At 37.3% G+C, this 963,058-nt stretch overlaps 26 protein-coding genes, 1 long non-coding RNA gene and 3 other non-coding genes across 39 annotated transcripts; 11 read left to right on the top strand and 19 right to left on the bottom strand.

Annotated features, from left to right (window-relative positions):
- Positions 1 to 134,192: 134,192 nt before the first annotated feature.
- Positions 134,193 to 375,790, bottom strand: LOC134749436 (uncharacterized). 2 transcript variants are annotated; one of them, XM_063684370.1, is made up of 3 exons: positions 375,779 to 375,790; positions 143,673 to 143,857; positions 134,193 to 136,169 (listed from the first exon to the last, which is right to left on the bottom strand). In XM_063684370.1, exons 2-3 carry the CDS (start codon positions 143,818 to 143,820, stop codon positions 135,643 to 135,645), a joined length of 675 nt encoding a protein of 224 aa, XP_063540440.1. In that variant the 5' UTR covers positions 143,821 to 143,857; positions 375,779 to 375,790; the 3' UTR covers positions 134,193 to 135,642. The 2 variants fall into 2 exon arrangements, with proteins under 2 accessions (XP_063540440.1, XP_063540439.1); XM_063684369.1 differs by lacking the exon at positions 375,779 to 375,790 and having other exon boundaries at positions 143,673 to 143,894.
- On the bottom strand, positions 145,971 to 150,538 carry LOC134749408 (toll-like receptor 7). Its single transcript, XM_063684326.1, has 2 exons — positions 150,412 to 150,538; positions 145,971 to 149,329 (listed from the first exon to the last, which is right to left on the bottom strand). Exons 1-2 carry the CDS (start codon positions 150,413 to 150,415, stop codon positions 146,070 to 146,072), a joined length of 3,264 nt encoding a protein of 1,087 aa, XP_063540396.1. The 5' UTR covers positions 150,416 to 150,538; the 3' UTR covers positions 145,971 to 146,069.
- LOC134749654 (toll-like receptor 6) lies at positions 152,340 to 156,845 on the bottom strand. Its single transcript, XM_063684670.1, has 2 exons — positions 156,670 to 156,845; positions 152,340 to 155,584 (listed from the first exon to the last, which is right to left on the bottom strand). Exons 1-2 carry the CDS (start codon positions 156,671 to 156,673, stop codon positions 152,340 to 152,342), a joined length of 3,249 nt encoding a protein of 1,082 aa, XP_063540740.1. The 5' UTR covers positions 156,674 to 156,845.
- LOC134749410 (transitional endoplasmic reticulum ATPase TER94) lies at positions 159,112 to 179,365 on the bottom strand. 3 transcript variants are annotated; one of them, XM_063684330.1, is made up of 15 exons: positions 179,226 to 179,365; positions 178,838 to 178,943; positions 176,021 to 176,274; positions 175,341 to 175,533; positions 171,464 to 171,674; positions 170,487 to 170,699; positions 169,249 to 169,442; positions 168,277 to 168,441; positions 167,518 to 167,725; positions 166,852 to 166,979; positions 165,782 to 165,947; positions 165,479 to 165,648; positions 164,811 to 164,942; positions 163,758 to 163,912; positions 162,698 to 162,857 (listed from the first exon to the last, which is right to left on the bottom strand). In XM_063684330.1, the coding sequence occupies exons 1-15, from the start codon at positions 179,240 to 179,242 to the stop codon at positions 162,752 to 162,754; spliced, it is 2,418 nt and encodes an 805-aa protein (XP_063540400.1). In that variant the 5' UTR covers positions 179,243 to 179,365; the 3' UTR covers positions 162,698 to 162,751. The 3 variants fall into 3 exon arrangements, with proteins under 3 accessions (XP_063540399.1, XP_063540400.1, XP_063540402.1); XM_063684332.1 differs by lacking the exons at positions 175,341 to 175,533; positions 176,021 to 176,274; positions 178,838 to 178,943; positions 179,226 to 179,365 and adding an exon at positions 174,869 to 174,965; XM_063684329.1 differs by lacking the exons at positions 165,782 to 165,947; positions 166,852 to 166,979; positions 167,518 to 167,725; ... (6 more) ...; positions 178,838 to 178,943; positions 179,226 to 179,365 and adding an exon at positions 159,112 to 159,569 and having other exon boundaries at positions 160,811 to 162,857; positions 165,479 to 165,618.
- On the bottom strand, positions 186,550 to 188,851 carry LOC134749376 (uncharacterized). The gene has a single exon (XM_063684296.1). The coding sequence runs from the start codon at positions 188,789 to 188,791 to the stop codon at positions 186,602 to 186,604; it is 2,190 nt and encodes a 729-aa protein (XP_063540366.1). The 5' UTR covers positions 188,792 to 188,851; the 3' UTR covers positions 186,550 to 186,601.
- LOC134749730 (uncharacterized) lies at positions 189,982 to 200,425 on the bottom strand. The gene is made up of 6 exons (XM_063684751.1): positions 200,061 to 200,425; positions 199,663 to 199,792; positions 198,963 to 199,249; positions 191,756 to 191,931; positions 191,366 to 191,498; positions 189,982 to 190,576 (listed from the first exon to the last, which is right to left on the bottom strand). Exons 1-6 carry the CDS (start codon positions 200,181 to 200,183, stop codon positions 190,052 to 190,054), a joined length of 1,374 nt encoding a protein of 457 aa, XP_063540821.1. The 5' UTR covers positions 200,184 to 200,425; the 3' UTR covers positions 189,982 to 190,051.
- On the top strand, positions 202,017 to 207,779 carry LOC134749754 (ninjurin-2). 3 transcript variants are annotated; one of them, XM_063684780.1, is made up of 3 exons: positions 202,017 to 202,249; positions 204,983 to 205,159; positions 206,971 to 207,538. In XM_063684780.1, exons 1-3 carry the CDS (start codon positions 202,214 to 202,216, stop codon positions 207,205 to 207,207), a joined length of 450 nt encoding a protein of 149 aa, XP_063540850.1. In that variant the 5' UTR covers positions 202,017 to 202,213; the 3' UTR covers positions 207,208 to 207,538. The 3 variants fall into 3 exon arrangements, with proteins under 3 accessions (XP_063540850.1, XP_063540848.1, XP_063540851.1); XM_063684778.1 differs by lacking the exon at positions 206,971 to 207,538 and adding an exon at positions 206,171 to 206,400 and having other exon boundaries at positions 202,018 to 202,249; XM_063684781.1 differs by having other exon boundaries at positions 202,024 to 202,249; positions 207,394 to 207,779.
- On the top strand, positions 209,678 to 210,927 carry LOC134749785 (dihydropteridine reductase). The gene has a single exon (XM_063684821.1). It carries the CDS (start codon positions 209,964 to 209,966, stop codon positions 210,666 to 210,668), a length of 705 nt encoding a protein of 234 aa, XP_063540891.1. The 5' UTR covers positions 209,678 to 209,963; the 3' UTR covers positions 210,669 to 210,927.
- On the bottom strand, positions 214,958 to 250,579 carry LOC134749430 (arp2/3 complex-activating protein rickA-like). 2 transcript variants are annotated; one of them, XM_063684357.1, is made up of 6 exons: positions 250,204 to 250,579; positions 230,217 to 230,420; positions 229,905 to 230,079; positions 228,619 to 228,720; positions 221,582 to 221,677; positions 214,958 to 217,225 (listed from the first exon to the last, which is right to left on the bottom strand). In XM_063684357.1, exons 1-6 carry the CDS (start codon positions 250,406 to 250,408, stop codon positions 217,027 to 217,029), a joined length of 981 nt encoding a protein of 326 aa, XP_063540427.1. In that variant the 5' UTR covers positions 250,409 to 250,579; the 3' UTR covers positions 214,958 to 217,026. The 2 variants fall into 2 exon arrangements, with proteins under 2 accessions (XP_063540427.1, XP_063540428.1); XM_063684358.1 differs by lacking the exon at positions 228,619 to 228,720 and having other exon boundaries at positions 250,204 to 250,572.
- Positions 257,276 to 861,787, top strand: LOC134749449 (uncharacterized). Of its 2 annotated transcripts, none has more exons than XR_010128488.1 (3): positions 257,276 to 257,456; positions 564,895 to 565,019; positions 861,644 to 861,787. It is a non-coding gene; the product is annotated as an uncharacterized LOC134749449 (long non-coding RNA). The 2 variants fall into 2 exon arrangements; XR_010128489.1 differs by lacking the exon at positions 861,644 to 861,787 and adding an exon at positions 605,056 to 605,107 and having other exon boundaries at positions 257,283 to 257,456; positions 564,895 to 565,014.
- LOC134749283 (uncharacterized oxidoreductase YjmC-like) lies at positions 274,656 to 279,795 on the bottom strand. Its single transcript, XM_063684178.1, has 8 exons — positions 279,636 to 279,795; positions 278,318 to 278,506; positions 277,773 to 277,888; positions 277,207 to 277,305; positions 276,445 to 276,531; positions 276,062 to 276,170; positions 275,394 to 275,560; positions 274,656 to 274,842 (listed from the first exon to the last, which is right to left on the bottom strand). Exons 1-8 carry the CDS (start codon positions 279,784 to 279,786, stop codon positions 274,684 to 274,686), a joined length of 1,077 nt encoding a protein of 358 aa, XP_063540248.1. The 5' UTR covers positions 279,787 to 279,795; the 3' UTR covers positions 274,656 to 274,683.
- Positions 281,994 to 292,943, top strand: LOC134749427 (uncharacterized oxidoreductase YjmC-like). Its single transcript, XM_063684352.1, has 9 exons — positions 281,994 to 282,014; positions 284,581 to 284,744; positions 286,940 to 287,128; positions 288,870 to 288,985; positions 289,428 to 289,526; positions 289,827 to 289,913; positions 290,267 to 290,375; positions 290,970 to 291,130; positions 292,627 to 292,943. The coding sequence occupies exons 2-9, from the start codon at positions 284,594 to 284,596 to the stop codon at positions 292,783 to 292,785; spliced, it is 1,071 nt and encodes a 356-aa protein (XP_063540422.1). The 5' UTR covers positions 281,994 to 282,014; positions 284,581 to 284,593; the 3' UTR covers positions 292,786 to 292,943.
- Positions 297,227 to 464,487, top strand: LOC134749415 (probable beta-hexosaminidase fdl). The gene is made up of 5 exons (XM_063684339.1): positions 297,227 to 297,749; positions 339,096 to 339,132; positions 366,912 to 366,946; positions 457,139 to 457,322; positions 458,095 to 464,487. Exons 4-5 carry the CDS (start codon positions 457,150 to 457,152, stop codon positions 459,836 to 459,838), a joined length of 1,917 nt encoding a protein of 638 aa, XP_063540409.1. The 5' UTR covers positions 297,227 to 297,749; positions 339,096 to 339,132; positions 366,912 to 366,946; positions 457,139 to 457,149; the 3' UTR covers positions 459,839 to 464,487.
- On the bottom strand, positions 364,007 to 402,150 carry LOC134749448 (uncharacterized). Its single transcript, XM_063684384.1, has 4 exons — positions 401,806 to 402,150; positions 390,503 to 390,635; positions 364,786 to 364,875; positions 364,007 to 364,383 (listed from the first exon to the last, which is right to left on the bottom strand). The coding sequence occupies exons 1-4, from the start codon at positions 401,925 to 401,927 to the stop codon at positions 364,285 to 364,287; spliced, it is 444 nt and encodes a 147-aa protein (XP_063540454.1). The 5' UTR covers positions 401,928 to 402,150; the 3' UTR covers positions 364,007 to 364,284.
- On the top strand, positions 455,166 to 455,237 carry Trnav-aac (transfer RNA valine (anticodon AAC)). Its single transcript has one exon. It is a non-coding gene; the product is annotated as a tRNA-Val (tRNA).
- On the bottom strand, positions 467,039 to 485,518 carry LOC134749406 (golgin subfamily B member 1-like). Its single transcript, XM_063684324.1, has 16 exons — positions 485,311 to 485,518; positions 484,602 to 484,995; positions 482,400 to 482,567; positions 481,512 to 481,726; positions 480,591 to 480,816; positions 480,332 to 480,429; positions 477,245 to 480,236; positions 475,278 to 476,978; positions 474,387 to 474,551; positions 471,854 to 473,025; positions 471,342 to 471,593; positions 471,074 to 471,170; positions 469,736 to 469,959; positions 468,262 to 468,378; positions 467,989 to 468,099; positions 467,039 to 467,179 (listed from the first exon to the last, which is right to left on the bottom strand). The coding sequence occupies exons 1-16, from the start codon at positions 485,344 to 485,346 to the stop codon at positions 467,132 to 467,134; spliced, it is 8,016 nt and encodes a 2,671-aa protein (XP_063540394.1). The 5' UTR covers positions 485,347 to 485,518; the 3' UTR covers positions 467,039 to 467,131.
- Positions 486,389 to 487,225, bottom strand: LOC134749261 (bis(5'-nucleosyl)-tetraphosphatase [asymmetrical]). Its single transcript, XM_063684151.1, has 3 exons — positions 487,063 to 487,225; positions 486,749 to 486,834; positions 486,389 to 486,649 (listed from the first exon to the last, which is right to left on the bottom strand). Exons 1-3 carry the CDS (start codon positions 487,172 to 487,174, stop codon positions 486,422 to 486,424), a joined length of 426 nt encoding a protein of 141 aa, XP_063540221.1. The 5' UTR covers positions 487,175 to 487,225; the 3' UTR covers positions 486,389 to 486,421.
- Positions 487,432 to 526,405, top strand: LOC134749401 (uncharacterized). Its single transcript, XM_063684320.1, has 21 exons — positions 487,432 to 487,679; positions 487,991 to 488,120; positions 489,023 to 489,135; positions 491,174 to 491,345; positions 491,809 to 491,931; positions 493,339 to 493,594; positions 494,426 to 494,586; positions 501,326 to 501,510; positions 503,426 to 503,582; positions 512,182 to 512,313; positions 513,357 to 513,493; positions 514,436 to 514,462; positions 515,599 to 515,763; positions 516,994 to 517,213; positions 517,742 to 517,885; positions 518,918 to 519,674; positions 521,039 to 521,319; positions 522,047 to 522,219; positions 523,263 to 523,736; positions 524,224 to 524,308; positions 525,364 to 526,405. Exons 1-21 carry the CDS (start codon positions 487,582 to 487,584, stop codon positions 525,718 to 525,720), a joined length of 4,347 nt encoding a protein of 1,448 aa, XP_063540390.1. The 5' UTR covers positions 487,432 to 487,581; the 3' UTR covers positions 525,721 to 526,405.
- Positions 527,358 to 532,865, top strand: LOC134749262 (centromere protein X-like). The gene is made up of 3 exons (XM_063684154.1): positions 527,358 to 527,527; positions 529,977 to 530,171; positions 530,778 to 532,865. Exons 1-3 carry the CDS (start codon positions 527,444 to 527,446, stop codon positions 530,793 to 530,795), a joined length of 297 nt encoding a protein of 98 aa, XP_063540224.1. The 5' UTR covers positions 527,358 to 527,443; the 3' UTR covers positions 530,796 to 532,865.
- On the bottom strand, positions 534,479 to 542,512 carry LOC134749288 (phosphorylated adapter RNA export protein). 2 transcript variants are annotated; one of them, XM_063684186.1, is made up of 7 exons: positions 542,338 to 542,512; positions 541,852 to 542,106; positions 541,147 to 541,495; positions 539,528 to 539,619; positions 538,558 to 538,744; positions 537,780 to 537,924; positions 534,479 to 537,746 (listed from the first exon to the last, which is right to left on the bottom strand). In XM_063684186.1, the coding sequence occupies exons 1-7, from the start codon at positions 542,398 to 542,400 to the stop codon at positions 537,668 to 537,670; spliced, it is 1,170 nt and encodes a 389-aa protein (XP_063540256.1). In that variant the 5' UTR covers positions 542,401 to 542,512; the 3' UTR covers positions 534,479 to 537,667. The 2 variants fall into 2 exon arrangements, with proteins under 2 accessions (XP_063540256.1, XP_063540255.1); XM_063684185.1 differs by having other exon boundaries at positions 534,479 to 537,924.
- LOC134749365 (pentatricopeptide repeat-containing protein 2, mitochondrial-like) lies at positions 542,760 to 562,225 on the top strand. The gene is made up of 9 exons (XM_063684285.1): positions 542,760 to 542,921; positions 543,047 to 543,266; positions 543,444 to 543,546; positions 544,131 to 544,325; positions 544,777 to 544,873; positions 545,445 to 545,533; positions 547,403 to 547,516; positions 547,883 to 547,993; positions 560,396 to 562,225. The coding sequence occupies exons 1-9, from the start codon at positions 542,831 to 542,833 to the stop codon at positions 560,516 to 560,518; spliced, it is 1,143 nt and encodes a 380-aa protein (XP_063540355.1). The 5' UTR covers positions 542,760 to 542,830; the 3' UTR covers positions 560,519 to 562,225.
- Positions 567,925 to 572,079, bottom strand: LOC134749447 (odorant receptor 82a-like). The gene is made up of 4 exons (XM_063684383.1): positions 571,900 to 572,079; positions 569,510 to 569,696; positions 568,722 to 568,951; positions 567,925 to 568,580 (listed from the first exon to the last, which is right to left on the bottom strand). Exons 1-4 carry the CDS (start codon positions 572,036 to 572,038, stop codon positions 567,925 to 567,927), a joined length of 1,212 nt encoding a protein of 403 aa, XP_063540453.1. The 5' UTR covers positions 572,039 to 572,079.
- LOC134749269 (uncharacterized) lies at positions 576,827 to 577,961 on the bottom strand. The gene is made up of 3 exons (XM_063684162.1): positions 577,849 to 577,961; positions 577,336 to 577,565; positions 576,827 to 577,194 (listed from the first exon to the last, which is right to left on the bottom strand). The coding sequence occupies exons 1-3, from the start codon at positions 577,959 to 577,961 to the stop codon at positions 576,827 to 576,829; spliced, it is 711 nt and encodes a 236-aa protein (XP_063540232.1).
- On the bottom strand, positions 584,488 to 591,371 carry LOC134749626 (uncharacterized). Its single transcript, XM_063684643.1, has 5 exons — positions 591,284 to 591,371; positions 587,411 to 587,533; positions 586,672 to 586,867; positions 586,170 to 586,396; positions 584,488 to 585,143 (listed from the first exon to the last, which is right to left on the bottom strand). Exons 1-5 carry the CDS (start codon positions 591,369 to 591,371, stop codon positions 584,488 to 584,490), a joined length of 1,290 nt encoding a protein of 429 aa, XP_063540713.1.
- On the bottom strand, positions 626,908 to 652,737 carry LOC134749429 (diuretic hormone receptor). 2 transcript variants are annotated; one of them, XM_063684355.1, is made up of 11 exons: positions 652,566 to 652,737; positions 650,631 to 650,724; positions 646,112 to 646,214; positions 643,299 to 643,379; positions 641,381 to 641,466; positions 638,528 to 638,653; positions 637,719 to 637,907; positions 634,629 to 634,687; positions 633,832 to 633,939; positions 627,840 to 627,942; positions 626,908 to 627,179 (listed from the first exon to the last, which is right to left on the bottom strand). In XM_063684355.1, the coding sequence occupies exons 1-11, from the start codon at positions 652,601 to 652,603 to the stop codon at positions 627,132 to 627,134; spliced, it is 1,035 nt and encodes a 344-aa protein (XP_063540425.1). In that variant the 5' UTR covers positions 652,604 to 652,737; the 3' UTR covers positions 626,908 to 627,131. The 2 variants fall into 2 exon arrangements, with proteins under 2 accessions (XP_063540425.1, XP_063540426.1); XM_063684356.1 differs by lacking the exons at positions 626,908 to 627,179; positions 627,840 to 627,942 and adding an exon at positions 631,630 to 631,788.
- On the top strand, positions 697,987 to 698,059 carry Trnat-agu (transfer RNA threonine (anticodon AGU)). Its single transcript has one exon. It is a non-coding gene; the product is annotated as a tRNA-Thr (tRNA).
- A 13,686-nt stretch (positions 861,788 to 875,473) lies between the features above and the next one.
- On the bottom strand, positions 875,474 to 894,863 carry LOC134749419 (proton-coupled folate transporter-like). The gene is made up of 5 exons (XM_063684342.1): positions 893,553 to 894,863; positions 888,331 to 888,432; positions 879,732 to 879,953; positions 876,525 to 876,681; positions 875,474 to 875,599 (listed from the first exon to the last, which is right to left on the bottom strand). Exons 1-5 carry the CDS (start codon positions 894,517 to 894,519, stop codon positions 875,491 to 875,493), a joined length of 1,557 nt encoding a protein of 518 aa, XP_063540412.1. The 5' UTR covers positions 894,520 to 894,863; the 3' UTR covers positions 875,474 to 875,490.
- A 2,839-nt stretch (positions 894,864 to 897,702) lies between these two features.
- Trnat-agu (transfer RNA threonine (anticodon AGU)) lies at positions 897,703 to 897,775 on the bottom strand. The gene has a single exon. It is a non-coding gene; the product is annotated as a tRNA-Thr (tRNA).
- Positions 897,776 to 900,303: 2,528 nt separating this feature from the next.
- On the bottom strand, positions 900,304 to 913,926 carry LOC134749350 (proton-coupled folate transporter-like). Its single transcript, XM_063684269.1, has 5 exons — positions 912,808 to 913,926; positions 912,057 to 912,158; positions 906,995 to 907,216; positions 905,126 to 905,282; positions 900,304 to 902,537 (listed from the first exon to the last, which is right to left on the bottom strand). Exons 1-5 carry the CDS (start codon positions 913,724 to 913,726, stop codon positions 902,438 to 902,440), a joined length of 1,500 nt encoding a protein of 499 aa, XP_063540339.1. The 5' UTR covers positions 913,727 to 913,926; the 3' UTR covers positions 900,304 to 902,437.
- Positions 913,927 to 919,578: 5,652 nt separating this feature from the next.
- On the top strand, positions 919,579 to 956,063 carry LOC134749420 (uncharacterized). The gene is made up of 5 exons (XM_063684344.1): positions 919,579 to 920,745; positions 936,038 to 936,139; positions 944,971 to 945,192; positions 951,821 to 951,977; positions 955,906 to 956,063. Exons 1-5 carry the CDS (start codon positions 919,776 to 919,778, stop codon positions 955,982 to 955,984), a joined length of 1,530 nt encoding a protein of 509 aa, XP_063540414.1. The 5' UTR covers positions 919,579 to 919,775; the 3' UTR covers positions 955,985 to 956,063.
- Positions 956,064 to 963,058: the final 6,995 nt, after the last annotated feature.

A 963,058-nucleotide genomic window follows, 5' to 3' on the forward strand; every position in this document is an offset into this window, starting at 1 on the left:
ACAGCGTACGGTGACTTTATTAGCTCTTGTAAAGCGATAGCTGGACTTTACAAGAAGCACGTGGGCAACCGGCCGTTGACTCCAAAATGGTGGTTAAACGCGCTTCAAGATTAATTTTCCATTCACTGCACACTAACACATTAGTTTACTGTATAATAAGCTATCGATATTACACTTTAAACAATATTAATGAACAATAAACAAAGGAATTAATCAGGAGGGGTTACCTATCAAGATGGCGCTCGAAACCGGAAGCCCCTTGATAAAATAAGTGATAGAATGAACGTCATAATCACGGCAATAATGCGTCCCTTCTTTTTTGAACTACCCAAACATCATGGTCTTGTTTATCCACTTGAACGTTTTGCACACTAGGGATGTTACTCGGTCGACTAATAACTAACGATGACGACCATAATGACGTTTAAGAAACTAATAATGTATAAAAATTGTTAAAGTGGAAATCAGTGATGTGTTCCGCCTTATTCGCTAGAGTACTAGTTATACTACAGAACCACAGTAAACTCGGGCTGCACGCACACACAGAATACGTAAACTAGGCACATTTTATGCTGTTGAACTTTTGGGACTACTAACGCACAGTCAAAGCAAAACAGTATACATGTCATCTAGGTTGTTACATTATCTACTGCTCTTCGTCGGCCCTTACCTATAGCAGCATACGGCATTTTTGCCACAGCTCGTGAGAGCCTGGGGTCCGCTTGACAACTAATCCCAAGAATTGACGTAGGCACTAGTTTTTACGAATATAAGTGTTTTTAGCATGAGAGGGCTGTGCCCAGCAGTGGGACGTATATAGGCTGAAATATTATTATTATTAAGTGTTTTAGCGTATTTTTTTCAATAACACGTACGAGTCAATATTCTCAACTACATAATAATAACAAACCCTACATAATAAAGGTCTCTGAAGCACCATTATTCCATCATGGGAAAGACATATACCCTATATTTTATAATATATATTGTTTTGTATGTCTATGTGTGTTTTTTCGTTTGATTTTTGAATCCATAATATCCATAATAATATTATAAAATAACCTAGCATAAAAAGAAATATAAATAACATAAAGTATATTAAAAAAAACATTAATTATCCCTGACTTATCCCTTCATTGGTTCACCCTACTGTTTTTCAACCACTGTGGACAGCACCAACTGATTTTTTTAATATTTTTATCCGCCAAAATGGCGCTACAAGCTTTTGTGCGGCGTGAATATTTCCCAGCAGCAATTCTATTCATCGCGCGAAGTGAACGGCCCAAACTACTCCCGCGGTTTTCAAAATGGCGGGTTGAAATTGTTCTGTTTTTGTTGTCAGTTTTAGTTTTTAACGGGTTTTTGAAAGTCGTTATGGGTACAGTGTGTGCGTAGAAACCGTATGGAAGTTTTTTTTTGACAAGCATTATAACCACCATTGAATATCCATTACAAAAATAAGCATTTTCAAGAAAAATCTGTTGCTGTTAATACTGTGTTCTGTCAATGAACCAATTGACTACCTAATCATTCGAAGCATTAACATTTTCAAATTTATCAAATTAATATATAAATATATACACGGTGTTTCATGACCCACTGAAAACCTAAAAACAGTTTGTTCAGAGTCGATAGGAGAATCGATTACGCTATATTTTAATTGGAGTATTTTTATGATTTTTACATGAACAGTACAAATTTGTCTTACATATATGTATGCCCCATAAGATTTGGATGAGGCATCACAAAACCCTATGATTTCTACTTGATCCTTGGTAGGCTTACATGCCTTTGTATTTGTATAGCTGGCATTTCCAATATCTTTTTGTGAAATTTAATCCATTTGCTTAAGAATTCCTCTGGTATTGGAGAGGTCCAGTCTAAGTTTTGCCTCCAAAGATCATGTAGAAATTGCTTTGCCCTAACTACTATAGGCCCTGCCAGTCCCAAGTTTCGGCACCATTTATGTTGGTGGATGATTAAAAGCACTTTTTAGTCAAGGAAAACTATATTTTTTCATTAAAAACAATAAATGCACTCAGAGATGTTAAGCTGAGAGTTGTCGAGGAAGAAGAGAAACGTTAAACCAAAACCATTCGGTCAAGTGTATGGTTATGGTTACGTTCAGAAACAGTTTCAACTCTCCTAATACCGAGATTACTTAAAACAGGTACTGAAGTAAGTTGATACACATCTATAATTTATGAATCAAAACAATTAATAGATAACCAGTGTCAGTGAAACATTTTCACTCAGAGTAAATGCAGCAATTACCCTTATTAATGGAATCACTTCGGAAGCTCTTCTCGAACCGTAGGTAGGTATTAGTTCTGCACCGTGAATTTATAACTAAAGCATAGCAAATTTTAATATAAATTGACCGTTCACTAAAAAGCGTTAGGTCTAAAAGCCACACATTATCGCAATCTCGTTCAGTTTTCGATAAATTTCATTAACCCGCCGTTGCTTGATTTAGTATTATTAAACTGTCAGTCGCCGGCCCCGCGGGCCTTGCCGACAATAGCACTCGATTATCGCAGGTTCTATAGCGACTGCCATTACACTGGATCAGTTTGGTTGAAACCTGTAAAACTAGCTTTTGTGTGGCTTTTTCTGTTTATAGAAAAAATCTATACAACATACAGCAACTGTTTCAACGACAAACAATGATCGTGATACTTAAGCAGTAAAAGTTTTAAGTAAATGAATAAAACAGAGTAATGCGGCTGCTCGCTTTCACCACTGTGCTATCCGGATTGTCATTTAAGGCCAACATCGTTGTTGGACCGATATTATTTTCACTGATTTTACTTAGTATAACTACGTGATAATATCTATAAGTCAGCCGCACATGCCAGAGCTTCACTGTAAATTAATCAACTAAATTAACTTATCTAATTATCTTATTATAAGCCGTCTCATTTTATATTCAGGCCTTTATTTAAATTTTATGTTTAGTGTGTTTGTTAAGACACTCAATTTATTTCGTCGATAACGGAATAAATCGAATCAGGTCCAATCTTAACAGGTATACCAGGCAAATAATTATTTATCAAGCTCTACAAATACTGTAAATAATTATAATCGAACAGACAATTTACACATTTCGTGTTTACTGCCGGGACTGGAACTTTCATAATATTTTGATACATTTGTGTGATTCTTATTAATTCGTTTGAGTTTTACGTGAAACTATATTTTATTGAAATGGCTAAACTATTTCCTATTGGGACCAATGCTGTAGCAGAGAGGTAGGGAAGAAAGTACCGGCTTCCCAATTTATCATAGCATCTTATAACCGATACGGGTGCATTTTCAATGAATATACATTTACATAAACAAAAACTAGCCGATTTTGTGCAAAATTATGTCAGATAATTGTGAATTTAGGGGCATGTTTGAAAAAAACTGTTTACGTCGCATACGATGTAGTTTTGAAAAACTACTTGATACTCTTTGATAACAATCACAAGTACCTTTTAAACTGAAACTTAAAATATTTTACTACCATATTAACAATTTAAGGCCTGATTTGTAACGAATATATCTAATTCAGAGTGCTTTCCCCTTAATTATTGTCTAGCGTACTTAATATATGTTACGGGTAAAATGTTAGACTCATGATCAAAACTTTTTAAGTGAATGCCGGAAATCATTCGGCGCCAAATTGCTATCAAAAACTTGATACGTGTTGACGAAACTTACATATAACTAACTTCCAACACAACCTGTTAACCAACACCACAACTGAAAGGCAATTTCTTTGCAATTCCCATGAAATAATGAGAATGTAGACGTGTCTCCCAATATCTCGTGTACCAGGAATTTAGTCGATGTGGTATCAGTTACCTGGTATTCAATCACAACCTGACAACAGTCGCTTCGCAGATTTTGTTTAATAATACGATCTTCCAATATTATTTTGACATTAGTTGGAGATGATCCACGATGGTTATGAGGCCATCAGCTTAGATAAGCCAATGCCCTATAAATCGGGCCCAAAGACATAATTCAACAAACTCCCACAGTAGTGTCCTATTGAACGATACGGGGTTGAATGTCCGAGGAATTATTTCGTTAAAACGACAAAAATGATATGCAACAAAAATATTAAAAAAAAGATAGTTCCTGACAGAACTCAAACCAAGAATGTGTCAAAAAACACTGTGAATGTATGATGGAGGGCATACAACAAAATTTACGACAGGAGTGAGGAGAAATGGAGAATGATGAATTTACTAATAAATAACAGTTTGTTAACAAATTTGTAATAAATTATAGAAAAACAAATCTAGATTCAGCCGGTTTTGGTGCCATTAATAGGGTTTTGAATTTTAGCAAATTCGTTATGGAGCAGCCTTTTAAAAATTTCTAGTGACACAGATCAAAACTTTATTTTACGAAACCAACTGAACGAATTCTCGATTTGATATTAGAAAAATAGCAAATTCAATTTCGTTCACTTTAGGAGATATTTTTGCTGAAAATCTCTATTGCAGTCCAACTTATCTATTGTATTGTATGGGGCACTGCTTTACTAAAATATTAAAGGCGTCGGTAGGATATTTCAGAATACGTATTGAATCTTATTGACTACAATTATGTCAAGTGCATGGTACCACGACGGTGGCAAACAAGCAAGCAGTCGTAGCCTATGGGCGCTAGCAACTCTCGTGGAGTGGACACGCGCGTTGCCGACCCTACAAGCTTACAAGGATTTCTCCTTGGGATCACTGGAAACCTTATTCACGCTTTTTTTTTCAAAAGATATAAATCATAATCATGCCTCATAGTTAGGCCCATTAACATGACAGTATAATATATGATTATGAAATCCTGGAGAAATGGAAGGAAATTTTCCAAATAAAAAATGCAACCCTATAGTGACTCGGGTTTTTTATAGTACATATTTCTTTTTAGCATTTACTCTGAGGAAAGCATCATTTGATGCATATAATATATTTTTAACTAATAAAAAGTAATAATTTGCTATAAGACTAAACCTAATTAAAAACTAAAAATCTAAAGATGGCCTCTGAGCCAGTGCCGAAGATGTTGACAGCAGCATTTCCTCGCTGAATCGCAATGCTTATTCGTTGAACGAGAAAGCTGCCAGCTCTTTTGTCCCCAGTGACATAAACCAGCCGCTTGGCCAAATCTGCAAATAAACTGAGCGCCCGGGCCCCACGGACCGAGGGTCTAGACACCAAAGGCAAAAAAAAATTAATTATCATTTGATTAGAATGCATTTTATGTATCGTGAAGTTGGTTCTGTTTTATAAAAGATTTGTAAAAGGGTATTCCTTTCCTTCCAGGTCCTTTACCTCCTCATTGTGTACGGATGCATTATTTTATTTGCGCGTCCCGCCGGCCGTCACCACTAAATAAATTACTACGCGATGAATTAAATATTTGAATTTGCGGTCTCCATGCGTGTGGTCTGTTTGATACGAGTATGTGTTCCACTGTTTCTCTCATTACTGTGTTCATAAATTTCAAATATCATATTCATTTAAACCGAATCAATCACGTATAATATACTTTTTATGAAACTTCTTTAGGTTGGTACCTATTTTGTGATCGCAGTCGTATGGTAAAAAAAAAGCATGAATCCGAGGCACCTTTGATAGAAATACGAATAAGACAATGGTACAGTTTTTCACTATTTTACCGATCGTTCCGTTCCGTTCCGTTTGTAATTCTTTTAGTTTCCATTGTTGCACCATCTTTTGACAAACAAACCCATTGTACGCTTAATTGTAAGCGGGCACAGTAGCATGCGGACTGATTGTGAGTAAATAACGGAATTCACGGTATTAACAGCTTATGGAACCAATTCTGATCGCTGTCTGCAACTTTGCTAACGAATGCAAAAGTATTTACCATTACAATCATTACCATTTATACTTTAACCTATTGTTTTGTACAACAAATATTTAAAAAATACAAAATATTTTTTTTTATACAAAATGAATAAATCTTTGTTTTCTTGAATCAGAAGATATTTTTATACAAAATATTGACTTGCAAGGTTACTTTTAACCGTCCCTATAAGTGTGTAGGTTGTATATAAAATTATTATTTAATTAGTCCATGAGGGCCTCGCTTTGTTTTACAGCGCCTGAAACAAGGTTCAATATAACTGAAGAGGTTTAATATATAAGAAATGTATAAAAAAACATGATTCTGCCAACTTGAATCAAATGTTATGACAATACTCAAGATGCAATTTGGGTACTCAAGCGATTGTTTTACAATATGGGAAAGCAAAACAAACATTTATCAAGAATTTGTAATAAACACTCCAACAACACAAAATTAATATTAATTTTATTTCAACATTGAATTCATTATAAAGGAAGCATCCATAATTTAAATTCACGTAATCACAAAACAGATATCATTAAATGAATGTTGTCGATATTTAATCGAGAATTTGGTTCGTGCGGGTAATTAGACAGCTGTCAAAATATGAATTGATTGCGTGTTGATTATACTTATTGCAAACGATATATATTTCTTATCGTTGGAAGATTATACCCAACATTTTTAAAACACTAGCAACAAAAAATATTTTTATAATTAATATAAAATGAAATGCACCGCCATCGCCATTTTGTTTAATGTATGAGTGAGGCATGATAATAGGCAACCATACACCCACGATAAAAATATTTCATACAGCTATTAAATTTAGCTCATTTAATAGCTGTATAAACATAAATACTTCAATATGACTTCAGTGACTCTAATCATATGTATCTATTCGTATTTGTACAGTGGGATCATCTCTCTACTGAGTGGAAATAATTACAAATAATTAAAACTTTCCTTCATTCCCAAAATTACCTCATGACCTCTTATACCTAGTCCCTATTTACTAGCCCGATACATATTTTGATCTCTGAGTACCCACTACAAAAATATACTAGGTATCGTGTAGAGAAATAATCTCTATGGACTTTGGACTGTTTTGTTAAGAATTTTCCTATTTCTAATATTTAGGTATATCACTAAAAACAACTCTCCAGAGTCAAGTATCAAACAGTCCCCTTATAGTATTTTTTTCCTCTCACATTCGGCAATCCGGACTTTACATCCGTCCCCGGAAGCATGCCCATACGTCTAAGATTGAGACCACTCTTAGTCCAAAAAAGTCATTACTCACAAGTAGTCACAACCTTTATTCTATCGCCGTCATAAATATATCAACACTTTTTCACCTTATGTCATTGGAATAAGGTGAGACCTTGTTTACATTATTTACGATGCTTGTATGCGAATAGGACCTTTTTCTTGACACAATGTTGCGATATGTTTTTTCCCGTCCGCTATTAGAACGTTTTCCTGTTGCTTGTCGTTGATTAATTTAGGATATCGTGTTGGAGAAACCCCTGTTTGTCACCTTTTATTGGAAAAGGAATATATGTACATATTTTTTGGCAAATTCCCCAGTAAACCTAATCCAGAACCTTAATCTAATTTTGTTTAAACATTTATATGGTCTTCTAACAAAGAATATAAAAAGATTGTAATAGAAAAAAATAAAACACTTTTAATGTGTCTGGGTAAGCTTTTATGTAGTTTCATAACTTTCAAATTAGCGATGTGACAGACGGACAGAAAGACAAATAATAGACAGTCGCTTCATTCGGGTTTCTTTTCATCTTTTTTTTGCTAGGAACCCTAAGTAAATACAGTGAACCTAATCCGAAAACGTAACTCGAACCAGAATAAAGTTTTAGTTCCGTAGATTATATAAATAAGATATTTACCCAGAATGAGAAATTTAAACATATTTGCGTACAGCAGCGGGAATCCCACTTACCAGATAAATAGCTTTTCAGTTAACACGTAGCTCATAGAATACGTTAGCCTCATAGTATTAGTTGCTAAACTTTTTATAAAAAATGTATTGCCCTGTAAACACTGCTGGGGAAGAGAAGTGTTTACAGGACAATTAAAGAAATATCGACATCACATCAACCAAAACTATCTTTTCCTACATATTTTTTCATCAACATCAACCATTTTTTTTTCTGACCCCTGAAGCAAAAAAAGAAGGGTGTTATAAGTTTGACCGCTGTTTGTACCTACGATATTGATATTTTAAATGTTTTAATAAATTTACTGATAATCATTAAATGCAGTTTTTCTTATCTCTATAATTGGCTTCGTGGTTTATCTCTAACAGTTTCTATCACTTCCCTTTTGTATTTTCCATTTTCCCTTTATACACTTTCCGTCGCATCTCAAAGTCGCTCATGTGACTTCATTTACCTATATTTAAATGAGCCCACCACAACTATTGTGATATTGCCAGCTTAATGAGTTTCTGACTAAGTGACGATGAACTACGTTCGAGGTGATACTGAGGGTATATTACACACATTTTATTTATATTTACTACGTGTATATGTGCTGCGTATATACGTACACATATATGTCCTTCAAATCTTGTAACGTAAATTTGAACCAACATCTAGTATATGATTCAGATTCCGTAATTCAGCCAACAATGCAATAATAATTATGCTAATATAGAGCTGAAACCGGTATAAGCATATAAAAGAAAGAACGAACAATAAATTGAAATTCTAGAATATAATATTTGCAATTATAACTCATTTTGCTGTTTGCTAAACAAGAGCTCGATCGCATTAAACATAATGACCCTCCATCAATCAACCTAATTTAATTATTCTGAAACCGCATCACATGCAGAGATACATTTAATTTAATAATACTATTTGAAGGGTCATGATACTCGTGATAGTTAATCATATAACTATATATTATTTATCAGGCATTAATAAAATTACTGAATTAAACTATTTAATAATATTATAACTCGTAAGAACTCATTGGCACTGAGTTTTTATTTATGCGAATTATGAGGCATGCGGTTTACAAACAGGAGGTCAGGTTTTTGGAATTCATGTACAAATATCCTGTGTTATTTAAAACTTCAATTTTTTTTTATTGTAGGTACACAAAAATATTTACAGGGTTGTTAAGATTAACTTAATTAAACACAGTTGACAAAATGTACCTGGCATAGAAAAGTACAGTCAGGTTACTCTGGTTCCTACACTAGGCTTAGCCTGTCTCGTAGGTAACCCAGACTCGAATGAGTTTATACAATTAATTAACATAACTTAAAGCCTATAAGAAGAGGAGATAGAAAACAGAATTAATTTCACATCATCAGATCAGTTAACGGAAGGATTAAAGGTTTTTAGGAAATCTTAAGACTTTTTGTGTAAAAACATTCAAATATTTTTTAATATTAGTGTAGAGATGATCCTCCAAGAGGGTGAGTTTCAAAATGAGTTGGTGAAGTTATGGACTTTTAAATGTATGGAGGAAATTGATTACGTACTTAAAATAATGACGAAGGGGACAAAACCATTGTCGCTAAAAAAGAAGAATGACCCTACTATAAAAGTAATAAAAGCGTTAAACCTGCTAAAATGTTGTTTGTGAAAAAGCAATATGATTTTAAACTAACCCGAAACGTTGTTTGTATTAAATAGGTACTCCGAATTTTTTATCGGGTGAATATGTCATCTCATCAACACTCTCAAAATATAATGCATCACAGACAAAGACGAGTCATTGATCCCTAGTTTCGCGCCGGGATCACATCAATCTTTGAACAACTCTGGGAACAAATCAAATTACTTCGTCACTTTTTCTTTAATATATGACATCTATTACAGTTTATAATTCACATCAATCTTCTCAATTTAGAAAATAAAAAGATATTTAGGTACGACCAAAATTATCTCCAGTTTCGTGCAGTTCAATAACGTCAATCTGCTGAATTTATAAAATAAAACGCTATTTGCAACCCAATTGTATTTTTAAACATGCAAAGTCTTTTTTATAAAATACGAATTCGAGTCATTTCGATCTCTAATTACGTGCAGAGAGTAAATACCCCTTTCAATCAACTGAATTTCCTAAATTTTAAAAATATCCACAATTTTTGAACATAGCTCCATCGTCAAGTTTCTTGAGTCTGTTCCGAGGCTTAAAATTTACTTGACAGGGCATATGAATTTTAAATTGAAGCAACTTGGACGTTCAGTGCAAGCTGTATTATTATTGGTATCGCGAGCATTGGTGTCGGAATGTAAACCGGTCTTTAATTGTATGAATAAAAGCCGGTTAATAACCGGTTATTAATCGAAATTTCATACAAATAAAAACCGGTTTACATTCCCTAGAGTTGAGTTCTTGTGAAAAAAAAATTAAGATGGTCTTGATAGGCTGCAAGCGATCAAAATAGTCCTAGTTCTGCCTCGCCAATGGGATGATATTTTTTGCTGAATCGTGTTTCGTGCCAACGCTTTGAAGCTACTTTTACTTATAAAAGTCCTTTAATGATGAGATTTTAAAGCCGGACGTCAAAGTTTAAAAGGTAAAAACGTATTTATATTTTTTTTATTTTGCATTTTAGGATTTTTTCATCGTTGACAAAAAGATGAAAAGGAACATGTAATGTTTAATGAGATTATGCTTGCAACGCTATGAAAACTGATTTCTTTATATGAGAATTTCTTTAGAAATTGACCCGTTTTTTTCCTTAAGTGTATTTTGTCAGGTACCATACGATTTATTGAACTTTAATGGAATTAACCTATAATAGGGTTTTTCATGTCTCGAATCTAATGTTTCAGATCCATATTCTTGTTTCTGCGAAATGAAGTAGGCGAACTAGATGCACACATTACCGCGACACTGCAGTGCGTCGGGTATGTTTGCAGAAACGCGTACAGATGGGTTTCACGCGATTATACGTAAGCGAGTCGCATCCCTGGCGCAGCGTGTTCGTGGCACCAATGGCATCCTGACCGTAGTGAGCAATAGGCTAGACTGTCCTTTTCAGAAGCACTGGATGGAGCTTCATGTTAGAGCGCCTATCCAGTCTAGGATGTAATTCTATGTTGTGTAACTTTAATATTTTTTTGTAATTGTTTTGTTTTGTTTTGTTTTGTGTCCTATGTAATAACTAACCATAATTTAATTACCTATGTTACATGTAAATATTAATTGTACCTATACTAACACACTATGGACCACGGTCTGGAATAAATATTTCAATTTCAATTCAATTTCAATTTCAATTAAGTTGACGGTCTTATATTAACTGCAGCTGCATTACTGTTGCCGCCGCTGTACCTATATTTCTCAATACGGCAGCGAACTAATTTTCCTTGATAAAATAAGTTCGCTGCCGTATTACTGCCGCGATTGTGACGTTCAGTCCGTCACTAATTCTACTCGAATATCTATTCGAGTTAAGTTTTGGACGATTGATGGGAGCTTTTGGACTATTGTTAGGTAGTTTTATGATTCCTAAAACTTAATGAAAGGCGACCAATATTAGAAATTAGACATTTAATGGATTAATAATCACTGCTTTTTCAAGACTGTTAATCAATTTTGATTTACATTGCGCTTGTTTGAGCTTCAGGGCAAAATTACTAACATTTTATTAAAAACAACTCTCCAAAAACCCGGAGTACTTAAAAGGGGAAACATCGTTGCGAACATGGTACCGCGATAATTCCGGGACAGCCAGTGTGTTCAAAGTTTCAACAGCCCTTGGGCACGTGTCACTTATTCTTTACGACGCTCTGCACGGTCTGGATTGCCAATCAAAAACATGTTTTTATTGCGAAAATGTACGATCTAAAATTATTAAAAATGAATCACAAAGGTTTAAAATACCTGAAAAGAAAGAATGAAAAAATATTGTAAAAGTTTATTATAACATATTATTGTTACCTATCTTTAATTTGTCGCGGTTTTTCCTTAGCCAAAACTAAGTAAGTCACTTGCTGTCTTAGGCGAGGGCTACATATATTATTTGTGCCGTTTGGTGTCGTAATTCTGGGATCGTGGGGTCCGAGCATGATTTTTTTTCTAAATAGATTTTTCCAACGGCTTGTAGATACCCCAGGTGACCAGAAGGTTAGAAGCTACTACTGCCAGAGAATGAGTCTAGCCATCTAAAGAGGTAACGCTGCCAGCCTCCTGGGTACTACACCTCACGAAGGCGACCTGGGGAGGGAGATTTCTTAAAAAATACCCACACAAATTGTATCAGTTGATTGCAAATAATAGACGTAGACTTATTGTGATACAATTTGTGTGGGTATTTGTTTAAGAAATTGTCAGGAAAATCACATTTAAAGTGTTGTCCCTATTCACCCCAGCCCTATACACCCCTGTTGACGGTAGTCACTGATCCATGGTAGGTATGAAGTAAGTCAACACTTATTTTAAAACTCACATCATGGTTGTCTCACTACAGTTTTTTGGAATAACATTTTTTGTTGTCAATTACACTACTTTGCAAGTCAAGAGGGATTTCATTTTCGTTTTATTCTGAAAGGCTAGTAATCCTCATACATATTTACAGAACTTTATGAATGAGGGACTGTTTCGGAACGTTAATAAGGATAACTTGAAACTTTTAACCTTTTGCGTCGCAGAGAGTTATAAGTTCTACATCAAGTGTCGCCATGATACGTACCCGTAATGAACAAAACTTGTTTAAACATGTCCTTCTTTAGAATTTTGTTATTTATTTTATAATCGAATTCGGAATTTAGTACAATTTTTCATGAATTAAATAGGAGCTTCTGTTATGTTGGTAAAGATCTGAAACTTATGTCTGGTAGATTTTTGTTCTGTTAGTATCTATTTTAAAAAATCGATTTTTATACCCTATTAGAAATGAAATTTAGCACACATCAATAGTTTCTGATCTCTAGAAAGACATATTAAGATACTTTTAGTTCCAGGTCGATTCTAATGTAACAATTTGTTAAGATCGTGACGATCCTGTTGGTGATTGGCTCGCATCTCACGCACGACACTTCTTTTCGCATGCACCAATCAGTATAAGCAATTTTCGAGGTCATATCAAAATATGATCAAAACCATAACAAGTTGTTAGATCTGAATCGGGCTCCAGAATATTAGGAAATATTACGCGAAACTACGTAGGGGGCACCAGGGCGCCACTACCACAATCTGAGGGTCTATCGTGAACCAAGAAAATGTCTTTATCTAACATGTTTATATGTCTTTATCTATTATAATTTACATCTATACTGTACCATGGTTGCAATAAAGAATTATGAATTATGTATTATGAATTATCTCTGTCACTCTTGCATATTCGAGCGATGAAGAGGCAGATAGCGAGTTTTCGGATTCGCGTTTCCCGGTAGGTCCTCTGTAAGCAAACTGCCTTGATGCATCAATGTCATATTTTATTATCTCTAAAAACTTATCAAAAACCTGTTAAAGGTACAGTATGTATAAGTTACTCTATGGTTTACTAAAAAGGCTAATCCTGCACTCTGGTGGCAGAACATTGCAGTAATATTCCCTATACTAAGAGGGATGGGGCAGGAGGCAGTTTAACGAATTATACGGACGTCGCGGGCAGAGGAATCACTACCACTAAAGTAGAACCGGTTCAGAAGGGTGATAAATCTGTGAACCATAGCAGTAAAGCTTGTTAACAGCTAGTCCATAAAGCTAAAAACATCTTTCTGTTGCCGTTAACGTTCCAGATAAGAGCTTGTTGAGAATTGAGATACTTCCGCAGTTAAATGCATATTAACGATTAGTCAGTATTTTATTGAAATGCATTCGTCGACTATCAATAGAATATGAAGGGTACGTGAGCCACCTAAGGACGCACCAGAGAGTGGATCAGCTACACTCTAATAACGCGAATTAAAAATTGCCTACTCCAGAGCACACAGTCGCTGTGGCCGAAATCGGTCGGAAGAGCATAATCATGAATATTCTCGCATACAAAAATTGTAAAAAATTGTAAATATTGAAAAATACGTACTCTTTATTCTAAATAAATATTATATGTTATATCAAATACGGTTCCTTTGAACATGTCATACCTACACAGACGGTTTATATTTACGTACTACCCAACGTAAAGCAAGCTAATGTAGATAATTTAAATCCCCGTTATGATGCATAAGTTTTATAGATGTTGCTACGTATTAATCACAGCTTACTAAAGTCAGCTTAAGTCAGCTTCTGAATAGTTGAATTTTCATTAGGTTCTTTTATTTACGAAGGAATGAGTCATTTGATCTCTGATTATAATTGTTATTATATTTTTACGGATTTTGAGACCACCTATAAAAATCTTGCGCGAACAGTTCGATACAGAATAAAAGACTAACATAACCTAACCTAACAACAAATTCAACCAATTTTAAGATAAAAATAACGATGTTATAAAATATTTGGCAAAAGGAAACTATATTTTTTTGCTTTATGTAATATTTTTAAGCGTAGTCAACCCTAATGCTGTTTTGCCAGCAGGTGCGATCAAGGACACGCACATTGAAGGTTACTCTATTGTGTCAGGATACTCAGGATTCAAAATTATGTCAGGTACTTATTTGCTTTTTCCGTCAGAGAAAAGTCTGTGTTCGCCACGTTCGCGCTCATACAGTGCTGGTACGCCTGAGATCTCGACTCACGACTCGGCGAGATTTCAGAATCACTCGGACAATCCTCTTGCCGATAACGCTCAATGTAATGGTCAATAAAATTTCACAGTCGCATCTGGGAGGTTTCAATTAAAACTTGAGCTGTTCCGATAAGTGGCGCTGCCGGGTTATCGCTGCCCAGTGATTTTTAATTTGGAGTTCGTTTTATTCCGTTTGAAATTTAGCTCTTAGGGAGATTTTATACCAGATCCATTGTCGACCAAATGTTATTGAGCAGTATTTCTATGGCATTAGTTTTGACCCCAACTCGCTTTGGGCCAGCGTGGAGAGTTGGGTACATTTTTTTTTTGACCAAAGCAACCTCTATTTTCTAAGAAAAAAATTCGCTTTGCTGGAATAGTCTCGTTACTTCTGTGTTTTAACTAAAACCTTGTTACCTACTCTAACAACGAATCAAAGTACATCGTCTGTCACCGAAAATGCTCCTTATATCCTTTACAAAAAGTATATTATTCTTTGATCACGTGTTTTCTCGGTACTAGTATAACAGTGAGGTAAAACAGTATTTCTTGAACATGTTGTTAATTCGTTAACAGTGTAAACACGCGTAAAGCAACAGCGTACGCTGGTGTGACACATGTGTACCTAGGTACACCGATATATGCTTGTGTGAATAAACAAGTGAGCTTGTGTGGGTACGCGTATTACTGTAAATGAGTGTTAACCATACGGAGTAACTGAGTATGATCACAACACACAGATTAAAACAGCGGTATTTGACAAATGCGTAATTTTTCTATGGACAAATGATGAATTAGGGTGGTGATGACTACCATTTCCCATATACTCTAAACAGTATTTAGGAGGAAATTGGCATAAGCCAGGTTTTGAAAGAGCCTAAATTGAATTGAATTTCGTATTATTTAGTTAAATTTATTTAGTTTAGCTGACTATTATTTTCGAACTCGCATATAAACCGGAACACGGCTATTTTTAAATGCAATTTTTAGGTGTTTTTGGATATATACATTTAAAAAAAAGTTACCTGTCAAGCAAAGAGTTGAGAGCAATGTTTTTTTTTGTTTTATCAGATCTGTAAAAATTGGTACCTATGTAAATTTAAAATGAAGAGGAAAACTGTTTGACGAAATGATTTACTGTACTCATACCATGACTTGACACTTGACGTTTACGTAAGCGACTGCGTAAACTGGATCGCAGTCCATCTCGCTCGCACTGATAGACAGGGAATGCTATGCTATCGAGTTCGCGCAGTCTCTAACGTAAATGTCAAGATGTCAACTCGTGGTAAGCGCTACTGTTCTCCCCTCCCTGCTGCAACACGTTACCGCAGAACGCAACATAATAATAGAGAGAATCGTGTGTAATTTGCGTTGCGACTCGTATTGCATTCGAGTATGCACAAAGCGTTGCGATTGCATCTAAGATTCACTTTTGATCCGCTTGAAACTGGATTTGGGGTGTCAGAACAGGCATATTCGTTGTAGCAACGTTAGTCCGTATTTAGCTTATCAGGGTGCCGTAGGTTCAGAGAACGGAGTTTTTGAAAAATCGTACCCCTTTTTTGATCACAATACGGTTGCCAAAAATTTTATTAGCAATCTTGAGGGTTATCTTTAGTGACTTCATCAATTCGAATGCGGATTTTTTTGACTTTCGCTCGATAGAAAAAAAAAACACGAACATAGGTATAAAATGCACTTTCAAAATGTATAACAATTTATGCACAAACTAAAATTTGGTGGGCGATAAAGGGCTGATATGATGATGATGATGATGAATTATAATTATCTATGTCTGGTACTAGATTTTTTTTTACTACAAATGTTAATACAAAAGGAAATTAGAGCCAGTAAAAGTTTCAAATACAGATAACATTATATAAATAAAAATAATAAAATAGTTTTCGTTGCAAACACAGGATAAATTTTTACTCTAAAGTTTTAACATATCAATTTTAAAACCCAATATAAACGGTAGTTAGCTCCACACTAAGTAAGGCTTGTATCATGGTTACCGAATAATTAATAGAATCTGGCATTACTTTGCTAATCCGTAAAATAATAACATGCTAGTCAGTCAGTGCTAACCCGATATACTTAGGTACTTGTCTATTTTTGCATGCAATTAATGTTCCTGCAATAAATATAAAAAACCACCACCAATAGTAGGACGAAATTCGACACGTGTTCCGCCTCTCTACGAGGCATCTTCAGGAGATGCTGGGGATTTTGACGGTCTGGTGTCCGGCAACTGAATCAACCGCAATATTTTTGTTTTAATTCCGTGGTTGGTAATAATAATAATAAATAATAAATCATTTATTTCAGACCGAGCTGATCAATAGTTTGTTAGTTACAGAGTATCTTAATAACTATGTTAATGGCACAATACAAAAACAACAATAATACAAATATAAAAACTAAAAACTAAATATATTAATATAGGAAAAACTATTTGGCAGGGGCAAGCAAGGTAGACAACCTGCTCTACTTGGCCCTGCCAACCGCCACTTCAACCCAGTGAGAGGAGAGTCGAGACGCTCAGCCAACGCCCTCAGAAGGCCGTTGCTGCTGCCCCGCATACGATTTAGCAGAAGAAGGAAGAAGAAGAGGTAAGTTTAAAAAGAAAAGTTTAAGAAAGAAGAGAAGAAGTTTAATCGAATTTAAACTATCGTGAGGCATATTAACTTAACTAACTTAGCGGTTACGCGGTTACGTTGTCGCGCGAGTGACTAAAAACACGTGAGTGAAACCGCTAAGTTAGTTAAGAAGAAGTTTAATTTATCGCCACTCGTTTCGGATTTCCTACTTTTTCCACTTGTATTGTAATGTACTATAATAGTGTTAAGACATGTAAGATGAAAACATGCACATCAAACTCGCTTTTAGAAGGATTCTTATTGTAATGAATTCAAGGAAATGTCGAATTCACACAGCCTAAATATTAAGTACCTGCCCCGAAGCTAAGGAAATTCCACGAAAATTTCTGTAAATTGATTCAAGTTCTAGAATCGTAAAACCCTTCTAAGTGATTCTGTTTTAGAAAGTTAAGGTACTTAAATAAGATTGTGTGCTTCGGTAGAGATTAGCATGTAGGTATTTCGTTCTGTTGCTAAGTACCTACAGTATTTATCAGTTCGAATTTGAGGTGTATTTAATTTGTAAAAAATAAACTTATTCGGGGGGGGCTTCATTTCTTGCTGTTGTTTCTGAAATAATATTACCTTTTTACTTCGAGTTTGTTTTGGTTCTTAGTTTTCGTTTAGTTTTATTATTAAATTTACTAATGTTAAATGTATCAGTTTGTATTGTACTAGTAGGTACCTATTAGTGTTATTAGATAAATAAACCATGTGTTTACTGCAACCTCGAATAGAGGATCGGAGTGGCTAGTCAAATTGTCTACATATTATAATGATATTCGTGATACAACCTGCTAATAGGGGGACAGACAACATCCGGTAAATAACAAAAAAGGTATTTTCTACATGTATTCTATCCCCGGTTGTATAAGCAAAAGCGAAGTGATATAAGCAGCTAATAAAACGTAATTTATAGGAGTCGTTGTGTAGGCGGACAGGCCTACAGCAGTTATCGATAAAATCTATCGCACAATCCCCGTTCAGATTTATCTTTATTAGTGTTTAACGATTTCTACATACTCGTTTCTGTACGAAAAATCGCAGCAACATCGATTTTGACATTTGCGGCAGCAATACAGCCGCAAAAGTATCTCGCTGCAATACTAGTGCAGTAATGCAGTCGACTGCATTGTTACAGAAAACGTCGAGATGACTAATAATAATAATAATAACTGTTAACAGTCACTGGGTAGAAAGCGGCGCACACCTCTCGACACCCCTGAGCCGCTCACACCGGTGTTGCTCCTGGTCGTCTTCACGACGGCAGTTTCAGGGGCCCATCTAGTCAGCGGCAAGTCACCACCTGCCTCGATAACGTGTTTTAACATTGTTATGGCAGGTGTCCGAACTTCTTTACAATAGCCCAGTCTCATTGTCCACCCAAACTTCAATCCATAGACCGGTATACTGTTCACTTTTTCTACAATAGTCCCAACGCCTGCTGCGACCGGTTCATGGGTGTCTACTGTTGCGCCTGTGAACGGGTTCCAGCAGGCGTTCTACATGACATTAAAGCTCTCCAAGGGGCCTCTACGTGTTGGATTTGTATCCCCACGCAAGCCTATCAAAAGACCGGGATGCATAGGCCCGTGATATCCAAGGAGATACAATAATAATAATAGTGCTGCGGGCCGCAAGGCGGTATGGGAGAGTAAGGTGCTACACGGGCGGTTCTACAAGGCCCTCATGGGACCCGATGTAGACCTGCTCGCGTCGGTGAACTGGTTACGATTCGGGGACCTCTTCGGAGAAACCGAGGGTTTTGCCTGTGCAATTGCGGACGAAGTTATGATGACGAACAACTATCGGAAATATATCCTGAAGGACGGTACGGTCGACATTTGTCGGGCATGCCGCCGTCCCGGAGAGTCACTCAGGCATATCATTTCCGGTTGTTCTCATCTTGCTAACGGCGAGTACTTGCACAGACATAATCTCGTAGCCAGGATTATTCACCAGCAGCTTGCTCTTCTATACGGCCTTGTGGACTGCGAAGTACCATACTACAAGTATTTACCTGTGCCAGTTCTCGAGAATGGTCGTGCCACGCTCTATTGGGATCGATCTATTATCACTGACAGGACTATTGTAGCCAATAAGCCTGACATTGTGATAATAGATCGATCGCAGCGCCGGGCCGTGCTCGTCGACATCACCATCCCCCATGATGAGAATCTCGTGAAAGCCGAGAAGGACAAGTCCAGTAAGTACCTAGACTTGGCTCACGAGATAACCGCCATGTGGGATGTTGATTCGACGATCATTGTCCCGATAGTCGTTTCAGCGAACGGTCTCATAGCGAAGAGTCTCGACCAACACCTTGAGAGACTCTCGCTAGGTGGTTGGATCAAGGGTCAGATGCAGAAGGCGGTGATCTTGGACACGGCGCGGATAGTCCGCCGGTTCCTCTCTCTGCGGCCCTGACCACCGGCAGCTTGGGCCCTGCCCCGCTGCTGGCGGCACCCTAGGTTATATTATAAAAAAGGTGCATATTATAAAAAACCTAACATAAGAAAAATAATAAATAAAGATAATAATAATAACAATAATAATTTAAACTGTTGTGAGACATTATACTAACATTAAATAATTTTACGGTTTAGACTTACTTGTTTTTAGGCACTCGCGCGACATGTTGACTAATTCTTAGTAAGGTAATTTTGAATAGAACGTGGGAAAATTCCAAGCCATTTCAGTCCATTTTCAGAAAGAAGTACCTGACAATTTAAAGTATTTGGAATACCCGATATACCTTACACATTCTAAACCTAAACACTTAGGGCCACTAGCACCATCCCAATAACCCGGGGTTAATTGGTTAAACCGTTAACCCAGTGTCAAATTTTACTGGTAACCATGGTAAGTCCAGGTTTAACCGGGTAACCCCGGGTTAGTGAATGGTGCAAGTGGCACTTAGCCAAAGGTTTTGGGAGTGCTGCCAGGGAGGCGAAATAAACACCTGTTATGTCGACTAAAGGAATGCAGTTACTTACTCTGAAATTCCTCAACTGACAGACTGATTCAGCATAGCCACAGTAAAGGGCTAAAAACAGTAACATATCTGAAAATATTTAGTTCACCACTTTCGATGTTACCGCGGGCGTCATTATCAAACAAAAATGGCAGAGTGAACAGGTGGAGAGGCGTGAGAGAGAACAGGTGGATCAAAATATTACAGATGTAGTGCATAATTGTTTTCCATTTTTCCATCGTATTTTCTTGGAAACGTTCGTATTTGTCATGCTACTTCAGTCAGCCTCAATACTTTCTGTACCGTGACTGACTGAAATAGCAAAACACTTTCATACGTTTCCGTGAAAATACGATGGAAAATAATTATGCACTACATCTGTAACGGAATGGTGGCCGCTTTTGGATGAAAGAAGTGCGGTTCGTTGATTCGTTGGGTGGACAACATTCAGAAGATTACCGGTGACTTCTGGATGAGATTACCTCAAGACCGAAACAAGTGGCGTACTGAGAGGCCTATCCTATCCTCAGCAGTGGGCGATCAAGGGCTGAATGACTTTCAATCTACAAGTCTCCCATGCTGCGAATGCCCCTACTAATTTAAAGCTCAAAAAGACAGATTAATTTACGCTAGTTGAGCTATTATAACTTTAGCTGTTATTTGTATTTCCGCGCTGGCTGTGCATCTACCTGTGAGTTTGAAGATGAACTACTCTCTATAAGTGCACTAAGCGCAATCTAGAACAAAGATTTAGGTTCTAATTTGTCTTTGGTTTTCCAGATAGTTAACAACTTTGGAAGCATCGAAATAAATGAGTAACATTATGAATGTAGTGAATGACAGATTTTTCATACAAAATTAACATAAATATTGACATTGCCACACTTTGTCATTGCAAATGCTATACAGTTATCTTGATTCGACTCTAGTAGTAGTACTAATAGGTAGTAATAACAATATTACTAACCCCCCCGGCCTTCCACCTGCAAACAAATTGCTATGTAGGGCGGGTCAACTATCTCTGCAGCCGTACATAACGGATTCACATAATATTTATAGAAATTAAATGACACAGGTGAACTTATCCCTATAAGGGGCGTCCTCTAGCTAACTTGTAGTAGTAAATTGGTAGAAATCTGAAAATAAAAAAATACGAAGGTACTCAATAGTTTTTAACTACATCCACATGTCATGCAATCTTTCCATATCAACATGATGTACTTAATCTGTATGTAATGGATGAAGTCCTAGTCGAATTAGCGATAACTCTTTTATTATAAGTAATATTTTAAAATGCACTGATTAGAATTCAACATATTTACAAATTTACGAAACATATTCACTTATGCAGTTTCATTTAACTTAGTTCCCTCACGACTCAATTACATTAACGCCCAAGAAAATAAGGCAATGGGTTTCACGCTGACACATTTCCGTCCGTTTTTCATCGTTTTTGGGTCAAGCTCACTATGCAAGCGACATGTGCAAAATGGCTAAGCCATTTTTATAATAGAACTATAGCCCTCAAACATTGGCCACGCTTGTGACAGCTGACACAGGCAATTTATCAAGTCGTATGAAAACGTCAAGCAAGGCACATTCGTCCCAATCCGTGGCAGCACAAATTTATCTTTTCGCTCCAGATTGAGAGCGCGTGCTGGTGCGGTTTTTAGCCCAAAGGGCATAAGCGCGACTTGTTGGAATTATTGCGTTGCAAACGCCGCTTTCAGAAGCGTCTTGACTATGGTTCGACTGACATCTTTATCGGTGTATAGCAAAAGGATTTGGGAGCTTATTTAGGACCAAATTTACCGCTAGAAACCCTTCTATTCTTCTGAATGTTTGTTATTTATTTCGTTACTGAAACAAGTTTTACTTTAAATATATTATTATGCATAAATATCGTTATTTCCTTTTACTGATATCGAGCAGTTTAATGACATATCACTAATCATTTGATATATTATTAAAATGAGATAGTTAATGTTACCAATTATATTATTGTATTATTTTTCCACTTAAAACACGCCTCAAGGTCAATACAATGCAAATACGAATATGATTCATCAACCAAACAGTTTACATAGATACTCGTAGATTACCTTACAACCGACATCAATAGCTCTTAGTAGACACTTTGTAATCTAAATAGCAAAACATAGCTAATATTTCTTTCACATTATAATGTAATGCCCTAGTTACCTTCGTTTAACACTTCAGTGACGCTTGCTATTGGATACATATTTACCTATTGGATACATATTCATTAATTTGCTGACAGAGATGGAGTAATTTTAATGAGCCATTTATTATTCAAATTGTTATTTCCTTAGCGCGGGATCAGGGAGACGTTGCTTTTCTAATTCCTTGAAAATAAGTCAGTCTTACATTTTTAACGATATTTAATTTAGAAATTATGCTTTTGAATGTACGTATGGCAATTTAGCGGAGCATCTTTAGAACTCGTTGCCCGCCGGCTTACATTATTTAAGGGAATAATTTGTCCCACAGGTTTCTCAATTTGTAGAAGGAAAAGTATGCCAAATCACTTAAGCAGTATCTTACGTAAGCGAACAACTCGCGAACGCGAAGCGGCGCGGCGCGGCGCGGCGGGCCCACGGCGTTCGCGTTCGCAACGAGATCGCCCACGTAGGAGACTTCTATAGGTATCGAAGGATTGATTTACCCCGCGACGTATCGCTTCGCGTTCGCGTGTTGTTCGCCTACGTAGTACGCTGCGTTAGCACCGGCTTTTGAAGTATTTGACGCATCAACAGCGGTAAGTAAGTCTGGTTTTGGAGTTATTCAAATTATGCAAATTCGCATTCAAAAACTTTAGAAAATAAAATCACCTGATGGTAAGCGGTCACCGTAGTCTATGAACGCATACAACCAGATTTATTATACATGAAGGGTACACGGAAAGAACATGTCTAGTCACTTTGACAACATTTTGAGTTATCGCGGTTTGAAAAGAACGATGTGGGTAATTAACCATATTATTTTCGTGTATAGGTGTTTTCAAAGTGAGACAAAAACGAGTTATATTTATAATTGCAGCGGTAACAGGAGTTGTAACTAATTTTGAGATTAAAATCTCATTTTCCAAAAAAAGTGACTAGACATGTTCTTTCCGTGTACCCTTCACATGTTGCCAACCCTAAACACACATGAAAAATTCCTGACTTTGTGTTCGAATACTATTTCTTATAAAGTTGTATAATATTAATCAATACTGCATAAAAAATTGCACAGATCATGTAGCATTGCGGATTTTCTTTGTATCACGAAAATAAAAGATTCCGTTCAAGGTCTATAAGCCAAAGAGACAGAACTACAAACATGTAATCCTAGCGTTCGATCAATCCCGTACAAAGCGGGTATTGTCATATACTGGAGTCACAAAGAGCCTCTACCTGCAAGGTGCACCTTATTACATGTCACACTTTTCCGCGCAAAGATATTTAGTTTCGGACGCTAGAAGGGATTAGTAAAAAATTAACTGAGTATATTTTGAAGATTCCTTTGATTCATAGATTGTTCGTTACAAAACACTTATAAACTACATTAGTAGACAACGTGCTCACTAGCGCCACTGTTAAATAATTGTGATTATTTCAATTTAACGATAGATATTTAAAAAAGGGAGCCGCTACAGTATTTTGTATTTAAGTACCTTTTGAAGACATTATAATAGTTTTTACGTCGCTGGATTCGTCAATCTATGCGTCCAAAGTTAAAACGGCCGTTTTTGTTTTGAGTTCATAGATCAACGAATCCAGCAACATAAAAACTAGTTTGATGGGTATTCAAAAGGTACTTAGAAAATACAAAATACAGTACGTAGCGGCCTCCTTTTTAGGGTTCCGTACCCAAAGGGTAAAAACGAGACCCTATTACTAAGACTTCGCTGTCCGTCTGTCCGTCCGTCTGTCCGTCTGTCTGTCTGTCACCAGGCTGTATCTCATGAACCGTGATAGCTAGACAGTTGTAATTTTCACAGATGATGTATTTCTGTTGCCGCTATAACAACAAACACTAAAAACAGAATAATATAAATATTTAAATGGGGCTCCCATACAACAACGTATCAAACGTGATATTTTTTTTGCTGTGTTTTTCCGTAATGGTACGCAACCCTTCGTGCGCGAGTCCGACTCGGTTTTTTAAATATCTATCGTCATAAAAATCACAATTATTAATCAGTGGCGCTAGTGAGCACGTCGATGGGCTCTTAAAAGGTTACTGAACAAAATAGGTACATATTTTTAAGTCCCACCTCTCTGCTATCGATTTCAGGGTGCTATTTTTTATTTATTTAACATAACACAATTATATACAATGTACCTATAATTAAAGTTTCGCCAAACTGTAAAACAGTTTGTTGGCTATGCGCTCCAACTAAACTAAAATAATAACAGTAGCTACTTAGATACCATATATCGACAACACAGCTGCTTGTAATAACTATTTGAGCTCCCCCTCATCTGAACCACCACAGACGCCATGTTTTTCCGTATTAAGTAGTGCTAGATAATCAGATCGCGTTAAATGGAGGGATATAGTTCTTGGTCACGATCCTCAATCATGAGGGAACGACGAAGACGAAGAAGAAGATAATCAGAAACTATATATATTATATGTAAAGTTTTGGTTTAGTATTGTAGTAAATAACTTCCACGATACAAAAAATCGGATTTAACCCCATAAAAAATATTTACCAGTCTAACATTTGGTCAACAGTACGGCTACATCAGTTTGACACAGACATAAACGCCATCGAGAACGTAATTTACTTTATAATATATGCATCTCGGTCGCACTAATATGCGAGTACGAGCGAGATGCATAGAAAGTAAATTACGTTCCCGATGGCGTTTATGTCAGTGCCAAACTGATGGTAACCGTATAGAAACAGCAAGTTTGGCTACAGATGTAGTGCATAATTGTTTTCCATCGTACTTTTTTGGAAGCGTTCGTATTTGTCATGCTACTTCAGTCTACCTCAGTACTTTTTGTACCGAGAATGACTGAAATAGTAAAACACGTTCATACGTTTCCGTGAAAATACGATGGAAAATAAATATGCACTACAACTGTAAAGCCTTTTCACGAAGACTATTTGGAAAAGGACGTATCAAAACCAAAATAACGTTGCATTAGAACTTAGGTTACATTAGTTTATTATATAGTGACCTAGATTTTTGGCGCATTCAGCGAACCTATATCCGTTTCCACCCTTTCTTCAATCTGGCGTGAAAATCTACTCTGTATTCGAGCGTTGCGGCGCTAGTCTAGTGGTGTAGAACCTACTTAGATATAGTATCTTTGCTACTTACATACATACATGACATCTCTAACGAGTCATACACATTTAGTAGGTTAACATATACTAATCTATGGTATGGTAGTATGTTTAACACGTTCGCGTCTTTCCTGTGGACGTCGCAAAGATAAGGGAATCTAAAGCACGCGGTTGTTTTTTGCGCTTTCCGCTGCGTTTACCGTGTAAAACAATGTAGTGTTATTAGATTATAGTACGTCAGATGGCAGTCGCTTTCGTAAAAACTAGTGCCTATGCCTATTCTCGGGATTAGTTGCCAAGTGGACGCCTAGGCTCCCATGAGCCGTGGCAAAATGCCGGGATAACGCGAGGAAGATGATGATAGTATTTTATTCGCGTTGCACTTTAGAGTCAATGTCAATGCAATAGTCTACGCGAGAAGAGAAGAGTCATGGAATGTAGCCCCAATACATTCCACGACTCTTCTCATTCCGCACAGACTCTACATACACTATTAATGTAAAGTCAGGAAATTAGAAAGGAACAAAAGATTAGATGCGCGAAACTTGCGACAGAATATTTCAGAGTTTTGAATGATTCACGGTTAGTTTCCCGATATCGGGAGCTCACAAATAATACAAAAGGTAATCACGGTCTATATCCCGGTCAATATAAGTCTAGAGAATATTTCAGATTCGCGCGGAGTTTGACGTTTTTCGTCAATATATTTATCATCTCTGTAGGCCTAGCACACGATTGTCGCGACAGTATGTCGCCGCGAGATAGGCTACCCGTCATTTTCTAACTGTATTAATTAAAGAGGCACGGGTAGTCTATCTCGTGGCGACATATTGTCGCGACAATCATGTGCTAGACCGGCTGAAAGTGTACTTCTGTTTGAAATTGTACCTTTTTTAACTTTACTCTTTTAGCCTTTGAATTTTATTCACTACAATTTTACCACGTTGTGTGATAATGATTTTAATTTTCCCTCGTTGCTCGTCGGCTTGATTTATTTACTATGGGATTTTAAGTGAAATCAAAAACCAAACTAATTGGATAATATATTATATCCTAGAGCCAGTTTGCGTTACCTTGGTCAGGTTAAATTATAATATGTAAATATTTTTTTACTAGATCCTACGTCTACATATAAATATATTGTTATACATTGTAATTAAAATTTGATATCCCATGTTTGTTTTGTAAATAGCGATTTGAATAAAATTTCTCGTTTTACGCTAAATCAAATACGAGCAGTTGAAATCACAGACGTATTCAGAGATTGACCTTTATGACTAACAATTGTAGTGATTAAAATAAAATGATAATTATAAAATTTACTACCTATATCGACTTAATGTTAAAAACACTTTAAAATCTCGCGTTTTGTACACATAATTAATGTCATTAACGGGTCTAACGGTCAATCTCATTATTTTACCTTATTTCCGACGTTTTAGCTAAGTTGCACTAGTTGTGGTCACGAAAGACTGATCGGAAGACATTAATTGTGCCATTCTCAACCAAAAGGGTACTTATTGTCGGTTGTCAATAAGGCGCTATTTTCATATAGCTTCAATTTGAAATCAACTTTATCGACAAGCGACAATGTGGTACCTTTTAATTGAAAACGTCACAATTAATATAAAAAAGTTGGAATTATATATTTTATAATTAGACTACAATGGTCAATGTTTGTGTACATCAAAATAACCTACATAATAAAAATTATGTTATAAAGGTCACTTACATATAACTTGTTACATGGAACGTGACGTACATGGTATGATAAAAAATAACTTCATGAACGAAAAAATAGATAAGTCGGTAAGTAATATTTTATAATCAAATAGCTGCATAAAATTTTATTTTTCGCTACGCTGCATTTTTCAAATCTTTAGCTCCAAATAGTTCCACTTATTCAAAACATCATAAAGAATACTCAACGAACTCAACCTCTCAAAGTATCGATAAAGTTAAACGAACGGTCACTTCACCTCGATGAAAAAGAACGTAAATGCAATACCTTTTCTATGAAAACATACCATTTTGTGTTAGTAGAGTAGTATTTCAGAATTCTAAAAGTTGTAAGTCGGGAGTTAAAGTTGTTTTCAGCTGACTCGGGACGACGGGAAACTTCTGTTTGCCCGCATTTAACTCCATGTTATACGGGACAGTATTTTTTGTTACAATGTTTTAATCTTAAAGGTGCAGGAAAACATCGGGACTGCGTAAAGAAAAGAGTGTTGAAATAGAGTAGGTCTCTTCGACTCTATTAATTAAATAATTCATAATGTTTCAGCTGCTTCACTTTGATGGATAATAATACACATATTTAGGGCTCGTCTTCAATTCAAGTTGACTTAGACAAAGATTTTGTACTGGTAAACTGGCTTTCGTTACCTCCCTTTTTTTCAATTTTGAATTTTTCTTCGCTAACTAGCAGGCGACAAAATTGGATTTTGTCAATTGTTGTTACTTTTGTTTTTAAACAATGTTGGAATGCCCCTTTCGTTTAATTATTGTATTTTGCTACCTTACAATACCTACTCAATTTCGATGCACAAATTATATTGACATTATGTAATGACGTTTTGGTGGTCAAAGGGTTAATTTTGCCTCTGGTCATGCTGTTACTGACACAAAAGCAATGTAGGCTTTTGCAATCTGAAGTGGGAAACCAGATCAGAGACGCGCTTACTTACATCAACATCTGGCTTCATAAACGGAATTTTTGAAAACCCCCGTTTTGTCAGCTTTAACAGACTTAGTGCAACTTTGTTATTCTTACTCATTCTGTACTCAAACTTTAGTCTGACGGAACTGGGTCTAATTTTTTTTTGGCAAAGTTGGTTATTGACTACTTTACTAAATTTGTTCGAAGGGCAGTCCAAAAAGGAGGTAGCCTGTTGTATGGTAGGGTGGTCCAAAAAGGAGGTAGACTCAGTAGACTGTATGGTAGGGTGGTCCAAAAAGGAGGTAGACTCAGTAGACTGTATGGTAGGGTGATCCAAAAAGGAGGTAGACTGTATGTATGGTCCCCATGACATATTTGGGGGAGCAATAAATCCAGATGGGGTTGCCAGACTTAAGTGATAATGGACGGAGCATTTTGATCTTAGTACCGTTGGCTGCTGGGGCAACTTAAGTGGCAACCAAGCTAAAGAGGCTCCCCAGCAAGGTGGACCGATGATTTGGTTAAGAGAATAACGCCACACCATGGAATAGGCAAACATCAAATTGCAAGTAACCATTTTTATAAACTGAAATATATTTATTTAATATTATTAGAGCTAGAGAGATGGTGCTGCTACCTACATTTTTTTTTTCATTTAAAATTACAACTATCACCGGTGTGTCACGTAACATCTACTGAAAACCGCAAGCAAATAGAACAAACCGTTTTTGAGATAAATAAAAACAGTAATTTGTGTGTACGAACACACAGACAAGAGAACATCCTGCATTTACCGTGTCCGTGCCTTCGGGGGTACAATAAATACATTCACAAACTCCACTTACAATTAAATGGTATGATGGTATGAGTAATTGGCGGTTAGACTCGACTAAAACCTTTTAATTAGGAAACAATAGTAGATTGTGTCACAAGGGAGCAAAATGACATATTTACGGCGAGCGATTCTATAATGGAATCCTGAGCGTAGCGAGGGCGATAAAGCCCAAGATGAAAATAATTTTGCTACCATGTGACACATACTGTTTTTCACATCACCTATGAGGAAATTATTATGTTCTAAAATATTAATTACCTAAAAAAAACAGTATGCAAAAAAGAAAAAAAATCGTGTCCTAGAACAGAAAAGTGCCACTTTGATCCCTCCTAGCGGGGTAAAATAAGCCCTTTTTGGAATAGGTGATGTGAAAAATTATTTCAACTAAAAGCGTATTGGCGTACTAACCAGCTGGAAACACCAATCCAATTATTTTCACAAATCATTCGCCTTTCACTTTGAAACAGAGCCGAAAGCACTAATATGATTCAATTAACCTATACAAGTCCTTTATTAGATTTGCTGAACGCTAAAACCGATAAAAAAGCAGAACCGAAAAACAAACAGCCAACCAATTGCAATTATCCGCGCCAAGCTGTGAACCGAGCAATAATTTCGATTGGTAGCTTTATTAAATTTTCCTTTTTGTGGGGAAAAAACTGCATTTTAAATTCTTGGGCGTAAAATCTAACAGCATTTATTGGATTTATCTACAACATTTGCGTTTTATAATATTAGAAATATAAATTTCGTTTTCAACCTCAGAACCAACATTTTATTTAGGTACTTACATAAGTTATTGAAATATGTATTTCCATTGGACCTATTTCAACATATAATATTACTAGTGGCTTTGTGAGCTGTAGACTTCACGAATTGCTATTATGAAAGAAATCCAAGAATTGTTTCGAAAAAAAAAACCTATAATTACCGATACTGCTTATACAAATTTATATTTTTACGACAACAGGTCGATAAATGTGACCAGCAGGCTTATTCTGATTGGGAGAAATGCCACCGTTGACAGCTGACAGATCACATCCATAACAAATACAAATCAGATTTCTAACTAGTCATTTTAGTCAGAATAAGCCACATGTATCGAAAAAAAGCTGGACAGCCGCACATACGAAAATAAATATGTACATACTTAATATACATAGAAAACACCCATGAATCAGGAACAATAAAATATATCCATGCTCATCAAACAAATAAAATATGCTCTTACCGGGATTCGAACCCGGGACCATCGGCTTCATAGGCAGGGTCAGGGTCACCCACTAGGCCAGACAGGTCGTCGTCGTATTACAACATACCTGTGCAAACTGTGTTCCTATTAGCCACGTTGGCTGTCACCATATTATTATTTGATTTGATGCAAGTAGGTTGGCTATTTGGGACCATGTGAACAAAATAATATTTAATTTGACAAGAAATCTGTGGTAGGCATAATTATTCTTCCCCTTTATTTATATCTGTTCCATGTTACAGTAAGTAAATATAGTTTATTGAGCATCATAAAGTTATATTAAAAATACACAGACGTAATACAAGTAAAAGTAAAATAAGTAAAAGTAAAGTAAGTAAATACAAGTAAAGTGAAATACAAGTATGTTGAAAAATAGTACCTATATTTTAATGGAAAAAAGATATCCCTATGAAATATCAATAACGCGTCGTAGCTTTTAAAGTAATTACAACCTCGAAGCACTCTACCTCTTACAAACAATGTGTCTAAACTAAATGCAACCTTAATAACGATTAAAGCGAAAATAATTTCACATTTTTAAAGAAAACCGCGTCTGAATCCTACTCATTTGACCCCTGACACGCAGCCAATCTATACAGGTTACTAGGAGTGTTATAGCTCTAGATATACTGGTGGTATCAGCGATGTGGCCGGATAGAAGGCTTGGAATTTAATTAATGTAACAGTCTTTTACACTGTAGCTTCTAGAAACATTCATTTTATGTAATTTCGGTATAAAGTACGTAAGAATTTTAAGCGTCTATTGTGAGCTGAAGTTTGGGGTTGGAACAAGCCTTTCTGGCGACTTAGTAAAATGTTAAAAATTCAGTTTTTACACGTTTTTTCGCTTGACTCTATACGTAACTTTGTAATGTAAATGTACCTATACTTCCTAATGTCTGATTGAGTTGAAACCTACTTTCTTGTCAATGCAACTACAGTGCAATAACATATTATGCTAACATAGAGCTTAATCTCATTATCTAGTCGAACGGTGTCTATATAATGTTCTCGACGGAAAAACATAGAACCACATGCATCATTATCATCATCATCATGTCAGCCGATAGACGTCCACTGCTGGACATAGGCCTCCCCCAAGGCTCGCCACTCCGACCGATCCTGTGCCGCTCGCATCCACCGAATTCCCGCGACCTTCACCAGGTCGTCACTCCATCTCGTTGGAGGCCTACCGGCAGTTCGTCTTCCGGACCGGTACGCGGACGCCACTCCAGAACCTTCCGGCCCCACCGGCCATCAGTTCTGCGAGCAATGATCCCCGCCCACTGCCACTTAAGGAACCTCATGCAATGTACGGTAATACAGTCGGCAATAAAATACAATTGTGAAAGTGGCTTACTCATTTTAATTGGCTTTCCATCACGGAAGGATCCTTATGCAAGTGCAATAAAAGGTCCTTTTTGTCTGAAATTCTATCAGAAATTTTGATTGAAAGGTCCTTATTCCACATGAAGCATAAGGGCCCTTTTCTGATGGAAGGGTGCTCCAAAAACTCCGTGGAATATTTTAATCGCAGATATTTGTATTTTAGCGCAAGTTTTTTTTAACACAAACAAGGAAATTGATATACGTTGATATTTAAACGACTATGGCTAAATTATTTTGGTAAAGAACTCTCGAGGCAATTTTAAAAAGAAAAACAAAGGTTCGTTCTCAAAATAAAATTAAGAACAAATCAAGAAACATGTCAAGGACATTAATTCTTTGTGACCGATCCGACTTATTCAAATCCCTGATTTGCTCTGTCTGTCATGAGACTCATGAAGTTTTATTAAATTAAACAAACAAAATCTACTTAATCAGGCTAAAATATGGATGGAAGAACGATTCAGGTCAAGTTGTGCCATGTCAGATATAAGATAGAAACATTCCTCCCTGATGGTGTTAACCCTTACTTTACCAAACCAAATACTCTTAAAGTCTACGCCCGTCATTAAGCCGTGTAAAGGTTAAATATAAAAAAATAACACTTTTTCGTTAGCCCTGTTCTGCATGAAAGGTAGGCAATGCGCGTGTAAGTCCCCTAGAGTTTCAAGCGCCCATAGGCTGTGGTGGCGGTGGTCGCAAGCTGGGTTGCCACCGCCATAGTATTAAAAATGCTTAAAAGAAAACAAAATCATTATAGCGGTCGATTACTAAACGCGGCGATAAAATAGAAGTAACAAGTAAGTTGTGGGTTAGTGTAAACCAGCCGAACCGAGCGCCTTTTGTTTTCGAATCGAACCGAACGTTCTATTCATTTATTTTCTGCACTAGTGCTAACTCGTGTTTTGTCTGCAATTTATCAATTGATGCTATTTTCACGCCTTAAAAAAAATTGCAGACTTAATGCCTTAAGGCGTTCTCTAGACATAAGACGAGAAAGACAGTCTTCGACACAATTCTACTATTATGGCTACAGTAAAGCCACCATGCTGCAATACCACCTACAAACCAACCTACATCTATGGTATACAAATTCAATACGTAAGTTTTTCGCAAAAATCGTAATGCATGATGATGCTGCATCTTACGCTGTTTTTGTGTTCGAATCCATGCATTTAACTTTCGGATATTTTATAGGGTTCCGTACCCAAAGGTTAAAAACGGGACTCCGCTGTCCGTCTGTCTGTCCGTCTGCCTGTCCGTCTGACTATCCCTCTGTCTGTCAGGCTGTATCTCATGAACCGTGATAGCTAGACAGTTGAAATTTTCACAGATGATATATTTCTGTTGCCGCTATAACAACAAATACTAAAAAGTACGGGACCCTCGGTGGGTGAGTCCGACTCGCACTTGTCTGGTTATTTTTTAAAGGTGTAGAAAATGTTATTTCCAGTTATTTCATCAGTTAAGTCCTTACATTTTATTCGTACTACTTGTTAAAGATATTAAAGCAAGCAGCAAGGTTATTAAAGTTTTCTTTAACCGTATGCAACACCGCTTAACTAAACTCATAAAAGAGCCACTAATGTAAGCAGGCAGCCGGCTACGGGACTAAGAGACAGTAAAACCATTTACATTCATACATACATACAAAACTTTTTCTGTATACGGAATGAACCAACGACGTTTATCATATAGACTGAAATAATACTCGTATTGATTGAAACTCACGATTTTTACCGATTAAGTCATTACCTATTATTTAGCCAGTCTTCTCCGAGACCACGTGGACAACGCCGTCCTCGAAACGTCCTCGGAGGTAAATTAAACAACTTATTTATACGCGATTAAGTCCCGTTCTGTTAAATAATAATGAAATAATATTATTTTCAGACACCATACCTATGGCTAAAAAGTCGTCGCGCCACAAGAAATATTGTATTTAGGAGGCCTATTAAGATAGCTATTTCTTGTTATAAAACGGTTACGGATATGATCTGTGTCACTGTTAACAGATCATATCCGTAACCGTTTTATAACAAGAAATAGCTATCTTTACAGCTGACTACAAGATTATAAAGTTCGTATCGCCCTTCAGAAAAAACTATGTCTTAAATACTTATTTTATGACAAGCTGGCGCTTTGAGGCCGGTCCACGAAAGCTTGTAACCTGTAAAACAATAGGTATAATAAATGTTGTTAAAGCTAGTGCGTCAGTAAATAATTAAAATCTAGCCTATATACGTCTCACTGCCGGGCACACGGCACACGTCTTCTTTCATGCACGAGAGAGATCGGGCTATAAACTAGTCCAAAGCGAGTTAGGGACTTCACATACACTTTGAAATTCTTCACGGACGTACGCCGGTTCCTCAATGTGTTTTCCTTCACCAAAAAGCGACATGTATGTCACAGGTGAACGCCGTGCATGTTCATACATTTTGTATGTCTACGAAAAGCTCGGTTATTTCAGCGTGCGCTTTGTTTTTCAGCGGTTCTCAAACAGTGGCTCGGAGCGAATTCAGCAATAAGTAGTGAAAAAAGAACGTAATAAAAACCAACGTATTTGCTTTTAAAGATTTGAATGCTTTTAGATAGTATTTTAAATGGGAATTTATTTTAAATTGCTTTTCAGGTAGTTGGTCTAGTGTTTGTCGTTTTTCGTCTTTTTCTTTTTCGTTCTAGTTTATGCTATTTATAGGTCATAATTAAGTGTAACTTGAAAAAAAAACTTTATTAATGATTAGATGGATAAATACATCATCTGTGAAAATTTCAACTGTCTAGCTATTACAGTTCATGAGATACAGCCTGGTGACCGACGGACGCATGGACAGCGAAGTCTTAGTAATAGGGTCCCGTTTTTACCCTTTGGGTACGGCACCCGAAAAAAGTCTCATCCTACAAATGAACATGCTTATATGTATGTATTTACCTATATATTACATTGAACTCAAACCCATTTTTACCTCAAAAAAACTCTTTTATCAAATGCGTAGCTTTGCGTGCGTCATAACCCCCTCACCCGGACCTGATTTAATTTACGGGCAATGGGAGGTTATGTGTTTTAAATTGTTGGCGTGGAGATCAAAACATTGGTGTGTGGGGAAAAATGTGTGGAGCGACAGACGTGCGTACATAGATCAGGAATTATCACTAGATGGAGCATATGAAGGCTTTGGAGTTGCTGGTCACACGTTGGGGTCACCTATTCGAGGCAGACCCTGGGATCCCAAGCTGAGTTAGGAGAAAAAGGGAAACATATGAGAGATATACTTAAGCCTTTGCTTATACGGGCAATCGTGCGGGGTGCGAGAGGCGAGGGGTACATAGTCACAGCCTGGTGACAGACAGAAGGACAGACTGACGGACAGACGGACAGTGGAGTCTTAGTAATAGGGTCCCGTTTTTACCCTTTGGGTACGGAATCCTAAAAAACTGTTGAACACTAGCAGATTATGTCCATAACCTTTTAGTATCAAGAAGTTACTAAATAATTTCACGGTTTAGACTCACTTGTTTTAGTCACTCGCGCGACATGTTTTTGCTGCTGCTCGCAATATTAGTGCTTGAGAAAGGAGACAGTAGGTAAGGAGACAGTTAGTATGTCTCACAACAGTTTAAATTCGACAAGAAATTACTCTCAGACCTCCCGTTCTCATAATATTACTACACATACTTTAATGTATACTTATTTCGTCACGGTACCTCCATCAAGATTTTATATGAATAATGTATACACCCCGTTTTTATCGCGAGGGCGCGTTTGCCTAATATACAGGCTGTTTACTCGCGGAAATACGTAACTTACAGGGTGATGCCGGGGCGCTATCTGAGCGAGTCGCGAGGTGTTTTCGTGTTAGGGTTGAAATAAATGAAGTTTTTGAAAATAAAATACATTAAGTCTGATTTTTGATTAGAGAATAATCACTTGATCAGTACATAAGCAGGTATTCGACGATATCGTATTCAAGTTTTCGAAAATTGCAGCGACGTTACTCGTAATTCAATACAGAAGTTTCATAATTATTAATACAGCATTTAGTAGTTAGTAGACTAAACTCGCTAAGTTTATTTGCTGTTACGACACTTGTAGACATGTGTGACGTGTAAAATTATTCATAATTTTATCAATAAATCTCTCATTCTCATTCTCTCATTCTCATTCTCTTAATTGTATTAAAACCAGTAACAATTTTTGGCTACTTATATAACGACTAGCCTCTGCCCGCGATATTCTCTGCGTGGAATGATGATGATGATATATTATCGGACAGCCAATATGCCTATCGCCATGGCAGATCCACCACGGACCTAGTGCGAGAGGTAGTGCGTTGCGTATTGTGCGCTCGCGAGACGGGACGCCATGTAGCCGTTATCTGCTGCGACCTGTCCCGCGCCTTTGACACGGCAGATCACGCACTCGTCACCAATAAGCTGACCCACTACGGCATCCGAGGCCCAGCCACCAAGCTTATATTATCCTTTATGTCTAACAGAGCGCAAGTGGTGGTAGGCGACGGGGGGAAGGTTGTATCTGCAGAGTTACAAAATTTGATGGGGGTCCCGCAAGGATCATGCCTCTCCAACACCCTGTTCAGCGTTTTGCTGTACGATCTGCCCAAGGCGATAAAAGGCGCCGATATATTCATGTACGCGGATGACGTCACGGCAGTCGTCAGCACTGCCGCTGAGCGGGATTTGGAAGCGGCACTAAACCTCGTCATGGAGCAATTGCACCAATGGTTTCAGAGAAACGGCTTAGCTCTAAACAAGGTAAAAACCAGCTACATGGCATTCAAGCTAAACGGCCATACAAGCCCAACCATGAGGGTGTGCGCCGGCGGTGCCCCTATACAGCACGTGAACGGCGTACGCCTGCTCGGTTTCCATCTCGACAGCGCGCTAACATGAGAGACGCACATTGACGAACTGTGCAAGAGAGTGGGAAGCGCGTGCTTCGCGCTGCGGCGGTTGACGATCACAGCCGGTAGGGGTGCAGTGCGTGAGTGCTATTTCGCGACAGTGCACTCACTCCTGACTTACGGCGTGGAGCTGTGGGGCCGCGCCTCTGAGTGGAGGCGTGTGTTCTAGCAGCAGAAGCGCGCCATCCGCGCGATGGCTGGTAAAACGCAGGATGCCCCGGCGCGTGACTTATTCCGCGACTTAAAGATTTTGCCCCTACCTTGCTTACTCATATACCAGGTTTCAGTTTTCACACACGAGAACCAGGATATGTTCAAGCGCAGGGGCGTTAACACGAACTATAACCTGCGCAGTAATAGACTCCACAATAGGCTGGTCACCGATTTAGGCCCCTCGATTTACAATCGCCTACCTAGCTCAGTAAGAGATGCACCTTCCACCTCTGCATTCAAGGTTAGGCTTAAAAGTGGTTGACGCAAGAGACGTTCTATTCATATGACGAGTTTTTTAGTCTACCGATTATTGATTAATTATTAAAAATTATATATTGTGACATATTAAGATATTTCGAATAAACAATGCGAATAATAGTAATTAGATTAATGTTATTTGTTAGCTATTTATTAGCCGACAAAATAATTGTAATCATTAATAGATATACACAATTGTACACTCAATATTGTACTTACCTCGACATGTAACAATTGTTATTAATAAATATATTTCATTTCATTTCATTTCATTATAAACCTTCCTCTTGACACTATCTATTAAAAAAACCGCATCATAATACTTTGCGTAGTTTTAAAGATCTAAACATACATAGGGACAGACATCCATGCAGACAGCAGCAAGGGGCTTTGTTTTATGCTATGTAGTGATTATAGTAGTATTAGTATTGATTGTATTGACACCTGAAACACTTTTTGCTATTTTATATTTACATATACACTCATCATTAAATATAAATAGCAAAAAGTGTTTCAAGGTGCGGCGACCTCGGCGGACTTTTTCTGATCAAATCGGGGAGAGCACCCTAAACCGGCGAGCGTGTATGAAGAATGTTATGAAAGTGAAGGAAGCTAAAGAGGTATGTCAGGATTATAGCAAGTGGAAATCCGTGGTCTCTGCCTACCCCTCCGGGAAATAGGCGTGATTATATGTATGTATGTATTTTTAATGATAACGGTACACAGTATTAAGTAACCTATTAGCGTACAACCTTAAGCGTCATAACAAAATGTCATGATTCTTCACTTACCTGTCTAACTCGTTGTGACATTTCGCACCCCTCGTATTGTAATTTAATAACATCAGTCACAAGAATGCTGTAATATAGATGTTTAACTCTAACTAAATAAAAAAGTAGGTGTTTACATATACAAAAATTTACAAATAGTTTGAATACGTTCACAGAAGGATATTTCTTAGTCGTTGAAGACAAGACCCAATAAAATTGTGTTTACACATTTAAATATGTAAAAAAAATATTTTTAAATCAAAAATACACAAAAAGGGCTAAAATACAAAAACCAGCTAACTAGATCATATTTTTCAAGTGGATGGTCACTGAAAAGTTTACCCTACATTTTATTAAACATGGCACCAAACAAAATTAGTTGCCAAGTAACTGGCTCACATTTTTTACCGTGGTTTAACACCGAAAATTTAGCCTACATCCTCCACATTTACCGGCTAAGCACTCGCGACAAAACTGTGGTCTCTTTGCACCTGATTCGGCCGATTCTGGTTTACTGATCTGATAAGGTTTTCATCTTGTTTTGACGCGACTCCAATCATCATCATCATCATCATCATGTCAGCCGATAGACGTCCACTGCTGGACATATGCCTCCCCCAAGGCTCGCCACTCCGACCGATCCTGTGCCGCTCGCATCCACCGAATTCCCGCGACCTTCACCAGGTCGTCGCTCCACCTCGTTGGAGGTCTACCGGCAGTTTGTCTTCCGGTACGCGGACGCCACTCCAGAACCTTCCGGCACCACCGGCCATCAGTTCCGCGAGCAATGTGCCCCGCCCACTGCCACTTAAGGTTTGCAATTCTGCGAGATATGTCGGTGACCCTAGTTCTACTGCGGATATCATCATTTCTGATTCTATCACGCAGAGAAACCCCGAGCATAGCTCTCTCCATTGCCCTTTGCGTGACCTTGAGCCTTCTTATGAGGCCCATCGTTAGCGCCCACGTCTCAGATCCGTATGTCATCACTGGCAACACACACTGGTCAAAGACTTTTGACTTAAGACACTGCGGCAATTTGGACGAAAAGATACTGTGGAGCTTCCCGAACGCTGCCCAACCGAGTCGGATTCGACGAGTGACCTCTTTCTCGAAGTTGGACCTATCTAACTGGACTGTTTGTCCTAGGTATACATAATCGTCAACAACTTCGAGCGCAGAGCCTCCGATTAATACGGGAGTTGGCACAACATGGACGTTAGACATGATCTTCGTCTTGTCCATGTTCATTTTCAGACCAACTCGTTCAGATACTCTACTGAGATCAGCGAGCATCGCACTGAGGTCCTCCATGGTCTCAGCCATGACTACGATATCATCGGCAAACCGAAGGTGAGTGATGTACTCGCCATTTACATTGATGCCTCGTCCTTTCCAGTCCAGAACCTTGAAGGCATCCTCCAATGCAGCGGCGACTCAAATAGCTGGCACTTATTAGTACGCGACACGCCTAATTTTAATGTTATTTGTTTAATGTTAGTGTTTAATTATTGTACTATTTCAATTATTTATGAATCCTTATGATACTTGAAATAAATGGATTTTAATTTAATTTGATGACACGGCTTAAGGTGCCAAAACACGATGAAAACAACACACAAGCAACCTTAACAAATTAATTAAATTAAATCTGAATTGGCTTCCTGTAGAAACGTGTTGAAATAATGAAAAGTGCTGCCGTGCGCTTCGCCTTTCTCGGAACTGTCTACTTTTTGTTGCCTTTTGGTTGGCTTGAATTCGATGTGGAAGTAAACTTTTACAGTCTAATAAATTTGTTAAGACATAAAAAGAAAACTTTTCTATTTGTTTCAACCAATACACTATACCGAAACAAATTAACATTAATTCGTTAGCAAGAAGATCGTTAAAAGCCTTGTTTTATTCATTTAAGTTCATTGATATCGTAAGTTAACTTACCATATTTTATTTGAAACCCAATGATTTAAAACTAATTATAAGTTATAACCCTTGTTTATTTATATCTCCTACTATGTCTATGAGCTAACACAAAAAGCAGCAAAGCGTAACTGTGATCAAAATAGTGAATCAGTGGTAAAGGCTTTCACGCGATAGGGGAAAGTCGGGCAATGACGAACGGTAGGTAATGGTGAACATGCAAATTTAACTTTGCCGTAACAAGTCTTTAGTAGAAAAAAATCTCTGAATCAAAAAAGGTCCGAAAATGTTACGGTTTTTAAATATTTGTTAATTACCTGGAAGACTTTCTAGGTCACAAACTTGAATTTAACAAGAGCATTTCGTCGCTATTAACATAAAAAAAAACAATCGATCCTTATTTAATGCAAGGCACCACCACCCTATGAACCATTTCAATGGGCTAAAATTTGTGATACCGAATTAGATTTAAATAGTCGACATCTACTGCACAATTGTCGGATCACGAAAGAAAAGGTGCATTTTTATAATCAAACAATATTCCTAAATCTCTATCGTTATTTTTGTCTGGTTTAGTTGATAAAAGCAAAATTAAATACCCACGTTTTAACTGAAAACGTTAGTGTTTTTGTATTCCCCTCAAGCGAACGCAGTTGGCCTACTCTCCTCTACTTAATTGTTTTAGCGCTCGATGTGTTAAAACACGATTCGTAGAAATTGTTATAGAATTTATTCACACTGTTTTTCTAGTTTCACGTAAAATCTAGATTTTTTGTATTCTTTTTCTAATTCTACTTGACATGCGTATTTCCGAATGGTCTGGTGCAGCTTTATTTAATTTAAAATATTTTTTGAATTATAATGGAAATGTTAAAAGTGTTTTATTACTTAGTTACAAGGATTCATTCCACAATGCAATGCAATACTTTTAAATTTTAATGCATTGATGTGATGTGGATCATGTGGATGGCAATATCTAACAGAAAATAGGTATTTATTTCTATTGCATTTAAGCAAAACATCCGTTTTATTAGATAATTGTGTTTCTATACGAAGTTCTATTTATTTATTGGCAGTTATTGGTTACATCGTAGAGAAATAAATAAATAGATAAGCTTAAGTGCTCACTTCATATTGATTTCCTTACTTAATAATAACAAGTTGTTTGGGAGGTATGTTTAACTAAACGTATGCCTAACTAATACGTTTAAATTTGCTTAAAACTTAATACTAATTTAGCTTAAATCTTATTACAAATGAGCTCGCTTAAAAGAGAGAGCGAGATAACACTCTTAGCTGACTTATTTCTCTATCGTTAAATCCAGTTTTCTCAACCTCGAAATAAACATTGGTAAGTAAGTAATGTCAATTCAACTCGAAAAACTGAAAGCTCGAAATCGTGAACAATATCAGCGGTTATAAAGTATAAGTTGTAAATACATTAGATTGGCCGATAATCTTGAGCTGCCTAACGAGTTTAACCATTAACGGGCCAGAGGTCCAAGTACAATGATGGGGTTATTTTTTACTTTATTATTTTAAACTGATTGATGGTGCTTCACTACTTTTTCAACAATACGTTACGTACGTTTCGTTCCTACGTCAATAAAAAAGTGACTGTAGGTTACTGTACGTAGTACGTACACAAAATTTGATGTATTTTAATCATAGCTATGCCCGACCGTTTTTTTTTTAATTTTTAATTTATTTTAAGGGTTAGGAGAAATTTGTATGAAACCTATTTTTCGCTCCTAACTTATAATAATTAAAAAAATTAAAAAAATCAAACGGCCCGACCATAGCTATGATTAAAATAGGTACATCAAATTGTGTAAAAATATTTTCAATAATGTTAAGATCCAGGTAGGGAAATGGGAAATACGTTTATATGGAAAACCGGTTTCGAGGCGGTCGTCCCCTTTCGTCATAATAACCGCTTGTGCTTTGTTCCACCGGCTCCACCGCCTTTGCTATCACAAGACAACCTAACGAGTTTTATAAGCGGCCAGCGATTACGGCGCAGCAAATTATCGCTCGTTCACAAGCGGTTCTTAAGCGATTGTTTTAGCGTAACAAACGCTGTTCACTGCGACCTGAACAAAGTAACTGTTGCTGACATTTAAAATTATCACAATTATCAAATAATAGTGCTTGAGAATGGAGACTTAGGCTCTCTGAAACATGTCGCGCGAGTAACTAAAAATACGTGAGTTAACCGTATAAGTAATTAACTTTGTGTCACCTACCCGTTGGGTCGATAAGTACCTATTTACCTACCTAGTGGTTCTGTGAGAAAGCAAAACCCCGATTTACTGCCATATTTATAAATATCAAAAAATGAAATAGTTAAAAAAATATCTAACCTGCTTGTGAGCAGGTTCGATAATTTCGTCTCGTCCGTAATTAAATTTCGTTCGTCCAGCCAGTTCAATGTCCAGTTGTTTCTACAGGCCGCATTTCTCAATCGAATTTCTCTCGAATCTTCGAAATTCGATTGAAAAATGTGGCCTGTAGATGAGAACAACTGGACACTGGACTGGACAGACGAAGGATGGAAAGCATTTTGATCCAATCCGAAATGGTGACCTTCGTATTCGCTCGAAATCAAAAATTTGTAAAGTTAGCCAACTAATATTTTTTTGATTAAATAATATAATCATTAAATCAGACCATAAAAACACAAGTAACTAAAAGCGGTATCTAATAAAAAAAAAACAGTGCTGACAGATAAATATATAGTACCTAAGCGTAAGGCTTACAAATCTCTGTACTCCGGCTTATTTTACGAAAGATTGCAGTTACTTTTCGTTGAAGGAAAACTTTCCCCATTTTCTTTTGTCTATATGAGGTTTATCCTTTTATTAATCGCGATGCAATAAAAAAATAAGGATTTTAATTCAACCGCTCACGGTGCGAAAACACCAACTTAACATAATAGTTTAAAAAACAACATTATTTATTTCATTTGATTTATGTATTTCATTACTACTTCGAATTATCCAAAGAGAAATATAATTAAAATTTGCATCTCAATGGTTCACATTCTTTTATTTATCGTGCAATGAATTACGATAGTAAATTACTCTAAGGCGCGATACAGTGGCTGAGATAAGTGAAAAGAAAATACTGTTAATCTCTACACCACTTATGTATTATTACGGATATATACTTTTGATTGCACAGTAATCAGTAACTGCAATGATTATGTGGGTTGACCCTTGACCCTGAATAAAAATACCAACTAAGTATACCTACTTAACCCGGCAACCTGACGTAACATGGCCTAGGTGCTTAGATTTTTATTAATTTGGGGCACGATATGGTACCTTTGCGCTCCTAAGTATACTATAAGTAGGAGCGAAGATGCTCCTAACAATGGGTATCTTTTGCCTCTTATTCATCGCTTCGGATATAAAATAAAATATTTTTTACCCATAAAAATATGTTAGATAAGATCTTAAATCTTCTTAATATCAGTTATTTTGAAAAAGTAGGATTATTTTACAGTACCTAGGTATGTATATACTTAGGTACACGCCTTTAGGCCTAGGCTACATGTTTGGTTGCCACCGACGGGGTATAAAAAGCACGGTTAAACGAAGGGGTTCAAAAACATTAGGTGATTATTTCAGAACTATTTTTAACGATGGAGAATCTTACTTTTCCAAATTTGCTTTGGAAACGTAAACTTCCAGTCTTTATTATTTACTTGGTTGTGTGAAACTTTGTAGCCTAGGGTTGCAATTCAAGCAGATAAAATTGACCCTCTTTAACCTTGGAGAAAACAAATACACTTAATTAAAGATTAAATTGTGATCCTCGGTTAAATAATGAAAATTTCTTCGTCGGTCTGCCAACGCGTGCTCCCGTTGAAGAAACTACTCGTTATGGAGGGAAACATATCGAGCTATCATCAACTTAAAATACGTGAGTGACCCGTTTTACCTAATATATGTAATATGTCTGTGTCTCACGGAAGTTTCCTTATCTAGAACTTTAAAAAACTACATGCAGCACAAAAATTCTGACATCCAACTGGTTTTTGTGTAATCTCTAAACAATGCCTCCAATTATTCCAACATTACAATTCAAATAACACAAATATTTTATACCAACTTAACCAGCAAATAAAGAATAAGTAGAAAGTTACGACATATCAAAAAGACTACCGTCAAAAAGACCGTAAAATAAAAGTGTACTGAATATTCATGCTCTCTTTCCCGCAAAAGACGTTGTAAAGCGTTAGATTTTATCGTAGCTAAAAAAGTACGTCTGCCATAACATCTTCATATTTAAGTCGGGACGGTATTGTGGGTGATTCTGCAGACTCACTTGGCTAATACATTTTTAGTTTCAGCGCCGTAAAATGTGACTACTTGGGCTTCCCACTATATTTATTGTATTTATTTATTTAAAATTTAAATCAGGCACCAAGGCCCAAGGAAGTTCTAAGATATTTATATGATAAATTTCATGGAGAGTAACATCGCGAAGTATATAGCTTTAACCTATATATACCCATTGAGTCGTTTTCGACCCACACTCCTTAAAGTTACAGGCTCACTCCCCTACTAATTTTAACGTGTAGGAGCTTGTTTTATTCATTGGGTCGAAAACGACCTAATGGGCTTATATGGGTTAATACTGTATGTAATATTTTAATACTTCGAAATTGTATTAAAAAGTAATAAGTAACCTGAAGGTAACACTATGTTTTGAATTTTGTATTCTAAATACAATCATTACAGTCTGTTAAAGTATGGACATTGGATTATTGTGTAAAAGTATGTAGAACCGTTCATACATGATCATGCAAATAAAAAGCGTCGCAAGGCCTTTTGTGGAAAAAGTCTAGATCTAAAGTCTGCGAGGCTATATTTCAGAATGTGACGGCTATAGTTGGCGGCGTTAGGCCCAACAGAACTCTTCTTCTTCCTACCCTTATCCCACGTCATGTGGGGTCGGCACAACATGTTTTTCTCTTCTATTCTCCTCTATCTTTCGTCACCTCAGCACTCACTCCTTTCTTTCTCATATCCTCTTTTACACAATCCATCCATCGCTTTTTGGGTCTACCATACGCTCTCCGTCCATCAACATTCATCCCTAACATTATTTAGGCCCAACAGAACTATACCTTTCTTATCGCGATTTCCATCGTTGACGCAAAACCCGAAAACATATAATAAGTTTGATGTGTAAATATACCTGTAGGGGGGGTTGTCTAGCCGTACCAAGGGGATGATTTCAATAAAAAACTTAAGATATATGTGATTGACCTGTAGTAGGTATGTATGTTTTTGTGGCATTATAGTTTTTAGGGTTCCGTACCCAAAGGGTTAAAACGGAATAAGTCTTCAAAGGTGGGCATAGGTTTTAAGTAATTGACATGTATTTTTAGTACAAATGTATTTATTGTTATAAACTGAAATATAGAAATAATTGACGAAGCCCTCCAGTGTGGTGAAGGCCGGGTGGATGGGTGGGTGGACTGGAGGACTTCGTCACTTTTTCTTTAATATATGACATCTATTTCAGTTTATAATTTATATATAGTAGTGTGACTACTTAAACATTAAACATATTTAATAAAATAATTTGATTTGTCATCATGAATAACACCACCAACAACAAGCGCCGCGGCATAGAATGGGGACTGTCCAACGTCTTGGAAGATTTGGACTATGCCTATTGAGCCACACGCGCGCCGACATGCAAGCCAAACTGGACGGCCTACGGCGAGACGCTTTGGAGGTGGGACTAAAGATTAACATCCGGAAGACCCAGGAAATGAGGTGCGGAGCGACGAGCTCGTTGCCGTTGCTCATCGGCACAGAGGGGGTGGAGAAGGTCCACAAGTTTACGTACCTCGGTAGTGTAGTGTCGGAAACAGGAGGGACCGAAGAGGACATCGCTTCGAGAATCGCCAAGGGGAAAGCAACCTTCGCACAGCTCCGTGGCAATCGCGGAAACTGACTAGGAGAGTTAAGCTCAAGATATTCAGGTCCAACGTGAGAACCGTATTGCTGTACGGATGTGAGACGTGGAAGGTCACTAACAACATCTCGCATCGGCTCCAAGTCTTCATCAACCGCTGTCTTCGCCGTATCCTCGGTGTATACTGGCCCGAGAGAATATCCAACGTAGATCTGTGGGAACGTTGCGGTAAGACTCCGGTCGACCAGCAGATCAAACGCCGCAAGTGGAACTGGATCGGCCACACGCTCCGAAGGGATCCGAATCACATCCCGAGGCAAGCCCTAGACTGGAATCCCCAAGGAAAGCGGAAACGTGGTCGCCCAAAGCAATCCTGGCGGCGGACGATCATCGCAGAGGCGGCGACCATTGGCAAGACGTGGAGCGAAATGAAGCGCGAAGCTCAAGACCGAACGGGATGGCGGAGCACTGTGGATGCCCTCTGCCCCATCTAGGGGATATATAGGTAGGACCATAAGTCAAAGTAAGTCAAATTTATTCATGAGCATTATATTTATGTAATAAAATGTTATAAAATTATCCACTTATTACAAAATATTAAATTATTACTCCATTTTGACATATAAGCTCATCATATCTCTCATCTCGTTTCATAACACTCATTAAATCTGATTAATAATTAAATTTATCCAGGTCAGGTCATTCACACGTCGAAGGGAACTTAATTAGTAGTTAATTATTTAATTAAATACGTCGGGTTTATGAATACCATAAAAGGGGTAATCTTGTCAACTTAGGGCAGATTAACAATACTCTTTCGAGCTTTTTCTGTAGGAGTATGGAAATTAGTAGCACTGTAGGTATATTAGATTAACCTTTCATGTGTGTGGTAGTCAAATGCGTCGGTTCAAACCTCGGATGTGCTGTATAGAGCAAAAACTCGGAAAAAATGCAAAAATATGACTAAAAATTCGGTCAGGATCAGAGGTTAAATCTGAAATGTAATCACTGATCAAAAACAATAAGAACTTAGGTATATTACTGGCCAATGTGTGTTATTTATCTGTAATAAAACGAAGCCGAAAGCGGCACCTTCGTTTAGCGCAGCGGGCCGAAAGTATACGCTGTCTGACCGGAGAGCAGAAACTGTTAGTATTTGTACTTGCTTGTTGATTTCTATAAAGTTGACATTCATATGGCAACTGTAGCTGCATTACTGTTGCGACATCTCTGTTGCGGCCTGCGGCCTAGGCGCTGTCACTCTTAATTTCCGCCATAGTGACGCTGCTGTATTAGTAGTTCGGTGTTGGATTACTGCCGCTATTATAACGTCCAATCAGTCACATATGTATAAGTAGACTAGCGACCCGCCCCGGCTTCGCACGGGTTACACAAAACCTTAACAAATTATACATCTAAAACCTTCCTCAAGAATCACTCTATTGATAGGTGAAAACCGCATAGAAATCCGTTTATTTGTTTTTGAGTTTATCGCGAACATACATACACACAGACAGACGCGGCGGGTGACGTTGTTTTATAAGATTTAGTGATAATATGTAAGTCTAGTAAGTACCATAAATATTTTACGTCATCTAGTAAGTGCCTACTACGAATTTCGTTCCCAAATACATTGATTTCCGTGAGCTTGTCTCATGAAAATTATAGAACAGTTACTAATTTTTAATTTAAGTAGTCAAAATTAAAACCGTTTTTATGAGTCGGTTAAAAACCTTTCAAAACCCCTAACCCATTAGCCTCAGTGATTAGCCTGATGAAATAACGCTCCCAACTCGAGACAGTCTCATCCACACACGCACGATCATTAATTCACCCGGAAAGATTCGCGCAATCTCAGCTCTCGAACCGTTCAGAAAGAGCCGCCTTATCACTATCTATGCGTGTCATATTGCGTGTTCAATCATATACCTATATGGTATATATTGTAAAAAGAAACTGAAAATATTGCAACATTATCAGGGGTGCGAAACTACTCGCTTCGGGCAAACTCGGCTCAGCATTTATTAGGGTTGGTACAACTTGACGTCCCTTTGCGTGCACGACCACAGATAAGATAATGACCTGAATTTTGACAACCCTAAATAGCCGAAAGGGATAGTGCCATATATTAGAATGGGACATCATGGTTTGACCCTAAACCGCCGCTGTCAAACTTCAGTTTTGTAGAAAGTTTCCTTTCTGTACGGTAGTACTATTATTTATTCTGTGACATTATCTCCTGCCGTCCCTGCAATTATAATCTATGCTCTACTCAAATAAAGTAAATTTCAAAATTTAGTATTAGTAGCAGTAAAACTTTTTATTGTACAGAAAGAAACATAAAGCAGGAAAAACACACATCATTTGTACAAAGGCGAACTTATCCCTTTCAGGGATCTCTTCCAGTTAACCTTTCATGCATCAGTTCACATTTTCAACACATTCTAACATGTCGCGCGAGTGACTAAAAATACGTGAGTGAAACCGCAAAATTAGCCTAAAGTAAGTAGATATTTTTGCAATGTTCAGTTCAAGGGCACAGCGAAATGTCATTTTGTCCGAATCGCAAGCAGTAAGTATTTACAAATTACAGAAGACTGCAGTAACACTATACTTGCTCTGTACGTGGTATTGTGTTCCTTATGGTGAGTTGATATATCTCTCGAGGATAGAATGTATTGATATTATTGATAATAAGAGCATTTGGCCCGTAACCCTTCAAAACGGGGTTCGGCAAGTACGGCTCCTTTACATGATGGCCCAGCGCAGCACGCACTATGAAATGGGCCACGTGTAGATGCGTACCTACGCACCATCGCTGGCCCACAAGTCCCACTACCTTTGATGTGCGGACGAAAAACCGACACTGTGGCAATCCCATCGCCATCCCGCCGCGCCATAAGCCATCCGACACCACTACCCCCTCTATACGCTGGGCCATAAAATTACCATTACCATCAGCCAAATCGTACGTACGTAACGTACGATATATAAAAAAAATACGCAATTTTTATTTGAATAGGCTGTCCTCCTCGATGCGCAATAACATACTGTCAAAAACCCAAGTAATTATCATTAAGCCTCCTATTCCTTCCTTCATAAGGTGGATAATCGCACTTCTTGCGGTTTTTTAAGTGATTCAGTAAATTAGCCTATCCTGGGTGAAATATTACGTATATTTTACAGGTAAAATAAGTACAGCTTTGTCTTAGTAATGGTGCTGTTTCTCAGGCCATTAGCTGAATATTTAAAGGCTATTTATAACATTAACTCGCTGTTTATGTTTACGTTAAATAATGGGAAGTACTTGCGCACATGTGACTTTGATTGTACCTAGTAAGAGATTGTAGCTACCTACCAAAAGATCGTCGCAAAGTAAAAAGTACCTGTAGGGGAGACCGAGGTGAGTTGTGAGATAGGAGAGTTGTGACATCGTCGATTTTTTTAAATCTATTAACTAATAACGAGCTCGCAATAGCGCGCGTTTGTTAGTTCAAGTTACTAGCTAACAAACGCGCACCGTTGCGAGCTCGCTAACAGTTAAGAGATTCCAAAAAATCGACAATGTCACAACAGAACTCTCCTCTGTCAAAATTACGGGGTCATTATTAAGTGTAATTTAAAAAAGCTTCTTAATTAATGATTACAAGGTTAAATTATATATCTGGTTTAATTTATCGCCCGTATTGGATTTACACACTGTATAATGTCTATTAGCAATCAAGTCCCTAAATCATTAGCTGAGCACGCCACAACGTAACGGTCACTATGTAAATCAGTTAGATAATAATTATGTAGTTACCTATACCTACTATGTGACTACGTGGACATAATATATAGACATTGCTGATTATAGCTTTACCACAATTAATGCAGTATAACAGCAGTAATTACCTGTAATATGGCAATTAGCCACTTTCAGTGTTTTGCAGCAACGCTATAGTTTGCTGCGACATAAACGCATATTGCTTGTGTCGGCGCAACCTAACGTATACTTAAGGTGTTTCACTTACTCCCTCCCTCCCCCTCCCGTCCACTGCTCGAGACGATATATAAGTATGTATTTATCTATCGTCGCCTACGCATATCGTCGCCTAGCACCCACCTTTGCTTAGTTTTGGGCCAGGTTGATATGTGGAAGATGTCCCCCTAATATTTATTATTCTTGAATGTTCAAGTGACTGCCATTATGTGTTAATAAAAATCTTAACAAAATACTAGTCCTTAGTACAAACAGTTTAGTAAAAACAAGAAAACAACAAGTTATCCCTACTGGGGTCCGCCGGACGACATCAGCCTGTCAGCTGTTCGGAACTGTGAAATTTTTGTTCTAACTGACAGGCCGATATCGTCCGGCGGACTGATAGTCAATGGGCCCCTTTTAAACTTGTTTAACAAATCGTAAATAAAAATTGTTTTTCCTATCAAATATCATAACGAGGAGTGCGATGCGAGTACCCTTCGAAAATTGAGAAATTCAAGGAACAACGACAACCCATAACACATAAAACTACAGGTTTAGAAATCAAACTGGCAATATACCCACTATGTCCAACACCTGATTGCCGAGCAGTTTACTGCATATTCAGGGAATTTCAAACGGGAATATTAATCAAACGCGATCGAACCGGCGAAATTAACTGCAATTTTGGCTATTATTTTTGGATCAATTTCGACGCAAATGTTCTGTGACGTATGTATACATACATACTAACTATTTAAAATTCAAATTTTTAAATGTATTCTGCGACCTCAAAGGTTTTAAACATTTATACACGGCCTGATTCGAACTTTAAGGTCTGTTAAATTTTGATAAAGATACGACATACGTTTCCTCAAACAAAAACGTCACTTTTGACACTGTCATATCTGATCCATATCGTATCTTTAGCAAAATTTTGACGTATTTCAAAGTTCAAATCAGGCCGACAGACATTATCCATGAAAATCCCATCTTAAAGGCCGGCAACCCACTCACAACCCCTCTGGTGTTGTGGGTGTCCATGGGCGGCGTTATCGCTTACCATCAGGTGATCCGTCTGCTCGTTTGCCTCCTATTTCATAAAAAAAATACATCCTTAGCAATTGCAAAAGATTCTGAACAGAAATTTGCAAGCGCTGCCGTCAATATTTCCAGTAATATGAGCCGTTACCGTAAAACCCCGTCTCTTCGCCTGGGATAGCTATCATCGCCTATTTTCGTAGAGAAGTTGAATCTCCCGCCTAGTTTTTAGGGCAGGTTCGACAAAAGAATACTTAATAGAAAATATATTTTATGCATGGCAATATTCTCGCATCAATTGTGGCAAACTTAAAGCCGTATCGTTATTTTACTCCCGTTATCAATGTTGCAGTTCATTGAAATTAAAGGTAGGCAAAAAATACCTTCGCCTTTTAACATTAAATCATAATTCCATTTTAAATCATGGGCATATATATAATAGTAAATTCAACACTTAGGATCTGGTATAAGTTTTAGTATAATTTTCATACAAAAAAATGGTAAGTAAGGCGAAGTTAAGTAGTTTTCGATTTTTTCTTTACTAGTTATTCGCAGCTCTATTTAAAGTGAATTCAATGGATATAAGTTCGTTTGTAAAATTATTAAATTAATATTTTACTTGGGCGAAGTTGGGCACTAATGGTGAATTTAGGGCGATACTATGGCGACCCTGATTTTCAATGAATTGCGACATATTCGGTTCCCAATAATATGACAACCTCTTATACCTGATGCACACATCGTGTTCAATATACCTGATTACCGCTCTGCACATCGGAACGTCCGCGTCCGAGTATTAAATCCCGTCATTAGTCATGGATGCTTTTACAGTATAATCCTGCTCCGACGCTCAGCGGTTCCCACTACCAATCTCCTAAACCTCCTATCTTGTAGATAAAATTTTTGAATTTCAACTCTATTTCGTTCTAACACGATTGATTTTACAGTGAAACAATTGAATGATAGGAACTTACGAAAGTAACATTAAATCTGCATATAATCATGGCTTCTAAATTAGGTTTTATGGGCTTTGGTTTAGAACTGAAAGTTTAATGACAAGGGAAGGTTAGTGAACCAGCGAAATAGTGTGACCACGATAATAATGATAGTTAAGAAATGCAGCTATTGAAGCATTTTAGTACCTACTTTAGAAGTTTAGTCACTAAATTATTGTTCGAGTGCCGATTATTACCTAAAATAGAGGAAACTAGTGTAAAAAGCAGGTATTTTTAACTTACAGGATTCAATATAAATGTTTATCGATGAGGTAAGAAAAACAGTTTATTTTACTCGGGGCAAGAAAAATACTATGAGTGTTCCCTAAGTGTTTCTGTTGCCCCAATGTTTCTCTTACCCCATCTAACCTTATCTTGCTATAGAAAATAACGCGAAAAAGGAACGTTATTTTATAACTCACCTATCTCAATTTACTACAAAGGGATCGATTTATGTCATACAATCGTAAGGCAGAGAGTTTTAAAGCTTCTTCATTTTTAAGATTATTATGGTCTCCCTACTGATCCGATTTGCAATAGTTTTGCTGTAAATGGTTTCACAGTCGGGTTAATTTAATATTTAAAGAGCGCAATTGTTTACTTTAACTATAGATTTAAACGCAGTTAGTCTTAAATGAAGCAAAAACTTACCGTCAATAGACTTGTTACATTAGATATTATTTTAAATAAATATATTATTTACAAAAGACTTCATTTCCTAATTGGCCAGCAATTTAGTACCGTACAACCACCCAATTATACGTACTCCAAAATCTCCCAAATATGGGGCATTTTCTGTGAAAAGGGACCTTATTGTCGATGGCGCTTACGCCGCCCAGCGTCGCGCGGCATTGTATATATATCGGAGCATCGTTTATAATGGCGTAAGCACCATCGACAATAAGGTCCCTTTTTATAGAAAATACGCACATACGAAATACATATGGTCCAAAACACTAACGAAATAGATGTATTGATGTAGGTGTGTGTAGCCGCCGTGCAGGTCAGGATCACGACGGCTCAAATAAAACGTCGATTTGTAGTGAACTGATATAATCTTCCAAAGATACTGGTTTACAAAAGTACAGTTGCCCACGGTTAAATGTAGAAATGGTGGTTATTGTGTGTAGGCTGATGAAAGAGTGATTTGCTCTATTTGATCAGTACAAAAAAGTGGTTAAATTTAAGTGCCTCTAATTGGCCGCGATACAAAGTATGTGGAACGCTCCTATTGGTACTTTAGAAAAAGCTCCCAAATACTAGCCGAGCCCGACGGCTGCGTTTAGCTACTGCATTATGAATAGTTTTAGATTTTATACAAATTAAAGGGTGCTTTCGCAACATGTGACTATTATTTAAATTACTTCATTCTGAGGCAACCCACGATCCACACGGTGAATAAATGGCGGAAAACGACCAGAAAATACTAAAAATAACATTGGTATTGATACTTCATTAAGTGACGAACTTCTGTTTTTTACAGTGGTAAAGTGTTATGGTAAGCATCTATAGGTAATTTGATCCCCTATAATTATCATTATTTCAATCTAAAACACGGTGAAAGCAAGCGACTTTCGGCATACCTATTTCAGTAGGTATAATTTTAAATTTGTTAGTAGAAATATAAGGTGGCAGTTCCGTAACACGATATCTTGCGTGCATCTCTTTCCATTAGGCAAAGAACAAGTTTTCTGTTCCCGTGCCTTGATCCGCAGACGAGCTTTCGACGCCAGACCGACCTGTTACGCAGCGTACTACGTAGTACGAACACGCGAATGCGAAGCGAAGCGATGCGGCGCGGGGTGAATAAATCCTTTGATACCTATAGAAATGTCCTACGTGGGCGATCTCGTGACGAACGCGAACGCCGTGGGCCCGCCGCACCGCACCGCGCCGCGCCGCTTCACTTTGCGTTCGCGAGTTGTTCGCTTACGTTAGACGCAGCGTTAGTCAACTGCAGCTGCATTACTTCTGCAACATTACTGCGGCTGATACCGCTGCTGTATCTGTCAATTTCCTTGATCAAATGAGCGACGGAATAAAACGGACGACGAATGTAATTTTTAGGGTTCCGTACCCAAAGGGTAAAAACGGGACTCTATTACTAAGACTCCGCTGTCCGTCTGCCCGTCTGTCTGTCTGTCTGTCACCAGGCTGTATCTCATGAACCGTGATAGCTAGACAGTTGAAATTTTCACAGATGATGTATTTCTGTTGCCGCTATAACAACAAATACTATAAAGTACTGAAGCCTCGGTGGGCGAGTCCGACTCGCACTTGGCCGGTTTTTTTTCCATTGCTCTTGCATAATATTCGAAAGATAGATAGGCCCTCAGGCCCTGTAGTGAGCGATCGTCACCTTTCACCCCGTTGGCAAATTTATTAAACCCAGTGCTGACAAGAGGTCATTACCCTCACAGAGGATAACGACATAAACAGGAAGATAATAAAATGTGTTATGATAATCACTGTAATTTATAATCGCCAGTCCCTTTTGGATTAGGATTATCTGCGAAATAGGCGCTTTAGATGTTGAAATCCGGTTATTTCTTTGATGTAAAGTATATCAATTGATATTCTTTTGTGTTTCACATTATGGTTGAATTTGTCACGCACTTTTTTGAGTTATGCTCTTTTAGCGATGTACCGACAAAATGGAACTATTATTTTGGAACTTCAATTAGCCAATTTAATAATTACCTCTCCAAAAGAATTTAATTAACAGTGTTTGACTTAGACAACGTGGGTTCATTACATATAAAAACTGTCAATTTTCAAGAAAGGGTTGAGAAACATTTTGGCGGATATTAATAGATACCTATATTTTAATTTATTTCAATAGTTATTTTACAACGGTCAAAAAACTAATTATATTGATTTGAAAAACTCAATATTATATTTCAATCCATATTACGGCTAGTGCGTGGAGGGCTGCGGGCTTAGCACGGTAGCATTTTTATCGCCTGTCACCATGCCTGTCACGTTCTAACAAGTAGGTAAGTAGGAAGCTGACAGGCATAGTGACAGGTGATAAAAATGCAACCATGCTGAAACCGCTGGAGGTCACAATAGGCTAGAATATTTAAATGACAATAAGTAACACCAAGCGGGGTTGTTTGCCACCGACGTAGTATAAAAATAAGTGAGGAATATGTCCCACACCCACCAGGGCAGCGCCACAGTCATGCACGGAGCGAACAGTTGCATGAATGGCAATATGTTTCAATAAAATGTAAGGAATCGAATGGTACCATTTATTTATTTATTTATTTTGGGAGTTTAAAAAATACTTAAATTTGAAAACTTTGAGTTCTTCTATTTTTTTATAACACCTATCCAGTTAATTTTTCTTTATTTAACTAGAATTTGCAATATAATTCCACATGTGTCATCATTCCCATTGCAAATCATATTATATTCAATAGTATAGTCAGGCCGTAGTGACGAAGGTCACTGCTGGGTATTCATGTGAGCGGCCCTTAACCTAGGGATAGGGCCATGTGAAGGTGAATCTTGGGTTAATTAATAATTAATTTGTGGTCAAAAAGCATCCATTACACCGGGGACCACTAAAACGGGAGCATAGTGGTTACTCCTTTGAGGTCTTAGTTGGATATCTATTTGAAAATTCGGCGTATTTAGAAACATTTTTTGATAAAGACTAAAAATACAGCTGTTTTCGAATTTTTTTTTAAGTGCAGAAAAGAGGCGCCAATATAAAATAAACTGGCATGATAACATGAACTTTATAGTTAAGATTATTTTTAGGGTTCCGTACCCAAAGGGTAAAAACGGGACCCTATTACTAAGACTACGCTGTCTGTCTGTCCGTCTGTCACCAGGCTGTATCTCATGAACCGTGATAGCTAGACAGTTGAAATTTTCACAGATGATGTGTTTCTGTTGCCGCTATAACAACAAATACTAAAAACTGAATAAAAATAATATTTAAGTGGAGCTCCCATACAACAAACGTGATTTTTTTGCCGTTTTTTGCGTACTCCCATTTTGCGCGAGTCCGACTCGCACTTGGTGGTTTTTTTTTACATTTTTTCTATGCAAATTTCTCTTTCGGTACCGGTCGGGTTTTATAGAATAGAATAGAATTGTTTTAGTCGTAATCGGATTTTGCTATGTAAATAGCTAATATGTTTTTTTAAGTGAAGATGTTTTAACAATAACTTTTTTTTTGGTTGATCGTAAATTTTAAAACTAAATAACAAGCCCAAGATATGAGCCGATCTTTAGAATAGTGGTACGATACCACGGTACCTGAACTCAAGATAATATATTGTACTTATTTAGTGTAATAACAAACGAAAATATGAACATAGGTATAACCTACATTCCTTAATCTAAATATACAGTATTTTATTTTTAGAAATATAATAATAAAAAACCTACTTCCTGACAAAAATCTCTCAAGTACCTATTATGTTCCTTACAAATTTCCACTCGCATTTCCTCCAAAAATATTTGATAAAACCTCAAAGTTATCACGAGAAAAATCACGTTTCCATTTATTATTCAACGGGGTGTTTACCTTCAAACGCTGAAAATAAAATAAGGGGCTGTAATTCGACGTGGCATCCTTTTGACGTTCTCAGTAAACAAGTCTTTGTTAAGCAGATTATAATTATCTCCTGCATAATAATGAATACAGCGGAAATAGTCCTTAAGTATAAGCCGTTAAGGACCATGTTTATTTATGCTATTTTACTTTGGCTCAAAAGTAATCTAATGGAGTCTGTGGGGTTCGCTGTCATCGTAAAGCGCTTTAGCGCTACGAAGTTTGCTACAAAGATAAAAGTACTACCGGCTACGAGCAGATCAGGGCATTTCTATCAACTTTTGTGTTGGAATTGGAAACTTCCGTACTAGGTATCACAAAAGCAGTGTTTCTGTAGTTAGGAGAAACTTTCAAAATGCAAATTGCCACAATTTTACAATTTCTAGTCTCCATTCAAATGATAAGTTTCATCACATGTCGTTGGAATCTCGAGTAAAGTCAACAAGTCTAGACATTATAATGATTATATTCACTTCTTAAGTAGCTCTCAGTACGTTCAAGTTAAAGCTTAATATAACGTTTCTTATACGTTAACGTTAAAGCTTAATATAACTTAGATGTAAATAGTTGTAAATATGAAATACTGTATTTGACATGTAAAACTATGTTTTATAAAGGAATAAATGAATGAATGAATGAATATGCCGCAGGGCAATTAAAGAGATCATAGGTTCTTAGACGCTTAACTTCGTAATTATACTCATACTTTAATATTAGTAATAGGTTCTTAGACGATTATTTATCTTAATTGGTCGTACATTAATAATAGTGAATTTATTAAGTTTCTTTTTGTGGTAATATGCGAATGGTTATATAATTCTTTGCTTTATTAAAGTAATTTTTTTTTTTTTCATTATATTGGCAGCATTAAAAACTAACTTATGAAACGAAAAAGCATACTAAAAATGGGATCGAGAAAATTTCAGTCACATTAGCACCCGGTCTTTTGAAAATGTATTTCAATAAATACATTTATGAACTGTTCTATTTATTAATGAAGTTTCAATAACATTTTATTAACAAATCGAAACTTTTCCGCCTACTACGTTACCCCAAATTGGATAATAAAATTATATTTATCTCTTTAATTTCTTTGTTATTACATTTTAATTATTGATGCAATAAAGTACCGTTAACTTACCATAACAACGAGATTTGCTTGAATCTTTATATCAAAGAGGATATAATATGATAGAGCGGTACTGTCATAGTAAATTTTGTAACCACAGTAAATTCACTGCCATCTATCGACACACTTTAAAACTAAAAATGAAGATTTTAAAAAATACGATAAAATGTATTTAAATATAGATAAATGTTTTTTTAGTTGCATTAATTATTTTTATGATTTTGACCCATGTTCTTTCACTGATATGCGTTAAAATTGTTAAATAACAAACGAAACCGTCAATGCCCTCTATACGAGAGTAGGCCAAAGGTAGTGGCGCCATCTGATCGAGAATCAAATTTTCGTGATTTTCGAGGCACGTTTTTTCCTTAGACTGTATCCATCTATTACGGAGTTATATCTATCTTTGTTTATATGCATAACCTGTCAAAGCGTCCTCATGACAAACGACAAAGTGGGACTTTTTGCTTGAAAACGACACATATATACTACAAATAAGAACTAACACTAATATTATTTTTAGTATTCTATGAGTGTTTTCTTCCTTTTATGAAACTACGGATCCTCAGAACTCATTAATTCAAATAATAGTCACATCTAAATCAAGATATTCGAGTTAGTTTTTTGCTTTTGGACTATAGTTTTGCATTATATTAGATTTACTTACCTAACTTACTTTTACTCCGTAGTAGAAATCATATAGGTAAGCACGTTTTATAATTTCCGATTTTACTCGTTTCTAAAAAGCCTATTCTAAAAAAATCACACATCCCATGGACACAATCATCCCAATCAACCTTACTTCCGTGTGACCTTATTTTACTAGCTAACAATGTGCTGACAGTAATACAGCTAACAAGCAGCCGCAATCCGTTTGGTTAACTTTGCTCCATACCCTCGCTCAACACTTTCCGACCTTGGGCGCTATTCCTATAGGTCAATAAACTCAAACGAGGCAAACGCTCGAGATAGCTGGTTTAAAAAGGATGATTCACGCTACAATCAACTGTTCCGGGTCCGCGCCGAGGCGTCCGACACTTCGTTTTCCATAAACTGCATAGCATAGTATAACTGGTTGGGTCATGAGGGGTAGGGGGAAATGGCCGAACGGGATAGTCTTATGTATCTTTCAGTAGGAGTAGCAGAGAAAGCGCTGTTATTGTTTGTCCTTGTCACAGTCTCACTTTTTTTTATTCCTCACTGTATATTTAGTATGGTTTATGGTGGGCCACAAATCTACTCGACCAATCATATTGTCGCATTGCGAAGTTTCTATCCCTCACGGGCGCACGCGTATAACTGATCTATGTAATTGTAATGCTAGGTCTATGGCATCATGATCACTGGCGATAACCCGTCAACGAAAACGTAGTGTTGGACGCCTTGGCCCGGACCCGGACCTTCCAAGCATGAGTCACCCTTAAGGCTCTGTCTGTAGACATGTCACAGGCATTTTTTTACTCAGAAATTATTAATTATTTTCTTCATCTTCCTCGCGTTGTCCCGGCATTTTGCCAGGGCATGGGAGCCTGGGGTCAGCTTGACAACTAATCCCGAAAGAATTGACGTAGGCACTAGTTTTTACGAAAGCGACTGCCGTCTGACCTTCCAACCAAGAGGGGGACCTAAAGCCTTATTGGGATTAGTCCGGTTTCCTTCAGCGAAAAGCAACTGTTAAATATCAAATGATATTTCGTATATAAGTTCCGAAAAACTCATTCGTACGAGTACATCATACGCCTTTTAATTTAGATAAATTGATTTTTTATAGGTGTTTTTTAGCCTTATTTAGTGTCCCACTGCTGGGCAAAGGCCTCTCCTCGTAATAATTATAGGGTCTAGGTGTACTAATTTGGCTGAGATCTCTCTGCACTCGTTAGTATTGGGAATCAAGACACAACCGTCTGACGAAATGAGAGACCCATGTCACCAGAACTTTAATTCTGCGTTGCAAACCAGCATAACTTGATTTCTCGCCCCTTTCTTTTAACATTACAGTCAAGCAAAATAGGTGTCAATATCGCGTACCACAGGGTTCAAAGTTATTTAGGTAATGGGGTAGCATTTCCTGGTGGCGCCTTATGAAGTCTGAATGCATGTGGTTAGTAATTCGTAATATGATATCGCCTTTGATAGGGTTAGTTAGCAAGTTGTTTAATTAAGGCAATGGGTTTGATGCATGTAAATGAAGATATTATTCTTGTAAACTACATTAGACTTCGAAGGCTATTTTACAGGGCGGAAACGAGATCGGTAAGTTATTATCAAGAATATCTAGGTTTATAAGTCCGATCGTAATAATTACTAATTTACTACCTAGTTCAATTGTAAACAAATGAAACATTTAATTTGATCACATTATTCAGTGCGGATAGTGTATGTTTTATTTTTATTTTTTGGTATTGTTTCTTTCTGCTATGTATGAAACGCAACTATTTATGACGACCATATATACATTTAAAAAAACATTCATAATTCCATAATTATAACTAGGTCTATGCCATTGATTTGGATTTAATAATTTTACCGCTCATCTACATCCCCTGTATAAACAATACTCAGACAGTACAACAATTTCACCTTACAAAACATTGAATTCTGTAACACAGGGCAATGACCCCTTTATTCAGAGGTAACTTTTTCCGCATAATGAGTGAATTGTTCTCCAAGCAGGCTGCTTAGCGTATTCATGAGGCTGGGGTGCCATCGTTTGCTCTCGTCGCGGCAGTTGACATGTTATGGCGGATTTAATGGAATTCACATTTTATTTTCTTGGTGTCTGTGCATTGATTTGCGCTTCTAAAACAAGTTTATTGCAAGTAGGATCATGGTTTTATAAGTTTACGGCGAAATGATAAAATCGAGATAGTCAAATGTTTTTATAGGTATCATTCAAATAGTTTTTTGACGCAGGTGACTTGGACACATATTTACCGAGAAGGAAGAGATTTTTTACGCCAACTCGTAATGTTTCTGAATATTAGGTACCTAACAACCCCAGACGCAAAAAGAGAGGTGTTATAAGTATGACCACTATGTATGTGTCTCTCTGTGTGTTTTTCTGTGGCGTCGAAGCTCTTAAACTGCTAAACCGATTTGGGCGCGTTTTTTTATTATTTGAACTGTTTCTTTTTGCGGCAGGTAGTGCATAGATATTTATCAAAATCGTTAATCGTCGTTGTTGCGTTAGTGTTTTTTTTAAATATTTAATTGAATAAATGATTAACACTTAATATCCGAATTTTTTTTTATACCACGCTGGTAGCAAACAAGCATACGGCCCGCCTGATGGTCTTAGCAGTCACCGTAGCCTATGGACGCCTGCAACACCAGAGATATTACATGCGCATTGGCGACACTAAAAACCTGTACACTCCCTAAAACAAACAGGAAATCACTAATATTAATAACACAGTGGCAAAAGCGGTAGAGCGTGCGGGTTGGGTGTCGGGACGTTAAAACTAATTTTATGTCCGAAAAAGTTTTTATCGGATCCCTATAAAATACAATCGTTAGTACCGTGAAAGAGATATTTTTAGGGTCTGCTGAAACAATGTATTGGAATAAGTATGTCAAATCTACTCTCAGGGCTCTGTTACCGATCTATCACAGACTATCTGCGCCATGAACACTGACTTGGAGAGTATTTTAAATTGGAGTAAACGTTACGGTCTCAAGGTTAACCCTACTAAAACTCAGGTTATAGTCATAGGTAGCTCAAAGCTCACTGCCCGGATTGATTTAGGTTCTCTACCTGCCATTGTGTTTGACGGTATTCAGATTCCCTACTCTCTCCAGGTAAAGAATCTCGGTGTCATGATGGACCAGAGTCTCTCTTGGGTACCTCAGGTGAATGAGGTTAGCAGGAAAATGTTTGCTGCAACTGCATCACTCCGCAGACTCCGTAATTTCTTGCCTTACGCCACTAAGATTGCGCTAGCTCAATCCCTCTTATTGCCCATATTAGATTATGCCGACATTTGCTATCTGGACCTTACGGAGGACCAGCTGAATAAGCTCGAGCGCCTCCAGAATCTCGGTATAAGGTTTATATTTGGTCTGCGCAAATTTGACCATGTGTCACAGTTCCGTTCTCAGCTCAAGTGGCTTCCTATTCGTATTCGCCGTGACTCTCATGTTCTCGCCCTTCTCTATGGCATTCTCTTTAACCCCGCTACACCACCTTATCTCAAAGAGCGTTTCAAGTATCTCTCTTCTATCAGATGTTCTCAGACTCATATTCTTGCTTCTCCCTCATCTACTTCTAAATTTTAAAATAGCTCTTTTACCTTCCGGGCTGTTCGGCTGTGGAATGCGTTACCAGTAGAATTAAGATTAGCTAAATCTCTCCCCATATTCAAAAATCAGCTAAAACTATACTTTCTATCTCTGCCTTAAGTTGCCATTTTATATATTGTATATATGCTTGTATAAATATATATTATATATATATATATATATATATATATATATATATATATATATATATATATTGTATTGTATATTTATTTGTGTGTTAGGTTTCGTTTTAATACTTATATGTATAAGTAGTAATTGTAGTATGTGTGTTTGTGTTTAATAGTCTCCATATTTAGCTCTTTGCACTACCTGTTGACTTTTGTATGAGTTCTACATTTCCTGCTACCCAAAGGTTGTCTGGAAGAGATCGCTTTTTAGCGATAAGACCGCCTGTTGTTACCTGGTTCTATTTTTTCTTTAAATATTTCTTTGTAGTTTTACATGTATGTAAAATGTATAATTTTGGTGCAATAAAGAATATTTACTTACTTACTTACTTACTTAAGTATGCAGTCGTTATAAAAGATAACTCACGCACTGGTGTGCCGTCGAAAAGTTAGCAAAATTTCCACATTTAAAAATTTTGAAAACTTCTGTGAGAACTGCCGGACTAGCACATGATTTACGCGACAGTATCTCGCGGCGAGAGAAAAAGACGAGTAGTCTATCTCACCACCAGATACTGTCGCGCCAATCATGTGCTAGGCCTCCTGTACGTAGTATTTAATCTCTATGGTGTCGCTGCGAGTGAAAAAATGTGTGTATTATATAAACAATTATAATTGCTCTAAGAATTAGTTGAGTTTTTCCTTCAGTTAGCCACAAACCTATACCGATCTACCAAGCACGTTCATTGTCAATTGGTGCTTGAGTCGGATCACGTGCGTTCCCCTGGGCAAGCACATCCCTGACTCCGTTGGATATCAGATACCATGGTTACCAAGTGATTTAGGTTACTGTGGTTACCAGTATTATAGTGCTTGCGAGTTCGATGCGAGAGTACGAGTATAAAGCAGTAGTGCATTTAGGTATTATATTTGTTTGTCAAGGTGGAACTATGGTACTTTTCTAGGGTTCCGTACCCAAAGGGTAAAAACGGGACCCTATTACTAAGACTCCGCTGTCCGTCTGTCCGTCCGTCTGTCCGTCTGTCTGTCACCAGGCTGTATCTCGTGATCTGTGATAGCTAGACAGCTGAAATTTTCACAGATGATGTATTTCGGTTGCCGCTATAACAACAAATATTAATAACAGAATAAAATAGAGATTTAAGTGGGGCTCCCATACAACAAACGTGATTTTTGACCGAAGTTAAGCAACGTCGGGCGGGGTCAGTACTTGGATGGGTGACCGTTTTTATAGTTAATGGTACGGAACCCTTCGTGTGTGAGTCCAACTCGCACTTGGCCGGTTTTTAATACTACCTGTATGAAGTATGAATATTTTGTATCTAGATACAAGGTCACCTAATTTAACACAAGGCAAATCATGAGCATTTTATTTATAAATGTAAGCTCTTTAGCGATAAGACCGCCTGTTGTCTACCATAGGTTTAAGTGCTTAATTTGTGTATGTTATTTTTCATATTGGTGAGCAATAAAGAATATTTGTATTGTACATACATACATACATACATATAATCACGCCTATTTCCCGGAGGGGTAGGCAGAGACCACGGATTTCCACTTGCTACGATCCTGATATACCTCTTTCGCTTCCTTCACTTTCATAACATTCCATTCATTCATTTCATTCTTTCATTTGTATTGTATTGTATTGACGTTCAATAATTGATTGCCTTAGGCCATACATATATTTTAAAACCAATAACAATGTGTAACAGACCGTCTATAAGCTCTTTAGTCGCTTTTAACTTTTTCGTTTGTATGTACATATATACAATGTGTGGCCTATAATAGGAGCAAAAAATTAAACTGTAGGCTATACTCCTCAAACTGACCAACATCTGTTCAGCGACTTTTAAAAAGAATGAAGACTTTAGACTTCGTATTTTTCATACAAAATAAATATTATCTTCAATGTACGCCATTATCATTGTGATTGACGTTGCCTGTCACACCTTAAACATAACAAAATTCGCAATACATTGCGTCTTGGAAAAAACTTTAAAGTGTATTAAAAATCAAAACACAAGTTATTTTTAAAAGTCGTTGAACATAATGTTGGTCGGTATGAGGAGTACAGCCTACAGTTTAATATTTTGCTCCTATTACAGGCCACACATTGTATAGGTGCGTATACGATTTACACTTACAGATGATCGGTAGAGCAGAAGGAGTGAAGCTCTTCCTTTCTGACCAAGTCTGAGCGACATACGTATACGAATGCCCTATGACGGTTGACAAATGAAAATCTTTTTTCAGGCAACTGTTGTATATTATTGTGAAATATATCGGAATGCTCACCACAAAAGAATTAAAATGCACACTGTGTCGAGATTCCAACTTCACGACCCTCAGGATGAATCCGGACTTGACTCGTACATACTTTACGTTGTCCTCGACCTTCGTAAGGTATAGTGTAATCGCGACACAAACAGCAGCGTCGTCAGTTGCGGACGCGTTGGTTGGGTCCAGTCGGTGCGGTACCGCACTAATTCTGACGAGCTGGCTTCTTTCTCCTCTCCACCTTTTTGAAACCATCTCTGTCGCATCCCGACTCTTTTAGAGTTTTATATGGCGGTCTTCTCCATATATTATTAACCTCATATCATTTCATAATTTAGGTAGCAGTTACAATGACTTATTACTAAGTCTGTGGTATAAAAGTTAATTTAGTTAGAAATAAGATTAAAAACATTGGCTTATAAAAAATCACTACAAAAATCTTATATATACGTCACAAGTCACAAGTATCAAAGCTCAGTCCTCAGAGACAAGCCTCACAGAAGTTAGTACTGCTTTACTGTATTTAATTACGTACTTCGAGAGATTCTTGTATCTTGCTGTGTCTCTTGAGAATGACTGTTATGAAGGTGAAACTTATTTTATTGGATATACGTTTGGCCTCATGAGAGGCCTGAATTTTGACGTGCAATTTAGATCATTGCTCTGAGACCACTTAACCTACTAACCTTACCGTACAGACCCATTACGTGCTTTCCTATTACACTCTACACATAAATTTTGAGAACAAAAATCTATTCGTACATTGCCGCTAACAATATTTTGGCCTCCGCTCATAGATATGACCATGCGGGGGCGGGGGGGGGGCTATAAAAAGGCCTATGATTCAGTGCCTCATTCATGGATGAGAAGCATGTATGAGACAGACCACAGTTAAGCATTCAAGGTGACAGTCTGAATTCCCTGTTTTTTTTTTGCCTAGTTCTGTATCCCCTCAGCACCCTGCTGAAGGATTAAGAGGTTCTGCGAAATTGCATGGAGAAATTATGAATCATCATCTTCCCCACGTTGTCCCTGCATTTTTGCCCCGGTTCATGGGAGCCTGGGGTCCGCTTGGCAACTAATCCCAAGAATTGGCGTAGGTACTAGTTTTTACGGCTTTTACGTAGTTTTTCGAATCCAGAGGGGAAAGTAGGCCTTGTTGCGATTAGTCCGGTTTCCTCACGATGTTTTCCTTTACCGAAAAGCGACTGATAAATATCAAATGAAATTTCGTACATAAGATCCGAAAAACTCATAGGTACGAGCCGGGGATTGAACCCGCGACCTCCGGATTAAATTATGAATGCATTCATTGATAAAGTCGCCCATGCACTTTTGCGACAACGATATCAAACTATTTGTACCAAATAACCAAGACTTGTTGGTGATATTGTAAACTACAGAAGTTTTCAGTAACGCCATCAAAATGGATTTTAGTATCGATAAGTAAGTATGCGGTTTATGCATGTAAATCGGGCGAAAACCGCAAACTCAAAATACTGAATTTAAAGTTAAACTTCGTATCTAGTTTGACTCTGAGTTCTACATTAGTTTAATTTAGTTTCAGTAGGTAATACTTAAATGCTTCAACTTGATTTTATTTCTAAACCTATATAGAAGGTAATTTGTGGCCCTTTCCTCAGCCAACGTCTGAACTGAGCTAAGTGGTAGGGCTGTTAGAGACACTGTTCACGATCTTTACCTATATAAAAGAATATTGCTAAAAGCTACATTTTACGTAAGTATAATTGACAACATTAACCTATAAAATAAACAATTTATCTAGTAAACGATGTAGTTAACAGGATGTTCAACAAAAATCGATTAAAACGTATTATAAAACCGCTTTCTGAGTAATTACGCAGACTTTTTATTTTAACGATACTGCAGCGCGCCTTAATTGCGAAGAATGCGAAAGCATACCAGCCGGCCTAGCCAAGGTGACAATCGCTATCGCTACGACAACGAAACGCTTTGTGTCTCTCTGTCACTCTTCCATACTCCTATTAGTGCGACAGTGACAGTTACGATTCGATCGCTACGGAGCGTAAGCGATTGGCATGTTGGCTACGCGGCCCGCTCTCGGTATTTTTACACGATTTACACTTTATTAAGTAAAGTGACTACCATTGACCATTCATCAAATTTACTTTGAATTAAACATGTTCTTAAAATAAATTACAATGCAACAAAAAATATTTAGTTTAAGAATGTCAAATGCCTTAACTAAACGCAAAATGTTTTAGAAAATGAAAATGTCCTCTAGCTAAAATATAATTATTATAGCTAAAAATCGATACCAAAGTCAGAAGTTGACTTGTTAGTGTTACAGTTAATATTTACTCGCCCATTTCTAATTATTTAGTACTTACCAAATTCGTAAAAACAACAAGAGATGCTCACGAAACTTGTCATGCTAGTCACGCAATTTTTTAAGTGATATTTTTATAATTTACTTTTCCTACCTAAGTTTTCGTTATAATTAAATTCGGCTCGTGTCTCCTAAAATCTGTAAATTTAATTCACAACTATATCACAGGCAGTTAATGGAGTATAGGCGTTAATGGAGCCAGACTTTCATAAAAGTAGCCATTACTTCCAATTTAGTCTTACGTCAAGCAATATTAACATCTAACGAGAAAAATAGGATGTTATTTCGTGGAGGTCTAAAGAGACAATGACTATTTTTCTTGCGAAGAGTCAACTCTCATCCAATAATAATCAAGTCATACTTAATATTACTAACGGGTCTAACGCGATAAATTTTCATTATTTTACCTTTTTTCCGACGTTTCAGCCAGGTTACACTAGCTGTGGTTACGGAAGATTGAAACGTCGGAAAAAAAGGTAAAATAATGAAATTTAATCGCGTTAGACCCGTTATTAACATTAATTATGTGTACAAAACGCTAGAGTTTAGTTTTCTAATAATCAAGTCATTCCTAAGACACCATATTGCCGAGATAAAGTATTTTATTGGTCAGTGATGGTTGTTGCTGTTAATATAGTACTGTTGGCATCGAACGTGTCTGTACATGTTGGGTTTCAGGGAAGTAATGCGGGTCTAATATCCTACAGACAGACAATTTTTTTAAAATTACAAACTGTACAATAGCCTATTTACTATTTAATTATTGCTTTAAAAATATAGTTTGGTATTATACTTAATACGCAAGCATAATACCAATCGCTTATATACGAATAATTTTACAAAATACTACTAAGTATTATATGAAATATTATTATAAATAAATGAGTATGAGTATGAGTATTGTTTGGTGAAGGACTACAATATTGTAAGGGTAACATTATAGCTGAGACATTACACAAAAAAGTCTACTTTGTCGGGGGCGTGTTGCATATGGCAGCTAGGTACCTTAATACTCTGCAAAAACTGTATTATATAGCGTTGATTTTAAAGCTAAATCATGCCAATTATCAGCTTCTTTGCTTTGTCAGAAGTGTTTAAAGTCACGTATCCGACACGTTGAACAAGGAATCAATCGCTTTTCAGTTGCTTAGTAATTAAAAATAAAGCTACCAGTAGCTCATTGTAAGGAATCTATATATATTCGAAGTTCCAACCGTTTGAAACATTTGTTTACCACAGCTTTCGACACCAACCGTACTATTCAAAACACAACCAAAATTCGTTCTCCATCAAGATCTCCGAAACCTCTAACCACTTCCTTAAAATAACAGAACACGAAAACGTCTTAGCAATTTACATTTCCAGGCCTTTTACCTCCCTTTCTTGAAATATGAATTTGCGTGGCGTTCGGCTGAATGGGCAAATTTTCTTCTCACTTTAGCCTTTGTTGCTGGAAATATATTTTTTAAGTGGCAACATTGCGCCCGGTGGCATTTACGACGGTTTAACGTAGCCCCAATATTTTGACGATTCATATAAATGCGGGTTTTATGAGCGGTTATTGTAAGAGAAGTGTTTTTGAAATGATTTTAAGCGTTATTAAGCTGTATTTATAATTAGAATAAACAGGGTAAGTAAGTGCAGTGCTTACAGCTTATAATATATTAGAATGTGGTAACCGTACAATAAGACGTGCGTGTTCAAACTAAACGACCTCTTAACTGTGATACTCGGAACTCGGAACTTGTGTACGAAACATTACATACGACATTTACAAGGGGCGTAGCCAAGATTAGGGAGTGTAATTTCGATCAAGCGAGATCACGAAACTGTGAGATCTCGAACGAAAATGAAAGAGTGACGCGTGTCAAATACTTTGTTATTTTTGATCGCTTACCCTACATATTTTTTAACAGCAAGTACCCTAAACAAGTAGCATATACTCAAATATACTGACGTCTTATGGAGCTGTAGTAGCTAATAGTGCAAATTTTATTCGAAATATAAATGTTGCTTTTTTTCTTATTTTTACTTTTATACACATTAATCCAATCAATTTTATACAACAATACATAGCCGAAAGCCCCGTATCGGCGCGAAACACCATAAATTTCTGGTACAAAGGCCACGATAAATTGGCACTGTGACCCTTTTGAAAATGACACGCTGCCTTCATTTACGCAAGTGCTGCTCCGAAATTTCGGATACGAATCGGAACATCCACGGATATATAACTAAGTACATTATGTAGACCACGCAAACGTGCCTTCGCGAATCATCTATGCAAATTGTTGGCTCGTGAATAGAGAGAGAGAAACCACTGCTTGCTTTGTATCTAATATATTGGAAAGTGATCATACTTGAAACTAACCCATGTAACTTCATCTTTAGAATAGAATAGAATAGAATATATTTTATTTGTAGTAATTGTACATCGTCATATTCAAAAATTATTTACAATTAGAAGAACAATACAATTATTATTACAATTATAAAACCAATAATACATTTAAAAGGCATATGCAAGTCAATACGTTTCTATTAAGTGAACATAATTTTAAGCATGTTTTCATTGAATTGAACTATAAATATATATAAAAAAAAAATTGAAATGTCATGAAATGATTACATTAAATAAATTATAAGGTTTCGACATATTTAGTCATTCGTCTAGGAATTCTTTTACCGAGTAGTATGCTTTTTTTGTGCAAAACGTTTTGAGTTTATCGCAGTGCCCTCACATAGGATAGGATGCACCGGTAACTGTCACTTATTCAACATCTTATTGTAAAGAGTCGAAGAAAGGGTCAATTGTTGGCGTGTAAAGTGTATGTACATTTTTGAAAACTCACTAGTTTCTGGAATCTTGCCCTACTTACGAACTTACGCCAACTAAACTTCTCAGACTTTGGCACGCATGATCAAAAAATGCGAAATTTTCATGCGTCATCTGTTTAAATATATGTCTGTGAGTGCACAGCATGTTTGCGGGCTTTGAAGATATGCTCACGTGCACACAGTACACAGAGGGTAGTATGTACCTACTATTTACACCGGTAGTACCGATACAAGCAAAAGCAAAACTAGGGAATATTTAAAGTTTAAACGAATTGAACTAACTTAACTAGGTACGCTAATATTCGTATATTATTTCCTATTGGAGTGGCATTTAAACTCAAATAATTTAATCTTGATTTAATACTAGGTACTCACAATGTATTATAGTGTAAGTAAGTAAGTAAGTAATCATTTATTGTCAGATTGTGCATGTCAGTATACAGATGTTACAATAGTATCTTATAATAGTAAGTGACACAATCAACCGGTTTAGGGTATACAATAGACTTATTCCTAAAATACAATAGTAATCGCGATCGCACCAATAAGTATTATTAAAACGACTTGTTACTACCTACTAAAAACAAAGATACCGCAAGTAATGGAAGATAGTAATATCATATACAGATTTTTCCAGTAGATCTCTCGTTGTTTAAAACTTTAAATTCTTCCTAAAAATAGCCTATTAAGATTTGTGTTACATACAAGTAGTTGTTTTGTTTAATGTAAATTTTAAGTAGTAGTAGTAGTAGTAGTAAATCACTTTATTGTAAAAAAAAAATGTTTACATGAAATTCATATAAATTTAGGTACAAAGGCGAGCTTATCCCTATAAGGGATCTCTTCCAGCTAACCTTAGAGTAAATGAGTGGAAAATTGGAATTAGATAGATAGACAAACTTACAGAACGTACAATAATATTTAAAAAGGTAAACTACAATATTAACATCTACGAATAACTAAAATTCATCAATAGCATTATACAATAAAATAAATATGTACTAGCATACATAAATATATAGAACTAAATAAATATTAAATATATATATAATATATATAAATAAAATATATATATTAGTACTCAACCAAATCACACTTCGTGGGAAAGCCAAAGCTTTTTCAGATTAACTTTGTGATGCTACAGACCGGGACTGTTTGAGCGACAGGGGCAACTCGTTCCACAACTTCACCGCGCGAACTGTGAATGAATTTGCATACGTTCGAGACTTATTCGAAGGAATAGCAAGCGTAAGATTAGCACTAGAACGTAAGCGGTGATCACTGCCTTCAGCCAGATAGTTAAATCTCTCGGTTAGGTAAGATGGGGAACAGGGGTTGAAGAGTATGTTGAAAAGCAACGACAGAACATGCACATCCCTGCGCTGGCGGATCGGTAACCCCCCGAGCTGCTTACGAAAATTAGAAATGTGGTCGTATTTACGGAGGCCATACACATACCTGATACAGACAGTTTAAGTAAATAGATTAATTAAAAAAAAACTCTGTTGTAACATTTTTAACGCCCTTTAGTGAGCTGGTCATAAACCCAAAAACTTAAACGTTAGCGTATTTCTAACATGACATCGAAAAAAAACTCACGATGTCATAATTATTAACTACATCTATACAAACTTCGCTGTTACATGGTTTAATAGGTTTTTTGTAAGAATAGCGGGGCGGGCCGAAAACGCGCCTTCAGCCTGAAAGGGCGTAAGTAACATGTTAGCTAATGGCGCTTAAGCTCTTTGTTTTTAAGGGTATTGTATTGTTACAACGTGTCACGGAGTTCCGTGGGAAACACAGGCTGTGTGATTGATCGAGCTCTGCTATAAGTAAACTATACTAATGTAAAACTGGGAACTAACCCGAATAGAATTTTTATCGAAAAAGTGTTGTAAAGTTTTAAAGTAAAGACCATAGGGGTTAGAAACAAGAACGATTAACAAGATCTAATCTTCTTAATCGTTCTCTTAATAAGGATAACAAAACATAATATATCTACTTACTTTTTGGTTCCCTTCTACAAACAAGTTACTTTTAATGTTTTTTTTTTTTATAACCTGTAGTATCCCACTGCTGGGCAAAGGCCTCTCCCTTAGATTTCCATGACTCCCGTTGTTGAGCTGTTTCCGGCCAGTTATTAGTGAAGGTGTCTAAGTCGTCCCGCCATCTCCGCCTGGGCCTGCCACGTCCGCGCTTCTTGTGCGGCATCCACTTGGTGGCTATACTAGCCCACCTATCCGGATGCATGCGGCAGACGTGACCTGCCCAGTCCCACTTCAGCCTAGCGGTCTTCTCCCCTACGTCAGCTATGCCTGTTCTGGAGCGCAGTGTAGTGTTTCGGATGCGATCCATCCTTGTGACACCTAGAATGCTGCGCTCCATTGCTCTCTGGCAAACCTTCAATTTGGACTTCTGACTCTCGGTGAGCGTCCATGTTTGGGCACCGTAGTTTAGGACAGGCAGAATACACATGTCAACGAGTTTACGCTTTAGTGACATTGGAAGGTCCCCCTTCATTAACTCCTTCATGGACCAGTAGCTCTTCCTGGCGTTTTGAACACGGCGCTCAACTTCCTTGTCTTGCCTGTCGCTGAAAGAGACTAACTGGCCCAAATATATATACTCGTTGACATATTGTATAATCTGCCCGTCAACTTCGACCGCACGTTTCGTGCTATTAGTCATCACCTGAGTCTGCACGATTCATTTGAAGTCCAACTTGAAGGCTTGCGTTGCTCAGATCTTGGAGCATTTGCTGAAGTTCTGTGGCAGAGGAGGCAAAAAGAACTATGTCGTCGGCAAAACGAAGGTTTGACTTTTAATGTTAATATATTTTTTCCTTTTTTATTGTGGGACGTACTACATTATTACAATCTATAAATTGTATATACAGATATCAATCACAATGAAAAAATCAACGATGATCTACTCTGGTCAACGTGGGACTCGAACCCACATCCTTGGATTGCCGGGCCAATGCGTTACCAATTGCGCCAGCGTGGGTTCGAGTCCCACGTTGACCAGAGTTGATCATCGTTGATTTTTTCATTGTGATTGACATCTGTATATACAATTAATAGAAGTTACTTTTACATACAAAAACCTAGCTTGTTATTACTTACTCGTTATTCTATTACTTAGTGCATTAAAGAATAATTACTTACTTATTCACTCGCAACTATATCTACTCAAGGTTGTTTGACAAATACAACCGAGTCATATTTTATTGTTTTTTTCTTTAGCTGTAATTAAAAACAAAGACGAAACCCACGAAAGTTCACGATCGAATGCGAGCATTGTTTAGTTCCCCAGCAACACTTTAAACACAGCCAATGTTGTGTAAAATGATATTGTAAAAGATATAAAATTTGCAACATGCACCGTATCAGTATTCTCGTCACGGCACATTATGATTGCACATCACGTGCTGGCTCTAGGGATTTGCAGCTAATCTTTTCTAGGAAAGTACTAACTGCAGCATATCCTATTACGTTCCTATAGTCAACCACTACGTAAACTCAGCAGTTAGGTAGAAATTTTAGAACAAAAAGTTATTATAAAACTTCAATCTTAGATTGAGAGATCGCTAGCCGAAAAATACGTTGACACATTGTTATTCATACATAATTAACAGTTTTTGACTTGTAACCTAATGTTATTAATTTTATATTTATTATAATAAGTAGGTACTAAAACAATAGGTAAATAAGTGGAGAAAGGCAAGTAGGAAAGCGGACCCTGGCAAAGGCCAGGCTAACGCCAGGTAGAAGAAGAAGAAGAAATAAAAACAACTTAAAATTACAATTAATCTAAATAAAAATTAAACTAAACTAAAAAATACAAAAATACATTTTATTTTAACCTCGTGAGTCTAAATGTACATGTTTATTGCAATCTAATTTGAACCTTTTGATGAAACAAATAGAGTAGCATTTCTTTTGTTTCACTGCGTTGTAAAACAAACTAAATTCGTTCCAATTTACTTATAGAATAAGGTTCAAATTAAAAATTGAAAAACTTTATATGGTGGGTCTTACGAGGTTAATACATTTTCATTTTTAATTTTCATTTAATATTTAATTTGTATGAAATATAGGAAGTCTTCATAATTTTTAAAAGTTATTGAACAAAACGTGTCATCGTTTAAGGAGTATTCGTGTTACAGGCCACCTGCGTTCATCATCATCATCATCATCATGTTCGCGTTAGTGTATCAAAGGCAAAGGAAAATATTTTGTACCTTTTGTTTCAGACGATTGTCGTTTAAATTTTTAATGAAATGTTATATAAGACGTTTTTAATTTTTTTATGCAACGTATTTTTGAGCCAACCTGTACTATTGATGAACAAAAAAGATTATATGTGTATCCCAGGCAGCCAAAGGCATTATATATTTTTTTATTGATGCGACTAGCACGAATGTTATACATAATCCAGATTAACCCACCAGAATATCGCATTCGAATGCTTCTCTTTTAATATGTACTGGAATTCAAGAAAACGATGCCATGAATGTATAAATACTCAAACTCGGTAAATGCCTTTGAGGCGATGTCGACATATCAAGCGTTCCTAATTGTCATTATATTAACGTTACATGAACATGGAACCGTGAAGGAACAGAAATGAAAGGAATTTAATAAACCGCTTTATTGGTTACATTTTTAAACCCGAGTTATTCCGCTGTTAAGGGGTTCCATTTTGTTTACCGAGTTGTATATAAAATTATTTATTCCAGTATTTTTCTATTTATTGATAAATCAAGCTAAATTCTCGCACCATAACAGTCAGCCACACGTTTAAACAACCGTAAAATGGGATGAGTAGGAACAAAACTGACATTCAAACCTCGATAACATTTTATTTTTACATATGCAAACTGAATAGTGTATATTATAAGTGTTCCGGACGTTTATTTTAGTTTTTATTTTATTTTGGGTAGTTCCATTTCATAACTTTGACGATAAACAGGAAATCCCACACCTCACCCCGTAGTCCCTCTTCATTGGGGTGGATGGGTTTTTATACAAAGGTGATTTTGGAAGATTGTTGGATCGTTTTTTTATTATTATGAGTATTACTATAGCTCTATTTTAAATTCGAATACATTATTTTTGTAGCAGTAGCCTTAAAATCCCATCTGACCTTCCTTTCATACCTTCTCTCCCCATTCGTAAGCCAACTCTCCTCGCGAACCCTACTCACTCCATTTTACGGTACAGCATTAAATATGAACAAAGCAACACTGGGCCTTCATAATACAATGTTGTGTATTCTTGATTGGCGCAAGTTTTGGCGCATGAAATACATGTACCAGTATAATATGGCCTAAATATTCCAAACGAAATACGTACCTAGTCTATAAGTATTACTATAATGGTGGGAAATAGGAAATTGCTAGCCACGCGATATTATTATTTACGCCTCGGCCACAAAACGTGCTCTCCGACCGTGCACAGTGCACACTTGACGCTGACGCCAACCGCCATACATAGATTAAGATCCCGGTAACGATTTTGGAGAAAAAATGTAAAATTGATAGATTTAGTCGTTGAAATTTATACACATTTTGTTACGTAATATCTAAATAATAAGTATTGGTTTCTATAAGCACGTCTTCTCATCTTGTCTTTTAATAATGAGGTCGCGAGCGTGCGTCACCGGTAATATATGAAGCGAAGGGGCAGTTTTTAAAAATTCATCAAAAATTATGGTGGTAAGTTATACAAATTGATGTATAAGAACAGTTTCAGCAAATGTTGTAGATTGTTTAAGTATCAAAATTACGTTGAAATTAAGTCGATTTTCAGAGAAATAGTCACTTGTTTTAAAGTAATTTCTGGAGAAAATTGATTTCGTCTAACTTGGCCTCTGGCTCTATAGGCCTGGTTAAGGTTCCAATGGGCATCATGCGCTCGTTGGGCGATTGGAACAACATTGCTGTTTAGAACGGCCTCGTTACGCAAAATGGCGACGACAATGTCTTTAACTTTTATTTTTTCGCTGTAATAACAGAGGCTTTAATAATTAGGGCGCCTAGATGCTGGGACTTGGAGAGACTTTTAATTTTATAATACATAATATAATGAGAAAATAATTGTAGAAAACAATTTTAGTTCCGAGTGTTAATTTTATAATTTCTTAGGGCTGCTCCTGCTGGTTATGGACGTAATGTAGCTTAAATATAAATGCGCCTGTTATGTGTATGTGTACCTAATAATTTAAGATTTTAATTATGTTCATTTGTTGTAGTTAATCAAACAGTTTACTATTTATTATATTATATTGTTGTACTTAATGAGTTCATTACTTTAACAAATAGGTATTTTTAATCATTCGTTTGGGTATGTGAAAATAATTCTACTAATATTAGTTCAAATAATAAACCCACTGTAACTCAACTAGATTTCTAAGTTATAGAATACGTATTTGCTATTTATTTGATTTTACAACAGCGTATTCAGAAACATAGAAAAATATTATAAACTGATTTCATCGATGTTACCGCGTGGTTTAAAATTCTGTGTCAAGGTCGTATCAAAACTAGTAAAATGTAAAAACGAATTGTAAATTGTTAATGTCACTCATAAGATTGACTCAAGTTTGTCGTTTCTGAATAAACGCCTGGATACGTCTCCACTTTCTCTGTAGCGGCTAGAGACCTGGAATAAATTATGAAGAGACCGATCTTTGGGAGTAATGAGCCTTTGATACATTGAAATGACACAAAACAGGTACCTAATCTGATAGGTACTTTTTTCTAAGTAAAGTCGAAGAGGATTTCGTAGTAATTTCAATTTACAAAATTAAGTTAATAATTGTAATATAGGTAATTATTTGATATGAAACGACACTTAATAAATACAATACAATACAATACAGACGGCCGCTAGAGCTCGGAAATCGTCGTAAACAACCAATTGTCTCTTTTCAAAGATCGATGATATTTGTTGCCGAGTACTGTATCTATTTACCGTAAAATGTGCCTAATATTGCTACCAAATGTATTGTTATTTATTTTTATTATATTTATTTATTTATACAAGGAATTCCAACAGCTATAAAATATTAGTTTAACTTTTTAAATAACAATACAGAGCCAATTATAGGAACTCGCAAATAGAAACTGAATATAATAATATGTTATGTTATGTCATAGAGTAACTTATACTAGAGCGGTACTGTCATAGTAAATTTTGTAACCCCAGTAAATTCACTGCCATCTGTCGACACACTTTAAAACTAAAAATAAATATTTATAAAAATACGATAAAATGTATTTAAATATGGATAAATGATTTATTTATTTGCATTAATTATTTTTATGATTTTGACCCATGTTCTTTCACTGATATGCGTTAAAATTGTTAAATAACAAATGAAACCGTCAACGCCATCTATACGACAGTAAGCCAAATCTAGTAGCGCCCTCTGAACGAGAATCAAATTTTCTTGATTTTCGAGGCACGTTTTTTCCTTAGACTGTATCCATCTATTACGGAGTTATATCTATCTTTGGTTATGTGTATGGTGTAATAGTATGTGTGTGTGTGTGTGTGTGTGTGTGTGTGTGTGTGTGTGTGTGTGTGTGTGTTGTGTTATATTGTAGTAGGTATGTTGATATACATGCCGATTTAAAGTAGAATATCATTACTATCATGTTGTAACACTTAAACGAGGTTGTGACATAGTTTTTACATATAAATAAACACCGTTGAAGCCCAATTACCCAGTGGGAAGCAAAGCAGCACATTTTACGAAACATTCGTAATTACACCCTCCATCAAGAAAATGTCAGGACAAATTGTATTATAAATGCATCAATGACCATCTATTTTTACTCAATCACGTCTCCATTGATGTAAAACAACCGGTAAACCTATTACAAACGTCCTTCCGTAATGGCTCTTAGCAGTCGAAGCTCGACAGCGTCTTATTTAATTAAAGAAAAATATACATTAGAATAAATTTTAACAGCCTATGGGCCAAGTTGGGTAGATTAAGAATTCAGAAAGGATGTTCCACTGTCAGAAAAGAAAATTTTAAGTTTTGGGATTATGTGACTCTCGGCACACACAAAAAGGATCACATATTTTTAGGGTTCCGTACCAAAAAGGTACAAAAGGAACCCTTATGGTGCGACTGTCCGTCCGTCCGTCTGTCTGTCACATCGTTAAATATCTCGAGAATACTTAAGCTATCGATTTGAAATCTGCAATTGTCATGATCAACGCTAACCCAGATACATTGAGTGTTATTTTATTTTATTTTATTTTATTTAATATGAAAAATGCTGCATATGAAGAGGGGGCAAAATTTCAAAGTCTAGTTACTAGGTCAAGTGGGGTATCGTTTGAAAGAGCTCAAATTGTACATTTCAAAACAATTTTAGGTTTTTTTTTCATAGTGGAAAAAAATGACTTATGAAAGAAAAATGTAAAAAAAAATACCATTCCCCCCTTATCTCCGAAGTTCACCAATGAAAAAATTATGAAATTTTTACATAACATTAACATTATTATAAATATTACAGGAAAAATATAATCACGCCTCTGTCTTAAAAACTTTTTTTTTATTATCAATAAACTTTTCCGAATTGAATTTCTACAGCTGAATTGTAAACGAGCTTTATAAAAAACACATTTTTGTTTTTACCCTAATATTAATTCAAAGAAAAATTAAGTTACACTTCTTAAATACCTGATGCAGAGGTTGTATATCGCGATTGAGAGTGGCAACGCGGCGACCGTGACGGGCACCTTTGCATCTGGAACAGCGCTGACACTAGGTTTTCTTGTGACTGTTTGGTTTAGTTTTAATTTATTTTAGTTTAAAGTTAATTTTAATGTAATATTGTTATATTTGTTGAATATGTATGTAAAATTGTTACACATATTTATAACAAATATAACAGTTATAGGTAAATTCTTCATGTAGCTAAAAATGTACTCCAAAGTGGTTTCCGACCAATTAATAACTCGAAATATAGTTAACTTCTACGTTTTTACTCTTCGTTGGAAATTATTTTGCTAGCGTAATTTGCGCTCTCGCCCGCCGTTTTTGCGGGACGTGACGTAATGAATTTTGTTGTTATTAGATTTTTTCTAATGGATAGCTCCATTCTGGACTTTGGGGGTGTACCTACTTTAAATAGCTCATAAAACAATTATTCACCTTTTACTAAAGTTGTGGTCAATATAGAGTATTTCTAAGTATTTCTTTAAATGCCACTGTTTTATTGTGCTATTGCTGAATTGCTTATTTGGCTTTTTCAAAGGATAATTACTTAACTGCGTCTACCGGTTGCTGAAATGCATTATTTCACCTTTTATAGAATTAACCAGATCACACGCATCCGGTGTGCTCTGGTCTTAAACCACTAGGTAGGTTCTCCAAATTTAAAAATTACGCGGACGAAGTCGCAGGGTGGGAGACTAGTTATAAACAAAATTATAATGATGTTTATAAACTAGAGTTTTGTGTTAGAACTATTCTAGAATTCAGCGTTAGTTATAACTTATTTAAGTTCTTAGTTCCACAAACTTGCTGTGACGGGGAAAAGTTGTGGCTTGCTCGGAGGCGTTGCTTTGAAACTTAATAATATAGGCAAGTGACTATTTCAAGGAAAGTATGGGGTTTTAAAATAATTATTGTCATTATTTATACTATTTTGGAAGTCAATACAGACTCATGTAAAGGGCAAACTTGTTTCATTCTAATGACAGGTGACTTGGCGACTATTGACCACTGGCCCCAAAAAGTTGCAAGTGAAGTTACCTAACATAACTAGTGGCTCTGTGAGCTGTAGACCTCACAAATTTCATTATTGAACCTGTTCACAAATTTCCCCCAAAATTGGTTGAGAATTAGCCTCATGCATGAAGTTTATATTTGAACGAAATATGTTTTATTCGGATGTTTGTTACCGTTATATCATGTTACAAATGCATTTCCGTTTTTAAATTACCATTTCATTACTTAAAATTATAAATAAAAAGTACAAAAATTTGCCCGCGAAAAGCTAAAAGTTCAAAGTTCAGTGTTTTTATTTGTGAGTATATGGCTAGTGAGCGAAACGCTCGAAACGCCACGTGACGTCACGCGTTCGACAGATTAGTGTCATTAGTAGCAAACGTCAGTTGGGCCGCCCAATGTGTGACGTCATCACGCTCTGTCGAATTCGCGCCAAAAATTATGAGCGTTTCAACCGCTCAAAAATTTTCAACATTTTAAATATTTTTTAATAAAATAATGTTAAGGTTTACAAAAGTATTTTTATCATTTCCGGTGTTCCAACGATATAAATTATGAATCCAAAAATAAAAATAAATTAATGCATGGAGCTAATTGCGACCTGTAGAGGAGAACATCCGGACATACTTACGAAAGCATTTTTACTCAAGCTGAAACGGAGACCTAGCTGACGTTCAGTCAACTATTTCTTATCAAGCAGATACGCCTACAAACGCTACTTATTTTTTTTACTGGTGAATTCTATTGAGAATTCACCAGTAACAATGTGGTAACCCTTGTGGGGTGAATATTTCCATTTTACCTTTAAAAAAAATAAGTAGCGTTATCGTTATATGTTATATTGATAACAGAAGAGATTTCGGTACCATTAAGATAGAACATCTTACGGTAAATGTCGCTAGGCGTGTAAACAAAAAGAAGATAAGGAAGGGTTCGCACCCTTCTGATCAGCTTCGGTAGCCAGTTGGTTAAGAGCGATTGGACCGGTGTTCCAAAATGTCATAGGTTCAAATCTTGCCCAAAGCGGTGATTTTTTTTCCATTTTTCCTTAATTTTAAAAATGTATACTCAACAACTGCAATAAGACACAGCAGGCTTTTTAACTACATCGTTTTCCGCCAAAATAAACATCTTTTTTCCCAGTTAGTCAAAGAGCGACACGTTCCTACCAAATTAATTCTAATGAATAAATGGGGATTTTAATGAGGCTGGCTCCTAACAGAAAGCTGCCGTATTATTCGCAAAACATAGTATCACCTGAGATTTTGTTTCTAGTATAATTTGAACTCGATATACGTAAATAACGAACCTCTCTTTCACATTCTCTTTAATTCTCCATCATTACGTAACCATAGCGATAGGCTTTTCAAACACATTTTATTTAAAAACTAAATAAATAACCTTTAATATTACAGGCACATACCCTTCTAACTGTAAAAATAAAATAGTTACAGGCGGTTAAACATAAAGTGTTGCAAACGTCCCCGTCCTACCCTACCGCATCAAATGGAAACCGAGGCCTAACTATTTGTCCTTATCCAATTATGGTGGTACAAAAAATTTTTTTTGAATGTTTGGTTCCACATGGTTCTTTTTAGTCAGAAATGTATAAAAATTATATAACATTTAAAACTTTCGCGGTTTAAACACATATTAAATCACATTTAGAAACGGGTCTATCGCGAATTTATTTTGTTACCTTTTTTTTATAAAAATTATGTTAATCAATTTTTAGAATAACCAAACATTATTTAGAGGTAAAATAAAGCAATTCTGCCATACTAAAATGTATGAAATGAACTTGACTAAAGAAAAAAAATACCTGGAGGCGTTTTAATGGTTTTATTCCATTTTTGCCTATTTGGCCGGTCATTTTGTTATTTTTGGGTTAATGTGTTTTTTTATTTTATTGTAGTATTTTATTCAGTATAAAAAATGAAAAGTTTGTTAGGTATGTGGTATAAATAAATATATATTGTTTTTTATTGATTGTATGAGATATCAAATTTTAAAGCAAAGTTGAGCGACCAGTAAATAATGAGCAAATAAGTCTAAATTTGGCACATAGATTACTACTTCATAATAGACACATTTTATTTAAAAACTAAATAAATAACCTTTAATATTACAGGCACATACCCTTCTAACTGTAAAAATAAAATAGTTACAGGCGGTTAAACATAAAGTGTTGCAAACGTCCCCGTCCTACCCTACCGCATCAAATGGAAACCGAGGCCTAACTATTTGTCCTTATCCAATTATGGTGGTACAAAAAATTTTTTTTGAATGTTTGGTTCCACATGGTTCTTTTTAGTCAGAAATGTATAAAAATTATATAACATTTAAAACTTTCGCGGTTTAAACACATATTAAATCACATTTAGAAACGGGTCTATCGCGAATTTATTTTGTTACCTTTTTTTTATAAAAATTATGTTAATCAATTTTTAGAATAACCAAACATTATTTAGAGGTAAAATAAAGCAATTCTGCCATACTAAAATGTATGAAATGAACTTGACTAAAGAAAAAAAATACCTGGAGGCGTTTTAATGGTTTTATTCCATTTTTGCCTATTTGGCCGGTCATTTTGTTATTTTTGGGTTAATGTGTTTTTTTATTTTATTGTAGTATTTTATTCAGTATAAAAAATGAAAAGTTTGTTAGGTATGTGGTATAAATAAATATATATTGTTTTTTATTGATTGTATGAGATATCAAATTTTAAAGCAAAGTTGAGCGACCAGTAAATAATGAGCAAATAAGTCTAAATTTGGCACATAGATTACTACTTCATAATAGAACAAAGAAAATATATATATAAAGGGGTCCTTGAAGAGAATAGATTACAAATATTATCTTTTTCATACAAACGTGGACCACCTATTTATCCATGATTAAGACACTTCAGATTTTACAGGATCACGATAATCAATTTTCGACCATCATTTTTCTCCCTCTTCTCTCCCTTTATCTCCTCGTTTGGAGTGGATACACTCAAAATTAGATTTTCGAAGTTCACAGTAAGGCTGCCTTTCCACTAAAGCGGAGTGGAGACATTGATTTGCATTGATTTTCTTCTACGCTCCGCTGGATTATAATCAATGCTATTGGTTGACTCCCGCGTGTCTCCTCTCATCTCCCCTCATCTTCGACTCAGCGGAAAGGCAGCGTAAGCCCTATGTGCGGCTAGCGACTAGCTTTTACCTCGTAAGTCATACTCATCCATCTCTCATGCACATAGTGATAAGAAAGGTCCGGTAGTATTTCTCGTGCAAATCCTAGAGTTCTAAAGAGCCTGGACCATCGCAAACCATTCGCGTTGTGAATAAGCACCTGCACTCCCCATGGTGCGATTTCAGAGCACAACAGCATTAATGAGAATAATGTTAATGTCCTTATTACCTTGACGGATGACCCGTATTGCGTGACGCGAGTGTAATGTGGTTTTTAAGGTTTTGTGTACATAATTACAGGTGAGAGTTTTATTTTATTTTTTAGGGTTTTTCTCATAACGGCGACATTATGACTTTTTGCATGAGTCTACTTGGGTAAATCGTCGTCATACAATGTGGCAGTTTGACATATTTTCAGTTTTATTTACATATTTGTTTTGTGTAATTTGGTCATCCCTATAATAATAATCCCTATATAATAATAAAAATTACACAAAACTAATTGTGATTTTTGTATAACATTATTACGATTTTGTATAAAGTTATACAAAAATCTTGTTAAATAGATAGAAAATGAGCAATTTATTACAATAAATAGACACTAAAATATATGAATAATAAAAAAATACAATTAATTTCCAAAAGAGAGAAAATGGGACCATTCGATTCCGATTTTATTGAAAAATAAATTGTACAACAACTATATTATAAACGCAATATTTCACCGTAAAAATAGCAATTTTCTTGTTTTCCATACTTCGTCGTGTCGTCGATGTGATCGTGATCACAATCAAGTATCGTATAGCAAAGGACGTTTCTTACGTAATGCGTAAAGTATTACGAACATCAAACTGGCTATCGTTTCTGAATTTTGTATTGCTTTAATATAATGCAATGGGTCCCATATAGACATTTGATCCTCAAAAAAACCGGCCAAGTGCGAGTCGGACTCGCGTTCCAAGGGTTCCGTACATTACACAATTTAAACAATGTGTTTTTATGTGAAACGTGAGTAAAATGTCATTATAAACCCCGTAGGGGTCGAATCAAAAACTAAGTAATTAAGTCCGACTCACGCTTGACTGCAATTTCTAATAGGTTCTCCTGTAATCTATAGGTAAAGATTTATTTTGTGTATTTTTTTCAAAATTTTAGACAGTAGTTTCGGAGATAAAGGGGGGGTCATTTTTTCCCTATTTTCTTGAATAACTTCTAAATTGTTTATTCTAAAATTAGTAAAAAAATATATTTGAAGTTCTCACAATGAGCTCTTTCATTTGATATATAACAGGATATAGTTTGAAAAACTTTATTTTTTAATTTTCTCATTTACCCCCCAAAAGTGACCCCCATGTTTAAAATTTATTTGTTTACGTTACATGTCCGTCTTTGGGTCACAAACTTACATATGTATACCAAATTTCAACTTAATTGGTCCAATAGTTTCGGAGAAAATAGGCTGTGACAGACGGACAGATAGACAGACAGACGCACGAGTGATCCTATAAATAAGGGTTCCGTTTTTTCCTTTTGAGGTACGGAACCCTAACAAACCGGGTAGACTGAAACCATTAAAAGAAACTTGTCATCTAGCCATCGCATCTAGCCTATTCTGTGGATGTTATTTGTGAAAAATGGAAATGTTTAATTTGTGTAGTTTATTACTGGCCTGAGCCTGACGAGCGGGTCTTACGTTCCGTACTTATTTAGGATCGCGGAGTAGGAACAACGATACCTTAAGGTGCACTGTCGATCGTTCTTTTTGTTTCACGCTTTTATTTAGCTTTACTGCGTATATTTGTTTTCTTCAAATCTTGTAACTCAAATTTTGTTCTACATGCCGCGGTCTCAATGATATAAAGAAAAGTCCAAAGGAACTCCTCGATGGAAAAACACAAACATAATTATCGAGAGTAGGCTCATTAGAAAGGTCTCTGGAAGTACTCGATAGACATGCAAATTAGAAGTACAGAAGCGCGTTTTCTTTAAAACGGCGTTTGTACCCCGTCGGTACAAATAAGTGCGAAACCCGCCTGAAAGTAAGCGGTTCTGTGGTCTATGGACGCTTACACTTTCAGGGGTGGCATATACCATAGTGTCCATAATAAAAAACCTCGACAGGGCGTTTTGAGAAGTCGCTTTTAATGAGCATTTCACAGGCTGTCCTATATAAAACGCATTTTATTTCGAGGCATCATTTTTCTGGGCATATTTTTGATATTTTTTCCCAGAAAAAGAAACTTCTATGCCTAAAACTAAACCTGCAAATTTTCGGAAAATATACAGGAATTGAATTTTTTTTATATTTGTAAACAAACGACTAAACCTAGCTGGCTTTGCCCAGCAGTGGGACACCATATAGGCTAGTAATATAATATAAACACAATCGAGACAGATTACTTATTATAATAACTTATCAGTTTTCATTTTACTTTACTTTTTAGGGTACCCTATTACTTAGACTCCGCTGTCTGTCTGTCCGTCTGTCACCAGGCTGTATCTCATGAACCATGATAGAACCCAAATTTTCACAGATAATATATTTCTGTTTCCGCTATAACAACAAATACTAGAAACAGAATAAAATAAATATTGAAGTGGGGCTCCTATACAACCACGAATTAATAAACTAGTGGATGTGAAATGACTCCTATTTAGTATGAAAACCAGTGTCGCTAAACTCACACATTCATAGCCACGTTAAAATACGTCACACACTTACAAAATTGCTCTGATTCGTAGCAACTTTCCATACCAAAAAGTTATTACCGGTGGACATTTCTCGAACGAATATCAACTGTAGGCTACATGAGTGACGGTTTAAATTATAATGTCAAAGCTATATGACATACGACTCTTTCATTATCTCATTCATCTCACAAAAGCTCGCTCAACGTTCACCTAATACAACTACTCAACACCAGATGGCGTTATTTTATAGTTTTAAAATCACTTACTTATTACAGGCGAGAAAAGGGCTAAAAAACCAGTATAAGTAAGGTCTAATTACGCATGGTTTGTTACGGATCTCACGGTCACGTTACACTGGTGTTTTCGAGATCTCTACACGCCTGCGAGTAGCTAACCGTTGGAACATCGTTCCATTCGATATAGGGAGGGGACAGTGTAATCGGAGTGTTTTATCGATATTTGTGTGTTCAGTTAGGTATTGATATTTCATTACCGTATGTACACATACACATATACACATTTAGATGATACTTTATTTATGATTATAATATAGGTAGTGATAATCGTGATTGTATGAAAAATAATATGTAGTACAGTACAACAAATATCTAACTAGAAATTTGTTTCTTATTAATTGACCAACTAGGTTGTTAATGTGAACATTAAATATATCTTAAAGTCAAACAGATAAAATCATAGTTCTTTAAAGGTCTATTAACTCGGTATTGCTGTTATTTTGTGATCACAAATCTGCAATTACTTACATAGGAAGTATTCGTCTTTAACAATATATTTACTTGTAGCAGCATTTAAGGCCAATCTAGACGGGACAACCTGATTAAATTGTCAAATTAATTGTATGGTGTGAAAGCATACATGAAACTGGCTCATCGATCCCACTTGATTTGATTGTAAGATTGTGACCTATCAAATCAGGAAGGGGGGCGGCAAAATTCCAATATTTCACGCTAGTTTGCGTGGTACGGAACACTTTTTATTAATTAAGTGAGCCCGAATGTCACTAATAATTACTAAATTAGTAACTAAGTTTTAGGCGTGTGGACGCTAGATGAGATGTATGGCAATTTTATCCCCAGAAATCTTTCTCTAAGAAATGCTCCTAGCAAATGGTGCTATATTTTTGCGGAAACTAATTTTCTTGCCCAGTAGCATTGACCCATTTATTTTTAATATCGGCATCTTGTGGTAACCTACAATAATTAATAATAAAGAAATAGAAAATATAAAACGTTTATTCATGGCACATTGCATGCATTGTACGCATAAGTGCATTAAGTACCTAGTCTAATTATATTAACGATGAAAATATGATAGGTGTAAAAAACAAAAACTTATATAAAGGAATACGAAGGTTTGAAAGGTTGCCATGAAATGACCCCGACTTAACTTAGTGCTTGATGACCAGAGCTGCCATATTTACTAAGACATTGATTATCCCAAATAATAATTAGAAACGTGTCTAAAATAATAATTTATTACCGAACTACCAAACATCAAACTTGAAATATCGTAACTTTAACTTTATCGATATAAATATCGACATTGCGCAGCATCTGAGTAGCGAAGTTATTTGACATTTAGGATAGCGAATATTCCAGATAAACGTAAAGAATAGTGACAAAGGATTGTGAACTCTAAGTTCTAACTGATTTAATATAGATTTACTTAACGAACATTCGTAAATAATGCAATAGAAACAGATTTTTCGTATTTTCGGATTATATTTAAATAAATAACCACCGGTGATAGGAAATACCTCCACGTGAAAGATTTTTTAAACCGCTGTGATTTCTGCAGCTTAATACTGCACAATACGGCATTTTAAATTTAATTATCAATTTTTGTTAGACGAGCGTACGTACGACGTGAATGTCATTCGAGCATGAAGTTTACACAACAACTGAGCATAGTCTGTGCATAAAGTGAGTCGGTCGCTACTAACTGTCGGATAGACGGGAACGCCCACTTGCCATCTCCATCCTACTCCGTGTATACAACAAACGTGATTGTTTGCCGTTTCTTGCGTAATGGTACGGAACCCTTCGAGCGCGAGTCCGACTCGTACTTGGCCAGTTTTTTAACTTCCATGTAATCGGCACCGCACCTTAACCGAGTAATTAAAGTTGGCTACGTTGTGTATTCCGTGTCCGTGGCGCACGGACTGTTCACTTAATAGCCAATTTTTGAACACCAGAAATATTTCCAAGAAAAATCCAATTTCCAAAGAGCCCTTTCAATTCGAGGCCTATTAAGTGTAAAAAGGTTAGTTGGTATTGTTTTTTTTTTACAAAATGTAGGTAGATTTGTAACTAGGGGCTTTTGGGATTCAGGTGTACTTAGTGGTGTTTTTAGCGTTTTTAGAAGCCAATTTGCTATATTTAGAATTCTAATAAAATTAAAAGTAGTCATTTGGTTAAATAATTACTTGAATATCAATAAATCTTATTCGGGTTTTGTTTCTACAAGGACTTTTTTCTCGTATGCCACAAAAAAAAATAGTGAAGAACCTATTAGTGACGAAACCTTTTTTTTCTGCTTTTTTGACACTTGATACGGCCAATACTATTATATAATCTGTGCCAGTAGTGTCACGCTTTATAAAAAATTGTTCTCCGAACACCCTCTTAAAATAATCACTAAGTTTTCAGACAAAGCAAATACAGTGCGTTATATATTGGTCGTTGGCGTAAGAAACACAAACTCTCTTAAAGTAAATTATAAGTACCCAAAGTTACTGTATTGACATTTCATTCCAAACTTTCAAGTTTCAAACTTCTTGTACAAGCTGGTCTATTCAAACCGAAATTACCCAGAAATTATACCAAAACGCGACCTTTTTGATATGAATTTTAAAAACTTTTGGTACAGTTTGTTTACGCTTCAGAAGGATTTTATATCTTAAGATTAGTCAAACAAGGGCGAGTGTTATTTGCGAAACCTTAAAGCTATAAGGTTGTAAACGCCGTAGAGAAACGAAAATAGTCCTTTTTTGAGAGAAATAAAGAAATAACCGGTGATATGCCGTCAGCCATGCTTCGGGCGATTTTTTTCTTTTAAATGATGATGTAAAGTTATGAATTTATGCTAGTCCCTCGACGTCGTAGCAATTTTCCCGTTCAAGTGTTTGCGCGGCGCAGGGAGGCTTTCAGGGTTTTAGGGATCCTTAGGAACGGTAAACAACGGAATTATTAAAAGGTTGCTTTTACGATAGTCAAGAAGTTTCCTTATCATGAATTTCAAAGAATATGTAGATACACCCCATAAGTAAAATAGTCTTTTAAGTAGATTCTAGTCTAGTCTAGATTTAAAAAAAAAAAAGATTCAAACCTCCTTGCCTTCTCATAATCATAAAAAATCTGCATAAAAAAAAGAAAAAACATACTGGTCAAACTGAGAACCTTTTTTTAAAGGCGGTTAAAAATAAGGTAATTTTAAATTAACTGTGACAGCGATAACTTCAATATCACCACGGTGTGGCGACTGTCGGAGTTTCGAATTTTAATGAGTGGGACAGTGAGACACGTTTTTTTTCATCTTCAATATTGCGTTTCAGTGATATCGTTCCGCCTCCTTCTTCCGAATAAATGCTTGAAAATAATAAACAAAAAATGTCTACGGAACTATCGGGTAACAAAACTCCCGCTTGTCTGGTTTCCATTCGGCTTTTCGACGTGACATTAAATTCAAAAATATTGTTAACGTCGCCATATTTCTCGACCGTTGTCTCCTCAGATAGTGTTTGCCTTATATTGGACTTATTTTGCCTTATATTGAGCTTATTTTGCCTTATGTTGGACTTACACTCAAAGCATTATCACCAGACTACGGGATTTTTACGATTTATACGTTTGTAGTACAGAGTAGCCCAAAAATGCGTTGACATTTTTTTTACTGCAGCATATTGTTGATAATGTTAATAAACTTTTGGTGTTTTGTGTGTTTGTGTTTCAAGGCTAAAGGAGAATATATATAAAATATTATTATTTATTTTAATGTTATAAATTTTTTGTTATTAAGGCCTAGAAATATCAATAAAATTGCTATAATTAAATGTATATTTTGGATTTAAAATTAACCTTGCCAATTCCCTCCATACAAAATGAGTGAAACAACCCAGCTGTGACTTTTATTCTGTTAATCTCTGGGCATATTCGACGTAATTTTTCTTTTGTTGCTTAATGTGAGAAGTGTTTTAACACTGGCAACATAGATTAAATGAATATTTGTGACGTTTTCAATCAAAAGGTACAACATTGTCGCTTACCATAAGGACGTATCTTTATACGAAAAGCCTGTCAGAGCGTCCTTAGGGCAAGCGACAATGTGGTACCTTTTGCTTGAAAATGACACATTTTGTCAAAAATCTTCGTGCGCCGAATTTTGCCATCATAAAAGCCAATGTCTTTATGCAACTATTTTTACGTTAAATCTAACGATTACTTATATTAATCTCTCTTCAATTGGCAATACTGTTTTCTTCTGATTCTACAAATAGCGCAGTTGTTATTGGCCATATTTATCCTAAGGTAAGTCTACGTAGTTGTTTGTATCATACTGTATGCAACGCATTGTAAAAATATCACAGAAAAGACGCCGCCCGACATTTTTAACCGATTTAGACGTGTCAACGCACACGAAACCCATTATTTCGAATTTATTGACAAATTGTTCAATAACTATCTTGAATGAAAATAAAACCACCAATTAATTATTGTAAATATTTTCTCCTGAGACTCATACCGGTAACTAACTTGACTTAACATTTTAATGGAATTTAAACCGCAGTTTTCTTAAAACACCCAACATTTACATGTCCAATAATAACTTTAAGTTGGCCAAGCGAAATTAAACCTTACGCCAATGTCATAAAAACCTTTACATGTGCAAGACTAGCTCACTTTTTCTGCACATAGTTTCGTGATCTCAGCAACGGCTAGTATTCCGATACCTTTCCAAATCCAGTATCATAATGCCGCATTTTTAAAATGTGGACTTAATGACCCTTAAATTAAGGTTCCTTTTAAAATTTTATATTTGAGCTAGATACGAGGTTGTGTAAATAAGCGCACTAGTTGCGCAAGAAATATAAAACTGTTAAATTATGAATTTAATTAGTGAATTCCCAGGGCATTTTGTTAGCCCTGGCTACAGCTTGGAATTTTTCGTGAGTAGTTCTTTTACATTTTGCTCAGATTTGTATACCTACATTAACAATTTGCCAAAACGGTAACTTATTATTTTGAGTCAGAATAGGTAGGTAGGTAGGTACTCTGACAATAAGGTAGCTGACACATGTTGAAATTATAACTAAATCTAGTTAAATAGATAGAAAATGAGCAATTTATCACAATAAATTGGAAACTTAAAAAATACATGGGAATAATGAAAAAAAATACAAGACCTCAGTTTCGAAATAAAACTTTTTTAACTTTCAAATAGGAAAATAATAGCGGTACCATTCGATTCCTTACATTTAATTTAAAAAAATATTGTATAGCAACATGCAACAATATACATAAACGCAACATTTCACCGACAAAATCACAATTTTCTTGTTTTCCATACAACGAAACGGCTTCTAAGCAAAGTGACACAGTGACGTCACGATGTGTTGCCATTTCGTAAAAGCGTTTGCTCAGTTAAGTGCGGGTGCGGGCACTTTGACCATCATTGGTGACTTTTGTATTGCTTTAAGACAATAGGTCCCATACAGATATTTGATAACTCAAAACAAACAACGTGCTCACTAGCGCCACTGGTAAATAATTGTGATTATTTAAATTTAACGATAGATATTTAAAAAAGGGGCCGCTATGTACTGTATTTTGTATCTAAGTACCTTTTGAATACATTATAATATTTTTCACCTCAGCAGCTCGAACAAGCCTACTTTCGTCACTCCCTGGAGTGAGGAAAGTGCGACTTTCCTCACTCCAGGGAGTGAAACAATGTAGCTTTTTAATTTAGTGAAGGCCATGAACTTCATACTTTTATTACATTTTTTTATGGTATGGTACGGTACGGTACGGTACGGTACGGTACGGTACGGTACGGTACGGTACGGTCCGGTACGGTACGGTACGGTCCGGTCCGGTCCGGTCCGGTCTCGTCTCGTATCGTATCGTATCGATATACTTTTTTTCTGTTTATTCTGTGTAATTCGAAAAACATTTTAACCTTTAATATGTTCTCACTACTGAGGTGAAAAATTATGTGTGCAACACGAGAGCAAAGTTATTTTACATCTCGTGTTTTTGCTCAAGATTCTACCTTAGAATCACTCGCTTCGCTCGTGATTCAATTATAGAATCTTTCGCTTTCTCGGGACTCAAAATAAACACTCGCAAGAAAAACCAACTTTCCTCTCTTGTTGCACAAATAACTATTTTACGTTGCTGGATTCGTCAATCTATGCGTCCAAAATTAAATATGTCATTTTTATTTTGAGTTTAGACCGACGAATCCAGCAATAAAAAAACTAGTTTGATGTATTGAAAAGATACTTAAATACAAAATGCAGAATATAATAGCTACCCCCTTTTATAAATATATATCGTTAAATTTAAATAATCACTATTATTTAGCAGCCGGGCCAGTGAGCGCTCTTAATAAAACAAAAGGGTAGGTGACGAAGAAAATTAAGAACATTACTCATACAATTAAACCCGACCCTAATAATCTTTACGTCTGCTCGCCAAGACCTCGATTAGCGGTCGCAGTTAATATAAAGTTTTAATAAATATCGTTTCGACAATTATTTTCGTACGGCGAACAATAATCATAACACAAATTTTTATTAAAAGCCATATATTTCGGGCCAGACGTCGCGTTTCGAGTGTGCAAGTCATAAGCGAATACCCTAAAATATTTTTAGGCCCTTAATCCATCCACTCAAAGTCCACGGCTATGGATACGAGCAAGAAAAAATTAACCCTGAAAGCATTTTCGTAAAGGTTCATGCGCTATAAGTTTCACAGGCATTTTAATAAGCAATTTATCAAGGAGATTGAAAGTGACATCGTCTGTTTCCCGTTTAATTAAATAATAAACACAGTAGTTTCAAGAAAGATGTATTAGATACTACAGTAGTTTATGTTACGTAACCTAACGCTAACCTTAAGGGTCCCTGGCAAGCTCGGCTCTCCATACAAACGTAGATACGCTCTCATTTTAAAACGAGTGGTAGTTTGCTAAGAAATCTTGTAATTACAATAGGGTAAGGTATATCTATGTCTATAATTAGTTTATGTAGCTTCAGATACCATAGTTAAAAAAATACAGCGAATTTAAGTTTTTCATACCAAACTTGTTTTTGCTCTATTTCGTTAGTTTTTTTTTACACAAAGGGTACATGCTTACAAACAAAATAATAAGCTTACATAAAAAAACTGGAGCTATGTGAACTAATTACAGACCTAGATATATCTCATGTCATTGTATGTGCAAAGTTTCATTACAATCCAACACGTAGTTTTAAAATGAGAACGAAACTCCGTTTGTATGGGAAGGTGAAATTCGACCGAGCTTATTAGGGACTCTTAACGTTAGCGAACTTTTAATGTTAATGAACCGAGTCAACGGTGGCTATATTAAGCCTAAAATCAAGGACAATTCGCTAAAACTTATTACTTGGTCCACACCCTGCGTAATACCTGCAAACTCAACGGTGGTCATATTTAGTCTTGTCGAATGAAAAACGCTAAAACTTATCATTCGACCCACACCTTGCCTAAGGCCAGTATATACCTGCGAAGTTTTAATGTTATGACCGAGTCAATGGTGGCCATATTTGGTTTGTATTGCTTACCTTTTCCCCAACAGTGTAATTAGATTATACCCGTTCTGCTTTCGCCAAAAAACCTAATTTCACGGATATCCCGTGCAGCCCGAGTTTCGTTTCAACCCGGTTCAATTATTAAGTTTTTGTTTTTGAAGGCTCCGCTGCAGCATAGATTGGTTGTAGCAGTACATTTTTAGGGTTCCGTGCCCAAAGGATAAAAACTGGACCCTATTGCTAAGACTCCACTGTCCGTCCATCTGTCCGTCTGTCACCACCGTGATAGCTAGACAGTTAAAATCTTCACAGATGATGTATTTCTGTTGCCGCTATAACAGCAAATACTAAAAACAGAATGAAATAAATATTTAAGTGGGGCTCCCCTGCAACAAATGTGATTTTTTTGCCGTTTTTTGCGTAATGGTACGGAACTCATGGTGCGCGAGTCCGACTCGCACTTGGCCGGTTTTTTAGTATATTTTGAGCCTCTTTTGGCGGTTTACACGTGTTAAATTTCAGCACAATTCAATACTGGGAAATAACTTAAATGAAACTCGTAAGTCTTCAAACTGAATGACAGAATATAAGTATACTCCTGCAGTTGATCATGATGGAACAAGGAAAAATGGCGGTCGAAGGAAATCGTGGTTTCGTAACATCCGATAATGGACTGGGATTCAAAGGGTAACCAACCGAATTCTTTCGCCTCGCCAAGGCCAAACAAAAATATTCAGAGCTGACTCTGCTAACGTTCACTAGTTGAAGAGGCACCTGAAGAAGAAGAAACGGGGAGAACATTTTCATTCAGTTTCCCGTAAAAAAGAAAACTCTTCTCAACTCTTGTTTACAGTGATATGAAGGAGAAAGTGCCACGAAGGCATTACCTATGGCTCATATTGTTTAAATAAAAATGCTGAAAATCTTGCATATTGTGAGCGTAACAGCTGGTAACAACGGTGAGGAATGTACGTTCCGCGTGGAAACAGCACCCGAAGGGGGTTAGAAATCTTTGGCTAAGTGAAAATGATCGCCCTCCGCAGAACGCGACATGCGTTCAGGCGTTCTTGCGTGGTTGCAACGGCGCGGGTGAACGCTTATTGAAAAATAGTATGAGCAACACTAACTGGCGCGAATGCGTACGACGGATTATACCCGCGTGCATGCAAGGCGAGACGGCTTTTAGCACCACCGCTCTCTACTGTAACTAACGCTAGAATTTTAACACGCCATAGGTTTGGGGCCTGAAGAATCGGGAAGGTATAGGTACGCCGTGGTTGGTATCTGGCACGGGCACGTAGGAGGGGGCAAGCGCCGTGAAATCTCGCTCCCTTCGACTTCTTGTTATGAGTGAGAAAACCAGACTAGTCCCAATGCCTAGTTTCTCCTTTGGGTTGGAAGGTCAGACGACAGTCGCTTTCATGGAATCTAGTGGCTGTGTCAATTAGGTTGCCGAGCGGATCCCAAGGGAGCCGTGGCAGTATATGTACAACGCTAGGAGGATGTCATCATCAAAAGACCTCTTGTACTGAACACGAAAGTGGACGACCGCTTAATACGCTTCTAATCCAAAAATGATTTCCTCTCTGGATATAAACATTAGAAAACCAATTTTACACAATTACATGTCGATATAATAACTATTATAAGAATTATAAGCTTTTAAAAATATGTATGGAGTTTGTTTTTCGCTCCTAATTCTTATAATACCTAATGAAAAAATCTAAAAATAACAAACGTTAAAACTAAAAGTAAACTCTTTTAAACGTGAACAGGTAACAGATGGACAGACATAAGTACAATTACTTCCGAATGTGGGTATGAAGCCATCGTTGTTTTCACTTAAAAACGGCCGCGGCCTAAAATTTTTAAAGCTGAAATAATATAAAATTTTACCCTGTTAACCACAACTGCAGGGTTTAAAGGCTACTTGACCAAGCACAAGCACTCGACTCGCCCACTCGAAGACACTTACTTACCGTGTAGTAAAGAGTGCATTAAAATGTAAAAGGTTTCTCAGATACGATATTTAAAATCTCACTGGGGCGGCCAGTTTTTACATGAAACATTAATTTATCCAGCAGAGTGGTCAGTGGTTTCAGTTTAAATGGCTAGGCTAGAATAGAGAAAATGTATGTGAAGTTATATTATGTGTGCTGAATTTGAAACTAAAATAGAAGGCTAATTTCACTGCTAGCCGCTGCAAAGCTTAGATATGCAAATTCACAATGATGGCCGCGTTTTGTCGGCGTTGACGTAAAGCCAGAAAATTAGAAAGAAACAAACAATATGGCGCACCGCGTGAAACTGGCGACGGAAGACCTGGCAAACGCGGGTTTTTACCTTTTTTCTCAGTTACTCTGGAAATATATTTCTGTTTAATACATTTCTGCCCTCCGGCCCGCTACGCTAAACAAAGTTGCCGTTTTCTGGCTCCATCAAGCAGAAAAATAGTATACACACCTCGGCCAGTATCTAAATAAGAACATTATACTATTGCTAATCAGATTCCTTGGCTATATAACTCGCTACTTTGTACTATAATTATAGATAGGTACTGATATGCTATACAGAGTAACGATATACAACTGAAATAAAATGAAAATTATACATGCTTTTGTGTTTTTTTTTTCGTTCGAGCCATTCGAGCCAACTTTAACCTTTTAATCTTTTGGTTTGAGTGTAAAAATCGTTACAAAAATAGTTTAGTTTCCGTGTGAATTTGTAAATTCTAATATTGAAATCGATTTAGTCGCCCGAATAAATATGCCGTTTAGCAGCATCATCATATCTGCTGAAATTCGTTCACTATTGATCACAGGACTAAGTATGTCCACAACCAGTTATGCGCTGTCCTCACTCCTCACTCTACAATTTCGAAGGATCTTAATCGGGTCATCGGTCCATCTTGTTAAGTTTAAAAGGATTAGTGGCCACTTTCGGATGAAAGAAGCGCCTGGCGTCCGTTAGCTCGACGGTGAACGTCGTTTATTTTGTTTCGCGGGGCACTTCTGGATGTGACTAGCCTAAACTGGGATAAGTAGCGTACACGAAGAGAGGCCTGTGCTGAGTAGTGGGACGTTAAAATGATGATGAGAAAAGTGGAAGGTGACATTTACTTAGGCTATAAAAACACCGTTCAATGCAGCATTCATATTAAAATGCCTTTACAAGCAAACTGGTTAATAGTCCCAATTCCACCATCCTACATTATTCTTTCGTACAAACACCGGAGAACGGAATTGAGGAAAACTGTGAGTTGCCGACTTTATCTCAGGAAACGACTGGAAGAAAGGAAAATAATTGTTCAAAAGTACACAAAGTTACAGCTTACTTACCTATATTAGGAGCTTTGTTTAGGAACTTATAAGGAAACGTGGGAAGTTGGTTAAACGATTTGTTTGAAGTTGAATACTTGGCTGTTTGACCCCAAAGGGATGTCAAGTTTTTCTGGTGAGATACGGTCCCACTAACCCGGGGTTAAGCGTTTAAACCGTTAATCTAGAGTTCAATTGTATTGGTAACCTGGCGTTGCCATTAACTCCAGGTTTAACCGGTTAACCCCGGGTTAGTGGAATGGTGAAAGCGGCGCCTATAAAAAAACAGAACCCAAATAACTCAGTCAACAAGGGTTGTTTGCTAGCGCAAATTTAATTTTACCTGCTTTTACTGCTTTTAGATTTATGCAGCACTCAAATCATGTTAACTGAATATTACATGAGATTTATTACAATGAATTGACGAAATCTTGTTTATTTTTTGAAAAATATGAATTGAATGTATATTTACGAGCGAAATTTGTGGACCTAACTATTAAAATCTTTTGATGTTTAAGCTAGAAGCCGATTATAATTTAGCAATTTGATACGGGTTTGATCTTGTTTGACCTTGACCTTGAATATAGTCCTGGTGATTGGTGCGCTTCTCACGCACGACTTTTAATTGCACCAATCAGCGTGAGCAATGTTCAAGGTCGTTTCAAAACAAGATCGAAACCGTAACAAATTGAATAATCAAAATTGGCCGTTACTACTGTTCAGTTAAAACGTACCTTAATTTGATCTCATATTGCACGAAGCCCCTACATTTTTATTAATTTGACATTACTTGCACTTTATTCGCAACAATTATAAGCACAGGAGAGCATATCTAATATTAGATAAGACAAGTATCAAGTCAAGATAAGATTTGAAAAGTTCGAATGCTCATAGCTGTTTCTTTGTCCTTTAGAGCGTTTTCACAATGTCCTACCTGACATCGGACACAAAGAAGCAAAAAGCAAAACGTGTCTTCTTATATTTTTTATACGTTTATTATTGTTTTTTGTTCAAAAAAGGCGTTAATGCAAAAACTAAAGGAATGGATGCCATAAGGGCATTATTTTCCTCCAAAGGTCATCCGACATCCGATATCGGATCGGACAATGTGAACGCGCTTGCGCGTGATGTCTGCAAAATTGTTTAGAATTCAGCTATGCTCCTAGAAACCTAGATTTATGTGAAGTCTGGAGATAAAAGCAAAGATAACAACGACATTTTGAGCAACGAAACTAAACATTGGGATAAGATATATAAAACAATACGAATCTGCAAGGCAAGCCCAAAAAATCGTGTAGGAATTTTTAGCTGTTTTTTTGTTTGTTTCTTTTTTTGACCGCCAGTTTCTCCTGAAACAAGACCTACAGTAATAACCGAAAGACGACGAAACGAGATATAGTGATTTAGTGTGTTGAAAATCGCAGAATAGAAGATTCTAAACCTTATTTGTGAAGATGTAGCGGCAGATCACAGCAAACAACTTTGCGAATCGATACAATGTAAAAAATACATAAGCTAATAGTAGACAGTGACAGCTTAGTAATGAATAAATGAATGAACTTCGAGTTTTTTTGACTTCTGCCTCTTAAAGTGTTGCATACGTAACTTTCTTTATTCATTGTAAGCTACAATTAAAATATTGTACTTATTACATATTTACAAATTATACAAGTCGCTAAAATGATTCGAGGATAAATAGTGGAAATATTTTCTTCTTAGATACCTATTCAATTTAGAACTGGGTTTGGACCGTGTAATTCAGACATGTCCCTTGAATGACATCCTAAAAATGGCACTATAGTGCGTTGGAATTCAGACATGTCCCTTGAATGACATCCTAAAAATGGCACTATAGTGCGTTGGAATTCAGACATGTCCCTTGAATGACATCCTAAAAATGGCACTATAGTGCGTTGGAATTCAGACATGTCCCTTGAATGACATCCTAAAAATGGCACTATAGTGCGTTGGGGTAAGATTGAACGGGTTTTTCGTGCGGGGTAAGATGAAAAGTCGCCCGTAATGCTTCGGCATACAGACGATTTTTTTATACAGAACCATTTTTAACCCCCGGCGTAAATAGAAGGGTGTTTGATGCCAATGTCTGTCTGTGGCATCGTAGTTCTCCTAAGGATGGACCGATAACGATGCGTGTTTTTCTACGTGAAAGCGAGTTTCCTTGGGGTGGTTGTTAGCTACGTTGGATAGAAATAGATCCAGCAGTTTGAAGCGTGTTAGCTATTTTCCAAAATGATGTACTACTATATATGATTAACTGAAATAGATGTCATATATTAAAGAAAAAGTGACGAAGCCGTGGTGAAGGCCGGATTCAAACCGGCGTCTTTAGCAATCCGGGCTAACGCCTTAAACCCCTTGGCAACCCCGCCACGGCGGAACCCGTCCCAATTTCTCGACTATATGCCATCTTACTAAGACTAGGCGTCTTTGACCAACTCTAAGGGCAAGCAATACGCGCTTGCACGCACCTCCTATACGAATTTCTTACGGAATTATGATATAGCGGGAGAAACTGGTGCTACCATCTATACACAACTTTGGGAACAAATCAAATTATTTTCTTAAATAATTTGATTTGGTCCCCTTAATAATTTGATTTGATAGTTATCCTTCCGACTAATCCTATCTGGAATGGAGACTAAATTACTTACGCATTCACTTTAGATAATAGGATTGCTGGCGTAACTGTAGACGAATTTGGACAGTGAGTCGAGCAAGTCGTGGAAAATTTTGTCTGCTCAAATCTCAAATTCCAATAAACATGGTTTTCCAAGTATTTAACAATGACCCGGAAGGACAAAGGTCAGAAACTTGCATTTGTCAAGACCATTTTGTCACAATTGAAATATGAAAATATTAGCCATATATACATAGACAAAAGGCACACATACCTCAAAAACCGGTATCGCTCCTCGAAAAACGACAGCCGGATAAAATAAAAAGGCAAATTGTGATACATCACTTTCAGGCCAAAGCCTGTTTTCCATCAAATTTATAACGCAATATAACCGATATGAAAACCTTTTGTCCGAAAACTGTGTCAATGTGCGGGCACCATTTTAACATAAGTCATCAAGTGACCCTTCTCCCCAAACCTATTGTGTGCCGACATAATTAACTATGTCCCCCTTTGTCTCACGGACAGACGGACAAATGATAAATTGGTAAAAAAATGTAGGTAACAAAAATACATGCCTTTTTGCAGATGGTTTGGGAAATAATTATCTTTTTCCGGCGTTTCGTTGAAAGCGGGGGTTGTTGATAAATAGTTCTGTAGATCTAATAACATTATTTGGTTAAAGGAAAGACTGACTAAAGAATGATTTTGTTTTTATTCACTTTTTAACACGTTTTTTTGCGTTTTTCGTGAGATTGATGATTTGCCTTTCCATTTTATTTGATTTACAATCGTTACTGGTGCATTTGATTGAATCACATATGTAAGTACTTGAAGGCATGTTTACAAAAACAACATAACTACACTAGACTGAATTTACAGGAAACGAAAAAAACTAAATGTCTTCTTATATATTAGTTATTGGACATAAACATTGTATACCTAGGTGAATTTAGTAAGTGGCCAATATTTCCGAAATATACGATTACACATTTCAAGGACAAGTATTTTTGGAAAAAAAATGAAAAATAAGTTCGTCACATGCTGTTTTTGTAAAATTTTGTTAGTTTATGTTCTTTTTATAAGAAAATAAAACAAGTTTCTATAGAAATTATGTTTTGTATTCTATCGGAGAGGTACAGATTTATCTTACTTAACTAGTATAGGTATATTTTTAGGGACTGATTTTGGACAATTGGGGTCATTTTTGGACACTATCTTTTGCTCTACGTGTAGATCCTGCTTAGACGAATGCTATGATACCAAAAACTCAAATCCGCAAAAAATGTTAGTTATGTTGTTATTGTAAACATACCTTTACTTGCAATACGGTCGAAACAAAACTATAAATAAGTATAATAGGTAAGTAAGAAAATATAAATAGTAGAATTATAACAGTACAATACAAAATAGTTTTGTGATTACGAATTTGGGCTGACTAACTTCAAAAACGTATACGTATTTACGTAGTCCTATGGCTCCGTGACTTAGATTTTTTTTCTTATCATAGGCACCTGAAAATGCCAAGGACGAAACTGTTCACCATAAATAAATACACGTAAAAACTAAATCAAAAACTATGATAGTTGGATCAAGCCGCAGTCATAAACACATCCCATAAAGCTGAAGTTATCGCAACGGGCATCTCGAGGGCCCGAACGGATCTCAAACGATCTTTAGGGCACAGAAAGCATTAGACTTTCCGTTCGCCGCGACATCTATTGTCGAGTAGCAGTACTGATAATTCCGCTACTTGACGCTAGATGTTGACTACGAAAATAATAGTCGTTTTGGTAACAAAACTGATGTATGGAATGAGCCCTAGTAGCGTTAAGATTATATGCGGATGTCAACTACATTACCCATTGTTGCGATTTTCACTGCTGCGGCATCAACAAAGCCACTGTATCTGTCAATTTTCTTGCCAAATGAGCGACCTTGGCCGCCGCATAGTAATTAGTTATGACGTACAATCCGGCACTCGATTTCAAGGAAATTGACAAATACAGCGCCGCTGCACTAATAAATTAATAGAGTTAAACCAAGAAAAGTCTGCAGAGATTTTGACAGCACACGCAGTGCCAGTGTTATTTATGTAACTACGTCATAATTTCATAGAAGTTGCCGTTTAAAATAACACCACCACTGCGTGTGCTGTCAATATCTCTGCAGACTTTTCTTGGTTTGACTCTAATACTTGTTGACATTGGATCGAAGAAAACGGAAAAAAATATATTTCAAAAATCACCTTTAGAAACGGGTCTATCGCGAATTTATTTTGTTACCTGTGTCGAAACGTCGGTAAATAAAGGTAACAAAATAAATTCGCGATAGACCCGTTTCTAAATGTGATTTAATATGTGTTTAAACCGCGAAAGTTTTAAATGTTATATTTCAAAAATGTTATGTCAAAAGTCGTATTTTATCTTTTCGGTCCCATGTGATCGAGAGCCCGTAGGTCCTTGAGAAGAGGGTCCAGAGGACACACTACTCACCCACCGGCCTTCACTAAACCATGCTTTTTACGAGCCTAACTGACCTTATTCAGAAACAGAACTTAACTATAATCACCTATCAATACAATATCAATTCATCATTATCATCTTCCTAGCGTTGGTCCCGGCTTTTAGCCGTGGCTCATAGCCGCTTCGGTAACTAATCCCAAGAATTGGCATATGCACTATTTATTATAGAATATTAGTAGTATAATCAGTAGGTATATAGTGTATAGTAGGTGATATGAATGCGCCTTTAGGTATAAGAAATATTAGATGTGTTTGGGCAAATCGATTAAGAGTAGGAATTTTTGTCGTAAAAAATCTTATAAATGAGCTAAAATGATCGTTTTGCGTTACGAGAAATTATATTGGTATAATTTCCCGTAAAGCTAAACGTTCAATTACAACTTTAATCCCACCGTTTCGAATTCAATTTAAGACAATCCTTTGGTTGATCCCTCCTTCAATCAAAATATCTAACCGAAAGTTCCGTGAAACGACAACATAAAATACCTACTCCCATGCCATTGTGTAATACCATAGAGTAACTTATACTAGAGCGGTACTGTCATAGGAAATTTTGTAACCCCAGTAAATTCACTGCCATCTGTCGACACACTTTAAAACTAAAAATGAAGATTTATAAAAATACGATAGAATGTATTTAAATATAGATAAATGATTTTTTTTATTTGCATTAATTATTTTTATGATTTTGACCCATGTTCTTTCACTGATATGCGTTAAAATTGTTAAATAACAAACGAAACCGTCAACGCCATCTATACGACTGTAGGCCAAAACTAGTAGCGCCCTCTGAACGAGAATCAAATTTTCTTGATTTTCGAGGCACGTTTTTTCCTTAGACTGTATCCATCTATTACGGAGTTATATCTATCTTTGGTAATACATAGAGTGATAAAGGTGACATCCGTTAGTTCCTTTACAAACTAAAATATATATGGCAAGGCAACGTTCCTATAGGGATATGTATACGTTTTTACTGCCAAGATTAAGCAAAGTTAGTGTCGCCAGAGTCTAATGGAATTTTTCAAGCATGATTGAATTTTTTGAGCAGAAGTTAAGATGGATTTTTTTTAAATCTTATAATCAACAGGTTTAATTTTATACATTTCCATCTTCATCACTTTTGGCACTTGGCAGTCCTCAACTGTGCCTTTCTCTAGAAACTTCCTGCCTCGCACAACTAAACTATGGAATTTCCGGACCGATACGACCTTCAAACTTCAAAACTCTGAGAAAAGAGCGTACTCTCATCTTAAAGGCCGGCAACTCACTTGCAACCCCTCTAGAGTTGCAGATGTCCATGGGCTCCAAAAAATACAAAAAGGCTCTATTGTACTTAGGCAGACATCGCCATACATCATATTTGCTCTATGGTTTAATAGGTTCAGATGTTGTGCATAATTGTTTTCCATCGTATTTTCTCGGAAATCAATTATGCTTGTTCATTTGTCTTAAAGTTTAAAGTTGGTTTCAAAATGTAGAACATGAGATAAAATATAACACAACGAAATAACACCTATATTTGCAAATAAAACATTTTGAATTTGAATTTAAACTCTCGCGTTTTGTATACATAATTAATGCCATTAACGGGTCTAGTCAATTGACATTTTGCTGGGACGTCAGTCTTCCGTGACCACAGCTAGTGCAACCTAACTGAAACTTCGGGAAAAAGGTACAATAATGAAATTTTATCGCGATTAATTACGAGATAAAATGATCATTCCGAAATCCGATATATGAATAACTTTGTTTAATAAACGAACTTACTCGTATACAGGGTGATTCAGGAGACGTGAGCAGGACCAACCCTAATCATTCAGTATATCAGCTACTGTTTTGTACCTGTAGGGAAAGGTGATTACGAACACCTAAGGGAGTTTTGAAATCAATCAGAAGATAGTATTTGTAGGTTAACTGTAATAACTTTTGCTGAAAAATAAATTATCATACTTTAAACTACTACAATCAGCGGTATAAATCTGTTTATTTAATCAACTTTTATAACAAAAACAAATCCTCTCAGTGTTCGTGTTTACCCGACATTGGTCGGGCAATCACGAACACCTAATGGACCTGTTAAAATCGTTCACAATTGACCCAGACAGAAATGAGATCATGTACGACAGATTAGTCAGGAATAAACTTAAATTTTAACAACGTATATACTGCCCGGCAAAAATCACAACGTTAGCTAAGTGAAGACGATTGCCCGTGCCTACACTTTTTATGGGTTCATTTTAAACAAACGTAAAATGGAGAATTACTTTTTTAAATTGAGAATTGAAGTCAAATAGAGAATTACTTTTAATTTTAATTAACAAGTTAAAGAGCCGATTTTTGTTGTATATGAGGCAATGCCGAACGTTCGTAATTGACCCACTCAATTCGTTCGCCAATAACCACCAATATAATAATACAAAAAAATATATGTAATTTTAGATTATGTTAGGCCCAGCTGTTTGTAATTTTATTCTCGTAATTGAATCCACAGCTACTAACTATTTATGCAAATAAATGTCATGTTAGAACTATTATTACTTTATTAGTTACAATGTGTTAAATTTAAGGAAAAATTGTAACGAATGTAAGCAAATACTTGAATTAGTTTGAGATTGAATCCTGTGTGCACCCGTAACGCTCCGCTAATCGCTTGGCTTGGTAGTGATGGCGTAATTTCTAAGATGGCGATGAGTGAAACCAAGTTATGTCTCTCTAACATAATGAAACACCTGCGTTCGCGAATACCCAGCGTTCGTGTTTACCCGGCCTTCCCCTATTATTGAGATTATCATTATTTTTTGTGTTGAAAGCAAACAGTGATGCATGATTTGACCCTACAATTAGAATACTTCCGTCAAATACCGATACTCATTCCTTTATCCGTGAACAGTGTTCGATTGAATGTTTGGTGGAATGGTTACAAAAACTCGTATCTCACATAAGTGTGGCAAATTAATAAAGTCCTGTTATAAGGGTTAAAGAGGTTTTATCTTTATTAATTAGGCGTCGTAGGGTGCCCATGATAAAAGAGAATTAAACTTCGAGGTAACAAAATATTAAGAAGAGGAAAAGGGTTTGGTTGTTTCAAACACGATGGTAAACACGATCCTAACATTTACAGTGCGTAGGGTTGGTCCTGCTCACATCTCGTGAACCACCCTGTGTAGTTTTTTTATATTGGTATGGGGATATTTGTATGGGCACTGGCCCATGAACCAATAAGAATAAGCGACATACCATTAAAAAGGTTTTTCTATATACTCCATTTTTTGTATGGCGAGACTTGTCAAATCTTTGTTTAAAAAAAATTATGACAAAAAAAACATAAGAAAACGAATAAAAAACTAAAATATCGTGACACAAAATCATCGACAATAACAAAACCTTCATGATCTGCGACAAAGGGACTTAGTATCGAAAAAAAAAACTATATACATATTTAGTCACGTTTCAACTCACACTACTTTTTGCGGCGATAACTGTTTTCGCGCAAAGATTTGGGACTACCTGCCATAGTAAAAGTTTTACAACTTAGAATAACCTATCCGGTGATATGTCATCCGCTTACCCTTATTAGTTTAATGGGTCAATTAGCCCACCCTCCTTTACAGTGATATTCGGAATTACATAAGTAGAGTAAATTAATAACAATTTAAAGAATAAACGCAAAAATATACCAACGGGATTTCCTAACGAAATAAAACATTGTTATTTAACAAAAAATCATTGTTTCGTTTGGAATACAATCGGTTTAAGCCAGCTTAACATTCAATCGAGATCCCAGTTAACGGATTTATTTTAAGCCAATTAAAGGTTTTTTACGTCCCCTAATGCCCAGACAAACTGAATGATTAAACGTTTGATGCATTTGCTGTCTGTACTAACTTGTTAATTAATTCACTAAGTAATCTTGAGCTCAATTCAGTTTTAAAAACTTGTTACGGTTTTTATAAGACCATAGCCCGTACCATGACCGCTCAATTCGAACAACGTGATAAATTGATAATTACTAGATACGAAAACGATACGAGATCTAATAGATACGTTATAGTTATCTTTTGCAGTTCGATTCGAGAAACCAATTGTCATTTCACGCTATAATTATTGTGACGTTTTGGGATATCCATTGGATGTTGAGTAATATCTTTTAAAAGCAAATCTTAAAGAGATCGTTCAAGAGGACATTCGGAATCGCAGAAATGTCAAATTTGACGTGACTTTCTTAAATATCTCGTTATCGTTTCTGTTTTATATCTAGTGGATATCTAGTTGATATCTAAATCATTGTTCGAATTGGCCCATGAGTCACTGACAGTGTCAAAACTAACATATACGCTAACGTTTACGTAATTTACTTTCTATACATCTCGCTTGCGCTAATATGCGAGTACGAGCGAGATGCATAGAAAGTAAGTTACGTCATTACGTTCTCGATAGCGTTTATGTCAGTGCCAAACTGGTGGTAGCGACACTTGACGAACGGCTTGGTGATTGGCGTGCATCTCACGCACTACTTTTACTTAATTTTGCATGATTCGGTCAAGTTATGCTCTAATGTATGAAGACAAACAAATTATAGTCAGCATTAAATGAACGTAGTATAATACCTTTGGGTATGGTGCTTTACGCACACTAGCGTCCCCTCCCTTTCAGCATATACATATATACATACAATACATATATCCCAATTGACGGTTTTTTTTTAATTTTTCAGAAAAGTATTAGAGTTAGGACGAAAATGTCAAGGTAAGAAATAATCCTACCCAATAATAATAACTGTAATTATTGCATGTTATTATAAGCTACAAGTAATTTATAAGATCTTCTTTTTTTAACTTATGTGGGTGCTGTATGTAAATGGTTTTTGCAATAAACGTTTTTCTATTCTCCATTATATATTCATAATAAATTTTAAACAAAAAAGTTTATATGCAACTTTTTGAAGAGAGTGCGACTTTCAATCCGGAAGTCGCGGGTTCAATCCCGGGCTCGTACCAATGAGTTTTTTGGAACTTATGTAAGAAATATCATTTGATATTTACCAGTCGCTTTTCGGTGAAGTAAAATATCATGAGGAGACCAGACTAATCCAAACAAGAAATAGTTTCCCCTCTGGTTTGGAAGGTCAGGTGGCAGTCGTTTTCGTAAAAACTAGCGCCTAGGCCAATTCTCGGGATTAGTTGCCAAGCCTACCCCAGGCTTCTATGAGCAGTGGCAAAAAGCCGGGATAACGCGAGGAAGATGATGATGTAATAGTAAATAATCAGTAGTGTAGAGGATCGAAAGGATTGTTATAATATCTCTACTCTAATAACAGATTAAATTATTTTCTATGAAAATATTTTAATTTGTGTTTTTTCAAGTAGACACACTACTATTTAAACTATAAACTGAAATTGACTGAAATAAATGTCATATACTAAGGAAAAAATGACCAAAGCCTCCAGTGTCCAGAGCTGGAATCGAACCAGCGTCCCCCGTTTACCGGACAGGTGCCTGAACCGCTCGGCTATCGGCTATCGGCTCTGGTAAACGGGGGACGCTGGTTCGATTCTAGCTCTGGACACTGGAGGCTTTGGTAATTTTTTGTATATGACAATTAGTATATGACATTTATTTCAGTTTATAATATCTCTACTACAATATATATGACGTACACAGTTGTTAATTTTGTTTATCAAGTCCTAAAACAGAATTCGAATTTAAGAATGTTGTTATTAGTGATGGTACAGTAAGCAGCAATAGGTGCTAAGCGGGCGAGGTGTTCAAAATGATCTTGACGCGACTTTATTGGTAAGAGAATAAGAGCGTGTCAAGCTAATTTTGAACACTTCGACCGCTTAGCAACTTCTGCTGCTGACTACGCCGCGACTTAGATAAAGCACAAAGAACCGAGCGAAAGTCAAATTATAAACATAGACAAAACTATACCTTCAGCATGAGTGGCTGACAGCAGTTAGCCTTAGAACAGTTAGAACAGAAAAGAGTTCAAACTATTTTTGTATATCATAATCTCACTGAGAAACATGATTACAGTTAAAAATGACGTTGTGCGCTTTACGTAACAATTTTTTTTCAATTCTGTACCTTAGTGTTCTCGCAATAGAGTTCAATGAACTGAAGTAACATGGACGCATCTTTTGACGCATCCGGTGGCCGATAACGAAGGCAATCAGCCGGCCGATCCGATCCGGCGGTAACGAGCACGGCTTATTGCTTAGCGATACTAACGATCTTAGCTGAACTGACTGGGAAACGATGCCATACTGGCTGGGCATGAGAACTTTCTGTGTTTCGACAATAATAATCTCTTGAGTGTCTGCTATAATATTCTATTTGTTTTTCAATTTTAGTTTTGTGCCCAGACACAGCTTTTGAGCGCCGAGGAGGGTTGAACTCACGAAATTCCGTTTTGTGTCGTATGAAGGGAGACACACCTCGCCTTTCTAACCTCCCTCGCTTGATGCTAACGAGTCACATTGTAATTCCAACAATAGCGTTCAATAATTAATTCACTGTGTACCCAGTTAAACACGATCGTTATAGGTTTCGCCGTTAATGAATTTAATTCCGATTGTGGGTGGGATCGCATAAATAGTCAAATGTGTGGTTAAATGATAAACGATACTCTTTAGGTTTATTTTTTTATTTTATTTTATTTTAAGGTTCACCGACAGTTATTACATTGAGGCTTACATCTATTCAAACATTAATTACATGCTAAATGTATAACTAATTACTGGTAAACACCACATGCGAATAATTTAAAAGCAAAGTCAACGACAAAGCCGACACATTTGAACACCTTATTATTGTAGAATAAGGAGCAAAGCGCAACTATGATGTCGACTGTTTAAGTTGTATTATTAAATATGGAATTAAAACTAAATATACTAACTACTAGTGAATAAATTTCTAATTTTGGACAAGGAGTCAAAGTGAATGTCGAACTTGTCACTATATTTATTTATTAAAATGCTCAAGCGTGGTACCGGGGAGTTTGACCCTAAAACAGTTCGGCGCTGGGGGCGAGACAGTGGCTTGATAGCAAAACGCGGTGTTCTTCTAGGCACTGAGAATCGAAAGCTACTCAGGAGTTGTGGACAATCTATACTATTTCTTATAAGCTTAGTGAGAAATTTGAAATCGAGTAGATCTCTACGATTCTCAAGATTGCTAGGTAATAAACGAAATTAAACCATACCTAGTGAATACTCGTACTCATAATGTTTATTGCATATTACATGGTATTTTAACATTTTAACTGTTGTCATGTTGTGTACAAGTGAATACTTGTATTGTACACAACATGACAACCTGTAGGGTTCGGCAAACAGTTTACTCAAGAGGAGATCTAAGAGATCCCTTAAGGGGATAAGTTTGCCTTTGTGCATATTTACTGTATTCTCTCTGTGTTATTTACTTGTGTACTACTACTACTACTACTACTACTACTGCTACTGCTACTGCTACTGCTACTGCTACTGCTACTGCTACTGCTACTGCTACTGTTACGAAAAATTCCATACGTTTTCCGTAATTCAGTAAGATTTTCTAGGACATACAGTGAAATTGCGCTTATATTGTACAGAATAAGGAACTCAATTTATCCACCAACTTTTTTCAAAATCTGAGAAAAATGAAAAAAATTACAACAAATTAAAAAATGTCCCAATTGGTAATCGAAAAAAATGATTTAACAATAGAAATTTAATAATAACATCATTTTATGATTATCTACAGCAATTCTAATTAAATGTTGCTTTACAAGAGCATGCCCGAGCATGTTACTATCAATAAGAGAAAAAACTATGTGCCTTAATATAATAATTGAAGAATACTCTTAATGTCTACATCAGTGGAAGTATATCCTTACAGTCGCAAATTTTATCAACATCTACAATTTAGCGTCATGTTATGTCAAAACATGTCAGTCTAATTAAGGGTAAATTTCCCTTTGATCGCTAAGAACTCACATGAATCACATCCCACCTTTGCCAGCTAATTAGACATTACTCGTGAAATCTTCCTTATAGGTAAGGACATTCCACGTCGCTCCATACAGATTCGTCATCTTTGCCACGACAAAAATAACCTTATTTCTTAGATATAAAGTTCAGAATTGCAGCGTCGCGTGTAAAGTCGCCATCCGATATATCGGAGCGAGCGATGTGCTCGAAAATAACTGAACAGGCCTCTATTGTCATGGCGCTAAAGTGCGTGTTTAGATATTTTTGACCAATTCGGACGCTCCGATATATCTGATGGTGACTGTACCATCCACGTCAAATGTATGTATTCAATTTTGCACCTTAGCCCATTGTAATAAGACTTGATATTTAACTTTACAGTGTACTATCAGCTTCAGGTAACCGCGCGGCACTCATTAGCTAAAACAGTGACGAGTTATAACTTGATAATAGGAGAAGCGATTAGCGGGATACTTTTCGTTAGGTACTAAAAAAATCCAAGGAAAACCACAGGCTAATCTACTGGGGCAGTTACCTACTTAGGCAGCATATGCCACAGCGATTTTAACTTTAACGGCTGTACTCCCTTTTTGACGAAAATTGTATCATTGCCGAATTTCACTTGGCAACCAACTTTTCGCCAAAGTTTAATTTGACAAACCAATCGTTACCAAATAATTATTTCGCAACCATTACATTTCCCAACCCCATAGTTGGGAAATGAACCGCGGGTTGCTCACCTTGTCGTGGTGGAGGGGCTTAGTAACCGTGGCTTGGTCACCCACGGTGAAGCGAAGAGGCAACCAGGGCCGGCCTGTTTGGGTCGCGGGCTGGCCCGAGGAGGACGCTCCAAGCAGGCTTGTTTAGCCCGCTTGTGATGCGCCGAAGGTGGACCGTCGAGGAAGAGGAGTGTCGGTATTGCGGTAAGCCGTTCTCCCTATCCTCGGCGGCCGAGGTGAGATCGCAGGGGAAGAGGAGTGATGGTATTTCGATGCGCCACTCTCCCTATCCCCTGCGAACTTGGCGGGGCCGTTCCGCAGTAGCGGCGTTGGTGGGGCTGCAGAGGAAGAGGAGTGTCGGTGTTACGATCTGCCGTTCTCCCTGTCCTCTGGAGCCGAGTTGCGGTTTTGCGGCAGAACCATAGACCTGATCTGTCGCTGGGCGCCGGGGAAATTCCTGGCGCCCGTGGCTTCCTTGTGGCGGGCTCGGGGAGGTCAGCTACAATACAGAATGGAAGCCGAGGAGGAAGGCGCGTCTTACCATCTGGCGCGCCTAGCGTGAAGGGCATTCGCGAAGGAGCCGCGCTCGTGGGCGGCTGCCGCCGGTGGGGTCGCGGATGACAAGCGCAAGCGTTCCTGTAACCCCACCAATAGGGCGGCGAGGCGGCATATGGGGTTTTTTTTTTTAGTGGGTACACCGTGGGCCTCATTAGCCTAGACGGGAGTCCCACATAACCACTCGGGTCACCCCCCGCACCCGGGTGGTATGCGTAATGCATTTTTCCCTCCTAACAAAAAAAAAGGTTGGATTATGTAAAGTTGGGAAATGAAATTCGGCCAAATGAAACTTTAGCGAAAAGTTGGTTGCTAAGTGAAATTCTGCAATACAATTTTCGGCGAAAAGGCAGAGAACCATTTTAACGTCATATTTTTTTAAGGCGGTTCCCTGAGCCAGAAGGCGAAAAATCTCCTTATATTATGATCATATATTTTCCTAAGAGCCGTTGATATTCGTAGACGTGGAAAAAATATATGTACTTCTTGATTATATATATATATATATTTTATTATCTTTAATTTATAAGCTAGTTATATTTCAAAGTGTTTCCGAACCGAACGAATGAATCTCAATTTCCTTCAGTAGCTTTTACTTTCAATAAACAGTGTTCGCGCCACTATGCAATGAACTGTAGGATATTTGAATAATTACGAGGAGTGTAGAATAAATCTTACTTTCTATTATTTTCAATTTTGTATAATGAATAACGCCATATGTATAAACTAAACGTTTTCCATTTAGGGTCACTACGGATAAGTGCGGCTGCGGGTTGTGTGGCTTGCCTTCACATTGGGGTCTGTTTACTTATGCATTAGTGTTTATTGCGAATTCATTTATTTGCCACACAAGTAGGTTATAGGTTTTCGCGGGCTTGGTTTCCGCAACTCGACGTCATATTATTGCGCATATTTTGCGTGATTGCCACACAAGTAACAAGTAGCAAATGTATGAATAGTCAGCGTAAATAGTTCCTTAATGTGAAGGCCGCCTACACTTATCCGTTTGCCATACATATTGACCTTATAGCATAGAGTAACTTATACTAGAGCGGTACTGTCATAGTAAATTTTGTAACCCCAGTAAATTCACTGCCATCTGTCGACACACTTTAAAACTAAAAATGAAGATTTATAAAAATACGATAAAATGTATTTAGATATAGATAAATGTTTTTTTTTATTTGCATTAATTATTTTTATGATTTTCGACCCATGTTCTTTCACTGATATGCGTTAAAATTGTTAAATAATAAACGAAACCGTCAACGCCATCTATACGTCTGTAGGCCAAAACTAGTAGCGCCCTCTGAACGAGAATCAAATTTTCTTGATTTTCGAGGCACGTTTTTTCCTTAGACTGTATCCATCTATTACGGAGTTATATCTATCTTTGCCTTATAGGAATGCTTATAGTTTCGAGTAATTAAAGCCCACCCCGCATACAATGTGATTCATGTATAACAGTAATCGCTTTTCGAGCCACTAACACCTGACTCTTAAGTCTAAACCAGTGCGTCTCATCAGCTTGAATAGTCTGCTGCAACTGTCGACTGTCGGATCAGCACTCACGTGGAACTTAACTACTAACCCGTTAGCGCGCTTTTCCAACGACGTGATGAATAAAAATGCGCCTTTGAATTCAGCATAATCAAAGTGCGATAGTTAAGACGAAAGGGGACGACCGCTTCTTCATAACGTAGTCCCCATTTTCCTCCCTGATATTAACATTATAGAAAATATTTTTATGCAATTTGATGTATATTATAACCATAGCTATACGGCTATACCCCCTTCGTTTCACTTTTTCGATTTTAATAAGGGTTAGGAGCGAAAAACAAATTCCATACATATTAAATCACATTTACAATAGGGTCAATCGCGAATTTATTTTGTTACCTTTATTTACCGACGTTTCGACACAGGTTTGACTGGTCGTAGTGGTGGTGAAAATAAATTCGCTTTAGACCCGATTGTAAATGTGATTTAATATGTGTTCAAAACGCGAAAGTTTAAAATGTTAAATTCCATTCAATTTTTAAATGCTCCTAACTCTCATAATAATTAAAACTGTAAGAAAAAAACAAACGATAGCTGTTGTGGCTAATATACGCCAAATTGGGTCATAATATTTTCAAGAATGTTAATATCCAGAGAGGGAAATGGGGACAACGTTTGTATGGAAAGGTGGTTTCGGGGCGGTCGTCCACTTTGGTAGCGAAAAGTAGAAGAGAATTGAAATGTTAAGACATAAATTTACATTTTCGCTTCTACGTCATTTAAATTTTAGACGTTTTAAAATGTACAGTTTGAATCTGATTTAACAAAACTGTGGAACTAAACTGTGGAATGAACTGTCGCCCGCGAAAACGTACTACGTAGGCGAACAACACGCGAGTCGCGAACGCGAAGCGAAGCGATGCGGCGTGAGGTGAATCAATCCTTTGATACCACACCTATAGAAGTGTCCTACGTGGGCGATCTCGTTGCTAACGCGAACGCCGTGGGGCCCGTGGGCGCCGCTTCGCTTCGCTTTCGCGAGTTATTCGCTTACGTAAGACCCTACGTAATTCTGTACCGATACGACCTTCAAGAAAAGAACGTCCCATCTTTCAGGCCGGCACCGCACTTGCAACTCTGGCGTTGACGGTTTAAAATAGGTAGTAATGCGACAACAATATGACGATTTCAATAAAAGTACTTTGCTGGACCTACTTGCACCCATATCCATACTAATATTATAAATGCGAAAGTGTGTCTGTCTGTCTGTCTGTTACCTCTTCACGCTTAAACCGCTGAACCGATTTAGTTGAAATTTGGTATAGAGATAGTTTGAGTCCCGGGGAAGGACAATAGCGGGAGGATTCCACGGCCTGTCCCGTACAAATGCATTTTATTTCCTATTTGTATTTAGACTTAGAATCACGAGTACTATTGAATGAGACTAAGAAAAAATGTGTCCCCAGATTTTCATACAAATTTTGGGTGTCAGTTTTGTCACGGTCCATACAAAATGTATGTAAAAATGCGTTACAAAACTGACATTTTTTTAAAACATTTTTTTTCTTTTTAAATCGATAGTCCTCGTGATTCTGAGTAGAAATAACTCAAAAGTTGATGGATGAAAGTAAATGGTACACTTTTAAGTGAAAATGCCCAGCTACAGCATAATATAATGGTTGCGAGACTTGCGTTTTTTTTTAATATACTACGTCGGTGGCAAACAAGCATACGGCCCGCCTGATGTTAAGCAGTCTCCGTAGCCTATGTACGCCTGCAACTCCAGAGGAGTTACATGCGCGTCGCCGACCCTAACACTCCTCTCCCTCGTTGAGCTCTGGCAACCTTACTCACCGGCAGGAACACAACACTATGAGTAGGGTCTAGTGTTATTTGGCTGCGGTTTTCTGTAAGGTGGAGGTACTTCCCCAGTTGGGCTCTGCTCTAGATCTGGAATGACATTCGCTGTCCTGTGCCCTACCACACAAAGCGAGATGTCATTCGCAGTGCCCATACCTCTCTTTTGGACATAGTTTAAGGACATACCCGGGTCCGGAAGTAGTTTATGGACATACCCGGGTCCAAGTTTATGGACATACCCGGGTCCAACGAGTTACGGGGCTAGTGGCCCACTGGGTTATTTTTGGAGAAATTATCGTCCAGAAAAACGTCAGAATATTTAGGGTGATGTCCGGACTCCGGACTTATTCAGGAGTATCCTGATTTTTTCATATGATAACACTATTTCCACTAAATACCGCTACACCTTTATATATTTCTCCGGAAATGGCGTTTTCAGTGCTGAGCCCTCGGGGCTAGTGGGTCCACTGGGTTTTTTTTTGGAGAAATGACCTTCCAGGAAAATGTCAAGATTTTTAGTGTGATGTCCGTACTCTTTTCAGGAATATCCAGATTTTTTCATATGACAACCCTATTTCTACTAAATGCCGCTGCACCTTTTTATACTTCTCCATAAATTGCTTTTCAGTGCTGAGCCCTTAATCTCAACACAAAAGGCTTAAAAGCAACTGGGTCAAAACGATGCTTAACAATTTATTATTTCGTTTCCTTTGTCTTTTTACTAGATATGCACTGTATATTCGGTTACTATCCGGTATCCGGCCTATCCAGCCCTTATTTTAATATCCGGCCGGATACCGTATAGTAACTTTGCTTGATTTTGGGGTAAACTAATTGATTTACCGGTCATAGTCGAAGTCGTCGGTTATGATTTAAAAATGCACATGTAATATTGGCGTAACACATCCAACGTATTATTTGTTTATAGCAAAATACGCGAGCCCACGTGTACTATAAACAAAGTTACTTTGTAGGCCGTAATAACATGATAAAACTCGTTTCGAACCTAGAAATGAGTCCGCGCGAACGTTTACTACAACAATACAACGCGCACCTACAATACTTAAAATGTTCCGCCGGCTGAAATTTCGGCGGCCGGATACCGGATATTCGGCCGACAGTCAGGCCGAATATCCGGTATCCGGCCAATTTAAAAGATGGAAAGATGACATCAATAAAATTGGAGGAACAGAATGGCCTAAAAAAGCCAACGACAGAGAGGAATGGAAGAAGCTGGAAGAGGCCTTTGTGTCACAGGACACGCTGGACAACAAATCAAGAAAATGATGCGAAGAAAACTGATATACAATGATGTGCAGTTTAGTCACCAGCAATGAAGGCTATAATAATAATAATCCGGCCAAACAACTATTCGTTGCATCTCTACTTAATACAGTACAATGACCGCAGCTACTAAGCAATTTATGGGATACTCTTTAAGATAAAGAGTTGTGTTTGAGAGAGATCGGAGAGATGAGGAAACTGCAGAATTCGACTTGTTTTATGACGGCTTTGGACATGGCCATCGTATGGCTAATGTACATCGGTTTGGCGGGTGCAATTTAGTTTGACGTTTAAAAATTGCGAGGACAAGTGAAACTTACTTTGATTTACATTCGATGTCGGTATACTTATGTAGTGCGAACTACCGTGTAGATATTTTTTTAAATATTATAATCGCTTTTAGAATAAAAATAAAAGTACCGTAAAATACGGTAACTATAGTCCTTAAGTACAACTATGGTCCAGTTTTTAACGTTGATTCTTAACGAGCCTTTATAATTTGTACTCGTTACATTTATTTTGGAGCTTAGATACACTAATGCTCTTTCTATATTATATACTCAACATAATTTGAAAAATACTTGTTCATATTTTACCGGAACTTGGACAATATTATTAGTTGTAAGTTGTGGACTAAAGTTACCTGATTTTACGGTACTTACTTATTATTCGATGTTATTGTAATTATTTTCAAAATGACTAGCAGTCAATGTCAGATGTGAGATATTTACAGTTGCAGCACAGAATAAGGAATAGTACTACCGCACAAAAAAGAAAACTTCTTACAAAACCGAAGCTTGACAGCGATTCAGGGACGAATCATGCTGTCCCTTTCTCATGTATGGTACTATCCCTTTCAGCTATTTAGGGTTGTCAACATTCAGGGTATTATCTTATCTGTGGTCGTACACGCAAAGGGACGTCAAGTTTTGCCAACTCTAATAATCGCTCGGAGCAATGTTGAGCCGAACGGAGTCGAAAAAGCCCGAACGCTTTAGTTTCCTACCCCTGCGAGCGCAGCACGGTCGCATTTTTATCGCTTGTCACCATGCCTGTCACGTTCTAACAACAGACAGAGAGGAATGGAAGAAGCTGGAAGAGGCCTTTGTGTCACAGGACACGCTGGACAACAAATCAAGAAAATGATGCGAAGAAAACTGATATACAATGATGTGCAGTTTAGTCACCAGCAATGAAGGCTATAATAATAATAATCTGGCCAAACAACTATTCGTTGCATCTCTACTTAATACAGTACAATGACCGCAGCTACTAAGCAATTTATGGGATACTCTTTAATATAAAGAGTTGTGTTTGAGAGAGATCGGAGAGATGAGGAAACTGCAGAATTCGACTTGTTTTATGACGGCTTTGGACATGGCCATCGTATGGCTAATGTACATCGGTTTGGCGGGTGCAATTTAGTTTGACGTTTCAAAATTGCGAGGACAAGTGAAACTTACTTTGATTTACATTCGATGTCGGTATACTTATCTAGTGCGAACTACCGTGTAGATATTTTTTTAAATATTATAATCGCTTTTAGAATAAAAATAAAAGTACCGTAAAATACGGTACGCTATCTTCAGTCACCCGTGAACATGATGCATGTAACTGCGTCAAAATATCGGGAGCTCACAAATAATACAAAAGGTAATCACGGTCTATATCCCGGTCAATATAAGTCTACGGTAACTATAGTCCTTAAGTACAACTATGGTCCAGTTTTTAACGTTGATTCTTAACGAGCCTTTATGATTTGTACTCGTTACATTTATTTTGGAGCTTAGATACACTAATGCTCTTTCTATATTATATACTCAACATAATTTGAAAAATACTTGTTCATATTTTACCGGAACTTGGACCATATTATTAGTTGTAAGTTGTGGACTAAAGTTACCTGATTTTACGGTACTTACTTATTATTCGATGTTATTGTAATTATTTTCAAAATGACTAGCAGTCAATGTCAGATGTGAGATATTTACAGTTGCAGCACAGAATAAGGAATAGTACTACCGCACAAAAAAGAAAACTTCTTACAAAACCGAAGCTTGACAGCGATTCAGGGACGAATCATGCTGTCCCTTTCTTATGTATGGTACTATCACTACTATCCCTTTCAGCTATTTAGGGTTGTCAACATTCAGGGTATTATCTTATCTGTGGTCGGTCACGCAAAGGGACGTCAAGTTTTGCCAACCCTAATAATCGCTCGGAGCAATGTGGAGCCGAACGGAGTCGAAAAAGCCCGAACGCTTTAGTTTCCTACCCCTGCGAGCGCAGCACGGTCGCATTTTTATCGCTTGTCACCATGCCTGTCACGTTCTAACAAGTATGTAGTGCGAAAGTGACGGGCATAGTGACAGGCGATAAAAATGAAACCATGCTGCGCCTGCTGGTTGCAGTAAGGAATGTAAGTGTAAGGCCTGAGTGGACGCTCGAAGCGGAGCGTTCGGCGGCGCGTGGAGCGTGGCGTCGGGCTCACAAGTGATTTGATTGAGCAGCGTGCACTAATGCCGCTCCTATACGTTTGCATTTGTTTAACATGCACGCCGCACGCCCCGCCCCGCTGCACGCCCAACTCGAGCGTCCACTCAGGCCTTACACTAAGGATAAGTTAATCAAAGAGGTTTGCATATAGCACTGGTACGTTTTGCCTCCAAAATACCGGTCTATGGTTATGCCATTCTCAGTCGAATACCGCTCATGGAAAACTGTATTTCCGAATAGAGCTTATTTTAAATAAATGATAAACCCGTGCTCTATCGTCTATTATAAGAGGCATGCTCCAATAGTGGGTCGTGTAAGCCGGATTATTTTGATAACATATTATTATACTTTTAACGCAGTCGATCCACAAGAGAACCAAGATCGTTGACATGAACCATATCGCTCATGCTGTGACAAATGAAGAAATACAAATACTATGATAATTAACACCAGAATATAAACGAATTACACTCATGGTTAATCAATAATCAGACATCATTTAATCTAAACCGTAATTGACATATATAATGCCTATTTTTATATAATTTTTAACTAATAAAGACATACGTCTTTTATAATGGCTTTTGTTATATTACTTATATTTTAAATTTTAATAAAATTTAACAATATTAAACAATCAAAAACATTTTTTACGGGGTCTCAGTTCTAACCTAACCTTACCCACTTTTTGCAAGATCTTCGTTTGTGTGGGATCACAGTTTTAACCTAACCTAACCCACTTTTCTGGGAGCCTTTTATTTCTATTGATACCTACATATAATTACGAACCGTATATAACCGCGAACTACGAGTACTTAGATGCCGTCAACCGAAAAGCAATTTTGGCGGCGACACGACACAGTGCAAGTCACGATGCTGACGATTAGCCATTTTGTATAAAGGCATCGCTGAAAACCAGCGTAGGTATATAAGTATAGTTACTTTTAGCTAGTGCTTTTGCCCGCAACTTCGTCTGCGTGGAATCAGTAACAGCAGCTAGAGTAAGTTTAGTGACATGTTTTTATGATTTAATTAACTACATACAACTCGTGATAGGCGTGATGCTAGTAAAATTTAGAATTTTAATGTTAATAGTAAATGTACTTCAGTAATATGTTATCAAGTGCACGGCTCACCCGGTATTGTATTGTCCTAGCTCTAGGTATACTGTTTTGCATGGTAGGTTTTAAATAATTGTACTGTATAACATTAGTAGGTATTTAAGTTTTTGTTACTAACACTTCTATGGGTCATGCCTGAAATAAATGATTATTTAATTTAATTCAATTTAATTTAATTTAGCGATTGGGTAAAGTGTAATAGCAATCATTCAATTTGAGCATTTGCTTGACATCAATTATCAGGCATTTCATTAAATCTCTCAATTTCACCCTTCTTTTCACTCCCTTTAGGGATGATTTCCGACATAAGAACTATCCAGTGTCTTTCCCTGGGACTCAAATTATCTCTATGCTAAATTTAAACTAAATCCGTTCAGCGGTTTAAGCGTAAAGAGGTAACAGACAGACAGAAAGACAGAAAGGCAGACAGACAGACAGACACACTTTTGCATTTATAATATTAGTATACCTATATATATGGATTTATATATAGAACACAGTCGCCTTATAGCCCTGTAGCACGAACAAATACTTGAAACATGGATTGTACATTTAAATGAAGAATAAAAGTCAAGTGACAAGAAGATTTGGTATGATGAATGTAGAGGCCAGTAGGAGATCACGTAGCCTAAATGATATGTGATGTGAGTTATGGAAAAGGAAAATATGCTGCGCCGACCCCAAATTAAGAAAAAACAAATAAATTCCAAATTCTTATTAAAAATACCATAACACTCGTTTGAACACCGTTGTTAAAAGTAACGCACGGAGCGTATCAAATTGTTATTTAATTATTTCGGAAAATATTATGCTTGAGAACCAATTTCAGGTGATCCTCCGCGCCCCTTTATTGGTAAAACAATTGTAGAAAGTGCGGGAACTGAGAGCAATTTCATAGATCTGTTTAAATTGGTGTATGGTTGTTAACCGACCAGCTAACCACTGACCTACCTCGCCTTTCTCCTTACGTAATATAAAGCTGGTAAAGAGGAGTTACAAGGGTTTTTGAGAGGCCTTCTTATTCTGGTGGAGTGTTATGTTTCCTTTTTACATTTCCGCGGCTCGGTGTTTAGATGGCGTACCTAATGGGTAATAGAACTTCACGATGGCCGCATTTACACCGAATAGAAATACCAACGGGTTATGTATTTAACGTACCTGTACTTTTTCCGATCCAGTCACAATGTACCCAAGTTCAGTGCCTTCGCTTTTCTTTTTTTCTTCCACTGATTTCTTTTATAATCCTCCTTTCATTTGTTCCTAAAGCGCACAACCCCTTTAACGTTTTCTTGATTTACATTTACTATTAGGTACCTTTTACAGTTTACGTTTCACTCCAAGGATTAGTCAACAGTCTCAACACAGTAAATCCTCTTAAAATGATAGCAGACGACCCGCGACCGTATCTCTGTGAATACATCAATTAAATTGTGTTAACCCTTGAATGCATAGTGATGTATGTATGTACACAACAAAAAACATATAATTTTATGCATAATTAGGTAAACTCTATTTGGTCCTGTATAATTATTTTGATCGTAAATTAATACGCTTTCCGTTGTTTTATTCAAATTTGCGCAGTATTTAAGTTTAAAAAAATTACATTTCTTTTAACACGATATGGCGGAAAATTGGGAAAATTTAATGATTTTTAATATGTAATTTAGGCGGTTTTTTCGGGGTTTGTAATTATTTATATTTAAAATCTTTATTATAGGTATATTACAAATAGTATAAATTTCTAATGGTAGTAAGATTTTTGATATATCTTTTACCAATAATTGTATAAATTTACATAAATTATTATTTACCCTATGTAACTTCTAATACTGGTTAAGCAGTGAAAATCGATGTTTTAATTTTTATTTTTATTTTTCCTAGAATCAGTAAACAATTATGTAAGACATATATTAATTCCAGACAAAAAGAAAAAATCATGCATTTAAGGGTTAAAATATGTTCTATAATGTCCATGTCCAGAGAGGAAAATGGGGACTACGTTCATATGGAAAAGCATTTGGAAGCGGTCATCCATTACGAAGTGCCTGGTGAAGGAATTGCAAGCAACGACAACGCATGGCGTGGGAAAAATATGAACTACATGTTGATATTATTTTACAGCTGCCAACTGTCATGCCATTACTGAATCTGCAAGTGCACATTTTTTTTTACTGACCGCTTATCATTATCCTCTGAATTTTATACTTAACGTCAATAATAATTATGTAAGTGTGATATGAGCAAAAGCTTGGAATAAATATATATATTATTTTTTTTGTAATGCACACTTGCACTATCTCTACCTAAAAAACCCTAACGCAACTAATAAACACACACACACACATAGCGATTAACTTTTAAACCCCTCTTTCGGTCGTCGGTGCCCGGTGGTTAAAACATTAAAACTCACATCGGTGTGACCGGCGCCCACTTCATAAGGTGTCAACATTAGATATTTGAAGTGGCACTCATTAGACGTATTTGTATTCGTCACTGTGTCATTTAATCCACGACCCTGTATTGTTTGTGGCGTCTGAAAACAATATTTTAGTTGGAGATATTGTTGGCTGGTAAAAGGCATCAAAACAGTTGCTTAATAACCTATGTTTGACATGAAAAGTATTCTGATAGAGTTGTTTTCGGATTTTTTTCAGTGATAAAACATTTTTAGAATGTGCACCCCTCCCAAGAGCACCTATTTCATTATTTGCATCCCTTGCAGGTATACGAATTCCATGAGATGACTATATAGGATTTCCGGTCAAGTAGATACAAATATTGCATATAGTGATTTTAGTGCTTTTCTCAGAGAAATGCGCGGAAATGTTAAAACAATATTTCCGGGCATTTTTGAGTTTGTTTTTTTTTTAATCCAAATGTATCCGGTGTCCCTAAAACCAACGCCAAGACTTATTTGAAATTCTCATAGTTTTTGATATATCGGCACTTTTATGTACTTTTTATAACCAGGACTCTTATAAATTGGTAGGTAGGTATCTGTTCTATAAGCCCTTTGTCTTATCGTTGGATTTAGGGACACCCTGGCCTGTTCCAATTAAATAAAGTTCTGATTCTGATTCTGAAATGTCCGGTCGCCGCGTCGCCACCGATACAAATAATTCAGGCTCTTACCTCGCTGCGCAAGGAAACTACATATCTTCCTCTGTCCCAATCAGCAGAAAATGTCCTACTTAATAGGAGATAGATGTAATAACCCCTTCGACAAAATTTATATGAAAAACTGGGGACACTTTTTTTCTTTGTCTCATTCAATAGTACTTTTGATTCTGTCTAAATAACCCAAAAGTTGATGGTTTTTCGAAAACAAAGTACGAAGCATAGAAGGGGGAAATTCAAGTATATTTTCCCAATTTTTGCTCCATAGTAGGTAGGTACAGTAAACATCAATAGTGGCAAATGAGACAATGTACCAAAAGTATCTGCCACCTTAGAATACTTTTCCAAATAGAAATACCTACTTTATATCTCTATAGTTCGCGATCAAAAGTATCCCTCACAATCTAAAAGTTTCACATACATATCCCTTATTTTAAAGCTAAAGGCGCCCACTGACTGTCAGTCCACCGGACGATATCGGCCTGTCAATTGTTCGGAACTGTCAAATTTTTGTTCTAACTGACAGGCCAAAATCGTCCGGCGGACTGATAGTCAGCCAGTCATACTTAAGTATTTACATAGAGAATGTTTAATATTAGATACTTTTCATTACTTTACTTAGACGTGTAGGCTGATTCGCTTTAATTGAAGCTTAGGTACTTAGACTTACCTATACCACGAGTGTGTAATAACCACATTTCGTTTTAAACCTAACCCTTCACCTTCCGATATGCAGTCGGGATTCCGCGCTGCAATGACACGACTGCCTCCAGGGGCCCATTCCCTTTAACAATACCCCACGTAACTGACGAGACGTAACTAAGTGGACAGTGTTCGTCGCTTGAGCCCTTTTGTCGCGGAGCGGTGGTTTTAACAATACCACGCGTAACAAAAAAGAAGTAACTAGGTGGACAGTTGGCGTCGCTTACACCCTTTTGTGGCCAAACGGTGAACAATGCCCATTTTTTCCTCTCAACGTTCCACAACCTGGGGTCAACCGCTTGGTATTTGTCATTGCGTTTAACTAGCAAGGCTAAATGCGTTTTAAAAAATGGTTGGATTGCTTTTCACCAAACGTGAAGAATGAGATATGCATTTGTTTATAGGTCGCTATGTATATTATTTTTTTGTTTATTCAAGTTTACCATTTAATCTTTGGTAAGTATGCTGGAGAGAGGTATGCTCGGGGTTTCTCTGCGTGATAAAATCAGAAATGATGATATCCGCAGTAGAACTAGGGTCACCGACATATCTCGCAGAATTGCAAACCTTAAGTGGCAGTGGGCGGGGGGCACATTGCTCGCAGAACTGATGGCCGGTGGGGCCGGAAGGTTCTGGAGTGGCGTCCGCGTACCGGAAGACGAACTGCCGGTAGGCCTCCAACGAGGTGGAGCGACGACCTGGTGAAGGTCGCGGGAATTCGGTGGATGCGAACGGCACAGGATCGGTCGGAGTGGCGAGCCTTGGGGGAGGCCTATGTCCAGCAGTGGACGTCTATCGGCTGACATAATGATGATGATGATGAAGTATGCTTAGAAGCAGATCTGCTCCATATATTCAACAATGAAGTTGTCTAGATTGCTATTTAAATAGCACTTTTTGACAGGAGCATACGAAAGGTTAAAGACCGACCAGAAGGGAACTAGACGCAACGACGCAGTGACATGTCACTGTGTTATTTTCTGTCATACATTTTACTGGATAGACACCGATGTGGTCTATATTACACTTTTCCTATTTAAAATCCTAAAATATCTTTTACAATTTGTTCAGTATAGTTCACAATCTGTAACGCAGGCTTCGTCAGTTAAATATAATATAGCGGACACAAACTATGCATTTTTAAATTATGTTGGGTTGAAATTAGGTCACATATTTTGTATATTGACCCAAGAAAATAGGTAGTATTGCAGGTACCTAAATTTAACAATTCACAACAAACTCCAAATGCGCAAACAGCCAAAGGCCCCGCTGAGCAAACGCACAAGTATTTACCTCCGGCCTTGTTTCAACTGCTGAGCTTCGGGAAATGAGTTTTACCGAGTAACCGAGCGGAACCGAGGGTAAGCGAGCCAGCGCCATACTTTTAATACTGATGGTTGTCACACGCGTGTTTTTTTATACTACGTCGGTGGCAAACAAGTATATGGTCCGCCTGATGGTAAGCAGTCTCCGTAGCCTATTGACACCTGCAAACCCAGAGGTGTTAGATGCGCGTTGCCGACCCTAACACTCCGCACCCTCGTTGAGCTCTGGCAACCTTACTCACCGGCCCGGGCCATTAGAAGAATATGTTCTTAAACGGATCCCCGCTTTTTGTTACACCTTGTACAGTCGCCATCAGATATATCGGAGCGGCCAAGGTGCTCACAAATATCTGAACACGCCTCTATTGTCAACGGGTTAGACACCTCGACAGCTCCGATATATCTGTCTGTTCGGTATAGAATCGCCTTTTTTAAGTCAGACATGGAGGCAATTTTTACGATAGATAGTATAATTACTTCAAATAAGCACTCATACTCATATACGAAGACTATGACAGGTACTCAATATAAGAGCCATAACCCGTCAGTTCTCAGTCGCGTAATTAGGATCGACGAGCGACAAATGTAATTTCGCCTCTAAAAGCGAAGATGAAATATACGAAATTCGAGCAAAACTGATTTACGGAGTCTTGTTAGTGGGGACGGATTGTGTAGGGTGACCACGCGATTAGTGACTGACCAGAACTATTCCATAGTATTCCAGGCCCAACCAATAAAACAGTTACTTATTTTTACATTTAGCGTTTGCAGTACGAAGTCAAGTTCAAAAGAATTATTTATTTATTTATTTATACTTTATTGCACATAAAATAAGTACAAATGGTGGACTTAATGCCTTAAGGCATTCTCTACCAGTCAACCACTGGGCCAAAAAGAGACGTTTGTTGGTGCAGGCTTTGTACTGTATTTGAAAATAATTAAACGATATCACTACCTACTATTTACAAATTAAATACTAATTATAGTATACCTATTATATTTAAATCATAAACTTAAACATATACTTTGTATGATACACTTACATACATATCTACATACATACTTATACATGTACCTACTGTGAAACATTACTTACATCTTTCAGACAAATGCTTGCGCAGCATACGCTTGAACGTGAATTTACTTTGAGCTTTATACATTTTGAAAGGCTTTATCTCGGAAACTATTAGATCTACAGAGACAATTTTTAGTCTGGTATTGTAGTAGCAAATTGTGTCTACTTTAAAAACGTTTTGAGAAGGTACTATCAAAAACTAGTCCTTTAGGGTTATAATCGCCAAAATCTAAAAAAACAATCGAAATTTTGGCGGTTTTTTCACTTTTGACAAGGTTACGTTCGGCGCTCGAGGTCTCAGAACTACCGGACATGACGCAAACGAACCCCATTACAAAAGGCGACAAAGTTACTGGATTACAAGTGACATAATATAGAAAAACCTCAATCAAACTTATATTAACTTTTGAAAATGATCACATGACTTTACCGGCGGCTTCCGTTCCGATACCTTTTTTTGCCAAGAAACGATTGTCATCCAGGCCCTCTATATAATGTATACAATGCAATGCAATGCTCTACTCGAAGTGTGTTCAGCAAGCAAAATATCAAATACGAGATGGTCAAAACGACACTTGGGTCGTATCTTCCATGTAACTTGTCTCATTTTACACTAAATTCATCATAAATGGGAACCGCGTCACGAGTTGCCCATTGTATTTTCAGTTTTACTTCCAAATTGAAACCCATTATTTTAATGACTAAGCAAACGAGCAGACGAATCGCCTGATGGTAAGCGATTACCGTCGCCCATGGACACTTGCACATGTCACAATATTGCCGATATCACAAAACGACTTGCCGAATAGTAAACTTGTCCCTACATCAAGCCGTCAGATTGGTCATCCTACAAGAGTCCACTTTTTATCATTTCTCGGCGAGAAAAATGACTCTCATCATTTATTTCGCAGAAATCAGTGATATCCGATTAAGTCGGCGTGCTCTTTCGTCTGTATTTTCCGGTGCTGTTTCACTTTTCTTGGGTTATTGGAGAGAAATGGCAAATAAGACATTTGGAACACGAACTATTTTATTGACCTTTTCCTTGTGTTTCATTGTGATTCTGTAGTAATGACGACGCATTGTTACCTTATTGTTACTAAGTAGAAAAGAGAGAGATAAGAATATTTATGGTAGTTCTATGTTATTAGAGTTAGACCAAGCATATCTATCTTTGGACCAAGAAAAGTCTGCAACGATTTTGATAGCACACGCAGTGCAATTGTCATTTTAAACGTCAAACTTCTATGAAGTTATGACGTGTAAATAACACTTCCACTGCGTGTGCTATCAAAATCGCTGCATACTTGTCTTGGTCTAACTCTATTTATTTATCGTTTGGCTTACTCGTGTTATAGGCATTAGAATATTTATTTTAAATTAGATTTATGGCATGCAACTGCATCAGTCGAAAATGTCGAAATGTCTTGAAATCTGCCATTTCCCCCTGCCATTTCTTAAATTCGAATTCTGTTTTAGGACTTGATAAACAAAATTAACAACTGTGTACGTCATATATATTGTAGTAGAGATATTATAAACTGAAATAAATGTCATATACTAATTGTCATATACTAAAAATTACCAAAGCCTCCAGTGTCCAGAGCTAGAATCGAACCAGCGTCCCCCGTTTACCCGAGCCGATAGCCGATAGCCGAGCGGTTCAGGCACCTGTCCGGTAAACGGGGGACGCTGGTTCGATTCCAGCTCTGGACACTGGAGGCTTTGGTAATTTTTTTTTCCTTAGTATATGACATTTATTTCAGTTTATAGTTTAAATAGTAGTGTGTCTACTTGAAAAAACACAAATCAAAATATTTTCATAGAAAATAATTTAATCTGTTATCAGAGTACAGATATTATAACAATCCTTTCGAACCTCTACACTACTGATTATTTACTATTACATCATCATCTTCCTCGCGTTATCCCGGCTTTTTGCCACTGCTCATAGAAGCCTGGGGTACGCTTGGCAACTAATCCCGAGAATTGGCCTAGGCACTAGTTTTTACGAAAACGACTGCCACCTGACCTTCCAAACCAGAGGGGAAACTATTTTTTGTTTGGATTAGTCTGGTCTCCTCATCTGTCCCCTCTAATCTTAGTGATAGCCCATTTAAAAAAATGTGAGGTAGGAATACGCTTAAATAGGCCCTTAGATATCCCATTTTGATGTCCATAAATGCATCGGGTTCATTTGTGGTCTTAAGTTGTGATATTTTAATGAGGGATTTTTTGTCACATCAATCTGAAAGCCCTAAGGTAACTTAACCTAACCTAACCAGGGTGAACGGCTAAACCTATGTTCACACGGATCTTCGCAATTTCACGATCGAGACACTTTTCTCGGCAAGGGTTTGGCGGTGAGATGTGACGAGTATCTGTAACTAATGTGTGGGGGTTGGCTTAGGTGTATCGTATGACTCAGTCGGCCATCGAGGAGTTATGGGTGGTAATAGAACACTGTTGAGCAGTATTCAGCAAAGGAGCGTAACTGTATTATTGGTGCCCCTGTTACTGTGTTATTGGGGGTTACTGTAACCCAATAAGATTCTGAATCATTTGTTCTGGGTCTTTAGTTTTGCAGACCGGCAACAGATAGGTCGAGACTCCTATCCATGATAAATTCGAAATATTTAGGTAAGTAGAAAAGAACTTGTAAAAGATTAGACCCAAAAATTAGACCTAGCTTTCACGTTTTAATTACAAAATTTCCGTGAGACACATGTCATGTCATGTTATAAAGCGAAATATGTCGAGCAATCATCGATTTAATAACGTGAGTTATTTATTTTAATATGCTAGCTTTTACGTATTCATTCTCATTCCTTTCTTAACTTTGTCATAATATGCACATACATATAGTGACGAATGTAGGTACCAGCCCCAAGCGAAAATACCCTATTTTCATACAAACAACTAACATACAAGTAACTAAGTAGTAGGCATGAGTGTTTCCACGGCTGTATTCAAATGAGAAGTTTTCGTTTGGCTCGCATTACTTGCAAAATTTCCTGAAGTCGGTTTATTGCTTGGCCCAAGGAAGTGGAACAGCTAGTATTTCGTGAACTTCGACAGTTCTTAGAGTAGTAGCAATAAGCAAGTATTATATATATATAGCTTCGTCTAATGCCCACAACACAAGCCTTATTGAGCTTACTGTGGGACTAGGTAAGTATATCTGTGTAAAATTCACCTATAATATTTATTTATGCATAACTAACTTCATCGTCGTCGTATCAGCCAAAGCACTCAACTGCTGGACATAGGTCTCCGCAAAGGATTTTCAAAACGACTAATGGTATGCTGCCTCAGTTGATCTTAATCAGATCATAGATTCAGCTTATCCGGGGCCTTTCTGCTGCGTCCTTCGGTTTGCCGGTTCCTTTTTAATCTAGAACCCCTATCTTAAAACCAGGTAATAACACTGCCCACTTTACTACTCATCAAGGAAATTCTAACGAGTCGCCAGCAACATGCTGAGATGAGGCCATTTCTTGCATCTCTTCATTGCACGTTTTTATAAGAATTTTGTTTCGTTCGTGTGTGTGTATACGAATAAAATATTACTGTTCTATCTACGGGTACACACTAAGTACCTAGACATCGTGCGAATATGTTGCCACTTTATAACATCCTATCCCTTGCACCAAGCTCCAAGCTAAAGTCGAAAATTGTTCGGTAAAAGCTCGCTCCAAAGGAGCTTTTCCTTTGCCTTTAGCTCACTGAACTTAATCCTTGCCTGAAATTTATTCCCCGCTCAATTAGCGAACTTCCTAAAAACGAAAGAAAACTAATGTTTTGTTCTTAATTTTGAACTGAACTTTATGCATAAAATTTAATTGCTCCAATTAAGAACTTAGCTGTGCATTTTCTAATGAAAAGCATTCCTTGTTTTTTTCGAATTGTGGTTGCCGCAGCAAGATGATAGTTATGAATTGTTAAATGAAATCTCATCAAGCGCTAGAGAGATCCAGAATTACCGCATAATTCACATAACGTGTCACCTAATTCAACTACATATACAATTTGAAATAAATAAAATTTCAAGGTAATAAATACCAAACGCAAATGGCAAAAATAGATAGGTACCCGAAGTTCGCCTTTAGTACATAACTTCACCTTAATTAGCATTAAATCATAATTCCACTAAATTGTATAGTAGGATTCACGATAGAGCGGTACTGTCATAGTAAATTTTGTAACCACTGTAAATTCACTGCCATCTATCGACATACTTTAAAACTAAAAATGAAGATTTATAAAAATACGTTAAAATGTATTTAAATATGGATAAATGATTTTTTTATTTGCATTAATTATTTTTATATGTTTTTGACCTATGTTCTTTAATGGATTTGCGTTAAAATTGTAAATAACAAACGAAACCGTCAACGCCCTCTATACGAGAGTAGGCCAAAACTAGTGGTGACATCTGATCGAGAATCAAATTTTCGTGATTTTCGAGGCACGTTTTTTCCTTAGACTCTATACATCTATTACGGAGTTATATCTATCTTTGCTATAATTTTCATAATAAGTAGTAAAAAAATGTCGAAGTTGCGGGCGGGTAGCGGTTGCAATTCAATTCATCAATTTTAGAATTTGAATTCGTTACTGTTAAACTATCTTTACGCAACTCTTTTCTTTCTTATCGTGAATTCAGCAATCAATATCTATTTCTTGGTAAAAAATATTATTTTAATATTTTATTTCGGCGAAGACACCCACGGTGAATTCATGGTAAATAATTTAGCCAATCCTGATTTTCAATTTATTAAAACATTGATAACGGGGTTTGATACATACCGAAGCTTTGCTAATAACCAGCAAAAAAGTATCAGTGTTTTTACAGACGCTATCAGATATATCGCTGTCCCTTGACAGCTCCGATATATCCGATTAAATATTGTTATTAAATATGTGAACATATCTATTTTAAAGACGTTAATGAGCATGTTTAGATCTTTTGAGCACCTTGGCTGCCCCGATATATTGTAGGGGAGAGTGGGTAGGATTCGTACACCGGGAGCATTCGTACAGTGGTGATATCCCCGCTATTGAATACAGTGGCGTGTTCACGTGTGTGTGGGTAACTCCCACTCATACGCATACGCTACCCGCGGGGCGGCGCAACAGTGCGGCCGCCAGCTTCGACACGACAGGTTCATTCATGTTTTCGCTCCAGGTAAGTTTATTTTGTATTCACCTTGAAAAACGTTTAAATCTTATAAGTTTTGCTCTAATTAGATAAAGTGATTAATATAGTTTATGATTTGATATCGAGGTTTTATATGTAAACAACCATTTTGGGATAACTACAACGGTTATTTTTATTTCAAATTTATTTGTTAATTTGTTGGGTTGGGTTACCTTCGTACAGTTGTCAGTGGGGTAGATTCGTACTGTACGAATGCTCCCCACTCTGAACTGCGTAAGTAAAAAGATCTTATTCCATGAATATTGTTATTATTATTTCAGAACCATTATGCCGCGAGTATATGTAAAAAAAGGGACAAGATCGGGAGATGTAAATGAAGACGCAATGAAGTTGCCTACATCTACAACTCCGCCTGCGACTTTGCCAACTATAGGATTAATAACTCCAGAAGTAATCCGGCCCTACCCCAAAGTGGACAGAAACGCGTCGAAAAAGTCGAATAAAGGAAGACAGCCAGGAAAATCGAGAATATATACAGAAACTCCGGAAAAAACAAGGCTAGAAGAAATAGAGAAAGCAAAACAGTTGAAAAAGCAAGAACTAGAAAAGAAACAAAAGGCCAAGGAGATGAAACAAGCATTATTTTCTCTATCAACCAAACAAAAAAAACTGTAAATACAACTAAATCAAAGAGGCAAAAGAAAACTGTAAAGCCTGACAGTGAAAATGAGACTGATTCTGAGGATGACGCTAATGTAAGTTTAAGAGAAAGTTCTTGCTCTCCCACAGAAGAGATGTCTGAGGAATCGGATTTTCAAGATGAAACTCCAGTTATATCAGTTAACATCAAAGAAGGATGTTTTGTCCTTGTAAAATTCGCGAAAAAAAGGTCTGTTCTATATTATGTTGGGCAGGTGCTTAAAAAATACAGTCCCACTGAATACAAGGTTTCATTTTTGAGGAAGAAGCCTGGTACTTCGAAATTTGTTTTTCCCACCACCAACGATGAGGGCACAGTTTACATATCAGATGTAGTACACACACTGTCGCCATCAAAATCTGCTTCAACAGCGAGAACAGCCCACATCTTTAGTTTCGGAAAAGACATCTAAATATAATGTAGGATAATACATCTATTATTACCTAAAACTAAGACTCGTTACTGTAACGGTATAATTTATAATGTTGATTAATTATTTATCCTATTAATAAGAGAAAAAATTATCACAAGTTTTTTGTTACTACAAATAAGAAGTTATTATTAGTATTCAAGTACTTAAAAAAGAATAATCGTTAATTGTTACTACATAAAGGCTGATTTAGTGTTAACTTTATCTCAATAAATGATAATATTACATTGAATAAATGGTTTTTACTTTGATTGTACGAAGGTTCCCCACTATGTACGAATGTACCCTACGGTATGTACGTTTCCCATTTTTGAGAAAAATCACTGTAGCATCGCCATGCTGCTTAGTATCCAAAAGATACTTAATTATTATTAAAGCCAGATAAGTGAGGTATATAGCAGCATTGAATTTATTATAAAATTGTTAACAGTTATTTTTTTATGTGGCTTACAAAAAAATGTGTACGAATCCTACCCACTCTCCCCTAGCCGGCTAACTAGAGCGCTAGAAAATGAAAACTATAATTTCTAACAGTACGCGAGTCAAAACCAATAAAATATCGTCACTGGCCTTAAGGTTTTCGAATTCCAATTTTCGTCGAGACGAACGATGAATTCCGGCAGCGGGTGCTACTGCGGGCTACGCGAGCTCACCAGGCGCAAGCAGATAAAAACTTCAGTAGCGAATATTCAGAAAATAAGTAGCTTCAATCATGCGTCTTCAGTTTTAAACCAAAAGAAAGGGCTGCAACTATAGTGCGTTCTTAGATTTCGGGTCGAAACCTAACCCAAGCCTCATTCAGTTACAAGAACTAGTGACGTACAAATAAGACTTGGATTAGGTTTAATTTAAACATAAACAGAAACTTAACACTATTTATACAATTATACAAATTTTACCTGCATTAGAAGCAGCCCTCGTTGATACTGTTAACACAAATCATAAGTATTGAGATAAATACAATCAAAGTTGTGCTATTTGCAACAAAATGTCAGCAGAAAATTGATGGGAAAAACAAAAGACGGGCGAATGGCTTAGTTTTTTTTACAACCGGCCAGTGCGCGCGGTGGCTGCACTATGCAGATTTGCCATGTTACAATATCTGATGACGACTGCACACTTGGACTCCGAGGCTACCTTTCTACCTTATTTAAGGTATTTAAGGTCTTACTGTTTGGTCTTCCTCCTCACACTAAACCATGTTAGTCTTACCCCACCTTAGTTACATTACAAACAAAACCCGAGTGCAGACACAATTCAATAGTACGAAATGTGTTTTTGTGTTAACTTCTGCTTTAGTCAAAGTTCTGGACAAAGTCAAGGGAAAAAGTTAGTCGTATACGCGTCCGTGCGAGTTAGTTACAATGATGTTAGGAGTTTGAGATCCGGACTTTAAATAGGTTATGCCCAACGGCGCAAATATTTTACATGGTAGAGGAAATATGTACGGTCGAGTTCACAAACATCGTTACAAGCTAACGTTCCAAAAATATAAATACTTACAGGCTTTTATAGCCAGTGTCTTAGGGCCACTTGCACCATACCACTTATCCGGGTTAACCGGTTAAACCTGAAGTTACTATGGTTACCAGTACAATTTGACACTGGGTTAAGGGTTTAACGAGTTAACCCTGGGTTAGTGGGATGGTGCAAGTGGCGCTTAAAGGCGTAGTTTTTTTTTTATTTGAACGTTGGCTTGTAGAGGTGTTACTAGGTACTTTAAAAACACACACATAGAACATAGTTATTAAAAATAACCCTAAGAATACAAAAAAGTTGCGAAATGTGTAGGTATTAATAAAATTACTTACGTTTATTACGTCGTTACTACCTATTATACTTACTTTACTCTTTGGTCGTTACTCTGCCACTGATTCGGACTAAGCGCTATTATGCATCCAGCTTTATCATGCCAACGGCTAAGGAGTGTAATTCACTTCCTGCAAATCTATTCCCAGTCCACTATAACTTGGATCTTTTTAAATCGAGAGTGAATAGACATCTTTTAGCTAAGCATGATCCATCCTAAACTGCATCGGCACTTTCCATCAGGTGATGGATTGCGATCAAAGCTTGCCTTTTTGTAATACAAAAAAAAATTATACCATGGAACCCAAATAAGCCCGATTTTCAGAAACACTTGATAAGTACCGTTTATACCTATTACTTTAAAAAAAGTTTGTTGTAGCTTATTTCATACAGCCTGTAAATATTCATATATTTACGCCATCTGTACGCCGAAGTCATAACTACAATGACGTTAACCTTAACGAACTTCGGAACGTCGCTGTCTTATTAACATCACTATATATTACTCTAATGTAGAGATGGCGCTAAGGATGGATAAATCACCTGTCCAATTTATTGGTCCAATGAGCATTGTGAACAGATTGTGAATAAGTAATTTTTTTGTTAGAATCGGCCAAGTGCGAGTCGGACTCGCGCACAAAGGGTTCCGTACCATTACGCAAAAAACGGCAAAAAATCACATTTCTTGTATGGTTACGTAAGCCCTACTTAAATATTTATTTTATTCTGTTTTTAGTATTTGTTGTTATAGCGGCAACAGAAATACATCATCTGTGAAAATTTCAACTGTCTAGCTATGTGTCTAGCACGGTTCATGAGATACAGCCTGGTGACAGACGGACAGACAGACAGCCCGTCAGACAGATAGACAGCAAAGTCTTAGTAATTTTTACCCTTTGGATACGAAACCCTAAAAATTAAACGACAGAATAAGAATCGGGCCGTTTATTAAAATGTTTGTCTTTCCCATCACGGAACAATGGTGTTCCGGACCGGACCTTTGGGAGGCGTGCGCAAAGCCGAAGCCAACACGTAGAGCCCCTTTTTACACTTTAATAAAATGTAAGGGGTACACCGAGCGGATGCTGACCCTGCCCGTGTCAAAATGTTTTATAGTTTTTGTCGAGGATTTGTTATATATTTTAGGGCGTTAGTTGTTCGATAGGTATAATAGGCTTGAAAACCCCCTACGACGGGCTTACAAAGTTTAAAATCAAACTTTAGAAATAAAAATCAATTTTGTATGAATCGTCTTTTTATTTCAACACGTTTGTACATTACCAGGCGGAGATTTATGCTAGGATAGGTACCTATATACCAATTGTTAGCTTTTAAATATGTTCAATAAACGCTTACAGCGTCGTTAAATAATAAATAATAAAGCACATTTCCCTGCCCTACAGAGCCAGGCCCAAACAGGAGTAGCAATCCAAGGCAGCGGTGGCGTAATGTCATCGCCAAAGATTTAAACGCCTGTGGGTTAGTTGAAACCGATGTCCAGGATGTACAGGCGGGTGCCAAGCCGATTTATTGCGAGTTCATCATCATTATATCACCCAAAAGACGTTCACTACCGTAAAACCTCCCTACTCTTAGGCCTCCAGTAGGATTTCGACAACGATTGGTCGTACGCTACCTTCATCCAACGGTTGTCTTTTCTGCACTCTTGACCAGATCATTGAGTAATTTTTTGACTGCGTCCTGCCATTCTTGGCCACCACTCATTAGTGTCATTACACTATGTGCTACAGCAAGCATCGGTTCTTCAATCAATGTCGAATATCGACAACCTAGGTTCATGTAACATTCATAAAACACTTATATTCTATATATTCTAATATTGGACAAGGAAAAAAATATGAAAAACCGGCCAAGTGCGAGTCGAACTCGCGTTCCAAGGGTTCCGTACATTACACAGTTTACACAATGTATTTTTTATGTGAAACGTGAGTAAAATTTCTTTAAAAAACCCGTAGGGGTCGGATCAAAAACTAAGTAATTAAGTCCGACTCACGCTTGACTGCACATTTCTAATAGGTTTTCCTGTGATCTATAGGTAAAGATCTATTTTGTGTATTTTTTTCAAAATTTTTGACCCAGTACCGGAGATAAAGGGGGGGGGGGATGGTCATTTTTTGTATATTTTCTTGAATAACTTCTAAACTATTTATCTTAAAATTATAAAAAAAAAATTTGAGATTCTCACAATGAACTCTTTCATTTGATATGTAACACGATATAGTTAGACAAACTTTATTTTTAAATTTTCTCATTTACCCCCAAAAGTGGCCCCCGTGTTTACAATTAATTTGTTTACGTTACATGTCCATCTTTGGGTCACAAACTTACATATGTGTACCAAATTTGAACTTAATTGGTCCAGTATTTTCGGAGAAAATAGGCTGTAACAGACGGACAGACAGACAGACGCACGAGTGATCCTATAAGGGTTCCGTTTTTACCTTTTGAGGTACGGAACCCTAAAAATGACATTAACACGACACGGCATCTTGTCGCTCAGTGGCGTAGCGTGAGCTAGCTGAAATAGGTGAAAGGAGCCCTTTTTCTTCCGAAGTTTATTCCCAGTTATAAAAAGGGTTGGCTCCCGCGGGGCCCTTTTAAGTGCAAACCCGTGGCCAAAAGGCCGCTTCACCCACGTCTAGCTACATCACTGTTGCATCTCCATCGTTGCAACTGCACATTCACTTGTATTCCATTTGCTTCAACTCTGCGTTCCCAACCATCGTAGCTATTTGCATTCGCAACATAACTTGATCACGTCTGGGTAGTTTCTTCGCAATTTTCGCCATTGACGCAAAAAAATGGTCCGTCTCATCAAAACTGTCCAAATTAGTATCTTTATTCGGGCTTTCTGTACTCGCTTTCGGCTCAGCGTTTTCCCTTTCTTCTGTTTCTTTATAAAAATTGTCATCTTCTACGTCGACAATGTCATGGTTTTCGGATTTGACTTCAACAATATCGTCTTCGTCATCATCAAGGTCATCATAATTTTCATAGCTGACTTCGCTTGACGGAGGCTCGGTGACGCTCTGATCAGTACTACTGTCATTGGTATAATATTTCCCACGATATTCATCTAAGAATGTAAGTAGCTTAGCTCGTTTTAAGCCATTTTTGATGACATCACTTAATCTTTTCGGGGCAGGTTTTCCTCTCCATCTAACGTAGTGACCTCTCACGTAGCCCCACCTTCTGCAGCAGTCGTCATCTGTAAAAAAAGAAGATTTAAAATATTTTTTATTTATTCTATACTATCGTTGGCTAAGGCCGGCTTCTTTATTCAGCTATATAAATTCAACCGTACTACATTTTTTTTTTTTATTAATTAATTTATTACATTGACCCGCCTGTTCCTATCTTTATCGCACGTGCATAATTATTATTGCTGTCTCGCTCGCTTAGTGGCATTGATCGCCGGCATCATGGGCGGGACAGCATTTTTTTTTATACTACGTCGGTGGCAAACAAGCATACGGCCCTGATGGTAAGTAGTCTCCGTAGCCTATGGTATTTACGCCTGTAACTCAAAAGGAGTTACATGCGCGTTGCCGACCCTAAAACTTCGCTCCCTCCTAATATACCTAATTAAATTATAACGCGCGTGCGATAGAGATTAGGAACAGGCGGGTAAATGTACGAAATTCATCGTAATATTCGTAATACTTTACATTCTTATATAAAATGTATATGTACATTTTTGACTGTATTATATTTGCAACCAATCAATTTACGTTTTTAGGGTTCCGAAGGGTAAAAACGGAACCCTATTACTAATGTACCTATTACTAAACACCAGGATGTACCTCATGAACCGGGATAACTAGACAGTTGAAATTTTCACAGATGATGTATTTCTGTTGCCGCTATAACAACAAATACTAAAAACAGAATAAAATAAATATTTAAGTGGGGCTCCCATACATCAAACGTAATTTTTTTGCCGTTTTTTGCGTAATGGCATGGAACTCGCACTTGGCTGGTTTTTTTTAATATTTTGTTGTACATATACGATTAAAATTGATTACAGCGCCATCTTTAAAAAAACGGCGATACTACTACTATAGCTTCCTAGTTCGACTGCCACTCGTATTACTCGTAGTGTACTCGTATCGGTCACTGAACTTACTGATCTAAACGCCTAATCCTATTAACATAACAAAAGTGTTGAACCAAATAATTTTCAATTGAAACCATGTTATTTAAGCTATATCCAAATAGGTGAAGAAATGGAAATTCTTACTAAAACGTGAAATCATCCATAGATTTAATGCTCAGTAAAAGGGGTTTAGCACACAAACCACTGCTTGCTTTGACATTTCTTTTATTACATTGATATTTGATATACAGGATTAATTATAAGATTACATAAAGATCAAATCGAACATAAGTAACATAACCTCGCGCACAGGCCTGCCGCCAAATCTGACCGCTCTCTCTCTCAAACTAAAATGACCATAGATACAACAATCAAAAGTATAGAGCCAGGTACATACTACATGTAATTATCAGTAGTATTAGGCCACATATAGGATATTAACTATTGTGATGCTTACAGCTCGGCCATCCTTTTTATTTTAGTGAGTCCTCTCACTAAAGTAATTAAACATTTATATCAACAACCATATATCATAACATGTCATCCACCTTAACTCTAACGAAAGATAAACATACATAACAACATTATTTTAACCTTCTGGTTATTCAGTTCCTCATTAATCAATCGCAGCCAGTGACAATATGTATATTAACCTGATGCTTTAACCTGAGATCATGTAAACAGTCATTTCATACAACCAGCACCTATAGTAGCATTTACAGCCTTCTTCTAGTCATTCACTATATGAACTAACTTACAGTCATGGTCTGCTCTAGACAGTCTGTTAAAGTATAAACCAACATCAACATTTACAGTCTGCCCTCAAGGCCTGCTCTAAACAGTTTGGTAAAGTATAACACGTTATAAACAATCATAGTCTGCCCTTAAGGCCTGCTCTATGGCAAAGCATAATACATCATATACAATCACAATCTGCCCGTAAGGCCTGCTCTAAGCTGTTTGACATAGTATGACACATCATAAACAATCAGTCTGCCCTTAAGGCCTGCTCTAAATAGCTTGGCAAAGTATAACACATCATAAACAATCACAGTCTGCCCTTAAGGCCTGCTCTAAATAGTTTGGCAAAGTATAATTCATGATAAACAATCACAGTCTGCCCTTAAGGCCTGCTCTAAACAATTTGGCAAAGTATAACACATCATAAACAATCACAGTCTGCCCTTAAGGCTTGCTCTAAACAATTTGGCAAAGTATAAAGTATAACACATCATAAACAATCACAGTCTGCCCTTAAGGCCTGCTCTAAATAGTTTGGCAAAGTATAATTCATGATAAACAACCACAGTCTGCCCTTAAGGCCTGCTCTAAACAATTTGGCAAAGTATAACACATCATAAACAATCACAGTCTGCCTTTAAGGCCTGCTCTAAATAGTTTGGCAAAGTATAATTCATCATAAACAATCACAGTCTGCCCTGTCTTAAGGCCTGCTCTAGACATCATTCCAAAGTATAAAAATTGTTATGGCCTGCTCTAGACTAGACTAGTCTAGACAGTCTGCCATCACGGCCTGCTCTAGAAGACAGGCTGCTATCAAAGCCTGTTCTAGACAGTCTGCCAACATTCAACCTAGTCAATCTAATTATTTAATTAGACTGTTGTTATGGCCTGCTCTAGACTGGACCAGTCTAGACAGTCTGCCATCACGGCCTGCTCTAGAAGACAGGCTGCTATCAAAGCCTGTTCTAGACAGTCTGCCAACATTCAACCTAGTCAATCTAATTATTTATTTAGACTGTTGTTATGGCCTGCTCTAGACTAGACCAGTCTAGACAGTCTGCCATCACGGCCTGCTCTAGAAGACAGGCTGCTATCAAAGCCTGTTCTAGACAGTCTGCCAACATGCATACCTATAGCCAACCTAATCATTTAATTTGTTATGGCCTGTCTGCCATCACGGCCTGCCCCAGACAGTCTGCCCTCAAGGCCTGCGCTGGACAGTTTGCCAAAGTATAACTAATTATTTATTTATTTTTGAATCTAACTACAAGGTCCATATTACAAGTACCTATCTTTGCCAAAATATAAACTAACATAATAAACAGTCTGCCATTACGGCCTGCACTAGACAGTCTGCCAAAACTCAACGGTTATATTCTAGATTCATAATATTAATATAATAACTAGCAGTCGTGTCAGCGAAGAGTCTCGACCAACACCGAGAGAGACTCTCGCCGAGTCGCTTGATCAGATGCATAAGACGGTAATCGTGGACACGGCGCATAGTACGTCGGTTGCTCACTCTGCGGCCCTGACCATCGGCAGCTTGGGCCCTGCCCACTGCTGGCAGCTCTGTCTTAACAATTTCACCTCTTTTGCTTCAGTCAGCTCTTGCTGCGATGCCCTCGCTTATCATCAACTTCATCCGTTCAGCCAGGTTACCAGCGTTGAAACATACAAAAATAAAAATAGTTATAATCATTAGCAGTAGCAAAGATAATTTTAGTCACAGTCATCCTCAACAATTTAATAATTGAAATATAAACATTGACTCAGTCAATCATTATCATCATCAATTAATCTTACTATATATCTAATCATCATCTATCATCATCTATATCGTCATCTAAATCGATCTGTTCGGTAATCATCATCGATATCATCATCAATATGGTCAGTCAAGCATTATCGCCGACATTGTTATCGAAGTCGTTCAGCTCCGTTTTCATCATCGATATGGTCAGTTATTGACCCTGTCGTGGACATCGAGGCAAACATTCGTTGACATCGACACTGTAATCGATATGTTCGGTCATATACATAATCATCGTTCTCGGACCTCTGTTACCTAAGATCTTCCTTAGATACCTACTCATCGTTACTGAAATCGTAATCAGACGTCAATGACGTCATGGATATCAGTCATTATCTTCATCGAAAAATCCTCAACATTAATTAAATAAAATGACAAATATTCCATCGATTCATCAACTTTAAGATGATTACATTTAAAACAGGTTTTTATTAATTTATTTATATAAACAGATAATTATTTATTCAATGACCTTATGATCCTGATGTTTCGTCCTAAACTTCGTTCAGTATTTCACAATGGTAATATTCAGCCCCAGGAATCGGCAAGAACGCAGCAACTATATCTCGGGATGACATGCACCCAAAAAAAGTAGCTCTAAATAATAGCGTATAGGTACTACACCGAGTACACCGTAACATATACTAGCGTCATTAGTGTCATTACCCCACCTACTATATTATTGGAAGTATTGGAAGTGATTAAAAGTTATTCCAATATACATTTATTCACTTTTTGTTAATTGATACAGCCAATATTTCCTGGCTATGCTAATCGTGGCGACAACGCACTTAATGACAAAAATGCAACCATACATTTTGTCTTTATGAATCATGGTTCTTTTGCCTTACTATACTTTAATTAATATTACCAACTTATTTCTTGTCATCACTGTGTCTCTGTCATAAAATCATACATGTTACCTTCCATGGTACCTTCTGTTAAACCTACTGATCAAGCAAATTTTAAGACTACAAAGTTTCATGAATTGAAATGAAAAATAAAAAATTAGTTCCAAGCTCCTTATAAGGCTTCTTGAGCCTACTTTATAAGGCTTCTTTAAGTTTGAATGTTATCTACTTTTAGCTTCGTTTATTTAACTTACCTACTCTGGTGTTGATTCTTTTGTTAAGGTCAGTCACAGACTTCTGCTCAGGACCATACTAAAATTTTGTACTAACACTTGTGACAGTGGTTGTACTTATTCATCGATTTTGCATTTCAAGTCAATTTTCAATGAGAATTCTTTAAGTCTTGTTTTTTTTCAAACAGGGACTGTTTTTGTAAACTTTTTAATTTTACAAATAGACTTTCTTAACTTGATAATGTATACACAAGTATGCTGCTTTTGCCTTTTCTTGACACTTTATGGTCCTTACCTATTAGTAACCTGAATTTTATAATTTGTGACCTAAGAGTTTGATTAACTTAGTTAGGCATCACTAACTGTAAAATTTCTTAACCTGAATCTGTCATGCAATAATTATTTCAGATTCACCCTTTATGCAAATGAAACCATAAAGTCACAAATTAATTGTATTTCATAGCAACAATTCATAGTTTCATTTGTGGTTTGTTATTGTATTGTACAACTGCAAAATACAACTGAATACTATGCAATATGCTTAATACAAATATTGAATATTGTGTCAACAGCATGGAAAAAGTAATCTGTTCTTGTTTAGCCAATCTGCTTTTACTAGACAGAACTTGCACTAAACTTATAAATTTAGAGAAACAAATGTGTACATTGGTGTATATTTTGTGCAATAAGGTTTAAATATAAATACCGCTTGTCACCAATTCAAAGGTATGAAGTAGGTATTCAAGATTTCTAAATAGAGTGAAATATAACTTCTTTTAAATACCTACTAGGAGATCTTAACCACTGAAAGTGAACTGTACTTATTGTTATCATAAAATAAACATTTATATTTCATTTTTTTCATTTTCTTATGCTATGTCAATATCCACAACGCAACCAGTCATCATGTAAATCATGCTCCCTGAATGATAATAATGATGTTTTAAAATTGTTACTTTGATTTTCAATTGCATGACATTTAAAACAGTAGTATGAAATAGATGTAAAACTATCAATGTCATTCATTTCAAATTTAGAATTCATACTGTGTGTAATTCCATTAATTCATTATTGTTTCTATATGCATCTCTCGGAGTATCCAGACTAATAATTTTCAGTACAACAATGATTGGCAACTAAATGCATGTACCTACAGTACTACTATGTAGAATATACCATCTTTAATTAACATTTTTTTTTTTTTACATTTGCCTATATACAAATGTTTATAAATAATTTGTTTGCATCAAAACAAAAACTAGTTTCTTTGTCTTTTCACCTAAATAACCGATATGCACATTTATCTATTAAGATTCTTTTATTCTGAATTAGAGACCAGGATATTTATCTCAATAAGTGTGATGCTTGGTAAAGGCCTTTTCTAAATCTTCCCATTGACAACCGTCATGGGCCAATCTCCTACAATTCTAGCCCGCTGTCAGTCGCTACCTCTCATCTTTGCTATCTCATCATTTCATCATGGCAATAACTTCTGCAATACTAATCAATCACCTTTTTTTGTTATCTCTTACCATATATAGGCATTATATACTCATGCATCATTAGAACAAAAAATAACCTTTTAGTGTCATTAGACTATCCAAAAAATAATAGTAATAATACCTAGTAAATATTCAATTATTGTCATTTTACAACTCATTGTTAATAATTAACTTCACTGAGCACCTGAATTGTACCTGAACAGTGCACAATACCATCCTTACCATTTTGACTTCTTATAACCATGTTGGCTCTTAATGATAGTTCTCTGCGTCTCACCAATCTCACCGTGATGGTCGTTTGCTTGCATTTTCGTCGAGATCTATTCTCATTGTATTCCAACGTGTCTCAACGTGTCAGTCCAAAAACAAACAATGACAAAAAACACAGGTTAATAACTAGATCAATACATAGCAAATGTCCAGTGCATTGCAAATTTAAAACAACTTTTATTTTAAACAAATGAAACCAATTGTCAATCATTTTGTTTACCGTACAAAACAAACTAATGAAATCGTGTATCATATATATTTATATATATATACACTATTGTCTTGATTATGAAATTAACATTCAAAAGACCAAGCAACTTACATTACTATGTACCTCTTTCATCATCATCATCAATTTTAAGAGCTATGCTCTTGTTGATGGAGTAATTACCATTCTTTGCTGGGCCAGCCTTTTGACTCCCTCGTACAACATGACAGAAACTCTATCTTTCATTTGGCTGAGATATGTGTTCCTCTGCGTCTTTCTCGCTCAATCTTGCCCTTCAGGATGTTTAAAAAGAATCTGTCGTGCGGGTCGTGCCGTATTAGATGACTAATCATCTTGCACCTTCTGTTAGCTGTTGTGCCTAACAGGCATCTCTTCTCTCCTGCCATGCTCAGTTCCTCAACGTTCGTCTTCCTTTCTGTCCAGCTAATCCTTAGCATCCTCCGCCAACACCGGATTTCAAAGGCCTCCAATCGCTCTCTGTCCCGTTGTGTCACTGTCCACGTCTCACAAATATTTAAAGCAATGCTCCAGATATACGCCTTAACTAAGCGTTTTTTTTTTTTCACATTCTTCGAGATGTGTGCTTCATCTCTATATAGGTGAAAATAATCATCCAATTTCTATGTGGGCATTTGAATTCACAATCCCGCTTTCTGAGTTGAAATCATCCATAGATTTAATGCTCAGTAAAAGGGGTTTAGCACACAAACCACTGCTTGCTTTGACATTTCTTTTATTACATTGATATTTGATATACAGGATTAATTATAAGATTACATAAAGATCAAATCGAACATAAGTAACATAACCTCGCGCACAGGCCTGCCGCCAAATCTGACCGCTCTCTCTCTCAAACTAAAATGACCATAGATACAACAATCAAAAGTATAGAGCCAGGTACATACTACATGTAATTATCAGTAGTATTAGGCCACATATAGGATATTAACTATTGTGATGCTTACAAACGTACCTGTTTTGTCCAGAATACTCCCAATTCTTTTCCACACGTCACTTTTCAACGTTACATTTCTGTAGTCGCTGCTTTTAGGATTGTAAAACATATCATATTTCTTAACTAAATTAATCAGTTTTATGTCACTTTCGATTGTCCACGACATGTCACTTTATTCCGTGATAACATTACCTTTAGTTTAACTTTAGTTTAACATTCCCCTCCCGTTTGTTTGTTGTCGAAACGAGAATCCAAAATGGCGGGCAGCGGCCGAACAAATGCGCGCGCTCCCCGCCATTGCACTGCGTGACGTCACTAGCCTACTGCCAGTTGATTTAATAGCTGAGTTGCAAAGCGAAAAAGAGACAGCTGTTTCATTGTTAACATGCCTCTTTTCACAACAAGTTTTTAACCGACGAAAAACGGATTGGTTTTCAAGGAGGGCTACCGTTTTTGTGCTCACCAGTTGGTGCCACTGTAGATGTAGGTCCAGAAAAACGGATCTCAAGATTCTTCTATGCTTATTTTTATAAGAACAAATATTATTTTACAAAGGTAATTTTAACGTCTAAGTGTGCCATATTTTCAACCTGTTTAATTTTGCATATATCTTATACCTAATTGGCACTTTTTAGGGTTCAGTACCCAAAGGGTAAACAAGGGACCCTATTACTAAGACTCCGCTGTCTGTCTGTCTGCCTGTCCGTCTGTCACCAGGCTGTATCTCATGAACCGTGATAGCTAGACAGTTGAAATTTTCACATATGATGTATTTCTGTTGCCGCTATAACAAGAAATACTATAAACAGAATAAAATAAAAATTTAAGTGAACGTTATTTTTTTGCCGTTTTTGGCGTAATAGTTTTTTTAAACCACTAACATTTATTGAGCTATATGTATATATCTATTGTTTATCAAAGATGGACAAAGATTTACCACAATTATGAATAAGGAGTGAAAATTCCCGATAAAAAAGCTTTAAACCCTTCGATGCATTTGTCATTTTTGAAAGACCTCCATCTACACTAGCGCCCCTAGCGGCGAAATTAAACGCGGTAGCCCTCAGACTATAGTTTTTATTATTTAAATTGCCCATGATCTTGGGTCACCCCTCGGTCTTGATGTGCAGGTGTGCTATAGTTTCCGCCCAGCTCTAGTTTTCGTATATATCTTATCTTATCTTAATATCTAGCTAAACAATAGATCTATATACATCTACATAAAAATTATATTTCGCAAGTAGCGAATTAAAAAAAAAGTTGCTATTCTGCCGGTTTGAGTGGTTTGACGGACTCCTGGATAGTCGGTATATTGACCCTGCCTACGAAGCAGGACTGGAGGTCCCGGGTTCGAATTCTGGTAAGGACATTTATTTGTGTGCTTATTACGAATATTTTATACTAAACATATCGTCGTCGTCTATATAGTACCCACAACACAAGCGTTAGGTATTGTCTGGCAAAAAAGAGTAGAAATTAAAAAGTGGCAACACTGTAGTGTCGTCCCTTTAAAATTTTTCTAAGAAAAACGGTACGACACGATCGACACTTAACAGTGTTGCCACTTTTTAATTTCTACTCTTTTTTGCCAGACTATACTGACCTTACTGTGGGACTAGCTCGATCTGTGTTAAATTGTCGTATAATATTTTTTTTATTTAGGTATTATTTCGTCAAGTGGACGGAAACTATAGCTGGACGGAAACTAGCGCAATGACCCTTTTTAGAGGGAAAAATCGTTTTCAAGTAATATACAAAAATATGACTAAAATTACGGTTAGGATACCTACTCAACTTATCATACACATACAAAAAGTTAACCACCAACCATGGCCCTTAGTCCTACCCAAAGTACTAATTAAATACCCAATACCCAATTAAGTAGGTACTTCAACGTAATTAAATTATTCTCATTGAAACAGTTGCGCTTTCGATTTCAAACAAAAGAAAATGGTCTATATTTGCTACACTTACACTAGACTTAGACTACGTGAATTTAAAAAACTGTAAGTTAAATAAAATATTATAGACTGACCACGCCACGCTAACTTTGCATAAATTTGGCAGTAAGAGCGCATAAATGTCTCCATAATTAATTACATACATAATTAACCTAACTGAATATGATACCTAATTTAATAATTAATAACAATTAGTAAGCTCCACACTTGACATAACACTTAGCATGAAATCTTAGCGTGGACTCTAAAATGGCGTAAGGTTTGTCACACACACTACATAAATTAATTACTTAGGTTTTTGTATAGGTAATTTTTCCATCGGAATACAAACAAACACCTACTTACATAACAAAAAATAAAACATATTTTATAGCTATGTAAACATTTTAATTTTATCTTAATGTAAAAACTTAAAAATATCTACAACTCATAACAATATCATAACTTTGTAAAATTATTCCATTTCCATCACGTTGGATATGGGCTGTCTGCTGTGCGACAAATGATTACTATACGCATGTTTATTTCGTAACTTAAAGAAAACGAATATCACACTTAAAACTAGTAGACTAAGGAGTGCCGCGAGGCACGTTGCAATGAAATATAATGCAGACCTCAGATCAGATGAGCCTCCATCACTAGCGGACTGGGCTTCAAATTTATTATTTACAACGTTATTCGACTTCCAATCATCAAACATATTCTTAATTTCATTTTTCATTGATTGTTTTTCTTTCGATAACATTGCAAAGATTCTTTTTTCTATTTCATCATTGCTCACAGGCTTATCAGTTTGAGAATTGACTGCTATAACATGACTAAGCTTTATATATTCTTGTATGTTTTCTAAAGCCCTGTTAGTGCTATTGTTGATGTTCATTAGTTTTTCAAGGAAAACAATATTTCTTGTTTCACTTTTGTTGAATACTTCTAGAAATTTTTCAATTGAAGTAGACACCTTTTGGAAACCAATTGAATCAAGATCAATTTTAGAATCGTTACGGTTCAAAAACCTTTCCACTGTAACCCGAAATTCTTCCAAAGAGCTCGACAACATTGCTCCAAAAGCAGTTTCGTTACTATTGTTCTGACCAAAGTCGTTAAATTTTGTCTTACTTTTACAAGTTATGCCATCAACATTCTCTTTATCATATATTTCATTTTTCGCTTTAACGGACAGTATTTGAGGAGTATCGGTATTCTTCTTCCATTCGGTCAACCTACTGCAAGGTACGGGGTTGCCCCCTATGTAAAGGTCTCGAATATTTGCTTTAGTAAACTCTTCAAAATCTAAATCGTCTATTAGATTATTGTCAACATAAACTACTCGCACAAGAGGTGTGTTGTGAAATATGCTTGCACTAAAACTATGCAACGTATTACTTGACAAGTCAAGAGTGTTTAAATTCGCTAGACCATCAAATACACCAAACTCTAGGGAAAATAAGAAGTTATTGCTTAAATTTATAACGCTCAGGTCTTCATTATCACTGAATGAACCTGGTTGGATACTGGAAAGCTTATTATTACTGAGATCGATCCATGCAAGTCGACGTAACTTTTGGAGCGATGTCTTGTCAACTTCCCTAATCTTATTTGAAGCCAGATTCAACCGTTCGAGAGTTGTAATTTGGTACAATTGGACTGCGTTGATATCTGATATTTCGCAAAAAGACAAATCCAAGTTTGTAATTGTAGTGTTTACTACACTTTCGAAACTAAATCTTGTTGTCACGTGATCAAGTAGGACTACAGAGAGTGACTTGAGGTTCGAAAATATTGATGAATTAAACACTACGTCTTTATTGGCAGAAATATCTAGCTTTAGTAGATTATTTAAATCGTGAAAAGCTCCATTCTCAATGTTAATGAGATTATTCCCCTTTAAAGTTAATGAACTTAAATTAGTTAGCCCTGAAAACGTTTGACCGGTCACATTTTGAAGTTTATTGTATTGTAAATATAAATCTTTCACATATTTTATATTTGTATTATTTATAGAAAAACATTCTATTCGATTGTAAGATAGATCCAAAATTTCAATTGACCCAGTGCCATTAAATATATTAACTTCTAGTACTGATATCTTACTATGTGTAGAATTAAACGTTTTCAAGGACTCCATTCCGTTGAATGCGTTGTTTTGAATCGTGTTTATTTTGGAATTAGTAAAATGGAGCTCTGTAGTTAAAGCTAGTCCGCTGAACATTTGTGACGAAATAACATCAACAAGGGGATTATTATTTAAATTCAACGATTCGAGCTCTTTTAAATTTTGGAAAGAAAGTATATCAATATTTTCAATTGCGTTATTAGATAAATCGACAACTTTTAACGAAGTTAGAGATTTAAACGTGTCATTTGTGATTTTCTTAATTTTATTATTATTGATATAGAAGTAGGAAAGATTGTTTAGATTAGAAGTGTCAAATTCTATGTCTTGTAATTGGTTGTATGAGAGGTCTAGTTCTGTCAACAATTCGAGTTTATAAAAGGTTGTTTTATGAATTTTGGATATGGAATTTCTACTGAAATTTAAAGATTGAAATTGCCCCTCAAATAATTTCGGACCTAGCTCAGTAACATTAGCACAACTCAAGTCTAGTTTGTCGACACAAATACCTTGAAAGGTGTTTTTGATTAAAGAACCCGCAATAGGATTATTATGGACTTTAAAATCCTCAATACGCTTTCCTTCAAATGCTCCTGGTTCTATTTTAGAAATTCTATTTGATGATATGTCTAATGATTGTAAGTTAGTGTTATGCTGAAATATAGTCTTTGTAATTATATTAATTGTGTTATTGCTCAAGTCCATCTCCTTTAATTCAACCAAATGGTCAAACGATGTATCTCCAATACTAAATAAACTATTGGAACTTATATTAAGTTTTTCCAACTTGGACATTTTGTCAAAATTGCTTTCCTCAATTGATGTCAAATAATTATGATCTAAAACCAATTCTTTCATAAATTCGAATCTTGCAAAAACGACACCCAATTTAGTTATTTCGTTATCTGAAACGTATAACTTTTGGAGCTGTGTGATGCCTTCAAAAGTAAGTATATCGAAACTTTTGATATAATTATGAGATAGATCTAAATGAAGTAAATCTGGAAACTGTCTGAAGTAATTGTTGGGGATGGACGAAATGGCGTTGTAGCTCAAATCTATTGTCTGTACCGCGCTAAATCGGGCGCCGGGCGATCTTTCGCCGATTTCTAAATCTGCTATATGATTACAGCACAAGTTGAGCAATTTTAAACTGCTAATTTTTGTGAAAGCTTCCAGCTTTAAAGATTCTATTGTATTGCTGGAAAGATCAATTGTTGTTGCTTTATGTGCGTTATAAATGGCTGATGGGACAGAATTCATTTTCCCGTTGGTAATCGATAGAGTCAATATGTGGTCTCTGAGTTCATTAACGACGCCGTAGGCGTCGAATGAATCTGTTCCGTCGATATTTTCTGCTTTGACGTATAGACTGTAGTCGTCATCAGTTCTAAATCTTCGGTAACCGTTGTAGTAGTCGTAGGTTTCATGGCGTCTGCAGGACCAATCCCTTACGTAGGCGATAGCGGAGCCAAAATCATCAGTGCAAGTTAGTTCGCCTTCACAAGGTTTCCGTCCCAAGTCACCCAGCTCGCAACCACCATCCACTTGACTAATTGCAGCAAATAATGCCAGCAAAATTATCCTTCGCGTACTATAACCTAAAAATTGAAATGATTAGGTACAGTTATAGTTCAATGATTGAATTTTTTGTTCAAAATATATTTAACAGTTTCGACGACACTAAGAGTATGGGTTTTCATATCCTGGATCGACGCGTAGAACTCTTATCATTTATCATGTCGAAGAATTAACCGTTCTTTGTTTACAGTGTGTGGGCCGTAACAACAGTACCTTCTAAATTATTGCAATTGAAACGAAACGAATTTGTATATTTTTCCTGAACAGAAGGGAACATCTGTTATAAGATATCTTGGAAACGAGGTGTACACAAGTAGTCTGAAATTTGACTACCTAAAAAGTAGGTAGGTACCTACTTATCAAGGAGGGGCCACAATTAAGGTTTGCCTATTTGGTTTTTGCAATGTCTTTGAAAAAAAAAACGATTTTTTATAATAATAAAAAAAACAAGAGAAGTCAATCATAAGAAGAGTCCAGTGAAAAAGTCTGTCATAGATTCTCCATTTTAAGTCAGTGCTGTGGCGGAACGTGTAACCAGGTTCCTTAATTTGAGAAAAGTAATTTAACAATTATCTTCTGGTGGTTGTTATATTTAAATTCTTATATAGATACTGACCACGCTAACTTTGCACAAATTTGTTAGTAAAAAGGTCAGACTACGAACCAATAGAAAATAGAATAAATTAAACTCTTTAGACAAAATATATTTATAAATGTTGTCTATTTTCTTAGAAGGCTGTCTCGAATTGAAAATGTTTGCATCTGTCATAATTTTATCGACCATAAATTTATTTATTATTTATTTTAAACTTTATTGCACAATATAACAAATAAAGTACAAATGGCGGACTTAATGCCTAAAGGCATTCTCTACCAGTCAACCACCAGGCTAAACAGAAACAGTGATAGGTGCAGGCATTGAACAAAAAAAGCAGAATAGGTAACTTAAAACAAAAAATATAGCGATAAATAATACACACTACCGAAAATAAACTTACATAAATCTCATACATACTACACATACATAAATCTAATTCGGAAAAAAATATTTTTTCCCTAGACTCTTCATATAATATCTTACATAAAAGAAAAGATAGCTTACCCATATTTGCAGCTCCCCATAGGGCAGTTTAACGTCCACCAAAGTTTTATCACTGATTTGTATTTGCATATCCTTTGTATTAAACGTGTCGCGGCCGACGGGTCAGCAAACACTGATGGGTGCTGTCTTTATTCGAACATTTACAATATCCCTCTGTTATCACTTATCATGTACTTAGTCACAGGAACTCGTTATGGACAAGTAAGGACTCATTTAAATAAAACAAATAAACATACCTACAGTGTTTTTTTTTTCTTTGTTCATAAACTACCATATTGTCGATACCAGTGGCGCGCCAAGAATACTTATTCGTATGAAGCTGGAGGAGTTTGGAAAGCCGGCAGGAATCGAGTTCTATGGACGCTCTGCCGCTGGTCGTCGGTATCAGCATGTCGGGCCATGCTCAGTGTAGGGTTCCGTAGTTACCATTCTATCAGAATAGGCTAAACGGGGGCTATTATAGTAAGTATCATGTACACACAAGCAAAAGGGAGTATACTTTCGCAGCGCTTTGTACGTCTTTTTACTAAGAAGAGAAGACGTTTTGCAATAACTCAAAAACAGGTGGACCGATAATATTCGCTATAGTTTTCATTGAAAGTATTTATTAAGCTTTTGTTTTACGATTTTTTTTATATTTTTTGGACCCATGGTTCAAAAGTTAGAGGGGGGGGACACATATTTTTTTTCTTTCGGAGCGATTATTTCCGAAAACAATCAATCAAAAAATGGTTGTTGGAGATCCTTATTAATTTTGAAAGACCTATGCAACGATACCCACACTATTGAGTTAAAGCAAAAAAATTTTTCAAAAAAATCTATTTTGTATTAATGAATTAAGATAATTTAATGAAGGTAATTAATTTTATTAAGGTACCCTAAAAAAAAATTTTTCCCCTCACTAGCTCGGAAAGTTGTCGTTTATCCTTCAATACAAGCGGGGAAAAACGCGTTTTATCCACTAGTGGGGAAAGTAATTTGACCTTGGATGGAGCGTGTTTAAGTAGCTTGACAGATAACAAAACGTAAAACGCTCATGATAATGGTTCGTTAGATATTAATTATCATTAAATAAATGGTTTGAGAATCTAATAAAAAATACCAAATTTAGCTTTATTTAATGATTTTAAGTCATAAACCTTAAAATTCCATAAGAAACGTTTGTTTTTTTTATAATGATGTTAAATATAATTCTGAACGCACAAGTTGAGTCGATGCAATTTCAAAACGCATCGTTGACATTTCATACATCAGAAATGTCAACATTGTCAACAATTTTTTTACTTAAAACCTTTTCTTACCGACTCGCGTAAAAATACACAACTTCCAGAGTTTTCTGTTATAATATCGTAAAGAAATAAGTGATTACAGTGATGAAGATGATCTAACGCCTGTGGATGTTGCACTTTCCTCGCTATAGTGAGGTGAAAAGTTTTGTGTTACACACGGGCGCAAATGTATTTTACTTCTCGTGTTTCAATTCTACACTCGCGGGTAAAATACAACTTTGCGCCCTTGTATAACAAATAACTATTTTTTGGGACTTTTTCGATAGCGAATGTATGAGAATTGTAAGGGGGAAATCCAAAGGGATAGTGGGGGTAACAGCACCACTTTTCAGCCCGGCAAAATCGGGTTTCTAGGAGCGTAGAAACCCCACTACAAGGATCGGAAGGCAAACTTCGGTCCGCAATTTTTGCAAACGGAACTTCACTTAGAGCCCGGTCTATAAACTTAAACAGTTATTAACATCAGAGGTAGCCGAAGCTGAATTACCATCCCCCGATCATCATCCGTCGATATTATTAAAAATAAAACATATTTTATAGGTATGTAAACATTTTAATTTAAGCTTTCTTTTAAAGTTACTTACATTACACATTAAAACTATTATACAAATGTCTAAAACTCATAACTTTACTGTAATATTATTCCATTTCCATCGCATTGGATATGGGCTGTCTGCTGAGCGACAAATCGTTATATGCATGTTTGGTTCGTAACTTAAAGAAAACGAATATCAGACTTAAAACTAGTAAACCAAGTAGTGCCGCAAGGCACGTCGCTATGAAATATAATGCAGACCTCGGATCAGCCGAGCCTGCTTCATTAGCAGACTGAGCTTTAAATGTATTTTTTACGTTATTTAATTTCCAATCATCCAGCATATTCTTAATTTCATTTTTCATGGATTGTTTTTCTTTCGATAACATTGCAATAATTGTTTTCTCTATTTCATCATTGCTTTCTGGCTTATCAGTTTGAGAATTGACTGCTATAACATGACTAAGCTTTATATATTCTTGTATATTTTCTAAAGCCCTGTTAGTGCTATTGTTGATGTTCATTAGTTTTTCAAGGAAAACATTATTTCTTGTTTCACTTTTGTTAAATACTTCTAGAAAATGCTCCATTGAAGAGGCCACCTTTTGGAGACCGATTGACTCAAGGTCAATTTTAGAATCGTTACGGTTTAAAAACCTTTCCACTGTGACCCGAAATTCTTCTAAAGAGCTCGACAACATTGCTGCAAGGTCCGTTTCGTTACTATTGTTTTGACCAAAGGCGTTAAAATTAGTCTTACTTTTACAAGTTATGCCATCGACATTCTCTTTATCATATATTTCATTTTTCGCTTTAACGGACAGTATTTGCGGAGTATCGGTATTCTTTTTCCATTCGGTCAACCTACTGCAAGGTACAGGGTTGCCCCCTATGTAAAGGTCTCTAATATTTGCTTTACTAAACTCTTCAAAATCTAAATCGTCTATTAGATTATTTTCAACATAAACTACTCGCACAAGAGGTGTGTTGTGAAATATGCTTGCACTAAAACTATGCAACGTATTACTTGACAAGTCAAGAGTGTTTAAATTCGTTAGACCATCAAATACACCAAACTCTAGGGAAGATAGGAAGTTATTGCTTAAATTAAGAATGCTCAGGTCTTCATTATCGCTGAAAGACCCTGGTTGGATACTGGAAAGCTTATTATTACTGAGATCGATCCATGCAAGTTGACGTAACTTTTGGAACGATGTCTTGTCAACTTCCCTAATCTTATTTGAAGCCAGATTCAACCGTTCGAGAGTTGTAATCTGGTACACTCGGACTCCGTTGATATCTGATATTTCACAAAATGACAAATCCAAGTTTGTAATTGTAGTGTTTACTACACTCTCGAAACTAAATCTTGTTGTCACGTGATCAAGTAGGACTACAGAGAGTGACTTCAGATTCGAAAATATTGATGAATTAAACACTACGTCTTTATTAGCAGAAATGTCTAGCTTTAGTAGATTATTTAAATCGCGAAAAGCTCCACTCTCAATGTTAATGAGATTATTCCCCTTTAAAGTTAATGAACTTAAATTTGTTAGCCCTGAAAACGTTTGGTCGGTCACATGTTGAAGCTTATTGTATTGTAAATATAAATCTTTCACAAACTTTATATTCCTATGATTTAAAGAAAAAAATTCTATTTGATTGTAGGATAGATCCAAAATTTCAATTGACCCAGTCCCATTAAATGCATTCACTTCTAGTACTGATATCTTACTGTGTGTAGAATTAAACGTTTTCAAGGACTCCATTCCATTGAATGCGTTGTTTTGAATCGTGTTTATTTTGGAATTAGTAAAATCGAGCGTTGTAGTTAAAGCTAGTCCGCTGAACATTTGTGGCGAGATAACATCAACAAGAGGATTATTATTTAAATTCAACGACACGAGCTTCCTTAAATTCTGGAAAGAAAGTATTTCAATATTTTCAATTACGTTATTAGATAAATCGACAACTTTTAACGAAGTTAGAGATTTAAACGTGTCAAATGTGATTTTCTTAATTTTATTATTATTGATATAGAAGTAGGAAAGGTTGTTTAGATTAGAAGTGCCAAATTCTATGTCTTGTAATTGGTTGTATGAGAGGTCTAGTTCTGTCAATAATTCGAGTTTATAAAAGGTTGTTTTATGAATTTTTGATATGGAATTTCTACTGAAATTTAAAGATTGAAATTGCCCCTCAAATAACTCCGGACCTAGCTCAGTAACATTAGCACAACTCAAGTCTAATTTGTCGACACAAATACCTTGAAAGGTGTTTTTGATCAAAGAACCCGCAATAAGATTATTATGGACTTTAAAATTTTCAATACCCTTTCCTTCAAATGTTCCTGGTTCTATTTTAGAAATTCTATTTGATGATATGTCTAATGATTTTAAGTTAGTGTTATGATGAAATATAGTCTTTGTGATTTTATTAATTTTGTTATTGCTCAAGTCCAACTCCTTTAATTCAACTAAATTATCAAAAGATTTATCTCCAATACTAACTAAACTATTGGAACTTATATTAAGTTTTTCCAATTTGGACATTTTGTCAAAATTGCTTTCCTCTATTGATGTCAAATAGTTGTGATCTAAAACCAATTCTTTCATAAATTCAAATCTTGCAAAATCGACACCCAATTTAGTTATTTCGTTATCTGAAACGTATAAATTTTGGAGCTGTGTTACGCCTTCAAAAGTGAGTATATCGAAACTTTTGATATAATTGTGAGATAGATCTAAATGAAGTAGACCCGCAAACTGTCTGAAGTAATGATTGGGGATGGACGAAATAGCATTGTAGCTCAAATCGATTATCTGTACCGCGCTGAATCCAGCGTCGGGCGATCTCTCGCCGACTTCTAAATCTGTTATGTGATTACGGGACATGTTCAGCAATTTCAAACTGTTAATTGTCGTAAAAGCTTCCAATCTTAAGGATTCTAGTGTATTGCTGGAAAGATCAATTGTTGTTGCTTTACGTGCATTATAAATGGCTGATGGGACAGAGTTCATTTTTCCGTTGGTAATCGACAGAGTCAGTATATGATCTCTGAGTTCGTTGATGACGCCGTAAGCGTCGAATGAATCTGTTCCGTCGATATTTTCTGCTTTGACGTATAGACTGTAGTCTTCATCGGGCCTAAATCTTCGGTAACCATGGTTGACTTTATAGCGTCTGCAGGGCCAATCTCTTACGTAGGTGACAGCGGAGCCAAAGTCATCAGTGCAAGTTATTTCGCCTTCACAGGGTTGCCGTCCCAAGTCGCGCAGCTCGCAACCACCATTCCCTTGTTTTATTGCAGCAAATAATGCCAACAAAATTATTATTTGGGTATTATAACCTGAAATTAAAAAAATATTGCGTACAGTTAGTTCATGATCGAAATTTTTGTTCAAAATATATTTAACGGTTTCGACGAAAGCACTGAGTAACATGTCGAAGAATTCATACCCCCCTGTTCATACTGTTATAAATATAAGTACCGCTGTATGCGTGCAACCTCGACCTCATGTACCTATACTCCTGTAAATTCCCATTTTTGTGTGTGCAAAATAAATATATTTTCATTTTTTTTCATTTTCAATTAACTATCTCTCTTTGTTTACAGTGCGTGGCCATAACAATATCACAAAATCGTATTTTTCCGGTTTAAAGAAAGGAACATTTGTTTATAAGATTCCTATACGCAATACGCATGTACGGCATGTATTCTGGAATTTGACTAAGTATATAAGTACCGACCGAACTATCAAGAAGGGGCCATAAGGTTTGCCGATCTTGCCGTGTTGGAGAAAGGAGAAAGTTTGAATTTTTATACTTTTTTTTATGCTTTAGAAGACATTAAATTAAATTAAAATTAAAATTAATATTCATTAATTTCGAGTATCTGTGAGTATAAGTACATAATACATATTACAAACATTAAACAAAACACAAACATTAACACGATAACATTAAACCAAAACTACAAAAATTAAGTAATATGTTTATTAATGTTGTTTATTTTCTTAGTAGGGAGACTCGAACGAGTCGAATTTGAAAAATTTTGCTTAATCAACCATAAAACTAATTTGGGAAAACGGATATCTTCCCGTTATTCCCCAAAACGCCACTTGCACCATCCCACTCACCCGGGGTTAACCCAGTGTCAAATTGTACTGGTAACCATGGTAACTCCAGGTTTAACCAGCCAACCCGGGTTAGTGGAATGGTAAAGCGGGCAAGTGGCCCTTACTCATCGCTTATGAAATTATGATATCTCAGGTAGGTAGGTATATAGTCGTCATCAAATATATCGGAGCGGCTAAGGCGCTCACAAATATCTGAACACGCCTCTATTGTCAAGGCGTTAGTGTTCAGATATTTTTGAGCACTTCGGCCGCTCCGATATATCTGATGGCGACTGTACATAAAAATATAGCTTACCCATTTTTACAGCTCCTCATAGGGCAGTTTAACGTCCACACAGCTTTTTATTACGGATGAGTATTTGTATAGTAGTAGCAAAACACTTTATTGTACAAAAATCAAAACAAAACAGGAATAATAACATTCGTCATTAGTACAAAAACGAACTTATCCCTTTATATTTGTATATGATTAAATGTGTCGCGGCAGCAAACACTGATGGGTGTTGACTTTATTCGAACATTTAGGTACAATATCCCTCTGTTATCACTTATCGTGTACTTAGTCACAGTATAATCATGTACCCGCGATCAATGATATATGTAACTCCGTATAAGATAAGTAAAATCTAAGAATAAAACGTGCCTCGGAAAATCAAGAAAAAATTATGCTCGAATACCACATACCTTTGGCCTATGATATCATAGGCCAAGTACGACAAGTGACATCCAAAACTCACTAATTACTAAAAAAGCGGACAAGTGCGAGTCGGACTCGCCCACCGAGGGTTCCGTATTTTTTAGTATTTGATGTTATAGCGGCAACAGAAATACATCATCTGTGAAAATATCAACTGTCTAGCTATCATGGTTGATGAGATACAGCCTTGTGACAGACAGACGGACAGAGGGTGGACAGAGGAGTCTTAGTAATAGGGTTCCGTTATTACCTTTTGGGTACAGAACCCTAAAAAATTATTAAATTATCGACCTTATCTTGGTACAATGAGGGCTACCGTTTTTGTGCTCACCAGTTGGCGCCACTGTAGATGTAGGTACAGAACCAGAAAAACAGATCTCAAAATTCTTCTATGCTTATTTTTATAAAATCAATACGTTCTAATATACACAAAGGTATTTTAACGTCTAAATGTGCCATTTTTTCAACCTGTTTAATTTGCATATATTTTCGTTAGCACTATTTTTAAAACACTAACATTTATTGAGCTATACGAGTATCTATTGTTTACCAATACCATGATTAATTAAAGATGAATAAAGATTTACCACAATTATGAATAAGGAGTGAAAATTCCCAATAAAAAAGCTTGAAACCCCAAAAACTTCCTATGCATTTGACATATTGAAAGACCGTCATTTAAACGAGCGCCCCCAGCGGCGAAATTAAACGCGGTAGCCCTCATTATGGTTCACTATGGCTATGAACTTGTGGTGGCAATTAGTGTTTTGGTTACCTGACGATATTATCTTATCAAATGTGAATTTTAACTGTATACAAACAATAGAGCATTAAATGTTTACAATTATCATTGTTTTTTTTGTTGCAAAGATGGCTTAAAAGTGTTTCTACGCCAAATTTCATCTAATTAGGGGATATTACTGCAACGTTCTGCCACCAGAGTGCAGCACTAGCCTTTTTAGTAAAACATAGAGTAAATTATACATACCTTTAACAGGTTTTTGACAAGTTTTCAGAGATAATAAAATATGACATTGATGCATCAAACCTACCGGGAAACGCGAATCCGAAATTTCGCTATCTGCCTCTTTATCGCTCGAATATGCAAGAATGACAGAGATGTTAGATAACGAAATTTCGATTTTCGTGTTTCGCGATAGACCCTTAGATTGTGTTAGAGGTTCGCGTAATATGCCGATATTATTTTTTTTTGCAAAGATGGTCTGAAAGTGTTTCCACACCAAATTTCATCTAAATTGATTTCACGCCACTTAAGACGAATCTGGAGGACCCGTGCGAAATCGCCTTTTACATACAAACGTAGTCCTCATTTTCCTCTCTGAATATTAACATTATTGATTTTCCTCTGAATATTTACATTATTGAAAATAATTTGACACAGTTTGATGTATATCAACCACAGCTATGCATCAAGCCCTGTGTTTTATTTTATTTCCAATTTCTAATTTTATAAGAGTTAGGAGCATTAAAAAAATTGTATGTAATCTCTTTTTCGCTTCTAATCTCTATAATAATCAAAAAATCTAAAAAAAAGTCAAACGTAGGGGCATAGCTATGGTTAATATACATCAAACTATGTAAAAATATTTTTCATAATGTCTATATTCAGAGAGGAAAATGGGGGACTACGTTTATATGGAGAAGCGGCCATCCTCTTTCCTCTTAAAGCGTGAAGAGGTAACAGACAGACAGTTATTTTCGCTTTAATATTAGCAGGGGTGCGAAACTCCTCGCTTCGGGCATACTCGGCTCCTTTCGGCTCCGCATTGCTCCGAGCTTATTAGGGTTGGCACAACTTGACGTATTGCGTGCACGACCACAGATAAGATAATGACCTGAATTTCGACAACCCTAAATAGCCGAAAAGGATGCCATACATTAGAAAGGGACATAATGGTTCAACCCTGAACCGCTGTCAAACTTCGGTTTTGAAGGATATTTCCTTTCTGAACGGTAGTACTATTATTTATTCTGTGATATTAGTAGGGATAGGCGTGGCAAAACAATAAAAGCACAATATTGGTCTATAAAAATCTTTTATTAAAAAATCACTGCGATATTGTGTAATAGTCGCCTACGCACAGGATCTGCCATACAGTTAACAATTATACTATATCATTATGATCTTAACGGCTCCGCGAGCCAACATTATTCAAATTACAACTAACACAAGCGAATCCGAACACAAAGAAATGCTATCAATCGATCGACAAAATAAATACACTTATACCCGGTTGGGAATACATATTGGAATTTAATATAGACATTATAGACATTTCCTCAACCTGGGATCCGCTACACCCGTCCGGACGTGGTTCACCGATAATCTTAAGTATAAGTCTTAAACTGGGGCGCGGAGCGGAGCCGGCCTCTGGTATATGTGTTTGTGTGTGTCTGTGTGTGGTGCCGGCCTGGTGGGGCGCGTGTGTGTTGAGACGCCCCGGGTTCCGTAGTCGTAGTCCGAAAAAGGTCGGAACCTGTCAAAATGTAAATATTTTGTGAGTAAGATCATCAACCAGGCCCCTATTTCACCACGGTGGTGTGCGACAATTGTCGACATCACTGTTGCTGACGTCACAGGCCTCCATACGCTACGGTAACCGCTTACCATCAGACGGGCGGTGTGCTTGTTTGCCACCAACATTTTAATTGAAAAAATCTCCATTATATCGCCATTAAATAAGTACTTATTTTGCGAAGCTAATGACAATTGTCACAAGAAACATGACAATTGTCACAATATTCCGACACAGAACTCATTTCCTGTCAAGACAATTGTCATTAGCTTCGCAAAATACGTACTTATTTATTGGCGATATGTTTTTTTTAAATGTTAGTGGCAAACAAGACCACCGCCCGTCCGATGGTAAGCGGTTACCGTAGCCTATGGAGGTCTGTGACGTCACTAACAGTGATGTCGATGTCGACAATTGTCGCACCTGTCACCGTGGTGAAATAGGGACCAGAGGGCCATGGAACGCACGCAGCGTCGAACTTGCACGCTCGGACTGTTCGTTTCGTGGTTGAGGCGTAAGAGCTATATTACAGATGTTATACAGGGTTTTTTCGTTAACGTGTGGTAAATAATTACCATACTGAACAACTTACTATTAGGCACAAACCTGTAAATGCGAAATAAATATGTCAATGTTTTGTATTTAAATTTTTAGAGTATCAGACATATGGTCCGTCTTTTTTTTAATCACAACCTTAACTATAAAAAGTACTGTTTTTGAAGTATATTCGAACATAAAAATGTAGACTATGTAATGCTAGGATATACATCATTTGTACCGTTTTCAACCAAAAGGGTACTTGTTGTCGGTTGTCAATAAGGCGATATTTCCATAAGCCTTCAATTTAAAATCTACCTTATCGACAACCGACAATGTGATACCTTTTTATTGAAAACGTCACATTTGTTGTGTCAACAGGAAACTTATGTAATCTCTAATCTTAAATGGTGTATATAGTAAAAACATTAAAACTATCATACAATTTCGTAAAGTTACTCGAGAATTGATGTCTTAGGGCCACTTGCACCATTCCACTAACCCGGGGTTAACCGGTTAAACCTGGAGTTACCATGGTTACCAGTATAATTTGACACGAAGGTTTAATGATTTAACCGCTTAAGTGGGATGGTGAAAGTGGCGCTTATAGTGTCATGTTTACTACAGCCGTCCAAGCAGCTTAAGAGTAGTGTCATGAAACTTACAGAGTGCAGACACCCGGGGCAGACGCTGGGAGCTTAGCTGTAGAGGTCGTCGTCCTGCCCCTCCTCCTGGAAGGTGGGCTGGTCGCCGCCCGACGTGCCCGCGCCGGCGCTGGTCGGGAACCTGCACCGGGACACTGTCTACATTATGGAACTTACAGAGTGCAGACACCCGGGGCAGACGCTGGGAGCTTAGCTGTAGAGGTCGTCGTCCTGCCCCTCCTCCTGGAAGGTGGGCTGGTCGCCGCCCGACGTGCCCGCGCCGGCGCTGGTCGGGAACCTGCACCGGGACACTGTCTACATTATGGAACTTACAGAGTGCAGACACCCGGGGCAGACGCTGGGAGCTTAGCTGTAGAGGTCGTCGTCCTGCCCCTCCTCCTGGAAGGTGGGCTGGTCGCCGCCCGACGTGCCCGCGCCGGCGCTGGTCGGGAACCTGCACCGGGGCACTGTCTACATTATGGAACTTACAGAGTGCAGACACCCGGGGCAGACGCTGGGAGCTTAGCTGTAGAGGTCGTCGTCCTGCCCCTCCTCCTGGAAGGTGGGCTGGTCGCCGCCCGACGTGCCCGCGCCGGCGCTGGTCGGGAACCTGCACCGGGGCACTGTCTACATTATGGAACTTACAGAGTGCAGACACCCGGGGCAGACGCTGGGAGCTTAGCTGTAGAGGTCGTCGTCCTGCCCCTCCTCCTGGAAGGTGGGCTGGTCGCCGCCCGACGTGCCCGCGCCGGCGCTGGTCGGGAACCTGCACCGGGGCACTGTCTACATTATGGAACTTACAGAGTGCAGACACCCAGGGCAGACGCTGGGAGCTTAGCTGTAGAGGTCGTCGTCCTGCCCCTCCTCCTGGAAGGTGGGCTGGTCGCCGCCCGACGTGCCCGCGCCGGCGCTGGTCGGGAACCTGCACCGGGGCACTGTCTACATTATGGAACTTACAGAGTGCAGACACCCGGGGCAGACGCTGGGAGCTTAGCTGTAGAGGTCGTCGTCCTGCCCCTCCTCCTGGAAGGTGGGCTGGTCGCCGCCCGACGTGCCCGCGCCGGCGCTGGTCGGGAACCTGCACCGGGGCACTGTCTACATTATGGAACTTACAGAGTGCAGACACCCGGGGCAGACGCTGGGAGCTTAGCTGTAGAGGTCGTCGTCCTGCCCCTCCTCCTGGAAGGTGGGCTGGTCGCCGCCCGACGTGCCCGCGCCGGCGCTGGTCGGGAACCTGCACCGGGGCACTGTCTACATTATGGAACTTACAGAGTGCAGACACCCGGGGCAGACGCTGGGAGCTTAGCTGTAGAGGTCGTCGTCCTGCCCCTCCTCCTGGAAGGTGGGCTGGTCGCCGCCCGACGTGCCCGCGCCGGCGCTGGTCGGGAACCTGCACCGGGGCACTGTCTACATTATGGAACTTACAGAGTGCAGACACCCGGGGCAGACGCTGGGAGCTTAGCTGTAGAGGTCGTCGTCCTGCCCCTCCTCCTGGAAGGTGGGCTGGTCGCCGCCCGACGTGCCCGCGCCGGCGCTGGTCGGGAACCTGCACCGGGGCACTGTCTACATTATGGAACTTACAGAGTGCAGACACCCGGGGCAGACGCTGGGAGCTTAGCTGTAGAGGTCGTCGTCCTGCCCCTCCTCCTGGAAGGTGGGCTGGTCGCCGCCCGACGTGCCCGTGCCGCCGCCCGCGCCCGCGCCGGCGCTGGTCGGGAACCTGCACCGGGACACTGTCTACATTATGGAACTTACAGAGTGCAGACACCCGGGGCAGACGCTGGGAGCTTAGCTGTAGAGGTCGTCGTCCTGCCCCTCCTCCTGGAAGGTGGGCTGGTCGCCGCCCGACGTGCCCGTGCCGCCGCCCGCGCCCGCGCCGGCGCTGGTCGGGAACCTGCACCGGGGTACTGTCTACATTATGGAACTTACAGAGTGCAGACACCCGGGGCAGACGCTGGGAGCTTAGCTGTAGAGGTCGTCGTCCTGCCCCTCCTCCTGGAAGGTGGGCTGGTCGCCGCCCGACGTGCCCGTGCCGCCGCCCGCGCCCGCGCCGGCGCTGGTCGGGAACCTGCACCGGGACACTGTCTACATTAACCACCGCTCAACAACTGAGCTGAGGCGAATCACAGCACCTGCGCGCTATATTTATTTATTTATTTATATTTTTTATTCATTAAATATATACAACAAACTTTTCACTATTTCTAATTATACATTTTAATTTAAGCCAGCATTTAAAGACATAGTGTGCAGTAACAGCCCAAAAATACCGGGGCCTGTGCTAGGGCTAGTTACAATATATGTGACACAATTTTTAGAGAGCGATCGGATTTTGGATAAACAATTTTCTTATAATATAAAGTTTACTTAATTCAATTAAAAAAGCTTAATTAAATAACCATGCATTACTGGTATTTTTTATTTTTATGTGTATATGCCTCCTACGTGCTAGAAAACTGATAAAACAGAAGCCGTCGCCGATATGACAATTGTTTGTAGACAAACGCCAATCAAAAACCGGCCAAGTGCCAGTCGGACTCGCCCGGTTCCGTAGTTTTTAGTATTTGTTGTTATAGCGGGAACAAAAATACATCTATGAAAATTTCAACTGTCTAGCTATCACGGTTCATGAGACACAGCCTGGTGGCAGACAGACGGACAGTGAAGTCTTAGTAATAAGGTCCCGTTTTTACCCTTTGGGTAACCCTAATAAAAATGTAGGTAGGGTGTAAAAATGTATGTGCAAAAAATTAATATTTCATCTACAAATGTGTCAAATTTCAATATATTAATAAAATCCATCTAAGCTAACTCTGCACAGATTTCAACGGGACGAAGTGTGAGGAGCCAAAACGTCATATTTTCGTAAAAATTACACATTCACGGTGGCACTTACAACCTCTGTCATTCTTCTGTACAGGGTCAACCTGGCCTTATTGTAGGAGTAAGATAAGTGCGCGGTACTGACCGGAAGTTGGTCCCGAAGCCTCGGGACTGCTGCAGCGTCTGCGCGAACAGCTCGTACTTGCGGATGTCGTTGTCGGACACGGAGCGGCGCGCGAACTTCATCGCCTCCTCGAAGTGCGCCCGAGAGATCTCCGGCACCGGGTCCTCCTCGTCCGTCTGCAACATTCATGGTGCCTCGTTAATGTACGGTTTACCTACTCATAAATGTAGCACGCACTATTGTTAATATTCTCCAGATAAGGAAGGGCGGTACCTCCTGGCACAGGCTTTTAAAGCTTAAAAGGAGGTTCCAACCACTAATTTTTAAGATGATGAGATTGTTAAAGAAAATAAACATTTTTGATTTTTTTTTGATTTTTTTGAATGTGGATACAAGAGCGGAGCTCGACGCTGACCAAGCTGCAATCGTTTAGGTTACAACTTTAACCCCAGGTCTAGGTTCCAAGTTTAACGTCCACCAACGGGGAAACGGTTAATAGAAACCGTGTGCGTTAGAGCGTCTGTCATCTTGTGGCCTAAATCGGAAACCCTATAAATTTGCTATAAGGACCCTGCTTACCGAGGTTCTGAGGTTGGATCCGAATGTGAGGATATTGAATTGAGTTATACAGGGTGGCTAAAAAACAAGTGCATTCCCGTTGCAAGGGAGGTTTTGGGATTATACTGAGCAACTTTTACTATGGGACCAACCACGAAATCGCGAAAATAAACTACCCTCCCATAGAAAATGGGCCAGCCAAAATGTATGAAACAGCCAAATTTTTTTCGCGATTTCGGGGTAGGTCCCATAGTAAAAGTTACTCAGTATAATCTCAAAACCTCCCTGGCAACGGGAATGATCTTATTTTTTAGCCACCGTGTATAAGCGCGAGTATTTTTTCCTATATCCTTATTGTTTTCTATGTATGAAACATGATTAATGTTTTAGCAACCAAAAAGCCAACTTGTCTTTGACGTCTTTAGGAGCCGTCTCGTGAAAACTGCCGCGCGGCATAATGCCACGGAAGAAGGGCATACACATAACGAAATAATTATTTGGTAATGAAACACTCACATCCATGCCGGCTTGCTGCTGTTGCCGGGCGCGTTCGCGTGTGATCTCGGTCTCGATGGCTTGCCGGATGGCCAGTTTGCATGCACGCTGGCAGATCTCCGTCAAGTCAGCACCACTGAAGCCTTGCGTCACCTGTAACACACACAGAGACATCAACGACTAGTTTAAGATTTATAAACGGCCAAGCCGTAGTAGTTCGCCGAGGCAGCAAAAGCAAAAGATTCCAAAATAGAATCCTAACCCAAGAGAAGAATTTTTGCGTGAAATCTTGAGCGTAGTTATTCGAGTAGTTCTCGAGCGTAGCAATGGACTTTACGCGTTGGCTTCCTGGCGACCATAGGTTGGAGCGAGACACAGCGATCGGCCCTTTGCAATGGCGTGGCCAGGACTGACTTATACTTTAGATTATCGGTAAACTACATCCGGACGGGTATAGCGGATCCCAGGTTAGCGTGGAATCTTGAGCGTAATTAAAGATTCAAGTGCCTACAGCTACTGGATGTGAGTCTACTGACAAATGAACTTAGTTTTTTCAACTATAACAGGCTGAGTGTTAAAAAGGCAGAAATGAAAATATGAAAAAAGTTGGAAGTTTCGCTCCCACTAGCAAAAAAGATAGTTTTTAAAAAACATAAAAGGTGTAGAAGACTGGGCCAAGTTGTACACACCTTGGCGATGTAGAGCAGGTCCACGTCCCTGGCGATGGGCGACTTGCGCAGGTTGGCACGCAGGATGGCCTCGCGCGACTTCTCGTCGGGCAGCGGGATGTAGATGAGCTGGTCGAGGCGGCCGGGTCGCAGGATGGCCGGGTCGATGATGTCGGGACGATTCGTCGCGCCTGAAACATACCACAAGAATAGGCTAGATGACAAATTTTAATTAATGGTACTAATCGATCAGGTGTGTTTTTAGGATCAAATGTCTATACGGGACTTATTGTATTAACAAGTACATGAGTACAAACAACTGACCGATGATGAAGACGTTCTTCTTGGCGCCCATGCCGTCCATCTCGGTGAGGATCTGGTTGATGACGCGGTCGGCGGCGCCGCCGGCGTCCGACACGGAGCCGCCGCGCGACTTGGCGATGGAGTCCAGCTCGTCGAAGAACAGCACGCACGGCGACGCCGAGCGGGCCTGGAATACACTCATATTTACTCCACTTGTATGGAATACACTCATATTTACTTCACTTGTATAGAATGCAATCATATTTACTTCACTGAAAGGGTTAGAACGCACTGCGGTTTTTTTCATGCGGTTTCAGTCTTTTAAGTGCGTGCGCTTATAAAGCATGCCGTACGTTACATTTTTTGCGGTTGCGGAACCGCTTTTGAAAAAACCGCAGTGCGTTCTAAGCCCAACCGCGTACCGTCTACCGCGACCGCCGAGTTGTGCCGTTCTCGAGAATGTTGTTTTGAATGAAAAAAAACCGGACAAGTGCGAGTCGGACTCGCCCACCGAGTGTTCCGTACTATTTAGTATTTGTTGTTATTTCAACTGTTCTATAAGATCACGGTTCATGAGATACAGCCTGGTGACAGACAGGCGGACAGTGGAGTCTTAGTAATAGGATCCCGTTTTTACCCTTTGGATACGGAACCCTAAAAACGACTCAAGAATATTTCCCATAACCGGAGAACGTTCTCGAGAACGGCAAAAAACTACACAAACTAACAACAATCACACTCTTAACAAGATGAAAGGGATGTTTTTAACTAAACATTATCCTCTTTTAACCCGACTGCCAAAGGAGGAGGGTAATGTTCTTTATCTCTATTGGCCCTTGAAATTAAGCCCTCAGTCGTAGCCTACAGTCGTAAAAGCAACTATCCTACACACCTCAAGGCTTATTGAGATGTTCATCATTATAACACGATGAAAACAAGATCAACTTCTCAACTTGTGACATCAGTTGATTGTTCAATCTTTTTTTATATACTTGCTTTGACCGCCAAAGACGTCAACTGACACACGTCAAAGCAAGAACTACAAATCTCCCACAAATTTAAATACTTAGATTTATATTTCATGATCATACCTTGTCAAAGATGTCTCGCACATTGGCCTCAGATTCACCAAACCACATAGTGAGCAGCTCGGGGCCTTTCACTGAGATGAAGTTAGCCTGGCATTCGTTAGCGATCGCCTTGGCCAGCAAGGTTTTACCTGTAAATATATGATTTATCAGAACATAATCTAATGTATGATTTTTTTATAACACCTTAGCTAACCAAACTTAATTTTATGGAATGTTAGGTGTTGCTTTTCCTAATGCTGGGGCCACACTAACGTCGAATTAACGCGTTCATTCGACGTTTTTCATACGGCCACACTGAGATTACCGCGATAGTCAACGGCGTTTCCCGTTAGTGTGGCCCCGGCATAACAACAGGACTTCCAAATTTAGAAGAAGTCAAAGAGGAGAAGTTTAATGGACCGTTGTCAAACACAGGTGGACTAATGTGGAAGATTATTTTCGTTTGAACGGCTATTTATGGTTTTACAGATGGTGTACTTTGTCATCAAGATACGAGTTAATAAATACATTGTTGCCGAGGGATTAAAAGAAAGACATTTTCTGACGAGGTACCAAGTGGCGAGGCTTGTCGAGCCCGGCAAAAGTTTATACATAGTTTCTCAAACTGACTCAAACATGTGAGGAAATATAATGAACATAATAATTTGCTGATTTAAAGGAACTTACCGCACCCGGGCGGGCCGTAGAACAGCACTCCGCGGCTGGGCTGCATGCCGAACTTGAGGAACTTGTCGGGGTGCTCCACGGGGTACTGCACCAGCTCCTGCAGCTCGCGCTTGACGGACTGCAGGCCGCCGATGTCGGTCCACGACACGTTCGGGACCTCCACCACGGTCTCGCGCAGCGCCGACGGGGATGACTTGGTCATCGCGTACTGGGGATAACAAACAAAACATATCAAAATGACGTTTATGAATTGAGTGGCAGACGGGCTCCCTAGCCCCTAGGATCGAACATTATGAAAGATAATAGAAATGCCTCGACGTCTACACTGGTCGTTTTGCGGTCGAGGAAATTGCCTCGCGCTTATGCTTGCCCTGTGTGGACCCGGCTATTAGAAGAGGTTTTCGCGGTAGTCGCCCAGGTCGGAAACGGAAAGGGACCTTGATGAGTCACTTATACAATGTCGACCTTTGAAAGACCTGAATATTCCTTTCTAAAAGAAACCCATAAGTATAATTTTGAGTTATTTTATTCAATGTTCTGCAGGTTCTGGAAGAAATCGAAAACGATCTGCATGTACTGTAAAAAATTGTACAACTTGCTTGTGAAAGTAGACTGATGGCTTAATTAGTAGCAAAAAAAGGTGTATCTTTTACTATGAGTATTTTCTATTACCAAAAAAAAATTTAATTATTGGATGATAAGATGATAACCATTATCCTATTTTGTTTACTTTTTAATTATCCGGCAGTGTGAACTCACCCGGAAGTTGTCCATGGTGACGGCGAGCGAGTTGAGCACCTCCGCGTCGATCTGGTCGTCCTCGAGGTCGATGAGGTCCATCTTCTCGCGGATCTGCTGCAGCGCGGCCTCCGAGCACAGCGACGCCAGGTCGGCGCCGACGTGGCCGTGGGACTCCGCTGCGATCTGTCACAAAACATTGCCATTCATTCATAACACGCTACATGACAATTTTTTATTAATGGTATCAATCGATCAGGTTTGTTTTTGGGATCAAATGTCTATGGGACCATGGGCATTAAAGCAATACAAAAGTCAGAAATGATAGTCAAAGTCCGACAGTCGTACTTCACTCGCGAAACGCTCCTTATAAAATATGTGAACGTGACGTCAAGGTCACTGAGAGCCCACCTTGAATGTATGGAAAATAAGTAAAATTGCTATTTTGTAGGTGAAATATTGCGTTTATGCATATAGTTGCTATACAATCTGTTTTTGGATAAAATGCAAGGAATCGAATGGTATCTTTACTTTATTCCTTTTTGGAAGTTAAAAAACTTTTAGATCCTGTATTTTTTTATCATTTCCATATATTATTTTAATGTTGTGATAAACACATTAACATTATTGTGATATAAATTGCTCATTTGCTATACTAAATTTTGTTATAATATTCAACATGTGTCATCATCCCTATTATTCGGCATTTATAGGACGGAGACGTCAACTGATTAGGTAATCCAGGGAGAGAATCTGCAATTCCACATACGGGAAGGAATAGAAAGATTTGCGAAGTTCTGGTAAGCTTCCGTAGCTCTATTGGTTAAGAGCAACGCACGGTTTGCGGAGGTGGCGGGTTCGCTTTCAGCTTCATCGGAAACCGGGAAGTGGGTCAAATTTAAGTTGCAAGATTTGACCCGTACAAACATAGTTACATATTACATACATAGGTACATTGAAAGTTATTAAAAAGCTTTTATAAATGTGTCTTACCTGTTCTAGATCGACATCATCTCCCAGCTTCATGTTCTTGGTGTGAATACGCAGGATCTCGAGCCGGCCGGTGGCGTCGGGGATGCCGATGTCGATCTCGCGGTCGAAGCGCCCGAAGCGACGCAGCGCCGCGTCGATAGAGTTCGGACGATTGGTGGCTGCCATTACGATCACGTGGGAAGACTTCTTCATACCTGATTATAGCACAGAATAAATAATAGTACTACCGTACAGAAAGGAAACTTCCTATTCCTACAAAACCAGTTTGACAGCGGTTCAGGGTCGAAACATGCTGTCCCTGCTGCACTATTTGGCTATTTAGGGTTGTTAAAATTCAAGTCATTATCTTATCTGGTCGTGTACGCAAAGGGACGTCAAGTTGTGCAAACCCTAATAATTGCTCGGAGCAATGCCGAGTCGATCGGAGCCGAGTTTGGCCGAAGCGAGGAGTTTCGCACCGCTGATTATAGTGCTAGTGTTGTTTGGTCATAGAGGTACAATAATACAGAGAGGAAATGGCCCCTCCCCCATTTGACCGAACGAGATGCTCTTATGGAACTTTCAGTAGGAGTAGCAGCGAAAGCGCTATTATTGTTTGTCCTTGTCATAGTCTCACTTTTCCTTTCTGCCTACTTCTAAAAAGTCCTCAGTGACGTAGACGTTTTTTGTTGCCCTCCGCGTTTTTATGGTGGGCAACAATGAACCCGACCAAGTTACGTAGGTTGTTTTTGGTATGTTGTCAGGAATGTTAAAACGTGTTTTTAATTTTGTTGCATTGCGTATGTCCTGTCGCTCAGGGGCGCACGTCTATGTAATGCTAGGTCTATGTGTTTGATATAATCTTCATCATCAATCTGTCCTGAATCAATCCATGTTTAGAGTTGATATTAACTAAAAAATCTACAAAAATTTTCCGCTCAAAAGCCACAATCAAGCCAACAACATATTTGCTTTGCAATTTTGGCATCTAAAACATAGATTTAAGGCAGTGGCAGTCATTTAATGAAGTTATAGACCGCCTTTTTGCTGTCACATTAAAACAAATAGCCTCAGATAAATTTTCTCTTTGGCACAATGGCGCCCAACTCGTGAGCACAAGTTGTCTTTCCCTAAAGTTATTAATATTAAATTATAGCCGAAAAGTTCATGTCCGCTTCTTTAAAAGTAACATTAAGAGCCTCGAAAAGACCCACTCACACCACAAGATCTTTCCCTAAGGCCGGTAAAAGTCTACTTACCATCCATAAGTGTGAGTAGCTGACTCACGATCCTACGCTCCACCTCTCCGTGGGTTTTCTCTCTCTTGGGCGCGATGGCGTCCAACTCGTCAATGAAGATGATGGCTGGCGAGTTCTTGTCAGCCTCTTCGAAAGCCTTGCGCAGGTTGGATTCAGACTCGCCGGCAAGTTTCGACATGATCTCGGGTCCGTTGATCAGGAAGAAGAATGCACCTGTAGAAAGAATTCATTAGATATCAAATATTCCCATATAAATATCCCAATCTGTAGCATCAACGAGAGACCTTAAAAATTGTGGCTTTCTGCTAGTTAAGTAAATTAGTTTTTCTCGATTAGTACTTCTTTAATTTCCTTTACTTTTCTAGTTCGAATTCATATCTATTTATTTATATTATATATTGAGTATTTACTTATTTTTATTTTCATGTCAAAATTATATTTCCAACAAATCTGTTTCCTTTTCCAGAGTTGTCAGGCGTAAATTCCGTACATTTTTAACTTAAGTGCTTGTAATATTGTCTTCGGTTACCGCGATAGTTACCCATGAAATAAAACTATGAAAACGGATTATATCGCGTATATTAAATTTATAATACATCCCGATAAAAATCCACATACAAAAATATATACACATACAAAAAAAAGAACCATAAACTTTAAGGCTGGTTGTACATGAACCGATGAACCGATTTTGCATGTACAACCAGCCTTAAAGTTTATAGTTTATGGTTCATTATTTTTTGTACGTGGGTATTTTTGCACTTTGCAGTATTTCCTCAGTATTTCAGTCACCCGTTGACCACGAACGCTGTAAAGGTTTCGAAACGTCGGCATGTATTATAAATTCAATATACGCGATATAGTCCGTTTTCATAGTTTTATTTCTTAAGTGCTCTTAATTTAAGTGCTTGACGCCGATGGCCTTGAACAGCGAGTGACGCAGGGGCAGCCCCTACATCTCATGTTACAGTACTCACCAGTCTCGTTGGCCACAGCGCGGGCGATGAGCGTCTTGCCGGTGCCGGGCGGGCCGTACATGAGGATGCCGCGCGGTGGCTTCACACCGATGGCCTTGAACAACGAGGGGTGGCGCAGGGGCAGCTCCACCATCTCCTTGATCTGGGCCAGCTGCTTGCGGCAGCCGCCGATATCATCGTAACCTACAGCGTTGAGGGCTTCCTCTTCCTCCTGTGAAATGAAAAATGTATAAATATATGTCGAGGTACCTCTACTTATATTTTCTTTTTTATTATATCTTCGCAAGAAAACCCGTTACGAGCTAAATGTTCCAGCTGCGATCGCGTCATTACGTGCATTTCAGCTCGTTTGTGGTGTGGTGCCCGAAACCATCGCGAGCACGGTCTTCTGGCCGAAGGGTGTCATATTTCGGCGGTTCCGTGAATCCTACACCAGAGTCTTAAAGTGCGTCACGAGAATGACTTTTTAGTATTTAAGATTTTTATTATTGTATATATGTTAGGTTGTGAAGTGACGTGAAGTGGCGCTCTCTTGTGTCAGAGGCCAAAATTCTTTTTGGGTCACTGAGCCAGTGAAGTAAGTATATGTTAGTTTGTAAGGTATGTGTCTATTAGCCTTAGTTGCCTGAAAATAAATGATTTTATTGATTGATTGATAAATTATAACCCGTCAAATATTTACGAGTCTACCTGTACAATACATTGTCTACATTGAAATTGTATAGTCCGGCAAGCCAATTTGTCAGTAGAGAAAGGCGTGAAATTAAAAATTTAAATGGGTTCTATCTTCCGCACCTGCAATATTCAAATTAAGCTCAATTTGTACGCATAATTGGTTTTCCAGACTAGGTTGTTAGTTTTACCTTCAGCGCTCTAATCGTTTTAAACGTAACGTCATTGAATTTTAAACTTTTAAATGTATTTTTTCTAATGCTATTCAGTTTTAACTTAGTTTTTTGCACGTCCTAATTGGTTAATTTATGTGTGTCATTTCTCCACTACCCACAGGTTGTCTGAAAGAGATCGCTCTTTAGCGATAAGGCCGCCTGTTAGTACTTCTGTCTTCATGTAATATTTGTGTTTCCATGTACATTTATTCTGAGGTTGTGCAATAAAGAGGATTTGTATTGTATTGTAATTGAACGAAAAAAAAAGCGTTGCTGTATCTACCATGCCAGAGACGCATACTACATTATATTAATTCTCAGAAATAACATTGTAGCCTCAATAAACATTTATTCAATTCTCTGAAGCATAAACCTGCCTACATTTTCAATTCCGAGTGATTGGCACTTGGTGTACCAAGATTTTATTTTATTTAAAGCAATTCATGAAATAAATCAGCTTAAAAATATACCTATGAAACTTCCACATGATTATATTTATCATTGGATTAAACCTATGTATAAAATACGGATGTAGTGCATAATTGTTTTCCATCGTATTTTCTCGGAAACGTTCGTATTTGTCATGCTACTTCAGTCAACGTCAGTAGTTTTTGTACTGAGACTGACTGAAATAGCAAGACACGTTCGTACGTTTCCGTGAAAATACGATGGAAAATAATTATGCATTACATCTGTAGTACACTCGTAGTACTGTTTTCGCTTTGTCCTTTCAGTTATGTTACTTCATAAATGTCGTAAAATCATGCCGTTGGTTCTTGTCCCTTTTCATCATTTAGTCATGCGTTTGTACGGAAGAAAATAAAAAGCGGATTGCTATTTGTTTTAATAAGTAACAGTCTAGTAATTTTTTTAACTGCATATCTTTAAAATTCATAGAACGGTAGAATACCATTTTTAGGGTTCCGTACCCAAAGGGTAAAAAATTACAAAAACTCCGCTGTCCGTCCGTCCGTCTGTCTATCTGTCTGTCCGTCTGTCACGTAATAGTACGAAACCCTTTGTGCGCGAGTCCGACTCTCACTTGGCCGGTTTTTCATTAAACAGTAGAATACCATTTTTCATTAAAAAGGCAACCTTTTATGATGGTGCATCAGATGAAAATACAATTTTAGTCACTAACCTCAAGTCCTCAATGGCTATTATCGATCGCAGAAATATAGGTCGGGATATTTAAGGGACTATTCCCTGTATTACAAATAGAATACCTGCAGTTCTAAATGTATTTGCAGCTAAGTTTAGTTGCCAACCGTAGTGTTCTTGCGAATAATCAAATCGCCGTGACCGCAATAATAAAGTGCGATAGATTGTCGTGTAAAAGGCAACGCTAGTTGATTGTTACCGAGTAACAGTTAGTTATTTTTACATGCAGCGGCAATCACTTTGAACGCGTTTCTAACTAGTTCTTCTGTTCGACTGTTAAATTATTACTTATCCGTTTTTATCGTATTTTATGCACTCGAAATAAGAAAATAAATTCGTAAATATTTTAGGGTTAGGGTTAATGACATGAACAGATAATCATCAAATTAATGGCAAAATTCATCTGTGACTTGACCAAATTAAAATTTGCGCTACAATGTTGTATCACTGAAACGTAATTTTGGCTAAATCTATTATTTATCTCATACTACCTACGCGAAAAACGCGGTGTTTATAAAACGCGTTCTTTACCTGACCTTTGGATAGCTGCCGCAGTCGAATTGTTAAAATAACAGACGTAAAAAAAAAACCGCCAAGTGCGAGTCGGACTCGCGCACGAAGGGTTCCGTACAGTCTGTACGGAACCCCACTTAAATATTTATTTTGTTCTGTTTTTGCCCGCGAAAAGCTATATAGTGACCGAAACGCGCGAAACGTCACGTGACGTCACGCGTTCGACAGATAAGTGTCATTAGAAGCAAATGTCACTTGGACCGTCCAACGTGTCACGTCGACACGCTCTGACGAATTCGTGCCAAAAATTATGAGCGTTTCAACCGCTCAAACTTTTTCTACATTTTAAATATTTTTTAATAAAATAATGTGAAGGTTTACAAAAGCATTTTTATTTTTTCCGGTGTTCAAACGATATAAATTATGATTACAAAAATTTAAAAATTATAAGAGTTAGGAGCATTAAAAAAATTGTATGAAATCTGTTTTTCGCTCCTAATTTTTACTATAATCAAAAAATCAAAAAAAGTCAAACGTATAGCTATGGTTAATATACATCCAATTATGTAAAAATACTTTCCATAATGTCAATATCCAGAGGAAACTGGGGACTACATTTGTATGTAGAAACGGGCGTCCCCTTTCCTCTTAAATGTAACATTTCTAAATAAAATGCTAAACTGCCAAGAAATGTCCACAAACATTTTACGTGACATGTATGACGGTGTCTGAAGCCACGATGCAGTAGGGCGAGGGGTCCGTCTCCACGACCTTGAACTCGACGCCGCGCTCCATGAACGTGTCCACACAGTTGTCTGTGGGTATGTGGACTAGATGCTCTTACCTCTCTCTTGATAGGCTCGCCCTCGCAATGTATGACGGTGTCTGAAGCCACGATGCAGTAGGGCGAGGGGTCCGTCTCCACGACCTTGAACTCGACGCCGCGCTCCATGAACGTGTCCACGCAGTTGTCTGTGGGTATGTGGACTAGATGCTCTTACCTCTCTCTTGATAGGCTCGCCCTCGCAATGTATGACGGTGTCTGAAGCCACGATGCAGTAGGGCGAGGGGTCCGTCTCCAAGACCGTGAACTCGACGGGCGCGCTCCATGAATGTATCATCGCAGTTATCTGTGGGTATATGGACTAGATGCTCTTACCTCTCGCTTGATAGGCTCGCCCTCGCAATGTATGACGGTGTCTGAAGCCACGATGCAGTAGGGCGAAGGGTCCGTCTCCACGACCTTGAACTCGATGCCGCGCTCCATGAACGTGTCCACGCAGTTGTCTGTGGGTATGTGGACTAGATGCTCTTACCTCTCTCTTGATAGGCTCGCCCTCGCAATGTATGACGGTGTCGGAAGCCACGATGCAGTAGGGCGAGGGGTCCGTCTCCACGACCTTGAACTCGACGGCGCGCATGCCGCCGCGCACCATGAACGTGTCGTCGCGGTGGATGGGGCGGTACGCCTCCATGAAATAGGGCTTCAGGTAGACTTCGAAGAGATTTCTGGGAGAGAAAGGTTTAGATAAGTATATAGAAGTTGGAATGAATCCCATTATTTAAAATATATCAACATACTGTTCAGTACCAATGCGAAATCAGTGATTCACTCCTTGTCTTTCTATTATTTTGAAAATTTTAAAGAATCTCAAACAGCATACTACAAACTTGATAGAGTTAGACCAAGACAAGTTTGCAACGATTTAGATAGCACACGCAGTGCAAGTGTTATTTTAAACATCAAAAGTCTATGAAATTATGACGTTTAAATAACACTTACACTGCGTGTGCTATCAAAATCTTTGCAGACTTATCTTGGTCTAACTTTATTTATTCCGTACAAAAATTAAGTTTATATCAGACACCAAAACTTGATAAAGCTTCAAGTTGGCCTACTTGACAGAAGGGCAAAGCGGTTCCGAATCCGAACTGTTATTGTTTACAAATAAAATGCATATAGTTTCAAAGAAACCAGTTCATGAGTAATACTCACCCAGTCAATCCCTCAACGGAGTCATCAATAGGGAGTATGTGCACCCGCTTGCCATACTTGACAGACGGGCATGGCGCAATAGACACCACATCGGACAGCCTCACACGCAGGTTGTTCCGGACCACGCGGTTCATGCGGATCTTCTCATCGGGACAGTTCTCGTCCGACAGCACAATGCAGACAGTCTCCTTGCGCCGCTTGCCTTTGAGGAGCACGGTGTCTCCTCGGAACAGTTGGAGCTGCTCCATTTTAGCCTGCCAAGCGATTATATTATTTAATATAATAAACCCTTTAAGCGGTCGGAAACGAGGCTTGCGACCATGTGACCTTGCTAGTTTCCGACCATGTATTTACGAGTAGTACTGGCCCCAACCAAGGTCAGGGTGAGCATGGACCGTCGGGATCTTAGTTGGTCACCGTGAACGGCCTTTACGCAGTTCCCATTTTAGCATGTTTTCCCTTCCCAATAGCAAAGCAATATTTTATCATTTAACGTATTGTTACACGTCAAATGTTGACGTACAAGCAAAGCTTATCTATCTGGGTTGTTCAATAGTAGAAAGTTGGTATCAGGGTCAATCAACTTTTCGTAGTTGTCGTCTAGTAGACCTAGTAGTAGGAGACAAAAATGAGATTTTTCTAGAAAAGTTTTGTTATGAAACTTATGAATACTACTTCATTACCGTAAGTGGTGCAGAAGTGGTGCGTTAAAGTGTTTTTATGGTTTTACTCTACACAATTATACTTTTTAAGAGTAACTCAGGAGACCATAACAACTGACTGTTTGTTTTCTTTTAAATCCCATTTTAATTTTAAAATAGAGGGGCAATATTAAACTGAAATAGATGTCATATAGGAAAGAAACAGTGACCAAGGCCTCCAGTGCCCCGGGCTGGGATCGAACAGCGTCTTCTGCATTCGCAGCAGATGCCATACGACAAGTGGCCCAGTGACCGAAGACACGGTGGGTATCGGGTTGAATATTCTTGAGTATATGAAATCTCTTGTTACGGTGAATAGAATAGAATAATATTATTGCCATTCACATGACCCTACACATACAAGGAGACGAAACAGAAAAAAATAAACAGGGTTTCCTAAAACTAAACAAGAAAATAACAGGTAGTGTGACAAAAGCCCTTCACCGGCCTTGGAGGTGCCCTTTGGCCAACTGTAAGTTTAGAGTTGGTTCTAATTTTTTTTTTTTTTAATCGTATGGCTGATAATAACTGGGTCGCACACATAATAACTAATTGCTTATTACTAAGTAGGTACTATAATTTAACATCTAGCTTAGCTAGAAGCTAGATGTTGGTTCTAATAGAAAATACAAACCATACTATTCTATTGTTTGTACCTTCTATCAGAACCAACTCTGGTGATTCTGGGATAATAATATTCGTATGAATTTGTAATGGCTAACAATGAAAGACTTTTTAAATGTCAAATACCTATATGCTGTGCAATGTTGAGTCTTGATAACAATAATATAACGTGTATAAACATTTACTTCTTTATAATAGCTTTGTTCTAAAACTACATTGTAACATATGAATGCTATGTTGCAATAGTTAGTAACATAGATATAGATAATAATCAACTCTAAAGGACTTTATGAATGCATTTATATCAGTAAAACATGTGGGGCAAACATAAATATGATTTACAACATTCCATAAATGTAGTGTAACCGTCAACCAAATCCCACAATGTTAAGTGATAATTTTACTAGGGTTAAAGTGGATTGTAAGGAACCATTATTGCTTTATCTTACTATCCGACATATTTTGCATCAGTTCCGTGCATCAATTTTCACACACGGTGGCCTAAACAAGAGCAGTCATAAAATTTCTGAAAACATTGCCACATTTTTATTTTCTTGTTGCTATTATAATTCCACATATTTAATTCAATCTATCAAATGGCATCAATTTCACCAAAATCGGTTAACGGACTGATGGAGTATTCCATGAAATTGTCTACTGTTGTCCCGTACAGATGCAAATTTTCTGAAGATTTGCAGATATAGTTTCCTTTTCTATGACAAGTGGTCAAAAATATTCAGCGAAAAATAATCGCCCGTTTAAAATGCCGAAAAAAAAGTAGCAACACAGGAAATAAAATGTGTCTGTAGGGGGACAACCCGTGGAATGCTCCTGATGAGTAATTACTAAATGAACACTGAAAATAGGGGTCATTTTAGCTCCAAATGAGTCGTTTCTAAAGTAGTATCAGCACCATCTATGCCAGCGGCACATACAGTTCCGAGTAATGGCTACTTTCCTGTATACACTGACATCAAAACTATATATATAGGTATTATAGTTACAGAGATATAAGCAACCGCGCCATAACACTTTTCATTACACCTGGTTTTTGGTCCGACACCCCCTCTACGGGTTATTAAAGACGTTCACCTAACGTTTCTCTTCAAAAGTTCATGACATTTTTAATTTGTAGCAACACTTACAAGGTATGACATGACAGGTAGAAATTTGATGATGTTAAATTAGAGATGTGAATGCATTTCATCAAACGGTTAGTTCTCAAATATTGGACAAGACAGAGAAAAGAGATCAGGATGATCATTTTATTTGCTCATGGTAACAATTATTAAATGCTACTTTGAATTAACAAGTTGATCATAATGAACGTTTGTATACTGGCCTAACTTCTTAAACCAATAATATTATTCAGGCATCTTATTGGAGACAAGTTAATATAGGGTAAGAATTCTTGATTTGTCACTATAATTTAGGACAAGTTGAATGAATACAATGATGCCCCAAAAACAAAATGGAGACAAAGGAAACTTACCTGTGAGAGGGAGACGACAGAGTTATCATCGCTGGTAGATTCTTCGACGATCAAGCGGTTTGGCCTGTCCTTGCGGCGCAGGATCGCGGTCGACAGATCATCCGGGCTGCACATAACAACGCCAAGTCAACCCACCGAAAATATAACCCCCACTCGGCACAAACATCACCCGAAAATTCGATATTTTTCTCATCAAAACACAAATTTACTACCAGAAATACTATAACACAATGATGAAATTGCAAAATTTTGTGCTATGATTTGATTTTTCATTCAAGTAGGCATGATGACAAGCCAATTTTCCGAACATTGGTTTCTAGTAGAATCCCGTTGAATTACACAAAAACTACAACGCTATCATGAAATTTAATCATTATTATACACTTACCTCCTATTGTCTGCCATTATTATCACAAATTAATATTACAATTAGAAAATTTACGAATTATTGTAGACGCCGAAAGATTGAGCTGTGTAATCTCCCCTACTCACTTTACGTACGTGACGTTGCCGTATTTCATTTGTTCGTCGATCCTCAGAATAATGACTAAAGCATAGAAGTCGGGCAAAAATGCTTCGCAAATATGTATACCCGTACTTTACTTCCTTACGAATTAGATAATGTGCCGAAAAGAGATGCATATATGCTTGTTATTTCTCATTTACGTACGGTGTCATAAGTTTGATAATTTGCTAGGGATGTAACTGTGTCGACTTTTTATATCGATAAATTATGCATGTTTATGTGCCGTGTAAAAGAATAATCACGAAATTGGCAAATTGATCTGGCTAATGAAAGTTGAACCTGAAAAAACGCGGCAATTTCAAGAAATCTGTAGCAGGCGGCTCGTTGAAATGAAATGGAATACAAGGATTGCATAACTTTTACACTTTTTGTAATTTTCATATTCTAAAAATCATTAAAAAGTATAAAAATTATGCAATCCTTGGAATCAAAGAGCCGCCTGATATAAGGATTAATGCATGTACCTAATTTAGCTTTTATCTCATTTGCAGTCTACCACTCAGAACCGTCTAACTATACCTCTCGTTTTTTTATCATTAGAAAGAAGGCGAGCGATCTCAACGTGTCGTTTTATCAAAAACCACTTTGAAAATAAGTCACAACAAATATAATATACGATCATTTACATACTTTTGCTTTCATAAGTAATATACAGGGTGTGCACAGGGATTCCGACACACTTTAACCATGAATTCTAGTGCCTATTTGGATAAAAAAAAGTAATATAACAATGCCATAGAAAGCCTAATTTACGAGATATATAACTCAAGGCTAACACGCCCTTATGTGACGTAATCATACATACCAAGACACAAACAATCACACATGCAAAGCAGAAGTGTTAAAAATAGTAAACTTACCTGTCACCTGCTATAAACTAAGACTATAAAGTGTCATATTGGTGTCGCATGTTGTCTTTTTCACTCTTTCAAACTAAAGATACGTTCACAAGTTAGTACTATCGTTAATTGATTTATTTTGTTCCAGAAATTAAGTAAATTAATTAGGCAATTTTGGACCCATGTTGATATAACATTTTTCTTTCGTAACACTGCCAGGAATCCACGGTTAAAGTCTGTCGGAATCCCTGTGCCCACCCTGTATTGTTATATTTATAAAAAAACTTGTCAATAAAAAGACACGTGGAAATGGTTTACCGTTTTTTCTTATGCTAAAAGACTAAGTATAGTTTCTAGTCATGTACAGTCAGCTGCAGAGAAAAGGCATAGAAAAGACATACAAAGTTCTGTAAATTAGTATGGACGTGGGGTACCTTTTCTCTGCAGCTGACTGTACCAAATAGGAAATAATAAAAAAAAACGTTCGTGTAATATTTTTTTTTATTTAATAATAGGGAATATTACGCGTAGGTGGCGCCACTATCACAATCTGAGGGTCTATCGCGAAACAAGAAAATCGAACTTTCGTTATCTAGCATCTCTGTCACTCTTGCGTATTCGAGCGATAAAGAGGCAGCTAGATAACGAAATTTCGGATTCGAGTTTTCCGGTAGGTCCCCTGAAAACTTGTCAAAAACCTGTTAAAGGTACAGTATGAATAAGTTACTCTACGGTGCACTAAAAAAGCTAGTGCTGCACTCTGGTGGCAGAACATTGCAGTAATATCCCCTATTCCTCGTCCTTTGGAAATCTGAAATAAAAAGTTGAGTTTTGTGACCAACAATATTAATAAAAGGAACATTCATCAATGATCATTAATGTCTTTTTTATTAGGGTTCCGTACCCAAAGGGTAAAAACGGGACCCTATTACTAATACTTCGCTGTCCGTCTGTCTGTCACCAGGCTGTATCTCATGAACAGACAGCTGAAATTTTCACAGATGATGTATTTCTGTTGCCGCTATAACAACAAATACTAAAAAGTACGGTCCCCTTGGTGCGCGCGTCCGACCCGCACTTGACCGGTTTTTAGTATTAAACTATAGTCTGGCAAACGCAATCTGTCAGTAAGTAAGAACAAAGAAAACTATAGGTACAGTCGAAGGCAAAAATATCGATCCAGACAAATGGCTTAAAAATATGTGAACATGATTTTATTGTCTGAGCGTACACATATTTTTGAGACTTTGGAAATGTATATATATGTATGCCCTTGACTGTACTCATCAATTAAAATGAGACAGTCCTGGGCCAAACTATAAGAAAGCTGTAAATGTCGATAGGTTATTGATCTGAGGTCGATACATCACTATGCCAAAAATATAACCTTTCATACTTAGCAGAAAAGTTCAAAAATATATGCAAAAATCTATATAGACTTGAATGCAAGTAATAATTACATAAACAACATATCGATTTCTATGTTTAGGGTCAGGTCCTATAAATAAATTTCTTCAAAATTGAACAAAACTCACCGATTAAAGGTTATCGGTTCGTGCGTATTTTATTTTCTTCCTGTATGCGATTTACAGCCCTCGATCACACAAGACATTATCACAAAGGGAACTTCAAACCATTACAAATAAAAACTCAGCACGTTTTCCAACAATCTATCAGGAATAGCAAAAATATAATTAAAATAAACCAAGATGACCGCTGAAACATCCCGAAATATTTCAACTAAAATAATACGACTATGTCAAGTTGTTACAGTTGACACCTACCTGTGAAATAACGAACATATATTTTTTTTGGCTGGATTATATTATAGAACCACATAGGACCATTTGACATTTCCCTCAGTTTATCTTATGACAATACTGAAAAAAACGAAAGAACTTGCGGATTGTTGTCTCACTCACTCATAGACAAAAAGTAATAACGTGTTGTGAATACGATATCTTTTACCAAGCTTTTATTTTTGCCCGGCTTCTTTGCTTTAGTCATTATTCTGAGCGTCGATCAGAACTCAGAACGGAATTGCCAGTTAAAAAATATGTTGTCTATGAAATGGTGCGGCTTCTATACGCTGTTTCGACTACTAATAAATATATTCATCATCTTCCTCGCGTTATCCCGGCATTTTGCCACGGCAAAATATATTATTATTGCAAAATAAAGGACTGTCTCATTTCAAACATAGACAGAGAGAATCATACTATCTTTGTCTTACACTAGTACTAGCACACAAAAGAAAAGGATGAATATTTGGTTTGACCAACTATAGCTATTTTTATTTGCGAATCATGAATTTAATGTCTTTTATTGTTAAACATGAATCAAAAAGATACGGCAGCTTTGCTCTCAGAATAATGACTAAAGCAAAGAAGCCGGGCAAAAATAAAAGCTTGGTAAAAGATATCGTATTCACAACACGTTATTACTTTTTGTCTATGAGTGAGTGAGACAACAATCCGCAAGTTCTTTCGTTTTTTTCAGTATTGTCATAAGATAAACTGAGGGAAATGTCAAATGGTCCTATGTGGTTCTATAATATAATCCAGCCAAAAAAAATATATGTTCGTTATTTCACAGGTAGGTGTCAACTGTAACAACTTGACATAGTCGTATTATTTTAGTTGAAATATTTCGGGATGTTTCAGCGGTCATCTTGGTTTATTTTAATTATATTTTTGCTATTCCTGATAGATTGTTGGAAAACGTGCTGAGTTTTTATTTGTAATGGTTTGAAGTTCCCTTTGTGATAATGTCTTGTGTGATCGAGGGCTGTAAATCGCATACAGGAAGAAAATAAAATACGCACGAACCGATAACCTTTAATCGGTGAGTTTTGTTCAATTTTGAAGAAATTTATTTATAGGACCTGACCCTAAACATAGAAATCGATATGTTGTTTATGTAATTATTACTTGCATTCAAGTCTATATAGATTTTTGCATATATTTTTGAACTTTTCTGCTAAGTATGAAAGGTTATATTTTTGGCATAGTGATGTATCGACCTCAGATCAATAACCTATCGACATTTACAGCTTTCTTATAGTTTGGCCCAGGACTGTCTCATTTTAATTGATGAGTACAGTCAAGGGCATACATATATATACATTTCCAAAGTCTCAAAAATATGTGTACGCTCAGACAATAAAATCATGTTCACATATTTTTAAGCCATTTGTCTGGATCGATATTTTTGCCTTCGACTGTACCTATAGTTTTCTTTGTTCTTACTTACTGACAGATTGCGTTTGCCAGACTATAGTTTAATACTAAAAACCGGTCAAGTGCGGGTCGGACGCGCGCACCAAGGGGACCGTACTTTTTAGTATTTGTTGTTATAGCGGCAACAGAAATACATCATCTGTGAAAATTTCAGCTGTCTGTTCATGAGATACAGCCTGGTGACAGACAGACGGACAGCGAAGTATTAGTAATAGGGTCCCGTTTTTACCCTTTGGGTACGGAACCCTAATAAAAAAGACATTAATGATCATTGATGAATGTTCCTTTTATTAATATTGTTGGTCACAAAACTCAACTTTTTATTTCAGATTTCCAAAGGACGAGGAATAGGGGATATTACTGCAATGTTCTGCCACCAGAGTGCAGCACTAGCTTTTTTAGTGCACCGTAGAGTAACTTATTCATACTGTACCTTTAACAGGTTTTTGACAAGTTTTCAGGGGACCTACCGGAAAACTCGAATCCGAAATTTCGTTATCTAGCTGCCTCTTTATCGCTCGAATACGCAAGAGTGACAGAGATGCTAGATAACGAAAGTTCGATTTTCTTGTTTCGCGATAGACCCTCAGATTGTGATAGTGGCGCCACCTACGCGTAATATTCCCTATTATTAAATAAAAAAAAATATTACACGAACGTTTTTTTTTATTATTTCCTATTTGGTACAGTCAGCTGCAGAGAAAAGGTACCCCACGTCCATACTAATTTACAGAACTTTGTATGTCTTTTCTATGCCTTTTCTCTGCAGCTGACTGTACATGACTAGAAACTATACTTAGTCTTTTAGCATAAGAAAAAACGGTAAACCATTTCCACGTGTCTTTTTATTGACAAGTTTTTTTATAAATATAACAATACAGGGTGGGCACAGGGATTCCGACAGACTTTAACCGTGGATTCCTGGCAGTGTTACGAAAGAAAAATGTTATATCAACATGGGTCCAAAATTGCCTAATTAATTTACTTAATTTCTGGAACAAAATAAATCAATTAACGATAGTACTAACTTGTGAACGTATCTTTAGTTTGAAAGAGTGAAAAAGACAACATGCGACACCAATATGACACTTTATAGTCTTAGTTTATAGCAGGTGACAGGTAAGTTTACTATTTTTAACACTTCTGCTTTGCATGTGTGATTGTTTGTGTCTTGGTATGTATGATTACGTCACATAAGGGCGTGTTAGCCTTGAGTTTTTTTAACTTCGAAATTACTTAAATAATTGAATATCTCGTAAATTAGGCTTTCTATGGCATTGTTATATTACTTTTTTTTATCCAAATAGGCACTAGAATTCATGGTTAAAGTGTGTCGGAATCCCTGTGCACACCCTGTATATTACTTATGAAAGCAAAAGTATGTAAATGATCGTATATTATATTTGTTGTGACTTATTTTCAAAGTGGTTTTTGATAAAACGACACGTTGAGATCGCTCGCCTTCTTTCTAATGATAAAAAAACGAGAGGTATAGTTAGACGGTTCTGAGTGGTAGACTGCAAATGAGATAAAAGCTAAATTAGGTACATGCATTAATCCTTATATCAGGCGGCTCTTTGATTCCAAGGATTGCATAATTTTTATACTTTTTAATGATTTTTAGAATATGAAAATTACAAAAAGTGTAAAAGTTATGCAATCCTTGTATTCCATTTCATTTCAACGAGCCGCCTGCTACAGATTTCTTGAAATTGCCGCGTTTTTTCAGGTTCAACTTTCATTAGCCAGACTATTATCAATTTGCCAATTTCGTGATTATTCTTTTACACGGCACATAAACATGCATAATTTATCGATATAAAAAGTCGACACAGTTACATCCCTAGCAAATTATCAAACTTATGACACCGTACGTAAATGAGAAATAACAAGCATATATGCATCTCTTTTCGGCACATTATCTAATTCGTAAGGAAGTAAAGTACGGGTATACATATTTGCGAAGCATTTTTGCCCGACTTCTATGCTTTAGTCATTATTCTGAGGCTTTGCTTGTGGCTCAAGCCAACCTCTATATTTTTATTTTATTACGTGACACACTACCGCACCCCACCAAGGTCGGTGCGCTGCGGTAGTGTGTTAAGGCTTTTACGACCAACGTCGAAAACTGTAACAGACTACCACACCGCACTTAACACTCATGCGCGAATCCGCGAACGTTGTGGCGTCGATTTCGCAGATTGTTCACGCCTTCGCGCCTTGTTCCCCGTTCTTTGTCGGTTTTTTGGCCCGCGTCAAAGGAGACGCGAAGCGCGAACTTACAAGACTCCACATTACCTACAACGTGCCTCCTCCTTTGAAATCTTGAAGTCGGTTAAAAACGAAAGAACTTGCGGATTATTGTCTCACTCACTCATAGACAAAAAGTAATATCGTGTTGTGAATATGATACCTTTTACCAAGCTTTTATTTTTGCCCGGCTTCTATGCTTTAGTTATTATTCTGAGCATTGTGCGACGCACGCATAAGTAAGAGATATCGCTTTCTCGCTCTTACTTATGGATGCGTCGCACAATGACTTTGTGCGGTGCGACGGTGTTTTACGACCGTAACTCTTTTTAAGCCTGGCCGCATGCTGGCCGCACACGCACGGGATTTTCCGTACCGAATGACATGTGCAAGCGGGACAGCGCTATACATTACCTATTTTATGGATGGTATAGAAAGGATGCCAATCTCTTATGGCAGAATTGTTGCAAGTGACCGCTTTCAGCTTTAAATAATAGTTCCTAATCTCTCCGGTGGCGCTAGTTAGGCTCTGGGACATGAGTATAACATGAACCATATAAGGCAACAAATAACCCGACCAAATTACGTAGGTTGTTTTTGGTAGTATTTCGGTGTATTGTGGCGCCGCCTAATTACTGTTTTTTGATGGACACTTTTCATACATAGAGATTTGGCTCCTTTATATAGTCTCCATGCTATTTAAAATTTGCGTAACCGTGGCATAACTAGAGTATCCGGACCAATCCGGACAAAACCGTGAATAATTCAAAATGCTATAAATAGAGTATTTAGGTACGTAAACGCGTTGAGGAATTATTTGGAATTTAATAATTTTCGAAACACGTAAAAAACTTTATTTTTTATTAGTTAAATTTAAAACATTAACCATCAGAAATATAACGTTTTGCACCTAATCTTGCGACCAAGAACACGATGGTTTTTTAAAGATTTCTTCGAGTTGCGGCGCGCCTTCTAGCAAATTCCTGAGTGAAAAGGCGCGCGCTGCAGCGAAAATTTCAGGGTCCTTGTTTGTGCCCGAAACAGAACCATCTACCACGGCAAACCGATCTTTCACTTTACCCTGTGGACTATTCAATATCTCATGGAAAAGCTTATCCAATTCTTCGTCCGAGAAACAAGTGCACAACTTATCAAATTCTTGGTCAGAGTACTGTGTACCCACGTCTTTAGTTTTGGACGGGACTTTGGCGAGAGGAGGCGGCGGTTTGCGTTTGCCTTGAGCCTTCCGAACCAGCTTTTTCAGAGTATCGAGATCGCAAGGCTCGTAATTGGGCAGATCAGGTGCATCATAAGGGGACGTGATCCTCATATATGCAGGTAAGTGCTCCTGCAAGTGATGTTTAGCTAGTTTAGCGCATTCACATCTCTTTGGCTTTACGAAGTCCAGGTAGCTTTCCCATTTAGGCTCCCGTTCATGTTTTAGTTCTACTTCCCTCGATTCTATCTTGTTGCCAGATGGTATAGAATGTATGGAAGGAGTTTTCTTGATAACTTTCTCTGGTTTTGGACTTCTTATTTTAATGGGACTACAGAAACAGTAGGGTAGTCTGCATACGCAGCATGCAGTCGAGACTCCTTTCACATTAGGTCGTTCTTGTTGTAAGATTTGCATGAGCGAGCTTTCTAATTGCAATGCTCGCAAATGAGTCGAAGAAGTGTATCTAACAGGCACGTCGTAGGTGTAATCGTGATCATCAACAAAATCCGCGTCATCGCCACGTTCACCTTCCACGAAGTCCTTTATTTTAGATGTGAACAGGTTGAAATTGTCGCAAGCGGCGTATATGCATCGTTTATTGATGATTACTACTGGGAACTGCTCAGCGCTCGCAGTGCAATGAACAGGGCAAAGGTCCTTATCAATTTGCGGCTTATATCTTTTCTCACAGCAGAGATAAAAAGGGTGCGGTCGAGCCACGGGAGTCGATACCTTTTCCCTTTCGTCTTCAAACAAACTCTCAGCGCTGGGATTTTGCATTACCTCTTCTAGCTGAATCATCATTAGCTTTTCAATATTAATGAAGAACTCTGCATACTCCGGGAGCGTGTTAAGGCAGTAAGACACAAAAATTTGGAACTTCTTTACGGTGTGACAAACTTTTTTCTGCCAAATCCTGTCGAATTCTCGTACTCTTTTTTCTTTTGCCGCAGCCAGTGCAATTTTTACATCTTTCATCACTATGTTATCGTCGAGACGTTTGACCTTTTTCTCGTATTTATGTTTGGCACTTTCCATTTCTTTCGCGCACTCCTCCCTCTCCTTGAGTGCTACGTATACTTGACACGCCAAATTCTGACATTCAAGTAGATGTCTCAACTTTTCTATAGCAACGTGTTTCTCAACATTAATATCGTGGATGCGTTTCCAAGTGTCATCATTAGCTTTATTAATCTTCTTTAAAAACTGATCTTTCAGTTCTAACTTTTTCGTTTCAAGTTTTTTAGCGTATCTATCGTACAGCATAGTCGCTTGTTGTTTCAGAAGACCTTCATAATGCGCTTGCATTTTTTCAAACGCAGCTTCTCTAGTTCTTTTAATTTCCGCTTCAGCCGCTTGGAAAAGCAGCGATTCAATTTTGTTTATGGAAGTGGAATATAGCATAGTGAACTCATGGAAAGCCTGTTGAATCATGGCCGTGTTCTTTTTCTCCGCATCTTTAGCTTCATCGTACCATTGAGCTTCACAGGCTAATTTAATTCTCACTTTCCACTGTTCGTCGCTTTGCTCTAAAGCTCGCTTTTTCTCTTTTTCCATGTTTTGGAAATGCTCATCGTGCATACGTTCAGCGTACCCGTCTATGCCTATGTAACTAAGTTTGGAGAGATGTTCTTTCCGTATAGGTTTAAGGACATGTCGACTTTTTAAAACCTCATGTGGTGGCATGTACCAGTTTGCTCCACCGCCCTTCATGACTGGTTCTAAGCCGGCAAGAACCTTCAGCTTTGGGGTCATGGACTTGAAGTAAACGTTTGCCAAAGGCTCTCCCATCTTTTTCTTTATCTGTGACTGCGTGGGCACCTGAGGCTCTCTTTCGAAGAAGCATTTTCGATAATAGTAGTTCTCGTCTAATTTAAACATTTAAAAAATATTGGATAGAAAAATAAAATAAGTTATTAAAATGATTAATTGATTTGACACTTGTCAAACAAAGACGAAGTTAGAGTTTCCAAGTTGTAGAAACCTTGTTACAAAGTGATTGAACTGATGAATAAATACCTACTTAACAATTCGGCCAATTTGGGTCGCTGAGCCAACCTCAAAGAGTAGTATAATATCAAAATATCAACCTTGAGCCATCTAAGAAAGTACAACTTACACTAAATTAAAAAAAAAAACATGAAAAATTGTAATATACTACAAATGAATTGACTCCCTATAAAATTATTTTATCAGAAGAATAGAAGAATGCCTGGCTTGGCCTGCTTTTGACTTTTTAACAAATAGCTGACAAAAAGCCGCCTCTTTTATTTCACGACTCAGGCTGTTATAAATTTTAATGCCAACTACCCCCAACGAGTTGGACGATTTTACGAGCCTGTGACTGAGTGAAAAAATGTGACAACGTAGTCAACTTTTCGTTTAACGTAGTTTTCAACCGATGTCAATATTTTTGGTAAAAGGTTTAGAAATTAAATTTATTTGCAAATCTTATTCTAGAAATTAAGGGATTATTTTAGAATTTAAAAATGAACAATTATTTTTCTTAATCACAAACATAGTTACCGGTTGAAAACGTCGTGAAAAGAAACGTTCAAGTCCACGTTGGGGGCGGAGTTTGGAGGCGTGGCCAACGAGATATCCCAAGCCAAATTGTATAAAATGTACAAAGCTCGTACAAAGGCCGTTTCGCTCGATCTTACTTATATCAAAGATAGATATAACTCCGTAATAGATGGATACAGTCTAAGCAAAAACGTGCCTTGAAAATCACGAAAATTTGATTCTCGATCAGATGTCGCCACTAACTTGGCCTACTCTCGTATAGAGGGCGTTGATGGTTTCGTGTGTTTTTATTTAACAATTTTACCGCATATCAGTCAAAGGACATGGGTCAAATCATATTAATGCAAATAAAAAAAAACATTTATCCATATTTAAATACATTTTATCGTATTTTTATAAATCTTCATTTTTAGTTTTAAAGTTGTGGATAAATGGCAGTGAATTTACTGTGGTTACAAAATTTACTATGACAGTACCACTCTATCCTATTATATCCTCTTTGCTTATATGTAAACGGTTGATAATCCTGATAACTGAAACAACAGTCTAAAAGTCAAAAATAAATTTATTCATTAACAAATTATAAATACTCTTAACAATAATCAGTTCGGGTTGCTACGTGACCTCACCAACGGCCATCTCCTGTAGCAAGCTCATGACATGGCAGAACCTCTCCTTGATTTCCGTATGCGATCTATGGGGAAGTGACTCCTGTATCCTTCCAAATACTTGTTCTGAGCCCGCTTCGCCTTTTAATACTTGCAACATAGTCTTATCTTCCTCCCTAGTCCAGTTACTTTTAATTTCTTTTTTAATTTCAGTCGCTGTGACTTCGATCTTCGCGATTTTCGGTTTGGGAGCCTCTGTGATCACAGTCTTGTCTTTTTTCTCTCTTTTTAACACTTCCTTCTCCTTTTTCTTTACATTCTTTTTCGGGCTTTTAAGTACTTCTTTTTTCGTGTTGTCGTTGACGTCTTTGATGTTCTTGGTGGGTGATTTGGGGGTTTTCTTTTTCTTCTGGGGTTTGGGTTCAGGGGGTTCGTCGGGTCGCACCCGATAGGGCTCCTTGCTGTAGGGGTAGGTGACGCAGGCTGCTCGGAGCATCCTGCCGTGTTGGAGGAACACCCGACCGTGCAGGTACTGGAAATAATAACTTCGTCTTATTGTTTTTTTTTTTTCAATATGAATGCTATGCATTCAGAATAATAAAACGTCTGTAGGATATAGACAATGTAGAAATATCATTGGTATGCCTAAGTGAAAGTCCAACGATTAAAAATGACGTTGTGTGCGATTGATTACTACCGAAAACACTTGTATTTAAAAACAACTTTAACCTACATCCCAATGGGTCAAAAATTCAATATCATAATGGCTATTTCGGAGTTAAACTTGATTCATGCAGTCAAGAAGTAAAGCACTCTTCGAATGAGCTGTGATATGAATATGAACTGTATTAATAAGACGATAAAATTGATTCATAAACGGGATTGTTATTTTTACTCAGAACGGAACGTCGTCTTGGTGTCGTCGGACTGCCTCCGGTTGTATTTCTCCTCTTCGTCCGTGTCGTAACATTTATCGTCAGTAAGGAAAATTTCATGATACGTGTCCACGCTGGTTTCGTATGAACTGAAAGATCTCCCGCATCCCGCACGCGGGGCCTATCGACTAATGAAAGAGTCTTAATACTCGCTACAGTGTCAAGCCCGCCCCTTGTTGTCGTCGGGTTCCACCCCGCATGCGTGGCCTATCGACCAATGTAAGAACCTTAATACTCAAGGTCAAGGCCAGTCGTCGAGTTGCGGAAAATCGCCCGAAATACAATACAATACAGTGTCAAGCCCCTTGTCACCGGGTTGCCTACGGCACAATCCCGCGCCCCGCACGCGGGCTATCGCCCAATGAAAGAGCCTTAAAGATACTCACCACAGTGTCAAGCCCCTTGTTGTCTGTGGGCTGCCTCCTATTGTACTTCTCCTCGGGAAACGTCCACACGTCGTAACCCTTGTCGTCAGTGAGGAAGCTCTCATGCAACGTGTCCACGCCGGCTTCATATAAACTGCAACAAAAAATGCTCACATTACAGCGTTTTCACATTGTCCGATCAGATTGAAGCGTGTTGCGCTAGGGTTTTTCCTTACTACGCTCTCACAGGGTTTACTACGTTGGTGGTAGACAAGCATGCCCGTTTGGTAAGCCTTTACTGAAGCCAATGGACGCTTAAAACGCAAGGGGTGCCACATAGTTTACCCTGTCTCCGTGTACTCAGGCTGAGGGAGGAAAAAGAAGTCACGTAATTACTATAAGACTATATACCTATCCGGTGGTCGTTCGTCAGGAAACAGCGACTTAAACATGGCGGAGAGCTTCGGGTGCGCGCGCAGGTGCGGCGACACGCGGGTCTTCAGCTCGGCTCCGGCGCCGCTGACGAGCGCACTCGAAATTGCGCGGAGAACCTTGCGGAGCACCGTCGGTTTGCGTGACAGAGACGACTGGAAAGAGAGACGAAAGCTGTTTAATACATTTTGGCAGATGAAATGTCTATATTGTCTATGGAAGACAATGACTTTTTATTAATAATAGATGCGTGACGTTCATAGTTGACAAAACTAAAATGCAGGCAATATTTAGTAGCTGATTGTGACAATCTGGACACATTGGCGTCAGCCGTACGATTTACTCATATAGGTGCTAGATACTGTCTAGTGGGACCCCCCCCCTCCCCCCTTCCCCGCACATGCAAATATATATTTATGTATATTATATGATAAATTTGTATATGTATTTATATTGTTTATTTATGTAGTTTATAAAGGTATTATAGTTATAAATATTACTAGTTTGTATATTGGCGTTAGTATTAGAATTTATATTTAGAAATTTTTTTTTCGCATCGCACTGCACCCACCTTAACAATTTCTGTTTGGCCCAGTGGTTGACTGGTAGAGAATGCATCAAGGCATTAAGTCCGCCTTTTGTACTTGTTCTTGTGCAATAAAGTTTAAAATAAATAAATAATAAATAAATAGGTTCCGGAACCTATATTTGATGGCTCACGATCGAGCGCCTACTGCCATATCTACCTCCCTTTACTTACATCCATGATGGAAGAGCTGTTTTTCTCGATTTCGATGACCTACATATTTCATTAATGGTATCAATCGATCAGGTTTATTTTAAGGATCAAATGTCTATATGGGACCCATTGCATTAAAGCAAAACAAAAGTCAGAAATGATAGTCCATGTCCGACAGTCGTACTTCACTCGCGAAACGCTCCTAACAAAACCATAAGTGAACGTGACGTCAAGTTCACTGAGGGCCCATTTTGAATGTATGGACAAAACGAGTAAATTGCGTTTATGTCGGTGAAATATTGCGTTTATGTTTATATTTGCAATACAATCTTTTTATAGATAAAATGTAAGGAATCGAATGGTACCCTTACTTTTTTCCTTTTTGGAAGTTAAAAAAATACTTCAATTTTGAAACTTTCAAGTCGTGTATTTTTGTATTATTTCCATATATTATTTTAATATCCACATTATTGTGATAAATTGCTCATTTGCCATCTATGGTACTAGATTTTGTTATAAAATTCAACATGTGTCATCATCCCTATTAAGAGGTATCAGAAATAAAGCCTTGGAAAGAGTTCGTTAGGCCTACTGTCCACGAAAGCGTACTAAGCGTAGCTGCATAGACGCGTACTCGTCATTGTACGCTTGCTGTACGCTAGCTTGCAGCCTTCATACAAAACCGCACAACTCTGTCGACGGAGCGGCAACGTCGCGTCAGCGACGCTGCATGCAAGCTTCACGCCGCTGGGCGTACTGCATGTCATACGCCGGGCTACATCGCAAGGAATAGCACGTTGAGTTTTTGTGAAAAAAATGGCGGCAAGGGCTGCAAAGTTTGTTCAAATAGTGGAAAAATATCCGTGTCTTTACAATAATAATAATAAGCCAAAATAACGTCTTCATCGATGGACGACATTCTCACGAATGAAAGGAAATGTAGGCTACGATACGCTTACGCTACGCTTCGTGGAAAACGTCTGTACGCCGGGCTGCATGGCAGCTGCACTGCGTATTCATACAGCGTCTATGCAGCTACGCGTCGTGGACAGTAGGCCTTAGTGTTCAATGAGGCAGACAAGGAAGGCGCTCGATCTCGACGATGCTAAAGTCAAGTGTTAAATTTTTTTTTCACCTCAGCAGCTCGAACAAGCCTACTTTCGTCACTCCAGGGAGTGAGGAAAGTGCGACTTTCCTCACTCCAGGGAGTGAAACAATTTAGCTTTTTAATTTAGTGAAGGCCATGAACTTCATACTTTTATTACATTTATTTTATGGTATGATACGGTACGGTCCGGTCCGGTCTAGTCTCGTCTCGTCTCGTATCCTATCGTATCGTATCTTATCGTATCGTACATATTATAATACTTTTTTTTTCTGTTTATTCTGTGTAATTCGAAATACATTTTAACCTTTAATATGTTCTCACTACTGAGGTGAAAAATTATGTGTGCAACACAAGAGCAAAGTTATTTTACATCTCGTGTTTTTGAGTCCCTCGCTACGCTCAAGATTTTAAGGAGCAAGAACAACAAAAACGAAGATACGTAATGACCCGTATTGATTGCTCCGAATGTACCTATTACAGAACAAAACAGAATGCCCACTGAGTTATCTAATGTACACAAATAAGACGAAAGGGGACGACCGCCCCGCAACCGCCTTTTCATACAAACGTAGTCCCCATTTTCCTCTCTGGATATTAACATTATTGAATACTAGCAAAAAAATTGGTCTCTTACGATATACGTGGCAATGTTCTTGATCTGCTCAAATCATACCTTAGTGACCTAGACAGGTAACTGAAATTGTCCAAATATGTCCAAAAACTAAAAAGGAAAGATCTTTCGTGTCCAATAGACGCAAAATAGTCTACGGAGTCCCTCAAGGGAGTGTTCTAGGGCCCCTTTTATTTCTAATCTACCTAGTCGGCTCATAAGTTCTGTCACTGGCCTTTAAAATTTAAATTTGGAACTCCTAAAACAAAAACCGTTCTGCATTTGAATTTCGAATTTTTATTAAATATTTGAGTAGTATAATTTTGCAATTTTCTGTTTTCTTCAACATGGAGTGGACGCTTAAAGATAGCCGTACCGCAATAATTGCATTATATCGTTGTGGTCACTCGCCGACTAAAATTTTTAAGCTACTTGAAAATTTAAAATTTTCTAAGATTTGTGTATCGTACCATAGAAAGATACAGTGAGGTCTCTAGTTTAAATGACAAGAAAAGAAGCGGTCGTCCGCGTACAGCTAGGACTCCAGCGGTTGTACAAGCAATTAGGGCACGCATTGCCAGAAATCCCGCTAGGAAACAAAAAGTTATGGCCCTCCAGATGGGTTTGAGCAAAAACACGGTGAAAAGAGTGCTTAATCAAGACCTGAGACTTCGTGCTTATAAACGAAAAACTGGCCATCTTCTCAATGGTCGGCTTAAAGCTTTAAGGCTTAAAAGATCTAAAGCTTTATTGAAGAAGTACGCTAAAAATAAGCACCGTTGTATACTGTTTTCGGACGAGAAAATTTTTGACATAGAAGAAAACTGTAATAAACAAAATTATAGAGTGTACGCTCGCAATAGTAAAGAAGCGTCTAATAGCATTCCCCGTATTCAAAGAGGTCATCACCCTTCATCTGTGATGGTTTGGCTGGGAGTTTCTTATGCGGGCGTCACTAGTATGCATTTTTGTGAGAAAGGAGTAAAAAGTTGTGCCAAAGTGTACCAAGACACAGTGTTGACTAATATTGTGAAACCACTATCCCATACGATGTTTCTAAACCAGCATTGGGTTTTCCAGCAGGACTCTGCTCCAGCCTATAAGGCAAAGTCTACACAAGCCTGGCTCGCCTCCAATAAAATCGACTTTATACGGCATGAAGATTGGCCCTCCTCTAGCCCAGATCTTAATCCTTTAGACTATAAAATATGGCAGTATTTAGAGGAAAAGGTGTGCTCAAAACCTCATGCAAATCTAGACTCGCTGAAAAAATCTCTTGCTACGGCAGTGGCCAATATCGACATGAAAGTGGTGCGTGAATCCATTGACGACTGGCCACGAAGACTTCAAGCCTGTGTAGATAATTATGGCGGTCATTTTGAATAAATGTTATACATTTAGATTCTCTAGTTTATAAGCTTTCAAACGCTGTACAAATTATACGGAATAAACTTAAACTTTTGATTTTATTTGATACTATGTATATGACAGAACTTATGAGCCGACTAGGTATATTAATGATCTCCCTAAACATGTAAAATATCCAATAGTCTTATTCGCTGATGATAACACTGTAATTATTGAATGTGATAATGATAATGATTATGAATCTGAAATTAATATGACATTATGCAATATTATTGAATGGCTTGCTTATAATAATTTATTAATCAATATCAACAAAACAAAAATTATGCACTTTTATCGATGGAAAATTCCTCTTCCAATTAAATGTGAATACCTAGGAACTGAGATTGAAACTGTGAACTCAACTAAATTCTTAGGTATTAAAATAGACAGTCAATTAACCTGGAAGCCGCATACCGAAGAAGTTTGTAGAAAACTAAATATATTCTCATATGCACTATCTAGACTTGCAAAGATAGTCAGTACTCAGTAGGGATGCGGTTATGGCTGCGTATCATGGTTATGTTATGTCTACTTTGAGGTATGGAATTATCTTTTGGGGCAACTCTACTAACAGAGAATTAGTCTTTAAAGCCCAAAAAAGATGCATAAGTAGCTGCGCCCCACATTTCAAAAGACTAAAAGTGCTTACTCTACCTTCGCTCTTTATTTATTAAATTGCTGTCTTTGTTTCCACAGTTTTTAACAAAGCAACGCATTTACGAAATAAAAGCGTAAAAATCGATTTACATACAGAACCAGTTAATACTGCCCTTAATCTAAAGAGTGTGATTTGTTTGGGAAGCAAAATTTATAATAAACTACCTGACACAATTAGAAATAAGGATACAATTGAATTCAAACGAGCATTGATGACATTCTTAACAGATAAATGCTACTATTGTCTCTTGGATTATTTGAATATTTAATTTTTATTCTATTCTTTTCATTATTTGACTTTGACATTGCGACATTTGTATTCTTAGGGCCTGTTTCACAATGTCCAAGTAAAGTATTGGATAGCTAATTAACAAATAAATAAACTGCCAGATAAAATTTCCTACAAAAAAAGCACTTTATCCAGCAGATAAAGCTTATTTGGAGATTGTGAAACGCCAACGATGACTTTATTCGTCAGATTAGGGGCAAGTAGCTTATTCAGGACTTTACTTGGACATTGTGAAACAGGCCCTTATTTAACTATATAAATTTTAATTGTTTGACATCCGGGTATTTAAATATTATAAAACTAGTCTTCTTAATAGTAACTGTTGTCATTAATTCTTTGATAGATTTCTGTTCAGATTATTTTTACATAATTTTTTAATTTAGACTTAAGTCTAAGTTAAGTTTAGTCTTAAGACTAACTGTTTTTGCATGCTTGTTGGTCAAATATAGAGACACCACTTATTGTAAGATTACCATCACTGTATCATACTGTATGTACTACCTATATTTGCAAATAAAACATTTTGAATTTGAATTGAAAAAACAAAATTACACAAATTGATGTATTTTAATCAGTGTTTGATTTTTTTGGATTATTTTATTATTATCAGAGTTCGGATATTTAAAAAATTGTATAAAACCTGTTGTTCGCGCCTATTTAACTTTCATACTATTTAAAAAAAAAACGAAAAAAATCAAACGGACATAGCTATGACTAAAACACATAAAATTCTGTAAAGTTATTTTCCATATAATGTCAATATCCAGGGAGGAAAATGATGACTATGTTTGTATGGAGAATAGATCGTCCCCTTTCTTCTTAAACGGTAACAAACGATACACAATATAATGTAAAGCTAGAATTAGATGAAATTATTGCTATTGCACCTATTCTATTACCAGCATACCAGCTACTACTTCAGCGGTCGCGTTGCGGTGTGAGAATCGCGTAACCTACACTATTCTTTCCTCCCATATACTTTTTTAGTGATTTGAATTAGGAAATTGAGATGCCTATGGGCTATGGGCGTCCTCTATCTAGCGCGGTTGCACGGAGCGGGTGAGCGGGTTAACGAATAATAGTATGAGTAACGCTAACTGGCGCGGGCGCGTGCGATGGATTTTACCTACAAGGTACAATGGCACCCGCGTGCGTGTTTGGTTTATATGGTTAACTTATGGATGACTCCTAATGATATTAAGATTAATCCAGAATCAAACAGTATGATGTATATAGCTAGAACTATACGAGTAGCTCCAGGAAGATTCGAAATCGATGCGATCGAAAAAATCTGAAAATACACCCTTAATTTTAAGGGAATAAGGTTCTGTCCACATGATTTACATGTTACGCCATAACGTTGTTGCCACTCTTTAACTGATCATTGGTGGATCTCATGTCCTTGTAATACGGTTGAAAAAGACAGTTAGCAGAGTGCACATAATTAAACAATAGAACAAAAGCACAGGTTATCAGCAGAATGTGATTCGCTCAGCATACAAATAAATATTCTATACCAACATACACAAACAAACCAATGCAATGAAACATTTGGTGCAAAATGATAAAAAGTGAGCAATGAAAAAAAATTGAAGACTACTAAAACTTACGCGATTAAGTCCCGTTTTACAATTGGATAATGTTTAAAAATCGTGAAAGTTTTAATAGGCCTGGCATTCAAAGGGTTAAACAGAAAATTGGGTCATTTCCATCAAAGAAATAACACATTGTCATAGATATGACAATAGTACAGTATAGACAGGGTCAGGGATGCAAAATTCTAGCTTCGGGTTCGGGCAAACTCGGCTCCGTTCGGCTCAGCATTGCTCCGAGCAATTATTTACTGCAGTTTAATAAAGTACATATTTAAATAAGCAAGGAAAAAGCAAAGGTTCAAGGCAATGTAGAGTTGATTCCTATTTGCTGATTACCTAACCAGTTACATATTAATAAAATCAGAAAGGACCATGTTATACTAAAGATGCTGGTATACTAATGGTCGCTGTTAGGCACAAAACAAATATCAACGAAGTACAGTTAATGTCATGCCAAACATACACTTTGTGGTTTGTTATTACTAAGAATGGCTGTGTCACTTTCATTTGCCTTATTAACCTTTCGTATGCAGACCGTTTCGTGTAACAGATCTGCTCCATATATATTCAACTTAAACATGAAGTTGTCACGATTTCTATTTATATGGCAATTTTTTGACATACGCATACGAAAGGTTAAGGTAGTGTTGCAGGAGTCAAAAGTAGGTTTACAATTTTGCACCGATCCACTGTATTACGGCAAAAAAAGACTCGGACAAAATTCAAAGGACTAATCATGTGTGGCTCTAATATGATTGAATTAAGTGATAATACTTACTTGTAACAACTGTATAAAATTTGTAATTTTCATCAACATTAAATGGTCGGAGAACCTTCCCACTTCCACTGCTTGTCCCTTCTTCAAAAACAATAAGAAGTCCTCTACAAAATCCTTATGCTCTACACCAAATAACTGCTCTATCTTTCTATATAACTCTACCGGAGTCTCCTTGGTAGGGTCGAAAGATTTCAATAGACTTTGGAACTGTACAAACTTATTGGTAGGCACCGACTGGTTTGAAGAAAACCTTGATTGTACTTTTGTGTAATAGGATCTAACTAACGCTGAAACAAATACAAAACATGTAAGAACTTCATTATACAATTCCAGATCTTTTCATTTATGTACACATATTTCGGTTTTCAATTTGTTATTATACATATTAAATATATTAAACTGGGTCACTCACATTTATAAAGTTGATGATTGTTAAACGTGAGTAACCCGGTTTAAATATATTTTAATTATTTTTTATAATACAAGGAATTTTATTATACAAGTAAACATTTGTTAAAGGAAAAAATTTAAAATGTCCATAGACAATAGGTGTGAATATTATGTTACCAAGTTTTGTTTACCTATAAAAATAATATCTGTTGCCAAGTCTTGTGACCTACTTTAATGACACATTTCTTCATCCCTACATTCTTACAGTGTTAAAGCAAAAATATGAGGATAGAAATGCTTAGATATTTACCTGCATCCAATGCATTGGTCTCTGTTGACTCAAGAGCCTTAGCTGGCTTTTTCTCTTTAACCTGATTATCATTTTTTAACTCATTCTGCACAGGCAATGAAGGATTTTGATCCGCTTTTTGAGGAGGTGGCTGAAATAGACGAAAAACCCTGAGTTAAACATTGAATTTCATACTTTTGTGATGTCATCTTCAGGCTTTAGTGTTTACTAACATAGTGTATTATAAATAATAAGGCTGAATATAATACATTCCAGTTATAATATCTGTAAGTGACTTATTTACACGAGTGCTAAACTGTTACTAAACGTTCTTTAATAAGAATGCAAGTAATGAAACATATACGAATAATACCATGAATACGCAATAGCTCACATCAACGCCATAATACCTGACTCACCTCAGGGTTTATACCAATTTTAGGAGCAAAATCCTGTTTGGAAGAACTAGTACCCGGCACAATTTTATTACCAAAAGCATCCTGGCTATCTCTTGTAAACAAAATTGGCATAGAGGGCAGCATCTAGAAAAATAATATGGGCTCGTCCCGCTAAAACAATGTTAATGGTGGCAAATTCCACTTGCGAATTAGCTTGCTTCCTTCATTATTTCAGACACAAAACACTAACACTTAAAAGCAAAACACAGAACTACACAACGAAGATAAAATTATGCATGATTAGCGCGGAAAACATAGTAGTTTTGATTTATATTTTTCCAAACAACACGAGACACCAGAACGAATGGAAACATTTTTTGACAGATCGCAATCGCACTGACGAGACGCGCTGTTGTCTACGTTTCATTTTAGCAAGGTTTTGAAATAATTTTAATTGTTGCTTACCTTATTTAATAGCTGATAAATTCTATACAAAAATAAAGATTATTAAGTAGGTTTTTTGTGCACATATGTAAGAAAACGCAACTCTTTTATAATCAAGTTAAATAAAATGGGCAAATTTATGAGAAACTTCGCGCGACTTTTAAAAAGTTAAAGAAGTTTTACTATCAAATTGATCCTGTTAATAACAAGATTAAATGAAATGTAATTGTAGTGAAATATCCACTTTTAGTAGCTTTCGTTGCGAGTCGAATACAAGAAATCGTAACCTACTCTTAATTAAAATTAAAAATACTTTTAAAAGTTATCCGTTGTTTTCGTCAGCTGAGGCTTTTATGCAGACAGAGAGACAAAGAACCTTTCCTGTCAAAAATAGTGATTGACAAAATGAAACATCGATATATCTGTTATCGATGATACCTTAATGTTATTGATATTTAATATTTTTAATATTGTGAAAGAAAATAGCTACCACGAAAACCGGAACACGTCCGATATCTTCTGTTATATATTGGTAGTTTATTATAATTGTTTATACGTAGCGAAACGGCCAAGCCACATATTTTGACTAAGGTGTAGTTTATGAAGCTAGGGCTTGTATTATAGAGTTAGGGCGTTTAGAGTTAGTAGCTTGGCTCTACATGAGATCTGATAACTTTTTGACAGTGCGAGCCATAAGGTCGTCTTGGCAACATTTTACATAATATTGTTTTTGGTGGGATTGCCAAGTCATTATATGTATTAAAAAAATAATGGTATCTAACAACCATCCCTTTGTACCTTACCACCCCCTGGCACTGACTAAAATAGCCGACTTGGTATCACATTACATCTCAAAACTTTTTTGTAGTAGAACGCGTTGCGAGACTTACATCTTTTTACTTGTAATGTTTTTGATGGGATCTAGTATTATCCAAACCCAAGTTATAAGGGTTCAAAAAAACGACGATGTGTTTTGAGAATAAGTAGGTAGTGCCCTTGTGCATCGCTTGGCTCGTCTTGGCGGGGGCACTACCGTGCCCCCAGATATTACATTGCCTTTAAGTTATCGGTATTATCTACTTATCAATTTATTACTGCACGGTCAAGTTAGTGCAAAGTTAGCGTGGTCGGACTCCACGTTTTTTTCATCGATTCTGATCTCAATTTGGGATAAATTACTAAATAAATTTCAATTCATAATTTCTATCTTTGACTTTTTAAATGTTAATAGCATTATAAAATGTGCTTAATTCGTGCTAGCCATGTTTACACGTGTTCTAGAAAAGTTAGTTTACTTTGCTCAAAGGCTAGTCAAAAGTTTTTTTATTACATTTTCCATTATTAAATTTGCTAAAGCCTCAGGCTTAAATAAATCCCGATCTCTTTGTGAATCAAATGGTCCTGCTTATATTATAAATCCCAGTGATATACGTTAAATTCAAAGTAAGTTCTTATACTTGTAAGCACTTGAACTCGTAGAGTCGCGTGACACCACCCTGACACTGTCATTTACCTATAGCTATCGCCCTCGTAAATCAGACCAACAATATCGCAGAAGAATTATTGTTTGTCCCCGTTGTCTGGATACCGAATCGATTTTACACCACCGCAAGCTTCGGCTTTATACTCCAGCTCTGAATGGCTCTAAAAATAAAAATAAAAGCGAATAACGTTCGAACATTCTGTTTTCAAATGTTTAAAAGTTAACAAGAGTCTAGGGGAATCTCAAAATGGCTTCGATTTTGCCCGCTGGATTGCGAAATGGGGTAAGTTTGTCTTTCAAGTAACTAATATACAGATACTTTCTCTTTTTTAATTCAAGATTTCAATGTTGTGCCTAGTTCTTGTTCAGTTCAGTGAATTTATAATTTCGTGTCTGATAGTTCGTTTCATACGTCAGTACAATCTTCATCAAAATAGTCTGTATTTTACCTATTGTAGCCACTTTCTATGCTTCGAACTCCGAAATCGGCTACACTATTTGCAACCTATTTCTACTGACTAATTTGTTTGCCAGGCTGTAGTAGTTTCACCTAGGTACTTTAAATTATTGGCATACCATAATTTTAATTACCTTGGATGCGGGATGCGCCCGCTGAAATTCTTTGCAGATTCCATTCAAAATCCTGCTAATAGGATACAACGTTCCTTAAAAAATGGTAATAGCAATATGTAGTAGTTGAACAGGCTGTCCTAATATCCTATTTTTGATGAATAATAGCGACATGTATACATATTTGAGATAAATTAGCATATTCTACCGGGATCCTTATAGTACGTACGTCTTAAATTACCTCAGGTCGGAAGATTACACAATCTACTGCTCTGGTTGATTCATCATACCTACGCTCAATAATAATACGCTGGTAATTATTTAAAACTAGCGACCCGCCCCGGCTTCGCACGGGTAGTTCAACTATTTTACACAAAATATATATATATAAACCCTCCCGACTGACTGACTGACTCACTTAAATCAACGTCCAGCCCAAACCGTTGGACCTAGAGAGCTGAATTTTTCACAGTGGGTAGATTTTATAACGTTAGTATCCACTAAGAAGGGGTTTTTCAATATTCATCCCCCAAGGGGGTGAAATGGGGGTCCAAAGTTTGTATGGGGTTCAAGTTTTATTTTAAGCAATAGATGGATACAGTCTAAGGAAAAAACGTGCCTCGAAAATCAAGAAAATTTTACTCTCGATCAGAGGGCGCTACTAGCTTTGGCCTACTGTCGTATAGATGGCGTTGACGGTTTCGTTTGTTATTTAGCAATTTTTACTCAAATCAGTGAAAGAACATAGGTCAAAATCATAAAAATAATTATTGCAAATAAAAAAAAATCATTTATCCATATTGAAATACATTTTATCGTATTTTTATAAATCATCATTTTTATAACATTTAAAACTTTCGCGGTTTGAACACATATTATATCACATCCAATCAAATAACCAGTCAATCGACCAGTGAAACATGTGTCGAAACGTCGGTAAATAAAGGTAACAAAATAAATTCTTCATTTTTAGTTTTAAAGTGTGTCGATAGATGGCAGTGTATTTACTGTGGTTACAAAATTTACTATGACAGTACCGCACTATGAATTCGAACCTTGGGTAAAAAATATTATTAAAAAACAAGAAAACTACTTTCAGCGTTTTTGAAAATTCATCCCCTAAAAGGGTTAAAAAGGGGTTGAAAGTTTGAATCCATTACAAATGCTTTGAAACTTCTTAGAAAGGCATTGTATAATATTCCAAAAAAAAGTTATTTCAACGTTCTTAATAATTCAACCCCTAAGGGGGTTAAAAAGAGGATGTAGTTTATATGTAGTACAAGTTTTCGTTTAAGCTAGGAACACGAAACTTGATAAAAGGGCATTATATTATAATAGAAGAAAACTGATTGCACCGTGTTTGTCAAGTTTGTATTAATAAAGTTCGCATCGGGAGCGAACATTTTATTTTAATAGTGGACTTGAAAATCTAAGTGTTGAGAAGGATTATATCGAGAACAATTTTTTTCAGTTAGGGACTTGAAACTTCGTACTTTGTGAAAGACAAATTTCATGCGTTGTATAATTATTAACAAATGATTAACCGTCCCTACTGATATCTCAATGTTACAAATCCACGCGTACGAAGACTACGAAGTCGCGGGCAACAGCTAGTTATACATATAAACCTTCCTCTTAAATCACTATCTTTTAAAAAAACCACATCAAAAATTGCGTAGTTTTAAAGATCTAAGCATACATAGGGACAGACGGACAAACAGCGGAAAGCGACTTTGTTTTATACTTTGTAGTGATTCGGTTTCACTACCGCGCTCGAAGGCTCATGTTAAAGGAGCACTAAAGGAAATAACGAATTTCCTTCGCTCGGCGAAAAACAATGCCTCAATCAGAACTTAGTGGCTGTCGGAACGTATCCGTGAATAGTTTGAACACTTCAAAATCGAATTCGTGTTTTTTAAATTTTGAAAATGGAATGCATTAAGGATAGTACCGATGCTCCGTCCGAACGTGGCGTGGACGTGGACATAGACGAAATGGTAACGAAGGAACAGGATGCGTCTACTGGAGTTCTCAGTGTACAAGTAATTTGAGTTTTTGTTATCCGATTACAGTAAGTAGCTATTAGTAAGCCAAACGATAAATAAGTAATAACGTGCGTTAGACAAACTTTTAGAATCGTGTGCATTAAAGCCGACATTTTTTTTAAATCAACACTTCCCTAGCCAAAAACCTTTATCAGTTTAATATTTCAAACCGATGTAGCCTTAAAATCTCACTAACTTCGCGCTTGTGCAAGTATCTTCGTTACTTAAGTAAAAATAAAGTAATAAATCATAAGTTGAGAGCAATGAAACGTGTAGTTAGGTTCACATTATTAACAAATTTCATAAAAACATCTGTTATACTCTCGACTACCCAGTTCCTACGCCCAAAAAAAGCTAAATACCATTGTACCCCTTGTTCATAAAGGAAATACTTTACCCAGGTAAAAGGCCTCGACGCCAACCGCTATGCCACCAAGAAGACCGTGGCCCAAGGCATGCTGGACATCGCGCTGCTCACTTCCAATGCGTCACAGCTGAAGTACGTGCTCCAAGTTGGCCCCAAGCACGAGTTCTACACGTTGCTGGTCGTTCTCATCTCTGTTTCTTTAGTGCTGCAGGTAAGCTTATTTCGAATAAAGTTTGGTTTTCGTATGACTTATTTATTAGACACCTATATTTTTCTAACATCAGATATAAACAGATAAACAGGTGTAGGTGAGTATATCTTCCTCTCCAAATCATGGCCCGTGTTACATGCCTTACATGTTACGTGTCGTGCCTACGTCAATACGACTAGACTAAACTATAATACCCTGGACATCATACAGTGCATCGGCGCTTAAGTCAATAAATTTAAAGTGTGACTTGAGTTTTTTTTCTGTTTTTCGATAAGTAAAAACGTTTTATTTTATTAACAAAGATCCTAAAACTTTGGGAGGTATTATAATATAATCCTTCTCTAAATCCCATTATTTTGGGAAACTAAGTATAGTCGTTCGATTTGGCCCCGAACGGCTAATTCTTTGACTATGGTTAAGTAAAACCGCACGTGTTACTATCTGCAAAAAAGGGTCGTATAATTCTAATTGGCATCTAAGCGCGGGGTAGTCCAACGCTCAAAAAACCAGTGTAGGTGCGCTCTCCGATAACGTGCCTTTGTAACGCATCTCGATGACACATTTTAGACTGGTTCTGTAGCGTTCGACTTTTTCCATTTGTTCATTTTGAATCTAAGTACAATTGCCATAGGATTTGTAATTCAATAACCAGTTAAAGTGACCGAACCGAACCATTTTTTATTCAGGTAGTAGCACTTGCGATTTTACTTAACAATAGACAAAGGATTAGCCGTTCGGGGCCAGCTACAAATCGAACGACTATACCTATGGCATCGATCCACTGTGCTGAACTGAGGTGACTGGATGTAGAGTGCTCATGTAGAGTGCTGCTCTAAAAAGTCTGCAGGTAAGAATTGACACTCAGTCACAGCCACTTTACTGGTATGTATAATCCTTATAATGACTTTAATATATATAAGTAGGTACTAAGTAAACTCTCAGACTTTATCTAAGGTCCTGCGTATACCTGATGAACATTGTTCCATCGGCATTGTTGATTTTGAACTATAGGTAGTAATGGGGATGGTGCTGCTCTCTCTAAACCTGCTCCGTGACTGTCGTTTCCACGAGGCTCGGCACCGCGTCTCAGCCCAGCGTGTCAACTACGCCACAACCGCCTCCGCCTTTGTGATCACCGTCCTCAATGTGCTTGTGTCTGCCTTTGACTCTTCGCTCGCAAGATACTTGGAGATAGATTATGTGGTATAGGCTGTCACGCGTTGCCACATTTCTCTATTGCATATACAAAAAACGTTAAGTCGTGCAGCACAAGTATAAATATCTAGGCCCACCATACACTGGTGACTTTCGGTTTGTTTTAGAAACTAATGAAACAAAAGAAATGCTATTTAGTTTTTGAACTTCGAATTAGATTGAAACAGTAACAGTGTACATTGTAATGCACATTGGGCCCTACGAGGCTATATGAGTTTTACAAACATAATAGTATCTATTGGGAAAAAATAATGTGTAGAAAACTGTTTCATTCCACTAAATTTTATGGAAAAACTGTTCCCCAGACCTTAATGCCGACCGAACGTCTCACCGGTCTCACGCTATAGATAAAGTATCAGGGCACTAGAAATATACCTATCCAGTCCTATACAGCAGCATTTTTTTTAAATTGTGTAACTTTATCAACATTGTATAAACTATCAAAATTATTATAACACCAAGGTCAGGTTTGATTCTTAATTAGGTATAAAATCAACGGCGCAAATCGACTTCTTTGTAGATGTAGAGCGGAAACTTGGCTTATTTCTCAGGCAGTTACGATTATAAAAGTTAAACTAGCTGAATGTTTGTTTTAGCTGCTGGTTGGTTTGCTTTTCGTCGTCATCGGCGGCTTGGACCTGAATGACGACGACGACCAACCCTCGGCGGTGATCCTCAATGACGTCATAGTCATTTTCATATTCGTCATTTCAGTGGTCAATGTCGTCATATCAGCGTTCGGTTTAGAATACTCAAACAGCCCTTTGATTTTAGAACGCCTTAATTATATTAATAATGAATATCTAAGGAAAGGAAATGGCACTGTTTCTTGAAAGTTATCGGTGGCAAACGATTTTATGGTAATTACCAGTAAGGCCGCAATTATAGTATTAATAAATGGGGGCTCAAATGTATTTCAAAAGATAGGTAATAAGTACTTAGGTAACCTGGAAAAAATACTTATATTTCGTTTAATAGTATATTCCTAGATTTTTCACGTGAAGTTTTACTCTATGCAGGCGAGCGCGGGAGTTTTGGCAATAATCATATCATTCATGGACAATGAGGGAAGCCATAGAGAGAAGAAGATCGCCGATTGGCTGTATCATGGTTCGGTGGGGCTCATGACATGCGCAGTTTTTTGTGACGTCATCAAAATGACGTTCGGCCTCGACCCCGCGCTCTCCACGCAAGATTTCTATGGAAATAGGACAACGAGCATTGTTGATAAGTTCTTGAACATGAAAGCGTAGTGATGCAAAGTGCCACTTAATCAATGTAGACGTTGTAGACAATTTAGTCGTAACGTAAGGGTAGAATTGAGTCATATGAAATCGTCAAAGTATCGATATATTTATTTTAGCTGTGTGACAACCCTTTCTTTCTTTTATTTTTTCATTTATCACTTCTTTGGTTTATTTATTTTTTACCAATTTTACCATGTGTTTGCTATTTTTTTGTGTTATTTTTACGCACATTTTATTTTGTTTTTTTTTGTTTATTTTTTAGGTTGTGTCAGCTATCGTGGCGGTAGTTCTTAGCCTCATTTTCAATATAAACCGCGAACATCACCTGCGCAAGGCCTATGCTCTGAACGACACCAGTTTATTATTTAAGATTATGGGAATCACTGTAAATGTAATTATAAGCGTTTTCTTTTCAATGGAAATGGATAGCGTATTAAAATATAACGCAAGTAACATGACATGTGCAGAATCTTAAGCGCGCTCTAGAAGTCTAGACTACGCGGCGCGAAGCCACGAACGCGATTGTGGAGTCGATTTCGCTGATTAGCGAACTAGACTCCACACTCACGTTCGCGGCTTCGCGCCGCAATTCGCGCACGAGTGTGGAGGGCCCTTTAGAAAATTAAGATTTTTTTATTTTTGTCTAGTGTTAATATTTTGTTACTTCTCTTTTTCTCTATAACATCACAAAATCAACAAAATTAAGTTTAATTATAGGATAATGTAAAATCAGATTACCCATGATAATGTAAAATATAGTTGGTCAAACCAGGAAAATTAGACTCATCCCTTTCTTTTGGGCGCTAGTACTAGTGTAAGACAAAGATAGTATGATTCTCTCTGTCTATGTTTGAAATGGGACAGTCCTTTGACAAACTATGTATACTCTCGCAATCCCACTATGTCAGTAGAAAAAGGCACGAAATTAAAATTTATATAATATAGATAATATTCTATGGGAGAACAACCTTTTTCGCACCTACATTTTATTATTTGCCCGCCTTTTTGTACTGACGGAAATGACTTGCCAAACTATAGGATCCAAGGATTCAGGTTCATTCATTTACATTAATGTTTAAGTTTAAACTATAAATTATAGTCGGTCAAACAAGTTTGTCAGTCGAAAAAGGCGCGAAATTCAAATTTTCTATGGGGACGATAACCCTTCGCGCTTACATTTTTTAAATTTGCCTCTCTTCTACTGACGGAAGTGGCTTGACAGTTATCAATCAATCAAATGTTTTATTCGTGATAAACTTAAAACTAAAATTACATACAAAAGTATACCTAAAGCTATAGGAATAGGTTATATGCATAAAAGCATTATAATATAAGTACATGTAAAACCTGCACTGTGATATTTTAAGAATTAAAACAACATTTTTATTAATACTCATACTACATTAAATAATAAAAACTTTGTTTGATATTGTTGCTTTAATTTCAAGCCGTCCCAAACAAATAATTCAAATATTCAACAGCCAATACTACTAGCCCAACAAGTAACTTTTGTACCAATCACAATTAAAGATTAAACGGATACATACTGCCAACTTTGTTGCCAAGTATTGTTAAAATTTCTCAGTAAATTGTATTTACCCGGTTCCCGAGATACAGGCTGCGCCTAGTTTGGGGCCGATGGATATTAACTTAATTGTAAAATCTAATTTATTATTTTTTGTTCAACCTGTGATGTCAACTTGTAAAATATTTGGTAAATAAACGATTTGAATTTGAATTTGAATTTGAATTTGAACTGCAAGATAAATGCCCCATCCGTTCGCTCCGATTTACGCAGTTTCACCACTAGATGGATGATGATTTTAGGCATTGACCAAGAAAAATCAAGAACGAATTGTTCTGAAATAAGTGCAAACTAGATTTTTATTTATTATTTCCATAGTCATATCGCAACACAGTAATAAATCATAAATCAGACAAAAGAGGGAGGCAAGACGAGCGAGACGTCACACGTCACATGTCATGAACTCATGAGTGTCATGAATACTCATGACGTTAGACGTCAGGACGTCACTCATCAAGTTGTTTTTCTGTCAAATCAAGTAAACGAGAAGAGCTCGCAACAAGTGAAAATCAATATCTAACATCTAACTTAAAATTCATATCAGTAGAAAGACAAGTTGTATGATAACTGAGTATCTTCCCACACTACATCGATAATAATTTTCGTACTGCCCTTCGTGGCGTTCCGCTCATTCGTGCCGCTGCGTTCGGTAAAAAAGTGAGAGGCGAGGTTACCGCAGCACAGATAACGAGGTTGCATTTCGCTCGCTAATAACTAATCAGTTGTCCCCGGGCTCCAGTCGCGGTAGTACGTCACAATGGCCAGCGGAAGGATCGTTGTTTACGGCGGCAGAGGTGCGCTCGGCGCGGCGTGCGTGAATCACTTTAAATCTGCAAACTGGTGGGTCGCTAACGTCGATTTGAACCCGAACGAGACCGCTGACGTGAACATTACTGTTCCTAAGGACGCTTCGTGGGTCCAGCAGGAGGAACACGTGGTAAACGAGCTCGCGGCCGCGCTGCAAGGTCAGAAAGTGAATGCGGTTATTTGTGTAGCCGGCGGCTGGGCTGGCGGCAACGCCGCTAAAGAACTGAGCAAGCAAGCGGATCTGATGTGGCGTCAGTCAGTATGGAGCTCAAGCATTGCTGCTACTCTTGCTGCCAAGTACCTGGCTCCCGGAGGTTTACTTGCTCTTACCGGAGCTAAGGCTGCATTGGAAGCCACACCTGGCATGATCGGCTATGGCATGGCTAAGGCCGCTGTCCATCAGCTCACAAAGTCCCTTGGAGCCAAGGATTCAGGTTTACCTGAAAATTCTTTAGCGGTTGCAATCATGCCTATAACACTGGACACTGAGATGAACAGGAAATGGATGCCAAAAGCGGACCACAGCACATGGACGCCGTTGTCATATGTGGCTCAACTGTTTGATAAATGGATCAAGGGAGAGGACAGGCCGCAAAGCGGCAGCTTGGTGGCTCTCGTCACCAAGGCTAATGTTACTGAATTAATTGTAGAATAAAATAATTTTGGCTCAGATATTATGATCAAAACTTATGAAGGAGTCCAAAAAAAGTTAAATTGTCTTGCCGTACATAGTATGTGAAATAATAATATGTTGCATTTTATTTTTGATGTTATTAAATATATTTAAATGTGATTTGTGATGTATACAAAGTAATATTATTATGAGACAATAAGGGGAACAATCTCAATAAGTAATAATGTAATGAATGTGTAGTTGAAATATTTATGCATGTATTAAATATTGTTACACAATACATTAAATGTATTTTTTTTTATTTTCTTTAATAACATTGAAGAGAAAAAATTATTGAATAAAACTAAATGACTATACCTAACCTTGGTATGATAATAATTAGAAAAACTATGTTGAAGCCTACATTGGTTAATTTATACAAATTATTTAAACCTCATTTTCAATTGTCTCATTGTGAGGTTCTTATAGCATACTTTATATTGTCTAAGATTGTAAGCTGTCTAGCTTACAATATTCCAATATTTCCTGTTTATTTGTTTGTTCATCAAAAAGTAACAAATAGGTATTATATGATTACATATTATGAGCAGAATTTCTTTAAAATTGTATTAACAAAATCTTTGTAGAGTTACGTTTGACGATACGTGTAACGATAAAGAGGTCATTGTGGTCTTCACAACGAGTAACAATGATTATGTTTATTAAACAATTGTTTTGATAAAACGTGGGACTTTTATGTGTCCATATGTCTTCCGTCTCATTTACAAGCAGATATATTTTGCCATATCTAGCCTACCTAGAACTACCATACCTACACTATTAAAGTTGCAATGCAAAAAACAAGTGTTTAATTGTTTGTGTCATTTGTTTGCATTCCAAACTATTTCACCATTCATAAGTCAAGTTAATAATTAACGAGTTTAATGACCATTCGATAAAAAATGTAATACCTAATACTTAATAGTATATCTATTGGTTGAGGTAAACAACATTATACTAAAATAATATTTAATTGTTTACTTTTTATTTAACAGGCGCATTTGCCCATATTTGCCCCAATGAGAGCACCTGACTTATATACAATCGGACCTATAGACTGCGTCACCGGTATATGAATTTCGATTTTTATCACTAACTTTCTGAGGATCACAATAAATGGGGCAGTTCTGTGAACTCTGCTTACGCACAGTTTCCGTTCCGGAAAAAACCCTTCGATCGGTAATTCCCCGGTAATTATGAAGGTATGTTTCCTAATTAGAAAATGTCTAAAAATAGTAAAAATACCTATGTACTCTGTAAATACCTCTACATTTGACCGACCTACGTATCTATAATATGTTTCCATTCTCCTTGCTTGACATGGTACGGCAAACGGTGAGAAGCTACAATACATGAAACAAAAATCGTAGAGGTAATATGTAAGTATAAGCACTTACGTCTCGCGACTATTGTCCGAACGTAATCGGATTTTTTGCCGAAACCGAACAGAACCGAAGGATTGGTTTCGCTTTAGTTTCGACCCAAACATAATTTTTATGGCAAAATTTCCCGCAACTGAAACTTCGGTCGGACACTTCTCACGATAGGTAACCGTCGGACTCTACACACAACCAAATTTCTTGTGATTGTCATCTTCCGGACTAAGTGTAAGGCCTGAGTGGACGCTCGAGTTGGGCGTGCAGCGGGGCGGGGCGTGCGGCGTGCATGTTAAACAAATGCAAACGTATGGGAGCGGCCTTAGTGCACGCTGCTCAAATCACTTGTGAGCTCGACGCCACGCTGCACGCCCCGCCGAACGCTCCGCTTCGAGCGTCCACTCAGGCCTTACACTTAGGTATATTGTATTACCTACTAGCTACTCGTAAAGTAATCGTTAAAATAAACTCTAAAAAAGAGGAATAAAGGATGAACGATTGCAGTAACGTACAATACAAAAACTATGACATTCCCCCCTAACTCAAATTTTCTTATAATTTATTTACATCATTTTTTTTAAGGAAAACAAAAATACGAGATATTTAGGGAGATCCTCCTTTCCCCACGTCAGTGTGTGAGATTTGCCTCGACGCCACCCCCTCCCTTAAGTAAATGCCTTAAGTAAATAATGGACGCCCCCTACTTAATTGCACTTTAGTCCTAATATTTCCAATAAACAACACGCAATAGACCTGCATTCTAATAAGACATCGATTAATTATAAGTAGATCTATTAGATTTAACTTGTCATTATTTTCTCAGTACACCATGTCTAATGATCTAATGATTGCAAAATTCCTAATAAGTCCACCTATTTATGGATTCGCATCTATCCGATTTATTAAATAAAACTTGTGTTTAAAAATAACTGCTATCTGTTTTTCTAATAAAGATCTGGTGCTTTATTTCATGCATGGAGTGAAATAATTTATTTTAAATACAGTATCGAATACCCTCTTCTGTATGATGTCTAGCTTGTTCGCTTGCTCCAAGAACCCGAAATCAGCCTGTATACTATACTACCAAATATCTATTGTCAAAGTCTGTAGGAAAGTAAGAAAAACAGTTGACAGCTGAAGATGTCGCTGTACGGTGCCATGTTTTGTGGTAACATAATTCTCAAACAGGGAGCCATACAGCGCTATCGCCGCCATCTAGATACACTAGCTGCTGTGAAATTCGAAGCACGATCACACACCTACAGTACCCACTACCCAGCTACCCACCTACTGCTGTATAATCCAGTGATCCAGTGTAGCGTCTACGCGTAAAATTTTGGCTGATACTGTCATAAAACTCTTATTACATATATGTAATCATGCTACATTTTAATTTTTTTTATACTACGTCGGTGGCAAACAAGCATACGGCCCGCCTGATGTTAAGCAGTCTCCGTAGCCTATGTACGCCTGCAACTCCAGAGATTTTAATTTGATGTCGTAATCGTAACTTTAAGTAACGGAGGCACTTTCTCTTTAGTCCGGTTTTTGAAAGTGTCACGACTCAAAAACTGTCACAACCAGCAAGAGCTATCTAAATAGCTCTTGCTTACTATTAACCAAAAATAAATAAACTGAACCATTGATCTACATCTACAATAGTTGCCGGTAGATGTGATGGTTCGATAGGAACTGAAAATATCAACCTTACCTACTTTAAATTAGTTATTTTGGACTTTGTGCAGAGGCTTGATGATGATATGAATTATAATTTATAAGTACCTAAGTAGAGTCAAACCAAGCTAACTGGGTAGTGATTTTGACAGCACAGACTGTGCGAGTGTTATTTTAAACCACTTTTAAACGTCATAACTTCAAAAAAGTTTGACCGTTTGACGTTTAAAATAACACTTGCATAGCACAGATGGTCTGAGGGGCTACCGCGAAAAAAGAAATTCGCAAATTGCGGGGATCTTTCTCTTTTACTCTAATGAAGGCGTAATTAGAGTGACAGAGAAAAATGCCCGCAATTTACGAACTTAGATTTTAGCCCTGACTCTATCAATATCGATTTTATACTCGTATCCTCTTGAGTCCCTTTATTTACCACTAGCTTTTGCCCGCGACTTCGTCTGCGTGGACTTAGTAACAACAGCTAAAGTAAGTATAGCGCCTGGAAAAATTCTCATAGCAAATTCAATTTGAGCATATTATGCACACAAATTAGCAGGCACTTCATTAATTATCTCAATTCCACCCCGCTTTTTACTTTCTTAAGGGATGATTTTCGAGATCAAAACTATCCTATGGCCTTCTCAGGGACTCAACCTATCTCTATGCCAAATTTTTTCTAAATCGATTCAGCGGTTTAAGCGCGAAGAGGGAACACACAGACAGAAAGACAGACAGACAGACAGACAGACTGTCGCATTTATAATATTAGTATGGATTATTGCAGTTTTCAATTTGGAACCTTGTATTCCATTTTCCACTTTCTCGTTGATGACAACATCCCGTTACCGCGTCCACGGAAAAAAATATTAAAAGCGTCTATATTTTATAGGTACTTATACCCTTACCTAAGTAATATGCAATCAAGACAGGTAGGGATTTTTTTTATCGAGACGAGATGGTACAACGTCGACACTACGATAATCGATAAAGTTTAAGGCGGTTATCACACCGTCGCCGCAACCGGAAACCGCACCAATCTGATAACCGCCTAAACTCAACAACTAGTCTACCTATAGGTACCTATCATAAAGGTATGTACTTAGACAAAAAAATTTTTTCAAATATCCAAAAAATGTATGATGATGCAGCAGTCTTCTCTTAACAATATTTTGTAGTAATAGTTGTACTACATATATTAGGCTATTAAAAAAACAACATCAATTTTATAAAAGTATTTAATTGAGTCACTGTCCGACTATAATTATCATATAAAAACTTAAATTTAAGTACATATTACAACACCTTAATCTAATCACATCAAAAGACGGCAGCCAAATAAGACATACTCATTAAAAAATGCTCTAATCATAGTATAGTTAAACATGAATGCTCCTGTGCAAAATAAACAGGCAAATGTTAGCAAGGCGAAAAAAATAAATAAGATAGACCCAAGAGGCTAACTGCCATCCATATATGGCCGCTAATGCCTTTATGAATTAAGGTATGAGGGATTTATGAGGGAATTTAACCCTTTTTTGTCTTAGAGCGAAAGAAGTTTAAACAACATGTACTTATAGTCGAACTAAACATAAATAATTTAACAATTAAAATGAGAATGTGAACATGGTAAAACCATGTTTATTATTTCATACTTACAATTTAATTGACTATGTCATAAAGGTTTTGTTCCAATATTTCCAATAACAGTTGGCAGAATGTAAATGTCATGGAATTTGGAGAAGACAGCCGTGAAGGCGCAGTTATACGAACGATACGGAAAATTCTGGATCGCCATGAAGTTATTTCTTACTCATAGGTGTCATAGGTGCTTTGATCACACGTACCGAGTACAGTGGCGAGAGAGTGCCCTCGGCTGAGTAAAGGCTCACAAAGTACACGGGCACTCTCGCTCGCCACTGTACCCATCAGTAAGTGTGATCAAGGTATAAATCCAAGAGAGCTTTTTTTGAACAGTATTAATCTGTAGGTCAACTTATGAACGCCCGTGTAACTTCCCCTTTGTGGCAGAGATGCAAGGAATAATGATCATTATTATCAATGTAAGAAAATCATTTAAGAGATTTCAACAATAAATACATTAGAAATTACTCTTACTTTTAATTAAGGGCCTTTTATATAGAAAATCGGTGGTTATTACGTTATTTTCTGCTAAACTATTTTGCGAAAAAGTACGTGCAGATGAAATCGCGCGCAATTGTCTTTATTTGATACAAACTTTAGAAATAAAGTTACAAAACGTTTAGGGTCGGTTGCACCAAACTGTTTGTCATCGTTAAATAGTTCGCTAAATTTTATTATATGGAAAGTTTCATAGTAAACCGCCACTGCGCCCCGGGTGACGTTGGTCAGTCTGTCAAGTGCGGATGGTGCAACTGGCACTAAGATTGACAAAGACAAAGGTTTAACCTTCTGGACGCCAATGACGGATATATCGGCACCGCCGGTCCAACGCCAAAGACGGATTAATGCGTCACAGACCACAGAGCAAAATAGACCTACGTGAATGTGCATAAAGTTCAATTTCAGTTTTGACACTTCGGTGACGTGGTATCCGAGTGACAGCTTTTGTGTTTGACGCGGCGTCGAAAGGTTAAATGAAAAACAAAATTCATACTAACTATTCTCTTGCAGCCTAGGTAGGTATTTAATCTAATCAGATTTTCAATGAGTGGAAAAATTAATACGTTCAGTGGCAAGAGTTTAAACGCCTAAAAGTTAGTAGGTATCTAGACATCTAGACCTTTTCACGCAGGTTTTCGAACTATTGAGCAATTGTGAACCACTGGCACCATCTTAACCAAGATTGACCGGCCACGCAATACCTTTCAATATCAAAGTCAGTGCGGTGCTGAAAATACATCGATACCTATGCAAAAGGTCCACTATCTTTCCAGCAGTCTTTATGAATTCCACAAAAAAAAGTTCTAAAATGCTAATAAGCGATTTTGAAGCTGATCACGGAGGGATCTAAATCTTAAGGATATTCAAGTCACCATCTTGAAATCCGGAAAATCTTAATATGCCCTCTTTTTTCTCGTAAGACCATATTTTTAGAACATTTGAATGAAATAACGACCCAATATCCTCAAAATGTCCACAGACACATATCTACCTACATCTATTCGAAAATATCAGGCTCCGATAAGTTCTGATCATGTTCCAAAACCGAACTTGCGGAGCTACATATTGTATACTTACATTATATCGCAATATCTCAGTCTCAACACTGCACTGACTTTCCTCAGTGCATCACCGGTCGAACGATCCGTTTACCGTCCTACGACCGCCCTGACCGTATTCCTCAAGATATCCGTGACCAGCTCCGTCGTCCTGATGATCTTGTAGCCGATCTGGTCGATGAGAGTGATAGCTGTGGTGTAGGTTGGCATGATGTCCTTGGTTGGCCGTAGGTTGAACCGTGTCGGGATAACGTCGGACGCTGCGCCAGCCCAGTACGTTTGCGTGGGTCTGAAATTGGAATGGTAATGAGCATTGTATATGCTTATGTAGGTATAAGATTCAATTGCTGTGCCCTTACAGGGTCTATATTCCATGTAAATGTAACATATTGTCAATAAAGATATTTGAAAAAAATATATTTGAATTTGAACTGAGTATACTCTGATTTGTAATTCATCTATTGGGGTAATTCAGTCAACAGAGAAGCCGTCTTTATCGCACAGAAAAGATGCGTGAAAGCGATTCTAGGGCTTCACCTAACAGATAGCTGTGTACCACATTTTAAAGACCTGAAAATTCTTACATTCCCCTGCCTCTACATTTTTGAAATTGCGATGTACATCAAAACAAACCCAACTATTCAGGACGGTCTCTGAGGTATTTGCTAAAAATTCCAGGTATCCTCAGAATCTCTTTCCTGTTTCCGCAAATACTGCCCTAATGCGCAAAAGTGTGTTCTGCTTAGCTAGTAAGATTTATAACAAATTGCCTGTCCATTTCAGAATGTTACCCTTAAATCAGTTTAAGCACAAACTACTGACATTTTTAATTGATAATTGTTTTTACACCATTTCTGAATTTTTGCTGTATAATTTTAACGCTTCTGCTTTGACATGACTTTAATATTAATAATAACTAGGTATTTATATAGATATGTAAATTTATTTCGCATGTTAGTATGTAAGGAAATTATTCAAGTTTTTGTACGCCATCAGGCAGGGTATAGTGCTACAAATATTTATTTACCGCCACTGTAATCAGTTTGACATATACTCACAAATAAAAACACTTTGAACTTTGAACTTTGATTCCAAAAAACTAACCTCACTTTTTCTCTTTTCCGTATGTTTTAAGAAACTAAACAAAGCTAAAAGGATACATCTATATTTATTTTAAAATTTTTAAATGCCAGAGCATAGATTTATAAGGCCGTATTAAGTAATATTTGTAATTAGTCTAAGTGCTAGAGTATGCAAAAGGGAAATTTGAGTTTACTTCTTTACAATATTTTCCATTATTACGAAAGAAAAAGGATCTGAGTGAGGTTAGTTTTTTGGAATCTAATTACAAATCAGAGTTTAGACCATATAATAAACCAGCCACCAGCTAAACCAGTCTTATTAAGATTTGTATTGTCCAAGAATTTTGCCAAGAGCTTTTATATTTTTTAAAGCATGAAGGTTCTAAATTGTGAGTAGGTAATAATTTAATCAGGCTACTTGAGATCATTTCATTATTAACAACACCTCTAATACAGTAGGTTATAAAATCGTCACGCTTAAGCTAGGTTCACACGGCGTCCGCGGGAAAGCTCGAGCCGTGTAAACGATTTTAAAAGTTGTCATACAAATTTGGCTGTCACTGAGGTATTCGATAAAATCCCATATACAGTATACGAGCAAAAGTAACGCCGTGTGAACCAAGCCTTACCTTTGTGGTTCTTCAAAATGGTATAAAAAAAAAAAGAAACAAGTACTAGTGTAGGTAAGCCGATTCAAAATTTACGTGATTTTTGAAGATGGTTTTACCACAAATTAATAAGATTAAAGAGGTATTTTTATTCCATTGACGTCATTTTATGTTAGATAATCTGTTTTAAATTATCCCGTCCTATTTACTTCTAAACCTGTATAGCAGATAACATAAATGCCATAACCAATTATACGGCGTTACTTAAGCGTGGAATATATGCTGGTTACAATTTATAAATAAATTAAATTATGGTTAAACCCAGAAGAGAAGACGATGATTCGACAAAAAAAAATAACAAAAGGTATATAACAAGCGTGTCTTTTCTTCATCGTACTTTCATCTTTGGTGGATAGCGGCAATAATCATTTGCCATAAAAAAGCTTGTGCAACAGTACAAATTACAATTATAAAATGTACTGAATAAGTGACTGTTATAAAAAATTCAGGAGACCTGTTTGATGTACACGCTACCTTAATATATGGACAATAACGTCGTGATCGTGTATATATATTTTGGTACTTTGTCCGTGTCGATATTTAATACATTGACTGTATTACCTAGTTGTGATATCACTGCCAAACTCTTTTTTGCCGCATCGACACTCTACGTTTCGCGACTCAAATAGCTCTCATAGATTGTCTACCATCACAAAATTATGTCATATTTTCGTTAATCGTAAATCAATCTGTTTCTATTTGCACTACCTTTAGTAGGTACTTATATTTACCTAATCGATAAGTGGGCTAATAACTTCAAATCAAATAAATCATAAGCACTGAAACGTACAATTATCACATTTTCCGTAACCGCAAAGTAGATGAGGCAACAATGATTTATCTGCCTTTGAAATAAGGAATACTATTCATAGGCAATAGCGTCTTCTTTAGAATTTTTTAACGCGGAAATGAAGTAAAATATGCGTAATCATAACAAGATTAACAAGACATAAGTATCAGTAACGTTGCAAGATGGAGTAATCACATTTGTAACTATTAGAACAATTAATTTGATAGCTCGATGACTAACTAGCCTTATTATGAGTATACCTATAATACTAACTCACTTATTTTTATAGTTTCCGTGATCTGTTGGTAGCTAGGTTTAAACGTTTTATTTAAATAAAAATAATGGTTAATGAGTGATAGTGAATTGTAAATACATTTGTACATAGTTATGGACCTGTAATTAGACAAAACTTAATTGATTCCATTGTGTTACGACAATTGAGACATTTCTGTTTAAGTTATATGCAACATGAAAGTGTGTTAGCATACTATAGACTTAAATGTGTATGAATTAAATACAATAAATACAATACAATACAATTTAATTTTCGTAACACAATTGAATCAAGTAAATTAAGACTAATCACTGCTTCTTAACTATTCTTAATTATGTACTTTTTTATTTTTTATAAATCACTCTAACCTGAAAATCAGCGGCTTGACATTAGCTGAGTGGCATTAATTTAAATGGTGCGATACAACAAACATTTTATGTAGTTGTATACCTATGTAGAGCCATGTTTTGTTTCGTTTCTGGCTATGATAGGACTTGCTAGAACTATTAATTTTATTTCTGATATAAATTAATTGTCCGTTATGTCATTAACAATCAGTACGAACGCGCGTAAAAATGATTGCATTTGTCAACGACCACCAGCTAGGAGGATATAACCAAAACGGAGTAGACATTAACAGGCGTTCCCCTCTGTCGAAAATAGTCGGCCAATTTGACGTTCCCCTCCTCCGCAAAAATCGGCAGATTTTTTTGTACAGAAAATTACAGACGTGGCATCTCCGTTTGGTTATACCTCCTAGACCACCACTATACTACTAATAGCGAGATAAAAAACTTATAAGTACTTAAATTAAACTAGTGCCTATTCAGGTAGCTGACTTATAAATTATAAATCTCAAACGATTAAGTACTTCACAGCTTATAATTGCATGACTATTATCCTTGGATACTACACCATACCGCCACTACAGTCAACCTTTAAACGATGTTCATACAAGAACCTTAATGCAATGTGATAAGACAAAAAATGGGTAAGCACATATTTTCAAACCACACCAGGGTGCGTAGCCACCGTGCCAATCGTTTACGCTTCGTAGCGAACGAAACGCAATTGTCACTCTCGCAACAATATGGAAGTGATAGAGAAACACAAAGCGTTTCGTTACCGTAGCGCAAACGATTGTCACATTGGCTAGGCACCCAGGACTACTGACACACCTGAACATTATACCTAATTATTGCGATGGAGTTGCCATGTATCATGAATACATTAAGTACGGAAACAAGTTCTCACGCCTCCTTGTATTTACTGCAATGTTGCTTTGTTGGCGAAAACTGTGTTGCGTTGCATCAGGTTACGCACATGTGCAATAATGTTATCAATTAGACGTAAGAAATTGTTTACTAGTTTACTTGGGTGCGATTTGTGCTTTACTGGAAATAATATGTTGTGTAATTACCGCGATTCAATATAAGAAGAAAATGGGGACAATAAGCCGCAGCAAAAAGTACAGTAGCGGCAAAAAATCTATCATATTATTCATATTGCTATTTTTATGCAGGCATTCATTTGAAAATTCGTGAAATTAGACTTTATATCATATAAACAACGATTGTAAGTATCATCATTTGCCGCTATTGTATTAAAAAAAATAACCGTTTATGATTTTAATATGCTTGTGTCCTAACATTAGATAAAATTAAGAGACGTACGCGTGCGCTAAAATGTTGCAGCCGGGCACGCACACCGCACACGTTACGCAAGCGGTGTGCGATCTCTCATAAGGATCTGTATATTACAACGCATGCGTGCACGTCTACGCACACGCATCCGGTGTGCACATGCCTTAATAATTGACAGTGACATTTACCTGGTGGTGTAGACCGGGCGCACTGTCGTCGGACGGAAGGTCGGCGCCGGCGCCGGTGCTGGCTGACCATTCACCAGCTCGCCGTCATCGCCGAACCTGGAATGATGGGTATCACATTTAAGGTAGGTTAAAACATGATTTCAAATAGTGTTAGCTTAAAATTTTATCTGGGTCTGGCTGGACATTACTTTAGGGTAAGATCTTTGACACTGGATCACTGCATTTTCCAATGCAGTGGTGACCTTTGTTTATAACTAGGTAGATATTAAATAGCGTGAACACTCATTCGAAACGTACTCACGTTTCGAATTTAAATTTATGCATAAATGTCTTTATCTCTTTACCTTTGCCTGTAACGACTTCCGGATATAACGACGACATGACGGTGGTCTCTTCATCGTCGTTATATCCGAAATCCACTGTAATTTATTCGAAATCTAAATTTTCAACCGTTAAATAAAACTATGAAAACGGATTATATCGCGTATATTGAATTTATAATACATTCCGACGTTTCGAACTCTTCTCTCGAACGGGTGACCCGTTGACCACGAACGCTGTAAAGAGTTCGAAACGTCGGGATGTATTATAAATTCAATATACGCGATATAATCCGTTTTCATAGTTTTATTTCATGAGTAACTATCGCGGTAACCGAAGACAATATTTTCAACCGTTAAGTTTAGTAACGCTTTGAAAGAAAAAATGAGAATTGATTCACTGTGCAAATCAACCTGTAGTCTATCAGTCTATAGTAAATCAAAGATGAAAAGAGTCTGCTAAATAGATTCATTGGTTTCTTTTTTTATAGGTCGGTGGCAAACGTTCACCGTAGCCTATGGATGCCTGCAGGGCCGTAGCCAGGTGGGCGCTATACCTATATTATCAAAGTCGATAGTATTTCTTAAGGTAGGGTATAGGAGTCATAGGTGATGTGAAAAGCAGTATTATGCGTCAAATGGTACCAAAATTATTTCCATCTTAGGCGTAACACACTACGCTCAGGATTATATTTTAGATCCCTCTCTACTCTCGGGATTCTATTATAGAATCCTTTGCTTCGCTTAGGATTCAATGTACGCCCTCGCCGTAAATTTGTCATTATGCTCCCTTGTGACACAATCTACTATTATTTAAGGAATTCGGTTTGCAGGTACTGACATGGTAAAATAATTCAAATGTATAGCTTCAATTAATAGTTATAGTTTGTCAAGGGACTGTCTCATTTCAGGCGTAGACGCAGAGAGTCATACTGTCTTTGACTTGCACAGCACTGGTGCTGGCGCCCAGAAGAAGGGGATGAGTGTAGTTTTTTTGTTCTTATTTACTGACAAGATTTGCTTGACCAACTACATATGTACTATTGCGCCATAAAAATTTTGATACTGGCCACTGCTTGTTACCAACCTCTTTATGAGTTTATTCTCAGGTTATTAGCGTCATTGTGCTCATAAATAAGTAGCTTCACTGTGGGAAAGCTGCTAAGTGAGCTCAATTACTTGACTATGCCCACATCCTCATTCTAATGACTAATCTGTGTAAAATTAGCTCGACCATTGTTTGTTTTTTGAATTTCTGAAATGCTTTTCGAATAATGACTGAATATTATTATTGTTATTCTGCAAAAGTGTCGCTAATGAATGAGTTTTTACAGGCATGATGTTAAACTCTTCTTGTGAGTAAGACACTTTGTAAATCTATGTACACGATCATTTAATTTCTATTAAAAAAGTTAAGGTTATTCGTACAGTACCGTTTGGATTTAGGCTACACCAGGATTATTATTGCAGCGCGACATTATTTCCAACTGCATTGCTACAGCAAATGTCTAAAATCTGGGCAGCCACATCGATTTTGACATTTACTGTAAGTTCAATCTGACGTTTTATACTCCGATTAAGATTGGTTTAAAGATGGTCAGTAGCAGGATGGAGAATGCTGTCGATTCTAAGTAGAATGAGCCCAAGAATGTCCAGATTTGAAAGAATCAGGTTTTGAATATTTATTTTAGAAAACGCCAATGTATGCTGTCATGAGAAATGTACCTAGAAGTCAATAAAAAAGAGTAGAAGCACAGTATTACAATAGGGAAGAATAATTGTAATACTGTGGTAGAAGTGTGAGTCAGGCAAATCATCTCAACGGTTAACTTTACACCACCCCGTCTTTTTTCGACAATTCAAAATTCCCCACATCCGCATGAGGAAGTCACATTCTATATAAAAAAAGCAATTTTGTAACAATTATAACGTCCCTATGAATAACGCGTAACTATTGGGTTTTAAAATTGACCAAAGCAATTTAACGCAACTCAATAATTTTGATAATGAAATATTCTACAAAAACAAAATTAAATACAGTCATTAAAATTTTCCCGTAGTTAATATCGTTTATAATTTGAAATTTACACAGGTGTTTACCTAAAGCATAACACGTTTGAATCCAAACGGGTTTGGCCTAGGCATATTTTTTATTTTAATAGCATAAGTATTTTATAAATTATGTATTTTTAGGGTTCCGTACCCAAAGGGTTAAAACGGGACCCTATTACTAATAAGACTCCGCTGTCCTACTGTCCGTCTGTCTGTCACCACTCACCAGGCTGTATCTCATGAACCTTGATAGCGACAGTTGAAATTTTCACAGATGATATATTTCTGTTGCCGCTATTACAACAAATACTAAAAAGTACGGAACCCTCGGTGCGCGAGTCCGACTCTTACTTGGCCGGTTTTTGTATCTACACTGATATACACTATACAGGATGGCTTTTTTAAACTGGGCACTGACTGCAGCTGACTGGGCTTGATCCCCCGCAGTTCCACGAAAACGGTCTTAGGAGACCTTCCCTAACTAATTAATTAACATCGATTGGCATAGGTATACATATTTTGGTAAAAAAATATGAGAATGCTAGAAAGCTAAGTAATGTTTTGAGTTGATATTTTTAAAGCAGAGTCATGTTATATCATATATCAACCTGTCCGAATTACCTTTCAGCAATGATAAAAGTTATCTAATAAGGCCCTGCATTTCATAGTGTTTGAGATATGCCTAAAATTTAATGCGTCATAACGATGCCTACAGTCAACTGCAATAATATGTTACTTTTCAAAGGCCGCAAAAATATAAGACACGCTCAGGCTCTACAAAAAACACCAAGAAGCTTACTACGTAAAATAGTAGGATTAATAACAGGACATAACACACTAAACAAACACCTACATATTATGGGTAAAACGGACAGCCCCATGTGCAGAGCGTGCATGGCAGAAGAAGAAACAACAAAACATATTCTCCTAGACTGTAAACAGGTAGAAGTATATAGGAGCAAATACCTAGGGAATCCATACACACTAAAGGAGGCAACTAGCAACCTGAAGACCTTGCTAGGCTTCGTGGAGGAGCTGGGGTGGTTAGAGTAGCGCTACCTCGTTTCACGCAAAATAGGCACATTGGATGTCGAGTTGCGGAAAATGCCCAGCAAAACTAACTAACTAACTATAAGACCGTGTAAGATATTTTTGCGGCCTTCGAAGAGTAACATATTATTGTAGATGACTGTACGATAGTAGATAGATTACCTACTCACGGAACACTTTGCTGCCGCAGTTGTTTCGGTTATAAAGTCATTAAATTATGAAATGAAACGAGCGCGTAACAACAAAGTATTCGCGTGTCTAAATTCCGGTCAAGTCGTAAACACGTGTTTTCACGAATAGTAATTAAAAATACTCGTATAGGTATTTGATTCGTGTAATTGTGTCTAATGATCTAACTATGCTACAAGCAGCTGCAAGACACCTAAAACTGGCTTCTAATGATTAGTAATGGGTGGTAATGGTAAAAACGACTTTGACACACTATTGCTTCTTGTCAGGTGTCACTTTATAGTATAAGTACATTACGATACAGTGCAAAAAATAGGAAATTCGTAACGTGTTCGCAACGAGGGGCGATAAATTAAAACACGACCGAAGAAGGGAGTGTTTTAAGTCGACACGAGCTATTCGCACATGTATCGTACAACGTTTTACAGTACATATGGCCCTTTAAGTTTTCGACAATCGACATAGTTGCGTAATGAGCTTATTAACGCACTAGTGCGGTAAAAAAGCACCATATGTACTGTAAAAATACTTATAGTATTTTTCAAACTCGAAGGGTAGGCCGACACATGTCAAGAACAAATTATAGAGTTCTGAGAATGCAAATTAGAAACGAGTTTTTTTCTATTCTCGATTAAATCTGCAAAGGACGTATAATATTGTATAAGTAATTCTATTGGTGATGATTTTTATTTTTAAGTAAACCACATACCTTCACAATTGGATGCGACTGAAACGATTTGACACTAGCGGAATCGATTTGGTCAATAAGTAGAGTCAAACTCTATTGCAATTGAGTTCCGTTTTATAGTATGAATCTTCTCAAATGATTTTTACGCCTAAGACTTAATCTGTTAAACAAAGCCCATTGTTTCTTTTGTGCCACGCGCTCAGACACAATGGCCGACCACTCCCATAAAAGAAACAATGGCTTTTGTTTAACAGATTAGGGTCTTAGGCGTAAAAATCATTTGATAAGATTCATACTATACATAGTTAATGAAACTCAACGATATTAAAACGTATCATCTTATTTTTATAACAATATATACATTTGTGTCTATTATAAGCTACGAAGCTACGAAGGTGTATTTTTTGTCCTATTGGGATTTAAGTTATTTGTGTTAAAAAAGGATTGATCTGAAACGTCAATGGCATGGAATGAAAAAAAAAAAACAAATGTCACGTTACCCTTCCTGCAGCGCTATCATGGTCGCGTTTTTATCACCTGTCATGTCATGCGTCACTTTCGCAGTTGCATACTTATTAGAACGTGACAGGCATGGTGATAAATGATAAAGAGCCGGCCATCTTAGCCCTTCTGTTTTAAGAAGACTATAATACGAGTCATTGATGTAAAACCATTGCGTAAACAATGATATCCATTTAATCTTGCACATTCTTCAACATAATCTCGTATTACATTAAGACTGCATTCTTTCCTATGTCAGTACTAGTGTTATAATGTAATCCAGATAATATTAAATCTTTCGTAATTTTCGCGTCTGCCATACGGCGCATGGGACAAAAACTTTTTTAGTATGAGTTAAAGTTATGTGGCTTTACTGTGGGCATCACAAAACAATTATCGCGTTATTCATAAACGCATTACAAGCCTGAATTAGCTATGAATCGTTTGTCTTTATCTGTCAGTTTGACTTATGTATTTGTAAGAAAGTGATAAAACATCAGGCTCGTAAAGTTTTATGAATAAGGGGGTTAGACTTTAAAGCCTAATTTTCTTGCCGGACCCTTACCATGTTCAAACCTTCTACTTCTTTAAAGCTGTATCATTTTAGTAAAAGTAAGCCTTATTAGTAAAATGTATCCAAATCGTTAACTTTCATATTATCACTAGAAAAGACACCGGTTTTCCCGAGTTTATTTTTGATAGCTGATTATATGATTATTATTTTAATTTAAATCACTCGTTGTTTTCATTTTTCAGACTAAATCAAAATAACTGCATGAATTGTGGTCTTATAAAAATTAATGCGGAACGCCGCGCTCTCGTGTTTTTGCCTTTTTGCGCCAGTGAAGGAGAAAAACTGCGCACTGAACCGATTACGAACTATCATTAATAATTCAATTTAATATAGGCAAAGAGATACAGAGATAGAGGGTTATTGTCATAGTGAATTTAGTAGTCAAAGTAAAACATGACTGACCCATGTTCTTTCTGTGTTATGTTTTAAAATTGTTAATTATCAAACGGTGTCGCCAAGGCCATCTAAACGAGTATAGGCCAAAAATATGGCGCCATATATTAGAGCATAAGTTTGTCTTGATTTTCCGAGGCACGTTTTTTCCTTAGACTTTACTTATCTTATACGGACTATACGGAGTTACATATATCAATTGTTATAGGGGCCAAGGATAAGGAGAGGACAAGGAAGTAAAAAAAAGGTACAAGCTTTATATGGAATTTATACCCTACTTGTATCCCTTTTGACAAGAGCCAAAGAATTTTACAAACCTCGAGAATAACACCTTATTTGGGAATTTGCGCAGTAAACTACCCTTTTTCACACCTGCGCTGCGTGACTTATATCCCTTTTCACGAGAGTCATAGAATTTTACTAGCCTCGACAATAACAGTGTGAAGGTACGTACTCGTATTTAGGAATTTGCGCAGTAAACAATCACTTAGTTATCATATCAATAGTTTCAGCCGAGTCGCCGCGATAAACCAGTTCAAGGGTTCTGCATAACAAATTACTAACAGCTTGACGCAAGCGAATTTGATTACTAATCGGTCGCGTTTGTTTTTTTCCTAATTTTATGGTAATTTATATTGTCGGGTGTTTTTGGACACGTAAAAAAATCCACTGTTAGACTCGTTGACATTTTTTTTGATATTTACACTAAGGCCCTCTAGCACCATCCCACTAACCCGGGGTTAATAGGTTAAACCTGGAGTTACCATGGTTATCAGTACAATTTGACACAACGTTAATGGTTTAACCAGTTAACAAAGGGTTAGTGGGATGGTGCAAGTGGCGCTAAAACTACCGTTCGGATTCAGGGTGTCGCAAATATCAAAATGACGGACGGTGACATCGATTTTGACATTTGGGTCAGCAATGCAGACGGCAGTAATGTCATGCAATACAATGCAATACTACTATTGTCATTCTGCCGACTGCATTACAGCAGAAAATGTCAAAAGGTCTTTTTTATTAAGAAGTTTATACTTGACATTACCTGCCCGGAATTTTGATATTTGCCACAGCAATGTAGTCGACAGTAATGTCGCGCCGCAATACTGCAGCAGTAATGCTGGTGCAGTCTGAATCCGAACGGTACCTTAATGTGATAGGACAGTGGGAAGAAAAGCCACCTTACTTATATCGTACCGTACCTAATTGCATTGATGCAGTTGTTGTGTTGGCTGCTGCTGCGGCTGAAATTGCTGAAAGATAGACTAACCTATTTAGTATGACGGGCCGTGGCGAAGTGGAGATGGGCGGCTGCGAGCTAGAAGGCACTGGTGCAGGCGGCAGCGTCGGTGGAGGCGGTGGGTTTGAAGGCCTGGCGAGGGATATACTCATTAGTTCTATAGAATTACACATTTTGTACTACTTGAAGACTTCCTGATCTGTTTGCAAGATGCTTTCTAACTACTGTCAAGGTTTCAAAATTCTAGATTATTAAGCAAACGCATTCGCCAGAATTCAACGCAACTTTAGACTTCTACAACTCTATAGAACTAATGGAAATCTCTAATACATAAATGGAGATATGGGAATTTATAAGACTAAGAGTTTTTCGCATTACAAATGCTTAGGATTCAGTTCAGATTTTTATTAGTGTCGTGTTTAGCAAATCACTACATTCTTAATTTCCGGCTAATGACGTACTAACTCACTTTTAACAGTTACCACTGAATACAACAATGAGAACAGGGACCGGTCCGGTATCCCCTTCGAGGGGTTTTGGGAAGACTATTTGCAGTATTTGCTAACTTAAATTCTTTCATTTGGCTTTTTAAGCGCTTCATTATTCGGGTAAGCCCGTTCCTAAGCGCTAACCTCTTGAAGGGGTATCGATTATAAATTATAACGCTTATGCCATTTTCAACTGTCTCTAAAAATAGAATCAAATATTGCTAGCAGCTGCTTGTTTATGTTTAAAGTGAAGGAATAGGTGTCTAGCTCATTGACAGCACTTAGAATTAGGAAGGGGATACCCTTTCATTTTAGCGGTATCTCTGAAAGGAAACCCCTTCCTAGCTAGAGCTACATCAAATGAACGGGTAACCAATTCAAAGGAAAAGCCAATCGTTGGGGCTATTCGATAAACGCCTAAGGTCCATGAATGAGAAAACCTGCTTATCTCTATCTAGCATGTATTCTCATATATTCTGGTCTACATAGGTAGAGTAGCTGGGATGGTGGTTATACAAACTTCCCGGTTCAATAAGACCGGACGTGGAGGCATGGAAGTCGCCTACGTGTATCACGGAGACCGGCGGCAGTGCCAGTGAAGGTGGTGGTGAGAATGGTCGTTTGGGTATCTGTTTTGGTGGTTTAGCTGGAATGGTAGTTATACAAAGTTACCGGTTCAATATGACAAGGCGTGGAGACGTAGAAGTCGTCTGTGTGTTAGATGGTATCACGAAGAGCGGCAGCAGTGATGGTGGAGGTGGTGGTGAGAATGGTCGTCTGGCTACCTGTTTTGGTGGTGTAGCTGGAATGGTAGTTATACAAACTTACCGGTTCAATATGACCGGCCGTGGAGGCGTGGAAGTCGTCTGCGTGTTAGTTGGTATCACGGAGAGCGGCGGCAGTGTTGGTGGAGGTGGTGGAGAGAATGGTCGTCTGGTGGTCTGCGTTGGTGGCGGCGGCGGTGGCGGCGTCGGCAGCGGTGATGATCCAAGGATCTCGTTACCTGAGGATTTCAATAATCATTATTTTGATATGATATATATATTTGATTCATATGAGTTTACTTACATTATGCTACTTATTTGGACTCTAAACTCAGCTAGTAGTGATGAATCACAGTCATATCTAACATATACTTACTGTTAGGGATAGTATTGAAATGATCCCTAGTGAGCACCTCCTCGAAGTATCTAGTGAAGTCTCCCGTGGGATCCCATCGTGAAGCTAACTTCTGCCAGTCCTCAGGATATTCAGCCTTCACTCGCTTGATCACTTTCACTGCTGTTTGCTTCTGGTTTTCTGTGCATCGGACACATTTCGTTCGAAGCGCCTCTGGGAGTATTTCTGGAGACAAAATGGAAGGTTAATAAAATGAAGAGACAAGAGAGTTATTTTTAAATCTTTCGAAATATTGTACGACGGAGGGCTGCCGGCTGTGCCTGTTTGTAACCATAGGTGCCGGCTCCCTGGCACAGCGCGGTTGCGAAATGCATCGCAGCCATAGGTGTGATTTTAGTTTTTAAGATATATTGTATAATATGTATGCTAGTTTTAAGGTATTTATCTATGGGCCAATAGATGCCTGGAAATAAAGATTTTCTTTTTCATAATTACTATGTTTAAAATAACAGTACCTACATATATATTCGGTTTCATAATTCGGTTCGGAAATTGTGGTTAGAGTTCGTACCTACGCCCAGTGTTAGGTTTTTGTAAAGGTTGATAGATGAAAAATTATAGTTACATCAATGCTGCTGATATGAAACATATGTATATTGGGGTGTTTGAAGTTTTGAAAGATTTTTCATTCTGTATTGGAGTTTATTACCCGTCGGTAAATAGGTACTAATATAAAAGATTAGCAAACATCCTTTATAAATCAAAACAATCGTTATCATTGAACAGCTATGACCTAGACAAGCCGAGCTGAATCCTTGCTTATCATGCAAACCGTGTCAGAAATTATTACCTACTTAATAAACTTAATTCCTGAGCAAACCGCCTCCAAGCATGTCCAAGCAACGGAATAACTTAACACAAAATAATTATTTATGTTGTATAATGTTTTCGACAAGGTTTTAAATTTAGTTTAAGTACTTAGAAGGATACGGTTAAGTATAACCCGTTTAGTGTACAGAATGTGAATACTGTTAAGATTGTTAGTGCAATGTAAGCGTTTATCTCGTTTTCTACTGGTCATTAATATAAAAAATAAGTTTCTTAACATCGTGGTAAGTATGTTTTTGTATTAAGGATGAGCCACGCTAGACCGGGCCGGGCCCGGGCCGATGCTTCCGACATGTCATTTTCTATGACGGCTGATCGGTGATCACGTGGTGCTTTCCATAGAAAACGAAGCGCCGGAAGCTCCGGCCCGGCCCCGGCCCGGTCTAGCGTGAGTCATCCTTTATCGTATCCACCACAGTGTTTTAATCCTTATTTTAAATATTTTCAAAATTACCATTATTACTTCCTTTATTTAGGGCGTTACATTACAGCACATCTACCTCTCCTAGGTATCTACCTACTAGTGTCAAATAACATCCAAAGTTTAAATTATCCAATCATTTAACTTAGTATCAGAAACAGGCAAGTTGAAAAACTGACAGTGACAGTACACTGTTGTATTCAAAACCCAAGTTATTTTTTAAGTTCTACGATTATCTTGAGCATTTAGACACACGCAGATGAACAATTAAATCTCATAACTTGTATAACAAACTGCACGTAAATTAAAACAAATGAGACGTGGAAATCTGCTCAAAGCTGTTTATCATAACATTCATAACTTAGCAACCATAGAGGTTAATTTGCGGGCATTCTCATTTAATATATGGTTATCTAGTAATTTATAATTGCCATATTACTCTGAATACTTTTATTCACTTAAATGCCGATTCTATTTTCATAATTTGTTCATGGTTTTCAATTTTCATCTTAAATATGACTTGAAGGGCGATTCGAAAATGTTACAGTGAAAGTGCAAGTCGTTTTTCATCAATTTAGGCATATTACAATGCACTTATGAATGACAAAAACAACCGCCGGTTCTAACCCTACACCACAGCCCCGAGAAGATACCGGCGCAAGAAACACGGCGGTATCAGTGACATTTCTTCAATTTTGTCACTATTGTCAGCTAAGACCATCCATCTAGTTGGTCCTCACGAAATGTAATCAGCGGTGGCAGCATACTAAATTTTTATCGCCTGTCACTATGCCTAATGCCTGTCAATTTCGCACTTACATACTTGTTAGAACGTGACAGGCATGGTGACAGGTGATAAAAAAGCGACCTTGCTATGGCCGCAGGAGCCTCCTAAGGCATCTCGCTCGCACTTATTGGTGATAACTCAAGCGTATCAAAATAAGATTAAAACCTTATCAACAATTTTAAATAGAATCGGCCCCCGTTATGTAAGGTCTTTGTGCTGGTCACGGTTACCATATGCGTGTCACGATGTTTTGTTAATGATTAATTTGTTATAATAGTCAAAGGTCAGGATGGGGCAAGACCACGTGGGTTCAATTCATAACAGTAGCAATGACTAATCGCTACATTCGCTAGGTACATGACAGATGATATTTTGACCGCAAGCTTTGCATCATAGTCGGAATCACTTTTTTAGCTTTTAATATTTTTTGTGGATGAGTTTAACGTCAACAAATTAATGAGGGTCTGTCCACTATACGTATTTTACTGGTTTATTTTTTATAATCCGAGCATTTTTTAATTTGTTATTTGGCTTCGTTGTTTTAAGCAAACCACATTCCTAGGTCATCGAATAAAGAGTACATTATGTATGTATGTAGTCTTTATGACGACCGGTCTGGCACAGTGGGTAGTGTAGTGACCCTGCCTATGAAGCCGATGGTCCCGGGATCGAATCCCGGTAAGGGCATTTATTTGTGTGATGAACTCTGATATTTGTTCCTGAGTCATGGGTGTTTTCTATGTATATAAGTATGTATTTATCTATATACGTATGTAAGGCAAATAGTACAAGCTTTGCGTAGTTTGCGCAATTGGGGCTAGGTTGATCTGTGTAAGATTGTCCCGAAATATTTATTTATTGTACAAAACACAATTATCGACTGGTTTCTAAAAAGTAGGGTCTCAAATTGACTGTTTTTGCACATAACCAATAGGTATACCAAAACCGGTGTGTTGTTGATCGTTTTTGTTGAATTTATTAGAGTTATTTCTTTATCTAAATCACGGTTTTTATACACATTATTTAGTGGTTTTATTTCAATCAGAATAATAATAATAATCACGAGACATCCTTAACCGCTACAATACATACAATGCAATTGAACCCAACTAACAATAGTTACAATAGTTTTAATTGGATAATTGCAAGTATTGTACGTAATAAAAAATGTTTAAAGAATACCACTGCATCTTATAATAAAGATGATGCGTCGTAAATAAGTAGGTAATCGCGGTGTTTTATATTCCATGCTCGTATGTGTACGTGTACGACAACACGGCAACGCATGTGGAACATTTCCGAGTGCGCGCGTGCTGTGCGCGCGCACTGATTCATTTGTTTACATCCATGCCAACACTAATCGGTATTGTTACCGCCTTACCGCTTACAAGACTTTTCATTTCAGTAGGTTTATTTTGGGTCAGAAAAACATGTTTTTGACATAAAATGATACGTTTTTACGATAATTGAAATAAGGGTTCTCAATATTTATTTTCAGTTACAATAGTCTACTATAATGACGCGGATTTTCAAGTTGAGTAGATAAGTTAATATTTGGAAGCATATATATGATTTCATAAAATTTTGAATAAAACCTTAAACTAAATTAATCTTTAAGTTGCTAACTCACGTATGTACTCATCTTTCTTCACTATGATACGCACACAAGGAACCTTGTAAATACAGGGCCAGATTTACGCCTAAGCACACAAGGCCCGGACCGGGCCCCTAGGCAAGCTTGGAATAGTTTTGAGATGGAAAGGAGGCCCCCCTAAATTCTAAGTGCCATACCTAGCCCCTAGGGGCCCTAAAATCCAGGCTTGTGTATAGTATGTTATAAGAGATTGCCAGATTTCATACACATTTTTTAATGCTCCTTAACTTTTATAATAACAAAAAAATTCGAAAAAATCAAACGTAGGCATAGGCAAACAGGGGCATAGCTGTGGTAAATATACAACTAACTGTGTAAAAATAAAATTTACATTAATTGTATAAAACAAAATTAAGACTACTTATAAAATAAAACGATTAAAACTAAACCTACCTACCGTCCAATGTGACGTTTTAAGTCGCATTTAGTAGGATAGGATACGTTGAAGAAAAATACCCGGATTAAAATTACAAAATGTATTTAAACTAAAAACTAACTAAACGGAAGATAGGGCCGTGAGTCTAATTCTGAGCTGGCAGATTAGTAAATTAGCGCGAAACAAGTCTTTGATAGGAGTCACTTCCCTGCACTACGTTGCAGAAAGTTGCACTCGGAGATAGACGTCTTCAGCCGTGGTTCCGGATCCTCAGCACGGGAACCTTCCGGAACGTAGAGGAGCATGTGCATTGCGCATCCAGGTTGGTAGGTGAGTATCTCAAGAGATTGCCTATAATAAAATCGCACTATCCTTAACATTACGTGTATTTTAGGTATTGTTATAATAAATAATTGACAAGTAATAACCTCTTCAATCTCCGCATAATCAAGTAAGCGTGGAAACAAGTGACTGTGTGAATATTTACAATAGTTATTGTCTGTGTCTATGTCCGTAAGTAACCTAACCATAGATAATAGAAATAAAAAACAATTGAATTGTGACGCCCATTTGACATGGTAGCGATTAACGTTTCGTTATATGAGAGGATATACGAGACAGTGAAAATTGCATGAAATCGAAGAAATCATGTGTTTAACCAACAAACAAACATCATGAGTACATTATAACTTTAAGAAATATTGGAAATGGTTCCCTATTGTGTTGTAGAAAGTTTTTTGACATATCTTTGTATTGCATAATGTTACTTGGTAGAAATATCGTTTGGCAGAAATACTTTTGGCATACTGCTTTTCGCATAATATTACTTTGCAGAATTTATTTTCGCATAATATTATTTGGCAGAATACCCTAACCAAAGCCACTTAGAAAATTCAGCCAAATGAATATTATGCGAAATGACTATTATGGCAAGTACCTATATAAGTATTTATGCGAAAGTATCAGTCGACTAAAAGTTTTCTGCGATACGTGTTATGCGAAGTGTATTTCTGACAAACAATATTATGCCAGATGAGGGGAACCCATTGGAAATAGTATTTTAGAATCAAGCCGTGTGCGTTTGCACAGAGTGTGCAAATGTTATGTAGTTTGACGTTTATGATAACACTTCCACACTCTGTGATCCATTTGATTTGAGAGTTAGCTTAGCCTGACTCTAATGAGTAATGACATACAAATTTAATATTATTGTAACTTATTGAACACAAAACCCTATCTTGGAATGCATTGTCACATCTCTGCGGTTACAATAGGTATAGACACGTAGAAAACCGCAAATAGATATTTATTTATATTTCATCAGATAAGGACTCGGGAACTAACCGCAGCTTATTGAGTATTCACCACGCGTCATAGTGATTTTGATTCTTCAAATGTGGTATTTTCTATAAAAAGGGACCTTATTGTCGATGGCGCTTACGCCATTATTAACGATGCTCCGATATAAATACAATGCCGCGCGAAGCCGTGCGGCGTAAGCGCCATCGACAATAAGGTCCCTTTTAATAGAAAATGCCCCAAATTATGACTATGTGTTGTTGTCATTTTTAATCTATTTGAAACGTGACGATTTTGTAAAAAAACAATATTATATTTGTTCAATACCATTTAGTTTAGAGTTTAGATGGGAAAGTTCGAAAACTTCAAACGGATAATTCTGGAGGGTTTTTGTGAAAAGTATCTACTCTAAACCAACGCATGGTTTGCGTGAAATTTTCAAAAAATTAAGAATGTATAAAAAGACAATCTAATGAACCACAGGAATCTCATGTAAGAGGACGAGGATGACGACCACAATTCTGCCAAGAGTGTACGACTGGGAAAAATAATTTATATGATGCATTGGACAGTTGTCGGGATATTGAAAATAAGTGGGACTATATTTCTGTCTCTCTAGTTAGTGTCTTTACGTTTAGCTTTTGTATGACCATCTCGTTCTTTTTGTATGACCGTCATATGAACTTTCGATGTCAGAAGTCGCCACAGATTTAATATATACGCTACATGACGCAAATAACACGATTTGTATTGAAACCAAGCGTACCGACTTTTTCATACAAAATTTACGCATAATATAACTTTAAAATTACTTATCTGTGATAGGAAATACGTTCTTGCCTTTGGGTGCTCGCAATTTTTGGGCTGTTGCAGTTAATTATCATGCAACAAAGCATTTTTTAAGTTTTCACGGACGTCCGGCTGCAACAACCGGCAGCGTTGGCTGTAAAGAGCGACGGTCAACCTCGACGCTTGGTCGGGGTTCGGTCACGCGAAGTAGATGCATTTGCGTCTTCTATGGTAATATATTTATTTCTGTGGAAGTCGCATTAACAATTAGTTTAAAGTTAGTTATGGTTTGCACACGTTATTCATTGATAATGGTTCTGACTCACGCTCTTTTGTCAAACCCTTCCGTGTAGCACAATCTTTGTCGCTCATAAGAAGCTCGCCTTGCGAATGCGCACTGCCAATTCACAAAGTATTCAGCTTACATCTTTGTGCCACTAGTATAACTTGACCTAGAGATATTTGTCCTTGCCCTTTTCTAGGTCATACCAATCTAGAAGGTTTTCCCAAAAAATCCAAACTTATATTCCAAAAGTTTTGGTGATTCATTTGAGGGCGAGTAACTTTTCCCGAAAGACGAATGTAATTTGAACCTTAAATCGGAATGCTAAGGTTGATATAAAAATGACACATATGTGGTCAATGAATCGTACTATGCCTGGAAAAGAGGTAACAACTATACGCAATCGGAAATAGCTATTTACTATTTATGCAACAAGTTTTACTATGCATTGTGCGAGTAAATAAAAAAACATATCATGGCAGATAAGTTTAATTATTAAAAGGAGTGTTTTAAATCGACACGAGTTGCGATTTACCTATTCGCACGTGTATCGTACAACGTTTTACAGTACATATGGCCCTTTAAACTTTCGACATATGCACGAAAAGTGGTCTTAAAAAAAATTGGAAAACAAAGAGCACTAGTGCGGAAAAGTAGTACTTTCCGCATGATATGGCTCCGTAGGAAACGCACTTTTCGAGCACATGCATTGTAAACACATTTATACTGTATTAGCTATATGGTGAAAAAGTCTCAGCTTTGTGAATATTTCAACATATAAATAGATGTTTACCAGCATATTAGGCACCGTATTTGAATATAATTGAGATCTAAAATTAGCTATCCACCCACCTGGATGTGGGGTGGGTGGATGGAAAATAAACCGTGATATGTGAAGATGAAGTCACTAAAATTAACTAATATGATAATGTAATAAAACATTAGTTCATATTAAGCATGGAAACCTACACTCGAGAATATACTGCTCGCATTGCCAGCAGCATATCTCCGATTGGGCAAAGATTTCAAAAGTAAAGATAGTTCATAAAACGCTAAGCGAATATTTGCGCGATTTGCGCACCAACGAACTGGCCCACTTCGTAGTTCCCGTAATGGCCCATCTTAGTGGGCCACTATGATGGTCCATCGTGTAAAGGAGCCATAAGGCCCGTCTTTACGAAGTGATATACAAGTCAATGCGATTAGGATGTGGAATTACAATCAAAGAGGTTGATTCTCTCATTTTCACTCATATTCGCCTCAGTGGCGAAGGCAGCCTATCCCTCGAGGTATCAATATTACCTATATATCAGCGGAAAGCTGGCCACTAGTACGAGTAAACAATTAGACATGGGCCTCCTTACGAAAGATATCACAGTACACAGCAGACACATAATTATTAAAGCCTTAAGCGAGGTTTAGAATAGCAAGAACTTGCATGCAATTTACGTTACATTGCGGTATCTGATCAAACTTTTGAATGCAGTTTACCTTAGTAGTCGGCAATGTAACGTAAATTGCATGCAAGTTCTTGCTAGTCTAAACCTCGCTTTAGAATAAAGCCTACAATGGAGAATGTAGCGTGGCAAATATATTTGACATAGGCTGTTTATTCAGTATGATAATACGAGTAAACAGTTTAATAATATATGGACTATATTGTTATGCACATAAAAATAAAAATATGAAAATAGTCCCTAAATCTAACACTGACGTATTTTAAGTGCGGAATATGTGTTTTATTTTTATAGAACTCATCTTATTGTTTCTTTATAAGTAATAACATGTTTATAAGTAACAAATTCTAGAATTTTCCAACATTAAATTTGCCGTATAGTATACCTATGATAATTCCGCCCACATTGATATACTTAATGATGATTCGTTAGTGCATGAATTAATTTAACTTGGTAAATTTGATTATTTCGGTTACATAATACAAGGTATGTATGTATGTATGTATGTATTGTAGGTACGTTGCAAAACTTGCAATATTAAAACAATGCCACTTTTTATTTTACTTTTAAATACAATAGTTGTATTGTATTTACTTATATTATCAAATGTCACAGCCAACTTTCAACACTATACAATATTAAAATCCGTATCTTTAATCGTTAAACAAAAACAATAACATTTACAACGACCGAGAATATAGCTTTAAAACAAAGCAGCGACCACAGACTAATTAAAATTAGAAAACATTTCTTACAAAAGAGGCAGCATAACTTCCGGGCATTTTTATAACTGGCTGATTTGAAGAAGCCATAACAATAAAAGTCTGCCAACTTAATAGTGATCTGTCAGCGCTCCTATTTCATTGGATTTAGGTTAAAAATTGCTTGGTATGTTGTATTGTAGGTATAGTTTTGCGGTGATGTAGTAAAGACATTTAAAATACCTCAGTACCACAGACAAATAGAAATAAACAAAGTCTCGTGTTTACTAGACTACGACGAGTTTGTTTAGTTGTAAGCAAATGTTTTCAATTTTCCTTCGCTTTCCTTTGAAACTTGTTATGCTGTTAAAATTATAATATAAAAAAAATCGGCCAAGAGCATGTCGGGCCATGCTCAGTGTAGGGTTTCGTAGTTACCATTCTGCCAAAATAGGCCAAACGGGGGCCATTAGTATAATCATGTACATTACAAGCATAGGAGAGTACTTACTTTTGCAGCGCTTGTACGAGTTGTACGTCTTTTTACTAAGAAGAGACGATTTTTTGCAATAACTCAAAAACGACTAGACCAATCATGCTCGATATAGTTATCATTAAAAGAATTTATTAAGCTTTTATTTTACGATTTTTTCATATTTTTTGGGAGGGGGGGAGGGGGGGCAATATATTTTTTTCTTTAGTAGCGATTATTTCCGAAGATATTAACTTTATCAAAAAATGGTTTTTGGTGACCCTTATTCGTTTTGAAAGACCTATCCAAAGATACCCTACACTATTGGGTCAAAGCAAAAAAGAAATTAAGAAAAAAACGTTCTGCCGCAATGCATGCTTTATGTTGTTTATGTATCCATGCCAAATTGCAGCTTTCTATTTCTAGCACTAACGATAATGGAGCAAAGCCTCGGACAGACGGACAAGGCGAGACTAAGGGTTACTACGGGTTACTAAGGGTTAAGGGGTACTACAAAATGGTGTAGAGTACAACTCAGTTGTGCTGCTCGAATCTTAGCATTTTACAAGTAAAGTTGCACCTACGTGTGATGACCTTGTGCTCTTTGTCAACGCTTCATAATTAAAAAAAAAATTAAAATTAAAATCATTTATTTTCGTAAAATATACAGAAAAAAATAATAACTAAAAAATATATATATATATATATATATGTTATATAAATTTGTTTAAGTACTAGTTTAAGTAATATAACTTGTATACAACAAAATAAAAAATTAAGGAAAATTATAATGTCCGTGTAGTCTGTGAATCAGTGTGAACGATCCTTTATCACGGCGGCCTCAAGATCTGTGTCACACAACGGCGCACGCGCACATGGAATGCGATCGGCGAAATCGCAAATACGAGATCCGAGTAAAAGTACATTGTGTACTAATTGGTCATAATACGTATACGTATGAAAACAACTGATATTTCGATTTTGGAGAAGAGGCTATTTGTATGGAGGTGCTATTTGTACGTAAGTAACAAGAAGTGGAAACTAATGTTATTTTACAGGATGGCCCAAAATTTTAACAAACGTTTGCATTTGTGTATCAAAGCTAATAGAGTATATTTTGAAAACTACCCATTTTTAGTTAAATAATTGTAAGAAATAGAAAATCCCAGATTTACCTAGTAAGTATTTAAGTAACATCTGGGATTATTATATCTACTATCTACCTAAGCTTAGTAACCAATAAACCCGAGGGCCTACCACAAAAAACGAAATTTCGCTATCTGCCTCTCTGTCGGATGAATATGGGATATCGATAGAGGCAGAAAGAAATTTTATTTTCTCTACATATTTTTTTTACAATTTAACCTCTATTGCGACATGCGACATAATCGGATGGGAATTGGATTTAGGAACTGTGACTAACACTTCCGAGTGTATTCAATATGAGGCAACGGCAACTGAACTGGTTCTGCCAGTTACATAATACACCATATGCATAACAGCCGTAACAGGCATTGGAAACCTCATTCAATTGTTAACTGTAATCTATTGCAATAAATTCCAATTTCTAATGGCTGTCATGCGAGGTGGAGTCTACGTAAGCGTAATCTTTGACAAATAGATTTATATCAATCGATCGCAATTTGTCTTTTTATCTTTATCTTTACATAGGCTACGGAAACTGCTTAACATCAGGCGTGTCGGGCTTGTTTGCCACCGACGTAAAAAATAGTTATTTACGATACAAGTGCGGAAAAGAGGAAATTCGAAACGAGTGGCGATAAATTAAAACACGACTGCAGGGAGTGTTTTAAATCGACACGAGTTGCGAATTACCTATTCGCACGTGTATCGTACAACGTTTTACAGTACATATGGCCCATTAAACATTCGAAATACGCACGAAAAGTGCTCATTCCCGCACTAGTGCGAAAAAGTAGCACCATATGTACTGTAAAAATAGTTTGGCAAGAGTAACAGAGATAATCATACTGCCTTTATTATACTATGTAGTATCAGCACCTTATAAAAACGGATGAGCATAGTTTTTTTAGGGTTCCGTACACAATGGGTAAAAACACGACCCTGTTACTAAGACTGGGCGAGTCCGACTCGCACTTGTCCGGTTTTTTATTCTGTTGCTACTGACAAAATTGGTTTGCCAGACTACAAAAAAGGTCTTACAGGTAAGAAGATTCTTATTTCAATCTCTTAAATGGCAAATTCTATATTAATTTATGGCAAAAACAGAATTAAAATGTTTTATATCATGTTACCGATCAATGCTTATTTAAGTACAAGTAACACCTTTCTCGTGTTTCCTTTGTTTCACGTGACCTGAAGATACGCGGAAATCGCGAAAACTCGCATGTAACTATGAATTAACTGCTGAGTCCGTAACCTTTTGAGACCTGCCAATTAGTAACTAATATAACATGACATACAGATTGTCGCGTGTGATGCATCCTTTACGTAGACGACCTACCACAGACGCCTCATTATAAAGCGTTAATATTTGCAATCGTCTCACGTAACAAACTCTGAAGATCTTTTAGTTTATTTTCGTCACACTCGCTCAGTAAATGGGGATATTCACGCAGGCTTAGCGGGAACTATAAAAAAAGCGTTTTCCCTAGGGAGTTATGAAGTTTCTAGTATTATAATTAATAGTTTTTTGTCTTTATACTTCATTTTTGTATCGCAAGTGTAATGAAAATTAAAATAAAATTACATTGTGTGTAACTCGGGACGTAATAATATTGCAAACTCGAGTCTATAAATCGCTCCGGCGAGCCGTCGCGATTTAACTATACTCTCGTTTGCAATGTTTAACTTACGCCCCATGTTGCACAATGTACTGGAATTCTCACGATCCGCATCACTCAGTTGTCAAATTGAAAACTACAACAGCCCGTCGATTATCCGTTAAAATCAATATTTGTGGATACTTATACAGGACGCATCAAAGATGAGCGGTTGGGCTCTCAAACTGAATAAGTCCCTTCCTTCTAAGAAATGATGTACCTTCCTAAACCTACAATCAGTGATAAATAATTTGATGTTAAACCACATGTTTAAATTTAAAGTAGGAAGCAATGTTGTAGATTCTTGTGTATGATAATTTGATTACGTGGTCAACAATTTTAATTGGCTGAGAATCTCCATTAGAATAATAATTTCATACAAGCCATGGCATAGCATTTTGATGGCTTTAAATAATAAGTGTGGCTACCACCAGTTTGGCACTGACATAAACGCTATCGAGAACGTAACTTACTTTCTCTATGCATCTCGCTCGTACTCGCATAAATATTAGTGCGAGCGAGATGTACCTATAGAAAGTAAATTACGTATAGACGTTAGCGTATATGTCAGTTTTGATACTGTCAGTGACTCATGTAGGGTATTGTTTTGGTCGCAGATAAATTAAAGCCAATATTGTTTGTTATCTCGTTGTTTGGCTATTACTAATTATGGAAACAGAGGCCCTACAGCGAAAAATTAAAATCGAAATTTATTTATCTGCATCTTTATCGCTCTTGCCTATTTGAGAGATAGAGACTAAGGAAGATAAAAAAATAATATTTTTTGCACCACGGCCTCAGTATAAGAAAGCGGAAATGTATATTGCTGGAATAAGTAGGTGAACCGAGGTACGAGTAATGCACTATTTCGCGTATGCACGAGTATGACCAATCAGCATGAAGTGAATTGTTTGCACGAGGAGCGTATACGGTATCTATTTAGGCACGTCTGTGGTTTTCTGGTTAATGCTATTGCTATGCTTTCCTATCAAAAACATTAATGTAAAAGAATACCAAGTACCTACTCGTACCAACAGAAATATCAAAATGACGGAGAGCGACAAACGAATATCAAAGGTTTTCTAGATTCACATAACATAATTATTGTATTCCGTGACTAGATTTAATACAAATATTTATGCTAGCCGAATCGTTCTTGACCTAGTAAGTTAGCATATACCAGCTACATTCCCTAAAGAAATACAGTACTTAATACAACAAGTAGGTTCGTTATAGCAAAAAAGTACACACACACCGCTACTCGTTGCTTTCCAAAACGGTACGCACCTTAAATGGCTGATAATGATAATACTAACAATTGGCTGACCGATAGTGGACTTTATGGCTTTACAATAAGGTATATCGTCAGTTAAATGTGAATGGTAATAGTAACAGTTTTAACGAGCTCCGTTATAATGCTACTGAGGAGTCGTGTGAATAAGGTCCTCCTAACTGTCAAGGTAAGCTCCTATGGGCACGGTATAGATAACTAACTCCTGCCACGCTAACTCTAACTCCTGCAACGTTGTCTGCGTGGACAAGTGGTTTTGTTTTAAATATACAGGGTGGAAAAAAATAATGGGCCCTGGAGGGAAAGTGCCTTAAAACTAGTTAGCTCATTTTACTTAAATGAAACATTCTTTTATTTTTAAAAAGAAACAAAATTGCATTTAAAGATTTTCTTTTTTTGTCAATATTGCTCATTTTGCTGGTCTAAAAATCTTCTTGAGTACTAAATATACGATTTTATGGATATTTTGTACGACAGATGAGTGTAACACGTAATGTTTCTTAGAGAAATGTTATCATGAACATTAACTGTATCGACTAGTAGCATAAAATAGGGGATGTTTATTTTTTGGAATTTTTAGTTTGTTCCCAGGCAAGACAAGCGAATCGATAAAAAATCTTTGAATGAAGTTTTGTTTCTTTAAAAAAATAAAAGAATGTTTCCTTTAAGTAAAATAAACTAACTTAAGGTTTTAAGGTACTTTCCCCTCAGAGCCCATAATTTTTTTCCACACTGTATATTGTTGGCTTGTGTTCTGAAGCACTTGTTAGAAAAGAATAATAGCTGTTAAATTATGGATAGTTTATATCATAATAATAGACTGCATACTCTTTGCTTCATGATCGCAAATCCTTGAATCCAACGATCAATTAGTACACTGTTAATTACGTTGTCTAAGGTATTATTTTCGTTTGTTTTGCTGCTGACGGTAATTTCAGGCAGGTTTAATAATATGTAGTTATTATAGGTACTCTTCCTAGACTGTTAGTTATAATTAACCATGAGAAGTAAGTTATTTCCTTTTCCTTAACATATTACTAAGAGGTCTACTTTTAGGCACTTAAACCGAAGAATCGACGCATGTAATCTCTGGTGTTGCAGGCGTCCATAGGCTACGGTAACTGCTTACCATCAGGCGGGCCGTATGCTTCTTTGCCACCGACGTGGTATAAAAAATGCAACAGTTTTTATTTTTGGTTCCAACTAGAAGGAGAAACTAGGTTTTTTGGGACTATTAATAGTCTTAACGATATTATATTTAGTACTGCTTAAAATCTAGAATAAATAACAACAATTGGTACAGAATTTAACCCACGCCACGACCACTCGTTTAAAAGTCGACTATGCAGCAATACATCAAACCGTTAACAATTAGGTATTCAGATATTTTGAATAAATTATTCATATTTTAACATTATATAATACTGTGTACTTACATTCAAACTCAGGTGTATTTAGCCTTAACTGTATATGATTTAGCTATCTAAGATTAGCCTATTTAATAAATGTTAGGCATTCAATACTGATCTGAGCCTTGACCAATTCGTGCCGCTTTTGGTCTGAAGCCAGTATAGAGGTGTGAATGTTCTAAATGTAAACGAAGGAGTATTGGCATTTTGGACACTTATTTGTCTGAAATTATTTAATTTACATACAAGATATATACAGTGGTACTACGTAAACGAAATTAATAACTAGCTTAAATCTAAAATAGGCCCTTGAGGCATTGTACCAAGGATGCTGGCGGCATTTCCCCGCTGTATCGCAATGCTAATACATTTCTCTGAAATAAATGCATTTTATTTTTCATTTATTTTTTTACTTCAGTGAGTACAGTCAGGCCTTAGAAAAACACAGTGCACCGAAAGTATACTTACGAAGTTACGAAGCTTGTACAATGTACAGCCTTTGACCGTAGAGATCTGCTTTACTCTGTTTACTCTGTCATTTGACTGCATACAAAATATGTTTTCTATTCGTGTTTTTAGTAACATATTTTTTTAATGTGCTAAATATTTAATTTAAAATAACATTAGTCTTCAACCTCAACCTTAAACAATATTGACCGCAATTATTCTTCACCGAAATGTTTTTATTAAGTATGCAAGAGCGTAAATTGATAGTTATCTCAAGATAATATGAATATGGACGTAGTTATTATTGTAATCAATTGTATAAATAGTAATTATGAGTAAGATCGGTCTTATTAAGTCGTTAAAATGTAATGGAATATATGTTATACCTATTCTGTTACAATGTTAAACATTACTGATTCGTATTATAGCATAAATCCCTTTAAGAACATATGCAGTATTCAGTATCTGTAGTCAGCAAAGTATTCACCAATATTCCTAGAATATGACATACTGATTTAAAAAAACCGGGCAAGTGCGAGTCGGACTCGCGCACCGAGGGTTCCGTACTTTTTAGTATTTGTTGTTATAGTGGCAACAACAAATACGTTATCTGTCAAATTTTCAACTATCTAGCTATCACGGTTCATGAGATACAGCCTGGTGACAGACAGACAGACGGACAGACGGACAGCGGAGTCTTAGTAATAGGGTCCCGTTTTTACCCTATGGGTACTGAACCCTCAAAACGTCTTAGGTCACTGATTAGTATGAAAAAGTTACAATGACATTGAGAAAGTACCTTACAATAAAAGTTCGATATTGTTGGTAACATGCAAGGCGGACAGATGTCACTCGCGTCGACATTTGCCAGATCAAATCTATTGTATCTATGGCCATTTAAATGTTAAGCATATACATATGCGGTATCTAAAACCTTGTCATTTAGTGCCATTGAGTGTTCATTTGAAATTCAATAAGTATAACTGTATTTCCTACTACTAAAAAAGATTTAGAATACACAGGCAAAAATGTTATGTACCTAAAGAAAATTAGGTACAGTAAATTATACTACGGATAACAAATATTATACACACATAATAGAAAAACGAGTCAAGTCAAAACAAATGCTTATGCCATTCAAGGTGTTTGTATTGCCAGTATATCATAGTTTCGGACACGTACTCTCGGAGTATCCTGCTGTCGAATGTTCGTTGATTCGAATGTTGCTGGATTGAATGTTCGCTGGGTCAAAATACTTGTGGCCGAATTATGCATAATCGAAAAACATACTACTATATATACTATGTCTATGAAGTCGATAGATAGGTAGGTTAGGTTCGTTAGGTAGCTTCAGATGCCCGAAGGGCAAACCGCCCAGAAATAGGAGCCCCGCGTAGCGGGGCTCCGTCGGCTCAGGGTAAAAAGGGCTTGTTCTCGGAAATATTTACTCTTTGGGGAAAAAGCGACTGGGACATACGCGTGTGATTAAATTAACTACTGAAAAAATAAATTCGATTCTACAATTTATTATTTCTACGCTTTTCGACCCAGCGAACATTCGATCCAGCGACAGTCGAATCAACGAACATTCGGCAGCTAAGCAGGATACTCCGAGAGTACGTGTCCGAAACTATGATATACAGTCGTTTGTATTACAACAAAATTTGTAACACTGCTTTTTACTCCGCCTCTTGTTTTGAGTGCGAACGCGCGAACTCGTGCCCAGGTCAAGTTCACATAGCATTTCGTATTGGTTTAAAATACCACTAATTTTCAAGTTTGCAGCTATAACACATTATACAGGTAACATTTGATTTAACTTAGTATCTAACAACTGGGCCATTTTGTTTAAAATTGTACACTACACTTTTTTTTCTCAATTTGCGTATTTTTATTTCTACTCAGAATCATGAGCTCTTTCAATCCTAACAGGAGAAAAAAAAAGTGTGTACAAATATTGAACTGACTATTTAAGCTACTTTTGTATACCAAATCATACCCACTTGCTGAACTGAGTTGAACTTTAGACTACGTAAAACGCGATCAAGTAGTTTTCGTACAAGTAGAAGCTTCGTAGATAGGTATGTATACGAGTAAATAGGTTGAGGATTAAGTATATAAGTATCGAAGTTATTTAATGTGTTGTTTCCTATGTTCTTTGATATGTTTTTAAATGCATGCTAATTTATACGTGATTCTTAATACGACCGTTGCCTGAGTACTTTTATAATTTACCTAACCTTGAAATATCGATAAGGCGTTTTTCTCATTAAAAGCGATTCCGTGTTTTGTAGTTATATTGACTGTGATTTAGTGAAATGATAAAAAATCTTTCATTTATGAAAATATACTGCCTCAAAACTCATTCAAAATTCAAATAATAGGTAGTCAAGCGTTACGCCTAAACAAAGATATTTAATAAAATTTTGGATCATAATAATAATAATAATATGGTTCACTTTTTCTGCAATAGTCCCAATGCCTGCTGCGACCGGTTCATGGGTGTCTATTGTTGCGCCTGTGAACGGGTTCCAGCAGGCGTTCTACATGACATTAAAGCTCTCCAAGGGGCCTCTACGTGTTGGATCTATATCCCCACGCAAGCCTATCAAAAGACCGGGATTTATAGGTCCGTGATATCGAAGGAGATACAAATAATAATAATAATAAAATGCTTTATTGTGCACACTACATGAAAAAAAAGATACAGACATCATACTTGGGAATTATGGACTTGGGTGGTTTTACGGTATTTTAAAATGAAGAAAAACTAAGGTATAATGGTGTATATGTCGTGGTCAGATCATCGAATTTGACTATTTCATGAATTCCCATTATAGAATTGATCACTTCATGATATGGTTAGGTTAGGTTTGATTTTGTCATGATGTGGTCAACCGAACGTTTCAAATGATTGCCACATCACGAAATGATCAATTCTAAGACCTGGCCACGGCATAATATATAATTGGATTCCCGATCGTCGCAAGGTTTTCTTAACACCTAAAGAATAATCTCAGTATCGTCTTAATACCTATATGTTTAAAATTTTCCCCCATTTAAATGCATCTGCATCGATGTAATTAACTGGGTTACTAAATACCGATTATACTTAATACTTAATAGTGTCAAGAGAGAAAATCACACTAATGTGTATTTTATCAGCATGATGAAAACGAGGAAAAGTTCACAGAATACTATACAAAGTAACTGAAAAATGTACAGTATTTTAATAATGGCCATAATACAGCTTTATCTGTAGTGGTCCTTGGGATACCCGAGGACTCTTAGCGCCACTTGCACCTTCCCACTAACCCGGGGTTAACCCGTTAAACCGTTAACCCAGTGTCAATTTGTACTGGTAACCATAGTAACTCCATGTTTAACCGGTTACCCAGGGTTAGTGGGATGGTTAGAGTATTCCAGAACACTTACAGTCCAGGATAAGTCAAAGTAATTTGGCTAGAAAGAAAATTGCCTATGAACATTATTATAAGCCCTTTAAAAATTTCCAAGCGGACTGCTATCAGAAAATAATGGCGGCGTGTTTCTAAACTAGTGAAAAACATCTGGCAACACTTATATGAAAGGGTGTTAGGGAGAGATGACTGACTACACTACGGATCCTAAACCATTGGCACGTTGGCTAGACACCCTGAAATGGTAATGAGAAATAACTCTGTCTAGTAGAGCTAACGATAAAGTTACTAGCTTAGTAAATATATGTATATATACAGTAGATCATCAAGCATCATTTTCACAAGTTTCTTGTGGGTCATTTACCAGTCCCACAAGAAAATTTAACCCCAGATAAAGTTATTTTTTAGTCAGGTGAACCGTGCTTTCAGAACAGTGACGTACCTATCATAAATATTTTTTTTAGTTAATTACCTATTTCTTAACAACAAAACAGGAAATATAAAGAGGCAGGAAATATACGCATTGAAATTCTTCAGAGCAATTAAAACTCAGTATCAATATCGATTAGCGCCTATTCTCATAGTAATAACACTAATAACAATTAAAAATTAATCTGTCTGGTAAGTGGGCTATCCCCAATGGGTCACAAGTTAAACAAAACTAAACACTTCAATCGCCATGTGTGTTTATTACGATTTAACTGTGTACTTTAGTTTTTGCATAAACAAATAGGTAATGATCGTCCTCATACGTGAGTTGGTGTTTATACACTTTATACTGATAAGATCTGTGTATGTGTGTTATTTTCTATAAAAAGGGACCTTATTATCGATGGCGCTTACGCCATTATAAACGATGCTCCCATATAAATACAATTCCGCGCGACGCTGTGCGGCGTAAGCGCTATCGACAATAAGGTCCCTTTTCATAGAAAATGCCCCATATTATCAACATTAAGCTCCACTTGCACCATTCCACTAACCCAGGGTTAACCGGTTACACCGTTAACCCAGTGTCAAAATGTACTGGTAACCATGGTAACTCCAGGGTTAACTGGTTAATAAGGGCCACTTGCACCATCCCACTAACCCGTGCCCGTTATCCCAGTGTCAAATTGTACTGGTAACCATAGTAACTCCAGGGTTAACCGGTTAATAAGGCCACTTGCACCACTAACCCGGGGTTAACCGGTTACACCTGGAGTTACCATGGTTACCGGTCCAATTTGACACTAGGTTTAACATAACTATAAAAAATATATTACTTAAATACAAGTAGTAGTAGTAGTAGTAGTAAACTCTTTATTGTACAAATATACATATATATACAAATATACATATATATGTTTTCTATTTATATTTATACAATAGTTATTTACATAGATATATTTATAATAACATTAGGAAAATACGCTTTGCTTCACCAGCCCTCAATGTAACAGAAAGCTGAAAGAAATTGCAATCGATCCATTTTATTGTCATGCATGCTGCACATATCGGCTATGACTTACTTTTCAGCGCCTTTCCTTCAGGCGTGCACGGCTTCGCATTGATCAGACAGTCCACGTAGTTCCTCACTAATCTCTTGTTTTCCAAAATAGCGTCAACACTCAAATAGTCATATCTCTTATCGTACTTCGGCAAATCCCTCAAACTGTTTACGTCCTGTCCCGCCACGAACGACACACACGCAAACACAAAAAGCACTGCACGCATTTTGAAAAACGCCTTACACTTAAAAAAAAATAGAACGCGCTCACGCCACGCGCAAATACATTTAAATAAATAAAAAAATAAATTTGAAAATGGAATCGCGTCCGTTCGACGGAACGCAATGGCCGTCCGCGCGTCGACACCGCGAGTCAGTCGAGTTGTGTTGTAATGCGTGCGACGCGCAGTTATAAGTAAACTTGAGGTTGAACGGTCAACGCTTTCTTCCGCTGCAATTGATCTGAAACAAGATTCAAGGGTAAATGAAGGGAAGTTTTAACGAGGAAGTGTCACAAGCAAGATAGCGGTATGTTTACATGGATATGTAAACAAGTTTCCAAATTTTGCGTTTTGTTTGTGCGTTTTTTGAAAAGTTTCGAATACCTACCTAATTAATTAAAGGTTAGCTGGAAGAGATCCTTAAGGGATAAGTTCGCCTTTGTACACATTTATTGTATTCTCTATTTGTTATGTGCGATAAAGTGTATTAATTACTACTAACTACTAACTAATTACTAAACCATAGAAATATATATGTGTGCCTTTATTTTAGGGAGCACTTTTACTGTAGATTCAGTTTTATCACTGATTATAGGTACCTGTTGTGGGTCAAAATAAGGCGGATAAATTTTCCAGCAATAAATCACATGAAAAATACGTCGTTTTCTTGTAGGTAGTATTATAAGAGCAGAACATATAATACCTAGTTACTTATATTATTTTACTAATAGACGCGAAGAGTTTACGCCTTTATTGTACAGAATATTTGTACAGACTATAATCAACCAATTTTTATGTTTAGTAGGTATACATGCAACTATATTCCGAAATAATATTTTTTTTTTGTAAAAATATTTTTGCGCAAGTAAGCAGCTAAAGGCAAATACATTCTAGAAAGTCATTTAATAGGTCGAGTATCGTCAGCGAGTTACGACTGTTACGAGGTAGGCAAATAAATCTATTTGGCTTCGAGTCTGCATTAGGTGATATATGCAAAAATTGCAAAATTGATGTCTTACTCAATACGATGACTGCTACGGCTACCTATGCCAGAGTGTATTTGTACAGAGTAGTACATTGACAATAAATTAATTACCTAATTGTTTTACAAGGAGGCAAAGATGTTGTTTAACATCGATACCCGAGCAAGTGAGATTCGAAAAGTGGAATCTACGAGTATGAGTGTTAAAATAAAACCGGCCAAGTGCGAGTCGAACTCGTGCACCGAGGGTTACGTACTTTTTAGTATTTGTTGTTATAGCGGCAACAGAAATACATCATCTGTGAAAATTTCAACTGTTTAGCTATCACGGTTCATGAGATACAGCCTGGTGACAGACAGACGGACAGACGGACAGCGGATTCTTAGTAATAGGATCCCGTTTTTACCTTTTGGGTACGAAACCCTAAAAACTTTGCCACCGAGTGAAACACAAAATTTTTCACCACATCAACGCGAGGAAAATATTAGACTCTATCCTAGGAATTGGTAGGAAAAAACTAGTTTATATGGTTCAAAAGTATCAAGTGACTGTCATTTACCTATAACCTCTGTTTTTGAAAACTATGTCAAATATATTTATCTCTAGTTTATGAGAAAACTAATCAATTTTTCATTATTAGTAAAATGGGTACCTTTGTCATGTGGGCACCTTGTGTTGTAGATTTCGACCTTTTTTAACTACCGTAGTTGTAGGTGAGTAGGGACAAAACTGACATTTAAACCTCGATAAAAAAAAATATTTTTACATGTGGCACGATAATTTTTATACATAAAAAATAGTCCGGCCGTGTAAATGTTAGTATAACTGATTATCTGTCCTTTAATTTCATAATTTTGAAGATAAGCACAAAATAGTGCGAAATACTAACTCACCCCGTAGTTGGGGTTATAGAGGATAGCAGTGGGGTGAGATAGGAAAATGTATGCAGTAAAACTTTCGGATTTGCTTGCCTTGTTCCGCTCTCCGTCCCACTCTCCGCGCATACTTATCTCTCCTCTTCCGCATGATGGGTCCGCCACCCTGGTTCCGGTCCTGTCCCCATATTTTACACCTCTCACTTCTAGTGATTCCAGTTTTTTTTTGTATTATAATTTGGCTACTGAGTGTTGCCACAAGAAAAAGAAATAATGTCTAAAAGTATAATGGTTAAAATTACTCTTAGACCAACCTAACCAGAATAGTAAAGTAGTAACTGAAAACATCCGCATCCCTTCTGCCCCTTCAATCCCTACTCACCCCATTTTACGGTACAGTTTTTGCAAATTTAATATTTATTAAAAGAAACTTTCCTAATTTTGCTTTTTATAAACATGGAAATGTTTATGGAACAGTCTTTAAGTGCCATAATGTTTAACTTTCATTGTTCGATTCGTTCCATTATTAATATACTTCATCACTTCGTACATCAGCTAATCGGGATTATTTAGACTACTGGTAGGTATAACAGTTACATCACGGTATTGAACTGAACATAATTATAGCAAAATATTATACATTTCGATATTCAAACAAACTTATATGAAATATACGTGTAACATTGTAAGAATGAAGCTGTACTGTACTTGTTTTATACTGGGTGGGGGTGGCTAAAAATAAATGCATTCCTGTTGCCAGGGAGCTTTTCGGATTATACTGAGCAAAAATCCATTAGCATTTACTGTTATATAATTGTATTGTTGTTGTTATATAGATGCCCTATTTCTTCCGAACTTGCAATTCGTCGATAAACCTACAAGAAGATTATAAAGTTACATTCAGCCATTTGTTTGAAATCCCATTGTGTATGGGCAGCCATGCGGATCGTGTATGGGTTGCGTCAGGTCCTTAGATCGCGGCGAATTACACCATGGGTACACCATGACGGCATATTTATATGTCTTTACTATACTTAGTTCTGGCTAGCCCCCGCCCGCGACTTTATCTGCGCAAATGTCGTTAAAGCCGTTCCCTGAGCCAGAAGGCGAAAAATCTCCTTTGATGATCATGTTTTTCTAAGAGAGGTTGATATTCGTAGACGTGAAAAATTTTTATGTAGTTCTTGACTATATTATCTTTAATAACATAGCTTCCGATACACGAATTATGACACTTCGCTCGATACAATTAATTCCCAAAGTAACCTCTAACTCGGATTTTTAATCAAACTTTACTCGGTTATTTATTATGTGATACTATAAACAAAAAAAGAAGAAAAACAATCTTAACTTAAATAGTAATTTCATAGCTTTCGAATTTCGATATTGTAAGGCAACGTTTTTAAAATAAACACAAAATGGACACTTGGCGCGCATGATCTTTCCCGTTCTTTCTTGCGAAACGTGACAGTGACAGCGGCAAACCAGCAGCGGCGGCCTAAAAAGCTTTCAACCCCAGTTTCATCCCAGTTGAATTTAAAAAAATATTATCTTAGTGGAGCTGGACAACGTTTTAAGAACATAATATTATGACGTCTCTTACAATATCAGAGACGGTTTAACTGAACTAGGATTTCCGGTGTCGCAGGTGAGAAATAAGCGGTCTTAGACATCTTTTATTTACAAACTTTCTTTGCCAACGTATTTTTTGTGATCCTGTATTAAGGTTTATAAACGAAACAGTCAAAAATAGCTTTTTCATTTGATATTAGACAGGATCGTAAATCGTAATGTACCTCAGACCTGCGCATTTTTTTAAAGCTGGTTATCGTCAAAAAAATCGTCCTAAAATGGCACTCACATTTAAATGGATTTGAAACGACACTACTACTCTCAAAATTGTATTCTAAGATGGGGCCAATGACCTAAATTCTTCGACTTCGGAAATGTCCTGAGGCCTTCGTGTTTTTAATCACGTATCTAAACAAAAACAAGTATATTATGTTGCGTTCTTGCGCTTTATATAAATTCTTAGAGGAGATTAACAGTGCAGTAAAATACGTGTTTGATGACAAATAAGGCTTTGCTAACCCGACTATCACAGTATTGATTTCTTGGAGGCTTTAAGATTTTTCCCGTTTCGACTAAGAACAAAATTCTCGAAGCGAGAATTCTCAGATGCCATTTGATCTGCTTATATTTTATATTTTCTGATTATTTTCGCTCGCCATCGGCAGGGCGTTCATCCTCACACCCTAGCACCTAAATGGTCGCGTACTGTGCGGTTTCCTCCCGCGTACGCTTCGGCTGTGGATTGAGCTCCCTGCCGAGGTTTTCCCGAGGGGCTACAGTATGGGGTTCTTCAAAAAAGGAGTGTACAGGTTTTTAAAGGGTCGGCAACGCGCATGTAATACCTCTGGTGTTGCAGGCGTCCATAGGCTACGGTGACTGCTTACCATCAGGCGGGCCGTATGCTTGTTTGCCACCGTCGTGATATAAAAATATATATATATATATATATGATAATCTTACGACAATTACACACCTATGGACATTAGTGTTGCTTCGCTTTTGTCAGACAAAAAGCAGAAACCGCACTTAAACTATCGTGAGACATATTTCAAAATATTTATCAGTACGGTTTTTACTCACTATTATTTTTAGTCGCTTTTGGCGACATGTTTCGGATTCTTTGGGAATCCATGGGAATCCATCCTCAGGCAATAATAGTGAGTAAAAACCGTACTGAAAAATATTTTGAAATACAGAAACGTTGTTTGTAACAACTCAGAAGTCATAACTTCATAAGTAAACCTTCCTTTTCTTTACCCACAACTTACAAGTTACATGTTTACAAGTTTTTTATTCAGGTACAGCCAGCTGCAGAGAAAAGGTACCCCCCTGCATACAAATTTGTCTGCAAAGGTGCTAAAGCTAATACTGTTACTGTATCTACTTAACATGCTTAAAAAGGCAGGTATCGTATGTATATTCGGGGTCGGTGTGTTAAACACACAACAGAACAATATGGCTACTCTTACTTGCCCACTCGTGCTTGTTTATTAACATTTGCATACAAAGCTTTTTACGACTGTTTAGCCCAACCATGCGAATCCTTTCTTTAGAAAGTTACCCTGCCAGTCATGAGAAGAAATTTGCAGTAATAAAACTCTATCATATCAGAAACGTTAAATTTTATTTTATTATTTTCTATCGTTAAGCAGGTCCTGTAGGTACATTCCGTACCTTGTCACAGTGAAAATAGTGTGAGGTTTCTAGCGACTTTCATATTTATTGTCACTGTGACAAGGTACGAAAGGAAAAGGAAATTAAGTTATTTGACTGTAACTTATCTTAGAGGTTGGTAAAGAAATTGCGCGGTAATTTTCTAGTAGAATGTCGCTGAGTTTTGTGACTAAAACAAGTTTATATTATACATTTTATTAACGATAGTATTAATAATAAAAATCAGGTTCATCTAGCCAAGCCTTCAATTCGTAGCTGACTATTATTCCTACTTAGTCTGTGAGTAAAGTGAGTCGTGGAATGGGAACCAATACATTCTATGACTCATCTCTTTCCGCACAGACTCTATTCTCTACCAACCGCCTCAGTTAAACTAGACCTATAATTTGATTGCTGGTATCCAGGAGTTTGACATTGCCCGTTTTCTGCAGCATAAACCATCCTGCAATTCTACGCAGCAATGCTTTCACAACCGGACCGAACCTTTAGTCCATAACAGACTCGCGGTTTTTATACGAGCACATTAAACATAACATCCAATATGCATATGTGAATAATTTAATATGTATTAGAAGAGCGAAGAGCCGGTATAATTTTGCAATTAAAGTGGCATTTTAAATAGCTACCGGTCACGTGTGACTTATAGGATAGGGGAGAGCACTTTATTACATAATGCCATGTGACTTCGTGTCAAATGAAGGCGTAGAACGTTCTCGAAAACACAACAACAGCTTAACCTATTATGTTCGCTACAGTTCTCATTAAAAATCTTTATCAAGCCTTACGAGCCAATTCGAACAGTGATCTAGATATCAACTAGATATCCAATAGATATGAAACAGAAACGATAACGAGATATTTAAGAAAATCATGTCAAATTTAACAATTCCGCGATTCCGAATGTCCTCTTGAACGATCTCTTTAAGATTTTCTCAAGATATTACTTAGACATCCAATTGATATCTAATGGATATCCCAAAACGTCACAATAATTATAGTGTGAAATGACAATTAGTTTCTCGAATCGACCTGCAAAAGATAACTAGTTGAGAACAAAACTATAACGTATCTATTAGATCTCGTATTGTTCTCGTATCTAGTAACAAAGATAGATATAACTCCGTAATAGATGGATACAGTCTAAGGAAAAAACGTGCCTCGAAAATCACGAAAATTTGATTCTCGATCAGATGGCGCCACTAGCTTTGGCCTACTCTCGTATAGAGGGCGTTGACGGTTTCGTTTGTTATTTATAATTTTAACGCATATCAGTGAAAGAACATGCGTCAAAATCATATAAAAATAAAAAATGCAAATAAAAAATCAAATATCCATACTTATATAAATACATTTTTTGATATTTTTATTTTTAGTTTTAATCGTGTGTCGATAGATGGCAGTGAATTTACTGTGACTACAAAGTTTACTGTGACAGTACCGCTCTATCCTATTATATCCTCTTTGTTTGTGATGATCCGTAGATACAGGATGTGCACTATGTGCAGTCAATCGTGGCGTTGTTAATGGCAGGACCGATGGTGGTTGCATGTTCAGTGACTAATTAATGTCGTCAGTACCTATTTAGGCTAGATATCCTACCTACCAAGATTGGTAACGTTTTATGTGTAGTATATTTTTGAAGCTTAAGGATGACTCACGCTAGAACCGTTACCCCTAAACCGGGTATGTCCTTAAACTACGTCCGGACCCGGGTATGTCCTTAAACTACGTCCGAAGGAGAGGTATGGGCACTGTGAATAACATCTTGCTTTGTGTGGTAGGTAGAGGTAGGGCACAGGATAGCGGATGTCATTCCAGATCTAGAGCAGAGCCCAACTGGGGAAGAACCTCTACCTTACAGAAAACCGCAGCCAAATATCACTAGACCCTATTCATTGTGTTGTGTTCCTGCCGGTGAGTAAGGTTGCCAGAGCCCAACGAGGGTGCGGAGTTGCAGGCGTACATAGGCAACGGAGGCTGCTTCGGAGGCATCAGGCGGGCCGTATGCTTGTTTGCCACTGACGTAGAAAAAAAAAGAACGGCCCAGGCCCACGCCGAGGGAACCGACTCTTCGTTTTCTATGACAGGTGACCGGAGACGTCGTTATGCTTTCTATTAAAACGCAGTGTCTGATGCCTCGGCCCGGATCCGGACCGTTCTAACGTGAGTCATCCTTTAGGCGACTTGTGACAAAGCATTGAAGGATGAAAACGAGGCTTATATACCGAAATTACTGCTTTGAATGTTTCAAACAAATTGCATGATTCAACGCTATTAATAATATGACATCTCGGTCTGTTAATAAAATTACAGGACAATCTTAAATTAATATATTTTATAAGTATTTTGATGCCTAAGCTGTAACCATACTTAATAGCTCCGTAAAGACGAATCAGACGGGTTACAAAGATTTGCAAAACACGTCATACCTAAATCAATAAAGGTGCCCTCAGACTTTTATGGTTCGAGATTGTATTTAATATATTTTGTTTTATATGTAAGTGTTGTATGTTTTGAGCCATAAATTACCTTAAATGCAAATAACATTAACAAGATTTTAAGTCAAAAACCTGATTTAAGAATTTTACATACCGCATGGCTCCATGTTAATGATTTTTGCCTTTAAAGTCAACAAAGAGGATATAATAAGATAGAGCGGTACTGTCATAGTAAATTTTGCAACCACTGTAAATTCACTGCCATCTATCGACATACTTTAAAACTAAAAATGAAGATTTATAAAAAATACGTTAAAATGGATTTAAATATGGATAAATGTTTTTTTTATTTTCATTAATTATTTTTATATGATTTTGACCCGTTCTTTAACGGATATGCGTTAAAATTATAAATATCAAACGAAACCGTCAACGCCCTCTATACGAGAGAAGGCCAAAACTAGTGGTGACATCTGATCGATAATCACATTTTCGTGATTTTCGAGGCATGTTTTTTCCTTAAACTGTATCCATCTGTGTTCCATCTATTACGGAGTTATATCTATCTTTGAAGTCAATGATCTTAGTAACATATTCATATTATACATATTACTGTTTTTTATATGAATTTGATATTTTTCTAAATGAGACAGTCACGAAAAATATTATTATACGGTCCTATTAAGTGGTAAGCGGGGTCAAGAGGGTTAACCATTAACCCAGTGTCAAATTGTACTGGTAACCATGGCAACTCCAGGTTTAACTGCTTAACCTCGGGTTAGTGGGATGGTGCAACTGGGCCTTAGTGTCTAGACAATTTAGATTTACGTTTCGTATAAAGAGAATGAACTATGTACGTAATACTTATATTATAAGTCCACCAGTCAGTTTCGTCACTACGTATGCTACGAGACGAATTGTGTTTTTTTTACTACTCTAATCTAATTCAAATCTAATTCTAGTCTAATTCCTACTTAGCGCCACTTGCACCATTCCACTATCCCGGGGTTAACTGGTTAAACCTGTATTTGCCATGGTTACTTTGACACTGGGTTAACGGTTTAGTGGGCCTTACTCAGTTAAATCTCCCGAACCTGGGAATTTAGTGAATATAGGAATCTGCCGAATCCTACCTACATCGGAACAGGCGACGCGGTAGAAAAATTTGTTGCCAAAATGATTTTGAGCAGTTAAAATTTTAATTAAATATTGTACTTATGTATAAGTATGTATTTTAGTTTGTAAATAAGGTAGATTAGATTAGATATATTTATTTCTTAAAGAAAAAGGCACAGTATTTTACAAAAAGGGATAAAACAAAAGCTTTCACTAAAAGATCGTCAACTTAAGATTAGAACAGAAATCAAATAATACTTACTTACTCCTCTGGCGCAGCGACCCAAAGTGTGTCTTGGCCTCCAACACGACATTTCGCCACTAATCCCAAAAGTCAAATAATAGAATATAAAATAAATAAATAAAACGAATGTCACAAAAAAAGAGATGTCAATGTATCATGAATCTATGCGCCTTAGTTGCCTGATAGTAAATGATATTTAGTTAATTAATTGTGAATATTTACAACTAAATTAATTAAATATAGGTCTGTAGGACCTGCAGGGTTATATTAGTTAGTCTAAAGTCTCATGTTTATCTACACCTTCTCGAAGGTTTGATCTCATAAAGTTCACTAAGTTATTTTAAGCAAACCAGTTCGAATCTGCGCAAAATAATTAACATATAACACATGTAGGACATATATTGTGCTAGCTATAGCTATAAGTAATTAAGTACTAACAATATTAAGGAAATAAAATGAGTACAGGTTGTTAAAAACAACTTGAAAAGTGATCTGTTGTTGATGTGGATTTATTTTGATTTTGGTTCAATAAATATAAATATGAAACAAACCTACAGAAGTCGAGCTAAGTAGTCTAATAAGCACTGTAAAGATTGTAGGCAGACGATGATATACCTAATAAATAAAATAAATCTACTGACGACTATTAAAATATGTACATGTATCTATGTACATGTATCTACTATAAGAACTAATCCATACAACATTCATAACGCTCTAAAACATTACATAATAGTGGTTACATGTATTACAACCCTCTAAAAACATTAGCCACTCTTTTTCATTCTTCTTCTATCGATTAAATTAGCGAGACTTGTAACTAGTAAATGCTTATTTGCAATCCAGACCAAAAGTTCCAAATAAGAACAAAATCAACAAAGTAAATCTTAGCAGGTACCTATGTAGAGGGTAACACCTTTCGTTTCGATTACCTACGTCTTAAAAACCTGCTCCAAACTCGATCTTTTATCATTGTTTTTTCCTTTTGGTTATTTTACGTTTCTTGCGGAAAACTAAATTACTTTAAATGGTTTAAACGATGAATTCGGCTTAGAAGGAAGTGCAAAAAATCTAATTGTCACTGGATTTTCCCACATGATCGATTGTCAAGTTATAAAGCAAATTGCAGCAGGTTTTTGGTAACTACTCCGTGTTGCGTCACTTTCGGTCTTGGTTACTAGGCATTACAAATATTGTATTTTTATTTTTTTATAGCCTATCTTGTGTCCCACCATAAAGTAATCATTCCCACTGCAGTGCAAAGGCCTCCCCTTTCTTCCGCCACTCAGCATCACGGTTTGGTACATGCTCCCGCCAGCGTCGAAGTCATCACGCCATCTCTTTTTTGGTCTGCCTCTGCCCCAGCTAATCTGCGGTGTCCATTCGGTAGCCAATTTTTAGTAACAAATAAATATTTACCAAGAAAATGAATTAAGTAGGTATATTCAATTCCAAGTGACCTAAGCGACTTTAGAGACCGTTCGGGTGGCGTGGCGATGGGGAAAAATGATAATTGTAAGGACATTGAGAAGTAAACCGCCCAGCCAACGTCTCTTTCGCAGACATATTTTTCTCGCCCCCATAGATATTGGTTGCTGACAGTCATATATATGTGACAACTATTACGAATATTACGATAATAAATATTCATAAAACTTAGCAAACATATGCTAAATGCATTGGTGTTTGTCCCTTTGTTGTTTGGTGTAATACGGTCTGTGAAGTTTAGCCACCGTTCTGGCATCAATGCCAAGTAGCCCCACGTGGCCCTTGTAAAGTTCAGCTATATCTCCTTACAAGAGCTAATAAAATCACCGTACATTGTCTTGTACTAACCGTACAATTTTAGTCATATTTAAAGCTCCTAAGACCTTGATACTGGCGAAATAGTCCCACTGGACTGAAGCCATAATTTTAAAAGAATGAATGAATTAACTACCCTATTATAATGATGTTTTTGCAGGTTATCTTTTATTTCAAAAATATTCAAATAGCGTTTAACACTTACCTACCGAGCGCCTACTTCTTATATTAATCCACTTGTTCTCATACAGTTGAAGTTCATTGAACCTGTAAGACTTACTTATGGGTATCTACTAGCTAAGAGCTAAGTCCACACTAAACCAGTAGGTACTATAATAAAAAGTGTAATTTGCGAAATCAGAATAATTGTCCATGATTCACTTCAAATAGCCCTAATTCTCATACATAACCGGTTTCTAATGGACACTATGAGTTTTTTTTTCCGAATTTTCTGACAGGATAGGATTTTTTTACACTTGTTCTATTTAAGTGCGTCAAGGACAAAATTCTGTTGAATAACTTCCATGTTTGCTTGTAAAATAAAAACGTGACATCAATTCGATGTGCTAGATTTCGTCCTTATTGGGACTGAGCGCGAGTTTAAATATATGTCAAAAAACCGATCAAGTGCTAGTTTGTTTAACTCGCGCACCGATAGTTCCGTACAAACTTTAAATGTAACTGAAAACACGAAAGACTTGACCAGAAGTATACTAAGTATAATTCTGTACAGCGCCATCTATCGGCAGATTTTCTAACTAATTTGCGCAAACTAGCTGTATCATATATTATGTATGTTGGTTTTTCAGGAATAAATCTTTATAATGTGAACCGATTTCAACATTTTTTGCTTTATTTGAAAAAAGGTGTTTTTAGTGTAATCCAATAGAAAAATCAAGAACATATAATAAACACCCGCAAAGGGGGTTAAATTGCGTAATATTTTTGATTTTAACCCGGGATTAGCCGGTTAAACCGTTAACCCAGTGTCAAATTGTACTGGTAACCATGGTAACTCAAGGTTTAACCGGTTTAACGGTTAAAAATGGAATGGTGCAAGTGGGCCTAAGGGCATAGCTCACATAGCTGTCAATAAATTGTGTGTGTATGTGTGTAACTTGTTTTCTAAAATGTTAATATCCAGAGAATAAGAGAACTCATTTAAACCCCAAAATATTGTTTAACTTATTTCCACTTTCTAATTTCTCTATTATGAAGTTATTCTATCACTAATCTATTTGACCACAGGCACAGATAAATGGAATAGAATAGAATAGTTTATTTCACAAACAGTTAAATAATAAATAATAGTACAGGCCGACCGATGGTGTTATATCGATGGCGGTGATGCAATTATCTCCTGTCGTTATCTAATAACCGCGGTTCCTAGAACGCCTTATTATTTAAAACTTTCCCTCGATTCGCATAAAAATTATTTGCATAAGTTGAGACAATGGCGGAACAAAGATCACTGGTAGCGGTAAGGCGTGCGACTTCTAAACTCCTGACGACCGGGTTACAATATTTGCCAGCTTAAATTGAACTCTGTTAAGTTGACAAAGAGTCAAAATTTAATTGGGGCCTATGTCCTACGTGTAGGACGGGGTCGTCAGGAGGCTAAACCGGAGGTGACGGTTCTTACCCCGGTTATGAGTTTCTAATGACAAAATTGGCTTTAACTATAAAACTCCCGTGAGACTGAAACATATTAGATTATTTTAAAACGTGTCACGGGTCGGGTAAATTGGACAGAATCATGTCGAGCTATTTGACTTAATAATACGTGAGTGACCCTGTTGCGGCAAGCAAGAAAGCATACTCAATTTCATGGTAGATGGCGCTGCGCTGCACACATCGCGCGCTACGGGTTTCCTGCGACCTATATAAGCGCGGCCATTGTCAAGCTTTTTATTTTTTGCAATATCCTTCAAAGAAATAACATGTCATGTATACGCGTCTAATTTTAATAATATAATTGTGTTGCAAATCGGCGTTTCAATTCTTATTTCACGTTATGAGGAACTAGAGTCTACAAAGTGGTCCATTAGAGCCGGAAATATAGTGAATTAGTGGTGAAAAACGAACAATCGCAGTGAAATAAGAATAATTTTGAGAGATTATAGACGTCACGCATCGAACATTCTAGAACAAAATAAATGAAGAAGGAACAAGAGTGAAAAAACAAAATACGAACAATGATGAAAAAATACTAAAAATACGAGAAATAAACGATGAATGAACAATATTTACGAGGTTTCAGTGCATAAATACAATAAATAACCATATCGAGTACCGCGAGAACAATAATTGAGTGATTTTCGTAAAAATAGTCGGCGCTTCGGTGTAAACATTGGTGTAAACAATGGACATAAAACTGTGAAAATACATCGAGATTCGTAATAATTTTGAAGAAAACGTGTAAAAACGAGCAAAGCTACGAACATTTAGTGTTTTTCAAGCCAAAAGAGTGAAGATTCAAGATATTTCGTAAGATTTTACTACATAACCTACAAAATGGATACTTACGTGTCGGAACAAGAAATTACTTACGAATTAATAAGAAAGATCGGGATAAACTTAAAGAAGCAAGGAAAATCACGTATTACGAAAGGCTATGTACAAGCTAGAATTGATACATTGAACGAGTATTGGCAGAAATTTCAAACAAACCATTTCCAAATCTTGAAATATGCAACTACGGCTCAGAAAAAGGAGCATAATTACTTCACAACCGACTTGTACTCCAATGGAGAAGAAGAGTATTTTGTGATTAAAGGAGAGTTATCGGATACTATCGAGCTATTCAACAAATCCGAAACTTTGAGTGAGCAACCGCAATCGCAACCGCAATACAAGTCAACGTCGGAAGTAAACAAGCATTCTACGCAAGAGGTGAAGCTTCCAAAAGTGATCCTGCCCCAATTCTCTGGAGATTATCAAGAATGGACGTCATTTAGAGACCTGTACACGTCGCTCGTTCATAATAAAACATCGCTGAGCAAGGTACAAAAACTTCATTACCTGAAATCAAGTGTCACCGGTGAAGCTGAACAATTATTGAAGCATCTGCAAATAACCGAGAAAAACTATGATGTTGCATGGGAAACTTTAGACAAGAGGTACAACAACAAACGCATGATAGTAAATACCATCTTGAATAGATTTATGAATCAAAAGAAAGTGTACAACGGCACATCTAGATCTATCAGAGAGCTACTCGATACTACCCAAGAATGCCTGAACAGCCTTAAAAACAACGACGTAAAGATTAACGAGTGGGATACTATCGTGATTCACATTATACTCAACAAATTGGATGACGAGACGCGCAAACAGTGGGAAGAGGAGATAAAAGCGCTACCTGTACAAGAGTTGCCGAAACTAGAGAAGTTTACAACCTTCTTAGAGACACGTTTCAGAGTGTTAGAAATGGTTCCATCTACAACCTATTCGAAGGACAGAGAGAGAGCTATCGTGAGACAGAGATCCTTTCTAACAAGCCCCGCTACAACTACAATACAGTGTTCCTACTGCAAACAAAACCACTTCACCTATCTATGCAAAGAATTTGCAACCCTAGATGTCAACAACAGAGTTCAACATGTCCAAAAGGAAAGACTTTGCTTTAACTGCATGTCATCAAAACATAATGTGAAAAATTGTAAATCCAGAGTATCTTGTCATCATTGCCAAAAAAGACATCATTCTTTACTTCATTTTGAAAACCAACCAACTGAGAAGAGAGAAAATCCAATACAATCTACATCGAGAGAAACCGCTACAAATTTGAGAGAAGAGACTACTACAAAACCTTCAGATACGCCAAAAATAAGAAACTACCTTATCACTCAGAGTCATACTGCGCTCATGGCTACCGCACTAGTAAACATTAAGACTGGCCATGGTATACAAGTTCTACGAGCACTCATTGATCCCTGTTCACAAGAATCATTTATAAGTGAAGCAACTGTCAAACAATTACAGCTGCGAAGAAAACCAGCTGATGGATTAGTTACCGGAGTGGGTCATATGTCAACAAGAATCAAGTCCGCTACAGATATAGAAGTTTACTCAAGGTTCAACGACAACTTCAAAGTCAACTGCACAGCCTACATTGTTCAAGATGTCACCGACAATATGCCTGAAGTCCCAATCAATCCACAGAAATTGAGTCATCTGCAATACTTGTCACTTGCAGACCCAACTTACCATACACCAAGCAACATTGATCTACTACTTGGAGTTCACATCTACACAGACATTTTGATGAACGGAGTGATTAAAGGAGAACCAGGTACTCCCATAGCACAACAAACTCGCTTGGGATACATCCTGTCAGGAGGTCAGTTGAACAACAACCACATGAGAGAGTTCAAAAGCATGCATCTGAACATAACATTAGAGAAGATGGTAGAAAAATTTTGGGAGACAGAGAGATTAGAGTCAGAGGAAAACGACACTCTCACCCCACAAGAACTTCGAGCTGAGAACATTTATCAAGATACAGTAGCAAGAGATACAAACGGAAGATACATCGTATCACTTCCATTCAAGTGTGACAAACCTACTTTACCAGAGAATTCGAGAGAAATCGCACTGAGAAGATTCATGAGCACTGAGAGAAGATTAGAAGCAAACACAAAATTGAGAGAATCCTACAATGAGGTCATGAGAGAGTACATAATGTTACAACATATGGAATTAGTTGAACGAGATGAACCTATGAGAGAGCCAGACAGAAGAGTATACCTGTCACATCATCCTGTGATCCGTGAAGATAGAGACACTACTAAGCTTCGGGTAGTTTATGATGCTTCATGCAGAGGAGCCAACGGAGTAAGCCTCAACTCAGAACTGCTAATTGGTCCGTCACTTCTGGGAGATCTTCGAGACATTCTTATGAGATGGAGAACGCATAAAGTCTGCTTTGTCGCCGATGTCATCAAAATGTACCGGCAGATCCTTGTAAGAAGAGAAGACACAGACTTTCAGAGAATACTTTGGAGATTCAGCCCTGATGAAGACATAAGAGAGTATAGAATGCTAACTGTAACCTTCGGAACAGCATGTGCACCATTCTTAGCAATCAAAACCCTGAGACAGATAGCAATCGATGAGGCAAACACAGAAGATTATGCACAAGCTCGAGAAATCATCAACCATTCTTTCTACATGGATGATGTACTGTCAGGGGGAAATACAATAGAAACCGCAGTAGAGGCTAAACGTCAACTGACAGAAGTACTAAGAAGAGGAGGCTTCGAGTTACAAAAATGGTCTTCAAACAGCAAAGAATTCATAAACACAGTAGAACCAGAGAAGAGAGCGAAGAATTCTGAGATAGACATCAACAAAAAAGAGACAATCAAAACATTAGGAATCACTTGGAACTCAAACGAAGATACCCTCTTAGTAACAAACAAAATCAACACTTTATCTGAGCAGCGAGTAACAAAGAGAAACGTCTTAACAGTCATCGCTTCCCTGTTTGATCCAATGGGTTGGCTAGCACCATCTGTAGCCATGGCGAAAATATTTCTACAGAAGACCTGGTCAAGAGAATTATCATGGGACACAGAGTTACCTGAAGACTTGAAGACAGAGTGGAAGACTTTCTGCAGAGGCATAGAGCACCTGTCAGACGTGAAGCTTGAGAGATGGATCGGAACGACCAACAACAGCGAGTTAGTAGAACTGCATGGCTTTGCTGATGCATCAATGTCAGCCTACGCAGCAGTAGTCTACAGCAAAGTAATCCAACCAGACGGAGAAGTCAAAATATCACTCATCATGGCAAAAACAAAAATCTCACCGTTGAAAAAACAACTCACTTTGCCCCGTCTTGAACTGAGTGCAGCACTGCTACTGAGCCAACTACTGAAACACGTCGCTACAGCTATGAGAATCGAGCACAACCATACATACGCTTATTCAGATTCAAAAGTAACCTTAGCCTGGATTCTCGGAGACCCGCTGAAGTGGACAACATTTGTGAAAAACCGAGTCATTGCAATCAACAACAACATAGATACAACATGGTCGTACGTGAACACAAAAGAAAACCCTGCAGATCCAGCATCGAGAGGAGTCACACCTGAGAAATTAAAAGAACATACACTATGGTTTCAAGGCCCAACATTTTTACATCAAAGAGAATGGAGAAGAGAACACTATGAAGTAGAAGATACAGATCTAGAAACAAGAAAATCTATCAAATGCGCAACTACTACCTTGTCAGAGAAGACTCAGAAGACAGAAGATTTCATACTTACAATTTCAAAGAGATATTCATCATTGAGAAAACTCATCTCAGTCATAGCCTACTGTAGAAGATGGCTTATCTTAAAAAACAAACATGTAAAAGAAAACTTACCTCAATATGTAACTCATGATGAGCGAGAAGAAGCACTTACAACATGTATCAAGCTTTCTCAACAACTAGAATTTCCACAAGAAATCGAAGCTCTAAGAAATCACACAACATTGAAGAAAAGAAGTCGTTTACTGTCATTTACGCCTTTTCTCGATGACAAACAAATCCTGAGAGTTGGAGGAAGATTGAAACATGCAGATTTAGAGTTCCTGAGCAAACATCCAATTATCCTGTCCAAGAACAACGTACTGATACCACTTTTACTTAACGACGCACACAAGAAGACGTTGCATGGAGGCCCTCAACTGATGACTACATATCTTAGAGGAAGATACTGGCTGATTGACGCAGGAAACACTATAAAAACATACGTGAGAAATTGCTTTCCTTGTGCTAAACAAAAAGCAAAGACAGTAACTCAACTGATGGGTGACTTACCTGAGATACGAGTGAAGCCGTCAAGAGCGTTCCTTACAACTGGTGTAGATTTCGCAGGTCCAGTAAACGTGCGCATGAGCCCTGGACGAGGAACAAAGACTTTCAAAGCATATATAAGCATCTTCATCTGCATGGTAACTAAAGCAATACATATAGAATGTGTGAGCAACATGTCTATGGAAGCGTTCATGGCAGCATTTAGAAGATTTACATCACGAAGAGGATTCGTCAAGGAGATGTGGAGTGACCACGGGACTAACTTCATTTCCTCGAGCAAAGAAATACTAGAGACTTGGAGACTTGGCAAGTCAACAATCCCCGTTGAACTAGCAGCCCTACTAGATACAGAAGGCACCAAGTGGAAGTTCATCCCTCCTGGATCACCAAACCATGGCGGATTGTGGGAGGCCGGAGTCAAGAGTATCAAGTTTCATCTTAAGAGAACTCTCGGAGACGCTACACCTACCTTCGAAGAATTTACAACTCTTTTGAACCAGGTCGAGGCTTGTCTGAACTCAAGACCTTTATCACCACTGAGCGATCATCCTGATGACCTAGAGCCGCTGACACCAGCACATTTTCTTGTCGGAGAACCGTTAGTCACCATCCCGGAGAGAGATTTAACACAACATAAGACAAATTCATTATCAAGATGGCAAAACATTCAGAAAATGCTACAAATATTTTGGAGAAAATGGCAAACTGAATTTCTAACAAGATTACAAGAGAGACCGAAGTGGAAAATCAGAAAACAAGAGTTTAACGTCGGAGACCTCATACTAATTAAGGATCATAGATTACCTCCTAGTAAATGGCTACTAGGTAGAGTTGTACAGAAACACCCTGGACAAGACAACGTGACACGAGTCTACGAAGTCCGCACAGCAACTGGAGTGCTAACCCGCTCGATTTCGAAGCTCTGTCCACTACCAGATGTGAGAAGAAAGGATTCTGCTATTCTTTAGGCGGGAGTATGTTGCGGCAAGCAAGAAAGCATACTCAATTTCATGGTAGATGGCGCTGCGCTGCACACATCGCGCGCTACGGGTTTCCTGCGACCTATATAAGCGCGGCCATTGTCAAGCTTTTTATTTTTTGCAATATCCTTCAAAGAAATAACATGTCATGTATACGCGTCTAATTTTAATAATATAATTGTGTTGCAAATCGGCGTTTCAATTCTTATTTCACGTTATGAGGAACTAGAGTCTACAGACCCGTATTAAAATAATCTAATAAAATTTGCTTTATACATTACCTAACCAAAAAATTGCACGAACCAATTCGCACGCCGCATTCGAGTAAGTCGATTTTCGCGCTAGACCCTCAGCACACTGTCTTGGGTAAGATCCGACCTCTCTAGGTCCACGAGGCCGGTTCTGATTTAATATTTTGGTAAGGTTTCGATCTTGTTTTGACACGACTTTGATAGTGGTTCACGCCGATTGGTTCTTGCACATTGGTCCGCGACATTTTGTGCGGTTATGAGCAGGTCTTCTAAAAAGCAAAACGCCTTTTAAGCAAAATGCCCCCATAGCCAAAATAACGGCTACATTTTTTGTAATTTGGGGGTTGTCCTTTCCGTTCGAACCGTTACTTTTTATGCTGACTTTACCGATCACCTAATTCACTTCGTAAGACATGGCTAAGGCCCACTTGCACCCTTCCACTAACCCGGGGTTAACCGGTTAAACCTGGAGTTACCATTATTATCAAGTACAATATGACACGGGGTTAACGGTTAACCGGTTAATCCTGGGTTAGTCGGTGGGTTGGAAGTGGGCCTAAGTGTTTAAAAATACCCTGTATGTAAAACCTGAAAAACCATATTCTTGTCTTAAACTTAAATAAATCCTGTTGGGTCACATCATAACAAAGTGGCATTTAGGCTTAGCTTGTTCGCCTTGACTGTGGCAACTTTCCAGCAACGGGCTTAAAACCATCAGGTTCTGTGATTTGCCTCTTCTAGCTAGAATATTATTATAATTAACGATACACGTTTTGGACATAATGTCCACAATTGAGATTATGTTGCAGTTTAGGTTGACGTACAGTCTACAGTAGAAATCGCATCCACAACAATCTGAACAAAACGTTATGGTCTAGATTACAGATCTAGAATTACGCTTACGCTAAAAGATAAAATGTGCAAAAGGGAAGCCATTATACACCATATAAACGTTTCATGAGTACCTACGAAAGAGGCAGACTACAAATGAAATAACGTAACCAATTTTGAGCTCCATAGCGACCGCTAGCGGCCGGCTTAAATGTACAAAACGTAAGGTTATCGGACCGGAACACACGAAAAGCTGCATTTTTTGACACGGTGGGTGGTTATAATTATCTTGGAATATACTGTTAGAAAAGCAAATCATGTCCGCAATCACATACTATGTACATACCTATAATAGACTTATATTGATCGGGATATGGACCGCACAAAAGGATAGATAACACGTTGAAAGGGAGGAGGGAGGCCCTGTAGTGAGACACTCTAGGCTCATATAAATAAATAAATGGTATGGAACCCTTTGTCTTGAATCCGAATTATATTTGGCCGGTTCTTTAATGTCTATAACAATGTTAACGACATAAACTATCCACGGTCAATTAGCCAGGTCCATATTCCGCTTGCATTTCCTCTCATTGAACTCAACTCAGTTTCCTCCAACTGACATTATTTTGTACATTTAGCTGCATTGTGCAACCTTAAGCCTTTTGTTCTTGACCTTAATCATAATTTAGCTTAAATCACCGTCTAGGGGACATAAGACTAAAATGTGTTTATACACAATACGATTTAGATCTATTTATATCATCAATAAATTGCGTTACAAGCTTAGGGGATTAATTAATAACTGTTGTTTTTGTTACAAATATGAGACGTCACACCAGGGGAGAGGGGCAATTTGGCAATGTGACCACATGTGACGAGGACACCTTACACTTAACCTAACACAACTTATTTGCATAAGATCCCGTGCGAACTTTGTTACCACAATTTCAAATTCAAGTTAATCACCTCTGACCTGTGACCCGTCTTTAGTGTTTCCAAAGAATATTAATGACAGTATTATAAAGACTTTCCCACTTTCATCCAATCATGTGACTTGTCACCCTGTTGTTGTTGTTGTTGTTGTGACTTGTTATCCGTGTCCACTTGTGGACAGGGGTTCTTCCCACAATCAAAAGCAGTGAAAACGGTTGAAGCGATCTTATTAGTGCAAAAGCGTATCCAGGGTGCCTAGCCAAGGTGATAATGCTGTGTGTCTCTCCATATTAGTGCGCCAGTGAGTTGCGTTTCGTTGGCTACACAGCGTAAACGATTGGCATGTTGGCTACGCACCCTACTTTTTTCTTAATAAGTAAAGAACCCGGCGATAAATATTGCACATTGGTCGTTGGAAAGAGACTGCTAATTTCGGCTTTGTAGAGCATACAAGAAACAGTATTACACCTTTGTGCTGGCATTTATAATAAGATGTCATAAAGTTTACATGTAATCGATTTGACGTAAAATCCAGCAAGTGCAGCATTTGTTTGACATGGAACGACACTTAATAATTACAGTAATTTAAGGAGATGGACGGCCGACGAAGCTCTAGGCTCGGAAATCATCGTAGACAACCAATTAAATGTCTCTTTCCAAGGACTGATGTGCAATATTTATCGCCGGGTACTGTAATTAGGTAAATCATTGCGCCTATCGCCTACCGCCAATAAGTTGTCCTATTCTATTCTAGATCTATAATAATTATTACTCACCACCAATTCTTCCGAATGCATCCAAAAGGGCATCTTTAGGCACAGTTGACATAGTTCATAGCTTAGTTTATGATAAACTCACTTATACTAATCACTCATTGATCCGTCCATCCGAGGATGCGGGTTCCGAGAAACTGCTCTCTAACGACTTTTAATTGTTTAATAATGACAGGTAAAGTGTCATGCGATCATTCAGCCAGTCGTCATTGAACTATTGTTACTAACGTAGGTATAGAACCGGCTCAGAGAACCTATTTTGCGCCATGAGTTGCTGTCGTTTTGACAACAATCCATAGAAGCGGAGCCTAAAGATCGCGACCTAAACGCGTAAGCGCTATGAATTTAACAGCGCTTACGACGTTTTGGTCGCGTCGTACAGGTTGCGATTGCGACAATTTCGTTGTTTAGTAGGTATGGCTTCTCTATAGTAATAATAACTCAATGCCTATATTTGGACTTTGCTTGGAAAACAATAGCAGCAGAAAGTAGATTAAAAATAACCTAGATCATTGAGTATTAAAGAAAATTTTATTTTATTTTGGCTCGACATTATAATTATATAAAAAATATAATAAGAGTTTCATTAGCTAGAGTTTGCATAACAAAATGATGGAGTGTTCTTTCAAACAATGCTTGTAATAAAGGAAAAGTGGACAAACTTTTTATCTCGGTCGAGACTCGAACTCGCGACTACGGTTATTGTTATAGTTATTACATTCGAATATCAACTACAGCTACATTACGTTTTAAGTGGCGTACGTGAACTGTAGAGGGGAGTACTTACTTTGGCGTGAAGTGTCAATGTATACATAGTATACAGTTTATGTTTCCGATTTAGGCCAGATCCCTCCGACGCGACGCGCACGGCCCCTATACCTACTACTATAGTCCGACGAAGAAAATGTAGAAAATATTGAGAGCGCCATTTCCTACGTAACTGTCACATTTTTGACGTAAAATACTTAAACATGGCATCAATTTAGTATGGAATTTTCTTAGTTCCATTTCACACTATACTATACCTACCCGGAGAAAGCGGATTCCTACACATTGCAGATCGATGGTGCCAGCGCCAAGGACCTTTCACTCGGAGAAATCCGGCTCGTTTTGAATTACTGCCAACAAAAGGCCTCATCACACTGCATTTGCACTGCTCTCCGTATATTTACTTGCATTTATTGCGCGGTGAGCTATTTCGTTAAGTTAAGAGTCATGCACTCACTCACACGAGCCAAGCCGCCGCCATTTGTGATAAACACACAGTCAAAGCGGCTAGGGTATAAATATCTGAAAAAAGGCCCTAATAACAAGACTGATATCAAGAACATGTCATGTTGAGAAATTTTTGAGCACATTGAAATTGAAATTGAAATTGAAATTGAAGATCTTTATTTCAGGCCTGTCGATCAATGTCTGAAAATCTTTATTTCAGACATTGATCGCTCCGATAAATCTGATAGCTACTGTACTAAGAAGCAACTTTCAAGAAATGTGAGTTCATTCATATTCATTCGTAAATTATCTCGTACACATCTGCCTCCTCGCTAATTGTAGGTAAACACGCGTCGTTTTTACGCCGCTGGTGTTGGTTATGACAGAAACTGTTATGACAACGTGTTCTCTTGTTTTTTTCTTTCTTTTTTGACTTGAATAGAACATAGTGAAGGAGTGTAATTATATACGTCATACCCAACGTTTTAGATTTTAAATGCTAGAGAGATCGAATTTAAACTGTTGTGAGACATATTGACATTGAAATAATTATTACGGTGAACGCTGCTCGCACTGTTAGGTAGTGCTTGAGAAAGGAGACCTAGGCTCTCCGAAACATGTCGCGCGAGTCCCTAAAACACATGAGTCTAACTAAACCTGAAAAGGTAAATGGTCTCGATAGAACAAAAAAATTGTCGGTCGAGGCGAAGCATTTTTAACATTTCTTCTTTACTGCCACACTAGGTCGTAAAGGCTCATTCATCAAAAACTGATGAGATAGTTGATAGTTTAGTATGTATTTAAATAAAAATAAACAAAAACAAATGAACGTTACTTATAGCGCCTAAACATATGAAACAAGCAATTAAATCTCACTACGTATTTTCATTTACCATTAACATCAGGATAACTGAACTGAACTAAGGAAAACTGACCGGGAAATTAAATGTCTTTGTCAGGCTTGCGAAAACATCCAACTCGAGTCCGAGCCGTGAAATTAAAGAGGCGGCTTCTTATGATTTGTTTGCTGAAAAGTTAAATTAAAAGCCTATTTAATTGATACGGCATTCTTTACCGTTAGATAATTCTACAGTAAACTTAACATTGAATGATTTTCATAAATATATATAGACATTTGTATGAGTTTCAATGATTGTTTTTCTGTGACATTTGTATTTAATCTTATTATTTTTTATTTTCTCTATCTGGTTAATGTATTTTTAATTTAGTGTTAATTGTATATTTTGTATTTTTAATTTAGTGTTAGTTGTATATTTTGTAATTTATTTTATTGTAATTTTTGACATGTGTTATTTCGACATTAAAGATATTGAAATTGAAATTGATACAAAAAGATTGGTTAAAATTATCATCATAGCTATATTAACTTTACTTATAACCAGCAGAGACTAGTAAATATTCAAGACGGATTAAACTCCATAAAACACCGCCTTCCCCGCGGGACTCATATTTGCTGTTTGTGTCGCTTTTTACCACTTCCCATTTTAACTAAATGTGTACCTATAAAATCTGTATTTATGAATTTTAAACGAAATATCCGACTTGCCTGGCCGCTATAATATGCACAAACGTACAATTAAAGCACGTACAACAAAACTGTTGAACTGTTCGGTAGATACTATTAGACCCCTCGAGATTGGACGCAATTCGTTTTGACGAGTTCAATTGGGCGTTAAGTACCGTCGGCAATAAAAGTATTTCGTATCACAATAAAACAATTTTAACTCATTGTATAATATAATAAAAAACAATAAGGTAAATACATTACAAAGTCTGTATAGGTTTAACGCCTAGCCGTTTTGCGAGAGACGCACAGCTCTCGATCTGTTTGGGTTCATAGACAATCGTGCCTCTTTTCTTCGTTTGTTCCAAATTAGAACGCTCCTTGTCTCCGGGAGCCAGAACTGGTAGTGAAGGATCAACCTAGAAAAAAACATGTTTTTTCGCATGAAAATTTTTTTCACATCACCAATTCTAAAAAGGGGTTTTTCTTCCCTGCTAGGAGGGATCAAAGTGGCACTTTTCTTCCCTGCTAGGAGGGATCAAAGTAACACTTTTCTGTTCTAGGACACTATTTTAAGCAATTTTTGCACATTGTTTTTTTGCCTTAAATAATATTTTTAAACATCATAATTATCTCATAGGTGATGATCAGATGTGAAAAGCAGTATGTGTCACATGGTAGCAAAATTCTTGGGCGTAACACACTTGAATCCCTCACTACGCTCAGGATTCTACTTTAGAATCCCTCGTTACTCTCGGGATTCTATTATAACTGAACTGAACAAAGGAAAACTGATCGGGACATTAAATCTGTCTAATCCTTCGCTTCTTTTAGGATTCAATGTACGCCCTCGCCGTAAATATGTAATTTTGCTGCCTTGTAACACAATCTATATAATATTTCTTCTACTTTTCCTAATCACAAGGCAAAATACTAAAATATTTGCCGTTTAAAAACAAGTGAAGGTTACCGGCGGCAAATTCCTCCAGTGATTCAGACAGTCTGCGAGGCGGTCTCCGAAGCCGGGGGCGAAACACCCCGGGTCTATAGCCACGAACATCTGTCCCCGTCCCCGGTTAGGCGAGTCTTCAGGGTTGGCGCCGCCCAATGAGCGCTGATGGTGGCTCGCTTTGGCTCCTAAAATATTTTTGAAGCTCTCTTAAAAGCGACTTAATGACTAGCATATTTTATTCAGGGGTTCCCAAGCTTTGCGTTGCTATGCCCCGGAGCGGCGCATCGTTGACTCAAGGATGTCGGAAACCGATACAGTGACGTCACCGGCTCTTTTAGATCCTCCGTGCAGGTTATCTTCATGTACAAGGGAGATGCAAAAAATGTGTATATGTAGTGTACTTTTAAAATATTGCTAGTTTCTGTTCCCAACTTTATCCTTGTAGAAGGGGTAGGTCTATTATTTCATGACTGGGCAATATCTAAGAAAACTAGCCGTGATCCTCTTAAGAGGATAGTGTATCACAGCTTCTCCATACAAACGTAGTCCCCATTTTCCTCCCTGGGTATTGAATCTTTTGATGTATATTAACTATAATTAGCTATGCCCCTCAACTTAAACACTGGCTGTGAGCAGTGTAGGTAGTAAGTAGCTAAACTCAAAAAAACAATAGGTGGTGGAGTTACCTGAAAGTGAGCTGCAGAACACCTCGTTCATGGCACTGAGGCAGTATCCTTTGTAGCCAGCCGTCTCCTCCACGCCACCTAGTGGGTATAGGCGACCTGATTCAAAACCCTAAAAAATCACAGTAGCTACATTAGTAGGCTACGAGATACTGGGGCACTTCTGTGCCAAGCCTACAGGACCACATCCTACAGGCGGAGGTAACGCTGTTGCAGGCTTATTGTACACGACAAGATAAAGCGTCCGTTTCTTCGAGCGGTATTAAAAAATTATGCGACATGGTCCCACGAAAGCTTATTTTTTTCCACAGACAGCGTTGGCATCGTCTTTACTACCTACAGTTTATTATTTCCAGTTGCTAGAGAAAATAATATTTACGACTTACCACTTTAGGATCGTTGGTCATTTTCCCGTTCTGATCCATTGCCCAGCCATCAGGCAACGGTTTTTCTTCGTGTATCTTCATTTCTACCTGAAAAATAGGTATATGACAAATTAATTAAATTGTAGACGGGTTAGTCACATGTCTATAAGTTTATTCGCATTGTGAGATTATATTACTATAACTTCCCACTTACAAAATATTCTGAAGATAATTTCAATTTATCAGTTCTCATCATTCCTGTCATTCGCAAATATGTCGTTATCTTCAATTATTTACCCAATTACGATTATTTATCAGAATAACGTTGAGACACACGTTACCCCAGTGAGTCAGCGGTACCTAGAAAAGTTCCTACAACTACAATTGGTTTTTACTTAGTACATCTTGCTTCCCTCAGTAACCTACACTCTTCACTTGAACTTCGAGGATTCGTACTTCACCCTTCCGATCACAGTGCACGCCGTTACACACACCCTTTCAATTCTTTAGCTATATGCACGTAGGTCGTATTAGGATTTTTTTTATGTGACGAGCAAACGAGCCGCCTGATAGGAAGCAGTCACCGTCTCCCATTGACATAAGCAACATCGGAGGAGCCACTTATGCGTTACCGACCCTTGAAGAACCCTATGTCGTAGCGCAAAGGAAATACCTCTGGAGGTAACTCATTCCACATTTTGCACTTTCTGAATTCCATCTTATTCTTGGTGCGCCATGCTAAAAAAGTGGGAATGTGCCAAAAAATATAAATTTCCAAATTACCTTGCCCATGGCAACAGCGGTTGAAGACATGTCAACAAGAATGGAATCTCCGCCACTGGCCCGCGCTGCCATCGCTATTGGGTTTGTGCCTAGAGCGCCCTGGAATTACGAACAAGTTAAGCATAAGTACCTATATAATTTTCTCTGTAAGAGCCTGGCGAAGGTATGGTAGAGAAGACAGTAAAATATTATCCCCTTAATTATAAAACTTAGCAAACATCTTAAATTTTGTCACCTTTTGAGAAACACAAACGTCAAACTGTTGGATATGAATAAATATTTTCAAAGCTATAGGTATGCTACCTCCTGTATAAATCTAAAGTAACCCTATCCCATAAAGAACCTTGCGTCACTCAACCCTCGCAAGGTAACTCTTATAGGCATCTTAGTTTGTTATGGTTCTTGATGGAAGCTATTAAGGTTTCCCGTGAGAGCCCCCAAAATGGTTGCGTAAAGTAGATCAAAAGTTGCTCGTAGATTCGCCCCTTAATCCTCTTGCAAGCTCACCAGTAGTCTGAAAAATACTTAGTCAATTTTAATAATAATTTTGAAGAATTCCGACTCACGTCTTTGGCTCTCGTAGGCACTAGGAGAGGAGACGAATTGGTGAAAGCCATGCCAATCAAGTCTTGCTTCTCTGCTCTTTGAGCCCACCAACCAGTTATACCGAAGTGCGAAGATCCTAAAATACCAAATGAAAGAATAGCCAGCTTACATAAGTATATGATTATTTAAAAGGTGCTCTGCTACTGCACAGCTCGACTCGGCTCAGAGAACGAAATTTTTAAAAAGTCGTTGCGCTTTTTTAGATCACAATATGACTGCAAAAAACTTAATTAGCAATCTTGAGGTCTTTCTCTAGGGACATCAGCGATTCCAATCCTGAGTTTTTAACTAGGAAGTTAATGTCATCTATCGTCTTTGTCGTCAGGACACAAGCCTTTTGTTATTGTAATTTTTATTTTTTTCTGGATTGTTCTGTGTACCTATGTCATTTTTGTATTTGAATATTTTGTGTGAATTGTGGCAAACAAATAAACAGTTTATCTATCTATCTATTCTTATTGAGCTTACTGAGGGATTAGGTCGATAATATTTATTTATTCTTTACCTTTAGTAGCCACCCATCCTACACCAGTCTCCTTAGCTTTCTTGATGGCCAGGTCCATGCTGAAGTTGCCAACAATAGCTCCAAGTGCATTGCTACCATCCACCCACGCTGTGGAAGCATTCTCTTTTAGAACTACCGGCTTGCCTTTTGGGTCAGTCACTCCTGACTTTAGATCGTTGATGTAGTATTCTGAAAGAAATCAATTTAAAAGTGAGGCCATTTGTCATTTTAACTTATTGTTAACATTAGATGCATAGATAATTATATGATTATTTAGTGAAATTTTCAGACAGTGAATCTGAAGGAGCAATGGGCCATTTTAAAACGCATTTAACTGAACTGTTTCAAAGACATTTTTGCTTGAATTTACCTTTGCAGGTTAGACTGACTGAAAATCGAGAGCAAACAACTAAAAATCAGCTGTTTGGCAAGTTAGAATTGGCGCCACAGTGTCCGAGGACTCTTAAGGAATCTATCACACTGAGCCAGGCTGCATGCTCCTTAGCCTCTACACCTCTTCCAGTCTCTGAAGCACGAACGCCAACTTACGCTGCGTCTTACGTAAGCGAACAAGTCGCGAACGCGAAGCGAACCGGGCGCGGCGCGGCGCCGCTGGCCCACGGCGTTCGCGTTCGCAACGAGAGCGCCCACGTAGAACACTTCTATAGGTATCAAAGGATTGATTTACCCCGCGCCGCATCGCTTCGCTTCGCGGTCGCGTGTTGTTCGCCTACGTAGTATGCTGCGTTACCGATGCCTCCCATGATCGTAATGGGGGACCCTTCGGCCGCGTATGTAACCGGAGTTTGGTAACCAGTTACCTAAGAAGAAAAAATGATCCTCATAGGATACTGGTATCCAAGTGATATATTTTTTCCTTTTCTGATACCTGTATGATTGTCCGTAACTAGTATCCAGTAAAGATTAAATAATACTCTTATGAAGGGATCACTCATGGTTATGAGTGATCCCTTAAGGAACATAATAATATTGAATTCTCAACTAAACTAGACGGAGCCCCGCTTCGCGGGGCTCCTATTTTTCGGCGGTTTGCCCTTCGGGCATCTGAAGCTACCTAACAAGCCTAGCCTACAACCTACGCTTTTTTCCCCAGTGTAATGTTTTCACAGATATCACACTAAATCAATAGGTAGGTAGGTTAGGTTCGTTAGGTAACTGCAGAACCGCCTCCTGCTTCGGTACTCCTCTAGGACCTCTAGCTTGGAGAAACTTTTTCAAGGTCCTAATGATTACTGACCTACCAAGCTATAACACCATGGCTTCAATGCCTCGTAAACAGATATAATTAATGGCTTACCAAGTCTATTCAGTCCATGGCTGTAATGTCCCGTAAAGTCCGCTTGTAACAACAAATCTGTATGTTCCCTCGCCTCATTCTCCGGTACTCCAGTAGCTTGGAAGCACTCTCGCATAAACCTTGATACCTCTTCGATGCGTACTTCGGGCATAGTTGAGCTGAAATGAGGGAAAATTTGAGGTTATATGCAAGTCGATTATGTAACATGTAATCATAGAGGATGTTTTTAATTGCCTGTTAACATAAATATTAGTAAGAAAGAATAATTAATCCGCTAACCGCCTAGAAGCCTATAAAAAGGTCTTCACTTCCATTGTAGTTATTTCGAATCTTCATTTAAAGACGAATCAAAATTAAATTTGTCATGGCAAATTTTACTTTATGGGTGGCTAGAGGTAAAACATGCAAAACCCGACGACATATATATCATCTTCATATTTACAAAGTATTTCAAATGTTGTAGGTACTTAGTTTTGATAGAAAATTAGCGTCTTTAGTTATTGGTGCAACAAGAGAGGAAAGTTGGTTCTTCTTGAGAGTGTTTATTTTGAGTCCCGAGAAAGCGAAAGATTCTAATTGAATCGCGAGCGAAGCGAGTGATTCTAAGTTAGAATCTTGAGCGTAGCGAGGGACTCAAAAACACGAGATGTAAAATAACTTTGCTCTCGTGTTGCCCATATAATTTTTCACCTCAGTAGTGGGAACATATTAAAGGTTAAAGTTATGTATTTCGAATTAGACAGAATAATACAAAGCAAAAAAAAGGATTTGCAATAGAAGTATGACGTGGCAGTTCATGGCCTTCACTAAATTAAAAAGCTACTTTATTTCACTCCCTGGAGTGAGGAAAGTCGCACTTTCTTCACTCCAGGGAGTGACGGAAGTAGGCTTGTTCGAGCTGCTGAGGTGAAAAATAATAAAATCGCCTTGTCGTAAGGAAGTATCGTAATATAGCATAATTGCTATAGAATAAATGCTATAGAAAGAAGAATAAACCAACTCGTTTCTAAAGTAGTATAATAGTAGGTAAATTGTGTCATAAGGCAGCAAAATGACATATTTACAGCGAGGGCGTACATTGAATTCTGAACGAAGCGAAGGATTCAAGTGCTAACGCCCAAGGTGGAAATAATTTTGCTACCATGTGACACATACCTACTGTTTTTCACATCACATATAAGAAGATTATTATGTTCCCAAATATTATTTGACCTAAAAAAAAGTATGCTAAAAATAAAAATAAACATGTCCTAGAACGGAAAAGAGCCACTTTGATCCCTCCTAGCAGGGCAGAAAAGTGCCACTTTGTTCCCTTCTAGCGGGGAAGAAAAAGCCCTTTTTCGAATAGGTGATGTGAAAAATGATTTTATTCGGCATCTATATAGGTACACAGAAAAGTTGATTTACCCACACTTACAATAATTTCGTTGTACAAAATTAATAAATACCTAATTAACACGCTGTTGCTGCTATTATGATTGTTACGCAACTGACTCAAATATTATCTGTGCCTCCATCTTTAATAATAACATTGGTATACTTAACATTATCTTAATGGAATTAAACTGTCAACTATAGGTAATGTATGTTTGTACAGTTGGTGACAACTTACGATACCCAAAAATACCTAATTTTAACGTGTTTTAACTATAGGTAACGCCTACAAGTGTTTCGGAGCCGAGATAAATTATTTATAAGAAAAGTTTCCAATTGTAAATTATTCATTATCGTGATTACGCGTTTAGCCATAATTACGTTTGTTATATTTACATTACATTCTATTCAACAAAATATTGCAGGAACAAAAAGTCCCAGTATCATGGTGCGAGTCAGACATTATACTGCTTTGTAAAAAAGGAAACCCAGCCGATGTGAGTAACTACAGACCGATTAGTTTGATGTCATCTTTATACAAATTATTTTCGTCATGTATGAATTCCAGAATAAGTCCAATTTTAGAAACCTACCAGCCACCTGAACAAGCGGGATTTAGGAAAAATTACAGTACTATCGACCATATACACGTTCTTGATCAAATTATAGAGAAATATCAAGAATTTAATAATCCACTCTACTTAGCCTTCGTTGACTACGCCAAAGCGTTCGACTCTATTTCCCACCAAAGCATATGGGACGCTCTATTAGCACAGTCAATTCCAAGAACATACGTACATCACTATCCTAAAGGACATTTATAGCAGAACATCAAGTAGAGTCAGGTTAGATCGCATGGGGCCGCCTATAAAAGATGTTGATATGATGTTAGTTCAGTTCATTCAGTTAGCGCCGCACCGTCGAACGAACCGGCCGCGTCACTTGTTATTACATAAGTTTATTTGTTTTTGTTTTTACGCAGCTGTCAGCAGCTTACCGAGTCAGGTGAGTTTTTCAATCGGTTTAGACTGTAAATTAATCCCTTCCTCCCTCCCTCACTCCCTCATTACACTCACCCTCTACAAATGATCTATTGCATTAGAAAACACACTAGATTTTTTTATAAATTTTTAAATTGATATTTAGGGGTCGCTACCGACATTTGAAAATTTGTGAAATTAAACAATGACGATATTATCCTAAATGACGCCTTTTATTATGTAGCAGTCACATAAAATACTACAATAGGTAAATATTTTCATAGAACATATCACATATCAAACCATATCCCACATCGCAGTAAGAACGTACTTAATAGTAGAGAAAATTTGTAAAAAATGGAAAGTGGGTAGCGACCCCTAAATGTTAATCAAAAATTCTCAAATTAATTACTTATTGTTTTAGTAGGTAGGATAAAATTACGGGGTGAAAGTAAAAAAAAAAGTTTGATTTTTGAATCACCTAGTCTTGTGTTATTGTTGTAATAAAACGCCACCTGTTGCAATAAGGTGCTATTTCGTGTGGCGTTATATTAATTGATGCGCCAAGCCAAGGTGACATTTGGTATTCATATTAGTTTTGTCGTCAAAACAAAGTTTGTCTTAATAAGATAGATAGAATACTCTTTATTGGCACACCTCAGTAAAAGATACAGCTTAAAGGATGACTCACGTTAGACCGGGCCGTGTCCGGGCCGGAGTTAGACCGGGCCGTGTCCGGGCCGGAGCTTCCGGCGCTTACTTTTCTGTGACATGACAGGTGATCACGTGATGCTTTCCATAGAAAACGAAGCGCCGGAAGCTCCGGCCCGGACACGGCCCGGTCTAACGTGAGTCATCCTTAAAGATAGAGGCAGACAACAGGCGGTCTTATCGCTAAAGAGGTTAATTTAACCGTATTCGCGACGTTTTTTAACTGTTTGCCTTATTGATAAAATAATTATTTTTGATGCTTTAATTTTGAATAATAAATTATTTGCCTACGATACAAAAACCAGCTCTTCGCGTCTCCAATGACTAATCATGTGAGATAAGGAAAACTGTAGATAGGGGAGATCGGGGCTAAAAGTGCCGGTAAGTTGTTCCTAGGATCAAACGCCCCCTTTTCATTGCTCTTGATTGGATTACGTCATTATTATCAATGAGTAAATGAGTCACATGTACAGCGCAGTAATTGCCTGCTGTAACAGACATTAAACTTATTGTATCTAATAATAATTTAGACCGATCGCAATGCCGGGCCGTGCTCATTGACATCACCATTCCCCATTATGAGAATCTCGTGAAAGCGGAGAAGGACAAGTCCAGTAAGTACCTAAACTTGGCTCACGAGATAACCGCCATGTGGGATGTTGATTCGACGATAATTGTCCCGATAGTTGTTTCAGCGAACGGTCTAATAGCGAAAAGTCTCGACCAATATCTTGAGAGACTCTCGCTAGGTGGTTGAAACAAGGGTCAGATGCAGAAGGCGGTGATCTTGGACACGGCGCGGATAGTCCGCCGGTTCCTCTCTGCGGCCCTGACCACCGGCAGCTTGGGCCTTGCCCCGCTGCTGGCGGAACCATAGGTTAGGTTTTTTATAATATGTTTATAACTTTTTGTATTTTACTTTTATATCCATATTATAAAAACCTAGCCTAAGATGAAAGATAAATAAAGAAAATATCACATATACATATATTGTTATTTAAGTTTTCAATAAAGCTTCTTTTTCTTTGTATCTAATTAGGTTTAGTCCTAATTGAATACAATTCTTCCTTCAATCCTTTGAATCTGACCACAAACACCAATAGAAGTGATATCCTACCAAACAGGTGCTGTTACACGAACACGGTTGTCGATTTTGTAAGTAGTTTGGCAAATATTTGGATAACGTGAATGACAAACAATGTCTACAGTCATGTATTGGATGTATGGTAATCGATGCCGCAGTGGGATTCAACATTTTGTACGTGTTTCGCGGATTCGGTTATGGGACTGAGAAAGTTTTATGCAGTGTAACCGAACAACTGCGCGTGTAGCATATCTAATTTTATTCAATAACCAAAGCAAAATCCAAAAAAGCACTGGAAGATTAACTTTTAGGCAGAGTAGGCAACTGCTTTAGGGGCCCCGCATCGGCTGGGTATAGTGGGGATCATAGCCGATGAGCATGGATGGGAAAACGAGACCCCGAGAATTGCATTGCCTACAGGCCCCGACATGGTTAATTCGGCCCAGTATCGGACCTACTGCTACTGCATGCTGAACTTACTTTTCACACGACGAGGTAAAATCTAGTATTGTTTATTGTTTATTAATACAATACAACACACAAGCTTACAGTTTACATACCAAAGCACTCACATGCTACACAATAAGATTCAACAAGTATTTACAATATACACAAAAAATAAAACATTACAAACGAGGTACATCACTTAAAAACATATATAGAGCTGTGGAAAACGAGCCTGGAGAGTCATAAAAAACATCGATATCAGGTCTTACGGTACGCACCCCGCCCACGGCGAAAAGTCGTATATAGTAGTATATTTATCCAATGGACTGATTACGTTCCATTCTTACAGAATATCCCTAACCATGGGTAAAGTAGCGACAGCGGATGCGCTGCGTTTCATGACGGAGTGTCTGAAAGCGGTAGGGACAGCAGCAAAGGCAGCAGAACAACAAGCGGAGCTACTGTTGCAGGCAGACCGGCTTGGACATCCTAGCCATGGCATGAACAGACTTGGTAAGATTCTTCTAGATATCCTTGCTACCTTGAAGTTCATTCTGATAGTCTGAAAACGGTAGGAACAGTAATTTTATAACATGCAGGGTGTCGGAAAGTATTAGGGATAACTGCAGCGAAGGCAGTGGAACAACAATTGGCAGTGGCTGAACAAAAAGCAGAACTACTGCTTAGATAGACTGATGGTATTGGTGGTGTTGGTACTCCAACCATGACATGAACAGAATAGGTAAAATTCTTAAACCTCCTTAACATAAAGAGTGGCTGAAAGTGGTAGGGATAATAGTTAAGGCGGTGGAACAGCAAGCAGCAGACCTACAGCCATGGGATGAACATGACAGGGTTAGCATCTTTTTATGGTAAAATGCTTATACGTACTTCGTGCGTAGATTTTTGGTGTTTTCGAGTTTTTTGTAAAATCCTGTAAACGTTTAAGTATATATGAAACTATGGAGGTACATATGGAGGAGGTATGGATAGTGCCATTATAGCTACGGAATTGAAAGCGCTACAAATTGCGTTTTATCGGTTTCAAAAATTTATAAACACGGTTAAAAACATTAGGTACGAACATAAAATATTGAAGTGTGTTTTGTAGAGAATGCTTTTGGCATTAAGTCCACCTTTTGTACGATTGAATTGAAGACATGCAGGCAAACCAAAGAAATTCTACCGAAACTGAACCACAAGCCTACCAAAATATTACCGAAAACACCAAGAAGCCAACTACGTAAAATAGTATATATATTTTGAATTGCTACGTTAGCCATAAAATTAATCTATTTTTTTTGGACATAACACACTAAACAAACACCTACATAATATGGGTAAAACTGACAGCCCCATGTGCAGAGCGTGCATGGAAGAAGAAGAAACAACAAAACATATTCTCCTACACTGTAAACATGTAGAAGTATATAGGAGCAAATACCTAGGGAATCCATGCACACTAAAGGAGGCAACTAGCAACCTGAAGACTTTGCTAGGCTTCGTGGAGGAGCTGGGGTGGTTAGAGTAGCGCTACCTCGTTTCACGCAAAATAGGCACTGGATGTCGATTTGCGGAAAATGCCCAGCATAACTAACTAACTGTACGATAAGTTTCTCTTTTGTGCAATTAAGATTAAATAAATAAATAACCATTCAATTAAATACCTATTTAACTTCAAGGCTAATTCAATTCTATTGAATGCACATTTTTGGTAGTAAGGCTGTCACGCGTTAAATTCAAGGCTGATTTTTGCAGACACTTGTCAATAAGAAAAAAATATAAATACCGTAAAATGGTCCTACTTTGCTCCTTGGTGGGTACTATGCTTCAATTAAACTGTCTTAACGTCTAATATATTCAAACGTAATATTTCTATACTATTATTTATATACTCAGATAAACGAAATTGTATATATATATTTTGAATTGCTACGTTAGCCATAAAATTAATCTAATTTTTTTGGCGGGTCCTATTAATTTGGATTCTGACGCACAACGGGGTAACTTTGCACCCCTAAGTAAACTATAGATAGGAGGAAAAATACCCCAAACAATGGGTATCTAAAAATTCTAGCTCATTTAAAATACGCTATTTTGTACATAATGACAATGTATAAAAACAAAGCTATGAATATACAAATACAAATAGGCTTAAAAATAATAATACAAACTAGGTATAAATAAACTTAAAATAAAGGCCCTATAAATAAAACACGTCCTCCAAGTCACTGCCGATGGGCAGTGTGCCCAGAAGGCTGGCTGCATTGCCACGTTGAATGGCAATGCTAATGCGTTGAGCAAAATACTGGCCAGCCTTCTGGTCCCTTGTGGCGTCTATAAGTATCTTTTTGTATACCCGGCGCGCGCTTGGCCCCCACGGCCCCAGCGTTTCAACCCCAAACGCCTCAAAAATATAACTGCTGCCAAGGGTGGCATATTGGTATCTTGAGCTCCTTATTCATAACTTCATTTTATATAAAACAACATTTCATAAAGTTGATTTACCGATAAAATATGTTACATAAGATGTTCTTCTTCACGTCTGAATATTTAGGTAATAATAATGAACTGTTTAAAAAATATTCAAAATTTCCTTAAAGTGGAGCAAATATTGGAGGTAAATCTTATTCCAGGATATGACGTTAAATCCAAATGTTTTTGATTTGATGATTTCCTATTGTAAAGGCACGCATTTACCTTTCCAGAATTCTACATCAACGACATTCTAAGCGGTGCCTGCAAGCCCAACAACCAGCCAAAGGTGTTGAAAGAGAACGCTTCCACGGCCCTGGTAGACGCTGACAACACTCTTGGTGCGGTCGCCAGCCATTTTGCGACGGACATTGCCATCAAGAAGGCTAAGGAGACTGGAGTTGGTTGGGTTACTGTTAAAGGTATGAATAAGCTGCATAAATATCACCATCGCCTCTAAACTAGTCGCTCCAAAGAGTCTAGCCTAAGTAGAAAAAATTGAGGTAGGTAATACTCAACCGTCCCTACTAAGCTTAGCTCTGTGACCAATCTGGAAATCCTGGCATATACATTAAAATACTTTAGAAAGGAATCTTACGGCACGATGGTAGATGGTATTACTTTCAGGGGCCTTAGAAAGTGAATTAGTATGTTCAAGTTCAAGATTATAATCTTTGAGTTATATATGCGGGAGATAAGGTCACATTCTGAGTTCGCCACATTCTGAGAACGCCTCTTTCCGAGGACGTCACTTTCTGAGTTCGTCAATTTCTGAGTTCGTCACGTTTTTTAGCATAGTAAGATTTAAGCGAATACCTGCACGAACAATGGATTCGTGGTGTTGGACTAAATCTGGATTGTAACTATAGGTAATTTATTTTATAATTCGAAACATTAGTTAGTTTCAGAAATTACTCTTAGGGCCTGTTTCACAATGTCCAAGTAAAGTCCTGTTATAAGCTACTTGCCACTTATCTGACAAATAAAGTCATCGTTGGCGTTTCACAATCTCCAATTAAGCTTTATCTGGTGGATAAAGTGCTTTTTTTGTAGGAAATTTTATCTGGCAGTTAATTTATTTAGTGGGAGGAGGGTTGACGGACGAGTTTGAAGTCATTACTGGTCTTAAACAAGGAGATGCGCTGTCACCCATACTGTTTAACCTAGTACTTGAATACGTCATCAGGAAGGTAGAAATACTGGACGGCGGAGTGGAGTTAAACGGCCTGCATAAGATCATTGGGTACGCAGATGATCTTGCTCTTCTGGGAGAGGACAGCGTAACCGTCACGGAGAAAGCAAGGGTATTGACGGAGGAAGGTTCGACGGTCGGTCTCAAAATTAGCCAAGAGAAGACGGAATATTTACACATGCGGAGGCGCAGGAACACTTTGGAGCAAAGAGAGAACTTAGTTGTCGATGGTGTCACGTACAAAGGAGTGAAAAATTTCAAACACCTGGGCTGCATTATTAATGACACACACTGCAGAAAAGAGGACATTGAACTTCGCATCCAAAGTGCCCTCAGATGCGCGGCGGCCCTTCACAAAATATTGGTGTCCAAGATTATGCGCCGGAAAACCAAGATTCGTGTCTACAAAACCGTTATTAGACCGATCTTGATGTATGGTTGCGAATGTTGGACACTTACTCTGAAGGAAGAAAATCAGCTCCTTGTCGCCGAAAGAAAAATATACCGAAAGATCTTGGGGCCAACACAAAGAGAAGATGGTAGCTGGAGAATCCGGAAAAATCAGGAGATAGAAAACCTGGTCTCTGAACCAAACATCATCGGCGAAACCAAGTCAGCAAGACTCCGCTGGCTTGGGCATCTGGAGAGAATGACAGGCGATAGGGCAGCAAAAAGGGCCTACGTTCGACGTAGTAAAGGGTCGACGCCCAGCAGGTCGTCCTAAGTACCGCTGGAGAGACCAAGTTGAGAAAGATTACGCGCCCTGCAAGCAGAAAACTGGGAGGAGATCGCACAAAACAGGGCGTGTTGGCGCCAACTCGTATCGGAGGCCAAGACTCACTTCGGGTCGCTGAGCCAGCGGAGTTAGTTAGTTAGTTAGTTTTAGTTAATTTATTTGTTGATTAGCTATCCAATACTTTACTTGGACATTGTGAAACAGGCCCTTAAAATATTATTTAATTGTCTTCCAGGATCAAATCATAATGGCATGGCAGGATTTTGGGCGAAAAAGGCATCAGATAAAGGACTTATCGGCATGGCTTTCACCAACACTTCTCCTTTACTCGCACCGACTAGAAGTAAAAAGGTATGTGTCACAAAGAAATTAAAACGGGTCACTTTATACGAAGATTTTATTCCTGGGGGGTGTTTTTGACATGTAAAATCTAATGTTAATTGTCTTTTCGCTTCTCTCCAACGGATATTATCATGTAGTATTAGTGTAATTAATTTGTCTGGAGATAGTAATAGTTAGTTTGAATACTGTAAAATGATAAAGGACGGAGGTCAGTTGGTAATCACGCTAAACTATTATTTCCGTAAGCAAGTAGTTACAAAAAATCTTCGGCCATACCGCTACTCAAGTCTCTGAACACGTTGACACACCGTTTACGCAGTAAAATAGCAAAAACGCAACCACTTTACAGTGGAGTGAAGCTTAAGCAGGTATTTGAATACGCTCCGTCAAATTCTGGGATTGACGGTTGTTGGGCTGTTGGTGTTAATCATACTTTTTTATATAATTTCAGGCAGCATTAGGAACGAATCCGCTTTCAGTCGTTGCTCCAGGATCTAACGGCGAGACCCTATACGTCGATATGGCCACAACTGCAGTTGCTGTTGGAAAGGTAAATAGTTACAAGTTAGTCTGCCATAATCTATTATTTTCATCATCATCATCCTGCCCTTTTCCCAACTTCATTTGGGGTCGGGCCGCGTATTTACAATCTCATCACATGACCGTACCATCGGAGTCTGCCCTGTGTGAGTTTTTCGTTAATCTCATCGTTAAACAAATGTTTGCAATGCTTACATGGAGACATTCATCGCCTCTGGCAAGATTCGAACTCGCGACTCCGACCAGGAAAGGGATCAATTTATTTAAAGATTAAAGTAATAATACAAAATTAATTAATACCTCTTTTCAGATTGAAATTCAGCGACGAAAAGGTGAACCCATTCCAAGCGGCTGGGCGCAAGGTCCAGATGGCAAGGAAACTACTGACGCTAACATGGTATTGATGACAAAAAAATTGCTCATTATGGGCAGGCTTGAAAATTCTCCAAAAAAATATGGAAGAATTATTTTCATAAGTAAAGGATCAAGGAGGACGAAGTCGTGCACTTGTTTTGTATTCTCACCCACATGGTTTTGTTTTTGTATTACCAATAGAAATGTATTAACACTGGAAACGCAAGAAACTGGTAAAATCATATCCTTGTATACTGAAACAATAAGACACGCTAGTTTTGCTAAACCTCGGCACAGTAAATAATCGAGTCTATCCGTAAGTTTACCTTCTTTGTGATATTTTCATCAAAATCAACTTCTTACTTACCTGTTACCTTTCCATGTTTATAACTACAGGCGTTCGAAACCGGCTGCTTGATGCCTCTAGGAGGGCAGGAACAAACGTCTGGTTATAAAGGATATGGTCTGGCAGCGATGGTGGAGCTATTTTGTGGAATCAGCTCAGGTACTGTACTTAGGTATAAATAATTTAACTAATTTTAGGTTAGAAAACCCTCGATTTCTATTTAACAGTATTAACGATTTCTATTAAAACCTAGGTATGTAAAAACTTAGAAAAACAAAGAAACATAAAAAATACATAGTAAAGTAATAGGCCTGCCAGGGATCTACACAAGTACACAGGCGCATATTATTAGGACGGCAGAAAAACAACTACCTCACGTAGTTGCGACCCTCAGTCAATGAGGAAACGAAGAAGAAGAGTAATAAAACATGCTGTCAAAAAATTAATCCTTTACTGAAATCTGCAAATAATCCTGCCCCGTTTTAGAGAACACTGAAACAGTTTCTCACGCGTTTTCATCAAAAATAAACAACATCCATGACATCTAGGACATACAACAACAACAACAAGACTCCCAAAGACTCCTTAGCTAAGTAAGTAGGTTTGTCGTCTGCATTTCGTCGTCGTTGGTCGTCTTCATTTTTTGACACTATAACAGTGCTATCCCCTGAATGATTATGATTACCATGCGTATCTTTAGAAAACCACATTCCTGATAGTGCTTAATTTTGTTTTTTCTTCTTTTTATTCTAGGATCTAAATACGGACACCACATCCGCTCATGGTCCCACAGCGGCGACGGTGGCCCCGCTAATCTTGGACACTGCTTCGTAGCCGTGGACCCAGAATGCTTCGCGCCAGGCTTCGGAGACCGCCTCGCTGAGAGCATGGATCACTGGAGACATTTGGAACCGGTAAGACATATCATACATCTTGGTCTGTAGTGATGTCAGACCACCGACGTTAGGAACGTAACGGTGGACCCAGAATGCATCGCGCCAGGCTTCGGAGACCGCCTCGCTGAGAGCATGGATAGTGATCCATGCTCTCAGCGAGCCTCCAGTGGGAGGCATTTGGAACCGGTGAGACATATATCTTGGTCTTTAGTGATGTTAGACCACCGACATTAGGAACTGGTGAACCCAAAATGCTTCGCCTGAAACTTCGGAGACCGGCTCGCTGGGAACATGTACCACTGGAAGCATTTGGAAACGGTGAGACATGTTATACATAGTCCGTAGTGACGGTAGAAAGTCAATCTCGGGCACTATTAGCGGTGGACCCAGAGTGCTTCGCGAAGCACTTCTAGGTCCTAAGCAAGAAGCTTCGTGCTTCGGAGATCACCTCGCTGAAAGCATTGATCACTGGACTGGAAACATTTGGAACCGGCGAGTCATGCCATCATGACCTAGTGACTGCGATAGACCACCATATCCTTTATGGAAAAAAGAAAAACTAAGCACCTCGAGCGAGATTAGAATTGGCAACCTCCTAGAACACTGATCCAGTCTAATGACTCGGAATGAAAGCTTCTCCACTGCAGTGTGGTGTCACGAAGCCTTAACTAAGCAACTGAAAACATATCGGTCATTTTGTGTTTGCAATACAACGCCTATCGAAAAACAGATGTCTCTACCAGTGGGTAGAAATTATATTTAATCAGTAACACGACATGATAATTTATGGCATTACTGACCTAATTGTAGGTTGTAGCATAGGAACTAATTTCTTACCTAGACTCGTTCAAGGTTACAATAATAGCCTATTGTCTCTTCTGTTTATTAACATTGTGTTAAACAAACGAGTGACAAACAAAACATGTTTCGGTGACGTGATAACCAGACAAGCAATGTGGCTACGGGGCGCTTAAGGCACATTGAATACGAATTAGAAAAAAAGGAAACAAACTATTAGAGTACCTACGGATTTTTGTTTGCTTCCAAGATAGATATTAGAATGGAGCAAACACGAGCCGACGAATCGCCTAAAGATAAGCAATTACCGTGGCCCATGGACACCCGTAACACTAGAGGGATGGTAAGGGAGACCCCCCCCCCAATGGGCTTCCCCATTGCCCGGGGGGCGAGATGTGTAAATGCATTTACCCCTGCGTCAATTAATTTGTTCAGTGACAGTTAAAAAATGCTATTAACTCTAAGTTAAACTTATGCATTCAGATTGCACAATAAGGTACATGCAGTCTATACAAATGTTACCTTTATCGGTTATGTAGCATAGTCTCTAAAATCAAATATCCTAAGTACGAAATTCCTAAAGACAGAACATCGAAAATTAAAATGTCTATTGCACGAAATTCCTAAAGATGCATGCAGTGCAGACTTGACTTGGTCTGACTCTATATACCTATTGAAACCTTTGTTTTATTGACTTAATTTGTTGTTTTTTTTAGGCGGACCCCAACCTGCCAGTCCTAGCACCAGGAGACAAGGAACGTGCAGCAGCTAAGGTGTGCGACGAAAGCGGAAGCGTGTCTTATGTGCAGCAGCAGCTAGCAGCCAGTGAAGCACTGGCAAAGAAACTCAAGGTCACGCCTATGAAAGTGCTTTAACGAATCTCTTATTGGCGAACCTCGACATTCGAAAATAGTCTATTTGCTTCTCTGGCACTCAAAATATGCAACAAGTGCAAGAACGATGGGGATTTATGTACGTACTTTCTTCAAATTTTGGTTTTCACTGTCTGCAAAAGAGCGGGTGGCAAGATCGATCTTTTTCTCGCTGATCTATTTTTTTAATTGTTAAGATAATATGTAAAATAGCTTAATGTTTTGAAGCATTTTACATTGAATTGGACCAATAAAACAATAATAACAATGTATAATGGTGTTTTAATTTCTAAAACATTTTTTATGTTTCTTAAATAATGTACCTTATTCTTCAGAAATCCGTTATTCGAGGACTGATTTGAAATGTTTATATATTTCTCTGGTATATTGGCACTTCCCTATTTTTCTCATTGATAATAAATAATGCAAGATGCACCGACAGGCAAGGCAATAGGTTTTTGTACAACAGTACCTACCAGCTACCAGCCTAGGCCGGATTGTTTTCCGGCCTTTTTAGTACCTAATGCCTATAAATGCTTAGGTGGGTACCTACTGTTGTTTAATAGTGTAGGTATTTGTATAGCTTTATTTAAATAAGTTTTTCTCATCGTATATACTTATATATATATATATATATATATATATATTAGATAACAGCTAACGACAAGCAGACAATAAAATTACGTAACCATGTGCGGTTGCAGGAATGCATTGCGAGTAAAACAAGGACTAGGTATCTCTATTTCTAATCGGGGCAGACCAAAATATCGCTATTCATTCATCAATCTCTGCTACTTGGCAATGTAGTTTGTTTGTACTCGAGTAAATAGTTACTGATGGCCAAATTAACGTGCGCTAGTGCGTTTGCAGTTTGTGAGTGGTTCGACTTAACTTTATCACTTACCACACCAACCCGAAAGAAGTGCACTACTTAGGTATTACTCTCATTAGATTAGACATAAGTCTGCCTGGCCCAATGATCGGCACAATTTTCGGTTTCTTATTCTGCGTCATCGTCTGTTCATCTGTTTATTTCTAGGATCCAAACCCACAAATGCTTCGCACACCGAGGATGGCCACGAGAAGCATATGTACTTACGTATTGGCGTATCAGTGTCGCGTTCAGTATGGATCATACGAAGGCCAATGATGAAGAGAACCTTAAGAGCCACCGATTTATCCACCGATAATCCTCAGAACGGTTTTCATTAAAATCTGGTAAATAATGTAGTAGATTCATGTATCATGAGTCCTGGTTATTCTTTTTTATAGCATATTCGACTTCCATTCATACTTTTTCAAATAAGTAGATAATCATATTACAAAAGTTAGGATAGGACCAACCTGCTTACACCAATAACCTGTGGTGGTAACGGAAGGGAGTTAAACTAGGAAAGTCGTATTGTCGTTGGTGCAATCAATTAAATTAAATGATTGGTCTTCACATGGACTAGTTAATGGAAGCGGCTTGTCAATGGTCAAATCTTAACATAAAAAAAACCCTCAAGGGTAGCAATTTGCCAGGAGTAAGGCACTCGATAACTCCAAACTTGGAAGAGTGAGTTGTTTGATTGGGGCGACGGCGACCCTTTTATTTTGGCGGCAGTTAACTGACGTGAACTCATCGCTGATTCCGCAGCGAGTGACATCGCTATGTAGGACGGTATGTACTCGTACCTACACGTGTACGCTGTCTGGCTGTTACACCGGCGCGGCGTGCGGATCCGCAGTGAGATAACACCGAATCACTCGTATCTCGTATAGTACATACAAATTATCACTGCTGCAATCATAGCCGTGGAGTTCCGACCACAAGTTCCGGCACTAATAGAGCGGCATGCAGATCATGCAGATGTAACGATACTTCAAAACGCCTTCTATTATATTTCTAGCAATTTACTTAATGATAATGTACATACCTCTAACTACATCGTTGTAAGTACATACCTAACTTTCCTGCAACACAAAGGTTGTCTGGAAGAGTTCGCTTTCTAGCGATAAGACCGCCTGTTGTTACCTAGTCTCAAGCTTGTATTTCACTTTCTGTGTATCTTTCAACTTTATGGTGCACAATAATAGTTATTTGTTATACAAGGGTGCAAAGTTGTATTTTACCCGCGAGTGTAGAATTGAAACACGAGCAAGCGAAAGGATTCTATAGGTGAACCACGAGCGAAGCGAGTGGTTCTAATATAGAATCCTGAGCGTAGCGAGTGTTTCAACACACGAGAAGTAAAATACATTTGCGCCCGTGTGTAACACAAAACTTTTCACCTCACTATAGCGAGGAAAGTGCAACATCCACAGGCGTTAGATCATCTTCATCACTGGAATCACTCATTTCTTTAGATATTATAACAGAAAACTCTGCAAGTTGTGTATTTTTACGCGAGTCGGTGAGAAAAGGTTTTAAGTAAAAAAATTGTTGACAATGTTGACATTTCTGATGTATGAAATGTCAACGATGCGTTTTGAAATTGCATCGACTCAACTTGTGCGTTCAGAATTATATTTAACATCATTATAAAAAAGCGAACGTTTCTTATGGAATTTTAAGGTTTATGACTTAAAATCATTAAATAAAGCTAAATTTGGTATTTTTTATTAGATTCTCAAACCATTTATTTAATGATAATTAATATCGAACGAACCATTATCATGAGCGTTTTACGTTTTGTTATCTGTCAAGCTACTTAAACACGCTCCATCCAAGGTCAAATTACTTTCCCCACTAGTAGATAAAACGCGTTTTTCGCCGCTTGTATTGAAGGATAAACGACAACTTTCCGAGCTAGTGAGGGGAAAAGAATATTTACTTACTACATGCATCGTACATAAACATAACATATTTACCTATACATTAGCAACTTACAACCATAGTTTGTTCTCGTTTACTTTGTCAATAAAGACCAATACAGTGTCATTGACATTTCATAAATAGAAATTAAACTGTGGTCGTGATAAAAGATAAGCCGCGGACCGTTAGGTATTACGAACCAGCTGCATGCTTTTTAGTATACCCAGCTGCGGAACTGATTGTTGTCATTTCGCACTAACAACACTTAGGTAATTATAAACAAATATAGTTTGGCAAGACATTTCCGTTAGTAGAAAAAAGGAGTCAAATTTAAATAAGTTCGTTGGGGTAAGATTGATGGGTTTTAGGGTTAATTAGGGGTAGGTAGGGGATTAATTAATTCAAATTCAATTCTTGGGTTTAGTTGCCAAGCGGACCCCAGGCTCCCATGAGCCGTGGCAAAATGCCGGGACAACGCGAGGAAGATGAAGATGAGGTAGGGGATTAATTAAGGGTAGGTAAGAAAAAAAATCGTCCGGATGCCGAAGCACTACGGGTGACTTTTCATATATATAACCCCTCATGAAAAACCCTTTCAACCTTACCCCAACGCACTGTAACTATTTGAATTTCGCGCCTTTTTCTGTTGAAAAAGTAGGTATGCCAGAGTTATACATATATATGTACCTACGAACAAATTCCAAACTGAAGGGCTACCGTCAACATCGAAAAATTTGAAAATTGTTATAGTCTGCCGCTACGCCCTTGTATATTCGAGCGAGAGAGAGGCAGATAACGTATTTTGAAATAGTATTTTATAGAATGGTGATATACCTATTATAATACTTTCTATTATAAATTTCTCAGTGTATTAGTTCGCTGTAATGCTGTGTAAATTTTTTGAATTAATAAAATAAATAAATAAAATAATGGAGAGCTTTTCTGTCGAGTACCGTGTTAAGACCACGAAGCTTGCTGAGTGGCTTAAAGTGGGTACGAGATTAAACAGCTTAATTATATCACTATTGTATACATTACTATTACAAAATACGTTTTCTGCCTATCTCCCGCTCGAATATGCAAGGGCATAGAGGCAGATAACAATTTTCGATTTTTCGATGTTGTGCTTTTTGGTTTTGCAACTAGATTGATAACATATGATAAGATCCTGCTACATAACCCGAGTAAGAATACAACGGGAAATCTCTTTCCTGTAACCTTACCAGTCTCGACGTTGGTTCTGTACAAGGCAGTCAAAATTCCTAATCTAAAACCGGGCATTGGAGTAGGAATTTTCTTTCCTCGTACATTACTGTCTCATGACGATGGTTTTTTGCAAGAAAAGTAAAAACCTACAAAACCCGGTTTTGGAGTAGGAATAATCTGTCCTCTCCCAGTATGTCAAGTTGGTTATGTACGGGGAACAAGTGGCGATTTTTATGAACGTGTTCGAAGTTTAGCACCTACCTACGTATAGGTTTAAAAATAAAGTGTTCGCGCTCACTCGATAACCGATTTCGCTCGGTTGTTTGCAATTTTATGATTGCGTCGTCGATTGCGATTTGTGAGTACGAGATGTGGTACTCGTACGAGCGATTCAACTCGGCGCATCGGCTGTCAGTCAGTAGACTCAGTCGCCGCATAGCACCTCGACTCGCCCGAACTTTGCTTTGCGCTCCTCTCACTCCTCTGCGCGGTACAACTGCGCGGCAGCATAATTTTTTAAATGTACTGATAACCGTGTGTTACTAATTTAAATTTAAAGTAAATAAATTTATTTGAAAATAGGACCTTTATTTTACATTTATTTTATCAGTACGTTTTCCACTTTCCTTCACTTTCTCTGCACTGACGTTTTTTACGCGTGTGAGGTTAACTTTGCTGTCAGTGATTCGTATTGTTGTTTTGACATTTCGTGTTATCTCACGGTAATCGTACTGTTTTGATTTAATATCTTAAATTAATATTAAATTCGTAGGCATTAAAGGATTAGTGTGTGTAGTGATTTTGAGTGGGTTTAGAGATACGAGGAACAAAGTGATATTCTTTATGTGATCTGGTTTTGGCCACTGTGATTTTGATAAAGCCAGTTCGTTTACTGCCGTGTTTTGTGCTTGTGATTTTTAAAGGATTTCTTTTTTTTTGGGAATTGAATAAGTCAACAGATCAGGTAAGTCTTTAAATCTTTTTGTACGTTGGGTTTTTTATTACTAATCTTGTCATTTTCCAAATGTTTATCCTGACGGAAGACAGGACACAAATATCTAAAAGCTTACCATAGATTAGTTTTTCTAAGCTTTGCTATATACCATTGGTCTTATACACTATTGTTTTTGTTTGTTTTTAGAGTAGTCCCTATACCTCAAAATCCTATCCCAGCCCTGTAGGATGAACCAGAACACACACATGCCATGAGATAGCAGTATATAGGAACCAATAGGACAGTTTATTGAAGACACAAACGCAGTTTGGAGTATCAAGATGTCAGGGAACATAATTAACATAACAGGGACCTTTATTTTATCATTATTGATAAAGTAAATTCATTATACCTATCCATTTCTTGTCTTCCTTACACTTAAAAACAAAATGTAGCTATTGTAGATATGGTCTACCAATTTGCTTGTTATTTTTCCTGTTAATTTTTTTTTCTGTTAATTGAGATAATATATACAGATTTAAATTTGAAATGTAAAAAAATTCATTCCTAGGTATTCATGTATTGTGATTCATTTTTGTTTTCCAGGTGTTTAATGGCTAACATAAAAATCGTGCATACTAATAATTTACCTAGTCAAAAATTAGAGATACTTAAACCTAATTGGTTATACATTTCTAATTCCTAAGTAAATAGCTTTTTTTTAAACTATATCTTGCATAGGTCATGATATCTAATTCTGAATGGACACAATTTCAAGTCCGGTTTTAACTTAATCCCGATAAATATATATAGTTAATAGTGTTACTTCAGTGCATAAATATACTCTAGCTAGTCTCTTAAGTTCTTACAGTGAGTCATCTAGTTTTATAGCTAATTTAATGACATGACAGATCATAAGAATAAAATAATAAACAACTTATGATCAGGTGTGACTAATATGCAAACATCACTAGGTAATTCATAGAAATAGTCAATCCTTATACCTAGTAGTTATTTCTTATTTCTATTGCATATCTAGTATCTAGGCACCATTACGGTAAACCTCATAAGTGAGTAAATCCTTTATTGGAGAATTCTAAAATATATTAGATAAATGGCAGTTACTTTCATAAAAATGTATCCCGCTTGAAAGCTTGGGTTATGGCACCACTAAGATGGTGGATTGTAATTTTAAATTGACAGTACTTCCAAAACATTGCTGTTGTCAACTGCTTCTATAGCAGAATGTGCCTATATTTGTTATCAGCCATAAAAAGAAGAATTATTATTGCAATTTATCCATATTATGGCAAAATTATCCTGGTAATTTCAGCGTAGATTCATGTCATGATTCATGCACATGTAGTAATTTACCTGTTATCAGTTATATCGCACAGATCCATGTTATTTCAGTGTGAATGAGTATAATGAGATGTACAGAAATATATATTTTCCTTATATATGGGCTGTGAACAAACTTTGTTTTATTAATTCTGTGCCCGACTCACCAATTTAACATGTTTCTTTTATGTAAGTACCTGTAAAAATACTACAACACTTAAATATATGAATATGTTGTTAAAAAACTAGACCTTCATTAGACATTAGTTAACCATTCTAAACAATGATGTTTGCAGAAATTAAATTTCATGTTATTATGGGTAGTTTCTGTACCACAAATCAGTTTTATTGCAATATAAATAGTAAAGGAGTAATCTTATACTGTAACAGACTGTAAACAATAGCTATCTTTAATAAAACTATCCTATCACCCACACTGTTAACTGACTATTTATAATGTACTGGCAACAGTGACCGACAGGGAACCAGTAATCCGACACTTCAATTTTTATCCAAGAAAATTATTTAAAGTGTCGGGTTACTGGTTCCCTGTTGGTCACTGGTGCTACAACGTAAATAATTTTTATTAAGACATAAAGCCTACCGATGGCCAGTTATGAGTGTCACTAAGTCACATTTATTAAAATAATCACCACACTACTCCGCTATAATTACTCAAGTGCCAATAATTAGTTTTTTATTGTTAGTTTTACGTTTGCTTATATACAGTTACATCATAGTTTATCAAAGCTAAAATGGCAGCTGCATTTATCAAGTGTTTATCAGGCAATGTGTCCGCTACTGAGTTGATTAGGTTTATCATTTGGCCACTGGATGGACATGTGGCCTGGATTTTAGGTTTATTATTTATTTTTAGATTTGGGATGAATGTGTTCTTGAGGATGTGATTAGGTTTTTTTTTTCTTGAAAGTCATTAGTAAAACTGGCGTTAGGTGATAATATTATGGCAGTCAAATTTTCTGTTTTTTTTTTTATTGTTACACAGCCATACAAAAAGCTACATAATATATTATAAATAAGTGTTTGATCGTCTTCTCTTTTATTGTCCAAACTACTAAAAAGATTTTGATGAAATTTGGCATGTAGAGTGGCTTAAAACCCTGGCGGGGCATACAGGATACGATACCTACCATCTACCATCTTTATTACCGGAAATCCACCGAACCGGAAATATGCACAGTCGCCATTGTATAGTTGGTCAAACCAAATTGTCAGTAAATAAGAACAAAAAAAACATCCTTTTCTTTTGGGTGCTATAGTTTGTCAAAGGATTGTCTCATTTCAAACATAGACAGAGAAAATCATACTATCTCTGTCTTACGCTAATACTAGCACCCAAAAGAAAAGAGTATAGTGTTTTTAGTTCTTATTTACTGACAATTTGGATTGACCAACTATAGTACTAGTGTAAGACAAATATAGTATGATTCTCTCTGTCTATTTTTGAAATGAGACAGTCCTTTGCAAACTATATATATCTGCTTTGTAAAGTGCTAAAAAAAATCTGAACAAGCATTGTAAAAACCGTCATACACGGTGACCAAACAAGCTTCCGACGGTTCAAGGTCCAATTTAGTGGCAATGGCAAACCATCGTTTAGACTAGACGGTTGGAAACCATCAAGGTCACTTTGGCCGGAAGCTTTGACAGTCGTGTATAAGGGGCTCAGTCGCGTTCAAACTCAAACTTTCATTCATCAAATGTCAAGTAAAATTTTAAAAATAAATAACCAACAATTATAAAATACATTTGCAAATTCAATTACAGACATCACAGTAACATATCAGTCACTCACTCGCACACTTATCACACACACTTTTACATTTCCGCGGCAATTTGATGATTTGTTTTAGTTTTAGTCTTTGTTTTAGTTTTAGTCTTAAGTTTAGTTCGTTCTGGTGTTGGGTTTTTCTGTAACTTTCGTTATAAATATATTTAAAAAAGGCGGTTATTAATATTTTGTTTGTCTTAATTTTCTGTTTAATAATGTTTGTATTTTTATGTCAATGTAAATTTTATTTGTGTGTCGTTGGCGTACGAGTCGCCATTATTATTTTTTAGATTAAGCCAGGTCCCCACAGAAAACCAGCGCCACGGTTTGCCGCGGCACTATGCTGAGTGGGGATCCTTTTTGGCGTCCAAATGTTTTTTTGTCTGCATGCTTTTCTTTTTTTTATGTACTATGTTGTGGCGTCAAATAAATGTATTTTCTTTCTTTCTTTCTTCTTTCTAAATATCAATCAGATATTTGTGAGACCTTGATGGTGCCAGTAGGTCCCAAAATAAAGATTCGAGTGTATCAAATCTTTTTATGATAGGAACCAGGAAAAAATATGTTAATAGACCGAGCTTTAATCGAACTACACTTTTATTGCTACTAATGGCTTACGACCCAATAAAGGAGATGCTCAAAATGGTCGAACGCGCCGGCACCAAATACACTCAAGAGCTGTAAAAACAGGTCACTCTGTATGAAAATGTTTATGTAAAGTGACTGTATTTAAATGCTTTTGATTGTACGAGCGACGCCCTCGCATCCTGATAGTACTTCCTCTACAGTACAGCTGTAGGTAGCTAATGATAGTAATGATATCTGTTCCGTATTGGCCAAGTAAGGGAGATCTAATAACTATGATTGCGCTCGGCATGGCGAAAATGTGAAGTTTCGTGGGCCTAACACCGTAGTTCGTGGAGGGTTGCAACGCCGGGCCTGTGTTACGACCTTACGACATACATGTAAACCTGAGGTCCAACCGCGATATATCGTTCTTTTTTTTGACGTGATAACGTCTTATAAATTCGTCTTAAAAAGTGTAACGTTGTGGACAGATCTCCAATGGAAGCGTTACGGCGAAAAGCGATTTCATTTATTGAATTGCAAATACCTATCAAATATAAGAAAGACTATTGTTAGAATCCACAAAAACCAGTTACATCATTTAGTTAAGTAAATAAACTATGACTGCTCTTTGATCACGCTATTGTATTCAAAACAAAACACCAAAACCTACAATCAACTTTAATTCCAATTAAAAAACGCAATGTCGTCTGATAACTTTATCGGAATGAACCGAAGTTAAGTAAACAAGGTGTTAGTTTTTCATTACCTACTCGAATATTCTCTGGGGAAATTACCCTTGGTCACGTATACTATGTGTAAGAAATCCGAGAATTCGGGGTCTTAGGAAGCGGGAGAGGTTGCGCAGCAAGCGTTTCTGTATTTTTCCTCACTGTGACACTAACTTTACTAATAAATATTAAAGGAAAGCTTTTGCTTTAGGAGAGAAACTTGGTACTCCAAAGCACAGTAGCTGGTGCGACCTCGAGAAACGCTCATCAGATGAGAGAGATCAAATGAAATCTACATACACATAAAGACACTTAAGATATTAATAAATATGAGTAATATGCTAAAACGACAATGGGTGTGCCATTCAGACTAACGGGACGAACTTGCGTGCGTGCGTGCACAGATATGATACTAAAAACGCTCATAATAATGTAGATTCCACAATTCCACATACCTTACACGCACGGGAAAGAATGGGACTTGCGATTTTAATTTGTTATTTACGCTGGTTGTGTAAGAATGGGAGCGTGAGAAGCAGTTTTACTCGTAGTTTATTACTAGGGATTGCCTTTGTCATTGTATGGTATCACACTAACTAGCTTTTGCCCGAGAATAAGTTCTTCCATAGTAAATTCCAGTTTCCTTTCCAGGATTGATTTCCGTAATAAAAACTATCATGTCCTTTCCCGAGAAACAATCTCCATACCAATTTTCATCTGATTCGCTATAGCGGCAGAGAGACCTACAGACAGAGATACTTTATGAACAAGACTTTAATTTCTATCAAGTTATCACCTCTACATGACATACAGACAGGAGTGTAAACTCCTCATTAAATTAATTTTTATCTTTCTTCGATAGATAACAAAGTAATAAAACCTGTTTTGATTGTTATGTCTGTTATTCTCTACACCAAGTAAATATAGAACTTGTTTTTTATTATATATTACGTTACAGATAAAACATTAAATACAGCTAATTTTTCATCATTGCCTTACAGCGTCATTAAAGTCGTTCAGCCATTGCATTCATGGAGTATAAAATTGTTATATTCTGATTACGTTATTAAAACGATAAACCTTGTCGAGCTACGTCAAGGGTTATTTAAGAACTTGATAAATGATAAGCGACGTACATCTAACATAGAATACTAACGGCATGACTCTATAAGAAGGAAACAAAAGATGTAGCGCGCCGCGCGTAACTTGCGGCGGAAGATACGACCGTCGCGCGGGTTTTTCTTTTATGTCAATTACTCTGAAAATATTATTTCATTAAAAATTTTGCTCGTCAGATCCCTCGGCTATATCACTAGTTATTTTATTTTATATTTAAAGTTAACATACTGCTATGCAGGGTGGCGATAGGTATACAACTGTAAATAAATGAAAATTAGGGAATAGGGGAGCTGGGAGCTGGGTTCGTGCTGTATTACTCCGTGTGTATCAGCCTTTAAATCGTTAAACATAACTGTCTGCTGAAAAGTATAATAAGACGAACTCATTGAGTAATTCCAAATATAACTGAACTTAATTAAGTAATAAAGACGTAACTTTTCATCAATATCCTAAAACTAGGGCTCCCGGTATCCGTGTTACACGCCGAAACGTATACCCGTGTTCTTAAGCCCGGCGGTACTAAGAACCCGGTTTACACGGAACCGCCGGGATTCGAAAACGTTTCGAAGGAACGTTCCCAAGAAACGTATCTCAGACACGTATCTCCGTTTACACGGGTACTTAAGACCGTTCCGAACGGGTCCAAATACTCCGAACCAGTTTGAGCCAATGTACAATGGTAACAAGGTCCACTATTACGAGTATTATGCCGACTTCAGATGAATTCGTTTGTCGTACGATTTTTAAAGTGAAGCTTTTATTCTATCGCCCCAATTTATTAAGTTAAGATTAAAACCGCGATTATAATACCGTAAATCGAATTAATTTCCGATTTTTTTTAGTTAAATGCCTACAATCCGAAAAAAGTTTCACTTGCATCGTGGTTTCATAAAACCGCACAATTACTTTTTTTTTTAAATTGTTTTTAACCGTATTGATAAAACATAGGTACTGAGCCATCTTCCTATGTTTAATAGTAGGTTACATAATTTTAATTTTAAACTATTTATATCATTTAATAAAACCGATTGCTTCTAAGCTAATTACATAAATTTGATATCGTTCATAGATTTTTTTTATAATTATATAATGGTATAGTATTTTCGTTAATAAGAGGTGTGCAGACAGAATACAATATTAATTAAAAATAACAGTTTAATTATTTCGTGGTTATTTTTATCTCGGATCTATTACTGCTTTGCGAAAACAACAAACCTGCCAACGGCGCAAAAAAGTTATTAGTAGGTACACAAAAGCGGGATTATCGAGTAATCATGCTCAAATGAAAAACAAAATTTTACCCAAGAACCATAAAAACCCATACTACCTTGGATAACTTGCGATAATATTGCTAATTACATTAAGATAGATCTTTAAATTGGTAATCATTCATAATTCACTTTGGTCACTTTCTCACTAGCGTTCAGGTAATAAACTTAAATGCGCACGTTGCCGACCGGTGGTCCATCCATCCATTGTTTTCCAATATCCTTTTGTTTGTGAAAACATGTAGGTTCCCAAACTATTATCACAAGTGTCACCGCCAATTATAAGCTTTATGTCGTTGTAATAAGGTCAAAACATCTGCACAAGAAAATGTTTTCCATTGTTTTGTAGCTGCACCGCACTAAAAAGCGTTTTACTGTGGTAAGAGGTACCTAAAGCAAAAACAATTAGAATTTATTGAGAAGGTGCAATTTTATCAAGTTGATTTAAAGTGTTTATTAATAACTAGCGACCCGCCCCGGCTTCACATGGAGAGTCAAGCATAATAAAATACATTCTGTAACAAGTATTCACTTCGGAAGCCTAATAATACTAAGAGTTCACTGCCCATTTGTCTGTCACCACTCACTGGGCTGTATCTCATGAACCGTGATAGCTAGACAGTTAAAATTTTTACAGGTGTATTTTTGTTGCCGCCATAACAACAAACATTTAAAATTAAGTTTGTACGGAACCTTCGGTGGGCGAGTCCGACTCGCACTTGTCCGGTTTTTTTTGAAGTTAATAATGGGTTAATTATTCTTAAAATATAGACAGACAGCCATCGCGCACTTTTTTGTAGACCAATGAAAGAGAGACAAGTCCACCATACATTGAGATCAAATAGATTGGGCAGCGTTTTCGATTAAGCCAGCGTGATTTTCTTCTTCATTAGCAAACATCGTCATATTTCTACCAATTTAAACAAAACCTTAACAAAATATACACATAAACATTCCCAAAGAAAAACTTCTTTTATAGGTGAGGTCTGGTTATCGCGAACATACAGATAGACATACGGACGCGGCGGGGGACTTTGTTTTATAAGGTGTACCTACATTATATGACAAGAAATACAATTTCATATCATGTTCTTAAATTAAACTAAAAATAAAGAAGCAAGTTAAAATTGATTTTTTTATAAATACTTAATGCCAATTTCGAACATTAGTTTGACTTCCTGCCTAGATCTATATACTGAACTCGATGGTTCTAATATTTTTTTTAAATAAGTACTAGCAGGTTTTTTTATTATATTGCTAACCCGCAACGTAAAAAAAGTAGCTATTTAAAGTGCTATATAATATACTATACTTTGATAAGGAGCGTGAATACTCGTAATACCTATTGCAAGCAAAAACTACCTGCCCAAGAAAGGGGTTTCTAAACCGTTTATTGAATTTCGTCTCTATGACCCACGGAATAAGGTTAAATATGACAGAAACTCGTCATGAATCTTTTGTCTATTCATTTGTAGCTGGCGTTCGTTCCTTCGCTACTATCGTCAAGGACGTGTCCGGGGCCACGGATAAATAAGATACGTTTCTTCGAATTCCCGTTTATCCGTGTACACGGGTCTTAACTACACGTTTCTTAATTAAACGTGCGGAACGGGCCAGAAAACCGTTTACGTATTATTCGGAAACGGGTATTCGAAACGTGTACACGAAACACGGATTCGACCGCGAGCCTTACCTAAAACCCGTTTTGTTATTCGCAAGTCCCAATTTTTGTGTAATTAGTAAAAAAAAATGTTACCGCTATGCAAACATTTCTTTCAGTGATCATGTTTCCGGTTTTCCCACATCTTGTGTTGACAATTCATTCGATACAATAGTGCATGTATCGATGGGTGTGATATTACACACTACGCTTTAATCGCGTTAAAAAATCGTAAGGAGTTTCAGATTGTGTGACGCTTGTGCCTTTTTAAATTGGCGTTGTTGTAGTGTTGTTGAGATACTGGCTTAATGGATGTTGTGCCAATTGCTTACCAAGCGTTCGCTCTTGAGGTGTGATTACTGATTTTCTATGTCGGCTGCTGATCGTAATATCCGCCAGATCATGAAATTCCTAGGCGTGAAACGTGTACATTGTATCTTGCTTACTGTAAACGTTGTTACAGTAAAAGGTGTTTCTAATTAAGTAGATGTTGCCATTTTCAAAATTACCCCACTAGAAGTTACTCCAATGATGCACCTTACAGGTTCGCATGAGGCAATAACTCTGTAATCGATGTGAATATTCCTGCAACGACCCGATTGTGGGTTGTCTGTGGTCTGAAGATCGCTACTGACCTACATGTGGAGTGGTCTAGAATCTGGTCTATCAAGAAATTGAGCGTTTCCAGTATGAAATATCGACAGCCTAAAGAAAAGGTGATATCTATTGTACAGGTTGCTTACCATTCTTAGCTATGCTTCATCCACATGAAGGACCAATCACATTAAAAAATAAATGATTGTCGTGAAATACTCGGTTGGAACGAAGTTTAGAAAAGGTGGTGACGTGTTCATGTTAATTTATGTGCATTTTTGTTAATTTATGTTCATGAATGTTCAGTTGTGTTCATATTCATGTTCTTTTTGTCCGTGTCCGTCTTCCTAATCCTCATTTTCTTTCTCCTCCTTTCTCAATCGTTTGGGCTGTGACGGCAAAATTTTAAATTTTTGTTCGCGTAGCCCCTATCCGCCAACCGTCCGATAAGGAACTTAGTTCCAAAAAATAGAAACGTATATGTTCACGTTTCAGTGTCACGGATCAGGGAGACTGCCTCTCTGTGGCTCGAATATGCAAGAGCGATAGAGAGGCAGATAAAGATTTTCGGCTCAGATCTTGTAAATAGGTATACCACGTATATGCGCTCCTTGTTCCTGCATAACGCATTCGTAGCATATTCGCTTGATCTGATGGATGCACCTTTAAAAGATTTCAATCCGTTTAATAAGTTTATTTTTGACTGAATAAAAATATTGAGGATATAACTAATTTTAGGGAGAAAGACGAGTGTTGCAATGATGTGAGCAATGAGACACTCAATACACTCCCAAAGGTTTCTCCAAAACATACAATATATATTCGTATTTCTCTTGTTCGCATAAAAACGTTTCCAGTTATTCGTTATCATTTATCAAGTTTGACTTGCTTACCGACTCGCTGAAATAACTTACAAATCGATTGCGATAAAAAATTATAATACGTTATAAAAATATTATTAACAATGTTGTTACTTACCTAACATGTTAAGTTTTGTTTTGGCTTAGAATTGGCACTGTTAGTAGGTAATCAGTACAGCGATATTAATGTTAAATAAGACATTAGTGACATGTAGTGATTGGAATAAAATACCTAGTACCTATGTTTGTTTTATAAATGAAGGTTTATGTTATTCTTATTGCTATTTACACGTGTTATTCTTATTTATACGAGTCTGCCCCTCGTAATGTATGGGCTGGTTACGGTTTGCTATAGGTCCAAATAAAGGCAAGGTAAGCCTTTAAATATATAAATATATATTCGTAAATATTCGTGGTTCTAAATATCCCGAAACTTTATATAAATACACCAAATAAATTTAATAAAATTTGCGTGATATCAAATAAAATTGAGTACTTACCAGAAATCTGACTGAAAATGTCCACTCATATTTTACAAAACATCGTACACTTGCGTAAATTCTAAAATTGTAAAAACGGCATAGCAAAAATAGTATTTTTTCATACTTTGCTGGAACGTTGCCCATTTCGGACAATGACTCCTCTAAACTCATTTTACCTAATATACTTACTACGTAGGCGAACAACACGCGAACGCGAAGCGAAGCGATGCGGCGCGGGGTAAATCAATCCTTTGATACCTATAGAAGTGTCCTACGTGGGCGATCTCGTTGCGAACGCGAACGCTCCGTGGGTCCGCCGCGCCGCGCCGCTTCGTTTCGCGTTCGCGAGTTGTTCGCTTACGTAAGACGCTGCGTTAGGTACAGGGCTATAACCGCGAAAATCGAAATTCGCAAATTGCGGGCATTTTTCTCTGTCACTCTTATTACGCCTGCATTGGAGTAAAAGAGAAAAATCCCGCAATTTGCAAATTTCGGTTTTCGCGGTAGCCCCTCAGTACACAGCACCAACATTGAGAGACGCATCAATACCTCCATTGCATGCGAGATGCACTGTGATCGAGTTTACGCGGTCACTAAGATAAACGTCAAGTGTCAACTCGTAGTACTGCTACGGGTAATAGCTTTCCTCTGATTGCTTTTGTACTTTTGCAACATTCGAGAAAATGGCGCAAGTTGTGTTACTACTTACCCACTCTATCGCTATTCATGTCTTTAAAAGTGTTCTCTAAAAGAGTTTGACAAATGTATCGGAGATTCTTTTTTTTTGTGGAACGGATCTACCGATAGTACAATAAAGACAAACCTGGGGGCCTAGCCAAGAGACAATCATTGATGGAAAACGCCAATCGTAACTTAAATAATGCTATTTGCTATTATGAATGTCGCTATGTATCTATTTTTCATCTCACTGCTTTCTCAAAAATAATCATAATCATTTATTTGTCGCAAACCATGATATTACAGATACGCAAACCATGGTATTATATCTCACTATATGTTATTATATTGACTTGTGAAAGAGCCCTTGAGGTCTACTTACAAAATACATTTTTGAATTTTGAATAATGTTTGTACAAATTTGAATTTTGAATAGCATAACTTTTTGTATAGCATCTGTCATTCTGATACATTTTTCATTCTATAAAAAAATGTTCTATTAGTGAACATGGAGACTGGGGTGTTGTAGTATAAACTTGTATAGGATGAAACTCAGTATTCCTGGACGTGGCGTAACACTTCATAATACTGTGTATATTATTATGTAATCTGTGACTGATGATCATTAAGAACGAACATAATTGATCCATTTCTGTCAAGATACCTATGTCGTTAAAGTGTTGTAATACTTGTAATCTTAACGAGGTCATTAATAAAGCAAACAAAGAGCTAAATTCCAAACAAAGGTTCTTAATTGATTGACTTTTGTTTATTGTCGATTGTCAGTACGACACTGGTTATAAATGATGACATCAAGCGTTTTTTATGTTGTACATATTCATCGAATTTAAAACAAGACCCATTGTTTTAAATTTGGTGCAATGGTTACTATAGGAGCAAATTTTTGTTAGCAATTCTTTACATAAAATTGGGGCTTGCGAACAGTGTTTTGCTGACCCATTATCAAATTAAAAGAAATTAAGATTGTGAAGACATTACTTGCAAGATTTGTTTCTTCTTAGTCGGTATCACTCTAGACAGTGGCTGCGTTCATCATTACGGATTTTAGTAGCTAGTCTTTTACACTGCATTTTGTATAACGATTCTGATCTGTTAAATCTCATAGACCTTCCTAGTAGCCCGGTGCATGTTATAAAGCTTAGCAAACCGCTGTTAAATTTTGTCCCTTTCTAACAAACACAAACGTTAAAATTACGGATAAGGACAAATGATTATCTTGATAATCATGGCCCTTGGTCTTGTTTGACTTAATAGGCGTTTCTGAATAACAACTTAGTTGTTAATATCCTTCTATACAGGATGCATAGTGCAGACAGAAAACTCGTGCATGACGATGTCGCTTCGCTGCGCCTGATACAACTACGAACGTAAGACTCATCTCCGTTCTCTTTCCGTCAACTGTAATAGTCACAAGAGCAGCTAATATGATCTGTATTTAAGACCTTTTAGAACTGGTCGGTGGTTCGTAATTACGTGTAATTGAGACGTTGATTAGACGCTCTCGAACTACGGCTGTGTCAGTCATCATGTGTTGGGTCACGATTGAGATAATTAATGAGACAAGGTTGCTCTGCGGTGTCTAGTTTCATGTATTCTATACGTATTTCATTTAATGTATTGCATGATATGCATATCGATTTTTCCATGTCGGCGTTTGTGTGGTTAAAGGATTTGCCACACTGGATGCGTTCTGTTCTGCGGGCAGCGTTCAGGTCAAACTTCAACTTCAAAGGTTGCTGTCAATGTTGTTCATACATAATGCGGGTTTGACCGCAGAACGCATCCAGTGTGGCAAATCCTTAATACTCCTGTAAGGCCAATCCCATCAAAAATGGAAACTTAAGAAAATGCAAGTCGTGCAGCTCAATAAGTTGTTTAAAAGTAAAAGTTTTATTACCAAGTCAGTTTGTATATTCTCTACGTCTACCTTATCTATGAGAGCATCTATGCATCCAGCGACATTTGTCCATATTGTTACTACAATCACAATACTACTCGACTTATATTGACTGGGATATGGACCATGATTTACCTTTTGTATTGTTTTGGAGCTCCCGATATTTCGACGTATCTTGTTCACGGTTAACTGAAGATAGCGGGTGGGTGTCAAAGTTGTGTAGACCTAGACCGCGCTCGGTCTACCCTCATTCGTGCGCGTCATACCGGTCAATATAAGTCTAGTAAAACTAACCGTGAATCATTCAAAACTGCAATCACAATACCGGCCACGGTACATTACTTTGGTTCAAAAACGTGAATGTTGAAGGTCGTAGTCAAATTAGTAACATGCGCTTCCGGTTATATTTTTTACCAAAGAGTATTGTTGGATAGGTATATAGTTGCATTATTATTCGTTAGGTGCACGACAAATCCTGCCCTGCCCTCATTTTGTGGGCTTTTCTATTTTAAATCTTATGAAGTAAATTTGGTTCAAGTTCATACGGCTGCCGCTAGCCAGGGACATTTCATAAGATTACCTTTGTACCGTGTGTTTGTCGGCGCCAGTTTTCTCTGCATCGACTTTGAATAAGGCGACCTAGAAAAAGGCGCCAGATTTGAAAAAAGCGCGAAAGATCGATCTCATCTCCCATGCCAATTTTGAAATTCGCTCCTGGCAATAATGGCATGTTTTAAATTTTTCAAACGAAATTCGCAAAAATTTTGTTGTGGTTGAACTGAACATAAAGCTCGCTCCAGACTGACTACGCGGCGCGAAGCCGCGAACGCGAGTGTGGAGTCGATTTCGCTAATTAGCGAACTAGACTCCTTACTCGCATTCGCGGCTTCGCGCCGCGATTCGCGCACGAGTGTGGAGAGCCCTTAAGGCATTTGACAATTCATGGAACTGACATGTGACATTGCTCAAAAAAAAATTTGTCGAAAGCAACTCATGTGGAATCAAATATCCCTTACTTAAACATGGGGAATGGGGTTACGAATAATTTGAAGTAACTAATAAACTCAGAATAATGACTAAAGCATAGAAGTCGGGCAAAAATGCTTCGCAAATATGTATACCCGTACTTTACTTCCTTACGAATTAGATAATGTGCCGAAAAGAGATGCATATATGCTTGTTATTTCTCATTTACGTACGGTGTCATAAGTTTGATAATTTGCTAGGGATGTGACTGTGTCGACTTTTTATATCGATAAATTATGCATAAGTTTATGTGCCGTGTAAAAGAATAATCACGAAATTGGCAAATTGATAATAGTCTGGCTAATGAAAGTTGAACCTGAAAAAACGCGGCAATTTCAAGAAATCTGTAGCAGGCGGCTCGTTGAAATGAAATGAAATGCGTGGAATACAAGGATTGCATAACTTTTATACTTTTTATAATTTTCATATTCTAAAAATCATTAAAAAGTATAAAAATTATGCAATCCTTGGAATCAAAGAGCCGCCTGATATGAGGATTAATGCATGTACCTAATATAGCTTTTATCTCATTTGCAGTCTACCACTCAGAACCGTCTAACTATACCTCTCGTTTTTTTATCATTAGAAAGAAGGCGAGCGATCTTAACGTGTCGTTTTATCGAAAAACACTTTGAAAATAAGTCACAACAAATATAATATACGATCATTTACATACTTTTGCTTTCATAAGTAAAATATTGCTATATTTATAAAAAAACTTGTCAATAAAAAGACACGTGGAAATGGTTTACCGTTTTTTCTAATGCTAAAAGACTAAGTATAGTTTCTAGTCATGTACAGTCAGCTGCAGAGAAAAGGCACCCCCCCTGCATACAAAGTTCTGTAAATTAGTATGGACGTGGGGTACCTTTTCTCTGCAGCTGACTGTACCAAATAGGAAATGAAAAAAAAAAACGTTCGTGTAATATATATATTTTTTTAATAATAGGGAATATTACGCGAAACTCGGCGTAGGTGGTGCCACTATCACAATCTGAGGGTCTATCGCGAAACAAGAAAATCGAACTTTCGTTATCTAACATCTCTGTCACTCTTGCGTATTCGAGCGATAAAGAGGCAGCTAGATAACGAAATTTCGGATTCGAGTTTTCCGGTAGGTCCCCTGAAAACTTGTCAAAAACCTAGACTTATATTGACCGGGATATAGACCGTGATTACCTTTTGTATTATTTGTGAGCTCCCTATAATTTTAATTTTATATATAAGTCTAGTGAAACTAACCGTGAATCATTCAAAACTCTAATTGTCAAAAACCTGTTAAAGGTACAGTATGAATAAGTTACGATACGGTGCACTAAAAAAGCTAGTGCTGCACTCTGGTGGCAGAACATTGCAGTAATATCCCCTATTCCTCGTCCTTTGGAAATCTGAAATAAAAAGTTGAGTTTTGTGACCAACAATATTAATAAAAGGAACATTAATCTATGATCATTAATGCCTTTTTTATTAGGGTTCCGTACCCAAAGGGTAAAAACGGGACCCTATTACTAATACTTCGCTGTCCGTCTGTCTGTCACCAGGCTGTATCTCATTAACCGTGATAGCTAGACAGTTGAAATTTTCACAGATGATGTATTTCTGTTGCCGCTATAACAACAAATACTAAAAAGTACGGTCCCCTTGGTGCGCGCGTCCGACCCGCACTTGACCGGTTTTTAGTATTAAACTATAGTCTGGCAAACACAATCTGTCAGTAAGTAAGAACAAAGAAAACTATAGGTACAGTCGAAGGCAAAAATATCGATCCAGACAAATGGCTTAAAAATATGTGAACACGATTTTATTGTCTGAGCGTACACATATTTTTGAGACTTTGGGAATGTATATATATTTATGCCCTTGACTGTACTCATCAATTAAAATGAGACAGTCCTGGGCCAAACTATAAGAAAGCTGTAAATGTCGATAGGTTATTGATCTGAGGTCGATACATCACTATGCCAAAAATATAACCTTTCATACTTAGCAGAAAAGTTCGAAAATTTATGCAAAAATCTATATAGACTTGAATGCAAGTAATAATTACATAAACAATATATCGATTTCTATGTTTTGGGTCAGGTCCTATAAATTAATTTCTTCAAAATTGAACAAAACTCACCGATTAAAGGTTATCGGTTCGTGCGTATTTTCTTTTCTTCCTGTATGCGATTTACAGCCCTCGATCACACAAAACATTATCACAAAGGGAACTTCAAACCATTACAAATAAAAACTCAACACGTTTTCCAACAATCTTTCAGGAATAGCAAGAGTATAATTAAAATAAACCAAGATGACCGCTGAAACATCCCGAAATATTTCAACTAAAATAATACGACTATGTCAAGTTGTTACAGTTGACACCTACCTGTGAAAAAACGAAGTTATATTTTATTTGGCTGGATTATATTATAGAACCACATAGGACCATTTGACATTTCCCTCAGTTCATCTTATGACAATACTGAAAAAAACGAAAGAACTTGCGGATTGTTGTCTCACTCACTCATAGACAAAAAGTAATAACGTGTTGTGAATACGATATCTTTTACCAAGCTTTTATTTTTGCCCGGCTTCTTTGCTTTAGTCATTATTCTGAGCTAATAAATTAGTGATTTAAGGCGTGGCAACCTAATATGTAATAATAATAAGTTACGATAATAAACAGATCATAATCTCTATTTACCTACTTCTAGTTTTATCTGTATTTTGCTTGAGTAACTCAACCAATGCCATCTGTGATCTGTAACCTGAATGAAGAAGCCGGTGCAACACCCTGTTCAGGGGTGGAACGTTTATATGACAGGGTACTTCTGTAGAAAACGGTACCGGGCTAGAGTAACAGGTGGCGCTGTTCATAAAGTTTTTGTTTTGAACATTTCGCCAATTAGTTTCTGATTAGTAGAGCAATATAATGACAGAAATACCAAAAAATTCTGTGTGCAATTTTCTTTAAATTCGTTTATGAGACACACCTTTAACTTTTTTATTTATTCGTTCAAAGTCCTTTGTTGGCCTTACTCTGCTTCTCTTTAGACTCTGTTCGTAATTTTTCCTCTCTATATTAGCATTCTTAATAAAAAAATCACGTCTTCGATTTTAGAGGTAGGAATGAAAATGTGATAATTTATGAATCTGACATAAACAGAAAATACTGATTAAAAACTAAATAGCAATTATCATCAGCTCGATGATGTGATGTGATAAATAAAACCCCCTATGGTAATTTGACCCCTGACACTTGACCCTAATAGGTCTGATTACCCTCGCGTCGCCGTTCCTGTCGTAATTACTTCATTTCCGATGTTCCGAATTGGCACGGCTGCATTAAGCGAGTTATTTGATCAACTGATTACTAGTATGTTTAATGAATGAGAAACTCAGTATGGCTGTGCATTAAACGCCGATATATGTAAAGGCCGACCTCTTCGACCGTTTCCCGTAAGAGCTAATTAATATTACGTGAACTTTTCGTCTTGGGCCGGCGGAGTGAAAAGTTCATCTAGACTACATGTATACACTGGTTGTAATGTTTGGATTGGAATTTTATGACAATAGGGAATATTACGCGAAACTTTGCCTAGGAGGTGCCCTACCACAATCGGAGGGTCTACCACGAAACAAAAAATCAAAATTTTGTTATATATCCTCTCTATCACTCTTGCATATTCGATCGATAAAGACACAGATAACGTTATTTCGATTTTCACGTTTCCCGGTAGGCCCTCTGTAAACAAACCGCCTTTATGCATCAATGTCATATTTTATTATGTGTGAAAACAGACGGCACATTATGTATGTTATGGTTTACGATAGGTGCTAGTGCTGCACTTTGGCGGCAGAACATTGCAGTAATACCCCAGCGGCAGAACATTGTCCTTTTTGACCGAGCGAGACCGTTTGTACTTTGTTTATTTAGTATAATTTGTTACGTTCATCGTCATGAAAGATGAAACTAATAACTATAAAACGATATTTTACAGACTATCGTAATTCGCAACTGACTTTAACCACTAATTTCGTTTATAACACCAAAGCAATTGAGAGAACTAGAGAGCAAACGAGGCACTTCGGCTCCTAAACAGTTAACAGCATTCCCATGTCGCTGGTTTTAATGAGTATTGTGGACGGTCTCCTAAAACTCGCCGCCGCAAATTATAAAACTACGCGAATGGCACAGTGTTGCCAATTTGGAAAAAGGACGTTTTTATTTAAATGTGAGCCTTGGTATTGTTCGAGCATGCAGTATAGAGATGGTGGCAGTAAAGAAAAATTTCAGAGCTATGGGCATACCTGTATTAATGCGTTTATATATACCATAGGTTGATTGTCGTTTTCGACCGTTTCAGGCAACATATTGCTTTTAGTATTGCACTTTTGACTGTAGAACGCGTCAAATAATAGTATAAACGAGACCTAACTGACGTTTGAAGCTTGTGAACATTAAATAATATAAAGTCTCAAGCCATCATATTGGCTTGCAACGTAATCTGATGGATATACTACATACAACTTAAATTGTAACTTACGCCTAATTTTTATTTTTTTTACATATTATTTAAAAGCAAGTCACACTTTCTAAAGAGGAGGGATTAGTCAAGCATAATGTGCACGTTAATCTATGAAACTAGTCCGTTCCCGAGGTTCGTAGGCTAATTAAATTAGCGCCTAATGAGGAGTAGTGCATGCCGGGCGCTAAGCTAGCAAATCTCACTTACAACTCGGGAAAAGGATTTGAATAAAATTATTATGTGCTTAAAATAGAAATGAAACTTCTGAGATAAAAGAAAAGTACGTCAGAGGAATGCTTAGTCGTACGTTTAATCACTGGATTCGTAGCACTTATTTCAAACTCAAAGTCTAAAGCAGTTATTGCACACATTTTACACAATATTACCTACATACTTATACGGTTTCGGCAATGCAAGGGCGCGGCAATATTTTAGTTGTATATTATCAATCTGTTAACAAACGGTACAAAATTAAATGGTGGACTAAATGCGGGCGAAGGACCTACTGGCATGCTCTATCAATCAGCGTTTTGTAATCACGTGAACATCTTCAGCCTCGGCCACAGCAACGCTTCATACCGCTACTGATGGTGGTGTGTGAAACTCATGTTACTTATTCAAAAAAAAATATTTCCGACAAAACCATTGACCTGCGGTGAGTGTGGCCGTACATTCACTGCAAAAATAGGCTACGTCAGCCACCTGAGAGCTCACGATCGTCGCTCTCACTAGCCAGTACAAACCCAGTCGCCGTGGCCGAAACCGGCCAGGACAGGATGATGATGATGATGATGATGATGATGATGAATTCTTATTTATAAAAACGCACCAGAGAAAAACGGGCACGAATAAAAGTGCAATGGAACATAATTTGAACTACCAGCTTTTGTCACTTTAGCCGAGTTTAGTCGGGTTTTTGGGATTTTATCTCAGTCAATACTTCTTAAAATATTTCCAGACATTTGAAAGCTAGTTGAACTAACTCCTTACACTAGATCATATCACACAAATAAAAATAGGTAAGCGGAAGAAGAAGACGGTAGACATGTCTATTTTTAACTTCCCCAAGTTAAGATTCAATGCTATCCTAAAGCACATAACTCATTTAAATATTCCGCATACTAAGCAATACACGCCATGTTTTTACGTGTTAATCGTCTTTGCTGCAATATATTTGAATAACGGAGCAAGTTCGTCAACTCCTCGCCTAAGTCTCGCTAAGTACTAGTATTCAAATTATTCAGACGTGCGCTGAAATTAAGGTTACCACGGTTACAGGCTAAGATAAAGCGACTGTAAATTAGTTTTAGGGCAAATCAACTTTTTGAGTGTATCTTTCGTTACTGAAAATTTCTCTGGAGTTACCAAGAAATCGGGCAAGGACCTTGAATGCTTTAACATACCTAAGTCATAAATTGAAACATAGAAAAACCGTTATTTAGAGTTGAAATTTATACAACGAAATTTAAAAGCTGTAGACAGATATGTGTCGGTCAAAAGGTTGATCCTCCATTTAAAGATGAAGAGATGCACTGGCAACACTGGTCAGCTATCAAATCGCCGGCGGTGTTACGAGTGCGGTTGTGTGACGCAAAATTATCCCAAGAGTTTATAAAATTGATGCATAAAATGCATACATCACAGCAGTCATGACTGCTGATCATGATGTGTAGGTTATTGTTATAATATTATCATCTGGGATGGGACATATAGCAATATCCTCTCTGTATAGCGGATCTGTTGGGCAAAGGCATGAGAAGCATGAGGTTGTTCTAGTCTCTATGCTGGTATCACATGCATAAGGTTATTGAGCTATCATCCCCTGGCCCAATGCAGGCTGGATAGTTGACATTAGTGACTTTTAATCTCTTTCGCCGGTACCTATATACATTTTCGCGCCATATTTTCTTTTACCTTCCGAAAAGCTAATAGTGGTCCGTAATCTCGATATTTACGTGCTCAGAAAAAACTCGGTACAACCTAGCATTTCGAAAACAAAACGCACTTTCTAAAGTCATTACTTATTGTCGGTGTCTTCTTCTTTGGTCTCAACTTATCATCCCGTTACGCAGGGTCGGCTTTCCCGACCATGCGACTTACTGCTCACGTTCTGACTTATGAATCATGATACTATTAATGTATATTAAATAAAAATCCGTATAAGTAGAAGCAGTTGGTAGGTTGGTACCTGTCGGTACTGTCGCTTGATTGACACCTAACAACCTAACCGCAACTTTACGATCAAACGTGTTTATAATTGGATTAGTGCCATCAACACCTGATGCCTGACAGTTTACCTTGGTAAGGTTAACTAGGACGTTTGATTGATTCGTGGTGGCGGGTGACGGTGAAGGTGCAAGAGATTAGTTCTAGCAAAGATTCATTGACCGAAGCGTTAGCGATATTATTCTCTAATATAGATCGCAATTCTCAACCGATTCTATGGAAATTTTGTGACCAGGTTCAATGAAAATTTTTTTTTGTCCATTCAGTTTTTCGAAATTTTTCAAAATGCCGAAGCCATGGGAGTTCGCGAAGTCTACAGCTCACAAAGCCACTAGAATATTGTATAGGTGTCCAAGATAAAGTGTTTGTAGATGGTGCTCTAGGCTCCGAATGTTTAACAATCCAGTAAGAACAGATAGTGGCCTGGCCTTTTCTCGAAAATTCGTCTAGAAATCGATTTTCGCTCATGTCTCGAATATGGGTATATTTGGTATCATTGCATTCAGTATGATGTCCTGAGCACAAATACATGAGATGACAACCCATGCTCGAAAAAAATTACCCTCCTTCTGATGCAGTCGGGTAAAAATACTATTTTATACTATTTTGTTACTGGAAACGTATTTTTACTCTACTGCATCAGAAGGAGGGTAATGTTTTTCGAGCGTGGGTATGTATATATGTCAATTTATTTAACATGCCCTACAGCCCAAACGGCTGGACGGTTTTTGACATGAGGTGTGGTTGAATTTGTCAGAATTGTGGTCTTAGGCTATATACATTTTTAGGTATAAAATTTTAAATAATCCATTCAGTCATTTTCAAATTCGAGCAGTTCAAAGTCAACTCTGGGTTGTGAAATTTTTGAACGTTTTCTAAAAAATTGTTAGAACAAGTAGTAAAAATGTTACAGTTTGTTAAAATGTATTTGTGATCTACTCACAAAGCATTTCATTTGGTACCCCACATGGTATGTTTTAAAGAAAAAAGTAAAAAAGTTTGTACTGCCGACTTTATGACGTCACAGCAACTACTCCCACGACTTTCGCGCTTGTCATCTCATATATTTGTGTTCAGGACATTATACTAAATGCATTAATACCATATTCACCCATATCCGAGACGACATGAACGAAAACTAACCTAAAGCCTGTTCAACCACCCTTCTAAGAGAGTAAGGATAGATTTTAAATTGAATTTATTGTGGTAGGTATTAATCCTCTACAATAATTAGTTTTTCGATTAAAATTGGCTGTTTCGCTTAATTACTACCGAAAATTTAATTCCAATTAAAAGCGGTCGTAATTATGAATTAACTGGCAACATTAAACATATTAAACCTGATAAAAGCATTGCGACCGCAGACGCAACATAGCGATTGCAGAGATTCCATAAGAACAACAATCGTGCGCGATGTCCCAATGTAGGTTAGAGGGCCTAATATGGGATGGAACGTCGAAAATGGAAATTTCGTTATCTGCCTCCTTGTCGCTCTTACATATTCAAAGTAAGGGAGGCAGTTGATAAAATTTAGATTTTCGATGTTCGCGATAGGCTCTCAGATAAGTCAGGCTTTCAGACAGAAATGACGTGGAGACATTTTTTTACGTCGAAGCAGTGTTCCCAGATACGTCATCAGGCAAAGTCGATAGACTTTTTCCGACTTCTCATGACGTCGCCGCTGCCTACACAAGTCGCGCGTTGTCGCCAGAAATTTTAAGCGAATTACAAGTGTAGACTATGACCACGCTTACTTTGCACTAACTTGGCAGTAAGAATGCATACTTACATTACATATCCCTAAGCTCCATACTTGACGTACACTTGGCATGAAAACTAAGCGTGGTCCGACTCTAACGACTTCACCGTCACTTGTCATGAGACATTTTCTCCCAGTAAATACATAAAAAAACCTGTAAAATTTGGATGTAGGTATGCAATGCATCTTATAAGTTTATATCTAAATAGACGTAATTATTGCAAAACATATCTACCAACTACCAACTACATACTTATTAGTTAAAATCAAGGGCCTGACACTCTTTGATACAGATAGTCTTATTGCGATTCCTATAAGAGGAAAGAGAAAATAGTGCCATGCTTTGTCCTTATCACCGACCGGGTGGCATCATAGGTAGAATGCGATGGCGAAATACCGAAATTTATAAGAGTGAAAGAGAAAAAATCCTATGCTGCCCAAATTTTATATGAATATTCTTTCTCTTACCCCCGGTCGCTCGGTGGCGCGTAGTGATGAGCCGTGGGAATTTTCCCGGGAACGGGCTAATTCCCAATGGGAATATTCCTTTGTTTCCGGGAATATTCCCAAATCAAGGGAATATTACAATTCAGATTGGGTAAATCAAATTTTCAATTAAAGTTTGTTAAGTATTCTTGCAAATAAATGATATCGATTGATTGATTGATTGATTGATTAAAATATGTATAATACCCTGAAAAATAAAATGACGTTCACAATACTAAATTTTAAGCTTTTTTTTTAAATCACAAAATCGTTTATCTTTTTCGCGGTGCATTTTATATGCAATATTTGTTTATTTGTTATTTGAGAGTTTATGTTTCTATCTCTTTCTTTCAATATATTGGTATCCCTTCTTCTAAAAAGATACACCATGGTGCACTTACTCAGTCTTCGAACGTATCTCGTTCTATCAACACGTGCGTAGATGTGCATAAGTCATGAGGCCCAAAGTGTTTGAACATTTTACTACTCATACAGTTAACAACAAAGTCACGTTTGCTGCAAATATTGCAATACGGTGTATTTATTTAAAAATGCTACGAAATTCGCCTGCCATTTAGGCAAATGTGCCAAAACACCATGTGACGTTCAGTGTTTCTTTAAAAACCGTGAAAAAAATAAGTATTTTTAGATTTTATATTGTTATATTAAAGTTAGTTTCATTTTTATACACTGTGATTAGTAAGTAAGTCAAATATGATGATTTTATAACGCTTTTTTTAATTTAAGAAAAAAATGTTCCTAGAAAAAATATTTAGTCAATTTCCGTACCCAAAGGGTAAAAACGGGACCCTATTACTAAGATTCCGCTGTCCGTCTGTCCGTCCGTCTGTCCGTCTGTCTGTCTGTCACCAGGCTGTATCTCATGAACCGTGATAGCTAGACAGTTGAAATTTTCACAGATGATGTATTTCTGTTGCCTCTATAACAACAAATACTAAAAACAGAATAATATAAATATTTAAATGGGGCTCCCATACAACAAACGTGATTTTTTTGCTGTTTTTTTTTCGTAATGGTACGGAACCCTTCGTGCGCGAGTCCGACTCGCGCTTGACCGGTTTTAATTAAACTGTGATGATTTTATAAAATTTGTTTTTATTATAAAATTTTCCAACAACTATGGGCATATTCCCGGGAACATTGGGAATGCTCCCAGGAAATATTGGGAATATTCCCGGAAACATTGGGAATTTACTTGCCTGTGTGAGTTACACTGTCTAATGTCTCAGTTAATAGTTAAATGGATAACGTTTTGATAGAATCCCCTATAACACAATATGTAAACATTAACAATTTCAAAATTCCCTAATGTTCCCTTCGTGTGGGAATATTTCTGGGAATATTCCCAGGAATATTCCCACCTAGGGATTATTCCCGGGAACGGCACATCACTAGTGGCGCGTCTATAACTACTTGTATATACTATGTCTATGGTTAAAATAGTAATTTAAAAAAGGAATTGACAGCAATGTTGAGTGAAGTGAATATTAAGCCTGTCGGTTTGTCATGTTTGCGAATGCTAATAAAATTGTCATAAATACCCCTCAGGATATTTAGGCGTCGCAAGCCAATAAACGCTATTTGATCTGCCATATTTGCCTTAGCTCCCGGATATTGCAGCCGTAATAAAATCTGTCAAATTAATCTGTAGACGCATAAAATATTCAATATAAAAAAAATACATGTTATGTTAATTAATAGTACATTATGATACAAGTGTGCTAAGTTGGTTAGTACACACGAGGCGATATTGTGCGCGCGAGCTATAAGCGAGCGCGCAATAAGAAAGCCGATGTGTGTAATGACCAATGCACACGCGTTTCATACGACGTTTTACAACACACGCGAGAAAAAAAAAGATACTCATATTAATCAAATTTTAATAGTTAAAACAGTTAGTATTGTGTGTTGCATCTGTCATACTGCCGGCCGCCCCTCGCCCCGGCCGCGGGCGCGGGCGGCGCGGCGGGCGGCCGCGGGCCGCGCACCGCGCAAGCGGTCGGGCGCGCCGGTGCCCGCCAGTCTGACTAATTAAAGAAGGCTCCCTTTCCATGCATATTATTAGCAATCGTTACCTTCTTAACTCAGTCGGATAATATAACTCACTCCCTGCGGTCGTGTTTTAATTTATCGCCACTCGTTTCGAATTTCCTCTTTTCCGCACTTGTATCGTAAATAACTATTAAACATTTATTTAGTTCAATTTAATAAAGTAAATTTAAAATGATAACTTCTATCCATTTTCCCTAATCTAGCAATTTTACCTAAATTAATTTTTAACAAGCAGAAACGTCTGCGATCGATGCTATTAAGCTTAGAATAAATTTAAAAGTGGAAAAATTACTGCCTTGGGTGAGACTTGAACTCTGGAGTATCTATCCAGAGGCCGTGAGTTCAAGTCTCACCCAAGGCAGTAATTTTTCCACTTTTAAATTTTACCTAAGTTGCTATACGAGTATATTTATCAGCATTTAGCGTTAAGTAACTGTACAATCGGCCAAATTATCTTAATGTTAAGTAAATATTAATAGGAATGTACCTATTCTATTTTACGGGCGAAGCACACAGATTTGGTTCAGTATGTATGTAGTATATTAAGTAATATATAGTGGCCCTGTGAACTGTAGACCTCTCGAACCCCCATGGCTCCGCCATTTTGAAAAAAATTCTATAATGAATGGACAAAAAATCTATATATAGTTTGTCAAGGGACTGTCTCATTTCGGGTGTAGACGGAGAGAGTCATACTGTCTTTGTCTTGCACTGGTTCTGGCGCCTAGAAGAAGGGGATGAGTGTAGTTTTTTGTTCTTATTTACTGACAAGATTTGCTTGACCAACTATAATTATCGAACCTGCGTCAAATTTCACGAGATGGTTGAGAAATGTAGGGGAAATCAGGCGGAGACATACGAAAACATTTCTGCACAACACAAGCTGAAACGGCGACCTTCATTTCACTCGGCCAATAATCATCTCTCTCGTTTCTCATTCTGCTCAAACAAAAATGCTAAACGATAAAGTACAGTAAATATTTAACCCTCCTAACGTCAAGGACGTCTTAACGCGGCGTGCGTTTTATCTAATTCATACAACTAACAAACAGCACTTGTATGTGATACCTATTTTTGATAAAAATATTGGTGAGAGCCATACAACTTTTGCCTATCAGTATTCTGTGGTGTCTTCATTGTTTTCAAATATTCGCCGTTACGATAACATCTGTGTCTATTTGTCTTATTAAACACCGTTTATTATTAACACAATTGGTACATAGTTATAACGTGTTTGGATCTTATCTAGAGAAGCTAATTGGGTAGTCAATATTTGGAAGCGCATGTTTACGTATTCATAATTAATTAGCTCGTTCGAATTCGACACACAAACATCATAATAAAGATCAAACACAACAACTACCTACTACCTACAGGGTGATTTCGTTATGTCTGACCATACTCCAAAGGGCAATAATTGTAGGTTATTCCGAACAACTTTTACTATGGAGCTAACCCGGAAATGGAAAAAAAAATCTGCTACAGCAGTATATTTTTTCGTTTTTGGGGTAAAATGTACCTACACAGCAGGTTTTTTTTGCGTTTTCAGACTTGGCCCCATAGTAAAAGTTGTTCAGTATGACCTCATACTGTACTGAACAACTTTTACTATACACGGTACCCATGAGGAAAGGGAAAAATTTAAACAGCGTATTCCTGACTATATTTAAAGTTAAAAATGTCATATAATGTTTCCTGGATTCGGCTTTGTTTTTGCAAAATATCCATTTTTGTGTAAAAAAGTTTAAGTAAATCACCAGTATAAAACACCTTGTTGACGTATTAACCGTCAGAATATTTGAATATTTTCTGTCAACTCGCCCTAAGGCACTTTTATACTAGAGAAGCAAACGTTTTATGTATTTATTATGTATTAAAATTAAAAAAGCATAATTCGACCTTGGTCCATATAACATTTATTAGTCCTTATGACCCCAGCCAGGAATGCGTGGTTAAATTTTTTCCCTTTCCTCATGGGCACCGTGTATATGGGGCCAAGCCTGAAAACGCAAAAAAAACTGCTGTGTGTGGGTTTGTTCACCCCTCAGAGTATATTCAGACATAACAAAATCACTCTATATAGTATTCATACAAACTCATACTTATTCGTTATTATTTCTTTATCAAAAAATATTTTGCTCTCCGCTTCCCTTACCTGTAGGCCAAGCACATGATTGTCGCGACAGTATCTCGCCGCGAGATAGACTACCCGTCCTTTTCTAACTGTATTAATTAAAGAGGGACGGGTAGTCTATTTCGCGGCGAGATACTGTCGCGCCAATCATGTGCTAGCCCGGCTGGGGCTAATCAGAAATATATTAAGTATCATGCCTTAGCAGCGGCCGCTCGCGCTCTTTTCATTTTTGACCGATTGGACCGCCTTAATTACTATGAAAAAAAATATTTAGGGCCAACATTGAGTAGCCGGCCGTGGACCGAAAATCTGATCAAGAGCGCAGGGTACCGTCGAATAACGACGTGTACGTAGTCGTGGAGATTATAGAGAGAGCAGTTTGGGCAAAATAAGCTCGAACCCTACCGACTGCGCCAATGTTGAAAAACTAAATGAAAGACCGAACTCCATAGCTTTGTATAGCTTTTATATTTTGTGTAGTAAAATATATCCCAAGCATACATATAACTCCGTAATAGATGGATACAGTCTAAGGAAAAAACGGGCCTCGAAAATCAAGAAAATTTTATTCTCGATCAGAGGGCGCTACTAGCTTTGGCCTACTGTCGTCTAGATGGCGTTGACGGTTTCGTTTGTTATTTAACAATTTTAACGCATATCAGTGAAAGAACATGGGTCAAAATCATAAAAATAATTAATGCAAATAAAAAAAATCATTTATCCATATTTAAATACATTTTATCGTATTTTTATAAATCTTCATTTTTAGTTTTAAAGTGTGTCGACAGATGGCAGTGAATTTACTGGGGTTACAAAATTTACTATGACAGTTACTCTAAGCTTAACAAACAGCGAAATATAAATAAAATAAAATGGTTCAGTTCTAATGTGCAACCGATAGATAAGGTATAAATTAAGGTTTAAAAACACGGAAACCTCGCAGTTAAGTATCTCCGATTTGAACCGGAAATAACCATCTAGACTGGCGTTTAAGGTTTAATTAGCCACTAATAGTTTCACTCATTTCCCTCACATCCGACATAGAGACGATTTAACGAGCCGATTTAGGTATTCCGAGATTTAACTGACTGGGTAACGTAAGAACACTTAGGATATTTATAATCCCGCTCAGGCTAATTTTAATGTGCCTAATGATTAATGATCTAATGATATCAGGCTGAATTCGAATAGATTTGGATTACTTTAAACCAATCTTAATGCAAGGCCCGTTGACATGCGCATTTTAGTTTTGTAATATACGTTTGCGCGCAGATATTATACAAGCAAATAAACTAGTTCTTTTTATCGCGATCCTTATGGGTTCTGTCGCCAACATCTAAAATTATTATTTTGTTATCTGTCTCTCTATCGCTATACGCAAGAACAACAGAGAGACGGACAACGAAATTTCGATTCGATGTACGATCACTTATCGAGCGATTGATATAATATATATATGCCGATCGTGCATGCTCTTTCTCGCACAGACTTTAAATGTTATTACACATTCACATTTAAAGTAGAACTTCAAACTTTAACGAGACATCCAGCTTCAACAAACAGTGTGGCTAGTGAGACAATGTTATTAGTTCGCGCCGCCGCGCGGAAGGGTCGTGAAAAATGGCGCACACGACGCGGCGTGGCGTCATTTGTCACGTCGCTATTGTACGGGTTAACGATGTTATTGTTATGGAATTAGTTGGACCTAGCTACTATTTGCTAGGTTTTCTGGGATCTGCCCTACTTTCAGTCGACTTCGGGAAGGATTTGGATGAAGTACCTACTTATGTGTGTTTATTGTATGACAAAAACAATCTTCCGTACACGGCGGGAAGAAGTTGATAACTCGAGATATTTTATTGAAGAAATTTGAACTTAAAATAAAATTGCATAAGGTTCAAATGTTTTCAATTTTTTATTATTATTATGTACTAGTCGGGATGCGTGCGGCTATCCAATTTGCGGCCTTATAGATTCCTAATTTAATTGCATATAACGAACGACGCGTTTATGCGTCCGTGACGTTAGGAGGGTTAAAAAATGTTGTCGTTTATCGTTTAACTCTTTAGCATTTTCTCCTCTAGGATCAAACTCTAGGTTTTTTACCTAGGTTACCTAACTCTGTGTTAGACTTCATTACAGCCATGTATTAGAATATTCCGGGGTAACGGGCTAAATCGTCTAGGCTGCCCGGAGGTGGCGGAAATTAGCGAAACTTTTAATGGCTAATTAGCGCTCCGCGGGTTATTCCCGGTTCCCGCAGTTTCGTTTCTGAGATTAACTGATTTATCTGTGTTAATTTATATCTTGGAGATGCCTTTAGTAAGGGTTGTATGATGTAACATAATAGGTAGGTACCTATGTATGCGGAAAAAAAATATGGTTTACAATATACATAATTCACTCAATATATGATACTTACTTTCGAAACTGTTTGAATGAGCATAAAACCCCTATTCTTTTTTTTTTTTCATTGGTATAGATTAGAAGTTCATCCATTCTGTCGGTCATCATTTTACAAATGCAACTAAACCTAAAAAAGCATTTTTTAAACTGCTGTAATTTCAGTTATTCTGATTCTGAATATCACTTTCGATTCGCAACCGAGTTTCATATTCCTATTCCTACTACCTCGTAATATGATTGACGGCCATACCATTAAACAAATTAGCCAACAATCAATAAAATTCATTTAGCCTATGGACTCGAACAAATTTTTAAAAGCGCAACCCTTGACTCGGCACTTTACTATTGTGATCGCGGGTCGAAAACTCGAGAATTTATATTTAATTATTTCAGAGCATTTATAAAATACGAGTAAATATGTTGAATGCATTTCCCAGTCTATTAATTTCAATGAAATATGGAGTATCGAAGTAGAATTGTAAGGGGACAGCCAATTACCCACAAGTGGTGTAGGGATTTCAATTTAGGTATAATGACTGATTTCTTATTTTAATGGGCATACCATACGTGATGGGGATGGGAATCGAAAGCGAACTGTTCGATTATCTTATCGATTTACATTCCGAAGCAGAAATGATACTAGGGTCAAAATTCTTCGTTGTCTTGCTTCTGACCACTCTGTCACGCTTCTATTTTTGTCTTTTATGAAATACATAAAAAAAGTTATTTTGCATGTCTTTCTAGCTGTAGATTATATTTCTCTTGAGAAAGATTAAAAACTTCACCCCAATTTTCACCCCATACAATAAGCTTCACTCCGTCACAGTTTTTGGGGACAAAAAATAAGACAACGAAAATAATTTTGACCCACTAATTAGATTTCATACTTGAACAAGCAGAGCGACGCATCGATATATTCGATATATATTGACTCAGTATTATATCAACATCAAATATTTGTATCTGAATACAACCCGATCTGCTGAAATGTCTTGAAATATGAGAAAGCCGGTGGGAATCGGGTTTTATGGCGGTGTGGCCACTGGGTGGTTTTAGCACTTGTAGCTAAAATGGACACGTCATGAATTTCTTACTTCTCCCATAAATGTTCAACTAAGTTAAGATAACTTTAGCTGCGAGTTTAAGATCGTACACTGAATTTTATGTCTTTTTGTAGCTGGTACGTGCAGAAGCCAAAACACGTGGTACACTCGTACATAAGCTAAGAAAGCTAGTGAATTAGGGCCTTTTAAATGGGACCTCACGGCTTCACGGCTTCGGCGGCTTTGCCGTGAGGTCCATTTAAAAGGCCCTTATTCACTAGCTTTCCTCGGTGTCATGCTTCAAAACTTGTATCACCGAATTAGGCGTGTCACCAAATAATGCGAGTTTACCCTATTTCCCGCTCGCACACCGGGGCGGCGTGAGGATCCGCATCCAATGTGCGGACCGCCTGAACCTCATTGTTCATAAACGCTCTACGCGCCTATATCTATAGGTTTATATATTTATATGTATTTTTAGTGAAAAATCGTTTTGATACATGCGTTTTTGTTAGAAAGAGACATTTTTAACAACACTCATTATTAGAATCATCAGAAGCATTTTTAGTTTCATGAATAAGGACTAGTATTTGTTGCGATAAACCCGAATCTTAATGCCGGAAAATGGCGGTAAACGCCGCTGTTGATTACCCAGTGTGGCCGTATGAAAAACCTCGAATTAACGCAATAATTAACGCGTTTCCCGGCTTTTCCCGTTAGTGTGGCCCCAGCATAACCAGACACGGACTAGCTTTTCAAAACTCGCGCAATAGCCAATGGCCCTTGACGTCCGCCATGATTTGGGCAAGCTGTGAAGAGCTGCGCAGGCTGATTCAAAAACAAATAGAAAAAATGCATCCTCAAACTATTTTGGTCAAGTCAGAACATTGAACAAAATTTCCTTACAATACTGAACTACAAATTTTTGTAATGAATAGGTATTTTTGTGTTGTGTGTTCCACCGCAGCGGCAATTAATCAAGATTGTAGAACAGATTCGTATTTCTTTCCGAAAACCGTTTTCTCGAAATATTTTTTTAGAGGAGCAATATAAAACTTTTATTCTGGATTTACCGGTTTAGAGGCATATTGCTAAACCTATTTACGCATACCTGCCGTCCGCTCCCCGTGTCCACTTGTCGAATAAACCGGTTAATATCTTTCGTATTCTTTCGTATTTATTTCGTATTTCGTATTTCAATTACATCTTTCCTCGCAAGCGCAGACTGTCCAGAACAGGCATAGCCAGTGCCATTTATTACCGACCTAACCACTCACATTTATTCATACGATCGGCGCGCCTGCCTGTATTCCCAAGGCTTGCGTTTGTGCAGACGAATCGACGAGGTCTAGACCAAAACGAGTGTGACGTACCTATGCGCATGAAGATGACCACCCTATATACCGCAAATGACATATCTATAATGTTAGTTCATCGTTAGTTCATGTTTTCTCAGTAGGTAAAATCGCTAGGATCCGATCCTAAAATCCATTTTTGTTAAACAAAGTGGTGTGGCGTGATCTCGAGATTCGGATCATCTGCGCCTAATCAAAAAATAATGAAATCGGCTCACTTCAAAGTTATTTTAGTTGTGAGTTGAGTCCTTCATCGTCACCGCGTGACAAAACCCCATTCTTTAAAAAAAATAGACAAAAAAGGGTTGAGTAGTATGCAAGTATTTTTGGAATTTATTTGAAGCAATTTCTATCATCAATCTATTAACAACTTCTGTCAAAATGAAATGAAACGTAAAATGAAAGTGAAAGTGAAAGTGAAGACCTAGAAGGGACTCAATTTTCTAACAAGTCTGTTTCAACATAACGACGAGAGACTAAGATACTGAAGATGAGGACTCCAAAGACCTAACCAACTCTAAATTAAAGATCGCATTAACCTGCCTCAGCCTTCAACTGATTCGTGCTACGTAAGCTATTGCAACAAGACCTGATGTATGCCGCCGCTTTAATTGAATGCACTTGACGCGAGTTTGGGATGCGCCCGTGGCCAGTATTGGCTTTTGTACAAGCACAAGATTCCAGCTATAGCTGGAATCTTGTGCTCTTGAGCTTATAAGCTCGCTGTGGATGATTTTATGCCTGCAGACAAGGAGGGTTTTATTTAAGTTTGCCTCTAAGTCCAGTCATGTGCTTTCGTACTCGTAACATACTTCCAAGTGGCCACACAAGAATCTGCCTGATAAGAAGCGGTTACCATATCACGTTGCACATTGTTATTATTGCTAAAAGGTGACGTATTTCTTGAAATCCTGAATTGGGCTACTTCAGATTCGAAAATGGTGAAATTTCGGTGCGCCATCTCTTTAACCTTGTGCCTACGTTTCTCCTACTCAAAGGACATAGACCGCCGTTATTTATTTTATTTTATTTTGTTTATTAGGAAAACTTACAGCTGAAGTAACACGTTAGGTAATAACATAGAAGCAGTGAGCCAATTACAAGTTTCCACAGATAGAATCTGCGTAAAGTGCATGGTGGTTATATATGTGGTATATAGTTCAAATTGAAAATACGAGTAGGCAGGAGGTTAAAAAGCATGATATTTCAGCTTGCTTATTCTATGGCATCCCTTGGAATTCTCCAAAGCACATTGAGCTAGTTTGGGGATTCCTCAAACCATCTTATAAAATGACATTGTTTGTATGAATCCTATGGGATAGGACGATAACTATTCACTCGTGAGTTCTCTAAATAATCGGCTACACAGTTGAATATGCTTTGATTTGTGTTACTCTACGTGTTACATTAATTACCTCGAGTGTGTGGATGTCTAGCATTGCCGACGTTGCTTGAGAGGAATTTCTTACTGTGGATTACTGGTGTGCAGTCGATTTGGGGAACACTGTATGGAATGCACTGGATAAATGTGACGTTTTCAACCAAAAGGTACCACATTGTCGCTTGTCGATAAGGTTGATTTCTAATTGAAGCTATATGGAAATAGCGCCTTACTGACAAGCGACAACAAGTACCCTTTTGGTTGAAAATGGCACAAATATACATGATCATATGAAGGAGTGAGTAGAGAATACATTATGCAATATAAAACAATTTTTTTAAGTACTTAATTCCGTAGCAAAACGGTAGGTAAAATTGTAGAATAAATAAAAGCAATTTACGTAGGAAATTATAGGAATTACCGGTCATCAGGTAAATTACCCGTATTTTTCATACTAAATATTTACCGGTTGCATTCCCGAATTTTACCTAAGTATTTAAATTGAGATGCTAAGCGCCACTTGCACCATTCCACTAACCCGGGTTTAATCGGTTAAACCGTTAACCCAGTCTCAAATTGTACTGGTAACCATGGTAACTTCAGGTTTAACCGGTTAACCCCGGGTGAGTGGGATGGTGCAAGTGGCCCTTATAGTCAGTACCTAATAAAGAAGTAGGCGCTAATATAAAAGTATAACGTGATATAAAAATTGAGAATCTCTTTAGTAATTGGAAACAAAAAAACAATAACAAACATTGGAAACAAAAAAATATCGACTACCGGGACTTGAGAGACCGACGGACAATATTTTATCGCCAGGGAATCTACTTATATGTAAAGTAGCCAAATCGACGAAATTTTCAAGTGTTCCATTCTAGCATTTGATGTCTTCGTTCACAGCAGACGAGTTTTTTGAAACACTTTGTACATAGCATAGTAGTAATAAATTAAATGCACTAGACATCGCCAGAACACATAGAAATAGCTTTGCAAAATACTAACGTATTTCCTAACCGCTGTGCGGACCGCTTGTTCAGGACATCGTGGCATTAAATAATGTGAGCTCATTTTAAACTATTCTAGTGAACTTTGTATTTTAATGGCGTTTGTGGTAGCTATGTAAAGATGCTGCTGAGTAATTGAATTTACTAAGCTACCCATAAGGTCCATCATTCGGCATATGGAGATGGTGGGGAAGGCTCTTGAGTAGCGGACGGATCTTTCCTAGGGGGTAACTGCACAAAAGATCCCTATGGGTCGAAGTGTATCCGTAAGGGCCCCCGAAACTATAAGATAAGATAAGATAATTGAATTTACTAACTGGTTGTATTTTACACATCGTCATGGTTTCAATCAACCTACATATAATCAAAGTCACTTCAGCGCCATCACTTAAACGAAGTTTATTTAGATATCATTCTGTAAATAACTGATACAGATTGAAGTACGAGTGTAAAAAATAAATATAGAAGCCCTATTTTTTTATATTACAATTTGTGACATACTGACTTGTATGTATGTATGTAAACACTGTATTGCACATAAGACAGGTTAAGATATACAATGTACAAAGGCGAACGTATCCCTGTAAGTGTAAGGGATCTCTTCTAGTCAACTTGTCCCAGATTTGAAGACTACATTGTATAAATATGCATCAAATATTATTTTTCACCGTGCTTATAAAACAGCAAGAATTTTCTCAAAGCATGTCTCAGGTAAAATATCGGCTTGGGTAGTTTAGCCGGGGGAGCAAAAAGGCGCGTCTGGCGTTCAGGGCGCTCATGCGGTCCTTAAGCCTCGGAAGGACCATCCCGCGGAATACAAACGGTTTACTTAAGACGCTACACAGTTGCCGGCTGACGCACACTTCGTTTTTTATGCTTACATCTTTTTTACTCTACCAATGCAATACTGCTAAAATGTACAAACACTGCGCAAGCAGACGGCAAAAAGCCTGGCTGTGAACTTGAGTTCAGCTAAGATCGAAAAAGTAAGAAGAAATGTCTTTTGGGTCTTTTGGGGTCTACCTCGCAATCCCTAATAATTTTTGTCCTAAAATCACTTGCCCTAACTGTTTAGGCCTAATGGGTAATAGCCGTAATTCTCAGTCGTCATAAGACTCATTTGCCATAACGTAATGATTGGCTTAAAACTCATTAGCTCTAAACGCTCTTGCCATATAATAAATCAATAAATTCAATAATCCTAATTTTGGTAGCCATAATATCAGCTTTCACTAAAAAAACCCTAAAGTCACTTGCCATAGACATTTTGTCTTAATGCTGCGGCTTTCACGAACGAACTGTTGCCAGAAAAGTGGGTACGGTTAGGTTTAAACCACAACCTCCACAAAAACAAACTCTTGTCATAAAATTGGGTTAAGTTAACTCTAAATGAAAAACTCTTAATGACAAAACTGTCCCATCCCGTAATAAAACCAATTTCTAAACGAAAAAAATACTTAAAAGTAATGACAATTTTTTCTTAATTTTCGTTTGTATGATAGAGCGGCGTGGCATATGTTGAGGCATAGAGTAACTTATACTAGAGCGGTACTGTCATAGTAAATTTTGTAACCCCAGTAAATTCACTGCCATCTGTCGACACACTTTAAAACTAAAAATAAATATTTATAAAAATACGATAAAATGTATTTAAATATGGATAAATGATTTTTTTATTTGCATTAATTATTTTTATATGATTTTGACCCATGTTCTTTCACTGGTATGCGTTAAAATTATAAATAACAAACGAAACAGTCAACGCCCTCTATACGAGTGTAGGCCAAAACTAGTGGCGCCATCTGATCGAGAATCAAATTTTCGTGATTTTCGAGGCACGTTTTTTTCTTAGACTGTATCCAACTATTACGGAGTTATATCTATCTTTGGTTGAGGGTTGTTGGCGTCCTCGCCTTAATTCCTAGAGGAAGGCTTAAGTTGCGCGTACACATGTACAAACTAACCTCACGACATTCACGACCTATTTATACACGGAATGAATTATTACTGTCTTATAAAAAATATTTCATAATTTCTGTTTTTATGTAATAGTATTTTGTGCAGCAGGTACATAATAAGGGAAAATTCAAGTGCCGAAGTTACAAAACGAGTGCTTACATGTTATTTTAAAGGTTGACCAGAGCCTTTACCCATATTTTTTGATAAAAAGCAGTGCGTTACGCCTACGATCCCACTTAGTCTATTTTCGCATCATAAGATAAACGGCAAAAACTGACGCAAGTTTCTCAGACGTTTAACAACCATTTACTCGTACTTAGGTTAATGCTTTTGTTCCATTGTAAAGGCTCAAAGGACATGTTAGCTTTGACGTAAGACGTGTTTATAATAAGCTGGGTTACACGTTTGACGCGTTTCTGCAGTGTCGCATTCTGTGGGCGAATATAACCCCTTAGCGTCGTGAAATGCAAGTTGTGCAGATGCGGGCAAAGCTTGAGAGGTAAAATTTGAAGAATGTAGGAAGATACTAACGTGCAGGAAGGTAAGAAGTTATTATGGTAATAGACTTAGAAAAATTCGACCCATGCCGCCGTGACCCGGGTGGCCAAGAGGCTTAGGCACCTGCCGCGATAGCAGAGGACGCTGGTTCGATTCCAGCCCTGGGCACTAAAGGCCTTCACTTTTTCTTTGTAAATGACATTTATTTATTCTAAGTTAACCAAATGCGCCCAAAAGCCCATAGTCAGGTAATAAGTCAATAAATAAACAACAGAGGAATGTGATTTATAAGTACTAACATGAAATAGTTTAAGTTTACCAAGCACGGCTCGAACAGCTCATCCATTAACCGGCATTCCACGCATGGCTCCATTGTGCAGCATCCACATAGAAAATTGCCAATAAGCCCGGGGCGGTAGTGGACCGCGGCCTTTAGAAGACATTTGGGTGATTTGGAATCTAAAAAGTTTATCGGTAGGTTAATAGTTTAATTATATTTGTTATTATTATAACTACGCTTACCTATATGATTAATAATTATAAGTAATGCTAATGTACCATGCTTAATCGGAAACTTTGTCCTCTCCCGTAACTCGCGTCTAAAGTAAAATGACCCTTAAATAAAACAGAACCCATTTCCATCCAAAAAACGGAGAATCCACGTGTCTTGAATGTTGCGAGCACGTGCCTGTGAAGAATTTAGCTCAACTGTCACTTAAAGTGAACTGCAAAAAATTCCATGCGAGACGGGGAAAGTGCATCGTTCTCACGCGATGACGGAAGAAAACCGTTGACGTGTTGTCAATAAACTTGATGTATGCAGTTTTTTTTTTAATCTGTATATTGTTTCATCGGAAGATCAGCGCTGGAAGTCGCCAGCATCATGTTGAGATGAGACCATTTCGTGACACTTTCTCTTACCTGTTTTCCTGTTTTGTATAATTTTGACTTCTGTTTGTGCTTACGAATAAATTATTTATATTTCTATTTTTTGGGTCATTGTCCTAACTCATGCATGACCAAATAAGTTTTAACAAAAAAAGAACCAAATTGACAAAACAGAATCCATCGTTTAATGCGATGTGTCAATAATAGCTGAATAATTCCCTGAATTCTTCCAGGGTCCGATGGGATGGGATCAAATCCTGACCATAACTATGACTCACTGTGAAACCCTTTCAAATAAAAAAAAGTTTCTCCAATCAGCTCAGCTGGTAGCTGTCTTCGAGAAATCACCATTGTTTTCCAACGAATTGCGAACCTCCTCCTTCGATATCTTAAAGTCTGTTAAAAAGACAGCCATCACTAGAATTGCATAGTTGTTACATAAGTCTGTTTAATAAAATGTAACTGTACACTTGGACTTGGCACTACCCTCAAAACAAGGGGAGCATGGTAAACTTATACAAATTTCCATTCAAAATTACTTATTTTAATTCGGTTCGCAGCCGACCAATAAATATGTTGAGCTGCCTAACATACCCACGATAGGATTCAAAGATTTTGAAAAGTCGACATTGCTTTCAATAAAACAGTGCTCGACATTTTCATAGACCAATAGCGTATATTTTATGTGCCTATAGATATGTTTACATTAAAAGTATGGTTGACAACCACGGACTCGTGTGAGCCAGCAGGTGTGATAACTGCCTGGTGCCGTGTTAGCTATGAAATCCTTTTTGCGTTCGGAAAATTCTGCATAGCATAGCTTATAAAATATTTGAATTTTTATCTATTAAACTTGCCTTTTCCCGCAGCTTTGTTCGCGTGGAACTCAATAATCTTATTCTCGTTCGAACTTTCACCCACCATTTCATCCCCATAGCAGATCATTTCCGAGATGAAAAGTCCATAAAGTCCCTTTAGCCGTATTTGCGTGATGGAGTAACAAACAAGCATACAGACATTAAACAAAAAAGAATTTGAATTCCCCAAGCCCTATCACAATATTCTTCTAAAACCTCTTTGTCCATGGCGGCCTTGCTTTTATTAGAATATTGTCGGAAAACACTCAATAGGACATTGCACTGCCATTACCATAAGTGTTTATAAATAAAGCACACCCTCATACACTTCCTGGATAAAGCGTTATATCGAAGAATGAAAAAATAGTATAATATTTATGCGCTCGTTTAAGACGTATATTCTGGCCTCTAAAGTCAAATAAATAACACTGACTGTGCGATCGATGTGAAAAATTGTAAATACAACAAAAACAAGCAGTATAAATAGACAAATACGTATGATTTTTAATAGATTAGTCAATGGAAATGACGTAGGTACCTATTATATCATAACAGAAATGTAAATGAAATGTAGATTCAGATATCATCATTCGCTTTCCCTTGTCCCATTCACTTGGGGTCGGTCGTTCCATACCTCTCTCTCGCCCGTCATATAGGATTCAAAGATTTTGAAAAGTCGACATTGCTTTCAATAAAACAGTGCTCGACATTTTCATAGACCGATAGCGTATATTTTATGTGCCTATAGATATGTTTACATTAAAAGTATGGTTGACAACCACGGACTCGTGTGAGCCAGCAGGTGTGATAACTGCCTGGTGCCGTGTTAGCTATGAAATCCTTTTTGCGTTCGGAAAATTCTGCATAGCATAGCTTATAAAATATTTGAATTTTTATCTATTAAACTTGCCTTTTCCCGCAGCTTTGTTCGCGTGGAACTCAATAATCTTATTCTCGTTCGAACTTTCACCCACCATTTCATCCCCATAGCAGATCATTTCCGAGATGAAAAGTCCATAAAGTCCCTTTAGCCGTATTTGCGTGAAGGAGTAACAAACAAGCATACAGACATTAAACAAAAAAGAATTTGAATTCCCCAAGCCCTATCACAATATTCTTCTAAAACCTCTTTGTCCGTGGCGTCCTTGCTTTTATTAGAATATTGTCGGAAAACACTCAATAGGACATTGCACTGCCATTACCATAAGTGTTTATAAATAAAGCACACCCTCATACACTTCCTGGATAAAGCGTTATATCGAAGAATGAAAAAATAGTATAATATTTATGCGCTCGTTTAAGACATATATTCTGGCCTCTAAAGTCAAATAAATAACACTGACTGTGCGATCGATGTGAAAAATTGTAAATACAACAACAACAAGCAGTATAAATAGACAAATACGTATGATTTTTAATAGATTAGTCAATGGAAATGACGTAGGTACCTATTATATCATAACAGAAATGTAAATGAAATGTAGATTCAGATATCATCATTCGCTTGCCCTTGTCCCATTCACTTGGGGTCGGTCGTTCCATACCTCTCTCTCGCCCGTCATCTCATCATTCACTTGCGTTCGTTTCATATCATCTCGCACACAGTCCATCCACCTTTTCCTCGTCGGTTTTCTTTTCCTCGTACCTCCCTCCACATTCATTCGTAATACCTTTCTCGTTGCATGACTTTCATCCCTCCACATCACATGCCCGTACCACGCTAGGCGATTTGCCCTTACTTTTTCTGTTATGGGTGCAACTTGCAGGCTTCTTCTTAAATTAGTATATTCAGTGTAGATTCTGATAATCGTACCTTGCTCAAGCCCACACTCTTTATAGAAATATCAAGCATGCGAGTAATTAATAGATAACTTTTTTATAGATTTTGTTTGTTTTATGAAGTCGCGAAGGTGTCGCGAAGCCTATTTTAGAGAAAAAGATGACCCTTAAAAACATAATTTCTTTACTCATGGCAGTGAAGAAGCCATAAAAGATGTAGGTAGACATGAAAATTGCCAGGTAATGGGCATTAACAATGGCTTCCACCGTACGATGGTGGAGTCGCCACAATGGATCACGCGGGACGCAACTCCGGTGCGTTTCTTTTGTTCCAACAAGTTTTCACTTCTAAATAAATTGCTCCGTTTTAGGGTTCCGTAGTCAACCCTACTTTCAACCTTACAGTTTCGCCATGTCCGTCTGTCTGTCCGACTGTCCCTCCGCGGCTTTGCTCCGCGGTCTAAAGGGTGCAATTTGGCATGGATATGTATATGTAAATGTGTAAATCAATCATGCGGCAACGATTGGTATCAAACTTACTAACGAATATCTACGGTAGTTATAACAAACTCCTAAAATACAGGGCGATGCTACGATAAAATTTCTAAATAATTTAAAACATTAACAAAATTTGACCTTAAAAAATCTCGACACTCAATGAGAAAGAAAAAAATGGTTTCTCATAAATTGTGCAGTGTTGCCATCATTCAGGCTCCGGCATAATTTCGGTTAATGACCACCGGGCTTTCTTATTGGTCTTTGTTCACTCGCGCCTGACAGAGATAAATAGATCAAGCCACTTTGATGCCGATGGAAAAATATGACGCGGACAATTTGAAATGGACCTACGCAAGATTTTGATTGTATCATATGACTACTTATGCAAAGGTTTCTTAAATGAAATAATAAAGAAGTATACTCATTAACGAAACAAATGCGTTGTGTAAAAAAACTAACATTTTGATTATTTTGTTGCAGATATAATTAGGATGAGCTGCGTTAATTATAAGTAGAAGTAAGTACATATATTCTATTCTACATAATATACATTTTTGTATACTACGTCGGTGGCAAAAAAGCATACGGCCCGCCTGATGGTACGCAGTCTCCGTAGCCAGAGGTGCTACATGTGCGTTGCCGACCTTAACACTCCGCACTTCCGTTGAGCTCTGGCAACCATACTCAATGGCGGGAACACAACTATAAGTAGGGGTTAGTGTTAATTGGCTGCGGTTTTCTGTAAGGTAGAGGTACTTCCCCAGTTGGGCTCTGCTCTAGATCTGGAATGATATCCGCTGTGCTGTGCCCTACCAGCCTACCACACAAAGCGAGATGACATTCACAGTGCCTATACCTCTCCATTGGACGTAGTTTAAGGACATACCCGGGTCCACATACCAGGATGCTCTAAAAACAATATTTAGATTTTACCGGACACTCCTTGGATATGTCCCAAAATGTATCTTCTTTGATAAATAGAAAATTCATCTTTGCGGCATTAAAATAACCTAATATTGCAATTCTGGCTTGTTTGCAATGCTTGCAATTGCTTGGCTCTTACTGCTTTGCAAGCAGCCACAGCCATTAGTCATTAGAGCTTCCAAGATGAGACTAACTAACCAAATGAGGCATGTAGTGTCAAAAGGCCTTATCCTTCCACGAACACGACGCTGAACTCCAAATTCAACTGTAAGTTCCTAGTACTAAGGTAAATTTTTTACGTAAGCCTAATATTTGTTTAAGACATCGCCCGTTTTGAGAAACATCGTTGAGAAAAAAGCCTATTTTCACGACACTGACTCCAAATTAAATTCTTTAGTGCTTGTAATTAAGTTAATTTTCAACATGAGCCCGTATTGATATAAGACATTTGGCGTATTCGCCAGCTTGTTAAGGTAACTAGCTTGGTGCTAACTTGCCAACGCAACAAGGAGCCGAAAGTGGAAAGCACGTGAAGATGCCGGTGCGACCGTGCAATTACTGAGGAAACTTTTGTAGTAAAGTAGTGTTAGATGTTAAGGTTTTTCGAACGTTCATTGAGTTTTTTTTAATGTTTGACAAGTGACACGGAGATTTCCCGCGTTTTAGGAAAAAAATGACATTGACAGTTTAAAGAAAAAAAGGAGGAGGACACTGGAAGCTTATGTAGATCGAATGGAGATTGGATTTGTGATATTCAGTTATATTATCCATTTAACAAATAAACTTTTATAAAACGTATTTCGGAGTTTACTTGAGTCATCTTTTATCAGAAGTGACAAGTCGAACAATGGGCCGTAGTCGTAAGAAAACGAAAAAACGAAGCCGGGACAGGTCAAGTTCTGAGGCATCTACGACGTCGGCTTCTTCAGATGATAGACGACACGCTCACAAGAAAAGTCGGAAACACAGTAGACGCAATCGTCGTCGTCATAGGTCGGCGAGTCGTGTGGCACGAGGAAAAACACCGTCTGTTCAAAGATCGCTGATGTCAAGGGAGCAACAACCATCAACATTGGAGTCGACGTCAGCGTTACCGCTGTTGCGGACGTCGTTTACACCCTTGCTGCCGCCACCGTTGTCGACGGAAGTCTCAGCGCAGGACACGATGCTTAGTGAAGTTAGTGGTGGTGATATACCAGTGATGATCTGTGGTAATAGTGAGAAGTGTGACAACCGCAGTGATAATAATAATACTGGAACATTTCACGCGCAACCGGAACTGCATAAACAAGGTCAGACAAGCACTACTAGTTCTAATGTGTTGTTAAGTTTGAAAGATCTTTCTCAATTGTTTGGAGCAGTTGTCAAACCCAACTCATCATCAACTTTTAATAGCCATATGACTATAATACCAGAATTTAATCCAGCATTAAAGAACAACCGTATAGACCAGTGGTTATTAAAGGTTGATGAGTGTGCAAAAATTTATGAATGGAATGAAGCGCACACTATTCACTATGCACTTCCAAAGCTGGTTGGAAGCGCTAAAGATTGGTATCAAGGTCAGTCGACAATATTGCATACCTGGTCAGAATGGCAAACACTTTTAAAAAAAGCTTTTCCCACAGAGACAAATTATGGAGTGCTATTAACGGAAATGTTACAAAGGCGGTTAAGATATGGTGAAAATTTAGATAGTTATTTTATAGACAAAATGATGCTGCTTAATGCTTGTGACATTTCTGGTAAAAAAGCTGTAGATTGTGTAATACTAGGAATAGATGATCGCACGATTCGAGCCGGTGCTTCATCTGCCCGATTTACTGAACCCGAAGATCTGTTAAAATATTTGAAGGATGTATGCACTGAAAATTCTGACATTTATAAAACTAAGAATACACATACATTTAATAAAAAAAATGAACCCGGACACAAACAAATACAAGGAACTACAAATTCAATAAATCATATGTCCTGTTTCAATTGTAAAGATAAAGGACATCTAGTAAGGGATTGTCCCAAACCTATTGTTAAATGTAACATTTGTAAACGACTTGGTCATACCAATGAGAAATGTACTAAGAAAACTGACAACAATGAAAAACATGTACTTTTTATTGATAGTGCAGTTCCTACTAATGCAAAATATTACAAACCTGCACTCATTAATAAAGAACATACAGTGGAATGTTTTGTTGATATGGGAAGTGATTGTTCTCTTATCCAAAAGGATCTGGTTGAAAAATTAAAACTGCCCATATCATATGATAATTTACCAGTAGTAAAGGGTTCTGGGTCACGCATTCCACTGTTGGGAACAACCACTTTTACTGTAAAAATTGATTCTGTAGAAGCAAAAATTGATGCCCATGTTGTTGAAGATAAGTATGTACATAGACCTATATTGATAGGGCAAAATTATACTGAACTGCCCCAGGTAGTGATTACCAAAACAGGCAATTCATTGAACATCATGAGTCGTATAGAGGGCTCTGACTGGCCGCAAGTAAATCCTGAGCTGCCACAAGTAGACCCTGAACTGTTAGAAAACCAAAAATCTGAGTTGTATGTGGCATTGGATTCTGAGATAAGTGATATAGGTTTGCTAAAGTGTTATAGCAAAAATTTAGTTAGCAGTGATATAAATATAAAAGGCAGTTATCGTAACATAAATGGTATGGAATACTGTGTTCAAGAAGGAGTTTACAAATTGATAGATGGTAAATGTAATATTGTTGTTTTGAACATGAGTGAGTCAAAAAGCCCTTTATATTTCATTAAAGACACCGTTGTAGCTCGGGCATACACAATACACCTTGATGCCACTCCGACTCAGGTTCAAAATGTAAGGGTATTGCAATCTGACTCATCCCTGCAACCATTGACTTTAGAAGAAATCCAAATAAACCCTGAATTAAATTGCGAACAGAATCAGTCTGTCCTTGAATTAATAAATAAGTACCGAGACTGCTTCGCACAAAATTTATCTGAGCTAGGGTGTACCAATCTGACAGAGTTAGACATTAAACTTACTGATGATATACCGGTGGTGTACAGGCCATATAGGTTAAGTCACTCGGAAAAGGGAGTTGTTCGCGATATGGTCCAAGAACTTTTAGAAAATGATATTATAGAGGAATCTGATTCACCTTATGCGAGTCCTATAATCTTAGTATCAAAAAAAAACCGGGGGTCATCGTTTATGCGTGGATTATAGAGCCCTAAATAGGAAGACCATAAAGGATTTATATCCACTGCCACGCATAGATGATCAGATTGATCAATTAAGTGGGAATAAGTACTTTATAAGTCTTGATATGGCGAGCGGCTACTATCAAATACCAGTGAAAGAAGAGTGTAAGCATCTAACTTCTTTCATAACACCTGACGGATTGTATCAATTCCGTAGAGCTCCGTTTGGTTTAGCAAATTGCCCTGCAGTGTTTCAGCGTACTGTAAATAAAATGCTTAGTAAATCAAAAGACAAGTGTGCTGTAGCATACATGGACGATTTGTTGATTTCAGGTAAAAGCTTTGATGAATGTATTAGCAAACTTGAACAAACATTTATGCTGTTAAGACAAGCCGGGTTGAAATTAAATATGAAGAAATGTAAGTTTTTTGAAACAGTTATAGAATATTTGGGTCTTGAAATATCTGAAAATGGAGTGCGCCCAGGCAAAGGGAAAATGGATGCGGTGGAATCGTTTCCAGTACCACAAAATGTTCATCAAGTGCGGCAATTTGTCGGATTGGCTAGCTATTTTCGAAAATTTATTGAAAAATTTTCTATTATAGCCAGGCCTTTGACTGATTTAACTAGAAATAATGTACCATGGAACTGGGGTGAACAACAACATACTGCGTTTGTGACGCTCAAACAAAAATTAATAGAACGTCCTATTTTAACCATTTACAATCCAGATCATATAACAGAATTACATTGTGATGCTTCAAAATCAGGGCTAGCTGGGATTTTATTTCAAAAGGAAACTGCTACATCAACTTTGAAACCAGTAGCATATTTTAGTCGCAAAACTACAATTGATGAAGAAAAGTTACATGCATATGAACTGGAAACGCTTGCAGTGATTGCATCACTGCATCGTTTCAGAGTATATTTATTAGGACACCATTTCAAAATTGTTACGGACTGTAACGCTCTCCGGTCAACATTTACAAAAAGAGATATTATTCCCCGGGTAGCAAGATGGTGGATAGCGTTGCAAGAGTATAATTGCGACATTGAATACAAACCAGGACATACCATGCATCACGTTGATGCACTTAGCCGGAACCCGGTGCCTATCGGGGATGACAGGGATGTGAACGATCACATAACTCGTGTACTTCAAATATCACAAGAGGATTGGTTACTTAGTTTACAAATGACAGACCCAAAAATAACCCATATTCGCGCTGCCTTAGAGGATCCCCAATATAAAGAGCTTGTGGATATAAAACAAAACTTTGTAATCAAAAATAATCGTGTGTATCGTAAGGTTGGGGACAGTCTTAAATGGGTGGTGCCTAAAGGGGCTAGATGGCAAATTTGCCAACGCAATCACGATGAAATAGGTCATTTTTCAATAGAAAAAACATTAGAAAAAATTAAAAAGGATTTCTGGTTTCCAAAGATGAAAAAATTCATTACTAAATACGTAAGGTCGTGCTTGCATTGTGCGTTTGCCAAAGAGCCTGCCGGGCCGAAAGAGGGCTATTTACACAGTTTACCTAAAGTGAATATTCCTTTCCACACTATACACGTGGATCATTTGGGTCCATTTGTAAAAAGCGGGTTTGGTAACCAGTATATTCTTCTTATTATCGATGGGTATACTAAGTTCTGTGCTATAAAACCTGTAAGGAATACTAAGTCAGGGCCGGCCATTAAAGCAATCAAGGATGTCATTTACAACTTCGGGTATCCGACTCGAATTATATCGGACAGGGGAACATGTTTCACGTCTGCAGAGTTTAGTAAATTCTGTCAAGAATTTGAAATAGCCCATGTTCTCAATGCAGTTTCGTCTCCAAGAGCAAACGGTCAGGTGGAAAGATATAATCGCACCGTTTTAGATAGTCTTAGAGCTTATACTGATTGTATGGGAGAGAATAAATGGGATTTGGAAATAGGTAAAATTCAATGGGGTCTTAATAACACACTTAATAAGGGTATTGGGAAAACACCAGCCGAAGCCCTTTTCTGCAGAAGGCCTTTGAGCAAAGGGGAAAACCTTTTAGGTGCAACGACATTAGAAATACGACGAAATGACAAAGATGTGGAGTTAATTCGTAAAGAAGTTAGTGAACATATAGAGAAAAATCAATCAGATCAACAATTGCGCTTTGACAAGACGCGTAAAAAGCCGAAAATTTACGCAGTTGGTGACTTGATTAAAATATTGAAAAACACGCCTTCTAATGACGGCAAAAGTCGGAAATTATTACCCAAATTTGCGGGACCTTTCAAAGTTAGTCGAGTAATAGGCAATGATCGTTATGAGGTAACTAATATACCAGGTTCTAATATTACCAGAGGTAAATACAAAAACGTTTGGGCAGCTGATCGTATTCAGCCTTGGATATCAATAGCACAAAAAGATAGTGATTGCAGTGATGATGAGTCAGATTCAGCAGATGAGTAATTAATATTTTAGTGTTATATTGTTTAGGATAGCGAGAATAGTATTAGTAAAGAAAATAGAATAAATAGTTTGAAACGTAAAAGCTACTGCACAAATTTAATAAAACATCTAAGATGATTGATACTAATGAGACTGCCATGGTTTAATTAAAGTGTAAGAAAAGAAGTTTAGTATTAAAGAAAAATGATTACAGCTAATGAAAGTGCCATATTTTAGTTTGTAAGATGTTACTAGTTATTTTAAAATGTTGATGTTATTGCCAATGTACCCATGAAGAGTTTTTGTTACTTGTTGGAAAATATTTTTAATGTTATAGACTGAGTGGGTAGGTTCACACGGCCACAAGTAGAGACTAATATGGTTCGGAGTGGAATGTCACATCAGGTTGACATTATTAATGTTCAAGACCGAGTGGGTAGGTTCGCACGGCCGCATTAGAGGTTAATGTGGTACGGAGTGGAATGTCACATCGGGTGAATATTCTTAATGTTTTAGACTGAGTGAGTAGGTTCACACGGCCGCAAGTAGAGACTAATGTGGTTTGGAGTGAAATGTCACATCAGGTTGACATTATTAATGTTCAAGACCGAGTGGGTAGGTTCACACGGCCGCATTAGAGGCTAATGTGGTACGGAGTGGAATGTCACATCGGGTGAATATTCTTAATGTTTTAGACTGAGTGGGTAGGTTCACACGGCCGCAAGTAGAGACTAATGTGGTTCGGAGTGAAATGTCACATCAGGTGAATATTTTTAATGTTATAGACAGTACAGTTTCGCACAGCCACAAGTAGAGACTAATATGGTACGGAGTGAAATGTCACATCAGGTTGACATTATTAATGTTCAAGACCGAGTGGGTAGGTTCACACGGCCGCGTTAGAGGTTAATGTGGTACGGAGTGGAATGTCACATCGGTTGAATATTCTTAATGTTTTAGACTGAGTGAGTAGGTTCACACGGCCGCAAGTAGAGACTAATGTGGTTTGGAGTGAAATGTCACATCAGGTGAATATTTTTAATGTTATAGACTGAGTGGGTAGGTTCACACGGCCACAAGTAGAGACTAATATGGTACGGAGTGGAATGTCACATCAGGTTGACATTATTAATGTTCAAGACCGAGTGGGTAGGTTCACACGGCCGCATTGGAGGCTAATGTGGTACGGAGTGGAATGTCACATCGGGTGAATATTCTTAATGTTTTAGACTGAGTGGGTAGGTTCACACGGCCGCAAGTAGAGACTAATGTGGTTCGGAGTGAAATGTCACATCAGGTAAACAATTAGACTAGTGTGGCAAAGGTTGAAAAGTCACATAGTGTAATTAAGGTTGAATCAAATTAATGATGACACATTAGAGACTAATGTGTGATAAGTAAGAAGTTACAGAAAGTAAAATTTGGAACGTAATATGGCGCGTGTGGTACATTGGCAAATAAAGTTGTGTAAGTTGAGTAATAGATTGAGTTTGAGGACAAACTCCTAGATTGTCAGGATGGGCGAATGTTAGATGTTAAGGTTTTTCGAACGTTCATTGAGTTTTTTTTAATGTTTGACAAGTGACACGGAGATTTCCCGCGTTTTAGGAAAAAAATGACATTGACAGTTTAAAGAAAAAAAGGAGGAGGACACTGGAAGCTTATGTAGATCGAATGGAGATTGGATTTGTGATATTCAGTTATATTATCCATTTAACAAATAAACTTTTATAAAACGTATTTCGGAGTTTACTTGAGTCATCTTTTAGTAGTATTTAGTTAAGAGTATTATTAATATAGTTATTGCACTTTTAGGAATACATTTGGTTTCATGTGGGACCGAAAAATCGCAACTTACCTGTAAAGAATGACAATATATTATATAAAATATTTATTCCGGAATTATGTCTAGATACTCTGGATTACTGTTCATTACGAGTAGTGTGTCGTTTTAAGCGTAGCTAAATATGCAATCAACTGAAAAAGAAAAGTAAATTGAAATTAGCTTACGACAACCGTTAGCAGTTTCGACGCGCTGTGTTATGTACTCGTACCATACATAACATAATAAAGGTCGCTTTCGACATGGCTAATTTAGGTTGCTGAAAGAAAATTGAAAAAAGTCTCAATAAAATTCATGTGTGAAGGCATTAAATCTAAACGATTAGCGTCAGTTATATTGACATTGATATGCATATAAAAAATCATTTTAATGAAGTGTTAGCATAAAGTCACGGTATGTATAGAGAGTAAAACAATCTAGTACTTATACTTTTATTATTAGTGTTCGACCGAAGATTCGGTTTCGGTACAAATCGGCATAAAAATCATGTTTCGGCCGAAGGTTTGGTTTCGGCCAAAAAACTGCCAAACTTTTGTATTTTCGGTAGGTAGTATTCGGCCAAAGTTTCCTTTTTGCCAAGTTTAAATTTAGTATGCCTTTACAACCTTCCAATTAAAACATTTTAAAAATGTCCTCTTTTCAATCTGTGCCGTTACCTCCGACAGCGCCATTAAAAAAAATAGATGAAAACTTGTAACGAAGCTAACCAGCCTCTTCGCTTCGCAGCTTATTTCTGTAAGAGATTTAATTAACGGCGCTTTTCATGCTTTCTGAAGAGAATATAGTTTCCTAGCTCGACGGCTTCAACGAAGTACGGCTTGTCAACGAAAGTATCTGATGCCCTCTAATAACTTTACAAATAGAGACGTCTACTGTTCGCTTTTAAAAGAATCAAGAATCAAATGTTTTATTCGTCATAAACTTAAAACTAAAATGACATACAAGAGTATAACTAAAACTACAAACATTCATAAAATAGGTAAGAGTGTAAGACACGGCCTAACTATCACGTTCTAATTGTTTTAGATACAGAGTTTTTTTAACTATTCGAGAATGGCAGAAGCTTTTGACGCATAGTTTTATCCGCTAATATTAATGCTGAAGGTATTGACGGTATTCTGCGTATTCATAATTATTGCGTTTCAGTCTCTACCTACCTATTCAATTTGACACTACATAAAAGATTACGCAGCAAAATGGACAACAAAGGAATGTATAAAACACGTCATTGCGGACCGGACCTACAAGCTGTGTCCGGTGTGGTCGGTCCTTAGGGTTACCATATTTTACGGATGATTAGTTTTATCATAGCTACATATGGTAATGAGTATAAACCAGTGATACTGGGCAGGGCACTGCGTTTTGACATAAAGGATCTTGAGTGGTGAGTGGTGACCACTTAACAAAATTGTGATAGGCGACTAACAAACTCGACCGAACTACCTGATCACGATATTCACAATTTTTTTTTTTTTTTTTTTTTATGAAATAGGAGGCAAACGAGCAGACGGATCACCTGATGGAAAGCGATTACCGCCGCCCATGGACACCCGCAACACCAGAGGGGTTGTAAGTGCGTTGCCGGCCTTTAAGATGGGAATACGCTCTTTTCTTGAAGGTTTGAAGGTCATATCGGTCCGGAAATACCGCAGGCGACAGTTCATTCCACAGTTTAGCTGTGCGAGGCAGGAAGTTTCTAGAGAAACGTACAGTTGAGGACTGCCAACCATCTAATTACCATCCTCAGGTAATGTTTTCGCGTAGGGCGATGGCGAAAAGAAGCTGCAGGGATTAATCCGAACAATTCCTCGGAGCACTCCCCGTTATACACGCGATAGAAAATGCAGAGCGAGGCCACATCTCTACGCAGCGCCAAGGAGTCAAGCCGTTCCGAAGTACGCTGGCAGTCGACAATTCGAGCCGCTCTTCGCTGGATGCGGTCCAGAGGGAGAAGCTGGTATTGGGGTGCCCCTGCCCATAGATGAGAACAGTATTCCATGTGTGGGCGAACCTGCGCTTTATACAGCTGTAGGCGGTGGGCCGGCGTGAAATACTGTCTCGATCTGTTGAGCACACCGAAACTATCGAAAGGCACCGTTGGAAAAGAGCATCGCATAACTGGTAGTTGTGAAGATATTTAAGTAGAAGCCATTGTTCATCTGTGGATATCAGTCAGCTGATATATTATTATTATTATTTATTTAAATATATTTACACGGCATCACAGCATAGGCCAATACACCGAATAATTAAACTAGTTACAGGTATACAAATATATATGTTGCATACAGGTATATATGTTGATGAAACTGGCCAATTACGTTTTTTTCCTCCTGTTACCTAGTTATTCTTATATTGTAGTGTTTTACTACAACTCTAGCTAGAGAGTATAGCTATACTCAGAGATGGGCATTAATCGATTAATCTTTTAGTTAACTAATCAATCGATTAAAAATATCAATCGTCATTTTTTAATCGCGATTAATTTAGTTGCGATTAAATTAGTTGTGAGAATGTTCGACTAACAACTAAATTAGTTTTAGTTTCAATCGACTAAATTTCACGATTAAATCTATATTAAAACTACGTAGTCGCCCGTTTTTGCATTTTTTAACTTGCAATATGTAACTACAAGTACGTATGTATGTAACATACGGAGGTACTCGTATGTTGTAACTATGTTAGTTTGGGTAGAATTTTGCGACTTATTTTGAAGCAGATATCTTCATCCGATTGAGCTAAAATTATGTATACACGTTTAATTTGAAATGCTTGAATGACAATGCTAATAATGCCATAATATTATTATAACGATATATTAGTAATAACGACAAATAGCGAAAAACTGCATTGTTTACAAATCGCAAACAATAAAGTAGGTTGGTGCATTATTAATACTTTGAATTATACGATACTGAGTAAATCTTAGACATAGAAACTATCAATATTTTGCTGTCTCTGACAATAGTAAAACTCTTTTTAGTGTCACGCGGTGACAAAACAATGGGATAATCCTACTTACCTGGAACTGGAAGTTGTTTGTTGCATTTTGGTGCAAGTGCCGACGTATCTTCTAAAAATAACACGTTCTATTGAATGACACATCTGCATGTTGTTTATTATCTACGCGGTCTATTTTGTTTTCAACGTGTGGTCATTAAACTTACTTACTTTAGTAGCAAAATAATAGTGAGAACAGATCTCACTCCTTAGAAACGGTCAAAATATCGTAAGTAATACATGACGATTTTATTTTTAAACATCCGTTAAGATGTCCTAATCAGTCTGTCAACATAGCCATACCGAGGTATTCTATTCAATTTGCTTCTAACATTAGTCGCGAGAAAATAGTCTAACTAATTAGTCGATTACTAAATTTAGTTGTCCGAAATCAATCGGCAACTAATTTAGCATAGGCCAATACACCGAATAATTAAACTAGTTACAGGTATACAAATATATATGTTGCATACAGGTATATATGTTGATGAAACTGGCCAATTACGTTTTTTTCCTCCTGTTACCTAGTTATTCTTATATTGTAGTGTTTTACTACAACTCTAGCTAGAGAGTATAGCTATACTCAGAGATGGGCATTAATCGATTAATCTTTTAGTTAACTAATCAATCGATTAAAAATATCAATCGTCATTTTTTAATCGCGATTAATTTAGTTGCGATTAAATTAGTTGTGAGAATGTTCGACTAACAACTAAATTAGTTTTAGTTTCAATCGACTAAATTTCACGATTAAATCTATATTAAAACTACGTAGTCGCCCGTTTTTGCATTTTTTAACTTGCAATATGTAACTACAAGTACGTATGTATGTAACATACGGAGGTACTCGTATGTTGTAACTATGTTAGTTTGGGTAGAATTTTGCGACTTATTTTGAAGCAGATATCTTCATCCGATTGAGCTAAAATTATGTATACACGTTTAATTTGAAATGCTTGAATGACAATGCTAATAATGCCATAATATTATTATAACGATATATTAGTAATAACGACAAATAGCGAAAAACTGCATTGTTTACAAATCGCAAACAATAAAGTAGGTTGGTGCATTATTAATACTTTGAATTATACGATACTGAGTAAATCTTAGACATAGAAACTATCAATATTTTGCTGTCTCTGACAATAGTAAAACTCTTTTTAGTGTCACGCGGTGACAAAACAATGGGATAATCCTACTTACCTGGAACTGGAAGTTGTTTGTTGCATTTTGGTGCAAGTGCCGACGTATCTTCTAAAAATAACACGTTCTATTGAATGACACATCTGCATGTTGTTTATTATCTACGCGGTCTATTTTGTTTTCAACGTGTGGTCATTAAACTTACTTACTTTAGTAGCAAAATAATAGTGAGAACAGATCTCACTCCTTAGAAACGGTCAAAATATCGTAAGTAATACATGACGATTTTATTTTTAAACATCCGTTAAGATGTCCTAATCAGTCTGTCAACATAGCCATACCGAGGTATTCTATTCAATTTGCTTCTAACATTAGTCGCGAGAAAATAGTCTAACTAATTAGTCGATTACTAAATTTAGTTGTCCGAAATCAATCGGCAACTAATTTAGTTGCAACTAAATTAGTTGCACTCTATACAACTAAGATTGATCAATCGTCGTTTTCAATCGTCAGTCCCAATTAATTCTTGTAATCTTAATCGTTAATCGTTAGTCGATTACATTTTGCCCATCTCTGGCTATACTCTACTAATACCTACATTTTGTTTACTATCCGCCTGATGAGTGAATGTTTGCCTGGTAAGGTTAGCATTAACCACTACACAGCCCATATAATTATACGGGTGCATGAAATAGACCTATTTTGTGATACACTGAAATCCTATTTGATGGTTCACTATTTCTTGTTGTTATATCTATCTTGTCAGCCAGTGGAAAATAGTAGCAATGTTAGAAGATAAACATAGCTCGATACTACAACAAATTTTTTTTTTATAAAAAAATAAATATAAAAAAAATAAACAGTTTTAATTTTTTTTTTTTTTTTAAATGGTCAATTTGATGTTTCATCATTTGGCTAATACTAAATTCCTTTCCGATCTATCGGCATAACTTTTGTTAGTGGTTTCACTTACACTTAACCTATTTAGAAATAATATATATTAGTTCCATAAAGCCGATATGTTATAGTGATCTCTTTCGGTGTTACAATAATCCAATTGATGGGAAATTCATACTAATGTGTAAGAATGGTATATTAATACAAATTTCTTTCAGTATTAAATCTTTATAACTAACTTTTATGAATGGTTTCCCTTCCAATCCGATGTAGACGTCTTATCTATCTCGCCTAGATTTAGCAAGTGAAGACGGCTCGAAGTCTCGCGGGGCTTGGATGGAGCACCCTGAGGGCTCGCGACTGCCTCTTGAGCATCCATTGTGCCGGTATTATCGGTATTAGGTGAGGTAGAAATATAAGTAAGTAAATATTATTTAAGTAAAGATTAAATAAACACGACTGTTATTCCTACGAGTACAAAAAAACTACGTGAAAAAAGTGTCACTTTAAAAAACCAATAGATTCGTTGGTAGATTCCTGATATTTCATGGTTTCATCTTATTCCTTCCTAAAATCACCCAGACGCACGTACTTCTCAAGTTTACTCTGTCAGCAGCAAGAATAAGAAATGACATCGAATCAAATGGCCAGCACAGCAATGCTTTCAACGCTTTCCTATATTTGTTCAATTTCAAATCCTATTTTCACAGGCACTGGTTTGAATTCCGCAAAAGCAAGCCATTTTCGATCCGACGATGTCATTTTACGGTTTTTGAATTGCGAGATGCATTTAGAATGCCACGTGACTTGGTACAGTCGCCATCAGATATATCGGAGCGGCCAAGGTGTTGACAAATGTTTGAACAAAGCCTCTATTATCAAGACGTTAAAGTGCTGCATGTTCAGATCTTTTTGAGTACCGGGTCTTTAACAGGTAATTTAGAATTGTGTCTCGTATTGATGTAATTAGTTTGACAGGTTTTTGTGTTTCTCGCAATTGTTCATTATCTATAGGAAAGATGTGTTTTTACTATCCAGATGTAAGTAGGTATTTTTTTAGAAAAACTTAAAACTCAAATAATCCGAAAACCAATGAATTTAGACCACCGGTTGAGTCGGCTTGCTAAATCATTGCAAATCAGCTAGAATAACCCCTTTCATCGTCGAATTACCAGTCACACTGTGAGTCAAGCTAAATAAAACTGTGTGCATAAGTATATCTACGAGTATATACTCGTAAGTTATATAGTACAGTACATTAGCAACTTATCTAGCATATGATTGGCGACAGTATCTCGCCGCGAGACCCGTCTTTTACTAACTGTATGAATTAAAGGGGGACGGATAGTCTATGTCGCGGCGAGATACTCTCGCGCCAATCATGTGCTAGCCCGGCAGGACCACCTCTATGACCTGTTTAAAACTGAACCCGTGGATAAACAGCGCAGCGCGGAACATTAATCGTTTCGCGCTAGTATAATTAATTAGTTTTGAGTTAAATCGAAGCTTTACAATAATAATTTATTTCCACTCCATTACTCTTAAAGTAAACAGTTTACCAAACGGCAGTTAGCGTTCTCTGTGCTATTTAGTAAGCCTATTCTGCGTAGCGATTAAATTTATTGAATTTCCAGGTGAAATTGACATTTTTCAGTTACCTGGGGGCCTAGCTAAGATGACAATCGATGATAATAAACAAAACGCCAATCAACTTATAAAAAAAAAAACATATCAAGCTTTCGCTCATATCACACTTACATATTTACATTATAAAAGTCAGACGAAATTGGACACACGTAAGTTTAAATAATAAAATTTTCCCATACAAAAAAGGTGCTATGGGTCAAATTGATTTAAATGGCCTAAAGATTACCGTACCGATTTTAATGCTTTTAGCACAATTTGCAGCGTTTTTTGGCGTACCTCTAGCAAAACCTTCTTTTTAAATTTACTTATTAAAAAATAGGTTTAGAAAGAAAGTTTAAAAACGTCGGCGTGGCCTAAGGACGATTTACGAATATTTTATACAACATTTTCGTTTGCCGGCTAATCATTGTCTGGAAATATAGTTTTAAAAAGTATATGTGACAGGCCACCTCTTTGTTTCTTATTGGTCTATTGCAAAACTTATCTAGTGACCTCCTATGTACTTGTGTTGTACACAGAGAAAAGGCACCCCCCCCTGCATACAAAGTTCTGTAAATTAGTATGGACGTGGGGTACCTTTTCTCTGCAGCTGACTGTACATGTTTACCCTCTGGGCCATTGTATATAAAGTTGTACCTACACTAAACTTTTTTTATTTAGAAAGGTACCTATACTAAAGGTACTACTCTGAATCACGAGCTCTTTTGATCCCACTAGGAGAAAAAAGTGTCTCAAAATTTCCATAAATTTTTCGTTCCATGCAGTCACCGTCATACAAAGTGAAAAAAGTATCGGAATGAAAATAAAATTCTTAGGACAAAGGTATCAAAAATACACGCAGACACGCTGCATATAAAACACAGTTCAGGCAACGTTTTTGATCTGTGTACGAATTCCGGTTTTCCTGGCCACGTGACATTCCTTCGTCATTCTTCTTCGCAAGTTACTTCTAATTGGTTTGTGGCTTAATTAAAATGGGTTACAACTTACAATCAATAATTGTGTCATTTTCATCCAAAAGGGTACTTATCGTCGCTTGTCAGTAAGGCGCTATTTCTATATAGCTTCAATTAGAAATCAACCTTATCAACAAGCGACAATGTGGTACCTTTTGTTTGAAAACGTCACAATTGAGGAACGAAATATAGTTACTCGCTCATTGCCTCGCTTTCGCTTTTCAATTTTAAGTTATTTGTATATCTGTAGGTAAATATGTTTTTGTAAATATGTTTGGATTATGTAAATATGTCATATTATCTGATTTGCATGCCTTCTGGCTGAATTCGCTGATACCTACATCTACTATATATGATATCATCTATTTATGTACGTGCATTTTTAGCAAATAAAAATTTGAGTTTGAGTTTGACTTTAATAATAATATAGAGCAATCAAAATACCTTTCTTAATTTGTTATTTTACTATACCTATTTTAAACATATACAGTTATAAGTTTTAAAGTTGAGACAACGCCGTCCTCGAAACGTCGGAGGTAAATTTTAAAACTTATGTACGCGATTAAGTCCCGTGTTATAATTAATAATGTGTAAAAATAGTGACAGTTTAAATCAGTGTACTTATTAAATATATTAATAACGGGTACAGTGTACTTAGTACAGTTAATTTCCGATAGGCTCTAAAATTATCCTTGAGAATCCATCACGTCAAGGGGAACAGAACAGGATTCTTGCATAAATCGCACAGTTGTGTTTTGTTGATTCGACATTGAAGACCGCTCACGCTGACTGGGGCTTTCGAAATGAAGTAAAAGTCGTCATTTTATGGGTGCCAATGCTTATCACTAAGACGACCGTCATGGTCGTGTCAAAACCATAACAAATAGTCAAATTAGAATTGACCTTCTGTTCTCTTCATATTCCAAATATGAGATAATTTCACAGGTTATATCAGGAATGTGCTTACCACACAAGCAAAGTTACGATCGAGATGTTTCATTGACCCGACAGTTGGCTGTAACATAGTCGGTAACTACGCGTATAATTGGCTCGAGAAATCGAGACGTCCCAGACGATGTCGTTAAATATAATTTATTATACATACAATGGCTAATGGTAGTAATGGTAAGCTTTATGTTAGGTGCATATCATACCTACTTACTTTGGCAAAGTTAATAGAAATCACGAACAAAGGTCTCAATTAGTTATTTTGTCGGATACGAATATATTTAATACATGAAGTTATACCCTAAACAGGAGCGAGCTGTCACTTTTTTTGCCATACTAAATTGAACCTTATCACCGAGCCAGAAAGGTGTTCGTACCAGACTAGAGAAAACGGTCCACATGAGATAGCAAAAGTGGGTCGCGGTGTCCCACTCGCACATGTTGCCAATGTTAAAAAAATACCATTTTGGTAGTATTTATATCAATAACTACTAAAATTAAATACCTTCTTATATTATTTAAGTGCTATATTCAGAGTGCGGTTCTGATATCTTTTACGTAATTTGTAAATAGTTATAATGTCAATATTATTATAATATTAACCAAGCATGTGCACAACAAAAAATACATTAATTTTAATATGGTAGACATTGTAGTAACTTTGAATATTAATTGGTATCCCCAACTTGGTAAAGAAATTTTCAAAATACATGAATGGCGGCGCTCAAGATTTATTTGCGAAATAAAGTACAAAATGGGTAAAAGATGTTGTGTGAAAGGTTGCAGAAGTGAAAGTTTTGTTGATTGTGGTATATCTTTTCACAGGTAAGCCTCAACTATTAAAGTTTACGATAAAAATACAAGAAAACATTGTCAAACTTATTAGGGTGACTATGATGTCGGCACGATGTGAATCGGCCTTACAGAGTTCTTATTACCTACGTACTTACTTAATGTAAAAATAAGTTTACCTAAATAAGTATATCTTTATTTTGGCATGTTTAATTATTTGGTTGATAGATAGATAGATAAATGATTTATTTGTGCACGTAATGAAAGCTATATAATTGCCAAAATTTAAATCCAAAATCCTTAAATATTACAGACACATTTATACATAATATTCTATATAAGTTGAACACACATTTCCGTCAGTACACGAAGGCGGTAAATTAAAAAAAATGGTGCAATTAACTACGATGACGCTTAAAGAATAGCTAAAGTGTGCAAAAGAGAAGCCATTACGTATATGAACATACCATGAGTGCGAAAGAGGCAGACTACAAATGAAAAAAGTGACCATTTTTAGGGTACGGAACCCAAAGGGTAAAAACGGGACCCTATCACTAAGACTCCGCTGTCCGTCTGTCATTCTGTCTGTCATCAGTAACAGCTTTTATAACGACTAAATTAAGTAAGGTTTTGTGAAGCGTTTCACAGAGGAGAAAAAAACTATAACTATAATGAAAAAAGATCTTGGCCAAACTATACATTCCAACTTATCCTAATATCCCTCATACATATGACTTATGGTCACCCTAATTAGAAAGAGATGCAACCGCCCACTTTGACTTCTCATGTGGACACACTTTTTGGCCCGTGTACTCCATCCGGTTTATTAAAATCTAAATCCGTGATTTAATACAAAACGAATAGGTACTCTTCATTAACATCTAAGTAGGTATATTCTCAATAAACAAAATTAGACAGACAGCTTTTAAGTAGAGAAAATACTTGTAAATCAAAATTCAAGTTGCTTCGCCTACTATCTTTTTATTTTATTGGGTAGTTGACAATATATTTTTAATGGTATCAGTCGATCAGGTTTGTCTTGAGGATCCAATGTCTGTATGGGACCCATTGTCTTAAAGCAATACAAAAGTCACAAATGATGGTCAGTCTGCCAATCCGCACTCAGTCCGCACTTTCCTGTCGAAACGCTCTAACAAAATGGCAACACATCATGACGTCACTGTGTCACTTTGCTTAGAAGCCGTTTCAATGTATGGAAAACAAGGAAATTGCGAGTTTGTCGGTGAAATGTTGCGTGTATGTATATTGTTGCTATACAATTTCAAAATAAAATATAAGGAAACGAATGATACCGTTATTTATTCCTATTTGAAAGTTAAAAAAAAGTTTTTTAACTTAAAACTGAGGTCCTGTATTTTTTTATTATGCCCATATGTTTTTTAAGTATCCAATTTATTGTGATAAACTGCAAATTTTATATCTATTTAACTGGATTTAGTTATAAAATTCAACATGTGTCAACTACCCTATTTTCTTTACCTTAGTCCCGAGAATGACAATTTTTCCTTTGGGCGATAAACAAAAAAAATACGCATATAATTGTACCTGGATAGACCGAGTTCCGAATGTAATCTGGCTAATGGTTACGTCGTACACGCAAAAGTCCACAAAAGCGCCATAAACATTACTAAAGCGTTTCAAGCGATATAGGTATTGCAAATAAATCCCATTGATGCACCCAAATGCATTAGTAAATCAAACGGGCTCATCTGTAATACTTCAACAAAACCACAATGATATAAGCGCACTGCGGTTTCAAGATACGTAAGCCATTTTGAATTTAAACTGGTATTGTAAACTTGGCTACCCTTTGCTGATGGAATATTGTAAATAGAACTTTCGTTGGAAGCTCATAAGAGCGTGACCAACCGCAGAAATGGATGAGATATTAAAAAACTTAAACGGTTCTATTGAAGAGCCATGGTCGCGGTTTGCACAACTTTGTTGGCATTGTATATCGGCTGCATTTTGTTAATAGCCACGGTTTTGTGTAAAGTTATTGTTTTTATGTGTTACCTCTATATTTTAAGTGGGTAGGTACTTAAATTTCATAATTAATCGCGACAAGGCAATCCACTGTGTTTTGGTACGAAACACTTAAAATTATTAAGAGCTCATCAACGCGCTCAGTAGTGCCACTGCTAAATAATAAAAGGGGGCCGCTACGTACGCTACGTAAAACCTATTAAAATGTATTCAAAAGGTACCTAAATACAAAATACAGTACGTAGCGGCCCCCTTTTTTGAATATCTATCGTTAATTTTAAATAATCACAATTGTCTAGCAGTGGCGCTAGTGAGCATGTTGATGGGCTCTTAACATGGGTTGGATCGTTCAAATGTTGCATCATACGAACAGAAAGTAGACGTAATACGTGATTTTATTGATTTTCCCTTCCGTCCTACCAATAATTTACCTTCTTGGGTGCATTCAGATGAGACTGTAAACAATTTCTCGATTTCTATATCCAAAGTAAAAAAATATATGCAAGCACAGCAAAAAACTTTACCAATTAGCCGAAATTCACTTACCTACAAACTATTATTACCTATACTTATAAAGGTCGCTCTCCAACTTTTGTCCTTCATTCGGTCACAGAAAATTAAATTTGTAAAGGTATTGCATTAATATAATCTTGGTCACCTGATACTCGGGACAGTCAAGGTCTAATCAGGAATTATATGGACCCTTGCTTTTTATTCTCCTCAACTTACCTGCATGCCGTTATTTACTTGCTTACTAAAATTGAGTGCTTGTGTAGTCTTTTGTGTATCGGAGATTCCGTATATTAATGAACCAAATACCATAATGACTTCCCAAATGCACTCGGCAAACGATCAGAGGAGAATGACACATTTACTAATGTCAATCTGTATTAGAAAACTTATTCTAAACAGTCAGAGATTATACTGGTACATATAGGAACCCCATTAAATTTTCCAATAACGCACATGCCAACATCATTGTTGTAAGCTAGTTCCAACAGTGTGTGCTTGTTAAATATATTAATGACGGGTCACTCACGTGTTTTAAGTCGAAAACGCTCGACATGTTTCACTCCGTACCGAGGAGCGTCATCAGGAGCTTGCGTCGACGGTGACGGACCGGCGCAGACTGCGGGCCGCAGCCCTCCGCGCCCGATGACTCGGCGCGGGCGCCGGTGGCGGCAGGGGGGGCGAGAAACTACCCTCGTTTACGGCATTATTGTCAAATGATGGGTTGCACACAACACCCACTACGTCATTCGCTAATGGTTCGTCCACACTGTCCACCGACGTAGTACCCAAAACAGTTTTCCAGCTCGGAGGCACTGACCAACCACAATCACGGTTAAAATTCGGATGACGACCAATTTCGATAGCCTCCCGTACTTGTAGTCCCGTAGTGTGTGCTTGTATTAGATATAGTCATCTTCCTCGCGATGTCCCGGCATTTTGCCACGGCTCATGGGAGCCTGGGGTCCGCTTGGCAACTAATCCCAAGAATTGGCGTAGGCACTAGTTTTTACGAAAGAAACTGCCATCTGACCTTCCAACCCAGAAGGGAAACTAATAGGCCTTGTTGGGATTAGTCCGGTTTCCTCACGATGTTTTCCTTCACCGAAAAGCGACTGGTAAATATCAAATGATATTTCGTACATAAGTTCCGAAAAACTCATTGGTACGAGCCAGGGTTTGAACCTGCGACCTTGGGATTGCAAGTCGCACGCTCTTACCGCTAGGCCACCAGCGCTTCTTGTAATAGATATAGTATAGTGGTAAATATAAGTAGTTGTATTAGATATAGTAAAAATATATATTTATTGAGATTATCCTGTTATGGCGCGTTAATTTCTGGGATATAACAAAGCGTAAGTGCTCATAAAGGATGTCAGTAATAAATCAAACAGTTGTATTTATCTACCTACTCCTTTATTTCATTAATTTTGGTTAATTTATCGCCAGTTAAAAGTACAATTTCGCCTAATTATATACATATTTGAATACTTGCAACTAACACGTAGGCCCACTTGCACCATTCCACTAACCCGGGTTAACCGGTTAAACCTGGAGTTACCATGGTTACGTGGGATGGTGTGTGGGCCATCAAAAATTAATTGACCCGTCATGGAGTTTGTATTTGGAACACATACTCGTAGTACATTTAGAAAGTGAAACCGTGGAATGTAAAAATTAAAGCTAAAACATTGATATTTTATGAAACAGTGCAAAAAGAAAACTCCAACTTTACATACACCAAAATAAAATACACGGTGCGACATTTTATGAAAAACATACATAGTATACATTCTTATTCTAAAGTAATAAGCTTTATTATGAATCATTACAAAATTAATACAGATTAATAATAAGAATGTGCTGGTCATCATTACGATCCTATACTAATCTTATTCTAGTCATAAGACAGTGTTATATTCTAAAGCCTAGCCTAAACTTCTAAAGCCTTTAGAAGTCCGTTAGTAATGTCCAGCCAAGTGAAATAAATATGGAAATGAATTAAAATATAATTTAGGTTAACGGAGGTCTGTAGGATACGATCTAAAGGAAATAAGCTCAAAGATACATTTAATAATTATTTGTGAAACGGTTAAATTTGCTGGTAGGATTAGGAATAACTAAAAAAAATCTAAATCTTAACTCTACGTATTGTTTGGCTCAAAAATATGATTTGTTTAAGTGGTAACATATTTTTGAAACAATGACACTAATAATGAATATAATATGTACTGCAATATGACGTGTAAAAATTGTTCTTATAAGTTTAAAATTTTTAGAAATTGCACATAAATAAGTTAGCCGCGAACTTTAGGTAACCAAGTTTACATTAAAGCAATATATATTAATTATGATTAATTATTTCGTACATCTGCTTTATTATTTAAAACCATATCGAATAACAGATACAAATGAATAGCATACTTCAGTCAACAAACAAGGAGTGTTCAGAGAGATAAGATTCAAGAAGACGCTTCGGGCAGTACCACTCTGGGGACTCTAGTTTTGCTAAAACTGTGCAACCCAAAAACAATGAAAACACTATTATCACCATGCGTCGGTGCATGGTAAATGTAACCACATAAAGCCAAAGTAATTCCTGATAAACAGTGAAAACCGTTAATTGCCAATCAAAAACCAGTCTTAACAAGCTTGCTATTGATTACTACACTTTGATTGGATCATGTAACAAAGTCCTCAGCGTAATCTTAGTTGCAGACAGAAATAATAAAGTTGGTTGGTTGGTTGGTTGGTGGTCGGCTTCGAGTCTTTTGAGTCCTTGAGACTCGACTAGAGAAACTTAATATACGGACTTCTAGACTCAAGTTTTTATGGTTTAGTTCTTTTAAACCTGACACTGTAGGATAGAGACTCGAGTCTTCTGTAGGTACACACTCAAGTTCATTTCTAAAGAATACTCAAACATTTTACAACAATTTTCAAGATGCATTGACTTCGCTGACAATAATCTACAGCTTAGATACGTACACAAAGTTCCATAGCGACCTCTTAAATTGTTAACTGACTGTATTACAGAACCCCAATCATTTTGAGTCACGTGTACACTTCAGAAAGCACTGACACCTAAATATTCTCTAAAGTATTTTAAGCGCACAGTCGTGTCAGGACCTTTTATGGCTTGAGAGTAATATTCCTACCTGTATGGCACTTCTCTCACACCAAGTCTCTGAATCAAGTCTCTGAACTGAACTGAGTTCTTCAAATTCAGACTCGTATGCCTTGAGTTTTGCCAACTCTAGGCAAAAATCTCACATATACTCGTACCGTGGTACGACCTACATCCTTCTAGAAACTATTCACGCCGAGACGCCGCAGACAAAGGCACGGGAATATTATGAAGGCCCCTCACAATTTATTGTTAGGCTTAAACGCTGAGCTCACGTCAGAACTTTTTAGTGTATGGTAATCCGCGTTTTGCTGGAGTTTGCTTGTTTGGAGTTTGAGAATTTTACGGAATTAGGATATGTAATACACCAGAAATTTAAAAAAAAGGGAGCACCAGGACAAGAGGAGCACTTGTTTGGAGTTTTCATACTGGTCCTCTTCCCCAGGCAAAATGAGTTCTTTCCTTTCCCATTTGACCTTAATATTTTGCATGATGTCATGAAATCATAATCGGTTGATTTGTATTTTGTAATTGACGAGATTCTGTGTAAGTATGAGCTTTCGAAAAAAAATGGCACAAAAAACAAAAAGAGCAATAGCGTAAGAGTGAGAAGCAATGTATTTGGTCCGCAATGCATTCTCATTAAATTTTGTAAGTTAATGGTGGAGCCATATAATTATTGAGTTTTACCCTATGTCAATACAGTCGCGAGATCTACTACTCTTATTTTCCAATCCCAAAGCTCTAATATTAACCTAATAACCATTCCCAAAATTGTATTTAAAATACATTCTATTCTCTCGTCGTATCGCAGATATATGAAATGCGGATCGTGAGGTTATTCTCAAGCAGCTACGATTTATTGTTGGAAGGAAGGTGACTGGGCTTTATTCCAATGGAAACCTAGCAGATGCGAGTCGAATGCAGAGATAATGTTTAGGAAGTTTACGGCATTATTTCAAGTCGATGTGACAGTCACATTAGCACACCTTAAGAGGTTGTTACACCTTCCTGTACCTATTTAGTTTTTTTATGATATAGGAGGCAAACAAGCAGACGAATCCCCTGATGGTAAGCGATTACTGTCGCCCATGGATACCCTCAACACCAGAGGGATATTGTAGTAACTGACCACAAGGGACACCGCAATAGATATTCTTGCGTCCCTGTCGTCAGTTACTAAAATCAGAAGGTGTAAAAAAACTCTAACGTTCGAGTCACCTTCGTTCGATAAACAGTTGGAATAACAACACTCGGAGTCTTATCACGATTTGAGGATTGCCGATGATGCACGCGACATAGTCTGACACTTAGCCGTGATCAATCAATAGCGTAGCGCGATATCGAGTAGCGTACGAGGTTCTACACTGTAACGATTTTAATTTTTATCAAGATTTCGTGTCGTTGATATAGCAAATACTTGTCTTATGAGTAGCGCCACAGCGCCACATTGACCACTCACGTTTGCAGTTGTAAAAAATAACTGTGTTATACATTATTGTTTAAAGTTCAAACGAACGATATCAGATAAGCAAGGTATGTTACATTTAAAGATAAATGATAAAAGACATTTATGAAACACATCAATCAATCAATCAATTAAATTTATGAATGTGTCATCAATGTCTACTTGGATTAACTGCGTAACTCGGGTATAAAAGCGCTCTTCTAATCTTAGTCTATTTATTAATGTGCAATTTTGAGACCGATTCGGACAAAACTACCCGAGGCCATTGCTCAATTTAAGGCGTATGCCTGGGGATGCTTTGGCGCGATCATAACATTGGTATTTTTTAGCATCTCGATGGCTCCATGGCAGTTGGTCAATGACTGTTGTTTTCTATATTGTGCATACGGCACGCTACTATAGGCCATCGCTAAATTTTCACTCGTGTTTGCTGGGGTTGCACTGACGCGGTAACTTAGTGCCTTTCAACGGGGTTTAGAGCTATGGTGTCTTCTATACTATACATACAGCGCGCTACCAGAGCCCATTGCTGAGATTTTCCTGCGTCTGGCGGGGTTACTCGGACGCTCTATTGTTTTCCAACATAAGAGCTACCTTGTATGAAGCCAGCCCGTTGTCTGTTGTATTCTACACAAACTGTACATAACATACAACACGCTATAAGAGGCTCAGTGGCCTGAATCTCAAGCGCATGTGCCGCGACACCATGTGGAATACCCATCTCCTTATAACTGTATTACTTAGAAAGAGTAGAGTGCTGGTGGGGTTCACGCGGGATTATAATTTAGTGTCTTTCAGCATCACGGCGGCTTCATATGATGGCAGCCCGCTGTCGCAGCCCGGTTTGCAGCGGCTGCAAGGCTCTGTTGTCACCTCCTGGAAATATAAACCTGATTTACTGTGCGATAGAGTATGCTTTTCCGCTGTTTTTACAAGCTTTTATTGAACTTGCAAAGTTTATATGTATGTTATGTTTTATGTTCTAGTCAAATATTGCAAGCTAAATTAGATCGACTACCCATTATTCGATTGAGCTGAAAATTCACATACATATGGAAGTTGGGTGACAAAATGTGACAATGCAATATTATGGTATCATCGAGCTGATCTGATGATGGAGACAGGAGGTGGCTATAGGAACTCTGTGATAAAACGATGCAACCCAATTGTGTTTGCGTTTGTTAGAATTGTCTCGATGAGAGTTGCCTGTTTAAGGAAAAGTACATACAGTCAGCGATAAAAGGTTGTTTAAAAAAACTTTTATGTAGTTTGCTTTACCTGTAGCTGTAAGGAACAGTCCTTCGGTTCGGCGGGGCAGTCGACCACGGTGTCGTAGGCGGGGGGAGGGCCGGGAGGGGGTTCCACGACCTGCGAACAAAAATACTTCGACTTACAACCTGCAGTGAGTGACGGAATAAACGGCATAATCGCGGCAGTAATGCAGCGGCGAATGTCACTCATTTTATCAAAGATATTGACAACGAGGACAAGTGAATCTTAGGTACTAAATATACCAAGATAGATTTAACTCTGTAATAGATGGATGCAGTCTAAGGAAAATGCCTCGAAAATCAAGAAAATTTGGTTCTCGAACAGATGGCGCCACTACCTTTGGCCTACTCTCGAATAGATGGCGTTGACGGTTTTGTTTGTTATTTAACAATTTTAACGCATATCAGTGAAAGAACATGGGTCAAAATCAATAACTAAATTATTATTTTAATTAATAATTGTCATCATTACTTAGAGTCAGTGTCAGATGTCGGATATTTACAGCTGCGATAGGAATAAATGAAAGAGGTTTGCAGATAGATAATAAAAGAATTAGAGTTAGACCAAGATAAGTCTGTAACGTTTTTAGTTTGATAGCACACGCAGTGCAAGTGTTATTTAGACGTCATAATTTCATAGAAGTTTGTCTTGGTCTGACTCTAACACTTAATGGATTATGTTTACATCAAGGATGTGTCACATTCTTATTATGATTTAAAAATTGCTTGCTATCGATGTCGATATTTAATTAATCACTAGCACTGGTACGTTTTTGCCCTCGAAAAACCGGACTATGATTTTCCAATGCCAAGGGCTCATGGGTGTTATACGTGGTGGGGGAGTAGAAGCCCTATTACTTACTGAAACCGGAACCCCAGACAATTTATACGCATTTCCATAATAATTATTCATGTAATTATTATAATTGTGAGATCTACAGTTACAAAGCAATTATCACCGGTCCCGTACCCCTCCTGCAAAGGTTTAAACAAATATAACCCTTCCACAATTTATTTTGCGGTTAAAATAAATTTGACTTTTCACATACCTAATTGACCTTTTCTAATTAACTATTGTGAATTTCGCTCTGTTATTAATTTCACTATGAAAACAGTGCACATAATTGAAGGACCCTTGAAACCTGCCTAGTTTTAGGTCAAATTTACTACGAAAGCTTTGATAATTGTAGAAGGTTGGTAGGTATGAGATATTTATAGGTTAGGTACGCTTAGTTGGCGTTTTCTTAGGCTGTGATATAATTATGTCTATTGTATGATGTAGGATACCTATATAGGTATCATACATTTGAGCCTTCCCGGTAACTAGGCACATATGTTTGTAACTCGTGACATATTTTATTCAGGCTTACAGCTTTAACGAAGTTAGAGGGGGTCGAAATACCCTAATTGGCTTCGAGAAAAGAGGCCGGTTGGGCCTTTTTTAGGGTTCGGTACCTCAAAAGGAAAAAACGGAACCCTTATAGGATCACTCGTGCGTCTGTCTGTCTGTCCGTCTGTCACAGCCTATTTTCTCCGAAACTACTGGACCAATTAAGTTGAAATTTGGTATACATATGTAAGTTTGTGACCCAAAGACGGACATGTAACGTAAACAAATTAATTTTGAACACGGGGGCCACTTTTAGGGGGTACAGGAGAAATGAAAGAGCTCATTGTGAGAATCTCAAATATATATTTTTTATAATTTTACGATAAACAGTTGAGAATTTATTTAAGAAAATAGGCAAAAAATGACCATTCCCCCCTTTATCTCCGAAACTACTGGGTCTTAAATTTCGAAAAAAATACACAAAATAGATCTTTACCTATAGATGACAGGAAAACCTATTAGAAATGTGCAGTCAAGCGTGAGTCGGACTTAATTACTTAGTTTTTGATCCTGCGGGTTTTTTAAAGACATTTCACGCATGTTTCACATAAAAAATACATTGTTTAAATTGTGTAATGTACGGAACCCTTGGAACGCGAGTCCGACTCGCACTTGGCCGGTTTTTGTTCGCTCGACTTGACATTGAACTATTATTACTTATGAAATAATAATAACTTAGTGGTACCCTGCCCCCCGATGTCGTTGCTACTTTTATTTGATGCGCAATTATCTTATTGTTTCAGATGCTGTTAAGAAATCGGGGTTGCATTGTGTAATGGTAAGTTACCAACATTTTAGGATATAGTAAATGCTATTTGTAAAACTGTCACTCCCTCCTCCTCCTCCTGTGTGTGTGTGTTCCTCGTGGACACGTATTAAAATTAATTTAGGAACTATTTTTCCGCAATATTTCATATCGCAGTAAGTATGTAGTTTGATAACACTAAGTAATCAAGAACTCAAACTGCCGCAGTAAAAAAGATTGGTTTACGTACGACATTTATGAGACCATTATAGCAATTGTGAGTGTTTAAACATTAAGTCACGTGAAGGTAACGTCACTATAATAAAATTGATTTATTACCTATTCAACGTCTGTTCGAATGTTCAAAATTTATCTTAGCAGTGAAAGTTGTTTTGAAATATGGCATTAGGGAATACAAGACTGTTACCGAAGACAAAATCCCGTTGTCTTCTGGATCCCGGGATAGAATAACGACAGGAACTATTTTGTCCAACCTTGTACCTTATATATAACGGTAACTCTGGTTGCCAAAAGTTAATGTTTGACAGCTCAATACCACAGAACAAAACAATATAACGCACTACTGCGCCATTTACTTTAGCCTTCAAACTCAGTCTCAGAACTGTCTCTTCTACAATAAATACGTCATACTCTCTGGCAAACCTACATTGTATTTTTTATTATATAAGTAATAGGATTTAGTACACAATTGGCATTTATTTGAAAAAAATGTTACCCCTAGTTTGGGAGTACAAGCCAAATAAAGTTGGGGTTGCTGTTGATCTCTTTAGCAACCCCTACTGAATTCCAGCATAGGTATTTACTTTTTCGCAGTGTAGGATTGCCAGAGAGCATGACGTCAATAAATAACTCTCCGCTAATAATAAGAACTGTTACATTATGGACTTTATAAATATATTTAATGCAACTGAGCAAGGTAGAAGGTACCCCTGACAACATCTGCATTTCAGCATTTCATTTACAGAAAATCAATTGCAGCAGCAGCACCAAGACTTGCATCCATACGATTTCACTCGCGTGAAACCGTAAAACGACGTCGCGTATGTGAATTTTTTTTTATACCACGTCGGTGGCAATCAAGCATACGGCCCATATAATATAACATTTCTGGGAATGGGAAACCTTTTATACTCAAAAAGTACCTAGTTTTATTTAAATATCTCGAATCGAATACAGGTAAAGTGATCGATGATAATGCATCCCATACTGGTACATATTCCATGACGGTGGGGTCGGTCAGTTCCTTAACGTCGTATCTCAATGTGATGTTTGTTTCAAAAGGTAACCTTATGCTTCATGCATCAAGGTTACATTTACATTGTTGTTGAGTTAAAAATAGATACCTAATCTAGCTGATAGTCGGGTTGGATATGCAAGCTATTTTTATTTATAAACTTTTGTCCAAACCGCTTTGACCAAACTGAAAACCTGCAATAATTCCGCATGAGTATATATTTCAAATAATGTAATTCATAAATCATAACAGGTGAAAAATAAAACAAATACAGTGACGTACATATATATAAACCAACTGCCTACGTGAAATTCGCCCACACGATGTCTATTTCGCAAACAATAATTTCATTCGCAGTACCTACCTACGTCATATTTCAAATTTAGATTCAACCCATATGCCCATTGTTTTGGTCGGCGGTCGTTTTCTGTCCACTGCGAAACTCCATCAGTCATTAAAATGAGGAACTACATAGAAACTACTCAGGTATAAATTGAAATAAATGTCATATACGACAGAAAAAATTACCACGCGTCGTCTACATACGAGGTAGATGCCGAGACCACTCGGCCACCCGGGCCACATAACACCGGCATGGGTCGAATTTTGTCAAGTGTATGCAATGTTTTCAAGGCCTTACGGCACTGGCCAACTCTAATGTAGAACAGTATGGTGTAGAGTGTGCTGTGTGGAATCCACAGTGGAGTAGTGTTTCTGGGTTTCTACGTGAAATATCACAAATTAAAATAATTGGATTTAAGTACATGGGATAAGGTGCATTTTACTTCGAATATGTTAGTTTGAAAAATCACATACCTCTACCAAGCTCTTCAACACTTACTAAGTGTTCGTAAGCGTAACGTATGGTAAGCGTTCTTATAAGTACATACTTTAAATTTATTTTTCCCCACACCAGCTGGTACCTTAAGGCTCTCTTGATTGTTCAAAAACTGATGAGAAACTTGGATTTTTTCCGCACGTGTGGCAAAGTAATTAAATGCAAATGTTGAATTGTTTCCTTATGTGGGCTGGTAGAATTGACTTTTAAATGATGATTTTGAATGATAAATATTTAATAACATTCATTTTAATTTGGCTTGATTTTGTTTGATATTTTACGGTCAGTATTTTCCTTGTGTTGGTGTGGTGAAAATTTTTGTTTTTAACTCGGTGGCAAAATTCTCTTTATATTACATATTTTAGCAACATAAAATAATCACAGATCTAGATATATGTGACTTGAATGATCGTGCCAAATTTCATGTTATTTCATCATGCCGTTTTGAAATGAGAGCGGAGCTTCGATTGTAAGGGGCGGCTTTTTGGCGGAGAGTGCCGTGCATTGGTGCACTAGGAACTTAGGAAGTAAGACCGCTGCAAACTCATGGTAAGGGTACTTGACTCTGGCATCGACGGCTATCACGGCACATTGCTTCGGCTAGAAATTAAACCGGGGAATTTAAATGATTAGACGTGTGCATTGCAGCGATTTGCCCCATTCACCTAGGCTCCGTTGCTCTGCAAGTAGGTACACTTATGTTATAGAAATACCCCTATAGTCCGACAAGAAATTGTAGAAAATTATTGAGGCCGCCACTTCCTACGTAACTGTCACATTTTTGACGTAAAATGCTTAAACATGGCAACAATTTGGTATGGAAATTTATTAGTTCCATCTTATTTCATTACTACTATTTTATGTCGCACTATAACCGTACTAATGTTTGAAAAAGTTAAAAGGTCAAGCAATTGTTAAAACTTATTTGTTAGCAGGAAGGAAACATAAATTGAACTTTTAATATCTGTCGATATTTTTAGCATTGACTATAAATTAGAAATCGTGAAGACTGAAAAATTATCGAGGACACGATTTAAAAAAAAACATGCGCCATCGAATCGCTTTTCATTTCATTTTATTTATTTCTTTAACAATAATGCATTGTGTTAGAAAACTTACGAACTAATAATTACATACATGCTTATAACTTAATTAAACTAAGTAATTATGGGACATGTCAGCTTTGTGTCTCTATCATCTTCCATTAGTCTGACAGTGACAGTTGCGTTTCGTTCGCCACGGAGCGTTAGCGATTGGTAGTTAGTTATATTGTCTACGGGGCCATCTTCTATTTGTTGCCTCAATAACTATAATATAAACTGAAATATATATATTTTTTTCTTTCTAATTTATGTATAGTAGTGTGACTACTTAAAAAACACAAATCAAAATATTTCATAAAAATAATTTGATTTGTTCCCTAGTTGGGTATATACAATGTAAACCAGATCGTCTATTTGTTGCCTAAAATATCTATCTAAATTTAGACCAGATCTTCTATTTGTTGCCTAAATATCTAATATCTAAATTTAGACCAGACCTATTTGTTGCCTAAATATCTATCTAAATTTAAACCAGATCACCGTCACTGGTGAGACTTGAGCCTGAGAGTTGTGCGCAATGCATGCGCGTATTAATGAAGCGAGCACATTTAACGAAGGGAAATGATTGTGTGCCGGAGACTCTTAATTTGCCTTTTTTTCTTTGCTTGCTTGAATATACAACGACGACAAAAGTAGGTTCACATACATAAGTTCCATTACTCACGATACGGATGGGTCAAACAGCTTCACCTGTTAATTTTGCTAGAAGTGCAAAAGTACGTTACGTTGCGCGTTGTGTTTTATTCGCGAAACGGAAGAGACATAACTTCGTCTGTTTTTTTTATTTCAAGTTAGAAGTGCAACGTTGTGTTTTATTACTATTTATGACAATTTTGACCGAAATTAATAATGTTCTTTATAATTAAGAAGAAAGTGGACGACCCGTTCTCCATACACCCATTTTTTTCTCTGAATATTAACATTATGGAAAATATATTTACACCATTTGATGTATATTAACCATATCTATTCCCCTTCGTTATTATTTTTCTATATTTAATTAATATTACAAGTTAAGAAACAACAAAAGATTGCGACCAAATATTTGAAAGCTAACTTTTATAAAAATTATAATATAATTATTATAATATTATTCAAATTTGACAACTGTAGTAACTGGGCACTTCTTACTTAAGAGATAATAGTGAGAACCATCCTGCAAATACTGCGCACGATTTTTCGCTATTTTACTGCCAAATAATCTACTTACCCTTAGCTGCATGAGTTCGGCACTCAGCACCCGATTGATCGGCACAATTAGGCAACTAAAACTAAACCAAAGCAACAAGTCGAATTCAACTGTTCGGCTCAATTTTGGGCGAGGATTCTTATTGATGCCCGAGCGCGGGCGAGTACAGTTCTGGCTGTATGAGTACAGTGGAATCCGTTTATTATGACTCCGCTTATACTGACCAACTGCTTACTATGACGTTACTACTGTGCGAAGTTTGGTTTTCATAAAAAATTCTTTGTGACAAAGTCGGATAAGAAGTCGGACAAATCGCTTACTATACTTATAAATTCTATTTTCATGAAATTATGTCCGGTTATACTGACACATTCGCTGGTTTTCGTGGCCGGTCCCACATCTTTCCCTGCGAGGACGTTTGGTGCGTGCCTGGCGTGTAAGTTGTTTTAGTTTTGATTCTCAGTGACAAGTTGTTCATTGGTAAAGGTTAATAAAACTCATGTCTCACTAAGGAATTTGAGAGTAATTTGGAAAAAATTACAAAAATAAGAAGTTAATCCACTATGCTTTATATGACATCCGCTTAGTATGACGCGTGTAGCACTTCCCTTCGATGTCGATGTCGATGTATTACAATTTTTACTATATAATATTATAAATTTATAATATATAAACAAAGACAAAGATTTTCTGTCTATCTGTTACCTCTTCACGTTTAAAACGCGAAGAAAATTGTCTGACGCCCGGGAAGGACATAGGATAGTTTTCGTTAGATTAAGTCGCTATAGTTTGTGCTAATTACAAACCTACACATTATTTATGTGAGTTGAGGCGTTACAGGTCTACAGTTAGACTGATGCGGTTGCTAAGAAGTTATTATGATCAGCTTCGGAAAAACTAATTAAATTTTTATGTTAAGTAAATCGCAAAAACAATCTGCTGTCCCATAGAGAATATTGACATATTATGACTCGCCGAAATGTATGAGACAGCAGTTTTCTTTTGCTTTTTTGGGGTTGTTCATTATGACCTACATAACTATTCACCCCTAAGAGTATCACTAACAACAAAATCACTCTGTATAACAACATCGCCAAGATTATAAATCTCGGCACATGTTTCGCCTCTCTACAAGACATCCGTAGAATCCTGAGGATGTCGCTACAGACGCTCTGATATCCGCCAAAGGAAGTCGTTTTCCTGTAGTACCTAAACCTACAAATGAGATTCTACCGCGTAATTTTAGATTTTTTTTGCCAATTTTTGGAACACTCCAGGAAAGTATCAGGTACGTGACGCTATTTCTTTACACTTCTGATATAGCTAAGAAACCGATATTTGACATAATATTGTCTTCGGTTACCGCGATACTCATGAAATAAAACTATGAAATTGATAATCCGTTTTCAAAGTTTTATTTCATGATATTTGACATGGTAACTTAGATTTAAATTCAATGGTATAAATACACATTTTTGCAGGTTATTAAGGTGGCTGCCATACGCGTCACGTACGATACCCGTCAAACGGCCCTTTTTACTACAGGCAGAGCAGATGCAAATTTATTTAGTGGCCGTCGGTAGTGAATAACTGGGGCGAGATCTTACTCTTGTAATGTAGATATGTACATTTACTTTCTACTTAAAAATTGGAATCTTAAATCAGGCGTGTCGAGTATTAGGTATTAGATATATAAGCAACAGCTATGCATTATCATAGAGTAAATTGGTTTGCTCAAGCGACCAATTTGCCCGAGCTCTGCAAGCAATTGCAATGCCAATGCTCTCACTGAAAATGGCCATAAGTCGTTCGTACAATTAGGGCGTTTGAATCGTTCTTCACTAGGATCCTAACATTTTGGCCAGCCATTGTTCGCGGGCAAAGTTGCAAGCATTATGATTGGCAATTTCGTGGTTGCGGTGCTTGTGGTAGCAGTTTATCTTTCGATTTTAACGAACGATCTAACTTTTTTGTAGTTTCAGGAACATTTACAAAAACCGGCCAAGTGCGAGTCGGACTCGCGCATCGAGGGTTCCGTACTTTTTAGTATTTGTTGCTATAGCGGCAACAGAAATACATCATCTGTGAAAATTTCAACTATCACGGTTCATGAGATACAGCCTGGTGACAGACAGACAGACGGACAGCGGAGTCTTAGTAATAGGGTCCCGTTTTTATCCTTTGGGTACGTAACCCTAAAAACTGATTTTCGTTAAAAGAGTGCAGAAAGTACCTGATTCAGTTTGAGGTGTAGAACCCATACATTAGAAGACCCAATATCAAACCCAGGATGCAGTATTAATATGTGTATCATCAATTACACTTACCATAAGCATCTAAATCTAATTATTCTTAATTAATTATTATACTGTGCTTACCTATGTTTACAATTACATTACCTATAGTAGTATTAATTATTATGCTGGCCGTCATCGTATACATAATTAGAATCACTGTTAATCATTTAATTCACTGATTAAAGTGCTGGGGTAGAAAAAAAAATACCAAAAGTTGCCTATGTATGTCACGTTATCATTCAGCGCGATTACATCCTGATCCAGGTACATCGGACTCTCTTATTCGGTAAAAGCAATTACCGTAACGCGAAATTTATTGGAACCGCGGCGTTTACATGAGCCCCGGGAGAGTCGGGAGCGTTGGCCAGATGGTTTAGCAATACGAAACGTGGAAATATTAGTGAGGAGTTATGGTACTTATGGTAGAAAATGTTGAATCAACCACAAGCTCTGATTCATCCCGCACACCAACCGTATAAAGATTGCGATCGGTTTCAATCTAAAGTAGTGATGGAAAAGCATTTTTTATCTGACTATGGAAAGGGTCATGTTGTTTGTGAAGCTTAATACAATCTTATATTAAATCACATTTACAATCGGTTCTATCGCGAATTTATTTTGTTACCTTTATTTACCGACGTTTCGACACAGGTTTCAATAGTCGTGGTCGTGGTGGTGGTGGTTGTAAATGTGATTTAATATGTGCTCAAAACGCGAAAGTTTTAAATATATGATTATGTAAATCAAGTTCTTTCTCTTGTTCTGTTACACAAACTAATTGGCCAGACTTGCAGCAGTACAGCCGTATGCTTGATTGCCACCGACGTGGTATAAAAAAAAAGTACAAGCGAAACGCATCCGATAGCCGACGGCCACTGTTTGTTTACGGACACTAAAGCTATTGCCACTTTAGCGGCGTAGTAGGGATGGCAAATAGCATTACTAAGTTGCATCCTACATTTTATACTAGAACAGGAACCAGATTCAGATTTGGGTCAAAATTCTTTTCGTTGTCTTGTTTTTTGTCGCCAAAAAATGTGACGGAGTGGAGCTTTTTGTATGGGGTGAAATTTAGTTTTTAATTTTTCTCAAGAGAATTATATTATAATAATATAATCTACAGCTAGAAAGGCATGCAATAGCACTCAACTTTTTTTTATTAGGGTTCCGTACCCAAAGGGTAAAAACGGGACACTATTACTAAGACTCCGCTGCCCGTCTGTCTGTCAGCAGGCTGTTGTATCTACATGAACCGTGACAGTTGAAATTTTCACAGATGATTTATTTCTGTTGCCGCTATAACAACAAATACAACAACAACAACAACTGTCGCCTGCGGTATTTCCGGACCGATATGACCTTCAAACCTTCAAGAAAAGAGTGTACTCCCATCTTAAAGGCCGGCAACGCACTTACAACCCCTCTGGTGTTACGGGTGTCCATGGGCGGCGATAATCGCTTACCATCAGGTGATCCGTCTGCTCGTTTGCCTCCTATTTCATAAAAAATATATATATATATATATTAAAAAGTACGGAACCCTCGGTGGGCGAGTCCGACTCGCATTTGGCCGGTTTTTTTTTATTTATTTGATAAAATATAAAAATTGAAGCGTGATGACAGAGTGGTCAGAAACAAGACAACGAAAATAATTTTGACCCGTTCAACGTCTTGTTACGGTTTTGAACTGGTTTTGATACGACATTGAAGATCGTCTTGGTGTGCTTCTCACGCACAACTTTCACTTCATTTCGCATGCACCAATCAGCGTGAGCAATCTTCGAGGTCATATGAAAATAATATCAAAACCGTAGCAAGTTGTTCAATCTGAATCGGGCACCACCCCATGTTCACATGCGAAACTCAATTATAGTATGTTAGATATATTATTATTTGCAAGACCACAAGTGTATTAATGTTAAATAATACTAACGCTGCGAGAAACAGGATCCCCTTCCGGTCATAAAATAAATAAAAATTACGACTAAGTCTAACTATCGTAGCTAATGCTACAATACAATCTTGAATTAAATTGTATCTGGCATTGCATCATTTGGCTTCGGGAGTTTCTTCAATTTTATATATAGATAACCGGTACAACATTTCAGCTAAGGCACATCCCTAAATTGGCTTAGAGCACTAGCTTAAACTCTTCTGGGGGCTCTGAAAAAAAAAACGTAAACTCCAACTTTAGCCACACTATGCCCTAACTTTTAGTACCATTCCGAAAAAGCCACGTTTTGAAAAACATTCCCTAAAGCTTGAGGCCGATTGCATAACAACTTGTAACTAATAATATTAGCGGAAGTTTCTTTCCAATTCCTTTGATCAGAAAGAGACTTTCGCTAATATTATTAGTTACAAGTTGTGATTCAATCGGTCCCTGGTTTTAGATAGCGATATTTGGCCAGTGTTCGTCAAACTTTATTACAAAAGCTGCACACAGATGATAATAATCTCGTCTGTTTCTGTTAGCTCATACGCCATAGGATTTTTGATCATTTAATCAACCCGTGGCTAAAGAGCCAAATATATTACATATACGTAGCGTTGTTGTCTGTAACCCAGAATACCTAGTATCGAATTTCTTTCAATGATACATTTTTATTGCTCATCCTACAAATGGTTGTAGCTGATAGACAAAAAGCGGCAACAAGTTTAATCTTTATATGTACATACCGAGTCATAAAAGTATAAAACTTCTAAAGACAAACTAAAATAGAACAACGTAGTTTTATGTAAGATTAAAGTTACAAATACAACGAAGAAAACATTGCGAGAGGTGGGATTGTCGTGTTGCTGAAAAGAAACTTAAAATAAAAGCAGTAATAGAGATATTTTAGCTCTGGATACGATACTAGCATAAAATATTTTCTGAAGCTCGTGTTCCATAATTCTTGTAATGTACTTTAGAGAAAATATGTATGTTATTTCACCACAGTGACAAGAAGACCAGTTCATAGTTGAAAAGTTTACACTTAAAACGTACGAAGTACGAGAAAGCGTAGCTTATAGGCCTAAGTAGCTGAGGCAATATATAAATATCTACCCGTTTATTTATAAGACGTAACAAACTTAAAAATTTTAGTCAACAAACACAAATGCCAAATGGACAGGTTACACCTTTATTAAAGTTTTTTTTTAATGAATTTTGAAGTATGCACAATGGCGATTTTTTTAATTCTATGTAGGTATTTTGGCGTATTCTAAATTCCTTGACTTAAAAGTGCTCTTAGACCTAATCGCATACTGACTATGATGTATAAAAAAATCCCTTTATTATGGCTCCGCTTATACTGACCAACCGCTTACTATGACGTAATTCCTGTGCGCAGCAGTTTGGTTTTCATATAAAATTCTTTGAAACAAATTTCCGATAAGATGACTTCGCTTATAAGAATAAGAATAAGAATAAGAATAAGAATAAGAAAACATTTATTGCCACACAACAGAAGAGAAATTACAGGAAACGAATAACATAAAAAATTGGCATGCGCGACAAAAGGAGCGGGCTCAGCATATGCTGCGCCAGCCACTTCACCAGGAATTGACCGCACAGCGCTGATTTTCAGTCCGCCCCCTTACTGAACCACATTGATATGTGCGCGGGATATTATTTTTACAGATATATATATATGTGTATGCAACTAAAAATAAACACAAAAAGCTAACAGAAAAAACATTAAAACTTATAGATGAGAGACAGTCTTTACACCTCGCAACGAATAGCCCAGAATATAGAGAAAAAGATAAATTGGTAAAACGTAGTATCCGTGCAGATATCAGGCACCATAATACAAAACTGGTAGAAATAGCCCTAACAAAAAACAAGTCCCTCAAGGCCGCAAAAAAGGTGTATCTCAGGGGCAAAGCTGGATAACTAGCTAAGGGACAGCAGAGGAACAAAACAGGGAGACAGGAATACAATTTTGAATATAGCTACAGAATATTATAAGGCTCTCTACTCGGACCCCCTCCGAACTCAAGATTTACCAATCGAAGACGATAGTTTCAGCGCCATCCCACCAATCACAGAGCATGAGGTATACTTAGCGCTTCGGAAAATGAAGTACAGCAGAAGCGCGGGTGAGGATGGCGTCACAACTGAAGCGTTGCGAGTTGGGGAGCCATCATTAATTCCTCACATTTGTAAATTATTTAATAAAATTATAGCAACTCAATCTTTTCCTAAAAATATGTGCCATTCGAACATAATCCTGTTGCATAAGAAGGGCGACAAGGCTGATATAGGCAACTATCGCCCTATTAGCCTTGTATCCCATCTTTATAAAAATAATAGAAAACCGCATTTCGGGTCAACTTGATCTGCACCAAGCACCCGAACAAGCGGGATTCCGCCCCGGCCTGTCTACCACCGACCACCTACACACGTTAAACCAAGTTATCGAAAAATGCCACGAACATAATCTCCCCCTCTACTTAGCCTTCGTAGACTATTCAAAAGCGTTTGACAGCATATCACACCATGCCATCTTCACAGCTCTAAGTCACCAAGAAATATCCTCTAGTTACATCAAACTTCTAAGCACCGTATACAAACATAGTACAGCCGCCATAAAACTACAATCTTCTGGCCCGTCCTTCGAAGTGCAAAGGGGAGTAAAACAAGGAGATCCGCTATCGCCGAAACTTTTCACCAGCACATTAGAACATGTCTTCCAGAAGCTTGCGCCGCGTTGGGGAGACAAGGGGTTGGTTGTCGGAGAGAAAAGGTTAACCAACCTTCGCTTCGCCGATGACATTGTCCTTTTTTCCTCAACGGCATCCGAGCTACATCATATGCTAGAAGACCTTAGCTACGCAAGCCTCGAGGTTGGACTGAAGATGAATATGTCAAAGACCAAAAGTCATGACTAACAGCACAAAACGTAGGATTGAGGTAAACGGAGAACACATTGCATATGTCCATGAATACCTTTATTTGGGCCAAAAAGTCTCTTTCCAGGCGCGACAAGAAAAAGAGGTCGACAGACGGATCGAGAACGCCTGGAAGAGCTATTGGTCCATGAAACACCTCATGAAGGGAGACCTACCTCTATCACCAAACGTAGGCTCATGGACATGTGCATACTTCCAGTCCTCACCTACGGTGCTCAGACTTGGTCTCTGACGGAAGCTCAGAAGTCCAAACTCGGGGTTTGTCAGAGAGGTATGGAGCGCAGCATATTAGGTGTGAAACTCGGGGATCGCATCCGGAATACCACGCTGCGCTCTAAAACCCAAATAATAGATGTAGCTCGGAAAGCGGACAAGTTAAAGTGGGACTGGGCTGGTCATGTCTGCCGCATGCCGAATGACTTGTGGGCCAAAATAACCACAGAGTGGGTGCCCCATGAGTCAAACCGGGGATCCGGCAGACCTCGTCGGCGATGGCGGGATAACTTGGACTCCTTTTTGAGCGACTGGCCAGATGTAGCTCAAAACCGGGAGGAGTGGAAGAAGAGGGGGAGGCCTTTGCCCAGCAGTGGGACACAATAGGCTCGTAATAATAATATATGTGTATGCAGGTTAAATTTAGAATAATTAGATTACACGAAAAATTTCATAGTTAAACTCTAACAAAGTATTATTACAGTTTCATACAGTTTACAAAATATAATACAATTAACAAGTTTAACTGTTTATCCTAAAATTATTAATAAAATACTTTTCATTACCAAGTCTACTAGTTTGACAGTTACAAAAAAAAGACTAAAGTACTTTTTGTATGAGGGAATACTTATAATATTTTTAACAAATTATAAAATATATGCAAGAAAAGTGTCATAAGTGTAGCACAGCACTATTGTAAATAATTATAAATAATATAGTGACAAATCGCTAAAATTCTGACCAGTTATACTGACACAGTCACTGGTTTTCGTGACCGTCACCACGTATTTTTCCTGCGAGGACGTTTGGTGCGTACGTGGCGTGTAAGTTATTTTAGTTTTGATTCTCAGTGACAAGTTTCAAATTGTTACAAGTTTAGTTTAATAAAACTTATCTCTCACAAAGGAATTTGAGATTAATTTGGAAAACTTAACAAAAATAAGAAGTTGTACAATTCAAAATCAAATCAAATCACTTTATTGCCAAAACATGATAGTACAAAAAATAGCAATACAACAATACAATACAATACTATGCAATATTATGCTTTATATGACATCCGCTTATTATGACGTGTTTGTCACTTCCCTTCGATGTCATTATAAGCGTATTCTACTGTATGTCTTTCAAATAAAACATTATGCCTAACAATTTTGACTTCTCAGCTCCTCACATATATGGCACAACCCCTAAGATTTTAACGTTAGCAAAGTTCGAAGTGTCACCATCGAGTTGACAGCTAACAGTTAACGCTAACAGATTCTATTGGCAGAGCTTAGTTCTGTCGCAGTCTATTTCGGGATCTGCCGACTGCGCCAATTAAGCGATACTCGTAAACTAGCTTTGTTGCTAACTAGCTCGCATTATTAATGAACCTTAATTCTGATCTTACTGTTTATTTCGAGATCCTGTCCGACCAGGGACCGGACAACCCTTTCCGCGATAAAACCCTTTCCATGGGCGACACTTAAACACGGCTAACACATTGAAAGACTTTCCCTTTTGAACTGCAAGCCCATTCATACCCTTACCTTTGACTAACCCTTACCGCAAAGCTAACCAAAAATAAGGCTAGCTCTTAATAAGGGTTACCCTTATCTTTAAGCGCTTTTTATAAAGGTTTCCCTTTGCGTGAAAGAGACAGGATTAGTATATATCTACGTAAGTGTATGAAAAGGAAAGAAAACACGTGCCTAGTCAAAAAACGCCGCCGTCGCCGCCGACGATCGCTCGGATTTGAAGTAATGTGTGCTTTATGAACAAGGTAGATGGCTTAAATTAGCACGCTTATATGCTAAAAGGGAAGCTCTTTATAAGGCTAACCCTTATAAGCAATATGCAAGGTGTTGGTGAGCGGATGATAAGGGTTTTGTAAGGGTATTTGGGCTACCGATTACTCAAATGTGGTAGCTTTATATAAGGGTTTTTAAAAGCAAAACAAAGGGTTTCGTCTGCAAAGGGTATGGTGAGTTAAGCCTTATGCAATACCCTTATAAAACCCCGATAAGGGATAGCGGGCCGGTCCCTGTGTCCGACACCAGTATATTTTAAACACTTAAGGTCTATGAAAAAGTCAAATAGCTTTAATTCGTTTTTTAGGGTTGCGTACCCAAAGGGTAAATACGGGACCCTATTACTAAGACTCCGCTGTCTGTCCGTCTGTCTGTCACCAGGCTGTATCTCATTAACCGTGGTAGCTAGACGGTTAAAATTTTCACAGATGATGTATTTCTGTTGCCGCTATAACAACAAATACTAAAAATAGGATACAATAAATATTTAAGTGGGGCTCCCATACAATATATTCTAGGCAATTTCTAATTGGTCGGGGGTTGAAAGCTGATGCGTACGTGATACTTTTTGGCCATAGGCAGACAGATCTGACAAAAAACTGTGCGTATATTTAATGTGGTGTGCTTATCGCAATCGTTCTGCAGGTACCTATATTTATTGAAGTAAAACTTCTTTAGGCGCGACTAGAGGGTATGAGGGTAACTCAGATTTTTTTTCTGACGGAAGTAACGCTCAGTAGTGACACACGCACAATAGGACACACGTCAAAGTGCCAACATAGCAATAAACGTCATCGTCAAAGAAGTTTTACTTCAATCGCGCGTAAGGATTACACGCACACACTTTTCTTTTTATTGACGTATCCTTTCTCTTCATACCAATCTAATGGGGTGTATCCAAGCAACGATGATTACGTAAGGATTTAATAAGGCTTAATCTCGCATGAGTATCTGATTTCATTTATGGAGATTTCCCCAGCTGACAATAATACTATGGCCGCGGGCCCGAGGGAGTTTCGACTATTATTTGATTAATTCAACCCTCATTTTTTATGTTTCACTACATTAAGTTTTACTATAAGCGAGTTAAACAGGGAAAGTATGTGTTACGCCGGTTTCGTTTTGATGTTTTCGTCGTACCTATAGAATTTATTTATTGACAAAATGTATTGTTCTATATAAATATTTCAGGCGTATTTATAGAATAGAATTCATTTAATTTCTTCGCAGTTTTTATTTTAATTTTCTACGTATTTCAAACAGTACCAGATAAACAATACCAAACTGATTGAAAAAATGTGTAGCTAGATGCATCACACCGAGTACCTAATACAATATATTTATAGCGAGCTGAATTGGGTAAACAATTGGTTGTTAAAAATCCTAAAATCTGTTTCCTAAACACAGCGGTAGAGCGAACATATTTTTCACGGACTTGAAAAGTTATTTCTCCTAAATATTCGTTGGAAGAACTATGCCAGCAGGCGGTCCTTCCTCCAGCAGTGGAAACCTCGTAAAATACCAGGTTGGAGGTCTGTAATGATTCATAGCGCGTATGTTTGTTTCAAACAATATAAAACCTTGCCACTTCAATGCCATATGACTCTGGGTTTAATCGACATCCAAAAAGTACATTTCTTCTCTTTGAAAGTTTGAACCTAACGATAGTTAATGGCGTATTTGTTTAGAACTCGTACAGGTCGTAGGTACAGGGCCTATGCTATGAGTTTTTTAGCTACTTAAACAAACAAATAGGATATTATTACTCAAATTGAATAAGCCCCACAGTAAGCTCAATAAGGCTTGTGTTGTGGATATGTACTTAGACAACGGTATATACTTATAATTTACCTACTTAATATTTTTTATTTATATACCTACCTATTTAAAACTTAATTGCACCAAAAGAAGTAAAAAGTACAAAAGGCGGACTTAATGTCGTAAGGCATTCTCTACCAGTCAACCATTAGGCCAAACAGAAATTTTCTATGGTGGGTGCAGTGAGAAAAAAAATAGAAATAGCAGATATCCGTGCTCATTAGTCTCATCACACAAGAAAATGTCCTTACTGGGATTTGAACCCGGAACCATGCATCGGCTTCATAGGCAGGGTTTTAGCTACTTGCCTTTATAACTAAGATATTAGTTTGACAACTCTCAAGACCAATTAGAGAAATGAAAATTGTTCATTTTGTAAAGAAAATCTACATCTATAGTTAACGGTGTCAAAAAAATTCCATTACAATGCTACATATACTCTACTACACTTTTAATTGATTCCTAAATTACCACCAGCCACCGTCAAAAATCCGTCATTTGTTCCGACTAAGTTCTATTCCTTTTACTTTGCGGCCTAACGCCATTACAGCCTGAACGGCTCAGTTCCGGGCCGGCTGGTAAAAATCGCATTAGCCGTAACTGGCTTAGCCGCGATTAGCGGCCGGCTCGCTCTTCCTGCAAAAGCGATTTCTTGCACTAGGCGACTGAAGATGGTCGAGTAATAGTACATTACTACATAGGCTGGGAAGTAATGGGTTGCCGGCCGGAAGCATGTAGAATGCGGATAGTTATGAGGCCGACAACCCCTATTCACGACGATGTATGTATAGTGCTTTTCTCAAAAAATGCAATGAAATAAATAAATAAATCTCCACGAAATCAAAGTTTTATTTCTAGAGACACTAAAAATAAACTAGACACAAAACATAACTAACACATATACCTATCTTTATCACACGTATATTTTACACACTTTTCAAATTTTCAAAAGTTTCTGATATGCAATTTTTCTTAGTTTTTTATTTATAAAATTGCCTTAAGCATCCGTACACTTCGCCTTCGATTTTGGCAAGTTATTATTTATCAATTAAATTCTGCTTCGCTCTCAATTCGTGGGTTCGGGTACGGCTCAGATATGCAACCTATTGGACCTATTTTCTTTTCATTTTCGAGATAAGACAGACCAAATACTTCTTGCAGGATTTATCTACATCGACTTCCCTTTAATAAAATTATAAAATATTTTAAAGACATTAGTCAAACTATTATCCACGGAACGAATAACAAATCAAAACGTTCAGTTCCGCAATAGGTCAATGCCGTTCAGCGGCCCGTTGGCTATATTTAGAGGTCCTTGGGCCAAACACGCCATTGTGGCCTTTGCTTAAAGGGCTTTATTTACCTGAAGCGGTAAGGATGGTGCGAGGATAAAGTTTACGTCATTGTTTTCGTATATTTGTGTAATGTTCGTATGCTTATTTTGAAGGTTTGAGAAAGGTTTGTCTTTATCGACGAAAGCATCATGTTACTCGTACATAGTGTGATTAATTGTAGGAAATCCTCACAAACTTCTATAAAACTTGACAAGAATTAAAGGCCATTTTAAAAAGCTTCCCTATGGAAGTGTTGAGAATCTTCAAGGGATATTATATTACAGTATAAAAAGGTTGTAATTAAGAGCTTCTTTGAAAAAGAAGTTACCAGTTTCTAAAAAGTTGGAGTTGCCAATGTCCATAGAATACATAATATTGTCTTCGGTTACCGCGATAGTTACTCATGAAATAAAACACCCATTGACCACGAACGCTGTAAAGGGTTCGAAACGTCGGGATGTATTATAAATTCAATATACGCGATATAATCCGTTTTCATAGTTTTATTCCATAGAATACGAAAACCGGTTACTTTCAAGCGGCCCGTACGCTTGTTGGCCACCAAAGCGTAATTACTCATTTGTTATAACCTGACTTGTTCGTGTTTTTTTTTATACCACGTCGGTGGCAATCAAGCATACGGCCCGCCTGATGGTAAGCAGTTACCGAAGCCTATAGACGCCTGCAACACCGTAGATATTACACGCGCGTTGCCGACCCTTTAAAAACCTGTACACTCCTTTTTTGAAGAACCCCATACTGTAGCCCCTCGGGAAAACCTCGGCAGGGAGCTCATTCCACAGCCGAAGCGTCCGCGGGAGGAAATTCCTCTTAAACCACACAGTACGTGACCATTTAGGTGCTAGGGTGTGAGGATTTGTGTAAGATTGTCCAATATTTATTCATCATCATCATCATCTCAGCCGAAAGACGTCCACTGCTGGACTTAGGCCTCCTCCAAGGATCTCCACAACAAACGGTCATTCGCTGCCCTCAACCAACGGTTTCCCGCGACTTTAAGAGGCCGTAGTCGATTTTGGAGCCAAAATTTTAAATTGATAGATTTAGTCGTTGAAATTATACACGTTTTGTTACGTAATATCTAAATAACAAGTATTGGTTTCTATTAGCACGTTTTCTCATCTTGCCTTTTAATAATGAGGTCGCGAGCGTGCGTCACCAGTAATTTATGAAGAGAAGGGTTAGTTTTTAAAAATTCATCAAAAAATTATGGTGGTATATTATACAAATTGATGTATAAGAATAGTTTCAGCAAATGTTGTAGATTGTTTAAGTATCAAAATTACGTTGAAATTAAGTCGAATTTCAGAGAAATTGTCACTTGTTTTGAAGTAATTTCTGGAGAAAATTGAATTTTTTTAACTTTCATTTCCTCGAACTCTAAGTCATATAACAAAAATGTAATCTGATAAAGGTCAAGTCAGAATATGCATAGTACAAATTTACCACTTTTAGCAGTCCAAACTACTAAATTTATAAATAAGAGCGACAAAATCAGTGATTTACGCGCGTTTGCCTAAACGTCCTTCAGAAAAAAAAAACATTACTAATTTAGTCCGTTTTCAAAAAATTGATCTTATAAAAGGCAAGATAAGAAGACGTGCTAATAGAAACCAGTACTTGTTATTTCAATTTAGTAACAAAAGGTGTACAATTTCATCGACTAAATCTATCAATTTTACATTTTTGCGACTAAAATCGACACCGGCCTCTTAACCAGATCGTCGGTCCATCTAGTCTGGGGCCTTCCCACATTATTATAAATATTTATTAATTTTACCTAATTACACGCGCGTTGCCGACCCATTAAAAACCTGTACACTCCTTTTTTGAAGAACCCCATACTGTAGCCCCTCGGGAAAACCTCGGCCTGGAGCTCATTCCACAGCCGTGTTATCTCGTCATGCGTCATCAATGATGAGCAACTCAAAGGGCGAGCGTTCGCCTCGACGCCTCTTTGACGGGCTTGATTAAATGAGTCTACGACATACTTTTAAGAGGGTGAAGAGTACGTAATCCTATAAGAGTAGTTGATTGATAACTCATTTTTTGGCTAGATGGATGGAAATAATACATGTATTGAGGTAAGATGCGTATTAGTAGCCGGTGACGATAAACATACAAAAATACGACAGTAGTAACTTCTGTTAGGTTAGGTTAGTAAGGTTAGTATGGTAAATGCCAATGCCATGCATATTGGTCATCACTCGCATGATATCGAATCTTTATCCGAGCCGCCAAGAGGTATAAAAAGTGTACCGTTCCATTAAAATTTTAATTTTCGACAAGTCTCAATTGCATTTTTCCTGACAAGTTTTGATGTGTGGGCTGTTAAGAGGCTATGACGAATTTATGGTGTGTGCATTGAGGCAAAGAAACCGTATTTTTGCATGTTGCCCCTTGGCAATGACACCGAAGACTGCCTTTACCCGCGGTAATGCGTTTAACGGGGTTCCGTCTCCCGCCCTACCCCGCCCCTCGGCCATTTGCTGCGGTAGAGCGCAATAAGGTCGAGGAGGGAGGTTGTCCTAGCTAGATCATCGGCTTCATGGGTATATTAGATATTTTTGTATATTTTACTCACACTCGAAGTGAAAAGCAGAGTGTATAACTCAGGCATAAATGTCCATTTATATCCTCGACTATATTGGTCCTCGCTGCGCTCGAACCAGTAAATTGCCTCGGATAAAAATGGATCGCTTTATGCCCTTGTTGTACAATATACTATTTCACTCAGATGCTCCGAGCAGCCCAAAAGCCGAGCGCGCCCGATCGTTCAAGTGACCCCCTTTATCTAAGTCAATCACATAGCCTTTACTTTTATTATGTCATTATATGTATCTGCCTGGCACTCAATATTAGGTATTCTACCTGATGAATATTCAAATGGATTTTCTAAATTCATCGTTTCAAGGGTTTTTCGTGATTAGGGGTTTTAATCTGTTAATGTAATATACCCAGTTGGGGGGAATATTCATGCCCCGTGACCTTTGTTACTTCGCTCTGACCAATCGATAGAGGAAAATTAGTGAACGAGCAAAGCGAGGTTTTAGCGTCAACTGGGAGTGCACATTTTTATCATAGTTAGACGACCAATATCCATTAAATTTGACCGGAGGTCAGTTCAGAAACATATCTTTCTAACTGCGGTTGTACATTTTATCATAGTTAGATCACCAATATCCATGAAATTTGACCTGAACGCAAATCAGAAATATATCTTTCAACGAGCGCGCCTAAATTACTGAAGTTCGACAACTTTTGTCTATTTTCTTTCTCTAAACATGTTGCTTAAATGTATAAATCTCGGGTCACTTCCTGATGTTTTAGAGCCACGTCTTACTGCCAATCTTACGCTTTCTCGACTTTTTTATCAGGACAACTTGCTTTACAGAATACCGATAGTGGCTTAGTACGAGTACCAATTTTCTTTCATTGCAAAACTTTTACTTTTGTTCATTTATCTGTCCTACTTGTTGGACACGTTGCATACTTCGGTATGAATGTGATCACATCTAGAAAACATAACTTTCTTACAGAGCTGTTTTCATACCAGTAATACAAGCAAGTTATACACTTCTACTAATTTGACCAGATGGCGTATATTCTAGTTTTATAACAAGAACAAGAAAAAACTCGTTGTTGACTACGCGAGCAGGGATGCATAATTCTGGCGTTAATTAGATTTCCGTTTTTCTTCTTTATTTTGGGGTTTTCGAGTATAAGCACAAAGTATACGCAGAAAATAATTTTATTTCTCTGTCTCATTTTAGGTAGCTTAAAGCTTAAGCTTGTCAGTGTAATTTATATGTAACTAAAGTGACTAAGTCATAACTAATATTAATAGTGGTTCTATTCTATGAATTGTAGATCTCGCAAGTTCACATAAATTCGCCATTTACAAAAAAACTGCGTCGATAAAAACATCCATATAATTATCGAACCTGATCAGAAAATTTCATAAGAAACGGTTAAGAATTACAATTTGTTCAGGAGAATAGCCAAACAGATATACAAAAGCATTTTGTCCAAGCTGAAATGGAGATGATTTGCGCTCACTCGGTCAATACATGCGAAAGTCTGTCTGTCTATCCCTTGCCTTTACACTGCTTGAATTCCCCTGAACTGATGATAATAAAATTTAGCATGTTGACATATTTGGCTTATAGAGTATAGATAAAGGCTTCTATATTCCCCTGGGGAAAGAAAGGTAAATGTGACAATACTAAAACCATACGGAATATCAAAGTATTTTATATTTATATTAATGTCCCAAAAGTTGTGTTCTAATCCTAATCCCGTTGACCTTTGCATTTGTTAAATTCAAATTTTAATAGTCCATTATCCTCTCCAACAAGGTTACCTTTGACATTTAAAGACAATCCAGAATCCACTGCAATCCCTCGCATTTGCATAAAAGGCAAGTTAATTGTTACATCGCACTTGCTAAGGGGCTAGTGACGAGAGTTCTCGTTTGCGTTATGCCTATTTTTGTATGGGATTTTAAACAGCGCGCCAAACGGGACGTTTCGGAAATTCAAAATCCCATACAAAAACACAAATGACGACGCAAACGCGTCCATCACGTCACGCTATCGAATGAATAATTTACACTAGGGGTACTGATATGAATAACGTGTTTAGAAACTTTAGAATTAGAAATGTCAGAATCAGAATATATCAGAAAAAAATGATTCGTTCTGTATGCAATTGTACTCAATGTAATGCAATAGCGATAAAAGTTGCAGTTGTGAATTCAGATAAGTCTGTGGTGAGTTGGTGACTCTCAATGCTACTCCTGCAGTGCTACTTTCCTACTAAGCAATATCTGATCAGTTTATGAGTCCCGTGCTACCCGACTATAAAAGTGTCAAGATGCATTGCTCCTTCTGGTCGACTGCGATAATACAATCAACCACGTAATGTTAAGCAGGCCAGTATTCAACACAACACAAAGCCCGGGACATGCGGCGCCTTTCGGTATGCCTTAACACCCCTTAATAAGGTCAGGACACCTTTACTATTTGTGCCATTTTCAACTAAAAGGGTACTTATTGTCGCTTGTCAGTAACGCGCTATTTCCATGTAGCTTCAATTAGAAATCAACCTTATCGACAAGCAACATATACACTACGCATTTCAGCAATCATCTACAATTTAATTTAAAGGACGTGTGGAAAATACTTCAGGAGATCAAAGTGCGAGTCGGACTCGCCCACCGAGGGTTCCGTACTTTTTGGTATTTGTTGTTATAGCGGCAACAAAAATACATCATTTGTGAAAATTTCAACAGACAGACGGACAGCGGTCTTAGTAATAGGGTCCCGTGATTACCCTTTGGGTACGTAACCCTAAAAAGATCTTCTCTAAGTAATGTTGACATTCCAAAGATAATAGGTTCATACTTTAATAGATTTTGAAAATGTGAATTTAAGGATATTATTCATAACGACGAAATACATAATCGGGCTTGTGAAAGAGATATTATAATTGCTTTCATTGAAGAGATGTACATATATTATTGGACAAATTAGAAATGTATTACTCAATCTAAAGATCTCAAGTGTTGAATCATATTGTATTGAGTTAGTTTGTCAAGTGAGTATAGGTTTGTTTGTCTCTGGATAATGGTACTTTCCACAAACATTGACTTGCCCCAATTTCGAACTCAGAAATGTACGTATTGTTTAACTATGTACTTAGTGCAATAATAGTTGTTTTGGAAACACTTACGTGACCCAATTCCAATTATAGTTGCACTATTGTTATTTAAAAATAAAAAATTTAGCATTGTTTTTATAATATCCAATGTGGAAAAAATTAATTGGCCCTGGAGGGAAAGTATCTCAAAACCTTGAGGTAGTTCACTTTCCTTAAAGGGTACATTCTTTTATTTTTTAAAGAAACAAAACTGCATTTAAAGATTTTCTGAAATTCGTTTCCCTTGTCCGGGAATTGAACTGACTAAAAATTCAAAAAATACTGAATATGCGAGTATATTTTTACAAAATAAAACTTTATGATTAATTATCTACTTTCTAAACTTCGACTATGAGATAAGGCTGGGCCAAATATTTGTCCAACAAAGTTTGCCCCTCCACCAAACCGCGAATGTTCAAACATTCCCAAGTGCCCAAGCGTTATGTAAGTTATTTAACTTCCCACTGAGGTCGCTTATCTGAAAACTGTTCCCGAAATTCAGTTTCTATTTCCGTTCCTAGACGGCGAGGCGTTACTTAATAAAGAAATTCCTACGTGGCGCGGTGCAAGCGACGTTGAAGGTTGCAAAATCTATTTTAGTTACCTATCTGGAAAAACAAGTTTAGATTATTTATATACTTATGACAAATCTCCTTACTTTGTGCTTTACTACGGAAGGGCTCGTTCTACCGTTTGGTATCTGGTCACGAGATGTTTTGAATGTACGAGTGTGCATTCATTCGTTTTTGAAATGAAATGAAAATCTTTATTTTCAGGCAACTGTCAGTCCATAGATAAATACCTTAAAACTAGCAAATAGATAGATTTCTCGATACCTTATCGTTTGTTCTCTACCCAAGAGGTCAGAAACTTGTAAGAAGTAACTAACATTACGCGGATTTTATATATTAGCCAACTGCAGAGCATTGCTACCAAAACCATTTGCGACCTCAAGCCGTTGCCTTTTTTTAATAGGACTCCTCCTATTACGACCGAGTATCTACGAGCGAGTATGAAAATGGGCACGCGAAATGCTAGAACATATACTCCTTAATTTCCTATAAAATCGTCATTTTTGAATTTTAATCAACCGACGCGTCACCGGTACGCTGTTCTTTGTTTATCCTACCTGGTTAAGCCTGCTGTCTCCGCTGACAGTGTAGACTCCGCTGACTTCAGACACGTCTTCAGGCTTGTTCGACGACGGGGAACGTCGCCAGCACGCGGCGCACACCGCTACAAACACCCCGCATAACGTCGCACTGTAAACAAAACAACTCTTCAGACACAATATCTTAGTGTTCTAAAAATATATAAATTAGTCCGTCAGTATCAAAAATATTTATTGGATCTTTTAATGCTCCGTACATAAATGCTAATTAAACCAAAACGTCAACCCTGGTGAATAGGGATGGCTGGGGTAAATAGGGACAAAGCTTAAAATATCATGTACCTGACAATTTCTTAAAACATCTTCCTCCTTGACCTTTTTCCCATTTAATTTCTTAAAACATACCCACACAAATTGTATCATTTGATTGAAAATAATTTAAATATAAATTTAGTTCTTAAGAAATTGTCAAGTAAATCACAGTTTAAGTTTTGTCCCTATTCATCCCGGTTGACGGTAGCGCTTAAAAGTTCCGCACGCAATCCGTGTTAAAAAGCCCCACTTTCGAACTTTGACGTCAGTTTTATATATTTTGAATAAAGGATGACTCACGTTAGAATGGCGCGTCCGACACTTTTTTTCTATGATGGATGATAAGTGATCACGTGATGCTCTCTATAGAAAACGAAGTGCCGGACGCCTCGGCCCGAAACCGGACCGTTCTAGAGTGGGTCATTCTTAAAACGTAAAGCGATATAAGCTCTGCCCCACTACACTTACAGCCGTAACAGTTATTAAAAAACTCATTCAACTGTTTACCGTAACTTTGCATGAAATAATCCAAATTCAAACTGAGTTTTCAATGGCTTTTATGCGTGGCGGGGCAGAGCTTTAATTGGTGGCTGTGCTTTTATTTAGACAGTCAGACATGAACATTTCAAGGTAAAAAATACACGTTCACAATTGGCAGGTACCTTCACATATTTACGAGTATAAGTTAAATATGTTGGGCATCATCAATATGAACTAATTAAACTATTGAACCACAATAACTCCAACCACCGAATTAACTTAATTTAAAATCATTTAATTAAACTGTTGGGGCTTAAACGGGGATTAACTCTCAAGTCCAGGTTGGTAATTAACAGTTTTGGGGCCTTTGAACTTGGACCCTCGACGATCATAGATTAACCCAAGTCTCCGCCCAAGCAGGTGATTAATAGTTTTGACTGCATTGTCATTGAGTTTAGACAAATGAGCGTATAAAGGTATCATTCTGTTTGTGACATCGTTGCTGGAGACTATTGCTGCAAGAAAAGGTAACTTTATCAAGGATATTAATAAATAAATAATAAATAAATATTATAGGACATTCTTACACAGATTGACTAAGTCCCACGGTAAGCCCAAGGAGGCTTGTGTTATGGGCACTCAGACAACGATATATATAATATATAAATACTTAAATACATAGAAAACACCCATGACTCAGGAGCAAATATCTGTGCTCATCACACAAATAAATGCCCTTACCGGGATTCGAACCCAGGACCATCGGCTTCACAGGCAGGGTCACTACCCACTAGGCCAGACCGGTCGTCTATATTGATAGTAATAAAGGTATCATTCTGTTTGTGACAATGTTGCTGGAGACTATTGCTGCAAGAAAAGGTAACTTTATCAAGGATATTGATAGTACCTGATGATTCCTGCAGCATTGCAGTGCCGTTGAGGAAGTCCCATCTTTCCGGTCGAACTCTTTATGATATAATTCTTTATGAACTTAATGTTATCTAATAACACTCATCGCAATCGCACAGTTTTATTATTCCTTTAATTAATGAAGATTGAGTTCAGCGACATTACTATAATTTTATTTTCGAGATGGCAACACATACGCGCAATCTCATCAAGTTTGCATATACCTAAACGGGTATATGGGAACATGGTCATAAGTACCGCCACTAGGTTACGAAAAACCTTCCTAAAAGGTATTAGGGCTTTTGAAATCAATACGCTTGACCTTTCACAGAACTAACATTATTTTTTATTGTTTCCCTTATATCTAGTTTGTACGTTGCTATCTGCGCACACGAACAAACTAATCCATATTGCAGGGAATCTAGTAATGCTGGGATTTACATTTCAAATGGTAATATCTCTAATTCGTGATATTGTGGTTTGTGTATGTTGAACACAGATTTTCTGTGTTCGCATTTAAAACATACATTTTCACTAGTTTCCTGAGATGCGGCCGGTGGGATTCTGTGTCCTTTTAAAATGATTAAAGAAAAATCTTAAGTTCCATCCCACTTTTTCATATTAATGTTGTCAATTGTAGTAAACTCGTTTTGCGGTGATTGAACGCTGTAATCGCGGCAATAATGCGGCGGTGAACATCACTCATTTTTTTTAGGGCAATTGAGTGGTCGAATTGTTACCCCCCTCAATCTTTTTCTCATCTACTCGCTAACTACTGAGGCATCTTCTCCTCCACTTGGCAAAAACTTTGTGAAATTATTGGCACGTATGTCATTCCAGACGAATTGTGCCAATATTTTGGAGGCTACCTTCTATTGGGATAGTTAGCGACATATCCCGACTTGTTACTTAAGAAATTGTGACTGGTCAAGGTGCTGTTTTACATGTTCGGTACCTATGTGTGTCTTATCATTGAGCGTCCATAATAAAGTGCCACTCCAAAGCTCTCGAGGGGTTAGATCCGAAGATATCCGCCTTAACCTCGTTTAAAAGCCTTTTTATCTCGCCTCGTAACCTAAGATAAGATGCCTCCGATTTTATATCTTTGCCGCATTTTAATATCGTTCCGTCGTTTAACTAAGCGAATGGTTCGTGTTTACTCAGTTTAATAAACGTTTTTTATAAATATAGCACCCAAAATACGTGACAATTTGACTGTGACGTGTTACGAGTTTGATTAATAGTATATGACGTAACGAGTTTATAGTGACGTAAGATAGTTACGCAGGTTAAAAATAGTAAATTTTTGGTGAATTCTAAAAATGTTATAACAATGTTGCGTCTACTATAAAAGAAAACAGTTATTCAACTATATGTCACAGCGTAAATTTTTAATTTCCGACAAAAACTGTGGAAGTTGTACAAAAAAAACTAAAGCGTGCCAACAATTCTACCTTAATGCGCTCATATTATGCAAAGAATAGTCCTAATTATCGGGTTTTCAATGAAAGAACATTGCATAAAACACATGAAACGATATTTTGGAGTGGAATGATAATTCTAAAAGTGATTTTGTGTTCAAAGTCGAATTTAATTAGTAAGGATTAATAATAATTATACGTTTACTATTGCATATACTTGTATATACCTACCTACAATGTATGTTTATACATATATAAAGTTAAAATGCCCTATTTACAGACACATGCCACAGAACGTTACTGGCCATTCGCTAACAGAACAAGAAACTGAAACCAGATTCAGGCAGAATCATAAATAATACAGCCTAATAATACGGTTTATTTAATTAAAGAGCGTAGTGTGGTCGGCATCAAAAAAATCAAATAAAAAGACACACAAAGATCAGAAACCTAACCAAGAAAGACGCGCTTGCCAAACAACTAAAAGGGAAGTGGGGGGGGGGGGCATGTATCTCGGACCAGCTTTAGACCACTAATGTGACATAATGCATGGAAAGGACCACTCGGAAAACGAGGTATAGGAAAACCCGTTATTAGATGAGAAAACGAAATAAACAATATCGCTGGCCCAAACTGGATGCAAACAGCACAAGACAGAGATAGATGGAAAACTTTGGAGGCCTTCACTTGCGAAGACTGGGTTCTTGCTAAATAACTTTATCTTTTATCATGAAACCATTAATTTTATTAATTATCTGTACTAACATATTTATTTATTTATTTAAACTTTATTGCACAAATTTACACAAAAAGAGTACAAATGGCGGACTTAACGCCTTGAGGGATTCTCTACCAGTCAACCATATCAGTAAACATATTATAAGATAACTTTACTTAAGACTAATACTAACCACCAAGCAATGTGCGGTTTAAGAGGAATTTCCTTCCGCGTACGATTCGGCTGTGGAATGAGCTCCCTGCCGAGGTTTTCCCGAGGGGCTACAGTATAGGGTTCTTCAAATAAGGAGTGTACAGGTTTTTAAAGGGTCGGCAACGCGCATGTAATATCTCTGGTGTCGCAGGCGTCCATAGGCTACGGTGACTGCTTACCATCAGGCGGGCCGTATGCTTGTTTGCCACCGTCGTGGTATTAAAAAAAGTGTAAAAAATTGTAAAAAAGGCTATTTTATTTTATAATTAAAGCAGGCAAAATGTTAACTATATTTCTTTTTCTTTTACAGGTACGTACACACTTTAACAAGATTTTTTGTGAGTAAGTATATTTTTAGTGTATTCAAACTCAATGTATTACCTATTCGCGGTAGAGGTATATTCAAACAGGGCCTAATAGTAAATCCTCAACGTCGATAGTATTGACAAAATTTATCTACAGTATTATTAGTATTGGCGCTTACCGCCAATGGACCAATTAACTTTTATCTCGAGTTTCTATAATCCATGCTTGTGATACTATTCTAAATCACAGTGGTAAGCTTTATTATTACCTACCAACATCCGGCCGCGATACTCTCGTACTAAATTGCGACTCCCATTTCCCATTCCCATTGCACTATTTTTGGAGATGAATACCGAAATAAAACTTATCATGCATTGGCCTTTTTCAAGGTATAAATAATGGACCAAAATTACTTACAAACTTAAGATACTTATAAATAAAACATAATTAAATAAATTATCTCTGATATTTTCATCTTCAAATTTCACCGTCATTCATTTAGACGTATTTGGGTGACGAAGGAACAAACATTCAAGAAAATATCTATACACAAGTGTTCACATTTACCTACAGTATTAGTAGGATTATATGTATTTTTTTTAATGTATCTATGCAGCACTAATTATATATAATTAGTGTTCGTCAATCCAATTATTGTTGTTACTAGTTAATTCTATATTATCTGGTGTATTTTTGGTGTATTTTTATTATTAGTTATAACTCTTCATTGTCATATCACGTGGTATCTACGAGTTCTACGACGTAGCACTACGAGTATCTACATTACTATCTATTTTAGTGGATGAATGTTGCATTTCCACTTAATTAATGCAAACAAAATAGTGAACAGCGTATATTTCCGGGACAACCTCTACGACGTTTAAATGACAATAATAACAGGTAAATGCGTTTTCATTGTGTACCTTCTTCATCCCTATATCGATTCAGAGTGCAGCAATCAGTTTAAGTTAACATATTAAAGGACTTATCCTCATTGAATAAGGTTGAATTCCAAATGCCAGTAGACGTGACTCGACTAGCCAGCAAACATATTAAATTATATGTAGATGGTTTTGTTTCAACTTGAGCCATTTCGCCCGTCACAAAGTAATTCATATCTTCAGTTCACTGAAAACCGTTGAACTACTGTTCAACACTAACTTTCACTAGCTCTTACTTCTTGTATGTATACCAGTGTAACGTCATCTTTATGTCCGCGCATTAGAGTTTAATGTAGCATAAAAGGGCGAACGTTATTAGAGGTTTTATAGTCTCGCTTCTATTTGAAAGTCGATGAGGTGCATTTGTAAATTGTCCTCATTTTGTTCTATCGTCGTGAAAGACTGTTTTATAATTTATGAACTGCTGGTCTGAGTGTCGTCCTTTTAATGGGAGAGCTTTATTGCAGAAGAGTAAAGTTTATTATCGAGTGTTTACGTTGTTAAACTTGCAATACAAAATTGAAACAGATGTTATGATAATGTTGGCTACATAGGTACTTTTAGATCTTTATTTATTTCAACTTTAGAGAATTTAAGTTTATCCAAAAATGGATTTTATACTAAAGCACGATGTAAACAATGTGCATTAAAGAGTTAGGTCATTGCACTGCATTCAGAGGGTCTACCGCAAAAATCGAAAATCGAAATTTCTTTATCTATATCTTAACGTTTTACTCACGTAATTTTAGTTACTTACTCGCTACTTAACCGTAGTCGTAGGTTACAGTTACGACAGTTGAAATTCGATTTTCGCAATTCAGTTTGAAAGTTTAATACCCCATACTATGAAGGGTCCTAAACTGTAGGTACCTACCTAATACTGTTGGTGCAAAGCTGTAGAAATACCCTATCTTTGCTTTTTTTAAGGCCTTATATAGGAAACCGGACTAATACCAGTCCGGTTTCCTCATGATGTTTTCCTTCACCGAAAAGCAACTGGTAAATATCAAATTATATTTCGTACATAAGTTCTGAAAAACTCATTGGTACGAGCCGAGGTTTGAAGCCGCGACCTCCGGATTGAAAGTCGCTCGCTTTTACCGCTAGGCCACCAGCTCTTTTTTGTTTGAGGAGTACAGTCTGTTTTAATTATTTGCTCGTGTTACAGGCCACACCCGGTAGACTGGTCAGTCGGTAATGAGAAATCCATTTCAATTAACAGAGTGTCAACTAATTAGTGTAATGCCCTAGATTTAGCTATGTAGGCATAGTGGAAAGTTAGTTGCAAACAATTAGGGTTACCAAATCCATAAAAATGACGTCTCAACACAACAGTTTCAGTTACACTGTCGCAATCTGAAGTGTCAGCAATCAATGTGATGTCCAAAGTTAAAAAAGTTAGTTGCTCCCTCTTTTTAGTCGCTGACTTGATGTGCAACTAATTTAGTGCCAACTTTTTAGTACAGTCGCTATTAGATATATCGGAGCGGCTAAGGCGCTCACAAATATCTGAACACGTCTCTATTGTCTGGGCTTTAGAGTGCGTGTTCAGATATTGTGACCACCTTGGCCGCTCCGATTTATCTGATGGCGACTTTACCTAACCTAGTAATCCTAACTTAGTAATTCTAAAGATACAATCCTAACGTCTTCGCTGTTGTACAAGTACGACGTATAACAGCGTTAAATGGGTTATGCATTTCTGCAGAATACTGTGCTGGCGAATTGGTAAATTAATTGTGGACAGGATTTCATTGTCCATTCGTTGTCCATGACATTTAATATCACAGACAAGTGACAACCCTAGACGTCTGAGAGGCTAGACATCCGTCTCGTTGCGTTGATGCAAAACGAGAAAGGCAATTCATATGATGTGACCCAGAAACTTAAATTCTCGTAAGTGCCACCTGCTACGAGCATTCGGTAAATAGGGAAATTTAAACTAATGTCCCATTTTCTTTTATATACGTTGCTACAATCTGTAGTCAATTAATCCAATTACCTCTTAAAGTCGTAAATGGACTAATCATGTTTCTTCTGGACCGCTTAAAGGTAAGTGAGCTTATTTGCCTGTCTCGAACATATATCTTGCAGGTAACAGCCCTGGAGAGCCGGACGTCGCGTTAATTCGACACATGAAAAGCAATTTGCGGGCCGCTCATCCCCGACGCGGCCGGGAATGTTCACGTAAGAAACGGATGTTTACGGGACATTTTCATCAATTATTTAAGGAGGGAAATTAAACAGGGTAGGACGCAAGTGGTGTACATAGTTTAGGGGCAGATGGGTGACTTGTATCGTCGTGTAAACGCACGTGGGGTTGTTTGGGGTTTTCTTTTAATAAAATTTTAAGTCCCAAGGTTTTAGTTGGAATTAATGAATTCTGCCAAAATGCCAAGTAAAATAAACAAGATACTTTTTTTTAAAGATATAACTTGTACCGCGGTTAGCAAAATATTATCAGCGCGTGACAATAACTAGACAGGAGTAAGTGCACTAATTCAGATTAAAGAATTACGAATGTATTACGATAGCACCACTGTATATAAGCACTAGTTACCTAATACGGAATAAATTAGTCTGTCTACCCGTCAACGGTTACGTATTACTCAATCTGCCCCTGACCGTTAATATCTGTCTAATATCTGATATCTAAATTTTACTACTGAAGCGACCCCTAAGATCGCGATAAAAAGGTCGATTTTTTCTTGTAGGTTTAAAGTCATACCCTCTTTTTTTTCCTGACACTATTTACGAAGGTCACTAGTTCACAATGCCTTAAACATCCGTTCGCCGTTTTCGTCCGTCTCTCCCTTATCTCATTAAATCGGTGCCACCTCGCTGTAAACACCAGAAAATAAACATGAGTACTGGCTTTAGCTGAAAAAAGTAAATTTACACTATAAAACCATGTCGCTTACGCCCAATAGAAAAAGGACTGGAAAAAATTTAGTTCCTTGTGGAAAAAAGTGAGCTGTGACGGTTAAAAGCATGTCAGTTAAGTCCTTTTTAGATGACGATATTTGAACTTTCATGCGATTTACGTCAACGTGCGCCTTGGCCTACCTACGAATGACCTGATAACCTAATGTATAAACGGCCTACGCAGCGTAGAAGCGAAGCGATGGGGCGCTGGCACAGATTATTTAATAGTTCTTACGAACAGATACTTATCTCTCAAAGAAAACTCAAATACCTACCGTTGTGATACCTACACAAAAATACAATGGGGTGACCTTCAAGGCGCCGCTCCCCGCACCGCGCGCGCCGGTACAACGCTAGGGTTGCCGACGCTTCTTTCAAATACTTAGGTGTCTTAGGTAGATATCTAGCTATAAATGTGTCGTAAAAAACATTACCTACATCTTTAAAACAATTTAATAGTACCTACGTAGCTTGTAACTATCGTAAAATTAAGGCCTGGCGCGGGGTGAATCAATCGTTTGATACCTATAGAAGTGCCCTACGTGGGCGATCTCGTTGCGAACGCGAACGCCGTGGGCCCGCCGCGCCGCGCCGACGCCGCTTCGCGTTCGCGAGTTGTTCGCTTACGTAAGACGCAGCGTTAGGCTATCAATTTTAAAGACCTTTGAATACCAACGCGTGTCGGGAGCCTGAAATTTAGGTATGTGATGTTTATACCGGTGTTAAGCGTATGGCGGGAAAACGCTACGAATGGTTTTATTATATAGCGGGTAATGCTACGAGTTGTGCCGTAGCACTCGTAGCATGTGAGTTGTGACAGGTAGTACTCGTAGATACCTATTTTTAGAAGCACCAATAAATTATAAACTGAGATATCGAGAGTGGATAGATCTCTTAGGTAAGCATGCTCCATCCTAGATTTAACTAAGGTGTAGAGTTTGTGAGGAGAGTTTGTTAGGGCTTGTAGAGTTAGAAGCTCGGCTCTACAAGAGATCTGATAACTTTTTGACAGTGCAAGCCTTATGGTTTCGTCTTACATGAAAATGTTTTTGGTGGTATCATATACTAAAGAAAATACGACCAAGCCTTCCAGTGGCCGAGGCCGAGAAAAAAAATGTTTTACACCGTCCATTCCCTTCGGTGTCACTAGCTAGATAGTTAATTTGTTAAGAGGAAAGGGGACGGCCTCTTCTCCATACAAACATAGTCCCCATTTTCCTCTCTGGATATTGACATTATGTATTTTTTTTACATAATTTGATGTATATTAACCATAGCTACCTTTGACTTATTTCGATTTTTTAATTAATGTAAAAATTAGTAGCGAAAAAAAGATTTCATAGAATTTTTTTAATGCTCCTAACTCTTATAATAATTGAAAATTCTAAACACAATCTAAAGTAGGGGTTGATGTATAGCTGTGGTTGATATACAACTTTGTGTGTCAAAATATTTTCATATAATGTTAAAATCCAGAGAGGAAAATAAGGACTACATTTGTATGAAAACGTGATTTCGCGCGGGTCCTCCACTTTCGTCTTAAATTTATATTTTAAAAATATCAGAAACCCTTAATCGTCAAAAAGCTTCATTCTTATTTAATAATTTTTAACAATGATTTCCTTGATATTTCCACTGGACTTGATAGTAACTTATAACATAAAATCCTTCCCCAATACCAAGTTGGCTTCTTTGTTCTAAATCTCCGTCTTACGAGTACTACCCTTTTGAGAAATTCATCGCGCTATAAAACTGTAACGAGTCTGACCAGTCGGTTTCAGAGACGGGATTTAGAAAACTTTACTTTAACAAGCTCGTAACTACGTACGACATTCATAGTCACATTCGCCCTTTTTGCACTGTTTTTCTTTTACATTTAGTACGCATAAGTCGTATATGTGTGCGACGCTCATAGTGAGATACGTCCTTTTATGAATGATAAGTTTCGACACTTTCGACATATGACCTATGTTAGAAATCTTGTTATCATAAAATGGTTACGAGGTGCTCACACTTTACTGACCGGCTTGGGACTTTGTTCAGCTTATAGTTTTAAATTGTGGCCTATATAGTTTGTGATTTTGGCTTATGTTCGTTATTCACTTATTATGTTGTTAGACATTAATGACACCTGGGTCAAAAAATTTTTCGTTGTCTTGTTTCTGACCACTCTGTCACGCTTCTGTTTTTGTCTTTTATCAAATAAATAAAAAAAGTTGAGTGCATAGAGTCTTCCTAGCTGTAGATTATAATTCTCTTGAGAAAAATTAAAAACTAAATTTCATCCGATACAAAAAGCTCCACTCCGTCACATTTTTTTGGGACATAAAACAAGACAACGAAAATAATTTTGCCCCATCTATGTCTGCTGGATACATTTTTATGGGCACATTATTTCCTGTTGTAAAAAGAGTATGATAGTTTGGTTGATGTTTGCCGTGCGATAGGCAGACACTCATATTGGCACGTCCCGTCCGTGCATATTGAGTGTTCAGCACATTTAATGTAGATCTTGCGCCTCCACTCGATAAGGGATTTCCTCTTCTGTTACGTTAAATAATTGCATTTAAAGTTAGAATATTAAGCATTGAGGGATTAGGTACACTCTACCAGCTTCTATGTAACCCGTGTGCTGTGTTTGGCGTATCAACCCTCCCCCTCCGGCGCTCCACTTATTTCAGACGGCGTATCTATCAATTTATCACGATATAATTGAAATTTCTTTCTTCACTCTGCTAAGACCTTGTAAACTTTACGAAATTTATAGGGAGAAATAACTTGCAAGTTTACAACCTACTAATTGTAAGGATAAATGAGTTTGTAGTCAAACCGAAAGGCACCATTAGAAATTGAAACAAGCCTCCGTGGAAAAGCAAAATCTTGTTTTCGCATACTAACCTGATAAAAAGTATGACGTTATGATGCTGATGACAGAAACAAGATAATGAATCCCTAATGTAGAAACGAATTAAGGATTTCACGCTAGACCGGGCCGGGCCCGAGCCGAGGCTTTATGTTATTGTGTTATTTACTTAAAACTTACGAAGCTCGCCCGAAAGGCATCACTTTCAACTAAAAAATACCTCTACTACTAACCTGATAAAGAGTATGTTGACATTATAATGCGGAGTCTCCGTCTGCAACACTTCGTGGCTATGGTTATAGTGGCGTGCGTGCGAGGCCGCGGCCACGGCGGCTAAGCGATGCGAGCTGCCCATGGCCCAGCCGAGCGGGCTGCGCTGCGCGACGGCGCCCGCGCACCCCACCCAGATCCACCGCCGCCAGCAAGCCACAGCCTAACCTCAAACTTTTCCCCTTCCAAATTATCGGGCATCTATTTCTACCGGCCAGGATTATCGCGGAAACTTTTTTTCCGAACTTGCGGTCGAACTTTTTGAGATTTATGTTATCAGTTCTTTGACCAGTTAGCGATGATTACGAAGGCACATCTGTAACAAAATTTTTAGATGAATACTAATGAAAGAAATAGGAAAGAAAAGTTTTATTTGAGGATTAAAAAAAACATTTCTTATATTAATTATATTTGGTGATACTAACTAGATAGGTAAGGACGTATTGAAGGCAACTATAAGCGGTGGTAGCCGAGTGGATCTGGCCCCGTAGACAACATGCCAATCGCTAACGCTCCATAGCGAACGAAACGCAACTGTCACTGTCACACTAATATGGAAGAGTGATAGAGAGACAAAGCGATTCGATGGCGAAGCGATAGCGATTGTCACCTTGGCTAGGTCGGCTGACGTCCGATTTTCAATCCGGAGGTCGCGGGTTCAAATCATGGCTCGTACCAATGAGTTTTTCGGAACTTATGTACGGAATATCATTTGATATTTACCACTAGCTTTTCTGTGGAGGAAAACATCGTACGTATATAGGCTGAAATAAATAAATATTATATTATTTCCTTTATTTATTTCGGGTCTTAGGTTAGGGTTTTACAATGTGAGTATAAAAGTACAATATAAAAACACTTAAAAAACACCACACACTTAGAGTGGTCATGACCCTCGCTCCGGGTCGTTCCTTTTGCAAAGGTTGTCCATCGCTGTTCAACGTGGCAACGCGGCGAGCGTGATTGGCTCCTTTGCATCTGGAGGGGCGCGGGGCGCATTTTGTGAATAGTTTTTGTGTTTGTTAGGTTCTAGTTTAGGTTAAGATTTTTGTAATATTAATTAAAATAATAATACTTACCTACAACGGTCTTAAAAAACATTACAAGAAAGATATAAACACATTATAAAAAACCTAACCGAATGACAATTTTAATTTGACATCCTTAATTTTGCGACATTTGACATTTTTAGGTTATAAATTGTATGGAGTAGACATCTATAATCGTACCCTTCCAGTTTGAAAAACATTATAATTTCACTAACACTACAATCATGAGACCATTTTAATATATGGTGTTGATATGAGGAATAACCGTAAAATAATGTCCTTATAAACCAAAGTATCTGGTGAATGTTATTATAACTTGAAATGTAACAAAATTATTAATATCATCAGCTGTCATTAAGGCGTCTTAAACACAGCTCCTAAAGTAAAATAAACGGCTGAAAATGGCGTCGTTGTCTTGTAAAATAATTACGCATTCAGTTACTTAACTTCAATTAGGAACGTTAAATTTTCGTCAAAATGCGAACGGTCTTCCGACGAATTGAGAGTAAATATTCCAATGTTGAATGGTACGTGATCCAACTGAGAGGGTTGCCTCGACATCCAACATATGGACTAGCTAAATGTTTGTTGTTGAATTTGAAAATTGTACTTTTTATAATTCTATAGAGTCGGACCACGCTAAGTTTTTAAGCCAAGTGCTACTTCAAGTGTGGAGCTTATTGTGTATGCAATGCATTCTTACTGCCAAGTTTGTGCAAAGTTATTGTGGTCAGAGTCTAATGGGTTCTAGTGCCTAATCCATACTATGAAAACGTTAAGACAAAAAGGAGGCTATTTTAATGTAATGAGTTATTTATGAATTATTTATTGTTGAAAGTTTTGTTTTTATTTTTAATGTATTTACTAACACATAGCTATAACGATGGTACTATATTGTATGGAATTTTGAACGTTCCGAAATAAAGATATTTTATTTTTATTTTTTAAAGTTCACGTTCAACAATTTTTCAATAAGTGTAGATAAAAATAATTGGTATATATCCTTGTTAGTACTCATGTTACGTCTAATATGTTCACACATTGGTATCAAAGATAATTTCCGTAAGATACCACTTAATTTAAACTTTGTTAAAAAGGCTTTAAAAAATTTGCTACGTCAAAAACCACAAAATAAGGACCAAATTTTAAATAACACAATCGTTTTGTATACGTTAAATAGGAACAACTCGCATGAGATTAGCTTATTAATCCCATTATGAGTCAGGTTCAGGGTCAAATGTTAATAAAATAAATCGAGAAAGTTGTTAAGAAAATATTTATAGCAAGACCACTACCTATACTCTGTAGATTTCAAATTTCGTTATCGTGTTATGCTTACTGTTATCTTTTATTGCTTTGTGCAATAACAATATTTATATTTAATTTTATTGTAAAACAGCCGTCTGAATCGTGTGTCCATAAAATTCGCTATTCGATGTTTCAAGTCGCCCGCTACAATAACTCGCTATTTCTAATTGTGGGGGCTAATTCTCGCCCCAAACAACTTCGAATAACAATTACAAAACATTTCCGCCAGAGGCAAATTTCAGGCGCCGAATGCTTATTAATTTCGGTTGTTTACTGAGATTATTAATCAAAATATTGCGAAGAAACGGGGGGAGAAAACTTCAAGAAACTTACGTCGACATTTCTGTTAACTGACAATTCGTAAAACGTATTGTTTTTTTAGAAATACATTCTTCTTCTTCTCGTGTCGATGGTTTCAGACTGTGCGGGACCAAAAGTCAGCAACATTTATCGCTGTCCGTTGCATTACGGAGATCCTGCTCAGAGCAGGCATGCGGGCACGCTGGGCAAGATAGCATGTGTTCCATTGATTGGGGAGTCGTCCCACATGGACATTGGGCGTCTGAGCCGCTTAGAGCGCCCCACTTCAGCATGTTCTCCTTGCTGCGGCCGACCTGAGAACGCAATCTGTTTAAGGCTTTCCAGATCGGCCACGGCTGCTTATGCCCAGCGGGAAGCGTTTTTATAAATACATTAAGATCTACCATTGTTCACTTAAAATTGTTGCTGTTAGAATAATATGAATATCAAAAATTTGTTCCTTAGTTATGCGCCTCGCACGCACTTGTACTACTCCTAGCACTTACAAGGTTATCTTTGTTTGGGACTTTTTACTTATGTGAAATCTTACATAACAATGCGTGTTTTTTTGTTAATATTTATTTAAATCTTTACGATTTGAATTTTTATCGAAATTATTACTTGATAAAAATGAGATCGAGAATAATTAGGTACATAATATTTATACGCGCAGCAGATACACTTTAACAGTCCGCCTTGTTCTTGTATTCACTTTTTTTAAGGGATTATTAAACATGTTGACAAGGAGCATCTTTTGGACGGGAAAAAGTATAATTTTCTCAGAAAATGTGATAATTACTGTGTACCACCAAACCACTGTCAACCAACTTACCATAGTAGTTAGTTTCATAAAAATGTCTTAGTACCTACATTTTGACACGTTTGCATCAGTAAAAGCATGTACACATTTATCATCGTAACCGTACATTGTAACATAACATAACAAAGTAACATTGCGGAGTGCCTTGGAATGGAACGACTATCTATAAAAGTTATCGTTTACACGTGGTCTCATTTACATACAGATTTTAGCAATATTTGGTTGTTGTAATGAAAAACCCTATAACTACTTTAATAGTGTAGCATTTAATTATTTTCAGGTAAATATTTTGAATTAAGTAAGTACATAATTTCTCAGAATTTTGCCGTTCTTGCATTTATACTTGTTTGTCCTTGCCGTATCTCGGGACCATGGGGTCCCGGACCCCGGACAGAGGCCCTTTTAGACAATTTTTTATGTTATGTAATACACCAGCTAGAACCCCTTCACGGGTACCAATAGATACCCTTAAATCGGTCCCAGCTGGCGTAATTTATACTTTATTATTATATTTGATATTTCAATCAAATGTAATTTAAGAAGTAGGTACCGTCAAATGGGGTGAATAGGGACGGCGAGGGGAATAGGGACAAGAACCGGGAATGACATTTATCTGATAATTGAAAAGAAAATATGTTTCGCAAATTGTATCTTGCGATTGAAAATAATAGTAGATTATATTCTTTTGGCAATAGAAAGACTGGAAAAGCATGAAAGTCATATTGTCTGACAGTTTAAAATTAAATCTGTCAACGAATGATTGATACGAGCTCCAAGAGTTCCTTTAAAAGTAAAGTTTTAATTGACTGTGACACTTCTGATAGTGAAAAATTGGTTTCGCATTTAATTGAGAACCATTAATTACATGGTAAATATAAGTAATATTTGTTTAGTTAGCAAAAAGTGTGAAAATAGAGATCCATGAAAATTTCGAAAAAATACGAGGTTTATAGGAACGCCTCTGGTAGTTAATAAGGACGCAATAAGTGTGAATAGGGACGCCAAAGGATCAATAGGGACGGGGCTGCCAAAAGTTGTTTTTAAAATTAGTTATTCTTTGTTTAGTTTTTTTTGGTAGATTAGTACTAGGCACTTACTTACACCAACTTAAAACAGGCGGAATTTCTGAATGGGATATAGGTAGGTATATAAATATATTAAGTAACTGTATTTAATTATTCTGACTTTTGTTACTTTAGTCCGTATAATAAAATAAGCACCGCTTAATTTAATAATAAAATACCAATTAAGATTTAATCATCCTGAGTGTGGTCATCTTTATATATTTTTATGAGTACCTGCAACAAATAATTAAAATTGTCTTCGGTTACCGCGATAGTTACTCATGAAATAAAACTATGAAAACAGATTATATCGCTGTAAAGAGTTCGAAACGTCGGGATGTATTATAAATTGAAAATACGCAATATAATCCGTTTTCATAGTTTTATTACAAGTTAATTTTTAGTCATAGTTTTATTCGGGTTTTAACTTATAATATTTACCTAATCATTTTAAAGTACCAAAGTACAATAAACTATCTAGACCAGGTACCTCTCAACTTATTAATTTTTGACATCCCTGATCATACAATCAAAATGGCCTGTATTTTTATTTTTTCAAAAAAAGGGCATTAAAACGAAATAATTAAGTAATAATTTATTATAAATCAATTCTCAAACATAAGACAAGTCATTTGTGACCATCGAGGAAACATTTCTTTAAGATCTCTCTCAAAGTTCAAAATTGACCCTATTCACCCCGTTTAACGGTACTCTTCGCTAAATGAGTTAGTATAGCGATACATTGTATCTGACTTGTATCGGATACCACGAGGGGATATTTTATTAATTTATGTAATTAAGATTTTTCTATGTTTCAGATATAGTTTCTAGATTTCTTTGCATATTTAAGAATTAAATAAATAAGTTGCATGCATTGTATTAAAGTTAGATATTCTATTTAGAAAAGACTTAATTTGACAGTTGTTTAATTCCTTTATAACTTTCTGTGTTTAGTATGAACGCTTGCCAATTTTAATAAATATAGATTTTCTATACATCACCAGCACAATTGATTAATTTAATATTGATTAAAATATAGTAAAACCAAAACAAGACGAATACTCCCAAACTAACCTAACTTTCCTCCAAACGATGCTAACAAAACTCACACTGTTCGCAACACTCAAAACGCGAGAATTCTATTTTCAAAATTTAAAAAGTTACTTTCCAGTCGGTCCAAACGGTATCGCAAAACTTTTCGGAACGGTCCGAACGCACGCGACGCGCCAAGCTGAGAGGGCGCGAACGAATGACGGCTGAGGGTAAACCGCCCTCCAATACCTGGATTGGTGGAACGTTTGACCCAACGTTTGCAAGGAATTTCAAGTTACATATATGCAATGTGGACGGCCTTAAATAGACGGTGTGTGGATGGTCGCATTTATTTATAGACAGCCGCATATTTAAGTGATATGCCTATGACGTTGATAGAAAGAGGTTTGTCTTAGGAGGTATCTTACGTAATTTATGTTATGATGTTGTAATATCTAACTTGACTTAGCGTAGGTATATTAAGGTAAGACTAGGTCAAATAGTCAGGAGTATTTTTGCATCAAGCATAAAATGCAACTGTTTACTTAGCTTGTCCTTCAAGTCGTTATCAATCAATTCCGAGTGTTATCTCTGCATTTATATTACTTTTTCAGAGTCACATTCACGTTCAGTAAGTGCGGTAGTGTTTTATGGTGAACCAAACTACATTATTACGTAAGACTTCAGTTAAACGCGCTTCAGGGGTCCGTTTCTCAAAAGCTTGTAACTTGTAATACAAGCGGATGTCACTTTTTGACAGTTTTTGTTAGAAAGGGACTTCCACTTGTATTACAAAGTTACAAGCTTTTGAGAAACGGGCCCCAGATTGCCGACTTATAACAATAAGTTCGTAATACCGGGAGCATTCACCGTATTCGAAATTTAAAAGTCGTCGGGAGAACGATTTGGAAATTCAAACTTTAAATTTGGAATGTGACGTGATTGTTGACAAAGTTGAAGTGCGTCCAGCGTTGGTGTATTGGCGATTATTGGCGCTCCATGTCGCCAATGTAGGAGTTTCGCTTCCCGACACTCCTCCGAGCGGTCGTCCCGTCTCGCCGGAGGTAAGCATTATTATTATTACTTACCTACTCTCTTTCTAAAAGAACTTAAGTTTATATTGAATCGATATGCACTTACGCTCTTTCATTCTTGTTATAAGCGCAGAAGTTTCTTCGGAATTTATTTCCTAAGCCCTTTTAGAATAAACTGATTTCTTAGTGACTCCGTAGACTCTTTGTGAATCGTGCGAGTATAGTGTAGCTGTAGAAGTTTTTGATTAGTATTATTTGACCCTCATAATGTTTGGTCTAATTTTTGAAAATCATAACGTATACCTAATTATTAAACACTTATTTCCTTATACCATAATACACTTCTGTACGTCAAGGCGAAATAACGGCGTATGATTGAAATATTTATTTTAAAATAGTTTTCTACTTAATTACAAACTGACGGTACTGACGCCAAAGGCACAAAAGGGGATATGGAAATATTATCATTATTATATTATATATTATTGATATCAATTCTTACTATTAATCTATCAACCTAGGTTTTGGCGTTAACATGTCGGTGGTAATAATTATAATTTCCAAGTCCTACCTGAACGTCCAGTCCTGTGTCACCGCTTTGGTGGTCTATGATTTGCTTCGCTACGATATGATATTTTCCTCTGGTGCCTGTAGATTATTTCCACCGCCTGTTGATAGATTGAAATATAAGCACTAAGCATAGACCAGGTTAACTCAAGATTTTAGCTTCAGTATACTACAATGAATATGATATACTATACATAGCACTTGGGATCCCATTTACCTGTATTCGTAATTACTACGATCAGAACTTTTACTATGACTGTTATATCTTAACCTAGTCTAATACTTAGCTCAAATTCATCAGCTTTTCAGGATCCAGGAATCAGGTTCTACACACTTTGTCCACTTGCACAAACTTGTCCTTTCAACCACCATTTTCTTTTTCTCGTCTAACCAATGGCGCCAAATGTATCTGTCAATTCTGTCATCTAAATGTTACTAGCTACAAATTTATAAGGATTAGTTCACACGACTTACCACAAGTTCGCGATGATCCGCGACACTCCCGACAACAAAAGAAGCTTATAGAAGAGCTGCTAAGTGGCGTGTCCACTCGGCAATCTTCTCTCGGGCTCGTTGAGCTGCAATCCGCTCTGGTCTCATCTCAACAGGTAAGTCACTCAGTTCCTTTTCTTGTGGAGTATCCTCCAACTCTTGTTGAACAGTTTCCTCTTGCCTATCAGTAACTTCAGACTCTTTCGAAGTCAATTCTGTGCCTTTAACTGCCTCAGCTTGTTCTTGACTATGTACTTCATTTGGTACATCCATGTTATCTTGCATCTCATTGCGACAGTTTTCCAGTTCAAGTCTATTTTCAGGTGGTATCTTATTTAATCTTATGTTAGGATGATCTGCAGGTACAGTAAGTTCCATTCGTTCGACTACTGGAATTTCTGCTCCTGAAGATTCCCCGCTGCAGTCTGTTTCCAGTGGATATAGGTGTCCAATGGATCTGGTAAACTCCATGTCACCAACCTTCCCCTTCGCAACTCTACAATGTCCATCTTGACTCTTGATCAAGGTTGATATCTTCCCCTCTTTCCAGTTTATCCTTTTCTTAGAGTCGTCGTAAATCTGAACTATATCCCCTACTTTTGGTAATTTATCAGAAGTGGATCTATGCTGTTTGATGGAATATCTGTGCTTTTCCCTCAGACTTGTTAGGTATTGCTTTATGAACATGTCCTTAAACTCCCCTAGAATCATGGTACCTCTTTTCCAGCTTGCAATGAGGTCTACTTTCGTAGCAGTGATCTTGCCCATGTTGTCTATCTCCATTGGTTCAAGAACCACGCAACTACCTAATCTCAAGAAGTCTACTGGTCTCAGCACACGGTCCAAATCTGCGCCAACGTACGTCAGAGGTCTTGTGTTAATGACTCCCTCAATCTCTTTAATTACTGTAAGTAACTGGCTATTGTGCAGTAAGTGTTTTTCCAATGTGCGCTTCATACAGTGCTTCGCCAGGGCTACGAGCCGTTCATAGACTCCCCCGTGCCATGGAGCCAGTTGAGGGATAAACTTCCACTTAATGTTGTTTTTTACGCAATACGAGCTTGTCAAAAGTTCCGATGTCAGCTTGAATTGAGGTGCATTGTCTGATAATATCATCTTTGGCTTTCCTCTGGAGGCTATGAAACGTCTCAACGCGAGCAGACATTCTTCAGCTGTTAAGTCCATTACTATCTCCATGTGAACAGCTCTCACAGCAAGGCAGGTAAATAAACATACCCACCGTTTCTCTTTTCCTAGTTTTGTTGCAACCAATACTGGACCGAAATAATCAAGACCTGTATAGGTATAAGGATCACTGTAATTCGCTCGCTCCACTGGTAAAGGAGGAAGTCGGTAGGGTCCTCCACCCTGTTTAATGCATTGATTGCAGGTTTTAAGTACCCTCTGTACTTGTGTCCTACCCTGAAGTATCCAGTATTTTTCACGGATGATATTTAAGGTACGTGGAACTCCCACATGGTAGTTTTCTTCGTGAGTCTCTCGGATAACCTTATCTGTGAAACTAGATTTAGCCGGTAAAAGGATTGGGTGTTTCATATCATAGGACCAACGAGTGTTTGACAGTCGTCCTCGACTTCTTAGTAATCCATCTACGTCTAGATACAGCCCTAAGTTTCGTGTCAAATGAGTTTCCTTTCCACTCACTTCTTTTGGAAAATGTTCTTTTTGCAGATTTATAATTTCTGTTAAATGTGTTTTATCTTCATTAATATCAGTCCCTATCTGGATAGCATGTTCCTGTTCTTGAGCTGTATGGCCATCAAGATCCATATTGTGTTGGACATCAGGTATATCCTTCTCACCATCCTCCACTGACATCTCTGGATCATCGATGATGTCCAGGCCCTCCCCAACAACAAGAAAGGCTTGACGATCTTCAGATTTTGTACTACTTGGCCAATGTACTGGTTCCTTGGAAAGAAATTCAGGCCCATTGAACCATAATCCCTTTTTACTTTCCCACAGCTCAGGCCGAGTAGCTAAGTCAGCTGGGTTTCTATTCGTATCTACATAGCGATATTCGAAGTTTTTATTCTCCTTGATTTCATTAATACGACGAGTAATAAACGGAGATAGCAGTTTATTCGATTTGATCCAGCCGAGCACAACCAGACTATCTGTCCACAAATATTGTTCCTGTATGGGTAAGTCTAGGTTTGCTTTGACATACTTCATCAGCCTGCTACCAATTAAATATGCTAACAGTTCCAGACGAGGTATTTTCAAATCCTTTTGATCCTCTAAGGGTGTTATCCTGGCCTTTGACATAAGGAATGCTATCTTATTTTCTCTGTCTCCGACTATACGTAGATATGTCACTGCAGCATATGCCTTCATAGAAGCATCTGTGAACGTATGAAGTTCATATTTTACCTTTGACTTTGATGATACATGTCCTACATATCTTGGTATTTCAATATCTCTAGTCAGTTTAAGGTTGTCTAATATTTTTGACCATTTAAATATGAGCTCTGTTGACAAGTTTGAATCCCATTTAATCTTTGTCTCGCAGAGCTGTCGAAAGAATATTTTTGCAGGTAGGATGAGTGGTGAAGCGAAACCACATGGGTCATAGACCCTTGATAATGTGCGTAAAACGTTCCTTTTAGTAAGATTCTTCTCATGGCAATCGAAGGAGTTATCATTAATTTTCAGTTCTAAATTATCTTTTTCCACGTTCCACATAAGGCCAAGAACCTTTATTCGGTCCTTTTGTGGTGCTCTTAGTGGCTCAGGAATAGTTTCCAAAAAATGTTTATCATTTGACAGCCACTCTCGTATATTCATGCCCAGTTCTTTGAAGACTTTTCTGGTTTCTTCATATAACATAGTAGCTTTGTTATAGTCTTCAGCGCATGTCACGAGATTGTCAACGTAACATCTGTCAGCAATGTTCTTAAGAAGGGTTTCATCGTGCGATAAATGATGTCGTATCGTGGCTGTTAAGAGAAACGGGCTCGAAATTATTCCAAACGGTACTCTACAAAATCTGTAATGAAGAATATTGTCTTCAGTGAGTTCTTTAGATAGATCCTTTATCCAGAGGAATCTCGTGACATCTCTATCTTCGTCTTGGAGACCGACTTGAAGAAAGGCCTTTTCTATGTCTGCTGTTATTCCTACTTCTCCACATCTAAATTTTAGTAGTAGGGCAGTTAAGTCTTCTAGCATTGATGGTCCTCGATACATACATTCATTCAGGCTTTTATAATCCTTTACTTTAGCTGACGCATCATAAACAATACGCCCCCTTTTTCCTTCTTGTTTAACTATATGACCCGGTAAGTAGTGAATAGGCGGGTTTACCTGGTATATTGGTATTGTTTGGGGTTCTAAAACTTCAATGATATTAGCTTCAAGTTGTTCAGACAGTATCCGATCATATTCTGTTAACGTCGCACTGTCAGATCTCCTCAGTAGACTTTTCAATCTTCCATAAGCCAGATTGTAATTGGTTGGTATATCTGGAGGGAACTGTATCCAAGGCCACTTTACTTCATACCGTCCTTCTGCATACTTGATGGTATCATTGAAGAATTTCACCGCTTCTTCTTCCCTAGTTGTCTTAGGAGAGTCCGTTATACCAATGCTCTCAAGTGCCCATAAGAACTTCATGTCGACATTTCTCAAAGGTAAGTCGGGCTCTGTAAAGTATGGGCAACTAGGTCCGTGACATTGACAATATGTTACTATGGAAAGAGCATTGTCATAAATGTTCCCATCTGTACCCCCTGTTAACATCCAACCAAAGTCGGTATCAATTAAATGTAGATTCTCTCCAATATGGCGACGACTACTTCTAATAAAGGAGAAATAATAGTCGTTTCCGATCAGTACATTAATTATATCTCCCAATGAGTCATCATCAGCAATGATATCTACAGATATCTTGTCCGGAAAGTTAAATATCGGGATACTATTAGTGATATGTGGGACTACATTTACTCTTATCCTCTTCTGTAAGCCACGTTTGGTTTCTAAGAAGATTTCCGCCGCAGGACTAATAATCTCCTTAGGTTTATTTGAACCAAATGTATATACCATAAGCAGGTCTTCATTTTCTGGTGCAAAATTGATTGATTGAGCTAACTTAGTTGTTATGTAGCTCCTTTGACTTCCACAGTCTAGTAGGATGCGGCATGACTGTGGAGTACCCTGTTCAGTCTTATTCCTTATTACTGCAGTTGCTGTCTGCAAACAAGAATAAATACATACAGAGCTAAAGTTTATTGTCTTTTGATCAACGTTATTGAGAAATGAAGTTGTACTCTCACCTGCAGCCACCGCCTGTGGTATAGTACTAGCAGACTTCAACTGGTTTGGGCAAAGCGCTCGATTATGTCTTCCTTTGCAGTGATGACATCGAAAACTCATTCTACAATTTCTTAAAAAGTGTCCTTCTTTCAGGCATAAATAGCATTTCTTCCCTAGCCTCTGCTTCCGTTCTTTCAACGTTGCATATTTAGTGCACTCATCACTGTAATGTGAATGAGTGTGACAAAATCGGCATTCCTTTCTCGGTTTCTTCCCATGCTCCGGTTGAAAGTTGTCTCCCTTGAAGGTACGTTTCCTTCTGAAGTCACCATGAGATTTCTTAGTGTTAGGGCCTTCACTAAAGGTATTGTGAAATGGTCTGCTATTCCTTTTAGAAATGTTTTCGACAGCTTGTAAAGTCCCTGTCGTACAACCTTCGGTGTCTGTGGAACTTTGTTTGGATTTGGAGACTTCTTCCTTGTCTGCAAGCAACTTTGAAAGCTGAGTCCTTATTTCATTTATGGAGTCATCTTTTATAACTCTTTTCAGCTCATACACAATAATTTCTGGAAATTTTTCATAGATTAAAGTCCTGAAGAAACTGTGAGAGACATCTTCTCCAAGGGCATTTAAAACTCGCAGATGTCGTTCTAGTTCATTAAATACTCTACGACAATCTATAATAGCTTCACTAGCCGGTGTTATTTTATTGAGTGCAGCATAATGAGCATCCTTTATGTAGCTGTCTCTGCCATAACGCTCCCGAAGTGTTGTGACTGCTATGGCATAATTTGCATTTGTGGCTTGTAAGCCTTCCACTAAATTTTTAGCTTCGCCCTTTAAGGCCGTAGATAAATACAGAAATTTATCTACATCTGATAATTCTCGCTGGTCAATCTGAGACCTGAACTGGTCCCAAAAGGAATGCCAGTTTAAGATGTCTCCATCAAATGTAGGCAAACTTAGTATTGGAAGTTTCCCAGTTAAACATTTAGTAGATGTTGTTTCCTTGGTCTTGGCATGTTCGATTTTAATCTTCAGCTCACTCAGAGCCTCCTCCGCTTCCAACTGATGTGTAGATATATTTGATATATCATCCGCTGATGGATTGTTGACGTATTTGAAGTAATTGTTTAAATCATTGGTTAATTTCAGTAATACGCTTTTTAATTTAGACGCGACTACCTCTGCATCTAATACCGCTTCTTGCAGTGACTCCCTATTGATAGTTTCGCTTATTTGTTTAGCTGAGGCAGTAAGCTGTAAGAGTCTGTCGGAAGTTACTTTTAATATGTTTTCCCAAATTTGATCCATACTTAACTTGTTTGTAGATCTGTGAAAAACCGTAAATATTGCTCGTGTGTACAATTTATGACAATCTTATCTCATTCTCAAATGAAATCAAACGCAGTGAATAATGTTCAAAACAAATTAACTTTGCACTTACCATGAAAGTAGCAACGCTGCGTTTCGCTTTGACCAGATGATATGAACACAAAATATGTGTATCTACTCATAAAAACAAGTACCATTTGCCACTTATTACACAGTATTTTCGTTTTCATTCACTTTTACATAAACTTTGAGACAAACTTCGACCGGTACAAGAAAATTTTCACTTTGACGTTTCTCAATGAACTAGAGTCGTATTTTCCTAAGTAAAATGAAAATAAAATAAAATAAAATCGATAATCGTTACATTTTATTTTCATAACCATAGATACTAGTTAATCGATTGAAATCGATGTTCATCGAATACAATTATCATTTTACTTACATGTCGGTTTGTCGGCACGGCATATGGTACAAAATTTAGTCGATCGAACTGTAGTAAGATATTTTTACCTTAACATGCTTCATGGAAACACCATTCAAATAATATGCTGTTCTCTGGATTTATTAATATTCTACCCCGTCACTAACAGTCTGAGCAAGTGATTTTACACTCTTACCCTGTATCGGGCTGCTAGACTCTTGTCTGTTCTTAGCCAGTGTCATTGAGCAAGCACCCAGCACGTCGGGTCGCCAGCTGAACCTACCACCGTGTCTGACAAAACGCTGTACGAACAATGACAGCGCTCCGTCACGCCACGGCGGTACACATTGATCTGCGTCAAAAGATGAGCGAACGAGAACGTTCACACCCAGGACGTCGGGTCGACAGATCCCATAACCCTCCGCGTCAAAACATGAGAGACCACCAAGGTGGCCCCACCCAGCACGTCGGGTCGCGGGACTGTAACCTGTTCTTAGTCTGCGCCTCTGCCAGACCGGAATCGATACCACTCAAGACAATCCGCGTCAAAACATGACCGCCGGCTTGTCAGCTATCTAAAAAATAGCTTCCTTATAACATAACAGGGTTTACACAGAATTAACAGACGTACACGATACCAAATAAGGAAGACGGGGTACTAACTGACTCGCATCAGGAGTCCCATGATTATGGTTTACATAAAAATAATAACACTTTATTTCCAAGCATGTCACTTTATAGTGTAGCGTTCGAAAAACTTTGAAATGAATAACAATAATCGTTGCAAATCGATGATTTGGTCACTGCTAAAATCGATAAGAAAAACTCACATACCGTTGCCCGATAGATGGCGTGCTGCGACAGCTATTAGAAAATTTTAGTTCAAACAGAAAAATACACCTTTTTTTTTTTTTTTTGTGATGGCCAAAGGTGACTTACGAATTAAGGATAAAAGACAAAACATGAAAAAACGTAAAATGATTCTAAAATAATAGAAAACTGTTATTAACAAAACCATGCGTAAATGAGACAAATTATGGTCGTTCACATTGGACTTGGAAATATCCACGGCATCTCCACCATGACGCCAAAGGCACAAAAGGGGATATGGAAATATTATCATTATTATATTATATATTATTGATATCAATTCTTACTATTAATCTATCAACCTAGGTTTTGGCGTTAACATGTCGGTGGTAATAATTATAATTTCCAAGTCCTACCTGAACGTCCAGTCCTGTGTCACCGCTTTGGTGGTCTATGATTTGCTTCGCTACGATATGATATTTTCCTCTGGTGCCTGTAGATTATTTCCACCGCCTGTTGATAGATTGAAATATAAGCACTAAGCATAGACCAGGTTAACTCAAGATTTTAGCTTCAGTATACTACAATGAATATGATATACTATACATAGCACTTGGGATCCCATTTACCTGTATTCGTAATTACTACGATCAGAACTTTTACTATGACTGTTATATCTTAACCTAGTCTAATACTTAGCTCAAATTCATCAGCTTTTCAGGATCCAGGAATCAGGTTCTACACACTTTGTCCACTTGCACAAACTTGTCCTTTCAACCACCATTTTCTTTTTCTCGTCTAACCAATGGCGCCAAATGTATCTGTCAATTCTGTCATCTAAATGTTACTAGCTACAAATTTATAAGGATTAGTTCACACGACTTACCACAAGTTCGCGATGATCCGCGACAGGTACGGTCCTTGGACGTACAATCGCCATCAGATATACGTGGGAGCGACCAAGGTATTCACAAATATCTGAACAAAGCCTCTATTATCATGAGGTTAAAGTGCATGTTTAGATATTTTTGAGCCCCTCCGATATATGAAATGGCAAATATTAGCAGGGCAGGCAGCCAATTCGAAAGTACAATTTGACATCAAAGTGATATCTAGATGATATCATTTATCACTCGCGTGTGCATTTCGCTCGCAGGTACTTGTCCGTATATTACCACCAGGCAGTATTGGCGCGAGCGACACGCAAGTGCGAATGAAAACAAAATAAAATAATTTCAGATATCATTTTCTTGTCGAAATGACATAATTTAGATATCATTTTGTTTAGTTCTCTTGTGCTCTTCGCGACTACGGCGTCGGTTAGTAATTACTGCGAACGCGAACGATCAACAGCAGCTGTCTTTGAAGGCTGCGGTCGCAGCATGGTTCCATTTTTATCGCTGGTCACTATGCCCGTCACTTTCGCACTTACATACTTGTTAGAACGTGACAGGCATGGTGACAGGCGACAAAAATGCGACCGTGCTACCCGGCCTGGACGTATTCGCGACTGAATACGATAGTGCTCATTTTAGGTTTATTAAATTTTATACCAGAGACGACCGGTACGGTCTAGTGGGTAGTGACCCTGCCTGTGAAACGGATGGTCCGGGGTTCGGATCCCGGTAAGGGCATTTTTTGTGTGATGAACACAAATATTTGTTATTTGTTGTTAAATGTTTGTTGTTGTTGTTATGGGTGTTTTCTATGGATATAAATATGTATTTATCAATATAAGTAGAGTCTTTGCTTAGTTTGGGACTAGGTTCATCTGCGTGAGATGTCCCCCAATATTTATTTATTTAGAGGCCCACTGACGAAGGAGAATTGATTACAACTTACCGTATTTTGCACTATCAGACCGTAGTTTCGGTTTAAACAAGTTTTGGCATAAAACTCGTGTTTCGCTTGAAGGTTCGGTTTCGGCCGAAACTAGAGCAAAACCGAGCCTTCGGTTTCGGTCGGACAGCAGTATTTTGTCGCCACGCGATACAGACACTTTAAATTCATCAATCATCACAAAAATCATTACTTCGATAATTGGCCATTCTGTGCGTGGTCGTAGGTTGTGATCGTCGTCCTAAATATCTATAACTTTAAAATAACCAATTTTATTAAAATAATACAAAAAAAATCGGATTTATATCAACCAGAATTGACAGATTTTGAAGAACAAACAACCAGAATTCAGTAGCCAATGTAACTATAGACATTTGTCCCGGAAATTCCCTCATGCATCAGTCTTTGGTCACAGTCGCGATATCGCTTAGGGTGGTGGAATATCACCTGTACCTGTCCGATTTCTTGGTCCAATGTGTATTTGTGTCTCACATTTTACTTAATAAGAGAGTGAGACGCAATGCACATTGTACCAAGAAATTGGACAGGTGGTAATACCACCCTTAGATATCTAAGACAACGTTTTTAGACTTATATATACAGGGTGGCTAAAAAATACATGCAGTCCCGTTGCCAGGGAGGTTTTGGGATACTGAGCAACTTTTACTATGGACCAACCACGAAATCGCGAAAAAAATATTTACCCTTCCTTAGAAAATGGACCAGCCAAAATGTATGAAACAGCCAAATTTTTTTTCGCGATTTCGGGATTGGTCCCATAGTAAAAGTTGGTCAGTATAATCCCAAAACCTCCCTGGCAACGGGAATGCACTTATTTTTTTGCCACCGTGTATACAAATGATATGCTCCATGTGATATCAGTGAAAACGACAGACATCGGCCGATAACGGTAGTTGAAAAGCTTATCATAAATCAATTTTAATTTATATGTACCAGTATTTGCTGTAAATTGACTGATTGATAGATAGTATTGTTTATTGTTAATGCGATTAAATTAACTGTTACGCTATCAGTACGAGTATCATCATCGAATATTTGTTATTGCTATTTTTAAAATGCAAGTCATACTAAGAGCGTGTTCACATTCTCCGATCCGAGATATCTGATGTCGGAAGGAAGTAAAATGTAAGATATATGTGTTTCGCTGTATTTAATTATGCATTATTACTAAAAAACGATAAATAACGCAAAAAGGCGGACTTAATGCCAATGGCACTCTCCTGCAGCTGTTTGTGTGATAGGCGGAAAGGCGCTTCCGATAAATTTAGCCATGTCGGAGCCCCCTCAGGTCAGCTGTCGGACTGATAATATTTGTTTGCCGTATGTGTAGGCATAATGCTTGTGGTATGCGTGACCGATAAAGCCGGCGCCCGGGCGCGCTCCCGCGGCCTGACGTACGTGGATGTATGATCCTACATCCGATTTCGGATCGGACAATGTGAAAACGCTCTAACGAACACCTATATATATAGGAAAGTAGGTGGTCACCTACAATTAACGTTTCACAGTCACAGGTTTCACTCTTATTTTGTTTCAGTTTCTGCCATTTAGTATGCCATTTTTTTTTTTTACGCAAAATAGGCGCATTATATGACGTCGAGTTGCGGAAACCAAGCCAGCGAAAACCTATAGTATACCATTCAATATTCGTTCATTCAATATCATTGTGCAATATAAGCTGTATGTGCACGTATGAAATCCTTAAAAAATATATAAAAGTTATATACGGTGTGGAAAAAAATTATGGGTCCTGGAGGGAAAGTGAACGGAACGGAACCCTAAAAAGCCGGCCAAGTGCGAGTCGGACTCGCGCACGAAGGGTTCCGTACCATTACGAAAAAAAAACAGCAAAAAAATCACGTTTGTTGTATGGGAGCCCCATTTAAATTTTATATTATTCTGTTTTTAGTATTTGTTGTTATAGCGGCAAAATACATCATCTGTGAAAATTTCAAGTGTTCACGTGTTGTATCACGGTTCATGAGATACAGCCTGGTGACAGACAGACAGACGGACAGCGGAGTCTTAGTAATAGGGTCCCATTTTTACCCTTTGGGTACGGAACCCTAAAAAAAGATCCCTTCCTTATCATAACATGAAAGACGGATGGTAAAAATCCGCTTTACCTACAATGTGTCGCCATTCTTCATCGTTCCGTGACGTTGCACGTTCCCTGTCATCTGTCAAATATACACGTCTTGACCCGACTAGATAACGTACAAAGGGCTCGTATGTGTCCTCTATAGTGGCTTTGAACAGGTTTACACCTTTACAAAAAGACCTTTGAAATATCTATTAAGATGATGTTCGCTCAGTTTATCAAAGTATTGAGATGTAAACGGCTCTACCGCGACCCAACAGAGTATTTGTGACGTTTTCAACTAATCGCTCCTCTACACGATGGCCCAGCGCTGGACCAGCGAGATGGCCATGCGATGCTTATAGCTCCTCTACACGATGGCCCAGCGCTGGACCAGCGAGATGGCCATGCGATGCTTATAGCTCCTCTACACGATGGCCCAGCGCTGGACCAGCGAGATGGCCATGCGATGCTTATAGCTGCTCTACACGATGGCCCAGTGCTGGACCAGCGAGATGGCCATGCGATGCTTATAGCTGCTCTACACGATGGCCCAGCGCTGGACCAGCGAGATGGCCATGCGATGCTTATAGCTCCTCTACACGATGGCCCAGCGCTGGACCAGCGAGATGGCCATGCGATGCTTATAGCTGCTCTACACGATGGCCCAGTGCTGGACCAGCGAGATGGCCATGCGATGCTTATAGCTCCTCTACACGATGGCCCAGCGCTGGACCAGCGAGATGGCCATGCGATGCTTATAGCTCCTCTACACGATGGCCCAGTGCTGGACCAGCGAGATGGCCATGCGATGCTTATAGCTCCTCTACACGATGGCCCAGCGCTGGACCAGCGAGATGGCCATGCGATGCTTATAGCTGCTCTACACGATGGCCCAGTGCTGGACCAGCGAGATGGCCATGCGATGGTTATAGCTCCTCTACACGATGGCCCAGCGCTGGACCAGCGAGATGGCCATGCGATGCTTATAGCTCCTCTACACGATGGCCCAGCGCTGGACCAGCGAGATGGCCATGCGATGCTTATAGCTCCTCTACACGATGGCCCAGCGCTGGACCAGCGAGATGGCCATGCGATGGTTATAGCTCCTCTACACGATGGCCCAGCGCTGGACCAGCGAGATGGCCATGCGATGCTTATAGCTGCTCTACACGATGGCCCAGCGCTGGACCAGCGAGATGGCCATGCGATGGTTATAGCTCCTCTACACGATGGCCCAGCGCTGGACCAGCGAGATGGCCATGCGATGCTTATAGCTCCTCTACACGATGGCCCAGCGCTGGACCAGCGAGATGGCCATGCGATGCTTATAGCTCCTCTACACGATGGCCCAGCGCTGGACCAGCGAGATGGCCATGCGATGCTTATAGCTCCTCTACACGATGGCCCAGCGCTGGACCAGCGAGATGGCCATGCGATGGTTATAGCTCCTCTACACGATGGCCCAGCGCTGGACCAGCGAGATGGCCATGCGATGCTTATAGCTCCTCTACACGATGGCCCAGCGCTGGACCAGCGAGATGGCCATGCGATGGTTATAGCTCCTCTACACGATGGCCCAGCGCTGGACCAGCGAGATGGCCATGCGATGCTTATAGCTCCTCTACACGATGGCCCAGCGCTGGACCAGCGAGATGGCCATGCGATGCTTATAGCTCCTCTACACGATGGCCCAGCGCTGGACCAGCGAGATGGCCATGCGATGCTTATAGCTCCTCTACACGATGGCCCAGCGCTGGACCAGCGAGATGGCCATGCGATGCTTATAGCTCCTCTACACGATGGCCCAGCGCTGGACCAGCGAGATGGCCATGCGATGCTTATAGCTCCTCTACACGATGGCCCAGCGCTGGACCAGCGAGATGGCCATGCGATGCTTATAGCTCCTCTACACGATGGCCCAGCGCTGGACCAGCGAGATGGCCATGCGATGCTTATAGCTCCTCTACACGATGGCCCAGCGCTGGACCAGCGAGATGGCCATGCGATGCTTATAGCTGCTCTACACGATGGCCCAGTGCTGGACCAGCGAGATGGCCATGCGATGGTTGAGAGCACGCACTATGGATTGGGCAACGTGTAGATGCGTACGCACCATCTTTGGCCCACTACCTTCGATGTGCGAACAAGACACAAGTATATCGAATCTCACACAAATTGCACCTGTAAGAAAGACTTAAAATTTAAGATTAAATCTTAAATTTTAAGTCTTAAATTTTAAGTCTTTCTTAAATTGTCTATTGTAAACCTATATTCCTCGGTTGATAAGTAAACAACGAAGCTTTAGTAAAACTAAACTTGCTTGCGTGACTTGCCAATATCAATATTGCATTCTTTGGTGTCAAGTTCGTTGGGTCATTCGAGTTTCCGCGCATTTTCGTATCTATAGTTGTTTGCTGTTTTAAAAGATATCTGGTAAAATTGCGAAGGTACTTACAGTTTGACTTGAGTGGCAATAAAATTTTGAAACTACTATGTTTATTGAGTCTCTCAATAATAATCTAAATTAAGCAATTATTTGACCAATATGCATTAGTCAAAATGATATCGAACACGTGTACTGTACAACAACAATTCTAATCGTATTTTGATGACTATATCATGGTTCTGAATAGGAATAACATGAAAATTCTCAAATAGGTATGAAAAAAAAAGTGTACGAGGGGCCCGCCAATGTGCCATAGCCCTTACATTTTCCCTCCTATGGCCCATGCCTGCTGTACTACATCCGTCTCAGCGACAGAAAGAGAAGGAAATACTAGAATATTATTGTATGGCGCCACTCGTGCGTGATTTTAATACTCAACTATCGCTCCGATTCGCGGTTCAGATCCATCATAACACCTTCCAACGAAGAAAGGATGTAAACGCCGCTGTTGTTGCCGTCGCTTAACTAAGCAATTGCCTCAAAGCCTATGTAACGCAGCGTACTACGTAGGCGAACAACACGCAAACGCGAAGCGATGCGGCGCGGGGTGAATTGATTTTGATATCTATAGAAGTATCCTACGTGGGTGATCTCGTTGCGAACGCCGTAGGCCCGCCGCGCCGCTTCGCTTCGCGTTCGCGAGTTGTTCGCTTACGTAAGACGCTGCGAAATTTTTTAAGTTTGGTACTAATTTAGGTTTTGTGGACGAACGCTTTTCCATACAAATGTAGTCCCAATTTTCCTTCGTGGATATTACTGAAAATGACAATGATGGTGGTTGACATTAATGAAAATATTTCTACACAGTTTGTTGTATATTAACCGCAGTTATGCCCCTTATTTTGACTTTTTTTGATTTTATGATTATTATAGAGTTACGCTGCGTCTTACGTAGGCGAACACTCGCAAACGCGAAGCGAAGCGGCGCGGTGCAGCGGGCCTACGCCGTTCGCGTTCGCAACGAGATCGCCCACGTAGGACACTTCTATAGGTATCAAAGGATTGATTCACCCGCTCCGCGCCGCGCTGTTTCGCGTTCGCGTGTTGTTCGCCTACGTAGTACGCTGCGTTAGGCCAAAGACTCAAAAATCATGACATATTAGGACAAACCACGACATTTGACTATCACATCGCTTGCGTATAGACTACGAGTCCCACGAAGTAAATAAGTGTCGCACTTTTACGAACGCTGTTTCTTCAAATTATCATCCTATGGATGCAAGATAGATGGCGGTTACAAGCGAACGCTCGTTCACTGATAGAAATAACGATTCAGGAGCTGTGTGATAAGATTTAAGCTGTTTTGTAAATAGAGCTATGGTTGTTTACGATTCATTAGCGGCTGAAATGAGAGACGAGTAGGATCCGACGAAGTTTTTTCCGGATTAAACGGTGCTTTTTTTAGCTTTTATTTGACTTAAATTTACGATGTTTGAGGTAAGTACATATTCAGGTGCTCGTATGGCGTTTTTAAAGGGTCCCACTGACTATCAGTCAGAACAAAAATTTGTCAGTTCCGAAGAACTGACAGGCCGATATCGTCCGGTGACTGATAGTCAGTGGTCCCCTTAAGAAACGAACAAAAATATGGCGCACTGCGTGAAAATTGCGACATAAGATTTGACGATCGCGCGGGTGTTAAGTGTTTTAACGTTTTGATAGTAATAATAAAAACAGGCTTTAGGTTACTTTTCGCTCATGTCGTCGCAAATATGGACACATTTGGTATCAGTGCATTCAGTGTGATGTCCTGAACAGAAATATATGAGATGACAAGCGCGAAAGTGGTGGAGGTAGTTGCTGTGACGTCAAAAAGTCGGCAGTACAAAGTTTTTTACTTTTTTTATCATACCATGGGGGGTATCAAATGAAAGAGCTTTGTGAGTAGATCACAAATATATAACATACTGTAACATTTTCACTACTTCGTCTAACAAATTATTAGAAAACGTTCTAAAATTTACAATCCAATAAATTGAAAATGACTAAATGGATCATTCCAAAATACATACCAAGTGACTGTGAATATCCTCTATATGACGTTAAAAAATATTTAACCAGATATAACCAAAAATAAGAAAAGTACATCAAGTTGAAAATATTATATTTTTCTGTTACATTAAACTGCAACTATTATTAAAACAAACAAAAAACCAGACTATTTACATATATTTTTGAAATGGTGTTTTCGCTAGCTTTCATTTGATACCCATATTGCTATTGTAAGAAAAAAAAACAACCCCCTCCTTTTTTCATTAGCGGGCGCCATTTTCAACATTTATATAGCCCATATGAGATCTGGTTGAATTCGCCAGAATTGTGTTAGTGACATTTTGAAAATGGCGCCCGCTAATGAAAAAAGGAGGAGGGGGAGGTTGTTTTTTTTTCTTACTACTAAATATCAAATGAAAGAGCTCATTGTGAGAATTTTAAATATATTTTTTTTATAAATTTAGGATAAACAGTTTAGAAGTTATTCAAGAAAATAGGCAAAAAATGAACATTCCCGCCCCTTTATCTCCGAAACTACTGGGTCTAAAATTTTGAAAAAAAAAATACAAAATAGTTCTTTATTAGATGACAGGAAAACCTATAAGAAAGTTTTATGTTACATAAATCATAATCTTCCATAATTTCCTACATTTCTACTGATAGGAAAATAAAGTAAGGCTTTAAGAGCCCGTAGTCGATTTGAAAACGCGCGAAGATACGACTTTTACACAGTAACCGAACGCCGGCCGCTGCTTGAAATAACGCGACCGCCTAAACAATATTGATACTTTCGCAACATTATGCGTCACTTTATAACTTTAATTAGGTTAAAATAAAACTTTCGGTAAATTTGATATAATCGTTTATTACTCTTAACAATTTACCTATGTATTCATATAATACATACAAATTATATAGCATGATGATAATGATTTGCACTAAGGCAATATCTTATATATATATAATCATCTTACTCGCGTTATCCCAGCCTTTTTGCCACGGCTCATGGAAGTCTGCTGGGGTCCGCTTGGCAACTAATCCCAAGCATTGGCGTAGGCACTAGTTTTTACGAAAGCGACTGCGATCTGACTTTCCAACGTTCCAACCCAGAGGGGAAACTAGCCTTTTGTTGAAATTTGGTATACAGATAGTTTGAATCCCGGGGAAGGACATAGAATACTTTTTATTCAAGAACTCACCCTTTAAGGGGGTGGAAATTTGTATGGGGAATCAATAAACGCTGAACCGATTAAGATGAAATGAGATATGGACATAGTTTGAGTCCTGGGGAAGGACATAGGATAGGTTTTACCCCAGAAACGGGGGGCAGGGGGGGGGGGGGGGGTAATGGAAATTTGTATGGGATCCAATAAAACCGATTTGGATGGAATTTGATATTATGGAGATAGTCTTAATCGTTGGGAAGGGTGATAATAATTTTTATTTCCAAAGTCATCCTCTTCTCTTCTCCACTCTTCTAACACTCGCTCAACGTGTGGTTGGTTGTACGATGAATACTGCTCAAGACCTGGAACACCTGGAGTGCTTCTGGGTGCAAAGGGTCAGGGGTAACACTCGCTCAACGTGCCGCTGGTAGAGTATGATGGGGAAAACTCAAGACCTGGAACACCTGAAGTGCTGCTGGGTGCAAAGGGTCAGGGGTAACACTCGCTCAACGTGCCGCTGGTAGTGTGTAGTGTACGATGGATACAGCTCAAGACCTGGAACACCTGGAATGCTTCTGGGTGCAAAGAGTCAGGGGTAACACTCGCTCAACGTGCTGCTGGTAGTGTATGATAGGGAAAGCTCCAGACGTGGAACACCTGGAGTGCTGCTGGGTACAAAGGGTCAGGGGTAACGGATAACACTCGCTCAACGTGCCGCTGGTAGTGTATGATGGGGAAAGCTCCAGATCTGAAACACCTGGAGTGCTGCTGAGTGCAAAGGGTGGGTAACACTCGCTCAACGTGTTGTGGGTAGTGTATGACGGAGACAGCTCAAAACCTGGAACACCTGGAGTACTGCTGGACGCATCGGATCAGGGGTAAAACTCTTTTAATCTGAAGTTGGTAGAGTATGCTGTAGGCAGGTTAAGTTCTTCAAGACCTGGAACACCTGGTGGGCTGCCAGATGAAGCAGGCACCTGACCAGAGCTACCACACGTTTAACATGCAGTAGGTACTGGGGGTTAAAAGGGGGTGGAAGTTCTGATAACAATAAATGAACCTGAGTTTCACTAAGTACAGCCAGGGTTCATCATCAGCTCTATCTTGGGTACTGCTCTCCCATTTGCTCATCAAGACGTGTCAGAAGACCAAAACAGCGTGTGCCTATATTGCACCAAACCTGAGTTCCACTAGGTACAGCCAGGGTTCAGCATCAGCTCTATCTTGGGTACTGCTCTCCCAAGTGTTCATCAAGACGTGTCGGAGGACCAAAACAGCGTGTGCCTATGTTGCACGAAACCTGAGTTCCACTAGGTACAGCCAGGGTTCAGCATCAGCTCCATCTTGAGTACTGCTCTCCTAATTGCTCATCAAGACGTGTCGAATAACCAAAACAGCGTGTGCCTATGTTGCACGAAACCTGATTTCCACTAGGTACAGCCAGGGTTCAGCATCAGCTCCATCTTGGGTACTGCTCTCCTAATTGCTCATCAAGACGTGTCGGAAGACCAAAACAGCGTGTGCCTATGTTGCACCAAACCTGCGTTCCACTAGGTACAGCCAGGGTTCAGCATCAGCTCCATCTTGGGTACTGCTCTCCTAATTGCTCATCAAGACGTGTCGAATAACCAAAACAGCGTGTGCCTATGTTGCACGAAACCTGATTTCCACTAGGTACAGCCAGGGTTCAGCATCAGCTCCATCTTGGGTACTGCTCTCCCAATTGCTCATCAAGACGTGTCGAATAACCAAAACAGCGTGTGCCTATGTTGCACGAAACCTGATTTCCACTAGGTACAGCCAGGGTTCAGCATCAGCTCCATCTTGGGTACTGCTCTCCTAATTGCTCATCAAGACGTGTCGGAAGACCAAAACAGCGTGTGCCTATGTTGCACCAAACCTGCGTTCCATTAGGTACAGCCAGGGTTCAGCATCAGCTCAATCTTGGGTACTGCTCTCCCAAGTGCTCATCAAGACGTGTCGGAAGACCAAAACAGCGTGTGCCTATGTTGCACGAAACCTGATTTCCACTAGGTACAGCCAGGGTTCAGCATCAGCTCCATCTTGGGTACTGCTCTCCTAATTGCTCATCAAGACAGACCAAAACAGCGTTTGCCTATGTTGCACTAAACCTGCGTTCCACTAGGTACAGCCAGGGTTCAGCATCAGCTTAGCTCTATGTATACTAAAACCTTCTCCAGAATGTAACAAACACTTTTCTAAAAACCGCATCAAAATCGGTTCAGCCAAATGCGAGATAATCGCGAACAAACATACATACATATACGTACAAACATACGGGTCAAACTGAGAACCTCCTTTTTTTTGAAGGCGTAATAAACAAGTACTTACAACCCAAGGATTAAAGTTTCTGGTCGCAGTTTACACGCACACAGTACAGCCAAACACGCAAACAAATATAACTTTTTACACGGCGAGCGACGCACACAATGATAAATAACTTCGTCGTCGTCGATGCAACGTGCGGAGCCGATCAACAAACGTCCTGCCTCTACCAGCTCCCGCGCGGGACTGAGGCCGCGAGCGCGTGTCACCGATGTTATGCCAGAAAAAGGGGAAGTTTTTAAAAAATCGTCAGAAAATAAAAGTTGCAATTTAATTAAAATGAAGTACAGCAACAGTTTAAGTAAACATTGCAGATTATTTGAGTATGCAATCTACGTCGAAAATAAGTAGATTTTCGGAGAAATTGTCACTTGTTTTGAGGTCATTTCTGGAGAAAATTGAATTCGTTTAACTTTCATTTCCTCGAACTCTAAGTCATATAACAACAATGTAATCTGATAAACCTAGAGTACAGAATATGTGTTACACAAATTTACCATTTTTAGCAGTCCAAACTTTACGAAATTTACAAATAAGAGCATCAAAGTCAGTGCTTTACACGCGTTTACCTAAACGTCCATCAGAAAAAAATTCATTACTAATTTAGTAAGCCTTTTTTCAATAAAATGATCTGATAAACCTAGAGATAAGAAGTCGTGCTAATAGAAACCAGTACTTGTTATTTCAATTAGGTAACAAAAGGTGTACAATTTCACAGAAGAAATCTATCAACTTTACATTTTTGCGACTAAAATCGTAACCGGGCTCTTAAGAGTATTGTGGCTTGTAAAGTTTATAAATAAGAGGATAGGGTTTCTGGAGACGGAAAAAGAAGCCATTGTTAGTAGAAACACACGAGTACCTCAAATCGAAAGAAATCTATTCAACTAACCAATTAGAGCTATTTTCCTTAAATACGTGGGTCAGCGATATAGATTTAATCGAGGTCCTAAAGTTTAATATTAGTAACATATGTAAATATACCTAAACGTCAATGTGGCCCAGTCAGTTTAAGAAAAACATGTACGAACTTTATTACATCGAACTCAATTTATTATCACATTTGTACTGACAGTTCTGGGATATCGGTGACTCGTGTCTGGCTGTATTTGATCCTCAGATAGTAGGTAGTATTAAGTTGCGGTTGAAGGTCAAGGCGTCCTCTATGAATGTTGAATTGCTGGCAATTGCAGCAGCCCTCTCATATATTGAGTCGTTCGAAACGGGTAGCTTCGTGGTATTTACAGACTAAAAGCGGTTTACAACACTTGGCTCGATGCAATCCGAATTATCGAGGCGCACCGATAGCACAGGGCGGACACGCTATACATCAAAAATCACTTGCGTTTCTATGTGTTAACGGCACGTCTGTACACGCGGCATGCGTCATAGTGTGAGAAAGTTGCTTAAAAATGGTACTGAGCGGCCGGCAAACGGCCGTCAATCTGCTGTCGCGGGGCGAGGTAATTCGAGTCGGAGCGGGGCGGATGCGTAGCCGTTCTGTATGATAATACTATTACTTATTCTGTGCCGATAGCCTATAGCATATTAATATTAAGGTCGATTCGTAACTTGCAAGCAAACAAAACAGCCATAGTTTTACAATGGGTACCATCACATATTATTGGGATACCGGGCAACGAGGAGGCAGACCGACTCGCTAAAGAGGCGTCAACGTACGGACTTGTTACTAGGTGGCCGCCGTGCCATAGTGATCTTTTGTATGGAGTAAAACAGAAGTGCTTTGATATGTGGAAAGAATATTTTAATGAAAGATCGCTAAGCAAAGGTATAATCGGACTATACAACCCAATCTGCTACGGATCCCTTGGTTTGTAGGGTTAAATATGGCCAGATCGGATATTGTTATTGCTCTCAGGCTGCGTTCCGGACACTTACCACTTAATAGTTTCGGATTCATAATGGGTACCAGTCACCTAACTGTACCGAATGTTGGGTAAATGAAAATGTGTTCCATATCTTGGTGGAATGTGTCTGAAACGAGGCTGAGAGGATAAATTTCATGCAATAATACAATTGTAATTTATATGAGGTGAAGTTAACTTAATTTTAGCCTTCCCGCAATCAAAAAAGGCGATGAAAATGTATGAAATTGTTAACCTAGGTATCGAGTGTAGATAATAAAAGGTGATTTGTTTTGCTATGTCACAATAAGGGTGACATTTTCAATTGTGAAAAAAACCCTTTTTCTAATAAAGATTTTTAAAAAAGGGGTTGGACGTTTACCTTCATGGACATTCGCACTTGTCAGTTCAAAATCCTGTCTAAATAAATTCATGGGCAGGTTTATGACTTCCTAAAGTTCATTACACTAGCTAGCAATTACTAGCATTCCTAGGAGCTTTCACACCTCAACTACATCGACAGCTGGGAAGTATTCATTACAAAAGTTTTAAATGGACGGCCTTTGCAAACATGGGATGCATGTGGCCGCAGATTAGTTAATACCGTATAATAAAGTTAAGTTAATACTGAACAAGCAGAAACGTCTGCGAGCGATGCTATTAAGCTTAGATCCAGAGGCCGTAAGTTCAAGTCTCACCCCAGGTATTAATTTTTTCCACTTTTAAATTGATACATCAACATGTCAGCCAAAACAAGTTTACCGTTGAACAAAGAAATACCTTTGTTCAAAATCAAAATTTATTTATTTGTAAACATAGGTTAAATGTAGATCTTATACAATAATTTATGTTTCACTATGTTTTGCCATTTGGCATACAAATATAATCAAGAAGAGATGGAGCATGCACTAATTATAACATGATGTCAAACGAAAATAATAGGTTAAAGTCAAACAAAACTTTGTTACCTACAATCTGTATGGGTCTCCAAAGTTCGAGGTGAATTACCCATACTGAAAACAAAATTATAGCATGCTCGCGATGGGGCGAAATAATTATTAAGCGACTAGACCTTTCAATGGATTATAAAGAGCTCTGGTAGCCTAGTGGTAAGAGCGTACGACTTTCAACCAGGAGGTTGCGGGTTCAAACCCCGACTCGTGTCAATGATTTTTTCGCAAGTAATAACCTAAAAAAAGATGATGATACGTAAAGTATCAAAAGCGTGTGTAAATAATAACAGTAGGAAATTTAGGTCGATTACTATCCATCGCGCCACAGAGCAAAACAATCTTGGAATCATGCTGTTTTTGGCCATGGCATATCTCTTATACGCATCATTAATCTGCGACAGGGCGTTGACTCGTGTAACAAGACGCAAGTGATCATTTATTAACAAGTGGTCATGCCTTCTGGTACCAATAGAGAAGGCTGAGCTGCAGTGACAATTTTTCTGTTGTTTATTATGTTCTACTGCTAATTGGCTGTATATGTAGAGGTATATTGATAAGATTTAATACTGTAACCCACCCGCCATACCTACCTATAGCTACTTAAAATTAATTAAATATATAAGACTTTCAGCAAGTGTCTAATTTCCAACTAAGCGTAAGCTTAAGACGCGGGTTCGATTCCCGCCTCGGCCATCGGTGGACTTGGTCACTTTTTCTGTAGTGTATGTTATCTATTTCAGTTTAAGTGTCTAATTTTGTCACTAATGTTTTTTTGTTTGCATGCCTTTCTTTTTTATGTACTATGTTGTGGCTTCAAATAAATGTATTTTCTTTGTTTATTCTTTCTTAATTTAATTTTCTCTAAACCAGACATAGGATAGCCCTTAAAGCAAGTATAACCAAGGCACCAGGCAGGTCACGTGGCACTTTACTGTCACTCCGACGAGTCAAATAGCATTTTTTTATGTAAGCTAATATATGAAATTTAAAAATCAGATCTTGACCAAGTGCATCTCGGACGCACAAATACATGAATGCGAGTGAGATTTACAGAGAATGGAATTCATTCATAAAGTGGGTATGCACTTTTGGAGCTGTGTGTAGGTATTAAATCACATTTACAATCGGGTGTATCGCGAATTTCTTTTGTTACCTTTATTAACTTTATTTGCCGACGTTTCGACACAGGTTTCAGTAGTCGTGGTCGCGGCTAACTGACGTCCCAGCAAAATGTCAAAACAGAGATTTGTGTGACTACCCGACGAAAAGTGCATTTAAAGTTTGGGGTAGACATTACATTTTCAAACCACTTACTATACATAAATGTGTGTAGGTAATTAAAATCAAATTTGAAGTTCGAATTATTAACCCTCTCAACGTGATAGATGCATAAGCGCATCAAGGCTGAGTCGCCATTTTTGCGCTACATACAAAGATGCGCTACGGTGAGCATGCTACGTCGTAGCCTAGCTGTGCAGTCTTCTGTAAATAAATGTGACGTTTTCAATCAAAAGGTACCACATTGTCGATTAGCATAAGGACGAAAATTTCTTGTATTTTTATACGAAAAACCTGTCAGAGCGTCTTTATGGCAAGCGACAATGTGGTACCTTTTGCTTGAAAACGACACGAATGCCGTTACCGGGATTCATAGATTCGTACCCAGGACCTACAGCTTCATAGGGTGGCCATGACTACTGACTTGTAAAAATCATGTTTTATTATTATAATAACTTGTTTCAAAATAGGCAATTAAAATTTGATTTGCAGAATTATTGGATGGAAATAAGATGAAACAGTAGGAATGAAATATCCGCCATAAAATTAGATCCCACCAAAGTGCGTGAATAAATGATCGAATCACTTCAGATATAAAATTGGGAGACAAATATTTCCGCGGCTTCATTCGCCACAAAAAAAATCTTCGAATTTCCATACAAATTGCATACTTAATGCCATTTTTTGTCAATCTTTTCAAATGAAAGAATGGAAATAAGACTTGGAAATAAAGTAACGTCTGTGGGTCATATAGGACAAACATCCATCCAAGTTTTGCTAATTTTAATTCAATAAGCTTCTTAAGGGTCAAAAAACGCTCAGGAAATCGATGTCTTTTCTGTAGACATTACAAAAGTTAATGATTATAGGAAAAAAAAACATCATACAAATTAGAAGAAGTAGCTTTTAACACGCCTATAAGGGAATAAAGTACGACAATTATGACGAATTTATGATGACCAAAAAGTCGCATAACGTTAACTCATACTTAAAAAGTTTTTAACACTTCACTGCCAGAGACCCGCTGCTAGGCGGTTTGTCTGATCTTAGGTGCTTTTCGTTACAAAACGGGAAACCGTGTTATCGGCTACGAACGTAGCGCGTAGCTCGCGCTGACAGTGAATGCGTTAAGCTTAAGTAAGCTCCTTAAATTTTTAATACAGTGGATGTAGTCTCGGTTTACAATTCAGTAACTCGAATAATTGTTTAATCTCATCACATTATGTCGTCCAGCGGTTTATGACAGTTCCCTCCACTTTTTAATAAAAGGCTCAAGTGCCCTGCTTTTCTTACAAGGACGTGTCCTTTTGATTGCATAGCGGGTCCCCTCGTTAAACTAAGTTAAATTGAACCACCATGCTATATTATCCTGTTCAGAGCCAGTTTAAGGGTTTTAGGCCGTTGTGAGCTTCGTCAAATGTGCCATTCTCAACCAAAAGGGTACTTGTTGTCGGCTGTCAATAAGGCGCTATTTCCATATAGCTTCAATTTGAAATAATCCTTATCGACTAGCGACAATGTGGTACCTTTTGGTTGAAAACGTCACAAATAGTTAGTTACAATTTACAAGCCTCATAGGTCAGGGCTTGTGAGCAGCTAGTTTCTAAACCGAAATTAATTAAAGGATTCTAATTAAATCCGTCATGTACTTTTACATCTGGTAAGAATCAGGTGCACACCAGATATCGTTTCAAGGATTGCTATGGCAAAAAAAGCTTTCAACCAGAGGAAACAATTATTGAAATCCCGTTTATCATGCAGAAGCAAGAAGCTACTGATTAAGGTGTACATCTGGAGTATAGCCCTTTATGGAAGTGAAACGTGGACAATGACCCTAAGAGATAGAAAGAGAATGGAAGCATTTGAAATGTGGTGCTGGAGGCGAATGGAAGGCATTAGTTGGAGAGACAGGATAAGGAATGAGGAGGTGCTAAGAAGAGTGAGTGAAAGAAGAGCTATTCTGAACACTATTGCAAATAGACGCGGGAAAATGATTGGACACTTAATACGACACGACTACTTCTTTAAAACTATCCTGGAGGGGCGGATAGGAAGGAAGCGGGGTAGAGGAAAACCCAGACGCAGCTTTTTAGATCAAGTGAAAGAAAAAGTAGGGGTCGTGTCGTATCAAAAAGTCAAAGAGCTGGCGCGGGATAGGGAAAGCTGGAAGATACTCCACCGACAAGAGAATAACTCTTAAGTTAATGATGATGATGAAGAATCTAGTAAAATAAACGGGTAGCAATAAATAGGTATGTGTATTAACGATGTATATATGCGCCACGAAAAAGAAAAATTATATTCATCAAAAAAGTCGGAATTACGCTTACAAAATAATATTGCGGTTCAATATTAACAAAACGCACGATGGCTTATTAATGTTAATATTTTTGTAATAACGACATACATAGGGACGTGGGTTGGTCACTTAACTGTGCTGTGCCTAGTGACTAAGGTTACTAAACTACACAGTTGTATACAAAAATGTAAGCATATAATATGTGTCTTTTACTACTAAATAAAGATATTTTTTATTTTGTATTATAAGCATATCAGTTAAAAAACAAACAAAAAAAACTGGTAATGAATTTTATCTGGAGAGCTATTTACTTTAAAAAAAACTTTTTAGTAGCTACGCAACGTGTGCTACGCCGAAGCAGTATAGTGTTTTCCCATCGATGTGTAGCCAAAATTTGTCTATAGACGTTGGACATCATTCGCGTTAAAACGGTTCACATTAAGTGCCAGCGCGTGCTACGCTCAGCGTAGCCGATAACATGCGAAATCCCGTATGTAGAGAAAAGCGACTATGAAGTTACGAACAGAGCGCCCTCCTGGCGGGTTCCTGGCAGAGAATGCGTTAAAAACGGACTTATACATTTATAAGATCCTAGATAATCCGTTTAAAAAAACAGTATCATATCGGAATGAAAGTTAATTACTAAAACTCGAATTTAGCCTGTTAGCTGCGGTTGTCTCGCGGTTGTCTCATAGAGAATTCTCAACTTTTTCATAGGAGTAATTTGTAAAACTACATACGATTACATTTTAATTATATAATTATATACACATCTTTAGCTAACCTAGGCTTTGCACTAAGTAACTAATAGATTATTGGATAATATTTTTTTACCGATGAAAATTGTTTTGACACTATATTGTCTTCAGTTATCGCGATAGTTACGCATGAAATAAAACTATGAAATTGCAATGAATTATATTACACATTGTACACATTGCACATTTGCACATTGTAGTTTTTCCTCAGTCACGCGTTGACCTCGAAGGTTGTAAAGGGTTCGAAACGTCGGGATGTATTATATTGAATATACGCGATATAATCCGATTTCATAGTTTTATTTGTTTTAACATTGTTCATCCTAAAAAGATATTACTTCGTTCTCGTAACTTTATATCAAACATTAATTTATCTAACATAAATCCATATTTGTAGTATTTCTTATTATCAAATATGGTTGGTATAGCCTGTTTGTGTATTATATTCTAAATTTAGAAACCATTAGAACAGCGTATCCATGACACAAAGCAAAAGAGCACAACACGTGGCTAACTATTAAAGTGATCGATGTCTTTAAATAATATATGTATGGGCAGACACATCGGTTGGGCCACGTGGCCCACAGGTGGGCACCACCTTATCTAAAGGTCCTATGTCCAACACAATTGCGTACGTCTTACTAGAATCAAAGGAATTCGATCCTTCTATAGCAGCATACGAGTACAGCAAAAATCGAAATAAGAAGATAGTCTATGTCCATCTCCATCGCTCTTACATGCGAGTGATAGGGACGCAGCCAATTTTACGAATTTCGATGTTGTCAGTCAGTAGCCCCTGAGATGCACGCCGCTGTGCAGAGTTGCTATTTAAAAATGTAATGTAACGCTTGTATTGAAAGTTCAAATTCCTTTGAGTGCAGTATGAAGCGCCACGGGTTCAACCGCTTGATGTGAGTCGTACACATAAGTGACTGTTCGTAAAGCTTATTTCAACAAGGTAAGGTCTATTTTAGATTGAAAATTCGGGCTAAGGTACCTACCATTTAGTCTATAGCAATACAAAAATGCTACTTAATGCGTCTTCATGCTATGACAACCTTTCACAATAAGGCACTTACTACCTTCTTGGATAAACTCCATTAATTAAAACGTGACGTCTTTTTTGACATAGTTTCCGACTTCGCAGCAATATCGATTCTTGGCTGCGGAATAAAAGTACTGTGAAAGTTTTAACTTAAATGTGAATAAGTTACATTTTAAAGTCACCCAGTTAACCGGGTCACCTTTTTCTTGCTACATTACTGGGTTTATTTTTAGTGTTTCGTATCCGAAGGGTGTACGAAACTACTCTTTAAGCTCAAATTCTTTGGATTCTAATGAGGTGCGCCTACTTACTTACTTTACTCCGTTGGCTCAGTGACCCAAAATGAGACTTGGCCTCCGACACTAGACAGCGCCACTTTTCTCGGTTCTGCGCTTCTTCGCGCCTCCCCTGCTGATTTGATCTCAATTACGATAATAATAATAAGCAAAACGAGATACGTTTTTTGTTTATAACAATTTTGTTAAAAATAATTAACTTTTTTACTTATAGACCATTACTCCCCTTTATTTGGCAATTTTTTATTTATTTATTATTATTCGGAGATCCAACAGCTGTTAACATGTCTATAGGTTTTATAAATATGATACAAAAAGCCAATTACAGGTTATTAACAAAAACAACTGGTGGTTAGCACTATTGCACGATTGCAGCCCTAGCTTCATTATAGAAAGTTTATGAAAACAACTTCAGACAACAGTCAACCAAACTTCGCCTACTACGCCGTTTTTTTTATGCCTTTTCTGGTGTAGTAAGGTTCATGGTATATTAACACATTTCAAAGAGATAAGACTTAACATGTGTAAGTCACAGAAAAGTTTATTATTAGCGGTAAGGCATGCCATAGGCGAAGATTGGGAAAAACACCCATACTTCGCCTTTTGCTTATAGGGGGCCATTTATTACCAAGTTAACCAATGAAATTCAAAGCTTTAATGATATATGTTTTTATATTTATTTTATATTTTGTAGTATGTAATGTTTGACGATCATGATAAGAAGATTTTGACGAATTTTGACATTGATGCAAATTTATAGTGTAATTTTTATCCTGAAACAAATCAATCTAAATCTAAATTTATATACTGATAGTCAAGAGTACTAAAAACATTTTTTTTCCATAACGGACTAAAATGCTTTCAGATTTGACAGATTGTTTGGGAAAAGTGTCAAAACCCAGGCGAAGATACGAAACACGACAGTACTTAATATAAATCCTGAGGGATGACAATCACGTGACGATAAGGATATTACTAAAGAATGTGAAGGAAAGTATTTAGGAGGAAAGGGAGACTGAAGAAAAGGTAGACGGACAGGGTGAGAGATGATATGAATCGAACACAGATGAGATAACGGGCGACAAAGAAGTATGGGAGAAAAAGCCATGCTGCGCCGACCCCAAATGAATGGGATAAGGGCAAGCGAATATTGTTGGTAACATAAATCCTGTGTTAAAATAGTAGTCAGTTTTTTTAATAAACCACCCTTTAAGTTGTGGGCGTTGGCGAATATAAAAATAGGTACACTAGACGTAACAGTTCAACGACCTTTGAACCTGAGACATGCACTTAAAACCCGTTAACTGAATACATTGGAAGGAGCCATGACGGCCCCTGGGGGAGCCTCACTATGTAAACTAATATACCATTTCTGTCAGTACTTGCCAAGTTGCGACACTTTATACTAAATATCACAGATCTAAAATGTAGGTACAAGATTGCCTATCAAATACCAAAAGTGCGACCAAACTATTAAGAATAATATCAAGTGTCATAGGAAGTATTGAATTCTAAAATCCGCACGGACGTCAAATGGTTTACAGCTCCAGTAAGATTTTTTGAAAATGTAACCCTTAAGAGGAAAGGGGACGGCCGCTTCTCAATATAAACGTATCCCCATTTTCCTCCCTGGAGTCTTGATATTGACATTACGGAAAATATTTTTGCATAATTTGATGTATAAATACCATAGCTATGCCCCTACGTTTGATTTTTTTCGATTTTTTGGTTATTGTAAAAATTAGGAGCGAAAAACAGATTTCGTACAATTTTTTAAATCCAGAGAGGAAAATGAGGACTACGTTTGTATGAAAAGGCGATTACGCACGGGTCTACTTTCGTCTTAAGTGGGTGAAAATGTATTTGAAAGTTTTAACGACTTCTGCGCGGACGAAGTCGCCGGTGAAACCAAGTATACGTAAGTAAAGTCAGCTGCAGAGATAACTGACCCCACCTGCATAGAAATGTGTATGCAGGGGGGGTCTCTGCTCTGCAGTGACTGTACATCTAAATATTGTCTTAGTTGAAGATGTTTACTTGCCTACTGTATTCATGTCGATCTTAATATACATTGTCACAGGGCGGACACGCTATACATCAAAAAACCGGCCAAGTGCGAGTCGGGCTCGCCCACCGAGGGTTCCGTACTTTTTAGTATTTGTTGTTATAGCGGCAACAGAAATACATCATCTGTAAAAATTTCAAGTGTCTAGCTATCACGGTTCATGAGATACAGCCTGGTGACAGACAGACAGACGGACAGCGGAGTCTTAGTAATAGGGTCCCGTTTTTACCCTTTGGGTACGGAACCCTAAAAATCACTTGCGTTTCTATGTGTAAACGGCACGACACGCGGCATCCGTAATTGTGTGAGTAGTTGCTTAAAAACAGTACTGAGCGGTCGGCAAAAGGTCGTCAATCTGCTGTCGCGGGGCAAGATAATTCGAATCGGGGCGGGGCGGTGCGTGGCCGTTCTCTATGATAATACTATTACTTATTCTGTGACATTGTCATAGGTAATCGTTGTAAAGTAAGGACGTATGTTAATTAACTAATTATAATACGGCTTTAGGTTAATTATCTAATTATAATACGGCTTTGCGTAAATTGACCGAAGCCATACCTAGTACTCTGTCTTCGAACGATCTACTTTAATATTGTATAACGAGCGCCGGCTAAATGTGTCATTCGATAGACATTATATTATAGGCATTCTTACTTACTTTCAGACCAATATATTGAAAAAACGTCTTTAGGTGGAGGTTCCATTTAACAGACCGTTACTATGTGATGTTTTACTCGTACTTATTGATTCACATATCGATTTTATTAGCCGAATGAACTATCCGAGACTGACCTCAAGGTGGTACAGATACCACATTGTGGCCAGTCTCGGATAGTTCTCGAATACCTAACCACTTCACGTAGGTACTTATTTATATTTAGTTTATGGTATCATGTTTTATCTTCTTCATCTCAGAGCGACGTTTCGTGTTCAACATAAAAGGGAATCAAATAACTTCTTCTCAGGGCAAAAAAAAACTTATAACAAACCAAAACTGTCGAGTGCCGAAAACTAGAGTGAAATAATTGACTCCTGCTTCACCTTAGGAAACTTGAAATTTCTTTTGTGTGTGTGTGTAAAAAACTAAGTATAATTTTTAATATTATAGACATTTAATATTATTCGCAAACACGAAATGCAGTGTGACTACATCAACCTTTTATATACCTATGTGTTTTAACTCGAATGCATTATATTACAAAATTTACGCTAAATATCATTCAGTAATTACTATTAGTCAATCTTAGGGTCAAGGGTGACTTCACATGCAAAGATCTCACTTAAATGTGTACTTACCTATTGTTTTAGTATTGAATCGAATTTTGTTGTCTCTAGAATTACCTAAATCAAATTCAATAGATTTAAAATCAAACAACATCCTAAGAACATAAATATTCTAAATACTCTCAAGAAAACACTAAGTATTAAATTATATAGGTAGGATAAGTCCGATCAATGTGTACACTGCATATTTGCAAATGCAAAACTTAATCATCTTTATTATCTGGTCCTGTTTTCGTAAACACCCGTGTAAGTGTGATTGCTTACGGCAAATATGATGAGATTCAGATAAAGGCGACAGAGCGAAACAGAAATCTGATTTTAATATAGATAAAGATATTTAGCACAGTGAGTCCATTATACTTGCGTAGAATGCGTAGGTAAGTTAAGGCGTAAATAGAAGTAAAGAAATGATATTATTATCATGGCATAGTGTAGTGCATTATTATGTTTTCTTACATACCTATTATAATAACCATAATTTAACCTTTTCGACGCTGTTTCGAACACAAAAGCTGTCACTCGGACGCCACGTCACCGAAGTGTCATAACTGAAATTGAACTTTATGCACATGCACGTAGGTCTATGTTGCTCTGTCGTCTGTGACGGATTAATCCGTCTTTCGCGTTGGACCTGCGGGGCCGATATATCCGTCATTGGCGTCCAAAAGGTTAACGGCATCCAAGCCTAGTTGGTATAAGTGACCTGTATACGAAGCTGAAGGTGGATTGGAATGCCGGTAAAGACATTTATTTATTTGTGTGTTCATCAAGAAATTTTGGTTCCTGAGCTGTTTCTAATTTCTATCTAAGTATTTAACTAACATACCCACAACACAAGCCTTAAAGGGACTACGAGAAGGTTGATTTGTGTGAGATTGTGTCATAATATTTATTTAAAATCATCCATAATAGCTATTTATGCAACAAGTGCGGAAACCATCTTTACGCACGTGTATCATACAATGTTTTACTATGTATTGTGCGAGTAAATAAAATAACATATCATGGCAAATAAGTTTAGTTATTAAAAAATTGAAAACAAAAAGCACTAGTGCGGGAAAGTGCTCTTTTCCGCACTAGTGCGAGAAAGTAGCACCATATGTACTGTAAAAAAAAATTAAAACAAAAAGCACTAGTGCGGAAAAGTAGTACTTTCCGCATGATATGGCTCCGTAGGAAACTCACTTTTCGAGCACATGCATTGTAATAGTTATTTACGATACAAGTGCGAAAAAGAGGAAATTCGAAACGAGTGGCGATAAATTAAAACACGACCGCAGGGAGTGTTTTAAAATCGACACGAGTTGCGAATTAACTATTCGCACGTGTATCGTACAACGTTTTACAGTACATATGGCCCTTTAAACTTTCGACATATGCACGAAAAGTGCTCTTTTACGCACTAGTGCGAGAAAGTGGCACCATATGTACTGTAAAAAATGTAAACTAACACGGGACTTAATCGCGTAAAAGTTACGTCAAATAAATAAGTCTGCGGTAGCCGCACATTTGCTACAGTCGGGACCAAACCACTGGATTGAACTCCATAATCCCAAAGTCCTCTCAACGAAACGTCTTTACTACAGCAGGAAAGTACGCGAAGCAATTGAAATCAGAAAACATCGAAATTTTAATCGGAATGAGGGACAGGCGATTTCGTATTAGTGGAATCCAGTGATTAGCAAATGTAAGGATGAGAAACCCATCACATACCATCGGATGTCGTGAGTGTTGGGTGTAGGCAAAGTGACAACCCTAGCGTACAAGTGAATAATCAAGATCAAGTGCGGGTAGTTCGCAAAACCCGCGCAGCAGATGTTGATACAATTCCTCGCCAGTCTGCCTGTGACCACGAACGTAACGTCACATCCTAAACGTCAGGCCATAAATAAACGTAAGTTTTACGCGATTAAGTAGTTTTAAAATTATGAGTGAAAATCGTGTTAGTTTAAATCAATATCTTGACGCTTATTCTAATTGTACTAGTAACTGGTATGAATACTGATAATAGTGACATTCTTCAACCAGAAATGTCACTGTTGATAGCTGACAGAAAAAACAAATACAATGGGTTATTACATTTAGAATACATACATATTTGGATATTTGTGCTTCATACTCGTATATTCAAAGGTGTTAGGTGTTTCAGTTTCCTTCAACTATTCGAAACTACTTTATACTTAGTAACTAAGGGAACTAAAAACGAATTAATTAAACTGAACAGTAGCAGTCTAATTTAAGTTTCATACCGATGAACTGAACTTCTCCGGTACTTGTCATACATTTTTAATGCCACCTAGCGGCGTTTTTAGCGACCTGTAGCGCTGAAAGTAATGTTGAGAGATCTCGTCTTAAGTCTGATTTTACCGAGGTACTTTACTTGGTAACAATTTCAATAGAAACATTATAGCTCGAATATAAGTATCAATAAACTTCTTCCAGTCCTATTGTCAAATTCTATTCAAATATTAATAAATACATAGCCATGTTGTATCTAAGTAGACCTACTGCAATTCATATTCATCTAGGTGAACACCGTTTCACGTGGTTTCACGAAACTTAAAATTTTACAATACTCGTTGTTTTCTCGTTCATTTGATATTTACCAGTTGCTTGGTAAACAAAAATATCGTAGGGAAACTAGCATACCTAGATCTACGATGAAATTTAAAGTTGTTATCGTTATGACTAGCCCAAACGTTTTACAATGAGAGGAGGCCTGTGCCCAGAATTTGGACGTACATTAAATATATAAGCCGACTATGATAATTATGAATATTTGCTCGGAAAACATATAAAAACTCAAAAACGCGCATTTTCCCAGAGATAAGACCTAGCTATTACATATTATTTATTTACATACAAGATACAGTGGTACTACGTAAACGAAATTAATAACTAGCTTAAATCTAAAATAGGCCCTTGAGGCATTGTACCAAGGATGCTGGCGGCATTTCCCCGCTGTATCGCAATGCTGATACGTTGTGCGAGAAAGCCGCCAGCTCTTCGGTCACCAGTTACGTCAACCAGACGCTTCGCTTCAGACCTAGCTAGATCGATTTTTCGCCCCCGACAACCCCCATATAGCAAATTTTATCGAAATCGTTAGAGCCGTTTCCGAGATCCCCGAAATATATAAATATATATAGAAAGATAGATATATACAAGAATTGCTCGTTTAAAGGTATAAGATAAGATAAGGATGTAGGCGCATTTCAATATTAAAAATAAATATTATATTCATTTGATATTAAATTATGATAAAACCTGACCAGTAATATATGATCATTGTCAAAAGGGCGCTGTTATTCTCATGGTGACAGTTCAGTATAGTATGAAAAAATTAGTTCAAGTAAAATTCCGCAACATGTCGCGTGATCAATATATTCCTGGTCAGGCTTTACATTGTAACGAATATAAATTAATATTTAGGTATTCAATTACAAAAATAGAACATTTTGCCGTAGTTAGTACAAGGCTGTTCAGTTTGATGACGTCATTATACAAATTGAAATGTTGTTACTTGTTGTGTACGTATATTTATGTGCCTAAACCTTCTATAGAAGTCTATTAGTCTCGATTTCGTTGTAGCGCAATTTAAAAACGATTAAAATTTACACTTTATTTGTTTAAAGCAGGTTTAAAGTGTTTAATTAACTACCTTGTGACCTACTAACCTTGTGAGCACATAGGACTAGTTAACACATTAAATTCCGTCCCTCCTCAACATCGTCTTAAAGAGTAAATAAATGATAGTCTATCGATCATGTCATTCATGTCACACGTACCTTACCCACAGAAACCACGAGGGCCATTCTTACAACAGTCGCCGACTATTGTCTTTCATTATTAATGTTGGACAAGCATTGGCGAGAAACAACATGTTGCTACGATAGCTGCACTTAAATATGAAAATTTTCTTTAGGCCTGACCACACTAGCATTGATGAGTTGGAAGTAGATATAAATCTCAATGCATCCAATTTTTTTACCTATTTACAGAAGGAACACTGATTGTACTAACATATATATTTATATATATGTGGGTACAATCAGATAGGTATTTTAACACACAGACGAGAGAGAGAGACGAGGGTGAGAGAGTTTTAGAGACGCTTGGTTCTAGTGCACAGTTTTTTTTTATCAGGGTGAAACTTACTCTAACAGAATGCAATCCATCGAACATTACAAAAGACGGCGCGAAATCTAAATTAATTTTACTAATGCGCTAGCTTCTCTTCGCCAAGGATTTTCTTTATAACACTGCAGCGATGCTACACGGGTGATTTTGATTTTGGCGAGCAATTTAAGGTTACATTCAGGCGGCGACTGCAGCAGCGTCACTGTTGCAATGTTACTACTGCAGTAGCCTCCGGTAGCCGTTCAAGACTGTAACACTCTTACGGTAGATGGCGCTAGGGTGCCTCCCGAAAGGCCCATATGGTGGAAATATTTGCTGTCCATGGATGAGGGTTTGGTAGCTCAGATGGCACCTAAAGGTTGTCTGGAAGAGATCGCCTTTTAGCGATAAGACCGCATGTTGTTTACCTCTTCTTAATTTTCTGTGTTCTTTGTATTGTTTTCTGTATTGAGGTGTGCAATAAAGAGTATTTGTACGTAAAGACCGTAACATAAAGAGAGAACGAAGCCCTCTTACGCGGATACCTACAACGCGTCTGTCCAACTCCAAAACCCCAAAGGCCAACGCCTGCAAAAAAAGACCAAGTACGGCCTGGCCAGCCACATTCGGACCCATAATAATCCGTAATTGCTGAGTTCACCGTCATCGAAACCGATGAGCACTGGGGCCAGTGGTCGTGAGTTCAAGTATCAACCAATACAGTAAAATTTTCCACTTTTTATTCTAAGCATAATAGCATCGTTCGCAGACGTTTCTGCTTGATACAAAATTAAGTTACTAATGCAGCTTTAAAGCTCGCAGTGTCACTGGTAATCTTCTTGATAATGAGTGACAGGTTGAACACTCTGAACGCGGCAGTAATAATGTAGCTTTTTAATTTAGTGAAGGTCATGAACTTCATACTACGGTACGGTACGGTCGGTACAGTACGGTACGGTACGGTACGGTACGGTCCGGTACGTTCAGGTACGGTCCGGTACGGTCGGTACGGTACGGTCCGGTACGGTACGGTCCGTTCCGGTCCGGTCCGGTCTTGTTCTCGTCTCGTCTCGTCTCATATCGTATCGTATCGTATCTTATCGTATCGTACATATTATAATACTTTTTTTTCTGTTTATTCTGTGTAATTCGAAATACATTTTAACCTTTAATATAATATAATTTTCTCACTACTGAGGTGAAAAATTATGTGTGCAACACGAGAGCAAAGTTATTTTACATCTCGTGTTTTTGACTCCCCCGCTACGCTCAAGATTCTACCTTAGAATCTTTCGCTTTCTCGGGACTCAAAATAAACACTCGCAAGAAAAACCCCTCTCTTGTTGCACAAATAACTAAAGGAAGTTGACAGTCTTCACTCGCGTCAACGCTGCAGCAGTAATATTGCAATACTGCTGCAATTTTCTTCCGAATGTAGGTAACCCTTGATTAGCGCCATTTTTCACCGACTTCAAAATTTCAAAAGGAGTAGGTTCTTTTATCCAGTTTCACCTGTCCCGTTGTATAATATCTGTCAAATCTTGCAAGTTAAATTTGACCAACTTCCCGGTTTCCGATGAAGCTGAAAATTTGCATACATATGTAAGTCGGACGTCAATGCAATATTATGGTACCATCAAGCTGACCTGATGATGGAGACAGGAGGTGGCGATAGGAACTCTGTGATAAAACTAAAAATACAACGCAACCTATTTGATTTTAATAACAAAACTTCCGTGAGACACAGACATATTAAATATAAGTTTGCAACCTATTTGTTTGGGTTTGTTAAGAGTGTCTCGTGTATTAGTTCCCTGAAGAAAAGTAGTCTGCGATAAAAGCTTGTACCAAAAAATAACTTTTCTAAAAACATATTTATTTGATTTAAACTTTCACGATTTTTACTCATTATTATTTACAACGACGGGACTTAATCGCGTAAAATAAGTATTAAATTCACCTCCGACGTTTCCCCGATGTAGGAACTACCACAACTGCAATCGATCTTATAAACGCCAGGTGACTGGAACGGGATAACGTCCTTCGGTGACCTCAGGTTTCCTGCAATTTTGGATAAAGTTCACCGAAGGACGTTATCCCGTTCCAGTCACCTGGCGTTTATAAGATCGATTGCAGTTGTGGTAGTTCCTACATCGGGGTAACGAAACGTACCATTGCGGAGCGAGTTAAGGAACATATCGCAGCTGTCAAGAACCGTCAGGTGAACAAGTCTGCTGTTGCTGAGCATTTACTAGAGTCAGGGCCAAACCACTGGATTGAGCTTCAAAACCCTAGAATACTTTCTACAGATCGTGGGTTTTATAGTAGAAAAATCCGTGAAGCCATTGAAATCAAGAAACATAGAAATTTCAATCGAGACAAAGGTTTTAAGATCTCATCCACATGGAACCCAGTCATTAGTAAGTGTAAGCGAAACCAAATATCGAAAGTTGAAAAATCGAATATTGTGAGTGTTGTGTGTCGACCCGGTAACATCCCTAGTGCGCAAAACGTTCAAGTTAATAAACAAGACCAAGTGCGGGTAGTTCGAAAAACTCGCGCGCCTAGAAGATGTTGATGTCAACTTTAGCCAGTCTTCTCCGAGACCACGGGGACAACGCCGTCCTCGAAACGTCGGAGGTGAATTTAATACTTATTTTACGCGATTAAGTCCCGTCGTTGTAAATAATAACATATTTATTTAATTGAATCCTTTAATTAGTTTAAGTAGCTCAGAATCGCCCATTTACCTACACGATGCCGCATAAATATTGCACCATCACGTCACTGGCTGGGAACTTGCCAGTTGTGCATACTTTATAGGGCCCTGCTAACTTTCCAGTTCAGCCAGGTATTCAAGAATGGGGTATACCTAAACTTCTTTGTTATACCTGTTTTCAATATTTTTTGCCTTTGTTGCATTGTACGGTCCTAAAGAGAGCATACCTAATAATATAAAGTAGGTATGGAAAATTAATTAACTTTTCGGACATTCTTCATACACGTTCCCTATGCTGGCCATGAACCTTTCTCTCATAGACGGGGATAGATAATTTATAAAATTGATACGCTGGCGTCGCTGGCCCAAAGTGCGTTTTGGAAGACCTATATAATTATTCGCTATACATTTTTGTTACGTTTAGATATTTGCAGGGTTCTTTACGATGGTTTATCCTTTGTCGAATAGCTAAATTAGCTATCTATCTACCATCTGCTTACATTAAAGTCATAAATATTACACAGACAAATTTGTCTCTATCTTTCTGACCTGAGTTGTAAAACTGTCGGGCAAGCGTCTGCAGTCAGGACTCCATTCCAATAATCAAATTCAATAGCACTACGTACGGAAAATTATCCTTTTAAACCGCATAATGGCCATATTATATTCCCATTATTCAGATCGTGCCGGCCCTTAGCCAAGATATCGTTTGCGCTCGCACCGTCCTATGCCTAAAGCAGCAAAGTGTATTTTAGTTTGTTTAATATAGTTTAAAATTTGTCGAGTGCATTGGAGGGTCGACAATCAAATATGCAAGTTCGCAGCCGCGAACCCACTTAAACCAATTGCAAAGGTTGAACTGAACGGTATCTTGCTGCTGAATATGGATCCGTCGTATTAATGCTTTGCCTAGATTTAATAGAAGTCGCGTGAAGGAAAAATTGCATTATGCATGTAAGAGTTTTATGTTGCTTGTTAGCTGTCTGTATTGATTGAAAGAAGTCGTTATAATTCCTTGGGATGTTCTTAAATATGAAATAGTTAGAATCACTTATTTCTAGTTAAAATAAGGTGTTTTCTGGTGTTACATTAGCTATTATATTTATTTTACCATAACGACATTCTCAAATCTTAATTCATTATCATCTTCCTCACGTTATTCCGGCATTTTTAGCCACGGCTCATGGGAGCCTAGAGTCCGCTTGGCAACTAATCCCAAGAATTGGCGTAGGCACTAATTTTTACGAAAGCTACTGCCATCTGACCTTCCAACCCTTAGACCTGGAAGCGACTGGCAAATATTATAATTTCGTTCATAAGTGCCGAAAACTCATTGGTACGAGCCGGGGTTTGAACCCGCGACCTCCTTATTCGAAGTCGCGGGCTCTTACCTAGACCACCAGCGCTTTTTTATCTTAATTCTATCTATAATTATAATTATTTATTATTATTATAATATAAATACTAACCTCACACTCATGTACACACACACACACACACACACACTCTTGGTCATTGGTCTTGGTCATTGGTTCATTGTACACTCCTGGTTCTAGTGCACAGTTTTTTTTCATCAGGGTGAAACTTACTCTAAGCAAAATTAGTCTCTTCAAGTTTGCTTTTTAGTTATTGACTTATCAGCTTCCAAAAAAGTCGCATTAGAAACAAGACCAAGCCCCCCGCAGTGGATTAAAAAAATATCCAGCAAGTATTGTCTCAAGCTGTACATAATTTGGGATTTTTAATATTTGGGAGCTATATGATTGTCAAATTCTTGTCTCATTTCTGTTTTGTTCTCATTATATTATAACACCTAATAAGCCCCAAGCTTATTACTCGTCAAGATTTAGCAGGACTTTTCCATCATTCTAAGCACAACGTGTAATAAAGCATGCGATAATTTTTCATAAGCGCGACTTCAGAATAAATTGGCGGTCTTAATGAAAGCTATGTCTGCCTCTTCTCGAGACCGGACAGATAAAAGATTCAACCTGTTTCGCGTATTTACCACACAAGACACAGTGTTCGGAGTGTAGTAGGTATGCGCTTGCTTTCCTAACTTAGAAGCAGCGAAATGTGATTTATAAACTTATGATTTAAAATCTAAGGTGGTCGAAGGGAAGGATAATTAAGGCTAAATGACGGGTCTCAATTGGGAAAGCGTATCAAGTGAGATAAAAAAATTATGAAAACAAAAGGACAAGTGTAAAATGCCGTGTTACGCGGGAAATCATATTAAGCGCTCTGAGAACGTAAAAAACTGGACTAGTGCGAGTCGGACTCGCCCACCGAGGGTTCCGTACTTAGTATTTGTTGTTATAGCGACAAATACATCATCTGTGAAAAATTCAACTTTCTAGCTATCGCGGTTCATGAGATACAGCCTGGTGACAGACAGACGGACAGACAGACAGACAGACACATGGACAGAGGAGTCTTAGTAATAGGGTCCCGTTTTTACCCTTTGGGTGCGGAATCCTAAAAAGCATTAAAAGCAGTTCTCTAATAAATGTAAGAAGTTTGTAAGTGGCGAATGTTTTACCAGCTCAAAAAACGGCCAAACAAATTATTTATTTGCAGAAAAAGGGCATTTAATTGTATCCAACTGTCTACATAACATACAGTATGCAAGTTCAATGACAAAAGAAATACTGTGGAGAGCTTTCTTTGCAGGCAACATGTCTTTTCCTGCAAAGAAAGATATTTCTGCAGCTGACTAGCCAAAAAACAAACAAACTACCTAACGAGCATTGCAATCAATTCCCAAGTTCGGAAATAAAGTTAAAAGGTTCTCCCAAACACATTCAGTGGCACAGTAATAAAGGAAGACGGAGTGACCTAAAAGCTAGCTTTTAGCTCGTCTCACTTTACAAATAGATTGCCGATGCACGGTATAGAGTAAAAGCACACTGATATTAGGTGAGATAGGTAAAGAGAGACTTTATTTTCCGGTGAGAATAAAGTAACAGTCGTCAGCGTCATATAATAATACTACATTTCATTTATATGCTTTGTCTGAGTAAAATTAAGTAAAAATTCGACTCGATACGATAATACTTAGGTAAGTACTTTTATTTTGTAAGCACTAGACATGTCTTTACTCTTAAAACATGTAAGCGTACTTCAACGTGACAGTGCACTTATAAAACAATTATCTAAATGCATCGTGCATTTGTTTTAACGCATATCTTTTTGTGGCGTATGTACGCACACATTATGGTATGTTATTATGTACCTAACTCTGTTGTATCTATCTGTTTAAAATTATTTTCCTTCAGTCAAGATAGGTACATAATAAGGGCTACCAAACTGTGTTTTCACGCTCTTCTATAAATATTGATATTACTGATGATTTGTCAAGTTTTGCTACTTATACTTATAGTATTCACAGAAAAATAGTTCAAGTGGACTATAGTATGACCACTTCGCAATAAAGCGCATGTGCACAGCAACCAACATAAAGACATGCGGAGACAAAAAAGACGAACTATTTCAAGATACCGTTATGTAATGTACCATGGCACCGACAAAAGTGACTCCATTGCCTTTTGTTAATTTAATTTACAGTACATATGGTGCTACTTTGTCGCACTAGTGGGTAAAAGAGCACTTTTCGTGCATATGTCGAAAGTTTAAGAGCCCGGTTACGATTTTAGTCGCAAAAATGTAAAGTTGATAGATTTCTTCTGTGAAATTGTACACCTTTTGTTACCTAATTGAAATAACAAGTACTGGTTTCTATTAGCACGACTTCTTATCTCTAGGTTTATCAGATCATTTTATTGAAAAAAGGCTTACTAAATTAGTAATGAATTTTTTTCTGATGGACGTTTAGGTAAACGCGTGTAAAGCACTGACTTTGATGCTCTTATTTGTAAATTTCGTAAAGTTTGGACTGCTAAAAATGGTAAATTTGTGTAACACATATTCTGTACTCTAGGTTTATCAGATTACATTGTTGTTATATGACTTAGAGTTCGAGGAAATGAAAGTTAAACGAATTCAATTTTCTCCAGAAATGACCTCAAAACAAGTGACAATTTCTCCGAAAATCTACTTATTTTCGACGTAGATTGCATACTCAAATAATCTGCAATGTTTACTTAAACTGTTGCTGTACTTCATTTTAATTAAATTGCAACTTTTATTTTCTGACGATTTTTTAAAAACTTCCCCTTTTTCTGGCATAACATCGGTGACACGCGCTCGCGGCCTCAGTCCCGCGCGGGAGCTGGTAGAGGCAGGACGTTTGTTGATCGGCTCCGCACGTTGCATCGACGACGACGAAGTTATTTATCATTGTGTGCGTCGCTCGCCGTGTAAAAAGTTATATTTGTTTGCGTGTTTGGCTGTACTGTGTGCGTGTAAACTGCGACCAGAAACTTTAATCCTTGGGTTGTAAGTACTTGTTTATTACGCCTTCAAAAAAAAGGAGGTTCTCAGTTTGACCCGTATGTTTGTACGTATATGTATGTATGTTTGTTCGCGATTATCTCGCATTTGGCTGAACCGATTTTGATGCGGTTTTTAGAAAAGTGTTTGTTACATTCTGGAGAAGGTTTTAGTATACATAGAGCTAAGCTGATGCTGAACCCTGGCTGTACCTAGTGGAACGCAGGTTTAGTGCAACATAGGCAAACGCTGTTTTGGTCTGTCTTGATGAGCAATTAGGAGAGCAGTACCCAAGATGGAGCTGATGCTGAACCCTGGCTGTACCTAGTGGAAATCAGGTTTCGTGCAACATAGGCACACGCTGTTTTGGTCTTCCGACACGTCTTGATGAGCACTTGGGAGAGCAGTACCCAAGATTGAGCTGATGCTGAACCCTGGCTGTACCTAATGGAACGCAGGTTTGGTGCAACATAGGCACACGCTGTTTTGGTCTTCCGACACGTCTTGATGAGCAATTAGGAGAGCAGTACCCAAGATGGAGCTGATGCTGAACCCTGGCTGTACCTAGTGGAAATCAGGTTTCGTGCAACATAGGCACACGCTGTTTTGGTTATTCGACACGTCTTGATGAGCAATTGGGAGAGCAGTACCCAAGATGGAGCTGATGCTGAACCCTGGCTGTACCTAGTGGAAATCAGGTTTCGTGCAACATAGGCACACGCTGTTTTGGTTATTCGACACGTCTTGATGAGCAATTAGGAGAGCAGTACCCAAGATGGAGCTGATGCTGAACCCTGGCTGTACCTAGTGGAACGCAGGTTTGGTGCAACATAGGCACACGCTGTTTTGGTCTTCCGACACGTCTTGATGAGCAATTAGGAGAGCAGTACCCAAGATGGAGCTGATGCTGAACCCTGGCTGTACCTAGTGGAAATCAGGTTTCGTGCAACATAGGCACACGCTGTTTTGGTTATTCGACACGTCTTGATGAGCAATTAGGAGAGCAGTACTCAAGATGGAGCTGATGCTGAACCCTGGCTGTACCTAGTGGAACTCAGGTTTCGTGCAACATAGGCACACGCTGTTTTGGTCCTCCGACACGTCTTGATGAACACTTGGGAGAGCAGTACCCAAGATAGAGCTGATGCTGAACCCTGGCTGTACCTAGTGGAACTCAGGTTTGGTGCAATATAGGCACACGCTGTTTTGGTCTTCTGACACGTCTTGATGAGCAAATGGGAGAGCAGTACCCAAGATAGAGCTGATGATGAACCCTGGCTGTACTTAGTGAAACTCAGGTTCATTTATTGTTATCAGAACTTCCACCCCCTTTTAACCCCCAGTACCTACTGCATGTTAAACGTGTGGTAGCTCTGGTCAGGTGCCTGCTTCATCTGGCAGCCCACCAGGTGTTCCAGGTCTTGAAGAACTTAACCTGCCTACAGCATACTCTACCAACTTCAGATTAAAAGAGTTTTACCCCTGATCCGATGCGTCCAGCAGTACTCCAGGTGTTCCAGGTTTTGAGCTGTCTCCGTCATACACTACCCACAACACGTTGAGCGAGTGTTACCCACCCTTTGCACTCAGCAGCACTCCAGGTGTTTCAGATCTGGAGCTTTCCCCATCATACACTACCAGCGGCACGTTGAGCGAGTGTTATCCGTTACCCCTGACCCTTTGTACCCAGCAGCACTCCAGGTGTTCCACGTCTGGAGCTTTCCCTATCATACACTACCAGCAGCACGTTGAGCGAGTGTTACCCCTGACTCTTTGCACCCAGAAGCATTCCAGGTGTTCCAGGTCTTGAGCTGTATCCATCGTACACTACACACTACCAGCGGCACGTTGAGCGAGTGTTACCCCTGACCCTTTGCACCCAGCAGCACTTCAGGTGTTCCAGGTCTTGAGTTTTCCCCATCATACTCTACCAGCGGCACGTTGAGCGAGTGTTACCCCTGACCCTTTGCACCCAGAAGCACTCCAGGTGTTCCAGGTCTTGAGCAGTATTCATCGTACAACCAACCACACGTTGAGCGAGTGTTAGAAGAGTGGAGAAGAGAAGAGGATGACTTTGGAAATAAAAATTATTATCACCCTTCCCAACGATTAAGACTATCTCCATAATATCAAATTCCATCCAAATCGGTTTTATTGGATCCCATACAAATTTCCATTACCCCCCCCCCCCCCCCTGCCCCCCGTTTCTGGGGTAAAACCTATCCTATGTCCTTCCCCAGGACTCAAACTATGTCCATATCTCATTTCATCTTAATCGGTTCAGCGTTTATTGATTCCCCATACAAATTTCCACCCCCTTAAAGGGTGAGTTCTTGAATAAAAAGTATTCTATGTCCTTCCCCGGGATTCAAACTATCTGTATACCAAATTTCAACAAAAGGCTAGTTTCCCCTCTGGGTTGGAACGTTGGAAAGTCAGATCGCAGTCGCTTTCGTAAAAACTAGTGCCTACGCCAATGCTTGGGATTAGTTGCCAAGCGGACCCCAGCAGACTTCCATGAGCCGTGGCAAAAAGGCTGGGATAACGCGAGTAAGATGATTATATATATATAAGATATTGCCTTAGTGCAAATCATTATCATCATGCTATATAATTTGTATGTATTATATGAATACATAGGTAAATTGTTAAGAGTAATAAACGATTATATCAAATTTACCGAAAGTTTTATTTTAACCTAATTAAAGTTATAAAGTGACGCATAATGTTGCGAAAGTATCAATATTGTTTAGGCGGTCGCGTTATTTCAAGCAGCGGCCGGCGTTCGGTTACTGTGTAAAAGTCGTATCTTCGCGCGTTTTCAAATCGACTACGGGCTCTTAAAGGGCCATATGTACTGTAAAACGTTGTACGATACACGTGCGAATAGGTAATTCGCAACTCGTGTCGATTTAAAACACTCCCTGCGGTCGTGTTATAATTTATTGTAGTTATACGAGTAAGAACCATTACTGTGATTCTCTGATTTGTTCTGTTAGTTCCAGCATTCCAGCTCCGATCTTCATTTGTGGCCCAAAAATACATATAAATTAAAAACTGAATGAACACGCCAACATTCGGATAGACAGTTGTTTAACCTTTTCCTAACATGATTGTTCTATCTCTGTTAGTCTACCTTACAGGTTATTTTTGTACTGTACGATATGGAATCGGTCTACAAGTGTGACTGACGGATTTAGAAGAGGTATAAAATAGGTCATATATCTACATAGAATTTATGTCGTAGCTTTTTAAAGTTAACGTATCTGATAATTAGAACAATAGACGGAAACCGCTAAGTTAGCTAAGTTAATATGTCTCTCGATAGTTTAAATTCGAATAGACGGTACAGTTTTAATGTGGGTCAAAACGTTTAGGAAAACGTCCTAGTTTTTGACAGCCCCTTTTTCAGACATGTTCACTGTTCAGTAAGTCAGCTCTATTGCTGAGAATTAAGGTTAAATATGAGACATTTGCGTTACTAAGTACACACACATCATACTGAGCGATATAACAGGGTGCAGAGAAGAGCATGGAAATCAAACGCACAAACGTAATACAACATTTCATACAGTGAGTATCATTGTAGCGAGTGTAGCGGATGAAACAACGCGACAAAAGTATCTGCCGCCCTCAAATACTTTTCCAAATAGGTGTATATCCCTACAGTTTTCGGTCAAAAGTATCTGACACAGTCTAGAAACAAATTCACTGGCTTGGGTGGGACTTGAACCCACGACACGACCACCGTGCACCGGATCGCTACGGTATAACACTCTTACGGTTGATGTCGCTGGGGCCTCCCTAAGGCTCATATTATATGGTGGATATATTTGCTGTATTGGGTAAGGTCTTATGGTAGCTCAGATGGAAGAGCACCGGGCTAACGATCCGGTCGTGGGTTCAAATCCCACCCAAGACAGTGGATTTTTTCACTTTTGATTTGTTTCTAAGCTTAATAGCATCGTTCGCAGTCTTTTTTGCTTCATACGAAATTAATTTTATCACAGTCTAGTTGTTCTAAATAAACAGACATGTCTCTTTTTGCTAAGCTAAGAGAATGGTAGATTACTTTTGACGCATAATCTGATACGTTCCTTTTCATGCTGACTGTACCATAACCCCATCCTGCGCTCTATTGCGGACAGGTTTGACTGTCCATACTTGAGGCACTGTGAGTGCATGTTTCTTGCAGCCCATATTTTGTTTAACTTATTAATTTTTATTAGGGATAAGAATTAGCTCCATGCATGAATTTATTTTTATTTTTGGATTCATAATTTATATCGTTGGAACACCGGAAATGATAAAAATACTTTTGTAAACCTTAACATTATTTTATTAAAAAATATTTAAAATGTTGAAAATTTTTGAGCGGTTGAAACGCTCATAATCGTGATGACGTCACACGTTGGGCGGCCCAACTGACGTTTGCTACTAATGACACTAATCTGTCGAACGCGTGACGTCACGTGGCGTTTCGAGCGTTTCGCTCACTAGCTTTTCGCGGGCAAATTTTTGTACTTTTTATTTATAAATTTAAGTAATTAAATGGTAATTTAAAAACGGAAATGCATTTGTAACATAATATAATGGTAACAAACATCCGAATAAAACATATTTCGTTCAAATATAAACTTCATGCATGAGGCTAATTAATATTGTATACTAACAAATTTTATAAGTCATGTTACTTGAAATAAATTTATTTATTATTATTATAACAGTTTTGAATGATTCACAGTTAAATAGTAGAAATTAAATAAAATGGAACTTGTTGCCATGTTTAAATTTTACGTCAAAAATGTGACAGTTACGTATTAAGTGGCGCGCTCAATAATTTTCAACGATTTCTTGTCGGACTATAGTTTCGGCCTTCGGGAGATCGAAAACATTACAAAAGGTAATCACGGTCCATATCCCGGTCGATATGTCTAGTGACTGTACCATGTTTAATCGTAATAGTGATTAGGAATTAGATTCCGCTTGATCCATCTACATTTCTATATTGTTTTCCCGATTGGACAGTAGTGTAACCCGAATGCTTTTGTTTCGGTTAGCAAACAAATAGAGCGTGAGTGAGTAACGATGCCAATTTCGGAGTTGACATTCCATTTAGGCTTGGATTTAGTTGATCGACCGAATCGGGATTGGGGTGAATTAATGAATTATTTACAATCATGAATGGAATTAAATATGTCACTTATAAAGAGACTATGTATTTTGAGCCAAAATTGTGAAAATATTAAAAAAAATAGTTTATGAATTTATTGTTACGGGATTGTGCTAAGTCTGGAGGCCAATTCAATCTTACATTCCGATGTCAAAATGATACCATTTTGTTATGATTTGCCCGTGCGTCTGAATGGGGCCATTAATTTTAAAAGAAACAAAAATCAATGAAACGTCAAACTTAAGGAGATCTATGGTTCTTGTTTGTGGTAAAATGTTGCCAGTGTAAAAACTGATGATAAATATTTTAGAAGATTTGTCTATACCATCCCATTACTGGTGCCACGTCTATCATAGGGGTGTTTACAAGGGCCTGACACTCTTTTATAGAGATAGTCTTATTGCGATTCCTATAAGAGGAAAGAGAAACTAGTGCCATGCTTTGTCCTTATCACCGGCCGGGTAGCATCATAGGTAGGAGGCGATGGCGAAATACCGAAATTTATAAGAGTGAAAGAGAAAAAATCCTATGCTGCCCAAATTTTATATGAATATTCTTTCTCTTACCCCCGGTCGCTTGGTGGCGGGTCTATAACTACATACTATGTCTATGGGTGTTTAGTATACTAAACGTTTTCTATCTCTTTCCAGCCGCAGTGAAGATGTCGTGGGACACGATGAGCCTGCTGGGGGTGGGGCGGCACTTCGCCGGCGTGGGGCGGCTGCGGCGCGCGCTGCTGCTACTCGCTGCTGCCGCCTGCACCGCCGCTGCCTTGCTCTATTGGCGGCAGCAAAGTGATGAGAACACACACAGGCCGCTGCATGCTATGTACACGTTAGTATTATAATTATATATTTTATTAGAGCTAGTTTATTGGAATTAAATTTTACGAACATTTTGAAATATCTCCAGCCAAGGAAAATTATACCTCCACATTATTAAACACATGCGCCGTGCGTGTTGATGATGAGAAATACCCAGTTGTAACTTAGCCAGTTTTTAGAAATTAAATTAAGTAGCAGCTAATGACTCGTTTGGAGCACTCGGACGGTTGTCAAGATGAAATTGTGGTGACGTAGAGAGACGCAATAGAGAGTACTCTCTCTCCAGGCGGGTGTTGTGCCTGAGGACTGTCCACTGAAAGTTGTTCAGAAGTTGTATTGATAGTAACTGACATTCGGAACTCCGAGCTCCGTAAGCGCGTTGTAGAACGTGCTAACGCCATCTGTTGGGATATTGTGGCACGACGTTGAACAGTGACAGAGGAGACGCCCTAAAATAATAGTAATGCAAAAGATGTCAGACTCTTTTAGATTTTAATCAATCGTAAAACGTATTATTTGGAGATAAACGAGGGATGCAAAAAGAGGGATGTTATGGAAAAAGTGGACGCTAATTTGAAATTTATCTTAGATGAGACTAATCTGAAAGGAAGTGAGCCTGGCCGCTAAATATTTTACAGCAACAAACAAAAAAACATAGAATTATTATATGTGTCTTGATAGCTGTTACTGTGCCTACACGGTAAAAGTTTTGGTAACTGTGACCCATTTGATTTATTTGGCAGGTATGTGGTATGTATGTATTATTGTTGTTCAATTTTCAGAGCCGGCGAACCACAATGGAGTTGGATCTGCAGAAACGACCGATGCGAGCGCTTGCTGGCATCAGAGACGACCACGCTACAGTCGCTAGTAACATGCAACATGCTCTGCGCGTCGACGCAACTGTGGCCACAGCCCACCGGGCCAGTCAGCCTAGCGACGGGCGCTGTTCCTATCCGTGCTGACTCCTTCTCACTTCATGTAGTTGCATCCCCATCGCCTGACGTCACCGATCATCTAAACGACGCTTTCGCGTTAACAAAGGAGGATATGAGAAATCTTGAGCGAAGCGTCAGTAGCTCGCGTCGAGATGATGTAGGTACACCGCGGGCAGTACGCATAAGGGTCTTCGTCAACGGCTCTGGCGACCCACGTCTTCGATTAGACACTGACGAAAGCTACAAGCTTTCTTTAGGCTTTGATAGGCAAGAGCTTGTAGCCAATATCACAGCGCAGTCTTTCTGCGGCGCACGACATGGCTTCGAAACGCTTTCGCAACTAGTCTGGGCAGATCCTTACGCCGGATCACTTCTTATATTGACGGCAGCTGTGATAGACGACGCACCAAGGTTTAAATTTAGAGGATTTTTGTTAGACACTGCTCGAAACTTTTTCCCTGTGAGTGAGCTGCTTCGCACAATAGATGCTATGGGCGCAAATAAGCTGAACACTTTCCATTGGCACGCCAGTGATTCGCAAGCGTTTCCACTCCAACTTCAAAGTGCGCCTCAGCTGGCGGCGCACGGCGCATACGGTGCAGGAGCGATATATACCACTGATGAGATACGAGCAGTAGTTCGGCGGGCGCGCCTACGTGGTATTAGAGTTTTATTAGAAGTAGACACCCCAGCGCATGTGGGACGAGCCTGGAGTTGGGGTACCAGCGCAGGGCTAGGCCAGCTCGCGTACTGTGTTGAAGCCGAACCGTGGAGCGTGTACTGCGGAGAACCGCCGTGCGGTCAGCTTAACCCTAAAAACCCACACGTTTATGCTTTACTAGAAAAGATCTATGCAGAAATTATCACATTGACGGGGGTGGATGATATCTTCCATCTTGGTGGAGATGAGGTATCAGAACGCTGCTGGTCGCAGCACTTTAACGACTCAGACCCAATGGAATTATGGCTTGAGTTCACCCGACGGGCTTACCGAGCGCTGGAGAAAGCCAACGGAGGCAAAGCACCAGAATTGACCTTGCTTTGGTCTTCTCGGCTAACACGCTCGCCTTATTTAGAGCGCTTAGACTCGAAACGTATCGGTGTGCAAGTGTGGGGAGCGTCGCGATGGCCCGAATCCCGTGCGGTGTTAGATGCAGGTTTCCGCTCAGTTATATCGCACGTGGACGCATGGTACTTGGACTGCGGATTCGGATCATGGCGGGATAGTTCAGACGGGCACTGCGGGCCGTACCGTTCGTGGCAGCAGGTGTACGAGCACCGGCCGTGGACGGAGGAGGGCGGAGGGGGAGGGGTGTCCAGTGCCGGCGAGCAGGTGCTGCCGTGGCGGATAGAGGGCGGGGCGGCGTGTCAATGGACTGAGCAACTGGGACCAGGCGGCTTAGACCCGCGAGTGTGGCCGAGAACGTCGGCGCTAGCTGAGCGACTGTGGTCAGACCGCGGCGCGGGGGCAGAAGCAGATGTATACCTACGTTTAGACACGCAGCGCTCGCGCATGGTGGCTCGGGGGGTGAACGCGGCGCCGCTGTGGCCCCGCTGGTGTACCCAGAACCCTCACGCGTGCCTCTAGCTAGTGCCGACGTGCGACTATTACGATATCTTAGTCAATGCCTCGACTATTCCGATGTTATATCTACCCGACGATGCCACGAACAGTTTGACTACAATTTTAACGCCGTTGATGGCTTATGAAATGATGTAAACTGACTTTAGCATAGTTCAGTGAGGCCGCTTCTTGTACATAATAAACATAGGATAAGTAGATAACCTTAGCAATATAGTTACATAATCAAATAGGTAGGTAAATAATCGTTGAAAATTAGATCTTTGTATTTAATTGGTGTTAAATAAAAGTTGATACGTTAATGTCGCTTAACAAATGTTACATATTTTACATTTATCTAAATTTGCCTCGGCATGGAATCTTATACAAACCAGAGGCAAAGTTATGTTAAATGAAAAAACATTCTAATGAAATACACCGTGGCAATTTAATGTCTATGTTATATTTGTACCTACGACTAGGTTACATGTTGTAAGCTAATTCCTATGTTCCAGCAAAGCTATAGGTTTTCCTATTAATTAAGTCTATAACCAACTTGGAAAAGCAACTCCCAAATCTTAATTGTATTGGCCAAAATCCCCGTCTAGAGTACTTATACTTTAAAAAGGCAATTAACAAGGGAGCCATGCATTTTCTTAATTTTAATCCCGAGGTAGTAATCGATAATTTCCTTGTGTCCTTTACGTCATCCATACCTAGCTAAAAGTTTGTTTTGTGTTTCAACTGCCTAAGTTGGTTGCTCTTAATATTGACTAGAGGTAAACTTAGAGATGCCGTAGCTTCGGATTTTGCCTACAACGTATGATCAGTGAAATTGCATCCATAGGTGCAACAGCGTCTGCCCTAGATACAACTGTCCACACTTTTCAGACGTAATTACACGTATAGGCGAAATTGTCCCAGCTGATTATATTTAAAAACAATCTTGTTAAGCTATCAATAATAAGCTATAAGCCAAGATGTGTATTCAAATTGCCAACACGTACCTACTCATTAGATGGTGTAAGAATTTGTTGTCAATTACGTCACACGGGTGGAACGGTCGACGTCTAATGTGTTCACGTTTTTGGACCTTAAGTACTCATTACTCGTAGTATCACATACGAGTAAGACTTCACATAATTATGATCCAAAATGATACATTTATAACAAGGACAACTGATTTTGACGATTACTTTAGCTTAGTCGACCTTACCCAGCAAGCTCCAGAGTTCGAAATAGAAGCACGGATGTTTTCAAAGTATTTTCTGTGTATTAGTAATACAAATAATAGTTTTTATAACTATAAAGAAACAATACTAAACAATGAAATTGTCGCAATCGCAACCTGTACCAAGCGACCAAAACGTTGTAAGCTCCGTGAAATTTATGGCGCTTACGCGTTTAAGTCGCGAGGTTCACGCTCCGCTTCCTATTATTTGATTTTGTTGCCGGCCGTCAACAACTAATGGCGCATAGTTCAATGTTTGGATCATAGTTAAGTGATAATGGACTGTTGGCGGATATGTTGCGGTGACAAGAGAATAGCCAATATTGCATATTTGTGTGTTCTCATAATAACATAAATTATCAGTAGGTCTCTTTATGTTAATAATTTATACCATGTACAAACTAGATTAGCTATTTATAAACTGAAGCGTTTAATGGGATGTTACCTGAAGTAAATAATTTTGTTATTAATAATTTAAAACTATATTATATATATAGGGTGGAATTAAGTTATTTTGGGGATTTTCTGAAAAATTGATATTGTATTCATCAAGTGGATTAAATAAGTTATTTGGATGAAATCTCATTTATCGAAAATTCGCAATTTTGAAATCTCATTTATCGAAAATATATTTCTTCTGCGGTATTTTGTGTTATCACGTTTGGAAATACCTATTATATTTATTGAATTATACATATTATTATTATATTATTATTTTATTATTATTATATTTATTGTTTCTCGATATACATATACGCGGATGACGTGGCTAGATCGATTCTTGTATCAAATGTATTGTTGCCAAGTTTTTATTGTTGGCATTTTCCCCGTCGAGAACTCACTAAGGGAGGTATCGTAAAATGTGCTTATTTTGCTCCCCACTGAGGGCTAACGCGTATGAATTCGCCGCTAATAGGGGCGCTAGTGTAGATGGTGATCTTTTCCATAGTTCGAAATGTCACTTGTCACTTCAATGACTGACAGCTGTTCTTTAGTCTTTTGGACCATCATCAACAGAGGCGCCAACTGGTGAGCAAAAAAACGATAGCCCTCATTGTGCTCCAATGTTTTTTAACTTTTATTCATTAAAATTATATAGTAACCTCATTTATTATCTACTTTAAATCGGCATAAAATATATGAACACCAAAATATAACAATAAAAAAAAAATTATAAATTGCGAATTTTGGTGCAAATTTTCAAGCAAAGTAGGAACATTTTACGATAGAGCTTCTTTGTCTCATAGATTTAAGTAAAAAATGTACTGAATCTCCTTAATTAATTCTTGGTAGCGAAAGTCTCAAACGATAACTTTAACAAAATGACAAATATGGTAGCAAATATCACACTTTTTAGCTTTACGCTGCGTCTTGCGTAAGCGAACAACTCGCGAACGCGAAGCGAAGCGGCGCGGCGGGCCCTCGGCGTTCGCTTCGCGTTCGCAACGAGATCAACCACGTAGGACTCTCCTTTAGGTATCAAAGGATTGATTCACCCCGCGCCGCATCGCTTCGCTTCGCGTTTGCGTGTTGTTCACCTACGTAGTACGCTGCGTTACTATTGGCACCTATTAATTAAGAGAATATGACCACAGATGTGTGGCCATTTGCCATTTAGTTGATAAAAGCAAAATAAAACTGTGACAGAGACCAAAAGTTGAGAAATCAGTAGGAAAACATTAGTAATATACTGATTTATACAGAAATTAATTGGTTTAAAACACAGTTACCCGATGAGGGAGCCACTGGACGGAATATGGCCTCTTAACACTATTGTATGTACACAAAAACTTAATTATATAAAACTTTTATGTTATTGGATTATTTGAAAATGTCTAGAGCCGAACCAAGTTAACTCTGCACAGAGTTTGCAATGACAATGTCATATTTCTATGAAAATATAGTTGGTCAAACCAAAGGTCAAATTGTCAATAAATAAGAACAAAAAAAAACTATACTCATCCTTTTCTTTTGGGTACTAGTACTAATGTAAGACAAAGATAGTATGATTCTCTCTGAAAATTGATTGAAATTGATGATTTGATTCTGATTGAAATGAGATAGTCCTTTGACAAACTATATATTATGTCCGTCTAAGCTAAGCTAAGCTAACTTCGCAGTTTCGCACCTACGTGACCAAATGATTGAGCGTCATTAGGAATAGGAACGTCATATTTTCATAGAAATTTGACATTCATGAGGACATTTCCACACTTTGTCATTGCAAATGCCATGCAGAGTTAGCTTGGTCAGACTCTAGCTTGGCTTGACTATAATAAAAAGTTATTGTAGAAAATATTTTTTATATCATATCATAATAATTTGCTGCTAAAAATAATAAGCTTTCATTATTATTTGTACGTGTACATAACGTTTACTAATTAGGTATATTGTTTTGTTATTTATTACGGTATAATTGATGTAGTTAAGTGAAATAGAACATGTTAATTTACTTGTGGCCCATCGTTTACGTTAGGTGTATGGTAGCTAGTTAATAGAAAACACGCGTCCCTTTCTAAGTGCATTCTGTAATAAGAGAGAAAGGGAGGATTGTACCTATAAAACGTGAAAATGTGTGGTTTTGAAATTACCATAATATATAGAGTTGTTATACTTATAATTTATAATAAAGTGTCAAACTTTCTACTAGATCGCAGCCCATAACGACATGCTACATTAAACACAAGAATCACTAGATGGCGTTTAATACCTAAAGATTTTTTATTTGTATTTAGCGTTCTACATGTGATGTAGGTATGTCGTTTTGTTCTGGTTTCATTGTGTTACCGAAGAAAACCGAGAGATATAATTAAAATAAATACGATAACAGATATATCCTATAATATAGATCCATTGATTTGTATGAATTGGCTGGGCACATAGAAAGCCGTACAGATTTTGTTTGACTTCAGCACTTCATACCTACTCACATTTCACAAGTAATACTTTCTGTGACGTAAGGTCAATGCGGCCAAACTTTTTCAAACAATATTACACTTTATCAACTACATCGATAAGGAGCGATTGTTTTTAGTTTCAAATTAAAAGCATTTGGTGCTCTGTAGTTGACGATTGAAAAAATATAAAAATCCGTTCGTGTACGGAATTTCCCGCTGACATAGGTATTTAGCCGCATTGACCTTATTTTTCCATAAAATCACGCTCCGTTCATTGTCATTTGTTACTTATTGCTTCTTTTCATATACTGAGGGTTTTTTTACTATACTATATATACCTATCATCTTTGACTTTTAATGATTATTAGTACGATGAAAAATATAAATAATAACTGTATATATACTCACTAGGAAATCACGCTTAACATACAAATGGCCACGTTTATACTGTATAGAAATAATGAATGAATTACAATGAAATGAAATCGTATCACAATAAGCTAAGAATAGGATTAAGTAGGTAAATAAATGTAGACAACCAACCAATTCTCAGGGCCTTGACTTAGCAGTAAGGTATCGGTGCAACATTAGTACAGTCAGCGTCCATTTTACAGATAAATTAAAAAACGCGCCAAATATATAATCTGACATTATACCAATTTTACGGTTTCACTCACGTATTTGTAGGATATAAAAAAAAAAGAGTAGAAATTAAAAAGTGGTAATACTGTAGTGTCGTCCCGTTTTCTTATATAAATTGATTTGAACGGGACGACACTACAGTATTGCCACTTTTTAGGGTTCCGTACCCAAAGGGTAAAAACGGGACCCTATTACTAAGACTCCGCTGTCCGTCTGTCCGTCTGTCACCAGGCTATATCTCATGAACCGTGATAGCTAGACAGTTGAAATTTTCACAGATGATGTATTTCTGTTGCCGCTATAACAACAAATACTAAAAGTACGGAACCCTCGGTGCGCGAGTCCGACTCGCACTTGACCGGTTTTTTATTAATATCTACTCGTTTTTGTCAGACTATATTCTACAGTTCGTGGCCAAAAGTATCTTCCACATTCTATTTGAGAATGGTAGAGAGAGTTGCGTTTCGTTCGCTACGGAGCGTAAACGATTGGCATGTTGGCTACGCACCCTGGTGTCATCCGCAGTCCGCTGCTAAACATAACACATTCATTGCCACCCAGCCACACAAGACATCCGCGCCAGGTCACAAAAATTTAGTCACAAATACCCGATAGTCGGGTTTTCGGCATTGAATGTGTTAATGTATGGAATAGTCACGTGACTTTTCGTTTGGCATTTGTCGGTGTACGATTGTCATATTGGCTAGGCCTCCTGATTGGTGCGGATGCTCTTGCGCCTCTGCGCCAATTAGGAATTGCGTACTGTACGGATACTGTATTGACAAGTCAGAAGGGCCTTGAACTGTTGTGGGATTATGAAAATTATAACTTGTTTTGACGTTACACTAGCTAAAGTCGCATTGCACAAACTTTCGCATTAATTTATTTTTGTTATTGTAAACCAGAGAAGTATATAAATAATACAAAATGATCTGACCATAATTGGCATTACTGGTTACAATATTTTGCGCTCATAGGCGTACCTGAGCCGAGCTGAATTTATCAGAAAATCTGTTTTTATAGGAAAATATTTATGGTAAAGAAATATCAGACAGTAAAAAAAGGCGCGAAATTCAAATTTTCTACGGGATGACCTCCTAGCGCCTACATTTTTTTAAATTTGCCGCCTTTTTCTACTGACAAGATTTGCTTGATCAACTATATTTAAAAACTAGGCGAGAAGTAAATGTGTTGTTATTATATGACTCTGGTTTAATGTTCTATAGACAACTTATAACTTTTTTTGATGATAAATAGATATTCTGGCAAGCAACTTTGTCAGTAGAAAAGGCGCGAAATTCAAAATTTGTATTGGAGATTAATCAAATTTGCCGCTTTTTTCTACTGACAATGCTTGCCAGACGGTTTCTGTTTTATTGGAATTACTAGATATTTTTATTCCCTTTCAATCATATACTTGCCCCATATTTTATTTTTTATACCTATTAATTATGTAGGAATAACAAATCATTTCATAAGGGCATACCTATTTATTTTTGCAAATAGTTTTTTTTTGTTAATGAATAAGATGAGATTATTTTATTTATTTTGAAGTAATAGTTTCGTAATTTTACATCTATTTACCTAATTTATGGAAGCGATCAATGAACAGGCACAATTTTGTACATTTTTATGTAATGTTTGGTGCTAAAGTGATTTTTGTGGTGTACTTCAATGAAATAAAAATTAAAAAAAAAAAAACCTTTTTTTTGCAACCGCCATTTATTTTATCATATCTAAAATAACACGGACATGCGAAGAACACCTAAAGGCGTCGTAACTAGTCGTGCCCGCAGCGCCATGGACATCTATTAATAGTGTTATGGCGAACGCTGTCAAAGTAACCTCCTTAGCTCGCTTGCGCCTGTGACCTTGGCGTGTAAGTGATGTTTTTGTTTATGACGTAAAGCGTTCAAGCTTGTATAAATATAAGCTTTACTTAAAATCATGAAGGTACTACAGCGCACGCCTCTACGCTTGTATGCGTTCTTTTTTACACACTTTTATTTAGCTTCACTGCGTATATACCTTTGTATATATATATATAGTGCTTCAAATCTTGAACCTAAAATTTGAACCACTTTCCGGTATATATCTGATTCAGTTGAAATTTGGAGTACTATCGTAATTCCGGTGACAATGCAATAATATGCTAACATGGAGGTGTTCTGTTGATGCAGCCGGTAGGTAGCCAAAGGAACTCCTCGATGGAAAAACACAAACACATCAAGTTTAGGCTCATTAGAAAGGTCTCAAGAAGTACTCGATAGACATGCAAATGAGAAGAAGTACAGTCAGCAATAAGTGTGTAACAAAAAAAATTTTTGACAGTTACTTTATATTTTTATATTATTTTATACAACTCATGACGGTTCAGTTTTCTTATTTCAAAGGGTTAACAAGGCGTAAGGGGTATTGTCAGTATACTTGACCAAGAATAGAAACAGTGTGTTAGAAATGTCAATAATTTAATAAAATTCCATTATAATCATATAATTATTAATAACCGACATTAATAGGCACTATAAAAACACAAATCACAGTAAGTCATTATTTCTTTCTGAAAATACTACTAAATCTTCGACTGCGAGGCGTTACCTGAAAAAAGAATAATTCAATGTAGTTTTGGTCTGTTTCGCATTTTTGCAACTACATATTTTCGAACAAAATTGCCAAAAGCTAAAAATATAGGCCCCACCTTCATTTTATTGGCGCGAAGCCTAATGCCGTTCATTACTTCATTCGTAGTAATTTAAGAGTCCATCAATGTGCACACTAGCTCCACTGCTAAATAATTGTGATTATTTAAATTTAACGATAGATATTTAAAAAAAAGGGGGCCGCTATGCACTGTATTTTGTATTTAAGTACCTTTTGAATAAATTATAATAGTTTTTACGTTGCTGGATTCGTCAATCTATGGGTCCGAAGTTAAAACGGCCGTTTTTGTTTTGAGTTCATAGATCGATGAAAAAACTAGTTTGGTGTATTCAAAAGGTACTTAAATACAAAATACAGTACGTAGCGGCCCCCTTTTTTAAATATCTATCGTTGAATTAAAATAATCACAATTATTTAGCAGTGGCGCTAGTGAGCACGTTGATGGGCTCTTAAGCCGCTAGATGGCAGACCTAAGCGTGCGTGAATTGGGGGCAGTACCTGCTAAGAGGATTTATAAATTAAGGAATTTGATTTCTGTACCATTTTAGTGTTAGTGTTAAGGTACGACTACGTTCATCGGTAGAGGCCGGAGTGGCGACCAGCAAAGGGGGTTTTTAAACTTTTTCCGGGTCTAGTAATCTAGTTCTCCGTCTAAAGCATTATAAATTTAATCGCTTGTCTTAATCTGTATCTGTAAGTTTGACATCTGAAAAGTTTTATGAATAAAAGGGTTAGTTATTAGTTACCATATCAGTATCGTTTCTGTTGGAGCGGAACAGCGAGCGGATCCGCGACGGCGTGCTTGTCTTGCGGCCCGGGTCCGCCTCCACTCGCAGGGACTCGCGGAGCTCACAATCCTGAGAACGGTAGGATAGGTATTTTAAATAGACAGTTAAGCATTAAACAAGGCACATTTCACACGAGCTGATTTTTTTCATAAATTCAGAGCCTGGTTCTCTATGGTCACTAAATAAATTCAGATATTCCGTGACCAATATAAGATACGTGAACAGGCATACCGTGGCGGAGAGGCGGCCGGCCTGCTTGCTGGGCGTGGGCGGGCCAGGCTTCTTGTAGGCGGTGATGCCTACTTCCTTCCTTGGCTGTCGGCCCATCGAGAAGCTTGTACTGGCACACTGGAAAGAAAAATTGGAAGATCAGCGTTGGGTTTCGCCAGCATCATGTTGAGATGAGACCATTTCGTAGAAATTTCTCCTTTCTATGTTTTTCTGTTTGTATATTTTATTTTCTAACGTATCGAAAAACAGGAAATTCTAATGTTCAACCACAAGTATAGCGTCGTTTCACAGTGGGCCTCGCGCCTCTGTGCCATGAGGCACAGGTCAAAATCAACATCATCATCATCATATCAGCCAAAAGACGTCCACTGCTGGACATAGGTCTCCCCCCAGGGATCTCCACAACGACCGGTCTTGCGCCGCTCTCATCCATCGGCTCCCCGCGACCTTAACCAGATCGTCGGACCATCTCGTTGTGGATCTTTTCCTGCTCCGTTTTTCGGTTCGCGATCGCCACTCAAGAACCTTTTTGCCCCATCGGCCATCGGTTCTGCGAGCAATGTGGCCCGCCCACTGCCACTTAAGTCTGGTATCTGAGCTATATCGACAGTTCTCCTGCGGATCTCCTCATTTCTGATTCGATCACACAGGGAAACTGAAGAGCATAGCTCGCTCCATTGTTGCCCGACAACAACTAATCAACATGTTAGCTAAGTACCTTAATATTGTCTTCGGTTACCGCGATAGTTAGTCATGAAATAAAACTATGAAAACGGATCATATCGCGTATATGAAACTACTACTTTACTTGAAAATAGTTGTATTGTATAACTAGCCTTATGAACTGATTTTGCATGTACAACCAGCCTTAAAGTTTATAGTTTATGATGGTTCATAATTTTTTGTATCTGGGTATTTTTGTACTTTGTAGCTTTTCCTCAGTCACCCGTTGACCACGAACGCTGTAAAGGGTTCGAAACGTCGGGACGTAGTATAAATTCAATATACGCGACATAATCCGTTTTCACAGTTTTAGTTTATGTAAAGAAAGAAAGAAAATACATTTATTTAACGCCACAACAGATTACATATATGAAAAAAAAGGAAACATACAGACAAAAAACATTGGACGCTAAAATAGGACCCCACTCAGCATAATGCCGCGGTAATCCGCGGCGCTGGTTTTCAGTGGGGACCTGACTTAAAACTATGAGTTGGTGGCGACACATACGCCAACGACACTAACAAAAAACACACACAAAAAAAGTAACTACCACAAACAAAAAAAATCTATACATACTAAACAACAGAGAAAAAATAAAAACAATAATAAAATATAAAATGCACAATGAATTAAGTATATATAAAAAAACAGAAAAAAAGCTTACAATTTTTTTTTTACAAAAAATAAATAAATTTGAATTAAAACTGTAACTCAAAAACTTAAAGCTTGTAATGTACCAATGTAAAGTACCTTAATATCCTCCTCGTCCAATGTGGGTGCGAACTGCATTTCAGCCGGGTATGAACTCTTGAGATGCGGCGGCACGAGCGAGTTGCGGCGCTTGAGCTCCGACACGCGCTGGCCGGGCGCGAGGCCGGGCAAGAGCGAGGCGCGCGGCGTCGCCGACAGCTCCTTCAGGAAGCGGTTATCGAACACTTCGCCTTCCTCGTCCGACATGTGCAGACCGCGCGTCTCTGTAACATAAGGGTTTTAAACACCTTAGTTCCCCCCTAAAAAAGCCAGAGGCCCTTTAAAACATTTTCCATTGTAGGAAAGCGAGCGATGAATATTGTCACAAAGCATTTCGTGTTTGTAATCTTTCATTTGTACTTCTGACGTTTTAGAATTGCATTGGACATATCTTTTGAAATATTTTAATTTTTAACAAGCAGAAACGTCTGCGATCGATGCTATTAAGCTTAGAATAAATTTAAAAGTGGAAAAATTACTGCCTTGGGTGAGACTTGAACTCACGGCCTCTAGATCGATACTCCAGCGCTCTGCCAACTGAGCCACCAAGACCTCAATCCATAGTCAGCAAATCTTCTCACTATATGGGTCTAGGGGACCCTAGCGACATCTACCGTAAGAGTGTTACACTTCTTAAACGGCCACCGGAGTTCCAAGTCATATTGGAAATTCACCAGTTACGATGTGCTACCCATTCTATATTAATTTTTAACAAGCAGAAACGTCTGCGATCGATGCTATTAAGCTTAGAATAAATTTAAAAGTGGAAAAATTACTGCCTTGGGTGAGACTTGAACTCACGGCCTCTGGATCGACCGTAAGAATGGTAGATGTCGCTAGGGTCCCCTAGACCCATATAGTGGGAAGATTTGCTGACTATGGATCGAGGTCTTGGTGGCTCAGTTGGCAGAGCGCTGGAGTATCGATCCAGAGGCCGTGAGTTCAAGTCTCACCCAAGGCAGTAATTTTTCCACTTTTAAAAAATATATATGATACATAAGTTCTAAAAAACTCGTCGTTTCCGAGCCAGGATTCAACAAAATCACGAAGCCGTGCGACTTCCTAAATAACCTAATAAACTCTAAATTGCTGGTTCATCAGCTAGTGTGTCCATAAAAAAAGAAATTGTTAGGATCAATATCGAAGCTGTTGAAACGCTGTGCACTATTATTTATTACCGTGAAAAGTGAAATAAACATTAGATCAGTGTTTTTGTTAAATTTGGACTTGGAAAAACCCGCATTTTTCCCCATTTTGCATCATCGCAAAGTGCATTGCAATGCAAACTACATGAAATCATCATCTAGTAACAGTTCCAATGTGTGTTATGTATCATACCTGTTTTCTTATTGTGAACAGGAAGAGATCGCAGAGAATACGTATCTGATGGTCGTCCAAACATTTCTTGGCCATGCCCATGAGTATGTAGTCCGGACTGCAAAGTAACACAAAAACTCATAAATCTTTGCAATAATACCGTATTTACTTTATCAATTTATTTAATTGGACTTTTTTGTAGAGATGCCACGAAACCAAACAAATCAGCAAAATCGACATTCAAGTTCACGAATAAATTTTCGGACAGACTTTAGATAACTGCACTTACAGAATGCACATGCTGCAACGACATAAGCGATCCCGACTGCTTCTTCCTCAACCAATCAGCTTCCTCCTGCTTCACCAAAAACTTCTCTCCCACACTCCACAGCTCCGTCGTAAGCGCCCGAATATGCTCTTCATACGCTTTACTCGAGTCTGCCATCTTCTCCTTACATTTCACTAATTCTCTCTCCAGTATTGCTATTTCATCCGCTTGCTTCTGCTTCAGTCTACCCATCTCTTCATGGAACAGCTCTTTCTGAAAATTAAAAACACTTTATCACATGTAAGATTTTGTGACAAGCATGCAAGCACATGCATCAAAAAAGAGTATTACCTTGTTTCCACGCTTCAAGCAACTACACTACAACACAGGAAATAAAACAAGACCTTCAACAAATAATTTATTAATAAAACAAGCAAAAACAAACAAGCCAAATTTCATGATTCCGTATGTAGATAGAACCACCACACTACCTGATAGCCTAATATGATTAACACAACGGGGGCGATACTGACCATTTTAGCCTTCATTCTGTTGAGTTTGTCCTCGTATTCGGCGCGGACTTCCATTATGGTGACCTCTTGGGCGCTCCTTGCACCCTCTCCTTTCTGCGCTCTGCCAATCTCTACCAGAAGCTTTTGGAAGGAGTTTTCTAACTCACTCAACTGCACTTCCACGGCCGCATTCTGATAGTTATTTGTGGAGAGCGAGGCCTGTTCTAAGTCGCTAGTAAATGCTTGCTTTATTTTCTCCGCGGAAAGCATTCTGCTGACGCTACGGTCCACCCAGCGCTCCAAATTCATTGCACACTCTGAAAGATCCTGCATCACCGCGGCGTACCCGCGTTCCAGTTTACACATTGTAGCTTCCGTTATTCGTCCATCTAAACTCAATATGTCCCGCCTTACTGTCCGCTGTAGAGACACGATCTTAGACAATTTCTGGTTGTAAACTTCTTTCACTGTAGTAAACGTTCTAAAACTAACGGACATCTCCGTTAAGAACTTCTTCATGTTGATTATCTCTGATTCGTTTATTCTATTAACTTCTGTAAGACGGTCTCGGTCCTTTTGGAGGGTCATCTGCTTCTCTGAACACCGTTTGAGATGTCTATCAGTAGTTTCTAGGAAGTTTTCTAAATCCTCCATAGTTACGGAGCCGATGCTTCGCCGTAGGTCGTCGCCGTTGGAATTTTGGTTTCCGAAATTGGTTAACTCCTTTAATACTGCGCTTGACTTAATTTCTGCAATCCTTTTCAGTATCATGGCTTGATATTTGGCTGATAACCTGATGATTTGACTGGCGCGGTTTTCTGTAGCGCTCATTTTGGCGACTTGCCGCTTGAGCTCAGAGATCTCTTCATTTTTCTGATAAACTATTTTCTTCAGCTGCGAGGACAATTCTTGACAAGTGTCCTTACTAACCTCTAACTCATTAGTAACATCAATAAGCTTGAGCCCGGACTCGGCCATCATGGATTTGATGTAAGAAATTTCTATCTGCATGGAGGTTATTTTTCGGTTCTTGTCCTGAATGATCTTTTCTAAGTCCGATATAGTTTTGAGACTTTCCATGGAAGAGTGACCAAGATCAGATGTTGTGGTATCTACCTGATGCATGCCTTGAATTTCCTTTTCCCAGCTGTTATGTTTAGTTCCGGTTGTTTTTTCTTGTGATGCTGCCGCCACTGAAAGAGTTTATACATCAGTTGCTTAATTATAGTTAGTTTAGTATTTATTTGTCTTCTGTATTTTATTACAAAGTGTTAACATCTTAAATTATAGCAACAAAGTTCAGTACCTAATGTTTCTGATTATTAGTTAGACATGAGATTTTTATTTATTTAAGAGAATATTAAATATATGGGGCATTTTCTATGAAAAGGAACCTTATTGTCGATGGCGCTTACGCCGCACAGCGTCGCGCGGCAATGTATTTATATCGGAGCATCGTTTATAATGTGTCGGTTTCGTAACAGTAGCTTTTTTATGTGAGCGGGGTGTTAACCCGCCGCACAACAGACACCGGTGTGTTGGGTATGCCGATGACCTGGCCCTTCTAGGAGAAAGTGAAGAGGATGTCCGCAGAGCTGTCCAGAATTTAGAGGGGGAAGCTGTGAAGGTTGGCCTACGAGTGAATCACGACAAAACTGAGTACCTTCACATGAAGAGATACAAAAACACAAGGATTCGTAGGAAAGGCCTCACAGTGGGAGATACCTCATACAATGGCGTGGAGAGGTTCAAGTATCTTGGATGCATCGTCACAGATACCAACCAGAGAGAGGGCGAGATACAGGTCCGGATCCAGAATGCTCTACGCTGTGCTGCTGCCCTGCACAAAGTGTTAGTGTCCAAGCTAATGACCAGGAACACGAAGCTTCGAATATACAAAACGGTCATAAGGCCAATTCTTATGTACGGATGCGAAGCCTGGACACTAACACAAAAAGAGGAGCGCGCGCTGCTGGTAGCCGAGCGGAAGATCTACCGCAAGATATTGGGACCCACACGTCGAGAGGATGGAACCTGGAGACTCCGCAAGAACCAGGAGATTGAAGATCTGGTGTCCGAGCCGAACATCATCGGAGAAACGAAAGCCGCCAGGCTCCGATGGCTCGGGCACGTAGTCCGGATGGGGAAAGATCGCGCAGTCTGGAGGGCGTACTCTGGAGTACCAAGTGGCCGAAGACCGTCTGGACGCCCTAGGTACGAAGTAGAAGTGCAGAAAGACCTCAGCGAACTCGGCGCCGTCGACTGGACAGAAACGGCTTTGGACAGAGTGGCATGGCGGTCTTTGGTGTCGGAGGCCAGGATCCACTTCGGGTCGTCGCGCCACAGCAGTAAGTAAGTAAGTATCGTTTATAATGGCGTAAGCGCCATAGACAATAAGGTCCCTTTTTATAGAAAATACCACATATTCCCTTAAAATAGCAAACTCATAGCAATGGTAATTAAAGAAAGCAACAGACTACTTCGTTTATATCAAAAATTCATCTAAATTTTAATTTGAAAATTTGTACTTTAACCACAAACAGTGTTAACTTACGCATCTCCTTTTGAGCTGCCTTTAGAGCTTCTAGCTCCTTTAATAGCATTGTCTTCTCTTTTTCAAGCATTTCAACCTTCAGAGCATCAGCCTTCATTTGTTCCTTCAGTTCAGTCTCTTGTTTCTCCAAACTTTGTATCTTTTCTTCGTGTTCCTTTTTGAAGCCTGAAATCAATTCATATAGTTGGTCAAGCAAATCTTGTCAGTAGAAAAAGGCGGCAAATTTAAAAAATGTAGGCGCGAAGAACCCGCCCACCAACCATCCACCACCAACCAACCATCCATACCATCCAACCATATAACCATCGTCCCATAGAAAATTTGAATTTCGCGCCTTTTTTACTGACAAGATTTGCTTGACCAACTATATAAAGTTTAATATCACAAATTTCTTGTTGTTATTCTGTCCTATCAGCCAGCAGACTATACCTAAGTAGCAGTTTGTTAAATGAAATTCTGAAGCTTTATGGACAGGACTTATATTTTACTAGCGACCCGCAGCTTCGCACAGGTTACACAAACCCTTTACAATTTATACACTAAAACTTTCCTCAAGAATTACTTTATTAATAGGCCAAAACCGCATCAAAATCCGTTGCGTAGTTTTAAAGATCTAAGCATACATAGGGACAGACAGACAGCGGAAAGCGACTTTGTTTTATACTATGTAGTGATATTTTAATTAATGGGTTGACACCTGAATAAATGACTTTTTATTTTATTTTATTATTTGGTGAATTTAAATGCCATAATAAACCAGTTTACAGTTTCACAGACTTAGGAGAACGTAACCATGACGGGTGACAAGAAAAAATCGATTCACCCCCAAAAGTACAATAGTAAATAATGCATGTTCAGAACTGATTTTAGGAAACGAAAATGCTAACTTACATGCATATGTTTGTGTCCCTATAAGTTCCTCTATCTTCTTGGTCATTTTCACCTTTTCTTCTTCAAGTTTCTTAACCTTAAGTGTATTTTCCCGCAATTTTTCGTTCAATTCCATCTTTTCCTTCACCCACAATAGTGCTTTTTCTTCGCGGTCTTTCATTTCCCCACTTTCAACTGTCTTGTGTGTTTCCATCTCCTTTAATAACATTTCTTTTTCCTCTTGCAGTTTTTCTACATTCAGAACACTATCTTGTATCTGCTCCTTCATATCGTTCATCAGTTTGTTCAATATAAGCATATTTTCTTCATAAACCTTGGCCTCATCACTTAGCGTAACTTTAACCAGTTCTATCTTCTTCAACAACGCAGTTTTTTCATCTTCAAGTTTCTCCATTTTAACATTGTTCTCTTGTATTTGGACTTTCAATTCATTAGGTTGTTTCTCCAATGCCAACGTGTTATCTTTATGTTCCTTCGCCTCATTTGCTTGTATGATCTTTAATGCTTCCATTTCCTTTAATAACAACGCTTTCTCATCTTCTAGGTGCTCAACCTTTGCGATTAATGCTTGTATCTGTTCATCGAATTCCATATTCTGCTTCTCCCACGTTAGCTTATTTTCTTTATAATTATTTGCGTCTTCACTTCGAACTGTTTTAAGATCTTCTACCTCCTTTGATAATAATGCCTTTTCTTTTTCGAGTTTGTTAATATTAATCGCATTTTCTTCTCGAGACTTTGTCTCTTCTGTTCGTGCTGCCTGAAGATCTTCAATCTCCTTCAACAACAAAGCTTTTTCATTTTCCAGCTCTTTGACCATTACAACATTGACATGAATTTTCTCTGTTAAGTCCATCTTCTCTTTCTCCCACGTAATGGTTTTCTCTTCATTATGTCTTATCTCTCCCATTTGAGTTGCCTTCATTACTTCAACCTCATTTATTAATAACGCTTTTTCATCTTCCAGGCTCCCGATAGTAAGGCTGTTGGCCTGAATTTGTGCTTTCAAGTCATTAGTCTGTTTTTCTAACACAAGTATTTTTTCTTCATGATTCTTAGATTCACCCACGTGTACTTCTTTAAGCTTTTTAATCTCCGTCAATAATTTATTTTTTTCGTCTTCAAGCTTTTCTACGTTTAGAACTTTAGCTTGCACCTGTTCTTCTAATTCAATTTTCTGTTTTTCCCACATATTCGTCTTTTCTTCATGATTCTTCAACTCTTCAATTTGTACTTCTTTAAGCTTTTCAATTTCGTGCAATAATTTAGTTTTTTCATCTTCAATCTTTTCCGCTTTGAGAACATTAGCCTGCACTTGTTCATCTAATTCAATCTTTTGTTTTTCCCACATAATTAATTTTTCTTCGTGATTCTTTGTTGCCTCGATTTGAGCACCTATAAGTGCGTCTACCTCGTTTAGTATCAATATTTTCTCATCTTCAAGTTTCTTTACCTCTACAATATTCACATGAATTTTGTTGTCCATTTCTATCTTCTGTTTCTCCAACATTATTATTTTTTCTTCAAGACCTTTTGCCTCGCCAGTTTGAATCTCCTTAATAACTTCAATTTCCTTGACCAGCATAGACTTCTCTTCTTCAAGTTTTTCTACCTTTTTAGTTACAAAATGTATTTGCTCTTTCATATTATTTTTCTGTTTCTCCCATTCCAGTGTCTTCTCTTCATAATCTTTCATCAGAACTGAAAACACATTTACTATTTGTAGAAGAATATATAAGGCAGCTAAATAATACAAACCTCCTGAGACCCAGAAGCATTTGTTTTGTTTTTGAATTTGGAACTTAGTTACTCAACAAAAGTTCAAAATTGATTGTGGATATGTACAAAAATTTGTACGCGGGGTCTTAGGAGGTTAACACTTAATTAATTATACAAATGATTTAATATCTGATACTAAAACAACTAAAATGCATGGTAAGTAATAAAAGGTAAACAAATCAACTTACTCTTTGCTGCATTAAGCTCCTCAGTTAAAGATAGCTTCGATGACTTTAGCTCAGAAAGTTCATCTTGCAGTTGTATTTTGTACTGGATTTCATTTTGCAATTGCATTTGCAAGGATTTTATAGATGCACTACGCTCGTCGATTTTATGATTGAGTTTTTCTTGCTCTTTCTGATAAACGTCGTTGAGAAATTCAATTTCTTTCTGTTTCTCTTTTATTATACCATCACGATGTCTACATTTTTCTTCCAAGTTTGAAATAGAAGTGCTTAAATTTTCTTTTTCCTTGTTTAATTTACCTGTTAATATTTCTTTTTCGAGGATTTGCGTTTTTAACTCTTGAATCTCGTGCAACTTTTGCTGCAGATCAGTTTCAATTGATTTTTTCTGTTCATTCAGTGAGGACAGTTGATGATTGCATGTATTGGATAATTCATCCCTCAATTCCTTTTCTCGTCTTAAATCTGACTGTATCACTTCGATCAGTTCACTCTTCTGAATAATATTGTTTTGTAATTCTACTAACTCATTATTTCGGTTTAAGACTTTTTCATTTAGTTTCATTATGCGATTGTCAAAATCTTCTTTTAACTTTAACTGTGCATATTTTTCAGCTTCCAGCTCTATCTTGAGATTCTTAATGATATTTTCTGATTTATCTCGCTCAGCTGAAAATTGCTGATACTGCGTCTGTATTTCTTGCACTTTTTCTTGTAGCGCTAGTCTTGAATTTTCTTCTAAATCGTTAATTGCTTGTGAAATTTCTACGGCCTTATTATTTAACCTGTCGATTTCCTGATTCAGTGAATGAACCTCTTTGCGGTTGTCTTCAATAATCTTTTGACATCTTTCTTCAAGACTTGATACAAAAGCAGTTAAATGTTTTACTTCTTGGTCCAGTTTCTCAATAAAGGTATCCTTTTCTTGCAATTGTGTTTGTTTGAAACTTAACTGGGCTTGTTTTTCAGCCTCGAGTTCTTTATTAAGGTTTTTAATTATAAATTCCGATTGATCAGTTTGTTCTACAAGTTTCTGTTGCAGTGTACATTTTTCTTGTTCTTTTTCTTCAAGAGCTAATTTTGAACTCTCTTCTTTGTCTTTTACTGCTTGTGATAATTCATCTATTTTATTGTTTAAAATGGCGATGTCTTGGTCACAAGCTTTTTTACTGTTGTTTGCTTCTAAAATCTCGATTTCAAGAATTTTGTTCTTTATTTCTATTTTTTTTATTTCCTCTTCAAATTGTTGTTGAACAGATTGCATTTCTTGTTCCTTTGCATGAAGCGTTTGTATTGATCTTTCCTCTAGATTGTTTATTGTTTGTGTCAATTCAAGTATCTTAATGTTTAGTTCAACTATGTCTTGTTCACATTGAGTTTTAATGTTATTTTGCTCTTTTATCTCCTCTTGAAAATCTGAAATCAAGTCATTCGTTTTCTTAATTTCAATTGCATATTGTTCCTGTAACAACTTAATTTCTTGTTCTTTTTCCTCTATCACAAGTTTCGAACGTTCCTCAATGTTCTTCATTGTTTGTGACACCTCAACTAATTTATTATTTAGTTCTACGATTTCTTGATCGCTGCGTACTTTTAAAGTCTTTTGCTCTCTTAGCTCTTCTTGAAGTTCAAGATATTTTTTCGTCTCATCTGAATATTGCTGTTGTAGTTCCAGAATAACTTGTTCCTTTGTTTCTAATGTTTGCTTAGAATTTTCTTCTACGTTTTTTAATTGCTCTGACATATCCATTATTTTACGGTTTAATTCAACGATATCTTGCTCGTAGCGTGTTTTTAAGTTATTTTGTTGTTTCAACTCTTCCTGGAGTTCCGTAACCAAGTCACTAGATTTCTCGGCCTCCTCTAAATATTGCTGCTGAAGTTTATGAATCGTTTGTTCCTTTTCTTCTAGTAGGTGCTTCGAGTTTTCTTCTACAGTGTTTATTGTCTGTTTCATTGCAATTATTTCATTGTTCAACACTACAATTTCTTGGTCACGTTGTGTTTTTGAGATATTTTCCTCCTTTAACTGCTCTCGGAGTTCTTTGATCATGTTACTCGATTTATGCGTCTCATCTGACAATTTCTGCTGTATTGTTTGGATTGCTTCAAACTTTTCTTCTAATAGAAGTTTTGAATTTTCTTCTATGTCCTTTATTTTTTGAGACATTTTAACAATTTTACTATTCAATTCTACGATATCTTCCTCGCAGCGAGTTTTTAAGTATATTTGTTCTTTTAAATCTTCTTGGAGTTTGTTAATCCAATTACTGGATTTCTGCGTCTCGTCTGACAGTTGCTGCTTTAGTGTGTGTATAACTTGTTCTTTTTCTTTTAGTTGATGTTTTGACTTTTCCTCTGTATCCTTTAAATTCTGCGAAATTTCAACTATTATATTGTTTAGTACAACAATATCTTGTTCGAATTGTGTTTTTAAACATTTTTGTTCTTCCATCTCTGCTTGAAGATTAGTAATTGTATTACTAGTTTTCTTGGTTTCTTCTGTGAATGTCTGTTTCAGAGCACTTATTTCTTGTTCTTTTTCTGCTAATGCATGTTTCGAACTTTTCTCTACATCGTTTAATGTCTGCAAGACATCAACTATCCTAGTGTTTAAATGCAAGATTTCTTCATCACATTGCTTTTTTAGTTTATTTTGTCCTTTAATATCTTTCTGAAGGTTTGTAATTTCTTTGTCTAAATTTTCAGTTTCATTTGCAAATTGCTCCTGCAATAATTGTAATTCTTGAACTTTCTGTTGTAGTTCTTGTTTTGAATTTTCTTTTAAGTATTCTATTTGTTGTGACATATCTAATATATTTTTGTTTAATTGGTCAATTTCTTGTTCGCTTTTACTCTTTAAATTAAGTTTTTCCTCGATCTCTTCATTGATGCGTTGTTTTAGATTGTTAATATTAGTGTCTTTTTCAGTTAAAACAGCCTCAAGAGCCAATTTTTCAGATTCAAAGTTCTGATTGGCTTTGGCGAGTTGTTCCTGTAAAAAAGTGTAATAATTAGCCTCAAGGAGTACATAATCAATATCATCATTAAATTAAGTAAAAAAATAATAATGTTAAAATCGAAACACACCTGCAAACTCTGAATTTGATGCTTCAAAACTTCAATTTTCGCCCTTTCTTCCCCTAGCTGCACCTCAATTACATTCGCACAAACTTCATTGCACACAGCTGCAATGAATAAACATTAAATTCAAAATGGAATCTTCATTTTGTGGTCCATGATAGGTTTACCATGATAGTAGTACCAGATCAAATTTGATCATGTCAATGTCACAAAAACTTATAATTATAGACATAGTAAATGTGTGTGGGAATAAAAATCAACTCACATAAATTACTGAGCGACTGTATACTAGTATCAGGGTCGTCACACTCCAGCATACTAGAGTCTAATCCATTATTGCGGTTATGCTGCCTTAGCTCGGAGACTAGGTCCCTGAGAGTCACGACGGTGCGACGCTCGGCGTCCAGCTGGTCGGCCAGCTGACCGGCCTTGTCGGCTTCTTGCTGGCTGAGAGACAGCCATTTGTCCCGTTCTTGCTTTAAGTCAGTAACCTGGAAAGGAGATAGATGTGGGCTTGAAGCTTTTTGAAAGTTAAGTTTAAGTCTAGCAACTTTTGGAATATCATCTGAGGATTTGTACTGGTGGTATGTTGACACTTTATTTAGGTTTAAAGATAACCTAAGATAGATAGATAGATTCTCATAAAAGACATACAAGTCACTTACACGAGAACAGAGTGACAAAGTAAAAGTAATTCTATTTACGGTAGCATAAAAAGTCGCTCGAGAGGTACACGCTCACCCCAACTATAATTTTTTTAACTCTTATGCTGGCACTTCACCTGGCTTTATGTGGCAAATATTCGTGTTGCATTCCTTTTGTTTTGTATTACAAAGAAAAGAGATGCAACACGAATATTTGTCAAATACAGTCGTGTGAAGTGCAATCATTATTGGACGTGATTTAGCGAAATGGAACAGTCTTCGAAATTTGGCATAAAAATAAATGACATATTTTTGACGGAAGTAATCATTTGTGACGTTTTTAATCAAAAAGTATCACATTGTCACTTGTCAATAAGGTTGATTTCAAATTGAAGCTATATGGAAATAGCGCCTTATTGACGACCGACAATGAGTACCCTTTTGGTTGAGAATGGCACATTTTATTGACAGATTTAAGTGGGTTGGATCCTTTATCCCAAATTACGTCAATATTCCACTATACAGTTTATTTAAGTACAAACCTTCTGTTTATAAGTATCCCGTTCTTGCTGAACATCCTCCAACTGGCTAAGGGTGTCTTCCAACCGCGTCTCTAAGTCATGTATCTGTCGCTGCAGTCTCGCTATAAACTCATCCGCTCTGGCCTCCCTGTGAGACTCTCGCTTCTCGCCGCAGCACAGCGATATCTTCGCTTTGAGGTTCACAATGTCAAGCTTGTATTGCTCTTTTATTTTTGCTGAAATTAGGAAAAATAAAGAATTAGTTAATGATGCAGCAGTTTTGACACAGAAAATTTATAATCAAACACAAAACAATGATATAATATAACTATAGATAGGTTATACTCATATATAAGGAGCACAAAGAATACTTCCATATTTATTTCTATACCTACGAAGAAATCTGTTATATTTGACTAATTTTCGCATTCCATCCATTCATCTTTGTCGTACTGTTTAGCTTTAGTACCGCCGGCGGGAAGCGAGTCGTAGGTATAAATCCGAGCTCGCGCGGAGAGTTCCATAGGCCTGACGGTGGTAACAATAGTTTGATGCAACCAGAATCCATAATAAAGGCTTGTTATTAACTATGCTATATGCTATGTTACTTACCTGCTAGGTCACAATTGACTAAAGTCATTCGTATGCTATGGCACTGAAGACGAACACTTACTCAGCTTCTCCAACTTCAAACAGCTTCTCTTGTAAGCAGTTGCGGTTGAAACGCTCAGGGTCTAGCTAGTCTAGTATTGTCACCGTGAAAAACCATTTTCCTAAATTTCGTTATCTGCTTCTTGCAAATTCGAATGATAGAGACAAGAAATTGTAATTTCGTTTTTCGCGGTAGGGCCTCTGGAGCCTCTGGAGCAAGCGGAGCACTACCTTACCCCACACTGTTTGAATACTTACTCAGTTTCTCCAACTTTAAGTTGGTCCTAGACAGCTCCTCTTGCAAGTAGTTGCGGTCGAAACGCTCAGCGTCCAATGCGGCCTGCAGTCTCCGTACTTCGCCGTGCAGCGAACGGAGTGCGGGTGGCGTCTCTGCCACCGTGGCTGAAGTATCTGGTCCGCACGCCTCTGAAAGCAATTATACCTTGTTTTACTGCATGATAATATTTGATGTGAATCGCGAAATAAAAGGGACTTATAAATGTACCTATAGCCTAAAAGTAGATTGATTGCTTATTTAACAACTACAGTAGAACTTGTTTAAGAAGATCCTAAAGGAACGCCAAAAAGGCGCCTTAAGTTAAGAGGGAAAGCGTACGGCCAGGTGCGAGTCGGACTCGGCCACCGAGGGTTCCGTACAAATTTAACAGTTTTTTGTAGGAGAGTTCCGAATATGATAAAATTGATAAATTACTTTCTTCATTTCTTTGTCTTTTTGAAGGATAGGGATGGAAATACGTAAATCTAGATTTTCAATATATATGTTTCTGTGTAGGCCTCTTCTGGTGCGATTCCTATATGTAATTTTTATATACATACATACGGGATATTCAAAATCCTTCACCTTTGTTATACTTATTTTACCCTTTCCCGCAAAACATAACAATAGGCATTAAGGTGCGGGTTTGGCCCAGCCGACTCAGAAAGTTTTCTAAAATTAACCGCACCTTTTCCAAACTCCTGCACGGATGACATCATTGGTTCACGTAATAAATGGATATTATTTACGAGGGCATCATTTAAATTTAACGGAACTTAACCGATGTTTACGATGCCTGGAATCTGTGCATGGTGCAATTAGTGCGTATAGAATGCGTACAGTGGACTTCGCCTGAAGCTAAAATTTACGTGTATGTGTATGGCACCATAGCCTATGGACGCATGCAACACAAGGGGTTTCAACAAAACCTGGGCAAGAAGTGTTAGCGGGTAGAAATTCCTTTGAAACCGCACAGTACGTGACGTGAATGACGTGATCACTGATCATTTAGGTTCCAGGATATGAAGATGAACACTCTGACAAGTGAGCGGTACGAGAAACAGCCGCCATCATATCAAAAATAAAAATTAACATACTCATCGCGATAGCAGTGCCGCGGTAGGTATACATTCAAAATGTCAAAACTTTAATAGACCTATGTAACCTTCAATATGTCGACCTTTACCACCAAACTAGATACACATGTTTAGAATCAACCCCTAGTATCGTCCTGTTAATCATCGTATCCTTTCCTTCTTTCTAAATAGGAAAGGGACAAATGCTTACGTCATGGCCCAGATGGCCAGACAGCTGGTATTGAAGTAGCACCTGCCGTTTTGGCCACCCTTGTTATTGAACCGGAACATATGGCGATTTTTTTTTGCTTACGCGGCGGCGCGTGTCGTTTGCGATAATCAATCTTATTGCTAAGGCAATAAAGATTGAATTGGGTTGTTTTATGGATTTAGTTTTTTTTTTTACTAAAATATATTATGTCTGGGCTTAACTGTTATGTTACAATAGAAAGACAGAAATAAATATTTGACTGATCTTATTTAAATTTGCTATTTAAATTTGGACTTTGGTAAAACTCACTATGGTATAATTTTTCTTTAATTCAACTGTTTTTTTATTTATAATCAGTCTGATCACCTGCTGTGTTTTGACTTAGGGCGGATTTATCTATGCCAGGTGAATTACTTCTATATCATGATTAACAGATGGATTTATTTTTTTACCTACAATTGATTTTCAACCTTAACACAATCATAATTAAATTGATATTTGGAATAATATTTGATTCCCAATATTCTTGTAACAGTTGTAACATAGAACTTTAATGAGATGTAAGGGGTACACTGAGCGGATGCTGCCCATGTCATGGGACAGATGCAGAGGCAGCACCCTCCAGAGTGAAAGGCCTCTTAGAGTTGATGGAATCTAACATGAGCTAGGCTATGGGGTGGAAGCGATGGTCTATATACTGGGCTATGGGATAAAAAACTGGCCAAGTGAGAGTCGGACTCCCCCACCGAAGGTTCCGTACAAATCTAACTTTCTTTTTTTAACAAATTCTTAGTTCTAAGACTTTTCCCTGTACTTTTACAGGGTTGGGCGGATTAAGCATAAGCATAGTAAAAGTTTATTATGGAAATTGCTGTAGAAAATAGGAACGAACATACCTGCAATAGCTGCTTCAACATCTGCATACAAAATAGGAGAACAATCCATTAGACATTTGCTAAATTTCATTATAATCTCCTGGTCTCCGGCACTAAGCTTGCTACACATGGCCCTTTTAATTTCGGCATTTTTAGAGTTCACACAGATAAAATATAACAATAGCGAAGCTACTATGTAAATTTCTTCCTCGCATGTGGCTTCCAGAGTTCCATTTTCAAATTTGAAGCCTGGATATTTTTCGACAATAAAATCTTGGATTGTGATTGCTTCGAACTTGGAAGACTTTGAATCATCTAATTTGATACTTTCGTGTATGTGTGTGAATATGTTGAGTAGATTTTCACCAGTTATATTTTGCTCTCTTTTTTCGTTTTCATTTGTGTAACAGTTAATCTGAAAATTAAATTTTTAGTTTTAAGTTCCTCAACCAAACATTAGGTAATTTTCATTGTTTTTTTATTATTGTTGTAATTGTAATAAAATAAAAACACGGTTATAGCTTCAGACCGTTTAGTTCAAGAGAAAAACGGTTAAATATTTGGAAGCTTAATCTTAATTGTATCGAATATATTCAGACCGCTATGAAAGATTATGTATTACGAAGATACCTATCTTAAGCTCGTAAAAATCGTTTCAATCAACCTCGAGTTACATCAGAGTCTAAAGAAGAATACATTAGTTTTAAAACCGAATTTTGATTTGACTTACCCAATTTGTGAGAATAGTTGTCCATTTTAGAATCATGGTGGACACAATCTTAATTTATATTTTAACATTAATACACTTTAACACTAACTTTACATGGAAATCCGTTTCCCTTCTTAATTATTACAAACGATAGAACTAAACAAACAATTTATAACATCCTAACAACAATCCACTCTTTAAAATGTTGTTATTCACCGTTGGAATTTGAATTGCTTTGCTATTGTTTTTTAACTGACAGTTAACCACAGATAATTTCAAAGTGCTGAATCCATAGATAAATGCAAATGTTTTATTTTGTCAACACTACATGTCCCGTCTGCTTGTGACAATTTTTATACTAATCATCGAGAAAAAAAATTATTGTGGTATTGCACAAATATTAAGTTTCCTCCACACACGTGCGCGAATCGCGACGCGAAGACGCGAATGCGACTGTGGAGCGCCCTTTATAACACGCGCATGCTGCTTGCGCGAGAAGCTATCTGCAAACAACGATAAAAGTTATCTGCCGCACGAATATACAAGAGCGATAGAGAGGCAGATAACGATTTTCAATGTTGGCGTTAGGCCCTCAGTCACATACACATTTAAGTGCTTATTACATCCATCCTGCCGCCGGGCATTTGCGATCCAAGCCGACGTCGGGGATCGAAAATTGCGGGCATCTTTCTCTGTCACTAATTACGCCTTCATTGGAGTAAAAGAGAAAGACGAGCCTAACGCCAACAAAAAAATATCGTTATCAGCCCCTATCAGGCTTTTTTTAGATTTTCGATGTTAGCAGTAAGCATATATTATATTACTCTTTGCGGTAAGCCCTCCGAGTGCCTCTGACCTGTATAAACTATAATCTGTCAAGCCATTTCCGTCAGTAGAAAAAAAAACGGCCAATTTAAAAAATTTAGGCACGAAGGGTCGATCGTCCAATAGAAAATTCGAATTTCGCGCCTTTTTCTACTGACAGTTGTTTGACCGGCTATAACGATAAATATATTTTCTACAAACAAAATAGGTACTGCTGTCTATTAATGATAATATGATATACAAATTTGAAACAATAAATTGATATTATGGAATAATATTTAATATATTTATTTATCCAACAAATATTTTACAGTAATTTCTTAGCATGTTCATTGAATTCGGCAAGAAGTTGTTTCATGTCATCAAATCCGGATATCTCTTGGGCTTGTTCCAGCGGTAGCCACTTCAGTTGCTGGTGTTCATCAGAGAGAGTCACCTGTTGTTCTGGATTTTTTAACTTGGCCAACCAATACACAACTACTTTAGGTTTTCCCTTTACTTTGTAGTTTAGTGTCTTTGAAATATCCTTATACACCTAAAACAGAAGATTAAAATTGAAATTTGAAGCAATGTTGTTATTAAGAGATTATTATATTAATTGCTTGCTTGCTTGATTTTTGTATTAATTGCTTACTAATAGTTCGTTTTCTGATAAACCTGCTTCTTCCTTTGTCTCCCTTAACGCAGTAATCCAATCTGATTCACCTGGATCAACATGACCTGTAAAAAAGAACAATTTTGGTGGTAACTGGTAAGTGCAATAAAGAACAAATAGGTAGGTAAAAATAAAAGCCTCTCAGTAAGAAGTAAGAGATATCGAATTAAATAAAACAACATGTAATACTGTACAGAAATGTAAAGACAAAGACCATGTAGTAGTATGACTGTACGTGTACTTAACGTAATTTAATTAAACCTGTGCAAAGTGCATTTCAACTTTCATTGTACCTTTTGGAGGAGTCCAATGGTGTTCTCCATAAGATGTTTGTAATAAAAGGAACTGTACCGCTTGATTTATATTTCTGAAGATAACTAAACCGGCCGCACGAGTCGGCGACATGATTTTAATCCAATTTTACACTTATTTTTATGTCGTCAATTTTTCAACTTCCCTCACTGACGTTTATGAAGCATTTTTAAACCTATTTTAACCATAATAATTTAAAAACGCTCGTCAAGGTTGATAGTGAATAGTTCTTACATAGGATGATTAATGTAATGGCAACATCATGGAATGTCTAGTATTCATTCATTCTATCAATCGATTTCATTCGACATTCGTTAACTTAACTGTCAGTGTCAAATTCATTCAAGCAAGATTATATTTTGATGTTTGAAAAGTTGATACGAGCTTTTTTCAATTTTCATCCTGCTTTACAGTATTTAAGGCCATATATGACACGTTTCATCATTATATAAATGTGAATAAAACGCAGAAGACCCGTACCAGGGCTATTCTTAATCACAATGGAGCCTGAGTCAGGCACCAGCAAGACTTCTTCGCCGGCGAGTCCAGGCCTTAATATTTCTAAATCTAGACTAACCAGGGCAAGAAAACGAAGGCGGTAAGTAAACTTTAGTTTGCCTAGGAATAGGGACTAGGATATCTCCAGTTTTGTTCTAGACAGATATGGTTGACTACTATTACTGTGTGTACTATTACTACAACCAAAAAATTACCTTAATGTATGGATTTTGCAGTTTTGTTTCAAAAGTTTTGTATTTAACTTACAAAACGATAGTTTATCTAATAACTTTATTAAGAACTTCATTAAGCCACATTCACATTTGTCTGTTATGTTGTGTTGCCGTCACAACACAACACAATAGACCAATGTGAACGCGGCTTTAAAATGCTGGTTGAACTTTTTTTTAGTGTATCAAGTGAGAGCAGTTCGGACACAGACCCTGTGCTCCCGGAGAACCTTCTAGAAGTAGAAAAGAATCTCCATGCTTCTGCTGTGAAAAATAATCTGGATGATGTCAGTGTAAAGAAAATTTTAAAGGTAAGCTTATAATTTTAACTTCCAAAAAGACCGTTTGGATTCCTAACATTATATCCAAAAACCGGACAAGTGCGAGTCGGACTCGCCCACCGAGGGTTCCGTACTTTTTAGTATTTGTTGTTATAGCGGCAACAGAAATACATCATCTGTGAAATTTTCAACTGTCTGGCTATCACGGTTCTTGAGATATAGCCTGGTGACAGACAGACGGACAGTGGAGTCTTAGTAATAGGGTCCCGTTATTTTATTACCCTTTGGGTATGGAACCCTAAAATAGATTGTATAGCAACCATATACATAAACGCAATATTTCACCGACAAAAACGCAATTTTCTTGTTTGGCCATACTTCAAGATGGGCTCTCAGTGACCTTGATGTCACTTTCACTTATCGTTTTGTTAGTAGCACGACGTTCACGTATGAGGTACGACTGTCAGACTGACTATCATTTCTGACTTTTGTATTGCTTTAATGCAATAGGTGATGTTCATAACAATTATTTGCTTTTAGGTTTTCCTAACCACATCCTCCCAAGAATACCGAACATTCTCCTCACATGTGAAAGTCAAAAACCGACATTGGCAAATTCAACCTGTGCAAAATTGCAGGTAGTAAAAGCCAGATAGGAAAAAAAAATGCAATGAGTCCCATATAGACATTTGATTCTGAAAACAAATCTGATTGATTGATCCCATTAATGAAAATTTGTCATCTAGCCTATTACCAAATTAATAGTTACCAGAATTTTTGTTGAAACCGAAACCGAAGGTTTGGTGTTGCTCTAGTTTCAGCCGAAACTGATTCTTTGGCCACAATAAGATTTTATGCTGAAGCCTGCTGAGACTGAAACTGAAAATTTCTTTGTAGGTTTGATTTTACACTAGGCATTTTTTTTGTTTCAGACCGTAGTTACAAATGACCATGTGCTGGCTCTGGTGAAACTTCAAGAAGAAGAAGAAAATATGGAATCCCACTCGGATACTCCCAAGCCGAAGCTTACTAGGTCTAAGGCTAAGTGAGTAGTTATTTTATATTTCTTTTGCAAAAAGACTTACATAGCAGTTACAAATGTTCAATCCACAGCGTAGGTTTTGTTGCAGTTGCTACACCCAAAATAGTAGATACCTACAACATGCTTTGTCAAAAAATACAAACAATAAAAGAAAACCCACAAACCCTGTCAAAATTACCTTTTAATAATTAAGCCAAACTTTGGCCAAACATTGTTTTTTCTTTTCACCAGATTACTATTGAGTTTAGAAGTTTATGTAATACTAGCTTTTGCCCGCGACTTCGTCTGCGTGGACTTAGTAACAGCAGCTAAAGTAAGTATAGCACCTGGAAAAATTCTCATAGCAATCATTCAATTTGAGCATATTATGCACATAAATTAGCAGGTACTTCATTAATTATCTCGATTCCACCCCGCTTTTTATTTTATTAAGGGATGATTTTCGGGATAAAAACTATCCTATGTCCTTCTCAGGGACTCAACCTATCTCTATGCCAAATTTCATCTAAATCGATTCAGCGGTTTAAGCGTGAAGAGGGAACACACACACAGACAGAAAGACAGACAGACTTTCGCATTTATAATATTAGTATGGATGTAATAATACAATGTAAAATCCGTGGTCAGGTGGTAGTCAGGCTATACCTAGTCGGCTCATAAGTTCTGTCATATACATAGTATCAAATAAAATCAAAAGTTTAAGTTTATTCCGTATAATTTGTACAGCGTTTGAAAGCTTATAAACTAGAGAATCTAAATGTATAACATTTATTCAAAATGACCGCCATAATTATCTACACAGGCTTGAAGTCTTCGTGGCCAGTCGTCAATGGATTCACGCACCACTTTCATGTCGATATTGGCCACTGCCTAGCAAGAGATTTTTTCAGCGAGTCTAGATTTGCATGAGGTTTTGAGCACACCTTTTCCTCTAAATACTGCCATATTTTATAGTCTAAAGGATTAAGATCTGGGCTAGAGGAGGGCCAATCTTCATGCCGTATAAAGTCGATTTTATTGGAGGCGAGCCAGGCTTGTGTAGACTTTGCCTTATGGGCTGGAGCAGAGTCCTGCTGGAAAACCCAATGCTGGTTTAGAAACATCGTATGGGATAGTGGTTTCACAATATTAGTCAACACCGTGTCTTGGTACACTTTGGCACTAGTTTTTACTCCTTTCTCACAAAAATGCATACTAGTGACGCCCGCATAAGAAACTCCCAGCCAAACCATCACAGATGAAGGGTGATGACCTCTTTGAATACGGGGAATGCTATTAGACGCTTCTTTACTATTGCGAGCGTACACTCTATCATTTTGTTTATTACAGTTTTCTTCTATGTCAAAAATTTTCTCGTCCGAAAACAGTATACAACGGTGCTTATTTTTAGCGTACTTCTTCAATAAAGCTTTAGATCTTTTAAGCCTTAAAGCTTTAAGCCGACCATTGAGAAGATGGCCAGTTTTTCGTTTATAAGCACGAAGTCTCAGGTCTTGATTAAGCACTCTTTTCACCGTGTTTTTGCTCAAACCCATCTGGAGGGCCATAACTTTTTGTTTCCTAGCGGGATTTCTGGCAATGCGTGCCCTAATTGCTTGTACAACCGCTGGAGTCCTAGCTGTACGCGGACGACCGCTTCTTTTCTTGTCATTTAAACTAGAGACCTCACTGTATCTTTCTATGGTACGATACACAAATCTTAGAGAGAATTTTAAATTTTCAAGTAGCTTAAAAATTTTAGTCGGCGAGTGACCACAACGATATAGTGCAATTATTGCGGTACGGCTATCTTTAAGCGTCCACTCCATGTTGAAGAAAACAGAAAATTGCAAAATTATACTACTCAAATATTTAATAAAGATTCGAAATTCAAATGCAGAACGGTTTTTGTTTTAGGAGTTCCAAATTTAAATTTTAAAGGCCAGTGACAGAACTTATGAGCCGACTAGGTAATTATACAAACAATTTACTTTTTATTTCTATACAATTAATAAACCGTTACTAATGTTGCTTACAAGCTTATAAAGCCTCCTTTTTTTAGAGAACTACGGAAAGTGTCACCAAAAACAGCTTGGAACCTTGAGAATCTAGAGCTAACACCAATCAAGCATATACCGGTGAAGACGCGGCCGGAGGTCACGGCACTTATCGCTCAGGAGCTGCCGGAAGATGAGGACGATGAAGAATATGACCCCAGGGCTGATGATGTACTGGTTAGTCAGATATTGCTTCTGAACCCGCTTACGGCGTTAGTCTTGTGTAGGAATGAGAGAATCTGGCAAGGGGGTGCAGGGGACAACTGCTATTAAAATTGTAACTAAAAGTATGCTCTCTAGGCTCCCCCTCCTCTAGAGCATCGGTGATATCAACTGTCCCCCCCTACACTGTCCTGCTGCTGTCTATCCTGCCTGTGCCTGGCTGTCCTGTGTGTGTGTGGTGTGTGTTGTGTGTAGTTTGGTACTGAACAACTAAATGTGGCCTAGAAAGTGTGGTCCTCTCATCTTGATACAGGTCTTCTCTGGCGCCTTTTGCAGCCCTTTTTGTTTAACCAGTCTGTTAATACATATTTGGCTTCACTTTTCGTATTTTTTCTCTCAACATATTCTAAGAAGAGACTTACATATTTGAAGAAAATATGATCAATTTAAACCACAATCTTTGTTGTATTTTTTTCAGAGTGATGATGACCAAACTCTGGAATCTTGCAGCGATGTTGACTCGCAGCCCCGCACGCCGGCCACGCCGCGCCGCACCACTAGTCCCAGGATCGTCAAAGACGGACCCTTTAAAGTACCACAGGTATGCCATTTATTTAACTTAATTTAAACACCTTGAGTTCTTCTGGTGCGATATCTCACACGCGATTTGATACAAAATGCATGACAGTCAAGAAAAGAGAATCTAAATTCTAACGTTAAACCTTCAACGTTGTTTCTTCATTGGCATATCTATGAGTTAATTATTAAAAGTCTTCTAGTATTTTTAGGGTGGACCCTATTACTAAGACTCCGCTGTCCGTCTGTCTGTCACCAGGCTGTATCTCATGAACCGTGATAGCTAGACAGTTGAAATTTTCACAGATGATGTGTTTCTGTTGCCGCTATAACAACAAATACTAAAAACATTACACTCTCTTTTTTGGGCAGTCGTGTAAAAAGTACGGAACCCTCGGTGCGCGAGTCCGATTCGCACTTGTGACTTGGCCGGTTTTTTTTAACAGTAATATGCATGATATTTCTTACGTATGCTATGCTTAAACGCTGCAATTACATTTTCACAGGCTTTTATACCTAAAGCTGATTTTATTAATGTGTCTGACTAGATCATACTTACTAGGAGGTCCCAACTCCCAACTCTTTCTCAATTTGTAAACACAGCAGTTGTGTTGTGTTTTTGATTTTCATTTCACGTGTACGATATATGATTTGATCAGGGACCGGCCCGCTATCCCTTATCCGGGTTTTATAAGGGTATTGCATAAGGCTTAACTTACCATACCCTTTGTCAGACGAAACCCTTCATTTTGCTTTTAAAAACCCTTATATTTGTCTACACACATTTGTGTAATCGGTAGCCCAAATACCCTTATAAAACCCTTATCATCCGCTCACCAACACCTTGCATATTGCTTATAAGGGTTAGCCTTATAAAGGGCTTCCCTTTTAGCATATAAGCGTGCTAATTTAAGTCGTCTACCTTGTTCATAAAGCACACATTACTTCGAATCCGAGCGATCGTCGGCGGCGACCGAGGCGTTCTTTGACTAGGCACGTATTTTCTTTCCTTTTCATACACTAGCGTAGATATATACTAATCCTGTCTCTTTCACGCAACGGGAAACCTTTATAAAAAGCGCTTAAAGATAAGGGTAACCCTTATTAAGGGCTAGCCTTATTTTTGGTTAGCTTTTAGATAAGATCAAAAGGGAAAGTCTTTCAATGTGTTAGTCGTGTTTAAGGGACGCCCATTTTATCGCGGAAAGGGTTGTCCGGTCCCTGGATTTGATATTTACCAGTCGCTTTTCGGTGAAGGAAAACATTGTGAGGAAAGCGGACTAATCCCTTTAAGGCCTAGTTTACCTTCTGTGTTGTAAGGTCGGGTGGCAGTGACTGGTGCATATGCCAATTCTTGAGATTAGTTTGCCAAGCGGACTGCTGCTGGTAAAAAGCCTGGAAAATGATCATTTTCATTTCATGTGCCTTTCAGGAGATTTCAACATCCCGCCGCAAGCTCGACCTGGATGAAGAAGCCACTATCGCCCTCCGGACGCGCTCAAAACTCTCCCTGTCCTCCGTCCCCATCGACCACATAGAGGGCTCCTTCGTGCCCCCCGACGAGGCCCCCATGCCGGCCGCAGACGATGTGTGGACCGAGTTCCTGCAGATATGTCTCAACCCCGAAACCGAGGCGCAGGATGATGATGATGATCCTGAATATAACGTGGCGCAGGATCCTGATGCCCGTGAGTACATACACAACCATACAAAACCCTCCCTATCTTCTGTCACAGAATAAGTAATAGTATTATCATACAGAACGGCCACGCACCGCCCCGCCCCGACTCGAATGACCTCGCCCCGCGACAGCAGATTGACGGCCGTTTGCCGGCCGCTCAGTACTGCTTTTAAGCAACTTACATGATGCGTGTACAGACGTACCGTTCACACATAGAAACGCAGGTGATTTTTGATGATGTATAGCGTGTGGTTCTGTACCCATCACAGACCATCTCTCTCAACTATTAGACGTAGCAAATATGACATAAGAAGCGCACCCGTACAAATTTAGTATGGAGTGCGACCACATCACAATTGACAACAAAATAAACTGTCATGCATTGGCGAAGTTGTAGGGAAAACATTGTATGTTAAGAGTCCCCGGCAAGCTCGATTCTCCATACAAACGTAGTATCTCTCATTTTAAAACGACTAGCTGGATTGCTCTGAAACTTTGTACTTACAATAGGATAAGGTATATCTAGGTCTGAAATTAGTTTATGTAGCTTCAAATACCATAGTAAAAAAATACAGCGAATTTAAGTTTTTTATACAAAACATGTTTTTGGTGTATTTCGTTAGTTTTATATACTAGAGCTACCTCACCTCATTTCATTGTATGTGCAAAGTATCATTACAATTCAATACGTAGTTTTAAAATGAGAACGAAACTGCGTTTCGATGTGAAGGTGCTATTTGGCCGAGCTAGCCGGGGACTTAGTTTTTGTGTAAAAAATATATCGGATGTAATAACTCTTTGCCGCACGCAAATAATTTTGTTTTGTCAAAAATTGCAGATGACGAAGACGAGGAAGGCCTCGAGAACATAATGAAGATATCGAAGAAGGAATTGAACGATCTAGTCACGGAACTATTTAGCGTTATGCCTGATGAGGGTGATGAACTAGGTGGTAAACTGACTAGCCAGACAGGGAAAAATAATGGGAAAGAACAAAATGTAAGTAGACCTCAACTTCATAAATGTCTTTATGCATCCTAAAGAAGCCATTGGCACAGAATAAGTAATAGTATTATCATACAGAAAGGCCACGCACTGCCCCGCCCCGACTCGAATTACCTCGCCCCGCGACAGAATTCTGGCAGACTTCTGGCGTACGCTCAGTACTATTTTTATCTGAACTAGATTTAGATTAATTTTTAACATGACTGGCACCTCTTTACAGTGTCAATTAGTTGTAACGTAGTATTTAATTTTGTACGCTATATGGGTTAATGACTGAAATAAAAGCTTTTTTTAAGCAACTTACTCACACTATGACGCATGCCGCGTGTACAGACGTGCCGTTCACACATAGAAACGCAAGTGACTTTTGATGTATAGCGTGTCCGCCTTGTGCCATTGGTCCGCATTCGCAACCTAATCTGAAGAGAATTGATATTGACTTTATTTAAAATAAATTATTTCACACCATGCATGAAATACAGCACCAAAACTATTAATAGAGAAACGTTGACAGCAGTTATATTTAGACACAATTTCTATTTTATATATCGTATATAACTGAGTAGGTAACTTAATCGTGACGTCATTTGCTAGTATTTCATATAAATTTCATAGTGGCAAATCCCCTATTGGCGCAGACACTGTTTTTAGGTAGGAAAACGGTAGATGGCGCTACCACGATCAACAGTACTCTGTGTGACGTCTCGAGCTTAAATAAACAAAAAAATAGTTTTTAATGTGTTTTTGACTTTAAAGTGTGTTCAAAATGACAACAATGGACCAATTCGCAACAACAAGTGTTATTTATAAGAACTGATCAATAGATAAAATGAAAACGGTTCATAAAATTTAGGCAGTGACTAAGTGTTTTTGAGTGACAATATCAAGAGTTCGTGGATTTTTGTGACTAAATTCATAACATATACATTACTAAAGTGTCAATAATAAGAAAAAAAACGGAAGAATAACTATTTTTGGAGGTACATACAGCATAATCTCTAAATTAAGGCAAAAAATAACAGTTTGTTCGACTCGCCTACAAATATTGAAGACAGCGCCATCTATGATAAAATAGCGTTACCACGTGGATCAAGGTTGTGATCGAAGGCAAAGAGACATCTTAGTACACGGAATCCATTAAAGAGGGCGCTAACATTAAATAACGATCTATTTATATTATAGCACCATGTCCACAAAAACCGTCAAAGTTTTGAGTTCCAGAAAATCATTGACTAAAATTATTTGCAAAAAATGCAAAACGACTATTACCACAAAGGAATTTTTAAAATGTTCTAAGTGTAAACATACATACCATCGGAAATGTACCACTAATGTTAGCTCCAAGAGGTTTTTACTTATGACAATTAAAAATAAACAGACATGGAAATGTAGCAACTGTGTAACAAACCTAAACACAGCAACTAAGAGTGTGACATCTGAGTCCCATACTCTTGAATCGTCAAGCAAAGTAAATGATGACTCTTCACAACTAACACCTACCTCAATACATAGTGATTTACCACCCAAAACGTCATGTACAGCTGACGTACGTGAAAATAGTCAAATTTCGCAGTCTACAGAGCGGCAGAGCGACGAGAGTCAACGCCTCCAACAGCAAAATAGCGGAATACGGGGAGAGCCGGGAGAGGTGAAACCGCTTGACGAAAATCAGCCCACTGAGAAGCAACATACTTCAGAGCAAAACCACTCGAAACAATTTGAAGAGGAGCAGCGCAAAGTTGAACATGGCGAGGAGCAGCGCGACGAGGACCCATGTGTCGACAATCAGTGCAGTGTGGAACAGTATGCAATAGGTACTAACTTGTGTGAGACACAAGAGTCTCCTAAACGCGTTAACACCTCGAAAGCATTGGAAGAGAGCTCCTGCGATAGCAAAATAAATACCGGTATCGACTATGTCACAAAACGAAAGGCTAGGAAATCTTACCATATTTCGGACGAAAATCTTGATATATCTACAGTCACGGACGACTCGGACTCTATGTCAATATCAAGTAGTATACATAGTATACAGGAACAGTTAAGTCTGCCCAATATACCCGATTTGAATAGTTCTGAAATAGTGAGCTTGCAGTCTGCAAACCAGCAATTAACGATACAGCTACTAAGCGCTCACGAAGAAATTGCTCGCTTAAATAGTGACATTACTAAACTAAAAAATACACTTGACAATTGCTATATCAAAATAAATACTTATCGCAAAATATTAAATGAAAATACACCTAATAATTCAATTTCAACCGTAAGAGGTAAGAAAAAGAAGAAAACCGCTAGCAAGACTAAATCTCGAAACTCTATATTACCTCTACCCACGAAATTACATATAAGTAGCACGCCAATCTCGGACTTAGCCCAAAAAGAACTTTCGACGCCTGCGAATTCCAAGAAACGGACTACAACACCGGAGGCTAATTCTTCAAAAAGTATATCGTCATCACTCACAATAGAAACGACGGAACATATAGCAAGGCCGAAACTTTGCCTAATAAGTACTAACAAAAGAAACAAAATACTGCAAGTGGCACAGAATGCACTTTCAAACACTTTAGAAATATGTCATTACTTAATGCCCAATTGTGGAATTACAGAATTGTTTCGTGACATTAACAAAAAAACCATAAACTTCACGAAACAGGATTATTGCATCATCTACATCGGGGAAGAAGACTTTAAGGAAACTAAAGATTACCAGGGTTTAGTGAACATTATAAGAAATACTTTATCAAAATTAGACTACACAAACTTCATCATATGTTTACCTACATACAAGTGTAAAAATACAGGTATTATGTTAAATTGGAGGATTGAAACTTTTAATAATTTACTTTATTGTGATAACTTAAAATACGAGTACTCATTTTTGCTTGACTCAAATCTCGAACTGTCATTTGAGTACGATATGTTTAGCAGAGCGTCTGGATTTGTAAATAACAACGGTGTAAAACAGATATTTCAAGGTATCAAGAAAATTATCTTGTATATAGAGCAATTTAACAAGTTCAACCAACCGGAACAAAAAGTTCTTATCTCGCCCAAAAAATATAATATAGGTGCACAGACTGACCCCTCGTCTCCTGTAACAAATGACCCTAATATAGCAACGCACTCTCATTCCTTTCGTGCCTAAAACAAAATTAAAAACTACAAAAGCTCACCACGATTATACTACAAGTTTCCAGTTATTACACCAGAATATAGCTAGTGTCTTAAAAAAACAGGATGAGCTAGAAATTGTTTTGGAAGAATATTCCGCAAAAAAAGAGCCTATTAATATCCTATGCCTAACTGAAACTTTTCTTAAAAAAGGAATGGAACAAAACGTTTGCATTAACAAATACAAAATGGCGGCTTTTTTCTCGCGCCTCCGTGAAAGAAGAGGCGGTTCATGCATTTTGCTTAAAAATGAATTAGATTATAAAACATTAAATATTTGCGCTCAAATTGCAGAAAACTATGTATTTGAATGTTGTGGAATACAGATAGAGCAAACGGGACTGATTGTTATCTGTATATACAGGACTCCCTCTTCGAATGTACTGGTATTCTTAGAAAAATTAAATTATCTGCTTTCCAAAATAAATAAAAAACAAAGCAAAATTATCTTGTGTGGAGACTGGAATATTAACATACTCAAAACTGATAAGATAAGTCAAGAATTAATTAGCATTTTGGAATCAAATAATTTTAAAATTCATACCGCTGCACCGACGCGACAATCGTCGTGTATAGACCTCGTTGCCAGCAACATGGCGCAGGTATTGAGTCGAAATGACCATTTAGGCTTGTCGGATCATAATACAGGACAGTTTGTCTCATTTGATGTAGGGAAACTAAAATATCTTAGAAACTGGTACGAATATAGGCGAGACTTTAGTGTGGAAAATACACAGAAATTCTTCAATGCTATACATTCTTTATCTTTTCATAATTTATTTACTAATAATGAGATAAATGCAGCATTCAATGAGTTCCATGATTTACTAATCCTGTTTTTTGAATTATGTTTTCCGAAAATTAAGGTGAGAATTACTCAAAAGACTAAAAACTCGCCATGGATAACGAAAGGGATACGGAAATGCTGCAAACAAAAGCGCTGTCTCTATCTCTCTTACAGGAAATCAACTGCAAGTGATAAGTCACTTTGTAAAAGACTTTACATTAACTACTCAAAAACGCTACGACGTTGCATTAATAAAGCTCAACGCATGGTCAACAAAAAGACCATTAAAACCGCTAGAAACAAATGTAGAGCAACGTGGTCAGTAATTCATCGAAATATTAACACCAAGGGATTTACAAAACAGGTTGACCAAATATACAACAATGGAAAATTCATAGATGACCCCCTAGAACTAGCGGAAGCATTTAATAATTTTTTCATAGACCTTACTTGTAAAAATAATACGACTACAGCGCCTCTACACAGTTCTCATAAATACAACCAAATAAACTCTATGTATTTAACTCCCGTATCGGAAAATGAGGTGTTAAACATTATTTTTTCACTAAATAACACAAATTCAGTTGGATATGACTTTATAAGCACCAAATTATTAAAATTATGCGCTCAAAAGTTAGCTATTCCTCTGACGTATCTAATTAATCTCTCTATCACCACAGGTATATTTCCGGATCGTCTTAAATACTCGATAGTTAAGCCAATATACAAAAAAGGTAACGCTCTAGACATGAATAACTATAGACCTATCACTCTTATCCCAATAATTTCAAAGGTGTTCGAAAAAGTGATTGCTAAAAGATTATATGATTTCCTACAAAAAAACAAACTACTAAGCACGGATCAGTTCGGATTTCAGTCAGGTAAATCGACGTCTCTGGCTAGTTTTTCTTTAGTTAAATATGTTACAGAGTGTCTTGATCGTAAAGAGCCTGTTATAGCATTATTTTTAGACATGTCTAAAGCATTTGATTTTGTAAACCATAAAACGCTTCTCAATAAACTTTACGATTATGGCATTAGAGGGAAAGCCCATGACTGGCTTACTGGCTACCTAAGTGATAGGAGGCAGTGTACAGAAGTATCTAAAGTAGTTAATGACGAAAAAGTCTGTGTCATGTCTGAATATAAACTTAATCGACGAGGAGTTCCTCAAGGAAGCATTTTAGGACCATTATTGTTTCTTTTATATATCAATGACCTTCCCGATGTAACAACACACAAATGTATATTATTTGCCGACGACACGACTTTATTGTTTAAATGTACGAACGTGGATACCTTTGAAAATGAGATAAACGAAACCATTAGAACCATAGTAAATTGGCTGAATATACATGATCTTAAAATTAATATTAGTAAAACCAAAGCTGTACAATTTAGAACAAATAAGAGCCAAGCATTATCTTTAAATGTAATGTACAATAATGTTAAAGTAGAAATGGTTAATTCTACTGTCTTTTTGGGATTAACTCTTGACGAACACTGTAACTGGAAAAAACATATTGACCTTGTATGCACTAAAGTAAACCGATTTGTGTACGCACTCAAACGGCTAAAACAAGTCGCATCCCTAGAAACAGCTTTAAACGCCTATCATAGCTATGTGTCATCTGTGTTACGATATGGCGTTATAATCTGGGGTAACTCTGTTGACATTGATAGAGCATTCAAAGCCCAAAAAAAGTGCGTCAGAGCATTATGCGGTATTGGTACAAGACAATCGTGTAAGCCCATGTTTAAAAAACTTAAAATTCTTCCTTTGGCATGTATATATATAGCAGAAATATGCATTTTTGTAAAAAAACATTACGAATACTTTACTTTTATAGCTCAAGTAAATCCAAATGCTAGAGCTTATCGATTGAACCAACTTCTTAGTACAAAAAACAATTTGGCTCTTTATCGAAATAATGTAGATGGGATGACATACACAATATATAATAAACTGCCACAATCGTTAAGAGACATGCCATTTATTAAATTTAGACGTGCAATTATAATATTTTTAAGCGAGCACAATTTTTATAGCGTTAAGGAATATTTAAATGTAGATTTTTATTAATCTTGTGACATTTTATTATTTATTAATTCGCCTATTCTTGGCTCTAATTTCAATTTGTAAATGTAAATGTTTAATAAATTATTGTAATTGATTGTGTAAATATGTAATATAATGTTAATAGGTTTTAAGTTTTAAATTATTTTGCATGCCTACTATTATAAGGTATTGACATTATCTGGACATAATACTTTTGACTCTACCATCTTATCTGTACATAATGTTAAGCAAATAAACGCATTTCATTTCATTTCATTTCATTTCATTTCATTTAGGGTTCCGTACCCAAAGGGTAAAAACGGGACCCTATTACTAAGACTCCACTGTCTGTCCGTCTGTCACCAGGCTGTATCTCATGAACCGTGATAGCTAGACAGTTGAAATTTTCACAGATGATGTATTTCTGTTGCCGCTATAACAACAAATACTAAATACAGAATAAAATAAATATTTAAGTGGGGCTCCAATACAACAAACGCGATTTTTTACCGTTTTTTGCGTAATACGGAACCCTACGTGCGCGAGTCCGGAGCGGACAGCGGAGTCTTAGTAATAGGGTCCCGTTTTTGTGTGTATGAAACTGTTTATGTTGCATTTTTTCCATTCCCGTCTGTATTTCAAGTCCCCTAATTAGTTATGTCTACTAGGTTAACTTGTGCATAAATTGAGAGCTCTTATTTCTTATGTTTTAGCAATCATCAACTAGTTGCAAACAGGAACCATCGTCCGAGGAAGAAACGCCACAAACCCCGGCCCCGGTCCAAACGAGAGAGAAAGAGAAGCGGCTATCCATTGGAAAGAGCGAGGTGCTCACCGATAACGAATGCCAGGAGAGTGAGAAGGAAAATACAGAGAAGAATAAAGCTCCTCGTCCTCCGTAAGTATATGAACCATCGTCTATATCATAGACCTAGCATAATAATAGATGTGACATACGCGTGCGCCTCTGAGGAACAGAACATACGCAATGCGACAAAATTAAAAACACGTTTTAACATTCCTTCCTTCCATTTCATATATCTTTATTGCATACCATACCAAAAACAACCTACGTACTATGATTGGTATAGAAAGGATCGCAATCTCTTATGGCAGAATTGTTGTAAAAGTGACCGCGTTAAGCTTTAAATAATAGTTACTAATCTCTCCGGTTGCGCTAGTTAGGCTCTGGGACATGAGTATAACATGAACCATATAAGGCAACAAATAACCCGACCAAATTACGTAGGTTGTTTTTGGTAGTATTTCGGTGTATGGTGGCGCCGCCTAATTACTGTTTTTTGATGGACACTTTTCATACATAGAGATTTGGCTCCTTTATACAGTCTCCATGCTACGTACTTTGGTCCGGTTCATTGTTGCCTAAAAACGTCTACGTAGGGACTTTTTAGAAGTAGGTAAAAAGGAAAGTGAGACTATGACAAGGACAAACAATAATAGCGCTTTCTCTGCTACTTCTACTGAAAATTTAAAGGACCATATGTACTGTAAAACGTTCTACTATACATGTGCGAATAGGTAATTCGCAACTCGTGTCGATTTAAAACATTCCCTTCGACCGTGTTGTAATTTATCTCCACTCTTTGCGAATTTCCTATTTTTCGCACTTGTATTATATTATATTTCAGTTTATAATTTATACAGGGTGGCCAAAAAATATGTGCATTCCCGTTGCCAGGGAGGTTTTGCGATTATACTGAGCAAGTTTTACCTACTATGGGACCAACCCCGAAATCTTGAAAAAAAAATTACCCTCCCATAGAAAACGGACCAGCCAAAATGTATGAAACGGCCAATATTTTTTTGCCATTTCAGGGTTGGTCCCATAGTAAAAGTTGCTCAGTATAATCGCAAAACCTCCCTGGCAACGGGAATGCACTTATTTTTTAGCCACCGTGTATATAGTAGTGTGAATACTTAAAACACAAATCAAATAGTATTTTATACAATCGTGATATAATAGAGAGCTTTTCAGTCGAGTACCGTGTTTAAGCAACGAAGCTTGCTGAGTTGCTTAAGTTAAGGTACGAGATTGAAAAGCTTGATTATATCACTATTGTATACAATACTTTTTCTATGAGACAAAAAAATAATACTTTCAACTAGTAGAATCATATAGGTAAACAAACCAAAAGTATACAGCTAAGATACGCGAGCTGCCGCAGCCCGCGATACCTTCATACTCGTACACGCCCCGGCCGCCGGGCCCGCGTCCCCGGCGGGTTGGTCAACGAATCTCCTCGTAACTCATGAGGCCCTGGTACCTGCTCCTTGCTAAATTCAATTTTGAGACAGTTTTTTTCTCGATTTTGGCCACCGTAGCCTATGGAGACTAACAAACAACGCTAAGCGGTTTTCGTAGGGTATGGATGTTGCTATATGAAGGGTGTCACATGCGAGTTTCTGACTTATGAAGCAATTGTTTCTACTACAACATAAAATAAAATGTTTTTGTTAGTCAACCAATCACAAAGCAGATGCGACGCAGCAGCGTGTTTAAGTAGGCTAATTTGCATTGAATCGAGTCTCCTTAAACAAGAAATATTTAATCGAAATGTATGAAGTTCTATTTTCAAAAATTTTATAATTGACTAAACCGTATCGATAAAATTCTTATACTTGAGTCGGAAGTGCCATAGACTATCCAACGTTGAAAAGAGTAAGGTTGTAGTGTTGCTTATGGAGTTCTAATACACAGATTATACTCGACGAGTAGAAAAAATATTTAATGAAATAATTAGATTTGTTCCCGTTGTTGTGTAACGAGTAATCAGTTTTAGTTGTGATGTCAGGCTTCCGACGGAAGTGACGATATCAGTGGTGGAGCACGGCCTGGCCGCGGTCCCGGGCGCCGCCGCCGGCCCCCCCGCCCCCGCGCCGCCCGCGCCGCTGCAGCACCTGCTCGTCAGCAGCCAGACCGTGCTCGTGCAGGTCGAACAGGGCGCCAAGGTAAACTAATCCAATAATCAAGGATGTCAGTGGCATAAATATATATACATTCCCACAGTTTCAAAAATATGTGTACGCTCATACATCTTAGACAATAAACTCGTGTTCACATATTTTTGAACCATTTGTCTGGATCGATATTTTTACCTTGGATTGTAGATATATGTAAGAATAGAATAGAATAAGAATAAAGATCATTTATTTCAGCAAAAGGTTACAGACATTCCAGGGGTCTCCGCACTAGGCAGTGCCTGTATCGCGGGGAACCAATTATAATTTAAATATCAGACTTTGTTACAATTACAACTACAAACTAAGGCTTAATCTTAATGTATAAGCGGGTTTTCAGAAAAAATGGTACCATTTACTTTTTTTCGAAAAACCATTCACTTTTGAGTTATTTAGACTAAGAATCACGAGTACTATTGAATGAGACAAAGAAAAGAAGTGTCCCCAGTTTTTCATACTGGGTGTCAGTTTTGTAACGGTCCATACAAAATGTATGTGAAAATGCGTTACAAACTGTTCTTTTTTTGGGGACATATTTTTTTCTTTTTAAATCGATAGTCCTCATGATTCTGAGTAGAAATGTTGTTCACCAAAAAGTCAGATTATTTATAAAATAAAGATATTTTGAATCCCCTACTTGTTGTGTCGTATCAGGCGGTCAAACGAAAGGCTCAGGAATGAGATACATGGAAATTGCTCCACCGACAAGAGCTAATAGGCTCTTAAATTGATGATGATGATGACTTGTTGTAGCCATTCGTTTTATATGATATTACCACAGACAATATAACTCCGTAATAGATGGCCACAGTCTAAGTCAATTGTGTAACCAACTATTTAAGTTGCTCTCAGTTCACTAGATGGCCCTAGTAGTTCTTTTCTATGGAGTTACGTCCTTTTGCATTTGCGTTTTGCGTTCAGAATTCACAGGCGTTCACCACGTTACGGTAGCTTTTTACCCAGCCAATTTTTGTCAATATGTTATAACAGATGGCGCTAAATATAAGATGTCACCTACATAGATTATAAAGCAATTTGACGTTAGGTTAGGTGTCAATGTCACCTGTTTTACCGTTGATTGGCACTTTATTTTTTCAAACTTGTTTCAAACAAAGCCAAAATGTCGAAATGCGCATATTATCAATGTAGAAATTACCAAGGGAACATTTCAATGTTCCGTTTTCCGATCAATGATGAAGATCGGTTAATGTTATCGTTATGGATTGTCAACTCAGGTACCCTATTTACCCATTACCTACCCATCTTAATATCTGGCGTAGGGGTTTGCTGCGCTAATTTTACATACTGCTCTTCTCGTACCAAGTCTACCTGCTACTATTACTTGAAGCTGTGTAATCAGTAATTTAAGAGCATGATATGTGTGTGTGGCCGTACATTTACTGCAAAAATAGGCTGTCAGCTACCTGAGAGCTCAATATCGTCACGTCGCTCTCACTTGCCAGTACAAACTCAGTCGCCGACGCCGAGGCCGAAACCGGCCAGGACAGGATGATGATGATACCTATTTCAATTCTCGTAGTAAGTATTTCATAATAAATGATTTACTCGACCATATGCTTAGGTACTTCATAAAAAGTCACTCAACAAACATTATTCTTCAACTGGAATTAACTACCAAATTCAGTTTGTATTTAAACTATACAAATGTGACCCATATTTTGGTTTCACTCTAACATATAAATTTCCAACAGACAGTAATCTTGATTTGTCAAGATCTTTGTACCTTTGGGTACAGCAGTGCAGATAACATATTTTTTGATATATACAATATTCTTTATTGCACACCTCACATAGTTCACAGTAACATAAACAAAGACAATTGGATAGAGGTAACAACAGGCGGTCTTATCGCTTAAGAGCCATCTTTTCCAGACAACCTTTGGGTATTGGAGACAGTAGAATTAGAATATATTGTGGGTGGCGCAAAGAAAAAAATATGAAGTCGAATTGAATATAATGTATATATATAATTTAAATGTTTAAGCTGATAACGTATATTCGGTATTAAATGCAGGTATAGTCAACCAATTTGATTCCTAGGCCACTATGTCATAATGAATCAATTTTATTTGATCCTCTACTATATACTTTTTGAGTGACGGGGCACCTCCTTATTTTGTCACATTTTTATGCTGATAAAATACACCATGTTTTGTAACTTTATCTCAACTACAAGGATGTGCTCAACCACTTTGAAATTTTTATGTTGTATGAAATCTGAAAAAAATAAGTTTTTCTTTTTTATATTTTTATTTATAAGTAAGTACCTTTTTAAGTTTGAGCACCCCATTGTAGTTGAGGTAAGGTTACAAAACTTGGTGTATTCCATCAACATAAAAAGTGTAATAAAAATAAAGGGTGTCGCTTCTTCTTGCTAGTTTGAATTATTCCCATACAAACGTGAACCACCCTAATGTATGTCATGTCCATTGTCATGTATCTAGTAGAGTAGAGCAGTTTTAACTGCTGCTTATCGCTTTAGCGATAAGGTTCTATAGTGACCTAAGAATCAAATTGGTTGACTGTACAGACACCATATGAGATTGAATATAGTCTGATCAATACTGATGGCCTTACAAATAATTTAAACTTTCTTGAAGTTTAAATTATTTGTATTGTTATCAACTTCTTAATGAATATTAGATATCAGTCATTAGTCGAATGGCAAACAAGCATACGGCCAACCTGAGCAGCATTTACTATCCCTACCCTACCCTACCCGGCGCTGTCGCTAGATCACAGATGCTGGTTAATCAAGTTCGCTATTCATTTACCTACTTGATAGACATGCAGATGATAAGAAGTAAAGTCACCAATAAATATATACCGGGTGTAGCCTGTAACACGAGCAAAAAATTAAACTGTAGGCTGTGGCTTTCAAACTGACCTACATTTGTTCAGCGACTTTTAAATATAACTTGTATTTTGTATTTTTAGCATGCTTAAAAGTTTATACTAATATTTATTATTATTTATTTATTCAATAAAATCTAGTTACCTATTACTTAACTTATTAAACTAACTTAATTGTATTAGTGCAATTAAGTACTACAAAACATTGCGGTAGTGTTTTTTAACATATAGTTTGTCAAAGGACTGTCTCATTTCAAACATAGACAGAGATACTATCTCTGTCTTACACTAGTACTAGCACCCAAAAGAAAGGGATGAGTATAATTTTCCTGGTTGTTACTGACTGACAAATTGGTTTGACCAACTATAGTTTTAAATTTAGACCTATTATTTTCACATAATAAGTCAAGTCAAAATATTCTTTATTGAAATAGGCCTAGCAACAAGCACTTTTAAATTGTCAAGTTTTACAAATATTACCTTATTTAAAATATCAGGGCAATTTATTGATGGAGTTATTATTGTTCTTAAAAACATTTAATTATTATAGATATGTCAAAGTTAATACTAAGAATATGCTATGTTTTGCGAATTTTGTTTAAAGCATGATAAGCAACATCAATAACACTGATGACAGCGTCCATTGAAGATAATATTTAATAGGAACATTGGAAGCCTAAAGATTTCATAATTATTAAAAGTTATTGAAATAAAGTGTCATCGTTTGAGAAGTATAATCCATGTTTAAATTATTTGCTCATGTTGTAGGCCACACCCGGTATATATTTAGTACTTAGTATGGAACTGAAACCTGGGTTTTTACCAAGGACCTATTATATAAATTGAGCATTGACCAGTCGGTGCGAAAGAGAAAACTGGTAGGAATCACATTGAGAGACCATAAAAGGTAAAATGACGGAGGCCTACACCCGAAGGGTAGACGGGCTAAAGAGAGAGAAAGATGTATATATATATACATCATAATACATTTTTATAAACCTGAGACACCTCAACAGATTTTTTATTTTTTATTTTGAACTCATCTTGAGTATTTATTATTGAATCCGATAAATATTTAGCAAAATATTCATTGTTTAGTTTTCTTAACAATTCTATTCGACTGGTAATTCTACACAAGATGCTTCATCGTTTTAGTTACGTCAAACAATTGCTAGTTACCATCGAAAACACTGTTAACTGACCATTTGCATGCCTTACTGAAACGAGATAAGGTTTACCAATGGCCAGTTAAGGGTTAAGGGTGTTGCTTATTTTAAAACTATGTATTGAATGAAACTTTGCACATACAAAGACATGAGGTATATCTAGGTCTGAAATTAGTTTATATAGCTCCAGTACCTATATAAAACAAACGAAATAGAGCAAAAACAAGTTTTGTATGAAAAACTTAAATTCGCTGTATTTTTTTAACTATGGTATCTGAAGCTACATAAACTAATTACAGACATAGATATACCTTATCCTATTGTAAGTACAAAGTTTCAGACAAATCTAGCTAGTCGTTTTAAATGAGAGCGGAACTACTACTGTATGGAGAACCGAGTTTGCCGGAGACCCTTAACATAACCACAAGAAGCACTATGTCCAACATCATGCAAATTGTGGAGTTGTAGATGAGCATGGAGAGCAGTGTCCGCAGGATGCTCTCTTGAGTTTGAGCAGAAGCTAGACATTTAGGAAACACCATAAAATCATGTTCCATTTCCATTAAACGTTGTACTGTCAACTGTCATATCTGACAGTTCTTACTACAGCTTGTTTGACTAGGTTTGACTCGAGTGGTTGAGACGATACAGAAAAGAAATTTGCGTCAATATCCAGCCCGCTCCAGACTACGCGGCGCGAAGCCGCGGCGCGAACGCGAGTGTATACTTGTATAGTCGATTTCGCTGATTAGACTCCACACTAGGGCATGCAGTATACTGGTCCCGGTACCAAGAATTTCATTTCCCGGTTCTGGGCATTGCCGGAACCGGGATTCCCGGTTCTTCCCGGTTCTCAAGGCAACTTATGATTATTTTTAAGAAATTGTTTGTGTTAGCTTACAATCTTTATGAATGACGGTACTTATTTTCATATAAATAATTGCATACATTTTAATAAATGACTTATTTTATATAAAAACCGGCCAAGTGCGAGTCAGACTCGCGCACGAAGGGTTCCGTACGTACCATTACGCAAAAAACGGCAAAAAAATCACAATTGTTGTATGGGAGCACCACTTAAATATTTATTTTATTCTGTTTTTAGTATTTGTTGTTATAGCGGCAACAACATCATCTGTGAAAATTTCAACTGTCTAGCTATCACTGTTCATGAGATACAGCTTGGTGACAGACAGATGGACACTCTGACAGACGGACAGTGGCGTCTTAGTAATAACCGTCCCGTTTTTATCCTTTGGGTACGGAACCCTAGAAAAAACACTTTTAGATGCACTCAGCACTATGACGGCACGGCATACAGAAGTTAAAAATTCTACTCATTCCGCCCGCTTCAACGCGAGAACGGAATAATTTCATATAAAACCAACTTCGTAGAAGAAGAATATTCGAATATAATATCTTACTTAAGATTTAAAAGTTGTTTAAAGATATAGCATGATAAAGCTTAAGTCACCCGGGTCAAACTGTATAGATAGATAGATAGACAATAGTTATTTACGATACAAGTGCGGAAAAGAGAAAATTCGAAACGAGTGGCGACAGATTAAAACACGACCGCAGAGTGTTTTAAATCGACACGAGTTGCGAATTACCTATTCGCACGTGTATCGTACAACGTTTTACAGTACATATGGCCCTTTAAACTTTCGACATATGCATGAAAAGTGCTCTTTACGCACTAGGGCGAGAAAGTTGCACCATATGTACTGTAAAATACTTTTTAGTACATATGGTGCTACATATACGTTACCGCCCTAGTGCGGTAATTAGTACAATACGTGCATATGTCGAAAATGTAAAGGGCCATAATTATGTACTGTAAAACGTTGTACAATACACGTGCGAAAAGGTAATTCGCAACTCGTGTCGATTAAAACACTTCCTTCGGTCGTGTTTCAATTTATCGCCACTCGTTGCTAATTTCCTACTTTTCGCACTTGTATCGTAATGTACTAATAATAAAGCAGTAATTGTAAAATAAAATTAAAACTTTTTTATATATATTTTTTTATTCAAGTAGATACAGTGAGTAACAACATTGCATGGCCTTCTAATTATAACTATTATAGAAAACGGGATATTTATCATGTTTATTTATATTATTTATTTCTCGATATTTTGGCCGGTCTTGCAAGACCAGTCGTTGTGGAGATCCCTGGGGAGGCCTATGTCCAGCAGTGGATGTCTTGTTGGTGTAGATGGATTCACACAACAAATTAAATAACATTTTTTCATATTTGTTATCCGTAGTTGTCCCTGTACCTGAAAGAAAAATAATATCACGATAGCACAAAATCTCTAATGTTATAGGAAGAAAGATGATGCAACAATATGGATTCTAGTAAAGTTATCATTTACTTACCTAGTAATAATTGTGTTTTTCATTCATAGACAAAATTCCATAATTTTCATCCCCAGGAAATGTTTTATTTTACTTTATTGCAGTGAGGATGTCCTGATTTTTTCTGGCTAATGAAGGAAAACATTATATTTCCAAGAATGCCTCTTCATTTTGCACAATACCTAAAAAAACCTAGAGTTAGTGACACATTGACTATTCGGCAACTAAAACAGTAATAATTACATTATATAGGTATTGTTCACTGCTTATATCTACCATTACGGAAGAAGTGAGAATTATTTTCTAAAAAGATCGGCACGAGAAAATTACAATGTACAATGAAGGAATGAAACTGTACCTACCTTACGAAACTTCACCATCATGAATTCCGCTTCAATTGAGTCTGAATTTTTCTGGATTTTCGCGGACTAGAACACCGATGATTTTTGTAACTTGATTTAGACGTTGCTATCATTTTCAATTTATACAAACAAATTGATGTCACAATAAACATGACCCTATGTGTCAGTGTCAACACTGTCAAATAAAAATGCACTAAACATGACGGCACAGCAAATCCGGCCAGGTCGGCCAGGCAACGTCGCCAACGTCATAGAGTGGCAACGCCGCACGCAACGTATTTGTACACGACATTTGTGACACACACATACGTAAAATTGATGAAAAAATTACGTTGATTTATGTATGATTTCTGTATGAAACAAAGTTTTTCTATTAATTTAGCGCAAACGAATATTCGAAAGTAGATAAATGAGCAAATATTTGTGTAGTAATAGTGTGAAGTGCCTTAATTAAAGCAGATTGAATTTTGTATGAAAATCGAACCACCTTAAATAAAAAACTATAGGTTCCTATATTAATTATTCTAACAAGTTAAATATTGCAACCATGTACCGTCGGCAACCATGGCCAAATTGAAAAATGTGTAAGTATTAAATCTAACACGAAACGAAACAAGCAACCTAAGAAAAAAACCGGGACAAGGGCGAGTCGGACTCGCCCACCGAGGGTTCCGTACTTTCTAGTATTTTTTGTTATAGCGGCAACAGACATCTGTGAAAATTTCAACTGTCTAGCTATCACGGTTCATCTATTACGTTCAGATACAGCCTGGTGACAGACAGACGGACAGTGGAGTCACTGGAGTCTTAGTAATAGCAAGTACCTAATAGGGTCCCGTTTTTACCCTTTGGGTACGTAACCTTAAAAAACCGGCCAAGTGCGAGTCGGACTCGCGCACCGAGGGTTCCGTACTTTTTAGTATTTGTTCAACTGTCTAGCTATCACGGATCATGAGATACAGCCTAGTGACAGACAGACTGACAGCGGAGTCTTAGTAATAGGGTCCCGTTTCTACCCTTTGGATACGGAACCCTATAAAGCACTAAAATGAAATCTAATAACCTACTAAACTTAAAGGTGACATTCGGATGTAGACTGCAGCTGGATGACTGTTGCGACATTACTGCAGCGGCTTTCAGCGATTACATTTTTATTCATTAAAAAAGATAATAATAAAAAAAACAAAGCCAAACGAAATGGATCGTGTTATGGAACTTTCAATAGTTTCAATAGGAGAAGAAGAGACAGCGCTGTTATAGTTTGTCCTTGTCATAGGCAGTTATCACACTTTGGTTTCATCAAGTTACATACTCTCAGCATTCAGCATTTGTCAGTAAATAAGAACAAAAAAAAAATTTACTCATCCTTTTCTTTCGGGTGCTAGTACTGGTGTAAGACAAAGATAGTATGATTCTCTCTGTCTATGTTTGAAATGAGACAGTCCTTTGACAATTTATTTGTTGATTTACACAGATAATTGAATAAAGTGCCATCTATCGACATTTTAAAAATTACGATGTCATGTTATGCGTTTACAAAATTTACTGCCATCTTTCGGCACGAGACAAAAAGTTTTAGAAAGCTAAATGACCATTTTGAACCATGTTCTTTTGCTGATATGTGTTAAGTATCAACCCGTGTCGCCATCTGGCCGAGAGTCGGCTAAAAGGTGTGGCGCCATCTGAATGAGAATAGAATTTTCTGCTTTTTTACGAGGCACGTTTTCTTCTTAGACTGTGGCCATCTATTACGGAGTTATATTGTCTGTGATATTACTATTTATTAGGCATAACAAAGAAAAACAATTTCAATATGTTTTGTACAGGTGTTACCCGAACAAATAGAGATATATCGACAGCAGCTGCGGCAACACGTGCAGCTATGCGCCTCCAATTTTCTGCAGTTGTTCGTGCATCCCGTGCACTGGGCTTTGGCACCCACTTATAGAGAGAACTTGGTGAGTGTGGAACAAGCTTTTAGTAGTTTTACCCGAACAACGATTTTTGACCACTACACACCATTTTATTGTAAATTTAAAATCTCTCTTGTGTAACGGAATGCCTCTGCCCAGCAGTGGTACAATCATCATTACACACCCCTGTGTAACGATGTAACCCCCTACTGGACAACCCTTTCCGCGATAAAAGTCTTTCAATGGGCGTCCCTTAAACACGGCTAACACATTGAAAGACTTTCCAGTTTGAATTGCAAGCCCCAAGCAAGCCATTAATTTGACTACCCCTTACCGAGAAGCTTAGCCAAAAATAAGGCGATCCCTTAATAAGGGTTACCCTTATCATTAACCGCTTTTTATAAAGCTTTCCCTTTAGTAATGTCGTAGTTCAGCCTTGCGTGAAAGAGGCAGGATTAGTATATGTCTAGTCAAAGAACGCCGCCGCCGCCGCCGCCGACGATCGCTCGGATTCGAAGTAATTTGTGCATTATGAACAAGGTAGACGATTTAAATTACCACGTTTATATGCTAAAAGGGAAGCCCTTTATAAGGCTAACCCTTATAATCGATATGCAAGGTGTTGGTGAGCGGATGATAAGGGTTTTGGGCTAGTGGGCTACCGATTACTCAGATGGGTTAGCTTTATATAAGGGCTTTGCAAAATGAAAGGGTTTCGTCTGGCAAAGGGTGAAAGTTAAGCCTTATGCAAAACCCTTACAAAACCCCTGTAAGGGATACCGAGCCGGTCCCTGGTTACACATCCATATTTCTATGGCATCAAAGGTGTGTGATATATTTGGCTACTTTAACTGTCACTATCTATTTTAAGTTGCTGACTGTACAATCTGGTGATGATGACTGAAACTATATATATAAAGCCAGGATTACACTTGTAAGTTTTACTTACGTAAGTAGGGACAAAGCTATTTGCTAGAATGAGATAACGATATTCATATCTCATTCTGTAGTATAGCTGTGTCCCTACTTACGTAAGTAAAACTTACGAGTGTAATCCTGGCCTAACACTAAAAATGTATGTTCACCAGGAAACATTTTATAAAATGGTGGAGGACAACCCGAAATCCGTGGCGAAGGTCTGCAACCTGAAGCCAGCCATAGACTTAGTCCGGAGCTGGGAGACGTCCGTATCAGCTGAAACTCCGGAAAACATGGAAATGATTACGTAAGTACCGTCCGGGTGAATAGGGACGACTGGGGTGAATAGGGACGACTGGGGTGAATAGGGACAATACATAAAAATTAATTTACCTGACAATTTCTGGTGGCCTAGCGGTAAGAGCGTGCGACTTTCAATCCGGAGGTCGCGGGTTCAAACCCCGGCTCGTACCAATGAGTTTTTCGGAACTTATGTACGAAATATCATTTGATATTTACCAGTCGCTTTTCGGTGAAGGAAAACATCGTGAGGAAACCGGACTGATCCTAACAAGGCCTAGTTCACCCTCTGGGTTGGAAGGTCAGATGGCAGTCGCTTTCGTAAAAACTAGTGCCTACGTCAATTCTTAGGATTAGTTGTCAAGCGGACCCCAGGCTCCCAGGAGCCGTGGCAAAAATGCCGGGATAACGCGAGGAAGAAGAATTTCTTAAAAAAATACCCACACAAATAGTATCTGATTGAAAATAATAGTAGATTTTGTATGATAAAATTTGTGTCAGTAGTTATTAAGAAACCACCGCCGCCGGTCCGTCACCGTCAACGCAAGCTCCTGATGACACTTCTCGGTACGGAGTGAAACATGTCGAGCGTTTTTTCGACTTAAAATACGTGAGTGACCCGTTATTAATATATTTAACAGATAAATCACACCCTATTCACCCCAGCCATCCCTATTCACACCGGTTGACGGTACCTTTATTTTATAAGTATTTACTGTTTTCAACCTACTTATTGAGTCCAGTTACCTCACATTACCTAATGGCTTTCGCACATCTTGGGGTACTTGTGCGGATATTACCTATACATTGCATCCTATTTGAAAGAAGGACGCGAAGTTTCTTTTTCAAAAAATCTCAAGAACTGTTGAATCGATGAAATCCAACCTCAGTTTAAAATTTAAACAAAACTGAATTAAAATAAGTTGAAATTCATTTATTTTTATTTCAGGTTCGTCCAGAAGGAGATAGAAAGATCGTAAGTTAAATATTTTTTTCTGAGGGTGGTATTCCAGGTGTCCAATTTTTTTGTCCAATGTCATTGCGTCTCACTCTCTCATTAAGCAAAACCTTGAGACGCAATACACATTGGACAAATAAATTGGACAGGTGGAATTCCACCAAATTTTTTTCGAACTTTAAGGCGGCTTTAAACAGTTCGAAAAAAAAATCGTAGGTAAAAAGGTAAAAAATGACCTACATCAAAGAGAATATATAGGATAGAGGGGTACTGTCTTAGTAAATTTTGTAGTCACAGTAAATGTACAGCCATCTATCGAGACACGATTAAAACTAAAAATGAAAATGTATAAAAATACCAAAAAATGTATATATGGATAAATGTTTTTTTATTTGTATTTATTATTTTATACGATTTTGACCCATGTTCTATGACTGATATGTGTTAAAATTGTTAAATAACAAACGAAACCGTCAACGCCATCTAGCCGAATAGGCCAAAGGTTGGTGTTGGTGGTAGCGCCATCTGTGCGAGAATCAAATTTTCTTGATTTTCGAGGCACGTTTTTTCCTTAGACTTTATTCATCTTATACGGAGTTACATAGGTCTTTGCCTACACGCTAATTCTGCTGCTTATTTTAGTGTACAGTGAAATTACACTACCGCTCATAACTATTTAGGCACTCGTAATTTTTTCCATACAATTGTATAAAAAATAGACTTTCAGAATTATACCGCTAAGTCGCAGTCGGGTAACAGTTTTTTGTGCAGTTTACTTTTTTAATTTAACAGACATATCGAGCTTCAAAATTATGTACAGTATATTCGTGTACATTTCCTATTTACCAAATGGCAAGCGTAAAAAAATCCATAAATCCTTTTCCAGTACAAAATCGTTTTATTTTATATGAACTAGTACATAAGGGTTTAATCGTTGCATAAAGTAAACTCGAAATTTTAAAGGATTTGGCAACAATTAGAGGCTCAATATATTTACCTAAATAAAAATTCAATCCAACATGTAAGAGAGTCATTTGCCTGCAATCGAACAGTATGATTTTAAAAATATTTTTTGTATACAATTGTATGGTGAAACTTGCGGGTGCGTAAATACTTTTGAGCGGTAGTGTATAACAAAAGCTTATATTTTTCAGTCGTCGCCGCGCAGCACAGAACAATTTATACGTGGGCGATTTCCCGAAAACATTCATGAACGTGGTGTCCAACAGTGCCGTGTTCCTCTACCCTCATCTGTTGCCGCCCATGCCCTTCCGGTCGGACATCTTCAGGAAGTTCGGGTACCTACGCTGCGAGGACGAGTAAGTTGAAAATAACCTTTAAAACCGGCCAAGTCCGAGTCGGTTCAAGAAGGGTTCCGTACCATTACGCAAAAAACGGCAAAAAAATCACGTTTGTTGTATGGGAGCCCCACTTACTCGTAAATATTTATTCTGTTTTTAGTATTTGTTGTTATAGCTGCAACAGAAATACATCATCTGTGAAAATTTCAACTGTCTAGCTATCACGGTTCATGAGATACAGCCTGGTGACAGACGGACGGACAGCGGAGTCTTAGTAATAGGGTCCCGTTTTTACCCTTTGGGTACGGAACCCTAACCAAAAAAGGACTCAAAGCAGAAATTTGCATAACTTGATTTTCTATTCGAATTCATACCGCTAAAGTGCCCTGCTCAGCCAATTAAGAGGCCGGTGTCGATTTTAGTCGCAAAAATGTAAAATTGATAGATTTAGTCGGCGAAATTGTACACCTTTTGTTACCTAATTGAAATAACAAGTACTGGTTTCTATTAGCACGTCTTCTTATCTTACTTTTTATCAGATCAATTTTTTTGAAAACAGACTCACTAAATTAGTAATGTTTGCCTTTCTGATGGACGTTTAGGTAAACGAGCGTAAAGCACTGCGCTCTTATTTATAAATTTCGTAAAGTTTGGACGGCTAACCATGGTAATTTTGTATGACACATATCCTTACGTACTTAACGTTTATCAGACTACATTTTTATTATTATGACTTTGAAGTAGTGTAAATGAAAGTTAGACGAAATCAATTTTCTCTAGAAATTACTTCAAAACAAATGACAATTTCTCTGAAAATCGACATAATTTCAACGTAATTTTGATACTTAAACAATCTACAACATTTGCTAAAACTATTCTTATACATCAATTTGTATAATTTACCACCATAAATTTTTGATGAATTTTTAAAAACTGCCCCTTCTCTTCATATATTACCGGTGACGCACGCTCGCGACCTCATTATTAAAAGGCAAAATGAGAAGACGTGCTAATAGAAACCAATACTTGTTATTTAGATATTACGTAACAAAACGTGTATAATTTCAACGACTAAATCTATCAATTTTAAATTATTGCTCCAAAATCGACTACGGCCTCTTAACGGTATCGCAAATTAAAAATGAATGCAAATGTAGCTTAACTTTTTTACCTAAAAATACCACTTTCAAATTTTTTACCACCATTTGGCTTAGGAGGGCAAAAGTGCAATATCAACATTTTTTCCAGATTGCTAACCCTCGGCATGGACCAATTCTGGCAATACGTAGAAGACAACCCTTCCCTATTCAACATCCAACCCACTAACTCCGTGCACCGCGCCGGTCTCATCGTCACGCTGCAACTAGTCTGCAAGCACATGTTCCCGTGGATCAAACCCAAGGGGCTGCTGGCTCATATACGACATGTCAGGCAGTTTAGGAAGGATAATAAGGAAAATCCTATCATTGTAAGTGTATATCAGAAATCAGAAATCAGAAATATTTATTTGCTTTTGATTGTGAGTGTGATTGCTATATGATTTTGTCACTGACTCACTAACGATCATCAATGTTATATGGTCCTTCCTGAAGTCGCAGAAAGTTGATATTTGATATCAAGATTTTTAAAGTTATTTATATTTGCATATAAATAACTTTAAAAATCATAAAATTTGTTATTTTCACCTTCCAACCCCAAAAAAAGAGGTTTATAGTTCACTGAACTCTTCAACATTCGGCCGGTAATAATGAGCGAGAATAACAAAGAAAATCCTAACACAAAATTACACTGAAACTGAAGATCAATTTTATCAATTGACAATTTGTGGTAAAACAGTATTTTTGATTATTCGTGTGTGAACTGTAAAGGGCATCTTAGGGACCCTATATGGCTTTTTGCACTTATGGGCATCCGTGACAATAAAGTAAAAGAGTTTCAATAGGAATTATATCACCTTTCTTTTAATGTATTCACAAATTAATGTATAAACTTACAGAAATTCTTCGAGACGCGAGAAGTGACGCCGGTGAAACACACGCTGTTGCCGTTCAACCCAAACCTGACGTTGTACGAACAGCCAGAAAACGAAATGCCCAGAATCTGGGTTCGGCATCTCGCGCAGAGCAGCAAGCGGTTCATGGTACGTTTGTCTCATTTACCAAAACGGTTTACTTCTATCTTGGGCGCCATTCATTTATTACGTAAGAGGATATTTGCCAGTTTTTGACCCCCTCCCACCCCTATGTAAGAAAAGGCTGGCCTCTAACTAAGAATCTAAAGGAAAAAATTAAAATATACACGTTTCGTTTGTTTTAGTGTATGTTTTTCAACTAAAATAATTTTTGGAACGTTTATTTGTACTTACAAAAGTACTGGAGCCCGTTTAAGCTAACTCTGCACCGTGCTCGATAGTATTTTAAGCGTCATAATTCCATACAAAATTTATATAAAAATCGCATTTTTGTGATCTTACGTAAGAACTATGAAAACCCCCTCCCTCCCCGTTGTAAGAAAAAATAAGATATGTTCGACCCCCCTAAATCGTCTTACGTAATAAATGAATGGCGCCTTTTAGCTTGAAATGACTGTCGCGTCTGACCGTGTGGAGGCGGCTGTAGCCTGTTTGCCTTCATGTTTTGAAACAGTAATAAAATTACAGTAATGGATTTTCATACAGCTTCCCTGGCAGTCTGGCAAAAAAGAGTAAAAATTCAAAACTGGCAACACTGTAGTGTCGTCCCGTTTTTCTTAGATTGATTTGAAAGGGACGACACTACAGTGTTGCCACTTTTTAATTTCTACTCTTGTTTGCCAGACTGTACATTATTATTATTGGCTTGGCCTTGTAGCAGTTGCAACGTGTATGGCCAGACGATTCATTGTAATGCAGAATAAAATAAATAATATCTGCTGTCCACGTTTCTCTATTAATCTTCTGGTCATATTGTCTTCGGTTACCGCGATAGTTACTCATGAAATAAAACTATGAAAATGGATTATATCGCATATATTGAATTTATAATACATCCCGACGTTTCCACGACTACGAACGCTGTAAAGGGTTCGAAAATTTCATAATTTTCTGGTGCTTTATTTCGTGGTGTCAAATAATTTATTTCAAATACAGTCAAATACCCTATTAGCTTTGTCCGATTCTAGTTTTTTATTTCAGGATGCCAAATACCGTCGCACGACCTTCCTCCACCACTTCGGGCAGGCCCCCGCCGGCGTCCCCGTGGAACTAGGGTCCGCCGTCACCGCCCCCCCCAAGAACCCCCTTCCCATCGACTTCACCAAACAATACAACACCAACAGACCCTCCGACCTCCCCAAACCCGATCAAAACCAACAGGACAGATTCGACATACAACTAACCCCCATAACCCAAGATGTCCCAACTATAACCCCAGCAGCGATAACGACAGCTACAGAAACCCCATTCCAAATAGTGAACTACAGTGTAATAAACACTCCTAATGGAGCTTTCTTAATACCAGTGGCGACTACCGTCACTAACACTGCGACAACTCCTATATGTTCCTCGGAAGTGAACGAAACTGTACAGAGTAAGAAAGTCTCTGTGTCTATACCGATGGATCCAGTTAATAAAAAAGTCAATGAGGAAATACCTATCGGTGACCATTGCCATTGCTGTATAAAACTAAGAAGGATTAGTAAATTAAAACAGACTTTGATGACGGATTTCTTAAAAGTGCCAAAGAAAAGACCGAGTTGCCCGTGTAAAGAGAAGAAAAGTACGAAATATCCGAGGGCTACGAAGAAGTTGAGGTTGCTGGTTAATAGTTATAAGGCGAAGTACTCTCTTGCGTGGAGCGCGTTGGATGGTCAGGTGAAAATGTTGGAGAAAAGCTTGAATTTTAAGGCACAGAAACCCATGGTGGCTGTGCAGTATAATTTGGAGGAGATAGGTATGTTTTTTATATTTTTAGGGTTCCGCACCCGAGGTTAAAAACGGGACCCTATTTTATTTATTTATTTATTGTATGGCATATCTCACTGCATTATTAAATTAAAATTTAAAATGACCAGGATGTATCTCATGAACCGTGATCGCTAGACAGTTGAAATTTTCACAGATGATGTATACAAATACTAAAAACCGGCCAAGTGCGAGTCGGACTCGCGCACGAAGGGTTCCGTACCATTACGGAAAAAAACAGCAAAAAAAATCACGTTTGTTGTATGGGAGCCCCATTTAAATATTTATATTATTCTGTTTTTAGTATTTGTTGTTATAGCGGCAACAGAAATACATCATCTGTGAAAATTTCACCTGTCTAGCTATCACGGTTCATGAGATACAGCCTGGTGACAGACAGACAGACGGACTGACGGACAGCGGAGTCTTAGTAATAAGGTCCCGTTTTTACCCTTTGGGTACGGAACCCTAAAAATTAAATTTGCACGGAACCGTCGATGGGGTGGTGTTTTTTTTTTTGACAACTTATTTTTTCATGATATAGTATTATAGTTATCTGCCTACAATGTCATGTAACATGTAACTTTCATTGTGTTAACCATTTTTTGGAAACAAAAAAAAAATCGTGAGTCCAAGCCTTGCTTGCGCCTGATAGAGCAAAAAACCGGACAAGTGCGAGTCGGACTCGCCCACCGAGGGTTCCGTACTTTTTAGTATTTGTTGTTATAGCGGCAACAGAAATACATCATCTGCGAAAATTACAACTGTCTAGCTAAGACGGTTCATGAGATACAGTCTGATGACAGACGGATGGACAGACAGACAGACAGACAGACGGACGGACGGACAGCGCCTATTACTAAAGGCGCCCGTTTTTATGTACGGAACCCTAAAAACCCATCTTTTAAGATACGTTGCCAAGAAAAGGGTTTAAGTAAACTTTATTAATCCAACAAAACATGGATACAGCACTTCAGTTGTCAAACTTCATGGCCCGAATTTTCTTAGTTTCCAAATCCATACTAATATTATAAATGCGAAAGTGTGTGTGTCTGTCTGTCTGTTACCTCTTCACGCTTAAACCGCTAAACCGATTTAGTTGAAATTTGGTATAGAGATAGTTTGAGTCCCGGGGAAGGACATAGGGTAGTTTTTATCCCAGAAGTCGTCCTTTAAGGGGGTGAAAGAGGGGGTGGAAGTTTGTATGGGGGGGTAATCGATAAGAAGCAGATTGGATAAAAATGAGCTACCCAAACTACAAACTCCACGTCGACGAAGTCGCGGGCAAAAGCTAGTTTTTAAAATTTAATAATTATAAAGCTTTCACTATATTAAATAAATCTAACATTTCAGCTGCCGTAACATCATTCCAACTCAAACTAACCATGCGCTCCAACGTAGCGCGCAGCGTATGGGTTAAAAAGCGTATCTACACCACCATCGCCCAATTCAACCCTGACAATGACAACATCTACACATTCATGAAAAATATAGAGAAAATACTGGACACGGAGGGAGTGGATGTTTACAAAGAGTTCTTGGGGTTTCTGACGATGGAACAGGCGGATAAGATTGGGAATTATGCGGATTATTTTAATCAGGAGTGCCTTACGGGCTTGATGAAGAAGGTTGAGGTAAGTATTCGTTGTTACTGTAAAGTTATCTTGGTTGGTGGTTAAAATGGTTGTTGGTAGTCAATAAAAAAAAACCGGACAAGTGCGTGTCGGACTCGCCCACGGAGGGTTCCGAACTTTTTAGTATTAAAAAAAGTCATTTATTGTCGCAGTAAAAAAAAACAGTAATAGGTACAATAAGCTTAACTTACAGCAGTATTATACAAGTAGGAACTATCTGTATATATATGACATTTAGAATTATAGTTCCCTTATATTATAAATGCTATTTGCGACAATATGGGATTATTTGTTGTTATAGCGCCAACAGAAATACATCATCTGTGAAAATTTCAGCTGTCTAGCTATCACGGTTCATGAGATACAGTCTGGTGACAGACGGACGGACAGACAGACAGACATACGGACAGCGGAGTCTTAGTAATAGGGTCCCGTTTTTACCCTTTGGGTACGGAACCCTAAAACCCAAGCTGAAACGAGGCCGCTTCTCTTCGGTCGGTCAATGATTTGAGAGGCCAAGACGATAACTTTTTAGGGTTCTGTACCCAAAGGGTAAAAACGGGACCCTATTATTAAGACTCCGCTGTCCGTATGTCTGTCACCAGGCTGTATCTCATGAACTGTGATTTTGTTGCCGCTATAATAACAAATACTAAAAAGTACGGAACCCTTGGTGGGCGAGTCCGACTCGCACTTGGCCGGTTTTTTATTTATGTATTTATTTCAGGAGGTAGTACAATGCAGGAAGCGTAAATACGAAATCCTACACTGCGTGTACAGCACTCTAGTGGTCCAACGAACAAACGCGTGTGACATTTGCTCCCGAATCCTTGACACTTGTGACGGTTACCCGTCACTGGCAGAATACGTGTTCTCGCTGTTCCCGCACACTAACCCAATGTGAGTAACCCGTGTACACATACTCTAGTGGTTCACCGACGTGTGACATCTGTTCCCGTATCCTTGACTCGTGTGACGGTTACCGGTCACTGGCAGAATGCGTGTTCTCGCTGTTCCCGCACACTAACCCAATGTGAGTAACCCGTGTACACATACTCTAGTGGTTCACCGACGTGTGACGTCTGCGGGTGCAGCATGGTTCCATTTTTATCGCCTATCACTATGCCCGTCACTTTCGCACTTACATACTTGGGGCTCATCCATTACACGTCGTCACACGTTTAGGGGGAGGAAGGGGTTCAAAAAAATGTGACATGTTGTGACAAAGGGGGGGGGGGGGGGGGGGGGGGTCACAAACTTTGTGACGTCACTAACTACATCTGTAACCAAAAATGATTTTGATTTTTTATTCGCTGTTAACAGTGGAATAACTAGTTTTTGCAATGATAATCGTTTTTATGGACGTATCTTCTTACCTAATCGGCTTCGTGTTATAAATTTCTAACATTGCTTTTGTCAAAAATGTTTATTTTTGGTAAAATTATAAAAACTAATAGAAATTGTTGATTTCGTTGAAAACAAAATTGCTTAATATGTGATGTCACACCAGGGGGGGGGGTTAGCCAATTGTGACCAGGTGTGACAAGGAGGGGGGGGGGGGGGGTCAAAAAATCTTCAAATTCGTGTGATGTAATTAATGGATGACCCCTTGTTAGAACGTGACAGGCATGGTGACAAGCGATAAAAATGCGACCATGCTACCGCCGCTGTTCCCGTATCCTTGACTCGTGTGACGGTTACCCGACACTGGCAGAATACGTGTACTCACTGTTCACACGAACCCAATGTGAGTGACTTGCTGTGTACACATTAATGGACAAACCAGATGAACATGCGAGTTAGTTACATTGCCTTGATGAGTAGTAGTTGGCTGACTGAAAACAAGTATGTAGACATCTAAGACTAAATATGGCAAAAAAATTATGTCGTCTTAGCAATGTATTTTAAAACTGTTTTAACTTTGTTGTATTTTTAATTTACAGATTGGATCCAAAAAATCAGAATAAAGTACCGATCCGTGAAGAAAACAAAAACACACCAACGCCGAGTGCTCGAATAGTCATAAATACGCCTCCGAAAAATAATAAAAATAATACAGATACAGTCGAATTGAACACAGGGAAAAATAGTGCCGTCCCTGAACAGAGTAGTAGAATTCTACGATCAAAGGGCAAAATGACAAAAAATAATGGCCCCCAATCTACACCTGCTGTAGTGTCATTACTTTCAGACGAAGAAGAAGATAGAACTGTCTCGCAACTCACAGATAGCGTACAGAATAGTGCACCACAAACCATAGACAATATACAGGCTCAAAGCACAGATAATGTAGAGCACAGACTAGAGCAACGTACAGATAGTATGGAGGTAGACAATGATAAAAACACAGAGAATGTAGAGGAGTCTATGATCGACGATTCGCGAACGATGGACTATGAAGCTGATCATTCTGCCAGGTATTTGTAAAATTAAATATTATAATTTGGCAAGCCATTTCCGTCAGTAAAAAGGGCGGTAAATTTAAAAAATGTAGGCGCGATGGGTCGTAGAAAAAAGGGTCCTCCCATAGAAAATTAGAATTACGCGCTTTGTAAGTAAGTTTGCCAGAGTATGTAATGAAAATATCCTGTTAATTAATCAAATGCAACCAGTATTTACACATCAAATAATAAATATGTCGTTTTCAAGCAAAAGGTACCACATTGTCGCTTGCCATAAGGATGCTCTGACAGGTTTTTCGTATAAAGATACAAGCAATTTTCGGCCTTATGGTAAGCGACAATGACTTTTTAATTGGAAACGTCACAAATGGGTCTATAATTGACTAAATATAGTTAGGTAAGTTTATTTAATAATGACTTGTGCATTCATTTCAGTACAGAAATACGATTTTTTTTCTAAGTTTTTATGAATTGTATACGTAAATTATAAACTTTCTTCCAGTGATGACGACTCAAGAAATGATAGTTTAATAATTAATGAAAATCCCGAAGAATTAAACGAAACACAAGGCAGTAATATTAAAACAGTAAGTACATTGAAACATTAATTAACCCGTCTGTATCTTAGAGCATTTCATAACTGGAGACGCCGTGTCTGTAATTTTCTGTACAAAACAGTCTGCCGATTTTTGCGGGGGAGGGGCACGTCAAATGTACATTGTGATGGGTCTGATAAACGTCAGTCTATACAATAAGTATGACCATTGGGTGAGGTTTTCGACAGTGGTTAGCTCTTAAAGGCGACTCCGGTTGTTAAAAATGCTCTAAAACAGCGGTTCTCAAACTTTTTTTGGCGACGGAACCCTTTCGGAAAGCGAAATATTTGACGGAGCCCCAAGTTTAAAAAAAATCTTTTGTCACCATTGAACCGTGAACCAAGCCAGAAGATCTGGTTTTTTTTTCTCGCGGAGCCTCTACAGAAGCCTTGCGGAGCCCTAGGGGTCCGCGGAGCACACTTTGAGAATGGCTGCTCTAAGGTCTGTATTGTATTGGCTACCTGGCAGCTATGGACATTGGTTATGTTATTTAACATTTGACAGTTGTCAAATAGTATCATGGTCTGCGGCCGTAGCACCTGTCACCATGCCTGTCACGTTCTAACTAGTATATGTGCCATTCTCAATCAAAAGGGTACTTATTGTCGGTTGTCAATAAGGCGCTATTTCCATATAGCTTTAATTTGAAATCAACCTTATCGACAAGCGACAATGTGGTACCTTTTGGTTGAAAACGTCACATATGTAAGTGCGAAAGTGACAGGCATAGTGACAGGCGATAAAAATGGAACCATGCTTCCACCGCTGGTTCCACATAAATTCTCATTTTTGCCACATCCGTATTAACTAGCATGTCGCATTTCATTCACAATTTATGAAAAAGGTTGTTGTTATCATAATGAAACAAGGGCTGTAAAATGTACCTATAAATGCATTGTAATAAGGTTCAATTTCGTGAGTTACATAAGAAATATTGTACCCAATAAAACATATTTTTTTTTGCTTTTCTTTACTTGTCACCCTTAATCGTAGGGGTGATTATTTTTTTAAATATATATTTAAAATTGTTGTTTTATCTATTTTAGGAGGACCCTGTATCAGAAAACATAATAGACACACCACAGCTCAACATAACCAAGACCGAAGTCCAAGATTACTCTGAATCTGAAATGTCCATGATGATCATGTCGGAAGACGAATACTCAGTCAAAACCGAGGCCCCTGAGTGGAAAAGAGACGAAGATAAAACACTTCTAGAAGTGTTGAAACAGAGCTTGACCCCAGAAGAGATGAAGGATAAAACTATACTGGAAATTATTGAGCAGAAAAAGGTCCTGCAGCTGGCCTCAGGGAGCCTTCCTAATAAATCCTTGGACGATGTTAGGGAACGAATTTTGTATTTGTTAGAGTTTTTAGTGCTTAATGAGCAGATGATAAGCTAAGAGTATTTTACAGTACACATGGTGCTACTTTACCGCACTAGTGCGATAATTAGCACATTATGTAACTATATACAAAAACTAAAGGGCCATATGTACTGTAAAACGTTGTACGATGCATGTGCGAATAGGTAATTCACAACTCGTGTCGATTTAAAACACTCCCTTCGGTCGTGTTTTAATTTATCGCACTAGTATCGTAATGTATTATTTCAACACACTTGCTCGTAACATGGTTAACAAGTTATTGAACCGCTTTAAGGCCTCCTAGATATTAAACACGCGTGATTTTTCATTATATTACTTGTTAGGTAATGAATTATAATCCGACTGACTTAAAAAGGTTGCTTGGATTGCTAATAATATGTATGGAAACGGAGCCTTCTTAAATTTGTCGAGTAGATTTGGCAGGCGAGAGGCGCGGCAGGCAGTATGCCAGATGCAGCACTGCATACTAACTGTTTTAACAATTAAAATTTGATTAATATGAAAGTTTCCTTTTTTACCTCGCAAGTGTATTGAAAAACGTTGTATACATAACGCGTGAAACGCGTGTGCATTGGTCATTTCACACATCGGCTTTCTTTATGCGCAATATCGCCTCGTGTACAATGACCAACGTAGCACACAACACAATGTACTATTAAGATTATTTATTACTATGTAATTATACTGTTATAAGTATTGACTGGTATTGTTTTATTTGTTTAGCAACTATCCTCAATGAAAGTGAAGTTTCGAGGCCAAGTGAAGTGCAGAGTGGGTGAAGTGTTATCCAGAGGCCGTGAGTTCAAGTCTCACCCAAGGCAGTAATTTTTTCATTTCTAAATTTTTTCTAAGCATCGTCTGTGACGTTGCTGCTTGTTAAAAAATAATTTTGAAAGTTTTCTTGGAAATCGATTTAAAGTTTCCAAATTCCTCGGTCTGAAATATCTACGTAGCTGGATTTAGTGCCAGTGCGAGCTACGTGCTACGAGCGTAGCGGACAATACGGGAAAACTTGTATGTAGCGAAAAGCGCCTACGAACAGAGAATCCGTCTCGCGGGTCGCTGGCTACGAATGTGTTTATCGTTTATCATAATAATGATTGAGTAGACTTCTGCTTTTGCGAGGCACACACCGCTACACATTTAAGTGATTGCGGTGTGTCAGGTGTGTGCCTTGTTCGTGTCTTTGCTGTAGAGTTGTTGACATCGCAGTTAAGAAACAAAAGCTAATTTTTGAACTACACCCGTACAGGTGGGATACATTTTTTCAATATCTGAGACTCAAATAAAATAAGAAAAACGTGATATATGGGGATACCTTTGTATGACATAATTATTGAAAGTCATAATTTTATTTATAATGTAATGATTGTCAGACATGAATCTAGTATAAAACTGGATTAGGCATGAGTGGTGGGGGGAACTGTCAGAACGGGATAGTCTTATGTATCTTTCAGTAGGAGTAGCAGAGAAAGCGTTATTATTGTTTGTCCTTGTTACACTCACATTTTTTTCTGTTCGTATGCTGCCCCGCACGGGCGCACGCGGTAGGCCACTTCTATACGATCCTACCTTCTATGTCTGTACATAAGTTTCTGAACGTATCACAAATGTCAATGTCAAATCAATCTGATCCTGATTTAGATTTTAGACTATTTTGCCGCATTCAGTGTTGCGTTTATAGTTTATATATTTAACGCAAATTTTTCTGGAAAGTAAATAATAAAGAAGGTGTGCCATGGCTCGAAACAGCAATGAAAACAAAGACGACAACATTGATCCAGCTTCCGTGGCTTCTAACGTCAAGAACAACTTCAAACAGGTATATAATTATTATTGACATAACTCGATGAAGCTTAACATATAATAAAGTATTGAAAACTCGTATTTCTCGGTTCAATGAATCTTGTTATGAATCAGAAACCGTTCATCCGCTATAAATGCAATACTAAGTTTAGATATAAATGCCATACTAAGTTCCTATCAGCAATTTTACTATTGTCAAATAATACACATACTAGTATATATCGTAACTCTGTATAAGGCAGAATTTTAAGTTACAAATCAAAAATTATTAACCTAAATGTACATGTAACACAAGTGTATCCATGTAATTGTAGAGAGTACAGAAATAACTTTTGATTCTAGAACATTGACTTAATATAAATATGTACATTGGATGCAAATAATAATCTCTATCTCTTATATATTACTAATCTAAACAAATCATGGATACAAAAACTTGGACAAGACAAAGAAGAAACAAAAACAAGGAAAGACGTAATAAATCATGCTACACACTTTTACGAAGAACTCTACAGAATGAAAGACTACAACCACATACAAGAGGAAACACCCATTGCGAATAACGTAAACTTGCCAGTAAAGCAGATCGAAGAAAAAGAAGTTTATGAGCACATAAAGCAGCTGAAAACCGAAAAAAGCCCAGGTCCTGATGGAATAACAAACGAAGCTCTAAAACATGGTACACCAATCCTGCTTCAACATATAACACATCTATTCAATATGGTACTTAATTCCGAAACCATACCAGAGCAATGGTGTACATCCGACATAATATTGCTGTACAAGAAAGGCAACTCCTTAGACATCGGTAACTATAGGCCAATCAGCTTACTGGCGAGCATATACAAACTGTTCTCCTCAATAATGTTAAGGCGAATATCCAAAACAATTGACGACTCACAACCAAGAGAGCAGGCTGGTTTCAGGGCAGGTTTCAGCACCACTGATCACATACAAGCACTAGAACAGATGATAGAGAAGTATAAAGAGTTCAATAGGAACCTATACGTCGCCTTTATAGATTATAGCAAGGCATTTGATAGCATCAATCACAGCGCAATCTGGAATGCATTGAAACAGCTTAATGTGGACCAAAAATACATTAATATTATAAAGAATATATACGCGAAAAGCACCAGCCGAGTCAAGCTCGAGACAAGAGGGAAACAGATAAGGATAGAAAGGGGAGTCCGACAAGGAGATCCTTTATCACCCAAGATCTTTATTGCTGTCCTGGAAATCATATTTCGGAATCTCAAATGGGAATCAAAAGGCATCAATCTGGAGGGCCAGTTAATAAACCATTTGAGATTTGCAGACGACATAGTCATAGTAGCTGAAACTGCAACAGAACTAAGAGTGCTTATAAACCAACTAGACGAAGAAAGCACCAAAGCAGGCTTACAAATGAACACAAATAAAACCAAAATAATGACAAACAGCAAACAAATACAAATAAATATCAATGGCAACAACATAGACTATGTAGACCAATATATATATCTAGGAAAGCAACTGTCCTTTACAACAACAAACAACGAAGAAGAGGTAGAAAGGAGAGCCAACATAACCTGGAGGAAATTCTGGTCACTGCAAGAAATCCTAAAAGGCAAATACAGCTTAAACCTAAAAAAGATAGTGGCAGATACATGCCTTCTACCGAGCCTGCTCTATGGGTGCCAAACATGGACTTTTACAGATAAAATAAAGAGAAAGATAAGAACCACCCAAAGAGCCATGGAGAGGAGCATGCTCAACATAAAAAAGATACAAAAAATAAAGAGTACATCTATAAGAGAAAAAACAAAGTTACAAGACGCACTAACTCAAGCCCTCAAATTAAAATGGCGGTGGGCAGGACACATCGCACGGTACAAAGACCATAGATGGACAATATTGGCAACGAAATGGAAAGGCCCAAGTGGCAAAAGGAAAGTAGGAAAGCCATATAAACGATGGCTGGACGATATAAAAGAAATTGCAGGGAAAGACTGGCTAAACAAAGCGGAAGACAGGCAGAAATGGAGAGAATTGGAGGAGGCCTACACCCAAAGAGGGGTCCAAATTAAATAAATAGATAGTAAATAGAATACATAAACCTAACACTAACTACTAACTATAAGAAACTTACTAACCAATATGCTAAAACTTCTAATGTAAAAACAATTGTAAATTGGAAATAAAAGGCTTTTTTATTTATTATTTTATTTTTTATATATTACTACGTAAACATGGGCCTTATGGGCACCAAGAATGGTGCCTGTACAGCGGTGTCATGCACGAATTCGAGCCAATCATTCCGTTGACCAATTTGCGCTTGATGCGAACTCATCTACCAATCGCATTGTGCCATTCTGCCAAGGCACACCAAACAAGAATGTTAGGATGGAATTATATGAATCTTTACTTTTGAAATCTTTGTTCTAGAAATTTAAATAATCACATGTATTTTTTGTAATAAATAGGATGTCATAAAAGAGCTGCTAAACAGCTCTTTCGAAGACAACAAGACAAAGCTGGGCAATGATGCATTGTCTCTGGTTGTGGAAGTTGCCAAATGCCTGGTTACAGAGACTTGTCTCCGTGCCTCAAGCCAGGCACTACGAGAGTCCTGTGATAAAGTTGACATTGAGCATGTCGAAAAATGCCTGCCACAGCTGGTAAGCAATTTCGACTATCCAGCCAAATAGTAAGAGGAAATTATTTATTTATTTCATCCTTATTGCACAGCAGTAAATCAAAGTACAGAAGCAGACTTAATGCCACAAGACAATCTATACTAGTCACGCATCAGGGCAAACATATGTATAAGAATTTTCTAAAAGATTGTGCAACTTCAGCTTGAATAAGAACTTAGTTTGTCGTAAGTCTGATGAAAGAAAATTTAATGGAAAAATTGCACATATAAAAAAACCGACAAGTGCGAGTCGGACTCGACCCACCGAGGGTTCCATACTTTTTAGTATTTGTTGTTATAGCGGCAACAGAAATACAAATTTCAACTGTCTAGCTGTCACGGTTCATGAGATACAGCCTGGTGACAGACAGACGGACAGACACACTTAGTATAGGGTCCCGTTTTTACACTTTGGTTACGGAACCCTAAAAAAGGTGTTATACATATTTACTTTTACTAATTGGCAGTACAATACTGATTACAGTTTGCTACTGTTTTCAAGAAAATACCTTAATTTTATTCAAACATAATTATGTTTCTTTATTTTTTCAGTATATTTATTAATTAGGTATTTGTTTACATCTTTCAGATGCTGGACTTCCCTTAATCAAACCCAAACCCTCAAGAAACTTCCAACCTAATTTTCAGTTGTGACTCAAGTACTGAGGCCTTATCAAGATAATAATTTATAATCACTGCAACTTGGACCTGTGGTCTGAGGGTCTGACTGATTCACAAGAGGGTACTCCAAACATGCCCTCATATTTTACTAACTCTTCAATTTTATTAAGTATATTAGCAATGAAGCTCTCTTACACTATGAAAAGTATCTGTTAGGGTTGGCAAGTAAGTGAGGATGCAAAGCACGAAATATTCCAAACATCTGACCCGCCATTTGCTATCTTGGTCCGACAAGAAATTGTAGAAAATTATTGAGGGCGCCACTTCCTACGTAACTCTCACTTTTTTGACGTAAAATGCTTAAACATGGCAACAATTTAGTATGGATTTTTTTTACTTCAATTTTATATAATTTCTACTATTTTATGTCCCACGCACTCAATTAAGTATACTGCTGACCCGCCCATGAGGCTGGCGGTCGATGTCACAGAAATATAACTAGAGTTATGCGCATGCAATAGAGATAAGAAATCACGGGTCAATGTACTAAATTTTTCGAACTTAGCGCCCTTACTTTAACAAAGGCGACAAAGGCAAAGAAGTTTAAAAATATGCTAACTATTTAACCTTTTGGACGCCAATGACGGATATATCGGCACCGCCGGTCCAACGCCAAAGACCGATTAATCGGTCGAAGACCACAGAGCAACATAGACCTACGTGCATGTGCATAAAGTTCAATTTCAGTTTTTGACACTTCGGTGACGTGGCGTCCGAATGACAGCTTTTGTGTTTGACATGGCGTCGAAAAGGTTAAGGAGCTACCCGAGGTTTTCATCGATTTTTGACAAGTTTTGAATCGTATCTTCTACTTTTGCACTACATATAGAATTATAAGACAAACGGCTGTCGGCTGTCGGTTCTTCAATCTTTTATCTCCATTTTTGTCTACCGGATTTTGAAAGAAATGAATACTTATTTATTTATGTTTTTTTTTAAACATTGTCTAGACAAACGCATTTTTCGTATCTCGATTGCTGTAAAAGATCTTACCTATACAAAATCTACATATTTGGGTTCGTCCTTGACGTCTCTAAAAGCTACCTATGGCCAGAAAACCAGTTTTTTGGCCTAAAAACTGATGCCAAATATCTCGAAAACAATGAACTTTGAAGTAAATATGGGATACTATATTGCTTAAAGCCGTTGCTGTTAATATGATAATGATAAGCTACAAAAATCATTAGAAAACTAAGGGATTCAGATTGAAGGTCATTGGGGCATGGGATCCCCTTAAAGAAATGATATGGCTCTCTTTAGCTCAAGTCTAGTCACGCGATAAAGACTACCCACCTCTTTCTAATTATTAGCATGTTACTTTACAAAAGGGATGAAAGATGTTCTCACACAACTTGCGATTTGACCCCTAATCATTTCGAGTATTATCTCTCAAGTCCCAACAGAGAGTTGTCCTCTATACTTCACTCTGAATTAGAAAATAGTAGTGTCTTAAGCGTAAGTGGTATTTACCAACAAATCACTAGAGTTAGACCAAGCTAACTTGGAAGCGATTTTGATAGCCCAGTTAGATAGTGTTATTTAAACGTCATAATGTTATAGAAGTTTGACGTTTAAAATAACACTTGCACCGCCTGGGCTATCAAAATCGCTGCAAACTTAGCTTGGTAGGTATTTATTAGGATTGCACATTTTTTTGCTTAAAAAATCCTCTAGCTGCTTATTGTTGCTATTGAGTAAGAAGTGTGTTCATTTGCCATACTAAATATAAATTCACTTGGATACTGCCATTCTTACTCTTACCCTTACCCTATCTATGTACAGTAAGTCTCATGTAATCTATTGTTAACAAGGGCAAGATATAATATTAGTAAATTTCGCTTCAGATAAATATAATAGTATTCATAATGCATACTTACTTACCTAATAAGTAATAACAATACATTCCAAGCTTTAAAGTTCTGTCTAGTGCTCCCGTTTAAATGTGTAATGTATGAAGACATTTAGATGTAATGGAATTGAAAAAGCAATAAACAAAGTGACTATTATGTATAATTCGGTCGTTTTTTTTCTACCATCGTCCATACTGTTAATTCAACTACAAATTTAGAAAAAGGAATACTTGACCGCGCAAAATGGTATAGGTGTAGTTTAGAGAGCAGCAATAAGTTTTTTGGCAAAAATTTCATTTTTGATAAGTAGGTACAAGCTTTTATACTTTTCTTTCAACAGGCAACTAGTACTCATCTAGACAATTCTAACAAACCTAAACACAATTAGGTTGCATTGTTTTATCACTGAGTTTCTATGGTCCTTTCTCCATCATCAGATCAGCTCGATTGTACCATAATATTGCATTGTCATCGGAAACCGGTCATGGGTCAAATAACGTCAAATTTAACTTGCAAGATTTGACCCGTACAAAAATGTATACATACATTGCAAGACTTGCAAAAGCTTGTAAAAAATGGAGGGTGCTGTAGTACCCTGTGCATATTGCGATAACTAGGATGTTAAACTCTAAATCTTAAAGTGAATCTAAGTAAAACAAAGCTGATTCAATTTAGACATTATAAAACCACCAAGTCCTTTAGATATATCTGACGCAGGGACTTCTATTGAAGAAGTTACAAGTGCTAGCTTTCTTGATGTTAAAATAGACCCACTTAAATTGGAGGACTCATATTGAGCACATTAATAGCAAGATTTCCAGTGGCTGTTTTGCCTTATCAATACTTTCGCAAACATGTTCCGAAACTGTGGTAGTAAATGCTTATTACGGAAGTGTGTATTCACTACTTACATATGGAGTTATATATTGGGGCAATTCTGTTGATGTACAGTCGAAGGCAAAAATATCGATCCAGACAAATCGTATGCGCACCGAGTAATCGCTTCGAGAAAAATGTTTTAACTTTAACCTGTAGGTATTTACGTCCTAGAGCTATGTCTCTTTATTAAAAGTCAAGCTGCATTTTTTGTAAATAAGTCATCAGTACAAATATGATCTTTGCCTTCCGAAGGTAAACAACTGTACAAAAAAAGCACTTTTATTATAGCTATCCGCATTTTCCTCTAGATTCGAAAGCGCTAGACGGAATTATGTTCAAACGGAGGCTTAAGAACTGGCTAATTAATAAAGTTTTTAATAATATCAATGAATTCTTCGCAAGTTAACAGATAGGTACCTATGTATATATACTTAAGCTAGTTTGAGGGCAGGTAGGTTACCTACCTTAATAAAATTGTACGCCCTAGCAAGCCACTGTTGAAACTTATAAATGTTTAAAAAAAACACCTCTGTATGTACTACATACACAGTAATACAATAAAAAATTATAATATTCTATTCAAGGGCGAAAAGACCCCCATGCCCCGGGAGGCGTATTAGGAATCTCGCGGTTATGGGGCGGCAAACATAATGGTATATCTGCAATCTGCATCGATAAACGACATACTAAACCCTCCTGCCGGGCTAGCACATGATTGGCGCGAGAGTATCTCGCCGCGACATAGACTACCCGTCCCCCTTTAATTCATACAGTTAATAAAAGACGGGTAGTCTATCTCGCGGCGAGATACTGTCGCGTCAATCATGTGCTCGGCCTACTGGCTCCATTGACTGTGAATTATGAAGGAAAAATAAAGACATTATTTTTTATATAAAATTTATTATATAAAGTAGGTCTGTTCTATGCATAATCCTACTCACTTCACAATGTCCGTAAACGCATTGTAGATCCGGTGACACATTCGGCGTACAACTAAGAGGAAAGTAGGGTAATTCTTCAATTACTGGCCACTGTTTAATAACTGGCCACCTTAAACTAAAAATGAATTCTATTCACCTATATACAGAATTCATTTTAGTATAAGGTGGCTAGTTATTGACACCTTATACTAAAATGAATTCTCTTTATAGGTGAATAGAATTCATTTTTAGTATAAGGTGGCCAGTTATTTACGATTTACCCTATGTAGATAGAGCATACATATTCTAATTAATTACATACATAAATATCTATGTTGAGGCATTTCAGAACTAAGTTATTGTCTAACGCTACGAGTGGAACATCAATGAATTTTCGTTATAAAAAATAATTTTAGGCGGATATTGATTTCTTGACCATAACATTTACAGCTTACTTTTACATTATATCGAATTTACATGGCAGTTGCTTTTATTTAAAAGTTACAATTAGCCCCTTTCGTCTCAAAATGTACCATTAAAATTATATGGATAAGTTTTTTATATAAGAGCCTTAGGTGTCGTGAGCGTAAGTTACTCGTATCTTGCCCACAGCGCCAATAACGTACATGAGTAGGTAGGTAGTACTTCTATAATAATTATTTAGCATTCTCTCTGGTCAAATGGTTGGCGATACTGTTTATTTTACTGTTCTTCTCCTCGATTAATCTCCAAACACAATTTAATTTGAGATTTGCTTAAGAATTAGGAATTCAGCTATAATTACAAAATCAAGATCAAGCTGAAAAAGTCAATTCGTCGCCTTCAATTCCAAATTTTGAGATCAATATCAATATTTATAAAAACCTACAATATTTTTCTTCGTACCAGTGTTGAACCTCTCCTTTGGTTTCAGATAATGTAAGAAACTTTTATCGATATATACAACCCTACTTTTGTATCAGTTTGATGTCAATTACAATTGATTTAATCCTAATTATAAATGTATGGTCAGTTCACCGAATAATCAAATATTTACTAACAACTTTTGCCACAATTTAGCTACCTCCCTTAGTTTTATTTTACATCACCAGGAACATAATTTTTACCTGAAAATTAGGTAACACATTGTCGAAAAGCAACTGTCAACACAAACAAAGCATCATTGTCGGTACAAAAGTATCAATAAACTCAACACCAAAGGTTTTCTCTAATAAAGTCAAATAGTTTACGAGTAAACAATAGATATAAGAAAAATAATAAAAAAAATTGACAACGATGTCATCGGGTAAGAGTTAGTTTCTTAAACCGAGTGGCTAATAATTAAGTAGAAGGAGGTAAAGGTATTTATTTTAACCTCTGGACAAAAGGTTAAAACTTTTTATTGGTACTGGACTGACCTTAGTATTAGAGATGGGTCGAACATGGACTTTGCCGAATACGAATATTCGGTTCAGCTCATACCGAACCGAATATTCGGTTGGGCTAAAACTGCCTAAAAAGCTGAAAACAAGTTCATACAGGTCCGCGGTCTGCACTCATCACGTGTTTTTGATCCTTCCCCTTCTGACCGATCGGGAAATTTTATGAAAAGAAACGGAACCGTCTCATGCCTGAGGGCCAAGCGTGAACACAGAAGTTCGCAAATTGCGGGCTTCTTTCACTGTCACCTTAATTAGGCCATAATTGGAGTGAACGAGAAATATGCCCGCAATTTGCCAACTTCGGTCTTCGTAGTAGGCTCTCCGATCGTGAAGTGCACCCGCGCCAGCTAGTGGACGCCCTTAAAAAAAGTTTGTTTATTCGGTAAATATTCGGCAGCGCGAACCGAACTATTCGGCCGAATAAGAACATTACCATTCGGCCCATCTCTACTTAGTATACATCTTAAACTAAATAACGAAACGGGCACCAGTCACAAATTCACCATTATCAATAATCAACATCTCAATTCACTTGAAAAAACTATAAATAGTTTTTGTCATTAACCGTTTAAAAAACCAGTTCCGGATATACCCGTCAAAAATCGTGCCTTTTCGTCGTATAAATATCCAAATAACGACCTAAAACACGTAGGCAAAAGATTCAATTTTATTTTAAACAATTTCATGGCATGCCAGTAGGTAGAAAACATGTAAATGGCGGTATATTAACTGATTGTTTAAAAGGTCAATTTTTAATCAGCAATTATTCAAAGTTGCTTCAATGAAACAAGTGATATACAGATATACACAGCCCCACAAATTCAAATTATTTGCACGCGGGCAGTAAGGTATATTGTTTTTTACATTTATTTATTATATTGGGACGATTCTCGCATAAATTGACAATCTCAAAGCCTCAATGTACTCCGGTCTCTCTTTTTTGATTTTGCCATAATGGATTGATAGAAAGGCAGATGGATGACCTTAAATAACTATTAGAATACAGTTTAACAATCTAGTATAAGATAGTTATACCGGTGAAACCATGTCTAACATATTAGAATGACAGGTGGATTGCCACCATTTTTTCAACTGATTTTTATACATAGAGTTAGTCAAAACAAATTCTCAGTAAATAAGAACAAAAAAAAACTGAACTCATCCTTTTCTTTTGGGTGCTATCAAGACAAAGATAGTATGATTTTCTCTGTCTATGTTTGAAATGAGACAGTCCTTTGACAAAGCAGGATGATTGGATAGTAAATAAGCCATTATAATATTTGAGATATCAAAAAACATAGCTTAGTTTACTAATTCAACTGAGAACCATCAACATAGAATCTCAATTTTTCTGTTCACCTTATAGGGTTATCGGCGTTTCAACCTCATCATAAGATCATAACATGATTTTAAACACATTATTTATGTAGTAGATGTTCCCAGCAAATACCTAACAATTTGAAATATGTGCCATTTTCAACCAAAAGGGTACTTATTGTCGCTTGTCAGTAAGGCGCTATTTCCATATAGCTTCAATTAGAAATCAACCTTATCATCAAGCGACAATGTCGTACCGTTTGGTTGAAAACGTCACATATTATCAAAAATGTTCCAAGAAATTAAGTGGTTGAAACACTACCCAATTTTGGTTCAATCAAATCAGGCCTCAAGTACACTCCATCTTATTAAGTCCCAACATACCCTCGAGAACCGTCCGGGGCCAACATTCTAGAACATATCCATATCATCATTACACATAACCTCCAGGTAATCATCATCATCGTAGTTGTGCAAACCTCGCTCGGTCCTCGCCGGTTGCGTGTGGGAGTGGGAGGGGGACGGGGAGGGTGAGGGGGGCGCGTCGGGCGCGTCGGTGTCGGAGGAGCCGTCGCGCGCGTCGGTGGCGGGGGAGGGGGGCGGGTTGGACCCGTGCGGGGTCTGCACGGTGGCCTCGCCGCGGGACAGGAGAGTGGGGAGCTCCGATTCTGAAAAAAAACGTAGTCATATTAAAAACATAACTTTTTAAAGGTGCGTCCAGATCTGACAAATGTAGCACTGGCACCTAAGTCAATGTAGTCTGTGATTAACTCTTTGATCGCGACGCCTATCGTGCGTGGCGCGTCACCGAGAACCTAGTATAGTATGAATTTTCTCAAATGATTTTTACGCCTAAGACCCTAATCTGTTAAACAAAAGCCATTGTTTCTGTTATGTGAGCGGTCTGCTCCCGTTTGAGTGCGTGGCAAAGCAACAATATCGTTTAATAAGCTGCTGTATCGTATTGGTTTTAAGGTTCAAATCTATATAATAATATGAGCGCTCGCCTTCATTGAGGTGGTCGATACATTACCAAAACATGCTAGATGTACATAGACTTGAACCTTAAAACCACCAATATACAGTTGCTTTTTAAAGAACATTGTTGCTTTGCCACGTGGCTAATACAGGAGTTAACCGCCCGCACAAAAGAAACACTAGCTTTTATTAAACAGATTAGGGTTTTAGGCTAAAAATCGTTTGAGAAAATTTATACAATACGAAGGTTAATATTGAGCTGTAGCGGCGAGCGTCAGCTGACGTAATTTGGCTGTTAAAGGGTTAAAACCGTTACCGCTCACCTGTGAGACTCTGTTTAAGCTGTTCCATAACCTTCTGGCGACTCTTCGCCCGCGCCCGTTTAATACGCCGCGCGGTCTCCTTGCGCTCCTCGTTGAAGATCTGGTTGATCATCTCCTGCGAGATCTCGTCGTCCCGCTTCAGGAGGAAGAAGTAGATGCCGCCGGGCGTCCGTCGACGGGTGCCGTTCTGGATCACAAAATTAAAACGTTAATTTTAATTTATTTATTATAGGAAAAATACACCGCTTCCAGCGAGCTAAATCTAGGAGGATATAACCTATCGGAGCCGCCACGTCTGTAATTTGCTGTACCATAAAGTCTGCCAAATTTGCGGGGGAGGGGAACGTCAAAATAGCCATGTCAGATAAACGTCAGTCCATACATTGTGTATGATCATTGGCGGACTATTTTCGACAGAGGGGAATGCCTGTTAATGGCTACTCCGTTTGGTTTCCTCCTAGAGCTAAATAGAAAGAAGGAAGCAAGTGTGCATGGAGACAGAAGAGACAGCCTCTGATGTACACCACCCCTTCATAAAAGTTTGTATGCAGCATGGCACCTTTTCTCTGCAGCTGACCGTACATTTAGAATTTTAGATAAGGAATATTCTACCAAAGGGACACTAAAGTAACTTGGCTGACAGTGTCAATGCTTTTCAATTTTAATAAACTTAAATAGGTTTAAATAAAAATAATTAAAAATAATAACTTAATTATATACTATACTAGGGCCGACAGGTACCAGGCATAAATGTGCCCAGCACGCTGCTGGCGTTGCCTCTTTGAATGGCTATCTAAATATGCGCCGCACCTGGGGTCGCAGCTTTTTTCCCGGACCAGCTTCCTTATGTTTTTTTTGCATCAGCGCACCAAGGGATGCTGATCTCTATGGTCACTGGTATAAATTCGTAGGCCAGATCCAGATTGGAATATTTATTCAATTTAGTTAAATATAATGTGAACTTTCTTACCATGACCAGCATGCCTCCATCAGCCTCAACCCTCTGTGTCTCCTTGTATATTTCTAAAGCCTTGCTTGCGCCTAGTACCTGTATAATTCTACCTGAAAATGCAAATAATAAGAATCAGTGCTAGAAAGACATTTTGATGCCCTGGGAATTTTTAGGCCATGGTGTTTTTTGACCTCTCTCAGGGGTTATCCATCATGCCGCATCCAGACCAGACTCTCCACGAGGCTACAGGAGGGCACGCGAGTACGTGTGGACGGTGCGTTCGTGCCCCCTCGTCTTTCCTCGGCTCGCCTCACTGTCGCTCCGCTTGTTGTCGGTTTTTCGGACGCGAGTCAAAGGACGCAAGGGGGTGAGGCGAGGGAACCATCCACACTCTCGCGCTCGCTCACTTTGTCTTTGCTGCTGCAGACAACGTCAAAACTGGACAATTTTTCATGTAATCTATGCTAGATTTACATGGATTAATACTAATTTTGGGTCTACGGTACATATTTTTGGAAATAGAGTCACTTCAATCACGTCCATCTAGTAGTAGACGTAGCGAGCAACTGTGAATAAATCGAGAGTGTGGATGGCTAGCACTCCTACGGCCTCCACTCGCCAAGACTCCCGCCGAGCGCCTCTAGGAGGCGCGAGAATCTGGATCCGGCATTAAATTTGATTTATTTGTGCGATTATGTTGCCCTAAGCAAAGTTCTATTTAATGAATTTCCTTATTGGAATGGTGGATGGAGGACGGGGTAGTGGACATCCACCAACCCGCTGGGTAGACACTGTAAAGACCTGCCAGGGATCTACACAGGCGCCTATTATCATCAGGAAGGCGGAAAATCGTGCAGAATGAAGAGCCGTGGTGCACAAAATAACGACCTCATGTGATCGCAAACCTCAGCCATGAGGAACCGAGGAAGAAGAAGAATTAGTTAATATAGTTTCAGATACCAGATACCATTCCAGATACCAAAATACAGCAAATTTAAGTTTTTCATACAAAATTTGTTTTTGCTCTATTTCATTTGTTTCATAAACTGAAGCTACATAAACTAATTTCAGAGATAGATAAACCTCATGTCGATCCAATCCAATCCAACACGTAGTTTTAAAATGAGAACTTTTGATCAACCTGAGGGATTTGTTGACGAAGACTTGAAGTTTATTCGTTAGGGCCTTCGTCACTCTCCACGTTTCGCAGCCAAGAAGCAACACTGATTTCACAATGGATTCAAAGAGGGAAAGTTCAACATGTCGCGTGAGCACATTTGACTCCCAAACAGCCTTTAACTGAGCGAACGCAGCCTTCACCTTCTTTATCCTGTTGTCGATGTCTTCATCTGCTCCACCTTTGCAGGATAATACGCTTCCTAGGTACTCAAACTTGGACACCGAGTCTCGGCTTTCGCCCCCCAGTGATAGATTTGATTTGACCCTGTTAAGGGATGATTTTCGGGATATAAACTATCCTATGTCCTTCTCCGGGACTCAAACAATCTCTATGCCAAATTTCTAATAAATTGGTTCAGCGGTTTAAGCGTGAAGAGGTAACACACAGGCAGACAGACATACAGACAGACTTTCGCATTTATATTTTCGTATTTATGGATAAGTGAAAATCGACTTACCTACTAATTCTGTCTTCTCTTCCTGTAACTTCTCTGCAATTTCCAAAGCGATTACTTCTATAGGATCCTCAGAAGTCGCCACCAAATCATCTAGTACCCTCGGCTGCTGCTTACTACTATGATCTTCATTCATTGGTCTTTTACCGAGCCTCAGTTTTACATTAGACCTCTCTGAATGCCTCCGTTTCTTTGACGTATTTTCATCCTCCAAGTTATTACTTGTGAATACATTCTTAGGAATATAGCTATCATCTAATCTATACTTAATAGTATAATCATAAGATTCAACGCCATATCTGCTTTTTTTAGAGACATCGCAGCTGACCATGTCTTCTGTTAGTAAGTCTTCCTGCAATTAAAGAAAAAGTAATTTAGGTAAATTACAAATACATATGCTACTGAATTTGTGTCTATTACACAACGTCACTTCATATAACAAATCACTCCTTAAAATGTCGACACATTTTGACTCAAGTTGGTTTTCTTTAATGTTAATTTCACTCCATTTAACAACAACTCTCCATAACGTGACAAAGTATCCCTTGATCCCTGTATCTAGGAATTGAGGGGTTTAGAAAATTAAGTTTCTTGCTATAAGTATTTGGTTTATGCAGCCAAAATCATATTTGGTATGACAACCAATTTATCAAATCATTATCAGGAACTGTTTCTGGCGTATGTCAAATTTTTTTGTCTCAAAATTACCTGCAATGCTTTGCACCAAACATTATATTTGTCTTTTTTGTCCGGCTGCGACTGCTGCGGGCGTTTCGGCCTCAGCTTCGTGCGCTTCGGTCGCCGCCGCGGCTCCTCCTCCGAGTCAGACCCTGACGACTCCTGCGGCGAACCCTCGTCGCTCAGCTCGTCTTGTATCTGCATGTTCACCAGCGACGGCGGGTTGAACGCCTCCGGCCGCTCCAGCGGTATATACGTGCCCTCTTCCACATCTGAATCCTCCAACTACAACGAAAAATGGGACGCGTAAATCTAAGCACGCCCAAACGTCAGAGCAAAAAAGTACTACGTTTCACCGCGTGAATTACATTTAATATGCATATAAATTATCATTATGACTGTTTAGAAGATGGATAATTACATAATTTAGGCGGCAGATGCCTTTTAAACGAAAAATACACAGGAAATAGGGTGATAAATGCTAGCAAAATGTACGCGTAAAACAATACTTCTAACCTCTCCCTCTTCACGTTCATGAGACACCTCGACGTCAAGCTCGCCTTCGGTGGTCGACATCATGATCCAGCGAAGATAATAAGTGGGAATAAAGAAGGAACATTAAAGTATTTTAACAAAATACAACAATTCCGCCTTTTAGCACTTATTATTCCTGTCATTGATTATAGACAAGATAGACGTAGGCAAATGTCATGTTAGTGAAGGTGTTTACGAAGAATGCATGAAGAATGCCGTTTGTTACTTTTAAAATAAGTTTATTTATCATTACCGAACCTAACTATAGTTAGCAGGCCTATAAAATTAGATTTTAGCATGGATTTTAGCATTGAATAAAACTTAATTTTTCTTTTCTTGTAGAGTTTTTTACTGGCTGACATATTAATGTTGGAGGTTTCATGCGGCATCGTCGACATAAAAAAAAAGAAATGTCAAGTCTTTTCTAACCTAAAAGTTCATACATTTGTAATCTTATTAAAATTGTAAAGTTAAAATGTCTCAGTTAATAAATACTTTCTTACGGAATCCTGTCCTAAAGAGTGTAAGATTACATGTGCCATGCCGGATGATCCAGTTAACTGCAGGTACAATTTGGTTGATTCAGTGAAATTTTCATGAAACCATTCTTAGTCAGGTCTAAATTACCTTTCTTTTGAAATGTTGATACTTACTACTTATTTATGTATTTAACTTCTTAATCCCTTGCTAGTTCAGCAACTGTATGCGCCCGCAGCCCTGGGAATCGATGGCTACCTTCACGCCAGGAGGAGAATCAAGGAACAATTCGCAAACTTTACCGATAAATTCAGGACAAAGATGACAGAATTTGTGGACGACTCCAAGAACATGGTGTTCACAGAGGATCTCAAGAATATGGTGCACATTGCTGAGCCTTCAGATGTGGAATTGTGTCTTAAAATGATTAAAAAGTAAGCCACCTATAAAATAACTCGTTCAATGTTCTTTATTTCTCTCATATTACAAAAGCACTGTAATTTTTCCACTTATTGCTTATGGGAACCTGTTATACCTACGTTGCTTTAGATTTTTTTAAGTTGTTACATTTGTAAGTCAAGGTTATCATTTAATGTAGTTTTTATTTTCAGATTCAACACACAAAGTTCCGAGTACCGATTTGGATCCTTTGTGTTTGGGCCTGTGGTTATGAGGATGTTCCATTTTCTGGATGCACCTAATGAAGCTTTAAAGGTAAACATTTCTTATATTACAAACAAACATTACATACAACCTGAAAAGAAGACTTAGCCAGCTAACTAGTTGCAATGGAATTTATTTTTCTTTGTCAGTTGTGCATTAACATTATTTAAATTTATTGGATTTTGATTTTATTGTTGAAAGTTTTGTTTTTATTTTTAATGTATTTACTAACACATAGCTATAACAATGGTACTAACAATATTGTATGGAATCTTGAATGTTCTGAAATAAAGATATTTTATTTTATTTTATTTATTATAGTAGAGCATTTTAATTGAAACTGAATTTGACTTTTTGCCAGAAAGATGCACAAGTGTCAAGGGCCGATTGTCAGATTTTTGTTTGAAAGCTGTGACACTGTGACCTGGCAGTGTAACTGTTATCATATCACCAACAAATATCAAGAATTTTACAGCATTTCTTTTAAAAAAAACTATTTATCTTTTCAATATATGTAATCTGTTGTGGTGTTAAATAAATGTATTTTCTTTCTTTCTTTCTATCTATATAATATTTTGGCATCACTGTAAATAAAATCTTACTTAATTTTCTTTAAATATACTTTATGATTTCAGTGCTTTGAAGACCCAGAAAACGGTGATTTCTTTGACCAACTAGTCACATACCAGATATTATTAGACCTGCTATACAGCCACCAGATGTATGATGACATGTACAGGGTGTTTGAGAGAGTGAAGGATCGTCAGATCAACATGACCAAGTATCCGAAGTATCCAGTCGTTTTAATACTTGCAGCTTGTTATAAACAGGTTAGTATATTTGTTATGGACTATAGATATGGTTTACATTGTAATATTTATTTTACAAACCCCACTTAATTTAATCAAGCATGTTTGAATACATTTTTACCACACTTGAAAACACTTTCCTAAACAAAAATTCCTGTTTTAAAATTCTATTCTTTAACCTTTTCGAGTGTCAAACACAAAAGCTGTCATCCAGAGAGATGCTACGTCACCGAAGTGTCAAAACTGAAATTGAACTTAATGCATATGCATGTAGGTCTATATTGCTCTGTGGTCTGTGACAGATTAATCTGTCTTTGGCGTTGGACCTACGGTGCGTATATATTGGTTATTGGCGTCCAAAAGGTTAACTGATAGCAAATACCATTGGGTGTTAAGTTTGCCATTTGAACATTTGTGTGTTTTATATATTTCTTTTTTATTTAAAAAGAATCAACTTTGGTTTATATTACAGAATACACCACAAAGTATGGAATACGCATCAAAGTTATGGTCAGAGATGAGCAAAACAGGCACTGTTCCACTAAGAAGAGCATGCACATTCTTTGCTGGTATGTCACCCTATTTATTTCTCTGGTCTAGTCGGACCAAGCTAACTCTGCATGGTCATCATTATCATATCAGCTTTTTATCGCCCACTGCTAAGCATAGGCCTCTCTTTGGGCACTCCACTTATCCCGGTCCTAAGCCAATCTCATCCAGAAGTGACCCACAGTCTTCCAAATGTTGTCCACCCAACGAGCCAACAGACGCCAGGCACTCCTTTCATCTGAAAGCCGCCACCATCATGGTATTAGCAAAGAAGTGTGAAAATGTCTATTAAAATAATTATGATGTAATAATGACACCTTTGTTCTGTTTTTTTTTATAGGTACAGTCGAAGGTAAAAGTATTGATCCAGACAAATGGCTCAAAAATATGTGAACACGACTTTATTGTCTAAGGTGTAAGAGCGTACACATATTTTTGAAACTTTGGGAATATATATATATATTTATGCCCTTGACTGTACTATGCAACTTGGTATTGGTAAAGGTCAATCCTTTACTACCCTCTGACACACTGTTTTTTTTGCCTTACCTTATCTACTAGTATTATTAAGGTCAAATCTCCTTGTTTCAGCATTGGCCCTTAAGCAGGGTGCTCCCCACATAGCGCTAGAGTCGATATCATCACAGAAACAACATTATGTCACAATCCGAAACATAAAGGTGAGTTGCCCTAATAGGCCAAGCAATAAGAAGGTATAGAGGGAAATGCTAGGAACACCATTTTTGACTTCACAGCTTTGTTATGACTAGTTAGGAGATGAAAATATCCAAAGTCCCCGACCGTAACCCTGGTGCTGGGGGGGAGAGGGGGGTTTGAAGGTTCAATTTATTATTATTATTATTTAATAAGCAGGCAGGCAGTTATGGCAACTGATATGGCCTGTGTCCAGTAATCTTATTAATATAAATTAAGATATGTAGTTATCATGAACGAGTATTAGATTTAGTGTTATGCTTGTCTAATTTATTTTTAAACTGGTTCAAATTTTGTGCTGAAACTACGTCTTCTGGGAGTTTGTTCCAAACCCTTACTACTCAAGTTTATATGTTTTTACTTAGGAATGGTGTCAATGTTCATACCAAAAATGAATTCAGCACCCCCGATTTATACGAAAACGATACCAAACTCGGCCTAGCAGCTTCACTGATATAGATAATCAAGATAAAAATGAGAGCCCTAAATGAACCTTCAAGAGCGGATATCTCGAAAACTATACAAGATATCGAAAAACTTGACTTAATAAAACTTGTAACAAATTAAATCTCTTTTCATTTTGTATAAGTGGCCAAGTCGCTCAGACGCATAGTTTCCGAGATATGATCGAAAAACCGAAAAATGGAACCTTCATTACCCATCTCCCCCCCAGCACCAGGGTTACGGGGACTTTTGATATGTTCACCTCCTAAATAGTCCAAACAAAGCTACGGAGTCAAAAATTGTGTTCCAAGGATTTCCCTCTATACCTTTTTTTGGGCATTCATGTCCTGGCCTACTAACCTCCTAAGGCACAATGTGTATTACAATGTACTAGAGATGGGCCGAATATGGAGTTGGCCGAATACGAATATTCGGCCGAATTATTCGGTTCAGCTGTATCATTCTAATGAACTATTTGAAAACGCTCCGATTACATTAGCAGTTGAATTGCTTCCTAGGCAATTTCCTAGCAACAAACGACCTCCTAGCCTAGTTGGTAGTGACCCTGCCTACGAAGAAGGAGGTTCCGGGTTCGAATTCCGGTAAGGGCATTTATTCCCACAACACAAGCCTTATTGAGCTTACTGTGGGACTAGGTCGATCTGTGTAAAATTGTCCTATAATATAAAAAAAAACAGGCCAAAAGGCAAAAGTATCTGGGTACTTTTGCACTTTGTAGTTTTTCCTCAGTCACCCGTTGACCAAGAACGCTGAAAAGGGTTCGAAACGTCGGGATATGTTATAAATTCAATATACGCGATATAATCCGTTTTCATAGTTTTATTTCATGAGTAACTATCGCGGTAACCGAAGACAATATTAAGCGACACATATGACAATGTTCAAATTAAAAATAGGGTTTTTAGGGTTCCGTACCCAAAGGGTAAAAACGGGACCCTATTACTAACACTCCGCTGTCCGTCTGTCTGTCACCAGGCTGTATCTCATGAACCGTGATAGCCAGACGGTTGAAGCTTTTCACAGATGATGTATTTCTGTTGCCGCTATAACAACAAATACTCAAATGTAAGGACCCCTTGGTGGGTGAGTCCGACTCGCACGTGTACGGTTTTTTTATGGCGGAGTTATAAGGAGTATCGGGTTTTTTTTTAATTATGCGCAATATGAACCCGCTAACCACCACCTACCACTACCCACCACCACCACCCACCTTACCACCACCACCACTTAGCCTACCTTAGCCGATTGTGCCCTAAAAAGTAAATGCTGTTAAAAATTGAATTCATAAAAGACTCTATTGCCTTCGCAATAGAGCTCACATCTACAAATTGTATTTTATGCGCTCGTTGCACAATAAAGTATTTTCACAGGCAACAGCGTTAGCGGCCATGGGTAGAGTGGATGACACGTTACCGGTGCTTCGAACTGTATTGGACATCGACTCGCCGGAGCAGAAAGACAAACACACATTCTTCGAAGAAACTGTGAGTATTAGGTTCAAGGTGTATTCGGTATTAATGGTAATTTTCAGAAATACCCTACATTTTGAGGTATTTAGAATAAAATTTTTGTTGATTCATTTGAAAGCAAATTACCGTTTTCGAATGTTCAATCCAATTTGAACCTTAAATCGGAATTCTGAGGTTCTAAGATAAGATAATATTTTATTAACAAATATTATGTTATGGTCGATAAATCGTAGGTACCTACTATATCTGGGACGGGACATCATGTACATTCTATAAATTAATCTTGTCACACAATAAGATGAACACGTAAATCTCTAATATCATACCTTATTTAATCCCAATATGGTTGATTTTCGCTTTAACTAGTGTCGTAACTTACAGATATTAAAAGTAAAGGAGGCAGTGGAGAAGAGCGAGAATAAAGATCTGAAGAAGGAGTTCGATGATATCCACAAAGCGTTGGTTGATCGGCAGTTAATAGATTCTAAGCAGGTATGTTTTTAATTATATTTATGGTACAGTCAGTAGGAGAAGTTGCTAAGCGGGCGAAGTGTTCAAAATTACCTTGACACGCTCTTATTCTCTTAACAATAAAGCCGCGTCAAGATCATTTTGAACACTTGGCCCGCTTAGCAATTTCTGCTACTGACTGTATAATATATCCTCTTAAGACCCAGAGTCAATTTTGCAGTTTTGAATTTGGATATACCTAATACCATTGTATTCATTTAGCCAAGCCAAAAAAAAGTATTACATAATGATGCGTAGTTAGGAACCGGGTGCCATGAAAATAGAAAATACAAAGAACTTTATCTTTAACTAGGAACTAGCAGACTTTGTGATGATAGAGTCAGACCAAGCTAAGTTGGCAGCGATTTTGATAGCACACACTGTGCAAGTGTTATTTTAAACGTCAAACTTCTATGATAGTGTGACGTTTATTTCTTCTTCTTCTGCCCTTATCCCACGTTATGTGGGGTCGGCACAACATGTTTTTCTCTTCCATTCTCCTCTATCTTTGGTCACCTCAGCACTCACTCCTTCTTTTCTCATATCCTCTTTCACACAATCCATCCATCGTTTTTTGGATTGGACGTAAAGTGCCCTAATTGGTTTAATATTTTGGGTGTCTTGTAGAGCCGCATGCAACTCGCGAGCCGCGGTTTCCCGACCCTAGCCTTAAGAGCCCGGTTACGATTTTAGTCGCAAAAATGTAAAGTTGATAGATTTCTTCTGTGAAATTGTACACCTTTTGTTACCTAATTGAAATAACAAGTACTGGTTTCTATTAGCACGACTTCTTATCTCTAGGTTTATCAGATCAATTTTTTGAAAAAAGGCTTACTAAATTAGTAATGAATTTTTTTCTGATGGACGTTTAGGTAAACGCGTGTAAAGCACTGACTTTGATGCTCTTATTTGTAAATTTCGTAAAGTTTAGACTGCTAAAAATGGTAAATTTGTATTACACATATTCTGTACTCTAGGTTTATCAGATTACATTGTTGTTATATGACTTAGAGTTCGAGGAAATGAAAGTTAAACGAATTCAATTTTCTCCAGAAATGACCTCAAAACAAGTGACAATTTCTCCGAAAATCTACTTATTTTTGACGTAGATTGCATACTCAAATAATCTGCAATGTTTACTTAAACTGTTGCTGTACTTCATTTTATTTAAATTGCAACTTTTATTTTCTGACGATTTTTTAAAAACTTCCCCTTTTTCTGGTATAACATCGGTGACACGCGCTCGCGGCCTCAGTCCCGCGCGGGAGCTGGTAGAGGCAGGACGTTTGTTGATCGGCTCCGCACGTTGCATCGACGACGACGAAGTTATTTATCATTGTGTGCGTCGCTCGCCGTGTAAAAAGTTATATTTGTTTGCGTGTTTGGCTGTACTGTGTGAGTGTAAACTGCGACCAGAAACTTTAATCCTTGGGTTGTAAGTACTTGTTTATTAACCGCCTTAAAAAAAAGGAGGTTCTCAGTTTGATCCGTATGTTTGTATATGTATGTATGTATGTATGTTTGTTCGCGATTATCTCGCATTTGGCTGAACCGATTTTGATGCGGTTTTTAGAAAAGTGTTTGTTACATTCTGGAGAAGGTTTTAGTATACATAGAGCTGAGCTGATGCTGAACCCTGGCTGTACCTAGTGGAACGCAGGTTTAGTGCAACATAGGCACACGCTGTTTTGGTCTGTCTTGATGAGCAATTAGGAGAGCAGTACCCAAGATGGAGCTGATGCTGAACCCTGGCTGTACCTAGTGGAAATCAGGTTTCGTGCAACATAGGCACACGATGTTTTGGTTATTCGACACGTCTTGATGAGCAATTAGGAGAGCAGTACCCAAGATGGAGCTGATGCTGAACCCTGGCTGTACCTAGTGGAACGCAGGTTTGGTGCAACATAGGCACAGGTTGTTTTGGTCTTCCGACACGTCTTGATGAGCAATTAGGAGAGCAGTACCCAAGATGGAGCTGATGCTGAACCCTGGCTGTACCTAGTGGAAATCAGGTTTCGTGCAACATAGGCACACGCTGTTTTGGTTATTCGACACGTCTTGATGAGCAATTAGGAGAGCAGTACCCAAGATGGAGCTGATGCTGAACCCTGGCTGTACCTAGTGGAACGCAGGTTTGGTGCAACATAGGCACAGGTTGTTTTGGTCTTCCGACACGTCTTGATGAGCAATTAGGAGAGCAGTACCCAAGATGGAGCTGATGCTGAACCCTGGCTGTACCTAGTGGAACGCAGGTTTAGTGCAACATAGGCACACGCTGTTTTGGTCTGTCTTGATGAGCAATTAGGAGAGCAGTACCCAAGATGGAGCTGATGCTGAACCCTGGCTGTACTAGTGGAAATCAGGTTTCGTGCAACATAGGCACACGCTGTTTTGGTCTTCCGACACGTCTTGATGAGCACTTGGGAGAGCAGTACCCAAGATAGAGCTGATGCTGAACCCTGGCTGTACCTAATGGAACGCAGGTTTGGTGCAACATAGGCACACGCTGTTTTGGTCTTCCGACACGTCTTGATGAGCAATTAGGAGAGCAGTACCCAAGATGGAGCTGATGCTGAACCCTGGCTGTACCTAGTGGAAATCAGGTTTCGTGCAACATAGGCACACGCTGTTTTGGTTATTCGACACGTCTTGATGAGAAATTAGGAGAGCAGTACCCAAGATGGAGCTGATGCTGAACCCTGGCTGTACCTAGTGGAACGCAGGTTTGGTGCAACATAGGCACAGGTTGTTTTGGTCTTCCGACACGTCTTGATGAGCAATTAGGAGAGCAGTACCCAAGATGGAGCTGATGCTGAACCCTGGCTGTACCTAGTGGAAATCAGGTTTCGTGCAACATAGGCACACGCTGTTTTGGTTATTCGACACGTCTTGATGAGCAATTAGGAGAGCAGTACCCAAGATGGAGCTGATGCTGAACCCTGGCTGTACCTAGTGGAACGCAGGTTTGGTGCAACATAGGCACACGCTGTTTTGGTCTTCCGACACGTCTTGATGAGCACTTGGGAGAGCAGTACCCAAGATAGAGCTGATGCTGAACCCTGGCTGTACCTAATGGAACGCAGGTTTGGTGCAACATAGGCACACGCTGTTTTGGTCTTCCGACACGTCTTGATGAGCAATTAGGAGAGCAGTACCCAAGATGGAGCTGATGCTGAACCCTGGCTGTACCTAGTGGAAATCAGGTTTCGTGCAACATAGGCACATGCTGTTTTGGTTATTCGACACGTCTTGATGAGCAATTAGGAGAGCAGTACCCAAGATGGAGCTGATGCTGAACCCTGGCTGTACCTAGTGGAACGCAGGTTTGGTGCAACATAGGCACACGTTGTTTTGGTCTTCCGACACGTCTTGATGAGCAATTAGGAGAGCAGTACCCTAGATGGAGCTGATGCTGAACCCTGGCTGTACCTAGTGGAAATCAGGTTTCGTGCAACATAGGCACACGCTGTTTTGGTTATTCGACACGTCTTGATGAGCAATTAGGAGAGCAGTATCCAAGATGGAGCTGATGCTGAACCCTGGCTGTACCTAGTGGAACTCAGGTTTCGTGCAACATAGGCACACGCTGTTTTGGTCTTCCGACACGTCTTGATGAGCAATTAGGAGAGCAGTACCCAAGATGGATCTGATGCTGAACCCTGGCTGTACCTAGTGGAACTCAGGTTTCGTGCAACATAGGCACACGCTGTTTTGGTCCTCCGACACGTCTTGATGAACACTTGGGAGAGCAGTACCCAAGATAGAGCTGATGCTGAACCCTGGCTGTACCTTTTTTTTTTTTTTTTTGATGACCCAGGGGGAATCCTTTATGGATCCCACTGGCCCGGGAGAAGCCTAGTGGGTATGTCCGACTCCCACGGACTAAACCCCCTGGGGTGTTCCGCCGCGTGCTTTGTAGACGGGGTTTCGGGAACTCGGTTGTAGACCTCCGATACCCCGTCGGCGTTGTTCTTGCGAACCCATTCTTTACGGCCGCTCTAGCAGCTTACTTCGTTGAAGGCTCCTCGGAACACTCGAGGGCCTTCCAGCTCGAACCTGTTCATGCGGGTGATGGAACTCCCGACCCATCACCCGCTGGGTCCCGTTAAGTCGGCATTATCCTTGATGCGAAGGCTCTTCGCCGCCTACCTGGTCTCCTTCGGCGCTGAGGGAGCGAGTTCGCGTCGTCCTCGCGCAATCGCTCTGCCGCTTCCTTTTGCGTTAGAACAGTGACGCTAAAGGAAGCCACTGCCGCCCATGCCTCCTCACTGCTGATCATACGGCGTATTAGCGCCGGCAGTGAGAGGTCTCCTCCCACAGCCGCGGACAGCGCAGCGCGAGGCTCTGCCCATGCAGGGTGTTTTGGAGTAATACAGGAGTAGAAAATTAAAAAAAAACGGCTATAGATCTTAACACACGTGTAATGTCTCTGTCTGACACATACAAGCTAGGAATAAAAAAGTAAAAAAGCGCCTGCGAGTTTAGCATGGCAAATACATCTAAAAGATTTCTTGCTTAGATTTAAACATGCCCCCGGGGTTGAAAGAAGCCTTTCAAGCAGAATCGGTAGCCACAGGAAGAGGACAAATCTTGCTGAAAGCGCGTCGAACGACTCCTCCAGCTGTCTTCACGTCAGCCACTCGTGATATACCATCCTGTCCAGAGTGAATGGCTACAATGCGTCCCAGTCTCCATTTCAACGGAGGAAGATTGTCCTCCTTCAGCACAACGAGGGTATTATTTTTGAGGGAATCGTGGTTGAGTCTCCACTTGACACGCTGTTGCAGTTCTGGGACGTACTCTTTAGTCCACCGAGCCCAGAAATGTTGACGGAGCTGTTCGATTCGGTGGAATCGTGTCAGATGCTGGTAAGTGTGGTCCCGCAGATCCTGCACCGGCAATGAGGTGAGTGAGCGTCCGACAAGAAAATGTCCAGGGGTGAGCGCTGAGAGATCGTCCGGGTGTGATGACAGAGGCGTGAGTGGCCGAGAATTCAACAGGGCTTCAATATTGATGAGTGTAGAGTTAAGCTGTTCATAGGTTAAGTTACAATTTCCCAACACTCGATGCAAATGAAATTTAACTGATTTGACACCCGCCTCCCAAAGACCCCCGAAGTGAGGTGCATAAGCAGGCAGAAAATGAAATCTAGTGTTTTTACTAGCCAACGTCTCAGCCAAAGAGTTGCAGTTTTCCTTCAGAAACTTTGTAATTTCATTATAGGCTCCGACAAATGCAGTGCCGTTATCGGAGTAAATGTTGTCTGGCTGTCCCCGGCGAGACATAAAGCGAGACAGTGCCAGCAAGTAAGTTTTACTAGTTAAATCTCCCACCAATTCTAAATGTATCGCCTTGGTTGTGAAGCATATAAAAATAGCAACATAAACTTTAACTAGTGCGCAACCACGACCTTGACGGCTGGCTGCCATGAGTGGACCTGCGTAGTCCACGCCCACATTCCTAAACGGGTAGCCTCCAGGTGACAACCGAGAATTTGGCAAATTCCCCATCAGTGGAGCGATTACTTGTCCTTTCATAATTTTTACAACGCACACACTGATGGTAGCAAGCCTTTGCCAAATTACGACCTCCTATGGGCCAATAGGTTTCCTTAATTGTTGCTAACAACAGCTGAGGCGGTGCATGGAGAAGCCTTTTATGTTCCTTATTAAATAATAATTTTGTGAATCGATGTGTGGACTGTAAAATAATGGGATGTTTTTTCTCGTACGGAAATTCTGAATTGGAAAGACGGCCTCCCACACGCATTAAGTTGTCGTTGTCTAGGAATGGGTTGAATTTTAAGAGCTTACTCTTTTTTGGCAAATTTTGTTTTTTGGCTAATATATCATATTCTGAAAATGATTCGCTCTGACTGAATTTGGTAATCACCTTTAATGAATCATTTAATTCGTCATGATTGAGGTACGTGGACGACGTCGACGCTTCATTTTTTCGGCATTTTTTAATGAAGCGAAGAGCGTAAGCAATAGCACGAATGAGCCGCGAGAGATTCGAGAAACGATTGAAATCTATTAATGGCTCATGAGTTATGTTAACGTGCAATGAAACCTCAACGCGGGTTTCAGGCAGCTCATCGCATTGCTTTGTGATAGGATTAAAGGGCCACTGAGCCACGTCTTGCTGCAAGAAACTGGGACCCGACCACCACAAATCTAACGATTCTATAACGTTTGCATGCACTCCACGGGAAATTAAGTCCGCTGGGTTTTGGTCTGTTGGAACATGCCTCCAAGTACAACTGCCGGTGATTTCTAAAATGTCCGACACTCGGTTCCGCACAAAGGGTTGCAACCTACTCGGCATCATCTTAAGCCAACCTAACACTATAGTCGAGTCGGTCCAGAATGTCGTGCTTCTGACCTGAGCTCTAAGTGAAGTCATGACCTTGTCATACAGATGAGCACTAACGAGAGCGCCACACAATTCAAGTTTAGGTATAGTCGTCGGTTTAATTGGACTAACTCGACTTTTTGCGATCAATAACCTAACGAACACCTGACCTTCTTTGTCTACACTACGTACGTACACACAAGCGCCGTACGCGCGTTCAGATGCGTCTGAGAAAATGTGTAGATCAAAGGCTATGTGTGAGTTGCAAATGACATGACGAGGGACTCTAATATCATTCAGTGCCGGCAATCCATCCAAGAGTTCTACCCATTGTTTGGTAATCTCTGGAGACAGTTCTTCTTCCCACGTAATCTTTTGAAGCCACAACCGCTGCAGTAGCATCTTCATGGTGATTACGACCGGAGACAAAAGTCCTAACGGATCGAAGATCTGAGCAATCACTGAGAGCATGTCGCGCTTGGTATTTCCTTTGGGAACTAGTTTTCCTATTGGAAAATACAGCTCATCAGACTCAGGATGCCAGCCTAAGCCTAACGTTTTGCTGGGCTCATTTGATCCTATATTCAAATCCACAGAGGATTGAGAGGGTTCACATAGAAGGCGAGACTCGTTTGACTTCCACTTACGCAGGTTCATTCCTGCTGAAGAAAGTGCTTGATTCACTTTATGGCGAATCTCTTCCACTGCCGTAAGCTCATCTCCTCCTGTCAGCAGGTCGTCTACATAAAAATCGTGAACGATGACTTCTTTGACTTTCTCATCGTCATAATCCAAACCTATTTGTTTGAGACACCTGGTGGCTAGGAAGGGAGCACTGGCTGTCCCATAGGAGACAGTATTGAGCTCGTGCACTAATAGTGGCTTGGTCTCAGAGCTGCGCCAAAGAATTTTTTGAAGGTGGCGGTCGTCAGGGTGCACCCATATCTGACGGTACATTTTCTCCACGTCCGAAGAAATGATGTACCGGTGCTGCCTAAATCTAATAAGAATAGACAGAAGGTCGTCTTGCACAGTGGGTCCGACCATCTGGATGTCATTCAGACTAACACCTGAGGTAGACGGGCTGCTAGCGTTATACACAACACGGAGTTTCGTCGTGGAGCTATTGTCACGCAAAATTCCAAAGTGGGGTATTATATAACCCTTTTCTTCCCCTGAGATCTGCCTACCATGCGACATGTGACCCAAACTGTCATACTCTGCCATGAAATCAGTATATAAACCTTTAAAAGAGGGCTTGGTTTTAATTCTGCGTTCCAATGATAGCATGCAATGCTTTGCGCGTTGAAATGAGTCGCCTAGGACACTTTCGCTTTGTTTTAAAGGAAGCCTGACACAGAATCGTCCGTCGGCTAGCCGCGTAGTATTTTCAACGAAATGTTCTTCGCACATTTTCTCCTCAGGTGAATAATGAGACGACTTATGGCTAACTTCTTCGAGCTGCCAAAACCGCGTTAATTGGGTTTGGATGTCGTCGTTACATTTTAAATCATTATTACCTGTGTGCGAGAGACCAGAAGCAAAAAAACACTGCATACTGGAAGGCAGATGGTCGGTAATTGCCCGACCAGCAACCAAAAAGCCAAAGCGAGTTTCACAGAGCATCGGAAGCTCTAGACCTAGTCTGATGATCTGAGGCTGTGTAGGAAACGAGTCCCAAAACACTTCAGATCCTAAGATTATGTCGACAGGTGCAGGTTTATAAAAGTTTGGATCAGCCAAACAAATGTCGCTTGGGATATTAAGATCCCTCAAATCAATTTGACGACATGGGACGTCATCAGTAAGGGATGGCAGAACGTAACAGTTTACTGTTACTGAATATGTGTCATTTAAAGATTTAATAGGAAGTAGACACATTTCTCCTATTTTAGAAGTCTGTTTATTTATACCAAGAACAGACGTATTAATTTGATTCGTTGGTAAGTTTAATTTCTCACAGAAACCCTGAGATATTAGGCATGCAAAACTACCATTGTCTAACATGGCGCGAGCGACATACTCTTTATTGTTGCTGTCGTAAACCTTTACTAATGCAGTTGCGAGCATACCATGTTTCCCTTGTGCCATTTGAGCCGATAATGTCTGTACAGGAGCGAGCGAGGAATCATATGAAACATTTCCTAAGCCAGAATGAGATGCGACGGGCGCGGCAGGTGATAATTGATTAACAGGAAAAATCGATTTATTATTTTTAGTTAAATTATCCTCCTCGCCGCGGCCGGACGCGCAGTCACCGCTCGATCTAGATTTGCAATCTGTAACATGAACTAACGTGCTATGTTTTCGCTTACATAATTTGCATCCCGGCTTTTTGCAATGATTAGCGTAGTGACCACCGCGTAAACAATTATAGCATACCTTTAAACTCGGTAGCAATTCCAATCGCGCAGCGTTACTTAGGGCGAGAAACTGTAAACAACTAGGTAAATAATGTTCACCGCTGCATTTAGGGCACTTAGCGACAGTGTTCTGTTTTGTATCTTGTACGGACAGGGTTTTAAGTTTCGGAGTGTTTTTGTGAGAAGTGTTACCACGACCGGCAGTGTTATTTGTGGACAGTTCCAACGTTTCTAATAAATCGGAACGATTTCGCATGAATGTTAAAAAGGCTTCCAGAGTAATTGGCTTATCTTTATCTAAGCGACCTTTGTATTCTTCCCATTCCCGGTACGACTTAGCGTCTAACCTATGTGACACAATGTAAATAAGCAACGTATCCCATTGTTTTACTGGTTCGCCGAGCGATTCCAAGGCAAGCAAGTTTTTGTTCAATTGGTCGATCATACGTTTTAACGCAAATGAAGACTCCTTGGTAATTGTTTCGATATTAAAGATTGCTGAAACATGATTTTGTAGCAATAAACGCTTGTTATCGAAACGATCACACAGGAGTTTGATAATTTTTAGAACAAAATTCGACCGATTTAACAACCACTGCTGCCGACCCCTCCAATGACGATCTCAAATAGTGAAACTTATTTATTTCGTCAATTTCGTCATTTGAATGAATCAGGCTTAGGAATGTGTCGTGGAACTCGAGCCAATTTTCATAAGAGCCTGAAAATTTAGGCAACTGTATGACGGGAAGTTTAACTAGCTTATGATTGCTAGCACTAGAAATACTTGTACGTTCGCTACCCAGTTCTTCTTGCTTTTTATGAAATGAATTTAAAATATCTTGTGCTTTAGCAATTGCACTAAAGTACTGGGTTTCGAACTCAGTTCGCTCAGGTAACTGAATGTCAATGCTTGCCGACAAACATTCTAAGTCTAACTGCACTGCATCGTACTCACTAAAGACATTTTCCATTCTACTGATTCGTAACTGCAACTCATTGGCGGCTACTGAGGTAAGTGAAGAACTTTCCAAAGAATTCACGTAGTTTGAGAAGTTAGTTAGCCGGCCCTTGTAACTGCCACGTTTTTTGATTAAATCCTTTTCTTCGGACATTTTGAGAGGCGTGTGTTGTCAACTGAAATGTTATACAATGCTAGATTAACTTAAATGTATAAGAAATGTATGATAGTACAGTTGATGCCTAAGTTAACAGTTTATTTAAGTGTATATTTATTTTATTTACTTAGTTTAAGTTTTAACACCAATAATTGTATCTAAATTTAATGTTTCATAACAATTATTTAATTAGATGGTGGTGAAAACGAACCTATTGTTTTATTTAACACCTACCTATGTCTAATCGTCCAGTTAAATAATGATTTACTAAATTCAGTTCGTAGATTTATTAGTTAATTAAAGCCTAGGCAAATATCAGTGAATAACTAATACAAATTAACTAATTACGAAATAAAATTAAAGTGAAATAGTAATCTGACGCGACAAAGGTTAACCTAACTGTTAGGTACATGTGGTTAAGTTAAACAATTAAAATGATACTAACCGTATTAAATCGTATAATTACTACCTGTATGACGAGTGATGGGTGAAAATTAAGAATACTGAAGGCTTAACTCTGTCTTCAAGTCCAGTAATCCCACATGAACACGATCTCAGAATTCTCCTTTCCCAAGTCAGCTTGATCTCTTGCTCTTGTCGGACGAATTTCTTAATTTATTCACTTGTCAGCTCCTTATATTATATAATCTGGATTATTGGCTGTAATGTTCAATCCGGTTCGTTCCAGGACCATGTTTTGGAGTAATACAGGAGTAGAAAATTAAAAAAAAAACGGCTATAGATCTTAACACACGTGTAATGTCTCTGTCTGACACATACAAGCTAGGAATAAAAAAGTAAAAAAGCGCCTGCGAGTTTAGCATGGCAAATACATCTAAAAGATTTCTTGCTTAGATTTAAACACAGGGCATACCTCGCGCGTGTGCTGAGCCGTGTCCACGGCTCCTCCATCACAGTGGTGGCACGCTGTCGTCGGCTCTCTTCCCACCCTCTCACACAGGTACCAGCCGAAGCAGCCGTGCCCCGTTAGGAGCTGTGTGAGGTGGAAGGAGGGTGCACCGTGCTTGCGTTCGACCCATTCTTTCAGAACGGGTCGAACAGCGGCCACCAGGTCCCGGCTAGCTCCCGGGATCTCCAGACGCTCCGACCATTTTTCATATAGCACTTCTCGTGCTTCTTCCCGCCACTTGCGAACTTCTTGAGAGGCGGGCCAGTTTTCCTCCCTCCTTGCTGCCAGCACCCGCCAATAGACCGCGGACTGAACCTTGGCTTCAAGGTCCCAAGGCGGGCTTCCGGCTAGCAGGCCGGTTGCTGCGTGCGAGTTATCGCGATGCGCTCTGGCCACCCTGAGAACTATGGCCCGCTGCGGCCGACGCAATAGGGCCGCACTTCGAGTTCCCAGGGTGCCCGCCCATATTGGTGCCCCGTAAAGCGCCATTGAGCGCACCACGCTCATATAGAGCCGCCTGGAGGCTCCTCCTGGTCCGCCCAGATTTGGGAGGATCCGCCCAAGCGCTCCGGCTGCAGAAAGCAATTTCGGAGCCAAACGCTTGAAATGTTCCTCGAACTTCCATCTACTGTCGAGAACGAGTCCTAGGTACTTCATCGTCGACCCGACGGCGATGGAAATTCCTCCCACGGTAATTTGGGCTCCCCCCGGTGGTTTGTTCCGAGGCCCGTGGAAGACCAGAACCTCGGATTTGTGCAGTGCGACCTCCAGACCTAGCGCCCGAATCCTGTGCACCACGTGTGCAACCCCTGCTGTGGCTATATAGGCGGCCTCCCTGTAGGTCCTGCCGCAGGCCGAGACGAGGGTGTCATCAGCGTAGCAGGTAATGCTGACCCCCCGTAAAGTGGTCCCGCGTAGGACCCAGTCGTAACCGATGTTCCACAGGAGCGGGCCCAGCACCGAGCCCTGTGGAACACCGCACGCCATCTCCCGCCTCCCCCAGCCATCCTTAGTTGGGAATACCACAACGCGCCCGGCAAAGTAATCCGCCACTGTTTTTTGCAGATAATAGGGCACGTTGTGATATTTGAGTGCCGCTTTTATTGTCTCCTTGTTCTTGAATAAAAAGTATTCTATGTCCTTCCCCGGGATTCAAACTATCTGTATACCAAATTTCAACAAAAGGCTAGTTTCCCCTCTGGGTTGGAACGTTGGAAAGTCAGATGGCAGTCGCTTTCGTAAAAACTAGTGCCTACGCCAATTCTTGGGATTAGTTGCCAAGCGGACCCCAGCAGACTTCCATGAGCCGTGGCAAAAAGGCTGGGATAACGCGAGTAAGATGATTATATATATATAAGATATTGCCTTAGTGCAAATCATTATCATCATGCTATATAATTTGTATGTATTATATGAATACATAGGTAAATTGTTAAGAGTAACAAACGATTATATCAAATTTACCGAAAGTTTTATTTTAACCTAATTAAAGTTATAGTGACGCATAATGTTGCGAAAGTATCAATATTGTTTAGGCGGTCGCGTTATTTCAAGCAGCGGCCGGCGTTCGGTTACTGTGTAAAAGTCGTATCTTCGCGCGTTTTCAAATCGACTACGGGCTCTTAACATATATCTGTTTCAGACTCTGGATATGCTGCTGAACGCAGAGATCGCAGCGGTGAAGAAGACCGACGGACCGGGCAGCGGCATGCCTTCATACAAAAAGCAGATGCCCTACGGACTTAGGCAGAAGAGGCGTAGCTAATACATATAATAAAGTTGATATTATTAGCAAAGAAAATTCATTGTAATTGGTATAAAGTTATTGCCCCTTAGTTTGACATCCAAAATCTTCGAGCAACACCGGCTTCCGACACGTTGTAAGGGAGGAGCCCAAGCGATATCTTACCGTACAAATTGTTCTGTCATTTTTTGCGAGGGGATAAGTGCACAGGCGCACTTCTCACTCACTACATACAAAATCTAATCTCTAATGACGACACAAATACATAGAAAATTACACACGTCAAAGACAAATCTTGCACACCTCGACTCGAGTCACAACACGCACCGCGCTAGTTGTGTGCATGCCCAGTTGGGCATGTGCTTCGGCAGAGCCTTTCCGGTGTTGCTCGAAATCCAAATTAGATGGCGCTGTACCGCTTTCAGCTTTAAATAATAGTTCCTAATCTCTCCGGTGGCGCTAGTTAGGCTCTGGGACATGAGTATAACATGAACCATATAAGGCAACAAATAACCCGACCAAATTACGTAGGTTGTTTTTGGTAGTATTTCGGTGTATGGTGGCGCCACCTAATTACTGTTTATTGATGGACACTTTTCATACATAGAGATTTGGCTCCTTTATATAGTCTCCGTGGTTTTGCGGTCACTGAATTGTCAAACTTTTGACAATCAGAGTTACCACAAAATGTATATATGAAGCTGTACAGCGCCATCTCGTTTACCTGTCAAATTCGAATCACGAAATTGTTTTAAGATTTTACGCATCTTAATCAATCAATGTTTCTTTGTTAGTAGACATAAATGCATCTTGTCTTATATCGGAGCATCCTTTATAATGGCGTAAGCGCCGTCGACAATAAGGTGCCCTTTTTATAGAAAATACCACATTTCAACAGATTATTCTGTTGTCAAATAGTTTCAACAGTAGAACGAGCTTGGGGCTTGGAGCCAACAGTTCAGCTTACATTAAAATCACCGCAGTTGTATTGAAGTATCATGCCTAATTAAAAATGGCGTAAACATTAATCGGTCCATTTTTATATGGAGTGAATGAATGAGTTGAGTTATTCATGTGGTAAGTTCTGTAAGTAATATTACTTATTCAAGTACGTAGTACCATAGAGTAACTTATACTAGAGCGGTACTGTCATAATAAATTTTGTAACCCCAGTAAATTCACTGCCATCTGTCGACACACTTTAAAACTAAAAATGAAGATTTTTAAAAATACGATAAAATGTATTTAAATATGGATAAATGATTTTTTTTATTTGCATTAATTATTTTTATGATTTTGACCCATGTTCTTTCACTGATATGCGTTAAAATTGTTAAATAACAAACGAAACTGTCAACGCCATCTATACGACAGTAGGCCAAAACTAGTAGCGCCCTCTGAACGAAAATCAAATTTTCTTGATTTTCGAGGCACGTTTTTTCCTTAGACTGTATCCATGTAGTACCTAGTTAATAGCCAACTGCCAAAGAACCTAAATATTTTCTACCATACATTTGTGATTGCATTTATCAAGCGAGCAGTGAATTAATTTTTATTTGTAGAAATCGTAACTCAAAACTTGTAAAAAATGGCAGTGTAAGTCATTTTTTCAAAAGTCGCACTCGAACTTTTGAGGTTAGAATAAAGCGAGACTAATAAAAGTACCTAAACAAGACTTGGAATAATTAAATCGTAATATTTTAACGTTGTAAAAAAGTCCCATGTATGTAATATTTTAGTAGGTTACCCTTATAAAATAGTTATAAAAAAAGATAATAAATTGATAAACAAAACGAAAGAATTTTATTTTCCCTTTTTTTTACCATATGTATACATAGGAAAAAAGTAGACATTAGGTAAGTAAATACAGTACGCTAATCCGCAAAATTAGGAACGGCACCCGCATCGAAAATCGTTACTCAGCTCGTTACTGCAGAGGTCAGAGTAGATCAGCTGAATATAGAATTAGTGGTTCGACATTTTTTTATGATATAGGAGGCAAACGAGCAGAGGAATCGCCTGGTGGTAAGCGATTACCGTTGCCCATGGACACCCGCAACACTAGGGTTTTTATGTGCGTTGGGCGCTCTTTTCTTGAAGGTTTGAAGGACATATATGGGTCCGGAAATTACCGCATGCGACAGTTCAGATAAGTTTAGCTGTGCGAGGCAGGAAGTTTATGGAGAAACGCACAGTTCAGGACCGCCAACCATTGGTGAAGATGGAGATGTTGTCGCGTTGTGTGGAATTTTTGTCATAAAACCTTTTTTCAGTAGTAAATATTTTTAGTGGGTACTTGCTATCTATGCCGTTATATTTTCATATAAATTTGATTGCCTCATGTCATTGTAAACGCCATGCAGTTTGGTCCGATTTTATTTATTGTCTGCATGCTGCAGTTAGACCAAGGAGACAAATCTGCAACGATTTTGATAGCACACGCAGTGCGTTATTTTGAACGTCAAACTTCTATCAGGCGTGGTTCACTCCGCGATGTCGTCGCGTCGCTACAAGCTACAAGTACATGCGGCCCACACCAATTTTGGTGTGTAGCCATAGTAGTTGCAGCGCACCGCTACGGAACGGACGCCTGCTCGCGCTTGCGCCACCTAGCGGTCATATCTGTCGTAATAGACGCGTTTTGTTAGAGTGAACCTATATTATTACATTATTTATTATTTGCTTCTATAAGATTATGACGTATCTATAAATGACACTTGGCACTGCGTATGCTATCGAAAAGTATGGATGGTATAGAAAGGATGCCAATCTATTATGGCAGAATTGTTGCAAAAGTGACCGCTTTCAGCTTTAAATAATAGTTCCTAATCTCTCCGGTGGCGCTAGTTAGGCTCTGGGACATGAGTATAACATGAAGGCAACAAATAACCCGACCAAATTACGTAGGTTGTTTTTGGTAGTATTTCGGTGTATGGTGGCGCCGCCTAATTACTGTTTTTTGATGGACACTTTTCATATATAGAGATTTGGCTCCTGTATATAGTCTCCATGATCGAAAAGGTTGCAGACTTATCTTGGTCTCACTATGTAATACTCATGTTTGAAAAATAAATTGTATTTCTTCTATCTTTGCTTTGCAGGCAAGACCGTAAAAAACTCATACAAAATGCTACATTACACCTTTTGTTATGAATGAATACTTACAGCATTTGTTATTCCTGACATTGCAACTTTGTCTTGCTCTGGTTAAAGGAACATAGATTGAACGCCTCCCTAAGCCTAAATGTTCGCATGATCTTATCTTACGCATTTTATACTTCCAAATCCCACCTTAAATCCATTGTAATAAGATTAATTTTTCTTTGAGGATCTTGGATAAATTTGCAAATGCTATTCCTATGTTATCTCCGTGGCTTTGCGTGCTTAGTGGTCATTAGGGTCTTACGAATGCAGAGTTAAACGAGAAGAGACTGCAAAAGCCTGGCGGATAAGACTTTCTCGTCGTTGTTTCTATAGAGAAAAATATATACGAAGTGTATAGGAATTTTGTCGTAAGTGCCAGTTAGTTTTAAGGTGCATTTTGTTTTAAAGCGGTAAGAATCATAGTTTCAGGCGGCTACTCTACTATAACTCTACTGTTGCACTGATAAGGGAATGAGAGATAGACGTTTTACTGACATAGCTGTTTGCTAAAATCACAGATAAAATTTTGTGGTTAAAATAAGTTGTAAGTACCTAGGTTCAAAATGGATTTAGAAGTCTATTAAGAAAAAAATTAAGCAGTTATGTCTAATAAAATTAGGCTAAACTTTGGCATACTTGCGTAAAACTGGTGAGAATAGACCTGGTACACTATTAAGATTCCATTGAGCCGATCTAATGATGGAGGCCGAAGGTAGCAAGGTATACTGGCTATAGGAACTGTGATAAAACAAATGCGACCTCAGTGAGTTTGGCCTCGATAGAATCGCCTAGATGAGAAGTATAATACATGCGGTGGTAAAAGTTTGCTTGTATTAAAACTTTAATGAACATTTTAACAAAAATCTTATTTTATATTATATTAGTGATGCCAGGGTGCCACCGATCTAACCTTTTTCAAGTGTAACTCGTCGGAGGTATTTCTAGAAGAAAATAATAATGTAAACGTCATTTCATCTGCCTATCAGTGCCATAATCAGTGCCGTGCTGGCGTCCGTAGTTCAAATGAATCATATTTAATTTTGTAAATAAGTTATATTTAATAATCCGAGAGCCGCGAGTGAGCCGTGAGTGCTTTAATGATGCGAGTGCAAACAAAACTTATATGAGCTTTTTGAAAAGCTGTCTCAATCCAATGGACCGACCATATACTTACAATATTTTAACTCTATGAGACCGATTCTATCCTGTGAAATATTGACACAAATATTGGTACTGATGCAATGTTATTGGAGTGGTAGGGTCGGCAACGCGCATGTAGTACATCTGGAGTTGCAGGCGTACATAGGCTACGGAGACTGCTTACCATCAGGCGCGCCGTATGCTTGTTTGCCACAGACGTAGTATAAAAAAATGTAACGTATGGATACTGTGTTACCTAAGTATTATCCGAAGAGGACGAGGAGTATACTGTTGCTGTGTGGAATTGATGTGCTCGGCATTTCTTGTATCTTAGTACATATCTTACATACCTATACACCAGTAGGGATGTTTTAGATCTAGAACTTACTAAATATTGTACAAGTTAGAAGCGAAGATCCTGTACCTAAGGACGGCAAGGACAAGAATAAAGGCTGCGATATTGAGGTAAGTAAATTAGGTTCCTTATAATCCTTATTGCCTTCTATTTACTCTTATTATATGGGGCATTTCACGTCAAGCGGGCAGCAAAAAAATTGTCAGGTTCTGGATTTTGTTCATAGTTGGATTAATTGGACCTATATGTGAATTAAAAAAATTGGCATCATTACTTTTTTAATATATTGCTTCGTTAAAAATTTATACGCATTTGAAAAAACTATAAAATTTGAGGAACGGATTTTTTAAAAATTATTATTGCAATTCTTTCAGTGGATTTAATTATAACTAAATAGTGATTATTTGAGAATATTAGTTGATTTGCTGAAAAGCTAATGATGTATTATTCAATCGTGCCTTGTAGCGCTATCACTGATCAACCATATCTTGGAACTGAAAACAAAACGTTTATGTTTTAACAAAACGCTAGAGGTAACTTAATAACTATAGCTAGGTTTAGGCGGGGTATGTCACATGCTTAAGAAGTCACTTTCGAGTTAGGTCACGTTCTGAGGACGTCACTTTCTGTACGTCACATTCTGAGTTTGTCACATTCCGAGCTCGTCACATTAGCTTTTCTACATCTTAACCGATGAAATATTGTTTATTGCTTTAATTCCGTTACGCAAAAGTAAAAAAACCCGTAATTGGCCATTAAAGACTGCCACATAGAACTACCTCTCAGTACGGAGCGTCGCGCAGTACTTTCGAATTACTTCATGAATCTTCAAAACCAATCGAGATGCCATTATAAAAATTTTTATAGGACATTAGTACACCATAAGCTACATTATTGTGTAAAAATAAAAATATAAAAAAATGCGAAGTTGGAAAAAAAAAGATATTTAATACTAACTTCCGGTTTGCTATATGAAAAAAAGATAAAAAAAACTTTTTTTATAAATTTTCAAAGAAATCAACTAATATTCTCAAATAATCACTATTTAGTTATAATTAAATCCACTGAAAGAATTGCAGTAATAATTTTTAAAAAATCCGTTCCTCAAATTTTGTAGTTTTTTTAAATGCGTATAAATTGTTAACGAAGCAATATATTAAAAAAGTAATGATGCCAAATTTTTTAATTCACATATAGGTCCAATTAACCCAACTATGAACAAAATCCAGAACCTGACAATTTTTTTGCTGCCCGCTTGACGTGAAATGCCCCGTATGCTAATAGCGCTTCGTCGTAGCCTGTAGCATACATGTAGCATAGGTTTCAATGCTTCGGCGAAACGTAATGTTAATTTGTGAAAAGCGCCGAATGCCGAAATGTGCGTTCAATATAGAAAGAAAGAAGAAAGAAAATAAATTTATTCAGGACGCTTACAGTATTGCTTAAATGTAATACACTTTTATTAATATAAAACATAAACGTCACTGAAAAGGTTCGTCCCCTCAGCTTGATGTCAAGTTACCTTTCAGGTATCTTGACGCTGGTCTTCCGTGGAGACCTGTCCAAGCGATCGCGTCAGCACGTAAACTTAACTAACATTATGCATGGGATAGTCCTATAGGTATTTTGTATTTAATTATTCCTGCATATTTAAATACAAAATACATTCTATGCTTTAAACAAAACACGCTGAACATCAATGCATAGAAATTTGCGTCATTATAGTAGATGTACATCGTTATTTGCGCACGAGTATGACATTTCCGAAGCCAAATACCCTCAATTTACTTAGAACTAAGAGAAACCGTGGTTGAACGAGTTAAAGTGCATATTTCTAAATAGACCAACAAAAATACGATGTTGCGAACATAAGCAATCCTTGAGACTTTAAACACAAAATGTGGTAAGAGACAAGAATTTGCTTTTAAGATAGGCTCTTTGATTGGATCAGGGTGTGCGGATGTCCACATAATAGAACTAGGAGTTTTGTTCGAAGAGGACGTGTGTTCCTGTATTCGCACACTTAGTTCAAGTGGAGGTAAATCCAAGGCTTGGCTTAAATCAATCCAGTATCGTTGAGGTTTACCTATGAACTCGAGATCCATATAAGGCATAAAAGCCGGATTCTTGCACATATACTATGGAGCCGACATCGCAATTCGGCACTTAAGTTAACCATCTCCTTGATGAGTGCCTATAAGCAAGCAGTCATTAGATATTATATAGATTAGACCTGCGGTAGGACGGCAGAAGCGTACGATCTTAACTCCCTAGAAGTCACTGCCTGCTAGGTTGCTACATGTGCTTTCGCTACGCGATTGGGGCAATTTCTTTTCACGACGAAGGTCCGCTTCTCCGCTAGCGTATCTTAGCTGTATACGAGTACGAGTGGGTACCTACTTTTGGCTTGTTTACCTATATGATTCTACTAGTTGAAAGTATTTTTATTTGTTTCGTAGAAAAAGTATTGTATACAATAGTGATATAATCAAGCTTTTCAATCTCGTACCTTACTTAAGCAACTCAGCAAGCTTCGTTGCTTAAACACGGTAGTGGACTGAAAAGCTCTCTATTATATCATGATTGTATAAAATACTATTGCCTGTTTGCTTTTATTACGAATCTGTTGGCAAGAAAGATTTCTTCAAAAACAGCGTTTGTATCAAAACAATCAGCCGTAGCTTATTACTAGGAGAAAACGTAAAATTATTAATAAGGGGAATAACTTAAATAAGAAGCACTCTCAAAAGAAATTAAAATGTGTCTGCTCAACTTTCTTTACTAGTTTTTAATTAAAAACGGCGTAAATCTTGTAAACGGCTTGCACTACGTTTGCAAAGGTGTCTCGATTCATAATCGTAAACCCGGCTGCAGTAAGGTGCAGGGGTCGTTGAGAGATGCACAGGATGAAGCCCACGGCCCTAGCTTGTCTTGGCTCCATCATCTCCCAACCACAAGAGTAAATAGCCTCCGACATATTTTCAGCCGCCGAAATCACCAGCTCCCCACCAAAACAGTAAATAGTCAGAGGCATTGTACCGGTCACGCCTGTTAGAATCGTGTTACTGAAATTCCAATAATACATCGTCTGTAGCGTTGTGACTAATACGATTATCATCATGAGAAATTGAGCTCCGAGTATAGCTTGATAAAGCTCACTAATTTTCCCGTGGTACTTGATAAGGAATTGATGATGTTTGATGCAGAACGTTAGCTTTTCGTCTATTTCTTTTCTCGAATCATCGTTTTCTCTTGTAGCACTAGAAAGTTTGTAGATTTCGTTAAAAGTCTCGGTGATGACGTAGAAATGTCCAAGTTCGTGGGCGACCAGCGTAACGAAGAGGACTATGTAGCCAGTCTGGTTGATGGCAGAAAACGTGGTAGCAGCACACGTTATTACGAACGTGGCTTCGTAGTACGGGGTTTCGTATTTAGGAGCGAGGCCTGGGGAATAAAATAGGCTTAGGACATTCGTGGACCGATTTCTTATATAGTAAAACAACATAATATTATTGCTTAGACTGTTAGGCTAGGTTAAGTATGCCATTCGTTTCTTTATTATTTGTAATAAGCTTATATATTTACCATAAGATTCCCCAGGAGTCGTTGGCAGATATCTCTCATTCATAACGACAGTTAAGAAGAGCGGTAATAGCAAGTAAACGATGTGTATGATAGCCTGATTAAGTATCACGAGCCAGGAGAGGCATTGTGCTTTGTGGAGAGTCTGCAGCATGCGAGCCCGAGCTGGACTTCCTTCTGGAAGCACTCCGAGACCCTCGTGGCTCATTTTCATTACTGTCCTGAGGCAGTTCCTGGAATCATAAGTCCTTTTAGCATGTTATACCTTTAGCGTCTAATGATGGTCCCTATGACTGTTCATTTTTACACGGAGTAGCTGTCAGGTAAAATGATTGAAGCATGAATCTAGTATAACTGGATCGGGCATGAGGGGTGGGGGGCAATGACCGAACGATAGTCTTATGTATCTTTCAGTAGGAGTAGCAGAGAAAGCGCTGTTATTGTTTGTCCTTGTCACAGTCTCACATTTTTATTTATTCCCCACCGTAAATTTAGTATGGTTTATGGTGGGCTACAAATCTATTCGACCAATCATATTGTCGCATTGCGTATGTTCTGTCCCTCACGGGCGCACGCGTATTGCTCATCTATGTAATGCTAGGTCTATGGATTGAAGAATTTTTTTTGGAAGTGGAAGCACATTCATTCCATTCAACTTTCTTGTTTGAGTGTGGCAACACTTTAACTTAATTCTGCTATACCGGAAAACACACAGTGTAAATTACAGACAGGAAGACGCAAGAACAGCGGAGGCTTTTTAGGTAATTTTGGTCTACATAAATCTCTCTTACCTTGAAGTCCACATAAAGATATACTTGGACAACGGCACGAAGGTCGCGCTGATGCAGTTGACAGCTTTGAAGGAGTCCACCTTGTCAGGGAACACGGACACCAGATACATGATCTGGCTGAATGGACCCGTATACAGAAAAGCTACAGGGAACACCAAGATCCCTACTACGGAAAGTGGGGACCATCCTGGAAAATAACCGGAGCATTAAAGAGGAATAAAAAGGAAGAGTGGAAAAATCCCAGGGGTTAAGAGTTTTTTTGGAGACCTGAGAAGATAGCAAATGACCTATCTATATAATTAACTTTAATAATATTTTCAACACACTTGCTCAAAACGACGTTTATTCAACCGATTTTTGGCTCATAATCCTAGATAGTAAACTCGCGTGCTTTTTCAGTATATTATAACACTCGTGCTTTTTCATTATATTATCCGACTGAGTTAAGAAGGTAACTGATTGCTAATAATATGCATGGAAACGGAGCCTTCTTTAATTGGTCGAGTACCTAGATTTTGCCACGCGGACTGGCGAGCGCCGGCGCCCCCCGAATGCCTGCCGCGCCCCGGCCTGCCCACCCGCGGCCGGGGCGAGGGGCGGCCGGCAGTATGACAAATTGCAGACGTTTACTGTTTTAACAATTATTATTATTTTCACCTCAGCAGCTCGAACAAGCCTACTTTCCTCACTCCAGGAAGTGAAACAATGTAGCTTTTTAATTTAGTGAAGGCCATGAACTGCCACTTCATACTTTTATTATGGTATCGTATGGTATCGTATCGTATCGTATCGTGTCGTGTCGTGTCGTGTCGTGTCGTATCGTGTCGTGTCGTGTCTTATCGTGCCGTGTCGTGTCGTGTCGTGTCGTGTCGTGTCGTATCGTATCGTATCGTATGGTATGGTATTATATTACATATTAAATTACATTTTTTTCTGTTTATTCTGTGTAATTCGAAACACATTTTAACCTTTAATATATAATTTCAAACTCTTAGGTATTACCCTTGATAACAATATTAATTTTAAAACACACATAATATGCACTAAAACTAAGATATCCCAGTTTCTATATGGACTTTTTACGCTTCGCAAAACCACAAATTTAACAACAGCTCTAACTGCCTACTACGCCTTTGCAAATTCATGGTTACGATATGGGATCTTAACATGGGGTAACAGTACTGATGCACACGACTTATTTGTGATGCAAAAAAAAATGCATTCGTGTATTAATGGGAATTCGAAATAGGGATAGTTGCAAACCTCATTTTATTAAACTTGGCATACTTACTCTACCATCTATATATATTTTTGAATTGGGCATGTATGTAAGGAAAAATATTAACTTATTCAGAGAGCTACCAAACAAAAGACTAAAATATAAGCTTGAGCAACCTGTCCCAAATCTAGAAATATATCGGAAAAGCCCTCATTATGCAGCAGTAAAATATTATAATCACATCCCAAACCATATAAAAGCAGAGGAAAGAGACGCGACATACGAAAATAAGTTGAAAACATTCCTTGCAGAAAAAGCATACTACTCAGCCACAGAATTCCTAGATGATATTTTTCATAAGTAATTAATATAATTTTGATATACCGCTATTATAAGGCTTGTTTATGTTCCAAAGTAAGAAGATGAATTTAAGAAAATGTTTGCAACACCCTTCTGGGGTCCATGTGATACTTATATACTTATTAAATATATTAATAACGGGTCACTCACGTGTTTTAAGTCGTAAACGCTCGACATGTTAATATGTCTATAGGTATATTTAATATATATATAATATGTCTATGTCTCACGGAAGTTTTGTTATTAAAATTACTTATATACTCTGTATTTTTTTGTAACAATTTTTTACCATGGTGCAATAAACGATATTATGATTATGATTATGATTATGTTCTCACTACTGAGGTGAAAAATTATGTGTGCAACACGAGAGCAAAGTTATTTTACATCTCGTGTTTTTGAGTCCCTCGCTACGCTCAAGATTCTACTTTGGAATCACTCGCTTCGCTCGTGATTCAATTATAGGATCTTTCGCTTTCTCGGGACTCAAAATAAACACTCGCAAGAAAAACCAACTTTCCTCTCTTGTTGCACAAATAACTATTTATGATATAGGAGGCAAACGAGCAGACGGATCACCTGATGGTAAGCGATTACCGCCGCCCATGGACACCCGCAACACCAGAGGGGTTTAAAATTTGTTTAATATGAAAGTTTCTTTTTTTTCCTCGCAAGTGTGTTGAAAGACGTCGTATGTTTTCTTATTGCGAACAATTTCGCCTCGTGTGTAATGACCAACTTAGCACACTTGTACTATTATTATCTAGCCGACTACTTATTCCCAATGATCTGCCTGAGTGGGTATGCTTACTAAGTTCCGTATTGTCACCAAAGACATCCGGAATCCCGACAAATTGCTGGATCCCACTGACTATCTTCTTAGCTTCTTCAATTGGATTCTCATTAGGCATAGACAGTTTTGTTTTATATTTTTCTATTAATTTTATCATATTTTGGCCCACGTCTAACCTCGAAGTCAAGTCGAATGTTTTATTTTGGAAGCGCTCGTGTGGTGTGTGGAAATATTATATTCATTAGGTAGGTATCACCACGTTGTTACACAATTTTAAAGCAGTTATCGGAGTTTATTGAGTATAATTGTTTTTAATAATTACCTAAATCAATTTCAAAGCAATTATTCAAGTAAATAAAAACAGTTCTTTGGAATATTTCTTGGTACTTCATAAAATAATAACGTTGGTTTAATTATCAAATACGTTAATAAGCCGTAGGATATACAGGCTAGATCTTAAACAGGAACGCAGCTTCTCGATATCATGCAGCTATTTGGGAATACTCTTAAAAAGGGACTCTTTTAATCTGTGAAACTGAAAATCAATGAGTGAAAAGATAGGAAAGGCCTTCCAAGACAGTTTTAATTGAGCGAAACGGGATCTCAAAGCTGTCTTACTGACCCATTTAAAATAAACCAACTATGGCTCGATCTCTAACTGTATAAATGCAAGCCAATCTTCGCTACCAAGATTGATTTCTTTCGTGGGAAGTAGGATTGTATGTGAGATTGAAGTAATTCTCGGTATCGGCCCCGTGGGCCCCCGGGAGTCGAAACTGTCAATCATGTATTTCGGGCTGATTCTTCCGTGAACTCCCGTCAATATATATATTAGGGGTGCGGATGCAGATATTTATGTTGAAATATTACTTCGTGAATAGGAAAAACTTAAGGAATGGCCCTCGTTTATATTCCTATAAGAATTTCGATTCTGTATGAAATATCAGTATGTGTCGGTATGTATGTGGAAACCGTGCCCTAACCTAACAGGGCGTCACATGAACAGCTTATATTTAAGAACACCTGTACCTGCTATGTGATACGCAATAAATGATTTCAATTTCAATTTCGACTTTTACATAATGACATGTAGGAGTAGGTAAAAAAAACATTTAATTTTAGGACCCCCACCCCACAGCCACGCCACGCTCTTATACAGACAAAGATCGTTGTCAACCAAATTTGCAGTAGATTTGGACCAAGGGCAATTTGTTGATTGACATTTTAATTAGTACTAGATAATACGAAGTTGGTAATATTTATGAAAATTGCAAATATCTACGAAACGAAAGAGCACTTTCCACTGGCAACAGTAAGTAGGTAAGCAAGAAACGGACATGAAGAACCTGTCTAAAAGTCCCCTAATAAAACCCAGTACAAACAGCAACACATAACATAACTGTCCGTCGGTGGATCTTATGCCTTTTGTAATAAGGTTTGCGAACTGTCAGTTAACACTGTGGGCGTTGGTACAAAAGTGCTAATTGGGGAATAAAAACTGAAAAGCCTCGTAATTAGTGTGAATAGGCTACATAGGCTAATAATACACGTCGTTAAATCCAAAGATAGATATAACTCCGTAATAGATGGATACAGTCTAAGGAAAAAACGTGCCGCGAAAAATCACGAAAATTTGATTCTCGATCTGATGGCGCCACTAGTTTTGGCCTACTCTCGTATAAAGGGCGTTGACGGTTTCGTTTGTTATTTATAATTTTAACGCATATCAGTGAAAGATCATGGGTCAAAATTATATACCTAAAAATAATAAATGCAAATAAAAAAAACATATATTTCAATACATTTAAACGTATTTTTATAAATCTTCATTTATAGTTTCAAAGTTTGTCGATAGATGGCAGTGAATTTACAGTGGTTACAAAATTTACTATGACAGTACCGCTCTATCTTATTGTATCCTCTTTGTTAAATCCAATCGTCGTTTGTTTGTTGCGAACGGCGTTTAACTTGAATTCGAGCAAATAGAACAGACTCCAATGAGATGTTCGTTTGCAAAAATAGCGGACCGCAGTTCTGTTTGACTTCTGATCCTTGTAGTGGGGTTCCTAGGCTCCTAGAAACCCGATGTTGCCGGGCTGAAAAGTGGTGCCGTTACCACCACCAGCCCTTTGAATTTTCCCCTCACAATTCTCATACATTCGCAATCGGAGATATCCCACCTTTTGCACAAATCGGACTAATTTGAGTCTAGCTCTTAGCTTAATTGAACTACCTAATTAATATTAGTATTAATTTAAAGAACGTTTATTTATCTTTACATTAACGTATTTTGTGGTTACAAAAAATTGTATTCTTATGAGTTTAAGATGTTTGAAAAAATATTAATTATCATATAATATAAATTTTCATTATCGTAAGAATGGTTTGAAAATGGTCAGATAATACTTATCCACTTACCAGATCAGGGTTCCTTAACAGCAATGTGTGTTTAATGCTCGTTTAATAACTAAGCTCGAAAATAATCATCAATAACGGAAACTACTGCACAGTGTTTCATCTAGAGCAAGCTAGGTGGACAAAATTATTTTATTGTGTTTTTAACTAAAATTAAATACAATTATTGAAATAAAAAAAATAACAAGAAAAAAAATAAACAAAATTTTACAGTTTTTTTATTACTTACTTAAAAATATACAAAATTATAAAAAAAATATAGAAAATTAATTATCACAACTTATTATTAATAATAAATTAATTATTGATCTGTTAATTATTAATAACCTAATAATATGTTCTAACACATGTATCATATTATTAGAATAATAATTGTTTTCCTTGTTTTGCGTAATTCTTATGAAGTTCTTCTAAAGGACTATTCTTCTATAACACGCAAGTACCTATTGCCTTGGGCAAATAATGATATGATGGATATTTATGATGATCACCCTTCATCAACCACTTTTTAGTTTGCTTGTAAGTTTGTGTTTGTCGATTTTGACTCAATATAATATGCTAATACCTCATTAACACTTAGCTGCCTAGAATTCACTGAAGTACCTACTGTTGTCGTGAGAACTAGACTACGTTGGCTTATTTTGTGGACTTTCGCTAATATTTTTTATCATTATTATCATGATCTGTTTCCTGATCCCGAGGCAATTTTGGCAGCAATTAACATAATAGGCTGGTCATTTTTGCCATATACCCTAATAGCGGGTGTCGGTGTGACGAGGCTAAAAGTTTCTTGAGCGAGTTTGGGCAGGGTTTGAGGGAGAGAGGTCTTGAGCCTCGTTCCGGGTCATTCTATGCAGAGGCTGTCTATCGCGGCCCAACGTGACAACGCGGCGAGCGTGATGGGCACCTTTGCATCTGGAAGGGCACGGGACGAGTTGTTTGACTAAGTTCTTAGTTGTGGCTTTGTTTAGTTTTAATGTAGTTTAGTGTATAGTTAATTTTAATGTAATGTAAATAGTTTAATTTATTTTATGAAATTGAGTAAAACTTGTGCATTTAATATAAACATGGAAAGTGCCCTATAAAGGGTTAATTAATTGCCGGGGGACCTGTTAATGCGAAGCATACATTTAATTTATTTTTAATTTCCCATGCTCTGAAAGAGGGTCATTGTTGTTCTGAAAGGTGTGCAGAAAATGATACGTGTATGCACTAGAGCATTTTACGTTCGAAGTACGATTTTTTAAATTTTTGTACGGTAAACAATTTAAATTTGAGTTTAAATGGATTTGTTATACAATTTCCATTCTGATATTTGACTCCCCATCCCATAAATAACGACACTTTTGTCTAAATTGTTAATTGAAAGGTACCCCTCAAGAAATACTGGAAAATTTATACTTAGTCATGTTTTTAAAAAAATACATGCATATTACTTTCCTCGTATTCGAAATGAAAAGTAGAGTGTTTAACTCGGGTGAAAGGCATCATTTCAGACCAATAAAAAATACCTCGACAGTCATGAGTGCCTTTCATCCCTTGGTTAACAATCTACTATTTCATGTCTCAGCATGCTCTGAAAGTGGGTCGTTGTTGTTCTAAAAAGTGCGCAGAAAGTGAAACGCTTCTGCTGTAGTGCAAAAAACTGTGTACTCCTCTGCGTTCCCGTCCCACGAGCAACTGGGTGGAAACAAAATGGAAAAATAGTGTCTTTATTTCCCCGCGTGGAACAATTGGTAATTGTTCTAATTTTACTAATCCCGCATTGAATCATTTTTTATCAAAAATGATGTATGTAAATTATTAAAATCAATTGTTCTTGATTTATTTTGTTGTAATTGTATTTACTCGATTTCCTAAGGAATACAACAAAAGTATTTTTTAAATATTCACTGCGTTCGATCGCCAAACTACCTCTACAGAAATGAGTGACTTTCAACCCTTGGTTAACAATCTACTATTAATAAAAATTGATTTGTATTAATCTAATAAATTAGAGCTTTTAACTAACCGCGACGAAAATCCATTCAACGTCAACAATCATTTGTAAAAGTAATTTATTGCCTTTGTTTGCTGTTATTACAAATCTGTTGGCTAGAAAGATTTTTTCGAAAACAGCGTTTGCAAATCAAAGCAAACAGCCGAAGCTTATTTCTAAGAGAAAATGTAAAATTATAAAATATTAATAAGGGGAATAACTTAAATGAGAAGCACTCTCAAAAGAAAATGTGTTTGCTCAACTTTCTTTGCTAGTTTTTAATGTAATGTAAACGGCTTGCACTACGTTTGCAAAGGTGTCTCGATTCATAGTCGTAACCCCGGCTGCAGTAAGGTGCAGGGGTCGTTGAGAGATGCACAGGATGAAGCCCACGGCCCTAGCTTGTCTCGGTTCCATCATCTCCCAACCACAAAAGTAAATAGCCTCCGACATAGTTTCAGCCGCCGAAATCACTAACTCCCCGCCAAAACAGTAAATAGTCAGAGGCATAATACCGGTCACGCCTGCAAGAATCGTGTTACTGAAATTCCATTAGCACATCGTCTGTAGCGTTGTGACTAATACGATTATCATCATGAGAAATTGAGCTCCGAGTATAGCTTGATAAAGCTCACTAATTTTCCGGTGGTACTTGATAAGGAATTTATGATGTTTGATGCAGAACGTTAGCTTTTCGTCTATTTCTTTTCTCGAATCATCGTTTTCTCTTGTAGCACTAGAAAGTTTGTAGATTTCGTTAAAAGTCTCGGTGATGACGTAGAAATGTCCAAGTTCGTGGGCGACCAGCGTAACGAAGAGGACTATGTAGCCAGTCTGGTTGATGGCAGAAAACGTGGTAGCAGCACACGTTATTACGAACGTGGCTTCGTAGTACGGGGTTTCGTATTTAGGAATAAGGCCTGGGGAATAAAATAGACTTAGGATATTCGTTGACCGATTTCTTATATAGTAAAACAACATAATATTATTGCTTAGACTGTTAGGCTAGGTTAAGTATGCCATTCGTTTGTTTATTATTTGTAATAAGCTTATATATTTACCATAAGGTTCCCCAGGAGTTGTTGGCAGATATCTCTCGTTCATAAAAACAGTTAAGAAGAGCGGTAATAGCAAGTAAACGATGTGTATGATAGCCTGATTGAGTATCACCAGCCAGGAGACGCCTTGTGCTTTGTGGAGAGTCTGCAGCATGCGAGCCCGAGCTGGACTTCCTACTGGAAGCACTCCGAGACCCTCGTGGCTCATTTTCATTATTGTCGTGAGGCGGTTCCTGGAATCATAAGTCTTTGTAGCATGTTATAACCTTTAGCGTCTATTGATGGTCCCTATGACTGTTCATTTTTTTTACATGGAGTAGCTGTCAGGTAAAATTATAGTAGAGATTTTTTTGGAAGTTGAGCACATTTATTCTATTCACCTTTCTTGTTTAAGTGTGGCAACACTTTAACTTAATTCTGCTATACCGGGAAACACACCGTGTAAATTACAGACAGGAAAACGCAAGAACAGCGGAGGCTTTTTAGGTAATTTTGGTCTACATAAATCTCTCTTACCTTGAAGTCCACATAAAGATGTACTTGGACAACGGCACGCAGGCCGAGCTGATGCAATTGACAGCTTTAAAGGAGTCCACCTTGTCCGGGAACACGGACACTAGATACATCATCTGGCTGAATAGACCCGTATACAGAAAAGCTACAGGGAACACCAAGATCCCTACTACGGAAAGTGGAGACCATCCTGGAAAATAACCGGAGTATTAAAGAAGAATAAAAAGGAAAAGTGGAAAAATCCAAGGGGCCAAGAATTTTTTTGGACACCTGAGAAGATAGCAATTTGCCAAACTATGGATCAAACACGTATTGATTATTTGTAGGTGAACATGTGTTTTACCACTGTTAAACAACGTGCATGCACTTTGTGCACTCACTAAGGAACTGTAAATTTTGTGTCGCTTTTCTTATTTACACTAAAACAACTTATGAAGTAACTGAAATATACGCTCAATTATTTGCTTCATTTGAAAATCACTTGTGCGGCATAAAGGTATAATCAAACCCCTAATAAATGGACAAAATACATACATAGATATATGAAACAAAATATGACCAGGTACTGTAGATATTTGACCAACTTCGCAATTGTAATAACAATGGATAACATTTTGTTTTATTGATATCAAACGTAAGAAAATGGGAATTGGGTAAAATTAACTTTAATAATATTTATTATCTAGCCGACTACTTAATCCCAATGATCTGCCTGAGTGGGTATGCTTACTAAGTTCCTTATTGTCGCCAAAGACATCCCGAATCCCGACAAATTGCTGGACCCCACTGACCATCTTCTTAGCTTCTTCGATTGGATTCTCATTAGGCAAAGACAGTTTTGTTTTATATTTTTCTATTAATTTTATCATATTTTGATCCTCGTCTAACCTCGAAGTCAAGTCGAATGTTTTATTTTTGAAGCGCTCATGTGGTGTGCATAAATATTGTCGAATATTCAATAGGCCATCGCCATTATCACCACGTTGTTACACAATTTTAAAGCAATTGTCGGAAGTTATTGAGTATAATTGTTTTTAATAATTACCAACATCAATTTCAAAGATATTTTTTATGTAAATAAAAACAGTTCTTTGGAATATTTCTTGGTAATAAAATAACGTTGGTTTAATTATTTTAGACGCGAGGCTGAAGGACCAGCGCAGTAGTAAGCGCAGTCCGAAGATAATGGGAATGGGACTATGGCTGTGAATAAATTAATGGACATAAGCTGCAGACTTGGGATGCGCTGGCCGTCGTGATAGGTATATGGTTAGCCGCGACCACGACCAGTGAAACCTGTGTCGAAACGTCGGTAAATAAAGGTAACAAAATAAATTCGCGATAGACCCGTTTCTAAATGTGATTTAATAGGTATATGGTTCGTTTCTTTTGTCCTCTCTCTCCTTCACAATCATCGTTTTATCACTGTCTTAATCAAATATATTAAATTTTCACAAACGAAATGTGTATTTACTTGATTTACATTTTTATACCAGTGACAGATATTCAAATTCTGGTTTTCTTTATAAGCATTTTAAGTAGGTCGGCATATATATATATTTTTTACTGATACTGACTATGTCCCGGTCAATATAGGTCTAGAAGGAATAAAGTGCATTTTCAAATATTTTTTGAGTTAAGAATGGAGTACCTGCCGAAACCAATTTTGTAATATTTATAATCCGACATATTTGGAAATTTTGCTTGTAGGGGCATCCGGGCGGAAAGCGTCCGTCTGGGCGTCCCAGATACCGCTGGAGTGACGAAGCCCTAAAAGACCCTGTCCGCCCTCGGAATACCCAACTGGCGTGAAGTGGCGCAGAATAGGGCAGAGTGGCGCTCTCTTGTGTCGGAGGCCATGATCCTTTTTGGGTCACTGAGCTAGTGAAGTAAGTAAGTAAGGTACAAGATAGCACCATTAATTTCAAAAAGAGTACAACATTTTGAAAGGCAGTTACACCAGCTGAGGGACTCCTGTCCTGATTACACTTCGAAGTTCTATTTTTAGCTATGGGCTTATAATTATATCCTCTTAAGTTTTGTAGTTTTCTCACAATTACCTCCGGAGTTGTATTAAAACAAATTTCATACAAATTTTTGAATGTTCCTAACTAAATAATTAAAAATGCGAAATAAACAAACGAAAGTAAATAGCTGTGGTGAACATAAATACATCAAATTAAATGAAAATATTTTCTAAAATGATAATATCCAGAGAGGAAAATGGGAACTATGGTTGTATGGAATAGTACATTTCGATGCTAGTGCGGAAAGTATGTCATTACTTCACGAGTACCGAGATATCTTGCACTCGGGACGAGTGAAGAATGACATATCCGCACGTGTATCGAACGACGTTTTTTAATACAGTTGCGAAAAAATAAGAAAAGCAACAAGTAAGGAATGGAATTGAAACTTTTATATTATTAATTCTGTGACATCACTGACATTGACATTATGAAGAGGTGTTTTTCTAGCTTTTATTCGACTAGAATAGATTTTGTTATTATCATTGAACTCACTTCAATGAAAGTTTTTTTTTTCAAATGCATGTTCTATAAGACAGAAACAATTGTAAATATTGAAACATTGTACTATTATTACCTAAATATCGTTATTTACGAATATTTGTGTATCGTATTATAAAAACAATATCGAATGTTGCCTTTGGAAACTTAAAACATTCTTGCAGTAAGAAAATACGCCTCTTCTTTGACAGGCGTTCCGTTCTATTCAGACAACTTATTAAGAACGGTTTTTCAACATTAAAAAATAAACGTGTTATAATACTTATAATGATGAAGAGGTAAGTAATAAAATATGAAATATGCATATTTTTCGTATTCTTACATGAACAGTAGGTTTTTATGTTGATTACGACGTTTAAAGGAAACTAATATTAACACTCATCAATAAGTAGTCATGAATTGGAACAAGTAAAAATTTAAAAAAATTGGAAAAGTAAAAAGCACTAGTTCGCGAAAACCAACTTTCCGCACGCTAAACAGCCACGAAAAGTAGCACTTTTTGAGCAACTGTATTAAAAAGGCAGTTTCGGGGCGGTCGTCCACTTGATTCGTCTTAATGATTTATGAACTAAGTCTGTTTGATCCGTTTTTTATAGTCTTAATTTTTGTAGTCCAAATGAAATATCACATTCAGGCAATTTATACAAACTAAAGTTAGTTGATACTCGTAGGAAGCTAAGATACGCGAGCGGAGCGATACCTTCATACTCGTACACGCCCCGGCCACCGGCCACCATAAATTATGATTCCACTCCAAAATGTCGTTTTTATGTATTTTATGTAATGTTCTTTCATTTAATACCCCAAATGTGAAATTGCTAAGATGCTCGAAGAACATTATTAGTACATTAGTACTATTAGTAGCAAACGTCAGTTGGACCGGTTGCACGCAAACGTATGACTTCATCACGCTCTGCCGAATTCGCGCAAAAAATTATGAGCGTTTCAACCGCTCAAAATTTTTCAACATTTTAAATATTTTTAAATAAAATAATGTGAAGGTGTACAAAAGTATTTTTATTGTTTTCGGTGTTTAAACGATATAAATTATTATTACCAAATATAAAAAAAAACACGCATGGAGCTAATTAGGACTATTATTTGTACCATGTAATTTTTAATATGTATATTTGTACAATAAAGAGTTTACTACTACTACTACTACTATTCTTTGCATAATATGAGCGCATTAAGGTAGAACTGTTGGCGCGCTTTAGTTTTTTTGGTACAACTTCCAGTTTTTATCGGAAATTAATAATTTAAGGTGTGACTTATAGTTAAATAACTAGTTTCTTTTATATTATACGCAACATTGTTATAACGTTTTTAGTACATTATAAAATATATATACAAGAACTTTATTCATAAAAAGTGTTTTGTCTTTGTTTGTATCTCTTAAAATATACATTGTTTTTATAAATAATGTATTAACGAATCCTAATATATTTAATAACCTTTCGTCTGATGTAGCACACGTGCAATTTTTTTTTTTATAATTCATGTGTTTATTTAGGGACTTTTAATCTTTAGATTACGCCAGTCCCATCGTACCTTAATCTAAATTACACTCATCTACGGCCTCTCAGTATACTGACTAATATAATTATACACAAATAAATATATCTCCTTTGCCTCTTCTGAGATTGGTGCCGCCAAGATGCTTTGAAAAGCGCCTACATCTAACCTATTAATATTTAGTGACTTCATCAACAATTGTCTTTTACCTTCGTTCCGTACACATTCCACCAGTATATGTTGAACATCCTCTACAATATTGCAAGCTTCGCAGTTCGGGGAGGGCTCTTTTTTCATCATAAAAGCGAACTTCTTTAGAGGAATGTGTCCTGAACGCAGTCTTAACCCTATTTTAATTAATTTCCTACTTAACCTAGCACTCATAAACCAAGGAATATGAGGAGGTTCACATTGCAAAGTCCTGTACCATATACCTTTTTCTTTGCAACTCTCATCAAAGTGTTCTTTCCATATCCCACGTACTTTCATATTGTATTTATGTAACTTTTCTATAAAGTCTGGTGACGTGCAAATATGACTCATGGTATAGTTATAATTTAGATTTTGCAAATTTCGGCAGTGGTTACATGTATGACGCCCATGTGACGCCATTATTTGTCACTCAGGCACTATAGAGATTGTCTCTCAGCAGTTTTATGATCCTTTTATTATTGCTAATAACATACTAGAAACTTATGCGGATTATCCTGAAAATGGCCAATTTAGATTTTTTTAACTTTAATGCATTTGTTCTAGCAAATACCTACATTTTGATGCATCATTTTCACATTTTTGGTCTGATTTTGATTATTTTGATATCAGTGTATGGCTTGAGACATCAGCTTTAATGTTGTAGTACATTGCTTTAACGTCCGACTTTTGGTTTGGTTGTAAAACCCAAATAATCGTTTTTTTTTCATCATTTTGATTTATTTTTAAATTTCTCTTAGACTATTGAATATTTTGGTACATAGTGTATTAATGAAATATATAATACTTATTTTATTGGCTTTCGTATAATACTCCACACGTGTATGTGCAATGCATAGTTTGGGTGCAATATGCAATATTCGCAACGAGGCGGGAGTCATTTCGCTGAAGTAGATTGCCGGCGCCGCTGGTTCCCGGCAGTTTTGGAGATCCAATACCATGCCCAACAACATACTAAAAGTTGGTGGCGGTTTCCGGATCTGAACTATCTCTTCGGCCGTTTCCCATAAGGCATAGTACTAGTAAGGTTGTAGTGTTGCATATGTAGCTGTAATACACAGATTATAGTCGAGTAGAAAAATAAAATTACGATTTTACACGTCATAATAATAACAATATATTACTATTCTATATTTAAATTACATTCTTTTCCATATACATTATATATATTAAAGTTACAATACATTATTATAACTTCGGTCGTATTAAGTTAACTATATCCCACTAATAAATAAATAAATATACACATCTTCATACTCACAATCACATCGTACATCCTAATTTGTACCTTTTTACCTTTAATTTACTGCACTACAAAAATAACTTAATGTTGCGTGCGAGTAAGTGCCATACGTAACTTTCTAGATCGTCTGGCAGGTGGAAAGTCCTGACAAAATCGACTGGCTTAGTTTTTTATGACTATTTGCATATTTAATTTTTACTTGTAAAGAACCTTTCTTTGAATTTTTTGAAAAAATATTTTGCACGCGTCTGGCAAGTTTAAAGACCCGACCAAATCGTCTGGCTTATTTTTTCTGACTACTATTTAGATATTCCATTTTCACTGGTAGAAATTACAGATTGCCCCAAGAACATTTCTTGGGCCCAAAAAAATAAATAAAAGGGTTGATTTAGCCCCTCTACCCTGCAGCCAGACTTGCAGTGCTGAGTTAGAGTATGATAGAAGAAGTATCAGGCAAATTTTCAGCTTCGCTCAAGGACCTACTTCAAAATGTCTATCTACCAGCTCTCCGTCTAATCGCTGACACGACTATCGGAACAATGATCGTCAAGTCAACATTCCACATATGGCGCGATAATCTCGTGAGGCCGTGAGCCAAGTCTAGGTACTTGCTGGATTTGTCCTTCTCGGCATTATTATTATCATATTATATTGGATAGCGGCCATTCTCAAAATAGAGATCCTAGACTGTATCGGCACTTCCCATCAGGTGAGATTCTTATAAGAATATTTATAAGGCGGGAACCAAAAGGAATACCTACACCAAGAATATTTTTTAAAATATTCACTGCGTTCGAGCGCCAAACTACCTCTACAGAAATGGGTGGCTTTCAACCTTTGGTTAACAATCTACTATTAATAAACAGTGATTTGTGTTAGTCTTATAAATTAGAGCTTTTTACTAAGCGCGACGAGAATCCATTCAACGTCAACAATCATTTGTAAAAGTAATTTATTGCCTTTGTTTGCTTTTATTACAAATCTGTTGGCAAGAAAGATTTCTTCGAAAACAGCGTTTGCAATCAAAGCAAACAGCCGAAGCTTATTTCTAGGAGAAAATGCAAATTATAAAATATTAATAAGGGGAATAACTTAAATAAGAAGCACTAACAAAGGAAAATGTGTTTGCTTGATTGAGCCCTGTTTTTAATTAAAAACGGCGTAAATTTTGTAAACGGCTTGCACTACGTTTGCAAAGGTGTCTCGATTCATAGTCGTAACCCCGGCTGCAGTAAGGTGCAGGGGTCGTTGAGAGATGCACAGGATGAAGCCCACGGCCCTAGCTTGTCTCGGTTCCATCATCTCCCAACCACAAGAGTAAATAGCCTCCGACATATTTTCAGCCGTCGAAATTATCAGCTCCCCGCCAAAACAGTAAATAGTCAGAGGCATTATACCGGCCACGCCTGTTATAATCGTGTTACTAAAATGCCAATAGTACATCGTCTGTAGCGTTGTGACTAATACGATTATCATTATGAGAAATTGAGCTCCGAGTATAGCTTGATAAAGCTCACTAATTTTCCCGTGGTACTTGATAAGGAATTGATGATGTCTGATACAGAACGTTAGCTTTTCGTCTATTTCTTTTCTCAAATCATCGTTTTCTCTTGTAGCACTAGAAAGTTTGTAGATTTCGTTAAAAGTCTCGGTGATGACGTAGAAATGTCCAAGTTCGTGGGCGACCAGCGTAACGAAGAGGACTATGTAGCCAGTCTGGTTGATGGCAGAAAACGCGGTAGCAACACACGTTATTACGAACGTGGCTTCGTAGTACGGGGTTTCGTATTTAGGAGTGAGGCCTGGGGAATAAAATAGACTTAGGACATTCGTTGACGTATTCCTTATATAGTAAAACAAGTGCGAGTCTGACTCGTGCATATAGGGTTCCGTACCATTACGCAAAAAACGGCAAAAAAATCACATTTGTTGTATGTACACTTAAATATTTATTTTATTCTGTTTTTAGTATTTGTTGATAACAAAGCGGCGACAGAAATACATCATCTTTGAAAATTTCAACTGTCTAGATATCACGGTTCATGAGATACAGCCTGGTGACAGACAGAGGGACAGACAGACAGACAAACAGACAGACGGACAGTGGAGTCTTAGTACGTTTACGTACGTACGGTTTTTACCCTTTGGGTACGGAATCCAGCCTAACAACATATATTTGGATAGTTCCGAAGCACTTCCGAATACTGTGTAATTCCGTAAGATGAAATAAAGGTGTTATTCGGAAATAAGAGTATGTACTATCCCACACTGATTGGGCGCTACCCGAATACGCCTTAAATATAACATTTAACAAGTATATCTTTTGGTATATTATCTATTATAGTTACAGGAACTTGCTCGTATCTCAATTATTATCTATAAGTTAAATCTTAACTTCTTGTGGAAGTATTCTCGTAATTATCTCCACCATCATGTTATATTTTATGTCGTGGGCATTCATGTGGCACAATCGAGTAATTAGTATAGGTACTTGGAATTGGAATCGAGTAATTAGTATAGCGTGAACGGCTTCTTAAAGAAAACATCAAAAAACTAATTATACTCGTAAGTTGTGCGGTCCCAAGGGGCTCAAAGGGTTTTAAGTATTGTATTTACCTACATCAAGTCCTCCAGGAGGGGTCAGAAAACACTACAGAACGGCAGGCTGCGATGTGACCTACGAGATGTGCCACATATTTTGGTGTCTCAATGTCAACCTATTTGCATTCGACGCAGCATAGCGCAATCATTGGTTAGGCTGTTTTAACCCAGCCGGGTTAAGTATGCCATTCGTTGGTTTATTATTTGTAATAAGCTTATATATTTACCATAGGATTCCCCAGTCGTTGGCAGATATCTCCCGTTCATAAAGACAGTTAAGAAGAGCGGTAATAGCAAGTAACCGATGTGTACTATAGCTTGATTGAGTATCACGAGCCAGGAGACGCCTTGTGCTTTGTGGAGAGTCTGCAGCATGCGAGCCCGAGCTGGACTTCCTTCTGGAAGCACTCCAAGACCCTCGTGGCTCATTTTCATTATTGTCTTTAGGCGGTTCCTGGAATCATAAGTCCTTTTAGCATGTTATACCTTTAGCATCTGATGATGGTCCCTATGACTGTTCATTTTTACATGGAGTATCTGTCAGGTAATATGATTGAAGACATTTTTTTGGAAGTTGAGCACATTCGTTCTATTCACCTTTGTTGTTTAAGTGTGGCAACACTTTTAATTCTGCTATACCGGAAAACACATCGTGTAAATTACAAACAGGAAGACGCAAGAATAACGAAAGCTTTGTAGGTAATTTTGGTCTACATAAATCTGTCTTACCTTGAAGTCCACATAAAGATATACTTGGAAATCGGGACGCAGGTCGCGCTGATGAGGTTGACAGCTTTGAAGGAGTCCACCTTGTCCGGGAACACGGACACCAGATACATGATCTCGCTGAACGGACCCGTATACAGAAAAGCTACACCAACACACCAAGACACCAAGATCCCTACTACGGAAAGTGGTGACCATCCTGGAAGAAAACCGAAAATGTGTGGAATCAGAAATAAAAAGGAAGAGTGGAAAAATCCCAGGGGTCAAGATTTTTTTTCGAGACCTGAGAATATAGCAAATGATCTATCTACCTTTTCAATTTGGCAAACTATGGACCAAACGCGTATTGATTATTGGATTATTTGTAGGTGAAAGTATTCTACCACTGTCAGAAAACGTGCATGCAAATGTGCACTCACTAACTGTACATTTTGTGTCGCTTTTCTTATTTACACTAAAACAACTTATAAATACTGAAATATACGCTCAATTATTTGCTACATTTGAAAATCACTTTGTCCGGCTTAAAGGTAAAATCAAACCCGTAATAAATGGACAAAATATGACCAAGTACTTACTGTAGATATTTGACCAACTTCGCAATGGTAAAAACAATGGATAACATTTTGTTTTGATGATATCAAACGTAAAAAAATAGGAATTGGGCAAAATTAACTTTAATAATATTTATTATCTAGCCAACTACTTATTCCCAATGATCTGTCTGAGTGGGTATGCTTACTAAGTTCCTTATTGTCGCCAAAGACATCCCGAATCCCGACAAATTGCTGGATCCCACTGATTATCTTCTTAGCTTCTTCGATTGGATTCTCATTAGGCATATACAGCTTTCTTTTATATTTTTCTATTAATTTTATCATATTTTGGCCCACGTCTAACCTCGAAGTCAACTCGAATGTTTTATTTTTGAAGCGATCGTTTGGTGTGTGGAAATATTGTGGAATATTCAATAGGTAGGTATCACCACGTCGTTACACAATTTTAAAGCAGTTGTCGGAAGTTATTAAGTATAATTGTGTTTAATAATTACCTACATCAATTTCAAAGCAATTTTTCAAGTAAATAAAAACAGTTCTAGTTTTCTTGGTATTAAAATAACGTTGGTTTAATTATGTATTTGAGACGCGAGGCTGAAGGACCAGCGGTAAGCGCAGTCCGAAGATAATAGGGCTATGGCATTGAATGAATAAATGTGTCGTTTTCACCCGAAAGGTACCACATTGTCGCTTGTCGATAAGGTTGATTTCTAATTGAAGCTATATGGAAATAGCGCCTTACTGACAAGCGACAATAAGTACCCTTTTGGTTGAAAATGGCACAAATAGACTTGTGCCCGACTTGGGTTGCGGCGGCTGCCGTGATAGGTATATGGTTCGTTTCTTTTGTCCTTTCTCTCCTTTCACAAACTAAATTCGTATTTACGCATTTTTATACCAATGACATATATTCAAATCCTGCTTTCAGTGGTCCTGAATTTGCCAGAGCCTCTATCTGCGCAAGCGTGGTGAGAAGTTCCTCGTTTGACAGTATTTGCGTACCGATTACCTTGAACAGGTGGTTTTAGACTATTTTCACCATGCTTTCCCATGCGCTTCCCAAGTGTGGAGAAGCAGGAGGAATAAACTTAGGTACAATCAATGCGGTTCTCCGCGACCTCCATCTCCAGATGATTCATTGATTGATTGATTATGTTAATTGGTAAAAAGTAATATTTTACATGTCAACAGGTCATTTCAACTAGCAAAAAATAAATTATTTATGTCTAAAAGCAATTTATAATTAACACCAGGTACAAAAAAAATACAGTTCATCATTATTTACATAGTTATTGCAATAATTTAAGTAAATACTTTTATCAAGAAAATATATGTCATATTTATAATATAATTACGTTACAATAAATTAATTTAAAGGAATTTATATTTGATAATTAGATATAATTTTATCATTTAGGATGACAATAAATTAGTCTATAGTCTAGCTATATTTGTCAGATTATAATTTAGTCTACATGTTGTTGTTCCCTGTGAGGAATTAATTGATAGTGTAGTAAGCTTTTTCTGAGTAGCATTTTTAAATTACGCGCAAATATTTCGTCACAGGCGGAATCAACGGATGTGGACCATGATCGTCCAAAAACTTGTAGAAGTCTCGCATAGAAGAGTTGGCGCCGATAAAATTCGTCCCATTATTCGAATATATGCATTGGACAGGGCCAAGAAGTTAGCGGTACTCAATTCCGTCGCTATCTCGATATGAAGGCAGCGCGTTGTGACTTGACTCCTCTGCCACGAGTATGGCACATCACACCCCGTAAGCGTAAAATGTTTATGTACTTGATTCACGCGACAGCTCGGTAAGTCTGCCATGAGCGGGAAAGACGATTGTGGATTCGCTCTTAAACACGTGTTGCATTTGGCCGTGCCGCACGATCAACCACAAAGGATGATCCACTAGCTTAGCGGCCGTCAGTCCACGGGACAAGCAATCCGCGGGATTTTCCAAGCACGCCACGTTTTTTTATGCATTTTCTTTTATGATGAATAGGCAGGCGTTTGACCACGATCCCAACTGATGGTAAGTGATGATGCGGTCTACGGTGGAGCACGCTTACCTATGAGATACCTATTAACTCTTGCCTTGAAGAGCCCCAGATTGTACTCATGCGGAAACACAGACTCGGGTAGGGCGTTCCACTCCGGGCGTGGTCTCAAAACTCAAAATTAGTTGTAATATTAGCAAAGGTGGAAGGGCTGATCATATAGCCATCCCGCGTGGAAATGCTGCTAGAGTTTGGGCACTTTTACACCGGAAACGGCAGGGAGCGGTTTGTTTATATAAATTGTTAATTTTGATTTTTAAGTAAATTTTTTGTTGTAATTTAATTTGTAATTTCTATTAGCATGTCAAATTTTATGATATATCATAAATCGTAATAATCATGGTAATATGGAAAGGAAATGATAATATAAAAAGGTAGATATAGGTTGACTTATGTAGTATACTAGCCGCCGCCGTAATTAGTGTGAAATGGCTGTAAATGCTATAAATACACGTCGTTAAATCCAATCGTCGTTTGTTTATTGCGAACGGCGTTTAACTTCAACTCGAGTAAAGGGGCCGACTGACTATCAGTCCGCCGGACGATATCGGCCTGTCAGTTGTTCGGAACTGTCAAATTTTTGTTCTAACTGATACAGGCCGATATCGTCCGGTGGACTGATTACGGGCTACTTGCGCTATTCACTAACCCGGGGTAAACCGGTTAAACCTGGAGTTACCATGGTTACCAGTACAATTTGACACTGGGTTAAAGGTTTAACCGCTGTACCAAGGGGTTCCTGGCCTTTCACATTATGCTGCACGATATAGGATAAGACAGCGAGATAAATTGTGTAAAAGTAGCATTTCACGGGCTGTGCCGTACTTACCATTTTATCTCGGGTTTTAAAACTTTCAGGAGTTTAGAGTCCATGATTATTTTTCTGGACATATTTTTGACCATTTAATAGAAAAATAAACTCCTATAAGTATCTGCAAATTTTCGCCTTTGTACGGGAAAACGGTAGACAACTTCATGAAATGCTCCTAAATTGAGATGTGCTTGTATAATTTTATTATTTACTAACTTAAAGGTTTCACTTATTTTTATTGGTCAAAAAGCTGGAAGACGAACATAATGTCGTATGGCTTTACATGAATACAGTGTAGTGTAGGATATTGTAAAAAGGGCTCTTAAGCCAGTGCGTGGTAAATTTAATCGTAGTTGGATGTAGTATCAGTTTATTACATTCGGGAGTGTTCTGGATATATGGTAGAAGGCCGAAATTGCCGAATTAGTTATTGGTTTAAAATAATATTGAAGTATATAAAACTGCGAAATTTTCCACAAATACCTGCAGATGTATACACATTTTGGCCTGTGTTGTATACTCGTATGCGATAACCGGCGTCGTGTAGTAGGTATATTGTAAAAGGCCTTAAGCCAGCGCCAACGTCCGGGAAATTTGATCGTAGTCGGATGTAACGACAGTTTATTACATTCCGGAGCGTACTGGATATGGCAGTAGGTCTGGTAGTTTTAGTAATACTGTTACGATATGCCTATTTCATACGTTTTCTTGGTCTGTTTTGAAATATTTTTATTTTTATTTTTTATTATTATTTATTAAGAAACAAACAGTCTCATAAAACAGATGCGTTTTTAAAGTAACATATTTCTAGTAATAGTTTCCTATATGTAAACGAATATTAATAAAAACTTATTACTAAGTACAAAAGACATGCATATTGTAGATATAGTCAGACAAGAAATTGTAGAAAATTATTAAGAAGAAGAAGATGGCAACAACTTAGTACGTTTTTTTTTTTTTTAGTTCAATTTTATTTAATTTCTACTATTTCATGCCGCACCACATGTGTGACGAGATATATGACGAAATCTTAAATTTAGAATCGGGTATTTTTATCTCAAAGAAGAATAAGCTAATTTCTTAAACAATCTCAATGAGCTGCTAAATATGTCCACGTTTTGGCACTTTTATAAATAATGAAAACGAGTTGATATAAAATAACTTCCGACATTCCAATTTACTGAAAAAATAAAGCAGTGTTGCCAGATGGCCACAAGTCACAATTTGACAAGTGACTTTTGACCTCGTCTTCTCGTTCGTCTGTGACATGTGTCACATGTGCGACAATGTGCGTGACTGTGTGGCTTATGATTTGGCCACACTTTTCTGTTTACTTAATAATGCAAGGATACAAACGTGACTTATCTATAAAAAGAGCCCTGGCAACACTGAAATAAAGTCGTCTCCCAAAGTTAGGAAAGAGTTTATGCTCGGAGACAATAAGTTTTATTACACGTACATATTTCAAATTACATGCTCTGTCGGCATTGGTTATAACCTTATCACCACTTTCCTCACAAAGCTACGAATTTCGGAAACTGTATCGTGTATCAAAATGTCGAATTTGTGTCGAAATGTGGAATTTTGCTGACAGGGGGTGAATTTGATTAATGTTTTAAAGTTGCTAAAAGTTGTTTCTGTTCTGTTAAGAAACTGATGTAAATTACATCGTCATCAAGGGTGTTAAGAAAATGGGAGGAGATTAATCTTGCTGTAAGCACTTAGACGAAAATCTCGTCTCCATATACAGTGGTTGAAAATTTACTGAGTGCCACCTATTAGTCTATCCACTGGGCCTTACTGAAAATCTGCGTCGCGGACTGTGCTGCCATGTACCCATGTGGCTCACCGTGACACCAAGCTATTGAGCGCAAATTCATTTTGTATAATTATTCTTAGTTTTATGTTATTGTGCTAATAAATGCTTTTAATTTCTTTTCTTTCTTTCTTTCTAAGTTGCAGTTGTCCTTATCGTGCTAATTTTAGGAGCCGTCCCCGTCAGCTCGACGGAGATATTTACCTAAAATAAAATCAGGGGTGTAGCTGGTAAAGAAGGTATATCCTCTTAAGATATTAGGAGGGGTGCCACTGATGTGAACGAATGGCAGGTTCTGAAAATTCTCTTGAGCGCCGGGGGTCATGGTTTCTTTTTCGGACAAGACAATAACCTACTGTCTTCCGTCTATTGCGTTTTATTCCCTCTGTTCCCTCAGGTGATGGGTAATAGCATTTCAACGCAGGCAGTGCTGAGTGCCGCTAATTGGTCCTGCTTACAGATCACTTGCCAGTTATATGCGTCATGTAGTATCTTAGCTTATTGGCACCATATCTACCACACCCGTGTGGTGGTATACCTAAAATAAACGTGACTGTTTATTTAGTCCATTTGGGGATTTAGTGCGGTTGTCCCGCACTTACCTACTCATAAAATGGTGTCAGCGAGAAGACCTAATATCTAATCCAGATTAGATTAGGTGCCAATGTGTAAGCATGTAACACCAAAAGTCAAATCATAAACAGAGACATCAATTTCAAAGTTACGACTCTATCCATCAGCTAATAACTTTACACCGACTTGAATAGAACAAAGTGAGGGAGTGGCCGGAGTGGTATTGTAAACGTCATATTTTCATAGACATTTTACATTAATGATGGCATGACAACATTGCAAATGCCATGTAGGCCGCCTGGTGACATTTAGTACAGTCGCCATCAGACATATCGGAGCAGCCTAGGCGCTCACAAATATCTGAACGAGCCTCTATTGTCAAGGCGTTAGAGTGCGTGTTCAGATATTGTGACCACCTTGGCCGCTCCGATATATCTGATGGCGAATGTATAACCGTCACTGTACATCATACAATTACATACATATAGGTACGGCCTGTCACGCCAATTCAAGTTTTATATACAATACAATACGTTTATTTGTCGAAAAGCAGGTAGTGTTACAAACAGGTGTTACATATAGTTAGTCATTTATTCAATATTGCGTTGTCAAGTACATAAGGGCACATAAGATAAGATAATATAATAAATTGGCGTATCAGTAGTTTAATATAGTTATATATAGGTAGTTATAAGATCTGTTTCCAATACAATAGTATGATACTGAACTTATATCAATATAAGTCTAGTGAAACTAACTGTGAATCATTCAAAACTCTTAGTATGATACTGGTACTGATCTGTCAGTATCGAAAGTGACGTTTTGGTTGAACAAATGTCACTTTTGACACTGATGATCAGTATCATATCGGAAACAGATCGAATAACTAAAACTCGAATTGGCCTATTTGTCACCTGAGTGGCCAGCATTCGGCAGGGCGGGCAACGTGGCGGCAAGTAGTAAATTCAAGCCGCTCTCATACGCATGTATTTCTGTTATTATATATCTGTATAATCAGTGTGTTTATTACTTTTATAGGTAAATACTAGATGGTACAATTAAGCGGTGTCTATGTGAACTGGTTTATGGTCTCACTTGAGTGTACGAGTAAGCGTTAGGGGAAATCTTGCCAATGCTCTGCGTGTAACGCGGAGTTTGTGACATGGAAGCTAATTTAAGTTAGGCCAATTCATGTTTGCGTCGTCGTGAGTAGATGTTCCCCTAGCGCCAGCACCAAAAACGCATATGATTGTTAGTGCATGGATACTCTGTCAAAGTAACTTTCAAAATCTTGTATAAATTTGTTAACACCAATGATGTTGGCGTGTGCGTAACATTTTGGATTTAACAGAAGTCAGTTAAAAGGTTAATAAATGGTTGATAATTGTTATATCCCATGATTTTTCAATTGTCAATCGTTAAAACGGGTTTACATTTAAACTATATGTATAGGTATAGTCGAAAATTGAGGTTGAGAGTGCTAGGCTTGGTCTTAAGATTAACCATTCCAAAACGAAAGTAATGGTGATAGACCGAGCCAATCTACTTCCCATCACCGATGCACTCAGAAAATATGAAAAAGTAAGTGAGTTTGTGTATCTCGGGTCGCTGATAACCTGTGACGGTGGCTGCGATGGCGAAATACGCCGTAGATCTGGTATAGCCAAAAGTGCTATGGCGAACCTCGACAAGATCTGGAGGAACAGAAGCATTCGTCGTTCAACCAAGGTGCGTCTGACTCGATCTCTGGTATTCTCGATTTTCGTATACGGTGCCGAGACGTGGAGTTTGAAAAGTCGCGACAGGGCAAAAATCGACGCTTTTGAGATGTGGTGTTGGCGAAGACTCTTACGCATACCCTGGACGGCTATGAGAACCAATAAGTCCATCCTAGAGGAGCTGAAAATCACCACGCGGCTCTCTACAATATGTCAAGAACGCGCACTCAGCTTTTTTGGACATATCATGCGGTCTAAGAAGCATGACCTAGAAAGGCAGATTATCTTGGGTCAAATGGATGGCAAGCGCGGGCGAGGAAAAGCACCCACGAGATGGTCTGATGGTGTGAAGAGGGTGGTTGGCGGCAACATGCAGTGCGTGACTCATGTGGCTTATGACCGCACACTATGGAGACGGAGCATACATGGTCGCGATCCTCAGCAATGAGGGACCGAGGAAGAAGAAAATAGGTATAGTCGATGTCATTAGGTTCTGCGACGATTCACTGAAAACACGCATTGAGAGTGACTGCTAAAAATCAGTTGAAAATTACAATAATTATGTATTTTAGAAAGGTTTAGCGCTCTTGCCGCTTTGCTGCGGGCCGAATCGCTCTGCTTTCCTACACAGGCATGACAGGCACACATCCTAATTAAGGTGATTAAGGCACTCAATCCCGATATTGCCCTAACAGGTGGGTCAGAATCAGAAGCCGGCATAAGGTAGATCTCAATAGTGTGGGCTTTTCACATTAACTAAATATAGCCTGTTTCCTCTATAGTTGAGTGATCAAAGGCAGGATATTTCTCGTCTGTTTTATTGTCGGTTGCTTCAGGCAAAGTTAATATGAAACGAGCCTTATGTATATATTTAACTGTTCGTGGGTGTAGACGTGTGTGTTTATTTGATTTTGTTCAAAGGTAAGACTGCGTTTCCTCCAGAGATGTGCAGGATGCGTAGCTGTGTTTGATAAAAGCCAATAGAATCACTTAATTTAAGTACCTTATCCTCGCTGAGTGCAGCTCTAGTGGACAATTTCTATTGGTTCTTACCTACAGACATATTCCTCGCTAGCGCTACGCATCCTTGCACATCTCTGGTGGAATCACAGCCTAACTACCTACCTACTTAGTAGTACATACAGTCTGGCAAAAAGAGTAGAAATTAAAAAGTGACAACACTGTAGTGTCGTCCCTTTCAAATCAATCTAAGAAAAACGGGACGACACTACAGTGTTGCCACTTTTAAATTTCTACTCTTTTTTGCCAGACTATACCTAGGCATTAAATCTGGGTAATTCAATTGCAATAGCTAATAGGGATGTAAGTACAGATGTGTCCTTTAGATATATATAACCGATGTTTAACAGAAGTTAGGCATTAGGGTGTCTGAGGAGGTGACTCAGTCAAAAAGAAAAAAATTAGACTAAGAAAATCTTTGCAAATCTACACAAGATATATTTAGCACGCATGTTATAGAAAATAATGTAAAAAATATGTATGATATTTGAAACATATTATCTAGTCAACGTTTACTTACACAAATGTACAATTTAAATTTGCGCGCGCGTTCGTTACTATGGCAACGGACCAAGTTCTTTCGGCTGAGCTGACGCTGACGCACCCGCGCGCGCGCGCTGTCGCGTATCTCAAATTGCCATTCCCGCGATTCGACGCTTCGGTAGGTTTCTTGATGTTACTGTTAGTAGTGTTAGTTTAGTATTTATTTGATGTCAGTTACGTTTGTTACGACTGCGCTATTATTGTGTAGGTATGAGTAATAAGACTGTCAACAAATAACTGAATAAACGCAACGATTTTTTGCTTGGTCTACCCTATTCTCTTTTCTGTCAAGTTTTCATTACAGTTGCTAAAAATAGTTTAGGCACATTGAAGCCTGTGCGAGCATTTTACGCGTCGACGTGAAGACGGCTTGCTGGCCAGGATTTATAACCAGCGACTCCATCTAAATCACAACGAAATCGCCTAAGGACAACAATTTGTTTCATTCGGGCTCCGTCTTACAAATGATACTAGAAATTAATGCAATTAACAAATGAAGGGCAACGAATGATTCCAATGCCCCAGCTCCCTAGGGCCTAAAGAATTAGCCTCGCTCGTTTGCTCGGTCTAGGCTTTGCGCTCGTTTCAATGCAGTTATTTTCCAGTCTAGTGCATAAAGGGCAATATTAAACAGAGCTAGTTCGCTACTGTTAGCTCATAGATTTATTGCCACTAGATGGACCATAAAAGACAATTAACATTTAGCATTCACTACTAATGTTTGTAGGAACTCGAGCTAAATTAGAAGAACGCGACTCAGGACTTACAAGACTCGCAGAGTCTTTAAGTCTCGCCCGAGTCGAGTCCTTTACTGGGTCTTTTTTACGCATAACTCGAAAGGACGACTCCTCCGACTCCGTGTAAAATTTTGTGTGTGTTTTAATTAGGTACAGTTACATACACTGTTTTATAAGCACACATATTAAATAATTAAACTCTCATGTGTTTAGGAACCGCATGTTACGGCATTTGATCATCCTGTTTGCAATTGACATTTCATTTCGGATAAAACGTCATCTCGACTGATACTAGAATGAGGTCAAATCAAATTCCTTTTTTCATTATTAGATTAGGTCCTTCATAGTGATGAATCTATTGAAGGTAATCTATGCGTGGGCTGCAGCTAAAATTTAATGGTGGCTTAAAATAAACACTTGTGGTACTTTTTGTTCCAATATTTTATTTGGAATGAAGGCTTGAGTTAATACTAATGCAGTTATTATATGTATAGTGGTCTACATTTAGTACACTAGATTAATTCTAGAGCTTTTGAAATAATTCAGCGGTTAAAACTATATTCTTTATCTTAGTGTATTTTATAATTACCCAAATATTTAACCCAATTCCATTAGGAAAAACTTTGCCTCTTGTGGATAAAAGGCAACTTTCTCATCAGTTTTTGAAGTATCAAGAGAGCCTTTACAAGCTGGTGCGGGGAAAAATATTTTCCATTAACTTACTAGAAAATGTGATGTTTTCAATCAAAAGGTACCACTTTGTCGCTTACCATAAATACGAAATTTGATTGTACCATTATACGAATAATCTGTCAGAGTGTCCTTATGGCAATCGACAATGTGGTACCTTTTGCTTGAAAACGACACAAATTATTCCATAAAAAGTATTCATATTAATGCAGCCATTCACGTACGTAAGCAAACATCGGGCATTGAGCGCGTTCAAGCGCGTTTCAACTAATGCCACAATGGCGGAGTCGCATTTTAATCGCTTAGCTAGTTCAAGTGAACCGGACGGGACGGTAAGCAATGACCTTTCATTAATAATAGACGCGTGACGTTCATAGTTGACAAAACTAAAATGCAGGCAATATTTAGTAGATGATTTTGACAATCTTGACACATTGGCGTCAGCCGTACGACTTACTTAATATAGGTTCCGGAACCTATATTAGATGGCTCACGATCGAGCGCCTGGTGCTATATCTATGCCATCCATGACGGTAAGGCATTGTTTTCAGGCCATGATTTCGTTTATAACAGCAGTAGTAAAACACTTTATTGTACAAAATCAAAACAAAACAAAAAGAATTACATTCGTCATTAGTACAAACTACAAAAGCGAACAATATTAGACCCTATAATCACTTTGACATGTGTCATTCTACCCTTCCCGTTTGAAAAACACTATAACCTGTCCAATAATTTATTCTTCACGATTCGTCAAAACGATTTAGGTAATATTGCTGTGAAGTTAGCTTGACGACGCATTTTGTTACGAAACCACATTTTGTTTAATTTAAAATAATTTAAACCACCAACCACCAAGAGTATAGACCAAGTTACACTGGTTCCCTCAAGCTCGCTCAACTTAAGATAATTGGGAATACATACGGCCCGCTCAGTGGCTAATAAAGAATGCAGCTCCAGGCTGGTCGGGCTGAATCATTAATATTTTACCAATTTTGCACTCTTTTTCCTTCCAGACAAGGTTCGAAATGAATTTATGTTTCCGAAGGAACAACAGATGCCATGAAAATAAATTGTGATTAAAAATATTTTTTGAAAATGGAACGGAATTTTGAATTTGAGATGGTTTCTGTTTTTGTTGTTTGCGTTGCAACGGTACGTAAATATAACGAGTAATTAACTTGTTTCGAATTTGGCGTTTGTATTGCGAAATGCGAATGCATGTTTGATGTATGTTCAGTCAGCAATACTATATTATTATGTATATTCACTTAGCACCTTTGCGTACAAACTTCTCAGTGTCTGAGCGAAGTACAAATAAGATTTTTTTTAATACAGTTGCTCAAAAAGTGCTACTTTACGTAGCTGTTTAGCGTGCGGAAAGTTGGTTTTCGCGAACTAGTGCTTTTTACTTTTCCAATTTTTTTAAATTTATACTTGTTCTAATTCATGACTACTTATTGATGAGTGTTAATATTAGTTTCCTTTAAACGTCGTAATCAACATAAAAACCTACTGTTAATGTAAGAATACGAAAAATATACATATTTCATATTTTATTGCTTACCTCTTCATCATTATAACACGTCTATTTTTTTATATTGAGTATTGAAAAACCGTTCTTAATAAGTTGTCTGAATGGAACGGAACGCCTCGCCTGTCAAAGAAGAGGCGTTTTTTCTTTCTGCTTTTAGTTTACAAAGGCAACATTCGATATTGTTTTTAAAAATGTACGATACACAAATAATCGTAATTAACGATATTTGGGTAATAATAGTACAATGTTTTATATTTACAATTGTTTCTGTCTTATAGAACATGCATTTAAAAAAAAAAACTCGTTGAAGTGGGTTCAATAATAATAACACCCAGCTAAAAAAACACCTCTTCATAATGTCAATGTCAATGATGTCACAGAACTAATAATATAAAAGTTTCGAATTCCTTACTTGTTGTTTTTCTTATTTTTTCGCAACTGTATTAAAAAACGTCGTTCGATACACGTGCGGAAATGTCATCCTTCACTCGTCCCGAGTCATGCCACGAGCCGCAGGCGAGTGGCAAGATATCTCGGTACTCGTGAAGTAATGACATACTTTCCGCACTAGAATCGAAATGTACTATTACCTTATGACGATCTTCCCAACCGAACATTTTATATCCCGGTGTTTCCCACAACCTATTTGGTACTTACTTCTACTTCTAAGAACTTATTTCTATGGTTGCATATAACTTAACTTAAGAAACTAGTTAAGTTATAATGACACGAAACTAAGGTTTCTTCAGTTTCTTGCATATAAAAGCGTTTAAAACTAATTAAAAATCCAGTAATTCAGCTATCTACAAAGTTAATTTTAATTAAATAAAATGCTAAATTAATATAAAATGTAAGTACCTCATAAAAATTAAAACGTCCGTCGTTTAACGAGTTCGCTTGAGAATAGTTTTACATCTAAAAATACTCAGATATACTCTGAATTCAGATTTAAAATATACTTACTTACTTATTACTCCTCTGGCGCAGTGACCCAAAGTGTGTCTTGGCCTCCAACACGACAGTTCGCCACTGATCCAAAACATAAAACACAATTAATTAATTAATTAATTGTTAGATTGAAAACGTAATTATATTAATTATGTTTCGTACACGATATCAAGCTGCAGGTATGCGTCTCGTCTATATAGTTTGTCATTGTCTCATTTCAAACTAGCGTTGAAAAAACCGGGAACATTTCAAAACGATTTTCGACGAACGTTTCTTTCAAAAAAAAAAAAACAATGTATTTTTCGATATACTTTATTGGGAATTTAAAGTCTAATGTAGGCATTGACACTGTCATCACTCATCAGTGGCATTGTGTGTGACGTATTTAATTTTTCTAAATAGAACTGGAAAAAAACCGAAAAAAACGAAATTTTGTAAAAGTCCCGAAAAAACATTGGATTTTTTCCGGAATGTTCATCCCCATATCAAACATAGACATAGATAATCATACTATCCTTGTCTTACACTAGTACTAGCATCCAAAAGAAAAGAATGAGTATAGTTTTTTTTGTTCTTATTTACTGACAATTTGGTTTGACCAACTATATTTTACTAGTGCGAAAGGGGCAGACTGAGATTGATATGATGCAAATTTTAAAATATGAATACGTTGTATATTTATATATATACCATATATACCATATATCAGGTGAATCCAGAATGAATGTGGAGGGAAGTACGAGGAGAGGAAAACCGAGGAAAAGGTGGATGGACTGTGTGAAAGATGATATGAAACTAACGCAAGTGAATGATGAGATGACGGGTGACAGAGATGTATGGAAGAAAAAGACATGCTGCGCCGACCCCAAGTGAATGGGACAAGGGCAAGCGAATGATGATATACCATATATCAGGTGCAACTTTTTTATCGGCAGAATAATTTCTGAAATACAGATACAGGGCGCAATTTAGTTGAATGCACAAAATGCGCAAGTTATCACTTGAAAATTTACCCTGTATACCTACCTATTTATGTGCCTTCTGGCGACATGATCATAACGGCCCGTTATGCTCATAGCTATTTTATCTCAAATTTTACTGTGCAAAATAAAATTTTACTGGTAGTTTTAAGTTTAAAATTTGTGGCAGACGGTTTATTGATACCCAACAGTAAATGTACAGTCAACCAATTTGATTCCTAGGCCACTATAGAACCTTGTCGCTATAACTGCTATAGCACTGTCATAGAAGATAAACAAACTGATTCATTATGAAATGGTTCTATAGTGGTCTAGGGATCAAATTGGTTGACTGTACTTAAATGGTTGCTTTATTACTGCGAATTGCACACTATGCAACTAAATAGGTATCTCATATCATAAAAGTGACCATCTATATAAATACTCTGTTATTGTGTAAAAGGCAAAAAACCCTTTGTGGTTTCGGAAAAAAACTTTTTCTAGATTGTATTTCATCAAATTTTACATCAATGAGCTATGCCGTGGACAGGATGGACAGCAGACAGACATACAGACATGGTGAAATTGGTGAAACGAATGATTCCTACTTTAATATGAGACTCTAAAAATAACCGTCTGGTCTTATATTGACCGGGATATAGACCGTGATTACCTTTTGTATATTGTTTTTTAACTCCCGATATTAAAAAAATCACGAAAAACACAATCTCAATCGTGAAAGGTAATCACGGTCTATAGGTATATGTCGCAGCGCCGCGCCGCCGTGCTGTGAGGAAATGGCGATGTGCCAACTTCATCACATTAATTATTCTTAAGTAAAATGGTTATTCTATTAACTGCCACATGGCGTAGCCTCTTACAGCCTGTTAGGTGGAAATGAGGTTTCCAACTCAATGTTGTAAAAAAAAAAAACCGACGTGTTCGCGAGCGACTCCGAAGTACTGCGCGAAGTTTGACAACGTCAAATATTGTACCTAATGCCGCGCAAGAGGTTTGACATAAGTATAGAATTTAATTTTAGCCAATCACAAATTTTAGTGACCAATCACCACTTTTTGATAGCGGAAATTGTGAAGGGATGACTGTCAGTGACACTTGTCAGATAAGTGTTAGCCATGTGGACCTTTGAAGTAAAAAAATATATATATACAGGGTGGCAAAAAAAATTGTGCATTCCCGTTACCAGGGGTATTTCACCACGCTGACAGGTGCGACAATTGTCGAAATCACTATTACTGACGTCACAGGCCTAGGCTACGGTAACCGCTTACCATCGGACGGGCGGTGTACTAGTTTGCCACCAACATTTTAATAAAAAAAAATACTCCATTATATCGCCAATAAATAAGTACTTATTTTGCGAAGCTAACGACAATTGTCACAAGAAACACGACAATTGTCACGGAATTCCGACACAGAACTCATTTCCTGTCAAGAATTACCGAAAATTCTTTTAAAAAAGTTTACCCTCCCATAAAAAATGGACCAGCCAAAATGTATGAAACAGCCAAATGTTTTTCGCGATTTCGGGGTTGGTCCCATAGTAAAAGTTGCTCAGTATATTCCCAAAACCTCCCTGGTAATGTAAATGCACTTATTTTTAGCCACCGTGTATATTCCGGTGAAGCAAAAAAGTTTAAGTACATTTTACTGTGTTGACGATGGCTACAACGAACATAACTCCAATTTTCTAATTTTTTACGGGATTTTGAGCGTGATTTTGAGCTTTAGGTTGTTTAACTAGATTTAGATTAGAAACTTCTCAGACAAACGCTCAATGCACCGCTATTTTGCTGTGCGTTGTGTAGATCATTCAATTATCAACTATATCCAAAACACCATAAGATCTTTAACACAACTAGCAAGTCAGTCTAATCCAAGCGCATTCGAAATTCAACCGTAATACAATGGTGATAGAACTGATATTGTTTGTACACTGGTTGTGGTCAGAATATCACAGGGAGCAATAGATTAGAGACCGCAGGGGGGCTCTAATAGTCTTGTTTGATTAATTAGTACGTTGAGATTCAATGAACATGCCTATGATAGCCCACCTTGTGAGCCTCGTTCTGGGGATTCGTATGCTGCCTACAAATATAAAGACGATGTTCTTCTTGACAGGTTTTTAATTAATATTAGTTTTACAAATCTGGTTTTCTCATTTAAGCCGTAATTCTTGACAAGTTGACAGGCAAAGCTAAGTTGTCACAGATAAATATCAGCCCTACACGCTCAAAGTATGCTTTTTGGCGGGCTTTCAATAACTGTCATTAGAACTAATATTACAATCACCTTATGTTGGTACAGTATTAGCCATATTGTTTTATTAAGCCGTTACGTTGTTAAGCTTGGATTAATACTATATAATATAAAAATAGTACAGAATATAAAATGCTAACACCTATATCGGGCTGTTTTAGTGTTGTCAAAAGGGAACTAGGTTGAGCTAATAGTCTAACCTGTTCGTATAAAAATACCGCAAATCGATGTATAGGTTAGCCGTTTGGCACACACATACTAGAGGCCAAAACAAAATTTTTGACCCGCAGTTCCTAAAAAATTTCGCTGGGGGGGGGGAGTGGTAAAACATTTTTTTTTTTGTATGGAAAAAAAAATTGTTTTAATAAAAAAAAAATGTCCGAAATGTAATGATGTGATATATTTTTAGAATCACCTCAAAAAGCCCTTTCGTATGATACCACACTCGATAGATTTTGGAATTAGTATTTTTTTCCATAGAATAAAAAATGTTTTACCACACCCCCCCCCCAGCGAAATTTTTTTAAGAACTGCGGGTCAAAAATTTTGTTTTGACCTCTAGTATGCGTGTGCCAAACGGCTAACCTGTACATCGATTTGCGGTATTCCTTTGAAACTGGGGTCGAGCGGCTTCCGCTATAAGCTGTTTATACACTATTTGTAATTTTAAGGCCCCGTAGGTGTGTGTTCTCTCACCCCCACTGAGCGTAAGAGTGAATAGATGAAGTCACTCACTAGACTATCATTTATTTATTTAATAGCTCATATTGTTTCATCACACTTTGTAGTAAACTAACATCTAGATTTTAGCTTGATCAACCCGCATAACTAATCTTGTAAACTTTATCTTTACAATTATCTAAGCAAACTTAGCAGAATTCTAAGCTTACACAAATGCAAGGCTGATCCGAGTTATACGTACACTCATTACTGTATCCCCGACGGCATTATCTGGCCTGGTTCCAATTATGCTATTATCATCCCTAAACAAGGCGCAAAATGTTATATATTGTGTATAATATTGTTTTATATATTGTGTATAAATGTAATTACAAAATACAATGGCAAATAGGGAGCGAATAAAAGAATCTTAGCAAACATTTCGCAAATTAGCTTTTTAATTTGTATTTAACTGCCAGCCTAAGTTGTTTTTCTCTGTTGTTTTTCCTGTTTTTACCATTCATCCTGGTATTGACACTTAGTCAATACCTAATATGGGGAAACAGAGCGAACGAACCAAACGCTCGCGTAAGTTTGTAAGTACCTAAATATAAAAAAAAACGTTCCATCCTTGCCTTTTAGACAAAACATTTTTAAACTGTTGCGTATGTTGATTTTTTTGCCGTTTTTTGCGTAATGGCACGTAACCCTTCGTGCGCGAGTCCGACTCGCACTTGGCCAGTTTTTAATATTATTTTTTTGTCAAACTGAAATAAATTAAACAATCTAGAAGTAAAACTGACAAGACAAAACGTTTAAAAAACTGTTTTTTTTTAAATGTTTTACAGCTTTTTAAAGCCATGTTGCTTGATAAATAATTATAGCCAAATGCCTAATGTAACCAAAGCCAAGGCAAGCCATCGACTTATTGTTATATATGTATAGATGTGTCTTCCACCGGGATTTCCCCTTTCCGCAATCTAAGTATATGATGGATCTCTCTCAGTTCCTAAATAATCACCAAAAGAAAAAAAATGTATAGATGTAACAACATCTTGACTAGCGTACCTATTCCTAGACCAGACCACAACTCATCTTAGATTTCCATAAATATTGGAGTGTTCCCTGCACTTCCAATAGAATTGCATAACACATGAATTGGACACCTGATTACCAGTTCCAATTGGATTAGGGTTGTTATTGTGTCCAATTCAATGGAATAATTAACTGAAGACTGTGGACATACACAGTTAATCGAACAAAAGACAGTTCAAAAACAGTGTCTACGACATTAAGTTGTAAAAGTTGTTGCATAAGATTCAAAATAGATAAACAGGTTGTTAGACATTGTTTATAGATAATACATAGATAAATTAGTTTTGGACAAAAGTTCTTTAACCGCGAAAATCGAAGTTCGCAAATTGCGGGTATTTTTCTCTTTCACTCAAATTACGCCTTCATTGGAGTAAAAGAGAAAGATCCCCGCAATTTGCGAATTTCGGTTTTCGCGGTAGCCCCTCAGAGCCGTATTGAAAATTGTGTGCCTCAGGCGAGATTACAACCCGAAGAATATGTACCTATAGTATACATAGACATATATATTATTACTTCGTAAAGACCGGCCTTACGAGCACTACGAATGGGGTCGATACATTGGAGTCAAAATCGCATTTGCATACCTAGTTACACCAGCGCGCTCAGTCGAATTGCGCAGTGGAAAGGCGACGTGTTCGGTCGGAATTGAATGCATACAAGCGTATGCATTGCATACTGCTCAATTCGCCACACGACTGAGCGCGCTGGTTTAACTAAATGCGATTTTGACTCCAATGTATCGGCCCCATTCGTAGTGCTCGTGAGGCCGGTCTTTACGAAGTAATATATATGTCTATGGTAGCATAATTAGTATGTACTTGAACACCGGTTCGGATATTGCCACTATACCTACTAATGTCCTTACGGCTAAGCTTCGGGCTTAGTTAAATTGGCAGCACAGTGAGTCTTATTGCATATTATATACAGTAGCATTACCTCAGAGCCACGAGTCAATTATATTTTTAGTATTTCAGTGCCCTTTAGATTTACTTAGATTCTTTACCATTACTACCTTTCGGTCATCATCTTCCTCGCGTTATCCCGGCATTTTGCCACGGCTCATGGGAGCCTCGGGTCCGCTTGACAACTAATCCTAAGAATTGGCGTAGGCACTAGTTTTTACGAAAGCGATTGCCATCTGACCTTCCAATCCAGAGGGGGAAACTAGGCCTTGTTAGGATTAGTCCGGTTTCCTCACGATGTTTTCCTTCACCGAAAAGCGACTGGTATAAATATCAAATGATATTCCGTACATAAGTTCCGAAAAACTCATTGGTACGAGCCGGGGGTTTGAACCCGCGACCTCCGGATTGAAAGTCGCACGCTCTTACCGCTAGGCCACCAGCGCTTCACCATTACTACCTTTCGGTAGTTCATAAGTATACCTAAATTAAGTTTCGATTACGATGATGTCTAACCGTAGTACTACATAAGCAACAATATTTTAGTAAACTCGCATGTGGTGCTATTCATAAAAAAAAACCGGCCAAGTGCGAGTCGGACTCGCGCACGAAGGGTTCCGTACCATTAAAAAAACAGCAAAAAAATCACGTTTGTTGTATGGGAGCCCCATTTAAATATTTATATTATTCTGTTTTTAGTATTTGTTGTTATAGCGGCAACAGAAATACATCATCTGTGAAAATTTCAACTGTCTAGCTATCACGGTTCATGAGATACAGCCTGGTGACAGACAGACGGACAGACGGACGGACAGACGGACAGCGGAGTCTTAGTAATAGGGTCCCGTTTTTACCCTTTGGGTACGGAACCCTAAAAACCATTATAAATCTAACAAACCGTTGATAAATGTTGATAAAACGAGCAGATTAAAATCGTATCAAATATTTCATACAGTTTCGGCTTTATTGTTAATTAAGTTACTTCCAACAAATGCTATTAACAGAGAACGTCAATAAATTTCGTCAGGCAACTGGCAACTCCAATCGCTTTCAGAACTTGGACTCCTAGTCCATATAAATAGATACTGCTATTATTGTCTAAGGGGTTTGAATGGACGTCGGTTAGATCAATCAACGGTTTCACAAAATTAATGGCTTCAATAAGCTTCGGTTTTAAGCCGGCTTTTATGTTTTAACAAAGTGAGGTAACGCTGAATGTTTTTGGACTTGTCTAAAATACAATTTGAATTAATGAATTAGTAATAATCGGTTTTATTGTTAATTTTACGTCGTTAGTGCAGTGTTGTGGTTCGCCAAATGGGAATTGGATTTATTTGCGGGCTATTTGCGAAGTATATACGTGAATAAAATAAAAATATCCCAATGACGGGTATGGTCAGTACGATATGCGAGAAACAAGGTAACATATCTTGGAGGTTATGACATTTTACTTACACCGCTGTTAGCTTCGTTATATGTTACATATGATACCTAAACACGAAGGCAATACACGTAGAGGAAGGCCCCCTCTGACGTGGTGGACGATTATGGCCAAACTATTGGAAAAAGCCCAACTACCCAACCCGACAAGACAGATCGTCTTGGCGCCGAAGGATAAGAAGAGCCGACCCCACCTAATGTGGGATAAAGCAAAGGAAAAGAAGAAGACCTAACATGAAAGGAGGTTTATATAACAAATGAAAACATCTATTCATAGCCCAGTTTTAACAAAAACACATCTTACATTAAAAGTCGTACGCTTTTATCTTACTAATTTCATTTTTTTGTCTCGAAAACTGCGCACATCTCATTAAATTCATTCTCGTGATGTTATCTTTTTGTCAAATGTAATTTGCCGTACGAAATAATGTATCATCGTTTGAATAAAATGACGGCATGAATGTCTCCCTCCTACGGGAAATGTAAATGGACGCTTTCATATTTATTCATAACCTCGTAATTCTTCCAATGTTACATTCAATTTTCGTTTTAACCAAGAACTTATTGCTTTTCAAGTACAGAAGTTCTCAAAGTTTTGACGCCTGAACCCTTTTGGAAAGGGGTTAAACCCCTTGTTTTCCGTACGTATCCAAGCCAAGTCACATAATCGTCGGCTGTCGTGTCTTACTATAGTTTGTCAAGGGACTGTCTCATTTCAAACATAGACAGAGAGAATCATACTATCTTTGTCTTACGCTGTACTAGCACCCAATAGAAAAGGATTAGTATGTAAGTAAGTAATCATTTATTGTCAGATTGTGCATGTCAGTATACAGATGTTACAATAGTATCTTATAATAGTAAGTGTCACAATCAACCGGTTTAGGGTATACAATGGTTTATACCAACTATAACATAACATTGCTTTAACTTAGACATTGAAATTAGATCTGAGAATGTAGATTTGGTTGGATTCTAGATTAATCTGTCATATTTCAGTGCTGGACATGAAACTGGGTTGTATGTATTTTTGGAACATGCTTAAAGTGCAAGTTGTGCAATAAGGATATTGGCTGTATTTAAAATAAATTATTTCACACCACACTAAATAAAGCATCAGAAAGTAATTAGACAAATGTAGACAGCAGTTATTTTTTGACACAATTTTTATTTATTAATTCGGATAGAACTATAAAGAGAAGGCAACTTAACCGTGACTCAACTTGTTCTGTGTTTCAAAATCCAGCAGCTAATCGTTTTTGACGAATTTGACCCTAATCTATAATTTATTTATAAGTTGATAATTATCGGGAGTGCAATTTTATGGACATGTTTTTACGGAGCCACTAAAACGTATTTAATGCGCTGTGATACTTATCATTATAAGAAAACTGGACAAGTTTTACTTGTAGATCTGTATGTATTTTCGGAAAAGCCCTTTGAAAAGAACAGGTAGCGTAGCCAAGGTGATAATCATAAATCGTAAACACCAATCAAAAAACCGGCCAAGTTCGAGTCGGACTCGCGTTCCAAGGGTTCCGTACAATGTACCTATTATTTATGCGACATTTAAAACCCGTAGGGGTCGGATCTAAAACTAAGTAATTAAGTCCAACTCACGCTTGACTGCACATTTATAATAGGTTTTCCGGTAATCTATAGGTAAAGATGGGTGAATGGTAATTTATATTTTTTAATTTTCTCATTTACCCCCCTAAAGTGGCCCGTGTTTAAAATTAATTTGTTTACGTTACATGTCCATGTTTGGGTCATAATCTTACATATGTGTACCAAATTTCAACTTAATTGGTCCAGTAGTTTCGGAGCAAATAGGCTGTGACAGAAGGACAGACAGACAGACGCACGAGTGAGCCTATAAGGGTTCCGTTTTTTCCTTTTGAAGTATGGAACCCTAAAAGCATAACATTTATCGGGATTTTTTGACAGATACAAACGAAAAGTCATTTAATCATATCAACCCTCAGAAAAAAGCTTTGAGAACTGCGGCTGTAGTTTTGACTAATTATCAATTTAGAATATTACTATTAATGTTTTATAGCTGAGTCGTAATATTAAAATAAAGAGAAGTTTTGAGTACTATTAATAAAACAAGTAGTATTTAATAGACGCATTTTACTGTGCCTCTTTATGAAGACAGGATTATATTGCCTATGGCAGCGGTTCTCAAACTTTTTTTGTGACGGAACCCTTTTAGAAAGTGAAATAATAAAAAGCCCTAGGGCTCCGCGGAGCACGCTTTGAGAATGGCTGGCTTGTGGAACTGTCTGTTCTTTCTTCAATTTAAACATTTGCCGTTTTTAATCTTGAGCCTTAGCCTTATATGTAGTAGGTACTAAAAGAACGAGTAGGTACTCTCATGGATCGATGAGATCTGTTAGACCGAGAATTCAGTTAGCATGTCATGCTAAGACAGAAGTATGAGTTTCTATTGCATGTGTTTATCACCGATCAGCCGTCATAGAAAATGACGTGTCGGACGCCTCGGCCCGGGCGTGAAAATGGAAAATTTCGCGCTCTTTTTATTGCCAGCCAGCATTGTGAAAGCGGCACAGAAATCCCACATTTCCCCTAGTTGGACTTCCCATGAATCCGTCTCTCGCTTTTCCGTTTGCCTTTGAGCCATTGAGAACTCATTCATCGCGTTCATTGTGAAGCTTTTGTGGTATAAAATAAATTTGTATTTTAAAATGTATGAGCGCTAAAAGAGTTATTCGCTAGCTTTTCGCTGCGGGCACCACTTTGCACTTTTGTGGTTACGCTATGCGTTAAAGGAAAATACAAATTATGAAAATAACATATTTTCGTGATGGCACAACATTCCTGTATGTATGATAAATAATATCGGAATTTATTAAATTATAATGGTATCATACGTGCACTACACTAGGATTATTTAGTTTGTAAGATGACTTTTTTTAACAATGTACCAAATCCGAGAGATTCGATTTTATTTCATATTTTCATTTGCCATATTATCTCATCGAGCAGTGGCGTAGCGTGAATCTAGTCGAGGGGGAAATCACAGTTGCGAGGCCCTTTTCTTTTAATGTGTGTGTGATAATGAAAAAGGGTTGGCTTCCGCGAGGCCCCCTTAAGTCAGGGCGGACACGCTATACATCAAAAATCACTTGCGTTTCTAAGTGTGAACGGCACGTCTGTACACGCGGCATACGTCATAGTGTCAGTAAGTTGCTTAAAAATAGTACTAAGCGGCCGGCAAACGCCCGTCAATCTGGTGTCGCGGGGCGAGGTAATTCGAGTCGCGGCGGGGCGGTGCGTGGCCGTTCTGTATGATATAGTAGATTGTGTCACAAGGGAGCAAAATGACATATTTACGGCGAGGGCGTACAATTGAATCCTAAACGAAGCGAAGGATTCTATAATAGAATCCTGAGCGTAGCGAGGGATTCTAACATAGAATCCTGAGCGTAGTGAGGGATTCAAGTGTCAACGCCCAAGGTGAAAATAATTTTGCTACCATGTGACACATACTGCTTTTCACATCACCTATGAGGAAATTACATACATATATTAGGTTTCAAAACATTATTATTTTAAGTAAAGATTGATACGGACAAAGTGCCAAAATATGTATACACGACCTTTGTATAGGTACATACTTCTGGCACTTTGTCCGTATCGATATTTTTAGACGTGACTGTACTGACAAATTAAAAGTACCTACAGCTCATAATTATGTACCTAATATCTTTTCAAAGACAGCAGCAAACACCTAAAATGATACAATGAAAATCAAGAACATTATTATTTTTGTAGATTTTTCTGGTAACAAATTAGCTCGTACCCCTTTGAACCAAATCTTCGAGAGAACACTATGAAGACTAATATCACTTATATTTAACTAAGTATTTACAAATTTATACACAATACAGAACCGCATAATTATGCTTTGTGAAATATTTGTACAAAACTATTTAAATATAAACTTTTTAAATTGCATAGACAAGTATGGCTGCGTTTAAGGAGACCTAAAACTTCAAAATAAAAATTAAATTATTAAACTAATGTTTTTTACGTTTCTTTGTAAATATTACGCTAATTAATTAATTTACTTAATTTAAATATGCTATTAATTAATTTAAAATATAATTACATTTATTGTTTACAATTACAACAAAATATTATTTAATTTAGAAAATTGTATGCACGTAATCGATTATAAAGAAATTGTAATCGATTATATGCCTACTAATTTCATATGTCTTTGTGTTAATATTTCATACTGGCAACAAAATGTCCTTGAACAGAAAAGTGCCACTTTGATCCCTCCTAGCAGGGAAGAAAAGTTCCCTTTTCGAATAGGTGATGTGAAAATACTATTACTTATTCTGTGCTTAAGTGCGAGGCCACGGGCGAGGGCCCACTTCGCCCACGTGAACATATACGACACTGTCATCGAGAGCCGATACACGAATAACTTTATATGTTTTAAATAACATGTAATAAATACGTGTGAAGTCAACGCCCTTAAGACGGGGCTAACGCAAAATTTTAGTTTTTATATGGAATTGTTATTGTTATACGATTTTACAAAGCCAGATAAGTACCATGAAAAATTCACAAGGAAACTGGATTATTAATGCAAGGGCAGACTCCAAGCAAAACCTTGGTTAAAGTTGGCTCGATAGAAAAACCGGACAACTGCGAGTCGGACTCGCCCAGCTTCAGACGGACAGTGGAGTTTTAGTAATAGGATTTAGTAAGGGGGTTATACCCTTTGGGTAGGGAACCCTAAAAACTAAACACGAAAATATGTATGCTAATTTTTTTATTTAATTTCAATGATATACCGCATACCACAGCAGCATCAGCATTTTTAGTATCTTTCTAATCTTCCATAGTAATATCTTTCTAATTTCCTGGTTTTACGCCATAGCCCCTTAAGGGCTCATAATGTGGTGCCCAACCAAAATATCTCTGATTATAGCTTTAATTAGTCAAAACAAAATAACTGCTACCCTAAAAGAAATACACGAAATACGCCACATCGCTAATAGTTGTATCTAATTACTCTAGTTATAAAAGTCAACTAAAACTAAATTTAGGAACTAGCACATTTAGTTCACTATTTGCCTAATTTAAGCTATAGCAATCAAAATAATGAGTAACCCAGTAAACTTTTTGCTTCAGTTCCATTCCAGGGCTGCCGGTACATAAATCTTGATTAGGTATACGATCCAGTGCCTGCAATTGTACGAAATTCGATTGCATTTTACGAGAACATAATTAAAAAAAAAAGATTATTTTGAAATCGGTATTTCAAAAAGTGACGTGTATTTAATTAGTTGCATAATTAGTAGGATTTATATAGGTCTTTTGTATGTATATTAATAGCTTCTTCCCGCGACTTCGTCTGCGTGAAATGATGATGATTGATAAAAACTATCTCTCAAACTATATATCTCCATACTAAAGTTCATCTCAATGGGCTCAGCGGTTTAAGTGTGAAGAGGTGACAGACAGACTGAGTTACTTTCATATTCATTCAGAATACTAGTAGATAGTTAGCGATATACGTACCGTTGTCGTCTTCAAGAAATAAGAATATAACACTTAATGCTGTGAAACTGGAAAAAATACCTCTTGCCTCCTAGAGGTCTATAAAAAGATTTCCCATTCCATTCTATTTTAAATCCCTATTTTGACAAACCAGTGGGCGGCTGAAATAAAAATCGTTACGAAGTAACGGGTGTCCCAAAAAGGACGCAAGATTTCAATTTGCCGCCATTTTTGTATTTTAGTGCTGGCAACCCTCAAAAAAAACTTTTTGACAGCTGAATGTTTAGGGTTTGTAAAAATGGCGGGTTATACGAAAGATCAACGCGTTTTTATTATTGAACAATATTTCAAAAGTAATGAAAGTTTGGCGGGTACGTTTCGAAAATTCGTAGTCGTGTGATCTCTCGATTCGGTGATCAGAATTGGCCCCCTAGATCTTGCGATTTAACGCCTTTAGACTTATTTTGAGGGTTATTTAAAGTCTAAAGTCTATGCCAATAAGCCCACTTGCTTTAAAAGAGGAAATTCGACGCTGCATCGGAGAAATTCAGCCGCATCTATGCAAAATGGTCATAGAAAATTTTGACAAAAGAGTGCGTATGTGCCAGCAAAGCCTAGGAGGACATTTGCCTGACGTATTATTCTACAAATAACCCTATTTTATGTATTTCAAGATTTTATATACAAATGTATTATAACGAAAAAAAAAGTGTTTTTCATCAATTTCAAATCTTGCGTCCTTTTTGGGACAACCTTTAGATTTCTACAAACTATTCCAATTTCCTTGTAATTAACATAGGAACAAATAAAAGTAATCTAAATACACTTAAAAGGAAGCAATAAAATCAAAACGCTTACAATGTAAAATCACTTAAAAGGTTTTCCTTTAAGGCTCATCAAATTGTTTAATTAATGCAATTTGAGTGAATTGTTATTTTATTGTCGGCATTGAAAAACTTCAGCAGATGTTCTGTAAAATCGAGAACTCTTACATCTTTAACTAAAGATTGGAAAGGTTATGAATGCTGCCATTTTAGTATTGTGTTTATGCATATCTCTAATCTTCTGAGCCGATTTTTAGGAACAAATGTGTCAATTTTAGGCTCTCATCTCCACACGTCTTCAACGTTTTAGGCTCTCATCTCCACTCGTCTCCACCTCAGTGGAAACTTGGAAAGGCAGCCTTATGGTCGCTTAATACGGTATATTATACATATTTAACAAAATTGAATAGGTTCCTATACCTTTGACCGTTACATTATCATTTTTATAAGTTTTGTGGTTCTGTCGCGAAAACAAGGAACAATAATTCTCCCAAGAATTTTACCAAACTAGACTAATATTACGCCTTAATAAGCCTCCATATAATAAGAGAGCCCCTTTTAAGAAGTAATTTTTGAACACTGCTTGTTAATAAATTAATAATAGGTACATAATTTCTTTTTAATTAAGGCCGTTCCATCGGTTTGCCACTGTCTTTGTCACATTTCGCAAGAAAGAACGGGAAAGAACATCAATTTTGATCGAATTTTGTCGGTTTTTATTTATTTTAAAAACGTTACCTTACAATATAGAAATTCTAAAGCTATGAAATTACTATTTATGTTAAGATTGTTTTTCTTATTTTTTTGTTTATAGTATTACATAATAAATAACCGAGTAAAGTAGGATTAAAAGTCCGAGTTAGAGGTTACTTTGGGAATTAATTGTATCGAGCGAAGTGTCATAATTCGTGTATCGGAAGCTATGTTGTTAAAGATAATATAGTCAAGAACTACATATATTTTTTCCACGTCTACGAATATCAACGCGTCTTAGAAAAACATGATCATATAAGAAGATTTTTCGCCTTCTGGCTCAGGGAACCGCCTTAAACAAACAGTAAACTATCTTCGCTCTTGTCCATTTATTCCATACCAAACAGGAAATGGAACACCACAAGCAATATAAAAGCTATGTGAGTTCGCACCTTTTAACTTGAGTCCCAGAACAATGAAAGAAGCGAATCACCGCGCGCTAGTTAAGACACTAAACATACGGGACGGTTGGGTATCGCTATCGCACTTGACTAGTATTGGTTTAAGCAGCAAGCAGCGGCCCACGCTCGCACTCTCAGGCGTATTCTAATTTTAATAATAGGATATGAATTCGATCTGGATTATATATGGATCAGATCTGTCAGTGTCAAAAGTGACATTTCTTCAATCAAAAACCACTGTCCATGGTTACGGCGGCTAAATTTTATTGATGAAGCCGGAGCGGAGGCTGCGGAGGTGCGTGCTGCATTAATTGCAAGTTTAGGAGATAAACGAGGTCATCCCCATTCCCAAATCCATCATCATTATCTTATCTTATAGTTTCGGGGGCCCTTGCGGATACACTTCGACCCATAGGGATCTTTTGTGCAGTTACCCCCATCATCATCATTAACTTAGAGTTATTCTCTTGTCGGTGGAGTATCTTCTAGCTTTCTCTATCCTGCGCCAGCTCTTTGATTTTTTTAAACGACACGACCCCTACTTTTTCTTTCACTTGTTCTAAAAAGCTTTTTGCGTCTGGGTTTTCCTCTACCCTGCTTGCTTCCTATCCGCCTCACCAGGATAGTTTTAAAGAAGTGGTTGTATCGTATTAAGTGTCCAATCATTTTTCCGCGTCTATTTGCAATAGTGTTCAGGATAGCTCTCCTTTCACTCTTCTTAGCACCTCATTCGTTATTTTGTCTCTCCAACTAATGCATTCCATTCGCCTCCACTCCAGCACCACATTTCAAATGCTTCCATTCTCTTTCTATCTCTTAGGGTCATTGTCCACATTTCACTTCCATAAAGGGCTATACTCCAGATGTACACCTTAATCAATAGCTTCTTGCTTCTACATGATAAACGGGATAAAAGCTTCTGGTTAAAAGCTTTTTTGCCATAGCAATCCTTGCTACGATGTCTGGTGTGCCTGGAGTCCCTGGTAATTAAGCTGCCTAAATATTTAAAACTTTCATGGCACTAATAAGTAAGTGATAGAGAGACATAAAGCGTTTCGTTGACGTAGCGCAAACGATTAGCATCTTGGCTAAGCCCCCTGACCGCGCAAACGCCGCGATGCGCGACACCGCTTCGTTCCGTGTTTCCACGATCTGCGCCTTAGTAGTGAAGTTACGAACGTGTACTAAAACAAGATTATTAGATTAACTTTACGGTCGCGAGAGATTAGGCATAAAGTATACCCTTATTTTCACCCTAATGCTGAGACGTAGGAGTGATCTGATTTTGGTTCGTTTAACAATTTAGGCCAAACATTAACGTTATATATAAATCTATCTAACGAGACAAATCATTTCCTTGCATGCTTGAAAAAAATATAATTTTGCTGTCTTATTTCATTAAAGTACTTTGTTAATTCAGTTCTTTTTTAATTAATTAAATGGCTTCAGTCCAGTACAAGACAGTGTACGGTTATTAAGCTCTTGTAAAGCGATAGCTGCTGGACTTTTCAAGTAGCACGTGGACTACCTGCCGTTGACTCCAGAATATTGGTTATAAATGCTTTTCAAGATTCATTCATCATTATGTGCACAATACAATAATTTAGTACCAAGTACAGTCAGCAATAATGAAAATAAAAAAGCATGTTGACTAAAATGTGCTTTTCATTTTTTTTCACAGAAATTTATTTTTATCTATATTAACGTCCTCTTACGGTTAGTCATAAGATGTATGGCTTATTAAATAAGATTTTAAAAAAAAGTCCTCTTACGGTTGTTATATCACGTCATTCATCAAGTCGGTTCCCCTTACCAATTTGTCTTCGGCATCCAAATGGACATTTTTTGCAGTTTGCTCACTCTGGTGCCTGATTGGATGACAGATAGGACCGTTACGATGTTCTACGTAATTTCCGTGTATTAGGTAAATGGCAATCGAGTTTTGTTTTCTTCAAACTTCGTAATGCTGATGCTGTTCTTACAAAATGCGAAACATTGCCTGGCTTGGATAAAACAGTGAGATTCTCTATTAAATACGTAAAATAAATAATTATTGGGGGACAATCATACACAGATCGACCTAGCCTCAAACTAAGCAAAGCTATTCCTATGGACAATAGGCGACAATATACACTTATATTGATAAATATATACTCAGATACATAGATAACATTCATAACTCAAGAAAAAATATTCGTGATAAACACACAAATTAGTGCCCTTACCGGGATTCGAACCCAGGACCTCAAGCTTCATAGGCACTACTTTATTTTCTTACTCTTAAAATACAAACGAAATTAAAGTAGGCGGGATAAATGACAATGAGATTTGTTGGAAAGCCGATGAAAAGGAACGGGGATTTTCGTCCAAAGCGTTGTTACAATCTCTAAATGAGAAAAACTTGTTACGGAAGAATGTCCCGGGGAAATAAAAGAGCGATAGTAATGTTTTCCGGGTATTTTTCTCTTGGAACTTTACAGATAAATAAGGTGTGTTGCGTTAAGAGAGTTGTTTAGTAATAAGTTTCACAGACTCATGAAATTAATTTTATGGCAATATGTTTTTCGGTTTCAATTACAAAACGTTATTAAAAGGTGGTTTTTACAATACCCTATTATATACTCGAACATGTTAGGTATTTCTATGATTTATATGTTTTCAAGGCAATTAATCTCGTGGTATGTTTAGCTTGCGGTAACAAGTTAAAATCGTAGATTAGGGCGGAAATTGAATAGGTATTTGCCTTACCTAATCAACTCAGAACACATTATAGTTAGAGTTTTGAATGATTCACGGTTAGTTTCACTAGACTTATATTGACAATACAAAAGGTAAAACAAAATAAAACAAAAGGTAATCACGGTCTATATCCCGGTCAATATAAGTCTACATTTTAGTTTATTAATGTTTATTAGCGTTTGTCAAATCTAACAAATCGTTGATAACCGTTTGTCAATTTTACATTTATGTATCTTAGAAGAGACAAAATTTAACAGGTCTTTAAGCGGTTGCTAAGATTTATAAATAAGAGGTTAAAACGTTAAAATTTGTCTAGTCGCGATAATGAAATATACATACAAACACTAACCCTCGGAAATTACTATCCTCTTTGAGTGGCGTAAAAACAAAATCTTTCTCTGTTTTGAGCACGGAGCTTTAAATTATATGAAAACCATATAAAAATCTGAATTAGACAAAGCAACTTTATGTCGTTGTCGTATATCTTCAATTTGGGTTTTATTTCGTTGTTTTTGCTGTGATCCTGCACGTTCTTCGTAGCTGTGGATCGCAGATCAGTCGCCCGTTAGATGTAGCAAATTTGTACGATTACATTTCATGACGGAGGCCACTTTTTCTTGGTCACTTTTTCTTTAGTAGGTGTAAGTATGATATATATTTCAGTTAGTAGGTATTACGATTGCGTTTATGAATTGTGCGCCCGTAATTAAAATACAACGACAATTGAGTTTTAGGGATAATCAATATATATATTATGGGGTTGTTGTAAAATAGTAAACCACAAACGTCAGGGGACCTAACCTACTCTGGCCGCATCTGACCTGGCTAATATAACTCATAAAACCCGTGATACAAAGGTCAAATTGGTCAAGGTGCAACCTACAGCAAATAGCGTTTGTACTTTCGAGTGGCCAGTTCGATTAACAGTTGGGCAAATGTAGGTTTAACGAAAAGGATCCATGTTCAAAAATCAGTCATTTAAATGATTGACTGAAAACTCAAATTTTATTGATTGATTTTTGTGTAAATTACGTCGTTTTTTTTTTAATACTACGTCGGTGGCAAACAAGCATACGGCCCGCCTAATGTTAAGCAGTCTCCGTAGCCTATGTCTGCCTGCAACTCTAGAGGAGTTACATGCGCGTTGCCGACCCTAACACTCCTCTCCCTCGAGCTCTGGCAACCTTACTCACCGGCAGGAACACAACACTATGAGTGGGGTCTAGTGTTATTTGGCTGCGGTTTTCTGTAAGGTGGAGGTACCCTTCCCAGTTGGGCTCTGCTCTGCACTCAGTTATCATTTTAACGTCTCAAATGTAGGGTCATTGCACTAGTTTCCGTCCATGCTCTACTTTTCGTCCACTTGACGGATTAGCAAATAATATATTTCATTTCTAATTTGCTACTTGCAAAATATAATTTTTATGTAGATAGATATATTCTTTAGACATTAAGAATTGCAATAAATCCAAATTTGTGCAGCCATGTAGGTTTATATTCAAATTTCGTCAAGTGGACAAAAACTAGCGCAATGACCCTATGTCATCCCAAAGCGTATCCATAAGTACGGTCGTTCGTACTTATTAGTCGTATATACCATATATCTGAGGTAATCAGCGTTCCACACGTACGAGGGATGACACGTAAGAGTGCGGCGCAGACTGGCCGGTCCGTCACCGTCGACGCAAGCTCCTGATGACGCTCCTCGGTACGGAGTGAAACATGTCGAGCGTTTTCGACTTAAAACACGTGAGTGACCCGTCATTAATATATTTAATATAACTATATTATATTTAGAATTTATAATTATTTATATTATTATTATTTATTCTATATTAAAATCTTTCATTACATCAGACAGAAAAGTGCCGTGAAACCCTATCGGGTTTGTATCGACATATGTTTCATGTATTCATTTATATTTTTCAAATTTATAATTTATAAAGGTTATAGACTGCGGGTCAGGAACAGGTTTCCATGACCAATCGCCTCCCGGGCGAAAACTCGTATAGTGGTTATCGGCTATGTATGATGAACCCTCGTGAACGTCAGCTGCCGCTCCGTTGGTGGGTTGAGGAATGGCAGCAAATAAAGTCTATAATTTTTTTTTGTCATTGCCTCCCGCTTTATACTTTGTCAGATGTTAGATGATAGTTTAGATGCTATTGTGAATAAACAAAATCGTCAGCCGATTGTATCGCTGTGGAAAGACCGTCAGCTGGTCACATGAACATGTAAAAAAGAAAATTCTTTTCCGTCATCGGCGTCATCGCCTCCCGTTTGATACTTTGTCAGATGATAGTTTAGATGCTATTGTTATTAAAACAAATCGTCAGCCGGTTGTATCGCGGAAAGACAGTGTTATGCCTTTCGGTGGCTACCATTCCTCAACCCACCAACGGAGCGGCAGCTGACGTTCACGAGGGTTCATCATACATAGCCGTTAACCGCTATACGAGTTTTCGCCCGGGAGACTGATTGACTGACGAAATTTGCGCGTGGCTCGCGTTCTATTAACAACACGACTATGTCACGGGAACATATAGGACGTGACTGAGATTAAATAAATAAAATAAATAAGTAAATAAAAGTTTGGCGTCAATCTTCAAACTACGGGTTCTAAACGACGATATACCTACATATTTAAATTGCATAATATAATTATTCAATTTGAAATTTACAATTGGAATTTACATAACAATACTTATTGAACTGATATTGAAGCTTTTTCGAACAAATTAACTTCAACCGAATTAAAAATACAACTGTTCAAACTTCCCTACCTATAATTTTTTTGGTGGCACAAGGATAAATTTACTTTGGAAACATTTTTAAGAAAAATCTAAAACAACGAAGTCAAACAAAACCAAGCCAGAGATTTACATTTCTAATTTCAAACGTGCCATAAAAATATGTTTGTTGAATTTATAAATTACTTGATTAGTTTTATTAAAAGTAGACGCAAACTTTTTTCGGCTTGTTGTTGGTATCATCACCATATATTGACGACCGGTCTGGCCTAGTGGGTAGTGTCCCTGTCTGTGAAGCCGATGGTCCTGGGTTCGAATCCCGGTAAGGGCATTTTTTTGTGTGATGAACACAGATATTTGTTCCTGAGTCATGGATATTTTCCATGTATTTAAGTATTTGTATAAGTATTATATATATATCGTTGTCTGAGTACCCACAACACAAGCCTTCTTGAGCTTATACCGTGGGACTTAGTCAATTTCTGTAAGAATGTCTTTATAATATTTATTTATTTATATACTTAAGAGTAAGACTTGTCGGTGGAGCAATTTCCATGTTTGGCGGTCCTCTGCCTTCTCTTTGACAGCCTGATACGACACGACGTTGAGTTTTTCCTTTATATAATGCAAGTACTCTCTCCCTGCTTCCTCTTTGCCTTAACTTTCCCTTCTATGATGTTTTTGATAAATTCGTCGTGTCGTATCAGGTGTCCAAGCATCTTTCCTCTTCTATTATCTATAGTTCTTAACAAACTCCGCTCCCACTATACGTAAAACCTCTTCGTTGGTTTTCTTTTCAGTCCAACTGATCTTTGCCATTCGACGCCAACACCACATCTCAAAAGCCTCCAGCCTCTTCCTATCACGTTGCCGCATTGTCCATTTTTTGTCAAACAAAGTTAAATGACATGATTTATTTAAGTAATTTTTACATTTCAGTTTTTTCTGTTTAGCCTGTTTGTCACGCGACCTCTATGCGGCATGCATGCCTTTTGTGGCTGTAGCTATTTTTAATTATAAATGGACTAGCTATGATATATAAACCAAACTATTTTAATCTCAGTGCGTTCTATTTGCGCGTATAATATGCCTCATGTAAAGCTCGGCAGGTTCTTTGTTCGTAGTCGCTTTCCTCTACAAAGCGGGAAAACGCTGCGATCGGCTACGAGCGTAGCGCTACGAAAACGTTGGCAGTCATGAATGTGTTAACGCGTAGACGTGCTACGTATTGCTACGGCCGCAGATTTCGAACAATGCTTCTAAGAAGTCAGACTCAAAAATGACGTTTTTGGTCGAAGAAATGTCACTTTTGACACTGACAGGTCGCTAATAAATGCCCTTACCGTGATTCGAACGCGAGACCTCCTTCTTCGTAGGCAAGGTAACGACTAGTTTAGGTTAAGAGACACTCGTAAGACTGGAGGTCTTATTGCTTACCAACTTTATTGAGCTCGGCGACAGTATAGAGCAGCGCTTGATTAGCCATGAACTGTGTTTACGATTGGTTGACGACGTGCGACATTGCGTCGTAAGTCGCATTCTACATAAAATGTACAGAAGGTGACTTTGTGGGAGGTCAATCTTAATTTTGACTGCTGTGATATACCTGTACCATATTAAGCATAGGTTAGAAATGCGAAGGAATAAGAGCCAGTTATGCGCTGATTAACTCATTAACTGTGTTTCCCATTGGTTGACGACGTGCAACATTGCGTCATACATAAGTCGCATGCTACATAAAATGTACATAATGTCTTTGTGGGAGGTCTATCTTAATTTTTACTTCTGTAAAATACCTTATCCCATCAAAAACATTACATGTAAAAAGATGCAAGGTTCGCAACGCAATTCTTCTACTAAAAAAAAGTTTTGAGATGTAATGTGAAACCAAGTCAGTGAAACCAACTTATGTTGTTGATTAACCTGTATTCTCTTTACGACTAGTAATCGGCTCTTCACCTTGCCACGTGTTACATAAAACAAAGATTAAACCTTCTTAAGAGGAAAGGGGACGGTCGCTTCACCATACAAACATTGTCCCCATTTTCCTTTGTGGATATTGACATTATGGAAAATATTTTGAATATATAGCTTACAAAACGTTTTGTATGTATTAAGTTATCCTTTTATATTAAAAACACTTCAAAACTCGAGACAAAACTTCAAGGGGTAAAATAAATTATTCGACTTTAATTTATAGAATTTATTTATATAAAATCTGTTTCACGGTCACAATATCGTAATACACAATAAACGCACGTAAGAGCAACATTTCATAAAGCTTCATATATTGTATAATGTAAATAATGAATCCAGTGGATGTAATGTAAATAATGTCAGCGTAGGTAAGTGTTGGTCTACCACTTATCTGAGGCTGTTAATAAGAAAATTAGTTATAATGGTTAACTAAGGACTGTTTTACAATTTGGCTGCGTATGTGTAAGTAAAAATGAACTACTTAAAGTAAATTGTTACTTAGGTAAGTAGAAGTAAATTACCGCGCAAAAAGTGACATCTTAGTTAAGTGGTAAACCTGTAGATAATATAATGGCAACAGCCCGTTCATTATTACTGTACATTTAATTTTATTGTTACAAAATATTTAGATACGGTTTCTCTCACTATTATAGGTATTTTTATTCGCTGCGCAACGAGCGGCTAGGCGGGCGGTGCGGGCAGTGCACGGAGTACAACCGCCGCGGACACTCGTGCTTGAGGAAGGATTCCCGACGAATCCGAAACATATCGCCAAAAGTGAAATAGTGAGTGAAACCGTACTGATCTAAATATTTTGAAATATGTCTGACGATAGTTTAATTTCGTTTATTATTACAGTTATGTATGTAGCTCTAGCAACTATTGACACTGAGGACACAATTTAAAAGATGGAATTGTTTACGAATAATTAAGACAAGAAAACGGAAATCAAATGTTACAGAAAATAACTTGCAACTTGATAAAATTTTCCTTTATTATCTACAAAATTGCCACATTTTCACAGAAATGCTATGAATGATTCTATTGTGTAGGTACTAATGTATAATACAAATACAAACGGAGTTTCGTTCTCATTTTAAAACTACGTGTTGGACTGTAATGAAACTTTGCATATATAATGACATGAGGTATATCTATTAGGTCTGTAATTAGTTTATATAGCTCCAGTTTATAAAACAAACGAAATAGAGCAAAAACAAGTTTTGTATGAAAAACTTAAATTCGCTGTTTTTTTTAAACTATGGTATCTGAAGCTACATAAACTAATTACAGACATATAATGTAAGTACAAAGTTTCAGAGCAAACTAGCTACTCGTATTTAAATGAGAGCGTAACTACGTTTGTATGGAGAACCGTGCATGCCGGGGACTCTCAATACAATATCTTTAAAGACCTTTGGCGCCAACTCTTCTTATTTGAACAGTAGCCTTACCCCGAGTTTGACATTGACATATTCGCTAACGTCTGCGTAATAATAATAAGTTACGCACTAATAGAACAGAGCGAGATGCATAGAAAGTAAGTTACGCACACGCTAGCGAATATGTCAGTGTCAGGTCAGTGTCAAACTCGTGGTAAGGCTACTGATCTGAACATAGACTTACTTACACGGCAAATGTCTACTCGTAAGCTATAAATACACTTTTTAGACGTCAAAATGGTCTATGCATACATCATAAATACAACCATGCTTTTGGATTCACATTTAAAAACACTTGAAAATTAATGATGTCCATCATAATAGAATATTTTATTACATATTGTATAAATTACAATAATTTCTTATAAACTACGGATTTTTATAATACAAAATAGCGTCTTGTTTCCCAATATCATTACATTACATCTTATCTCTATGGACTCTATGCAATAATTATATTATATTAACTAGATTTTTTGGCAACTTTATACATCAGGATATAGCCCATCACAGCCGGAGCGATAATATATCGACAGATACGACATCTGCCGATATCTTTTACGTACTATTTGACAGAGCCCACACAAGAAGCTGTAATATATATTTTGGTATCTGCCGATATCTTATCGCAAGGCATCCGCAGATGTATCGGTCGGTATATTTCGTCTCTCTCACAATGTAGGTACTAGACAGAGAGTGATATATATTTTGGTATCGTTGCGTATGTGGTGCTTAGCGTTACTCGCAGATATCTGTCGGTATCTGCCGATATCGGCCGATATATTATCGCTCCGTCTGTGACGAGCTTATATCATGCCTTGTTGATGTTATTTTACTATTACATATTAATCATATTATATACATTTTTATCGTAAATATTAAATGAATAAACATCTTCAACTGAAATAACTAGGTATAGGTATCCAAATTAAAAAACTTTTAATACGACCGTTTACTAGTTTGCAAAATCCTAAAAACACTTTTCGTTTAAGCTTTATGTCTGTTTAGTTACAGACCTACATACTTACAAACAATTTATATAAAATTCGTTTATTCTTCTGTTTTGTATTATATATTTAATAAGAAATAAAATTATGACACGAATACAAGGTTGATATGATTCAGAAAGTCATAGGGTGCATTGGGGTAACTTCAACAACTTCATATTTTAGCAATACTTATACGCTACTGAAACGCTTACAAAGGCATCTTACTTACTGTAGCCACATAATAAATAATAGTACTTGGTACAGAAGGTTCACTCTCTAACAAAACGCGTCTATTACGACAGATATGACCGCTAGGTGGCGCAAGCGCGAGCAGGCGTTCGTTCCATAGCGGCGCGCGGCAACTACTATGGCTAGACACCAAAATTGGTGTGGGCCGCATGTACTTGTGGCGACGTGACGAAATCGCGGAGTGAGCCACGACTGCTGTAGCTACAGTAGAATGTGCTTCTAATTTAGTAGATATTAGCGATTTTCAAAACTACCCCGATTTCGAAGTTACTCCAATCATCATCATCATCAGCTTACTCTCGTCCACTGCTGGACATAGGCCTCCCCTATTGCACGTCATTGAGCACGATTTGCATTTGCGGCAACTCTGATCCAGCTCTTGCCAGCCGCCTTGCTAAGGTCATCGCTCCATCTAGTTTGAGGCGTCCTATGCTACGTTTGCCGATACGCGGTCCAAGTTACCCCAAAGCACCTTAAAATGAATAATGAACTTGCCTACACGTATTGGCACACTTAGCAGAACTATATTTACAATTTACGTCCACAATTAAGTTATCATTACGTATTAAATACAATTACTGTATTTCAGAAGATTCTATTCTGTAATTTCTGTACAATAACAAGCTAGACAACGACCTAGACCTTTCAATTGGGAACATTGAAACACTCAAAGCTATGTACAGTTGTATGTACACCGCTATTTAAAGTTATTTATTTTGTTAGTGTAACGTAATAAATGCACAAGTTTATTTATAACATCTCAACATCAGTATTAGATATGTGTGTGTGACAAGCGGCTATTATCATTAAGTTGGGAATTATATAAATAAATATATTTAGTAACTGTACTAGTATATAACTGAATTGATTCCTTCGTGAAGTACTTAGACATCTCGAGGAACGTAACTTACTTTCTTAGCATCTCGCTCGTACTCGAATATTAGTGCGAACGAGATGTATAGAAAGTAAATTACGTTCTCGATAGCGTTTATGTCAGTGTCAAGCTGGAGTCATTTGTTTTGTTAGAACAATTTTGGATACGAATTGTCGTTATCATAAGATGGACAAATTGTGACTCTTATTATTGTCCTTGTAAGTTGTCTATTTAACACACGTCGCCAGGAACCGAGAAGTAGGAATTATTACAAAATTAGCCTCATGCATGAAGTTTATATTTGAACGAAATATTTTTCATTCGGATGTTTGTTATCGTTATATCATGTTACAAATGCATTTCCGTTATTAAATTATCATTTAATTGCTTAAAATAATAAATAAACAGTACAAAAATTTGCCCGCGAAAAGCTAGTGAGCGAAACGCAGCGTTCGTTCGTTCACTTATAGCAAACACAGTCATTAGTAGCAAACGTGAGTTGGACCGTCTAAGTGTGACGTCATCACGCTCTGTCGAATTCGCGCCAAAAATTATGAGTGTTTCAACCGCTCAAAATTTTAAATATTTTTTTATAAAATAATGTAAAGGTTTACAACAGTATTTTTATTTATTCCGGTGATCCAACGATATAAATTATGATTACAAAAATTAAAAAAGATTCATGAATGGAACTGATTGTTTATAAACCAGGGGCCTAGCCAGGATGACAATAATTGATAGAAAACGCCAATCAAAACTTAAATAATGTATGGAAATAGTCACGTGAAGTCTCTCTCATCCCGATATATTTTTGCTAGGCCCCCAGGTCGGAGGGGTTTAGTATCCAAATTTACACATTTGTAAAACTACCTACATTTTATGAACATAAATTAAAGGTGACTCGAGTCGACAATCAACGTCAAAACATTATTGTTTTAAAATTTCTGTTAAGGATCTATCGGTAAAATCTAATTTATAGGACTACTACTTTGGAAAATGGTAACTAACAAGTGTTTTTGTAAACTTTAGATACATTTAAAATTGTAGCTATAACTGTATTTATAAGCATTTTAGAAACGTCCACACAGTCACTGAACAGAAATTCGTAGGCACGGCACATCGAAAGATTGAGATTTGAAGGTGAGAGAGACGGGCGACGCGCCCTGGATTTAACACCTGGGACTGGCCCTACCAGGGTCACATGAATGGGTCTAAGTCTATATGATATCTGAATAGAGATCGTAGGCACGTGGAAGGAACAGTTGAAGCCGATAGCGACAGGCATGCGACGCATTCCTCTAGTCTGTTTCACACCAAGGATTATGCTGTATATTGGTAGTGGGGGAAATACAAGCGACACCACGACATCATATTTGGCAGCTGCGAACTGTCATATAAACAATATGTTCCACACTAGGGTGGCGCTATAGTCATGCGCGGAGCGAATAATTACTGAACAGAGACAGTAGGCACGTCGAAAGGACAGTTGAAGAGAGCGAGAGAGGCGGGCGAGGTAGGTGTGTCTTCCTCGGACAAAGTGCGTAGTCGCGGGGGCCCCCCTCGCCTCTCACCTCACACGGGCGACTGGTCGCCGCTGGCGCTGCCGCTGCCATTATACTCCTGCGCACAAACATAGAGATTAAAAAGTCTGTTTTTTTGGGCTTTCCGATTATTTATAGTGTTTAAAGTGCTCGGGGTGGGGCACGTATGAGACGGTCGAATGCTGTGAAGAGGTTATCTGGTGGCAGTCTGCACCGTGCAGTCCACAGGGCTTATGACCGCACAAAATGGAAACAAATCACATGTGGTCGCGATCCTCGGCAATAAGGGAACGAGAAAGGAGAAGATGGTGTTTGAGAGAGAGAGTTAGACTTTTGATATATTATGACCCGACATTTGACTTCATACGTTGACGTTGGACATTCATTCAAACATCATACTGAAGGATAGTTTAGTTAGGAACATGGAATGGAATTCTGAAATTTCGGTATCTGCCTCTTTTGCTCGAAGATGCAAAATTGATAGGACCTCCCTTGTTCCGAAATTCCTTGCAATTATTTAACCATTCCTAATTTCAAAGATAGCATATACAAGAGAATCTGGGACGCGTACCGCCGTAGCCGGGTGGTCTAGTGGTCAAGACGTTGGCTGCGTAAGCTGAAGACACCGGTTTGATTCCATCGGCCACGGCCTCCGGCTTGGTCACTTTTTCTTTAGTATATGGCATATACTCGTATTTCAGTTTATAACCACTCATATTTTCTTTAGGTAAGTACTTACGACATGTAAATGGTGGGGAGCCAGCGAGTGCCGCGGTACCAGTAGTGTTGTGGTCGTGGTTTCGGACGCGGCCGACTCTCGCTTCGACGGGTGGCTGTACAACCTGTGCCAATCTCTTTCATTAATTCGTTACAACCACTTAATTGATCTTAACTAGAAAACCTCCGCTATGTTCTGTCACAATAACTCCACTACGTTAGCTACTCCTTTTTCACTATTACTATATTACTCGAAAAATGGAAACATTCTCCATTTCGGGCAAGACTTGAACATGCGAGTCATGCGAACTTTTGGAACACTGGTCCTATCGCTCTTATCAACTGAGCTGCCGAAGCTTGCCAGAAGCGTGCGAATCTTGCCATGTCTTCTTGTCTTCCCTTTTGTTCACACGCGTTAGGGAGGCGCATAGCGACATCTACCGTAAGAATGTTCTATCGTTTTCAACTTGCCCGCTAATGCTTGATAATTCAATATTCACTAAAAACTCTGTTGATGACTTTATGAGAGATTATTTAAAAAAATAAAAATTAACAACTATTGCACGATCATTATTATTTTAAGGAATTGTAAACTTTGACCAATGTATTTTTATCTATCATATTTAATTGTATATAACTATCACATTTCAAATGTACCTGTGTGACCTGTAAAATATTTTTTACCAATAAAGTAACTGAACTGAACTGAATGCAATGCGCAATCTTAATAAAGAACTCTGTAATAAAACGAGAAGCTGCTACTTATTTCATAATTCTTTTTCTCCTAATAAAAATAAACATTATATTAATGACCCAATCTAAATCTGTTTCAAATGCTCTAACTCAATCACGCACAAACATTTCAATTAATAATGACTTGTTGGAGCATTCACAATTTTAACGAAAAACCTAAATTGAAAAATGAAATTAAGTTTTTTTATAAAACAACACTCAATGTAGTAATCCCTCAGATTAATTTGTCTACATAGTCAATGTAGATTCAACATTTTAATTGAATCTACATATATTTATTATTCCATAATATATTAGCAGTGTTCATACAAGCAAATTGAAATAAGCTTATGCTAACGATTTCATTATCACAAATTATAATATTAAATACAAATCTAAGCGAATCTACAAAATAGAATAACAAATGTACTCGTAAAGGCTCTAGTTAGAAATATAAATTAAATCCTATTCAACTCAAATCGGAAGCCTTTAGGTGCAATTGAAATTGACACAAGCGAGATTGATTGCGGAGTAGCTCAGGGGCACTTGGCCCTGTAATTAATTTATACAAATTAATTATAATCATATCCCGCAACCGATCCAGCAAATCTGTGGCAGCTGTACGTCAGGATTGTCACTACTACGAACAAATTAAAGTACGAAAAATATTTTCTTTGTTTTCAAATATATTACCAATATTTTCAAGCAAAAAAAATCCATAATTAAATTTTGAAAGAAAATGCGGAGAAACCTGATTTCATAAACAAAATAACAGACACATTGAAACGCATTTCATATTGACATTGAAATGTAAATTTTCTTTGATGGCAATTAAATCGGGTTGTATCGGAAGAGGATCAATTTTAATAATCTTACATATAACACAGTTTAATTCATCATAATCGCCAACCCTGACATAAAACTCTCATATGCAACGGTTTCGCCCGCTACGAGTATATATAAATCATGGAGTAGAATTGACAACTGTATGAGATAGCGCTGTACGACGGAGTGGGTAGAGGTACTTACATTTTGCGTTTACTGACTGGATTTGTTAACCAAGGGCCACGGAACACACGCTCTGAGCGTGTACGTTCGATGCTGACGCCGATCGCCATTTGACCTAGATACGCACGGTTAGAATTTAGTATTAAACTTTATGCATTCTTTTTGGTTTCCGTGGGCAGTTGGGCACGTTATATGTATAAGGCGAGGCGTTGAAAGAGTTAACAATGTATGGCGGTCGATGTTAGCGTGTGGCGTGCACACTCGGTGCGTGCGTTTCGTGGCCCAAGCTTGACAACAATAAAATGACATATTTTTCAATGTCTATTGTTAATATTAGTCGTACTACGGTGCAAAATAAATGCTTACTTACCCTTGAATTGGTTTATTCTCTTTTAAGTCGATAGTTTGCAGTTGCAGCTCAATGCTGAATTGGCCAAAGTTTGCATGCAAGTTTAGTTTTAGTAATTATGACATATTAGTCGAATGAGCTTATCTTCAACACTCACAATATTCTACACTGCGGAGTCATGCTCCAATATGGGCCATTCTACGTTTTGTTGGACCAGAAGATTTTAAACATAACCCGGCACAAAAATATTTTAAATTTTCGCGCCATGCGGCGCGCAGCCGCCAGGGGGAGTGTTGTTCATATTAAAAATGGCGGCCCGCCGCACGCACGGTTGTCAGAGAGCGTCCCATTCGAGGTAGCTTGCCGCCCGAGGGGATAAGGTAAGGTGGGGTAAGACTAACATAGTTTATTTTGCTCGGGGCAAGACAAACAGTATAAGGATTCCATACAATACAAGTGATAGTCTTACTCCGGCGATAGTCTTACCCCAACTTATGCTTTTTTCGAAATAATCGGCCCTCGATTCAACTAACTGAATTACATTTAAAAGGGATATGATTTGGCCTTTTACTTAAATAGTTTTATTAAATATTAAAATACTACCTAACTATTAATATCCATTAGGCAAGTGACCATTAAGTAATGTCCTTGATCTTTGGATGAATTATTAGTATTTCCACTGCATTAAGAGCTTTTTAATCTAGCGTCGGACCAAGGTAACTCTGCATGCCATTTTCAATGACAAGGTGTGGAAATGCCATCATTAATGTCAAATTTCGATGAAAATTTGTCGTTTGTAATGACACTCCCTCACTTTAACTTGTTCAAGTTGGTGCAAAGTTAGCTTAGGTCCGTCTAAGCGCCACTTGCACCATCCCACTCACCCGGGGTTAAGCGGTTAAACCGTTAACCTAGTGTCAAATTGTACTGGTAACTATGGTACTGAATTCTAGGTTTAAGCGGTTAACCCCGGGTTAGTGAATGGTGCAAGTGGCCCTTAATGTCTACGTGTTTTTATCAATGAATTTATTTGGAAACGCGTAAGTATTAATTTGTTTCATTTTAAGGTTATATGTGGATTGTTTTTTTATGTCCAACAAAACAAAACTATACAGTGTGGAAAAAGTTAATGGGCCCTGGAGGGAAAGTACCTCAAAACCTTAAGTCAGCTTATTTTACTTATTACTTACTAAGATGTTTTAATTCGCTTCCCTCGTCCGGGAATCGAACTGACTAAAAATTGAAAAAATACTGAATATGCGAGATTGTGGACATTTTGTACGACAGACGGTGTGAGATGTGAAGAATGTTTTTAGAGAAATTTTAACATTAACATGAACTGTATCGATTAGTGGTATAAAATAACAAGTTTTTATTTTATTTTTAGTCGGTTTGATACCCAGGCGATACACATAGCTTACTTAAGGTTTTAAGGCACTTTCTCTCCAGGGCCCATTAATTTTTTCCACATTTTCAATATAGTTGGGCAACCAAATCTTGTCAGTAGAAAAAGGCGGCAAATTTAAAAAATGTAGGCACGAAGGGTTATAGTCCCATAGAAAATTTGAATTTCGCGCCTTTTCTATTGACAAGATTTGCTTGACCAACTACCTATACGTGTCATACTTTTTTCGAAAGAGTAAAAGTAGAATGACCCATCTCACATGCATTTTTCTTCGGGTTAAAGTGTCAAGCGATGCGAAAGAGTGAATAAAAAAACCAGTAACACAAAGTAGGTTACATTTATTATAAACAAAATAACGAAAAAGAGAATATGTTCGTCCAAATCCACATTATTATTCCCCTGAAGTCTTCATAAATGCAATAAGTCCTTGTATGTTGGATCGTATCCAGAACCGCCAGGCTTCTTCATACCGTCAGCCTAGTGGGAACAGAAATTGTACGTCAAATATGGATTTGGAAAGAAAAACAAGCGAGGTTTGAAGCGGGTATGATGCATGCATACACAGACGATAATTTAAATAGATAGCTTAAGTTATAGCTTTCAATTTTTAATTTTTTTATTGTTATTTTGTTTTTAATGAAAATTTTATTATAAGTACCTAAAATACTAATGAATTATGTACCAATTGGAAGAAAGAATGAATGAAAGCCAAAGAAATCTAGATAAGGAATATTTTAAAAACCCTAATACTTTGCTAAGCCCTTACCGGGTCCTAGTAGTTATGTATGTACCGACCTAGCATTAAGTTGCATGTGTATTTGTGTAAACTGTATCTACTTGGTTGCAAATAAAGATTGAATTGAATTGAATTAAATTTTACCTATTATTTAGGTAGGTAAGTACCTTACTACATATTTTGTTTAATGTCAATGCCGATTTGCGGTATTTTAGACTCGATTTTGTCGTTAGTCCTCTTTCGAACTATATAATCGAGAAGTATTGTCGTTGAAGGTTTGATATAGTGACACTGATAAAAAGTGTACGATGACATCAGCGGGCTTAGCACGGTCGAATTTTTATCGCCTGTCGCCATGCCTGTCACGTTCTAACAAGTATGTAAGTGCGAAAGTGAGGCATAGTGGCAGACGATAAAAATGCAACCATTCGTATGCCTTTTTTGGTCGAATCGAAAATATCACAGATTTGTCTAGACGTAAGCTGTTTGTCTCAAATTAAAACTATCATAGGTGCATTGTGTTTTTTTTTTTGATATTAGAGGTTATAGTGTTAATACGCTAATCAAAATAATGATAATTATAAGTTAGTTACCTACGTAAATTATCATATCATACAGTAGTGAACATTTTATTATACTTGTTTATTATTACCAAAAATAAATAGAAAATCTTAATAAACGTCTGTGCTAACACTCAATCAGATGAATGAATGAGATTGATAATTAGATAACATTCGGTCTCCGCCTCAGAGTTTCAATCTCCAAACATTGTTACAAACAATACGGTTAAGGCAAATTGTAATAGTAAATTGGAAGCTCAAATCTATAACAAGAAATTTTCTTTTTTTTTTAATTTATATATATTTATTTATAATTAAAAAAAGGTAAAGTAGAAATAGAAAAGCTTTTTCATTGAATAAGAAAACCGTTTTTAATTTAAATCAATAACAGCTCAGCTATTAGACATTTAGACAGTAGAAATCATTTTGTATTAACAGAAGTATAAAACCGTGAATAAAGGTAATGGGAATGATTACCTTTCTATTAGGTACCTACTTTTTGCATTGACTAGGTAAGCTTGTTTACTTTTGTGTAAATAATATGTATATATTTTAAGATCAAACAAAATGTTTCTTTCACATACGTTAACTTCTTAACATTTTTTTGTTTTGTTTGTATAATAAGTGTGGTTGTGTGGCTGCTTGTGAAAAGCTGTTATAACCCCTAGACTTTTACATGATCCGAAGATGAACCCTTTAAGACGAAGAAGGACCCTTTAAGATATATTTCATCTATATGTCCTATTAGCGCGTGTGCACATCTGTATGTGCATGGTGCGTATGCACATTTGTATTGTGCATGGTGCGGAAAGTTTCCAAAAAGTTGCAAAAAAGTCTCGGAAATTTCAGGAAAATTTCACAGGAAACAAAGAAAACGTTTATTTTGGAAGTTGAAAATTTCGATTCCCATACAAAAATGTGCCAAGTTTCCGAAATTATCCCATGTGGAAATTTCACAATTGGAAACCTTCCAACGGCACATCAGTTCAGACAAATGGCTCAAAAATATGTGAACACGACTTTATTGTCAAAAGTAAGAGCGTACACATATTTATGAAACTTTGGGAACGTACATATATATTTATGCCCTTGACCGTACATCTCGCGTGAGTTGGACCGTGCTTGTGACCTGATTAGAACATAATTATTGGCTTGATAGTTAATCCTAACTAAATGGAAACTAATACACAACTATCTCATGCTGAAGCCAGATCGTTCACTCACCGTATGCTCTCGGTCCTGGACCTAGGAGACCAGTCCTTGGAGTACGAGGCGCCTCTCCGCCGGCCTCCAGCTATCGCTCGTCCGGTCTTCCACCGTTCTACGTGATACCTGGACATAAAATTAAGTTGATAAACATACCCCTATATTTTGGGTGCGGGAATATTTTACACTAGCTAAACCGGCGGTTCTCAAACTTTTTTGGCGACAGAACCCTTTTGGAAAGCGAAATATTTGACGGAGCCCCAAATAAAAAAAAACGTTCGCCACTATTTAACTGCAGACCAGAGATATAGAAGAGTTGGTTATTGATTTGTTTTCGCTTTTTCTCGCGGAGCCCCCACAGAGGCTTTGCGGAGCCCTAGGGGCACGAAAAGCACACTTTGAGAATAAATAGTTGTCTTCTGTGACGAATAGGCTGTTTCTGTAGCTTTATTTTCCTTTACTAAAATCGGCAAAACGGGACACTGATTAGACATTTTTTTGTTGCCGTATTTTAATTTTTCTCAGTTTTTGATTAAATTTGGTGGATAGGTAGATAGAGTTCTTTATTTTGTACAACATAAGGGCAATTTCCCTGTATGTCCTTTCCGTAACTCAATGGGAATTTTCATACTTTTTTTGTCCTAAATTTGGATTTCGTGTTCATTCCGACCATAATATGGAGCTTCTAAACCTACCAATTTTTATCAAAATCTGACAAAAAAAGAATCACGGGTCAGTCATGATTTAGATATAATTTTGATGCCAAAATCTAAGTTTGAATTGGGCTTTTTTTCGTTAACTATTTTTATACGTACCTAATAGCGTGCCGTACTTCAGTGTTCATGAAGCAATAAAACAATGCTACGGTGAAACCCTGAAACAATTCAAAATTATTATTAATAATTAAAGTCAATTAATACATTCATCGTAAAATTTTGTTTTATTCACAGGTACGGAATGGGCCATCCGATAATACCCATATGGTAAGTGGCGATTTAGTTTTCGGATTGATAATTCTTACTTTGTGTAATCATAGTAAATAGTTGCACCTGCCAGCTGTGTTCATCAGCCGCTTTGATAGATAGATAGACAGATAAACCACTTATTCGTTTAATACACACATATAAAAAAGAAATAAAAGAGAACTTTGGTCCCGCGTCCGGCGCGGAAAACCTTTATAGCCCAAGAGCCCATGACGGGCAGACTTACCTACGTCTTAGTATAAAAGCTAAAAGTTTTTCTATAATTGGCCCTTTAAATGGCTTAAATAATACTTACAACATAGTATAAAAGCTGAATTTTATATATAGTATAAAAGCTGAACTATAAAATAATGTTTCTTTAGTAGCCAGACAGTTTTGATGGTTCTTTCATCTTGCCATACACATTTTCAAAGAGCCTGTATTGAATTATATTTACGTAATTGTATAAAAGCAGAATTTAATATATGTTGACACCGAAATCACGACCAGAATCTCTTGAACAATTGATCCTTGTAGTGGTGTTCTAAGACTTTAAGAAACTCGATTTTGCTTAGCTGAAAAGTGATGCCGTTACCCTCTCACCAGCCCCTTGAATTTCCCTCTTACAATATTCGCCGTCAAAAAATACACACTTTTCTCAAATCGCATTAAAGTGAGTCTAGCTCTTAGCGTAATTGCAGTGCGTGATTGATTTTGGTATAAAATTAAAGTACGTTTAAGTCAGTCACAGTTCTAGAGATGTCTATATTAGGAAATATTTCACACTACATTCTCCTTCTCCGGTACCGGTTTACCACGCGAGAATCTTTGATAAATTCTAATAATAATTATGTTATTATACTGAATGTTATGTTATAAATACATCTATTTATCATATATGAGAAAAAAGTTACCGTGGCCTCGAGGCACAAAAAAAAATTAATAAAGTAATTTGATTTGTTCCTTACATTCGTCACATTATAAATAACTTGTATGGGTATTTTATCCTATATTTTTCTCTACAATTTTTTTCCAGAATGCTCGTAGATCACGCCCCGTCTGAGACGGGCTTAGCGAACACGTCTGATGAACCAACTCTTAGTTGTATTGTATTCTCTTTTAATGGTAGTACAATTGCCACAAATATGTTTCCCATTTTACGATTTTCGAAGCAACGAAATGGTTATATTTCTGGGAATTTTATGTTCATAACTTTTATTTGAAAAACTTTTATAAAATCTGTCAGGCGTATAAAAAAGCTTTGTGAATTGACATAAACGTAAAGTAATAAATCAAAGTGGATTAAAACGAGTTTAAAAATCAGAGAAATGCTTCAAAACTCTCTAAAATTTGAAATACTTGTTTCAAATTTTGAATCGGCAGTCCATAAATTATACTAACAATGAAATGAACTTTCATAAAACAATTGAGGCTTTACCTCAAAACTTTTACTGTACAAGCTATTATGAACATAAACTTTTTAAACTTCTGTAAATGGCAAAGTTGCTTTAGAAAATTGGAAGAAAATTGGCTTAGAGACGGTTGAGGCTTTAAAAGCTTTGTCTAGTTAATATGGCTAGACGATGGTTGCGCAGGAGAACTTAACTACGACTATTATTCTATCGTTTTCTGTATAATGTAGTAGCAATAATGTTGCAGTACAAACAATGATATTATATTATTATAACAATTATAATTTTCGCATTCCATTAATCTTTGTCATACTCGTTGTTAAACGTAATTTGTCTCTTTCTCTTTCGGTGTAAACGTGCACATCTCTCGCTTGCCTAGGCGCGACTAAAGGCAACTTGTACAATTTGTCACAAGGTAAGCGCTTCAATTTTGGAACGCCTATAACCTATCTTTAGTTATAATATCATTAAGTACAAATGAAACATTAAATATGTGTTTTCTTCTTAAACATTTATTTATTTTTGACCACTACTCCATAAAAACAAACTTTATTCATATACGCTAGAAAATATGTACTCTATACTCTGGCTAGTTAGCGAACTTTGCACAAACTTGGCAGTAACGCAGCGTACTACGTAGGCGAACAACACGCGAACGCGAAGCGAAGCGATGCGGCGCGGGGTGAATCAATCCTTTCAGATTCAGATTCAGATTGTTTGCTTACGTAAGACGCTGCGTAAGAATGCATACATATCCCTATAAGCTCCATACTTGACGTACTTGGCATGAAAACTTAGCGTGGTTTGACTTTAGCCGCCCAAAACTATCAAATCAAAGACAAATTTGATTTAACTGAAAAATGTTTCAAAGTACGATGGAATGGAAGGTCGTTTTTAGGTCTTTGTGTATCAGTTACACTCTGTAGGATAAGCGTTCTGGGCTTGACATATTATGATATTGCGCCTTTAGGGTTTCCAACGTTCTAAGGGTCAAGTCACAGAGTCTTTGCCTGAATAATACGATCTAGCTAGAAGTTTGGTTTTGCTTAACAAAGGATGCTTTTTATCCAGGATCGGAGAATGAACAAAATTGTGGTTAAACTAAGTCGGACTTACGTGACCTTCGCATTTATTTAAAAACAGTTCTTACTCAAACACAACATGGGCTATTTTCAATTAACTTAATTATGAAAGCAACGTTAGGTGAGTTTTTATTTACTGCTAGCTTAGTAACTTGATATTACGGCGCGAGGACGAGTTAATGTTAGCACAAAGTTAGTACAAAGTCGATGTTTACTATTGGGACTCTTTGTGATTTCTTTATTTTTTGCTTTTATGCTTGCTGTTGTTTTTGAGAATATGGTCAACGCGTTCTGTTTGTCTATTTCATAGTGTATTAGCGTGCAGCGGGGCATGCCGAGGGGCGGGCGTGCGGTATTCATAGCAAATAAATGCAAATGTATGCGAGCGGCCGCAGATCATTTGCCGCTTGTCGTACGCTCTGTTGAAGACAATAAGATTTTCATGTTACCTGTGTGGAGAGCATTAATGCCCTTGTGTACTCGAAGGCAGCCGCGAACCACGAGTCGTCGCTGGGGCCGCACAGCACCAGCAAGTTGGTGATACCCAGCAGGGGTATCAGCACCAGCAAAGCCTTAGTTGCTTTCCTATACTGCTCTGTTTCTAGAGTGTTGGCTGACCGCAGTTTCGTTATGAGAACCTGAGGGAAAAATAAATGTTAGTGTTGTCTAAAAGAGGCTATTATGGTCGCAAAGTTTATAAAGTCAGATCAAACTTTATATAATATATATAAATATGGTTTTCTCTGATCTTAAATATTTGCTGATCAAAATAAAGTTTGGTTTTCGCGATTATGTTTCATGTAAAGACCTTTGCACCTATTTCGCTGTGTCAATACAATGTATAACGTTGTATTTAATGTTTAATAAAACATTTTACCTATACTCGTTTCTATATTCGGTCCGCTAAACTACCTTCTATAGTATTATACTTGAAAATACTGCACACATTTTTATTCGAGTTTGTTTTTGTACGTGTTTGTGTGCGATTTTGCAACGTACTAATCATCATTTGAATGTACTAAATAGTTTGACCTACGAGTTAAGTCAAACTTTAGCTTGGCCTTTGACGCATTATATACCTTAACTTAAACCTTGTTAAAGTAATAGCCGCAACATATCAGTATTCGGTATTTCTTTAAGATACAGGCTGAGCCTAGTGTGAGGATCAGTGTACTGCCTTTATTTTTTCTGTATTTCTTGAAATAAATATATTTTTAATTTTGAATTTGAACTTAAGTTTCATACTTTTAATACGTACCCACATGATTCTGACTAGAAAGAAGAGGTTGAGCGCGAGCCCTATGAGCGAGGGTGCCTTGTGGATCCAGTCCACCTGGTGCTCGTGCATCCAGAGGCAGACCTTCGCCTCGCCAGCCAGCGCCAGCTGAAACACATTTCAAATATTGAATTTGTATAATTCTACCGTTGTGATTGAGCGGGATCAGGTAACATCTATTCTGCTACATTCTTGTGGTTGTGTGTGTACTTTCAGACGGTTATTTTTATTAAGAGGGGATTAACGAAATAGTTTTAGTCTTTATATTTAATTTTTACACATTTTAATTAGCCTCTCGTGTGCCGTGTTTTTTTTAAATAGTTTAGTACGCGGATCCGAGCGCTTAAGGGCAAATGCTATGAAAAAAAATCATACGGAATTTAGACTAAAATGCAAGGGCAGACTCTAATCAAAACCTTAAAAGGTTGAAGTTGACTCTATAGAAAATGAATCACGAAAACATGTCTAATTTTCATTTATTTTCAGTTGTATATCGTTACCATGCATACCAACGGTATAATTTCAGTATAAAATTGCTAGTGATACAGCAGAGGGATCTGACGAGCAAAATTATAAACATAAACATATTTGTAGAGTAGAGTAAAGGTATCAACACGCGCGATGACCATTTCTTGCGTCGCAAGGTTTGCGCGACGCGCCATCTGTCTCTTTCAAAATTCCTGCCTTTACTTCCCCTATTACGTGGATATCGTCCATCATACACCTGCTGACCACCTGTGTGCGCGAGTTAAATCACCGCAAAAAATATGTTCACCTTTCTCTAATTAATGACCAAATTAACGAAAGTAATCATTTTTGGTAATAATATCATATATTTATATATATTCCTTGTTGGTAATAATATCATATATTTATATATATGTTAGTACATGTATATTGTACAGTATACGTATTCGCATGTTTTTGTTTTCATGGGCCATATATTTTATTGCTTTTCTTTTTTGTAGTAACAACTGTCTATAACATGACATCGAGCGATTGAGAAATACTCGTACAAAACCACGTCAATATGTTAACGTGATATACAGGGTGGAAAAATTAATGGGCCCTGGAGGATAAGTGCCATAAAACCTTGAGTTAGCTAATTTGACTTAAAATAAACATTTTTTATTTTTAAAAAGAAACAAAACTGCATTCAAAGATTGTTCTTTTTTTTTCAGTTTCGTTTGTCTAAAAATATTCTTGATTACTAAATATTCGATTTTATGGATATTTTGTACGACAGACGAGTGTAACTAAGACCTAATGTTTCTTGGAGAAATGTTATCAATAACATTAATTGTATCGACTATTAGTACAAGAAAATAACGTGTTTATTTTTTTGAATTTTTAGTCGGTTAGATTTTCGGGCGAGACCAGCTGAAAAAAATCTTTGAATGCAGTTTTGTTTCTTTTTAAAAATAAAATAAGGTTTTAAGGCAATTTCGCTCCAGGGCCCGTAACTTTTTTCCACACTGTATATATATCAATAACGTTTTCTTTTGGCGTTTATTGGGTTATTTTTTGCTAAGAAAATACTACTTACGTGTTGTTCAATATTTACTTTGTCAGCTTTGGGCTTTTTATTTCACACTCAGATCGTTGTGGTTCGAAAGTGATATTTACACTTACTTTGCTTTCTTACTACCTACCTACTGACAGGATCTTCTTGAACATGAAACGTTTAGTTACGACTATTTTATTTTTCTATATGATATGATATAAGTATAGACCATATTTTACAAACGAGGCACCAAAAAATGTTAGCCTACATGATTTAACTCGGTTTTGATACTTAATAGTAGCCACTTTGGAATATAAAACTAACGCGTGTTTGTACCAACAACTAACAATTCACCTTTGTTTGCTTTTATCAGATCTTCGAAATAGAAAAGGACTCGAGCCTTCGGATAAAGATTACGTCAGAAATTTTGTAGGTTTTATCTAAATTCTAAATAAGCACTTAGGAAAACATGAATTTCATGTTGCGAAATTAAACTCAAGTCTTTACATCGATTAGAACTCAAGTTTCGACTTAAATGATTAGTCTGAAAGTCTGAGTTGAGTCTTAAAGCAGAGGACTCAATGGACTTGAGTCTTAAGTCTTAACCACCACTAGTGATAATAGCTCTAAACCAAAACGTCAACAACATATTAATTATCCTCGGCAAGATGGCGGCTCGTAGTGAAATAAGCGGGAAATAATAAATTACCCCATTTCATCAGGCATTTAAATCTTGAACAAACCCGACCGATATGAGTAAATATCAGATCTCATCTCGGCATTGCTGTAGTATTTAATCCAGAACTTATCATGCTAAAATCGCTCTAAACCAAAATGTCAAATTGACATCTTAACTATCGTTGGCAAGATGGCGGGTCGTTATAGTGAAATAAGCGGTAAATTGATAAATTACCCCGTCGAAGACGGTGGAAGGCACCACGGAGACGAGACACGGTGGCAAACGAGCATATATTATGGCCCGCCTGATGGTAAGCAGCCACCGTAGCCTAAGGACGCCTGCAACTCCAGAGGTTTTGCAGGAACTCAAGTTTGTACTTATTGACTAGTCTGAAAAAAACCTAGTCGAGTCTAAAAGCAGAGGACTCAAAGGACTTAAGGTACCGTACGGATTCAGACTGTACCAGCATTACTGCTGCCGTATTGCAGCGCGACATTACTGCTGCAGTAAGGCTGGTACAGTCTGAATCCGAACGTCACCTTTAACCAACACTAGCGATAATTGCTCTAAACCAAAATGTCGAGTCGAAATCTTAACTATCGGCAAGATGGCGGCTCTTTAAATTGAAATAAGCGGTAAATTGATAACTTACCCCGTCTGAGCCGGTGGAACTGGAAGGCACCACGGTGACGAGACACCGCGATATCACCCATATCGTTAGGAACACCGCCGGCGCGCCTGCGAACATAAACGGACAAATTAATTTTAAATCAAGCCTTTGAGGCCGATTTTGCAAGCTTAGCACAGGAGAGGCGCGATAGTATTTCACCTGCGATATAGACTCCCTGAACTCCCTCTCTAATTAATACGCTTTTTAAAAGTCGGGTAGTCTACGAGATACTGTCGCGCCGCTCCTATACTACACCTACTATCTATTTGATATGGTTTTCAATTTGTTAGACGTGACTTTGACAGTGAGCACCAATCAGCGTTAGCGTCTCACGCTGATTAATGCTGACAAAATCTGATCACATTCAGGAGTCGTCTCATAAGCCATTTCACTCGCGCTTATGGGTGCGCGTGAGATGCCTGATAATGCGACTGAAGGTCGTATCAAAATGAGAAAGAAACCATATCAAATTGTTAAAACAGAATCAGCTCCCAAGCTTTTATTTCAAACATACAGTTTCGAACCTTAAATACGAAGCTTAGGGCTCGAAATTAAATGACATGTAAAGTGACATATTGCATTATAAATGTGATCGTGATGGGAAACGCGTTAAACGTAAATCAAAATGTTTGCCTCCATATTTGAATATTTAAATCATGTTATCGACATATATGCGGCTTTAAGCACTACTGAAAGAACAATTCACGTGTACAAATTGCTCACGTGTGCAATTGTAAATTAATAAAAGCTGGAGCAAAATGTCTATAAGAATGTTGACAGATTAGTACAAAGAAGTTCCACGTGATGGCTACGTATACTTATATGTGACGTTCCCAATCAAAAGGTACCACTTTTTTGCTTACCATATAGACGAAATTTGCTTGTACCATTATACGAATAACCTGTCAGAGCGTCCTTATGGCAAGCGACAATGTGGTACCTTTTGACTGAGAACGTCACATATATTAGATACCTACCATACTATGTACTATACCTAATACTTAGTATGTTCAAATCAATAAATACAAAAAGAACTTACATCCTATCCTTTAACATCTTAATGTTGTGTACATTTAATTAAAAAATTATTTATTCAGGGACCATAATTTTATATCCGCAACGCAGGCTTCGTCAGGTGAACACAAACTCACTATCCGCAACAGGCTTCATCAACTTACTTACTCTAAAATTATGTACATTAAAAAACCCTACAAACAAAACACCCCCTCTAACTCGCCGCCAGCAGGCAGTGTGCCCAACAGGCTGGCTGCATTTCCCCGTTGAATAGCGATGCTAATTCTCTTGGCAAAATACTGGCCAGCCCTTTGGTCGCCCGTGGCATCCACCAAACGCGACGCCAAACCCTTATATAAGCGCCGGGCGCCCTAACGTTTCGACCCCAAAAAAAATTAATAAAAAGTTAATTATGTTTCCATATGTTTGTTCCTGCATGTTTGATATGAGAATGAATATTTTTATTTTTGTTTCTTTCATTTGCATTTCTACACGTGTATTTATTAACAATGGTTAGTTACTTAGTTGAATGGTATTGGTTACCGCAACTATTGAAACTGAATCATAATATATGTTTCAGTATACCTAACCTGTCTAAATATTAATTTTAAAACGTTAATATTGTTATTATATCTATGTAAAAAGAGTTTGTAAATTATATTAAAAATAACAGTACATTAATGTTAAGTATGAGTTTTAAGTATTTTGTAAATATATGTGACGTTCTCAATCAAAAGGTACCACATTGTCGCATGCCATAAGGACGCTCTGACAGGTTATTCGTATAATGGTACAAGCAAATTAATTTTCGTCTTAATGGTAAGCGAAAAAGTGGTACCTTTTGATTGAGATATAGTGGTAATGTCACACTGACTTTTAAACTTACCCCATCCAATAGTGGTGTAGACTTTTAACTTTATATTTTCTGCAGTAAACGTTTCCACGACTAGCATATACAAATATAGACCTAAAAACAAACAAACAACACATTAAACCATTATTACATTAATAAATAAATATGCTACCAAACAATATTGTCCTACTATAGTCATATGTGACGTTTTCAATCAAAAGGTACCACATTGTCGCTTACCATAAGGACCAAAATTGCTTGTATCTTTATACGAAAAACCTGTCAGAGCGTCCTTATAGCGAGCGACAATGTGGTACCTTTTGCTTGAAAACAACACATATATTATTATGGCGTAGTCTCCAATGATCATGACTTTCTGGATAATAAAAAAATATTAACAAGAGAATAAATATAAATAAAATATATTTTTATATCGTTTTTGCTTATCTACGTATTACCAGCCACATAAACAAGATTATAAATATCAAAAATCAAGCCAGACATGTTTTCTTAATATAACATTAGGCAGTCATAATTATAATTAACAACTAAGAAAAGTTACCTACAAAGAGACGACTTATGAAACATAATACCGAAGGTCGAAGCTAAAATGTGTTTACTTCGTTTACTCCAATTATTTTCAAAGCATTATATTTCAGTCTGTCATCTTTTTTTAGCTACTTACACATTAGAATATTTTGTTTTTATATTTTGTGTTCGAAGTTTATTAGAACGAAATAAAACCAAACCAAGTGCGTGCCAGACCACGCATAAATACTTTTTTACTGTTATATTGACAATAGAAATACATGTTATTTGTAAATCTGAACTGTTAAGATGTATGCCATCTTTGGCATGCAGGCCGCCGCAGAACACGTGCTGTGCAATAATGTTTTGGCAACCTTCAGGTATGAAACACAAAAAAAAAATGCCAATGGTAAAAAATATTTCCTCAAAAGAAAAGTATCAAGCAGATATAGAATTTTACTTATGACTCTGTTCTCGTGTAAGTGACTTGTATGTTTTTTATGAGAATAAATCTTTAATCATAAACCAAATTTTCACCACACTAGCTGGTAAAGGCTCTCTTGATTGTTCAAAAACTGACGAGAAAGTTGCATTTTGTCCACATGTGTGGCAAAGTAATCAAATGCAAATTTTGAGTTGTTTCCTTATATGGCTGGTGGAATTGACTTCTAAATGATGATTTTGAATAATACATTTTTAATAACATTCATTTTGAATTGATTTGATTTTGTTTGATATTTTATAGTTAGTATTTTTCTTGTGTTGGTGTGGTAATTTTTTTTGTGTTTCACTCGGTGGCAAAATTTGTTTAACCTTGAAACCGTCGCAACGCTCAGATTCCATTTTTCGAACCACTCGCTACGCTCGTTGTTCAATTTCGGAATCTTTCGCTTGCTCGGGTATCAATGTTAGCACGACAGGTTAAACAGCAACTTTGCCCCCTTGTAAAACAAATGGCTATTACAGTTTAGAGAAAATACAAACAATCATATTTCATATCTACTAGAAAGCGTCCGACGTTTCTGTTCAAAACATTCTATTAAAAGGATTCAGTGAGTAATAAAGATTCACCGTTACGTCCATCGCCTGTCATCTGTCAATTCTGAAGAATTTGATTACATTAATCCGTATTTATAGCCCTGGGCACGGACCCGTTTACGTTGGAATTTTTTAAGTGTTTCTTATTGCTCTTGTAAAACAAAAGAACATCATAAATTCTTTATATTTTCGACGTATGATTATCCGTGAATATTGTTTCCAATAAAAATATGCGTTTTTACTGTAGCCAACCATCAAATTCACACAAAAATAATCTTGAAATAATAAAATTTTATGGTTTACGATAAAGTTGAACAGACTATCTCTACGTTCTTCAAATGTTTTTCAGCTTCGGTGTCTAGTCTAGCCTTGTTTTGTTATCTAAAATGAGTCTTAAAACTGGAGTCTGGCATCATCTTAGGTACCGATAGATCTTTTTTTTTAAATTCTTTAGCCTTTAAATTGAATTGTCAATAAATTATAGTGTTTCCATAAATTGTCAGTGAGATGGTGACCGCAATAGAATATGAATTATGGGTTCAGTAGGCTTAGCATCAGTGCACCGCAGCAATACCTCGCGCGCGATATGGACTTCCCGTTGTAGGTACCTAATCTATTGCGCACGAGATACTGTCGCGGCGCATTCGTGCTATGTCTACAAATACAGGTTCGAAACCTTAATTTAATCCGATTAGAAACTAAAATATGTTTAACAGTTTTAGTTTTAGTGGGCTTTTATTATAATTTATACTAAGTTTAGTAAACATCCCTATAAAATGGACGTGGCACCATTAATGAAACATAAATCACAAATACTGTAATAGTAGATTGTTAACCAAGGGATGAAATTATGCCTTTAACCCGAGTTAAACACTTTACTTTTACCTATTTCGAATACGAGGAATGTAAAATACATGTGTTTTTTTTTAAACATGACAGTAAATTTCTTTATAGCATTTATTGAGGGTACTTTTAATTAACCATTTAGGTAAAAGTATCGTTATTTATGGAATGGGCAGTTAAATATCAGAATGTAAATTGTATACAAAACCAAACCATCCATCCATTCCATTTAAAACCAAATTACAATTGCTTATCGTAAAAAATGAAAAAAAAAAGCGTTCTTGGAAAATAATATGCTCTAGTGCAGAAACATATCACTTTCTGCACACTTTTATTATTAAACCTGTCGGAGCACAATTACCCAGTGGGGAGCAAAGAAAAGGCACTTTTAACGGTACACAGTATAAGTATCTAAACGTTTAAATCAAAATTCTTACCTTCAACCAGCATCCAGAAGAAGTTGGTCAAATAAAAGTAGTGCATACAAATCACAAGGATCATACACGACGTTTGATCTTGCGACGCCTCGTCCGACCAATTCTAAAAAAAAGACAGACGATAAAAAACCACTACGATCCGACGTGAGGTTTACACGAGTGTGGGGATCTTTGATGTGGGATGTGGAGCTTTAATGGATTTAGAAAATAAATAGGTTGATGTACGTACCTTTTAGTATTGTGACGCAAAAAGTTTTGTGCTCAAACTTTGCACAGTTACTAGAGGAGAATTGTGACATTGTCGATATTTTGGAACCTCTTAACTGTTAGCGAGCTCGCAACAGTGCGCGTTTGTTAGCTAGTAACTTGAACTAACAAACACGCGCCATTGTTAGCTCGTTATTTGTTAATAGATTCCAAAAAAATTGACGATGTCACAACTCTCCTCTGTCACGACTCACCTCGGTCTCCCCTACAAATTTTGTTTAAAAACTCATATTGTAAGAAGCACATTCAAATGTCATTTGCTTATATTTTTACCATTTTATTTTAGGGTTGACGTAACATGCTTTTTCCTCTTTTATACCTATCTTTCTATTTAAAGTAGAATAAATTACCGAAGACAATCACTACATAGTATAAAACAAAGTCGCTTCCTGCTGTCTGGATGGATGTCTGTCTGGATAGGTGTAAGTATTCTTTTTTGACGTTATTCATAAACGCGTTACTGGCCTGAATTAACTATGAATCGTTTGTCTATCTGTCATTTTTACTTATGTATTTGTAAGAAAGGGATAAAACATAATTTAACTAAATCAGGCCCGTAAAGTTTTATGAATATGGGGGTTTGATTATAAAGGCATGCGCAAACTTCTGTTCGGTGTCTAGTTCGGTACTTATCCAGCTTTAACGTTCGAGTCAGGCCGTTACCTAGATATTCTAAGTTAATATATGGCCATTATTTTATGAGATGTGGTTGTTTTATTACGAACTTGGTTGTGAAGAGATTTTAGACTAGAAGTTATAGGTTAGACTGAAGTAATTGAAACTGGCAGTTATTCCATTAATTTATAAAAACTTTTCTTGTTTATTACTAAAGATTTATTAAATGTAAAAGTGATCTAGCGTCTAAGAAAAAAATATGTCTGATATAGATGGCGCAATCCTGCACAATTTTTGATAACTATAGAGTTATTGTTTAGGTAATGTACAGTCAAGTGTAAAAATAAGGTTACATACAAATTTCTCAAAAATATGTCCCATAGTCCTTAATTCGCTGACATAAGAGCTATGGGACATATTTTTGAGTATGATATGTGCACCCATTTTTTACACTTGACTGTACGAACTATATATAGCGCCATCTACATCAACTGTCTTATTATTAATACGATTAATACGAGAGCGCTGGTGGCCTAGCGGTACGAGGGTACGGATTTCAATCAGAAGGTTGGGGGTTAAAACCCCGGCTCGTACCAATGAGTATCGGAACTTATGTAAATCATTTGAAATTTACCATTCGGTTTTCGGTAAAGGAAAACATCGTGAGGAAACCGGACTCGTTCCCGATAAGGCCTAGTTTACTGGGTTGGAAGGTCAGATGGCAGTCGCTTTCGTAAAAACTAGTGCTTACTCCAATTCTTGGGATTAGTTGTCAAGCGGACCCCAGGCTCTCATGAGCCGTGGCAAAAATGCCGGGTTAACGCGAGGAAGAAGATTACTTAAAATATAACCTTATTTGGATTGGAAGTAATTGTGTTTTGCCTCATTTCTTTGCAATGTTTCTCATTTTCATTGCTCTTAACTTTATTACGTAATTTAGTTATAAACTGAAATGGATGTCACATATTAAAAAAAAGTGACGAAGCCCTTCAGTGGTAAAGGCTGGATATTTTTATTTTATATATGACATATGACATCTTTTCAGTTTATAATTTATATAGTAGTGTGATTACTTAAAAAACACAAATCAAAATATTTAATAAAATAATTTCATTTGTTCTCAAAGCTGTGTAATTTAAAGTTGTTTAAAAACCTTTACACATTCTTTTGTAACCGGACTGGACAGGACAGACAGACGATCGTAAATCTCCCCTTGTCCATTACGCTAAGGGCTGTGTCTTGCTCCCTAATTCACTTAACACTTCTCTTCGACTGTGAGCCAATATCCAATATAACTTGACCTGTAACCCTAACAACAATGCACACACCGGCAAAACATTTATATTGGTCTATTCCAAGCAAGGGCTTTTATATGTTTCGTAAAAAACAGCCTTGTCTGCTTGTTTATTCGTCCCACAAACGCAATATGCCCATTGACATTTAGGTCAACGTTTTAGTTTAAAGACTTACTGTCTTCCAACTAGGGAAAAAATCAAATTATTTAATGAAATATTTTGATTTGTTTTTTTTTAAAGTAATTACACTACTATACATATATAAATTATAAACTGAAATAGATTATTATTATTATTACGAGCCTATTGTGTCCCACTGCTGGGCAAAGGCCTCCCCCCTCTTCTTCCACTCCTCCCGGTTTTGAGCTACATCTGGCCAGTCGCTCAAAAAGGAGTCCAAGTTATCCCGCCATCGCCGACGAGGTCTGCCGGATCCCCGGTTTGACTCATGGGGCAGCCACTCTGTGGTTATTTTGGCCCACAAGTCATTCGGCATGCGGCAGACATGACCAGCCCAGTCCCACTTTAACTTGTCCGCTTTCCGAAATAGATATTATACACTAAAGAAAAAGTAACCTTTTTTTAGTGTAGGTTATCTATTTCAGTTTGTTACTGTCTTCCAGTTAGGTCGAGTTGCACCACAGTTGCACCAAACCGTCAGTCATCGTTTTAGCGTTCGCTAAATTGTTGTATTGTAAGTTTCATAGCTTTCTGCTGCTTGACGTTGATCAGTCTGTTAATTGTGATTGGTGCAACTGGCCCTCAGTCTCCTTGAGGTAAATTTTCCAAATTTAGTTTAGAATTAGCTCTATTTATTTTTCGAGGAACGGGCTCTCGTTTCTATTTGTCATGGAATAATTAAGTGACCAGGAAAGTGCCTTTTCGGCGGAAAGTGTGTCAGAAAGAAAAGGTACTCCAGGGGGATTGTTCATTCTAATTAAGGACCAAGTATTGTACACCTGTATACATGTAAGTATATAAGCAATTTGCTATATATATGTAGTGTATGTAATATCTGAATTATATTTTTTATTATTGGCATTGCCATAGATGAAATAAATCATTTACACTACATATGGTGCTACTTTCTCGCACTAGTGCGTCAAATAGCACTTTTCGTGCATATGTCGAAAGTTTAAAGGGCCATGTACTGTGAAACGTTGTACGATACACGTGCGAATAAGTAATTCGCAACTCGTGTCGATTTAAAACACTCCCTGCGGTTGTGTTTTAATTTATCGCCACTCGTTTCGAATTTCCTCTTTTCCGCACTTGTATCGTAAATAACTATTATAGCGTGCAGGGATATTAACTACTGCTATGGCAAAAAACACAAGACGTAGGTATCGTGGGTCAGCTATTTGGAACGAAATTCTGTGTTCCGTTTCAGATCCTTTTTTTCTCTTTATTGCCCTAACTTGGGGATGTTATGGTTAGTCTAGCCAACCACTTCGACACTAAATCAAGGCACGCAAATTAGACGCAATATCTTAACCTAGGAAAGAGATGATCAGACTAATATATTACTCTTTTTAGGGTTCCGTACCCAAAGGGTAAAAGCTATTAGGGACCCTATTACTAAGACTCCGCTGTCCGTCTGTCCGTCTGTCTGTCACCAGGCTGTATCTCATGAACCGTGATAGCTAGACAGTTGAAATTTTCACAGATGATGTATTTCTGTTGCCGCTATAACAACAAATACTAAAAAGTACGGAACCCTCGGTGCGCGAGTCCGACTCGCACGTGGCCGGTTTTTTAAATTCGATACTGCAAAGATTAGGCACGAAGGGACTTTGGTCCGAAAACACTCGGACACTAAACTTATTTAAACTTAAGCTCTAACTATTGAGACTCATTTCATTGCGTCTTTGCTATTAATAGAAGACTCAAAGTACGTAAAGTACGTAAGTTTTGAAGCCAAGTTTGAACATTAAAGCTGGATAATTGTTAGATTTCTGTAAACAATTAACAAAGCACCCCAATTACTAACTATTTATTTTTTGGTTAACAACCGGTCTAGGCCTAGTGGGTAGTGTAGTGACCCTGCCTGTGAAGCCGATGGTCCTGGGTTCGAATCCCATTAAGGGCATTTATTTGTGTAATGAGCACAGATATTTGTTCCTGAGTCATGGGTGTTTTCTATGTATATGTATGTATTTGTAATCTATATAAGTATGTATGTCGTCGCCTAGGACCCATAGTACAAGCTTTGCTTAGTTCGGGGTTAGGTTTATCTGTGTAAGATGTCCCCTAATATTTATTTATTTATTTGATGATATTTCAGTTGATTCAGTTAATTACATAAATAAGCTGGTAAATAAAGTAGTACATCATAACTTTACCTGTAAAGATAAATTTAGTATCCAACTGCAGGCTGACAGAATGTACGTCGACATGAGATTTGTGTGTATTGTATTTCGTAGACATCTTAGATCTCTGAAATGGAAAAGCGTAATGAATATACGAATATACAGGGTGGCTAAAAAATAAGTGCATTCCCGTTGCCAGGGAGATTTTGGGATTATACTGAGCAAGTTTTACTATGGAACCAGCCCCGAAATCGCGAAAAAAATTTGGCTGTTTCATACATTTTTGGCTGATTCATTTTCTATGGCAGGGTAATTTTTTTTCGTGATTTTGTGGTTGGTCCCATAGTAAAAGTTGCTCAGTATATTCTTAAAACCTCCCTGGCAACGGGAATGCACTTATTTTTTGGCCATCCTGTATAATCCGCAACAAGCGGACACAGCACTTTGTCGCATTATTATTTATTTTAACGGGACCGAAATGCGTATACTTAAGCTATTAAATTACCTACGACGTTTCAAGGACGGCATCGTCCCCGTGGTCTCGGAGAGAGTAGGTATACTTAAGCTATTAAGTCCCATTAAAGTCAATAATTATGTGTGAAAGTGGTTTACGTTTAAATTAGAACCATTTTTGTTAGCAAAATATATAGCAATTATGTAAATAAGTAAACAAACTCCCAAACACCATTTTTAGGACAGTTAAATAATTTCAAAAAAGTTTTTCACTCTACTTTAGGATGTCAACGGGTTAAGGACAGCTTGACTGATTTTTATTCGGATTGATTGATTGAAGTACGTGCTCAAGCCACCGAACAGGTAACGTTACGTACTTCAATCAAATAATTAGAAATCAGTAATTGCGGCGACGCCTTAGTATGTTTTTTTTTAAATAAAGGGTGAGTACACTGAGTACTAGAGTAGGTTAGTAAACTTAAATTGCGATAAACCTTGTATTCACTTAATATGTCACAGTATGCACATGCATACTGTGGTACAAGCTTGTGCTTGTGCTTGTACATACAAGAGGTAGATTATTAGGTAAATTTTTTAAGTACTTACTCATTGTATGTGAAAAAAATCTTTAGTTTCGGATCAATGAATCATTTGTGAGCTCTTCAGAGTGGCTACCATCAGTTTGGCACTGACATAATAAACGCTAGCGTGAACGTAACTTACTTTCTATGCATCTCGCTCGTACTGACATATTAGTGCGAGCGAGATGTATAGAAAGTAAATTACGTAGACGGCGTATATGTCAGTGTTGACACTGTCAGTGACTTGGTACGGGTACAGTATGATAATGAAATATTTGAAGAGCACTTGACAAAATTGTTAGAAAAATGACATATTGAATGTGTTATCTATCGGATTTCTGATATGATTCGATACTATGCGATGCGTACGTTGTACTAAAAAATCTTATTTTTTGTACATGTACATAATAGGACAGTGACTACAGTCTTGTTATACATTATTGTAGCTCTTATATGTTGCAGTTATGGCCGTGCCTTACAGAGAAAATCAAAAACAACATTCAATTGATTGCCTGTGGATGTTATATTTTTATCTAAGTTCAAGCATTGCAGTATAAAATTATTTAAAGATAAAAAGTACTCTTATGTTGGATTCGTATTGAAATAAAGGGTTACTCCATTGTTCTGGTCTTTGTATAATTATTTATTATCATCCGATAGCGGATGCTTTACATGCTCAATGCGATGGACTTTCAAAGGAAGAGTTGATTATGATCAAGAATTATCGAGTTTATGTAATGTTAGTAAATGTTACTTTGTGCAAACTGAATGGACGCTCAAGCGTCGGCGAACAGCGGGGCGTTCGATAATGCGAGCGGCCCAAGTCAACGCTCCAAATTAGACGCTCGTCGCAACGCTGTACGCTACGCCGAACGGGCCGCTGCTCGCTTTTTGCTCGCTACTGAAACCATAGACTAAGTTTGTGTCAACTCACTTGAAGTATAGGAAGACGAATACAGCCAGCGACAGCATAGCGAGGCTGAGCGAGTAGCCGGCGAGGTAGATTAGGCTCGAGACATCTGTTGCTGAGGTGTTGGAGATGCGCTCTGTGCAGTTTGAGTAGTCCGAATAGTTGTGCCAGAAACCTTCGGCGCAGTGCCGCGAGGCATTTTCTGTGGAAAACAATATATTTAAATAAGGTCGCGAATAATAAACTAAACAAAACAAACATCTACGCCATAGAATACATTGAAATTATTCTGCATCGTATTGTTTTTAGTCTACTACAAATCACACCAAGCACCAACTTTGACATTAATAATAAACTGAAATAGATGTCATATATTAAAGAAAAAGTGACGAAGCCCTCCAGTGGTGAGGGCCGGATTCGAACCGTCGCGTCTTTAGCAATCCTGGCTTGAACCCCTTGCGGACGGACGACGGTAGTCTTAGTAAGATTGCATATAGTCGAGAAATTGGGACTGCTTCCGCCATGGCGGGGTGGCCAAGTCACGGTCAACTCACCTACTTTTTATATTTCTATCCGATTTTAAAAAAATAACTGCTATCTATGACGCAGTTGTTTTAGTTTTGAATTTAGAACCTTTTGTTAATCAATGAGTTCAGAATAGATTGTAGAATATGTACAAACATTGGACCGAGGTCTAAGAAGGATAGAAACCCTCTGCGTTAATTTTCCTGAAAACGATGTCTCCGCAATTTCTTGCTCCTTCTTCACTGATAATAATGTCTAGAAATGTTTATGATTATTGTTTATCTAATCGTATATTTATGATATTTATCTATAAGCTAACATTGTCTGACACTGAAAATAAATATCATTGCCAATGTCGGAGTTGAATTTTCGACTTTATTTCCTTGAAATAAAAATGAAATAAGGTTTAATATGTGGACTATAAGCCATTAAGCTTTTACTGCACAACAACGTGCACAATTTATGACTCAACTTGAGATACACGCTGAATATTTAGTAACATTCACGGAGGCTTGTTCGAACATTAAATATTTTATTGGTGTGTTGTCGATATCTTTTCCGCTCGCATCAACATATAAGGAGGCCGATTCCGATTTAACAATGTTTGTTAAGGTTTTGTCTTGTTTTGATACGTTACATTACCTTGACAATTGGTTTTGGTTTTAATTCAAAAATTAAAATTCAAAAAGGAATAGTGTCAAAATGGTTTCTCAAAATGCCTAAACTTAAAATCGACGTGGTGCCATAATTACCAAAATTTGAATTAACCAAAATTAAAAAGTTTTATTTTATGCAAATTAATAGTCTTTAATTCCAGCATATTGTAAAAAAATAATTATTAATACGAGGTTATAAAAATGCACTTAAGACATAGTTCAACAGAATATATTTAAATAGAAGTCCCATCGGAAATTCGGCATGAAACATACTTTTTAGGGTTCCGTACCCAAAGGGTAAAAACGGGACCCTATTACTAAGACTCCGCTGTCCGTCTGTCCGTCCGTCTGTCCGTCTGTCCGTCTGTCTGTCACCAGGCTGTATCTCATGAACCGTGATAGCTAGACAGTTGAAATTTTCACAGATGATGTATTTCTGTTGCCGGTATAACAACAAATACTAAAAACAGAATAATATAAATATTTAAATAGGGCTCCCATACAACAAACGTGATTTTTTTGCTATTTTTTTTCCGTAATGGTACGGAACCCTTCGTGCGCGAGTCCGACTCGCACTTGGCCGGTTTTTGACATTTATTTGAGACGGACGAAATAAAAGCCATTATGATATTCGGTCATTTTAAGAAGAAAACAATTTGACATTTAGGCATTTTGAGACTAAGACAACTTTGAGGACATATACCTAAAGATAATAGCGTTATAATATTTTATTTTTATTTTAATAATATTTAGGTGCAATGAAACCAAAGCGACAATCGGTCACGCTGATTGACCCGTCAGAGTCAGACGCATCATAGAATCGTGTCATCAGGCATTTCATGCGAGCCGTGTTAATGACGTAATGGTCGTGTCAAAACTATAACAAATTGTTAAAGTAGAATCGGCGTCAGCGGGCCGCAATTAATATCATATCCATAACATTTACTTATTATTACTATAGAGACGACATACCAAACAATGAAATTGTCGCAATCACAACCTACCACGCGACCAAAACGGCGTAAGCGCCGTAAAATTCATGGCGCTTACGCGTTTAGATCGCGAGGTTCACGCTCCGCTTCTATGGTTTAATGCCAACACGGCAGCAACTCATGGCGCAAAATACTGGTTCTGTGCCGTTTCTATACGTTAGTTTAATGATCCAAAATAGATTATTATGAGATATTTAAACTTTGAATTGTCCTTACGGTAACATCAATATAATAAAGTCGTTGAACTGAACATTGTACCTACCTACCTATTGTACCTAGTTACGCTACAACAATACTACAATACAAATGTCGCTAAAGTTGTCAAACAGTATGAAAATTCGTTTCATTATGATAATTATCTTATCAACACTACTATTGTAGTAGATCTATAACGTATAGATAAACGAGTAAATAACAAAAACAAACATATTTGTTTAAACTATTCTAAGAGTGATCCCAAATTATGTATAGCTACGGAAGGTTATAGGTAAGTACCTAATTTTAGCATTGACCATTTGGTTGTAAAGCATTTGAAAGAAAAGATAAAGGTATGTTAACCTTTATCAAAGATTGTTAGGCACCAAATGTCCCTCTCGTTAATACCTGTAGTACTAATACTTCAATGAACCATTTTCAATCGGAACAGATATCCATTTCCTTTGTTTCGTTAATTTTATTATTTTAAATTAAGAGGATACTTTGTGAATTATAATTATCGCCTAAGTGGGTGAGACGTCTTTTTCGGTTGTACTAAAATTGTCGATATTTATTTCAGCTGCTCTTACTCGTACAGCAGAACGCGCATCATAATACAATCACTTTTAAAACGATTTTATGTCATTTTACACTGATCCTGCAACTTGGTTTCAATCATTTTCGTCTTTCCTTTTTCACTTCCCTTTAAAATATTCTTAACCTTATTTTACTGTATTTGAATGTTCTAAACATAAATCGCGTATGACTTAAATTAATAATTGAAAAGCTACTCACGCGTATCGTCATACTGGACTCCGTTTAGCTCACTGAAGCACTTCTGTATGGCCCTCGTGTTCCAAGGTGTGGGGTCCCAGCACAGCAGCCCGTCGTGGTACGCTGGGCAGTAGTTCCCCTCCAGCCCATCGTTCTTGGCCAAACAATCTAACGTCCTCGCACTGAGATTAGCCTCCCCCAGTGTCTCCTGCACCTCGATCGTGCTTAGATCCTCCAGTTTGCCGAATTTTAAAACTACTTTACACAATATTCACAGTCTTTTCACTTGCACTCGCACGTTTCCATCGCGTTGCAGCGTAATTAATCTAAACTTGCGTTTCAAGTGTTGTGTGCTGAAACGGGCCGCAGAGTCCCCAGTGAGACGGGCATGATAAGGTTGTTTGCCCGCGGCTTGTGTTTTAACTTATCAAATGATAAGACAGCGAGAGCAAACATCGGCAGTCTATGGGAGTATTTGCGTATCGTGCAAGGAACTCTGCCTTTTACATAAATTGCCTCCGTTCAATTTAAACTTTCTCCTTGGACCTGAAAAGAAACGTCAGATTGTAAATTAAGGTCGTTGGAAATTGTACTGGTTGGATACAATTTGATTTGCTATACGCTAAGAGGAGGAACGCTGCCGGTGAAGGTGACGCAGTGTTACTTCATATTTGTTTGAGTTGAAAAAATGGGTCGATACTCATTTACGCTTGAGTATTATGTTGGTAGGGCATGTGATACTAAGCTTTTGTGAGATTCAATCACATTATTGCCAATAAATTAAAATTTTGCTCTGACATTGGTCAGCGACTTTATTAGTAGATACAGTACAGTTATGGGTCTCCGGCAAGCTCGGTTCTCCATACAAATGTAGTTCCGCTCTCATTTTAAAACGACTAGCTAGATTGCTCTGAAACTTTGTACTTACAATAGGATAAGGTATATCTATGTCTGTAATTAGTTTAAGTAGCTTCAGCTAGCATAGTTAAAAAAAAATAAAGCGAATTTAACTTTTTCATACAAAACTTGTTTTTGATCTATTTCGTTTGTTTTATAATATAAACTAGAGTGTACATGTCATTGTATTCAAATATATAATTTTGCTTGCAGTTGCTAACGACAAAGCGAAGTTGGCTCAGCTTTATTCATTCGAGAAAACTGCTTTTGCGTCTAGTCTCTAGCCTCTAGCCTTTAACGAAAATTCCATTCGGAAACAGGAAACAGCTGGAGGCAAAATTCTATGATTTTCAATTCAATTCAGTTCAATTCGTTTATCACTATATTCACTCATTACGGTATTTATCACTCATAGTAACATCACAAACAACAAAAATAAAATTAAAAATACTAAATCAAAAACAGTCAAAATAATTAATCATAATAATTTTAATGACGGCTCAGGAGCTCAGGATTGGAGCAACCATGGTTGCTTTGATATGGTTGGTTGGTTGGATTTGTGAATGACGATATAAGCGTTTCATTGTTTTGGACTTAGCTCAATAAACACTAAACACGTATGAATTTGAAATTAATAATGTTAGATCACTGCTGGATTAGACGACATCAGCAAACATGGGCGTTGAGTATTGCTGATTAATATTTCAATTATAATTTATTAATATAGCCCAAACCCTCTTGCGCATGAAAGGAGGCCTGTACTCAGCAGTGGGACATATATAGGCCGAGTTATTAATAGAGACATAATTATACCGACGTTATTACTTAAAAGAAAGAATTTATTTATTTATTTATTTTAAACTTTATTGCACAATATAACAAATAAAGTACAAATGGCGGACTTAATGCCTAAAGGCATTCTCTACCAGTCAACCACCAGGCTAAACAGAAACAGTGATAGGTGCAGGCATTGAACAAAAAAAAAGCAGAATAGGTAACTTAAAACAAAAAATATAGCGATAAATAATACACACTACCGAAAATAAACTTACATATACATACTATACATACTATAATTAAATAAACTTACATATATATTACTTCATTTTATGTACCCAGTGCAAATAATACTATGCCTACGATGGACAACTAACCAGTGAGCTTGTCGAAAAAATGCTTGCGTAACATGCGCTTAAACGAGAGCTTGGTTGGAGCCTGTCTGATGTTGAGTGGGAGATCATTCCAAAGCCGGATCGCGTGAAGGGTGAAGGAGTTAGAGACAAAACCGGTGCGATGAGAAGGAACAGTAAGCTTGAGACTACGGGACTCACGAAGGGTGCAACCTGATCGGGCGGTTATAAAATTAAATTTCGAACTAAGATAGCCGGGCGCTTTCCTTCAAGAATTTTTCTTTCTTTCAAGAATTTGTTATGATATTGAATTTTTATCCACAGTAGGGTAATATTTGCAATATGATACGTACATATAAGATATATTAGCAGATGTTGAGATTTTTTGCAGAGGAATTAGTAAATAATTAATAAATTGTGTCCTAAAGGACAGGTAGCTAACTAATAAGTTAAGCACCTCCTTAATTATTTATTTCACAACATTAAAATTGAATGCAGTGCCCTACAGGGTTCATAGCTGATCAAAATTATTATGTAACACCTTATTATGTACCTATGAAGGCAATAAATGACTGAATACTGAATAATATAAGGTTGACAAATTCAAATCAGCAACAGGCGTCGTCATTACACACAAACAATAAAGCTATCCGCAACAGGCCTACTTAATTTATAATCAATTCTTCAACAAGATAATAAAACAGGTCAGTTTTACACACTGAACCATTAAGATTTATAGCACGTTATATGACCAATAACTAATTTGAACCTTAAGGTATTGCAACAAGATAAATTACTCTCACGGAGTAAGGATGTCGTGTTATTAACTTATTAATGAACACAGGTAAACATTGACACAATACAAGTCACTTGACAAAGTTGGGGAGTCGGGCCGAGTGAACAATCACGTAATGTGCAAGTTTGTGGAGGGAGTGGTAAAGTTGAGATAAAGATTTCTCAGTATCACGAAGTTAATTATTTTTAAAATTTCTTCCAATCAACTTAAAATTGGATTTAAGTTAAAAAAAAACAAGTACGGTAAAAACGAGGCAAATGTTCTAAATACGTTTGACATCGTTTTTGTCAAAATCGTAATGAATTTTAGGGTCCCCTTTTACAGTATATGATAAAAGTTTTTTTTATTTCATGTACCAGCACGTTTATCTACAGTTGTTGTTTCCATTTTTCCTTTACTCTAAGAACAAATTAAATTAAACAAATTAAACAAACAAATTAAATCGAGGACTGCCCGCCTGCCAAACTGTGGAAATTTTTGAAGTCACTCGGAGTGGGCAAAAATCAACCAACTTGTTTGGGTGATGTCAATGTAGACGATATCAATAAACATTTTAGTACATCTTCAGTTTCTCTGGACCCATATACTAAGCTGTCTACATTGTCACTTCTTGCCAACTCTGTACGTCCTGACTTACCTAATTTTGAATTTAGCAAAATATCGCCGCAAGAAACACTAACCCTCCTTAAATCTATTAAGACCAAGGCCGTCGGTGAAGATAATCTGGGCGTGGACATGCTCATGCTCGTTGCGGACTTCATTACTCCTATCCTATCCGATATCATAAATTTTTCCTTGTCCTCGGGTACCTTTCCTTTAGCGTGGAAGTTCGCACATGTTATCCCTCTTCCTAAAACCTCCAATCCTATCTCTTTTTCACAATATCGCCCTATTTCCATTCTCCCTGTACTGTCAAAAATTATAGAACACCATGTTAACCGTCAACTCCTATCCCACCTTAATAGTAATTTCCTATTGAATCCCTTCCAGTCTGGATTCCGCCCCGGGCATAGCACTGTGACCGCTCTGGTTAAAGTCACCGACGACATTCGCCTTAATATCGAAAGCAAAAAACTGACTATTCTGGTTCTTCTAGATTTTAGTAGCGCATTTAATACAGTGGACTTTGATATTTTACTCGGTATCTTTCAATCTTTAAATTTTTCCCACAACAGCTTATCTTGGTTCCGCGATTACCTGTATGGTAGGCGCCAGCGTGTTATGCTCGATGACAAGTTTTCCGATTGGCGCGAACTCTTAGCTGGTGTTCCACGGGGAGGAGTGCTTTCTCCTCTGCTCTTCTCTATCTTCATTAATGGTATCACAGAGTCCCTTAAATCCTCTTACCATCTTTATGCGGACGACCTACAGATCTATGCAGCGGCTGGCATTGATGATGTCCCTTCGCTAGTCAGTTAAATAAATGATGATTTAGAACTGATTCGCGGATGGGCATGTAACTTCGGTTTAAAGGTTAACGCACAGAAATCGCAGGCAATTGTTATCGGTAGTCCCTATTATATTAGTGGGCTCTCAGACATGGTGGTACCCGACATTCTTTTTGATGGAATTCCCATCTCTTTCTCCTCTACTGTTAGGAATTTGGGTATCACCATGGATGAGACGCTTTCCTGGTCGGCCCATACGGCTGAGGTGAGTAGGAGGATATTTGCATCTCTCCACTCTTTAAAGCGTCTCCAAAACTTCCTCCCTGTTCACACCAAGCTGACTAAAGCGCGATCCCTCTTGATGCCACTTCTGGACTATGTTGACATTGCGTTCGTGGACCTCAAAGAGGAACTACTTGACAAGCTGGAGCGTCTCCAAAATGTGTGTATCCGTTACATTTTTGGTTTGCGGAAATATGACCACATCTCCGACTTCCGTTCTCAGCTCGGTTGGCTTCGGATCCGTCGGCGCAGGGATGTGCATGTCTTGTCCTTACTGTTCAACGTCCTATTCAATCCGACCTACCCTCCATATCTCTCTGAGAGATTTACTTATCTGGCAGATGGTAGTGGTCATCGCTTGAGATCGAGTGCAAACCTGACTCTCGCTGTGCCGTGTAACAAGACCCGGTCATATGCGAAGTCTTTCACAGTGCGCGCTGTACAGTTGTGGAACAAGTTGCCATTATCCCTTAGACAGTCCCAGTCGGTAGCATCACTCAAGGGAAAATTACATAAGTTGTGGCTTTCTGATGACTTGTGTTGTACTTAGTTGAGTACTAAGATTATTTATTTAGTTGTGATAATATATATATATATATATATATATATATATGTATTTATGGGTATATATTTGTGTTTATATGGATATGTATTGTATATATATGTTTATTTTATATTCTAGATTACAGGTTTTAATTATTTACGTTTGTAATAATTGAACCATAATTTACTTTCTGTTCATAGTGTTCGTTTGTCTATCTTGATCTGTTTATTGTTTCATTCTCAATTGCTCAAAGGTTGACTGGAAGAGATCCCTTATAGGGATAAGTCCGCCTTTGTACATTGTATATATTTATGTTCTTTTATTGTGTTTGTAATCTGTCTTATGTACAATAAAGTGTTTACATACATACATACATACAAATTACTTACTATGAAAATATTATAATATGTGTTTTTCAAGTAGACACACTACTATTTAAACTATCAGACAGGCACCTGTCTCGTAAAGGGGGACGCTGGTTCGATTCCAGCTCTGGACACTGAAGGCTTTGGTCATTTTTTCCTTCGTAATTATGACATTTATTTCGGTTTATTTTTCCTTTAATTCAAAATTCTACTGGACGATTTACATTAAATTCGTGCTGCAGAATAAGTAATTAATAACAATTAATATCGAACAATAAAATGGAAATCGCACCGTTCAGAACACAATTATCAACTCATCTTGATTACCGTGTTGTCTTTATCAACAACGATTTACCATACGCTGGGCCCGTTAGCATATTTGTCAATAAAATTTCGTTTTCATATATATCCGAATAAATATGGAAATGTTTCTCCGCAACCGTTGTCCTGACAAATGGATCGTTTGTGAGCTACGAATATTTCTAATTCAATAGAAATCGTGGATAGTGCAAGGCTTTGGAAAACAATAATCTGGAACGAATTCGGAATTGGTGCTATAATAAAAGTTGTTCAGTATGACCTATAAAGTCACTACGCAGAGTACCTATGGCTGGTGGTTAACCCTGTATTTATCTAGGATCCAAAACATTTTAAAAGCCAACCGAAGAATCTAAAATTCAGAAAGTGGTTTTCAAGCTAGAATTTTAAATTAGTTATTTACCAACATGTTAATTAAATTAAGCTGGTTGAGCTCGAAGTTAACTAACTTACTATTGCTATATTAACTTGGCTGGCAGACCTTGGGAGACCAAAGTTCTTAATGTTCGCATGTATTCCAGACATTAGTTCAAAATGTTAACAGCAAACAAGTACTCCTAACGACCGGAGCACATTTCAAAGTGTTTGAATGTGTGTTAATTTAAATTGGTATATTCTTCAAAAACAATTTTAGAATTTAGATAAATATGCCAAGTAATTATTGATACTCTCAGGTAGGTATCTAAACAAAGAATTTTGGTAAGTTAATTAAGATACCTACTACTTGTTTCAATCGAAGTGCGATGTTCTTAACACTTCGCGTTCGTGTATTATTATCATTCTGAGGAATGTTTTTATACGTAGAATGAAATGAAGCGATTTTTTCCGGCAACTGGTTTTTCGTTTTTATTACCTACATGAAAGTGCGTGTAAGCAAACGTTTTCATTAACCTACCTTATATACCTCACTCATCTAACGCAGCGTAGGTACTAAGTAGGCGAACAACACGCGAACGCGGAGTGAATCAATCCTTTGATAGCTATAGAAGTGCCCTACGTGGGCCGTGGGCCCGCCGCGCCGCTTCGCTTCGCGTTCGCGAGTTGTTCGCTTACGTAAGACGCAGCGTTAATCGGCTCCATAACACAGGACACGAACGTAAAATTTACTACTAACATCATAACCATCCCTTTTGGCTTTACTTGGGTACAAAACAAAAGCAATAGAAGTCCGTAGAGTCCCACCACACAAATTAATTCGCGAGGCACGGTCGCCGTCGAATCGACCCATTTCCGCCATTTGCCGAAGGAAATTACCGTTCCAGACTCGGTGAAAAAATGGAAATTACTCGTTCGCGTTTCTACGGGAATTTTAGCAGTCTATGTATGTATGTGGCATAGGTAATTGTGAGCAGGTACGAAAGTAATCAACATTTTGTTGCACAAAACAAGTAGACGGGTACCTACAGCGGAAGAAAGGCTAACTTATCGGCGGGTCACTAACGTCTTAAGTCGAAAATTGCTCAAATTTAACTGATTGTTTTATACGTCTGAGTCTTAAGGAAGTTTTATTAAATAGAATAACCTAAACCTATAACTAAAGATCCTTAAATATATAATAAGAGTATGTTTGTGTCGTGTGTTCCACCGTAGCTTCAAAACTATTGAGCCTATATTTTAGAATGAGGTGTCAACCGATGTCCCGGCTTCGAATCCTGGTAAGGGCATTTATTTGTGTGTTCATCACAAATGTTTGTTCCTGGGTTATGATGTTTTCTATTTAAGAACATAGCTGCCGATGACATACAGTTAGTTTTACTATGGTTGGTTTATCGAATAAGATCAGCATATTTAAAAAAAAATAAAAAAATTAAGTACTGTACTGTGTATTTAAGTATTATACTGGCGTCTAGTACCCACAGCACGAGCCTTGCGCTGCGTCTTACGTAAGCGTACAACTCGCGAACACGAGCAAACGGCGCGGCGCGGCGCGGCGGGCCCACGGCGTTCGGGTTCGCAACGAGATCGCCCACGTAGGACACTTCTATAGGTATCAAAGGATTGATTCACCCCGCGCCGCATCGCTTCGCTTCGCGTTCGCGTGTCGTTCGCCTACTTAGTACGCAGTACGCTGCGTTACTGAGCTTACTTACTGTAGGTGTAGCTCGATCTGTGTAAAATTTGTGTGGATGTAAAAGAAAAAAGAGTTTTTTTTACGAGTAGACGGGTTAGTTTTTTAAACGTTTTGCTTGTCCCGTACAATTCCGTACGTGTTTTTAATTGTAGAAACCAAGCAAAGTTTTTTCCGCGAACAGTTTATCAAACCATGATGAAAGTTTTTTCCGTGAACAGTTTATAAATGATTTATCATGTTTACTGGATGATAGTGCGTGCAAACGTTTTCATTCAGTTAGAATTGGTACAGTGAGACGGTGTTATCTTTGCTTTCTTGACATTAAAACCATAGAGTAACTTATACTAGAGCGATACTGTCATAGTAAATTTTGTAACCCCAGTAAATTCACTGCCATCTGTCGACACACTTTAAAACTAAAAATGAAGATTTATAAAAATACGATAGAATGTATTTAAATATAGATAAATGATTTTTTTTATTTGCATTAATTATTTTTATGATTTTGACCCATGTTCTTTCACTGATATGCGTTAAAATTGTTAAATAACAAACGAAACCGTCAACGCCATCTATACGACTGTAGGCCAAAACTAGTAGCGCCCTCTGAACGAGAATCAAATTTTCTTGATTTTCGAGGCACGTTTTTTCCTTAGACTGTATCCACCTATTACGGAGTTATATCTATCTTTGTTAAAACTAAGGTCGCAGTTTAACATTTACTAAATCAAGATGAAGAGCTTAGCTACTGCGTCTTCGAAACTACAGACAAAATTATATCACTATTAAGTTATAAATTAATTACTTACTTACCTACTCCTTTTACCTAAATAGGAACCTATTGCATAGTACGTAACAAATACCCAAAAAGACACCCAATGAGCGGTGAAGATGTTTTAGAATTAGTTAAAGTGATGATGTTATTATGATACGACCGTAAGAGTGTTTTCACATTGTCAGATTCGATATCGACTGTCAGATACGACTCCAAAGAAGTAAAATGTAGAATAGTGCTTTTTCATTTTTTTATCTTCGTTTAATAAATGATCATTGGTCAAAAGACGTTCATGCAAAAGCAATGTAGCGTACTAAGAAGGCGAACAAAACGCGAACGCGAAGCGAAGCGATGCGGCGCGGGGTGAATCAATCCTATGATACCTAAAAAGTGTCCTACGTGGGCGATCTCGTTGCGAACGCGAACGCCGTGGGCCCGCCGCGCCGCGCTGCTGTAAGACGCATCGTAAAAGGACTTGATGCCATAGAGCACTCTCTGTGGCATCACTCATCTTACTCAAAGGGTTATCCAACATCCGATATCGGATAAGACAATGTGAAAACGTCTAACACGACTCGTAGTGTATTTAGGACTTTCAGCGCGAGCGATGAACGCATCATATTAATAATTGATTCAATATCTAAACTTTAACAGTTTTTACAATCATATATTACCGCTCAAGATGGCATTGGGTCGCCTTTAGATAGATAGATTTTTATTGGTATTAATCATACACTGTCAGCTACATAACAATAATTAATTACAAAATGATAATAAATTACCAAGAAAAGAGTTCAGTTTATCACATTAAATTTGCAACATACTCGCTCATTAAATACTTAATTCATGTTGTGTCAAATTACCAACATGTTACCTACATGAACGTGTCAATAATTAGGTGTTAGTAGGTATGCTTCGGCTGAAATTCGAGGTGGGCAGGCCATTTGTCACGTGGCACAAAAGGGACGTCATTAATGAAACCCAAGTGTGGCTCTTCTCGTTCAGAGCTTAGCTTAGTGACAGGTGTCACAGTGTACATGCGCATTGTCCTATCTGGTCAAGGGCCTGACACTCTTTGATAGAGAAAGATAGTCTTATTGCGATTCCTATAAGAGCCATGCTTTGTCCTTATCACCGACCGGGTTTTGTTTCATGGTCGGGTTATGGCAGCATAGGTAGGAGGCGATGGCGAAATACCGAAATTTATAAGAGTGAAAGTGAAAAAGGATTATGCTGCCATTGTGCATGAATATGTCTTTCTCTTACCCCTGGTCGCTCGGTTTAATGTCTATAACTACTATACTATGTCTATGTATCTGGTACATGATTCCTCAGCGTAATATTGTCAAAGTATAAAAAACTCGTAGGCGTCGTATCAAAAACCAAGTAATTAAATCCGACTCACGCTTGACTGATTTATAATAGGTTTTCCTGTTCGGAGATAAAGGGGGGGGGGGGGGTGGATGGTCATTGTTTGACTTCTAAACCATTTATTTTAAAATAACAAAAAATATATATTTGAGCTCTTTCATTTGATATTATGTAACACAATATAGTTTGAAAAACTATTTTTTAATTTTCTCATTTACCCCCCAAAAGTAGTCCCCATGTTTAAAATTAATTTGTGTACGTTACATCCGTCTTTGAGTCGCGAATTTACATAAGTGTACCAGATTTCTACGTAGTTTCGGCGAAAATAGGCTGTGACAGACGGACAGACAGACAGACGCACGAGTGATCCTTTGATAAAGGGTTCCATTTTTTCCTTTTGAGGTGCGGATCCCTAAAAATCAAACCGATGCTTAAGACTTGGTGCATTAATGTACGTATTAAGACAATAAATAATATAACTTTAAACTAGTATGCTCCAGGCTCCAATTTGCGCTATGCACGTATATAGCGATGTCTCGCTCACACACCGGAGTGGCGTGCGGATCATTTAACGTAAACGTAAGTTTTTTGGACCGTATTTTACACGCATCGGCACTATCGACAGTTTCATGAAACTGCATTGTCAATATGTTTATGCGCCTTTCAAAAAAAGGAGGACGGTCTAAAATTCGAACTTCTACTATTCTATGTTTTTGGTTGGCGATTCGCCGCATATTAAAATTAATTCATTCGAGAGATCAGTGTAGGTAAATTATACTTCGTCAACATTACCTTAGAATTTCGTCAATTAAAAATCGTTTAAAAGACTGTTGTTTTGAGTTTCTAGTTTAGTCTTTATTGTTTGTATAACGTTTGATCTAATAAATACACTTAAATATTAATTTTATTCTGTTTTTAGTATTTGTTGTTATAGCGGCAACAGAAATACATCATCTGTTAAAATTTCAATTGTCTAGCTATCACGGTTCATGGGATACAGTGTAGTGACAGACAGACAGACGGACAGAGGAGTCTTAGTAATAGGGTCCCGTTTTTACCCTTTGGGTACGGAACCCTAAAATTAGACTAATATAATGGAATTTTAGGGTATTTTCGGAGTTAGCCGATATTTTTTTACCCGAATACAACTTATGCATAATTCCTTTCAAGACAATCCAAATTTCTAAATTTTAATCCTTCATGTTTAGCTCTGTGATAGAATATTGAATAGTAGATTGTGTCACGAGGGAGCTTAATGACATATTTACGGCGAGGGCGTACAATTGAATCCTAAACAAAGCGAAGGATTCTATAATAGAATCCTGAGCGTAGTGAGGGATTCAAGTGTTAACGCCCAAGGTGAAAATAATTTTGCTACCATGTGACACATACTGCTTTTCACATCACCTATGAGGAAATTATATACATATATTAGGTTTCAAAACATTATTATTTTAAGCAAAGATCGATACGGACAAAGTGCCAAAAATATGTATACACGACCTTAGTATAGGTACATACTTCTGGCACTTTGTCCGTATCGATATTTTCAGACGTGACTGTACTGACAAATTAAAAGTACCTACAGCTCATAATTATGTACCTAATATCTTTTCAAAGACAGCAGCAAACACCTAAAATGATACAATGAAAATCAAGTACATTATTTTTGTAGATTTTTCTGGTAACAAATTAGCTCTTACCCCTTTGAACCAAATCTTCGGAAGAACACTATGAAGACTGATATCACTTATATTGATTATTAAAAAGTTATTGATTTAAACTACGTATTTACAAATTTATACACAATACAGAACCGCATAATTATGTTTTGTGAAATATTTGTACAAAACTTTTTAAATATAAACTTTTTAAATAGGCTATTTGGCTTATTTTTGAAAATGGTTTCAATTGATTGTTTATGATTTAATAATTACACTACATTGATATTTCCGTGAAATTTACTGTATTAAATATAAAAAAACAATGTTAAAGTTTATTTATTTTGAACGCGCCTTAAACGCTGTTTTTGCAAAGGGGCTAATCACGTGACACGAGTGACGTCACACGCGAGTAGACTCAGTCAATGACCTTACGATTAAATTACCTTACGAATAAACGATTTTGTAATTACCAAATAGTACTTTTCTAATTATAGTATAGGTAGGTTAACTCGTTTTCACTAATAAAGCTAAAAAGTTGTAGTAATTTTTAAGATTAAAGTAAGTAGCTGACGTGTAATCACGTAATGCAAAAAGCTGTGAGTTTAAATACAATTAAGTATTTGATTGAACACATATCGCAAACCTGTCTGAAATTTTGATAAATATAAGAATTTCTGTTTATTTATGAATGGGACTATTTAACCGGTAGTTTTTCTAATAATATGATGCTTATATTTGGATCTAATATAAATTTCTAGGCTCTAAAATATTAATGCACGGCCAAATTATATTATTATACGCCCAATGAAAGTTCATGTTTAATATTTTAGTTGCCCGGTTAATAATAAGCCTTTATGAATCAACTAGCGACCCGCCCCGGCTTCGCACGGATAGTTCAACTAATTTACACAAAACCTTTACACATTATACATATAAACCTTCTTCTTGAATGAGTGATTAAAAAAAACCGCATCAAAATCCGTTGCGTAGTTTTAAAGAACTAAGCATACATAGGGACAGACATACAGTCAGCGGAAAGCGACTTTGTTTTATACTATGTAGTGAAGCATGGCTTAAAATATACAAACAAACAAAAAGGAAAGAAGATCAAAATAAGAACTTTATGTTTATCCTTATTTAAGGATATCAGGTCACGGACTATCGGAAATAAGCATCCTTGTGTCAAATTGGCTACCGATTGGCAAATCAGGGGGTCACAGGAAAAGCAGAGCTCAATAAAAACGGAGATAAGGAATGTTTGTATTTCTTGTAAATATGTCTATGTTTATACTTTCCGCAAATCTGGCTCATGTATATCACGTGAATGAGTTTGTTTTTATTTTGTTTTTTGGCTTTTCCAGCAATAAATCATTTATAAGAAAAAAAACCCGACCAATGGGGGATGCCGGTGAAAGATTATTATTGATGGTGCACTCTTAGATTCCATTCAATGAAATTAAAAAGACAGCATCTTTTGCCTAATTATATAGAAAAGTAGGTAAAATCACCCAGTTTTCTAGTAGCATTTTGTTTCTGTGAGGATCGCAGTTCTAACCTAACCCAATTTTCTGATAGCAGTTCGGTTCTGTGAGGATGACAGTTCAATCGTAACCTAACCCATTTATGTAGTAGCATTTCGATTCTGTAAGCGTCGCAGTCCTAACTCTCCGGGTCCGGGTCCGAGTCCGAGTCCCAGTCCAAGTCGAAATCGCCAAACGTGTAGGTACTATGCGTCGTTGAAGAGTTCTTTTCTGATCATCATCAGCAGCTCCATTTCATCAAATGCGACAGTTTTTAATGTAAATGCTTCATTTTCTGATGAAAATACAAAAATCTCTATACGTATTAATATTTGAGGAGTTCCGTCGATTCCTCATGGATCCCATCATTAAAACTCAAGCTTGACAAAAATGTGTCCTTAAAACTTAACTTGCTTACAAACATAATGGAGAGGACACATTGCCAAACGTGAACTATGCGTCGTAGAAGAGTTACATTCTGATCATCATCAGCGGTTCCACTTCATCAAATATCACTTTTTTAAATCTTATTGCTAGATTTGTTGATGAAAATACTAAAATCACTATATGTATGCCTTTAACATTTGAGGAGTTCCCTCGATTCCTCATGGATCAGAACTGCGTTTTGACAAAAAACGGGACCAATCTGTATGTATATATGTACTTACAATCAAATAAAAACCGGCCAAGTGCGAGTCGGACTCACACACGAAGGGTTCCGTACCATTAACTATAAAAACGGTCACCCATCCAAGTACTGACCCCGCCCGATGTTGCTTAACTTCGGTCAAAAATCACGTTTGTTGTATGGGAGCCCCACTTAAATCTCTATTTTATTCTGTTTTTAGTATTTGTTGTTATAGCGGCAACCGAAATACATCATCTGTGAAAATTTCAGCTGTCTAGCTATCACAGATCACGAGATACAGCCTGGTGACAGACAGACAGACAGACGGACAGACGGACAGACAGACGGACAGACGGACAGCGGAGTCTTAGTAATAGGGTCCCGTTTTTACCCTTTGGGTACGGAACCCTAAACAGGAATTTTCAAAATCGTTCCAGAAATGACAGAGTTATGGAGTAACAAACAAAAAAAAAAAACGGAGTTGATAACCTCCTCGTGCGTCGTGCCTATACGTCGTATCCCCATGAGCTTCTCGGGTTTTATGTACTTAATAAGAACATTGCAAGAAGGCATTAAGTAATTTTAACTAAATTACCGTTTTTTTTTTCGGAAAAGGACCTCCTCGGTCAAGTTAAATGAAGTTTATATCGCGCACCTATGCCAAACGAATCAATTGACATCTCATTCAGTAGGTTTTTACGGTATACGATCATACACATACATACAAAGGCGACTGATCTCATAACTCTTATTTGCCTTTTCTTCCTTACCAATAGTTGGGGATTTTTTTTAATAGTTTAATTCTAGATTAGTTCGCGAAACCGAACTAATTTTTGTATAAGACTTAGTTCGGCTTCTCGGGCCACAGTGTATCTAACTGCGTTACCTATCCAAAAATCGAAAACATTGCAATATCATACCCCCTTATTCATAAAACTGATACCCAGGGACAAACGATTACGTACGGTTTATTAGATTTTATTTGACAGATTACGACTCAAGGAACCTAACCTAGGTGAAAACGCTAACCGAAACTTTAATGAAATTAGTCATGTGATTTCGTTTTGCATTTGTCGGTGTACGACGTGCGATTGTCATCTAACTTGGTACGATTGTCACGACTGGGGTATTAAAGCTCCCTACCAAAAATCTTCATTGTTTTGGGATGATGATAATTCCTCAATACGCCTGTTTTTGGCAAGTACATACATAAGCTCTCAGACGATAAAGCAATAACTACCCGATTTTAGCATAAAACCATCGTCAAGGCGATAACTTCATAAGGCGCATTAAGCCGGCGTTAGCTGCTTTCACCCAAACATGCTTAACGTTATGTTTTTGTCTGTTTATTTAATGAGACTAATACGGGCAGATATAACCTTGGCCTTTTTACATAAGAAGATAAAGATGCTTAACCTCAAAAATAAAATCTACGAAGAAATTATTAAAATATATTTTCGAGGTCAGCAAAAGCTTTGAGGGTCATCTGACACCTACTCCTTGGAAGTGTAGTGTTCTTTCGCACGCCCTTGGTAGGAGAGCCGGAAAATATACTTTGCTGGATTTGGGGCGGGTTTACACGCCTGTCAGAGAAATATTTTTTATTTTTTCCATTTCTGCATACTCGCAAATAAATGTACTTCTATTTTGCAGGATATTTCGACGCCGATATTCGGTTTACAAGTCTATTTTAAGATTTTGACATATTTTAAATATGGGAAATAATTGAATTATACTTTTTGTCGGTCAGATACTGTATAATATATTATTGTAAAAAAAAGACTACTCGTGTTCTTTTAGTTTACAACCTGAAACTATTTCGCAGCGAACAATATATAAATATTAAACTGTTATGGTTTTACAAACAATTATGTGTCGTTTTATTTCTAATTATTTTTAATGATAAGTTAATATCTTGGCGCAGACGTTGGCAAGATACAAGAATAGTAGGAAGGTATCATTTTAAAAATCACATGGCCGTGTGTAAACTCTATTAAATAAAGAGAGACACAATATAGTTTTGTATTTTATTGTATCTAGGGCAGCCAGGGCAGGATACCGCAACAAATTGTATGTTAAAGCATAACGTAACACAGTGTACACCTACAATACATCAATCAGTTTAACTTTAATTATTATTATTTATTATTATTCAGAGTCCACTGTGTCCCACTGCTGGGCAAAGGCCTCCCCCCTCTTTTTCCACTCGTCTCTGTTTAATGCTATATCCGGCCAGCCTGTCAAGAAGGAGTCCAAGTTATCCCGCCATCGCCGACGAGGTCTGCCGGATCCCCGGTTAGACTCGTGGGGCTCCCACTCCGTGGTTAACTTGGCCCAAAAGTCATCCTGCATTCGGCAGACATGACCAGCCCAGTCCCATTTCAACTTGGCCGCTTTCCGAGAACTTTAGAACTTTAACTACTTAGTTGAATAAACTTTAACTTTAATTTCTTAACTTTAACTTTAGTATAACTTAATTCACCACCCCACCGCGCAGTGAACGTGTTAAAAAAAGATTTAGCCACCTCATAAACTCCCGTTCTGACAATTACGAGTGAAATAACTCAAGTCCGCTGTCGCGGGGACAACGATTATAATAACTTTTTAATCACAGCGCTTCGGTATTGTATTGTGAAATTCTACTCCCATTTAAAGTTTTTTTTATACCACGTCGGTGGCAATCAAGCATACGGCCCGCCTGATGGTAAGCAGTTACCGTAGCCTATGGACGCCTGCAACACCGGAGATGTTACACGCGCGTTGCCGACCCTTTAAAAACCTGTACACTCCTTTTTTGAAGAACCCCATACTGTAGCCCCTCGGGAAAACCTCGGCAGGGAGCTCATTCCACAGCCGAAGCGTACGCGGGAGGAAATTCCTCTTAAACCGCACAGTACGCGACCATTTAGGTGCTAGGGTGTGAGGATGAACAGCCGATGGCGAGCGGTGCGGTGATAGAAAGCGGCCGTTGGCATCATGTCAAACAGTTCTTCAGAGCACAGCCCATTGTACAAGCGGTAGAACACGCATAAGGAGGCGAAGTCTCTCCCTAGACTTAAAGGTTCAATACCGCTTGTGAGTTTTGAACGTTGAATTTCGATTCGTGTTTTTTTTGTTAGGTGTTAATTATGACATTTTTGAACCATTATATGATGTGATATTTGATTATATTATTGTGATAAATGAATAAATTATATTGTGCTTTTTAGAAAATGTTGTGACTTGTGATATGTATACCTAATCAATAAACCTACCATGATTCTGATTCCGTATTTTAATTAATAGTACAACCCGGTCACAATATCTGTGCACCTCGCTGGAATGTGGCGCCTCTCCCGCTTCCCCTGTCACCTCTCCGCGCACTCCCCGGTGCGACAGTACGGTTAGCATCTTCGTTGCCGCTACACCTCCACATTTCTCGAAAAAACTTTTTTTCACACCGTACCCAGACCGCCGATATGACTTCACGAGGTCAGGTGCACAGATATTGTGACCGGGTTGTACATTTGAATGACCGAAACTTGTTATCGATAGCTAAATTTTATATTACCTATAAGTATGTTCTAAATTATTGATGTTTTTAAGTTTCTTTACACTCCAGATATGGAATTTAACCGTCTAATCATTAATTAAGAAGTTTTTTTAAGTTACACTTAATTATGACATTTATGACCACGTAGTAATTTGTTATTAAATTTACCGAGCAGCAACTTACTGCAAACATTGAAACATAAAATGACATGACATTACGAGATACGAGCTTTCTAATAGTAACTGCTAACAAGCGTTGACAGTTACTTTAAAAAGATCGTATCACGCAACTTGTGCGTTGTATTACATTGCGGGCCGAATTATTTTGTATGGTTAAAATTTTCATTGTATTTCTAAGCAAAATCAATCTCAATAATTGGGGCATTTTCTATGAAAAGGGATCTTATTGTCGATGGCGCTTACGCCGCACAGCGTCTCGCGGCATTGTATTTATATCGGAGCGTCGTTAATAATGGCGTAAGCGCCGTCGACAATAAGGGCCCTTTTTATAGAAAATACCACAATTATACTTCTTAGGTCCTATGCTAACCACCGTTTAAATATTCGCCCGTATTGAATTTACACACCTGTATACGATGGTCGAAGGCTAAATTAAGTTATAACCATGTGATAAAACAAAATTATGAGTAAAGTAATTAAAACATTGAGCTAAGTATCATATTTGAATTTAGCCTTGAGGACCAATTCAATACAATAAATACAGTGTACCATAATTAGGTAAAATTAATAAATATGTGGGAAGGCCCCAGACTAGATGGACCGACGATCTGGTTAAAGTCACGGGAAACCGTTGACTGAGGGCAGCGAATGACCGTTTGTTGTGGAGATCCTTGGGGGAGGCCTTTGTCCAGCAGTGGACGTCTTTCGGCTGAGATGATGATGATGATGATGAATAAATATTGGACAATCTTACACAAATCCCTCTAGGCTCTAGACGATTATAATTATATTACAACAAGTAGAAATAAACGACACAATACAATTTAAATAATATTATAAAAATCTTAACGTACAGTCGTGTAAAAATATGGGTGCATGCAACTTACTCAAAAATATGTCCCATAGTTCTTAGTTGGCTGACATAAGAGCCATATTTTTGAGTATGATGAGTGTACCCATATTTTTACACTTGACTGTACCTAAGAGTACCAATAAAGTAACAAAATATCGGAACCCTGAAAACGAGATTAGGATACATATTTTGTTTTGTCTTCTGTAGTCCTCTTATTTGTAATACTCGATATTTTCGAGAACCTCGTCACAAAAAGGAATTATATATTTACAAATTTCGCACTTTCAACAGTTCGCAATCAATTAATCAAATTCAATCAAATCAATCAATCAAAAACTTGCAATCAAAACTAAAACCGAATTAAATAAATAGTACGCAAACAAATTGCAAGTGAAAGTTTGTGTTAAAAATTTGAAACTCACTGGTATCGGCTCGGAGCTTAACGCGAAAACAGCCGCAGGGGCACAGCTCAATTACAACTATTGGTTTCGCTTTTGTGGCGTATATTTGACAGTTTAACTAGTTTTACTCCGCGATTCTGTTTTGCGCTTTTAAATTTTCTTTTTTGAATGTCTAAAATTAAATTATTTAACAATCTTGCTATGACAGTTAAGCTAAGTGAAACACATGGACGCACTAACATAAAAATAACAATGATAGTATCTGTAAGTAAGTATTAGGGCTGTGGAGTAGGTTAGAATTGATAGTAGCTACATATTTATTATTTAACTATTTGTTCATTGTATGTTATTTTATGTATCCTTTCTTCTTGTCTGTTACCTTCCGTGATTCTTCTCACTTGATGGTCTCATCGGAAGATGAGCGCTGGAAGTCACCAGCAACATGCTGAGATGAGGCCATTTCGTGGCACTTTAATCTTATTTTATGTTTTCTTTTATATTATATAATGCCTTGTTTGTTTGTGCTTACGAATAAAATCTTATTCTATTCTATTCTATTCTATTCTATTAATGGTTCTCCTAGACTGGCAGTTATATAACGTTATATACCTAACACTGTATGACATAATATAACACTATAAATACTATCATGTTGTCCCTGTCATACAATGTTGTATAACGGTAAATAACTGTTAAGTGCATTAAAATATGCTTATCTGACACAAATGGTACGAAAAGTAATAATTTAATCTAAGTACAATTAATTTATCATTCAAAATCATGACACACAAACAGTCCCACATCGCCTTTCATTCCGTTAATAGATTCATTAAATTCATTAATGCTATCAGCGCTGCCAGCGCTATCAGAAGAGGGATCAGTCGACAGGAATTTAATTATGTCCGCCATTTCATAATCTTGGTGCCGATAGAACAATTATATTATTCTGGTACTTCCTATTTTTCAGGATATTCAGTTTTGATACTAGAATCAATTTCAGTATTTTAAAATCCTAATCACATGAATTCGCATGAACATTGCACAAATTATTCCTAAAAAATGGTGCGTAAATTAGGGACAATTCGCTTGCTCTTTAAAATGCATATATATTATGGGCGTATAGGTAAGTACCAAGAGTTCATGGAGTAAATAGATATAAGTTAAAGAGCAATTTATAACAATGAAATGGAGATTTAAAATATACACGAATAATAATAAATAAAAAAAAAACTAGACAGTAACTTACAAAAAAAATGGTACATACTATTCGATTCCTTACTTTTAATTTAAAAAATATTAATCGAACTTAAACTATCGTGAGACATATTTCAAAATCGCTCGTGCCTGAGGAAGGATTCCCAAAGAATCCGAAACATGTCGCCAAAAGCGACTAAAAATAATAGTGAGTAAAAACCGTACTTATCTAAATATTTAAAAAAATATTGTATAGCGATCACAATTTCTTTGTTTTTCCATACATCGAAACGGCTTCTAAGCAAAAGCGACGTTACATGGTGACGTCACGATGTGTTGCCATATTAAATTTGATCCTCAAAACAAACCTGGTCGACTTTTTTATGCGATTTGTTCGATATGCTACATTACATTTTTATATTCTATCTTTGTCTTATGTCAACTTAGTTTTAGATTTAAGGTTTTTAAAAATGTTGCCACGCCCTAGTAGGGTCCATGTATGTACTTTCTAATAAAATAACCAACACCATGGTTGCAATAAACGATTATGATTATGATTACCTGTGTAATATTAGAGGCTGGTTAGCAATTGCCACAAAACTGACGGTCAGTTTTAAATCACATACATTTTGTCACGACGATTAGACGTGACTTAAACATAAACACAACTTAGGCGCGATTTAACGTACCTAATAAGTTAAAATGAAAATGCCCATATTCAGGCGAGGGATGACAACATCAAATAATCATTAGGCATTTTCGTTTGCCCTTCCCTTCATTAAATATATTATAAAGCTGTATTAAATGTAAGCTTTAAAATCACGGCCTAATAAAGGGATAATTTGTTACATAGAATGTGTGGCCAGACCAGGTAAAGTAAAATTTGCTTACTTTGCTCTAACATTCTAAAATTAATTTAAATCATTGTGATTAGGTATGTTGATATACACGGTGGCTAAAAAATAAGTGCTTTTCTGTTGCCAGGGAGGTTTTGGGGTTATACTGAGCAACTTTTACTATGGAACCAACTCCGAAATCACGAAGAAAAATTTGGCTGTTTCATACATTTTGGTCTATTTTCTATGGGAGGGTATTTTTTTTGCGATTTCGTGGTTGGTCCCATAGTAAAAGCTGCTCAGTATAATTCCTCCCTCGTACGCTTCGGCTGTGGAATGAGCTCCCTGCCGAGGTTTTCCCGAGAGGCTACAGTATGGGGTTCTTCAAAAAAGGAGTGTACAGGTTTTTAAAGGGTCGGCAACGCGCATGTAATATCTCTGGTGTTGCAGGCGTCCGTAGGCTACGGTGATTGCTTACCATCAGGCGGGCCGTATGCTTGTTTGCCACCGTCGTGGTATAAAAATAATAATAATCCCAAAACCTCCCTGGCAACGGGAATGCACTTAGATTTTAGCCACCCTATATAATTATGGCGATTTAAAGTAGACGATCATTATCACTTTTTGACGTGATATTATTATTCAAACACTTAAATGAGGTAGTTTTCATGTATAAAAACTGTTGGAGCACAATTAGGCAGTGGGGGGCAAAGTAGGCACATTTTACGATATGTATTTGAATTTTGTTAGCAACTTCGCTACGAACTGCTACGACGTAGCACGTAGCAAATATATGCATATGGCATCTGAAGCTAAAATCCGTTTTTAGCGGGTCTATCGCTAAAAAAAATTAAATATGATTAAATAACCTCAATAAGGTTATGTAATCGAAATTAAACTATCGTGAGACATATTTCAAAATATTTAGATCAGTACGGTTTCACTCACTATTATTTTTAGTAGCTTTTGGCGATATGTTTCGGATTCTTCGGAAATCCTTCCTCAAGCACGAGTTAAGGTTATGTAGTAGATGATGAACCTAGACTTATATTGGCCGGGATTTAGACCGTGATTACCTTTTGAATTGTTGATGAGCTCACAAACAATTCAAAAGGTAATCACGGTCTATATCCCGGTCAATATAAGTCTAGTAAAACTGACCGTGAATCATTCAAAACTCTAGATGATGAACCTGTTATTGAATAAATTAAAGACGTTTAAAAGTCAGAACTAAACTATCTTAACAAATCTTCAAGCTGGTGCCCAAAATTTAAACAGCCATCCAATTATGTTGCTCTTGAGTGTTCCTGCCTGCCATATTTAAATTGTAACTCGCTTTGTAATATAATTTTAACCTTGTCACAGACAGGTAAAGCCCCAAATCAGGCCTGTCCACTAAACCGTTTGTAGGTATCATCTGGCCGTCACAGTGCTCTGTCCAGTGTCTGTCTGCTGTCTACAACAGATGTACAAATTAACCCTAAAATAATCTGAATACTGTATACGGGGTGAAATCTTTTAGGTGTATACAATATATTATGTTATGTATATACGCGACTGTAACTACTCGTTACTGTGAGCAAATGCCATTTTGTGTTTTAGTCATTTCAGTTACAGGCATTTTATTTTAATGTTAGGATTTTCAAAATTAGTAGAAACACGTGTTCTACGTATTGAATATTGATCTTTGATGTTAGGAAAAATCAACTTTAGTCAACTTTACTGCCATACGGCCACAGAATGTTATGCCAAGAATATATTAAGAAAACTGCTTTTTAGGCAAATTAAAGTACCTATTAAATAAAACTATGAAAACGGATTATATCGCGTATATTGAATTTATAACGGGTATTGAATTTATAACGGGTGTCACCCGTTGACCACGAACGCTGTAAAGGGTTCGAAATGTCGGGATGTGTTATAAATTCAATATACGCGATATAATCCGTTTTCATAGTTTTATTTCATGAGTAACTATCGCGGTAACCGAAGACAATATTATAAAGTACCTATTATTATAATGACTTTAATGCGAAGACCAATCGTACCTATATTATGCCATGTGAAAATATGACAATCAATTCTATGCGAAAAAGAGGGCACGCCCGGCGACGATATTACATACTTATTATAGATAAATACATACTTAAGGGGCCTACTGATTATCAGTCCGATATCAGCCTGTCAGTTAAAACAAAAATTTGACAGTTCCGAACAACTGACAGGCCTATATCGTCCGGCGGACTGGTAATCAGTGGGCCCCTTTATATACATTCATAACAGAAACAAATATTCGTGATAGGCACACAAATAAATGCCCTTACCGGAATTCGAACCCGGGACCTCCTGCTTTCTAGGCAGGGCCAATACCGACTAGGCTATGAGGCCGTTGAATTTTAGATCACGTACGCGTTGCTGATCTTTCAAAGGTTATAAATTTACAAAAAAAAATTGTGTCGACTGTGATTTGCATTGCAAATATATTAATTAAAAAAAATCATAATGTAAATAATCTTGTTTGATTTTCGAAAACGAACTTACAACACTTGGAAAAGATAAATTAAGCGCTCCTTAAACTTGCAAACAAACTTTTTATGGCATGGGATTTTGTCATAAATACCTATAGTTGTTTAACGAGCCCTCGTGCGCCAAAGGTTACTTTTCTAATTAAATTTATCTTTAAATAATTACGTTTAAGATTTGGAGACTTAATTCTTTAATGTTAGTTTAAGCGGAAGGTGAGGGAGACAATTTTAAAGTACTTAAGTTACTTGATAAGTTAAGAGCATTAGCGTTTTTCATCAGACTTGGAGAAATGATACTGTAGGTATCTATTTAAAATGAATGAATAATTCCAATTAAATATACAAATTAATTCATAGCAACATTACCGATCTGTAATTAAGGAAGCTGCATTTTAATCCAGATCACGGATTTCACGCATATGGAGTTTAACATTCAGTGCACCGCAAATGTGTTATTTACGACTAAAATATTCAACAACTACTGAATTATGTAACACGAATTTGTGTCGAGTAAATATTTTCGGGCTTTTTGAAATATTTACCAACACTATTTTAATTTAATGTTTGAATTAAACAGTATAGTTACTATAAAGGGGCCCACTGATTATCAGTCCGCCGGACGATATCAGCCTGTCAGTTAGAACAAAAAAATTACAGTTCCGACCAAGTGACAGGCCGTTAACGTCCGGCGGACTGGTAATCAGTGGGCCCCTTAACTGTTCCAAATTTTATCTTTCTACGTCTAACAGTCCCTGAGAAAATGCCTGTAACCGATTTACAAAATGGAAGTGATCCCATAAGTGCTCTGTAAACAAAATTATGCAGGGAACAAATGGTTTTAGATTCATCGTCGGCCAAAACGTTTTTAATGCAGTACAAAAACGGTTTTGGCCAGCACTTGTACTCTTCTGGGACATTCCACTAGAATAACTTACGAGTGTACTCTATTTTGAATAAATATTATGATTATGATTATTATGTAGCTCAACTAACTGCCATCAAACTGTTTCGCAGTTTGGCAGTAATATTTCAATGTAACACCTATGTACCGTGTGTTATGAAATTAAATGAATAATAATAATTATTATTATTTATTGTTTTAAGCTACGAAGTTGAGTTTCGGTTTGACACTGTACAGTTTTAAGCCCTACCCAACATTAACGTTGAAACAAAAAAATGGCTTTCTAGCCTTTTACCCCCGTTTTTGCATTGGGGATTAATAAAAGTATAATGTAAGCAACGCTGGTGGAATGATCTTTTATAGTTGGTCAAGCAAATCATGTCAGTAAATAGGAACAAAGAAAACTATACCCATCCTTTTCTTTTGGGGGCTAGTACTAGTGTAAGACATAGATAGTATGATTCTCTCTGTCAATGTTTGAAATGAGACAGTCCCTTGACAAACTATGTATTAAATTATAGTAGAGGACCCTGTTAAGTCTGCAACCGGACCGGACCCTGGGCTCCAAAACACTAAAAGAACCCTAATCGCGCTAACAAGTAACATGAGAAAGATAAACCAAAAATTATGTTATTGTGGACTAGACGATGTAACTTTTACCCCCTTGTGATTGAAACTAAAACTATTATCATTAAAACTTCGTAGGGTTATTTTTGTGAAAATATTATTTTGATAAATATCGTCTAGACGTAGAATGTTAACAATCAGTGTATTTGTATTGCTTCTAGTAAAAGGTAATATTCTTAAGCTTAGGTTAAGAATATTACCTTTTACTAGAAGCAATACAAATACACTGATTGTTTACATTTATCTACGTCCAGACGATATTTATATTATAATGCTAGTTAAATTATGCAGCTTATTTTATAAACTTCAAAATTATTGTATTGTATTTTCATTCAGTAGAACAGTCGCCATCATAATTTATCGGAATGTTAAGGCGGTTCCCTGAGCCAGAAGGCGAAAAATCTCCTTATATGATCATGTTAATCTAAGAGGCGTTGATATTCGTAGACGTGGAAAATATATATATAGTACTTGACTATATTATCATTAACAACATAGCTTCCGATACACGAATTATGACACTTCGCTCGATACAATTAATTCCCAAAGTAACCTCTAACTCGGACTTTTAATCCTACTTTACTCGGTTATTTATTATGTGATACTATAAACAAAAAAAGAAGAAAAAACAATCTTAACATAAATAGTAATTTCATAGCTTTAGAATTTCGATATTGTAAGGTAACGTTTTTAAAATAAATAAAAACCGACAAAATTCGATCAAAATTGACACTTGGCGCGTATGTTCTTTCCCGTTCTTTCTTGCGAAATGTGACAAAGACAGTGGCAAACCGATGGAACGGCCTTAATAACAAAACTTCCGTGAGACACAGGCATATTAAATATATTAATAGCGGGTCACTCACGTGTTTTAAGTCGAAAACGCTCGACATGTTTCACTCCGTACCGAGGGGCGTCATCAGGAGCCTGCGTCGATGGTGACGGACCGGCGCAGACGGTGAGTGACCGGTTATTAATATATTTATCGGAATGGCGAAGCTGCTCAAATAATATGTTATCAATTGCATTTATCCTTTAACCTGACACTAGTTGCAGCACTACCAAGATACTTTAATGCAAAATCTGCTTACATTATGATAACACCAATACAATCCTAAACATCTACCCTAACTAAACATTCCCATAATTGTGTCTACTGTAACCAAATGGCTCAAAACTATAACGTATGAGAAAACAGAAAGCCTTTTACGCTGAGTACCATTACACAGACAGACGCAGACACACACACACACACACACACACACACACACACACACACACACACACACACACACACACAGCGCGCGCGCAGGCTTGAGTACTACCTACTGGAACTTCTATGTTGTTTTTGTGTTGCTTATAATTAGTATAGATTGTTTGTAAATAGTGGACATACCTCTTCTTCTCCTTCTTCTTCTTCGTCGTTCCCTCATGACTGAGGATCGTGATCAAGAACTATATCCCTCCATTTAACGCGATCAAGGGCTATGTGGGCTGCCCTCTGCATGGAACCACATGCTTGTCTAATGGAATCCGACCATCTTGCCGGGGCTCTTCCTCTAGCGCGCTTGCCTTCAACTTGCCCCAGTATGATGTCACGTTCGAGGCTGTGGTGCGGCGATCGCATTATGTGCCCAAAGAATCTGAGAGCCCTCTCCTGGCAGATCTACCTAGGTAGTAAATGTTTGTAAATAGTAGTAGCTTAGAAGAGATTAGGTTATCATTAATCACGGAAGAGCGGTGCCTCTCAACACAGTCAAATATATTGCTTACCGGGAGACACCATCCCTCAATGTACTGTGTTTTATGAAATAAAGAATGTTGTATTTTTTGGTATAAGGCGGGTCGAACGCTTGATTGCCATGCCATCATTGTAATGTAAAAGTATTTATGCGAAGTTATTTTTTTTCATCAGAAGTGTTCACTCGGAAAAAGAATTCACTTCGAAATGTGTTTTGATTAATAATAATGACTTATACTGTTGTCTCAACTGCTTGAACATTTAATAGCTCTAAGGAATTTACTAGTATATTACGCAAAGGAATTTGTAATCCTACAGTAATCTATAGAATCTAGAGTCTAGATAAAAGGTCAGAATTAGAAACGTCACACGACTTACTAGATGTAACTAGTTTACAAATATATTAAATAGACTGACGCAAAATTGTGTGATTTTATATTAAACTTTTACACATTTTATTTAAGGGCATAAGCCATGAAAAAACACACGGAAACTAGACTACAGACACTTTAGAAAAACTTTAGGAACGATATTCAAAGTCAAGTGCGCCAACTATCAAGTTGTCACAAGTGATGATATTATGCTTCATATGGGGTGGGACTAGCTTTGTATTTATTTTTTGTACTTTTCCTTGTATATATCTTACTTTTTTCAGCTATCTTATTTTCATAGAAGATGCTAAATGAAACTTCGTTTTAATAATTATGAAATAAAAACTTTTTGGTGTCACGCCGCGGCATTTTTATGTAAGGAAGAGTTATCTACAAAGGGGCTACAAAATTCTTTGCAACAGCCAATCCAAAATTCATTGGTATTTTTTTGTAATTTTACGCGCCAATAATCTGTTAAATAAAATTAGGGCGCAGCGGTTCACATAAACTTCGTGGTTAGATATTTATTATGGGAACCTCACTAGGCACAAAATGTATATAAATATATTTTATGCATGTCCCCTATCGTTTTAAATCGATACTCGTGGCCTTTAGTTTCACGAATGGCAAACAGTTAACTCGCTAACAATAATATTTGTACATCAACAACATAATTGAAAGTGAATATTCGGTAAATATTGATCAAACCCCGGTTTAACGGTTCATGGTGGGTATAACAATTACTCCTATGCCGTTAAGAATTAGTTAGGGTTGTTAGCGTGCACTGACAAGTAGTCTTACGCAGCGTACTACGCAGGCGAACAACACGCGAACGCGAAGCGAAACGATCCTTTGATACCTATATAATTAGAAGTGTCCTACGTGGGACGTGGGCGACTCGTTGCGAACGCGAACACCGTGGTCCCGCCGCGCCGCGCCGCGCCTTTTCGCTTCGCGTTCGCGAGTTGTTCGCTTACGTAAGACGCAGCGTTAGGTTAAGAGTAGGACCCTTTTGAATGTCGAGTTAAGGTAATCTAAATGGAAACCTAGGTATTATTTTCTTATAAAACAGCAATAGTAACTCCAGGCCCTAAGCGCGCTTCTGCATGTCAGCTTCCATGAAATTCAGTTCAGTAGCGGTTAAAAGGTAACAATCAAATGGACAGTTAACTTGCGATTTAAATTTCACATGGTATTATTTTATTGTCATAAAAAAAGCTAGAAATTATCTGGAATAATACACAAATAAATTTACATGGTAAGTACCCCGTTATTAATTGTAGTGATAGTTAGTCGCGGGTTGTAGTTAAAGATGAACCATTATAGGTATTTAACCGTGTGAGGGGCAAGAGGCTCACACAGCGCCTACGCACACATTTAATTGTATGGTTGCTAACGAACACAAACTTGGCAAAAATACCGACTATATTAAACTTGTGTGTGTTATGTCTTTAGATATGAGCGTGCCTTTGGCGGCGCGCGTGGTTTAAAACTGATCTATCTCTACTGTTGCGACTTTATCCCGATAACTCGTATACGAGGGCTGTTTGATAAGTAGCCGTTTTCTAAATGTACTAATATCACTGGCCGAAAATATGTATACCACCGTTTTAAGCCATTCTTCAGAGGCGGGAAAATTGAAAAAAAAAACAGCATTTTTTTGTTTTTTTTTTTTTTTCATTTGACAGCGATATAGTGGAAGCGTGAACGTGAAATTGTTAAAATGGAGAAAGAACAGTATCGGTCTGTAATTAGGTTTCTGTTTTTGGAAGGAAAAACCTATGATGAGATAAAAGTAAGAATGAAGGCGGTTTACCATGAATGTGCTCCTTCTATGACAACCGTTAGATATTGGTACAATGAGTTTAAGCGGGGGAGAACAACCGTCTTTGACGAGGATCGCCCAGGCCGCCCAATTGAGGTGACTACAGACGATATGGTTAAAAAAATTGAAAATATCGTATTAGCCGACCGCCGAATTAAACTTCAAGAAATCGTTGATGCTGTAAACGTTTCAATCGAGCGAGTACAAAACATATTAGAAGAAAAATTGGGCATGAAGAAAGTATCGGCGAGGTGGGTGCCGCGTTTACTCACGGAGGAGCAAAAACGGAACAGAGTGACTACTTCGGAGCAGTGTTTAGCAGTGTTCCAACGTAACCCGAAGGAGTTTCTACGTCGTTTTGTGACCGTAGACGAAACGTGGGTTCACCACTATACCCCGGAAATGAAGGAGCAGTCAAAGCAGTGGATTTTACCGGGTGAACCTGCCCCAAAGAAGGCAAAAACCGTCCCGTCGGCTGGAAAGGTCATGGCCACCGTTTTCTGGGATTCGCAGGGTATTATACATATCGACTACTTAGAAAAGGGGAGAACGATAACAGGGCAGTACTATGCCAATTTATTGGATGAATTTGACGCTGTGTTAAAGGAAAAACGACCCCATTTAAAGAAGAAAAAAGTACTGTTTCATCACGATAACACCCCAGCTCATTCATCCAGTCGTGATGGCCAAAATTACACAATTACGCTACGAACTATTGCCTCACCCCCCGTATTCTCCAGAGTTGGCCCCATGCGACTTCTTTTTGTTTCCCAACCTGAAAAAATGGCTCGGTGGTAAGAGATTTCGATCAAATGAAGAAGTCATTGCCGCCACAGAGGCCTATTTTAATGACTTTCCGAAATCATACTTTTTGGATGGTTTATTGAAGCTTGAATATAGGTGGAACGAATGTAAAGACATAAAAGGTGACTACGTAGAAAAATAAATGCATATTTACAAAAACGACTGACTTTTTTTTCATAAATGGGTACTTATCAAACCACCCTCGTAAGTACCCATATCAATATACTTAAGAATGTAAAAATATGTAGAAAGTGGAAACCCTATTGAGAATACGTAAGCGGGTTCGAGCATATGTTAACAAGCACGCTTACAGATAATCCCTATTTACAAAGTTCATAGTATCCCAGCTAACTTATCTATCCAACTTACCTATCGGAAACTTGTACCAATTCCGGCTCCAGGGAAACTTCTTATTTATCCATACCGGTACTTTGCTTCACGTGGTTGATGCCTTAGAACAAGTTTATACCTGACGCAGCATTTTGGGAAAATAGAGGAACTTATCTGCCTTTTCTGTCTATTATAAATTTTGCATTTCTCTTGTACTTGTCCGTATTACAATGTGACATCATTTAGGTATCATTTTGATCAGCGGCCGTAGCACGGTCGCATTTTTATCACCTGTCACCATGCCTGTCACGTTCTAACAAGTATGTTGTAAGTGCGAAAGTGACAGGCATATATAGTGGCAGGCGATAAAAAGGGAACCATGCTGCCACCGTTAAACGAATTAGAAAGTGGCTTATATTTTTATATCATCTATCATATCATATCGGTCCAACTGCATCATAAGGTCAAGATCAGTGCGTTTTAATCATAGTTACGGACGTCGACGAAAATCGAAGTGTTCGTATGCCTCTCCATCGCTCGAAGATGCAAGAGTGATAGAGAGGCAGATAACAAAATATAGATTTTCGATTTTACCGGTAGGCCCTCAGACATCAGCTTAGACTTTGAAATTCAATTTGCAAGATATGATATGAATCAAATAACATTTCTAGATAGGTACAAAGATCCATATACAAATATACGAAGTGAAGCTTATAAAACTCTTTTTCTACTCCCGTACTTTTATTTGTCATATAAAGGGTCGTGCACACATCTTTAAAAGCCTACCTTATAGTTGTCAAGACAAGTATTTAGTCTATTCCCCAGAAACGCATTTGTGCATACACGCAGTATCTTTTTGGCACTTTTCGATACTTCGTGTAATGACCATTTAAAAAAAAAATTGTATGAAATACATTGTTGCCAACCTTATTTTAAATGTCATCTCTGACAAATAAGTGAACCATAGACATGTTTTTTTTTATTTCATTTTTTTAATTCTCTAACAGAAATTTCTCAGATTATACTAAGTATTTAAAATAGGTAGATACCGTAGGTAGAAGATCACTAGATGACATGATAAAATTTGTTGAATTTACAATTTAATTTCAAAGTAAGTGCTTGGGCGTAGAAAAAGTATTGTATGCAACGTTGTTTAAATGAGTCAAAAAAAATACTCGTGGCGTCTTTATTAACAATTTTCGGCTTCGCCTCAAATTGTTACTCGCGCCATTCGCCTTTTTTGGCCTCTCCTAAACAACGGTTGCATAAAATACTATTTTAAACAAACTACATTGTTCAAGCTTGAAAAGAGGTTTTTTAAACAACATCAACGTTTTAAATGTCATCGTAAATACACATAAAACTCCAATTCTTTCAAAACAATTAGGCACGGTAAACTTCTAACAATGGAAAGTGGGCATAAAGCTCTTTCAATTCAACGGGGTCGGTACAACAGTGCGGATTCTTTGCCAAGAAAGCATTGTGTTTGCGAATGCGAAACCCTGTGACGGAATACTTTCTTTACATATTAGGAAAGGGTTTTTCGCATATAGACACCAAATGCTATTTTTCCGAGAAAATGCTCGACGGTTTTTAGTTTTAGTGATTTGCCTTGCTCCTGTAATAACAATACCCATAAAAATGTTTATGAGTATTTTAATCTAAGAGCCTGATACGCTTTACCCTTTCACCCTCGTCCGCGCTGTCTCTGTCTTTTTTAAACGATTTTATTTGATCATAGAGACAAAAAGTCGATAGGACTCCTGCGTACCGGCTTCGTCCTCGCAAATGCTTTTTAAATGTCACAATTTTACGGAATAGTCATGCAAATAAGTTGTTAATATGTGTCCATGTGTTACACGCAATAAAAATATTCATTCATTCATTCATTCATTATTGTCAACAAATGCTTTTTTTTTAAATACAAGCTGTTATGACCGACTGTGCTTTTTTTAACAGGCATATTATTTCATTGCGATGTTTACAAACTCAAAATCAATGAGATTGAGTTGTGTTATCGCCCAGTTCTTATGACCACTTTCTCTCTGTCCATCATCAGATAATGTCGTAGTCCTTACTAATTTTTAACATAATCGAGCGTTTAGAATAGATTCTAATTTAACTTTTATTTGACCCTAATATAGTAAGTAACACGGCGAGTAAAATAAAAGCTTATACCTCTGGGTTCAATTGCCGTAAAGGACAAAATGCTAGTTTTTAGGAGACGCGAAAAACAGCGAGTTTTTTTAATGTCCATATATTTTTATTATTTATCGACTTATCAAGCTATATTTTAATGAGTATTAGAAAAGTACTCAAAATATTGGTCTCTTTAACCTTTACGATTTTATCTTTGAGCTTCTAATTTATAACTCATTTTCGCCAAAATGTCCTTTACGCCAATAATTGAACCCAAAAGTATCGTTATACAAGTAACAACTAGTGTTTCATTAAAGTCTAACTAGTACAATTTAGAAGCGCATTGTCTAAAAGTCAAGTGAAACACACTAAGTACAATAGGAACAGTGAGAGTTTACCTCAACTGCGGGCGCTTTATGAGGTTTTGTTCAAACTTGCAGCACAGAGTCAACTTTTGCTAACTGAATAACGGGTGCACTTTGTTTGACTTATGTCGAGGTCTTTTAGAGGTTGGTGACGTCTGCTCCTACCTGTATAATATACACACAGAGAACCAGTATTTTGCGCCATGAGTTGCTGCCGTTTTGGCATCAAACCACAGAAGCGGAGCGTGAATCTCGCGAGTCGCGACCTTAAACGCGTAAGCGCCATGAATTTTACGGCGCTTACGACAATTTCGTCGCGTGGTACAGGTTGTGATCTCTATAGTACTAATAACTCAGTGACTTGAAAAGTCGCAAGTAGGAAGGTAGGCGTGGTTTTCAGAATGGCGTATACTTTTTGTTTAAGTAAAAGTTCCACTGCTAGGGCCTTTGATGTTTTACTCACATAAATTTCAAGCAGCCTGGCCAGTTCTTAAGAAATACTTACATACCAGATAAATTAGATTTCTGGTACATTTGTTTCACTTTGCATATGCAACATTAATAATAATCTTAAAATCGAAGCATTAAGTTGCTAAACGTCTTTTAACAACTAAAATTAAATTTTCGCGAACTTTGCCGATTGTTCTTACTACAGATTTACTTTTCGTCATGACTGAGCAGTTGAATTTTATTCATTCTTATTATTAAATACTGTACCTTAATAACACAAGCAATAATAAGTAACAGAATATTTATATAATTCTTCTGGGAAATCTTAATAACTTAACTACTTTTCCAGAGATATTCTTAATGATGGAAAGTATCGGCATTTTTCGCAAAGTGCCGACATTAGGGCACAATATGCTGGCTAATGCGCGGTCATTATCTGACCCTCCCCTTCACGTTATCTCGCACTAAATATCATCCACATGGGCTTATATTTCAATCAGCGAATTCTTTGTTAATAGCAATAATCAGAAGTAACAAAACTGACAATTTAACGTGATTTAGTTAGTGGGAGAGAATGAGTGGGGAAGTTATCGGTTTTACATCTTTAATCTTTGATTTATCGTGATTTTAATGCAATATGGATCTCGTTATCTGCAATAAAGATGAATTGATTGATTGATTGATTTGTTCTTTAATATTCTTTTGTTGCTTTTGTTAATGCGTTATTTTACCGATGGTTGTCAGAATAAATGTTTATTTGATTCTACCAGTATACAATTGCTTAGCAAAGACTTATCATAACTTGTAGTGAACTTTCCCATATAATAAAATCTTAGTTTACGGACGGTTTGGCGATAACAGCCTTTAATGTAACTAGAGGACTAGTCAAGATGACAATCGTTCATCGATAAACGCCAAACAATAAAAAAAAAATGTATCGAGTTGACATACGCTACATAAAGTCAGGCTTTTCTATCAACGATTGTCATCAGAAACTAAAACGTTACACCGCAAATTGAAAGTCAGGAAAACAAAGAAATTCCCAAAGTATAACACTTACTTTTTTAATATGAAATAGGAGGCAAACGAACAGACGGATCACCTGATGGTAAGCGATTACCGCCGCCCATGGACACGTTGCCGGCCTTTAAGATAGGAGTACGCTCTTTTCTTGAAGGTTTGAAGGTCGTATCGGTCCGGAAATACCGCAGGCGACAGTCAATGCTATAAAGGTACTTTCGTGCAAAGTTTTAAGATTGTATTCGCCAGTTTCTGCAGACAAACAGAAAACTTCATCAAGACCCAAAGTTCCCTACTTAAAAGCAGCGAATTTCATTTAATTTTAAGTTTCTAGTATTCGCAGCTATTAAAGTTTTATATTAATTTTAAAATACTTAACTACTAATAAATTCACAACCACAAAATTAAATAGTACATTGTGGAACGTGGAGGTAAATGAAATTTTGGAGACGTGGGTTTTAATTACGTAAATATTAAATCTACCGTGGGTGTTGTAGTAAATCGTATTTTAACGGACCAGAAATTAAAATATGTCAATGGAAATTATTTAGATATTATTTAGTAAAAATTCAGGACAATACGATTTCTTGCTCCACAAATAAAGTCAAAATCGTATCAACAATGTTTCAGTTCAGTGGTGCCGTAAATCTTCATGCCAAGTTTGATATAATTCAAGCATGTTGTTTTAAAATGAGAGCGTAACTTCGATTGTATGGAAGCGGCTTTTTGGCGGCAAGTTCGTTAGACTATAAACTGGAGAAATGGTTACACTCTCCCGTACGTAGATTTTACCTTGAACATATTATGTAGCACAGTTGGACCGACTTTCTTCAACACGCCCTTTGCTTAAAAACATCCTAGACGTTGTTTGCGGTCGTTCCTGAAATCAAAGAAGAAAGATTAATACCTCAGGTTTTCATTCATTTATTCAGATAAAACTAAAACAAATATTCGTTTTTTGTATGCCATTTCGTCGACGCGTGCGTCTAATACAAGAGTGACAGCGTGAATAGATTGACAGCTGTCAGACTAGTGAGGTGACAAGTCGATACAATCCGTGAGGAGAACGAAATCACATAAATACCAAAGGGCCCAACAACATTTGTTATCGCCATTTTTGGTAAGGCGGTGATTTCAGCGATGAACTGTCTGAAATATAAAGTCTGAAAGCTCCTGTAAAGGAATGGGAATAATTTGACAAAGTGAAATAACAAAATGTCTCTATATAATAGTACAAGATATTTATTTTCAAAGTAACACGTGTTAGGCTTAAAGTTCTTTAGGTGTTACGATACCTAAAACATTTGTCGCACTTAAAGAAGTATTGAAATGAAATCACCTCGGCGGACTTTCTCTGATCAGATCGGGGAAATCCTGAAGAAAGGCCAGGTCAAGTGCACTCTAAACCAGCGAGCGTGTATGAGGAATGTTATGGAAGTGAAGGAAGCGAAAGAGGTATGTCAGGATCGTAGCAATTGGAAATCCGTGGTCTCTGCCTACCCCTCCGGGAAATAGGCGTGATTATATGTATATATGTATGAAATGAAATCATTGTACATTTTACTTTTATGTAATGTCCTCCTCGCCGTGTCCGACGACGGCGACTCCAACCGTTCTTAATGGGAAACATGGAACGCTCTAATGTGGCTTGCGAAGCCAAACTTGGTTTTGAAGATGCGATTGCATGGTACGCAATGGAGCTGGCCGGCTGAATTGTAGGTGTAGGTGTACGAAGGCTTCGGGCGCGTCTTACGGAGATGGCGCTTAGCATCCAAGTCTTCTAAGCGCCGCTGCTCGTATTGCTCTACACTTTTATGAACAGTTGCACGCCATGCCGTTCTACACATCGCGCTTTCCTCCCAGGAATCGCTCGGTATACCGCAAGTGGATAGGTGACGCTTGAGGACGTCTTTATGGCGCAAGTACTGACCCCCCTGTTTCCTTTTTCCGCTAGAGAGCTCGGAATAGAACACAGCTTTGGGTAATCTGTTATTGCCCATGCGCACGACGTGGCCACCCCACCTCAGCTGATGTTTGATGATGAGTGCCTCGATACCAGGCATCTTGGCGCGACGCAGGACTTCCGTGTTCGGTATTTTGTCTTGCCACTTTATGCGCAGAATTGAGCGAAAACAGCGTAGATGGAAGGAGTCCAGCCTTTTAATATCTGCTTTGAAACAGCACCAGGTTTCTGCGGCATAAAGAAGAGTTGGTATGACTATGGCTTTATAGACCATAATTTTGGTTGTTAATTTAAGGTCATGTGATTCCTTATATACGAAACTCGGTATTAACTCACGTGGCAGACGTACGCATATGAAATTTATTTTATAAGACACTAAACATGTTTTTATTACAAACAAAGCCTAGTAAAGCCTCGGATTTGTCCCAAATTTGTAAGCATTGTAGTCGTTTTTATGGCCACCTCCGCTTACTTCGCGGACATATTTTATTCAGTGGCGGAAATTATTAATCATGTGCCATTTTACGTTTATTTTTATAAATATCGCATGCTCTTACTAGGTAGGTACTTATGTTTAATTCCGCTTACCATCAGGCGGGCCGTATGCTTGTTTGCCATCGATGTGGTATAAAAAAAAGGGTAGCAATTTTCCGTAAAACGCAGAACGAAGAAGAACGATCACGAAATGGTGCCCGGGCACAATATTAGAGTTTATCTAAGCTAATAGAACAAAGTGAGGACGTATCATTATAAACGACATATTTTCATTATATTTGACATTAATGATGTTGATGACATTGCTATTAGTGCCAGTTGCACCATGCGCACTTGACAGACTGATCAACGTTACCCGGCGCGCCGCGGCGGTTTACTATGAAACTTTAACGATGACAAACAGTTTGGTGCAACCGACCCTTAGTCATTGTCATTCAAATGGCATGCAGAGTTAGCTTGGTCCGACTCTATTGTAGCCACGCCGCAGCCATCTACATACAAGACCGTATAATAAATCCTTATTATCAAAAACTATATTCAAATTCTTATTCTTAATTTATACAGTGATATACTTACTGATCGTGATTTTGTTCTGACCACATGCACCTATTACGATAATCTGTGATCCTTACCGATTACGATCGTAACGAAAATGTGCCCTTTTCGGACTGCAGGTCGATTACTTATATTAAATATATACGTAGTTGACGAAGGATTTCATATTGGCAAAAAGACCTTATCTTAACTTAAAATCTTAGTAAATAATAGTAAAAATATCTTATACGCATACATATAGTATATTATAAAGGTACTTTCGTGCAAAGTTTTAAGATTGGATTCGCCAGTTTCTGCAGACAAACAGAAAACTTCATCAAGACCCAAAGTTGCCTACTTAAAAGCAGCGAATTTCATTTAATTTTAAGTTTCTAGTATTCGCAGCTATTAAAGTTTTATATTAATTTTAAAATACTTAACTACTAATAAATTCACAACCACAAATAGTACATTGTGGAACGTGGAGGTAAATGAAATTTTGGAGACGTGGGTTTTAATTACGTAAATATTAAATCTACCGTGGGTGTTGTAGTAAATCGTATTTTAACGGACCAGAAATTAAAATATGTCAATGGAAATTATTTAGATATTATTTAGTAAAAATTCAGGACAATACGATTAAGTCAAAATCGTATCAACAATGTTTCAGTTCAGTGGTGCCGTAAATCTTCATGCCAAGTTTGATATAATTCAAGCATGTTGCATAAAAAGGCAAGGTAAGGTAGGTATGTATTTTCCTGTTTCTGACGTGTAATGTTTTGTGTGCGTTTACTGAATAAATAATTATGATTATGATTAACTAAAAGCATTAACACGCCACTAGACTTCATTGAAAAGTTATAGAAATCGCGGTTTTCCCGTCTAATAAAGATTATTGCTGTTTCTTTTAGTTGTGCATATCAGTACTGATCAGCGAACCAAAGAAAATCTTCATCTTACACTGATTTAAACTTACACGATTTTTACACATTATTGCTTACGAGAAGTCTTTCTTCGACGCCACGGGGACAATGCCATCCTTAAAATGTTGGAAGTAATTTTAAAACTTAATTATTCAAGGTTGAGTCCCGTTTTCGTAAATAATAATGTAATTTTCATAATGCCTTCAAGAAGAGGGTCTTTGAAAATCTCTATTACTTAAGGCCACTTAAGGTATCTTTAATGGATATCATAATTACCTATTTGTATTTTCATCAATAGTCATTTACTTTCTTATACTTAATTGTTAAAAACCAAGGTCCCTGATCAAGTGAACGAAAGGATCCGTACCGTACCGTGGATCCGTGTCTTTACCGTAATTACATACAAGATATATACAGTGGTACTACGTAAACGAAATTAATTACTAGCCTAAATCAAAAATAGGCCCTTGAGGCATTGTACCAAGGATGCTGGCGGCATTTCCCCGCTGTATCGCAATGCTGATACGTTGTGCGAGAAAGCCGCCAGCTCTTCGGTCACCAGTTACGTCAACCAGACGCTTCGCGATTTCTGCAAATAACTTATGCGCGCTGGGACCCCATGGACCTAGAGTTTCAACTCCAAATGGATCGAAATGATACTCTCAAATAATATATTACCGTAATAATTCGATTAAAACAACTTTTTAGGAATCGGAAAAATTCTTCCGGCCGACGTAAATATTTTGCCTTTTGTTAGGGAACGCTTAGACTGGTATTTTTTGTGAAACAAAAGCAGAAAAATGTGTAAAAATACATTGTGTTTTAGAGGAATGTTCACCGTTGTACATGTAAGTGGGCTTCAAATGCAGAAATGGGCATTGTTCATACCGTGGGATCGAATTGTCTGGATAAGGGGAGCGCTCTTTTATTTATATATCACTATCAAATAAAATACAACGGATTTTAAAATGTTGGCAGTGCGTTGTGGCTAAAACAGAAGCGCATGGCCCTATTACCGGACACAGTAGCAGTTGTGTTGGCAGCTTAAGCCTTTAAAAAAATTACGTTATTCCTTTATTAAATGTATAAATACAAATAAAATTAAAAAGCACATTTCACTGTGTCCAAGGACACACACACACACACACACACACACACACACACACACACACCCGTACACTAAGGTAGGACTGTCACGTAGGATGATGATCTTTGATTTTAATAACAAACTCAGGCCAACGCGTGTGGCTCCAGTTCCTCGTCATGGAGGCGGAACATAATATTTTATCTTCTCGCGTTTGATATTATCGACTTGTTGAGGAATTTTCGAAACCTTCAAAACCTGAGTGACCCGTATTTTTCATATTTGATTGCCTAGAATGTAATTGCTTTTATTATAAATGCGAAAGTCTGTCTGTCTGTTACCTCTTCAGATTTAGTTGAAATTTGGTATAGAGATAGTCTGAGTCCCGGGGAAGGACATAGGGTAGTTTTTATCCCAGAAGTCATCCTTCCTTTAAGGTGTGAAAGGGGGGGGGGGGGGGTTGAAGTTTGTATGGGGAATCGATAAAAAGCAGATTGTATAAAAATAAGCTACCCAAATTACTAACTCCACGCAGACGAAGTCGCGGGCCAAAGCTAGTAAGTAAATAACGAGAATGAGAGCCAGCGGCCTCGAGCTAACTACAATCTAACACAATAAGAGACACTTATTGTGTTAGATGTTTTGTATGTAAATTGATTTAGAGCGACACGTCGCGGCGGCTCATTGATCAATTTGTTGCAGACTCGATTGTACTATTGTTCTATATAGGTAATACTATACGGGGATATATAATAAATAATATAATATTTTTGATTTTTAGGGGTTCCGTACCCTAAGGGTAAAAACGGGACCCTATTACTAAGACTCCACTGTCTGTGTGTCTGTCCGTCTGTCTGTCACCACGTTGTATCTCATGAACCGTGATACTGATAGACAGTTGAAATTTTCACACATTTCTGTTGCCGCTATAACAACAAATACTAAAAACAGCATAATATAAATATTTAAGTCCCATACAATAACGTGATTTTTTTGCCGTTTATTGCGTAATGGTACGGAACCCTTCGTGCGCAAGTTCGACTCGCACTTGGCTGGTTTTTTATCAAATTTTGAAATCGAGAATCTGCTGTACAAACATGCTGTCAACTACTGGAATTCGTTTGTCTAACTCTAGTACGTTTACATCGCTTCTGTGATACCAATGTGCCAACCGGGAAATATTAAATGGGCTGTCAACCACTGACGAACACTGGGTTACACCATTCTCTTCTCTCTATCAATGTGTTATCTGCTAAAGTGAAATACTAAAGACGTGTTAAACTATCTAGCGTGAATCCTAAGGGAAACTCGTGGGTACCTACTTACTTACTTATTCGTAAAGAGAATTAGCTGTTTCCAGGAACTACCACCAGGTACCAGTAAATAGGTGGTGTTATAAGATTTTGTATAATCGCTAATGATAAGCAATTTATCGATCCGCCCCGGCTTCGCACGGGTTGTTCAACTAATTTACATAAAACCTATACAAATTATACATATAAACCTTCCTCTTGAATCAATCTATCTATTAAAAAAAACACATCAAAATCCGTTGCCTAGTTTTAAAGATCTAAGAATACATAGGGACATACATACAGAGCGGAAAGCGACTTTGTTTTATACTATGTAGTGATTAAACTGATTAATATCTTATATACATTCAACAGATATCATGCTTTTCCATTGACTAGCGTAAGGACTAAAACCACAGATTAATAAATAGTTACTACGTAACAGATACATCATTCCCATACAAAAGCGAAAATACCTACGCTATAATAGCCTACAGAATCTTAATAATAATACCTGCTGCTCAGGACGAGAAGAAATGTACCATAAGTACGCGCACAAAGAGTCGAGACTGCCTTGCTCGCCGTGCGAGCCACGTGCCAACGCGTCATCGTAAGAATGCGCTAGGGTTGTACTGTTACTTATGTTATTATTGTAAATGTTGCGAATCAACCATATTTTTTATTAGTCAATCAAATATTTAAAAACAACAATTATATTACCTGACTCAAAAAACTCCTTCATTTACGATTTACCTACTTATGTTCAAAGAAATAAATGGTGACAAAATTCATAAAGATAGATTTAAAATACTACTCGGTAAATACGACAATTTTTTCTTTGTTTTTTGACTTTTACACCCATCTACTGCACAATAATTACGTGGTTTCGGCATTTCGAAGCGTAGGCGCGGGAAACGTGCGGTGCGAGCGCTCAGGCGGGCGTTCGGCGGCCCTCTGTCGGTTCTATCGTCGACGATACGCCAAGCGGTAGGCATATAGCGCGTGGTTTCAAGCGAGTGAAGGAGGCCTGCTAAAACTGGTCGTGGTGCAATGCAACGAGCGATTTAGGCAACCCCAATAACTACTTGAAGCAGTCTGCAAGCCCAACACGTCCAAAGGATTCAGTAATATGTAAGGTACGAATATATACATATATTGAGTGAGACTCCATAACATGATCCGGGGATGTCAAATGCTTCAAACAGTCAATGATATTTTATATTCACAAAATCACCGCTGTGGATAAGTAATATATTTCATTCAGACAAGTTGAACACGTTTCGGAGGCATAAAAATAGGAGAAAACGCTTGATCTTCGAATTTCCTCTACTAAACCGCTCCTAGCCGATTTATTGTCTCCTTAAATATCAAAAAGCATTTTAGCTTTACTATAAAAATGTTAGCTCGACTAGATAGTTCTTGTAGATATCTTCCCGGACGGTATTTTTAGAAGGAACCTTAAAATCTTTCTTCAAAATTCTTAGCTGTTGTTTTAGTGGTGCTAAAATCGAGCCGCCCAAGCCTGGTAGTTAAATAAATTTAGGACCAGTAAAACGTGCAATGGCTTTGATTTCCTTTTATTATGTCTTCCACGCGCGTCATTCCGGAGTTATGGCGACATTGGCGACACATCGGTCATTGAAGACACAATTGCGTTGTTTTTCTTGTATGACTTGCAATTTCATTGGTGATTTGTTTAAAGTATAAGCCGGACCCTTTCTTGCTACGCCACTGATAACGGCAGTTATAAGACGGAGCATATAATATGAGAATATACAGTAGCGGAAAATAATCTATCATATTTTTTCAGATACATTTGCAGTTTTTTTGGAAGCGATTTCGATGAAATTTACAATATAGGGACTTATGAAAAGGTCAGTTAAATGTCTATTCAGGAATAAGGCCATACGACATAATAATAATAATAACACTGCGGCGAGATAAATATTATCTGCATATCTTAATTCCTTTCAAAAGGTTTTAAGATTACCATATAAGATTTTAAATATGCAGTTGGAAGTGAACTATTATTTACTTTACATAGTTTTTATATAGGTCAAAACTAAGTCAAAAATAAATTATGGTGAATTTCCAATATGACTTGGAACTCTGGTAGCCGTTACGGTAGATGTCGGTAGAGCCTCCCTAATGGCTAATATATATGGTTACGGTCTTGGTGGCTCAGATGGTAGAGCACTGTACTAGTGATCCAGTGGTCGTGGGTTCAAGTCCCACCCAAGACAGTGAATTTTTCCACTTTTAATTTATTTCTAAGCTTAATAGCATCGTTCGCAGACGTTTTACAATACAATCTTTATTGCACACCTCACATAGTTTACAATAAACACACAGAAACATAAACAAACATAATTGGATAGAGGTAACAACAGGCGGTCTTATCGCTTAAAATCTCTTCCAGATAACCTTTGGGTATCGGAGACAATAGAATAGAATATACGGTAGGTGGCAAAGAAACAAAAAAAAATATGAACAGTCGACTTAAATATAACCAAACAACACAAAACTTTAATATAGACGTTTCTGCTTGATACAAAATTAAGTCAAGAATATTACAATGTGGGATTACTTAGTATCTAAATAGATGTGGCCTACATTTACACTGCAAAGCAAGATTTAATTGAAACGGTCACCCATGACCCTTTTTCGTCGTAATCCTAAACCAGAAAATACCAGTCATTTACTATATCTGTCATTTGGACACTGGTATTATGCACTGTTTTGTGCAATGCACAGTACCAGTAAGAAGTGTAATATATTTACGGTTGGAAAGCAAGGGTTTAATTTTGCATGTGCATATTCATATGTCAGAGCGGTTCGCTGCCAAAACAGCAAACTTTGCTATGCTTACGCTGCGTCTTACGTAATAGGCGAACACTCGCGAACACGAAGCGAAGCGGCGCGGCGGGCCCAAGGCGTTCGCGTTCGCAACGAGATCGCCCACTTAGGACACTTCTATTAGGTATCAAAGGATTAATTAACCCCGCTCTGCGCCGCGCCGCTTCGCGTTCGCGTGTTGTCGCCTACGTAGTATGCTGCGTTAGCAACCACTGTGCGTGTTTTATAATTATCAGATTGCTAACTTTTTTTTTTAATGTGATATTCAGCAAACGAGCAGACGAGCCGCCTGATGGGAAGCAGTCATCGTCGCCCATGGACGTAAGCAACATCACAGGAGCCACTTAAACATTGCCGACCCTTGAGAACCCTAAATACCCAATACTGTAGCGTATTCTGAAATTCTAAATACCTATGCTACTTATTTGATATCAATAATATTAATCCAGAGTGATAAAGTAGTCTTTTATCATAAAATTTTCCCAGCAAGCAAATATTATCCCGATGACGCCACGCTCAATGAAATATTAGGTACTGTATATTTAACCATACAATACTCCGACAATATTTAATTATATCACGCATTCACTGCGGAAAGCACAAATCTTTACCTAAAATGAAACGAGGCCTAATCCGCCCCGTAGTGGTTTACACTGTGGTGCGCTACGAGTATAAAAGTGCCCCGTATACCCGAGTCTGTTAAAACTGCTATAGTCCTGAAATATTTATTTGTGTATTTTATTTCTCTGACATACTTAAAGTGTATGAAATTACCTACGTCATGTTCTCTTCGCACGTAGACACGATAAAAACGCATGAAAATATATAGAAATGAAATGACGGGGTTATTATCTCCCTTAACAAACTCCGTAACGCACATATACCTTATTTATGTCGATAAATCAATAGTGATGGGAAATAAAACAAACGATATTTTAGTGCTTATTATATTAAAAATTTGAAATCGTTTTTCAGGTTGAAACCTAAAGTTTTAATATTAAAAAATGTCACTTTCGGACCCAACATGTCTGGAACGGATTGGTGTCAAAATTGACTACTAAGCAGCGGTCAACAATACGTCACATTCAGTTACCTATATGATGTCGTGAAGTATATTAGTTGTTCAAAATTATACCAATTGTTAACTACATTGCTTTTGCAATAAGACCATTCTAGCATGCGTCTCGAACGCATTATTTTTAATTTTCCGATAAGAAGTCTTGCAATGATGACTGCACTACTGACTGCCTGACTGACTGTGGTCATAACCCCGTACAGGCCAATTAAAATCTATACGGGGTTCACTGGAACCCGTATCGCACTAGAAGGCAATTTTTGTTCCCTGGTCAGTACGGGGTTCCTGAGACCTCGTATATTTTGAATATACCACTTGGTTGTACTTTTGACAAAAAACTCAAATTAATAATATTTGTCTTTTCGTAGTCATAATAATAACCAAGATTCAGCTTCCGCACAAGCGAGTAAACACGATTTTCAGCCTCCGCACTGAATGATGACATCGTACGGCGTTCAAAAGCCCCCGTACGCAGTGAACGTGATATATTAACTCAATCGACACGAAATAAACAAATAAAGTTATAACATACCTACACGAAATCATTTCCACACCCAAAACCCCGGGGTATGTTTACATTGGAAATCGGACAAGACTCAAACAACACATGAAAAATCAGAAACGAGAACTGATTGGAACGGACGGAAACACGTCTTGAACTGACAGAGAGTTTAGCTGTGCAAAAACAGTAGGTCAATTCAAACAAACAAAACGAATGATCTTATTTCGATATCAACATCACTTGTATCTCGCTAGACTTTATATTGGTGCGGTAGAGATGCGCTGCGACCTGCGACTCATACAAACTTATCAAAAACAATAAGTAAGTATACTCATTAAAATTTTATAGTATAGTTAACTCGTTCAAGTTTTTGCTGTAGACATCGCAAGGTTAAGATAATTAAAAGCTAATTTTTACGCTGCGCATTACAGGCGGGAATGGCGGGATAAATTTTTCAGTACTTGAGGCCCAAATAAGAAAATATGTATATCAAGTACCCGAGTCGTTAACTTTTGTTGTTTTGTCCGCAGACCTTTTTCTAAAACGTGTTTGACCCGAATAACAGATTTTTCTGAACGCCGCTCCAGTGGGTTGCGTAATGTGAATGTAACTTATTTCAACGCTTGGTTTTACGTCCCTTGTAAAATCAGTAGTAAACGAGAGTAGACGGAATAACCCAGCGCTACGATTGGCCTTTTTAGGGAGTCGAGAGATTTCTATTTTTATTGATTATAGTCTATGATTCAGACATTGTTGCTGTCTTTGCTGGTAGGTATGTGACGTACGTAGTTATCATCATTCTAGCCTTCAATCGCCCACTGCTGAGCATATGCCTCTCTTCGTGTACGCCACTTATCCCGGTCCTGGGCTACTCTCATCCAAAAGTGCCCCGCGATTTTTCGAACGTCATCCACCCAACGAGCCAACGGACGCCAGGGCTTCTTTCATCCGAAAGCGGCCACCAATCTGTCAACATTTTGGTCCACCTGCCATCACTCTGCCTGGCAACGTGTCCCGCCCAACTTCATTTAAGGTTGGTAATGACGTCTCCCACATCTCCACTCCACTCCACTCCATCTCCACCTTGGTGCGGCGTCGGATCTCGACATTCCTCACTCGGTCTTATACGTAGTTATACGATCGTGAAACATCTTTATGTCTATACTAAATACATGTTAAACTATTAAACATGTTAAAAAAAACATATTTTCAATATGATGATTGATGTATGTCAAAAATCTCCTCACATTATACAAAGAGGATTTGCGCTATAGTCCATACGCTAAACCATGCAATATGCAAACTTAATTGAAAAACATTTTTTTTAAAGGCACGTAAACCACATTTACTATTAATTACCTAACAATAGGTCTTTGCATTCATCTAGTTAGTATAAAAAACACGTAATAAAGGTCATAAATGCAGTTTCTTCAAATGGAAATGCCCTTTCACTTCCGCCTCTAGGAAATCGGAGCGGCTGCAGGACGGCAAATTGAAATTCCTCCATGACATTCCAGGCAAAATCAAACTCTACAGAAAGAATTTATATCACACTAGCTTTTGCACCCGACTTCGTCTGCGTGGAATCAGTAAGCTAGAGTAAGTAGCGCCTGGATAAAGTGTAATAGCAATCAAATTTGAGCATAAGCTTAATTGCTTGACATCAATTATTAGGCAATTCATTAAATCCCTCAATTCCACCCTCCTTTTCACTCTCTTTAGGGATGACTTCCGACATAAAGACTATCCTGTGTCCTTCCTCGGGACTCAAACTATCTATATGGCAAATTTAAACTAAATCCGTTCAGCGGCTTAAGCGTGAAGAGGTAACAGACAGACATACATACAGACAGACATTCATTTATAATATTAGTATGGAAGGGATTCCTAAGAACTTAAGTATACTTGTAAGTGATGTCGTTACTTATCTAATTTTACCTTTATACTACGAGGACGCAATGAAATATAATTTCCATGTCATTTGTCAAAACCTGAACAAGCCTTCAGGAGTGATAAATTTCTTAAAACTATGGTTTTAAAATAGAACCCTTTTCACTCAATGTTCTGCAATTTAAAGCTAAGGATAAAATCAATTTAAAAAATAGCGAGTTCCTGACGTAATTTCGTCATCAAAATAGATCCTCTCATAATTGATGAATCCGTTTGTATCCATAAAGCGATTTCACCCATAAAGCTTCCTTCAGAAATTGACGTTCGATTAATTTGAAATTTAGAGAAAGGGAAATGAAGATGCACAAAGCGGTGTTAAATAATGTAGTCGCCATGTACAGTAGCGGAAAATAATATATCATATTTTTTCACATACATTTGCATATTTATTTTGGTAATTTCTCAAAAACGGCTCCAGCGATTTCGGTGAAATTTAAAATATAAAGGCGTATGAAAAGAACAATTCGATTAAAAAAAAAACATATTCCAAACCACCGCAACTTCTCACATTTCCTAAAAGCTGTTATTCTAACCCCAAAACTATTTCGTTAAATCCAAGCGGATTGACGCTATAAAATTAATAATAAGTTCGTACTATGAATTATTTAAGTTGTTTACTAAAAAATGATACGAATGCAAAATGGGGCGAGTTCGGAAAAGTTTGATTAAATCGCGCTAATGAGCGCGCGGGAGTTCTCCGCACGTAATTCATGGCCTCACGTCTTCGGCGAGATGTTTTAATAATGAGAGATGTCAATTTTGTCATATTTATAAAAACACGCATGATATAAGTTTCGACTTTTCGTCTTTTATTAATACTTAAGGCTTCGATACTCAAGGGCTGGCTATATTTCTCTTATCAGCAGAATTCTGTGAGTCTTCGCCTTACGTATTTCATGGTTTTACGTCTTCGGGTCGAGATATTTTAATTATGCATTCAATTACTCATACCCTACAATAGAAAATAATTTTTTTGGAATGTTGATTAAGCATGTGCGATCTTCTTCATGTGGCGCAAATCAGGAGTCTGTAGCATCACGTGAGAATATTTATTTATAAATATTGTAGCCCTGTTTTTTGACTGGCACTGAATAGTGACGACAATGTTTTTAACTGATTGAATAGGCAATGGAAAACTGTCCCATTTTTATCGACCCCACGAAATTAAGAGAAAAACATTAGAAATGTTAATAAAAGACAAAACTTAAGCCAGTTCATTGTCGCCACGAATAGAAGTTGATAATAAATCAGATCTGTCAATCATAATTATTAGATAAAATTTTGATATAGCGGAACGACTTCGGAAAGAATAATGAAAAACCGGCCAAGTGCGAGTCGGACTCGCGCACCGAGGGTTCCGTACTTTTTAGTATTTGTTGTTATAGCGGCAACAGAAACACATTATCTGTGAAAATTTCAACTGTCTAGCTATCACGGTTCATGAGATACAACCTGGTGACAGACAGACGGACAGACAGATAGACAGACAAAAGTCTTAGTAATAGGGTCCCGTTTATACCCTTTGGGTACGGAACCCCTAAAAACCAAAACTATTATATTATTTATTGTATATCCCCGTATAGTACCTATGTAGAACAATAGTATAATCGAGTCTGCAACAAATTGATCAATAAGAAGGTATATCTATGTCTGTAATTAGTTTATGTAGCTTCAGATACCATAGTTAAAAAAATACAGCGAATTTAAATTTTTCATACAAAACATGTTTTTGCTCTAGTTTTTTTTGTTTTATAAACTAATTTCAGACCTAGATATACCTCATGCCATTGTATGTGCAAAGTTTCATTACAATCCAACACGTAGTTTTTAAATGAGAGAACTACGTGTGTATGGGAAGGTGCAATTCGTGCGAGCTTGCCGGGGATTTAAATGGTGTTAATTTCTAATTTCCAGTCACAACCTGTTTACATCGGTCTTCCATTATCCTGTTATTTCCCGATCCAAAATAATTACTTCTCTGTAATGTGAATCTTGAGGCTCGAGGGCGGAAAAGTAATCGCGGATGTCGTTGAAAAGTCACGTACGCCGCAAACCGAGGGTGTCTGTAGGTACTGTCTGTGCGAAATTATAGATACAGTTGGCGACCAAGATTTATTTGCGACATTGTCTTAGCTGCGCTGGTTATCGGTTGACATCGGACGCGCACACGCTGCGCACAGGTTTACGTTTTATGGAAATTGTGCTGTCTTCGATACAGTAATTATTTATAACGCTGTACGCTGGATTAATTTTGTATGTGCAAACGATACCACAATGCTTCTAAGCACTTCTTTTCCTTTATTTCTAAGCATTGCTGTACGATGGGTCAAGTGAAGATTTTGGCTCCTAATAATTTGTAAATTATCAACTTCTGGGCGCGACTTCGTCCTATATTAATTTTGTAATCTTGTTTTACTAACGAAATTGTTTGAAATTTACACTAGTAGGGGTTCTTATATAGTTTGTCTCTATTTACACATAATAAAATTTTAACGGAATTGGATCGTTATTTTAGTTTAGAGTATTGGTCATTTAATCTGGGTTATAATCCAGCAATGTTTTTGTATGTTCCCCACTGAAAACCTTTATGAAATTCAAAGTAGTCAGTATGAAGGAAAATATGGTAATTTCATAGCCACTTTTAAAAACGACCTTTCAAAAAAGGTTAGCCAAACAAGTATGGAAGAGCATATAGTAAGGCGGTGTTCATACTGACCCTAATTCGAAACACTTCGAACAAACCTTTATAAATAAAAGAGGCTCATCTTCGACACTTTTCACCTTTACGTGGATATTGGAATAGGTTTGAATCTATTGAGGACAAATTTACATTTGAGAAGATTTAGTTAAATGATAAACAGGGTACAGTTGCTTTTATCTGGCGTTTCTTGCTTAAGGGTATTTGGGGAAGACTGTCCGTTTGGTTAAATGTGTCACTTTGTAAAAGGGTTTTCTTGTCAGTTAACCTGCTCAACAATTATCCATTTCCTGCCACTTCTAACTTATTCTTATTTACATTATCGGAACTAAGTGCCAGTTGCACCATCCGCACTTGACAGACTGATCAACGTCACCCGGCGCGCCGCGGCGGTTTACTATGAAACTTCCCATACAATAAAATTTAGCGAACTCTTTAACGATGACAAACAGTTGGTGCAACCGACCCTTAATCGCGTATACTTAACCTTTAAAATTACCCCCGACATTCCGAGGACGACATTGTCACAGAATAAGTAATAATATTGTCATACAGTTAACTTGTTATCGCTATGTACTATTCTGATCGCCTGCCGAGCGCAGGCAAGTTAGTGGCGCGCCCGAGCTAGTTCAGTAACCACGATCTTCAATTACACATAGTCGCTACGCATCCCGCGTTCTGCAGTTCTGGTTAGCCTGAGACCTTGCGCCTGCGCTCGCACAGCGGAAGAATATGTGCATGGTAACCTAATATAATGTGCACGCGTACTTATTTATGTAAGTCGCTGCGGCCAAAATAAATGTATCCCTACCCACATACTGCATATTTTGAGTATCAAATTGTTTATTTTGCAAAAACTTAATTTTGCACTTAATATTATATAATATAACAAATAAAAGTGTACTCGTCAAGATAATTAATTATTAGTATAAGTACTCATGCAAGTGAATTGTAATATTCTTATGAGTATTAAAATTCTTTAAACCTACGGTTGGCTACGATTTTTAAGGTAATTCGCGAAAAATCTCAAGAGTTTGGGTGTAAAACCTATCGCAGCAAATTTTTGCAGAAGGATGTCATTGTCGACGAGATCAAACGCCTTTCTAAAATCAAAGTAAGCTGCGTCTACTTGTCGGCGTGCATCCATTTCTGCTGTAACATAATCTACCAAATCTACATGATTAGTGACAGTGGAGCGCCCACGGCGAAATCCATGTTGTGCTTCACTAAGCTGTGATGCAATTTGACGACTGATTCGGTAGTAAATGATAGATTCAAACAACTTTCCGAGGACAGAAAGGACCGCGATCGGTCTGTATGTGCTTATATCTGACCCCAACCTACCCTTGGGTACAGGTGACACTCTTGTTTTCTTCCAACAGGACGGGTATGGTTTGCAATGAGAGATTGAATATATATTATGCAAAAGCGGCTCTTCTGCGGCTGCGGCTGTTGTTTACCTCTGCTTGTGTTTATGTTTTCTTTTGTATTGTTTTATTTTATTGAGGTGTGCAATAAAGAGTATTTGTATTCTATTGTATTGTATTGTATTGTATTAACATACTTTTTAAACTAGCTTTTGTCCGGGGCATGTTCCTCGTATTAGAACTCGTTATTCCAGTGTTCAAGCAAAAATACTGTAAAAGCGGAATGAACCCCCGCTTTCCTTTCTTAATTTTATTCAGAAACTGCAGTTTTCCAATTTTCCTTAGCTCACAAATCAAATTTTCTTACGTAATTAACAATAATTACCTACGTAAGAAATATATAAAGCTCCAACACTGGTTCAAGATCAGCTCGCGACCGTTAATTTACGCCACCCTTGAAGGTTCGAAGTAGATAATAGCATTTTATGACTCTGTCGTGCCTTTGTTCAAGTATCAGAAAAGCGGTCCGCAGTCCCCTGTCGATGCTTTATTTCCAACATATTGTTTGGGAACTTCATTTTATACGATATGTGGTTTCAATTCCGATATTTAGTTTTAGTTTTGTTTCAAAGAATAAGGTTGGTTTCAGCCTAGCGTTTAATAGTAGGGCCATAAATATAGGCGCGCCTTCTGCGCATACACGCAAAAAAACGCTGATGTGAAATCGCTCGAATACTGCATGATCATGCGGAAACATATTCCAATAATTTTTAATAACATTTTTACTAGAAATAAAAAAAAAGATTTGCTGTCAGAAGATAAGTTCCATATCCCTAAACTAATGTAGTTCAAAGCGAGTGGAAAAATCCACTTTTTTTCTTAGGATTTGTTGCATTTTTAGGGTTCCGTACCTCAAAAGGAAAAAACGGAACCCTTATAGGATCACTCGTGCGTCTGTCTGTCTGTCCGTCTGTCACAGCCTATTTTTTCCGAAACTACTGGACCAATTAAGTTGAAATTTGGCATACATTGTAAGTTTGTGACCCAAAGATGGACATATAATGTAAACAAATAAAATTTAAACATGGGGACCACTTTTGGGGGGTAAATTAGAAAATTAAAAAATAAAGTTTTTCAAACTATATCGTGTTACATATAAAATAAAAGAGCTCATTGTGAGAAACTCAAATAATTTTTTTTTAATAATTTTAGGATAAACAGTTTAGAAGTTATTCAAGAAAATAGGCAAAAAATGACCATTCCCCCCCCCTTTATCTCCGAAAGTACTGGGTCTAAAATTTTGAAAAAAATACACTAAATAGTTCTTTACCTATAGATCACAGGAAAACCTATTAGAAATCTGTAGTCAAGCGTTAGTCGGACTTAATTACTTAGTTTTTGATCCGACCCCTACGGGTTTTTTAAAGACTCTTACATTTCACATAAAAAATACATTGTTTAAATTGTGTAATGTACGGAACCCTTGGAACGCGAGTCCGACTCGCACTTGACCGGTTTTTTATATTATCCCTCAATTTATAATATCGAGTAAATTATATGGAGGCTGATACCAAGTTACGAAGTGATGGCAATGTATATACTTTTAATTCCTTTCGGCCATGCCTCACGCTAGTTCTTACGTACATACTCGTATAATTATATTTTATGAGTAGAGTACGTTACAACATCAATACAAAACAATTTTTAAACAAGTAGAATGTCGCTCATTGTCAGCATTTGTTGTATTTGGTTTCGTTAACTTGTATCTTGTGCTCGTACTGGCTCGTAGAGCATGTATGACGTTGCTCTGTAGTTACTTTTAGTAATACCACAGAATAAGTAATAGTATTATCATATAGAACGGCCACGCACCGCCCCGCCCCGATTCGAATTACCTCGCCCCGCCACAGCAGATTGACGACCTTTTGCCGACCGCGTAGTACAGTTTTTATGTTTGTACGCAGTCGAATGCTGATTGTGATCCTGCGGCGCTCCTCTACAAGGCGGAGTCGGCATTCGTTGGTGGTTTTAGACGGTAGTCCTACCACTAGTTAGTCCGTCATCGCTCCTGGCTCCCCCGGGCCCGGTGGCATGCATAAACACATTTCCCCAACGTAAAAAAAAGTACAGTTTTTAAGCAACTTACTACTCACACAATGACGCATGCCGCGTATACAGACACACACACACATACGCGTTGACACATAGAAACGCAAGTGATTTTTGATGTATAGCGTGTCCGCCCTTAGTACCTACAGTGATAGATGGACTTTACAAATAGCCACGATGGATTGCCGGGTGTGAAAAATGGTTAAACGCGTTTCAAGACTAATTTCTTCGTTGCTGCACACTTCCGTTACTTCACTGCATAATAAGCTATCAATACGATTATAACTCAAAAAAACTTAATACGACTTTGAAGTTAAACCAGAAATCTAACTATCCGACAAATCCAAACAAACAAATCTGACGACCCGTCAAACGTCAGCACAATAAGGTACGAAAACGGCAAACATGGCGTCGACAGCTACAATTGCCAGGTAAACGAAATATTCGCGCAGTTCGGTGATTGAATGTCATTTTGCCACTGATTTAATATCCGCTACATATTTTTGCCAGCCCCGGGCAATGCGTAAAGGATGGTTGCTACCCCGTGCCTTGCCCGACCCTTTTGCTGAACTATTTAAAATGTGGCTATTGGCTGCGTGTATAAAAAGAATATACAGGTTGATTCAGAAGAGATGAGCAGGATCAACACTGCGCATTTCTTAAATTACAAGCAACTGTTTCGTATCAGTATTAGTGAGATTAACGTTAATTTTTTAGTCGCGTTGAAAATAAAAGTTATTAATTTGTTTAAGACATGCATGGTCGCCCTACAATTAGAATAAGTACTAAACTACCGATATTCTGTGCCAAATTGAGTGTCATCACTTCATCACTCTCATCAGTCTGGTTTGGTTACTTTTGAAAACTCGTATCTATCTCAAGTTTGACAGTTTTCTTCATAATCAAGATGCTGTCATTACGGTTAAAGAGGTTTTATGTTTAATAATTAGGTGTTGTAGGGTGACCATGATTGTAGAAAATTAAATTTGTCCTCACCAAAAAGTAAAAAAAATAGGAAAAAGTGCGGTTGTTTCCCCTAAATACGACAGTGATCGATCAATTAACAGTTACTGAGTGTGCAGGATTAGTCCTGCTCACGTCTCATGAATCACCTACTAGTGTGGCAACAGTGTCAGGCAAGCCAGTTTTGCTGATAAAGGCGGATAATTCGATAAATATTAGGATTTTTTTATGATATAGGAGGCAAACAAGCCCATGCATAATTTCATCAGAATAAGTTTATTCTAATAGTTAAGCCGTAAAAAGATATGTGACTGACAGATTTATATTTAACAAGTTTTCGTCCATGAATTAATCGGCGTAGAATTAGACCTAACAGAGGTACCTAACAGATACAGAAAAATCATAAATCTAACTCCAGAAAATAAACCTCTTGCTTTGTCGTTTAATTTCATCAGGTCTTCCGGAGGGCCTCCAGTATATCGAGTGAAGGGGCACTCTGCCATAACAGTGTCAGGCATGTGACTCCACCCAGCCGCAACTTTATAATGCTTTTATCATACTAAATGTAGTATGGATTCTGTGACCGAGCATCGAATGACACTCGTGCCGGACAGGGTACGTAATACGAGCCTTAGGCCAATGCGGATGCAGATCCCCCTTTTACATGAAAAATATAATTCCAATACACGTGTACAAAAATAATGGAAAAATCACATACGCACACGTAAACAGCCCCATCGGTTTAAAAGAGCTTTATATTTACTCCCCGGCAAGCTCGGCCGAATTTCACCTTTCCATACAAACGGAGTTTCGTTCTCAACTACTACTACGTGTTGGATTGTAATGAAACTTTGAACATACAATGACATGAGGTATATCTAGGTCTGTAATTAGTTTATATAACTCGAGTATATAACGAAATAGATCAAAAACAAGTTTTGTATGAAAAACTTAAATTCGCTGTATTTTTCTAACTATGGTATCTGAAGCTACATAAATTAATTACAGACATAGATATACCTTATCCTATTGTAAGTACAAAGTTTCAGAGCAAACTAGCAACTCGTTTTAAAATGAGAGCGTAACTACGTTTATAAGGAGAGCCGAGCTTGCCGGGGACCCTTAACGCTGTCTAACGGTATCCGGATTCCGGAATTAGATAATGTAAACTGACAACAGTTTGAAACATTTGTTATAAAAATATAAATTATTATGCGTTATTTTTTTTTATGAAATAGGAGGCAAACGAGCAGACGGATCACCTGATGGAAAGCGATTACCGTTGCCCATGGACACCCGCAACACTAGAGGGGTTGTAAGTGCGGTGCCGGCCTTTAAGATGGGAATACGCTCTTTTCTTGAAGGTTTGAAGGTCATATCGGTCCGGAAATACCGCAGGCGACAGTTCATTCCACAGTTTAGCTGTGCGAGGCAGGAAGTTAAGTTAAGGCGTTAAAGAGGAATCAACCACCAGCATTAGTTGTAATCCAACGGAGCAGAGAAGAGATAGATGTGGATTCACAAGTTATATGTCCATATATTGTCGTTTAAACGACTAGAAACATCTTACTCGTAATTAATATCAGTAGGCGCCACTTGCACCATTCCACTAACCCGGGGTTAACCGGTTACACATGGAGTTACCATGGTTACCGCGTTACCAGTACAATTTGACACTGGGTCAACGGTTTAACCGCTTAACCCGGATTAGTGGGATGGTGCAAGTGGCCCTAGGTATTATTTCTTCTTTTTTAACATAAACAATGTTAAATTAATTAAATTAAGTTTAAACTCTTGTCTGGTGAACAAGCACCACGAAATATGTTCAGCCTAGAACTTTTCATATAACATTTATATTTCATGTAACGCACAACGGAAATTGAATTAACAAGCCCTTTGTGTGAAAGATATCCTTCGTCAAATTCTGTCGGCGCTTTGTTCGCCACGTTCGCGTACAATACATATTGAAACCCTTGAAAGTTACTCTCCGGCTCGATGCATGTATAAATGTACTAAAATCTTATATTCAACATTACGTTTCTTTTTCGTTTCTGTTAACTTGTTTGTGTGTGTATTGTTTTATTGATTTTTAATTGAATATATGGTGCTTCACATATAATTTTTGTATTGCACGTCCAAAATGGGAGGTGATTAGAATGCCAATTGCTATCCCAAATTTGATATCAAACAAATAATGATTAACAATTATTGAATGTCATGCTTCAGGTACTTTAGCATTGGCGTCATTCATTATGTAAGTAGTAAACATTTCATGTTGTGTGTGGTCACGGATATACTGTCAGATATGTTAATGTGTCTGTTGGTAGTGTTCGCAGTAGTATCTAATAACAGTAATAACTATTTAATGTTGTCGGTTATTGCAATTATTGTAATCTTAAGAATCACCCGCCATACAGTCACGGTCTCATTTTTAAACAACATTTTGAGATAACATGAAAAACATAAAAATTCAAGTACAAAGAAATTAGAGCAAGTGGAGGTTTTACGTAAAAACAAATCACCATTTTTACCAACTAAACTAGAAATATGTCTACATTGATATATTACGTAAATCTTCATGCCAAGTTGTATGTAATGTCGTTTTAAGAGCGTAACTTTGATTAGGTATATGGGAGCAACTTTTTGGCGGCGGGCTCGTGTGTGTTAATATGTCTATTATTAGTAATAAACTATATATTTTTTTGATCATTGATGAATGTTCCTTTTATTAAAATGAATAAATTACAAAACAAAAAAAAACAACATAAAGGCACAATAACTACTAATCAAATATACTATATATTTACCTAAAGTTGTCGATTATTGCAATCATTGTAATCTGAGTTATCAAAATTATTATCTTTATTTGACCACAATTTATTTTATTTCAACCTTCAAAAACGTATTGTATTGTAAGTTTTCGCAACACAATCCATCGCTTTGTACAAGAGTCTGAAACTTTCGCCAACTATTTAACCACAACTACTTTTGCTGTTGCTCAAAGTTGTCTGTAAAACTCGCAAAATTCCAGAACTTATACTAAATCAACCGGATATTGTGGTTAGCCCGTTCCATTAACCGTTGTTTTACGTATCCTCTAACAGGATACAGGATTACAGGGAATACTTAATGCAGAAGGACACATTTACCCGGTCTAACGTGAGTCATCCTTAATATGTAAAATAAAAAGGTATATGTATAAAACAAAGCGGCAAGTTCTTATTATGTCGTATACGAGTATTTGCAAAATACCTGTAAAATTATTTTGTAACGCCCGTTGTTGATGAGGTTAAAATACTGCAAAAAACCTATTCCTGACTTTTTATGCTAAACCCTTTTTTTTCTTGAACTTTCTTACAGCTATTGCCACTGGCCATAACTAGATGACACTGTGACATGGACAGCTGTTAGCAAATTCACCTAACGTCAAGTAAAAAAACAAGGGGAATTTTCTTTACCGAGACCACGGGGACAACGCCTTCCTCGAAACGTCGGAGGTAAATTTAAAACTTAATTTTACGCGATTAAGTCTCATCGTTGTGAATAATAATGAGTAAAAATCAAAGAATTTTATATCCAAACTAGCTTCTGCCCGCAATTTCGTCTGCGGGAAATGATGATGAAGATTGTTAAAAATTACCATATTCATACCAAATTTCTTCTAAATCGGTTCAGCAGTTTACTTTCGCATTTATAATACTATTAAACCTATTTAGGGGAGAAGGCGGCAGCAGGGGGTTCCAATTGAAGTTAATATGTATGTGCGTAAATATAGAATAGAATTTCATTTAATCAAGTAGGAGTAGGAGTGTAGGAGGAATATTATGGAAACAAAAAGACAAACTATGAATGCTTAAAAGCAGTAAGTATATGTATAGTGCTACACGCACAAACATGTGGAAGCTCATCTGCTATGTAATTTATAACGTTTCTAACAGTACAAAAAACTCATTGAGTTTTCTTTTTGTTTGAGAATCATCTGTCAACGCGGCAAGGTGTTTCACAAAATGTATCCTCGAGTAAGTAGCAGCTTACATTATGCATAAAACAACTATTTTATTCAAAGACACGGCATGAAACAGTGTCTTGAAAAATTACAGTTGCTCGTAAGGTGGAAGTTAAACCTGGGCTTTATAAGTGTGTTGCCACAGGAACAAGGCAGTAGGTAGGGACGCGAAATATTTATTTTCAACTTTTTTGCGTTAGTGCTTCAAAGCAACAATAGCTTGAAATATTCACATAAAAATGCATAATGGCGAGCAAAGCGCTGCAATGCTTTGATAAGTTGGCTAAAGCAGTCATATAGCTATAGTTAATTTTAATTTTTCGCTTTAAACAAACTTGAAATATTTATCCAGCTGCCAGTTAATATAGTTAATTGAATGAATGTATTTTATTAATTTTATCTTTTAACCTTTAGTGTTATTTACAATTGGTATTATTTTATGAGAACATTCCAAATGCTATTTTTTAATGTATGAAATTCTTGATCGATAGTTTAATGGTTTGATTTATAAGCTTGATAATTAGTGTTTAAGGCTGTAATATTTGCATGCCGCTATTCGGCTGAATTATGTCGTGATTTATAAAAAACTATGTAACATCAGATACGATATTCTATTCTATTCTATATTTCTTTTCAAACAAGTCCAACGTTGTCCAAACAAGAAATTCAATGTCAAAATTCAAGGAATTCTGTCAAAAATAATAAGTCCACAATCGTGTACGCAAAAGCAATATTGCCGGATCATCAAACTTTCATGAGAGTCCTCGACGTTTCTGGTTCAAGTATTGTTTTCTGTGAGTAACGCTGACTCAGACACTCAAGAATAACCCTCAGGCGCTAAGTATAAGCGAAGGCTTTTTGCCTTGTATTATGTGGGCGAGATTATAATTTCGGGGTGAAAAGAATGGCGGCAAGCGGATCGGCTTTTAATATGGGTTTTGCTTTGGTCAGTGCCGTCAGCGGTAACGGTGGTCGAGTAGAGTGCTTGTTGAAGCATCTGTAGAGGTCTCCCGTGCCTTTTTAGTTTACAATTATGGAAATAGGTAACATAGTTCGTGCATGATAATTTGGTTCGAGTCATTCTTGACCTTAGTATTAAAGCTACCAGCTAGGTGCGTGTCGGGCCAAGTTTCCTAACTTTCGTACCTTCATATGATATAAAAAGCCATTCCAGCAAAAGGTGTGTTTCTGGCACTTACATCCTTTTTATATAAAGAGAATTACTTAAAATTAATGAGTCAACCGATCATGTTCAAAATAATTTTCGCAGAAAGAATTTATTAAATTATTTTAAACGGGTCACTCACTTTTTAAAATAAGCTAATATGTTTGAGTCTCACGGGAGTTTTATAGAATTTATTAAGCTACATTTTCTTGAATATTGCTACCGAGTGAAACACAAAACTTCACCACACCCGTGTCCAAATCACTAACAAGTCAATTTCACCAGCATAAGCACACGATAAAAAATTTGCATCAAATTACTTTGCCACTTGTGGATAAAATGCAAATTTGTCATCCGACGTTTCAAGAATAAAGAGAGGTTTTACGAGTTGGTGTGGTAAAAATTTAATTTTTGATTATAAGGTTTTCACCTTACATTCGGGAATAATGCCGTAGTATGAAAGGTTCTATATATTTTTCGTTCGGTTTTGTGTGACTGTTCCGTACCATGGGTTACAGACAGTTTAAAAACGGACATAAATAATATACTCTACCGTCTACGTAATATACTTTCTATATCTCGCTTGCACTAATATGTCAGTACAAGCGAGATGCATAGAAAGTTAGTTACGTTCACGCTAGCGTGTACGAGTATGTCAGTGCTAAACTGATGGTAGCCGTACTGAATGAGCATGTCTTTGATCTGCGTTTGTTGTGGATTTTATGATGTATTGAAAATACTCGTAGCTACAGTGAATTGGGGTTCCCAAGTGAATTATAATGAGAATGGGTTACTGTTTTGTTACGTGAGAATACCGTTGGTTCCATTTTGTAAGGCTCTTTTTTATTCTGTGTACGTATCATTATATAAATAAGTATATTTTTTAAAGGAAACATTTCAGAATCCTCAAAACCGATGTTGGGCAAGAAATAACTTTATTTTCTCCATAATGTAGTCAAAAATATCAGTCAGAATATACACGGTGGCTAAAAACTGGGACCAACCCCGAAATCGCGAAAAAAATGTTGGCCGTTTCATACATTTTGGCTGGTCCATTTTCTATGAGGATACATTTTTTTTTCGCGATTTCGTGGTTTGTCCCATAGCAAAAGTTGCTCAGTATAATCCCAAAACCTCCCTGGCAACGGGAATGCACTTATTTTTTAGCCACCCTATACATACATACATACTCAAGTGCATATAAAATAATAATGAAAGGCCTTTCGCTTTTAAATGACTACGCTTAACAGTGTTGAAGATAACATCAAAAGAGTCCTTGGACCGTACAAAACTCTAGGTTAGCGACAAACGCCGACCTGTCCAGACAATATAGACCCTCCTCGCCTTTCCCTCTCCCTGTGTGTTCCATGTTTTGTATTATAAAAGGGGAGGGTGGGAGTTCAATGTATACTGGTGTAACTAAGGCTCATTGGACACGAAGCGGCTCTCAGACACAATGCACGGAGGCAATCCAAGTTGCACAAGAACACTTGTGTGGGACACTTGGCATTATAACTGATGCAAGGTTATGGTTCAAATTATATACAATAGGACTTGAAAAAATTTAGGATTTATATTTGATATAAAATTAAACTAAGGTAGAAAGTTCGTGTGCCTATCATAATTTTCGCTACATATAAGCCTTCGTTGGAACTGAAAGTGAGGATGAGCCTTTATTGTCACTCCGCCTGTTCAAAAACCCATATACGAGTAAAGCAAATGATTACGATTATGTGTCACGGGTCTACGGACAGTTTTCAAATATTGCTATGTTTGTTTGCTTACAAATTGCACATTGTTGCGACAGTTATATGTCCTAAGCTATGTGCGAAGTGCGTGATAGAGGAACCAAAAGCGACGATGTGGACCCGCATGGCAAAAATTTTAACTTTTGTGGACTTCAGCTTCATACTATTGGGCATATATCACCTTACGGGCCAATTGGAACAGTGATTTAGATGTCAACTAGATATCCACTAGATATGAAACAGAAACGATAACGAGATATTTAAGAAAGTCATGTCAAATTTGACATTTCCGTGATTCCGAATGTCCTCTTGAACGATCTCTTTAAGATTTGCTTAAGATCATGGAGACTGTATAAAGGAGCCAAATCTCTATGTATGAAAAGTGTCCATCAAAAAACAGTAATTAAGCGGCGCCACCATACACCGAAATGATACCAAAAACAACCTACGTAATTTGGTCGGGTTATTTGTTGCCTTATATGGTTCATGTTATATTCATGTCCCAGAGTCTAACTAGCGCCACTGGAGAGATTAGGAACTATTATTTAAAGCTTAACGCGGTCACTTTTACAACAATTCTGCCATAAGAGATTGCGATCCTTTCTATACCATCCATACTTAAGATATTAATTAGACATCCAATAGATATCTAATGGATATCCCAAAATGTCACAATAATTGTACCGTGAAATGACAATTGGTTTCTCGAATCGAACTGCAAAAGATAACTAGTTGAGAACTAAACTATAACGTATCTATTAGATCTCGTATTGTTCTCGTATAATAATTATATAGTAATTATCACGGTGTTCGAATTGATCGGTTAGTAATCAGTATTAAAGCCGCCAATCCACCGCAACATGTCACACACATACACACATAGCCTAAACGGAGCCCTGAAAAAACGAAATCAAATACATTCGTTATTTTAGGGTTAAGACCTACCGAATACAATGACTTCATGTATTTAAATTAATTTAAAAGTGCCTGTTGCTAGGCCTATGTGAATAAAGAATATTTAGACTTGACTTAAGATTTAACGTAAAATTATGATGTTCATGAAATAAAAATTATTCTGGTCTAGTCGACCACTTAATAAGTTAGCAGATACTTTGGGGACAAAGCTTTGAGTTGCTTAATTTATCATAAGCTTCAGACTGGGGGCAGTGGCTGGGAAAATCTTACTTAACAACTTAGTGACTGTCAAAAGACCAAGGAGAACATGCTAATTTTAGGATACTTTTAACAAGTTGTCTGTTGTTATTTACAGCGTCATCGTAGATAAATTAAGTGTCAGATACAAGAGTTTTGTTACGAAGTCCTAACCTAACGAAGGCCAATCCTGCCAAATAATATATTTGGTTCACGAAACGCCGTATTTCATTGACTGCAATGGCGGCTATTAACTATAGAGGCCTGCTACTTACATAATAGGCCGCAAATGCATAACGTACATACAATTCATTGAAAATGTTTTTTTGTTGTATGCCCATATTATAGCCACTAAAATGAGACCAGAGTGGCGTCGAGATCTCAAAGCGGGTGTAGACAAATATGACAAAGACTGGTTAGAGAACCTTAGGTAGAAAAGACTCCGCGCTGATAGAACTCCTCCCTTGGACTCTCGTCATGTTTGTGATTGCTGTGGCAGAAGATGCCGCTCTGGAATTGGATTGGATTATCTTCAGTCATCGCAGACGTTGCAATCAACCTCCCCGTAACAACTGATTTTACCCCACGCTGCAACAATCATCTCATCAGTGTAGATGTCGTGGCCAATGATATTGTAGCCAAAATAATTTATTATCAATTGGCGTCTTGCCGCCATTTCAACTGTGTAGAAATAGTATTTCCATCTACCAATTCCATAGTAAATTCCATCCTAATTTTCACCTTAAGGGTTGATTTCCGGAATAAAACTGCCATATTCTTCGCCGGAAGCCAAACTAGCTATCTCCGTACCATATTTCATTTAAATCGGTTCGGCGGTTTAAGCTCATGACAGACAGAGTTACTGTCGCATTTATATTATTAATAGTATTTATTTACCAATCACGGAACAACGGCGTTCCGGACATTTGGGAGGCGTGCGCGGAGTCGAAGACAACACGTAGATATTACTCTTTTGACACTTTAACGACAGGTAAGAGAGGGGTACACTGCGCGGATGCTACCCTTGCTTGTCATGGGACACACGCAGATGCAGCACCCGCCAGGGTGTGGATTATTGAGAGTTATTGGAATCTAAGATGAACTAGGCTACGGGCCCACCCATTACCAGTCCGCCGGACGAAATCGGCCTGTTAGGTGTTCGGAACTGTCAAATTTTTGTTCTAACTGACAGGCTGATATCGTCTGGCAGACTGGTAATTGGTGGGCCCCTTTAGGTGAAACCGACGGACTTAATACTGGGCTATGGGATAAAAATAGTATGGATCTTATTATCAATTCGTAACAACATACTAAAATGAACTTATTTTAGGCATTTACAGAGGAATTGGTGACACGTGTTCATTATCTTAATAAGATAATCTTATATTTAAACGTAAATTGAATAAAGGCCTTGATTTCTTATGCCGCGCCATCGCCAGTTCACTCCAGTTAGATCTGAAGTCGTAAAAATCTTCGTGACCTTTATTATTCCAGCCATCGAGCTTCAAGACGCTTAAGAATTAGAAGTATGACATCTCAAGGCCTTCAAATTATTTATTGTTCTAGAACATAGTTATAAGTAGCTTGGTTATATATGAAAGTTACTATTAGTTAAACAAAAATAATTGATTATTACCAAAAAATTTTACATGAGTCTTTTTTTTGGACCTGAGCATAGAAGAAAATAAAATAAGGTCACGCTACCATTTTCTCGCTTTTGCTATATATTTTAGCACTCTTTCTGCATCTTTAGTTAAAGTTGGTAAAAGAGTAAATTAAAAATTGCCAAAAAAATACCCCCAGTTAAATTAAGAAACAGTCGGCAAAATATTAAATAGCGGTTTAATCTGCAATGTTTAAAGGGCTAGAGTAAATACCCCGAGATAAGCGGCTAAGTAGCGACTTCCAGCCGTTTACCGTTTGACAAAAGCGGTACTTTTTAAATGGATTCCTTGGCAACCTCATTTACTGCTACAGGTTGTTGAACGTTTTATACATTGCTACTTGGAAAAAATTGGAGATCATTTAATATTTTATATTATACAACGCAATATGTTCCTTCTAGTTGGCAGTGACCTGCGCCCTGTTGTTGCTGCGTCTGGTTCCGAAAGGTCCCGGAAAGGGCATTGATTTATTTTCGGCTTTCAAGTTAGATCTATTAAGTTTAAACCTGGTCGTTAGGCTGACCGATTAGACAATTTGCTTGCTTGCTTTTCACTGAGCGAAAAAATAAAATGAAAATACAATAATTCATTATTGTCTGCACACCTCAAAAATTAAAACACAGGAAACATTATACCTACACATGAACGAAAGTAAACTACAAATATCATGAAGGAAATGCAATTCACGAATAAATTCAAAGGAGAATTTAATATCCGATTCGCATTAGACTAGTGTACTCCGACAAGGTATGGCTATAAATTCCAATATTTGTGACGTTTTCAAGCAAAAGGTACCGTATCATTGTCGCTTACCATAAGGACAAAAATTGCTTGCATGTTTATACGAAAAACCTGTCAGAGCGTCCTTATAGCAAGCGACAATGTGGTACCTTTTGCTTGAAAATTACACATTAGAGCCCTTTACATTATTTCTACTTACGAGGTACCTTTATAAATCTCTGTAATAGTGTGAAATTTCTCTTCTAAAATGGATTTTCTGCACTAGAGAGCGAAAAAACGCTTTATAAAATGCATGTGCTGACGAAATTGAATCGGGGCACATGAATCGATAATTCACTTTACTCCAGAATGATGATATTATAACCCTGTTTACCTTGCAATGCAATTTTAGAGTTGAGTGTATACAACCTTGTACCTGTGAAATCGCTTTTGCCCCCGATAATGATTGTTTATTAGAATTATTAGTTTATCGTGTACTAATGACTAAAACTTGGTCTAATAATGATAAAAAAAGAACTTTTAGTAAAAAAAACTTTAATGATCATAATAGATAGAAGATATTCAGGTAAGAAAAAAAATATTCATGTATGTTTCTGATACATAATATTCTTGACCATTCGCACGAGTGTTGAAAAATGCGCGACCGTAAAATTAGCTTTTTGTTAGTATGACTAACGACAGTTTAAAATAGTCTTGTCCATGCTTTAACTTTAATGCAAGTTCGAAGAAGCACGAAATGCGTAATATAATTTTAGATACAATTCACAAAAGCCGAGATATTTCAACATACCCAAAGCCTGACCAGGAATATATGATCACGCGCCATGTTGCGGAACTTCACTGGAACTAATTTTTTATACTATACTGAACTGTCACCCTATACATGAGAATGAACAGCGCCCTCATGACAATGATCATACAAGTATATTACTGGTCAGGCTTTACTTACATTTTTCCTAAATCTTTCCTTCCACTCCTCTCTGAATTTTGGCTGAGCAGCCCATTGTAAAGCGTAATATACGGATCCAGATCTACTATCATATATACCATTCTAATATCTAACAAAAAATGATATAATAAAAAAAACAGATGAGAGTAATTCATATACATATTTATTTTATTATAAATCTGGGTAAATGATGCGAGTTTCAACGTTTATTTCGTATCACTTTTCACATTTTTAGTGTACCTAGGATCATACGAATATTATTGCAGAAAAATCTGTAGAATGTGATGGCGCTTAAGGTAAGTAAGTCATAAATAAGTAGATTATTACACAAAAAGTAAAGTGAAAAGAAATTTTTACGTTCTAATAAAAGATTTGATTTTAATTTTTTTAGTTTTTACGAACTAGTATGAAAATTTGTCATCCATTTCAAACGTAAAATACCTCTGTACCTATTTTATTTAGTTCTTGAAACTGCACACATCACTCGCTTCTTTAATACATATGAAATAATAATGTTATAATCATATTCGTCAAGGTATATTTTAAGAGGATAGTAAACGTTAACTACAAATATATTCCAACCCGACTCCAATACTAGGCAACGGATAAAAATCCCTTCTTTGTGCTGCGCAAATGACTTAGAATTTACCCTTTTACGGCAATGTACACAAAGGAACCTTCAAAGAAAAATAAATTTCACTGTTGCCTTCGCAAACTCGTTACTTATTGAGCTTAGACGTTACAAATACAACCTTGTTTATCAGCAACGTAAAGTCCAAAATTGAGTGCAAGGGTTATAGAAGTTATGCCTTTGATGTCGTTGATACATGTGCAATGGTGCGCTTAGAATGGTAACATCCCTTTATTCATATTGCTTCAATGAGTTATTTATTGATAAAGATAAGCTGTTGGTTATATATCTCTTATTGTTGAAATAATGACAATAGGGTTGCCGTTATAACTGATTTCAATATATTTCTTTCCTACCATTTTTAGGGTTCCGTACCAAAAAGGTATAAAAGGAACCCTTATTTATAACTTCGTCCGCCTCGAACTCGTTAAAAACTGTTAACCCTATTTTTACTTCTTTAGGGCTTGAACTTTAAACAAGTTATTTAAAAAAAAAATTGTGATACACTTTTATTGCTGACTGTACTTTTTCTCATTTGCATGTCTATCTAATTTCTCGAGACCTTTTTAACGAGTCTAACCTCGATGACTTGTTTTGCCTTTACGAAATATATTCGCTAAAATCCGAGTAGCCCTCGTTATTTGGCTACGACGTAGCGCTACGGCGCGGCGGTAGCTTAGCGGCGAATGTGTTACGCAGCGTACTACAAAGGCGAACAACACGCGAACGCGAAGCGAAGCAATGCGGGCGGGGTGAATCAATCCTTTGGTACCTATACAAGTGTCCTACGTGGGCGATCTCGTTTCGAACGCGAACGCCGAATATAAAATACACAAAATAAATGAAAAATTGAACCAAAGAGGATATAATAAGACAGAGCGGTACTGTCATAGTAAATTTTGTAACCACTGTAAATTCACTGCCATCTATCGACACACTTTAAAACTAAAAATGAATATTTATAAAAATACGATAAAATGTATTTGAATATGGATAAATGATTTTTTTTATTTGCATTAATTATTTTTATGATTTTGACCCTTTGCTTTCACTGATATGCGTTCAAATTGTTAAATAACAAACGAAACCGTCAACGCCATCTATACGACAGTAGGCCAAAGCTAGTAGCGCCCTCTGCGTGAGAATCAAATTTTCGTGATTTTCGAGGCACGTTTTTTCCTTAGACTGTATCCATCTATTACGGAGTTATATCTATCTTTGACTGAACTAAATAGATTTAAACTAATAAATTACAAAAAAAACTACCCCCATATAAATCCCCCATCAGGCTTGTCCCCTGCGGACGGGTGCCCTAAGGCTGACTACTACTGCCTGGCTGGATACTTATATATTCTAGTTTAATATTTTGTAGGCAAATCCGAAACTCCGGCACGTTAGTTCATTTTAGGTTGAACCGCGTGATCTTAACCCCAAAACCAATGACGCATCGTGTTTCAGCCCACAAGATGGACAATTATTTTCAAACAAGGTACTTAGAATGTATAACAACTTACACGCTTGACCTAGTGTGAGGGCTACTGCTTTGTCATATTTGTAAGTGAAACCGATTGTTTTATCCTATTTCATCTATGCCTGGTATTGAAATAAATTTTTGTATTTTGTATTTTTGTATAACACTACAACTACTTTGTTTGTTGTTGTTTTTGTGGTTTTGGGGCGATTTATATATATTTTTTATTTTGTCGATTTTTTCGTTAGATTTGGATACAAGTGTCTTGAAAAAAAATATGTTAAAAATTACGGGACATACACAGACTTGAAAAGAAAAATATTCACTGCTATGGCAATAGTTAAAAACTAGTGTAATATAGTGTAGCAATGATTTTATTACACAGTATAATATAATTATAATGCTTATTCATGAAATAAAACTATGAAAACGGATTATTTCGCGTACGCGTATTCAATATACGCGATATAATCCGTTTTCATAGTTTTATTTCATGAGTAACTATCGCGGTAACCGAAGACAATATTACAATGCTTATTTTTATGTATTTCTACTGGAGAGACGTCCGATCTGGTACATTTTTGACCCATTACCCTTGAGGCTTCGAAATTACTAATCCAAATATTCCTGGTAACTCCGTATTATATTATGATTCCAATTTTTTTTTTCTTATTTTTGAATTTAGCTATCCGTCTCTATATCTCCATAATTACCATAAAATCTTCAGTGTCTGTAGTAATTAAGCGTGAAAATTGACGATGTCACGTAAAGACGCGCTTATGAATCACGCACCTTCGGTAAAGGCTACCCTTGTTAATTAAATAATGCCTGCTACCGGTTCGATGTCACAGGCGCAAGCGATTTCTTGCTTAACCCTCAAAAGAGAGGTGTTGTAAGTTTAGTATTGTAGTTGAAAATTAAATCGAAAGTCTTGTCTATCGATATGGTTCATACGAATAATATATATTTATAATATGCGATACGAATCGCGAATTAAAAAAATGCGAATGAAATTATTTAATAAATATAATTTGATTTGTTCCCAAAGTTGTAAAGGTTTTTTTTTCAGGTGGAAAAAAAATACTGCTTTGTGTGGGGTTTTCGCCACTTTTAAATTTATTCTAAGCTTAATAGCGTCGTTCGCAGACGTTTCTGCTTGATACAAAAAAGTATTTAGTATGGGATGGCGCATAGTTACTGGTGAATTTTCACTATGACTAAAAGTGTGACACTTACGGTAGATGTCGCTGGGGTGGGGAAATAGTATATGGTGGGTATTGTTGCTGTCCTTGTGTGAGGTCTTGGTAGCTCAGATGGCAGAGCAATGGGCTAGCGATCCAGTGTCTCTCGCAAGACAGTAAATTTTTCCACTTTTAAATTTATTCTAAGGTTAATAGCATCGTTCGCAGATGTTTCTCATCATCATTAACTTAAGAGTTATTCTCTTGTCGGTGGAGTATCTTCCAGCTTTCCCTATCCCGCGCCAGCTCTTTGACTTTTTGATACGACACGACCCCTACTTTTTCTTTCACTTTCACTTTCACTGTTTCTACTTGATACAAAAGTTAATTTAACTAAAGGAGATTCTCCTATTTGATAAGTCTGAACTTAGGACTGTCTTTTGTAGCTTGGGACACCCTGTACGGTGCTCAGCAATTAGCACCCTTTATACCGGCCTTTGAGAGCACGCGGCGCTCAAGAGCTCAACCCGACGTGTCTAATCTCAGCGCGCAGCCGATACAACGGGACTTGGGCGTTACCGAATGCGTTTGTAAACATACCCGATTTCCCGACCACTGTACACACAACCACAAGTGACAATATGTATACCTTATTGCGAAGACATAAGGTCCTCCTATGATCAGTTGAAGTGTTGCTATACTTGCTATTAGTATATGCTCAAAGGTTACGCTTGGTAGTAGTAATACGCGGCGCGTGAACTCGCTCTAATATGTAAATGTATGGTGAATTGGAAATGAGAGTGGTTTAGTGTACCTACACACTAGGTTATATTTGCCCATTCAGAAATTTGGGATATTTATCACCCACACTGTTAACGATCTGTTAACGGACAATATTTAAGTAAACCTAGTGAAAGGGCCTTTTAAATGGGACCTCACGGCTTCACGGCTTCGGCGGCTTTGCCGTGAGGCCCATTTAAAAGGCCCTAATTCACTAGCTTTCCTCGGTGTCATGCTTCAAAACTTGTATCACAAATAATGCGAGTTTACCCAACCTAGATGTGGTGAAGTGGAAATGAGTGGTTTAGTGTCGTACACACTAGGCTACTTAGCTAGCCTCTTCACAAAACACAAATCAAAATGACGAAGGGGTAAACGATAGTTAACATTTTTTTAAATCACGTTTCTGAATAAGTCTTAATTGCGAGTATTTCTTACTTAGCTTCCAATGTACCCTATGAAGGTTATTTTAACTTGATTTTATCAAAGTCACTTGGGAAGTAATATCTCAAGGTGGGCAAGGTGGTGGTGTTGTTTATTTTTGCTGAAGTTTGCGATTGCGTAAATTTTATATGAAAAATGATGAATGCTCTGAATACCAAACAAAATGTATTATGTGAGTTATTACGGCAACCACTTATGTAGGCATATAGGCGTAGATGGATTTGAAGATTATTTTTAAAGATTATTACATTTCTATTTGTCTCCAATACACACCAAATCGCATGATACAAGACAATTACCGCACCAATAACCTTATCATGTCGTGTAATAGCCTAATAGCATTCATAACGCGATTACCTGATGTAATCGAGTTGCGGCAATACAGAAACGTCGTTAGCCCCAGTGAAAACATTTGTCATGCGTAAGTTCAATACAGTATAGTAACGGCACCAATCATGGAACATTTAAGATAAAAATTCGACTATTTATTATTTTTCACCGACACTTGCAGTTTCTACCGCACATGTCCTATTCGTCCTTTATGTTTTTCATGTATTTATTTTATTATAAATACTACAATTGGTTTCAATATCATTAGCAAATTAAAACTATGTGTTTTTGCTCTAGTCATGGGATGTATCTATGGCGCCATTGAATTTAAATCTAACAAAAATCTATGAAAAATAAAACAAGCATCTCTATGGCTCTTGTTTATGGTACAATGTTGCCAGTGTTTACTGATGATAAATACTTATTTTACAGGATTTGTCTATAACTACCATACCATGACTGGTGGAAATCCCAATATAGGAGTGTTTACTATAGGTACTGATAGCTTTTCGGTGAAACTAAACATCGTGAGGAAACCGGACTAGTACTAATAAGGCCTAGTTTCCCCTCTGGGTTGGGAAGTTAGATATAGCAGACGCTTTTTTCGTTGGAAGCTCAGCTTACCTGAACTTATAAAAAAAATATTGAGCCCCAAGCTGTTTAAATGTGCTAATTTTAAGCAAAATGTAATTAGGTTAGCTATTATAAGGTGTCATTGCTTTAGGAAGAAGTCATACCTAATTTTTGCCTTAAAGATTTATTTTAATAGCACGGCTGTACGTATATCGAGATAAAGGTATAATAATAAAATTACATTAGAAAAATATTTTCGTCAACAATGAAGCACGAGTAAATTAACATTTGAAGCATGGAGACTGTATAACGGAGCCAAATCTCTATGTATGAAAAGTGTCCATCAAAAAACAGTAATTAGGCGGCGCCACCATACACCGAAATACTACAAAAAACAACCTACGTAATTTGGTCGGGTTATTTGTTGCCTTATATGGTTCATGTTATACTCATGTCCCAGAACCTAACTAGCGCCACCGGAGAGATTAGGAACTATTATTTAAAGCTTAACGCGGTCACTTTTACAACAATTCTGCCATAAGAGATTGCGATCCTTTCTATACCATCCATAATTTGAAGTATAAAGCTTCACAGACAGAATCCAACCATTAAAATTCTGTTTTCGTTTAATTTTAACTTGTTCAAACAGAATCAAAATGAGATGGAGGAATTAATTAATCTGAGATGAATTTCTTCCATAAGTGCCTAAACAAAAATTTAAGTTATAATAAATAAATATCCAATAAGTAAAATTAATCTTTAAATTGCCTAAGGAAACGCAACTTTCTTTCAAGTTTTTAATTAGATGCCACGAAGTGACGAAACCCTAAAAGACCTGTCCGCCCTCGGAATACCCAACTTGCCTAGTGGCGCAGCATAGGGTAAAGTTTCTTGTTTCAGAGGCCAAAATCCTTTTTGGGTTACTGAGCCAGTGAAGTAGAGTAGTAGTATGTTTTCATTTGATGGATAAACTAGCGTCTATTTCCAAGAACTTTGGCTTGTAGAAAACTTGAGACCATTAAGGGGGCGTAATTAAACAGACCTGAATCCCACGCAAGCACAGCTTACTACAATACATGTATAAAGGGGCCCACTGACTATCAGTTCGCCGGACGATATCGGCCTGTCAGTTAGAACAAAAATTTGACAGTTCCGAACAACTGACAGGCCTATATCGTCCGGCGGACTGATAGTCAGTGGGCCCCTTTATAAATAAGTTTCACAGGCGGACGCTAATTTGTGGCGGGTTTTAAGTCACTACGGCCGAATATGGGTAGGAAGAATCTTAATGATTTTGATGTACAATTGTGTATTATAAAAGTTCACAATTATACCAGTCAATTAGCCTCCGCTCGCTAAGTCATATGAACGCAAATCCATCTAGTTACACTTATGAGAGTGACAAGCAAGTTCAGAGTTTATCGTCGTTCTAGGTAACATACATACATACATACATACATAGCTAATGAACTTGAATTTTGAATGCAGGAGTATGAAAATTTATCTTCAGATAACTGAATATTTACAGGTAACTCTTATCATAGAAACTTCGTGGTTTGACGAATGTCTTGTTTAACTTAGATTTTATTAGTTTAGGTGGTGTATATAAATATTTTTTCGTTTTTTATTTGTTCGTTCGTTATGATGTTTTCGTCAAAATTGCAGGCTTAATATCTTTATGACCGGTCCACACTCAGATGCCTTATACTTTGAAACTATACTAATAAAAAATGCCTACCGGTTCAGGCATATACAAATACAAATACAAAACTTTATTTATAACGCCAAGGTTACAAGTCAAAATGGTCACAATACAATAGGTACAAGTGGGTGGGTATAATTTCAATGTATTAAAAGTTTTAAAGACCGGTTGTACTAAACCAATTTATGAAGTCGTTTGAAGTAAATTTACCTCAAGCAATATTTTACCGATATTCACATTCCGATAAACTTATGATTTCAAGTTAAACTTTCTACGTATCTTTAAGAAAGACCGCTTTGATAATTGTTCGCTGAAACTTGGAGATAAATCGGAAGACGTTCCGCTTCAGTTCCAATAAAAAAGTTATGATGGTGCGACTTGTCGCAATTATTCAGCTCTTGGAACAGGAGAACTGCAAAAGTGTGGAACAAACTATTCCAGTTGTTACTTATAGTCTGTCTTTGTGAAATACTGTCTATAGAAAACAGTATGGAAAGCTACATTGTTTTTTACAAAGAAAATGTATGGCGTAGTACTTCATTGTTAAAAAAAACGGACTACTAAGCGCCACTTGCAGCATCCCACCCGGAATGTCGAATTGTTTAACCAGTTAACCCTGGGTTAGTGAATGGTGCAAGTGGCCCAGAAATAGGTATTATAGAAGTAGGTAGGTTATAAAGTAAAAAGGCGTAAGGCATTCGCTAGGTCTTTGCTGCCGTGTTCCTTTATACTTGTAACTTTCTTTATTTTTTTCATAAAATACAAAAATAGAAGCGTGAGAGTGGTCAGACATAACACAAGACTGATAAGCATGGCAAATAAAGAAATTCTATTCTATAAATTTCTATAAAATCCGACAGACCACATCGGTTGACTAGTTAACTTTTTCAGCATTATTATCACTTACTTTAAATTTCAAAATGTTATTTCTTAGTGAAAAAAAATTGTTTCTAATTTATAGGTTAACGTTATTTGTATGTATCTATGCAACGAAACACACTACTGACAATATATTGGTCATTTACGGTGACGCGCGAATTCGTCAACAATACCAACCAATTCAGCACGCGTCCTCGTGAATGACACGATCTATACGATGTTAACGTCTCTTTTGTTTTTTAGGGTTCCGTACCCATAGGGTAAAAATATTACTAAGTCTCCTCTGTCCGTCTGTCTGTCTGACTGTCCGTCTGTCACCAGGCTGTATCTCATGAACCGTGATAGCTAGACAGTTGAAATCTTCACAGATGATGTAGTTTTGTTGCCGCTACAAATACTAAAAACGGAATAAAATCAATATTTAAGTGGGGCTCCCATACAACAACGTGATTTTTTTTGTCATTTTTTGCGTAATGGTACGGAACCCTTCGTGCGCGAGTCCGACTCGCACTTGGTCGATTTTTAAGCATTCTTGTCGTGCAACGTATAGCAACGTATACCTATTTGGAAAAGGACATAGGACTACTCAACAATGCACAAGCATGTTTTTCAAGTCTTTGCAATTTAACAGAAAAGGAGAAAACGCGAAGTTAACAGGACTGATCAATCTGATTTTCTCTCACTACCCCATATGCCCCCCCCCCCACTCACTACCCCTCACCGTCACTACCCCTTATCCTATAGTTGCCCAGTAACGTATGTTATGTTTATGTTCAGCGGTTGAGGAGCTTTTCAATTGGCTCAGCGTGTGCGAAATAAACACTCATCGCGTATTCATGAAGGCTTAGTAGGATGGAAACAATGTAGGATTTATAGATGCGTGGGGCGGCAGATGTGGTATTTAAAACTACTTGGTGTAGCTTTCAGGACACAGGCTGGCCGCTGGAGTAAGTCAGCATAATAGATCAGATTACATTGCTAGCATAAGGTACCGTCTTACTAAATAAATAAAAAAGTGTTAATTTTTCTATTGTGACTGAACAGAACAGCGGAACCGTGTTTATGTTACATTTAAGAAATAAGATGTTTTTAAATAATTAATCTTCCTCTCAATTAGTATATACAGTTTTTTGTGCCGTGAGTGTCGTGGCAATGATAAAAACTATATATTAAATAAGAAGAAGATCCGTCGACGATTTAAAAGGAACATTTCTAAAATGTTATATAGATACGAGTTAGGGCTTCTGTTCAGTCACACTATAATATTTGTATTGAGGGACTTTTTGCTTACCACTGTTAAATGCAGAAGCGCTAACAAAGATAAACTACATTCAAAAAAGGAAGCTTTAACAAGCTCTTGTTAAAAATAATACGGCTTTTCGTATTATTTCGTCGGTACGTTCCCACACAAGAGGATTATCAGACTACACACGTAAACGTTAAAAATATGGATCCTGAAAAAGCTGGTAAAATAAAATTGTAATAATCCATTTCAAAAAGTGTAGTAACGTCCTTACTGTCAAGGAGTTTAATTTCTGTACAGTCAATGTCAAAGATGTGTTCACATTTTTCGCCGTATTACAAAAGAGCAAAAGTGCAAAAGTGGCTATCAGCATCGCTCGTCTCATTCATTTCTCGTTTATTTCTTATTTCGTATCATTATGTATTCGTCACTCCTTCTTTATTCGTCTTGTTTGTTTTTTGTCATTATCTACTTTAGTCAGTCTGTAACTAGTCTCTCTCTTAAGATGTCTTATTCGTTTTTCGTCACGGTCTTCTTAGGTCTCATTTGTTGTTTGCCTTCCTCGTATTTCGTATCATTCGCAAGCTATATTTAGTCACATTAGTTTTTCGTCACTCTCTTTTTTGCTCTCATTGGCAATTCGTCTCGTTCTTTTTTGGGTGCATTTGCTATCCGTCCTGGTCTCGGTCGTGCATTTTTTCATGAAAGTCGTTATTGTATTCGTTTTAGAGACGTTTCCAGGAAATATAATGTAGTAAATAGGTATTGAAAACGATATTTGCAATAGTTATTAAATTTATGTTTCATACGAAACAATAGTCACAAAACTCACAAATAGCGATTGAGACGAAAAACGAATGTGGCGAACTCAGAATGTGACCAAAAACGAAAGACTAATTACGAATGTGTCCAGTACCGAACTTGTCAATTTATTTTCGGCGAAAACGTCAATGAGATAAAAACGAAACCGACAAATGACGAATGAGGCTACAGAAGACCATGACGAAAAACGGATAAGACATATTAAGAGAAAGACGAGTTCAATAATATTGCCAATGAAAATAGTGACAAAGAGCGAACAGGACGAGTAAAGAACGAGTGACGAATACAGAATGATACGAAACAAGTAATGAACGAAAAACGAATGAGACGAGCGATGCTGATACCCAAAAGTGTTAACATATATTTGATATCGATTGTACCATTTTGTATCTTGTCACAGTGATAATAAAATGAAATTCCTAGCGACTTTAATATTGATTGTTGTACAAGGTACGAAATGGAACTGAGATCAAATTCCACGAATGTTCCTAATAAAGGATTTCAATAAAATTAAAAATTGTTCCGCGTTTTAGAGTTAACCAAACGCTAATCATCTACTAAACTAATCATACTAATAGTATGGTGCCTGCAATATGGTCACTTGGGCACCAACATTTTCAAAGGAACTTAACTCTACTTTATTATTTTTAGTTAAGATCTAATTTCCATTAATCATAAATTTTAAAATGTGGGCGTATAGCAGGCAACATACGACTTGTCTGTCTTAGATGAGATCTAACTATCACGCAGCATTAAATTTGAGGATCACATGGATTTGCAACCGGCACCACATATCGGGGTTTCATTAGACACGTTCGAAAGCTCAAGATGCGCACACTAAGCTTATCATTACGTATTCACAAACTCTGGAATGAATGTCTGTGAATTTGTTGTTTGTGTGCACATTTTACAGACATTTTTGATGGAGTCTGTACATATTTAAAGTCGGAATTGTGTGTTTTTTGCTTTGACCCATTTTTTCCGTAACTACAAGCAAGGACATTAAGGGCAAGAGATTTAATAGTTGTAGGTTTCTCAATAAAGGTTCGTATATATATCGTATTTTTTGTCAAGTGGTTTTAATAATTTTAAATTTAGAGCTACCTAATATTCAAATGTCTTCATACAAACTTGCAGACTAGGCCGGGAAGTGGCTCTTTTTTAATTTCCATTTCACATATATTTTTGACAATTGTGACACAGCATCATGACAGCCATTAAAAAACTATAAACAATATTTGCTTTTTGGTTCGTTATGACATTCTGCCAATACGACTATTAAAAAAAAACAATAATCTCCAAAAAAATAAAAAACCAGCCAAGTGCGAGTCGGACTCGCGCACGAAGGGTTCCGTACCATTACGCAAAATACGGCAAGAAATCACGTTTGTTGTATGGGAGCCCAACTTAAACATTTCATTTATTCTGTGTTTGGTATTTGTTGATATAGCGGCAACAGAAATGCATCACGGTTTATGAGATACAGCAGGTGACAGACGGACAGTCAGACAGACAGACAGACGGACGGACAGCGGAGTCTTAGTAATAGGGTCCCATTTTTACCCTTTGGGTACGGAACCATAATAAAAAACATTATTTACAATTTCCAATAATTTTGAATTGCAAATTTAACTACACAAATACACATTTAAAATATTTTATTTATATATTAGCGGTTAAAATGCCTACTCAAACCGCGAAAGAAAAAAAAGCGTAGCTATGTTTTTATCGTTTTGGAGGCAAAGTTGAAAAATTCTCATTCAATTTTATTGGATTTTGTTGTGCGTTGTTTGATATTCAACATTAGTTTTTTTTTTTTATTACAAAAAGGCAAGCACTTGACCGCAATCTCACCTGATGGTAAGTGCCGATGCAGTCTAGGATGGATCATGCTTACCTAAAAGATGTCTATTCACTCTTGATTTAAAAAGATCCAAGTTATAGTTGACTGGGAATATATTTGCAGGAAGTGAATTCCACTCCTTAGCCGTTCGCATGATAAAGCTGGATGCATAGCGCTTAGTACGAATCAGTGGCAGAGTAACGACGTAAGGGTGAAACGCAAGTCCGCGTCTAGTCCCACGGTGACAGAATGGAGATGGGGGGATTAAATTATGTAATCCCATCGCACACTCCCCGAAATGTATCCTGTAGAACACCGATAAACAAGCTACCTTTCTACGGTGTTCAAGGCTCTGCAGTCTAGCCTCTACTAATCCCGCATCTCCAATAAGCTTCCTAGCGCGTTTGTCTATGGAATCTAAGGCGGCTAACTGATATTTGGCGGACCCATCCCAAAGGTGGCTGCAGTACTCCATACACGACCGGACTTGAGCTACGTAAAGCTGAAGAAGCTGCCCCGCTGTGAAGTACCGCTTGACCTTAGAGAGGACGCCCAATCGCCTAGCTGCAGATTTGGCCAGAGATTCAATATACGCCCCAAAGCTCAGGTTAGACGAGATACTCGTGCCAAGTAGCTGAAGATGGTTGGATATCGGTACGGATACATCCCGGAAAGTAGGAGTCAGGCCGAAAGGACTCCGTTTCGTAGAGAACAGACACGCCTGCGTTTTGTTCCGACGAAAAATGTAATGAATCTTAATTGTACTCCTACGAAATTGAGATCGGAAGCAGAATTGGCTTTAAATAACTTGCTGTCGCTAAATTCAAGGGCAAAGTGTATGGTTGCTAATGGCAATTTTATAAATTGAAAAACTAAGAAAACTGCGCAGAGTTTATCGGAAACAGATTTTATGGCACATTTTAAAGCACTGAAAGTAACTATAAAATCGTCATCACCATGGGAATTATGCTTACCGAAGGTAACGATGTATGTGAAGAATAATATCATAATACAAATATACGTGTAGTAAAAATAAACATGTAAAAATGTAAGTATGACAGATATACGTGTTAGTGATATTTTGTGTCTAGTTTACTTTTAGTTTCCCTTGAAATAAAACATTTATTCGTGGAGTTTTTAGTTATTTCTTTCGTTGCATGTTTGAGAAAAGCAATATATGTACATACCTCGGCGTGAAAAGGGGTTGTCGGCCTCATGACTATTCGGCCTCACGATTACGTTCGTCCTTCTATATATGCATTCGGCCGGCAAGCCCTTACTTCCCAGCCTCTGTAGTAATGTACTATTCCTAGTGAAAAAAAAAGGAGTCTTTGGCTAATCTTTGTATCTCCTAAACCGTGCGTCGTAGTGCAAAAATAATTAAATTTTTGTTCCCCTTCAATACCCCACGCACAGAATAATTAGGACATGTAATAATAATAATCATCATCATCATATTTTTATTATTATTTAATTGCAAAAAAAGCACTATACAAATCTCGGCGAGAAACGGGGTTGCCGGCCGCGTATCCCTATCCTACTTGGCCTGCAACCCTTCGTTTCCCGGCCTCTATAGTAATGTACTAATAATTGTATACATAGTATTAAGTTACTGTTTATGTTTAAATTAAACGTAATCCAAGTCTTATTTGTTGGAACGTAACTGGTTCTTGTAACTGAATGAGGCTTGGGTTAGGTTCCGACCCGAAATCTAACTAAGAACGCACGATTGTTGCAGCCCTTTCTTCTGATTTCAAACTGAAGACACTTGAAGATACTTTTTTTGATATTAGCTGATTAAGTTTTATCTTCTTGCGCCTGGTGAGCCCGCGTAGCCCGCAGTAGGCTCGATGAAGATTGGAATTCGAGAACGTTAAAGCCAGTGATGATATTTTATTGGTTTAGACTCGCGTACTGATAAAGAGTTCTTTAAATTAGGAACTTAGGTAGATGTAAGATATTAAATACAACCTACATTATGGAGTGAAAATATAATCTTTATACTCTGTATAAAATGTGACATGTAATTTATATTATTAATAAATATTATGATTATGATTATTTATTGTACATATTTTAACTATTATATTATTTTACTTACCGCTCTAGTTAGCCGCCTACATGATACGCGGGGAAATGCTGCACGAGGTATATAGGTAATAGTCTGAAACGAATACGTACCTAGTCTAAAATATTTAACCAGCACCCGTGAAAATGACAAAACTGAACTATCAAACACTGTGTAACCTGCATGTAAATGCCCGCCCACGTAATTGTTGGAACGAAACTTTAACAAAGGATAAATTCCAGATTTTGACATTTACTGACCAGTATGTGTACCGTTCACCTAAGTTTAAAATAGCTATCGGTTGCTCATGGCAATCATGGCGATCAGATTTGCCCTTACCGTGACAAGTAGGTGTAAAGGTGAATTTGTAAGTAATACGAGTATACAGGGGCCCGTTTCTCAAAAGCTTGTAGCTTGTAATACAAGTGGAAGTCCCTTTCTAACAAAAGCTGTCAAAATGTGACATCCGCTTGTATTACAAGATACAAGGTTTTGAGAAACGGGCCCCAGTACTAAAAAGGATTGACCAGTTGTACTTGGTTGACTTGATTGAATCTATTGAATTAACAAAAATCGTAATGATGGAACGGCAACTACTTAAAACACGTGACTTTTTAAAATATCGATTTCAAATTAATCCTTTTTTAAAGCAAAAAAAGCTAATTTATTTAAAACACAATCATTTATGACGCGACGATGGCACCTCTGAAAGTCACCTTCGTTGTTATTCATGACATCTTGATGAATCTGCTCGCAAAGTACAATTTCGGGGTATTCGGGACGGAATTATTTCCCATTAAGATATTAACCAGATGATAAGCCATCAATCTCATCGGTCCCGGCGTGGAAAAAAAAACGATTAAAGTTTTCAATGTTGTCAGGCGTGGCCCTTGGGTAATTCGGTGACATGTGGAATTGAAAATTGTGACTTGCGTAACTTCTTGTGTCGAAAAATCTTAGTTCAAAACGTTTATTTACTACAGTGGTATGTGACCAGAAGTCGGGGCGGGTCGCTAGTTACTAGCGACCCGCCCCGACTTCTGGTCACATAATTGATTTATAGACTAAAACTCAATAATGTTGACAAATTACTTATGACACTGAGGTCTCATATAACCACGCTTCCCTGAAGGAAATTCGTTTACGTCCCCTTCCTTGCCACCGATACCGTTAATTTCGTGACAAATTAATTGGGACCAACACTGACAAACTCGGCGTTAGATGTGAAGGATGCTGCCCCTATACACTTGTGGTTCGCATCGAGCATTTAGACATTTGTGTTCTGTAATGCTTCTGAAGAATAAATAAGTGAATTTTCTATCGGCTCATTTATACGTTACCCCAGAACATCTTTACATTTTACTTTACCTCTTTATAACTTTCCTATAAAACTACGCATGCCTTAAGGCAATCGTTTATCTAAGTTCCTTGTCATCGATACCGTTAATTGATTCGTGACTGATTAATTCGGAGCTAACCCTGACACAGCGATTAATGTCTAATGGGTTTTTGCTCCGCCAGGGAAGTTTTTATAGAAATTGTAGCCCTTATATTCTTTCATATAGTGATAGATATATATAAAACTTCTGATTACTTTTTCTATTTTTTATTTTTCTTCCAAACTTACATGCATTGGAACAGATACCACAGAATTTCTTTCCATCAAGACTGGCTGTGAAATACCTAGCTTCATATAGAAAGTGACTGCAGTAAAAGTTTCTTTTACCCTGGCAAACCAGGGTTTGATTATGATGGCTTGAAAAAATGGCCAATATAAAATGAAAGTACAGTTACACGTGATTTCTTTTTACAGCGAAGCATGCCTAAAGGCAATCCGTTTATCTAGGCTCCTTGTCAAGTTGTTATCCATACCGTTAATTGGTTCGTGGCTGATTAATTCAGGGCCAACCCTGACACGCCCAGCGATAGGCAGGGATGCTATTATCGTAGCTTGACGAGCAAATGCCCTATTTCACTATCTTGACGGTTGTCAACTATTAAAAATTTTTAAAAAGGAAAAATTTAAAAAATCGCCGCTTTGGGCAAGCAGCGAACTTGCGACCTTATTAAACACCAGTCCAAAATGTTGCAAATTCGAGTCATACCCGATGATGCGGTGAGTATTTTAATTTCATATTTATAGTAGGTTTTTTTTAACACCACGACGGTGGCAAACAAGCATACAGCATAGGTGTTGCTTGTAGACGAATGATTATTAAAAAATAAAATTGTTTAACTATAAAAATGCGCTTTTCGTTTCGTCACGCTTACATGCCATACAGTTGTAAAGCGAACAACTGTCATTTTGACTTATTTTGGAAACAAAGTTGGTAGTGTGTGTAAGCCGTTGTTCCAGAGGCTTGTCGTGTCTCGCCCAAAGCGGTGATATTTTTTATTTATTTTAAAGATTGTCGTTTTCAATTGAAGAAATGTTAAATGATCACCTCTTTTTTATAATTGGATGCCTTTTTTCCTTACCTGAAACAAAATAAGTTTTGGTTTTAATATTTAATTAAAATAATTGTAATAGGTAAGTACAAGGTGTGATATAGCACTGAAAGATAGTGTTGAAAGAAAGTGGTAACGAAATTTGGTAGGTACATATATGGACTGCAGTTAGTTTAACTCTACAACTTACGCAGACAGAGTGATGGTAGGTGGGCCAAATTTTAACGGAATGGTGGCCGCTTTCAGATGAAAGGAGTGCCTGGCGTCCGTTGGCTCGTTGGGTGGACGACATCGACATTCGGAAGACTGCGGTTCACTTCTGGATGAGATTGGCTCAGGACCGGGATAAGTGGCGTACTCGAACTCGAAGAGAGGCCTATGCTCAGCAGTGGGCGATAAAAGGCTGATATGATAATGATGATGATGACAACTTAGGCACTAGGCTTATCGTTTTTGTTCACTCTTGAGGTCCGGGAGGCCAATTAAAGCTTATATTTTGATATCTAAGTGGTATAATATTGTTATCATTCATCAAAATAATTCCGTTTTAGGACTCCGTAGCCAAAATGCGAAAAACAGAACCTTTTTAATTTCGTCATGTCGTCCGCCTATCCGTCCGTCAGTCTGTCTGCTTGTCCATATTGCTCGAAGCCATTTTTCACAGAAACTATAAAATATATTTTAACGAAATTTGGTACGTAGGCTAACTGATATTTTCTGCTTTCTTTTCGTCGCTACCTAATATACTTTTCTTTGCTTAAAACTAACTTTACGATTAGCTTATAGGGCCGCAATTTTTTCCTTGATAGGCCTTTCTGTGGTCATCAAACTACCTAATCAATAGAATAAACTTAAATAGGAGAGTTGTGACAAGCTCTCCCTAGTGTCCCTACTCGCCTAGGTACAGAAAATCACAAACTCGCTTTAATAATAATCCCACCAAAAACATTTTCATGTAAAATGTTGCCAAGACGAAACCAAAAGGCTGGAACTGTCAAAAAGCTATCAGATCTCTTGTAGAGCCAAGCTTCTAACTCTACACGCCCTAACTTCACAAAATCTACGCCGTTTTCTCTTTTTTCTCTTCATAGTTTTCGAAAAATCTTCATTGTCACAACTCCCCTCTGTCACAATCCTCGTTGGTCTTCCCTAAGTTACGAAAATCCGGTCATTCAGAAAAGTATGCCAAAGTCCCTGATTAATTGTACTCATAAGTTGATTGCGTTGACTCACTTTACTAATGAAACTCTTCTTTTTGAGCTTAGTTTTCCGCGAAAAATGTTTGTGCTGGTAAAATGATACTTAATACACAAATAGGTACGAAGGTACATGATTGGCTGTTCTGATGTACGCGTTGTTAGTTAATAAAAAAAATTAACCTATTATTATCTATATCCTATACTTTATTATGATTATTGATTAACATTTGAAACGATTAAATAGTAAACACAAAATTATTTTTACTTGCGTCTTCCCGCAACATCGGCTGCGTGGAATGATGATGATGATTGATAAAAAAAAAACAATGTCCTTCGTCCTTCCCCGATTTTTAAATCTAAATCGGATCAGCGGTTTAAGCGTGAAAGAGGTAACAGACAGTTTTTTCAGTGAAAAAAATCATAATCAATAATCATAGCATTCAGTCATAGTCATTTATTTATAATATTTTTTTCTAATTAATTAACATAAGGATAATAAGGATAGGTTACCGGACGACGACCGGTCTGGCCTAGTGGGTAGTGACCCTGCCTGTGAAGCCGATGGTCCTGGGTTCGAATTCCGGTAAGGGCATTTATTTGTGTGATGAGCACAGATATTTGTTTGCGAGTCATGGGTGTTTTCTATGTATATAAGTATTTAAATATTATATATATCTTTGTCTGAGTACCTATAACACAAGCCTCCTTGGGCTAACCGTGGGACTTAGTCAATCTGTGTAAGAATGTCCTATAATATTTATTTATTTATTTATTTATAGGTACAATGTCAATTATTCAATTGAATTATTGAAATGCATTATTAAATTAGATGCATTACATCACATTAGATACTATAGTTTGATGTAGCAAACAAGAATTATAAGATTTAGTACAAGGCAAGCGAGACAATGACAAGTGTTGCTGACAACATCAGATCATCAATAATCTATCATGAATCAGGATCAGATTGTCATGTACAGACGGATTGATTTACAATTCGACTGACGTTTGTCGATATACGATAGTGGGCCGGGGCACCGTTTGCCGGAAATATAATTGTATACCATTTTATTAGGCAGGCGTCCGGTTTTATATCCCATAGCCCAGTATTTAGTCTATCGCTTTCACCCAATAGCCTAGGCCCTAGGTCATTTTAGATTCCATTAACTCTCAATAGTCCTTACACCCTGGCGGGCTTCTGCGGGCATACCATGACACGGGCAAGGACAGTATCCGCTCGGTGTATCCCTTACATTTCATTAAAGTGTCAAAAGGGCCTCTACGTTCTACGTGTTGGCTTCAGCTCTGCGCACGCCTCCCAAAAGTCCACCACCATTGTTCCGAGATAGGAAAGAAATGAAATAAAAAACTATGACTATGACTATGACTATAAAATATACGTAAAAATATATAATTCCGTGGGGTGAGTTGTGCCGTAATTTTTTTTTTCGTTACTACTATTCTACCATAATGGAAACAACTAAAACGGCTCATACAATGACATTGTATCCTAACCTTTCGCGATAAATATCATACGAATCACTCCATTGTTTACTTGTGTTTCTATTCTTATCGGAACAACTTACCCCCGCCGGCACTTTTAGCCCCTATCAGCCCTATCTCCCCTAAACGTGTAACCATTGATTAATATCACTGGTTCAAGTTCCGAACTACTGACATTGCTAAATGGGTTCAGTTTCATAAACCTCGTTAGTCCTAAATAATGAACTAATCGCATGTCTTATTTACATTTTGGACTTAACTTTCAAGGAAAATTGTGTGCTCTGGTTTACATATTAAAGGTTTTCCTAGTTGCCTTAATAATTATGAACGAGCTCCACTGAAACTCCGTATACATATTTAATCGCGTTTTCCTTGTAGCTTCGTTAATATTGGTGCTTTGTGAAGGCGACAATTGAGGATTATTTATACGACCCCTTAAAAAGGAGAGGCAAATCTTTTTACCCGCTTAAAGAAGACATGTAACAACCTACATCATTTACAGATTCTGATAAATTGTAGACCGCAATATTATAATTGAAGTCATCCAGTTTTTCAAATTTTCCTAGGAAAAAACATATCAGCATATTGGATAGACACGCGACAAAATCATATTACCCGCTCTATGGGCGTCTTTAAAAGCATAAGCTAAATCATTTTTATATTATGCATTAAATATTGACGTTAAGTGAATCGATTAACATAGATATGAGAAGTCGGAATCATTTTCCGCCTTGTGAATCGTACTTCCTATAACAGCCTTCGGTAAAAGGTAATATTCTTGTTAGATATTATTGGATTTTGATTAGCTTTCAAGCGTTTGTGACCGAGTTAATATATTCCGATTTACCTAAATATATCTTTCGAAAGAAAATACTCTTTTGTACGTACCTATTGGTTGTTTCTAAAGATATATTTAAATGGAGCTATTTCTAAAATGAAAGTACTTATACTTTATTCATTTATTTTAAACTTTATTGCACAGTAAAAATATACACTGACAAAAGGCGGACTTAATGCTACAAGGCATTCTCTACCAGACAACCTTTAGGCCAAGCAGAGATTACTTTAATGTCAATTACATTGTAGTGTTTTTTTTATCTGAAGCTGAATAGCCTATTAATTATTAATTATTTCTATAGCCTATTAATAATTTCTATTATGTATGTAAAACTTTGGCACATGTTTTAGAAAAAAACTAATTCCTTTTCTTTATGGTCACTCAAAGATGATAAATGACCCATGTTTTATAGACTAGGTACAAAACTATCAACACCTCGATAACTTGATGAGGAAGTTCTGAGCTCGCATCAATCAATAAAGAGAAACAACTGTCATTAGGACTTTGTCGCGTACACTCTGTAACTGGTTAGTGGTTACTAACTTATTTCTATTGGTTTAGTGTGGTTGTTATTTTGCAAAGGGTGCAATCTCTTATTAGCGCTATTTGGAAAGAGTTTGGAAGAACGATAAAAGGTCGGGTTGTTGGAGATTTATTTTCCTCTAGTCTATCCAAGCTATCTGGACAGAACAAAGTGAGGGAGTGTCAATATAATCGTCATATTTTCTTGTCACACTCTTTGCATATGCCATGGAAACGGGGAGGGCATAGGATTAACACAGCGTACTACGTAAGCGAACAACACGCGAACGCGAAGCGAAGTGATGCGGCGCGGGGTGAATTAATCCTTTGATAGCTATAGAAGTGTCCTACTTGGGCGATCTCGTTGCGAACGCGAATGCCGTGGACCCGCCGCGCCGGGCCGTGCCGCTTCGGTTCGCGTTCGCGAGTTCGCAGGGACCCGCCCGGTATACCCTTCGAGGGTATTTCGTAAGGCTTTGCTTACCAAAGCCGTAGCTAACTAAAACCCTTTCATTTGGCTTTTTAACCGTTTCATAATACGGGTAATCTGATACCTGTTCCTTAAGCGCTAACCTCTTGAAGGGGTATATCGATTATAAATTATAACGCTTATTTCAATTTTCTCTTCCTAAAAATATAATCAAATATTGCTTATTTATGTTCAAAGTGAAGGACTGGGTGTCTAGCGCGTTGCCAGCATAGATGTTATATTTTTTTGAATTAGGAAGGGGATACCCTTCCATTTTAGCGGTATCTGTGAAAGGGAAACCCTAGAGCTAAGTCAAATGAACGGAAAAGCAATTCAAAGGGAAAGCCAATCGTTGGGGCGTTGGGGTTCGAGGCTTTTTTCTGGGAAGGCGTGGACGGGTCCCTGGAATAAGGTGACGGATGTCTACTGCAGCTGCATTACTCTTGCGGCGCCGTTGTTGCTCCTGCTGTATCTGTAAATTTCCTAATTCAAATGTGTGACGTTCGTCGCCCCATTACCGATTATGACGTTCATTCCATCATCTGTTACTAGTATACAAATGATGTTAACATGTGGAAGAAGTAAGTTAACACCACAATTGCAATGTCTAGACATATACTGCAGTTGTGGTGTTAACTTACTTGTTACCTAAAAAATGATAAGCTTTAGAACAATACTCACTTAGTTTAGTTACTTCACTTATTATTATTTAACCTATTAAATTTACTTCAATTCAAAATTAAATTAAAAAATGATCATAAACGAGTTATAGTTATTTGTTATACAAGGGTGAAAAGTTGTATTTTACCCGCGAGTGTGGAATTGAAACACGAGCAAGCGAAAGGATTCTATAGTTGAACCACGAGCCAAGCGAGTGGTTCTAAAATAGAATCCTGAGCGTAGCGAGTGTTTTAACACACGAGAAGTAAAATACATTTGCACCCGTGTGTAACACAAAACTTTTCCCCTCACTATAGCGAGGAAAGTGCAACATCCACAGGCGTTAGATCATCTTCATCAACTGGAATCACTCATTTTTTTACGATATTATAACAAAAAACTCTGGAAATTCTGTACTTTTACGTGAGAAGTTTTTAAATAAAAAATTTGTTGACAATGTTGACATTTCTGACGTATGAAATGTTAATGATGAGTTTTGAAATTGCATCGACTTAACTTGTGCGTTCAGAATTATATTTAACATAATTATTAAAAAACAAACGTTTATTATGGAATTTTAAGGTTTATGACTTAAAATCATTAAATAAAGCTAAATCTGGTATTTTGTATTAGATTCTCAAACCATTTATTTAATGATAATTAATATCGAACGAACCATTATCATGAGCGTTTTACGTTTTGTTATCTGTCAAGCTACTTAAACACGCTCCATCCAAGGTCAAATTACTTTCCCCACTAGTGGATAAAACGCGTTTTTCCCCGCTTGTATTGAAGGATAAACGGCAACTTTCCGAGCTAGTGAGGGGAAAAAATATTTACCCACCTCACTCACAGCATTAAGTGAAGCTCGGAACTCGATTATTGAAAACTCATGCCTTCATTATTGGCAGTAGTAGTTGGGTAAATACTTCAGTCTTTATTACTTTATTAGTCGAGTTTCACGGAACTATTAACCTGGAATAATAGACTATCAGAACTTTGGTATAGTACCGAAAGAGCTTTACCATAGGTAGAAATTGGTATAATATTATGCATCATGGTTTTTGGGTTTTTGGGCGTGTTTGGGTAAATTAAAGTTTTAGGTTAATTAAATAAATGAATATTATGTAAAAAAAATGCATAAGCCATAGATGGTGCAGGCCGGGGTTCAGGCAGACCGAAAGGAGATGGTGGGACGAGTTGGACGCATTCTACCCCGAATGGTGGGAAAATGCCGAAGACAGGGACGAGTGGGGAAAACGAGGGGAGGCCTTTGCCCAGCAGTGGGACACCAAAGTAGGCTAATAAAAAATGCATAAGCTCATTTAATCCTTTTATTAAACGTTTTGTATTGTCAGGAAATTTATTAGACGGTTAATTATAATTCTATAATTACTATGACGCGATGTAAAAGACAACCTGGATTCATAGGTGGTGAGCCGGGAAGAGATTTCAGGGGGTGATTTTTGATAACGAATATCATCCCGGGCGACAACTCAGAAAGTGGTTCCTCAACCTACCAAACGGAGCGGTAGCTGACGTCTTCAGTGGTTTATTACACATCGCTCTTAACCATTTCACGAGTCGTCTTCCCGGATACGATGACCGACCCAATTGGCGCCTGGCCCGTGGTCTATCAATTGAATTTATACAACACAAGGCGCAAGGTCTCGCTCTGGTGAGCTTTTTTTTTACTTATGTATACCTATGTATTTCTAAACTGTTCTGCTGCTTTACTACATCACTTCCACATATCCCCAACTGATGTAATCCATCCTTTTAATCACCAAAGTTAATTACGCAGTTTGATTGGGCAGGACTACTTGACCGCAGCCAATTTGATTGGCCAAATTGACAATTATTAGAAATCAGGTCAAGCACGTGTCAGAGTCAAAAACTCGAGAAAAAACTTTACGCCATTAGTAGAATTGGAACCAATTTTAGAATTATTGACTTTCTGTAACTGTCAGCTAAGCCAACGTAATAAATTATTGGGTCATTAGGTGAAAAGTAACTTTTTAAGAAACTTATGAAATTAAGCTTAGAATAAATTTAAAAGTGGAAAAATTACTGCCTTGGGTGAGACTTGAACTCATCCTTACTCTAAGCTTAATAGCATCGTTCGCAAACGTTTCTGCTTGTTACAAGTTTATCTTATGAAATTTTTATTTTATTTCTAAAGAACGTTTTTCTATAAAGTCCCCAGGTTAATTATCAACAATAATTGTCGTTTTATTCCCTAGGGAGTTATTAATTGAAACAAACAAAATAATGTATTATTCAACAGGCTTTGAAATTGCCGCGCATTTTCATTAAAAGCTAAGAAGCATATTTTTTTTAAGCTTGTCCAAGCTTAAACAAAAGTCGCTTTGGAGACAAACACTTGAATCACAAATACGATTACTCTGAGACAGCTGGAACCATGTTTCAAGTGTATATTTGATGTATCAAATTTTGTGGAATAAGTATAGCGTACTCGCTCACACTATAGCATAAGTATCACGCGCACGAAAGTGACGCATTGATATTTACATTGAACTTTCATCACAGTCTACTTGCTTAGTGTCGGGTAAGATTAGTTACAAAACGACGGTTTCCTGTTCACTTGATGTAAAATGACATATTTACGATGAATTTACTATTAAATAACCATGTTGTTTATAAGTTTGGTCTCATGTATTCTGTTATCGTCTATTGGTATATTTCGCTTGTGCTGAATATTATTATGTCTCCTTTATTAGATCAAGAGGTCGTAAGGAATGGGGACGTAGATACACATTATTATTAAGACAACTGAATTTGTAGGGATAAGTCGGCAAACGTAATAATAGTCATGAACACAACATTTCTTTTTTACGAAAATAAGAGATGTATTATTACTTTAGTAGTTCTGTTTCATTCATAAACAAGTCGTAAGGGAACCGTCTGTTCCCTATATGTCATGTTGACATATAAGTGTTACAAAGAGACAAAGATTATTAGGGTCAGGTACTAAGTTTTATTGACCGGGCGTTAGCGAAGGTCATTTCAGCTTGGGCAAAAATGCTTTCGTATGCCCGGATGTTCTCCTGTAGAGGAGCAGACAGCATTTTAGATATAATTTTTCTGTCGTTTAATTTTTTGGAAAATTTTCAAAATGGCGGATGTTGGGCCTAAACGACTTTAGCGCCAGTAGAGCCTATGGCACTGAAGACTATTGTGAGTTCACTGTGATAATGATTCAACGAAATAAGTATTTTTAAGCTTATCGCGAGGTCTACAACTCACAGCCACTAGTGAATCTTCTCGATCCTCAAGTATTGCAAAAAAAAATCAATAGATCCCTAACCCAATTATTAATTATTGAGTTGAATCGGCACCGCGCACCTCAGTAACTTGTAACTTGAGAAACACTGTGCAACTTGGTAACATTAGATAACTTACTTACTTACTGTTGCACAGTGTTGCTCCACAGTTGCTCAACAAAAGTTTTCTGCGGTGTGGATTCTAAAATATACATACGTGTGTGTCATTGCTATGGCAAATCACGAGCGGTACGCAACCTTAATTACAAACCATTTCTTTTATAAAACGGTAGGTAGGTAAAAAAATGCGCTAAGATCAAAGCAAACTATTTGAACTAGGTTATTCCATCTATTTCCCGAGTCACTGTACTAACTGCACTAATCGATCGCAGCTAAGCGTTTGTTTACATTGAACGCAAACGCATCTGTCCGAACAGACGGGAATGTCTGGCGCGACTCCAAATGGTCGTCACCGGTGATCCTTCAAAATAGGCACATCAACATGCTGTAGTTTTATTGCAAGTCTCAATCGTATGTAAATAACTGTGTTTTGCACAAATGGTCGTCACCGGTGATCCTTCAAAATAGGCACATCAACATGCTGTAGTTTTATTGCAAGTCTCAATCGTATGTAAATAACTGTGTTTTGCACAAATGGTCGTCACCGGTGATCCTTCAAAATAGGCACATCAACATGCTGTAGTTTTATTGCAAGTCTCAATCGTATGTAAATAACTGTGTTTTGCACAAATGGTCGTCACCGGTGATCCTTCAAAATAGGCACATCAACATGCTGTAGTTTTATTGCAAGTCTCAATCGTATGTAAATAACTGTGTTTTGCACAAATGGTCGTCACCGGTGATCCTTCAAAATAGGCACATCAACATGCTGTAGTTTTATTGCAAGTCTCAATCGTATGTAAATAACTGTGTTTTGCACAACTGGGCGCCGATTTTGATTTAAGAGTCACACGAACCTAGCCGCTGCCATACAAACGAAATCACACTATCATTTTAAAACGACATTCTGAATTAACATAAGTCATGAACATTCACGTTATTCACGTATCACAAATACTGTTCCTAGCCATTGGACACAGCCGAAATGTACATATGCCTTAGGGTATTTAGAAACAGTATACAAAATATCGTAACAACCGGTGTAGCGGTTACGAAGAAGTTAACAAATTACGATTTTTGCTTTGGAGCAGCCTGTATGTGTTAGTAGCTCCTGAGGTAATAAATAGTATGAAACCCTTCGACCTTTTTGATTAACTTTTTTATTTATGACACTAATAAGATTCTGACTTGACAAATGCCATAATTGCCGCACATTTTTCGAACAAATTGTCAAAAGCATTACCAATGTTTCTTTTTGTTGTCGATTATTGGAAATAAATTTTGTTTGAAAAATTTTTTTTTTCTGTTCTAATAAAAAAAACTAACGTTAGAGCATTCCTGAGAAGTAACCCTACGTGGCATTTCAGGGTTTGTCCAATGGCTAAGGACACCCTGTATACATATGTTATTTCTAGAAATTGTACACAAAATAGTACAGAAAATAGTAGAAGTTTCACATACAATAGTTGTAATCGCTCTTTCTTTTGAATAACAATTTTTAGTAACGAAAACTAGTACCAGACATAGATATGTATATGCTACGTTAATGTTTATGCCAATTTAGGCATGTCGTTATAGAGATAAGAGCGGAACTTCGATTGTATGGGAGCGGCTTTTTGTCGGCGGGTTCGTGTGACTCTTAACAATTTGTGCCAATGCCATACAAATGCCAATAAGTGCGAACGAGATGTTTAATGAACCCGCTATCAATTGCATTCCGCGTGCATCAATCAAGAATCAAGAATCAAATGGTTTATTCGTGATAAACTTAAAACTAAAATTACATACAGAAGTATAGCTAAAACTATAAGAATTTATAAATTAGGTAGGTAAAGTTTACCACGAAAATGGTCACCAGCGTAGGCGATCGTTAAGACCGTATCAAAACTAGATGAAAACCATAACAAATTGTTATACAGAACCCCTAGTGTAAATTTCATTCGAATGCCTGACGAGCATTCGCGTTTGCTTATGTCTATTTTTGTATGGGGTTTTTAACAGCGCGCCAAGCGGGACGTGGAAACTCTAAATCCCATACAAATATGACACTTAACGCAAACGCGTACGTCACGTCACGCTAAATAAATAAATAAAAATAAAAATAAAAAAGCCTCTTTATTTCCTTAATTTTTTAAACACATGCATCATTTCATATTTCAATTTGGTTTATAATATTATTATTTGAATTTTTTATATCAAAGTAGTACTTAACTCTAGTTTGATAACTGGTATACAATTCATGTCCTAAGCATAATTGAAAATAATAATTAGAATTAAGAAATACAAATTTTTTTTTATAATAATATTAGCTATAACATGTCACAATAAAAATAAACGTCACGCTATCGAAATTTGAATGAAATTTACACTAGGGGTACAGAATCGGCCTCTTGTTTGACGGTGTTGGCACGTTTATTTGCTTTACGGGGAACAGTTTGATTGAAATGCTTTATGGCAAAACAATCATATGTGCGTTTGAAAATTCATTTTATGGTGTACCTACTTTAAACTCAAGCGATTTAATGCAGAATTAAAATATTTTAAGAATAAACCTACTGCTGTTCAGTAGGACGACTACCTGGGATGATTTTTATTTTGTTGTCGAGTTTTTTTTAGTCTGATTTCTATAAAACTGGTGGATAAATGGAGTTCCCTATTCTGTGCAAAATAAGCGAAATTTCACCGTATACCGTATATCCTACAGAATCTTTTACTGAGTAACGAAAACTGGTGTTTTCGTAACAATGAAAAATTTAAAAAATTCCAAATTGTGATTTACTTAAGAATTAGAACTTGAAACTACGTTTCGATTAAGATTAAACTTTTTTTAACCAAATCATTTTTGTAATGACAATAATATTTACAATTCTGTTAAAAATACCCAGGCTTTCAGACAAGCCTATAAATCCACAAGCTGTATTTTTATTGCACATCAAACTGCAGATCTCCCTCGTATGTAAATAATAGTTACTGCACAACCGTTTGACGGTGTTCCCACCCACATAATATATATTTATTTAACGGGTATAACATAACTATCGTTTACATGAGCGCCTTATAGGCAATAAAGTATAGATTCGAACAATTCCTTAAATGCACATGTTATTTGTACTTCAATAATAATAATATGTCGCCAAGGAAGTAAAAGTTAAAAATATTCTTTATGAACCCAAAACAGAAGGGGCCGCAGTCCAACGCGATGGTCCGGCCAGGTTAGCAAATCGCTATCCATCAAGGTCCATGATGCCTTAGAAGTCGCAAGGGATCGGAAAGCCTGGAAATCTGCCATCCGGAATCATGTGCTCCACGTAAGAAGTCATGACCCTCAGCACTGAGGAGAACAAAGCAAGGAGGATGTACCCAAAAATTCCATGCATTTCCAACGACACAAAGATGATCGCAATAGGGCAGGTACCCAATTTTTTTTATTGTAGCGCTTTGCTTGATGGATATGTATACTGTATACTTGTGCCAAATTACCTACTGCTTTTTGGATTAGAGTACGAAGGAATACTGAGATAAGTCGCGAATAGATAAACAGACAGAAAAACGGACATGGTGAAACTATAAGGATATTTTTTTCACTGCAGAACCCTAAATAATATTATCTTCTTTTCTCTAAAATAACGGACAATGGCAATAGCCATTCTCATCGTAATTTCGTGGACACTACATCATCAACGCTATTCACACACCGTAATATTGCGAGGAAAGAATTATAAATGATCGCATTTTTCTTCTAGAGATCCACGTGTTCTTAAGTATTATAATCAGATTTATTAGCTACAAGGCTACGCAATGTAGAAAAATATACACAAAACACTTTAACCAAGGACAATTTGTGGTCTCGAATCAAATCGACTGGGAAGTCCTTTCTAGTGCTCTCCCTTGTGGTAACATACTTCAGAGCTGGTAACCGCCACCAATTTTTAGTAAGTTATTGGGCGTGGTATTGGGACCCCAAAACTGCCGAAACCACATACCATCTACTTCAGCGTAATGCCGTCCGTAATGATGATTCTCAAAATAAAAATTAAGTAAGATCAAATTGTTTATTCGCTTTACGATTCTAGCACAATTTGGGTTTGGGTTTTCATCCAAAACCAGCATCACATATTGTTGCTCAAAACTTAGTAGGTACATTACTAATTTATTGTATGCATTGCGATTATGCGATGAGATAATTATGATTATTATTTTCATCGCTTAAATTATCCTCAGGCTAACGGGTCAGCCGCATTCGAGGGAAGCCAGTACTGTGAAACTGGTTTAATTTGGCAGACATTCAGACGTACTCTATGAGTAACCACAATTGAAATGAAAACAGTACACAATGTCAAATTGGAATGTGTCCCACATGCGTGAGTTCCACGTCAAAAGTGTCAAAACCCAGTCTCGGGGATTAGTTAATGTTAACATTATTCCCTTTCTATTGAGGAAAATGTGGGTTGACTCTGTGTATGACAAAATTGAATTATCTTAATTAAATAGAAAAGATGGTAAGATAATGTATGATAAAGATGTATGAAGGATAACTTTGAAGATGGTTGGAACGATTATTTTTTATTTTGTTTTCTCTAGTTGGTCTCATTGTCATAAATAACTACAGGATCTGATGATGAGATCTTGTAAAATTGAGGGAATATTTCTTTAAACATTATAGTTTTTTTTTATTTTATATTACGTCGGTGGCAAACAAGCATACGGCCCGCCTGATGTTAAGCAGTCTCCGTAGCCTATGTACGCCTGCAACTCCAGAGGAGTTACATGCGCGTTGCCGACCCTAACACTCCTCTCCCTCGAGCTCTGGCAACCTTACTCACCGGCAGGAACACAACACTATTAGTAGGGTCTAGTGTTATTTGGCTGCGGTTTTCTGTAAGGTGGAGGTACCTCCCCAGTTGGGCTCTGCTCTAGATCTGGAATGACATCCGCTGTCCTGTGCCCTACCACACAAAGCGAGATGTCATTCACAGTGCCCATACCTCTCTTGAAACATAGTTACACCTATTGGTAATTTGGATATTTACAAGTAACAAGTAATATTTTACAGTAACAAGTGCATTGACTCTAGGTAAGCACCATCTGGTAAAGTAAAAATGAGACAGTAAAATGGTGGCATATTAAACTGTTTTGTGGAGTCGGTTCTTTTTTATTCAAGAAAAGAAAGAAGAAGAAGAGAAATAATGTTGATGGTTTCATAGTAATTTGACCCACCAATCGAAGTTAGCAATAAAAATATGACGTTTATAATATAATATGACACATAGTCACGTCAAAGTCGTCAAAGCTTAGACGGACTTTAATTATTTTATTAGTTATTTATGTATAAAATAATCTAGCACGGAATCTCTTTGTTATCCTTAGATAACTAACTATAAATCAATATAGCAAATCGTTTGCAATCCACGTTTACGACTTGGAAACTTTCCGGATGGCCGGCGAAAAGTGGCCTTTCAAATTTGCATTTTATTTTTCCCGTCACTGCGGCTGATTTATAGCTCCAGATAGCTTTGAGAGCTTTGGCGACTACGTCACTTCGAATGCCTAAAGCGCAGACTAAACAGACACCGTGTTATAAAGATTTTATGAGAGCGCGAGGTCACATGCTCAAATGTTTCATAGTGAAAATTCAGTGGTCATGGGCAATATATTATAAAGGGGCCCCGAGTATTGCATTACCGGGCGCCGACGGTTTACCCGGCCCTGTGTTTGTGTAGTAAAACCTAGGTTTCTGGGTAAAGCACAATGATTCAGTGTGTATGGCAACAAATAGAAGTTGCACATCACAGTTAACATCAGTGTGGACTGGTACAGTCGCCATCAGATATATCTGAGCGGCCAAGGTGCTCAAAATATCTGAACACGCACTCTACAGCCTTCAGAATAGAGGCGTGTTCAGATATTTGTAGCCTTGCAGAGCCTTGAACCCCCTTATAAAGGTCGCATGTTTATCGGTATTCTACAGGATACATTTCGGGGATTGTGCGATGGGATTACATAATCTAATCCCCCTATCTCCGTTCTGCCACCGTGGGACTAGACGCGGACTTGCGTTTCGCCCTTACGTCGTTACTCTGCTACTGATTCGTACTAAACGCTATGCATCCAGCTTTATCATGCGAACGATTAAGAAGTGGAATTCACTTCGTGCAAATCTATTCCCAGTCCTCTATTAACTTTGATCTTTTTAAATCGAGAGTGAATAGACATGTTTTAGGTAAGCATGTTCCATCCTAGACTGCATCGTCACTATCAGGTGAGATTGTGGTGAAATGCTTATTTTTTTTAAATAAAAAATACAAAAACAAGATAGCCTAAAAAAAAATATGCGACTATTTTGCGCCTCATCGACGCGTTGCATCGTTAGGTGCAAAATATATAGCGTGTTAAAATAAAATACTCGAGTTTGTCAGTATTACATACTCGTAACCTACATTGTGCACACGTTATTCACGAAATATGTTTTGTCTCTCTGTGAGCCTGTTTACCTACGGCCGAATTTATTTAAAAAAAGGTCTGTAGGTACTTACATTTAAGGTAAAGAATATATTAGCGTTTTATTAATTTATGTTGAGAACACTAGGTACTTTCTTTTAACATTTCCATATCAATAAACAGGATAAACACTTAAAATAAAATAAAATAAAATAAAATTATAAATATGTTAGAGGCAGTTTCAAAGTCACCCCAATTCCAGACAAACTCCATGAAAGCCAACTCCGATGGTACGGGCATGTAATGCGTCGAGAAAAAGATCACCCGGTAAAAATTGCTCTAGAAATTGACACAGGCAAACAACTACCAGGACGCCCAAAAGCCACCTGGTGGAGAAACCTAGAGAAGCAATCGCAAAAAATACCAGCAACCTACTTTGACAGAGCCAAATGGCGAAAACATATTCAGAGGGCCGACCCCAAGTAAATGGGAAGAGGCACGGAGAAAGAAGGAGGAGAAACAGGACTTCTAAGTGTCGAACTAAGCTATGTAACTGCATGGTGACAAAGTGTAAATATGACGTTTAAATCGTTGTTCTGTTCAAATCGGACTCTATACCCTCAAATCTAGTGGTACTTCAAATCGATGTCCCTAATTGGTCGAATTCGAGGGAATTCTACTTTGCGTCTGAAATCCGCCTCAGTGACTGGCGGCAGCTTCTAGTAAAAGTTTCATTTCCGGACCTGTTGTTGTATTGTTAAAATAAAAAGTTGGTGAGTGTCGTGGAACACTCGGTTGGAACGTAGTTAAGAAAGGGTGGTGACGTGTTGATGTTCATTTATGTTCATTTACTTTCATTTATGTTTATTTTATGTTAATTTTATGTTCATTTATGTTCATTTATGTTCATTTATGTTCAGTTATGTTCATTTATGTTCAGTTCTGTTATGTTCATGTTCTTCGTCTCTGTGTCTGTGTCCGTATCCGTGTCCGTCATCCTTATCCTCATTCTCATTCTCCTTCTTTCTCAATCGTATGGCTTGTGACGGCAAAATCTTACACTTTTTTTCGCCTAGCCCCCATCCGCCAACCGTCCGTTAAAGAACTTCGTTCCACAAAATATTGTGATATTTAGGTAGATAATTAGGTCTTATTATGTGGGTAGGTATCTGTTTGTTGCTCAAAATACCATAGGCTCACCATCGCAAAATAGTTGAGGCGGAATATGGAGTTTAAGCCGAAATTGAATTCTACGAACGCCAAGCCAAAGGATCCAAATAGATCTGATTCGCCAGAATTCACAGGCGTCCGAATTAGGCTGTAGGCCCCAGTATCGCCTTCATTTCCGAGCCTGTTGTTGCGCTAATTAGAAATCTGGCTACGTACATGGGGCATTTTCTATGATAAGGAACCTTATTGTCGATGCCGCTTACGCCGCGCAGCGTCGCGCGGCATTGTATTTATATCGGAGCATAGTTAATAATACCCATATAACCATTCCGGTCGCAGAATCATCAAAGTAGTAACAAAATGTCAGATGTGTCGAAACGGTGTCGTAACCGTTACTACACTTTGCGACTGTGTTCAGTTTTGGTAACTTAGTGTGGTCGCCGTGTGCACACAATGTGACCAGAATTGTTTCAGTAACTAAGTGTCGTCGCCGTGTGTACACTTTTCGGTAACAAGGTGTCGACACATTGTGTACACTTTGCGTTCAGTTTGTGACCAAATCTCTACACAATGTGTCGTAACGGTTACTGAAATGTTTCGAAACATTGTGACCGCAAATGACAATATAAAATACCTCTTGAAAACCAAGGTTTGTCAAACTGTCCATTAATAGCAGTGTTGCCAGATCGTCCCAAATAGGACGATTTTCCGTCCTTTTTAATGCCACACCGTCCTTTTGTCGTCCCTTCCGAACTACCGTCCCTTTTGGGCATCGAGCGTCCAGTATAATAGTTATTTGTTATACAAGGGTGCAAAGTTGTATTTTACCCGCGAGTGTTTCAACCCACGAGAAGTAAAATACATTTGCGCCCGTGTGTAACACAAAACTTTTCACCTCACTATAGCGAGGAAAGTGCAACATCCACAGGCGTTTAGATCATCTTCATCACTGGAATCACTCATTTCTTTACGATATTATAACAGAAAACTCTGGAAGTTGTGTATTTTTACGCGAGTCGGTGAGAAAAGGTTTTAAGTAAAAAAATTGTTGACAATGTTGACATTTCTGATGTATGAAATGTCAACGATGCGTTTTGAAATTGCATCGACTCAACTTGTGCGTTCAGAATTATATTTAACATCATTATAAAAAAACAAACGTTTCTTATGGAATTTTAAGGTTTATGACTTAAAATCATTAAATAATGCTAAATTTGGTATTTTTATTAGATTCTCAAACCATTTATTTAATGATAAATAATATCGAACGAACCATTATCATGAGCGTTTTACGTTTTGTTATCTGTCAAGCTACTTAAACACGCTCCATCCAAGGTCAAATTACTTTCCCCACTAGTGGATAAAACGCGTTTTTCCCCGCTTGTATTGAAGGATAAACGACAACTTTCCGAGCTAGTGAGGGGAAAAAGATTTTATGCCATGTTGTCAATGATTGACGTTATGAAGTTCGGGTCTCTACCTTCTCTTAGCGCCTATCCTTTTGAAGGTATGCTTTACAGTATGTATGCTTTACAGTATGTATGCGGTATGCTTTTTTAATAAAAAACCTGTTACGAAAAGGGGACCAACCATTGGCGCAAGTAGCGAATCGCATACAAGAACTGTCGAAATTGAATATAGAGACTACTTGCAAAAAATTAGATCCCGCCCTCAAAAACGAAATTTTACTGGAAACTGGTGAAAAAGTTTTTAAGACAGTCAGAATTAGTAAAAAATACTCGATATCTAAAAACAATAAGGACAAGTGGTTTCTAACTACTGACAAAAATTTAACAGAAATGCAATACGCTACTTGTGTAGAAGGAAAAATAAAAGTCTCCGGCGGGAATATAAAAAACAAATATAATTTTTTTGAGTTGCCATTTAAATCATCAAACATAAACATATATGCCACAGCGCTCATTTATGAAACTGAAGAATTGAGAGAATATAATTTAGACGACATTAAATGCAAAGTTTTTGATATGGATTGCAATACCGAAATGGTATTCTTTCCAATATTATCAACGCTTCTATAAATAAACATTAATTATTAACATTCTCTAAGCATACTTTTTTAACCCTTATCTTGGCAAGGCTCAAAATATTTTAAATTTTAATATTTGTTTAGTGGTTGACCATACTAAACTATTAAAAAATAACAAGAAAAAAACCAGGGTTTTCCACTTTACGAGTTTTCGCCCGGGAGGCTATTGGTCATTAAAATCGGTTCGTGTCTCGCAGTCTATATATTATATCACAACCATCCGTTTGTACTTATTTAATACTTATTGAAAACTTAAACTACTAAAACGAATTGCTGAAATCATTATACAGGATAATTAAAAATTAACGACTTAATTATATTAGGTATTCTAGTGAGATCCTCATAGATAAAGAAAACATATTTAAAAAAGTGCAAGAAATGTCACGGAACGCTCACTTTTTGTATGTACTTTATATGTAACAATGTGTGAAAAATAAATTTTTTTATAAAAAAAACTTCCGGACACAATTTAAGAATCACCAATATAGTACCATGTTTTGTATGAAAACAAAAACCTTTAAATGATCTAAAATGATTTCCAGAACAATATACTAGAAATTGATTTCGTCTAACTTACACTACTTCAAAGTCATAATAATAAAAATTTAGTCTGTAAAAGGTAGAGTACAGGATATGTGTAATACAAATTACTATTTTTAGTAGTCCAAACTTTACGAAGTTTACAAATAAATATGAGCGACAAAATCAGTGCTTTACGCGCGCTAAATGTCCATCAGTTACTAATTTAGAGTCTGTTTCCAAAAAGTTGATCTGTAAAACTTCAAGATGAGAAGACGTGCTAATAGAAACCAGTACTTGTTATTTCTATTAAGTACGTAAACCCTTAATAGGGCACCGGTCATATACTTACCACTTTGTTCTGTCAGGCACAGATTAAATACAATTTGACTTATGTGGTGGTTTAATAGGTTTATGAACGCATACATAACCTGTCATTCATAAAAAAATATGTTGGCAACACTGTGAAGTGTTAAACGTAGGTTCTGTACTGGCTAAGCAGAAAATTTGAAAGTCGAACAATTTTTATGGTGTTTAGCGAATATTTGTTATCAAAGTGTTCTAACAAGATTCCGGTAAGTGGTTTTTGTTATTTTTATGTAGTAATTTGTTATTTTATCTGAATAATTACGTGCTATCCACCCTAAAATACATATTCCCACGGTTTCGGAAGATAGCAAGTAGTTGGTGGTAAATATTTTACCAAAGCCCGTTACGGTCATAAAAGTACGGATCAGTTTTAAAATTATATTTTTTATTTTCTTGCTTTCAGTAAATATGTCTAGAAAAAAGAAGTTAACCGACAAAGATATTCAAGAAATACTTGAAAATGATCTTTCCGGCCTTGAAAGTGACTCAGATGATGACATGGGATACATTTCTAATTTCGTTAATGAGTATAATTACTATAACCAAGTTATGCGAGGGTTATCAAAAATTTTGAGTTCAGAGGTTGCCGAAGAGCATTGTGTTGACAGCAGAGATGATTATCTAGAGGTAGATGATATGGCAATAAGCGAGACTACCCCAAAAAATGCTTTAGATACTGGTGAACATGAGAAGAAAACATGTGATGGGGCCCTTGATCGGTCTTCCGAAGATATTTTGGAATTAGTTGACTACGTAACGATGTGACGTATGCAAAGTGGCTTTATGCGCCACGCCATGCTTTAAAAGCTTTCATTGTGCATCCACAGACGGCATGTCCATGCTTCACCAGTCTGAGGACAGTATTGCCTCATGCAGCACGAAAGGACAACGGTAAAATACTTACCACTTCCTAAAAACCATTAAGAGGTAACGGGCATATAGTTACCACCATGTTTTTCATGAAAACTGATTTCCTGAAAAAAATTTTTTTACAATCATCTTGATTGTGGCTACAATAAATATCTAAATCACTTACTCAAGTTGTTTTATTTCGAAATTCATATCTCTGCCCTATTAAGGGTTAAAAGGTGTACAAGTTCTGCGACTTAATCTAACAATTTTACATTTTTGCGACTAAAATCGATAACAGGCTCTTACTAAACTAAAACGACTTGCTGAGATCATTATAAATAATAATTAAAAATTGACTACTTAATTATATTAGGTATTCCACTTTACGAGTTTTCGCCCGGGAGGCTATTGGTCATTAAAATCGGTTCGTGGCTCGCAGTCTATATATTATATCACAACCATCCGCTTGTACTTATTTAATACTTATTTAAAACTTAAACTACTAAAACGAATTTTCATTTTCATTTTCGAATTGCTGAGATCATTATACAGGATCATTAAAAATTAACGACTTAATTATATTAGGTATTCTAGTGAGATCCTCATAGATAAAGAGTACATATTTAAAAAATGCAAGAAATGTCACGGAACGCTCACTTTTTGTATGTACTTTATATGTAACAATATGTGAAAAATAAACTTTTATGCCAAAAAAACTTCTGGACACAATTCAAGAATCACCAATATAGTACCATGTTTTGTATGAAAAAAAAAAAGCTTTAAATGATCTAAAATGACTTTTCACTAGACTTATATTGACCGGTCTATAGACCATGATTACCTTTTGTATTGTTTTTGAGCTCCCGATATCCCCGATATGATATAATGAGGGTAGACAGAGCGCAGTCTACACAACTTTGACACCCACCCGCTATCTTCAGTCACCCGTGAATAAGATGCATGTAACTGCGTCGAAATATCGGGAGCTCAAAAACAATACAAAAGGTAATCACGGTCTATATAGGTAGTGAAACTAGCCGTGAATCATTCAAAACTCTTATAAAAACTTTTATGACAAAAACAAAAAATCTGGACACAATTTAAGAATCACCCGATTGCGTCGAGGAATCATTTGTATTTTTGTTTGTTTTATTTCCTTCTTGCTTCTTTTCTTTGTCATTTGTATTCTGTAGCAATTGGTTAGATCTGAAAATAAAGATAACTTGCGGTCACGTTGGGCAAAAAACTATGTTTAGTTTGTTTTTCTCGGGGCAAAAGGAACAGTATTAATATGCAAAATAGTAAGGCACAGAAATACCAAAACAAAAAAGTCGCAAATTTTTACGCAAATAAATCGTACTTTTTTGGTCTGTCACTATTATTTCTACGCCATTATATATTATATATATATATTTTTTTGAATCGCTCATACGAAAAGTACGTAAAATCGTACTAAAATGTGAGGTTTAGCCAAAAGTACGATTTTAGTACGGTTTTGGGCGAGGTACGTTTTAAGTACGTATGCTATTCAAAAAGTACGTAAAATCGTACTAAAAGCTCTGGCAACACTGATCTGAAAACAAATGAGTACAAGGAGCCATTTTGCAAATCCAGTAACTTTGTTACTACTTTTGACATATGTCTACACAGTGTCTACACAGAGTCTACACAGAGTCGTAACATTGCGACTACTTTGTGACTGGAATTTTTCTCAGCCTTAAACCATATTTTTACATCATAACTACCAAGTTTAGTAGTATGTAAAGCGTTTTTTTTATTATTTAGGTATAGTATATGCATCGGAGCACTAAAATTGCATCAAATAATGTAGTTATGAACACATGCACTGAGAAGTAAATAATTTCATTTCTGGCTAAACTAAAATAATGAGGTGGCGCGTTGATAAAATTACACCTAGTTAATCAAATCACTCGAGCAGTTTAATTTCCCATAGTATTTAAAGCCATAATGTAATATAAATGCAAACAATAAATACTTACGTCTTGTAAATCCTTTTTAGCGATGGCGTTTGTCACTTGTTTATTTTTATTTAAGTATATTTCCATCTGACAGTTCCCATTTGAAACGAACAAAATGAACGAATGATTTTGAGATAACTAGTCGCAAACTGGTAACAATGTGTGCACACGGCGACGACACTTTGTGACTGAAATGTGTCTGTGTCGAGCCTTCCCCATTTTGGTAACGACGACGTAACGGCGACCACACTGCGACCGTTTTGTGACCGGAAAAGACGGTGTCGACGCAAGATGTGTCTACACCGTGTCGTAACGGCGACCGAAAATGGTTGTTAGGGTAGCGTAAGCGCCATCGACAATAAGGTCCCTTTATATAGAAAATACCACATATACAGTCAACATCAATAGTAGTGGTTGATATAACTCGCCAAAAATATCTTCCATACACTTTACCAAATAGAGATAAATCTTTAAAGTTCTCGTTCACAACTGTTTTACAGTTTAATTATTCAACATACAGAGACGTATCTTTTTGTTTAGCTATTAGAGAACGGAAGATACTTTGGACGCGTTGGCTGATACGCTACTCTTCATGCTGACTACTATCTTTTAGAATAATAATTTGGAACTTGTTAAAATTGGAAACTGGTAATATTATTTGTTTCACAAGGGGGCAAAGTTGTTGTTAAACCTCTCGTGCTAATATTGATACCCGAGAAAGGAAAACATTCCAAAATTTAACCACCAGCGTAGCGATAGTGGTTCGAAAAATTGAATCTTGAGCGATGTGAGGGTTTCAAGGCACGAGGGTTAAACAAATTTTGCCACCGAGTGAAACACAACATTTTTCACCACACCAACACAAGGAAAATATTAAACATAATCAAAGCAAATCGTTTCAAAATGATTGTTATTAAATATTTATCATTCAAAATCAATCAGAAAACAACCCAAAATTAGCATTTGATTACTTTGCCTCACATGTAGATAAAATGCGACTTTCTTATCAGTTTTTGAACAGTCAAGAGAGCCTTTACCAGCTGGTGTGGTGAAAATAACTAATGTCATACATGAGAAACTGCTGGTTATTTTAAAATTAAAATTTCGGCCAAATACAACTCCATAGAGAAATCTCAATTATTTCGTTATATAGTAAAATTTTACAGACATTTTGAAATAAAAATAAAAATTCACAAATCTTAATAGATGTGTAGTGTACAAATTTAAATGGTCCGTATAAGGTAAGTTCCCAAATAAGGTAGAAGATACATAATACATATTATAATTATCAGTCATTATAAACCTATTTATGCTTTTCTGGTTTTTCATGTGTATTCCCAATTCCCCACATACATTTATTCAATAGGACCGTGTGCCAATACAGCCACATACTTACCCATTGCCCAAGGGCTTTATCTGCAGCGAGATTGCTTCGTGTGTTATTAACTTAGCTGAACGTTCAGTTATTGGTTATTAGCTGATAAAACAGATACCCGCGGGTCTATTAACTTATCAATTTAAAAATATGGGCAAATTTATTTAAAGTTGTACCTACAGTTTAACTGATGTGGTTGGTAAAAAGTTATTATGGTCAGTACGGCTACCATCAGTTTGGTACTGACATAAACGCCATCGAGAACGTAATTTACTTTCTATGCATCTCGCTCGCACTAATATGCGAGTACGAGCGAGATGAATAGAAAGTAAATTACGTTCTCGATGGCGTTTACGTCAGTGCCAAACTGATGGTAGCCGTACTGGTAAGAACTGGTTAACTGTTGGTTTGGCTACATAAAGCTGTTTTGTATCCTGTTAAAGTACAAAATAGTTTTAGTTATAGTACAGTGGAATCCGTTTATTATGACTCCGCTTATGCACAACACCTGCTTAGTATCACAGTAATTACTGTATGAAGTTTGGTTTTCATTTAAATTTCTTTTTAACAAAGTCGCATAAGATGACTTCGCTTATAGTGACAAATCGCTTACTATGACCTTGTTCAGGCATAATAAAACATGTTTATCGGCTACATAATTCAAATGACGCGGGAAAACACCGTCCTTGGGCCGACCGCGCGACAGTCACGCCGCTCTCCGGTGAGCTCCGCCCGTGGCTAAAAAGGGAAACTAGTCGCATCAGAAAACAAAATACGGGCGGCACGTTTTTGCTGTCGCGCTGTAATAAAACGGTTTTATTGTGAAAATACTATACATTTGACCTGTGACGGTTCTGTGTTTGTGTCAAAGGTGTTAAGGAACTCGGAACATTAAATTTAAGCACCAACGATAGCAGGGGCTCTCTGCCCCATGCCCCATTGAAGCCGGCTTCGAGGTGGTTAGCAACAGGTAATTACTGTGTTATTTGTTTGTGTACTTGATGATGTGTATTTGCCTGAACATGGGGTTTATGATACAATAGTTACTAACAGGCCTATTATTTAAATCCTATTTTCATTAAATTGTGTTCGGTTATACTGACACTTCGCTGGTTTTCGTGGACGTTCCCAAGTCTTTCCCTGCGAGGACGTCTGGTGCGTGCGTGGCGTGTAAGTTGTTTTAGTTTTGATTCTTATTGACAATGACAAGTTGATAGTTTGTACAAGGTTAATAAAACTCATCTCTCACAAAGGAATTTGAGATTTATTTTGAAACATTAACAATAATAAGAAGTTAATCAACTATGTTTTATATGACATCCGCTTAGTATGACGAGTTTGTCATTTTCCCTTCGATGTCATTAAAATTATGCGCATTCTACTGTACTCAGCTACATTTTTTTATCAACCGCCTGAGATAAGTGGCAGACCTATTATATTACTTATTGATTATATGCTATGTACATGGCGAAAGTACTAACAAGTCTAAAACCGGCTATCAAAAATGGCAAACATTTTTGGGGCAACATTTTCATACATCAGTAGGTTTTTTCAAATAACTAATCTGTCCCATAACCGAGGGGGCGTCGGCGTCGTCTAAGACCAAAGTTCATACTGTTCTATACATTTCTGCACTTACAGCCGCTATCGGATATATCGGAGCGGCTGAGGTGCTCAAAAATATCTGGACACGCACTTTAGCGCCTTGACAATAGAGGCGTGTTCGGATATTCTCGACTAATATCATTATTAAGTGTCTGGCTACTGAGATAAATAGAGAAGCAATTACTCAAAACCGGCTATCAAAAATGGCAAACATTTTTGGGGCAACATTTTCATACATCAGTAGGTTTTTTCAAATAACTAATCTGTCCCATAACCGAGGGGGCGTCGGCGTCGCCTAAGACCAAAGTTCATACTGTTCTATACATTTCTGCACTTACAGCCGCTATCGGATATATCGGAGCGGCTGAGGTGCTCAAAAATATCTGGACACGCACTTTAGCGCCTTGACAATAGAGGCGTGTTCGGATATTCTCGACTAATATCATTATTAAGTGTCTGGCTACTGAGATAAATAGAGAAGCAATTACTCCCAGTATCTCGGGTGCCGTATTACTTAGCATAGATATTGTCCGAGATATATCAATGATCTATCAAACTAGGATTAGCAAACTGAGTCGCTCATCGGAAACTATTTCAAATGTACTAGATACCCAGTTGATTGATCCGTTAGATTTACTACCTTAAGACAAATTAAATTAAGTCAATGTTTAAAGCATGCGTATTCTGATACTGACTTTATCATTATTGTATATAGTAACAACTTAGAAGCGTTAATAAATATGATAATATTTATTAAAATATTAAAATAAAGATAAAGGTTACTTTAAAATGATATAGCCCGTCAAAATAACCCGGGTATGTCCTTAAACTACGTCCGGACCCGGGTATGTCCTTAAACTACGTCCAAAAGAGAGGCATGGGCACTGTGAATGACCTCTCGCTTTGTGTGGTTAGGGCACAGGACAGCGGATGTCATTCCAGATCTAGAGCAGAGCCCAACTTGGGAAGTACCTCCACCTTACAGAAAACCGCAGCCAAATAACACTAAACCCTACTCATAGTGTTGTGTTCCTGCCGGTGAGTAAGGTTGCCAGAGCTCAAAGAGGGAGAGGAGTGTTAGGGTCGGCAACGCGCATGTAACTTTTCTCGAGTTGCAGGCGTACATAGGCTACGGAGACTGCTTAACATCAGGCGGGCCGTATGCTAGTTTGCCACCGACGTAGTATAAAAAAAATAGAACAAAGCTAGGTAGTATCATTTCAAATGGCATATTTACATAGAAATTTGACATTAATGTTTTTTTTTTTACTTTTTCATTGCAAATGGCATTCAGTTAGCTTCGTCAGACTCTAGTCTTATCATTTATGAAATACACGGCCACAAATTTACTCATTCGAAATTGCACTATATGTACAGCAATAACTCGTGTACCATTTAACCTCTCCGATTGTGGCCCATAGGCTCCCCAATTTCTATTGAGTTGGCGTTTACCAAGTGTAAACAGGATCACGGTCTCGTCGGATGCCGATTCTAATATAACAATTTGTTAAGGTTTTTATCATGTTTTGATGCGCCATTGAGTCGTCATCTCACGCGCACTTATAAATACGAGCGAAACGCCTAAAAAAACGACGCACTTCGTGAATACCTTAACAGATAGTTTTTTTATAATATAGGAGGCTAAACAAGTAGAAGCATCGCCTGATGGTAAGCAATTGACGTAACCCATGGTCACATGAAATGACCTGGGTTGCAAGTGCGTTGCCGTCCTTTTAGATGGGAGTACGCTCGTTCCTTGTATCAGAATTGGCCTTCATATGTCCTCTCACTTGATTCCTGCTCAATTTACGTAACAAAACAATTGGATTCTGCGTCGACACAGGAAGCTCTCTAGGATGCCGTATTCCCTGGCGAGAATTAGTAGCAGTTGGCTTGACAAGACTGGATTAATTCTAAGGACGGGAGAGTTGCGTGAGTCAAATGCTGGTGTTATAGCTACCAGCCTATTGTATAATAATGATATCTTAGTTGTTTGACAAACTTACAACTAATATAGTTGAAATTGGACTGCATATTTTTTGTAAATAAAAACCAATAGCTAAGATAAAATGTGATGTCCTCATAATATCATTAAAGATTTTACATGATTGTTTTAAAAACAAATCTTGAATTTGCCCACAAAGCGTGTTTTGATTTTTTTTAACAGATTATTTATACTATAACTGCTTCAACTAATTCCAATATAATGCCTTGCTTTCCCGTCTAGGTTTGAAGGCCAGATGGCAGTCACTTTCGCAAAAACTAGTGCCCTGCCGATTCTTGGATTAGGTACCCAGCTGACCCTAGACTCCTAAGAGCCGTGGCGCTAACGGCAACGCTAAGAAGATGGTGATGATGATTTGGTTAGCTAGCCCATTTACTTCCGTTTCCTTGCATTGAAGCGAAGGCGGGCGTGGGAATTTCATTATAGGCAGTAGAAATGAAATAGCCAAAAAAATTGGCTACATCATACACTTTGGCTGATCCATTTTCTATGGAAGGGTAATTTTTTTTTTCGCTATTCCGAGGTTGGTCCCATAGTAAACGTTGCTCAGTATAATCTCAAAACCTCCCGGGTAAGGGGAATGCACTTATTTTTTAGTCAACCTGTATATAAATTATGAACTGAAGTAGATATCATACACTAAAGAAAAAGTGACCAAGTCCACCGGTGGCTGAGGCGGGATTCGAACAGTGGTGGTGGTAGTGGTCAGGACGTTAGCCGCGTAAGCTGAAGACGCGGGTTCGATTCTCGCCGCGGCCACCGGTAGACTTGGTCACTTTTTTTGTGTATAGTAAATAAGTATTTATTTTCAAAGAATAAGTAGGTACAATAGTGTCTTAGGTGGTAAGTGACAATTGGTTGCTTATTCTCTTGTTTATAGATTGTACTAGCATGCAAAAATCTTAAAACTACTACAAATCTGGCTGTATATCTTGAGAAAGGAAATCTTTTACACTTCTATATATGTTTCTGACGAGTTATCATTATTGCCATTATTTATGAACTCGTGTAATATTGGGATAAGAAGTGGATATAAATAAGGTATCAATCTAATAATACCCCCTCAAGTTAATAGCCTACGATCTCTCAGCTAAGCCCTGGGGTATGTGGCCGGGTTAGCACACAGTTAACACGATCACTGTACCAGGAGTGACCTACCAATGGGGTGTAGATTACCTTCTGTAGACCCCTCCAGTTAACACACGATCTCATCTAAGCCGTGTAAATGAATTTGATGTTCTTAAAATTGTATACTCTTTTGCGGGCTAGCCCGTAGTCTAAATCCTAGTTATTGAAATTGCGAATGCCGCTAACATTATAATATAAACCCTTTTTGATCTGTCATTCAGGTAAAATGGACGTGTGTAATAATGAATCCCTCTATCAAGTTAATACCTAGTACACGATCTTTCAGCTAAGCTCTAGGGTGGCCGGGTTGACCTACTAATATGTGGTGGGTGTAGATTACCTTTCTTAGACTACGTAAGAAAACAAATAACGGCCTGATTCGAACTTGTTTTGACGTTTTTGTTTAAAGAAGCGTCACTTTTGACACTGATATGTCCGTTCTATGTCGTATCCTTAAGTAAGTTTTTGACGTATCTTAAAGTTCGAATCAGGCCGTAAGATACGTACATGATCCTTATCTAAGTGTTGTGCTGCAATAAATAATATTTTACTTACTTACATACTTACTAAGTATTATGATGCGTGCGTAAGATAAATTACCCAACTTTTGAGTTTGTGCAAAACACACATACCTATTAATTATTATTGTAAAATAGATGTGAAGTTTTCAATAAAAAATTAAGCGATTTTTTAATTACATCATTTTGTATATTTGGGATACACGCCTTTGCACAATCACTACCGAAAAAAAACTCTCCAATACCTGACAAATTAAACGCCAGAGAAATGTACCCGTCTCACTTAAATAGGAAATTTAAATACAATGCTACCCGTTTTTATTCTTCTAATGGGTATCATATTGCCACTAAGACTTTAAACATGCTCCAATTGTTGTCATCTAGCGGGTAAGTTATCTGTGGGGGTGGGTTACCCATCAAACGCCCACTTAACTAGAGCACCAGCCTAATAATGTATCATCTTCGTAATGCTTTTAAGGAAATAATTTATCTTGATACCTACACCTATTTTTAGGGTTCCGTACCCAAAGGGTAAAAACGGGACCCTATTACTAAGACTCCACTGTCCGTCTGTCCGTCTGTCTGTCACCAGGCTGTATCTCATGAACCGTGATAGCTAGGCAGTTGAAATTTTCAAGGATGATGTATTTCTGTTGCCGCTATAACAACAAATACTAAAAAGTACGGAACCCTCGGTGGGCGAATCCAACTCGCACTTGGCCTTGGGTTTTTTTTTACAATTTCAGGGGCCGTAGTCAAGATGACTATCGTTTTTATAATAAAACTCACGTATTTTAAGTCGAAAATCGCTCGTTTCACTCCGTACCAAGTAGCATCATCGGGAGTTCGCATTAGTGGGCCGGCGCAGTCTGATATTGTAATTTTAAATTGTCCTGGGTTTTTTTTAATTCGTGGACCAAGAATAACACACAAATTCACATTTTAAAACTATTAACTAATAGTTACCTACGCGTTAACGTTTTGTGTAAAATAAGTAAAACAAACTTATTTGATTTAAATAGTATACAACGCACACTTTCAAATCTTTATTTATGAATAAGTATTGAACAATATTAATTAAATAGGTAATCAAAATAACTTAATATGTACATAATAATAGCAAATGGAACCTTTCACAGGATACCACCACTTTCACACCAGTACCTATTCTCCAATCGTCCGCTCCTGGACACTCCTCAACATTTTTTTTTATCTTTTGCACCTGTAGGCCGAGCACATGATTGGCGTGACAGTATCTCGCCGCGAGATAGACTACCCGTCTTTTACTAACTGTATGAATTAAAGGGAGACGGGTAGTCTATGTCGCGGCGAGATAACTCTCGCGCCAATCATGTGCTAGCCCGGCAGGATGCGACTTGTTTGCCGACAAAAATCGTAAACTTTTTAAAGATTTTTTACGTTTTTTTGTAAATCAACATAGGTATTAGCTTATTAATTATTGTCATATTTATCGTAATATTGTATTACCTATAAAATAGCTTTATTATTACTTAATTTTACAGCCCATTGGCGCCCCTTAGCTGTAATGCTGTTAAATTATATCTCAATAAATATCTAAATAATAATCAAACTTCATGAATCCTATATTAAATCCAACACTTTCCGAGAGATTGTTATTTGATAGGTAGTTAATAGGTAAGTATCTGTTAAAATGTTTGTATACAATCGTTTCTTTCTTCGTTCATTGTTTATGTACAAATGTTTTGAACTGTCAAAAAGTACTCTACAGTAATGTCCACTTTCTCAGAAAGCTAATTTCTCGTACATATAATTATTTTCACGTCGCCGACAGCACTCATATATTCTCGCTCACAAGTAACTAAGTTACCTCTGTGTACATTTTCCTCTAAATCGTACCCTTAATGAAATATTTACGGTTATTAGCGTTGTAAAACTGTCGCCTTTGAATAACCTTCATAATACAAAAGATCTCGTTAGCTAGAAATTTGGGTTACTTGTGCCCTTTTGGTAATGGAATTATTACAGTTTAATTTGCACTGAGCTGCAAAGACATTTAAGTCTCTGCTTGCTAGGTTAATTAGTGAGTAGCTGATTCAAAACACTACAATATTTGTTGACAAATACCTAAATTACGTAAGTGCGACAATTGTTAGGAATTGCGCGTAAATTGAACTTAATATGCGGCTATTTACAATTTTAGTAATGTCGATGTAAGAAGGAGTAGAAACCTTACGAGTTGTATTGATGGTTAATACAATATTTAGATAACAGGTGGTACTCATTTAGCTTAATGACTTTAATGTACACTAGAGTTTGAAGCTTCCAACTTTAAAAATCGGAATGCGAGCTAAATAACAGATTTTTTCATTTATCTATTGCATACTTACATTTTATGGTCTTTATGTCTTTATGGAACGATTGACGTCTTTTTTTTACCCAAGAAACTAAAGTGTACCTGGAATCCTAGATAATTATTCAATCCCATGAGAATGTGATGCGTATATTCTTCGTTGATTGATGACTTTGGCACTGCCAGCGAGTACGTTTTTCAGTTAAAACTGGTTCTCGAACGCTTCTCGCAGTAGTAAGTAATTGAGATCAAATAAGTTGTTTACAATGTCCGACACAATGAGAATGAGAGCCCGATGAAGCTCGCTATAAGTACTAACAGCAGTGTTAACTGAGTATTGGTCGATCTTATCTCGTTGCAATAAGGGTCGTGAATGGTCAAAACTGTATTGATGATGGTATTGTGCTCATTGCTCTTTGCGCTCAATACGTTTTAGATATAGTTTTATTAGACCTTCGTTAAACTTTGATAACAACAAACAAGTTTTAGTTTAATTTTCATAATATAAATAATGATTAGGCGTACTTGGGGACGGGTAGCGAAGTATTTTAAAACGCTTTTAACGCATTGAATCATTTTACGGTTTAGACTCACTTGTTTTAGTCACTCGCGCGACATGTTTCGGAGAGCGTAGGTCTCCTTTCTCAAGCACTAATAGTGCGAGCAGCGTTCACGACGACCGTGTGTTGCGTACTCGCGTGCTTTTAACGCAGTTCTATTTATTGTGACTCAATAGATATTTTAATATTACCTTACCTAATATTAATATTACCTTTTGGAACAATTGTTATTTTAATATTACCAAAGTTAGGGTTCCCACGGTAGATAGTTTTGCCAACCCAAGTTTTCAATCAATTGCAACATTGTTAGCGGGGTTTGATAATCATGCACGTCAAATCAGACTCAACGCTTTTACAAATATCTGGTTCTGTAGAATGGATATATTATCTTGGTCTCTACATTTATATGGACCTACCTATACAAAGGCTTACATAGTTAAGACCTTCACATATTCGATCCGGGTAAACGTCGAGAGGCCTATCAGAAGCACCTGCGCTCGTATCCACAGTGATCGTTAGCTAAACTGCCTAAAACGGATTAATTGCTTATGTGTTTTTGTGTGCGTTATTATGCTGCCTATGCTATTAATGACCTGCAAAAACCTATATGTTATATACCGTTGAATTTTAAGGTATGTTACCTACAAAACGTTACTATGCAAAGTATCGGCTTATTAGCTTTATTAGACGTGTTAAAAAAACAGCGTCACGTACCCGGCACTTTTCTGGAATGCCCCATGCTATGGGGAATTTTATTGAGTATTTTTTTTTGTATATTTTATGTTTTTTTTTTCATTGTCCTACGAAAATAGCATTATTTAGCGTGGGATTATGTTAGCGAAGGCTGAATATGACAGTGAAAGGGAAAACAAGAAAAAAATTAAGCTGTCATGAGATATTTAAAAATCCACTTCAAAACAAGTTGGTGTTGGATAATGAATGGGGAATATATTGAACTAGATTCTGCCCACGACTTTGTCTGCGTGGGATGATGATGATTGATAAAAACTATCCCTATGCCCTTCCTCGGGCCTCAAGATATCTTCATACCAAATTTCATCTAAATCGGTTCAACGGTGTGAAGAGGTAATATCAGACAGACAGATATAGTTACTTTCTCTTATTATATTAGTAGGGATAACCTGTTTGAAGTTATTTTACTTACTCGCTATTTTCACAGCCAGGCCTTGGTTATTTTATAAAATAGTAAAAGCATCACACTTATAACTGACCACCGGTAGGCCTTCTGCTGTTGATAAATGAGACGTTATCGAATTTACCTGTAAACAAAGGAAATTTAAAGAATTACTGAATAAAGTTTAAGAATTAACAAAATATTCTAAAATAAATAATTAATGGTTATTTGTTAAATAGCAAGTAAATATTAATTATGTTGCCTGCCTCTCTTTTGTTTTTTTTTTAATTGTACTTTTAGGTATTTAAAGTTGCTGTCTTCATGTTAAATGAGGAATTCATCGTATATGGTCGACATGCATGCGTATTTGACACTTCTGGAGTTGCAAATCGTCACTACTTTGAAAAAATCTAGTATCTCGCACTGCTAATAAAAGTTAAAACGGTAGGTAACTTTGTATGCATTCCATACATAGTTACCACATTTTTCTTTTGATTAACAGAACTAGATGGAATCTATAAAAATGTGTCGTATCGTATGCGTTTCTCATCACGCGGGAGCGTATCTTATAAAAATATAACTTAGTTGAAATAATACACGTGCCTCAAAACGTTAAATTCACAGTACTTATAGCACAAATAATTTCCTTTACCGTTCACGTACCTACATCAGAAACAGGTATTGTACTGTACTGTAACTGGGTATCAGGTATAATGGATCCGGAACATTTGAAGAAAATTTGTAATAAAGAATCCAATTTTACCTCTGGGAAATTAATTTTGCATACTCACGCAGAATCTATTCTTTGTAAAATGTTTTCGTAAGAATATCTCTGCGAGCACTGGAAGAACTAATTACAATTTGGATATACTGTTTATTTTTCAGAACATTATTTGGCACCGCTCGTATAACGTTCAACAAAATGACGAGCTTCTATTTCGACGACCTTCTTGTATTTACCGTTTGTATTTGTATTTTCAGAATAACTTTTTTCGAAGATGGTTTGATTAAACTTTCAATTCTAAATAATATAACATAGGTGCAGGTATTGTAAGTCTAATTATCTACGGCGTGACCGGCGACGGTGACCTGTGCGAGCGTGAGCTCTGACATGGCTCACGAAAATCACGAAGCCGAACATACTCTTGAACACTCGGTTGTATGTATGGCGTAAAATAAAGTTGACGAAAACTATTGTGGGTGCAGTTATTTGGCCTGTATTAAATACAGCGAAACGTCCGAATAATCATCCATCCTGGCCGCAGGTGAGCATACTTAACGATTATATAATCACTAAATGGATCGACGTGAATATAAATAAAATGTACGTATTTTCACAAAAGGATCGCGCGTAAGAGTGCGCCTCAGAAAGGAAGAAACAAACCCCTCATAAGATATTCAAGTGTCCATCCGTTCTTACGTCACACCCAATTTTCTCACTACATATACCCAGTGTTTTGTTATATTGTTGCATCCCGATAACACTTTCTTTAGGCCATCCATCCATTTTGCTTAGTATAGATGATTCTGCATTTCCAATTGATATAGGTGATATTACAAGACTTAATTAATGTACCTAAGTATTTTATTTTATTATTTTACCCATGACTGACGCTGACTGTATTTTTCTTTCAACAGACAACTAATACTATTCGAGACAATTCTATCAAACCCAAACACGTTGCGTTGTTTTATCACAGAGTTACATATATTGATAGATAAATAATTTATTATAACATTTTAAACTTTCGCGGTTTGAACACATATTAAATCACATTTACAAACGGACGCAACGGAACGGACGGATTTATAAATTCGCGATAGACCCGTTTGTAAATGTGAAATAATTTATTGCCACAACAAGGGTTTTTTACAATTATTTTTACACACATATGCTATACTTAACCTAGTTCCTATGGCTACCTCCTGTGTCCATCATCATATCAGCTCGATGGTACCATAATGTTGCATTGTCACCCAACAATTATGTAAGTTTCAGCTAAATCGAATAATAGAAACAAGCTATTTAATGCCTCTCTGAACGTAGGCGGAAATTACCTAAAACTTAATATACTTGCTTACATTATAAATTGTATCAAAAGGACAATAGCTACCCAACGGCGCAATGGATGGACTTTTTGTTAAAGGTTTCCCTAGACTCCCATTGGGATCAATGAATTTCCAGAAAGTTATGAACGTAATTTGTTTTAATAGGACAGACTTAGCTTTGACGAAGGGTGACATGGTGACAGACAAATTGTCAGAAAACTAACACATAAATACATACACGTGCCGCTGCCAGCAAAATCAGTAAATACTCTACGAAGGTACCTCTTTTAGACGAAAGCGGACCCCTGGGAAATCTCCTTTTCATACAAACGTCTCTGCTTAAGTTTAATTATTTTGTGCAGTAGGTATGTTTACTAGTTTAATTGTATAATTATTAGTTGAACGATAGTTACTTATATAGTGTCGTTCTCAGACCAAAGGCCCAACACTAGGTTAGCAATACCTAAGGGCAATATGTCAATTGTTCGCAGAGAAACGAAATGCTATCTGTCTCTATCGTACTAATACGGAAGAGTGATAAAAACAATAGCGTTTCGTGTCGTTTTCTGCAAACGATTGTCATATTGTGATTGTCAGGCCCCGGTCTTTTTGGCCGTGTCTTTAACCTAAAATGTATAAATAGAAATAGTGAAAAGTTTGCTGTACATATTTAATGAAGAAATGAAAATGAAATGAAATATGGAGCGTTACTAAGCAGACAGAAATATTTAACTGGTCATTTGAAATCATTCTATTACCTCTCTTACTGCTTTAACAAATCCTGGCATTGCAATAATCGCTTTTAAACTTATTTTACACTTTTTATTAAACAATCCGGCCACAATCCGGTTACAATGAACAATCCGGCGTTCACCACTGGAGGGCTTCGTTACTTTTTCTTTAATATATGACATCTATTACAGTTTATTATTTATTAAAGTTCGATGTCTAAACTGAAATAAATTCGTATTATTCTCTTACCGAAGTTTGATCAGCGTTCATAAAAAATCATAACGTATACGCATCCTTAAAACACTTGTAACGTTTTGGTTTCAATTGGCAATCTGGCCCTCGATTTCTTTCGTGGACTAACTCCGAAAGACTCAGCATTATTAAGAAGATAGATTATCATCATCTTCCTCGCGTTACCCCGGCATTTTGCCACGACTGGGAGCCTGGGGTCCGCTGGACAACTAATCCTAAGCATTGACGTAGGCACTAGTTTTTACGAAAGCGACTGCCATCTGACCTTCCAACCCAGAGAAGGAACTAGGTCTTGTTAAGATTAGTCCGGTTTCCTCACCACGATGTTTTCCTTCACCGAAAAGCGACTGGTACCTAAATATCAAATGATATTTCGTACATAAGTTTGAAAAACTCATTGGTACGAGCCGGAGTTTGAACCCGCGACCTCCGGACTTTGAAGTAGCACGCTCTTACCGCTAGGCCACCTGCGCTTCATTATAAAGAAGATAGACATTAGACATTTTTTTCTATTTTAATTGGCATATAACAAAATGTCCAATATTCTAGTTCCTGATGTTTAGCTAAGCAATTCCTGATATTTCACAGGTAACTCAAAATAATATAAGTTTGAATTGGCTTCCCGGACCCTTACTACTACTTTGACAATGACATATTCGCTAGCGACTGCGTAAACTAACTCACAATGCATCTCCCTCGTACTGACATTGGAGCAAGCGAACACTGCGTTTGATTTGACGTAAGTAGTTGCTAGCATTTAAGGCCGAGTATCTCATCATAGTGAGGATACAGGTTACATTCATTCTTGAAAAATGCGGTGTCCAGTTTTGCACACTTGCATTGCCAGATGTCCAGCCTGAACGGCATTTTTTTAACAGTGCTTAAATATTTTATCCGAACGTCGTTTTCAGCGATCTGAACGGATAGTCTGGTGTCAGGCTTAAAATATACTCTATCTAATGGACACGTGATCTATCATTCGATTTCGCTAAAAGCCGAATGATGAATTGTTATAGATTACGATTTATTATATTAGGATTTATTGCGTCTATGAAGGTCAGATAAATAAGATCAAAATTACGTTTTTAAGACAAAAACAAGCCGTAATCGAATAGGAAATTAATGTTAATAACAGGTAACAGTAGTTATGTGATTAGCGATAAGGGACATGTGAGACGCCCACGTCGATTTCAGGTATTTCATGCATTCACTGATTGGAAAGAAATGTTTGCATAACAGTAACTAAATTCTCCCCTCATTTAGTCGAAGGTTATCTGGAAGAGATCCCTCACAGGGATAAGTTCGCCTTTGTACCTCTATTTCTGTAAATTTTATGTTGTGTACAAACCTAAGTCCCAGCTTTTTTTAAACGTCATAGTCCTAGAGGCCTCTTATTCATTTTTTGCACATAATAAATATTTGCTGTCAGTCCTGAACAGAATATTTACAACTCTATGGACTGTCATAATACTCCGCGAATTCAAATTTGAAAGCGGGGGGATCTAAACATTTTGTACCGAAATATGTACTATCGGTGTTTATTACTATCGTAATTTACTTAATGCTGGGACTGAAGGGTGACTTTTATTATGTACAAAATTTGGTACCGCAGGACTTAGGAGGATAAACTGATTACTACTTCTAATACTACTAAATATTTTATTTTATTACCACTACCAAAAAATGGGGCATGCGAACTATGTGTTACGAGGGCTAACAGGTGTAACAAGAAAATCGGTTTTAGGATATCGATCAAAATTTATGACACAACAACGTCAACAACAACTGTCATTCGAGTACATACCTAACCATTTACATAAGTTAAGACTAGACTGCCGAATGTTTCCCCCTCTTTTTGGGGGTAACCGATGGTTAACCACGTAGGCGTAACTAGAAGGATGGATTAGCTTAGGTATTGTGACTCAAAGCACAATCGAGCCAAGTAGCGTGATGAGGCAAAAATTCAAGGTCACTGCCACTACATCCCCCGCTAGAAAAGATCGATTAGTAATGAAGAATTAAAATTGGCTAATTTCCTAATTTCTCAAGCGTATAAAATGTGTATCATTTAAGGTAACATTTCGGATCCAGATTGTTATTCCTGCACCGCACCGCAATACTCTAGCAGTAATGCTGCTTGAAACGTAAAGTTAATATCTTGATGTTTTGACGTTTTTTGACGTATTTTACAACAATACAGTCTGTAGTGTTACTGCACCGCAATAATGCGTAACGCTGGTACAGTCTATATCTCAATGTTCTTTAAGTAAAAATTAGCCTTAAATACATTTTAATTAGACGAAGTTAAGCTAATTTTTTTTTTTTACTTTCAACAAAACCTTTATTTATAAATTTTTGGGTCATTACTCATATACCTTGCGCTGCGAAGTGTAAACATTTAAAGTCAAATTTACTAAATCAGTTTTTATATCAAAGTTTGTATTAATTTTCGATTGTAACAAAGAACACTCCTGCAATAATTTTAATTTTTGCCAAATTTCAAAGAATCATTATGCTTAAAATAAAACTTATAAAATTAAGCGTTTACTTAGCTCCACTTGCACCATCCCACTAACCCGAGGTTAACCGGTTAAACCGTCAACCTGTCAAATGGTACTGGTAACCATGGTAACTCCAGCTTTAACCGGTAACCCCGGCGTAGTGAATGGTGCAAGTGGCCCTATATGTTGCCTTTAGGAAACGTTAGACATAGGTAAGTTAGGCTTCACAAAGGCTCCGAAACAATACCGCCGCGGTACATCCGCCATCTTCTTCCGAGAATTGCCGCCTTGATTGCCAACCTCCGATAGCTGTTGTATTCATAGAACTTAAGTAATCGCCTCAAGCAAACCAGTAGGGAGGCGGGTAGCACTGCACATTCAATCGATGAAGTGATTAGGAGATTTGTTGGTCAATGGCGCCTAGCCTTTCAAAGATCGCATATGATTGATAATTTGGGACGGGTACCTACTGCTGTGGCCGGGTAGTGGTCTAGTGGTCAAAACGTTAGCCGCGTAAGCTGAAGGCTTCCAGTTCGATTCCGACCTCGGCCACCGGAGGACTAGGTAATATTTTCTTTACTTCTTTAGTATATGACATAATTTATATATAGAAGTGTAACTACTTCAAAACACAATAAAAAAATCAACAAAATAATTTGATTGGTTTCCTTATTTTGAACTGAGAATTGTTGAACTGAAAGTCACAGATCCTAGAAAAAGTTGACAACTGCGATTACTGTTCAGTGATCACTGAGTTACAAGTCGGTGTCAAACGTAATGTAGCAAACGTAACGATGTTTGGAAAAAAAACGTGCGCATTTACTATCCTTTGAAAACTGACGTGCACTTCTTTTTTTAAAGAACCGCGTACGTCAGTTCCTAGAAAAACCTCGGCAGGGAGTTCATTTTACAGCCGAAACGTTTGCTGGAGGGAATTTCTGTGAACCTGATCAATTCGCTACAATGGAAGATTGGTAGTTGGTACAGTATGCAGTAGGTATTTTATCTTGATTCACAAATGATGGCCATAATGCGGGGAATCGGGGATGCGTTCCTCTATTTTCCAAATCCAAGACCTTAATTGTTTGTTCCCAGGATTTGAATTTACTATCTATACTATCCTGTTACTGTTAAATCAAACTGAGGACATATCACTATCTCTCTCACTCTTGCCATGACCACATAAGCGTGAATGAAAAGTTTTACGACACCGGTCGTCAGCTTGGTTTGCAGATAGTATTATAGCGTACTTGAGGCAATGCGTTAGGTAACCGCTAGGAATATCAACCCAGGCATCTTCGTACCCTGAACGTTATACTAAACAATTGCAAGAAGGCCTATGAGAATAGAAGTTATGTGGGACATACGCTCTTTTTTAATATAGGCTGGTTTTCCTCATTAAATTCCTTTTAGCCTCTGAGGTGTGCACGTAGAATCTGCATACGCCTAATGGTATAACGTCGGAAGTAAACGTGTCTCTAATGTCTCTATCACATTATAGAAGGTTTTCTGGAAAGGTAAAGCGTTTGTATATGAGATACATATGTGTAACCTAATAAACAAAGTAATACCTGACCGCATGTTTAGTTCATAAAAATAAATTTGAAAAAAAAAAAACTTCATCGATTTTCCCCTATTTGTTTGAACTGGTATGATCTGTTTTGGTGCTGTTTTTAACTTGTTATTGTGAATTATTTTGTTTACAATACGTTCATAAATAGGTACCTGCTTCTTCTAGCTAGGGCAAAATGTAACTACTTGTGTATTACCAAAGATAGATATAACTCCGTAATAGTTGGATACAGTCTAAGGAAAAAACGTGCCTCGAAAATCACGAAAATTTGATTCTCGATCAGAGGGCGCCACTAGTTTTGGCCTACTCTCGTATAGAGGGCGTTGACGGTTTCGTTTGTTATTTATAATTTTAACGCATATCAGTGAAAGAACATGGGTCAAAATCATATAAAAATAATTAATGCAAATAAAAAAATCATTTATCCATATTTAAATACATTTTACCGTATTTTTATAAATCTTCATTTTTAGTTTTAAAGTATGTCGATAGATGGCAGTGAATTTACAGCGGTTACAAAATTTACTATTACAGTACCGCTCTATCTTATTATATCCTCTTTGGTATTACCTACTATTCCCCACCACGCATAACGGCCTTATTAGCCATTGAAAAACACATTGAAAAGTATACCCTACTCTCGCGCAACAAATTCCAAATTTAAACACATTTCCAACGCCTGTTAATGCGTAGTTGTGCAGTATTAGGAGCTAAATTTAGTCCATTGATGTATGGTATAACATCTCGACTATCTGAAGCCATGTGCGATAGAGCGCTGCCAAGCCGAAGTAGCGTTTATTGCACTACAAATGGTATGATAAAGCTTTTGATAAAGCATGCGAATGGTATTGAGATGCGGTGGTAAAGTGCAAGATAATTTTTATTTTATTTCGTATAATCTTAAGAATCAGAAGCAATTATTTTCTAATTGGACCTTTTTCTGATAACCCTACCCTACAGTAACCGGATATTTTTACGTTCGTTAAATATTTGGTTTAATTATAACGAGGTGTTATTAATTTGGAGGTAAATTAATCTCAACTTTGGCTATTATCTATAATTATTATTGATTGTAGGAAGGTGATGGTAAAGTAACTAAGAATAATGTTAAGAATAGTATTACAACTATTTGTGTATTAATTCCATATAATCATAAAAAATAGATAATTATGGCAACAAACTTAATATACCTATAAATAAAACATAATTAAATAACTTACCTATAAAACTTAAAAACTAAATCTAAAAATAAATAAACTAATCTTAAAATATATGACTAAAAACTATTCCCCTGCGGCATGGTGCCGTCTGTATCGCAATAGTTACCTACTTATTTGTGCGAGGAAGCTGCCAGCTCTATGATCAGTCTGTCTATCTACTCGTATATCAGTTGAATTTTTCACGTAATTTGTTTATGTTGTAATATGGACATCTGGTCCGAAATAAAAGCTATTTAACTTTCTACAACGTAATACAACGTAGGATAATCTACAACGTAGTTAAGTTACCTAAAAAACAGTAAAGATAAGAGTAGCACGAGTAACAGGTACCTACGATTCGAATTTAGATATTTCTGCTATAGATATACGGGATATACCCCATGTAATTGTATTTGACATACACACTAAGATTATTTCATATGTCGGTCGATGACGAAACGCAAAAACAACCTTGAAAGTACATACCAAATGAGTGGCTTCCTACAGCTATTAATAAAGATTTGTGACTGATTTGTACGCATTGCGTGACAGGATGTCGATGGTTCCTAAGTAGAAAGTATTCTTTACCTACTTTTATTTCCTTACTAGCTGTTGCCCGCGACTTCGTACGCGTGTATTTGTATGTTGGTGGTTATATATTCTACATGAGCATAATATAGAACATTATGCAGCAAAAGATATCAGTAGTGACGGTTAATCATTTGTTAATAATTATACAACGCATGAAATTTGTCTTTCACAAACTACGACGTTTCAAGACCCTAACTGAAAAAATTGTTCCCGATATAATCCCTCTCTACCCTCTTAGAAGATTTACAAGTCCAGTATTTAAAAAAAAATCGCTCCCGAAACTATTAATACAAACTTTTCAAAAACGGTGTAAGTAATCAATTTTCGTCTATTTTAATATAATGCCCCTTTTACCAAGTTTCAAGTTCCTAGCTTAAAAGAAAATTTGTACCACATATAAACTTACATCCCCTTTTTAACCCCTTTAGGGGTTGAATTTTTAAGAACGTTAAAATAACTTTTTTTGAATCTTATACAATGCCTTTCTAAGAAGTTTCAAAGCATTTGTAATAGATTCACTTTGAACCCCTTTTTAACCCTTTTAGGGGATGAATATTTAAAAACGCTTAAATTACTTTTCTTGTATTTATACAAAGATTCAATTCCCGCACTCAAAAAAATATTTGATCCCCATACAAACTTTCAACCCCATTTTTACCACCTGGGGGATGAATTTTCAATAATGCTGAAATAAGTTTTTTTCTCTTTTAATTATATATCTTTCAATGAAGTTTCAAGTACCTAGCTTAAAATAAAATTAGGACCACGACAAAATTTCAACCCCTTTTTAACCACTTTAGGGGATGAATTTTTAAACACGCTGAAATCACTTTTCTTGTATTCTAATAACATGTCTTTATGCAAAGATTCAAGTCGCGCACTTAAAAAAATGTTTGACCTCCATACAAACTTTCTACCCCTTTGTCACCACCTTAAGGGATGAATTTTCAAAAACGCTGAAATTACTTTTCTAGTATTTTAATAATATGCCTTTATTCAAAGTTTCAAATCCCGCTCAAAAAAATTTATGATCTTCATGCAAACTTTCAACCCCTTTTTCAGCACCTTAGGGGATGAATTTTGAAAAACCCCTTCTTAGTGGATACTAACGTTATAAAAGCTATCTATTGTGAAAAATTCAGCTCTCTAGGTCCAACGGTTTGGGCTGGGCGTTGATTTAAGTGAGTCAGTCAGTCAGTTAGTCAGGACTTTTACGTTTATATATATAGATATATATACGAATAACGATAAGGAACGTCAAAAATTGATGCGGAAGTCTTACGTAACTCGTATACTTATATAAATATAAACCACGGTGGTATAAACCAGATTTATGTACAGTTGCCTACAAGAATTTATGGATAATTAGACTAAAAATAAGAATAATGTACTTAATAAAAATGGAGCATGATAAATGTTAGTGATATAATAATATAACTACTTACATAGACAATATATGATTTTAATTATTTAACTTTTATTTAATTTAATTATTTATACCTAAGTATATATAGACAAGGAGTTAACTTAGCAACCCAAATATGACAAAATATGAGAAGATATATTTATTTATCTATTACACTAGTAGGTACATTCGCCATCGGATGTGTATATAACAAAGCGGTCGAGGTGGTCAAAATGTAATCGCACGCACTCTAGCGTCTTGATAAAAGAGGCGTGTTCAGATATATGTGAGCACCTTGGCCGCTCAGATATATCTGATGGCGACTGTACAAATGATTAGGGACACCGAGGTAGACACGAAGTTTCTTCACCTACACAGTCATATAGGTAAAAATATTGTTATAAAATTGTTAGTCTTCGTTTAATTATTACTTGTTATTCAGTGGTTTGCGTTTCGAGTTATTAATTATTATTTTTGCATCCGTTTTCTATACCTACTGTTACGTTACTTCGCCATATGTTTACAGCCAGAGGCCCATCACAACTATGCAAATGAGATGCCATTATCGTTCTGTAAGGAGCCAATTCAAATAAGTATGTTGAATTTGGCGGTCGTGTCTCGCCCATTACACCGTCTGAGTGTACACCATCCATTCAATAATAAAAGTTTCATACAAGTGTGAATCACTCAAGTGCGGCTGCACCTAACTATGGGCATGCATACCGATAATCCAGATCCGATAATGCCGAAATATCGAATCGATGTTTACGATGTATCAATAATTATTAGAATCTAGGAGGATCAATATCGAAATATCGGATTTCCGGTAGGGATTGAATAATAAATAATATTAATAATTGTCTAGTCATACGCCGCCAGGGTTACAAAGAAAGTAAACAGATAGTAATAACAATATACAAATAACTAAAAATACATAATAAGTCTATCAATTCATAGACTGAAGAGGAATTTCCTCCCGCGCACGCGGCTTGTATGTGTGCGCAATAAGTATTTCTATCACCGCACCGCTCGCCATCGGCAGGGTGTTCATCCTCATACCCTAGCACCTAAATGGTCGCGTACTGTGCGGTTTAAGAGGAATTTCCTCCCGCGTACGCTTCGGCTGTGGAATGAGCTCCCTGCCGAGGTTTTCCCGGGGGGCTACAGTATGGGGTTCTACAACAAAGGAGTGTACAGGTTTTTAAAGGGTCGGCAACGCGCGTGTAATATCTCTGGTGTTGCAGGCGTCCATAGGCTACGGTAACTGCTTACCATCAGGCGGGCCGTATGCTTGATTGCCACCGACGTGGTATTAAAAAAAAAAGACTCGGACACCAAATTGCGGGCTACGTTCAGATTCTATGCCTATAGAGAGTATTTTTGTCTAAATCTTCCGGCATCATTAACGCCACTTACTCGTACAATGCTCTAGATTTCAGGAAGCATTTACCTTTCACACCTTAATAGTTTTCACAGCTGGACATTGGAGCAAAGTAGGCATTTAATGGAAACCAATGGAACACATGTCATTGACCCTTTCGTCTAAACAATTTATGGTGTAACGCTGGAGTGATACCGTTTTTGGTCTTTACTACTTCAATATAAAATAATCGTATGTATGTATCTCCTGCCTTAACGTTAACGTTAACCACGGGTTCTTGTCATTGTTAGCAACTGGCCTACTGCGCGAAGTTAAAGTTGATCATTAGTGAGATTGATGTTTTCTCTTGTTCCGTGAATAATAGAATACCCATTAATGTTTCAAGCTCGAAGAAAATGTTTCACAGCCATTGGAAGCAGACAGTGAAGAATTCGCCTTCACCGCCTAATTTGTTAGGAGTGAAGACGGTTACTAAACCTGTGTAACTTCGGCAGGCTTTTTTAGGGTTCCGTACCTAAAGGGTAAAAACGGGACCCTATTACTAAGACTTCGCTGTCCGTCTGTCCGTCTGTCCGCTTGTCCGTCTGTTCGTCTCAGGGACCGGCCCGCTATCCCTTTTCCGGGTTTTATAAGGGTATTGCATAAGGCTTAACTCACCATACCCTTTGCCAGATGAAACCCTTTCATTTTGCTTTTAAAAACCCTTATATAAAGCTAACACATTTGAGTAATCGGTAGCCCAAATACCCTTACAAAACCCTTATCATCCGCTCACCAACACCTTGCATATTGCTTATAAGGGTTAGCCTTATAAAGGGCTTCCCTTTTAGCATAAAAGCGTGCTAATTTAAGTCGTCTACCTTGTTCATAAACCACACATTACTTCGAATCCGAGCGATCGTCGGCGGCGGCGGCGGCGTTCTTTGACTAGGCACGTATTTTCTTTCCTTTTCATACACCAGCGTAGATATATACTAATACTGTCTCTTTTACGCAAGGCTGAACTACGACATTACTAAAGGGAAACCTTTATAAAAAGCGCTTAAAGATAAGGGTAACCCTTATTAAGGGCTAGCCTTATTTTTGGTTAGCTTTTCGGTAAGGGTTAGTCAAAGGTAGGGGTATAAATGGGCTTGCAGTACAAAAGGGAAAGTCTTTCAATGTGCTAGCCGTGTTGAAGGGACGCCCATTGAAAGGGTTTTATCGCGGAAAGGGTTGTCCGGTCCCTGGTCCGTCTGTCCGTCTGTGCGTCTGTCCGTCTGTCTGTCTGTCACCAGGCTGTATCTCATGAACCGTGCATGAATAGCTGGACAGTTGAAATTTTCACAGATGATGTATTTCTGTTGCCGCTATAACAACAAATACTAAAAAGTACGGAACCCTCGGTGCGCGAGTCCGACTCGCACTTGGCCGGTTTTTTAGTACCTACCTCTACAGACAACATATTTATAGGCCTTGGTTTCCGGTTAGTTACGTACGTTGAGTTTGACGTCAAGAATCCATAACTATTGTCATGAACTGCTGGAAATAAGTATGGGCAAAAGTTACACTAATAATCAAGATTTTTCGTTTTATTTAAGATTTTTCGATATTTCGTAGTTAAACACGAGTAATTTAGTAGTCCTCCTCCTCCATACATAGTAAAAATAGCTCAAAATGACTTACATATTCACTAAAATATGGCAAAGGTTTGAAAAAACGCCTTGTTGTTTTTGTCATTTGTCACCCGCGATGAAAAACCTCTTATCGCTATAGTATTTTTAATAGCTAGCTTGGGTACGGTGACCGCTGTCATCTCAATACAAATTTGCGAAATTTTGCGCTTTCAAAGGTCATGAATTGTATGAAGATGACAACTGTCACCGTACCCAAGCTATACGAAAAATACTATTTGACGAGCGGTCTGGCCTATATAGTGCGTAGTGACGCTGCCTGTGACCTGGGCATTTATTTGTGTGATAAGTACAGATATTTGTTCCAGTCATGGGTGTTTTCTATGTATTTAAGTATTTACTTATATAGTATATTTATCGTTGTCTGAATACCCATAACACAGGTATCCTTGGGCTTACCGTGGGGTCCGTGGGACTTAGTCAATCTGTGTATAATGTCCTATAATATTTATTTATTTATAGATCGCTACGCGCTTCTCGCTGAGATCTTTCAGTCGGCTTCATACAGTTATGGAGTTCAATTACACGCTCATTGCATCGGAAATATCTGATAGGTTGGCATAGATACGAACCTAAATATAGTACCTGGATGTTCTCGCACGGTCTAGAATTCTAGATGACTTGCACAACCCTGGGTCAGTGAATTTGATTAAATTGGATTGGATGTTGCCCAGTCACGATACTTACTTATTGGTTATTGGAGTTTTCGTGTAATTTATCTATATTTGAGTAGATTTATTACCTGAAAAATGGCCATGGAAAACTTGCTTGTCTACTATTTATTTTGGTGAAGCTCAACTAGCAAATCTTTTATAACGTTCAAAATCAGTTTAAGATCTGTCGAAAAGACAGATGCGTAAAACTACTATGGTGCCATGTGACAATTTGCGGTCTATATAATATTCGATTTCCACAAGACTATGCCGGAGCGCACCCTACTATGACAGAACATTAAACTTATATACCGTAAGAGCGTTTTCACGAATACGATATGGGATGTCGGAAGGAAGTAAAATGTAAGATATGTGTTTCTCTGTATTTAATTATGCATTTAAAAAACCATTATTAAACCATTATTATTTGTGTAATAATGTCCTATAATATTTATTTTTATTTATTTATTTATTTATTTATTTATTATTACAAAAAAAAACTATATATAACGCAAAAAAGTTGGACTTAATGCCAATGACACTCTCCTGCAGTTGTTTTTTCATAGGCGCCTTTTGATATGCCGATATCGAAGGCGCTTCCGATAAATTCAGCCATGTCGGAGCCCCTACGTTAGCTGTCGGACCAATAATACTATTATTATTATTTCTTTATATCGCAAAATATAATACAAAGAACTTAAAGCTATGATGCGCCACAGAAACTCATAAAAGTTTATGCGTGTTGCACATGCATCACTTCGCTAAAACTGCATGCTTAAGGGTCCCCGGCAAGCTCGGTTCTCCATACAAACGTAGTTACGCTCTCCTTTTTAAACGACTAGCGAAATTGCTCCGAAACTTAGTACTTACAATAGGATAAGATATATCTAGATCTGAAATTAGTTTATGTAGCTTCAGATGTCATAGTAAAAAGAATACAGTGACAATGAAAAAATGCCCGGTCGGTGATAAAGACCAAGCATGGCACTATTTTCTCTTTCCTTTTATAGGAATCGCAATAAGACTATCTTTCTCTATCAAAGAGTGTCAGGCTCTTGTATTATACAAATCCTCCTGTAGATTATAGGTGGTAAACAAAAACTTGTTTGAATTTTAATAAATTAAATTAAATTAACGTTTATTTCGAGCTCATGGCATAAGATGGTCTAGCATTAAGTTAAAGTGCGGCTCTGAGCTCTACAAATTGTATTTAAGAGACGGTAAGCCGACATTGGGTTTGTGGAATTGTAATTTGTCTTAAATGTTGTCTAGCTTAAATTAGATTTTTGGTAAAGGCAAAGACCTATATAACTCCGTATAAGATGAATAAAGTCTGAGGAAAAATCGTGCCTCGGAAATCAAGAACATTGGATTCTCGCACAGATTATATTCTCGTTTAGATTGTGTTGACGGTTTCGTTTGTAATTTAACAATTTCTCACACAGATGGCGCTACCATCAATACCAACTTTTTGGCCTATTCTCGTTTAGATGGCTTTGACGGTTTCGTTTGTAATTTAACAATTTTAACACATATCAGTGAAAGAACATGGGTCACAATCATATATAAAAATAATAAACACATACACACATACATTTTTTGATATTTTTATCTTTAGTTTTAATCGTGTGTCGATAGAAGACAGTAAATTTACTGTGACTACAAAATGTGCTATGACAGTACCCGTCTATCCTATATATTCTCTTTGGTAAGGGTAACCGCAGAAAATTTATTTGAATTAGCTTTTCTTTTGGTTTGGTTTACTAAAAACGCTAGTGCTGCACTAGTGGCAGAACATTGCAGTAAAACATTTTCAAGTCTGTCTAAGAAAGCGGCACTGACTGACTCGTAGTGTTGAGATGTAATTACAAACGTCATGTTTGTTATTAAAAAGTCCACTGTACTGAGCTAAATGGGCCATTATATTTCTAAGTTTAACACGAAACTTTAAACTAAAATTCTCCAATCTGAAAAAAAGTACGGTGTACAACTTTAGCACAAAGAGCTAGTCCATTTTAGATCCCACATTAAATAGTATGATGCCACGAGGGAGCGGTACCCTTAATAACACGCGCTTTCAGTCCATTAGTACGGATGAGCCGGTTTCGGACACCAAATATTTACAGACCAATAAACCTTGACGCGCCGCGCGTCAACAAGATTTGTAACATCACTTGTGTGAGACGTGTCGATCGTAATTAATCTCTTAAGGCTTCATTCCGGTTGTGAAAGCAATGCTGTTGCAGCAGTGGGAAACGGGATGTCACTACCAGCGTAGTCTCCTTGTAGGTGACATTTAGATTTCGACTGCAGCAGCGTTACTGCTTGCACGGCCTCGCACTTAAGGTGCAAATTGGAACCAAGGCGTCGTCGAGTCCGACTTCGTTTCGCCGCGTCATGTAGCTGTGTTAGTTTCGAACCCGACCGCATACCACGTACTTCGCTCTGACGTCAGCGACTCAGCGGCACTATATATTGACCTGCGGTTGGGCTTCGACTTCATGTCGCTGGGTTCGAATGGTATTTCATAGAAATATATAGAACAAGTCGAGTTCAGCGACGCGTCGCCGTGTTTCAACTTGCACTTTTTAAGAGGGCCCCGCGGGAGCAAACTTCTTTTATTACCTTTTTAATACACATTGTATTGAAATAAAAGAGTCGCAGATGCGGCTTTGCCCACTGTTAGATGTTTGCGCTACGCCACTGCTGCTTGCCTTGCCGGTGCAACGTTGGAGCAGTGGGAAACGGGCTATGTCAATTGTGCGCCATTACACACACACACACACACACACTTAATTTCTCATGAATAAATATCTTTTATCTTTATCTTATTGTCAATTTCTTTGATTAATTGCGTTTTTCTCTCTGCCGCATTGGTGATGCATTCTAATGTCACTGACTTGTTAGCTCCTTGGTGAAAAGAACTAAACGACAAATTTTCACGTTTAACGTTCGGCAACGACCAGGAAGGCGTATCGAACTTTATAATCTTGTTATGAAACGGATACGGCCATAAAATAGGTAACTAAATATCTGAATAGGCCTCCAGAACTCAATCTACAAAGGAAATTGACAGTGATATAGCCCGTTTCCCGCTGCTGCAGTGCCGCAGCATTTAGTAGTAATATGCAGTCGCATTTGGAATGTACCTAACCCTAATATAGTTGATTTTGGTTGGTGAGTTTGGAGAGAGGTTGACTTTTAGGCCATGATGACGATGTAGGGCGCAATATGAAGCCACGTCTAAAACGGATCTTGAGAAAACAATTTTACCCTAAAGAAAATAGATGAAAACAGTGCGCAGCGACCAGAACGCCAATACAAAACAAGCACAAAAAAGATCTGCATAAAGTAATTTTGTTCTCATTCGCTCGTGCGTCTCACTCGCACCAATACATGTACGGACAAGTACGAACGAAATGCACACGCGAATGATAACTAAGTAAATGACATTTTGATGTCAAAGTGTACAGATTACAGATTGCTGTAGAGATAACTGACCCTCCCCCTCTGCATAGAACCTGTTGTGTTGCTTACGTTCGAATTGGCCTCCAATGTAAAATGGCACATTATATGAAAAATCTTATTAAGCGGTTCTTGTTATTTTTATAAATAAAGTCAGTCGAGGTAACACTATCCATACTTTCAGATTAATCACATGGGAAAGAGAATGTAGTCAAACTATATTTATAGGCGGGTTTGATGGATAGCTGTTTGTAAATCTTTGCGCGTGGGCGAAGCTGTCTATGGGAGTATTTACGGAAGTATGGCTATGAGGGAAACGGGAGAGAGAAATACGTCGTGAAGAATGCAGAATAAATCAAGTACCTAATATTTGCATTTTTTTAAATGCAAATGTGCCAATAGATGCTCTAAACCTTGACTAAAAAGTAGCGCTTAGTTGTACCTACAATTGAATCGACAGTCCAACAATTTTTTAGATGCACTAGGTCAGTGCATGAAGGTGTTATTGCCTAAGTATTTTTATATCCTCTTGGTTTCGCTTAAGGATCTGAAATTCCATTACTTGGAAACTTTTCTTCGAAATACTCATATACCTATTTCAAGTTCAATAAAAAAACTGTTTTTAACAGTAGAATTACTTTATCTTAATACTGATACTTTTTACTCTTATATGCGAAGTTAAATACAACTCGACATGGATAAAAATTCTATGATTTAAATATGACACGTTCTTCCATGTTAACGGAGTAAAATTGGAAGAACATGCTAAGTTGCGCACTTAGCACCTTCATCCACGGAGTTTAACTTTTTTGTGTACATAACACGTTCATCAATTGGGTTTAAGGCTTTTATGGCCTTAAAACCTGAAATCTGAAAGTATTAAGCTATTCATAATAGCTTCAAATTCATATTTATTGCATAAAATCAAAATCTGAAATATGTGACATAGCACGTTTATCCACTCAGTTGTCCAGGGAATTACTACACTGACATATTTTTAAATTCGAATTTTCCTTCTATAGCTGGTCAAACCATTATCAGTAAATAAGAACAAAAAAAACCTATACTCATCCTTTTCCTTTGGGTACTAGTGTAAGACAAGGATAGTACAATTCTCTCTGTCTATGTTTCAAATGAGACAGTTCTTTGACAAACTATAGCTTCGCAGTTTCACTCCATCTCAACGGAAGCACTTCCGCTGCGGCGGCTGTTGCACTATCCGGTTCTTCCTTCGAATAAACCTACTTGTACAACTATTTGGGATATTTTCTATGAAAAGGGACCTTATATTGTCGATGGCGCTTACGTCGCACAGCGTTGCGCGGCATTGTATTTATATCGGAGCATCGTTTATAATGGCGTAAGCGCCATCGACAATAAGGTCCCTTTTTATAGAAAATACCACATATTCATAACATTACCCTAAATGCAAGCTTAACCTTTACACGAAAATGCTGCAGAACATTCTCAAAATGTCAGAAAATGTCTGGAAACTTTCATGAGAAAATTCCTATGCAATTTTCCACTTAGAAAGTTTCAGTTCAGATTAGGGATAACTCAATGTTCTTAACTGTAGACGACTGTTTCATTTAATATTTACGTCACTCATTGGCATCTATCTGAAGCGTCATAGAAATCGAAATTAACTGTAATAAGGTTTGGCAATAAACGGTGCAGAAATTTTTTATCGAGAACATTTCATGGGAACTTGCAATTTTAGATAATTCTTTCTTTGCTAATTTTAATTCAACCAAAATTATCAACGTGTTGCCACAAAAAAGAAGTATTGTATTTTTATACGTATGTATTTACTTGCTGAAAATTACATGAAACTCGTTTAGTTATTAAAAGTTTTAAAGATACTAATAAGCAATATTTATATACCGATTAAGATATGTGTAATAAAAATTAATAGTCATAAAATAAGATTAAAAATACATTTTCACCACACCAGCTGGTAAAGGCTCTCTTGATTGTCCAAAAACTGATGAGAAAGTTGCATTTAATCCACAAAGTGATAGACAGACGATTACCGATTTTCACCCATTGCCAAAATAAACAGAAGGGGCGGGAGCATTGGGCAGGCCCAAACCTCCCACTATAATTAGTGCGCATTGCTCCCCCCACGCTCACTTCACTAATAAATTCATTTATGTTTTTGCAGTCAAATGAATTACTTTAATTTATATGTTAACATAGACTTTCGGAAACACTTAACTGGATATAAATACAGAATTCTTTTTTTTTGCAGATCATGTTGTAATTTCATTCGAAATCACATCAAAATACTTCATTTTGCACTCACGAAACCGTCGATACCATGTGACACTGACAACTAAACAATACCACGAATGAGATTAGCCTGAGCTTTCATGCAGTTTACTTGTAGTCGAATAAGTTAAAAGGTAAATCATATTCAAAAATATTTTCATTGTTCTTTCCACTAGACCTTTCGACGCTTCTAAATTTACTATTCTTGGATCTACTCAAACAAAATAGCTTGAGTTCCGTTCACCAATTGATTTATTCCATTAATATAAGTTACATAGCAATAAATATCTATTTACGCATACAGATCTTCATACATCTCGTAAATAAATGACGTGGTATGAGATTGCTCTGATTTTTATTAGGGGCCGGCGGGCTCAACGAACGAGTAAGATGTACCTAAACCTAAAGATTTAGCTACATTGAAGGCGGTTACCTGAGCCAGAAGGTGAAAAATTTCCTTATATGATCTGGTTTTTCTAAGAGGCGTTGATATTTGTAGACGTGGAAAAAATATATGTAGTTCTTGACTATATTATCTTTAATAACATAGCTTCCGATACACGAATTATGACACCTCGCTCGATACAATTAATTCCCAAAGTAACCTCTAACTCGGACTATTAATCAAACTTTACTCGGTTATTTGTTATGTGATACTATAAACAAAAAAAGAAGAAAAAAACAATCTTAACTTAAATAGTAATTTCATAGCTTTCGAATTTTGATATTGTAAGGTAACGTTTTTAAAATAAATAAAAATCGACAAAATTCGATCAAAATTGACACTTGGCGACCATGATCTTTCCCGTTCTTTCTTGCGAAATGTGACAGTGATAGCGGCAAACCGATGGAACGGCCTGAAGTGGCTCGGACAGAAAAATATGAAGGACATTTTTCTCTTGAGCTGTGATTTCGGTGGCTGGAATATTAATGGTATTCTAAGGATAGGCGGCGTGATTTTGACATAAAATATGCCTTAACTAAAGTTATTGCTAGGCATTAAATATGTCTGGCCACCTGAATCACACACAATGTGACCACTGAAAAGGTTCTGATAAGTTCTAACATAACATGTTACAGGTAGGTCATGCTATAAAAAAACGAAAAAAAACAAGAGGAACAAGGAATTACATAAGTAAAACTTAAAATTATTTGTTACTTAAAATATATTTAAAATAAAAAATGCTCCCTAGGTCAATAAAAATGCTCCTAGCATAACTTATTACATTCAATTCGTCTTATATCTAATTTTTTAACTCAAACGTGTCAAACCGTTAACAAATAATATGACGGAATGATCATCAAAAACATATTAACTTAGGTACTCAATATTACTGTTTATTACGATGACATCAAGATTTTTTGGTATCATTTAGTTTATTAACATAATGAATCCTTTTTTACATTTTGTTAAATTTTGAGTACTATGGAGATCGAATAGCTATCAAAATAAAATAGCGCCAATGATTAAGAGGTGGGAAGCCAACTATAGGATCACACTTATAGCTACAGATTAGGTATTATTCGAGTTTTACTTCAATGAATTTGTCATATTTGAACAAAATGATGTTAAGTGTAATCAACCGCTCTTTTCAACTTTCTTCAGTACGCGTTAAGTAATAAAATCTGAACAATAATTACTTCAGATTAAGTTGGTCGGTAACAGCAGATAGTGTTGCGAATGTATTTATTAACCACAGTTATCTTTTATTGGGACGACCTCGGCACGTGGTTACATACCTAATATGGAGTTCAAATTAACTTTAGCCATTTGCAAATACAAAAGTATTATTATGGAATTTAGAGATATATTATGTTATGACTATCGTTTACTTTTCATATAAATGCATTGTTATATAATATACGTCTTCTTTTTTTTCTTAAAAAAAGCACTTAGGACTAGTCCTAAACAAATATTGTATACCTAGGCTATACAATATTTTCGCCAAACTGAAGTGTTGGCGAATAGTGTAATAGTGTAACAAACTTGCAAGTATGCATTGTGTAAAAATAACGAAACTGCTTGTCAGTTAGGCTGGTTAAAAGGCTGTTTTACTATTACTGAAGAATTTTGATACAAACCTAATAAAATAATTAAAATATGTTTAAAATTTCAGCAAATTACTTTGAAATATTTATTTGAATAGGTAACTAAAACAGATCGTATAAAAAAACCGGCCAAGTGCGAGTCGGACTCGCGCACCGAGGGTTCCTTACTTTTTTAGTATTTGTTGTTATAGCGGTGTTGTGTATTTTTGCCTTCGATATTATAATTCCTAACTGTAAACCATAGGTTAAACCTTTAACTGTACTAGCATTACACAAACCACCAAAAATGAATCCACATACCTCTTTGATGACATGCGACGACGGCGATGTGCGCTAGATTGTTCATGCACAGATTTAAATGTTTCGACCGGGCCCAGCGTATATCTTTATGCACACACACTTATAGTTATATTATAAATCTTTTTAGGTAAAGATGAGTTCACTTCTCACAATATTTTTAATATAAATCTTAGTTTGATGCACTGAGAAAACTTTTACATTCCGACATTTTTACAACCGACAATCAAGACTAACTTGATTGGTCCATTTGAACGCTTGTTCTTTTCGCGGCTGCGCAGTGCGAAGTTTGGTGTTGCCATGCCATGACACAGACAATGGATTTCAAAATTGAGAGAATGAATAATGCTTGCACATATTCTCCCCCCGAACCAAGCTAGGTCTTGGTTAGCAACTATCCATCAAAGGCAATACACAGAGTTTAGAAACAGGCCGAAGTAAAGAACCGTTTTGAACCCTTAATTCAGCTACACGATTGATTCCGTCTTTTCCTGGCAATAATCTAATAATGCGGCCACGTTTCCACTGTAAGGGTGGATAGTTATCTTCCTTTATTAAAACTAAATCATTAATTTCCGGAGATTTCGTACGTAAAGTCCATTTAGGACGCTGTTGTAGAGTATGAAGATATTCATTGCGAAAACGAGACCAAAAATGTTGTGTCAGTTTTTGAACTTGTTGAAATTGTGACAAACGCCCTATGTTCGTTAGTTCAAATGGATATTCCGGTAGAGCTACTAGTGGTTGACCGATAATGAAATGACCAGGAGTTAAAACTTCCAAGTCTGTCGGATCTGAACTAAGAGGACACAAAGGCCTTGAATTCATCACAGCTTCGACCTTAGTAAAAAATGTCGTCAAACATTCGAACGTAAGCCGTTGATCACCGAGTACACGATACATATGTGTTTTAGCCGATTTAACAGCAGCTTCAAACAATCCACCCATATTTGGGCTACTGGGAGGGTTGAACAGCCATGTAATTTGGTTTTTGATTAAATCGCGTTCTAACTCGCCGTGGTGATTATTTAAGTATATGAATAACTCCTTTAAATGTTTGTTAGTCCCGACGTAATTTGTACCACAATCAGAGCGAATCAATGAAGGTAACCCCCTTCGAGAAACAAACCTAGTAAAAGCAGCGACAAATGCTTCGACTGATAGTTGAGAGACTATTTCCAAATGTACCGCCTTTGTTGACAAACAAACGAAAATGCACAAATAACACTTTTGAATGCGGGCATTTCTTAAACTACTGCTCTTCATGAGGATTGGACCTGCAAAATCCGTTCCTACTCCTTCAAACACTCGATAACATCGAACCCGATCCGCAGGTAAGTCTGCCATAAATGGCTGTTGGTGTCGAGGCGCAGTTTTAAAGCATGGAATGCATTTAAATGTCACATTTTTAGTCACAAATCGCATTGATAATATCCAATAATTCCGACTTAGAATTGAAGCTAAAGTGTCAGCACCTACGTGACAATATACCTTATGATAATGTTCCACTAAAAGAAATGTGAGTTTTTCTTTTCCCGGAAGTAAAATGGGATGTCGAGCCGAATAAGGGAGTTCTGAATGACAAAGACGTCCGCCAACTCGAATCAAACCTTGTCCGTCGACAAATAAGTTAAGTTTTCGTAACGAGTCTCGAATAGGTTTCCCAGCACATATATCTTCGATATGATTATAGAAATGTTTCTTTTGAATCATCAGGAACAAATGAGACAAGGCGAAACGACGTTCCGATACAGAAACATTTTTGTTAATGTTTTTATTACCACGACAATTATTCATAAATCGAAACAAAAGAGCAGTTACGTTGACTAATTTTTCAAACGAACTATACCGATCGACTAAATCAAAGTCACCTAAAGCTAGACTGTTAGACACAAATTTTGAACGTAAACCTGGCAAGTTCTCAGGAAAATCTGGCTTGGTTTGACTAGGCCAATATTCTCGAGGCTGATTTAACCATTTTGGACTCCACCACAAAGGAAGTTCAAGTAATTGGGCGGCTGTACAACCACGAGATGCAACATCCGCACAATTTAAATCACTGTTAATGTAAAACCAAGAAACTGGTAAATTGAGCTCATTTATCTGGGAAACTCTGTTGCCTTGAAATACATCCAATTTATGGGGTGAAATACTTAGCCAAGCTAAAGTTATCGTGCTATCACACCAACCGATAATTTCCGTTATTGTAAGTGAGAGCTCACATAGTGCTAAATATACGTGAAACAATAATTTAGCCAGCAAAGTTGCGGCACTTAATTCCGTCTGTGGTATCGTCAATTTGGTTTTAAGTGGAGAAATTCTTGTTTTTGCAATAACCAGGCGAACAGTAACTTCTCCGTCACAAGATTCTGATCGCAAGTATACTGCAGCTGCATAACCGACAGACGATCCGTCACAAAAACCGTGCAAAGAGTATGACACTTCGCTCTTTAACTTCAAACACCGAGGAATAACTAGTTTTTTTAAATTGAGTAAGTCTGAGAGAATGTTATTCCATTTGTCGATTATATGGCTAGGTGCCGGTGAATCCCAGTCTACTCGTTTAGCTCCATCACTTACTAGCTCCTGTAATAATAATTTTACTCTGAAAACTACGGGACTAATCCATCCGAGTGGGTCAAATAATTTTGCCAACGACGAAAGAATACTGCGCCTAGTAGGCGTAGCTTGCTCGTCAGGTAAATTAACTCTATAGGTAAACGTGTCCGTTGATGGATTCCACTGAATACCTAAGACCTTGATAAATCCAGTACTATCATCATTGTCAAAACAACGAGGAACTTCACAATGATCCGTGGGAAATCCAGCCAATAAGCGAGGTTCATTAGATGCCCATTTTCGCAATTCATAGCCCGCAGTTCGCATGATCTCGATTAGCTCCTTCATAAGCATTTCAGCTTCCTGAATGGAGTCTGCTCCTCCGTTGATATCGTCTACGTATGTGTTAGCTAATAGAAGCCTGGCAGCATTCGGAAACCGCTCCTTTTCGTCCGCAGCCAGCTGGTGAAGACACCTAATCGATACAAAAGGACTCGACTTCAACCCGTAGGTATTAGTAGCCAGTTCAAAAAATTGAACAGGCTCAGCTTCATTCTGTCTCCAAAGAATTAGCTGGTATCTTCGATCTTCAGGATGAATCCACGTCATTCGAAACATCATTTTTACATCAGTAGTAAAAACAATCAAGGGCAACCGAAAATTTAAAATTATTGTAGTTATGTCATTTTGCAATTTTTCCCCTGAATATAAACAATCATTTAAACTAACACCAGTTGTTGTTTTTGCACTTCCATCAAAGACAACACGAATCTTTTCAGTGTCCCCAGATTTCTTAAAAATTCCATGATGAGGCAAAATGAAATATTGATGACCAGAGTCCACATCAAAGTGTGAAAGTTTCATATGACCAAGTTCTTGATATTCCTCCATAAACTGTTTGTATTTTTCTTTAAATATCGGCTGCGATTTCATGCGCTTTTCTAAAGCTATAAACCGACGAATCGCATTTGGTTTTGAGTCACCTAACTCCGCATGATTAGGTACTAACGGTAAACGAACAACATATTTACCATCAGTCCCCCGAGTAACCGTAGTAGTAAAGAAATTCTCACAATCCACATCCATAGGATCCTTTATAGAAACCTTAGGAGGCTCTTCCGTTTTCCAAAACCGCTCGACCGTGTCAATCAAGGAAACACCCGAAAAACATTCCACACTACGTGGTATCTCCCGATTAATACCACGTAATGGACCGAAAACCGCCAAATCAAATATTGTATCGATAGCATATGGACCACCCTTCCGTATAATGATTTTATTTCCTTCAATTATTTCACCGAGTATGTCACAACCGAATATTATGTCCACCCTAGACATGTGTTCAAAACCGAAATCCGAAAGATATTCATTAGATAAACCGAGCCGAGAAGCAATATACGCCGTTGGCGACCGTAAAACCACCGCATTTACCGACAAAATAACGTTTTCTTTACGTTCCGACCGAAAAGTAAGAGTCACTATATGCTTACTATTACTACCTTTGTCACCGACACCCGATAGCGAGGTAAAAGAGTAATGTTTCTTTAGCCCCAAAGTTTCAACAAAATCTCTCCGCACTACTGTAGTTTGAGAACCTAAATCTAAAAGAGCTCGAGTCTTAATAAATTCTGCATTTTTTGATAATACACTAACGATAACAGTTGGTAAAATTACATCTTCAAGCAAAGCGGGCTTCGAAGAAACATTACTCGTGATTAATTGCTATTCCGTGTTGTCAATAGATGTCACTGGCGCATCAGAGCGCTCGGACGTACAAGTACAAGTACGCATGCAGTCCGCGGCGGCGGCGGCGGTGGTGCTAGAACTTAGTATAGCCGCATTTGTAGTTCGCTCATTTCGAACACGCCGATTATATTGTTCAACCGGGTCACGTGTGCTCATTTCCATCACACAAATTAAATAATTATGTCCAATATTCCCGCATCGTGCACAAGGAATGTATTGACTACACGTTGCCGCCGAATGGTTTCCAAAACAACGAAAACAGCGATTATTATTTCGTACCCAATTTTTGCGATCACTGGGCGTACTATTTTTAAACTTATAACAATCTGTTATAACGTGTCCCGACACAGAACAAAAAGCGCACCGCAAACTAGGAATCGAATTATCATAGTTTACGCGTTGTTCAATTATATTTACGCTTTTTCCCGTTTTATGTGCGATTATTTCTGACGTATTAGCAGTGTCAATAAGTTGACATTCATTTTGTAGAAATTCAACCAAGTTTTCGAATGCAGGAATCTTCTTCACGCCTCCATAAACTTGTTCAAACCGAGATTTAATATCAATAGATAATTTCGTAAGACTTATATGGAGTAATATGAAGCTCCAGTGCTCTGTCGGGAAACCCAAAGATTTAAGGGCCCGTGTCGACTCAAGTAAAGGATTCAATATTTGCGCCCGTAATGCGCTTTGTTTTTTAATAGGCATTAGATTCAAAATACGCGAAATATGACTATCCGCGAGCAACCGTTTATTGTCATACCGCGACTTCAAAATTTCCAGCGCTACATCTAGCGAAGCATCTGTCATAGGCAAATGTTGAACTAATGACTTCGGTTCATTGCATAAGTTTGAAACTAAATAATGCAATTTTTCAGTTTTTGAAATATCTGTCCTTGACTTGACCAACGAGGTGTAGAGACTCATAAACCCGGACCAAGCAAATATATCGCCATCAAATTGCTGAAGATGGATTTGTGGGAGGCGTGGCCGTTGTGCTGAAGGCACGGCCGCTGCGACCTCCAAGTTCATTTTTTCCAAGGACAACGCATCTAAATTATTATAGTGCATCTCAGCATTTTTATAGCAAACCTTATATTCTTTGATCTTTTCACCATCGGTTTCCACCTCGAGACTTTCAAGTAAACCCTCATACGCCACAGTCAATTTATCGAAATGAGATTCCAACTTTCGTAATCTCGCCGCTAAAATACTAGAACTAATCTCGGATTTTATCATCTCAAAAGATGATTGCAACCAGTCGCATTCTATATTAAACCGAATATAATTTGTTTTGTTCTTCGCCATTTTGAAAACACACAAAATAAACACACGTATTTATTTACATTGACCGCACCGCGAATTAAAGGTCAATGACCCGGTTCGATGGACCAAATTATGTTGTGTATTTTTGCCTTCGATATTATAATTGCTAACTGTAAACCATAGGTTAAACCTTAAACTGTACTAGCATTACACAAACCACCAAAAATGAATCCACATACCTCTTTGATGACATGCGACGACGGCGATGTGCGCTAGATTGTTCATGCACAGATTTAAATGTTTCGACCGGGCCCAGCGTATATCTTTATGCACACACACTTATAGTTATATTATAAATCTTTTTAGGTAAAGATGAGTTCACTTCTCACAATATTTTTAATATAAATCTTAGTTTGATGCACTGAGAAAACTTTTACATTCCGACATTTTTACAACCGACAATCAAGACTAACTTGATTGGTCCATTTGAACGCTTGTTCTTTTCGCGGCTGCGCAGTGCGAAGTTTGGTGTTGCCATGCCATGACACAGACAATGGATTTCAAAATTGAGAGAATGAATAATGCTTGCACAAGCGGCAACAGAAATACATCATCTGTGAAAATTTCAACTGTCTAGCTATCACGGTTCATAAGATACAGCCTGGTGACGGACAGCGGAGTCTTAGTAATAGGGTCCCGTTTTTAGCCTTTGGTACGGAACCCTAAAAAGGGACGATTTAGAAGTGTTACGGCTTTCAAAGATGTTGTCAATGAAACTCGCATTAAATGAATGAAACTATTACCAAAATTCTATACTATATATATATAGAAACATTATATTACATAAAATAGGCATATTCAAATGCAAGCACGTACAATCGCCGTTGGACCATTTCCAATCTCATTACGTACCACAAGCCATCAAAGTATTGCAGAAAGAAAATGTAGCCATTTCGAATAACTTTGACGGGGACTTTTAGAGAAACGGTAGTAAAAAGAGTACCTACCTACGTATTTCTAATATTTCCTTGAATACCGCATGTTGCTTATTGCCAAGCGGGCTGCATTTGATAAAGTGTAGAAAGACGTATGACTAGTAGGTGTCCTCAACAAAATTGTTTAGATTAGATGTAATACTTGTTTAGTAAAATTACTTTCAGAATTTATGTACTTTGATAAAATTCGAATGAATGGGAATGTTCCTATGTATGTATATATATATGTACAGTCAGCAAAACTATTCCAAACCAAGCAATTTATAAGCTAATAGTTTTACTGACTGCACGTGGAACTTTTTTATAATTACGTGATATTAATGACTCGAATTTTGACAGTTACGTAGTAAACATAATACATTGATACTTAGAAATATTTTACCATATAATATAATATAATTCTATACTATATAATAAATAGGTACTGTTATATAATTAGGACCAATTGAACCGGAGTACCTAATTTTGTCGGAAAGGGTAACTACCTAACTACGTTTTCTTTAGAATTACAAGTAGCTAATTTGTAGGTAGTGAGTAACCCTAAATACTACTAATTGCTAATGCATCATAATGCGAGTTTTCGTAATAGCTCATGTGTCTAGGTCTAGGTATTTTCTTTTAGATTGAAGACAGGGGAAATGCTCTGACGGACGGGTTGTCTAGACTAGAAAACTGCAGTTAGCAACTTGTTGCATTCACTTTACGCTATTGGATTGCCCCTGAAAGTGATTGACGAATGATGCATGTTAGAGCAGTAAGCGGGTTAGTCTTTATATATTTTTTTTTATATCAGGTAGGTACGTTTAGTTGGAAAATACCGGTAAACTGGGATTTACCGGTATTTTCGGTTTTGGGGTAATATTCTTCTTCTATCTTCTCCTTATCCCATTATTTGGGGTCGGGTCTCCTCACTTTTCTGCGCCAAGTCATACCATCTTGGGTTGTCTGCTCAGGCAATTGGGCTTTTTTGAGGTCTCTTTCTATGTTTTTCCACTATGTGGAAGGGGGGCGAAATCTGCCTCTCCTCGTCTGTTCTGGTAGGTTCAGCGCAATTTGTACCACGTGGCCTTCTTCTCTTCTTTTGACGTGGCCATACCAACGAAGACGATTTTCAAGGATTTTGTCCGCGATCGGTGCAACTTTGAAATTGGGGGTTTTGGGGTAATGTTGATCACCGATTTTAAACTATAAGGAATTCGTTTCTAAACGTTTCATTATGTATTCAGTTAAGGTTGCCAACAACATCAGAAATTCGTCAAAAACGATAATCAATCCGATACTCCGTCGGGACCATGTCATGGCTACTATAGTTATATGGCACTTTATAATGTGCTGTTAGTTTGTATTTCTACTTTTCTATCTGTTTTTCATTTACTTAATGTATGCATCATGTTTGCCACGAATAAACGGTCTCTATTTCTATTTATTCTGCGAATGAAAGTAACCCCACGGTGTTTGACTTTGTTATTAAGCCTTGAATCAGTTGACAACTTGACAGCACTTAAATTCTTGTCATTATATTACCTACTTACTTGAAATTGGTATATTATAGTGCGGCCATACCATGCCGGTCTATCGATATTTTTTGAATGGTTGAGAGTCAATTCGATTGAGTCGTCAATCGACACATCAAATACAGAGATCTTCACATGCTGGTAGTAGTGTAGTATTAGTAAGTACGTTGCGAGGCAATTTATTTCAATTACAAAGATCAAAGTGCCATATTGGTCTATTTACATTTCTTTTGAAGCTTCGCATCGCGCGCACTGTACCTAAAAGAAACAAAATAACAACGTATTATTTTATCCCAGCATTCATGAAAAACATTTATTTTGTCAAAAACGACAAGGGTACGATTATAACCGACGATTAAGCGTGTATATCTAAGCACCGTTACAAATGCCACTTATTAGTCAGTTTACGAAAATCGCTTTTAAGACAGCTCCGCATTATCCCTTGTGTTAGGTAGGTACTTAAAAATTTACAAACCATTTACTTTGGGAATATCTTACTTATTTAAACAAAGCCGACTCTATCGATTGATGTTGAAATGCCGTTTTTTTTTGCTTTGCAACAGGTCTGTTAGTCTAACGAAACATTTACTTACAAAACATATATTTTCATAACAAGAATATTTATTCAGTGTTAAATAAGATTTATAATCCTTCCTTCTTTTCTTTTGTCAGAGTGGTATAATGTAATGAAAGTAATGATGTATAATTAAATGTGTTCAATCCCCGATCACATTTACGAATATATACCGTTACCGTACCATGTTATAAAATCAACTGAATGTTAAAATCTACAAATACAAAGTTTATGCAGCCAAATAATTTCACTGACACCCTTCGCACGGATGTGATGGTCATATTTTTATCGCTTATCGCCCTGGATCCATCAAGTTTCATCAACTATGTAAGTGTGATAGTAAAGCAATAAATGACAAAAACTATGCCACATATATGTATTGTGACGCAATTGCGTAAAATCATGGCAGATTCCATAGTCGACCTTGCCAATTATACTTGTTTAAATATTCCCGAAAGTACTCATTTATGACCGGTAACCCAATAGATAAACTTGTGGCATTGATAAAAGTTTTATAGTTTAATTGATAAGGGGGAATATTGAGATATAGAAAACGTGATACCTGCTAGAATAATTTCAGTATCAGAGCAACGTACGAGAGCGCTGTCCAGTGTGTGTGCGAGCGATGAGCGCTGATATTGATATGATTGCTATTACGTATTGCGATTCTGAATGCGCCTCAAGCATTCTATAAACATCGTGGGATATATATACTATTTCTTTATCATTTGTGAGTTCTTGTGCTAATAAGTAATTTCACAGATTGTGATGACAAAATAATTGGTTCTTGAATATCGGGTCAATTGAGTATCTTGTAATAGATATCTATAGTAAAATGTCTTCAATTAAACAATGTGTGGTTAAAGCAACGGTTTTAATAGTGTGCGAGTGCTGTTTTAAGTATGACAGGAAATATAAAAGACTATTGAATAGAGTATGTTTAAAGGGGCCCACTGACTATCAGTCCGCCGGACGATTTGGGCCTGTCAGTTGTTCGGAACTGTCAAATCTTTGTTCTAACTGACAGGCCGATATCGTCCGGCGGAGTGATAGTCAGTGGGCCCCTTAATGAAAATATTGCTTTTTCGTTTTTGCTTTATGTGAGTGAACCCTACTTAATAAGTACACAAAAGCAGCCTATTTAATTGTCCGAACGACTGAAAATCTGCAGATATACTCGATTTTATCTGGTATGATTTCCCGGTGTCTTTATAATATAGGTAGCCATAACACAAAACTATATCCCGTTGAACTAAAACTGCAGTTCACTTTTAACTTAAACCATAACGGTAACTCATACTTAGTTCTCCATACGAAGTTTTCCTCTACGGAATTCAAACGAATGAAACTATAACTAAGTAGCTAAACCAGGATACCACGTATACTAACGCAGCGTACAACGTAGGCGAACAACACGCGAAGCGAAGCGATGCGGCGCGGGGTGAATCAATCCTTTGATACCTATAGAAGTGTCCTACGTGGGCGATCTCGTTGCGAACACGAACGCCGTGGGCCCGCCGCGCCGCTTCGCTTCGTGTTGACGATTTGTTCGCTTACGTAAGACGCTGTGTAACGTTCATAAAACCGGCCGTAAAGTGAAGCACTCGACGCTGCAATAAAGTTGCTTATTGAAATAACCGCACTTTACTTTATACTATAAGCTTTTTGATATGACCCTTGAGTTTCTAATGGAGGCGGGTATTTGTTTTAACAATCTGATATGGTTCTCATCTTATTTTGATATGACGATGCGACGTTCAGTCTTGTTAACAGGCATTTCACTCGCACCGACACGTGCGAGCAAAATGCCTTCTGAGACAATTCCTGACTGCATTTCATCAGAACTAATCAGTGTGGGCCGCTAAAGCTTGGTGCTCACAGTCAAGGGCGTATCGAAATAATATAAAAAATATATCACATTTTTAAAACAGAATCAGTTTCTGATGTTTTGAGTTAATTTGCGATAGTTTGACTTGAAACATTAAAAGGCAATAAATAGATGCAAAGCCGGTTTTATGGTTCTGCCATTTTATTGTAATTGGGATCACCGTAAACTGTATAGTTAACGCTATCTCTACTGAGCTCGTAACTTACGTACTAACAATGGCATTTTGTTAAACAAAAGCCATTATTTCTTTTGTGTGAGCGCGTGGCCTTTGTGCCTGAGGCTCACACACAATGGCCACGCGCTCAGGCACAAAGGCCACGCGCTCACACAAAAGAAATAATGGCTTTTGTTTAACAAAATGCCATTGTTAGTACGTAAGTTAATAACATATACTAATCTATGATTGGGATTTCGTTTTGACGAGCTAAATCCTAATTTATAATCTAGAAGTGGGGCAGGGCAATATAATATTATAAACCTTTAAGGTAACATATAGTATTCTAAGAACAAATTAAATTATTTTTCTATGAAAATATTTTAATTTGTGGTTTTTCAAGTAGACACACTACTATTTAAACTATAAACTGAAATAAATATCATATACGAAGGAAAAAATGACCAAAGCCTCCAGTGTCCAGAGCTGGAATCGAACCAGCGTACCCCGTTTACCGGACAGGGACCGGGGGGGGGGGGGGGGCGCCACAAGCCTTCGGGAATTGTCATATACTTGGAAATTTCGACCCATGCCACCGTGGCCGGATAGCCGAGCGGTTCAGGCACCTGTCCGGTAAACGGGGTACGCTGGTTCGATTCTAGCTCTGGACACTGGAGGCTTTGGTCATTTTTTCCTTCGTATATGATATTTATTTCAGTTAACATATAGTATGCTTCTATCATTTGGTATAATTACCTGCATTATCTTTGCCTTGGTTGCTTTTTGACTAGTTGTAAATAGTTTTTAAAATTTTCAAGACCTAATACTGGGTTAACAATTTTACTGACTGTTTTTTACCACCAAGTTACGTATTAAAAAGATCAATTTTACCAGAAACTTTCATACATCAGATTCATATAAATGTTAAGTTCAATGCCATGTGATTTTATCCGAACTGACCTCAAGAGTTGAATGACGCGCGTGCCGGTGTATGGAAAAACGATGCTTGGGTACAATGCCTTATGTGTAAAAAATGAGCCCATGAAGGGTTTAAGGGTACTGGTTGGGAACCTAAAGAATTTGACGATTTCCTTTGCTATTTTAGCAAAATCGGGTATAGGATTTGGTATACCCGGTTTTGGACAAGGCATGGGGTAAAACCGGACAAAACAGAGATTAAAAAGTTGATAGTTTTTTTCCACATGTGATAATGTAAATAGTGATCTTACTAATTAAAGTAGTTAAATTAATTTTCCACTTTTAAATTTATTCTAACCTTAATAACATCGTTCGCAGACGTTTCTGCTTGTTAAAAAAAACCCTCATATTTCGTTGTACTTAGACTCCCTTTTCGGAATTAGGTATCCGCCACTTTTCCGTTCGGAAATACCCGAACTACATTACATATTTCTAGTATAAATTAATTTACGTCATAAAGTAGACGCAAATTAAATGACCAACCACGATCTCATACTTTATCCATCTAATCTAGAAGTGATCTCTGCTAGTCTAATCATGGTGTTGTGTATTCAGGATAGAGCACAGATAAGTGGCCAATATTGCAAACCCTGATCCTCGACATTTGGCCCGCGTGTATCGTTACGGGTAATACAATCATTTGATACGCGGTTTGGCAGACGTGAACTCTTTATTTATTTTTTAGACATAAATAGCTCTTATCGTACGTTACGCTTGTATTTTATGAGTTGTTCCAAATTGTATTACTGCAATTATTTTCGGTTTTGGGTATCATTTGTATGCTGCGTCGATTTCTTTTGTAACATCATGATTTAACAAGAAAGTTTGCGTAAATACGGATATGTGTATTGCTGGCATTTTCTACGTCCATAATCATTTGAGATACTTGTAGGTAAGTGATATGAAGAAACCTTAAACAATTAAAGTGGTAAGTATATACATACCCTTATTATACAACGTAATCGGCCGTAAAATTAAAAAAGAAAACGATAACAATTATAGTTGGTCAAACCAAATTGTCAGTAAATAAGAACAAAAAAACTATACTCATCCTTTTCTTTTGGGTGCTAGTACTAGTGTGAGACAAAGATTGTATGATTATCTCCGTCGCTGTTTGAAATGAGACAGTCCTTTGACAAACTATAGCATGGAAACTGCCCCGATTGAGAAGTTTTTGTAAAATTCCTAGTAAAGATCCCGGAAAGCATGGATCAGCTCGTATGTGGTTATTGGACCCCACTTCTGTCTAATTATTTTTTATGCGATACATAGTTTATTTAGTAAGTTCCTCCAGTCATTACTATGCGGGTACAGTCGAGTCCACCAACATCTTTACAAGCCAACGTTCAAAAAATATATTTACACGCCTTTGAGACACTGACAATAAGGTCGTGTAACTATATTTTTGGATGTAGGTGTAGGTGTGTGTAGGATCACACGGACCGTGATAAACGCGTATCAATTGACGCGGCCTCGATGCGGTCGACCGATCTTTATCGCTTATTATGTCGAGAAATATTGTCGCCGGTCTGAGAATCGCCGCCGTAAAACTTGCCTTTTTTATACGAAATTTATTTACTTACTGTCAAATAAATGGGGAGTGGCTTATTCTCAATAGTTTATTTTAAAGCTTTATGATATGACCATCATTTTTGTTAGTCTTTTAATCGGTCGATTTAATTCTATTGGCGTCGTCCCACGCTGCATCTTCAGAAGTTTTGTAGTCCCCACTCCCACTAGGCCGTCTACATCACACACACACACACACACACACACACACACACACACACACACACACACACACACACACACAATGCGGTGTACCGTGATAAACGCGTATCCACTATTGGCGCCGCCTTTATATGTATCTAGTTCTCTTGTAAATATGGACTGTATGTAAACTTTAAGTAGGTCTTCTATTCAAACTCAGTCTATGGGCGAAAATAGTTTGTGTCTATCACACAAACTATTGCAAAAAATGATACTTGATTTAGTCCCAAACTTAGCCCTTTGTCTCACCAACCATTCAAAATTTTACCAGTTTAGTGAGATGAGGGGTAGGGTTTAAAGGGGCCCACAGACTATCAGTCCGCCGGAGGATATCGGCCTGTCAGTTGTTCGGAACTGTCAAATTTTTGTTCTAACTGATATCGTCCGGCGAACTGATAGTCAGTGGGCCCCTTAATATAATCATAATCACAACAAGTCAGTGGTTTGAGTAGATTGATTCAGTGGTTGACTTAATTGTTCACAAGATATGTGAGGAAATTGAAAACACAAGCAAAATACCAAACAACAACGTTGTTGTGATAAACGAGATTAATCTCACGTTCTTTGTGACATAACCGAATGAAAACGGCCCAGCTTTTTAGTAGCCCGACCCTCTGAAAAGCGATGACTGCCCTTTCACTGGCTAGTGCCCTTGTTACCCGCCGTCACCCAAAATAAATAGGTTAAAGTGACGCATTAGGATTTTATATTTAGACTGACGAAAGACGTGTTACATATTGTTTTCGCATATTTTACCGTACTCTATCGGCTTCCTATTTATCAGTGTTGGTTTTATAAATATTAAACATTCCAAGTATATAGGTAATTTCGGACCTATTCATAGTCCGCATACTAACATAGTTTTTTTGTGAACCCTGAATATAGTTATGTCGATTCAGGACATTTTCTTGTATTCTTCGAGGCATATTTAACAACAACAATAATATTATGTACCTATATAGGTATCTAAGCTAAGAGTTATCAACATTTAGCAAATTTTGTTTTTGTAATTTTAGGTGTGACTGTTATTCTAGGTAATGACGGTTTGACATGTATGTTTATATCCTATAAAACAATTTGAATTGAATTGAAAAGTACTTCGTGGGATGGCATGAGAATGAAAAACGGGTTAGGTAATATTGTTAAGTAACTCAATCTTTCTTTTTAAGATTATAGAGGAGCCCCGCTTGCCCACATCCACACCCTTCCGCTTCCACGTCATCGGCCACCCTGAAATTATACTTTTCCATAGTGCGCGTTGAAAAGTATCTGGTACAAAATAATTGTACTAGTTACTTATAGAGACAAAACTTATACTTCTGACCCCTTGTCTGATCCGCTACTTTTGATGCTGATTGTACCTACCTCGTATGTGGACTGTACATTAAATCCCAGCAGTGGCGAAGCATTCGTAGAACTCCATTCTCACAGGTTTGCATAATTCTCAATCAGTTGAGTATTTTTACTACGACTCTTGAAGAAAAGGGAAGCCAAATCTTCGAATATTTTTGACCATTGGAGCTCAGGGTCTTCTTCATGAGATTACCTTTGCTCTTTACACACTCGCACATGACACCAAAACCATATCATTATAGGAAAACCATTAATTATTTATTGAAAACATGGAATGGAAATCACGTTGTTAACCTCTCTTTAACGGATATTGAATTTCTGGAGCCAGTAATGTGTGTATGATGGGTTATGAAGAGGCATTCCGGCGGCGGCCATTCAAGTTAGTGGTGTCCGTAATAGGTCAGTGGAATAGTATTTATGATTATGACGCTTGAATGCCGATGGATTTAGAGATTATAGCAAAATATATAGGCACTTATGTACATAGATATCGGCGGCAGAGTTAAGGTGACACACAGTCAGCTTAGTCAGCTACTAAGAGTGCTGATGCAAAAAAGTTTGTCAATAAACAAATATGTAGATGTAGTTTAAGTGCCCTATATTTAAGTGAACCAAAGTGAATGTGATATCCAATAAGAAGCTGTTTGGGTCATCTTGCAATTGGTTGTTTGAAGTTGCTATCGGTAAGAAAAAAATACAATATGTTCATGATCCTGCTGTCATTCCATGGCAAATTGCGTTGTGTAATCTCAACTGGTGCCGATACGTAAATTATAATAACATGACAATACGTAAATGTTCCTAAATAACTGTAACTACCGTAAATATTAATTTTATTTCGTACAACTCTGTCCATTTGTCACTTAATAATTTGTACCTACAGAAGTCAAAATATTTAAAACTAGTTTGGTTTAACACTGGTTAGACGCGTCATTGAGGGGGTTTACAATGTACCGCTATCGCAATTTCTATCATCGAATCTATTTTAAAGCAACAAGCAAGCATTATCTCTATCCAGATTATGAACAGACAAGTTTTTGTTTCCCTCCACCTGCAAATATTCCCCTTAATACTCTCACAATGGCCGGGAGCCTTTAAGATACCGACGTGAGGTGAGGTGACGTTAAGATGTGGTATTAGATGGTAGTATTGTTGAATAATTCCATGCAAAGGAACACGGGTGTTTAATGCTAGCAAGTGTTACTACACTGTTCTACGTTTATTAATTATTACCATTTTTAAAATACTTAATATATATTATATTATGGACAAGGCTATCTCTGTCAAGTCAACGCTTTACATGCGTCATTACAGGACAGGCGCAATATGATTTTCTATTTCATTTACCGCCATTTCCATCATCACATCTCGCATGGAGACTATATAAAGGAGCCAAATCTCTATGTACGAAAAGTGTCCATCAAAAAACAGTAATTAGGCGGCGTCACAATACACCGAAATACTACCAAAAAACAACCTACGTAATTTGGTCGGGTTATATTATGGTTCATGTTATACTCATGTCCCAGAGCCTAACTAGCGCCACCGGAGAGATTAGGAACTATTATTTACAGCTGAAAGCTGGTCACTTTTGCAATAGTTCTGCCATAAGAGATTGTGGTCCTTTCTATACCGTCCATAACATATTATACTCGACTGCAACAAACAGTTTTCTAACCAGATTAGCGACATTTTAAAGCGACAATAGCCATGTTGCTGTTTTTCTCCACCTGCAAATTAAATCCCCCATAATACCCTCACAATGGCATGGGAGCCGGGAGCCTTTAGGATTCCGACGTGAGAACACGTGCCGGATGGGGTCGTTTCCAAGGAACCGTAATGCTTAAGATGTGGTATCTTATTGTTGTTGAATATTGTAAAGAACAATGAGAACGGGACATTTGCTTGTGATTTTCCATGCATAGGAACCCGTGTTTCTTGCTAGCATGAGTGTAGGAGGGTTACTCTACTTTTCCAATCCAATTACACTTCCAATTTTACCAATTTAGAAATATAACACGGCTCTCCTTGTCAAGTGTACGCATGATAGGTACGTGTCATTATCTGACAGGTGAAATATTTATGTACACATCGTTTCTAATTCAGTCAACGAAGAAGCATTCTCTGACCGGATTAGAGCTTCTAAAGCATAAATACCCATGTTTCTATTTGCCTCCTGCAAACCTGCAAATAAAATCCCCCAAAAGACCCTCACGGAACGTGACACACGTACCGAATGGGGTCGTTTCCAAGGAACCCTAATACTTAATATGTGGTACCTTATTGTTGTTGAATATACACTCAAGGGTAAATGATAACGGGTCACTTGCTTGCAATTTTCCATAAAAAGTTACTAGTTTTCATTCATCATCATCCAATGCTCATTATCCAAGATAGATCTAAACGAAAAGATCATCCGGATGAAGACGTTACTCATGGCTCAAAAATCTTCGAACATGGTTTAAACAGAACACACGCTCATTATTCCGTGCGGCTGTGTCTTCAGTCAGTATAACCCTCATGATAGCCATACTGACTTAAGACGAAGAAGTAGAAGTTTCCATGTGTTTGAGTATAAGGGGATTTTCTATAGGTTACATTTGTTCTCATCAATTTGGACATCAATGTGCCGTTCCCGGTAACATTCCCCATTTTGTATGGGGAAATTTCTGGCTCGGTAACATTCCCCATACTAAATGGGTAATGTTACCGCGGGGAACGGCACAACTCTATCACATCATTGAGCACAAGGATTCTTATGGTTCTAATGTGTCCGTGTAATTTTGCAGCTTGCTGTACCCAACTTGCCAGGCTAATCAAGTGATTTAAATTGACATATACCTAGAATTATAGATTGAAACAGTGTTTTTTTCGAAGCTAAATATTTCAAGTATATTCACGTTTGCTTTACTAGCTAGCATTGAGAAAAGCCCTAGTTTTCTAGTTTTATTATAAGTTAATTATCTTAAAAGTAGATATTAAGGGCCAAAACACACTCTCTAGAGTACACTGAATCTCACAAACGTTGACATTAAACAGAAAGCATTACTATGTCTAAAGAGTTTTCAGCTAAGTATTTTAGTTTGTCAGTGTCATCGTGAATTATTTAAGTACTAAACTAATTAAAGTTGCCAAAACCAAAACAAAAGCGAAAATTAGACTAGAGCGAGACTAGACTATGTAAATAAATTAGATACTTAAGAATGACGTAAATAATATTCTATTTTGGATGTAGTTTTACTTTAATTTATGAAAATCTTTCTGGGCAGGTCGCTAATAATAGCCTATGTAAGTAGATGTCATAAACAAAAGAAAAAGTGACCAAGGTATTTTAGATTATAAACCGGATTAGAACCGGCGTCTTCCGCTTTCACAGCTAACGCCATAACCCCTTAACCACCTTAAAGTCACTCATGGCGGCATCAGCCTATATTCTTGACCTTATGCAATCTTTGAAAGGCTTGGCGCCTTTGAACATAAATATGCATTCCGATTATTTCAAAGAAGTAAAGAACTAACTTAAGTACTTCGTAAAACTTTTGGGTGTTGATCCTTCTAAACTTTTTGTCCAACGAGAAAATCGGACTACTTCAGAGAGTTTTCATGAACTTTATTAAAAAGGAAGGTAAATAAACCCTTCATTCATGAAATTAAAAAATCCTCTTCTTCTCTCATTGCCAGGGAGGTTTTGGGATAATACTGAGCAACTTTTACTATGGGACAAACCCCGTCATACATTTTGGCTGGTCTATTTTCTATGGGAGGGCAAATTATTTTTTCGCGATTTCGTGGTTGGTCCCATAGTAAGAGTTGCTCAGTATAATCCCAAAACCTCCCTGATGGCAACGGAAATTCACTTATTTTTAGCCACCCTATATATTTTAATTGTTTATAAGTATAGTTTTATTTCATTAATTTCACTCGATATATTTCTCTCTCTGCACCAATTGTAGGTATCTCTGTTTGGCCGTATGGTTGACTAGTAGAGAATGCCATTTGGCATTAAGTCCGCATTAAGTGTACATTTTTGTGTATAGTTTTTGTGATTATTGTAAAATATATGAGCGAAAAACAGATTTCATACAAATTTTTAAATGCTCCTTAACTCTTACAATTAATTAAAAAATCTAAAAAAAACAAACATAGGGGCATAGCTGTGGTTGATATACAACTATGTGTGTCAAAATATTTTCAATAATTCAAACATCCGAGAATGAGGACTACGACGTTTGTACGAAAATGCGATTAAGCGCGGGTCCTTCACTTTCGTCTCTAATTCAACTCACTTTAGCTCGCCAATGCGATAAAGTACTAAATGTTTAACAACTTCTTGGTTCGCCTTAACTTCTGTAATAGTGCTAAAATATACTATCAAAGTAAACTGAGTTCATTCGAGGTGAAGTTTAAAGTTTAACCTAGAATTTATATCTGTGGCACCGTGCGAAGTGCATGGTGGGGGTAAGTAAAGCGATCGCAGCGCATAAGGTGGTAAAAATAGGCTCTAACGGGAGTTAGCGTCTTAACTAAATGGAACTTTAATTTACGATTACTCCCTTTACGTCCTTATTTCCTCCTTGGATATAGACTTTATGGAAAATATTTTTATTTACACAATTTACTAGTAGCTACTCCCCTTCGTTTGATGTATTATTTTTTTTTGAATATTATAAGAGCTAAGAGCAAAAAACAAATTGCGTACATTATTTTTATAAGCTCCTAACGCTTAAAATAATAATAAACATGGAAATACAAACAAGGAAAACAGTTGTGGTAAATATTTCATCAAATTGCGTAAAAGTAATTTCTATAAGTAATGTTAATATCCAGGAAAAAGGACGGGGACTACGTTAGTACGGAGAAGTGGTCACGTAACTTCGTTCTCTTTCCTCTTAAAGGAACGAATGAAATAAATACTCGTAATTAAAGCGGATTTTGTGCCTAATCCATGATTTTTTGACATAGGCCAATTCGAGTTTTAGTTATTCGATCTGTTTTTGAGATGATACTGATCTGTCAGTGACAAAAGTGACGTTTTTGGTTGAAGAAATATCACATTTGACACTGACAGGGGTGCGAAACTCCTCCTTTCGGGTATTCTCGGCCCAGCATTGCTCGGAGCAATTATTAGGGTTGACACGACTTGACGTCCCTTTGCGTGGACGTGATAAGATAATGACTTGAATTTAGACAACCCTAAATAGCTGAAAGGGATAGTGCCATATATTAGAAAGGGACAGAATGATTCGTCCCTAAACCGCTGTCAAACTTCGGTTTTGTAGGAAGTTTCCTTTCTGTACGGTAGTACTATTATTTATTCTGTGCTGACAGATCAGTTTCATACCGGAAACTAATCGAATAACTAAAACTCGAATTGGCCTGTCAGTGCTATATCAATATCCCTCAATGGTTTCGACACGCTCAGCTCACAATGCTCCGAGTAGTAATTAAGGCGTAAAAGTAATTAAGGCTCCGAGTAGTGTTAGTGCCAGTTGCACCATCCGCACTTAACAGACTGATCAACGTCAACCGGCGCGCCGCGGCGGTTTACTATGAAACTTTCCACACAATGATATTTAGCGAACTCTTTAACGATCACAAACAGTTGGTGCAACCGACCCTTAGTCTAGAAAGTTAGGAAGAGAACTCGTCTTGCGTTAGGAATGAAATGTGACTTTCCGCTGTCAAACTTCGGTTTATGAGACAATGAGAATTAGGTATGTCCTTAGTACTATTATTATTAATCAATATTTTTTAACTGTCAGATAAAAACGTGGCCCACAGTCGCGACTGTCGCGAGGCGGCGACACAGTTTATTAAACACTGATTTAAACTTTCACGATTTTTACTCATATTCACAACGGCCCATAAGTCTAGAAGATGCTGATGTCAACTTAAGCCAGTCTTCTCCGAGACCACGAGGACAACGCCGTCCTCGAAACGTCGGAGGTAAATTTTAAAACAAATATTACGCGATTAAGTCCCGCCGTTGTGAATAATAATGACACAGTTTTGTGTTTTACATAGCCAATATAAATTTTAAAGTGGTCGTCTTTCGTTGACGAGATGAATCTGAATTTTATAATTAATATGGCCGCTTTTGTAAAAGAAAATGAAAATAGCAATCTGATTACCAAGTCATTATAAGTGAAGGAAAATAAAGGTATCTAATATTGTAACGGTTTTAATACGCCCTGGCACCGATTAAAATAACTGACTTGGTTTCACATTACATCTCAAAACTTTTTTGTTGTAGAATAACTGCGTTGCGAGACTTGCATCTTTTTACATGTAATGTTTTTGATGGGAGTATGAATGTCCAAAAAGATGAATCACCTATTTCATGATCACATTGTCATAAAATGTCACCCATGTCATGATGAGACATGTAATTTTTTTATATTTTTATCAATAAATGATCTATCTATCATGTCATATACAGTCGCCATCAGATATAGGTATCGAAGCGGCCGAGGGGCTCAAAAATCTACACATGCACTCTAACGCCTTGACAATAGAGGCGTGTTCAGATATTTGTGAGCACCTTGGCCGGTCCGATATGTGTGAGCGCGACTATACAAACTCTATTACCGTTCTACCTATCAGACGTCTGTACAATGATCCTATAGCAATACGCCAAGTGTCGTTTTGTTCCAATTGTGGCTATTGCCAATTGCCGCGGACACAATATGCGTTCCGATATCATTACGGCGGATCGTGATGTGTGTACATACTGCGATATTATAATCATATATGTGTGACAAGTGATGATATATTGGCGAGTAATTACAAGCGCCATTTTATGATGTTTCAGTGACAATCTATACGTAGATACGTATAGATGACAATCGCTCTGGTTTGCCTGTGTCAGTTCCCGATTATCGACTTCCCGTTAGAGTTTTGTTATTATTATCCATACTCGGAGAGGTGAGTTTTTAGGACATACTAAACATTTTTTACTATTGGGTCAAAACTGAAATTATGAAGAAAAATCGGTTTTGAAACCTACATTTCGTAAAAATGTGTGACGTAAAGGTGTATGTGAAGGTTTTCTTCTTTTTCACGAATGAATATGGGCCCAAATGGCAACCCAATATTATTTTCAACTCGGTAATGCGCCGAATATGATAGCGCTATCTGAGGGATTTCCTTTTGCGTATCTTACATACTTATACATAAGAAATTATAACGCCCAAGGAAAATGACGGAACGCCAACTGATTATATTTGGATATCTATATCATAATAGAAAGGGTTTAATTTAGTTTAAAGTACATTTTAATATGGAAGGCTATGTGTAGTGATTGAATACTAAAATATATACCCAAAGTCTCAACTTGCAGACATAGATAGTTTAAAATAGTATTGAATCCTAACCCTTCACACCTAATACGCGCGGCATAGAATGGGAACAAGAGGTTTTTTCTATATATTATACGTCATTAAATTCGAAATTGTCTAATTGCATGGCCTTGATAAAGATACATAAGAGATACATACGCCCAAACTTGTTTGTAGATTCTAGAATTTAGAGCTGACGAAGTGAGCCTACCGTTTTCCGACGCTCCTGAATCAAACGCACAACGCCCGGGGCGAGACGCCCATCTTTAGAACCGTATAGACACTATAGACATTAAAAATAATCATTAGGCTGTCTTTCCCAGGAGAGAGAAATAAGCGAAGATAAGAAAAGACATGATGAAATCAACAATAGCATTGGTTGTAATCCACGGAGCGGAGAAGATTTTGCTCAGTGGAAAGGCAGCCTTGGGGTTTTCTTATAGGTCGTGCACTTATCTAGATTAATTTGATCCACTTCATAGCTGACACCGTGGAGCTTAAACTGTCCTTGTCATCGTTATCAACCACGTCAACCACGTGTCATTTGCAGTGTAAACGATGCATATCTATTACATTTTTATCATACATATCATTCATATATTGTCCACACTTTTAACTAGAAATTAGTGTCCGACCGAAACCGGATTTTTCGTCAAAACCGAAATACCTATAATTTGTGCAAATGATATAAATAAAAACCGGCCAAGTGCGAGTCGGACTCACACACGAAGGGTTCCATACCATTAACTATAAAAACGGTCACCCATCCAAGTACTGACCCCGCCCGACGTTGCTTAACTTCGGTCAAAAATCACGTTATGGGAGCCCCACTTAAATCTCTATTTTATTCTGTTTTTAGTATTTGTTGTTATAGCGGCAACCGAAATACATCATCTGTGAAAATTTCAGCTGTCTAGCTATCACAGACCACGAGATACAGCCTGGTGACAGACGGACAGACGGACAGACAGACGGACAGCGGAGTCTTATTAATAGGGTCCCGTTTTTACCCTTTGGGTACGGAACGGAACGGAATATGTCAAAAGGACTTTTCTGATTGAAGAATTGTCACTTTTCACACTGACATCGACTTTGGATATACTTTGATTTCGACACTGACAGCCTTTACTTTGTAGATAACCTTAACTAGACTTATAAAAACTCAGATAACCTTAAATTTTGATATTGAAATGTCTAGCCTAGTGGGTAGTGACTCTGCCTGTGAAGCCAATGATCCTGGGTTCGAATGCCCTTACCGGGAGGGCATTTATTTGTGTGATAAACACAAATATTTGTTTCCGAGTAATGGGTGTTTTCTATGTATATAAGTATATATATCGACGCCTAGCACCCAAAGTAGAAGCTTGGCTTAGTTTGGGGCTAGGTTTAAAGTATAAATGTCCCCTACACAAGTACAGTTCTTACTGCACAAGTTCATGGCCCCGACGGAAGATCAGCCGAGCGCTAGCCCAGTCGAGCGAGGCTAGCACCATGCTGAGTTGGGAGTCGGGACCATTTCGTGGCTTATATTATTTACGTTGTGTTACCTTCGTGTTTTCCTCTTTTTTGCCACGAATAAACGCTATCTATCTATCTAATATTTTATATATATTTATTTTAATATTCATAACAAATCCTGATCAATTTTTTAAAGGCGAAAATATCATCAGCTAAAATTATTTTTTAGTTTTATTTAATAAGAGGTTCATTTCATAAGAGGTTAGGTACAAACATTCGTCTTAACACAGTTAGAATCTCTATATTTTGAGATTATTTTAACTAAGCTTAGCCTTAATTATATGTGCTGTTCTTTATTTTAGTTAGTTAGTTAGTACTTACATGTTATTTTATATTAGTTTTAACTTACATTCGTTAGTATTAATCAGTGCTTTCTTAAGCGTATTCTTTAGCTACAAACGTACTCGTAGCACCGTAGCTCACGCTTGCAGTGAATGCGTAAAAGAATCCATGGTTTGCTGAGCTGCTAGTAGCTTAATTGGTCTAGATCATTTCAATCTAGTAATACAGATCAAAGGATACACAAACCAGTTCCGAGATCTCAGTTTGCCGCGATGCTTGGCCACTGGTCGGATACAAACGCTTCGTATTAACAAATTGAGCAAACTTGACTTCAATGCCGGGGTCAGACGATAAGGCGCAGTGATTCAACAGCGCGTCTCTAATATCGTATCGTTGGACTACTGATATGATTTGATTCAAGAGTAAAATTGCGTTCTATGACTGTACAGTTAAGTAATTAGATTTCTGTGCCGTTTTATACCTTGTCTCGGTTAGCAATATGACAGCCGCCAGAGATCTCTTATGATTACAATTTTTATAAAATTAAAGGAAAGTTCCAAGGGTTCCTTACATTACACAATTTAAACAATGTTTTTTTATGTGAAACGTGAGTGAAATGTCTTTAAAAAACCCGTAGGGGTCGGATCAAAAACTAAGTAATTAAGTCCAACTCGCGCTTGTCTGCACATTTCCAATAGGTTTTCCTGTAATATATAGGTAAAGAACTATTTTGTGTATTCTTTTCAAAATTTTAGACCCAGTAGTTCCGGAGATGAAGGGGGGAATGGTCATTTCTTACCTATTTTTTGAGTAACTTCTAAACTGTTTATCCTAAAATTATAAATAAATTTATTTGAGATTATCACAATGAGCTATTTCATTTTATATAAAACGACGGTATAGTTTAAATTTTCTAATTTTCTCATTTACATGAGATTTACATTTACATTAAAAGTGGCCCCCATGTTTAAAATTAATTTGTTACATGCCCGTCTTTGGGTTACAAACTTACATATGTATACCAAATTTTAACATAATTGGTCCAGTAGTTTCGGAGAAAATATGCTGTGGCAGACGGACAGACAGACAGACAGACAGACGCACGAGTGATCCTAAAAGGGTTCCGTTTTTTCCTTTTGAGGTACGGAATTCAAAAAAAAATTGACGGTAGATGTCGCTATGCGCTACCCAAAGGCGTGTAAACAAAACGAAGAAATGCTAGCTCAATGCGCTAGAATACGCTAGCTCAGCTGGTTAGGAGTTTAGGAGCGATTTAATCGGTGTTCCAAAAAGGTCGCAAGTTCGAATCTTGCCAGAAGTGGTGGTTTTTCTATTTGGCTTTGATAAAAAAATTGTATCGTTTAGACGTATCTGCTTCACGAGCTTTTTAATTAAAATAATTTTCGATATTCCTATACTGAACAATTTCATTCAAATTCAAGCAGCTCTCAAAAAAATCACGAAACGTCAAGTGTCCTGAATTTTACAGTTATTAAAATGACATTTTAATTTGAGACAAATAATAGTACCTATCCTTATTCTTACATAACTTGATATGTAAATAATTTGTTGTCAACATTATCTTAAGTTTATATCAGTTACCGACTACATAATATTATAATGAAGTTTCTATACCATACAATTATTGCACGTTCTGGGCAAATTTTTTTAGTTACCCGTTAATTGAGAAAACAATAAGGCATGTAAAAATATATACATATATAATATTGTACTTAAAAGTTATGAGAACACATACACAAACTAATTATTTAAAAACATAACCTACAAAAGTAAATTTACCTGAAACAGCTTCCAAAAAACTAGCAAACTTCACATAAACTGCACTAAAACTTCACTAACCACTTTTGCACACAAGTTTTCGAAATACTTTTCCACTAGACGATGTCGTGATATCTGAGCGATAGACGCGGCCGCCTCGCTCGGGTGATGCGACTATACTGATGCGATCGTGAACCTGAACTTTCAGAATACATCCCTTGCTGTAACTTTTTAAGAACACTGTGGGGTTACTATGATAGATAAACTGTATGGTTTTCGACGATCATACACTTCTAAACTTTTGATCTATTAGAGCGTTAACATCGTTACCAAACGTTTGTAACGTTTGGTAACGTTGTTAACGCTTCTTTCTTTTAATCTTTTTCTAATCTTTCAAAACATAGAGATTTTGTTAACGCACTGCCCTCATTAATAAACGTACAATTTCTATGACATTTGACCTTTGTATCCGAAACTTTTAACACTTTGGTCGTCCTGTGGTAGATACACTGCAACTGTTTAAACCAAACTACTAACCACAGATTTTGGCACGGAATACTTAAGCATTTGTCACATTTTAGTCTATGAAAATAACTTTTTCATTTAACGCTTATTTAGGTAGGTAGTAAGTAGTGAAAGTACAGTATTACCTATACAGATAAAACGTGACTACTGTTAACCTATTTAGCATAGTCAAAGATAGATATAACTCCGTAATAGATGGAAACAGTCTAAGGAAAAAACGTGCCTCGAAAATCAAGAAAATTTGATTCTCGTTCAGAGGGCGCTACTAGTTTTGGCCTACAGTCGTATAGATGGCGTTGACGGTTTCGTTAGTTATTTAACAATTTTAACGCATATCATATTCAGAACATGGGTCAAAATCATCAAAATAATTATTGCAAATAAAAAAATCATTTATCTATATTTAAATACATTTTATCGTATTTTTACAAATCTTCAATTTTAGTTTTAAAGTGTGTCGACAGATGGCAATGAATTTACTGGGGTTACAAAATTTACTATGACAGTACCGCTCTAGTATAAGTTACTCTATGGCATAGTTAACACCTACTACAGTTTAAAAATAAAGGTTTATGTAGTCAAAATTTTGAGGAAAAATATTTTATCAGTTATATCACTACTACTATAATTCTATTTCTGTTTGTATAGGGTAAAATGGAAAAAACCCGAATTTACACATTAACATTTTTGTTAAGCAATTAAAGGTCATGTTTGCTTAAACGTCAAATATAAATTGCCATTTCCGTAAAAGTATTTGCTTGAAACGGGTCATTTGTTTTGGAAAGTGCCTCATATTTATAGGCTAACATGCCTACAACTAAAGCACTCGTATGTTATTCGAATATATTTAATGTTTCGAGTGATTTGTTTTATTCAGTAATACTTAGTAAAAAATAGTTTTTTTTTTGCTTTTCACCAATTAGGTAAATCAACTTTTAGGATACTCGTTTTCTTTTATGATACTAATAGTTTCCAGTCGTTTTTGGTTTATAATAAATGTTGTAATTAGACCTTCAAATCTGATTTCAACTATTAAGCACACTAAAAAAAATCCTGCATTCTCAAAAAAAGGTAACGCGGGAAAAATACATTTTTTTAAAATGAAACCACACCAGGGAGATAACATTTTAATATGAATGGTAAACGCAGCAGGTGTTACCATTGATATTAAAAAAATGTCTGTATGATTAAAAAGTGATGAGTGTCGTGGAACACTCGGTTGGAACGAAGTTAAGAAAGGCTGGTGACGTGTTCATGGTCATATTCGTGCTCCTACTCCTGCTCGTGCTCGTGCTCGTGCTCATGCTCATGCTCTGCTTCGTTTCGTTTCGTTTGTTCTGATTTGTTCTGTTTTGTTCTGTTCGGCTCTGTTCTGCTCTGCTCTTATCTGCTCTACTCTGCTCTGTTCTGTTCTGTTCTGTTCTGTTCTTGTTCTTGCATATATCGCACTAGTATGGCTGTGGCGGCAAAAGTCTTACACTTTTTTCGCTTAGCATCCGCGCAAATCGTCCGATAAGGAACTTCGTTCCACAACAAATTTAACTTATAAGCTGAAATGTTGAACTGGTAAAAACGTGAAGGCAGCATTGTAAACAATTTATTGGTATTTATTTTCGATATTATTTTAAATTTTTATACCTAGTGTACATGTCGAAAAATGGGAAGTACCTAATGTACCTATCCTAAAAGTTGATTCATCCGATTAGCATGTTATTCTTCAAGAATCAAAACAAACCACCTACCTACTAGTGTTATCGTAACTCGTAGTTATAATGATTTGAATAAATAAATAAATAAATAAATAAATATTATAGGGCATTCTTACACAGATTGACTAAGTCCCACAGTAAGCCCAAGGAGGCTTGTGTTATGGGTACTCAGACAACGATATATATAATCCATACTAATATTATAAATGCGAAAGTCTGTCTGTCTGTCTGTCTGTCTGTGTGTTCCCTCTTCACGCTTAAACCGCTGAATCGATTTAGATGAAATTTGGCATAGAGATAGGTTGAGTCTCTGAGAAGGACATAGGATAGTTTTTATCCCGAAAATCATCCCTTAAGAAAGTAAAAAGCGGGGTGGAATTGAGATAATTAATGAAGTGTCTGCTAATTTGTGTGCAAAATATGCTCAAATTGAATAATTGCTATGAAAAATTTTTCAGGCGCTATGCTTGCTTTAGCTGCTGTTAGTAAGTCCGCGCAGACGAAGTCGCGGGCAAAAGCTAGTATATGTATAAATACTTAAATACATAGAAAACACCCATGACTCAGGAACAAATATCTGTGCTCATCACACTTAATGCCCTTACCGGGATTCGAACCCAGGACCATCGGCTTCACAGGCTGGGTCTCTACACTACCAACTAGGCCAGACCGAATAAATTAACTAATTAATACATATTGGACAATCCATACTATATACTATATACTATATACTATATACTATATACTATATACTATATACATATACTTGCATATACTATTATACTATACATATACTATATACTATAAACAAGTTTGGGAACAAATCAAATTATTTTATTAAATAATTTGGTTTGTGTTTTTTAAGTAGTCACGTGGTGGCGGGGTGGCCTAGGGGTTCATAGCGTTAGCCGCGATAGCTAAAGACGCCGTTCGAATCCGGCCTTCACCACTGGAGGGCTTCGTCACTTTTTCTTTAATATATGACATCTATTACAGTTTCTATAATACTATACTTAATATTATAAATGCGAAAGTCTGTCTGTCTGTCTGTCTGTCTGTGTGTTCCCTCTTCACGCTTAAACCGCTGAATCGATTTAGATGAAATTTGGCATAGAGATAGGTTGAGTCCCTGAGAAGGACATAGGATAGTTTTTATCCCGAAAATCATCCCTTAAGAAAGTAAAAAGCGGGGTGGAATTGAGATAATTAATGAAGTGTCTGCTAATTTGTGTGCATAATATGCTCAAATTGAATAATTGCTATAAGACTTTCTCCAGGCGCTATTCTTACTCTTGCTGGGGTTACTAAGTCCACGCAGACGAAGTCGCGGGCAAAAGATAGTCTTACATAAATCGACCTAGTCCTACCTCCTACAGTACAAATCAGCAAGTAAATACTGCTTTCCCTTTAGAGATGTTCAAAGGCGCCAAGCCTTTCAAAGATTGCGTATACTTGATAATTTGGTGCGGGTACCGCTGTGGCCGTGTGGCCAATTGGTCAGGACGTTAAATTTCCGGCCTCGGCCACTCATAAACTTGGTCACTTTTTCTTTAATACATACAAATCAAATAACAAATAATTTGATTTATTCACTAGTTAATAAGGTCCACTGATGGTAAAGAGAGTTGTTAATAACATACACATTACATTTATACCGCTAAATGCATAATTTTCATTGAGGATTAATTCTAAGCTCCTTCATTAGCCAAATTATAGTCAGCCGAACCTGAAACCCGACCATGCCCATTACCCATTATTATTCAGAAAATTAGAAGCTTATTCAGGAAATAAGAATATAATACCAATTCAATATAGTTCTTCTTCTATCGCGACATGAATGGTGTAAGCTGAGCAGAATGCGGACAGGGTTCGGCCGTACCGCACATTTTAAACATCTTTGTGGATGGATCGACTCGTTCAGATGCGATTGTGGCGCCATCGCAGACTGTCCAACACATAGTCCAGAAGTGCCCCCGCAGAGCCTACCCTGGAAGCCCCGGTGACCTGTTCTCAACTTCTCACTTACTATTGACGCAGCTCAATGGCTGTAAACCTTGGATATAAACTTGTGACATACCTGTTATGTCTTCGATTTATTTCTGACTTTTTATACCATTCGATTAAATAAATAAATTTCTTGGTGTAGACTATAATAAGGCAATAATGAATAAGGATTTTTCGGTTTGCGTCATATTAGATACTGTTCATACGCTCGGGATTTCGTCTACGTAAAATAATCATGATGAGTGATAAAAACTACCAGCCAACAAACTTTCTCCAGACTAAATTTCAGTTCATTCAGTTCAGCGGCTTAAGTGTGTAATATGAGTAAGTAATTCATACATATAGACCATTTTATTTTAAGTAAACTACACATGTTTTTCATTTTCATATGTGGGATTTCTATGTTATTTCTGTTCAGAGTCCCGAGCTCTTTCGATCCTAATAAGATTTTTTTTTCCAAAATTTCCGTACGTTTTTCATTTCCGTCATACAATGTCTATGACATAGAACATAAAAACATTAAAACACGAAAAATAGTAACGGAATGGAAATGGAAAACTCTGGGACACGTTTTTCTCCTATTAGAATCGAAAGAGTTCATGATTCTGGGTAGAAATAACATAAAATATCGAAATAAAAAAAAAGTGTACTAATTATGTATCTAAATAAAATGGCCCACATAGCAAGTTTGAGAATAAGGCCCCAGTAGCGCGTAGATGATAAGGATTAAAGTGGTGCTTATGGCTATATCATATTATGTTCTACTTATTCATTAATCTAATGATATCAAATCAAAATCCGCTTAATGCGGTCACGTTGCATATAAATAATCTCCATGACATATGTTTTCCTTGATGCATACTTTCATCACGTTTTAATATTCTTTTTCGTTTAATTTCAGTGGATTAAAAAAAAACTGTACCTACTCATCTAAGAAATCAAAGCAATGTGTTTGTGAGCCCATGACGGAAACATAGGTATAGTCTGCATCTTCTCAAATGATTTTTACGCCTAAGACGGTAATGTGTTAAACAAAAGCCATTGTTCCTTTAGTGCGAGTGGTCGCCCATTGTGTGTTGTGTGTCATTGAGTCTGAGCGCATGCTACGGCGCGTGCTATTGTCAGATACATGTCTCTGAAATGGCACGCCATTGTCAGAGACATGTCACTGAAATGACAATTGTCTGCCAATGGCACGCGCCGTAGCACGCGCTCAGACTCAATGGCACACAATGGGCGACCACTAGCACAAGAGAAACAATGGCTTTTGTTTAACACATTACCGTCTTAGGCGTAAAAATCATTTGAGAAGATGCAGACTATAGGTACGAATTCATGAATTTAGTACAGAATTTACAATTTAAGTATATAAAGTACTATGTACGATTCCCACCGACCGACTGGAGTCAGGCCGCGCCGGAGTGCATTCTCAATCTGCCTATACATTATGTATCCTGGCGGAAGCGATGAAGTCCGTCCGGATCCGCCCGCATCCGCGAGGAGCCGTCGGGCTTGCGGGCCGTAGAAAATATGTGAAATGCGCTTCTGTGGGAATCGTAAATTAGGCGTTCTTTAAAAAATAACTTTGTATTTGATTCGAAAGTACAAACCTGAATGTTGTAGGTTGTAGACGTCTAACAACGTAGCGAGGAATTATTTGCTCAAAGCTCTTTCTTATTAATAACAACTCGATAAGATTGAAATATACACCCGTTGTCATTAGGTATTTTTATAGCGAGAATAACTAGGCTATTATTTACTGAAGCAGTGATAAACATTATTTTCGGCCCTACCGTCACATGTCACATAACATTTCATTAGGTGAGAGTAGGGTCTGTTTTTTTACTATAGTCGCTTAGTTAAGAAGTCAATTATAACAGGTATGAATTGACCCTTATATTTTCAAAGCTAAGACCTACCGTTTAACTGAAAGCCTTACATATATTGATGCCAACTGTACATACACCAAAATATGAAAAAATGAAATCCGAGCGGTTGGATTTGTAACATTAAAAGTACTAAGAGTACTCAAAGGGTTCGCTTTCGTATCAACCTTTTCTTAATTGTCACATTTTTATTATTAAATAATTTCACGGTTTAGACTCACTTGTTTTAGTCACTCGGGCGATATGTTTCGGAGAGCCTAGTTCTCCTTTCTCAAGCACTAATAGTGCGAGCAGTGTCACATTTTTTGTGCTTATGTACAATAAAGTTTACTACTAGTAGTATGTGTAAATTTCTACCATGAGAATTACTGCTCATAAATTGTCGGCCGTCATACCTCGGCGTAAAATTTAATTTGACTAAAGAATTTAATTAGAAGGCTGGTAGGAACCGGCCTAAGTGGTTACTTCATGCGGGATTTGCATAAAATAATAAGTTAGAAGTTAAGAGATTAAATAGCTATAACGCCTATAACAATAGCTATACGCCTATAGCTATAGTGCCTACGCCAATTCTTGGGATTAGTTGCCAAGCGGACCCCAGGCTCCCATGAGCCGTGGCAAAATGCCGGGACAACGCGAGGAAGATGATGAACGCCTATAATAATCACTATAAAGGAATCACATTATTTTTACGAACTTAATGTAAATAGGTTTTATGGACAATGAAAATTTATAAAAGAGGCCCTTGGGTTTAAAATGGTTTTCTAGCTGGTAGAAACTCCTTTGAAATAAGGATAACAATACGATAACAATAAGGTTGCTTATTGTTTACCCTTCATTCAATTTTAAAGTAAATCCTTAGGGAAGCTAAAGCATTTGACGCACTTACAGCTATACTAAAACGAATTGAATCATAATGGTGAAGTGGTATTTGAGTTATTTATAATATTTCAGAATGTCAGCTACTTAACTTCATCATTCGGCCTGATTCGAACTTTAAGATACGTTAAAAATTTGCTCAATATACGATACGGATCGGATATGTCAGTGTCATAAGTGACGTTTTTGTTTGAAGAAACGTTACTTTTTACACTGACATAGTAATATCCGATCCATGTCGTATCTTTAGCAAATTTTTGACGTATCTTAAAGTTCGAATCAGGCCGATTTAATGTATAATTGAGTTCAATTCCGAAATGCTGAAGTGGAGTGTTTCTTGCCGCCTGCCATCGCCCTACTCGACACGACAGCATTTCCATCTTCACCACTTAGAACCATCTAAGTGGTGGTAAGTGGTGGAACTGTTGGAAGTCCTCAAATCGTCAGCTCTTTTACCTCATATATAATTAAAAATATTATTCAACATTTTTCGTCTCCGCTGGCTTGGCCACCTCGAAAGGATGGGTGAAGATCGGGCAGCCAAAAGGGCCTACTTGGGTCGATCAACTGGACGCTGCCTGTTGGTCGCCTTAGATATCATTGGGCGGACGGAGTGGAGGCGGATCTCCGTGAGCTGGCGGCTTCGCGGCGAAAGCTGGCGTGATATCGCTCTGGACCGGGCAAAGTGGCGTTCTTGTGTTTGAGGCCAACACTCATTTTGGGTCATCGCGCCAGCCAAGTAAGTAAGTAGTATTTTGAAGTGATCAGAATCACCCGAATACACCTGCGGATAGAGTTAGACCAAGCTAACTCTACTGCGAATTTGATAGCACAGAGCGTGGAAGTTTTATTTTAAACGTCACAGTTTCAATAGACATTTGATGTTTATGATGACACTGCCACACACTGTGCTATCAAATTCGCAGCAGAGTTAGCTTGGTCTAACTCTATACTGCTTGTGGATTATACAATTTATAAAATATAAAAAAAAAACATTAAATAAGAAAGTAAAAATACCTTCTCAATATATCTGAAAACATAATAAGAAGATACTTAAGCAAGCACACAAGATATTTAAGCTAGCTATAACTTACGCTCTCTGAGTAGGTCGGGGCAAAGTTGTTCATCGACCAACGCCAATCAAAGTCAATACTCGTATGTACTGGGATATAAGATGCAAACGAAAAGTATCGTGATCATCCATAATTTATTTTTCAATTATTTCGTTAAATAATCATTGTCACTTGGCCCCCTGTTCTGCGGCCACTGTAAAGGGGCCCACTGACTATCAGTCCGCCGGACGATATCGGCCTGTCAGTTAGAACAAAAATTTTACAGTTCCGAACAACTGACAGGCCGATATCGTCCGGCGGACTGATAGTCAATGGGCCCCTTTAGTGTGTTAAAACCTTAACTAGCTCCTTTAAAAACGTAAACAATGCCAGATAAACAATAGACTCTCAATTAATTGGATTCCTTAGAAACGCTCATCTTGTGAAGTTGAATTATTAGTTCACAGGACTTCTTATCGTCGTTATGATTATAAATTGTGATTATGTACTTAATTACTTAATTAGCTGCGTTATCGAATATTAAATGAATCATAGCTGTTTGAAAACGTATTACGTTGGCGTGTGCGTAACATTTACGGATATGACGAATGGAAATTATTTTCCAGCTGGATACCATAATAACAAAATTAACTCTTGCGAAATAATTAAACTTATTAATTCTTTTGCTTTTTAAGTTACACATTAAATAAAATTACTTTGTTGTTATCACAAAATATTAACTGGTAGAGGGAAAAGCGACAAAAGATATAGGTATATAAACAATCGGGAACATTACCGGTGAACCACTTCAGTTTTTTTTACCTCGATCCTTACGAGCGAGCTAAACTCCGCCTCCCAGGGATAACCAATTACGATGCATTTAGGATATCTTAATAATGAAAAGGGTAAAAGCAGATAAAGAGACAAACAGTAGGTAGTAAGGACAGTTTATTAGTTGTTGTTTAGGCTAAGCTTCTTCTCCCCATCAAGATAACCTATTAGGATGCATCTTGGATTCCTTATGTTACTTTGCAAATCCCGGCCGTCACAACGACAATGGAAGACTTTAACTGAGCTAACCTTTCTTTTCAACACACACCTTTTTAAGTGTCATGCTGTTGGTGATCACTTTTATGATATCGCCGGACCGCCTGCAAGACGTTTAAACGATGTTTGCCCTTAAGGTGGTACACCGGGAATGTCCGCGATTGTACTTAAAACGCCTATCAACATCAACTAAAATTTACTTAAAATTAGACCTCACTATAAAAATAATTCCAAAATTATGACTAGAACCTTTCACTGAAATTCTATTATGAAATGTAACAGTACTTCCATTAGCTTGTACAGTCGGCGACCAAGATATGTTTACATTTCTGCACCTTACTCCTTTTGTAATAAGGCAAAAGATGTAAGCCTATTTTTAACGTCGACTGTACTCGTAGGTGCCGTACAAAAGGGTAATGTAATCATTTAAATGAACTAAGGTTGAACTTCAATTCTGTTAAGGAGTTCGCTAGGCATTAGGTACATTAATTTAGGCACACTTTCTAGTGAAAGGGAACTTGAGGGTTTGTTGGGTTGAGTATGAGTATTTTACTTTTGTTTTTTTTTTGTTTTTTTTTTTTTTTACTAAGTATTTTATGTGAAGTAACAGGTTGTATTTGTGTGTTCTTCTTCTTTTGGTGCCATGCCCATCTAATGGGCGTCGGCGGTCAGCATGGCATTCAGCTTCCTGGTCTTTGCTAATCTCTTGAGAGTGGCTGCGTTTTTTGTAAGTGTCTAGTCCTTAATGTTATCTATCCATTTAAATTTATATCTAGGTCTACCTCTCCCTCTTCTTTCCTCGAATTTTCCCTCAATAATTGTTTGTAATAAGTCGTATTTCTTATTTCTGTATATGTGACCCAGATATTTTTTTTTTTTTTTTTATGAAATAGGAGGCAAACGAGCAGACGGATCACCTGATGGAAAGCGATTACCGCCGCCCATGGACACCCGCAACACCAGAGGGGTTGTAAGTGCGTAGATAGGCTGTTTTTCGTCTTTTAATGATGTTGAGTATTTCTGGAGTCTTCTTCATTCTACGTAGTACTTCTTTGTTCGTAACGTGTTCAGTCCATGATATCTTTAACATCCTTCGGTAGAGCCACATCTCAAAGGCAGCAAGTCTATCTGTTGTGTATTTATTCAGTGTCCATGCCTCCATGCCATACAGCAGGATAGATATAACATAGCATTTGACGATCGAGTCTCCACCTCAGTTTAGTATTTATGCTTCTGTTGGTAAACAGCGATTTCATTGACATAAACGTGTTCCTTGCGATTTCTATTCTTGTTTTAATTTCTTGGTCTGGGTCCCATCTCTCATTGAACCACGCTCCCAGATATCTATATTGCTTAACGTTATCTATGACTTGATTATCAATTTGTGTGTTAATCACGAACATATGTTCTTGAGTTATGGATGTTATCTATACATTTATTTATGTATTTTTTATGTATAGTGGTCTCCTAATGAGCTGTGCACTGTTTTTTTGGCATAATACCCATGGTTTATTTTTAGTGAGGCGCTCATCTTTACACCCTGAAATGATGGCGCACTGTGTGATCAGTCAACACTTTTGCTAAGTAAAAGTTAAAAAGAGTTTTATTCCCTTGGACACTGATAGCCAAACCGTTTTTTTTTAAATGTTGAATAATATTAATTTCCGGATATTAATGACCAAAAAGATTAATGAAAGCAATTCCCGAAACCGATTAGACCACTTTTTTATTGCAATTTTCTCTTAATGAAGACTAATTAAAAAAAAAGTATTTTTTATCATGATGCTCTTCATACCAAGTATTTTTAATCGTACCTACTTGTTAATCACATTAGTAAATGTAATTGCGGCTTCTTGCCGAATGAGGTTATGTAAATTAGGCTTGTGTTTTGTGTGAGTGACTGAGTGATAGTCAGATGTAGGTGAACAATAGCCGGAGGAGCGCCGAAATCCATATCCATTCTTATTATAATAAGTTCGCTTACAAGAAGCTACTAGGTACTTATTGTTTTTTATTTTTTTACTGCAAATGTTGCCTGTCAGCACAGTAAATGATAGCGAATGATGCGTTAAAAGATCTAACATTTTCTAATGGCATTACGAAAAAAATATCTTTATATTAAGTAAAACAATTATTTAGTAATCAGTAATCAGTAATTTACTGCTTTCATAGGTACAATAAGGTCTTACATTAAAATGGTGATCTAGCTATGAACCCTGTAAGGGCACTGCAAATTGAGCACGTAACTTAATACTATAATATTACATAATATATCCCATATATATAAATTTAACATCATGAGAGGGGGGAGGCCTTTGCCCAGCATTGGGACACAATAGGCTCACACATGAACACAACATACACGTAACATTCATAAGTTCACAACATAACATTAATGAGATCTTTACATTTCTATTATATGTTATATCTTCTACCTAACATAAATTTAACTTTCAAAAAACTTGCATATTATAAAAACTATTTTCTAATAAATATTTCGTAAGTTTTTTGTTAAATATGTTGTCAATTTTTTCGTTTTTTATATCTATTGGAAGTTTGTTATAAATCTTAATGCACATTATATATGGACTAGAGCTATGTAAATATACTTAAATTTGAAAATGGAACCGGAATTGTATTTCTAGGGCGTAAATTTGAGGTAGTCGTTTATACGTATAGTTGACAGATACTGGCAGGCTACCATTTAAGATAGACTCATCGACTAGTACTTACTCTTTGTCTGGATTTAATGAAACGGGATATTTTAGCAGTGAGCTGTAATTAGACACCGGTCCTTGCATAAGTTGGGTATCTTAGGTTTAAGATTGTAAACTAAAAAAAACCGGCCAAGTGCGAGTCTTACTCGCTCACCGAGGGTTCCGTACAAATTAAACTTTTTTTTTACTTGCCAAATTTCATAGTTCTACCTCCGGTCAACGGGAAGTACCCTATAAATTTTGATTCCCTTGAGTTTAGAAATATACGTTATTTTTGCGGTATAAACGGCTGTATCTTTTTTTACATTAACTTAGAAGTTTGATTTTATCACAGCTTCAAGGGGCTGTATACCTGAGTATATGGTTTTAATCTCAACTCGATACCTCCTGGCGTTCCCGAGATAAAGGGTCTTGACAGATAGATGGACGGACGGACGGACAACTAAGTGATCCTATAAGGGTTCCGTTTTTTTCTTTTGAGGCACGGAACTCTAAATAAACCTATTTGGTATAAACTATTTGTTTATCCGTTTGGTTTCATTTATAATTGCACCAAAATGGAGTTCAATAAAGGTGTCGGAAAATAAAAAGGTCACATCTAAAAGAAGAGTTTTCTCCTATGTCACGCTGTACCTATAAAAGTGCAAAGCATTAAAACAAGCAGCAATTAATTTTGTCCATCGACGTCATTGATGTGTTCTAAATCACAATATTGATTAGATGTATACAGTGCGATAGTAATGGTGAGATTAACACTGAAATTAGTTTTGTCAGATGGCGATGTGGAGGTATTATACGTAGGCGAACTTCCCAATTCCTACCTACGAATCCTCGGACCGAAAATATTATAAGAATGCTATTTTACAAGCTTTTATTTAACTTGCAATGTTTGTTTGTAATATATTTGTTCGGGTCAAATCTTGCAAGCTAAATTAGATCACTTCCCATTATTCATTGAGCTGAAACTTTACATACAAACATATGTAGGGTAGGGTAGGAAACAGTGGCTCATTAGCGGCTCATAGGAAAAAATAACCGTGTACAGTGGCTCACTCAACCTAATTCCAACATGATAGAGGCGATATTGGGGCGACTGAGCCACTGTTCGAGCTGAGCCACTGTTTCCTACCCTACCCTACATATCATTGATTTAAACTTCCACGATTTCTAGACATTATTAAAGAGGGTTTTGAGGGTTTCAAGATCTCATCCACATGGAATCCAGTCATTAGTAAATGTAAGCGGAAACAAATATCGACAGTCGATAAATCGAATATCGTTAGTCTTGTGTGTCGATACAGTAACATCCCTAGTGCGCAAAACTTTCAAGCGAATTAACAAGACCAAGTACGGGTAGTTCGAAAAACTCGCGCGGCTAGAAGATGGTGATGTCAACAGCCAGTCTTCTCCGAGACCACGGGTACAACGCCGTCCTCGAAACGTCGAAGGTAAATCTTAAAACTTAAATACCTACGCGATATGTAGGGTAGGGTAGGAAACAGTGGCTCAGCTCTAACGCTCAGTCGCCTAAATATCGCCTCTATCATGTTGGAATTAGGTTGAGTGAGCCCCTGTACACGGCTATTTTTTACCGAGCCACTGTTTCCTACCCTACCCGACCTACATTATGTAAGTTGGATGACAATGCAATATTATGGTAACATCGAGCTGATCTCGTGACGGACACCCGAGGTGATAAGAGGAACTCTCTGATAAAATAACGCACCCTCATTGTGAAGCATGCAAAGCAGGTCCTTATTTGACATGTTTTAAATGTATGTATAACTAATTATTGCTCTAAAAATAACGCAATAGCGGTGTCACGCATACGAACTCGAGCTAATCGTGCAGTTTAAAGCCACAAGTGCCACAATGCGATTGGTTGACGACTTTGGTGAGTTCGCATCACGCACGCGCGCGATTGGTCGCAACTAGTTGCGTTAGACGTTACGATTGGCTAGAATTCGTGATTGACACCGCTGAACTAGCACCATTCTTAGTGTCCGTAAGGCCTTTATATAAAAGTCAATTGTATGAAATAAAAATGAAAGCTCCCTTTGCGTGGCTTTTAATTCAGAACTATAAGTTTAGAAATGATTATTGTTAACGTCAAGAGCAAAGGACGATACTTTCGTACATACGTATATAAATTACCTACCATATAACTAGTGCATCTAAATTTAATCAAGCCATTCCGAAGTCCCCATACTATTTAGTTTAATTTACCTACAGCCATAAAACTTTGATGACGCCTTTAATGACGTGGAGTTATCGTAGCACCTTACCAATAACGTAACTTTATAGTTATGAAGTTATTTTACTGACGGCCTGTGTTACGAGTAAATTGAAAGTTATTAAGTTATAGAGTTATTACTTCATGTAAGTAATTGCTTTGTAAAGTCATTACGTATTACTGGAGGCTTTTGAGGTCAGTTGGACTGAAAAGAAAACCTACAAAGAAGACATAGATATGGATACATACGACACGATACACTTTTGTTATGAAAAATGTAACGCTTTTATGTGAAATACCTATGGCCCGATTCGAACAATGTTTTTAAGAAGTCACAGCGGTACGATACCGATCTGTCAGTCAAAAGTGACGTTTTTTTATTGAAGAAATGTCACTTCTGACACTGATAGATCGGTATCGTACCGCGTTGACTTCTTAAAAACATTGTAAGCATTGTTCGAATCGGGACGCTAGTATTTGCTTGAATGCTTATATTAATACAGGCTCTCAGCCGGTAGGCAGATAGAGTGACTACCGATAATAGTACAGTGGTTAGTTGGTTACCCATTATTACCATCGTGGCGGTGGTTTAACATCAGATTTTTTAATTATAATTTTGGCCAAATATAAAAATTTCTTATCCACGGCTGGCTGGATATGAAACATGAGGCAATCAGTTATAATTATAGTCGCATTACAGCTAACTATAGTGATCAGTTACATTGTTTTGTCTATAGAATCAGTACTAATGGAAATGCATGTCATTGCGTAATTTATTAACTGACGGCTTATTAACTAGCAACCGACGACCATCCTTACTTTTGGTACTTTGTGAGTTATCCTCTGAAACACCAAATAGACAAATCTAAACCGCGATAAGGGCCGACCATCGTAAACCAGATATATTTAGGTCAATTGAAACAAATAGGGCGGCCAAGTTCGAGTAGGCGGGTAAGAGTGCAGCACGCGGTGAGAGACAGATGGCACTCGTGATGGTAGTTTGTGAAAGTAGACATTATTTTTGGAAAAAATGGCAGGATTTTCGTCTGTCACTGAGTACTTTCTAGTGATATAAAAAAACTTTTTTAAGGTTTTTATGATTCATTAGAAGGAATTGTGAAGTCACGGGTGTATAGTACATGGATACGTAAAATATAGGAAGTACAGGTACAGTTAGCAACAATAGTACTTAGCGTAGAAAATCTTGTTGTTCCTGCAGTTTCCGATTCAACTCTTTATATATTTATCAAATATCTAACTAAGTATTTTTTTAATAGTTTTCTTTACGACAATTCAACAAAAGCGGAGCAAAGTATTAAATAACAAGAAGAAAACTAAATTCTCTAGCAAAACAACGTGAAATCACGTTCAAACTAGGTGAAAATAAATCTCCTAAATCAATGTGACGGCAACAGCGAAAGGTGCGAAAGTATTTTAGGCAAGATTTGTCTGCCTTTTACAACATAAGTAACATTCAAAAATCAGTTTGAACTTGGAATTTATCGCGCATTAATACGGTTAACAATTGCATGTGTTTTCGAATGTGGCTTACGGCTGTAAAGTTGGTTCTGATTAGTTGTTTACAGTGTTGTTGAATTTGGAGTTAACTGGGTTAGTCAGTGATTTTGCGACGTGTCTTACTTTCGTGAGACGTGCTAAGTGCTTTGGAAACATTAACGCCGTCTTATTAGGGACTAGTTTAATACAATTTTAATTTATTATCACGACCAAAATGGAATACTAAGACGTAACTATGTACGTAAACGTAGTTACGTAACTGTTTTTAGGGTTCCGTACCCAAAGGGTAAAAACGGGACCTATTACTAAGATTCCGCTGTCTGTCTGTCTGTCTGTCTGTCTGTCTGTCTGTCTGTCCGTCTGTCCGTCTGTCCGTCTGTCACCAGGCTGTATCTCACGAACCGTGATAAGCAAGACAGTTGAAATTTTCACAGATGATGTATTTCTGTTGCCGTAATATCAACAAATACTAAAAGCAGAATAAAATAAATATTTAAGTGGGGCTCCCATAGTTACCACAAACGTGATTTTTTTTGCTGTTATTTTGCGTAATGGCCCTACGTGCGCGAGCCCGACTCGCACTTGGCCGGTGTTGTTTATATATCTATAGAATTCTATAGTTACGTTACTTCAGGTACCGTTACATTACAGACAATGCACAGCCTAAATCATTGACGGATTAGGAATTTGATATTTGAATGTATTTCAATGTTGTAGATGAACATTTTTTTTTGTTGTCGTTGATTTTAGTTTTTTATCAGTATTGGATAAAATATGGTGGACAGATAAAGTTCCCCATTCTGTATAATGTGCGTGTGCGCGAGAGTAACAACAGCATACTGGGCGTGATCGCTAGCAGTTTAGACTCCCCCATAGCGAGACACTGGAACAGCCTTCATGTAGTGAGTTGACCTGACGGAATTTTGTTGACATTATTAATATTTATTTTGTTTGTGTTGAATTTTTGTAATGTGCCTTTTTATGTGAGTTGTGTGTGTAATGACAGAAATTTTAATTTAATTTAATTTAATTTAATTTTAATTTAATTTAATTTTAAGATTTGTTTTAATGTACCTATTTATTGTTATTTTGATTGTGCTCGTGATTTTAATGTAATATGGATCTTGTTATCTGCAATAAAGAAATACAATACAATAATGTACAATCGGGGACATTGCCGGTGAATCACTTTAGAAAAAAATTACCTGTATCTTTACGTGCCAGCTAAACTCCGCCTCCCATATACTCGTAAGTACGATGCTTGCTTTATATCAACTTTATATAAATAATTTTTAATTTAAGCGTTATGTTGTATCTTCTTGCTGTGTACCTTTTTCTTATTTAACTATTTGTTCATTGTATGTTATTTTATGTATCTTTTCTTGTCTGTTACCTTCCGTGATTCTTCTCACCTGATGGTCTCATCGGAAGATCAGCGCTGGAAGTCACCAGCAACATGCTGAGATGAGGCCGTTTCGTGGCACTTTAATCTTATTTTATGTTTTCTTTATATTATGTAATGTCTTGTTTGTTTGTGCTTACGAATAAAATCTCATTCTATTCTATTCTACCAATTACGATATTACGATGCATTTAGGGTTCTTTATGTTAATAATTAAAAGGGTAAAAACAGGTAATGAGACAAACAATAGGTATAAGGACAGTTTATTATTTGTTGTTCTTTAGGCTAAGCTTCGCCTCCCCGTCAAGATAACCAATTATAAAACAAAAAAAGATAACAGATTTCAGTTTGATAACAATATCAGTTATTAAGTCATTACGTCGCTAAGTCCCAAACGACGCACTGATATTAATACTTAATTGGAAACATATTTTACGTTTATCATTCCTCTATACAAGGTGTTCACGAGAAAACCGAAAGATTTTAGCCACGCTTTTCTGAGGCCAAAAGAAGGAAAAAATTTAATAATTTTAGGTAAAATTCGCAAAAAAAAAAATGTTTTTTCTTTTTCAATTTTTTAAATGTATTTGTACATAAAAAGTAAATATTATTGGTAAACATCACTTAAAACGGACTTACTTTTTTTTCCGTAAAACCTTGTTTTTACAAAGTGTTACTTGTCACTTTTTGACATCTATCAATAAGGATACTTAGACCACGTCCCATAGTGATAAAATCGCTATCAAAAATGTGTTTTGCACTATATAACAATAAAAACTTGTTTTTTTTATTGGTATTTATTCTGAAACTAGGCGAATTACAGAAAAGTTTATAGGACATTTTAGTCTTTAAATATGATCAGGAATACACCGTTAAAATTATTCGGTTTCCTCATGTAACACCGTGTATAGCATTGTGTCTGAATGGACTCTTTAATTGAATGGGGACTAAATGTCAAGGGCTCATGGGTAGAGCTGTCAGCAATTATCGATTTGCGATGAACAGTTTCCTTTAATTTACATAGTAGAAAAGTCGTCCACTTTCCTCTTTCTTCACTTAACGATTTGTTCATCAATCCTCCATATAATATAATTATTATCTTAATCTAGTTTCTACAACACAAGCATTATTGATCTAATTTAAAATTGGATTAAAGATTGTTTGATAGTAGGTATATTTATTTACATTTCGTATAGTCAGTGAACTAAATCACAACCAGGCTGTGTAACCTTCCCCACTACATTAACCTCTACTAACCCTCTAAATAAATACATATATACTTATATAAACCCTTTACTTACTTACTCATTTAAATAATTTGGCCATGTGATCGTCTAGATAATAGTTAGGACCCCTCGAAGTGTACCGCGGTACCCTAGATTCTTTAATGAGTAACAGCTAAATTTTGGACTCTGATTCTAGTACTATTATTACCTAAATTTTAAGGAATAAATATTTATGGTATTGAAGATATATTTGATCATGACACTAAGGAATAATTAAAGGAATATTTTAATAGTTACAAGAGTAGAAATAGTATACTGTGTCACAAGGAAGCAAGATGATGTATCGACGGCGAGGACGAACATAGAATCCTGAACGAAGCGAAGGATTCCATAATTGAATGCTGAGCGTAGTGATGCTTTCTAAAATGGAATCTCGAGCGTAGTGACGTAAATAATTTTACATTTTTATTAAATCTATTCGTATAAAGTAAATGCTGTTGAAGGTTTACTACATATGATGTTATTTAGGTAATTGCAGCATATATGGTTAATATGAGGTTAAAAATGTTGTTGGAAAAATGAGTTTAAAAATGTTTTTGGTGAAGTCCCGCTACGCCTATTAAGTTTTCGGGATAACATACAAAGCAGTACTCCTGGGATGAGCCCATTTACACCCTATCTTTTTAGGAAAGTTATAATTATACTATCACCTTCTAAGCGATGTGTGAGTCCACACGTACTGCTTCGTATGCTCGATACGGGTCTGAAAACTCTCAGCCCGTTTCAAAACATCATTCGGGTCACCTATCCTAACATTGTAGCCAGACGGGCTATGACCAACGCTTCGCAATCCTATGCATTCCTAGATGATTTGATGAAAGAAGCGCCAAGTATCATCAATCAATCAAAATTACTTATTTTTTTTATGTTCAAAAGCTAGGGATACTGATCCCTTTTTCCCAATCCCCAAAACTAAAAGAATAGACTGTATTTCTAGTCTTTAGACGCACAGACGAAGCACTAAGATCATTTACTATATTTTATAAGACAGAAATATCAAGTCGAGCATTATTCCACTCTGACTCTTCCCATTGGACTGCTCTTGCCTGCCAAGGGTTCCCTAAAACAAACCATTCTTCTATTCCAGAACGGTATGTATACCTAAACCCAGCTTGATATTTTAAGAATTTATTTTGTATATACCTTGGAAACCAGAATGAAATATTCAGTACCTCGTTTTTACATCAGAACACTAGAAATTTTAGCAAAATAAAACAAATAGTATAAGATTTTATATACAACAATACCTTTTTACGCAGATACATTATAAAATAGGAATATCTAGGCAATTAAACCCCTTGCCTATTACACGTACGCTTTTTAGGATAATGAAGCCATATTAAAAGTCTTTAATAGAGAAATATATACCAACCAGATTAGATTTCGATAAATAGTGTGTGATTCTACCCTACACCTACCTGGAGCCCTAGCTAGTACACTCAAAGCACAATCCGTACTTACCATAGGCCTAGTGCTTTGACATGTACGCAAGTGTATCCCTAACTCTCTGTACAGTTCAGGAGGCGACCCTGAGGTATGGCAACCTATCGGCCAGTGTTGTGTGACTCCCCCCTATACAAGCTCGCAAGCCCGGTGGTATAGGATAAGTCGCCCTATTCCGTGTCTATCAGTGGATCAGCACCCTTAGAACACACCAGCACTACCTACATTGGAAGCTCTGCCGAGACTATGACTGTAAGTGTATGACATCAGTCACGACAGAATCCTCCCCTGCAGCCAGCACTAGTATGAACCGGAGCACCGAAATATATAAGTATATTTAATAGAAGACCGGGGATCAGGTACTGCCGACTGCAATAAGCCCCGATTACTCGGAATGGCACGCACGTGATGCCCTTACATTCATCGGACAGCTGGACCCTGATACCTGGGAGGTAGTTCATCTCTTAGGTAAATATAACCGAGATGCCAAGAGCCTCAAATCTTGGAACAAAGACTCCCAAGCATCCACTTCTTAACACCGCAAGGGAACTGGATGTTTGGCTGGACAAACAGTCTGTCCAAACAATGATCTGGCTTATAAAATAGTAAAAGCACCACATAGCAAAACACTAAAATAATTAGGTTGACTTTTATGTAACTAAACTTTTCACAGAACCAATAAACTAATCAGAGAAATGAAATTTCCCCACTGTTATCCAGGCTTAACGTTACGAAAATTGCTTTTCGTAAAATCAAACCAAGACACCATTCTAAGTCCCTGATATGCACGATATTTACTATCTGTGCATAGCTTTACGACACTAAGAACAACACAGCGTAGGAAACCTCACTTCACAATAAAATAAATCAAACAGGTAAGTAAAGATCCTCCATCATAGTCCAGGCTTAATTCCACAGAGATAGGTTTATCTTTGTACAATCAAACACAGATCCAATGTCCCAAGTTTAACTTCACTTTGATAGCTCTAAGCTAGGCTATACAAATGGACAGAGTGACAGAGTAATTTCACTTACGAAAGTAATGTACGCGCGAAGCCAGAGACACTGCTAGTTTGAAGGATAGAAAATTAATGAATCCCCCCTGCCCGCTCCAGCTATTTATACCCTAATTACTGGCGACATAACGGCGACATACTGGCGACATAACGGCGACATACTGGCGACATAACGGCGACATAATGGCGACATATTCTAATAATATGGTAATAAATCTTACAATTTTAATTACTAAGATAAGGATTTAATCCCCGGTTTGTTTACTATGTCTTACGCCCATCATATTAAAGACCATATTCTTCATAATCCGAGAAAGCAATTATTAAACCATAAAACCAGCGACACACTCCAAAAGGGAATAGTCTTAAATCCTACTTTGTTTGTTAAGTCATCTGTAGTACATATTAAGAATCATAATCTATTAATGCTACCAAAATAACCTACGTAGGCATTTCTGCAGGTGCGATCTTGGAATTGCATTTGTGTGTAAATGTAAAAGCGATGACAAAAGGTTACACCTGTCTTGCTTACTAAACTTTATGTCAAACATATTAAAGCTCCAAATCCATTAATGCTCACGAAGGTGACTTTCACGCACACATGTAAAACTATCTACCAAAGGTTTCTCACGAACACATGTCTATAATCCCGCCTTGATTACTAAGCTTTATGTCAAACATATTAAAGCTCCAAATCCCATAATGCTAACGAAGACGATTTTCACGCACACATGACAACGAAAACGGTATGTTCTAAAATCTGTCAAACTCCATTGTGCTGACAATTTCCCATTTTTAGATGATTTCTTATTTAGCTTGTTATTTCAAAATGATGCCCGTTTTGAAATATTTCATGTTTATTAACATTTTGTATTAAAACATAAATAAACTTAAAATTCAATTATGGCAACGTCTTATTTCTATCGCACCTTTTGGACTTTATATTTCATAACGATTTTGGAACGTTACGTCACTTACGTCACCCTCAATGTCAACAAACAATCGTAATGTCAATATATTTTCCATTTTCTCAAGCGGATTTCTGCTTGTATTTTGTGTTTTTACTAAGTGAATTAGTAATTAATTTAACCTCAGTTATATGTGATAAAACGTAGGCTGTGAGAGCAGTGTTACAAGTTATTATTGTTAGACTATTTGATAAAATTATGAAGAAAACCGGCGATGGAAAAGACCGACGAAAACGAACTTTGCTTCAAGGCTAAAAATGTAAGTTTTATATTGATAAGTAAGCTTTTTACTGTGTAATAGGCTTCTGGCCAGTCACAGCTGTCTACTATCTGCTTAAGCAAAGTGCTTGTGACTTCGCCAATTTGCTAGGAAAGACTGTGATAACCTGGAAAAGTTGGCAATCACTGGTAAAATCGAAGGCGATCGGCCGAGATGCAGAAGCCCGATGCAATGGACAGACCAATTTCGCTCAGCTCTTGATACTATCCACGAGTAACTAGCGAGAAAGATCGATTTTTTCTTTTACTAGATGCGGACGGGTAGATCCTGTGCGAGTGTGCGTATAGAATTCATTGATTGCTTTGCTGTTCACACTACTGACAACATCTTTTACTAACAAAATATTAAATGACAAAATATACAAGGATGTAACAAAAATAGTGGGGATCCGTATTAAGGGCATACCTATTCGGTATCGTCATATGTTGTTCTGATTAGGAAAAAGTAGAAGAAAATTTTTTTGACGCTAAGGAATTTATTTTTCTATTTTGTTTTACTTTATTTTTCCTGGACGACCTGCCCAGGTTGGCCAAAAATTGTTCGCGTCAAAAAAAAATCTACTTTTTCCTAATCAGAACACGATACCCAATATGTCCTTAAACGGATCCGCACTAGTTTTGTTACACCTTGTATATTTACACAAATATTTTGTCATCGAATATTTTATTATTTGTTGCACCAAACTTAATGTTTATGTTCATTGAGATAAGGTTGACAATGCCTTACGGCATTAAATCTGCCATTTGTACTGTTTTTTGAAGTAAAACTTCTTTAGGCGCGACTAGAGGGTAACTCAGATTTTTTTTGACGGAAGTAATACTCAGAGCAAAGATAGATATATATAACTCCGTAATAGATGGATACAGTCTAAGGAAAAAACCGGCCAAGTGCGAGTCGGACTCGCGCACCGAGGGTTCCGTACATTACATAGTATTTTTTATGCGAAACGTGAGTGAAAAGTAAATTGCGGTTTACGATTTATGACGTATTAAAAAAAAACTACTTACCAGATCTCGTTCAAACTAATTTTCGGTAGAAGTTTGCATGGTAATGTACATCATATATTTTTTTCAGTTTTATCATTCTCTTATTTTAGAAGCTAAAGGGGGGGGGGGACACATTTTACCACTTTGGAAGTATCTCTTGCGCAAACTATTTTAGAAAAAAAATGATATTAGAAACCTCAATATCATTTTTAAAGACCTATCCATAGATACCCCACACGTATGGGTTTGATGAAAAAAATATTTTTGAGTTTCAGTTCCAAGTATGGGGAGCCCCCAAAATTTATTGTTTTATTTTTATTTTTGTGTGAAAATCTTAATGCGGTTCACAGAATACATCTACTTACTAAGTTTCAACAGTATATTTCTTATAGTTTCAGAGAAAAGTGGCGTCCGTATGTCAAACGGACGGACAGACAGACAGACAGACATGACGAATCTATAAGGGTTCCGTTTTTTGCCATTTGGCTACGGAACCCTAAAAACGTGCCTCGAAAATCACGAAAATTTGATTCTCGATCAGATGGCGCCACTACCTTTGGCCTACTCTCGTATAGAGGGCGTTGACGGTTTCGTTTGTTAATTAACAATTTTAACGCATATCGGTGAAAGAACATGGGTTAAAATCATATAAAAATAATTAATGCAAATTAAAAAAAAAACATTTATCCATATTTAAATACATTTTATCGTATTTTTATAAATCTTCGTTTTTAGTTTTAAAGTGTGTCGATAGATGGCAGTGAATTTACGGTGGTTACAAAATTTACTATGACAGTACCGCTCTATCCTATTTTATCCTCTTTGACTCCGAGTGACACGCACAATAGGACACACGTCAAAGTGCCAACATAGCCATAAACGTTATTGTCATAGCTATTTATGCAACAAGTGCGGAAATCATCTTTACGCACGTGTATCATACAATGTTTTACTATGCATTGTGCAAGTATATAAAAAAACATATCATGGCAAATAAATTTAATTATTAAAAGGAGTGTTTTAAATCGACACGAGTTGCAAATTACCTATTCGCACGTGTATCGTACAACCTTTTACAGTACATTTATGTCCTTTTAAACTTTCGACATATGCACGAAAAGTGCTCTTTTCTGCACTAGTGCGAGAAAGTAGCCGCATATGTACTGTAAAAAAAAATGAAAACAAAAAGCACTAGTGCGGAAAAGTAGTACTTTCCGCATGATATGGCTCCGTAGGAAACGCACTTTTCGAGCACATGCATTGTAAAATAAGTTCTACTTCAATCGCGCGTAAAGATTACATGCACAAACTTTTTTTTATTCGTGGCCACTCGCTTTTCGTTGATCGCTGCCGTTCACAGATATGCCTTATACAACTTCACGCTTCAGTATTCGTTAACATCTATTGGAGCGCACTTGACCTCAATTTTAAATTATTAAACAATGTATTGTGGCATTGGATGGAGCAGGTCAGATCTACTTTGACCTATGTCAAGTAGGTACTAGGCCTATAGCGTGTAAAAAAATGTAATTAAAAATACTTAGTGTAGGTAACTAATATAGCTTTTAAGTTATTGTAACTAACCATATATGGACTTATGGCTCTGAAACAAAGATATATTGAATTTTTATTTTATTTAAAGTACTCCGTGCTGAACCTTCGTATGCTGGCTCTGAGATTTAGCTACGATTTGACAGCTAAAATGCAAATAGAAGGATAAGTTTGCTTTGTTTGTACAAATAGTATTTATGTTTGTGTAAATAATTGAGTGTTTTATTACTACTACCTACTACTACTACTGAAATACAATTGTGAAATACATAGGTACAAAAATACCATTCGTGTGCCCTCTATAAATCAACTAATTTTATCTTCACTACGATGTTTAAAAGAAGCAAAAGTTGGTGGACTTCACACTGATTGTTAAACATCCCGATATTTCTGAACAGTCTAAAAAAAACAGATTTAGTATAGCCTTAATTTCTATAAACTCAATCAAATAGAATGAATAATATAGAAAAAGGGTTCAATAAGTCGATGTACCTTGTATCACACTTCTAAAATAAGTGAGACCTTTCCATTTCAAAGGGTTCAGTTCAATGCTTCCGTAATCGTGTTCCACGACCCCTTCTCAATCTTGTGCATTCAATAAAAAGCCCTCACATTTCTAGTTATGCGTCTTATCTGAAAGGGCTTTGGGTTTTCGCAGACATGTGTGTCATCTGATTAGCTCACAGGTTAGTTTGATATATTAAGGGAGGGTTAGATATTATCAAGCAAAGTTCGAATCAAAGAGGATATAATAGTATAGGATAGAGCGGTACTGTCATAGTAAATTTTGTAGCCACAATAAATTCACTGCCATCTAGCGAAACACGATTAAAACTAAAAATGAAGATGTATGTAAATACCATAAAATGTATTTATATATGGATAAATGATTTTTTTAATTTGCATTAATTATTTTTATATGATTTTGACCCATATTCTTTCAATGATATGCGTTAAAGTTGTTAAATAACAAACGAAATCGTCAACGCTATCTATCCGAGAGTAGGCCAAAGGTAGTGGCGCCATCTGTTTGAGAATCAAATTTTCTTGATTTTTGTGGCACGTTTTCCTTAGACTGAATCCATCTATTACCGAGTTATATCTAACTTTGGTTCGAATGAAAGCCTTAATATGTACATTACGATACATTATTATTTATTTCTAACCAATAATGCATAAATATGACAACAAATAAGATCGATAAGCAATAAACACAGTTTAAATGGTTAAAAAACGACTACGACAACTCGCGAACAGGACAGAACCTAGCTACCATCCAAAATAGGAGCTCACAATATGTAATTATTATCAACAACACGCATAGGTCTTAGCATATAAACACTAATTGCATTAAGATACCGATTGTATTTATTGATGTTACATTGTGTTTAGGCACGTCATACATCCAATTGGGTTGTCTGTAAACAATTTCGATTGGTAAATCGAATTGTCAGTTAATTTTGGTGGTGATCTAAACGTTGACGACACTCAGAAAACATAGGTACTCGAGTTTTTGGCGTGATGACATCAAGGGTTATGTAAATAGTAGAGGGTGTGTTGCCGACTGGCTAGCATGCGACCTCTTCTATATACTCCATCTTAACTACAAACCATACTAAAATAAAAGTAAGAGTTTGAGATTACCGTAGATAAATACAGTTTCCAATATTTTTGACATAGACAAAATAGCTACAGAGAAAATAGCTAACAAAATCAAGTCAATGTGACATAGAGAAAAATCAACGATCCAATTTAGAAAGTATCTCAAGTTAATCTCATTAAGTCGAAAGAAAGTACAGGGTAAGTATACTTTGAGAGGACTAACGACAGACACCATTCCAAACATAGAGTACCCACCCAAAGACAACGTTTTATGAAGCATTTACGTAGACCATGAAGTGACAACAGCCAGACATAGGCGCTCTTTTACCTACTTGTACAAAAACACGCTGTCTATGCTGCTAGCGAGAGCTGAGTAGGTAATTTAGATAAGTAGGTACAGGTCGCGGTAAACGTGGACGCAACGGCTAGTAAATTAGTAGAAATGAAATAACTAGGAATAAAAAAATTCTGTCAATCACAAACATGTAAGATCAGTCAATTAATCTTCCTTGCCGCATCCGGCAATGGCGACCCCATCAACAATTCTTATCCGGATTATGAAATGCCCTAATTTGGGTCGCAAGTGAAATTAGTGTGGGAGCGGCAATGTATGGTCACTACAGTGGTCATGAGTCGCTTTATATTTTATAAACTCCATCGAGTAAATTTGTAAGTGATCTGTGTTGCCAAACATATAGCTAATATCTGTGTTTTTCGAGGCGAATTTTTTGAATTGCCCACTTCGATACACTCGGAAAATTCGTTGCCATGAGCGCGGCCATAAAAAGAAATTAAGCTGATATTTCCGACCTCTTATTGAAGTGTTTCGTGCAACGATACTTCAGTTTACTGGGGGTTTCATTGCTGGGAATGAAATATATTAGGAAGAAAATAAAATTAAAATAAAACCAGCCATCTGTTTTATTTTCGAGGTTACAGTTACCGTGCACAATTTGCCAGGTTATAATTTAAAATATCTAGAGGAAATCATAAATGAATATTCTGTATTTTATTAAATAAATAAAAAAAAATAATAAAAAAATAAAGATTTGTATCAACGAGATAATTGAAAGATCTTTCAAAATTAATTGAAAAAAAGTCTGAAAGAGTCAGTCATTGGCTCATTGGGCTTTAAAGAAGGCCTATTATCACAGATATAATAGTTCTTACGCTATTATTGGTTTATTGACCTTTTAAAACGAGTAGATATTGTATCTGATCCTATTGCTACATACATCAGACATCCCTACTAATATTATAAATGCGAAAGTAACTCCGTCTATCTGTCTGTTACCTATTCACGCTTAAACCGCTGAATCGATTTATAGATGACATTTGGCATGAAGATAGTTTGAGGCCAGGGAAAGGACAAAGAATAGTTTTTATCAATCACCATCATTATTCCATGCAGACGAAGTCGAAGAAGCTAGTAACATCATGAGTAAACTTACAGCGAACACACGAGATTCTGCATTAGGGGTCATCCATTAATTACGTGACACGTTTAGGGGAGGGAGGGGGGTCAAGAAAATGTGTAATGTTGAAACAAGGGGGAGGGCGAGTCACAAAATTTGTGACGTCAACTTCATCAGTAACCGATTTTTTTTAAATATTTTTTATTCGCTGTTAAATAATGAGTTTTTGGAACGTAAATCGGTTTTATTCGTGTAAATTTCTTTCCGAATTGTTTTTTTGTTATAAAATTACTAATATTTCTTTTATTAGAAATTTATATTTTTGCTTTAAATAATAATACCTAATTAGTTTTTTGAACGTAACCTGGTGACCGAAGAGCTGGCGGCAGTGGCGGCTTCCTCGCACAACGTATCAGCATTGCGATACAGCGAGGAAATGCCGCCAGCATCTTTGGTACAATGCCTCAAGGGCTTATTTTAGATTTAAGCTAGTTATTAATTTCGTTTGCGTAGTACCACTGTATATATCATGTATGTAAATAAATGGATTATATTAGTATTGCCGAAAATTGTCAAAAAAATGTGACGTCAAACCAGGGGGGGGGCGAGGTTTGTAAATTGTGACCAAGTGTGACAAGGAGGGGTCAAAAAACCAAGAAATTCGTATGACGTAGTTAATGGATGACCCCTTACCAATAACGTCGCCATTGCTATTAATATTACCTTGCCTCGCAAGAAGCCACCCAATATACTCACAATAATGCTCTCAAAGGCAATAATACTAGCCCAAAGTATTATTAATTTCATCAACATCCTCCTTATAGTAGTGCTTCCCTTGTGAAGATCTTGTGCTCAATAGCAGTTTTGTCATAGTATAAACAGGGCAAAGTATGTTATCTTCATACAACGCACCGCACGCGGCTTGTATGTGTGCGCAATAAGTATTTCTATCACCGCACCGCTCGCCATCGGCAGGGTGTTCATCCTCACACCCTAGCACCTAAATGGTCGCGTACTGTGCGGTTTAAGAGGAATTTCCTCCCGCGTACGCTTCGGCTGTGGAATGAGCTCCCTGCCGAGGTTTTCCCGAGGGGCTACAGTATGGGGTTCTTCAAAAAAGGAGTGTACAGGTTTTTAAAGGGTCGGCAACACGCTTGTAATATCTCCGGTGTTGCAGGCGTCCATAGGCTACGGTAACTGCTTACCATCAGGCGGGCCGTATGCTTGATTGCCACCGACGTGGTATAAAAAAAAGCTTTCCTAGGTCTCATGCTTCTAAATACCGAATTAGGCGTGTCACCAAGTAATGCGAGTTTACCCTACTACGTACAACATGTAGGTAACCGCAAGTGGAATTGGGAGTCACGTCCTAACATACCTTTTATTTCGACCTCCTTGATAAAGGCATTAATTAGAGTGCTCAATGTTCATCACAGATATTTGTGGCGCTTAACTTCAAACTCGGGTAAATCCATTCGACCCTCAGCAAATATCTGCCCTATTACCTTTTCTTAATACCAAAATCGCATAATCTGACAGATGGATTACCCGAGTTAGAAGTTAAGCGACTCATTTGTTCCTAAGTTATGGATGTTTTATGATAGCATTTCTCTATAGGTTTCATTCTATTATATAAAAGTATCATCATCTAGTACCCACAGCCTACAACATATATGCTCCCTTGTTATACTTAAATGCTCCATCTAATGGACATGGTGATCTTTGGTGCCCACAAACCACCAACCTCCCGGTGATTTATTGTAACACTCGTTCGTAGTGACAACCCTATTAGTTTGCTTAATGGAACGTAGTTTGATTTACTTACTTTTTGTGTTTCGAAGAAAATGATTTAATATAAGCCAATAAAGATTTTAAATAAACTTTTAATATTGTCTTCGGTTACCGCGATATAGTTACTCATGAAATAACATACGCGACACATTAATATACGCGATATGATCCGTTTTCATAGTTTTATTTCATAAATAAACTTTTGTTACAATTTGTATGTTAATAATGATTCATTTGGCGATTAATGATAATTGTCGCCGAATTATCATTTAACTTCAACACCTTATCAATGTTTACTGAATTATTTGGTTATACTAGTTTCATAAAACGACGAGGAATAAATACGAAATTAATACGTTAACTGGCAATATGAAAAATTACAGTAAATTCAAAACTACCTGATACCTGTCAGAAATTCAACCCGGAAAAATTAGCTAAAGGCATCAAACCTATCAATCATTAACAACTGAATGAATTTGTGTTTCATCTAAATGTTAACGGAAATTTATTAATACCTTGATACCTGTCGATGGCTGAAAAGCAATGGAAACTGCCAATAGATATTGAATTCTAATTACTTGGAGATAAGTTTTAATTTTATACGGTCCGACTCGCACTTGGCCTGTTTTTATGTAGTACATGACCTTTATTTCAGCTTGTTCCCAGGAGTAGGGGGAAGTCCCGTAACCACGGACGGCATACGCAGCAACTGTGGGAGCGTTTTAATTTTTAGTGTTTTTGTAGGGAAGGCGCTGCGTCGCATAAGTTTCGGGTGAGTGTTTCGGCGTATTTTTTGTGTTCAGCTGTATGTGTTTATTTTTAATAAACTCACTAATCACTTAAATTTCGTAGTCTGTAAAAGTTTTTTTTTTAAATAATTGAAATAGCTGGGTACACAATCAATACCTAATTGTAATTGTTGTTTATTTAATTTAGTTATTTTAAACAAGGCACAATGTAGCATCACATAGCATATTATACAAGTAGCACTCTTATGCGTATATAAGTCATATACACACACGTACACTCACACACAAACAATATATGTATACAGTTGCACACACCTTACAACCTATTGAAGACAGACCGACCGGAAATATATATATATATATATATATATATATATATATATATAAAGGGACCAGGCTGAAAATCAGCGCTGGATATAATATGTACGCAACATATCTGGCACAGGCTGAGACTGGTACCCATTGCCTATAACTGTATGAAATTCAAATGAATGTACCTACCTACTATGTTTAAGATGTCCAATTTCTTCGTATTGTTATGACTTAATTAAGGTTTAAGGAATGTAAGATTTCTAGTTATGGCAATAAACTTTTTTTATCTTTATCTTATCTTATCTTAATGATTGACTATCCCTCAGTACTGGACACAGAGTGGTCCCGTAATGCCGGACAGTGAATATGTTTTTTTTCGGTTGTATATTGTACCTACGAGGTTTCAGATATAAGAACGGGCAAGGAAAAATGGTGAGAACAAAAAAGAAGTTCGGGAAAGAAGGTGTGAAAGAAGTAAAAATTTGATATACATAAAAAGGAAAGTATAATATGACATAGCACTCGTATGTATATACATATATAAGGCTACGCTAAAAGAGTGTGAGTGAGGCTTTTGCACATCACACCGGATCCGAGATGTATGAAATTATGGGGAACTGGATCCGAATCCGCGGATCTTCCCATACATTTAGATCCGTCGTGCAAACCCTATTCTCAACCGATCGCCTCCAATATATATTTTAAAGATCATACTTAAGCACGTATAATTACCTACTTCGTACCGGACATTAGTTAAGCAACGGCTTCAACAGGAAGCTCCCACAGAATTGGTAATGGCTTCCGGCCGGACGGACGATCCTTCAGTTCCGGAGCACGCGCACTAATCCGCGCCTTATGCAAATGAAGGATTTGGCGGTCTTTATCCTTGAGTTTCACATAATTAATTATACTAGAAACTATGAAATAGGTATATTTTATTTTACATTAAATAGTTTTTTTAAGGACTTGATTCTTTTGAAGTCTTAAACATTACATTCTCCCTTTCATTTTCATAATACATAATCACCATATTTTTATTCAAAAATACATCTACAAAACCTTATAGAATAAATTTAAACTAACTAAAATAGTCCCCCAGATCTGATCCCTGCGGAAGGGTGCCCATATTGCTGCCTACATTAACCCGCTGAATGGCAATTCCGATTCTTTGGCCAAGGAATGAGCCAGCCCTGGGATCTCTGGTGGTATCAAGGAGCATCTTCTTTAAATCTTTAAATAAACTCAGCGCATCCTGACACCAAGGTCCCATACTCTCAACCGCCTTTTCATAATATATATATTTTTTTTTTTTTATTGAAAATTTAACAAAAATTATAACATTATAAGTACCTTAATCTAATGTTCGCCAAACTGTGAAACAGTTTGTTGGCGGTGAGCTCTAAAATAATCTTAAACTAAATAGGTACACTAAAATTAAGTAAGCAGTTAAGTAGTTAGGTATAGCATTAGGAACATACTTATACGTAGGTATCTTAAATCTATCATGCGAGACGGTATCAACTGTCCATGCGTAGATCCTATCTCGTTGAGATAAGGTCCACGTTTAGTAACTATTATATAAAACTTTATTTACTTATTTAGCAACCGAAAATAGGCAAGAAAGTAAGTAACTAGGTTATGTTTTCATATTTGTGCAGTAAAATCTGTTTAAATTTTGATTTCAAACTACCTATGTTTAATTTAGGTGTTTCGAGTAGGAGAGGGTAATCATTATATATTTTAGGGATCAAGTATTCTTTTGTTCTTCGTCCATAATAGTTTTTTGCTGACGGTTGTGTCAATCTTATTTTCTTAGCAGACCTAGTATTACGCTTACTTATTCTCGGTATTTTACAATCATCAGTGTAGTAACTATGTAATACATTTAAATATACAGCCTTACAATGCACAGGAAGTATCTTACAGGTTGAGAAAAGTGTATCATAATTATGTTTGTGTTTTTTCCTACTATTCATCATCATCATCATCATCATGTCAGCCGATAGACGTCCACTGCTGGACATAGGCCTCCCCCAAGGCTCGCCACTCCGACCGATCCTGTGCCGCTCGCAACCACCGAATTCCCGCGACTTTCACCAGGTCGTCGCTCCATCTCGTTGGAGGCCTACCGGCAGTTCCTACTATTATAATCGACTAAATATTTCATTAATCTAATCTGAAGTAACTTTATTTTATCTAAATAAGTTTTAAAGGTAAGTCCGTAACAGCTTAGTCCATAGCTTAATAATGCGTCAGCAAGTGCATAGTAAACAATGCGCAATTTAGGTAGTAAAATTGTCCCAAAATAGACCTAAGCCTATTGCATAATTGATTTATGTGAAGTTTGAAATTGAAATGTTTATCTATTAATAATCCCAGATACTTAAACTCCTCTACTACTTCTAATTTATTACAGGTGCAATTATTTTTATTTTTATGTAAACATTCATATGAATGTCCTATGACATTAATATCACATGCCATTACATTTTTTGCTATTTTGTTGTACGGAGAAAATATATGCATACATTTAGTTTTATTTAAATTCAAAATTATTCCATTGTCATGGGCCCATTTAGTGACATTCTCAAAATCCACCTGCACTCTGCTCACCATGTCCGTGACGTCCTTGCCAGCGAACAACAGGCACATATCATCCGCATACATGTAGACTGTGCAGTTTTGGACTACATTCGACACGCTGTTCACATGCATGATGTACCCAACCGGCCCATACACCGAGCCGGTCGGCACACCGAGAGTGACGTGCGCGTCGGATCCCGACCACAGATTAATAAATAGTTACTACGTAACAGATACATCATTCCCATACAAAAGCGAAAATACCTACTCTATAATAGCCTACAAAATCTTAATAATAATACCTGCTGCTCAGGACGAGAAGAAATGTACCATAAGTATGCGCACAAAGAGCCGAGACTGCCTTACTCGCCGTGCGAGCCACGTGCCAACGCGTCATCGTAAGAATGCGCTAGGGTTGTACTGTTACTTATGTTATTATTGTAATAAAACGAATGTTGCGAATGTTGATTCGCAACATTCGTTTGTACGTATATTTTATATTAGTCAATCAAATATTTAAAAACAACACTTATAATACCTGACTCAAAAAACTCCTTAATTTACGATTTATCTACTTATGTTCAAATAAATAAATAGTGACAAAATTCATAAAGATAGATTTAAAATACTACTCACCTTTCTTCGTCTCTCGGAAATGAAAAAACCGGCCAAGTGCGAGTCGGACTTGCCCACCGAGGGTTCCGTACTTTTTAGTATTTGTTGTTATAGCGGCAACAGAAATACATCATCTGTGTAAATTTCAACTGTCTAGCTATCACGGTTCATGAGATACAGCCTGGTGACAGACGGACAGCGGCAGCGGAGTCTTAGTAATAGCATAGAGTAACTTATACTAGAGCGGTACTGTCATAGTAAATTTTGTAACCCCAGTAAATTCACTGCCATCTGTCGACACACTTTAAAACTAAAAATGAAGATTTATAAAAATACGATAGAATGTATTTAAATATAGATAAATGATTTTTTTTATTTGCATTAATTATTTTTATGATTTTGACCCATGTTCTTTCACTGATATGCGTTAAAATTGTTAAATAACAAACGAAACCGTCAACGCCATCTATACGACTGTAGGCCAAAACTAGTAGCGCCCTCTGAACGAGAATCAAATTTTCTTGATTTTCGAGGCACGTTTTTTCCTTAGACTGTATCCATCTATTACGGAGTTATATCTATCTTTGGTAATAGGGTGCCGTTTTTACCCTTTGGGTAAGGAACCCTAAAAAAACGACAAATTTTCTTTTGTTTTTTGACTTTTACACCCATCTACTGCACAATAATTACGTGGTTTCGGTATTTCGAAGCGTAAGCGCGGGAAACGTGCGGTGCGAGCGCTCAGGCGGGCGTTCGGCGGCCCTCTGTCGATTATATCGTCGACGATACGCCGAGCGGTAGGCATATAGCGCGTGGCTTTGAGCAAGTGAAGGAGGCCTGTCCCGACTCACCATTGATGGCAGTGCGTAGGGTCCTATTGTTTAGGTATTCGCGGAACCATTGATTCGTGGGTCCTCTGATGCCACATTCATCCATTGCCTGCAATAGCTGCTCGTGGTCCAGCGTGTCGAATGCTTTTTCGTAATCAATAAATAAAGCAATTACCTGTTGTCCTCCGCCAAGGCTCTTGTTAACATAATTAGAGAACTGGGTCAAGGCCGTAGAGCGGTGCTACGTCCCTTCCTGAAACCACTTATGTTTAGCTTGAGGGAGTAACTATGGCTGTTCAGACATCATCAACTGACCGTGAAATGCGCTAGCTAGTCGTGCCACATATCTCATCCACAGTTACAGGTGCTCTGATAACAATATCAAAGCTTTGACAAATTGTATCATCGGAATACTGCTGCTGCTGCTCCTTTGCAACAATCTTTTAATTTTTTTTTTATTATAAACATACAAAATAAATAGTTCATAACATTATTTTTTTTAAGTTTCATTATCCTGTAAGTTAAGCAAGCAATATAAAGTGTCATCAATCTTCTATATTCGCTCGTCTATCTAATATCTCAAAAGTTTGTCATCATCCATCGCTTTTATGGCACATTTATTTTAATTAAATGTTATATTAATCAAGCCTGTTCTTAGATTGTAATGGCTACATTAATTTGAGTGCTGACTACTTTAGAATGGGGTTGATAATCTTTAAAATTACCTACCTAACCCTTATAATTTAACTAAGAACAGCTGTAAAAAGTAATGAAATAAATTCATTTGTATTTGTAAAATTAACATTGGTATAATTGAGTATACAAAATAATTTAATTGTGTGTTTTTTGACCGACGGTAAAAGTTACTGGGTTTCAATATTTTCAATAAATAACGTTTGGTTACATACTGTATTTATACCTAATGGTGTTGGCCGGTCGAAGTATTTTCAGGTGACGCCAGCATAGGTTGCACTTTTGTTGTTTACTTTTCCTGTTTTTATTTATTTATTTGATGGCCTGGATGCTGGCCCTTTAAGCGAAATCTCAAAGAACAAAACTAGAGACAGGTAAAACCTATGCTGGCGCCATCTATAAAAACATAAGACACTTGCCAACACCATTGCTAGAAGTCAGACTCAATTATCCCAATGTTAACCCTTAATTTGGCAGAGACTTTGATAACACAAATTGATATATTCCGCTAACAAAATTGAATAATTGCACCTTCAGAAGCTTCTAAAAAATAAAAATAAAAATCTAGGTTTTCCAGATCCCGAGAAAAACTATGTGCGCTACACCGGACACTGCCCAATTCCTGGAACATAATAGACTTATTGAGATGTACGCCGAGACGGACATTGCCAAAGTAATAAAAGAATGTTTAGAAACAAAACATGTTCTTCAAAATTCAAATATATACATTATTTAGTGTGATAATCTAGTTTACAATTTCTGGGATGTGTTCCTGTAACGAAACATGATCTGACATTACACCTCATACAGTATACTATTTTTTTTGTTGCAATACCTACATGCGACCCTTAGTTTTGGTGCTCATAAAATGCCCATTATTATCATAAATCATAACGCACTGAGTCAGCTGGACGAGTTTCCTAATTTTTTGCATGATGATCTGATTGCTCTGACCTGGTAGACTTAGTCAGAGCTGTATATATATGTATAAGTCTAGTCGGAAGGCTTTTAGTGGTTTTAATCCAGATTTTTTGGGCAATTCCCAAATCTTATAGACTACTGGTCTAAACAATTATCTTAATAATTGTTCAGACCAGTAGTCTTTATAAGATTTGGGAATTGCCCAAAAAATCTGGATTAAAACCACTAAAAGCCTAAACAATTATCTTAATAATTGTTCAGACCAGTAGTCTAAATATGACGGCATCATGACGATTACCATCATAATTTTTATTGCCAAAAAGTCACGAAATTCGTCAACAGCCAAGTCAATAGATCTTCCGGATTTGTGCACTGTACATTTGTTTGTTCTCAAAAAAATTATCTTCCGAGAAAAACTTAAGAAAATATCTCATTTGCTATTAGGATCTAAGTCCTCGTATTCGTCATTATCGTTTATAATTTTCATCTCGACTTTATAGTTCGAAAAGCGCTCGACGCCATGTATATTTCAGTGAAAATTTCTTGACAACTATGCGCCTTTTGCTGGCAGTTTTAGGTTGTCTTGATCGAGTTTTTCGCGTTATGGGTACGTAGACGAAATAGACGGAATATCAGCATAATTTTCTTGATCAATAACTAGTGCATTTTGCGATGTATGCACCTCATAACTATTTTCAACATTGTTGTAAATTAGCTCATGGCCATTTTCAGAACAACTTGAAAAAGGTACTCAGTCGTTATAGCTAGGATGACAAAATGAAGGTGCTTATGAGGAAACATACGCATCAGCGTCAGAATTATCAAGTACAGTCAGCTGTAGAGAAAAGTGACCCCCCTGCATAGAAGTTTGTATGCAAAGGTGCTAAGCGAATAGTATTGCTGACTGTATATTTTCGTACTCCATTTGCTTTAGATTCGGCATGCTCTTAGGAGGTAAACAAAAAAGTCTTAGTAAATAAGCGAGTTCGTAATGATCATATACGAAAAAATCTATATTTTCATAAAAATAAGCAATATTATATTAGTAAAGTTAGACTCGGTGTCATTAGCAGAGTCCGCCACTGCGGACAACTATTACTATACATCGTTTACAGCATATGTGGCAAAGTCCGGTGCGACGGACAACTGATTCGCGTTAGTTTAGTAAATGACAAAGTAATAAAATGGCATTTTATAATATTATTTCCTTTCAATTATATAACAAAGATTATTATTTTTAATTCAAATCGACTCTCTTTTTGCAAAATAACAAAGATAAATGCATAGATATCTTGGTAAAAACAACTGACGTGCGAGACGGTGCCATCATGCAGATTTACTAATATAATAAAGGTGAGGGTACTTCAACTATATTTTTATATCCACCCGCATAATATCTAAAATCGATTGCCATGTGAAAAAATAGTAAATAATTTCACGAAAAGCTGTTAGATTTTTTCAAATGAGTTGACCGCCCCACCGGACACCGTCAAATTAAGGGTTAATTTTAAAAATTATCAACCCCATTCTAGAGTAAACTAAGTAATAGTCAGTCTATCATGCTGGTACCAGGTCTGGACGTTGTGAGCCAGAACGTTGTTGTGTTGTAGTTATTATATATTTATTAGAGAAATGACAGCCTCTAGGGCCTTTCCCAAGGTCAAGTACAGAATAAGTATAAGAAAAACATTTCACAATACAAAGTATTAATGCATGATGTACGGTAATAATGCGTTCACGAAGCACTGTGCAAAGAGTATAAATATATGAATAGTAAAAGAGCTCGCGAGTAAATGACATAAAACGTCGACACAAAAGCCTCTAGCGGATTTTTGGTACTAACCTTTACGTATGTGTGCAAATAAAAACTATGGCGCCTTTTTTCTTGACCGTTTACAGTGAACTAAAATGAGGATTCCATTCCTAACCTCCATTTCCGTTCCTCCGTTTCCATACCTTATTAAGGGGCCCACAGACTATCAGTCCGCCGGATGATATCGGCCCGTCAGTTGTTCGGAGCAGCTGTCAAATTTTTGTTCTAACTGACAGACCGATATCGTCCGGCGGACTGATAGTCAGTGGGCCCCTTTACAAAGCAATTGCGTAGGGTAAGGCACCAGTAGTCAGATCGTTTCATGGTTAAGATCGTTTAATTTGCTTCCTAATTGACCTGTAAGAATTATTAAAGGTTTTACTGTTCACGAATTTCATATAGTTCAATTTTTGTAAAGAATAAAACGTTTTTGAATGTTCCTTTTGGAAATATTACATTAAATATAATGAAAGTGCGTTTTTGTCAGTAATCAGCCCCCAGTGTACCAATAAACTGGATTTAAGTACCCAGTGCCCAGCCATCCCATTTTTAACGGCTGATTAGTGGGTTCTGAGTTCCGCGATGTCAATGTCCACTGGTCAACCACAGGCCGACTACTGGGTAGTTACTTATTTCAATCAAATAAAGTCATAATAATGTACATATTTAAAGGTGCTTGGCTTAACGACTTATATTTCATTTGAAAATTAAAAAAAGTTCTTTAAAGTCACTACTCTAATTCTTTCCTATTCCCTAGTCCCTGACAGAGACAAATTCTTTGAGTGCATTAAATTTAATTAAATATCGCGTCATATATCGCTTTAATATAAAACAGTTATGTCATCATAAAACATTGTTTCGTAGCCTAATACGTGGCAATTTTGTATAACATGCCTCTCTGGTATTTACCTTCTCCATATTAAGACGATAGATGTACAATGGTATCTTTTATTTATGCCTAAATTCTGCCCACGAACACATTTAATTAACACCTTATGTATATTACACCAAGGTTCAAACCTGAACACATGAATTTCATGGTTAGCGGCAAAAGTGAATGCGGCCGTTGTCTCGCCCTTTGAATTTATTAAAATGCATTTATCAAGCTTACTTTCAGCTAGATTGAAAATATTACTACATGCAGAAAGGACTTTGGGGAATTCTATTTACCTTTAGGTTTTTGTGTCAGTTTATTTCATGGGAGATTTCTTTGTATTATTTAGTAGGGAGGTAGGTACCTATTTTACGCGAGGATTTAGGTTTCAAGAATAACATTCTCGTAAGAATTTGTTCACTTAAAATGAGAACTTCAATATATCGACGCTGGAAAGTAGAAATGGGATAAACGACACAAAAAAAGGATTCAGAAGACACCTTGGATAACAAACGAAGTGCTTGATCTTATGGAGGAACGAAGAGTCTACAAAAATACAGATACTAGGAAATATAGGGAAATAGACAACCACATCAAAATTAAAATAAATCAACTTAGAGATAATTGGCTGGAAAGTAAGTGCTGTGAAATTGAAGATTTAGAAAGGAAACATGATAGTTTTAATTTACATAAAAAAGTAAAGGAATTCACAAAAACTAATAGGAAAAAAACAGTGGCTAAATTATTTAACGACCAGAACCAACTTATAACGGATATAGAAGAAATAAACAAGACTTGGGAAACATATGTAGAAAAACTTTTTGAAGATAACAGAACAGAATCTATCCCAGAGGAGACTGGTACTTACGACGGTCCATCGATACTTAGCCAGGAAATAGAAAGAGCCATTAGTAATATGAAATCAGGAAAATCCCCGGGTCCTGATGGTATATACGTCGAAATTATTAAATTACTCTCTGAAGATAACATTAAAGTTTTAACCAAATTATTTAATTTAATATATGAATCTGGCAGGATGCCAGCTGACTGGCTACACTCGACCTTCATAACACTCCCGAAGAAAGCCAATGCAAAAACTTGTAATGAATACAGATTAATAAGTCTAATGAGCCACGCCCTAAAAATATTTCTAAAAGTAATATTAACCAGAATACACCACAAAATAGACATAGAAATTAGTGACACACAATTTGGTTTTAGAAATGGTCTTGGTACCAGAGAAGCTCTAACTTCAATTCAGGTCCTGACTCAGAAATGTTTAGAAAATAGACAAAATGTCTACATCTGCTTCATCGACTTCGAAAAGGCTTTCGACAACGTAAAACACGATGCAGATAATAGATAAAACGGAAATGGATAGCAAGGATAAGAGAATTATAAAACATCTTTATTGGAATCAAACAGCAAATATAAAACTGGATTATAGTAGTACAAAAAACATACATATTCTTAAAGGAGTCCGTCAAGGCTGTGTATTATCCCCATCGCTTTTTAACCTGTACTCAGAACACGCATTCAAAGAGGCACTCGATGAAGCAGAGGAAGGTATAAAGATCAATGGTAGAAATATTAACAATCTAAGATTTGCCGATGATACAGCCATTCTGGCAAATAGCATAGATGATCTGCAATTACTAATCAATAAGCTAAATACCTCGCTAAAGAACCTAGGACTGAAAATGAATGTTAAGAAGACAAAGTACATGGTAGTTTCGAAATTTCCCGATAGAGTAAACACAATACCCCTTACAATTGATAATCAAGTCATAGATAAAGTTAAGCAATATAGATATCTGGGAGCGTGGTTCAATGAGAGATGGGACCCAGACCAGGAAATTAAAACAAGAATAGAAATCGCAAGGAACACGTTCATGTCAATGAAATCGCTGTTTACCAATAGAAGCATAAATACCAAACTGAGGTGGAGACTCGTCAAATGCTATGTTATATCTATCCTGCTGTATGGCATGGAGGCATGGACACTGAATAAATACACATCAGATAGACTTGCTGCCTTTGAGATGTGGCTCTACCGAAGGATGTTAAAGATATCATGGACTGAACACGTTACGAACAAAGAAGTACTGCGTAGAATGAAGAAGACTCCAGAAGTACTCAACATCATTAAAAGACGAAAAACAGCCTATCTGGGTCACATATACAGAAATAAGAAATACGACTTATTACAAACAATTATCTTATCAAAAGCTAGGTTGAAATGGTGTCAAAACCATCAAGACCAAATTAAGATGGACACAATAGCCTTGCATCGGTCAAAAAATGATTTTAAAACATTTTGGAAATGTACAAACGATCTGAATATTTGACCTGGCTTGCCGGCGGCTGTTAACGGAAATAGCGATGCTAAAACTATTGCGAATATGTTTAAGAACCACTTTATGGTGCAATCGCCGTTGGGGCATACGCTGCCGACGCTCGATGCCGAGGTTCCTCCGGAGGCCAAGGTGACAAGTTTTACTGTCAAAGAAGTGTCAAATATAATCTCTAACATGACTAGGGGCAAGTCACCTGGGCATGATGGTCTCAGCATCGAGCATCTGCAGATGGCTGGTGCTCACATGCCGAGAGTCTTAGCTATGTTTTATTCGATGTGTATTAGTCACTCCTATTTGCCGAGTGATATGTTAAAAGCGATTGTTGTGCCAATAGTTAAGAACAAAACCGGTGATCTCTCAGACAAAGGAAACTATAGACCCATTTCATTGGCCACGATTATAGCAAAAGTGCTGGACGGTCTGCTTGACTGCCGTCTCGGTAAATACCTAGACTTGCACGATGCGCAGTTTGGGTTCAGGTAGGGGGTATCAACCGAGACGGCCATTCTGAGTCTAAAGCATACCGTCAAGTACTATACCGATAGGAGTACACCAGTGTACGCATGCTTCCTGGATCTCTCCAAGGCCTTTGATCTGGTGTCATATGGTATCCTGTGGGATAAGCTAGCCAGCACGAGTGTACCACGTGAGCTCATAGGTGTTCTTAAGTATTGGTACAACAACCAGTTTAACTATGTTAAATGGAATGACTCACTGTCGGGTGCATACAGGTTGGAGTGTGGGGTGAGGCAGGGGGGGTTGACCTCCCCTAAGCTCTTCAATTTGTATGTTAACGGTCTGATCGAGGAGCTCAGCAACATGCATGTGGGTTGTCATGTAGATGGAGTTAGTGTCAACAATATTAGCTACGCGGATGACATGGTGTTGCTGAGCCCCTCGGTATGTGCGCTCAGGCAAATGCTGCAAACGTGTGAGTCATATGCGAAAAAACATGGACTTATTTACAATACCACTAAAAGTGAATATATGGTTTTCAGGTCACACAGGATGAATCCCAATGTATATCATAAAATACAACTGTACGGTAAATCACTAGAAAGAGTTACACAATTTAAATACTTGGGGCACATCCTGTGTGAAAATTTGAAAGATGACCTGGATATCGAAAGGGAAAGGAGGGCGTTGGCGGTGCGGAGTAACATGTTGGCCCGTAGATTTGCTCGCTGTTCGAAACAAGTCAAAATTACCCTTTTCAAGGCGTACTGTCAAGTATTTTACACGAGCAGTCTATGGGTCAACTATACTCAAAAGGCATACAACGCCCTTCGAATCCAATATAACGACGCCTTCAGGGTGCTGTTGGGACTGCCTCGTTACTGCAGCGCTTCAGGGATGTTCGCCGCGGAACGAACTGACGACTTCTATGCCGTCAGGCGTAAGCGAATAGCGTCTCTGTTGTGTCGGGTTCGGGGCAGTCACAACAGTATACTCAAGGTCATAGCAGACAGGGTGGATTATACATGTACCTTCCTGAAATTCTGGATTGAACTGTGTGTAAATAATTAAATCATTTAGTAGTAGTAAGTAACTAACGTAGTCATAAGCCAAACTAACAATTCTATGGATAAAATAATTATCTAAAATAAAGAATTAATAATAATAATTATAGATGTAAAAATCGATATGGAAAAAATCTAGATATTTTTTGTTATCCCCGACAGTTATTGTTATAGCTCATTGAAAGAACAGCTATGGGTAACACAGGGAACGTTCAAATATTACGTTTAAACAACGCAATTTTCGAAGATTTTTTTGTTGTTTAACTGAGTCAAAAAATACTCGTGGCAACACCTCGGCTTCACCTCAAATTGTTACTCACGCCACTCGCCTTGTTTGACCTCTCTTAAACAACGGTTGCATAAAATACTATTATTGACTATAACTTCAAAAAGGCACCGTCCACTCCATATTGCAGGCATCGACTGGAAAGTACTGCACTTTGATCGGACTTTTTCATCCGATATCGAATTATTGCAATATTGCTTCCATGGACACCTTTTAGTGTTCGAAAAGATAGTCAAACAAAAAGACTCGGATGTAGCATGAACAAAGTAGGTGATATTGTATCTACATCATATTTTTATTAAATTGTTGTAAAATACACAAAAAAAGCAAACAATCAATCAAGAGAAAATTAAAAATAAGTTTGCAATATTTGTATTAAATATTGGAAAATTTGTGCGATGTGATTAAAAAGGTCACACTGAATAACTTTCACTACGGGACTACATTGGAATAATGGGAACGAAAGATCTGTTTCATACATTTCGGCTGATCAGGGCAGATGTTTTTTATTGGGATAGCGGACAATTTTGTTTTGCAATTTCGGAGTTTGTCCCATGGAAAAAATTGACGTCACGTCCTCAACCATGTGTTTAATTTTTTAACAAACTGACGTACATGCATGTATTGCTAAATCTGTCGCTCCTCTCACCGCGGTAGATAGTGTACCTCCCTATCTGTATTTTCGTAATGTTGAGATATGAGCAAATTTTTTTTCCATATTACCAATGCCACAGTCGGCAGCCGCCTATTAAAAAAAAGCTAGAAAACAGGGCAAGCATTTTCTACTACACATCTACTACAGTAGTCCTACACTTTTCTTCATTTGCTATGTATCCAAAGCTCGTACAGGAAATTCAGTTAAGCATCAAACTGGCAGTTCCATTCATTACTTGTACGAATATATGACCGATAAAATCTTGTTATGTCTCAACTCAATATCTTCGTTACTAAGCCTTACTAACTAGATTTTCTTGATTGGAGCATTTTATTCGAGTGAGGTAGGGTTATATAATATACATATAAAAGTGCTCGTCAGATCCGTCAATATAAGGCGGGGAATCAGGCTGTCTTTTCACTGATGAGAGCATGAGAGGAAATATGCGGGAATCAAACTACTGAAGGCCCTGAGTAGTCGAAATGTATGGGGATAATGGTATTTTTAGGGTTTCGTAGTCACCTAGAAACCCTTATAGTTTCGCCATGTCTGTCTGTCTGTCCGAGGCTTTGCTCCGTGATCGTTAGTGCTAAAAAGCTGCAATTTGGCATGGATACATAAATTATGCATTGCGACAGAACGGTAAAATAAAAATAATAATAAAAAAACTGGGTACAGTATACAATAAAATAAAAAAAACTTGTTTTGTCCCAATTTAGTGTGGGGTATCCTTGTATAGGTCTTTCAAAACGAATAAGGGTCAAATATATGTCCCCCCCCCCTCTAACTTTTGAATCATGGGTCCAAAAAAACCGGCCAAGTACGAGTCGGATTCGCGCACGAAGGGTCCCGTACCATAACGCAAAAAACGGCAAAAAAATCACGTTTGTTGTATAGGAGCCCCACTTAAATATTTATTTTATTCTGTTTTTAGTATTTGTTGTTATAGCCGCTACATAAATACATCATCTGTATAAATTTCAACTGTCTAGCTATCACGGTTCATGAGATACAGCCTGGTGCCAGACGGACAGACAGACAGACAGCGGAGTCCCGTTTTTATCCCTTGGGTACGGAACCCTAAAAAAGCAAAAAAATCGTGAATAAATCCTTCAATTAAAACTATAGCGAACATGATCGGTCCAATCGTTTTTGAGTTATTGCATAAAATCACGTACAAATCGCTGCAAAGATACTCCATCCCTTATGCTTGTAATGTACATATGATACTTACTAATAGCACCCGTTTACCCTATTTTTACAGAATGGCACCTAACTACGAAACCCTACACTGAGCATGGCTTGACATGCTCTTGGCCGTTTTTATTTTCGTTATAATCTCATATCACATCTGAAGCGGAATTGCAGTTTTTTAGTTGTTTACTTCTTAGAATCGCAGAACAGGTTAAGATATCAAATCATCATCTTCCTCGCGTTGTCCCGGCATTTTTGCCACGGCTCCATGGGAGCCCGGGGTCCGATTGGCAACTAATCCCAAGAATTGGCGTAGGCACTAGTTTTTACGAAAGCAACTGCCATCTGACCGTCCAACCCAGAGGGGAAACTAGGCCTTGTTGGGATTAGTCCGGTTTCCTCACGATGTTTTCCTTCACCGAAAAGCGACTGGTAAATATCAAATGATATTTCGTACATAAGTTGCGAAAAACTCATTGGTACGAGCCAGGGTTTGAACCCGCGACCTCCGGATTGCAAGTCGCACGCTCTTACCGCTAGGCCACCAGCGCTCTAGGTTAAGATATCAAATAAGGCTTGATTTACTCTACCTTCAACTTTCTAATGTTAATAAATTTGTTACTTCTCCGAACCGATAAACCACCTCTGAGTAATTGATCGTATTAGAATTAGATAGGTAGTTTAATCAATTACATTCAAGAGCAATGGAAATGAGGCATTTTGTAGCGAAGTCTCTACACAAAATGTTCAGTTTTTACGCCTCCTGAGTGAACATAAGTTCACCCTCATCAATCTAACATCCCTTGCCTGAATGATTTAGAAGTTACTTTTGACTAAAATGTTTGAAAATTTTATAAGGGGGGAGGTAAGTATATTGATATAAAGTATTCAAAGAACTTTCAATTATTTCAACCCGGAAGTCGTTTTTGATTCAATACCTGCCTGTATGTGTCTCGTGCCAATGAGTTTCTTGAAACATGTTCGGAACAACATTAATTATTGCTTGGTTTTTGATCAAATGAGGTTGTTCGTGAGGAATACCTACTTCATAAAATATCTGCGAAAGTCATTAAAGGGAAGGGAAGAAACTATTACTTGAGCAATAACTAGCCTTTGGTGGTCAAGAGATCAATCCGACCCTTACAATTTTCGTCTTGTGCATCACGCCCTTACTTAACTATAGGTATACATTGGTGCAAGCAAATTTAATTTATTAAAAATTTATTATTTATTAAAATTTATTTTGAAATTTCGAATCATCATTTTTAGGGTTCCGTAGCCAAATGGCAAAATACGGATCCCTTATAGATTCGTCATGTCTGTCTGTCTGTCCGTCCGTATGTCACAGCCACTTTTCTCTGAAACTATAAGAACTATACTGGTGAAACTTGGTAAGTAGATGTATTCTGTTAGCCGCATTAAGATTTTCACACAAAAATACTGAACTGGAACTCAATTTTTTTTTATCAAACCCATACGTGTGGGGTATCTATGGATAGGTCTTCAAAAATGATATGAGGTTTCTATTATCATTTTTTTTTTCTAAACTAAATAGTTTGCGCGAGAGACTTCCAAAGTGGTAAAATGTGTGTGTCCCCCCCCCCCCCCCTGTAACTTCTAAAATAAGAGAATGATAAAACTGAAAAAAATATATGATGTACATTTATGCAAATACATGTGGTATGTGGTGGTCCAATACATTTCCCCTTTAGTTTTAAATTGTTTTCAGCGGATATTTCTGTCTGTTCTATTTTACTAACTGGACGCAACAGCATGCAAATCGTTCACGTGGCTCCTATGACAAAGCTGCAATTACTCGTTGCCGTAATTCGAACACGGACAATTTATTCTTTCAGTGCAGTTTGAACGGGATTGTAAGAGCGTTCTTTGGTTTTAGTTTACATCCATTTGTACTAACTGTCGTTGTTATTTAATCATTTGCAGTCATAAACTTAATGACGTTGCATTGTCAATGTTCGGATTTTTGACATTTGCAACAGCAATGTAGGTAGTATTGTCGTGTCGTGATAGAGTAAATATGAATCGAAGTGTGTCTTGTCTATTTTGTTTTAAAGTGGTTTTTCTAAGAATGCCCCTTAAAAAATCCTTACGAGTGTATTTTTTCTTTTGTAAACTTCCTCCTCTTTTAAAATCGGACTAAAATCTTTTTGTCACCCGGGCCACGTTTTAAACAAATTGTTATTGTATATCGATAAATTTTGTCATGAATCATGATCGGTCAAAATAATTTAATCAAGATACTCAAGATAGTTTCAGAGTACGCCCTCCAGACTGCGCGATCTTCTCCCATCCGGACTACGTGCCCGAGCCATCGGAGCCTGGTGGCGGCGTGGTGGCGGCGGAGTGCAGAACGACCTCAGCGAACTCGGCGCCGTCGACTGGACAGAAACGGCTTTGGACAGAGTAGCATGGCGGTCTTTGGTGTCGGAGGCCAAGATCCACTTCGGGTCGTCGCGTCAAAGCAGTAAGTAAGTAAGTAAGTACTACTCAAGATAGTTCCACAATCCCGTAGAAATCCAAAATGTGCAAAATTTAGCCCTCTTAGCTATACACATATACACCTGCAGTCTCTACCCTATTAATTATGCCTGTTAAGATCGCCGTCGGTTGTTAAAATTTTTTTGACGGTCTAATAAAGGAATCAGAACTTTTAATTAAGTAACCCACTACAATGAGTCGTAGAAGAATGGGTCCCCTGCAGCGGAATTCAATTTAGATGGAAGTTTTTGGACGTTTATGCATTGTTATTTTTATATTTTGCAATTCATTAGCAACTCTGATTTGTGAGGCTGGAACGTAAATTATGTAGCGAAAGAAAAGTTTTGATTCTGTAATTTCAATTATTTTGTGTCAGAAAGTGGCGTTTATGACGATGCTGCTAAGATTGTAGCTGAGAAGTTATTCACTGCAGTAGTTTTTTAAATGTTAAATTGTCGGCCATGGTTTCTTTGAATCATGAGCTGTTTGAAAATAATAAAATATCAACTAAATATATTAATTTCTCACGTATTTTAAATCGAAAACGCTCGACATGTTTCACTCCGTACCGAGGAGCGTCATCAGGAGCTTGCGTCGACGGTGACGGACCGGCGCAGACTGCGGGCCGCAGCCCTCCGCGCCCGATAACTCGGCGCGGGCGCCGATGGCGGCAGGGGGGGTGAAAAAAATCAACCAAATTTACAAGATAGGTATATTTTTCTATTTATTCCATCAATAATGAAAATTTAAAAAATACAATTTCCTATTTGTACCTGGTCTATATGGTACTTATAACATATTTAAAAATCATACAATGTGTAACCTACATCAGGATATTAAGTTCTTATCTACAATCATTTTTAAACGAAAATGAACCCCACGGCTTAAAGTTTTGAAAAGCAAACTCATTGTGAAATCAAGAGCCAAAATGGTGAACATACAAACGACATCTCTAAACCTGCACATTGTTTGGATAGGATATTGAATTCTGTAGCGCGTAGGCTGATATACGAATAAAACTACATTATTTTGTTCCCGACGGCAGAAATGCGGGCATTTTAATGTCTGCGGATGTCATGCGGAGCGTGGTGCGCCTACAAGTTTTGTGCGCGTTTGGGGATAGGATACAGAAGACAATCTGAATTAAATTTCGCAAGCAAGACTTGAATTACACGCGAAATATATAAATAATATTTGATAAACTTTTCCACGTTTGATTCTGCAATAGCCGTCTGTGTCAGGATTTCAAAATCTTCAAAAGCGGCTACAATTCGATTAAAATGACACAGTCCTTTGTGCAAAATGCACGAAGATCTCTTTTTCAGTTGGTGTGTTGAAAGACTTAAAGAAGATGATTGTCGTTCTTACTCCAAATTAAAGTATAAATGGTTATTATAATTTTTTCGAGATGTAGGTTTATTCTACTTATTGGGTTAGTATGTAAACTCTTTTCAACTGTGCGCGCGGGGATAAAAATTGTTTTTACCGATTCTTTATTTTAAGTTGCAATTTTCATTGAAAGGTATTCGTCACTTATCCAACGTTTGCGATTAAACGAAATGGTGAATTCTTTTTTTGATGTTTTTAGAAAATACCTAGGTAGGTTTACTACTGTAATTTTTGGTGATATACTGTCTCAAATTCATTCCAGGTGCAACCCTATTAAATATTTTGGATTCGAACTTAAAACCGATTTTGAGGAAGATACCAAATCATTGAACAATTTAACTTTGAAATAAGTTAATCAAAACTTTACGAAACATTGTAGGTCGTCAATTACTGGACACCGGTTAATAAGTGGCCACCCTAAACTAAAAATGAATTCTATTCACCTATTCGTATAAACAGAATTTATTTTAGTATAAGGTTTCAATAACTGATAGTCACCCTTCATTAGCCACCTTATGCTAAAATGAATTCTGTTTATAGGTGAATAGAATTAATTTTTAGTTTAAGGTGGCCAGTTACTAAGCAGTGGCCAGTAATTTACGAATTACCCTATTGCGGAAGGTTTGTACACGCTTCAAGTACCTAATATGTCTCTCATTGCCATGGTTACGGCTTTTTGTCAATAAATATTTTTTGTTAAGATATTTACGGGTGTTTAGTACCTTCTTTGTTACGAGAATACTTACTTACTTTTTAGGGTTCCGTACCCAAAGGGTAAAAACGGGACCCTATTACTAAGACTCCGCTGTCCGTCTGTCCGTCTGTCCGTTTGTCCGTCTGTCCGTCTGTCTGTCTGTCACCAGGCTGTATCTCATAAACCGTGATAACTAGACAGTTGAAATTTTCACAAATGATGTATTTCTGTTGCCGCTATAACAAAAAATACTAAAAAGTACGGAATCCTCGGTGCGCGAGTCCGACTCGCACTTAGACGGTTTTTTTTTTCTTTTTGTCTGTCCCTCGTTAGCTCATTACTGATACTGAGTATCGTGACCACTTGGTTTTGCAGTTGCTGATATTTGTATCCACCGGTCTTGATCTCCTGAACACTTACTTATCTACCTCCAATATAATTTCGAATTAAAATCTTAAAATTTACTTACAACCCGCCACTCCAGATGCAAAGGAGCCTATCACGCTCGCCGCGTTGCCACGTTGAACCGCGATGGACAACCTTTGCTTAAGGAAAGACCCGGAGCGAGGGTCATGACCACTCTCTCAAACGTCTGCCTACTTCCCCAATAACAATCTTGGCCTCAGCACTTCAACAGCCAGTGGTTTCCACGGCAAGAGATTTATTTAAAAATCTCATCTCCCTTCCTTTCTCTCCTTAAATTTTCCGCATGCAATTAATGGATTCTTACCTGAAGACTGATTCTGTTTTAACAGTTTGATATGGTTTTCATTGTATTTTGATACGATCTTGAGTCAGCGTGAGCCGCTGCAACAATGCGTGAGCCGGAAACACAAATTAGTCCTTACGAAATCAGGGGGCCTAATCAAGATGACAATTATTGTTCATAGAAATATTAATTAACATATTAATTACAAGGACAGAAATACCTTCCAAATTATACATATGATCATACATGTAAAAAACTAAATTAGTAGCTTCTGCCGGCTGTTTTATACTAAAGCAGGTATCCGTTAGGTTGTGTTAGGTTGAACAGCGCGCGAGCAGAGCGAGCAGAGCGAGCAGAGCGAGCGAAGCGAGCGTACCGCGGACCCGCGGTAGCGGCCTGTGAAGCGCCAGAACGAAATTGTTTAACGGTTGTTACTAATTTTCGAGAGGTTAAAGTAAAAAAAATAAAAATACAGTATTTATGTTAGACCTACTAACAGATATGATTTTTGATCGTTTTACTTTATAATTTCTATGAAAATTAACTTTTATACAACATTAAATTATTTATATTGAATGTTATTTAAAAACAAATTAGAAATTTTGACATTATACAATTCGGGTTTTATACAATGCAAATCTTATAATTTTCAAAATTATACAGTGACCGTATATTTTGTGAATTTTATATTTATAATTGGTATATATTATATTACTTACCCGACGTGATTCAAGGGCCAATGTCGTACCAAAATAAGATCAAAACCATATCAAATGGTTAAAACACAGTTGGCTTTCTCTGGAGTCAAATAGAATGCCAAATGCCAATTTAATTTACAGTTCGTACCGGATAAGTCTTGCATAAATCATTGGATCCCAAGAATCAAGATATATGGGTTGTTTGTTCCGAAATACGATGACTTCGGACAATCTTTTGATTCTTCTGCGTTGTTCTGGTTGATTTATCTTTTGGCTTAAGATTTTAGGAGAATAAATATATTAGATAATACGCCTGTTTTCAGAATATGGAACCTTATATGACATAATTATGAGGTTGGTAAACTCAATAAATCGCCAAACAAAAATCGAAATATTTTAAAAATATGTAATCTGTTTAAATATCAAAATTAAAGGAATTAAAAATATTGATTGACAGTACGAGATGACGGAGTCAGAAACTTTCTAGAAAACGGGCGTATTTTCTCTGGACAAAATTTTAGTTAACGATTTGAATACATTTTACTAATGATTTCATCTTAAGATTTAGAAGGTTTTCAAGTCAATAATTTAACTTAACGCAGACGTTTTTACCACAACCACATGTCGTATTTTCTATTAATAATCTCGAAATACGCTTAACATGTTAAGAGTCTGTAACTCAACGTTAAGAAAATAATAAGACGAATTTTAATAAAAAACAACACATAATTAAAATGAACTAATGTCAGAAAACGAATAACACTATACTTAAATCTAAGAGGGTATAATAATATTGTTTGATATTTTCCGAGATGTCACAAGTACAATCAAAAATGGCGCCACGTGTCCATCCAATAACTCCTGTCGCGAGTGTCACAGAAATAGTGGCCAGGATATCAGTCAAAGGAAATACGTTTCTGGGACAGAGAGAACGAAAGAAAACAAAAGATTTCTCTCCGGTGGATGTGGATACAATATACGTTGTATTATTTTAAGTGTGACACGCGGGTCAATAATCATACAAATTTGTGTTATTTTTTAATAATCCTTTAGATTCAAACGTTTGACGAAAGTATTTTAGATATATAGATAGATAGACATAGCGTTTATTCGTGGCATAGAAGATGAAAACAACAACATAAATAATATAAGCCCCGAAATGGTCCCGACAGCATGACAGCCTGGCTGGGCTAGCAATGATCTTCCGTCGGGGCCATGATTTTGTGCAGCACGAAGTGTAACAAACATATAAATCAAATAATAAAAGACACGTCATTATTATAACAAACAACTCAAACAAGTTGCAAAATAATTAAGTAACAGTTAATATCATATTTATATATAAAGCCTGACCAGTAATGTATGTATCATTGTCAAGTGGGCGCTGTTCATTCTCATGTATAAGGTGACGGTTCATATAGTATGAAAAAATTAGTTCCAGTGAAATTCCGCAACATGGCGCGTGATCATATATTCCTGGTCAGGCTTTACATTAAAAAAATAACACATTAAAATAATCTGGTTTATATTCATATTTAGTCTTGGTTACAAATTAATTTACTTTAAAAGACACTCCACGTACTTAATCTTTTAGTTTAACCCATTGGTTGACTGGTAGAAAATGCCTTAAGGCATTAAGTTATTAATTTTTTCTGTGTAGAATGCACCCAATGAAGTTACTTGATAAATTTCCCAGGGAGCTAGAAATAAAATGGGCTCTCGGCCAGTAATTCACTTATTGCTATGAGTCGAGGAGGTAAGTACTTGCAGTGTAAGTTACTTGAACATTAATTTAATATACTCTGTAGTGAGGGCACGATAGCTTTCGTCTCATGAGGAAATAACGAAAATTAGAACTTTAAACAATGAAACTGTTTATGTTTTTCGAATTCATTTTATACAACCACTTTAGTATAAAACAAGTGTAGTTTCATAGTGGGCCAAGGTTTTTTGGGTTAACCTTTGATTGTGGTTCATTTCGGGTTTACTTCTGCCAACTACCAATATTTCTCTCGACCGTTTTATTTGACAAACTGAGAGGAGAGGGCTTAGTGCAATTTTTTGCTATCTAAAACTTTGGTCAAAATGATAAATTAGGACTTCAGGGCCTGAATTTATGTGTGACCTAAATTTCATGTGGAAACGGGAACGATAAATTGGAGCTAAATCTGTTCGACCCTTATTTACCTATTCACGACATTACACAACATATAAAATATAAACATACAAATACTTTAAAAGTGTGTATACTTTAGTAAGTATAACACATAGCACATATTATATTAATAATACACACATGGTACATAAGATATGTCTAAGTACAGTAAAGTCTTCCTTCTTAAGTACAAGTTGAATTAAAGATAGAAGCAGGTTAAACTCACAAGCTTGATTAATTTAAAGCACGAACTTGTATTGTGAGCCCTTGACGTTCTGTTCGAACAAAAGTTCCTATTCCATTTAACTTTCCTTACGTTAGGCAAAGGGAATCTCTGTTAAGCTTTGTTCGAAACTTTAAAGTCTTTCGTATCAGCAAATATCCACGAAATACATTATATATAGTAGAAATCAAGTTAAAGAGGGAATGAGAGTTCTTAGAAATCAAACACTGTTTTTAAGGCCATTCCATCGGTTTCCCGCTGTCACTGTCACATTCCGCAAGAAAGAACGGGAAAGATCATGCGCGCCAGTGTCAATTTTGATCAAATTTTGTCGATTTTTATTTATTTTAAAAACGTTACCTTACAATATCGAAATTCGAAAGCTATGAAATTACTAAGTTAAGATTGTTTCTTCTTCTTGGTTTGTTTATAGTATTACATAATAAATAACCGAGTAAAGTTGGATTAAAAGTCCGAGTTAGAGGTTACTTTGGGAATTAATTGTATCGAGCGAAGTTTCATAATTCGTGTATCGGAAGCTATGATATTAAAGATAATATAGTCAAGAACTACATATATTTTTTCCACGTCTACGAATATCAGCGCCTCTTAGAAAAACATGATCATATAAGGAGATTTTTCGCCTTCTGGCTCAGGGAACCGCCTTAATCCCAGTTACTTAAATCATAGTACGATTTCCCAATCTCCTAACCGACCTATCTGGTATTGTATTAAAACACCTACAGTTTGATCAGGCAGATTCGGTTGAAGATTGAGCAATGGAAAATCAGTTAAGGTATATCTGTACCCCTTGTGTTTTCATTCGATAGCGTGACGTGACGTACGCGTTTGCGTTTATTGTCGTTTTGTATAGATTTTAAGTTTCCAAAACTTCCCGCTTGGCGCGCTGTTTAAAATACCATACAAAAATACACATAACCATAGATAAATAAGTAAGCATAGAGTGCTCACTCCATATATTAGTTTTGTTACCAAAACAACTCCTTACCTACTATTTTCGTAGTCGACATCTAGCGTCAAGTAGCGAAATTATCAATACTGCTACTGAACTGAAGAGGTGAAACACCCTTAACAAACAACGCATTCCCTCAGATGAGATTGTTTATTTCAGTGAATAATGTAATAAAATATTTTGTGCCAACAAAAGCGGAAGATGAAATTACTTCATTCTCTTTGAATGTCATCCCCTAAAAAATTGAGTTGTTAAGGTACTTCATATAAATTATTTTATACCTCTTACTTTCTGGGAAAGTAGCCAAAGAAAAGCTTCTTACTTAAATAGGGAATATTACGCGAAACACTGCGTAGGGGGCGCCAGGGCGCCACTATATAACACAATCTGAGGGTCTATCGTGAAACAAAAAATTTTTATCTTACATCTCTGTCACTCTTGCACATTCGAGCGATAAAGAGGCAGATAGCGAATTTTCGGATTCGCGTTTCCCGGTAGATCCTCTGTAAGCAAACTGCCTTGATGCATGATGATAATGTATAGATTGTGGTCTTCCAACTATAAACAATAGGATATATTCATATTAAACTTGATTTCTACTGTAAAACATAACAAAGGCTGAGCGTGAGTACTGAAAAAAAGTGTGAGATCCCATAGCAAAATAGCTAACTTTGTGTTATACAGGGAGAGAATTCATGGCGGAAGTGATAAGATCTGATTTATCATTTCCGGTGGCCTTTTAATCTTTTGGAAGGCTATATTTGTTATCGATTGTTTGTGGTCATTTACCTCTTTTCTCACAATTTTGAATGTTTCTTTTCTAAGGAATTTAAGTAGGTACTTGCCCTGTAAGCCGGTTTGGTTCTTAAGTTCCTTAATCTTATTTTAAATAAAAATTATAACACTAATAAATGTACTCATATTGACCCCAATCACGCAAGCACACTAAATGTGAAATTATTACCTTATCATTGACAACCATTTATTACTGTTAGAAGTATTAGAACAAATTAAATTATTTCCAGGAAATACTTTAATTTGTTTTTATTTTAAGTAGAAACACTACTATATAAATTATAGACTGAAATAAATGTCATGTACTAAGAAAATGTGACCAAGGCCTCCAGTGCCCCAGTCTGGAAACGAACCAGCGTCCTCTGCTATCGCGGCAGGTGCCTGTGCCATTATTCGGCCACTGGGCCACAGCGGCATAGGTCGAAATTTTTCAAGTATATGCACTTGTTACTGAAGGCTAAGGCGCCCCCTGCCCATCCCTAAGGTAGAACAGTATGGTTCGACCTTCTAACTGAATCATCCATGTGATTCCGAGCTAGCGAGTGAGATGGCGCTGCCAATCAATATTTTTAGAAGTATTAGAAGAAATTAAATTATTTACAGAACGTACTTTAATTTTTATTTCATTTTAAGTAGAAACACTACTATATAAATTATAAACTAAAATAAATGTCATATACTAAGAAAAATTCTTTGGAAGCAATTGATCGTTCAGACATACTCGTATTTTCATTTCTGCTATGTTATTCTCAATGGAACCCTGTAATCATTATTCTTTTTCACTTCCGTGTTCCGGTGAAGGTACTTAAGGTTCGTTATTGTCAGTAGATATGTGATGAAAAAACACAAGTAGTGATCTAATTTCCAGGGACGTTTGCTATACGATCTTATTTTATATTTAACATTCGTGCACGACTCACGCGTTAGGCTCTCCTACTATAACCCTAGGCAATTTACCGCTCTTTATCCCTATAGCGGGGAAGCTCAATTTTGCTATTTGTGTTCAAGAATACCCGGCTTGAGAATAACAGCCGTTTTATTTCTACCCGGGTATAACGCCAAGGGGCGAATGCTTTTCTAAAAAAACCTAAGAGCAACATTTTTAATCACGGTTTAACGTCCACTGAGGATGTTTTGGGATTATTCTATTTCATTATATAATAACTAGTGCGTCGTTTTCTTTCTTTTTTAAAATACTTGGTTTTTTATTAGAGAAAGCAAATGCCCAAGAAATAAACCTAGTGTTATCGTCAAGTTTTTACACGAGAATGAAGTCCCTCATTACAATCAAATCTCAATATAAATCTATAGAAAGATAATACGATTTTTGTGAGAAAAATGAACTGAAAATTGAAGAAACGGCTTCTTCAACTTGAGTTGTTTGTTATGGAACGTATATTTCGGCGATGTACGTTAAATGAAAAGCGCAACTATAAAAATTGAGTTATTTAAATGTAAAACTAGCACTTATTTCATTTTAGTTTTTGGAAAACGTGGGATTACGATAATGTAAAGATAATTGGATTTAAGCACTGGGCTGTAAATGTTACTGTTTGTATTTGTTTTATTATACTTACTGTGAATAGCTTCTGTATTTGTGGTATTTCTGGTTCGATAAGATTTTGAAGTTAGTTAATAGTGATGTTATGAAATATTTCGTTCGATAGAAAAGAGAAGCGAATATATTCCAAAATGGACTGGCCTACATGCCTCGCTTAAAAAAAATTAAAACGGTAGTATATTAAAACTACGAGGGTGTTCTTGGGACGACCGACTGGTAACCTTCCGATGCACGGTGGGTCGGCCCAGGTATCGCTGGGAAGACAGTGTGACGGCGGATCTGCTTCAGCTGCGCGTCAGTAACTGGCAGGAACTTGCGCAGGATCGGGACAGGTGTAACTGGATTCTTTTTGGATCACTGAGCCAAAATAGTTAATACTTAGTTACATTAAAATTATAAGTCTTTCTTCAATCGGAATTCTTTAATTTCACAGCATGACAGTCTTATTTACATTAAATTAAACGTCCATCTCTATCATAGTTACTTAACGCTTCATTCTATGAATTCCATTGTCAGAATAAGTATACCTATCTACTTCTTTATACTAGAATCGCATTTTACAACCGACAAGATGTTGCTTTTTGCCTGCAAAATATATGATGTATCAAATATATTTTAAATTACCTATTTCTCTGAATTAAAATCTCGGGAACGGGGCTAGGTAAGCCCTCTTAGTCCCGTGAATATGCAGCCGTAGGCTCTCCGAAACATAATGCATTAAACAAATTATTATACTTAGTACCTACTCATCATACGTTATCAAAGTAATTGGAGCAGTAAAGTGGTTATAATATAGTGTAATATTGGTATGCTGGATAATTTTATAACAACTAACACAGGACTTAATCGCGTAAAAACTTAAAAGTTGGTGTATCTGGTATCGTTATATTTTCTATTCACCACAAGCAATCAAACTTGTTAAGCATTTTAAAGTAGGTTGAAAGCTCCAATACATGTCCATTAGCATCAATATTTAGCAACAAACAGCACGATAAGTTTCTTAATATGTGGCCTTTAGTGGTTCATTAAAGTAAAATAAGGCGCCAAGAAAATGTCAACTTATCTAAACCCAGAAAAAGTCCATTTTATGGTTAGAAGGTTGACCGGCATTAATTTAAGCATTACCTCAGCGCCTGCAATGTACAATATTCTTCGAATGTAATTCTAAACATTATTTGCTCCACCAATAATGTCAGTCATTCTACTAACAAAAACAAAATCTATAAACTGCTGGACATAACTGAAAAAAAATGATTTGTTGCAGTGACAATCTCTAAATGGGCCCACTGACTATAAGTCCGCCGGACGATATTGGCCTGTCAGTTAGAACAAAAATTTGACAGTTCCGAACAACCGACAGGCCGATATCGTCCGGCGGACTGATAGTCAGTGGGTCCCTTCTATTTAAATAGTTATTGCACATAGAAAGATACAGTCGTCTTTATAACACCCACTTTGAAATATTTCTATAAAAATTAAATTCTAGAAACTTCAAGATCAGGATTGTCTCTTGCAAATTGTTCTTTCCTCGCTGGGTTGATGACCCTATTCCGTTGTCTCCGCTTCACCAGTATGTATATTACTCTGAAAAAAGCAGACGATAAGATCTAATAGTTGTTTTATTTATTTAATTTCTTAGCAATCTAACAACAATTGTGTCGCTTAACTTCAAACTCAGGTAAATCCATTCGACCCTCTCAGCAAATATCTACCCTAGTAGGCTAATTACCTTTTCTTATTACCATGATCGCATAGTCCTACAGATGGATTATCCCGAGCTTAAAGTTAAGCGACTCATTAAAAATCACATTCCAAATTAGGAATAGTAGAGGAACTTAAACAGATACCAGTGAATTATAGTGAACACAATCATGATATTATGATTATGACGGCCTTCTAGCCTCTTCGGTTGTGACCCTGCCTACAAAGCAGGAGGACCCGGTTCGAATCCCGGTAAGGGCATTTATTTGTGTGTGTATCACAAATATTTGTTTCCGAGTTATTGATGTTTCCTATGTATATAAATATTTATATATAACTATAGGTAGGTGTATTATCGTCGTCTAGAGCCTACTAAGGGATATTGAGCTTAATAAAGATTTCTACATACGTTACCAGGAAGGAGGAAAATCATGCGATTTGGAACCTTGGTAAAGCCACGACCTCATGTGGCCGTGACACTCACGAGGAAATGAGGAAGAAGAAGAACGGGTTAAATGACATTAGTTTAGGTTGCCTACCAGATGTAGAACAAAATTTTCATTGGCCTTAAGGAGCCCTCTCATTACTAGTCCGCCGGACGATATCACCCTGTCAGTTAGAATAAAAATTTGACGGTTCCGAACTGACAGGCCGATATCGTCCGGCGGACTGGTAATGGGTGGGCCCCCTTTAGTTTTTGTAGTCTAATGAACACCAATGGTCTTTAATGCGGTATTATGACCGTTTTTGCAGCACAAAGAGATTTCTATAGAAATTTCTATAGAAAAGCGTCAGTCCTGGTACTTACACAAATAGTCCGAGTGCGACGACCGTCACTGCCGCATCAAAAAGGTAAAATGCCCCAGGAAAGGTGTCCATGGAGTTGATATAGATAAGGCTGGAGGTAGGCATGTAGATGGACGGCGCGATGGCTTCTGTCACTCCTATTAGCGAGCTCAGTTTTGCTGTGGAAAAAGTAAATTACAAATATATTTATGCTGTGAAATGATCAGTCGGCTGTACACACTTGTTGAGAGCTTCTCGCCGAGTCTCGGCACCGCTCCGATCCAATCGGAGAAGCGCGAGACGAGACAAGGAAGAGCGAGACGAGATGGTGAGCAGCATGTACACACTCGTTCGCGGCCTGTCTCGGGGTCTCTTGACGAGTGTGTACAGCCCGCATCAAGGTGACGTTTAGATGTCAACTGCAGCTGCATAAGAGCCACCCCACACTAGCGTTTCTCGAGCATTGGCGTCTAGTCAACTCTATGGCTGCTGCTCGACGCAACGTTGGCGCAACTGGCTCCATCAAGGGCCTGACACTCTTTGATAGAGAAAGATAGTCTTAATGCGATTCCTATAAGAGGAAAGAGAAAATAGTGCCATGCTAAGTCTTTATCACCGACCGGGCATTTTTTTATGGTTGGGTTATGGCATCATGTGGGCATCATAGCAAGGAGGCTATGACGAAATACCGAAATTTATAAGAGTGAAAGAGAAAAGACATTGGACATGCAAACCGGATAAATTGCGTAGTATATTTATATGAATATTCTCTCTCTTACTTCGGTCCTTTGGTGGCGCGTCTATAACTACTTGTATATAGTATATACTATGTCTATGGGCTCCATAGAGTTGATTAGATGCCGACGCTCGGGGGACCCTAGTGTGGAGTGGCCTAAGGGCCACTAACAGTATGGTTGCAGCGTCGTTGTTGCCGTCGCTGTATCTGTCAATTTCCTCGATAAAATGAGTGACGGAAGGTCATCCTCGCGGTAGTAATGCGAAAGAGAACGTCGCTCATTTTATCAACGTCACCTTCACTGCTGTCGCTGACTTCGCGTTGTGATTATGGTTACCAGCCGTTAGGAAATTTCCTGACAAATTGGTAATTTTGGTCATTTGCCAGGACGGTGGTCGGAAAAAGGAAATGAATGTAAGAAAATGTCACAACGAATGGAATACCAATACCAACTAAATATTTGTATAGTACTTGAAAGCTAAAATTACCGTGTGGTTACTTTAATAGATTTTATGTACTTTTAGAATCGAACACCTAGCCGAAAAAATATTTCGATTTAGTACATAGGTAATTTAAAAAAAATACCAATGAACAATACGCCAACGGATAGCGATTAACGACTAATGAGATTCGGCAAAGCGATGTCGTTATAAGTATGTCAATGTTGTTACGTAATATTTCTGTGATGCACTGTTATGTCATGTTCCGTTAGATGAGTATTGCACTGCTGTCATAGAGCTAATGGTTATAGAGTGTCCAGTGTGAAAGAGAGTTGAAGGTCGAGTCCGTCTAAGCTAAGTTTGCACTGATACGGACATTTTTTTTAAACAAAGGATTTTTTTTATTGCTTCGGGACGGGAAGATTTGAACTTACGACCTTTAGGAACACGGTCCTATCGCGCTTAACAGTCTTAACCAACTGAGCTACTGAGGCTGTGCTGAGATTTTTCCTTTAAGAGTTCCCCGGCAAGATCGGCCGAATTTCACCTTCCTATACAGACGACAGTTTCGTTCTCACATACATAATTTGCCTTTGACATGAGGTATATCTAGGTCTGTAATTAGTTTGTATAGCTCTAGTGTATAAAACAAACGAAATAGATCAAAAACAATTTTTGTATGAACAACTTAAATTCACTGTATTTATTTACTATGATATCTAAAGCTACATAAAATAATTACAGACCTAGATATACTTTATCCCATTGTAAGTACAAAGTTTCAGAACAATCTAGCTAGTCGTTTAAAAACGAGAGCGTAACTACGTTTGTATGGAGAACTGAGCCTGCCGGGGACCCTTAATTTAAAACTTTGCATGCTTTGATACGAAGTTAATTATTTTCGCCATATTTTGTCTCTTTCTTTTATGTTGCTTTCCTTTTGTCTGTTACCTTCCGTGATTCTCACCTGATGGTCTCATCGGAAGATCAGCGCTGGAAGTCGCGAGCAGTATGCTGAGATGGGGCCATTTCGTGACACTTTATTTTCACTATGTTCTTTTAATGTATGTCTATTGTGTCTGTACATATTATTTTGATTGATCTACATTTCTCAACTGTAAATAAATTGTCACAAAAACACAACAATGGCTACGCGTTACTTGCGTTATTTGAATTAGATAATACCTAAATGTAAATATTAACAACATGATGACTAGTCAGAGAAGCAATCTATGTTTCTTTTTAGGGTTCCGTACCCAAAGGGTAAAAACCGGTCAAGTGCGAGTCAGACTCGCGCACGAAGGGTTCCGTACCATTACGCTCAAAAACGGCAAAAAATCAGTTTTGTTGTATGGAAGCCCCACTTAAATATTTATTTTATTTTGTTTCTAGTATTTGTTGTTATAGCGGCAGCAGAAATACATCATCTGTGAAAATTACAACTGTCTAGCTATCACGGTTCATGAAATACAGCCTGGTGACAGACAGACGGACAGCGGACTAGTCTTAGTAATAGGGTCCCGTTTTTACCCTTTAGGTACGGAACCCTAAAAACGAGACCCTATTACAAAGACTCCGCTGTCTGTCACGAGGCTGTATCTCATGAACCGTGATAGCTAGACAGTTGTAATTTTCACAGATGATGTGTTTCTGCTGCCGCTATAACAACAAATACTAAAAAGTACGGAACACTCGGTGGGCGAATCCGATTCGCACTTGTTTAAGTTTTTTACTTCCCAAGACATGGACGACATTGTCGAGACGGGAGCCCAGTAGATGTAGGTACAATAGCGAATATAAATCATTCAGCTATCCTGCTCATTCCTGCCAATGCACTTATAACGCTGTCTCGCTTTAACTTATTAACTCCCTGACTACTCCGCGCTTTTAGTGGCAATCGACCGTATAGCGGTCAGAACACAAGAACTGAAGATATTGAACACGGGCATAGAGTAGCACCACTCCCTCGTAGGCGACAAAGCGAACACGAAGCATGAAGCTATCCTGCTCACTCCTGCCAAGCCACCTATAATGCTATCTCGCTTTAACTTACCAACTTCCTGACCAGGCACGCTTTTAGTAGCGATGGACCGTATGGCGGTCAGACCACAAGAACTGAAGATGTTGAACACGGGGGCAGAGTAGTACCACTGCCTCGTAGGCGCGAAAGCGAAAACGAAACATGCGGCTATCCTGCTCACTCCTGCCAGGCTGCCTATAATGCTGTCCTCTACTTGGAATTTTTTGCTGAGAACTGATATGCAGAAGAACGTACCTGAAAAAGACAATATAGAAAATTGGTCATTGTTCGCAATCATTCAGTGTAACCAAAAAGAATTAAGTAGACATAGAGTGCTCACTCCATACATCAGTTTTGTTATCAAAAAGACTATTATTTTCGTAGTTGACATCTAGCGTCAAATAGCGGAATTATCAGTACTGACTCGACACTACTAGATGTCACTTGTGTCGCGACTGAAGAAAAGTGTATTGCTAAACAATTTACAACTAATATTATAAGCAGAAGGACTGGAAAATGGAGTTCCGGTTAATCCGGTTATAATATTAGCTGAAAATCGTTATTACTTTCCGTTCGTTGCGACATCTATTTTCGAGTAGCAGTACTGATAATTCCTCTACTACGAAAATAATAGATAGATAGATAGATAGATTTCTATTCGTTATTACCAAAGATAGATATAACTCCGTAATAGATGGACACAGTCTAAGGAAAAAACGTGCCTCGAAAATCAAGAAAATTTGATTCTCGTTCAGAGGGCGCTACTAGTTTTGGCCTACAGTCGTATAGATAGCGTTGACGGTTTCGTTTGTTATTTAACAATTTTAAAGCATATCAGTGAAAGAACATGGGTCAAAATCATAAAAATAATTAATGCAAATAAAAAAAGTCATTTATCTATATTTAAATACATTCTATCGTATTTTTATAAATCTTCATTTTTAGTTTTAAAGTGTGTCGACAGATGGCAGTGAATTTACTGGGGTTACAAAATTTACTATGACAGTACCGCTCTAGTATAAGTTACTCTATGGTATTACTCATACACTGTCAATTACATAATAAAAATGGTCTTTTGGGTAACAAAACTGATGTATCGAGTGGGTATTCTATGTCTACTTAATTCTCTTTGAATGGTGTAACTTTAATTATTTACACGTTTTGCATTAGATACGTGCTTTGCAGTCCAGATACTATTAATACTGTTCCTTCCTTCATTCCAATTCCCATTCCAATTTATTCCAAACATTATAAATATTGTCAACATAGATGTAAATAATATTGTCAATGGTAATTCCAGAAGGTGGCTTTCGGGAGGTATTTTATATTTCGTTTTTATATACCTATTTTAAGTGTTGTTTAAAATATTTACTTGTTGTAACTATGTATTAATAAATAGTAATGTCATTATTTCAATGTAATGAGTAATTATTTAAATGTAAAATAATATATATGCGTTATTGATATAAATGCGTTAATTTTAATTTATGTACCTAGTTATAGTTTAGTTTTAACTGGTTTTAAGAAATACTTGCTGTGCCCTAACAGGGTTCATGTGTGAACGTACCCTAATGTAACATCTGTTTTGTACCACATGATAATAAGCAATAAATTATGAATTATTTACGTTTAATTTCGACATGGTTAAGGTCAAGACTAGGTTGATAATGTTGATATGGTATTCGTATGCATCGATAATATAATTATATTTTTATGAATGAAAGAATAGTACATTTCGATGCTAGTGCGGAAAGCATGTCATTACTTCACGAGTACTGAGATATCTTGCCACGAGCCTACGGCTCGTGGCAAGACTCGGGACGAGTGAAGAATTACATTTCCACACGTGTATCGAACGACGTTTTTTAATACAGTTGCGAAAAAATAAGAAAAGCAACAAGTAAGGAATGGAATTCGAAACTTTTATATTATTAATTCTGTGACATCATTGACATTGACATTATGAAGATGTGTTTTTCTAGCTTTTATTCGATTAGAATAGATTTTGTTATTATTATTGAACCCACTTTAATGAAAGTTTTTTTTTAAAGCATGTTCATGGCATGTTCTATAAGACAGAAACAATTGTAAATATTAAAACATTGTAAGTACTATTATTACCTAAATATCGTTATTTACGATTATTTATAAAAACAATATCGAATGTTGCCTTTGGAAACTTAAAACTTAAAACATTCTTGCAGTAAGAAAATATGCCTCTTCTTTGACAGGCGTTCCGTTCCATTCAGAGGACTTATTAAGAACGGTTTTTTAACATTAAAAAATAAACGTGTTATAATACTTATAATGATAAAGAGGTAAGTAATAAAATATGAAATATGCATATTTTTCGTATTCTTACATTAAAAGTAGGTTTTTATGTTGATTACGACGTTTAAATGAAACTACAAGATATATACAGTGGTACTACGTAAACGAAATTAATAACTAGCTTAAATCTAAAATAGGTCCTTGAGGCATTGTACCAAGGATGCTGGCGGCATTTCCCCGCTGTATCGCAATGCTGATACGTTGTGCGAGAAAGCCGCCAGCTCCTCGGTCACCAGTTACGTCAACCAGACGCTTCGCGATTTCTGCAAACAACTTATGCGCGCTGGGACCCCATGGACCTAGAGTTTCAACTCCCAATGAAACTAATATTAACACTCATCAATAAGTAGTCATGAATTGGAACAAGTAAAAATTTTAAAAAATTGGAAAAGTAAAAAGCACTAGTTCACGAAAACCAACTTTTCGCGCGCTAAACAGCCACGAAAAGTAGCACTTTTTGAGCAATTGTATTAAAAAAACAGTTTCAAAACAACTGATAACAATGCGTACGAACGTCACGTTTCGTGTCGTTTTATTTACCATTGTACATAGTTTACTAGTTTCAAAAGATTATTTTAACGAATAAAATTTGTTTTATTATTTTACATAGGTAATTCATTTAGCAGGCAAATTTGGTTTCCTTTAATGTTTGCTTTTATTATTTGGCGATCATATTCGTCGCTAGCGAATGGCTAGCTAATCTAGCGATGCCAGTGATAGATTGTCATATTTTGCTGTAGCGTAGGTACCTAATAAGATGCATGGCATTGTTGTATATAGAGACCGAGCTTACATACAAAAACTCAAAAATGCGCGTTTTTCCAGAGATAAGACCTAGCTAAATCGTTTTTTCGCCCCCGAAAACCCACATACAGCAAATTTCATCGAAATCGTTAGAGCCGTTTCCGAGATCACCGAAATATATATATATATATATATATATATAGGTATACAAGAATTGCTCGTTTCAAGGTATATATACATATCTAGGAGACCTAGCTTTGGTCGGAAAACATACAAAAAAAACAAAAATGCGCGTAAATATATACAAGAATTGCTCGTTTCAAGGTATATATACATATCTAGGAGACCTAGCTTTGGTCGGAAAACATACAAAAAAAACAAAAATGCGCGTAAATATATACAAGAATTGCTCGTTTCAAGGTATATATACATATCTAGGAGACCTAGCTTTGGTCGGAAAACATACAAAAAAAACAAAAATGCGCGTAAATATATACAAGAATTGCTCGTTTCAAGGTATATATACATATCTAGGAGACCTAGCTTTGGTCGGAAAACATACAAAAAAAACAAAAATGCGCGTAAATATATACAAGAATTGCTCGTTTCAAGGTATAAGATTATTATTGAATGTGACAGATTTGCTCAGTCGATCATCAACAATCTTACTCATATTTTTGTAGGTTTTATTTCATTTTAATCACAGATATATTATCTGTGTTGCTTTCTATATAACACTGTTTAGGTAATTTATTTTATTAAATAAAAATAAAATGCATATGCATGATATGCATTTCTAAAAACTAATTATGTATTTGCGGCACTTGCGATTGAAACTTTCGGTCCTTGGTCGTCGGACACCAGAAAACTAGTAAAAGAAATTTCTACCAAACTAGTCTGGGTGTCTGGCGACCTACGAGCTGGCGCATTTTTTGCGCAGAAGCTCAGCCTCACTGTGCAGAGGGGGAACGCGGCCAGTGTCCTGGGAACAATGCCTCAGGCTAATTTAGGTTTAGATTTAGTTTAATCACTGTTTAAATGTGCATAATAATATATTTTTAATTAATAAATATTTGATTATTTGCCAAAACATGTATAACATTTTACTATGACCTAGGCTAGACATATTATAGACAAATAAATATGCCTCTATAATATGTAAAATAATAAGACCGTGGTAGATAGTAATTTAGTGATTTCTTAGACTGCATACTGTAAATATACGTACCTATGTAAAAGTAAGTATAAGAGATTGGCATTTACTTTTGGGGCATTGTTCTATTTGCAACTATTGATAGCCATGTGAAAACTGTCGCTTATTGCACACGGTCTGTCCGTCCGATCTTTAAAACTTTTTTAAAGCAATGTCCAAAAGAGAATCTACGATTACAGAACGATCCAATTTGGCAAAGGTAATAAAAGTTTTAATCAAAGGATCGAGCGTAAAGATTGCGGTGGGGCACTGAAATTTCTTCTGGGAAAGTTTTTTTTTAAGTTTATTGCTCCGCTGAAAGTATCGAGCGTAACAAAATTAAAGAGCCGGTGAAGTTCAAGAAATTTGCAAAGAAGATTATGAAAATTTCTAGTGTCTTCACCGTGAATATCGTGAAGAAAATAGGCCTACTCAAATGTTTTATTGCTTTCTTTTTTAACATGCACATGGGACGTGTAAAATGTAAAGGTGACTTGATGGACATTTTGTACACGATGTCAAAAACCAAAACAATCTTTTGACAAGATTGTCTTGGTTTTTGACCTTTATAGAAATAGTTTCCAATGCCAATGATGCCAATTCTGGAGTCGCTTTAGTAAGTACTTAAGTAACACTGTATTGTACGAAACAAGGATAGGTAATCATCATCATCATCATATCAGCCCTTTATCGCCCACTGCTGAGCATATGCCTCTCTTCCAGTACGCCACTTGTCCCGGTCCTGAGCTAATCTCATCCAGAAGTGACCCGCAATCTTCCGGATGTCGTCCACCCAATGAGCCGACATAGCCGAGGATAGGTAATATACATTAGTAAGTACAAAGGCTTTAGTGGATTGTCTCAGCAATTGTTCTTGTATGTTTAAGGTTAGTGGACGCTACCGGTGACCGACCGGCTACGGCTACGGCTACTCTCTCAACGCATTTTGAAACTGCAATACGGAGGGGAAATGCTGCCAGTATCTTTAGTATGTACGAGTAGCTGCGGGCCGACAACATATTTAAATGTGATTACTTAATATAAGTTACTAATTTTTCAATATAACTTTTAGTGTTTAGCAATAATTACTTTTTTATCTTAAACTTCCAACGTAAAAATCGAACAATTGATATTATCACAGAACTACTTATGTAAGTATACATTGCCATTAAGTTTCTTTGATTTCGAGTTGCATGCGTAGTAAACATTCCATAAGATCAGATGATAAAAATGCCATAAGTTTACGAAAACACTATAATGATAAGGAAATGGCGTCATATTTAAAGATTGATGCAAAAATAATCTCCAATCGAATGCACTGTCATTGTCACTGTTGCTTCTACGAGTTATTATCATCTTCCTTGACCTGCCGCAGCACGGCTCAGTCAATCAGTAAACAAATCGTAGGCGTAATTTTGTAGGTATTTTAATCCCGAGATGCGAGTATTATTTCATCTTATTTAACGCCTTAATAAATAAAAAATAGAATTTATAGGAAAAATAATCTAGTGAGATTCATATCATATTAATTCTACACGAGAACAGGACAGGTGATGCAGCACGCAGCAAAAAACTGTGGTATCGCGGAATAGTTATTTACGATACAAGTGCGGAAAAGAGGAAATTCTAAACGAGTGGCGATAAATTAAAACACGACCGCAGGGAGTGTTTTAAATCGACACGAGTTGCGAATTACCTATTCGCACGTGTATCGTACAACGTTTTACAGTACACATGGCCCTTTAAACTTTCGATATATGCACGAAAAGTGCTCTTTTACGCACTAGTGCGAGAAACTAGCACCATATGTACTGTAAATAATATTTAACTTTCTAGCCTTTTTTGCCGGACAATAAATTATTTTTGATTGATTTATTTATTATTACCGCCCACCATTCTACCAACAGAGGTAAGTAAGTAAGTAAGTAAGTAAGTAAATATTCTTTATTGCACCAAAATTATACATTTTACATACATGTAAAACTACAAAGAAATATTTAAAGAAAAAATAGAACCAGGTAACAACAGGCGGTCTTATCGCTAAAAAGCGATCTCTTCCAGACAACCTTTGGGTAGCAGGAAATGTAGAACTCATACAAAAGTCAACAGGTAGTGCAAAGAGCTAAATATGGAGACTATTAAACACAAACACACATACTACAATTACTACTTATACATATAAGTATTAAAACGAAACCTAACACACAAATAAATATACAATACAATATATATATATATAATATATATTTATACAAGCATATATACAATATATAAAATGGCAACTTAAGGCAGAGATAGAAAGTATAGTTTTAGCTGATTTTTGAATATGGGGAGAGATTTAGCTAATCTTAATTCTACTGGTAAAGCATTCCACAGCCGAACAGCCCTGAAGGTAAAAGAGCTATTATAAAATTTAGAAGTAGATGAGGGAGAAGCAAGAATATGAGTCTGAGAACATCTGATAGAAGAGAGATACTTGAAACGCTCTTTGAGATAAGGTGGTGTAGCGGGGTTAAAGAGAATGCCATAGAGAAGGGCGAGAACATGAGAGTCACGGCGAAGACGAATAGGAAGCCACTTGAGCTGAGAACGGAACTGTGACACATGGTCAAATTTGCGCAGACCAAATATAAACCTTATACCGAGATTCTGGAGGCGCTCGAGCTTATTCAGCTGGTCCTCCGTAAGGTCCAGATAGCAAATGTCGGCATAATCTAATATGGGCAATAAGAGGGATTGAGCTAGCGCAATCTTAGTGGCGTAAGGCAAGAAATTACGGAGTCTGCGGAGTGATGCAGTTGCAGCAAACATTTTCCTGCTAACCTCATTCACCTGAGGTACCCAAGAGAGACTCTGGTCCATCATGACACCGAGATTCTTTACCTGGAGAGAGTAGGGAATCTGAATACCGTCAAACACAATGGCAGGTAGAGAACCTAAATCAATCCGGGCAGTGAGCTTTGAGCTACCTATGACTATAACCTGAGTTTTAGTAGGGTTAACCTTGAGACCGTAACGTTTACTCCAATTTAAAATACTCTCCAAGTCAGTGTTCATGGCGCAGATAGTCTGTGATAGATCGGTAACAGAGCCCTGAGAGTAGATTTGAAGGTCGTCAGCGTAAAGGTGGTAGGAGGACAAAATATTGGAAGTGATAGAGTTTATGAAGATAGAAAAAAGAAGAGGAGACAACACGCCGCCCTGTGGGACACCAGCAAGCGTGTTGCACCACGAAGATCGATAGGAATCCGCCTTTATACGCTGCCGACGCCCTACTAAGTAACTGTGAAACCAGTCAACTACCGCAGGAGATACATTAAGTGAACGCAATATGCCTAACAAGATGTCGAAGTCAACCGTGTTGAAAGCATTACTGAAATCCAGAAGCGATAATACCGTGATCTTACGATTATCCATACCGGCCCGGATATCGTCAGTAATTTTTACAAGAGCAGTAGTTGTGCTGTGGCCTGTACGGAATCCGGATTGGTATGGGTTCATGAGCGCGTGTCTGTTCAAAAAAGAAGTAAGTTGCTGATGTACTAGACGCTCTAGAACTTTAGAGAGGAAAGGAAGAATGGAAATAGGACGGTAGTCTGAGAAGGCGGAGGGACTGGATTTTTTAGGCAAAGGAATGACGTCGGCATCTTTCCAAAGCGACGGGAAAACATTAGAAGAAATGGAGCTATTGAGGATACAGGTGATAATAGGAGCTATGAGGTCAATGAGGGGAAGGATCATGTTTCGGCTCAGATTATCGACTCCAACGGCATTAGACGAGATGGCTAATACGTTCTTCTTAACGTCACTGTCAGTAAATTGAGCAAGAGAGAAAGGGGGATAGTCAGGAGTTGGGATATTTGAAAGAAAGTTATAGTTATTAAGTATATCGGCATTTTCACTTCTCATGTTATAAAAGTTCATCTTTATGTTATGCGTAGGCGACATAAAGTGGTTTTTATGCTCTAGTGCATAAAGTAAAATCTTCGTCGAAGACCAGGGCAATCGGTCCAACAGCCACACGAACAACTTTAACTTCATAGAATGGTGCGTTATGTGTTTGTTGTACAATCTACTATTTGATTGTGGTGGTATTTCCCTCATAAAATATATCCTTCACGGCTTTACGTAGGGAGGCGCCAATGATGGTATTGATCACCGCATTAAGGTAAGATTTTGTATACCAGAGCGCCCTAGGTAAATCTAAATACGTAGGGGCACCTTTGAGGACATTAAATTGCTTGCATGACATTTTCACAGCGGTGCAAGGCGAATGACGTCACTCACGTATCATTAAAATTAAAACCTTTTTTGCCTATTGCAGCAATCGTAAATGCACTATAAATAGTATTTAATTTAACTCACCTACTAGTCCCAAGACGATGTTTATGGTACCATAAATGCTGTATTCCACCTCCGTGAGATTAAATCTTCGTATTGCATACAGATAGGCCACTTGTGAGTCACCTGTAAAAAAGAAATAACCTTCAGAAAATGGTCTTAAGACATGAATCAAACGGTACGATTATGTTCTTGAGAAACATTTTCAAATAGAGAGGCGTATTGGATAGGTCACGGCTGTTTCGTTTGTTATCCGAGTTTTATTTATCTACTTAGTTATCAATGTAACGCGTGAATACTTTATAAATGTTTACGTAATATGTCGAGCGATATTCCAATTTTGACATTTTTATAATTTTAGGATAAACAGTTTAGAAGTTATTCAAGAAAATAGGCAAAAAATGACAATTCTCCCCTTTATCTCCGAAACTACTGGGTCTAAAATTTTGAAAAAAAATACACAAAATAGATCTTTATCTATAGATTACAGGACAACCTATTAGAAATGTGCAGTCAAGCGTGAGGGTTCCGTACATTATACAATTTAAACAATGTATTTTTTATGTGAAACGCGAGTGAAAGGTAAATTGCAGTTTACGACGTATTAAAAAAAAACTACTTGATCTCGTTCAAACCAATTTTCGGTGGAAGTTTGCATGGTGATGTACATCATATATTTTTTTTTAGTTTTATCATTCTCTTATTTTAGAAGTTACAGGGGGGGGGACATACATTTTAATCATAATCATAATCATTTACCACGTTGGAAGTGTCTCTCGCGCAATCTATTCAGTTTAGAAAAAAATGATATTAGAAACCTTAATATCATTTTTGAAGACCTATCCATACCCCACACGTATGGTTTGATGAAAAAAAATTTTGAGTTTCAGTTCTAAGTATGGGGAACCCCCAAAAGATTTTTTTTTCTATTTTTGTGTGAAAATCTTCATGCGGTTCACAGAATACATCTACTTACCAAGTTTCATCAGTATAGTTCTTATAGTTTCGGAAAAAAGTGGCTGTGACCTACGGACGGACAGACAGACAGACATAACGAAACCATAAGGGTTCCGTTTTTTGCCATTTGGCTACGGAACCCTAAAAATACATTGTTTAAATTGTGTAATGTACGGAACCCTTATGGAACGCGAGTCCGACTCGCACTTGGCCGGTTTTTTTTTTCTTTATACATTATAAAGTTAGTTAGTCATCGTTGTACAGCCTTTCAATCGATAAGTTCATGTCTTCTTTGATACGATTTTCTAATAGTTATTTACGATACAAGTGCGAAAAATAGGAAATTCGCAACGATTGGCGAATTTTAAAACACGACCGAAGAGAGTTTTAAATCGACACGAGTTGCGAATTAACGTAGGTATAAAAAAAATAATCTACTAATTACCGTCATTCAGTTATCACCCTCGAAAGTATAACTATCTTTACTTGCAATCTCCTTATCAGACTTTTACGCAATTTTCCACGTGTTGTTTTTATGCAATACTCGTTCAAGTGCATCTTTGTCATCTAAAACTGCAGTAGATATTCAAGATAAAGGTATGTTTGATATACAAAACTAACTCTGATAAGTTTGGAATATTTGCACTGAATTTGCATTTGTATTATATTCCAGAATCTGTGTACAAAATTTTTGTGCATGGTTCTGCTATTATAAGCCATGCACTGTTGTCAATAGGGGAAGGAATCAGGAGAAAGCAGCTGAAGCTATAAGGACATTAGATCATACCCATTGCTACATACGCGAAAAATGTCCAGGAAGGTCACAAATAGCGATATTCTGAACAGGCTTTTTCTAAGCTCTGATCCATCGATAACAGAGCTTAGGGAGCCTAGAAAGAAAAAAAAAGTCTAGTCCAAAGCTGTTTTAAAATTGCTTAGTTTTAAGCGTTAAGTGGATTTATTCTACCATTAATTTAATTTTTGCATGTTCGTCGCTATTATGCAATATATGTATATGTTTTATACACGGTGGCTAAAAAATAAGTGCATTTCCGTTGCCAGGGAGGTTTCGCGATTGTACTGAGAAACTTTTATTATGGGACCAACCCCGAAATCGAGAAAAATTTTTTGGCTGTTTCAGACATTTTGGCTGGTCCATTTTCTATGGAGGGTAAAAAATTTTTTCGCGGTTTCTTAGTTGGTACCATAATATAAGTTTCTCAGTAAAATGGATCTTGTTATCTAAATAAATAAACGTTTTATTATTATATAATCCCAAAACCTCCCTGGCAACGGGAATTCATTTATTTTTTAGCCACCCTGTATATGTAAATAACAGTTTTTTATTAAATACATGCTATGGTTATCTTGAAACAATGGTTTCAATGTAAAATTTCTAAATTTTGAACCATTTTTGATTTTTGTCGCACCTTTGTATGACGCTTGCTGCGTGACCCTAATTGGATACGAGATTGAAAAGCTTGAACGATTTCGTAAACCTTAAAACATTTATAAAATTTATATTTTCATAAAATATATGCCTCTTTTTGTTGTATGATCTCTAACTGGCCTTATGTAAGGTCAGTTAGAGATCAGTGTTGCCTTTGTAGGTACATTCTCGTAAATTGACAGCAAACCGAAACAATGCACTTGAGATTATATTTTCATAAAAGATATGCCTCTTTTTGTTGTATGATCTCTAAATGACCTTATGTAAGGTCAGTTATCAGCGTTGCCTTAGTAGGTACATTCTCGTAAATTGACAGCAAACCGAGAACAATGCACATAAGATAAAAAGATAAAACATATTTTTATTGCACAGAAAGCATAAAGATGTAGCATCTGTTTAAGTTTCTGATAAGAGTTTGTGCATACATGACTTGACATTCGGAGATTCCAGGAGGAGTCTCCGCACTAGGCTAGGTTGGTATTGCGACATCGGTGTTACTGACGTCACAGGCCTCCATAGGCTACGGTAATGTGTTAGTTTGCCACCAACATTGTCGCACCTGTCACCGTGGTGAAATAGGGGCCAGTTATACATTTGTATGTCATGCAAGTTAACTAGAAAGGGAAGATATTTAACATTTGAGGAAAAATCTTAAAGAAGGTTGTCATAAACAAATCAAGAGTTCGTCTGCCTCTAACGCAGCGTCTTACGTAAGCGAACAACTCGCGAACGCGAAGCGAAGCGGCGCGGCGCGACGCGGCGGGCCCACGGCGTTCGTGTTCGCAACGAGATCGCCCACGTAGGACACTGCTATAGGTATCAAAGGATTGTCTTCGGTTACCGCGATAGTTACTCATGAAATAAAACTATGAAAACGTCACCCGTTGACCACGAACACTGTAAAGGGTTCGAAACGTCGGGATGTATTATAAATTCAATATACGCGATATAATCCGTTTTCATAGTTTTATTCCATATCAAACGATTGATTCACCCCGCGCCGCATCGCTTCTCTTCGCGTTCGCGTGTTGTTCGCCTACATAGTACGCTGCGTAAGACCGGAGCCCAGCAACGCCACCGAAGTCGGTAAGTGATCGGCGCTTATTCTTATTCTTATTAATAATATTGATTTACTTAATCTATTGCAATATAAATAATGATAAGTAAGATAATTTCATGTTAGAAAACCTATATCAGGAAACGAGAGTTGTCTATAAAAGGTAAAGCACGACACATGTACACTTATGGACAAATTAGAGGAACGCAAAAAAATAAAATAAATAACTAATTTTGAAATTACCATTGCTGTAATCCAGTAATTAAACCTATTTTTTGAGTTCCTCTAAATTTGTCCATGAGTTTACAGTTGACAAAGTACTATGGCCTCTTAAGGCCCATCATACAAAATAATACCAGTTCAATTTAAAATAAATAATAAAGGATACACAACCGCTTTTGTTTTAAAAACTAAAAACTCAAAAGAAATGGAACTCTATTCCAATTGCAAGTGATTTAAATTACATTGTAGTAATTATATAGTACTACGGGTAGAACTGTAGGCCTTACGAGGATAAAATGATAACCAAGTTATATTACAAGTTACTGTGACAAAGTACTAAAAGTGTACAGTGACTTAGACCGATTATTCTAGCAGTAACACACTTGAATGACCAATTGTAGGCCTTATCTCGTAGCAACATGGTTTAGGCAAGATCAGTCAACGATGGTATGTTCATCACCGTCATAATGACAGGTATCTCAGGTATCAACAATTCAGGATCCTATAACTATCTGAGCAGTTCAAAGTCAGTTCGTCAACATCAATAATGTCCTTAGGACTGATGTCACATAGGTGATGTTTATTTTAAACGCCCCATAATGTATTCTACCCACCTGTATAAATACAATATTGGCAGGTATGCAACAGTGACACATATGTGACATATGCCATAATACTCGAAAGATTAATTAAGTAAATTATTGATAAATGATGACGAGTAGAAGTTCTAGCTCTATCACAAGACAAGCACGATGGTATATCATAATAATGAAATATGTAAAGCCTGAAAAGGAATATATGATCACGCGCCATGTTGCGGAATTTCACTGGAACTAATTTTTTCATACTATAGAATAGAATAGAATAGAATAGAATAGAAGATGCTTTATTCAGAAACGCTTAATTTAAACTTAACTAATGACGCTGACATAGATTGCTGGTTATAAAGCGTTCCTGAAATGGTCTCCACTCAGACGTTGTGGTTGGTCTTCATGTCAAGGAACCTTTGAGGTCCCCGACGCTGGTCTTCCGTGAAAACCTATACTATAACCTTAACCTATACTGAACTGTCACCCTATACATGCACAACAACAGCGCCCTCTTGACAATGATCATATATTACTGGTCAGGCTTTACGCTATTCTGGTTATTTAGTGGATTCAAAAAAAAATTAGGAAACAAATTATGTCAAAACGCTTAGTTTACGTAGATTAAACCACCAATTTTATCCAAAATTAAAGTCATATAATTTTTTAGCCAAATTCCCCGAATAGATTTATTTGGGAAATTTTAATATCATACTTCTATGCCAATTTTTATTTATTATTATTACCTTAGCGCGAAAAGACGACATCTTAGTGTTGTTTATACAAAGCTACTTAACCAAATTATTTTGCTCCATAAAATAAAATAAAACGATCATGGTAATCAAAATTTTCGAATTATCATGCTTAAGTACGTAGGTATTGTACGTACAGCTGAGCAACTTGTTCGCTAAAAAAATTTAGGAAAACTCGTATTTAAAATTCCTTGCTTTAACGGATTATTGAATTCACTTACCGTATAATGGGCCGACCATAATGATGTACAGTCCAAGGATCAGAAATATCTCCAAACGTCCTCCAGATGATCTCGGTTTAAACGCCACCATCAATGTACTAACAACAAGCCCCAATACTTCAGTTATTGCCTTTTTAAACTTGTTATCATTATTACAACCTTCACCCCTATCGTCTTCTGGAGAGACAACGTCCTCAAGTTTCAAAACACCATACAAAAAGGACCCACTGTGCAGCACAAGGAGCAGCGAAAATATGCCATAATACCCCAGAATTCTTAGTAACACTCCACTTAGCACAGTCCCTACTGGAGTCCCTAAGCTAATACAAATCGATACAAGCCCTAGACGGAAAGTCCTGCTCTCCACAGACGTCCTGTCTGCGATGAAACTGTACATGCCCATAAATATAATTATATAACTTCCAGTAAACGCTGCGGGAAGTGCTTCGATAAGCACCGTCGCCGTAAGAGATACTTCATGAAAATAATAAGTTGCCAAAAGCAGCCCGCTGTTAGCAATGATCTCTCCGATCATGGGAAATAATATACAAATCTTCCTTTTCTTGTTTTTATCACTCCATGCTCCAACAAAAAGCACCATTACCGCAGGAATAGCAGTCTGAAGCGGGAATTTCCAAGCAACCACTTGAGCTACTAATGTCTCAATATTTTTCATTTGTTCATCCAATCCTGTTACGTTCCGTTGCCTGATCCTGTCACAAATTTCAGTCCCATAATTTAAGTTGACTCTGCAAGATTTTTCCAAATGCATATTCTGTACGGCGAACGATGAGAGCGCTGTACAAAGCATGTAAGTAAATAAACATGGTTCAACTGTGACTTCTCTCCAGAAATTCTTAATATCCTTCAATATTCCTTTGGATTTTTCTGTCCATGTCCTCCTTAGGTTTCCTCCCGTGAGTACTGTTTTAGAGTTCGTAAGTTCGCCCCAGCGCATGTCGCTCATGTCGCCGGCCTTGTGGCATTCGAATTGGAAGTAAAAGTGAGAGTCGTTTAATATTTGGTTCACACACTTGATGTACTGATGGCGCGCCGCTGCGCGTATGACTACGGCGCGTTAATCCGTGTTCTTTTGAACTGTCGTTTCCGAAAAACCTGAGTTGTAAATTTAATGTAAGATTGAGCCGCGGTTACGAAAGCGTCGCGGGCGCTGCTGCATCCCTGACTCCGATAACGCGGTCTCTTACTGCTTATTTATTCACTACGTTACTCATCAACTTAAGTTTTTCTTGATAACGCTACGCGTAACTGCAATTATTTAAACACGCAACACAATATTGTTTCGTTCGTTACTTTTGCGTTTATCTCACTTTCATCTGGATGCCAAGACGAGCACAGCGAAGCACAAGGGCACACCTACCTTATCTCGAAGCGCTTCATCGTTTTTAGGGTTCCGTACCCAACACTTACACAGATTGACCTAGTCCAACAGTAGTAAGCTCAATAAGGCCTGTCAATAAGGCTCTAGACGACAATATATATAATTATAATATATTGTTATAAATACAGAAATATATATTTATATACATAGAAAATATGCAGTCGCTTTTCGGTGAAGGAAAATATCGTGAGGAAACCGGAATAATCCCAATAAGGCCTAGTTTACCCTCTGGGTTGGAAGGTCAGATAGTAGTCGCTTTCGTAAAATCTAGTGCCTACGCCAATTCTTGGGATGAGTTGCCAAGCGGACCCAGGCTCCGATAAGCCGTGGCAAAATGCCGGGACAACGCGAGGAAGATGATGAGTTCAAAATAAAATATACTATGCGTCGTAAGCGTATAATGTTTAAAATGTAAAAATGAGCGCGATCTCGCCAACAAACTGCAATCGCAGTTTGCCGAGGAATATAATTATAAGAAAATTGTTGTGTTGTACTTTGAGATAAATAAATAAAAAATAAAAAAAATTAATGGCAGCCATCGGGTGTATCTTTTAAGATTTTAATAGGTATTTAATGAAGCGAACAACTTGCCCATTTTTATACTACGTTAGGTTGTTTGCTTCATTAAATACGCATTAAATTTGTGACAGTTGTTTAAACTATTGAGCTTAATGTCATTATGAACGGTGATTTGTTATCGCATTTACTTTTTAAAACATACTCATTTCGTTTGGAAGCGTTGTACTCGTATCTACATATTAGGTTATTTAACACGGTCGTCAGTAATATTACGGTAGGAGTTACGTACCTAAATTTAACTGTTTTAACCGAAATCTATATAATATACCTTAACGTTAAATGCGGGACGCAAACATTCTCGCAAGCAACAACAATCATAAAGTATTTTCTAAACCGGACAGCATTAATTAAATACTTTAAAAATATTTTTAAACATTTGAAGAACCTTCAAAGTCCTTATACTTTCAATTTCTATTTTTTTTATGTTTAAGTAAATTTTTCGCCCTATTATAAAGGAGTAAGTTGAAAAAGTGTAAACATAACTTTGGCGTCGACTATATTTAGTTTACATATTCTCGATATTTGGAGGTTGTCCACCTGCAGTACATGCTATTGACCTTTTGTGAGTTCATAAATGCTGTAATGTATCCAAACTATTTATTTTGTGAGTATCGGGTATGCATCGCTCGTAAAATAATCTCGATTCGGAAAAAGATAATGGAATCTTTCTTCCTCAATGTGATTACTAAAACGCTGGCTTTGAAACACAGGCCAATTCGAACGTACACTGATATTAGAATGATATTTAAATCATGCTATTTAATTAGGTGGGTCGAAATTTTTTTCGTTGTCTTGTTTCTGACCACTCTGTCACGCTTGTGTTTTTGTCTTTTATCGAATAAATTCACACGAACATAATTTTTAAGAAAAAAAAATCGAATTCAATGGGGGATGCCGCTGAAAGTTTACTTATTGTTGATGGTGCACTCTTAGATTCCAGACAATGAAATGAAAAAGACAGCATCTTTTGCCTAATTATGTAGAAAAGGACGTAAAACCACCCACTTTTCTAGTAGCATTTCGTTTTTGTAAGGGTCGCAATTCTAACCTAACCTAACCCACTTTTCTGATAGCATTTAGTTTTTGTAAGAGTCGCAGTTCTAACCTAACCTAACCTACTTTTCTGATAGCAGTTCTGTTCTGTGAGAATCGCAGTTCAATAGCACCCACCCACCTAGCCCACTTTTCTAGTGTCCGGGTCCGGGTCCGGGTCTGGGTCCATAACGAAGAGAACAAATCGCCAAACGTGAACTATGTGTCATTGAAGAGTTCCATTCTGATCATCATCAGCAGTTCCACTTCATCAAATGTCACTTTTTTAAATGTAAATGCTGGATTTTTTCAATCAAATAACCAAATATCAAATCACTATATTTATGCCTTTCACATTTGAGGAGTTCCCTCGGTTCCTCATGGGTCCCATCATCAGAAATCAAAAATGTGTTTTGAAAACTTAAGTTGCTTAACAAACATAAAGAAGAGGACAAATCGCCAAACGTAAACTATGCGTCATTAAAGTGTTCCATTCTGATCATCATCAGCAGTTCCACTTCATCAAATGTCACTTTTTTAAATGTAAGTGCTTGATTTGTTGATGAAAATACTAAAATCACTATAAGTATGCCTTTAACATTTGAGGAGTTCCCTCGATTCCTCATGGATCCCATCATGAGAACTGCGTTTTGATAAAAAACGGGACCAATCTGTATGTATATACTTACAATAAAAAAAAAGAATTTTCAAAATCGGTCCAGAAATGACGGAGTTATGGAGTAACAAAAAAAACATACAACCGAATTGAGAACCTCCTCTTTTTGAAATCTTGAAGTCGGTTAAAGAAAAACAACCGAATTGAGAACCTCCTCTTTTTGAAATCTTGAAGTCGGTTAAAAATTAAAAAATCAATGTCACTCCATACAAAAAGCTCCACTGTCACATTTTTTGGGGATAATAAACAAGACAACGAAAGGAATTTTGACCCAGGTATCGTTACTCGTCCTTGTCCTTACGATATTGTCGAGGGCGAGACGCACGAGAACTTACAGCCAAATTCTAGTTTTAAAAAGTGACATTTCTTAAACCAAAAACGTCACTTTTGACACTGACTGATCAGGATCATATTGGAAACATATCTAATAACTAAAACTAGAATTAAGTGGAAAAATTAACTGTCTTGGGTGGGACTTGAACCCACGACCACTGGATCACTAGTACAGTGCTCTACCATCTGAGCCACCAAGACAGTGAATTTTTCCGCTATTAATTTATTTCTAAGCTTAATAGCATCGTTCGCAGACGTTTCTGCTTGACACAAAGTAAATTTTCACACATTTCCTGCGTTATCTCAGTGACTGTTGTGCATAATGGTGCCATTTTCAACCAAAAGGGTATACTTATTGTCGGTTGTCTATAAGGCGCTATTTCCATATAGCCTCAATTCGAAATCAACCTTATCGACAAGCGACAATGTGGTACCTTTTGGTTGAAAACGTCACATTTTGTTTTAATTGCTGAAGGTTCATTGGCCTGTTAGCATAGACACGTCCCTTTTGATAGCCCCACAGAAAAAAGTCAGCTGTTAAAACAGGCGATCTTGGGGGCCAATCAATGTCAACGTTTCTCTAATTTTCCGCAATTTTCTTAGAGTTTCCGCAATACATGATTGGGTTGAGTAAAACGTTTTAATAATTAAAACACGTTGTTCCGTCGTAAAACGCTCCATAACAAATTTGCCGTATCTACACAAAGTAATTTTTATGCAACAACTGTCATATTTACCGGCAAAACAAAATGGCGGCAAAAAAAAGTTGTATACCTCCAAGTTGACCACCCTGTGCATTGTGCAATAGGTGTATGGCCCCAATGGGGTTGGCCGGTCGAAATAATTAGCAGATGGCGCCTGCATAGCTTGCCCTGTCAATCCCTAGAATTGTGTCAATTTTTTTTAATGCCTTATATTATTATATTTTTAAACCATAATAAGTGTTACAACTGAAAATTAAATCTAGGATAGCGTTCCTATTCTCCATATCTCTTAAAACAAACCATGTGGTGATAAATCTAATCATCCTTCTATTGATACAATTACTTTAGTACCTATTTATTTGCGAAATTGTGAAGAATGTTTATTCAAGATAAGGGATTTTTCATTCATATTGTGTTTACAGTGATAACCGAGCATTCAACTTGTTAGAGTAGTAGTTTATCTATAGAGTAGTCTATCTTCAAGCAATGACACTGCTACTCATGTCAAGTTATAAAAAAAATGATTTACTTTCAGGCAACAAAGGCCCATATACCTACTTACATATCTTACAGATTAACATACATAAATTTACTATTTTGGCGACAGAACGGCGGCGTGGCTCCGTTGAATTGTCTGTTGATGTGTCGGATTCAGCAGTTTGCCCCGGAATTTCCGAAACACTACACCCGTTGGCCAGAAGACGGCACACTCGAAGGTGCCCTGCAGCGGTTGCCCCTGCATGGTCTGTTGAGATGATAATCCCTAGCGTAAGCCGTTAGCGCGTGCGGTTCCCTCAGCCCTTCCGCAAAGTGTCTCCTGGGGCATCCACCACAATATGATCTTGACTTCCTACACTAAAAAACACCACTTTGTCCTTTGGGTAACTTTAAAGAAAAAATGGGGTTACTTTAATAGTTTTAAAACGGAACGGAACTAGATGACAAAAAAATATTTGTTAAATTAACAATTTTATTTCAAAGTGCTTGGTCGTAGAAAAAGTATTGTATGCAACGTTGTTTAACTGATTCAAAAAACACTGCGTCTTTATTAACAATTGTTACTCACGCCACTCGCCTTTTTAGGGTTCCGTACCCATAGGGTAAAATCGGGACCTTATTACTGAGACTCCGCTGTCCGTCTGTCCGTCTGACATGTCCGGTACATGAGATACAGCCTGGTGACAGACATGTCACCAGGCTGTATCTCATGTACCGTGATAGCTACAGTTGAAATTTTCTGTTGCCGCTATAACAACAAATACTAAAAAGTACGGAACTCTCGGTGCGCGAGTCCGACTCGCACTTGGCCGGTTTTTTGACCTCTCTTATTAAACAACGACGGTTTCATAAAATACTATTATGATAATATGGCGGCTGTCATGAGAATTTTGATAGGTCTCATTAGTCATTAGGTAATAAAAAAATCTGCTATTAACTAAAGACAAAAATAGTAAGAGGGGTAGGTAAAATAAATGAAAATATAGTAGGTACAAGTAGAATTTGAAAGTATTCCCTGAGTGAACGCGCCAAATGAACGGGTTTTATTACAAGCTTTGGTGATTGCTACACAACTTTGTCAAGGCGTTGTTTTTACTTAAAGTTCTTCAAATAATATGCATAAATAAAATAAACGTAAAGAATTGACGTAAAATATTGTATTTCCCATAAACATAAAAGCAGTTCACATTAGATAAGCATTTGTTAAGGCGCTAATTTTCAGAGCTATTAGAAAAAACATAACGAAGAAGAAAGTGAACGACCGTTTCTCCAAGCAACCGTAGACTCTTAGTAACAGTGCAAAAAACGGAAGCCGACGTTCAGTTCTGATTTTTTTTTCAGTGATAATTTAACGCAGTTTTAAATTATTGTTTCTTGTTCCAAAAAATAAAACAACAACTTTCTAGTATATATTATAATTTATTAATTTTTAATTTTTCATTATTCAATAAATGTCAGTATAACAATAAAAAACAATTCAATAATAACTTAAGACTAAACTTAAGCCTAGTCAAAAAGTCCCCTCCGAGTTGTCCCTGACGCAAAAGTGCCCATCACACTAGCCGCGTTACCGCGTTGAATTGCGATGGACAACCTTTACGATATGTTTATTACTATTTTATGTGAGTGATTCCAATTTTATTACACATAGTCGTTGATTCATAAAAGTTTGTAAATTTGTTAATATTTATACACTTAATGGCAATGAAAACAGGATACTTTTTTCAACTAATTAACCCGTTTTCATTCATAATTCGTTATTCATAATTTTTTTATTGCATGAAAGTGAGTACAAAAGGTGTTAGTATATACAAAAGTCCATCACAATCTGCCGAGATCCAAGAACACAATATATCATAATTCTAAAACTACAAACTAAATTTATTTAGCTATAACTATAAAAGAGCAAATTACCAAATAACAAAACAGTCGTTAAATTACAAGAACATCTTACTACAAACCTTTACATGCCAAATATTCTTTAAGGGAGTAAAATTGCTTGTTCATAAGCCATGCATGTAATTTTCTAAGGAAAAGTGGTTGTGGGTTTTCTCTTATTTCTATTGGAATGTTGTTGAACACTTTTATTGCCATGCAGTAACAATTGCTGCTGCATAATTTAGATTTTGTTTTAGTTAGCACAAGTTTGGTAGTTTGGTAGGGTATCTAGTATTAAAACTACATACACTCTTTAACTGTTCTTTGAACAAGGTTTTACATGTTGTTAGTGGTGGTTTATTGCTTATTGCTCTTATGCACTTTTTTTGGCTGATAAACAGCCTATCAACCTCACAAGAGTTACTCCACAATAAAAGACCATATCTGAGAACTGACGCTACGTATCCATGGTAGGCGAGGAGAGCTGTTGGTATATCTACCTATTAGCGTTGAAAGCATTTTTAGTGGATATACAAAGCTATTAATTTTTTTACATTTGTTTTAAATTTCAGGTTTCCATTAAATTTTTTAATCAAGTAGCATCCCTAAAAATGTATGCTGATCAGTTTCAGATATTAAATGATTATTATATTTTACACATATTTTTCCATGTTCTTTTCTATTACAAAATTGAATATATTCAGTTTTGTCTAAGTTGACATTTAAATTAATTAAATTCTAACCAATTAATTACAAGATTTATTAAATTATTAATGTCATCATTATATGTAGTTACATTTATACAAGGAATAATTAAGGATATGTCATCAGCAAAGAGTATATATTGGTGATTGGAAATGTCAGGTAGATCATTAATATATAATAAAAATAAAAATAACAAATAACCTTGACTCTTGTAATTTATGGCAATATAACCAGTCTCTTAAGTCTATAATAGTAAAATACCATATATATACCTAGAAATTTGTAATCTATAACAATAAGTTTGAGTATATATCTATCTATATAGTAAAGAGCAGTTAAAAAAAAAAAAAAAAAAACATTTTTTGATCAAGGCGTTTGCTGTCAAAATATGATAGAAATGGTTAGAGTAGACTGAAGCGAGTCGGATTACAGGGTGAATCGGGTCTAGATATAAAATCCGTTGATATTTGATATATTGCATTGATATGAGTATAGTTTTATCCGATCTGCCCTGTGATTCGCCTCGGTCTAAATAACCTTACTACAAATTTATTTATCAAAAATTTTACTTTTACCTGTGCCATAAAAAAGCGACCCAAATTCGCGATCATTAAATGCATGCCCGCAAACGTCAGTTTTCTAAGGGTCGGTTGCACCAAACCGACCGTCATCGTTAAGGTGTCCGCTAAATATTATATTATGATATTCGAAGTTTCATAGTTCACTTGACTTCTGAGTGACGTTAAGGGTCTCCGGCAAGCTCGGTTCTCCATACAAACGTAGTTACGCTCTCATTTTAAAACGAGTAGCTAGTTTGCTCTGAAACTTTGTACTTACAATAGGATAATATCTACCTATATGTCTGTAATTTAAGATTTTCATAAAAAAACTATTTATTTCGTTTGTTTTATAAACTGGAGCTATATAAACTAATTACAGACCTAGATATACCTCATGTCCTTGTATGTGCAAAGTTTCATTACAAACCAATACGTATGGAAAGGTGAAATTCGGCCGAGCTTGCCGGGGCTGGTTGGGTTGGTGCAACTGGCCCTCTTTTTTTCCATTTTTATCAGAATCAGAACACAGTAACATCGTTTTCGAGGGCATATCTCTCCTTGTTTTCGGGATTCTTTACTTTGTCCCTTTCTTCTTTCTTGTATAACACGTAAAGAGTTCTGTGGACAATAAAGTGAATAGTAAATAAGTACAGTGTAATCCATTTATTATGACTCCGCTTATACTGACCAACCGCTTACTATGACGTAATTATTGTGTAAAGTTTTCATATAAAGTTATCTGTGACAAAGTCGGATAAGATGACTTCGCTTATAGTGGCAAATCGCTATTTTCATAAAATTATGTCCGGTTATACTGACACATTCCCTAGTTTTCGTGGCCGTCCCCACGTCTTTCCCTGCGAGGACGTTTAGTACGTACGTGGCGAGTAAGTTAATAAAACTCATCTCTCACAAAGTAATTTGAGATTAATTTAGAAGAATTAACAAAAATAAGAAGGTTATCCACTATGCTTTATATTACATCCGCTTAGTATGACGCGTTTGTCACTTCTCTTCGATGTTATTATATGCGGATTCTACTGTACATAATCATGGCATGTATTCAATCAGGCATCGAAGTAAGTAACATAATGGTGGACGGTGGTGAAAAAATAATAATTGTCAGTCAGCGTCGTGCAAGGTGGTGGAAAAATTATTAATAACGTTGTATGGAGATTACCAGTCTTCTCTATTCACTTGTCTGCCGGACAACTGTTACGGTTTTAATCGTGAACCACCTACATAATATATTTTCTTAACAAAATCGTAGGTTTAGTATCACCGTTTTATGTGAATTTCGCTAAGAATATAATAAGGTTCCAACTGCAGCGAAAGTTTAACTCAATTTAAACTCTGTGTCATCTTATTGGGGCAATAATTACAACTCCACAAACAACTATTTAGAACCTTGTCGTTATTTACGTCTAGACGTGTTCATCTGAATTCGGTGACCGTGAACTTTGATGAGGCACTATAATTATAGCGTCTGTTCGAAAAGAGAAGAGTTGTGAAATGTATTGCGCCACATACATTCCACGAGTCTTCTCTTTCCGCACAGACTCTATTATAGTTTCCCGGTTATACGGTATTACGTAATCTTAGTGAAGATTCCGATGTGTCTGCTGTGACATGCGGTATAGCTGTTGTTATGATGATTAGACGAATTTGAACCATATTAAATTTTATAATCATCATTGGCCTTATCGTCTGTTGCAGACGATTTATGGTGTAACACCGGAGAGACACCGTTTTTGATGGCTAAAAAGACCGATGCGAGACCGACATGGCCTACCGCAGGCCTGACAACGGTAAACGGAAAACGGTACTGAAACGTTTTGACGTCGTTTTTGCCTCTTGTCAGCGAGTGCGGCGAACCAGGACTCATCACAATACTTGCGACCCTCCAAAACGCCTTTGCGCCACTCCGTCCGATGTTCTGCGAGCCTCTCCCAGTCTCGGTGGTCGATATGGAAGGCAATCATGTCGCTCTTTGCGCAATCTTTAAAGCGAAGCAATGGTCTTCCAACGTCACGTTTGCGTGCACCAAGAAGAACACGACGAGGTAGTCGAGAGGGTTCCATCCTGTGCACATGCCCTAGCCAACGCAGGCGTCTCTGTTTGAGAAACGAGGTTAAGCTAGGCAGCTGTGCAATTTCTAAAACCCTTTCGTTTGTCACCCTGTCTTGCCATGATATTCCCAAATTAAATTTATGTACATGTTAATAACACGTAGCTTAGTGGTTCAAGCGTGCGACTTTCAAACCTGAAGATTTTCCGTCTGGGTCCGAATCGAAATGAGTTTCTCAATACCTTTTTTTAAATCGGTGAATTGACATTTACGATTACCTACCGCAAGTCTTTCGGTAATAAAAAACTAAGTAAACGGAACGGAACGGTGGCGTTTACTTAGTGCCAATTTCCCTAGGGCAAGGCCCAAATGGGGACATTTTGGGCTCCCCTTTAGTAGCATTGTAGGTATATTCTTACTATATGTAAACAATAATAATATTGTGCTGTAACTTATATTGTACATATGAAAAACGCTGGGACTCTCATATGTGCAATATAGTGCCTGCTAGCATGTCAGGGCGGGGGCGGATAATGTATAGTTTAATACTTCTAGTAGCTTTGTATAGCAATCCGTGATCGTTCAGCCATTAAGGGCTCTAGCTTAATTGGACTTTCCATAGCGTAAATATTGAACAACCAATTTAGTTAGGACCCACAATGGCTCAACAATCGCGAAGCGTAATAGTACCTACATTTGATTGTACAGACACCTGTAACACTATGTTACACAACGAAGGCCGCAAAAATATCTGATACGATCTCATTTGTCGAGCCATCCCAGGATGCAAAGTCACGTCAGCGACGTCATAATGATGTATAAATGCTACCTGGGATGAGCGTGTCACATGTTTTTGTAGTAAGAGTAAGTTAATTGTGATTATTTCTATTGTAGTTGTAAGTATTTAATTTGAATAATATTTTACTGATTTCCTAATGTAAGTATTAGAATCTCAAAATTGTCGACATTAATTTTTATGTGAATTTAAATAATTTTAATTTATTATGATTTTTGTAATCAATTTTTATTATGTAATTGACAGTGTATGAGTAATACCGAATAAAAATCTATCTATCTATCTATCTATCTATAACGTATTATTGCAAGTGACGGTCTTACACAGGCAAAAGTAACTTACATGAATATAAAGAACGCTGGGACAGTCATAGCGCCTCCCAGTAGGTAGAATGCACCTGGTAGGGTCTCTAAAGTAGCTTTGTACATTTGGCTGTACATGGGCGTGTAGATCACTGGCGTTATTGCTTCTACCAGACCGATCAGAGAACACATCTTAGCTGGAAAATATAAAGAACATAGTTTAGCAAAATACTCGAATAGTGAACTATAACTAGTCTACCTACGTACGGTTTTTATTAGATCTAACCTGATTTTGTTGCATTAAACGAATGAAACATACTTATATTATTATGATTGAGCAAAACAAGATAAAAAAATAAAACTAAACGTAAAACCGGCCAAGTGCGAGTCGGACTCGAGCACGAAGGGTTCCGTACCATTACGCAAAAAACGGCAAAAAAAAACATGTTTGTTGTATGGGAGCTCCACTTAAATATTTATTTTATTCTGTTTTTAGTATTTGTTGTTATAGCGGCAACAGAAATACATCATCTGTGAAAATTTCAACTGTCCAGCTATCACGGTTTATGAAATACAGCCTAGTTTTTTTTTTTTTTTTTTTTATACCACGTCGGTGGCAATCAAGCATACGGCCCGCCTGATGGTAAGCAGTTACCGTAGCCTATGAACGCCTGCAACACCAGAGATATTGCACGCGCGTTGCCGACCCTTTAAAAACCTGTACACTCCTTTTTTGAAGAACCCCATACTGTAGCCCCTCGGGAAAACCTCGGCAGGGAGCTCATTCCACAGCCGAAGCGTACGCGGGAGGAAATTCCTCTTAAACCGCACAGTACGCGACCATTTAGGTGCTAGGGTGTGAGGATGAACACCCTGCCGATGCCTGTGACAGACGGACAGACAGACAAGACAGACAGACAGACAGCGGAGTCTTAGTAACAGGGTCCCGTTTTTTCCATTACTGTACGGAACCCTAAAAAGTATATTTAAATTCATAAATATTACAAACAATCTGACCTTCAATGCATATTAAAAAAAAGATAATTAATGCATAGCAAAATAAAAGTATAAGAAACTTGAGAATCACCACGGAATGTTATAAACATTTTTTTATATGCGTATCGTAGGTAATATCAATGAGGATATAATAAGATAGAGCGGTACTGTCATAGTAAATTTTGTAACCACTGTAAATTCACTGCCATCTATCGACATACTTTGAAACTAAAAATGAAGATATATAAAAATACGTTAAAATTTATTTAAATATGGATAAATGATTTTTTTATTTGCATGAATTATTTTTATATGATTTTGACCCATGTTCTTTCACTGATATGCGTTAAAATTATAAATAACAAACGAAACCATCAACGCCTTCTATACGAGAGTAGGCCAAAACTAGTGGCGCCATCTGATCGAGAATCAAATTTTCGTGATTTTCGAGGCACGTTTTTTCCTTAGACTGTATCCATCTATTACGGAGTTATATCTATCTTTGGTAATATTATAAGTACCTACTTTATTCACGTAGGTACTAGTTGATAGAACTTACTATAAGACAAAAGTTATCAAGTTACGCTATCTTAAACCCCCAAGTCATCAGAACTTGCCTAAGCTTCTTCTAAACAACACCAGACTAAAGTTCGAGGAAACACATATAGGTACCTAACAAATAACACAAGTAAACTTTATATCCAAGTTATTAATACGATTATTTATACGATTACTTACTTAATACGATTTATGTAAGTATGTAAGTAAATTGATTTCTGCTCAAGAGAATAAACAAGATATCTCCTTTTGCTAGCTAGCTATTATGTACACACTGAGACGGTTGGTGAGGTCGTTTTTCTAGTATTAGGTAGCATTACGAAATGAGTAAAAAAGAGAAGAACAATCTACACACCAACTTCTTCTGGCGCGACGACCTTCGTTCCCAGCGACCTGATGGCAGTCACCCCGGTCCCACCAAACAAGTCAAAAAAGGGCCCGGAGTAGAACCAAGGCCTGGTCGGGGCGAGTGCGTACACGATGCTGGACATGACCTTGCATGTCGTCGCTATGACACCTAAGATAGCGTCGTGCATTTTCATGAATTTGCTGAAGAGCGTCACCGCTATCGCTGTGCCTGAAATAAGCAATATAATTGATTAGAAAATGTTACTACACTGTGTATTTTAGTTCCAATTGAAGAGATTTATTTAAACTTGTACACTATGCTTATATTTTATGAAATTTCGACGTTTTTATGTTATTTCTTCTCAGAGTCACGATCATGAGCTCTTTTCGATCCTGTCAGGAATATACTTGTCTTCCTTTTCTTACCATACATTCCGTTACCATTTTTCATAGACTTTATGTAGTTTGTATGACGGTAGCGTAATGTAAAGATAGAAAAACGTATGGACATTTTGAGATACTTTCTCCTACTAAGATCGAAAAACCTAGTGTTTCTAAATGGAAATAACATAAAAATTCCCAAATTCAAAAAAAATGTAGTGTAGGTATACAACTTTAATAAACTGGTCCTACTGAACCTTTCTAAATACTAAAATGTCATGTTTTAGTGGGTACCTACGCACTCTTCAAAAAATTGATATTTTGAGATCTAAGTGTAAATATATCACTTATAGTCCCTGAGTTTCACGCTATAATGATGTCACGAACATTCCAAATCGTATTTGTGCTTTAGGTAGGTACCTAATACATTGTACTTTCAAAGCGACTATCTGCAGTTAGGCTACCGCTTATTGTAATTTGGCTATGAATTCAATTTGAATTTGTTATGTATATGATATGTCATTCTCAAAAGAGACATTTCCTCAGCCAGAAACGTCACTTTTGACACTGACAGATCATTATACGCGTCCTGGTCAGTTAACAAACAGAATCGTTTGTACACAAACCAGGGAAGTTTACTACTCAATCAGCGGAAAATCTGACTAAGCAATTCAGCTTTTGTGCCCGAGCCGAGGCTTGAGATAAGTCCGGCAGTTAGCTGGCAGAGGTCACGGTAACAATCGTACAAAGAGTATCCTAACTAGTGCAGAACGCTCCAATAATTAGCGACACATAGGTGACTACTTTAGTATAAAATAAAAATAAATAAAATGCATTTATTTCAGACATGGTCCATATTTTGTTAGTACATCTTAACAAATAAAAACTTAAAAATAAAATTAAATAACTATCTTAGATACTAAAGATAAATGCAGAGAGGACACTTATCAGGCCACTGTCCCATCTGTCAGCCACAACGGCCAGGAGACTGTGGCGGCTTAAAGTGAATTTCTATAAAATTACTGGTTTAGGCTTCGATACCGTGAAAAGCATTATTTATTATGATGGTAGATTTATTTTATTTATTTTCTTGAATCTTTTCTGTGTGAACCAATGGCAGTCGTTCTCAGTTTAGACCTAGGTTGATCTGTATAAGATTTTCCCCAATAATTTTTGGGGATTAATAGTAGATTATTATACCTATCTACTTATTGGGCCACTTGGGCCACCAGTTGTCTGAAATAATGATTTTTCCTTTCAATTTTTCCATTATTATTTTTGCCATCACTCGTTTTACATTAAAAAAATGGAATTTGAAAAAGGAGGGAGCTTTTAGGTGCATTCCGTGCATTCGGAGGTCGAGGAAGTGGGAGAGTGTGCGCCGCGCCCGTACGTACAAAATGACACTACTCTGTCATGACGCCCAACATTCCACATTCCTCAGCCGTGCACGGAATTCGCGCGCGGACAGTAGGTATCATGTATGAAAATTTGCAGTATTTTTTAACGCGTCTGAAATAGACGTAAAACGAACTGAACCCCTCGTGTAAATTTCATTTAATAGCGTGACGAGCGTTCGCGTTTGCGTTAATGTCTATTTTTGTATGGGATTTTGAACAGCGCGCAAAGCGGGACGTTTTGGAAACTCAGAATCCCATACAAAATGACACTTAACGCAAGCGCGTAGGAAAGTCACGTTACGCTACCGAATAAAATTAACACGAGGGGGTACTGAATGACGTAGATACGCTGATTCTGACGTTTTTACGAAGTTAGCGTACTGATGTTACTTTTCTTACAGCTCGCTGGCATGAAGCCACGAGCTCTCAACCGCATATACAGGGTGGGCACAGGGATTCCGACAGACTTTAACCGTGGATTCCTGGCAGTGTTAAGAAAGAAAAATGTTATATCAACATGGGTCCAAAATTGCCTAATTAATTTACTTAATTTCTGGAACAAAATAAATCAATTAACGATAGTACTAACTTGTGAACGTATCTTTAGTTTGAAAGAGTGAAAAAGACAACATGCGACACCAATATGACACTTTATAGTCTAGTTTATAGCAGGTGACAGGTAAGTTTACTATTTTTAACACTTCTGCTTTGCATGTGTGATTGTTTGTGTCTTGGTATGTATGATTACGTCACATAAGGGCGTGTTAGCCTTGAGTTTTTTTAACTTCGAAATTACTTAAATAATTGAATATCTCGTAAATTAGGCTTTCTATTGCATTGTTATATTACTTTTTTTTTATCCAAATAGGCACTAGAATTCATGGTTAAAGTGTGTCGGAATCCCTGTGCCCACCCTGTATAATAGCTTCTCTTTACAAGGGTCATTTGGACCCTGAATTTAGTGCTTTGAACATAATTCCATTGTCATTTGTATATCCCGGTACGGTCTCGGGTTTTTCAAGTCTGAATGGCAAATTTTACCTTAGTATTCTAATGCAAATTAATGCATTCTTAATGCAATTTAGTTTATAGAATAGAAAGCTAAGTTTAGACTATAAATGCCGTGTCGCCTAAATTAATACGCTGTACAAATGGAACTAATAAAGTCTGTAAGAACCCGCAATCTCAGAGCAATCGGTACAAAAGAGTAGACTAGAATTTAATTTATCCGACTGTCAGCCTTCGTTCTCCGCACAGCTGGACAGTTTTTCCCGTGACTTACCATACGAATCTCAAGCAAACCAGTAAAATAGTGAGCTTTTGACTAATAAAAACTATGGGTAAGCGTAGATCACAATGAAATTGGTTAAAATGAAGCGAAACACTCGCTAGAAGCGGACATAACGCTTGGTCTTAGTTGCGTTAATTAACCCGCGTTTCTTGCATAATTCCAAGCTTTTCTTAAATCTTTCGCGACTAATTGCATTATAATGAAGTCATCCCTGATTTTCTTGGTTAAGTATATTAAATATATTTTTTACTGTGAGTTAAGTAAGGATATGCGTCTTTCCTTTGAACATTATAAAATAATCTAACTTTTAAGCCTAATTATCAAACTTTTTGCTTATAGGCAAATAGGAGGGTTATAACCTTCTATTTCTTAAAAGTAGATGATAAGTCTTAGATTTTTTTTTCCAAATCAAACATTTTTATAATGACCACAGGAGAGACGCCGGCTTTCCCGAACGTTTTTGGCCCGTACAAAAGGTGTTACATATTGACAGTTGCCACCAAGTTCGAATGGGACTGGTTTGCATGCACCCACAGAGGTGGGATAAAATAACCACTGTGTGTCGTAACATGGGCGAAAAGCTCTCAGGCCCAGGCGGAGAAGGTGGGATGGCCAGGACCAAGGGCCTGACACTCTTTGATAGAGAAAGATAGTCTTATTGCGATTCCTATAAGAAGAAAGAGAAAATAGTGCCATGCTTTGTCCTTATCACCGACCGGGTGGCATCATAGGTAGGAGACGATGGCGAAATACCGAAATTTATAAGAGTGAAAGAGAAAAAATCATATGCTGCCCAAATTTTATGAATATTCTATCTCTTAACCCCGGTTGCTCGGTGGCGCGTCTATAACTACTTGTGTATACTATGTCTATGGCCTGGACGTATTATCTAGTCGTCAGAACCGGGACGTATAGAAATAGAGGGGTGAAGCTTGAACCACTACCTATTATATGTATATACTTATACAATTTTAATAATAATTACATTAAAATTTTGTATAATAAACAGAAAGAAAATAGGCCCAAACATCGACCTTTGCCGGACTTTGTATTTAATACCTACTTTAACATTTGCCTCGAGGCCAATTCTGTCATCTGTATAAAAAGTTAAGTATGGATTCTGAGGCATTTTAATCAATCTTCATAATTATAACAACGTAATTACATCTGACGTAACTTTGCGGTTTGTTTATAATATGTGCACATTTTTAACTTTGTATCAGTGGTATAAGATGAAAAATTTAATATTTGATGTAGGTAAATTAGCTAGACGCGGTCTTAGTTTTTTGTAAAGATCGAGTGGGTTGTTTACAAAACAACTATGTAGATAATATTATTTTGTATTTGTACACAAACGAACAAATTTATTTGGACTGTAATGTTAGTATGATTGTTACCTATCTCTACATGTATTCGCATCTACGTTGTCGATCGGTATTGAGGGTAAATTAAAATACGAATATATATAATGCATTTTTGCCGTTATTGATTTGAATTTAAAATGAGTTCTTCAGTCACTTATAAATTCGCTTTCATTTAAAAGGTTTTTTAATAGTTTATATATATGCAGGCGTCAAACTTAAAGTTTTGATGAAGAAGTACTTCAATTGAGTATCTACTAAAAATGGGACGACAATTGACCATCGACAAAAATACTCGATAATTAAAGTAAAAGAAAGATATTTACAGTAGAGCCCGCTTATTACGATTAAGTTTAATACGATTTTTAAACGCCTTTTAAAAACCGGTCCCTGTAACTTATTTTCATATATTTCATATTTTTTATATATCTAAATATGTATTATATTGTCGTCTAGTGGCCACAACACAAGCCTTATTAAGCTTACTGTGGGACTAGGTCAATCTGAGTAAAATTGTCCTATAATGTATATTTATTTATACATTGTTACACGGTTAATACGCTTCTCGCTTACGATGCGTTTTTGATCCTACCTTCATACGAGTAAGCGGGTTTTACTGTAATTTAAAATACCTACCGCACAAGCCGACAAGGATAGAGAAGGTGAAGAACAGACTTATTTCGACGTCGTCCATGCTATATTTAAACAACAGGTACTGGTACAGCATAGCTCCTTCACCTGAAATCATAGACAATAGAATTAATAGGTACCTAAGGCAAATTCAACAAAAACGGAAAAAACTGCAACTGACAGGTGCTAGGTTCTGGTTTTTCAATTTAATATCATGCAAAAAAAGTTATTGTCGAAGTATTATTTGAAGACAAGTCAATATACTCGATATGTGGTAAGTGTTCTGATTTTCCAATATTTTGAAAATAAATGGGCGAGAGATAACCGACATTTTACGACGTACAAAACATTGATATTTCTTTTAGTAAGTAACTTTTTTATAAAATAAAAATAAAAAGTTATAAAAATAGCTTTCAACCACTAATTACATAATTTTTTTGATAGTTATAATAAATCTGGTTTTACGTAGGTACCATAAAGGTAATTTTATATAAGTACAAAAATATGAATATCGATACTGAGCTCCTCCTTTTTGAAAGAGTTACCTTGGTATTTTGAGTCATTATACGCCACATTATACTCATTATCGTACAAATGTCTTGAATATCCACAAATGGTACTACTTTGTATACATATTTTATAGTCTTGCAAATAGCACCAGTTTTACATACATAATCGTAAGGTATAAAAGTTGGATAATCTGAACGATAATGATAAAATAAGGCATGCAAAAATTAAAAATAGGCAATGAACTCACCAAAGACAGGTCCAATTATAACAACATGTGCTAAAAGGACGAGAATAATTTTCGATCTATTGGGACCCTTTTTGAAGACAATATAAAGCGTGTCCCATGCATTCTTTGGATGAAAGAAAATAATCAGCTTCTGATACCGAGTGCCTTCAGTTTTCTTAGGATTTACGTCATGAATCCTAAAATATGTGTACAGCAGCCCAAATGCATATAAAGTCGTTGTTAGTCCAAAGATGCCGTAATAACCAATTACGTCCAGCAGCACTCCGCTAATAGAGATTGCCGCTGGAGCTCCCAGGGTCACTATGACAGCCGCGATTCCAATTCTAAAGGTACGTGACTCCACAGACGTGACATCGGCAAGGTAACTATAGGAACCCATTAGAGCGATAGAAAATCCACCCGAAAATGCTGTAGGCAGCGATTCTATCAGCGCCGTGACATAAAGCGGCCACTCTTCAAAGTAATGCGTCGTTAAGACTAAACCAAATGCTGACACCAACTCTCCAAATATCGGTATTAACATTAGTGCTTTTCTGATCCCGGTGCGATCACTCCACGCTCCAACAAACAATATGGCAATCGCTGGGATAGCACTTGTCAAAGGTACTTGCCATGTCGTCATATCAGCTACCATGGACTGGATGGCAATGGTTATATTTCCATCCCACTCATCGCATTTCTCCTTTGTATGCCCAAGGTCAACGCGGCACGCTTTTTCCAAGTTCAGTCTCTGAACAGCTATGCTGGATATTGCATTGGGCAAGATGTAGCAAAGCAAGAAAGGTTCTATGGTGAGGAAGGCGATTGCGGCGCGTATTTTACCCAGCCATGATCTGTTCAGTTCACTATTCCCATTTCTTTTAGGTTCACTTCCATTTATGATATCCGTAGGACGTAATTCTAATTCACTGTTCTTCATGTTTTAACATTAAATTTAATAACTATCACAATATTGATTTAAGTTGGATAAGGTCTGTTTGTTTATAAACACGGATCACTACTGAGAGCGGTCAAGAGGCGAGGAGGATCTAGCAAACTCGTTCTTGCTCATAATTACAGTATCACATCGAGACTTCCAAAAGCATCCTTGACGCTGCCGATTATAATTTATTCTTAAGTTTTTTTATTATGGGTTATCAAATGCCATGTGCCAGAGTTCAAATGACATTGGCGTTTTATATAAAAATTACTATTTTATCACAATTTGAACTTATACATCAACGACTGATACACAACTGGAAACCTATGCAAGGTAGATTTTTTTACTTATTTCTGCGTTAAAACTTGTTATGTTGGACCGGCAAGGTGAGCTTAGTCGTGTATTTTTTATCTTAGTGACCCGACCTAATCAAAAAAACAATGTTCTTATTTGATATGAATAATCACACGTCTCGGTTTATTTAATGGCACGTAAGCAAGACACACTGAGACTAATATCATATCTCGATAGTACTTTCATAATCGGAATTTGTCTACTGGACGCACACTACGCCTTCTACACATTGCAATGTAAAATAAGTAAAATTTCTCAAATTTTTATAGCCTATAACCTGGCCGTGGATTTTTTCGACAGATTAGTAAAGTTTGCATCAAAATCCGTTCAGCCGTTTTCATTTGATGCGCGGTCAAATAAACAGACAAACAGATAAACGGACAAACAGATAAACAGACAAAAATTCTAAAAACTGTTGTAATGTGTTCTGTTATCGATTCTAAGTATCCCCAGCCAATTTTTTTTCGAATATCTTCCATGTACAGACTTTCGACCCTCTTCCGCTTTATAATATGTATAGATAGATTGTTTTTACACATATTAAATCACATTTAGAAACGGGTCTATCGCGAATTTATTTTGTTACCTTTATTTACCGACGTTTCGACACAGGTTTCACTGGTCGTGGTCGCGGCTAACTGACGTCCCAGTCTAAATGTGATTTAATATGTTTAAACCGCGAAAGTTTTAAATGGTATAGATTGTTTTTAGTTGGCTAAGGTCTGTTTGTTTACAAACACGAATCACTACTGAGAGCGGTCAAGTGGCGAGGAAGTCGTTCTTGCTGATAATTACACGTGATTACACCTATCACATCGAGACCTCTAAAAGCATCCTGGACGCGGCCGACTTTAATTTATTCTAAAGTTTTTTTTAGATAAACTACATGCTACATAGTATGTAAACCGTGTGTTTTAAATTAACAAACTACTTTAAACTTTATTGTAATCAAATTAAGCTAAAATTTGGCAAGGAATTTCGTAAATATTACTTACCTACAATATAAAGTATAAAAATATTGTAGGATCAAACACAATTAAAAAAAAAACTCGGAGATAGAGACAAAAAGACATAGGCTGACTGTTACAGTTATTGGCCAGTATATAGTAATTGACCACTCTTAACTTGGCTTGTTTCTTTCTAACTTGTTAGGAAAGTCCAATTACTATGTAGTGACTCCAATTACTATGTATAACTATAACAGTCACCCTATCTGGTGTGAATAAACTTCAATCAAAAGTTTAATTTTCATTTCTAGTTGCTTATAAGTTTAACGGTAAATTTAACTAGTAGAAACCATCCAGCAGCAGAAAAGGTGTAAGCGTGACTTATATGCGTAACAAAATTTCATGCTGAAATACGCACTTAGTAATTATTCATATTCATATTTATTTATTGCATCCATGGTACACAGGTGTTACATATATAATAGTTTCACATGGGCCCTGGTAGGGCAAGGCAATTATCTTAAATCTAAAGATTAATTTATATATGTACAATATATTTGACAGTGTCTTATTTAATTAGTTTAGATTTAATGTGATACTTATACATGTAGTCTTACTTGGAGCTTAGCTCCTAATAGTAATATATTAGCAATTCATCATAACGCTCTTCTTAACTTTCGCAATAGTAGGCGTATAACTTTAATGTATACTAAGTTTATTTTTCAGAAAAATGACTAGGTGTCTATTTTCAAAAGAAGACTAAACAGAAAATAACGGACTTTAATTGCTAAGCCTTTTCTTTAGTTACATTGAACATTCATGAAATGAGAAGCCTACTTTTTACATGGCCGTTCAACTTTTTTAAAGGTTAGACCTTGACAATACTATTTGAAGTATTAGAAGAAATTAAATTCTATTTAGAAAATATTTGAATTTGTTTTTATTGCAAATAGAAACACTACTATATAAATTATAAACTGAAATTTATATGTCATATACTAAGAAAAAGTGACCAAGGCTTTGGCGACGCTGGTTCGATTCCAACCTGGGGCACTGGAGGCCTTGGTCACTTTTTCTTAGTATAATACTAAGAAAAGTCATTTATACTGAAACTGAAATAAATGTCATATTTTGACATTAGGATAGGCTAGGACAAAAGAACATTGCATTTAAGCGGATTTTTGGCGGCGGGTTCACGTGACATAAAATTAATACAAAAACAAGGATCTTTTTAATGTTCCGTACCCGAATGGTAATAAACCCAACTATTATATTAGTAAACCTTATATTATTATATAAGTAAACCTCCGCCTCCGATGTCCGTCTATCTATCACAGGACTGTGTTACAAGAACTGTAATAGATATAGTCAGCTGAAATTACTTAAATCGTTGTGTATTTCATTAAGATTAATATTTAGAGTTAAAGGTTAACTGGAAGAGATCCCTGAAAGGGATAAGTTCGCCTTTGTACAAATGATGCGTTTTTTTCTTGTTTTATGTATATTTTTGTACAATAAAGAGTTTTACTACTACTACTACTAGAGTTTGAATTGTTTTGTATTTATCTTTATAAAGCTCGGCCGAATTTCACCTTCCCATAACCCCTCCTGGCGTAAGTCCGTCTCGCACTTGTCCGGTTTTTTCTTCTCTTCGCTGACATTTTTGTTTTTTTACGTAATGTTTACGTATGTGGACAACAGTCCACAAATATAAAAAAAATACGGCCGTTTAAAATAAACCAATTGAGGTTATTCCTTCTGTTACATATAAAACTATACATACATTAATGATGTCAACAGTTCATATAAAAATCAGGTCGATCGCTGCCACAATCTCTTGCTTATTAAATGTGCCAATTACTATCTCAATATTTCGTCAATAACACAGGTACCTACATTATGTAAGAGCTGTATGAAGTAAATAGGCATACTTCGAATTCGGTGTCAACATTGCATTGATATATGTATAAACCGGGTTGCTTAAACGAAAAAATATCGATGTTATTTAATATGAGTAAATCTTCCACTGCGGCGGTAGCATGGTCGCATTTTTATCGCCTGTCACCATGCCTGTCACGTTCTAAGTATGTAAGTGAGAAAGTGACAGGCATGCTGCGACCGGAGGCCGATTTTAATTTAACAATTTGTTACGGCTTTGAACTGGTTTTGATACGACATTGACGATTGTCTTCGCGCATCTCGCGCACAACTTTCACTTTATTTCGCATGCACCAATGAGCGTGAGCGATCTTCAAGGTCATATAAAATATCAAAACCGTAACAAGTTGTTTAATCTGAATCGGGCTCCAGGTTTATATCGTCGTATAGACGATATAATATAATTTCATACATATGTAATTAAGAAAATTGTGCTTCCGTCTTAGCTAAAGATTATTGATATAGCCCAATTAACCCATTTATTCTTTTCTTACTATCAATAGCTTGCATTTTCTGCTCCTCTACTCCACTCAATAAATAAAACTGTTTATTTAGACTTATATTGACGGAAATATGGACCGTGAGGATCTATATCGGAATCCCTAAAGTTTTTTCTTCTGTGCATTCCCTAGTATTGTTTGTCATTATCAAACAATATAAATATGTCAGTTAGGGCAAGTGACTTTAGGACAAACTTTAGGGATTCCGAAGTACACCCGGACCGTGATTACCTTTTGTATTGTTTTTGAGCTCCCGATATTTCGACGCAGTTACATGCATCTTGTTCACGGGTAATTGAAGATACCCGTTACCCGTGAACAAGATGCATGCTACGTCGAAATATCGGAAGCACAAAAACAATACAAAAGGTAATCACGGTCCATATCCCGGTAAATATAAGTCTAGTGAAACTAACCGTGAATCATTCAAAACTAAAACTGTTTATTTATTTAATGGACAGTGTTATTGTAGCCTTAAGGCTTAATAAAAAAAAGAAACATGCAATCAGATAGTATATATGGTTATGAGCTGATTTCATTATTTTTCATTTTCATTTATTCTGGGCCCAAGTGCTACAAAATTTATACCTACTACAAAATCGACATTCTCCTTAAGATTAAACTCATAACAATCATAACCTGTTACTACAATTAGAATAAGCCTCTTGTCCCGAATATCTTATCCAAAGTGATAAATAACCCTTTAACCTGACTTGTCGAAGGTCGCTGTTGGATTTTCTATTGTTTCCGTCGTGCTACGAGTGCATAGTAGAAACTAGCGCGAAAAAGACGGCAAACAGTGTCCCTTTATTTATTAATGCCATCCTTTTCTAGTTTAATGAGAAGGAATTGGTTGAGAACTCATTTCTAGTTGAAAATATGTTTATTTATGTTCCTCGGACCATTAAGTTTGCACGTTGTGATTTAAAGTTAATTTGCTCAGTGTTTATTGTAAAACCCCCTATTCATTATTATACTGCAATATAAATTTATTTTATTATCTTATTAGAATTAAAAATATTGTAGTAGGAAGTAATTAATACGACACGAATCCCGGTATACCCGCGGCATATCCGTATTAGCATAATGATTGAGATCATTAAACCCGTGTGGCACCGACTTTGCCGATGACTGGCGATGATGCATACGTTGCAAGGGATGTGTTTGTTAAGACTTAAGAAGCAACAGAATCACTTCATTATTGGTTCTTAACAACACATTCCTCGCTACGCAACCTCGCACATCTCTGATGGATACGCAGTCTTTGTTTATAATATAAATTATATGGAGATAACACCTGTTACCCTACCCATCGAGTTTGAAAAATACTATAGTTTCTTTTTTAAGATAGGTACCTAATTGTATAAACTGCCAATAATTTTAACGAAAATTAGTTTCAACAAAATACACCTAGGCAGATATTGAATAATTTTACTGATTGAAAAAAAGTTTTATGGACAAACAATTTAAAACACATTTTTGTTTTAGGTATATACAATGTAATATGTAATAAATAAAATAAATATAATGTTTCACACAATAAATTTAAAAGTAATTGTAAAAAAATTGTATTAACATGTCCTAGTTACGTGTTAAGGCAAGCCTTGGAATCATAATTACCTTTTATATTCATAACAGTATTCATAGACTAAAATATAATGTAACCACTAATGGATCTCATTCCGATTACGCAATTTTTGTCTTGACCGACTTATGGGAAAGAATTGGGACGCATATAGTACGTGACATATTATCACTGTGATTGTCAACACTGATACTGTCTTTTCATTGACAAGGATCCAAAGGCCGTGTCGTTTTCAGCTGTGCTTCAGCTGTGTATCAGTTACAGAAATAGATATTTTGTTTGATTAATGCAAATTGTAGCATACACTTGAAGTTTCAGTAAAAATGTGTAGAGAAGCAATTCTTGTTAACTTTGTTAGACACATCTCATAATTACATAGATGAAGCTGATTTACACACAGTAACACGGAATCTTGAAGCGAACAATTGAGATTAAGCGATATGGTCAAGTTTTAATTCAAGTTTGATTATACGACCGTTAGAGCAGCCGGCCACGTGATAACTTGATAAAGTAAAAATCAGTACCAGCAGCCAGCTGATAGCCAGTAGCCGAGGTGGAGCCGAGCACAGCGCCCGCGCACATCGTCGCCGCACGCGCCACCGACCGCCCGCGATCGTCTTATGTTTCCAAAACAAACAAAACGTGATCTTTGTTATAAAAATTGAAAATCGCCAAATACGAATGCTAGAAACAAATGAACCTTAAAGTGAAAACCTGTTGTCAAGATGACTTTGCGGGTCGAAGTGCCCGGGGATAAACCAGTCCATGTAGAACCGTGCAAGTGCAAACCTTATCCAGAAATTAAAACCGAAACGAAATTAAGCAGGAGTGTAAAGGAGTTCTTAAAGAAATCATGGGCCTTCAGATCGAAAATTACTGTGGAACCTTTTGTTATATGCTACGTCTTGCCAAGCGTGCTCGCTGGGCTCGCGGTGCAAAACTTGTGCTTAGAGAAATCATGCCTCGTGAACCTTGGGTACGACGAGAAAACATGCAGGCATATAATGCAGGGCCGGACCTTAAATTACACAGAGCAAGAGAAAAAAGTGCAAAAGATGGTAGCTGAAATGACAGCGTGGAGCTTTCCGCTGCAGACCGCTCTTCCAGGGGTCCTAACGCTGTTCCTTGGAGCGTGGAGCGATCGCACTGGGAATCGGAAGGCTTTTATGGTCCTACCTATTGTAGGGAAGCTAGTATCGATTATCGGCATCATATTGAGCACCGTTTTCTTTCTCCAAGTGGGATTGAACGAGACGGCTCTCCTGGAGGGTTTGCCGCCTGCGCTTGCCGGTGGTCGAGTAGCCATGACCATGGCCGTGTATAGTTACATGACGGACATCACGAGTGAGTCTGAACGGACTTTCCGTCTCGGCATCATAACCGCGATACTCACCCTCAGCAGGCCAGTCGGGCTGGCGCTCAGCGGGATAATGACAAAACGTTTCGGTTACTACGGAGTGTTTATGGTCGCGTGTGTGTTTTATTTAATCGGGTTTGTTTACATTGTCCTAAGACTGAAGGAGAAGCGTAAAAAGGAGGTGGAGAGTGATAAACAGGAGACAATTTTGTCTGTGTTCTCTGCGAAAGACTTTGTAGCGACAGTTAATGTGGCGTTTATGCGCCGTGAAGGGACGCGGCGGTTGCAGATAATTCTAATTATGTTTGCATACATGTTCATCGTTGGACCAGTCTTAGGTAAATATTAGATCAACATTTATCATTATCTTGTTACGAGTATACTTCAATTATTTGTTAAACTTATTCAGCTGGCTTCGGATGACTTTGGTAGCGTGTGCGAGGTATTGCTATTATTTATTTTTATGAGCAAATGTAATTTTATTTCTTTCACGCAGACGATCATAAGTTGCCACTTTCATGAGGACTTCGACACAAAACATTTATGACAATACTTCATATTAAAAAGTACAAAAAAAATTGTGCTTTGTGTTATGTGATCAAAATAGTACTTACAGTCGCCATCAGATATATTGGAGCGGCCATAGTGCTCACAAATATCTGAACACGCCTCTATTGTCAAGGCGTGTTCAGATATTTTTGAGTACTCCGGCCGCTCCGATATATCTGATGGCGACTGTACGATTCCAGAAAGTTTCCGTTGAAATATACATATCTAAAGGTACTTACTTAACCTATGTTGGTGAGGCTGTAACTGATACCTTCATAGACGTAAACAACAAATCTAGAACACGTGTTTTGTATGACATGTATAAACGATTGACTATTAAGATGTTTATACACGGTGGCTAAAAAATAAGTGCACTCCCGTTGCCAGGGAGGTTTTGGGATTATACTGAGCAACTTTTACTATGGGACCAACCCCGAAATCGCGAAAAAAAATTTGGCTGTTTCATACATTTTGGCTGGTCCATTTTCTATGGGAGGGTAAGTTTTTTTCGCGATTTAGTGGTTGGTCCCATAGTAAAAGTTACTCAGTATAATTCCAAAACCTCCCAGGCAACGGGAATGCACTTATTTTTTAGCCAACCTGTATAGGTACAAGCTGTACAAGCTTTTGTTTGTTTCGTATAAATTATTTGCGCGGATTAAAAGGAAGTTCCACCCTCGGACGCTGAGGTTTTCTCGACAGTATGGGCTAATAAGAAGTGTTCAGGTTCTCAAAGGGTCGGCAACGCGCACGTAACAACCCTGGAGTTTCAGGCCCCGTAGCCAACATGCCAATCGCAAACGCTACGTAGCGATCGAAACGCAACTGTCACTGTCACACTAATATGGAAGTGATAGAGAGACACAAAGTGATTCGATGGCGAACCGATAGCGATTGTCACCTTGTTTAGGCCGGCAGGCGTCCACACGCTACGGTAACCGCTTACTATCAGGCGGGCCATATGCTTGTTTGCCACCGACGTGGTTTATTTTTACTGGCAATTTATTTAGGTCATATTTTATCAACAATCTGATTTCTGTTTAAGCTTAAAAGCTTCGGTGATAATGCAAAGTTGAGGCACCGATAAAGTAGATCTCATGCTGAATGATGGCGACTGAAGGTATCCAAAATGAAACGACGTAAGCTCATTGGTGTGGCTCATTAGAATCGTCTTGTTGTGGTTGTGGACTAAAGGAAAGTTGTTCGGATTTTGAAAAGCAAACAAAATAATAGTCTCATCATCTTTCTTGCGTTGTCCCGGCATTTTGCCACGGCTCATGGGAACGTCCGCTTGGCAACTAATCCCAAGAATTGGCGTAGGCACTAGTTTTTACGAACACAATAATAGTCTGACCAAATCTGCATGGCATTTGCAACCAAAGTGTGGCAATGTTTTCATTAATATCGAATTTCTATGAAAATATGCCGTTTATAATGACACAGCCTTACTATTTTAGTCGATGCAAAGTTTAAAAGGACTAATAACAGCCAGAAATCTCTTAACTAAAGAATAAACAATGAATTGATAAACTAAATTGTACCGTAACAATATTTGATCACTATGCATATTGTAACACAGTTTCAATAAAATAAGCGCAGTGCAACGATTGCACAAAGTGTAAACACTAACACGAAAATAGTTCGATAACAATGTGTAACACAAAAAATTCCAAAGATAAAATTAAGTAATTCATGTGTAATGGTTTTAATAAACGCCTAACAAATATGCCTAATAAGGCATTTATAACCGGTTGACCCAATTTTTTAAATAATTTTTTTTGATATTTGTGTTTATTAAAAAGATACACAGGTTTGCAAAGGATTGTACAGCACTTAATGTACCTATATCACTTTTAGCAGTTTTATGTATGGCACTGCTACTTACTCTGAAGGTAACTGTGCAGTGGCTCTAATCAAAAAGGGTAGAAGTCTCGGGCAGCGCAGTTGTAAAAGATGCCCTTATGCCCTTTTAGACCTAAGTTTTGCGAGACATGTACCCTTTTTACTAGGGCCACAGGTAGAGTAAGACAAAGAAAAGTCTACAGCGCTTGATAAAAAGTACCTAGTTTAAAAAAATCTGTATGTGACAACATCACAGAAAATGGATTAAATAGTCTTGATACTTGTGGAATTTTCTAACACATTTACTGTCTATGAAAAATGTAATGTGCATTATGGTTTAATAAATTTAATTGCAACAACCATTAATATACATATACTAATGTTTCGTGTCACACAGCACACACACACACACACAACACAGCCGTTGCCTCGCCAATTCTCTTCTTCTTGGCTTGACACGCTGCCGCGTGAAAATCTGACAATCTGACATTTGGCGTTATCAAAATTATTGAGCTTTTGTACCTAAAATTCGCAACGGCCTCGCAAGTCGCAGTAAATAGGTCCTTTTTCCTACCGCTAGTGAACACCGTAGTTCGCAAATTGCGGGCATATTTTTCTTTTAATTCCAATTAAGGCGTAGTTAGAATGACAGAGAAAGATGCCCGCAATTTGCGAACTGCGGTTTTCGGAAAAATGAAATAAAACAATAAACATACATAGAAAATAAATTTAAGTTCTAACTTAGGTACCCATTTCATTTCATTTATTTATTTATTGGAGAACCATAGTTACATTAAGGTGTTATCATGTATTAAGTGCATGCATGGTTACCCTGTCAGGGCATAGCAACACAATTCTAAAAACTAATTAGGTACTAAAATAAATACATAGTTAAACATAAAATAGCATTCAAGTAAAAGCTAGGAATTAATTACAATTAAAATAAAGGAACAATACAATAATAAACATTTCAAATATACTAGTTATAGTCATAAATCCAGATTCAAGTAAAAATTGCAAGACGTAATCATAGTACCCATGCTGTAATTATATATACGAATGGAGGTTTTGGGTTCGAGCTCTAAACCCGGCTAGTACCAATGAGTTTCTCGAAATGTAAGATGAAGTTCATAAGGTAAGTACCTATACTTATTAGGTGTGTTCAATTTGCTGTGAAACCTTAGTCTAAACCAATATTATAATTATCTAAATATGGTGCAAGTATTAAGATGTTTCATTTCACTTACCCGTCATCGACTCCAAATTTTGTAAACATTATCGTTTTTGAGCTTGAATCGCCTCGTACTGATTTTGTGCTAGTGTAAAATTATTCTTCATACGGAAAAGTAACTACCGCACGCCGCTTTTGTAAGGTTTCACCATGTATTTCCCGTTTATTACAAATTACAACGAGTATTCAAACGATTCTGACAATCACACATCATATAAATTACGTTCAGTGACTGCTAAAAAACATTGCCCCATATATAGTTTTTTTAATTCGCTGTCAAATTATTGCGCTGCAGACTTTTTTGGTCTTACTCTATATAGTGTTGTGTTCCTGATGCTGAGTAAGGTTTCCAGTGCTCCCAAACACACGTGTCACGCAAGAATCTGTGAGAACGAGCAAGATGTACTGAAATTAGTATGAATCCGATGTCTCATATTTAGGGTTCCGTACACAAAGGTGTCTGTCTGTCTGTCCGTCTGTCTGTCACCAGGCTGTATCTTATGAACTGTGATAGCTAGACAGGTGAAATTTTCAGAGATGATGTATTTCTGTTGTCACTATAACAAATACACAACACACAAACAACAACAAATACACTAAACAGACTAAAATAAATATTTAAGTGGGGCTATAGTTTGTATACAACAAATAGTTTTTTTTTTGCGTAATAGCCCTTCGTGGGCGAATCCGACTCGCACTTGGCCGGTTTTTTATTGAATTCTGAAAATATCTGTCGAGATACATAGGTATGTATAAATATTATGTGTCCTAACTACGTGTACTTACAAAAACCGGTCAAGTGCAACAGGCTCAAACCCAATTTGGAAAAAGGTCATTTTTGAGGACAAAATAATTAAAATCAACGACACAGGTATAAATATATCACGTTTTTAAGTTTTAAGTCTCAAGTACTGCTAAAATATATGAAGCATGTAAGCGTAAAAAATAGCTTTTGTTTCTCTTAACTTTGCAATGTTTTTGTTTGAAGAAACGTCACTTTTGACACTGACATATCCTGAGGACATATCCGATCCATGTCGTATATTTAGCAAATTTTTGACGTACCTATCTTAGTGTTCCGTACCACGCACAAAAACGTCAAACAAATCACGTTTGTTGTATGGGAGCCCCATTTAAATACTTATTTTATTCAGTTTTTAGTATTTGTTGTTATAGCGGCAACAGAAATACATCATCTGTGAAAATTTCAAATGGTTTCTACTATAACTATCTCGGTTCATGAGATACAGCTTGGTGACAGACTGACAGACAAACGGACAGCGGAGTCTTAGTAATAGGGTCCCGTTTTTACCCTTTGGGTACCGAACCCTAATTATAAAACGTTGGGTCCTGTGGAGTTCTCTGATTCGAGTGTTCCTCGCACTTGTCAGAATAATTCAAAAATTTTATTAACGGTAAAGTCGTTGTGTCGCTGACCTCTTGAACACCAATCTGATAAAAGTAAATGCTTGGTTTGTATATTTTTTCCGAAGTTTAATGTTCTGAAATAATTTAATATACTCAACAAATCCTGTAACCTACTTGATAAAAAAGAGCCCAGTTTGTAAAAAAGCTAAACGGTTTGCGTTGGTATTTCTACTTGCGTTTTTGTAATATAAAATCACCGATCATGTTTGTATTCTGTATTAGTATAATTATACTTATAATACATGTATACTACATATATAAGTGTAATTATAGGTACATATATGTAACAATTATAATTAAATAATAATAGGGACTTTGACAACATTTTCGAACTGTTTTCATTTTATAGATAGACACGTAATTATTGCAATTTTTTGAATTTTTATTTATTATTTTTTAATGAAAAATCGGCTTGTTTAAATTTCGCGCAAAAACGCTCCAAGCTGTCACGTGACTGGATGACGTAACGATGTGATAAACAAACTGCTGTCAATGCCAGAGGTCCACCAGGTTTGACAACTTGTCTGTGCGTGTTTCTCACGCCGTGACGTCACGCGCTCCGGCTTGCGTTTGCAGTCACGTGACGCTGGGCATTATTTGAAATACATTTAATTATGTTTAATTAATTTATTACGCATATTTACACTTACAAAATATGATTTTCAGCATTCTAATATTCCCTGCTATGGTAAAAACATAACATTTTATACAATTCGCGATTCATGTCTAAATCCCTATTGTGGAATTCATCTGTCATGGCATTTAAACCGAAGACGCCTTTAATGGTCTCGGCTCCAGCAGATCTACTTACCGAGATCTAAGCAAGTGCCTCGTTGAACTTATAAGTCGACTCGACCATACTTCTTACTCGGCAGTGCTTTGAGTTCAAAAGACGATAACATAGTCAATATAAATTCAGTAACTTAACCTTTCTGACCCACAATCGGCATGTTTAGCGATTTAGTCGTCAAGTGAATATTGTGATATGAATATGATAGTATATTGTTAGATTTTTTAAGTATTTGACCACGGAAATATATGAACCCTCTTCTCTCTCTTATCTCTTTCCCGTAGAAGATATATTCAAAGGTTTTTCATGTAGAATGTAATAATGGATGATACACATTTTCCAAGATGGCGGTGGTTTCTCGAGGTCAAATAGTGTGAACACGAGCAAGGGACCTTTAATTAAAATACATACCAAATTTCAGGGCTGTTCCAGAAAGTGGGTCCAAATGCGTACCTAATATAAAGAGTCAAATCGAATGTTTATACTGAGCCTCCTATGGATAGCGTGCTAATGTCATGTAATGTATCGAATATTAAGTAGGTAACTGAACCAAATTCTAAAATATTACGATTTAAGTTGTTATTTTAAATTATTACAATGTATCATTGTAAGGAATCCAATTAAAATAATTTGGTTATTTTTATTTCCTGGTAGGTTGCTCAATATTCTATCAATATATAAAACATGACGAAGCCTGTTGCGGATATCATCATTGGTACGTTTGGGACGAAGCATGTTGCTGATATGCATTTTGTGGCCACCGGGCGGAGCCTGCGTTGCGGATTTCTTACATATAACTAGATTATTTTTTAAGATTTTGTATTTGGTGGTTATTGTATAATTTCATGTATCTATTCGAATTAAATTAACCACATATAAAACTTACTAGATTATAATTCAACATAAAATAATCAAAATAAAAAAATGTAATGCGGGCAACTTTATTATTGTATATCTAATAGTATAACTAGGTGGACAAACCCTCTCTCTGGGCTGGAAAACTTCACCCTGAGTATTATGGATGACTTTATCTAATGTCTCTTTTTAACACCACGCAATTCATGTAGACAAAATACGACCAGCATATCCGTATTCATAATGCTGTTAGCCATAATTCTGTGCTAACACGTTTTCTGTGCCAATAACTTCGATAAGCAATAAGGGAGTGGACGTCAGATGCAGATCGGCCGACTCGGCTGGGTATCGGCAAAGAGAATAGAGTGTATAGAGGGTTATTGTCATAGTAAATTTTGTAGTTATAGATAAAAAAAAAAAACTACTGAGCTCCTCCACTTACCTGTACTAACAATGGCATTCGGTTAAACAAAAGCCATTATTTTTTTTAGTGAGCGCGTGGCCATTGTGTCTGAGCGCGTGGCCATTGTGCGTGAGCCTCAGGATAACAGAATGCCATTGTTAGTACAGGTAAGTGAACGAGCTCAGTAGAGAAAATTGTATCTATACAGTTTTACTGCCATCTTTCGACAAAGGATTAAAACTAAAAATGAAAATGAATAAAAATATCAAAATGTATATATACCTAAATGACTTTTAATTTTTATTAGAACGCCATATGACTTTGACCCATGTTCTTTTACTGATACGTGTTAAAATTGTTAAATAGCAAACGGTGTCGCCAACGCCATCAACATGAGTATAGGCCAAAGGTATTCTATTCTATTCGGGCATAACTTTTTCTTGATTTTCCGAGGCACGATTTTTCCTTAGACTTTACTTATCTAATACGGAGTTACATATATCTTTGGTATCGGCATGCATTGTTCGGTGGTGCAACTTGACAAATAAATAAGCGCAAATTTCGTCTCAGAGGGCGGTACAACGAATAATAAAAAACGAAATTTCGTTATCTGTCTCTCTGTCACTTTTGTATTATTCATTCATCGAAATTTCGATCGTTCGTGGCAGGTCCTTAGTACTGGTTTAAGTAGGTATATAGGAACTATTATTAAAAAAAAAATACTTTTAGTGCTCAACACGATAACGTAGAGTTCTGTTTTTTTGTAGCAATAATATAGATTTTTCTAAATTTAAATCCTGGTATAAAAATACAATAACTAATTTGAGTCGTTAAACGCAATCCCTTTCACCGATTCACAAAAAAAAAATCTTTATATAATTAGGTGACGGAATGTCATTATTGTCTACAAAATAATCACGGTCATTGTGATTAATTTTAGAGCAAAACTAAGAAATGAAGGTAAAAGGAATGACAAAACTTAAGGCCGAGGAATAATAAATAGTTATTTGTTTTGCAAGGGGGCAAAGTTGTTGTTTAACCGCTCGTGCTAAATTGATACTTACCCGAGCATTTATCATTTCAACTGGATCTAGTACTAAAAAAAGTTCTCATTAGATCCATCGGCCCAAAGTTGGATCTAGCGAATAGAAAAATTCTCACTAGATCCATCTAGGATCTAGTGGTTGGATCTATAGAGAATGAAGTAGCGAAAGATACCAAAATTGAATCCTGAGCGTAGCGAGTGGTTCGAAAAGTGGAATCTTGAGCGTTGTGAGAGTTAAACAAATTTTTGAGTGATAATATTAACTGTAAGATATCAAACAAAATCAAATCCAAATGAACGTAAATATATAATTATCATTCAAAATCATCATTTAAATGGCAATTCTACCAGATAACATAAGGAAGAAACTCAAAATTTGCATTTGATTACTTTGCCCCACATGTGGATAAAATGCAACTTTCTTATTAGTTTTTGGACAATCAAGAGAGCCTTTACCAGCTGGTGTGGTGAAAAATATTATATTCAAAAGCATGCGGCTGAGTAGAGCACGAGTCAAGCAAGTCCAAATTCAGACTCAGATTTCGACTAATTAATGTCCTATTTCCTTTTCTGTAAGTCTGAGCTGAGCAAAAACAGCCCAGAACTGTTAGTATTGTGAACTTTTTTCCGATTAATGGCCATAAAAATCCTTTGACATGTAATATGGTACACGGCGTCCGGAACGAATTTGAGGATATGTAATTGTGACGTTTTCAGCAAAAAGGGTTCCACATTGTCGCTTACCATAAGGACGAAATTTGCTAGTATCTTTATACGAATAACCTGTCAGAGCGGCCTTATGGTAAGCGACAAAGTGGTACCTTTTGCTTGAAAACGACACAATTACTTATTATCATTATCACCAACGTAACGCAACAATATTTCTGCGCGTGTTTGGAAAAATGAGTGAGTTATCGCAAAATGAGCACATTGACCCATTGAAAGGAGTTTTGGTACTGCTGATTTTGATAACACGTAATTGGGTTACTAGTTTAAATATTAATCTTATTTCATTCTCAAACGTAGTATTTTTCCTAATTTTAACCTATGACCCGTAATTTCGGTCAGGGCTGTGTCTTTAGCGAACCAGTATTTTTCAGCAGTGTCAGCATGGTTGCATTTTTATCACCTGTCACTATGCCTGTCAATTTCGCACTTACATACTTGTTAGAACGTGACAGGCATGGTGACAGGCGATAAAAATGCTACCGTGCTAAGCCCGCAGGTTCGGCACTACCTAAGCGGACTAATAAAAAAGAAAATAATAATAATAACCCCACGGGGGCAGCTTGTGGCAAGCTGACGGTGAGTGACGACACCGCGGACCCCTATTCCAGAGGGCCCTTTCATCTGGCCCTTGCCTCTGTGCTTACCTTGCCTAGTTGGTTAGAGTGGAGTCACAAGAGCGGGACCTATGCTCCAGGTTGGAAGTGTAAATGTCATAACGCCGGCGTCCGCGTCCTGCTGAACGGATTACCGGGAACTGGCTACCGCAGACTCACCTCTCGACAACCTCACAGCCGCTCTAAAGTGTTGCTCTATTGTCGCAGTCGCAGTATCTACCAGGAGTGAACCCCCCAGCTATCTAAAAAAACGGTATTTAACTACTATCGTTATTAAAATGTCATTTTGGTCGAATATTCACATTCATATCTGACGTTACGGAATTCGACTTGAGCATGGCAACAATATTTTAGTTTACTTACACTAGAAGTGGACAGTAATAAACAAACATATAGTTTATTGTCTAACGCGATATTTACTTGTATGTGATAACACATCAGACCTTTGTTTCTATTTGACCCATTCTGGTCTAGTATAATCAGGTTTGATATCATATAGATTACTTGGTGTTGTTAGTAGACTTAAAAGTAGGTATCTGTTTGTATGATTCCATCTGACGTTAAATCTTAGCAGCCGTCCTGAAATTCTTGAATAGGTTTTCCTGTTCCTCGAAGGACATTATTACATACTAGACTTGCAACAAATTAATCCCTAATAATTCAATCAAAGGGGTGAATATAAACTCACCACCACGGGGCCACGATGTGAAATATTTGCGATACCCAAGGTTTTAGAAAAATATCACAAAATTACCCAAATTATTGTTTCTATCGGTAACAAAATGGGGGAAAATCAGAAAAAACCCAATCCCGATTTTTTTAAAGATACATGAGGCAAACGAATAGATGAATGGCCTGTTGTTAAGCTGATAGGTATCTGTAATAACAATGATATCTTAAATAAACTAGCTATTATAGTCCCTGTGCTTAACAATGTTTAAAGAGCTTCAGTAGAAGGATTAAAATTAAATCTAAGAAAATAAAAAATAGAAATGAATAAAGAAACAAAACTTTTCCGTAAAACAAATTGTTTTGATGTACCTACACTCACAGGGCAGTGCCACGGATATCTTTGTATAGAATTTTCCTTAAATGCCTTAATTTTTATTGCTTTTTAGTGTAGGTTATACAAATATAGAAAAGATAACATAGTATCCAGTGTTAGTGTCAGTTTATGAGGTCGGTAGCTACGTGTTCTATCGTGGAACGAGACATTTCCTAATTTCTCGCGCGTGACGAGAACTCTCACGATAAAAGGAAATGCTTTATCTATTTCACTGGCAGCTGAATTACATTATCTTGACTTTGAATTATTTATGTATTGTGTCTGTCAAACTAACGTTTCAGTAACATGGGTGCTAAATTCTTAAATTTTATCACGCCTAATAATTTAATGTATAAAAATAACCGTGTGGCTACCACCAGCTTGGCACTGACATAAACGCTATCGAGCACGTAACTTACTCTATGCATCTCGCTCGTACTCGTATATTACATATGTCAGTTTTGAGTCAAAACTGACATATGTAATATACGAGTACCAGTTTTGATTTGACACTGTCAGTGACTCATGGTACGGGTACTGAAGCCTATTTGTTTGTGGATGAGCCCACAATGAAAGTCGTAAGTTTATAATTAGCAACAGAAATCAAGATGCCTTAGTGTTGCTAAAGTATGGAGTGCATCAGGTTTTATAGATACCTTTCGCTTTCGACTTACCTGGTCACCTTACCGGTAGCACTGTCGAAAACATTATTTCATTAGAACGCGATATGCAACACGTAATATAATACGTTCTCGATAATTTTAGCAATCGGCAATTTTCATTGTGGTCAGATAAGCACAATACAACATTCCACTATTTCACTTCCTTTACATTATTAAAAGGTTTTATTTTATTATATTAAAAGGATGACTGTTGTACTTAACCCTCAACCAGATCTAAAAATTTTATACTTTTGAATATTGATTGGGTAGGTACTTTACACATTAGTAGTCCTTGTATTACCTCTGCTCATCAAAAAATAATCATTTGCTATGTGGTCGCTATGAAATCACATCGGGGCTAAGGGTTAAATATAATATTTATTTATTGATTCTGTATGATACATAGAAGTAAACATTAACTGTACTTATGCAAATTGTATGAAAATTAAAATCCATGAAAGTTAAAATTTGTGCCACGACGAACGCGAGCATCGTTTTTAAAACGGGACCCTATTACTAAGACTCCGCTGTCCGTCAGTCCATCTGTCTGTCACCAGGCTGTATCTCATGAACCACCGCCGCGGCTAGATAGTTGAAATTTTCACAGATGATGTATTTCTGTTGCGGCTATAACAACAAATACTAAAAAGTACGGAACCCTCGGTGGGCGAGTCCGACTCGCACTTGGCCGGTTTTTTTAATCTCTATTCTCCCATAACACACTTCAAGCTCGTACATAGAGTCAAACCAAGAAAAGTCTGCAGAGATTTTGACAGCACACGCAGTGCAGGTGTTATTTTAAACGTCAAACTTCTATGAAATTATGACGTATAACTAACACTGGCACTGCGTGTGCTGTCAAAACCTCTGCAGACTTTTCTTGGTCTAACACTAGCAAACTATTTTAAATTATTGCAATCGAATTGATCAATCTGTAATAAGTTGATGATTCCCATATTTCTAAGTGTGCCACGTGACTTTATAGTACCTAAGGAAAATGTCCCAGTGCTCGACATGCTAACAGCTGACACTTCGCTGTCACCTCTATTGCCCATGACGTAAGTTTAAATATGAGATTTACTGGGTCAGTGATGAGCCCTAGGACGTCTACATACCTTACTACGAGTATTTGTTTAACCTAACTTTAACTTAAGGGGCCCACTGACTACCAGTCCGCCGGACGATATCGGCCTGTCAGTTAGAACAAAAATTTGACAGTTCCGAACAACTGACAGGCCGATATCGTCCGGCGGACTGATAGTCACTGGGCCCCTTTAAACCTAAGTGTGTGTGTGTGTGTGTAAACATTAGGACCAATGAATAATTCTCAAAATTGCTAATCTCTAGCATGCGTAACAACATTATGGTACATGTGAATGTATGATTATTGATTAGGTACTTGGTACTTATATAAAGTTGAAGCAATAATATAAGCCTCTGGTTCTTGCCAAGGAGAAGCGTTACATACCCAGAATGCTGCGCGAGGCCATTGAGATTAAGAAATATCCAAACTTTAATAGGGAAAATGGCTTTTCTCTACCACCAGCTTGGGATCCTGTAGTCCACCTGATAAAGGAGCAAGCGAGACATAGACTGTGAGACCGTAGTGTTGGATGATGCTGGACATTCTGATGTTTTGAAAAGATGTGTCCCGCCGAGTTTGTTGCCGGTCCCATATTGGGATACCCTCCTACAATTTAGGAGGGAATTAAATCTTCTCGGGTCCGTGGTGTAGGGTTGGAGCCGGCATAGTTTATTTTTATCGCGTATATATATATATCTTTACTTGAAAAATAATTATAGTGTATAACTAGCCTTATGAACCGATTTTGCATGTACAACCAGCCTTAAAGTTTGTAGTCTATGATTGTTCATTATTTTAGTATGTGGGTATTTTTGCATTTTGTAATTTTTCCTCAGTCACCCGTTGACCACGAACGCTGTAAAGAGTTCGAAACGTCGGGATGTATTATGAATTCAATATACGCGATATAATCCGTTTTCATAGTTTTATTTCTTGAAGCAAACAGTTAAAATTCGCACTTGCGTATGGTTTGTTGATACGCCAAAAATGCGTGCTTTGGCAAATACCTACTCATACTCATACTCAGGTACTTTCGAAATACTAGGAGTGGCATTCAGACTTCAAAACTTTGGCTGTGCGTCTTGATCGTATTTACTGTGCTATAGGTATTATTAGTGTAAGCAAAATTCACTGCGAGTCAATCAATGCAACGCAAACAATAAATCAATGTAAAGTCAAGATCAGTGTTTATGACAGACTTGTCTGCGCTTCTGCAGAAATACCCTTGTACATGCTGTGTTAATAAAACATTTTCGCAGCTATATCTAGACCAGTGGTAATTCCCTAAGTTGAATGGGCTCTGACCCACTTAACAAAAACTGCCAACACTGCAACTGCTGTTTTTTTTTTCTTTTTAGGGTTCCGTACCCAAAGGGTAAAAACGGGACACTATTACTAAGACTCCGCTGTCCGTCTGTCCGTCCGTCTGTCCGTCTGTCCGTCCGTCTGTCCGTCTGTCTGTCTGTCACCAGGCTGCATCTCATGAACCGTGATAGCTAGACAGTTGAAATTTACACAGATCATGTATTTCTGTTGCCGCTATAACAACAAATATTAAAAATAGAATAATATAAATATTTAAATGGGGCTCCCATACAACAAACGTGATTTTTTTGCTGTTTTTTTCCGTAATGGTACGGAACCCTTCGTGCGCGAGTCCGACTCGCACTTGGCCGGTTTTTTCTTTAATATAATGACATTTATTACAGTTTATAAAAACTGCCAAATTACATCTTAAAAATGGGGCATAAAATATTATTGGTAACGCTCAGATTCTCTAGTAGTCTAGTAGTTTCAGGGCCCACCAAATATTAGCTCGCGACCCACCAATGGATCGCGAGCCATAGTTTGGGAAATGCTGATCTAGACAAGAATTCATTGTTAAGTAGTTTTACCTAATTGGTGTTTGTTGTGTTTGGTATAAGATTATTGTCGCCTTATATTTTTATTATCTCGCTTTGTAATTGGCATGTCATATAATATAAAATTATCTAAGATCGACATTAACTAAGAACACTTAAGATCGGTGGCTAAATAACAAACATTGAACCTAACACCTAAGTAATTATTTATAATATATTATAGCAAAACTTCCGTGAGGTACTAACAAATAAAATATACTTATGCTTGAAAATGCTCCTCGTTATGGAGCGAAACATGTCGAGCAATCATCGACTTTATAAACGTGAGTGACCCGGTTTAATATATTTAATATATTATAGGTTTTGAGAAAAGCCTTGCGTTGCATTGTCGAACTAAGTAGGTACTTTGCGTTGACGATAACATCAAAATTGGTTGCATTGGATTACATAACCAGTAAAATAATGCAGTTTATAACTCCCAAGGTCGCAACTCACTTGGCTCCATGTGCCCAAACAAAAAATTAATTAAGTAATTAATTATAGGTACTTAATTTATGCCCAAATAAACATTCGACAACAAATATATTTACACGGATTAACTAAAATAAAAGGACATAAGTGTCGTGAACTTCCTACCAATTGATTTGCCTTTTGTGCCGCGTCAAGGAACGGAATCCTCCATTGTGTGAGCTCGTGGCCGATATTGTTTGCTTTATGTCAGTTATCTTCTTTAATTCCATGCCGTAAGTAATTTAAGGTTCCAATACAAATATTCTTATATATTAGTACTAGCGACCGGCTTGGCACGGGTGAATGCTGATGCATTAATTGTATTATACATATAAACCTTCCTCTTGAATCACTCTATCTATTAAAAAAAACCGCATCAAAATCCGTTGCTTAGTTTTAAAGATCTAAGCATAGGTACATAGGGACAGACATACATCCAGACAGCAGGAAGCGACTTCGTTTTATAGTGATAGTGATGATATTTCCATTTTGTTCCCGTCGGGCACAGATGGAAATATGCATTCGTAGATATGAATCATTCCCGTCTGTCCCCGCTTCATGTATGGCACCGGTCACATGGGGCGGCGGCGTGAGGTCTGGAATACACCCATCATCATTCGCTTGCCCTTGTGCCATTCACTTGGGGTCGGCGCAGCATGTCTTTTTCTTCCATACCTCTCTGTCACCCGTCACCTCATCATTCACTTGCGTTCGTTTAATATCACACAGTCCATCCACCTTTTCCTCGGTTTTCCTCTCCTCGTACCTTTCTCGTCACATGAGTTCCATCCCTCCGCATTGCATCACATGCCATTCGCTAGGCGATTTAACTTTTTCTGTTATGGGTGCAACTTTCAGGCTTCCTCTTATATATACTCATTCCTTATCCTATCTGGAATACACCCATGTTTTCTATACTTTGTAACAATATTCTAATGTTAGTTAATTTTTTGAAAACAATTTTTTTCTTTTTTATTACAGGTGAAGCTCAAATGACCTACTGGTTCACCCGCTACAAATTCAAGTTCACTGAGGTGGACTACAGCCTGTTCCTCACATATTCTGTCCTTGTTGGGAGTGTGGGTAAGTTATACTGTCATCCCTTTTAACATTGAGTTTATGGGCATTTTCATTTTTCACTTAAAAGTTTATGGGCATTTACTTTTTTTTTACAAAACCATCAACTTTTTGGTTATTTTTACTCATAGTCACGAGGACTATCGATTTAAAGACACAAAAAGGGTCCCAAAAACGTGACGCATTTTGACATGTTTTTTATGGACCGTCACAAAACTGACACCCAAAATTTGTATGAAAAACTGGGGACATTTTTTTTCTTTGTTTCAAACGATAGTCAGTATGAGTAACCCAAAAGTTGTTAGGTTTTCGAAAAAAAGTACATGGTACACTTTTTTCTGAAAACCCCCTTGTAAAATATACGAGTATTATCAATAGTTTAAATCTCGTAAAATTGATATGGTGTCTAAATAAATTAGGGGACAAATAGCTTCCATATTATCCTACACTGTCGAACTTAAATTCTTGTTATAATATGTTTGCCAGCCTTAGTTAATCAGTTTAAAGTAAAACGTTATTTATCATTATGATAATGGAACTTAAAATGTACAATACTGCGCTGTTTAAGATCACAAAATTACACATATCAGCGTCAAAACATTGATACTATAGTCATCAAAACATTCTCTCAAAAGGGAAAATAAAAACTTTGCAAAATCAAACAAACGATCGAAGTTAAACGAATGAATAAAATCGATTACTCTTTTATTTTTCAAGCCACTTAAGTCGTTTTATAGACCGTCAGAACGTCGAGAACATGCACTATTACGTTATATGACATTGACCGATAGCTTGTGTTTCGGAAACTCGATACGGTCACTTACTTCATAGTTCCTTTTAGGGTTCCGTACCCGAAATTACGAGCCAAACGAATTATGAGTTAGGCGTAGATTGATCCATCAATACTAACATTTTTAACGCTACTATATAGCGATAGCGCTACTAATACCGCTGATGACTGGTATTAAGTTATTTGTGTTTCTAGTTGCCATAGTAACATCTCCTGGGTCACACTATGAAAACGTGATTATAAAAGACTATTATGGCACTAAACAAGCATTTTTGTGGTGTTATAAAGCTAGTCCCAGGAAAAAATGACGTTTGTATTGGCACAAGTTGCACATCAGACTTCTGACCAAAAAGCTAAAGGAGACTGTTATACTGTAAAAAAAATCCTGTTTCCTTATTCTTTATTAAAAGAAATCCCTTTCGTTTGCATTTTCGAAGATATCGCCATCACAGAAAAGACTACATCAAAAAATGTGTACAAACACAAAATCGAGGCATTTCCACGAAAAACTAGCAGTGAAGTTAATCTTTGTAGTTAGTAAGACCTGTTCAAAGGGTGTTAAAACAATTCTAAGAAACTGATGGTAGGCGATGGAGGACTGGAAATGGTCATAAGCCCGGGTTTTCTAATAAATAATACAGAGAAGAACATCATAGCAAAAACGCCTACCCTGTCTGTACTATATTTAGCCAAAAGTGCAAAACGTACGAATGAACAGTGCAAAGTCCTTAAAAAATTATTCTATAAAGACCTACATACAAATATACTAAAGTACCTAACTAAAATGCAAAATAGTAAACTGAAGTGGAAACCACATCTACCATTATCCAAGAAAGCGATAAAGCGACTAAGAACAATATCGAATTTGTGGAAAAACACCTTATTCCTCCCAACTGCTCTGAATTACGATCCATTAAAAATAATGGCCTCGTATGAAGCAGACACTCTTAAACCATAAAACTAACGCCATATCAGCTGAAACTTCAAGTTGAAATGGAAAAAAGTTTAAAAATTAATAACACTCTATGTACAAAACCGGATGGCAGCCATTACAACAAAATTACGAAATTTCTGGATTTATAAAGTCAAAGACTGAAAACATGCGTACTTTGTGAAAATTAAAATGCGTCATTTTTTTCTGGGACAAGCTTTATGTACCATTTTTATAGGCTATCTACCTACTAATCATATTAGAAATATTATATAGAATTACGCTATGGCATTTTTGCACCAATCTGTTATTCTGTACTCGGTATTCTGACATGTAACCGAAGTTTTGAAATGGATTCCCTCCATCTGCTTCTGTCCTCTGCCTCGTGGAGAGCCGTGCTGACCGTCATCTGCAATGATAAAAATGCGACCGTGCTACCGCCGCTAGTCTGCCCAACGTTTAGGGCTCCGGCCACGAGGCTTTTTACTTCTACATTCCCGGTGACCATAAGGCACTATAGACCAAACCAGACCAGATACCTACTTTATTTTTTTACACATAATGCATCTAATAAATCGGAACTCCAGTAGGTACTTGTCATTTAAAATGACGTTTTTTTATTTTTTGTTTAAACGGTAATAGTTTACGACTCAACAAAAATAACAATATTTCATTTAATAATAAACCCAGATAGATCTCTGGTAATGATAAATATTAAAATAGTGTAGACTGCTGTGTTGGTACTTGGTACGAAACCACTAGTGCACGGCGTCGACTTGAACTTGACCAAATTATTTAGAAACAACTGAAATCGCGGTGCTGAGATCTTACTGCAATAATCGGAAATGGTGGCGTCTTTGTTGTAAATAACTTTCGTCAATTGACAATACTTTGCTGGTCCAACAAGTAAATGTTTACTAGGTGCCATGGTTCGATATCAAGGGCCTGACACTCTTTGATAGAGAAAGATAGTCTTATTGCGATTCCTATAAGAGGAAAGAGAAAATAGTGCCATGCTTTGTCCTTATCACCGACCGGGTTTTTTTTCATGGCCGGGTTATGGCAGCATAGGTAGGAACACGATGGCGAAATACCGAAATTTATAACAGTGAAAGAGAAAAGGGATTATGCTGCCATACATTAACCTGTCAATACATGAATATGTCTTTATCTTACCCCTGGTCGCTCGGTTTCATGTCTATAACTACTATACTATGTCTATGTTCGATATCGACCCGGAAAACGACAGGTAAATGTCAGCGCCAGGTGTCAATTGTCAGCTTTATAGCCTAAGGGAGCCTCACAGACCTAAAATTTATGCTTACGCGGGAGCCTAGCCAAGATGAGAATCGTACAACGACAAATGTCAAACAAAATGTAAAAATTAGGTATCGGGAAGAAGGAAGCTCTGGTGGCCTAGCGGCGGTAAGAGCGTGCGACTTGCAATCCGAAGGTCGCGGGTTCAAACCCTGGCTCGTACCAATGAGTTATTCGAAACTTATGTACGAAATATCATTTGATATTTACCAGTCGCTTTTCGGCGAAGGTGGTGAAGATCCAGAGAGGAAAATGGAGACTACGTTTGTATGGAGCGGCCGAACACATATCCTCTTAAGTGTCGACTGGCATTTTCTATCAACGATTGTCTTCTTTGCTAAGCCCCCAGTAATTCGCTGACAAATAAAGCTGTTGAAATGAGTCAACGTAAATTCGTAATTAAATTTTTACTCATATGTTTTTTCATGAATCATATTATAGGCGTCAGAGAATGTCGTACTGTATTTGAATTACTTGCGTAAAACTAATGACAAATTAAGTGATTCATGTCTTTTTTTCGGTCAGTCACAAGTAATTCTAATGGTAGTTATAGGGTTATTAGCTTAAACAATAAAAAATGATTATCTGGGGCCCGTTTATCAAAAGCTTGTAGCTTGTAATACAAGTGGAAGTCCCTATTTGACAGCTTTTGTTAGAACGGGACTTCCTCTTGTATAACAAGCTACAAGCTTTTGATAAACGGGCCCCTGGTCTCACAAGTAAAATGTCTTCTTGTGTTTATACTTGTAAAATCTACACGTATGTGAAGTTTTGACTTTCAATTGGTTATCTTGTTTTTTTTTGTTAAGCTAGAGCCTTGAGCTAGAGTATTATTTAGGCATTTGTCATAACGGATTTACTCACGTTTAGAACATTAGAACGCAACACATCCATCAATGACTTTGGGACGAATCTGTTCCTGGCTTATTGGTATATGCACTACATTTATCGTCATCTAATCCAAATACAATAAAATTCCGATTTATATCCCTTTACGGTGTTTCGGTGTAATATACAACGTTAATATGTTTCATACCCCCCGGCTCGTACCAATTAAGTTTTTCGGAACTAATTGTACCTGCGATACTTAAGAACATTTGACATTCACCTGTAGCTTTTCAGTGAAGGAAAACATCGTGAGGAAACCGGACTAATATCCCAATAAGGTCTAGTTTCCCCTCTGAGTCGGAAGGTCAGATGGCAGTCGCTTTCGTAAAAACAAGTACCTTTGCCAATTCTTGGGATACTGCCAAGCGGTCAGCCATAAAAAAGCGAAAAAAATCCGGGACAAACCGAGGAAGTAGATGTCAAATCAAAAACACTTGTAATTATCAAATACTAGCTTTTGCCCGCGACTTCGTCTGCGTAATTAGTAATTTGGGTGGCTTATTTTTTATCCAATTTGCTTTTTATCGATTTCCCATACAAACTTCCACCCCCCTTTTCACCCCCCTAAAGGATGATTTATGGAATAAAAACTACCCTTTGTCCTTCCCCGGGACTCAAACTATACCAAATTTCAACTAAATCGGTTCAGCGGTTTACGCGTGAAGAGGTAACAGATAGACAGACAGACACACTTTCGCGTTTATAATATTAGTATGGATATACACATCCGTTATATGTTTGCGTAACGATAACATTCTCATTACTTATTAAAATATTTTCTCTCCGCAGTTCCTCTGATAAAGGACAATAAAATCGTTAGGTTTACTTTGCTCATGGAAAGTTAAACATTGCGTATTTATTTCAAAACCCAGTGTAAATTTCATTCAATAACGTGACGTGACATCCTACACGTTTGCGTTAAGTCTCATTTTCTATGCGATTTTGAACATCGCATCGAGCGGGACGTTTTAGAAACTCAAAATCTCATACAAGAGACTTAACGCAAATCACGTCACGCTATCGAATGAGAACACTAGAGGTACAGCATTTGAAGGGTACACGCAAAGAGGATATAATAAGATAGAGCGGTACTGTCATAGTAGATTTTGTAACCACAGTAAATTCACTGCCATCTATCGACACACTTTAAAACTAAAAATGAAGATTTATAAAAATACGATAAAATGTATTTAAATATGGATAAATGATTTTTTTTATTTGCATTTTTTTTTATGATTTTGACCCATGTTCTTTCACTGATATGCGTTAAAATTGTTAAATAACAAACGAAACCGTCAACGCCATCTATACGACAGTAGGCCAAAGCTACTAGCGCCCTCTGATCGAGAATCAAATTTTCTTGATTTTCGAGGCACGTTTTTTCCTTAGACTGTATCAATCTATTACGGAGTCTATCTATCTATCTTTGGTACACGGAAAGAACATGTCTAGTCACTTTGACAACATTTTGAGTTATCGCGGTTTGAAAGGAACGATGTAGGTAATTACCCATATTATTTTCGTGTATAGGTGTTTTTAAAGTGTGACAAAAAAGAGTTATATTTATAATTGCAGCGGTAACAGAAGTTGTAACTAATAGTTTATTAAGGGCTCTACATTTTTTGAGTTAAAATCTCATTTTCCAAAAAAGTGACTATTAGACATGTTCTTTCCGTGTACCCTTCATTTCAGGACGATTAGAATTGGCGGCAGCATGTGAATTGTGATCTGTATATAGATGTTCACGGAATTCCGTAGTGTTTGGTTTTTATATAAAATCTAACAAACATAGTATTGGATTGTGACTTGTGATGTAAAAAGGTCGCTGACGCATCTTTGATGATCATAATATTGGTTGTAATAGTTACCACGCACTAATTTCCAAGTTCATACTAATTTTCCATTGCCACTCACATAACGGGTAAGCGACACTTGGACCCACTAACCCGGGGTTAACTGGTTAACCCCGGGTTAGTAAAGGGTGCAAGTGGCCCTAACCTAACACGAGTAAATAATTAAAACATATATTGTACTCCACAAACAGTACAACTTTTGTTCAACAGCTTTTAAAAATTATGAAACATTTACTCCCTTTTTTTATACAAACCAAATAATAGGGAATATTACGCGAAACTCTTCGTAGGGGTTGCCACTACCACAATCTGAGGGTTTGTCGCGAAACAAGAAAGCCGAAATTTCGTTATCTAACATCTCTGTCACTCTTGCATTACGAGCGATAAAGAGGCAGATAGCAAAGTTTCGGATTCGCGTTTCCCGGTAGGTCTTCTGTAAACAAACCGCCTTGATGCATCAATGTCATATTTTATTATCTCAGAAAACTTGTCAAAAACCTGTAACAGTATGTGTAAGTTTACTCTATGGTTTACTAAAAAGGCTAGTGCTGCACTCTGGTGACTGAACATTGCAGTAATATCCCCTATTGTCTTCTATGCACGCATATACTATGTCTATGACGATGCACGCTGTCATAATTGTAATTGACGTTGCTTGTCATTTAAAATCAAAAATATCAAAACACAAATCGCTGAAAAAAATGTTGGTCTTAAAAATTGTTGTTCTTGTTTTGTATACACCCCATGCGTATTTATAGGGGAAAGTATTGACATATAATTGATACAATTTGGCATTGTTTTACGACTTCCACGTCGCCTCATCACTTTTCTCTTAATTCGGTGACATCGCATGTTTTCACAAAAGTCGCCATGTCACGAATGCCATTAAAAATAAGTAGAATTTATGATCCGCAGAAGTTAAGAATTCGCGTTCTAAGACCTCCAATTATGAAACTTTTGTTACTTAACGTTCATGCAAACATATAGTTAGATTGAAACATTAAATAACAACAATAAGAATTTGTATTATATTAAGCATGATTATTTGACTTTCTTATTTCATAATCATTCATTGAAGGTATCGTAAGTATCGTAGTGTATGTTTGTCAATATTTCTTGCTCTTGACCTTGACGAACCGATTTCACACCTCAGTACTGACACGGAGGCTTATTCTGATTGCAATAACAGGTTATGAATTTGATGGTATGATGTGTCAATCATTCATTCTTCAACCAGAAACAATATTTTTGACATTGACGATCATATTATTTTGTTGAGCGCCCATTACATTGAACTGATGGATTCGATCGATAATTATTGACATTTGTGTAAGTAATTATATCATTATTAATCTCAATTATAATTCAAAACCCCTATTAAAAAAGCTTTAAGAGCACAAAGAAATATACCGCAACCAGAGGGTCCAGCTAATTGTCTATAGAAAACGCCGATCGAAACTTAAATAATGTATGGATAGTATATAGGTAGTAATAGTATAGTATAGTCACGTAACATCATTTCGTAGCATCTGTCATCCCAAAACACTTTTTTAGGGTTCCGTACCCAAAGGGTAAAAACGGGACCCTACTACTAAGACTTCTCTGTCTGTCTGTCTGTCACCAGGCTGTATCATGAACCGTGATAGCTAGAGAGTTGAAATTTTCACAGATGATGTATTTCTGTTGCCGCTATAACAACAAATACTAAACAGCACGGAACCCTCGGTAGGTGAGTCCGTGCGACTCGCTCTTGTCCGGTTTTTTCTTTTCGCTTGGCATTTGTCGATGTACGGTTGTCATCTTGACTAGGCCCCCTGTTGAGTTAAAAGCGTCGTGTGAATTTTCCTAATTGAAATCTTCTAGTATTCCACAGCTACAAAAACACCCTAAATAGCTCATAAATCTACTCATATCTTCTCTATCTAACACATCATGTAAAAGGACAAAAACATCGTATATTATTGGTGAATAAACTAACCATTTTTAATTAAAATCCCCCCGTATTGGCATGCATGACATGAGTAATCGAAAATTGCTAATGCATGCATTGCGAAAATTCACCGTCCACGTGAATTATGTTAGTAGGTATTTGTCAATGTGTTTCGTACTTTCTTGTTAATGTTATCAATTTATATTATGTAACTTTTTAACCTAATATTAGTGTTGGTAAGATATCGAGTGTTACATTTGAAGACTACAGTTCCTTCGAAAATAACTGAATTTGATTACAAGCATGACTCAAGGTACTTGAGTCTTATAATTTGGACTCCTTTATCAATTAGGTATATAAAATATAGTACCTATGGTAGGTTTATGGTTTGGTACCTATGGTAATTTATCCTTAGATACATTGTTATGTATCTAAGGATAAATTATGTAAGGATACCGTTTCTCTAGAAGCCTCAAGTCTCTAACGAGGTCCAAAACACTCATGCTTACATTGATGTTAACTCTTAAAAACTTACCTACCTACCTTACCACTACACCTGAGTACCTTAGTCACTACAAACACTAATTTCGATTGTGTACAAACAAGAAAATAGGCGCGTTACTCGATGTGAGCATACATTAACTGATCAGTTATCGATCAACATCAATTGATCAATCGTCAATGGCTATTGATCAGCTCAACAATGACTAGTACTTATTATCCTCTTTCTTTTCTGTGCAAAATGAAAAAAAAACATCTAGGTAATAATATCATCCAACTTTTAACATAAAAGGCGCCCAGAGGGTCACCGTCAGTTTGTTGGGGCGCAATGAAATTTGGTAGCAAACCAAACCCATCATCTACACGGTTAGAAACAAGCAAGGTTTCCTTGGGCGTAAGCTTTGTTGGTTTGATCCACTCTTAGCTTTGCGAAGTTTAAAAAGGATGTGTTGTCATTTAAAGCACGAATGTTTCTTTCGTTCTGTTATCAAATTACGCGAACACCCTTCTGTTTATATGAATATGTATTTGAGTCACATCGCTTTGCGACCTGTTGGTTTCTGACATTAAATTTAAAACCTACAAGCACCTACTCAGAAAATTTTACAAATACCTTTTTTGCCGCAGGTTCGTTTCTGACAATATACCTATTCAGCAAGCGCTGGAAAATAGAGGACAGCATCATCGGCGTGGTGGCGTGCCTGAGCAGGATAGCTGCGAGCTTGGTGTACGCGATGGCGCCCAACCGAACCGTGTACTTTCTGGGGCCTTTGCTGGACATGTTCAGTTCCGCGGGGGCCACGTCGTTGAGAAGTATAGCTACGAAGTTGGTGCAAGCAGATGAAGTTGGTAAGGAACTTTTTTATATAGGTACTTACTGTGACCCTAATGGAGACTTGGCCTCCGACACTAGACAGCGCTTCTTTTCTAGGTCCTGCGCTACTTCTAGCCGATTAGGGATGATGAATTGATCGCACATGTTGACAATTATATAACAAAATCTAGTAAAATATATAGCAAATGAGCAATTTATCACTATAATGTGAATAATAAAATAATATATGGAAATGATTAAAAAAACAGGACGAAAGTTGTTTTGTTTACAATTTTCTTGCACAATGAATTCTGTTTCGGTACGACGGAAATTGTATCTAACAAACACACGGTCAAAAATAATTTATTAACACTTTGTGTTTGATTTTATTTTAATGGATAATTTTCTAAATCGAAACGAATTTGGTCAATGATCATACCTAATTAATACATTATTTTCTATATGGTGAATAAATAATATTATACACTTGAAGGATTTTACCGCAATTTTTACTTGCAAAACCTACTGAACGGATGTCAAAGTAATAAAAACATGAAATGATTCAAATTAAACTAACAAATCGTGAATGACACGAGACTGGCGAAATACGCAATAACACGTAAATTACATAGAAATTTATCACAAAACAAACTTTACAGCATCGCACTTCCATTCTTCAAACCGCACGTACGAAACGTTCACATTGTCAACACGTTCGTTGCCTTGTCCTAGTGTCTACTTACTTAGTGATTATCACAGAAGCCGATTATCTGTTATACTAATTTTCAAAGCAGAAACAGTTATTTACGATACAAGTGCGGAAAAGAGGAAATTCGAAACGAGTGGCGATAAATTAAAACACGACCGCAGGGAGTGTTTTAAATCGACACGAGTTGCGAATTACCTATTCGCACGTGTATCGTACAACGTTTTACAGTACATATGGCCCTTTAAACTTTCGACATATGCACGAAAAGTGCTCTTTACGCACTAGTGCGAGAAAGTAGCACCATAGGTACTGTAAAGATTCTTTTTATTCAAAAAAAATCCGCAGTAACCGGAATTTGCTCTTGAGGATCATAGAGCAAAATGACCTAAGTATTCAATATAGTTCATGCATATTTTGCACGTTGGCTTACAAATCAGGTATAAAATATATAGGTAAAGTTTAATTATGTAAATAAATTTACAAGCAAAGCGAGCCAACCATAAAATTATTTGCTTTAAACACACGTTTTACTTTTAATTTTATTCTTTATTCTTTATTCAAACAAACACAAGTATAAGTTTACAGCGACCTACGCCAAGACACTTATACTGTTAATACATAGTCAGTATCATAAACATGTATACATTTTTCGAACTACGAGTATCTCTAGGAACTTAAATTAAACATACATACTACAAAGTTACATAGGTAGAGTTTAAAAAAATCCTGACACTACTTTGTAAGGACGGCCACTTGTCTGCGAATATGTCTGCGTTTTGGATTGAAGCTAAGAAGTTATTTAGTAATTCTATTGCTCGGTACGTGGGTGCGTTTGAACCGTGATAGGTGCGGACATTTGGATATGCGAAAAGGTTTCTGGCTCTACGTGCGCTACGCCCTACTGCAGCTATGTAGTTGTCTGGGGTAAAAATACGCATACGCTCCAGAACAGATGGGTTGTCAATTTGATTTCTTAGAAGTAGACAGTAGTGTAAGGCAAGCGTTTGCTTACGCCTTAGCTCGAGAGACTCCAACCCTACCATTCCCAGTACAAAGGATGACGGAAATAAGTACGGGTAGTATCCATAATACCTTTTGTAAAGATGTCTAGTAAATTTACGTTGGACGCGCTCGACCATGATGTTATACTTTGCTTCCCGAGGGTCCCATGCGATGGAACTGTACTCAAGCTTGCTACGGACATAGGCATTATATAGAATTATTGCAATTTTTGGGTCACGAAACTCTGAAGTCGTTCTTATAATGAACCCTAAAATTTTGTAGGCACTTTTGCAGATATTTATAATGTGAGAGTGCATGTTTAGCTTAGTGTCGAGTGTTAACCCTAGATCTTTTATTTCTGTTACTCGGTCAAGGGGAATGTTTGTAAGAGTATATGTCTGGAGGATAGGATCTAGAGACCGGCTAAAACTTATTACTTTGCACTTAGATTCATTTAGGTACAAGCGGTTTGTTTTACTCCAGCTGTCGACCTCGTTGATTTTTTGCTGTAGTACCGTACAGTCGGATGCATTTACGACCGGTTGAATTATTTTAAGATCATCCGCATAGAATAGTGATTCCACACCTGATATATTACTTGGTAGATCATTAACCATTATTAAGAAAAGAGTAGGCCCCAGAGTGCTACCTTGACTAACCCCGGAACGTGTGTAATACCTTTCAGATTGGTAACAGTTTAATTGGACATATTGTTTGCGGTTCCTGAGGTAGTCAGAGAAGAAAATAAGAAGTTGAGGGGTGAAACCTAAAGCTGATAGTTTGCATAGGAGAGTATCATTGTCAACTAAGTCGAAGGCTTTCTTAAAGTCAAAATAAACAACATCAACTTGTCGTGCAGTATCCATTTCGCGTAAAACGCTATCGAAGAAGCAGATGTGGTTGGTGGTAGTTGATCGGGAAGCGCGAAATCCATGTTGACAATCTACTAATTTACGATTTATCTGATTGAGTAAACAGTGGTTTAGAATGGTCTCAAACACTTTACCAAACACGGACAATACAGCAATGGGCCTGAAGTTTGTGATATCAGAAGACTTGCTTATCTTAGGAATTGGGGTCACTCTTGAGACCTTCCATTGGGATGGGTATACGCCCAGCTTAAGCGATAGGTTGTATATGTGAAGTAGCGAGTGTTCTAACACATATACACAGTCCTTGACTAAAAACGGGGGTATACCATCAGGCCCAGCTGACGACTTAGGTTTGAGTTTCCGAATAGCGGCTCTAATTTCTGAAATACTGATCGTTGGGATAGCAATTATAGATTCATTGTTATTACCAGCCTCCCGTTCCGCCTTTTTGGGATCTAGTTGTGGAGCTTCAGGTTGGAATACTGAGCTGAAGAAGGACGCAAAAGCATCGACTGCTTCTTGATCAACGACTGTTTTACCTTTATATATGTATTCAGATATTTGATTTCTATTCTGTTGTTTACTTTTGACGTATTTCCAAAATTCTTGAGGGTTTTTACTTATATTACATTCAATATCGTGAAGATATTTTTTATAATATTTGTTAATTAGCTCCTTTACTTGAGACCTGTAATATTTAATCATTTCGAGGTTAAATTGTAGGCCTAATGATTTAAATTTCTTTAAGTGATAGTATTTTAGTTCGATATATTTTTTCATTTCCGGAGTGTACCACGATGGATATGTATATACTTTAGTTTTGGGTAGACGTTTGGGCACAGTAACATTGAAAACGCCGTAGAGTTTTTTGTAAAAAACGTCCACTGCAGAATCAATGTTGTCTGTATTAAGAACATCAGACCAGTCAATAGACTCTAGCTCTGTATACAAGACAGGGAAATCAGCTTTAAAAAAATTCCATCCGGTCGGAGCATCACTATGTTCAACACTACGCGGTAAAGGTAGGGCCCGCCTTGCCTGTCCTCTTGGCAGGGTGACAGTCACTCCTAAAGGTGGATGATATGGATCTATAGGTATCAACGGCTCTACATCACTACCCACGCACACATCACTGAGACTAGTTAAAACTAAATCCAAAATGCCACCATATTCGTTACAAATTTTGTTTAATTGCCTAAGTTTGCAAAATTCAGTGAAACAATTAAATTGGTCAACTACAGTTTTTGTGCAGGAGGAGAGGTTGAAGTCACCAATAATTATGGATTTTATAGCAGAAAAAGTGCAAATTGCATTTTCGATACAAGTCAGTACTGCAAGAAATTGATTACTATTATAATTTGGCGGTATGTATGCCACACATATAAGTATTTTATTATTTTTAATATGAAGTGTAACAAATAATAGTTCCATGTCTGATGACCAGCCATCAATTTGCGTTACTAACTGAGGTTTGTATTTATCTTTCGCTGCTAGAAGTACTCCTCCCCACCCCGCGTCACCTGCCCTATCCTTACGGAACACGGTGTAGCCTGGTGGGAAGAGCTCAGCATCTTGTATCGAGCTCGTTAGAAATGTTTCCGTGAGCGCAAAAATGTCACAGGCACTTGCGAGGGCATTTCTATAAAAGAGCGAGGTTCGGCTACGTAGTCCCCTAACATTTTGGTATATTAATTGTATTCTTGTAAAGCGGTTATTGCTATGTATTGTTTTGGTCTGCGTAATTTTGTCGAAAGGGCTGATTCCAAGGTTTTACACATACGTCTTTTGGCCAGTTATCAGGGATCATAATTCTATCAACCATACTCGATGGCACAGTGAGCTTAAATGAAGCATATTGACCGCGGGATTTAAGACACTTTTAATGCAATCATACGGCTATATGGGATACTGGCCGCCGGTCGAAGTAGGTATTTTATATATGGCGCCAGCATGAGCAGAAGTTTTACCTGTCGATTCTACGAATAGTATCAAGTTCTTTTTTTTATTTTGTCCTGGATAAATCCCTCTAAGCCAAATCCCATAGAACAAAACTAGATACAGGTAAAACTTCAGGAACCACGAGTTAGATTTACTCATAGAGCACGAGAACATCGTCAGGTTCTGTAAGTCGCAGCGGCTGAGATGGGCGGGTCACCTTGAAAGGATCACAACAACACAACAACAACAACACAAGACAAGAGGCAACAAAACACAACACACAAGAGACAAGAGGGCAGCAAAAGTAATGACAAGGTGGACGCCGCAACAAAAAAGACCGCATCGCAGGCCTAAGAAGCGTTGGATGGATTGTGTAGAGGAATATCTAAGGAAGATGGGAAAGTTTACCAACTGGAAGAAGGTCGCCAGGCACCGCGACAACTGGAGGAAGATTGTGGAGGAGGCCAAGACCCACAAAGGGTTGTAGCGCCAACGGAAGTAAGTAAGTAACAGGTAAAACCTTTGCTGGCACCATCTATAACAAACCTTTGAGAGTTGCCAATCCCATTGCGTTGGTCTAAATGAAGGTATAGATGATACCTATTTTAATATTAATATATAATAATACAATTTAACCTTGATACTGACTGTCAAAGCAAATATTTTCCTAGGAAAATAACCCACGGTTACCCAATTTAAATTATGTCTTGCGGATAGTTACAACGTAGAATAAATACCGCATGTTTATTGATATTAATTAAATGAAATACGTCACTCATGATGCTGTTATCACTGAGGTATGACGGCGTCTCTATGTGCATAGGAGATTAGAGATGGGTGTTGTTGTTGTCCGTCGGTTCTGTTTACAGAGTTACTGTAAACATGAGACTAGTTTTCGTTTTTTTGAGAAATCGAAAATGTTGGATATGCACACACTTAATTGAAGTAAAACATGAAATTAATGGCACTTTTCAAAATATAGGTATGTGTTAGAGAAACTTGGAAGTCCTTATAAAGTGTTATCTTTCTATGAAGTAGTGTAAAATTTATTTAGTGTGCAAATTATTCTTCATCAACAGTTTCATAAGAATTTAGTTTTATTTTAATGTTTGCTTTTATAATTATAACATTTCACCAACAAAACACAAAAAACATGGAATGAATTTTCTTTATATCATATACCTCTTTTTTCTCACATATTGTAAAGAAATATAGGTATATTTATTTATAGGTATAAAGTGTGTGCATACTGCATATGCAATATTTCACGGGGGCTCCACAAGGCGCTCAGCAAACGCCTAAGGGAGGCCACAGGTGACCCTCGCACGGGCGGCTTTCTCACGCAAAGATTGGCCATAGCAATCCAGCGCCGGAACGCTGCCTGCGTGATAGGCACAAAATTTTGATACCTAGGTATTTTTAATTTTTAGCTTTAGTTATTATAATTGTAGTTATGTTAGTTTTAGTTTTATATTTATATTTTAGTATTAATAATGTTAGTTTAATTGCACCGTTCCCGTATCGAGCTACCTACAACCGCCTCAGTTAATTTGGACACCTATAATATACTTAATAGTAATTAAGTTATTCTTTACTAAGAAACAAATTGTTTGAAGAGTGAAAGATACACGAATATCCATATACTTAAATTTCGACATGTTATTATGAAATAATTTAAGATTTAATATGTACTTATTATCAAAACGTACAAGCATCAAGCATAAGCTGCGTGCATTGGAACTATTGGAAGAGCAAAATAAGAATATCCTATACAGAATACTTATCAAAAGCCTTCCTATTTCCTATCCAATAATATGATGTCTCTCTGGAATTAAAATTTAATGACATCACATCAAAACGTAAAATTCGTGGTCGATGAACCCCAGCAGTCTTCGTAATTCCATTGGGTTGGGTTTGGTGTATGTACCTATACTCCGAACTCATTAAAAAGGGCGCCCTTTACAGGATAAAGAATGAAACAAACATTCACATTCACAAATATACAAACCCGATAAGAATTTCGTTAGCGATGTGTACGACGCGGCCGGTTCAGCGCCATCTAGTGTGATATTTGGTAAACCTTTTCATATGAAGTTACTATACGAACGCGAACATTAATCATTCAATCAATCTTGTTCGCAGGTAAAACAAGCTCTCTAATCAGTATATCCGAAGCACTGGTGCCGGTGATCTACTCGCCGCTGTACAGCAAGGTGTATCTCAGCACGCTCACGTCCTTTTCGGGAGCCTTCTACCTCATCAGCGCCGCGCTGGCGGTTCCTGCTATAATTATATTAATGTAAGTACTTACCTACAATAAAATACAAGATGCTGAGGCCACACTAACGGGAAACGCGTTAATACGACGTTTTTCATACGGCCACACTGGGATTATCGCGATAATCAACGGCGTTTCCCGCCGCTTTCCGTTATAGGGCCCGGCATTACAGCAACCGGTTTACCGCTTTCCTCGACCTTTTTTGAGAGCATTTTTAGAGGACGAGATTTTTGAATAAATTACTTGTTGTTAATGACTGACATGTAACACATAAAGTCAACTTCCTCACAAGACTCATGCAGATTTATACAATACGCAATTATTCTATACATAGAGACTTGTTAAAACCAGTATAAATTAAACAGACATATTTATTATGCAGGATGTTGGATGGATGGATGGATTAACTGTCAGATATGTTATGTATACTGCTCACTGTACATGAACATGTATGTAACATGCAAGTAGCACAGTAAAAATTAAGGCGGTTCCCTAAGCCAGACGGCGAAAAATCTCCTTATATGATCCTGTTTTTCTAAGAGGCGTTGATATTAGTAGACGTGGAAAAAATATATGTAGTTCTTGACTATATTATCTTTAATATCATAGCTTCTGATACACGAATTATGACACTTCGCTCGATACAATTAATTCCCAAAGTAACCTCTAACTCGAACTTTTAATCCAACTTTACTCGGTTATTTATTATGTGATACTATAAATAAAAAAATAAGAAAAAACAATCTTAACTTAAATAATCATTTCATAGCTTTCGAATTTCGATATTGTAAGAACGTTTTTAAAATAAATAAAAATCGACAAAATTCGATCAAAATTGACACTTGGCGCGCATGATCTTTCCCGTTCTTTCTTGCGAAATGTGACAGAGACAGCGGCAAACCGACGGAACGGCCTTAAGTACAATATAGCAAAGGTGCCCCTAAAAAATCACAATAATCAATTTTATCAATTTAAATAGTGTAAGCTAAATCTGTAACTGAGACTTGCCCATAAATAATAAGGCATCGTATTGCTGATCCTTACAACTTCAACTTATTTTGAAAATGTAATAATGTAAGTCACATAAAATATACACAGTAGTTAGTTAGGTACGAGTATAATCAACGAATTTAAAATAATAATAACTGCACTCTTTACTACACTCTACTGCACTCTAGTGCTGTACTGCACTCAAAATTTCTTAGATTGACATCAATGTTTGACGTTTTTGTTTATATTACGATCCTTATCGGGAGAGAAAATTATTTTAATTTATTTCATATTTGTTAGTATGTAATGTTTGACGATCATGATAAGAAGATAACCATAATTTTGACATTGATGCAAATTTTAAAGTGTAATTTTTATCGTGAAATAAATAAATCTAAATCTAAATCTTTTAAACTTTCTAACTTAGGTTATTTAGGCGTCTAACTAAACAGATAATCCAATCGGACACACCTCCCATTGCATAAATCTGTACTAATAATACTGACGGGGTATTTTGACATCTAGCAAAAAGTAGCCTTGCGGTCGATCGCCCTTACGATTTCTAGTAACGAAAGCCTTGAACTGTCATTTTCTATTACTGTGTATGTACCTTAAGACCTTTACTATAGTTTATTGGCCCTACAATGAAACTTAATGTTGCGAATTTATTGCAAATGTGTTTTTGTGTTGTTAGAACTTTTATAGAGCGTGAAGGTATAGCTTTTTGTGTAGCTTGCTTAAGTTCATTAGGGTTTGTAGAATTATACAAATTACAGATTACAAATGTATTTACTTGTCCAACATAGGATGTTACAGATTAGTCAGTTTCACTATGTGGCGCCTTACGGCATACAAATTTTGACAGCATGCATGTCAAAATATAAATGTATGTACATATTACAAGTCATTACCATGTAGAAATTATTTTATAGAGTAGTAACTCTATAAAAAAATAATTTACATCCGCTATTCTTGAAGTTTGTACCCTTAAGGTTTAAATAACACATGGACAAAATGTACCTATTATACGACATATATAGATACACGTACTGAAGGACAGATAGAAAGTGTCCAAAATTGCCAAATTTACCACATGGTAGGGTATCGAATATATAAGTAGTTTTTGAGAGTGTCTATCTGAAACTGTTTACTTAAAAACTTAAAATAAGATAAGATACGCCGTTATTATTGACGACTTTTTTAAGCACTATTAATAAAATTAATAAAGTTTCATTGGCACTATTAAAGCACCTTGAACAGGTTTTTAATATTTGAATAAAAATGTTACAGCAAACGTTAAACATTTTACAGTACATATGGTGCTACTTTACCGCACTAGTACGATAATAAGCACATTACGTAACTATGTCGAAAATTTAATCTGTCATATATTTACTGTAAAACGTACGATTTATGTGTGAATAAGTAATTCGCAACTCATGTCGATTCAAAACACTCCCTTCGGTCGTGTTTTAATTTATCGCCACTTGTTGCGAATTTCCTGCTTTTCACTTGTATCGTAAATATCGTAATGTACCATTAATATATTATATGTGTTTTATTTTATAGTGTAGCTTGTACAAACATTACTAAGCTAAAACAGTTTATTGATAATTATATACAGTCTGCATGTACACGTGCACACAGAATTCTGCTGGCATTTTGCAAATATTATCAACTGTGCGCAATAAATAATGCATGCATAATATGTAATGCAGCGGCACTTAATTATGTAGGTTATCATTTATCATAACATTCTCTTTTACAAATTATTGTGAGATGTCTTGATTAAATTGTAACATATTGGTAGTCTGTAGATTTGGCTGAGGCTGTAAGCAAACAAACTTGTCACAGTGCCAATAATCTTATACCTTTAAACGAGCAATTATATATATATTTCGGGGATCTCGGAAACGGCTCTAACGATTTAGATGAAATTTACTATATGGGGATTTTCGGGGGCGAAAAATCGATTTAGCTAGGTCTTATCTCTGGGAAAACGCGCTTCTAAACGCGTTTTTATATGTTTTCCGAGCAAAGCTCGGTCTCCCAGATATTTTGTATAAATCTCGCGCCACTTTTATAAACTGACCTCAAAAATAAGTCATGGATTGAATTGTACGTACCTACTTACGTACAGTCGCCATCAGATATAAAGGAGGTGCCAAGGCGCTCAAAAATATCTGAATACGACTTTATTGTCAAGGCGTTACAGACTTACAGTGCATGTTCAGATATTTTTGAGCACCTCGGCCGCTCCGATATATCTGATGGCGACTGTACGAAACGTTACATTTTAACACTTCTGATAAACATATATTGACCGGGATGTGGACCGTGATTACCATTTGTATTGTTTTCGAGCTCCCGATATTTCGACGCAGTTACATATCTTGTTCACGTGTAACTGAAGATAGCGGGTGGGATAAGACTAGTGAAACTAACCGTGAATCCATGGAGACTATATAAAGGAGTCAAATCTCTATGTATGGAAAGTGTCCATCAAAAAACAGTAATTAGGCGGCGCCACCATACACCGAAATACTGCCAAAAACAACCTACGTAATTTGGTCGGGTTATTTGTTGCCTTATATGGTTCATGTTATACTCATGTCCCAGAGCCTAACTAGCGCCACCGGAGAGATTAGGAACTATTATTTAAAGCTGAAAGCGGTCACTTTTGCAACAATTCTGCCATAAGAGATTGCGATCCTTTCTATACCATCCATACGTGAATCATTCAACACTGTTACTTCGATAAAGTTAAAGTAACGTTTGATGACAGCTTTTTATTAAGGTAGCTGTAATCGTTTAGTCCCCGACAAAGTATACCTTTTTGTAAACTGCCCCATTAAAAGTAAGGGTTAGGTATGACAGTTTCTTGTTTATGTTCAGCCAAAGCCACATGCATACCGATAGCGGGTAACTTAAGTATTGAAATTAATTTTCTTTTTTTCAGAGTACTCTATAGACTTCGCAAGGATGACAAGAAGAAACCCGAAGCTAAGCCCAGGGAACCCGAAGTTACTCGATTTTAGAATTTTATTGTTAAGTTTGACTAAAGTTACCTATTATTATAAAATAAGAAATCTCAATAAAGTAAGATTTATAGTAAAAGTGTTGCTGATTTTATGACATGAAAATATATTTGGGTCAAAGACTATAAAGCCTTTTTTTCTCAAATTTTCTACAGAAACTACAGGCATGCTCAAACTCGCCTGATACACAGGGAATCCTAGTTCAGGCACATGTAAAACGTCACAATTTTTTAAGTCTTTGTTTCTTGTGAGTACGAGTTTTTTAAATAAATTATGTTTATGTTACATGCGTATAATTAAAGCCTTAATAAAATGTAACGTAAAGACGTCCACAGTAAAGACGCCCGTACCTACTTCTGAAAGTCTATGACCCATTTATGCCAACAAAAATGGGTTAAGATCGGAAAAATTTGCCAACAAGTTTAGGAATAAAACGAATGTCAAAATACGATATAGCATCATTTTGGGTCGAACACTATCAAACCAGCCGTAAAAAGTCGTTGCAACGTTATCTAACAAATCATGTTCTTGTAAACGTACCTATTTCATAATTTTTCATGTAAATCCTCGTGCCTAGCACGATATGGAACCAGAATATAATAAAAAGGAGTATTGTCGGGATCGGGAAGCAATAAAATACAAGCGAAATGTGAGCGAAATAATTCTGTAGGGAAATTAATTCATTTCGTTTTTAAACGGTCGGAATTAGCGCATAAAATATTACAATATTTTTCTGAATTGTTTCTGTTCACGATAATTTGTATTACAAGCATGAAATGCAACGCCGCGTGGGGCGTGGGGCTATTCGAAATCGGTGCTATTTGGGCCTATTTGGAACTATGGGAGTCTTTGTGTTTAAATATTGAATACCCTCGCAGTAGCTGGAAAAATTGTTTTAACTGCTTCAAGCAATATATACCTAGGTCAGACAGACAAGAATAGATAAATCGTAGTTAAGCTGGTTGCAATGCAAATCGGAAACTTCTATTTAAAAAAAGGAGACAAACTTTTAGATTACAAGAATATTTTTCAGCTAATGAGAAACTCCCATAAGATACTACCAAATAGGTCATTGAAATTTGACATTAGGTAATGATGACATGGCCACACTTTGCAAATGGCATGCAAAGTTAGCTTGGTCCGACGCTACCCTATGCGAAACTAATTTGTCTGATGCTCCTCTACGTATAAAGACAAAGTTGATTAACGAATGTTGATGTGGAGTTGCCTCGCTATCCCGTAATACCAGCACCACACTTCGCTGTATTTGGCAAATATTCGTGTTGCATCCCTTTTGTTTTGTAATTTTGTATGTCAAGGGAAAGAGGTGCAACACGAATATTTGCCAAATAAGGCGAAGTGTGGTGCCAGCATTACGTTATTCAATTTGACAACTCGAAGTACTTGAACTATTGTTAGCCAGACTGGTAATGGACCAAAACTTTTAACTTGATTCTTGTACTCAGAATAAGAAACAATTCCTAAACCCGTCGAAGATACTGTTGTTACGAAGATATTTTTTTATGCACGGCCAGATGCTTCAGCAAGCGGTCTACACATACATAGGTATACTACTTAGTGTTTTTTTTTTTTTTTTTGCTAGCCAATATAAGTGTCCCACTGCTGGGCAAAGGCCTCTCCCCTCGATTTCCACGACTCCCGATTTGGTGCTTACTCCGGCCAGTTGTTCAGGAAGCTATCCAGGTCAACTCGCCATCTCCGTTTGGGCCTGCCCCGTCCACGCCTCTCTACCGGCATCCACTTGGGGGCTAAGCTAGCCCACCTCTCCGGATGCGTGCGGTAGACGTGGCCGGCCCAGTCCCACTTGAGCCTAGCGGTTTTCTCGCCTACGTCAGCAATGCCGGTTTTTGAGCGCAGCGTGGTGTTTATTTCTTAGCCTGCATAATTTGGGGCCACTCGACACGTGGTGGAACGGAAAAGAGCTTCGGAGCGTTATGCACACGCGCGGTAAGAATAAACCTCCACTTGACTGTACTGGTCGAATGTCACCCTGTAGGTAATGTCTAAATTAAGTTTACAGTGAAATATATTTGGCAATACCGCTTTAATCGTTTTTCTATGACTATGTGACGTTTATTGGTAGTGTCACCAAGTAGGTATATTCACTTTCGAATGATCCACGGAACATGGCGAATCGTGATCCAGACATTTTTATTTATTTTTGCATTGTGCTGTTTGATGTATAATTTTTAGACTCTATTTTTATATGTATACTTGCATAGGTATACAGAAGAACAATAAAAATATAAGTAATGACACTAATGACAATTATAATTGACGATGAACCCTGATTAACATAACACTTGATAAGAGCTTGGTTTATAGTTCGTTGCCTCCACAATTTGCTCTCCGAGATAATTGAGCAGACAATAACATTTACAATGTTGTATTAATATAATAATATTAGACCACGTTCACGTCACGTCAGAAATGTTTGAAATGAGACAGTCCTTTGACAAACTATATTAGAAATTAAATGAATGCGCCACTTTCTACGTAACTGTCACATTTATGACGTAAAATGCTTAAACATGGCAATGCATGGTATGGAATTTTTTTAGTTCCATTTTATTTAATTTCTACTATTTTATGTCGCACTGTACATTGACCCGCCTGTTGTTATCTCTATTGCACGCGCATAATTATATTGCTGTCTCGCCCATTGTGCCCGTCGTTAATGTGCGAGTTTGACAGCAATATAATTTATGCGCGTACAATAAAGATAGCAACAGGTGGGTTAATGAACGAAAATATGTGTGGAAAGCGTCTTTTCTTTACACCTTACTTCCTTCCTTATTAGGATGTTACTTAATTCAAATCTTATTAGGGTGTTTACTTCCTAAACGCGGTTACACCTTTAGGCCATGTTACTTTTTTTAATATCTATGTAAAACCCTTTTTATGTGCAAATAAATGATTAGGATGTAGGATTCTGAAGTACCTAATCTTAGGTAGGATAGATAAAAACTTCTTCTCTTTAATCTTATTTCACACATCTGTGTGAAACACTTTAGATATAAAGACCATATTCTAATAAATCAATTTATTTAACAAAATTATCAAAATGCAAAGCAATACATTAATTTCAACCAGCCCGGAACGTTGCCGGCTCAAACCCCCTCATTACGTCTCTTAAACCAGGGTACGATCCGGAGCGAGGATTGCGAAACACTTTGCTTCCAGGTTATTTTATTACAAATCGGGCTTCTTTTGTCGTATTTAGCAATATCCCGAGCAAAGACGCTAAATAGTGTAAATAGTAATGATTAGGTACCTACTTATTGCGTGCGACACAAGCTCTATCAGTGCCAATAATAATGAGGACATTATAATGCTTTATTTAAACGTGCCTTACGTTTATCAACCAAGGAACTGTGCTAATGTACCAATATATCCATCTTGCAAAACTAAAAGGTTCTATCCTCATTCGAATTTAGTAAAACATCAGTCTTTTTGGTTCAGCAGTAGTTTGGCGGAAGCAAACTTTGAGCCAAATCATTTTTGACCTGATTTTAGTGATATAAATTGAAATGAAACTGTAACGTTGGACCTTTGCAATGGAATTGTCTGATAAAATACTGTCTGGTATGTACCATGGATTTCCTAGGGCCGGGTTGAGTTTTCCGTGTGTTGAGTTTTACATTTTCACTGTTTTATATTTTAAAATTTCAAGTAGAAAGTCGATTGAAGAAGTAGATTTATTTTTATTTGTAAGCATACATAGGGCAAAGACAGATATAACTCCGTAATAGATGGATACAGTCTATGGAAAAAACGTGCCTCGAAAATCACGAAAATTTGATTCTCGATCAGATGGCGCCACTAGCTTTGGCCTACTCTCGTATAGAGAGCGTTGACGGTTACGTTTGTTATTTATAATTTTAACGCATATCAGTGAAAGAACATGGGTCAAAATCATATAAAAATAATTAATGCAAATAAAAAAATCATTTATCCATATTTAAATACATTTTAACGTATTTTTATAAATCTTCATTTTTAATTTTAAAGTATGTCGATAGATGGCAGTGAATTTACAGTAGTTACAAAATTTACTATGACAGTACCGCTCTATCTTATTATATCCTCTTTGCATAGGGTAAAGGTGTACTGACACTACGTAAAACTACTGTAATGATGCTATTCTACCACCCGTTAACCGGCATTCGTGTAAAAACAATAAGTGTTCTTCGACCGTATACCTACCTAGGTAGCGCTTACCTATACATCTAGCTAGATGTAATAGGTATCAGTGAGGTGCAACATGCTCGCGCGCAGGTTTGGCAGATGCTCCGACGAGGTCAAAGTGACGCTCTTTAGAGCATTCTGTCAAAGCTTCTACACAGGGCAACTTTGGACCAACTTCACCGGGAAAGCAATTAACACCCTAAGGGTTCAATATAACGACGCCTTCAGAATCCTGATGAAGTTGCCAAGGTGGTGTAGTGCGTCGAGTATGTTTGCGGAGGTTCGTGTCCCCGATTTCTTTGCCGTAATTCGGTCGAGAGTGGCGTCCTTTTGGAGTAGGATGCGCAGCACTAAAAACTGTATCCTTGCCGTAATTAGTGAGGATTAGCAAAGTCCAATTTGTAGGTTTTGGCTGTCTCTGCATCAAGATGCGAACCGGAAGTAGTAGGTTATTTTATTTTATTTTAAATTGTAATTTTAAATGTATAATTATTGATTTTTAACTGTTATTTCTATTTTTAACTTTTTACACTTGTCTCATCTTATAGGTAATTCTGTGTTTTATATGGGTGCTTGCCTGAAATAAAATCAATTTATTTTATTTTATTTTTTATTTAAGCGCTTTAAACGACCCTGTCTCTGGGTTTACACTTTTTGTGTGATACGTATTCTCGAAATATTTTAACTAATACAAACAACTTTTACACAGAGTTGGAAGTAACAAAACATGGAAGTCATTACGTGAGCGCTAATCAATGTCAGTCCGTTTCTATGACATTAATAGCACTGTATTATCAAGTTTGGGCTCATCACATTGTGAGCAAGTCACCGTTGCGTTGATGCTTTAAATTTTTGGGTGAGAATAGTTACTATGCAATTAGGTAAATGGGTGGATTAACTTTTTTGTGGTTCTGCCCCGTCAGTCAGGAATGTCAGGATACAACAATAACACAGTGTTATAACAGAAGTTGTGACACATTCTTGTGCTGAAAAACTAGAGATAATGGGGTTGGCAACTGTCAAAGGTTTGCAGACATGGCGCCATCATAGCTTGCCTCTTTTTCTATGAGATTTGGCTTAAAGGGCTGGCATCCAGGGCTTTAAAAAAACAAAAATTTGACACAATTCTAGGGATTGACAGGGCAAGCTATGCTGGCGCCATCTGCTAATTATTTCGACCGGCGAACCCCATTGGAATAACAATAATGCATGCCAAAGTGATCCCTACATGTGCCGATCACATGACAAGAAAACTGCTGGAACTTGAACTGAGACCAGGGCGTCGCGGGAGATCTCGAACTACATAGATCAGTCATAAAGAAAGACCTCAAAAACTCCAAAACGCACGCAGAGACGACCCAGAAAAGACCACTCTGGAGACTAAGGATTAGGGGAGCCGACCCCAAATAGAGATGGGAATAAGGCCTGAAGAAGACGATGCCAAAGTGAACCCTATTGGCCTATACCGTCAGGTGACAACCAAAACTTACAAATTACTACCACAAGTTATAAGAGCCATAGTGAACCGTACCTACTACTACTAGTAATAAAACGGTTGATTTTTGTTTCTTTTTGTTTGCAGCTAGTGAATTTTGGTTTTCATCTGACAATGTAATCACGGTCTTCTTACCAACCGCTTCAGTTAAACGGTAGATTTATATAGTTGTGTAAATTACCTACTCGTCTCAAATTTATTTATTTCGCGTTATTACTGGATTGACATTTACATAGGTAAATTGGTCATTTTTATCTAGTTCAGTAACAAAGAGATTACAATGTTAATGTAACCCAGAGCATTGATAATAAGACAAGTAAATATAGATGTATAGAACAAAGGCAGTCTATGGCCTAGTGATTATCTAGGCTCATACTAAGCAGGTTTTCTTTTGGCATTTGGGAAAAGCTGTGCAAGCTATTTTTTTAACCCTTCTGACGTCTTTGTCAAATTATATACACGCGCGGCTGCAGCCCAATATCAACCTTCGTGATTCAGAAAGACGCGCCGCACATCATAGGCGTGGCATTCAAAGGGGTAATTTGTTTCTGTTGGTTTGAGTTCTTGTATAGATTTAGGTTTAGAGTTCTGTAAGGCCTCTTGTACATACACGTTTTTTTGCCTGAATAATCCGCGTCCAGACATGGTCTCCAATGTATGGGCTACTATATAATAGAGGTAACACGGCCACGGTGTTAGCATGGCGCGGCTACGCCGCCGTGTGGACCGCGGCGCCCCCCCGGCGCACCGCGCGTATGCACGGCGTAATGTTCGCCGGTGTTGTAATACAGTCTCTATGAGCTTGTTGACAACGCCGGAGGTCTTCACGTTTCAGATGTGCCGTCCGTTGTTTTACAGCGCTACAAGCTCAGCGCGGTTTGACCACGGGGTAGCTTACACGCGGTGCCGTTGACCAGAGACCTAAGGATTCGCCGTGACGAGGGCGAGCCAGCATTTGTCACTATATCCAGATTATTTTAAACGGGTTATTCACGTAGGTATTATTAAGTCGGATAAACTCTCGACATGTCTCCGTTTTTGAGGATCTTCATCTTACGTGGCTAACACCATGACCTCAAGGCCACCCGGCCACGGCGGTACCAGTCTCAATTTCTCGAGTATAATATCCAATATTTGAAAGGCTAGGCGCTTTGACCAACTCTAAAGGGCGAGCAGTATGTGCTTGCACCTATTATACGAATCCCTTACGGTAATAGGGTATAGCGAGACTCTCTCTATATAAGTCTATATCCTATTACCTCTATTAATAGGGAACATAAAAAACACAAATCAAAATATTTGATTTGTTCCTTAGTTTTATTCACAGGTGATCAAATGAGATGTATTTGTCCACTAAAAAACATAAGCAA

The sequence above is a fragment of the Cydia strobilella genome, chromosome 18 (genome assembly GCF_947568885.1).
Source record: "Cydia strobilella chromosome 18, ilCydStro3.1, whole genome shotgun sequence".
NCBI lineage: Eukaryota > Metazoa > Arthropoda > Insecta > Lepidoptera > Tortricidae > Cydia > Cydia strobilella.

Excerpts from the sequence above, each read along its gene's own strand:
- LOC134749420 (XM_063684344.1), top strand. The coding sequence starts at position 919,776 with ATGACTTTGCGGGTCGAAGTGCCCGGGGATAAACCAGTCCATGTAGAA. Across the intron at positions 936,140-944,970 it reads TGTCCTTGTTGGGAGTGTGG|GTTCGTTTCTGACAATATAC; the intron begins GTAAGTTATACT and ends TTTTTGCCGCAG. Across the intron at positions 945,193-951,820 it reads GGTGCAAGCAGATGAAGTTG|GTAAAACAAGCTCTCTAATC; the intron begins GTAAGGAACTTT and ends TCTTGTTCGCAG.
- LOC134749288 (XM_063684185.1), bottom strand. The coding sequence starts at position 542,400 with ATGATGTCGACCACCGAAGGCGAGCTTGACGTCGAGGTGTCTCATGAA. Across the intron at positions 542,107-542,337 it reads ATGAACGTGAAGAGGGAGAG|TTGGAGGATTCAGATGTGGA; the intron begins GTTAGAAGTATT and ends TTTTCGTTGTAG. Across the intron at positions 537,925-538,557 it reads GCTTAAACAGAGTCTCACAG|AATCGGAGCTCCCCACTCTC; the intron begins GTGAGCGGTAAC and ends GTTTTTTTTCAG.
- LOC134749283 (XM_063684178.1), bottom strand. The coding sequence starts at position 279,786 with ATGCCCGAAGTACGCATCGAAGAGGTATCAAGGTTTATGCGAGAGTGC. Across the intron at positions 278,507-279,635 it reads CCATGGACTGAATAGACTTG|AATACTACATCAACGATCTA; the intron begins GTAAGCCATTAA and ends GATTTCTTTCAG. Across the intron at positions 276,171-276,444 it reads TGACCAACGATCCTAAAGTG|GGTTTTGAATCAGGTCGCCT; the intron begins GTAAGTCGTAAA and ends GTGATTTTTTAG.
- LOC134749376 (XM_063684296.1), bottom strand. The coding sequence starts at position 188,791 with ATGTTTAAATTAGACGAGAACTACTATTATCGAAAATGCTTCTTCGAA.
- LOC134749269 (XM_063684162.1), bottom strand. The coding sequence starts at position 577,961 with ATGATGTATCTAGTGTCCGTGTTCCCGGACAAGGTGGACTCCTTTAAA. Across the intron at positions 577,566-577,848 it reads ATCTTTATGTGGACTTCAAG|GAACCGCCTCACGACAATAA; the intron begins GTAAGAGAGATT and ends TTATGATTCCAG. Across the intron at positions 577,195-577,335 it reads AACTCCTGGGGAACCTTATG|GCCTTATTCCTAAATACGAA; the intron begins GTAAATATATAA and ends TTTATTCCCCAG.
- LOC134749406 (XM_063684324.1), bottom strand. The coding sequence starts at position 485,346 with ATGATTCTAAAATGGACAACTATTCTCACAAATTGG. Across the intron at positions 484,996-485,310 it reads CAACTATTCTCACAAATTGG|ATTAACTGTTACACAAATGA; the intron begins GTAAGTCAAATC and ends TTTAATTTTCAG. Across the intron at positions 480,817-481,511 it reads GGGATACTTATAAACAGAAG|GTTACTGACTTAAAGCAAGA; the intron begins GTTTGTACTTAA and ends TCTCCTTTCCAG.
- LOC134749448 (XM_063684384.1), bottom strand. The coding sequence starts at position 401,927 with ATGGGCAGCTCGCATCGCTTAGCCGCCGTGGCCGCGGCCTCGCACGCA. Across the intron at positions 390,636-401,805 it reads GTCAACATACTCTTTATCAG|TGCGACGTTATGCGGGGTGT; the intron begins GTTAGTAGTAGA and ends TTTTGTTTACAG. Across the intron at positions 364,876-390,502 it reads GAGACAGCAGGCTTAACCAG|GTCGTGGAACCCCCTCCCGG; the intron begins GTAGGATAAACA and ends TTTTGTTCGCAG.
- LOC134749261 (XM_063684151.1), bottom strand. The coding sequence starts at position 487,174 with ATGTCGCCGACTCGTGCGGCCGGTTTAGTTATCTTCAGAAATATAAAT. Across the intron at positions 486,835-487,062 it reads CCATTGGACTCCTCCAAAAG|GTCATGTTGATCCAGGTGAA; the intron begins GTACAATGAAAG and ends TCTTTTTTACAG. Across the intron at positions 486,650-486,748 it reads TATCAGAAAACGAACTATTA|GTGTATAAGGATATTTCAAA; the intron begins GTAAGCAATTAA and ends CTTCTGTTTTAG.
- LOC134749410 (XM_063684329.1), bottom strand. The coding sequence starts at position 164,892 with ATGCAAACTGGCCATCCGGCAAGCCATCGAGACCGAGATCACACGCGA. Across the intron at positions 162,858-163,757 it reads GGCTTCGGGACCAACTTCCG|GTTCCCGACCAGCGCCGGCG; the intron begins GTCAGTACCGCG and ends GTCCCGGTGCAG. Across the intron at positions 159,570-160,810 it reads GCCCCGGGTGTCTGCACTCT|GTTCCGACCTTTTTCGGACT; the intron begins GTAAGTTTCATG and ends ACATTTTGACAG.
- LOC134749785 (XM_063684821.1), top strand. The coding sequence starts at position 209,964 with ATGGCCAGCGGAAGGATCGTTGTTTACGGCGGCAGAGGTGCGCTCGGC.
- LOC134749447 (XM_063684383.1), bottom strand. The coding sequence starts at position 572,038 with ATGATAAAATTAATAGAAAAATATAAAACAAAACTGTCTATGCCTAAT. Across the intron at positions 569,697-571,899 it reads TGGTGACAATACGGAACTTA|GATGGTCCCCACTTTCCGTA; the intron begins GTAAGCATACCC and ends GTTATTTTCCAG. Across the intron at positions 568,952-569,509 it reads ATCTTTATGTGGACTTCAAG|GAACTGCCTCAGGACAGTAA; the intron begins GTAAGAGAGATT and ends TTATGATTCCAG.
- LOC134749262 (XM_063684154.1), top strand. The coding sequence starts at position 527,444 with ATGGCTCGAAACAGCAATGAAAACAAAGACGACAACATTGATCCAGCT. Across the intron at positions 527,528-529,976 it reads TCAAGAACAACTTCAAACAG|GATGTCATAAAAGAGCTGCT; the intron begins GTATATAATTAT and ends TGTAATAAATAG.
- LOC134749430 (XM_063684357.1), bottom strand. The coding sequence starts at position 250,408 with ATGCGTGCAGTGCTTTTTGTGTTTGCGTGTGTGTCGTTCGTGGCGGGA. Across the intron at positions 230,421-250,203 it reads TGAAGGAAAGGCGCTGAAAA|AAATACTCCCAGAGGCGCTT; the intron begins GTAAGTCATAGC and ends TTTTGTCTCCAG. Across the intron at positions 228,721-229,904 it reads CGGCCGGTCATATTGAACCG|GCCTTCAAACCCACCGCCTC; the intron begins GTAAGTTTGTAT and ends ATCCCTCGCCAG.
- LOC134749415 (XM_063684339.1), top strand. The coding sequence starts at position 457,150 with ATGTCGTGGGACACGATGAGCCTGCTGGGGGTGGGGCGGCACTTCGCC. Across the intron at positions 457,323-458,094 it reads CCGCTGCATGCTATGTACAC|AGCCGGCGAACCACAATGGA; the intron begins GTTAGTATTATA and ends TTCAATTTTCAG.
- LOC134749436 (XM_063684370.1), bottom strand. The coding sequence starts at position 143,820 with ATGTCGTGGACAATCGAAAGTGACATAAAACTGATTAATTTAGTTAAG. Across the intron at positions 136,170-143,672 it reads GAGTATTCTGGACAAAACAG|ATGACGACTGCTGCAGAAGG; the intron begins GTACGTTTGTAA and ends CTTTTTTTACAG.
- LOC134749419 (XM_063684342.1), bottom strand. The coding sequence starts at position 894,519 with ATGAGCGACATGCGCTGGGGCGAACTTACGAACTCTAAAACAGTACTC. Across the intron at positions 888,433-893,552 it reads TATGGTCGGCCCATTATACG|GTGACTCACAAGTGGCCTAT; the intron begins GTAAGTGAATTC and ends TCTTTTTTACAG. Across the intron at positions 875,600-876,524 it reads GTCGCACTCGGACTATTTGT|AGTAATATACATACTGGTGA; the intron begins GTAAGTACCAGG and ends TGCTTTTTTCAG.
- LOC134749350 (XM_063684269.1), bottom strand. The coding sequence starts at position 913,726 with ATGAAGAACAGTGAATTAGAATTACGTCCTACGGATATCATAAATGGA. Across the intron at positions 905,283-906,994 it reads CGTCGCGCCAGAAGAAGTTG|CTAAGATGTGTTCTCTGATC; the intron begins GTGTGTAGATTG and ends TATATTTTCCAG. Across the intron at positions 902,538-905,125 it reads CCAGCGTTCTTTATATTCAT|AACTCTTTACGTGTTATACA; the intron begins GTAAGTTACTTT and ends TATTGTCCACAG.
- LOC134749626 (XM_063684643.1), bottom strand. The coding sequence starts at position 591,371 with ATGTCACAGACGAACGAGAAGACGAGGTCAAAAGTCACTTGTCAAATT. Across the intron at positions 586,868-587,410 it reads TGGCGACAATAAGGAACTTA|GATGGTCACCACTTTCCGTA; the intron begins GTAAGCATACCC and ends GTTTTCTTCCAG. Across the intron at positions 586,397-586,671 it reads ATCTTTATGTGGACTTCAAG|GAACCGCCTAAAGACAATAA; the intron begins GTAAGACAGATT and ends TTATGATTCCAG.
- LOC134749401 (XM_063684320.1), top strand. The coding sequence starts at position 487,582 with ATGGAGCCTGAGTCAGGCACCAGCAAGACTTCTTCGCCGGCGAGTCCA. Across the intron at positions 487,680-487,990 it reads AGGGCAAGAAAACGAAGGCG|TGTATCAAGTGAGAGCAGTT; the intron begins GTAAGTAAACTT and ends ACTTTTTTTTAG. Across the intron at positions 514,463-515,598 it reads CAGAAGGAGATAGAAAGATC|TCGTCGCCGCGCAGCACAGA; the intron begins GTAAGTTAAATA and ends TATATTTTTCAG.
- LOC134749730 (XM_063684751.1), bottom strand. The coding sequence starts at position 200,183 with ATGCTGCCCTCTATGCCAATTTTGTTTACAAGAGATAGCCAGGATGCT. Across the intron at positions 199,793-200,060 it reads AAATTGGTATAAACCCTGAG|CCACCTCCTCAAAAAGCGGA; the intron begins GTGAGTCAGGTA and ends CGTCTATTTCAG. Across the intron at positions 191,932-198,962 it reads ATTTTATACAGTTGTTACAA|TCGTCTCTGTCACGCAAACC; the intron begins GTAAGTATTATC and ends CTCTCTTTCCAG.
- LOC134749754 (XM_063684780.1), top strand. The coding sequence starts at position 202,214 with ATGGCTTCGATTTTGCCCGCTGGATTGCGAAATGGG. Across the intron at positions 202,250-204,982 it reads CCGCTGGATTGCGAAATGGG|GTAAAAGGCCTCGACGCCAA; the intron begins GTAAGTTTGTCT and ends TACTTTACCCAG. Across the intron at positions 205,160-206,970 it reads CTGTTTCTTTAGTGCTGCAG|CTGCTGGTTGGTTTGCTTTT; the intron begins GTAAGCTTATTT and ends TGTTTGTTTTAG.
- LOC134749429 (XM_063684355.1), bottom strand. The coding sequence starts at position 652,603 with ATGCTGTCGCTGGCTGTATTCGTCTTCCTATACTTCAA. Across the intron at positions 643,380-646,111 it reads CTTCTGGATGCTGGTTGAAG|GTCTATATTTGTATATGCTA; the intron begins GTAAGAATTTTG and ends GTTTGTTTTTAG. Across the intron at positions 641,467-643,298 it reads CTACACCACTATTGGATGGG|GCGCGCCGGCGGTGTTCCTA; the intron begins GTAAGTTTAAAA and ends TTATGTTCGCAG.
- LOC134749427 (XM_063684352.1), top strand. The coding sequence starts at position 284,594 with ATGGGTAAAGTAGCGACAGCGGATGCGCTGCGTTTCATGACGGAGTGT. Across the intron at positions 287,129-288,869 it reads TGGTTGGGTTACTGTTAAAG|GATCAAATCATAATGGCATG; the intron begins GTATGAATAAGC and ends ATTGTCTTCCAG. Across the intron at positions 288,986-289,427 it reads CACCGACTAGAAGTAAAAAG|GCAGCATTAGGAACGAATCC; the intron begins GTATGTGTCACA and ends ATATAATTTCAG.
- LOC134749365 (XM_063684285.1), top strand. The coding sequence starts at position 542,831 with ATGTCTCAGTTAATAAATACTTTCTTACGGAATCCTGTCCTAAAGAGT. Across the intron at positions 543,547-544,130 it reads CACCTAATGAAGCTTTAAAG|TGCTTTGAAGACCCAGAAAA; the intron begins GTAAACATTTCT and ends TTATGATTTCAG. Across the intron at positions 547,517-547,882 it reads ACACATTCTTCGAAGAAACT|ATATTAAAAGTAAAGGAGGC; the intron begins GTGAGTATTAGG and ends CGTAACTTACAG.